Raw genomic sequence first — 1153433 nt, 5'->3', positions numbered from 1 at the left:
GAGAAGCAAATTAATGATTATATAGTGAAAAGGACTGTACCTTTTAATGAGAAGATGGCGGCGTTTGTCTCACAAACAATCCTGGAAGGTAGCAACCGCATGGATCGGGTGCACCATCCAGGATTATATAGGGACGCCGGCGCATGCGCAGTTAGAGACTCGCCAACGTACCATGTCATCGCAGTGGATCACAGGACGGGCATGATGCCACGTCCGGCGTCTATCACAATCACATGATCAGAGCAGACTGTCTAAATATAAATACACAAGGACCAAAACGGACCTGATAGGATTGGAAGCATATATGTTAATACTGAGATTGACAAAACAATCACTTAAAAGCCAGATGAAAGATATAAAGAAGGGGATAAAAAGTAATGAAAAAAGACAATTGCTGGAAAGAGTTTATAAAACATTCATGGAAGACATACATGGGGAACCTCAAAGCAAGGTTTGCACAGCGCGACCCCAGACCACCCGACTGCAAGCGGTGGGCTGGGGAGGCGTCATGCAAAAGAAGCTCACCAGCGCAAATAAGGGGTGAAGGCACGCAGAAATGGGAGGGGACCAAACTATGTTGGGACCCTCTCGGATCATCTGCTAACCCCATAAACCGGAGGCCCGCCCCCAGCAAAAAGGGTGACGAGCCTCCGTGCTCCGGGTGGGAAGTTGACAGGTCACGAGGTTAGAGAAGAAAAATTTAAAAGGAACAGTGGGGATTGTCATTATTTATCCTGACTCTGTAAAGGATCAAAAAAAAACCTATTAAATATAGTCAAAGATGATTACCTAAAAATAAACAATGATAAACATTGTAAAATTAAATTTTAGGTATGTACATAAACATCACAATGCATACATGTCCGACTTACATGTGGTTACCAGAGAGGTGGAGCAGGCTAACTATATTACAAAGAAATGACAAAGTTAAGTCATTCCAAATATATGCCAAAAAACAAAAAAAAGCCTTCTAGGAAGGGACGATAGCTTAATTGTGTGTTAAGGCCTGGAAAAGAGGTGGCGTTTAGCTCAACAATCCAATGCACCTCGCGTTGGAACAGGAGCTTGTTCTAATCTCAGGAACCATGCACTCAAAATGGCAACCAACTTTGGCAGCACCTATGTCTGTGAACATACTTTTTTCCCCCGAATGAAACCTTTGAAATCAACCAGATCCAGACTAACTGATGCACACTTGCATCACTTGCTACGACTAGCAGTGACAAATATAGAACCGGACATTGACCATCTCATTAGCCAAAAGCAGGCCCATACTTCCCATTGAAATACTATTTTAAGTTTGTTGATTAAAATTGTTCTTCATTTTTTAAATATTGTGGGGGGTTTTTTGCACTACAAATAAGATGTGTGCATAGGAATTTGTTCATATTTTTTTTTTTACAAACTATAGTCTGGCCTCCCAACAGTCTGAGGGATAGTGAACTGGCCCTCTGTTTAAAAAGTTTGCGGACTCCTGGTATAAATCTTCCAGACTGCTGGAAGTAAGTATTTCCCAAAATTCAGGGCCAGATTTGTGAGCCTTTTGGCCATAGATAACTTGATATTGAATTGGCCGGAGAATGTGCTTTTTTGTTCCGGGTAGTCACAATGATGCAATGGTCTAGGGTGGAATTGGGTGAAGGGAACTGCCTCAAAGGAGGCCACCATCAAGTCAATAATTATCTTGCAAAAGCAGAGTTGGATGTCTTAACTGCAAAGTTTGCACTTTAGTCAAGATTTTGTCTTTATGGGTCAAAAATCCTGGACGGAGCAGTATCCAGAAGACCCATAAACTCCAAGCAATGGGTTGATTCCAGGGCTGACTTCTAGAGGTTCAGGATCCAACTGAACTTCAGGAGAGTTTGCACAATTTGTTGGATATTGACTGATAAGGCACATGTTTGACTGTTCCCACTATAGGTTGTCATCCAGGTATTCCATTATGGGGATGCCCTGTGAGCATAGAAAGGCTAGCACATGGGCTACATTTTAGGTGTAGTTGAGCGACAAAAGGGAAGACCAACAAACTGGTACTGTTGCAGGTGGCATTGATAAGATGGAGGCATACAAGCAGGCGTCCTTAATGTTCACAAGTGCCAGAAGGTGAACCCTAAGGTTACAGTAGAAACCTTGTTTGATGGCAATTACTTGTTGAGAGGGGAATTGTGTCAGGGCATCGGATGTCTGCTAATTTGTTGCGAGGACATTGGTCGTGAGACAGAAGTCTCATGCTGTACTTATGCTTGGAGGTCTGGGAGAAACAAAAGGAACACTTATTAAGAGAACAGGTTTTCCTATCTGAGTCTTAACTTTATATTTACTGCAGTAAACGGGTAATTTATTCCCTAGTCGCATCTTTAAGTGTTTTTATGCACTTCTGTTCAGCAGAAAAACGTTTAAGCCAAAGAGTTCTTTGCATGTGTAGAGAGAGAAGGCTGTGGATATGAGACATACAACATCCAGAAGCCCATCAACGCCAAAGGAAAGGACAGCAGGCACAATTTCTAATTAACTCAATGATCTTTTAAGGTCATTTTAGATACTCAAGACATATCACGATGACAGGAATGGTGGGCTGCAGACCAGGGACTTCCAGGTATAACAGGGACTTTGAAAGGGTTTTTTTTAGTCTTTTGTCAGCTGAGTCTTTAAGAGTTGAAATACCCTCAACTGGAAGGGTCGGGGTTTTTTTAAGGTGAGAAATTGGGAGGGCACAATACTTCAGTTACTCCTCAATGGGGTATTGCACAGCAAAATGCTTGTGAGGGGAAAACACAAGTTGCCAGAGGACCAGTCACCATGTAAAATCAGTTGTAGTAATGAATGTACTGGAGTTCCAAACAGACTATGATGGAGATTTTAAATACAAACTGCTCAATATCAAAGACATATGCACTGCATCGAAAAGAACCCAATAGTATTTTTAAAAGAATTTCCATTTTTTTTTTCAAATTTTATACCCCTCCCCCACTATAGTGTATGTTTGGGTTCTGCATTGAATGTTATACACTTTTAAGTGCACTAAAAGGGAATAGTCCTGTGATCTGTAACCTTTTCAGTGTTCTGTAAATGAATTCTGCCAGCAGAGTACAGGCAGGGTTAATTAGGTTAAATACGCCACAATCCCCTCTTTAAAATAGGATAGCAAGGGAGAACTTGTTAGGATTTTTATGCAAGTAAAAAGATAAACAGTATATAAATATGCTTTAGATTAAGCTACATTAATGGGAACATGTAACAATAGAAAGTAGGTATTATCTAAATTTTGGCTGCAAAATAATCACACACTTTAAGCCTAGGAGTTCCAGAAGACTGCACTTCATCTGATACAAAAAACATCCAAAAAGGTTAGACTGTTCACCGTCCTCAGTGTTTGTGTGTGTGTGTGTCAAAGCAGAAGCAGTTGCATCATGGACTCTGGAGGAAACGGCATAAACAGACTCCTGTTTTCAGCCGTTATGGCAGTAATTTTACTCAGAAATTTTCTGCAACTATTTCAGATTTTATATGTAATGCAGAAGCTGGAGCCACGCTGGACTGAGTCAGGAAAGACAGGAATATGTGGACTGAAGCAAGGGGTAATGATCCAGGCTGACACTGTCAGGTCCAAACAGAGCAGTGGTGTCACTGGGGGGGGCAGAGGAGGCCTTGGCCCCCCTACATTATACTGTGCCCCCCAATTAAACAGTGGCATTGCTAGAGGGGGGCCGGGGGGGGGGTCATTTACAGGGCCGGCGCTACCTAGCTATGTGGAGAGCAGGTGCTGAGATCAGATGAGCGCTCTGCTCTCCAGCTACCTACATGATAATAGTGACACTGCAGTCACTACCTGTCATTCCGAACAAAGCGCAGGCTGAAATGGCTGCTGGAGGGATGATTTTGCTCACCCCCCTTTCTCTAACTACAGGACTGGATCTCCTCTGGCTATCAACCAGGCTCTTGTATGGGCGGGATGGGGATGCGGCTAGCTTTGTGGATCCCACATGTCTGAACCGTCAGCCCGCCTTACTGCCCGCCCATGTGTCTGAACCGCTTACCTGAACCATCTGCCGCATGTTTGAACTGTCCATCTGCCCGCCCGGCCGCACTCTGAAGGAGGTGTTGGCCAACCAGGAGCAAGTGTGTGCTGAGGTAAGCTCAGCTGCCTAATTGCCAGAGCACCAGGGGAATGGGACTGGAGCAGGCAGGAAGGGGTTAACATTGCCGTGTCCACCACTTTTAACCCACCTCCCCCCCCTTCTGCATTTGTGGTAATGTCAGTATTAACCCTCTTCCCCCACATTGGTGGTCATGGGAGGGGTTAAATTTCAATGCCACTGATCACCAATGTGGGGGAGGGGGTTAATAATACTGACACGTGTTTGGAGTTATTAATGTGTCCACTGATACCTGTGTTAGGGGTTATTAATGCATCCACTGATACCTGTGTTGGGGTTTTTTTAATGCATCCGCTGACACCAATGTGAAGTGTTAGTAGTTATCTGCTGACACCAGTGCTGGGGGTTAATAGTGCACCAGCTGACACCAATGCTGGGGGTTAATAGCGCGCCTGCTGATACCAGTGCTTGGGGGTCAATAGTGCATGTAGTCCTAGTCTTTGCTGAAATTGCTTTAAACTATAAAGAAAATCTTTTGAGATCTTTCCTCTTTCTGAGTTCTGAAGCAATACCTGAGGAAGAAAGAAAACTCTTGAAAGCTTGTCCTTTAGGCTACTTTCACACTAGGGCAGGTGGGCGTCGGCATCAAAGTGGCGCTATTTTTAGCGCTGTTTTAGCAGCGCTTTTCAGTTGAAAAAGGGTTAAAAGCACCACTGCAGCGGCAGTTTGGCGGCGCTGCCCCATTGATTTCAATGAGCAGGTGCGCTTTAGGAGCAGTGTATAGGCCGCTCCTACAGCGCTGCAAAGATGCTGCTTGCAGGACTTTTTTTACCGTCCTGCAAGCGCACCGCACCAGTGTGAAAGCACTTAGGCTTTCACACTGGAGAGACAGGAGAGGCTCTTTACAGGTGCTATGCAGGTGCTATTTTTAGAGCTAACAAACAAATGGCCCCTGCCCCCACCTATTACTGGCCTTCACAGCAAGGAGCACATGAAAGGACTATCACATGAAAGTAAAAAAACAGAACATTCCATAGCTCAACTCACCAACCAGTCTGCCAGCTGACCAAATTAACCTGTCCAACAGTCTGCGTTAAAAACAGGGGTTTAGTTAGCACGCATTTGCAAATGCATGCATAAGCTGCAAGGCCTCTTCACTGCACTCTGTGTATGCTTGCAGAGCTGTAGCGCCTGTAAAGCGCCTTAGTGTGAAAGTAGCCTTAAACTGGTTGTTAACCCACTTCTTTCAAATCCTTCCATCCCCGCTGGACCATAAGTGTGCCTGTGTATTGTAAAAAAAATCTGCTGGATTGTACCTATATAAGCTTGGTTCCCGGCGCTCAACTGACTTGTCAGTTCTCTCCTCTCTCGGCTCACAGTTCCAGTGGGCAGTGTCAAGCCCTCCCGTTGACATCGACCGGGGAGGAGAGAGAGCCAACAGTCAGCTGAGTGCTGAGATCAGAAGATTTTTTTTTTTTTTTTTTTTTTTACAGGGACACTTACAGTTGTGCTCATAGGTTTACATACCCTGGCAGAATTTTGATTTCTTACCTGTTTTTCAGAGAATATGAATGATAACACAAAAACTTTTCTTTCACTCATGGTTAGTGTTTGGCTGAAGCCATTCATTATCAATCAACTCTTTTTAAATCATAATGGCAGCAAACTACCCAAATTACCCTGATCAAAAGTTTACATACCCTGGTGATTTTGGCCTGATAACATACACACAAGTAAGGTAACCATCCTCACCTGTGATCTGTTTGCTTGTAATTAGTGTGTGTGTGAAAGGTCAATGAGTTTCTGGACTCCTGGCAGACCTTTGCATCTTTCATCCAGTGCTGCGCTGATGTTTCTGGATTCCGAGTCATGGGGAAAAGCAAAAGAATTGTCAAAGGATCTGCGGGAAGAGATAGTTGAACTGTATAAAACAGGAAGGGGATATAAAGATATCAAAGGAATTGAGACTGCCGATCAGCACTGTTCAAACTCTAATCAAGAAGTGGAAAATAAGGGGTTCTGTTGAAACCAAACCACAGTCAGGTAGACCAACTAAAATTTCAGCCACAACTGCCAGGAAAATTGTTTGGAATGCAAAGAAAAACCCACAAATAACTTCAGGTGAAATACAGGACTCTCTGAAAACATGTGGTGTGGCTGTTTCAAGATGCACAATAAGGAGGCACTTGTAGACAGATGGGCTGCACGGTCGAGTCGCCAGAAGAAAGCCATTACTACGCAAATGCCACAAAGTATCCCTCTTACAATACACCAAACAGCACAGAGACCAGCCTCAAACCTTGTGGCACAGTCATTTAGAGTGATGAGACCAAAATTTATCTTTTTACCTACATCCATAAATGCTACATTTGGACAGGAGTCAACAAGGCCTATGATGAAAGGTACACCATTCCTACTGTGAAACACGGAGGTGGATCGCTGATGTGTGAGCTACAAAGGCACAGGAAATTTGGCCAAAATTGATGGCAAAATGAATGCAGAATGTTATCAAAAAATACTGGAGAACATTTGCATTCATCAGCCAGAAAGCTGCGCATGGGACGTACTTGGACATTCCAACATGACAATGTTCCAAAACACAAGGCCAAGTCGACCTGTCATTGGCTACAGCAGAATAAAGTGAAGGTTCTGGAGTAGCCATCTGTCTCGTGACTTCAATAGCATTGAGCGACTCTGGGAATATCTCAAATGTGTAGTTCATGCAAGACAGCCCAAGAATTTACAGGAACTGGAGGCTTTTTGCCAAGAGGAATGGGCAGCTTTACCATCTGAGAAGATAAAGAGCCTTATCCACAAGTACCACACAAGACTCCAAGCTGTGATTGATGTTAAAGGGAGCAATACACTGTATTAAGAACTGGGGTATGTAAACTTTTGATTAGGGTCATTTGGGTAGTTTCTGTTGCCATTTGATTTAAAAAGCGTAAACACAGTTGATAATGGCTTCAGCCAAACACTAACCATGAGTGAAAAAAAGTTTATCATTCATATTCTCTGAAAAATGGCCAAGAAATCATAAATTCTGCCAGGGTATGTAAACTTATGAACACAACTGTATTATAGTAGAGTGGCTGAAAGGATTTAGCTGAAAATATGAGCAGCAGGAGCGGTGGGGGGCGGGCACTGGTACAAGCAGACGGAGGAGGGGGATGAGGAGAGCAGGGCAGCGTATGACAGAGGCACGTACGCTGACAACGGTGTCAGGGCTCAGTAGCCTTGATATAGCGGAGTCAGTGTACAGGGGGAAGGGTATAGCCAGGCAGGATCAGCCAGGTATTTCAGGTGTTACAGGGGGCCAAATTACACAGCACAAGCACTGTGCTGTATAACATGCTTGAAGGAAACCGGATCTATTGTTTTTTTATTTATTTTTTTTTTCCTGGGTTAACAAACGATTTAAGTGTTAGGTTAGCACAATAGAAAGGTATCATTGCATACCACCTAAGGCTGGCCATACACTATACAATTTCCTTTAGATTTACCTTCAACTATGTAGTGCAAGTGCCTGCCTGATGACATACAAATTGAAAGGGTTTAAGTTTGACCTCCATATTATATGGTTTTGGTAAATCCTAAAGGAAAGTTGAACAAGAAAATTGTATAGTGTATGGCCAGCCTTACTCTCGTATTTTGTAATCCTTATTTTATATATACTTTTTTTTTTTTGTGGTAAATTATTAGTGCCCCCCCCCTATATATTAGTCCTAGTGACTGAAGAGGAGGAATGTTGCAAGCTGCCCTGGAGGAGTTGTGGACCATGAGCTGAAAAGATCTGCAGGACTGGTGGTCTTGTGCTTCTGATCTGCTATACTGCTAGTACAGGGGTACTGATGACTTTGCTGCAGATGGAGACTTTATGACTTTCAATAATCAAAAAGACCCCTTTCAATGAGTAGAGGTAGTAAGTGTAGAATGCTTAAGCTTTTTTTGTGGGATAAAAGCACCTTTCCCCAGTGACTTCCTTAATGAATTTATCAAGGGGTTCACCATCAAAAAGCATGCATATAAGCCACCTTTTACAAGCAGGTGAAACGGACCACAACCTTTTTAACCACAAATTCCTGCTCATACATGGAATATCAGAGTCTTCAAAAACAGGATCATGTTCTCTATTCATTTGTATTGCCTGGCTAGGTATAGTCTGGCAAATAGACATGACAGCAATAGCTGGCTTTTGGGCACGACCTGCAAGGGCACAGGCATCCTTTAAGAGGGTTTCAAAACACCTATTAGCAGAATCAATTAAAGCACTAGCATCATCAGTAAACCTGTGGGTGTTTACTGAGGACGGAAAAATTCCCTTCCCATGGGATACATTTCAGCAAAAAGCTTAGGAGTGAATATTGTTTCATGATTAGGACAATTCTCATTTAGTGGACATTCAATTTTTGAGTGGATGGGAAAATAGTTTTCTTTTAGTTGTTGGGAATCGGGTGCTACTGGGCATAGACTAGTTTGCACCAGGTCAGTGTGTCAACAGTAGAGAGCATGCAGGAAGCCATAGCTTCGGGCTCCTTAAATGCAGGTTGAAATATCCTCTGCAGCTTCCACTACAATATCTGTGCCCCCCGTCATTTCCTCCATTTCATACTTAAACAGGTTTGGAGGTTCCAATTCCGAGTCAAGGAGAGAGAAGTGTAGTGTTTTTTGCACCTGTAGACCGAAGGTTCTAGGAGTAATGAAAGCAGAGAAATCTAGGCTGCATTGCGTGTATCTGAGGGGGAACTAAAGTCATAAAGGGGTAATGGCATTATAAAGAGACATTGCTCTGAGACAGGGGAACAACTATCACCCTGAGCAATGTTCTGAGTTTCCTATGACCATCATCAGAACACGTCATTTGGCCCTTTTGCCCCAGCACCCTTGCTCCTGTAATTTGTCATCCCTAAAGTGAAGGGTTCCCTGTTGAGTTACTCACCGAATAGGATGCAGAGCTAATTGGATTTTTCTTGCGTGTCTAGAATGCAGAAGCAGCAATAAGCCAAGCTCTGACTGTGTTCTTGTGGCTTTGTGTCGGTAACAGACGGCAGCAAGAAAATACTAATTTAGCAGCAGAATTGCATCTACCTAGAGGCATGTCATGACTACATCATCAGCCACCAAATTAAAAGTTTAAAGGAAAAAGTTTGAGAGTTACAACAGTGAATGACACAAGGTGAGTAACACAAAGTGAATAGCTCTTGATTTCTCTGTTTATCTGTATTGTATACTAAGGAGCTATACTAAATTAAATGAAAGCCGTCATTCCTTATTCATGTTTCTAGGACTGTTGGGGGTGCAAGCTTTACCCGTCACAAAGGACACAACTCCAAGGAGGTCTTAAGGGTCTGGGAACCATAGAGATGGACCACCACCCTAGACATGTATGTAAATTACACACAGTGCACTTCATGTCAAGTTGGGTGCCTAATGTAGGATCCAGCGTCCGAAGCAAAAATTACAGGCCAACCCCAAACATCCAGAAACTGCTAGATGGCCCAAGCCAATTGTGTTGGCAATGTTTCTACTTCACTTAAATGATTATTGACCCATAAAATAAGTGATTAAAACCTTTTGTCTATATAGGAATCAACCCATGCAGTTGCAGCTAGTACGGATAGAATTAAAAACAAATAAACTGTGAAAAGAATAACAATCAAATTTATTTATACAGAAAAGAAACGTTAGAATAATCAGAGATTACCAAATATAGCATAGTGATGTTACAAATAGTGTTGCCAATCTACAAAGGAAATATGGTTACAATTGACATACACATGCTACCAAGGTATTAAGGCAAATCCTAGGATAGAAAAAGTTAGAGAAAAAAAAAGAGAAATAAGATAATACAGATACGTTACATAGACAGCCCTTACGTGACCATGCTTCATTTAGACCAGCCTTTCTCAACCTTCTCAACACAGAGGAACCCTTGAAATAGTTCTCCAGTCTCGGGGAACTCCTGCTAAAAATAGAAATCTACAACTCATGATACATAAGTGTGATGCTCAGTGGGAAGAATGGTCCCTTCACTTGTGGTCATTGGGAAGAATTGCCCCCTTACAGATAGCTAAAAAGATCAATGGTGTTGGTGGGAACTTATCCGAGAGGCAGAAATGGCCCAATGCTGAAGGAACCCCTAGCAACCTCTGGAGGAACCCTGGTTGAGAATCTCTGATCTAGACCGTGAGCCTAAGCAAGAGAGCATCCCTGGCAGCTTTGATTTTTATGTTCTCTCTCTACCTATCCCCACCAATCACTCAAATGGACTGATTTAATTGGTTCAGAGTTGGCATTGAATCCTCATTGGCTGAAATTCAAGTCTAGTTGGTCATCATGCTTCTCACATAAGCATTAGACTCTCTGCGGTGCCTCTCTGTTTGAAACATGATTACCTTTTTGTTAAGTCTATCTCTTGATTTAAAACAGTCAGCTCACTTTGATCTTGGCCTAAATTAGCATTTCAAGGACTTCTGATCAGGTGGAGACACAATGTCTGCTCCTCACCCCAAAGACAATAGTGTAACTTGTTCACTATGCAGACAAAAGATGTTGGTCTTTTGAGATACAGAAAACATTACCTAGGCCCACCTCTCATGATTAAACCCAAAAATATATATTAACTGCTTGCAGCTAGGAACCACAATCTGTCATTTCCTTTAGGTCAGTCCCCTGCTCCTACAGTTAGGAACACACACAGGGAACACAGTTAACCCCTTGATCCCCTCCTAGTGTTAACCCCTTCCCTGCCAGTGACATTTTTTACAGTAATCTGTGCATTTTTATAGCACTGATCGCTGTATAAAGGCCAATGGTCCCAAAAATGTGTCAAGTGTCCGATGTGTCAGCTATAATGTCGCAGTCCTGATTAAAATCGCAGATCACCACCATTACTAGTTAAAAAAATAATAATAAAAATGCTATAAATGTATCCCCTATTTTGTAGACGCTATAACTTTTGCGCAAACCAATTCATAGACGCTTATTGCGATTTTACCAAAAATATGTAGAAGAATACATATTGGCCTAAACGGATTTAAAAAAAAAAAAAAAATGGGGATATTTATTATAGCAAAAAGTCAAAAATATTGTGTTTTTTGTTTTTTTTCTTTTTCCCAAATTTTCGCTCTTTTTTTTGTTTATAGTGCAAAAAATAAAAACCGCAGAGGCGATCAAATACCACCAAAAGTAAGCTCTATTTGTGGGGGGAAAAAGGACATCAATTTTGTTTGGGTGCAGTGTCGCATGACTGCGCAACTGTCAGTTAAAACGACGCAGTGCCGAATTGCAAAAAATGGCCTGGCTCAGCAGCCAAATCTTCCGGGGCTGAAGTGGTTAAGTACACACGTTTCTATAACATATATATATATATATATATATATATATATATATATATATATATATATATTTATTATATATAAAACGGGGCATGGTAATTTAATTAGGAAGTCCTCACAACGGTTCCCTTGAAGCTCCTTGATATAAATATTAATTTCAGTATTTCCACATCACAATAAGAAATCAAATCTTGATAGAAGTTGCAGAAGAATAAAAGTAATAGTAAAAAAGAAAAACAATATTTATTGTACATGGTGGAACACAGAGCTACCCTATTCCTTAATCATAGGGTTATGCGCCACCTACAGGTGATTGGACACTGGCAAAAAAAGACATGGAGTCCTCCCCATAATAAACCCCCCTATACATGAAGTCGGGTTCCTGGGGTAGTGAGCCCTTGTAGAAGGTCAACTCAGGGTTCCCAGGGCGTGGAGTCTAAACCCCAGCCTGCTTCTTCACCAGGACCCCTGATGATAGGGATGGACTAGCAGCAGACTGGAACCAGGTCGCGGCCCCAGGTATGCTCAGCTGAAGATGCAGAGTCCACTCGCATGTACAGAGAGCAGGAGACAGAAGAGGATTTAGGAAAAAAGCCAACATCGGGGCACGCGGCAGGTAGGCAAACAAGGTAAACAAATCAAGGGTCGGTACATGGGAAGTAAAACACGGAATACAAGTAATGCGTGGGAGCAGGAGCATGGAGAATCTAGAAAGTTGCTCAGGCAACGCAAGATGCACTGAGCATGTCTATATATAGAGAGGCAGACCAGAAAGTAATAGCAGGGAATGGGATATAAATACACAGTAGAGCAGGCGACCCCCTATAGGTTAACACAGAAGCCAGCAGCACATGTGAGTAGAACCCACAGGTCCAGCAGAACCTCTGGTGGTAAGAATTTCACAAGCAGGAAACTGCAGGCTAAGCCATAACAGGAAGAAGTTGCCAGTGTCTGAAGGTGATGGTCAGTGCACAAGCAATACCAGATGCTCAGATTGTTCCAGTTGGGATCAAGAAATTGCTGTTAACCAGATCCGTTCCTATAGCTATTATGCTTAAATGGATGCTTCCCGGACCCCACTACGTTGGAAGATGTCTGGACGTGGGGACTTCCTGTAGTGTGATCGCTTGGGGCTGGACCATCCGTATACTGAACTCTATGCAGTAATAACTGACCAAGGTGTTTCCGGTAGGATGCTGTATAGGTCCAGGACAGTGGACCCCAGAAAAGGGGGTTCAAGTCCCTGAAGGTCTTTAAATACATTGCTTGCTGTCATAAGTGAAGTTTGGATCTTATTCTTTCCAAGGCAGATCCTGTGGTGAGAGTGTAAGTCTTTGTAGCCATTTAGTTTCCTTGCTGCCTTTTATTTACATACATGGGTGCCTCTTCCCTAGTTTTCGACTAGAGGGTGGTGGTATGCTCGTGCTAATTATGTACAGTAATGCTCCCCCAGTCTGCTGTTATTTTATGGGGATGAAACCCTTGTCCGGCCTTGAAGGTGTTCTTTTCAGTTTTCCTGCTCCATATTCCTTCATAAGATGGCACGCCCGCTGCTGTTAGACAAAATGTTCAGCTTGGCGTACACGCGTAAACGTTGCTCAGGCAGCAGATATGTCAAGCAGGATGGCCTTTTCCATGCTAATAACAGCTACATTTGGAAAACTTTTGGCCACTGAGCACTGTGTGAAGGAGCAAAGCAGATTTGCAGCATGATATGTGGGTCATGTAAGTACGCTTATTAGGGGAAGGGCACTGTCAGAAAATCTTTTTACCAGGCAACAAGTATGCTTGTTCCATTTGGGCGTCTCCACCTTCAGGGGGCCGACTTTTGGCCACATTAAAAAACAAGATGGTAGAATCCTAATTGGAGGTTTCTAAACTAGGGTGTTCTAGGTTCAGAGCATTTTCGAGGCCAAGGACCTTTGCTGAACTCGCCTTTTAGAGTTGGTCCGGTTTAAAATTTCCACTTCCTGAGTCTGATTCACTCCTAGGTTCTTGGCCCTGGGCAGACATCCCAGTGTTTTTTTGCCTCATTTTGGAGGAGGTTGTTTGTGGAATGGGCTCATTCTAACAAGGTGCCCCCCTAAAAGGTTCACTCTGCTGTATCCTACGGAGGTAAGGTTTGTCAAGAAATGGAGTACACTCGATGCAGCTGTTTCTTATCTTAACAAAAATTTGACATGTTCTGTGGATGACAATTTCATTTTTAAGGATCCAGCAGTTAAGATGTTGTAAACCTTGCTGAAGGCTTATTTCTCTTTGGGGCTGCCATGCAGCCAGCAGTAGCAGTCAAGATTTTAAGGGCCACTTGAAGTGTCTGTCTAACCACCTGGATTTCGCAGACTGAAGATGACCTAAGGAAGGACTTAGCAGAATTGCCTTGGGCCCTGTTTTGCTGTGGATGCCTTGAAGGATTCACTTCAGCAGTTATCACGCTGGGGACTTTGGTCCATTCACATGCAAAGGATACTTTGGTTGAAATGCTTGTTGGCAGAACGACCTTGTAAAAAGCCTTTAAAGCCTTCACTGCCCGTTTCCTACTGCGCGAGTCACGCGGCGCTTTGTGAATGGACGCCTGTCTACTGGGACACATATGTCCCAGGAGACAACGCGAGGGAGTACAAGAACTGTGGAGTAGGAAGTGGCAGATTAGGATGATCTGCCTAGCAACAGCACATTTCTGGTAAGTAAAAAAAATAAATAATTTTTTTTTCAAATTTTTTTTAATGTATTTTTTTAGGGTGGACTTTAATGAATAACATCCTTTAATGAGTAACATCTGTTTGGTTCTGAGTTAGATAAGAAGTACATACAGAAGATTTGGAGTGCAAGAGTTCTCTTGCCTCTCAAGGAGAAGGGTTGAGCGCACAGGCCGCAAGGGGTCTGCAGATTCTTTTTAGAGCAGGCTCATTGAGACAACCCTTTCATTGCTCACAGGCCAAGTCTTCCAGAGCAAAGTCTCAGTCCCAGTTCTGTGGGAGAACTTGGTCCTCTAAGCCAGCAAAGTCAGATTCCTGGTTGCAATAAAGGAGTGGGGTGCACTTGCTCGGGTGGGGGGAAGTTTGTAGGAATTTGCAAAAGCATGGCAGAAGGAGATTTTTGACAAATTGGTTCGTTGTGCAATCACCCACAACTACAAACTAGAGTTCCAAAAGTTTCCTCTGCATTTTATGCTTTCAAATGTATGAATACAAAAGAAGGTTGTACCTTTTCAGGCTCTCGATCACCTGCCTTCACATGGAGTAATCATACCAGTTCCAAACTAGGAAAAGTTTTCTTGATTTTACGTAAATCTGTTTATGGTTCCAAAGCCAAACAGACTTTGGCCACTTTTGGACCTGAAGAGTCAACAAATTTCTTGTGGTGCTGAGGTTTCGAATGGAGTCAGTGCGTACTGTCATGGCTTTGCTGCAGCTAGGGGATTTCCCAACAGTAGACCTAAAAGGATGTTTACATGTCCCAATTTTGTGATTTGCAAAAGAAAATCAACATTTTGAATTCATGGCGCTGCCTTTTGGTCTGTACATGGTGAGTTGGTTACAAAACTCTTAGCCCCAATTTTAGGCCTTTTGATGGTCCAGGTGCTTTTGGGATACCTGGATAATTTTCTGCTCAGGAATCAATCCCTTCATTGGGCAAAGGAATACAATGAATAGTGGCGCAGGTTATAGTAATTAGCATGAAAGTCCATACAAGAGTTCTTTGAGCTATTGAGCTCTGTGTGAGAAAACTGTCTATGGAGACAGGGCAGCCTTGCAAGGGGAGCTGAAGCACACTCCAAACATGTAAAAAGAAAAACGGGAGGCAGGCGCCTCTTTGATAAGACTGTAGTATTTAATAAAGCACATTAAAAACACTCACGTTTTAGTATCGTTAATCGGGCACAGTAGAGTCCGGTTACACCAATCTCCTTCACAGCTTTCAGCAGGGGTCACATCCTGTGGGTCTGTGTATGGCCGGCGTCCTGACCTGCAGGAGTCTTTTGGCATGCAAGCGGAGTCCAAAGCGAGGCTTGGAGGGCAGCTGGTGGATCACAGGAGAGCGCTGGAACACAGCATGTGGCGTGATGGCGTCACGGACATAATTGTGTCGCGTTTCCGAGTATGCGCACTAGGGAGATGTCTTTAGTGCACGCTCCTTTCACAAGCTGAATTGAATAGGCTGTGATTAGCCTTTTTATGTGCTTTGGTGGTGGTTCCACCCAGTGGGGAAAATTGTAATAGCACTCTATACATACAAATAGAGGCTTACAAGATCTTGATTTGATAAAAGCACACTGTGAAGATATGTACATACATATCCCTCTGTATGTTCAAAACACAATAGTATAAAACAATAGACATGGATCTCCAGTGAAAATATATATAAAAAAAATTATGTAAAAATATGTAAACACTTTAAAAACAAACATGTGAAACCATATTACGCGATTGTAAATTATATATGTGCTGAGAATTATATCCGCAAGCATGGGATAAATAGGACGGTGTTAGATGGATGTTTATTAGAAATGTATATTGCTATAATTGGTACTATATAAGGAGATTGTTATATAGACAAACAAGCTGCGAGAGCATACCTACATGTTTGAAGTATATTCATGATGTTTATTAAAATTTGAAGGGAATAATTTAATCTTCTTATGGGCATAATGATATTATTTTACGGAAATATTTATTCTTATTTTAAAACTAAAAAAATATATTGTCCCATTTTTTTATTCAAAAAAGGGAAAAATACCATTATACCAATAAAATAAGGGCTGATGTCTAATTGAGATAGATATAGATATATATATATATATATATATATATATATATATATATATATATATATATATATATATTTTAATATTTATTAACATGGATACAGTACCTAATTAGGACTAATTGAAAATAAGGAATGATTTAAAAATTAATGGATAATAAACAAATGGGTACAGTAGAAATATCACTGGAAAGAAGGAAGGGGCGGGGGGGATAGAGTAAAAAAGGAATGGGGAGGGATTCTTGAAAAGGGAATACAAACAGATAATCAATTTTTTTTCTTTTGAGATTACTTACTATAAAATGAAGTGGCCCACTACCCCCGTTATCTGATATATATGTTTGTGTGAAATCACATATAGAACATCACCTAAAAAAAGGGGGGATGTGTGAGTAGACATAATTTTATAATATAGTGGATATTTCTAAATCTTCATTAATTCCTTCAGGATTTAAAGTATCTAGTGAATATATCCAATATGTCTCACACTCACATAGTCTATGGAATCTCTCAGCCTCATATTTTTCGGGATTTGTTCTATGATCCAGACTTCCAAGCCCTCTGTGGACTTGTTATGATGTTTAGCAAAATGGCGGGGGACACTGTGTTTGTCCTTGCCCCATCTCTATTTTCCTTTGGTGTTCGCTAAATCTTTGTCTAAGAGGTCATATGGTACAACCCACATATAGTAAGTGGCAAGGACAAACAAGGTCATAAACTACAAAATCTGGACCACAATTATAAGAGTCACCTAGAATATAGGTCTTTCCTTTTTGTGGTAAATTATTTTTTGTACTATGTTTGACAAAAACATGTTTTACATAAAGGCTTTCTACATTGAAACATACCCTTTAAAGGAATCAAACAGGTATGTGTAGAAAGTTTTTTGAAGTCGTTTTAATTTACTAGGTGCGATTTTGTTTTTTAGGTTGGGTGCCTTTCTATAGGTTACCCTAGGGGTATCTGGTAAGAGGGGTTTGAGGTGAGGATCTTCTAGTAATATTTGCCAATGTTTTTTTTTTTTTTTTAAATCGTTTCCTTTTTTTGAAGTTGGTATGGAATTTTGTAATAAAACGAGTGGACTGATCAAAACTTTCTTTTTTGGTTGTGGGGAGATCGTATTGTAGATAATGCTTATATGCTTGATCAACGAAAGACTCCGCATAGCCTTTGTCCTTAAATTTTTTTTTGAGTGTGAGACTTTGTTCCATGTAATCAGATGTTTTCGTACAATTGCATCTTAATCGACAGAACTGACCTTTGGGAATTTTGTTGGTCCATTTATGATAGTGGCAACTTTTGTAATGGAGCAAAGAGTTGCCAGCCGTAGGTTTGAAATAGTTTTTTTTGCATGCATCTCATCCATTTATATGGTATAGCTCAAGATCCAGGAACGCAAGTTTATCCTGATCTGCAACATAAGTGATGGAAAGGCCATATGGGTTCTTACAATGAGAGATGAATTCATTGATGACACCACCAGCACCATCCCATGATTATGCCATCGATGTGTCTCCTGTAAAATATGAGGTGTTTTAAATAGAGGTTGTTTTGCCAAATGTGTTTGTTCCCATAGGCCCATGGCCAGGTTTGCATAGGATTGTGCAAAATTAGCGCACATTGCTGTCCCTTGTACTTGTGAATAATAATGGTTATCAAAACAGAAGTAGTTATGAGTCAGGCAAAATCTGGTACAGTCTAAAATAAACTCAGCTTGCCCATGACTCATATACGCATCTTTAGAAAGAAAATGGTCAAGGGCTGCCAGTCCAAAAACATGAGGGATAGACGTGTATAGTGAGTTGACGTCCAATGACATCCAAATATACTCACTTTCCCACCTGAATGCCTTAAGTAAGTCCAACAGGTGAGTTCCATTACGGATATAGGACTGTAAGCCCTGGGCTAAGGGTTGTAGATGATGGTCAGCATATTTGGATAGACCGGAAGTAATACTGTCCATTGCAGCAATAATATGTATAGTATATTTTTATGTATTTTTGGAATATGATAAAAATTTGGAGTATGGTAGTGGTCTCTGCGTAAAAAGGAAGCTTCACCTTTTATTGATAATTTTTTGTTGGATAGCTCGATCAATTAACTTGATTTCTATCTTATATTCGGGCAATGGGTTCGTGATTAATTTACAATAAGTCAGGTGATCCGCGAATAGGCAGTCGGCTTCCTTAATATAATCGATTTGATTTTGAATAACAATTGTCGGCTGTTTCGATGATCGACTCAATCGTTTTTAGTTAAGGATTGTAAAGCTGCATGTTCTTGAGTGTTAAGGCGACCAAGATCAGCGGTCTGTGGTGTAGTGTAAGAACACATTTTTTTGATATCTGAGAATACCATATTATAAAAAGTGGTAAGATGTGGGCTTTTTGATACGGATAAAATATGGATTTAGGTTTTAGTGTGGAATGTATAACACTGGAGATGTGTGTAGATGTTGTGTGTATAGATCGAGACCTGTATAAGAATCGTTGATAGAGTTGTTCTAACATCTCGATCACGTCAGTGTCAAAATCAAATTCATGTGACTCCAATGGAGGTGCAATTGTAGCAATGTTTTCCACTTTGTCTATGTTGGGAGCATTTTTTGTATTTCTTATCTGAAAAAAATCTTTTTAAAGTGAGGTTTCTAATGTACCTATTCAAATGCTTGAATAATACAAAAGGATCAGGCTTATATGAAGGGGCAAAATTGAGCCCCCGACTTGGCAAAGATGTTTCTGCAGGGGATAGGATGTGTTGGGACAAATTAAAGGTTTTAACAATTTGCGATTATTGGACGGGTTGACATCTGTCTACCTCTCCCCCTTCTGCAGCCTCTCCGGTGAACTTTCTTTTTATTGGAGCGGCTGGAAAGGGGTGTGACAATAAATAACCATCTAGGGTGATGGTTTCACTATTAGTGACCCCCAAAGCGGTAGTGGGCGATGCAGGATTCTGCTAAACTACCCCACTCCTTGGCATCTTCAGATACAAAAAGGAGCAGTTTTTTAGAATTCGAAGACCTCTAGGTGAGATTGTTATCCAAATATTTTTTAAAATAATATTTATCCCACCATTGCAAATTAACAGAGTGCATGAGGCGTTCAAGTTTTTTGAATTGCCCACATAACTTGTACCGTATATTTTTATTTAATGAGGCATTCATGAACACCGAAGGAAAATAGAGACAGGCAAGGACAAACGGTGTCCACCGTCGTTTTGCCGAACATCATAAGTCCATAAAGGGCTTGGAAGTCTGAATCCTAGAACAAATCCGAAAAATCTCTGAAGCTGAGAGATTCCATAGACTATGTGAGCGTGAGACATATTGGATATATTCACTAGATACTTTAAATCCTGGAGGAATTAATGAAGAATTAGAAATATCCCCACTATATTATAAAATGTCTAATCACACGTTCCCCCTTTTTTTAGGAGGTGATCTATATGTGATTTCACACACAAATGTGTGTGTGTATGTATGTGTAATATATATATATATATATATATATATATATTATATTATATTATCAGATAACAGGGGTGGTGGGCCACTTCATTTTATAGTAAGTAACCTCAAGAAAAAAATGGATTATCTGTTTGTATTACCTTTTCCACCCTAACCCCCCCTTTCTTCCCCCTTTTTTTCCTTCCCTCCCCCCCCCTTTTTGTCAAACCCACACACACACACACACACACACACACACACACACACACACACACACACACACACACTTTCTCCCCCTTCCTTCTTCCCAGTGATATTTCTACTGTACCCATTTTTTTATTATCCATTAATAATTTTTAAATCATTCCTTATTTTCTATTAGTCCTAATTAGGTATTGTATCCATGATTGTTTATATTTATATTTTTTTTAAATATTTACTATTAGACATTAGCCCTTATTTTATTGGTATAATTGTATTTTCCCCTTTTTTGAATAAAAACATGAGATTGAGATTTGAAATTTAACATGTCTATTTCTGACACAATTATTCCCTTTTTAGACACATTTTTGCATATACAAGACGATCACCTTGTGAGCCACTTGTATCGAAAACCCACGGATCGGAATCAATTGCTACATTATTCTAGTTTTCATCCGCCCGGGGTATTTAAATACATACCCAGGAGTCAATTGAAACGGGTGTCTAGAATTGTAAATAAAGCAGATACGAGAGAAGAACAATTGAATGGGATGGAAGACAGATTATGCCAGTGAGGATACCCAAGTGATATGGTTCATCAAGAACGTATCAATTTACATCATGATAGAAAAAAGGATGTAGCTCGCAGGCTGCCTTTCATCTCAGTTTCACCCGTTCTGAAACCAGATCAACAATGTAATTAGAAAACATTGGTCTATATTAAATAAAAATTATCCTACAATTCCTGAATTTTATCATCTTCTACTACCCTCTTATCGTAGAGGTAGAACGTTGCATGACAAACTGGTTAAATCAGATCAATATAGCACCCCTGTCCCCTGCATGATGTTTCTGGGTCCCCCTAATTATAGTTCTTTCCCATGCCTCTCTTGCACTCAATGTACTAGTATGATAAAGGGAAAAAGTTTTTGTCATCCGCACAAAGGATATAATATTAACCACTTGCCGACCGCCGCACGACTATATACGTCGGCAGAATGGCACGGGCAGGCAAAAGGACGTGTATGTACGTCCTTGCCTGCCCGCGGGTGGGGGGTCCGATCGGACCCCCCCCCCGGTGCCTGCGGCGGTCGGCAAATCTTCCCCGGCGATCGGAGGTGAGGGGGAGGCCATCCATTCGTGGCCCCCCCCTCGCGATCGCTCTCAGCCAATGGGATCATTTCCCTGCCTCTGTATTGTACACAGAGGCAGAGGAAATGATGTCATCTCTCCTCGGCTCGGTATTTTCCGTTCCGGGCCGAGGAGAGAAGACTGCAATGTAAGTGCACAAACACACTACACACAGTAGAACATGCCAGGCACACAAAACACCCCGATCCCCCCCCCGATCGCCCCCCGATCCCCCCCAATCACCCCCCCCCCCCCGTCACAAACTGACACCAAGCAGGTTTTTTTTTTTTTTTTTTTTTTTTTTTTTTTCTGATTACTGTATTGGTGTCAGTTTGTGACAGTTACAGTGTCAGGGCAGTGAGTGTTAGGCCCCCTGTAGGTCTAGGGTACCCCCCTAACCCCCCCTAATAAAGTTTTAACCCCTTGATCACCCCCTGTCACCAGTGTCGCTAAGCGATCATTTTTCTGATCGCTGTATTAGTGTCGCTGGTGACGCTAGTTAGGGACGTAAATATTTAGGTTCGCCGTCAGCGTTTTATAGCGACAGGGACCCCCATATACTACCTAATAAATGTTTTAACCCCTTGATTGCCCCCTAGTTAACCCTTTCACCACTGATCACCGTATAAGTGTTACGGGTGACGCTGGTTAGTTTGTTTATTTTTTATAGTGTCAGGGCACCCGCCGTTTATTACCGAATAAAGATTTAGCCCCCTGATCACCTGACGGTGATATGCGTCGCCCCAGGCAGCGTCAGATTAGCGCCAGTACCGCTAACACCCACGCACGCAGCATACGCCTCCCTTAGTGGTATAGTATCTGTACAGATCAATATCTGATCCGATCAGATCTATACTAGCGTCCCCAGCAGTTTAGGGTTCCCAAAAACACAGTGTTAGCGGGATCAGCCCAGATACCCGCTAGCACCTGCATTTTGCCCCTCCGCCCAGCTCGGCCCAGCCCACCCAAGTGCAGTATCGATCGATCACTGTCACTTACAAAACACTAAACGCATAACTGCAGCGTTCGCAGAGTCAGGCCTGATCCCTGCGATCGCTAACAGTTTTTTTGGTAGCATTTTGGTGAAATGGCAAGCACCAGCCCCAGGCAGCGTCAGGTTAGTGCCAGTACCGCTAACACCCACGCACCGTACACCTCCCTTAGTGGTATAGTATCTGAACGGATCAATATCTGATCCGATCAGATCTATACTAGCGTCCCCAGCAGTTTAGGGTTCCCAAAAACGCAGTGTTAGCGGGATCAACCCAGATACCTGCTAGCACCTGTGTTTTGCCCCTCCGCCCGGCCCAGCCCACCCAAGTGCAGTATCGATCGATCACTGTCACTTACAAAACACTAAACGCATAACTGCAGCGTTCGCAGAGTCAGGCCTGATCCCTGCGATCGCTAACAGTTTTTTTTGGTAGCGTTTTGGTGAACTGGCAAGCACCAGCCCCAGGCAGCGTCAGGTTAGTGCCAGTAGCGCTAACACCCACGCACCCACCGTACACCTCCCTTAGTGGTATAGTATCTGAACTGATCAATATCTGATCCGATCAGATCTATACTAGCGTCCCCAGCAGTTTAGGGTTCCCAAAAACGCAGTGTCAGCGGGATCAGCCCAGATACCTGCTAGCACCTGCGTTTTGCCCCTCCGCCCGGCCCAGCCCACCCAAGTGCAGTATCGATCGATCACTGTCACTTACAAAACACTAAATGCATAACTGCAGAGTTCGCAGAGTCAGGCCTGATCCCTGCGATCGTTAACAGTTTTTTTGGTAGCGTTTTGGTGAACTGGCAAGCGCCAGCGGCCTAGTACACCCCGGTCGTAGTCAAACCAGTGCTGCAGTAACACTTGGTGACGTGGCGAGTCCCATAAGTGCAGTTCAAGCTGGTGAGGTGGCAAGCACAAGTAGTGTCCCGCTGCCACCAAGAAGACAAACACAGGCCCGTCATGCCCATAGTGCCCTTCCTGCTGCATTCGCCAATCCTAATTGGGAACCCACCACTTCTGCAGCGCCCGTACTTCCCCCATTCACATCCCCAACCAAATACAGTCGGCTGCATGAGAGGCATTTTTATGTCCTCCCGAGTACCCCTACCCAACGAACCCCCCCAAAAAAGATGTTGTGTCTGCAGCAAGCGCGGATATAGGCGTGACACCCGTTATTATTGTCCCTCCTGTCCTGACAATCCTGGTCTTTGCATTGGTGAATGTTTTGAACGCTACCATTCACTAGTTGAGTATTAGCGTAGGGTACAGCATTGCACAGACTAGGACACACTTTCACAGGGTCTCCCAAGATGCCATCGCATTTTGAGAGACCCGAACCTGGAACCGGTTACAGTTATAAAAGTTACAGTTACAAAAAAAGTGTAAAAAAAAAAAAAAAACACAAACACAAACAAAAATATAAAATAAAAAATAATAGTTGTAGTTTTATTGTTCTCTCTCTATTCTCTCTCTCTCTCTCTCTCTATTCTCTCTATTGTTCTGCTCTTTTTTACTGTATTCTATTCTGCAATGTTTTATTGTTATTATGTTTTATCATGTTTGCTTTTCAGGTATGCAATTTTTTATACTTTACCGTTTACTGTGCTTTATTGTTAACCATATTTTTGTCTTCAGGTACAGCATTCACGACTTTGAGTGGTTATACCAGAATGATGCCTGCAGGTTTAGGTATCATCTTGGTATCATTCTTTTCAGCCAGCGGTCGGCTTTCATGTAAAAGCAATCCTAGTGGCTAATTAGCCTCTAGACTGCTTTTACAAGCAGTGGGAGAGAATGCCCCCCCCCCACCGTCTTCCGTGTTTTTCTCTGGCTCTCCTGTCTCAACAGGGAACCTGAGAATGCAGCCGGTGATTCAACCAGCTGACCATAGAGCTGATCAGAGACCAGAGTGGCTCCAAACATCTCTATGGCCTAAGAAACCGGAAGCTACGAGCATTTTATGACTTAGATTTCGCCGGATGTAAATAGCGCCATTGGGAAATTGGGAAAGCATTTTATCATACCGATCTTGGTGTGGTCAGATGCTTTGAGGGCAGAGGAGAAATCTAGGGTCTAATAGACCCCAATTTTTTCAAAAAAGAGTACCTGTCACTACCTATTGCTATCATAGGGGATATTTACATTCCCTGAGATAACAATAAAAATGATTAAAAAAAAAAAAAAATGAAAGGAACAGTTTTAAAATAAGATAAAAAAGCAAAAAAATAATAAAGAAAAAAAAAAAAAAAAAAAAAAAGCACTCCTGTCCCCCCTGCTCTCGCGCTAAGGCGAACGCAAGCGTCGGTCTGGCGTCAAATGTAAACAGCAATTGCACCATGCATGTGAGGTATCACCGCGACGGTCAGATCGAGGGCAGTAATTTTAGCAGTAGACCTCCTCTGTAAATCTAAAGTGGTAACCTGTAAAGGCTTTTAAAGGCTTTTAAAAATGTATTTATTTTGTTGTCACTGCACGTTTGTGCGCAATTGTAAAGCATGTCATGTTTGGTATCCATGTACTCGGCCTAAGATCATCTTTTTTATTTCATCAAACATTTGGGCAATATAGTGTGTTTTAGTGCATTAAAATGTAAAAAAGTGTGTTTTTTCCCCAAAAAATGCGTTTGAAAAATCGCTGCGCAAATACTGTGTGAAAAAAAAAAATAAAACACCCACCATTTTAATCTGTAGGGCATTTGCTTTAAAAAAATATATAATGTGTGGGGGTTCAAAGTAATTTTCTTGCAAAAAAAAATAATTTTTTCATGTAATCAAAAAGTGTCAGAAAGGGCTTTGTCTTCAAGTGGTTAGAAGAGTGGGTGATGTGTGACATAAGCTTCTAAATGTTGTGCATAAAATGCCAGGACAGTTCAAACCCCCCCAAATGACCCCATTTTGGAAAGTAGACACCCCAAGCTATTTGCTGAGAGGCATGTCGAGTCCATGGAATATTTTATATTGTGACACAAATTGCGGGAAAGAGACAAATTATTATTTTTTTTTTTTTTTTTTTTTGCACAAAGTTGTCACTAAATTATATATTGCTCAAACATGCCATGGGAATATGTGAAATTACACCCCAAAATACATTCTGTTGCTTCTCCTGAGTACGGGGATACCACATGTGTGAGACTTTTTGGGAGCCTAGCCACGTATGGGACCCCGAAAACCAAGCACCGCCTTCAGGCTTTCTAAGGGCGTAAATTTTTGATTTCACTCTTCACTGCCTATCACAGTCTCGGAGGCCATGGAATGCCCAGGTGGCACAAACCCCCCCCAAATGACCCCATTTTGGAAAGTAGACACCTCAAGCTATTTGCTGAGAGGTATAGTGAGTATTTTGCAGACCTCACTTTTTGTCACAAAGTTTTGAAAATTAAAAAAAGAAAAAAAAAATTTTTTTTTTGTCTTTCTTCATTTTCAAAAACAAATGAGAGCTGCAAAATACTCACCATGCCTCTCAGCAAATAGCTTGGGGTGTCTACTTTCCAAAATGGGGTCATTTGGGGGGGGTTTGTGCCACCTGGGCATTCCATGGCCTCCGAAACTGTGATAGGCAGTGAAGAGTGAAATCAAAAATGTACACCCTTAGAAATCCTGAAGGCGGTGATTGGTTTTCGGGGTCCCGTACGCGGCTAGGCTCCTAAAAAGTCCCACACATGTGGTATCCCCGTACTCAAGAGAAGCAGCAGAATGTATTTTGGGGTGCAATTCCACATATGCCCATGACCTGTGTGAGCAATATATCATTTAGTGACAACTTTGTGCAAAAAAAAAAAATTGTCACTTTCCCGCAACTTGTGTCAAAATATAAAATATTCCATGGACTCAACATGCCTCTCAGCAAATAGCTTGGGGTGTCTACTTTCCAAAATGGGGTCATTTGGGGGGGGGTTGTGCCATCTGGGCATTTTATGGCCTTCAAAACTGTGATAGGTAGTGAGGAGTAAAATCAAAAATGTACGCCCTTAGAAATCCTGAAGGCAGTGATTGGTTTTCGGGGCCCCGTATGCGGCTAGGCTCCCAAAAAGTCCCACACATGTGGTATCCCCATACTCAGGAGAAGCAGCTAAATTTATTTTGGGGTGCAATTCCACATATGCCCATGGCCTGTGTGAGCAATATATCATTTAGTGACAACTTTTTGTAATTTTTTTTTTTTTTTTTTTTTTTTTCATTATTCAATCACTTGGGACAAAAAAAATGAATATTCAATGGGCTCAACATGCCTCTCAGCAATTTCCTTGGGGTGTCTACTTTCCAAAATGGGGTCATTTGTGGGGGTTTTGTACTGCCCTGTCATTTTAGCACCTCAAGAAATGACATAGGCAGTCATAAATTAAAGACTGTGTAAATTCCAGAAAATGTACCCTAGTTTGTAGGTGCTATAACTTTTGCGCAAACCAATAAATATACACTTATTGACATTTTTTTTACCAAAGACATGTGGCCAAATACATTTTGGCCTAAATGTATGACTAAAATTGAGTTTATTGGATTTTCTTTAGAACAAAAAGTAGAAAATATCATTTTTTTTCAAAATTTTCGGTCTTTTTCCGTGTATAGCGCAAAAAATAAAAACGGCAGAGGTGATCAAATACCATCAAAAGAAAGCTCCATTTGTGGGAAGAAAAGGACGCAAATTTCGTTTGGTTACAGCATTGCATGACCGCGCAATTAGCAGTTAAAGCGACGCAGTGCCAAATTGTAAAAAGTGCTCTGGTCAGGAAGGGGGTAAATCCTTCCGGGGCTGAAGTGGTTAAAGATCATTTTACTTGTCAATCATCCTACGTTATATATATTATTAAATGTCCACGTGGACTTGTCTATGTAGGAGAAACAACTCAAAAAGTAAAGGATAAAATTGCAAGACATAAATATTCAGTTTGGGACAAATTAGAAAAATTACCATTATCTAGACATTTTGTAGAAAAAAAGCATACAGTGTTGCAATTAAGGTATATGGTCATTGATGGAGTACCCATAAACAGACGAGGGGGGAACAGGGAATTAGCTTTAAAGAAACGTGAGGTTCATTGGATTAACCATTTGAACACATTGCAGCCCAAAGGGTTAAATACTGATTTTGACCTGTATTCGTTCCTTTAGAAATCATAAGTGCATACGGGTGATTATATATATCATCCGATATGATATGAAAGGAATATTCCATTTAGTATCAATAAGTTTGTTTTATAGTGATGAACGATGTCATATGAATTGGATGATGGGTCTTTTTTTCCTGTAGATGTGTTGACGATTCGTTTAAAAAAATTTTTTTTGTTTTCGTTTAGTGAGGAATCCAGTACACCTGTGACTAAGTCGCTCCAACCACTTGAAATAATTAATTGAATAGTTGAGAACATGTTGTTAGATGTGCACTAATTGATTCCAGCTTAGCTTAATGCGGTAATTAATGATTTTTTGTATATATATACGATGTGATCTGTGTTACCAGTTGCAGACATATGATTGTGAGAAAGGGTATTATCTATTGAAGCCCGAAACGTCGCCGCCAGCTGCATCTGGTGCTTTTTTGATACTTTGAATTGATGTAGTTTATTCTTCGGAAATAAATCTTCTTCTGCAGCAATCCTTGCCGTTTGTTTCTACATATTGGTCCGTGGGTAGGACTAGATTGCTGGCACTATAGGATCGTTCAGTGCATCTCACCCCTTGAATAGCACTATATATATATATAAACATGTAGTACTACTTATAGCAATATATATTTCTAATAAACATCCATCTAACACTGTCCTATTTATCTCATGCTTGCGGATATCATTCTCAGCACATATATAATTTACAATCGAGTAACATGGTTTCTTATGTTTGTTTTTAAAGTATTTACATATTTTTATTTTTTTTTGTATATATTTGCACTGAAGATCCATGTCTATTGTTTTATACTGTTGTGTTTTGAACATACAGAGGGATATGTATGTACATATCTTCACAGTGTGCTTTTATCTAATCAAGATCTTGTAAGCCTCTATTTGTATGTATAGAGTGCTATTACAATTTTCCCCACTGGGTGGCAGCACTACCAAGTCACATAAAAAGGCTGATCATAGCCTATTAAATTCAGCTTGTGAAAGGAGCATGTCCTAAAGACATCTCCGTAGTGCACATGCTCAGAAACGCGTCGCAATTACATCCATGACGCCATCACGCCACATGCTGTGTTACAGCGCTCACCTGTGATCCACCAGCTGCCCTCCAAGCCTCGCTTTGGACTCCGCTTGAACGCCGAAAGGCTCCTGGTCAGGATGCTGGTCATACACGGACCCACAGGACGTGACCCCTGCTGAAAGCTATGACGGAGATTGGTGTAAGCGGACCTCACTGTGCCTGATTAACGATACTAAAATGTGGGTGTTTTTAATGCTTTTTGTTTAATACTACAATCTTATCTAAGAGGCGCCTGCTTCCTGTTAATCCTTTCATTGGGGCAGCACAATATATGTCCCTTGTTTTTCACTTGCAGAGGTTTGGTTGGGTTCTTAAGTAAGCCTGACTGCATCACAGACAAATGACAGAGCTCCGTACAGAGGGAGTCATCTGCAAAGCAGGGATGAGAAACCAAGATTGTTCGTAAAAAGCAGCACACTTTACATACAGGCACACTTTTAACCCCTTGATTGCCCTAGATGTTAACCCCTTCCAAGCCAGTGTCAGTACAGTGACAGTGTATAGTAGTATTACTGATCACTGTATTGTCATTAGTGACAGTCAGTTCCCCCAGCGTCCCTTTTGGGTTTTAGCGCTGTCATTCCCCCCTGGCTGTGGCAAGGAATCAGCTATTGGAGCTTGATTCAGTGCAAGGCAGGGTACATGTAGCGTCTGATGGAATAAGATTTAAAGAAGAATAAAAAAAATCCCCAAATTATTTTAAAGCCCGCTTCCTCAACACCTTCAAGTACACATGCATATTTACATGAACTTTGGTGCTCCTGTGTACCAAAGTGATCATTGTGCCGCATGTTGGATATCGCCACACATGTCTGAGTAAGAGCAATAATTCTAGGGCCATCATTCATTCATACACCCTGTTCCAAATTATTATGCAAATTCTATTTCAGTGTCACAAAGATTAAATATTTTGTTTTTAAGTTTAACTCATGGATGGCTTTGTGTCTCAGGGCTCTTTTGATCACTGAAAACAATCTCGGACACCTGTGATAATTAGATTGCCAGGTGAGCACAATTAAAGGAAAAACTACCAAAGGAGGGTGTTCCACATTATTAAGCAGAGCACCATTTTCAAGCAATATGGGGAATAAAAAGGATCTCTCTGCTGCAGAAAAGAGTGAAATAGTTCAATGCCTTGGGCAAGGTATAAAAACATTAGATATTTCGCGAAAACATAAGCGTGATCATTGGACTATTAAGAGATTTGTGGCTGATTCTGAGCACAGACGGGTTTCGTGCAGATAAAGGCCCATTGAGGAAGATTTCTGCCAGATCCATGCATGGGATCAAGAGAGCAGCTGCTAAAACACCATTACATAGCAGCAAACAGATATTTGAAGCTGCTGGTGCCTCTGGAGTCCCACGGACATCAAGGTGTAGAGTCCTCCAGAGTCTTGCAACTGTGCATAAACCTTCCATTCGGCCACCACTAACCAATGCTCACAAGCAGAAACGGCTGCATTGTGCAGAAAAATACATGAAGGCTAATTTTCAAACAGTCCTGTTCACTGATGAGTGCCATGCAACCCTGGATGGTCCAGATGGATGGAGTAGTGGATGGTTAGTGGACGGCCACCCTGTTCCAATAGGGCTGCAACGTCAGCAAGGCGGTGGTGGAGTCATGTTTTGGGCCAGAATCATAGGAAGAGAGCTGGTCGGCCCCTTTAGGGTCCCCGAAGGTGTAAAGATGATCTCTGCAAAGTATGTGGAGTTCCTGACTGACCACTTCCTTCCCTGGTACACAAGGAAGAACTATGCTTTCTGTAATAAATTCATCTTCATGCATGACAATGCACCATCTCATGCTGCAAAGAATACCTCTGCATCAATGGCTGCTATGGGGATAAAAGGAGAGAGAGTCATGGTGTGGCCTCCATCCTCCCCTGACCTCAATCCTATTGAGAACCTTTGGAGCATCCACAAACAAAAGATCTATGAGGGTGGGAGGCAGTTTACATCCAAAAAGCAGCTCTGGGAGGCTACTCTGACATCTTGCAAACAAATTCAAGCAGAAACTGTCCAAAAACTCACAAGTTTAATGGATGCAAGACTTGTGAAGCTGCTATCAAATAAGGGGACCTATGTTAAAATGTAACGTGACCTGTTAAAATGTTTAAAAAGTTAAAATGTTCAAAGTTTGATTGAAATATGCTGTAAACACAACAAATTAAAATTTTCAGTTCTTTACAACCTATAAAGTGTTTTGAAACTTACTATGCGTAATAATTTAGAACAGTGCATTGTAAGTTTTTTTTATTTTGAAAAAAAAAAAAACTTATTAGGTTTGTTCAATAAAATTTGAATTGTACTCTTAATAGTTGATAACATGAGAATTATGCTGACGACTGTTTACATCAATTATTTTAGGTAAATGAGAAAAATATAATTGGCATAATAATTTAGAACAGGGTGTACTTTAAGCTGAAGAACAGTAAAGGCTTTTAAAGGGTCACCTTTGGACAATTTTATGGAGCTGGAGTTTATCACTTTTTCATGGGTATTGTGTTGTGTTTGTGCACAAAAATTAACTTTAGTGTATTTTTTTCTAAAATTTGGGTCTGGTAAACATGTAAACTAATGTCATGTGACCTAAATAAATCATTTGCAGCTACCACCAAAGACTATGCACACTAAAGTATTTTTTATATTCTGAGCAAACAGAAAACACACTTTAAAACAAGCCCTCAGTAATTTCTGTAGCTATAGGGATTATGGAAAAATTAACCTTCAGATTTCATAACAGAAGAACTGAAATAGCACTTTTGCTATTACTTTTTATCACACCCTGCTAGTCACAGAGCAGGTGTCTCTAATGGCCTGTACACACGATACGAAAATCGTATGGAAAAATTTGTACGACGATTTTTGGATCGTTGGTACAGTGCTTTCGACAGACGATTTTGCTTTTTCGTCAGACAAAAACTGGCTGTGCAGACTATATATACATTTTTTGTCAGATGTGAACTCAACGTCCGATTTTTGTTTTAATTAGTATGGTTTTCGTTTGAAAAAAAATAGGAGGAGCAAGACTACGCATGCTCAGAAACGAAATAATACATACAAAACTATTCAACACATCACGTCACTTCTGACGTATTCTGTCGTACGAAAATTTTTATATTGTGAGTAACCTCTTCACTTTCGACATGAGACTAGCATGCCATAAAAAAAACGGACGTTTGGTCGTCCGAAAATCTAAGCGTGTGTAGGAGGCTTTAGTTGGGGTTTCTCAACCAGGCTTCTGTGAGAAGTCCAAGGAGTTTCTGCCACTGAAAGCTGTTGCAGTGGTTTTATATGCTTTCATTGGTGGCTTTAGTGTTCCCCTTGTGCTTTTTACATAGTACCTCTTGTTGATTTCAGCCCATTGGTACTTTTCGAGTTTCGGCTCCCGATGTGCCCACACTGAGCAGCGCTAGATCAGAAGAGCTATTTTTACTGAGCTACCATTGTGGGACAAAAGGACTGTCTAGTAGCCAAATACCATCACACCAGTGTGTCCCTGTAAAGGCATTTTTGATTGCTTTCTATGGTTTGGTGCATCTGTTTCTTACTCAGTGTTTAGTCAATTAGCTAAATTACCTACCAGCTTCTAATTTCACCTGTCTCTGTTGCCCTGGGGGTAATCTGCTTGCCTTAATTTATAGTTTACACATTTCAAAGTGTGTGTATGGCGGGACTTTCAAATGCCCAAACATCTGGGTGTGCGCATGGAACAGTTTGTAGACCAGTACACCGAGGCAGGGCAGCACGTGTTTACTAATGCATGTGCTTTTCTGGCATTAGCTCTTTGCATCCAGTGACCTATTAGAAGTGGAACTTCATGCAAAAGGATAAGTTCCACTTTTCCTTCTCTCCCTTAACCACTTGCCGCCCGCCATATAGCAGAATGACGGCGGCAAAGTGGTTTCAATATCCTGACTGGGACATCATATGACGTCCGCAGGATATTGAGCCGCTGCGCGCCCCTGGGGGCGCGCATCGCGGCGATTGTTGTTGCGGTGTATCAGTCTGACACCCCACAACATCGGTCTTGGTAAAGAGTCATCAGCCCTGTCGGAAGAGCCAGTGATCGGCTTTTCCTCACTCGTGTCTGATAGACGTGAGTAGAGGAGAGCCGATCGGCTGCTCTCCTGACAGGGGGGTCTGTGCTAATTGTTTATCAGCACAGCCCCCCCTCAGATCCCACCCAGGACCACCAGGGAAGCCATCTACACTGGACCACCAAGTATGCCCCCTAGACCCCCAGGGAAATACCAGTCTGTGCCCAGGCAGCTGCCAATCAATGCCCAGGCAGCTGCCAATCAGTGCCCACTCACAATGCCTACCAGTGCCACCAGGGATGCCTATTAGTGCAGCGTATCAGTGCCACGTATCAGTGCCCATCAGTAGTGCCTATCAGTGCCATCCATAATAACCCATCTTTGCAGCCTTTCAGTGCCCATCAGTGTTGCCTATCAGTGCCACCCATGAGTGCCCATCAGTGCTGCCTATCAATGCCCTTCAGTGCTGCATATCAGTGCCACCTACCAGTGCCGCATATCCGTGCCCGCTCATTGGTGCCACCTCATCTGTGCCGCCCTATCAGTGCCTGTCAGTGCCACCTTATCAGTGCCCATCAGTGAAAGAGAAAACTTACTTATTTACAACATTTTTTAACAGACACAAAAGCAAAACTTTTATTTTTTTTTCAAAATTTTCAGTCTTTTTTTTCTTTGTTTAGCAAAAAATAAAAACCGCAGAGGTGATCAAATACCACCAAAAGAAAGCTCTATTTGTGGGAACCAAATGATAAAAATTTAGTTTGAGTACACTGTTGGATGACCGCGCAATTGTCATTCAAACTGCGACAGTGCTGAAAGCTGAAAATTGGTCTGGGCAGGAAGGTGTATAAGTGCCCTGTATTGAAGTGGTTAATTACAATGTATTTTTTTTTCTTTAGGGAAGCAAGTACCTGATTTTGACAGTTACATAGTAGGGGAGGTTGAAAAAAGACGCAAGTCCATAAAGTCAAGCTTATGTGTGTGATATATATGTCAGTATTACATTGTATATCCCTGTATGTTGCGGTCATTCAGGTGCTTATCCAATAGTTTCTTGAAACTATCAATGCCCCCTGCTGAGACCACCGCCTGTGGAATTCCACATCCTTGCCGCTCCTACAGTAAGGAACCCTCTACGTAGTTTAAGGTTAAACCTCTTTTCTTCTAATTTTGATGAGTGGCCACGAGTCTTGTTAAACTCCCTTCTGCAAAAAAATTTTATCCCTATTGTGGGGTCACCAGTATGGTATTTGTATATTGAAATAATATCCCCTCTCAAGCGTTTCTTCTCCAGAGAGAATAAGTTCAGTGCTCGCAACCTTTCCTCATAACTAATATCCTCCAGACCCTTTTATTAGCTTTGTTGCCCTTCTTTGTACTCGCTCCATTTCCAGAACATCTTTCCTGAGGACTGGTGCCCAGAACTGGACAGCATACTCTAGGTGCGGCCGGACCAGAGTCTTGTAGAGTGGGAGAATTCTCGTTTTATCTCTGGAATTCCCTTTTTAATGCATGCCAATATTCTGTTTGCTTTGTTAGCAGCAGCTTGGCATTGCATGCCATTGCTGAGCCTATCTACTAGGACCCCCAGGTCCTTTTCCATCCTAGATTTCCCCAGAGGTTCTCCCCCCAGTGTACAGATTGCATTCATATTTTTGCCACCAAATGCATTATTTTACATGTTTCTACATTGAACCTCATTTGCCATGTAGTTGTCCACCCCATTCATTTGTTCAGATCTTTTTGCAAGGTTTCCACATCCTGAGGAGAAGTTATTGCTCTGCTTAGCTTAGTATCATCCACAAATACAAAGATTGAACTGTTTACCCCATCCTCCAGGTCGTTTATGAACAAATTTAAATAGGATTGGTCCCAGCACAGAACCCTGGGGTACCCCACTACCCACCCCTGACCATTCTGAGTACTACCCTCTGAAAACGCGCCCTTGTAGCCAGTTTTCAATCCATGTACTCACCCTATGGTCCATGCCAACGGACCTTATTTTGTACGGTAAACGTTTACAGGGAACTGCGTCAAATGCGTTTGCAAAATCCAGATAGACCATGTCTACGGGCCTTCCTTTATCTAGATGGCAACTCACCTCCTCATAGAAGGTTAATAGATTGGTTTGGCAAGAATAATTCTTAATGAATCCATGCTGATTACTGCTAATGATACTGTTCTTATTACTAAAATCTTGTATATAGTCCCTTATCTCCTCCAAGAGTTTACATACTATTGATGTTAGGCTAACTGGTCTGTAATTCCCAGGGATGTATTTTGGGCCCTTTTTAAATATTGGTGCTACATTGGCTTTCCTCCAATCAGCTGGTACCATTCCAGTCAGTAGACTGTCAGTAAAAATTAGGAACAATGGTCTGGCAATTACTTGACTGAGTTCCCTAAGTACCCTTGGGTGCAAGCCATCTGGTCCCGGTAATGTTAAGTTTCCCAAGTCTAATTTTAATTCTGTCCTCTGTTAACCATAGGGGTGCTTCCTGTGATGTGTCATGAGGATAAACACTGCAGTTTTGGTTACTGAAGCCCTCCGATTCCCTCATGAAGACTGAGGAGAAGAATAAGTTCAATACCTTCGCCATCTTCCTATCCTTTGTAACCAGATGTCCTTCCTCATTCTTTATGGGGCCAATATGGTCTGTCCTCCCTTTTTTACTGTTTACATACTTAAAGAATTTCTTGGCATCTTTTTTGCTCTCCTCCGCTATGTGTCTTTCATGTTCTATCTTAGCCGTCCTTATTGCACCCTTACATTTCTTGTTGCATTCTTTATAAAGTCTGAATGCTGATGATGATCCCTCAACCTTGTGTTTTTTGAAGGCCGCCTCCTTTGCTTTTAAATGCATTTTTACATTGGAGTTAAGCCATCCAGGACATTTGTTCGCTCTTATACATTTATTACCCAATGGGATGCATTGGCTAATGCCCTTATTTAATGCTCTTAAAACAAACCCATCTCTCCTCCTTGTTCTTGTTCTTTGTTCTTTGATTTTATCCCAATTTATGCCTTCTAGCAAGGTTCGTAGTTTAGGGAAGTTGGCTTTTTTGAAATTCTGTGTCTTTGTATTCCCCTTATATTTCCTATTTGTGTGATTTATACTGAAGCCAATTGACCTCTGGTCGCTGTTACTTAAATTGCCCCGTATTTCCACATCTGTGATCAGGTCTGTATTGTTGGTTGTGACAGACCTAGCCAGGACAGAGGCTTTTGGAGGGGACTGAATGCTAGCCTCTTGCGGTAGGATCATGGTCCTTGGCATTTGGGGGAACGGTGCTCTTTGTGAGCTGTATGCCTGGGGACCCTTGAGGTGGTGTTACTTTGGATTCAGGTCCATATCCCCTCAAGACACTCAGACTCTGGGAATCCTTTATATGCCATATTAGAAATAGTGACTTCATACTGTTGGGACACATACTATTAGATGCTAATGTCATCAACTCCAGCCACCTGTCTGTTGTCTTCTATAATGTAAATGAGTCTAGTCTGGCTTGCCACAGCTTCTAAGAATCTTTCACCCATTGTTTGTTCTAATTAACCCTGCAATTGTATGAAGGAGTTCTGTGTTTATACTTATAATCTACTGTGTGAAGCTCGGTGACAACAAGTCTGACCTGTAGTGAAATCCTGATTAATCATAACAATGCCCAGGAGGGCACGGAGTCACATCGGCTGCTTTAACCACTTGACCACTGGGCACTTAAACCCCCTTAATAACCAGACCAATTTTCAGCTTTTGGTGCTTCTCACATTTTGAATGACAATTACTCAGTCATGCAACACTGTATCTATATGAAATTTTTGTCCTTTTATTTTCACACAAATGGCTTTCTTTTGGGGGTATTTAATCACAGCTGAGTTCTTTATTTTTTGCGCTATAAAAGAAAAAAGACCGAAAAATCTGTAAAAAAAAATGCATTTTTCTTTGTTTCTGTTATAAAATTTTGCAAATTAGTAATTTTCCTTCATATAATTTGGCCAAAATTTATACCGCTACATATCTTTGGTAAAAATAACCCAAATCGGATATTATTTGGTATTCGTGAAAGTTAGAGTCCAAAAGCTATGGTGCCAATATCTGAAAATTGATCACACCTGAATTACTGACGGCCTATCTAATTTCTTGAGACCCTAACATGCCAGAAAAGTACAAATACCCCCAAATGACCCCTTTTTGGAAAGAAGACATTCCAAGGTATTTAGAAAGATGCATGGTGAGTTTTTTGAAGTTGTCATTTTTTTTCCCACAATTCTTTGCAAAATCAAGTTTTTTTTTTTTTTTTTTTTTTTTTTTTTTTTTCACAAAATTGTCATATTAGCAGGTTATTTCTCACACACAGCATATGCATACCACAAATTACACCCCAAAACACATTCTGCTATTACTCCTGAGTATGGCGATACCACATGTGTGAGACTTTTTCACAGCCTGGCCACATACAGAGACCCAACATGCAGGGAGCACCTTCAGGCGTTCTGGAGCACCCAGGCCAATTCTGACATTTCTCTCTCATGTAAAAATCATCATTTATTTGGTAGAAAATTACATGGAAACCCAAAACATGATATATGTTTTTTTAGCAAAGACCCTAGAGAATACAATGGCGGTCATTGCAACTTTTTATCTCGCACGGTATTTGTGCAGCAATTTTTCGAACGCGTTTTTTTGGAAAAAAACAGTTTTGTGCTTTAAAAGAAACCAAAACAGTAATGTTAGCCCAATGTTTTTGCACAATGTGAAAGATGAAGTTACGCCGAGTAAATAGATACCCAACATGTCACCTTTCAAAATTGCACACGCTTGTGGAATGGCGCCAAACTTCGCTACTTAAAAATCCCAATAGGCGACGCTTTAAAATGTTTTACTGGTTACATGTTTTGAGTTAGAGGAGGTCTAGGGCCAAAATTATTGCTCTCGCTCTACCGATCACAGCGATACCTCGCATGTGTGGTTTGAACACCGTTTTCATATGTGGGTGGGACTTACGTATGCGTTCGCTTCTGCATGCAAGCACACGGGGACAGGGGCTCTTTAAATTTTTTTTTTTTATTTATTCATTTTACTTTATTTTACTTTTATGCTTTTTTCCAAAAAAAAAAATTTTTGATCACTTTTATTCCTATTACAAGGGATGTTTACATTCCATAATAGGAATATGGCATGACAGGTCCTCTTTACAGTGAGATATAGGGTCAATAAGACCCCACATCTCACCTCTAGGCTGGGAAGCCTGAAATAAAAAAAAAAAAAAAAAATCCTGGCTTCGATCGTAGCGGTGAGTTGGTAGAAGCACCGGAGGGCGGCGGGAGTCCCCTCTCGCCTCCCGTAAGAACGATCAAGCAGTGGAACAGCCGCTATGATCGTTCTTATGGTGTAGGGAATCGAAAAAGCTGATATCTGAATGATGCCTGTAGCTGCAGGCATCATTCAGATATCCCCACACAAAGTCAAGGACGTCGTATGAAGGGGGGCAGGAAGTGGTTAAAACACTTTTTTTTTTTTTTTTTTTAACACAAAGTTGTCTATTTATACAATATTTCTAACACATTTTGTACATGCCAAAAATTACATCCCAAAATAGTTTCTCCTACTCCTCCTGAGTATGACGATACCACGTGTGAGACTTCCACAGCCTGGCCACATACAGAGGCCGAGTACAGCTGAGCATGGCTGGGTATTGCAGAGTATGGCTGGGTATGGCGGAGTTTTGCAGGGTATTGCACAGTATTGTGGGGCATTGAGGGATGGCTGGATGGCAGTTGTCACTGAGCAGCGCTGTGGGCACTACAGATGCAGCCCACAGCGCTGCTGCCATCTGATCCCCCCCCTCTCCGCTCACACAGTACCGATCGGTACACAGAGGGGAGGAGAGGAAGCGGCGTCATGAGATGACGCCGGTTTGTTTACATGTGATCGCTCCGTCATTTGAAGGAGCGATCACATGGTAAACGGCCGCCAGTAGCGGCCATTTACCGGGATCTGTGATACGCCGGGTCCTCTGGACCCGGCGGTCACGGATGTTCTTGGGTGCTCACCCCAGGGGGGGTGCGAGAGCGGAATTCTGGGAGGATGTCACTGTACGCCCTCCCAGAGTTAAGCAACCGCCCTGTAGCCTTCATTTGGCTATGGGCTGGTTGTTAAGGGATTAGTTAATTAGCTCATGTTAATTTCTTTTACAGTTGTGTTGTTAGAGTAATATGAGGAGGAGGGGGAACCTCCTCTTTAACTGTATATAAAGACTTGTATTTTGGTTCTAATAAAAGAGTCCATGTTCAGCAGCTAAACAAGTATCGTCTTGTGCTTGTGAGCAGTTGGAATATCGGTTGGAATCAGACTGGGAGGAAGTGGTATATGACGAAAGCACTCAAGCGGAGTGTGGGACGTTCCGTTACATTTTAGGGAAGTTGGCTGTTTTGAAATTCAGTGTCTTTGTATTCTCCTTATGTTTCCTATTTGTGTCATTTATTCTGAAGCCAATTGACCTGTGATCGCTGTTACCTAAATTGCCCTGTATTTCCACATCTGTGATCAGGTCTGTATTGTTGGTAATCAGTAGATCCAGTAATGCTTTATTTCTAGTTGGTGCGTCTACCATCTGACCCATAAAATTGTCCTGCAAGACATTTAGGAACTGGCGAGCCTTAGATAAATGCGCGTTTAATTCTGCCCAGTCTGTCTGGATAGTTAAAATCCCCCATTATGATAACACTTCCCATCCTTGCTGCTAATCCAGATTGTGATAGGAGATCTGTCTCCCCTTCTTCCCTCAGGTTAGGGGGCCTATAGCATACTCCCAGTATTTTCCCTTAGCTCTACCCATAAGGACCATACTCCCTAGCTGCCTTAGTGGTGTCATCTCTCACATTCACTTGTACATTATTCTTGATATATAGGCATACCCCTCCCCCTTTTTTACCCTCTCTATCCTTGCGATAAAGGGTATACTCTTGAATGTTTGCCAGCCAATCATGAGAGCTGTTGAACCAGGTCTCTGCAATTCCCACAAAATACAAATCCTCCTCGTACAACAGTATCTCTAGTTCACCCATCTTGTCCGCCGGGCTCCTGGCATTGGTGAACATGCCACGTAATATATCTAGTGATCTCGTGCAAAAGATAAATATCGCTATAAATCAACACTGTAATGGGATAATAAAAATGCTACTAAAAAATTATAAGTGAATAACCATAATATACAATGTATAAAATATATATATAAGAGCAATGTGCCAAAAATTGCAATAGTGATCAAAATGTGCAAATATTAATTGCGGATGTGCAAAATAGCAACAAAGTGTCAAAAATGTTCCTTCCGGTGTCCTGGGATAGACACCGGAAGTGATGTAAGAGGGCAAGGAACAACGCCGATTTTGTTCCCTGTTTGTTTTTATGTTTTAAATGCATTTCCTTTGAACTAACTGGGGTATTTGAGTGGATCATCTTGCCCATTGCATAAAGTGCAAAATAGTGAAAAAACGCTATAAAAATAGACAGAAGTGCATAATCCAACAAGTGCAATAAGATTCCAACGTGGGTGAAGTAAATCTTCATATAACAGTTCATGCAAATAACAAAAAGTGCATGTGCAGAAAATGATCCGTTTCAGGTTCCTCCAATTATCAGCAATCCGTGGTGCACCACACGTTTCCCCCAGCCTCTCACCTCTAGTAAAGATCCCTACGGGTCAAATTGAGCTTGCAGTCTGGAAGCAGATGAGAACCAGCGGTCGAGAGATCCCCTCCGACCGTCACAGCACTTGGCGGGTCTCTGGTGGAAGGCTTCAAGCTTGGCAGGTAGGGTGGAGGCATGCAATAAAAAGGAGTATCCCCATTGTGTAGTATTAACCACAAAGTAGTAACTTGCATTTAAAATCAGGATAAACAGCACAGAGCACAGTGCTTCCGGTCTCGGCCGAGACCGGAAGTGACGACACTTGCGTCACTGCTCACATGACTTCATCACAATACAAAAGTAATAACGATCCACACACACTAAGACAACACTCAGGTACTCACAATACACAGGTACTATGACCCCTGTTATAACCTCCTGTTTTTAACTCACCACTTAGCCCAGTTCCACTTGGACAGAGTTCCAGCAGGCTCAAAGATGAGCAGGCTCACAATGAGTTCTACACAAGGTTGATTGCTAATTCAAATCCACCCACCACCCACCCTCCTCAGTATAAATATAAGCTTCTTTTGGGGGAAGCATCTGCAGGGGGCACATTTGCAACTGGGGCTCTTTCTCAAAGTGGGTGATTTCTATAAGTGGAAGCACTTCTGACTCTGCACTTCAGCGAATGCACAAAGCAAATGAACACAAGAAAAAACTTTGAAAAACACCAGACCGACATCAGGTGACCTTGTTTACCCATTCAGCTCCTTCTCCTTGTAACATGCATTCTCTACCACTCCTTTTGACAGCTGATGTCCTCTATCCTTAAACTATCTCTCCTTCACTCCTCTCCCTCTTTTATCATCCCATCCCCGTCAACGCTTCTCTGCCTTCAACTCTCTACTTCATCCTACACCCACCAACTCACTGCCCAGGAGATCGCCAATCACTTTAAACAGAAGATTGATACAATTCGTGAGGAAATCTCTGTTCTGATACCCTCCATACTTTACACTTCATGCCCACAGGCACAATCATTACTTCCCTCTTTCAACCCCACCACAATAGACAAGGTTGCTAAACTACTTGCTAATGTTCACATTACCACCTGCCCTCTGGATCCTGTTCCCTCACAAATGCTACGTTCACCCTCTGGCTCTATGCTACACTCTCTAACCCACATCTTCAATCTCTCCCTCTCTTTTGGCATCTTCCCCAACTCTCTAAAACATGCACTTGTCAGACCCATACTTAAAAAGCCCTCACTGGACCCATCCAATCTTAACAACCTACGCCCCATCTCCTTGCTCCCCTTTCTTATCCAAACTCCTCGTACGTCTGGTCTACAACCGACTGAGCGTCCACCTCGCTGATAATAGCCTTCTTGATCCCCTTCAGTCTGGATTTCGTCCTCAACACTCCACAGAAACTGCTCTCCTAAAACTAACAAACGATCTACTAACGGCCAAAACCAATCGACACTATTCTGTACTGCTACTCCTGGACCTCTCTGCTGCCTTTGATAAGGTTGGCCACCCCCTCCTCCTCAAAAAAACTCCACACCTTTGGACTCCGTAACTGTACTCTTCGCTGGTTCTCTTCCTACTTATCCAACCACACCTTTAGCATTTCCTACAGCTCTACTTCCTCTTCTCCTCTTCCTTTCTCAGTTGGGGTCCCCCAAGGTTCTGTTCTTGGACCTCTCATATTTTCAATCTACACCTCCTCCCTGGGTCAGCTGATAGCCTCCCATGGCTTCCAATACCACCTCTACGCTTACGACACCCAAATCTATTTCTCTACCCCTCAGCTCACTCCCTCTGTCTCCTCACATATCACTAATTTACTACCAGATATATCAGTCTGCTGCCGCCTATGTTGGAAACTTTACCTCCCTATTACCTCCCTATTCATGGGGGGGCAGGTTATCTGCAGTAGGTTTTGTCATCTTCATATATAAGATGACTGATCCATTATTATTATTATTATTTTATAGTATACCAAGTTTGAACATGAACTGTTTTTTTTTTCATATTGATTCACATCCCATATAGACGATACCCAATTATAATGTATTTTATTTCATCATCCGCAGTAACATTTGCAACAGACTTTCATTTGCAACCCAGACACCATTGGCCTTCCCCTTAATTTACTTGCGTAAATAAGAGCAAAAATTATCTCCTTCCCCAATGTTTGCACTGTTGCCTCACATGTGTTCACCCTTAGCTATTATCTTTCCAATGGTTAATTTTGTTAACCATTCCACTTCATTATTTCTGCACACCCCATCACTTCCCACCCCCCCACCCCCCCAATTCCCCCCGTTACCCCTTCTCACTATATCAACACCAAAAAAATATATATCATTCAATTGATATAATGCCTACTAATATATGCACACCTTGTTCGTTAGATTACAGCTTTTAAGTTCCCCCTTGGAGCCACTTTGGCGATCTTCCATGTGCACTACCCACTGACGGCCGTTTATGATTCGACTCTGAGTTGTAGACGACAGATCCTCATTTGGGTGAGCAATTGATGGTGGGCATAGTGGTTGACAGCCTATTCCATTGCACTACTACTATACTTGAATTTTATATTATATTTATGGTAATTGTTATGGTTCTAATTCTAATTTTGTTTTTTTTGTTTTTTGTTTTTTTTCTTGGTTGTACGCAGTGATACATCTAGTGGTTCTTTTTCTTAAAAAACATCCCCTGATGAGCCTAGAATGGCGAAACATGTCCTGTCGGGACAATCACTCCAATGTCTCCACTAAGTGATTATATTTGTATCATCTGTTTTTAATTTATTGATTTATCCCTGTACGTGTGTACACAACCCTTACCAATTTTCTTTTTTTTTTTTTTTTTTTCCTTGTCAAAAGAAGTTTATTGAGTATACAATGTTATAAAGATACATAAAGTAAGTTTACAAGGATCTATAAAGTAAGCTCATTGTTTTACAGTAGGGTTTATATAGGTAAATATCATGAAATTTCAAATATTAAACATTGGGTTCACATAAACCTAAATTAAAGATATATATCATTTCCTTAGTTACTTTTGTAGGTATTTAAATGATTTATACCTACTATACATATTGTTTACAAGTAGAGTGTATATAGGTCAAATAAATTCTGATAATGAGCTTTAATCGTAAGGTGGAGAAAAGGAAAGAGAAAGAAGAAAAAGGTTTGAAAGGTAGAGGTATGGTCCACAAGGTTGTCCCGCTCGTCAGTTTATTATTCTTTTTAGTTCTCTTTGAAGCCTTAGAATGGGTGTCTCTGTAAGTCATTTAATCTGTTAGCAGGCAACAGGACAGAGTCATTGAAGTTTGACAGGAACTGTTGTTTTATCCAAGGATGCCAAAGTTTTTCAAATTTTGGAATTTGGTTTTGATCGATGGCTACCATCTTAGCATGGGACATTGTATTATTCATTCTGTGAATTGTTTCTGCTAGTACCAATGTAGGAGATTTCCATGCCTTGGCCACTGTTTGTTTTGCAGCCGTTATTAGTTGGGTCATAAGTTTGAATTGAGAGAGTGTTAACCATTCCGGTTTTAGATTAAGTAAAGTTAAATATGGATCTGGTTGTATTATTTTTTTAAATATTTTAGATGCAATCACAAAGACTTCCTTCCAGAAGGTTTGGATTACTGGGCACGTCCACCATATGTGTAAATGTGTGCCTATTTCTGGGCATCCTCGAAAACAAAGAGCTGAGGTATTAGGTGAATATTTTGCCACTCTAGCGGGTACAAGGTACCAGCGAGTTAGGACTTTATAATTTGTCTCCAGTGCTAAGATGTTGGGTGAAGATGACTTAGATGTGAGCCATATGTTAGACCAGTCCGTGTCTTCTAAAGTTCGTCCCAGGTCCTCCTCCCACCTCTGAACGTAAGAGGGTCTATTAAGATTTGCTACTCCATATAATTGATTATAAAGTGATGAAATTGTACCTTTAGCAAATGGATCTTTTGTACAGATTGATTCAAAAATGGATAATTGGGATAATGGTGTATCCCCCTTTAGGAATGGTGTATAGAAATTTTTGATTTGGAGATATCTAAATATCTCAGAGTTTGGTAGATCATATTTTTCTCTAAGCGATGGGAATGAAAGGAATGATTTAGATGCTATGAAGTCATTTAGTGTCTGAATGCCTGATGTTGTCCAAGCTTTAAAAGAATTTGGGTAGATCCATGCCGGACCCTTACCAATTTTCTATCATGCTCTGTATGCAGCAATAAAAATCTTTGTACTTTCTATACCCACTAGGGTCTGTAATGATTTATTCTCCTTTACTGGCACCTGAAAAGTCCCGCCAAAAATCCTCCCTTTTTACAATATTGTACAGGGATGTTGGTGCCCTCTTTTCCTTTTTCTTTCACCTACCAATATTGCTTGCTATTTTTCATGTTCCTCAGGCGTTGTACCACACCGCTAAACCCTCTATGGATAGGTGAGAGATATATATATATATATATATATATATATATATATATATATATATATATATATATATATATATATATATATATATTCTTCTATATATATTCTCATTTTTTCATTATCCTGTTTTAATATTTTCTCTTATTGCCCTTTTTATGTGAATCCTTCAACAACCTAAGGTATACAAGTTCAAAAGCATCAAAACATTATATATTTTTTATTGATTTAACTGCTTCAGATCCGGGCCATTGTAAAATGACGTCAACAGCGCTGATCTGAAAAACCGGGACGACGTCCATTGACGTCGTCCCCTTTCCTCATTCCCAGCGCGCTCTCGTGAGCGCGCCTCGGGGAAAATCTGTGTTGGCCGTGTCCCTTGGACACAGCCAATCACAGATCGCTGTAAACGGCCAATCACAGCGGCCGTTTACAGCGCGATCGCCGCCTCCAATAAGAGATGATCTAAAAGGTAAACAATTGAGATCATCTCTCATTGCCGGCTCTCTCTCTCCTCACACAGAGACAGCGTGTGAGGAGAGAGAGATTCTGTGAGTAGTAAAACTACTAGTGTGCCCAAAAAGTGCCCAACAGTGCCCACAGTGACACCAATATAGTGCCATCTGTGCCCACCTGTGCACATCAGTGCCCACTTGTGCCATCAGTGCATCATCAGTGCCCGTCTGTGCCCATCAGTGCCCGTCTGTGCCCATCAGTGCCCGCCTGTGCAGTGCACATCTGTGCAATCAGTGCGCATCTGTGCAATCAGTGCGCATCTGTGCCAACTCATCAGTGCCCATCTGTGCCATCTCTTCAGTGCCCATCTGTGCCACCTCATCAGTGCCCATCTGTACCAATCAGTGCCCATCTGTGCTGCCTTATCAGTGCCCATCTGTGCTGCCTTATCAGTGCCCATCTGTGCTGCCTTATCAGTGCCCATCTGTGCCGCTTCATCAGTGCCCATCTGTGCCGCTTCATCAGTGCCCATCTGTGCCACCTCACCTGTGCCACATCAGTGCATATCTGTGCCCACCTGTGCCGCCTCATTAGTGTAAATCTGTGCACATCTGTGCTGCTTCCTCAGTGCTCATCTGCTGCCTCAGTGCCCATTTGTGCCGCCTCATCAGTGCCCATCAGTGCCCATCTGTGCCGCCTCATCAGTGCCTATCTGTGCGATCAGTGCCCACCTGTGCCGCCTCATCAGTGCACATCTGTGCCATCAATTAGTGCCACCTCATCAGTGCAGGCTTAGCACACAGCTGTGCAATCTCATAAACCACCAGCAGCCATGTCCAAAAAAAGCTTTTCCGCCGAGGAGGCATACCAAATTCTTTCTACGGCCGACGAGAGCAACGCGGAGCTCTATTTTTCAGATTCCCTCTCCAATTCAGATTCCCTCTCCAATTCGGATTCTGACGTAAATTACGAGCCAGTCCTCAGCAGTGAAACACTTACAGACTCGGAGGAAGAAACTCGGCCCGCCAAACGAAGGCGTTCTAGTGAGGAGGCAGTGGCATCCGCCAGCACCGCAGTGGCATCCGCCAGCACCGCAGTGGCATCCGCCAGCATCGCAGTGGCATCCACTAGCACTGCAGTGCCATCCACTAGCACCGCAGTGCCTCGGCAAGAAAGGCCAAGTACCAGTGGGGTGTCACCCCAGCCCCAAAGGGTTAGGTCCCATGCCAGCCTTCCCTTTGCACTTCAGAACCCCTTGTGGCTTCCTCCCAATTCAGGAGAAGCTAGCGTTCCCCCTTTCACGGCCCAGCCAGGAGTCCAGGTGGATACAGGGAATTTCACCCCAATTAATTTTTTTAATTTAATTTTTACGGAGGACATTTTGGCGTCAATTGTGGCCCAGTCCAACCTGTATGCACAGCAATTTATTTTGCAAAATCCCACATCATATTATGCCCGTCCCTATGAGTGGAGAGACCTGACAGTGGAGGAGTTCAAGGTTTTTTTGGGCCTCACATTGAATATGGGGCTCACTCAAAAAAACGAATTCCGTTCCTATTGGTCAACCCACCCCCTCCACCACATGCCGCTCTTCTCCGCGGTAATGCCCAGAACCAGGTATCTGATGATAATGAGGTTCCTACATTTCAGCGACAATACCCAGTGCCCTCCCCGAACTGATCCAAATTTTGACAGGCTTTACAAAATTCGCCCAATATTAAATTATTTTTCCGAAGTATTCCCCCAGCTGTTCACCCCGGACCAACAAATATGTGTAGATGAGTCCCTTGTGAAATTTAGCGGCAGGCTTAAAATTAAGCAATATATCCCCAGCAAAAGGGCCCGCTATGGGGTGAAGGTGTACAAACTATGTGACCGAGCCACAGGGTACACATATTCCTTCAGGGTGTACGAAGGGAAGGACACCCAGCTGCAGCCTCCTAATTGCCCGGACTACTTGGGAACCAGTGGGAAAGTTGTTTGGGACCTCATATACCCCCTACTCGACAAAGGATACCACCTGTATGTAGATAACTTCTACACTGCTCTGCCCCTGTTCCACAACCTTTATCAGAAGAAGACGCCAGCATGTGGCACCGTGAAAAAAAATCGGAAGGGCTTTCCTCAAAGTCTTGTTAATAAGAAGTTGAGAAAAGGAGAAACGGCATGTCTGCGTAACAAAGAGATTCTGGCAGTGAAGTGGAGGGACAGAAGGGATGTGTATATGTTGTCTTCCATCCACAACAACACCTATGTGGAAATCCCCAGAAGGAATGGCCCCATCCAGAAACCACATCCATCATTACAATTTGTTTATGGGGGGAGTCGACTTTAACGATCAAATGTTGGAACCATATCTTGCCTCAAGAAGGACATACCACTGGTACAAAAAAGTAGCGATTTATTTTTTTCAATTGGCCATATACAACTCCTATATAATTTACCGCAAATCCACCCAAAACCCCCAACGCTTCCTTGGCTACCTGGAGGAAATTTACACTGCCCTTATATTCCCGAACGGCCCACCAGTAAACATCCGATCAGATGTTGTTAGTCGACTCTCCGAGCGCCACTTTCCAGATAAACTCCCTCCCAGACCAACAGGCCAAAGACGCCAAAAAAGATGTAAGGTGTGTACCAGAGCAGGAGTCAGAAGAGACACATCTTATTATTGTGCAGAATGTCCTTCCGAACCAGGCCTCTGTATAGGTGAATGCTTCCGCCGTTACCATACTTCACTAAATTATTAGTGAAGTATGGTAACCGTAATCCTCAGTTCCTGCCTTCACACCCCTTATGCCACTGCCTGCTCTGTAACTGACCCTGGCTTGTTATTTGACCACGCTTCTGCCTGCCGATTTTGTACATACCGCTGCCTCATCTGGAACTGACCCTGGACTGTTTTTTCGACCATGCTTCTGCCTAACGATTCTGTACATACCTCTGCCTGATATGGAACTGACCCTGGACTGTTATTCGACCATGCTTCTGCCTAACGATTCTGTACATACCTTTGCCTGATCTGGAACTGACCTTGGACTGTTTGACCATGCCTCTTGCCTGCCTCTTGGACTGATCTTGTACCCTGCAACTGGACTAGTGGGATTCAACACAGGGGTCTCACATATGTGAGGGGCTCCAGAATAGTTTTTCTGGATGAAGAAAACAATTTTCTTTGTTTTCTCATTCCTAGATTAGGGTCTGGAGACTCGGAGGCTTCAAAGAGATTTGGGTGGGAGAAGCCTCTACCCCTGTCCCCATTCTGTCCTGAACGAGGCCCTACTTCTGCCTGCTGCCTGTAGGAGTTACTGCTGTCATGCCTCTGTTTGTCGCACTGACCACAGCACATGGACCTTGTTCCTGCCTACTACCAAGACCAATATTTTGGCACTGCTGACAATCTCTGCCTGCACTGACCCTGCACTGCACTGACCTATGGACAGTATCCCTGCCTGCTGCCTGTACTGACTATGGACAGTATTTCTGCCTGCTGCCTGAAAAATTGTGTTCGCTGTTGCTGACCAAGTCCCTGCCTGCTGCCTGGACCAGTGCTATCCTCCTGGGGACAACTATACTACTAAAACCACAGGTAATCTTTTGTTTCTCTTTGCTCAGCATAATGTATTTTGGGGTGTAATTCTTGGTATATGCATGCTATGTGTCCCTGGAACACCTGATGGTGTTCCTTGCATGTTGGATCTCTGTATGTGGCCAGGCTGTGTAAAGGTCTCACACATGTGGTATTGCCATACTCAGAAGGAGTGCCACAATGTATTTTGGGGTGTCATTTTTGCTATGTAAATGCTATGTGTTGGAAATATCCTATAAACGGACAACTTTGTGTAAAAAAAAATGGGTTTTCATTTTTTTTCCACATATTCCAAAAACTTCTGGAAAAAAATGAACCATTCAAAAGACTCATTATGCCTCATAGATTATATGTTGGGGTGTTAGCTTTCCAAAATGGGGTCATTTTGTGGGCGTTTCCATTGTCCTGGTGCTCCAGGGCCTTCAAAAGTGTAATAGGTGGGTGAGAAATGAGATGTGTAATTTATGCTCCTAGAACACCTGAAGGTGCTACTTCAATGTTAGGCCTCTGTATGTGGTCAGGCTGTGTAAAAGTCTCACACATGTCGTATCGTTTTACTCAGGAGGAGTAGCAGAATGTATTTCGGGGTGTTATTTTTGCTATGTAAATGCTATGTGTTGGAAATATCTTATAAACGGACAACTTTGTGTAAAAAAAAATGCGTTTTCATATTTTTCCACATTTTCCAAAAACTTCTGGAAAAAAATGAACCGTTCAAAAGACTCATTATGCCTCATAGATTATACGTTGGGGTGTTAGCTTTCCAAAATGGGGTCATTTTGTGGGCGTTTCCATTGTCCTGGTGCTCTAGGGCCTTCAAAATGTAATAGGTAGTCAACAAGTTAGATGGGTAATTTATGCTCCTTGAACACCTGATGATGCTCCCTGCATGTTGGGCCTCTGTATGTGGCCAGTTAGTGAAAAAGTCCCACACATGTGGTATTGTAATACTCAGGAGGAGTAGCCGAATGTATTTTGTGGTGTCATTTGTGGTATGCACATTCCATGTGAGAGAAATAAGCTATTACAATGACAATTTTCTGAAAAAAATATAAAAAATAAAAAAAAACCTTAATTTGCAAAGAATTGTGGGAAAAAATGACAACTTCAAATAACTCACCATGCCTCTTACTAAATACCCTGGAATGTCTACTTTCCAAAAAGGGGTCATTTGGGGGGCATTTGTACTTTCCTGGCTTGTTATGGTCTCAAGAAAGGAGATGGGCCTCAGTACATCAGGTGTGATCAGATGTGATCATTTTTTTATGATTTGTACCATAGCTTGTAGACTCTATAAATTTCACACAGACCACATAATATCCACTAATTTGGGTTATTTTTACCAAAGATATGTAGCAGTATAAATTGTGGCCAACATTTATGAATAAAAATTGCTAATTTGCAAAATTTTATCACAGAAACGAAGAAAAAAGCATTTTTTTTCAAAATTTTCGGTCTTTTTTCATTTATAGCGCAAAAATTAAAAAACCCAGAGGTGATCAAATACCACCAAATGAAAGCTCTATTTGTATGAAAAAAAGGACAAAAAAATTGTTTGGGTACAGTGTTGCATGACTGAGTAATTGTCATTCAAAGTGTGAGAGCACTGAAAGCTGAAAATTGGTCTGGGCAGGAGGGGGGTTTAAGTGCCCAGTAAGCAAGTAGTTAAAAAAGTATGCCAAGCGGCAATGACTAATAAATTATTACATTATATAATATATATTTAATAGTGCGTACTTTCTTGTACTAATCATGCACTTGATGTTTGAACTATTATACGAATATATGTTCTCCATGAAATCTGTTCCAAAAATGTACTATATTCATTCTTATTTAAATAATCTTTCTTCTGCCAGTGCTCATTGTAATGCCTGTCAACTACATTGCCCAGCCACATCGTCCCCCCCAATACGATAATCTGCACTCCCTCCCCGTCTTCTCAATATGAACCGCCTGCTTTGATGTAGTGCACTGGTCTCCTCTTCACTGTCACTTGCACACACATTTTATCACATTTGTCTTTCATCCCAAGCCCAATTTTTGTTTCCAATTATGATATTACTCTTTATCACACACTTGTAACATTTCACATTTTCTCCCATGCCGCTCCCTGCTCTGTGCATGAGGGGTTGAGTTGAAGCATGCCCACTGATTGGGACATGTCCTCTCCCCTCCTGCCCATGGGCCGCTAAGCGGCATGGGAATTTTAGTCTTTGTAGTCTCTACATCTCCCCAATGATGTCTGCACATGCGCCGTGCGGTGCCTATACCGGCGGCCAGTGCCGGACGTCAGACACTAATTGATCAGTAATTGTAGGATTATATATAGCTCCTCCTGACCACTACATTATCAGACACCTTAAGAGTAGCTATGCCTTGACACTGCTGTGCATAAGGTAAAACTGCAGAACGAATCTGTCTTTTTCTGTGCTAGTTTGGTGTAGTATTATAATTTTCTTGTTAAGCCTTAAATACCAGTTTATTTGTTTAAACTATCCCACCTGCTGCCGCCTGTGTTGGAAACTTTACCTCCCTATTCGTGGGGGGGCAGGTGAATCTGCAGTAGGTTTTGTCATCTTCATATATAAGATGACTGATCCATTATTATTATTATTATTATTTTATAGTATACCAAATTTGAACATGAACTGTTTTCTTTTCATATTGATTTACATCCCATATAGACTATACCCAATTAAAATGTATTTTATTTCATCATCCGCAGTAACATTTTCAACGGACTTCCATTTGCAACGCAGACACCATTGGCCTTTCTCTTAATTTTTGCTCCTATTGACGCAAGTAAATTATCTCCTTCCCCAATGCTTGCACTGTTGCCTCACATGTGTCCACCCTTAGCTATTATCTTTCCAATGGCTAATTTTGTTAACCATTCCACTTCATTATTTCTGCACGCCCCATCACTTCCCACTCTCACCCATCCCCTTCCCCCCCAATTCCCCCCCGTTACCCCTTCTCACTATATCCACACCAAAAAAATATATCATTCAATTGATATAATGCCTACTAATATATGCACACCTTGTTGGTTAGATTACAGCTTTTAAGTTCCCCCTTGGAAGGTCGCCAAAGTGGCTCCATGTGCACTACCCACTGACGGCCGTTTATGATTCGACTCTGAGGTGTAGATGACAGATCCTCATTTGGGTGAGCGATTGATGATGGACATAGTGGTTGACAGCCTATTCCATTGCACTACTACTATACTTGAATTTTATATTATATTTATGGTCATTGTTATGGTTCTAATTCTAATTTAGTTTTTTTGTTTTTTTTTTTGTTTGTTTTTTTTCTTGGTTGTATGCAGTGATACAGCTAGTGGTTCTTTTTCTTAAAAAATATCCCCTGATGAGCCTAGAATGGCGAAACCTGTCATGTCGGGACAATCACTCCAATGTCTCCACTTAAGTGATTATATTTGTATCATCTGTTTTTAATTTAATGATGTATCCCTGTACATGTGTACACAACCCTTACCATTTTTCTATCATGCTCTGTATGCAGCAATAGGATAGGTGACATATATATATACACACATCCATATATTTTCTAATTTTTTCATTATCCTGTTTTAATATTTTCTCTTATTGCCCTTTTTATGTGAATCCTTCAACAACCTTAGGTATACAAGTTCAAAAGCATCAAAACATTATATATTTTTTATTGATCTAAAAAAGTATGCCAAGCGGCAACGACTAATAAATTATTACATTATATATATTTAACAGTGCGTACTTTCTTGTACTAATCATGCACTTGATGTTTGGACTATTATACGAATATATATGTTCGAACATCCTCCCTTTTTACATCTGTCTGGATGTCACACCACTTCCTCAAACTCAGTCTATCCAAAACCGAACTTATAATTTTTCCTCCCCCATATGCCCCTTCCCCTGATCGCTGTCAAAATTGATGGCACAACTATAAGCCCATTCCCACATGCCAAGGTTCTAAGTGTAGTCCTGGAGTCTGAACTCTCCCTTAAGCACTACGTCCAATCACTGTCCAAATCTTGCCGCCTCAACCTCCACAACATCTCCAAAATACACCCCTTTCTAACCAATATGACACAACAAAGCTCTTAATTCACTCGCTGGTCATCTCTCGCCTCGACTACTGCAACTCCCTTCTCATTGGCTTACCTCTACATAGTCTATCACCTCTTCAATCCATCATGAATGCTGCTGCCAGACTCATCCACCTTACCAATCGCTCTGTCTCTGCTACCCCTCTCTGTCAATCCCTCCACTGGCTTCCAGTCGGCCAAAGAATTAAATTCAAAATACTAACAACTATGTACAAAGCCATCCACAATTTAACCCCCAGCTACATCACTAGCCTAGTCTCTACCAACCTACTCGTTCTCTTCGTTCTTCTCAAGACCTTCTGCTCTCTAGCTCCCCCATCACCTCCTCCCATGCTCACCTCCAGGACTTTTCCAAAGCCTCTCCAATCTTATGGCATGCCCTACCCCAATCTGTCTGCTTATCTCCTACTCTATTAGCTTTTAGATGATCCCTGAAAACCCTTCTCTTCAGAGAAGCCTACCCTACCCACACCCAACATCTGTTTTTTTCATTTTCTCCATCAGCTCACCCCCCACAGTTATTACCTTTTTGTTTCCACTTGACCCTCCCTTCTAGATTGTAAGCTCTAACGAGCAGGGCCCTCTGATCCCTCCTGTATTGATTTGTATTGTAAGTATACTGTCTGCCCTCATGTTGTAAAGTGCTGCGTAAACTGTTGGTGCTATATAAATCCTGTATAATAATATAGGCCTCAAGCACCTGTGACCAATTAACCACTACCCTTAGTAGGCTGAAGGAAGCAAAGAAAAAAAAGCTGTTTAAAAAGTGTCAGAAAAGGGTATTAAAAAGCTACAAGGAAAAGCCCCAAAAAGAACCTAAAAATGCAACCCAGCAATCACCAGCAGTCAAAAAGCAAGACTTGTTCACTCCCCACTGTTTAGCTTCCAACCAACCAGGTACCCACTCCCACATCCAGTCAGACCTCCTGCAGTGATCTGAGCAGAAGTTCGACCCCCTTCTTCTTCCCCCACACTCTTGGGACACCGCAAAGGTCTCGGTAGAGTGCGGGACCATTCACAAGGCGCATCGCAGGTCGCGCATGCGGCAGTCAGCTGTGAAGCCACAAGGAGTCAGACCGCTGCCCAAAGTTATGATCCCGTCACCTGGACCCGAAGACTGGAAAAGTGCCAGGTCGGGTGAGGACAACGTTGGATCCTGGGACAGTTAAGTATGGGGTTAATTTATTAAAGACAAATATACTGTACACTTACAAGTGCAGTTGCCTAAAACTGAGTAAATGAGGGGAAGCTCGTCTGACTTCCATCATCCACTTATGTCCAAGCAAAAATTCTGTTTTTTTTCCCCTAATCGTCTTTCAGGACAGCCGCCTGAGAGCTTGGCTCCTCCCTTCTGTTTGGAAACACCTGCGCCAGCTTGTATAAATTTCCTCCTCCCCTGCTGGCTCCTCAGTTATTTGTGTTTCCTCCAGTGGGGAGACACCATAGGAACCAGCCAGGGAGCCAGAGGAGGCTCTGGCAAACATGTCCTGAAAGAGGAGTGGGGACTCCTAGGACAGACCAGAGAGGCTGGTGTACAGAGCAGCCTGGTGAGGCAAAGCCCTGTGAGCAGCAGTTACACTAACCTGGTCAGGAAAGTCGTTTTTCTGATTGCCACCCCCGTATCCCTGAGTGCAGGTCGAGGTCGGGGGGGTGGCCTTTTCAACACTGAGTGCAGCGGAGCGCAGCTCCTGCAGTCTCATACCCCCAGCAGCATGTGAAAAAACAAACATGCCGGGTATTGGGACTGCGCGGCCTGTGGCGGGTGACGTCATATCCGGCCGGAAGGGGCGGGCACTTCCGGGTTCGCGGCTTCCGGTTCCAGCCAAGAACGCTGAAAAGGAGCCAGGCATGGGCTGGAGAGGAGCCAGACAAGCTGTAGAGACAGCACAGGCTCCGGAGGTGACACGAGGATGGCGGATGCAGAGGACCTAGACCGCACTGCTCCAGCAGAGACCAGCTCCAGCCATGTGAAGGTAAGGGGAACCTAGGGTGGAGCTCCCCTGGCATGTACCCCCCCCATCAATCAATTTAGAGCTAAGGGGGGGGAGTAGGTTAAAGACCCTCATGTGTCAGAGGGTGGTTTCATAGGGCCCCTGGTGAGGCAAGCCCGAATGAAGTGTTGCACTCCTGCAAATGTGCGGGGGAAGGGTACTGTGTATTAATGGTATGGGGTTTTGTCTTATGTCTTTTCAGAAAACAGAAAAAAACAGGGTCTCATGTTTCAAAAAAGAGGTGTCCTTCCTGTAAAGTTACCCTTAAAGTTACCTGGGAAAAGGCATTATGCAAAGAGTGTATTAGTAAACTAGTACAAGAACACTCTTCAGAGCAGGGTGAGCTAGCGGCATCAGTTAAGGAATTGTCTAATACCTTCGAATCCTTCAAGACCTTCTTTGAGGGATTCCAAATGCCACAGCTTCAGACTGCTCCTCTGACAACACCGTTACCAAAAACACAGGCAATACCCTCCACGAGTGCAGGCTCTTCAGTAGCCCCTAGAGAGGATGTGGAGGAGGAGCCGGACAGTGCAACATCTGGCTCCCAAGAGTCTGAGGGGGAAGCCCTGGATGGGGATTCCAGGAAGCCATCCCGATACAAACTCTCATTAGATGAGGTAGATCATATTTTAGGGGCCATCTATACCACTCTAGGTATACAAACGGAGAAGAAGGCATTGTCACTACATGATCAGATGTATGAGGGCCTAGGGGAACAAGATGAGAAGAATTTTCCTGTTCATGAGGTCCTTATAGAGGCTATTAAAAAAGAGTGGCAGGAACCTGAAAGGAAGCCATTTTTTTCTAAGGCCCTAAAAAGGCGATTTCCCTTTTCAGAGGACCCAGCATCAGTATGGAACAAGATTCCAAAACTAGATGCGGCTTTCTCGCAAGTGTCGAGGCACACGGACTTGGCCTTTGAGTACATGGGGGTTTTGTCTGAGCCAATGGATAAAAGGATGGACTCCCTGTTAAAAAAAAAGTCATGGGATTCAACCGTGGGTAGCCTGAAGCCAGCAATGGCGGTCACGGTTGTAGCTAGAAACGTAGAGTTCTGGTTAAACCAATTACAGGCTCACATTGAGGCAGGTACTGCAAAGGAGCAGATCCTAAACTCATTTCCCACGCTGCTGCGAGGTCTTGCTTATATCGCAGACGCATCCGTAGAATTGGTGCGAATGGCAGCCAGGTCCTCCGCCCTAGCCAATTCCACTAGAAGAGCATTATGGCTTAAGACATGGCAGGGTGACTGCGCGTCCAAAGCCAAGCTCTGTGGAATTCCTTTTACAGGGGATCTGCTATTCGGACCAGGCTTAGAGAGGGTGCTGGACCGAACGGCAGATAAAAAGAAGGCGTTTCCACTAAAACGTAAGGCAAATTGGAAACAGCCACAACAAAATAAGAGGCAAAGAGGGAATACAAGACCCCGATTTGCAGCTCCCAAAATGGAAACCCAGAGGAAACCTTGGGTTCAGAGAGGGAAAGGCAAAGGGGGGGGCGATTTTTCGTCGTCCTGAGCAAACCCAAAAGAAATGACACAATAGTCGCAGTGGGGGGAAGACTGGGGGCCTTCCTCCCGCAATGGGAAGAGATATCTTCCAACAAATTCATTCTGAGAACGATAAAGGAGGGATATCGTTTAGAGTTCTCAAAAGCACCCCCAAACAGATTATACATCACCAAACCCCCAAAAAACAAGGAGAAGGCCAGAGGATTGATGAGATCCTTAGAGGAGCTCCAGCAACAAAAGGTGATCATCAAGGTACCAAGGGGAGAGAGAGGGCAGGGTTTCTACTCCCACATATTCGGAGTTCAGAAAACTTCAGGGAAGACCAGACCCATCCTCAACCTCAAGCCTCTAAATTTATCCATAACCTACAGAAGGTTCAGAATGGAGTCCATATATTCGGTAAGGGCCCTTCTGCCCCCAAACTGTTATATGGTCTCCCTAGACCTAAAGGACGCATACCTGCACATCCCAATACAGCAGGAGTGTCAAAAATTTCTAAGGTTTGCGATAGAGACGGGAATAGGAACCAGGCATCTTCAATTTCAGGCTCTACCCTTCGGCCTCTCCTCATCGCCCAGAATTTTTACCAAGATTCTGGCCAAAGCTCTGGCACCATTACGGGTCAAAGGCATATCTGTCATAGCTTACTTGGACGACCTTCTCCTATTTGCAGAGTCGCCCCGGAAGTTACTAGAAAACCTCCGCTACACACAGACGTACTTAGAAAGTCTGGGTTGGCTGGTAAATTTGGAAAAATCCAATTTACAACCCAGTCAGCAAATAGTATACTTGGGGTATGTCATAGATTCAGCGCAACAAAGACTGTTTCTGCCCGAAGAAAAAATAGGGAAAATTCAGAAGGAAGTAAGCTTATTACAAGCCAATATACCATGTGCCATAAGGCAGATAATGTCAACACTGGGACTGTTGACATCTGCGATTCCAGCGGTCCAATGGGCAGGCCTGCATTTTCGGCCACTGCAGGTGTTCCTGTTAAAAATGTGGGATCACAAGCAGGAGTCCTTAGACACCAGGGTTCTTTTATCAGCAAGGGTGAAAGGAACCTTGTGGTGGAGGACAATAGAGAACATAAACAAGGGACGGCTGTGGAATCTATCCATTTCCCGAATCCTAACCACAGACGCAAGTGGCGTAGGGTGGGGAGCGCATTTAAGCGCTCAGATAGCGCAAGGGATTTGGGGAAAAGAGAGGAGGAGATCATCCAACTGGAAGGAATTAAGAGCAGTATGGTATGCACTTCAAGCCTTCCAGTCAGAGTTCAAAGGTCAACATTTACAGGTCAGGTCCGACAATGTGTCAGTGATCGCCTATATAAACAAACAGGGAGGAACAAGGAGCGGAGCCCTGTGGACATTAGCAGAGGAAATCTTGAAGTGGGGAGAAAGAAACCTACTCTCTTTGTCAGCAATCCACTTGAAAGGGGATTTAAACAAAGTGGCAGATTTCCTCAGCAGGAAAAAGGTGAGAGAAGGCGATTGGGCGCTAAACCAGGAGGTATTCGAGCAGATTGCTCACAAGTGGGGAATACCTCAGGTGGACTTGTTTGCCTCAAAGGAAAACAGGAAAGTCAGAGCGTTCTTCTCCCTGGAAAGAGAGGACGGAGCGCTCGGGGTAGATGCGCTGGCACAAGCATGGGCATTCAGCAAATGCTATGCCTTTCCCCCACCTATTCTCCTACCAGCGGTAATAAGAAAACTACATACGGAGAATACAACGCTAATTCTCATAGCGCCCTATTGGCCCAGGAGACCGTGGTTCTCTATGCTCAGAGAACTCGCGGTAGAACCCCCCTGGTTTTTACTGATCCAGGAAGATCTACTCTCCCAGGGCCCAGTACACTGCCCCCAAGTGGAAAGATGGAACTTGGCCGCATGGTGTCTGAGGAGCAGTTGCTAGAAGCAAAAGGGTTCTCAGGCCGTCTAATAGACACAATGCTGAAAAGCAGAACGATGGAGACACGGAACATCTACCAAAAAGTATGGAGGTGTTTCAACAGATGGTGGATTGACAAAAAATTCAATACACAAGGTTCAGTGGCAGTCCTGGAGTTCCTACAGGACGGGATAGACAAGGGACTAAGTCTTAGCACGCTTAAAATTCAAGTGTCAGCACTTTCTGTTTACCTGAAAAAGAGATTAGCATCTGATCCGTGGGTAATCAGACTCTTTAGATCACTGAGCAGACAAAGACCAATACAGGGTACAGTTTTTCCAAAGTGGGATCTGTCATTAGTGCTGCAAACTATGACAGCTCACCCCTTTGAACCACTGGATGATTGCAACCTGAAGATGCTGACGTTTAAAGCAGTTTTTTTGGTGGCAATTACTACGGCTAAAAGGGTCTGTCAGATTTTTCCAGATCACATAATTTTTAGAATGGATCCGGCATTTCTCCCTAAGGTGGCCTCGAAATTCCACAGAGGCCAGGAGATTGTGTTGCCATCATTTTGCCCAAATCCTTCTAAGGAACAAGAAGTAAAGTTCCATAGTTTGGATGTAAGGAGATGTGTTTTGCATTACTTAGAAGCAACCAAAGATATTAGGAAGACGGACTCCTTATTTATTTTGATTTCTGGAGCAAGGAAAGGGCAAAAGGCCACAAGACGTACCATAGCCAGATGGCTAAAAGAAGCCATTGAACAGGCTTTAGGTTAGGAGGTATGCAGGTCCCAGAGGGTATCAGGGCACACTCCACCAGGGCAATGGCTGCGTCGCAAGCAGAGAGAGCTGGAGCAACGCCGGAACAGATTTGTAAAGCGGCAACTTGGTCCAGCTTTGCCACCTTTGTAAGACACTATAGAGTGGATCTTTGGGCGGCTAAAGATCAGACCTTTGGACGCAAGGTCTTACAAGCCGTGGTCCCACCCTAGGGGTAAGTGCTCGTTTATCCTCTCAGGTGGCTGTCCTGAAAGACGATTAGGGGAAAAACGAAGTTACTTACTGGTAACGTTCTTTCCCGGAGTCTTTCAGGACAGCCGGGTACCCACCCAATGGTGTATCAAGACATAGAGATTTCCTTACAGGAAATGTGATATAATGAATTGTGTTTATCATATATTCTTGTGTCTCCCCAGCGGACTGGAGGTGCTCTTTAAAGAATTGAGGAGCCAGCAGGGGAGGAGGAAATTTATACAAGCTGGCGCAGGTGTTTCCAAACAGAAGGGAGGAGCCAAGCTCTCAGGCGGCTGTCCTGAAAGACTCCGGGAAAGAACGTTACCAGTAAGTAACTTCGTTTTTTTTTGTTTTTTTCCTTGCATGTGATAGGGTATTTTTTGCAAAGTGAAGCTTTACCTAATTTACTAAGCTCTGAAGCAACTGAAATTGCACAGTGCTACTGCACTTACAAAATACAGTCTAATTTGCCTTTAGTAAATCAACCCCTGTGTTTTTTGAAAGTCAGCAGCCAAAGGATTTGTAGCTGCTGACGTTTTACATTTTTGTATACAGGGCGAACCTCCTCTTTGAGATGCATAACCAAACTAAGGAAAGCTGCTGAATGGTTGTCAGCTTCAGTGACTTAGGACCAGAACTCCATCCTGATTATTCTTTGTTCTGACCCAGGTTGCCTCCTGGCTCTGATTCTGATCTCCTATTGCTGACCTTGGCTTGTGTTCTAACTCCATCCTCTGCCTGCTGTTTTTGTACTTCCCCTGCCTATGTGATGTTGACCCAAGCTGGCTTCTAACCCTGCTTCTGCCTTTCATATTACATTGTCTGTACAATTGTTGACTGTGATTTGTTTTGACTTATGGTTTTGATTCCTGCATCTGCAAGTTCCCTTGCTCTATTTGTGTGACAGTACAGTATTTTGCACAAGTTCCAATCTAGTATCCACTGCATTCCAGCAGTTTGCAGACTATCCACGATATCAGGACCTACCACAGGCACCCGTGCCACTCCTGTTACATGTCCAATACCTCCTGGAGTTGGTAAGGGAAGCCCTCATCAGCTTGACCTCTACCAGGCACATGACAGTGTACTTTACAAACCATTAAGTAATACAAGCAAATCGCCCCCAAGGCAAATGAGATGAAGTTTCAAAGCCAACAATTACATATCCGATTGGCTAAAAACGGAATGAGAAACACAGATGCTTCAATGTAAAGTTAGTGTTGGCATGAAATGCCAATGCAAAGCAGCAAACCTCAAGCTCAACACTAAGAGGTTAAGAAAAAGCTGTTAGAAACTGACTTAAAACCCATCTGTAGATTGTCTATTTTAATGACCTTTTACTTTACAGCACAAGCAGTTTTAAAGTTCAGGGATAGCTTGTCCTCTAGAACTGTGAAAAGCATTGGTGGAAGTTCTGGTGCTCCATGCCAAAGTAAATCAAGCTATTTTGTCTCCATGTATACACATTTTCAGTGATTTAACTGATGCAGTCCAAGCCTTCTGCAGCTCCTCTTACCCAATCAGTAGAGATCGTATTATTTGACCCCCCCCCCCCCCCCCAGATAATACAATGGAATCTATCTGAATCAGCTACTTGCAATGTTAGAGGGACACCAAGGACACAGGGCTTAAAAGCAAAACTGAAAAAACACACCTCACTTAGTAGGCTCTGCATTTTATTTCTGGAAGCTGTTTTTATTTTTTTATATAGTAAAAGTCATGCTGGACTATACAGTTGCATCCATACAGGGGGTTACAGTCTGGGTAGAGTTTAACAAAAATGCAGCAAGTGTCTATATATTACCTGAATCTTCTATGGACTGGAGTATTTTACTGACAAAACTGTTTATAGAGGTGCCTACAAAGGTGCAGATTCAGGAAAATTTCAGCACAGCGGGCAATAGGTAAATAAAACTGACATCAAGGCAAAAAAATACTTTATAAGCACAAGTTATAAAAGTCAACTTTTTTTCCAGGAAAACATATTACACGGAGAAAATATGGAAGGGCGTCATCATTCAATGGAAACTGCAGTACTGGATTTTCTCCATAAGGTGGTATCTGTGCACTGTTTTTATTTGTTTACCTGGCTGCTTCTCTCCAAATGCCTAGTGAGTCCTAGTGAGCTACCGGTGAATCTTAGATTTATAGGCTTCAAATACGCAAGTACAATTTTCTGTAACTTCTATTTCTCCTATGGGAAGTTTGTTGTTACCTGAGCATGTATAGTAATATACACATCTTCCATAGATGCTTTTATAATGTGAGAAGAGATCTGTCCATCCTGGTTAAATATGGAGCCTGTAAAGAAAAAGATGTAATCAGGAAAGATGAAATATAAATTTAAATTTACAAAAAGCACTCTGGCAACTCTGACCGTATATTATGAATACAAAAATCCTATTTTACTTGTTCCTTAAAGTGGAACTTTACACATCTCCTTTCCAGCACTTCAGTGTCCCCAAGCTCCCTCATCAACTGCTTACATCTTTAGCTGGTCCTTTTTCTGGGTTCTGATCTTTATTCATTTGATTGCCCAGGTTGAGATGTCACTCCTGCGCATGCATGGGAGTTAATTTATCTTGACAGTAGAAGAAATTGTGTACTGAGCTGAGTGTGCAGTGCGGTCAGGCAGGTAAGAAATTTTATTGTCGAAGGGTCAGAATGTTTCTTCAGCATTAAAAATCTGCCTGTTTGTAAACCTTTCCAATTAAAGTTTCACTTTAACCGCTTGCCAACCGCCGCACACAGATGTATGTCGGCAGAATGGCACAGGCAGGCAAATGGGCATACCTGTACATCCCTTTGAATTTGCCGCCTATCAGGCGCGCTCCGCGGGAGCGTGCCGAGGGTTCCGGGAACTCTGTTCGCCGGCGGCCCGCAATTGTGGTGAGGAGAGGCAGAACGTGGAGATGCCTATGTAAACAAGGCATTTCCCTGTTCTGCCTAGCAACATGACAGATCCACTGCTGCTGTCATCGGGAGCAGTAATCTCTGTCATGTTGTAGTGAGCCCATCCCCCCTACAGTTAGAACACCTCCCTAGGACACACTTAACACCTTGATCGCCCCCTAGTATTTAACCCCTTTCCTGCCAGAGTCATTTATACAGTATTCAGTGGCTATTTGTAGCTCTGATCACTGTATAAATGACAATGGTCCTAAAATAGTGTCAAAAGTGTCCGATGTGTCTGCCATAATGTCGCAGTCCTGATAAAAATCACAGATCGCTGCCATTACTAGTAAAAAAATTAAAATGCCATAAATCTATCCCCTATTTTGTAGACGCCATAACTTTTGCACAAACCAATCAATATACACTTATTGCGATTTTTTTTTTTTTTTTTTTTTTTTTATATACCAAAAATATGTAAAAGAATATATATTGGCCTAAACTGAGAATTTTTTTTTTTAGATATTTTTTGGGGATATTTATTATATTAAAAATGAAAAAATACAGCTTTTTTTTGCAAAATTGATGGCCTTTTTTTGTTTATAGCACAAAAAAATAAAAGCTGCAGAGGTGATCAAATACCACCAAAAGAAAGCTCCATTTGTGGGGAAAAAAAGGACATCAATTTTGTTTGGGTACAATGTTGCACGGCCGCGCAATTGTCAGCTAAAGCTACGCAGCGCTGAATCACAGAAAATGCTCCGGTCAGGAAGGGGGTAAAATCTTCCAGGGCTGAAGTGTTTAAAGCTGAACTTCAGATATACTGTAATTATAACATGTAATGTATCAAATGTAATTTTTAAAAAACCTTTAGCCATGACTAGCGATAGACTAGTCAAATATCATAAAATCTGGACAGCCTGGTTTATCTTCATATACTCTGATACATACAAAGCTTTGATGGGCACTTGAACAAAACCAGTACTTTCTCACCTGATTGTAGAGTTTATCTTTTAACCGATCATTTTTCCTTTCTGTAGTCTTATTGAATTTAAATGTAAACATATTGGCTGACCCTTTTCATGACCACTTCTAAGGTCTGAATCCTACCACCTCTCCTATTAATATATGCTTTTTCTCTTTTTGTTTTCTTTCTTTTTTTTCCTTCCATATGATCTTTTTAGCATTCATTATCTTAGACGCAATTAACTATGAATAACCATATTGTGTTACATTGTATATTCTAATTATTAGAAACATTTCCTATTACGACTTAATTTTGTACACATGATTTGGATTTTTTACAATGTCTACAGTACAAAAGTGAGATTCTAATTTTCATGCGTTTTTTCTTTTTCATTGCATTATCCTACTGATATAAATCCTACTTTAAAGTGCTTACGGTAATTTTATGTTGCTTGTTAAATTCTATGGCTGTGAGTCTCAGCTTACAAAGATCTCTATTCCTACCTTTTCATTATAATCTCAATGTAAATTCTAGATGTAAAAATGTTACTCTTTTGTATTATTATTTTGTGATGTTCAATAAAAATGTCATTGTTTAAAAAAAAAAAATGAAAACCTAATTACAACTGTGTGAATATGTGAATTTAACCTGGTATTAGAATGCTGATAGGAAGGAAGAGAAATCGGAGTCTCATCATGGTGCTGCTTCTCCTTTCGCTGTCCAGTCACAGGCTAGGGCAGGTCCAGGCCAAGCCGTGCCCAAAGGAAGTGACCTGACTGATGCTGGCATAAGACTGAGGCAGAAAAAGAAACTGCAGGAGAAATCTCTGCATTGAAGGTGAATTTTGCAGCAAAAGCTGGTTTTGTCATTTTATCTTTTTAATAGCTATTCATTTTGTTTAATCTGGTTCTTGCAAAAGCTCCTGGCTAGTCTTCCTTTTTGCGGTGAAACAGCTATTTGGGGATGTTTTGGATAATACATCCAAAGAAATTCTAGTAGAAAAAGTACCCCTTTTGCCATTTAAGAAAAGGAGTAAATGTATCACGACGGCTTCTGCCATCAGGTTCAAAAGGTAATCCTCAGGGTTAACCCCAGGGACTAAAGAGGTTTTGGGGGAGGAAACCTACAAGATACTGAAGCCTCCTTATAAGGAGGCACCCCCACTCTCTCAATAGGGGGAATTCTTCTGCGGTTCTCAAGGATCTGGCAGGAAGAGTGTCGAGACGAATGGGGGACTTCCTCAATAGCTCCAAGGTACAAACTGGAGTTCCAAGAGTTTCCGTCTCCTCTTTTTCTCAGATCAAACGTTCCTAAGGATCCAGAGAAAAAGAAGTCTTTCTCTCAAGCATTGGACCATCTTTTGGCAAAAAGTGATCATGGTGGCCCCAGCAGAGGTTGGAGTTTGGTTAAATCCAAATGGACATTCTGGATTTCAAAAATCTAAATTCAATTCCTGAATATAACCACTTCTTTCGCACGGAGTCAGTTATCTCCATCCTACAAGGAGGAGAACTTCTGGCGTCAATCAACATCAAAGATGCATACCTCCATATGCCTATTTCCTTACTAGTAATAGCTACTTTTCAATCTTCATTTTCAGTGTGTAGCTCTGCTTTCCGGTCTAGCTACTGTACCTTGAGTGATTACAAAAGTTCTGGCCCCTCTTCTAGCCAAATTAAGGACCCAAGGTATAAAGATTATGGTTTACCTGGATGATCTGTTCTTGATAGTCCAGTCGGTAGCCCGCTTAGACCAAAGTATGGTCACCACATTCAACTACCTGGAATATCTAGGTCGGATGCTCAACCTAGGAGAAATCTTCTTTAAAACCATGAAGGCTAAAATACTTGGGTCTGATCATAGGTACACCCAGAAAAGGGTATTCTTGCCCCAGGCAAAGATCAGTACCATAAAGGAACTGATTTAGTTGGTCGAAGCAAGATGAACTCTTCTATTCAACTTTGCATGAGGTTGTTGGAAAGATGGCGGCTTCTTTCAAGGCCATTTCTTATGCTCGGTTTCATGCGAGACTGCTGCAAAACAGTATCCTATCAGCTTGAAACAAAGGGTTCAAGCTCTAGATTCCCAATGTGTCTGACTCGCCCATATCAACCTGAAAGTGCCCAATCTCGTCTGATCTTGGAGGTTAAGCAGGGTCGGGCCTGCTTAATACCCGGATGGACCACCTGGAAATACCAGATGCTGTAGGCTGGGTATGCCAGAGCCAAAAATCTGCTAAGTGGAAAATCTATCCTTCAGTTACCTGGGAAGTGGTAACAACATATGCCAACCTTTCTTTTTGGGTTAGGGAGCAGTCCTGGAAGAGGCAACTGTCCAAGAGAAGTGGCCCAGATCAGAAATGGCCTTGCCCATTATCATTCTAGACATTCAGAGCACTTGGTTCTGAGGGCCTGAACATTCAGTTTACGGTATTGTCCTACCAGGATTCAATCCGACAATGCCACAGCAATGGCCTATATTAATCACCAAGGGGGGCACAAGAAGTTGTGGGGCCCAGAGAAAGGTGAATCATATCCTATCTTGGGCAGAAAACAATGTACTTTGCCTATCGGCGGTCTTCATTCTAGGAATAGAAAATTGGCAGGCGGACTACTTGAGTCGGCAGCAGTTGTTCCCGTGAGAATGGTTCCTTCACCCCGATATCTTCCTGTCAATATGTCAAAGATGGGGATCCCAGACATAGATCTGTTTACGTCCAGGTTCAATAAAGAAATCGACAACTTTGTGTCAAAAACAAAGGATCCGCTAGCATGTGGAACAGATGCCTTGCTATTCCCGTGGAATCGGTTCTCACTGATTTATGCATTCCCTCCTATTCTGCCTGCATCCACGACTTCTTCGCAGGATCAAGCAGGAAGGGAAGTCTGTGATTCTTGTGGTCCTTGTGATCGTAGAGATAACAGTAGGGGACCCATGGTCCCTACCGCCACGGCCAGACCTTCTTTTGCAAGGTCCGGTATTCCATCCTGCTTTACAAACGCTAAATTTAACGGTTTGGCTATTGAGACCCACACTCTGAAGAAACGTGGGCTGTCAGGTTCGGTGGTTTCTATCTTGGTTAATGCAAGGGAGCCGGCCTCCATAATTATATTATGGAGTCTGGGAAGCATATGTCTCCTGGTGTGAAACCAGGGGTTGCACCCCAGGAAATAGGTCAGAGGTAGAATCCTTGACTTTCTGCAGATGGGGTGAGAAATAAAGCTGGCCTTGAGTGCTTTCTAAGGACAGGTCTCAGCCTTAACGACCACTTCTTTGGTTTGTAACTTTATTCAAGGGGAACGCGGCTTAATCCCCGGTTAGGTCACCCCTGAACCCTTGGGACTTGAATTTTAGTTGTCGGCATTACAAAACAGCCGATGGGCCGATGCAACATATTTCCTTGGTCCTTTTTGACAAGGAAACTATTTTTTTTGGTAACCATATCTGCTGCAAGAAGGGTATCAGAATTGGCTGCTTTTTCTTGTAAAGAGCCATATTATTTTTCATATTTTATTTTTATTTGAAAGGAAGAAAGGCATACACTTTACCAACATCATATATAACATATTATCCATATCTATATATTAATCTAATATACAAATAAATTCATTTTCTTCGGGAGCATAAAGTCATGCACTCTAGGTACAACAAAATCAACTATCTCATTTAGTCCCCCCAGGTCCATCAAAACGGAGGTCACCTCCCACCCAGAGCCAAGATATATCTCAGGCTCCGCCCTGGGGGGCTCTCCCTATATATTCACAAAGTGTCAAGCTCTCTCTTACCTCTATATTTATAAACAAAACAAATAAAACATAACAAAACAAATCAAAACCCAACAAACAAAATAAAAGAGAAAAAAAAAGGGGGAGAGGAAAGGCAGAACCCCCCCTCACACCTCCCACCCCTCCTCCAAGAGCCATATTATTATTGTTCATAAGGATAAGGTAGTATTGCATCCTCATCCTAACTTTTTACCGAAGGTAGTATCAGGTTTTTATCTAAACCAGGATCTTCATTTTTTTCCAGAACTCTGTTCTATGGAAGAAAAATCACTATATTCTCTTGATGTGAGAGCAGTCTTCTTAGACGACTGTTCCGATTCAGAAAACAGATGTTTTGTTCGTATTGCCTAAAGGTCCTAAAAGAGGACAGGCAGCATAGAACTATTCTAAATGGATTCGACAAGTAATCGTTCCAGCTTATTGTTTAACCACTTTGCGCCTGCGCTATAGCCGAAAGACGGTTACAGCGTGGCGCTCAATTGCCGGGAGGGCGTCCCTGGACAGCCTCCTATTTACATTCCCCCTGCGCGCGTGCGCATGGCGGGGGAAATCTGTGTTGGCCGTATCCCTTGGACACGGCCAATCACAGATCGTGCTAAATGGCCAATCACAGCGGCCATTTAGCATTCGATCGGAGTGTCCAATGAGAGAAGATCTTATATGTAAACATATGAGATCATCTCTCATCGCCGGCTCTCCCTCCTCACACAGAGACGGCGTGTGAGGAGGGAGAGCTTCCGTGCTGCAGCGGGAGTGAAAAAAAATCAGGTACACTAACACAACACAGTGCCATCTGTCCCCAGTGCCACGTGTCATCAGTGCCATCAATGCCATGTATCAGTGCCATCTGTCAGTGCCACGTATTAGTGCCATCTGTCATCAGTGTCATGTGTCATCGGTGCCACACATTAGTGCCATCTGTCATTAGTGCCATCTGTCATCAGTGCCACATATTAGTGCCATCAGTGCCATCTGTCATCAGTGCCACATCAGTGTCAGGTGTCATTGTCCTGGTGCTCCAGGGCCTTCAAAAGTGTAATAGGTAATCAACAAGTTAGATGTGTAATTTATGCTCCTACACCATCCTACTGATGGCGCTCCCTGCATATTGGGCCTCTGTATGTGGCTAGGCTGTGAAAGTGGCACACATGTGGTATTGTAATACTCAGGAGGAGTAGTAGAATGTATTTTGGGGTGTCATTTGTGGTGTACACATGCCATGTGAGAAAAATAACCTATTACAATGACAATTTTTTTGGGGGAAAAAAAAAACTTAATTTTGCAAAGAAATGTGGGGAAAAATGACAACATCAAAAACCTCACCATGCATCTTACTAAATACCTTGGAATGTTTACTTTCAAAAAAGGGGTCATTTGGGGGGGGTATTTGTACTTTCCTGGCTTGTTAGGGTAGCAAGAAATCCACCAGTACATAAGGTGTTTTATGATTTGCACCATAGCTTGTAGACTTTCTAACTTTCACAAAGACCAAATAATATCCACTAATTTGGGTTATTTTTACCAAAGATGTGTAGCAGTATAAATTGTGGCCAAAATTTATGAAGAAAAATTAATAATTTACAAAATTTTGTCACAGAAACTAAGAAAAATGTGTGTTGGTTTTTTTCAAAATTTTTGGTCTTTTTTCATTTATAGCGCAAAAAATAAAAAACCCAGAGGTGATCAAATACCACCAAAAGAAAGTGCTATTTATGTGAAAAAAAGGACAAGAAATTAATTTGGGTACCGTATTACATGACTGAGTAATTGTCATTCAAAGTGGGAGAGCGCTAAAAGCTGAAAATTGATCTGGGCAGGAGGGGGGTTTAAGTGCCCAGTTGTCAAGTGGTTAAAGAGGTAGTTTCTACCCTCTCAAATCAAAACGCACTCCTCTAGGGCTGTTAGTGCAGGCAGCAGTATAAGTCCTCTGATCTCATGGTGCCCTACTTTTGTTGTGTTTCCCTCCCTTCAGTTGGCATTGCTCTGGGACATCCCACATAGTAATTACTATGGCTCTGTGTCCCTTGATGTACGATTAAAGAAAATAGGATTTTTATAACAGCTTACCTGTAAAATCCTTTTCTTTTTAAGTACGTCACGGGACACAGAGGTCCCGCCCCTCTTTCTAGTATACACAGGTATTGCTTTGCTACAAAACTGAGGTGCTCCCGGTATGGGAGGGGTTATATAGGGAGGCAACTTCCTGTTTAGGGTGTGCCAGTGTCCAGCACCTGAAGGAGGACTATAACTCACATAGTAATTACTGTGTCACGTGATGTACTTCAAAAGAAAAGGATTTTATAGGTAAGCTGTTAAAAAAAATCCTATTATTCACAGAATTCCAATAGATCATGTTTAGAGAAATAGACAGTTGGAGAATCCCAGCAAGGAATCATAACAAAATGTATAACCATACCATAAGTAAGTGTAGTGCCAGTTATTCCAAAAGGCAAGCCATAGCAGAGGACATAAGGAGGATGAAGGGCACAGGAGAAAAAGAAAGGGGGAGTGAGAATTGTAGAGAAATAAGTATGTTAAAGCTAGGGTTTACCCCAAAAGGCAACCAAGCTGCTACACAAGAGATGTTTGAAGTAGGGCTCCCCAAAATAAAGACCTTTTTATAAGTAAGAAATAAAAACTGAGGAAAATCTGAAATGAGACCAAACCATCCAAGTAATTTTAAAGGCATCCGATTTGCCATTTTCCCAAGAGATCATCCACTCCATATCACAGATGGCATCCATTTCACAAGCTCATTCCACTAGTGGGGGATATTCAGTTTGCGCCGATGTCTGGCGATAATGGTACAGGCAGAGGTGCGGAAATATTGTAGCAACCCCTTCTTAATTTGTTTGTAAGACCGCAGTATTAGAGAAATGACAGTGAGTTGAGGGTGTTTGGGATCCTTTGCCCCTTGAGTAAATCATATAGCCCCAATATCTCATCCCAGAAAGTGAGAATCAGGGGGCACGTATCCCACCTATAAGTCATGGTTCCCAGGGCGGAAAGACATATCCAACAGGCATCTGGAATAAATAGATTTATACCACTGTGAGAATTTTATAATTGCGTTTCTGTGCTCTAGACGAAATAGAGGTCTTATGAGTCAATATCTTTTACAAATTCATGTCATCGTAAAATACTGCAAGTTCATCTTCCCATTCAAGGAGAAAACACAGAGTTTGAAAGTACAATTCCCTTAACAAAAGTTGATAAAGCACACAAAGAGAATGTTCTGGTTTGGCAGATTGAAATAATACAATTTCAAGGTCTGTATGAGGTCTAGTGATGGAGTCTAAGGAGGGAGAGATCTCAAGAAATTATGTAGTTGAGAATAATCCATCCAAGCTTTAGAAGGTACATGGCACGAAATTAAAATGTGTGCTAAGGATGTCACCTTCCCTGATGTGTGGGTCTGATAGGGTGTTTCTCCTCTTTCGTCCAGGATAGAAAATGTATTTGATGTAAGGTGGGGACAAATGCAGAGTTAACGTAGAGAGATGCTAAGGGAATAGGCTTCTACAAGACTAAAGCCTAGTAGATGTGGGCCAAATGTCGAGCGGCGTCATTTGGCCCGTGTTTACTTCAGTCGGGCCGGCTTCTGTAGAAGGGGCATGACCGAAAAAGGTCTGCTGATCAGCGCGCTGAACCAATGGTTGTGAGCGCTGACTGAAGTGTTCTGATGGGGGCCACATCCCTGTCTGAACAATAGCACAGCAGAGGAGATCGCTGTACTAACATCAGATTGTTAGTACAACAGCTCCAACCTGAGCTGCCAGTGTGTACGAGGCTTAAGCCCTTGAACGTGTAGCAGTCTCAGATCTGCAGCATATTAATGGTTAATACAGAAGGAAATTTTTAAGGGGTCTAGACAAAGGCGATGATCACAGTAAGGAAATTAAATCAAAGATAAGATCCTCCTCCAAGGCAGTCCATTGTTTGGTGGCCTTACAATGATACCAGTCTATATTCTGATCAGAGAAGATGCATGAAGATAAAGCAATACATTTGGCAGGGAGATGAAAGCCTTAAGCCTGCTACACACTACTAGTTTATTCTTCCTTTAACCCAGCGGCTCAGGTCGGAGCTGCTGTACTAGCAATCTGATGTTAGTACAGCAATCTCCCCTGCTGTTCTAATGTGTTCTGATAGGGGGACAGCCCCCTGCCAGAACACTCCGGTCAGTGTTTTCAGCCACTGGCTGACCCTCGATCATGACCCTTTGACAGAATCCAAATGAAAAGCTGGCTCCTGTCAGACCGGCCGACGTACACACGGGCCAAATTTCGTCCAGTTTCTATTGAACCGGCCAATGCCACCTGACATTCAGCCCGTGTGCTTTAGGCTTGGGCAAGGATAGGATCATACTCCCTTATTCTGTTTGGTTTGTTTTTTTTTTTGTTTTTTTTTTGCTGTGCCATAAAAAAAAAAAAAAATCATGTATAGGCTTACTGAGTTGACAAGTGCAGCCTGAGGGGGAAGAAATTGGTATCCTCTGGAAATAATATAATAGCTTGGGTAGAATATCCATTTTAACAATGTTATGCCCAAACCATAAAGGTAGGCTTATCATAAGAGCATAAACATGGCTGGATCATACTCACCAGGGGCTTGTAGTTCAAATCTGCTAAACTAGAGAGGTTGTTAGATATTGGCCTCCAAGATATTTGATGGATATTGGGAGAAAATGTATTCTGAACTTGGGAGAAGTCCCATGGGGGTAAATAAATATTCTGAGCCTCAGTTTTCTCATAATTTACTTTAAAATTTCTAACCCGTCCAAACTTCTCAAATTTGCATATAATTGATGTAAGGAGGTATGTGGGCTAGTGACATATAAAATAAGATCATTTACATATAACAACTGTTTGTATTGGTGCTCTGAGAAGTTATATGACCATATAGATTTTGGTCAGAAGTGCTATGTCACCGGGTGACCCCGCCCCCCTCTGACGCTACGGGGAAGCCATAGGGATGTCCCTGTGTGTCAGAAAGGGTGGGGTCACCCGGGGACGTCGTCGTGTGGCCCCGCCTTCAGTTATAAAAGAACTGTCAACTGAGAGGACGGTCATTACGGCGTGTGCCTCACATGGAGGTGGATCGGTGGCGGCGTGCAGGGTTTTTTTTTTTTCTTTTTCGGTCCGTGGGCGGAGCAAAAGAAAAAAAGAAAACTTCGTGGTTCATTTTTATTTTTTAATTTTTTTTTTTATAAAGGACTTGTCCCAAATCATGTCATGTCATTTTTGCCATTTTCACACTTTTTTTCTGAAATAGGGGTACATTTGTACCCCGTTACCATTTCACATGGGGGAGGCCGGTATCTGGGGGTCCCCTTGTTAAAGAGGGCTTCCAGATTCCGATTAGCCCCCTGCCCACAGACCCCCACAACCACTGGGCAAGGGTTGTGGGGATGAGGTCCTTGTCCCCATCAACATGGGGACAAGGTGCTTTGGGGGGCTACCCAAAAGCACCCTCCCCATGTTGAGGGCATGTGGCCTGGTACGGTTCAGGAGGGGGGGCGCTCTCTCGCCCCCCCTCTTTTCCTGTGGCCTGCCAGGTTGCGTGCTCAGATAAGGGTCCGGTATGGATTTTTGGGGGGACACCCCACGCCATTTTTTTTATTTTGGCGTGGGGTTCCCCTTAATATCCATACCAGACCTGAAGGGCCTGGTATGGAATTTGGGGGGACCCCCACGCATTTTTTTTAAATTTCGGTTCGGGGTTCCCCTTAATATTCATACCAGACCCAAAGGGCCTGGTAACGGACTGTGGGAGAATCCCATGCCATTTTTTTCAATGACTTTTATGTGTATTGCCGGGACCGACAATTCATTATAGCCGCAAGTACTTTAAATTACTTTTTTTTTCCTTTAGAAATGTCATTTTGTGCAGGGACTGTTGTAAACACGGGAAACATGCGTCACTTTACAGGCATACTATAGACACCCCCAGGTACGAAATTTAAAGGAATATTTCACTTTTATTGTTTCACTTTAAGCATTAATAAAATCACTGCTCCCAAAAAAAGTCCGCTTTTAAAACTTTTTTTTGCATTGATACAGGCAGGACCCAGGTCCCCAAACCTTTAAAATTAGCACTTTTGATTTTGATTATTCATGTTTGTGTCCCATAGACTTTAACGGTGTTCGCACGTTCGAACAAATTTTTTGCCTGTTCACATATTCTGCTGCAAACTGAACCGGGGGGGTGTTCCGCTCATCCCTACTCCACTGTGCTATGCACTGATTCAGTTGGAAGGCTTTTTGATCCTTTAGTTCAGGGTTCTCCAAACTCTCTGAACAAAGGGCCAGTTTACTGTCCTTCACAATGCTATTTTGTATCTCTCAATGGGTACTTTCACACTACCCGCCGTTAGTGGTAAATGCCGTTGGTTTTAGCGGCGCTTTTTGGCCGCTAGCAGGGCACTTTTAACCCCCGCTAGTGGCCAAAGAAAGGGTTAAGAGCTTCGGCAGCGCTGCCCATTCATTTCAATGGGCAGGGCGTTTTGGGAGCGGTATATACACAGCTCCCGCACCAAAGATGCTGCTTGCAGGACTTTTTTTCTCGTCCTGCAAGCGCACCGCATCAGTTTGAAAACACTTGGGCTTTCACACTGGGGAGGCATGAGAGGTGCTTTTTAGGCGCTATTTTTAGCCCTTAAGTGCCTGAAAGGCTACTTTCACACTGAGGCGCTTATCTTGCATCTGAAAAATTGTTTATAAATTAAACTACGTCTAAACGATGTGGCATGTTCACCAGTGCCAAGAGCCTGCCGGACAAGATGGGAGAACTAGAGATACTGTTGTACGAGGAGAATTTAGGTTTTGTGGGAATTTCAGAGACTTGGTTCAACAGCTATCATGATTGGCTGGGAACCATTCAAGGGTATTGCCTTTATCGCAGGGATAGAGAGGGTAAAAAAGGAGGAGGGGTACGCCTGTATATCAAGAATAATGTACACGTGAATGTGAGAGATAAATCACTAAGGGAGCTAGGGAGGAGGTGGAATCCTTATGGGCAGAGCTCCAAAGGGATGAAACTAAGAGGAAAATACTGGGAGTATGCTATAGGCCCCCTAACCTGAGGGAGGAGGGGGAGACTGACCTATCACAATTTGGATTAGCAGCAAGGATGGGATGTGTCATCTTAATGGGGAATTTTAATTATCCAGATATAGACTGGGTGGAAGGAACCATGCATTCATCTGAGGCTCGCCAGTACCTAAATGATAAATAAGTGGTAAAATATCAATGGAAAGGTGTATACATATTAGAAATTTTTGGTAAATGGATGATACTGGATGATCAGATCCAGATAAATATAAGTGAAAAACAAGTGTATAAATATATTTATATGCACCTGTGTCTCCGATCCCAGAGCAGTGCTACAATCCCGATCTATCCCAAGTAATGGGGGCAGCAGTCCCGTCACAGTCTAATGCCCCGTACACACGGTCGGACTTTGTTCGGACATTCTGACAACAAAATCCTAGGATTTTTTCCGACGGATGTTGGCTCAAACTTGTTTTGTCTACACACGGTCGCATAAAGTTGTCGGAATTTCCGATCGCCAACCACGCGGTCACGTACACCACGTACGACGAGACTAGAAAAGGCCGGTTCAGAACCAAGCGCGGCACCCTTTGGGCTCCTTTTGCTAATCTCGTGTTAGTAAAAGTTTGGTGAGAGACGATTCGCGCTTTTTCAGACTCGTGGCTTTCAGATCGTTTTCTGCCATTCAGTTTGTGCTTGTGGGTTTGTATCTGTTCTTCAGTGCGTGCAAGCAAGTTCCGCGTGACTTTAATTAGTCATTGTATTCTTGTTCATTCGTTACTGTTTTTCAGGTCGCTCTTCACAGGCCTTGCTGTTCTTCAGTGCGTTCTGTTACTTCGTTCTGAGCAGCCGACCGTTTTCTAGCCATGTTGCGTATGCGTACTCCTTGTAGAGTTCGTGCTGTGCGGGGGCTTGGTGTTGGGGTCCTGACCTTGACACAAGTCCAGTCCATGAACAGGGTGGGGAGGAGTTCATGGACCAAGAATTGGTTGCTTCAGCGTGACCAGTTCTCTCATATGCCTTTGCTCCGTGAGATCTGTGAGAATAATCCTGATGATTTCAGGAACTTTCTCAGGATGACGGACCCCGTGTTTCACCGTCTGTTGGCTTCGCTGACCCCTTATATTAGCAGGCAGGATACCTGCATGAGGCAAGCCATCACTCCGGAGCAGAGGTTGGTCGCTACCCTGCGGTATTTGGCGACAGGGAGAAGTCTACAGGACTTAAAGTTCTCGACAGGCATCTCCCCCCAGGCTCTGGGGATCATTATCCCAGAGACCTGTTCTGCCATCATCCAGGTCCTGCAGAAGGAGTATATGAAGGTAAGATTTTTATCCTTTAATATCACATTTTATTGTATTGAATGTTTGCTAATATATTGTATTTCTTTCCTCATTCCCAAATTACCATGATTGTAATATGCTGTGAATGTCCCCTTTGTTCTCATGCATGCAGGATTTTTATGTAATTATTATTTTAGGTCCTTCATACATATTTGCCCTTCAATAACCTCCCCAGCATGGTGTCTCCTGGCCCTATATTCACCTCATGTAGTCACTTAACAATGTATTTTTTCTGCTCCATAGTAGTGCTTTACCCCAAACACCCCCTAAAATGTTTAGAAATGTTATTTTTGCTTTAACTTCAGGTAGAGTGGCAGAGGCTTTTTTTTGGTGGTGTCCCCAAATAATTTTTAGTAACTCTCCCTCCCCCAACTGCTAAGTCAGCTGATCCCAATTCTCTATCCTCAATCATCTATTTGCTGACTTTGCCAAACCCATACACACTATACCCATCTCTTTTGTGGTCATATTTATGAATGAATTCCCCAAAGCATGTAGTGCAAGGGCCTGCCTGTATACTTTCAAATGTTACTGTTTAAAGTTTTTGGATCCTATTATTATCTTGATAGGTAATAGCAGAATGTCCAAATGTCCTCAAATGTGTACAGTGTGTATTTATATCTTTGTATTATGACACTTCTTACCTGTCCAGTGAGCTGCCAATAGTGTAACTAAGGAGGGGCTGTTCCAAGTAATACCCATTATTTAGGCATTCATCTCTCAATGAAGTGAAGAGGGTTACCTGTCCAAGATTTCCACACACCCCCTATAATGTTAGAAATGGCCCATGAGAGGGGGTGGAGGGGGAATATGATAGGTGTACCTTATACTTTGGCGTTGTTAAATTCCCCTTAATAAATGCTATCTGGAGGTTGACCCAGAATGTTTGTGTCTAATCTGCTTGCCATGTTTCTGATCAAAAATAGTAATGTTTATTGTTTTTTCCTCAACAGTTTCCTTCCACGCCACAGGAATGGCAGACTGTGGCCTCCCACTTTGCCGAGCGGTGGGACTTTCCTAACTGCGGAGGGGCAATTGATGGGAAACACGTCCACATCGTCCCACCACCCAACTCGGGGTCATACTATTTCAACTATAAGGGGTTCAATAGTATAGTGATGTTGGCGGTGGTGTCGGCTACTTCCGACTTCCTGTATGTGGACATGGGGAAGAATGGCCGGATGTCCGATGGTGGAGTCATCGCCCAGTCGGAGTTTTACAGGCGTCTCCAGAATGGCAGCTTGGACTTGCCAGCTCCAGAGGACAATGTGGAAGGACTCCCATTCGTGTTCGTTGCTGATGAAGCGTTTGCGCTGGGGGACCACCTGATGCGGCCATTCCCAATGAGGACCCTCACCCCGGAACAGAGGGTTTTTAATTACCGGCTGGCCAGAGCCCGAAGAGTGGTGGAGAACACATTTGGAATCCTGGCCAGCCGGTTCCGCCTATTTCTGACACCCATCCATATGGCGGAGTATAAACTGAACCATATTATACTTGCGTGTTGTGTTCTCCATAACTTTTTAAGGAAACATTCGGCCAACTATGCTGGCTCAGTTGGGCCTGAGGCCGGAATGATACATCAAACCACACTGACGGCGCTTGAACGCGGCCGTCCTGGCTTGCCCTCCCTGAGTGCCCGTGATGTCCGGTTACGCTACCTGGAGTTCTTTACGGGTAGGGGGGCCATCAATATGCCAGCAAATATGTGAAGCCTTTTTATAATAAAAACAAAGAAATTCTTTGTGGACATTTACTGCTTGTGTTTGTTTTAGCTGACCCTGACAGGAATGTTTTGAGTGCAGAAAATGGCGTGATTGTGTAACCTTATACAAAGCACTGTTGGCTGTTATTTACTAAATGCAAAAATACATTTCACTACAAGTGCACTTGCAACTGCACTGAACCTGCACTTGTAGTGCAAAGTGGTTTTGCCCTTAGGAAATAACCCCCATTTTCGCTGAAAACAGCAATTACATCACCCCAAAAGTGTTGTAGTGTTGAGACAATAATCCACACATTCTTGATTAACCAACTTTTTTATACCTGCACAATCACATGTGCATTTACCAAAGGTTTTTAAAACAAACCAACATGTTTGTTGTATAACAATTTTTGGGGTGGCATTATCAAAAATAGAAATGTCCATTTACGATAAAACAGGCCTGTGTAAACCAACAAGAAAGACAAAAAACTTGAACTTACAAAGTTCACATTCGGTAAAACCTGAAGGCAATATCAGACATCAGTATTTAGGAACTGTGTTTGATATTGCGTTCAGATGGGGGGAAATCACCCCTGGAAAAGCCACATTTGGAAGATGCACACCAATTTACGAATGTCAACATGTGCTAGCTGCCATCACGGGGGATCAAGGGACGAGGAAGGGGTTGCACCCCCAAAACGTGTCCATTGATCTCCCGTGATGGCAGATAGCACATGTTGGCACACTGTGTGCATCCTCCAAATTTGGCTTTTCAAAACATTGCAAAAAGATTTAAAACATTGGACCACAATAAATCAAGTGATTTTGTGGGGTTTTAAATTCGCCCCAAAACATCAATGATGTTATTATTTTTTTGAATCACATCATTTATTTTTTTCTGGATGTTTTGCAATTCGACATTACACCCCATGATCTCCCCGATCAGGATCTGGGCACTTTCAGATGTGAAAGGATCTCGATCCCTCATATTATGATCACCTAAAAAGAGAGAAACCAAACAAAAACAGGTATCAAAAATCTGCCACCATCCATCTCTTTTAACTGAGCCTGTGGTCGCAGACACTCACCTGTTGTGGTGCCAATTTCCACCACATCTTCTTCTTCCTCCTGCTCTTCTTGGGTTGGGGGTATTTCACCTTCTTCCATAGGTGGGGGGTCTGTGGTCTCCTCGGATGAGGGGTGTCCTCCGAGTCTTTTCTCCCCTATGTAAAACAAAAATGGTATAATTAGCACACAGATATTTGATGGCAGAACTAGAAATAGGAAACATTGCTTGGAAGTGGGGTACAATTGTCTATTTTAGCCGAGTTCAAAGATGTTTTTTTTTTTTATTGGCCTTTGTCAAGCTGCAATACTTTACCTGTTTAGTACAAGCTTCACAGATGGAGACCCCCCTATAGTATACACTGGAGCACCTGTGTGGCCCCCTAATAAAAATTGTGTTCTTGTGTCCCACACTAGTGCTCCAGTGTCCAGATGTGAAAACAGCTGCTCAGTGTCCTCTCCTTACACAGAATCTAGTTTGCATTTCATTCTAGTAACAAACCCATCTAGACAAACAAATATTTGGCATCCAAGTAGGCCCTAAAAAATGTGGGAAAATGCATATGGCCTAAACAATGGTGTTTTAGAGGCCAAAAGAAAAATGTTTGATACGAACGAATAATGGGCCCATGAACATTAAAGTTGCCCTTTTAAACTGTACAATTAAGAAAAGCATATGGAGCAGCACAAACGGAATAAAGACAGAAAGAATAGGAACACAGCACAACTACTTACTTTTTTTCTTTCGGTACTGCTCTGGCTCTCTTAATTTCAGGTCCGACCAGCGCTTCCTGAGCTGATCTTTCGATCGTCGTACCCCGAAATTCCTGTGCAGACTTTTGATCACTTTCGCCATGATCTTGGCCTTTCTGATATTGGGGTTGGGGTAAGGCCCATACTTTCCGTCATAGTCGGCCTTCTTCATGATGTCGACCAACTCCAACATCTCCCCAAAGGACATATTTGTGGCCTTAAAACGTCTCCTCCTGGATTGGGACGTGTCCGGATCCGGGTTTTCCTCCTCCTCCTCCTCGTTCCTGTAATTATCACGCACCTGCTGTGACTCCGCCATTTGCTTTTCCCCCACTGCGCCGAACGAAATGGGCGGGGAATAGAAAGAACGTCAGAGGCGGGCGGAGTTACACGCATGCGCAGTGTATATAAAGCGTAACACGCGTGCGTATTACGTACGATCTGTGAGTGGAGGAAGGAGCATTGGACGCGCCGATCGTAAGAACGAAGGTAAGAGACAAACTTATGCCTATACTGCTTCTACATTGAGGCCTATATTGTAACAAGATTAGGAGAGTTTTATCTGACATTAGGCTTTGTCTTGTGTTGTGTCTTGCAGTGAACATGGATATGCTACTGAAAGACAATGACTTCATGTCAGCATTCCTAGATATGTTAAGGGAGCTGCCATGTCTGTGGGAGGTTAACCACCCACATTACAAGAACCAAGCAAAGAGGAAGGCAGCACTGGAGCAATTGTGTGAAATTGTGAAGCAGGTGATCCCCATGGCAGACCTCACCTATTTAAAGATCTTAATTGGTGGCCTGAGGAGTACATATCTAAGGGAGCGCAAGAAAGTCCTGGATTCACAGAGATCCGGAGCAGCAGATGACATCTATGTCCCCAGGATGTTGTACTACGACAGGCTGCATTTTCTGGCAGGCCAGACTGAACCCAGGCCATCCCTCTCCAGTCTTCCTTCCACGCTTCCTTCCCCCTGGCTGAGGCTTCTGACGCCCAACCTGGGCCTTAAAAAATAACATTGAACAAAGATCAGCCTTGGAAAAAATACAAACATTAAATCTAAAAAAAAAAAAGGCTTAAAATCCCAAAAAAAATAAAATAAAAAAAAAAACATTCTGTCAGATGTTCCAACTAATAACAATATATTCAGGGAATCCCAATAAAAAAACAAAAATAAAACTTTGTGAGAAGTGTATGTGAATATGAGCAGCAAAACTACTTAATTCTTCTCACATTATAAAGAAGAAGAGAATGCGCTGTATTAAACCATTTTTGACATTGCAGCGTGACGAAAGTGCTGTATCCATTGCGAACGCTAAGTTTACCAGAACGAGCTGTTCCGTGCCGGAATTTCTTCTGAGCATGCGTGGCACTTTGTGCGTCGGAACAGGCCACACACGGTCGGAATTGACGCGATCGGATTTTGTTGTCGGAAAATTTTATCTCCTGCTCTCCAACTTTGTGTGTCGGAAAATCCGATGGAAAATGTCCGATGGAGCCCACACACGGTCGGAATTTCCGACAACACTCTCCGATCGGACATTTTCCATCGGAAAATCCGACCGTGTGTACGGGGCATAACCCTCAACCAACTAGATAGGTCAGGACCGCAGGCAAGCAGGGATCACAGAGGGAATATAAGGACCAGCTAAAAACTATATATAAGGGGTCAATTAGGTCATAGCGAGTGTTGTATAACTATTGGTTCAAAAATCTTTATATATATATATATATATATATATATATATATATATATATATATATATAAAGATTTTTGAACCAATAGTTATACAACACTCGCTATGACCTAATTGACCCCTTATATATCGTTTTAGCTGGTCCTTATATTCCCTCTGTGACCCCCGCTTGCCTGCGGTCCTGACCTATCTAGTTGGTTGAGGGTTAGACTGTGACGGCACTGCTGCCCTTATTACTTGGGATAGATTGGGATTGTAGCACCGCTCTGGGTTCGGAGACACAGGTGCATATAAATATATTCATTTATACACTTGTTTTGCACTTATATTTATCTGGATCTGATCATCCAGTATCCATTTACCAAACATTTCCAATATGTATACACCTTTCCATTGATATTTTACCACTTATTTATTATACTATATTTTTTTTTCTCCACCCCCTCTCTTTTTGTGCCTGTATGTTGTCCTTTTCAGAAGGCCTGTACCTCCGTTAAGACAACCCCCCCCCGAAGAAGCCCGAACCATGGGCGAAACATGTCGGGCGTAATCTGGTTGTCTTGTTTAAATATCTTACCATCAGTATCTGTACATGCCTGTATCTATTACTTTTATGTACATTTTTTGTTTTACCATCTAAAACAAAAATAAAATATATTTTTTATTGAATGCATGTGATCTTATTTGGCACCCTAAAAATCCCCACTCCCCGTCTCCTCCATATCTTCATGTTTAATTGGGGATTGGTGCTTATTGCCAGCTGTGCCCTCCACGACTAATTACCTTCTCAGTACCTAAATGTCTTGCAGGACAATTTCATGGGTCAGATGGTAGACACACCAACTAGAACCAAAGTGTTACTAGACCTACTGATTACCAACAATACAAACCTGATCACGGATGTGGAAATAAGGGGCAATTTAGTAAACAGCGATGACAGGTCAATTAGCTTCAGTATAAATCACACAAATGGGAAACCTACGGGGAATGCAAAGACACTGAATTTCAAAAGAGCCAACTTCTCTAAACTACAAACCTTGCTAGAAGATATAAATTGGGATAAAATCTTAGGAACAAAGAACACAGAGGAGAGATGGGATTGCTTTAAGAGCATATTAAATAAGGGCATTAGCCAGTGCATCCCATTGGGAAATGAATTTAAAAGAGCAAACAAAAGTCCTGCATGGCTTAACTCCAATGTAAAAATGCATATAAAAGCAAAGTAGAAGGCCTTTAAAAAATACAAGGATGAGGGATCATAATCAGCATTCAGACTTTACAAAGAATGCAACAAGAAATGTAAGGGTGCAATTAGGGAGTCTAAGATGGAACACGAAAGACACATAGCGGAAGAGAGCAAAAAAAATGCCAAGCAATTCTTTAAGTATATAAACAGTAAAAAAAAAGGTAGGACAGACCATATTGGCCCCATAAAGAATGAGGAAGGAAATCTGGTTACAAAGGATGAGGAGATGGCGAAGGTATTGAATTTAGTCTTCTCAGTCTTCATGAGGGAATCAGGGGCTTCAGTAACCAAAACTGCAGTGTTTATCCTCATGACACATCTCAGGAAGCACCCTCATGGCTAAGAGAGGACAGAATTAGAAATAGACTTGGAAAACTTAACATTAATAAGTCACCGGGACCAGATGGCTTGAACCCGAGGGTCCTTGGGGAACTCAGTCAATTAATTGCCAGACCATTGTTCCTAATTTTTACTCGGTCTACTGACTGGAATGTAGGGATGAGCTTTGCGTTCAAATCGAATGCATGTTCGACTCGAACATTGCCTGTTCCATCGTTCGCCGAATGATATGGGCCGTTCGCGCCAAATTCGAGTGGCTCATCACGGACCATAATTCACTGCGGCATCGCAGTGCATTGCTGGCTGATGATTGGCCAAGCATGCACTATGACCCGCATGCTTGGCCAATCACAGCGCCGTCTGTACAGAGAGCTGTAATTGGCCAAAGCCAGGGTGGCTTTGGCCAATTATGGCTCAGGGGGTTTAGTACACGCCCCACACTATATAAGGCCGCCTGCATGGCGGCCCTGTGTAGTGTGTTCCGGCGTTGAGAGAGAGATAGAGAGACAGTGTCATTTGATTTAAGTTAGAGTAGGCAGGAGAGTCAGCTGCACTTACAGTGTATTGTGTGTGTGTGTATGTGTGTGTATATATATATATATATATATATATATATATATATATATATATATATATATATATATATATATCTATACATCCTAGGTGTTGTGTGTGTGTGTGTGTGTGTAAATATATATATATATATATCTATATGTATTCACGCACTGTATCCAGTTTAGCTAGATCCGTTCCTGTTATTCTCTTCCTACAACAGGCAGGCAGGTGTTTTTACAGTATTTACAGCTACCTGAAGAAAATTGCTGATGTTCTTCTGATCCTATTAGTCCTATTAGCTACAGTATTTACAGTTAATGTAGTGCGTCCTCTGCACAGTGTGCACCTAAAGCTAGCTGAAGAAAATTAGTGGTGTTCTTCTGATCCTATTAGTACAGTACCGCAGGCAGCTGTAGTATTTACAAGTTAGTGTAGTGCGTCCTCTGCACAGTGTGCATCTAAAGCTACCTGAAGAAAATTACTGGTGTTCTTCTGATCCTATTAATACCACAGGCAGGCAGCTACAGTATTTACAGTTAGTGTAGTGCGTCCTCTGCACAGTGTGCACCTAAAGCTACCTGAAGAAAATTAGTGGTATTCTCATACTAATAATACTACAGGCAGGCAGTTGATTCTGCTAGCTGCAGTATCAGTATATATATATACATCCCAGCTTTGTGCAGCTACATCTCACTGCAGGCCATTAGTATGTCTGGAAGGCCAACAAGGAGAGGCAGACAGTCACAAGCCAATAAAAGAGGGCAAGCAGGCTCTGTGTCTAGAGGCAACAGTGCTGGTCGTGGAGACGGTGCATCCTCATCAGCACGTGGCTGCGGGACACGCTTGTCCTTTTTTTCGGCAGCTGGCCGTGTTGAGCCGCAACATGCGGAAGACTTGGTAGAGTGGATGGCCAAGCCGTCGTCATCCTCCTCATCCTCTCTCACCCAGGCTCAGGGTACTTTGGCAAAGCAGCTGCCAACGCGGCCTCTTCCCTTGGCTCAATGGCATCAGTCACTCCTTCCCTAGCCCCACCATGTCCTCCTGAGGAATCTCCCGAACTGTTTGACCACAGTGTTGGGTACATGCTCCAGGAGGATGCCCAGCGTTTTGAAGGCTCCGATGATGGTACCCAGCTAGAGGAAGGCAGTGACTCCACGTGGGTGCCTGATAGGAGAGAGGAGGAGGAGGCACATCACCAACGAGGCAGGATGCCCTCCAGGGGCCAGCTTAAGGGCAGCACACTGACTGCATCACACCGCAGAGCTCCGCATGTGCAGGGCGCTGCTGTCTCTGCGCGTTATTCCAAAAGTTCTTTGGTGTGGGCCTTTTTTGAGACGAGTGCATCAGATCCCACTGCTGCTATTTGCAACATATGTCTCAAGCGTATCTCTCATGGACAAAACATCTCCCGCTTGGGCACCACATGCTTGACCAGACATATGTTGACCTGCCATGCAGTTCGTTGGCAAGCGTACCTAAAAGACCCACACCAAAGAACAAAGAGGACCTCTCCTTGCTCCTCATCAGCTGGGATCTCCAACCCCACTATACCTTCAGTCCTCTCTGAGACCTGCACTGAGAGGAATGAAGGTGTAGAATTAGGTGTGTCACAGCCAAGTACTTGCGGGCAATCTGCTATCGGTACACCGACGTCAGATTGTACCAGGCAAATTTCCCTGCCCCAGCTGCTGCACCGCCGAAAGAAGTTCGCTCCCAGCCATCCACATGCCCAGCGGTTGAATGTTAGCTTGGCTAAATTGCTAGCACTTCAACTGCTGCCTTTTCAGTTGGTAGACTCTGCCCCCTTCCGTGAGTTTGTGGAATGTGCGGTTCCTCAGTGGCAGGTTCCCAAACGCCACTTTTTCTCACGGAAGGTGATTCCGGCTCTCTACCGGCAAGTGGAAGGCAATGTCTTGGCCTCGCTGGACAGGTGCATATTACCGCTGACTCATGGTCCAGCAGGCATGGACAGGGATGTTACCTATCTTTCACCGCGCACTGGGTGACTCTTCTGGCAGCTGACAAGGATGCAGGACAGGGTGCAGTAGTGTTGGAGGTTGTTCTGCCACCACGCCTCCAAAATACTACTAGTGGTGATTCTGCCACACCTCTCTCCTCCACCCCCTCCTCTTCTTCTTCCTCCATGGCCTCTTCCTGTGCTGATTTGACTTCGGAACCAGCGGTGCTCCGTAGGCGTTCAAGGGGCTACGCAAGCACGCAGGCCAAAAAATGCCATGCAGTGCTTGAGCTGGTGTGCTTGGGGGACAGGAGCCACACTGGGGCAGAGATTCTGTCAGCTCTGCAGGGACAGGTTCAGAGGTGGTTGACGCCACGCCAGCTTAAGGCATTTATAGTGGTTTGCAACAATGGCACCAACCTCCTCTCCGCCCTCCGACAGGGACAACTGACCCATGTGCCCTGTTTGGCTCACGTCCTTAACTTGGTGGTGCAGCGGTTCTTGGGCAGGTACCCGGGCTTACAGGATGTCCTAAGGCAGGCCAGGAAAGTCTGTGTGCATTTCTGCAGGTCATATAATGCCAGTGCTCGGCTGGCTGACCTCCAAAAGGAATTTAACTTGCCCAAGAACCGCATAATCTGTGACATGCCCACCAGGTGGAACTCAACGTTGGCCATGCTGCAGCGGCTGCACACGCAGCAGAGGGCCATCAATGAGTACCTGTGCGACTATGGCACCAGGACAGGGGAGCTTGTTTTTTTTTCCCCACGCCCGTGGGCTATGATCAGGGATGCATGCACTGTCCTGTCACCATTTGAGGAGGCCACGAGGATGGTGAGCAGTGACAGTGCATGCATCAGTGACACTGTCCCCCTTGTCCACCTGTTGGAGCACACGCTGCATGGAATAATGGACAGGGCACTTGAGGCAGAACAGAGGCAGGAAGAGGAGGACTTTCTTAGCTCTCAAGGCCCCCTTTATCCAGACAGTGTTCCTGCGTGTGCGCCGATCACACAGGAAGAGGACGAGGAGGAGGAAGAGGAGGATTGTGTCAGCATAGAGGTGGAGCCTGGCACTCAGCATAAGCAGCAGTCTTTAAGGGTTCATTTACAGTCCCAAAAAACCCATGGACTTGTACGTGGCTGGGAGGGGGTGGCTGCGGATCATGTCGTCCTTAGTGACCCAGAGGACTCCGGACCAAATGCCTTAGCAAATCTACGCTGCATGGCCTCCCTGATCCTGCAAAGCCTGCGGAAGGATCCTCGTATTCGTGGTATCAAGGAGAGGGATCAATACTGGCTGGCAACCCTCCTTGATACACGTTATAAGGGTAAGGTTGCGGACCTTATCTTGCCGTCGCAGAGGGAGCAGAGGATGAAACATCTTTGGGAGGCCTTGCAGAAAGGTCTGTGCAACGCGTTCCCAGAGACTGGGAGGTTACAAACTCCTGTTCCTGGACAACATGTTTCTGAGGCTTCGGTCAGTCAAAGAAGGAGCGGTGGAGAAGGTGGCCGTCTTACTGATGCGTTCAGACAATTTTTTAGTCCGCAGCCCCAAGGTATGATCGGTTCCAGCAACCATCGCCAGCGTCTGTTTTACATGGTGCAGAAATACCTAGGGGCAAGATCTGACTTGGACACCTTTCCCACCGAAAATCCTCTGGGTTACTGGGTCTTGAGGATGAATCACTGGCCAGAGCTTGCACAGTATGCAATTGAGCTACTGGCCTGTCCTGCATCCAGCGTTCTTTCGGAACGCACATTCAGTGCTGCTGGAGGTTTTGTAACCGATCACAGGGTGCGCCTGTCCACCGACTCGGTCAATCGACTGACCTTCATAAAAATGAATCAGTCTTGGATCCCCACCAGCTACCAAGCACCTGATGCTAATGTAACCAAATAATTTTTTTTGAAATGTCAGATCCCTTCAAGACTGCCTATGCTGATGCTGAGTGACTATCCTGTTATGCTGAGTGACTATCCTCTTCCTCCTCAATGATCATGCTGATAGCTTGTAAGAATATTTTTGGTTCTGGGCGCCGCCACCAGTGGCTAAGGCCCAAATTTTCAGCCCCTGTTTAACAGGGACGTGTAATTACAATTTTTGATGCAATATTTTGCAGCAGGGCTTGTTCCTGCGCTCCAACTAGAGTATCTGTGAGGTGTTGCAGTGTTGTGGCACCAGCACCAGTGCCTAAGGCCCAATTTTCAGCCCCTGTTTAACAGGGGCGTGTAATTACAATTTTTAATGCAATATTTTACAGGAGGGCTCATTCCTGAGCTCCAACTAGAGTATCTGTGAGGGGTTGCAGTGTTGTGGCACCAGTGCCTAAGGCCCAATTTTTCTGACCCTGTTCAACAGGGGCATGTAATTACAATTCTTGATCTAATATTTCACAGCAGGGCCCGTTCCAGCTCCCACCAAGAGTAACTGTGAGGACTTATGCTGGCCATACACTATACAGAAAATCGGCAGAAAAATCGTTCATATAGACACTTCGTTCGTTTTTCGGCAAGTTAATGGGCACAAATCGATAATCGTTTGTGACGTTTTTTGGAAAAAAAACGAACAGCAAGTTTGGAAAATTTCTGCCGAATGTACGGTAAATTGCAAGTTTAATGCGTTCTTCGTCCGTGAAAAAACGAATGGTTGCTACTGCGCATGGTTGAAAAACATTTAACCCGGAAGGGAAATATTCGTGCCAAATACGTTCGCGTCAACACCAACTATATAAAGGCCCGCACACACGATCGGACTTTTTGACAACAAACATGCAAATTAGCAGTTCTGGAGCAACATCTGACCGTGTGTACGCTCCATCGGACAAACGTTTTCTGTTTTTATCGTACTTTTGTTGGCTGCGAACGGACAAACGTTCTGGCAACAAAACTCAGATCGTGTGTGCACAAAAAACCATCAGACTTTAGTCCAAAGTACAAACACGCATGCTCGGAAGCAAGGACCACCACGAATTTTTAATGGCTTAATAATAAATCTGCTTTGTTGGTGATACTGACAGAGTACAGACAAACATATTTTAGTTTGGATTTGTGTTCTAGTGATATCAATCCAAAAATGTTGTGTTTTTTTGGCCATTTTGGTTATTGTGCATTCACAACATAAATAAAATTACTAAATTATTAGACATGTTCTCTGTCATCACAATTAAAAATTAAAAATTAGAAACAAAAAGAGCAAACGATACACAGAAAAAGAAAAAATATAGCTTATTAAATCATACTCAAATAAAAAAATACAACCTGCTAAATTATTAGCCCCTAAACTCCCCAGACCACTGGCCTTGTTGTGGATCCTTGGGGCTGATTTTGCCACTGACCACCATGCTGCTCAGGTGGGTGGGCTTGCTGGGGTGGGTAGGTTTGTTGTGGAGGAGTGTTGTTCAAATCACACACATGATATTTAGTGGTTAGCTCTTGTTTCCTGGCCTTGCTGAAGAGCTGGATGATTAGACCCTCACATAGCTCCCTTTGATCTGCGTCAAGCTCACGGAGCTTACTATCAGTAAAACAGCCAAACCCTTTAGCACTATCGGGTGCTGTGGTGATCACAGAAGTAGCCCTAGTTAAGAACTCAGCTGTGGCCTCATCCAGATGTTGGCTCTTCCTGGCCCTTTTTTTGGGAGGATGCAGGGGAGGGATTCTGCACTCAATTGTCGTCTGGCTGCTGGGCCCAGGCTCTTCTTGGCTCTAAAGTTCCTGTGTGTGTAAAACCAACATCATTTTAATTTTTGGACATCAATCACCAACAATTTTCAGGTCATGACTTTTTAATTTGGAATGTGTCCAAATAGTAAAGACTATCATTCTGACTCCAGCATTTCTCATTCTTGTCCTAATCCTTTTTGGCCACTACTGTCTATTGATATGGGACTCATTTTTTTTACACAACAAATTACTATGCATTCAGGGGCGTAACTACCACCATAGTGACCCATGCGGGCGCTATGGGGCCCGCAGCCGAGTGGGGCCCAGTGAGGAGAAGAGCACCGCCGGCACAGTCTCCAAGCCAGGGGAAGAGAGAGGAGAGGAAGAGGCGAGCTGTCCGTATCAGCAGAGAGCTGAATTGCCCGATGTAAGAGCTTTCATTAGAACTTCCAGTGTTCCCGGGGCTCACGTCACATAGCTCCACCTTTTGGCCCGGTGCATTTGATATAACGCCGATCCAATGTGGGACATGTGATGTCATCAAAGGCGTCGGGCCAAGAGGTGGGGCTATGTGATGAGCACCGGGAAGACGGGAAATTCAAATGAAAGCTATTACAGCGGGCAATCCCGCTCTCTGCTGATCCGGGTGGCTTGGCTCTTCCTCTGCATAGGTGGGGCTGTATGGTGCACAGGCAGACCAGGCTGTATGGGGCACAGGTCACGCTGCATTGACACTAGGGCAGCTGTGGGGGGGGGGCTGTTAGCAGGGCCCCATAGCAAAATGTTGTATGGGGCTCCCTGCAATTTCTAGTTACGCCCCTGTATGCATTACTACCATCTAATTAAATCATTTATATTTTTAGGCACGCTTTTAAACAATGCTATATCTGGGTCAAGCTGAGCTCCTCCTCCTCTTCATCCTGTGTAGGATCAGGCTCAGTATCGGTGGCCTCAGCTGATGCAGAGGGTAGTGTAGAGAGAGATCTGCGTGGTACAGTTTGATCCCACAAAAAATGGAGGCTGTTGAAATACCACAGCTTGGGAACATAGACATCTTCAGCTGCTGCTCCTTATTTTTTGGATTCGTCAATCTTCTTGCGTTCCCTGTTATACATACTTCTGAGGCCCCCAATTTTGGTATTTAGCAAATTGTAGGTTGCTCTGGGGTACACAGTCTTCGAAAATTGCACCAGTTTATAAATTGCTGCCATTCTCTTGGCTTTATTGCAATAATCTTTATCTTTTACTTGCCACGGACACGTGAGCTCTCTGTATTGTTCGAGAAACTGGCAAAGAAATTCATGTTAATTCAAAGCTGACTTCATAATTTTGGTGACAAGTATCAGATGTCTTCAAAACCGAACACAAGACAAACCATATTGGGTGGCGTATAGCTCATAATCTGGTCACAATATAGGCCTTTATTTAAGCAGTAGGGATGGGCTGTATGTTGGGGTCGAACATGAGTTTGACTTGAACATTGGCTGTTCGCCGAATAGCAAACCGTTTGTTTTTTTAGTCAAATTTGAAAACCGATAAAAGTCTATGGTAGAATTCAAGAGTGATAATTTTAATAGATAATATGCAAGCTAATTGCCATTAGGGATGAGCCGAACACCCCCCTGTTCGTTTCACAACAGAACATTTGAACAGGCAAAAAATTGGTTTTAACACATGAACACCGTTAAAGTCTATGGGACTTGAACATGAATAATCAAAAGTGCTAATTTTAAAGGCTTATATTCATGGTATTGTCATAAAAAGTGTTTGGTGACCCGGGTCCTGCCCCAGGGGACATGTATCAATGCACAAAAAAGTTTACAAAACGGCCATTTTTTCCTGAACAGTGATTTTAATAATGAATAAAGTCAAACACTAAAAGTGTAATATTCCTTTAAATTTCGTACCTAGGGGGGTGTCTATAGTATGCCTGTAAAGGGGCGCATGTTTCCCCTGTTTAAAACAGTCGGACAGCAAAATGACATTTAAAATGCAAAAAAAAAAATTAAAAAGTACGAACGGTAGCGACAGAATTTAGAAAAATACCTTCTTTTCGCGGGTACTCTCGGATTGCGTTTGTCTCGCACCCAAACAGAACATAATCTTACATCACACGCTAGTTCAATTGATATACACTACCTATGCGTGAAAACTCTGCTCTCCAAACGGCATGACGCATTCGTTCGTACCACGTGTTAACTTGACATAGACGGCACATGCCTGAAACTCCACCCCTGACGTTCTTTTTCTATAATATTCCCCGCCCCTTTTCTCTTCGGTGCGCAGTGAGGAGCAACATGGCGGAGACACATGTGTCAGCATCTAGTGGGGAGGAAAGGCCAGAGACCCAAATCACAGGATCCAGGAGGAGATGTAAGGCCACCAACATGGCCTTTGCAGAAATGGTGGAGATGGTGGAGATTTTGCATCGTGAAGATTATGATGGGAAACATGGCCCATATGCCCATCCTAATTTTGTAAAAGACAAAATATTGCCTCATGTGGTGAAGGCTCTGGAGCGGAAGTTTGGGGTACGCAGAAAGAAGGACCAACTAAGGAAGCGCTGTTCTGACCTGAAAAACAGGGAGCCGGATAAGTACCTGAAAATAAAGAAGGAACTTCGAAAAAGTAAGTACTTGTCGTGTGTCCCAGTTATGATTATTCACTTGCCTTCTGCTCCATGTGCTTTTCTTTACTGTTATACTGAATGTTCGTAGGTGGGAAATAACGTTCGTGGGTAGGAAATAACGTTTGCAAGGACCAACAGTGATCGTTTGCCAATAAATACAATCTTTTTAGCTGATATAGGCTTATGACTGTTTTGGTCATGATCATTTATGTGATTGAACGAATTTTAAAGACATTGTTGTCTAGATGTCTTTGAAATTTTAATTAATTGCTAAATAGATTCAGTGGAATGTAAGGAGAGGACACTCAGCAGCTGTTTACACATCTGGACTCAGGAGCACTAGTGTTGGACACCAGAAAAACTTGGCCAACAAAGGTAAGTATTGCATTTTGGGTAAAAGGTATTTTTAATCATGTTTTCAACTTGGTTCTCTTCCTAAACAGACAATTGTACACCACTTGAAAGCAATGTTTCATATTCCTATTTCTGGCCATAAATATCTGTGTGCTAAGGATACCTTTTTTTAATTTCTCATAGGGAATAAAAAATGCAGACAACAGGGTCAACAGGACCCCCAACCTCGCCGGGACCCCCAACCTCAATATGGACCCAGCACCAGCGTCACAGAGCATGTTGAGGAAAGAGAGGTGGGGGAAGTGGGAGTGTGTACCTCACCAGGTGAGTGTCTGACACCCCAGCTTCAGGTAATCTATGTATGCCTGCATATTTCTAAATACATGTTTTTTTATCACATTTTTAGGTGATGTTCTGGTTGTGGAAGAACAAGCAGACCATTTCACGACGGACAGCGCCCAAAGGTTCATTGGGCAGATCATGCTGTGGAACGGTGAAATAGATGCCATGCGCAATCGCCTGGACAGAATGCAGCAGGAAATGAAGAATATGATAGATGTTTTGGGTAGAATATAAACCCTTTTGACGTCCAAAAACATTTATCATGTTCTTCATTTCCTGCTGCATGATGTCCACATTAAAATTTGGATATGTTGAACTTAGTAAGTTCCCTCTGTTATGTTTGTAAACATGTTTGTTTATTTTTGAAAGCCAAAAACAAAAAATTACAGATAGATTTTCTTTGTAAAAAAAAAATATTAAAAAAAAATTTCTAAAAAAATATTTAAAAAAAAAATATTTAAAAAAATTTCTAAAAAAATATTTAAAAAAAAAATTAAAAAAAATATTTAAAAAAAAATTAAAAAAAAAATATTTCCAAAAAAATAAAAATTAGATATATATTTTATTTAAAAAAATATATATTTATATATTTATATATATTTAAAAATTAAAAATGTAAAAAAATTGTAAAATTATATATATTGCTTAAAAAAACAAAAAAAAAAACATTCTAATAACAAAAAAAAGTGTGATATTTGCATATTTATTACAAGTTGAACTTTGTAAGTTCCAGTTCGTTATACAAGTTCTGTTTTCCAACATGCCTGTTTGTGAAACTAAAAAAACGCACATGAATGTGCACAGATAAAAACATTTTGGAACAAAAACAATGTGTGGTTTCTTATTTCAATGCTCAATACCAGTATATTTGTTAAGTTGGTGTGGTTACATTGACAGTGTACTCTAAAATGTGTGTAGACGAGACACAGCACAATATAATAGTTGGCTCAAAGCGAGATTGTCACCTCGTGTTGCACATCAGGTTGGTTTGCACTAGTGCCAAAAATGACAAAGATCAAGGCTATTTGCAAAGCTAGTAAACAGACAACAGTAGTTCAAAGAAAATATTATTTTATTAACAAGTCAAATAATTAATCAGCAAGTAAAAAAGTAGTCCATATATTGTTCACGGACAAGACGGGAATTCTGGGAGCCCAAACCAGCACATGCACTTTCCAGAGCTGGCATCACAGCCTATTCAGCTGGTCAGGAAAAAGGCTCATCACTTTTCCCTGAGGCAATGTAGCCTCATCTGCCCCAAAGACAAAATTTAGTCCCTCAATATTGTCCTGAGCATTTTGAAAAATGAAGGTCCCTTTTTGTATACGATCCTAAAATTCGGCACGCATCATCATACCTCCGTCAGAGTGGCGTCCATTCATCCCAACATCCAAAAAAGGATAAGTTGTAATTATATGCTCCCTCACCCCCTCTGGTGGCACATTCAAAAACTTTTGGGGGGGGGGGAGTTGAATGGGTAGCTGGTTTTGACAAGTAAACCTCTACACTTCCATGAGAGCTAAATGCATTAAAAATTAAGTTTTATTTTGCCTGACCATCCATCTTTAGAACATTGTCAGGCCAGTGGCCAGGTAAAAAGTGGCCAAATCCGCAAATAAGAATGCACATTGTTCAAATCTATACACATTTTGACATACATCGGACAAAATAATGACAATGTTCGTTAATTATGATTATTCGTTATGATAGTTATAAACCCAGGAAGTCAGCACAGGGATGGTGGGAGCCCTTCATAATGAACACAGCACAGGGATGGTGGGAGCCCCTCATAATGCTAAATTCATCATAACAAACGTATCATTTGGACCTTTTGAAGGTAATCTTGCAGGCCCTTGCACTACACGCTTTTGAGAATTTAGGCAGCAATCTTAACTAAAAAAAATAAGGTATACTATGTATGTGTTTAGCAAAATCAGCAGATAGAGTAGTTCTATCGGTTGACTCTGTTTTTTTTTTTTTTTTTGGGGGGGGGGGGGAGAATAAGTGTTTGCACAACCAAAAAGGGACTCTTGCACTCTGCATGAATTTAAAGGACAGGAATAAGATTGGGACACATTTTAGGGGGTGTTTGTGGTAAACCTAAAAATGAAGCATAAAAAAATACAGTGTTAAGTTACTAGGCTAGGTGTGTATGGGCCCAGGGTAGCATGCTGGGGAGGTTAGTGAAGGAAAATATGCATGTAGGCCACCAAAAAGGTTACAGCATGCATGAGGACATTCATTCACAGCATATTACAAAAATGGGAAGGATGGAATACAAAATTTAGAAAATACTTTATAAAAACATGAAGGTGATATTAAATACAAAAAATTACACGAATATAGTCCTTCTGCAGGACTTGCATAATAGCACTACATGTCTCAGGAATAATCACTCCCAGAGCCTGGGGAGAGATACAAGTGGTAAACTTGATATCCTGGGGACTCCTCCCTGTCGCCAAATAACGTAAGGTAGCTATGAGCTTTTGCTCTGCTGGAATAGCAGCCCTCATGCAGGTGTCCTGCTTCATGATATAGGGGGACAGCAAGGACAATAGTTGCTGAAAGCAGGAGTCCGTCATCGGAGATAATTCCGATAATCATTTGGATTATTCTCCTGCAGCTCACGCAGCAAGGGCATATGGCTAAATTGGTCATGATTAAGTAGCCAAGTTTTGGCCCAAATAATCCTCATCCTACTACTCTGACTATTCCTGGACCGGGCTAGAGTCACAGCAAGAACTCCATGCCCATAAACACGCTCTCTCCTAGGATTGCGTAACATGGCTGGTTGTCCTACAAACAGTCGGAAACGCAAAGTTACGCACGGAACTGGAAACCACGAATCTGCACTGAGCCAACGTCTAATAATTAGAAATTGGCAGAGGGAGCCCGAAGCGTGACGCCGAAGAATTTAACGTTAGACCAGTACAATAGTTCTAGTACAATAGTTCTAGGGTATTAATTGTTAGGTGTAGTTTGGCAACTGAACAATGATGCTTTTTTTATTATTACAGGAGCAATGGTGGACAAATTTACGTCACCACATTTCCTGCCACAATTCATTGAAATGTACCAAGACCTTACATGTCTATGGAAAGTGCGCTCCAAAGACTACTCAGATCGTCAAAAACGTAAAGAAGCGTTTACTAAATTAGTGGAACTATGCACTGTTGTGTATGCAAAAGCAGATATATCCTATGTGACCAAAAAAATAGCCAATCTGCGTACGATCTTCAAAAAAGAATTGAATAAAATTAATGAATCAAAAAGATCTGGTGCAGGTGCAGATGAAGTATATGTGCCACGCCTGTGGTATTTTGAGTCTACGTTTTCTGACTGACCAGGAGGAAGCACGACCCTCTGTGTCAAGTTTAGACAGTATCAGTGGAAATATTTCAGGAGATGAAGAAGATGGAACATTTGAGGAAATGGCAGACAGTCAGGTAAAGTCATCATATTATGTTTTATTATACACTTTTATATGTACATATCAGAAAATCAAAATTGAAGAGAATACATACAAAATTCAAAGCACATGTACCTTGGTACATTTTTTTCTTTAAACAAAAATATTACATGACACCTGTATTTAGTAATGAAATAAGAGATAAATGCAGCCACTCAAATTTACATAGCATTTAGATATTGTTTTGCCAATCTACTGCTCCAGGACCCAGAAAATATTGCATATAATCCATGCGATTCTGACGAGCGACTTGACTTGAGAGAAGTGGTGGGGCACGGCCTAGGTTTAATAACCCTTCTGTATCATTACGCCACTCACCAGGCGTGACATCCCCAGACAGAGTATCTTCCCGGTCCAACAGGGATGGTGGCATGTAGGTGGAGCTAGTACGCCTTAAGAAATTATGCAACACACAGCAACAATGGACTATTGTGTCAATTTTTGGGGGGGCTACATTTATTGCTGTATGGAAAATCCGAAAGCGGTTGGCCATAATGCCAAACGCATTTTCGACAAATCGTCTAGCACGAGATAACCTGTAATTAAAAATTTTTTGATCAGGTTTCAGGTTTTTAAGGGAAAAAGGTTTCAAAACATGCTCAGATAACGCAAACGCGTCATCTGCAACAAATGTGAAGTTTAGTCCTTCCACTGTGTCCTCTTGGGATGGTAGATGTAGAAGTCCATTTTTTAACCGATGGAAAAAAGTGGTTTTCTCAATTATTCCCCCATCAGAATTTCTTCCATTTTTGCCAATGTCCACAAATATAAATTCATACTTGGCATTGACAATTGCCATTAGGACAATGCTAAAGTAGCCTTTATAATTATAGTAGAAGGAGCCTGATTTTGCTGGGGGCATTATGCGAACATGCTTGCCGTCTATGGCACCACCACAGGTGGGAAAATTCCAATAGTCGTGAAATTGTTTGGCAGTTGCTTTCCATTCCTCCACAGATGCCGGCAGCTGTGCAAAGGGACAAATATATGTTAAACAAATATTTAAGGCTTAATTCTCCAAAAATTATAACAATTGCCTTTATTATACAGGATGTATTTGGCAGTGAAACACAAACTGTCACATCACCACCAGTAAGCATGACCAAAAAGAGAAAGACAAGGCAAGATGCAACAGGCAACTTTCTACTACAAGCATCTGCAGCGTTAAATCAGAAGAGGGATGAATGTGATGACCTGGGTGCATTTGCAGAAAAGAAAATGCGCAGGATGTCAGAAGACCAAAAACAATTACTGGAACCATTACTCATTCAACTTCTTAATAAAGGTTTAAGGGGAGAGCTGACCACAAATACACACTTAGCTGAGCATAAAACCACACACCCACAATCATTGCAAGTACCTCAACAAATGCATCAGTGGCACGTACCATTCACACAGCAGGATTGTCAACAAAGCAACTGGGGACATGATTATCAGTACACATCTTTGTGAATCACATACATTTGGGTTAAAATATGTTATGTTTGTCAGTTTGACGTTATGAACTAGTTTGAGTTTACTGATATGTTTAGAGCTTCTAAAATCAAAGTTAAACAAAGCAAGCTGTACAGTGTTTGAGAGTTAAAAATAAAAGCACTGTGTCATTACCTTTAGGTATTCGTCTTGCATGATCCTTATGATGGCTTGGCAGGTCTCGGGTATGATGCGGCCAAGTGACTGGGCAGAGATTCCAGTAGTGAATTTTAAATCTTCAAAACTTCTGCCAGTTGCCAGAAAGCGAAGTGTTGCTACCAGTCTCTGCTCTGCTGGGATGCTTGGTCTTAAGACTGTCTTTTTTGGTTATAAGGGGTGACACTTTACTCAGTAACAGCTGAAAGGACTCATCAGGCATCCTCAGATAGTTCCGATAGTCATCTGGATTGTTTTCCTTGAGCTCTCGAACCAATCTCATATGAGAGAAGTCATCCCGGTTCTTCAGCCACTCTTTACTCCATAACCTTCGCCTTTTGCTTCTGGGTTCCTCTGCTTGCTGTATAGCCATCACTCCAAGCATGACTATGGCAATGGTCCTCTCATCCACATCCATATTGTAGGTGGTGAAGTAGACTATGCACAAGGTTCGTTCCGACGTACGTACGAACGTATGTTGCTCCTCTGGGCATATACGTCAAACACAGGAAGCCACAGTGCAGAGGTCAAACACATTTTGACACTTCCTTTTATATATGCAAAAAACGAACAAAAAAAGATACATTGCTGTTCATAAACGATTTAACGTTCGAAAATCTTTACTTACCTGATGGCGTGATCATTTGCGATCACTACCGAACGTTCGTTTTTCGAAAATGGGTTCGGCCGATTTTCTGTATAGTGTATGGCCAGCATTAGTGTTGTGGCACCAGCACCACCAACACCAAAGGCCCAATTTTTCTGACCCTGTTCAACAGGGGCATGTAATTACAATTCTTGATCTAATATTTCACAGCAAAGCCCGTTCCTGCGCCTACCAAGAGTAACTGTGAGGGCTTACAGTGTTGTGGCAACACCAATACCTAAGGCCCCAATTTCTGCAGAGTATATAGGGCAGGCCCCTACTTTCAAACATCCAACTTACAAACGACTCCTACTTTCAAACGGAAGGAGACAACAGGAAGTGAGATGAAATCTACCCCTAGGAAGGGAAATTCTCTCCTGTAAGAGTTAATATGGGAAAAAACGTGTCTCCTTTCCACTGATGCTTTATCACCAATCCTTGTTTCCCCAAAACCCCCTAATTGTCAAAAAACATTTGTCATTGGGACAGAAAGTGAGGTAAAATCTTCTGAAGAGGTGCACAGACAGCAAAACAAATGTCACAGGGGTGATAACCCTTCCCTATGTTTTCCAAAAAGCTTAAAAATAGATTTTTTGGCTGGAGCTACACTTTAAAAATGTACCAGTTCAAAATTACAAACAGATTCTACTTAACAACAAACCTACAGTCCCTGTCTTGTTTGCACCGCCTGTATACTGCTGTTCAGAGGGCCTGGGGCCCCACACCTTTCCTTTTTTTAATTTGGGTGCGGGGTTCTCCCTAATATCCATACAAGACCCAAAGGGCCTGGTAATGGATGGGGGGGGGGGGTACCCATGCCGTTTGTCTCACTGATTTTCATCCATATTACCGGGACCGAACATTACATTAAAGCCGTAAGTCGTTTTAAATGACTTTTATTCCTTTTAAAAATGTCATTTTGTGCAGGGACTGTTCTATGCACGGGAAACACGTGCCACTTTACATGCATACTATAGACACCCCCCAGGTACGATATAAAAAGGAATATTTCACTTTTTTTTTTTTTTTTTCACTTTAAGCATCATTAAAATCACTGCTCCAGAAAAAACGGCCATTTTTAAAACTTTTTTTGCATTGATATATGTCCCCTGGGGTAGGACCTGGGTCCCCAAACCCATTTTAGGACAATACCATGCAAATTAGCATTTATTATTAGCACTTTTGATTTTGAACGTTCGAGTCCCATAGACTTCAATGGGGTTCTAACGTTCGTGCGAATTGTCGGTCCGTTCGCAGGTTCTGGTGCGAACCGAACCGGGGGGGTGTTCGGCTCATCCCTACTGGAATGGTACCAGCTAAATGGAGAAAAGCCAATGTAGCACCAATATTTAAAAAAAGGGCCAAAATACATCCCTGGAAATTACAGACCAGTTAGCCTAACATCAATAGTATGCAAGCTCTTGGAGGGGATGATAAGGGACTATATACAAGATATTAGTAATGAAAACGGTATCACTAGCAGTAATCAGCATGGATTCATGAAGAATAGTTCTTGCCAAACCAATCTGTTAACCTTCTATGAGGAGGTGATCTGCCATCTAGATAAAGGAAGGCCCATGGACATGGTGTATCTGGATTTTGCAAAAGCATTTGACACAGTTCTCCATAAACATTTACTGTACAAAGTAAGGTCCGTTGGCATGGACCATAGGGTGAGTACATGGATTGAAAACTGGCTATAAGGGCGAGTTCAGAGGGTGGTGATAAATGGGGAGTACTCGGAATAGTCAGGGGTGGAAAGTGGGGTCCCCCAGGGTTCTGTGCCGGGACCAGTCCTATCTAATTTGTTCATAAACGACCTGGAGGATGGGGTAAACAGTTCAATCTCTGTATTTGTGGATGATACTAAGCTAAGCAGGGCAATAACTTCTCCGCAGGATGTGGAAACCTTGCAAGTAGATCTGAATAAATTAATGGGGTGGGCAACTACATGGCAAATGAGTACTAATGCGGAAAAATTTAAAATAATGCATTTGGGTGGCAAAAATATATATGCAATCTACTTTCTGGGGGGAGAACCTCTAGGGGCATCAAGGATGGAAAAGCACCTGGGGGTCCTAGTAGATGATAGGCTCAGCAATGACATGCAATGTCAAGCTGTTGCTAACAAAGCAAACAGATTATTGACATACATTAAAAAGGGGATTAACTCAAGAGAAAAGGTGATAATTCTCCCATTCTACAGGATTCTGGTCCGGCCTCACCTGGAGTATGCTGTCCAGTTCTGGGCACCAGTCCTCAGGAAGGATGTACTGGAAGTGGGGCGAGTACAGAGAAGGGCAACAAAACGAATAAAAGGACTGGAATATCTTGGTTATGAGGAAAGGTTACGAGCACTGAACTTATTCTTTCTGGAGAAGAGACGCTTGGGGATATAATTTCAAATTACAAATTCCATACTGGTGACCCCACAATAGGGATAAAATGTTTCCGTGGAAGGGAGTTTAATAAGACACGTGGCCACTCGTTAAAATTAGAAGAAAAGAAGTTTAACCTTAAACTGCGTAGAGGGTTCTTTACTGTAAGAGCGGCAAGGATGTGGAATTCCCTTCCTAAGGCGGTGGTTTTTAGCGGGGAGCATCGATAGTTTCAAGAAACTATTAGATAAACACCTGAACGACCGCTACATACAGGGATATAAAATGTAATACTGACATATCACACACATAGGTTGGACTTGTGTCTTGTTTCAACCTCACCTACTATGTAACCTACTATGTAATAAATGCTCTTTCAGAAAGTCTGTTTGACAACATGAGTTAATACAGCTGCTGTATTTACATAGCAACTCTCAACTGTCATTTTGACAGCTGAGAATTGCCAGTAAGTGGGGCAGGGGGACATGGCTTACTACACACGCCTTGTGTAATTTGAAAGTTTATTTTGGATATGTGTAGTACGTCTAATATCCACAACTACCTGTAGTTAAAAAAAAGCTGTATGCAGTTTGGAACAAATGGTTCTAAATATTAGAATAAATTTGCACGATACACCAGTGGTACTTTATGTGCATTTGGCTATAGGGACCTGAATGATTTGGATTGTTCCACCCACTGTCCTGAAATGAGGAATAATTCTCTTATGTTCGGCCCTTAGTTCTCAATACCCCTGCCAGAAAAATCTGCTGCCTTGAATTTGGCAAAGTGTCAGGGCTGGGCTCAGCCCTTCCTTCTCTGAGCTGGCCGCTCAGCTGTCGGTTAATTGCCAGCTCCTTTCTCTCCACAGTGACTCAGCTGTTGATGATCTGTTGTGCTGCCTACTTAAAGCCGTCCAGCACACTTCATCTCTGCCTTTGCCTTTGGTCACATCTTTGAGACTTTCTCCTGCGTTCCTGTTGAAGACTTGCTCAGCTGACGTCCCTTCTGGCTCCTGATCCTGCTTGCTGTACTACTACGTTGATCTCTGGCTCTCTGACATTGGCATTGGCTGACTACCCGATCTAGTTACTGAACTCTGGCTATGTATTGACTACTTACTCGTTTACCTTTTTATTATTAAACAAGTGTGATTAACTGTACTTCTATCTCGGTCTGATTCATGGTTTCTGACAGTAGGCGAAGGCCATGAATTCAGAAGATGCAGTCAGTCCACTTGTTGGTAATATTTTTTCCAGATGACCAGGATCACCGCATGGATCAGTTTGCCTTGGCATTACAAACGCTCCTGAGTCGCACGGCTCACCTGGAATCTTTCACTATGGCTGCTCCTGTGTTGCAGGCTGTTTCTGCTGCTGCTCCAGTCTCTGTGCAGGCACCCGCCTCAAGTATTACCTCTATAAGAGGCATGTCTGGTTCCGCTCTGCTTCCCCATCGATTTGGGGGCGATCCAGTTCAATGCAGAGGGTTTCTCAACCAGGTTGAGATTTTGGGCGTTTCTCACGGACAGAAGCAAAGTAGGTTTCATGATATCTTTTCTTTTTGAGAGAGCCTTAGCCTGGGCAAACCCTCTACGGGAGACGCAAAAACCTGTGGTCCTGAGTTACCCAGAATTTGTGGCTTCCTTCAAAAGGGTATTTGATGTTCCTGCACGCTCCGCTTCTGCTGCCAAGAGCCTCATGTCCATCAGAGTACGAGAACTGTTGCCAGTTATGCCATTGAATTCCGTACTCTGGCAGCAGAGGTTGCTTGGAACAATGAGGCCCTCGTGGCTGCCTTCTCTCATGGTCTCTCGGATAACATCAAGGATGAGATAGTGCCCTTATTGTAGCCAATCTGGTCACTTTTTGAAGTCTTGTCCTACCCGTCCAGGGAACGCCCGAACCTTGAGGTCCTATCACGGATAGACCTTAGGTGGTGCTGTTTTGTCTCCAGTTTCCCAGAAAGATAAGCCCCTGTCTTGAGTCTTGAGTCTTCCGTCGAGATACAGGCTCTAATCGACTTTGGGGCTGCAGGCCTGTTCATTGATGCTGCCTTTGTATCAAAGCACTCAATTCCGCTTCAGCTGCGTGACACTCCACTTGCCATTGAGGCTCTTGACAGGAGACCTCTACAGTCTGCCCATGTGACTCATGAGACTGTTCTGTTGTCCATGGCCGTAGGGGCCCTTCACCATGAGATAATCCAATTCCAAGTTATTTCCTCACCTAAGTTTCCGCTGGTTATTGGTTATCTTTGGTTACAGAGACACAACCCTTCTTTTGATTGGCTCCATGCTGAGGTTCTGTCCTGGTCCCCACAGTGCAGTGAGAGATGCTTCCAGAAGGTAGCCAACCTGAGCTACCTCTTCACTCTCCTTCCTGCTGGAGGAGTACCACGATTTTAGCGATGTCTTTGACAAAGGTTAAGCTGGTACTTTGCCTCCACACCGGTCGTATGATTGCGCAATTGACCTTCAACCTGGTGCCATACCCCCTCGTGGCCGGGTTTACCCTTTGTTGGTCTTGGAGGATAAGGCCATGGAGGAGTATGTTTCTGACGCACTTTCTCGTGGTTTCATCCGCAAATCATCGTCTCGTGCTGGTTTCTTTTTTGTGAAGAAGAAGAAGAGTGGCGGACTGAGACCTGGTATCGATTATAGGGGTCTCAATCGATTCACGATTAAGAATGCCTATCCCATTGCGTTGATTACGGAGTTATTTGACCGCCTCAAGGGAGCAACGGTTTTCACGAAGCTTGATTTGAGAGGGGCATACAATCTCGTCAGGATTAAGGAGGGCGACGAGTGGAAAACTGCGTTTAATACCAGATCAGGTCATTATGAGTATCTCGTAATGTCTTTTGGCCTTTGAAACGCTCCGGGTGTTTTCCAGGAGTTCATGAACGATGTCCTCCGAGATTTGTTGCAGTTATGTGTGATGGTTTATCTCGACGATATCCTCATATTTTCCAAGTCCCTGGAGAGCCACCACACAGATGTCTGTCGTGTGCTTCAGAGACTACGAGAGAACAATCCCTATTGTAAATAGGAAAAGTGCAAATTCCATTGTGAACAGGTGAAATTCCTGGGCTATGTCATTTCCACTGCTGGTTTTTCGATGGACCCAGAGAAACTTTCAGCGCTCCTACAGTGGCCTCGACCCATGGGTTTATGTCCTCTGCAGCGTTTTCTTGGCTTTGCCAACTATTATCGGAAGTTTATTCATAACTTCTCGTCTCTGGTCAAGCCCCTGACTGATATGACCAGGAAAGATGGCAATCCACAGAGTTGGTCTCCAGAGTCCATTAAGGCCTTTGAGAGTCTCAAGGTTGCCTTTGTTTCTGCTCCTGTGTTGGCACACCCTGATCCTACATTGCCTTTTATCCTAGAAGTTGAAGCTTCCGAGACTGGAGTTGGCGCCCTTCTGTCTCAACGTCCTAACTCTGAGTGCGCTATGCATCCGTGTGGCTACTTTTCCAAGAAATTGTCACCGGCAGACTGCAATTACGAGATTGGTGACAGAGAGCTGTTGGCAATCATTTTAGCCCTGAAAGAATGGAGACATCTCCTTGAAGGTACCACTGTGCCGGTGCTCAGTCTTACTGACCATAAGAATCTCACATTCTTGTCTGAGGCTAAGCGCCTCTCTCCCAGAAGGGAGCGATAGACTCTTTTTCTTGTCGAGTTTTAATTACATCTCTCATTCTTACCCGGTACTAAGAATGTAAGGGCTGACGCCTTGTCACGACAAGTTTCCTCCACTTCCAAGATGGAGTCAGTTCCTGTTCCTATGATTCCTCCTGATCATATTCTGGCTACGGTTCTCACCAGTCTTACTTCTCCTTTGGGTGACAAAATTCTTGCTGCTCAGGTCGATGCTCCTCCTGAGAAACCTTGTGACTGCTGCTTTGTTCCCGAGAGTCTCCTTACTGCCGTGTTCCAGACTTGCCATTCTCCCAAGGATGTCGGCCATCCTGGGAAAAATCAACTCTCTTGGGCCATTTCCCAACAATTCTGATGGCCTAATCTACGTGCTGATGTAACCGCCTTCGTAGCTGCCTGTTCCGTGTGTGCTCAGAGTAAGACTCCACGGCACCTTCCAGTGGGCCTCCTACAACCCATACACAATGGAGAAAGGCCCTGGACCCACCTGTCTATGGATTTCATTGTGGAGTAACCCAACTCCCAGGGAAACACAGTTATCCTTATGGTGGTTGACCAGTTCTCGAAAATGTCACATTGTATTCCACTCAAGAAGTTGTCTACATCTAAGGAACTGGCTTATGTTTTTGTTCGGGAGAACTTCCGCTTACATGGGCTACCCAAAGTGATTGTCTCAGACAGGGGTAGTCAGTTTGTGTCCTGGTTCTGGCGAGCCTTTTGTTCACAGTTGGGTATTCAGCTTGCTTTCTCCTCTGCGTATCACCCGCAGTCTAATGGGGCGGCAGAACGAGCCAATCAGTCCTTGGAGCAATTCCTACGTTGCTATATTTCTGGCCATCATAACAACTGGTCAGACCTCTTACCGTGGGCGCAGTTTGCTCACAATAGTGCCTTGAATTCAGCTTCCCGTTTGTCCCCGTTTATGGGGAACTATGGTTTCCAACCTTCCGTGTTGCCTGCCTCGTTTGTTGCGCAGAGTATTCCTGCATTAGGGGAGCATCTCCGTGGTCTTCGTTCCATTTGGGCACAAGTCCAGGAGGCTTTGCGACATGCTTACGATAGGTAGACTCCATGCTGACCGCAGACGCCTGCCTGCGCCTTCCTACCAGGTTGGGGACAGAATCTGGCTGTCGTCTCGCAACCTCCGACTTCGTGTTCCTTCTTTGAAGTTTGCACCTCAGTTTATTGGGCCTTTCCATATCCTTCGCAGGAATAACCCAGTGGCTTACGCGTTGGACCCTCTTCCTAGTATGTGCATCTCTACTGTGTTTCATGTCTTCTTATTGAAACCTTTGGTCTGCAACTGCTTCACCACCTCGGTGCCACGTCCTCACCCTATACAGGTTGAGAACCATGAGGAGTATGAAGTACAATCCATTGTTGACTCCCGTAGGTTCCGTGGACGCATACAGTACCTGGTGCATTGGAAGGGGTACGGTCTGGAGGAACGCTCTTGCGTCTCATCCTCGGACGTACATGCCCCTGTCCTCCTCCGTGATTTCCATAGCCGTTTTCCCCTCAAGCCCGGTGGTCCTCCGAGGGGGAGGGGTCAGTGAGGAAGGGGTACTGTCAGGGCTGGGCTCAGCCCTCCCTTCTCTGAGCTGGCCACTCAGCTGTCGGCTAATTGCCAGCTCATTTCTCTCCACAGTGACTCAGCTATGATCTGCTTGTCAGTCCTGCCTACTTATAGCCGTCCAGCTCACTTCATCTCTGCCTTCACCTTTGGTCACATCTCTGAGACTTTCTCCTGCGTTCCTGTTGAAGACTTGCTCTGCTGACGTCCCTTCTGGCTCCTGATCCTGCTTGCTGTACTACTATGTTGATCTCTGGCTCTCTGACATTGGCATAGGCTGACTACCCGATCTGGTTACTGAACTCTGGCTATGTATTGACTACGCTTACTCTGTTTACATTTTTATTATTATTAAACAAGTGTGGTTAAGTGTACTTCTGTCTCGGTCTGATTCATGGTTTCTGACACAAAGGATATCTAAAGGTTTTTGTGTGTATGTGTTAAGCCATACTTGTTCATGCAGATTGCAACACTTTTGCAAACATCCATGTCATTGCACTTGCACCAGTTGTGATATTTCCTTTTGCGATCGATCCCTCCTACAAGCACAAGACAAGTTTGTTTAGCAATACTAGAAAGTAGTTGAAAAATATACTATGAGATTGAAATAAATAAAATGAATTTGTTTAAAGAATGGGGAGTGGCAACAATGCTATTTTCAATGTGGATTCTGGTTTTAACGTACTATATATCTGCAATAAGGGGTTTAGGGTGCATTTTATATCGGCTTTGTGCTACTGTGGTGCAAGGTTGGAGGAAATTTATGAATCAAGCTTCAATCGTGTAGAAAATCTGTCATATTATATTTCACAGATGGCATTTTACATAGCTTTGGAGTAAAATTGATAACTTTAGGAATGGATTGCTAAATGACATTTTAACAGTGATGCACAAGTGTAACTGATCAACTATTCATAATCTTTAGTGATGATGCATCCCTAATCCAGGATGTTCAGTGTGAGATTTAATACGTAATCTTGCTAATCTCTCTAAATTTACATGGAATGAGTGTCACTGATGCATTACAGAGAATTTACCATCATGTCAAAAAAAAACAATGTGAGGGTCTTAAATAATATAAAATTTACAATGAAATAACATCCTTGATGGGTTTGCATAGCAAAGCAGTTTGTTGTTTTCTTATCTGGACATAGCTATTTCTTTCACATTCTGTCATAACAAAACAAAGTTTGTTAAATTAGAAGTGCTGCCTTTAGTTTCAATGCGACCTCTGATGGGCTAGTTGGACAATATTACATCAACTAGGTATTCAGTATTGTGCAAAAGTGATACATTTAAAGAAAAAAAAAATTACCAAAAAACGCCCATGTGAACAGTGGTGTGCACCATCAACCTGTTACAAGGACCTAAAGCAAAAGTACTCTAATATATACAAAATCCATTAAGGTGAGTGTATCTAAGTGATCAAAAATATATAAGCAAAGTCCATAAAAATGACAATGTGAGTATGGAGAAACTCAGTAATCAGGAGAGATGGGAATGAGATGTTCTTGCTGCCCAAAAACTTGTGATGTTACAGCCGCTTACCAGATCAGTTGGACCTCAAATTATAGAGATCATGGGAGCCTGTTGCATCAGCCTGCCGGCATCGAAATCCTCCACCTGTCTTTCAATCCAGGGATTGTGATTACAATCACCCTCAACGACCGAAGCTAACTCCTCTCTCCTTTTGGAATCCACACACAGGATCAGTTATAATCACCCTTGATTCAGATCTCTTCTCATGGATGATCTCAGCGGTTAACACTGGAATATCATTTTTGCTCTGTTTTTTCTATTTATATTCGCCTTGTTATTTTCTTGCTCTGACACAGTGATTTTCCACACATAGATGTGTAGCTCCTTCTTGTAGTGGCTTTCTGTACACCAGATAGTAAGGCCTCATTTACATGGGCGTACCTATCTGTACAACCATGCAAAAAAGCCTATTGTTGTGCAGCAAAATTTAAACAAGCTTCAACATGCTTTTTCCTCAGCAATGGAGTCTTGCATGGTGAGCATGCATACAGGTCATGGCGGTTGAGTGAGTGCATTGCTTATTGTTTTCTTTAAAACAATTGTACCTGCTATCCCCAGGTCTTTCTGAAGCTCTCCACAAGTGGTCCTTGGTTCTTGGACAACTCTTCTGATAATTCTTTTTACTCCTCTGTCAGAAATCTTGTGAGGAGCACCTGGTCGTGGCTGGTTTATGGAGAAATGATGTTCTTTCTACTTCCAGATTATGACCCCAACAGTGCTCACTGGAACATTCAGAAGTATAGAAATCCTTCGGTAACCAATGCCATCAGTATGTTTTGCAAAAATAAGGTTGCAAAGGTCTTGAGTGGTCTTTTACCCATCATGAGATGTTTCTTGTGTGACACCTTGGTAATGAGACCCCTTTTAATAGGCCATTAGTTGAGAGTGAACCAGCTGATATAAATTTTCACTGACAAGGATTGCTTTCTAATTACTGATAGATTTCAGCTGGTGTCTTGGCTTTCTATGCTTTTTTTGCACCTCCCTTTCTTCATGTGTTCAATACTTTTTCCCTGTGTCATTTCATTTTATTACACATAACTTAACTTCTGAACTTTTATTTTTGGTTTATTTGTATGTATGGATTGCATGGGTTGTTACCGACATGTCAATAAGCACCTTCAGAAATAGATTTACAGTATCTCACAAAAGTGAGTACACCCCTCACATTTTTGTAAATATTTTATTATATCGTCATGTGACAACACTGAAGAAATGACACTTTGCTACAATGTAAAGTAGTGAATGTACAGATTGAAGGGAGAGGATCATGCTTTGCTTCAGTATGTCACAGTACATGTTGGCATTCATGGTTCCCTCAATGAACTGTAGCCCCCCCCCAGTGCTAGCAGCACCTATGCAACCCCAGACCATGACACTCCCATCACAATGCTTGACTGTAGGGAAGACACACTTGTCTTTGTACTTCTCACCTGGTTGCTGCCACACACGCTTGGCACCATCTGAACCAAATAAGTTTATCTTGGCCTCAGACCATAGGAATGGTTCCAATAATCCATGTCCTTAGGCGGCTTGTCTTCAGCAAACTGTTTGCGGGCTTTCTTGTGCATCATCTTTAGAAGAGGCTTCCTTCTGGGATGACAGCTATGCAGACCAGTTTGATGCAGTGTGCGGCGTATGGTCAGAGCACTGACAGGCTGACCCCTCACCCCTTCAACCTCTGCAGCAATGCTGGCAGCACTCGTACGTCTATTTTCCAAAGACAACCTCTGGATATAACGCTGAGTACGTGCACTCAACTTCTTTGGTCGACCATGGCGAGGCCTGATCTGAGTGGAACCTGTCCTGTTAAACCGCTGTATGGTCTTGGCCACCATGCAGCTCAGTTTCAGGGCCTTGGCAATCTTCTTATAGCCTAGGCCATCTTTATGTAGAGCAACAATTTTTTTTCAGATCCTCAGAGTTCTTTGCCTTGAGGTGCCACGTTGAACCTCCAGTGATCAGTATGAGAGAGTGAGAGTGATAACACCAAATTTAACACACCTGCTCCCCATTCACACCTGAGATCTTGTAACACTAATGAGTCACATGACATCGGGGAGAGAAAATGGCTAATTGGGCCCAATTTGGACATTTTCACGTGGGGTGTACTCGCTTTTGTTGCCAGCGGTTTAGATATTAATGGCTGTGTGTTGTTATTTTGAGGGGACAGCAAATTTCCACTGTTATGCAAGCTGTGCAGTCACTACTTTACATTGTAGCAAAGTATAATTTCTTCAGTGTTGTCACATAAAAAGATATAATAAAATATTTACAAAAATGTGAGGGGTGTACTCACTTTTGTGAGATACTGTACCTAGAAAAATAGTGACGTGTTCAAAACTTATTTTACCCGCTGTATATGGCTTTCTAATTAGTGATATCTATTTGTAAGTATAGTAGCTTAGTGGGTAGTATTACCATCTTAAAGGCTGAAGTCCTGGTTAAAATTCCATACAAGGCAATGCCATAATTACCATGTGTTCCCTAGTTTTTTTTTCTTGCAGTCCAAATCATGCCTAAAGATTAATTTATTCCTGCCCAGATTGGGCCTAGAAAAACAAAAGTCCAATTGTAGCCATTTGCATTATCTTAATAGCTACAAAGCCTCACAAATACCTATTGTTCCTGCCTATAAAGTCCACTTATAAAAGCTTCCTGTGATGGTGCGGCGCACTGCTCCCAAATTCAGAGCAGCTTTGCCAATCTCATGTAGGCTGCGTATGCTTGCACTCTACAGTGGGATAAAAAAGGATATTAGTATTGCCACTGCTGATTGATAAGCCCGTAGCTTGTCAATCAGCACCTGACCACATCTAGTCTTGCCCACTGCACTCTAGATTGACAGTACTGCTTCTGTTGCTGAAACGCTCCCTCTGTAGTGTTGGGGGGGGGGGGTTGGACATGAGTAATAAACTCGAAAGCAAACATTCATTATAATGCAGCTTACCGTTTCTTAGCTGTGATGGCTGCTTTTCTGTGTATTCATCTAGTATTCTGCCCAGGAAGTCTGTTGTTTTTTAACAGAACAATGTGACAGAGTGCTAAGACAAACCATTTACCACTCACAGGGATACTTACATTGATCAGCTTTTATTTATTCATGTAAAACTTTTATCCCAAAAGGTAAAAATGAATGCTGTAACTGCAGTGTGAGCTAGAGTTTGGCTTCAATTTGTTTGTGTATGGAAATCTGCTAGTACATCTAACACTCCTTACCCCCAGACTTACAATGTGCTCCTTTATCCAGAGTGGGTTCACTCCAATACGGGAGGTGTGTTACTGGCCAAATCACCAGGTAAAAACACAGGGGAAAAAGGCTTAGAAAAAAAAAATTATTGCAGCTATCACATCTAATAAATGGAAAGCTGCAATATATTATATTTTTGGTTTTTGGGTTTAATACGGCTTGAAGGATTTGGCTCAGTGTGAGAGAGAGAAAGAAAGTATTTACAGGGGCTTGGGGAGAACTGAACAGAGAGAGAGAGATTGCATTAAGGTAAAAAACTGTTATGCCCTGTACACACGACCGTTTTTCCCGTCGGAATAAACTCCTGAAGGTTTTTCCGATGGAGTTCCGACGGAATTCCGCTGAAACTGTCTTGAGTACACACGATCACACCAAAGTCCGACCGTCAAGAATGCGGTGACATACAGCACGTATGACGGAACTAGAAAAAGGAAGTTCAATAGCCACTGCGCCACCCTTTGGGCTCCTTCTGTTAATCACGTGTTTATCTAGTGTTAGTAGAAGTTTGGTTAGAGACGATTTGCGCTTTTCAGAATCCAGCTTTTTCAGATTGTTTTACTGCTGTTCAGTTTGTGCTTGTGGGTTTGTATCTGTTTTTCAGTGCGTGTAGTATGTTCGTATCTGTTTTACAGTGCGTTCTTGTCCGCTCGTTGCTGATTTTCAGCTCGCTCTTCACAGGCTTTGCTGTTCTTCAGTGCGTTCTGTTAAGTTCGTTCTGACCAGCCGACCGTTTTGAAACCATGTTGGGGGTACGTACTCGTCGTAGAGTTCGTGCTGTGTGGGGGCTTGGTGTTGGAGTTTATACTTTGACCCATGTCCAGTCCATGAACAGGGAGAGGAGGAGTTCATGGACCAAGAATTGGTTACTCCAGCGTGACCAATTCTCGCACATGCCTTTGCTTTGTGAGATCCAGGAGAATAATCCTGATGATTTCAGGAACTTTCTCAGGATGACGGACCCTGTTTTTTACTGTCTGTTGGCTTTGCTGACCCCTTATATCAGCAGGCAGGATACCTGCATGAGGCAAGCCATCACTCCGGAGCAGAGGCTAGTCGCCACATTGCGGTACTTGGCGACTGGGAGAAGCCTGCAGGACCTCAAGTTCTCAACAGGCATCTCCCCCCAGGCTCTGGGGATCATTATCCCAGAGACCTGTTCTGCCATCATCCAGGTCCTGCAGAAGGACTATATTAAGGTAAGTTTTCTCCTTTAATATCACATTATATGTATTTAATGTTTGCTAATGTATTGTATTTCTTTCATCATTCCCTAATTACCATGATTGTAATATGCTGTAAATGTCCCCTTTATCCTCATGCATGCTGGAAGCTTTTAATGCTCCTTTTTTGGCCTACATGCATATTTGCCTTCACTAACCTCCCCAGCATGCTATCCTAGGCCCATATACACCTATAGCCTAGTCACTTATTAACAATGTATATTGCCAGCTCCATTGTAGTGCTTTACCCAAAACACCCCCTAAAATGTGTACAAATGTTATTGTTGTCCTTAAATGCATTTATAACCCCCCCCCCCCCCCCCCTAAAATGTGTTCAAATGTTATGTGTGTCCTTAAATTCAGGCAGAGTGCTGGAGGCTTTGTTTTTTTGGCTTCCAAAGTCACCTCAAACCCCCCCCCCTACAGTTTTATCAATGGGCCATCAGAGGGGGTGAGAAATCTGAGAAGTGGGCCTTGTATTTTAGCCTTTAAATGCTCCTTAAAATAAATGTTATACTGATGTTGTGCAAGAATGTTTTTTGTGTAATCTGCTTGGAATGTTATGTGCAAAAGTACTTATATTTTTTTTCTTGTTTGACTCCACAGTTTCCTTCAACGCCACAGGAATGGCAGACTGTGGGCTCCCATTTTGCCGACTGTTGGGACTATCCCAACTGTGGAGGGGCTATAGATGGGAAGCATATCCACATTGTGCCACCACCCCATTCGGGGTCTTACTATTATAACTATAAGGGGTTTAATAGTGTAGTGTTAATGGCGGTGGTGTCGGCACAATATGAGTTCCTCTATGTGGACGTGGGGAAGAATGGCTGGATGTCGGATGGAGGAGTCTTCGCCCAGACTGAGTTTTACCAGCGTCTCCAGACTGGTGGCCTGGCATTGCCACCTGATGCGGATAACGTGGAAGGACTCCCCTTCGTCTTTATTGCAGATGAAGCGTTAGGTCTTGGCGAGCACCTGATGAGGCCATTCCCCCAAAGGACCCTCACCCTGGAGAGGAGGGTTTTTAACTACCGGCTGGCCAGAGCAAGAAGGGTCCTTGAGAATACCTTCGGGACAATGGCCAGCCGGATTTGCCTGTTTCTGACAGTAATCCATATGGCGGACTACAAAATCAACCATATCATCCTATGTTGCTGCATACTGCACAATTATTTAAGAAAAAATTCAAAAAATGATATAGCTTCAGTGGGGCCTGAGGTCGGACTTATTACAGAGAATCCCCTGACGGGCCTGGATACTGGCCATCCTGGCTTGGTGCCCCAAAGCGCCCGTGAAGTTCAGGAGAAATATGTAAATTATTTTATGGGTAGGGGGCCATTGCTATGCCAGACAATGTCTAAAAATTTTTTTAATAAAAAAAATATGGTTTGATAAAATCTTGATTTTTCTTTATTGCTTGTGTTTGTTTTTGGCTGTATCCTAGGTTCTCCTAGTGCACTTGTAGTGCCAAGTGGATTTTCCTTTACTAAATAAGGCCCATTGTCACTGTAAACACAAAATTCCTTAAAAAACTGATATTGAGCATTGAAAGAAGAAGCCACACATTGTTGATTATCAAAAATTGTACTGTGTGCAAATTCACACATGTGCGTTATTACATTTTTGTTGGCAACAATTTTTTTTTTAATTTTTTTTTGTTGTAAATAGGCATGTTTAAGAACATAAAACTCTGGAACTTACAAAGTTCAACGTAGAAAAACAGAAGGCAATATCAGACGTTCTAGTGTCCAGAGTGTCTCGATATTGCCTTCATCAGATGGTGAGATGTCACCCCTGTAAAAGCCAAATTTTGAAGATGCACACAAATTGGGGATTTCCCTCCTGATCCCATGCCTAATGTCAACATGTGCTATCTCCCATCATGGGGGATCAATGGATGTGTTTTGGAGGGGCAACCCCTTCCTCTCACCTACTTCATTTGGGAGGAAGGGGTTGCACCCACCAAACGCGTACATTGAAATCCCCTGATGGCAGATAGCACATGTTGACACACTGTGTGCATCTTCAAAATTTGGCTTTTACTCATTCCTAAAAAAAAAAGTGTTTTTAAGACAACAATTGAGAAAATGGTTGTATTTTGAAGATCTTTTAAATCCTCCCCAACACATCAATCCTGTTCTTCATTTGTTGCTCCATAAAATGTAATTTGTTTCTTATGATGTCAATTTCACGATTCCATGTCATGATATCCTGGATTAGGAGTTGTGCAATTGCACTTGTGAAATGTTGAGCTTGCTCTTCCACAACCAGCAAATCACCTAAAAAATTTGGGAAAAACATGTCTTATAAATATGCAGGCATACATATATTACCTGAAGCTGGGGTGTCAGGCACTCACCTGTTGTGGTGACAAGTTCGCCAAGTTCCTCCTCCTCTCCTTCCTCCAGATCCTTGGGGTGTGGTGTTTGGAGTTCACCTTCTTTCTCAGGTGGGGGGTTCCTGGTGTCCTCTGTTGAGAGATGTCCTCCGAGTCTTTGGTCCCCTATGAGAAGGAAACAAAAGGTATACTTGGCACACAGATATTTAGGCATGACCAAATGTATTTAAGCTGTATCTGCCCAAAACATCGTATTTAATGAGCGAACTACTATGAATGATTACTGTGCCCACTAACCTGAAACGTGCCATTTTAAAATGTCCTACAGTAAAGAAAATCACAATGGCGCAGCTTGCAAGTAATAAGAATAATCGGAAGACACAACAAGTACTTACTTTCTCAAAGCACTTTCTTGATCCCTCAGTTTCAGGTCTGACCAGCGTTTCCTTATTTGCTCCTTTGATCGTCATACCCCAAAATTTGTGTGCAGACTCTTCACAACTTTCGTCATAATTTTGGCCTTTCTCACATTCGGGTTTAGGTACGGTCCATTCTTCCCATCATAGTCGTTCCTCTATAAGAGGTAAACGAGAAATCCTGGACAGCCGCACTCAAAAGTAATCTTTGATCTTTATTTAAGTATAATCATAAAAATACATGCCACAGCATCACAAAGCAGGAAACTAATGCGATTCACACTGTAGTCAGTGCTTATGATTAAGCACTGACTACAGTGTGAAACGCGTCAGCTTTCCTGTTTGTGATGCTGTGGCCTGCACCTGTTACTTCCAGTATGGAGAAAATGTTTGTTCCTCACAGACCTCCTTCAGAGCGGTGATATTTTTCTCTCTCGTTCCTCTACAAGATTCCATCATCTCACCAAAGGACATATTTGAGGCCTTAAATGTTCGCCTCTGGGATCGGGACGTTTCTTTCCTCCTCTTCATTACTCCAATTAATAATACACACCTGCTGTGCCTCCGCCATGTCGCTCCTACTGCGCGCAAAAAAGAAGGGGTGGGGAATACACCAGAAAAATCGTGAGGGGCGGGAGACGCATGCGCAGTGTATATAAAGTAACACGCGTGTGTCGTACGTATGTTCGCTGTGCTGAGGAAGGAGGACGAATGTTCTATAACTAAGGTAAAATGTTTTAACTTTGGCCTATACTGCTTAAAGATTGAGGCCTATATTGGGATAAGATTATGAGAGTTTAGGCTGACATTAGTGTTTTTGTCTTGTGTATTGTCTTTACAGAAAATATGAATCACTTTAAGGACCCAGAATTTATGGCCAGTTTCATTCTTTATTTTCCAAACTATTCTGGGCAAAAAAATTGTAACTTTAAAAAAACTCACTATGCATCTTACTAAATACATTGGGCTGTCATCTTCACAAAAAGGGGTCATTTGGGGGGTATTCGTACCGTCAGTACATCAGGATTGATCAATTTTCAATGTAGCCTTGCTTGAAGACACTATAACTTTCACACAATCCTATTATCATACACTTATCAGGATTTTTTTTTACCAAAGACATGTAGCAGAATACATTCTGGCCTAAATTTATTAGGAAATTTGATGTTATTGGATTTCTTTTAAAGTGGTTGTAAAGGCTAATGCTGCGTACACACAAGCGGAATGTCCGACAGAAAAAGTCAGACGGACGCTTTTCATCGTATATTCCGATCATGTGTATGCCTCATGGGGCTTATATTTTCGAAAATTCTGACGGACCGAGAAATAGAACATGTTCTAAATATTTCTATCGTGAAAACCGCTTGTCTGTATGCTGTTTCGACGGACCAAAAACGACACATGCTCTGAAGCAAGTATGAGACGGTGTGGTAAAACTAGCGTTCGTATTGGAGCTAGCACATTCCTCACGCTGCTAATTCTGTGATCTTTTAACGCAGCGCATTCTTTTCTTATTTATAATGCTAGAAGAATTAAGTTGTTTTGCTGCTCATATTCGCACAGAGTTCTCACAAACTTATTTCTTCATTATTTCTCCTGATCTCATGAATAATATTCATTTTTTTAAAAGCCAGATCTCCATAATAATGTTTACAATTATTGTTTATAGTCATCTTTTATTATTTTTTATTTCCTCAAGATTTTTTTTAGGATTAATTAAAAATATTTTCTAGTGATCTCCATATAATTTTATTTTTTGTGTGTCAAGTTACCACAATAACATTATCTTGTATTTTTTATTAACCTCAACAAGGTTGGTGTCCCTTGTTAATTTGACATTGTCTTTTTGAAATGTACCTGCATACTCACAAACAAACTGTCCTATTTGAAGAAAAACACATAGGCAAGTATTTTTTGAAAATAAAATATCCATTTATTCTGGGTAACAAAATAAAGAGGAAGGCAATGCTGGAGAAACTTTTTAAATTTGAGAAGCCTTTTGGCCCCCAGGGCACACATCAAGTCTGTGGAAAAGAAAATTGGAAGCTTGAGGAGTCCATATAATTTGGAGACCAATCTGGTTCAGGAATCCCAGAGATCAGGACCAGCAGCAGATGACATATCTGTCCCCAGGCTGTGGTACTACAACAGCCTGCGTCTTTTGTCAGACCAGACTTAACCCAGGTCATCACTTTCTTCTCTTCGCTGCAGCCTTCCCTCCACGCTTCCCTGCACCCTTCCCCGCAGCCTTCCTTGGAGGCTGTGGCTGACAAAAGACGCATGCTGTTGTAGTACCACAGCCTGGGGACAGATATGTCATCTGCTGCTGGTCCTAGGGTAGGCTTACACCTACTGTGAATTGGTGTAATAGGAATATCTGTATATCCTACACATACCTGTAAGTATATAAGCAGTGAATCACTCCTAGTATGGGGTCACCTAATGCACTGTCTGGTTGGAAATGGATGTTAAATCCTTCAGTGCGACAAAGTCATATACCGAAGGAACAGTAGGCACATCTGCATGCGATAGCTGAAAAAAGAAAAAGTGCTGTGTGATTGATTAAAATAAACAGGTAGCAGTCATATATACCCCAACATTGCAGCAAGTCCTACTCAGGCAATCCACATTGCAATGCAGTGTGTAAGTGGCTTTACATGTATAAGCCTATTGCACAGTGCGCAGTGTCATGTAACAAAAATTCAGCGTGTGATTGTATAAAAAATAGGGATAGACAGTGTTACCTTAGAGATGACAGGGCTGCACGACCAGTCCGAGGCCTGTATCGGCATGGGACTGGCCATCTAGATGTGCAGCTTACATAGTATTACTCATTAGGGAGAACCTAGAAATAGAACATGCTCTAAATATTTCCACCGGAACCAATTCCTATCGGGAAAACCATTCGTCTGTATGCTGTTCCGACGGACCAAAAACGACGCTTGCTCTGAAGCAAGTACGAGACGGAAGCTATTGGCTACTGGCTATTGAACTTCCTTTTTCTTGTCCCGTCGTACGTGCTGTACGTCACCGCGTTCTGGGTGGGTTCTGGGTTCGAGTTTATTCCGATGGCTAAACCGGTCGTGTGTACGCGGCATTATACATTAGCAAGATCAGCAAAAAGTAGTGCATATAAACCTTGACTGCAATGTGAATAATACTATAACTAATCTAGAGTGCACTCTAGAAAATGGCTAGATTATAGTGCAATGTCCCCTGAGAGGGTACCTCTTCGCTTTAGACGAAGGTCTCTGTGTAGCAGCTGTAAAGAGACAGTCTTTAGTCCCAACCTTTCAGCCAGCTGTCATTGGGGTCCAGTTGTACTGTTGGTGCACATGAGAATTGTCCCAGTCAAGCCTGCAGGAAGCAATATGTCTAATAGATGGCTGTATGGTCAGTTCCTAAAGGGCTTAGTCTCTCTCTCTCTAGCAGCAGATAGTAAATCCCCACAGCAGCAGCTCACCAGCCCCAGCAATATTGTAGCTCAAAACACAAAAAAAAACAGTCCAGAAAAAGGTGAATAAATGAATATAAAGTCCCAAGAAAAAATCCATGCTCAAGAAGAAAAAATATCTGATAGACCAACGGTGACACCCACATTAAGATCACACTGGAGGCTTACCAGAGAGCCCGCGATCTCCCTTACTCAGACACAGCCAGACGAGGGAGGAGGCGGCAGCCAGCTAGCCATGCGGTATTGTGTTATGAGGAGTCTTTTGTTTTGCATATACCCTGCTCATTGAGTCCACACGAGGTATATTGAGGCAAATTCCGTGATTGATCCACTCTACCCAGATGTAGTCTGTTTGGGGCCATACCTAATGCTGTTTTGAGCCGATGAGATTGGATGTAAAGCCCTAAAACCACATGTGTTAATCCCCCCGAGTAAGGGAGATCGCTGGCTCTCTGGTAAGTCTCCAGTGTGATTTTAATGGGGGTGTGACATCAGAAATTTTTTCTTCTTGAGCACAGATTTTTTTCTTGGGACTTTATATTCATTTATTCACCTTTTTATGGACTATTTTTGTTTGTTTTTTATGTATTTTAATTTACATGTTCACAATTTACCACTGTAATTGATTTATAAACACAGTGTATGTTTAGTAATGAACGTTGTCATTTTCATGTTTGCTTAGTATCAAGGTTGTAGTGCTGGGCTGCTATTGGTTGTTAAAACACGTTATTCCAAGTGCAGATAACCTTCCATTTATAAAATTGTAGCTCACCATCTGGTTGCACACAGCAAATAATCCACTCTTTGCTCTGCACCCAGGCGACTTTGGCTGTCGGCATTCCCAAACTCAGCAATCCGGATTGCGCTCAGGTTGCCGACATGCAGCAGTGATGGTGCACACTGGACAGGGATGTGCACTCTCCAGTCGTCTTTACAGCAAAAAAGGAAGCTGTGTCTTGTAAGAAAATGCAGCTCTTTCCCCTCCTCCTGGCAATCTCTCTCTGGGAAATGCAGTTCAAAAACACGATAACAGTAGAGTCTCTCTCCTCTGGACTACAGTTCCCACAGTGCAGTGCTACCTGACTCAACAGCTCCCTCCTCTTGCTGATATAGCTGTAAACCAGTTCAGCACTGCAGGGCAGCAGCTATAGAGAGCAGCTGCAGCTAGTGCTTCTCTCACTTTCTATTCTTAGTCAAGCACCTAGCTACACTGTAAAAAAAAAGTCTGAGAGAGAATATTAGTTTTCCAGCTTTGGCCATTTCACTGAGTCAAACTGTATTTTTCTAATTGTAAAAACGTAATAAGCTGGTAACAAGGGAAAGAAATGTTGGGGAGGTTAGAGATAGCGTTTCGTCCTTCTACAGTTATGGATGGTAATATAAAGGGGATCGGAGATTAGGTTCAAATTTGTTGGGGTGGGATGGGTGGATTATATTAAGACAGGACTATGATACTTATTTTGTATACATAAAGAAACTGGGAGAAGGCTGAAATATCGGGGATGGGGGAGCAAGGATTTCCACTAAGGGATGACCATAGAATAATGCAGGAAATAGGAGACTGCTGGGTATTGGATGAATCTTCATGTCTCTCATTATATTGCAGCCAATTGGGGGGGGGGGGGGTGGGAATTCTCTCACTAGAAGGCAGGGAATGCAGGCTGAATTGAGAGGTCATTTTAGGATTTATATCCCAAAAATTTTGACGGGGATAGTATTAAAAGTGGGTAAAGGAAAAAAATGATTGGTCTACGGGGATAGTAAAATAGGTAAATCGCTGAGATCTTCCTGAAAACTACGAGTTTTGGTTAGTCCTAGAAGATGTGGATTAGAGTTAACAAAACAGGTCGTATGATGTCAGGAGCTTTCTGAGCATCCATTTAACCATCCAGCTTTTAGCCCATCAGCTGATCTTCTGTACCATCAAAGGCCCTGGCCATTTATACAGTACAGAAGAACAAAACGGGTCGTATGATGTCAGGAGCGTTCTGAGCATCCATTTAACCATCCAGCTTTTAGCCCATCAGCTGATCTTCTGTACAAGCAAAGGCCCTGGCTGGGTTTAAGCCATCTGCCCGACTATGCTTGCCAGCTGGTAAGCAGGTTTTTCTTAAGGTGGTGGCACATTTGATTTGATTTGGTTCACCCTGGTGTCTGATTCATTAGATTGAACTGTTTACCGATTTATCCACAAGCAATTGTATGGACTTTCCGTTAATTAGCGCAGCTTCCTTTATCCATTTCTATATCCTTATTTGGATTAGAGTTGCCCTGTCCTCTTTATATCTTCAACATGGATCTGGTAGGGAGGATGTGAACTTGTGGATCTGGGATAGAGTTCTGTGCCACCTAATGATAATGCTATAATTTTTGTATTCTGGTACAGATTGTTTTTTATAAATCCTTTCTTCAATTTTATTAAGTTTTACAAAATAGAAGACATAAAGAAGCATTACAGTTCACAAAACAGACCTATTCACAATAGACAGACTAACAAAAAAACTGCACCCCACCCCCTCCTGCACCGCTATCAGAATCGGCAGCAGGGTTAAAGGAGTTGTAAAGGCAGAAGGTTTTTTATCTTAATGCATTCTATTTGTTAAAATAAACCTTCTGTGTGTAGCAGCCCCACCAGCACCCTCCCTAATTACCTACCTGAGCCCCTTCTCTCTCCAGTGATGTCCACAATCCCCTCAGCCATCCAGGACACTCCTGATTGGCTGAGACAAAGCAGCGGCACCATTGGCTCCTGCGGCTGTCAATCAGCCAATCAGGGGAGAGAGGGGGCATGGCCAGGTTGGGGCTCCGTGTCTGAATGGATACACGGAGCTCTGACTCGGCTTGGGTGCCCCCTGTAGCAAGTTGCTGGCTGTGGGGTACTTAAAGGAGGGAGGGGCTAGGAGCAGCGAAGAGGGACCTGAGAATAGGAGGATCCAGGCTGCTCTGTGCAAAACCAACTGCACAGAGGAGGTAAGTATAACATGTTTGTTGTTTTTTTGTTTTGTTTTTATTTGTTTTTTTAAACAAGCCTTTACAATCACTTTAAAGACGGTACATAGAATTTCCTGTCATCACATAAGGCAGAAAGCATGGCAGTAATATCAACTCATAGGTACATCTCAGAAAAGTAGTCCAGAGGACTAGTCACCAAGCCCCACAACAACAGAGGACAAGTTCCTTCACAGAGAGAAGATTTTTTACTATCTGAAGTTGTTGAGGAGTGAGTTTGATCTTCAGGTCACATTCCTAAGCTTTGATAAAGGTCGGGCAATGAACAGGATTTGGCATAATTAAGGAAGGAGGAATATATACAGTGACAAGCAACGACTAAGGGGACTTTTGGCTGATCACAATGTCTCAAAGCCTGATAGTTTATGTCTACATGTTTCATGTGGTGGGAGATGAAAAGTGCCTGTAGGGGGGATAGTAAGAGTGTCATTGTAAGCAATCTTGATTAGATAAGAGGAGCAATAGATGTCTACTTCCTTAAGTTTTAGAAGATGGGGATCTGTTAGGCTGGATCTGAGAGACTGGGTTCCCTATGATGGAGAGCAGAGGAGATGGGAATGTTGCAAGATCATAGTTCATGAAAGCTCGCTAACAAGTGGTCAGAGTGGGGTCGATAAGTGGATAGGAGATCAGGTTCATCGGGATGGAATGTCTGTCCCGTAGTAAACTATTCAGTGGGACACTTGACTGAACTTGTTCAGGGTGTACCCAGGTTTTGTTTTGGCCGTGCCTATTGCAGTTGATCAACTTTACGAGGTGACAACAAGCTGTGATACAGAGTAAGGTCTGGCATGGCAATCCCACTGTGGGATTTAAGGTATTTAAGCACTTGGTGTGTCAGCCTGAGACATTTAATGGCCAAATAAACTTCATAAAGAGTCTAGACTAGAAGCCAGGTGAAAAAGCCCAGGGGAATAGGAATAGGTAGGGAGTTGAAAAGGTATAGGAATTTTGGTAGTATTGTTGTTTGTATAATGTTGCAGCAGCCAAACTAATAAATAAGACCTGCGTTCCATATTTGAAGCAAGGTCTCTACGTTTAAGGGGGGGGGGGGGGCAGCGGGCAGGCAATGTATATGTTCACTGGGGTAGGTGTAGAATACTGCGTTTCCCTGAAAATAAGCCCTGGTCTTATATTAATTTTGGCCACCAAAAACACAGTAGGGCTTATTTTCCGGGTAGGGCTTGACATTTAATGTACTGTCTTCTCTACCCCTCTCCCTCCCTGCCTTTCAGGAATCCCCAGTGTGAATAATAGTAAAAGTGGCTGTAAAATGCTAGAATCCTCTCTATTACAGTATTATATAATGAAAAAGGTGTATGTTTCTGTAATCTAATTGAGTCAAATACCTTCTTATAGAGTCGCTTGGCCCTTCCGTGACTTGCCTGAGCTTTCTTCCCTGCTCTGAGCACTGCAGAAGAGGGGGGCCATGATCCCCCTCTGACAGCTGGGAGAAGAGAAGGGGAGAGCAGCGGGAGATGAGCTGAGCAACACTTCCATGGCCCGCTCCAAGCACTGCAGATGGAGGGGGGTCGAGATCCCCCGCTGACAGCCAGAAGAGAAGGGAATAGCAGTGTGAGATCAGCTGAGCAGTGTTTCCATGGCCTGCTCCAAGCACTGCAGAGGGAGGGGGGCAAAGATCCCCCGCTGACAGCCAGGAGAAGGGAAGGGGAGAGCAGCGGGAGATCAGCTGAGCGGCTCTTTCCTGGCCTGCTCTGAGCACTGCAGAGGGAGGGAGGGCGAGATCCCCCACTGACAGCCAGGATAAGAGAAGGGGAGAGCAGTGGGAGATCAGCTGAGCGGTGCTTCCATGGCCCGCTCCGAGCACTGCAGAGGGAAGGGGGCCCGAGATCCCCCACTGACACCTAGAAGAAGAGAAGGGGAGAGCAGCGGGAGATCAGCTGAGCGGCGCTATAAGAAGGTATTTGCTTCAATTAGATTACAGAAACACCTTTAACATTAGAGCAGTGGTCAGCAACCCTGTCCTCAGGGCCCACTAACAGGCCAGGTTTTATGTATTACCTTGGGAAGATGCAGACTAGAACACTGCAATCACTGAGCAGCAAATTATATCACCTGTGATGTATTTCAGTTATCTTGCAAACCTGGCCTGTTAGTGGGCCTTGAGGACAGGGTTGATGACCACTCCATTAGAGGATTTTAGCAGTTTACAATTACTTTAACCTAGGGCTTATTTTTGGGGTAGGGCTTATATTGCAGTGTGAAGGAATGTGATGTAGATAATAATAATAGTAATCTGAAAATGTCTATTTTCTTATGTGCATACATATTTTTCTCCTTACTCATTATATAAGTATACAGGTTTGCTCTGTTCCTATATTTTCTCAAGAGGGCGGGTACCCCCTACATCCCACACATCAGAAGAACGCGGAACAAGATAAAACCAAAGATCAGCCAGACCTCGTTATGAACATTCTCCATTTTCTTTTTCTATCTTAACCAATGAGATGTACCTATTAGACTAACATAGCAATGACGTATTTGTGTGTATAAAACATTAACACCGCCTTGAATAAATTAGAAGTGTAACAAGTAACGGTGCTGAGCGTGTCTCAGAGTGTTTACTTATATATGCATGCATATCAACACTTTTCAAATTAGAGACAGCAGCAGATAACCTTGGGCTCGATTGGAGCTCTTAATCATTTCCATAACAGATGGTGCCGAAACCCGGGACCTCAGGCTACAGTCGAAGTTATACCGCGACAAGCATTCGGGCGTTAACTGATTGATGAGAATGGGGTCTTTGCGCAGCCCTAACAGTACCGGTGAGTTTGATTTATATTCTTACCACTGTACGACTCTCTTATCTTTCGGTTGACGGCTGGATTCTGTCGGTATGCTGAGACTGTCTTAGAGGCAGGTATTTCCTCGCCTGAGGTTGTTTTAACGAACCTGTCAATGGGTTTCTGCTGACTATATTTGTTCACTGTCTGCCATTCTTTGGGCTACGAAACTCAGCAGTCTAAAAGTGCTACATGTGTGAATGTGTGGTCTCATCTCCAGATGAGCTTTCGGCCTCTGGTATGAGATGGTTTCCCTTGTAGCAAGCGTTTATAGACTGGTTACTCTAGGTTCGATGAACCTTTGAGGGTTATCTCAGCTGCTGGTTTTGCAGTCTGAAAGTGTTACAGAAGTCTCACCCCAAGAAGAGTTGTCAGCCTCTTGGTGTAGAGCTGTAGAAAAAAAGTCTATAAACGGGTTCATTTTTGCAGGGTGGTCTGCCCTTGTGGTTATCTTAGCCTGCTGAAATTTTGCAGTTTGAAGAGTGGCAGGTGTAATGTCCTGTCGTGAGTGTATTTGTGGTTTACTGTTCGCTATGTATGAGAGGGGTTGGGGTGGGGACTGGTTAAGGTCGGAGGGGGGGCTGCCCGGGGGATCTGTTGGGTCGCGGGCCGTTGCTCCTCACTACCCCTGATGTGTTTGTTCTTGTTCTGAGATTAACCGTACATTAGTCTTATGTGCCCCCACCGAAGGAATTTTTGATAAAGAACGCTGAGAAAAATATTAACTCCTTGGTTGTATGTATTCCCCTCTCAAGCCGTTAGCTGAGAAACAGAAAGTGATATTGTAAAGAAAGTGATATTGTAAAGAAAAAGATGTTGAAATAGTTAAAGTTGAAAGAAGTGGCGAAAGTTATGTTGCTGAAGAAACAGGGAGAAAAATCCTGTGTGATAAAGAAAATTGGATAAAGGAAGTTAAGAAAGATGGCGATTGTATTATGTATGTGTATCACAGAGCTGATGATATGTTGGAACTTGAAACAAAGGAGGGGAGGGACAGCACTGCCCTCCGTCTAACAACCACTCCTTTCTCACCACCCAAGCACAACCCACTGTGACAACTCAGCCCGGCGGCCATCTTAGTGCACCCATGCCTTCACTTTCTACCCAGTCCAGTGCACTTCCTGCCGGCGGCCATCTTGGTACACCCAATAAGCTTAAACAGCCTGTACCCAGCCCTCCCTGTTTTAAACCAAGATGGTTCATACCACACACCTGTCTTCCCCAATACGGGAGCATCACATTCCCAGGCCGGATATGTTAATGATGAAGAAGCGTCTGAGTGGGAAGCCCAACAGCAGGCAGCAAGGCCACCCACTGATTTAACCCCCAATCCGGCTCCGGACTCACAGTTCCGAGAGGATCTCAAACACATGCTGGCAACCGTAAAGAACAGTGCCTCTTGCCAGCCCCCGCCCCAACAACAGTCTCGGTTACCAGAAGGGGCACCAGTGATGTATGTCGCTTTTACTCTATCACAAGCAGCGGCCTTAGTGACAAGTCTGCCTGACCCAGAGAAGCAGCCAATTCCCTTCTACAACAGGATAGTGCAGATACAAGAAACTTACTCAGCTGCCTGGAGAGACTTGATCAGCCTATGCCAAATCAAAGCAGGATATGTCTTTTGGCCAGTCATGCAGACGGCCTTCAATGATGCCAGCCTGACAAGTGCCACTTCCTACACCTCAGGCGTGGAGTTCTGTGCACAACTCCACGACTGGGCAAAGGAGAAGTTGACGGATCAGAAGACCACAATCCAAGATATTACCCAAGATAAAGGGGAGTCTGAAGAAGTATCATACTAAACTCGTACAGGCCTTTGATGATCTGAGTTTCTCCCACTATGAAAAGAGACACACACGTTTCCTGCGTGGGAGTGGATGGGGTGCTCCGCTCCAGTCCATTTGTAGAGCCACTCCAAGTGGGGACATTTCCTGATTTGCTTGCCAGATTTGTGGTGTCCTCTACATGTCCCTTGAATCTACTAGGAGCTGATGTGTTGTCCGGACTACAGGCCTCAATCAGGACACGCCTGAAGGGGGGATGAAGTTACATACTCCCCTATCTTTAGAAGACTCATCTGCCTTGTGTTCTCTGCCTCTCCTGATGACACTTAATGAAGAAAAAACTTCAAGTTCAATACTGCAGGAAGTACTTGACAGAATCCCTGCGTGCCTATGGTCCACAGGAACGGAAGACAAGGGTCACTTAAAGGTGCCACCAGTTTCAGTCAAGCTAAAAGAGGGCGCATCATTGCCCCGGAAACCACAATAACCCCAAGAAGAGAACCCCTAAAGGAGAACCAGGTACCTGCTGTGGATGCCTTTGACTGCAAAATACCTCACAGAGGTGGACCTTACAAACGTTTTCTTCAGTGTCCACCCTCACCCCTCCTGCTGGTACCTTTTCGCATTCATCCACGGAAAGAAACGGCAACATACCTAAACAGTTGTGCCACAAGGGGCACAGAACTTTCCAAGCCAGTCTGCAAAAACTATGGCTATCATCCTTGACACATGACAAGAGGAACAGCCGGAAGTGATTCTCTTCCAACATGTTGATGACCTTCTCCTTAGTGCAGCTGACTTACCCCCTGTTGAAGTCACCTCAGAAAGCCTGTTGTGCTATCTTGCCAACCAGGGCTGCAGAGCCTCAAAGCCCAAATTGCAGTGGTGCTCAACACCTGTCATTTTCCTTGGACTAATTTCCTAGTGCAGAGCATGGATTCCAGAAGCCTTCCTACTGATGCTCTGCAATCAGACCCTTCCAGATGTCTCCTGAAGAAATATCTAAAGTTTGAAGCCTTTAAGTGCGCCACCCCCGGCGCTAGGGCTCCCAGCCTACGGCAAAACGCTCAAGTTCTTTGTATCCGAACGTCTGGGACATGCTGCAGGTGTACTCACCCAATTACACGGCATCAGCCTACGCCCTGTAGGATATTATTCCTGTCGACTGGATGTGGTAGCAAGAGGAGGCCTATTGTGTCTGTGAGCTGGCTTTGCTACACAAGCCTTGCTTGACAAAACTTTGAACTTGGTCCTCGGACACTGCCTCGTTCTGCTTGCTCCCCATGACGTTGTTGCCATATTCAATCAAGATCCAGCCGAAACACTAGTCTACTACCAGACACTTGAGACTCCTGTGTTCCCTCCTACTGGACAGCATTACTCTATTAAGTTGTCAAACACTGAACCCTACCACCCTTCTTCCACTTCTCGAGGGGGGAAAGGAGGAGGAGGAGTAGAGTCTTGACTTGTTACCCCATGACCACACAGGACACGCGGTCACCACTGAAAACACTGTTCTACAAGCTGAAGCCTTACCACTGGTGATGTCTGCACAGGAGGCAGAGCTGTAAGCACTTACTACAGCATATAAATGGGCAGAGGGAAAAAGAGCCAACATTCATATGGACTCAAGATATGCTTTCAGCATTGCCCATGATTATGGTGTTATCTAGGACAGAGGATTCCTGATGGCTGCAGGAACACTTGTGAAAACTTGATTGATGCCTTGCTTCTCCCAACCCAAGTGACTATTCTGAGTAAAGCACACGACAAAATGAACTCAAAGGAAGCTTAAGGCAATCATCGAGCCAATACAGCTGCCAAACAGACAGCTGGTGGTCCACGGGAAGTGGACAGCAGGGTGGTAGAAGAAGACCACCCCGTGCTTACCTTACAGACTTTCCCAGTGGACAGAGTTTATCTAAAAGAACTACAGGAAACAACAAGTGCGGATAAGAAGGAAAGCTGGAAACGGAGAGGAGAAACTCTCAGAAATGGACTATTCGAGTGCAACAAGAAGCCTTGTCTACCCAGGAGTATGTACCCAGCCGTGGTGCAATGGGCACATGGAGCTGCCCACTTGACAAAGACTTTTATGAACTCTCTTATCAACAAGTGTTGCACCAAGAGTTACTCCACTGACTGACAGCTTCTGCAGATCATGCATTATCTGCACCAAATGTAACCCAGGATGCACAGAAGAAGCACAGAAGAAGCACCTGGCAAAAGCCCTATACCCCATTCCAGAGGATGCAAATTGATCATTCTCAAGTGCCAAGAAGTGGCAGATTCGAATACGCCCTAGTGGAAGTGGTCATGACTGCCAGGACCACAGCTAAGAAACTACTGAGTCAGATAGTATGTAGATTTGGGGTCCCAGAGGTGATATTGAGAGATCAGGGACCAGCCTTAACAACAACCCTTACTAAAGAGATTTGGGCAGCACTGGGGGTTCAGTTGGCACTACACATCCCATACCACCCTCAAAGTAGCGGTAAGGTAGAAAGGATGAATGGGACACTAAAAACAGGATGTTAAAGATGGCCCAAGAGACTAACATGAGTTGGCCAGACAGTTAGCCCATTGCCCTGTTCAGTGTCAGACACACCCCCAGGGGAAACATGCCCTATACCCTTATGAAATTTTGTTTGGTTCAGCTCCCAGACTTGGTTGTTACTTTCCACAACAGTTACAGTCTGATGTGTTGATTAATTATGTAACCACTTTATCACGAGAATTAACCTGAATGCATGTCCAGGTGTTTTCTTCCATTCCAGATCCTGAATTAGATACAGGAACACACCAACTACTGTCTGGAGATACTTGAGCCAAGTTATGATGGTCCATTCCAAGTTTTGCTGACCACAGCCACCTCAGTCAAGTTGGCCAGGAAGAACACCTGAATGCACGCTTATCACTGCAGGAGAGCGTGTTTTTGGGTGCTGCATATCCTTTTTCTGTTTGATCTAGGGGGGAGGGGCCCAGGAGGTGGCCATCACAAAAATGATAACATAATTACGTTTTGGTGTAACTCTTCAGGTACACATGTGACCACCTTTACCTTAGATTGCTGTGACATAGTACCTTGTCCGTTTGACCCTTCATGGTGATGCCATTGGTACAGTGATATCCCTGACGGTATGGACATATATGTATGCCACACAGACAGTTACTGGGGACAGAGTTGTGGTTTCTGTGGGGGCCAGTGGGTTGGAACACAGGGCCAGACTGGGCGACCACAGAGTGCATTAGACAAAAAAGATGAAAATAGAAAGCCCCCATATCCTAACCAAAGATACCCCTGATACATACACTGACCCAGCACACAGTCAGAGGAGGAAGCGAGCAGCTCTCTCCGGAAGCTTTGATCCTCATGTATACATACATGTCATAAGGGTTACAGGGGGGTCCCTGATGAATTTAAAGCCAGGGACCAGGTAAAAGCTGGTTTTGAGTCTTTGATCCCCATAACAACTGTCAGCAAGAATGTAGATTGGATTAACTACATGTCATGGTTATGCAATAGAGTTTGTCGATCAGCATACCTGTCTCCATGTGTTCATCTCTAGAGACCAGCTGACCCTCACCTGACTGCTTTTGTAACCTCTCCTCTAAGCATGGCCCCACCCCAGGCCCTATCAGGGAACCCTATATTAACCTGTGCACTGCAAGCCAGCAGTGCTGATCAACCATTGTGTGTTAGCCTCTGTGTGTACTTGCTGTGTTTCCTACATCTGATTCCTGTTACCGACCTTGGCTTGTACCTTACTTTCCTTGTTGTTCCAGCCTGCTGCCTCCTTCCTCTTCTCCTGTAGTCTACCGTGAGCGTGAGCTGTGAGACCCTGGGGGCCGCGACCTGGAGCCAGACTGCAGCGCAGTCCATCCTCACCACTAGAGGCTCTGGTGAACACCTGCTGGCTCTTAGACTCCGCGCCCTGTGGAATCTATGCTCTAGCTCCCAGTGGGATCTGTGTCAGTGATCCAGTAGACCTGCTTCCTGAACCTCCCAGGGTTCAATCCGCAGCAGTCACCCGTAGGGTCCACTACCTTGCGGTGCACTCCTGATCCCAACGGTGTGCATCTGTCACCCAGCCTCTAGGTGACCTGACACTACACATATTATAACCAACAGAGATTTGTAAATTACTCTAAAGATGCCCTCCAGGGAATTGCTGACCAGTTATCCCCCACTTCCTACATGACATTCCAGGACCTGATGGCCTTAGACATGGTGCTATCTGGGAAAGGAGGTGTTTTGTAAAATCATAGGAAAAAACGGGAACCTGTTGTACATACATTCCTGATAATACTGGGCCAAATGGTAAGGTTACTCTAGCTATAAAGAAATTAGAAGATCTGTCACTGGAGTTGAAGAAGAACTCAGGTATCACAGATCCATGGGACCAATACTTTAGCTGGATGAGTGGGTGGCAGAAGGTGCTCGCCCAGATACGGGTAACGGTATTAATAATCCTGGTTCTTTTAGCCCTGATTGTATGCTGTATTCTACCTTTTGTAAAAAGTTAATGAGCAAGGCTGTAGACAATAGCACACCTACATTTTTCCACCAAGAAGAAGAGGACCTCCTTATGATGGAAGATGACAAACCCTTCACTCCTCTCAGTCACTCCCTGTCCAAAATCTCACAATCCTATAGGGTTATAGGGATAGATAGTGCCTGACTGCACCTCTCCAGCTGTATCGAGGAGGGAAGTGAACAGTTGCTGCCCAATTCTATATACAGCCAAAAAGAGTTGCTGAGGAGAAGGGCCAGGCCAAAGTGGGACCTTTAGTATTAGGGACAGAAAAGAGAAAATAGTCATTTTAGGGGGGATTGTGAAGGAATGTGATGTAGATAATAATAATAGTAATCTGAAAATGTCTATTTTCTTATGTGCATACATATTTTTCTCCTTACTCATTATATAAGCATACAGGTTTGCTCTGTTCCTATATTTTCTCAAGAGGGCGGGTACCCCCTACATCCCACACATCAGAAGAACGCGGAACAAGATAAAACCGAAGATCAGCCAGACCTCGTTATGAACATTCTCCATTTTCTTTTTCTATCTTAACCAATGAGATGTACCTATTAGACTAACATAGCAATGACGTATTTGTGTGTATAAAACATTAACACCGCCTTGAATAAATTAGAAGTGTAACAAGTAACGGTGCTGAGCGTGTCTCAGAGTGTTTACTTATATATGCATGCATATCAACACTTTTCAAATTAGAGACAGCAGCAGATAACCTTGGGCTCGATTGGAGCTCTTAATCATTTCCATAACAGAAGCCTTCCCCAAATATCACAGTAGGTCTTATTTTCGGGGAAACATGGTATGTAGATTTAAACCAGCTTAAAGTGATATTAAAGCCATAAATTGAAAAAAAAAAAAGTCATACCTACCTGCTTTGTGCAGCGGTTTTGCACAAGCAGCCCTGATCCTCCTCTTCTCAGGTTCTCAGCTTGCAATCGGGGCACCCAAGCAGGCACACTCCCAAGCCACTGTTCTGCATCCATTCAGACACAGAGCCCCGCCCCCTCTCTCTCCTCATTGGCTCACTGGCTGTGATTGACAGCAGTGGGAGCCAATCAGAAGGGAGAGTCCCCAGAGAGCTGAGACACATACACATTGCTGAATCACAGGTGAGTATTAAGGGGGCTGCTGCACACAGAAAGATTTTTACCTTCATGCATAGAATGTATGAAGGTAAAAAACCTTCAGCCTTTACAACCATTTTAATGTATTCCCCCCCCCAAACCAACATAACAAAGAAGTGTTGCTATAAAGATTCAGTAAATGAGGTCAAGAGATTTTTCTGAGTCTGAGACACGTGGAGTGGAGGCAGATTCTGTCAGGTGCATGAAATTCAGCATTTTCAGAATATTGTCCCTAAGTTCCTGTGTCAAAGTGAAGCCTACTTGAAATAAGTGATTATATGAGGGAGGTATTCAGTTGTTCCAAATTCTTGTTAACAGTTTGAGATCTACATTCAAGAGAGATATGTTCCATAGTAGTTACATAGTAGGTGAGGTTGAAAAAAGACACAAGTCCATCAAGTCCAACCTATGTGTGTGATTATATGTCCATAGTATAGTATATCCCTGTATGTTGTGGTCATTCAGGAGCTTATCTAATAGTTTTTTTAAACTACCGACGCTCCCCGCTGAGACCACTGCCTGTGGAAGGGAATTCCACATCCTTGCTGCTCTTACAGTAAAGAACCCTCTACGTAGTTTAACCACTTCAGCCCCGGAAGGATTTACCCCCTTCCTGACCAGAGCACTTTTTACAATTTGGCACTGCGTCGCTTTAACTGCTAATTGCGCGGTCATGCAATGCTGTAACCAAACGAAATTTGCGTCCTTTTCTTCCCACAAATAGAGCTTTCTCTTGGTGGTATTTGATCACCTCTGCCGTTTTTATTTTTTGCGCTATAAAGGGAAAAAGACCGAAAATTTTGAAAAAAATGATATTTTCTACTTTTTGTTATAAAAAAAAATCCAATAAACTCAATTTTAGTCATACATTTAGGCCAAAATGTATTCAGCCACATGTCTTTGGTAAAAAAATTGTCAATAAGTGTATATTTATTGGTTTGCGCAAAAATTATAGCGCCTACAAACTAAGGTACATTTTCTAGAATTTACACAGCTTTTAGTTTATGACTAGAAAAATGAGGGGAATAACTGCGCTACAGTGAAATACATAAACAATAACAATTATAGCCGCGATTCATCTATGTAACACAAACACAGTGAAATTAAATAAGAAAAAAAGGGGGGTTGAATCGCGCTAAAACAGATTGGTGATCATACACATCATCACCAAACCAAATATTTAGAACTAAGTGAAGAGTTCCCCTTTAGTGTATACATAATATACAAAACACATGTCAAATGAATAATCAATCCAAAAATAAAATGTTCAAAGTGATAATAAAAAGTCCATGTTTAAAAAATAAATCACCCAAGTGATATGAAAGTATCTTAAAAAAGTTCTAAAAAACATAAATTCTTGCTGTGAGAAGAAAAAAGCGTGCTTGCTCCACCACCGTGAAATCAGACTGGCCGCTTACCAGAAACTCATGATCCCCCGTTACAGAGGATCAGAGAAAGCTGTTTGTTAATACTGCTTCGAACCACGACCAATGGATCAGAGACCTTATACCGAGATGGGACATCAAAGACTGCAGGGTCAGGCTAAAGATGTTCACACTGACAGGTACTCAGACATCAGCCCACAGCATTGCAGATACGGTCATAGAAGGAAAAAAAGGCTCCATATAGTGTAAAATCATTGACTTTATTGGATAAGTAAAAAGTTAAACTCACATGTTAATAGACAATAGTAGGCATGTAGTGTAGTCTGGAGAGCCGGCCAGGAGCTCACAGACAGCCCGTCCTACTGGAAACAACAGCAGCAATGGGAGGTGATGAGAACACGTCGCTCTGCCCTACGCAGCGTTTCGTGATAGTCACATCATCCAGGGGCACCAGTGATAGAGTCCCATCATCCAGGGGCACCTGATAGAGTCCCATCATCCAGGGGCACCTAGATAATGTGACTCTATCACGAAATGCTGCGTAGGGCAGAGCGACGTGTTCTCGTCACCTCCCATTGCTGCTGTTTTTTTCCTTCTGTGACCGTATCTGCAATGCTGTGGGCTGATGTCTGAGTACCTGTCAGTGTGAACATCTTTAGCCTGACCCTGCAGTCTTTGATGTCCCATCTCGGTATAAGGTCTCTGATCCATTGGTCGTGGTTCGAAGCAGTATTAACAAACAGCTTTCTCTGATCCTCTGTAATGGGGGATCATGAGTTTCTGGTAAGCGGCCAGTCTGATTTCACGGTGGTGGAGCAAGCACGCTTTTTTCTTCTCACAGCAAGAATTTGTTTTTTGGAACTTTAAGATACTTTCATATCACTTGGGGGATTTATTTTTTATACATGGACTTTTTATTATCACTTTGAACATTTTATTTTTGGATTGATTATTCATTTGACATGTGTTTTGTATATTATGTATACACTAAAGGGGAACTCTTCACTTAGTGCTAAATATTTGGTTTGGTGATGATGTGTATGATCACCAATCTGTTTTAGCGCAATTCAACCCCCCTTTTTTTTTTAGTTTATGACTGCCTATGTCATTTCTTGAGGTGCTAAAATGGCAGGGCAGTACAAAACCCTCCCAAATGACCCTATTTTGGAAAGTAGACACCCCAAGGAAATTGCTGAAAATTTACAAACAGTTGTCACTAAATGATATATTGCTCACACAGGCCATGGCCATATGTGGAATTGCACCCCAAAATACATTCAGCTGCTTCTCCTGAGTATGGGGATACCACATGTGTGGGACTTTTTGGGAGCCTAGCCGCATACGGGGCCCCAAAAACCAATCACCGCCTTCAGGAGTTTTTTTTTTTTTTTTTTCTTGCTACCTCAGTGAATCTTATAAGAGACTTAATCCACCTTATCAGTGTCATCTACGTCCCTTCAGCTTTCCACATCATTGTAGCTTAATTGACAAGAATCCAAAACATTTATTATAAAAAAAAACAAAGATAAATACAATACGTAAGAAGAGGAAACGTATAAGGTTCATACTCAGGGACTAGACCCTTTCCCTATTGCCTCTACCTTACCCTATATGTCTCCCCAAACCCTACCCTCCCACCACAACCCCAACCCCCCCTCCCCCTCTCCCCCCCCCATCATCTGTGCACCCCTAGCCAACTTTATTCTCTTTAGTTAAATCTAAATTTCAATCCCTCAGAAATACTCCACTGTTTTTTAAATTCATTCCAACACTGCCAGATGTTATTCTCTCCCATTGTATCACCCTCTATCTCATAGTTCTCTTCCTCCATCAGGCGGATACCTTCAACTTCGTTGACCCAGTCCCATATTGATGGGGTTTCTACCTTCTGCCACTTTTTTGGTATAGATTTTTTTACCGCATTCAGCAAGTGTGGAACCAATGACTCTTTATATTTTTTGACCTCCCCTCCTACTGCATGATGTAATACCTCCCAAGGATCAGCTTTTACTTCTATCTTTGTTATTTCTTTAATGAGCCCCAGAATTTTTTCCCAGTATCTTTTAATTTGTGGGCAGTTCCACCATACATGAGCCATGTTGCCCACTCCTTTACATCCCCTCCAACACTCCGGTGTCTTATCCCTTTGGTATTTACATGTTTTGTCAGGGGTATCATACCACCCTGTCAATATTTTGTAATTCATTTCGGCAACATTGGTGTCGATCGACGAACGGTGTACCAGTTCTAGCATTTTCCTTAAAGTGTTACTATCTATCTGTGATCCCAATTCTCTTTCCCATTTTGTGATGTATGGAGGCACCTCCAGCCTACCCATCCTCAGCCCCATCTTGTAGATTTTTGATATTATACCCTTCGTATTGCTTATCAGACACAGCTTCTCCAACTCTGAGAGCTCTTTTCCAGACCTTATTGGCCGTGGTAGACTATCAACAAAATGGCTTAGCTGGAGATATCTCCATTCATCTATCGCCCAGGCTTCTCTATTGTGCTTTAATTCGTGAAACGTAACAATCTTTCCCCCTTTTATTATATCTCTTAGCTGTGCATTTCCTTTCTTGATCCAGTGACCACCTATTATAATTTTCCCCGGTGCAAAATAATCATTTTCCCTCAGTGAAATTAAAGGAGAATTAAATGTCTTGTTTATTTGTTTATAAATTATGTCCCATGCTCTTATAACCACCTTCGTCAGTGTGTGTGTACATCCGTCTAATAATCTATAATGTGGGGGATTCCAGATTATGTGCCCTAAATGTGTCTTACTTAATTTATTTTCTATATTCACCCATCTCTTGTGTTTATTTTCTCTGACCCACTCGATCGCTCTCGACACCAATATTGCCCTGTAATATCCCTGGATGTCAGGAACCGCCAAACCTCCTTTTTTTTTCTCCTGTTTTATAATATTAAAAGAGACTCTGGCCCTTCTGCCCTTCCAAACTGTTTTTATTATGATTGAATTAAGTTTCTTAAAGTAATACTGAGGTATTGCCAATGGGAGGATCTGTAGCTTATAGATAATTTTTGGCAACAGAGTCATTTTTATAGCATTAATGCGGCCAAACCACGAGAGAGGCTTAATCATTATCCTTTTACTCTCAGCTTTTATTTCGTTGAGTAATGGGATGAAGTTTAATTTATAGATTTTCCCTAATGAGTTTGCTAACTTTATGCCTAAATAGTTTATTTCTTTTTTCCATATAAATTGAAATTCTTTTTTCAGTTTACTTTCTTCTTTTTTGTCTATATTAATATTCAGTATTTCGGATTTTGCCAAATTTATCTTAAAGTTGGACACCTCCGCATACTGTCTAAATACTTTCAGCACATTTGGCATTGTGATTCTAGGGTTGGCTATGAAGAGCAGCACGTCATCGGCGAATGCCACGACCTTATGCTCCTCATCTTCAACCCAGAATCCGCTTATGTCCGGGTCCTCTCTGATCACCGCGAGCAAAGGCTCCAAGGACAGAACAAAGAGAAGGGGGGACAGGGGACAGCCCTGTCTTGTCCCGTTTTCCATTTCGAAAGTGGCCGAAGAGGACCCATTGATTTTTATCGAGGCCGTAGGGTGATTATACAAGGCACGAATCCATCCCATCATCTTCGGACCCAATCCCAGATGTTTAAGGGTTTGGAACAGGAACCCCCAGTCCACTCTGTCAAACGCTTTTTCTGCGTCAATAGACAAGAGTAGACCTGGGGGCCCCCTATCCTTGATGTTCTGCAAGAGAAGGAGAGTACGCACCCCATTGTCCCTACCTTCTCTTTTTGGAGTAAACCCTACTTGGTCTGGGTGTATCCATTCGCTCATCCCTTCTTTCAACCGGTTAGCTAAGACTCTAGCATACAGTTTAACATCTGTATTAATTAGTGATATTGGCCTATAGCTAGAGCAGATCGTAGCATTTTTCCCTTCTTTTAGAATAACCGTAATCTCAGCTTTCAACGCCTCCCTACTAAGCTCAAACTCTGTGCCCAGCCCGTTCATATAATCACAAAGTCTAGGTGTTAGTATGTCTTTGAATTTTTTATATTAAAGGGAGGTGAATCCATCAGGACCTGGACTTTTCCCCGGAACTGACTCTCCCAATGCTATATTAATCTCTTCAATCGTTATAGGCCTTTCTAAGTCATCCTTACAGTTTTCCGTGATCTTAGGGAGATTAGCTTTTTTCAAGAATTCTCCTACCTTTATTTTATGGGATCTGTCCTGGATTTTATTTTTCCCAGCTGTATATAAGTCCTTATAATAACTCCTGAAGCATTCCCCTATTTCATTTGTTGTATACACCATATCTCCTTTACTATTTTGAATTCTTTCTATATAGTTTCTAGCTTTCTTTCTCCGCATAATTTTGGCTAGAAATCGGCTACTCTTATTCCTACCCCGATATCTTTCTTTTGCTACTTTAAAGAATACTTTTTTAGTTTCTCTATCAATCTGATTTTTTAGTTCTTCCCTTTTTAGGATTAAGTTTTGGTACACCCTCTTATTTTGGCCTAGCCCTTTCTTGTGCTCCTGCTCCAATTGATGTAAGTCTTCAGTTAGTTTTTTGATTTCTTCCCTTGTTTCCCTTTTCTTCCTTACTCCCATTTTTATTAGAATCCCCCTAATATAGGCCTTATGGGCCTCCCACAGGGAGGACCCGGCGATCTCTCCTGTGTCATTTGTTAGAAAGTATTGTTTTAATTCCTGTTCTACAATTCTTATGTTTGTTTCATCCTGAATTAGGTCTTCGTTTAATCTCCATGCTATTGGAGTTCTTTGGGTATTAGAGACATTCAATTCCATAGTAACTGGGGCATGATCCAACAGTGTTATGGCCCCTATTTTGGGTTCCGCGGCTCTATTAAGGAGTGAGTGGTCAATCCAGATGTAGTCAATCCTGGAGTACGTCCCATGCACTGGGGAGTAGAACGAGTAATCCCTCAATTTAGGATTCATTATCCTCCATAAGTCCACCAGTTGGCAGGAGTGAAACTTTCTTTGTAATTTTCTCAGATTCCCGTTCATCTTCCCCAGCGCACGCGACGTACTGTCTACCTCCGGCTCCATACAGAGGTTTAGATCCCCCATCAGAACCACACCCCCCCTTTTAAAATCCATTAGTTTTTCCAATGTACTTATTAAAAAACCGCTAGCCTCCTTATTTGGGGCGTATACGTTAGCCAATGTACATTGCCATCCCTCAAGGGAGCCTTTCAAGAAGATATACCTTCCACCCGGGTCAATTAATCTCTCCTCCTCTTTAAAGTTTAACCCTTTTGCTATTCCTATTGCCACTCCTCTCGCTCTTTTAGTGAGGGAATCCCCATAGTACCAGTTTGGAAAAGCTTTTGACCACAACTTTATATTAGAACCGTATGTCAAGTGGGTTTCTTGAAGAAACACCACCTCCGCTTTATGTCTCCCCAATTCCTCCAAAATCTTATGTCGTTTCCCGGGCGTATTGAGACCTTTAACATTATAGGTCATAAAATTTAGCTTCCTCATCTCATTACTTTTTTCTTAGATTGAAGCCTGTTGACCATTGATTTTTTTCCCCTTCTTTCTTCTTTTCTTTTCCCCTTCCTTTCTTTCCTTCCTTTATCTTTGACTCTGTGCACAGATTACTTTCCCTCCCCCTTCCCCCTCCTCCCTCCTCTCCCTCCCCCCCCTCCCCCTCTCCCATCCCTCTCGGCCACCCTTTGGCCCCCCATTCGCCCCGCCCCATGGATTCCATAGAGCGTGTGCGAATCTCTTTTTTTTGAGGTGAGATCTCGAGCGTGCCCCCTACCCCCTCCTGCGTGATAGTACTAGCAGGAAGGAATAGGCCAGCGTCCACATTGGCTTTCCACTATCTTTTCCCACCGCCCCATCCTCCCCCCCCAGAGTGACCCTTTCTTATATCTCCCTTTCTTACTACCAGCCCACATCCACCATCCCCCTCCCACCCCCCCCCCACCCCCTGAATAGCTCCGGTTACTCTTCCTCCCAACCCGGCAGGTTTGGCTCTTGTATGTCCAGTTTGTCACAGAAATCTTTCAGTTCTTCGGGGAACCTTAGTCTTGCTGATCTTCCGTCTTTATAACCCATTAAACAGGCTGGGAACCCCCAATTATATTTTACGTTTTGATCTCTCATCTGGGTTAACAAAGGTTTCAGAAGTCTTCTCCTTGCTAACGTCTCAGGCGCAAGGTCTGTAAACACCTGGATCTCCGATCCTTCAAATTTTAGAGGGGGTTTAGATCTCAATTTAGATAGGACTGTCATTTTTTCTTCAAAGAAGCTAAATCTGATTATCACATCTCTAGGCCTCTGAGCTTCTCTATTATATAATCTTCCAACTCGATGGATTCTTTCTATCTTGGCGGACCCTACCGCCCCTTCTCCAAAGAGTGGGCTCAGAATTATGGATGCAATCTTCCTCAGATCCTCTTCCTTATTTTCTGGAACGTAACGGAGTCTTAAGTTTTGTCTTCTGTCTCGATTTTCTTGATCCTCGATCTTATAGAGAATTTTCTTCTGGTTTTGTCTTGAAATTTTTAATTGCTCTTTCAAATTACTCATCTCCAACTCTAATTCATCTGTTCTTTTCTCCGTTGTTTCTACCCTTTCCAGGAGCCTCCCAAGATCTGCTCTCACCAGGCCAATTTCTGATTTTATTGCATTCTCCATTTTTTGTAGCATGTCGCTCAGTTCCCCTTTAGAGACAATCTGGACGCTCATTCTACTATCTTCCCCCCGACTCCTTTCCGTCTCGCCTTCCATAAAGGAAGTCTCTCTTGATTGCGTCATCCTTTCTTCACCTTTGTTTGGGGATCCCCTTCTTCTCTCTGTCCTTAATCCTTCTTGAGCTTCTGGGCCCCCCCCTCTTGGACTAGCTCCTTGGGACATATATTGTTTTATTGTACTGCTGGAGGTCTTATCTTTCGGGGTTTTAGATACTCCCCCCTTTCCTGTCTTGGTTGCTGCCTTTTTCATCGCTCCCTTCCTCCTTACCCCTCTCGTTTGTACCCCCGTTTTACTTTAACCTAGTCCCTCCGCCCGTTGGAGGGTCTACCAGATATAGGGGGTAGGGACCAATCTACAAATAACAAACAAAAAAAAAAAAGGAAGAAGAGGGGGGTGTTCTTAACCCCTAGAGGTCCCTTAAACAGCTCGAACCCCAGACGCCGATCCGCCTGTCCCTCTCCTTACTGCAGCCAGCATGTACCAAAGGATAGCGGTTTTATATCTAGCAGTGACACCGGTTTAGGTCAAAAAAGTGTCCCCAAACATTTGGAAAGTGTCCAACTTTGGAGTCTCACTTCTCCACTTCTAGATTAAGATGTCTATAGTCCATCCATCCTCACTCCTTTATTCAATCCCTCCGGGAGTGTGGCCCTGTGTACCATTCAATTGTGTTTTCCCTTCACGTTATGATTATTAAGAGATGGTATAACAACTCTCCTGTATATGCAGTACACTTTACACTTTTTGCTCATTCACAGTATCCCTTCACCATATCCTTTCTTTCTGCATTAGCTGTGTGGGAATTCCTCTCGTTTAAATCATCAGCAGTAAAACATTGGTATATCTTTACTCTCACTTGACCCTTTCTGCTCACCTCCGTCCTGCTTCCTGATCAACTCAAGCAGTAGGCTTCCAGGGAGGAGAGGCAGAGAACACATACAAGAAAACCAAATGCCTGTACTTTACCGGTATCCTGGGATCGAAATTCTCGTCATAGGGTTGCGCTTCCTTTTACCGGAGTCCCCACTCAGGAGGGGTGTAGGGGGGGGGGGAGACAGATGAGCCCGACCTCCCGCGCTCGCCGTCCAGCGCTTTGCCTGTGTGCTCGGGCACCTCTCCTACCTCCTCCACAGGTTCGTTCGGCGGCGGTATACGGCGGTGTGCGGTGGTATGTGGCGTGCGGAGACCCGTTCTCCTCCTCCTCTCAGGTCCACTCGTCTGCCACTTCCGGGAGTCTTCCTTCCTGTCCTTCTGCCGTGTCAGGTTTTCTTACACACGGCTCATCACTCTGGGGGGGAGGAGACGAACGGCATGGAGCCCAGGAGCGCCGCCTGACACGCTCTGATCTCTCCCTCCGTGACGGGCGTTACGTCCTCCCGCCCATCCCGTCCCTCCCTATGTTCAGGAGTTCTAAGGGTGTAAATTTTTGATTTCACTCCTCACTACCTATCACAGTTTTGAAGGCCATAAAATGCCCAGATGGCACAAAACCCCCCAAATGACCCAATTTTAGAAAGTAGACACCCCAAGCTATTTTCTGAGGGTCATGTTGAGTCCATGGAATATTTTATATTTTGACACAAGTTGCGGGAAAGTGACAAATTTTTTTTTTGCACAAAGTTGTCACTAAATGATATATTGCTCACACAGGCCATGGGCATATGTGGAATTGCACCCCAAAATACATTTAGCTGCTTCTCCTGAGTATGGGGATACCACATGCGTGGGACTTTTTGGGAGCCTAGCCGCGTACGGGGCTCCGAAAACCAATCACTGCCTTCAGGCTTTCTAAGGGCATAAATTTTTGATTTCACTCTTCACTGCCTATCACAGTTTCGGAGGCCATGGAATGCCCAGGTGGCACAACCCCCCCCAAATGACCCCATTTTGGAAAGTAGACAACCTAAGCTATTTGCTGAGAGGCATGGTGAGTATTTTGCAGCTCTCATTTGTTTTTGAAAATGAAGAAAGACAAGAAAAAACATTTTTTTTTTTTTTTCTTTTTTCAATTTTCAAAACTTTGTGACAAAAAGTGAGGTCTGAAAAATACTCACTATACCTCTCAGCAAATAGCTTGGGGTGTCTACTTTCCAAAATAGGATCATTTGGGGGGGGTTTGTGCCACCTGGGCATTCCATGGCCTCCGAAACTGTGATAGGCAGTGAAGAGTGAAATCAAAAATTTACGCCCTTAGAAAGCCTGAAGGTGGTGCTTGGTTTTCGGGGTCCCGTACGCGGCTAGGCTGCCAAAAAGTCTCACACATGTGGTATCCCCATAATCAGGAGAAGCAACAGAATGTATTTTGGGGTGTAATTTCACATATTCCCATGGCATGTTTGAGCAATATATCATTTAGTGACAACTTTGTGCAAAAAAAAAAATTGTCTTTTTCCCCGCAACTTGTGTCACAATATAAAATATTCCATGGACTCGACATGCCTCTCAGCAAATAGCTTGGGGTGTCTACTTTCCAAAATGGGGTCATTTGGGGGGGGGGGGTTGGAACTGTCCTGGCATTTTATGCACATCATTTAAAGCTTATGCCACACATCACCCACTCTTCTAACCACTTTAAGACAAAGCCCTTTCTGACACTTTTTGTTTACATGAAAAAAATATTTTTTTTTTTGCAAGAAAATTACTTTGAACCCCCAAACATTATATATTTTTTTAAAGCAAATGCCCTACAGATTAAAATGGTGGGCGTTTCATTTTTTTTTTTTCACACAGTATTTGCGCAGCGATTTTTCAAAAGCATTTTTTTTGGGAAAAAACACACCTTTTTAAATTCTAATGCACTAAAGCACACTATATTGCCCAAATGTTTGATGAAATAAAAAAGATGATCTTAGGCCGAGTACATGGATACCAAACATGACATGCTTTCAAATTGCGCACAAACGTGCAGTGGCGACAAACTAAATACATTTTTAAAAGCCTTTAAAAGCCTTTACAGGTTACCACTTTAGATTTAAAGAGGAGGTCTACTGCTAAAATTACTGCCCTCGAGCTGACCTTCGTGGTGATACCTCACATGTATGGTGCAATTGCTGTTTACATTTGACGCCAGACCGACGCTTGTGTTCGCCTTTGCAGGGGGGGACAGGGGTGCTTTTTTTTTTTCTTTTCTTTTCTTTATTATTTTTTTCCTTTTTTAACTTATTTTTAAACTGATCCTTTCATTTTTTTTTTTTTTTTGTATCATTATCTCAGGGAATGTAAATATCCCCTATGATAGCAATAGGTAGTGACAGGTACTCTTTTTTTTGAAAAAAAAATGGGGTTTATTACCTAGATCTCTCCTCTGCCCTCAAAGCATCTGACCACACCAAGAGCGGTGTGATAAAATGCCTTCCCAATTTCCCAATGGCGCTGTTTACATCCGGCGAAATCTAAGTCATGAAATGCTCGTAGCTTCCGGTTTCTTAGGCCATAGAGATGTTTGAAGCCACTCTGGTCTCTGATCAGCTCTATGGTCAGCTGGTTGAATCACCGGCTGCATTCTCAGGTTCCCTGTTGGGACAGGAGAGCCAGAGAAAAACATGGAAGACGGTGGGGGGGGGGGGCATTTCCTCCCACTGCTTGTAAAAGCAGTCTAGAGGCTAATTAGCCGCTAGGATTGCTTTTACATGAAAGCCAACCGCTGGCTGAACAGAATGATACCAAGATGATACCTAATCCTGCAGGCATCATTCTGGTATAACCACTCAAAGTCCAGCAACATACCAGTACGTTGCTGGTCCTTGTTGGGCATATATTGTAATTTTTTTTTTTTTCATGCAGCCTGTGGGCTGAACGAAAAAAAGAGATTGATTGGTGGGTATGCCCACCATTAGAATACCTCCTTTCATCCACCCACTTCTAATGATGGGCATACATGCACCATTTATATATGCCGAAGCAGGGGGGCATCCTCCCGCAAAAGGTAGGAGCAAATCGCTCCTCCGCCCCTGCTGCCCCCACGCTTCGGCATATATCACCTGTAACTTTTGTAACTGTAACCGGTTCCAGGTTCGGGTCTCTCAAAATGCGATGGCATCTTGGGAGACCCTGTGAAAGTGTGCCTAGTCTATGCAATGCTGTACCCTACGCTAATACTCAACTAGTGTATGGTAGCGTTCAAAACATTCACCAATGCAAAGACCAGGATTGTCAGGACAGGAGGGACAATAATACCGGGTATCATGCCTATATCCGCGCTTGCTGCACACACAACATCTTTTTTGGGGGAGTTTGTTGGGTAGGAGTTCTCGGGAGGACATAAAGAAAATGCCTCTCATGCAGCCGACTGCATTTGGTTGGGGATGTGAATGGGGGAAGTACGGGTGCTGCAGAAGTGGTGGGTTCCCAATTAGGATTGGCGAATGCAGCAGGAAGGGCATTATGGGCACGACGGGCCTGTGTTTGTCTTCTTCTTGGTGGCAGACACTACTTGTGCTTGCCACCTCACCAGCTTGAACTGCACTTATGGGACTCGCCACGTCACCACGTGTTACTGCAGTGCTGGTTTGACTACGACCGGGGTGTACTAGGCTGCTGATGCTTGCCAGTTCACCAAAAAGATACCAAAAAAACTGTTAGCGATCGCAGGGATCAGGCCTGACTCTGCGAATGCTGCAGTTATGCGTTTAGTGTTTTGTAAGTGACAGTGATCAATCGATACTGCACTTGGGTGGGCTGGGCTGGGCGGAGGGGCAAAACGCAGGTGCTAGCAGGTATCTGGGTTGATCCCGCTAACACTACGTTTTTGGGAACCCTAAACTGCTGGGGACGCTAGTATAGATCTGATCGGATCAGATATTGATCCGTTCAGATACTATACCACTAAGGGAGGTGTACGGTGTGTGCGTGGGTGTTAGCGCTACTGGCACTAACCTGATGCTGCCTGGGGCTGGTGCTTGCCAGTTCACCAAAACGCTACCAAAAAACCTGTTAGCGATCGCAGGGATCAGGCCTGACTCTGCGAACGCCGCAGTTATGCGTTTAGTGTTTTGTAAGTGACAGTGATCGATCGATACTGCACTTGGGTGGGCTGGGCTGGGCAGAGGGGCAGAACGCAGGTGCTAGCAGGTATCTGGGCTGATCCCGCTAACACTGCATTTTCGGGAACCCTAAACTGCTGGGGACGCTAGTATACATCTGATCAGATCAAATATTGATCCGTTCAGATACTATACCACTAAGGGAGGTGTATGGTGCGTGCGTGGGTGTTAGCGGTACTGGCGCTAATCTGACGCTGTCTGGGGCGACGCAGACACTATCTGACCCTAAAACCTAAGTTATATCACCGTCGGGCAATCGGGGGCTAAACCTTTATTCGGTAATAAACGGTGGGTTCCCTGACACTATAAAAAATAAACGAACTAACCAGCGTCACCCATAACAGTTCTACGGTGATCACTGGTGAAAGGGTTAACTAGGGGGCAAGCAAGGGGTTAAAACATTTATTAGGTAATATATGGGGGTCCCTGACGCTATAAAACGCTGACGGCGAACCTATATATTTACCTCCCTAACTAGCGTCACCAGTGACACTAATACAGTGATCAGAAAAACGATCGCTTAGTGACACTGGCGATGGGGGGTGATCAAGGGGTTAAAACTTTATTAGGGGGTATCCTAGACCTAAAGGGGGCTAACACTAACTGCCCTACCACACTAACTGTCACAAACTGACACCAATGCAGTAATCAGAAAAAAAAAACTGCTTGGTGTCGGTGTGACGGGGGGGAGGGGTGATTGGGGGGTGATCAGGGGGGGATCGGGGGGTGATGGGGGGTGTTATGTATGCCTGGCATGTTCTACTGTAAGTGTATGTGTTTTACACTCACTCGGATGTCTTCTCTCCTCGGCGCCGGAACGGAAAATACCAAGCCGAGGAGCGATGACATCTATAAATTGAAATCATATCCCCTCTCAAGCGTCTCTTCTCCAGAGAGAATAAGTTCAGTGCTCGCAACCTTTCCTCATAACTAATATCCTCCAGACCCTTTATTAGCTTAGTTGCCCTTCTTTGTACTCGCTCCATTTCCAGTACATCCTTCCTGAGGACTAGTGGCCAGAACTGGACAGCATACTCTAGGTGCGGCCGGACCGGAGTCTTGAAGCATGGGAGAATTATCGTTTTATCTATGAAGTTGATTCCCTTTTTAATGCATGCCAATATTCTGTTTGCTTTGTTAGCAGCAGTTTGGCATTGCATGCCATTGCTGAGCCTATCATCTACTAGTACCCCCAGATCCTTTTCCATCCTAGATTCCCCCAGAGGTTCTCCCCCAGTGACTAGATTGCATTTTTGCCACCCAAATGCATTATTTTACATTTTTCTACAATAAACATCATTTGCCATGTAGTTGCCCACCCCATTAATTTCTTCAGATCTTTTTGCAAGGTTTCCACATCCTACGGAGAAGTTATTGCCCTGCTTAGCTTAGTATCATCAGTAAATACAGTGATTGAACTGTTTACCCAATCCTCCAGGTCATTTATGAACAAAAAAAAATAGGATTGGTTCCAGCACAGAACCCTGGAGGACCCCAGTACCCACCTCTGACCATTCTGAGTACTCCCCATGTATCACCACCCTCTGAACTCGCCCTTGTAGCCAGTTTTTAATCCATGTACTCACCCTATGGAACTGTGTCAAATGCTTTTGCAAAATCCAGATACACCACGTCTACGGGCCTTCCTTTATCTAGATGGAAACTCACCTCTTCATAGAAGGTTAATAGATTGGTTTGGCAAGAACGATTCTCCATGAATCCATGCTGATTACTGCTAATGATACCATTCTCGTTACTAAAATCTTGTATATAGTCCTTTATCATCCCCTCCAAGAGCTTGAATATTATTGTTAGGCTAACTGGTCTGTAATTCCCAGGGATGTATTTTGGGCCCTTTTAAATATTGGTGCTACGTTGGCTTTTCTCCAATCACCTGGTACCATTCTAGTCAGTAGACTGTCAGTAAAAATTAGGAACAACGGTCTGGCAATTACTTGACTGAGTTCCCTCGGATGCAAGCCATCTGGTCCTGGTGATTTATTAATGTTAGGTTTCAGTCAAATTTTAATTCTGTCCTCTGTTAACCATGGAGATGCTTCCTGTGATGTGTCATAAGGATAAAGACTGCAGTTTTGGTTACTGAAGCCCCCGATTCCCCCATGAAGACTGAGGAGAAGAATAAATTCAATACCTTCTCCCCATCCTTTGTAACCAGATGTCCTTCCTCATTCTTTATGGGGCCAATATGGTCTGTCCTCCCTTTTTTACTGTTTGCATACTTAAAGAATTTCTTGGGATTTTTTTTGCTCTCCTCCTGTGTCTTTCGTGTTCTATCTTAGCCCTTGCATCCTTACATATCTTGTTGCATTCTTTATAAAGTCTGAATGCTGACGATGATCCCTCAACCTTATATTTTTTGAAGGCCTTCTACTTTGCTTTTATATGCATTTTTACATTGGAGTTAAGCCACCCAGGACTTTTGTTCGGGATGGTAACTACAGCACAGGGACAGGTTTTTACTCTTTAAGTATTACAGTGATGTGGGCTTGTAGGGAATCTTGGGAAATGTGTCCCTGTTGTCAAAGAATTATAGGCTGCTAAGAAGTAGGGGCCTAACTGTGGTAAAAAGGTTTGTAATACAATAGCACAAAGCCATCACAGGTGTGTTCAGAATTGTTTGTGTGTCATCAGCTTAAGCACATTGTGTTTGTCTATTGTGACTTAGATGAGGATCAGAACACATTTTTTGACTAATTTCTGCAGAAAACCAGTTAATTCCAAGGGCTTCACATACTTTTCCTTGCTACTGTATTGGGTATACTTAAATGGCCATTGTTTTTAGTACGTATCTGGTAGGCACTTGATAGGTTAATATTTTAGTGGATTAAGTGGTTATCCATTTACTGGTTATTTAGGTAAACATTTGAAACTGATGTAACTAAAATTCCTAAAAAGCAAGCCTAGACTCATGTAAATACAATATCTAAATTAATGCAAAGAATTCTCCTTAGCAAATATGCAAATATAAATGTTCAGAGATTAACAGACTGTAGTCATGGATAAGGAATTAGAGAGATATATGGGGATACCATGTCTGCTTCCTCTGTTCTGCAACCAGTGCTTTGTCCTATTAATACAAAGCAGAGGATGCTTGGCAGGCTACAGTGCTGGAAATTTCCACTGTTACCAGTCCTGGAAATTTCCACCAGCATCTTCCGTCCAGCTTCTCATTAGTAATTCTGACAGCTTCCATAACAACAGTATCACAGCTGTTTAGAATCTAACTCAATCCTCCCTGAGAGATAGAAATGGTACTTTTAAATCTAAATGCATTCATTTGTTAAGCATCATGCTGGAGTCTAAAGACAAGATTATCTCCTTTCTTACATTTCTCTTTGCAGGCAACATAAACGTTACGTCTATAAATAGGCATGGATTACTAACCTGTTTAACTAACAGTTTTTTTTTTTTTTTTTTAATGCAATTGTTCTAAATACATTTAAAAGATGCATTAAGATATTATTGGATTATGCAAAAAGCTTGGAGGAATTCAAACTTTAGGCCTTGGGGAATAACATAATCAACTAGATCTTTCATAGCAGGGAGAGTTTTCTGGGAGCTAAAGATGGTGCTCCACCGTGTCACAGCAATGGTGGTGATGGTGAAGGGTGGGTTTATTTTCTTAAAGGCCAGTATCATTTGTGGCACAGCTTTTTGCATATACTGTATCTAGATGTAACAAATATTCCTAAAAAGCATCAGCCGCTATCCCGCCCTATATATATATATACCTTCTCACAGGCTGGTTTCTGGATGGCTTTCTCGATAATGTACCTAATATACACATTCTTTTAGCTACAGGTGTTGCTACTTTGATTCATCTTTTGTGTATGTATCATATTTAGAGTATATTAAAGTTCAAATGCAGCGCTAAATGTAGATAAAATGGGAATCCAAGAGAAAGTGGTGATTAGAAAGAAAAAGCGAGACCCTCGCACCAGCTTCTGTGTGCATGACAATACACCACACCACACCACAGTGCTACAATACAATTCCCTTACCAGAGGACCGATCAAACAGGCATTATAGCATAGGTCGTGGGACGTCTCTAATCACCAGCAGATGACTCAGGCACAGGGTTAAGCAGCCTAACCACTCTCCCCAGCTTAGATTGCCAGATGCCAGGTCTCCAATGATAGATCCAAAAGACACACTCTCCTTGGTCTCGAATGTCAATCCCCAAATATGCACCCACAAGTTAAAGATAAAGAGGCGCATGGTAAAGCCGTTTTCACAGTGTAAGACTTTATTAAAAATATACTTACAAACAGAGGTTTGGGGGGAGAGGTTTGTGGGTGGAGGCATGGTGACTTGGGGTGTTACAGGCTGACTTGGGGAAGGGTGGAGGCATGATGGTGACCTGGGGGGTGCAGGCATGGTGGTGACTAGGCCGGAGGAGGTGCAGGCATGGTGGTGACTAGGCCGGAGGGGGTGCAGGCATGGTGGTGACTTGGGGGAGGGAGTGCAGGCATGATGGTGATTTGGGGGAGGGGGTGAAGGCATAGTGTTGACATGGGGGGGAGGCAGGTGCAGGCATGGTGTTGACATGGGGGAGGGGGTGCAGGTATGGTGGTGACATGGGGGGAACAGGTATGGTGATGACATGGGGGAGGGGGGCAGGTATGGTGGTGACATGGGGGGAGGAGGCTGCAGGTATGGTGGTGACATGGGGGGAGGGGGTGCAGGTATAGTGGCGACATGGGGGGAACAGGTATGGTGATGACATGGGGGAGGGGGGGCAGGTATGGTGGTGATATGAGGGGAGGGGGCTACAGGTATGGTGGTGATATGGGGGGAGGGGGGCTGCAGGTTTGGTGATGATATGGGGGGAGCAGGTTATGGTGGTGACATGGGGGGAGGGGGGGTGCAGGTATGGTGGTGACACGGAAGGAGGGGGGAAGCAGGTATGGTGGTGACACGGAAGGAGGGGGGAAGCAGGTATGGTGGTGACACGGGGGGAAGCGGGTATGGTGGCGACACGGGGGGAGGGGGGAAACAGGTATGGTGGTGACACGGAAGGAGGGGGGAAGCAGGTATGGTGGTGACACGGAAGGAGGGGGGAAGCAGGTATGGTGGTGACACGGGGGGAGGGGGGAAACAGGTATGTTGGTGACACGGAAGGAGGGGGGAAGCAGGTATGGTGGTGGCACGGGGGGAGGGGGGAAGCAGGTATGGTGGTGGCACGGGGGGAGGGGGGAAGCAGGTATGGTGGTAACATGGGGGGAGGGGGGTGCAGGTATGGTGGTGACACGGGGGGGAGGGTGTTGCAGGTATGGTGGTGGCATGGGGGGAGGGGGGAAACAGGTATGGTGGTGACATGGGGGGAGTTGGGTGCGGGTATGGTGGTGACACGGGGGAGGGGGAAACAGGTATGGTGGTGACATGGGGAAAAGGGGGGTGCAGGTATGGTGGTGAGAATTGATCGCCTTGCAGAAGAATGTAATCTCATTAGAAACGACCTAGATAAGATCAGAGGTAGGCTGACTGAATCGGAATCCAGAATTTCTGCCACTGAAGACCTTACGGCTACTCACACTAACAACGTAGCGGACTTGCAACGCACGGTACACCTGCTTGTCGCCAAATCCAATGACGTAGAAACTAGGGCAAAACGCAACAATGTCCGAGTCTTGGGTCTCCTGGAGGGAGAAGCGGGTGATCGCCCAGCCGAGTTCACGGAAGAGTTCTTCAGGAAACTGCTAGGCCTCGTGGATGTCTCCCCGACCTATGTCGTTGAGCGCGCCCACTGTGTTCCCACAGGACGCACTATCCCTGGTGCAAACCCTAGACCCTTCCTGGTCTGCTTCCTTAACTTTTCATGCCACGTATTCCTCATATTCCAGGGGGGTCTCAATACTGATAAATCCTACCCATGTAAAGTTGAGGCAGTCCATACAGACCCCCATGGCAGATTTGTAATTGTGGTATTGATGGCCTGTCAACCAAGCTATATTATTGTAGGAGTTTATATCCCACCATCTTTCAAACAGGAAGTGCTGTACACTATTTTGGAGAGGATTACCCCGTACTGTCCAGCTAAATTGTTAATCCTAGGAGACTTCAACAACACCCTCTCCCCTGATCTTGACAGGCCCACGCCATCACAGTCCTCTACTGGGGACCAGCTGGGGTGGACTAACTCGGCAGGGGTTACTGAGGTGTGGAGGTGGTTACATCCCCAGACTAAAGCTTACTCATGTTTTTCTACCTCATATAACACCTCCTCCAGAATTGATTATGCGTTTGCAAATCAACTTATGTTAACTGACATAGTGGAGGCAACATACCTACCTAGTGGGCTTTCTGATCACTCCCCCCTCAAGATCACTATGCTGACCCGAGAAAAATGCAGTGGCTCCATGTGGCGCCTTGGGGCACACTGGATCTCCCATGACGAGATATCAGGGCAGACCCCACAAACATTGCATGAATTTTGGGAACATAACGCTGGGTCATCCTCTCCTCCCACAGTCTGGGACGCCTTCAAGGCATTCACTAGAGGACGCTATATGTCAACAATTAAGGCGGTTAAGGTAAATCAACAAGCCAGCACAACGCGGTTGGAAGGGGAGATTGAGGAGGCATCAGCCACGAACGGCTGCAGTCCACAAAAAGAGATCTCCAACTCCATCTCACCGAGTGTCACTCATTTGGAGTTATTCCACACCAAAGATTCTTTGAGCAGGGTGATAGAAATGGTAGACTGCTAGCAATGATGTCCCATCACGACACCCCTATGACTCTGATCCCTGAATTGGTCTCTCCTACAGGTGAATCTATTACATCCCAGGAGGGTATCCTGAGGGAGTTTCAGACCTTTTATCAGACACTATACAGTACCACGCTCCCTCGGGATATGACTCCTGGCGGGATGGCACCTCTCCTGGACCCCCTGGCTCTGGGGTAGCTCTCAGATGAGGAGAGGTCCCATCTGGTCAGGCCTATCACTGCAGAGGAAGTTAATGCTATTATTAACTCATTGGCAACTGGGAGGGCCTTGGGCCCTGATGGTCTACTGTCAAATTTTACATCTCATGCGGATCTCCTAGCCCCCCTGTTGGCAGACCTGTATACCCAATGTCTGGAGGAGGGAGCGCTCCCACCATCCATGGCAGACGCGCACATTATTCTAATCCTTAAGCCCAATAAAGATCCCAAACAGTGCGCCTCATACAGACCCATAGCACTTCTCAACATTGATTTCAAAATGTTATCTAAATTAGTTACTGTTAGACTCAACCCACTTCTGCCCTCCATTATAGACACAGACCAGACTGGGTTCATGGCCCATAAATCAACGGATATTAACCTCTGCAGACTATTCACCAACTTGCATGCCATACATGACAATGTGGGCACTAGAACGGTTGCCTCGTTCGATATCGAAAAGGCATTCGATTCGATCGAATGGCCATTTCTCTGGGAATCTCTGCGGAGGATGGGATTTCCGTTGGTTTTTATTGCCTGGCTGCAAACTATATACAAATCCCTGAAGGCTGCCATCAGACTGAGGGGTGACGTCTCTCCCCTCTTCCCACTGTCCAGGGGTACCAGGCAGGGCTGCCCTCTCTCTCCAGCACTGTTCGCAATAGCTATGGAATCGGTGGTGGAGGCACTGTGGGTCTTGCCCCACATAAAAGGACTAAAAATAGCGTGGCTGGGGGAGAAGGTAGCTCTGTACACAGATGACCTCCTACTCTTTCTGAACGACACAGACTCCTCCCTTAGAGGAGTGCTGCAAGTATTGACTGAATTCTCCAAAATAACAGGATTACGGGTGAACTGGACAAAATCCCAGTTGCTAGCTATTGACCCTGAGGCAAAAAGACTAGCCCCACCAGATCTCCAACTGCAATGGGTAGACGAAATGGTGTACATGGGGGTGCGCGTCTCGAGAGACGCATCCAGATTTATTCCTCTTAACCTAGAGCCGGTGGTCCAAGGAGTCAAGACCAAACTAAAAGCCTGGGAGAACCTTCCTCTATCCTTATTAGGCCACATTAACTTAATTAAAATGAAAATCATACCTAAATTTACCTACCTATTCCGTAATTCCCCACAATGGATACCTTGCTCATTTTTTACGAAATTGAACCGAATATTCTCCTCCTACCTCTGGGGCTCAAACCCCCCTAGATTTAAACTGTCCACTTTGATGCGTCCGGTGTCGCAGGGGGGTTTGGCATTTCCGGACTGCCAGAAATATGTTCTGGCAGCCCAGCTGGTCACGGCAGTTTGGTGCCTAGTGCCGGACCAACTCCGCGGCAATTCTGGAGGCTGCGGTGGTCCGTTCTGTGAAGGCCTTAACACATTTACCCCTTTGAGGTCCCAAAGCTCCATACGATTTGACCACCTCCATGCACATGACTCAGAAGGCCTGGAAGGCAGGACTAGGACTTGAGAAGTTCCCACGGAATGCAGTCTTCCCACAAGCCCCCCTATGGAGCAACACTACATTACCCCATCTTTACTCACTACCAGACCCCAAAATATGGGCCAAATGGGGTATTAAACTGTTATCTGACCTCACCAACGGCACAGCTATACACCCCTTCAATCATCTAGTATCCCACAACAATGTGCCTCCCACGCATCTATTTCGCTATATGTAACTGTCTCATGCGTTTAAAGCCCAAATATTACCCAAAGACACGCAAATAGTGCAATCCGATCTGGAGAGGGTCACAAGATATGAATGCACCAGGAAACCGACCTCGGTCCTCTATGCACATCTCCTTAGAGTTTCCTCTCCAGATCTGTCAAAGCTCCGTCAGCGATGGACACATGGCATCCCGGGACTGGACTCCGAGGATTTGTAGGACATGTGGGACTTCCCTTTCAAAATCCTGGTCTCACTTCTAGACTGACTCATACAATACAAAATACTACATCGGGCATATATTACCCCGTGTAGATTGCATAAAATGAGAACCTCCCTGTCCTCGGAGTGTTGGAGATGTACTGGGGATCCGGGCGACTTTATACACATCTTCTGGTCCTGCCCAGCAATTAAAAACTACTGGTCACAAGTACTATCTGTAATACAAGAAGTGGTGGGAATAGATATAGCCCCAACCCTGCAGATATGCCTTCTAGGCTTAGTAGAAGAATTAGCCCCCAGGATTGCGGAGAGAACTCTGATAGGACTCCTGAGTTTCTATGCCAGGAAAATGATCACTCTCTGCTGGAAAAATGTGCCCCGCCGTCCATATTGCTATGGAAAACACATGTCAATAAAGTACTACCACTCTATAAGGAAACCTACCAAAATAGAGGATGCCCCAAAAAATACGATAGAGTGTGGGCCAAATGGCTAGCTGAGGCCTCCACAGCAACCGCAGACTGATTGAGCATGTACATAATACCACTCTACGGGTGGATGTGATTTTGATAGATTGGGTGACTTTTTTGTATTTTAATCTCTGAGATGGGTTTATTTGATATCTATTATTGTCCCTTGGGTCTCAACTGAAAGTTTTGATCCTTAGATATTTCAATTGAGCAGGAGCCAATACAGCACTAGTTTGTTGGTTTTTTTCTTGTGAACGTGCTACAGCTGTATGTCACTAATGATGGAAGCAGCCCAATTGCCGGCTAGCACTGACCCCTGCGTGGGTCTAGTCCCAATGCTGTGGCAGGTTTACAGTTTTTTGTCTGTTTGTATGTCTTATACTCAAAAAAAAGATTTTAAAAAGAAAAACCACTTCAGCCCCAGAAGGTTTTACCCCCTTAATGATCAGGCCATTTTTTGCAATACGGCACTGCGTTAATTTACCTGACAATTGCGCGGTCATACGACGCTGTACCCAAATAAAATTGATGTCTTTTTTTCCCACAAATAGAGCTTTCTTTTGGTGGTATTTGATCACCTCTGCATTTTTTATTTTTTGCGCTATAAACAATAAAAGAGTGCCAATTTTGAAAAAAAAAAAACAATATTTTTTACTTTCTGCTATAAAACATATCCAATAAAAAAAAAGAAAAAAAATCGAATTTCTTCATCAATTTAGGCCATTCAGCTACTTATTTTTGGTGAAAAAAAATCCCAATAAGCGTATATTGATTGGTTTGCGCAAAAGTTATAGCGTCTACAAACAATGGGATATTTTTATGGAATTTTTTTTTTTTTTTTTTTACTAGTAATGGCGACGATTAGTGATTTTTAGCGGGACTGCGACATTGTGGCAAACAAATCAGACACCTGACACTTTTTTTGGGGACCAGTGACAAAAATACAGTGATCAGTGCTAAAAATATGCACTGGTACTGTACTAATGACACTAGCAGACACAAGAACACAACATACACTTCTTCGGCATTTGGCTCATTGTATAACCCTGTGACCAAAACCCATGGATATAAGAACAAGATCAAAGACTCCCATGTACAATACATAAATCGCAGTAAAAGAGTAAATATTTCCTTCACCCATCCAATATACACCCCCTTCCTTCAATATACCAACAACATTGTCATTTGTATAAATGCATGAGCCCACTTTCACTCCAAGGGTAAGAGCTGACAGATGTCCCACATGCCGAGATTAGAATCCACACATCAGCGTTTACATTACTTATTCGTTTCAAAAATAGCCAATAGGCAACACTGATGATGAGGCACTGATGAGGCGGCAGTGGCTCTCCGTGTGCGGGACCGATGTCCCGTTTACACAAGCCCGCTGTGAGCGTGAGGAAAAAAGAAAGCAGATTAACGGCTTCTGTTTACATCACATGAGCAGCTGTCATTGGCTGACCGCTGATCACGTGATAAGGAGGTGCGCAGGCAGCGCATGCTCAGGAGGACGTACATGGATACCCTCCCGGCTGTAGCCGTCTTTCGGCTATAGCGCAGACGAGAAGAGGTTAAAAAAAAATCAGATTGGAAAAAGGCATTGTCCATTAAGTTCAACCAAAGCAAAAGTTCTAAGCCACTTGTTGTACCAGAGAAAGGAGAAAATATTTATAAGGCATGATCTCATTTTCTGCAACAGGTGAAAAAACAGGATTTTTCCACTCGCTGTAAAATCCTTTTCTTGCCGTTCTTCAAGGGACATTGAACACTGCTACCTTTCGAAGAAACTGAACACTGACAAACGAAAAAATCTTTTGGGCAGCCAAGTAGAACTCTTTCTACTCCAATGATGCAGGTTCATGCACAGATGTGTCTATTGCAGTCGCCAAAAGTAGTGCAGGAACTACTTTTTGAAATTGGTGTGGCGCTGCAAAGTCGAAGTTGCACCGATTGGGATGCTCCTATTGCCGGCAATAGGCTCCGATTTGACATGCAATTTGACCTGTCAAATCGTGCCGATGTGAATGGGGGCTTAGGGGAAGATTATAAACACAGAGGAGTGAGATCTGTGTCCCTCGATGAGCTCCATAAAAAGGACTTTTAAGCGAGTTAAAAAATTTGGTCTTTTTAATTGTTAATCAAAGAACACAAGATTATTAGGATTCAGGAAAATTGGGACTGAGGGGAGGAAACAAAACAACACACTGTTAACACTGGGGTTGCCAGCAGCTTGTAGAACCTTATGTCTATAGCTTGCATTCACAGATATCTAAACATCCACATAGTAAAACTTGTAGAACATGTTAACAGAAGTGCCAGTCTTGCCAATCTGAGAAACAGATGCTTAATGCAGCTTGACTGGCGTGCTTCATTTTTCTTTAAGTAGGTTAGTCTGTTCTTCCTTTATATTTGCTTGCCCACCCCATTGTGGAATGTCACAGTTGATTATCAAAAGCAGAGCTGTGTTAAAGTCCCAACTGCACGCATCCTTTCCCTATACATGGAGTAAAACGAGTATTACCTACCTAGGCCTAATACTGACCAATAACCCACATAACCTAGCGGAAGCCAACTACTCATCCTTAATTACTAAACTCACCAAAGAAACAAATAGACTGGCCAATATAGAATTAACTTTGATAGGTCGCCTTGTCTCATTTAAAATGTTGATTCTACCCCAAATACTTTACATATTTCGAACATTAGCAGTCCCAATACACAACACACACATCAGAGCCTTAAACGCATTACTTTCTAGATATATCTGGCAATCTAAGAGACCAAGATGCTCTAAAACCCTTTTGATCAAGCATAGAGTGGCAGGTGGTATGGGACTGGTGGACATTAGGGACTATTACCGAGCTGCTGTTCTCACACAACTTAAAGAGTGGTTCGACCCGGCACCTGATGCTTTGTGGTGCGGCATCGAACGAACTCTGACCCCTTCCAATAATCTGAAGTTCTACTTTTAGACGTTTGGAAACCCCACCCTCTTCACAATCTTCCACTCACTATCCAAGCATCACTATTAGCATGGAGAGACCTATGCAAGGTCCCAACTCCGATATCCAAACAAAAGGACATTCCTATACCTATAACAATCCTTTCTCATGTCATTCCGAATCTCAATATTGGAGACTGGCACGACAAAGGCATTAAAACAATCACTGACTTATACTCCAATAACTCCCTTATTCCCTTCACTTCGGAACCAATACAACCTTTGTTCTGCCGACCAATATAAGTATAATCAAATAGCCCACCTTCTGCACTCTATCAAATCATATCACATATATCTCCCTGGAGAAGTGTGGAGATATCTCACCACGAAACCCACCCCACCCAAAGGTATCTCTTTGTTCTATAATCTTTTCCAACATAAACTAGACTTCATTAAATCCCAGCCTTACCAGAAATGGGAATCAGATCTAGACGTACACATTACAAACTCGCAGTGGCAATACGCATTTCGATCACTTTATAAAGCTTCTAGATGCGTTAACCACTGGGAACTCTCCCAGAAAATTGCACTCAGATGGTACCTTACACCTTATAGGATTTCAAAATTTGGGAGCCATAGCTCCCCACTATGCTGGAGGAACTGTGGCGCCATAGGCAACCTACTACATATGTTCTGGTCCTGTAAGCACTTAACTTGTTTTTGGAACTCTGTCTTCCGGTCTATCTCAAGCATCACCGGGATTCTGACCCGTCCCAAACCAAGCTTAGCAATCTTAAATGTGGGTATTGAAACCTTCCCTCCTGAATTTAGAATTGTGATCACCCACATTTTTCTAGCAGCTAGAACATTAATAGCCAAACATTGGAAGGCAGACAGAGCTCCAAATGTATCGGAAGTTCTCATAAACACTCAGACCCATTATGTGTATGAATCCCTGATAGCCATTAAGAATGGTCAGAAAGAAAAGTTTGATAAAAATTGGAAAATCTGGACAACATGGTTTAAAGGTAACTGATGCTAGAAACTACTAAATAAACCATTTTACTCTAACTACATACACTATGTTCGCATGGTGGTTGGACCGTAGACAAATTTCCCCTCCCTTCCCTCTCCTCCCTCCCTATCTCCACCTTTTTATTCTTTTACATTATTTCTTTATATACCTTATACTTTTCTAGTTATACATCTTATCCAACTATGGATACCCTGTTACTCAGTTATATCTACACCAAAGAAGTTAATACACCCATGCGGGACCACTGTTCTATAGTACTTTTAAGGTTAAATTGTCTAAACAAGACCCCTGTACTATTCTCTTTAATGTATTATTGTAAAGCTCAATGGTGTAACGCTGTGTCTCATGTATAACATGTAAAACTCAATAAAAATCATTTAAAAAAAAAAAAAAAAAGCAGAGCTGTGTTGTCCAATGGACAGCAAAGGAAAAAATAGGAGTTTGTATACTCACCTTAAGATTCTTTACTCCGTTATTTGCTCTGCTATGCCATGTCCTCAGCTGTGGAGAGGGTTTTGTCCACGAGTCAGGCACACCTCTGGGCTGGCTTTTGTTTTTTGGTGCACATAGATAAATAAATAAATACAGAAATAAATAATCACACTAGTAAAAAGTGCTATAACGTGCATCCATATGGTGATTGGTTGTATCAAAATGATTGTTCATAAAATCATATAGTGTTTATAAAATCATATAGTGTTCATAAAAATATATAGTGGACTCAATCCACTAAAACATATAGATGAATAAAAAGTGCTTCTATGTGGATATGTGTCATCCAATTATTTAAATTCAAAAGTGCTTCTAAAGTCCATTCGATTTGGAAACTGCTGTGTACATAATCCAAAACAAGCCACACTGATCCATGCGATTTGGAAACTGCTGTGTAGCAAGCAACAGTGATCACACTCAGGTGCTCCCCCCTAGGTATTAAACGCTCACCTCTGAGCGTGTTACTTTACACTTAAGCTTAGTCAATACACGCCTGTGAACCATCTCTGGGGCTCTGCAGTTTTAACCAGACTCCTGGACCCGTCAGCACTATACCTCGGTTGAGTAAAAAAGGACTGGATGGTGTAATAACGTTTTAACAGTTTATTAATCACATGAAACCTCCCATGGGGTACTCACAGGCGCGTCAGTGCGCCACTCTGTATCAGGCAAACAGCATGTAAAGATACCAGATCGATATTGGAATGGTATGGGGTTCTTTCCTGACAGGTCACCTGCTGAACGTCCGTCCTGTCCCCTCCCCAACGCGTATCGATACAGGGAACTTCCGTATCTACTTCAGGGAGAAAATATAGTCACTCACTCTAGTGGTGGACTGTCCTTCAGCGTCCTTTATGTCGAGTGCAGGGCTATAGATCCTTTACTGGTCTTGATGTCAGGACCTTGCTGGAGCTTAGAGAAGAAGACTGGTGCAGGGACTGGTCTAGCAGCAGGGAGGTGCGGAAGATCGGGTAAGTCTACTTTTCGGTGTCCCCTAGACCTAAACAAGCAAACGGGCACAGAACCAGTGGCAAGGGATAATTTTATAGTTACAAGGAGTTGGGCTTTAAAGTAAGTTGTCGAGTGAAGCCCCATCAAAGGGTATTCAGAGCAATTGCTTTATACATCCACAGACCAGTATTAAAACTAAACTAAATAGTCCTCCACATATTATTCTAGATATTCTAAAAATGAGACGGCAAGATCTACTATCCTATTAACATAGTGGTACAAAGCAGCAGGCATAAGCTGTAACCAGTCCATACCTAAGGGATCAGCAAGGATGATTTTAAGCTCTTTTTTATTAGCCCACACCCCCAGGATCTGGAAATTTGCCAAAACTGTAATAATAGGTTTCAAGACAAGGCCTGCCAAAGAAAATATGGTTTTGGGAAAGGTTTCAGAGCCCTAGTCAATATTAAATATAGTCAGGAAAGTAATTTATTGGGATTTTATGGGGGCCGGGCAAATAGATTTAGACGAACATCAGAGTAAAAAATATAAATTTTACACATTTATATTTTTTATACATTTATACACATTTTATTGAACATAAACAAAGTTTAAAAATTATGCTGGCTATACATAATATAAAACAAACAGCAGTACATATCAGATTAAGTTATGAATAAGAAGTCACTCAGCACTATAATCCCGACATGTTTCGCCCGTTAGGGCTTCCTCAGGGGATGTATGTTGAGGGACCAAAATGGGTATGTCACTGCATGGAATAAGGTACAGTTAAGAGCCATCAAAATATTTACAAAAAAGTGTGTTAAAAGAAAAACATGTTAACAACTGTCCAAAGCTAAGTTGTTTGGCTGCCAACTATTAGATAGTTACCTGCTGTAAGAGTCGGGCCAGACGTAGGAGAACGGGCATTGCGCTGTACTGGAAAGGGTTGGTCTGGGTGGGCCCAAGTAAAGGCCGTGGGACCTGTGTCTGCCATATGAAGAAAAAGTAAGAATGGAATAATAGTGGAAAAGGGAAAGTGAAGGGGTAGGGGGAAAAAAGGAGAAAGGGGGGGAAGGTGGGGGGAAAGGGGGGGAAGGTGGGGGGGTGGGAAGGAGTGAGGTGTAGAACAAGGGGAGGGGGAAGAAAGAGGACAGGAAGACAAAAGGGGAGGGCAAAGGGGAGGGGGGAGAAAAATGGGGGAAGAGAGAGAGGGGGAGGAGAAGGGGGGAAGAGAGAGAGGGGGAGGGAAAAGGGGGGGGGGAGGAAAGAGAGAGAGGGGGAGGGAGGGCGGGGAATGGGAATGTGGGAGGGGAAGAAATGTGTGCTGGGGTGTGAAAACCACCCTAGAGTGGTAAGTGAAGTGGAGACATGCTGTGACTATGAAGTGGGGAAGTGATAATAATTTAAATGGGCTAGGGGGAGAGGTACTTACAAAGGACCCAACTAAGTCTAAGAGGGAGTGAGGGCTGCCAGGTAGGGATGTTTAATCGAAAAGATAATAATAAGGACCACAATAAATATCTATTGTAATTGATGCTGAATGTGAGAGAAAATGTAAGGAAAAGACGCACTGCCATAATAGGGTTAATTTAGAAAACAATAAAAAATGCAAATGCTAATAACAAGCAAATATATTGGTCATCCATACAGTAGAGAACCAAAGTCCTGTTTACAGATCGTCTACCCCCAGTTTAAAAGCGAGGAGTGGAGAAAATTTAGGGACGGTAACAGGTGCTTAAGAGGTATAAATAATTGGCATACTCAGTGTCATTACTCAAAAAGCAAAGAAGTTTGAATGGAGAGCTGAACGATTGAAACAAAGTTTCATTAAGAGGAGTGAAAAGGTAGAGTGAAGTCCAAAGTTTACCTTGTGTAGAAAGATATGCCTGAAGTGGCAGCCCATCCGTAATCTGGCATAGTATGTGATGAGAGGTGTTTAAATGTGCGTGCGTGCCGGTCACATGTTTGCCCGCATCCAATGAAATGGGAGGCGGGAGAGCGGAGCGGAAACAAGTGAAAAGAAAGGTAGGAGACTACATTACCCATAAGACAATACGAGCTGTGTAGGGATAGGGAGGAGCGGGCGCTCGAGCAGCTGACATAGCCCAATTAGTGGGCGCGCCTCTGTCCTCCGTCTCCGTTCACATGATCGTAAAAGCTAAAGTGACTGGGAATAGTGAAGTGACAAGAGTATTAAACTGATGCTGTGAGGTATTAATAGTAAACTGGATCACTGGATAATAATAAGGAAAATGCAGAGTAAATTAAATAAATACAGCGCTATACCAATCACCTCGCTGGTATGAGAATATTAAACACTGGTGACCGTAATTTTAGAAATGACATAAGGCAACTCTGATGGAAATAGTAAGTAGGAAGGCAGATATATATATAGCTATTGGACAATCGATAGGCATCAATTATACAATGTATGAACAGCGCATTTTATTCTTCAAAAATGTATAGACAGGGGTTCATAATACATTGTAATACATATATCAATACAAAAAGATAATCAATGGTATTGCATGTGAATAAATAAATTAAACAAACATGATTTAATCAATACAGAAAAAAATAATTATATAGGCAATGGGAGGGGAAAAGGGGGGAAGGAGGTGGGAGAGGGGAAAACAAGGCAGATGGGTGGTGGTGGTGGTGGGGGATTTGTTTGCTCCAACCGTTGGAAAAGGTTGACCAATAGAATTATAGAAAAGGCTTGAAACTGAATGTTTCATTGAGGCCAGGGTAAATCATAGCCTGGAGGCTATGTATCCACCTGGCCTCTAATTGAATTAGAGTACGATCCACACTACCTCCTCTGGCGTTAAGGGGCAGATGGTCAAGAGCAGAAAAGGAAATCATTTGAGAGTCAAAATTATGGTACAGACCTACATGTGTGCTGACGGCTGTTGCCATTTTTCTTTTGGCAATGGGACCTACATGGTCACGGATCCTCTTAAAAAAGGGGCATTTCGTTTTGCCAATGTAGTAGCACCCACATCGGCATTGCATGATGTAGACCACTCCGGGGGTTTGGCAAGTCACTGTTTGTCTAATAAAGTGAGTTGTGCCATTTGGAAGGAGTATGCCAGTACTGCTGCTGTAGTCAATATTAGTTTTAATCACTAAAATACCATCAACAGGAATGGGCAGTGTTTTTGTTTAAGCAAGAAAAGGCTGGCTCCACAATGGGAACAGGCCACTTCTTAGTAAACTCCTCCTCCATGGATATTACTCAGCAGTGTTTTGAATGAGAAAATAATTTGTCAGGAGTACAAAATAGGTTTTAATGACAAATGTACTGGAATAGTTTAGGCAGATTAAGGACTTGTAAGGTGACCCAGACCAGTAACAGGGGTGTTTTTAGGTGCAGGTTGTTTTAGTTTTAAATATGTATGCACTGCGCCAATAAGAACCAAAATCTTATTGGCTAGGAGTTATGTCAACAGACTGAGTCTCCTCAGGCACAAACTCTTACAAAAAGGAATAGTGAGACTCATTGCCCACAGTTGCCTGCTCTGCAGCTGCAGGAATGTCAGAGATAGACTGTGGAAGAGAAAGCATAGAAGTACACATATGGCGTGTTCTGAGGCCCCTGTTGCGGCAATTATTTTTGTCATTGAATCCTGTAAAGCTGAGGAAAATTCCTCCCTGGATAAAGCAAAAGAGGAAGCAATGCCTGAGGGAGCTAGAAAAGTCTGTGAATAGTGCGAGGTAAGGAACAGCTATCCAAGATTTCTGTGTTAGGTCCAGTGGGAGGAAAACTGCAGAGGCATGTGGGATACGGACAACCCCCTGTGGATGCAGCAGAGGTTAAATGGATAGAGGTGAGTGTGTCGCTGTTCAGCAGCAAGGACAAAGCAAGGAAAATCTATGACCCTTGCGAGTAGAGAAGTGTCAGGAAACTCATGGTGAATGAGAATAACTGGAGAAAACAATGATATTGGGCCATGTTCATATGATGATAAGCTCCGGAGTTCCCATAGTCACAGAACTGGAGTGCATTCACACAGCTGAAAGGCACAGTAAATAATTACTGGAAAGATGTAGAACCCATCTCACATTCCTGGCATTTATTTGCCCCCACCATACTTAATAATTTTCAATTTGTGAATAGTTCCTATAATTTGCCTAATACATATATTTCATATTATCATTAGCTACATCTGGTGGCCATAATGCAGCTTTTTACCTGATTAAGGTATTGCAGGAAAATACCACATTATGGCCTTTACATGAAGCTGATTATCACAGGAAATAAATTATTAGAGAAATTATGGGGATTTTTTGTAATGCTTGTGCGAATGCGTTAAACTTTTGCACAGCAAATTTTTTCATAAACAGACCCTTAAGTGTCCGGGGAGTGCCACAAACAGAATCCAATGCCCAGATGCCACGTTACCTGCTAGCCCAACGGTCCTCAGTCCAGTGAAGTTTGCATACAGCCTCCAAGGCAGCACTAAGAATCACTCAACCCAGATAACTGCATAACAATTCCCAGCTCAGCAGCCTGATAAAGAATCTTATGTCAAACTAAACGGAGGGTACGTTACCCTGGGCACCAAGGCCTCTGGTATTAAAACATAACTTTTATTCAAATTATATAAAATGTGTCTTGACTGTGTATGTGTATATATATAATCATTAAGGGAGGATTATTGTTTATTGATTGGCGAATGGCATAGGCAGTGATTCGGTGAATACAATAACCAAAAAAGGTAAAGAAAAAGGAGGAAGTGGAAACCTCCTAACTGAATATACATTAAATAACTTGAACAGCTCCCATCCCCAATAACTAGGAAAACAAGCTGCTCTGGTTGTCCACTAAAAATACTGCACCTATCAAACCCTATTTAGGTCTTGACAGGTGTCTGTGAAAAGAACTCCTCCTGGATATACTAAGGATAACCCTTATTAATGATAAACTCAGTCCTGGCCAATAACCTATAGTGATTGAAATCATAAACTCAGGAACCTGGCTGGTCTATCCATCCACTGGTATCAATGAGTCCTGGACCAAACTAGACTGTCTACTAGAAATACATACTGATCCTGACAGCTACCTGTAATAAGAGCTCCTCCTGAGTATACTAGTCATTTAACTCCAATATTCTAGATTCCTCCTAGACAAACTAATACTATCAATGTCTATCATTTAAAAAAATTCTTAAATTCAAACTTCAAAAACAAGTGAATCTCCAAGCTTTTGATATCTACTCTGTACTTAGTTGAGATACAGGACTGTGTTGGAGTTAAAAAGTGCTTTGAGATTTTGTGTATATAATCATAGAACTTCCTGAGGTAAAAACCTAGATCAGGTAAAAGCTAAAATCATGCTGAGGAGGAATAAAATGGATGGGACAGGGTTAGGCCCAGGTGCTCAAGATGGTGTGGGGCTTCCTTCTCTAAGATCACGGCAGAAAGAAGAAGCTTGGGGAGCAACAGAGAAACTACAGGGTTATGTATATATTCCGAATTCAGAACCTTCTGCATCTCCTATAAAACATTCAATATCAGCAACCGTTGAGGAAAAGCAGAATAGTTCTGAACGGTCAAAAGCAAATATAAATCTAGTGGCACAAGGGAATGATCAAGAAAGAGAGATGGGGCAGGAGGAGGAAGATAATAATACTATCAAAATTTACACTGGAAACCCAGACAATGTGCAGCATATTCAGATTTAAGAGCCAACTCTGAAAGATGTTTTTAAAGCGGTACAAATAAGTAATGCTACGCTATCTATTTTGTCAAATCAGTTTCAAAATATGCTAGAGGAGATCACTATTATACATCAAGATATTCAAAAAGTGCAAGAGCGTACAACTGAAGTAGAGAATAGAGTTGGCAATATAGAGGATACAATGTAATTTATGCAACGAGATCTTGAAGCGGTGGGCCTTCAGTCTAAGCAGCATGCTAATTACATTGATGATTTTGAAAACAGGCTACGTAGAAATAATTTAAGAGTCATTGGCTTTCCTGGGCGTACAGAAGGGAACAATATCACAGAATTTATGGAACAATGGTTGTTAAAAAATTTTGAAAAGAACTCTTTTTTTGCCCTTTTTTTCTACTGAGCGTGTACATAGGATTCTGTTCAGATCTCCTCTTCCAGGAAAATTTCCTCGACCAATTATTATCAAGATGTTGCATTTCAGAGACGGAGATAAAATTTTAGCCCTGGCCCAAACAAAAGGCAATATGGAAATAAACTGTTCAAAAATCTCTTTTTATCCGCATTATTCGGTAGAAGTGCAGAAAATGAGAGATCAATACTCACAGGTTAAAAAGAGACTCCGCAATTTTGCAATTGACATAAGCGATGTTATCCAGCAAAACTTAGGATTGTAGCTAGGGATGGAACAACTTTTTTTGGTAATTCTAAGATTGCTACTACTATAAGAATGAGCAACAATTGCTTTCTTATCGGGAAAGGATACTTAGTTAAATATGACATCATTATTAATTTGAGATTTAGAATGCTCTCTTTACGTTCAGTTAAAGGCAGTAGAGGATGGTCTTTACTATTTGCTTTTCATAGTTCTGTTTCCACCAATCCCCCTCTCTCGCATAACAGCTGTGGGGTGGAGTGGGATGGTGGATTGGGGATTTGCTCTTGGTGTTTTTTTTTTTCTTCCCTTTTGTTTTTTCCTAGGGGAAAAATGTTTTGTATCCATTTTTTTTTTCTCTTCTTCTCTTGGCCTATACACAATACTATCAAATCAATGCTAGATATGATGGAAAAAGTCTGTTGAGTGTACGGTTAATATTCATTGTTAAGGTAGCAATGTTTCATTTTTGTAGGCTCTAAAAAAAATGAGTGATGAAATAAAAATAATGTCATGGGGGGGGCGTGTCCGGACGTCGAGGTGGGTGGACGTGCTGCAGAGGAGCTCCGCCGAGTCCTCTGCAATCCAAAGCCATCCGGAGCCTATACAGCCTAAAACCTTCCCCCAGCTGTACCCCACGACTTTCCGGTGCTAACTGTATTACTTGTGGGGCAAATTGACTTATACAGCTGGCGGATTAGCTCAATCCCAGGCCGCCGCCGGCCCTGCACTGGACGCAGGACGCCATCTTGCGGCCTACAACACAGCTGGAATCCCCGGACTCGCGTACCGCGATCGGCGGGGCGGAGGGCGATCGATCGGCCTACATTTGGGACCGCTGCATCTGGAGCTGACAGCACTAACAGGGGGCACAGGATCCTACAGCAGCGACCGTGGATGAGGGCCCCAGGCATCCGCGGCCTACAGCGGATCCGAGGCCTGTGAGGCCTCCACAAATACCGGACCTGGGGGCCGCAATCGGAGGCACAGGAGACACCCAGCACACCATCCTATACGGTGGACACCCCTCCACTGCCCCAGAGACTAAGGTACAGGCTTTTCTATTGTTTGGGGACATTGCTTTCTCGGGCCTGCCCTTCCCCCCTCAGACCCCCCTTATTTTTGTGGAGGAGGGGGCTTCGATAGAGAGCAATCGACCGTGGATGGCTGAAGCCGCACACCCCTGAGACCCATGCCATCCTGACAGCCACAGGCTATTCCCGCAATACAGCACACCTGTATTTTACATGGCGGCAGCTAGCTCACACTCCTCAGAACCTGCTGACCCTCAACAAGGCACCATACAGAGGTATCTACTTAGAACAGCGCCGACTGATCCCCGAACTCCTAAAGACAAGATGGCGCCTGGCCGCAACCCAGGGAAGACCAAGCCACCCACCGCCACTCCCGTAACAGCTAGCATGACTAGGGACGCAAATGAGAAACTCCAAGAATCCAGAGGAGAGACATCAGCCTCCTCTACAAGGTCAGTCACACCGCAAGACACAGACACCGGGGAACTACAGACAACCCCTCATCCCCTGACGGGAGTGCCCATTAGAATGGAAGCTACAGCCCTATTGTCTGCCTTCAGAACTGATTTCGAATCATGGGCAAGCAAGATGGAAGATTCCCTACAAGTAGAGCTGAACACGCTGAGACAAAAAGTTACAGCTAATGAGGAAGCGGTATCGGTCTTACATACTGCTCAGGATGACCATGAGGCACGTATAACAGCCCTTGAATCTGCATCTGCGACACATCTCCATCGCCTACGTCACCAGCAGCTTCGCATAGAAGACAGTGAAAACCGCAGTCGCAGAAACAATATTAGACTGCAAGGTCTACCTGAGGCAACATCGGGAGCAGAACTGAAACCCACTGTCATATCCATCCTCAATAAAGTGCTGGGAAGAGAGGCAACATCACCAATTGAATTGGATCGTGTTCACAGGGTGGGCGGGCCGGGGAGAGCCCGAGAGGGTCACCCCCGCGATGTCCTCTGTCGGGTCCACTATTATACCTTGAAGGAGGAGATCATGCGAAAAGCATGGAACGTGGGCCCAGTGGACTTCTTTGGAGCCCCTATCCACCTATACCCTGACTTGTCTCACAATACGCTATACATGCGTAGAGTGGTGCGCCCTCTACTAGATCTTATACGGCAAGCTGGGGCCTCCTATACATGGGGCCACCCCTTCAGCATCAAGGTGACATGGGGAGATAGCAGGTTCACGCTCTCCGATCCAGATCAACTGCCTGACTTTTTCCTATTTCTTGAGCAAGAGCCGGTGGATGTCTTGAACTGGCTAGACCCTCCAGTCGACGGATCGAGACAGTTGGGACTTGGTCCACTCCCACAGCGTCGCAGACGACCTAGGTCTAGGTCAGTCTCTTCTGGCCCAGGGATGAGACGACCTACCTCTCCAGAAGACTAACTCAGAAGTTGCCCGGGATCCCTGGAACACTTGGTAAATGATGAAGTGACAGCGGGGGTTGGACCTTCTGGCTCTCTTCCTGCTTTTTGCCAATTTATTATATGGCTGGGGTTCGGGAGAGAACATAGCCTATGGTCACCTTAAGACTCTCACTATGAAGGGAGTCAGGTACTGTTACAACACAACAACGGTTTTATATAAAGTGTTTTGCTTGTTAGATTGTTCCCTCTTACCCCCTTCCTTTGTGGCGTGCGGTGGGGGTGTGTGACGGGAGTGGGGGAGCCGCTCCGGAGGGAGGTTTGGCCACCGATTTTAATTAATCCCCATTTCAGGACAATGTAAGTTTAAAAGGTGCCACGCACGATGCGATTGGATGCCTCTTTGGGTGGGTCCCCCGCTTCCCCCGGTACTCCTATGCGCGTACTGCAGTTGTGACTGATTTATTTACAAGAGGGAACCAGTGTAATTGCAATTTATTTTCTATATGATTCCAGGTTAACTACTTATACCCACTGTTGATATTTAGTTGATTGTTCTCACCTGTTCTCGTTAAGATGCCTTATGCTTCACATACGTTTTACATGATTAGTGTGCTATATACATGCCTGATTCACTGTCGGGATCACGGCTCAGGTCCACCCATTTCGACCTTCCCCCCACAGTAGGACAGGCACTGTTTGTGCCTAAAGCGTGATATATCACGCAGTGTTTTGCGCTAGCAAACACATTCGTTTTCTGGACATATTTTTAGGTGTCCTTTCACTTATACCTTACATTTTCTATTATCCTCATACCCTTCTCTCTCCTTTCTTTCCTCTCCTTTTCTTTTCTCTTCTTTTTCTCCCACTTCCATATCTCCTCTCTTCTCCCCACCCTACCCCGCACTGTTCTACATACTTTTCTTATATATCCTATTGTTTTCCCCCTACACGGCCTCTAGCACCCCGACATGGCCCACACAGTAACCTCACGCCCCCAATTGAAATTTTGTTCATACAACGTCAACGAGCTGAACATTGCTTCGAAACGTGGGCAAATACTATATCTTCTCACTCCCTTCTTAGCAAAAGTATTTAACTCAATCTCTGAGCGATCGGTATTCCCACTGCAAACTCTAGAGGCACATATCACTCTCATCCCAAAACCAGACAAAGATCTGACTATATGTGCTAATTACCGACCCATTTCGCTGATAGGGGTTGATCTGAAAGTGTATGTGAAGGTGCTGGCTAATAGACTACAACCGTTGCTACCCCGATTAATATACCTAGATCAAGTGGGCTTTGTGAGCGGACGAGAGGCACGAGATAACACCCTGAAAACACTTCTCATTGCAGACTATGCTCGAACCCACAATGTCCCATTGTGCCTTCTCACGGTGGATGCGGAAAAGGCCTTCGACCACGTCGACTGGCAATTTCTGCGCCTATCACTACAACAACTGGGTCTGGGCCAAAACATGCTCTCAAGAATAATGTCCCTCTATACTTCTCCCTCCGCCAGGATTAGACTAAATGGATCTCTAGCTCCAAAATTCACTATTCGCAATGGAAAGCGACAGGGGTGCCCCTTGTCCCTCATTCTCTATGTTCTTGTTATGGAACACCTAGCCATCGCCCTTAGAAACAACCTGGCTGTCCACGGTGTTAGTATAGGTCCCATACATACTAAACTTGCCCTATTTGCAGATGACTTACTCATATTTGTGACCCAACTGCAAGTCTCATTACCTTCCATTATGCAGGAGTTTTAGAGATATGGAGATGTTAGTAACTTTAAAGTTAATCATAGTAAGTCAGAAATACTCAACATTTCACTCCCAGAAACAGCTCTCCAACAACTTGCGTCTTCCTTCCCTTTTAAGACAAACTCTACTTCTATTCGTTATTTAGGAATTCATATCCCAACAGACGCTTCCCAATTATTCACCAGCAACTTTACCCCTCTACTTATTAGAACACAAGCGGATCTGACCACATACGCATCTAAATAGCTCTCTCGGTTGGGTAGGGTGAATGTTTTAAAGATGGATGTCCTCCCTCGATTCCTCTATCTTTTCCAAACCTTACCTATTCACATCCCCACCCCGTTTTTCAAAAAGCTTCGCCAGATTTTTTCTAAATTTATATGGCAAGGAAACCGCCCCAGGATAAAATATGACACAATGATTCTTCCAAAGGCCCGGGGGGGGGGGGGGGGGGGGGCGGGGATCCCAGATGCCTCTTCCTACCACAAAGCAGCGGTACTCACACGTATTGTGGATTGGTTTCACCACCCCTCCTCTAAGCTCTGGGTTCAATTGGAAAAACATCTCAATGAAGCTGATCTTTGCGCCCTGCCGTGGACACCTGCGACTCGGCGTAGAGATGGTACCCTCTCTACTGCCCTTACCCGTCAGACTCTTCAGATATGGGACCGACTGCTATTAACGAGTAAATTATCTAAACCCCGGGGCCCGATGACTCCTCTCTTTGGAACCCCGGCTTTCCCCCCCAGCGGAGGTTGAGGAGAGATTTGGACCCTGGAACAGGGATAGTCATAGACATTTAGCACAGGTACTACGCGCTGACCCATCTTTGAGACCAGACATACCTCCCCAGACGAGTGCGGGGCCCCCAACCATGTGGTTACAAAGGAGTCAATTAATATCATACTCCCTTCTATTAAATGTATCTACCCCTGACCTTCCAATATACACACAGAAATGGGAAGCAGACCTACAGCTTTCCATCTCCCCTGCTGATTGGCAAAAAAGCTTTATTTTAACACATAGGATCTCTTTGGCAACTAAGAATCAAGAAAAGGGGTTTAAGCTATTAACAAGATGGTACAGATGCCCGGTGACCATCCAACGATTTAACCCCTCTATCTCAGGTACTTGTTGGAGATGCCTGTCCTCTAGTGGGACAATGCTCCACATATGGTGGGCATGCCCTTCAATTCGGAAATTTTGGCAAAAGGTCTTTGATCTATACAACAGGCTAATGGCGACCTCAATTAAGCCCACACCAGAGATAGCCCTACTATCTATGCTTCCGGGCCCACTCAAGTTGATTAAAAAAGACTTACTGCGCCACTTTTTGGCCGCGATCAGGACAGTGATCCCCAGACATTGGAGAACAATGGATGTGCCTTCCTTGGGGGATTGGGCTGTCGAGGTGGATCGGATAAGAGATCTGGAGCGTTTGCTGGCGCAGGAAGCAGGGAAGGAGGAACAGTTCTCCATTACTTGGACCTCATGGTCGACGTTTCGATACTCTGATGACTTCCTCATATGGATCAGAGATGCCCCGTCCTTGCCTGCCGATTAGCCATGTTGGGGTGCTTCCCACGTTTGTTGTCATCCCCTATCCCTCCACATGCTCTCACTCATACCTTTTTCTCTGTTTTCTTTCCTTAAGTACTAAACCAGTCACTCAAATATATATTAAAAAGATTATATTTCCAGAATTGCTCAACAACTTGAATATCTATAGTAAATGATTGAATGATCTCTACAGCGTTCCAGCCCGACGAGGAGGAATTTCATAATAATACAAACACGTAAAAGTATAAAAGTGGTTATAGGTTGTTTCCCCCACACATGTTATTTTACTAATACATTACAAGCCTCTATATCTAATGTGATAATGCAGTATTTTACCGGAAGCTGTATACCATGACATATAATAAAGGTTACCCTTATTGTTCTGTATATAATGTATACAATATTATACTATACAGTACCTTATCTTTCTGTTATATCTCTATATTGAAATAAACTAAGATTGAAAAGAATAATGTCATGGAATGTGAGAGGATTGAAGGAACCAGTAAAAAGGAGCGCTTTTTTTTCTACACTGGGGCAATATAATTTGTCAATTGTTTTCCTGCAGAAAACACATCTAACACAGGATACTATGTTAATATTACAAAATGAGAGACACCCTACACAATATCATTCGGTATATTCTAATTATGCTAGAGGTACCAGTATATTAACATCATCCACAATTCAATTTTTCTGCAGGAAGGCATTGATAAACCCACAGGGTAGATATGTTCTATTGGTGTGTACATTATTCTCTACGGTCTATTAATTGGGTTCAATGTATATTTCTCCGCCATATAGTTCAGAAGTATTGCGAAAATTTGGGATGTTCTTGGCAGAGCACACTGGTATATACCTTTACTGATAACAGGAAATATTAATAATCTTTGCAACCCAAGTTTGGATCATTCCCCAGCAGGCCCATGGGTAGAAGCTCCTTTTGCTAGCCATTTACAAGAATTGGGGCTACGGGATATATGAAGGGTATTTAATCCCATGATTCACTCTTATGCCCCGTACACACGGTCGGACTTTGTTCGGACATTCCGACAACAAAATCCTCGGATTTTTTCCGATGGATGTTGGCTCAAACTTGTTTTGCCTACACACGGTCGCACAAAGTTGTCGGAATTTCCGATCGCCAAGAACGCGGTGACGTCAAGCACGTACGACGAGACTAGAAAAGGCCAGTTCAGAACCAAGCGAGGCACCCTTTGGGCTCCTTTTGCTAATCTCGTGTTAGTAAAAGTTTGGTGAGAGACGATTCGCGCTTTTTCAGACTCGTGGCTTTCAGATCGTTTTCTGACGTTCAGTTTGTGCTTGTGGGTTTGTATCTGCTCTTCAGTGCGTGCAGTCAGTTCGTATTGGAGTTTTCTGTGCGATCTTGTCCGCTCGTTGCTGTTTTTCAGGTCGCTCTTCACAGGCCTTGCTGTTCTTCAGTGCGTTCTGTTACTTCGTTCTGAGCAGCCGACCGTTTTCTAGCCAAGTTGCGTATGCGTACTCCTCGTAGAGTTCGTGCTGTGCGGGGGCTTGGTGTTGGGGTCCTGACCTTGACACAAGTCCAGTCCATGAACAGGGTGGGGAGGAGTTCATGGACCAAGAATTGGTTGCTTCAGCGTGACCAGTTCTGTCATATGCCTTTGCTCCGTGAGATCCGTGAGAATAATCCTGATGATTTCAGGAACTTTCTCAGGATGACGGACCCCGTATTTCACCATTTGTTGGCTTCGCTGACCCCCTATATCAGCAGGCAGGATACCTGCATGAGGCAAGCCATCACTCCGGAGCAGAGGTTGGTCGCTACCTTGCGGTATTTGGCCACAGGGAGAAGCCTGCAGGACCTCAAGTTCTCGACAGGCATCTCCCCCCAGGCTCTGGGGATCATTATCCCAGAGACCTGTTCTGCCATCATCCAGGTCCTACAGAAGGAGTATATGAAGGTAAGATTTTTATCCTTTTATATCACATTTTATTGTATTGAATGTTTGATAATATATTGTATTTCTTTCCTCATTCCCTAATTACCATGATTGTATTATGCTGTGAATGTCCCCTTTGTCCTCATGCATGCTGGATTTTTATGTAATTATTATTTTAGGTCCTTCATACATATTTGCCCTTCAATAACCTCCCCAGCATGGTGTCTCCTGCCCTATATTCACCTCATGTAGTTACTTAACAATGTATTTTATCAGCTCCATAGTAGTGCTTTACCCCAAACACCCCCTAAAATGTTTTGAAATGTTATTTTTGATTTAAATTCAGGCAGAGGGCCAGAGGCTTTTTTTTGTGGTGTCCCCAAATTTTTTGTAACCCTCCCTCCCCCAACTGCTAAGTCAGCTGATCCCAATTCTCTATCCTCAATCATCTATCTGCTGACTTTGCCAAACCCATACACACTATACCCATCTCTTTAGTGCTCAGATTTATGGATGAATTCCCCAAAGCATGTAGTGCAAGGGCCTGCCTGTATACTTTCCAATGGTACTGTTTAAAGTTCTTGTATCCTATTATGATCTTGATAGGTAATAGCAGAATGTCCAAATGTGCTCAAATGTGTACAGTGTGTATTTATATCTTTGTATTATGACACTTCTTACCTGTCCAGTGGGCTGCCAATAGTGTAACTAAGGAGGGGCTGTTCCAAGTAATACCCTGTATTTAGGCATTCATCTCTCAATGAAGTGAAGAGGGTTACCTGTCCAAGAGTTCCCCCCCCTATAATGTTAGAAATGGCCCATGAGAGGGGGGGGGGGGAATATGATAGGTGTACCTTATACTTTGTTGTTGTTAAATTCCCCTTAATAAATGCTATCTGGAGGTTGACCCATAATGTTTGTGTCTAATCTGCTTGCCAGGTTTCTGTGAAAAAATAGTAATGTTTATTGTTTTTTCCTCAACAGTTTCCTTCCACGCCACAGGAATGGCAGACTGTGGCCTCCCACTTTGCCCAGCGGTGGGACTTTCCTAACTGCGGAGGGGCAATTGATGGGAAACACGTCCACATCGTCCCACCACCCAACTCGGGGTCGTACTATTATAATTACAAGGGGTTTAATAGTATAGTGATGTTGGCGGTGGTGTCGGCTAATTACGACTTCTTGTATGTGGACGTGGGGAAGAATGGCCGGATGTCCGATGGTGGAGTGATCGCCCAGACGGAGTTCTACAGGCGTCTCCAGAATTGCAGCTTGGACTTGCCACCTCCAGAGGACAATGTTGAAGGTCTCCCATTTGTGTTCGTTGCTGATGAAGCATTTGCGCTGGGGGACCACCTGATGCGGCCATTCCCGATGAGGACCCTCACCCTGGAACAGAGGGTTTTTAATTACCGGCTGGCCAGAGCCCGAAGAGTGGTGGAGAACACATTTGGAATCCTGGCCAGCCGGTTCCGATTATTTATGACACCCATCCATATGGCGGAGTATAAACTGAACCATATAATACTTGCCTGCTGTGTTCTCCATAATTTTCTACGAAAACATTCAGCCAACTATGCTGGCTCAGTTGGGCCTGAGGCCGGAATCCCAAATACATCAACAATGACGGCACTTGAAAGCGGCCGTCCTGGCTTGCCCTCCCTGAATGCCCGTGATGTCCGGTTAGGATACCTGGAGTTCTTTGCGGGTAGGGGGGCTATCAATATGCCAGACAATATGTGACACCTTTTTCAAATAAAAAACAACCAAAAGAAATTCTTGGTGGACATTTACTGCTTGTGTTTGTTTTAGCTGACCCTGACAGAAATGTGTTGAGTGCAGAAAATGTCGTGATTGGGTAACCTTATAAAAAACAGTGTTGGCTGGTACTTCCTAAATGCAAAAACACATTTCACTACAAGTGCACTTGCAACTGCACTGAACCTGCACTTGTAGTGCAAAGAGGATTTGCCCTTAGGAAATAACCCCCATTTGTGCATAAAACAACAATTACATCACCCCAAAAGTGTTGTAGTGTTGAGACAATAATCCACACATTCTTGAGTAAGGCACTTTTTTATACCTGCACAATCACATGCGCATTTACCAAAGGTTTTTAAAACAAACCAACATGTTTGTTGTATAACAATGTTTGCAGTAGCATTATGAAAAATCAAAATATCCATTTCAGATAAAACAGGCCTGTGTAAAACCAACAAGAAAGCCAAAAAACTTGAACTTACAAAGTTCACATTAGGTAAAACCTGAAGGCTATATCAGACATCAGTATTTAGGAACTGGGTTTGATATAGCGTTCAGATGGGGGGAAATCACCCCTGGAAAAGCCAAATTTGGAAGATGCACACCAATTTACAAATGTCCACATGTGCTATCTGCCATCAGGGGGGATCAAGGGACGTGTTTGGGGGGAGCAAGCCCTTCCTAAACGCTACTTTATAATTGAGGAAGGGGTTGCCCCCCCAAAACGCGTCCATTGATCTCCCGTGATGGCAGATAGCACATGTTGGCACACTGTGTGCATCCTCCAAATTTGGCTTTTCTAAACATTGAAAAAAGTTTGGTACGATAAAACAGGTGATTTTGTGGGGTTTAAATTCGCCCCAAAACATCAATGATGTTATTATTTTTTTTAATAACATCACTGATTTGTTGATGTATGTTTTGCAATTGGAGATTACACCCCATGATCTCCCCGATGAGTATCTGGGCACTTTCAGATGTAAAGCGTTCTGGATCCCTCACATCACGATCACCTAAAAAGAGATAAAGAACAAAAAAAAAGGTCTCAAAAATCTGCCACCAGCCATCTCTTTTACCTGAGTCTGTGGTCGCAGACACTCACCTGTTGTGGTGCCAATCTCCACCATGTCTTCTTCTTCCTCCTGCTCAGCTTCTTGGGTTGGTATTTCCCCTTCTTCCAGAGAGGGGGGGTCTCTGGTCTCCTGGGATGAGGGGTGTCCGAGTCTTTTCTCCCCTATGTAAAACAAAAATGGTATACTTAGCACACAGATATTTGATGGCAGAACTATAGAAATAGGAAACATTGCTTGGAAGTGGGGTACAATTGTCTATTTTAGCCGAGTTCCAAGATGTATATTTTTTATTGCCCTTTGTCAAGCTGCAATACTTTACCTGTTTGGTACAAGCTTCACAGATGGAGACCCCCCTATAGTATACACTGGAGCACCTGTGTGGCCCCCTAATAAAAATGGTGTTCTTGTGTCCCACACTAGTGCTCCAATGTCCAGATGTGAAAACAGCTGCTCAGTGTCCTCTCCTTACACACAATCTAGTTTGCATTTCATTCTAGTAACAAACCCATCTACACAAACAAATATTTGGCATCCAAGTAGGCCCCCAAAAATGTGTGAAAATGCATATGGCCTAAACAATGGTGTTCTAGAGGCCGAAAGAAAAATGTTTGATACGAACGAATAATGTGCCCATGAACATTAAAGTTGACCTTTGGAAACGTTACAACTAATCAAAGCATATGGAGCAGAACGAACGTAATAAAGACAGAAAAAATAGGAACACAGCACAACTACTTACTTTTTTGCAGCACTCTCCGGATCTTTCGGTACTGCTCTGGCTCTCTCAACTTCAGGTCCGACCACCGCTTCCTGAGCTGATCTTTAGACCTTCGTACCCCGAAATTCCGCTCTAGACTCCTGACCACTTTCGCCATGATTTTGGCCTTTCGGATATTGGGGTTGGGGTAAGGCCCATATTTTCCGTCATAGTCGGACTTCCTCATGATGTCGACCATCTCCAACATCTCCCCAAACGACATATTTGTGGCCTTAAAACGTTTCCTTCTGGATCGGGACGTGCCTGGATCCGCCCTTTCCTCCTCCTCCTCCTCCTCGTTGCTACAATTAGCCCGCACCTGCTGTATGTCCGCCATCATGCTCTTCCCCCACTGCGCCGAACGAAAAGGGGCGGGGAATACACTAGAAAGAACGTCAGGGGCGGGGGAGTTACACGCATGCGCAGTGTATATAAAGCGTAACACGCGTGCGTATTACGTTTGATCTGTGAGCGGAGGAAGGAGCATTGAACGCGGCGATCGTAAGAACGAAGGTAAGAGACAAACTTGGGCCTATACTGCTTCTATAGATTGAGGCCTATATTGTAACAAGATTAGGAGAGTTTGGTGTGACATTAGGCTTTGTCTTGTGTTGTGTCTTGCAGTGAACATGGATATGGTACTGAAAGATCAGGACTTCATTTCAGTCTTCATAGAGATGCTAAGGGAGCTGCCCTGTCTGTGGGAGATTAAACACCCCCATTACAAGAACCAAGCAAAGAGGAAGGCAGCACTGGAGCAATTGTGTGAAATTGTGAAGCAGGTGATCCCCACGGCAGACATCACTTTTTTAAAGATTTTCATTGGTGGCCTGAGGAGCACATATCTGAGGGAGCGCAAGAAAGTCCTGGATTCACAGAGATCCGGAGCAGCAGATGACATCTATGTCCCCAGGATGTTGTACTACGACAGGCTGCACTTTCTGGCAGGCCAGACTGAACCCAGGTCATCACTCTCCAGTCTTCCTTCCACGCTTCCTTCCCCCCCGGCTGAGGCTTCTGACGCCCAACCTGGGCCTTCCAGGCCACATGTGGAGGAGCCCAGATTGAGCCAGGTATAGCATTCCTCTAAATATTTCTGCTTGTCCAATCAATGATGTTAACTAGATGTTAGTTGGGAGTACTAATTTATGATTGTGATTGATGATGCAAGAACTAAAACCATGTCCCTTTTTCATACACAGGGAAGTCTCAGCCAGGAGGTGGCCGGGCCGAGCCGGCTGGCTGATCTGCAGGTCCCTCCACCCCCCCTGGAAACAGAAAGTGGCAGTAGGAGGAGTACCCTAGAGGAGGCTGCTATCAGATTTTTTTGTAGGGCTACAGAGGTCCTGGGAGCACCACACACCAGGCAGGAGAACATTGCTGCATTCATAGCCTATAAAATGCAGAGGATGGAGGAGGGCCAAAAAGTCTTGTGTGAGGCCCTCATATCAGAGGCTCTGGCGAAAGGTATGAGGGGCCAAATTACACCTCAAACACACCTTCGCGATGGTCCTCCTCCTCCTCCTGCAGGTCCTACTCCTCCTCCAGGTCCTACCCCTCCTCCTGCCACATCTCCAACTGCACAGCCACAGCCCGGAAGGAAGTGTGAAAGGAAGACCAGACAGTGAGGACCCTGGATCCAGTCTGGTCGGCCAAAAGATGCAGCCTCTTGTGGTACCACAGCCTGGGGACACTGATGTCATCTGCTGCTATCCGGATCTCTGTGAATCCCGGACCAGACTGCCCTCCCTTACATATGGACTCCTCAGGCCACCAATTTTGATGTTCAAGAATTGATGTCTGCCGTGGGGGTCCCAGGCTTCACTAATTTCTCCTGTTGATCCAGTGTTGCCTTCCTCTTTGTTTGGTTCTGAGCCCTTAATAAAGGATTTTTGTTTTGAATTATACTCTCCTATGTGTTTTACTTCAAAAATGATGGTTTGTTTGTGAGGATTCAGGTACATTTCTAATATACAATGTGAAATGAACAAGGGACACCAACAACAAAAAATCTCATGGAGATTAAATAATAAAAGATATCAATGGTGTTGGGGTAACTTGCCACACAAAACACACACAAAAATATTCTGGAGTAAAAATAAAGATAACATTGAACAAAGATCAGCCTTGGAAAAAATCCAAACATTAAAGAAAAAAAAAGGCTTAAAAACAAAAAAAAAAAAAACATAACAAATATAAAACTGTCAGATGTGACAACTAATAACAATATATTGAGGGAATCCCACTAAAAAAACACAAATAAAACTTTGTGAGAAGTGTGTGTGAATATGAGCAGCAAAACTACTTAATTCTTGTCACATTATAAAGAAGAAGAGAGTGCGCTGTATTAAACCATTTTTTACATTGCAGCGTGACGAAAGTGCTGTATCCATTGCGAACGCTAAGTTTACCAGAACGAGCTGTCCCTTGTCGGAATTTCTTCTGAGCATGCGTGGCACTTTGTGCGTCGGAACAGGCCACACACGGTCGGAATTGACGCGATCGGATTTTGTTGTCGGAAAATTTTATCTCCTGCTGTCCAACTTTGTGTGTCGGAAAATCCGATGGAAAATGTCCGATGGCGCCCACACACGGTCGGAATTTCCGATAACACGCTCCGATCGGACAATGTCCATCGGAAAATCCGACCGTGTGTACGGGGCATTACTCATGCTGTTCCTCTACTTATGGATCATTATCCAGGATTGATTTAGTCATGGGTACGGATCTAACCTTTCCATTTGTTTCGTATGTGCAGTACCTAGTAAGGAATGTTTCAGATCACTCACCAATTTTTTTTGTCCTTAAAAAAGATTAAACCTAGAAATAAATCAAACTGGAGAACACTCAGTAGCTGCAGATGCTGCCGCCAGATAGTTCTATAGGCCAATCGTTGGTTGGTTTCTTTTTGAATAATGCTGAAACTGCATCGTCTTAGGTGATATGGGATACCATGAAAGCATTTTTAAGATCGTAATACAAGCTATTAGTAGGTTCAAAAAATCTAATGTAGAGTGGGAAACTTGTTTGGTAAGAGAGGTAAAACAAAAAGAATTCCAATATATCCAGAGCCCTACTTCACTAAATCACTCTATTTGGAAAAATACGCAATTATTATATAAAAGGACAGTCTTGGAAAAGGCTGAACAAGATCTGTTTTTTGTAAAGAGTAGGTATTTTAAGGAGGGGGAAAGGAATAGCAAAATGTTATCTGCAAAATCCCAGACCTAAACTAATTATATCTCTTCAATACGTCTGTTAACATATATTTCACATAACCAAATGGATATCATGTCATTCTTTTTTTCCTTCTATGGTGATTTATATAGGAGTAAGGTCTCCTATAGAATGGATCAACTTAGAGACTTTTTGTGTCCCCTGGAGATACCTTTAAGTCCTCATGCACATGGACGTTTTTACAGCCGCGTTTTTTAGCGTTTTTTACAGCTTAAAAACGCCTGTCTATGTTAGTCTATGGATTCATGCCCACCTAGACGTTTTTGAGCTGCAAATAGCCTAGGCGTTTTTAAGCTGTAAAAAAAACCCAGGACCAGTGCGTTCCGAGGAGCGGCGCTAGAGCTGTAAAAACGCGAAACGCGGAAAAACGCGCAAAAACGCGACCGCGGCGTTTTTTCGCGTTTTTTAACTCCGGCGTTTTTTGGTTAAAAAGAGATGATTGGACACTGTAATCTCTGTAAAAACAGGAATTTCCTGTCTGGACATTAGATTACCCAAGAGTCCTTTGCACAGCCGTGTGACTGTGGTGATATTGGCACCAAGATGGCTAGTGCTAGTGCAGTCTCTCAGGTTGCATTAATCAATGCGGTACAGGCCCATCCAGAATTGTGGGATGTGGCACATCCACAGCATGGAGACCACATCCGCAAGGTGAAAGCCTGGGAGGACATATGTGCTGCGATTACCCCTGGCTGGGAACAAATCAGAAATTCTGAAAGAAAGGAGATAAGTAAGTCTATTTTCCTTGAATGCATGATCTGTTTGTGTGTAATGTAAATGAAGATTGCATATTTAACCCTTTGTTTTCCATGTTATTTTAGGTAAAATTATGCAGCGGCGCTGGAAGTCCCTACGTGACCGTGTCAGGAGGGACCTCACGGACGAAGACAAGGCGGCACGTAGCGGAGCACCAGCGCCAACCAAAAAAAAGCACGTTTACCACACCAATCTCCAATTCCTCAGGCAAAATATGCAGAGCCATACCAGACCGTAAGTTAGGGTTAGGGGGTTAGGGGTTAGGGTTAGGAGTTAGGGTTAGGGGTTAGGGTTAGGAGTTAGGGTTAGGGGGTTAGGGGTTAGGGTTAGGAGTTAGGGTTAGGGGTTAGGGTTAGGGGTTAGGGTTAGGAGTTAGGGTTAGGGGTTAGGGTTAGGAGTTAGGGTTAGGGGTTAGGGTTAGGGGTTAGGGTTAGGGTTAGGGGTTAGGGTTAGGGGTTAGGGTTAGGCTTAGGGGTTAGGCTTAGGGGTTAGGGGTTAGGGTTAGGAGTTAGGGTTAGGCTTAGGGGTTAGGGTTAGGGGTTAGGGTTAGGAGTTAGGGTTAGGGGGTTAGGGGTTAGGGTTAGGGGTTAGGGTTAGGAGTTAGGGTTAGGGGGTTAGGGGTTAGGGTTAGGAGTTAGGGTTAGGGGTTAGGGTTAGGGGTTAGGGTTAGGAGTTAGGGTTAGGGGTTAGGGTTAGGAGTTAGGGTTAGGGGTTAGGGTTAGGGGTTAGGAGTTAGAGTTAGGGGTTAGGGTTAGGGGTTAGGGTTAGGCTTAGGGGTTAGGCTTAGGGGTTAGGGGTTAGGGTTAGGAGTTAGGGTTAGGGTTAGGGTTAGGGGTTAGGGTTAGGAGTTAGGGTTAGGGGGTTAGGGGTTAGGGTTAGGAGTTAGGGTTAGGGGTTAGGGTTAGGAGTTAGGGTTAGGGGGTTAGGGGTTAGGGTTAGGAGTTAGGGTTAGGGGTTAGGGTTAGGGGTTAGGGTTAGGAGTTAGGGTTAGGGGTTAGGGTTAGGAGTTAGGGTTAGGGGTTAGGGTTAGGGGTTAGGGTTAGGAGTTAGGGTTAGGGGTTAGGGTTAGGGGTTAGGGTTAGGAGTTAGGGTTAGGGGGTTAGGGGTTAGGGTTAGGAGTTAGGGTTAGGGGTAATCGCAGTAATCGTTTATACAATTTGTATTGTTTGCAGGACAACTTCAAATTTTAGACTTGGAGAGGTGGATGAGGAAGATACAGAGCTTCAGAGACCAAACAGTCCAATGACCACCTCTGGATCTCCACGACCGATCAGCGAGGGAGTTGTTGAGGGCACAGATGAGGTAACTGCTTCGGTCTGCCTTTCTATCTCATTGTCTGTCTGTCCATGTACATGTCAATGTAAACATTTTTGTTCTTTTGCAGGAATCGAGGGCTGTGGAAACACCGTCTCCTGCCAGTTTACAAAGTGGAGAGCAGCGCGGTCGTGGCGGTGTTCGTGGCCGTGGGCGTGGACGTCAGGCGAGGGGCGGCTATAATCCCGAGGCTGATGACAGGGTGCTAGCACTGCTGCAGGAAGTGCGGCAGGAGAGGCGCAGTATGGATGCCTTTTTAGACCCCAATAACCCACGCGCCTGCTTCTGCCGCAGCCTTTACCACATCCTGGAGGACATTGGGGGAGACCAAGAGAAACTTTGTATGGATCGCATGTACGGTATTGCAATGCAATACAGACATGCAAAATTGAGTGGCGGGCCACCTCCATGCGATCCATATAATGTTTCTCATGATCCCCCAATGGCCCCTTGGACCTCAGCAGTGCTAGCACCCCACTCTCACTATCAGCCCCCTCCTCCACGCCAACCACCACCTATGCCGTCCCAGACCTCATACCATAGCCTGCAAGCGTATGCTGATTGTCCACCTTCCACCTCCCATTTTCAGCCCTCATACCCTCTACCCCGCTACCAGCAAGATTTTGGGAGTGATCGCCAGGCCCAACCGTTACCCCGTCCCCAATCCCCACATCCCCAATGCAATCAACCATCCACCACCACCTATCACCATTTGTAATCACAAAATAAAATCTTTTTTTTCTTGAAATACCAGTTGTGATCCCAATCCTTTATTTAATTTTTTATTTTTTTTGAAAAGTCTTTTATATGATGCACAACAGCACTCCTTTGCACTCTGCTTGCCCTGAAGGCAGAGTGCAAAGGACTCTATCGTACTCTGCCTTCGGACAAGCGTAAGCTTGCTCTTTTTTGGGCTTAGCCTAGGCTTACCCCGAAGGCAGAGTCAAATTGACTTGTAGAACAATCGTTGACAAATGGACCAAAAAATAACAAACTTAAATTTTGAAATGCTTTATTTCAAAAAACACAAGACAGCAAAGGCAAATATTTTTTAGACATAATCATTCTGCCATGATACCTCTCCATCAGGTGTTTCAAAAAATTCTGCAAATTGGTTTCGAATGCTCATGACACGTGCAGTTGAACGCAAGTCCATAAATTGAACCCTCTGAAGTTGTCTAATGGGCTCCTGTTCAACATTATTTCGGTCACTGTCCCGCAGAAAATTGTGCAGAACGCAGCATGCCAGGACGACTTGAATGGCGTTGTCAACATCCAATTGCATACATGTCAGCAAAACTCGCCATTTGGCCGTGCACACCCCGAATGCACATTCAACAACACGGCGTGCACGGCTGAGCCGATAATTGAAAATTTTTTGTTGTCGGCTGAGACCAGTGCCACTGTATGGCCTCATTAGATTTTCAGCCAGTCCAAAGGCCTCATCTGCCACCATGACTAATGGCAAGCTGGGTTCTTCAGTGCAGGGTAGAGGCCTGCTTTCAGGAATATTGAGTCGTCCCTCATGTAGACGACGTCCGAAGGCCGACTCGCGGAATATGCGGGCATCACCTTGGCTTCCATATGCTCCCACATCTACAAACAGAAATTTGAGGTGTGCATCGGACAATGCCAGGAGGACCACCGAAAAATATTTTTTGTAATTAAAATATGAAGATCCAGAGTGGGGAGGCTTCTTCACCCTGATGTGTTTCCCATCAAGGGCTCCTATACAATTTGGGAACTGAGTTTTTTCCCAAAAAGTGTCCACAACTGATTCCCAGATGTCTTCGGTTGGCTCTGGCATTACAACGTTATGCAATTCCTCCCATATTGCCACACATGTTTCCTTTATTATTTTTGAGACCGTTGAGAGGCCAAGGAGGAAGTAGTGATGCAAGGAGGCATAACTTTGTCCCGTGGCAAGGAACCTAAGATAACATAATAAATTTAGTTATTGAAAGAGTAAAGCATAAACATAAGTCCTAACCCTACCCTTAAACCTAACCCTATCTCCTAACCCTAACCCCTAACCCTAACTCCTAACTCCTAAGCCTAACCCCTAACCCTAACCCCTAATCCTAACCCCTAACCCTAACCCTAACCCCTAACCCTAACCCCTAACCCTAACCCCTAATCCTAACCCCTAACCCTAACCCCTAATCCCTAACCCTAACCCCTAATCCTAACCCCTAACCCTAACCCCTAACCCTAACCCCTAACCCTAACTCCTAACCCCTAACCCCTAACCCGAAACCCTAACACCTAACCCCCTAACCCCTAACCGTAACCCTAGCCCCTCCTCCCATATGTGTATTCACTTACCTGAGTGTCACTAGCATCCGTTCCTCCGGTGACACAGAGCTACGCATCACAGTGTCCATCCTTGTGAGCCTTGGCCTGAGCCTCTCCAACAGGTCATCAAAGAGCGGCACTGACATCCTTGTAAAGTTGAAGAACTTTGTTGGATATGAGCGCAGTTGGGAATAAATATTGCCAAAGTACCCCGTAGAAAACCGATTGGATACCATTGGATGCACCCAAAATCGACGTCTGCTGCTTCTCTCCTCCTCCTGTCTCATTCTCCTCTGCCTCCGCAACACAATCAGAAGGATTGCCTCATCGATCTTTTGCATGACAGGATCCATATTTCTCAGAAAAATACTGAAAAATACTGAAATATACTGAAAACTCTGAAACACTCTGAAACACTCTCTCCTCTCTCTCTCTCCTACCAAAATGGCACCGACACATGCTCATTAACATGTTTTCTTTGGTTTCTGTGGCATTGTGGGAAATTTGGGAGTGTATATAGCTGAGAGATGTGTTTTTCATTGAAAAACGCTACTTAGCGCTAACGCGGAAAAACGCGCAAAAACGCGCAAAAACGCTAATGCAAAACGCGGTAAAAATCGCGTTTTTAACGCCGGTTTTTCCAGGCGTCGAACCTAGCTTTACAGCTCGTTTTTTAAAACGTCCATGTGCATGAGGACTATTCTCTAGGGATGACAGAGAAAGTCTTATGCCGCATACACACGAGCAGATTTCTCGTCGGAAAAAGATATGACGGCTTTTCCGATGGGATTCCGCTCAAGTTTGCCTTGCATACACACGGTCACGCAAAAGTTTGCTGAAATTACGACCGTCAAGAACGCGGTGACGTACAACACTATGACGAGCCGAGAAAATGAAGTTCAATGCTTCAGAGCATGCGTCAAATTGTTTCCGAGCATGCGTAGGGATTTTGAATGTCAGAATTGCCACAGACGATCGCATTTTCGGACTTTCGAACTTTTCCCGACTGAAAAATTGAGAGCATGCTCTCAATCTTCTGCTGGCTGGAATTCCGCCAGCAAAAGACCGATGGAGCATACACACGGTCGCATTTTCCGACAAAAAAATCTCATCAGTCTTTTGCGGGCCGAAAATCCAATCGTGTGTACGCGGCATTAGTTCACCATTGACATTAGAGGAAATAACTAGAGTAGTTTTAGAATCTCCTAAAAGGCATCAGGTACGGATGGCCTACCGCCAGAGATATATAGGATATATAGAGACATATTGCTTCCTGAATTGTTGAAGGTGTTTAACCAGGCATTTGATACAGGTTGGCTCCCGGAATCAATGAATGAAGCTAGTATCATAGTAATACCCAAACCTGATAAAGATCAGACATTACCAGAGTCTTATCGACCAATCTCACTGTTGAACTCAGATGTCAAGATATTACCAAGGGTATTGGCCAATAGGCTAAATAATGTTGTAGAGAAATTGATACGCCCGGACCAGACAGGTTTTATACCAGGAAGGTCGACAACTACAAACTTGAGGATATTGTTCCTGAATTTACAGATGATTCCTGATAATGTGGGAAAAAAGAACGGTTTTGTCCCTCAACGTCGATGCAGCAAAAGCATTTGACTGCGTTGAGTGGACATACCTGTGGGAAGTTTTGGAAAGATATGGCTTGGGGGAGGTTTTGTGAGGTGGATAAAATTTATATACTGTGCCCCTCGGGCATGTGTACAGATTAATGGTTCTATATCAAATATTTTCTCATTATCTAGAGGTACTAGACAGGGTTGCCAGTTATCCCCATTATTGTTTGCATTAGCGATAGAGCCTTTAGCTATAGCAATTAGACAAACAGCTACAATTAGAGCAGTGGTTCTCAACTCCTGTCCTCAGGACCCACTAACAGGCCAGATTTTAAGTATTACCTTTGGGAAATGCAGACAAGACTGCAATCACTGAGCAGCAAATGATATCACCTGTGATGTATTTCAGTTATCTTGCAAACCTGGCCTGTTAGTGGGTCCTGAGGACAGGAGTTGAGAACCACTGGATTAGAGATAAACTCTGTCTGTATGCTGAGGACGCTTTGTTGTTTTTGGGAGATAAGGATGACTCCCAGAATTGAGCTATCCACATTACAACTTCCTAAACATAGGGGGGAACTAGCTGTGCCAAATGCAAGGGCGTATTTTATTGCTTCTCATCTTAAACAGATGGTAGGATGGAGTTCTATAGATTGGAGGGAATCGGCTCAGTCATAATCATTTAATAGCCCAATTGGAAAATGGGTCTATAGGGAACATTGCTGAAAAACCCACATTAGTGTTGATGAATAAAGTATGGCAGGAAATGAAACATATAATGCAATATATAGAGATATCAGTCCATACCCCTATATTGGAAAATATAAAGCACAATGAGATAAATAAATTAGAAGGGTTTCGGGTGTGGAGAGGATCAGGGATTCAATATATTTCACAACAATATTCTAATAATATTTTTAAAACATATCAAGAGTTACAAAAGAATACTCCCTTCCCTCATATACCTTTTTTCAATTTCTACAATTAAGACACGCTTTACAGGTCCAATTTGAAGGTAATAAGTTAAAGGTACAAAATATGCCATTAATAGACCTAATTGTAAAGACATAAACTAAGAAGGGTATTATCTCTACTATATATGGGTATCTAATTGGGCAACATCAGGGAGTGGTTACCTGTCCCGCCAGACAGGGATGGGAAAAGGACCTAGGTGAGTTAACAGATGAACAGTGGCAAAATATTTTGGAACAAGTACAAACTGTATCAGTATCACCCCAGCAGACCCAAACGCAATTATATATAATCTATATAGTATATAGGACCCCGGCTAAGTTGTATCAATGGGGTATACGAGATACATCTGAGTGTGTTCGGTGCTGGAGATCCTCCACTGACTTACTACTTATGTTATGGAAATGTCCTAAATTGTTTAGGTACTGGCAAAAAATTACAGATGCTATTAAGCGGGTATATCAAATACAGATACAAATGGATCCTAAAATAAGCTTATTAGGCTGTGTAGAAAAAGAAATATATATTCCAACAGTTAGGACTGCTATTAACCGCTTGCTGCTCGCCGGCCGTTATATGACAGCCAGACGGCGCGGCTCTTGTTCTGGGTGGGCGTCATATGACGTCCGTCCATTTAAACAGGGCATGTGCGCAGCCCTGTACCTTCACAGAGACACCGCTCGCCACCGAGGGGGGTGAACAGCCATTGGGCATGGCTGTTTACCACGTGATCACAGATGGTACCGCCCTACTTTGCACGGCGCATGCACGCGATCGCAAGCGCACTGCGCGTGCACGTCGGTGGCAGCTTGTTCCCAGGAACACTGCTTGTCACCGACGCTGGTAAACAGCCATTGGCCAATGGCTGTTTACCACGTGATCGACTGTGATCCTTTTACAGCCGATCACTAAATGTAAACATAGAGCGGTAACGAGATGTTACCGGGTTCTCCTCCTCACACACTGATCGTGTGTGAGAAGGAGATTGCTTACACCGCTTCCAGTGTACACCAACACACACTGATTGCCCCCCATAAAGAGGACCTGTCACCACCCATCAAAGTACCTGTCACAGTTCATCTGAGTACCTGTCGCAGTCCATCTGAGTACCCGAGTACCTGTCACAGTCCATCTGAGTATCCGAGTACCTGTCACAGTTCATCTGAGTACCCGAGTACCTGTCACAGTTCATCTGAGTACCCGAGTACCTGTCACAGTTCATCAGAGTACCCGAGTATCTGTCACAGTCCACCTGAGTACCCGAGTACCTGTCACAGTTCATATGAGTACCGAGTACCTGAGTACCTGTCACCACCCTTCAGAGTCCCCGTATACCAGTCACCAGCCCATCAGAGTCCCCGAGTACCTGTCACCAGGCCATCAGAGTACCCGAGTACCTGTCACCAGGCCATCAGAGTACCCGAGTACCTGTCCCCAGCCCATCAGAGTAACCGAGTACCTGTCACCAGCCCATCAGAGTACAAGAGTACCTATCTGCAGCCCATGCCTCAGAATATACGTTGGGGTGTTTGCTTTCCAAAATGGGGTCATTATTTGGGTAACTCCACTGTCCTGGTGCTCAAGGACCTTCAAAAGTGTGATATGAAGGAATAAAATGAGATGTGTAATTAATACTCCTAGAACCCCGGAAAGTACTACTTCAATGTTGGGCCTCTGTATGTGGCCAGGCTGTGTAAAAGTCTCACACATGTGGCATCGCCATACTCAGGATGCATAGCAGAATGTATTTGGGGTGTAATTTTTGCTATATACATGCTATGTGTTAGAAATGTCTTAAAAATTGACAACTTTGTGTAAAAAAAACTACAGGAAAAGTGGGGAAGGACAGGGGAAAAAGAGTAGAGGGATAAGATCAGGATATAAAATTACTCTTTCGGTGGGACTTTTATAGAACTATATGAGTGTTTTTCACCACAGTTGGGGTGTTACTTCCTGGGTGCAGATAAACGATTGGTAAGAGAAAGTAGTGGGTAGGAAGGACAAGGGAGAGGGAAGTGATATCTATATGAATAATAGAGTTGATATAAATAAGATGATATCCAATAGGAGAATATTTGATGGTGTAGAAGTGTAGGCTTAATTTTTCCTTTTCTTTTGCTATATATATATATATATATATATATATATATATATATATATATATATATCCACATGCAGCGCTAAATGAACAGTATATCCAAGAAGGAAGAGTTGATAAACCCATCACCAGCTTCAATGTGTATGGGGAAGCACACCCATACACATTGAAGCTGGTGACGCTTGTGGACTTTTATATTTTTATTTTGCTTATCAACAAATTGTGCTAGCTGCTCATACTACAATTTATATTACTATTGAGTAGCTCATATATTGACCTGTTTTATTTATTTACATATATATATATATATATATATATATATATATATATATATATATATATAATTATTATTATTATTAATTTTTTTTTTTTTTTTTTTTAATTTGTATACTGAATATATATGCTTTGGTTTTTGTTATAAGTGTTGTAAATTAAAACTGGTGTTAATAAAAATTATGAATAAAAAAAAAAAATCTAGTGGAACCAATTGCCTTCAGAAGTCACCTAATTAGTAAATAGAGTCCACCTGTGTGTAATTTAATCTCAGTATAAATACAACTGATCTGTAAAGCCCTCAGGTTTGTTAAGAGAACCTTAGTGAACAAAACAGCATCATAAAAGGCCAAGGAACACACCAGACAGGTCAGGGATAAAGTTGTGGAGAAGTTTAAAGCAGGATTAGGTCATATAAAAATATCCCAAGCTTAGAACCTCTCACGGAGCACTGTTTAATCCAGCATCCAAAAATGGAAAGAGTATGGCACAACTGCAAACCTACCAAGACATGGCCGTCCACCTAAACTGACAGGCCGGGCAAGGAGAGCATTAAATCAGAGAAGCAGCCAAGAGGGCCCATAGTAACTCTGGAGAAGCTGCAGAGATACACATCTCAGGTGGGAGAATCTGTCTACATGACAACTTTTAGTCCTGTACTCCACAAATCTGGCCGTTATGGAAGAGTGGCAAGAAGAAAGCCATTGTTGAAAGAAAGCCATAAGAAGTCCAGTTTGCAGTTTGTGAGAAGCCATGTGGGGGACACAGCAAACGTGGAAGAAGGTGCTCTGGTAAGATGAGACCAAAATTGAACTTTCTGGCCTAAAAGCAAAATGCTATATGTGGCGGAAAACTAACACTGCACATTAACCTGAAAACACCATGCCCACTGTGAAACAGTGGTGGCAGCATCATGTTGTGGGATGCTTTTCTTCAGCAGGGACAGGGAAGCTGGTCAGAGTTGATGGGAAGGTGGATGGAGCCAAATACAGGTCAATCTTAGAAGAAAACCTGTTCGAGTCTGCAAAAGACTTAAGACTGGGGTGGAGGTTCACCTTCCAGGAGGACAATGACCCTAAACATACAGCCAGAGCTACAATGGAATGGTTTAGATCAAAGCATAATCATGTGTTATAGGGCGTACACACGGTCGGACTTTGTTCGGACATTCCGACAACAAAATCCTAGGATTTTTTCCGACGGATGTTGGCTCAAACTTTTTTTGTCTACACACGGTCGCACAAAGTTGTCGGAAAATCCGATCGTTCTGAACGCGGTGACGTAAAACACGTACGTTGGGACTATAAACGGGGCAGTGGCCAATAGCTTTCATCTCTTTATTTATTCTGAGCATGCATGGCACTTTGTCCGTCGGATTTGTGTACACACGATCGGAATTTCCGACAACGGATTTTGTTGTCGGAAAATTTTATATCCTGCTCTCCAACTTTGTGTGTCGGAAAATCCGATGGAAAATGTCCGATGGAGCCCACACACGGTCGGAATTTCCGACAACACGCTCCGATCGGACATTTTCCATCGGAAAATCCGACCGTGTGTACGGGGCATTAGAATGGCCCAGTCAAAGCCCAGACCTAAAAACAATTGAGAATCTGTGGCAAGACTTGAAAATTGCTGTTCACAGATCCTCTCCATTCAATCTGACAGAGCTTTGGCTATTTTGCAAAGAAGAATGGGCAAAAATGTCACTCTGTAGAGTGTAGCAAAGCTGGTAGAGACCTACCCAAAAAGACTTGCAGCTGTAATTGCAGTGAAAGGTGGTTCTACAAAGTTTTGACTCAGGCGGGCTGAATACAAATGCATGCCACACTTTTCACATTTATTTGTAAAAAAATTTGAAAACCATTTATCATTTTCTATCCACTTCATAATTATGTGCCACTTTGTGTTGGTCTATCACATAAAATCCAAATAAAATATACTGGGTATTTATGTTTTTGGTTGTAACATGACAAAATGTGGAAAATGTCAAGGGGTATGAATACTTTTTCAAGGCACTGTAGTAACAAAAGCGCTGAAAGCACTTATGGTCATAAGAACAATAATAACCATATATAACGAAATAGCAACTGAAAACAAAGCACAGTACAATGCTGTCTGTTGTAGTATCAGTTAAAGTAGAACAATGAGAAGGTGGTGGTCTAAGCCCCCCCACTAAGATTATGTGCACATACGACCAATCATATAGTTGAAAAATAGTGACAAACAGTTCGCCATTAATATATGGTATACTAGACATAGAGAGAAACCCCTAACGACGGATTTGGAAAAGTTGTAGTTTAAGAAAGGAATGGTAGAGAGGGAGCAGTGGGGAGAAGGTGAGAAAATAAAGAATTGGGGTAAGAGAAAGGAGAAGGTCAGACACTCAAAGCCCAGCCACAAGTAAAATCAGCACCGACACAGCAATGTGCATCAAGGCTCAAGTAGGGAGGAGTCAAAATCAGATGGTAAGAAATGGTCTACCCAGGGCTGCCAGACTTTACGATGTTTAGGGATTGTATCAAAGATAGTGGCTTCAATTTTACTGTGAATCATGGCCTGGGTCACCCTATTTTTGGTCTCAAGGATACACAGAGTCAAGGTCTTCCAAGCTCTCGCTATAGTCTGCTTAGAGGCTGTCATCAGTTGCTGTAGTAATTTTGTTTGAGCTCTAGTAAGATTAAGTGTAAAGTGGTTTAGTAGGGCATTTTTGGGGTAAATCTCCAGGTCCTCAATGGCCACCTAAAAAATCTCAGTCCAAAACTGTCCACTAGATATGAAGATGAGTGCCTGGCTCATCACAACCACAAAAGCACATACAGGGGTAGTTAGGCAAATTTTTTGTGATTCTTGCTGGAACTAAGTACCAGCGTAATAGTACTAGAGGTCGACCGATATATCGGCGTTTTTTACTTAATCGGCATCAGCCGATTGTGCTGATAAAAAAGGCCGATTGTAACTTCAGCCGTGACTTGCAAATGACTTCTGTAATAGAAGTCAATGCAAGTTGCCTGTGGAGAGGATTCTCTCCTCCTCTGGGCAGCCTGCCAAGTCTGATAAGAAGATACATTTGTATCTTTTCAAGTTCTTTTTATCAATAGACTGAACTCCGTGTGTAGAAGCTCTCAGTTTAACCATTTAAAGACTAAATCTTTTCTGACACTTGTTGCTTACAGGTAAAAATCCTGTATTTTCTGCTAGAAAATCCCTTAGAACCCCCAAACATTTTATATATTTTTTTAGCAGAGACCCTAGGGAATAAAATGGTGGTTGTTGCAATATTTTATGTCACACGGTATTTGCGCAGCGGTCTTTCAAACGCAATTTTTTAAAAAAAAATACAGTAATGAATTAAAAAAAAAAACTAAGCAGTAAAGTTAGCCCATTTTTTTTCGTCCAAAAGTTTTGATTACCTGTTTTTGTGTATTTAATATTTAAGATAGTTTTTTTTTTTTTTTTTTTCTAAATTATACATACAAGTGAACTGATCGGAGGTTTGTTTTGTTTAATGTTTAAATGTAAAAAAAATTTCTGTATCACTTATTACTTAAGGTTGCTTTCACACTGGAGCGGGCAGGAGTTGATGGTAAAACGCTGCTAGCTTTAGCGGCGCTTTACCGTCATTTTAGAGATGCTATTCGGCTGCTAGCGGGGCGCTTATAACCCAGCTAGCGGCCGAGGAAGGGGTTAAATGCGCCCCTGAAGCACCGCTGCCAAAACGCTTTGCAGGCGCTTCGGCAGTGGTGCGCATTCATTTCATTGGCAGGAGTGGTGGTATACACCGCTCCAAAGATGCTGCTCGCAGGACTTTTTTTTACATCCTGCCAGCGCATCGCCTCAGTGTGACAGCACTCGGGATATCACACTGAGACTGCAGGGGAGCCGTTTTACAGGCGCTCTTTTTAGCCCAAAAGCGCCTGAAAAACGCCCCAGTGTGAAAGGGGTCTAACTGTTAGATTTTATGAGATGAAGGGGAAAAAAAAAAAATCGGCCAAATATATCGGCCCAAAAAATCGGCATCACATATCGGCCATCGGCCACCACGATTTCTAAATATCGGCATCGGCATCGGCCAGAGAAAACCCATATCGGTCGACCTCTAAATAGTACTCAGGCAGGTATTTTGATAGACACTAATAAGTATTAATTTGTCTATGAGGAACCTAGAATATGAATAGTATACCCAGGAGGGGCTCTTATTACAGGTACCTGTCAGGATCAGTATGTATTTCTAGTGGACAGCCTAGGTCCAGGACTCATTGATACCATTGGATAGATCGACCAGCCAGGTTCCAGAGTTTATGATTTCAGTCACTATAGTTGTTGGTCAGGACTGAGTTTATCATCAATAAGGGTTATCCTTAGTATATCCAGGAGGAGTTCTTATCACAGACACCTGTCAAGACCTGAATAGGGTCTAATAGGTGCAGTATTTCTAGTGGACAACCAGAGTAGCATGTTGAACTGGGAGATGTTCAATTTTTTTAATGTATATTCAGTAGGAGGGTTCCTTCTCCTTTTTCCTTTCTTTTTTTGGTTATTGTATTCATCAAATCACTGCCTATGCCATTTGCCAATCAATAAACACTATTCCTCTCTTAATGAATATACAGTATAAGCACACAGTCAAGACACATTTTATATAATTCAAATAAAAATTATGTTTTAATACCAGAGGCCTTGGTACGCAGGATAATGCACCCTCTGTTTAGGTAGAAGCAATTGATTGCCAGTACAGGTATTTGCTCTTGGATTTGAAGAAAAAAAATTGTCTTGAAGAAAGCAATGTCGAAGAAACAAAAAAAATAAAATAAAAAACAAGAAAAACTTTCCTTTGAAAGTCATCATATAACTGGTGTGGCGGTGATCTGAAACGCTGACTGGTGGCAGTAAGAAAAAAAAAGTAATATATTTTTTTTTTATTACTTTTTTTCTTTTTTTTAAGATTTTTTTTTTTTAACACACTGTGACCAAAGCAATATAATGTTACCATAGTAACATTGTACTACACTGGGGAAGTGATCAGGATTTTATTATTATTTTTTTTTTTTTTACACATTACCATTGCTTATAGCAGTAAATTTTGTGAATTTTGTGAAGCAGTGAAGACTTCAGGACCAGTCACAGAGCGCAGCACCTCTTCGCATGCACAATGGGCACCCGGCTGTGAAGCCGCAAGCTGTCACAGCCTTGTGCCCATAGTAAAGATGCCTGAACCGGGGGAGGACGAAGGGTAAAAACAGCTGGAGTGAGTGCACCGCTGTATCGTAGGACAGGTGAGTAGCTGTTTATTAAAAGTCAGCAGCTACACTTTTTGTAGCTGCAGACTTTTAATAAGCACAAAAATGACTGGAACTCTGCCTTTTCATATGCAGATTCTGGAGTAATCAAAACTTTTGTGACCAGACCAAATTTTGAAGTTTGGTACACAGTAGTTTACTCGGATGTAAACAGATGTAAATGGATGTACGTCTGTTTACACCCAGCCACTCACTTACGTATGTGCAGCACCCTGGTGTTTATGCAGGGTTGCTCCTAAATTTACCTGCCAGGTACAGCTGCCTTGGCTAATTGTTGAGGATCAATTGATCTCACTCTAAGTTTGTAATTGCTACACTTCTCTCTTTTGCTGCTAGGTGGCTGGGTACCTGGTGGCATTAGATATGAGAAGGGCAATGCAAGGTCTGATTATGGGTATATAGTGTATCCCAGCCAATGGGCAGGGGTTTTCTTAAATCCCTTGGCCTGCTGGGAGAACCTATATACAGTATCTCACAAAAGTCAGTACACCCCCTCTCATTTTTGTAAATATTTTATATATATCTTTTATATCTTTTCATGTGACAACACTGAAAAAATGACACTTTACTACAATGTAAAGTAGTGAGTGTACAGCTTGTAAAACAATGCTTAAATTTGCTGGGAAAAGAACCCACTCTAGGTGTCTGGGTCACAAAAAAATCTTCTCCTCCTCAAATAATGGTGCTGGCTCAGTATGTAAAGTAGCATATAGAAAAGAATTCAATCCGAATGGCCACACTCCAACAACGATTTCTTTATTGGATAAAAGCCATACAGAAAAAGATGAAATCCACAGCTGACATATTTCACACCATAACTATTGGTGCTTACTCATAGCTGACTCTTTAGGCGATAGACAGGAATTACTATTGTCTATTTGCTGTATGGTTCTTAACCAATAAAGAAATCGTTGTTGGAGTGCGGCCATCCGGATTGAATTCTTATTCTATAAATGTAAATTTTTTTTTCCCTTCAAAACAACTCTACACAGCTATTAATGTCTAAACTGCTGGCAACAAAAGTGAGTACACCCCTAAGTGAAAATGTCCAAATTGGGCCCAATTTGCCATTTTCCCTCCCCGGTGTCATGTGACTCCTTAGTGTTACAAGGTCTGAGGTGTGAATGGGGAGCAGGTGTGGTAAATTTGGTGTTATCGCTCACTCTCTCATACTGGTCACTGGAAGTTCTGGGGCTGCATGAGTGCTGCTGGGACTGAGGAGCTACAGTTCATTGAGGGAACCATGAATGTCAATATGTACTGTGACATACTGAAGCAGAGCATGAGCCCCTCCCTTCGGAGACTCGGCCACAGGGCAGTATTCCAACATGATAACGACCCCAAACACACCTCCAAGACAACTACTGCCTTGCTAAAGAAGCTGAGGGTAAAGGTGATGGACTGGCCAAGCATGTCTCCAGACCTAAACCCTATTGAGCATCTGTGGGGCATCCTCAAACGGAAGGTGGAAGAGCGCAAGGTCTTTAACATCCACCAGCTCAGTGATGTCATCATGAAGGAGTGGAAGAGGACTCCAGTGGCAACCTGTGAAGCTCTGGTGAACTCCATGCCCAAGGGGGTTAAAGCAGTGCTGGAAAATAATGGTGGCCACTCAAAATATTTTAAACACAAAGACACTTTGGGCCCAATTTAGACGTTTTCACTTAGGGGTGTACTCACTTTTGTTGCCAGAGTTTTGGACATTAATGGCTGTGTGTTGAGTTATTTTGAGGGGACAGCAAATTTGCACTGTTATACAAACTGTACACTCACTACTTTACATTGTAGCAAAGTGTCATTTCTTCAGTGTTGTCACATATAAAGATATAAAAAAATATTTAGAAAAATGCAAGGGGTGTACTCACTTTTGTGAGATACTGTATTTGGGTGGAGTCAGGTGATTGGGTTCTGTGCCACCTGGATGGCTGTCTGGGTGGACGTGTGTTGTACTGCCCAGGCTGCTAGGCTGGAGTTTGGGCCTATCCCGGGCACATCTGGCTGCTAGGCTGTCTGAGGGCCTATCCAGAAGCAAGAGAGCAGCGCAGGGTTGGGACTGCGGTTTGCAGTCCAACCAGAAGTGACAGTTCTGCTGGCCGGAGAACCTGTCGTGGTCAGGGGTAGAGGGGAGGCTGTCGCCAGTAAGGGACCACAGTGAGTAGCTGAAGCAAGTACCGGAGCAGTATTCTCACCAACCGGGAAACTTTAGTGGCTATCAAGCCAGGGACCCAGCCAGTGGAGGTGACGCTTGCAGAGCAGCTTTGTGTGTCAAACCAGGGACCCAGCAGAGAGGCGGGGGTGATGCTTGAGGAAGATACTATCGTGAAGATTGGAGGAGCTCAAGGGATTCGGTGGCAGTAAATCATGTAGTCTAGTGAGAAACCGGTAGCTCAGTGGGCTAAAGAACTACAAGAAGTGATTGTAGTAAAAGCGAAAGAACTGTTACGCTTTGTGTTAGTAACTGATAAAGACTGTTGCCATAAGAGACAGCATTCCTACACATGCAGATGTGGCGTCTTGTTGAATAGCTTCCCTGCATGGCTGTCCTCCTGTTGAAGTCTCAGAGTCTGCCAATTGATCTTGCAACTACCTAAGGGTGTCCTGGCCCTAACCCTCTCTTCCAAAGTTCTGTTAAGAGAAAAAAAAATCTCTTTTGCATTCACAAAGTGTCTGGCGCCCAATCAATTTACTTTGCTTTACACCCACTATGCCATACAACCCACCATATACAGAAGGATGTCAGCTATCTCTGGCCCTGGAGGTTCTCATTAGATCGAAGGAGGCCTGGGACCTTGCTACATATGTAAAGATTACCCCCGGAGGAGCTGCTTGGATTGATAGGTCCTCTGTTCAACCACAACTCCTTCAACTGCTCGGTCCCCACTTGCACCTATGTAATTTAAACGTTTCCTATCCTATGCTATCACTCTATAACAGTACACAGAAAATAGTCCACAAGCAACTGGATGGTAGATTAAATTAAGGCATTATGGAAAGGCAGTTAAACATTGCACAAATTAGTAAACAGGCAATCAAACATGTTTAAGAATTCCATACTAGATAATGGGATCACTGACTCATAAAATGGCAATCAACTGAATTGTAGTGATGCTAAACCCAATTTAAACTGATGCAAACAGGGTTAAAAGTATCAGCAGTAACTCAGAAATAAAGATAGTGTGCACGCTACGCACACAACCCCAATAGCAGGTGGGTATATGCACACCTAACAAAGGGGTACCCCTGGAGGTGACTGAAAAGTATCCCCACACTATTCTGGTATGGCACTGAGTTTCTGCACAGGCTCAGCAAAAACTACAGGTCCATGCAGCTCAGCTTTCTCACACACAGTACACCGTTCAGTCTCAGAATGCCCTGGAAAAGTCTAATCCTGTCCTAGGTTAAGCCTGCAATCCTGGGTATTGAAGTTTGCAGCCCCTTAAGTCTCAACTGCACAGAACACCTTGTAGACTTCATGTCCCATGATACATTGTGGCTGCTGTGTCATGCAGTTTCTTCCTTTTAGGCTCCCCACTGCTGCCAGGAGGGAGCAGGGAATTTCACACACAGCCTACTGTCTCTCTCTGCAGCAGCAGGGAAGAAAAGAGGAAGCCCACAGATGCACACAACACAGGAGTTCCAGTGCTCTTGCAGAGTACTCTACACACCAGCGGGGGGCAGTGAGCGAGTGAGCGAGTGGAGGATACACACACACAGAGCTGGCAGCCACCCGGCTACAAGTACAAAGTGGTTCAGGCTGGATCCTCCTGGAAAAATGACTAATGGATCCACAATGAATGCTGATGTGCAAGAGCCCAGAAAGGAAAAAAAAAACCTAAAAAGTAATTGCCTAAAAAGTGTTAGCTGGAGTTTGGCTTTAATTTGTTAGTTGAGTCCTTCTAAATTTGTCTGCATCGAACACTGTTCCCACAGATTCCAATGCTACTATCCGTGGGTGGGCTTCATTGCTCTTCCATAAAATGGAGCCACCCTAAGACCAAAAGTGTTACTGGCCAGACCACCAGGTGAAAATAAATTAAATGAAATTAAAAAAAAAAAAAAAAAAGAATAAAGCCACCATATTAAAGGATTGGTAAGCTTTAATGAGTGTATATATATATATATATTTTTTTTTAATATAAATTCTGTTTGAGTTTTTTGCATAAAACATACATCAGGATGTGTCAACGTGACACTATCCAGTTTGGCCTAATGCAGCCTGGGTAACGTATCTGACTAACAAAGTCCAACTCTCTAGCTCCCGCACTCATAAAATACCCCCTCCCTTCCCCCCCTATAGTCACAGCTCAACGTATATAGGGCGATTCGGTTTTCCAGGTCCATTAGTTATACAGGAAGCTAATGACACAGCTCGTCACTGACAGTTGGGACAATTTATGTCTTTACCCATTAGTCTTCCTATGTGGCATTCAGCTTTCATGAGTATGCTTTTGTTACCCTTTTCCGTATGGCGTTATGCTCTCCTTACTATTCTCCTCGACAACTTATTCAGCTGCGTTGTTAGCCTACAGTATTCTTAGATTTATACCATGCCTGCCAGACTTTGTCAATTTTTTTCCCACAGCCCTAGCTGCATATGTAGCCCTGTAGTGTGGCATCATGGAGTTTACCAGGTCTTTCCAGGATGCCACGCTTGGAGCCCTTGGTTTTTTCCAGTTTAATAAAATGGATTTCCTCCCATAGAACAGTAATATGTTAAGCAGGGTTCTCAGTGTACGAGATGACACCACATCATCTACCAGGCCTAGCAGACATACCCTCATTGTCATCGGTACAGGCACTGCTAGGCGGTCCGATATACAGGAAGTGATTTCCGACCAAAATTGTTGGATGTGGGGGCACATCCAGAAAATGTGGTCAGCGTTCTCAGGCGAATAAGAGCATCTCCAACACTCCACCGAGGCTGTATGGAAAATTTTGGCTAGCCTAGCCGGGGTGTAACATATTGGGTGAAATGTGCAGCGCTTATGTGATCATGTAAACCATAACAAATAATATGAGTACAAAAAACGTGAATAATGATGTGCTCAAAAATACTCCAAGCAGTCCTCTATTATGACATGTGATGTCTATAAACAAAGGAACCTGGACGTGTGATGTCCAAAAAAGAAGAGAAAAGTCAGGGACAAGCTTCAATCATGTGTGATGATAATCCTCAACCACATGTGGATATAATATAGTGACAGTCTTTAACTTCAAATATGTATGGTGTAATAACAGTTAATAGTAGGTCCACCACCAAAGACACCAGAAGCTGCTTACCAGAGGGATTGAACTCAAATAGGTGTACACTTAGTGAGTCAATCAAGCTTTGTGGTATAATATACCAAGAGGATCAGATGCTCTATCCAGATATGACCTCCAGATGGACCTCCGAACAAGTGTAAGGTATGGATGGACTCAGTAGATATAGGCAGTCAGCCCCATCATTAAAAGAAAGAGGAAGGCATATAGTGTAACTCCGTATGGAAATTTTAATACATAAAAAGCAAAGGAAATACACTCACGTGTTAGCAGTAAAATCAAGCGCTTGTATAAAAGAAGACAGTGGTCTCAGCATATCCTTCCGGCGCGTTTCGACTTAGAAGTCATCATCTGGGGTGCTGGACCACTGTACTGGCTGAGTATTTATAGATACTGGTTACCCCCATAACAAGTGGCAGCTCCATCTGATTGAAAGTGCAAATTATGGAGATTACTTCCTGGTTCCACCAAAATGGCGCCCGGGCTTGCACTCCAAGCCTCGTTTTCATATGTAGAGGAGGATTACTTCCTGGTTCTGCCAAAATGGCGCCCGGACAAGAGTTCCAAGCCTCATTTTAACATGTGAAAGAGGATGTGACATCATGTGGAACAGTGACTGGTTTAAACAGCGAAAAACATGGCACCGCTATGCTTGGAGACATATAGGGGCAGATGTGGCTTAAAACGGCACAATGTCCGGTGTATATAACCTACAAAAGAAATTAGACAAATTCCACACCTTTATAGATGTCCATAAATTTATTAGGAAGATTAATATCCAAAGTTATCTAGCTTCTAATACGTCTTCTCAATTTCAAAGAGCTGCTTCTTCAGGCATGGTACATTCAGGGCTGTCTAATCCGTCTTTATTCAGCCCCCCCTGTACCTGCATCTCCTGCCGTCAACATTTTTAGGGACTTAGTTTTGCAAGATTTAGCCAAGCTTCCTCCCAAAAAGACATATAACCGGTCCTTTCCAATGCTCGGGTTCAAATCACTGTGCGAGAGGAAAGACATTGTAGTCCGTCCTGCCGATAAGGGCGGAGGCATAGTCGTGCAGGACAGACTGGACTACATACAAGAAATGTATAGGATATTAAGCGACCAGGACACATATAGGAAACTTACCAGAAACCCTACTGCCCAATATAAAAAAGAGCTGGACCAACTAGTTTTAAAAGGTTTTAATGAGCAGATTCTAAATAAAAAAGAAAGGGCTTACCTAGTACCTACTGCACCTAGAATCCCAATCATGTACCATCTGCCCAAGATCCACAAGGATCCTGTTCACCCTCCGGGTCGACCAATCATAAGTGGAATCGACTCTGTAACATCACGTATCGGTAAATATATCGATTTCTACCTTCAACCATTGGTCAAAGGCACTCCATCGTATCTTAAGGATACAACTGATACCATTAGGCTACTTGAAAGTGTGGAGATTGGGGGGGACCTGCTGATGGCCCCTGCAGACGTGGCATCATTGTAAACCTGTATCCCCCATACCAGAGGTATAGAAGCGGTCACACATTTTCTGAACAGGGACCATTCCATTACCAATAAACAAAGTGAATATATTATTGAGCTATTACAATTTGCTACCAAACACAACTACTTCTGGTTTGACCAAAAGTTTTTCTTGCAACAGAAGGGTGTGGCTATGGGGGCAAAATTTGCCCCTAGCCTTGCCAACCTTTTTATGGCAAAATGGGAGGAGGATGTCGTCTATTCTGAACACAGGCCCTCATTGGTACTGTGGGCCAGATATATAGACGACATCCTCCTCCTATGGGATGGCACCCCCGAATCCCTCAGGGATTTCTTTGTGTTTTTAAATGACAAGGATCAGGGGATTTCATTGACATATGAATTTAGCTCATCTAAAATTCAATTTTTGGATCTCGAAATCGAGATGGTCTCACGCCAATTTAAGTTTAAATCTTACTTCAAAAATACTGACCGCAATAGCTTTATACCAGTTGGCAGCTGTCACCACCAATCCTGGTTACAGTCTGTGCCTCGTAGTCAGTTCCTGAGATTGCGCAGGAATTGCACAGATGTAAACAACTATTTCACTCAAGCATCAACACTGAGGGACAGATTCATAGAAAAGGGGTACGACCCAACATCGTTAACCTCAGAAATAAATAGAGTGGCTGCAATTGATAGAAATTCTTTGCTGACACCAAAACCTCCTCGTGAACAAGAAAGCTCCTTTAAATGCTCTATGCTCACCACTTTTTCAGTCCAACACAGAGAAATCAAAAACATAATTTACCGACATTGGGATATACTTAGGAATTACCGTGTTTTAAAGGAAATACTCCCAGAACAGCCTAAGGTCATCTTTAGAGGTGTGCCTTCTTTGCAGGGAAAAATTGCACCTAATATCATAAATCCCCCCATACGACCTTCTTTCTTTCATAACTTAGTGGGTTATTTTCCCTGCAAAAAATGCACTGTATGTCAATACAATTCCTGTGGTAGAGGTAAAAGCCTCGAGTTTAAATCGAACACTACAAACTATACATATCCCATTAAAACATTCTGCACTTGTGCTACCACACATGTCGTTTATGTGATTACCTGCCCCTGCAGGAAGCAGTATGTGGGCCATACAATTCGAGCTTTCTCTGTTAGTCAGCGAGCATATCGCTAAAAAAAGTGGTGACGTCAAACATAATGTGCCTCGACATTATAGAGAGCATCACAGACGAGACCCTACTGGTTCTCAATTTCTTGTCATAGATATACATCTCCTTGGAGGGGTGGAGCTAAGACAAGGGGAGTCTCTCGCTTGGAGGCTTATTGGATCCACCAATTGCAGACCTACTCCCCTTTTGGGTTGAACATAGAATGGGACATCAATGCTTTTATCAACCAAGCATGATGCCTTTTCTCTATTTCTGGTACTTTAGGGTCCAGTTGGTACCTATTAGAATATCTTTTATGAGAGGTTTTTTATAAGTATTTTTAAATGTTCTTATGAGGGTATTTTTATTAAATTCTTATAACATATATTTTAGAATGTATTTTGGATTTTTTATTTGAATATATACTGGTTTGGTCCCTATCACAAATATCAGCTTGATCCAACCAATAACGTGTCCTTTCTGAGGGGTGCCATCATTTGTCACATCTTAGTATCATATATTTTTTATATATATTACATAATTTTTATTTATTTATTTATTTTTCTACCCCCACATGGAATCTCAGGATTCGAACTGGCGACCCTTTTGCTGCTGGGTGGGAGTGCTGGCTACTACACCACTGCCCATCTTCAGGCTAGAGCAATGTTTGGATGTATTATACGGTTTTTCATTTTTGCTGCCAGAAGGGTGATACCTTGTGACTTAGTGTATTAATATACATGTCCTTATGACAAACGGCGCCATGTTGTAGGTTATATACACCGGACATTGTGCCGTTTTAAGCCACATCTGCCCCTATATGTCCCCGAGAATAGCGGTGCCATGTTTTTCGCTGTTTAAACCAGTCACTGTTCCACATGATGTCACATCCTCTTTCACATGTTAAAATAAGGCTTGGAACTCTTGTTCGGGCGCCATTTTGGCAGAACCAGGAAGTAATCCTCCTCTACATATGAAAACGAGGCTTGGAGTGCAAGCCCGGGCGCCATTTTGGTGGAACCAGGAAGTAATCTTTATAATTTGCACTTTCAATCAGACAGAGCTGCCACTTGTTATGGGGGTAACCAGTATCTATAAATACTCAGCCAGTACAGTGGTCCAGCACCCCAGATGATGACTTCTAAGTCGAAACGCGTCGGAAGGATATGCTGAGACCACTGTCTTCTTTTATACAAGCGCTTGATTTTACTGCTAACACGTGAGTGTATTTCCTTCGCTTTTTATGTATTAAAATTTCCATACGGAGTTACACTATATGCCTTCCTCTTTCTTTTAATGATGGGGCTGACTGCCTATATCTACTGAGTCCATCCATACCTTACACTTGTTCGGAGGTCCATCTGGAGGTCATATCTGGATAGAGCATCTGATCCTCTTGGTATATTATACCACAAAGCTTGATTGACTCGCTAGGTGTACACCTATTTGAGTTCAATCCCTCTGGTAAGCAGCTTCTGATGTCTTTGGTGGTGGACCTACTATTAACTGTTACACTATATTATATCCACATGTGGTTGAGGATTATCATCACTGACTTTTTTCTTCTTTTTTGGACATCACACATCCAAGTTCCTTTGTTTATAGACATCACATGTCATAATAGAGGACTGCTTGGAGTATTTTTGAGCACATCATTTATTATTCACGTTTTTTGTACTCATATTATTTGTTATGGTTTAGATGATCACATAAGCACTGCACTTTTCACCCAATTTGTCATTTTTGCAACTTTATCCACTGCTGTGCTGGCTACTTTAGTTTTTTTTTTTTGTTTTTTTTTTGTTTTTCTTTGAGACAGCGCGGTATATATTTGTTTATAATTTAGCCGGGGTGTAACAACTATGCAGGAATTTAAATTGTATTGGTCTGTCTCTTGCCGATACTACGTTTGAATGGTTGTGTCCATAGGTCATCCCAATCTTCCCCCTGTATACCTGGGACCTCCACTGCCCAACTTTCTCTACACCTGGACAGTGCCTGTGGCGTCTTTTTGAAGAGTTCTTTGTAAGTCACTGAGAGTGGTTTGGCTAATTCCTCAACCAACAGTAGTGATTCCAGGTCTGACGGTAGGAACTCTACTTTCGTCTTCCTAAACTGTGTCTGGAAAGCATGTCTGAGTTGGAAAAAATGAAAATAGTATGAATTAGTAAGTTCATGTTTAGATTGCAGTTGTGGGAAGGTCAAAAGTTCCCCAAAGCATGTGACATCTTTCAACGATATTTTCCCTTTTATTGCCCATATGGAGGGATCCGGCAGATTGTAAAAATGGGACAGTGTGGGGTTCATCCACAGAGGGGCTGGCGGTGATACACCTTTGTAGCTAGGACGTGCCAATTTCACCGCTGTCTCCCAGGTTTTTATTGTGGCTTTCATAGATAAAGTCAATGGTAAGTCAGCTTTAGTTCCCATGAACAGAGCTAATCGTAAGCTTTCCTACGACCCTAGTTGGGCTGCCTCCTAGTACTGTAGCCATATCTCCATCATCCGCCATTAACCATCTACGAGCATACACCGTCTGGCCCACTAGATAATACTTCTGCCAGTCCAGGAATGTCAATCCTCCCTGAACCCCAGGTTCCTTTAAGACTGTAATGCCTACCCTTGGGGGTTTAGGTCCCCACAGAAAAGATGTAATAATACTATCAATTTTCTTAAAATATGATTTCGGTACCCATGAAGGTGCATGATGTAAAAAGTACAATATCACTGGGAGTAGCTTCATTTTGAGCAGACTAATCCTGCCTATCAAGGATAACGGTAATTTGGTCCATGCCTGAGTCTTTTGCTTGGGTAATGTCAGTAACAAAAGTAGATTAAGGGGTATGTAGTCATGCACATTTGCTGTAAGTTTAACTCCTAAATATTTAAGGGATGTGAGCCATTGTAATGACAAATTAGTATTTGCCAATTCTTTGTCATCTGCGTCTAGGGGGAGAATGGAGGACTTACTCCAATTTACTTTTAACCCAGAAAACTTGCAAATGTTTCAAAAATACCTAGGGCCGCCTGCAGGGAATCTCCCGGGTCACTGAGGAACAGAAGCATATCATCAGTGTATAGCGCTAGAGACTTGTGTATCGTACCTACTTTAATGGCCTGTATCTCCCCTGATGACCAGAGTGCAACCGCAAGTGGCTCCATGGCTAGTGCAAATAGGAATGGGGATAGTGGGCATTCTTGCCTAGTACCCCATATTTAGAAGGGCTATGGGACGGTAAGAGGCACACTTTGCCAGATCCTTCCCTGGTTTAAGCAGGAGGATCATATATGCCTCCAACATGGAGTCCGGCATTCTCGTGACAGTATTCCAGCAGCAGATTCAACCTGGTAGCCAGAAGTTCTACGTTAGATTTATAAAATTCCGCTGGAAGACCATCCGGTCCAGGAGCTTTATGGGGAGTGAAAGCAAAAATTGCTCTCTGTATTTCCTTTACTGTGATTTTAGCGTCCAGATCATTACTGTCACATTCCGTCAACCTCGGGAGCTCGAGACCCTCTAACAGGGAATCTAATGCCGATTCATCGTACTGTGGGATAGGGGAGTACAGGGATGAAAAGAATTTAACAAACTCCTGCATAATAAGTACTGGGTCAGTGATCATTGCGCCCCCATTATCCCTAACCTTGAAGATGTTGATGATCGGGTGATAGTCGGCCACTAACATTGCTAGAAGCTTCCCATTTTTGCCCCCTTCCGCAAATACTGTATGCGTTGATTTCTTCATCTCTGAGTGGGTCATTCCTGCTATATGTATCACTAAGAGGCGGCGCTCTTACAGTAGGGACTCGTACGAGGCCCCAATAGGAGACCTCGCATGAGCCTTCGCACTCTCCCTCTCTCGCTGTTGCAGCAGTCTGAGTTCCTCATTGTCATTTGAGCGGGCTGTTTTAATGGCTGAAATGCATTCCCCTCTCACTACTGCCTTAAAGGCGTCCCACATCCGTGGGGGACCCATGGATTCTGCATTTTAGGGCCAGTAGGTCTTAATTGATTCTAGAGACCTGTTCATGCTGCAACCATCCTGGAGAGAGTCTCCACCCCCCTCTCCGTGCCCTGGACACAAATGTTAAGGTGACAGACAAGGGGTTGTGGTCAGACAGCCCCCCGGCTAGGTATGAGATCTCCGTCACAAGAGGCAGTAAAGGGTCTATTCTAGCTGAGGATCTGTGAGCCGTCGATATGTGAGAGAAGCATCTGTCTGTTGGATGCTTCCATCTCCATAACTCTGTCAATCCAGTTACAGATGCCCAGCTGTTTAATTCAGAGGATCCAACTCTGTTCGGGTTGGAGGAGTCCAACACCGAGTCCAAGATGGCGTTGAAGTCCCCCATCAGAACCATCGGGAAGTGCGCAAATTGTGCTGTCTGAACCAGTAAATCATACAATAGCTGTAGGGGACACCTCTAGCAAAGGTAGAGTAGGTTGTGTTTAAAGCCCTCTGCACCCATGTTTTTTTAGAGCCAAAACCTTGCCGCCATCCAGGTGGGTCTCCTAAAGGAAAACAACATGTGGCTTGGTCTGTTTGAGGTCCTGGAATATGGAGGCCCTCTTAAATTTGTGGTAGCACATGTAATACTCCCTGAAAAAACAGTGTAAACACATAGTACAAGTTGTTGAGCTGTGACTTTTAGAACTCCCACCCCTGCTATTATGCCAGAAACAAACCCAGAAAAACTGAGAAAAAACATGCTGGTATACAGCTTAGTCCCTGAACAAAACAAAAAATTGCGGTGAAGTCCCTCCCTAGTGATCGAAAGTTCGGCAGTTCCTTTGTTGATTCTACATATCTTCCACATGCTCCCTGTAGCAGAGATATGGAGCATTAAAAACAGAAAACACAACTTGAGATAATAACACATCAGTGCAAAAGGGGTGTCTCTCTTCATCAGTTTTGTGAGGAAGTGATTCAATCGTAGGAAGTAAGTATCTGGACCACTAAATCTTCCTTATGACAAGGTTCCAAGTGTAACTTCCATCTCGCACATTTCAGCCAGTCCTACCTTCCCGCTCCCCATCTCTCAGATCCATATATGAGTAGGTGGAAGAATTCTTCCAGAAAAAGGATTTTCATGAAATGGTTTAAGAAGTGATATGTGAAAAACAGGGTGAATTTTCATACTGTCAGGAAGTTTTAAGCGTAACCGGATTGATTTGAGCATAAATCTTGAATGGTCCTACAAACTTTTGGCCCAGCTTTGCAGACGGGAACATGGACCTTCAAATTTTTGGTTGATAACCAAACTTTGTCACCCACATGAAAGGTAGGAAGTGATCTGCGATGTCTATAAGCAGCCTTCTTGTAAAGGCCCGTACGCGCGGTCAGATAATCTCAAGATAAATTTCGTCCGATGAACGTTCTGCCGATTTTCTGATCATTAGTATGCTGCTTTTGACAGCTGATTACGAATTTTCGGCAGACAAAAACTGGATGTGCAGGTTTGAAAATTTTTGTCTGATGTGACCACAACGTCCGATTTTCTTTTCATTAGTACGGTTTTCTGACAAAAAAAAAAATCTGAAGAGCAAGACTAGGCATGCTCAGAAATGAAAGAACACATACAAAGCAATTCAACATATTACATCACTTCTGATGTTGAATTCTGTCGTCAGAAAATTTTCTGATGGTGAGTACCCTCTTCACTTTCGATTTGAGACTGGCATCCAACAAAAAATTGACGAAAATTCATCCAATAATTTGACTGTGTATACAAGGCTTACCATTCCTGAGCCTCCCTCAAAGTCTCAATCAATTTCTCCTGAATATCCTGCAAAGTAGTTAATCTGTTGGTAACAGAAGGAATTGGAGTTGAGATAAGGAGATCAGGAATAAAAATGGGATGATACCCGTTGTTTAAATAAAAAGGACTTTGAGAAGTGGAGCTATGTTTAGAATTGTTATAAGCAAACTCTGCTGTAGAAAGATAATCCACCCAGTCATTCTGAAGATAACTGACAAAACATCAAAGGTACTGCTCCAAGGTTTGATTGGTCCTCTCGGTCTGACCATTAGACTGGGGATGAAAAGCAGAAGACAGATTAACTGTTACACCTAAGGCTTAGCAAAAGTTTTTACAAAATTTTGAATGTACACCTCTGTCAGACACCACATTGTCAGGATTTCCATGTAGTTTAAATACTTCTTGAACCATTAACTCAGCAGTTTGTTCAGTTGATGGTACCCCCTCAACAGGTATAAAATGAGCCATCTTAGTCAGACGGTCAACAACGACCAAGATGGTAGTCATTTCTTTTGAGGGAGGTTAATCTACCACAAAGTCCATAGAAATTGAGCCCCATGGTCTTGATGGAACAGGGAGTGGCTGGAGCAACCCCAAAGGAGAATCTCGAGGAGTCTTACTGCATGAACAGGTCAGGCATGAGGCCACATAGTGTTTGACATCTTTCTTATAGCTGGGCCACCAAAAGGAACGTGACTAGAGCTCTTCTGTCTTGGAAATCCCAAAATGCCCAGTAAGTTTTGAGTCATGAACCAACCTGAGGGCTTCAATCTGAGCAGATTCAGATACATAGAGACTATGTGTATGAGTCTAAAAGCCGTTCTTGTACACAAGATTATTATCCGTAGGCGGATGATTGAGAAGAGGGTAATTTTCATACCCCTCCTTTAGGAGACTCAAGAATGTCTTGAAACTGATGGCCCCTATAAAGTTCTTTTGAGCCAGGATAGTACATTCAGGGTTGCCTTCCTGGCATGGTTCGGTCGATATACTTGATAATGTATCGCCATTACCACTCCTTGACTCAGGTCTATACGAGATAATAAAAATTAAACCTGGAAAAGAACAGTGATCAACGTCCTTGTCTAGAAGACATCCTCCCGGCAGAACAAATTAATTCTAGATTTTTATGATCAGTGAGAACGGTTACTGGATGCTTAGCCCCTTCCAGCAGATGCCTCCATTCAAAAAAAGGCTTCCTTAATTGCCAGTAACTCCTTATTCCTGATGTCATAAATTCTAATTACATTAAGCGAGAGAAATACACACAAGGATGAAGCTGTATCTTTTCTCCTTTTCACTGAGAAAGGATATCTCCCACAGCAGAGTCTGAGGCATCACTTTCCTCTATAATAGGAACTTCAGGATCGGGATGTACCAATATTGGTGCAGAGGTGAAAAGAGTCTTTAGCTTATTAAAAGCAGCCTGTGCCTCAGCTGACCACACGAAGGGCATCCCTTTCTTTGTAAGCTGTGTAATTGGTGCTATCACTTTAGAGAAGTTTCTCATGAATTTTCTGTAGAAGTTGGCAAAATCAACAAATCATTGTATCTCTAACATTTCTAAGGGCAGGCCAATCCACCACTGCTTTGATATTCTCAGTATCCATGCTTACTCCTTTAGGAGAAATAATATGTCCCAAGATAATATATCCATTCAAACTCACATTTCTTCAATTAATATAAAGTTGGTACTTCCTTAGCCTTTCAAAGACGGTGCAAACATGTTTGCGATATTTCTCCAGGTTATTAGAAAAGATGAGAATATCATCAAGATAAGCAATCACAAACTGGTCCAATAGGTCTCGAAAAGCATCATTGATGAAGTGTTGGAAAGTGTCAGAGGCCAAAAGGCATAACCAGGGACTTAAAATAGCCATATCTGGTTCTAAAGGTGGTTTTCTATTTGTCTCCTTGACGCATGCGGATGAGGTTATATGCCCCCGTATGTCTAGTTTTGTGAAGACTTTAGCAGAGCGGAGTCTTTCCAACATTTCAGGGATTAAAGGGAGTGGATAGAGGTTTTTAATAGTGATTTTATTCGAGTCCCGGTAGTCAATGCATGGACGCAAGGTGGACTCTTCCTTTGCAACAAAGAATAGGGCTGCCCCTGCAGGAGATGTTGAGGGTCTAATGAAGCCTTTCTCTAAATTCTCATCAATCCATTCCCTGAGAACCTTTAATTCAGGTTCTGAAAGACTGAAAAGGTGACCAAAAGGTATTTCAGCCCCTCTGAGCAGTTCAATGGGACAATCATATGGTAACAGGCCCTGAAGTTAAGGGGGAACCATCGACCGTCTCCATATCGATAGGAGCAAACTTATTTCTTCTTTGGATATTATTGCTGTGGGCAAATTCTATGTCCATATCTATGTTCCCCCCATCCCCAGAGTCCAGCATAGCAGAGCAAGGAATTTCAATACCATCAGAGATCAGTTTAATAGGGATGATAAAATGAGATAGTGCAGAATTGACTTTATTCTCTTCATGAAACCCTTGGATCCTTCTGAACAAATTGACTAGCAGAGAAATGCATGCCACCATTACTTCCAAACATTCCCACTCTCTCCTTTCTCCTTTCTGTACGTCTTTGATCAATTCAGATACATAGTTGTATGAAGGCCTCAAGATCATTACGAGTCTCCACTCTGGTGAGCTCATCTTTTACCTGTTCAGAAAGCCCTTGGCAGAACTGACCTTTTTGCACTGCTGGGTTCAAGTGGTATCTGTGATCCAACATCTGAATTCAGCTGTGTACTCAGCAACAGAAAGTTTACCCTGTTGTAAACTATGCAACTTTGCTTCAGCAGTAGCACAGCGGTTGGGGTCATCAAAAACCTGATTCATCATGGCCTCAAAAGTCTGGAAATAATTCAGCGTGGCACTGTCTTGTTCTATATAAGGGGAGGCCCAGGCTAGAGTTTCCCCAGTCAGGAGGTTGATAACAAACATTACCTTCTGTTTTTCAGAAGTGAATGCAGCAGGTCGCATTGGGAAATATTGGCGACACCGGTTAAGAAAACCTCTGTAATGGCAGCGATCTCCATTAAACTTGGGTGGGTGAGGCATATGTGCATTAGCATCATCTCTGGAACGTAGGTCCAGCAATTGTTTTTGCAGAGCACGGATCTCTTCGTGTTGCCCTCCCACCACACATTCCAGTCTGGCCAATTTTTCATGGTAGGTTACACCAAATTCCTGCAGCTCCACAATTTGCTGCCTGAAAGGAGCCACAGCATTTGCTATAGCGGCCTCCATGTTTTAGGCCAGGTTATTCTGTCACGATCAGGCGTCAAGTTCATAGCCGTAAAACCAATACATTGCAGTTTTTTTTTAATACTCCTGATGTTTACAGGAGATATGTTATCCAGAGTTCTCTCATGCCAACGTCATGACAGGTTAGTAAATAACCTACTGGCCTACTCCAAGCATGGCCCCTTCAGCAGCACATTCTGGAACCAAAGAACTTAATAACAAAGGACATGTTAATGGTAAAATATGTACAACATCTTCATCATGAACTTGCAGCACATGCCAGGAAGTCTTGGTTCCAAATCCCCCTGCAGGCCATAAATATACTTCTCGGACAGCATTGGTCACATTCCCTTCCCATAGTCCAGCAAGCACAAAGGTCACCTGGTTTGTGAAGCAGCCAGCTAATGCCTCTGCAACATCTTCATTATTTGTCTGTGTAGCATACTCCTAGGTAGGTTGCTAGGATGTTATGTAAATTTAGTTATTTTTGGCTTCTCTATAATCATTGGAGCAGCTATCGATTTCTCTGGGCTGCTCTAGATCTCACAGGCTTCAGGTTTGATTGCTTCCCCCTGCATTCTGGAAGCTTCCAGAACATAGCGGGCTGGGAGAGTCAAATAGGCAGCTTGAATACTTATTGTGCTGCAGCCAATCCATGAGGAGGTGTGCCCAGTAGGTGGCTGGGGGAACAAATATTTTGGTGTCTAGAACAGCCCTGTTCTTGCCAGGAGAAGATGCAGATGCAGGAGAAGTTCCCTGGCTTTGGTCTGCTTTGAGTCTGCTGATGTTCATCGAGGTCCCAGCTACATTGCCTTGCAAAAGTATTCACCCCCTTGGCATTTTTCGTGTTTTATTGCCTCACAACCTGGAATTAACATGGATTGTTTGAAGACTTGCATCATTTAATTTACAGAACATGCCCACAACTTTGAAGATTTTTTTTATTGTGAAGCAAACAACAAATAGGACAAAATAACAGAAAAAGGTCAATGTGTGTAGCTATTCACTCCCCTAATAATAAAAGTAAAAAGAACAAACGTAGTCAAAACATAGCCAAAGTTCAGTAACCAGAACGGATAGTCAGCCAAGCCAGAAGTCAGGGATCAACGTCGTGAAACAGGAACACAGGAGATCGTCTCTGTGATGTTAATCAAGGTGAAGGCAGAGATCCTCTGGATTGGATGGCTTAAGTATCCAGGACTGATGAGCAGGATATCATCAACAGCTGAGTAACTGTGGAGAGAGATGGGAGCTGGCAATTAGCCGACAGCTGAGCAGCCAGCTCAGAGAAGGAAGGGCTGAGCCCAGCCCTGACACTTGCAAAACTGCTCCAGCAATCTTTAAGCCTGACCACAGATTTTCTATTGGATTGAGGTCTGGGCTTTGACTAGGCCACTCCAACACATTTACATGTTTCCCTTTAAACCACTGAAGTGTCATTGTCCTGTTGGAAGGTGAACCTCCCTCCTAGCCTCAAATCACAGAGTGGTACAGATTTTGCTCAAGAATATCCCTGTATTTAGCACCATCCATCTTTCCCTCAACTCTGACCAGTTTCCCAGTCCCGACTGCTGAAAAACATCCCCACAGTGAAACATGGTGGTGGCAGCATCATGCTGTGAAGATGTTTTTCACTGTGGGGATGATGTTTTTTGGGTGATGTGATGTGTTGGGTTTGCACCAGACATAGCGTTTTCTTTGATGGCCAAAAAGTTCAATTGTAGCCTCTTCAGACCAGAGCACCTTCCTCCATACATTTTGGGAGTCTCCCACATGCCTTTCCGCAAACTCAAAACGTGCCATTTTGTTTTTTGCTGAAAGTAATGGCTTTCTTCTGGCCACTCTGCCATAAAGCCCAACTCTATAGAGCGTACGGCTTGTCGTCGTCCTATGTACAGATACTCCAGTCTCTGTTGTGGAACTCTGCAGCTAAGTGTTATCTTAGGTCTCTGTGCTGAATCTCTGATTAATGCCCTGCTTGCCCGGTCTGTGAGTTTTGGCGTGCGGCCGTCTTTTGGCAGGTTTACTGTTGTGCCATGTTCTTTCCATTTGGTTATGATAAATTTGATGGTGCTCCTAGGGATCATCAAAGATTTGGATTTTTTGTATAACCTAACTCTGACTCAGTACTTCTCAACAACATTGTCCTTTACTTGTTTGGAGAGTTCCTTGGTCTTCATGGCAGTGTTTGGTTAGTGCAGCCTTTGGGCCTTTCAAAAAGGTGTGTCTATGTAAAAACAGATCAGGTGACACTTAGATTGCACACAGGTGGACATCATTTCACTAAATATGTGACTTCTGAAGGCAATTGGTTGCACCAGAGCTTTTTATGGGCTTCATAACAAAGGGGGTGAATACATTCGCACATGCCAATTATCAGTTTTTTATTTCTGAAAAATAGTTTTATATATATATTTTTCTAATTTTATTTCACCAGCTATTGTGTTCTGATCCATCACATATAATTCAGATTTAAAAAACATTGAACTAAAGGCTGTAATGTAACAAAATAGGTAAAAAGCCAAAGGGGTGAATATGTTTGCAAGGCACTGTACATAATAGCTGCAGGAGTAATTTGAAATAGAACCTCCAGCTAAGGATTTGGTCTGGAGGGCCCATGGAAGAATGCTTGGTGGGAGCTGGGAGGTGTGCAACTGCCATGGGAAAGTGTGAGTACTGATACAAGCTCAAGAATCCAGTGACTGTTCTATTTTGGGGGGCTAGCAGTAGCTCTTTCTCTGATACTGCTCCTACAGTTAGTTCTGGCTTTCCCCTGGGTTACTGGTTTAAAGACTGCTCAAAGAAGTTGCAACTAGTGAAGTATGTCCTGCTATTACAAGTCAGCATTTCTGGAGTATCCCATACTACCCCCAACCCCTCCGGTTACAAGTTATAAAAGCAGAAAATCATAAAAATATATCTCCTAGACTGTTTAATTGAGCCAGAGTGAATGGACTGCTGCTGTGTGAATGGTGCCCTCTGCACTGTTCTAGTAAAGAACAAGTTATTCCAGCGGCCCCTTCGGGGAAGCGATACATTTGGAAAGGAGAACACAAAAAAAAACAATTAATAACAAGAATTCCTAACCGTGCTCAATCATGTTGGAACATTATCATAATGCCTCCTAAATTAGTACTATGGGCCTAAGGTAAACTGACCTATATACGGTCCACAGTGAAGTCACTTAGGGCAGGCTCACACTTTGCTGTTGTGTGTTGCATTATCATACATTATATTAAGTAAGCCCATTTAAAATTATTAGTCCGTCAATGCCATACAGTGTTTGATATTTCACTGGAGAGACTTGCAGGCGCTCCTCGTATTGACGCCCTTGACCTTCCTGGCCGGATGGACCCCTGGCAATAAAAATTTACAGAGTTTCATAAATTTTCATGTCATAGTTATGGTATGTTGTTTAGAACTGATAAAATATATTGCCAATAGTATTGGAACACCTGCCCTTACACGCACATGAATTTTAATGGCGTTTTATTCAGGGTTCAATATTGAGTTGGCCCACCCTTTGCAGGTTTAACCGCTTCAACTCTTTTGGGAAGGCTGTCCACAAGGTTTAGAAGTGTGTCTATGGGAATGTTTGACCATTCTTTCAAAAGAGCATTTGTGAAGTCAGGCACTTATGTGGGAAGAGAAGGCCTGGCTTGCAGTCTAATTCATCCTAAAGGCGTTCTATCGGGTTGAGGCCAGGACTCTGTGCAGGCCAGTCAAGTTCCCCCACCCCAAACTCACTCATCCATGTCTTTTTTGGACCTTGCTTTGTGCCCTGGTACACAGTCATGTTGGAACAGGAAGGGGCCATCCCCAAACTGTTCCCAAAAATTTGGGAGCATGAAATTGTCCAAAATGTCTTGGTATGCTGATATCTTAAGAGTTCCCGTCACTGTAACTAAGGGACCAAGCCCAACCCTTGAAAAACAACCCCACACCATAATCTCCTCTCTACCAAATGATTTGGACCAGTGCACAAAACAAGGTCCATAAAGACACGGATGAGCGAGTTTGCACCTGCACCTGACCTCACAAATGCACTTCTGGAAGAATGGACAAAACATTCCCATAGACACACTCCTAAATCTTGTGGACAGCCTTCCTAGAAGTGTCGAAGCTGTTATAGATGCAAAGGGTGGGCCAACTCAATATTGAACCCTACCGTGTAAGACTGGGATGCCCTTAAAGTTTATGTGCGTGTAAAGGCAGGTGTCCCAATACTTTTGGACATATAGTGTATGTTTCTAGTAGGGATGAGTTTTGCGTTCGAGTCGAACCCGTGTTCGACTCGAACATCGTCTGTTCGATCGTTCGCCGAATTGCGAACGATATGGGCCGTTCGCGCCAAATTCGTGTGGCGCGTCACGGCCCATAATTCACTGCGGCATCGCAATGCATTGCTGGCTGATGACTGGCCAAGCATGCACTATGACCCGCATGCTTGGCCAATCACAGAGCCGTCAGTAGAGAGAGCTGTAATTGGCCAAAGCCAGGGTGGCTTTGGCCAATTATGGCTCAGGGGGTTTAGAACACGCCCCACACTATATAAGGCCGCCTGCACGGCAGCCCTGTGTAGTGTGTTCCGGCGTGCTTAGAGAGAGAGAGAGACACAGTGTCATTCCATTTGAGTTAGCTAGATTAGGCAGGACAGTCAGTGAGTTAGCTGCACTTACAGTGTATTGTGTGTATATATATATATATATATGCATCCCAGGTGTTGTGTATATATATATATATATATATATATATATATATATACACACTATATTCAGTTTAGCTAGATCCGTTCCTGTTATCTTCCTACTGACAGGCAAGTCTTGTTACAGTATTTACAGCTACCTGAAGAAAATTGCTGGTGTTCTTTTGATCCTATTAGTACCACAATCAGGCAGCTAGACTATTTACAGTTAGTGTAGTGCGTCCTCCTCACAGTGTTCAGTTAAAGCTACAAGTTAGTTTAGTGTGACCTCTGCACAGTGTTCAGCTAAAGCTACAAGTTAGTGTAGTGTGACCTCTGCACAGTGTTCAGCTAAAGCTACAAGTTAGGGTAGTGCATCCTCCTCACAGTGTTCAGCTAAAGCTACAAGTTAGTGTAGTGTGACCTCTGCACAGTGTTCAGCTAAAGCTACAAGTTAGTGTAGTGCGTCCTCCTCACAGTGTTCAGTTAAAGCTACAAGTTAGTTTAGTGTGACCTCTGCACAGTGTTCAGCTAAAACTACAAGTTAGTGTAGTGCGTCCTCCTCACAGTGTTCAGCTAAAGCTACAAGTTAGTGTAGTGTGACCTCTGCACAGTGTTCAGCTAAAGCTACAAGTTAGGGTAGTGCATCCTCCTCACAGTGTTCAGCTAAAGCTACAAGTTAGTGTAGTGTGACCTCTGCACAGTGTTCAGCTAAAGCTACAAGTTAGTGTAGTGCGTCCTCCTCACAGTGTTCAGCTAAAACTACAAGTTAGTTTTTTGCGAGCTCTGCACAGTGTTCAGCTAAAGCTACTTGTAGAAGGTTGGTGGTGTTTTCCTGATCCTATCACTACTGCAGGCAGCTAAATAAGCTACAAGTTTTTTTTTTGCGAGCTCTGCACAGTGTTCACCTAAAGCTACCTGTAGAAGGTTGGTGGTGTTTTCCTGATCCTATCACTACCGCAGGCAGCTAAATAAGCAACAAGTTAGTTTTTTGCGAGCTCTGCACAGTGTTCAGCTAAAACTACAAGTTAGTGTAGTGCGAGTTCTGCACAGTGTTCAGCTAAAGCTACCTGTAGAAGGTTGGTGGTGTTTTTCTGATCCTATCACTACCGCAGGTAGCTAAATAAGCTACAAGTTCGTTTTTTGCGAGCTCTGCACAGTGTTCACCTAAAGCTACCTGTAGAAGGTTGGTGGTGTTCTCATACTACAGGCAGGCAGTTAATTTTGCTAGCTGCAGTATCAGTATATATATATATATATATATATATATATATATATATATATCCCAGCTTAGTGCAGCTACAGGCCATTAGTATGTCTGGAAGGCCAACAAGGAGAGGCAGACAGTCACAAGCCAATAAAATAGGGCAAGCAGGCTCTGTGTCTAGAGGCAACAGTGCTGGTCCTGGAGACGGTGCATCCTCATCAGCACGTGGCCATGGGACACGCTTGGCCTTTTTTTCGCAGCTGGCCGCGTTGAGCCGCAACATGCGGAAAACTTGGTCGAGTGGATGACCAAGCCGTCCTCATCCTCCTCATCCTCTCTCACCCATGCTCAGGGTACTTTGTCTGGCAAAGCAGCTGCCAACACGGCCTCTTCCCTCGGCTCAATGGCATCAGTGACTCCTTCCCTAGCCCCACCATGTCCTCCTGAGGAGTCCCTCGAACTGTTTGACCACAGTGTTGGGTACATGCTCCAGGAGGATGCTCAATGTTTAGAAGGCTCTGATGATGATACTGAGCTAGATGAAGGCAGTAACGTGAGCACGGACAGAGGGGGTGCCCAAGAAGGACAGCAATCTGGCAGTCATGCTCCCCCTGCTGCAGCATACTGCCAGGTTTGCTCCAGTGATGAGGAGGGAGGGGATGATGAGGTCACTGACTCAACGTGGGTGCCTGATAGGAGAGAGGAGGTGGAGGAGGCACATCACCAACGAGGCAGGATGCCCTCCAGGGGCCAGCCTAAAGGCAGCACACTGACTGCATCACACCATGCTTGACCAGACATATGTTGACCTGCCATGCAGTTCGTTGGCAAGCGTATCTAAAAGACCCACACCAAAGAACAAAGAGGACCTTTCCTTGCTCCTCATCAGCTGAGATCTCCAACCCCACTATACCTTCAGTCCTCTCTGAGACCTGCACTGAGAGGAATGAAGGTGTAGAATTAGGTGTGTCACAGCCAAGTACTACACCAACGTCAAATTGTACCAGGCAAATTTCCCTGCCCTAGCTGCTGCACCGCAGAAAGAAGTTCACTCCCAGCCATCCACATGCCCAGCAGTTGAATGCTAGCTTGGCAAAATTGCTAGCACTTCAACTGTTGCCTTTTCAGTTGGTAGACTCTGCCTCCTTCCGTGAGTTTGTGGAATGTGCGGTTCCTCAGAGGCAGGTACCCAAACGCCACTTTTTCTCACGGAAGGCGATTCCGGCTCTTTATCGGCATGTGGAGGGCAATGTGGACAGGGCGGTCAGCGGTAAGGTGCATATTACCGCTGACTCATAGTCCAGCAGGCATGGACAGGGACATTACCTAAGTTTCACCGCGCATTGGGTGACTCTGCTGGCAGCTGGGAAGGATGCAGGACAAGGTGCAGTAGTGTTGGAGGTTGTTCCGCCACCACGCCTCCAAAATGCCACACCTCTCTCCTCCACCCCCTCCTCTTCTTCTTCCTCCATGGCCTCTTCCTGTGCTTTGTCCTCGGAACCAGCAGTGCTCCGTAGCCGTTCAAGGGGCTACGCAAGTATGCAGGCCAAAAGATGCCATGCGGTGCTTGAGCTGGTGTGCTTGGGGGACAGGAGCCACACTGGGGCAGAGGTTCTGTCAGCTCTGCAGGGGCAGGTTCAGAGGTGGTTGACGCCACGCCAACTTAAGGCAGGAATGGTGGTTTGTGACAATGGCACCAACCTCCTCTCTGCCCTCCGACAGGGACAAATGACCCATGTGCCCTGTTTGGCTCACATCCTTAACTTGGTGGTGCAGCGGTTCTTGGGCAGGTACCCGGGCTTACAGGATGTCCTGAGGCAGGCCAGGAAAGTCTGTGTGCATTTCCGCCAGTCATATAATGCCAGTGCTCGGCTGGCAGACCTCCAAAAGGAGTTTAACCTGCCCAAGAACCGCCTAATCTGTGTCATGCTCACCAGGTGGAACTCAACGTTGGCCATGCTGCAGTGGCTGCACACGCAGCAGAGGGCCATCAATGAGTACCTGTGCAACTATGGCACCAGGACAGTGTCAGGGGAGCTTGTTTTTTTTCCCCACGCCAGTGGGCCATGATTAGAGATGCATGCACTGTCCTGTCACCATTTGAGGAGGCCACGAGGATGGTGAGCAGTGACAGTGCATGCATTAGTGACACTGTCCCCCTTTTCCACCTGTTGGAGCACACGCTGCGTGGAATAATGGACAGGGCACTTGAGGCAGAACAGAGGCAGGAAGAGGAGGACTTCCTTAGCGCTCAAGGACCCCTTTTATCCAGACAGTGTTCCTGCATGCCCACCGATCACACAGGAAGAGGACGAGGATGAAGAGGAGGAGGAGGAGGATTGTGTCAGTATGGAGGTGGAGCCTGACACTCAGCATCAGCAGCAGTCTTTAAGGGATCAGTCCCAAGAAATACATGGACTTGTACGTGGCTGGGAGGAGGTGGCTGCGGACCATGTCGTCCTTAGTGACTCAGAGGACTCCGGACCGAATGCCTCAGCAAACCTATGCTGCATGGCCTCCCAGATCCTGCAAAGCCTGCGTAAGGATCCTCGTATTTGTGGTATCAAGGAGAAGGACCAATACTGGCTGGCAACCCTCCTTGATCCACGTTACAAGGGTAAAGTTGCGGACCTTATCTTGCCATCGCAGAGGGAGCAGAGGATGAAACACCTTCGGGAGGCCTTGCAGAAAGGTCTGTGCAACGCGTTCCCAGAGACTGGGAGGTTACAAACCCCTGTTTCTGGACAACGTGTTGCTGAGGCTTCAGTCAAAGAAGGAGCGGTGGAGAAGGTGGCCATCTGACTGATGCGTTCAGAAAATTTTTTAGTCCGCAGCCCCAAGGTATGATCTGTTCCAGCAACCATCGCCAGCGTCGGTTTTACATGGTGCAGGAATACCTAGGGGCAAGATCTGACTTGGACACCTTTCCCACCGAAAATCCTCTGGGTTACTGGGTCTTGAGGATGGATCACTGGCCAGAGCTTGCACAGTATGCAATTGAGCTACTGGCCTGTCCTGCATCCAGCGTTCTTTCGGAACGCACATTCAGTGCTGCTGGAGGCTTTGTAACCGATCACAGGGTGCATCTGTCCACCGACTCGGTCGATCGACTGACCTTCATAAAAATCAGTCTTGGATCACCACCAGCTACCAAGCACCTGATGCTGATGTAACCGAATAATTTTTTTTGAAATCTCAGATCCCTTCAGACTGCCTATGCTGATTCTGAGTGACTATCCTGAGTAATTATCCTCTTTCTCCTCAATGATCACGCTGATAGCTTGTAAGAACATTTTTGGTTCTGGGCGCTGCCACCAGTGCCTAAGGCCCAATTTTTCAGCCCCTGTTTAACAGGGGCGTATAATTACAATTTTTGATGCAATACTTTGCAGCAGGGCTCGTTTCTGCGTTCCAACTAGAGTATCTGTGTGGGGTTGCAGTGTTGTGGCACCAGTGCCTAAGGCCCAATTTTTCTGCCCCTGTTTAACAGAGGCATTTAATTACAATTTTTGATGCAATACTTTGCAGCAGAGCTCGTTCCTGCGTTCCAACTAGAGTATCTGTGAGGGGTTGCAGTGTTGTGGCACCAGCACCAGTGTCTAAGGCCCAATTTTTTAGCCCCTGTTTAACAGGGGCGTGTAATTACAATTTTTGAGGCAATACTTTGCAGCAAAGCTCGTTCCTGCGTTCCAACTAGAGTATCTGTGAGGGGTTGCAGTGTTGTGGCACCAGCGCCTAAGGACCAATTTTTCAGCCCCTGTTCAACAGGGGCATGTAATTACAATTCTTGATCTAATATTTCACAGCAGGGCCCTGTGAGGGCTTACAGTGTTGTGGCCACAACAAACGACTCCTACTTGCAAACGGAAGGAGACAACAGGAAATGAGATGAAATCTACCCCTAGGAAGGGAAATTCTCTCCTGTAAGAGTTAATATGGGAAAAACATTTCTCCTTTCCACTGATGCTTTATCACCAATCCTTGTTTCACAAAAAAAACCCAAATTTTCAAAAAACATTTGTCATTGGGACAAAAAAGTGAAGTGAAATCTTCTGAAGAGGAGCAAAACAAATGTCACAGGGGTGATAACCCTTCCCTATGTTTTCCAAAAAGCTTAAAATAGATTTTTTGGCTTGAGCTAAACATGTTAAAAATGTACCAGTTCAAAATTACAAACAGATTCTACTTAACAACAAACCTACAGTCCCTGTCTTGTTTGCACCGCCTGTATACTGCTGTTCAGAGTACAGAGCCTGTATACTGCTGTTTCCTTTTTTAATTTGGGTGCAGGGTTCCCCTTAATATCCATACAAGACCCAAAGGGCCTGGTAATGGACTGGGGGGTAACCATGCCGTTTGTCTCACTGATTTTCATCCATATTGCCAGGACCCGACATTGCATTAAAGCTACAAGCAGTTTTAAATGACTTTTTTTCCTTTAAAAATGACATTTTGTGCAGGGACTGTGCTAAGCATGGGAAACACGCGCCACTTTACAGGCATACTATAGACCCCCCAGGTACGATATTTAAAGGAATATTTCACTTTTATTTATTTTTTTACTTTAAGCATCATTAAAATCACTGCTCCCGAAAAAACTGCAGTTTTTAAAAGTTTTTTTTGCATTGATACATGTCCCCTGGGGCAGGACCCGGGTCCCCAAACCCTTTTTAGGACAATACCAAGCAAATTAGCCTTTAAAATGAGCACTTTTGATTTCGAACGTTCGAGTCCCATAGACGTCAATGGGGTTCTAACGTTCGTGCAAATTTTCGGTCCGTTCGCAGGTTATGGTGCGAACCGAACCGGGGGGTGTTCGGCTCATCCCTAGTTTCTAGTCTCCCCAGAGGTTCTTACACATGTACACAAGGTTAAATATCTATCTAGGACAAGTTTGGGCCATTCTCCACTCTTATTAACGTTCAAACTCGGTAAACCTAGCAATTATAGATTATGGCACCTGAGCCATTTGAGGATTGCTAATCAACAGGTGACAAACCAATGCATTACTGAAATTCAAACGTATTGACATAATGCAGAAGTCTTCACTGCTACCTGCAGATGAGATGCACTTAAAGGGTAACTCCACTTTCGTGGGGAATAAAAATAGCAAATAAAGAAAAAAATAATATAGCGTATACAATTGCGACACAAGTTATTGTGTAATTGACTGTTATTAAAAATTGGAATTGAAGGGTAAGTTCCCACATCTCCTCAAAATGATGAGATAATGGGAAAAGGGGATTTTTGAGTGCCAGAAAAAAAAAAGTAACACATAAATACAATACATCTAAAAACCACAAATTTCCTTTATACAAACATCTTTTACATTAAAAAAAATATATATCATCAAAACCTATTAGTGCAATATTGTCAACATGTAATATGACCATTAGACATGTGCACAGCCAAAAAATTCGTTCATTTTCTCTTTCGTTTCATTAGTTAATTTTTTTTTTGTTTTTCAGGTCATTCGATCGCAATTCGTAAATTCGTACATTTGTAAATTAGGAAATTCGGAAATTTGTCACTTCGAAATTTGAAAATCCAAAAACCCGAAAATTCGAAAATCTGAAATAGTAACTAACTATTAAATTATAGGTATTGTAATTTACCTTCAAATTTGGCTGTCAGCGAACGTAACAAATACGAATTTATCCGAAGTTACAAATTATCCGAAATAACGAATGCTGGATCTAAACAAATGGAACGGAACAAATTAATAATAAGTAATAATAATAAAAACTTTTTATTATTATTATTATTGTTATTTATTATTAAATCATTACATTCCATTTGTTTGGATATGGCATTCGTTATTTCGGATCATTCGTAACTTCGGATAAATTTGTATGTGTTACGTTCACTAACAGCCAAATTTGAAAGGAAATTACAATACCTATAATTTAATAGTTACTAGTAATAGTAGTTAAGTTATTATTAGTTAATTATTATTTCAGATTTCCGAATTTACAAATTTTACTAATTAACTAATGTATGGATGTACAAATGTACATTCGTAAATTACGAATGTACGAATTTACAAATGTATGAATTTACAAATTTTTCGAATTTACGAATATTCGGAAAAATTTGTTAAACGGGTTTTCGTTAATTCGGATATTTCCGAATTAACGAATTTGTCGAAATTAGTTAAAAAACGAATTCGGAACGAAACAAATTGCACATGCCTAATGACCATTATGTGCAATCAATGCGTGGTATGATGCATATGAGTCTGATGTGTATGGATCAATGCATTTCGCCCAAATGAGGGGCTTCTTCAGGATACAAGTTTCAATATTGGTAAGTCCAGGGCTTTTTTTCTCAGAGAATAGGTGCAGGAATTCATCCATGCCGCCACACTCACATACCTGCCAAATGTCATCAGATAGTAGCTCTTCCCTCTGCATACAACCCGCTCCCTCCACTGCCCTCATTTTGCCCCCCCCTCCTTAAAAATTTCACCATCTGTCATATATCTTACCTTTGTTGCAATATTAAGCTGAAACACCTATCTGGCTGCAGTACCTCCCAGCATACTATACTATACTACAGTCACTTACAAGGGTGATTATGCAGTAGGAGCATCAACAACTGGTCACCAGGGAAAAATGGAGACCACAGAGGGCGTGACCTACCACGCACCCTCTCCTGCCCATGACTGCACTGAACCCTGGGCACCTGTTCTGTATCTCCCTTGTCCCTGTCTGGCACTTAGTGGGATCTGCGTAGGAGATCTGACCTGTGGGAGCTACTGGGAGATGAGCTATCACTTGTAAACGCAGAAGGTGGACTTCAGTGTTACCAAGTGATAGTGGTGAGCAGGAAGCAGAAGACCTGAACCAGAGGTGGTGGAACTGAGTTCCCCCTAGTTCCCGCTGAAAAAAAGCCCTGGGTATGTCTAATAACTAATACACAATACAAGCAATGCATTAATTAAACATAGTACATAAACATATAAAATACATGCATATTGAAGTAAAGCATAAAGCAAAACAAATTTCTTTGCTTAAGTATAACTATTGAGCCATGTCTAACAGGAAAGGGGAGAGAGGTAAAATGGTGAGGTAAGATCTGAAATGCTATGGAGGATGCTATAGAGTCATCATATTGGGGGAAAAAACTGAGGCAGTAAGGGAGGAGGAAGACTATTTATAACAAATCAAAAAGTAATCAAATACCTCAAATGTTGGTCACAAAAGAGTCACCAATTCATCACACCTTATATGACCGCAGCCAGACAAGAAGATATATGTCCACAAACGTGTCACTATTCATTAAAACAAAAAAAGAGTTGCCAATAGATCAATAGATATCCGCCATCTGATTAAAAACATAGAGGAATGCCAATTATATAAAAAGTACACCAGCTGATCCTCCTATTCACTAGAAACTAAGTTACATGTGTGTACAATAGCATCTTGGGGGCAACTTAACGATAGGATCTGATTTGGGGGTGAAAAAACCAATGGGATAAAGTAAGAAAAAAGTGTCATCCAAATAGGAACCAATATACAATGCCATGAAAAAGTATTCATACCCCTTGAAATTTTCCACATTTTGTCATGTTACAACCAAAAATGTAAATGTATTTTATTTGGGATTTTATGTGATAGACTAACACAAAGTGGCATGTAATTGTGAAGTGGAAAGAAAAAAATAAATGGTTTTCCATTTTTTTTTACAAATATCTGAAAAATGTGATGTGCATTTGTATTCAACCCCCCTGAGTCAATACTTTGTAGAACCACCTCTCCCTGCAATTACAGCTGCAAGTCTTTTTGGGGATGGCTCTACACCAGTTTTGCACATCTAGAGAGTGACATTTTTGCCCGTTCTTTGCAAAATAGCTCAAGCTCTGTCAGATTGGATGGAGAGCATTTGTGAACAGCAATTTTCAAGTGTTGCCACAGATTCTCAATTGGATTTAGGTCTGGACTTTGACTGGGCCATTCTAACACATTAATATGCTTTGATCTACACCATTCCATTGTAGCTCTGGCTGTATGTTTAGGGTCATTGTCCGCCCCATTTTCAAGTCTTTTGCAGACTCTAACAGGTTTTCTTCTAAGATTGCCCTGTATTTGGCTCCATCAACTCTGACCAACTTCCCTGTGCCTACTCAAGAAAAGCATCCCCACAACATGATGCTGTCACCACCATATTTCACGGTGGGGATGGTGTGTTCAGGGTGATGTGCAGTGTTAATATTCTGCCACACATAGTGCTTTTAGGCCAAAAAGTTCAATTTTGGTCTCATCTGACCAAAGCACCTTCTTCCATATGTTTGCTGTGTCCTCCACATGGCTTCTCGCAAACTGCAAACGGGACTTCTTATGGCTTTCTTTCAACAATGGCTTTCTTCTTGCCACTCTTCCATAAAGGCTAGATTTGTGGAGTACACGACTAATAGTTGTCCTGTGGACAGATTCTCCCACCTGAGCTATGGATCTCTGCAGCTTCTCCAGAGTTACCGTGGGCCTCTTGTCGGCTTTTCTGATTAATGCTCTCCTTGCCTGGCCTGTCAGTTTAGGTGGACGGCCATATCTTGGTAGGTTTGCAGTCAACAATGCTCCGTTAGATGTTCAAAGCTTGGGTTATTTTTTTTTTACCCTAACCCTGCTTTAAATTTCTCCACAACTTTATCCCTGACCTGTTTGGCGTGTTACTTATAGACATGTGCGATTTGATTCGTAACAAACTGATTTTCGTACGAATTTGTTAGTATTCATACATTCGGATCAATTCGAACAACCGAATAGCTGAAAGGACCAAAATACGAAAAATTACGAATAAGCAAAATAACGAACGTGCAAAAAATATGAACTTACGAACGGACAAACTTACAAAAATATGAAACTCCGAAACAGTAAAAGAACGAAAATGACATTTATAATGAATTATTTGCATTTCATATTTTCCAATCCTTTGTTCGTAATTTCGTAAGTTCGTATTTTCATTAGTGTGTTCCTAATTTCTTTTCTTTGTATGTTTGTAATTTCATTTGTTTGTGTTCTCGAATCATTCTTTTGAATGGACAGTGTAAGTGTATCTTAACCAGTTGCCGACCGCCGCACACCGATGTACGTCGGCACAATGGCACGGGCAGGCATAAGGGCTTACCTGTACGTCCCTGCCTGCCCGCGGGTGGGGGGGGGGCGGATCGGACCCCCCCCCTGGTGCCTGCGGAGGTCGGATTAGCTCCAGGAGTGATCCGTGCTGAGGGGGATGCCACTGATTCATGGCCACCTCCTCACGATCGCTCCTGGCAAATAGAATGCTTCCTCTGCTTCTGAACTGTAAACAGAAGCAGAGGAAGTGATGTCATTGCTCCTTGTGAAGCCTTTTTGTTCAGGTTTCCGAGGAGAGAAGACATCCAAGTAAGTGCACCAACACTACACTTACGGTAGAACACGCAGGCACACTAATCACCCCCCTGCACCCCCTGTCACAGTGACACCAATAGCAGTTTTTTTTTTTTTTTACTGATTACTGCATTGGTGTCATTTGTGACTGTTATAAGTGGTAGGGCAGTTAGTGGTAGGCCTCTTTAGGTCTAGGGTACCCCCCTAACCCCCTCTAATAAAAGTTTAACCCCTTGATCACCCCCCGGTTAACCCCTGTCGCCAGTGTCACTATGCAATCTTTTTTCTAATCGCCGTGTTAGTGTCACAGGTGACGCTAGTTAGCCAGGTAAGTATTTAGGTTCAGCGTCAGGTACCCTCATATACTACCTAGTAAAGGTTTTAACCCCCTGATTGCCCCCTAGTTAACCATTTCACCAGTGATCACCGTATAACTGTTACGGGTGACGCTGGTTAGTTAGTTTTTTTTTTTTATAGTGTCAACGTTTATTACCTAATAAAGGTTTAACCCCCTGATCGCACGGCGGGTGATATAAGTTAGGTTTTAGGGTCAGATAGGGAATCCCCAGGCAGCGTCAGGTTAGTGCCAGTACTGCTAACACCCACGCATGCAGCATACACCTCCCTTAGTGGTATAGTATCTGAACGGATCAATATCTGATCAGATCTATACTAGCGTCCCCAGCAGTTTAGGGTTCCCAAAAATGCAGTGTTAGCGGGATCAGCCCAGATACCGGCTAGCACCTGCGTTTCGCCCCTCCGCCCGGCCCAGCCCACCCAAGTGCAGTATCGATCGATCACTGTCACTTACAAAACACTAAACACATAACTGCAGCGTTCGCAGAGTCCGGCCTGATCCCTGCGATCGCTAACAGTTTTTTTGGTAGCGCTTTGATACAGTCGCTGACAGTCAGGAGCTTCTTTACCTGTGAGTCTCACTAATGTACTACTAACTTTAGAGCCCAAAATGGCAAATCGAAGGTACAGTAGTGAAGAGGCCTACACGTTTCTGAGCATGACAGATAGTGAAGGGGAAGTCACTCATCTGTCAGATTCAGGCTCAGAATACGAACCTGTAGACAGCAGCGGCTCCATGACAGATAGCTCTGACGACGGAGTTGTGGTCCCTGCCAAGGTCAGGCGTACCAGACCCCAATCTTCTTCTGCTGTTGAGTTGCAAGAACCACAGGGCTCTCGTATGGAGCAGAGAAGTACTAGCGCCGCTATTCCTTCTGGTGAACTGGCAAGCACCAGCGGCCTAGTACACCCTGGTCGTACATCCAGCACTGCAGTAATACTTGGTGACGTGGCGAGTCCCATAAGTGCAGTTCAAGCTGGCGAGGTGGCAAGCACAAGTAGTGTTCTGCTGCCACCAAGAAGACAAAGACAGGCCCGTCGAGCCCATAGTTCCCTTCCTGCTGAATTTGCCAATCCTAATTGAGAACCCACCACTTCTGCAGCACCCGTACTTCCCCCATTCACTGGCCAACCCGGCATTCAGGTGGAAACAGTTGATTTTACGTCACTTGATTTTTATTCGCTGTTTTTCACCGAAGATCTCTATAGATCTATTGTATGCTGGTCAATACATCGCCACTAATCCCCAGTCCTCCCTTGCCAGAGATTCAAAACCAATTATGGTTTCCGAATTTAAGATCTTTCTGGGCCTACCCCTCCTCATGGGCATAACCAAAAAGAGTGAGCTGCGGTCATATTGATCCACTGACCCAATTTACCATATGCTCCACCTCACCTTCCCAATCCAAATGCAGTAAGCCGGTTGCATGAGAGGCATTTTCCTTATGTCTACCCCTACCCAACAAGCCCCCCAAAGAAAATGTGTCTGTTGAAAGCGCGGATATAGGCGTGACACCCGCTATTATTGTCCTTCCTGTCCTGACAATCCTGGTCTTTGCATTGGTGAATGTTTTGAGCGCTACCATACACTAGTTGAGTTTTAGCATAGGGTACAGCATTGCGCAGACTAGGCACACTTTCACTTTCACGGGGTCTTCCAAAATGCCATCGCATTTTGAGAGACCCGAACCTGGAACCGAACTGTTATGCCCTGTACACACGGTCGGACATTGATCGGACATTCCGACAACAGAATCCATGGATTTTTTCCGACGGATGTTGGCTCAAACTTGTCTTGCATACACACGGTGGCACAAAGTTGTCGGAATTTCAGAACGCCAAGAACGCGGTGACGTACACCACGTACGACGAGATGATAAAAGGGCAGTTCAGTACCAAGCACTGCACCCTTTGGGCTCCTTTTGCTAATCTTGTGTTAGTAAAAGTTTGGTGAGAGACGATTTGCGCTTTTTCAGACTTGTGGTTTTCAGATCTTATTTCTGCTGTTCAGTTTGTGCTTGTGGGTTTGCATCTTGTGCTTGTGGGTTTGTATTTGGTCTTCAGTGCGTGCAGCGAGTTACCATTGACTTGTCATTGTGTTCTTGTCCGTTTGTTACTGATTTTCAGGTCGCTCTTCACAGGCCTTGCTGTTCTTCAGTGCGTTCTGTTACTTCGTTCTGAGCAGCCGACCGTTTTCTAGCCATGTTGCGTGTACGTACTCATCGTAGAGTTCATGCTGTGCGGGGGCTTGGTGTTGGGGTCCTTAATTTGACACAAGCCCAGTCCATGAACAGGGTGAGGAGGAGTTCATGCTCCAGCGTGACCAATTCTGTCACATGTCTTTGCTCTGTGAGATCCGTGAGAACAATCCTGACGATTTCAGGAACTTTCTATGGATGACGGACCCCGTATTTCACCGTTTGTTGGCTTTGCTGACCCCTTATAACAGCAGGCAGGATACCTGCATGAGGCAAGCCATCACTGCGGAGCAGAGGCTAGTCGCCACCCTGCGGCACTTGGTGATGGGGAGAAGCTTGCAGGACCTTCAGTTCTCGACAGGCATCTCCCCCCAGGCTCTGGGGATCATTATCCCGGAGACCTGTTCTGCCATCATCCAGGTCCTGCAGAAGGAGTATATTAAGGGAAGATTTTTATCCTTTAACATCACATTTTATTGTATTTAATGTTTGATAATGTAATGTATTTCTTTCCTCATTCCCTAATTACCATGATTGTAATATGCTGTGAATGTCCTCTTTGTCCTCATGCATGCTAGAAATTAAAAAAAAAAAATTTTTGTCCTTCATACATATTTGCCTTCACTTACCTCCCCAGCTTGCTCTCCTGGGCCTATATCCACCTCGTCTACTCAATTAACAATGTATTTTGTCAGTTCCATAGTAGTGCTTTACGCTAAACACCCCCTAAAATGTGTTAAAATGTGATGTGTGCTTTAAATTCAGGCAGAGTGCCAGATTTTTTTTTTGGGGTCCCAAAATCATTTGCAACCCTCCCTCCCCCCAACTGCTAACTCAGATGATACCAATCCTCTATCTATCCTCAATCCTCTATCTGCTGACTTTGCCAAACCCATACACACTATACCCACCTCTTTTATGGTCATATTTTTAGATGAATTCCCCAAAGCATGTAGTGCAAGGGCCTGCCTGAATACTTTCAAATGGTAATGTTAAAAGTTTTTGTATCCTATTATTATCTTGATAGGTAATAGCAGAATGTAAAAATGTGCTAAAATGTGTACAGTGTGTATTTATCTCTTTGTATTATGACACTTCTTACCTGTCCAGTGGGCTGCCAATAGTGTAAAGTAAGGAGGGGCTGGCCAAAGTAATACACATTATTTAGGCATTCATCTCTCAATGAAGTGGAGAGGGTTACCTGGCCAAAACATCCCCCCCCCCTAAAATGTATAAAACGGCCCATGAGAGGGGGGGGAGGAATCTGATAGGTGGACCTTATACCTTTGTCTTTAAATACTCCCTAAAATAAATGTTATACTGATGTTGGCCAAGAATGTTTGTGTCTAATCTGCTTTCCATGTTTATGTGCAAAATGATTCATTTATTTTTCTTGTTTGACTCTACAGTTTCCTTCCAACCCACAGGAATGGCAGACTGTGGCCTCCCACTTTGCCCAGCTGTGGGACTTTCCTAACTGCGGAGGGGCAATTAATAGGAAACACGTCCACATCGTCCCACCACCCAACTCGGGGTCATACTATTACAACTACAAGGGGTTCAATAGTATGGTGATGTTGGCGGTGGTGTTGGCTACTTACAAGTTCCTGTATGTGGATGTGGGGAAGAATGGCCAGATGTCAGATGGTGGAGTCATTGCCTACACAAAGTTCTACAGGCGTCTCCAGAATGGCAGCTTGAGCTTGCCACCTCCAAAAAGACAATGCGGAAGGACTCCCATTCGTCTTCGTTGCGGATGAAGCGTTTGCGCTGGGGCATCTTATGCGGCCATTCCCTATGAGGACCCTCACCCCGGTCCAGAGGGTTTTTAATTACCGACTGGCCAGAGCCAGAAGAGTGGTGGGGAACACGTTTGGAATAATGGCCAGCCGGTTCGGCCTATTTCTTACACCGATACACATGGCGGAATATAAACATCATCCTGGCTTGCTGTGTTCTCCACAACTTTTTAAGGAGAAATTCTGTGAACTATGCTGGCTCAGTTGGGTCTGAAGCCGGAATTAATATAAATGAACCAAACCTGACGGCGCTTGAAGCTGGCCGTCCTGGCTTGCCCCCCCAGAGTGCCCACCAGGTCCTTCTAAGATACAAGGAATACTTTGCGGGTAGGGGGGCCATCAATATGCCAGACAATGTCTGAGACGTTTTTTAAATAAAAATATATTTTAAACTGAACAAATATTTTCTTAGATTTACTGCTTGGCTTTCTTTTAGCTGACCATGACCGAAATTTGGGGAGTCCGGAAAATGGCGTGATTGTGTAAAATTAGAAAGCACTGTTGGGTGTTATTTACTAAAGGAAAATACACTTTGCACTACAAGTGCACTTGAGACTGCACTGAAACTGCACTTGTAGTGCAAAGTGGATTTGCCTTTAGTAAATAACCCCCACTGTCATTGAAAACACCAACTTTACAACAAAAAAATGCTTTTGAGCATTGAAAGAAGAAGCCACACATTGTTGATTATCAATCTTTTTAATCAAAGCACAATCACATGTGCATGTATAAAAGGTTTTTAAAACAAACCAACATGTTTGTTGTATAACAATTTTTTAGGTCACATTAAAAAGTCGAAATTGCCTTTTAAGGTAAAACAGGCATGTTTAAGACCAACAAGAAATACACAACTCTGGAACTTACAAAGTTCAACTTTTATAGAAAGTGAAGGCAATATCATACATGAGTATTTATAAACTGTGTTTGATATTGCGTTCAGCAGATGGGGTGAAGTCACCCCTGGAAAAGCCAAATTTTGGAGATGCACACAAATTGCCGAATGTCAACATGTGCTAGCTGCCATCATGGGGGATCAATGGACGTGTTTTGTGGGTGCAACCCCTTCCTCTCAGCTACTTTATTATTGAGGAAGAGGTTGCACCAACAAAATGCGTACATTGATCTCCCGTGATGGCAGATAGCACATGTTGACACAGTGTGTGCATCTTCCAATTTGGCTTTTCTATAATGTGTCACAAAATTTTCAAAAAATTGTCAGAAAAACAAAGCAGAAATAATTTAGGGATTTCTAGGGGTTTTAAATTCTCCCTAAAACATCAATGATGTTCTTCATTTTGTTTTGAACATCATTGATGTTTTGCTTGATGTTTTCCAAGTCCCTATTACACACCATTATCTCCCCGATCAGGATCTGGGCATTTTCACTGGTGAAATGACCTTCATCCACAACATCACGATCACCTAAAAATATATGAAAAAAAAAACACCATGTATTATAAATATGCAGGCATCCATCTCTTACCTGAGCCTGTGGTCGCAGACACTCACCTGTTGTGGTGACTATTTCCACAAAGTCTCCCTCCTCCTCCTCTGGTTGTGTTTGTGGGATTTCACCTTTTTCCTGAGGTGGGGGGTCTGTTGTCTCCTCTGATGAGTGGTGTCCTCCGAGTCTTTTCTCCCCTATGTAAAAAAAAAATAGGTATACTTAGCACACAGATATTTGATGGCAGAAATAGGAATATGAAACATTGCTTGGAAGTGGGGTACAATTGTCTGTTTTGGCAGAGTTGCAAGATGAAGAAATATTTTTTTCCTTTGTCAAGCTTGAATACTTACCTGTTTTGGACAAGCTTCACAGATGGAGACACCCCTATAGTATACACTGGAGCACCTGTGTGGGCCCCCTAATAAAAAGGGTGTTCTGCTGTCCCACACTAGTGCTCCAGCATCCAGATGTGTAAACAGCTGCTGAGTGTCCTCTCCTTACACAGAATCTATTTTGCATTTCATTCTAGTTACAAACCCATCTAGACAACAAACTTATTTTAAAAGAAGTAGGCCAGAAAAAATGTATTGAAATGCATCTGGACAAAACATGGAGTTTTATTGGCCGAACGAACAATGTTTCCTACGAACGAATAATGTGTCCATGAACATGAAAGTTGCCATTTTAAACTGTACAACAGTATAAAGAAAAGCACATGGAGCAGCACGAACGTAATAAAAATAAAGAATAGGAACACAGGACAACTACTTACTTTTTTACAGCACTCTCCTGATCCTTCTATACTGATCGTGCTCCCTTAATTTGAGGTCCGACCACCGCTTCCTCAGTTGATCCTTGGATCGCCGTACCCCAAAATTCTTCTGCAGACTCTTCACAACTTTAGTCATGATCTTGGCCTTTCTGACATTGGGGTTGGGGTAAGGTCCATACTTCCCGCCATAGTCGGCCCTCTTCAGTATGTCGATCATCTCCACCATCTCAACAAAGGACATATTTGATGCCTTAAATCTTCTCCTCCGGGATCGTGATGTTTCTGGCTCCAGGCTTTCCTCCTCCTCCTCCTCGTTGCTGTAATTAGCATGCACCTGCTCTGTCTCCGCCATGTGCTCTTCCCCACTGCGCCGAACGAGAAGGGGCGGGGAATAGACTAGAAAGAATGTCAGGGGCGGGCGGAGTTTCACGCATGTGCAGTTTATATAAAGCATAACAAGCGTGCGTAGTACGTACGATCTGTGAGCAGAGGAAGGAGTATAGGAAGCGCCGATCCTGATAATGAAGGTAACATTTAAACTTGGGCCTATACTGCTTAGAGATTGAGGCCTATATTGGGACAAGATTAGGAGACTTTAGCCTGACATTAGGGTTTGTCTTATGTATTGTAGATAAAATGGATGGCTTCGATGACCACAACTTCCCCCCCTGTTCATAGACAAGTACAGGGAGCTGCCCTGTCTGTGGTAGGTGAAACACCCACAATATAATCATAAACAAAAGAGGCAGGCAGCGCTGGAGAAACTGCTGGAGTTGGTGAAGCCGGTGGTCCCCACGGCAACCATCCCCTATTTAAAAGCCAAAATTGGTGGCCTGAGGAGCTCTTATCTTAGGGAGCGCAAGAAGGTCCAGGATTCCCAGAGATCAGGAGCTGCAGCAGATGACGTTTATGTCCCCAGGCTGTGGTACTATGAGAGACTGTGATTTCTGTCAGACCAGACTGAAGTCAGGGAATCCCTCAAAACCCTACCTTCCACTCTTCCTTCCACCCTATCTTCCACCCCAGCTGAGGCTTCCGATGTCCAACCTGGGACTTCCAGCCAGGAAGAAGTGGAGGAGCCCAGCTTGAGCCAGGTATAGCATTCCTCTACAGATTAAAGGCGTTCACATATCAATAGACAGTAGTGGGCAAAAATAATTGGGACAAGAATGAAAAATGCTGGGGTCAGAATGATAGTCTTTTATATTTCTTAACATTCAATTTGCAACAGATGAATTTGATTTGAGATGAAAATTGTGTTTGATTGATGAAGAAAAAACTAAAACTATGTCCCTTTTTCATACACAGGAAGACCTCAGCCAGGAGGAGGTTGTGGAATGTGGCAGCCAGGAGGAGGCGGGGGTTAATGGCAGCCAGGAGGAGGCGGGTGTAAGTGGCAGCCAGGAGGTGGCCGGGCCCAGTAGGGGTCTCACAGAACCCCAGTTCCTCCCCTCCACCTTCCAAACAAAAGATCCAGGAAGGGGAGTAACGTAGAGGATTCAGCACTCAGGCTGATTCAGGAGGCTTCTGCGTCCCTCAGAGCCACCCCCACTCGTGAAGAGGCCTTTGCCTGCATGGCTGCCACCAAACTGCAGGACATGCAGGAGGGCCACGCCTCATGTGTGAGGACATCCTTTATAAAACATTAACATTAACCCAATACCCACCTGTGTGAATTGCATCATCCCCCTCCTCCTCCAGCCACAACTCCACCACCACAGACACAGCGTGGAATGAAGAATGTAAGGAAGACAAGAAAGTAATGGCCTGGGTCAGTCTGGTCTGACAAAAGATGCAGGCTCTTGTATGACCACAGCCTGGGGACATGTATGTCATCTGCTGCTGTTCATGATCTCCTGGACTTCTGAACCAGATTGTACTCCCTTATATATGGACTCCTCAGGTCACCAATTTTGCAGTAAAATAATTGAGGTGTGCCCTGGGGGCCAAAGGCTTCGCCAATTTTTGCTGTTTCTCCAGCGTTGCCTCCCTCTTTCTTTGGTTAGGACCCCTTAATAAATTTTTGGTTTGTTTAATTATACTCGCCTATGTGTATTTTCCTTCAAAAAGGACAGTTTGTGAGGAGGCAGGTACATTTCAAAACTACAATGTGAAATTAACAAAAGACACAGACACCAAGCAATCTCCTTGAGATTAAATAATACAAGATAATAATCGTGTTGTGGTAACTTGACACACAAAACACACCCAAAACTATTCTGGAGTAAAAAAAAACACAAGATCAGGATTTTTAAAAATCCAAAATATAAAATTTTATTCTAAAAACATCAAAAACATTTTTTTTTTCCGGTAGATGTGACAAATAAAAATATTATATTGATGAAATCACGATAAATAATAAAGAAAGAAGTTTGTGAGAACTCTGTGTGAATATGAGCAGCAAAACAACTTCATTCTTCTAGCATTATAAAGAAGAAGAGAGTGCGCTGCATTAAACAATTTAAAACATTGCAGCGTGACGAAAGTGCTATATCCGTTCCGAACGCTAATTTTACCAGACCGAGCAGTTCCGTCTCGGAATTTATTCTGAGCATGCATGGCACTTTGTGCGACGGAATTGGCCACACACGGTCGGAATTGACGCAATCGGATTTTGTTGTTGGAAAATTTTATAGCCTGCTCTCAAACTTTGTGTGTCAGAAATTCAGACGGAAAAAGTCCGATGGAGCCCACACACGGTCGGAATTTCCGACAACAAGCTCTGATCGCACATTTTCCGTCGGAAAATCCGACCGTGTGTACAGGGCATTACAGTCATGCCCCGTACACACGGTCGGACATTGATCGGACATTCCGACAACAAAATCCTAGGATTTTTTCCTACGGATGTTGGCTCAAACTTGTCTTACATACACACAGTCACACAAAGTTGTCGGAAAATCCGATCGTTCTGAACGCGGTGACGTAAAACACGTATGTCGGGACTCTAAACGGGTCAGTAGCCAATAGCTTTCATCTCTTTATTTATTCTGAGCATGCGTGGCACTTTGTGCGTCGGATTTGTGTACACACGATCGGAAATTCCGACAACGGATTTTGTTGTCGGAAAATTTTATAGCCTGCTCTCAAACTTTGTGTGTCGGAAAATCCGATGGAAAATGTGTGATGGAGCCTACACACGGTCGGAATTTCCGACAACAAGGTCCTATCACACATTTTCCATCGGAAAATCCGACCGTGTGTACGGGGCATTACAGTTACAAATAAAAGTGTAAAAAAAAAAAAAAAGTTGTCGTTTTATTGTTCTCTCTCTCTCTATTGTTCTTCTCTTTTTTATTGTATTCTATTCTGCAAGGTTTTATTGTTATTATGTTTTATCATGTTTGCTTTTCAGGTATGTAATTTTTTTATACTTTACCGTTTACTGTGTTTTATTGTTAACCATTTTTTTGTTTTCAGGTAAGCTATTCAGCTGCAGCGCGGATTCATTTATCTTGACAGCAACAGCGTTTGCTCCCACGATACATAAAGCCGTGACTCCAGCGCTGTCGGAGGAGATTTCACCACCACAGTTAAAAAAAAGAGCATATATGCCTAAGCATGGGGGCACCAGGGGTGGAGGAGCGATTTGCTCCTAACTTTTGGGGCGGATGCCCTCATGCTTCGGCATATATAAATGGTGCATGTATGCCCATCATTAGAAGTGGGTGGATGAAGGGAGGTATTCTAATGGTGAGCATACCCACCGATCAATCTCTTTTTTTCCTTCAGCCCACAGGCTGCATGAAAAAAAAGATTACAATATATGCCCAACAAGGACCAGTAATGTACTGGTATGTTGCTGGGACTTTGAGTGGTTATAACAGAATGATGCCTGCAGGTTTAGGTATCATCTTGGTAATATTCTTTTCAGCCAGCAGTCGGCTTTCATGTAAAAGCAATCCTAGCGGCTAACTAGCCTCTAGACTGCTTTTACAAGCAGTGGGAGGGAATCCCCCCACCGTCTTCCATATTTTTCTCTGACTCTCTTGTCCCAACAGGGAACCTGAGAATGCAGCCGGTGATTCAGCCAACTGACCATAGAGGTGATCAGAGACCAGAGTGGCTCCAAACATCTCTATGGCCTAAGAAACCGGAAGCTACGAGCATTTCATGACTTAGATTTCGCTGGATGTAAACAGCGCCATTGGGAAATTGGGAAAGCATTTTATCACACCGATCTTGGTGTGGTCAGATGCTTTGAGGGCAGAGGAGAGATCTAGGGTCTAATAGACCCCAGTTTTTTCAAAAAAAGAGTACCTGTCACTACCTATTGCTATCATAGGGGATATTTACATTCCCTGAGATAACAATAAAAATGATTAAAAAAAAATAAAAATGAATGGTACAGTTTAAAAATAAGATAAAAAAGCAAAAAAATAACAAACATTTCAGCAATATAGTGTGTTTTAGTGTATTAAAATTTAAAAAAGTGTGTTTTTTCCCAAAAAAATGCGTTTGAAAAATCGCTGCGCAAATACTGTGTGAAAAAAAAAAGTAAACACCCACCATTTTAATCTGTAGGGCATTTGCTTTAAAAAAAATATATAATGTTTGGGGGTTCAAAGTAATTTTCTAATTTTCGAAACTGTGATAGGTAGTGAGGAGTGAATCAAAAATTTACGCCCTTAGAAATCCTGAAGGCGGTGATTGGTTTTCGGGCCCGTACGCGGCTAGGCTCCCAAAAAGTCCCACACATGTGGTATCCCCGTACTAAGGAGAAGCATCAGAATGTATTTTGGGGTATAATTCCACATATGCCCACGGCATGTTTGAGCAATATATCATTTAGTGACAACTTTGTGCAAAAAAAAAAAAAAATTGTCACTTTCCCGCAAACTTGTGTCAAAATATAAAATATTCCATGGACTCAACATGCCTCTCAGCAAATAGCTTGGGATGTCTACTTTCCAAAATGGGGTCATTTGGGGGGATTTTGTGCCATCTGGGCATTTTATGGCTTTCAAAACTGTGATAGGTAGTGAGGAGTGAAATCAAAACTTTACGCCCTTAGAAATCCTGAAGGCGGTGCTTTGTTTTCGGGGCCCCGTGCGCGGCTAGACTCCCAAAAAGTCCCACACATGTGGTATCCCCATACTCAGGAGAATCAGCAGAATGTATTTTGGGGTGCAATTCCACATATGCCCATGGCCTGTGTGAGCAATATATCATTTAGTGATAACTTTGTGCAAAAAAAAAAAAACTGTCACTTTCCCGCAACTTGTGTCAAAATATAAAATATTCCATGGACTCAACATGCCTCTCAGCAAATAGCTTGGGGTGTCTACTTTCCAAAATGGGGTCATTGGGGGGGGGGGTTTGTGCCATCTTGGCATTTTATGGCCTTCAAAACTGTGATAGGTAGTGAGGAGTGAAATCAAAAATTTACGCCCTTAGAAATCCTGAAGGCGGTGCTTGGATTTCGGGGCCCCGTACGCGGCTAGGCTCCCAAAAAGTCCCACACATGTGGTATCCCCATACTCAGGAGAATCAGCAGAATGTATTTTGGGGTGCAATTCCACATATACCCATGGCCTGTGTGAGCAATATATCATTTAGTGATAACTTTGTGCAAAAAAAAAAAAATTGTCACTTTCCCGCAACTTGTGTCAAAATATAAAATATTCCATGGACTCAACATGCCTCTCAGCAAATAGCTTGGGGTGTCTACTTTCCAAAATGGGGTCATTTGGGGGGGGGGGTTTGTGCCATCTTGGCATTTTATGGCCTTCAAAACTGTGATAGGTAGTGAGGAGTGAAATCAAAAATTTACGCCCTTAGAAATCCTGAAGGCGGTGCTTGGATTTCGGGGCCCCGTACGCGGCTAGGCTCCCAAAAAGTCCCACACATGTGGTATCCCCATACTCAGGAGAAGCAGCTAAATGTATTTTGGGGTGCAATTCCACATAATCCCATGGTCTGTGTGAGCAATATATCATTTAGTGATAACTTTGTGCAAAAAAAAAAAAAAAATTAGTCACTTTCCCGCAACTTGTGTCAAAATATAAAATATTCCATGGACTCAACATACCTCTCAGCAAATAGCTTGGGGTGTCTACTTTCCAAAATTGGGTCATTTGGGGGGGGTTTGTGTCATCTTGGCATTTTATGGCCTTCAAAACTGTGATAGGTAGTGAGGAGTGAAATCAAAAATGTACGCCCTTAGAAATCCTGAAGGCGGTGCTTGGTTTTCGGGGCCCCGTACGCGGCTAGGCTCCCAAAGAGTCCCACACATGTGGTATCCCCATACTCAGGAGAAGCAGCTAAATGTATTTTGGGGTGCAATTCCACATATGCCCATGGCCTGTGTGAGCAATATATCATTTAGTAACAACTTTTTGTACATTTTTTTTGTTGTCATTATTCAATCACTTGGGACAAAAAAATAATATTCAATGGGCTCAACATGCCTCTTAGCAATTTCCTTGGGGTGTCTACTTTCCAAAATGGGGTCATTTGTGGGGGTTTTGTACTGCCCTGCCATTTTTGCAGTAGTCAAGGCAGTCATAAATTAAAGGCTGTGTAAATTCCAGAAAATGTACCCTAGTTTGTAGGCATTATAACTTTTGCGCAAACCAATAAATATACCCACATTTTTTTTAACCAAAGACATGTGGCTGAATACATTTTGGCCTAAATGTATGACTAAAATTGAGTTTGTTGGATTTTTTTTATAACAAAAAGTAGAAAATATCATTTTTTTTCGAAATTTTCGGTCTTTTTCTGTTTATAGCGCAAAAAATAAAAATGACAGAGGTGATCAAATACCATCAAAAGAAAGCTCTATTTGTGGGAAGAAAAGGACGCAAATTTCGTTTGGGTACAGCATTGCATGACCGCGCAATTAGCAGTTAAAGCGACGCAGTGCCAAATTGTAAAAAGTGCTCTGGTCAGGAAGGGGGTAAATCCTTCCGGGGCTGAAGTGGTTAAAGAGGAGTTCCACCCAGGGGGTCCATTAAAAAAAAAAAAAAAATCAGCAGCTACAAATACTGCAGCTGCTGACTTTTAATTGGACACTTACCTGTCCCTGGGTCCAGCGATGTGGGGGATCGAAGCCCCGCTCGCCCCCCCTCCGCTTGTCGGCACCGGCATTTCAACTGTGGGCGCCGGGCTGTGGCTCCACAGCCTGGCACCCACTGCGCATGCGCGAGTGGCGCGCCGTGATTGGCCGCTCAATCACCTGGGACCTGTAATGGGTCCCAGATGATTGACAGGAGGGAGGGAGCAGAGCCGAGTCCTTCCTGTGCCGAGGGGGAAGTGATGTCACCAGCCCAGGCAAAGGAAGAGGCAGACTACGAGGGACCACCTAGCAACAGGCATTTAGAGGTAAGTAAAAAAAAAATATATCCAAATGTTTTTTGGGGTTTTTTTTTTAGAATTTTTCAGGTATTTTTGTTTTTTTGGGTGGAACCCCACTTTAAGACTCCAGTCCATTACAGTCATTCCGTATTTAGACAATCTACTTTTTATGGCTCATTCCAGGGAAGAGCTTTTTCTGGACCTGGCCACAGCACAGCAGAACCTAAAGCAGCTTGAGGGGATTATAAATCAAGACAAACCCAATCTGTCGCTATCTAGATCCATTATTTTCCTTGGTTACATCATCTGATCAAGGGACCAAAGGATAGTCCTTCCAGAGGAAAAGATCATCTGTCTGAACCAGAGTATGACTTATCTCTAGTACAATCACAGCTGTACTGTGAGGGAAGTGATGTCAGCTCTAGGCCTAATGACATCCTCAATCCCAGCTGTGCAGCAGGCCCGGTTCCACCAGAGGATTTTGTAGAAATTCCTCTTAGAAGATTTGAAGGGCAGAGACTTGGAGGAGAGACTTGATGGTGGAAAAGCCGAGAGAACATGCAGGAGGGGGGCATTGGGTGTTACCTATTTCCTGCATACTGACCACGGATGCAAGCGGTTGGGGCAGGGAAGCCCATCTCAAAGATCATTGGTCTCAGGGCAGGTGGACCCTGCAAGAGAGGAAGTTCTCCAGTTGGAGGGAACTGATGACTGTATCCAGAGGGTTGTTGGCCTTTCAGGACCAGGTCCAGGGTCATCACCTCAAGTCCACGCTGACAACATGACACCCGTGGCATACATCAACAAACAAGGGGGAACCAGAAGTCCCCGAATAATGTTGATTGATTTTCAGTGGGCAGAGCAGAATCTCAGTTCTATTTCTGCAGTTCATCTGAAAGGAGAACAATATGGCAGATTTTCTGAGTCATCAGCAAGTCTCAAACCAGGAATTGTTGATACATCCAGAGGTATTTAGGAGCATAGCTTTATACTAGAGAGACCCAGAAATAGATTTATTCGCAACCAAGAAGAACGTGAAAGTAATAGGATTTTTATAACCACTTACCTGTAAAATCCTTTTCTTTGAAGTACATCAAGGGACACAGAGCCATAGTAATTACTATGTGGGTTATAGGCCACCTTCAGGTGATGGACACTGGCACACCCTAAGGCAGAAAGTCCACTCCCTATATAACCCCTCCCACTACTGGGAGTATCTCAGTTTTGTAGCAAAGCAATACACGTGTATACCAGAAAGAGGGGAGGGACCTCTGTGTCCCGTGATGTACTTCAAAGAAAAGGATTTTACAGGTAAGCTGTTATAAAAATCCTATTTTCTTAATCGTACATCACAGGACACAGAGCCATAGTAATTACTATGTGGGATGTCCCAGAGCAATGCCAACTGAGGGGAGGGAGACACAACAGAATTAGGGCAACATGAGACTAGAGGACTTATACTGCTGCCTGCAGCACATTACGCCCAAAGGCGATATCCTCATGCCTTTTTACATTAAACTGATAAAATCTGGTAAATGTATGGACTGAAGACCAAGTTGAGGCCTTGCAGATTTGAACCATGGAAGTTTGGTGATGCACTCCCACGAAGCACTAACAGTCCTAGTGGAGTGCACTTTTGATTTGAGAGGGTGGAATCCTCCTCTTTAAACCATAATCCTGAACAGTTACTTGCTGAATCCATTTAGAAATAGTAGATTTTGATGCTGCCTGTCCTTTTTCTAGGACCTTCAGGCAACACAACAAAACATCAGTTTTTCGAATCTGAGCAGTCGCCTTCAAGTAGACCTTGAGTGCTCTCACCACATCAAGAGAATGTAGTAATTCCCCTTACGTAGAACAGGGTTCTGGGAAAAATGAAGGTAGAACAATATCCTGGTTCGGATAAAAACTAGACACTACCTTTGGTAGAAAGTTAAGATGAGGACGCAATACTACCTTATCCTTGTGAATAATCAAATATGGCTCTTTACAAGAAAGAGCAGCCAACTCCGATACCCTTCTTGCAGAAGATATGGCTACCAGAAAATTAATTTCCTTGTCAAAAGGACCAAGGGAATATGCTGTATCGGCTCAAAAAGGCTGTTTCAGCCATGCCGACAGAACTAAATTCAAGTCTCAAGGGTTCAGGGGTGACTTAACCGGAGAATTAAGCCGCGTTACCACCTGAATAAGCTACGAACCAAAGAATGCAAAGCAAGTAGTTGTTGAAATAATACCGATATGGCTGAAACCTGGCCTTTGATAGTATGCAAGGCCAGCTTCATTTCTAACCCCATCTACAGAAGTCAAGAATTCTACCTATGACATATTTCCTGGGGTGCCAACCCCTGGATTCACAACAGGAGACATCTGCTTTCCAGACTCTATAATCTATGATTCTGGAAGCCAGCTTCTTCTGCAATAACCAAGGTAAATACCACTGGACTTGACAGCCCACAGTTCTTCAGAATGTGGGTCTCAATAGCCAAACCGTTAAATTTAGCATTTGTAAGGTAGGATGGAATACCGGACCTTGCGAGAGAAGGTCTGGACGTGGAGGTAGGGTCCATGAGTCCCCTACCGCCATCTTTATGATCTCTGCATACCAAGATCTTCTGGGCCCTGCCGGTGCCACAAGAATCACCGAATTCCCTTCCTGTTTGATCCTGCGAAGCAGTCGTGGAAGCAGCAGAATAGGAGGAAATGCATAAATCAGTGGGAACTGATTCCCCGGGAATACTAAGGCATCCGTTCCGCATGCTAGCGGATCCCTTGTTCTTGACACACAGTTGTCGATTCTCTTGCTGAACCTGGATGCAAACAGATCTATGTCTGGGATCCCCCATCTTCGGCGCATTGCCAGGAAGATATCGGGGAGAAGGGAACACTCTCCCGGGAACAACTGCTGGCGACTTAGGTAGTCCGCCTGACAATTTTCTATTCCTGGAAAGAAGACTGCCGATATGCAAGGTACATTGTTTTCTGCCCAAGTTAAGATATGATTCACCTCTCTGGGCCGCATGACTTCTCATGCCCCCCTTGGTGATTGATATAGGCCACTGCTGTGGCATTGTCGGATTGGATCCTAACAGGACAATTCCATAACCTGAACGTCCAGGCCCTCAGGGCCAAGCGCGCTGCCCGGATCTCTAGAATGTTGATGGGCAAGATCATTGTTATCTTCCAGGTAACTGGTAGGAAAGATTTTCCCTTCTGCAGATTCTTGGTTATCAACCGCCAACTGAGGCTTCGGCGCACCCTGGAGACAGATACATTGGGAAATTTAGAGCTTGGATCTTCTTGTTCCAAGCTGATAAGATACTGTTTTGCAGCAGCCTCAAATGAAACTGAGCCGAAGGAACGGCCTCGAATGAAGCCACCATCTTTCCCAACAACCTCATGCAAAGTCGAATAGAAGGATTCTTCTTTGCCTTGCCAACCTGAATCAGTTCCTTTATGGCCCTGATCTTTGCCTGGGGCAAGAATACCCTTTTCTGGGCTGTATCAATAATCAGACCCAGGTATTCTAATCTCCTTGATAGTTTTTTTAAGGAGGATTTCTCTAGGTTGAGAATCCAACCTAGGTATTCCAGGTAGTAGACTGTGGATCATACTTTGGTCTAAGCCTGCTACCGACTGATCTATCAAGAGCAGATCGTCTAGGTAAGCTATAATCTTTATACCTTGGGCCCCTAATCCGGCTACAGGAGGGGCCAGGGTCTTTGTAAATACTCGAGGTGCAGTAGCTAGATTGAAAGGCAGAGCTACAAACTGAAAACGAAGATTTTCTACCTCGTAGATATTTCTGGTGAGCGGGAAATACAGGTACATGGAGATATGCATCCTTGATGTCTATTGACGCCAGAAGTTCTCCACCTTGTAGGATGGAGACCACTGATCGGATTGACTCCATGCGAAAAGAGCAGATATTCAGAAACCGGTTTAGATCTTTGAGATCTAGAATGGGTTTGACATACCCATTTGGTTTTGGTACCGTAAAAAGCTTTAAAAAAAACCCCAATCCCTGCTCTTGCATGAGAACCACTAAGATCAATTTTTTGAGACAAAAGATGGTCCAATGCTTGAAAGAGAGACTTCTTTTCCTCTGGAACTTGAGAAAACGAGGAGACAGTGACTTTTGGAACTCAAGCTTGTACCCTAGAATTATTGAGAAAGTCACCCATCTGTAGCCTACGGCACCTGGTATTCCCAGGTGGTCCCCCATCCAGGTACTGACCAGGCCCGACCCTGTTTAGCCTCTGAGATCAGATGAGATCGGGTGCTTTCAGGGTGATGTGGCCGTAGGCTCCCAACACTCTTCCTACCAGACCCGTGAGAACTGCAGAAGTCTTCCCCCCACTTCGAGCGAGCAGGGGCGCCCCCTCATAAGGAGGCTCCAGTTCCCCTCTTGAACTTGACGGCGGAGGCCGTCGTGACTGCCTGGAGGCAGATGCTCGTGACACTGGAGAAGGAGCTTGTTTAAATGAAATACGATTACTCCTCTTCCTAACTAGCAAAAGGGAACTTTTTCCACTAGAAGTTTTTTGGATGTATTTATCCAAATCATCCCCAAACAGCTGTTCACTGAAAAGGAAAACTAGCCAGGAGCTTTGCATGAAACTTCGGCTGACCAATCTTTTAACCACAAGATTCTATGCCTATGCACCAGCCCAAGCGTAAGGCGCGAGGCTTGAAGAACAGAATCTCTCATGGCGTCTATTACTAAACATAATGCCGCTGGTAACTCAGCTAAATCCTGGCCTGCTGATCAGGAATAAGCTTGAGCACCTGTTTAAACTGGTCTCTCAATGATTGACATACATCAATTGCTGCTAGCGCAGGTTGAGTCATCAGTGAAAAAGTTTTTCGTTTTTTTTTTATAATGGGAATTCCAACTTCTTATCCGTTGGATCCCTAAGCATATGAGCATTGTCTACCAGACAAGTCAAACTTTCATTCACAGAGGATATAGCAACGGCACCCACTTCTTAGTGAATTTTTCCTCCATTGGATAAAGTGTTATAAAGGAGGAAAAAATGCTTATCTGGGTGATCCCACTCAGAATACATAAGCCTTTCCAGCAATGAATGGACAGGAAAGACATGCGCAGCTTGGGGAGGCTTTAGTGAACCCAAACAAAAAGTGGGCATATCAACCAACTCAATGAAGAGTAGCAAAAATGCACCATCAATCTTTCAGATTGTGAAGCTGATCCCCGTGGATTTGACCCCTCAGAAGAGGAGTCATCAGCCTCTCCACAGTCCCCTGAGGGAAATTCATCTTCTCCCGCCCCCAGATCCTCAGTTTGAGGGTCCTGGGTAATGGAAAGGGACCTGTCGCATTTTATCCCATTCTGGGATGCGATTAAAGGCACTAGTCAATCCTATTATGGCTTGAGGAAAAAACTCTCTCCAGTAATATAAACAGGGGCTGCAGTATTGAAAACATTTGCAATATTTGATAGCCCTGATGGCTCACTCTGACCGGCCACCCCCTCTCAGGGGAGGATGCCATTGTAGAGATGATTTTAGGCTGTTTTGAGCTTGAAGGAGTCCCTTTTTGAGCCCTTTTTGGGGTGTTTCTACCTCCCCTTCTGACCATATCCCAATGCACAAATGCAGAGGTACTACCAGAAGAAATCACATTCACTGCTTGAGCAAATAGTCCAGTAACTGTCGCTGCTATTAACGCTCAGCCTGATGCTTCAGTAAATGTGCCAAAGGAATGCCTGTGTCACCACTTACATGCCCTTTTTAGCTTTTGTGTCTCTCCGACAGCTGCAGTCAGCAAAAAATGGAGCCTTTTAAAAAGTACTCCCGTGGACGTTGCTGCACGCCAATGCTGCGCTAAGCCACGCCCACTTCATGTTCCCACCGTGCCCCCCTCCTCTTTTGAAAAAAAGAGCTTTTCCCACGCGAGCGCGGGCCTCTGATCCGACGGGATCGGCTTGTGTGTTGGGGAGGGTGGCGAGGAGGAGTGCAGTGACAAACCGCTGTACACAGGCGGTGGAGAACGGAGCAGCATCCACCGATCGTTCTGGCTTCTCCCTCTACTCAGAGGGGGAGAGCTTTTGTCCAGGTGAGGGTGTTTTTAGAGAAAAATCCCCCCCCCCCCCAACATCTTACCGGAGTCCTGTGACTGCTAGCCGGAGGAAGCTGCAGTTCCTGCTGACACAGCATGATCTGAGAAAGCATGACAAGGTACGTGCTGTATACAGCCCCCAGTAGTGACTTTTAGGCATGACAGCATTTACTTTTTAAAGTAGACAATTCATAAGAAACTTTAAAATTCCTTAGAAATCTCCACTTACCTTTCCCAACGCAGGGATTTCTGTGGTAAAACCAACAGACCCAATCTTCACCCCGCACGGTGGGCTCCATTTAAAAAACCTCCAGGAACTGGGGCCCCTTTTTATCGGGGGAACCGCACTCCTGGACCCATAATAGTACCCCGCCAGAAAAAACTTATGGCTGAAAAAAACAAAAGCACTGGATCCCAGGGTCCAGCTCTCTAGAAAGAGAAATATTACGAACTAAACCTCGTTTCTTCCGCCGCGAGGCCCAGGTACCATTCAATTCGGCCTGAAAAGACACTTTGAATGGATCCGGCGGCATAGCTGGCCCCAGCAAGGATTGCTCCAGTGGAGCTCAGCACAGCACATCTTTACTCATTAACAACACCTAAGACTCTGGTGAAATAAACTGAGGTACTCCCAGTAGTGGGAGGGGTTATATAGGGAGTGAACTTCCTGTCTTAGGGTGTGCCAGTGTACTTGGGAATCCTCTCAAAGGCTGTCCTGGAAGACGACTGGGGAAAACCGGAGTTAGACTTACCGCTAACACTGTTTCCAGTAGTCTTCCAGGACAGCATGATCCCACAATAAATTGTTTTCTGATGATATTAATTGTTTTTGGTTATGTTTTTCATATGGTTCTTGCATATGACTGGCCATGTTCCTGAGGGACCGCCCTTTGATGCACTATGGCAATGTGTTTCTAAGTCGATGGAAGGAGCTCCATCTCTAAAGGGCTGTCCTGGAAAACTACTGGAAATAGAATTACGGGTAGTCTAACGCCGTTTTTTTTTTTTATCTTAATGCATTCCCTGCATTGAGGTAAAAAAAAAATGTTTTACCTCAATTAACCTGTTGCCGCCCGCCCACCGTCATATGACGGCAGAGCAGTGCGGCTCTTGTTCTGGGCCGCCGTCATATGATGGCGGCCCATTTACACAGGGCATGCGCGCGATCACGGGCGCGCAGCCCTGCACTGACGGTGACGGCGTGTCCCCGAGACACAGCGCGTCACCGACAGGGGTAAACAGCCATTGGGCATGGCTGTTCACCATGTGATCAGCCATGATTACGTCACAGCCGATCACAGATGGGTATTCCCCGCTTAAGACCGCGCATACGCGCGATCGGGAGTGCGCAGCGTGGTAATGTCGGTGGCAGCGTGTTCCCAGGAACACTGCTTGTCACCGACAAGGGTAAACAGCCAATGGCTGGCGACTGTTTACCACATGATCGGCTGTGATCCATTCACAGCCGATCACTAAATGTAAACATAGACCGGTTACTAGCTGTTACTGGCTCTTCTGTCTTCACACACCGTTTCCAGTGTGAGGAGAGAAGAGCCATAAGCAGTGAGTTACCGATCTATGTATTGTAGTGTCCTGCACCAACACCACAGTAAAGAGAACCTGTCACATTGCCCCCCCCCCGTTACAGCTGTCACCCAACAGTCACCACATCAGTGCTTATAAACGTGCACCTGTCACCGATCAGTGCCCACAAAGTGCACCTGTAATCGTCAGAGACTGCCGTCATCGGTGCACCTGTCGTCTATCAGTGACCATCGCCAGTGACTGTCATCAGTGACCACCATAAGTGACCCTCATCTGTCACCTATCAGTCCCATAAAGTGCACCAGTCACCATCAGAGACTGCCATTAGTGACTGTCACCCGTCACCTGTCACCCATCAGTGACCGTCACCTGTTGCCCATTAGTGACCGTTACCTGTCACCCATCACCCATCAGTGACCGTCACCTGTCATCCGTCGCACAGCCCATCAGAAAAATGTACAAAAGATTATATACAAGTGAGGAGGCAGATCCTCTCCATGACTGATGAGAGCAGCGGGGAGTACTCATCAGATTCAAATGGCAATTCCGATTGTGAATCTTATTCAGCATTTGAACCGATTGATAGTAGTGGATCGGCAAATGAATCAGAGGAAGAATGGATCCCTCCTAAAAGGGCACGGTGCTCTGGAAACCAGGCAGCCACCAGCAATATACCCCAGGATTAAATTTCCAGGCCCAGTACCAGCGCTGCTGCCAGCGATAGACCCCAAAACCAAAGGCCCACTACCAGCGCTGCGGCCAGCGAAAGACCACAAGAAATGCCCAGGCCCAGTACCAGCACTGCTGCAGCATCACGCCCAAATGCCAGCAAGCCAATCCAACATGGCTGCCTTCTGACTCAGGATCAGCAAGAATCCCCCTTTCACCGCACAGCCAGGTGTGCAGGCAAATACCCAAAATTTTACTGAAATCAATTGTCTTTATTTATTTTTGCCCGACACTTTGCTGCAATTCATTGTGGACTAGAACAATTTATATGCCAAGCAGCATATTGCCAACAACCCCAAATCATCATACGCCCATCCGTTTGAGTGGAAGGATTTGACTCTGGAGGAGTTCAAAGTTTTTATGGGCCTCACCATAAACATGGGGCTTACGAAAAAAAAAAAATATGAAGAACATGCCTATTGGTCCACCAACCCCATGCCTATTTATTCTTTCGTAATGTCCAGGTCCCGATACAAGATGATAATGCGCTTTCTTAATTTCAGTGACAACACCCAGTGCCCTCCCCGCAATCATCCAAATTACGATGAATTATATAAAATTTGCCCACTCATTAATTTCTTTTCCCAACGATTTGCAGAACTCTATGTCCCCGATCAGCATATATGTGTAGATGAGTCCCTGGTACCCTTTTCAGGCTGGCTAGGAATAAAGCAATACATTCCTAGCAAAAGGGCCAAATATGGAGTGAAATTTTATAAGCTTTGCGAGAGAGTCACAGGATATCTGTATGCGTTCCGCTTATACGAAGGAAGAGATTCCCAGCTCCAGCCCCTGAGTTCCTGGCCTACATGGGCACAACTGGTAAAATTGTATGGGACCTGGCATACCCACTACTGAAGAAAGGTTACAACATATACCTTGATAACTTCTACACCAGCCTGCCCCTTTTCAAACACCTATACCTCGCAGAAACCCTGGCCTGTGGAACCTCCAGAAAGAATAGGAAGGGCTTCCCACAAGCCATAGTGAATAAGAAAAGGGGAGAAAGAGCAACTTTGAGATGCAACAAAGTGCTTGCCTTGAGGTGGAAGGATACCAGGAATGTGTGCATGATGTCCACCATCCATGATGACACTACAGTTGAAGTTCAGAGAAGACAAGGTCCCATTGAAAAGCCAACATGTGTACAAGATTACAATCTCTACATTGGGGAGGGTTTCAACGACCAAATGCTTCAGGCCTATTTATCAATAAGGAGGTCCCATTTCTGGTACAAGAGAGTAGCAATCTATTTAATTAATTTGGCCATTTATAATGCCTACATAATTCACACCACCATACATATTCATCAAAGAAGTTGTCACGTCCCTCATCTACCATCAAAGACCTCCCCCCCAGAAAACCTTCGCTCTGATGCTGTTAGCCGACTTTATGAACGCCACTTCCCGGACAACATTCCACCATCTGAAGCAGCCAAAAAAGATGTCGAGTATGCAGCAAAAGAGGATTTCGAAGAGATACCAGCTACCATTGTCCCCAGTGTCCCTCCAAACCAGGCCTTTGCATTGGTGAATGCTTCAGACTATATCACACATCCCTAAAATATTAGCCCATATTCTTAACCATTTCCCCATTTTCATCATCTGTGCTGACCATTTCCCATGCTTCCTCAAATAACCTTGCCACTGCCTTCCATGTGAACTGACCCTGGCCTGTTTTTTGACTCTGCCTCTGCCAACCATTTGGACTGCTTCCACATGAACTGACCCTGGCCTGTTTTATGGACTATGCTTTTTCCTACCGCTTGGACTGATCTGTTGCCCTGCTACAGTAGTACACAGGGGTCTCACATGTGAGGGGCTCCAGAAATGTTTTTCCGGATGCAGAAAAAATTTTTTTTGTTGTCCCCGGGTTTCGTAATTTCCGGATTAGGGTCTGGAGTCCGGAGGCTTCATGGAGATTTGGGTAGGTGAAGCCTCTACCCCTGTGCCCCTGTCTTATCTGATTGCAGCCCTCAGCCTGCTGCTGACTTACAGCCATCATGCCTCTGCCTGCCGCCTAAACTGACCACACCTCTGCCTGCTACCTGGACTATGGAAATAATTAGCTGTAACAAGAGGCAGTATGTTTATGAAGGGCTGGAGAGAGGTACAATAATGAGTGCAGGCAGGGAACGGTGTACCAGGACCTATATTATGGCTGTGCTGGCTGTCTCTGCCTGGACAATTGCTTTGGCTGTGCCGACGATATCCTTGTGCTGACTATAGACAATATTCCTGCCTGCTGCCTGGATAATTACTATTGTTGTTGCTAAGCACACCCCTGCCTGCTGCCTTCTCCAGTTTTCTCCTATGGGGACACTACTAAAACCACAGGTAATACTTTTTTTTTTTTTTTTTTACCCTTTCCTCAATATAATTTATTTTAAAGTGTAATTTTTGGTATGTAAATGCTATGTGTTAGAAATATGAAGGGCCTTCAAAAATGCTAGGTTGTCAGGAAATTTGATGTGTAATTTATGCTTGTAGAACGCCTGAAGGTGCTACTTCACTGGTGGGCCTCTGTATGTGGCCAGCCTGTGTAAAAGTCTCACACATGTGGTATCGCCATACTCGGGAGGAGTAGCAGAATGTATTTTGGGGTGTCATTTTTGCTATGTACATGCTATGTGTTGGAAATATCTTAAAAATTGACAACTTTGTGGGAAAAAAATGCGTTTTCATTTTTTTCCACATTTTTCAAAAACTTCTGGAAAAAAAAATGAACCATTCAAAAGACTCATAGATTATACGTTGGGGTGTCTGCTTTCCAAAATGGGGTAATTTTGTGGGTATTTGTACTTTCCTGGCTTGTTAGTGTCTCAAGAAATGAGATAGGTCTTCAGTACATCAGGTGTGATCAATTTTCAATGATTGGCACCATAACTTGTAGACTCTATAAGGCTGGGTTCACCCTGGTGCGACACGACAGCCGTCCTACTTTGGATCCGACTTTGCCCTGCATCATGAAGCTGGCATGCGTCCGACTTTCAATGAACAGGGATCCGACTTGGATCCCCGCCAATGCCCGGCACTGTGTTTGGTATGAATCTTGCGGGGAACTCTGCGCCAAATTTTAAATAAAAAACCGGCATGGGTTCCCCCCTCCAGGAGCATACCAGGCCCTTGGGTCTGGTATGGACCTTAAGGGGAACCCCCTACGTCGAAAAAACGGCGTGGGGATCCCCCCCAAATCCATACCAGACCCTTATCCGAGCACGCAGCCCGGCCGGTCAGGAATGGGGGTGGGGAAGAGCGAGCGCCCCCCCCCCCTCCTGAACCATACCAGGCCGCATGTCCTCAACATGGAGGTGGGTGCTTTGGGGCAGGGGCGCCCTGCGGGCCCCCCACCCCAAAGCACCTTGTCCCCATGTTGATGAGGACAAGGACCTCTTCCCAACAACCCTGGCCGTTGGTTGCCGGGGTCTGCGGGCAGGGGGCTTATCGGAATCCGAGAGCCCCCTTTAATAAGGGGGCCTCCAGATCCTGGCCTCCAGATCCCCCCACCCTTTGTGAATGAGTATGGGGTACGCCTATATAAGTCCATTGCAGAGCGCTCAGAGAGCATTCATACGCCCATCCGTTTGAGTGGAAGGATTTGACTCTGGAGGAGTTCAAAGTTTTTATGGGCCTCACCATAAACATGGGGCTTACGAAAAAAAAAAAAATATGAAGAACATGCCTATTGGTCCACCAACCCCATGCCTATTTATTCTTTCGTAATGTCCAGGTCCCGATACAAGATGATAATGCGCTTTCTTAATTTCAGTGACAACACCCAGTGCCCTCCCCGCAATCATCCAAATTACGATGAATTATATAAAATTTGCCCACTCATTAATTTCTTTTCCCAACGATTTGCAGAACTCTATGTCCCCGATCAGCATATATGTGTAGATGAGTCCCTGGTACCCTTTTCAGGCTGGCTAGGAATAAAGCAATACATTCCTAGCAAAAGGGCCAAATATGGAGTGAAATTTTATAAGCTTTGCGAGAGAGTCACAGGATATCTGTATGTGTTCCGCTTATACGAAGGAAGAGATTCCCAGCTCCAGCCCCTGAGTTCCTGGCCTACATGGGCACAACTGGTAAAATTGTATGGGACCTGGCATACCCACTACTGAAGAAAGGTTACAACATATACCTTGATAACTTCTACACCAGCCTTCCCCTTTTCAAACACCTATACCTCGCAGAAACCCTGGCCTGTGGAACCTCCAGAAAGAATAGGAAGGGCTTCCCACAAGCCATAGTGAATAAGAAAAGGGGAGAAAGAGCAACTTTGAGATGCAACAAAGTGCTTGCCTTGAGGTGGAAGGATACCAGGAATGTGTGCATGATGTCCACCATCCATGATGACACTACAGTTGAAGTTCAGAGAAGACAAGGTCCCATTGAAAAGCCAACATGTGTACAAGATTACAATCTCTACATTGGGGAGGGTTTCAACGACCAAATGCTTCAGGCCTATTTATCAATAAGGAGGTCCCATTTCTGGTACAAGAGAGTAGCAATCTATTTAATTAATTTGGCCATTTATAATGCCTACATAATTCACACCACCATACATATTCATCAAAGAAGTTGTCACGTCCCTCATCTACCATCAAAGACCTCCCCCCAGAAAACCTTTGCTCTGATGCTGTTAGCCGACTTTATGAACGCCACTTCCCGGACAACATTCCACCATCTGAAGCAGCCAAAAAAGATGTCGAGTATGCAGCAAAAGAGGATTTCGAAGAGATACCAGCTACCATTGTCCCCAGTGTCCCTCCAAACCAGGCCTTTGCATTGGTGAATGCTTCAGACTATATCACACATCCCTAAAATATTAGCCCATATTCTTAACCATTTCCCCATTTTCATCATCTGTGCTGACCATTTCCCATGCTTCCTCAAATAACCTTGCCACTGCCTTCCACGTGAACTGACCCTGGCCTGTTTTTTGACTCTGCCTCTGCCAACCATTTGGACTGCTTCCACATGAACTGACCCTGGCCTGTTTTATGGACTATGCTTTTTCCTACCGCTTGGACTGATCTGTTGCCCTGCTACAGTAGTACACAGGGGTCTCACATGTGAGGGGCTCCAGAAATGTTTTTCCGGATGCAGAAAACAATTTTTTTTGTTGTCCCCGGGTTTCGTAATTTCCGGATTAGGATCTGGAGTCCGGAGGCTTCATGGAGATTTGGGTAGGTGAAGCCTCTACCCCTGTGCCCCTGTCTTATCTGATTGCAGCCCTCAGCCTGCTGCTGACTTACAGCCATCATGCCTCTGCCTGCCGCCTAAACTGACCACACCTCTGCCTGCTACCTGGACTATGGAAATAATTAGCTGTAACAAGAGGCAGTATGTTTATGAAGGGCTGGAGAGAGGTACAATAATGAGTGCAGGCAGGGAACGGTGTACCAGGACCTATATTATGGCTGTGCTGGCTGTCTCTGCCTGGACAATTGCTTTGGCTGTGCCGACGATATCCTTGTGCTGACTATAGACAATATTCCTGCCTGCTGCCTGGATAATTACTATTGTTGTTGCTAAGCACACCCCTGCCTGCTGCCTTCTCCAGTTTTCTCCTATGGGGACACTACTAAAACCACAGGTAATACTTTTTTTTTTTTTTTTTTTACCCTTTCCTCAATATAATTTATTTTAAAGTGTAATTTTTGGTATGTAAATGCTATGTGTTAGAAATATGAAGGGCCTTCAAAAATGCTAGGTTGTCAGGAAATTTGATGTGTAATTTATGCTTGTAGAACGCCTGAAGGTGCTACTTCACTGGTGGGCCTCTGTATGTGGCCAGCCTGTGTAAAAGTCTCACACATGTGGTATCGCCATACTCGGGAGGAGTAGCAGAATGTATTTTGGGGTGTCATTTTTGCTATGTACATGCTATGTGTTGGAAATATCTTAAAAATGGACAACTTTGTGGGAAAAAAATGCGTTTTCATTTTTTTCCACATTTTTCAAAAACTTCTGGAAAAAAAATGGAACCATTCAAAAGACTCATAGATTATACGTTGGGGTGTCTGCTTTCCAAAATGGGGTAATTTTGTGGGTATTTGTACTTTCCTGGCTTGTTAGTGTCTCAAGAAATGAGATAGGTCTTCAGTACATCAGGTGTGATCAATTTTCAATGATTGGCACCATAACTTGTAGACTCTATAAGGCTGGGTTCACCCTGGTGCGACACGACAGCCGTCCTACTTTGGATCCGACTTTGCCCTGCATCATGAAGCTGGCATGCGTCCGACTTTCAATGAACAGGGATCCGACTTGGATCCCCGCCAATGCCCAGCACTGTGTTTGGTATGAATCTTGCGGGGAATTCTGCGCCAAATTTTAAATAAAAAACCGGCATGGGTTCCCCCCTCCAGGAGCATACCAGGCCCTTGGGTCTGGTATGGACCTTAAGGGGAACCCCCTACGCCGAAAAAACGGCGTGGGGATCCCCCCCAAATCCATACCAGACCCTTATCCGAGCACGCAGCCCGGCCGGTCAGGAATGGGGGAGGGGAAGAGCGAGCGCCCCCCCCCCCTCCTGAACCGTACCAGGCCGCATGCCCTCAACATGGAGGTGGGTGCTTTGGGGCAGGGGCGCCCTGCGGGCCCCCCACCCCAAAGCACCTTGTCCCCATGTTGATGAGGACAAGGACCTCTTCCCAACAACCCTGGCCGTTGGTTGTCGGGGTCTGCGGGCAGGGGGCTTATCGGAATCCGAGAGCCCCCTTTAATAAGGGGGCCTCCAGATCCCGGCCTCCAGATCCCCCCACCCTTTGTGAATGAGTATGGGGTACGCCTATATAAGTCCATTGCAGAGCGCTCAGAGAGCATTCATACGCCCATCCGTTTGAGTGGAAGGATTTGACTCTGGAGGAGTTCAAAGTTTTTATGGGCCTCACCATAAACATGGGGCTTACGAAAAAAAAAAAATATGAAGAACATGCCTATTGGTCCACCAACCCCATGCCTATTTATTCTTTCGTAATGTCCAGGTCCCGATACAAGATGATAATGCGCTTTCTTAATTTCAGTGACAACACCCAGTGCCCTCCCCGCAATCATCCAAATTACGATGAATTATATAAAATTTGCCCACTCATTAATTTCTTTTCCCAACGATTTGCAGAACTCTATGTCCCCGATCAGCATATATGTGTAGATGAGTCCCTGGTACCCTTTTCAGGCTGGCTAGGAATAAAGCAATACATTCCTAGCAAAAGGGCCAAATATGGAGTGAAATTTTATAAGCTTTGCGAGAGAGTCACAGGATATCTGTATGCGTTCCGCTTATACGAAGGAAGAGATTCCCAGCTCCAGCCCCTGAGTTCCTGGCCTACATGGGCACAACTGGTAAAATTGTATGGGACCTGGCATACCCACTACTGAAGAAAGGTTACAACATATACCTTGATAACTTCTACACCAGCCTGCCCCTTTTCAAACACCTATACCTCGCAGAAACCCTGGCCTGTGGAACCTCCAGAAAGAATAGGAAGGGCTTCCCACAAGCCATAGTGAATAAGAAAAGGGGAGAAAGAGCAACTTTGAGATGCAACAAAGTGCTTGCCTTGAGGTGGAAGGATACCAGGAATGTGTGCATGATGTCCACCATCCATGATGACACTACAGTTGAAGTTCAGAGAAGACAAGGTCCCATTGAAAAGCCAACATGTGTACAAGATTACAATCCCTACATTGGGGAGGGTTTCAACGACCAAATGCTTCAGGCCTATTTATCAATAAGGAGGTCCCATTTCTGGTACAAGAGAGTATCAATCTATTTAATTAATTTGGCCATTTATAATGCCTACATAATTCACACCACCATACATATTCATCAAAGAAGTTGTCACGTCCCTCATCTACCATCAAAGACCTCCCCCCAGAAAACCTTCGCTCTGATGCTGTTAGCCGACTTTATGAACGCCACTTCCCGGACAACATTCCACCATCTGAAGCAGCCAAAAAAGATGTCGAGTATGCAGCAAAAGAGGATTTCGAAGAGATACCAGCTACCATTGTCCCCAGTGTCCCTCCAAACCAGGCCTTTGCATTGGTGAATGCTTCAGACTATATCACACATCCCTAAAATATTAGCCCATATTCTTAACCATTTCCCCATTTTCATCATCTGTGCTGACCATTTCCCATGCTTCCTCAAATAACCTTGCCACTGCCTTCCATGTGAACTGACCCTGGCCTGTTTTTTGACTCTGCCTCTGCCAACCATTTGGACTGCTTCCACATGAACTGACCCTGGCCTGTTTTATGGACTATGCTTTTTCCTACCGCTTGGACTGATCTGTTGCCCTGCTACAGTAGTACACAGGGGTCTCACATGTGAGGGGCTCCAGAAATGTTTTTCCGGATGCAGAAAACAATTTTTTTTGTTGTCCCCGGGTTTCGTAATTTCCGGATTAGGGTCTGGAGTCCGGAGGCTTCATGGAGATTTGGGTAGGTGAAGCCTCTACCCCTGTGCCCCTGTCTTATCTGATTGCAGCCCTCAGCCTGCTGCTGACTTACAGCCATCATGCCTCTGCCTGCGTCCTAAACTGACCACACCTCTGCCTGCTACCTGGACTATGGAAAAAATTAGCTGTAACAAGAGGCAGTATGTTTATGAAGGGCTGGAGAGAGGTACAATAATGAGTGCAGGCAGGGAACGGTGTACCAGGACCTATATTATGGCTGTGCTGGCTGTCTCTGCCTGGACAATTGCTTTGGCTGTGCCGATGATATCCTTGTGCTGACTATAGACAATATTCCTGCCTGCTGCCTGGATAATTACTATTGTTGTTGCTAAGCACACCCCTGCCTGCTGCCTTCTCCAGTTTTCTCCTATGGGGACACTACTAAAACCACAGGTAATACTTTTTTTTTTTTTTTTTACCCTTTCCTCAATATAATTTATTTTAAAGTGTAATTTTTGGTATGTAAATGCTATGTGTTAGAAATATGAAGGGCCTTCAAAAATGCTAGGTTGTCAGGAAATTTGATGTGTAATTTATGCTTGTAGAACGCCTGAAGGTGCTACTTCACTGGTGGGCCTCTGTATGTGGCCAGCCTGTGTAAAAGTCTCACACATGTGGTATCGCCATACTCGGGAGGAGTAGCAGAATGTATTTTGGGGTGTCATTTTTGCTATGTACATGCTATGTGTTGGAAATATCTTAAAAACGGACAACTTTGTGGGAAAAAAATGCGTTTTCATTTTTTTCCACATTTTTCAAAAACTTCTGGAAAAAAAAATGAACCATTCAAAAGTCTCATAGATTATACGTTGGGGTGTCTGCTTTCCAAAATGGGGTAATTTTGTGGGTATTTGTACTTTCCTGGCTTGTTAGTGTCTCAAGAAATGAGATAGGTCTTCAGTACATCAGGTGTGATCAATTTTCAATGATTTAGGAAAACAAGAGAGTATAGGTGGGCTCAAGACTTTATAGGCACAATAATGAAGATAATATATAGTTAAAATATTATTTTTATTTCGAAATTATTATTTTAAAAAAAAGGGAGAGACGAAGGATAAGAAACAGGGTAGGACATACAAGGTTTACAAATTATGCACTCCATACACATTTGGTAGGTTGATATAGGAAAACAGCGAAACCATAGAACCAACAAGAGACATACAACTTATTGATCTATATAGTTACAGTACATTTCGTTGAACCAAACGCTATGTGATGGTGGCAATCAGATTCTGTATAAGCTCGACATGTTACGCGCCGTATGCGCTTCTTCAGGAGCACAGAGTTAGGATACTGTAATGAATGGTACAGTTTGTAAAAATTCAACATAAATTTGTGTGTATATATAAACTTACATCTAAACAATATAGTGGAATGATAAAAAGAAGAGGCTGTTTTAAAACATCAGAGGGGTATCCGTACTGCAATGGTCAGACGGAGCAAAGGCAATGTGGGGACGAATGTGACATGGTACAAATCAATAGTAGAAGGGTAGGGTAGGTGGAGGAGTGTAATGTAGGCTGTATAGTCAGGTAAGATAAAGGTAGGGAACAAGGAAGTGGGAGAGGGGGGGGGGAGGAAAGGGAAGTAGGGGGGAAAAATAGAAAGGGAGGGGAGGGGGGGGGGAGGGGGAAGGAAAGAGAAACAGAAGGGGAGATGGGAAAGGGGAACGGGGAAGGGAAAGAGACTGGGGGAGGGGAAGAGGGGGGAAGGGGGAAGAATGCGGGAGAGGCAAAGGGGGGAAAAAAAAAAAAAAAGGGGGGGGGGAAGAAAAGAGGGAGGGAATACCCTACTACATGCGGCAAGTGCTCATCCTAGATCGCTTATTAAAAGTATACCTTATGCACAATATCTCAGGTTACGCCGTAACTGTACACATCTAGAGGAATTCAAATCTCAAGCCCGGGCACTCCGTCATAGATTATTAACAAGAGGTTATAAGAAAACCATACTACGTAGTGCATACAACAAAGCCATCCGCCAGTCAAGAAACTCCCTACTTTTCAAGCAGAAAAATGTTTCTACTAGTGCCCCAGTTAGATTTATTACTAAATTTTCCCAACAACACCAAAAACTTAGGGACATACTCAATAAACATTGGCCGATCCTCCAGGAGGACCCTATTATAAACAAATACATTAGCCCTTTTCCTCAAATCACATTTAAACGAACAAGGTCTCTAGGTGACCAATTGACTTCAAGCCATTTTTCTGCCACCCCCAAACCCAAACAACCTAAAATAGGAATGGCCCAATGTGGCAAATGTTCTTTTTGCCCATGGATCAAAGAAGGAAATTCCTTCACACTACCAAATGGAGAAAAATTCACGCCTAAATTTTATGCAGATTGCGATACAAAAGGAGTGGTATACTTAATGTTATGCCAATGTGGCGCATTCTATATAGGGAAGACTATTAGACATCTACGCTGCAGAATCAGGGACCATGTTTATTATTCTGGTGAAGGGAAAATGGTGACAGCAGTCAGCAGGCACCTTGACCTCTATCATAAATTTAATACTTCTCTCATTTCATTCATTGCATTAGCAGTTATCCCATTAGACCCCAGGGGTGGAGAGTGGGATAAAATAGTATGCCAACAAGAAACCCTTTGGATAGAACGCTTAGGGGCCACTCTCCCCCCCGGGATTAACGAAGCTCAATCTTACAAACCGTTTCTTTAAATATACTTAGCCTAACTATGTTGGGCTTTTGTACTATTTTAAACATATATGTATATCAAGCTGTTGCTGTCCACTAATTGAAACGAGACTGTTAGAAAGTCCTAGCCATTACTTATGGCTAATTCAGAACTCTTCATATGTTCCCTTATGCATATTTAGACAATGTAAATCAATCAATACACTTCCAACAAAACCAATATAAGTACAATGTAGTCGCAGATTCCCCATACCCCTTTATTGCCCTTCTTCCCCCCTCCCCCTCCAACTCGATTGTTGTCATGATCCCTTCATGCCGCTCTTTATTTTATTATATGTTATATCAATGTGAACAATATTGTCCTATTTTGATTTTTATATTTTTCTTTTTGAGGCTGTGTTATCATCATGAGTGTGTCCCTCTCCTGCGTGTTATCAGCGGGGCCTTTATGGGCAATGTGCGGCCGCCCAGCGCCACATCTACTATGTAGATGCGGCGCGTTTGGTATCAATGGACGACCGCGTTGACGCGGATACGGCTGCGCTTCATCTCTCCCCTATTCCCCACTGTGGGCGGATGTCTGTCTGTCTGCATCGAGGGGTGAACTATTGGCGAGGAACCTCTCTGTATCTCTGCTCCGCCGGGATGCTGCTGACGTCACCGCCCTCTCCCCCTCCCTGCATCGTCGGCCGTCTAGCTCACGGTGGGGAAGGGGTGTTTGCGCGGTGGTTCCGGGTCCGCCCGGTTGCCTGGTTACCAGGACGCGACTGCCCCCTCTTTCCCCGACACTCCGTCAGCTGTTCGGAGCACGCCGGGGATCGAGACATGCGCAGTACGCGCCAGCGGCCGGCCTGAATGACATCACGTCGGCTACGCCGATTGGTGACTACAGGCGGGGCGGATGTACAAGAGACGCCTGCATGGCGTCTCTCCTTGTACTATCCACACAAGAAGTTACCCGTGGCGAGACGGCTGTGTGGCGTTCCACCACCAACTCCTCCATTCAGGATTTACATGTTTTATATCCAGGTAAGCCTATACCCCTACCATCCCCCTCTATCACTGCTCAGTCATGGCTCCTTCTTATACTATAATCTTCATCGATTTAACAGACTCAGCAGGATTGGGGGTTAGACCGAATAGCTTCCCAAGGAATAAGAGCGTCTATGCACCTTGATGAAAACTCCAAGTCTATCTCTGACTGTTAGCAAAAATTCCCCCCCCCCCCATCTAACAATTACCGCTGAAAGTGCTGGGAATTACCAATATCTACTAAGGAGACTGCTGTGGTTTTGCTTTTATCCCCTCTTCCTCCCAAGCATAGTCATTACATTGATCAGGGTAAGTGCAATTTAACCCTATTAAGATACCTCCCAATATTAATGCTATCCTTAATATACATAATCAGGAATTACATCACGTATCACCTGCCACTTAATTTACCATTCAACATTTTAATCTTCTTTTAGGTTTTCATTATTAGTCATTCTTATTATACACACTTTTATTATATATAAAAAGATATATATTCTTTTATAATTATAGACAGTTACATACATTATTTTTTCCTTCCCCTCTCCCTTCCTCCCTCCCCCCCCCCCCCTCTTTCCCCCCCCCCCCTTTTTTTTTTTTTCCCCCCTTTGCCTCTCCCGCATTCTTCCCCCTTCCCCCCTCTTCCCCTCCCCCAGTCTCTTTCCCTTCCCCGTTCCCCTTTCCCATCTCCCCTTCTGTTTCTCTTTCCTTCCCCCTTACCCCCCCCTCCCCCTCCCCTCCCTTTCTATTTTTCCCCCCTACTTCCCTTTCCTCCCCCCCCCCTCTCCCACTTCCTTGTTCCCTACCTTTATCTTACCTGACTATACAGCCTACATTACACTCCTCCACCTACCCTACCCTTCTACTATTGATTTGTACCATGTCACATTCGTCCCCACATTGCCTTTGCTCCGTCTGACCATTGCAGTACGGATACCCCTCTGATGTTTTAAAACAGCCTCTTCTTTTTATCATTCCACTATATTGTTTAGATGTAAGTTTATATATACACACAAATTTATGTTGAATTTTTACAAACTGTACCATTCATTACAGTATCCTAACTCTGTGCTCCTGAAGAAGCGCATACGGCGCGTAACATGTCGAGCTTATACAGAATCTGATTGCCACCATCACATAGCGTTTGGTTCAACGAAATGTACTGTAACTATATAGATCAATAAGTTGTATGTCTCTTGTTGGTTCTATGGTTTCGCTGTTTTCCTATATCAACCTACCAAATGTGTATGGAGTGCATAATTTGTAAACCTTGTATGTCCTACCCTGTTTCTTATCCTTCGTCTCTCCCTTTTTTTTAAAATAATAATTTCGAAATAAAAATAATATTTTAACTATATATTATCTTCATTATTGTGCCTATAAAGTCTTGAGCCCACCTATACTCTCTTGTTTTCCTAAACTACTTCATATAAGACGTGGCACCTGTAACTTATTTCGTATCCGCATGACCACTATGCGATGATACGCTCTTAATCCATTCAATTTTCAATGATTGGCACCATAACTTGTAGACTCTATAAGGCTGGGTTCACACTGGTGCGACACGACAGCCGTCCTACTTTGGATCCGACTTTGCCCTGCATCATGAAGCTGGCATGCGTCCGACTTTCAATGAACAGGGATCCGACTTGGATCCCCGCCAATGCCCGGCACTGTGTTTGGTATGAATCTTGCGGGGAACTCTGCGCCAAATTTTAAATACAAAACCGGCATGGGTTCCCCCCTCCAGGAGCATACCAGGCCCTTGGGTCTGGTATGGACCTTAAGGGGAACCCCCTACGCCGAAAAAATGGCGTGGGGATCCCCCCCAAATCCATACCAGACCCTTATCCGAGCACGCAGCCCGGCCGGTCAGGAATGGGGGTGGGGAAGAGCGAGCGCCCCCCCCCCCCTGAACCGTACCAGGCCGCATGCCCTCAACATGGAGGTGGGTGCTTTGGGGCAGGGGCGCCCTGCGGGCCCCCCACCCCAAAGCACCTTGTCCCCATGTTGATGAGGACAAGGACCTCTTCCCAACAACCCTGGCCGTTGGTTGTCGGGGTCTGCGGGCAGGGGGCTTATCGGAATCCGAGAGTCCCCTTTAATAAGGGGGCCTCCAGATCCCGGCCTCCAGATCCCCCCACCCTTTGTGAATGAGTATGGGGTACGCCTATATAAGTCCATTGCAGAGCGCTCAGAGAGCATTCCAGCTGGAGAGAGCGTCGTGTCAACATCGGAAGAAGTGAAGAGGGAAGAAGATGAGAAGACAAGAAGGCAGAAGGCAGAAGACCGGGCCACCGCTTGCAAAAGAGCTGCAGAAGATAGCGGAGGAGCCGGCAGAAGATCAGGACACCGGGAGGAGATGCCGGAGAGACCCCCGAAGTCGGAAGAAGACCCCGGAGCTGCCTAATAAATTACTTTAAAAACCTGTGTACTGTGTTTTTTCATTGACACCTTTTTCCCTAGGTGAATGGGTAGGGGTACGATGTACCCCATACTTATTCACAACGGGTGGGGGGCCGGGATCCGGGGGCCCCCTTAATAAAGGGGGCTCCCGGATTCCGATAAGCTCCCCGCCCGCAGACCCCGACAACCAACGGTCAGGGTTGTTGGGAAGAGGCCCTTTGTCCTCATCAACATGGGGACAAGGTGCTTTGGGGTGGGGGGGCCCCAAAGCACCCACCTCCCCATGTTTAGGGGAAGGGGCCTGGTACGGTTCAGGGGGGGGGGGGCGCTCGCTCGTCCCCACCCCCATTCCTGACCGGCTCGGATAAGGGTCTGGTATGGATTTGCGTGCTCGGATAAGGGTCTGGTATGGATTTGGGGGGGACCCCCACGCCGTTTTTTTCGCCGTAGGGAGGTTCCTCTTAAAGATCCATACCAGACCCAAGGGCCTGGTGTGCTCTTGGAGGGGGGAACCCATGACGTTTTTTTATTTAAAATATGGCGCGGAGTTCCCCCTCAAGATCATCGGAGCACAAGTCGCATGCCGAAGTCGGATCATGCGAGACGGCAATCCGACTTTGATCCGACTTCAGTGATATTCAATGGGCTGAAGTAGGATCAAAGTCGGACCAAAGTAGTACAGGGAGCATTTCTAAAGTCGGAACGACTTGTGTTGGACCAGTTAGGACGGCTGCCATAGGGAAACATTGAATTTCACACGTCATGCGACATGAGCTCCCAATGTCGGAGCGTTTGTCGGACCAGTGTGAACCCAGCCTAACTTTCACAAAGACCAAATAATATATACTAATTAGGGTTATTTTTACCGAAGATATGTAGCCGTATAAATTTTGGCCAAAATTTATGAAGAAAAATTACTAATTTGCTAAATTTTATGACAGAAACAAAGAAAAAGGCATTTTTTTTTTTTTATTTATAGCACAAAAAGTAAAAAACCCACTAGTGATTAAATACCACCAAAAGAAAGCTCTATTTGTGTGAAAAAAGGACACAAATTTAATTTGGGTACAGTGTTGCATGACTGAGTAATTGTCATTCAAATTGTGAGAGTGCTGAAAGGTGAAAATTGGTCTAGGCAGGAAGGGGGTGAAAGTGCCCTGTAGGCAAGTGGTTAAAAATGTTTATTTTAACTAAAAAACAAAACAAAAAAAAAGGGGATTTATAATCACTTCAATTCTTCTAAAACACATTCAGAAAAAACTATTGTACCAAAATCAACATTTTTTTGAAATGTATGAATACTTCACTCCTGGCCTGTCTGCCTAGACCCGAACTTGACCCATGTAATATACCAAGAATAATGACTTAATCTGAGCTAATAGTTGCACAAACCGAAGTTGTTCAAACATTTGTCACCTTTTACACAGACTTGTACTAATCCAAAGCTCATTATACAAGACTATAACTAGATAATTACAAAAATTGATTTACTTAAAGTGGAGGTTCACACAAAAATTGAACCTTCCGTTTTTCGGAACCCTCCCCCCCTCCGGTGTCACATTTGGCACCTTTCAGGGGGGAAGGGGGTGCAAATACCTGTCTAAGACAGGTATTTGCACCCACTTCCAGCATAGACTCCCACGGGAGTCTATGCCTCTTCCCGTCCCCACCACGCTGTCTGCTGGGACACACACGGGTCCCAGAGACAGCGGGGACCAGTTAGGAGGCGCAGCGCGGCTCGAGCATGCGCAGTAGGGTACTGGGAAGTGAAGCCGCACCGCTTCACTTTCTGATTCCCTTACAGAGAATGGCGGCGGCAGCACCCGAGGACCGAGCGACGATTCAGGGTCCAGCGATGCCCACATCGCTGGACCCTGGGACAGGTGAGTGTCCTTATTTTAAAAGTCAGCAGCTGCAGTATTTGTAGCTGCTGACTTTTAAAAAAAAATTTTCGCGGGACTCCCTCTTTAAATTGTCACCTCAACAGTTAAAGGAGAAGAAGCACAGCCAAAGCTTGTCTGACTATAATTCTCCTGTGGATCACAGGAGTGCAGTTCTTTCTGCACTCCTGTGATCTGTTTTCAGCAGACAGGGGCTAAAGCCTGTTGTTGGCTGATGTCACAGAGCCGGCCCAGGCTCAGGCAAGATCATGACTATAAGGTCGGGATCTGCCCACATGCCTGGACCGGCACCTGGCTCAGCCTCTTAGACCCCTTTCACACTGGGGCGCTTTGCAAAGCGCCCTGAAAGAGCCGCTGCTGTGTCTCCAATGTGAAAGCCCCAAGGGCTTTCACACTGGAGCGGTGCACTGGCAGGACGGTAAAAAAAGTCCTACTAGCAGCATCTTTGGATCGGTGAAGAAGCGGTGTATACACCGCTCCATCACCGCTCCTGCCTATTGAAATCAATGGGGCAGCACGGCTATACCGCCAGCATAGCACTGCTGCAGCAGTGCTTTGCGGTGGTTTTAACCCTTTCTCGGCCGCTAACAAGGGGATAAAACCACCCAGCTAGCGGCCGAATACCGCAGCTAAAACGACGGTAAAGCGGCATAATTTTACCGCCGACACCGCCCCAATGTGAAAGGGGCCTTAGCGAGCCGCTGAGAGCCTGGAACTGACCGCTCCTGCCCCCTCCACAGCCCAGAGCTCCAGTGAGCATAGGGGGGCAGAGCAAAGCTCTCTGCTCACGGAGTTCTGAGAACCGAGCAGTCGGCGGTGTTTGATCGCTTGGTTTTCAGTGTTAGAGCTTGCAGGGGACATATGCAACATCGAACCAATGCTGCATCTAGCTAGGTAAATATGATTCTACAAAAACCCTGATTCCCATACTTTTCTTTTAATGATCTTGGAAACCCCTATTACTGTTGATGAAATAGAAGCTGCTATCCTGGCCATGATGGATTTCCTGTAGAATGGTACATGCATTATAAAGAAATCTTGCTCCTTCATCTGCATCAGGCACATTGTATAACCCCTTCTATATTGGAGGCATTAATAATTCTCAATTCCAAACGTCATAGAAACCATTTGTACTATGACTTGTTTTGTCCGTTCTCATTAATAAATTCATACATAAAAAAATTCTTGCCAAAGTATTGGCCTACACTATATATAAAATAATCGCTTCTATTGTACGATCACATCAAACAAGTTTTACATCTGACAGCTGTACCCATAGAAATATGACTTTTCAGTAATATGCAGGCCAATCCCATAAATTAGGGCTCCAACGTTGTAGTAGCCCTGGATTAGAGCTGCACGATTAATCGTTAAAGAATCGAGATTGCGATTCTACCCCCCTTGCGATGTTAACACAGCATTTTCCCGATTCAGTGCAAAGAGTTCTCTGCTCACAGCTGACAGCTGTCAAAAAACCCCCCAGGCAGCCTGCCAAGTTTATGACAAGATTGCTTAGGCCCCTTTCACACTTGTGCGATTTGTCCTGCGACTTAGGACTGCAAAGTCGCATGACAAGTCGTACCCCATGATTTCCAACGAGTACCATTCATATCTGTGCGACTTCAAGTCGCAACAACTTCAAAGAAGTCCCTGCATTACTTTGGTCCAACTTTGATGTAACTTGACGTCCATAGACCTCAAGATACACAGGCATTGCTTCAAGTAGCATCAACATGGCTACAGAAATCGCGCGACTTTCAGGTTGCACAGGTGTGAAAGGGGCCTTAAGACGGAGATAAAGAGAAACATTTTAACACTTAGTCCTTTTAGATCAAAGGAATGAACTTCGGTCTGTAAAAGAGGGACGTTTAACCACTTAAAGACTTTTTCTGACACTTGTTGCTTGCAAGTTAAATTCAGTATTTTTTGCTAGAAAATTACCTAGAACCCCCAAACAATGATGTTCCTTGCCGGGGCGAGGCTTGGGCCGAAGTAGACCTTTGTACTTCTTAAAAGATAAGGAGAAAAAAATAAATAAGTAATTATATATATATATATATATATATATATATATATACATATATATATACATATATATATATATATATATATATATATATATATATATATCTATATATATATATATATATATATATATATATATATAACACACATATATATATATATATATATATATATATATATATACAAAAACGAGGGGTGGAGAGGTGGTCTTTAGTTTAAAACTAATGCCGCGTACACACGGTCGGACTTTTCGTCTACAAAAGTCCGACAGCCTGTCCGACAGACTTCCGGCGGACTTTCGGCGGACTTGCAGCAGACTTTCTAACGAACGGACTTGCCTACACACGACCACACAAAAGTCCGACGGATTCGTACGTGATGACGTACACTGGACTAAAATAAGGAAGTTCATAGCCAGTAGCCAATAGCTGCCCTAGCATGGGTTTTTGTCCGTCGGACTAGCACACAGACGAGCGGATTTCGGGGTCCGTCGTAGTTACGACGTAAAGATTTGAAGCATGTTTCAAATCTAAAGTCCGTCGGATTTGAGGCTGAAAAAGTCTGCTGAAAGTCCGGAGAAGCCCACACACGATCGGATTACCAGCCAGCTTTAGTCCGTCGGCGTCCGTTGGACTTTTGTAGACGAAAAGTCCGACCGTGTGTACGCGGCATAAGTAGTAAAGTCGGATGGAACTCCGCTTTAACGACTATATTTCATATCTTTTGGGGCACAAGATGTGGATGTCCTACATCATCCCTATGGTTTGCACTAGCTATAAAGCCACTTTCAGAACTCTAATGCCACGTACACACAATCGCACATTCCGACAACAAAATCCATGTTTTTTTTTTCCGACGGATGTTGGCGCAAACTTGTCTTGCATACACACGGTCACACAAATCTTGTCGGAAATTCCAAACATCAAGAACACGGTGACATACAACACGTACGATGAACCGAGAAAAATGACGTTCAATAGCCAGTGCGGCTCTTCTTCCTGATTCCGAGCATGCGTGGAATTTTGTGCGTCAGAATTGTGTATAAACGATCGAAATTTCCGACAATGGATTTTATTGTCGGAAAATTTGAGATCCAGATCTCAAATTTTGTATGGAAGTGGAGGAGGATGGCCACAGTGGGGAGTGGAGGAACATGTATGGGAGTGGAGGAGGATGGCCACAGTGGGAAGGAGGGGAACATGTATGGAAGTGGAGGAGGATGGCCACAGTGGGGAGGAGAGGAACATGTATGGGAGTGGAAAAGGATGGCCACAGTGGGGAGGAGAGGAACATGTATAGGAGTGGAAAAGGATGGCCACAGTGGGGAGGAGAGGAACATGTATGGGAGTGGAAAAGGATGGCCACAGTGGGGAGGAGAGGAACATATATGGGGGTGGGGGAGGATGGCCACAGTGGGGAGGAGAGGGACATGTATGGGAGTGGAGGAGGATGGCCACAGTGGGGAGGAGAAGAACATGTATGGGAGTGGAGGAGGATGTCCACAGTGGGGAGGATAGGAACATGTATGGGAGTGGAGGACGATGGCCACAGTGAGGAGGAGAGGAACATGTATGGGAGTGGAGGAGGCTGGCCACAGTAAAGAGGAGAGAAACATGTATGGGAGTGGAGGAGGATGGTCACAGTGGGAAAGAGAGGAACATGTATGGACGTGGAGGAGGATGGCCACAGTGGGGAGGAGAGGAACATGTATGGGAGTGGAGGAGGATGGCCACAGTGCAGAGGAGAGGAACATGTATGGGAGTGGAGGAGGTTGGCCACAGTGGGAAGGGGAGGAACATGTATGGGATTGGAGAAGGATGGCCACAATGGGGAGGAGTGGGAGGAGAGGAACATGTATGTGAGTGGAGGAGGATGGCCACAGTGGGGAGGAGAGGGACATGTATGGGAGTGGAGGAGAGGAACATGTATGGGAGTGGAGGAGGCTGGCCACAGTAAAGAGGAGAGAAACATGTATGGGAGTGGAGGAGGATGGTCACAGTGGGAAGGAGAGGAACATGTATGGACGTGGAGGAGGATAGCCACAGTGGGGAGGAGAGGAACATGTATGGGAGTGGAGGAGGATGGCCACAGTGCGGAGGAGAGGAACATGTATGGGAGTGGAGGAGGATGGCCACAGTTGGGAGGAGTGGGGAGGAGAGGAAAATGTATGGGAGTGGAGGAAGATGGCCACAGTGGGGAGGAGAGGAACATGTACGGGAGTGGAAGAGGATGGCCACAGTGGGGAGGAGAGGAACATGTACAGGAGTGGAAGAGGATGGCCACAGTGGGGAGGAGAGGAACATGTATGGGAGTGGAGGAGGATGGCCACAGTGGGGAGGAGTGGGAAGGAGAGGAACATGTATGGGAGTGGAGGAGGATGGCCACAGTGGGGAGGAGTGGAGAGGAGAGGAACATGTATGGGAGTGGAGGAGGATGGCCACAGTGGGGAGGAGAGGAACATGTATGGGAGTGGAGGAGGATGGCCACAGTGGGGAGGAGTGGGAAGGAGAGGAACATGTATGGGAGTGGAGGAGAATGGCCACAGTGGGGAGGAGTGGGAAGGAGAGGGACATGTATGGGAGTGGAGGAGGATGGCCACAGTGGGGAGGAGTGGAGAGGAGAGGAACATGTATGGGAGTACAGGAGGATGGCCACAGTGGGGAGGAGAGGAACATGTATGGGAGTGGAGGAGGATGGCCACAGTGGGGAGGAGTGGGAAGGAGAGGAACATGTATGGGAGTGGAGGAGAATGGCCACAGTGGGGAGGAGAAGAACATGTATGGGAGTGGAGGAGGATGGCCACAGTGGGGAGGGGAGGGACATGTACGGGAGTGGAAGAGGATGGCCACAGTGGGGAGGAGAGGAACATGTACTTGAGTGGAGAAGGATGGCCACAGTGGGGAGTGGAAGAACATGTATGGAAATGCAGGAAGATGGCCACAGTGGGGAGGAGAGAGACATGTATGGAAGTGGAGGAGGATGGCCACAGTGGGGAGGAGAGGAACATGTATGGGAGTGGAGGAGGATGGCCACAGTGGGGAGGAGAGAAACATGTATGGGAGTGGAGGAGGATGGCCACAGTGGGGAGGAGAGGAACATGTACAGGAGTGGAGGAGGATGGCCACAGTGGGGAGGAGAGAAACATGTATGGGAGTGGAGGAGGATAGCCACAGTGGGGAGGAGAGGAACATGTATGGGAGTGGAGGAGGATGGCCACAGTGGGGAGGAGAGAAACATGTATGGGAGTGGAGGAGGATGGCCACAGTTGGGAGGAGTGGGGAGGAGAGGAAAATGTACAGGAGTGGAAGAGGATGGCCACAGTGGGGAGGAGAGGAACATGTATGGGAGTGGAGGAGGATGGCCACAGTGGGGAGGAGTGGGAAGGAGAGGAACATGTATGGGAGTGGAGGAGGATGGCCACAGTGGGGAGGAGTGGAGAGGAGAGGAACATGTATGGGAGTGGAGGAGGATGGCCACAGTGGGGAGGAGAGGAACATGTATGGGAGTGGAGGAGGATGGCCACAGTGGGGAGGAGTGGGAAGGAGAGGAACATGTATGGGAGTGGAGGAGAATGGCCACAGTGGGGAGGAGTGGGAAGGAGAGGGACATGTATGGGAGTGGAGGAGGATGGCCACAGTGGGGAGGAGTGGAGAGGAGAGGAACATGTATGGGAGTACAGGAGGATGGCCACAGTGGGGAGGAGAGGAACATGTATGGGAGTGGAGGAGGATGGCCACAGTGGGGAGGAGTGGGAAGGAGAGGAACATGTATGGGAGTGGAGGAGAATGGCCACAGTGGGGAGGAGAAGAACATGTATGGGAGTGGAGGAGGATGGCCACAGTGGGGAGGGGAGGGACATGTACGGGAGTGGAAGAGGATGGCCACAGTGGGGAGGAGAGGAACATGTACTTGAGTGGAGAAGGATGGCCACAGTGGGGAGTGGAAGAACATGTATGGAAATGCAGGAAGATGGCCACAGTGGGGAGGAGAGAGACATGTATGGAAGTGGAGGAGGATGGCCACAGTGGGGAGGAGAGGAACATGTATGGGAGTGGAGGAGGATGGCCACAGTGGGGAGGAGAGAAACATGTATGAGAGTGGAGGAGGATGGCCACAGTGGGGAGGAGAGGAACATGTACAGGAGTGGAGGAGGATGGCCACAGTGGGGAGGAGAGAAACATGTATGGGAGTGGAGGAGGATAGCCACAGTGGGGAGGAGAGGAACATGTATGGGAGTGGAGGAGGATGGCCACAGTGGGGAGGAGAGAAACATGTATGGGAGTGGAGGAGGATGGCCACAGTTGGGAGGAGTGGGGAGGAGAGGAAAATGTATGGGAGTGGAGGAGGATGGTCACAGTGGGGAGGAGAGGAACATGTACGGGAGTGGAAGAGGATGGCCACAGTGGGGAGGAGAGGAACATGTACAGGAGTGGAAGAGGATGGCCACAGTGGGGAGGAGAGGAACATGTATGGGAGTGGAGGAGGATGGCCACAGTGGGGAGGAGAGGGACATGTATGGGAGTGGAGGAGGATGGCCACAGTGGGGAGGAGTGGGAAGGAGAGGAACATGTATGGGAGTGGAGGAGAATGGCCACAGTGGGGAGGAGTGGGAAGGAGAGGGACATGTATGGGAGTGGAGGAGGATGGCCACAGTGGGGAGGAGTGGAGAGGAGAGGAACATGTATGGGAGTACAGGAGGATGGCCATAGTGGGGAGGAGAGGAACATGTATGGGAGTGGAGGAGGATGGCCACAGTGGGGAGGAGTGGGAAGGAGAGGAACATGTATGGGAGTGGAGGAGAATGGCCACAGTGGGGAGGAGAAGAACATGTATGGGAGTGGAGGAGGATGGCCACAGTGGGGAGGGGAGGGACATGTACGGGAGTGGAAGAGGATGGCCACAGTGGGGAGGAGAGGAACATGTACTTGAGTGGAGGAGGATGGCCACAGTGGGGAGTGGAGGAACATGTATGGAAATGCAGGAAGATGGCCACAGTGGGGAGGAGAGAGACATGTATGGAAGTGGAGGAGGATGGCCACAGTGGGGAGGAGAGGAACATGTATGGGAGTGGAGGAGGATGGCCACAGTGGGGACGAGAGAAACATGTATGGGAGTGGAGGAGGATGGCCACAGTGGGGAGGAGAGGAACATGTACAGGAGTGGAGGAGGATGGCCACAGCGGGGAGGAGAGAAACATGTATGGGAGTGGAGGAGGATAGCCACAGTGGGGAGGAGAGGAACATGTATGGGAGTGGAGGAGGATGGCCACAGTGGGGAGGAGAGAAACATGTATGGGAGTGGAGGAGGATGGCCACAGTTGGGAGGAGTGGGGAGGAGAGGAAAATGTATGGGAGTGGAGGAGGATGGTCACAGTGGGGAGGAGAGGAACATGTACGGGAGTGGAAGAGGATGGCCACAGTGGGGAGGAGAGGAACATGTACAGGAGTGGAAGAGGATGGCCACAGTGGGGAGGAGAGGAACATGTATGGGAGTGGAGGAGGATGGCCACAGTGGGGAGAAGAGGGACATGTATGGGAGTGGAGGAGGATGGCCACAGTGGGGAGGAGTGGAGAGGAGAGGAACATGTATGGGAGTGGAGGAGGATGGCCACAGTGGGCAAGAGAGGGACATGTATGGGAATGGAGTAGGATGGTCACAGTGGGGAGGAGAGTGACATGTATGGGAGTGGAGGAGGATGGCCACAGTGGGGAGGAGAGGGACATGTACGGGAGTGGAAGAGGATGGCCACAGTGGGGAGGAGAGGAACATGTACTTGAGTGGAGGAGGATGGCCACAGTGGGGAGGAGAGGGACATGTATGGAAGTGGAGGAGGATGGCCACAGTGGGGAGGAGAGGAACATGTATGGGAGCGGAGGAGGATGGCCACAGTGGGGAGTGGAGGAACATGTATGGAAATGGAGGAAGATGGCCACAGTGGGGAGGAGAGGGACATGTATGGAAGTGGAGGAGGATGGCCACAGTGGGGAGGAGAGGAACATGTATAGGAGTGGAGGAGGATGGCCACAGTGGGGAGGAGAGAAACATGTATGGGAGTGGAGGAGGATGGCCACAGTGGGGAGGAGAGGGACATGTATAGGAGTGGAGGAGGATGGCCACAGTGGGGAGGAGAGGGACATGTATGGGAGTGGAGGAGGATAGCCACAGAGAGGAGGAGAGGAACGCGTATGGAAGTGGAGGAGGATGGCCACAGTGGGGAGGAGAGGAACATGCATGGGAGTGGAGGAGGATGGCCACAGTGGGGAGGAAAGGGACATGTATGGGAGTGGAGGAGGATAGCCACAGAGGGGAGGAAAGGGACATGTATGGGAGTGGAGGAGGATAGCCACAGAGAGGAGGAGAGGGACCTGTATGGAAGTGGAGGAGGATGGCCACAGTGGGGAGGAGAGGAACATGCATGGGAGTGGAGGAGGATGGCCACAGCGGGGAGGAGAGTGACATGTATGGGTGTGGAAGAGGATGGCCACAGTGGGGGGGGGAGTGGGGAGTGGAGGAACATGTATGGAAGTGGAGGAGGATGGCCACAGTGGGGAGGAGAGGGACATGTATGGAAGTGGAGGAGGATGGCCACAGTGGGGAGGAGAGGAACATTTATGGGAGCAGAGGAGGATGGCCACAGTGGTGAGTGGAGGAACATGTATGGAAATGGAGGAAGATGGCCACAGTGGGAAGGAGAGTGACATGTATGGAAGTGGAAGAGGATGGCCACAGAGAGGAGAGGGACATGTATGGAAGTGGAGGAGGATGGCCAGTGGGGAGGAGAGGAACATGTATGGGAGTGGTGGAGGATGGCCACAGTGGGGAGGAGAGGGACATGTATGGGAGTGGAATAGGATGGCCACAGTGGGGAGGAGAGGAACATGTATGGGAGTGGAGGAGGATGGCCACAGTGGGGAGTGGAGGAGGATAGCCACAGAGAGGAGGAGAGGGACGCGTATGGAAGTGGAGGAGGATGGCCACAGTGGGGAGGAGAGGAACATGTACGGGAATGGAGGAGGATGGCCACAGAGAGGAGGAGAGTGATATGTATGGGAGTGGAGGAGGATGGCCACAGTGGGGGGGGGGGGGAGTGGGGAGTGGAGGAACATGTATGGAAGTGGAGGAGGATGGCCACAGTGGGGAGGAGAGGGACATGTATGGGAGTGGAGGAGGATAGCCACAGAGAGGAGGAGAGGGACCTGTATGGAAGTGGAGGAGGATGGCCACAGTGGGGAGGAGAGGAACATGTATGGGAGTGGAGGAGGATGGCCACAGTGGGGAGGAGAGTGAAATGTACGGGTGTGGAGGAGGATGGACACAGTGGGGGGGAGTGAGGAGTGGAGGAACATGTATGGAAGCGGAGGAGGATGGCCACAGTGGGGAGGAAAGGGACATGTATGGAAGTGGAGGAGGATGGCCACAGTGGGGAGGAGAGGGACATGTATGGCAGTGGAGGAGGATGGCCACAGTGAAGATGAGAGTGACATGTATGGGAGTGGAGGAGGATGGCCACAGTGAAGATGAGAGGGACATGTATGGGAGTGGAAGAGGATGGCCACAGTGGGGAGTGGAGGTACATGTATGGAAATGGAGGAGGATGGCCACAGTGAGGAGGAGAGGGGGACATGTATGGCGCTATAAAACCAAAACAAACTGAAACAATCAGTGTCTTAAACCTGAATTATAAAAGATATATATAAAATATGATATGATCATATCTTAGTGCAAAAATATACAGTAAACATTATACAATACATTGAATATGTGCAGAACTGGTGAGACAATGTTGAGAGAAGAAATCACCAAAGTATCCAACTAAAAATATAGATATACAGGCGGCAGTCCAAACACAAATCGGTAAGAACCAATATATATTAGAGTCCAAAAACACACATATATAAATAAAGCCACAGGAATCTGTATAGATGTTAGAGGCCACCAACATTGCAGGAAAGGTAGGAATGGTGAAGAAGCCACCACCAAGGGTCTTAAGGGACTTACCAGATGTTGTTGACTTGGGGAGACTTATGCCATCCAAGTCACAAAGGCTTTGAGACCAACTGGTCAAAAGGGTACATCTCCTTAAACAGCCACAATGGATCCCAGGTCAGGGCGGCAGATATATAAATAAAGCGACCGGAATCTGTATAGATGTTAGAGACCACCAACGTTGCAGGAAAGGTAAAAATGGTGAAGAAGCCGCCACCAAGGGTCTTAGGGGGCTTACCAGATGTTGTTGACTCGGGGAGACTTATGCCATCCAAGTCACAAAGGCTTTGAGACCAACTGGTCAAAAGGGTACATCTCCTTAAACAGCCACAATGGATCCCAGGTCAGGGCGGCAGCTTGGTTCTTCTCCAGGTGTCACAGATTGCATCCAACCCAGTGCAGTGTGAGTATATGGGCCTGGCACTGCACTGGGTTGGATGCAATCTGTGACACCTGGAGAAGAACCAAGCTGCCGCCCTGACTTGGGATCCATTGTGGCTGTTTAAGGAGATGTACCCTTTTGACCAGTTGGTCTCAAAGCCTTTGTGACTTGGATGGCATAAGTCTCCCCGAGTCAACAACATCTGGTAAGCCCCCTAAGACCCTTGGTGGCGGCTTCTTCACCATTCCTACCTTTCCTGCAACGTTGGTGGTCTCTAACATCCATACAGATTCCTGTGGCTTTATTTATATATGTGTGTTTTTGGACTCTAATATATATTGGTTCTTACCGATTTGTGTTTGGACTGCTGCCTGTATATCTATATTTTTAGTTGGATACTTTAGTGATTTCTTCTCTCAACATTGTCTCACCAGTTCTGCACATATTCAATGTATTGTATAATTTGCACAGTATATTTTTGCAGTAAGATATGATCATATCGTATTTTATATATATATCTTTTATAATTCAGGTTTAAGACACTGATTTTTTTAAATTTTTGAGTTTGTTTTGGTTTTATAGCGCTACACTTTCACATTTAGTGCCGGTTCACACAGGGGCGACTTGTCAGGCGACCTAGCTGCCTGACAAGTCGCCTCCCTTTCTGTACAATGGAACCGTTCTAATAGGAGCGACGCAAGTTGCTCCGACTTAGAAAAAGGTTCCTGTACTACTTTGGGGGCGACTTGGGGCGACTATACAGAAGTCGTTTTGCAAGTCACCGTGGCAGTCGTGTGCAGGTCGCCTCGGTAAGGCGACCTGCAAGTCGTGCCGCCCCTGTGTGAACCGGGGCTTACACTTACTACTTGTATTTATCAGCCACTTCTCTTTCCGAATGAACATCGTGCGTGATCGGTAGCGTGTGTTTAAGCTTTGAAGTGCACACCCTAATGCAATAGGCTGCGCACACCTATGGTTGGCTGCTGTTTTACCTACACCATACACAGTGCTGTAATGATTTTTCCATATACTAGGAGGAGAGGGACACGTATGAGATTTGAGGAGGATGGCCACAGAGAGGACCACGTATCGAAATGAAGATACACTTTATAATACTACTTGTCGGAAAGTCAGTAGAAGACAGTGGGGTATACAGAAGTTATGGACAGGGAGCAGAATGCCTACGGTGGTGGCCATAGAACTGGTTCTACAAGTACAGCCAATGAGACATTACAGGACAAGGTCCACAGAAGGCTATGTAACATTTCAACAACAAACAGCACGTGCCCCCAATGAAGCTGTTGTGTAAGCTCCTGTGAGTGTCTGTCAGGAAGTACCTTTGTCCCACTTCTATTCCGTGGACATCATCACACGACACGTTTGCCTGTCAGAGGAGCGCACGTGTACTCCCCTCCCACCTCCTGGCTTTGTATTTCACAGGGCGGGAAGGGGCGTGGCCATATAGTGGAGAGATATAGTGGGCGGGGAATAGGAAGCTGATAGAAGATGTAAACCCGGAGATCGCATTACCACACACATCAGACTGTACCGGCATCTTCCTGTGCGGACATCTCCTGTAAGGGCGGGTAAGTGAGCAGGGGCTCTGTGTACAGGGATTGTATAGCAGCTGCCTGGCTTCTCATTGTAGAAGTGTATAGAGAAATGTATTGTTCTGGCTGTGGGGTGCTCCGTCATTATCTCTCAGTATGACGTAAGAGCGGGCGTAGGAAGAGGACCTTCTAGAAGCTGAGTGCAGTCAATGCCGCTTAATAGTTCTATTCTGAGGACAAGCTGTCAGGGGTTCCCTTGTCAGGACCAGCAGTACTGTGTTACTGTCATCAATGAATGACCACATGGGGAGGCTTGAATGACCACATAGGGAGGCTTCGGTGTGTTCTGGTCACCGGCCATTGATTTCTATGTGATGTGACAGAACCCTCCTCCAGGATTAGCCACCTCCTTCTTTCATAATAGATCTCTGTGTGCTCCCATACACATGTCCGCAGGTATCTCCTATGGACAAGCTCTAAAATAACACTTTTATTGTTACGCCTCCGACCGCAACTCAGGCAAGTGGACTTTGTACTATAGTCGGAGGATACAATCCTAAATTATTGACTGCATCAATTTCCACCATGCAATCTTATAATTTGATCAACCAAATTCATGACCGCAGAGGCTCACTGCTGCCGATTGATGCAAAGCAATGAATGATTTTCCGCCCTGGACAATCGGCTCGATTTGATCGAATCTGATTGAAATCAAGTCTACAGCGATAACAAGGATAGTTACGACTGTTTTTGTTTTGAATTGCACATCAATCAGATAAGCCTGTATGTGGCCACCATGATCATTTTACTGAGGTTTAGCCCTGGACATGTCAAATCGCATGCCATATCTGCGGCATTTGTCGGCAATGGCACCGTCCGAACCGGTGCAACGCCGCATTTGCAGCGCCACACTGTTTACCAAAAGTAGTTTCTGTACTACTTTTGGCGACTTTGGGGTGCAATTTCAATAGACATCTGTGTCTCTGAAATCGCCCCCCGAAGTCGGGACTGACATGCGGTAATGAAATCGTGCATGTCCAGCTGAACTCGCACGATTTCATTCCCGCTGTCAGTGTGTACCTAGGCTCAAGCTGCTTTCAAACTAATGGGGGGGGGGGGGGGGCTCTTATGGGAATTCTGATGTAAGAGGGACTCTTATTAGGACCCTGATGCAAGGGGAACTCTGATGGGGACCCGAATGTAAGGGGAAATCTCATGGGGACCCTTATGTACCGGAGACTCTGAAGGGGGCCCTGATCAGCTGAAATTCGCTTAGTGGGTGGTCCTGTCAGCCCAACATCCTTTAATTGAAAAATTAAAGGAGCCAGGCAGAAAATTGTCCACTGAACAGTGGCTGCTCAGTGCTTGATTTTTACTTGCTTTGGTTTCTTACATTGTTAGTCTGGTTGATAAAGACCAATAAGTTGAACATGGTCAGAGATTTTGCAGTATACACTCTCCATGCATCCTAAAGCCTAGTACAGAGTATTAGTTTTTTTTACATTCAACCCTGCGGGCTGAACAAAAGAAACCCAAAGAACTCAGGAGGAGCTGCTGTACCAACTATGCAATGTTAGTATAGCGATCTTCCTGCTGAGCTATTGTGTTCTGACAGGGGGACAGCACCTTCCTCCCGCCAGAACACACCGGTCAGTGCTCTCAGCCATTGAATAAGAGAACTGAACAGATGCCGGTCGGCAGACCTTTTCAGTCATGCCCTTTCAACAGAAGCCAGCCGAACAGACAGCTTCTGTCGCAACGGCTGCAGTACACACAGGCCAAATGTCACCCTTTTCTATTGCACCGGCCGATGCTGCCCGATATTCGGCCCCTATGTATGGCCCTTTAGGCTGCAGAAACTTTTAGGAACTTGGAGCAGTAGGGGCACCTTCACACTGGGGCGGTCGTCTGCGGTAAAGCGCCGCTATTTTTAGCGGAACTTTACCATCGTTTTTGCAGCGCTTTTCAGCCGCTAGCGGGGCACTTTTAACCCCCGCTAACGGCCGAAAAAGGGTTAAAAGCGCCCACAAAGCGGCGCTGCCCATTGATTTCAATGGGCAGGGGCACTTTAGGAGCAGTGTATACACCGCTCCTACAGTGCCTCAAAGATGCTGCTTGCAGGACTTTTTTGAGCGTCCTGCCAGCGTACCGCTCTAGTGTGAAAGCACTCAGGCTCTCACACTGGAGTGAGAGGAGAGGCGCTTTGCAGGCGATATTTTATAGCGCCTGTAAAGTGCCTCAAAAGGGGTCTAAGTGGCTTATTACTTGTTGTTTGATTGCACTGGTTTTTTTAAATGCGATTAATTTTTAAAACTGTTTATTTTTTTCAATAGTTTAATCATGGCTGAGAAATTTAAGGTTGAGAGTCCCAATGTACGCTATTTAAAGGATGTTATAGAAGCTGATTACAACTACAGCACTAACCAAGTCTATGAAGAAAATGGTGTTACCAAGGTAATGTAATGCAAAAGTTATTTTTTTATTTTGTTATATTATACCAAATATTATACCTTATTTTTACATTCATCTTGTGGTACTCTGACTTTTTGAAAAAAAGCTCAACCAACGATTTTATGTTTTGATAAGGTCACAGAACCTTGCATATATCTCCGAATGTAAAAGATAAATATGTAAGCTTTGGTTTCCTTTTGGGGAAACCATTTGCTGTGAAGTCCTGACCTCTTTTTCTTGCACTAGGTAACTTATTTAGACCGAATGTGTGGGGTAATCGCCAGGGAAGAGTGTTTAATTGTGCGTGCGTGTGCACCAATCACAGTGGGATGACATGTGCTGGCTATATAGTTATTTATCTGGGTCTTCTAAAGAATCTCCCTTCAGGGAGGATTGTTTATGCAGTGGTTGTTCATGCTGTTGATTTGCCAGGTTAGAGGTATGAGAGTTGCAGGGGTATGCCAGTAAGGTAGTGGCATTGGCCTAGGGTTGGAATCAGTGTGTAGCAGGGAGATAGAGGCATCCAGCACACCCAGAAGCGTTAAATTCTGAAGATTCTACCTGCAACTGTTAATAGCTAGCGCTTTTTTTTTTTTTTTTTTGTCTTCCTTTTTAGCTTTCTAGTTTTAGTGTTTTGGTGATTTAAAAAAAAAAAGGCCTGCTGAACCGGCCGACTTTCAGTATGTGTATACCCAGTAGAGTTGGGCAAACGGTTCGAGCCGAGCAAAAGTTCGGCGAACACCCGAATTTGCGGGGCACTCGGTGGGATGGTTGCCCACTGAGCGCCCCACAAGGCACTGTGTGCTGCACAGTGCATTCTAAGATCTGATTGGGCAAAGCTTTGCAGGCCTTCACAACTGATGAGTCATCAGCTGTCAACGGGCTTCCCCACATACCACTGCCCTTTGGGCCTGGTATGGATTTTAAGGGGAACCCCCACGCCAAGATTAAAAAAAAAAAAAAAAGGCGTAGGGTCCGCCAAAATCTGTACCAGACTCTTGTCCAAGCATGCAGCCTGGCAGGTCAGGAAAGGGGGGGGGGATCTGCCCCCACCCCAAAGTACCTTGTCCCCATGTTGATGGGGACAAGGGGCCTCTTCCCCACAACCCTGGGCTGTGGTGGTGGGGGTCTGCGGGCAGGGGGCTTATCGGAATCTGAAACAAGGGGGGCCCCCAGATCCTGGCCCCCTCCCCTATGTGAATGAGTATGGGGTACATTTTACCCCTACCCATTCACCAAAAAAAAAAAAAATGTCAAAAGAAATAAAAACAGACACAATTATGTCCCCCGACGTAGATCCATCGTCAGTCCAAATGCTCGTGCCACCGCCGGATCTAAAATAAGGAGAGAAAAATAAAGCTACGCCTGCGACAAAGGCTAACCGCCGACTGCAAGCTCCGCCGTTTGACAGTTCTTATATAGGTAAGGAGCGGGGCCACCTAGCAGCGTCACTTGGTGGAACCGCCCTCTTGTGACACCAGGTGCCCCGCCCCTTACCTATATAAGTACTGTTTAAATAACGGCGCCTGCAGTCGACGGTTTAGCCTTCATTGTGGTTGGAGCGGGCCCCAAACACCCCCCCTCCCCCTTGTTGACGACATGTGGCCTGGTATGGTTCAGGAGGGGAGTGGGCTGTGTGGCGCTAGCTCGCCCCCCTTTCGTGGCCTGCCAGCCTGCATGCTCGAATAAGGGTCTGGTATGGATTTGGGGAGGGGGGAGACTCCGTTGTATTGTCGGAAATTTAAATGTAATTTTTTTTTTTTTTTTTTTTTTTTTAGTTTTTGCTGCAGCAGATTCTATACATGGTACAGATACTCCACTTTACATGCACACTAAGGGGACCCCTCAGTCACTATATTTAAAATAATTTTTATTGTTTTACTTTAAGAAGCATCGTTAAAATCACTGCTCCTGTAAAAACAATCCTTTTTTTTTTTTTTTTTTTTTTTTTTTTAAATATTTTTTGCATTGAAAAATGTCCCCCAGGGCAGTACCCAGGCCCCCATACACTTTTTATAGCCAATAACATGCATATAAGCCTTCAACACGGGCACTTTTGATTTTTCAAGTACTTTTGAGATTTTTGAGAGTTCTGGCACAAACCGAGCGCGGGGGGTGGGGGGAGGAATGGGCTGTTCAGCAAAAACTGTAATACCCATTTAATTTGGGTACAGCATTTCATGACCGCACAATTGTCAAAGTGTGACAGCGCTGTAAGCTGAATATTGGCCTGGGCAGGAAGGGAGTAAAAGTGCCCTGTATTGAAGTGGTTAAACATTTGCAATCATCAATTCCATTCGAGAAACCCTGACAAAGGTACACTGTGCAATATAGCGAGTAGCTAGGTGTACTGTTGCAGGACTTATTTGTTGAGTGCATTTCTGCCACATCCACAAGGGGGCTAACAAACCCCCTATATGAAAGTCTTGTGCAGGTGACAGGTACACTTCGGGGTTCTCTGCGTCCTCACTTACGATGCAGGACTGCTTATCTTGCTATGTGTGTGATGACATCAGAGTGCAACTGACAGATGGAATTGGAGAAGCAGCTTTGGGGGACTGGTTGCGTAGAGAGGAGCCTGCAGGAGTCTGGGAGAAGGTAAGTACCCTACGGAAAAAAAAACAAGCATTTAACCCTTGCAGTGCAGGGGGAGCCCCAGTGCAAGGGTAGTTGTGTTTTTTTTTTTTTTTTTTTAACTACCTGGAGATCAGCTTTTAAAAATGGAATTAGCATGTTAATGAAGGGGGTTCACACACATTCTGTATGCATATACAAGTTTAAGTTTGAACACCATATGAGAGATCTCTACCATAGTTCTATAAATAGAATATTCTACAAAAGTTATGTAACTTCACAGGAAGAGCCGGTTCACACAGGGGCGACTTGTCAGGCGACCCGGCCGCCTGACAAGTCGCCTCCCGTTCTGCACAATGGAACCGTTCTAATAGGAGCGACGCAACCTTAGAAAAAGGTTCCTGTACTACTTCGGGGGCGACTTGGGGCGACTTACATAGACTTCTATACAGAAGTCATTTTGCAAGTTGCCGCGAAAGTCGTTTGCAGGTCGCCTCGGTGAGGCGACCTGCAAGTCGTGCCGCCCCTGTGTGAACTGTGTGGAAAGGTCAGCAGGTTCAGCAAAGAAACTATTCAGATGTATGCATTTGCACATTATACTTGTGTGTGTGGGGAAAAAAAAAAAATATATATATTATACACACAGTATCTCACAAAAGTCAGTACACCCTCACATTTTATATTTTATTCTATCTTTTCATGTGACAACAAGAAATGACACTTTGCTACAATGTAAAGTAGTGAGTGTACAGCTTGTATGACAGTGTAAATTTGCTGTCCCCTCAAAATAACTCGACACACAGACATTAATGTCTAAACCGCTGGCAACAAAAGTCAGTACACCCCTAAGTGAAAATGTCCAAATTAGTTCCCAAAGTGTTAATATTTTGTGTGAACACCATTATTTTCCAGCACTGCCTTAACCCTCTTGGGCATGAAGTTTACCAGAGCTTCACAGGTTGCCACTGGAGTCCTCTTCCACTCCTCTGGTGGATGTTAGAGACCTTGTGCTCCTCCACCTTCCGTTTTGAGGATGCCCCACAGATGCTCAATATGGTTTAGGTCTGGAGACATGCTTGGCCAGTCTATCACCATTACCCTCAGCTTCTTTAGCAAGGCAGTGGTCGTCTTGGAGGTGTGTTTGGGGTCGTTATCATGTTGGAATACTTCTCTGCGGCTCAGTCTTCCAAAGGGAGGGGATCACACTCTGCTTCAGTATGTCACAGTACATGTTGGCATTTGTGGTTCCCTCAATGAACTGTAGCTTCCCAGTGCCAGCAGCACTCATGCAGCCCTAGAACGTGACACTCCCACCACCATGCTTGACTGTAGGCAAGACACGCTTTTCTTTGTACTCCTCACCTGGTTGCTGCCACACACACTTGACATCATCTGAACCAAGTAAGTTTATCTTGGTCTCATCAGACCACAGGGCATGGTGCCAGTAATCCATGTCCTTAGTCTTCTTGTCTTCAGCAAACTGTTTGCGGCTTTTCTTGTGCATCATCTTTACAACAGGCTTCCTTCTGGGATGACAGCCATGCAGACCAATTTGATGCAGTATGCGGCGTATGGTGTGAGCACTGACAGGCTGCTCCCCATTCACACCTAAGTTCTTGTAACACTAACAAGTCACATGACACCAGGGAGGGAAAATGGCTAATTGGGCCCAATTTGGAGTGTACTCACTTTTGTTGCCAGCAGTTTAGACATTAATTACTGTGTGTTGAGTTATTTTGAGGGGACAGCAGATTTACACTGGTATATAAGCTGTACACTCTCTACTTTACATTGTAGCAAAGTGTAATTTTTTCAGTGTTGTCACATGAAAAGATATAATAAAATATTTACAAAAAATGTGAGGGTGTACTCACTTTTGTGAGATACTGTGTGCGTTTATGTGTGAGTTTGTGTATATGTATGTGTGTGTGTGTGTATATATACTCTAAAATTATAAAATAATTTTTTTAGGATGGCAGTTATTGTCTGTTTTCTAGTTGTATTTTACAGACTATGTTAGAAACCGTGTGCAACCCAAAAACGAAAATGTAATATATTGCAGTTTACAAATCCTGGCTGCATCAGTTGTATGTGTGGTGTTGTGTTTTTTTTTTTTTTTTTTTTTTTACTTCATTAGTTTTGATTAGTTTCAATATTGCATAGTACAAAACCATACAATAGGGTAAGACCTAATGTCTAACAGTTACTGAATTCAAGTATCACATACGTAAGAGTCAGTAGTCCTTTAGGCCGAAACAGTTGAAAATTAAACAGGAATAAAAAGAAATTGTGCAACACAAGTTTCACATAAAGGTTATAAGCAGTAGGTCTGACATAGTAGGAAGGGAGGACATACCAGCATTGTGGAGGTAATCATTATAAGTAGTACTATAAAGTAAAAATACAATGCAATACAATAAGACGATTAGGTCGCCTTGAACTGTTCATTCCAGATTTTCCATAGTTTTTTTTGAAAACATTAGTAATGCCTGCTTATTGGCAATCAAAGTTTCATACATGTGGTGCATTCTTATACAGGCAGTCCCCGAGTTACGAACACCCGAGTCACGAACGACTCCTACTTACGAACAGCCTCAAATGCTGGCCACTTGTGCTCCACACTGGTCCTGGATACCTTTCGAGCACCTCCGGACACATCCCACACTGCCGTACTACACCCCAGATAACATAACAAGCACCCGGAACATCCCACATCCATGCACAGACGACAGTTACACTTACAAACACTTACGAATGCAGTATTACGACCGGAAGTTACACTTACAAATGCAGTGTTGCGACTTACGAACAACTTCGACTTACGAACAAACCTATAGTCCTTTATTGTGTTCGTAACTCGGACTGCTTGTAATCTCAATAGCCTCTTACAGATTTGGTACACTGTTAGATTTTAAACTTCTTGCTAAAAGCAGTCTGGCTGCCAGTAAAATATGGATAACCGCTGTGTGGCAAGAAGTGGGAAAGTTATCTATACCCAGGTTTAGAATTGCAAGGCCAGGGTCAGGTTACATGAGAATACCCGTAATATTAGAAATAAAGCAAAACCGTTTACGCCAATAGCCAGTCAGATGTTTACAGGTCCAAAACATGCATAAGATGACCAATCTTACCACAGCCTCTCCAGCAGAGTGGGGAAGTAGAGGTTAGGAATTTAGGTATTCGAAATGGAGTAAGGTACCAAGGTAAAGCTATTTTTTGGGAAAGTTCCCAGTAGTAAACAGTTTGAAGCCTTGTAGAGTGATTTGTAAGCAGAGTGCCATTGATCAGATGTGTAAGATCTGCCAAAGTCTGTTTCCCATTTCTGATATAGACGATTTAGAGAGAGTGCCTTTTGTCATTAAATAAATTCTAAAAGGTGAATATGTCTCTAGAAGGGGGTGGATCAGAATTGAAATATTTCCAGGTTGTAGGATGAAGAGAGATTTTTCGACTTTTAGGAGCTCTAAGAGCCCTTGCACACTGGGGCGGTTTGCAGGCGCTATTGCGCTAATAATAGCGCCTGCAAACCGCCCCGAAAGTGCCGCTGCTTTCATTCCAGTGTGCAAGCCCCGAGGGCTTGCACACTGGAGCGATGCGCTGGCAGGACGGTAAAAAAAGTCCTGCTAGCAGCATCTTCAGAGCGGTGAAGGAGCGGTGTGTATACCGCTCCTTTACCGCTCCTGCCCATTGAAATCAATGGGACGGCGCGGCTATACCGCCGGCAAAGCGCCTCTGCAGAGGCGCTTTGCGGTGGTATTTAACCCTTTCTCGGCCGCTAGCGGGGGGTAAAACCGCCCCGCTAGCGGCCGCATACCGACGGTAAAACGCCGCTAATAATAGCGGCGTTTTACCGCCGACGCCGCCCCCCCGCCCCAGTGTGCAAGGGCTCTAAGGAGATGGGAGATTTGGAGGTACCTGTAATATCTGTGGGGTGGAGATTAAATTCTCCTACTAGTTCCTCAAATGATTTAATTTTATTCTATGTACATAGGTTAGTAAAGGTTTGCTAGAATAGTTATTAGTATTGGGAATAATTGCCTGTGTGGAAGGGGAACAATCAATCTTACGCAAATCTCTCCAGGCTACTATAGAAACCTGTATTGTGGGTGAAGGGTTGTGTAATGAGATTGTATATTTTTTTTTTTTTTTCTGGTTGAACTAGATGGATATATATATATATATATATATATATATATATATATATATATATATATATATATATATATATATATATATATATATATATATATATATATATATATATATATATAATATAATTTTTTTTTTTTTTACCTGACTAACTATATAAATTAATTTCATCATAAAATAAAAGATAAATAAATAAAAGAGAAAACTCGATCTATAGTAAGTAAATTCAGAGTTGATAACACCAACTCCCATTTAGTGGTCAGATTTCATAACGTCTTAATTTATATGACGTTAATCTCAGTTAAAAGCAACCTAAAAACTATTACGTCATAAGGGACATACGTTTTTAAATTTAAAAATACATTTTGTCTCCAGATGAGAACCCCCCCCCATTTTTGTTAAATTGCTTCCTCTCCAGTGCGGTGCATATTTATCAATCCCCAATATTTTCAGACTGGGGGGATCTTTTTTTTTCATGATTTATAGCATAATGTTTAGACTCTGATTTGAAATTGAATGCAGCCATCACATCTAAGAACCTGCAATGAAATAAATGTTTGCTTTTTTTTTTTTGAGTTTAATACTGGTTTAACATGCATCATATCTAAAGTTCTGCTCCCTGATGTTAACTACACACTGTAAGGGCCAGTTCACACAGGAATGCCGTGTTTCTGTGCCTTCCAGTTTTGCAGCCCATTCGTTTTTTTAGAACACACTGCATCAATGCGATTTGGTGCCCACAGAAGCGCTGCTTGTGATATGTGTTTGGGGTGCCATTAACAAATTAATTTGTACTCGCAAGGGCAGCATATTCACCTGCGATGCGGGAAACGTTCACAGAACATGCCTTTGTGAACTCTATTTTGGTGTGACCCAGTCAGACGAGAGATAGGGGGGGGCGTTGTGCACTAAAATTTGGTGCAGCTGAACATGCGGTAATAACCAATCCACTTCTAACTTCAGCTTGTTCAATTAAGCTTTGATAATAAAACCTAGAAGGTGATTGATTAAAATGCACAACTGCACCAGTTTTAGTATTTTTCTCCTCCATTGTGCAGACTAGTGAGAAAGAGAGAAGGGCCCTGTCATCTTTCATCCGCTACCGATATGTCTAAAATCAGGAACAAACAAAACTCATGTTTTTACCTAACAATATATATATATAATTTTTTTTTTCTACAGGTTAAACCATGTTCCACTAAGTTTACTTTCAGGACTGAAAAGAAGGTACCAAAATTAGGAGTCATGCTGGTTGGCTGGGGTGGAAATAATGGAACAACTGTTACAGCAGCAGTGTTGGCCAATCAAATGGGTCTTTCATGGATGACCAAAACGGGAAAGAAGGTAATGTTAGCCATAAAACCAATGAATATTGTTAACCATTTTTTTTGTCTTGATTTTTAGTAGAGTCTCACTTAATGATTGTGTAACTTACTTTTATTGTAATGAGACACTGTTGCAAATCTTCAATATTGCATTGTGTATATCAGGTAGTTTAACTTTCCAGCATCTGTGAAAAACTGAAAGGTTAGTTTAGATTCATTTTGAGTAGATTTTAAGTAACATGCGCACCTGATAGCTCTGCTCTACTACTCCATGCTGGCCTTCTAATAGTGGTAAATGAGCATGGAGGGCACACTACAGTGCAGTATTCTTTCACTATAAGCAGACGCTGTCTTTTGCCACATACGGGGTGCCTGGACTTATGAAAATAGCAACCCCTAGAGAGTCACTCTTGCCATCAGGAGGGCTTCTGGCAGCAGATTATGCACTAATAGTATGTCTCCTGCACATGTTGCCTTAAGATTTCTTACAGGCTGCTTGTAAAAAAGGTGCACTGGGAAGATGCCTTGGGGTGCGCATGGGCTCTTTTAGACCAGTGCAGTGTGGAACCCACTTAATTCGTGGCATTGCACATTACATGCACTGTGGTGGCATTCATTTTGAATGGTACCCCAGCACACTATGGCAATGCATCGCAACACATCATAGTGCCCTGTGGTGCATTGTTTTATAAATTTAGTGGCATATCCAATTTTTTGGTGCTTTGGCAGCCTATTGATTTTAAATAATGTTGTAACGTTAATGCACTACAAGAATGTAAATGGGCCATTATTCATTAACCACTTCAGTCCCGGAAGGATTTGCCCCCTGCCTGACCAGGCCATTTTTTGCGATATGGCACTGCGTCGCTTTAACTGATAATTGCGCGGTCATGGAATATTGTACCCAAACAAAATTTATGTCCTTTTTTTCCCCACAAATAGAGCTTTCTTTTGGTGCTATATGATCACCCCTGCGGTTTTTATTTTTTGCGTTATAAACAAAAAAATAGCGACAATTTTGAGAGAAAAAAACACAATATTTTGTTCTTTTTGCTATAATAGACATCCACAAAAACATTTAAAAAAAACTAATTTCTTCATCAGTGTAGGCCGATATGTATTCTTCTACATATTTTTGGTAAAAATCTCAATAAGCGTATATTGATTGGTTTGCGCAAAAGTTATAGCGTCTACATAATAGGAGATAGATTATTTTTTTTTTTTTTTTTTTTTAGTAATGGTGATCTGCGATTTTTCATTTTTTATCGGGACTTCAACATTGCGACGGACACATCGGAAACTTTTTGACACTTTTGGGACCAGTGACATTTATACAGCGATCAGAGCTAAAAATAGCCACTGATTACTGTATGAATGTCACTGGGAGGGAAGGGGTTAATACTAGGGGATGATCAAGGGGTTAACTGTGTTCCCTATGTGTGTTTCTTACTGTGGGGGGAATGTGGCTGACTAGAGGAGGAGAGAGATCTTGTTCCTACTTAGTAGGAACACAAGATCTGTCTCCTCTCCCCTGACAGAACCAGGATTGTGTGTGTATACACACCCTGATCCTGGTTCTCGCTCTGTCACTAGCGATCGCGTGTGCCCGGTGGTCATCGAGCCTGCCGGGCATATGCATCGGCTCCAGGGACACTCTGCGGCCCGCTACAGCGTCTTAAAGAGCCGGCGTACAGCTGCGACGGCTCGCGCCAAAACCTGCACATGTTGAAACTTCTAAACAGGGTGGATTTGATTTAAATCAAGTCGATTTTAAATCGCTAGTAAAAAGGCTTGATTTAAATCAACTTGACTTAAATCATCATTTTTAAAGAACAGCTGTCATCTCTCTCCTGCAATGGCTCCTTCTCTAACCTTCTGTTGACTCACGGACAGTCTCATTCACTTTTTTTTTTTTTTCTCTCAAAAAAGGATTTTATTGAAATAAAACTTAGGAAATACATCAACTCAACAGGTTCCAATTATTATAACAGTAGCCTGTCCAGAATCAAGTCTACTTGAGTTAGGCCTGTGGTGTTCAACCAGGAGGACCACAACCTGTCAAATTTTCCAGGTCGGCCCCAGTGTTGAAAAATACATTTTTCCAGTCATAGGGTGGCTCCCATCTGGGTTATTCATTCTTTTAGAGTGGAAGGTTCCGTCGCCTTCCATCCCCTAAGAATGAGTTTACGGGCCTGAAAGAGAGCCTGTGCAATTGCCTGCTTGGGATTGTCCTCTATTGGAAGGTCATCAATATACACGGCTTAGGGTCCAATGGGATGTTAACTTGGAATACAGAGGGTGGAAGATTTCACCCATGCACAAGAGGTCAGAGTGTTTAGTACAGTGCAACGCCCATAGTAGCATTAGGGGCGCCAAGGCCAACCAGGCGTCATATCTGCGGAAACATGATGTAGTGCATAGCTCATTGGAACCTAAGTAACTGAAAATGAAAACCTTAAACAAACTTAGTAAGGTAATAGTCTTGGTGAAGTCTTCGCCAAAGTCAGAGGGGTAATCTCCAGGTTGGTAGATGCGCTCCTGAAGGTATGAATGGAGATGGTGTAGCAGCACTCTGTTGGTGAAACATGGCAAACCAAAAAATCGGGCCAAGCAAGGAAAAAAAATATAATGGTAACAACGTGAGGTTGAAGGAGGTAACCCATCCTGGTACCTACAAAAACAAGCAGGTAAGTTCCCGCAACATAACAGTGAAATTGTAATCCAAAGGTTTTTTAATCACATAAAGATTACTTGCTCTCGATTCCGTAAGGATGCCTCTGTCTCCCAGCCTCTTGTTCCTATTACACGTTCCCTGTGGATGTAGAGAAGGTAGGAACTACACTTGGGCTTGGTGATCAATCCGCCTCATCTGCAGGTCTTCTGGCGTGGCGAAGCGCATGTTCGTTGGCATCCATCCAGTTGGAGGCCTCTGTGGGTGATTAAAAAAAATCTTCCTGGCCTCTGGCCAGCACACGGGGTCTAGCGGGGTATAGCATGGCATAATTGGCCTGGAGTTGCTGGAGCCTTTTCTTGACTTCCACAAATTTTAGCTCGGTGGCGCTGTACCTCCGCCGAGAAGTCGGGGTAAAAAGAGATCTTGACGCCATTGAATTTTATATTGCGGTGTTCCCTGACCAGGCGAAGGATAATCTCTTTATCTTTAAAATTGAGCAGTTTATGCAGGAGTGTGCGGGGAGGGTGACCCGGTGGAAGGAGTCTGGGTGGAACCCTGTGCAACTGAGTAGAAAGGAGTATACGCCTCTTTACCAAAAATCTCCACTAGCCAGTGCTCCAGGAACCCGGGGGGGCCCTGCCCTCCGTCTTTTCCAGGAGCCCCACTATACGGATGTTGTTCCATCCGAGATGGTTTTCAATGTCTTCATTTCTAAATTCAGTGGCCCTGGTAATTCTGGCAGTGGCCTTTACTTCCCTAGCAAGCGGAGCCATTTTATCTTCTACCTCACTGACACAGCCCTCCACTGCTGTAGTGCATTCTCTTATTTTTTGCAAATCATGGTGGATCAATCCCACCTCCTTCAGACCTCCAAAGTGCTCATGCAAAGTCTGCACAGACGCCCTGCACTTGTGCACTGTACTGAGAATCTCAGTCAGAGTCGGCTGTTCTTCATCTTCCTCCTCCTCCTCTGCTGTATCAGAGAAGGGCTGATCTGCGGCATGCTGGGATCCCTGTGTGGACACCTCTCCTGCCTGGGTGTCATGAAAAATAGCAGGGGTGGCGTCTAGTTCTTCATCGGAGGATCGCTCTGTTAAGCCATTCGGCTTCTGAGTATAGTACGCCATGTCTTTTGGGACATCTTTCCCCGGGGTTTTGGGAGGCTTTTGTGCAGGCTTACCAGTGTCTTTCTTTTGTCCCCTTGTGTGTGCTGGGCTTCTACTGCACCATTTTGGAAGTCGAGCTGCATCTCGTCCCCTTTCAGTTGTTTGCGGGTCAGCATGCCGGTTTTCGGATCCGGTAAGGAGACTGGTGCCATCCAGTGAGGATAAAGCAGGTCCGGTGCTGGGATAAGACAGTATATCAGCCGGGGGGAAGGATCAATTACAGGATTACTGCAGGGAGCTCTGTAAGACAGGTCCACTCACGTGCTGCTCTTGGCCATGTCCCCAGGCCCATTCACTTTAATGGGACGACTGGTGATGCGTCAGTGACACAACAAGGTGAGGGACATGGCGACAGCAGGTGAATGAATGCCCGCTAACAGGCGCTGCCATGATGGATCTGAATTGACAGGTGCTCTTTAAATGTAAGGACTCATTCTTGCTGACTAGAATTCTTACATAAGCCCATTTGTGACAGGTTGACTTTGTTGTGTAATCTAGGGCTAACTATGACTGTCCTTTCTGACCTCCTTTACATTTTACTCCTGATTAAGTTTTAGCAGAGATAAGATTATCTTGGTTTATACAGGGTTATTGAGTGTGTAGCAGTCCCTTCCTGTAGATAATGTTAACTTATTGTATGTGGCTTTTATTGTTCCAGGTTGCAAACTATTATGGGTCCTTGTTTCAGTCATCAACCGTTTGTCTGGGCCGTGGACCTGATGGTGAAATCTTTATACCTTTTCGTGATCTCCTTCCCATGGTCCACCCTAATGATATTGTCTTTGATGGTGAGCTTTAATTATGAATGCATGTGTGGTTAAAATGAAAAAAGGGAGTAGCATAATTAATTTTTAACTAATAGCTACTGTGAGTTGCTACTTCCACATTCACTTTAAGCAGATAACACGAAGTATTGGAAATCGGAGTAGTGGGGTGGTTGCCTAGCATAGTGTGGGATTTGGGTTTTACATTTTGTGATGGCTTTGCTGTAATGTCAAAGCAACACTCAAAGTGAGCCTGTGTCCAGGTTATGCACACTAAAGTATTTACATACTTTGAGCAAGAATAAGAAGTACTTTTACTTTTTTTTTTTTTTTCTATGGAAACAAACTTTGCTGCCTTGTGGCTTTCTAATGTACACAAAGCTTGAAGCCCAAACTGACCGAAAGAAGACTTGAGTCTTTGTTGGGATTTTTAGAATGCATTGTATCACATTACATGAGCTAGAGAAGTCAGGCATGTTTTATTTTTACAGCATCTGCCTTGTTTGACCCCTATTACATGTGGGATGGGGAGAGAGTAGTAGTTTACAGAAATAAGGGAACACTTTCAATTCAGCTCACAGGTTTTGACAAAAATGCTGCATTTCTGGCAGCATCAACAGTTATTGTCTGTACTTGCTGATATTGATATTATACTTTAATGTCCATAGTCTTGGCATAGGTGTATATACATTTACTGATGAGTTATTTATTACAGAGCTACATTAATCTGTGCCTTTTTATTTGTGATGCTTTGTATGGCTTTGCTTCCTGCTTATTATCCTATCTTACTGAAGGTTTTTGACGTGACAGACTGGCAGTGTGCCACTAAAAACACCTGCAGGTAGCCAAATACCATGTACCTCTTCACCTTGGCAATAAAGGCTACCATAGGTTCTGCGTGGGGTGTGTGTGTGTGTGTGTGTGGTTTTTTTTTTTTTTTTTTTTGTTTTTTGTTCTTTTTGCATTGTGTGAGAGTTCTGCTAGGCACTATTTTGCGTTGAAAATTAGAAAAACCGTCTTGAACTAAAATAAATGTTTTATTGCATAAATCAATAGCTTTTCTCCTGGCTTCATCGCTCAGTCATGATGATGCAGCAGTGGGTGCAAACACATACACAACAGAACTTCCACTGACTTTAATGATCCTAAGACAGGAAGAGCAGAAAATGCTAATTCTGAGTATCTGGTTATGAAAATCGGTTCAATTGCATATTAGCAATCCTTCCAACTATAAAAACTGATGCTTAATTTTCAATACATTTTGTATTAACATCTCTACCATTAGACTATGTAAAATATGAATATACCTCAGAGGTCTTTATTAGTCGTCAAAGCATATGATGTAGGGGTGAGGGGTGTGCCTGTGTCCATAGAACTTTGATCATTTTTGAACATGATTTCTTTAGTATATATGAGAAAGCAGCAGACCTACTTACCGGTTGTCCACCCTAGCTTGCACATACCTTCTCTTTACTTCCTTACTGCTTCTCACTGCTCCATTCAGCCACTGGAAACTAAGAGAAATACTAGGTATTTTGGATAATGGGAGCATACACCTGGCTCCACTTTCTTCTATGTGACCACATATGGCGATTAGATGGTTGCTTAGGCACTCCGCAATGCCACAGAGTTGTGTGTAAGTGTGGCAAGTTGTACCTTAGATCTTACAAAGGACTTCTTCTCCTTATTCCTCAATCGCGCACAGGGCTTCCTTCCTGAAGACCAAACATATGTTGAACTGGGAAGGGAGATAGTAAAGGGAACCTGTTGCTGAATGTGCAAAGCAACAGGTTCACTTCATAAGAATTAATTCCAAACATACTGTGAAATTCTGTAATTTGGTGCATTGATAGTAAACCCAGTACTGAAAGTGTTGTCCAGCATAATGTGTGGTAGCAGATGCTACAAAGTGCTTGTATCTCAAGTCCCCCTGTGTGCAATCTACAGGAGTCTTAAGTCCAGGAATATGAAACGTTGGCATAGCATATTCTTTAAGTCAGAACTCTGGTACACTCCTTACCCCTACCATACTTCATTCAGCACCTCGTTGACCAGTTGAGAAGTGCTTTAATTTATATGTGGGATGCAAATAATGACTTGGAGGGTCATGCTGTGATTTTGAGTAAAATTGATGTCATTTTCTTAGGTTGGGACATATCATCTATGAATCTGGCTGATGCCATGAAACGAGCAGAAGTTCTAGATTGGCAGCTGCAAGAGCAACTTAAGCCCTTCATGGAAAAGTTGAAGCCCAGACCTTCAATCTACATACCCGAATTCATTGCAGCCAATCAAGAGGACAGGGCTGACCATATACTCCATGGCACTAAAGCAGAACAGGTAGTTCATGCACACATGATCGTTGTACTAAGGAAAACGTGATCCTACAAATTGCTGTATATGTAAAACTTTGAATCTTCCGTTTAAGGCCTCTTGCATATGATACTCCTGTTTGAGGATCTACTTTTTCTGACGTGTTTTTTTTTCTTTTGTATGTATTTGGGTGTATTTATGCAAATTTTCGCATATATGCATTTGCGCATATGTGCGAAAACTTGTTCTCAGGATCTTATGCACCATATGTTAATGGACCTTTGCGCGCATTTACGCACATGAGGCTTAGTAAATTACTGACCAAAAAAGCTGATTTTTTTTTTTTTTTTTTCTGAAGAACGCAACGCTTGTTTATGTGCCTGTGTGCATAGGTACATTACAATTAATGGGCTGTATTTTAGCTCAGTAAAAAAAAAAAAAATGTTCTGAGCTTTTTCAAGCTGCAGTGTGCAAGAGGCTTTAATGAAAATTGTGAATGGTTTTTAGTGTGATCTTGACAACAAAGGCTAAAAAAAAAATAGTTCTTTAAAATAGGATGTATCCTATATCATTCATTAACGTATACATTTATTCACATGATTTTTTGGGGGGGAAAATGTATTTTTATTTTCAGTTATTAAGTATAGTATACAATAAAACAGGAACATTAAAGACCGCCCACCACAATACGGTAAAACAATTATTACACAAAAAGAAGTGCAATGCATAAACATGTACATTGCCTGTGAAGCTAGCCAACTCGACCCATATCGCTTCCTTAGAAGAAACACAACCCTCCCCCCACACACAACCAACCAAGATAAAACGAGCTATATGTAGAAACCACCCACACTCTCCAGAAGGTGTAAGCCATGAAGGCCAGCATTATTATTGCAGAAAAATCCATTCACCTTTCACCTTCCCCATCAGATGCACAGGGTTACATATGCAAAAAACTCATGTAGCAAGAAAGATAACCTTGAGTAAGGCCGGGGTATGTCTGTTACAGTTAGAGGTGAAGCCATCCCCCCCCCCCCAGGTCTTATCAAATTTAAGTAGCGCCTCCTTATTCAAATATGTGGCTTTATAAAAGGGTAAGGCTTTGTTCACCGAAACCTTCCAGGACTCTACAGATGGAGGAGTAGAACTCTTCCAGGACAGGGCTAGGCGTTTCCTAGCATGAAAGAATAATAAAGTGAGTAAGGTTTGTATAGCTGTTGTAGGGGCCAAATCATCCAATCCCTGGCAATCCCAGAAGATATGCATAAAGTCAGCCCCACTTGCAGAACAATGCCAGCAAGAAGGGGTGACTGGGCCAAAAATTCTAGCTATCTTCACTGGAGTCATATACTGTAAATACGGTGTAGAATTTTGTAGTGAATCAGTTGGTCACAGGCTGAAATTGGTCTGGTAAAGGGTGCATCCCAGACATCTTCCCAATCTTATGCGTCCAAATCGGGGACTATCGACACCCACTTAGACCTACACACACTCATGAGCTGATCAGTCTCAGGGAAAAGGAACTTATAAATGGTAGGTAGAGGCTTTTGAAGGTCATCCTTTCCTAACATGGATTCTAGGGCAGACACGGAGAATGAAGATCTAACATGTTTAAATTGCATTTGATACACATCTATTCAGCTGCCCATCCGTGGTGACATCACTAATCTCCTTAACCCAAATTTTGCCCAGACTACTGGATCTTAGAAACCAAAAAAATGAGGCAGTTTGGTATTTCTTCACAAAGGAGCATGTTGGAACAGTGGGAAGGGACCCCCCAAATTCCTCACCATGAGCAACCACCCAAGCACATAGTACTGACCTCATAGAAGTGGTTAAGACATAGGGCGACCTGGACCCTCTAAATACCAAATGTGCCAATGCTTCATAGGAACCCACTAGTGCTGCCTCAAGGGCAACTGCAGTGTCATATGGACCAGTGAGCCACCTATTTACCATCACCAACTGTCCTGCCAGTAAATATTTGTAAAATATTTCCAAGGTTGTTGTAACACCCGAAGTTTGAGTCTAGCCACCACACCTTGCCATAGAAATTCTGATATAAACCATGTATTGACTTAAAGATAGCTTTAGAAACCCATACAGGTGAATTCCGCAATGTGCACAGAAATAATGGTATAAGCTTAATTTTTAGTAGGTTCACCCTTCCTATTAACGAGAGAGGGAGATTCCGCCAGGCACCAGTTTTTTGCTTAAAAACAGATATAATGGGTGTTACATTCAACCCGAAAAAGTTTGAGACTGAGTTGGTAATGGCCCCAAATATTTAACCTTGGACACCCTCTGTGGAGGTGCGGAAACAATTGCCGAGTGGCAGACATCTTTACCCAGAGAAAGAATTCTACCTTTGTGCCAATTGACATGCAGCCCAGAAAAGGTGGCAATGTGATCCATAATGGACGAGACTTGAGGCAGAGACGTGGCGGGGTCATCTAAAAATACCACATCGGCGTATAGAGCCTTCTTTTCTACTAAGTTGTCCACTTGTATACCCTTCACTAAGGAGGGGGCACATAAGGCTACAACAATCGGCTCCATCATAAAGGGCAAATAGCCCAGGTGATGATGGGCAGCCCTGCCTGGTCCCACGGCCAACCGGTAAGGACTCTGATAACCTACCGTTTTAATGGCGGCTGTCAGATGATCATACAATAACCTGACCCATTGCAAAAATAACTCACCAAAACCCATGTGTTGCCTGCATATACTGCCAATCAACTGAATTGAACGCTTTTTCCAGATCTAAGAAAACCAGCACTCGTTCCTCTGGGCGTAATTCAACATGAGTAAATACTCTTCGAAGGTTAATATCAGTGGCCTTTTTGAGGCATGATCAGGGGAGACTAAATAGTGGAGTACTTTAGTAAGTCTGGAGGCTAACATTTTAGTAAGAATTTTTTAAGTCCATATTCAGTAAGCAATGGGTCTATATGAAGCAAAGAGTAGAGGATCCTTGTCCGGTTAAGCCAGCAGCACTACATTAACCTCATAAAAGTGAAGGGCAAAGGAACCTGTACTGAGACATTCATTCTACAAATTAAGCAAATGTGAGTGTTGCTCAGCATAACACTGTTACCACTCCACAGGGAGCCCATCTGGGCCAGGGGACTTGCCATTTGGAAAGGAGCCAATAGCAAGGGAAACCTCCTCCCCAGTGAATGGTGCATCTAATAGCCTAGCCTCCTCAGGCAAGGTAGGCAGATTCAGCCCCCCCCCCCCCCCCCCAAAAAAAAAACAAAAAAAACAATCAATGCATTGTTATCATATGGCGGTATGGGTGAGTAAAGTGATCTATAGAAATCAACAAAGGCCTAAAGTACTGTACTTCCTCTCCTGAGGATCTAAGGATCCCATCCACTCCCTGTACACAGGGCACCACAGTTGGCAAGTAGGTGTCAGCAGTCAGAATAGCACGCAGTTTGCCATTTTTATCGCCAGCATCAAATAGGTTTTCAGCCTGTTTACGAGCCGTGCATTGGTTATAATAATGGAGATTTAAATCCCGTCTTGCCTGTTTAAGTGACTGCAAGGTTTCAGGGGTAGGAGCAACCGCATGTTTTGTGGCACAGGCAATCTCCACATCCTGCAACCTGTGACTGTCACTCTTTTGACATATTCTTTTATGGCCGAAATATATTCAGCCCTGATGATCACCACCATTTGCCGACCGCCGCATGTACATATACGTCCTAATTTTGGCAGCGGATATCGTTGTTATGGCAGCAGCTAGTTGCCATAACCCCGGTATCCCCGTTTTCGGCCGGTGGTCGGCTACAAGATAAAAGTGGTCTCTGTGGCGGATTCGCCACTAGATCACTTTTATCGGTGGCGGAAGAGGGCCCCCTCCTGCCGCGATCCGGTGCCCTCCGACGCTTACCGGAGCCGGCGGCAGCGGCGGAGGAGGCGATCGTGTCCTTTCCCTAGCTGTGCATGGAGACGAGTGAGGGGAAGATGGCGCCCACCTGGCTCCATGACACTGCAGGGCGGAAGCAATGTCACTTCTGCCCATACGTCTTAAAGGCACATTTTTTTTTCAATGTCATTTTTTAAAATGTTTTTGTGTGTGTTTGTTTTTTTTTTTTTTTTGTTTTTTTTTATTGAATTTTAGTGTAAATATGAGATCTGAGGTCTTTTTCACCCCAGATTTTATATTTAAGAGGACCTGTCATGCTTTTTTCTTTTACAAGGTTTACATTCCTTGTAATAGGAATAAAAGTGACACAATTTTTTTTTTTTTTGTTTTAAACAGTAAAAGTAAATCATGTAAAATAAATAAGAAAAAAAAAAAGAATTTTTTTCTAAACGCCCCGCCCCGTCCCGACGAGTTTGCGCACAGAAGCGAACGCATACGTGAGTAGCGCATATGAAAACGGTGGTCAAACCACACATGTGAGGTATCGCTGTGATTGTTAGAGCAAGAGCAATAATTCTAGCCCTAGACCTCCTCTGTAACGCAAAACATGCAATCTGTAGAATTTTTTTTAAACGTCGCCTATGGAGATTTTTGATGGTAAAAAGTTTGACGCCATTCCACGAGCGGACGCAATTTTGAAGTGTGACATGTTGGGTATCAATTTACTTGGCGTAACATTATCTTTCACAATATAAAAAAAATTGGGCTAACTTTACTGTTGTCTTATATTTTTATTCCAAAAAGTGAATTTTTTCCAAAAAAAAGCGTGCTTGTAAGACCGCTGCGCAAATACGGTGTGAAAAAAAGTATTGCAATAACCGCCATTTTATTCTCTAGGGTGCTTAGAAAAAAAACAATATATAATGTTAGGAAGTTCTAAGCGAGTCCCACACCATCTGGGGGGTGGAGAGTCCACATAAGCCTGCCAGAAGGTGGCAAAGTGTGCCGTTACACTTGTTCCACCGTGGGCTCCACCATCCAGCCAGGATGCAAGCGCCAAGAACACGCGCGCCCCCCCCCCCAGGTTCAAGGTAATATGTAAAGGAGTGTGGTCTGAAATACCCCCAGCTAGATACGTGGCTTCAGATATCCAAGGTAGGTCTGAGTTCGCAAATGCCATATCTAGTCTAGAAGAGGTATGAAATACATGTGACAAAGAAGAATATTGCCTTATACCCGGATGTTTCCACCGCCATAATTCACTAAGCCCAGCTGCCTCCGCCCAGACTGCAAGATTGACATTTTGTACCCTGGAAGGGTTGGACGTATCTAGCGAATAGTCCGGTAAAATCTCCCATAATAAGAATTTTTAGAGGCAAAAGGGGAGGTGGTACATACACATTGAGTGTAAATTAATATCCACGCTCAGTAAAAAATCAAACAAAACAGCAGCTGAGCACCATAACTGAGATATTGGGCACTAAATCAGATTTAAAAGTATAAAGTGTAGTGCTTCAAAGGCGAATCAAAGATAATGCATGTATGAATATGGCATATAATATCTATAAAGTGCAAATGTGAAAAAAATGATTACTGTGTGATACTGATTATACATGGGACCAACACAAAAATGGGACGCCCCGCTCACATGCTCTGCGTATGCGTGATCGCCTACACACTTTTGTTTTTGGGTTTTGTACTTGCAAGGAATCCTTTTTATGTTAATTTGCGCTGGAGACTCATTTGAGTCAGAATACCTGTATGCAGCAATTTTTGCCATTAAATATACCTTAAAGAGACAATACTGCACTATTGGAGTATTTGCTTCTTTGCATGTTTGCACCTCCTGATATTGTAGATATCTGTTTTGGTCTGACCATCGCCTGGTGTATGTGGAGACTTCTGATGGGAGACGCTCAGGACATCTGGACATCCTTCTATGGGATCATTGATCCAACAAGCGCTGGTGACGGGTATCACGGGGTCAAGCATTTGTTCCAGGCTCTATATCTCACGTGGGATCTTTTCTTTAAACTTCGGACATTTAATGAACTGAATGATTTATTTTTTGGCACTTTATATGCTATTGCACTTTATAATTGCACTTTATAATACAATGTGTGTTTTTTCTGTATTGTGTTGGTCACATGCATAATCAGTATCACACAGTAATCATTTTTGCACATTTGCACTTTATAGATCTTATTTGCCATATTCACATATGCATTATCTTTGATTCGCCTTTGAAGCGTTACATACACATTAATTTAATGCCAATTTAAAGGAGGCCGTTTCTAGAAACACAGACACATATATTGTCCAGCAGAATCAGACAATACTTGGCAAACAGTACAGTGCAGACTTTTATGCAAGAGAATAGAGACCCCCCCCCCCCCCCCCAGCATAGGTGGAATGGAAGGTACGTTGAATTAAATTTTTGTTTGAGTTTTAAACCCCTAACATTCTAGGAGATAATACGTAAGTTATTTACCATTTTGTAATACAGAGGTAATTCAGAGTGTTAAAGGCATGGAGTACAACAAGGGTCTTGTGTCCCAGTGGTAGCAGCACAGGCAAGGAAAACATGGACTTGAGTCCCACCAAGAGGCCTAGGAAAAAATTGCACTTAAAAAAAAAAATAAATAAAAATAAAACAAACATTTTTAGTTACATTCCCCTGAAGAAAAAACATCCCTGCTTCCTGACCAGAACAGTCAATAACCAGTTAACAGTGTCAGTGAAGCTTTATTTCCCCAAACTGTGAAAAACTGAGCACTGCTCGGTACGTGGCAACCAACCAAAAAATACAGTACAGGTGTCCAAAGAGTAAGGTAACATTTCAATAGGGAAAGTTCAGCAGAATGAAAGATCACCAAATCCAAAGAGACTGCTCCGGCATATGGTTCCTAGGATCCCAGCATGCCCAGAATCAAGAATGGACTCTAGCCAAGCCATGGCCGCTACAGGCGTTTTAAAATATTGAGTACACGCATTATGTTGGACTCTCATCTTGCTGGGATATATCATACTATATTGAAGGCCCTTTTCCCGAAGCTTCTTTTGCACCTCCACAAACGATCTCCTGCGTTTCTGTAACTCCGGTGAGAAATCCGGGAAGGAGTGCAGAGCTGCGCTGTCGTAACGGATGGTTTGCTGCTTCCGCGCCTCAGACAAGATGAGATTCCTGTCTTGGAAGTTGAGGAAATGAACATGGAAAGCGAGGAGGGGCGCCTGGAATTCTAGCACCAGTAGGGACCCTATGTGCCCTTTCCACTTGGTAGGCAGGTGAAACCCTCTGCAGGCTCAGCACTTGCTTGAAAAAGGATCCTGCAAATGTGGCAGGATTATCCCCCTCCACTCCTGGCAGCCCCACTACCCGCACATTATTGCTGCGCAGCCTATTCTGTACATCATCAGACTGCGCCATCAGGAGATTCCCTTGACGCTGCAAGTCTGCAAGGGATCTTTTATGGGTTGAGGTGGTGTCCTCCACATCAGATATGCGGGTCTCAGCACTGCCCAGGCGACCGTGGATCTTATCTTCATGAGAGGGCCAGGGTGTCAATCCTAGTCATGAGAGAGGTTCTACTCTACTCTCCTCTATAGCCATAAGTATGGCTGCTGTTGCAGGTTCTTCTGAAACAGCTGCAGGAGGAGATGAGAGGTTTGCTGAGCAGGGTGATGGCAAGCAGCTCCCTATGAGGAGGATAAGTTCACAGGATGTCGAAGCCTCTGTGAGACCCGTCTTCCCGGCTTCACATTCTAGCCACACCCCTATCCCCATGTTTTAAGTTGTGTGTGTCCCCCCCCCCCCCCCACCTGTTTTTTGTATTGCAGTGATTTGGCCTTGAAAAGCAACTAAAACTACCTACTGGTTAAAAGTAGAGAAACCAAACCGGGGCCTATCTAGAGTCAAATATAACCTGCTTACACTTCCAAAACTCCAGGGGGGTACGGGACTACCCGATTTTTTTTTTTTTTTTTTTTTGAGCGTTTTGTTACAAAGCTGCCCTTATGGCACGCACTTTAGAGTGGTTCCCACGTCCTTTCATTAAGACTTCTGTGTGATTGAACAGGACTTAGCCCCCAGTTGATCTACGTGCACTTCTCTGGGGTTATAATGGTGATCTGTCCCGCTTAACCTTCTCCTCACCACTGACAGTCGCCGCTCTTAGGCTATGGTATAGAAGAGGAGGACTATGTTCGGCCTTATCCTCAGATGCCTCCCCTTTTGTCTCCTTTATTCTACAACCCTGCCTTTCCCCAGGGTATAGGAGTTCCTACATTGGGATCATTCATACGCTCAGAGTGGCCTCAGGCACCCGTGTTTGACCTCAAGTGGGAACCTCAGTTGTCCCTGCGGGTACGCACGATTGGCTTACTACCCTTCACCTATCTTCATTCACAAAACAATCACTTCTTTCTTCCCAAATTCACCACACTGAATTGGAAAGACTGTGTTCCCTCCGGGATATGCCTAGACATCTACTTTCATCCCTATACTGTTTAATTCAAGCCCTTACGCATGATTACCTTCCACCCTACACCGGGATGTTGTCTGCAGATCTGGGAAAGGAATTCTTGAGGGTAGAGTGGCAGACCTCATTTCATTTTACTCACAAATCTACCATCTCCTGCTTCTCACAAGAAAAGAACTATAAGATCCTATCATGGTGGTACAGGGACCCTTCAACGTTACACAGAATCCTCCCATTTACACCTGCCTTATGCTGGCGCTGTGGCACAGCTTCAGGCACTTACTTACATGTCTGGTGGAAATGTGAGAGGATATGCCCCTTCTGGATGCAGTTATTTCATGTGTATAATGCTGTTTTTATGATGAATCTGACACCAACTTCGGCGGTTGCCCTCCTCTATGTGCCCCAGATCTATTGCATCACCATGTTTATATGGTATTGTTTACTGACACAAGTCTATCTGTTGGCGACAGCCATTGAGCAGGACTTGCTACTTCACTTAACTATTTGATGTCATTCTTCTATATTTTGAATGTTGTTCCTAATAAAAACATTTTCAACCCTAAAAGTAGAGAAACCATCATCTACAAATCTATATAGAGTTCGCTTTATCACACAATGAGAAAATGGATGAATGTAAAAAATGGTTATTTTGATTTAACAAGTTTTTGTGAAGGTTCCACTAAAACCATGCAATTTCATTAGTTGCCTTTCTGTGCCCAGTGCTCTGCTTCTGCAGCATAAGAAGTTAATATATTTTTTTTTTTTTTTCGCCTCCTTCTATGTAGGTTCAGAAAATTCGCGAGGATATTCAAGATTTCAAAAGACTAAGCGGAGTAGACAAGGTTATTGTACTGTGGACTGCAAACACTGAACGCTTCTGTGATGTGATCCCAGGGATTAACGACACTGCTGATCATTTATTACAAGCTATTGAGGTACGTGCAGCTATATGGGCCTAGCCTTAAAATTTCTACTTCACCAAAATGTGTCTGCACTTTGGTACTGTTAGGTCAGGCCAAGTTCGGGTTCACCTTAATGTGTTGCTTTTTGAGTTATGTGTAGCCTTTTGTGCTACCACTTCTCCTTTCACACCTGTTCACCTCTTATGGACCGGAGCAATTTTTTACATTTCATATGGACATATGGACCTGTTTCTTCAGCGATAACTTCGTCACTACTTAAGAGAACAACATAATTCATATATTGTTCTTGCAGCATGAATTTGGTCTTGCAACAATTTTTTTTCGCAATCCTTAGACAATAAAATGTAACTAAATTAAACAAAATGTGCTTTTTCTTTTTTGAGCAGTGTTAGTTTAAAAATTGTGTTACTGCATAAAAAAAGTGTGCGTATTTATTCCTTAATTTTTTTCTGTTTAAAATGGTCCTAAACATTCCAAAGATATTTACAAATGAGGTAAACTGAGGTTTTTTCAATTTTGCGCTCTTTTTTTTTTTTTTCTTTTTTTTTTTTTTTCAATGTGATACATGTAAATATATGTTAAAGATGTCATATAGGTTAAGGAGTTAGTGCTGATTAGAGTAAACTAAGGCTCCCTGCACACTGGGCTTAACAAAAAAAAGTCTGTTCTTCTTTCTTTTAGCAGTAAAAAAACGCTGATATAGAACCCTTTTTTTTTTTTTTTTTTTTTTTTTTTTTATGCCTTCTCTGCTTAGACAAGGCTGTACATCAGTGCTTCTAAAAATGTTGAAGCATATGTTCAGGCCTTACCCAAATTATCCCCCCAAACCTTAATTTCCCCTTCTAGAGCATGTCTTGGCAGTATTTTCTTTTCACCTGGTTTCTGTTAGCAAGAAACAGCTTTTATTACTCCTTGTGACATCATAACTAGGCTTGTAAAATGATTTTAATGAGTCAGCTGCTAAGAGCTTAGTTTCTATTGGCATAGGTATGCCCCCAGAGTTACATCCCCCAAGAGCCATTTCTTTACAAGCAGTGTGTGGGCAGGATCTTGAGTCAAGGCAAAAATTTTATAGTTCATTGGGCTTGACTGGCAATGCCGCTCAGCCAGAAAAGGCACTATGGATACAGATCAAACAGGAGGCTGAGCACACTGGGCTTCTGGAAGATCAACGGGTACTTTTCTGTACTTGCAGCATCCTAAAATGGATAACACATGAGTAAATGTGCATGTTTGTTGAGATGTTTAGGAGCAGCAGTGTGCATGAACCTGTAATGATGATTTAGGGTTGTTTACAGTGGACTCTGCAAGGCAATTATAATAGAGGAGTCTGTATATTCTGAGGAGTTTCTTATTAAAGAGGTACTGCAAGTCTGGCTGCATCCATTTTAACTGTGGGCAACTGAAGCTGCTGCCTGTTCACTTCCTGGATTTACACACAGTGGCACACCTTCAGCTCTGCAGCTCTCATTGGCCCTCTTATGACTCATCCCCCCCTCCCTTCCTGGCAAACTCTCACCAGAGTGAGAAAGAAAGCTGTGCATGATGTTGCAAGCCTAGGCTTTTCACCAGACAAGAAATAGGAAGTGGGCTGTATAAGGTATTTACTGGCAGAAAAAAATGTTTTACTATCTAAAGTTAAAACAAGGGCAGAAGATTTACTAGATGGAAAGATGAAAAAATGACTAAAGTTCCGCTTTAAGCTGATAACCTCTTTGGGTTGCTACAAGTGGTATACAGCATTTGTGTAGTATAGACTGGTTGTGTAATATTCAAAGCTAAAAAGCAATTTGTCAACTGTATTAGGTAACACACATCTTGAGTTGTCAGACTAGATATGATCTTTATGTAGTGAGTAGTAAAAAGGAACGTATATGAGCAGTTTAGCCCATCCCACTCTCCTTTGTGGTTTTCAGTCGCTGGGTTGGCTCACAGAGATGGCACCATACAGTCACTTATCTATTTGTTCTTTCCCTTACAGTGATTAGGCTTTATCAGCCATCTATCACAGGACTCTGAACTTCTCAGTTTACCAACACAACATTTTTAGCTTCATTACACAAGGATATTGAGTTAAATAATAAAACCGAAAAGTATGATCTGCTGACATGTTCTATCTACACCTATTAAAAGTTTTTTTTTAGGCAGGTGTGAAAAAATGCTCTAAATTTAAGAATGGTTTCAGATGTAGAAGTGTTAATATATTTTTATCAACAAACTGGAAAGTAAATGAACAGAAGAGAAATCCAAATAAAATCAATATTTGGTGTGACCACCCTTTTTGCTTTCAAAACGGCTTTGATTCTTCTAGGTACACTTTCACACAGTTTTTTTTTTTTTTTTTTTTTTTTTAAAGAACTCGGCAGGTAAGCTGTTCCAAACATCTTGGAGAACTAACCACAGATCTTCTGTAGGCTGCCCCAATTCCATACATACTCGAAGTTGGGATCAGGGCTCTGTGGGGGCCAAACTATCACTTTCAGGACTCCTTGCTCTTCTTTACACTGAAGATAGTTCTTAATGACATTGGCTCTGTGTTTGGGGTCATTGTCCTGCTCCAGAAAAAAAATGGGGCCAACCAAATGCCTCCCTGATGGTATGGCATGATGGAAAAGTATATGCCTGTATTTCTCAGCATTGACGACACCATTGATCCTGACCAAATCTCCAACTCCATTTGCAGAAAGACAGCCCTAAACTTGCAAGGAACCTCCACCATGCTTCACTGTTGCCTGCAGACACTCATTATTGTATCGCTCTCCAGCCCTTCGGGGAACAACCTGCCTCCTGCTACAGCCAAGTATTTGACATTTTGATTAATTAGTCCAGAGCACCTGCTGCAATTTTTCTGCACCCCAGTTCCTATGTTTTTGTGCATGTCGAGTCGCCTAGCCTTTTTTCCCATGACGGAGGTATGGCTTTTTGGCCATGATTCTTCCATGTAGACCACTTTTAGCCAGACTACTCTGGACAATAGATGGGTGTACCTGGGTCTTACTGGTTTCTGCCAGTTATGTGCTGATGGCACTGCTATAATCTTCCGATATTGAAGGGAAGCAAGCAATGTGCTTTTCATTTGCTGCATTAACTTTCCTTGGCCGACCACTGCGTCTATGGTTTCCCTCAATGTACCCGTTTCCTTGTGCTTCAAAAGAGCTTGAATAGCACATCTTGAAACTCCAGTCTGCTTTGAAATCTTTGTCTGGGGAAGACCTTTCTAATACAGTATAACTGCCTTGTGTGCTTGTTGCTGTGCTCGGTCTTGCCATGGTGTATGACCTGCGACCTGAAACAGTCTTCCACAACCTCACTTTAGTAGCAGAGTTGGCTGTTCCTCACTCCATTTTAAGCCTCCTACACAGCTGGTTCTGTTTAAGTTAGTGACTGTACCTACATATGAAATTGATGATCATTAGTACCTGAGAACCTGCTTGCTAAAAATTTTTAATCATACACCTGACTAATCCTACAAAATCCCTGACTTTGTGCAAGTGACTTTGTGTACAAAGTGTAAGAATTGATGATGTTCGCTCAGTTTGCATTTTGTAAGTTGATAAAAATAATCAATTAATAAAATATATATATGTGTGTGTGTGTGTGTATATATGTGTGTGTGTGTATATGTGTATGTATATATATATATATATATATATATATATATATATATATATATATATATATATATATATATATATATATATATATATATATATAATAATATATTTTTGAAAGCATTCTTACTTTACAGCATTTCTTCACACCTAAAAACTTTCCAACAGTACTATATTATAAAATGTTGGCAGTATATAATTCTATAAAAAATCGGAACATTCGGAGGTAAATTTTGTGTTAATCAGCCTGGAGGTGCACTTGGACTTAAACGTAAAGGTAATCTCTTGACCTTGCATATAGTTACATAGTAGGTGAAGTCAAAAAAAGACACAAGTCCATCAAGTCCAACCTATGTGTGTGTGATTATATGTCAGTATTACATAGTATATCCCTGTATGTTGCGGTCGTTCAGGTGCTTATCTAATAGTTTCTTCAAATTCTTGATGCCCCCCGCTGAGACCACTGCCCGTGGAAGGGAATTCCACATCCATGCTGCTCTTATAGTAAAGGACTCTCTAGGTAGTTTAATTTTAAACCTCTTTTCTTCTAAATTTTAATGAGTGGCCACGAGTCTTGTTAAACTCCCTTCCGCAAAAAAGTTTTATCCCTATTGTGGGGTCACCAGTATGGTATTTTGTATATTGAAATCATATCCCCTCTCAAGCGTCAATTATCCAGAGAGAATAAATTCAGTGCTCGCAACCTTTCCTCATAACTAATATCCTCCAGACCCTTTATTAGCTTTGTTGCCCTTCTTTGTACTCGCTCCATTTCCAGTACATCCTTCCTGAGGACTGGTGCCCAGAACTGGACAGCATACTCTAGATGCAGCTGGACCAGAATTTTGTAGAGCAGGAGAATTATCGTTTTTATCTCTGGAATTAATCCCCTTTTTTAATGCATGCCAATATTCTTTTTGCTTTGTTAGCAGCAGCTTGACATTGCATGCCATTACTGAGCCTATCATCTACTAGGACCCCAGGTCCTTTTCCATCCTAGATTCGCCCAGAGGTTCTCCCCCCAGTGTATAGATTGCATTCATATTTTTGCCACCCAAATGCATTACTTTACATTTTTCTACATTGAACCTCATTTGCCATGTAATTACCCACCACATTAATTTGTTCAGATCTTTTTGCAAGGTTTCCACATCCTGCAGAGAAGTTATTGCCCTGCTTAGCTTAGTATCGTCCGCAAATACAGGGATTGAACTGTTTACCCCATCCTCCAGGTCATTTATGAACAAATTAAACAGGATTGGTCCCAGCACAGAACCCTGGGGGACCCCATTACCCAACCCTGACCATTCAGAGTACTCCCCATTTATCACCACCCTCTGAACTCACCCTTGTAGCCAGTTTTCAATCCATGTACTCACCCTATGGTCCATGCCAATGGACCTTATTTTGTACAGTAAACTTTTATGGGGAACTGTGTCAAATGCTTTTGCAAAATCCAGATACACCACGTCTTCGAGCCTTCCTTTATCTAGATGGTAACTCACCTCCTCATATAAGGTTAATAAATTGGTTTGGCAGGAAGGATTCTTCATGAATTCATGCTGATTACTGCTAATGATTCCGTTCTCATTACTAAAATCTTGTATATAGTCCCTTATCATTCCCTTCAAGAGTTTACATACTATTGATGTTAGGCTAACTGGTCTGTAATTCCCAGGGATGTATTTTGGGCCCTTTTTAAATATTGGTGCTACATTGGCTTTTCTCCAATCAGCTGGTACCATTCCAGTCAGCAGACTGTGAGTAAAAATTAGGAACAATGGTCTAGCAATTACTTGACTGAGTTCCCTAAGTACCCTCGGGTGCAAGCCATCTGGTCCTGGTGATTTATTAATGTTAAGTTTCTCAAGTCCTAATTTTAATTCTGGCCCCTGTTAACCATGGAGGTGCTTCCTGTGATGTGTCATGAGGATAAACACTGCAGTTTTGGTTACTGAAGCCCCCCCCCCCCGATTCCCTTGTGAAGGCTGAGGAGAAGAAAAATTTCAATACCTTCGCCATCTCCCCATCCTTTGTAACCAGATGTCCTTCCTCATTCTTTATGGGGCCAATATGGTCTGCCCTCCCTTTTTTTACTGTTTACATACTTAAATAATTTCTTGGGATTTTTTTTTTTTTTTGCCCTCCTCCTCCTCGTCCTCGTCCTCCTCCTCCTCCCTTGTTGCATTCTTTATAAATTCTGAATGCTGATGATGATCCCTCAACCATGTATTTTTTGAAGGCCTTCTTCTTTACTTTTATATGCATTTTTACATTGGAGTTAAGCCATCCAGGACTTTTGTTCGCTCTTATAAGTTTATCACCCAATGGGATGCATTGGCTAATGCCCTTATTTAATATGCTCTTAAAGCAAACCCATCTCTCTTCCGTGTTCTTTGTTCCTAAGATTTTATCCCAATTTATGCCTTCTAGCAAGGTTTGTAGTTTAGGGAAGTTGGCTCTTTTGAAATTCAGTGTCTTTGTATTCCCCTCATGTTTCCTATTTGTGTGAGTTATACTGAAGCCAATTGACCTGTGATCGCTGTTACCTAAATTGCCCTGTATTTCCACACCTGTGATTAGGTCTGTATTGTTGGTAATCAGAAGATCCAGTAACGCTTTATTTCTAGTTGGTGCGTCTAGCATCTGACCCATAAAATTGTCCTGCAAGATATTTAAGAACCGGCAAGCCTTAGATGAATGCGTGGTTCCCTCCGCCCAGTCTATGTCTGGATAATTAAAATCCCCCATTATAACACTTCCCATCCTTGCTGCTAATCCAAATTGTGATAGGAGATCTGTTTCCCCTTCCTCCCTCAGGTTAGGGGGCCTATAGCATACTCCCAGTATTTTCCCCTTGGCTTCATCCCTTTTGGAGCTCTACCCATAAGGATTCCACCTCCTCCCTAGCTCCCCTAGTGATGTCATCTCATCTCTCACATTCACTTGTACATTATTCTTGATATATAGGCATAACCCTCCCCTTTTTTCATCCTCTATCCTCAACAAGATTCTATCATGCTAGATCAGTGTTTCTCAAGCTTTTTTCAGTCGAGACAAATTCTGCACAATCCTGAGGCACCGCATTCTAAAATGTTAAAAACAAAACTAATAGTTTTACATAACGCAGCAACATCCACACGTAGGACACCCAACGTTGGAGGCGATTTATTCTTCCATAGCAAATATACCTTTGCACACTGGTACGGCCTATTAATTCCATGTTTCTGTTCTCCCTCAGTTTCTCTTCCTCACTCGGCTAACATGACCCCAGTGCTGACAGGGAGGGACGACAAGGATACTCTGCAGGTGCTAGACGTCATCCTTTTCAACCAATTACATCATTGGTTGTTAGGATGCCAGTGGCTGGAAGGTTGTAATGCTGCGCCCTTAAAACCTGTGTCTTTGTGTAACTAAAAGTCAGGCAGATCAACCCACTGGCTTGCAAGAAATTTTGGAGTAATTTTTAGACTTTACCAAGTCATCCCTGAAGAAACCTGAAGGCACCCCTGGGTGCCTGGACACCCTGGTTTGAAAAAGGCTGTGCTAGATTTCCAAAGACCTGGAGGCTTTTCTATAGGACCTGGAGGCTATCTGACAAGCAGAATGGGTATCTTTGCCACATGAGAAAATAAAGGGCCTCATTTCACAAGATTTCAAGCCTTCATTGATAAATGGGGCACTATGATTTTAAGAGCTAAGGGTATACAAATTACTAATATGACCATTTTTCTATTTTCATTTATTTCTATGGTTTGTTTAATGATCCTGCTATACTATGACGCTGAATGGTTTAATTTGAATCCCTGTAAAAATAAAAAATGTGTATGGATTGATTAGGTTTTCTTAAATTTATTATTTCAGGTACTTGTATAGCGCTGTCAATTTATGCAGCGCTTTACACCTTGTACATTCACATCAGTCCCTACCCTCAAGGAGCTTACACTCTAAGGTCCCTAACTAACATTCATACATACTAGGGACAATTTGGACAGGATCCAATTAACCTACCAAACCGGAGTACCCAGAGGAAACCCACGCAGGCACAGGGAGAACATGCAAACTCCAGGCAGGTAGTGTCATGTTTGGGATTCGAAACAGCAACCCTTCTTACTGCTAGGTGAAAGTGCTATCCACTACACCCAGTGGTGCAGTGGATAGCACTGTACTGCATCTTACAAATTCTGCCAGTAGTATGCAAATTTATAAGCACAGCTGTATATTTATGTGCATGTGTACAACTGTGGCCAAAAGTGACACAAATATTAATTTTTCACAAAGTCTGCAAAGCTCATTCTTGCATAATCAATGTTTTGAATTTGTCAATTTTTCTGTTTTTTTTTTTCTTTTTTTTCACCCGCCTCCTTGAGGATTGACCACGTTCTCAATGGGATTAAGGTCTGGAGAGTTTTGGTCATGGACTCAAAGTTTTGAGGTTTTCCCAAGCCAATCACTTTTGCTTTATGGCAAGGTGCTCCATCATGCTGGACAAGGCATGGTTTGTCACCAAACTGTTCTTGAATGGTTGGTATAAGTTGCTCTCAGAGGATGTTTTTGTACCATTCTTTATTTGTGACTATGTTCTTAGGCAAAATTGTGAGTGAGCCCACTCCCTTGGCTGAGAAGCAACCCCACACATTTATTGGTCTCAGGATGCTTTACTGTCAGCATGACATAGGACTGATGGTAGTTCTCACCTTTTCTTCTCCGGACAAGGTTTTCTTCCAGATGCCCCAAACAATCGGAAAGGGGATTCATCAGAGAAAATGACTTTACCTCAGTCCTCAGCAGTCCAGTCCCTGTACCTTTTACAGAATATCAGTCTTTCACTGATGTTTTTCATGGAGAGAAGTTGCTTCTTTGCTGCCCTTCTTGGCACCAGGCCATCCTCCAAAAGTCTTCTCACTGTGAATGCAGATGCACTCACACCTGCCTGCGGCCATTCCTGAGCAGGCTCTGCACTGGTGATGTCCCGATCCCACAGCTGAATCAACTGTAGGAGATGGTCCTGGCGCTTGCTGGACTTTCTTGAGTGCCCTGAAGCCTTCTTCACCTATGCAGTGGACAAGTTTTTATGGGATCAAGTTCATTTTCATGGCAAAGAGGGACTTTGCAATTAATTTCAATTCATCTGATCACTCTTCATAACGTTCTGGAGTTTATGCAAAGTGCCATCATAAAAACTGAGGCAGCAGACTGTGAAAATGTAATACTTGTGTCATTCCAAAAACTTAAGGGCACGCCTGTACATAATTGTGTATATTGGTTTATTTAGTTTCCCTCCGATTATGTGTAAAAAATGTTTTTTTTTTTTTGTGTATTTATCTACACAGCTGGGCCTTGAAGTGTCTCCATCCACAATGTTTGCAGTGGCCAGCATCCTGGAGGGCTGTGCTTACATCAATGGGTCCCCCCAGAATACCTTTGTTCCTGGAGCTATAGAGCTGGCAACAAGACATTCTGTGTTCATTGGCGGGGATGATTTTAAATCTGGACAGACCAAGATTAAGTCTGTCTTAGTGGATTTTCTTGTCGGTGCTGGCTTAAAGGTACCCTGAATTACCATTTTTTTTTTTTCATTTTCTATTGACTTGTTCTGTGTAGATTTAGTAATTCAGGACTTTGTTTAATGTGATAATTTACATTATAGGTTTATAAAACATTTTTATAAAAGCAAAATATTGAAATGCATTTCACACTTTTTAAAATTATGTATATATGTAATTAGGTAACGTAAAATAGTTGGCAAAATAATGCTTATTAAGATATAACCATTGTTTCTCAGTAATTGAATTTCCCCTTTTCATTCATTTTTTCCCAGACCGTTTCTATAGTGAGCTATAATCACCTAGGTAATAATGATGGGAAGAATCTCTCTGCTCCTCAGCAATTTCGCTCCAAGGAGATTTCCAAGAGCAATGTGGTGGATGACATGGTACAGTCTAACCCTATTCTTTATGGACCGAATGAGAAACCTGACCACTGTGTGAGTATAGTTGTAGACCTAATGGGAGTCTATTTCATTATCTTGAAATCGTATTTAAAGCAGACTATACACAGTCCCAGATAGATTGAGGGAGAAAGATAAACCGATAGTGATAATAATTACCAGGGAAGTTTTTATTGCTAATAAATGGTTGTGCTCCTGCACTAATTTTGTTTTAAATATGGTAGTTGCCTGCCTTTTATGTTGACCCTGAGGCCTTGGTATTTTGTCACGGACTCAGAACAAGCTTATGTTTTAACAAAGTTAAATGTCCTTCTCTGCATACTTTTTGTTCTTAGTGACTTAGGGTTCAAGAGGATCAGTAGGTCAGTAAAGCAACATCAGCTATTGCTGACTCTGTTTCCTAAAGTAGAAGTTTACTTTAAGGGCTGGTTCACACCACAAAAATGCACTCCAGATCCGTTCCGAATGCTACAAGTGCATGTGTGTTTTTGACTTGTTCTGGTGCGTTTTTCATGCATTTCCGGATGCATTCCAGATGCTTTTTTTTTCCTTTTTTTTTTTCCACCATACTGGGGTGCGGTGCATTTTTATGCATTCCTGTGCTTTGTTGATTTTTTTTACTGCGTTCCAGTGCAGAGAAAATGCAGCATGTTCTACTTTTTTTTTCTAGAACTGGAACTGACCGCACTGGTGTGAACTATGCCATTGGAAACCATATAACCTACTTTCCATGCATTTTTAATGCAGAAAAAAAATGCACTGGACTGCATGTGGTGTGAACTGGCCCTTAAAGTACAAGTTTATTATTGACACATTTTATAATACGTCTGCATGCACCTGTTTTGCACTCCCCTTTCTAAACAGGACAGTTTGTCAAGTCACAATGACACATGATGCTAACCATATATGGTTTGAGTTTTGCTCTAACGATGCCATGCTGCTTATACCACCATCCCTCCAGTCAGATAACAGTAAATGTCTTGGACAACCTTGTTGAGGCTTATTCTACTTACATTTTACAGTACATTCCTTTATTGTAAATTGAGGGACACAGGAATTCAGAGACTGATGGGTTATACTGCCTTTCCCATAAGGACTTGGACACTGACAAACAACAAACTTGTGGGCAGGTATAACCCTCTCATACAGCATGCTTTCGCTTTTTTGCTAGGAGGATGGACACTTTTTTTTTAACCTTTTCCAGCGTGGGTTTTTTTTTTTTTTTTTTTCTTGTCAAGATTTCTCTACAAGCTGCTTTAGCAGGCATATATATGTAGCTAATCCAGATCAATGTTTCTTTAGCAATTGCTTTCAAGGCTGTACACAAACCCTGCTGCACTGGACAAATGCTGGGCTAGCCTGAAATTCAAGCTGCGGTTCTTCATTGTGGCACGTTCAAGTCCTGAGTGTATTGTTGGGTTTAGAGCTGTGGCACAACCTAAAGTTTAACACTGTCTCTGAAGACTTACTTTGCAAGTAGGCCGTGTAGCCTGAGCATCGGGAGCTACCTATGGCTCTCTTGTCCTCAGCACCTACCTCTGCAACCCAGAAAATCTGTAGAGATCTGCCATCTCTTTACCTGTATGAGTCTCCGGTCAGTGAACATGAAAAGGAATTTTTGGCTTAAAGAATTTCACCCTTCTCATAAAAATTACAACTAAGGCACCTTCAAAAATGTTTAGTAATGGCAACGTAAAAACAAATATTCAATTAAACTTGCTGGCTTTACTTTATTTATTTTTTTCATCTCTAGTCTTATCACAGTAGCCGTTTTAACTAAGGGCAGATAACTTCATCTCCCTGACTTCTTTACTTCCTGGAACTCTGCCTGGCCCTTTGCGTTTGGCTCCTGAAACCTGTGACAGGAACTTCCCAGGATGCATTTGTGAGGCCAGGGTTATATATATCATCAGTGCCTCCTGCAACAAGGCAGCGGGAAAAAACTAAATAAATAAAAAAGAAACCCTAAGCGCCACTCCTATAATGGGAAGCCTAAAAAGCTTCTGACATGAATCACAATCCTACATGTGTATCAATACAATTAAACAATCAACTGTACAGCGCTTAAAACTAAACACACTAAAGTGCCTATATAGTGAAAATATATGGGTATTGTGGTGATACCGCAAATATCACTACATATGTGAAACAAATACTAATCATGCAGTGCATAAACATTTACATTTTTTAAAACAATAAAAACCTGAGTTCGTATGAAGATATAATACTAATTGAATATAGAAAAATATAATAGAAATTAGTCTTAAAAAGGATCCAGGATGTGTATCACCACAGGTAACCAACCCCCCCCCCCCCCCTAGGAATATTCTCACCTGGATCAGTGTGAGGACTACAGCTAAGTAGGGTCAAAAACAGCTTTCTAGCCTCACCATGGGCTATAGAACAAGGCAACCCCAGAACTCCTCTCCACTCCTTGCTCCCAGGTGGCCAGTGATTACCAATGATAAATAGTAGAGTAAGGAAACCGATAGTGCTTATATTGTTGTTTAAAAAGCTTTTATTTGCATACAAAGCAATGACAAGGTAATCACGCACCAGTCTGTAAAGAGCAAAGATGAAATCTGTGTTTGGGAATCACCTCTCCAATTCACACAAGCCCCACTGGCACTTCTCACGGAAATAACTAGCTCCACGCTAGTTCCTAGTAACGCGATTGCCCATGCCCCTCCACACCGCGTGTCGATACAGGGTCTCGTATCTTCCTCAGGGAGAAATTTTTGTACAGGGTGTCTGGTGCCTCTCCCTGTGTGCTCATCAGTGACTCAGTGGGATCTGAATTTGGTTCTCTTAACACTTCAAAAAACACCCTTTGAATCTTTCCTTGTTTCCATCAACTCTGTGAGACGAGTATCTGAGTTGGCTGCTGTATCCTACAAAGGCCTAGAACCTCAGGGTGGTTTAACTTCAACCAAGACACTGTTCTTCTGTCTCTGTGTCCAGCTTCATCTCATCAGGAGATCTCCCTCCCTGCCTGGATGTTGGTTGTAGAGGAAGCAGTAGCTACGAGGTAGACATGCACAGTACAAAGCCTGACTCATTCTCGTTCCCGATGGCCCCCATAAACAGAAACTTCTCATTTCACCAGTTCTCAGCCATTTAGACAGATTATCATGTAAGCTTATAATTTTAAGGAAGCTTTCACTGTTTCCTGTCAAGGTGCACTCTGATAGATGTATGAGTGCTTCTTGGGCTTTTTGGCATTAGGCTACTGCTTCCCAGATTTTCAAGAATGTCTCCAGTTCTTCTGCTTTACAGAGTCTTCAAGTTTTACCAGTTGGATGTTTAAGTCTCATCTAATGCCAGCTTCATGTGTGTAAGGTCCTTCTTCAGGTAACTTTTAGCTGTAGGCAGTCCCCAGTTCTATGCTTTTCTTGCGGACATGTTGGTGTTTTGCTCTTGCCCCTATTCAGTTGGACTGTGTTTGCATGTCCTAATGGTCTCTTAAATCATGCGTTACATAGTGACATAGTCTGCTTGAAAAAAGTCCATCCAGTTCAACCAATAGAGAAAAAAAAATAATACAATTCTATACCCACAATCGATCCAGAGGAAGGCAAAAAAATTAAATAAACAAAGCATAATCCAATTTGCTCCAGCAAGGGAAAAAAAATCTTCCTGATCCCTCCCCAAGAGGCATTCGGATATTCCCTGGATCAACTGTGTCTCTTAATGAACTTCAAGAAATTAATTTTATGGATTTTTATGGTAACTACATTATTAATTTATGCCATAACTGTACGTTTTCAGGTGGTTATTAAATATGTCCCATATGTGGGAGACAGCAAGAGAGCGATGGACGAGTACTCATCAGAAATAATGATGGGGGGAACCAACACCATTGTTATCCACAATACTTGTGAGGTAAGGCTGCAGGCATGCCATTGTGTTTTTATTTGATTTGCTTCATGATGAGAACACCTGAAAAGGTTTTGCCTATCCAGTCTGAGATTTACACAACTCAACCAGATATCCCAGTCAGCCTAGTGTCCTGATTTTTCTCTGTTGCAGTTAAAGCAACCCTGTTGCCAAACTAAATGTACTCAGGCAAGCTAAACATGTAAATGAAGACCGTATATACTTTCCTCTTCTGACACCCACGCCACCATACACTGCTCTGTTTAATAGAAATATTCCCTCCAAAATCTGCAGGGAAAACACAGCCTCCAGTTGTAATCTTCTGGGCCCTCACGCAGCTTTAGCTATTTTTTCTTGCTGACTTCATTATCATAGCTGTTTCTTATAATGAAGTGGAGCCTGCGACTGGGCAGTGAAACAGGAGCTGCAGAATGAGCGGCTCACAAATCTACTCTATCATCTCCTGTCAGAATATTCCTTGTCAGTATACTTTAGTACAGCATTGACTCCTTCTGCTGCCCTATTATAGACAGAGTTCTACTGTGAAGAGGATTTTAAAAGGCTGACAACTAAATCGAATTTCAGGTGCTTACACCAGTTGCACATGAAAATACATTTAACAATGTTAATGAATACAAAACTGCATCAATTTGTTGTTTTCGTGTATGTATGTATGTGTGTGTGTGTGTGTGTGTGTGTGTGTATAATATTTTTATATATATATCCGGGAGAGAGACTTTTGGAGGGGACTGAATGCTAGCCTCTTGCCGATCGATCGTGGGCCCTGGCATTTGGGGGAACGGTGCTCTTTGTGAGCTGTATGCCTGGGGACCCTTGAGGTGGTATTACTGTGGATTCTGGTCCTGGTCCTGGTCCCCCAGGACACAGACTCTGGGGTCCCTGGATTTGCCATATTAGAAATAGTGGCTGATTCATAATGCTGGGACAAATACTGTTAGGAGACGCTGATGTCAATTCCAGCCACCTGTCTGTTGCCTGCTAGAATGTGTATTGTAAATAAGTCTCTAGTATGGGATCTAAGAGTCATTAGATCCCCATTGCTGCTTGTGTAAATTAACTCTGCTATTGTGATAATGTTGATTGGGTTTTTCTGAGCTACAAGACGGCCAGTCTGGCCTAAAGGTCATGTCTGAGTCATCTAGGCTGTCTAAAGGGATTAGTTAATTAGCCCATGTTAATTAGGTTTCTGGTCACAGGTGTATGTTCAGAGTAATATAAGCAGGACACACCTCCTCTTTTACTGTATAAAAGCCTGTATTTTTCAATAAAAGAGATTCCTGGTTGAACTTACATACAGCCTGCCTGGCGTTTGTTCTGAGCTACACAACTGGATTAGAACGGCACATAGCTGTAGTTCTAGTCCCGGAGCATCGGATGACCGAACCATCAGATGTTGCGATCTGCAATCTGATTCTATAGCAGCAGAGGAGTGTCGGGAGAGTGGAACCGAGCGGGCAGGGGCTCGTTACAATATATAATATATATATATATAATCTCCATCAAGATATAATATAACAAAGGCACTAAAGGTGCCAAGTCACAGCAAACATAGTGACAATCCGATTTAACAGGGTAACGCAGTAGAGAGCGAAGTCGCTCAACAACAAATTAGAATTACATCAGTAACACCCAAATAAACAATTTCCCACTTCAAATAGTCAGGTGTTCACCATAAATATTCTGCTCGTGTTTACACTAGTTGACATTTTACAGTTGAGGGTAGCAGCGAAATTACAGAGGTATAGAGTCACCCCAGGGGGTGCTGAAACAAGAGGCGATGAAGATGGGAAGGGGGAGAGGAGGAGGAAGAGGGGTGGGAGAGATGAGCTCAGCCAGTTTGTCTAAAAAATATATGTGTAGAAAGTTCAAGTTTATAATTACTATTTCATATAGGTAAATATCAATTCAAAAAGATGTCCATTTATAAAGTTGCTCCATCCATATCTTTAGTCCTTTTCACCCAGTTTTGACAAGGGTGAAAATAATTTAGCAAAATGTAATGGGTGGATATATTGCATAAGTGTTTGTTTTTTTGTTTTTTTTTTTGGGGGGGGGGGGGCAATGCACTGCTAAGCCCATCTTCAATCCACTGTTAGCCAGTTTTAATTGTTTCATACTTAAAATACATATTTTTGTGGCTGTAAAGTTGCGAACATGCAAATGCGTCAGTCCTCTTCTCTGCTATTTGTAGATGGGCAGTAAGCAGCTGTGCTTGGCTTTTTTGGTTATCCAGAATGGCACATGCCATGGGACCACAAGCTGCTGCTAGAATAGAGTTTTTAGTCATGATTGATGGTTGTTTGGGCAGGTTCAAAATAACATCACTCTGCCTCTAGTAACAGCTACTAGCAGTTATTGTATAGTCATAGCGTTGCCCCTGTATTGTCATAATGTTTCCTCTGATACTGTAACTGTGTAATGCTAACTGTTGTGCTTGAATTTTCATGACAAGCATCACTGTTGAAAAGATTTTTTTCATAGGTTAAATAAATACTCCCCCCCCCCCCCGTTTTTTATTTGTTTTTTTTAGCGTTCCATGTCAAACATACAGTGGGGATGGGGGAAGGCTATGATTTAATAGTCAATATGTTAAAGTGCATTGAAACAAATACAATAATGTTTCTGAACTTTGTGAAATATTGACAGAATATACTTTACATTTTTAAGTTGAGCAAGGATCAGTTCATCAAGCTATTATAGCATATTAAGATAACTTAAAGTGGGAGTAAACTCCCATGCATAATTTGTACCTATACATAAGCCTATAATGAGGCTTACCTATAGGTACTGTAAACATCTCCTAAACTTGCACCGTATAGGAGATTTACTGTACATGCAGCTGGTTACATCACTGGCACATGTGCTCTGAAGAAACAGCCACCTGGCCTGTTTCTTTAGTGTCCTGTCTTGTAAACAGGCAGGCTCCCCAAGGAGTGACGTCTTTGCAGCTTTGGCTACTCACACAGCTGGAGTCCGCGAACCTGGAAGGAAGACCGGGTAAAGGTTGAAGCCTTGTCAGGGGTGACAGCTCGCCGCTGGAAGTCTTCGTTTTAAGGTAAGTTTCACCTCATACTAGCACTTAATGACTTTACCTTGCAGGTTTTAAAAAAAAAAAAACAGTGGTTTACTGCCGCTTTAAGAAAAAGGGGTAAAAAGAACCAAAAGACAAAAACTGCAGGTATAAATGCAGGCATTTCTACTTTTGGAAAAAAGAGTGTGGTTACCCAGTATAAGAAAACCAAGTAAGAGGTTACTTTTAGCAACAAAAAAACTCTGCATGTTCTGGCCAAAATATTGGAGCATTTAGAACAGCTTGGTGAAATGTGGCTAGTCGGCATTGACGTAGAGTCACTTTACACCTCGATACCCCACTCTTGTGGTTTACAAGCTGTTGAGACCTTCCTAAACACCACATACCCAGAATCAAGGCCACAAAATGAATTCCTGGTAGAGTTGTTGGAGTTTATGCTACTCAACAACTTCTTCCAGTTTCTAACCATTTACTACCAACAGATACCTCCATGGGGGCAGCATGGGCACCATCCTAAGCTTGCCTCCATCTGGGGCTGTGGGAGGAGGGGGATGTATACCCTTCGTCATGTACCGTGATCATGTACACACGTGGTTGCAGTACATCGATGATGTTTTTATGATCTGGAAGGGTACCCCTGTTGAGTTGCATTAGTTCATGAAAGAACTCAATACGAATTAACACAATATACACCTAACCTATACCGTGGACCAGACAAGATTATCTTTTCTTGATCTGCAGATAACCTTGGAAAATGGTCAACTTTGCAATTCCACATTCCAAAAAGAAACGGCCGCAAATACCCTCCTATACGCTACAAGCCATCATCCCCATTGGGTAAAAAATGGTATACCAGTGGGGCAATTTCTGCGGATTAAAAGGAACTGTTCAAAGGCAAGTGACTATAAACGCGAGATTCGGATGCGAGATTCGGAGAACGAGGTTACTCGCACAGACAGATCAAGAGAGCTAGAAAGAAAAGCAGCAATGCGGGATTGTGAAAGTTTGCTATCAATAGAGCCATCAAAATCGGCGCCTGAATCTAATTAAAACACGAATGATCCAATTCGATTTATAACAGCCTTTGGGTCTTGGAACTCAGTTCGCTCCATCTTGGAGAAACACTGGGGCATTTTGACCAACTCACCGGGACTAGCAAAAAAAGTAGGTACTTCCTCCAAGCTAGTGGCACGTCTTGCCAAAAACCTGGGTGACATGTTAATTCAGTCAGAATTCATTCGCAAACAGGACACCACTTGGCTAACTAACTACCCACGAGCCCTAGGCATGTTCCCTTGTAAAAAAAATCCAGATCTGCCCATTAGTACACAGAACTTCTACATTCATAGATGCATATAAGAAGGATACATATGAAATCCGTGACCTAATCAACTGTTCCACATCACGAGTTATTTATATGATAACATGTCCCTGTCCCAAAATTTATGTGGAAAAAACAAAAAGGCAATTTAAAAGTCTGAATTGGTGAGCACTTACATGAAATCAATGACAGGGGAAAAATCCCAGAGAAACCTTTGGCGAAACATTTCGCATTGTGACATGGAAGGAGTTCCCATGGCATGAAGGTGAAGGGAATCTATGCCTTTAAAATTACCCACCAGATGTGGTGACTTCAATCGCATACTCCTGCAGAAGGAAAAATGGTGGTTGTATAGATTGAAGTCCCTCTTACCGGTCGGGCTAAACACAGAGTTGAATTTACAGGCCTTTCTACCTACCTAGGAAATCCTCTTTGCATATATTTTTAACTCCTCGAGACGACTGACATACCTGGGATGTCTGGGTAATGACTACCAAGTTATTTTCTAGTCTGCTCACTCCAAATACTTAATCTTTATATGCCACACAAAATTCCTTTGTTGTCAGTATAAATGGCTGTTGGTCTTGTGTAATGTGTCTATCCCCCCCCCATTATTTTTCATCTTTTACATCTTATTCTTTATTATTTTTTATTCCCTCCCCATTGACTTTTTTGAGGTTATCACAAAGGTTCCACAAATACACAGTCTATATTAATTTGGTTATAGCTATTTACTTTATTTCGATCCATGGTCTGCCTAGGATGTGTATTTGTTAAAATGACCGATCTTGAAGAAAACTCTAAGATAGACTATTTCACCAAATGTGACAATGGTCCCTTTAAATTTAAAGCCCGCTTTGGCGGTAAACAAACGCAATGGTCAGGATAAAAGGGAGCGGGTTACCAGCCTAAGTATCATCCTAGATAAAGCTACGCCATTAGACCCAGCGAAACGCATTTACGTCATCAACAACGCTGCCCTGTCTCATGATGCTGCAAGTGTGGGATGTAATGAGAGTGATGGATGTCGGCTTTCAGTGAGCTACGGCTTCAGCAACATTAGCGGGAGACCACTGAGCTGTATGAACTCGGTTAAGGATGTACTCTTCTTACATATCCTATCCTGGCTTTGATTTTGGATGGGGCGAGCCATTTGAGGCTTAAGTTTACTGCTGTCCTAACCCACGATGACAAGTGAATCAAGCCGTCCAACAGCTGAGTGGTAATGTATGGAAAATCTCCACTTGACTTGCACAGCATAATACCGCCAGATGTTTTTCACTTGCTCCTTATTTGTCTCCCGCTTTATTTCCACTTAGCAGTACCTCTGAATGTGGAAGACAATAATGTTAATGTTGCTCTTACCATCAAATCTTCCATGACCTAGTCTGGGAACCAAGCCTCTGAATACTAACTATATATTTGGTACACTGGATGTTTCCTTTGATATATGCTGCAACAAGTTGAACTCTAGTACTTACAGTACTACTATATTTTTTTGGGCTTCCATGATACGCATGCATGCCAATTAAGGACTACCGTTTTTTTATATACTTTTCAGTACATTGACATTGTTCAGTTTGAAGGTTCAACGCAGTATTGAATTAATACCGCTGACCACCATTTCAGGCCCTAGTCGGCTTAGCTCATTATTTAGCTCCCAGACCTGCGTCTCTTTTCCCACCTTCCAACCTACCCTAATTGGACTAGCCTATAGTCAGTCAGTAACATTTAGGACACGGGGACTATTTAGTACCCCCCATTATCAAATTACTTTCATGATTTGCATTCTGCCTGACTGTTGGCTAATACAATTTGTCTGGACTGTGTTCAGTGTTGCTATGCGTTGTTTTATGTTTGTCCAGTTTGTTGATTCAGTTTATGGCAACCTCTTCAATGTCCACTATTGGACGTGATTAGTTTTTAAAGACACTGCACTTTTCTAGTTTATCATACTTTTTGATACATGTATAAGTATATGTTTGTTAATGAAATAAACTTGTTATCCTTTTTTTGATCAATTTTTTTTGCTAAAAGTAACCTCTTACTCGTTTTCTTATACCGGGCAACCACCCTCCTTTTTTTTCTATATGCCCCATGGTTACAGCAACAAACACCCATTAAGTGATCCAACAGGTCATGTATTATACCTGACCATCATTAGGTGATTGCTTGCTCCCTTCCATTCCCATTTCCCCCTCCTCCCTTTCCTTGTTTACATTTCTACCTTTGGCCAGATCCCAGGCCATTAAGTCCATAAAGGTGAAAACCATAGTGACAGTCTAATTTCAAACAAATGTTATGTGCAGTGCAGCCCACAACACTCTCCTCCACTATCATGAACCATAAGCTGCTTACCAGATAGTGTGACCCCTTAGTTTTAGGATGTCAAGACTTGCTCCCCCAATTCAGTGGCAAAATATGGTAATAAACCCCACTGGCATGCTCTTCAGATTCTTAAAAGGATTCAACAGCAACCATGTTAAACAGAGGATATAATAAAAAGAAAGGAGTTCCACATAGCATAATACAGTAACAGCTCATGAAAGTCATTTGTCGTATAGTAATACTCCCAAAACAAAAGGATAGGGCGCATGCGCGGCGCTGAGCGTGATGGACGTCTGAGTCAGTAGCTCCGTTCAGCCCGGGAAGATATCGGCTTCAGGAGGGCTAATATCACCTATTTTCGCAACGTTTTTATCACCCCTCGAGCCCCTTATACCTGGTGCATGCCTGGGAGAAAGAAAAAGCCCAGAGGATCGGCTCAACATACTTTAACACACTATCTCCTCCGCGCCCGTGATCAAGACAGCATGTCTCAAAATGGCGCTGCGGGAAGAAACATACCTCCGTCTCCGGCTTCCTCTCCTGGACGTCCCACGGACCAGACACCACTTCTAGATCCTAGCCGTGAGTACACCGCATCTCTCACTAAATCTGACCTAGAAAGCAGCTTGGAAGCCATATATGCAAGGCTTGCAACAAAGTTCCAAACAGAGCTCCATAAAACTTCTCACACACTTTCCCAAGAGATTGCCTCACTGGGTTCCAGGACAGAAAGACTGGAAACAAAGCACGATGAGCTAGCTCTGGCTTACAGTGACCTCTCCAGAGAACATGAGTCTCTAGCTACAGCCTGCGCCCTGATGCAATCCCAAATCGAAGACCTCGATAACCGCAACAGACGCAACAATTTGCGCGTAAGAGGTATACCAGAATCTGTCACAGATCTCATCCCCACAATAATCCGCCTATTTAAATCTCTGCTCCCAGACACTGATGCCGGAGCGTTCACTTGTGACCGTATTCACAGAGCCCTCAGGCCTAAACCTCCTGAAGATAAGCCTCCCAGAGATATTGTTCTTTGCATGAAGGACTTTCTAACTAAGGAGGAGATACTCAGAGCTGCTCGCAATCAACAACGTATCACTCTGGACGATCGCATCATCCAAATATACCCTGATATCTCTCCCGCCACCTTGGATAGGAGACGTGGCATGAAAGAAATTACATCTGCCCTTCAAGCAGCTCGCATTCGCTACAAGTGGGGCTTTCCATTCAAGCTTGTAATTCCCCACAATGGCACCACTTACTCTGCCACATCACTTCTGGAAGGTCAAGAAATCCTTGTAAAATTGGGCCTTTTGGATTCGGCCGTTATTCGCCGACCCCCCTCTACTCCTAGACCATCACCCATCTGGCAGACCCCCCCAACCAGGAGAGACAGACGGAGGATCAGATACGACATCGGAGATAGATTTGATGAACCCTTTCCTTAATCGTCTCAGCACAGTCGACCACCTTAAGATTCCCCAGCAACTTGCACCGTCCATCTGATTTCAAGATCCCGGACGTCGGTCCCTTGGAGCCGCGACATGCACACCCCACCCAGCAGCAGTCTGTAGTCTCAGACCTATTTTTTTTTTATTTTTTGGTTTGAGTCATCACTGCAGGCTTGTTCTCCTTTTAATTTTTTTTTTTTGTATATAGACTCACTTTTCCTGCAAAGTTCAGATCATTTCTCTTAGCTGGGTTTGAGACCTTGTAGTCTCAGTATTTGTTATTTCGTTTATCAGGTTATTTATAGTCACCTGATCCAATTCTAGTTATGAAGACTTTTGTGTTGCTATTTGACTTATGGTCTTTTTTCATACCTTTTTTTTCCTTTTATTTTTATTTTTCTCCTTTTTAGCCTCAGGTTTCGATCCACCTTTTTGCTATTTATGCATCGAATATATCATGCTGTGATATTTTGCAGGTTTATTGCTCTACTAGGCCTCGGCAGCTTAATGGTTTCTGGTATGTCACAACCTTCTAACCTACTGTGCTCGAGTGTGTCGGCCCTTGGCTTGTTTCTTGAAAAAATAGACACCGGTCTCAGGTCACTATTGGCTCCTGTTTTTTCTCAGACTATAGTGTATAACAACATTCCCCATGGTAATTAAATGTGTATCACACAACGTTAAAGGTTTTAACTCCCCCTCTAAAAGGAAGAAGGCCTTTGCCTTTTATAAGCAGTTGGATGCAAAAATTCTCCTCTTACAGGAGACACATTTTGCTCATTCTTCGCACCCTAAATTCCTTCATAGAAGTTTTCCTCAATCCTTTTGTTCTTTACACCAGACGAAAAGTAGAGGTGCCGCCATACTCTTGCACAGATCCTTCCCAATGGAAGTTAAACAGATATTTAAAGACAAAGATAGTAGGTATGTCATAATCAAAGGCCAGATTCATAACAGAGAACTTACTATCGCTAGCATCTACGCTCCACAGGACTCCCCTGCCTCTTTTTTTACCTCCTTCTTTGACCGCCTTTCCCATTTTCAGTCACCACATATGATAATTGGTGGGGATTTTAATATGGTTGCCAATCCTAACCTTGACAGATCCAATTTATCTCCCTCCTCCAAATCATTTCCACGTTCTCTCTCCAGGGGACTGCTTGAACACCAACTGGTAGACTCCTGGAGAGCTCTCAACATTGGCACTAAAGAATACACATTCTACTCCTATCCCCATAAAAGTTATGCAAGATTGGATTATATCTATTCTACCCCCATTATTCTAGCTAACACTACAGAGGCTAGCATACACCCCTGCACGTGGTCAGACCACCATGCCACTGCCCTCACAACCACTTACATCAGGCTTGCTCCTACCTCTTACTCCTGGCGCCTAAATGAGGCTCTCCTTTCTGATGCAGTGGTGGAGGCAGAAGTGGCACAAGCTATTGCAGAATATTTTAACATCAATGCCATCCCAGAGACCCCCCCCGCCATGGTCTGGACGGCGCATAAAGCTGTCCTGAGGGGTAAATTAATCAGCTTAGCCTCGGCTCAAAACAAAATTGATAAACAGAACATCTTAACCCTTACCAAAGATCTAGATAACATCTACAAAAATACCAACCTCTTACATTTACCCGCCACAAGACAGCTGATTGACCAAAAACGTCTAGAGTTAGAAGGCATTTTATCCAAGAGGGTAGAAAAGTCTCTTCGTTGGTCCAAAGCAAAATACCTGCTCCATGAGGGCTCCGCCTCTACCCTCTTCGCTAGAAAGCTAAACCACGCATCCCGTCCACCCCATATATATAGATTGATGACCCCCACAGGACATCTTACTTCTCATCCACAAGAGGTCCTTCATATCTTTGAAAGATTTTATTCCTCCCTTCTATCCCCCTCCCAATTAAATCCCTCACCTGCAGATGAGGCCTGGTTTCAGAACATTCCTCTACCTCATCTTACACCTACACAACTGGATATACTGAACTCCCCCATCACTCCGGTTGAGGTTTTGAAAGTGATTAAATCTCTGAAATCAGGCTCAGCTCCAGGCCCTGACGGATTTTCATCCTTATATTATAAGAAATTCTCATCCCTCCTTACCACTAGGTTAGTTCATATATTTAATTGGATCCTCCAGGGGGGTAGCTTCCCCGAAGAAATGTTACTTGCCAATATGTCCCTTTTACCAAAACCTCACAAAAACCACACCCTTCCCCAAAATTACCGACCTATCTCGGTCATTAATAATGATTTAAAAATTTTTAGCAGGATCATGGCTGACAGACTGGCGGGGGTTATCCCCACCTTAATTTCCCCTTTTCAATCTGGATTTATACCCCATAGACTTATCACTGATAATATTCGTCTAGCGACAAATATAATACAAGATGCCAACCTTTTCTCACGTAAACTCCTCTTGCTTAGCTTAGACATACAAAAAGCTTTCGATAATGTCTCTTGGTCCTACATCACTACTCTCCTACAAAGAATGGGATTCCAGGGAGCTTTCCTACAAGCATTCCTGGCCCTTTATCGTAACCCGAGGACTCGGATTAGGCTCCCTGGCTGTAATTCTAATTTTTTCGACCTGGGCAGGGGTACAAGGCAGGGATGCCCTATGTCGCCTCTAATTTTTGCATTAGCCCTCGAGCCTTTGGCCATAGCTATATTACAAAATCCTGACATTTCGGGTTACGAGAAGGGCCACTCGTCATACAAATTTGGAATGTATGCTGATGACGTCCTAATGTTTCTCACCAACCCTCTGGTTTCTCTGCCTAACCTATTTCAGACTCTATCAAGCTTTGCAGAGATATCAGGCCTATCCATTAACATGTCAAAATCAAGCGCCCTCCCTATAGGTTACCCCCCCGGAGAACTGCATCATCTTCAGTCAGTCTACCCCTTTATCTGGGCAGAGTCTCATCTTCTATATCTTGGTATTAACCTTGCCAATGACTTCGGCAGACTCTTTGAAGTTAATTTCCCACCTATGGTTTCTAAATTGAAAAGTATCCTCAAACAATGGTCACACCTCCACATTTCATTCCTTGGTAGGATCACTGCCCTCAAAATGACTATCCTCCCTAAATTGCTCTACCTTTTTAGATCCCTCCCGATTAAATTGTCCAAAACATACCTCCACACTATCCAGGTGTGGTTTAATAGATTTATATGGAGGGACAAGCCCCCTCGCTTTGCCAGGGAAGTCCTGTATCGCTCAGCCAAAAGGGGTGGTTTGGGGGTTCCTCAAATATGGCTTTACTACTTGGCCAGTAGATACTCGCAACAAGCACAATGGAATATTGATAGCTCTAAGGTCCCTTGGGTGCAGTTTGAAAGTGAATCTATCGCCCCCCTATATCTCCCGGGCCTTATGTGGTCCAACAATCAGACCAAATCAGTAATAGCCTCCAAAAATTTGATTACACATGCTGGCATCCAACTCTGGGACTCCTATAAAAAAACTTACAATCTCATATCAACAACCCCCCTATATGCCTCATTTCTAGGAGATTCTAGATTCCCATTGGCCATGGATAGACCTTCCTCCTTCCAACTCTGGATTGACTTAAAATTAACTACCTTAGACAAATTTCTTATAAACGCTAAATTTATCTCCTTTTCTCAATTGCAATCCTTGTACCACATCCCAAACTCCGAATTATACCACTTTCTACAAATACGTCACTTTTTCCAAACACATTACACTGGCCCCTCTGCTACCTCCACCACTCTATATGAGGACATATGCCATGACTCTCCCCGCCAAAAAGGTCTAATCTCCCTAGTATATGTTGCCCTGGATAGCACTTCAGAGGCCGTAACTCTAAAATATAGATCCCAATGGGCAGCCGATTTAGATCTTGCTGTAGATGACATTGATTGGGTGAAGGGCTGGCAGAACCTACGCAAATGCACTAAATCCATCATGGTACGTGAAACGGCGATCAAACTGTTGACACGTTGGTACTATACTCCGTTGCGTATACACAAGATTTACCCTCATTCATCCCCCCTCTGTTTTAGGGGCTGTATGCAGCAAGGCTCGTTTTTCCATATATTCTGGGATTGCGAAAAACTTCGCCCCACTTGGAATGAGATCTTAAAAGTAATGAACAAATTAGCAGGCAGTCCTCTTGATATCTCATTCCAACATTGTCTCTTATTTCAATCCCCCCCAGACACTCCCAAACCATTAGTTAAATTGATTCACTCTATTTGTATTGCCATGCATTGGGTTATTGCTCTGAATTGGAAATCAGCTTCAGCACCACTCTCTCAAGTTATTGCAAGAATAGACCACATGATGTTGTCGGACAGGATATTTCATACCCTACATGACACTATCCCTCAATATGATGCCATCTGGAACCCCTGGTTCTTATTTAGGCTCCAAACCTGACATTATTACATTTGTTTTTTCTTTCTATTTTAGTATATTCTGTACATTTCATTTTCTGACCTAAGGCTTTTTATTTTTTTTTTTTCTTTCTTCTTGTTTTGTATGTTTGTAATACTTTAGCTTTCAACTGAATTTCAGACTTTCAGTTTATATTGATAGCCCTAATAGAGATATATAATTTAGAGATTTAAACTGATATGTAGTCACTGCTTACATTCCATGTCTCTACATTTTTTGGTTCTCATTGCACTGATTGTCTTGAATGTATTACACCCTCTTTGTTATTTCTAAGAACAAAAAATAAAAACTTTTTGAAAACAAAAAAAAAACAAAAGGATAAAACTTGTTTTGAAACCAGAAGCCAAAGCGCAGAGTGACTTAAGATTGCAAGCTCCATTCAACGCGTTTCATCAGAATTATGTTCTTGCGTGAATCCATGCTAAATAGTTTGATGGCTGTAGTAGTATGCATTATCATTATGATAAACCGTAATGCTGTGGTATGTTGCTGATTAGATTTAAAATGTTTTGTGCTTCTTGGTGAAATATTTTTTTCTTTCTCAGGACTCTCTGCTTGCTAGTCCAATTATCCTAGATTTGGTGATCCTCACTGAGCTCTGCCAGAGAATAACTTTCTGCACTGAGCAAGACCAAGACTTCCAGACGTTCCATAGTGTCCTGTCAATTCTCAGCTTCCTCTGTAAAGCTCCACTTGTGCCACAAGGAACACCAGTAGTAAATGCCCTCTTCAGACAGAGAAACTGCATTGAGAACATTCTCAGGTAACACTTGTTTTCAAGATAGGTTTGAATTGTCTAGTAGATCTGCATCAGCTGTGAAATAATTGGAATTCATATTTGCAGTTTTAATTTTCCATGGTTTTAGAACAAGTAATGATTAGAGCTAGGTAAACCCTCTTTCTATTAGACTTTTTCAGACTTATTTAATGTGTATTTTAAATAGCTTGTACTAATGCATGTGTTATGTCTTTTGCAGGGCTTGCTTGGGTCTGTATCCACAAAATCATATGATGCTGGAGTACAAGATGCAGCGAAGTTTTGTGAGTCTCAAAAGACCAAGCAAAGATTTGAACCCTTGTCCAATTTCCAGTAAGAAGGGAACGGTCCAGGTCAATGGCTTTCATCAAGGCATTACTAATGGGCACTGTAATGGACTGAAACAAACTGTCACCAGCAGTGACACTGAGATAGAAAATTAATAGGTGTCCTCAACTATAACTAATGCATTTTTTAAATAAAGTCAACCTAGAAGTTTGAAGTTCACACTACAACTCTTGCACTGATATCTATTACTTGACCCTCTTATTTGAGTGTTACATAGGTTCATTAACCTAGAACTGTAGTTCTTTTACTGCTGCCTTATACATTTGTTGTAGTTTGAAGTTATTAAATAGAACTTCAGATGACTTGATCCCTGCTAACTGTTCTTATAGAATTCCTCCTTACAAAATACATTACATTACTTGAAGGTTAGTTTTCCTGTTTAAGCATGTGTCCAAATAACTTCATAGAATGCTGTATTTGAATAAGGGCTAACACCAATAAAATCCAGCCAGCAGTTGTGTCTTTTGGAAAAGCTGTGAACTATGTGTACAAATAAGTACATAATGTATGTACAGGAATATTCGTTGTGTATGTGTCTCCTACTACTGCCAGCTCGCATACACTAGGGCTGCATATTTATAATATCCCCAGCTCACATAAATTGAGAGCTGCATATTACCGATATTCCCCTCCCGATCTTCATATAAATGGAGTAAATGGCTTAATTCTTACATGGTTATGTCTCCGAAAGCAACATGATGGCAAGGGCACAGTAAGCGCTGTTATAAACCATCACTAGTTTCTCTTCTGATTTGTTCTTGTAACAAGTTAGATTTTTGAAGGATTACCATGTCCCTCCTGTACCTTTAAACCCAATTGTGCTTTCATGATTTGTGCTGTGGAGATCTTTTGTTCTTCGTTCACAACCTAAGGATTGACTTACATAGTGGTATGATAGGTATATGTCTTTCATAAAACCGTTTTGTTTGTCTTCAGACCAGATGCAGATATTTCATGAATTGGTTGATGCTTTGTGTCAGTACATCTGCAATTAAGACTGTCTTCCTTTTCTCCATTCTAACTAAGATGTTAGCAATCATGGTCCTGCACAGTGCAAAAATAAAAAAAAAATTATTTGTGAGTGATTTATTTATTTTTTTTTTTTAATGGTTGGCAGTACTCATTATCATGTCTACATTTAGCTGTGTATGGTAATTCAAACATGCTTCCCTACATAGCACTTATTGTTATTTTTCAAAGGAATCCTTTCAATTATAAAAATGCCTCAGTATGCATATATGCATCTGTCTTGGTTTTCTCCAATTTCTGGTCCTCCAATTCTTCTGCCCACTAGGGACTCCCTATATAACTTTCCCAGTGCTCCAGTGGAAATGAGAGTAGGGTACCTTTTAAAACCCTCTAATATTCATGCTGTTAAATTTTTTCCCATGCCCATAACATGCAAAGATATAAAAATGCCTCCCCATAGTGTAGTAAAACTTGCCAAACCATTTATTACAGTTTTATTATAGTTGGTAAGGTTGAGTAAAGACAATAGGCCATCCAGTTCGACCTGTGTTGGTGTTGGGGTGTGGGCGTGTGTGTGTAGAAAATAAACAAACAAGATATTTGGGGGGCACACCCTAAAAGATGCATTAAAGATGGTGCAGCCATAAGACTATACAGTAGAAGAAAATATTACAGCGCACACATGCAAAAAAGACATTTACCTCCAGCAAGGCTAGTTTAAAAACACTCACTAATCATGGGGTACTTTGTAGCAGTAAGTGGGCTTAGCACCATATAGCAATATGGTGTGACCAAATCCCCATATTTTTTGATAATGTTTTTTGAAAATGTTTAGGTGTTTTTAAACTAGCCTTGCTGGAGGTAAATGTCTTTTTTGCATGTGTGTGTAGAAAATAATTTCCCATATCCCCGTATATTGTTTTTGCTAAGATGCACGTCCAAGAGTCTTTTAAAACTATCCATATGCCGACACCACCGATCCTGCCGACACCACCGATTTTGTGGAAGAGTTCCACATCCTTACCACAGTGAAAAATCCCCTATGCAGTTTAAGGTTAAACCGCTTTTCTTCCAGTCTTATCGTGTGGCCCCGTGTCCTCTTACACTCCCCGGGACTGAAAAGTTTCATACTTACGTTGGGATCACCGTTGAGATATTTGTATATTGCTATCATATCTCCTCTCAAGCGTCGCTTCTCCAGTGAGAATACATTTAGCGCATGTAGTCGTTCCTCATAATTGAGGTCCTCCATATCAATTTAGTTTCCCTTCTCTGGACTCGCTCCAGCATCTCCTTTCTGAAGATTGGTGAACAGAACTGGAAAAATGTCAACCACTTTTCTGCAGCAGAGAATGACATTTTCCGAACCGAATTTGGGGCCCTGTAGCTTTGGTTATGTTGTAGTGCTATTTCCACTGGGTTTGCACACCAAATTTGGGGTTCCTAGTACCAAGTGGCCCCGAGATACGGGGCCCCAAAGTCGGTCAACTGTGTCCATCTGCAGCGATGTAATTTCAGGACCCTTTGGGTCCAGAGACCCCAAATTTTGGCTGCAGCTAGGGGGCATCTAGAAACCCTTAACTACCATGTTTAAAGTTCGGGGGACCTATGTCTGCAAATGGGCACAGTGAGGCTGCAAATGGGCATTGTTCCAAGTTCCTAGCACTTGGTGCTAGGAACCCCAGCTTTGGATATGTTGTAGTGCTAGTTGCACTGGGTTTGCACACCAAATTTGGGGTTCCTAGCACCAAGTGGCCCAGAGATATGGGGCCCCAAAGTTGGTTCGGAAAATTTCATTTTCTGCTGCAGAAAAGTGCTTGACTCGTATAAGCCAAGGGGGGCGCTTTCAGCACAAAAAAATGTGCTGAAAAACTCGGCTTATACGCGAGTATATATGGTAACTTAAAAATAAAATAAAAAACCTGCGCTCAGTGCAAAATTAATCAATAGTGAAAAAGAACGTGAGTTGGGTCCTGCTGCTGAACACTATAACCCCGATATAAGGCAAGACTAGTTGTAGATAATAATCAGTGCAGCGCTGGACAAGAGCAAAGTGAATAATAATAATAATAATATTACCAAAAATTGAATAACGACAATGAAGTGATGATGTAGGTACTATAAACAATCCATAATATTAAGAAACCATCAATGTGTAAATATTCATCTATAACAGTTCATTGTAATAGAGGAATGGTGAAAAAAGAAGAAAATCAGTCCAAACTAGTTGAAAAAAAGTCCAAAGATATATTAGTGCAAAAACAATCCAACGATGTGATCAACAGTGACATCCACCACCAGAGAGCAATAAAGGCTTACCAAAAAGCCTGCGACAGCCCTTATTCAAGGGGGTCAAAACAGGCTTAGTAGATCAACGTTGGTGTCTTGTTGAAACCACAATCGAAGTCCTGTTGATCACTCTCCGCATTAACTTCCCCTCAGCAGCAGGTGATACCCAGGGAAGATAAGATGGTTCCAGGAAGGACCATATGGCCAGTGTCCACACGAGGAAAAACCATAAAAAGAGAGAAGGGGACTCCAGTAGTGCAGATAACCAGGAACGTTTTAATAAAAATTAAATTAAAAATACATTGCACCAGTTTATACATAAAGTGCATGTAAATTGCAAATAAAATGCATAAAAAATGACAGATGCACTGCAATACATCAAATATACGTGCACAAGATAAAGTGATGTATGCAGAGAGATGCCTATAGGCACCAGCAGTGAGACTGTCACAACCAGCGAGACAGAAAACTTCACCGCCGTTTAAATTAAAATTGCGCATGCGCGAAGCGAGTATATTTGATGTATGATGTGATGCTGATTATTGGTAATTATACTGTTCTCATCAGCAAATTCTTGGATATGGTTCCTTATCCCCTCAAATAGTTTACATTCTACTGATGTTAGACTGACAGGCCTATAGTTTCCAGGAATATATCTCTGCCCCTATTAAAATTAGAAATGCACTTCTGCCTCCACTCCCACCCTACACGTTATATAACAGACCCTGAAGAAGTCATGTGTCCTTGACAGCTGACCATATTTGGACAGAAATGTCATTACCATCATAGCCCCTTTACCACGTGGTTGGGTTTCCAGGCCATGTAAGCAGTGTGCCAGAGACAATGGCAGTTGCTAGGGACACAGAAGATACCAGAATTTGCTGCTTTCCTAGCAACCACCAACATAAAATATAGGAGTAGAAATGCTGCTTCTGTATTGTTGTTTCACCCTGCATTCAAATTGCTAATCACTGTTTTTCTGATCATTTGGAGGATACAGTTACTTAACAATAGTATTTTTCAGTTGATAAGTGTTATGAGCTTCTTACAATTTATGCATTTTTGTGCTTTAATTTGGATAGAAGCAGTCTACAAATTACAGCCCTCAATGCATTTTAACTATGTGAATCACCTTTGCTAATTTACTGCCTCCTAATATAGGAATATAGGAGGCTGACCTTTTGTGGGGCTTGGTATTTACCCTGTTAAGTGGCTGTGTACCTCAAGTGTCCAGATATCATTTTCAACCTTTGCCAGTGCTGTTTGCGATCAATATTTCCTCCAAGTGGTTCTAAAGGCGGGAATGAATTCTATGCATTAAGGTAATAAACATTCTGCAAGCACCTCAACCCCATAAGCTGGCTTAGAAGTGAACATGCAGGCGTGCCCCCATAGCAAGCTGCTTGTTATGGGGGGGCATTCGGCAGGAGGAAAGGGCCAGGAGCACCAATGGGGGTCCAGAAGAGGAGGCTCGTTGCACCAAAACTATTGCACAGAGCAGGTAAGTATGACATATTTGTTATTTTCAAAAATTAAAAACTAAGCTTGGCACATTGAACTTTTTTTATAGCACTTTTAGTAACGGGCCTGCTATTTGAGCATCGTTTTGTAAGTATCTGTGGAACTTTGTTAGTTCCTTATATGATTGTACAGGAAACCCTTTATTAGCTCTAATGCTGGCCATACACTATACGAAAAATCGGCCTAAATTCGGTCATTTGGCCAGTCTGTTCGTTTTTCGGCCAGTTAATGGACACAAAATTGAAAATCGTTGGGACGTTTTTGAGCCGAAAAAACGAAGGACAAGTTTGGAAATTTTCTGTCGAACGAACGATAAATTGAACGGTTAATGTGCTTCCCGTCCGAACTGTTTGCTGTAGGTATATGTAAAAAAAAAACAAACAAAAAATGGATTCATTTATGTCCACCAAACGATTTATTGGTCATTACATGATTCGTTTGCTCTCACGGCGGAATGTTTGTTTTTCGAAAATGGGTTCGGCCGATTTTTCGTATTGTGTATGGCCAGCATAATAAGCTCCAAAATCTTTCTGTGCAGCCTTTTAGTTGCTAGAAACGTGACTTCCCTGACTTTAAGACCCTAAAATATTAGGAACAAAGAATACGGAGGAGAGATGGGTTTGCTTTAAGAATATATTAAATTAGGGCATTAGCCAATGTATCCCATTGGGTAATAAATTTAAAAGTGCGAACAAAAGTCCTGGATAGCTTAACTCCAATGTAAAAATGCATATAAAAGCAAAGGAGAAGGCCTTCAAAAAATACAAGTTTGAGGGATCATCCTCAGCATTCAGACTTTATAAAGAATGCAACAAGAAATGTAAGGGTGCAATTAGGACGGCTAAGATAGAACATGAAAGACACATAGCGAAGGAGAGCAAAAAACCCCCCAAGAAATTCTTTAAGTACGTAAACCTTAAAAAAGGGAGGACAGACCATATTGGACATCTGGTTACAAAGGATGGGGAGATGGCGAAGGTATTGAATTTATTCTTCTCCTCAGTCTTTACGAGTGAATCGGGGAGCTTCAGTAACCAAAACTGTAGTGTTTATCCTCATAACACAACACAGGAAGCACCTCCATGGTTAACAGAGGACAGAATTAAAATTAGACTTAAGAAACTTAACTTTAATAAATCACCGGGACCAGATGGCATGCATCCGAGGGTACTTAGGGAACTCAGTCAAGTGATTGCCAAACTATTGTTCCTAATTTTTTACTGACTGGAATGGTACCAGCTGATTGGAAAAAAGCCAATGTACACCAATATTTAAAAAGGGCTCAAAATACATCCCTGGGAATTACAGACCAGTTAGCCTAACATCAATAGTATGTAAACTCTTGGAGGGGATGATAAGGGACTATATACAAGATTTTAGTAATGAGAACGGTATCATTAGCAGTAATCAGCATGGATTCATGAAGAATCATTCTTGCCAAACCAATCTACTAACCTTCTATGAGGAGGTGAGTTGCCAACTAGATAAAGGAAGGCCCGTAGACGTGGTGTATCTGGATTTTGCAAAAGCATTTGACACAGTTCCCCATAAACATTTACTGTACAAAATAAGGTCCGTTGGCATGGACCATAGGGTGAGTACATGGATTGAAAACTGGCTACAAGGGCGAGTTCAGAGGGTGGTGATAAATGAGGAGTACTCGGAATGGTCAGGGGTGGGTAGTGGGGTTCCCCAGAGTTCTGTGCTGGGACCAATCCTATTTAATTTGTTCATAAATGACCTGGAGGATGGGATAAACAGTTCAATCTCTGTATTTGGAGACGATACTATGGTAAGCAGGGCAATAACTTCTCCGCAGGATGTGGAAACCTTGCAAAAAGATCTGAACAAATTAATGTGGTGGGCAACTACATGGCAGATGAGGTTCAATGTAGAAAAATGTAAAATAATGCATTTGGGTGGCAAAAATATGAATGCAATCTATACACTGGGGGGAGAACCTCTGGGGGAATCTAGGATGGAAAAGGACAGGATGGATAGGCTCAGCAATGGCATACAATGCCAAGCTGCTGCTAACAAAGCAAACAGAATATTGGCATGCATTAAAAAGGGGATCAACTCCAGAGATAAAACGATAATTCTCCCACTCTACAAGACTCTGGTCCGGCCGCACCTAGAGTATGCTGTCCAGTTCTGGGCACCAGTCCTCAGGAAGGATGTACTGGAAATGGAGCGAGTACAAAGAAGGGCAACAAAGCTAATAAAGGGTCTGGAGGATCTTAGTTATGAGGAAAGGTTGTGAGCACTGAACTTACTCTCTCTGGAGAAGAGATGCTTGAGAGGGGATATGATTTCAATATACAAATACCGTACTGGTGACCCTACAATAGAAATAAAACTTTTTCACAGAAGAGAGTTTAACAAGACTCGTGGCCACTCATTAAAATTAGAAGAAAAGAGGTTTAACCTTAGAGGGTTCTTTACTGTAAGAGCGACAAGGATGTGGAATTCCCTTCCGCAGGCGGTGGTCTCAGCGGGGAGCATCGATCGCTTCAAGAAACTATTAGATAAGCACCTGAATGACCGAAACATACAGGGATATACGATGTAATACTGACACATAATCACACATAGGTTGGACTTGATGGACTTGTGTCTTTTTTCAACCTTGCCTACTATATGTAACCAACTGTCTTTCTCCTGTTCAGTACTTTTACTGGCCTATGAGGCATTTTCATTGGTAAAGGGAATGGAAGATGGTGGGGCTAATACCTGGGGTCAGGGGACTTATAGTCCCTTGAAACAAAGTGGAGTAAGCATCAGAGAGGCACACACAGGATAATCAGGCTAAGTGTAATAGCACTCACCTTATAATCGGTGGTGTATTTAGGTTTCGTGCTGCCCTAGGCCTGACTAAACTTGCACACCCCCTAATTTAATTATGACTCACCCCTTCCTGTCAAGACCACACCCCTTCGTGTTTAAGACCCGCCCTGAAATTCTCCAGTGGGGACACTAGTTCTGAAGGCCTGGGGGGGGGGATTCTCTTAATTTGCAGAGATTTCCTCTCACTTTCTGTTTGGCTATGGGGCAGGAAATGAAGGAAAATCTCTGTAATGGGACAGGGATGGCAAACTATAAACTGACAGGAGCTATAACCCTCCCTTATTCTATCCAAAATGGGGAAAAAAAGAAAAGTTGCCTATAGTTCTCCTTTAAGCACCAATTTGTGCTAAACTAATGGAGAGGACTAAGAGGATATAACCATGCCAGTGGTGCAGCAGACAACTTAGAGCACAGTGATAATGGTATGTGCTCAAGGCATTGAGCTAAGGAAGGATTGGGGGCAGGAACAAATCCATCTGTTTGTTTTTCTCATTGGCAATCAACAGAAATAAAATAAAAATTCCTTAATATGTACAACTGACACAAGCAAAGGATTGCAGGAGAGTCTATATCTATCTGCCAGGTATAGATGACCATGTCAGTGTCCCTTGTGTCTGCCCCATCCCTAGATTAAAAGCCCTTTGGCAGCTGGGTAAGTGCCATGCAAGTTTCACCCAAATAGTGTAGCTTTCCTTCTACCCTGGGTACCCCATTTTATATAACAGTGGTCTCCAAATTGTGGCCCGGGCGCTGGATGCTGGTCTTTGCTTGCCTTTATCCAGCCCTTGGGGCACTATTCCTCCCACCGCCACCAACAGTGGGGCACAATTCCTCCCATCACCACCAACGATGGAGCATTATTCCTCCCCCTGACACTATTTCTCCCCCTGATACCAAAGATGGGGCATTGTTTACTCCCACTGGGCACAGTCTGCCCCCCTAAAGTCTGAAGCACAGTAAACTGGTCCTTTGTTTAGAAAGTTTGGAGTCCCCTGCCCTAGACTGTTCATTGAGCCAGAAGAGTGACTGTTGCTGTCTGCCTGCCTGCTATTACACTAATCTTGGAAAGGAACCTGGGACAAATCAGCAGGCCCTTTTGAGGAGTGAGCACTACAGTAACATGCAGAATGAGAGGGAAAGAATAACAGCTTCCACCAGAGCCCTTTTTTATTATTTTTTACAAAGTCCCTTTTAAAAGCAAGCCTTTCACTTAGATGATTGGGTTTAGGTGAGAAAAGGGGGTCCCTGTACTATAGTGCCTGCATCTGGCTTTAGAGTGGGAGCATCACTGCATATTCTCCAAATCAGTGGTAAAGTTTGATATTTGCATATTGTGTTATCTGGGATTGGAGGCTCCCCGGTTGCTCAACATTTCAGCATTTGCAAAGCACAGACCGTCAGATTGGAAAGCCTATATGTTAGTCAGGCATTGCAGAGTGCTTGTGTTAATCTGAACGTCACATGCATTTATTTGCTTGGGCTAGACACTCATGTCAATAGGTTTCTGCCAGGGGAGCAATAGCAACTCATTCTGGTTGTTGGCCAAAATAAACTGAGCTTCTGAATGTGCTTTGCATCCAATATCCATGTGGATGCTTTCTAAATTGGCCTGTACCCAAAAAGATAACCTGCCAGGATTTAAATAAAAAAATGGTAGCTACCACTGGAATTTCATTTTGGAAGCTGTAACCCTTACCTTTTGCTTTACTGCTTAGTAATCTCTAACCCAACACTGATTTGCAGCCAATAAAATGAGCACTGCATTTATGAAGTCCTGTAAAATAGAAAACTCCCCAGAGTGGCTGACTGTGTGCTCTTGATTTAGCTCAATGTGTAGAGTGCTTGTCTTGTAGCTTAAAGATTGTGTTCAACTCTGTATGCAAAAAAGCCCAGTTTTGTCTTTCGTGAGCCACCAAATGTTTTTCAATTGTTCTTACCATGTCATATTTGGTATATAGCTCTTCAGAGAACATATGTTGCTGGCTAAAGCCTGTGGTGCATGGTGTTGGTGTGCTGCTGTTGAATGCTGAAAGTCCTCTAATGGCCCGTACACACGATCGGACTTTCCAACAACAAAACCGTGGATTTTTGTTCAAAGGTTGTTGGCTCCAACTTGTCTTGCATACACACAGTCACACAAATGTTGGCCAACAATTGTGAACGTAGAGACGTACGATACGTACATAAAATCTCCATTACGAACGCTAGTTTTACAAGACCGAGCGCTTCCGGCTTGTACTTGATTCCGAGCATGCGTGGATTATTGTCTGACGGACTTGTGTACACATGATCGGAAAGTCCGACAACAAAAATTTGTTGGCGGAAAATTTGAGAACCTGCTAGCCAACATTTGTGGGTGGAAAGTCCGACAACAAATGTTTGATGGAGCATACACACGGTTGGACTTTCCGCCAACTAGCTCACATCCAACATTTGTTGTCGGAAAATCCAATCGTGTGTTGGGGGCATTAGTTTGAATCTGATGTGGTAACAATTAAGTGTTTTGTGGGCCACTAAATGTTTTTCAATTGTTTCCTTTCATGTAGTCTTCAGTATATAGTTCTACAGAGAAGTTATGTTGCTGGCTATAGCCTGTGGTGTGCATTGTTGGTGTGCTGCTGTTGCATGTAGGACACTGGATTTCTTATGCCCCGTACACATGAGCGGAAACCACTCAAGATTTTTCCGACGGAATTCCGCTCAAGCTTGGCTTGCATACACACGGTCACACAAATTTCTCTGAACTTTCGACCATCAAGAACGTGGTGACTTACAACACTACAACGAGCTGAGAAAATTAAGTTCAATGCTTCCGAGCATGCGTCGTTTTTTGCGCATCGAAATTGCATACAGACGAACAGAATTCCCGATAGGAACTTTTTCCGACAGGAAAATAGAGAACCTGCTCTCAATCTTTTGCTGGTGGGAATTCCGCCAGCAAAAGTACGATGGAGCATACACACGGTCGGAATTCCCGACCAAAAGCTCACATCTGACTTTTGCTGGCGGAATTTCCGATCGTGTGTATGGGGCATGAGTTTGAACCTCTGATGTGGTACTAGTTTTATATTTCAAAGGGTTAGCGAGTCTAGATCTGTGATATAGGTGCACTAGCAACTATTTTGGATGTCTTCTGGTTCTGTGGCGAAGCAGGTACGTTTCTGATGTTTGAATCAGAGGGCTGTAGGGTCGATTCCCATGAGTGAGCAAAGATGGTGTCTCAGACTTTGGGGGTTGTGTGAAAGGCGGATTAAATTTTAAAGACTGCAATGAAGTGGTTAGGACTTGACTGAGTTGGTGGTGCGGACCACCATTGTTTGGGCTTGAGTGAACCTATGACCCTAGATTTGGGGCAGGAATACTGTGAAGGAGGACATGTTGATGAAAAATATGTGATCCATTGGGGAAAATGTCTAAAACACAAAAATGTCTTCCTCAGTCTTAAGATGTTTGCATAGAACTTGTTGACCTATGAGGTCATTACTAAGCCTTCTGCATTTGTACCAATTCTATGTTCAAGTTCCCCTCTGTGGTGCAGTATCCACTGCTTGTGGTTTTCAGTCACATGGTATAAAGGACACCCACTTCATGGCTGGAACTCCTTTCATTGAGGCTTTATTCACATGGTGTCAAGGTCACCTACATCATGGTTACACAGTGAAAGGGTCTGCTCCTTAATCTCTCATTAAACAGAGACTCCCCTTTGCCACCAAGCACATAGTTGCTGTTCTGCCTCAAACAGCTGCTTGTTCTGTTTTGGGAATTGAACTCATGGCTTTCAGATTCCACATTTGCTGCCCCTACATGCTGTGCCACAGACCTGTATACTCTAGCCTGACAGCAGTGCCTATACATCCTAAATTCAAGCTAACTTATAGCACCAAATATTAAGAGGATTGGTTGCTATTGGTTTCAGCAGTTTGTACAACATTAATAAATATATCTGGAGAGGTGACCACCTGAGGATTTGAACTCATGACCATTTCCATTATGGGATCACAAACATAACCCCAAGGCTATAGTCTCAGATGGTGAGCAGTACTTCAAACCAGAATTGTATTATCGTGACATACCATATGATCAGTGGCCTGATGTTCAAACATTGTACTAAATTGCCATCATGTAACAAAAAATAGTCTCCCAGTTGACCTTCCAAAGGATATTCCCATCTGGTAAAACTGTATTTTCAAGAACACCTTACCTTGAGCCATATCTTAATTGCTGCTTGCAAAGTACAATAACCCAAAGCAACCATAATGAAATAATACCTAGTCTGAAAGTTGACTGGTTATTATGGACTTCTTCAGTTTATGTAACTTTAAAAAATGAACCATGAAAAAGTGGTTGCTTGAGGATTTGAACTTGCAAATTTATCATTGTGAGATCAGCGGCAAACATGCAGGGACATTGTCTCAGACGGTAGGTGGTGCTTAAATCTAGACCTTTAATATCATCATGAAAAAACACATGACTAGGAGCTTCATATTTGACTAAATTGTTCCTATCAGACCCTAGACTAGTCTGCCACTTGGCCTAGAAGAACTTACAAATTGCTAAAACTGTACTTTCAAGAGTCCTTTGCTATGAACCATAGAGCACTTAATTGCTGTCTACGAAGTGTAATAATCCATAGCAATTAATAAGAAAGGATAAGTCTTCTGAAAGTTGATTGGTTGCTTTAGCTTTATTGCAATTTTAATTAGAGGTCGACCGATATGGGTTTTTCTCTGGCCGATGCCGATATTTAGAAATTGGGGCGGCCGATGGCCGAAATATGATGCCGATTTTTGTGACTGATATTTTAGGCCGATTTAAAAAAAAAACCTCACCCACTCCTCCCTGCTTGCTCCTGTCACTCTACCACACACTTGATGTCCTCAGTACAGATGGCACTGGTTGGCTGTGGCAGGTGGCACTTGTTGGCTTAGGCAGGTGGCACTGGTTTGGCACTGGCAGGTGGCACTGGTTTGGCACTGGCAGGTGGCACTGGTTTGCAACTGACAGATGGCACTGGCAGGTGGCACTGGATGGCACGTGGCACTGGTTTGGAACTGACAGATGGCACTGGTTGGCCCTGGCAGGTGGTGCTGGCACGTGGCACTGATTGGCAGGTAGCACTGACAGATGACACTGGCAGGTGGCACTGATTGGCGCTGGCACTGATTGACAGTGGCACTGGTTGGCACTGACAGGTGGCACTAGTTGGAGGAGGCACTGGTTGGCACTGGCAGGTGGCACTGATTGGCAGTGGCACTGGTTGGAGGAGGCACTGGTTGGCACTGGCAGGTGGCACTGATTGGCGGTGGCACTGGCAGGTGGCACTGGTTTGGAACTGGCAGGTGGCACTCTTGGCACTGGCAGGTGGCAGTGATTGAAGGTGGCACTGGCAGGCACTGGTTGGCACTGACAGATGGCACTGATTGTCACTGGCAGGTGGCACTGACAGCTTTCACACTGAGCCGAGTATAAACTGTGTGTGAAACTAACAGAGGAGCTGTCAAAATTGAGCTTAATGTCGGGGTGGATGGGACCCGGCTGGGGTGGGCGGGACCCAGCAGCTATCAAACAGCAGCCAATGATTGGGCTGCTTAAGAAAAGGGGCGGGGCCACATACATATAGCGGCTCGCCCAGATCCCATCCTATTGGCTGTGTTTGATAGCTGCGGGGTCCTGCCCACCCCGGCTGGGTCCCGCCCACCCCGACATCAACTTTAATTCTGACAGATCCCCTCTCTCTCTCTCCTCTGCGTTACCTGTCAGTTTCACACACTCAGCGGCTCTGGCAAGCGCCATGCTGTGTGTGGAGAGGGGAGGAGGAATGGCCAGTGTTAAATATCGGCCTAATTTAGATAATAATCGGCCCATGCCGATTTATCAAAAATGGCCAAATATCGGCCGACCTCTAATTTTAATACATGAATCTGAAAAAGTGGTCACCTCGGAATTCAAACTTGCAACCATCTCACTTGCTAGTCCGGTGTCTTGCATACAAGGCCACTGCCTCAGATGGTGGGTGGTGCTCAAATCTAGACCTTTAATTTAATGTATTACCATTTGACTAGTGGATTAATATTCACACAATTTACTAAACTTCTACCATCAAACCTAGACAGGTCTTTCACTCGGCCTAGGGGATGTTTCCATCTGGTAAAACTGTACCTTTAAGAGTCCATGGCCACAAACCATAGGGAATCATTTCAACTGCTGCCTACAAAGTGCAGTAACACAGCAACCAATATGGGAGGATAGCTTGTCTAAAAGTGGATTGGTTGCATAAGGTTACTGCAACTTTATATATCAAAATCTGAAAAGGTAGCCACCTAAGACTTCAAACTTGCAACTATTTGCTAGCTCAGTGCCATACATACAAGGGCATTTCCTCTGATGGTAAGTGGTTCTCAGAACTAGAGCTTTAATATCATGGCATACCATATGACTAATGCATTGTGAAAAAAAACAATATATGGTGTTGCGCTCCAGATATTAAAGTGCTAATGTGATCAATAAAGTGCTAAATAGTGATCCACATACAGGTAAAATATAATAAATGTCCAAAAATTCCAAGTGACAGAAATGTGCTGTGATCACATAAAATCTGCTATACAGTCATACAAAAAAGTCTGTAAAATTCACGTGATAAACCATAAAATCAAGTGCAAATTAAAGATAAAAAATAAATATCAAAATTGATACAAAGAGATTAAAATGAATATAATAAAAATAAGAATAAGCAAGTCTTCAGAAAAGGGTGCCGGTGACTAAAGTGCTGTGTTGCTTCAAACAATGGTGACAGTGACTGGGTGGTTTAATCTTCGGTGTGCTCACACCTACAGGTGCAATGGCTCCTTACCTCACTGCTGTAAGGTAAACAGCATTAATAGTAGTCAGGTAAGTTCCAAAGTGCTGTATCCTGCAAGCGGTATTATTATATTTTACTTGTATGTGGATCACTTTGTACATTTAGCACTTTATTGATCACATTAGCACTTTAATATCTGGAGCGCAACACCATATATTGATTTTTTGCACATTTTTTGGGGTGGGGGTTTGACCCCTGTCAGTGTTTTTGCTGCAACCAAATTTCACCTTTTTACTATAAAAACCTTAAGTAGCGCGGGAATACCATTCTTTTATTTTTTTATGACTAATGCAATAATATTAAAACATTTTACTAAATTGCTACCATCTAACTTAGACTAGTCTCCCACTTTGCCTCCTCCTAAGTGCACTTTCAAGACTCCATTGCCTTGAACCACAGGACACCATCTGAACTGTTACCTACAAAGTGCAGTAACCCCAGTAACCAAATACCTAGTATGAATGTCAATTGGTTGCTATGAATTTCTTCAACTTTAATAAATAAAATCAAGCAGGTGACTACCTCAAGATTTAAACTCACAAGAATTGTATTTATATAACCACTACCATACAAACAACGCCACCAGCAAAGGTAAAAGATGTGCCTATTTATAGTTGTATTATCATTACATGTTATCATATTAGTGGCTTAATGTCCAAAAATTGTACTGAATTGCTGACCCCAGACTTCGACTTGGTTTACTAAGGGATCTTCTCATATGGTAAAAATGCAGTTTTACCAGGCCATTCTCTTGAACCACAGGGCACAATCTCAACTGCTGCCTACATTATCAATAAAGAAGTCTGAAAAGGTGGTTATCCAAGGATTCAAACACACAAGCCTTTGCATGTGACACTACCAGCATATTCTCATTGCCACGGCCTTAGACAGTAGGTGAACTTCTTGAGACCAAGTTAGACTAGTCTCTCACTTGGCCTACAAAAATATCTTTGCATCTGGTCAAACTCTCCTTTCAAAAGTTATTTCCCTTGAAACATAGGATATCATCTTAACGGATGCAATTAACTTTAAGATCTTTCACCACACATCATCTCTATCTCTACTCCATCAACAGTCTGCGACACTGACCTGGTTTACTAAGGGATTTTCTCAACTGGTAAAAATGTAGTTTCAACAGTTCATTCTCTTGAACCATAGGGCACAGTCTCAACTGCTGCCTAAAACTTCAATAAAACAAGCCTGGTTATCTGAGTATTCAAACTCGCAACCCTTGCCGTGTTATAACACCAGCATATGCTCAGTGCCACAGACCCAAAGAGCAGTTGAGTGTTTTGTGACCAAACTTGACTAGTCTCTCAAATAACCATCTAAATATCTTTGCATCTGGTAAAATGCTCCTTTTAAGGGTCAATTCCCTTGGACCATAGGACATTGTCCAAAAAGATGTCATTATCTTCAAGATCTTTCACTCGGTTTCAAACTCGCAACCCATTGTTCATAATAATACCAGGATATGCTCAATGCCATGGTCTCAGATGGCAAGTCGGCTTGTTGTGGCCAAACTCTGTCTCTTCTAGACTACACACCTCTTAATAAAGAACCTTTATTTACTCTGCTCAAAGCAAAAGTACAGATGTGACCTAAACTCTCCTTCCTAACACCATTAAAATGGTGTTACTGCCCAAAATTCTATATATTCTATGGCACTCTCCAGTGTACATACCACTGAAAAACTTTAGAACCATTGATTCTATCTGAAATACATTTGTGTGGGGCAGACATTACCATGGGCAACCATTAAAAACTTGGTGACCTTGGGTGAAGAAGCTTTGCCTGATTTCAATACCTACTACTTAGCAGCCCAGCTCTTCTATCTTTATCACTTTGACAAACCATATTTACCATGATACCAAATCCTGGTTTGCAAACAGCCCACTGATCCCGCTTTTATGCCCTTACAGTCCGTTATGTGTGGGGTTTGGGTATGCTTTAGTGCAGAATAAGTTTGCTATACCACCACCAATGCATCTGGGCATTGTCTTCGGTCTAGCTGAACACCCCTACACATTACTCTCAAACCCCTCTTTTGGTACATTAGCTGTCTACCTGAACTTCTCTCCATGCCAAATCCAATTATGGGCCTCTATAAGATGGTATCTCCTAGGGTCTTGGATCGTTGAGCACAGCAGTATATCCTACATGGAGCGTACCTGACCCCTTTTCATCTAGATACTGCTACACTCATAGTCCACTATGCCCACTCTGATCTAACACATTATGCACCTTTTACAATTTACTATGGGCATTCCCAATAACACAGGCGATTTTGGCTTCAGATAGTCTGATTCCTGCATGACCAAATGGGTTCCCCATTCACTCTACATCCTAAAAAATGTTTACGTGGTTTTTCCCTTATCCTGATGCTGACAAACCTTATTTAGAGCCCTTTCACACTGAGGCGGTTTGCAGGCGCTATTGAGCTAAAAATAGCGATTGCAAACCGACCTGAAAGTGCAGCTGCTTTGTCTCCAGTGTGAAAGCCCCGAGGGTTTTCACACTGGAGCGGTGCGCTAGCAGGATGGTAAAGAAAGTCCTGCTAGCAGCATCTTTGGAGCGGTGAAGGAGCGGTGTGTATACCGCTCCTGCCTATTGAAATCAATGGGGCACTGTGGCTATCGCTACTTGAGTTATCTCCCGCTTGACTCCCTCTGTCTTAAATTGTGTATGTGTATTCTGTGGTTCCCCGTACTGTATATACACCTCCTCTTTACTGTTTCTATTTTTATTAAGCCATTTTGTTTTTGTATATTGTTACATGCATTGTACCATGTCCGCTTCAAGTGTGCTATGTACACATAACACATACTATGACTTGTTTCCATTGAACACTGTTCCAGCCTCAATGATCTAGCACTTCTTCACCTTGTTGCAAACATCTACACTGAAGTATGTCAAGTTTGCTTTCACTGTAATGTAATGCAATGTTTGTTGTATATGCAACTTTTTTCAATAAAGACCTTATTTTCATTATTATCATGGTAAAGAAAATGGGCCAAAGCCATTAGGGTATACTGGTTCCATGAACGGGTATACTTGGTCACCAACAATGTTTAGGTAGATCATGCATGTCAAAGTAACAGCCACATGAATGGCAGGACCAAGGTTTTCAAGCAGAACATTGTCCAAAGCACCACCCTGCTTGTCTTCTTCCCACACTGCATCCTGGTGCCATTTCTTCCACATGGAAGCGACGCACATGCACCCGGCCATCCACATGATGTCCATTTCTGATATTCATGTGCCCATTGTAGGTATGGCTGTGGACACGGGTCAGCATAGTGTGCATCGCTTTGCCAGGATTGTCAAGTACCCAGGGCACCAAGAGCTCTCCAGAAGGACCCTTGCAGCTACACCCCCACTCCAGGAGCTGGAGGAAGTGAAAGACAGCATATTCCTGCTGAGCTATGGCCCCCTCTGCTCAGCTAGAGTCTAGCAGGAACTGGCAGAAGGAAGGCTGTTACCCAGTGGTTGAGAGCTACTGCTGCACTAGATAATAGCAGATATATTGTTTGTCATGTAAAACTGGTAGGAGCATGTTCAGTCATTGACTGATATTTGTAAACCAGAGAGAATCCAGATAGTGCCCCCAAAATCCGATCTCCAAACCATGTGTCTTACATTCTGCTTGCCTTTCTTTCTATGTCTGTGGTGTTGGTTTCAGTGAACATGGATATACTGAGCGTATTTGAAAATCAAAAAGTGAAAAGGTAGCTTAAAGTGTGTGTACTTTAAATTACTGGGTACAGACAATTTGGGTAATAAATTGCATAATTTTCAGTAGACTCATGATGCAGCTGATATTTTCAGGTGTATCCTTCTAATCTCCCACCCACCTGGACCATTTTGATCAGAGTTATGGTTTAAAATAAAAATCAATGAAATAAATGTACCTGCATAATAGAAGAGTCCAAGCAAATGTATGAAAAAAATCAAATTACATTTATTGAAGCAGTTTTTTTTTTGTTTTAATAAGCAACTTTTGCTCTAAAGAATTTTTTACAATATAAAGAACATACAAATGACATATATATATATATATATATATATATATATATATATATATATTTCCTACACAGAACAACTAAAATCTAGGACTGAATTCTAACCCTACAAGCATAATACAAAGCAGGCTCTGTAAGAGAATGCTTTATATTGCAAATACTGTCATATCATATAAAGAACAAATAACAGTACATTTTTACTTTTTTGTCTTTTAAATCCTGTCCTAATGTTACAGTATTTTACATCACACTAGAATTACGCAGACATTGCAGGAGAAAAAAAAATAAAAGTATAAAAATTAATAATAGGAAGGATGTGGGTTTGTTATTAGCATGATTCTGTACAAAGTTGCTTTGAGATACAATAGAAAAAAATCAAATAAAACAACAAAACAAGCACAAACATCTTTTGCAATGAGGTCCTTTATGTGTAGAAAAAAAGGAAAAAATCCTTTGTAAGACAGTTAAATGTGTCCCTGTTTGTGATCCTGTACAACACCCCATGTCCTTGCAGGCTCTGAAGAAGGATGAGAAGATATATATGTATATATATATATATATATATATATATATATATATACACACACACGTTCCTTCAACAGCTTGTAGGTCTCTGTGGTTTCAGCCTTGAAGGAGTTAACATGCCCAGCTTAAACATTTCACAGTGGTATTGTAGAAATAAAACATTGTAGACTTGTGATAACCTTAAAAGAAAAAGACAATAGGGATTTTGCTCTGTTTTGGGGGTTTATTCTCCTGCTTAAAATAGAAATGTAACTATTCTTTTAAAGCACTACTTCTGCCCTTGCTGGGAAATGTACCTACTGTACCGCCATGACATAGACAGCCGTGGGACAGTAAGCAATAGTTATTGATATTGCTACAGCCACTAGCTGTCTGGCCAAACAGTTGCAGCCTCCAGTGAGTGGATCTAAGTATGGGAGGGCAGCAGTAGTACTATGGCTATTGTTACCTCCCCTCCTTGTGCATGGATAAAAATCTGTAATTTATGGAAAAGCCTGGGAGTGTAATGTAAAAGTTATACAAATACTAACTGGAATAATATCTAACTGCTATGCTAGTTTGGCAAATTTTCCATGGTGCTGCATGTAACAACTATTACACCTCTAGAATCGCAGCAGATCTCAGGACTGTACCATGGTCTGTATGCTTTAATGTTTTGTTTCATCCAGATCGCTTTAAAAGTTTTAGCATTTTTCTAAGAACACCTGATAATTGGCATGTTTAGCTTCTGCGCTATTTGTCTTGTGTGCACTTACCTTTGTTCTGCAAGATAAAATGTTATTAGGCTATTTCTTATTCAGGTCGAATGTTATTTCTTCATAAAAAATAGAGTAGTTCGGGAAAATACAGAATTTTTGACCATTACATAGAGCTGACATAAAAAAAAAAATTTCTTATGATCATCAGCTCCATTTATTGGTCATAATGTAGTATTCTCCTCATTTACTCCATTCTGTATGACAAAAACATTTAACCTGTAGAGAATATAGAATAATAACATTCATTTTTGCCCCCATTCACAAGGAACGAATGAAGTTTGACAAGTCACAAAGTTCTGTGAATTTTTTTTTATAAATACACCACTTAGGGTTCAATTCACTAAAAAATACACGTGTTGTTTTTGTTGATGTGGGCTGTTAACATTTATCATAAAAAATGTTTTTTAAGTTAAAGTTACTATACCAGGTTTTTGATTTTTGCAGTATTTTGTATGTAATGTCAATTCACAACAATTATTAAAGGATTTTTACTCCTCAAAATACTGCGAATGCTAGCTGGCGATAATTGTGAGGTATTTATCGTGGAGAGTAGTAAGTTGAGCCATTTTTGGTGGAGATAAAATATTGATTCATGAAAAGAATATATGAGTAATATAAGATTGCAGTTGTTAAATAACTATTTTAAGGCAAACAAATAATTGCACACCTATGCAGTAATCTGGTAAGTGAACTGAGCATTTTGATGACAAAATTATTGTTCGTTAAATTGATGAACGCCATTTAATATAACCCATTAAGTTCTGTGAATCAACCCTTAAAGTGACAGTCATGAAAAACGTTTGGGAACCTTCATTGCTGACCTCTCCTTTGAGAATTTTAGCTCCCTGTCTGTCATGCTTGTGTGATAGCTTCAGTGTTGTCTGAGGCTTTGACTTAGATATGTAAGTCCGTGACTCAAAAGTACTATAGTAAGACATGGCTAGACAACTTGCATTTTCCAAAGAATGGCAGCAACTGCAGCTCACATACATTTCTAATGACAAAGTACTGTATGTATTATAACATGTTGAAGCATTTAAAACCTGTATAATTGCTGCAAGAGCAATATCAGATTGTGGCATTCTATTTAAAGAAGTAAGCCAGTAGTGATAAGTAGTATGAGTTGGTTGGCCTGTCTTAAAGGGCATTTTTATACATTTCATGACCACATATAAACAGAATATTCAAAACACACCGGTGACCTCTGTCTTTGTGTGTCCCTCTCACTAATGCCCCATACACACAATAGGATTTTCTGACGGAAGATGTTCTATGGGAGCTTGGTGTCGGAAATTCCGACCGTGTGTAGGCTCCATCGGACATTTTCCATCGGAATTTCCGTCACACAAAATTTGAGAGCTGGTTCTCAAATTTTCCGACAACAAAATCTGTTGTCGTAAATTCCGATCGTGTGTACACAATTCCGACGCACAAAGTTCCATGCATGCTCGGAATCAAGCAGAAGAGCCGCACTGGCTATTGAACTTCATTTTTCCCAGCTCGTCATACGTGTTGTACGACACCGCGCTCTTGACGTTCCGAATTTCCGAAAAGATTTGTGCAACCGTGTGTATACAAGACAAGCTTGAGCCTCCATCCGTCAGAAAAAAAACATGGATTTTGTTGTTGGAAAATCCTATCATGTGTAAAGGGCATAAGGATTTGTCAAGCGTGAAAATTCAATCTACTGCAGAGCTCAAATCCCAAATTAGGACAAACTGTAAAAGATGCCTGTACCTAGAGCAATTACCATTAGAACACGGGTCTCTAAACTATGGCCTGAAGGACACATCCAGCCAGCTTTAAGATCTTATCTGGCCTTCAGTTAAAGATCAGAGGCGCGTCCCCAATGACCAATGACTGAGGGTTCAGGACAGCAAAGGCTGCCTATGGTCTCTGCTTCTCCCATCAACATCCTAGATACTAATGATATGCTTGCCCCAGCAAGGGGGACTCTGATGTAAGGGGGCTTTCGAGGGACCTTGAAATAAGGGGGAATGCAATGGGGACCCCAATGTAAGAGGAGAATCTGATGGTGACTCTGAAGTATGATGGGACCCTGATGAAAGAGGGACTCTGGTGGGTACCCTCATGTAAGGGTGGACTCATTTATGGAATCATTTATAAAACTGTCTTTTTTTGGCCCATAAATATTTGTAAAATATAAGAAGTGGTCCTTATAATGAAAAGTTTGTAGACCGATGTACTAGAACCCTGGAAATAAGTGGAAGCTCCATCTATATCCTATGTAATTAGAAAAATATCTTTAATTTATAAAATTGAGAAATGTGTTCAGAGTTTCCCAATAATCCTGCTCAATTTTAATACATGTGCAGACAAATCTATGTTATTTTCTCTGTGGTTAATTACATACCTACGTTCTATGGTTCATCATCATTATCTAGATTATTAGTTAGACTATTCTAATTTTGCAAAGGGTTTATGTTAAAAAGCTGTGACTTGGGGGAAGAGGGCAGGTTTAGTAAATTTGTTTAGATTTATTTGCTAATATTTGTCCTATATTATTTGTCTAGAGGTGGTTCTTTGTTAGTACTAACACACATTAGGAACCACTTGATTCAACCAAGTCACAACACAAGTAGATGTGACTGCCTGGAAGACACAAGCATGGGTATTACAGAGACAGGAAAATTTTTCAACATCAGTACTTATGTGATAAAAATAAATGTGAAGAAAAAAACAAGTAATACTATATATTTACAGCGTTACCACAAAATCCTCTGTATTTTATTATTTTGACTTCCTAGAAGAAAAATGTTCCTGAAGGAGACAGGGAGACTGTCACTGCTGAATTCTTCTTCTGAAAATTCTAGTTGAGTGGCTGCCAATGTGACCCTTTTGGTGGAATATGTAAATCGAAACACTGATCTAGAACAAGTGTGCAGGGAAGGACTTCTCCCTATACTCTTTCTTCATCTGCTTACTTGTTTCAGGACACTGACTCAGAAACTGATCAATAGCAGACCTACATTTCTCTTAGGAAAGGTTTACTTTAAGACCAGATGCCAGATTATTATTATTATTACAGCCACATTACACTTTAAGTCAATAAAGTACCTGTCTATCTAGCTCAGGCTTTTTCAACTTTTCCAACACAGAGGAACCTTTGAAATAACTTTCTGGTCCCAGGGAACCCCTGCTAAAAATGACTCTAGCTACAACTCATAATACATTTGTGTGATGGTCAGTGGGAAGATTGCCCCTTACACTTATGGTTATTTGGAAGATTTACCCCCTTACAGTTAGCAAAAAAGGTGCCAGTAGGATCTTATCCGAGGGGCAGAAATTGCTCAGAGCTCAAAGAACCCCAAGCAACCTCTGGAGGAACCCTGGTTGAGCAACCCTGATCTAGCAACAAATCCAATGCAAGGATGTGAGATACGAGTATCTTCACCTACACTAGATAGCATTGCAAAAACGACCCGAAACATATAATCTAGTTTTGGCTGGGCGCAGGTAAGTTAAATCACTACCTTCTTATATCAGACATTTATTATAGTTGTAAATCTTCCTCCTGTGGTTTTTGTGTCTTTGTCCCTCCAACCAAGGCTAAAAGAAGGTACTACTTCCTCATAGTAGATCCATAGTTATTCTTTGTTATAATTATGGTAAATTTACCAGACAACGTGTCACCATTATTTGGCTTTGTAAAGTCCATGCTCACTGGACAAAAGATATAATGTAATCCATGCTGTAAATCAAAAGATGCCAGAGTGATGTAATCGTTTTGAGTGGAGCTGACCTTTAATTCCTTTTCAGTTTGGTTATTTTGTAGAGAACCAACAATAACATCAGATATGAGTTACCAGTGAAAGACTGACAATTTAGCTGAGCTATGATCCAAGCGGGTCACTGCCACAAAACTGCTCCTATGACATGACTCTTTCTATTTCTTTTAAATCTTTACCAAGTAAAATCCAATATCCCTTTCACGCGGCAGTTCGAACAGCCCCCCACCTTTAACGTTTAGGCTGATCTGAACAGAGGCTCAAAGTTAGTCTATGGGCAGACATATTTAAATGGATGCACATCCATTTATATTTGATTACCTCCGAATCCATCTGGCTCCAAAAATGGTCTTTTCCTATTTTTTTTTAACCTAAATGTGATGAATCAGAGGTAAAAGGATAAAAATGGATTTAAATGGAAGAGAAAAACTGAATGGACATGGATGTCACAAAAGTAACACCCACTCTGTTGTGCCCCGTGGGGATGTGTGAAAAGATTGGAACAGACCCCTGCCCATGTGAAAGGAGCCTAAAAAAAAATCATATTTAATCAATTCCATTCTCCATTCCCAATATAGATAGGGGTCCTATAAAGTAAATTTACAAAATGCCAAAACTGCAGTTTTACAATTTTGCTTTTACTATTGCGTACCGGCTTAAACTGTTGCTTCTGATTTGCAAAATGAATACATGGACATCTCTCTTTTTCTCTGATATGTATCCTCTGCAAACCTGTTTACATTATTATAATCTTTTTTTTTTATATCTAGAAGCTCTTCTACTGTAGAGAGTGATTATGTTTCTTCATTTTGTTTGATGAGGTCTGCATTCCGAAACTGTTGCCCCATTGAAACATATACAGTATGTACATTGTAACAATTCCTGATACTATGAAACTGTGAATGGTCCAAAAAGACACAAAGTGAAATTTGGGAAATCTGATGCTTATGGAAAAAAATAGATTCCTTTTGTTTCCTTTTACACTGTACGGTAAAAAAAAGACATGAACTGACAAAAATCCCCCTGGTAAATGCATTACACAACAAGATCTCATTCTGTACACAGCAATTTAAAATCTTATTTTTTTTCCTTTCATATAGAAATGTCTATTTATCTTGTTCTCAGAATATACTGGCCAAGTGAAAGAGGCATAAAATACAGAGTTCCATTTTGTTCTAGGGGTTTCACATGGCTGGTTTTTGGGGCCTGCAGGGACGTCACAGGGCAATCGTGTACAAAGGTTTTCTTCTTATGGACACTTTAACGCTTTAAAGTACTTTTCACACTAAAATGGAGGTAAGACAATAAGAGTTTGAGTATCCTTATGATCCAGTATTTATTCTTAATAAATAAAATTCAAAACTTGCATGTTTGTGGCTTTAACCTCTTCAATGTTAGAAGGACATATCTCTTACGATGCAAAGGAATTTCCGACTATAGTGTTGAAATCCTCCAAATGCTCCTTCTTGGAAGCAAAGCTGTCTTTCTTGATCAATTTGGATGTCCAGCTAAATGGTCATTTGAAAAGTAGGCTTCACACATTGTGTTAGTAAAGGCCCTCTTGTCACTGCAGTCCGGGATTTGGTAGAAAAGTAACAAAGAATATCACAGAAGTGTGGATGAAATGTCCTCTGTGCACACTGCTGTTCAACAGGTAGAAGTCACTGTAGAAGTCCAGTCCAGCCATTTGCTCTGTACAATATGCAGAGGAGCCTCTGAGTAAGTACTTTCCTGCTTTTAAATATACAACTAATTTGTAATCCTTACTGCTTGGACAGTGATAGTCCTGCGCTGGAGAGGCTTAATCCATTGGTGTTTATCACACGCTCATTGTCATGCTGGGTGAGTACTGTGGAAAGAGAAAAATAAGTCAAATACAAAAGTTGCATCTGGAAATGGCCAATACGGAGAAAACCACTCTTGTTGGCTGAGCACAAATTCATTTCATTGTTTCACATGGGGATATTGAGGAATTATAATCAAAAGGCCAGGAGGATTTATCAACATCAATAGATTCGTTAATCAAAATGACATACCTTTAAAATAAATTTTATGTTCTAAATTAATAAAGTGAACTGCACATATTAATGTGTTAGGCTGGTCTTAAAGTGATTGTAAACGATCACCTTATAAAACAACTCATTCAGTTTAAAATAGAAATGAAAGGCAAAACATTTTGTATAGATATAAAAAAAAATATATAAATACTTTTTCCCCCCTTTTTTATTAGTGAGAGGGGAGAGGAGAAGCAGCAGCACACTGAGCTTCCCAGTGAATGTCTGTGCAGCGGGGGATTGTCAGGACAAGTCTAATCATTGGAGGAGAGTACACTGAGTTCCCAGCATAGCTGGAGAACTGACCACGGTGTGCTCTCCTGCTTAGTGTGGTCAGTTTTTAATAGGAAAGCAAAGGGACTGCCAGGAATACCAGGGATTTCACATAAAGGAAGCAATACAAAGAGGACAGGATACTTTCTCATACAAGTACATGATACAATAGGCACATATCAGGAATATTATGTGTTGTGGTAACAAAAGCTTTAAAGCGGAGTTCCACACAAAAATGGAACTTCCACTTTTCGGAACCCTCCCCCCCTCCGGTGTCACATTTGGCACCTTTCAGGGGGGAGGGGGGTGCAGATACCTGTCAAAGACAGGTATTTGCATCCACTTCCGGCATAGACTCCCACGGGAGTCTATGCCTCTTCCTGTCGCTGTCTCCTGGGAAACACACAGGTCCCAGGAGATAGCGGGGACCAGTTATGATGCGCAGCGCGACTCGCGCATGCGCAGTAGGGAACCGGGAAGTGAAGCCGCAACGCTTCACTTCCTAATTCCCTCACCTAGGATGGCGGCGGCAGCTGCGGAGAACCGAGCGGGTTATCGACGTCGGCTGCCGACATCGCTGGATGCTGGGACAGGTAAGTGGCCATTTATTAAAAGTCAGCAGCTGCAGTATTTATAGCTGCTGGCTTTTAATATTTTTTTTTTTAGGTGGACTCCCTCTTTAAGTTTTTATATCTGAGTGTACCTATTTAGAACACTGTGGCCCGGTGGCTTCGCAGATCCTCAATGAGGTATATAATATTGGCTCTGCAATGTAAGGTACTGTATATTATTGCTTGTCTGCCATTTCTATACATCTTTCTAGATCAGGATTACTACATAGTAACTGGGCGGTTTTCACAGAAATATTAACAAAATGAAATTGAGTTGCTGGAATTTGCAAAGAGCTAAGGGACATTTGGGTATGCTACCAAAAAAACAAAAAGCGAAAAAACAAAAACAAAAAAACACTTGTTCGTAATAAAGGTAATGCTATGCTACATAGTTACATGGAAATCGAATTACATTTGCATTATATGGTGGCCATACACAGAATCGTTTTATTTACATAGATGTACATACAAATAAGTATTATATATACAGTATCATCTTGATAGCTTTAACATTTTATTGGAAATACCATGCATCATACACTTAATAGTCATATTGAGTTATCTACTTTCCTACGATCAGTCTTTTTGCCCCAACCAATCCGAATAATTATGATTACATCTATCTTTTTCACTCTAAATCAATCAAAGACACTGCACTGCTTGTGTCTTTTAGATAATTCTTAGATGCAATCATATTATCTGATTCTGTAAAGAAATGTGTCAAATGAATGTACTGAAAGAAAAAAGTTATTACAATTGTTATCCTGATAACTAGAAATATGAAATCCTTACGCTTTCGCTTTGGAAGGGGTTTAAGAAGTTCCCGGTCATCTCTCCATCATCACGAGGCGTTCCCGGAGGGTTGTTCATCCCTGCCATGTTATTTGGAGAGTTCTACAAGTGATGCAGAATGTGAATTAGGAATGAATTAGAAATAAAAACATTTGGGCTGTCACATGTCTATACATGACCCATGTGGTCATTTTTTAGCACACTTGAATAAATGCTGTTTCTATATTCTCAGACTTTGATAAAAACCAACAAGTTATAGCAGACAATATACACTCATCGGCCTCTTTATTAGGTACACCTTGCTAGTACCAGGTTGGACCCCCTTTTGCATTCAGAACTGCCTTAATTCTTTGTGGCATAGATTCAACAAGGTGTTGGAAACATTCCTCAGAGATTGTGGTCCATATTGACATGATAACATCACGCAGTTGCTGCAGATTTTTCGGCTGCACATCCATGATGCAAATCTCTCATTCCACCACATCCCAAAGGATTGAGATCTGGTGACTGTGGAGACCATTGGAGTAAATTGTCTCATCTCAAACTCATTGTTTTGTTCAAGAAACCAGTGGTGAGATGATTTGTGCTTTGTGACATTGTGCATTATCCTGCGGAGAAGTAGCCATCAGAAGATGGGCACACTGTATTAATAAAGGGATGGACATGGTCAGCAACAATACAGGCAGTCCCCGAGTTACGAACGGGTTAGGGACTGCCTGTTTGTTCTTAAGTCGGATTTGTTCGCAAGTCGGAGTTTTCCCCTGTTTTCTGATGTCGTTTTCCGATGTTTTGTGATGTTTTCCGATGTGGCCGCCGACGCCACCTCCCGTTCGTAAGTAGGAGTCGTTCGCAAGTCGGAGGTTCGTAACTCGGGGACCTCCTGTACTCAAGTAGGCCGTGGCATTTAAACAATGCTCAATTGGTACTTGGGGGCCCAAAGTGTGCCAAGAAAATATCCCTCACACCATTTCACCACCACCAGTCTAAACCATTGATGCAAGGCAGGATGGATCCATGCTTTCATGTTTCTTACGCAAACTTCTGACCCTACCATCTGAGTGTTGCAGCTGAAATCGAGACTCATCAGACCAGGCAATGTTTTTCCAATCTTCTATTGTCCAAATTTGGTGAGCCTGTGCAAATTATAGCCTCAGCTTCCTGTTCTTAGCTGACAAGAGTGGCACCGTTGTGGTCTTCGGCTGCTGTAGCCCATCTGGCTCAAGGTTGGATGTGTTGTGCATTTAAAGATGGTGTTCTGCATACCTTGGTTGCAAGGAGTGGTTACTTGAGTTACTATTGCCTTTCTATCATCTCAAACCAGTCTTCCTGTTCTCCTCTGGCTTCTTTGACATCGACAAGGCATTTTCGTCCACACAACTGCCACTCACTGGATATTTTCTCTTTTTTAGATAATTCTCTGTAAACCCCCAGAGATGGTTGTGTGTGAAAATCTCAGTAGATCAGCATGTTTTGAAATACTCAGACCCGTCTGGCACCAACAACCATGCCACGTTCAAAGTTACTTAAATCCCCTTTCTGCCCCATTCTGATGCTCAGTTTGAACTTCAGCGAGTCGTCTTTACCACATCTAGATGCCTAAATGCATTGAGTTGCTGCCATGTGATTGACTGATTAGCAATTTGTGTTACCAAGTAATTAAACAGGTGTACCTAATAAAGTGGCCAGTGAGTGTAGGTATCCTGTACTAACTTTCCCTGGGCTCCAACTCCAGATCCAAAGAATTTCTTGCTTTTTCTGTGTGTGGGGAAATACTTGTCCCTTTTCTATGCATTCCACATTACAGTGCTAGGTCTCCATACAGAGGCCCTCACACAACGTATGCGTGTTTGTATATGCGTGTGTCTTTAGGGGTAGGGGTAAGAACACACACACATAGCTATGTGTAAGTTTACAATTTATCAATAAGTCATGTGTACAGAAAGATTATTGTGCCTCCTATACAGCAAAAACGTTGCTTTGCTTACCATGGGCAAATTACAGATTAACTTTAGTTAGAACTGTACAAAACGTTTTGCTTTTCTGGCAATGGATCACTGGTTGGGCTAGCTGCCACCGATTCAGTACTAAGGATGTATCATAGAGAGGAGGCAGTGCAGTCAGCCATAGGTGTGCCCGGGGGGTGTGCCGGGTGTGCCTGGGCACAACCTAATCACCCCATGTGGCGCAGATTCCCCAAAACCCCATAACAGGGCTCCTAAAATTTTTTTTTTAAATAATAAAAAAATTAAAATAAATACCTACTGACACCATCCACTGCCCTACTGAAACCAACCTCTGCCCTAATGACAAGTCTACTGCTCTACTAACACTGTCCATGTTTTAATACATTTGGGGTGCACACCCTAATGCAATAGGCTGCGCACACCTATGCAGTCAGCACAACATACTGATAGCAATACCTGATTTTTTATTTTTCTATAGGCACAGAGAAAGTATTGTGGCTTTATTAATCCTTCCACTATAGATGTGTGATAAAGATTTGTTTTTAATGGAAACTGTATGGAGAGAAATAAGGATGTCATCATTGCTGACTTCCTTCTGGAAATGTTTATTGCTTGGCTGTCTCTGGCTTTAATATATTGAATTAATAATCTAGGACAAGCAATGGAGTCATATTGAAATCAGACCTCCTGAACTATATTGATGAATTTGTTCTGATCCAGAAAGTATTAAAGCCATTGGGTTATCATGACAGCCAGGCACCAAGCATTTTCAGAAAGAGAGTCCCTTTTTACATTTATGATTCTAGTTAACTGTACATTTGCAGTATTATTTAACACAATTTAATTGCAAGCTTAAAAAATATGAAAGGACAAAAATGTCATTTTTTACATTACCTTTGGCAACACATCCATGTCTCCAGAGCCTGAAACAGAATGATAAATATTTTAGTTGTTTCTATTTAAATAAATAGTATGCTGTGTTTAAATTGTGCATTATTGCAGAATATAATTTAGCTGATTAGTAAATGTAATTACATCAGAATATGCTGATAAAACCTAGTAAGGGATGCTATTTAGACTGCTTGCCACTAGATGTCACAGTTGCACTGCTTCTTATTTGGGTTGTATCTCTTTACTGAGTTTGGTATAGTTTTTTTGTTTCTATTTTTTCCTTTATTTTCATAGATCACGTGGTTATCTACACTTCTTACCATATGGTTGAGTTCCATTATTATTACATCAAGTGTTCATTTCACAACTTATTATAGTTTATTTGTTTTTCATTTAGCCCTGTATCTTAATTATTGTCTCACATTTTATTTACTGGATAATATTAATTGATGTGGCGCTTTACTTTTATTTGGCTGACTATTTTGTGGGATTTCTTTAAGAAGTGATAAGATGTGTCTTCATTTTCAAGCACGGAGGGTGCTTGATCTATTTGAGAATATAGATCAAGCCCTAAGGTGAGCTGCCACCCCCACAATAAGATTGCAACATGTGGTGGATATTATTAGTGTTGGATCCAGTGGATGACACATTAAAGAGGAACTGCAGTCTGCTCACATAATTTGTAGTAAAAACATCTTTGCCATTCTGAAGCTTCCCTCCAACCATTTTGCGTATTATTTTATATATACTGTGATTCTGTACTTGCCAAATATGCTGCAGAAATCTCCCTCCACTGAGTCTGGCTGCAGCCATTCTAACTATGGGCAGCTGAAGCTGCTGCCTGTTCACTTCCTGGATTTACACAGACACACAGGGGCACACCTCCAGCACTGCAGCTCTCACTGTCCCTCTTATGACTCACCCCCCCCTTCTTGGCAAACTCTCATCAGAGAGAGAGCTGTGCATGATGTTATAAGCCTAGGCTTTTTACCAGACAAGAAAGAGGAAGTGGGTTGTATAAGGTATTTACTGGCGGAATAAAATTTTTTTACTATTCAAAACAACAAGGGCAGAAGATTTAATAGAAAGATGAAAAAATAACCGAAGGTCCGCTTTAACTAAAAGTGAAAAGCAAACATCGGAATATACATGCATAAGGACTTTATTTGGGACTACATAATCATTATCTAATTTTCACAGCATATTAATTTATTGAACATCTACATATCCCACATATCCCTTGGATTGTTTGACACGTTTATTAATACTGTACAGAGCCTTGAAAAAGTATTCATACCCCTTGAAATTTTCCACATTTGTCATGTTACAACCAAAAATGTAAATGTATTTTATTGGGATTTTATGTGATAGGCCAACACAAAATAGCACATAATTGTGAAGTGGAAGGAAAATTATAAATCATTTTCAAAATATTTGACAAATAAATATGTGAAAAGTGTGGCGTGCATTTGTATTCAGCTCCCTGAGTCAGTACTTTGTAGAACCACCTTCACTGCAATTACAGCTGCAAGTCTTTTTGGGTATGTCTCTACCAGCTTTGTACATCTAGAGCGTAACATTTTTGCCAATTCTTCTTTGCAAAATAGCTCAAGCTCTTTCAGACTGGATGGAGAGCGTCTGTGAATAGCAATTTTCAAGACTTGGCACAGATTCTCAATTGGATTTAGGTCTGGACTTCGACTGGGCCATTCAAACACATGAATATGCTTTGATCTAAACCATTCCATTGTAGCTCTGGCTGTATGTTTAGGTTTGTTGTCCTGCTGGAAGGTGAACCTCCGCACCAGTCTCAAGTCTTTTGCAGACTCTCTAAGATTGCCCTGTATTTGGCTCCATCCATCTTCCCATTAACTCTGACCAGCTTTCCTGTCCCTGCTGAAGAAAAGCATCCTCACAACATGATGCTGCCACCATGTTTAATGTTGGGGTTGGTGTGTTCAGGGTGATGTGATTCTTCTACCTGGTCTGTGGATTTCTGCAGCTCCTCCAGAGTTACCATGGACCTCTTGGCTGCTTCTCTGATTAATGTTCTCCTTGCCCGGCCTGTCAGTTTAGGTGGACGGCCATGTCTTGGTAGATTTGCAGTTGTGCCATATTCTTTCTATTTTTGGGTGATGGATTGAACAGTGCTCCGTGATATGTTCAAAGCCTTCATGATGCAGTATTTATACTGAGATTAAATTACACACAGGTGGACTTTATTTGCTAATTAGGTGACTTCTAAAGTCAATTGGCTCCACTAGATTTTAGTTAGGGGTAGCAGAGTATAGGGGGCTAAAAACAAATGCATGCCACACTTTTCAGATTCAAGAAATGGGGAGAGAGGTCAGCATCAAGGAAAAAACACAACATACAGAAGTACCAACATCCCTGGAAATAGTGAACAAGAAATTTTGAGAGAGTGGGACTTTAAAGGTACGTCATATACAAGACAAAAACAATTAAAAAAGTATAAATCATTTATTTAAAATACACAGAGTAAAAATATGTCTACAGTTGCAATCATAGTCCTGGGTATGCACACCTAACCTAACCCTGACCAAATGAGAGAACTGAAGTCACATAGATAATATTCCTACGTCCTGGAGTTTCAACATGTTTCGCCGAAGTTGCTTCTTCAGGAAAAGGACAGGGGTATTCGATCAATGAATATTAAAAAACAGCAAACTGTGCACAACCTTATGTGTTTAAAGAAGAAACACAAAAATTAACACATTGCAATACAATAAATTTAACAAAATATAGCACTATACATACTTGGTCCACATGGTCCACCAAGCAAAGGAATACCCCCACCTAGACCCCAAGGGAGGATGAGGGAATAGAGAGAGAAGAGAAGTAAAAAAAAAAACCAAACAAAGCCCAATCCCCATACCTCAAAAATGGGTCCTGGAGTGAGCACGGTTGGGAAGAAATCCCCCAACAGGCTTCAATACCTGCATCCAAAACCAGTCCACAATATGTCAGACTTCCCGTAGGGAGGGATGTAGTTTTTTGTTTAAACACAGAGATGAAAGTGCAGCAGTATCTGCAATAAATCATGCATCAAAATAAAATTGCATCATTTTAAGGATGGAGAGAGCACAGGTCCATAAGCAATATATTAATGAACTGTACTCACCACACTCCTGTTTCTTTATTACTGTGATATATATTACATATATATTATCACATTATCACATTATCTCTCCATCCTTAAAATGATGCAATTTTATTTTGATGCATGATTTATTGCAGATACTGCTGCACTTTCATCTCTGTGTTTAAATAAAAAACTACATCCCTCCCTACGTGAAGTCTTATATATTGTGGACTGGTTGTGGATGCAGGTATTGAAGCCCATTGGGGGGTTTCTTACCAACCGTGCTCACTCCAGGACCCATTTTTGAGGTATGGGGATTGGGCTTTGTTTGGGTTTTTTTTTTCTTCTCTTCTCTCTCTATTCCCTCATCCTCCCTTGGGGTCTAGGTGGAGGTATTCCTTTGCTTGGTGGACCATGTGGACCATGTATGTATAGTGCTATATTTTGTTAAATTTATTGTATTGCAATGTGTTAATTTTTGTGTTTCTTCTTTACACACTTAAGGTTGTGCACAGTTTGCTGTTTTTTAATATTCATTGATTGAATAATACCTCCGTCCTTTTTCCGATGAAGCCGCTTTGGCGAAACATGTTAAAACTCCAGGACGTAGGAATATTATCTATGTGACTTCAGTTCTGTCATTTGGTCAGGGTTAGGTTAGGTGTGCATACCTAGGACTATGATTGCAACTGTAGCCATATGTTTACTCTGTGTTCTTTAAATAAATGATTTATACTTTTTTAATTGTTTTTGTCTTATATATGACGTACCTTTAAAGTCCCACTCTCTCAAAATTTCTTGTTCACACTTTTCAGATATTTATTTGTAAAAAAAATTGAAAACCATTTATCATTTTCCTTCCACTTCGCAGTTATGTGCCACTTTGTGTTGGTCTATCACATAAAATCCCAATAAAATACAATTACGTTTTTAGTTGTAACATGACAAAATGTAGACAATTTCAAGGAATATGAATACTTTTTTCAAGGCACTGTATTCACAAAAGTTGTCTGATAGATGCACGGAGTGTTTGGCACTATAACATTTTAAACACGATTTATATTTTGATGCACTTTAATATCTGTATATATATGAATTTTAATGTATGAATTTTGAGGCACTGTATATGTGGATATATATGAACTTATAATACATAGCACGGAGGGCACTTTATAATATTGGAAGCACTTCACAGAATTGGAGCTGAATAGTACACATTCTGATTTTTGTTTTTATGACAGATTTACACAGTATCACTTTTGTATAAACAGATCAATTAAGACACATCTTATCAAGAAATTCCACAATATATTCAGCCAAATAAAAGTAAAGTGCCACATCAATTAATATTATCCATTTTTTTTTCATACATGTGGGGACACATAATGTCAATGTGCGCAGATGCATAATTTTAATTTACTTACCCCTTTACGTTAAACGGTAGCGTAAGGAATTTCATCTTATTAGACATTTCATTTTAAATTTTTTTTAAGAAAAGAATACTTTTGGCCCTCTCTAAAAAAGCCCCCTACAAATTGCAATATCAGATTTCAAGTTAATATACAATGCAGGATATAACAAAGCAAATACACATAGCATGAGCCCAGTATTACTTTAAGACTACATGCAGACAACCACAGACTTTACTGGTCATATAGGAAAGGTGTTTTTAGAAAAAAGGATCCTGCATAAAAGATCAGTAAAATGCTTGCCTTTAGATCCATTTTTTAAATGTATTCTGTAGTTCTATATCCTCCTGTTTTTTTTTTTTTTTAAATATTAGAGTGCAATGTTTACATCTATGCATATACGTTTACACACATTTACACTCGCAAGCTCAAAACATGCATGTCCTTGGATGCAAATTTTTAGATTTTTGGTTACAGATCTGAATGTATGCTTTTACACCTGTGTTCATGTCCCCATTGAAAACAATACACTTGCATTCAGATGCGTAATCAAAAACACTTAACATGCATTTTTATGCCCCTGGAAAAGATGCCTAAATTGTAGAAGCAAATTCTGGTGTTAAAAAAAAAATTATTATATAATGCTTTCCCCTTTCGCCCTATAATCGTGGTTGTTTTCAGTGTCCAGAAATAAAATAAAGCTGTATTAAACCCAAAACTAAAAATGTATTACATTGCAGCTTACCAATTCTCAGATGTGATGGCTGTATAAGTTTTCTTTTTTAGGCTTTTCCCCACCTGTTTTCACCCGGTGATCTGGCCAGTAACACACCTCCTATATTAGAGTTCCTAGACTCTGGATGAAGGAGCACGGGGGGCACCTTTGGACAGCAGACTTGTCAGTCTGGGGGGAGGTGAGTGTTAGATGAACTAGCAGATTTAACTGCATTAACAAAATGAAGCTAACCACCAGCTATAACTTTATAATCAGTTACAGTAGTTTTTTTTCTTTATGGAATAAAGGTTTTACACAAATAAAAGCTGATCATTGTAAGCATCTCTACCGGGGTTAAAAGGTCATTCCCATCCCTGTAAACCAATATATCTAACAGAGAATTTGTTCTTTTGAAAAACAGCAGACTTACTGACTGGATCACTATATGAAATAGATGAAAGGTAGCCTAAAAAAAGAATTAATGGAGCCAACACATCTAAAAATTGGTAAGACACAATATAATAAATATTTGTTTTTTCATTTAATACTGCTCTAAGGCAGGTAAAACATTCTGTTACATAAACTTCAAATTCCTACAGACCGTTAAAAGCTAGGTGCTTACCTAGTGATCCATTCATATGATGAGGTTCCATTGCACCCATTGCTCCCATTGGGCCATCAGGACCTGGACCCATTGGAAACTACAAGAAAAGAAAGTTCAAAATCTCTTACATGTCATAACTTTATACTATTTAAAGTTATGAATATTTGCATAGTATAACATAGTATATTATTGTAGCACTACTACTATTGCAGGGGCCGCTGATTTTATTGGTTCTTTCCCAAACAGTACAGAGGCTGCCAGTCACCCATGCAACAGTCCATTCCCTCTGGCTCCAATTAACAGTCTAAACCAGTGATGGTGAACCTTGGCACCCCAGATGTTTTGGAACTACATTTCCTATGATGCTCAACTACACTGCAGAGTCCATGAGCATCATGGCAAATGTAGTTCCAAAACATCTGGGGTGCCAAGGTTCACCATCACTGGTCTAGGGGATATCCTTTTAAAGGGGTTGTAAAGGCAGAAGGTTTTTTTAGCCTAATGCATGTTGTGCATTAAGACAAAAAGCCTTCTGTGTACAGCAGCCTCCCCAGCTAATACTTATCTTAGCCCCATCTCTCTCCAGAGATGTCCACTAGTCCCTCGGCAGTCCGTGTCTCTCCTTCCTGATTGGCTGGGACACAGAAGTGGCGCCATTGGCTCCCACGGCTGTCAATCAAAGTCAGTTAGCCAATCAGGAGAGAGAGAGGGGGCAGGGCCGAACAGCAGCTCTGTGTCTGAATGGACACATGGAGCTGTAGCTCAGCTCGGGTGTTTGCTGTGGGGGCACTTAACAGGAGGGAGGAGCTGGAAGAGGAGGAAGAGGAGGAAGAGGAGGATCCAGGCTGCTCTGTGCAAAACCAACTGCAAAGAGCAGGTAAGTATAACATGTTTATTTTTTATTTTTTTATAACACCAGACTTTACAATCACTTTAAAGTTTATTGCTTGCAGAACTTCAATGAGAAGGGGAAGGAACTTGGCCTGGGTTACTTCAAAACGCTCAGAAACAGCAGTGTTTAAAGTACAGTCTTTCCTAACAGTAGAGATATTGATTAAGAACAGTCCAAGGCCCCGCAGCTGAAGACCAGGGGGCAAATTTTGGGTCTCCGGTTACCCTGCACTATTGGGAAACTATGAGTACCCAGTGTAGCATCCAGCACACAGTCACGTTTTCAGGGATTACCGTATTTATCGGCGTATAACACGCACAGGCGTATAACACAAACCTTCATTTTAAGAGGAAAGTTTCAGGAGAAAAACTTATTTTTTAAATAAACAACTTTGAAGCAAATTAAGGGTCAGTGCCCATAAATGCAGCCTGATTCGTGCCCATCTGCAGCCTCCCCATTTCCCATCAAAGTAGCCTGATCAATGCCCATGTGCAGCCTGATCAATGTCCATCTGCAGCCTGATCAATGTCCATCTGCAGCCTCAGTTCAGCCTGATCAATGCCCATCTGCAGCCTGATCAATGCCCATCTGCAGCCTGACCAATGTCCATCTGCAGCCTGATCAATGTTCAACTGCAGCCTCAATGCAGCCTGATCAATGCCTATCTGCAGCCTGATCAATGCCCATCTGCAGCCTGACCAATGTCCATCTGCAGCCCATCTCCCATCAATGCAGCCTGAACCATGCAGGAAATCACAGAGCCATCATCTCCTGTTTACTCGGCTCTCATTCGGCTTTCACTCAGCTCTCACACGGCTCTCACACACACAGTCCCGCCTCCGCCATTGGCATTGGACCAGCTCCTGTGATAGACAGAGCACTGCTCCAATGCGGGTTGCGGAGGCGGCACTGTGTGTGTGACGTGAGAGCCGAGGGAGAGCTGAGTGGGAGAGTAAACAGGAGATGAGGGCTCGGTGAATTCCGGCGGCGCTCATCCCCCTCCTTCCCCTCCGAGGTACACTATCGGCGTACAACACGCACCCGTGATTTGCCCCCTATTTTCAGGGGAAAAAATGTGTGTTATACGCCAATAAATACGGTAATTCAAAGTCACTACTCACACATCCCTAGGAAAGCTGCCTCCTCCTAGCTTACTCCGGACCCAAACCTGTGAGTGAGATGGTGCCTCTCAGGACCAGATCACTTGTGGTGTGGTTCTGCAGTCAGTTCTGACTTAAGGCCAAGTCCACTTGAGCCTTAAATCGTAGCACTTCTGTAGCCTCCTTGAACAGTTCAGTTCATGAGCTGCTGAGCAGCAACAGCCTCTGCACCTTTGAAAACCTCCTGGGGAGAAGGAACCCTGTTCTCCAGTGTCTTAGACTTTTTTCACACTCTTGCCTCCTACTAGACACTTCCCCTCTATGGATAGGCTGAAGCCTGAAAAACATTGAAGCTGGTTGATTTGAATCTCCTGCCTTATGCTCTAGAAGCTTCTTATAGAGGCAGAGAGGAGCATTCAAACTCCCAACACCTAAGACCCTGCACAGGCCAGAACAAATACACACTGCTCCCTGAGCCACAACTAAATTTGCCTAAGAACCTAAGCTAGGAGGGTGCTACATTGTATATATGTTTAACATATATTGTATATACAGTTTGTGTGGGTATAGTCATATATACATTAAGCTGATATAAACACGAGCAGAAGCAGCCCATCAAACCCTGAAAGATAATAATGTAAATTTCAATTTCATTTTTTTTTTGTTTGGTACAAAAATCTTTTTAAAAAATATATGCTTATTTTTCTTTATCAAGTAAATCAAGTAAATATAATAATATTTCATATTTATCACTTGAAGGGGGAGTAATACATTCTCCACCTCCACCTGATGTTAGCTTTTGAGCTAAAATTGACCTGAACAGCAACAACTTTCCTGTCTCCTAGCAGAGATAACACCACCCTGAATATTCAGTTCACTCAGACAGGCAAAAAGAATGCAGGCAGTTTTGGCTGTTCTATTACAGAGCCCAACATATGCTGCAAACTGAGTGTCAATGAAGCATCCAGTAATCCGTGATTATTAGTAAAATAAAGATTGTATACATATAGATAAACATGATATGAATCAAACATTACACTATAGTTTCCCTTTAACAATTTCTAAGTCCAAAATGCACATTCCTTTAGCTTTTTAAATACTCACTTTACATAAGTGGAATTGTGTAAAAAACATTGAAATTTGCTACAAAATTACTGCATTCTTGGTTCAAATTACATAAAGTCAGGACAATAGAAATATGGCAGCTGGCTTCTACGTCAGTGGCTATGACTGAAACAAGGCCAATGAATGACCTGGGTCACATTCGTATAAGAAAGTACTGAGGTTATGCAATGCTTTGGTTTTCCATCTTCTTCTTGGACACCAAAATCTTTTACTTACATTTGGTCTACTTCCACCCGGTCCTATTGGGTTCATCATTGTGTACATGTTCTCACTTGAGTTTGTTGAATCTACACAAAATTAGATGAAAAATACGGTTATACCACATCTCTTAGCAGGTAACATACAGTATGTTATTTTATACTATAGCTCACTGATAATGTGTAACCCAGAGTAGCTAGAATTCATGCAAATGCCTTATACGAAAATGCAGTATCAGTATGCATGTAGCTGTAACTATTTTGTGTATGCTTATATACAATGCATATCTAACTATTGATTCAGCTATGTAATCTGAGAGAGTGCAAGCAGCAGTAGAATGAATAATAAAGGCTTGAACACTCCAAAATCTTTAGAAAATCAGTTACTTAACTTTCCCCAGCCTCCATACTGCAGAGGGTGACATCACCATCCCCTAAATAAGATTCCAGAGAATGACAAGTAGCCCAAACCTTGAGGATCATCTTCTTCCAAAGTATGGGCTACACAGCATTCTAAGGGATCTCCATGGATGAATGTCACCCTTGCATAGGCACCACAGCAAAAGCATGTAACCTCCACCCCCCCTCCCAACAACACACATACACGCATAGATTTGTACATTTAGTGAAGCGTTGTAGCAAGTATAAGGTCAATTTAAATGTTAGGGTTATTGTTTAAGGCTAAGAGTTAAATGTTATCTTCCATTTAAAGGTTAGGTTTACAGCAACCCCTCACCCCTAAATTACATTTTCTTCACTGTAACACCCCCCACCATTACTTAAAAAAAAATCAAATTTTTTGTGTTTATTTAGTATGTTTTTTTTTTAACTCTGGTCCACCCCCTGCCTCCATTCTTACCTAAACAATAATGACATGTTGCTGCTCCTGCAGCCTCCTGGGATATCCCCATCTTATCTTTCAGGAGGCTGCAGGAGCAGCGACACACAGTAGCTGGAAGGTGGAGCTGGTGGTATCATCATGTACAGCTACAAGAACCTGGAAGAAACAGCTGACTCCCAATCATGTAGGAAGGGAAAGGGTGGGGAGGGCCTCGGAATGTGACAACTGTTTTCTTTGTGTTCAGTGCTCTGAACAGCCTACATAAACAGTTGTCATTCCAAACACAAATGTATAGGAGACTCCTACAGGTTCTGGACATTGGGCGCACATATAACAGAAATGTAGCAGTGCAGCCGGGGTCAGTTTCAGAAGAAGAAGAGGAAATGCATTAAAAAAAAAATCAAATGCATGTAAGTAAAATTATTAGTATCTGGTTTAGGAAAAAATACATTAATACCACTAAGGCTGACTGTGCATGGGCACATTCAGATATGTCAGCAAAATATTAGTATAATTCATCAGTGGGCAATTGATCAAGCTGAATAATGTGACTGCCTCTTACAAAGTCAAAGATTTTTTTGTATCAATGTAAGCAGAAATTGGTAGCTGCTTTGCTCTTGGGTTTTGTTTTTTCTAAATCAACAGCATGAGAACAGGTAAAAGTGAAAACCATTGACTTCCATCAATAAAAACTGCAACAATTTCAGCATTGTACACTGGGGTGCAGGAAAGGTGGGTCTTTTGACCTAAAATTTATCAGAAAAGTATAAAGTGAAAAAGTAGTGCAGAGATCCCGGTGGGGAGTCAGATAGCAATAAGCAATAAAAAATTGACAGAGATTTCAACCGTCTATGTTAAAGCTACTATTTTTGTCTGTGTATTATTACCTCCTGGACTGGGCATTATGGGTGTTCCTGGAGGCCCTCCACCACCTGGAGGTCCCTAAATAAAATAAAATAATTATTATAGATTATTTATTGATTATGCTGTAAAACAAACCGTTAACCAAATAAGCTGGTGTTTGACTTTATTAAAATTGTAATGATTTAAAAATGGACTACAACATAAAAAAAACCTTTTACCACATAGTTTCCTGGTGACGACGATGAATATGCTATCTGAATATAGAAAAGAGAGGAATACAGTGAATTATAGAGGGAAAGTAGAGTGTTATTAATAGCATTTAATATATTGTTTTCTTCCTCTTATGTTCAGGTCAATTTTATTTTTTAAAAGATTTTGTCCTTTTTCATGGAATGAAATAATGCAAATTCATTTTTAAAATTACCATTCCAGCCAGCAGGTGGAGCTCTAGTCTGCTTTTAAATATTTTCTAGGTTGACCTTAGCTGCATTGCTGTAAAAAGTCTGTTTAAAGAACTCAATACCAACTCAATATCAAATTCATAAACACAACTGATTGAGTCAGTGGAGTGACTCACTTCCTCTTCCCCCCCTTCTCCCTTGCCTATTTGGTCAGACGAGTCTATACAGGCTTTTAATGAGACAGAGAGAGATACTCTAAAAGCAAACAGCACCAGCTGTGCCCTCTATTTAAAAAAACATAGTTCTATGTGACGTGCGTGTACCATGTATTGAATGTATTACATTTGAGATAGTAATTATTATTAGTAATAACTCATTATATCTCACTCAGCATTCTGAGAAAGGGAATATATATTTTTAATGTGTGATCTGTATCAAGCATTGATAAAGTAGTGGCAAACCCTGTAATACTTGAAGCCTGCTTTTGTTTTAATCAAGAGGATGGTAATATATAATTTACACATAGTGCTAAATTGTTAATGAGGTCAGTTCCACCAAAAGCTCAGCAAAACTGTTAGTTTTGAGCTTAATGAGCTTAAAAATAGTATAAGACATCCACAATAGTTATTTACTATCCTTTCTGGCACATATCCTTATTTTGATGTATATACATTGCAATGGGAATAATACAGGTAGCTAATATCAGATGGCTGTTTAAAACTGAAAATCTTTTTATAATTAAGTTTGCTTACTGAATTGGCATTGGGGTTTGGCCAAGGACCTCTACCTCCAGGTCCCCTGTGGAAGAAAAAAAAAGTTTGTAATTTAAGTTGCAATGCTTCATAAAGTATACTCTATGATTTAAAAACAAAATCCTAATATATTTAGTAAAAAGCAATATTTTATACGAATATATATATCTCTCTATATATAGATATATATATCTATATAGGTATATATAGATATATATACTGTATATATATATATATATATATATATATATATATATATATATATATATATAGCTATAGATATATCTAAATATATACAGATATATCTATATATCTACAGTCAGGTCCATAAATATTGGGACATCGTCACAATTCTAATCTTTTTGGTTCTATACACCACCACAATGGATTTGAAATGAAACGAACAAGATGTGCTTTAACTGTAGACTTTCAGCTTTAATTTTAGGGTATTTACATCCAAATCATGTGAACGGTGTAGGAATTACAACAGTTTGTACATGTGCCTCACACTTTTTAAGGGACCAAAAGTAATGGGACAGATTAACAATCATCCATCAAACTTTCACTTTTTAATACTTCGTTGCAAATCCTTTGCAGTCAATTACAGCCTGAAGTCTGGAATGCATAGACATCACCAGATGCCTGGTTTCATCCCTGGTGATACTCTGCCAGGCCCCTACTGCAACTATCTTCAGTTCCTGCTTGTTCTTGGGGCAAATTTCCCTTCAGTTTTGTCTTCAGCAAGTGAAATGCATGCTCAGTTGGATTCAGGTCAGGTGATTGATTTGGCCATTGCATAACATTCCACTTCTTTCCCTTAAAAAAGTTTTTGGTTGCTTTCGCTTCGGGTCATTGTCCTTCTGCACTGTGAAGCGCTGTCCAATGAGTTCTGAAGCATTTTGCTGAATATGAGCAGATAATATTGCCCAAAACACTTCAGAATTCATCCTGCTGCTTTTGTCAGCAGTCACATCATCAATAAATTCAAGAGAACCAGTTCCATTGCCCACGTCATAACACCACCACCACCATGCTTCACTGATGAGGTGGTATGCTTTGGATCATGAGCAGTTCCTTTCCTTCTCCATACTCTTCTCTTCCCATCACTCTGGTACAAGTTGATCTTGGTCTCATCTGTCCATAGGATGTTGTTCCAGAACTGTGAAGGCTTTTTTAGATGTTGTTTGGCAAACTCTAATCTGGCCTTCCTGTTTCTGAGGCTCACCAATGGTTTACATCTTGTGGTGAACCCTCTGTATTCACTCTGGTGAAATCTTCTCTTGATTGTTGACTTTGACACACATACACCTACCTCCCGGAGAGTGTTCTTGATCTGGCCAACTGTTGTGAAGGGTGTTTTCTTCACCAGGGAAAGAATTCTTCGGTCATCCACCAAACTTGTTTTCCATGGTCTTCCGGGTCTTTTGGTGTTGCTGAGCTCACTGATGCATTCTTTCTTTTTAAGGATGTTCCAAACAGTTGATTTGGCCACATCTAATGTTTTTGCTATCTCTCTGATGGGTTTGTTTTGTTTTTTCAGCCTCATGATGGCTTGCTTCACTGATAGTGACAGCTCTTTGGATCTCATATTGAGAGTTGACAGCAACAGTTTCCAAATGCAAATAGCACACTTGAAATTAACTCTGGACCTTTTGTCTGCTCCTTGTAAATAGGATAATGAGGTAATAACACACACCTGGCCATGGAACAGCTGAGCAGCCAATTGTCCCATTACTTTTGGTCCCTTAAAAGACTGTTCACCTGATTTGGATGTGAATACCCTCAAATTAGAGCTGAAAGTCTGCAGTTAAAGCACATCTTGTTTGTTTCATTTCAAATCCATTGTGGTGGTGTATAGAGCCAAAAAGATTAGAATTGTGTAGATGTCCCAATATTTATGGACCAGACTGTGTATATATATATATATATATAGATATATCTATATCTGTATAGATATAGATATAGCTATATCTATATCTATAGGTATATCTATATATCTATAGATATATATCTATATATTTGTAGATATATATATATATATATATATATATATATATATACAGTGCTGTGAAAAAGTATTTGCCCCCTTCCTGTTTTTTTTGCATATTTCTCACACTTAAATGATTCAGATCATCAAGCAAATTTTAATATTACACAAAGATAACCCGAGTAAATCCAAGATGCAGTTTTCTTAATTATTATTTAATTTTTTAAGGGAAAAAATTGTTCAAACTTGCCTGGCCCTATGTGAAAAAGTAATTGCCCCCTCCTATGCTGAATCATGAATGAACTGTGATTACCCAGAATTCTTTGGAAAGCTGAGTTAAATTTCACTTGCCACACCCAGGCCTGATTACTGCCAGACCTATTATATCAAGAAATCACATAAATAGAAGCTGTCTGACAAAGTGAAGCACGCTAACAGATCACAGAAAGCCACGCATCATGCCACAAGCTAAAAACATTCAAGAACTGATTAGAAACAAAATAATGAACATGTATCGGTCTAGGAAGGGTTTCAAAGTCATTTCTAAGGCTTTGGAACTCCAGTGAACCACAGTGGGAGCCATTATCCACAAATGGAGATAACTTAGAACAGTGGTTAACCATCCCAGGAGTGGCCAGCCTACAAAAATTATTCCAAGAGCATGACGACGACTCATCCAGGAGGTCATAAAAGAACCCAGAACAACATCTAAAGAACTGTAGGCCTCACTTGCCTCAGGTAAGATCAGTGTTTATGAATCAACAATAAGAAAGAGACTGGGCATAAATGGCATCCATGGGAGAGTTCCAAGGCCAAAGCCACTGCTGACCAAAATGAAAACAAAGACTCATCTCGCTTTTACCAAAAAACATCTTGATTATCCCCAAAACTTTTAGGCAAATATTCTGTGGACTGATGAGACAAAAATGTTACTTTTTGGAAGGTGTGCATCCTGTTACACCTGGCATAAAAAAAAATACAACATTTCATAACAAGAACATCATACCGACAGTCAGACATGGTGTAGGTAGCGTGATGGTCTGGGGCTGCTTTGCAGGTTCAGGACCCGGACGACTTACCATAATTGATGGAACCATGAATTCTGAGCTCTAGCAGAAAATCCTAAAGGAGAATGTCCGGCCATAAGTTTGTGACCTCAAGCTCAAGTGCACTTGGGTTATGCAGCAGGACAATGATCCGAAACACAACAGCAAGTCCACCTCCAAATGGTTTAAACAAAGCAAAATTTAGGTTTTGGAGTGGCCTAGTCAAAGCCCGGACTTAAATCCAATTGAGATGCTGTATCATGACCCTACATAGGCCGTTCATGCTGGAAAACCCTCCAATGTGACTGAATTAAAACAATTCTGCAAAGAAGAGTGGGCCAAAATTGCTCCACAGCAATGCGAAAGACTCATTGCCAGTTATGGTAAACGCTTGATTGCAGTTGTTGCCACCAAGGGTGGAACAACCAGTTATTAGGTTTAGGGAGCAATTACTTTTTTACATAAAGCCAGACAGGTTTGGACAGCTTTTTTGCCTTAATAAACGAAACCATCATTTAAAAACTGCATTTTGTATTTACTCGGGATATCTTTGTATAATAATAAAATTTGTTTGATGATCCGTATCATGTAAGTGTGACAAATATGCAAAAAAATAAATATCTGAAAGGGGACAAAATACTTTTTCACAGCATTGTATATAGGTTTTTCAGAAGATTTCACCACTTTTTTTTCTCCACTCTTTTTATTAAGAATTTCAAAAACAATTTTCTACACATTCACCTTCCTTTGCGATACATTTTTCTCAGCATAGTACCACCTTTTTAATGCTATCAGCAAAACTCTTCCCGTCCTCACCGTTTCCAACAAAAATATAAAAGTGCGGAAACATTTTGAAGAATATATATATATACACACATACACAGATTTAAGCTTAAATCTCTTAAATCTCTTCATTCTTCGTTTCTTCATTTATTATTTTACAAGCAATAGTTTATTTACTTACCAATAATATCTAATAGAATAAACAAGGTCCACAATAGGAATAAGCAAATCAATTTGTGTGTGTCAGAACCAAGTGGTTTCAAGGCCAATATACATGGATAATTAGTGTTCCATCCATGACTAATTGCATGACTCATGACTCAATATAAATGCTACCCCCTACCCAGGCATGATATCTGTGGCAGCCAATCAGCAGGGTTGAAGTGCAGATCCATCTAAAAAAAACCCTACGTACAGGCACAGGCTGTCATTTTATGTATGGGAAGAGGCAGGGTGGAGAGGATGATGTACTATACTAGATAGACAGACAGGCAGGTGGCAGATTACAATCAGATGCCATACACCTACTCAGACACCGTTCTTTAAGTCCTGAGAGCTGGCAATTAATTTCCAACCTCAGTGTACTAACAGCTGCAATATTTGCAAAAGATGTTTTGTTTTGACAGGATATGATGCTATTTAGCAGTCTCAAACATATCAGTATACTGGAAACTACACATTGTTGGAAAGAAATTGAAGTACATTGCTTTAGTTCCAGGAGCTAACACTTTATTTCCAGACTCGGTGTATTAAAAGCTGCACTTATGTAGTTATTATTATAAGGTTATGCTGTTTATGCTGTTGCTATAAAGTGCTGTTTTAGACCAAGGAGTTGAAAATGTACTTCCAAATTTAGGCTGATAATATATGGGCGACTCTGCCACCAGCACCAATCATCATCAGCAGGATCGCTAAAAAGGCTGCCTGTGTGTCTCTGTGGGATCGCAGCCTCTGTAGCCAGATGCAGTGAGATGTCACTCTGTCACTGATTTGATGCTGCTGAATCTCGATCGCTAGCAAAGAGCGACATCTCGCTGCTTCAGCTACAAAAAGAGAGCAATACTGTAGGGACAAACAGACAGCCTTTTAGCAATTCTGCCAATTTTGACAAATTGTCAGTGGCAGGATCGCTAGTGACAGAGTTGCCTGTGTGTCATGAGCCTTATGCTGCGTACACACGGTCGGAATTTCCAACAGAAAGAGTCCGATGTGAGCTTTTCATCGTATATTCCGACCGTGTGTATGCCCCATCAGACTTTTTCCGTCGAAAATTCAGACAGACTTAGAGAACAAGTTCTATATTTTTCCGACGGAAAAAATTACTATTGGAAAAAACGCTCGTCTGTATGCTGTTCCGACACACCAAAAACGGCGCATGCTCTGAAGCAAGTATGAGACGGAAGTGCTGGGTCTGGTAAAACTAGCGTTCGTAATGGAGATAGCACATTCCTCACGCTGCAAATTCTTCGATCTTTTAATGTGGACAAGAATGCACTGAAAAACAGATACAAACTGACTACACGCACTTAAGAACAGATACAAACCCCACAAGCACAAACTGAAGAGCAGTAACGGACTGAAAAGCACGAAAGCTGAAAAGCGCGAATCATCTCTCACCAAACTTCTACTAACACGAGATAAACACGAGATTAGCAGAAGGAGCCCAAAGGGTGGCGCACTGGCTATTGAACTTCTGTTTTCTAGTCCTGTCGTACGTGTTGTACATCACCGCGTTCTGGACAGTTGGAATTTGGTGTGACCATGTGTATGCAAGACAAGCTTGAGCGAAATTCCGTCAGAACTCTGTTGGAAAAACCTTCAGCGTTTATTCCGACGGGAAAACCAGTCGTGTGTACATGGCATTAGTCTTCTAAAAGCTGCACTTTTCCAAAGAAAATTTTTTTTTTCTCTAATGCCCTGTACACATGATAGGATTTTCCAACAACAAAATCCATGTTTTTCCAGATCTCAAATTTTGTGTGTGGGAAATTCCAATGGAAAATGTTCGATGGAGCCTACACACCATCGGAATTTCCAACAACAATCTCCCATTGAACATTTTCCGTTGGAAAATCCTATTGTGTGTACGGGGCATAAGGAAAATGTAGCTGTTTAGGCCCAAAAGTCAGTGTATGAAAATGCTGCACTCTCTTGCAGTCTCTTGATCCGAGGCGCGTTTTCAAGAAAAGACCATATTATTTAGTCCCAAGAGCTTGCACTCTACTTTCAAACTCAGTACACTATAACCTGTGAGGTCTGTAAGAAAAAATAAATTGCTTTTTTTTAGGTTGAGGTGCTGACAAAAGCCCTTTGCAGATGTGCTGATTTGCAGGAAAGTGTTTAGCAGATAGTACCAGTTTTTGGTGTAAATTCTGGAAACAGATAAAACTGTTCATGCTCATGGTCGGAGGGGGTGCATATACTGTGAAGGGGAGGGTACAGTGTATATACAGTGCTGGGGAAGAGAAGGGTGTATATACTGTGATGGGGGAGGGACAGATGTATATACTGTGCTGGTTGTGGAAAGGACATGTATATACTCTGGGAGTTGTGGAAGGGTTTTTTTTTTAATTATATTTTTCTGGTAGGACAGTATGTAATGTGCTAGTGGTGGAGTAAATAAACAATGCTGAAGAGGGGGCCCACCTCGCTGATGTATTTTGCACAGCTCCCATTTTAAATGAGAGGAGAAGGTTTATGTGAGCATTTCATTTGGTCTTAGTTAGTGGTTGGGAAGGAAAATGAAATGAAAGTTAAGCATCTCAAAGCCAACATAAGGAGTATGAGACAATTTTCTATATGGCAGGCATAATCAGTGAACTGCATACACTTTGGATATCATTTATTGTCATTATTTCAGGCACATCATGAAATGTGGCTGCTGTACTTGTTTTTTAAGGTAAGCATTTTAATAAATTGTTTATATATAAGCTCTTACTTAATGGTGCTGATTTGTTGACTATTGCAAGTGTCTTTTATATACAATGTAGTGATGATGTGTCTGTTTTTTCCTAAAATAATGAAGGACTGACTGAGGTTGCGGTGTGTGTACATTGCTTGCAAATTGTGTGCTTGTTTCTTTCCCAGAAAGTTGGCATGTAATTAAACACAAACAAGTGTACTTGAATGACAGGAATAAAGGGACACCAAACAATATCTTTATCAGCAGTGGGTGTTCCATGAGGGGTGCAGAGGCACCGCTCCCTAATCTATATGTGCCGGTCCCTAACCTCCATGCGGGGTGCCAGATGCATGGATTTTTATGGGGTTTTTTAAGCACATGATTAGAACCCGAGGCTCTAATTGGCTTCAAAAAGGTTGGGCTTGGGGCAGAGAGCACTGTGCCCTGAGCCCACCCACTTGACATGACATTAGCGAATCAACATTCACTATTGTCTTTCTGCTTCTCCTGCCAGCCAATCAGGACAGGAAGTGGGTCCTAAGTCTGGACTGGCTGGGAGGAGAAGCGACTGGATTGGTAAGTGCCTGGGACCTGGATGGGGTAAGTGCGGGTGGACAAGCATGCGGGTGGGCGAGCGAGCAAGCAGGCGGGCAGGGGGGTTTGTTTGCTGCCCCCCAAAAAATGAAGCACCAGCTGCCACTGATCTTTATTCTATAAAATAATTCATACACATCCGCTACTTAATGTCCCTGTAATATTTTTTCCATGAAATCATTTCTTACTTTGTTTTTCTGTCCCCTTGTAATGGCCTCCATGAGCTCCCCAGTTTCTGCTTTTTCCCTCACTTTTGTGTGTTTGGAAGGAGCAACACACAATAGTTGTCCTCTAACAACTAAATCCACCATTCTATGGACAATACAAATCCTATAGTCCATGGTTCATCTCAGGAAAGAGCATGAGAGGGCCACCCTCTAACAGGAAGTTGGATCAGAGCAGCAAAAAGGAATTTAAAGATTTGAAAGAGGCTGAGAGCGAGAGCCGGTAGTTTTTTTTTACATAATTGCTTGCTTCCTTCCTCCATTCCTTTCAGTATAATGACCTTTTGAAAGTTTAGTGTATTTCATTTCCACTTATAGAGTAGCTATACTGCCTTGCAGGGTCTCACTAGAAGATCTGTGTAGCCAACCTGACATACTATATCTCAACCAGGGCTATGTCCTTACATGCTGCTTGCTGCCATGCTCATGTGCTCCAATGCTGTGCTTGGGGCATTATAGGTAGCACCCAAGGAATCATGGGACTTGTAGTCCTGATGCATTCAATTACATATGTATTCTCTGATGTATGCACCTTCCCCAACCGCAGAGTCACAGGGAAGTGATAATCCAAAATGGAAAATGTAAGTGTAAATGCAAGATGCAAGATGCAGGAACAAAAAAAAATGTGTTTTACAGCTAGTTAAGTAGACCTAGAGGGAAAGCAGGATATCTAATATCTGAGTGTATAATATTACTTCAAATCTTACTAAAATCATAGCTATATAGCTACAACAGGGACTCTACTATATGGTAGCTAAAGATTGCTACTGCACATACAAGCTAAAATACTTTTCACTTACATATTCATTCCTGGCATTCCAGGACCACCTAATGAATTTGGAGGTCTCATTCCACTTCCATAGTTCTGGAACATAAGAAGAACAAGTCAAATTTAAAGAAAAGTATTAATATTCTAACCCATGCTTTCCTAAGCTCATTTAAATTTAGTACACAGCAATTGTGTTCTAGAATATTCTCAGCTGTCCTTCAGAGCAGATGTTGTGAACTGTATGTGTACCCCGAGGGGTAATTCTGACAGCTTCAGAAAGTAATCCTGGCGATTAAAGTACATTTAGAATAACAATGGAAGCGATTTCCTCACTGAAAGAGTAGGAGATATAAGGAGCAGTACTTTAAATGTACCACATAGGAATGTATAGATTAAAAACTTGTCTTTATTGCAAGTTTAAAATAAATAAATCATTAAAACCATAGACAGCAAAAAACTTCCAAATTGATATAATCATTGCTTTGTGCTTAGGATCAACACATTTTGTGATATGCTCACTTCCTCAGGGCCTGCACTGGATTATTCAAGCAGAGATCAATCCAAAAATGTACTTGTACCCAAATAATGGATGATCCGATATTATAGGATGACACTGGGGTTCTCAAGTAGATATAGAAATCCCATCCAATAAAAAAGAAGAGGGTACCCTGATTAAACAAGCCAAGGATTATAAACAACAAGAATTGTATATTCCAATGTCAGTGAGGAACCATTCCAAAAGCAAAACTTAGTGAAAATATACTCAAACAATCAAACAATACTACTATATCAAACAGAACTCATAAGTGCTGCATGTGAGAAATAAGCACTGGCTACCCCTGAGTCAAAAAGTCCTGATGAGTGTCAATCTGGAAGTTTTTTCTGTTTATGGTCTTAATGAATTGTTTCTTGCAAATTTATATCAAAAGATGTTTTAGTCTATATGTTCCTATGTGTTACATTTATATTCCCCCTCCTTATATGTATCTATATCTCTTTTTCAAGAGGTTGTGCGACTTTGCCTGTGACTTTTCCCTGCAACTTCCTTGTGACTTAAACGTACCTGGATGCTATTTAGGAGTATGTACAAGGGCTAAAATCGCACACAAGTTGGACCAAAGTAGTGCAGAAATCTTTTCTCAAGTTGGAGCAAATTGTGTAATATCAGTTAAGACGGCTCTCATAGGCAAACATTGAATTTGGCATGTCCTGTGAGGGTCTAAGAAGTCCAATCCCATGTCAGAGCAGTGTGAACCAAGCCTTAGGGATAATACTCAAACAATGTATTTTCAAAGTGAGTTAAACCCACCTATTATTTTTTTAAGTTTAGAATCACAATGCAAATACAAAAGCGATAGCCAGAAATAGCCTTAAAATCCTAAAATTCTATTTTCATGGTAACCTGAGGAGAATCTCAATTTCAAAACAAGTATGATGCACTAAATCACCATGCATCCAACTATTACCATAAAACCTAACTGTCAATCTGAAAATGTTAAAAGTTTAAATGAATCAATCAAAGTAGCTAAATCCAAGAGGGGATATCTGTTCATGTTTATAGGACTCTCTCATAATAAATTCAAAAGGCAATTACACTGAGCTAAATCTCTCTCAGAAATATTAAAAAATGTCATGTCTCAGAAAATGTCCAGAACAAAGAGCGCCCCAAATAAATATGCATAAGAGATCTAAAATTTCCCATGGTGACTCTAAAACCCAACATGTTTTGCTTTTAAAAAAGCTTCATCAGGGTTGAAGTGCAACCTACCATATTTGTGGATATTTCTGAGAGAGATTTAGCTCAAAGAAAGTATAATTGACGTTTTGATTTATTATGAGGAGACAGTCTTATAAACATAAGCAGAGTTCTCCTGTTCAGGTATTTAACCACTTTACATCTGATTTATTTAAGCTTTTAACATGTTCAGAAAAAAGTTAAGTCTTGTGTTCATAGTGGATTAGATGTGTGAAGATTTAGTGCATCACTCTTGTTTTGGCATTTAGAATAAAAAAAGGTACAGAGTACTACTGACACATCACAAAATGTTGTTTTGACCTTTTCATATCTAAATAGAAGTATGCTTCCTGGCTTGTTACCTGAGGCCCCATAGCTGCCATGCTTCGCGGTGGGTTCATTCTCTGCATGGGTCCTGCCATGTTTGGATGCCCTGGGAAATAACATATTTGTAGTATTTGCATTAGTTATAAGTAATAATACATAGTAATAGACCTTTACCTGCCCAATATAAAAAGGCATCAATCAAATTCAATACCTATTTGCTTCTAGACTCTAATTCTTTTTTTTTTGCTTGTTATATGAATTTCATATTAATTAATTTCTATCAATATGTGTGTGTATGTATGTATGTATTACTTACTCTATAAATATATGTCCAAAGTTGTATATGTCCAAAGTATGTCCAAATATGTATGAGGATTCCTTTTGCTTGGCAGCCCGAGGCATTTGTCAGCTTTCAAAGATTTATATCTGGCTAGACGTTGGGGAACCACATACCAACGCATTAGTAGCTTATAATTAGATTCTATTGCAGCAATATTAATGGAGCAATGTGCAGTGGTGTGCCATATATGATGCCAGTCTGTATCTTCAATCATCCTACCATTTTACAGATTTTTGGGGAATCCATAAAACAGTTTCAATAGAAATAGGATCCAATTTGAGTGCTTCAATGGAAAAGACATGGATCAATAGAATTGTTGTATGTTGCTAGTAAAGCTATTTATGCTGAAAAATAATTTCAATATGTTTGGGACTACAGGACCCCCCCCTTTTTTTAGGTGGAAAAGTGTATTGCGATTTACACTGGGTTTATACTTATCCTAGATAAAGGAGAATATTTGATTTTGTATTGATCTCAATACATGAGAAGGTGTCTTCAAAGGAAGAGTTTAAAATAAATAAAGTAGTTTAGGAAGGAGGACCATCTTTATTGACGTTAGCAAAGAGATTTGAAATTTTTCCAAGATTCAAGAGGAGTATGTAAATGGAATGAAAATCATTATTTATTGATCTTGTCCAAACATTTAACCCAAATAGGAAAATAAATTGGTTGGACTAAATGTTAGCCCTTCAATTATTGTCAGTTGATTGGAATCTGAAATAACAAATTTTTATTACAGTTTAAAGAAATTGTGAGAGATGAAATCCACAGTTTTTTGCCACATGAAATATTTGGAAGAATATATAGAAAATCATTATAATCCCTTTGGTTTAAGAATACACATTTTCTCAATATTAAAAATGTCAGTGGGGAATTGAAAATGAAGTGGGAATCTAATTTAAATATCTGCTCGCAAAATATGATGACTATGCTTATCTAAGAGTACAAAAAGAAATACAAACTATAGATGATGCAATGCAACTATTATATATCCATGGCAGGAAACAGAGAAACAGGGAATGCTATTCTCTTACAATTCTGAGTAAGCTCATGAACTATGCATATAGTATAGCGTCATATTACTAAAATACATTTTAACATAAAAGGAATAAAATTGCAACAAAATCATTTTTTTTTAAGATACTGTCCTGCTAAGCAAACTGTTGTGTATCTGCTGAGCAGTCAGATTCAGGGGAGTTGATTTACTAAAGACAAAAAGGCTGGTCACTTTGCAAGGGAAGTTGCACTTTGAAAGGCAATTTTCCCCAGTGAATAAGGGGAAGCTTTGCTGACTTCAAACATGTGCAAGCATAAAGAAACTACAAATGCACTAAATTAACAGAACATTTATTTGGAAAGATGCTGAGTATGTCTTTTAGTGTCTGTTCCCTACTGCAGTAGTTATTATTAATTTGGAGACACTGATCAATATGAGGATAGGAGTTGTCTATCAATAACATTTCCAAGACACAAGCAAAAGATTTGTTTAAAATAAAAAGTATTAGAAAATGCAGAATTATGTAATTAATTGTCTGCTCCAATGACAAGGAGGGGTTGATTTGCTGAAACTGGAGAGTGCAAAATCAGGTGCAGCTGTGCATGGTAGCCAATCAGCTTCTAACTTTAGCTTGTTCAATTAAAGCTGAACTCCAGCTTTTGATATACTTTACATAGTTTGCTTGGGCCACTTCACTAACATATGAGGCCGCTGGATGTGTGGTATAAAGTATATCAAAAGCTGGAGTTCAGCTTTAACCACCTCAATACTGGGCACTTTCACCCCCTTCCTGCCCAAGCCATTTTTCAGCTTTCAGCGCTGTCACACTTTGAATGACAATTGTGCTGTTATGCTACTCTGTAACCATGTGACATTTTTATCATTTGCTTCACACAAATAGAGCTTTCTTTTGATGATATTTAATCACTTCTGGGTTTTTAATTTTTTTCCTAAAAAAAAGTCCGAACATTTTGAAAAAAATAAAACGTTTCTGACAGTTAATTTTGTAAATACGTAATTTTTCCCCTTCACCGATGGGCGCTGATGAGGTGGCACTGATGGGCACTGATAGGCTGCACTGATGGGCACTGATGAGGTGGCACTTATGGGCACGGATTAGGTGGCACTGATGAGGAGGCACGAATATGCCGCACTTATGGGTACTGATAGGTGGCACTGATAGGTGGCACTGATAGGTGGCACTGGTGGGCACTGATGGGTGGCACCGATGGGCACAGATAGGCTGCATTGATGTGCACTGATGGGTGGGACTAACGGGCACTGATTGGCATTGATGTGTGGCATTGATGGGCAGCAGTGATAGCCAGCACTGATTGGCATCACTAATGGGCACTTATTGCTGGCACTTGCAGGCACTGATTGCTGGAACTGGTAGGCACTCATTGCTGTCACTGTGGGGGTTTTATTGTAATCAGGGCACTGATGATCAGTGCCCTGATTACATACCTAGATGTCTTCTGTGAGTAGATGCCGCTGATCGGTTCTCTTCTCCGCACACTCTGTCAGTGTGAGGCCAGGAGCGCCGATTACCAGCATCTCCTTGTTTACATTCGACTGGCTGTGATTGGACACAGCCGATCACATGGTTAAAGAGCCGCGGTGGTGGGCGGGTGGCAAGTGGTTAATCTTTGACAAAAAAAGTTGGAATTTCTATGCAGAGCTGCACCAGATTTTGCATTCCACAGTTTTAATAAATCAATCCCGGAGAATAAAACATAGAACAAACACCTTTTAGCAGCTGGACTCTGACAGTCATTTCAGACACTACCAACATGCTGTTAACATTAAAGTTAGGTATGTTATGAAGAAGCCTTCTCCAATCAGATGTGAGGGGATGTTAGTGGCTTTCTATGCTAATTTCCACAGGCAAATTTGACCTAACTAAAAGCTTTACACCCAGATAGGTGTAGAGGGTTATATGATACAGGTGTGTAATTATGGTTAGACATTGTAGCGCGCATATTATCTTATCTACATTTAGAGACCAAACACTGATAATGGAATGGAACGATTATGGTCCCAGAAGGACCCATTTTATTAACAACTCCCCTAGATCTTCAGCTTTCAGGGTATGTTTACATTAGTGATTGTAAAGTCTAATTTTTTCCCGTATAAAAATAAAAAACTTGTTATACTTATCTGCTCTGTTGCAGTGGATTTGCACAGAGTAGCCCAGATTCTTGTCTTCTCGGGTCCCTCTTCTGTGATCCTGGCCCCTCTCTCCTGTTGAGTGTACCCACAGCAAACAGCTTGCTATGGGGGCACCTTCAGACACAGAGCCCGGGCCTGTCCCCTCTCTCCTCTGATTGGCTAGCTGACTTTGATTGACAGCAGCGGCAGCCAATGGCACCGCTGATGTGTCTCAGTCAGTTTGGAGGGAGAATCTCAGACGGTTGAGATGGCTGAGACACTCGTGGACATCGCTGGACAGAGAGGGAACCCAGGTAAGTGTTAGGGGGACTGAGGGGGGCTACTGCACACAGAAGGCTTTTTATCTTAATGCGTTAGGATAAAAAAACCTTCTGACTTTACAATCCTGTTAAGTTTCTGAACAAGGACCTTCAGGGCAGGATCCAGAACTATTAAATGAAAACTGCAATTTTAAAGAGATGAAAATGACATTTAAAATGATATTAACATGTTACAATTAATATGAGAGTTTTGTGACTGGATTTATATATACTTTAATAATTAACCCAAAATACACTGAGTTAGGATGCTGGAGCATCACAATGACAATGCTTGTAACTCACAGAATAAGTTAGAGTGATCAAATAGTATAGTGTGATCGGCTGAAGGGTGCTATTGTGTATATGAAAGATAAGTTCATTTATTAACTAAATTACAGTAGGTAGCAGTGGGTATATTTACATGAGATATATAAAATGTAAATCTCTGCTGCTACCAGCTCCCCACCCCTTCTCCAAATGTTTAAGTCATCATATGGTGATAAAGTAATGTTTAATTGTTCTAATTCAGGTACTCAGGATGCACTGCACAAGTGTTCCTTAATGGCCGCAAAACTCTGTCTGGGGGGTGCAGCAGTAAAAAGCAATCCTGATCATGGTGACATAGTTATATAGGACAAAAATTATGAAATTTAATTTTAGGATCAGCAAATATTGTCTAAATACAAGATGTATATATACTGTATTCTTACTTCAATGTTGGTGTGTTTTTTGTATTTCTTTCAGATCTATGCAGTACCCTAGTTTGAAATGTATCTGTGCAGAGGCTCCCTGTAATACAAATCAGTCACTGCTGCTCTCTCTCATTGTGCAGAGTGACTGGTAACTGGACAATAATATTATTAACAGCAAGTAAAGAAATTCAGGCAGTGAAAAATATAGTCTTCCTTTACTTTGGTGGTCAGTGAAGAAGGGCCCTTTAGATTGGTCTTCAATGGGGAAATGACCCCTTACATTGGTGGTGAGTGGGAGAAGGGCCCAACTGGTCAGTGGAAAGACTGCCCCTTACAGTATTGCTCAATGGGAAGAATACCCCCTTGCAGATCTCTAAAAGTATATTTGGTGTCAGTGGTTGAAGAAATTGCTCATTACTCAAGCAACCCCTAGCAACCTTTGTAGGAACCCTAGGGTTCCACAAGACTCTGGCTGAAAAAGGATGTTTTAGAATGTTTCTTTGCCTTGCTTGTGAATTAGCTTGTAAATTAGCTAAAAATATAAATGTAAATTTATTTTTCAGGTAACACTTAAGCTACACAAACATTTAACCAATTTCCAAAAAACATTTCCTAAATCTTCAATAAACAGGAGCAAATCTGTATTTTAGTTTTAGCTTACTGCAGCTGTGCATTTTCATACATTTGTTTACTTCTGTATTGGTCTGACATGGTTATGCGTATTAACCCACTTACACATTCAGTTTTTTTCTATATAATCATACCTTGTGGCCGTGTTGGGTCAATGGAGTTTGGCAGCAAAGGCTGAGAACCTGGAACCCCAACGGGGGGCTATATAAAAAAAGTGTGTTATTTGTTTGAAGGATGAATACTTAAGAACAATAACTAAAGCAAGAATACTAAAGAATAGTAATTAAATCAAATATATTATGTCCAAAAGTTGGACATAAAAATTTCAAAATAAGCATGTAATGAAAAAATGCATATAAAGAAAATACTTTCAGTAAAAAGCACCTGTCCAAAACTTTTCTGTCAATATAGCAGATCTAGAGATATACAGTATAGGGAGTTATAAGCAAATCTCAGTGTTAAAATCTGAGCCTCTCACCTCCTGAGCCTCCATTTGAGTCAGTGAGGTTACTTGTCACATTAGTACTTTTTTCGGAAACATTTAGATCTGCATATGAATTCAACTATATCTCTGGGTCTACTATCTCTACAAAATATTTAGACAGGTGTTTTTTTTTTTTTTTTTACTGAAATCTCCTTTTATGCATTGTTCTACTGATATTTTTATTAACTTGTATTATTTCATTACTGTGACAATTTTAGCTAAAATAAATATTTTACATCCATATTTTTCTATCATATTTTCTACCATGAAAACATTCCTACATTCCTACAAAAAAGAAAAAAAAAAAAGAAAAGAAAGCTAATCCTTGCAGGTTTTTTGAGTGAGTGTGAGTGTAAAAAAAAACAATGCAAGTTTGGAAATTCTATAGTATGTGATAATTTGCCAGTTTAATTTGAATGCAAACAGACCTGATTTGGCATTCTGAGGGTAGGTCGAGGGCCACCAGGATACCGAGGGGACATGAATGGCTGAGAACACAAAAAATAAAATAATAATAAGGTAATTGCTATAAATTATCCAGCAGAACATGATTGATTATCCACATTATGATATAATATAGTTTTATGAGGAAGGATTGTCGGTAGAGATCATTAGACTGACTAATAAACACTCATGGGATGCGCTTTTGTTATTTAGGGTAGATCCACAGAGAGTAGTTAAAGGAATTTGTAGCAGTTACTTTTTTATGTACAAAAGAAACACTGACAACTTATGTGAGAAGGTAAATGCAATCTTGTAGCCCTTGGTTGCATTGCAGTCTCCTTTTTATTGCCTTATAATGCAATGATAGTAAAATTCTGCATGCTATGGACAAAAAAAACCATTGACCTTTACAAGTGTAAAGGTACCATACCATATGACTGAGCAGATGCAAAAATGCAAATGTAAAAAATCTCATACTGTTGCTTGGTGACCATAGGGGGCAGATCTCGAAGACTTCGCACTCTATTATAGAACAGCTTTACTTGCACAAGTCCTGGACTGGTTCCATAATGACAGTAGGTCACAAATGAATTCTTAACCTCTCTCTGCTACCCTAAAGCCCTTCTTTGGTCTGATAAATTGACTAGACATAAATCGAAATGAGTCTCCATCTTGACAGCAGCCACAGTTCACTGCTGGTTCAGATAGCTTGAGAGTTTTGGCCCTTCCTTTACTCCAAGCCCCTTCACTCCCTTTTAAATATCCCTCAATCTCTCTATGATCTTAATGCCCCTAAATCTGAAAAAGGGACAGAGCTTTCTGGCCGAAACATATTCTCACCAAAGAAAAACAATTCCAGCATTGTTTCAATTCTTTCTGACCTACAATATACACTCCCCTACTTTCTACCAGCTTCATTGAGAAAGATGTCTTCCTCTGCAGAGGATTGGCATAAATTACTCTCACCCACACCCTCTCCATTTCATCTAAAATGCAAGAATGCAGTTACAAAATCCCCACCAGGTGGTATTATTGCCCCAAAAAGATCAATAAGATTCTCCCTTTCACTTTGGACACGTGTGGGTGCTGCTTTAGGGAACAGGACACCCATATTCACACATGGTGGGGATGCCTTTCAAACATGTCCTTTTGAAAACAATCCTCACAATTTTTATAGAAAATGCCATCTCACCAACATACTTAATACCCTAAAAATACAGCTAGCATTACTTTCTGTTCCAGGCTCAAGATTGTGAAATCAGCCTTGAAATTCTTTTTAACAGAAGTTGGACAGGTTATTCCAAAACACTGGAAGTCCCAAGATGTCTTTACAATGGCAGAATATGTTAAAGCTCTTAACAGCATTGTGCAAATAGAACAAGTGGCACAAGACAACAAGGGAACAGGGAGCTTCCAAGCCTTATGGGCCATTTGGATTATCTATAAAGATTCCTCAAAATTTTAAACTCATTTGTAAATGTAATTTATATACTGTACATAGGGTAAATTCAAATGAAGTCCCTACTGCCCTCTACCCCCTATCTTTTTTTACACTGCCCCCATTTTTGTTTTCTTTTTCACTCTCCCTTTTACGCCCCCTCATCTCTACCTGCAATATTTTTCCTTTATTTACCCACTCTAGTCTAGTACTCTTTACACTTTACTGTTCCACACTAAATATATTGGGATGGTGTTCTGTTTGTAGAACTAACATCTTTCCAGATAAAATCTGACTTAAAAGAAAAAAGGCTGTGAGCTAAACTTTTCTAGGGCATTTGCTCTTGAATAAGTTTATAGAGTACCCCTAAGTGTACTTCCTTGACCACTTTTAGCTACACTGCTAAATTGTAGGCAATTTGATTTGATTTCTGCAATGAACAGAAAGCAACCACTAGCACCTATGAGAACGCTAATATTTCCATTTTCCCAGACTCCTCTAGGGAGTTGCAGAAACAAAGAGCTACATTTATTGAAGCCAAATGCAAATTGCATGAAAAAGTCTTTATTTACTCCATGTTCTATCCAGCACAACTGCAAGTGCACTTTTCCACCACCCTGAACATGTCATGGACCGCCTCCACATTAAGCAGCACCTCCAGGGGAGTTTCTTCACTGTTCAATTTAAAATGTATTAAAACTAAAAAAAATGCTGAAGGTGTAGTTTTATATATTCTATCATATATTTCATACTCTTTGTTATTGGATTATACAACCTGCCTGCAGCTTCACTGAATATCATTTGTGTTGCTATATGCTTTTGGCAATGTCCCTAAGCTTGTGTACTTTGTATGGGGAATTTAATATGTTATTGAACCCAGTCCTTTATATACAAAGTAGTTCCAACTCTTGTTCTGTGATTTGCCCTGCCAACCTCCAGCAAGCAGTTTCTGAACTTGGATTGGGTAGACCTTTGGAGATACTCATGCACACATACAAAGAGATGTTTTACCACTGGCAAAGAGGCATTTTCCTGCATTGACCTCATGCTAGGTAACGCATTTAAAGCTAGAACATATGGTACAAATTATTTAAAAAAAAAAGTGGCTAAGATGATTCTTTCACTGAATTGCACATACATACAATATTAAAAATGAAAAAAAAAAGCTGTGCTTAAAGAAAAAATGCGTCACAAACAGAATAAAGGATATAATGAACAGTGCAATTCAAGTATACCATAAAAGAGTTGTGCTACTAAGTATTGATGACAAACAGTAATCTTATAACTAGTGCAATAAGTATAAGTGAAATGCAGTGATCATACATCACCTTTGAGAAATCCCAGTCAAGACACCACCACTTGATTGTGGAAAGAATACAAGCTTACCAGCTTAACAGGACCTTCTAATTAAAGAAAGGTCAACAGAGCATGTGGCCATATAACCCAGCCAGGGTCTTCACAGAACTTTTCAAAAGGGTCTCTTTGGAGGCAGATGTTTAGACAGTGATGGTCATCTCATCATTATCCTCATAAACTCATTCCCAAAGATATAGAAGAAAATGCTGTACATAGTGTAAAACCACTTTAGCAAATGTATTCAAATACAAGATTGCACTTACATTAGTAAAATAACAATAGCGCTTTGTAATAACTCTTCGCCAGCCAGCAAAACAGCAAATGCCCGCACTTCCGGGAACAGGAACATGCAATGACGTCAGCACGTCGCTCTTCTCTATGCATTTCATCAGACGTAACGTCCGGGGCACAGGCGCAATGCTGCGGCTTCGCTGCATATATAATACTTTGTGGCCAAGCCTTAATCCTAGTCGCGGACCTACGACTGCATTGTCAACTGCTCAAGGCTGGGTGACATTAGCGCGTATAATTAACCAAGCCTCAATATGAACAGTGCCAGACCACAAAGCAGATGCATCTCTCCTAGATCACCAACTTAGTATAACACGTAAGTAAAGTGTTCACAAATCCATTGGTCATGTAGATGTCACCAAATGAAATTCCTAAAAATTTTCAAAGGTACTATTTTAATGGGGTCACCAGGCCTTAAGTTTTCTAAAGGGCCCTCTAGTGGACAAATTCAATATGAACGATAAAAACATAGCCCAATAGTGCTAAGAGACTTTACATTTGAAAAAAACACAGGGATAGACTCCCTAAACAACTGTAATGCAACTCTGAGTGAGGGTTAACCACATTAATAAGTATGAACCATTAGGCATTACAAATATCAAAAATGATATATAATACAACCCAATTAGCCATAATATTTATACATTTAGCATTGGGACAATAGAACCTTACCCACAACAATAAATCCATTGAATAAGAGATCAAAAAAAGTCCAAAAATAAATTAAAACCCAAAAATATGAATATACTGTAACTAAAATAAAATATAAAAATACATAAATAAACATTGGCGTATCCAATAAAAAATCATTCTACATAAAAAAATACATGAATACATAAATACATTTAAATAAGAGAAAAAGGGTGTCTTAGGTTGTCTATAAAAGCATTTATGCTAACATCCACATTAGGGCCATTTGGGGTAAAAGACCTAACCTTATGTATCCATTTCATCTCCACCTTGGAGATTTTCCTAACTAATGAGTTCCCTCCCCAATGTGGAGTGTATTTATCTATTCACAAGAAAAATCATGTTTGAAGGATCTCTATTATGTGCAATTGCATAATGTCTGGATACTGAATGTTTTTTAAAACCCTTCCTTATGTTATTAATATGCTCATTGAGCCTAACTTGGAAGGCTTTCTTGGTCCTCCCCACATACTGGAGGCCACATGGGCACTGAAGCAAATAAACCACAACTGAAACAGGTAATGAAAGTAAGTTGCAGTAAAAGTATTTGTCCTTCTATTTTTTTACACCTATTGATGGCACATACTTGACATTTTCTACAGAGGTAATAACCAGTGAGGTTCTGAAAGAAAGAGAGTTTTTTCTGGTGGATTAAAAACATTTGGGGCTAATCTATCTCTCAAGGAGGGAACTCCCCTATAGACCACCTGAGGTTTAACAGGTAGGATGTTTTCAAAAGGTCTATTATGAACTCTTTTTGGCGCCTGGGGAGATTTGATTCTTGATCCAAGCATTATACCACTGATGAAAAACCTAGATCATGTGATATGGCTATATATAGTGATGTCACATCCTCTGTGACTAACCAAACGCCTTCTCTAGGTTAATAATTGGACAATATATTGATGACATGTCTAGTGTCCTTAATGTATGAAGGCATTTTTTGAACCAGAGGTTGAATGTAAAAATTAATAAACTTGCTCACCTGGGACATGATGGAATCGATCTTGCTAACTATAGGACGACCCAGGGGGCAAGTTTCACTCTTATGAATTTTTGCTAGATAATATATTACCAGAGTACATGGAGTAGTTGGTTCTAGAAAAGATTTTTCTTTCTTATTTAAAATGCCCTGTTTATGACCCCTATTAAAAATCCTTTCCAACTCTCTGTTATATGTCCGAACTGGATCACCACTAAGTGGGGTATAAAATCGCATCCGTCTCTAAAAATGGATGTCCTCTTGCTCCAAGAGACCCACTTTCCCACGTCTTTCAACCCCTCCTTTCTTCATCAACACTTCCCCCAGTTTTACCTATCCAATGCGGAGAATAAAACAAAAGGAGTAGCCATTTATTTTTCTAAACACTTAACCTTCTCCATGTCAGAGGTAACCAGAGACCCCTCAGGCAGATATATTTTGGTAAAAGGCACGATAGATGATATGCTATACTCATTTGTTTCATTTTACACTCCGAATAGTGCTCAAGCTAAATTTTTTGCATCCATGCTACACTCTCTCGAGTGGCAGCTAGAAGGAATCATTAACCTCAGGGGCGACTCAAACGTTGCATTTGACCTTTCAATGGAGAAATCGGGATCTGGACTTCCCCGTACCAGACGGCCCGCTAAACAAAGCCAAAAAATAGCTAAACTTGTCTACGACTCAGGACTGGTTGACATTTGGAGAGAACTCAATCCCCGTTCCAAAGACTACACTCATTACTCTGCTCCCCACCAGACCTATGCCAGGATAGATCATGTTTTCCTTCAAGCCTCACACATACCTCTTGCAGTAAAGTTAACTATTAGGGACTCCCCTATCTCAGATAACTCCATGGTGACTCTTTCCATCCGCTATTCCAATAACTCAAACAGGGAATTTAAATGGCGACTCAATGAGGCGCTCCTAAGTAACCCAGTCCATTGCACCCTCATAGAGAAAGACCTGAATGATTACTTGCACACGAATGACACTGATGCAATTACCCCAGCTACTCTATGGGCGGCCCACAAAGCGGTAACAAGAGGCAAGATCATCCAGTTGTCCTCCTGTCTAAAAAGGGAACATCGAGCTGAGATAGATAACCTCACTAAAGAATTTCATGCTTTATGTAAATTACATAAATGAGAACACACCCGAGTTTTCCTTCAAAAACTGGAAGCAGCCTGTTTGAACCTAAACCTGGCTCTTACCACCGAGGCTGAAAAGTGCCTATGTTGGTCTGGCGTAAGATTTTACTCCCAAAAGGATAAGATTGGTTCTAAATTGGCCACTAAACTGACCCCCAAACCCTGCCCTTTGGCTTTCCCCAAAATCCGCATGCCCTCTGGCACACTAACACAGAACCCCCAATGTATTATGGAATGCTTCCACGAATTCTATGCCACCCTATACAAAGACAATAACTCCTGCTCCCCCGCCCGACTAGAAGAATTCCTCGATACCATATCTCTTGCCAAACTCTTGGCCGATCATACAGCTCTCCTAGAAAGCCTATTACCTCCTTTGAGGTCATCAAGACTATGAAGACACTCAAACAAGGTTCCGCCCCTAGCTCAGATGGGTTTTCAGTAGGATACTACAAGAAGTTTTCCGATACCCTAGCACCTTACCTGTCCGGTTCTTTAACTCCCTACACTTGGGATCTCCGTTAGAAAAATCCTTGAACCTGGCATATATTTCGGTCATCCCTAAACCGGGCAAAGACCCAGCTGCGACTGGCAACTATCGACCGATCTCCCTGATCAATAATGATCTGAAGCCTTTAACGAAAATACTAGCAAACCGACTCTTGTCATTCATAGCCCAGTATGTCTAAAAGGATCAAGCAGGATTTATTCCAGGGAGCCAGGGACCAGACCAGGTAAAAAGGGCTATAGAATTAATAACCCTTCTGGGATCACACTGGGATGGGGGAGCCCCACAGGAGGGATTTTTGCTTTCCATAGACCTTCAGAAAGCCTTCGACACAGTTACATGGCCGTTCATTTTCAAGGTTCTGGATTCTGCATTCCCTTTACTCTAAACCAAGTACTCAAGTGAGAATGCAGGGCAGATACTCAGATCTTTCTGACATAGGGAAAGGCCCACTCTCGCCCCTGATATTCGCCATCGCCATAGAATCGTTGGCGATTGCTATACAAAATCACCCTGACATTAAGGGAGTTATGTGCGGACCCCAAGAACATAAATGTGCCCTATTCGCAGGTGATTTGCTGCTCTTTGTCACATCACCCCTTATATCCACCCCTAACATCCATAAGCTCCTTCAACAATTTGGTGCAGCCTCCAGTCTTCTGAACATATCAGTTCCCCCTGACTTGTTGGAACGTATGCGGGTAAACTTTCCATTCTCCTGGAGGCCGACTTCTTTCCCTTATTTGGGTGTTAACCTAATCCCCAAATTTGACCTTTTGTACTCCAGTCACTACCCCCCATTGTTTAAAAAAATAGAATCATACATGTCCACATGGTCCAAACGTGATCTATCATGGCTGGGTAGGGTGAACTCCATCAAAATAACCCTCCTACCACGTCTCTTTGTACCTCTTTAGATCCCTTCCAATCCCGATTAAAAAATCGCAACTACTACGATTTCAATCCTCAATTCTGAAATTCATATGGGGGCCCAAAGGTAGACGCTGCTCCAAGGACATACTCTTCGGACTCAAATTCCAGGGAGATACTAAAATACTCAAATCCCGGTGATACTAGCCCCAACCCTTTCCCATTCGATGGCACTCTGGGAATCACATCAGAAGCATTCCACTTTGACATCCACCTACCGGCCACTTCCTCACTTATTTCAGAATCCCGACTTCCCCCCTGGCCAAAACATCCTTGCCTTCAAATGGTGGCATTGATAAGGGCTTATATAGGATAGGACACTTTCTCAACTCAGTGGGGACCCTTTCAGTCGGATACTGTATTAGCAAACTAGAAATGCCTAACTCAGAGAGATATAGACTAATCCAAATTACTCACTTTTTGCAGTCCATATGGCATAATAAACCAGAACCCCCCCCACACTGACTGCATATGAGACATGGTGCCCCAACATCAAGGATCAGAGGGGGGGTATTTCCATCATCTATTCCTCACTTGCCAGGGCCTCAAATAAACCTCTCTACGCCAGACTCTGGGAACAGGACCTGGCAGAAGAGTGGGACCTAGATAGGTGGTATCACTGCTTTCACAGGTCATTCAAGGGCATTCAGAACATTTCCCTGATGGAAGCCAACGTTAAGATTCTCACATGCTGGTACCGAGTCTCCTCTACCCTTGGTAAAATTTTCCCAGACTCTTCCCCTATGTGCTTCAGGGGCTGTGACCATATAGGCTTCCTATTTCACATCTGGTGGACCTGCCCATGAATACGGAGCTTTTGGAACAGATTTTTCCACATGTTGAGAAGGGTCACAGAGGTCGCGGTCCCACAGGTCCCTGAAATAGCGCTCCTTAACCACAAGGTGGATAAAATACCCCAAAATACACAAACATTGATTATCTACATGCTCCTCTGAGCCAAAATCACCATAGCCAGGAAATGGAAAAGGCATTCGGTGCCAATTTCTGCAGTAAAATGTAAGATCTCCTGGATCATGGCTCAAAAGAAGATTGTAAGCATTCTTCTAGACAAATTTGAATTCTTTTGAGAACCCTGGGTTGCCTACACTAATACACCACTACACCCAGGCGGCTATAAGGCCCCTATACCAGAACTCTAGGTGTCCTTCCTCCCTCTTCTCTTCCCTTTCCTTTCTTACTCTTCTTCTCTCTCTTTCTTATTGGAGACAACCTGTCTCTTCCAGGCATGTCTCTTTCTTGGTTGACCTTCGCCGGTGATATTTGAATTACTTTAAAAGCCGTAACGATCCATGCTGAGGCGTAGGGCACTTAAATTCTGACCTGGGATACCCTGGGGACCTGAGTGTACTGTCACTCTGATCAACCTGAGGACCAGGTCTCCAGGACTCTACCTGATCCTGTTTTGAAGAAGACGGTGTTGGAGGCGTACAGCATAGATGCCCCAATATAGCCTCGCCTCTAACAGATTATTCACACAGAACTCAGGCTAGCACCTTCTCTTTTCCAGATGTTCCTCTGACTGACTGGTTGACAAGAGATACAACTGGCCCACATTATGGTGCAGCGAGAAAGACTGCTTGATAGTGATCTGCCTGACCTACACAACACAGCAGTCACAATAGCTCGGTTTGGCCACACTGGTCTACCTGGCCGGTTACTTATCATTTCTGGAGCGGATGCCCAGAGCCGTTCTATCCACAGTGAGCTCCCCTTGGGGTGGTGGAATTGGCTACTGGGGTCATTCAGCATCCAAGTCTGTCTCGTTATACCTCTTCGGCCCGGGAGACCAGTGTTGGCATCCTACAGCTACAGACAAAATGTCTGAGTGCGCTAGGCCTCTCACTCTCTTGTACACTCAAAGCTTAGAAGCTCCATAGGTTGGGCGGATATAGGTCTATGTTATCAGTAGGGATGAGCTTCGTGTTCGAGTCGAACCCATGTTCGACTCGAACATCGGCTGTTCGATCGTTCGCCGAATTGCGAACGTTATGGGCCGTTCGCGCTAAATTCGTGTGGCGCGTCACGGCCCATAATTCACTGCGGCATCGCAGTGCATTGCTGGCTGATGATTGGCCAAGCATGCACTATGACCCGCATGCTTGGCCAATCACAGCACCGTCAGTAGAGAGAGCTGTAATTGGCCAAAGCCAGGGTGGCTTTGGCCAATTATGGCTCAGGGGATTTAGTACACACCCCACACTATATAAGGCTGCCTGCACGGCGGCCCTGTGTAGTGTGTGTTCCGGTGTGCTGAGAGATAGAGAGAGAGAGAGACAGTGTCATTTGATTTGAGTTAGATAGATTAGGCAGAACAGTCAGTCAGTTAGCTGCACTTACAGTGTATTGTGTATATATATGCATCCCAGGTGTTGCATATATATATATACACTGTATTCAGTTTAGCTAGATCCGTTCCTGTTATCTTCTATCTAGACTATTTACATTTAATGCAGTGCGTCCTGCTCACAGTGTTCAGCTAGATCCGTTCCTGCTATTTACATTTAGTGCAGTGCGTCCTGCTCACAGTGTTCAGCTAGATCCGTTCCTGTTATCTTCTAGACTATTTACATTTAGTGCAGTGCGTCCTGCTCACAGTGTTCAGCTAGGTCCGTTCCTGCAATTTACATTTAGTGCAGTGCGTCCTGCTCACAGTGTTCAGCTAGATCCGTTCCTGCTATTTACATTTAGTGCAGTGCGTCCTGCTCACAGTGTTCAGCTAGATCCGTTCCTGCTATTTACATTTAGTGCAGTGCGTCCTGCTCACAGTGTTCAGCTAGATCCGTTCCTGTTATTTACATTTAGTGCAGTGCGTCCTGCTCACAGTGTTCAGCTAGATCCGTTCCTGTTATCTTCTAGACTATTTACATTTAGTGCAGTGCGTCCTGCTCACAGTGTTCAGCTAGATCCGTTCCTGCTATTTACATTTAGTGCAGTGCGTCCTGCTCACAGTGTTCAGCTAGAGCCGTTCCTGCTATTTACATTTAGTGCAGTGCGTCCTGCTCACAGTGTTCAGCTAGATCCGTTCCTGTTATCTTCTAGACTATTTACATTTAGTGCAGTGCGTCCTGCTCACAGTGTTCAGCTAGATCCGTTCCTGCTATTTACATTTAGTGCAGTGCGTCCTGCTCACAGTGTTCAGCTAGATCCGTTCCTGCTATTTACATTTAGTGCAGTGCGTCCTGCTCACAGTGTTCAGCTAGATCCGTTCCTGTTATTTACATTTAGTGCAGTGCGTCCTGCTCACAGTGTTCAGCTAGATCCGTTCCTGTTATCTTCTAGACTATTTACATTTAGTGCAGTGCGTCCTGCTCACAGTGTTCAGCTAGATCCGTTCCTGCTATTTACATTTAGTGCAGTGCGTCCTGCTCACAGTGTTCAGCTAGAGCCGTTCCTGCTATTTACATTTAGTGCAGTGCGTCCTGCTCACAGTGTTCAGCTAGATCCGTTCCTGTTATCTTCTAGACTATTTACATTTAGTGCAGTGCGTCCTGCTCACAGTGTTCAGCTAGATCCGTTCCTGCTATTTACATTTAGTGCAGTGCGTCCTGCTCACAGTGTTCAGCTAGATCCGTTCCTGTTATCTTCTAGACTATTTACATTTAGTGCAGTGCGTCCTGCTCACAGTGTTCAGCTAGATCCGTTCCTGTTATCTTCTAGACTATTTACATTTAGTGCAGTGCGTCCTGCTCACAGTGTTCAGCTAGATCCGTTCCTGTTATCTTCTAGACTATTTACATTTAGTGCAGTGCGTCCTGCTCACAGTGTTCAGCTAGATCCGTTCCTGTTATCTTCTAGACTATTTACATTTAGTGCAGTGCGTCCTGCTCACAGTGTTCAGCTAGATCCGTTCCTGCTATTTACATTTAGTGCAGTGCGTCCTGCTCACAGTGTTCAGCTAGATCCGTTCCTGTTATCTTCCTACTGACAGGCAGGCTTGTCTGGTTACAGTATATAAAGCTACCTGAAGAAAATTACAGGTGTTCTATTTGATCCTATTAGTACCACGGTCAGGCAGCTAGACTATTTACATTTAGTACAGTGCGTCCTGCTCACAGTGTACAGCTAGATCCGTTCCTGTTATCTTCCTACTGACAGGCAGGCTTGTCTGGTTACAGTATATAAAGCTACCTGAAGAAAATTACAGGTGTTCTATTTGATCCTATTAGTACCACGGTCAGGCAGCTAGACTATTTACATTTAGTACAGTGCGTCCTGCTCACAGTGTTCAGCTAGATCCGTTCCTGTTATCTTCCTACTGACAGGCAGGCTTGTCTGGTTACAGTATATAAAGCTACTTGAAGAAAATTACAGGTGTTCTATCCCAGCTTAGTGCAGCTACAGGCCATTAGTATGTCTGGAAGGCCAAGAAGGAGAGGCAGACAGTCACAAGCCAATAAGAGAGGGCAAGCAGGCTCTGTGTCTAGTGCTGGTCGTGGAGACGGTGCATCCTCATCAGCACGTGGCCATGGGACACGCTTGGCCTTTTTTTCGGCAGCTGGCCGTGTTGAGCCGCAACATGCGGAAGACTTGGTCGAGTGGATGACCAAGCCGTCCTCATCCTCCTCATCCTCTCTCACCCATGCCCAGGGTGCTTTGTCTGGCAAAGCAGCGGCCTCTTCCCTCAGCTCAATGTCATCAGTGACTCCTTCCCTAGCTCCACCATGTCCTCATGAGGATTCCCTCGAACTGTTTGACCACAGTGTTGGGTACATGCTCCAGGAGGATGCCCAGCGTTTGGAAGGCTCTGATGACGATACTGAGCTCGATGAAGGCAGTAACATGAGCACGGACAGAGGGGGTGCCCAAGAAGGACAGCAATCTGGCAGTCATGCTCCCCCTGCTGCAGCATACTGCCAGGTTTGCTCCAGTGATGAGGAGGGAGGGGATGATGAGGTCACTGACTCAACGTGGGTGCCTGATAGGAGAGAGGAGGAGGAGGAGGAGGAGGAGGAGGAGGCGGCGGCACATCACCAACGAGGCAGGATGCCCTCCAGGGGCCAGCCTAAGGGCAGCACATTGACTGCATCACACCCCAAAGCTCCACATGTGCAGGGCGCTGCAGTCTCTGCGCGTTATTCAAAAAGTTCTTTGGTGTGGGCCTTTTTTGAGACGAGTGCATCAGATCGCACCGCTGCTATTTGCAACATATGTCTCAAGCGTATCTCGCGTGGCCAAAACATCTCCCGCTTGGGTACCACATGCTTGACCAGACATATGTTGACCTGCCATGCAGTTCGTTGGCAAGCGTATCTAAAAGACCCACATCAAAGAACAAAGAGGATCTCTCCTTGCTCCTCATCAGCTGAGATTTCCAACCCCACTAGACCTTCAGTCCTCTCTGAGACCTGCAGTGAGAGGAATGAAGGTGTAGAATTAGGTGTGTCACAGCCAAGTACTTGTGGGCAATCTGCTTTTGGTACACCGACGTCAGATTGTACCAGGCAAATTTCCCTGCCCCAGCTGCTGCACCGCCAAAAGAAGTTTGCTCCCAGCCATCCACATGCCCAGCGGTTGAATGCTAGCTTGGCAAAATTGCTAGCACTTCAACTGCTGCCTTTTCAGTTGGTAGACTCTGCCCCCTTCCGTGAGTTTGTGGAATGTGCGGTTCCTCAGTGGCAGGTACCCAAACGCCACTTTTTCTCACGGAAGGCGATTCCGGCTCTCTACCGGCATGTGGAAGGCAATGTCCATGCCTCGCTGGACAGGGCGGTCAGCGGTAAGGTGCATATTACCGCTGACTCATGGTCCAGCAGGCATGGACAGGGACGTTACCTAAGTTTCACGGCGCATTGGGTGACTCTGCTGGCAGCTGGGAAGGATGCAGGACAAGGTGCAGTAGTGTTGGAGGTTGTTCCGCCACCACGCCTCCAAAATGCTGATTGTGACACACCTCTCTCTTCCACCCCCTCCTCTTCTTCTTCCTCCATGGCCTCTTCCTCGGAACCAGCGGTGCTCCGTAGGCGTTCAAGGGGCTACGCAAGTACGCAGGCCAAAAGATGCCATGCGGTGCTTGAGCTGGTGTGCTTGGGGGACAGGAGCCACACTGGGGCAGAGGTTCTGTCAGCTCTGCAGGGGCAGGTTCAGAGGTGGTTGACGCCACGCCAACTTAAGGCAGGAATGGTGGTTTGCGACAATGGCACCAACCTCCTCTCTGCCCTCCGACAGGGACAAATGACCCATGTGCCCTGTTTGGCTCACGTCCTTAACTTGGTGGTGCAGCGGTTCTTGGGCAGGTACCCGGGCTTACAGGATGTCCTGAGGCAGGCCAGGAAAGTCTGTGTGCATTTCCGCCGGTCATATAATGCCAGTGCTTGGCTGACGGACCTCCAAAAGGAGTTTAACCTGCCCAAGAACCGCCTAATCTGTGACATGCCCACCAGGTGGAACTCAACGTTGGCCATGCTGCAGCAGCTGCACACGCAGCAGAGGGCCATCAATGAGTACCTGTGCGACTATGGCACCAGGACAGGGTCAGGGGAGCTTGGTTTTTTTTCCCCACGCCAGTGGGCCATGATCAGGGATGCATGCACTGTCCTGTCACCATTCGAGGAGGCCACGAGGATGGTGAGCAGTGACAGTGCATGCATCAGTGACACTGTCCCCCTTGTCCACCTGTTGGAGCACACGCTGCGTGGAATAATGGACAGGGCACTTGAGGCAGAACAGAGGCAGGAAGAGGAGGACTTCCTTAGCTCTCAAGGCCCCCTTTATCCAGACAGTGTTCCTGCGTGCCCGCCGATCACACAGGAAGAGGACGAGGAGGAAGAGGAGGAGGAGGAAGATTGTGTCAGTATGGAGGTGGAGCCTGGCACTCAGCATCAGCAGCAGTCTTTAAGGGATCAGTCCCAAGAAACACATGGACTTGTACGTGGCTGGGAGGAGGTGGCTGCGGACCATGTCGTTCTTAGTGACCCAGAGGACTCCGGACCGAATGCCTCAGCAAACCTACGCTGCATGGTCTCCCTGATCCTGCAAAGCCTGCGTAAGGATCCTCGTATTCGTGGTATCAAGGAGAAGGACCAATACTGGCTGGCAACCCTCCTTGATCCACGTTACAAGGGTAAGGTTGCGGACCTTATCTTGCCATCGCAGAGGGAGCAGAGGATGAAACATCTTCGGGAGGCCTTGCAGAAAGGTCTGTGCAACGCGTTCCCAGAGACTGGGAGGTTACAAACTCCTGTTTCTGGACAACGTGTTGCTGAGGCTTCGGTCAGTCAAAGAAGGAGCGGTGGAGAAGGTGGCCGTCTGACCGATGCGTTCAGACAATTTTTTGGTCCGCAGCCCCAAGGTATGATCGGTTCCAGCAACCATCGCCAGCGTCTGTTTTACATGGTGCAGGAATACCTAGGGGCAAGATCAGACTTGGACACCTTTCCCACCGAAAATCCTCTGGGTTACTGGGTCTTGAGGATGGATCACTGGCCAGAGCTTGCACAGTATGCAATTGAGCTACTGGCCTGTCCTGCATCCAGCGTTCTTTCGGAACGCACATTCAGTGCTGCTGGAGGCGTGGTAACCGATCACAGGGTGCGTCTGTCCACCGACTCGGTCGATCGGCTGACCTTCATAAAAATGAATGAGTCTTGGATCACCACCAGCTACCAAGCACCTGATGCTGATGTAACCGAATAATTTTTTTTGAAATCTCAGATCCCTTCAAAGACTGCCTATGCTGATGCTGAGTGACTATCCCTGAGTAATTATCCTCTTCCTCCTCAATCATCACGCTGATAGCTTGTAAGAACATTTTTGGTTCTGGGCGCCACCACCAGTGCCTAAGGCACAATTTTTCAGCCCCTGTTTAACAGGGGCGTGTAATTACAATTTTTGATGTAATACTTTGCAGCAGGGCTCGTTCCTGCATTCCAACTAGAGTGTCTGTGAGGGGTTGCAGTGTTGTGGCACCAGCACCAGTGCCTAAGGCCCAATTTTTCTGCCCCTGTCTAACAGGGGCGTGTAATTACAATTTTTGATGCAATACTTTGCAGCAGGGCTCGTTCCTGCGTTCTAACTAGAGTGTCTGTGAGGGGTTGCAGTGTTGTGGCACCAGCACCAGTGCCTAAGGCCCAATTTTTCTGCCCCTGTCTAACAGGGGCGTGTAATTACAATTTTTGATGCAATACTTTGCAGCAGGGCTCGTTCCTGCGTTCCAACTAGAGTGTCTGTGAGGGGTTGCAGTGTTGTGGCACCAGCACCAGTGCCTAAGGCCCAATTTTTCTGCCCCTGTCTAACAGGGGCGTGTAATTACAATTTTTGAAGCAATACTTTGCAGCAGGGCTCGTTCCTGCGTTCCAACTAGAGTGTCTGTGAGGGGTTGCAGTGTTGTGGCACCAGCACCAGTGCCTAAGGCCTAATTTTTCAGCTCCTGTTCAACAGGGGCATGTAATTACAATTCTTGATCTAATATTTCACAGCAGGGCCCTGTGAGGGCTTACAGTGTTGTGGCCACAGCAACACCTAAGGCCCAAATTTCTGCTGAGTATATAGGGCAGGACCCTACTTTCAAACATCTAACTTACAAACGACTCCTACTTGCAAACGGAAGGAGACAACAGGAAGTGAGATGAAATCTACCCCTAGGAAGGGAAATTCTCTCCTGTAAGAGTTAATATGGGAAAACAATTTCTCCTTTCCACTGATGCTTTCCAATCCTTGTTCCACAAAAAAACCCAAATTTTCAAAAAACATTTTTCATTGGGACAAAAAAGTGAGGTGAAATCTTCTGAAGAGGAGGAAAGACAGCAAAACAAATGTCACAGGGGTGATAACCCTTCCCTATGTTTTCCAAAAAGCTTAGAAAAGATTTTTTGGCTGGAGCTAAACACGTTAAAAATGTTCAAAATTACAAACAGATTCTACTTAACAACAAACCTACAGTCCCTGTCTTGTTTGCACCGCCTGTATACTGCTGTTCAGAGTATATAGGGCCTGGTGGCCCCACACCTTTCCTTATTTTAATTTGGGTGCGGGGTTCCCCTTAATATCCATACAAGACCCAAAGGGCCTGGTAATGGACTGGGGGGTACCCATGCCGTTTGTCTCACTGATTTTCATCCATATTGCCATGACCCGACATGACATTAAACCCGCAAGCAGTTTTAAATGAGATTTTTTCCTTTAAAAATGACATTTGGTGCAGGGACTGTTCTAAACATGGGAAACACGCGTCACTTTACAGGCATACTATAGACACCCCCCAGGTACGATATTTAAAGGAATATTTCACTTTTTTTTTTTTTTACTTTAAGCATCATTAAAATCACTGCTCCCGAAAAAACGGCCGTTTTTAAAAGTTTTTTTTGCATTGATACATGTCCCCTGGGGTAGGACCCGGGTCCCCAAACCCTTTTTAGGACAATACCATGCAAATTAGCCTTTAAAATGAGCACTTTTGATTTCGAACGTTCGAGTCCCATAGACGTCAATGGGGTTCTAACGTTCGTGCGAACTTTCGGTCCGTTCGCGGGTTCTGGTGCGAACCGAACCGGGGGGTGTTCGGCTCATCCCTAGTTATCAGTTAGATTAAGACAGTTGTTTGATGCATATATGTTCTTGTCTTGTACTTCTACCTAATCACCTTATCTAATTTTGAGCTTTACAGTATTCTTGTATTCTGTAAAACAATAAAAATATTGTAAAGAAAAATCCTTCAAGGAGGGAGCCAAACCTCCCGGAGGATTAAACAGCTAGGCATTCCAGAGGATAGAATACTGAACATCAGTGGGAATAATCCTATTCTCTTTAATGGGATTAGACATGATGTATCGTTTGATGTTTAATTTGTGAACATACTTATGCACATCCATATAGGTTTGAAATGTATTCAACTTACTGGGGAGGGCGAACTTTCGACCTTTACCTAAAATCTTTTTTTCAGCGTCTGTCAGTACCTTTTTGCTGAGATTAAATATTCTATCTCTTACACTCTTTTCCGTTTTAGCTTGTATTCTCCTCCCCCCTCTAGTCCCTCTCATTGTTCTATCAGTCTTTTTATTCCCTGATTTGGCTGGGGAAAATCCCAATTATGGGGTCCTCCCTGGTTATTTCCCAATGTCTGAGAATAGTTTTTAACCTTATCAGCAGGTTCTCCCACTATATGAATCATGGGTGTCATGCTGATAATCCTCCCAAGATCCATATTGGGTAGGATCATCTTGCCAATTGTCATGGTGCCCATATTCATCCCAAGGGGCTCCCCTATCCTGTAGGGGGTAGAAACTATTTTAAGTGGCCACATTATAACTACAGTATATATGGTCCATTACCCTTCCTCAGGGATTGGTGCTGGGATTGTTGATACCCTATATATCCTATATGGAGGACCATTATTATAACTGCCTCCTCCCCTTCCTTGTTTCCTAAAGGAAGATCTAAACAGTGAGTCTTGTCTAGTACTCCTTGACTGTTGTGGGTAAGGTTCCACTGTCCCCGATGCTAAATATCATGGCTAATTAGGTTGTAATATATAATAATTTATTATATTTTTAATTCTTAATGGTTCATACTTATTCATGTAGTTGACCCTCACTCTGAGTTGCATTACAATTGTTTAGGTAGTTCATCTTCGTGTTTTTTCAAATGTAAAGTCCCTAGTTTTGATCATTCATATTGAATTTGGTCACTAGAGGGCCCTTTAATAAACTTAAGGCCTGGTGACCCCATTAGGTAATTTAAATAGTACTTCTGGAAGTTTTAGTGAATTTTTAGATTTTGGCATGTTAATTTAACCATAATTTATGTGGTGACATCTACATGACCAACGGATTTGTGAACCCTTTATTTATATAGCCGTGATATAGTAAATTAGTAATCTAGGAGAGATGCATCTTCTTTGTGATCTGGTGCTGTTCGTTCACATTGAGGCTTGGTTAATTATACACACTAACGTCGCCCAGCCTTGAGCAGTTGAGAATGCAATCGAAGCTTGGTTTATGGTGTCATTTGGTAGGTTCACGACTCAGAGGCCTGGCCACATAATATTATATATACAGCGATGGCGCCCATGCCCTTGACAGTGCCACATGTGACAAAACGTGTAGGGAGGAGCAACTTGCTGACACCATTGTGTGTTCTCATTCCAGGAAGTGCGGGCATTTGCTGTTTTGCTAGCCGGCGAGGTGTTTTTACAAAGCGCTATTGTTATTTTCAATGTTATATTTGAATACATTTGCTAAAGTGGTTTTACACTATGTGGAGCATTTTCTTCTATGTCTTGGGAATTATTTTTTGAGGATGATGCTGAGATGACCATCACTGACTAAAATGCCAAAGTGACCTTTTTGGAATGTTCTGGGAAGACCCTGGCCAGTTATATGGCCACATGCTCTATTGACCTTTCTTTAATTAGAAGGTCCTGGTAAGCTTGCATTTTTTCCACAATTGGGAGGTTGTGTCACGGCTTGGTTTACATACATACAATAGTTACATACATGCCTGTGAGAGTACCATAATCCTTCAAAAAACATATTTCTTTGTTTTCCTCTATGTGGGGAACTACTAGATGTATATTGAGACTGGCCATGCTATAAAGACCCATAAAGAAAAAGCCAGGATGGCCCTGCCACATATGTTTTACACTACCTATCAGCACAGCTGGAACAAATAATCATGCAGGAAACAAAACAATTGTTAATTTTCCTTTTTTTTGGACCGAAGTCAAATGCTTATTAGTCTCCTTTTAGGATCTTCCAGAAATCCTGTGCTTATGGGATTATCCTATATTGAAACATCTTTGTACAATTAATGACACTACCTTATGGCAATCCCATGGCACTATAACCCTCTGAAATATTTATCAGGACTGAACAAAGTACCCTTTTACACAATTATAAGAGAAATATATGTTGACCATGAAAAACCTACCTCTAACTACCAACCAATAGAAGGTTAATTTCTACTCTTTCCCATTTGTTACACACTAGCTCTTTAACTTCAGTCAGATCCCTAACTTTACAATTAATGTGTATGTAGAGACCCTGCCCTATGCTGTTTTGTTCCTAAGTAAATGTAGAGTTTTGTTCCTAGGCTGTAATCAGTCTGTGTGGTTATTTACAATATCTTTTTCTAGGTTCTGCAGGTCTTTAGCTCAGTGGGTTGAATCCTTTTATCTGTTACAGTGAAGGAGTCTCTAGTAATTAAAATGGGAAAGACAAGCATTGCGTTATGCATATGTATTTGAACCAACCAATCCCTGAGGTTCTAGTTCACAAGTATGGTTTGGGAGATAATAAATATTTGGGGCACCTTTCCACAGGGTTCTCTCTACTCCTGGGCTATACCTGGCCAGTATGTGTATTTAGAGTGTATCTATTCTTGGGGCTTGCCGCAGCCTGGGGCTGTGCCACAGGTCTATGGACTTAAACCATCTGTTGGAGAGAATATCTGGAAAAAGTTGAGCTGGTAGAGACAGTTTTTGTTGCTGGAAAATTTCACAGAGAAGCTAGGTAGAAGATATCTGGACATTGTAAAAAGACTTCATTGCCCACAGCTCACAGTATCTTTGCAATCAGAAGATCAAGGGACACATTGAATAGTGTGAGCTCCACTGCAGGGACTCAAGGAAAGGCTCTGACTGTTTTTACATGGTCATAGTTCTGCCTGGCTGATCTTGCAGGGCAACAACTACCAAGAGGCTGTTCTGAAATGTGTAATATGTGTATACAGCTAAAACTTATTTTTGGAACATGGAGTGGAAGTGGGAGATGCTTCCCATCACTTGCTGCCTAGCTAGCCAGGGAAAATCCCCACAATGTGCAAACAGAGTAACCCTGATCAAGCATGCAATGACAGATGCCATTTTGCCAGTGTTTTGTTTTAGTTTTCGATAGAGTAGGGTTTGGGGAATTTTTCCACTCTATATTTGCCATGGAAACCATTTTCCACTATGACAGAAAATGACTGGAAATCCAATATGTTACAGTTGTCACTAAAACAGGTAGGTAGGGGATAAATCTTCCACTGACTCCAGTTCTGGTTACAGCTGTCTAAAATTCCACTCACTTTGTTGTCTCTGTGGGACATGATATGAAAGGAACATTTTTCAACATGACACAGAGGGAAAAAAATAAACTGGCAGAGGTTTTATCCACTCCTTACTTTATCCAAAATTTAAAAACATAGATTGATTACACATACAATGGGTATAAAAAATAATCACCTTTTTTAAAATAATCACATTTTGTTGCTTTGCAGCCGGAAATGAAGACAAACACAGTTTTTGTTTTATCCAGCTGTATTTACTCAGTGCAACTTATACCATCCAAGTGAAAGATTTAACACCAACATGTCAGAAAAAATAAAATCAAAAACAGAATTACTGAGTTGGAAAAAGGATCACATCCTTGTGTCAGTATTTTATTGAACCATCTTTTGCTTTAATTACAGCCTTTAGTCTGTTGGGATATGCCTCTACGAACTTTGCACATCTAGACTTAGCAATATTTGCCCACTCTTCTTTGCAGAACTGCTTAAGTTCAGATAAATTTGATGGTGACCGTTTGTGGACTGCAGTCTTCAAGTCATTCCACATATTTTTAATAGGGTTTGAGTCTGGGCTCTGACTAGGCCATGCAAGGACATCCAACTCTTTCTCCTTCAACCACTGTGTGGTCATTTTTGCTGTGTGCTTTTGGTCACTGTCATGTTGGAAGGTAAACCTTCTTCTCATTGACAACTTTCTGGCAGAGGGCAGTAGATTTGCCTTATGAATTTGACGGTATTTTGCCCCATCCAATTTACCTTCTATTCTGACAAGTGCTCTAGTCCCTGCTGCGGAGAAACACCCCCATAACAGGATATTAAAGCCTCCATGCTTTACTGTAGGTGGATTGTAAGCTGTTATTTCCGCCAGACATTTTTTTGGTATTGAAGCCAAAAAATTCAATTTTAGTCTCATCAGACCATAACACCTTTTTCCATGTGGCCGTAGAATCTTCAAGGTGTGTTTTGGCAAAGCTCAATCGTAACTGCATGTGGCGTTTCTAGAGGAGTGTCTTTTTTTCTTGCAACCCTCCCATACAAGCCACATTTGTGGAGAATTTGTGACATTGTTGTCACATGCACACAATGACCACTATTTTTCATAAATTCCTGCAACTGCTTCAGAGTTGCTGTAGGCCTCTTGGTAGCCTCTCTGACCAGTTTCCTCCTGGCTCTTTCATCCAGTTAGGAGCGGTGTCCTGAGCTAGGGAGGGTCTTTGTTGTACCAAATACCTTCGATTTCTTAAAAATAGACTTCGCTGTGCTTCTAGGCATTGATAAAGCCTTTGTAATATTTTTTGTATCTATTTCTTGACTTGTGCCTGTTCACAACTTTATCCTAGAGATCTTTTGACAGTGCCTTGCCACCCATAGTTGATTGTTTGCTTCAGTTGCACTACCAGGGACTGAAATGCTCCAGGAAAGCTCTTGTCATGCTGAGCTAATCAAAATGACCACAGGTGATCACAGTTGAAGGTCAGATGGCTTTGTGTGCCATTGAGAAGGTGATTAACTACACCTCATTGAGTTTACAAGTCATTTTAGGAGGGGGTGATCCTTTTTCTAACTCAGTGATTCTGCTTTTGTTTTTCTGACATGTTGGTGTTATATCTTTCACTTGGATATTATAAGTTGCACTGAGTAAATATGGCTGGACAAAACAAAAAATGTTTCTGTCTTCATTTCAGGCTACAAAGCAACAAAATGTGATTATTTTAAAGATGGGGAGTTGGATTCTTCTATATACCCAGTGTATTGTATGCCTAATACCTTTTCCTAACCACTATACCTCAACCTACATCCTAAGGCCCGTCCGATTCCTATCACTAATGATAATTCCTAGCCAAATTATGCTAATAGCAGTACTCAAAAATGAATATGCCTAAACAAAAAAAAAACAATACCATCTCAGTAATAAAAATTAAAGCACTGACATGCAATGGAATAAATAATCTGTGCCAAAAAATTGGTGCCAAATTGTTTGTGTTAAGTGCAATAATCAATTCTGTGGCTGAAGCATTGTTTTTCTTCAACCTTGGGCTTGAAAGTGATAATAATGATGCACAGAAGGACTAAACCAATGAAAGCAATTTGTTATGCAACCTCAAAATAAAATCACTTGCCTTCATGGCAATTCAATTAAAAATACATTAAATTAAAAATGCTTCTATTCAACATACCTGATATAATGAAACCAGATGCTTTCATATGTTTAGCCATAATTTATATGCAATACTTTTAATTGCCTGAGTTTCTCATAACATGCAAAAATAAAACTAACAAGACTGTTCCTGTCAGTAGTTAAAACAGAGCTCAACCAATTACAGCATTATTTTTTCTTTTTGTCCCCCCCCTTTACAAAATAGGAAAAGTTTCACTATTTCCTGGATAGTGTAATACCTTTTGTGCTGCAAGGAAGCACTTCCTACCTTCTGGTCTAGGTCAGGCCATCCTGCCTCCTGTGGTCTAACACTTATCATAGGGGGTAGTATGTTACCGGGGGGGGGGGGGGGTGTCGTGGTGCACATGCTCTGCATCACTGGCCTTGGTATGTCTGCACACATGCAAAATAATTACTAGGCATGTGCACAGATGCCATGGGTCACTACAGTGCCCATATACCATCTAGCATATGGACTAGTGTCTACATGAAATCCCCCCTGCTTGTGCACATATACGCAGTGGGTGTGGCAGACATCTGCTTTGCATATGTGCACACATGGGGGAATTTCTGCATAACGTTAGATTTTTGAAGATGGCAGTGCAGAAGAAGAGTGGGGGAATGGGACTGATACTAAGGTATGGTTTTGATTTAAGCTGTAATTTTGATTATCTAAAATGAGAGAAATTTGGTACTTATTATGAATGCACAGCTTTTTTGAAGACTAATAGTGAAGGTTTTGATCACTTTATGGCAATAGCTGCATAAAGTCACTATACGTTAGTTATGGCTATACAGGACTCGCCATGTACTCTGTACTAAAAGCTTTAATTTATCTTTGTAACAAAATAGCTTAAGCAGTCCACAATCCCCAGTAGGTAACAACAAACTTAGCAAATTTTAAAATCTTTCACTTCTGCAGCTGTCATGCCTGAAGTTCATTTGTGCCCCCTCTGAAGGCTACCAGATATACTCCCATTATTCATAGACCTCTATCCAATCCTCTCATTTGGACAAGCCTTTGGATGCTCCCAACAGCATCACAGGGGCAAGCAACGTCCTAGTTCAGAGCCCAAGCATGTGCAGTATGTTCTCTTCCCTGTTGCAGCTGCTGAGCTTATGCATGGTGCTTTGAACTAGGACGGCGCTCGCTCCTGTGATGCTGGGGGTGAAAATCGAATGGCTGACCATTCCATAGGAACAGAACAGGATAGAGCTTTAAGGAATAATGGAAGTTTTTTCTGTCAGGCCTCAGTGGGGATACAAATGACCTATAGTTACAACAGTTGCAGTAGTGAAGATTTTGAAACATTATGTTTATTGTTAAACTACTGGGGCTTTGTAGACTGCATAGACTATTTTGTCACTATTTACAAAGGTGAAACTCTAAACTGAAAATGTCAATATCTTATGTCCATAACAGATTAAACTGTTCCTCAAATTAAAAAGTAACGCAATCTACTGCAGATAATGTCAATGTTTATACTGCTTACCTGACTGTGTGGACCCATCATGGGATTGTTGGGGTTGTGTGGAGGTGGTTGTGCATGAGGTGATGGCTGCGAACCAGGAGGCCCCTAAAAAAATAGAAATAACTGTCAGAATATACATGCAGCACACTAGCAATACTTCCATTTTTGGTGGATGCTGTGTTGAAACTTCTAACGATTTCTTATATTTTTTTGAGGATTCCAGTGATGAGATGTTTGTGCTTGAGGTACCTGGTCTTCAGATTTTCCACAGCCCTTACATAGGCGGTCCTATTCTCCTCGTTGGATTTTTTTCAATTTCTAAATATTAGGAATGCAACAGGAGGAATGAGTACAACCTTGTTATATTAAATGGAGAGATGGGAACAGAATGAGGAACTATGGTTGGGGATTGTGCTTTTGGACTACCCAAAAGATATAACAAGTCAGTTGGTGTTTCAACCCATCACCTTCCCCTATACCTGGAATTTCACTTTTGGGTACACTGATCCTTTTTTTTCAAGACAAAATTAAAAACAAATTCTACAAATATTTTAACCAAGTATAGTATATAATAACTCAAAAGAATCCAATAATAATTTTTCAACTTTCAAAAGTCAGGAACCTATTGCAAACATTATATTACCATTAAAAATACACAACAGTATTATTGATAATGTATTATTGATAATGAGTTCAAAAAGTAACCTTTATTGGCTAACATAAGTTATTAAAGATGTAAGCTATCTAGATACCCCTTCTGTGGGCTACATGTCATTCTGAAAATGGTTCTAAGTTTCAAGGAGGGGCAAAGAAATATAAATATTTAAATAATAGAACTATATTTTCTTGACATGTTTGAGTGGTACAGGTCTATTTCAAAGGGTTCGGCTTTAGACATAAAGATCAGTTTAGAAATTTTATTGGGGTAATTGGCTGAGAGCACAATTATCACCTCAAATGAGAATCCTTCTGAAATGTCCACCTACCAGAGAAGCAATGAAGTACAACCATTAATGGTGATATACACTAACTTTCTTGGCACACTTAAATAAGAATGGTTATTAAAAAAAGTCCAAGCAAACTTGTAATTTCAGTGAGAGTGAGAATCCTTTCAAAATGTCCAGATATCCTATTTACAATAACCTACAATAATATTTTTTTGGCCGAAAACTTCACAGGTTAGCTACCAGAAATAAGGAACACCTACAATGCAGTGCATAACCTTTGTCCCTAGTCAGATAGGTTAGAAAAGTCAATAATTTCAAGTAATGTATAAAACAGTCACCTTTTTTTAAAGTGTTAATTGTCAAAGTGTCAATTTTTGTTGAAGAGAGCTGACAGCCTATCTCTGTGTAGGCAGAGATACTGTGTTTTTTTCTTTTTATTCTCTTAATTTTGGCTTTGGTACATTTCCCCCTATTTGGTTGTAGTTTTATAATTTATTTTATATATTTTTTGTTTAAATGTTTGATTGTATGTGTATTTAGTTACTTTGTACACTTTATGTGAATCCTGGGGAGCATACCCTTGTTTCTTTCTCTTTTTATAATTTGTTTTTTTTTTTGTTATACATAGGGTGTTTTTTCTTTTTTGTTCATATAAATTCCAATTTAATTTTTCATGTTATCAGCCATTAGTATAATTTATACATCAAACAGTAATGAATATTCTCTCTACTTTGCGATACGTGATGATTTTTTACAAGTACATTGCTCTCTGTCCTTTTTATTTTAATTTTATTTTTATGCTTGTATTTTGTAAGTGTTCTAATAAAGTTTTTTAGCTCTAAACCTCCATGGTTTGAGGTTTCTCGGTTGTCGCCTCCTATGATTCACATCGAGGCTTGGTTTTTAGAGTTCCGGGTTCCTGCCTTTTAGGATTCCTATTAAGGCTTGGTCCCGGTTCAATTACTATTTAGTGCGACGCCTGATCCCCAAGACAATGTCTTTTGATTACGAAACGCACGTAGGGAGGTGGACGTACTGACGTCATCACGCTTCTTAGTGACAGGTGTTTCGCTTGCTGGCCAGTCGTTTTTATATGTCTGTTTTTATCCTCACAATGTAAGTGTACTACATTTATTTTAATAAATTGCATTGTGGTACAGTCTACACTATGGAGTTTTCTCCTTTATCTTTTGGGCAATACTTATACTAAACCCTGGTGGCTGACGTTCCTGGCTGACTTGAGCCATTTGGAGTGGGGTCCAGGCTTCCCTCTGCTGTTGGTGTAACGTCAACTTCCGTGTGGAAAAGGCCCTGGCTGGGTATTAGCTGCAGGCTTCCTTTTAGCTTGCCTCTGGTAAGCGTATATATGTGGTGGTGGTGCACTGTCGTTAAGAGGTGTTTTAGCAGCACTCACATATGTGCATTTTTGGATTGTGTTTCCAGTCACATTCAACTGTTTATTTCAGACACATCATATTGTTTTTTGGACTTGATCAATTTATATATATTTTTTCTCAGTTATTATCACTGCTACATTGTTTTATTGTTCTATGTGTATCTCATAGCTGCTTTGCTATATATTTTTATTTTTCTATGCACTTTAGCGCGGTATTTTTTCTGTTTTCACTGTTTGTTTTTGATACACACCGCAGCTTTAGATTCTGTTCACTCACTGTTTTTATATTGTCACATTAGTTATTATGGATATTTTTGACTACAGAGCCACTCGAGTGGTTAACACTGAGGGTGTATTTGAATCATATAAAGAGGAAGAGGGTGACTTGGGGGTTTGTTTGTGCGATTAAAGAACCTGACGGTATCTGAAACGCATACCCAGTGGGACATTGCATACCTGGAGACCTATGTTAAGAACAATATGGTCCCCAGGAGCCTTAGATGGGAGGTAAGTCCTCAAAAAGGCGATGTACTGCTTGAGGATTGGTTTAAATATTTTAATGAAGCAGGGGTAAATCTACTCACATATTTCATAGAGCGGAAAAGTGCCAAACTCCTACATCTGGATGAGGAGATTAAAACTCTTAAAGACAAACTTAATCCACTTCGTGAAAGTAATGAGTATAAGGATAAATCCCAGTCACTTTTAAAGGTTTTAGAAAAGGAGGCCAGAGAGCAAAAAATGAAAAAGAAGGAAAAGTATAATAGAGATCTTGTTGATTATCGGGTGGGGGGTTGTTTCTTCTGGCTGAACAATCAAATATAGCCAATGGAGAGATGGAGGTATCACAACCCACTGATGCCACTGGGGTTACCTTACCTGGAAGGTCCCAATTGATCCCTAAGAACCCGCAGGGTGGTTATCCAGGTACTAATCCCAGAGGGAGGAGGAGATCTTACCAATCTCCTCATAGACCGATGGGTAATCTGAGGGGTGGGTTTCAATCTAACTACACTCAGGCCCCCCCCTATAACCCCCAGAGACCTGGTCAGGGTTCGGGAGTGAGTCGGAATCAGGGCACACCTTACCCCAATACAGGGAATAATTATGGACAGTTTCCCTACACACGCAGCCAGGGACCAACTGGTCGTGGAGGTAGGGGAGGCCCTCCACCTCACCGGGGCCCAAGTCATGGTTCTAATCCCAATTACGGGTATGGTCCCAGCTATGGACCCAGACCTGGCCAATTGGAAGCTACGGGTTTAGAGCCTAATAAATTCATACCATTAGGTCCCAATGAGAGAGAGACCAATTACGAATTCAGTGTCAGCACATACAACAAGTTCTTTCCCCTCCAGGATAGGGATGGCCCTCCATCTGATTTTGAATTCAGGAATAATGTCCACTATAGTACTCCTAGTACATCTTATGATTCCCTTGGCGCCACTAGTGATGTGGTACACTCTGATTACCAACATTGGAGTTTTCACAGACCGGGACAAGGCATCAAATGACTAGGCAACCAAAGAGAGGAGTCAGAGGGGGTAGGAGGTTACGAATTAAAAAGAAAAAAGATGTAGCTGGTACTGGGATTTTCAATCCGAGCATGGCTATTCTGAGTGATGCTGAAAAGCATGTTCTTGATAGGGGCCTGAAATTTGCACCTCCACGTAGGCTGAATAAATTTGAGACCTACATGGATGTGCATAAGTTTGTTCGCAAGTTAAACATTAAAAGATATATGAGTTCTAATCCAGTCAAAGCTAACAGAATGACATCTTTGGAATTCCGTCAGGACTCTCAAATGCGTCCCTATTTATCCCCCCTGGTGCCCTGGCTCCTTCATTAAAGTTGTTCAGGGATGTGGTCCTTAGGGACCTTGATAAATTGCCTGTCAAAAGGGTCAGAACTAATATGGACATGTCGGCTGGTCTGGACTCCCTATGTAAGAAAAAGGAGCTGGTTATCAGACCAGCTGATAAAGGAGGGGGGATTGTGATCTTGGACCATAAAGATTATATTTATCCGAGATGGATAGAATCTTGGGCGACACCGACACTTACACGTTGTTGCCTTCTGACCCTAGGGATCAATATCTTAGAGAATTAAATACCATCGTTCAGAAAGGTATATATGAAGGTATTCTCAATAAAAAAGAAAAGCAATATTTAATCCCCAGTGCACCCCGTACACCTATTGTGTACTATTTACCAAAAATACACAAAAATCTTACCTGCCCCCGGGACACCCAATAGTGAGTGGCATCGATTCCCTCACTTCCCCGGTGGGCAGGTATATTGATTTCTTTTTGCAGCCCCTAGCATCTGGTATGCCTTCACACATCAAAGACTCCCGCCATGTAATCAATCTTTTGGCAGAACACACTCCCAAACCAGGTATGTGGATGGTGACAGCTGACGTAGCCTCCCTCTACACCATAATACAGCACAACCTGGGTCTATTTGCCCTAGAATATTTTTTGAGGACAGATTCGGGCCTATATGATGAGCAAATTTGTTTTATTATGGGGTTGCTTGAATATGCAGCATCACACAACTATTTTTGCTTTAATGGTCAATTTTTTCGCCAGGATAGGGGTGTTGCCATGGGGGCCAAGTACGCCCCTAGTTTGGCTAATTTGTTTATGGCCTTATGGGAGGAGGATGTCGTCTATGCTGACTGGAGACCCAGTTAACCTTATGGGGGTGGTACATTGACGACATCCTCCTCCTGTGGGATGGTAGCCGTTCTGACTTGGACCTCTTTATTGAGGCTCTTAATAACAACACTAGAGGCATTGTTCTCAGCTTCGAGGACAGTCAGTCTGAGATTAATTTCTTGGATTTAACCATTACAGTCAAGAATGGAGTATTCAGTACCTCCACTTTTTTCAAGAGTACCGAGAGGAACGCATTTATTCCTATTGAGAGTTGTCATCACACGTCAGTTGGTGCCTAAAAGTCAATTTATACGACTGAAGCGTAATTGTTCTAATCATAATGACTTTCTATTACAAGCTAAGTCTCTAATTACACGGTTTGAGGAAAAAAGTTATTCCCAAGAATTTTTGGGCCATACCCTCGAAGAGGTTAGTAAAATTGAAAGAAGTGCTTTACTCAAACAGAAGCCCCTTTGTACTGATAGAGTGCCAACAGTACCCTTTATAACTACCTATTCTGTTCAGCATGTGAACATCAAAAAACTTATCAACAAACACTGGCATATATTGGGCAATGACCATGTTTTGAGATCAGTTTTACCTGATAGGCCTCAAGTCATTTATAAGGGAGCACCTACCCTACGAGCAAGAGTGGCACCGACAATTCTTGACCCTCCACCCATCAGGAGAGGTTTCTTTCAAGATCTCACTGGGCTCTATCAATGCAGGAGGTGTAGGGTGTGCTCACACAGTGGTTGCAGTCACAGAAGAACACAGAAATTCTTCTCAACTAGCACTTCCATTGAATATGAAATTAGACCATTTATCACCTGCAGCACTGAGGGTGTTGTTTATCTGCTCCAATGTCCTTATAGCCTTCAATATGTGGGCAGGACTAAGCGCCCCCTGTCTGTGCGCCTTAATGAGCACATTACCAATATTAAAAATGGGTTCCAGAAACATTCAGTTTCTAAACATTACTCACTGGTCCATGATAGAAATCCAGCCAAAACCATATTCCTGGGGATTGATAAATTTCACCCCCATTGGAGAGGCAGTTCTCTTGTGCGTATCAGCAGGCTTGAAATGGCATGGATACACAAAATAAAATGTTACACCCCATTTGGGCTTAATGTTGACATTGATGTCAATGCGTTTATAGACAAGTACTGATGACTCCCTATTTGGTTGTAGTTTTTAAAAAAAAAGTTAGTTACTTTGTACACTTGATGTGAATCCTGGGTAGCATACCCTTGTTTCTTTCTCTTTTTTATACATTTTTTTTAATTTTTGTTATACATAGGGTGTTTTTTCTTTTTTTTGTTCACATAAATTCTAATTTAATTTTTCATGTTATCAGCCATTAATTTGGTTTTCTTGATAACCATTTAATTAGTTCATGTGTGCAGTTTTTTATCTGTACTTCATAATCCTTTTTTAGGGCCCTATATTCTTGGTCTCATTTAGTTTGTTGGTTGTCTCCATTTGTCATTATTTGGACCCAATTATTCACTGTGGGGGGTATGGTCCATTTATCTACACTTATTTCTATTTTCATTTTTAAGATTTGGCTCCTTTACATCAAATGTTATGGTGTGTTTTATATAATTTATACAGCAAACAGTAACAAATCTTCTCTCTACTTTGCGATACTTGACGATTTTGTACAAGTACATTGCTCTCTGTCCTTTTCATTTTCATTTTATTTTTATGCTTGTATTTTTTAGTTGTTCTAATAAAGTTTTTTAGATCTAAACCTCCATGGTTTGAGGTTTCTCAGTTGCCGCCTCCTATGATTCGCATCGAGGCTTGGTTTTGTTTTAGAGTTCCGGGTTCCTGTCTTTTAGGATTCATATCGAGGCTTGTTCCCGGTTCAATTACTATTCAGTGCGATGACTCAGTGCGTCGCCTGATCCCCGACACAACGTCTTTTGATGACGAAACGTGCGAAGGGAGGTGGACGTACTGACCTTATCACGCTTCTCAGTGACAGGTGTTTCGCTTGCTGGCCGGCCGTTTTTATATGTCTGTTTTTATCCTCACAATGTAAGTGTACTACATTTATTTTAATAAATCACATTGTGGTACAGTCTGCACTATGGAGTTCTCTCCATTATCTTTAGGGCAATACTTATACTAAACCCTGGTGGCTGACGTTTGATCTTGAGCCATTTGGAGTGGGGTCCAGGCTTCCCTCTGCTGTTGGTGTGACGTCAGCTTCCGTGTGGAAAAGGCCCTGGCTGGGTATTAGCCGCAGGCTTTCTTTTAGCTTGCCCTTGGTAAGCGCATATCTATGTGGTGGTGCACTGTCGTCAAGAGGTGTTTTGACAGCATGTGTCATTATTAGCCTTACAAATAGTAAGAATTAAATAACAAGATTCTCCCCCTCCTAGACTTCAGTTGGATTCGCTGCAAAGTTAGGGAAATACGAGCAAGATTGTCGAAAACCAGGCAGATCCACTCATCCCTATTGAAGATTTACTTCAGTAAATATCTTCACTTAGTCGACAATGATCCCTAAGAACCCCCAGATGTTGAGTTATTCCCATCATGGAAGCTATTCAAACACTGGGACGCTACCAACAGTTAAATCCTGACATGCCTAACTATGAAATAATAACACATTTTGGATGAATGATATGATAACACATTTCACTAAATTGATGCACTAATTTTTGTTTAGATAAAAAGTATTTTCCGGGTTCTGTAGATCAGTATTTTTATGATTACCCTAAAAATCCTTGTAAATGGCACAAACAGCAAAATAAATCACTGTGACCTATATTACTTTCCAAAGGATTTTTAAAGGATAAGTTCACCATTTAAAAAATAATAAATGCATATGATTTTGCAGGTAAAAACATATATTTTTTTACATTGTAGCCTCTAAAGCATTGCACCCAAGATCAGTGGATTTGCAGGTGCAATGCCAGGCTTCTCCAGACACTCAATTTAGCTGTCTGCCTGTGCCTCCCATATGGGCAGACAATTACTGAATTGCAGGATGAGTCAATAAACGATGAGAATACTCATCAGTGCCCTCACAGTTCATTGAGAACTACAAGCTGTTTGCCATGGTCGCAGATGTGAGTGAATGAATGACAGATCTCTGTGAATGAATGATGCTGCTGTGTGGGTGGAGCCCCGCATAACTGCTCTGTTTTTAAATTGTGGCAGTGGGTACGGGGAGATGATCTCCCACCCGCTGTCACAATGGGGGATCGAAGGGGTGTGGGGACTGGAGCACAGTAACACGTTACACCTATATATGGGTGTAACATGTAACATGTTACAAAAGGTGAACCTAACCTTTAATTATTTTCAGTCATTTCTGGGCTCATATTTGCAGATTCCAGAGTCAGCTCCTGAAGGAGTGTGCAACATTTTTCATATATAAATGCACTTATCAAACAGTGATTTGACTTTTCTGGAAAGCTGTGTGATATATCAAAAAGGTTATTTTGGCTATCATTGGGCTATATTTTGTCAGTACTGACTGTTAGTTTGAGACCAGTGGAGCAGGCTTATCCAGCAGGTGTTGGCAGTGGGTCATAAATGAAAGATTTCATCTTTAATACTCATTGAAGTATTGAAGCAGATACATCAATTAATGCTAATACGATGTTATTGAAATCTGTATTTATGCATTATACTTATAATATTTTCTCCTCCCTGATACCCTCCCCATGACGTTACCATTAAGATCAATAGCACAACCACTGGTTCACACCAGACATACCAGGGTGCTGGGTGTAATCCTTGACTCAAACCTCTCCTTCAGCCCCCATATCCAATCACTGGCTACATTTTGCCGCCTTAACCGCAACGTTTCCAGAATTCGCCCCTTCCTGGCTAACGACACCACAAAACAACTCAATCACTCCTTGGTTATTTCCCGCCTCAACTCCTGCAATTCTCTCCTCACCAGCCTACATTTACACAGGCTACCCCCCCTTCAGTCTATTATGAATGCTGCTGCTAGAATCATACACCTCAATAACCGATCTGTGACTGCTGCTCCTCTCTGTCAATCCCTTCACTGGCTTTCATTACCCCACCGTATAAAATTCAAAATACTAACTGCAACATACAAGGCCATCCACAACATCTACAGATATCGCCTAAATCGTCCTCTCTGCTCCTCCCAAGACCTCCTGCTCTCTAGCTCACTTGTTACCTCCTCCCATGCTCGCCTCCAAGACTTCTCTAGAGTCTCTCCCATCCTCTGGAACTCCCTGCCCCGGTATGTCCGGTCAGCCCCTACCCTGTCCACCTTTAAGAGATCCCTGAAAACGAATTTATTCAGGAAAGCCTATCCCACACCCACCTAAGAACTGTACCTGAGCCAACCCCACTACACTTCCCCTGCAGCTATTACCTTTTGTACCACCTCCCTCCTCCCTTTAGAATGTAAGCTCCATGAGCAGGGCCCTCCTGTCCCTTCTGTATTGAACTGTATTGTAATTGTGTTGTCCCCCCTCTACATTGTAAAGCACTATGCAAACTGTTGGCGCTATATAAATTGTGTATAATAATAATATTAATAATAATAATAATAATTATACTTATCTGCCCTTTGTGGAAATAGGATACTATGTACTGTATATTGGCCCAGCAGGTTGAATTTTAAAGTCAGTGATGTGGTAGTAGATTTAACCCCTTGATAATCAATATCCCAGACTGAATTAAATTAATTACGGAATATGTTGGACCAAATAATATTAATATGAAAACTAAAAAGTGATAGAAGTACATAGAAAGCTATGTTATTTATAATATCACAGAACAACTTGAAACAGCAAGATATAAAATATCCATGCATGTCAATGGCAGTGTCCAATTTATGTTATCCCAGAGGGCTGTTTTTTCCTTCCCTTCTTGTGTGTGAACATCTAGGGCATATGAGGTACATTTTGAACGATGTATGTAACTGTTGATTTAGACTATTGACCATCATGTTGATGTAAGTGATTAGCATATTATGTACTGTATATTATGGAAAGTTATATGCACTTTGATGTACATCATTACATGATGTTTAATGTAAACACACGATTGGATTCCAATGGAATAATGTCTATTTTTTAATCTTAAAAAAGAATTACATGGATGGACCAATGTAACTATATCTATATTTTACCTGTCCAATGCTCCTAGTAGCTGGAAATAACTGAAGTATATACTACTACTCTAGTCATCTTCACTTGTTTCAAGATCCCTTTCTAGTGGCCAGCCTGATGCATTGTGAAAGCAGGAGGTTGGCCACTTGGCATGGGTGGAGGTGGAGAGGTTGGTATTCAATAAGAGAACACTTTGCACAGGCAGAGTGCAAAGGAAGAAGCTACAAGCTCACTGAATATCTGGCAGAATTAATGGGTATTTTTTTTGTAACTATTGAACAAATGTAACAAAACACTTTTCATGGGTTATTTAACCACTTAAGCCCCGGACCATTTGGCTGGCCAAAGACCAGAGCACTTTTTGCGATTCGGCACTGCATCGCTTTAACTCAAAATTGCGCGAGCAAAAGGAAACAAATAGGAGAAGTTCATTGTTAGCATTTATATATACTAAATACTTGTGTAGTGCAAGCAACCCACATAGACAAGTTTTGATCAGTGTTTGATCAACTTCTGCGAAGTGAAATGTTGGAAATTTTTTTATCGATCAGAGGTTGCAGCCAATCAGCTGTACCCACTGATCTATTTATTCTAAGAGCTGCAGGTGCCGCTGTCAGAATACAATATCCCAGCAGGGAGGATATTTCTCTATCCACCTCATTTGTGTGGATGGAGGAATCTGTTTTTTTTGGTAAGTCAGCTGGCTGACCAAAAAAACAGCGTATGGCCAGCTTAAATTTGCTGCAAGCAGATAAAGGTGAAAGGCAACTACATAAGCTGGCCATACATGGATCGAAATTCAGCTGTTTCAGCAGGGACTGGAAGGATTTTGATCCATGTCTGAGCAAGGAGGTTGTACAGAAGTTGACCTACAGAATCGAGATCCGTACAACTTCCCTGTTGGATTTTCCCCACTTGATCAGTGCTACAGGCTGTAGCCTGCAAAGCTGATTAATGTATTTTGGCAGCGGGGAAGCATCCCTGCGGTCAGAATACAATAGCTCAGCGGGATTGATTCCCCCATCCCCATCAAGTTTGTGGATGGACGAATCAAGTCAGTTTATTTTTTTGGTCAATCCTCTGGTCAAAAAAAAAAAAAGACTAATATACAGTATAGGCTGACTTATTCGACTTTGCCACCCTGCCCCCCCCCTCATATGGTGTGACCAAATCCCCATATTTTTGCTTATTTGCTAAAAATGTTCAGGTGTTTTAAATAGCCTTGTAGGATTTAAATGACATTTTTGTATGTGTGCACTGTAATCTTCTGTTCTGTTTGTATGGTCTTATAGCTGCACCATCTTTAATGTAATGCATTTGTAGGGTGTGCCCCCAAGTCTTTTGTATGGGTCCTGACCAGATCCCTTGGGCTGGAGCACCCCATCCCCCCGCCATTATCCCTAATTAGTGTCCACCTGTGTTATAGGAGGAGTCCATTTAAGCACTATGTGGCCTTATAGTGTGACCAAATCCTCATATTTTTGCTTATTTGCTGAACATGTTCAGGTGTTTTAAATAGCCTTGCAGGATTTAAATGTCATTTTTGTATGTGTGCGCTGTAATCTTCTGTTCTATCATTTGTATTCGCACCCAATGATAGTTGAGATGCGTCCCGCGATTGGGGAAGTGAGGGACAGATGTGAAAAAAAACCTAAAAAATGTATACGACCTTTTTTGTTAAAATTAAGTTTGATTTAACTATAGACATTTATTTTCAGTAGTTAAAGCCAGCTATACATCAAAATTTGGCTGGTTCAGCAGGGACCAGCCGAGTTTCGATCCATGTATGGTGCAGGCTGCTTGTACACTAGTCGACCTATTGATCTGTTGAGTTTTTCCCAAATGACCGGTGCCTCCAGCAACACTGACCATTGCATCCTGACAGCATGGAAGGCTTCCCGCTGTCAGAATACAGTATCACAGCAGGTAGGATTCTCCCATCCACATCAAATATGTGGATGGGGGAATAAAGGCATTTTCTTTCTTTTAATCTGCTGGTTGAATAAAAAAAATACATAATATATGGGCTGCCTTAGTGTAGAATTTTTGTATGTGTCCTCTAAAATACTTTAAACTATTCAATGTACACATGATCAGGGTAACCTGAAACATCCTGCTTTTGCATAGAAGCACTGTTTTAATAAACATTCAGCAAGCACTAACAACATTTACTAAACTGTGATTTTCTCAATTCAGATTAGTTGATCAAATCTCCCAGCAGCTGGTGTTTTAAAGCAGATCAAAACCCAATCACTCAAATCTTATATAGGCTTTAACATTTCAACATCATTCTTAAGTTGTTTTAATTTTTAACTCTGTGCAGCTTTTTATTAAAATAATACTTGGTGATCCTGCCATGTAGGTCCTTATTTAGGTATTTCCTGTTATGAGGTGACTACAGTCTCCAATTTTTCTATTGTATTGTCACCCTGTCACACATGACAAGAAGCTGTGCCAACATGCATTTCTGAGGCATAGTTACTTTCAGGAAACTGGTCCTGAGGTTTGATGTGTAGTTGATGCTGGAACAAGTGCATGTAGACAGGAAGTTGCTCAAAGAAGCTGGAGGAGATAAGCAGCACTGAGATACAAAAAAAGGATGAAAAAAAGAAAAAAAAAAGTACTTTAAGAATAAACAAACATGGAACTTGTTTGATACACAGTGCTTAAGCAAACAAAATGTTGCGGAGTAAAACTGGCCGTACATGGATGGAAAATCGTCAGGTTCAACAAGGACAGGGCAGGCTGGTTATACAGGAATCAATCTACCAATTGACATCTGTTGGATTTACCCCCTTGATTAGCACTGCAGGATATACGCCACTGGCAGCACTGATCAGTGTATTCTGGCAACAGGGATGTCTCCCTGCCATCAGAATACAATACCTTGGTGGGAGGATGGGGAAATCAAGTGTTTTTTTTTTCATTCAACTTGCTGGTGGAACTAAAACAATACTAATCTATGGGGTGCTTTAGGGTTTAGACCACTTTAATCAAATACTTACAGGTTACCTTGAATTCACCTATGTACATATATTTAAACAGAAGATTTAATTTAGGAACAGAACAATCTTAATCCAGTGCAAAAATTTTGTTGATTTAATTAGAGGAAGCTCGTCTTAAAACAAGTCTGGAGGCTGCCATTGCTGACCTCCTGTAAGTGTAATTTTCTTGGCTGAAAAACCTTGTAGGTCTTTGAACCAGAACAAATACACAAATCAGGAATTCTGACATCACTTGCTGCATATTTGTTCTTGGTCTCTGACTCAATGTATCAAGACTACTGGGTCAGCATGACAAACAGGCAGCTAGCATTTTCAGAAAAAGATCAGCAACAGCAGCATCTGTATTTTCAAGCTTCCTTTAAGATGCTCTTCAGTGTTTTTACCCTGGTTAGGACCACAACAAACAGCCCTTAGAGCTCATTTACATACGTGGCAGGCTCAACTGCCCTTTTGATATTTGTGATCTGTGGTGTAACGCTTTTTCAGTGGCGCTTTAGAACTGGTGTACAGGCATTCAGAAGGTGATACTGTCTTCTCCAGAATACCATGCTGCAACTGCCATAGCTATGTTTGGGACACAGTGGTGGTGTGGTCCCAATTACTTCATTTGGTGAGTTTGACAGGCAGCGCCACCTGTCAAACATGACATGTTGAGTTAAAATGACCATATCAGCAGTGTAAGCAGACCCAAGTGGCCGCCATGTCTGCTTGTAGGTACACGTTTGGGAGGTGGGAAAAACACAGAACAACCACAAAGCTTAGCCTTTAGATGGCCCTACATGGATAGAAATTTGGCAGGTTCAGCAGGGACTGGCCAAATCTTGATCCATGTGTGGTTGCTGTGGTTGAACAGAAATCAATCTACTGTTCGCCTTCTGTTCAACCACCCTGTTGGATAAAACCCACTCGCTCATCATCGCAGGCAATAGGCTGGAGTGCTGATCTGTGTATTCTGACAGCAGGGAAGTCTCCTCACCATCAGAATACAATAGCGCAGAGGCAAGGATTCCCCCATCTGCCTCAAATATGTGGATGAGGGAATGGGGTCATATGTTTTTGTCCAACGTGCTGGTTGAATGAAATAAAAAATAATCCACGTATGACCAGCATAAGGCTAAAGGTGGCGACGCTTGTCAAACAATTGACAAACAATTGGATGGATGGTTTGGCCATTTTTCAATTTTTTCACATTTTTTTTCTCTAGAATTAAGGAATCAATAAGCCTGGCATTTTAGCAATCAAACAGTAAAAGTAATGTGTATGGTTACACTATGTTTTACTTTATATAAATGCAAAATATACTAAAATATGTAAGCTATAATTACTGATGAATAAGGATGCAACACGCAATCCCAGCCTACTAGATTCTGCTACTACTTTCCAGAAAATAGATCTCCTAGTATGGCCCACACTTATCCTGTTCAGAAAGCAAAAACAAAAAATCATAATACCCTTCTTCATCAGCCACACAAATAGAATAGTTGTCTTGTAGCTGAATGTTTTCATTTAACTTCTGGTGTGTTATAAACCTCTTCACTACCTGTGATACTCCAGTTTACTCCAACCACATGTGGTACAGAAGGGGTTACAGCCAGAGCATTTACTTTGATATTTAATAATGCTTCTTCCTGCTGCCTTGCAATTAACGTCCAGGGCTAATAAGAGACATATGGCAGTCACTGGTTTGAGTCTGTGAGCCCAGTCCCACTAGTTACCAGCCTAGCCAATCGCATCTAGGCAAAAGGAAAGGGGATAAATGAAGCAATTAATAAAATCATTTTCTCTCCAGCTAAGGAGATAAATGGTTGGCATGGTCACAATGGTCTTCACAAAGCAGTTTTCTGAAATTCAGCAATAGATGGCACTGCAGCCTTTCTCAAAACCAAAACACGCTAGAAAAATGTTACCTACAGACTGCAACAAGTTTGTAGAAATTTTCTACAGATTCTTTTACAAGGGTTTATCTAACAGCCCAACATGTAGAAGTACTCTAACCCACCAGATCTGAGCTTGGCTGGTGAACTAGATTTATAGGAAATGCCTTGACTCCTTCAGTTTTAACAATCCTTACATAAGAATACATAGTAGATCCGATTAGACTATGCAGAAGAACTGTAGATTTTCAAAGGAAAATGTCATTTATTTAATGTTTCTAGACATTTTAGTCAACAAGCAGCTTTTGAAGATGCTATTGTCCTACGTTGAACCTACTGTGTACTGATCTCTAACATGGAATTTGTAGAATACTGTTGTGTATTTTATTTTTATTTTAGCCTTTAGAGAATTAGTTCAATTAATTCTTTTGGTATTGAGGTTTTGGTAACACGCTAGTTTATTTACTACACATGGGAACAGAAAGAGCAGATGAAAGTCATTGGAAACTGCTGGCGAAATGCAAGGTGCTATTGATTGCACTTTATTGATGATAGGTCAGTCCTATTCAGAGAGGCTTCTAGCACACCTAGATATCCTCATGTGTGTTATGACAATCTGCTTGCTTTGAATAGGCGAAGCAACACAGAACACTCTTTTGAAAGTCTTTGGCTACATGCATACTATTTACAAATCTATTCATGTGTATCAACGAGAACACTTCCTGCATAGTTCTATGCTTTAAACTGAAATTATATTACTGGCTTAAATTGGGTTTACTTCACTGAACAACTCCAACAGGCGTCATCACTTTAAGTTCCTCCAAAAAAAGTATAAATAAAAGCATATTTAGAAAGCCAACTTTCATTAAAATTGTCTTCACAGTCTGCCTTTTAATTAAATAGTAAAGATGAGAATTTTCAGGATGCACCGAATACAAATGGACAACTGGATGGTATTCTCTCAGTATTCAGTAAGTGCCACAACGTACAGTAAAAGCACATCAGAAATCGTGCTATGTCGCAAATAATTATATTTTATGTTTTTGGGACTTTTTAACTGCTGTTATTTTATATTTACATGTATACTTTATTTATGACATGAACTGCAAACTGAAATAAGTACAGCATTTGCAGAAGTGCAGAATTTGACCATGGTAGTTGTGAACAAGACTTTCTATGTTGCTGCTTTAAATGTAAGCTCCAATTAAAAATACCCACTTATTTGCTACATAATTTCTTCCTATAGTAGAGCATATTGGTGTTTGGAGCTATTCTTCGGCTCATTTCCTTAGTGCACTGTATTTGAAAAAGAAAAAGCATAAAAACAGCATTTGTTTGTGGATATTTAGCATATATTGAAAACCAGGCCTGCACTGTACATACTGACCATTACATTAGTGTACACTTGATATATGGGTTAAGGAATCTCTGTGTGTACGTTTACATGCACACATTCATGAGATCCTAAAATGCAAGTGACCATAGCAATTTTTACCTGCTCTTGTTGATTTCCCTTTAGTAAATCTGGCCCATTGGGTTTACTAAAGGCAAATAGGCTGTTCATTTTGCAAGGGAATTTGCTCATAGCTTAGTGAATGGGGTGAAAATGTACTTTGTAGATAATATCCAACCACATGCAAGAAGAAAAAAAAAAACAGTGTTTCTGCTTTCACATGATTGATGCTCATGATTAAAGTCAGTAGAACTTCAAGATTATTCACTAAGCTCTGGGGAAAATTCTGTTGCAAAGTGAACAACCCCATTATCTCAAGCTTCAAAGTAGGAGTGGTTTTTGGAAAGAAAAGTGATTTCTTAACATAATCACAAAAAAAAAAAAAAAATCTGAAAAGAGAATGAATACTTTTGTTAAGTTGTTTTGTTCTTTACACATTAAGGCAAAATTCAGTTTTCATAAGTTTGATGATGTCAATGTTTTTTGGTCCCCTCCTATGTCTTTGTCACTCTTATTATTGTCTGTCGCCTCTAACAGCCATGTTAGCTTACTTTGGCAACATAGCATCCAGTGGTGGCCCGTCCCCCTAATCCATACGCCCAGCCCCTAATCTCCATGCAGGACGCCGGACGCATGGATTCCAATGGGGTTTTTTTTTTTTTTAAGCACACGATTAGAGCCTGAGGCTCTAATTGGCTTAAAAAAAGGGTGGATTCGTGGCGCAGAGCACTGCACCCTGAGCCCACCCAGTTGTATGACAATAGTGAATTAGTATTCGCTATTGTCTTCCTGATTCTCCTCCCGGCCAATCAGGAAGCAGGTCCTGAGACCCGGTTGGCCAGGGAGTTTTAGAACTCACTTCCTGTTCGTCAAGGAGGAGAATCCCCAGCTCTTCCCTCGGCAAGCTGGAGCAGCAGCCCTACTCTGGATCATAGTAATCTGCCTCCTTAGGTAAGGCTGCCTTCCCGTCCGCCTCCCATGGGGGGAGAGGGGGGTTGGCGGTGGCGGTGTGAGTTGGGGGGGTAGTCGCGGCGGTGGGAGGCGGCGGCGGTGTGAGTGAGGGGGGGAGATTTGTTTGCCACCCCCCCAAAATATTGAGCACCAGCCGCCACTGATAGCATCATATTTGACACTACATATCTGCTGTTGGTGTTGGCTGTAACTGCTGCCAGCCAGTTTGAACTGAGCAAATGTCTGGTGATCGCTTTGCAAAGTGAATTTTCACCTAACTTAGTAAATATGGTGAAGTGAAAACGATGTGTGTACATAAAAAAAAAAAAAAAAAAAAACAGTAACTTTTCTTGAATATGATTGGATAATAATAAGCAGCACAACTTCACCTTATTCACTAAGCTATGTGAAAATTCCTTTTGCATGCTCTCATTTAGTAAATCAACCCCAGTGCCTGATGAAGCCTTTGAGAAGTTTGATCATGTCAGGTGAGAGGGTGGAGAAAAAAACCCACCCAGAAAATGAAAGGGCACCCATGTGAAATTAATTCAGGTGCTTCCTCTCTTCTTCACCTTAATTATGGTTCTAGCAGTAAACCATAGCCCAACATCACAATCAGCAAAGTATATATTAAATAAATTATATCAAAGGTGATATAATAAATATATCATGCTCTCTTTGGCAATGCACAGCACCTAGTTCATTCCAAAAGCCAGGCTGTGTACATAGGATTTGGAATATGCTTTTGATAGGCTCTTGCTGCCTGTCAAAGTGGAAGTTAAGCTAAGGTCCAATATGCAGCTGGGAAGTGACAGAGAAAGGAGGATTCATTTTGCTGTTTTTGATGTGGCGCCACAGCTCCTGGTAACACAGATATCAAGCAGAGTAGTCAAGGGGAAAGAAGGCACCTCAGTTTTATAAGACACACACTACACTCCCCTGGAATATGTTCTGTTAAAGCCCTCAGTTTCATGTGCCCCCTGCTCAGAATTCTTAACAGTAAAGTTTAAAGTAGCTGTTAAAAATAAAGTTTAAATTAATTTAAAGTGGTTGTAAACCCTTCCATATACCCAGTGAAGTGACTGACCTCAGGTGATACACAGATTAAATCTTCCTACATAAGTTGTACTTGTCTATCTGCAGCCCTTTCTTCTCTACATCTGTTCAAAGTTTTGAATTTTAAAGCTTGTCTGAGAGTTCAGAAAAAGGGGGTAGAGAGCTGAAGTTACAATCTGCGGAGCTCAGTGAGGAGAGGTCTGACAGCTTATTGGAGGGAAGGGACACCCCCCCCTTTGATGCAGCACACAGAAACAGAGCTGAGGATGTCAATCTGCTAGATCTCCCTCCCCTGTCACTTTTTTTTTCTTGGTGTCAGGAAAATTTATCAGAAGCGATTCATGCTGATAGCAGAGGAACGAAGCAGCAAAGTGACAATTAGTGCTCTTACAACCACTTTAAACTTTTTTATTTGCCACATTTTTGTAGGTTGTAATTTATATTTTTTCTTGAACCACTTTAAACTGGACACTGATTTATTAATGAAAAATGTATGCTGTATTAAACTGTATTATAATAGTCTGTCAGTGAGCCAACACACAGTGAAAGAATACACTTATCTATGTAGTATAGCAGCAAAAAAACAGTACATTCCACTCTAAAGTATTGTTTGAAGCAAGTAGCCTGTTTTTGCTCAGTGTAGTAGACTGGTACTCTATGGCCCATAGGTGGATATCTGGTCTGAGGGCTCTCCCTCAACAACCTCTCACATTTTTCAACACGACTCAACTACAGTCTCCATCCAACAACATTGGCTTCATTTCTATGCTACCACTTCACAGCCCTCCTGGCTGCAGCTGCCTCTTTCCACTGCCCCTTCCATCACAGTCCACACTTCTGGTTCTGCACCAATTTCAGACTGAAAGCTCCCAGTCCTCTCAGGCGTGCCTCCCCATTCCTCCTGACTGTGCCTCACTCACCAGCCCTCCTGGCTGTGACCAGTTGTCCTCCTTGGAGTCTCTTAGCAGTGCTCTCTCCCGCTGTCCTCTCCTTGCTCTCTCTTATGCCTCCAGTCCAGGACCTCTTCATGTGTTCCTGAAGATGGTCTGCACCCGAGCTCAGGCACAAGGTCACCCCCCTAGACTGAGGAGCTCTCTCAAAGGCCCCGACAACTTCCGCACCCTCTCACTCCAGCTCTTCCACCCCACCAACTCCTCACCAGCTAGGCTGATCCTGGGTATTTAAGGAGGCCTGCCCCCTGCCAATCCAAATTGGGGATTGGTCAGGGCTCTTCAAACACCCCATGTGGCTCCGGCTCCCCTCCCACCTCTCTTTCCAGAAAGCACCAAAAGCCTCTGGAAGGAAATTAGAGGTCCTGATGACACCACCTGTGAGTCACCCAGCACTACCCTGAACCACTCCCAGCCCAGAATGCAAACAAACAGGCCTAGCAACCAGTCAGGCCTGCTTAAATTTACCTATACTCTCTAGCACACTACTAGAGGGTGCTACATACTGTTGACTGGCTTAATACCTCTGCTGGAAGTTTATTCCAAGCATCAGCTACCCTTTCAGTAAAATAATACTTTCTAAAATTTGTTTTGATCTTTCCTCCAGTTGGTTTGAGGTCATGTCCCCATGTTCTTGATTTTGGCTTCATATTGAAAAAAACTGCCCTCCTGAACCTTATTCACCCCCTTGATATATTTAGGCTTCAATCTTGTCTCCCCTTTTCCCTTCTTTACTCCAGACTGCACATATTAGGTTCCTGAAGTTGCTCTTGATATGTTTTATCCCCCAGACCTTTCACCATTTTTGTACCCGTCTCTGGACTCATTCTATTTTATCAATGTCTTTCTGTAAGTGAGGTCTACAGAACTTGACACTTCACCAGTCCTCAAGATGTTGACATTAGAACAAAATCGAAGGAAATCTATTCTGACAAAAGATCTGATTTCTAAATGTTTTTGCACAACAACGTCAAAGATGTAAATACCATCAAAGAAATAGATGACTGGAAAACGATATATACAATAATTGTTCAGACAAGTGTCATTGTGTCATAATTATAGAAATCTATTCAAGCAAATCCCTTTAGAGATGTGGAACACGTAACACAAACAGAACTTACAATTTTTTTAGATGTAGATGATGTGGATACTCAAAGAAAGCATGCGTACGCAAAGGATAATGTTTTCTACAGTTTTTTTGGGTGTACCTGAACATGAAGTAGGTTTGTTGCATTCAGAATGGGCTACACTGTCATTTCTCAAAGTGTCACCACCTATTGTTTCCTATGAACATCACCAGGTCACTGACAAGCAACCTGGACACTGCAGATTGTGCAGAGTTAGAAAGAGTATTGTTTTTGCAGGCATCATTTTTGCTGTGACTTGATCCCACTTCAGCCATTCCTTTTTTTGTGGCTTGTAATCTCATTTGTGAGCTTTACACTTTTCTGACCTGTGAATGACTTTCTTTTAGAAGTCACGTGAATGCAACCTATTGGCAACACATACGGTATACAAAGCTATTAATTGAAATGCTTTTGCAATGTATACTATATGTGTACAAGTGTAGTAGGTTTTTGTAAATATTGGCATTACCTGAGACTAGGGAGTTGATTTACTAAAGGAAAATAGTCTGTTTACTTTGCAAGGGAAGATACACTTTGCAAGAAAATTTTCCCCAGAGCTTCGTGAGTGTGGAAAAATGTAACTTTGCAAAGAGTATTATTCATGCACAGGGAAAAAAAACCCTACATTTTTGCTTTCACATGATTGGATGATGAAAATTGACAAAGCTTTACATCATTTGCTAAGCTCTGGGGCTAATTCATTTGCAAAGTGCAACTTTCATTGCAAACAGAACAGTATATTTGCCTTTAGTAAATTAACTGCAAGTTTTCAAAAATGTTAGATGGTGAAAGACTTCTCTCTGTGTCAAGTTTGGCTTGCCACCTGTTGACTTGTGATGGTACATGGGTTTGGGGATTAATCCCTTTTAACAAACCAATAAAATAACATTCCTTTTTTTAAGTTAAATTTTTATTGTGTACTTCAGCAAGACAGGAAATCTTACAAGAAGGAAATAATGATACAAAACTCAGAGGTGCATCCAATAGCACTGAATAATCAGAGCAGAATCAATCACAGCGCATTGCAAGTACAAAAAAAGATAAATGAAGACAAAGCTTATCTGGCACGTAATAAAAGGGTTGCAATTAGACCAAAAACATCTATGTATCGGGGGAAACCCCCTTAATATAAAAGCTTGCCGTAGCTGTATGCTGTGTAGACATGAGATTACAATACCTCTTAAGCAGGGTCTTGCTTGTGTACTTAGTATTTTCCAAGGTAGAACTTAAAAGAAAGAAAACCCAATTAAGAACACAAGTTGGTAGCACTGCAATAGTGCCCCAAATTACTAGCAGGCTATTTACCAACTGACACACTTCAAGTAGTGTTTCTTACAATATGTGTGTAAACCTAAGTCAGTAGGAAAACAGGATAGAGAAAGAGAGTAAGTAAAAAAAAAAGGGGGGGGGGGTTAAAAGTGTGGGGGAGGGGTGGTGGAGAGAAAATAGAAATAATAATACAGCTGGGACACCAGGGGACGGGTCATCACGTCACGACCCACACAATACACTCCAGCATCTCTATTTATGCTCATTCTCTGATAGAATGATCTGCTGGAATAGCTGGAATATTGGAAATCATGCCAATTATACCATGTTTTGCAGTGCTGCCTCTCCTTTCATCTCATAGCTGCCGTTAACCAATTCAGCTATTTGGGCGTACTATGTACATCAAAACGTGAACCTTTAATCACAAGCTGATTGCTGCAGCAGTGTGTTTTGTTCAGCCGGCGACCGGCTTCAAAGTGAAAGTGCTCCATAGCTGCAGATCACTTTCACTGAGCTGGCAGCGCGATGCCTCCCCTCCTCCCGTGCTCACCGGTGCCCGTGAACACAGTCGGAAGCTGGGGGAAGAGATTGCAGTGAGACAGAGGCAAATCCAAGCTTCAATCTCACATGCAAACAGTGAAACCGGAAGTGATGTCACTTCCTGTTTTTAAGATGCACCCTTTCCTGGCCAGCACAGTCAGGGGACACCTCTAACCAAGCCGATCTTAGATGGTTAGTTGGTGTGAAGGGCAGGGGAGACATTGGGGTCTATTAGACCCCTAATGTCTCCAGAAAGAGTACCTGTCACCTGCCCAATGCTATCACATAGGGGTTTATTAACCCCTTGTGATATAAATATAAAAATAAAAGAAAAAAGTAAAAAAAAAAAAAAAATTATAATAACATATATTAAAATAAAAAAAAATTGATGAAAACCCCCATAGCCCCGAACACCTGCTCAATCGGGTGCCCAGGGTGTGCAGGCGCATGTAAACCACAGTCGCACTATACGTGGGACATATGGCCATGAACGTCATAGTGAGAACAATAATTCTAGCACAAGAGCTACTAGTTAACTCTAAACTGATGAGCTGTAAAGGCTTTTAAAGCGTCACCTATGGGGATTTTTGGGCACCATTATTTTTGGCAGTATTGCGTGCGCATGCAATTTTAAGACATGGAATGTTTGGTATCTCTTTACTCAATACAACCTCATCTTTAATATTTTAACCAAAAATGGGTATTATATGGTGTGGTTTTGCACTAAAATTCATTCTGTTATGTTTTTTCCTTAAAATTTGCATATAATAAACTACCACCTTTTTATTATACAGGGCCTCTGCGTTCAGAAAATATATAATGTTCTGGGGGTATAATTTATTTTATTGTGAAAAATTAAGATTTTTACATGTATGCTGAAAAAAAAACGAACTGGTTAAACATGTTTCTGGTCTGTTACCTAAGTGTTTATCAGTCAACTTGAAGACCAGATCTCGAATCGAGTCCCTGAAGGAGCAGATACAAGGGCAAATCCAGAAAATATGTAGCATTGTACCATTATCTTGTTGGCAATGCCAACACATAAGTGAGACTGCGGTGTAGATCCTGTGCAAAAGGATAGGTACCCTGAGCTACCCTTGAAGCCTACTAGTCAAAGAGGAGTGATGGGCAAAGTACAGGATACTGTCTCTGTGTTTATTAGCGAATGTCAAATCTAAGTCCTATTCCCTTTTTCGTATACAGGGTGGCACATAGCATTCTGAAGGTTTAGATAGGATAGACTAAGTTTTGGAGAGGGCATGGCGTAAAGGGGACGGGTCCAGACAGTAATGCTCAAAAACAGTGATCGGGCCTCTTGGGACTTCTCCACCTGAAGAGGATGTCAAATAATAATGGCGAACCTGCAAAGCCCTCCAATAGTCTAAAGGAGGGGGGCACCATATTCCTGATGTCCTCTATAGAACTCCAGGGTGTTGCCCAGGTAAAATGGGGGACTCTAAATTGGTTTGTATGAAAAAGTTTTGAACTTAGGATCCATCAAACCTGGGGTGAAATCTAATGCCCTGATAACTGTGGATAAAGAAGTAAAAGTGAAGGAGGGGGATCTAGAGAGGCATCTAGCCCTATTTAGGATCAAGCGCATGGTTCCAACCATGGGATGAGATTTGGCACTCGTTGGAAGCAATATATTTTGCCACAGAAAGGTTTGCAGTGGCACCGGAGACAAATCTTGTTCCAGCCCTACCCAGCCCTTCTACCAGGAATGCTTGATCCAGAACTCTTGTTCTTGTCAGGTGGACAGCATAGTAATATTTAGTTGGATCTGTAAATCCAATGCCACCAAACATCTTCGGGAGGGCTAAGAGGCGATAAGAGATCCTTTTTGTTTTGTTACCCTAGAGAAAGTGTAAAAATTCCCCCCTTGCTGCTTAGAGAAAAGTGCTTGGGAGCAGAACGGGAAGCTTCTGCAGCAGGAATAAAAGTCTCAGGAAAACAGTCATCTTCAGGCTGCTCAGTAGAAGGCCTTCTACACATACGCTGAAATCAGCAGTAATGGTGTGGCCCCAACCGAGCCATCTGGATCAAATTCACAGCATGACATGTGTTGTCTCTGGTCTCTCTATTTGGGATGAAGCCCACTTGATCACCAATGCAGGTATGACCGAGATAAGACAAGTAGCCACAACCTTCGTAAATATCTTAAGGTCAACGTTCAGCAGCGATATAGGATGATAATTTGTGCAATCCAACCCGTCCCTACCTTCCTTTGGGATCAAGGCAATGTGGGTATGAAGGGAGTCGACCAGGAAGCATGTCCCATTTAGAAGAACATTACAAGAGCCGACCAGGTGTGGGGACAAGTTGTTCTGTGAATGTTCAGTAATAAGTCAGTGGAAAGCCATCAGGTTCCAGAGCCTTGCCTTTTGAAATATAATTTTTAACATAACTAGGCTTTAACCCCCCTGACGGTATTCCGGAGTGTGGCTCGGGGTGGATTTTCAGCACCAAAAGCGGTAACTCCGAGCCACACTCGGGATTGCATCGCAGGATCCAGGTACAGCAAACTTACCTTGTCCCCAGGATCCTGCGATGTCTCCCCGCACTGTGTGCGAGCTGTCCTCCGCTCGATCTATCACGGAGCCAAGATCCATTCCCTGCGAGCGTTGCGACGCACAGGGATGGAGAACGACGCCAAATTCAAAAAGTAAAACACACAATACATATATAGTACACTGTAATCTTACAAATTACATTACTGTATCAATTTATTTCACATCCTTTTTGTCCCTAGTAGTCTGTCTAGTGCCCTGCATTCAGTTTTTTTATTATAAATACTGTTCTTTCTGCCTGGAAACTGTCCATAGCAACCAAAACCATCCCTTTACATCAAAAGTGGTTTTAGACCAGTTAGAAAACTGTGTTAATAAATTAGAATCACTTGTAGAATTGAGCGATAGTGATTTGTGGGGAAATCCGTCATCAAACACTGAAAGTAATGACAGTGACAATTCTGCAACTGTGCAAATTTCAGTGTTTTTGATTTGATTACATTATTGAATATTTTTTATTATTATTATATTATTATTTGTTATAATTATTTATAGTTATTTATTATATTATAATTTATGATTTCGTTTTTCAAACTTTATCATACCCGGGATGTCTACTAGACTCTTGTTTGGACAGATTTAAGTGAGTTATTCCTGAAGACGTTCACTACGAAACGTACGTCGGAGCGGTACGTGGTCACATGTCCTATCATCCAACAACATCCGGATCCTTTGGCTGCCCCCCTGTGTAAGCTGGAACGCACGCCAGCGTGGAGGAGACATGAAAGGCTTTTTCTGACTGCGAAGTCACCCTGACATGCAAGCAGCCCCAGTGCCGGGTAGGCACCCACCAATGTAAGCGGCCATTTGGCTTTTTAATTTGTTTACTTTTTTAATAAATGGTTTTACGCTATGGAGACTGTTTTTGTTTCCTATGTATCTTTATCCTATCTTGAATGAGCCTGACGGGAACGATCCATGCCTATAATACCAACCACAGTCCGGCCATCCATGTGAGCAGGCACAACCCTGCACAAGCGCTAGTGACTCTCTTTTTAACTAAAGGAGTCATTGGTATCTGGTAAGCAGATATCTACTACTTCGAGGTGTTTTCCTTTTCTTTTGTTTCTTTGGTGATGGAAAACCTTTTGTTTACAGCAACAAGATTGGGATAATATTGAAAGATATCACTTCAACTACTTCAATCACTTTTTTATGTGGACAATCAATCACTATATATGTTTTCACTAATGTGGGCACTTCAATGTGTAATCTAACTATGATTTGTCAATATTATGATTTTAATTTTTTTTGGTAACACAGGAGATATATTTATTTAGAGCACTTGAATAGTATGGTATCTAGCGCCCCCTAGCTTTCTTACATTTCCATTTTTTTGGTAATGCAGGAGATATATATATATATTTTTTTTGGAGCACTTGAATATTATGGTATCTAGCGCCCCCTATCTTTCTTACATTCCTAAGAATTACAGGCCTACAATATAAAACGCCAAATTTCCATACAAAATAATTGTACCACTTTCAGCATAAAAAATCTGAAATAAACATACCGCCAGGGAGGTTAAGGTGTGACTGTAACAAAGGTTCCATGTTATCCACTTCCAGACTGGTGAACATCTCATGTTACATCTTAATTGGCAAAAACTGTTCTGGGGATGGCATGAAGAATGGGCACTGTTGCTGAAGAACATCACTGTGTTATATCTTGTTAGCTGTGGGCAGACTTGGGGGATGGCATCAGGAATCTGGCATTGCTGCTGTAGGAAATCATCTTCCTTGGTGTGCAATGACTTTGTAATGGTATCAGGAAAAGGGTAACACTGCTGGGGAACAATTGAACAGGCAACACTGCTTTGCATGCAGCGGGTGGGGCACCCATTCCTTGTGGTTGCTTGTAGGCCTGTGCTTGTAAAAATAATATTCAGTCATCAGGCTCTCAGTTAATTTTCACATGCATGAGATGATTGCAATGCCTGACTGAATAGGTGAAAAAAAACTCCCAGGGTGCATATACACAAGCTACCTATTGGTAAGTCCTTTCTTTTGACATCGCTGATGTTGCTGCCTAGAAGGTCAAGTGCAGTGGAACAAGAAGGCTGAGTTTCAGTCAGGTGGCATTCATCAGTCAAAATGATGGCTTTCTGAAGGTACTATGACTGTGAGAATTAATGAGAAGCCATGACATTGACAGGAAATGTTTTTTGCATCATTTTCTGCATCATTTTTAGGCCACATTCTCTGGGCCTACAGCAGGCCAGTCAACTCTTGTTTGTGAGGACCTCCATCTATGGATTCCTCAAACACACAGTGAGGAACAATAATTTGTCTATTATAACATATACCCGGTATGTTTTGTTTGGAACACTATACTACGAAGCAGCCTAGCTGCAAAATTGGAAGCTTACTTTTAGGTATATATCAAGCAATGGCAAAGTGATAAATGCCCCTCTTGATCCTTATATGGTTTTTTAAGGTTATTTTCTATACAATCTTATGACAAGAAGAGTTAAATGGAAAAAATACCTGTTTTTCCTTGTCTGGCCAGTATTAGTATGCATGGCATAATTGCACACTATTGTAAACCTATCTATGAGTTTTCCCTCCTCCATTAATGACAGCTTTGCACTCTTCATTACTCATGCACAACTGCCACTGATGCTTCTTCGCAGTCTATCTTGCTGTGGCTTGAAACTGTACAGTATGTTGTATAATAAATAAATTCACTTTGATGTCTGGTGCTACATTTACATACATATCCTGTTTTTATCCGTTAATTGTAATTGACACAGCAGCAGCCTGTGCCTACACCTCTAACACAACATGTTACATTTGATCTCGTTGGTTGTAATGTATTTAATACGTTTTTGTATTTAATATTTAATAAGGCGTTTTGGGTAATGAAGGAAACAAACCTCTCCTGCATGGTAGTCTTTGAAAAAGGTAAATATGATTTTTATTGAAAAATTCCACAGTAAATATGCCTCTTATGTGGTAGTTTTTTTTTAAATGCCTTTTTTTGACAGAAACGCTCCCCCTTTGATACTGTGTGTTTCAAATAGACCACTGAGATAAAACAAGTTGAGATACCCTAAGACCTCAAGCACACTTGAGCTAAAAAATGCCTGTTTTACAGATATTTGACTTTTGTTTCTGGCTCTAAACACTCCCCTATGTTAGCCTGTGTGTCCATTCACACATAGGCATTTAGAGGAGTTTAGAGGCAGGAGTGTTTAGAGGAAGAAAAAAAGCATCACTTGTGCGTTCAAGAGAGGAGTGTTCTGGCTGTGAAAGCGAGTGTAATTGTACCTAAGTGCTAGGCTCATTTATTGCTTGTGTGTTTATTCATTTCAATGGCCAAAATAAATGAATATTCTGGCCAATGAAAAGAATAAATGTCCAAACACCTAAACCTGCCTAAACACTTTTGAAAAAACACAGCTTAAGCATGTTTTTGAAGCTGCTTTTCTTCTGCCAGGAGAAAAGCATTAAAAGAGCCCCAGTGTACATTAGGGTTTAAAAAAGCATGATTAGGTTGGTCAATAACATTCCTTTAGTTAGGGCATACAGGTTTACAAATGCATGAGTATGTTATAAATACATCTATTTTAAGGTTTTGCCACACAAGTAATCTTTAACCACTTCAATACAGGGCACTTTCTCCCCTTCCTGCTCAAGCCAATTTTCAGCTTTCAGAGCTGTTGCATTTTAAATGACAATTGCACTATAAAATACTGCACCCGACATGGCACCCTTCCTCACTGCCAAAAGTACCAATACCTGGTTTAATGATCATGGTATCACTGTGCTTGACTGGCCAGCAAACTCGCCTGACCTAAACCCCATAGAAAATCTGTGGGCTATTGTCAAGAGGAAGATGAGAGACATCCAAGATCCAACAATGCAGGTGAGCTGTAAGCCACTATCAAAAAAACTGGGCTTCCACAACACCTCAGCAGTGCCACAGGCTGATCACCTCCATGCCACGCCGCATTGATGCAGTAATTTATGCAAAAGGAGCCCTGACCAAATATCGAGTGCATACTATCCTGTACATGGACATACTTTTCAGTAAGCCAACAGTTCTGTATTAAAAATCCTTTTTGTATTGGTCTTATGTGATATTCTAGTTTTCTGAGATACTGAATTTTGAGTTTTCACTAGCTGTAAGCCATAATCATTACAATTAAAAGAAAGAAATGCTTTAAATATATCACTCTGTGTGTAACGCATCTATATAAAATATATGAGTTTTACTTTTTGAATTAAATTATTGAAATAAATTAACTTTTTGATGATATTCTAATTTTATGAGATGCACCTGTACTTTCTGAACTACCCAATTTGCCTTACATATTTGAATAAAGTGCATATTCATAGGTCTTAATGCTTTTAAGTGTAACTATAGGCAAAACATGTTTTTTGCTTTTGGATAGAGTGGAGAGTGACTAGAACACCTATCCGTGTTTAATGCTGTCTGTGCCCCCATTGGTCTGATTAACACTCTCTGTGAAAGTTAAAAAGAAAATCCCAAATTTTGGGTTGTCCTTATAACACTAATATAGGTGGAATGGGAACACTAGTTCTGGTGACCCTGGTGACAACCAGGTATTCCCTCACTTTGGAGGGATTTCCTCTCACTTCCTGTTTTGGGTATGGGACAGGAAGTGAGGGGGAAAACTCCCTAATCAGACAGGGATGGCAAAAATAAAATTTACATTAGTTATAACCCCTTACTTACTCTGTCTAAAATGAAAAAAAAAAAAGTTTTGCCTTTTACTTCATATCTTGGAAACTGAAGTTTGATTGATTGATTGAGTAATTGATTGCTATGTGCTAATGAACATTCTTGCATTTTCATTGTGCATTTCAATATAAAGGTTTGCAATTTAGTATGGTTTATTGTATAATCCTTTAAACCTTTAAAATGTATAGTATGAAAAGTTTTATTGATGGTTAATTGTGAACATAATTTCCACATAAACAGACTTGCAAATAATGGTTCCCATTAAGGGACTCCTAATAAATTTAATAATTCATGAATTTCCAACAAAATATTTCCACCAAATCACAAATATTGAAATGGATAGATTTTGTAAAGTAGCCCACTTAGGCTGTTAAATATTTTACAAAAGGACATTTCTGGACGGAAGTGTAGTTCTATAATAGCTGTTAAATGGCTTCTAATAGCAGCTGGAATATCTCACGAGACGTAAATAAAAGAAAAGCAAGGGGAGGAGAGAAGATCTGGTCTTAGAGAGGGAAATGTTGATGAAAGCCATCTAGGTGATTAAAATAAATAAGCAAAGTAATTACAACTCCACAGTTTACCTGCAGGTTTTGACATTACATGATTCATAATTTGGCTTTTGGGTCTTCGACACCTGTGGGCTTTATGTGGTCTCTAAACCTAAGGCTATTATATCTAATAGAATATTTGATCAAAACATTTCTAAAAAAATAATCCAGTGGGACAGAAAGTAAATGGGAAATGTCAATGAGGATACTGGCAGAATCATTAATGTTAATTTCTCTAAGTGTCTTCCAGGACAGCCATGAGACCTAGGGCTCCTCCTACCAGGACAGGAAACACGTTAACCCCAACCAGATAAAAGGGCGGTCCTCCAGGCCCCATGTCAGTATTAGTGTTTCCCCTGGACGGGGAGTAACATGTTTCCTGGAACTGGTTCTCCTAAGTCTCTTGAGCGTGGCTCCTGTGGCGATGGGGTGGTATTCAAACCTTCTTCTTAGGTCCCAGAGTGGCACATCCACCGGGGGGAGTAAATTTGTGGCTGCTGTCCCTGCTTCTCAGTGCATGGGGAATGCCATCACCGCGGTGTTCATCTGAGCCTTTGTCCGCGAGCCGCATGGTGGCAGTCAGCTTGTTTTCCCTGCTAAATAGTCTGGCTGGAGTGTGCAGTGGAAGAGAGGAAGCCGCGCGTGTGGAGGGGGCGGAACATGCATTCCAGGCTGGCCCACAGGAAGTACCCAGCAGGGTCACTTCCGGGGCGTGTGACGTCATCAGCAGGCGCCGGAGACGCTAGTTCCGGTCTCTAAATGGTACGAACAGGGACGCTGGGAGGCTGGTGGTTTTAACAACAGTGAAACCCAGCAGAGGCTGTGACCACTGCAGGGACAGGATGGACTCCTCTGCAATACCTGCACAGGCAGTGGAAGCAGGCCCTAACACCAGCACCTCACAGGTAAGCCTGAAGTGTATTTTACTTGCTTGCGCATCCTGTGAGTGTTCTCCCCTTGTAACCATTTGGGAGTAGGTGAAGGGGGCAGCAAGGTCCTAGAGAAAGGGACAATAGGCCCAAAAAGCATTGGACAGGGCACAAGGGCAGAGGTAGAGGGGGCATCTTGTTTAACCCTCCTCAACAACCCGCCAAGCCACAGTGACTCGTGTCTCCCAGTGGGAGGAAGATTGAGGATTTTTCTGCCACAGTGGGCAGCAGTCACCTCAAATCCAGTGATCCTGGACCTAGTGACCAATGGGTACAGGCTGGAATTTTCTTGCCAGCCCCCAGAGTGATTATTGGTCACCTTCCCTTCCCAAGATCAGGTAAAAGCGAGGGCCCTGGGTCTCCAGATTGGAGACTTTATAGATCAAAAGGTCCTGATCCCGGTTCCCCGGTTGGATCAGGGCAAGGGATTTTACTCCCATATATTTGTCATCAGGAAGCCGGCTTATCCTGAACCTCCGTCTCTAAACCGTTCGATCAGGTACAAGAACTTTCGTATGGAGACGGTGTTCTCAATGAAAAACCTGTTTTACCCAAACTGCTTCATGGCCACTTTGGATTTCAGGGATGCCTATCTGCACATCCCTATTCATCCAGCCTTCCAAAGATTCTTGAGACTAGCGGTCAAGATGGGAACAGAGATTCGTCACTTTAAATTTCAAGCCCTCCTCTTCAGTCTGTCCTCAGCCCCACGCATCTTTACAAAGGTGTTGGGGGAGGAGCTGGCTCCGCTAAGGTTAAAGGCAATAACTATTATCCTTTACCTGCACGACCTCCTAGTGGTGGCGGAGTCATACCAAAAGTTATTAGTGGATCTCCAGACCGTACAGGACTTCCTTCCAACTCTAGGCTGGTTAATAAACAAAGAGAAGTTTTCCTTAATTCCGGCCCAGAAAGTGACATATCTGGGATACGAATTTTGCTCAGTAGACCAAAAAGTTTTTCTCCTGCAGGAAAAGGTCTCAAGAATGATGCAAACAATGTCAGCCTTACAGACCAATCAGTCGTTCTCCCTGAGAGAAGTTTCAAGAGCAGTGGGTCTGAGGACCTCTTGCTTTCCTGCAGTGCCATGGGCAAGATTTCATCAATGCCCATTACAGCTGTTTTTACTAAGGAACTGGGACGGAGAAGCAAGTTCCCCGGAATCAAGGGTCTTGTTACCCTCCAGGGTAAAAAGAAGCTTGTGGTGGTGGAGGATGCACCTTCACCTAGCAAGAGGTCTGCCATGGTCCATTCCTATATCCCAGAGGATCACAACGGATGCAATTTCATGGGGATGGGGAGCCCATCTCAGTAACACAATGGCACAGGGAGAATGGTCCTCAAAGGAAGCAAGAGCCTTATCGAATCAGAGAGAGCTTCTAGTAGTTCAGAGAGCCTTACAGGCATTTCAAACGGAAATCAGGGGTCACAAGCTCCAGATTCTATATGACAATATCGCTACTGTTGCGTACCTCAACAAACAGGAAGGTACAGGGAGTCAGATACTTCAGTCTATCGCCCAGGAGATTCTATCATGGGCAGAAGGGAATCTAGCCTCAATTACAGCAGTGCACCTGAAGGGGACACAAGACTGTCTGGCAGATTACCTCAGCCGCTACCGGGTATGTAGAGACAATTGGTCCCTTCAACCCAAAATCTCGACAGATGGGGATGTCCCGAAGCGGACCTGTTCGCAGATCAGAACAATCGCAAGACAGAGAAGTTCTTTTCCCTAAACCCAGCAGATCAATCATTGGGGATCGATGCTCTGACAAATTAGAGGGCATTGGCCCTATGTTACACCTTCACGCCGATCAGGGTAATTCTGGAAGTCCTCCAGAAGTTTCTTCTAGAAATAACAGATCTTATGCTAATAGCCCCTTTTTGGCCCAAGAGGCCACGGTTTTCCCTGTTACAGACTCTGGTCTCAGAGCCTCCACTGAGTCTTCCGAAGAGACAAGACTTCTTATCGCAGGGTCCAGTGTCGCACTCACAGGTGGTTTCTTTAAACTTGACGGCCTGGTATCTGAAGAAAAGATACTACCCGCCCAAGGGTTCTCTGACAAAGTAGTCAAGACCCTGGTAAATTGCAGAAAACCAGTCACTAGAGCCATATACTCCAAGGTCTAGAAGAAATTTAACTCATGGTTATCTTAAAACCGTTGACTAACTCGTAATGTTCCTTCAGTTTTGGAATTTTTTCAAGAGGGTGTCGACAAATGTCTTTCAGTTAGTACTTTAAAGGTACAGGTGGCAGCTATCTGTTTTTCTCCAATTTTCTCTCTTGGAAAATCCCATTATAGCTAGATTCTTTAAATCAATTTCTATGTGAAAGAGGGGTTTTGCCTCATCTAAATGACTAGACTGCCTGTACGCCCCATCCCAAAACAGATAGTAGAAAAAAATTGGGAAACCCTAATGACAGGGTTTCTCAAAGATTTTTCACTCAAAGAAAAGAACGATACCGAACTGACATCTACCTTCTTTAATCTGAGGAAACTCATTGAGAAGAAGTCTTCTCTCTACTGGCATACTCACTCGTTTGATCAGTATATTAACAACAATGTAGCCCCTTTTGGTCTACGCCCACAAATTTTCCCAACAATGGAAAATATAAGTCCCTCTTTTAAAAAAGCTTGGGAAGACAATCTGCTCCTATGTTCTAGGGGTATGATGGGTCTACTAAGAGATGAGTACACCAGACTTAGATTCCCTCTACAATACACTCTCCTAATATCGTGAACATTCAGCCTATGCACAATTAGATAAGGATTTAGGTGAACACTTGAAGAATTTTAATCGACAAATTTTGATTAAAAAAGATTTAAAAAATGCAGAAGGATGTACTTACATTCCGGGAGAGCAAAGCTTTGTTCTGGAATGCATCTCAGCCTATTAGAAAAAATATTCAAACCAATCGCCTGGTGCGATCTAGGAAAATTGATGCTCACTTATCAGATGCTTCCTTTATTTCATCTTTGTCTGCTTCTTCTTATAACTCTTCTAGGATTAAAAAATCCAATAAAACAAAAAGAATCTCTTGTGATGGTGGATCGCAAGAAAAAACTTCTAAAAAACGCATTACAGAACAGGGACAAAACGATGAATCTATTAATCACGGGGAGTCAGGTAACTCTGTTGATGATGGTTCCACTCCCTCTACTTCTACTATGTTACCATCTTCTCGTTTCACATCTATGGTGAGTATATCTTTAATGCCACGTAAATTATCTCTACCCACACATTCGACTCAAGATACAGTATTTTTTTAGTTCCGGGACAGGAGCTGGACACAACTTCTTTACCAATCTAAATGAAAGCAGAAATTCCAAAAAAAGACAGTAAAGGGCGAGGACTCCTTAAATGTTATAAATCTATCCCAATATCCTCTATACAATGCTGAGAAGGATATTTTGAGCAAAGGTCTCAGCTTCTGTCCAAACAAGGATATCGACAAATTCGAAGCAATCAAGGACATTCAGTTATTTGCACGAAAAATAATTCTCAAACAGCTATATGACAAAAACATAAAAGATGGAACACAATTAAGACCCCAAGAAGTGGAAGCCATTGACAATCTGGTTTCACTCTTGGAAGAGAATGATCCTGATTTGGATCTAATTGATCGCATTGACTTGTCAATGCTTTGTCAATGCTTTCAACCTTACCCTCACTATGACATCAAACATTAGCCAAACTGAATTTTTGGATATTTATATTCATAAAGATGACACTGGTATGATAACCGGTAGTTTATCAAGAAAACCAACTGCTGGAAAGGGCATTTTACATGCTACCAGTTTTCATCCCAAAAATGTAATTCGATCAATACCTTTTGGACAGCACTTACGGGTAAGACGAAACTGCTCCAATGAGGTTACGTTTAAAAGAGAGGCTGACAATTTGAGGAAGAGACTCCTTGTACAAGGATACTCAAAAAAAGTCTTAAAAAGGCTTTTAAAAAAAGCCACATCCAAAATCAGGCAGGAATCATTATATGGTGCTATAACATTGAAAGGCGATGATAACCAGATTTGGATTATCACTCGCTTCTCAAATCAACAGGAACTTTTCAAAAATATTGTACACAAATACTGGCATGTTCTGGCTTTGGATCCCACAGTGGGGCCTATATTGCCAGAACGCCCAGCTTTCACTTTTCGTAGAGCAAGTTCACTACGAGACAAACTTTTCTCCAGTGAAATAGTGGTTCAAAAGACCCATGTAAAAGACCTGGTACCTTTAAATGCTGTGGTTTTCCATACTGCCAGCATATGGACATCACCAAATGCAAATTGCTTCCCAATAAAGTGATGTTCGACCCAAGGCATTATGCAAATTGCAAAACCTTGGGAGTAGTCTACCTACTACAATGCGAATGCCAATGCTTCTACGTCGTTAAAACTAAAAACAAACTATGGCGTAGAGCATATCGGCATATCGCTAGCATTAAGACATGCAACCCAGATTTACCGCTGGGTCGCCATACCTCATGCTTCCATGGTGGCATCTTCCCCCGTATCAAATTCCTTGTACTCGACAGAGTACATCCAGGAATAAGGGGGGAAATTGGAATAAAACTTTATTACAGAGAGAACAACTGTGGATTTTTAGATTAAATGCTACAACCTTTCCAGGCCTCAATGAGATGATCACTTTCAAACACTTTTTGGAGGGTTTTGTCTCGGGGGATCTGAACTACCATGATCTACTAAAATATAAGTTGATTTTCTTTATGTATCCCTCTACAATATAACATTGTTACCACTGTCATGGGTTTTAGGATTAGACTGATTTCAATCTTTCTATACAATTTCTGACTAAAACCCAAAGATTATCTGTGTTTTTCCTTGTCACATCTGTTATTTAACTTGTTCCATTTTATTAATTTGGAACTAAAGTCAACATCTTTGATCAGCACCTGATTTGTCTCCCCCGTTTTTTTGGGGTGATGGGTTTTGTCATTTTGGTTCTTTAGATGCATCCGCTGGGGCCACCCTGGGGGTTCCACCCCGGAATCTGGATCTACTGTACGCCCATGCTCTATTTCATTTATTTGGCCTTATGTTATTGGGTGGCATTTTTGCATGTCTCTGTATGAGCCCGGCCCTGGAATCTGGAATTTTTTTTAGGTGCTTACATGTTCTATTGTATTGACCTTGCCAGGTGTCATTTTGTGGTATTTTTCCCTGTCTTTGTATGGGCTTTATGCTCTAATGCAGTATCTGGCCACTAGAGTGCCCCATAGATTTTTAGTATGCAATGTGTGCCATTGCACGTCGTCGTGCGATGATGCAATCGCACTGCACGATGTCACTACACTGCGCGACGCTTGCGCGATGACATATTGCGTGAAGACATATTGCGCGATGACATAGACAGACACATGGTAAAGCCGCGCCACATGATCCAATTATCGCCATGGTGATGTCTGATACCACGGCGATACACCTTTTGGATAGGTCTACTTTTGGCGCCAGTTGGGATCAGTTGATGGTCCACGATTGGACCAGCCGATCCAAACTGACCAACAATAGAAACTCTAATATAAAAGGCAGACTTGTCAGTCTCTCCTGCATTGCAGCTGACAGACTTTACATCTCCGTTCCACTTACATGGCAAGTAACTTACTACATTTGGCAATACAACTTTGCATACAGTATATGGTTGTGATCTCTGGACCATTACTTTGTTGGTCTGCAGAGATTTATTTACCAGTCTTATTCATGGACTATTTTTTGGCTTCTCTGTTTGGATTGTGACAACCTTGTGATGTTATCTTTTCAGACAGTGGCCATGAGGATGAAAATTACAGGGCAGTTTCCAATATGATCCCGTTTGGACACAGCTCCATCACACAATACAGGAACATTGCTTTGGTTGGCTACACCTTCCATGAGACATATTTTATTCAAAAATAAGGTATGATTGTACCTCTTGAAGATCGAATATTGGTACATTCATTGATATAATTCCTGTATCCCTCCCCTCCATCCATGCTTCTTGAATGCTATTTCAATCTCTATATATATTGTTATATTTAGTTGGACGCAACCCACTGTAGTTAATTCTCTCTAATGACTAAGAGCAACCTTGGGAACACAGACTGATCTATGATATCTGGGTTGGCATTCCCGATCTGGCCCGGACGGATACCTCAATCCCAGTACTTGAATGTCTTTCTGCTGCTGGTGAAATTGCTTTTATGTTTGGGGTCAGTATTTTCAGCTGTTTAAATGAATCTCGGACAAAACTGCTGTATATGATAAAATGTAACTATTGAATGCAGAATGATATTCTGTGCATAATTTTGATGTTGCATATTTTACTATTCTCATAGAATCACAGCATTTGAAGTGTTGACGGTCGCATGGTCTCTGAGGAAGATCCACACTATATATGTGTAATTGAAACGCGTCCGACATCCATTTGCGAGCCTCCTTTTTTCCTCCAGCTGGTTTCCATACTTACCTTCCATACATATGTTTTTATCTTTGGCTATATGTTTTTCATGTTGTAATGTATGTATTGCACAATAAATTTTGTAATTTTTATACTTATTGCTGCCTGGTGTCCATTTAAATCAATTTCTAGGTCCAGACCAGTAGTGGTTAGAAGTTGTCAAACCTGGGACCTGTCCCTGGTGCTTCAAACTCTGGTAGAATTCCCTTCTGAGCCCCTAGAGGATATTTCAGTTAAGTTACTTACCTTAAAAAACAATTTTCCTTGTGGCAATTACCTCAGCTCGTAGGGTAAGTGAGTTACAGGCCCTATCAGTGAGGGAGTCTTTCCTCACAATTTTTGAGGATCGGGTTGTTTTGAGAACTGATCCATAATTTCTGCCTAAAGTGGCCAGTACAGTCCACAGATCCCAGGACATTGTACTGCCAACCTTTTGTAGTTCACCAAAGGGCGACCAAGAAAGAAAATTTAGTTTTTTAGACATGAGAAGAATTCTTGTCGTCTACCTTAAGGTCACCAAGACCTTTAGAAAAACAGATGCCTTGTTTGTCCTCTTTTCAGGAGCACAGAAGGGAAAGAGTGCATCTAAAGCCACCTTGGCTAGATGGATAAAGCAAGCTATTTCTGAAACTTACAAAATTAGGGTTCTTTCACCTTTTGTCACTGCGCACTCAACAAGAGTCTTATCTGCATCTGAGAGGGCTGGAGCCTCACCAGAACAAATTTGCAGGGCTGCCACATGGTCCAGTTTTTGGACCTTCATTAAACATTATCGCCTGGATCTCCTATCTGCTCAGGAGCAGGCGTTTGGTCGTAAGGTCCTTCAGGCAGTTGTCCCTCCCTAGACTTGTAAGTTCTGGCTCATCATCTCATTGCTGTTCTGGAAGACGCTTAGAGAAAATCTGAGAAAAGCTGAGTTAGACTTACTTGTAACTCCTTTTCTGAGAGTCTTCCAGGACAGCCAAATTCCCACCTGGTTTTGTCTTGAAGTTATGTGTATTATGCATATGTTTTACAGGGACATTCTACGGTTCTTGAGAATACTAACATGGGGCCCGGAGGACCACCCTTTTATCTGGTGGGGGTTAACGTGTTTCCTGTCCTGGTAGGAGGAGCCCTAGGTCTCATGGCTGATCTGGAAGACTATCAGAAAAGGAGTTACCGGTAAGTCTAACTCAGCTTTTTTTTTTATCACATTTCCTGTCCCAGGGAACATCAGTCATCTAAACAGGAAGGGGAACTGGGACACTGACAACAAGAAAAGCCTGGCCAAGATTATAACCTTTCCCTATACTACCCAAAGGGAAATAAAATGTTTTTGGTCAAATGAATTTAATTTTATGGAAGCTGTAACGAAATTATTTTCTCATGCCATTTTTTTCTTTGCTGTTTTTTCTCTCTATATTATAGAATCATTATAAAAAAGTGTTTTTTCTTTTTTTATAAGCGATTACATAATCTCTGTTCTCAGTTGCTTAAGGGGCCTGGAGAGACGACGGTAGGGAAGCAGCAGTACACTAACCTTCCCAGTGAATGGCTGTACAGGGGGACGTGTCAGCCCAAGTCTTGGCCATTGGAGGACAGGCAGGCTGTTCTCCCAGCACAGTCAGAAAACTATCCACACTGGGATGAATGTGCTGTTATGTGTAGCGTGGTCAGTTTGAAATGGGAATGTGGGGGACTGACAAAAACACCAGGTATTTCACACAAAGGATGCAACACAAAGAGGACAAGACACGTTTTTAATACAAGTACATGGTACAACAGACACATATTAGGAATATGAAATGTTGGGGTAACATATTCTTTAAAATGAAACACCACTAACTACTAATGAGTTGCTTTGTCTTGCAAGGATGCTGTATTTAGAACCACCATCAACATCACTAGCTACAGTTATTGTAGATAGAGTTAAAACGATCACAAAAAACAACAACTTTAGTTTAACTGTAATCGTAGCTGAATCCCCCGTTTGATTTAATGCCATTTCCTTTAATCTCACTTTCAGGGTCAAATGTGCAGAGGTGTGCAGAAGAAAAGACAGCTCCACCTAGAAATATATATATATATATATATATATATATATATATATATATATATATATATATATATATATATATTTTATAGTTTCATTGCATATTTTTTGCTTTTATGTGGTTATATTTCCTCCCAAATGAAAATCCTTTGTAGTTTCTGTTCTTCATTAAGAATATACTGAATCCTGTGTTCAATTATGAGGCAGCACAAACTGAAAGGACGAAGTATCTGTATTATGATCAGCTTCTGTTTGTCATGTCTTCTGTGGAGCTGTAACTATGTTGTATATCTATTTATTTGAACTTTAGGCACTAATAGTAATAATAATAATAATAATATATTACTGTACAAACATAAGTGTGCACATAATTATGAGTATTAATATGCTCATTGCATATACATTATACTTGTAGCCAGGCTTTGGACTACTTTAATATGGAGATCGAGATATTGCTTTATTATATCCTTTTTTTTCCTGTGATACCAGAGACATGCTGCACCATCCTTCCTCCTGTCAGTAGGGGGAGAACTAAAGCCAGGAGAACCCATAGGCTTTCATGCAGGACTCTGGGAACCTTGTGAGGTGTAGTCCAAGGCAACAGCCATGTATTGGAGTGGCTGGGCTTCTGAACTACATATCGCTGATTTGGGGTGGAGGAGGAGCCAGAGGGGGAATGTAAAGGATAAGTTCACTTTTTGTAACTTGTTACATGTTACACCCATATTCAGGGTGTAACATGTAACATGTTACAATTCCACTGGTCCCCGAACCTCCCTGGCTCTCTGATATGACAGGTGGCAGGCGATCTTCTTCCCCTGCTCTCTGTCATTCTCTGCCCGCCTGGCCACGTCACTCATTCACAGAATTCTATGAATAGAAATCTACAAGGTCCAGTAGCCTTTGCGGCTGTCGGCTTGTAGTTCTCAGTGAACTACCATGGTGCTGTTGAGTGTTGTGGTAGTTCATTGATGCTTCCTGTTAGTGTGTAACTGCTTGGCCGTACGATGTGCGAGTCTGCAAGAGCCCTGCATTGCACCCACGATCTGCTGATCGTGGGTGCAATGCTTTCCAGGCTCTTAACAAAAAAAAATAATACATGCACATTATTTTACCTGCATTTATTTATTTATTTTTTTAAAAGGTGAACTTATCCTTTAAGTAAAATCGCCTGGTAAAAGACGCTTCTTGCATGGGAGTCTTTGGTACGGATCCACTCCACAAGATGATACTTCCAAGCTGGCCAAGTCAGGCAGACTCAGATTTTAATCAGCTGCAGGAGTGTGAGACTGTCAGTAGCCCTGTTGTTTTCACAGCTTCTCCCTCTGTTCTGCCAAGAGACCCATGGTGCTCAAGCCCACTACTACAGATCACTTTATTGGCGTTAACTTCTAATAGAACTGAGGGGGCCTCTTCCACCACCAGGAGTCAGTGAGAGGGCCACAAATCAACGTTTATTTCTGTTAATATATCCAAGATCGGTTGAAAGCAGGATATCTGAACAACAGAAACCCAACCCTACTCAGTCTAACCCAGCTTTCCAGCTGTTGACATACGTATTGCCTTATACATCTTCCAAAGTGTATGTGCTGCAGGAATATTAAACTGCAACTGCTACTGACTGTAGTGTTCAAGGACTGTACTAAAACAGCTGTATTCACAACTTATTCACTGCCTATAGCTTCTTAAAGAGGACTCTCACCAACATTTGTAAAGGGCCCCTACAGTAGACAGTTGGGGACTCACATTGGAGACTGCCCCTCCCATTACTATTATTAATCTCCATTCGTTCTCTCAAACTTTCTCTAACTATTCAATCATTTCATGGTTTAAGACTCTTGTCAGTTTGGGGCTGGCATAGATATCATAATTGCATGTTAGCAGTATAGCCTCATCCTTTAGTAACTCTAACTTTTCTGCTGCTCATTGCAGCACTTTTGGGGCATTATTATGTTGATGCTGACCTGGAAGTAAAACGCAAATATTGTTTTAAATTCCACCAGTGATACTCTGTATGTCAGTTAATGCTAATGCTATTTTCAATCCACGTAGAGTTTAACTGGTCATCTATTGATCTTATTCATAATCCAGTTAGCTGTCTTTTACTATCTGATCTAGTACTTGTCTTTCTAGAAGAACCTTATTGCTGGGTATTAGGTGCTGCCTGGTGAGTTTGTGATGTTATATCTGAAGAGTCCAGGGCCAAGAACAAAATGACCCATCTTAATCAGCAACTTCTATGGGAAAAGCACTACATAATAGTTTTAAATAGGAAAATTATTACAGTTAAATTAAAATGCAGAGGATTTTTTTGTATTTAAAGTGTAAGACCAGTCATCATTTTTTTTAGTTGCAAAGATTAAGGAATGTTTAGAACCCTGCTGGGTTGTATTTCATTAAAGAGCTTACTCCTCACGACCGTTCATTGTGACAATACCTTTACCAGACAGAGATTGAAACTCTGCAACAGGAAAAAAAGCTAATTGATGAGTATGGATATGATGCACAGTATCTTAGCCTACTTTAGTCTAATACAATGACACAAGGTATAATTCATGGAGCATAACATTCTGGCTATAGCATCTTAGGTACTCCAGGAGATCTCAGGTAGAACCCTGAGAGAAAACCAGACCTATTAGGTTTTGTGATAAAGAAGTGCTGCAGCAGTCAAGCAGTGTGAAACTGCTTGACTGCTGAAGCATTTCTATACTACACAGGCTATTAAGTCTCTGAACCTTTTTTCCATGAGTTCTATTTTCCAGTCTTATACAGCTTGTTGAAGGGGGACTTTAACAAACCCCAAAACATGTTGGCTGTAACATATTTTGTAATTTTAAGTGAGGACTAATACATTTAAATTTCTAGAGCATTTAGAAAAAAAAAGTGATAGGGGTGCCAACCTTTTCCTACTCTACTTTTAGAGATCGGGATGGTAAACCAACAGGAGCTCTGTCCAAAAAAAGAAATAAAAGATATTTCGGATATATATTCACTTTAAAAAAGTGTTGAATATGCAAGACTGGATGCAAAGAATTACAAATTTGTATTTAGTTTTTTTTTCGAAGAGCTTTGCATACTGGGACATTTGAAAAATGGAGTGCAACCATAAAGTGAAGCAGCAATATTAGCTCACAGTAGATATACTTTTAAAAAAATATTGCAAAGTAGTAAAGGCAGTTCTGGTAGTAAAAAGATGACTGTCATAGCAGGCATTTACTTATGTGATATTATACCTTGACAACATGAGTGGCTATACACTTAAACTGTCCTTTGGAAAATATAAAGCCAAAAGGGTCACCAACGGCATTCCAAAACTACAAAGAATGCAATTAGAAATGCAAGAGTGCGATCAACTAAAATAGATTATGAGAGACACATTGTGGAGGAGAGTGGCAAAAATCCCCAAATATACTAATAGTAAAAAACCTAGGTCAAAACATATTGGCCTCATAAAAGGTGATCAGGGAAAGTTGGTCACAAGTAACAGGGAGAAGGCTACTGTATTAAATTAATTCTTCTCCTTAGTTACGAACAAAATAGGCTCAGTATAAAAAACAAGATAGTAATGTTAACAATATTATACCGAATGCCCCCTGGTGGCTAACAGAAACCAGTGTTCAAAAAAGACTAAAAAAAGTTATTGTGAACAAATCACCAGGACCAGAAGGCTTGCACCCGAGACTTCTCAAAGAACTAAGCCATGTTATAGCCAGACCATTGTTCCTAATTTTTAAGGACAGGTTACGGACTGGAAGGGTACCGACTGTTTGGCAAAAAGCAAAAGTGGTACCAATATTCAAAAAAGGGGGGGGGGGATAATTATTTGATCCCTGCAGATTTTGTAAGTTTGCCCACTTATAAAGAAATTAAGGGTCTATAATTTTTTATCATAGGTGATCATGATAGAGACAGAATATCAACCAAAAATCCAGAAAAAACACATACAACAAACAGGGCCGGATTAACATAGGGGCTATTGGAGCTGCAGCTCCAGGCCCCTTACCTTAAGATAGGCCCATTTACCAAAAAAAAAAAAAATCACAAAAATTTTTTTAAAAAAACGATCGACTTCAAGAGTCGTGGCTTGGCGACCAAGCTGAAGACCTAACCCACCAGTGGTCCAAATTTGGGGCTCCTATCATCTATGGTTCTGGAGATATGGGGTTCCTTGCGCAGCCTGTCAGAAGCTACATACAGTTTAAATACAATCTGGCACACTCTGTTTGCAGCAGACTGAGAGGATGAGCTCACAGAGCCTCTCCTCACTTCTTGTCAGAGGCACTGAGCTCAATGGACAGCTTGGAGCCTGCGGAGTTTGACAGGCAGCACAGTCTGTCAATCTCGCCTATTGATTTCAATGGGGCCAATCTGCAACTGCAGGCCAAACTCGCTTGCAGTAGCAGCATAGTCCAACAATGTAAAACTACCATTCAGCAATGTAAAAAAAAACCCCCCAAAAAACAAGGAGTGGCAGTAGCACCTCATGAATGCCTTTCAGCTGCTGCTATACTACTCGTTGAAAAGCAATCCACCACAGATCACTTTTCAGAGGGCAGCAAGCATTACCGCGAATGTGAAAGAAACTTGAAACACATCGTTCATTTCACACTCCCCACCAACCAGATCACTCCCCAGCCACTTCCCATGTTAGCCACCTCCCAGTTACTCCCCCCACCCGCTAATTGATATCCCTCCATGACCACCTCACACCCCCCTGCTGACAGCCTCTCTCCCCAGCCTGTCCCCACACACCCTCTCACCTGCTGACCTGTGGATGGGAGAATCACTCCCGCAGTGTTATTGTGTTCAGCCAGTGGGGAGCCTTCCCTACCCACAGAATACAATGATCAGTGTTGCTAACTATAGCTGGCAGCACTGATTGTTTTGGAAAAAACCTGACAGGCTGGTTGCACTCAAGTCCATTAATAGATTGACTTGTGTACAACCAGCTAGCCCATACATGGCTGGTCTCTGCTTAATTGGCTTAATTTCAATCCATGTATGGCCCGCTTAACCACTACGCAGTCCCTAAACATCCTTTCACAACCCTTTAAATTTTCCCTTCCCATATTCCTTCATCTTCCTCACCTGTACATAGTGCCCGCTGTCATACCCTCCACACTCCTCTCCTGTACATACTGTCCACTGTCATACCCTCCACACTCCTCTCCTATACATAGTGCCCCTTGTCATACCTCCCACAATCCTCTCCTGTACATACTGCCCACTGTCATACACTTCTCTCCTGTACATAGTGCCTGCTGTCATACCCTCCACACTCCTCTCCTGTACATACTGCTCACTGTCATACCCTCCACACTCCTCTCCTATACATAGTGCCCCCTGTTATCCCCCCCCACAATCCTCTCCTGTACATAGTGCCCGCTGTCATACCTGTCACATTCCTCTCCTGTACATATTGCCCACTGTCATACCCTCCACACTCTTCTCCTGTACATACTGCCCACTGTTTTACCCTCCACACTCCTCTCCTGTACATACTGCTCACTGTCATACCCTCCACACTCCTCTCCTATACATAGTGCCTCCTGTCTGTCAGGGCTGGGCTCAGCCCTTCCTTCTCGGAGCTGGCCGCTCAGCTGTCAGCTAATTGCCAGCTCCTTTCTCTCCTCAGTGACTCGGCTATTGATGATCTGTTCGTCAGTCCTGCCTACGTAAAGCCGTCCAGCTCACTTCATCTCTGCCTTTGCCTTTGGTCACATCTCAGAGACTTTCTCCTGCGTTCCTGTTGAAGACTTGCTCGGCTGACATCCCTTCTGGCTCCTGATCCTGCTTACTGTACTACTACGTTGATCTCTGGCTTTCTGACATTGGCATTGGCTGACTACCCAATCTGGTTACTGAACTCTGGCTATGTATTGACTACGCTTACTCTGTTTACCTTATTATTATTATTAAACAAGTGTGATTAACTGTACTTCTGTCTCAGTCTGATTCATGGTTTCTGACTGTCATACCCCCCACAATCCTCTCCTGTACTTACTGCCCACATAATACCTTCCACACTCCTCTCCTGTACATACTGCCCCCATAATACCCTCCACACTCCTCTCTCATACATACTGCCCCCATCATACCCTCCACACTGCTCCTGTACATACTGCCAACTGGCATACCCTCCACACTCCTCTCCTGTACATATTGCCCACTGTAATACCCCCCACACTCCTCTCCTGTACATAGTGCCCACTGCCATACCCTCCACACTCCTCTCCTGTACATACTGCCCACTGGCATACCCTCCACACCCCTCTGCTGTGCATACTGCCAACTGTCATACCCTGCACACTCATCTCCTGTACATACGGTAGTGCCCACTGTTATACCATCCATACTCCTCCCCTATGCCTCTTACCCACAAAAAAAACAGTTCTTTAAAATTATATTGAATATCCTCAATGTTACCAGCTCTAGAATAGGCACACTTTTGTTAATTCAAATAAAGAAAATCTTCTCAGTCCTCATATTTGTTCTGCCCATTATTAGTACTCATTTAATTTTGTGATTACTACTGTGATGTATGAAGGAACATAGGGGATATCAGCAACTATGCACCTGGTCACTGCCCAAGGGCCACCGGGTCAGTAGGGGGCTCCATGAGAGACTCCTGGGATCCTGTGATATTAAAGCAGTAGTAACATTACTACTTTTTAGAGGCCCTGAGGTAGGTTATGCCATAATGTACTAGTATTCACAGCATATTAGCACATTACGGTACACTTACCTGTCAGACTGAGCCCTCTAGCACTGCGCTGTGATCAATCTGGCGGGTCCTAGGCGCTTCCATCTTCACTCGGTCTTCCTTCCAGGTTCTGTCCCTTCGGTCACTTGCCTTGGCCAGGCTGTGTTGCTGTCACTCCCACGCATGCTCATGCACATCCTCTCTCTCATCCCCCCTCCTTTATCACTCACCCCTCTCTCTCTCATCCTCCCTCTCTCTATTTAATTTAATTTGTTATAACAAAAAATTGTTTGCATATTTATTTATTTATTTTTATAAAAATCCCTACCAAAATCCTCAGCACCAGGCCCATGATGTTCCTGACAACAAATGCTATAAATTAAGTTGCAGTTCATTGAGTAAAATAAATATTTGATCCCCAAGCAAAACGTGACTTAGTACTTGGTGGAGAAACCCTTGTTGGCAAGCACAGAGGTAAGATGTTTCTTGTAGTTGATGACCAGGTTTGCACACATCTCAGGAGGGATTTTGGTCCACTCTTCTTTACAGTTTTAAATCCTCAAGGCTTCTTGTATGTCTCTTGGCAACTCGAGGTTTCAGCTCCCTCCATACATTTTTCTATAAGATTAAGGTGTGGAGACTGACTAAGCCACTCCATGACCTTAATGTGCTTCTTCTTGAGCCACTCCTTTGTTGCTCTGATGGTATGTTTTGGGTCATTGTCATGCTGAAAGACCCATCCATGACCCATCTTCTGTGTTCTGGCTGAGGGAAGAAGGTTCTCATCCAAGATTTTAGAATACATGGCCCCATCCATTGGCCCCTCAATGTGGCAAAGTTGGTCTGTACCTTTAGCAGAGAATCAGCCCCAAAGCATAATGTTTCCACCTCCGTGCTTGACAGTAGAGGTGGTATTCTTAGGGTCATAGTCATTTCTTCCTCCAAATACGGACCTGGAAACTACAGACCAGTAAACCTAACATCAATAGTATGTAAGTGATTGGAAGGAATGATAATCCAAGAAGTTGCTGATGAAAATATTATAATTAGTAGTGAACAACACGGTTTTCTAAAAAAAAAAAACCTTCTTGCCAGACTGACCTTTTAACATTCTATGAGGTGGTAAGCTGTATTTTGGATAGAGGAAGGCCTGTGGATGTAGCATATCTATATTTCACTAAGATGCAGTACCCCAGAATCACTCTATTTACAAATTAAGTTTTTTTGGCATTGATAACATTGTATGTATCTGGATTGAAAACTGGTTGCAGGAGGGCATCCAGGGAGTGGTGTTTAATGCCATACTTCTAAATAGTTTAGAGTTGTGAGGGTGGTTGCTAAGGACTCTGTTCTGGGACCAGTTATATTTAACTTGTTCATAAACAATATAGAGGTTGGAATAAATAGAGATTGGAATAAATTGTTCCATCCCAGTGTTTGTTGATGATACAAAGCTAAGCAGGGTAAGAACTTTACAGCAGGATATAACAACTTTCAGAGAATACCTAGTTAAAGTAAAGAGGTGGGCAGCTATATAGCAGATGAGGTTTAGTATTGAAAAATATAAAATAATGCACTTGAGAGCAAAAAATATGAATACAAGTTACTTGCTGGGGGGAGAACCTCTGGGGAAATTGAGAATGGAAAAGGATTTGGGGGTCCTAGTAGATTGTAGACTCAGTAATAACATGAAATGCCAAGCTGCAGCAAGCAAGAACTGGTGTCTTTATTCAACCTCACCAAAATGAGCGAGGACTTGTTTTTGATTCTTAGTGATAAAATTTTATTCGCCAATATTTTAATAAAAATTGTTGCTATAACCCATGATGTTAGCTCACTTTTGTTCATCTGTCTCTTTGCAGTACAGACAGAAAATATTTAAGCAAAGATATAATCATATGTGCTATAAGAGGGGATGTGATGATTAAATTATGCTGTAGTACATTAGTTGTACAGACAGTTCTCTTTGTAGAACTGTTATCAGACAGATTAATTAATAGGCTTTTATTTTTAGTTTACAAAATATTTTTAATTACCCATATTATCTAGAACAACATCCAATCTGGATTTTGATTTTGAGAGATAATCAGCAGTGAAGATCTACCTAATCAGATCCAAAGCAATAATTCAAGTTTACCAAATGGCCAAGAAAACGTGTCAGTTCTGATTTGAGGGCTTTACTGCAATTGCTGCAAAAAAACTTTCCAAAAATTTTAACAGGAATGAAATTGCTGAAAAGATACGCCTCCTGAGTGCATTTTATATATATTATGTCTAAGGATTCAAATACTACAATCAGTTTAATAATCATAAAAAAAAAAGATAAAAGAACAGCCAAAAGTAAATTCCAATCAGTTCTTTTTTGCAACATTTATTTTATACTTACCACTGCATATTTGGAAAACGCCACCTATTTTTATATAAGGGAAAATATAGAGCCCACAGAGGATGTGTTTGGGAGTACCTTATCTGAATTACAGTACAGTCAAGTAAGTAATTTTAAAAGAGTAGCATGGACTGGGGCAGTACAGTTATGCTTTGATAAAAAAAAAACTGAAGGCCTCAGCAGGTGCTCTGTATTCCATGTATTCATGTTACTTGTTACTTTTCATTTCTGCCTGGAGTAACACTTATAATGCATTATCACTAGACAAAATGTGTGAATGTGTAACAGTTTTTAAAATGTCTGTGTACTGTTGGGGAGATTTTCCTTTAACTCTTGTACTTGTGATTCTGATGTGAGTTTTGCTGTGGTAATGAAAAGTTGGCGATGTGGCAAATCAGGGGCTATACTGTTCTGGAGTAGCCTCTGGGTGAATGCACAATTGGGTAGGTACATGGCTTCTAGTGTAGCCCAGGAGGCCATAACCCTTCCTTGTGCAACTACTACTGAGAAATAGGTGTATGAGGTCTAAAAATGGATGAGGTCTGGATGGACTGCTGTCTTTATTCAACTTTACTATGTAACTATGTAAAAATAGGTGTTTTGTCACTGGGAACCATCAAGTACTTTGTTGCTTTAAGATTGATAGTTTATAAGAAAATGTTTTTAGGGTATTTAAAAAAGCATGGTTACCAGGTTTATTCTTAACAGTGGTGCAATATATAAGTGTCTAGAGAACATGCTATATGAAATAAGAATCTCTACTAAGGTAACCCAACAATTTATTTTTTAAGGCCAAGATAATTATTAAAAATGTATGAATATTACTACTAATGCCAGCTCTTTTGTGAGATCAATTTAAGGTTCCTCTCTATGAAGTGTGTTTCCATATATTACAATTTAGAAATCAAAGACTACAATCAGTCAGTTTATGTAGTTAGGCACGGTTCACACTGCTGCAACTTGGGATCCGACTTGTGAGACCCCAAGTCGTGTGATATGTGAAAGCCCATTTTAGTCAATGGCAGCTGTCTTAATTAGCACTATAACAGCACTAAAACAATAAAAATAACAATAACAGTTCTACATCAGTGGCGGCTGGCTGGTGCTCAAAATTTTTAGGGGGGCGCAAACGAACTGAAAAATTCTGAAAAATATTAAAACAAAAACATCAATTGCAGCCACTGTGCCATTAATTGCAGCCACTGTGCCCATCATATGCAGCCAACTGTGCCCAGAAAATGCAGCCACTCTGCCCATTATTTGTAGCCACTCTGCCCATCATATGCAGCCACTGTGCACATCATATGCAGCTAATTGGGCCCATTATATGCAGTCACTGTGCTCATCATTTGCAGCCTCTGTGCCCAGCAAATGCAGCCAACTGTGCCCATCATATGCAGCCAACTGAGCCCATCATATGCAGCCACTGTGCCCATCATTAGCAGCCTCTGTGCTCAGCAAATGCAGCCAACTTTGGCCATCATATGCAGCCACTGTGCCCATCATATGCAGCTACTGTGCCCATCATATGCAGCCTCTGTGCCCAGCAAATGCAGCCAACTGTGCCCATCATATGCAGCCAACTGTGCCCACCATATGCAGCCAACTATGCCCATAAAATGCAGCCAACTGTGCCCATCATATGCAGCCTCTGTGCCCATCATATGCAGCCTCTGTGCTCATCAAATGCAGCCAACTGTGCCCCATCAATTTCAACCTCTGTGCCCATAATATGCAACCACTATGCCCAGCAAATGCAGCCAACTGTGCCTATCAAGTGCAGCCTCTGTGCCTATAATATGCAGTAACTATGCCCAGCAAATGCAGCCAACTGTGCCCCATCAATTGCAGCCTCTGTGCCAATAATATGCAGCCACTGTGCCCCCCCCTGCTCGCCCGCTGTCTGCCCAGCACTTACCCCAGCAAATGCAGCCAACTGTGCCCCATCAATTGCAGCCACTGTGCCCATCATATGCAACCACTGTGCCCATCATATGCAGCCTCTGTGCCCAGCAAATGCAGCCAACTGTACCCATAATATGCAGCCAACTGTGCTCATCATATGCAGCCAACTGTGCCCATCGTATGCAGCCAACTGTGCCCATCATATGCAGCCTCTGTGCCCATCAAATGCAGCCAACTGTGCCCCTCAATTGCAGCCTCTGTGCCCATAATATGCAGCCAACTGTGCCCCATCAATTGCAGCCTCTGTGCCCATAATATGCAGCCACTATGCCTAGCAAATGCAGCCAACTGTGTCTATCAAGTGCAGCCACTGTGCCTATAATATGCAGTAACTATGCCCAGCAAATGCAGCCAACTGTGCCCCATCAATTGCAGCCTCTGTGCCAATAATATGCAGCCACTGTGCCCCCCCCCCCTGCTCGCCCGCTGTATGCCCGGCACTTACCCCATCGCGGTGGTGGGTCAGGTGGCGAGCTGTGGGATGGGTAGCGCGGCGATGGCTCCTGTGTCCTCCGTACATGTCTTCTTCCTGTTCTGCTAGGCAGCCAATGGGATCGCCTCTGTCTTCAGCCAATCAGGTGACTGGTATTACATCTGCGCCTCCTGATTGACTGAGAGGCGGTTCTGTGTTAGCAAAGCAAATATTCATTTGGTTTGCTAACACACCTGGGTAGACTGTGAGCGCAATGGTTTGCGCTCGCATTTCACCTTTTTTTTTTAAGCCTATTAAAGCCTATGGCTCTAATCAGGTGCTTCAAACCCCCCCCCCCCGCTGCTGTAATTCAGGTGCCCGGCGTCTGAATAGGGGGTGGCTACAGCGCTGCGATGCATGAATCTATTCATACTACACATAGGGGGTGGCTGGAGAGAGGGGGCGGCGCCCATGTGCCTTTAATGGACGCACTGCCACTGCTCTACATGCATCAGAAGCGTCAGAAACTGCAAAACAATTATGCAACTTGCAGCTGTCTACTGCAAAGTGCTATGGAGCCCAGTCTGTTGGTCATACAATCTTCATAATATGATAACATGAATAGAGCAATATTTCCCTTTATGATAGATGTGAAAGTGACAACTGTTCCATGAAGTGGAGTAAAAATGTATTAATGGCACAAATCAATTTTTGTATTGACGTTTTGTAAACCACAGTCAAACATAACACAGATACAATACTTTTTTTTAACTTCAAGGACACTGTAACACCATCAGAAACTTTTTACTGCAAACAGCTGCTGTTTGGAGGAATGAATGAATAGGGGAAAACACAGAAAGGTTACAGAGTTACAAGCATTTTGCATCTTCTGAATTTCATACCATTTCAGAGCACTCTAGCACTACTATTGTGTAGAAAGTATGGAAATGGCTAGCTTTAAAGGGGTTGTAAGCCCTTGTGTTTTTTCACCTTAATGCATCCTATGCATTAAGGTGCAAAAAATTCTGGCACTGACTAGCCCCCCCCAACCCCCCGTTTTACTCACCTGAACCTGTTCCATCTTTTCCTTATGAATAATCAAATATGGCTCTTTACAAGAAAGAGCAGCCAACTCTGATACTCTTCTTGCAGAAGATATGGCAACCAAGAAAATGATTTTCCTCGTCAAGAGGACCAAGGGAATATCTCGAATTGGCTCAAAAGGCTGTTTTTGTAAAGCTAAAATTACTAAATTTAAGTCCCAAGGGTTCAGGGGTGACTTAACTGGGGGATTAATCCACGTTACCCCCTGAATAAAGGTACGAACCAGAGAGTGTGAAGCAAGTGGTCATTGAAAAAACACCGATAAGACCGACACCTGGCCCTTGATAGTACTTAAGGCCAGCTTCATTTCTAATCCCATCTGAAGTAATTCAAGGATCCTACCTATGACATATTTTCTGGGTTGCCAACCCCTGGATTCACACCAGGAGACATATGCCTTCCAGACTCTATAGTATATGACTTTGGAGGCCGGCTTCCTAGCATTAACCAAAGTAGAAATTAATGAAGCTGACAGCCCATAGTTCTTTAGAATGTGGGTCTCAACAGCCAAACCGTTAAATTTAGCATTTGTAAGGTAGGATGGAATACCGGACCTTGCGAGAGAAGATCTGGCCACAGTGGTAGGGTCCAAGGGTCCCCTACCGCCATCTTTATGATCTCGGCAAACCAAGATCTCTTGGGCCACGCTGGGCCCACCAGAATCACCTCCTTTACTTCTTGCTTGATCCTGCGAAGAAGACGCAGAAGCAGCAGAACAGGAGGGAACGCATAGATCAATGAAAACTGATCCCACGGAAAGACCAAGGCATCTGTTCCGTATGCCATCGGATCCATTGTCCTTGACACAAAGTTGTCAATCTTGTTGTTGAACCTGGACGCAAACAGATCCACGTCCGGAACTCCCCATTTTTGACCTATTGACAGAAAGATGTCGGGATGAAGGGACCATTCTCCCGGGAACAATTGTTGGCGACTCAAGTGATCCGCCTGCCAATTCTCTATCCCTGGAATGAAAATTGCTGACAGGCAAGGAATGTTGTTTTCTGCCCAAGAAAGAATATGATTCACCTCTTTCTGGGCTGCACGACTTCTCGTGCCCCCTTAGTGATTGATATATACTCGTGACCAACACCTTAGACACTGGCGAAAAAACTAGGTACTCCCAGTAGTGGGAGAGGTTATATAGGGAGTGCACTTTTTGTCTTAGGGCTTGCCAGCGTCCATCACCTGAAGGTGACCTGTAACCCACATAGTAACTACTATGGCTAGGCGTCCCGTGATGTATGATAAGAAACACATTGTTACTAATCTCTGCTGCCTTTTTACAGCCACCTCCTTTCTAGATTCATTTCTCTGGGTGGTTTTTCTAAAGGTAAGAACAATAGATCATAACTGTATAGGGTGTTTAGGAAACTGTCTACCCAATCAGCCAAATTCATTACCCTGCAGCCTAATGTAACAAAGGGACAATTTTGGTGACATCATTGACCTAATATGGCCATATTTAACCATTGTCATTAAGTCAAATATGGCTATGTGGACATATTAGGTCATTGATTCAACCGGCATTGCTGTCCCTTTGTTACATGTGGCTGTGGAGCAAGGAAATTATCGGCTATCATGTGACAGCTTCCCATGGAACCTTAATTGATCCACTGCTATATATGGTCCAATATGGAGACTCTCAAATATATGAGTTAGGAACCCACTTTACAGAGGAGCCTTGGTGAGGCAGTGTGGATTTCACATATTTTTGCAAATGTATGTAACTGAAAACCTCTGCATTTAAAATAAATTGTTAGACAAGGTCAGATTGTTTTTTTGCAGCTAGTTGGTAAGTGTGCAGGTAAAGCGTTTGCTTGTTTGTGATATGCAATGCTCTTCCATGTGCACCTTACTGCAAATTAATTGGGGTGGCTGCCATTTTCTAAAGCTGGCTTGCTGGAATTGGCATAGGGACAGATGGGACACCTTCAGCTGCCATTGTGCTCTTGCTGAGCCTCTAATGTGTCCCTGTGCCTTTAAGGAGAAGAGGGCACTCTCCAAGCAAACCTGCCTCTGTTTCAAGATAAGTGTTTGACAGTGTAATTTTTTTTTTCTGCAAGCTAGCTGGTAAGTGTGAAAACTTTTGTTTTTCTCTGAACTGTCACCTAGTGTTTTACACCTGGCACCTCGTACATGCTGTTACATAGCATACAAATTGTTCTTGCTCATGCCTACAGCTTGCCAAAAGGCCCACAAGTCTGACCACACAAACTCCTTCTTTATGGTGGAAGATATTACTGTGGTGACTTCACAGGGGGACAGGTTTTTTCTTATACGTACCAAATGAAAGGCATTGCATTGCCCAGCAACCCAATGCGTCTCACCCATATTGATTCCCTCTTTCCCTTACGAGCGTACAAAAACATTAAAAACACATAATGCACAGTGGGTAGTGGCTTTATTAAAAATACTTACTTATGTGCATATAGCAAAAAGACACAAAAATCAAACACTCAAACAGGATAAACTGCATATTCTACTTCAGGAATAAAATCTATAATAGGATAATGTGCTCTTTAAATGCAAACCATGTGAATTGAGTACTGTGCTTGAAGTTCCTGCCTTTGTCATTTTTCAGCTCCAGAGAACAGAGCGCTTTAAGAGTTGAGCTGCAAATACCTTCTTTCTGAATTCTCCAATACCACAGTTTGTTCCCTTAGGACAGTAAGCAACAGCGTTCCAAACTTCTAGCCTATTTCCAAAATCACTCTTCTTGCAGAGTGCTGGCTCCTGACCCATTGCTTAAGCTGATACAGCTGTGGCTGCTCCAGTCCTGTTCAACTTGAGTACTTCCAAACACCAAAATCTGAATGCTGGAAAGCAAGGTGTCTCTTAAGATAACGGACGAACCCCTGTTTTTAGGACGTTTTAAAAGTTTTGCACTGCAAGATAATATTGGTTTGATTGATTTGATACTATTCTGCAGCCCAAATGAAATGTAAATACATTACAGCTTAAAGTAGTATTAAATCTTCAGTGTTTTTTTTAGCTTAATACAATGAGCACAATAAAATAAACATTCCCTAGCAAATAGAGTTGGGCGAGAATGGTTCAGGCCAAGAAAACGTTAAGCCCGAACATCGCCTATTTGCCCGTTCGGCGAACACCCATATTCACATGGCATTTGGTGGGTGTTCGCCCTGCCGATCGCCCTGCAATGCTCTGTGCTTGACATTTAAATTGCCGGCAATACAATACCATTTCCGGCAACAGAAAAATATTTTAAAAACCAGTGTGCCTCCTCCCAAGTCCATACCAGGCACTAACATACCAGGCCCTAACATACCAGGCCCTTAGTGTCTGGTATGGATTTTAAGGGGAACCCCAAGCCAAAATAAAAAAGGGCATGGGGTCCCCCCCAAAATCCATACTAGACTCTTATCTGAGCATGCAGTCATACCAGGCCACATGCCCTCAACATGGAGGGGTGGGTGCTTTGGGATAGAGGGGCTCTGCCCCCCCCCTACACCAAAGCCAGGCATTCGGTGGTTTACCTTAGTTGACAGCAGAGCGTTTTTTTTCTTTTTAGGGTCATGATTGACGATGGATTTACATCGGAGGACACTTTTTTTTATTTTTTAATAAAGGAATTGTCAAAAACTGTGTTTTTATTACTTTCTGACTTTTTGGTGAATGGGTAGGGGTACTGTGTACCCCATACTCATTCACATGGGAGGGCAGATCTGGGGGCCCCCTTCTTAAAGGGGGCTTCCAGATTTCAATAAGCTCTCTGCCCTTGGACCCCCACAAACACAGCCCGGGGTTGTGGGGATGAGGCCCTTGTCCCCATCAACATGGTGCTTTGGGGTAGGGGGGCACCCCCCATGTTGAGGGTATGTGGCCTAGTATGGTTCAGGAGGGGGGCTGCTCTCTCATCCCCCCTCTTTTCCTGTGGTCTGCCAGGTTGCGTGCTCGGAAAAGGGTCTGGTATGGATTTTGGGGAGACCCCTATGCCATTTTTTAAAAAATTTTGGCGCAGGGTTCCCCTTAAAATCCATACCAGACCTGAAGGGACTCGCTTGTCCTCCCCTCTTTCCTGACCTGCCAGGCTGCATGCTCGGATAAGAGTCTCGTATGGATTTAGGGGGGGTGGCTTTTATTTTTTAATTTTGGTGTAGCTCATGCTGTTTTTTTTAATATTTTTCTATTGCCAGCAATGGTGATGTATTGCCGGCAATTTAATTTCATTCTTTTTTTTTTCTTTTAGAAATGTCATTTTTGCTGCATCATGTTCTTTACATGCTACAGATGTGCCACTTTACAGGCAGACTAAGAGGACCCCTCCAGGCACTATATTTAAATGAATTTTTCATTTTTATTGTGGCACTTTAAGCATCATTAAAATCACTGCTCCTGTAACAATAATCTTTTGAAAAAAAATGTTTGCCTTGATACATGTCCTATACACTTTTAATGGCCAATTATTTGCATATAAGCCTTCAAAATAGGGACTTTTGATTTTTCAAGTCGGCTCCTATAGACTTCAATGGGGTTTGCCATTCGGGAACTTTTTCTCTGTTCGGGAGCTCTGGTGCGAACCGAACAGGGGGTGTTCGGCTCATCTCTACCAGCAAACTATTAAAATGCTTACACCAGCAGTTGCAATTTACAACTTTAAATTCTCTGTGCTTCTGCTCTCTCAGTGCTACCCACCTGAACTGGTCTTCACAGGAAAGAGTTAACAGTAGACAGTGCAGTCTCCAGTCAGTCTGTTAGCTTGGAAAAGGAGGGAGGAGCAGGGAGGTGCCTTGCCATCCTAAGCTATGCAGCTGTGTGTTTCTAATGATTCACACTGTGTAGGGAGATACGGGTCTAGCCCCTGCAGGCAATGGTTGCTCCATAAAATGCTGCAAGAGAAAGGAGCCACCCTGAAACAGAAAACCTGGGGCATTGGTCATGGAACCAGCTTAAACTAAATCATAGGTGAGGATTAAAAGATAAAGATGCTGTAAATTCAGTAAGTGATTAAATCAGCTGCTGAAAGTTTTGTATATCAAAAAGTGCAGCTCAAATATCACAAATCCTTGCCAGCTGGAAAATGTATAATTATATAAACCTTATATATACACAAACAATCTCCAAATGATAATTAATGTGCCTGAAGAAAATCTGTTGTATAGTGTTCATATAAGTGCAAAAAGTGAATAAATCCTCCAACAATGTCTGTGTAGTTCTTGATAATATTCACTACGGTGTACTCCGTCACCGTTCACACCATCCGCTTACCTAAAGATATTGACCTATTATCCTGATAAGTCACTGTGCGCCTTGCCCTTTATTTGGGCCTTCTCCAGGTTTCACCAAATGTGTCGACCCCTCCCCTTGTTCCTCCTTCAATACCAGGTGCCACATATAAGGTGAAGCATCTCCTCTCAACCTAATGTAGCTCAAAAATAATAAAATTGTACAGTATATTATATTCATACATTTTTTATTAAATAAATGGAAAACCACTTACAAATATCATGTATGCCAATCCAGTGCACCAGAATTATTTCACTTTAAATACTATATTGTCCAGTTAAGATAAGGATTTGGCATCACATGCATGAAAAATGAAACACCTCACTTCTGCTTCTGGTCGTATGCACGATGATGTGGCATAGCTCTGCGCATGCCTCCGACAGCGGAAGTGAGCTGTTTTTTCGTGAATGCAATGCCAACCTATTTTGTTTATTAATTATTCTTTAGAAACCCTGTTTAAAGAGTATGTGAACCCAAAAGCAAACATTTTATATATTACAGCTTACCAGTTCCTAAAGTGGTATTAAAATTAAATCAAAGACTGGCTTCATTGTTTCTCTATAGAGTGGAGCCACCCTAATACTGTATGTGAAAATAGGAAGGAAAAAAGCCTTAAAAATAAAATGAATGCAGCACCACATTTAGGCTGCAATATTTTAAATTTTGTATTAGGATTTAGATATATTTTAATTTACCTATTTGCTCTCATTACTTAGGTTCCTTACATAACATATAAATGTTTCATGCAAGGTATATTTTAGTGCATTTTTATTGTTTTTCCACACTTCATGAAGAATCCTCACCATTAGCTCCCTTTAGCTATATACAATCTGCTGTCCTAAATGAAATCAACATCCATTAAATATTAATCCTTAGGAAAAAGTAAAAGAATGCCACTACATACTGGCAGTGAGCAATATTTAAAGATTCTAATCCTATTGAAAAAGCATTAACAATCTTCTAAATCTGTGATCTCTTTATTGTTCCTTGTTTTATTATTCCTTGTTTTATTGTTATTGTTCATTTGCTAGGCGTAACCAATTGGGAAAACCCAGGCTATGACACCCATATAATATCCCTTCCTTCAGTGTGAGCCTTACGTCCTGTGAAAACATTGTCATTAGGTAGCATTTTTGGTTTGTGCAAAAATGTAGGTATGAGTAATGCTGCGTACACACGACCGGTTTTCCCGTCGGAATAAACTCTGAAGGTTTTTCCGACGGAGTTCCGACAGAATTCAGCTGAAACTGTCTTGGGTACACACGATCACACCGAAGTCCGATCATCAAGAACGCGGTGACGTACAGCACGTACAACTGGACTAGAAAAAGGAAGTTCAATAGCCAGTAGTCAATAGCTTCCGTCTCGTACTTGCTTCAGAGCATGCGTCGTTTTTGGTCCGTTGGAACAGCATACAGACGAGTGGTTTTCCCGATAGGAATTGGTTCTGTTGGAAATATTTAGAACATGTTCTATTTCTAGGTCCATCAGAATTTTCGAGAAAAAAAAGTTCGATGAGGCATACACACGATCAGAATATACGATGAAAAGCTTCCGTCTGACTTTTTCTGTCGGACATTCTGCTCGTGTGTACGCGGCATTAGTAATAGATTTCACACCTGGGGCCATGGGGACAGTGTGGTGTATCCCTACTACAGCTTCAGAATTTGCTTCTACTGAATTGGTCAGATCATTCTTCTGCAGACTCCAGCAATAAGGAAAATGAGGTATATATGCAGATTGTGAGGTCGCCATCGTGTGATGGCATGTATTTTTAGGAACCTACCTGTAGTAATTTTAACTGTCGGGACACTCTAAAGCTTGCTTTTACATTTGCTGTGTTCTACTATGGTTCCTACTATGGTTACTGTTTTTCTGTTTCTCTGATCACTCCCTCTGCTGCAGTTCTTCTATGACTTTCAGGTGAGCTACGGGCATGTACGAGTGTGGCCATGTGCATGTCACCCGATTGATCCATAGTGATTTAACGGGGCACCCGAGTCTATGCTCTAGTTGCCTACTGTAGTGTTCAGAATGCTGTCACTAGGGTGTACTTCTGTGCTATCCAGTTCTTGCTTGTTGTTTTTGCTCTGTTATTGCCAAGTTCCTGTAATCTTGCATCCTTGGTTCTGTCACCTAGCTTGTTTTACTCTTGGCTCCCATCTATCAGTTTACCTAGACCCTGTGATCATCCAATTTCTTTTATTACTGATCCTGCTACCTGCTATTTGACCCGTTTGAGTCATTGGATCTGATTGCTTTGTTTACTTGGTCTTGCTGGTAGTTTATCTGTCCCGACCTTGGCTGTGTACCTAACTACACTGGTTTGATGCTTGGCTTTGCTAACCTCTGCCAATGACCTGACTACTAACTTTGACTAGTCCACTTTCCTCTTCATTAAGACCAGAACATTTGGAGCTTAAAATGTATTTACACTTTTTCAGCCAAATTACAGCCAGTTGGGATAAAATTTAATTTATAGTTGTTACATGTTCCTATTCACATAATATTGCTAAGATATTTAAATATCCCTTATCTTTTTGTTTTTTACTTGTTTAAAAATCATTCTTAGCTTTTCCTTTTATGTAATGTTAAGGAGGGGGTTTGGAAGTAATGTTTAACATAATTAATTCTTTCTATACTGTGCTGATCTAGCTAGGGGCAACATGAATAATAGTGGATGAATGAAACATACTTCAAAGATGGCATCTAAAGGTGAAAGGTGCTACAACAGTGGCAATCTGGTTGTAAGAATGAGTGATCTCAGCAAAATTGATTTTACTGCCAAATTATCAATTTTTTTTTGCGGAAAAGAAAGATCTCAATATTGTTAATTAAGATTGGAAAAATTCGTTTTATGTTTAAATTTAGAGGATTATTTCCTATTTTTAATGTTCGTTGTATGTGTTTTTTTTTTTTATATCATGGAGGCAGCTCTTAAATTTGTACCAAACTGGCTGTGTCCACACAAAAATACCATTTAGAACAGACACCGGTAAGCCAGTAATAGGGAAAGATCAGTTTCAGGGAGACAACAGGCAATGTCCATGACCAATCCTTTACTATTTTCTTACCTTTTTTAACACAGCATCCATAATTCAAGTCCTTTGTACCAAGTGGCAATTGATCTTTAAATCAAACATTGACCTTTATATTTAGTATAGACAATGTGGAGGAATTTATTAAAGCTTGCAGCAGACGTACTACATGCAGTTTAGTTTAGGTAGCCCATACATGCTTTTTTTTTTTTCGTTCAACCAGCAGGTTGAATGAAAAAAAAATTACCTGTTTCCCCCAGCCACACATTTGAGGTGGAATCACTCCCGCTGAGTTATCGTGTTCTGACAGCAGGGAGACTTCCCTGCCATCAGAATACATTGATCAGTTCTGCTGGCTATAGCCAGCGGCACGGATTGATCGGGAAAAACCCAACAGACTGGTTGTACAGAAGTTGATCGTTGGATCAACTCCTGTACAACCAGGCTACTCATACATGAATCAATATTCGGCCGGTCCTTGCTGAACTGGCCAAATTTCAATCCATGTATGGCCGGCTTTACTCTGCTTCATTCTTTCGGAACACCTGCTTTGTGGTTACTTAAAGCTTAGAAGGCTGAAAGGTGGACAAGCCACTGCTAGAAAGGAGGAACAGATTATGCTGACCTGAGTTAGCAAAGGACTTCAATGCTTCTGCTGTGAAAATTGAATATGCTCCACAGTGCTTGTAATTACTGTTTCATGAGGTTCAAATCATCAACTGCTTCTTTCGGGACACGCTGCTTGACTACAGTACTTGTAAGTTACTGTGAATGGCAGCAGACATATAAATATCTATTGGGTTAACTTACTAAGGGCAAATAGACTGTGTTCACTTTTCTAGAGAAGTTGAACTTTGCAAGGGAATTTCCCCCAGAGCTTAGTGAATGCGGTGAAGTTTCACTTTGCAAAGAATACCCATTCACCTGATTAAAAAACAACAACAGCATTTTTGCGTGCACATGATTGGATGATGGAAGTCAGCAGAGCTTCAATTCAGTCAATAAGTTCTGAGGAAAATTCCCTTGCAAAATGAACAGCCTTTTTGCCTTGAGTAAATACCACTCCTTCCCCCGTCATTTCTCAACAGTGACAGAGGTTAGTGATGGCTAGTTTAAAGCTCATTTCCTAGCTAAAAATATGTAAATATTTGAATGCAAATATTATGGCTGCTCTGTTACAATTTTATTCCTGATTAGCATACATGCGTGCTTGCTTCATCAGGAGGTGTCTGGGACTGCATTTTCATTTTACCATCATGTTGCATTGAGGAGAGAGAAAACAGAGAGACCCTTAGAGGGCCCAATCATGTTTTCCCCCCACAGTCCAGTTAGTTTAACTAGTTACATGGTTACTAAGGTTGAATAAAGGTACCAGTCCATCCAGTTCAACCTGTGATCGCTCTATACTGTACTTGGACACAATTCAGTGCACCATGCCCTAGTCAGCTTGAAAAAATGTGGTCTGGGGCATGGGTGCTCAACCTGTGGCCCTCCAGCTGTTGCCGAACTACAATTCCAATCATGCCTTTGCCTTTGGGAGTCATGCTTGCAATTATCAGCCTTGCAATGCCTCATGGGATTTGTAGCTCCACAACAGCTGGAGGGCCACAGATTGAGCACCCATTGACTAGGGCATAGTATGCATCTGTGGCTAGCCATGCTTGAGAATGGAACACAAACGCTGGAACAGATCAGATTAATTTGGGCCCACTCAGATACTAAGGGTATCTGAGTGGGTATCTGAGCACTCACAGAGCACAGAAACAGTGACCACTGTGGTTTAATGAGGTTATCACTAAGGTGATGACATAAGCATGATCGGCCCCTCAATGTGAATGCAGGCCAGTTGGGGGTAGTGAGGGGGGGGACATTTGTGTTTGGGTACAGTACATGCTACATGTCTAGTGTAAGTACATCCTTAATCAGAAAGGCGTGGAAGTTCCAGAAACATATATAGAGATAATTTCAATAAATAGTAGTGAAACTCAATGCTCAGCATTTATCTCAGGAAGTATGTTAAATCATCTTAAATCAGGATGAGAGAAAGGAAGGACCTGAAGCAGCATGATTAATAATATAGGGTCACTTCAGACAGCTACTTACAGTTACTGCTGTGAATGTGAGTGCTACAAATTGTCTTGTTAATGAAAGAAAACACCCGCAGTAGGCTTTTGTTTAGAAAAGTTCTGCAACAAAATTTAAAGAAAGCAATGGAAGACAAACAGTGTTTGTTTTGAAATGTTCCGCTAAGTAATTATATTACCAAGCAACAGAGAACTTCTGCGGTTATAAAGTTCTGCAAGCATTCCCTTACCATATTAAGTGAAGGGATCAAAAGAAACTTGACTACAACATCTCAATAATACCTGCATATGTTCTCTATCTGCAATAGTATGCTAACACCCATGGTGGCCTAGTCATGTTCTGGGCTGGGCCAGTTACAATTTTCCATTAAAAATATTTAAAACCATGAGAAAAATTTCTTATATGGGATGCAAGCCATATCAAAATATACTGTACAAATTGTCTTTGCTGTATGATCCAAGAGATTGACGCGTTTCACAAATATCAGCTTCCTCCAGACATCCTTAACTTGGCAGCAAAGTGAAATGGCCTACTCAAAAGAAGAATACAGATAATCAACACATCATATAACATAAATGCCCTGTACACACGGTCGGACTTTGTTCGGACATTCCGACAACAAAATCCATGGATTTTTTCCGATGGATGTTGGCTCAAACTTGTCTTGCATACACAGGGTCACACAAAGTTGTCGGAAAATCCGATCGTTTTAAACGCGGTGACATAAAACATGTACGTCGGGACTATAAACGGGGCAGTGGCCAATAGCTTTCATCTCTTTATTTATTCTGAGCATGCGTGGCACTTTGTCCGTCGGATTTGTGTACACACGATCGGAATTTCCGACAACGGATTTTGTTGTCGGAAAATTTTATCTCCTCCTCTCCAACTTTGTGTGTCAGAAAATCCGATGGAAAATGTCTGATGGAGCCCACACACGGTCGGAATATCCGACAACACGCTCCGATCGGACATTTTCCATCGGAAAATCCCACCGTGTGTACGGGGCAATAGAGTCTATATATTTTCTCTCATGTTTGCTATGTCAGACTTCTGCATTACTTTAAGAATAGGGCTTAGGATGGTGAATACCCCTTTTATATACCATCCCTTGTGATACAAAAAGGCTAATTAGTTTCTATTCCTTTGTTACCAATAGGCACATATGGCATAAGATCCATAAATGTACCATCTTCTACCTGCAGCATTTTAAACCAAGTGTTGTATCTATATTGCACACTCTGTCACCATCCTAAGCCATATTCTTAAAGTGATGTGTAAGTTTGACAAAGCAAATATGAGATAAAATCTATAGACTCTATCAGTTATATGATAAGCGTTATATGATAAGCGTATTATCTGTATCCTTCTTTTGAGTAGGCCATTTCTCTTAGCTGCAAAGTTAAGGAGATCCGGAGGAAGCTGATAATTGTGAAACAGGTCGACCTCTTGGATCATACAGCAAAGACAATTTGTACAGTATATTTTGATATGGCTTGCATTGCATACAAGAATATTTTCTCATGGTTTTAAATATTTTTAATGGAAATTTGTAATAAACTTTATATATTTTATATGTTCTGTGTGGCCGTCTCTCTCTGGTACCAGTAAAGTCTAAAGTGGGAGGGGATGTTTTTTGTACTTTAATTAGGGACAGTGTATTCATTTCAAATGAGTGTGGTTCTACAAGAGGTATGTTGTTAACCTTTTGTAATGTATATACAAAGGAAAATGGGGGAGCTCAAGTTCATAATGGGAATGCTATTTACATAGCCCTAATCACAATCGTTCAACACTGATGTGGTCCAAAAACATTTAGACAAAATCACAAGGTCAATAAAGCAGATGGCTTAAGCCAAGTACACACTACAAAATACAAAAAAGTTACGCTAAACAAAAAAATACCGCACTTGTGTGTTAAGTGCAAACAAATAAGCAGCAACAAAAATGTGAGAGATATACACATGAACAAATATAAAATACAAAAAAGTTGCGCTAAACAAATGAATGTGAATAAATAATTAAACAAAAAAATTAATTTAAGTCAACAGATTAATAAAAGAAATGTCAGCAATCAACCAAATTAATGAGTACAATTTCTTGAAACGTGCTGAATAAATTGCTGGGTGCAATGAACTCCAAACGATATCCTTCACCAGGTCAATCACAAACATAAAGTAAGGCTGTACTCTTACCCCACACAGTGGACCCTCTGTTATGGAAGGTCAAACAAGCATAGGAAATTGTCAGCTCCTGACATTAAAGGGAACAGTAGTATAAGGGATATGCCTTAATCTGACAGTTCCTCCAATGGCCTGATCAGAACCTCATGTCCGCTCAGCAAATTCCCAAAGGAAATAAAAAAGGGGGGGGCTTCCAATAATGTAAAAAGACTTTTGGTAAGGCGTTTTATTCAGACACTGTGCACAACATAGAATACACGGTGCATCAAGGCTTAAAAACTGCAGCTGAGAGTTTAAAATTTGCGGTGGCAGGATAGCATCTCCTGGCCCGACTGGTTTTGTCACTAAAGGACTTCTTCCAGGGAGAAGTCCTTTAGTGATGAAACCGGTAGGGCCAGGAGACGCTATTCTGCCACCACAAGTTTTTAACTTTCAGCTGCAGTTTTTTTTTTTGAAACATAAAGATTTTATTCAGATTTTTAAGAAATATATAACGTATTGCAGTAAATTAGGATACAGGTTCCATTTGTAGTAGTCCAGACATTAGTCTACAGATAATGAACACAAAAAAAATTCTAAGAAAGACCAAACGTTGCAAAAGACCAGATATGCATCATTATCAATGTCTAAAGTTAAAGGGTTTAGTTAATAAATAATAGGCCTCCCTATTAATTGCGCATCATAGTCTAAATTGGTCTACTGGCCCACTAGGCATCCTTCAGAACCACCTGAAAGGGCACTTTCTTAGGGGCTCTTCATTTCCTAATCATGCAGTCGTTTAAAGCCAATCCAGAAGTCAGAGCCGACTACTTCAATCAGCCCCTAGCTCCACAGCCACCATGCAGTAGGGCTCAGGTAACGAGAACGAAGAAAGAATAGGAAGGAAGAGATAGGAAGAGGAGGCGAGGGAGAAAGAGGGGACGCATACAAAAGGGGGACAGATGGAGAGGGGGTGGGATCCCACCAGCTACCCCCTCCATCTACTGTTAGCCAAGTACATCCACATGGTTTCCCGGGTTCACCAGGTGGACCGTCAGAGAGAACACTGCGTCTCGAAAATAGATCACATGGTGTGTCGCAACAATTCCTGATACATCTGGGAGTTTTTATAAGTGATCCACATGACTCTGGGGCGAGGAGCTTGAACACGGAGATTCGAACACTGTAGGAGCTTTCGTGTATTTTTCTCTTTTCCCTGGGACTTCTAGAAAGTTGTTTGCCTATAGGACCAAGAGGGAAAGGACTTAGTGTTAGACAACACAGCAAGATCCTGTAGCTGTAGAAACTTGCCTCTGTGGAAAAAATGTTTTGCCTGCATCTGTGCATATGGCCATTCCTTTAATAGGTAGGTGTTCTCCAATCCCAGCAGGAAGTCTGGATTATCTCTAATGGGGGTGATCGGGCATTCTGTGGCCTACAGCGCATGAACTTTACATACCCTGTCAAATGCCCCAGTAAGGGGATGCGCGTGGAGGTTAGGTGGAACGTGTTGTTTAGCGATCCAGGATATCAAGGCCAGCTCAGATTCTGCAATCTGTTGCTCAAGAGTTACCCAGCTTTTGCAATGGGCGTGCACTCTCCAATCCACCACCCTAGTCATGTGGACTGCCCAGTAATATTGCTGTAGGTCAGGAAGGCCAATACTGCCTTTAGCTTTTGGTAGTACTAGCTTTCCCCCATCCGAAGCAAGCCGATTTTGTCCCCCACAGGAAAGATCTACACATCTTCCTGTAGGCCGTAAAAAAGGAGGGTGGTAAGCGGATCGAGACCATCTGCATTTCGTATAAAAAAAGTCATCTTTAAGATAGAGGCCTGTCCAAACCAAGATAAGGTGGGTACATCCCACTTAAGGAGATCCTGTTGTATAACTTTACCTGTATGTGGTGAGTACCCCTAATAAAGGTAGAGCGGGGAATATACTGGAGGTGGGTGTAGCCCAACTGTCCCACCAAATCAGAAGCGACTAAAGGGTATAGAGATAGGGAAGAAACTATTCCGGTATTTTTCAAAGGGGAACCTGCCTCTTTGAGGTGAGAAAGAGGTCTGACACCAAGGAAGATACCTGTGTAGCTACCACCCAGAGGCTCCTAAATTGAAGCTTACCAACTATGGGACAAGCCTTCGTTAAAGATACTGGAGGGTTCGAGATAGAGCCCACCCAGAATAGGTGGACACCGGCTCTACCCGGAACCCCCCACTGTATTTCCAGGATCTAAGTGAAGGCAAAAGTGGTTAGAGACAAATAAGCTAGGAAACCCCATCCTACACCACTGGGTACACCCTGGATTCACATAGACAGAAAGGCCAGATCATCCCACCCAGGAAACAGATCCCACAGTTCGTAATGTAGGTAAAATTATTAATATTATTATACAGGATTTATATAGATCCGACAGTTTGCGCAGCACTTTACAACATTAGGGCACAATTTCAATACAATTCAATACAGGGGGGAATCAGAGAGCCCTGCTCGTTAGAGCTTACAATATAGGAGGGAGGGTCAAGTTATACAAAAGTGTAATAGCTGTGGGGGATGAGCTAATGGAGAAAATAGTGCAGTTGTTAGATGGAGGCAGGATAGGCTTCTCTGAAGAGGAAAGTTTTCAGGGATCGCCTAAAAGTGGATAAATTTGGAGACAGTCTGACAGATTGGAGTAGGGAATTCCAGGGGATGGGCGAGGCTCAGGAGAAGTCCTGGAGGCGGATATGGAAGGAGGTTATGAGGGAGCTAGAGAGAAGAAGGTCTTGGGAGGAACAAAGAGGACGATTAGGTTGGTGTTTTGAGACAAGGCTAGTGATGTAGCTGGGGGCAGAGTTGTGGATGGCTTTGTAACCTATTGTTAGTAATTTAACTTGATGGGCGAGTGGGAGCCAATGGAGGGATTGGCAGAGAGGGGTAGCAGACACTGAGCGGTTTGTAAGGTGGATGAGTCTGGCAGCAGCATTCATGATGGACTGAAGGGGGGATAGTCTATTTAAAGGTAAGCCAATGAGGAGGGAGTTGCAATAGTCAAGGCGAGAGATAACCAGGGAGTGAGTCAGGAGCTTTGTGGTTTCATTGGTTAGAAAGGGTCATAGTTTAGAGATGTTGCGGAGGTTGAGTCGGCAAGCTTTGGAAAGTGATTGGATGTGGGTCCGAAAAGGAGAGTTCAGAGTCCAGGATAACACCTAGCACGCTGACATGTGGGGATGGGTGGATGGTTGTGTTATTGCTCTTGATAAAGAAGTCAAGGGAAATAAAATAAAAAGGGGCAACCTTCAGGTTAGAGGCCTTCCATTGGCACAATGTGGCCTTACTTAACATTCTGTAACAGGTAGAGGGATATACCCCCAGACCTCTGATATGGAACACATCTTGAACATTTTAAGTGTTATTGAAACCAAGACCCCCCACCCCCAAGACTCCAAAGCCCAGGCTGCATTGAGATCTGCGGGTCCGAAGTGTCAGAGGCTCCGGGGTACAGGGTCCCACACTAACTAAGGATCACTCCAATTTCTATGCCATGAGATAAAACATCCTCCTTGTATATTACACGTGTACAAGACAATGTTAACATTAATATCAATCCCAGATTACATTCGCCCTTGCTGTGACAAAATAAAGGGGGTAAAATAAAAACTAGCAAGAACCTCCGGGACCCCACTATGGGAAGAAAAAGATAACTCTAAACATCAAAATAATTTTGGTGCAAAACAAGCATTATTGCTGCGATGTCCATCGTGAGCTGTATAAACTGTTTGTTCCTGTTAGAGAATGGTGACATATTTATAACAGCCTGTGGTTTAGAGCACAGGTAACATCGCTGTATGTGAACTCACACAACAAAAGCCCAGCAGCCTACAGGTGTCTCAGAGGGCTGGGTGTGGGAGTACTCGCAGCTCCCAGAAGAGCCAGTGCATTTTTCCTTTTGGAGCACCATCAGCCTAGTATCTATAGTATCCAAAGGTTGAGCATGCCTCCATTCATTGTGATCACAGATTCCTACGGCAAGGAGACCTGTTTGCTCACTGGGTTCCCATATAATATCAGGTCAACAAACAGAACAACAAAAACTGTCCCCCAGGCTCGGGGAGAATTACCTGAGTACCCATGCATATGAGGGTGTGAGTCACATGGCCATGTTGGGGATGCCAGGCATATGGTCATCGCAGCCCGGTATTTATGTTCTGACAGCTATCCGTGGGTTAAGGTTCAACAATAACCCCGTGATTAGTGAAAACATTTGTAGGGGCCCAGGGCTTTAGGCAGAACCTAAAGGTGACGTAAGTCATCTCACCCAACTGTTGGTTTCACAGCTAGCGGTCCATTCTGCGCCGGAGAAATGATGGCGAAGCTCGTGGGCTCTCATCTGTCTCCATGTCTCCACAAATCTTCCATGAGGAATTGGCTGATGTTCTACGACGCCTCTGTCTGTGTCTGTGCGATCTTGGAGTGTCATCAGGGTGTGTGGGGATCAGCTGCAGTTTTTAAGCCTCGATGCACCATGTATTCTATGTTGTGCACAGTGTCTGAATAAAACGCCTTACAAAAAGGTTTTTTTACACTATTGGAAGCCCCCCCTTTTTTATTTCCTTTGGGAATTTGCTTGGCGGACATGAGGTTCTGATTTGGCCATTGGAGGAACTGTCGGAGAGAGGCATATCCCTTATACTACTGTCAGGAGCTGACAATTTCCTATGCTTGTTTGACCTTCCATAACAGAGGGTCCACCGTGTGGGGTAAGAGTACAGCCTTACTTTATGTTGATGATTCACCTGGTGAAGGATACCGTTTGGCGTTCATAGCACCCAGCACTTTATTCAGCACGTTTCAAGAAATTGGACTCATTAATTTGGTTGATTGCTGACATTTCTTTTAATCATGCTGTTGACTTCAGTTATTTATTCAAAATTCATATTATGTTCGTTTAGCGCAACTTTTTTGTATTTTATATTTGTTCATGTGTATATCTCTTACATTTTTGTTGCTGCTTATTTGTTTGCACTTAACACACCAGTGCAGGATTTTTTTGTTGTTTAGCCACACACTACAGTTTTTTTTGTGCAACCTACAGCTACGGTCAGCTCCGATCGGAGCCGCTGTACTAACCATGCGAGGTTAGTCCAGCGATCTCCCCAGCTGAGCTGCTGTGTTCTGACAGGGGGCGGCCACACGCCAGAACACTCCGATCAGCGCTTCCTGATATTGGCTGAGAGTGCTGATTGGGAGTTGATCGGCTACTGGTTTTCCAGCATGCATGTCCGACAGAAGCCAGCCAAACAGCTGGCTCCTTTTGGACATACTCACAGGCAGAATGTCGGACGTTTTCTTGTTTGAACCGGCAAATGTCTCCCCACATTCTGCCCATGTGTACGGGGCTTTACACTCATGTGTCCTAAATGAGTTGAACTCTGTTATTTCAAAGACATTATTTCTAGTGTTTAGAGATTTTATATATATATATATATATATATATATATATATATATATATATATATATATATATATAGGCCAATATTGTGCCAATATTGTGCCTATATTTAAAAGTCCACATCAGGTAACTACAGACAAGTAAATTTAACTTCTATAGTTGGGAATATACTTGAAAGTTTAATAAAAGACCACATAGAAGGGTTTTTGCTAGAAAACAATATTTTAAGCAATAAACAGCACAAAAAAATCAAAGTTGTCAAACAAATCTGATTTCTTTTTATGAGAAAGTCAGCAAAAATTTAGAAAAAGGTGTGGCTATGGATATAATATACTCGGACTTTGCAGAAGTCTTTGACATGGTTCTCCACACATGGCTATTATTCAAGTTAAAGTCTAGAGGTTTAGAAAATTCAGTTTGTAAATGGATAGGAAAATGGCTAAAAGACCTTATTCAGAGAGTAGTGATAAATGATTCATACTCTGAATGGTCTAAGATTATTAATTGTGTAATGAGCAAAAAGAATTCTGGTTGGCCCCACATCCAGTAAAATCACCTTTATTTCAGCAAGTCCATAAAAACATTTCCAAAAACACAAATAGATGGGAACAGCATCACCAGCTAATGTGTTTCACGTTCCCTTAGTGCTTAGTCATAGCTCACTAAGCGCTAAGGGAGCATGAAATGCATTAGCTGGTGATGCTGATTTGTGTTTTTTGGAAAAAATGTCATGGACTTGCTGAAATAAAGGTGATCTTAAGGACGTGCAGCCATCCAAAATTATTTTTGCTCATTGGAATCCATGATGGACGGAACCAGGACCTGGTCTGTGTGTTAGTGGAGGTGGAGATGGGAGACTGACCTAGAGTTGTGTTCACACACATTTATTAATGGTGTACCCCAAGGTCCAGAGCTGGGACCCTTACTTTTTAAAATATTTATAAATGATATAGAGTTCCATTTCAGTCTTCGCAGATGAAACAGTTATGTAGTGGAATAACGTCCTTAAAGAATGTCTCCAACTTAGAAGCCGACCTCAATGCACTATTTAATTGGGCAACTACAGTATGTGGCAAATGAGGTTTAACGTTGATAAATGTAAAATTATACATTTGGGGGCTAAAACATGCATGCATTATACATTCTAGGAGGAGAACAACTGGGGGAGTCAATGGAACATGGGTGTTCTGGTGGATCATAAGTAAGGAGATAAGTGCACGTCATTGGACTTAACTCATTGTATGCCTGCCCTTTTTACAAAGCAGATGTATTCTTAAAGTTCAGCTTTAATAATATAATGGAATGCCAAGCTGTAATTTCTAAAGCTAGCAGAATATTTTCTTGTATTAAAAGAAGTATAGACTCCAGGGCCCCTATAATAAAACATTAGTAAGACCTCATCTGGAATATGCAGTTATGTTTTGGGCACCAGTTCACAAAAAGGATATCAGTGAACTGGAAAAAGTGCAGAGAAGGGCAATCAAATTGTTAAGAGTCATGGAGAAGCTCAGCTATGAGATAAGATAAATTTAAGCTAAATTTAATTTATTCTTGCTTGAGAAGAGGTGATTGCAGGGGATATGATCATCATGTATAAATACATAAGTGATCCATATAGTGAACTTGGCATTGAGTTATTCATTTTCAGGTCATTACAGAGGACAAGAGAGCACTCTTTACATCTGAAGGAAGAGAGATTTAACCTCCATACCTCCATACATGGAAAGATTTATTCACAGTCAGAGCTGTGAAAATTTGACATAGAATCCCTCAAGAACAAGTTTTGGCCAGCTCAGCAGATTGCTTTAAGGCTACTTTCACACTGGGGCGCTATTCAGGTGTTTTTGAGCTAAAAATAGCACCTGTAAAGCGCCTGAAAAGTGCCTCTCAAGCCACCCCAGTGTGAAAGCCAGAGTGCTTTCACACTGGGGTGGTGCGCTTGCAGGACGAGAAAAAAAATCCTGCAAGAAGCATCTTTGGGGTGTTGCAAGAGTAGTGAATTCACCGCTCCTAAAACGCCCCGCCATTGGCCAAATCAATAGCCAGTACTGCTGAAGCGCCTGCAAAGCGCTTTGGCAGAAGCAGCAGCACTTTGCGGGCGCTTTTAACCCTTTGTTCGGCCACTACCGGGGGTTAAAAGCTCCCCGCTAGCGGCCAAAAAGCGCAGCAAAAAACGATGGTAAAGTGCAGCTAAAACTAGTGGCGCTTTACAGCCGATGTCCCCCCGCCTCAGTGTAAAAGCATCTTTAAAAAAGAGATGGATGAATTCCTAAATGCACAAAATATAAGTGGATACTAACAGTTTTAGGTAATAGCACCAGAGATTGTTGATCCAGGGAATATCCGATTGCCTTCTGAGGGATCAGGAAGGAATTTTTTCCTCTGCTAGAGCAAATTAGACCATGCTGTACAGAGTTTTTTCTTTGCCTTCCTCTGGTTCAACCGTGGGTATGTGATTGTGTATATAATGGTTTGCTTTACTTATTTTTTCTATTGGTTCAACTAGATGGACTTGTCTTTTTTCAACCTAAGTAACTGTGTAACTATGTATACTAGCATACATAAAACCTCACACCTCACAACAGTGTGCACTTGTGTCACCAAGAGGGTGCTTGAGTGTGCTATATCACCCCAAAAAAATTTGCTGGCACCCCCATCAACAGCCACCAATATTTCTCTATTTCACATTTTGTAAAGCAATAGACTAGCATAGACGGTTTTAAAGGTTTTGCTTTGCTGGCACAAATGCAGACTTCCTACTGTTCTCGTGACATGCCATGTAGCTCAGTAGAAAAAAGAGAGACTCCCACCGTGTCACAAATGGAGTATGGTGGTCCCATCCCTAATCTTTAGAACAAAAAGGGTAACCCCCTAAATGGGACTTTGACAGACCACCAACTCAATAATAAAATATAATCTTTTAATGATTTAGAATAAAAAACATGTATCGTTTACACATGACAAGAATACACAATATGTATCACATGAAAAACAGAACAGAACATGTACAAATATAAATCATTCTGTGTAAATTCCAAGGGATAAAGTGCCCTAATGCCTGACGCATTTCCGGTATACAGTGTTCAGATATGGTCATCAGGGGCTGAGAGTTCGAAAAATTTACATAAATATTGATTCCAAAAATACAAAGAGATATATCAGACAAAACATCCATTTAAAACGTGAATAGTATTAAAAAACGTTAGCCCTACAAAAGAAATATCAATAAGTATAAATAAATATACAAACAAAAATGAAATAATGAAATAATAAGTAAACAATAAATAAATAAAAAATAAACAAAAAATAAAAAAAAGTTGAATGACAACACATACCCAATGGAAGGATTCCATTTGAGAGAGGCACCAAGAGTAATTAAATACGATCAAATGTTGCATGGACGCCAGACTGTGATATTGGACCGATTTTTTAAGTGCACTACGTCTGCAATCTCTGTATAGCAGAAGAAATATATACTCAGTGACGGGAGAACCACACCGAAATAACAAGGATGAAAGAGATGAAAAAAGGGGAAATAAACAAAAATAAGTGCACTGGTAGTGGAAATGGATAGCAGACAAAGTGAGTTCACCCCTGGATAAGTGTCCTTTACTCATATGCAGAATTCCCAAAAGAAAAGAGAGAAAATACCAAACTTAGATTACAGGTTTGGTATTTTCTCTTATCCCTCTCCCATTGGGTCTTTATGGCTACATCCATCTTTATGCTGCCTTTCTAGGTATATCCTAGTGGGGAGCTTTATATCTCCAGGGCTCCCCCCTCTTCCTCTCCCCTCCCCCCCTTTCTCTTTTTGCCCCTGGAGGGTTCATACTAGTTATTATACCAAGTCCTCCTTTTTTCTCCTTTTTGGAATTCTCCATTTTTAGTAAAGGACACTTATCCAGGGGTGAACTCACTTTGTCTGCTATCCATTTCCACTACCAGTGCACTTATTTTCGTTTGTTTATTTCCCCTTTTTCATCTCTTTCATCCTTGTTATTTCAGTGCGGTTCTCCCGTCACTGAGTATATATTTCTTCTGCTATACAGAGATTGCAGACGTAGCGCACTTAAAAAAATCGGTCCAATATCACAGTCTGGCGTCCATGCAACATTTGATCGTATTTAATTACCGTTGGTGCCTCTCTCACATGGAATCATTCCATTGGGTATGTATTTTTTGTTTATTATTTATTTATTTATTTATTATTTACTTATTATTTCATTATTTCATTTTTGTTTGAATATTTATTTATACTTATTGTTATTTCTTTTGTAGGGCTAAAGTTTTTTAATACTATTCAAGCTTTAAATGGATGTTTTGTCTGATATATCTCTTTGCAATTTTTAGAATCAATATTTATGTACATTTTTGGAACTCTCAGCCCCTGATGAAGGTATCTGAACACTGTATACTGGAAACGCGTCGGGCATTAGGGCACTTTATCCCTTGGAATTTACGCAGGATGATTTATATTTGTACATGTTCTGGTCTGTTTTTCTTGTACAAAAAGAACCAGAAATAAAATCTTAATAATAACTTCAAAGAGGATAACATACCTTTGTATGTAATAATTTTATGTTATATTAAATATCCAATCTCTGTAGAATTAAGCCCGAGGGCCTGAATGAGAAGAAGGGGAGAGAAATTGAAAGTGGGAGAAGAGGGGGGTCGGAAAGGAGGGAAGGACCCTGGGGTGGGGGGAACGGAGGCTCGTTATAGGGAAAGAAGCGTTAGATCAAATCTTGATGGACGGTTATGAGTCATCCAGGGTTGCCATATCCTGAGGAACTTATCATGTGTGTCCAGCAATATGGCCGTAAGTTTCTCATTTACCATGATATCATTCACACTGTTTTTAACTGCTTCAAAGCTAAGGTTCAGAGTTTTCCAGGCCCTTGCCATGGTCAATTTAGTTGCAGTGAAAATATGTGCTGCTAATTGGCATTAAGGACGAAGAAGTTCTGTAATCGGTTTCCATAAAAGGGCCTCAAAAGGGTCCCCCTTTATAGTAGTCTCTGACTCATAATCTGCAAACCCTGGGACAGGTCCACCAAATATGCGCCATCGTGCCCTCCTGTGAGCACCCACAAAAACAGAGGGGGGAATAAGATGGGATGAAGCTCGCTAATCTAGCCGGGGTATAGTACCATCTATAGAAGACTTGGTAAGCGTTCTCCAAAAAGAGAACATTCTTAGAGCATTTGGATAGCGTAATAGTCATACTTTGCCAGTCCTCCGGGTCTAATTGTTTCCCGAGCTCGGCCTCCCATTGGAGATGGTAGGGTCTCAATGGTGGTGTGTTGGAATTAATTATAGCGATATATATGAGGGAAATCAAACCCGAGGATTGGGGGCGCGATCTACAAAGGCTTTCAAATGGGGTCATGGTAAAGGGGGCAGAATGGGATTTTGTAAGCTGTTGGAGAAAGTGTCTAATTTGCAGGTAACTGTAATGCTCCCTAAGGGGGATATCGTGTGAGGAACGTAAAGCCGCGAAAGAGATGATCTTGGTTGGGGTGAATAACGTATAGATATCTGTAAAGCCATTATCGGACCACCATTTAAACTGCAGTGGATTATCACAACCTGGTTGAAATAAAGGGCAGTGGGGGAGACGAAGCAGTGTGAGATGAGGAGAAATTAGGCCTGCTGAGCACTTAACCGCATCCCACAGTTTAAAGGAGTGAGCCAGACAGGGACCTATGGTAGAGGGGCGATGTGTTTTAGGAAGCCAAGGAAGAGAAGCTAGAGGCGTTGGGTGTGCGTCGACTAAATCAGTGGTGGCCCATAGTGGCATTTGTTGCTTTTCATGGAGGTGAGATAATGGGGCGATACCCGCAGCTGTATAATATGCTTGCAGATTAGGGACTGAAAGGCCACCATTGATTTTGCGCGTGTAAAGCACTTGTCTCTCGATCCTGGGTCTCTTGGGGCCCCATATAAACTGTATAATTTTACATTGATGTATTCGAATGATATGGGGGGGCACGTGGACTAGCAAAACTCTAAAATAATAGAGCAATTTAGGGAGGTACGTCATGCGTACCGTCGCTATTCTGCCGAACCAAGAAATCAGAAATGTGGACCAAGAGGCAAGCTTTCGGAAAAGCGTAGGAAAATTGGCTTGGTATAATCCTGAGTACCTCGGAGTAAGTTTAATACCCAAATAGGGCAGTGAGGTTAACCACTGAAATGAGAATACCGATTGTAGGGATTCTAATTCCGGGGCCCGAAGGTTGATAGACATCGCTTTAGATTTTGCCGGGTTACCGTATTTTTCGGACCATAGGGCGCACCGGGTTATAAGGCGCACTAGCAATGATCAGCTACTAACGGGGTTTATTTTCATATATAAGGCGCACCGGGTTATAAGGCGCATTAAATGAAACAAAACTCTGATACGGTAAGTCAAATTTTATTCAACTCTTTCACAATAACCATAACATGGTCTTTAACAATAACTCTCAACATTGTTCAGTAAAATAGAAAACAATACACTCATTTTTTCACTCTATTCTTCTCCCGCAAATCCATCAAATTCTTCATCTTCAGTGTCTGAGTTCAACAATTGGGCGATTTCGGCATCAAGCACGCCCGTATCCCTCTCATCATTCTCATCATTATCCGAGTCAGTCTCGTTGCTGTCATCGGTACTTAGCTGTTCAGTGATAATTCTGGCCTTCCTGAAAGCTCGGATGACACTGGAGACTGATACCTTCGCCCAGGCATCCACGATCCACTGGCAGATAGTGGCGTAACTCGCCCGACGTTGCCTCCCTGTGTTGGTGAATGTGTGTTCGCCTTCTGTCATCCAATGCTCCCATGCAGCTCGCAGTTTAACTTTAAACGACCTGTTGACACCAATATCTAGTGGCTGGAGTTCTTTGGTTAATCCACCCGGAATGATTGCAAGCACCGAATTAGTTTTCTTCACTTGGGTTTTGACAGTATCGGTCAGATGGGCGCGCATGGAGTCATAGATCAATAGGGACGGAGATTTGTGGAAAAAGCCATCTAGTCTCTTGACGTAAACCTCTCTCAGCCACTCACTCATCTTCTCCTCGTCCATCCAGCCCTTCGGGTTAGCCTTGATGATGATGCCAACCGGAAACTTTTCTTTTGGCAGAGTCTTCCTCTTGAAAATTACCATGGGTGGTAGTTTCTGGCCATTAGCCTGGCACCCGAGAACTACAGTGAAGGATGACTTCTCGTTTCCTGTAGTGCGTATAGATACCGTACTGGTCCCTGTTCTCTCGACAGTACGGTTTACGGGGATATCAAAGGTAAGGGGGACCTCGTCCATGTTGGTGATGTGTTCTGGCCGGATCTTCTTTTCATTGATCTTGTTCTTGCAGTAGGTACGGAAAATGGCCAGCTTTTCTTCGTAATCCTTTGGCAGTTGCTGTGACATAGTAGTTCTTGTGCGGATAGAGAGATTACGCCTTTTCATTAAACGGAAGCACCAAGAGGGACCTCCTCGAAAGTCGTTGATCTCCATGTCGCGTGCTATTGATGTTGCTTTGAGTCGAATAGAGACAGTAGAGACACTTCTACCTGCGGTTCTCTGTTCAATAACCCACTGTTCAATTTTGTCCTCCAACTGTGGCCATCTTGCTTTGTTTCCTCGGAAACTCAGTTTGGTCTTCTTTACCTGGCGCAGGGCATCTTCTTGCTTCCTCCACTTCCTTACCATTGATTCATTAATGTTGAATTCTCTCGCAGCTGCTCTATTTCCATGTTGTACTGCGTAACTGATAGCCTTGAGTTTGAAATCCGCTTCGTAAGCATGTCTCTTAACAGGAGCCATTGTTTGGGCAGCGAGACTACGATGGCCGTAATTACCAAAGCTAGGAAGCTGCACTGCTTGGATTGGGCATTACGGCCATCGTAGTCAGGAGGTGTGCGCATTCATTCCTTCATTTTCTATACTCGCTGCCCAAAAAATGGCTCCTGTTAAGAGACATGCTTACGAAGCGGATTTCAAACTCAAGGCTATCAGTTACGCAGTACAACATGCTGGCCGTGCTAAAACATTTTGACAGATTTTTGCCATACATTAGGCGCACCGCATTATAAGGCGCACAGTCGATTTGTGAGAAATTTAAGGCTTTTAGGCGCGCCTTATAGTCCGAAAAATAAGGTAACTGAAAACGAGGCGAAGGAGTCTAAGAGAGAGAATAAATTGGGGAGGGAGATTCTGGGTTTAGTAATGGTTAATAAAATGTCATCCGCAAACAGAGACAGTTTGTGCGCGGTGCCTGCTACTTCTACTCCTGATATATCCGGGTGAGAGCGTATGGCCTCCGCCAGGGGTTCAAGTGCTAGTATAAATACAAGTGGGGAGAGCGGGCATCCCTGATAGGTTCCCCTCTTAATAGGGAAAGTAGGCGATTCATATCCATAATAACGCACTTTAGCCTGGGGGGAGTGATATATGGCTGAGACCCAACTCAAAAAGGAGGTGCCAAAACCGTAATGTGTGAGGACCTGTGTCAAATAGGGCCAGGATAAGGTATCGAAAGCCTTATTAACATCTAAAGAAAGAAACATTGTCTCCAGGGACCTTTCATGTGCTATATGTTGGATTTGGAGGAGTCGTCTAATGGCATCTCCTGCCTGTCTACGGAGGACGAATCCCACCTAATCCTTTTTTATCAGGCGCGGTAAAAAGGAATTCAAGCGATTGGCCAGAATTTTCGTCAATATCTTCATGTCAATATTAATTGAACTATTGGCCTAAAATTTGCCCAGGAAGAATGGTCCTTATCTGACTTAGGAATCATCACTATGTTGGCAGTCAGTAAGTCTGGTGTAAATGGGTGACCTCCTTTGACCGAGTTATACATAGCCGCTAGGTGTGGGGCCAGAACCTCTGCAAATTTTCGATAATACAAAGCAGTGAAACCATCCGGTCCTGGTCTTTTGCCCACTTTCAGTTCCTTAATGCACTGGAGAACCTCAGAGACCTGTATATCTCGGTCCATTAGGGAGATATGGGATTCAGATAGGGAAGGTAAAGATAACTCTTTTAAAAAAGCATTCAGGCCCTGTGTTGAAGAGTGATTTGGGGGGCAGTAGAGCTTAGTAAGTCGGTGGCGGAATTCTTCCAAGAACCGCTGGGGGTTTCCCGTGAGGATGTTATGGCGGGTGTGCAAGGTTATGGGAGTAAATTTCGGGGTAAAGGTATGCAACCTGTTAGCCAACTGTGCATTGGGTTTGTTTGCCTTAGCATACCATTTTTGGCGGGCCCAACGTAAGGTACGGTCCGCTTCGTCTGTCAGACATAGATCCAAGTCTGTACGGGCCTTGTCTAAAGATCTGCGGTTAGCAGGGGTGGGGGTTAATTTAAAGGCCGCCGAGCGGTCCTCCAAGCTCAGCTCTAACTTGCGTCGGGCCTGAATTCTTTCTCTTTTGCGTTGAGACGCTATTCGAATAACGCGACCCCGGAGGACTGTTTTATAAGCCTCCCATAGTGTTATTGGGGACGAGACAGATCCTGCATTAAGTCTAAAGTATTTCACAGAAGCTTCTTGGATTTCACTTAGAATCGGTTTGAAAGATAAAAGTGAATCATTCATCACCCAGGGAGCATGTTGTGGTTTGCTGAGTAGGGAACGACAAACCGTTAGAACAGGATCGTGGTCTGACCAAGGGACTGCTAGGATCGATACCGAGTCTATTAAAGGGAGACACAAACGAATGGTCGATTCTAGAGTGGGAGTGATGAGGATGGGAATAGTGGGTGTAGTCCCTGCCCATGGGATGAAACTCTCGCCATATGTCTACTAGGTCAAGATCTTGTAGGGCCAGCAAGAACTTTTTTGCAGCAGGAGAGGGGGCTTTATGATCCGCCGGGTACTTATCAAGGGCAGGGTTGAGCGTCACATTAGAATCACCCGCCAACAGGAGGGTGCCTCTCTGGTGGACCTGTAACAAGGAACAGACATGAGACAGGAATGGGCCCGGATTTTCATTCGGGGCATAATAGGTTACTTCATTGTCCTGAACAGAACCCAACAAGAGAAGGTATCTGCCATTAGGGTCAGCTATCTGTTTATTACAGATAAATGGGATTTTTCGTATAGCTATAAGAACCCCTCTCTGCTTAGTAGGACCATTAGCTAAATAGACTTGGGGATAGTTTGCTGCGAAATATTTGGGGCAGGAAGAGGAAGAAAAGTGGGTTTCCTGTAAACAGGCTATGTCTATTTTTTGTTGCTTAAGGTATTTAAAAACCTTGACTCTTTTTTGGGGGGAATTCATGCCCTGAACTTTCAGGGACAGCCAGTGAAGGGTCATTGGGACTGAGATATAACGCTTTGATCTACTCCATCCGCACACCCCAAGGGCCGAGGGAAAGGGGAAATGGGGAGGGAAAGAAAAGTGAGAGAAGAATAGTAAAAATAGGAAAGAACATAAGGTATGAGAATACCAAGAAGAACTCTGATTAGAGTGTGTAGTGAGTACATTGACGTATCACGTCGTGGGCAATAGGGCCCACAATGGGGTGGGACCATAGCCAAGTCAAATGTCTTAGCCAGGTGCCAACTCATGGGGGGAGCAGTGGTCTGTTGGAACCACCGGCCTATAGTGAAGATAATTCAATCGAGTTAAATGAAATTGACATAAAGTTTAAACAATACTTAGAGATAGCATCAAAACAAGCAGCTTAAAATGAGTTACAGTATGAGAACCTCAGTGCGTTATCGGCATTTGAGGGTGTAGATGCAGGAGTCCCCCCCGCCCCCCCAGGGACGACAGTCACAAGACCATCCACCCCAGAAGGCGGGGCGAGACCCCACATCAAAGTCAAGGCGCCAGCCCTGTCACTCCACTGAACAGGAGTGAAGGACCTCGGTGTGTGAACAAAACAAACAAACAAACAACCTACATAGCAATCAGTGGAGGCGTGTCCCTAGCCTAAAACCATTTACCCCTCACCCCCCACCCCAACAGGTCTTGAGAGTAATTGCCTATGCCTGATGAACCCTCTATTCCATGAGGGCCATCAGCAATGTAGAGGTGGTTTGGGGGGCAAACTAATGTCGGAGACCCATCAGGGAACCCCATGTGGGGTGGTCCATGCTCGAGACCTCCATCTCACAGGTGGGGCAGTCTACAGTGGGGCAATGACCCCCCCAGCTAAGCAACAGTCAACTCGATAGGGCAAAGGTACGGCAGGGGGACGTCCTCCAAAACAAGCTACTGGAATCCTCAAGTTAGGTTGGAAGTTAGAACAATAATGCCCTGTACACACAGTCGAACATTGATCGGACATTCCGACAACAAAATCCTAGGATTTTTTCTGACAGATGTTGGCTCAAACTTGTCTTGCATACACACGGTCACACAAAGTTGTCGGAAAATCCGATCGTTCTGAACACGGTGACGTAAAACACGTACGTAGCAAGTAAGCCAATAGTTTTCGTCTCTTAATTTATTCTGAGCATGCGTGGCACTTTGTGCGTCATATTTGTGTACACACGATTGGAATTTCCGACAACAGATTTTGTTGTCAGAAAATTTTATAGCAAGCTCTCAAACTTTGTGTGTCGGAAATTCCTATGGAAAATGTGTGATGGAGCTTACACACGGTCGGAATTTCCGACAACAAGGTCCTACCACACATTTTCCATCGGAAAATCCTATCATGTGTACAGGGCATTACAGTCAGTGACACACCGGGTTAAGCGGCCAAGAAAAGTGAACTGCACATCAAGGGAAGATGGGGGTTTTCATCCATTATTGGTTTGTTGGAATCGTTGGGCCTGCAGGTCCCGCAGCGCCTGGGATCCAGATTGTGATCTTTGTGATGCTTGAGAGGGTTTACGAGGAGGCCTAGAGGGGCCTGGTTGGGAATGTGAAGCCTGGGCATCAGGTTGAGACAGAGGGATATCCAGTTGCAGATCCTGGAGATGTTGTTTTAGGCCCGATGTGGAGGTGGCATGGAACTGGCGACCTTGGTGGGAGAAGGAAAGTTTAAAGGGGAACCCCCATCTATACTTGATCTGATGAGATTGCAGAACTTGGAGATAAGGCTTGAGACCTCGACGCCTGGCAATGGTGACCGGCGAGAGGTCTGCGAATATTTGGAGGTGGTTGCCTTGGAAAGAGATATCCTGCTGCTCTTGGGCAGACTGTAAGAGTTTCTTTGATAATAACATCCCTGACCGGTGAATGCGGTCAAACTCCAGCCTGTCCACCGTGATCTCAGGGGCCAGTTCTTGAAAAAAAGCAGTGGCTGTTCCCTGCAGGTCAGTGATCGTTTCAGGGATGCAGCGGATACGAAGGTTATCCCTGCGGGCCCTGTTTTCCGCGTCCTCTAACTTATCTCTGAGTGTCCACTTCTGCTGACATTTTGTCTACCTCCTCTTCATGGCCCTCTAACACAGTGGTGGCCAGGTCCATGCGGTGTTCCAATTGATTGGTGCAGTGGCCTATCTCTTTAAGGCCACGGACCAAGTCTGAGGAAAACTTTCAGGAGGCAACCGTTATCTCATCTCTAACAATGCTGCGAAACTTGGCTAGCATGGCATCAGGGTTAGCAGGGTGAGGACTTACGTGATCCGTGGGGAACAGATGAAGGCTTTCAGCAGGAGATCCCTGTCCCAGATCAGAGAGCTGTGTATCATCATCAGGCTCTGGAGACTCGGGCGCCATCTTAGATCTGCCTTTGCCTGGGGCTGGGGATTTGTTGCTGCTCTGCCAGTTTTTTAGCTTGTTTTTTGTGGAGCGGTATATCACCGCTTACGTCTCCAGGTATTCCTCTATCCTGTGAGGTAGAGCGGTCCACTCCTCGTGTCTTCTATGTCAGATTAGGCCGGGTAACGGTTTCCGACGGCGCGGAGCGGAGGAATCACACGTCCATTACCTTCACTCGCACGTATGCGCCCCTCTTAGGCAGTGATTTACATAGCAAGAGAAAGGACTCTGTTAAACATGGTGGGGCTGTTGGTCAGTAGCCCTGTGGGCCTATATAGTGTTTGTGAGGGGGTGATTATTAGGGCAGGTGGTACTTAAAGCTCTGTGAAAGGATGGCCAGCCGAGTATCAGGAAAGAAATTTGTTTGAGAGTCTCTGGAGTACCAAGATGGCCGCCGCCCTCCAGGATTAGGCCAAAAGCTGCCGGGTGTGCAAGATCCGCCCTGTTGAGGCCCAAAACCCCCAGCCAAGGACAGGTACAGTTTCACAGGAGGGCGGGCACCTCAAGGATTGTCTTCCGCGGGGTGATGTTACTTACTGTGACCCGGGAGGAGAGCTGTAGCTGAGTCCAGAGTCCAGAGACATCTAGAGAACGTCAGCAGGAGGGGTCGGTAATAGGAGGTTTCTCTCTCAATCTTCCGGCTGGCACTCTGCCAAATGTCCTCTGGAGGCGGGTTAGTCCACAGCCGAGGTCTGGGCACTCGTGCAGTCCGCCGCCGATCCGGGCCCAGCTAGCCACAAAGCACACTAGCCCCCTGGACCAAGGTAGGGAAGATCCAGGCACGAAGGGAGGCGATCCGGGGATTCACCAGGGCAAGGATGAGCGGCAAATGGTGGTGGATTAGCTCTGAGTATGGAGAGCTCAGTGTCTGCCGGGTATAGACTGTTTCAACAGTCCTGTTCTGTTTTTCATGTGATACATATTGTGTATTCTTGTCATGTGTAAACGATACATGTTTTTATTCTACATCATTAAAAGATTATATTTTATTATTGAGTTGGTGGTCTGTCAAAGTCCCATTTAGGGGGTTACCCTTTTTGTGCCATGTAGCTCAGGGCAGAGATTGAGCATGACTGAGATGAAATCTTGAGGAGATAAGTGTTACTGTTTCTGACTGTTCAGAAGTTGCTGTATACATTTATCCCTCTAGCAAACAGTGTATTCTTGCACATGCACATCTACTTATTACGTGGTACAAGTTTTTTGAGCTAGTCAAATAGGGATGTAAAGAGCCAAAGGATGTATAGCTGGCTCCAGGGACACTAACAGGATCATAAGCTTTCACTGAACTGACTTTTTTGCAGATACACTGAATTGATTCCAGCCCCTGCTTACCCACCCCAATGTAACAGGGATTTTTACATTGACCACTACTCTTTCGGTAGTTTATACTGAACATAATTATACTAGGGGCATAATAAGAACACTGTTCTTATTACATTGGTCATCAATTGTCAGTTTTATTGGTGGACACTGTAAATACCCTTGTTACTTTGCTGGTCATTGTAAAAGTCTCAGTTACATTGATGGTCGGTGTAAAGACACCTGTTATGTTAGTGGTTCATGTTAAGTCTTCCGGTTACATTGATGGTCAGTGCAAATGACCTTGGCACATTGGTGGCCAGTGTAGAATCCCTACATTACATTAGTGGTCAATGTTAATGTTTCCAGTACATTGGTGCTCAGTGTAAATACCCCTGGTACATTGCTGGTCAGTGTAAATCTTCCTGAATCAACGGTGGCCACTCTAAAATTACCATGTTACATTAGTGAGCAGTGTAAACACCCTTGCTACATGTCAAGCCCCATTACATTGGTGGTTAGTTTAGAATCCCCTTACATCTGTGGTCAGTGTAGATGCGCTCTTACCATGGTGGTCAGTGTAGAAGAGCACTTACCATGGCGGTCAGAGTAGAAGTGCACTTACCATGGTGGTCAGTGTAGAATCACTCTTACATTCGTGGTCTGTGTAGAATTGCCTTTACATTGGTCTCCAGTGTAAATCCTCTATTACTTTTGACTCCCTCCAGAGGTGGTTCTGGCCAGCTCAGTAAATTGCTTTAAAAAAGGCCTGGATTCTTTCCTAAATGTACATAATAAAACTGGGTACTAACATTTATAGGTAAAGTTGATCCAGGGAATATCCAATGGCCTCTGCGGGGATCAGAAAGGAATTTTTTTCCCTGTAGCAAATTGGATCATGCTTTGCTGGGGGTTTTCTACCTTCCTCTGGATCAATTGTGGGTATAGGATTGGGATTGTATGTTGTTTTTTATTTTTTATTGGTTGAACTAGATAGACTTGTGTCTTTTCTTCAACCTGAGTAACTATGTAACTTTGGTGTTCAGTGTAAATTCCCCATTATGGTGATGGTCTGTGCAGAATCCCTCATTACATTGGTAGTCAGTGTAAATGCCCCCATTACATTGGCAATGTTGAATCTCCTCATACTGATCATCAATGTAACTATGGGGATTTGCAGATTTTACAGTTCTCAAAAATACCTGATTTTCTAATGTTTGTCAGGGCGATCTTCTACCTACTGGCCGCCAATGTCAAAACATTCTAAATTATTCATTATATACTGAAGCTAGGCATTAATGCTCCCACTGATTAACCACCAAGGGTTTTTTCTGCTGAAGCTAGGGCCTTCTCCCCTTTCAGACCACCACTGAAACAGGGCATTCTTTTATGCTCCCAGGTAGCACTGATGTCATGGCACTTTTTCCCCTGCTGATTCCAGGGCAAAATTTTCTTCCACTGATCATTACTGCTGAAGCGTTCTTCTTTTTGCTAATGCTAGGGAGTTTTTCATTACATTGATCAGAAAAGCAAATGAATACTCCTGACCGCTGCACTTCATGCACTATGATGCGCTTTGCAAAGTCCTGACTGTTACGCTCGACATATTGTTTAGAATGTTACATAAGTCTGTTTTCTATATGCTATGGTATGTGTTACATAATTCTGACCAAAAGTGTCTTTTTCTCAACAGTTGCCCATTGCTGTGAAGTTTGCAATAGAAGTTCTTCAAGGCAGGTTCAGACAAATTGTTAGCGGTTAGACCCTTTCTATGTTTTGTTTTATGTTTAATTGATCATTTAGATATATACGTTTCTGTGAGACTCTCAATCTTAGCACAGTAATTAAAGAGTATTTTGTGGGTACAAAGACTGTGGGCTGTGTACAGTTTATGCTATATTTAGGCTCAGAATCTACTTTACTCAGGTCCAATATTTAGCACAATATGACCATGATTGTTCTTCACCCTTGTGCACTGTGCTGGCCACATGCTTTTCTTCTAATGTTGGGAGGTATACAGCTTTGAGTTCAAAACACCCAATTAACGATTTAGTCATTCTCACTTTTTTCCACACTCACTATTTGATGTTTTTACTGTAAAGCAAGGCAGATCACTTATTGTGGGTATTTTTAACACTTACAGTGCCTTGAAAAAGTATTCATACCCCTTGAAGTTTTCCACATTTTGTTTATGTTACATTATGTTACAACCAAAAACGTAAATGTATTTGTTTGGGATTTTATGTGATAGACCAACACAAAGTGGCACATAATTGTGAAGGGGAAGGAAAATGATAAATGGTTTTCCAAATTCTTTTTATAAATAAATATGTGAAAAGTGTGGCATGCATTTGTATTCAGCCCCCCTGCATCAATACTTTGTAGAACCACCTTTTACTGCAATTACAGCTGAAAGTCTTTTTGGGGATGTCTCTACCAGATTTGCACATCTAGAGAGTGACATTTTTGCCCATTCTTCTTTGCAAAATAGCTCAAGCTCTGTCAGATTAGATGGAGGGCGTCTGTAAACAGCAAATTTCAAGTATTGCCACAGATTCTCAATTGGATTTAGGTCTGGACTTTGACTGGGCCATTCTGAAACATGAATATGTTTTGATCTAAACCATTCCATTGTAGCTCTAGCTGTATGTTTAGGGTCGTTGACCTGCTGGAAGGTGAACCTCTGCCCCAATCTCAAGTCTTTTGCAGACTCTAACAGGTTTTCTTTTAAGTTTGCCCTGTATTTGGCTCCATCCATCTTGCCATTAACTCTGACCAGCTTCCCTATCCCTGCTGAAGAAAAGCATCCCCACAACATGATGCTGCCACCACCATGTTTTATGGTTGGGATGGTGTGTTCAGGGTGATGTGCAGTGTTAGTTTTCCCCCACACATAACGTTTTGCTTTTAGGCCAAAAAGTTCAATTTTGGTCTCATCTGACCAGAGCACCTTCTTCCACACGTTTACTGTGCCTCCCACATTGCTTCTTTTCAATCTTAGTTTATTTCAAAATAAAAGTATAACAGGAGAAGAAAGTTCTCTACACTGTAATATTACATACATTATGCAAGGAATAATGAAATGAATCTTTACTATAGATGGACAGGTGTATACAATATGGCATATAATCACTGGTGAAACAACGAAATATCGTATTGTATATAAAAGCCTGTAGATGTAAGAGACGTATAACATCTGTGTGGGCTCCAACATATGTTTACCCTTATGGTTTTGTGTGTTGGTATTGTCAGAGGGATCCTCTAATTCAAGCTGGTATGCTGTCGGGATCTTTTATTTACGTATAATAGGTATGTAAGTCGTTGGACTATTCTGGGTATAAGTCCTTTAATCATATGCTTGAGTGACTGGTTCAGTACATAGAGAAAAGAAAGCAAAGAGAGAGGGGGAATGATAGTATGAAAAGAAATACGGGATGGTGAAGAAGGTGGGAGACACCCCAGCATGGCTAGCCGGTGGATGATGATGGGGCATTCCTGACCCATACAGAAAAGTCATCGGAGTATCGAAACATTGACCACGAGGTCCAGGTGGTGGAAAACTGTTCCTCCTTCCCCGCTTCCTGCGCCAACAGGCGCTCCAGATCTCTTATCTGGTCCACCTCGACAGCCCAGTCACCCAAAGAAGGTACATCTGCTGTTCTCCAATGTCGGGGAATCCCTGTCCTAACATGCGGCCAGAAAGTGGCGCAATACACCTTTCTTAATCGACTTAAGGGGGCCTGGGAGCATAGATAGTAAGGCTATCTCTGGTGTGGGCTTAATTGAAGTCGCCATCAGCCTGCTTTATAGATCAAAGACCTTTTGCCAAAGTTTCCTGATTGAAGGGCAAGCCCACCAAATGTGGAGCATTGTCCCTCTAGAGGACAGGCATCTCCAACAAGTATCTGACAAAGAAGGGTTAAACCGTTGGATAGTCGCTGGGTCGCCACACGGCTTCTCACACACTGCAAATGGGACTTCTTATTGCTTTCTTTCAACAATGGCTTACTTCTTGCCTCTCTTCCATAAAGGCCAAATTTGTGGAATGCATAACTAATAGTTGTCCTGTGGACAGATTCTCCCACCTGAGCTGTGGATCTCTGCAGCTCCTCCAAAGTTACCATGGAGCTCTTGGCTACTACCCCGGTGAATGCTCTCCTTGTCCGGCCTGTCAGTTTAGGTGGATGGCTGTGTCTTGGTAGGTTTGCAGTTGTGCCATACTCTTTCCATTTTCGGATGATGGATTGAACAGTGCTCCATGAGCTGCTCAAATCTTGGGATATTTTTTTATAACCTAACCTGCTTTAAACTTCTCCACAACTTTTTCCCTGACCTGTCTGTTGTGTTCCCTGGCCTTCATGATGCTGTTTGTTCACTAAGGCTTTCTAACAAACCTCTGAGGGCTTCACAGAACAGCTGCATTTATACTGAGATTAAATTAAACACATGGGGACTCTATTTACTAATTAGGTGACTTCTGAAGGCAATTGGTTCCACTAGATTTTAGTTAGGGGTATCAGAGTAAAGGGGGCTGAATACAAATGCACGCCACATTTTTCAGATATTTATTTGTAAAAAATGTAGAAAACAATTAATCATTTTCCTTCCACTTCACAATTATGTGTCACTTTGTGTTAAACTATTACTATTACATACAGTTGTGCTCATGAGTTTACCCTTTCAGAATGTATGATTTCTTGGCCATTTTTCAAAGAATATGAATGATAACACAAAAAAATTTCTTTCACTCGTAGTTAGTGTTTGGCTGAAGCCATTTATTATCAATCAACTGTGTTTACTCTTTTTAAATCATAATGTCAACAGAAATCACCCAAATGGCCCTGATCAAAAGTTTACATGCCCTGGAATGTTTTGCCTTGGTACATACACAGAAGGTGGCACACACAGGTTAAAATGGCAATTAAAGGTTAGTTTCCCACATTTGTGGCTTTTTAAATCACAATTAGGGTCTGTGTATAAATAGTCAATGAGTTTGTTAGCTCTCACATGGATGCACTAAGCAGGCTAGACACTGAGCCATGAGGAGGTAGAAAACAACAGTCAAAAGACCTGCATAACAAGGTAATGAAACTTTCCAAAGATGGAAAAGGATATAAAAAGATATCCAAAGCCTTGACTATGCCAGTCAGTACTGTTCAATCACTTAGTAAGAAGTGGAAAATTTGGGGATCTCTTGATACCAAGCCAAGGTCAGGTAGATCAAGAAAGATTGCAGCCACACCTGGCAGAAGAATTGCTCAGGATACAAAGAAAAACCCATAGGTAACCTCAAGAGAAATACAGGCTGCTCTCCAAAAAGACTGTGTGGTTGTTTTTAAGGAGCACAATATGATGATACTTGAACAAAAAGAGCTGCATGGTCAAGTTGCCACAACTGTACAGTTTATATTGTTAACATATTGAATGTTTTAGTTTTAATAGGAACTTTTGTTATATTTTTAGGTTGTCAGTAAAAAATGTGCTCTGTCAGTAAATTTTGTAGTTATTTTCAGTTAAAAAGTATAGGGGAGATATTCAACCCTCTCTACTAAGGATCACAGAATTCAAATTGCAAGAGGACATCAAGTGATTAAAATTCTTATTTTTATAGTCTTATTCTTCAGTATATGTGTGGTGCCCTCCTAGTATGTTGCTAGAAATGACAGGCAAATTTAGTTTTTTTGCTCTCCTCTTCAGTCATTGGAGCAGTGTGTGATTATTTTGGACTATTCTAGGTTTTACTGGCTGCAGGCTCAACTGCTTCTAGCAGATTCTAGAATGTAGTGGGCTGGAACGGGCAGACCCACTGCCTAAACATTTATGTGGTCTCGGCCAATCCCTGGGGGAAGAAGCCAATCCCTGGGGGGGGGGGTGTGCATAAATAGTCTGATGCCTGGAGCAACAGAGTTCTTGTTCAGGAGGAGAAGTCCCCAGACTGAAGGGCTGATGCCCCTCTGGGCAGTACAGCTGAGGTTTCATGAGTGCTTATTGAGGTCCCAGCTCTGCCAGAGCTGGGGAGGGGGCTTTTCTAGGGATCACTGAGGTCCCAGATGTGTCAGAGTTCGGGGGGGGGGGCTGTTCTACTGGATTTAGCTGGAACTGATTGAGGGATTTGCACTGAGTATCTGGTCCGACGAAGAGACCAGAGGAAAAACGTCTGGCTGATATTGGAAGGAGACATTCAAGTATCTAAGGACATTTGTGTGTACACACCTATGTGTAGGATTCTAGTGACTGTGTTCTGTTGCATCAGTGCCAGAACTTGCATAAAGTGGGGCAATTCCCTTGGTGTATATCACTCTGTCCCTTAGTTGCTGCTGGAGGGACTGTATTAAGAAGTTTGAGAAAGTGAGAAGTGCCCTTGTGTTTTCATATAGTGTTACTGGAGTATCCCACAGCCTCTCTGCACACTATCCAAGTTCAACTTACAATAAAGCTTCAAAAAGATACCCCTACACTGTTCATTGAGTCTGAAGTGTGCCTGGCTGCTCCTATACTAGTGTGGGATAAGAACCTAGGACAAAATCAGCGGGCCCTTTTTGGAGTGAGCGCTACATATGTATTATTCATTTTCTGGCTAAACATTTTTTTACACAGTGTTCTGTTTTTATTATAAATTGAGTTTCAGGATTTATAATAACTCCCCGACTTATACCCCTATCACCAGTACATTACCAGCAAAGAAAACTGACTGGAGCCCTGATAAGGAATTGTTATACAATTATATGTAATGGCAATATTATCTTAATAATATATCTATGAGCAATTAAGTATTTGAGGGAATGTGAACTTTTTTTTAAGGATTTATTTAAATTAAGGGAATGTATTTTTGCCCCCCCCCCCCCATTATACACCTTAATGGTCCCTAATGAACCTCTAAGGTTACACAAAATGATCCTCTTTCTTAAAATGGCATCATGGGAGGTGACAGCTAGATAGCAGAGAGACGCAAAACACTGAATATGGTATTACAGAAAGGAGCACCAGGGAGCCCATTACTGGGGAGGATTTAAGGCATTACTAGAGTGAGATTTCAATTTTTACTCTACCTGCTCCCCTCGTGTCTCCCCATGTGTAATAGTATCTGAATTGCAGCTATTTCACTCAACTATTTATGGCATTTGGAGTCATTCAAGGGAAGGCTTTCAAAGAAAAATGGTCTATTCTCTGCTCTTCACACTGTCCCTCTAACCCTACAGGAACGTAGGAACGTGACAGGTTTAACAAGAAAGAACTTCTAGCCTCTGATCTGCTTTGAAGACAAGGCTGGTTAGAAAGGGGCATCACAGCTTAACTGGGAAGGAAGATATAGAGCTAGCTGAGGATCTACGTGCAATGAACAGAAAAATCCTCCCGTCATGCCCTACATGATATGTTGAAGCATGGAGACTGTCACATCCATTTCATTGAAAGGCATCTATTTACGCATAGAGTCCACAGCTTATTCATAAAAATATGTTACAAGCACATGGGCTTATTCTAATTTCAAGGTCAAGTGCTTGCTCTTTTGTTGTGCAGCTTATGACTGTACTTTATTTTATTTAGTAAATTCATATCACATGACATTTCAAGTGAATGTAATGTGGTTTTGTATAATTTGTATAAATATGTATGTATATATATATATATATATATATATATATATATATATATATTGTAACATGGGGGATCATTAGTTCAGTGGCAGATGCATTTTTCAAGTGATTCACGGTAGTCAGGAACTATATTTTAAGGGCCTGATAGCCCACTTTTCTTAAAATGCTAATTAAAAAGTCAATTAACATCAGGTTTCCCACACAGGGGTTCTTCTCCAGTAAATAAATAATGAATGGAAAATACTAGCCCACCTAACTCCTAAGCTTTCACTCAACTTTATCGTCAGTACCTTTTCACCCAGACCACAGGTTCTACAGTGCTGATGGATACACTCTAACGCACACAGCTCATAAGGCCTTAGTCCTCGGACCATTTACTGTTTACCACCTGCAGCCTTTCCGACTCCTGGAGAGGATTGGAGTCCTCCTGACTTACATGCACAGACCTCCTGTCTGTTGGGTGGACCAATCTCTAACTGGGAGCCCTGAGGTTTTCCTATACCTTCATTATAAGGCCAATGTGCACCTGAGCACACACCCTGCTGGTCATCCACAAAACCTGGACACAGGGTTGGAGATTCCGTTCCACCCAAGAATAGCCAAACTACAGAGCCCCAACCTGGAGAAAGCTGCAAAAGCAGTTCTTTTCACTCCACAGTTACACTCTGTAGTCCTGCACGGAGCCAATGTGCACACCCTGTGTCCTTTAACTCAGTGGTTCTCAACCTCAGTCCTCAAGTAACCCCAACAGGCCATGTTTGCAGGTTTTCCTTTATCTTGCACAGGTGCTTTAAATCAGAGTCAATGGCTTGGTATTTTGGACAGCTATTTTATCTAAGAGAGATGCTCAAAACTTGGCCTGTTGGATGTAATTGAGGACTGAGGTTGAGAACCACTGCTTTAACTGACCACCTTTGTAGTGACAGAGTCTCGTCCTGTCACATATCTCCCACCTTGTTTTGAACCAGTAGGGGGCGGAACACACCTGCCCGAATTCTTGATTAAGACACCTCTGCGCCAGCTGTTAGCTGCCTTCTCCCTTTATCCTTGGGGTTCCTGCGCTCACATTTCTTTTCTGGGGCCCCTCTGCCTTCCTTCTACTTCCTTCCAACTCACTTCCTGGGCTCTGTAGGGAACCTGCTTCTGGACACTACACCTGATGAGGAACCACCTTTTCCCTTACTGGTACACGTTTTAACCATCACAGTAGGTCTTTTAGGTTTACCAACTCTTTTGCAGTTACCTTTGACAATCAAATCCCCAGAGATAAACCACTGTTTAGCATGCTCATTTACCAATTCATTATTCCTCTCCATATCCTCAAAGCCATCATTTACAGTAACATTCAGTAATAAATCTGCATATCCACAATTGCCAATACCGTCAGTTGTTTCTTTCTTAGAGTGTGTTAGGGCCAGGCCCAAGGAGGCACCACACACAGGTGAGCAGCTATCCCCTATGGGACCTTTGCAAGGCTTTACTTCACCTGTTTCTGTGGGCAGTTGTCCTAACAACTGACACTGAGCAACGCATAACCCATTGCTTAATGCCATATGCCAAACTGGTTTACAAATTTCAGTGTCACAGTCACCAGTACCCATCATTAACTGATCACGCTTCTCAATATCACAATCTATATTATCTATATTTTAGAGCATCTCCAGGTACTTCAACTTTTACCTCTTTGTGGGTAACAGACAGAATCTCTGCTTTTGCTGTGTCCATGTCAGGCCCTTCCTTCTTATGAGGTCTAGCAGGTGAGGCAGTATCTGCGCGATTTACTAACCCCTACTTAGCTGCACCTCAGACCGCACTAACAGGTGTGTCTATAATCGCAACAGGCGGAGAGACCTCCGATATCTCTAACAGCTCTCCCGAGCGGCTTCCATATTTAACAGTATCTGGAAGCACCCTCATAGAGAACTGTGAGATCAGCTGCCATATTTTTAGTAAACATTGTACCAACCAATTCCACTTATGATTATAGTTACCCAGAACAACTTGTACTACTACCTGGCTCTGCCCATTGATACTAAGCAGTACCACTATGTCCGACTGCGGTGGAGACACCCAAGTGTACACTGAATCCACTTTTACCAGTTCCAGTATTTCCAATAGCATACTTGTTATTTCAATGCACTCCACATCAATATGTAAGACCTTTTTAGGGACCTTTCCCTTATCAAAGAAGTGAGGGGGGGGCTCATTCACTGTAGCTTGAGAGGTTGAAACATTTAAAGGGGCCTCCAGCTCATTGGAGGTACCCATCCTCACAGCCTGGTGCTCCCCCAGGAACACTGTCAGATGAATGTCTCGCACTCATCCCCTCTAACTCAACAACAATAAGGCTCTGCGGGTCAACATTAATTACATTGTCACCTTGACAGTTGACTTTATTCAACTGTTGGACTGTGGACAACACATCTGCCGCGCATACACCCTTAACCGGTCCTTCTGTTTGGAGGGGACCAACCTTTGCAGTGGCCAACATGCCCTCAACCACCGGCCATTCTGCAATCCTCCCTATCAGGCATAGCAGTAGTTGTGTCTACGCCCTTATTGCATAATATAGCCACGTCTAGCATGGCTAGCAATTGTTTGGCCCAACTATCCCAATCCATTGTGCTTCCATTATGAGTGCTCTGTAGCACCTCATCAACTGCTCTAGGAGACACCTGGGACTCTGCACAATAAAGAGTACCTTTGTAAATATTATATACATAAAATTGCAACAACATGCTTTTACTCATATCACACTAATATAATGCATCATCAATCAAGGCAGGCTGCAATACACCATTTTGGCCAACTTGCCCTGGTGGCACTACCAACACACTCAGCTGTGTACTTTCTGCTTTGACAGGCTGACTTAACCCCTTACCAACTGGGTTACACATAGGTGAGTGAACTGCTCACACCAACTCTCAAAGTATGATGCAGACCCCCCTTCCTCATTATTAGTGAGCACATTACCAACATAAGTGCATATCTCAACAGTAATACCTTTATTATCAGCATTCATAGACATATCAAAAGTGTTATAAGATTTAGTAGTCTGTCTTTGCTCATTACAGCAACCTATGTGCCGCTCAGCACACCACCCTTCCTCTCCAAAGAAATTATTTTGCCAACTGTGAAGGGCAGCTTCACAGTTGGCCTGGGAAACCACGTGCCTCACCATTGTGGGCTCTTGGGAGGTTTTTTCTGGGCATCTCTGCAGCATCTGTCACTAGGGAACCTGGCACACAGACTGTTTTGGTCATCCCTAGGTTAACATTCCCAACACTCTGCTGGATTACACCAGGCACACACAGAGTCCTCAAGTCTTTTTGAGTCCTTATCCTTGCTGCAGGTTGAGCTTCAACCTGTGTCCCCCCACTACTTAGGGTAGCACACTACAGCAAGTCCATTTTCACACCTTCTGCAGATCTCCCAGCCAGATACACTGCCACTTCACTGGGATCAGTCCCACAAACTGCAACAGTCTTACCATATCCTGTAGCTGGTAACTTTGGCCTCATTTGGGTGCACTGTCTCACAGCTGCATTCTCACAAGTTACTGCCTCTTTGTAGCCACAGGGCAACACTAGAGCCTTTCCAGACTCTCCGGCGGTGTTCCTGGTCTTTGGGCTAGTAAAGATCCCATACACCACTTGACCACACTCCAAGCATGGTACTGGACACTGAACCTCAACTCCTTGGCATCTCCTCAATGACTGTCTCTCTCTCGTTGCCACAGGATACCACTCTCGAGGACCCCACTGGTCACGATCATCAGCAGGCATTCTCCTTGGATCCCCGACATCTCTGCTGGCCTGGACGTTGCTGCCACGGACGACCGTACTTTTCCTTTCCACACGCTGTTGTCCACCTGGATTCCTGTTGCCAGGGACAACCTCTTTCACTTCCTCTTTAACTGGGGGTGACGTGATTCACTTACACCAATTCACAGCGAATTCACACTCGGATTAATTTTCTGATGTGGCTAGGGCATGTGGTGAAATACACTCTAGCCACAGTAGGCATTCCCTTGCCTTAGCAAGGATTGCATCTTTTTTCTGTTTTGACCACCCCATCCTTTGCAGCCATGCACACAGCAACTTGTAACACAGTTTACAGCAGAACATTTTTTGACTCTCCTTTCACATGTACACCATCTGCAACATGCAACACCTTTTGCCTGGCTGCATTTCCACACACAGCCAACAGTTCCTGACATGAACTCACTGTGGAGCAAGGACCCAGATTCCACCGTCTTGTGCCCGCATCCACTTGTAACATGGGGGATCATTAGCTCAATGGCAGATGCATTTTTCAAGTGATTTTTTTGTAGTCAGCAATTATATTTTAAGGGCCTGGTAGCCCACTTTTATTAAGAGGCAAATGAAAAAAGTCAATTAACATTAGATTTCCCACACAGGGGTTCTTCTCCAGTAAATACAAATGAATGGAAAATACTAGCCCACCTGGCCCTTAAAGCGGAGTTCCACCCAAAAGTGGAACTTCCGCTCATCTGATTCCTCCCCCCCATCCAGTGCCACAATTGGCACCTTTCAGAGGGGAGGGGGTGCAGATACCTGTCTAATACAGGTATTTGCACCCACTTCCTGGAATAGACTCCCGCGCGAGTCACGCCCCTTCCTGCACCCCCCGCTGTCTCCTGGGAAACACACAGGTCCCAGGAGATAGCGGGGACCAGTTAGGATGCGCAGCACAACTCACGCATGCGCAGTAGGGAACTGGGAAGTGAAGCAGCAATGCTTCACTTCCTGATTCCCTCACCGAGGATGGCGGCGGCAGCTGCCGAGACCCGATCGATTGATCGGCTTTCGGCTGCCGACATCGCTGGACCTTGGGACAGGTAAGTGTCCATTTATTGAAAGGCAGCAGCTGCAGTATTTGTATTAGTATTTTGTATTTGGCTTTTAATATTTTTTTTTAGGTGGACTCCCGCTTTAAGCTTTCACTCAAATTTATCCACAGTACCTATTCACTTTAAGCTGGTCATCCAGACCACAGGTTCTTCAGTGCTGACAGGGACACTCTAACGCACACAGCTCATCAGGCCTTAGTCCTCAGGCAGTTTACTGTCTCTTGCAGACACACATGCTACAGCTGCCACATGCAGCCTCTCTGACTCCTGGAGAGGATTGAAATCCTCCTGACTCCCATGCACAGACCTTCTGTCTGTTGGGTGGAGCAGTCTCCAACCGGGAGCCCTGAGGTATTACTGTACCTTTATTAGAAGGCCTATGTGCACCTGAGCACTCACCCTGCACAAAACCTGGACACAGGGTTAGAGAAATCTTTTTGCTTTCTGAACTTATTGGGTTTAATAATGACTTCTTCTATAGCTGGGAAGCCCAAAAGCAGCCCCAAAAAATGGATATGAAAAGACTTGACAGCCTTGAAATGCAATTTTCTTTGGATGTGATGGAGATAGGCACATGTATGGTCTTGATCCAGCAGAGCTGTGTAATGAAGTCCTTCCTTATCAGAAAACTAAACCAAACTGAACCAGTTCAGTATATGCAGGGGTATAGCCATATATCTTCTGTTTTGCCTTTTTTCTAACCTCCCAGAGGAAGCAGCTAAACCGGCCATAGAAGACTCACTGGATCCCTCAAAAAAGCTGGGATAAATTATTATTTTTTATCTAGCCAGCAAAAGGCTCTCTTTAGCTGCTATATTGAACCCCCCCACCTCTTTTTACAAAGCTCCATAGCTGAAGCTCATATTTATACACACAAATCAATTTATCTGATGAAAAACTCCTATACTGTTCCTCTCACCTGCCTGCTGTGTTCAGGCAGTGCATTACAATGTACATTTATTTTAAAAAAACATGTAATGATCCCTGACATTATTGTCACAGATGCATCCTGTATTACATTTTTATTTAAAAAATGAAATGTACTTACTGTAAAATCCAGGGACACCGGATACAGAGGCTATCTGTATAAACTACTGCCTACAGGAGGTTTTGGAATCAAACCAAAAAAAGTGATAGCCCTGTATTTCTAATTCCAGCATGACTTTTTTTTAACAAGCAGTGCCAATAAGACCATAAAAACAGAGAGTTAAAGTGTACAAACGAAAAAAAAAAAAAATTCTTGTTCAATGAGGGACACAGGATTCAGCCTGGGTTCACACTAGATGCAGTGTGAATTTACTGCGGATTCGGCACCTCATCTAAATCGCAAACCCGTCAATATTAACAGATTGCGGAGTGTATGTTAAGTTAATGACACCCTGCAATCGGTTTGTGAAACGCAGAGGACTAAAAAGGGTCCTGCACCAGTTTGGTGCGAATGCTCTGCGATTTGAGCTATAGAAATCCATGGCTCAAATCGCACCCCAGAGAGACCACATGTAATTTGCAAAGAAATGTGCTGCAATTCCTGTGCGAATTACATGCGGTGTCAAGCACTGCAACAGTGTGAACCCGGCCAGGGCTGGACTGGGACAAAAATTTAGCCCTGGACTTCATCCAGATGACCCACTTTAATTCAATAAAATGCTGCCCCCCCCCCCACCCCTCACCCCTTAAAAAAAAAAATCACGCCCACCAAAAGGCCCCCACATCCATTATTGTATATCATGAGAGGGTGAGAGAGAGAGAGAGTGAGAGAGAGAGAGGTGGGAGTGAGAGAGAGGGGAGGTTGAGGGAAAGGGTATGAGAGGGGGTGGATGAGAGAGAGAAGGGGTGTGTGTAAGAGAGAGGGGGAGAGTGTAAGAGACAGGGAGTGTGTGTAAATGTCAGATAGTGAATGAGAGAGAGGGGGTGAGAGAGATGAGGTGGCTGAGAGACAGAGAGGGGGGCTGAGAGACACAAGGGGGGCTGAGAGACACAGGGGGAGAGATGGGGGGCTGAGAGACAGAGGGGGCAGAGAGACAGGGGGAGCTGAGAGACAAAGGGGGGTCTGAGAGACAGGGGGGTCTGAGAGACAGAGGGGTTCTGAGAGATAGAGGGGGGCTGAGAGACAGAGGGGGACTGAGAGACAGGGGGGCTGAGAGACAGGGGGTCTGAGAGACAGAGGGGGGCTGAGAGACAGAGGAGAGGACTGAGAGACAGGGGGGCTGGGAGACAGGGGGGGCTGAAAGAGGGGGGACTGGGGACTAAAAGAGAGGGGGTGGGTCTGAGAGACAGAGGGGGAGGACTGAGAGACAGGATGGCTGAGAGACAGAGGGGGGGGACTGAGAGACAGGGGGGCTGAAAGACAGGGCGGCTGAAAGAGGGGGGCTGGGAGACTGAGGGGGGGCTGAAATAAAGAGGGGATGGCTGAGACAGACCACATAGCACTGTCCCTATCTGCAGTCCCTCCTCTTCTCCCCCCATCTCAGTGTGGGGGCATATATGTGTAGGATGCCGGGTACCTGATGGCCAGCAGCGGCAGCTCCAAGTCTACCTCTTGATCTGGGGGTGCTCTCGCTGCTCTGCTCCTTCTGGTGGCTCCTCGGCAGTCACTCCCTCCCACATGTTCTCTTTCTCCGGGCCCCCAGTCAGCCTGTCCTCCTGCCCAGGCAGCATGGTTCTTGGAGCAGAGAAGAGGTGGAGAAGACGAGGTTCTGGGAGCGCCGGGGTGGCCACGCCCGCTCCTGTTTGCCTCATCGGTGGTCATGGAGGGGGTGGAGCCCTTCTCCCTCTTGGGCTCTCACATCTAACTGCCCTTCTTGCTGGCCACCTTCCCTGAATCCCCGCTGCTGTTTGCTGCCACTGTCCCGCTGCTGTCGAACATAAAAAACGGCCCACTGAGCCATCAGCCCACCGGGAAACTCCCAGTAGTTCCGATGGCCAGTACATGCCTGAACCCGACTCAGAGACAATTGGGACATCATGAAGCAGTCCAACTGAGGGGAAGGGAATACAGCAAACAAAACACTAGCAGGCCCAACTTTAAACAAACAGGGACTACCTGCAGCTCAGATTGCTGCCTAAAAGACCTTGCACCAAAAGCTGGCATCAGAAAAGGCCTAAACATTTATGGCTCAAACCTAAAAGCCCAAGAAGCACTCACAGATATAGTAGATGGTAGCTTGACATGAAAATGTGGAACCCAATCTTTAAAACCTTGAATGATGATTTGTCTGAGCCACCAAGGACCTGGCCTCACTTTATCAAGACCATCATGAACGACAAAAAAAAATCTTTTTAATGAAAGCAGTGGCTTTGAGGTAGACACTCACCATTTGAACTATATACAGACATGAAAGGACAGGAAACAAGGTGGGGGGTTTGGGTTGATCACACAGGCTGCTGCACAGGCACCAGGTCTAAGATGACTGGCTTATCGTTAGCTAGCGTTTTAGTCCAGTAAGTTGGTTGCCCGTTGAAACCACCCCTGTCCTTTTGATCCTGAGGTGCTGTCTCTCCAAATGTCTGCAGATCCTAACAGACATTTCCCCACTTTGGAAGGGGTTTGTCTGTAGGTTTGAAAGGTTTAGAGGCCCAGTGTTTGCAGTGAAACTGGGTTTCTGGGTTGGGTTTGGCCTTAGTGTCCAAAGCCTGAAGTAACAAAGCAACTTTTATCTGCCCCAGAAAAAAAGGGGTGATTCTTCTCAGTTTGTGGCCTAGGTTTTTTCCTGGGGTAGATGAGTACTCTTATTCCCAGTAACATCCTTTGATGAGGGTGTCCAAGGCAGTCTCCCATCTTATTTTCCATATGAGTTTTCTATTGATGAACATTCCTCATTTGTTTTGGCATATGCAATGATAACCACTAAAACCATCAAGGTGTTTCCAAATCAAAAGTCATGGCTGGATGACTGTGGGCTGTGCTCAGAAAATGAGACACTGTCTTTAACACCCACAGGGAAACTCGAGAGAACTAAAGTGGAGTGTTAGAGAGACTACACAAAAACATAAATAATGCATTGAATACCATATTGAGAACAATAATCCTCGCAGCATGAGGAAAAAATTAAAATAATAACAGATTAAAACTAGTTTATACATCCTGATACCTAAAACCATTTTTTGCTCATTTTGTTGGTCAAAACTTCCCTCAATAAAGAACCTTTGGAGGATCACACAGCCATATTACAACCGCATTACAGCCATACGAGGTGAGATCTTTCGGGGGCAAGAGTGAAATCATCAAGGCTGTGATACCAGATAGGGAGTATGTGCTGATCAGTTAACAGAGGTTGTTACCAACATTTTTTAATCTGTTGTCACAACAAGCGTCTGTCCCTGCCTGTTTTAAGTCCACTAGTATGGTTGCTGTACCCAAAAAAATCAGCAGTGAAATGTCTGAATGATTATCTCCCAGCTGCTTTGATTCCTGTGATTAGGAAGTGCTTTAAAATGGCTTGTACATATTAAGGCTAGCAACCCCACTAATCTGACTAAATGTTAGTTGGCCTACCAATAAACAGATCGACTGATGCTATCAATATTGCATTAGCATATAGCCTTGATTCATCTTGAGCACCCAAACACTTATGTTCTAATGTTATTTATTGATTTTTTTCTTCTTTTAATACAGTAATCCCCCACAAACTGATGGACAAGCTTAGCAACTTGGGCCTAGGCCCCTCACTGCCCATGGATTATGGATTCCCTATAAATTAAACAACAAACTATAAGAACAGGAAATCAACTTTCCTCCACTGTCATTTTGAACACAGGAGTACCACAGAGCTTTGTGCTTAGTCCATCCCTGTTTACCCATGACTGCATCTCTATTTATTCTTCTAATACAACAGTGAAGTTCACAGATGATACCACTCTAATCAGACTTATAAATGGCAATGATGAGACAACAAATAGAAAGGAAGTTCAACATCTAGTTGAGTGGTGCACAGACTGATACAGTATACTACAAAAACAAAGATGATAATAAAGAACTACAGGAGATCCAGGAAGACCACATGTTCTCCTCTACAAATAAATAGGGAGAAGGTGGAGACTGTGAAAAACATCACATTTCTGGGAGCTTATATAACAGAGCATTTTACGTAGTCCCTCTTTCAAGAAACCAGTACTGATGCAGCTAATACTCCTGTGCAAGTACCAGTACATAGAGGGAGTCAGGCTAGTAACCAGCATGCACTGATACGTCCACACATATGCTGATTTTAGGATGTTTTTGTCTTGTTCCTGTACTTCCTGGTTACGCAGTTGTCTGATTTCCTGTAGCCAACTTGGTCCAGTCTTAGATTTCCCAATGACTCTCTCATGATCGTGACCCTGGCTTGCTGCTCAACCTCGCTCCTGCTTGATCTCCTGTGCTTGACCCAGCTTGCTCTATATACGTCTGCTCATTTGTACATAATCTTGGCCTGGCTTTTCACATCTGACCGTGTATGACCTTGGCTGCAGTTTCCAGACTAGGTCTTTCTGCCTGTTACTTCAGAAGGTGGTTACCAAAGCTGTAACATTGTAAGCAGTAGTTTAAAAGGTGAGATGAAGCAGGAGGGGGCAGATCTGTGTGAGGCAACATGTGTACACACAGTTTAGAAAACACAGGCTGCTGCTGCTGCACAGGCACCAGGATCAAGATGATTGGCTTATCATCGGCCAGCATTTTAGTCCAGGTAGTAGAGGCAGGCCCTGGAATGCGCCTCAACACTGATGGTGCTCTCTTTAACCACTTGCAGATCAGCTGCCACAGTTATACTGCGACAGATTGGCTCGGCTGCGCAAACCGCCATAGATGTACGTCGGGCTCGTACACAGCAAACTGTAGGCGCGCGTGCTTTCATTGGCCAGCGGAGGAGACAACCAGCAGGTCCGGCAGACTCAATGTTCACTGGCCAACCGCGATCGTTTCCGGCAGTGATAGAACGGGCATCTGCCTGTATAAACAAGGCAAATCTCTGTTCTGACAGGGGAGATCACACAGATCTTGTCTTTCTGCTAAGGAGGAAGATGGATTAGTGTGTTGTCCTAGAGAGCCCTTCCCCTATACAGTTATAATACACAGTGAGGGAACAGAGTTAACTCCTTGATCGCCCCTGATGTTAACCCCTTCCCTGCCAGTGTCATTAGTACAATTACAGTGAATATTTTTAGCACTGATTACTGTAGTAATGTCACTGGTTCCCAAAAAAGTGTCAAAAAAGTCCGTTAGGTGTCCGATCTGTCCGCCACAATCTTGCAGTCCCGCTAAAAATCACTGATCTAGTAAAAATCATTACTAGTAAAAAAGAAAGAAATAATAAAAATGCTATAAATCTATCCCCTATTTTGTAGACACTATAACTTTTGCGCAAACCAATCAATATACGCTTATTGGTATTTTTTTTACAAAAATGTGTAACAGAATACAAATTGGCCTAAATTGATTAATACATTTTTTTTTTTTACATTTTTCTTTTGGAAATGTTTTATAGCAGAAAGTAAATTTTTTTTTTTTTTTTCAAAATTGGCACTCTTTTTTTGTTTATAGCGTAAAAAAACAAAAAACGCAGAGGTGATGAAATACCACCAAAAGAAAGCTCTATTTGTGGAAAAAAAGGACATCAATACAGTTTAGGTACAGCGTCGCACGACCGCGCAATTGTCAGTCAAAGCAACGCAGTGCCGTAAAAAAATAGGGGGTAAAGCCTTCCGGGGCTGAAGTGGTTAAACACCTAGAAATATTACACTTGGACATTACTTTTCCTATAATTTGAAAAATGTAAGCTTAGTAAGGTCTTTAAAGAATAAAAAACGTTGGCCAGCAATCGTAGACACTATTACGGCTTTGTCATGCACACTCCCCCCCCCCTCCTCAATTTCATTTGTATTAGAGATTGTGACACTGCCATATTCTGCTCTATGAAGGATGGGTGAGAGGAAGAGTCGAGCACAGCAGCAGTGAAAACTACTGTGCACTATGCAAAAATATATTTTCTGCACATGTAAAGCCTGCCATATGGAGAAATTATGAGAGAAGTAAACACCTTGGTGCCCTTTTCTAAGATGCTTCATGATGTCTGTTTATGGTAAGATGTGTGTGCAGCAATACAATCTGATATTGAGAACAACTGTTCTCTGTCATCCTACCTATTCTCCTTGTCTCTCCTTTTTCACTCCCACTTTTTTTTTTTTTTTTTTAAGAAAAACTTGACAGAGGAGGGACAAAGCAGCATATAGCCGTAAGCAGATTCTCTTATCCACGTGATGGCTTCCAATGTGCCGGTCTTACATGAGTCATGTACTGTGTGCCATCTAGATACTGAAATATATCCAGATTTTAAGCTTTGCTGGGCTGGGTCCTTACTGTTTGTGTTTCATGACCCTTTTCTTTTTACAACAGTTTTGATATAGCTACACATTTTCATTTTGTACAGTGCTGATGAAAAGGCTAGCACTATAAAAATGATTAATAAATAGTAAACCTACTGTCTCCCATTTGTTTTTATGGTGTAAACTGACAAACATATTAATGGGAGTGCATTAGCACAATTTTAAAAATAGTCAACAGTTTGCTCTGTCAGTTGGAACTACTCGGACACAAGATGAGAGCTGGATTGGGCAAGGATCTCTCTTTATGGGGACACCCAACCTAGGGTTGCCACCTCATCCCTTTAAACCCATACACATATGAGTTACACAGGTTCTGAGGCTAATTTAACGCAGATAAGTCACTAAGTGAGTTTAATCACCACCTTAATCAGCCACAGAACTTGTGTAAAGGGATGAGGTGGCAACCTTAACCCAACCTCATTTTCTGGCTGCAGTCAGGAGACACAGCAGATCATGTCCGTTGACATCAACGTCAATGTGTGACCGAGCCAAATGATATTTAAGGAGCTGCTCCTGAGCCATGGTGGTGAAAATCTGATTATGCATGCCCGAGTGTCCTCTGAAGTTTGTGGGCACTTTAAGACCCTGACAACCTGAAGCTAAACTCAGTATATTTATGAGAAAACAGTGTGCATGTCCAAGCAATGACAGATGAAGTGCAGTTCTTTGAGCTTGCTTTTCTTCCTGGCTGCTTCAGAAGCTGTTAACAATTAAAGAGAATGGTTTCTGTATACAGAAGGAGAGAGAGCAAAATCTGAGGGAATTCTAGCAGCAATTCCCCCCACCCCCAGTCTTCACGGCTGAGATTTATGGCCAGCTGCACTGCTGAATGGAGCTGGAAAAAATAAATTAGATGGAAGAAGAGGCCCAGGTACTTGTATAGGGGAAACATATCAGCTTGCACATAGACACAGACAAAATAAAATGGGATATACTAAATACTGATTCACAGTGTATTTTCATACCTGATTAAAAATACTCTTTTGTAAGGCAACATTCTATTTGAGCAATATATGTTATTATATTGCTCTTTTCCGAAAGTTTAAAGTAGAACTATGGCCTACCATTACAAATAAATATGTGCTACAGGACTTAATTATAAGTGCACTTACAGTTTTCTCTGCAAAGTCCCACAAATACTCATTGAGCCTGCCAGTGAAGTCCATCCAATACAGCTTCATCTGATGGGATGGCAACTATGCTGCACCACTCCAGAATTCAGAGCAGAGTCGCCACTTTCATGTAGGCTGTGCCTGCTTGCACTACAGTGGGATGAGAAGATGTTGCAGGGTCATGGTTATCAGTATTGTCACTGCTGATTCACAAGCCTGTAGCTAGTAAATCAGCACTTGGCTACACCCAGTCCTGCCCACTGCTTTCTGGATTGGCAGAACTGCCTCTGTTGCTGAAATCCTCCCAAAGTGAGCTGCAATGTCTGGGAAGGGGACAGTGTGAAACACAAGTATAGGAGAATTTAGCTCAGTCAGGGAAGGTAAAGGAAGTTTTATGTTTACTTTACGAGGCTTGTGCATCACATAAAAATAATATTTGAGACTTGTTCATACAGAAGTCTTTAGTTGTACTTTAAAGCGGAGTTCCACCTGTTTTTGTGTTTATTAAAAGTCAGCAGCTACAAAAAGTGTAGCTGCTAACTTTTAATAGACACACACTCACCTGTCCCACAGTCCAGCGATGCGGCCGCCCAAAACCTTGCTCCTCTCCCCCGCCTCTCCGCAATGCTGGCATCACTACTGTTGGCACCCAGCTGTGACAGCTTGCGGCTTCACAGACGGGTTTGCACTGCGCATGCATGAGGCCCACTGCACGTCCTGAGTGGCCGGGCAATCTTCTGGGACCTGTGACGTGTCCCAGAAGATTGCTGGGAGGGAGGGGCCATCTGGGGGGGGGGGAGTTGCCTAAGCAGCCCAGAGCGGAAGTGGGAGTAGGTACCTGTGAAAACTAGGTAACCCCCCCCAAAAAAAAATGACATGTCAGGCAAATGTGGCATGTCAGGGGTTCAGGATGCTTTAACTTATTTAAACTTTTGGGTGGAACTCCGCTTTAAACTATGCTTGTCATATTTGCATTGTTTTTTCGTAATATGGCTATGCATGCTTCCTTGCACACCTTCCCCCAGGTAACAGAGTTTAATCGTAGTGAAATATTTGTCAGACAGTGAGCACTGCAATGTGTAATGGGGTAGATATTATTTGCCACAGGAAAGGGACTGCAGAGATCAGATAGCCTTGCAGGGAATCTAAATGTATGATTTGGTACCAGATGATGCCTACTTTGCAGCTATATAGGATTACTTTACATTTTAAATGGATCCTTAAACAGGGGTCCTTATTGACTCTGTCAACAAATTTTAATTTGTTTTAATAAATAAATGTTATTAAAAGTATTAAAAGACGAACCTTTGATACTTATTTGGACTAGTAGTAAATATTTGCTTTTGGTAATTAACCAATTACAGCTTAAGAAACCTGTGATGCCTACGTGGTACTACGTGGTACAGGTCAGAGTCTAAATACTTTTGACCACAGCAGGTTACTATTATGACTGTAGCCATGTTGTGTTGACTGTTTTGTTTAGAGTACATGCTCTTCATAAGTTTTATACCACTTAGTACCACACTGTCTATCCACTGTTACTAGACTTATACAAGCATTTAAAACTATTGAAAATGCATAGCAATATAAATTTCAAGAAAACAGAAACAATCAACAGCCATGTTCCCTTTTCAAGGCCACTTATTGTACGAAACAAATCATTTTTCCACAGAGCACGTAAGTATGATAATGTTTGGTATTAAAAAACAAACAAACATACCTTTACATTCTTTTTACTGAATAAGGTTAAGATATATAGTATAAGGTTAGTTTTTAGTAGTTGACTGAACACACATGCTATGGTTTGCAAACCCAGGCCTGCAATAGCAGTATCACATTACAGAGGGTAAAGAACTGTTCTGCTCTTTTCTATTAAATGCTGGTGCTGCAATTTACTTGGACACATGTTAAAGAGTTTTGTTATAGTGTATGTATGTGAAGATATTACAAGTTATCTTTAATAATGAGTATGATAGTGTGAGAGTGAGAGCCCTGGTCTCGTCGAAAATTAGGGTAAAATGGACACAGGACTCTCAAAAAGGCAGTTTGAGAAGTTCCAGCAGGATTTGTGAGCAGAGAAAGCTATGCTTTAAGTTTTCACTGGATGTTGTAAGTCTGGATTGTGGCTGGAAACTTGAAGACTTCAAAGAGCATTGGGAGGGATGGAGTCTTCAGTCTTCTGTCCGGGCTTTCCAGAATTGGGGCCAGTCAGCCATTTTCCCTCCCTGGTGTCATGTGACTCTATAGTGTTACAAGGTCTCAGGTGTGAATGGGGAGCAGGTGTGTTAAATTTGGTGTTATCGCTCTCACTCTCTCATACTGGTCACTGGCAGTTCAACATGGCACCTCATGGTAAAGAACTCTCTGAAGATCTGAAAAAAAGAATTGTTGCTCTATATAAAGATGGCCTAGGCTATAAGAAGATTGTCAGGACCCTGAAACTGAGCTGCAGCATGGTGGCCAAGACCATACAGCAGTTTAACAGGACAGGTTCCACTCAGAACAGGCCTTGCCATGGTCGACCAAAGAAGTTGAGTGCATGTGCTCAGCATCATATCCAGAAGTGGCCTTTGGAAAATAGACGTATGAGTGCTGCCAGCATTGCTGCAGAGGTTGAAGGGGTGGGGGGTCAGCCTTTCAGTGCTCAGACCATACGCCGCACACTGCATCAAATTGGTCTGCATGGCTGTCGTCCCAGAAGGAAGCCTCTTCTAAAGATGATGCACAAGAGAGCCCGCAAACACTTTGCTGAAGACAAGCAGACTAAGGACATGGATTACTGGAATCATTTCCTGTTGTCTGATGAGACCAAGATAAACTTATTTGGTTCGGATGGTGTCAAGCGTGTGTAGCAGCAACCAGGTGAGGAGTACAAAGACAAATGTGTCTTATCTACAGTCAGGCATGGTGGTGGGAGTGTCATGGTCTGGGGCTGCATGAGTGCTGCCGACACTGGGAAGCTACAGTTTATTGTGGGAACCATGAATGCCAACATGTACTGTGACATTCTGAAGCAAAGCTTAATCCCCTCCCTTCAGAGACTGGGCAGCAGGGCAGTATTCCAACATGATAACGACCCCAAAACACCTCCAAGATGACCACTGCCTTGCTAAAGAAGCTGAGGGTAAAGGTGATGGACTGGCCAAGCATGTCTCCAGACTTAAACTCTATTGAGCATCTGTGGGGCATCCTCAAACAGAAGGTGGAGGAGCGCAAGGTCTCTAACATTCACCAGCTCCGTGATGTCATCATGGAGGAGTGGAAGAGGACTTCAGTGGCAACTTATGAAGCTCTGGTGAACTCCATGCCCAAGAGGGTTAAGACAATGCTGGAAAATAATGGTGGCCACACAAAATATTGACACTTTGGGCCCAATTTGGACATTTTCACTTAGGGGTGTACTCACTTTTATTGCCAGTGGTTTAGACATTAATGGCTGTGTGTTGAGTTATTTTGAGGGGACAGCAAATTTACACTGTTATAGAAGCTGTACACTCACTACTTTACATTGTAGCAAAGTGTCATTTCTTCAGTGTTGTCACATGAAAAGATATAATAAAATATTTACAAAAATGTGAGGGGTGTACTCACTTTTATGAGATACTGTATATATATATATATATATATATATATATACAAACTGTGCTGCACTTCACATAATACAACATTTACCAGATGTAGAAAAAGTAATAAATAAACATTATGAAAATAAACACAATAATAATGAGTCAATGTCTATTATTATTTCAATGAGTCACACTGTATCCACCAATTTCCAACAGTGAAAATCTGCATTTCATAATGAAATTCAAAAGTAAAATCCAAATAGTGATGTGTAGATTCTCAGCTGGATAGTTTTCCGCCACCATAAAAGATACAACAGGAGGCTTACCAAAAAAGCATGGCCCTCATATTATAGAGAAGTCACATAACGCTCAATGTGGGTATGACAATGACCATTGCCATCCAATGAATGAATGCGTGCATGTCAGAGAAAAAAGGAGATATGATCCACATAGTTATGGATCAGGCGGATTTATTAAAACAATTTGTATGCACTGATGTAAGTATAAACCAAGACATAATTTATGATGCAACGGGTTGGACGGAGCTACACGTCATGACATCATTATTCTCAGGAAGTATCCCTGGAAGTGCGGTGAGCTGCTCTGGATTGTTGATATATATGACCCCGTTTGTTTTAAACATCTAGTAAAAGTTTTACTTTGTAAAGCACATTACAATTGTTTATTTTATATATATATATATATATATATATATATATATATATATATATATATATATATATATATTTATATACACAGTGCCTTGAAAAAGTATTCATACCCCTTGACATTTTCCAGACTTTGTCATGCTACAACCAAAAACATAAATGGATTTTATTGGGATATTATGTGATAGACCAACACAAAGTGGCACATAATTATGAAGTGGAAGGAAAATGATAAATGGTTTTCAAACTTTTTTACAAATAAATATCTGAAAAGTGTGGCGTGCATTTGTATTCAGCCCCCTTTAATCTGATATCCCTAACTAAAATCTAGTGGAACCAATTGCCTTCGGAAAATACCTAAATAGTAAATAGAGTCCACCTGTGTGTAATTTAATCTCAATATAAATACAGCTGTTTGTGAAGCCCTCAGAGGTTTGTTAGAGAACCTTAGTGAAGAAACAGCATCAGCCAATGAACACACCGGACAGGTCAGGGATAAAGTTGTGGAGAAGTTTAAAGCGGGGTTAGGCTGTAAAAAAAATATCCCAGGCTTTGAGCACTGTTCAATCCATCATTTGAAAATGTCAAGATTATGGCACAACTGCAAACCTACCAAGACATGGCTGTCCACCTAAACTCACAGGCCGGGCAAGGAGAGCATAAATCAGAGAAGCAGCCTAGAGGCCCATGGTAACTCTGGATGAGCTGCAGAGATCCACAGCTCAGGTGGGAGAATCTGCCCACAGGACAACTATTAGTCGTGTACTCCACAAATCTGGCCATTATGGAAGAGTGGCAAGAAGAGAGCCATTGTTGAAAGAAAGCTATAAGAAGTCCCATTTGCAGTTTGCGAGAAGCCATGTGGGGGAGACAGCAAACATGTAGAAGAAGGTGCTCTGGTCAGATGAGACCAAAATTGAACTTTTTGGACTAAAAGCAAAATGCTATGTGTGGCGGAAAACTAACACTGTACATCACCCTGAACACACCATCCCCACCATGAAACATGGTGGTGGCAGCATCATGTTGTGGGGATGCTTTTCTTCAGCAGGGACAGGGAAGCTAGTCAGAGTTAATGGGAAGATGAATGGAGCCAAATACAGGGTTCCCCGCATCCAATTCGCAATAGCAGGATATTTTGACCGGCTCTCTATGGAGCCGGTTCACATATCTCCGTTGCAGCTCCAATGCAAATTTGCACAGGAGCCCTGTGGGTCTTTGGTTCGTTTCAGGTCCAAATTCAGCCAAAAATTTGGGCTGAAATCAGACCCAAGACAGTGTAAGGGGATGCACCGGACCCCTGCTGAATACCGCATGCGAAGATAGTGTGAACCCAGTCTTAAGAGCACCCTGTCTTGTTCTATATCTGTTTTGGGTTAGGGTTTCTCTTCATTAGAAGGTTTTAAAAGCGGATCTTTATTTACCTTAAAAAAAAGGAATGACCAAATATATGGAGAGATTAATTTCTGTTACTGGAGTGCAGAATTCTGGACAAGTGCCCCTAAGGGAATACACTATAGGGAATGTACACCATAGCTCTTTATGTGTGCAAATTTGGATTTAAAATCAATTAACCTGCAAATTGTATGATATTTGTGGATATTCACCTTCCACAAATCATCTCAATTTGCTGTAGACCTTGAAATTGAGAAATCAATTCTCTCATTCTATCAATTAGTTTACTAATCAATAGGTTATTATATATGATAATTGATTGTATTATTAACTAATAAGGCAGAGGAGTTTATTAGTTTATTAGTTATTAAGCATCTTGATTTAATCAGTCTGTTTACTTTTTATTGTAAAGGCTGTTTAAATTAGTTACTTGATTAGGTAGGCCCATTAATGGTTTTTGTTAGCTAATTAGATACATAGATTAATCAGTTGCTTGCTCCCTTTTTTTGTGATAAAAACAAAAATACAAGATTTACTCAGTGTGAGAGGCATATGTCGTTTTATGTTCTGACAGTGATGAAAATTCATTGTCAGATGGTAATAAAACTTTTGAGGATTTTGTCACACAGAAAACAGTGTGCAGACTAGTCCATCTGCTAAAAATTCAATCACTAGTAACAGACAAGCAGCAGGCATTAGTAAAAAGAAGTCATAAAACCAGGATGATGCTGAGATATTCGAAATGCCCAATACAGCAGTACAAAGTGATGTACATGGTTTACTAACTCAAAGTGTTTTGTCACTAGAACAAACATCTCTTAGGTTGGAACCGCCAAATGCATTGCTGACACCCCATTTTTACCTGCGTTTATTGCTGGCCCTAGTTTAAATGGTGTGCCTTCCGTATCTAGGATCCAATGGTCAAATTTTGAGAAAAACTATTTTTTCCATTTTTGAAAATGGTACAAACTTTATAGAAATGACTTTTATAGCAGCATAAGAGTTGTGATAGTGTACACTGGCTACAGTTTTTGTTTGGTGTGGAAGTTTTTTTTTTCTTTTACAGTTAGCTTTACTTATGTATAGCAGCACCAATCTGAGTCATTTCAGTTTTTTTAAGTAGCTTTTGCAACAACAGGTGCTTTCCAGTAGATAAAATTGGGCAGTAGTTTTCTGTGGCTGTCCCTGTTCTCGCTGGACACTGGTCAGTTTCTATCAAGCTGTCATTAAGAATTAGGAGACTGCAGATGGTACAGCACTGTCAAATTGTCCAGCAGCAGCAGGACATTTTATTGAAAGATTATTATTGGCCGTAATTTAAAAGAAAAAAAGAGTAAGGCATGTGTTTTACTGCATGAATCTAAAGACAGCAGATGACACAGTAGTTTTCATGAGCAAGGCTAGGCTCACATTTACTAGAGACAAAGAGATGAGCTCAGGCTAGGCTTTTAATACAAGAATTAAAACACTTTTGAGGATACATCAGTGTAAAATTGGTGTAAAATTGGTCAGCAGTAAGACAGCTTTAATCAGGGATAATAGGCTTAGCTGGTGTATGCCTAACTTTTATTTTATCCATGGAGATAGGGGGTGAGATGAATGTGAGTGATATAATGTGAGGTGTTATAGTTGTACACTATTCTTGTCCATTTTTATTTTGAACAGTGGTATGTGGCAAACAAAAGTCCACTTTTAGCCTTGCAGCAAAAAAAGAAAAAAGTTTGCTATGGGTGAGACAGTAGCTAAAATTGACCACTGACGTCAAATGAACCACAAAATAAAATAATAGACAAAAAGTAGGTTTGCAACGATACCACTTTTTTAAGACAAATACAGATACATTTTTTCAAGTACTCACTGATACTGATTACCGATACTTTTTTTAATGTCACATGACAGTGGCACTAATTTACAATACAATTTATATTTTTTGTGTGTTTTTTTTTGTTATTTTTTTTTTTACAATGCTTTCCTTTTTTTTTTTTGGGGGGGGGGGGGAGTGGACGGTGTCAGTGTTTTTTTTAAATTTAGTTTATGATGCTCAGTCATGAATGGACTGTGCATTCAGAAAAGGAATGAGCCCGTAAATGACATATATACTAGCTAATTTCTCAGTTTTCCACCCTGACAGATGTAGGACGAGGGAGAGACCCAAGGAGGACCCGGGTAGCTGGAAGAGGACACAGGGGACAGTCGGGGGTGATCGGTGCAAGAGTAGGGGCAGTTACAAGCACCGATCTTCCTGTATAGCTTTCAATAAAGCAGTTGGCAGAAGCGGGAGGGAGAGAAGGAAAAGCATCTGTCAGCTGCTTTATTGAAAGCTATACAGGGAGATTAATGCTTGTAACTGCCCACCACTGCCGATCCGATCATCTGTGAGGCTGCCTGGCCCCCCCCCCATTACACTTAGGAGGCTCGGAGGTATCGGATTAAGCATCGGAGCACTTGCATGAGTACAAGTCCCCCGTGCAAATTCTCGGTATCAGCACAGATACCGATACTTGTATCAATATCGTTGCAACCCTAACAAAAAGTTCTAAGGACCAATAAAAGGCAGCAAAGAAAGTGTATTGTTCAAAGATCTAAGAATTAGAATTACAGTACAGCTCCCGATTGACCTTAAAAACCCTCTCATTGGTTCTTTTAAAGGGGTTGTAAAGTCAGAAGGTTTTTTTATATTAATGCATTCAATGCATTAGGATAAAAAACCTTCTGTGTGCAGCAGCCCCCCTCTCATCCCCTCTAATACTAACCTGATCCCCCCTCCGTCTAGTGATGTCCATGAGTGTCTCGGCCATCCGAGACTCTCCCTCCTCATTGGCTGAGACACAGCAGTGGTGCCATTGGCTCCCACTGCTATCAATCAAAGTCGGTCAGCCAATCAGGAGAAAGAGGGGGTGGGGCCGGGGTGGGGCCGGGCTGGGCCAGGCCTCCGTGCCTGAATGAACACAGGGAGTTGTGACTTGGCTTGGGTGCCCCCATAGCAACCTGCTGGCTGTGGGGGCACTCAGGAGGGAGGAGCCAGGAACACAGTAGAGGGACCTGAGAAGAGGAGGGTCCTGCCTGCTCTGTGCAAAACCAACTGCACAGAGCAGGTAAGTATAATATATTTGTTATTTTTATAGAAAAAAAATCAAGACTTTACAATCACTATAAGCATGCTGGCCATAGTTTACAAGCCAAGCAATGCATTATAGTTTAAAAAAATATCTCTGGGACCCCGCAGGATTCACCTCAAACTCGTGGTAACTGCATATACAAACATCATTATTACCACTAACTCTGAATGCTGGGAAGGGGGTTTATTCTATTGTTTCATATTACCACTGACTACCAATGATGGGGGAAGAATTACTTTACACTTTAAGCTTGCTGCTGAGCACCAGTGCTGGAGGGTTTATATTGTTACAGCCAGCTACTGACCACCAATGCTGGGCGGTTATTATTAAAGCATGAACGTGCTGATAACCACCAATGCTAAGCTGCCACTGACTGCCAGTGCTGGGGATGACATTACTACTACTGACTACCAATAAAGGAGGAATTATTGCAGCTACTTCCACCAGTGCGGGGGGTTATTATTGCTGCAAATATCACCAGTACTGGAGGTTACTATTAATGACCTTGGCACTGATGATGGGGCTTATTTTGCACCCACACTACAAGCCATACACTGAGCAGCAATGCCTGTTTTATTGCCTACATTTCCAGGTGAGCATTTTTTTTCTTGATCCCTTCAAGGCATCTCTCCTAACTATACACAAATGTTAGCAACTATGCTGAAAATAGCGTCTCTAATCTTCTGCATGTTGAATGGATTGACATGCTAGGTTCAGTCTCTTTGCATAAAATTGCACTTGTACTTACAGCTGCTGCTGTCCACTCTCCACTGGCAAATTCTGCTTCCACCCCATGTGTGCATGACATTTAATTTCATGATTATTGCTAAAAATAATTTTGATGTGGGGGATGGTGTTAAAAATGATCTGCCCCAGGTGCCAGATATGTTAGGCATGCCAATAAGTACACTCCAACATGTACCTCCACTATAAATCCATAAAATTAGAATTAGGTGCTCCAGGTTAGGGGACAATGATAAAAAATTTCTACGGAGCATGCAGGTGTAACCACTTGTCAATTGGGTAATTTCTTAAAATTTTACACGTGTTAAAATCTGCAATTTTTGCTAGAAAAATGACTTTAAATTCCAAAACAATTATATATTTTTTGAAATCAGAGACCCTGTAGAATAATACAATGGCAGTTGAATTTTTTTTATATTGCGTGATATTTGTGCAACTGTTTATCAAATGCATAATATATTTTCAGAAAAAATACATTAAGACGAGTTTCAGTGCAAACAAACAAAATATAATACCCAACATCTAGGTAAATTATAAAAGATGGCATTGCATTGAGTAAATATATATCCAACATGTCAAGCATTGCGCACAACCGTGAAATGGCACAAAACAATGGTACTGCCATTGTTTTACTGCCAACACTTTAAAATCATAGGTTATCAATTTAGAGTTACCCATGAATTATTGCTCTAAAATTAGTGCTGTCACTTGGACGTTCACAGCGATACCTCAAGTGTGGCGCAATTGCCATTTACATACAGCCGGGAAAAAAATTATTTGATCATAATCGTTGTCATTCTGAAAGACCCATCCATGACCCATCTTCAGTGTTCTGGCTGATTGAAAAAGGTTCTCATCCAAGATTTTACAATACATGGCCTCGTCCATTGGCCCCTCAATGCGACAAAGTCAGTCTGTACCTTTAGCAAAAAAACAGCCCCAAAGCATAATGTTTCCACCTCCGTGCTTGACTGTAGGGGTGGTGTTCTTAGGGTCATAGTCAGCATTTTTTCTTCCTCCAAACACAGCGAGTCCCCCTCCTCAAGAAGGCACATGTACAGTCATGTCAATGATCTAAATGATTCAGAGAATGCCAAAGAGCTTTGGTCAGATGAGACCAAAGCTCTTTGGCATTTTTTTGACCTCCCATGTTTGGAGGAAAAAAAATGCTAAAAATGGATAAAAATTATAGACCCTTCATTCTTCATTCTTTGTAAGTGGGAAAACTAAAAATAATAATTTTCCCCATTGTACATGTGTGTACCCTACATGTTCATTTGCATGTGGGTGTGTGCAGAAAGGGTGCTTTATATATTTATTTTATTTAATTTTTTTACTTTTTGTAATTTTTTTATATTGCTGTCATAAAAGGGCTACCTAACAAGAGCCCTATTTATGTGATAGAATTGGGCACATGACAGGTTCTCTTTTTGGAAACATTACAGGTCGATTAGGCCTTCAGTGTCTCCCCTGCCTCCACTGCAGCTATTGAAGCACAAACTATGGTAGCTGAGAATGACAGCTCTGAACCTGAAAAACATAAACTCCTGGTTGCTTTTGGGTTCATTCATCGCAGAGGAGATTGGGGAATGGTTTGACGTACTGTAAAAGTGATTGCTTTTACATGACAACTGACAGTTAACTGAAAAAATGTATACTAAGTTCACAGCTGTAGCAGAAGCAGCTGTTAGCTTGCTTTAAAGGGGTTGTAAAGGTTCGTGTTTTTTTCACCTTAATGCATCCTTAATGCAGCCATTGTCTCCCGCTGCTGTCAATCAAATCCAATGACGCGGCCGCTGGGGGGGCGGGGCCAAGTCCTGCATTCGGCGTCTATGGACACCGAATGCTGGACTCGGGAGCGCGCCTGCAAGGTAACCCTCGGGAGAGCGCTTCGGGGCCACTCTGTGCAAAACGAGCACAGTCGAGGTAAGTATGACATGTTTGTCATTTTTTTTTTTTAAAAAAGGAACCTTTAGTATCACTTTAACCTCTTGACTACTAGGACGTTTACAAACATACCTTGGTAGACAAGGTCTTAAAGTGATACTAAAGTCTCGTTATTTTTTTTTCTTTAAAAAATAACAAACATGTTATACTTACCTGCTCTGTGAAATGGTTTTGCACAGAGCAGCCCGAATCCTTCTCTTCGCAGGTCCCTCGCTGGCACTGCTGGCCCCTCCCTCCTGTCAAGTGCCCCCGCAGCAAGCAGCTTGCTATGGGGGCACCCGAGCCAAGCCACAGCTCTATGTATCCATTCAGACACAGAGCCTTGGTTCGGCCTCGCCCCCTCTCTCCTGATTGGCTAATTGACTTTGACAGCAGCGGGAGCCAATGGCTCCGCTGCTGTGTCTTAGCCAATAAGGAGGAAGAGTCTTGGACAGCTGTCGCAGTCATGCACATCGCTGAATAGAGATGGGGTTCAGGAGAGTATTAGGGGGGATGAGGGGGGCTGTTGCACACAGAAGGTTTTTTATCTTAATGCATTAAATGCATTAAAATAAAAAAAACCTTGTGCCTTTACAACCACTTTAAGCCTCAGATATCTAGGGTCCGATGCACTCTTTGCTGTTGACATGTGTGGTATTACCATGCCAAGATCAAAGAGGTTCTGCAAGGCCATCAGGTATAAGTTTGTTTATGGCAAGGGATTTAAAAAGTTAGTCAAATTATTTGAACTCAATGAATCCATTGTAAAGAAAATAATCTACAGTTGATGTAGATTTCAAATGACTGGTAATTTATCCAGGATTTTCTGACTTTTAAGAACCCCAAAATGTCATCATGCAACCTGCAAGTAACTCTTGCAACAGTTGGTGTCAAAGTGCATACATCTACAAGCAGAAAGAGACTGCACCAATTTCACCTGCCTGGAGATGTGCCAGAAAAAAAACCCCTTGCTGTCAAAACAGAATATTAGAGCAAAAGTACAGTTTGCCATTAAACATATAGTCAAAGACCAGGCTTTCAGGAACATCGAGCTCTGTACTGATAAATCTAAGACAGAGTTGTTTTGGCTACCGTAAAAATAGACCAAAGACAGTGTTTCAGGAAAAGAAACTTATACCAACTGTATACCCTTTTTTTAGTGGAAACTTTAAGATTTGGAGTTGCTTTGCTGCTTTAAGGCCTGCGCAGCCTGCAGTCATTGCAAGTCAAATATGAATAGATCACAACATATCAAAGTGTGTTTGATGAGAAAGTTGAACTGGAAATTGATCTTTTAACATAATAATGATCCAAAGCACATTAGCAAATCCACCGAGGAATAGCTCAAAAAGAAGAAATGGAGGGTTATGGATTGGTCTAGTCAAAGCACTGATTTGAATCCCATTAAAATGTAACAGTTTTTCTAACAGGCAGTGCATGCAAGGAAGCTCATAAACATCTTGCAACTAAAGACATATTGCATGGAGGAGTGGCAAAACATTTATTGTTGATGTCACGCCTGGGCAGTTAGGCAAAATGCCTAAGAGAGGTCATTTCTGCTAATGAGGGCAATATCAGGTGGGTGTACTTACTTTACCCATAGTACACCATTACATATTTTGGTAATTTGTTCTCATAAATGATTGAAGAGAAACATTTCCTTTTATTCAAGTACTGTATATCACCTTTATCTGTAAGCACTGTATAAAAGAATATTGAATGGTTTTCCTATTCAAATTCATTAAAAAGGTCTACACTTTCTATGGGGTGTACTTACGTTTTCAGATGTCTGTGTGTGGTTAAAGTGGATGTAAACCCTCCCCTATACCCAGTGAAGTGAACAGCCTCAGATGATGCACGAGATTAAACAAATCTCCCTACATAAGTTTTACATGTATATCTGCTGTCTTCATGTTTCTATACACTTTAGAAAGTGCACATCCTGTTAGAAATCTTGTTTCCTCTTCTAGCAGTGGGTATGGAGTCTTGGCATACACTGTGTGACAGCTGATTGGAGGAAAGTCACACACCCCTTCTCCACATAGGTAGAGGAACAAAGGAACATGCAGAGCTGTACTGCGAATAGATAAACTCTCTGCTTATTTATCTCTAAGCACCCTCCCCAACACAAATTTTCAGCTGCTTTTATCATATGTGTCGGAGAACTTGTCAGAAGTTATCATGCTGAAAACAGAAGAACGAAGCAGCAGAAAGACACGGGACTTAGGGCTTTGGAAAGAGATAAGTAAACACTACAGAGATATGTGCCCAGATCAGATTTCATGAATGGGGTTTACAACCACTTTAAGGTGGCAACAAAAAGTCTGCACGTAGTTGTGATCAAGATCTGCATGGGGGAGAGTGTCTCCACTATGGGCCCCTAACCAACATAGCAACATGTACCAATCCAGAGAAAAAATTGACCCTTGCCTTCACCTCTGTAAATATATAACTTTTTCTAAAAATTCAAACAGCTTGAATATGGGAGAACATTGTGAGCATCCGAGCATGCTTGGCAGTGTTATTTTTTTTCCTCAGTCCTGTCACTTTTGCTGGTCAGCTTGGTCAAGTAGATGTGGAGAAAAACGTAAACAAGGGAATGCAAATGTGCAAAACATGTTAAAGTGGTATTAAACCTGAAACCAAAAATATAATATATATTAAATGATTTGTCTCATCCCTGTAACTGCTACATCTGCAGGACAGTTTGTTTTGTTAAAAAACAACAGCCTTACTGGTTGGATCACCAGGTGAAAATAAAGTAAATAAAGCCTAAAAAGAAAACTAATGCAGCCATCACATCTAAGAATTGGTAAGCTGCAATATAATACATTTGTTTAGTACTGGTTTAACTTAATTACAAAAACATTGTGTAATAGAGATCCTTTAAAGTGTTTGACAAGGCTCGTATTTTTTTGTTAAAAAAACAAACATGTTATAATTACCTGCTCTGTGCAGTGGTTTTGCACAGAGCAGCTCGGATCCTCTTCTTCTTAGGTCCCTGGCTGGATCTCCTGGCCCCTCTGTCACGGACTTTAGGCTGCAGGAGAACCATGGCCTGGAGAACTCTGTGTTATAATGTGTTCTAGTGTAGGACTAGCTCTACTGTGTAAGGTGACCTTTGTCTGAGATAATGGGAGTAGCCCTTATCTGATGGTTTGCTGTAAATATTCAGCGTGTTTCTAAAAATAAAGCAGTTCATTTTCTGGTGTACTCCAAGACTGGTGTTGTCTGGTCCTTGGGGTTTTCTATAGCCAGATCCATTGGTCTCATGTTCCAGGACTTGGGAAGCAGCTTCTTGGTGGAAATACCCAACAGGGTGTCCGGAGTCCGTGACACCCTCCCTCCTGTTAAGTGCGGGGCGAACTGCAGCTCCCTGTCTGAATGGATACACAGAGCTGCAGCTCAGCTCGGATGCCCCCAAAGTAAGCTGCTTACTGTGGGGGCACCTGAGCTGAGCTGCAGCTCTGTGCATCCATTCAGACATGGAGCTGCAGTTCGCCCTGCCCCTCTCTTTCCTGATTGGCTAACTGAGTTTTATTGACAGCAGCGGGAGCCAATGGCACAGCTGCTGTGTCTCAGCCAATCAGGAGGGAGAGTCCTGGAAGGCCAAAGCACTCGTGGAAATCGCTGGATAGAGATGGGGCTCAGGTAAGTGTTAGGGGTGCTGAGGGGGGCTGCTGCACACGGAAGGCTTTTTATCGTAATTCATAAAATGCATTACAATAAAAAACCTTCTGCCTTCATAATCCCTTTAAGAAAACAACTTTTCAAAGAGATGGAAACTCTTTCATCACTGTATTACAACAGATTTATCATGACCCAATGTAAAGATACAGTATTCTATACAGTATAGAAAAGCCAAATTGACATGCTACCACGCTCATAAGGGGATACCTTTTAGCAATGACTTCACCTATAACTTGATTGTTGTTATTAAAATACAGCACTGTTTAAAAATCTCATAAGATGAAGAGAGTAGAACAATGGCCTGAAATATTAACGCAGTAGTCCAACATGCTAGAATTAGTATTTAACTTTTATCTGCACTCATTAAGCCTCCCCGTATGTTATAGCAACAGAATGAATTGGCAATAAGCAGAGAGCATGCAGTAAAATTCCTCCTATCTAAAAGCCTTCTGTCCCTGCGCTTGTGAAGCTCAGACAAGTGCTGTCCGATAATCCTGTTTGGAGAGGTCTCCTGCTCACTGATATATACCCTTTGGGATACAAGAGGGCTTAGCACTGCTTGATTTAGACTACATGGCCAGTGTTTAAATGCTTCACTTGCTGGGGAAAAAAACCACGGCTTAATACAGCTGTCTTGGAGCTTGTCAAACAGCATTTGAGCAATGTGAGCCTGTCTACAAGAACATAGTAAGAACCCAGAAGATAAAAAAAGGCTACCTAACACCACCATGCTTCATTAGCATTGGCAAGTGTGATCTTGTCAAAACTAAGGCTAATATTTACAGATATATTAAAATAAGTAGATCTAAACCCTTACAGGATGACATTTAGGTTGCTAAAGCACTGTGTATCTGAAACAATTGCCATGGCGTTTGCTTTCATAAAATACCATTTTCACTTCTTTTTCATATGTTATAGCCTCAGTGCTGCTGATATCCTTCAGATTCTTCCTTTCTACATGCACACACTCCAGCTTCATCTGCATATCATTGTTTTGGAATGGTTTCATGGACTATGCCTGCACAATGTGTGCCAGCACGGCTATAGCCAAGTGTTGCCTCTATCAGGGTACATGTGACATGATGACAACAAAGGCACGCAAGGGAGAGTTACTTGTTACCCCATAACAGGAAATGCCTTGAACAAGGACCTTCGTGGCAGGATCACTAGTTATGATTTGTATGACAACTTTTGATTCAAATTGATCAAAAGTACGTTTTGTTAATCAATGGGTTTAGATCAACTTTCATTTAAAAAAAGAACAAAAAACTAAAACTTGCTTTGCTAGTAGGCGTGCAGTAAGATGGGTACGGTAGAGGCCAATCTACCCTTGTGTTCAGATACTTAGCAGAGAGATCTTCACCCACCCACGGTAAGCTATTAAAGCTTCAACACTGTTTTTCAACAAAGCTGCTTGCTGTCATTAAAGCAGAGCACTACCCAAAAGGGGGAGCTCTGCTTGTCTATCTCTATCCCCCTTCTGCTGCCAAATTTGGGTAAAGCACAGGTTTACTTTAATCCCCCCCCAATTCAACCAGCTGAGTACTAGCCTGTATATACCCCTTCATTAACAGGCCATTTTTCTGTTTTCAGTGATGTAATATTTTGACAATTACTCAGTCAGGCAACACTGTACTCAAAAAAAAAACTTTATATCACTTTTTGTGAGAGCAGTAGTGTTTTTTAACAACTGTTTTTACATTTTTTTATTTTATAGAGTAAATAAGACCAAAATGTTACTGTTATAAATCATATAAAATAAAAAAGTTAGGATGATACAAACATCTCCAAAAGTACCCTTTTTCAGAAAGTAAACACCTTCAGTTGACCTACTTTTTTGCAACAATGTTCTCAAAAAGAAGAAACATGCTGGTATTGAAGTTGTTCGCCACTTGAGTCTCAACCACTGTTTTATTAACAGCACTGGGGTAGGTGTTATCTGTCCCAGCACTGTTTTAACATGGCACCAAAAATCAGTGGCTCTGGCAAGTCCATGGGCAGGCTGAAAACACCAGCTGTCTGTGATCCAGCACTAAGCTGCTTGTTTCAGCTCCTGGTCTTCCGATACTTCTACATACCATAGAATGCTGTAGAAGTGAATGTAAAAGTTTTGCTTCCACATCATTGGGAGTGTAGTGACGCCACAAGTGACATCATTGGGCTTCCTGTCAGTTGTCAGTATGGAAGTTCAGGCAAAGCTGTTGCAGCTCTGTTGAGCCTCTCCCTACAGTAGTAGGTCACTGCTGCCAGAAATAGATCACTAATAGACGTGATTAGTAATGATCTACTGGTGAGGACACCCCAGGATATATATGATCTGAATGTTCATTTGTGTTCACTGAGCAAGCATCAACTGCTCATGTAAATAAATGCAACATAATTAGAATTTTTAGCAATTGTGCTAATTTCTGCCCTCATCAACCCAGCTTTATCTAATTTTATTGTTACTCTAAGATTTTACACAAACTGTTTTTCCCATGCATGAGTTGCAATGTAGCATCAAAGGGGCAATAGAGTTTTCCTAAAGTGGAATGTTCACCTTGAGTTTTACTTTTCCACTATGTTATATAAAAGGAGCATTAATGTAATACAATTTTAATCAGCAGACTTTCATGATTATATTTTGCGGTAAGTATATGCTAATACGCAAATTATGTAAATGTTGCATTGGGAAAAATAACAGGAAAATTCAATTTTTTTTTTACCTTTTATTCCCAATAAAAACCAAGGATATAAAAATGTATGTATCAAAATTTGCTACCAAATTAAAGCCCTATCTTTTCCTCATCCCCTCCCCCCTACAATTATGTATGATAACGTTAGAGTAGAGCACAAAACTTACCACATTTATTGGTGTGGAACCAAGATATTACTGAAGCTAAAAAAATGATCTGGGACTCATGATTGTTTAAGATTGTTTAAGAAAACAAACACAGAAGGTGGATGGAGATGGGGGTTCAATGTGTAGGATAAGGGCAGTGAAGGTGTTAATATTTAAGCACTACAGAGACAGGATGGGGATATACAGAAAAATAGCAGGGTTCATTGTTGCAAGCACAGTACTTATTAGAGGATTCCAAAACTTATTTTTATTTATATCAAACAGTTATGTGAATGAAAAAATATCTAAATTTTTGCAGTGATACATACGTTGTTAAAAAAAAATTTTTCATACATATATAAATACTGTATATCTTAAATAATTTACACTGCTTAAACATTACCGATTGGAGTATAATACATACAAAAACATTGCCAATTGATATACATTTTACTTTAAGTAAAAGCAAGCTTTGCTGAAGCCGTTCCCTTCGAATATTAGCCAGTTATATCATGCAGAGATTGCTTCCCCTTATTGATTGCTGGCACAAAGTCTAATGCAGCAGCCAGAGAGACTCTGTGAAGATAAGCTTGTGGGATGCACTGAGAAGGTTTTACTTTCAATAAACTAGGCGATAAACAAGCAAGTGGTTAGTGGCACCTGTCAATCATCTGTTCATAGACTGAGCAGGTTAAGGAAAAGGAATCCCCTTGGTGATTTCATGCTTTACAACATAAAGGAAGCAATCCTATTTGGTTATATAATATATACATGTAACTCTTATGTTTGTCAGCATTATTTTGTGAATTAGGTCATATTTATACATATTTTCCATGGTTTTGGAAAAGCCTTGCCCCCCTCCCCATTTGGTATAGGTTCCTATGCTGTATATCCATGGCTCTGTAAAATTACCTCCTCCTGCATGCTTAATTTATTACAGTGGTTGTGCACTTGAAACTAAAACCAAAAGCAGATCCCATAAATTGCATAACTTTTTCCTCTAAAAACACTCCCAATCCTTAAACAGCAAAGCTTCCAACTGATCAGACTGCAGTCCATCCATTGTGACATACAAATACTCAATGATCAACAACAGCAGTTACAGATAAACAACAGCAACTGAGGATCATAGCAGAATAGGGGGTCCCCAGCTCCTCGGTGGCACTGAACTAATTAAACTTGTGCCATTACATCAAATACATCACATATACGAAAAATAAAAAGATTATTCCTCAGTGCAGGAAAATTGGCAGAACCATGCAAATCATTCTTTTTAATCCAATTCTGTTGGAAGGCTGGGTGCCAAATCCTAATCCATGGTTTCCATACACTGCATGGATAAAGGCTAAAAACATAAAACTACTGTATGCAGTTTGGAATAAATGGGTCTATAATATTAGGCTATATTTGCAATACACACCATCCAGTTCTAGATGTTCTTTTGACGTATTGGGTATCAAGGAATGGTTTGCATGTCTCTGTCCATGTCTGGAAATGAGGAATAATCTGCCTTTTTTCAGAGATGTTATAGAATAAGACATGTGAATACATTTTCTCTGAACAAGGCTTACGCACTGATTCAGTTGGAGGGCTTTTTGATACCTTTAATCAAAAATATATAGATAATACAAATTAATATTTACTGTTACTTTACACAAGTGCTGTATATGACACATTAATGTAAAATGTGCTGCTATTGGTAACTGTTTATGCATCTTTTTTTTATTATTAAGATTTGTCAATACAAGAATTACAAAGAAAAAAAAAAACAACAACCAGTAAGCCCCAGCCTAGTGTCCCCTACAAACAGTCAAGGATACACAAACCCATATAGACAATAAGTTAAAGCTGGAGCAGCTGGTAACAACCAAAAGTACACAGATGTAATTTAGCAAAGTAGTGTTGTATTTACATTCCTGGCTCTACAGAGGCAGTAGTAAAAGGACTAGCTAGCTAACGATGCCACATTTTCCCAAAGGTTTGGGGTTTCTTCCTGAGCTGGGAAGTCAGCTTATACAGTGGAAAGTTACCATTAATCATAACCTTCCAAGTCCCTAATGATTAGTATGGGGTGCTTTTCCAGGACATAAGGATAACTTTTTAGCATAAAAGTATAAGATACGCAGCAGGCCTTTGCCATATTTAGAAAGGTGTATATCACCAAAAATCCCTAAAAAACAGTTCTTTGGGTGTCAAATATTTGGTAGATCAAGGGCAGCAGAAAGAAACAAGTTCACTTATGACCAGAAGACAGAGACTAATGGGCAGTTCCACTAACATCCTATCCATGCCAATCAACCCCCACAGATTACCATCCCTGTGAGGCATACCACCTATGTATGGAACTATCTCCTGCATCTGAGGGGACCCACATTAGCTGACTGTTGTTGACTGTCTCAACTTCAGCCGCTATTAAAAATACCTAGCCATCCTAACAGGTTGGCCTTTTTTCAGTACTTTAAACAAGAGGCCTAGATCCTTAGTCCCTTGCAACCCCAGGGAGATCTCTGCAGCCCAGCATCTGGGTCTGGGTCCCATAGTCTGATGGTGGGCAAGTTTTACAGTGCAGGCATTGGCACATACCTTCCTTCTTTGGTTTCAATATACAGCGGCATATACACGTGATATAATTTCTGTTGTGTTTTACTGACATAAATTTGCGCCATTCTTCAGACACCTCTGAAGAAGAGTCCTCAAAAGCTTTATTTATCATATATTATACCTGTACACAATTCTTTGTAACAACACTGTTATATCTTTACTTCTATGGCCTCATATGTGTAATTTCAGACATGTGTTTTAACCTTTTGTATCAAAAAATGTTACCTTTAAATTAATTTTGACTACCTTTGAAAGTGCCTATATAGTCCTAATTCCAGAGGGTATTTGTTTGCTATTGTCTAAATCCGGGATGAAGGCACCATACAACTCAAGGTCAGATTCCTTCTTACATTAACAATGTATTGGATCTTGCAAAGGCAGTGCGTTTTGAACGCAGTGTGGAAAACACACATAGAATGCACCTTTTCCGCACCGCAGTCCTACCCTTAGTGACTTAGAAACTGAAAAAAGTTACAGACTGAAAAAAATGTTACATACAAAGATGTCGTCATCACAAGATATGTGTTGCTACAGCAAATGACTACCAACAAAATGATTCAAGTTTAATTCATGGATTTAACACGTGATTTGTGAGGATCGGTTTAAATAAGAATTTTATGAATCATAACTCATTCATTTTATACAATATTTAGCAGGCACATTTACAAAGTACTAAGATGTTAATATGCTGTTGCAACAGCATTAGGATTAGCAGCAATAAGCACCAAGATTCTGACAATTACAAAGTTAATGGTCTTAAAAGTCACAAACATGGTGGCTTGAACTACAGGTAGTCTGCAATACAGAAATACTGCATTTCTTTTCAGGGAGCAAAACATTTTTGATATTGCACTTCCTTGCAAAAAATTACGCCATCGGCCAAGTTTAGCATATACAGTATGTTTCTTTCGCTCTCTGCAGTATTTAGCTTGGGAGAGTATTTAGCTTGCAAAATGATTGTCACGCTTGACACCACCATCCCTCCCAAAGTCTATTGGCACCTTAAAACGTACGGATTAAAGCAGTATTTGTCTTATTATGCTTCATGTACAGATCTTTCTTTTGCTTTTTTTTCATCAGAGAGCAATATGTCTACAGTTAACGTACATGTATTTCAGAGTGCCCATTTACTCACCACTCAGATGTAGGTGCAGGCCTCTTTAACTTCGTTTTCCTACAACTCCCTAGAACCTGGGTTTAACAAGAGAAAATAGGTTTCCCAGCTTCCCCCCAACTCAGCAGACTGGAGAGACCACACCTGATGAGGCTGAGATAGCTTGGCAAATGATCTGAGAGACCCTCCACTGTCTGGACCGGCATGCTGGCTTATAGTAAGCAGCTTCTCTGGAAGACCTAGCTGCTGTAGGGATCTGCTCCCCAACTCCTACCAGAGTACTCCAGTTCCTGTTAGGTGGCCCTTTGTCTTTAGGCCTTGAATCCCAGCAGCTGTTCACCTGTGTTACCTGAGTAACCCTGGACTTCACTGACAGGGATGCTGTTTATGAGGATAAATGCAAGTTGCTGTAATCTAAACTGTTTTAATGAAGTAGTGCTTCTCAGCTTAACTCTTGTTATTATAGAGTATTATGGAGACTGTGCTATGCAGTTGTGTTACCCTGAATGAGTCACAGAGTCAGTGTTTGTACAGCTTTCATACTCTGAAGTGCATGCATTTTCTTTGCCATCGTCAACCTGTTTTTCATTATTGTGCAGTGCATGCTTGTTTTTTCACATATAAAACATATTTTTCATTATTGATTCTAACTTTGCACCTGTTTAATAGACTGCAAGTCATAGTCATTATCTGCATGATCATTTAGCTGATTGCCTATTCTGTTAAAAATGTAAGCCCTAACCAAATGACATTTAGTTTGCCAAAGCACTGTGTATCATAAACAACTGCTTTTTTATTTGGGAAAAAAAAACTTTTTTATCATTTATTGCATATCAGCACATCTAATCTTCCAGAACCTCTATGCAGAGACTACCTGTCTACATAAAAAACTCAAGAAACTGTTGCAAGTAATTTCTCTGGGCAGGTTTCCTGATGATGATTACAGAGAAAATGCTTGTAGGAAACTGTGTGACTAAGTGACAATGCAAAAGAGCAGCTGACACACTGAGACAGCGAGTTTTCATCCTATAACATGAAGTGCCTGCACAGGACCCTTCATTGCAGGATCAAAAAGTACTTTATTATTTCGTAATCTATTACATACATTACCATGTCAAGACTTCTATTATATATTATCTATTAAATAGATTTTAGTTATTGGGTTTACATATATTCTACATCAGTGCCGGGACAAAGTCATCCAGCGCCCAGGGAAAAGATGCCAAACTCCCTCCATCATGATGTGCAAACTTAGAGGATCCTACACCCAGCAGTTACTCATTTGTTGAAATCACTGCCACTGTCACTACTCCTGTCAGCCTTGGAACAGAAGGAAGGTGCCCCCATCCCTACAGTAAATCATTGTGCCCAGGGCAACCGACCCTCTCGACCCACCCCTTGTCCTGGCCCGTCTCTATATGAACAAACCCTAAGACATCTGTAAAGATGGAATCTAAAAAAATGAAAAAATTACTTAAGTCATTTCTTTTGTGTATGATAAATTAAGCCAATTATTAAATACAACAAAGAGTAAATGGAAACAAAATTAGTTTATTGCTCCCAGTGACCAATCAGATTTCATAGATATATCAATAAATCTAATCAAAAATATCCAATCAGATTGGTCACTATTAGCAGCAACTCAGCTTCTGTTCCTAGTCTTGATATTGCTTTCAAAAGTCTTGAAATTGCTTTGTTGCTGTGCTGTTTTGTTTTTTTAATTTTTTTTAATCACATTTTATTTAGAGATTTTTTCTTTACAGAATAACATAGAGACACACTGTCACACAGAATAAAAACTAAAAATAGATAAGTTTAAACAAATAGCAACAAAAAAAAGCAAAAAAAAAAAAAGACAAAAATACAGAACTAAGCCAACAAGTTACTACTACATAAATATATCAATATAGCACCTGTACCCCTCTACCATACTTGGCAAACTAATAAATATCCCACAAGTAACAATAAGAACAACTTTCTCAACAACGAGTAATAGACAGGCCAATCGCGTCTATCCAACTAGACTATATTGCAGCAAACTTATGTAGAGCATTGCAGAAGAGGTACATATGTTTCTCATACAAAATATATTTATTCACTTCAGATTTCCACTCATCTACTGATGGCGGAGCAGAGGATACCCATTGTAAAGCAATCAGTTTTTGTGCAATAAAAAGAGATCTTAAAACTGCAACAATTAACTTGTTCCAATGTATTGGAATCAACATATCCCAGGATAATAATATGCTTGCAACAGCATGCAAAAGCAATGTTGCTTTGCTGTTAAGTTTTACAGGTAAAATATCAGAGAATAGGAAATGTTAAAGTACTACCTGAAAGAACCCTGGAGGCATGGGTCCACCTGGCATTCCATCATTTGGCGGCATGTTACCCATTACTGGACTGGGAGCAGCTGCTGCACTCTGCAATGATATATAAACAGTATATATTAACATTACTGCAATATAAAAAACACACAAAATTGTGTCTAAAAGTGCTTGTGTTTGGCACTTGGCTTTTGTTAGTGTCAGATGGATTTTGCATTCCTATACAAGTCTATGGGAATGCAATACCCACTTGAAGCAGGTCAAATGCAGGTTAGAAGGAAATCAACTGAAAGCCAAATGCACCTGTGAATGAATTCTAAATGATTTCATCATAAGCATGTCAAACTGATGTCAAGCCATCGACAAAAGACCACATTGCATTTGATGATTTATGAATACTGCAGCTGAAGAAAAACTTTTGTATTTCTGGCATTATAACTGATTATTGTGGGCAACAGTTCCATTCTGTCCTATTATCTAGCCCAAAAGGATATAATAGTATACTGTATATAAATTAAACTACTGGAGCTTGACCATTATAAAGAACTGTAAACAGTAATAAACATTTTGTCATTTCCAAAGCTTTATTGAACAAACATGTTCAGCAGATGAAACATCACCTTCTTAGCATTTATAATGACTGTAATACTAGGAGAAATGTGTAATCTGGGCTACTGTTTGTGACTTTAAAATGTTCAGGATGCTTCTTTTCAATTTTTGGAAGCAAATATCAATATATTAAAAAAAAAAAAAAAATATATATATATATATATATATATATATATATATATATATATATATATATATACATATTCTTATGTAGCTATATACCATATCAACAAGATATTTTTCTAGAAGGCTAAAATAAACAAAATACATATTTATCTACCATAGTTCCCAAGTCATTGGTTCATGTTTTGCGATGGCAGACACTACTGCCCCAACTGTCTTTTGAGAATTTTCTGGTAAAATTCCAAGTGAAGTTAATACTGCTACCCAGGGCTGCTGTTAGAAATCATGGGGCCCTGTACAGTCTACCTGACAGAGCGCCCCCTAAAAATATCAAAACAATATTTTCACTAATTTGACAGGTGTGTGGATGCAGGTGTATGCCCCCCTGAACACAGTGTGCATTCGGGGGTCACTCACCCACACCTGCACACCTATCAAATTAGGACCTGCCGGTGTGTTCATGCAGCCTCTGCATTCTCATAGAGTAACAGCCAGCTCCAGCTGCACAAACAAACCGCTCATTCACACTGCATGGGCAGAAGAACCTGTATGAGTGAGCCCTTCATTTTTTTAAACTATTTTATAATGATTTTTTGAGTGAAATATCAAGGGTCTAAACCCCTGACATCTCACATTTGAGACAGAGAAAAGAACTGAGGACACAGATTCTTCAATTTCTTTCTCTGTAGCCTCAGCTGCACTGCAGATGAATGAACAGAAGACAGAGGCTACACAGTTTACTATGATTCAGTTATGAATGAACTCAGTAAATGAGGAATACTGATCACTCACTGTGTCCATTCAGAAAAGGAAGGGGCTGGCAAATGACATAATTACCGGCCCCTTCCCCTGCTCTCCATCCTGAACAACCCCCTGTGTACCTGGGGAGAAAGGGAAGCCGGCAGCGCTGCGGGAGTGGGGTGCACATGTTAGGGCACACATCAGAAGGAATCAGATGTGGGCAGGACAGGGAGGGGAATAGGTGCAGCGGGGTGCAATTACAGGAACAATGCCCTGTGTGTCTCTCCCTGTAGCAGCTGAAAGTTGGTGGAAGGGAAAATGTGAGAAACAGGCTTTCAGCTGTTACAGAAAGCAGCACAGGGCATCATTGCTGTAAGGGCCCCCCATGGCACTGATCCTCTCGCTGTCCTGCCCACTTCTGATTCCCCCTGCTGCCCAGGCCATGTACAGGAGGATGGGTGGTACCCCCTTATCAGTAACCAAACTGGGTTTGGTCTTAGAGGCTTTTTACTTTGCAAAGTGTATGCTTACTTAGCTTTGTAAATAAAGCAAAGATGTGTTCACTTTAAATACCCAATTACGTGCAATTAAAAATAAAAAACAGGATGTTTGCTTGCACATGAATGGATAATTGAAGTGAACACAGCTTAACAGCTATGACCATGCACTTTGCAAACAAAACATACACGTTACAAAGTGAATTTGCTATACTTTTAGTAACTCAGCCCCAGTTTTCAGCAGAGATGGGCTATGAAAACTATAGCTGGTGCATTGTACATGCATTATTAAAAAAAGCATCTACAGTAGGTGGGTGTTTAAAAATCATAGCCAAACGTTGAATTTACTGAACATCGTGGGCTTGCTTTAAATAGTGATTATCAAGGAACCTTATCTTTCTATATAAAAAAAAATGTCAAAAAATTGCTCAAAATTAAATGTAATTAAAATGATTACTCTGTTCAAAGAAACATACAGAAATATAACAAGCATTGTTAGAACTTCCCCTTGTTCATTCTCAAACTGTATTGGAAAATTATAGCCTTTAAAATTACATATTGCCATCTATGATTAGCAAACTATTCGCACATGTTGATCCTCATTCTTTTTTCTAGAACTTTATTTTCTGATAGACCCCAGCCTTAGGTTCACATTACAAGTTTATTTTGCTCAACATCTTTCTTGGGTGTGATCTGTATCCTGCAACAATATCAGTTTCTCTCTCGTGCACCCCAAGCTCCCTGTGGTACTGCTCTGTCAATTACTGTGAATAGAACCTTTTGGAGACAGATTGATTGCTAGTCACTTTGTCGTTATACATCCAGTATCAGTCCACAAGTTGACACTGTTTATTGCTAAAGTGTATGTAAAACGATGAACTTCTCTTATTTGCTGGTCTGTTAACCTGTTTATGCCAGTGTTATATGGTGCATCACAGAGATAGTTACATAGTTACTTAGTAGGTGAGGTTGAAAAAAGACACAAGTCCATCAAGTCCAACCTTTGTGTGTGATTATATGTGTGATGGGCCTTTTTCCGAAGTACCACATGTATGCACACCATCGCTTGTGGCCATGCTGTTACTGATAGCTCTTTGTCTCATACTAATGGTTGGTCTGTGTGTAAAATAATAATACTAATAATGGTATTATTAATAAATAAAAACATCCTGTCTCCAATACTTGATCCAGTGATTGTTGCATGGCATTTCTCAGGGTGGGTTTCCTAACAGTGACAACAGTGGGCTATACCTGTGCATTGTATGTTGAAATGGCCTTATATAGTCTTGTTCAGAAGCATGTATGACAGATGACAGTACATGTGGTATATTCAGGGCTTTTTTTCAGCAGGAACATGGGGGAACGCAGTTCCGGCACCTCCAGCACTAGGGGTCTATTGTTGCTGAGGAGGTCTACTGTTCCTGGTGGAGGACCTATTGTTGCTTGGGGTGGGTCTTATATTGCTGGGGGTCAGTTGTTGCTGGGAGAGATCTACTGTTGAGGGAGGGCTCTATTGTTGTTGGCTGCCGTAAAGTCTATTGATGCTGGCTGTGGGAGATCTGTTGTTGATGCCACAAGTCTATTGTTGTTTGGGGGGAATTTTGTTGCAGGTGGTCCATTGTTGATGGGGGAATCTATTGTTGCTGGGGGGCTCTATTGGTACTGGCTGCAGGGGATCTATTTGAGTGCTTTGCTTGTTATCATTACCAAATTCCATAAAAATTCCATACAAATTACAAAATGTTACTTGGTTCTGTATTCTCTAAAAAAGGCAGTACTGGGAGATGGGTAGGGGGTGAAGCCAAGGAATGGTGCTCGTAGGTGGGTAGGGGCGGAGAAAAGAGGTGAATCAGATAGGGGGAGTTCCTGCACCTATTCTCTAAGAAAAAAAGCCCTGGGTATATTCCTCATGCATACCATACTAAAACAGACCATGTGAATAAAAGTGTGCCGCAACGACTCCCAACTGGCCATGGTGTAGAACATGAGTGGAATATCTTGCCAGCACACCAACAAGCTTGCTTCAAAGTGCAAAACTATTTATTCTTGTATGAGATATGAATGTTTTGGGATCATGGGTCCATGTATGAGGATTCCCTACATGATCCCAAATAATTGCTTTTCTATGTGATCATACAAGAGAGCTTTGCACTTTGAAACATGCTTGTCAGTGTGCTGGAGACATATTCCATTTAGAATGACAATGCAGGGGCACATTTGGGATAATAGAAACAAGGACCTTAAAGTTATTGTAATGGTTTGTAATGGTTTGTTTTTTTGTTTTTATTAACCACCCTACGTACATTTACTGTCGCAGGGCGGCCCGGGTGTGCAAAATCACTTACCTGTATGTGATTTTGTGCACGCTGTTTACAGCGTGCTGCTCCCGTTGTGATTGGACACAGTAGGAGCCAATCAGCGGGTCCGGCAGCCGCCGCCACACGCCGATCGTTCACAGGAGAGATGGAGCAGCAGTGAGTCGTTGTAAACAAAGCAAACCGCTGCTCTGTCAGTAAGGAAAACAGAGAGGTCGTGTTTCAGCTAATCTGAATTACGATCTCTCTTTTCCTCCAGTGAATCCACTCCCCCCACATTTAGAAAGCACCTCCCAGGAAACACTTTTAACCCCTTGATCACCCCTGTAGTTAACCCCTTCCCTGTCAGTGTCATTTATACAGGGAACAGTGCATTTTTTTTTTAGCCCTGATCACTGTAATAATGTTACTGGTCTCCAAAAAGTGTCACTTAGGGTCAGATTTGTCCGCCGCAATGCCGCAGTCCTAAAAATTGCAGATCGCCGCCATTACCAGGAAAAACAATAAAAAAAGGAAAAGTCCCTAAATCAATCCTCTGTTTTGTAGACGTGATAACTTTTGCACAAACCAATCAATATACGCTTATTGGGATCTATTTTACTAAAAATATGTAGAATACATATTGGCCTAAATTGATGAAGAAATTAGTTTTTATACATTTTTTTTTGGCTATGTATTATAGCAAAAAGTGAACAATATATATATATATTTTTTTTTTCAAAATTGTCAGTCTTTTTTTGTTTATAGCACAAAAAATAAAAACAGCAGAGGTGATCAAATACCACCAAAAGAAAGCTCTATTTGTGGGGAAAATTTAACCTCTTAACCTCTTGATCGCCCCTGATGTTAACCGCTTCCCTGCCAGTGTCATTAGTACAGTGACCGTGCATATTTTTTTTAGCACTGATCACTGTATTAGTGTCACTGGTCTCCAAAAAGTGTCAGTTAGATGTCCTATTTGTCCGACGCAATATCACAATCCCGCTATAAGTTGCTGATCGCAGCAATTATTAAAAAAAAAAATTCCAAAAATATATCCCATAGTTTGTAGACGCTATAACTTTTTCTGGAACCAATCAATACATGCTTATTGGGATTTTTTTTTACCAGAATACATATTGGCCTAAATTGATTTTTTTACTTTTTTTATTGGGTATGTTTTATAGCAGAAAGTAAAAAATCTATTTTTTTTTTTGTTTATAGCGCAAAAAAAACAAAACGCAGAAGTGATCAAAAACCGCCAAAAGAAAGCTCTATTTGTGGGAAAAAAATTTATTTGGGTAGAGCGTCACATGACCGTGCAATTTTCAGTTAACCACTTCAGCTCCGGAAGGATTTACCCCCTTAATGACCAGGCCATTTTTTTGCGATACGGCACTGTGTCGTTTTAATTGACAATTGCGCGGTCATGTGACGTTGTACCCAAACAAAATTCATGTCCTTTTTTTTCCCCACAAATAGAGCTTTCTTTTGGTGGTATTTGATAACCTCTGCGTTTTTTATTTTTGCGCTTTAAACACAAAAAGACCGGCAATTTTGAAAAAAAAAAACAATATTTTTTACTTTCTGCTATAATACATATCCAAAAAAATAAAAAAAAACTAATTTATTCATCAATTTAGGTCAATATGTATTCTGCTACATATTTTTAGTAAAACAAAAATCACAATAAGCATATATTGATTTGTTTGCGCAAAATTTATGGAATCTACAAAATAGGGGATAGATTTTTTTTTACATTTTTTGGGGATATTTATTATAGCAAAACGTAGAAAATATTGGGTTTTTTTCAAAATTGGCAGTCTTTTTTATGTTTATAGCGCAGAATTGATCAAATACCACCAAAAGAAAACTCTATTTGTGGGGAAAAAAAGGACAACAATTTTGTGTTTGTGTACAACATCGCATGACCGCGCAATTGTCAGTTAAAGCAACAAAGTGCCGTATCGCAAAAAAATGGCCTGCTCAGGAAGGGGGTAAATCCTTCCGGGGCTGAAGTGGTAACGCAGTGCCGTGTCACAAAAAATGGCCTGGTCATGAAAGGGGGTAAACCTTCCAAAGCTGAAGTGGTTAGTGTGAAATCTAGGTCTTTAGCAATCATATTTGTAAATGGAAATGTTGCAGACATCTCCTGTGATTATTTTTGAGGTCAACTGAATAATGTTATCAATATTTTTCAATGAATTTCTATTTCCACAAATTCCTATTAAGAACCTATTGCCTACCTTTTAAAAATAACCCCACCCCTTCTTTGTCCAACAATAAATAAACACATCACCTATTTTTTTGCAATGAAGGATGACAGCTTGTTATAATGGTTACCACACACATGGAGCCTCAAGAACTTGTACAATGACTTGTGCAGCTTCTAATTCCAAAGTGAAAACATGGCAGACTTTCAAGGTTCATGATAAGCACATGGTATTGCTCATGTGTTGGCCCCTACACTTACCTACATTACACAAGTTTATCAGGTTAGTTTTAAGACAGTTAGTTTTAACAAAAAGTGTACAAAAAAAAAAAAAATTTTGATATACTGATTGTGTTTTTGAATCTGCTCTTAGTAGGATCTCTGTGGCTTTAAAGTGCAGGGTTTGCACGCTAACAACATGCAATGCAAGCACTGCAGTAAAACCAAAGATCGTTACATTTAATAGGGGAATTCCGGTAACTCAGAGGTTACAGTACAGAAAGACAGGATATTTTATTTAAGCATATCTTTCAGCTGAAGACATCCTCTCCAGGGGAAAATGTTTGGCACTATCCTAAATACCGAAGGGCGGAAGTGTTTAACCAAAGTTGTGTCCTGTTCCTATGACAACGACCGACTTCCAACCATTTATCAAATCTGGCACAGAAATGACATTCCCTGAACAGCAAGTACTATCATTTAATACTCTGCACTTCCCTTAGTGTGAGATGTTCTTGCTTCATAAGTGGGCAGGCAGAAAATTATACTTTGTTTATCATTTTTGTTTCTTGCCATAATGTGGCCTCAGACAGAGAAGGAATTTTGATGTTGATGTTGTTATGTTAGCATTAGTCACTCAGCTTACCTGCTATTGATTAAAGAAGTAATAATATGGGTGGGTGGCAATGACAAAATGAAAGGCACCAACATCCCTGTATATAAATGGCAGAAAAGGGGGGATTATTTAGCGCAACTTTGGGGGTGCCAACAAAAAAGGAAGTCAAACAATGCTCAACAGTAAGTATGTAGAAATTTGAAGATTTTATTGTTACTTACAAAATATAATTAAAAATTCCAATATACATTAAGCACACATATTCAAGGATACATCTAAAAGCTGAAAACAGTTGATGAAATAAAATCACTCGATAGTAGCGTTGGAGTGATAGTCCCGACATGTTTCGCCACTCTGGGCTCATCAGGGGACGTTTTGAAAACAGAATAGACGTAACACAAAATGGTGGCTGGACAAGGGGTTGTATCGAATCGGACACTTTTTCTCTGCGAGCGGGCCTCTTTCCCTTGATTTCTGTGGTAATCAACTGGAGCTTCCAAATTCGGAGCGCTTTAGATTCCACCAATTGAGCCACTTCCTGAATCATATCTGGGTGGGGAAACCCTCTCCTCCAAGATTCACACCGTAGGAATTATGGTGTGGCCAGCCTATGGAGCAGAGGGGCGGAATCACCATTATTTATCAGGCACTGTCTATCCAATCTGAAAAGACCACGTACATGATAGAATGGGAAAAAGATTTGTCTCTCAATTGAAATTTAGAAAGGTGGTGGTCCTCCTTTAACAGATAATTCAAGGGGATCCGTAATATCTCCCTTATTGAATCTAGTCTTAAGGTAATCACCAGGTGGTACCTTACTCCGATGAGACTTTCTAAAATGTTTCCCTCAGCAGACCCTAGGTGTTTCCGGGGTTGTCTTCTCAATGGCACCCTAGTCCACGTTTGGTGGGAATGCCCAAGACTCAGACCGTTTTGGAACAAGATCTTCGCCCTGATCCGTAAAATAACAGACATCCAGATACCCAAAACCCCGGCCATTGCTTTGCTTAATGATAATCTAAATAAAGCTCCCAAACACACGAGAAAATTAATACACTTTATATTCTTGGGCGCTAAGTTAACCATTGCCAGAGCGTGGAAACAACCCAAGGTCTCCTTTAAAGCAGCCACACGAAAAATCTTCTGCATTATGTCCCAAGAGAAACTCTTAAGCATCCTCCTCGACACCAAATTGAAATTTGAGACCACCTGGGAACCATGGGCCCGCTATGTGGGCATCTCCCTCATTCCAGGGGTCCAGCCTTAGAGCTTCTGGGACTACCAGAGTACAAGGGGTCACCCCCCCCGTTGATGGGCTCTTCTCTCTCTCCTCTCTTCTTCCTTCTCTTCTTTCCCCCTCTCTCACTTTCCTATCCCCCCTCCTTGGAATTATTTTTAAACAAGGAGTATCCTTCCGATACTAGATAAATATTTACCATTCACTGGGAGGCCGCCCTCCAGGGGGCTAGCATTTCAGGTGTCAATAAACCTTAAGTTTTTCTCAGGTATCCGTCAGGCCTATTGATGTCTTGTGCCTAGGGGCTTGGGGGGAATTGGTCGTGCACAGCTTGATCCCTTTTGGGGTGCTGGCGGATTCTCTACGAGGCCTCTCCCAGTCCTTTCTCGAGGGCTTGACGGATCTGTGACTGTTGGTTGTTTAGGAGAGACTTTTAGGAGCCGCTCCTTCCATTGGTAGCTACTCAGCTTATTGACCTACATCTATAGCATCTGAACATTTCCCAAGAGATTGGGTTTGTATTTTTGTATTATTTTGTTTGCTTATGTTTGTACTTTTATACTTTTGAAAAATCAATAAAATATTTTGAAAAAAAAAAAGAATAGATGTAACACTGAAATTCAAATGGAGTGGTATACTTAAAAAGTGCCAAAAGAGGCCCAGATGAGCTTGACAGCTGAAATGTTTGTAAGCACATTGAATATGAAGGGGCCAAGAGGTGCCAGGGTTTACAGATCAAAGTCTTGTACATGGCAAATTTCCAGCATGGCTAAACTTAGGAGTGTCTGACAGTGAGCCCAGAGTGGTGAAACATGTTGGGACTATCACTCCAATGCTACTATCGAGTGATTTTATTTCATCAACTGTTTTAAACTTTTAGATGTATCCTTGAATATGTGTGCTTAATGTATATTGGAATTTTTAATTATATTTTGTATGTAACAATAAAATCTTCAAATTTCTACATACTTACTGTCGAGCATGGTTTGACTTCCTTTTTTGTTGGCACCCCCAAAGTCCCACTAAATAATCCCCCCTTTTCTGCTATTGATTAAAGTTGAACTCTAGGCAAACATAAACTGTGTTTTTTTATTTTAATGTAGGCAGTAAAAATACTGGAATTTGACTTGGTATCAGCCATTTGTTAGCAAGAAATGCATGATGCTATCAGGAAGGCTCCGGCCGAAACACGTTAGCACTTTAGATGCACACTGCTGTTAGTGCTTAATAAAGATTTAAGAAGAAACAATTGAGTTGCCGGCATTTCTTGCTATTTTGATGTTTATGGGGACACAACAAGCATGAGCACCATTGTTCAGCTTATCATTCTACAATCATGCGGTAGAGCTTGGGCAAGTTTTTGTCTACATTACCACATCCGGGTGCAAAAAAGGAAATTATCGCAGTCATCACATCTACAGACTAATATGTACTGCTCACAAATTGATATAGTGTGCCAAAGTTAATAATTACATGCCAAAAAAGACATAAGAGAACACCACTTAATGCTCATTGTTATATAGAAGACACTTTGTAGAATTGGAAACGACATTAGACGCTAAAACAAAGCCACAAAGTACAACTTTGAGATTTACCAACAATTACTGAGCTAAAAGTGTCTTGTAATTCCTTTCAACAGTCCCTGTTTCCCTGTTAACCTGTTTCCTTTCAGATCCCTTCAGATCTGCTGCTGGATTTACCCATAAGTGTCAAGAGATATTCAGCAAAAGGTCTTCACAACTGCACCTCTTGAGAATAAAAAAAATGGAAATATTTTTCACAGCAATACCATTCTGTGCTCTTGTTAAGTGCGGTTTCAAGCTTAAAGTGGAAGTAAACCCTCCTATCATTTTTAGCCACGGAAGCTGCCATCTTGGCCTCTGTTTAATCTACAACTGCCATGATGCTGCACATGTGATCCGTTATGACACCAGCCATTGGATGATTTGACAGTTTGGTTGAGAGCACAACCAATGGGAGTGTTACATTTCCGGCCCGTGCCGGAAAGGTAACTGTTTTATGGATGGGTTTACTTCCGCTTTAACTCAACAGTGGAACAGTTCCTTTAACCCTGGCCAGATTTTCTACCAGTCTCCCCCCAATGTAACACTGACTCATTGGCTAAATCAATCAAAACCAAGATTATAATTCCCAATAGATAAGGTAGTACTGCAGTAGAAGTTCTTTAGATACCGTCCCACATGCCTTCCAGTCCTGAAACAAGAAATGTTGTTATAAGTGAACTCCTTTGAGCTGCTACATGGTTTCCCTGCATCCAATTTGCATCACAGGAGAGTGTGACCGGCTTTTAATAGAGCCGGTTCACACACCTCTGGCGTAGTCGCAATCTGAATTGCAGAAGGATCCTGTGCGTCTTCTGGTCCATTTCAGGTGCGAATTCAGCCTAAAATTCGGACCTGATTCACACTTGAAACGGTGAACAGGCATGCACCGAACCCCCTGCTGTGACCCACGGCCGCAACTACTGTGAACCTGGCCTTAAAAGCATATTTCAAATTGGCTGTCCTAACACAACCGAGGTCAATGAATAAAAGTGCGTAAAGGTGCAAAAGGACACCTATAGCATAGCATAGCGGTCATTCAAAAGACAAAAAGGTGTATGTAAAAAAGTCAAGGTTAAACACTTGCAAACTACGTCTTAAAAATCAGGTTCTTTCTTGGTTTAAATCAGTATGGTTGTTGTGATTTTAGGCCTCATGCACAAAGGACTTTTTTTTTAAGAAGCCAACAGCATTGTGTAACAGGTTTTACAAGCGTTTAGGCACGTTTACAGGTGTCAAGCACTTGGGCGTTAATTCATTTATTTGGCCAGAATAAATAATTTATTCTGGCCATTGAAATTAATTAATGCTAAAGCACTTTGTAACCAAAATACCCCAGCCAATTAGAGATGGAGGGAAGTTAAACCCCCATTCATTGGAAAATGGGAACAGGAATTGGGCAAACAGTTGGAAAAGCAACAAATTGAAAGAATGATTAGAGCGGTCTATGAATATGCAACAGATATAAATATGATAGAATTAATTATAATTGTTTAGTGAGATGGTATATAATGCCAGAGAAAGGTCAAAAATATCAACAAGACAAATCTCAACTATGCTGGAGATGTTGCAATCAGATTTATGTTCTATGACTCATATATGATGGGAGTGACCAAAAATAAAAGAGTTTTGGAGGAGGGGATATATTTATATGTTTTGAAAAATGGATTTCTGATGTTTTTTTAAATAAAAAAAATAAAGATTAAAAAAAAGGGGGCATGGCCAGCCGGCACGGAAGATGGATGCTTAGGCTCAGTGCTCCACAGTGAGGGAGAACAACGGAGCCACCGGGACCCGCCTGAAACAAAGCTATCACCCCATTCTCACACAGCTGCTTCTGGACACCTCGGCCAACAATGTCCCGCAAGAGGATGGGCGATCATAAGCCCAAAAGCTCACCATGCTGTTGTTTCCTCCTGAGGAGCAGGTCAGTTATATCCAAGATGGCGGCGGCAGCCATACACCAATCTCCCTGATGAACATCAGGAGGAAATAAGCACAGGAAAAATACTCAGGTTCCCTATACTTGACCCAGGTGCAGACCCCATTATGAACAGCCCCGCCAAAGCACGGATGCGGTTGGATGCGCCACCATGGCGGCCATCCCAGCCATTACTAGAGGCCCAGGCCTTCAACCCCCTACAATCAAACCAGGCCTTACACACCTCCATGGCATCCTTCCCCACATCAGGTCTGCCAGTCATGGACACCACGTTAAAAGATATGCTAATGTCACTACAGACTTCCCTGATGACAGACTTATCAACCCTATTTATCAAGCTCAATTCTGACGTGCGCTCCTTAGATCGCAGAGTATCCACCATTGAAAGGGGCATGTCAGAATGTTCATCCATGGTGAACGAACTCATAGACTCCTATGATGAGGTGAAAGAAGAACAAGAGTGGGTCCGGGCCAAGCTGGCTGATTTGGAAGATCGTTCCAGACGCAATAACGTCAAACTGAGGGGGTCCCAGAAACTATTGCTCTGCCAGACCTACCCAAGTATGCCAAGGACCTAATACGCGCCATACTACCTGACGCAGCGCCCCGTGACATCGTTATTGACAGGATCCACAGAATAGCGAAACCCTCTCACCTGGCTGCTTCTGTACCAAGAGACGTGCTTATGAGGGTCCATTTCTTTCACATTAAAGAGAAAATGATGTCTGAAGCCAGAATCAAGGGCCCTCTACCTCATCCGTATGAAGGAGTCCAAATATTCCCTGACCTCTCCAAGTACACACTACAACTTAGGAGAGACCTGAAGTCAGTCACTAAAGGCCTCCACAATCATAAAATACTATACAAATACTATACAGCGACTCTGCTCGTCACCAAGAATGGCACAACAAATGTAATCGGCAATCTCCAGAAGGTCATACAACTCCTGCATGAATGGGGGATCATTCTAAAACTCCCTAAGGATACTATCCCACCTCTTCCGCAACGGAAACCTCCGCAACACCATCGCATCCAGGGGTCCAGTGGTCACCAGCCACAGCAAGCCTCCGAATCTTAAAGGGCCCAGAACCCACGTCTACAGTACTCCCTCATGGCAATATGTTCTTTCTTCCATTCTACTGGTTATTAACTGTTTCCCTCCACAGCGGCAGAGCTGATCTAGGCTTTTTTCTGTGTAGTACACAAGCCATCGCATACCCTCTACTATTGTAAGTTTTCTGTTTATGACTTGTTGCTTTTTCCATCAACTTTCCTGTTTCAGAAATAGTTCCAGTATAACTTCATCCAGACACTCGCTAGCCTGCTTCATCGCAGCTAAAGGATTCGATCGCTCGCCTCACGAACCACCTACCACCTGCTAACTTTAAGTGTTTTCGTTACTATCAAACCCCCCAATATGCCACTCACAGTATTATCTCTAAATGCCAAGGGGCTCAACCACCCAGCAAAGAGACACTCTCTCTGGCATACAGCAGAGAACCTCGGAAGTGACATTCTTTATGTCCAAGAGACACATCTGACACCAGCGTCAGCAAACCTATGCTACAAAAGTAAATACCCCCATATCTACCGAACCAACTATACCTCTAAAAAGAGAGGAGTCCTCATTTAGTCCCAGCAAAGAGATACTGATTTCCATCCGTTACAAGAATTTTATGATCCCAATGGTTGCTTCTTAATCCTGATTTGCACAGTGAACGGGGCTAAATACACAATACTGAATTTGTATGTCCCCAATTCCCGTCAAACAAATTTCATCAGGAAAACTATCTCCAAAGTGATATCTGTACGTCAAGGTCATCTCCTTGTATGCGGTGATTTCAACCTAGAGGAAGATGTTCATATGGACACTACATCAGCTGCGAAGAGGAGAAACTCTCCCCTGGGACAACTCCTGACGTCGTTCGACTTATACGATGTCTGGAGATGTCATCATGGATCAGAGAAGGACTACACCTATTTCTCCCCACATCACAAGTCCTATCTCAGAATTGATATGTTTCTTGCTGATAAATGGCTGTTACAAAATGTAAGCACATCTGTTATCCACCCCATGATACGGTCAGACCACAACCCAATATCAATATCCATCAACGACACCTCACCCCAGAGGAATACTTTCCTCTGGCGTGTAAACAACTCCATACTACAACATCCCACATACTCTACAGAAATTGCTGATCACTTAAAAGAATATTTTGAATTAAACAATGACTCAGTGGGGGACCCTGCCATGGTGTGGAACGCGCACAAAGCAGTTATTACAGGTATCATTATGAAACTAAGCTCAATCTGCAAAAAGAAGAGGACGCAACAAATTGACTCCCTCACCTCCCAAATTGCCAAACTTGAGACTGAACACAAGACCACCCCACACCCCATTCTATTAGCCCAACTATTGACGCTTAGACAGGAACTTAGATCACTTTTTTCTTAACTCATACAAATATATGCAACGCAAAATCAAGGCCACCTCTTACTCTACCTCCAATAAGGCTGGAAAAAATTAGCACAATGTATAAAAGGTGCAAAAATCAAATCTAAGATCCCCCATTTATTCCACCCACACTCAAAAGAAAAATTATCCAACCCCCAAGACATAGCAAACGCCTTTAGGGACTACTATAGCAACCTGTACAATCTTAATATAGACGCCTCAACGCATCAACCATCTCCTGATGAAATTGACTGGTTTCTCAACCAGATCAATCTACCTACACTAACAGAATCTCAACTGACCTCCTTAAACGCACCATTTTCTGCACCAGAAATTCTCGCAACCATTGCTTTACTACCCGTTGGGAAGGTCCCAGGTCCTGACGGCCTTACGAGAGAGTATTTTAAGCAATTTTCTACATACCTACTCCCCCATTTGACAAAACTTTTCAATAATGCTGCCTCCTCTTTGATGTTCGCTAAGGAATCATTGGCTGCTCTCATTATCACGCTCCTGAAACCAGGTAAAGAACCGACCTCCCCCCAAAACTTTCGACTAATCTCCCTACTAAATCTTGACTTAAAGATATACGCCAAAACCATTGCTAGACGCCTAATGACAATTATGCCAGACCTTATACACAAAGGTCAGTCAGAATTCATCAAAGGGAGGCAAGCTCCAGATGCATCGAAGCGCATGATAGATCTGATACACCATGCGGAATCCAGCGGAACACCTTCTCTGCTTCTCTCTTTGGATGCAGAGAAGGCGTTTGACAGGGTCCACTGGTCATATTTACAAAAAGTATTACTTAAATTTGGGTTTAAAGATCACATCTACAAAGCTATTTATTATGGCACTCTACACTAACCCGTCAGCACAAGTGTTCTTAGCCAGTATGTTATCCCAACCATTCCATATCACAAATGGTACCCGTCAGGGTTGCCCCCTATCACCGTTGATCTTCAGCCTAGCAATGGAACCATTGGCAGAACACATACGCACAAACTCTAAGATATCAGGGATAAATGTAGGGACCACCGCGCACAAGATCAGTCTTTTTGCAGATGATGTGATACTGATTCTTACAGATCCCAAAACATTAGAGTGGTTTGAGCGCATATCCTACTACAAACTAAACACTACCAAATCACACATTCTCGATCTAAAACTAGACGCCACTACAAAAAACATGTTGCAAACCCAATACCCCCTCGCCTGGCCAGATCACAGCATCTCTTATCTGGGAGTGCAACTCACAAGATTAACCAAACATCTTTTTTCGACCAACTTTAAACCCCTTCTGAACATGCTACGTCTCAGCTCTCAAAATATTACTAAACTGGAACTTTCGTGGTCCAGTAGACTAGCAGCGTTTAAAATGATGCAGTTGCCTCAAATTCTTTATCTGTTCAGAACCCTCCCCTTCCCCATTCCTAAATACTACTTCACCTCATTACAAACTTTGCTCAACCAATGTATTTAGTGTGGAACTAAACCTAGAAGCGCACACTCCAAACTTAGGAAACATAAAATGGCGGGAGGATCAGGGACCATTGATTTTGAAGATTATCACACAGCAACAGTATTAGACCAAATCAACAAATGGTTCCAACACACTCTTGGGAAATTGTGGGGTACGATTGAAAACTCATTACTACTACGTCCCAATTTGAAGTGGTGGATAATGAGCACCCCACTAGGAACCAAACTGCCCAAGGCCCTTCCCCCCACCATGGTGGCTGCGGCCAAAGCATGGCAAAAATGAATCCATGACATTCATCATAGCCCAGCCACGCCGCACATACTGATCCCAATCGAATCTTTGCACCATCCTTTACCTGACCTGTCACTGGTCTAGGAAAGGTCTCACAACCATTCAACAGCTATTCCAAGACTCTTACCCAAAAACTTTCTCTATCCTCCAAAGCAAATTTAACTTGCCCCACTCAGACCTCTTTACTTATATCCGCGTGAAACACTGCCTTGACAAACTCAGACCTCTTTTTTACACAATCCCAGTAGCAGCATGGGAATATTTGAATTCTAACTCCCCTAAAACAAAGGGGCTATCTCTCCTATACAACATCTTGCACCTTAAACGACAATTCACTAAATCAGCCTCCTATACACATTGGGGACAATGATCTAGATGCGTCTTTCACAGAACAACAGTGGGAACGAGCATTACGGTCCATCTATAAAGCCACAACATATTCAGCACTATGGGAACTTACCCAAAAGTTGTCCCTTAGATGGTACTTAACTCCCTCAAGGTTAGCCTCATACAACTCCAATACACCAGACATATGTTGGAGGTGCAATTCTGCCAAGGGAGAATTACTCCACATTTTTTGGAAGTTTAAAACTATCCAGACCTTTTGGAATACCATATTCCAAATCATTGCTGACGTAACACGCCTACATATTCCCCATACTCCGGGCCTAGCTCTCCTGAACCTAACTATGGGCAAAATACCTCACCCACTTAGACACGTAACGACTCACATCCTACTAGCAGCTAGACTGTCCATAACCAGGCTATGGAAAACAGACAAGTCTCCTTCCACTAACCAGCTTCTGGAAACTGTCAACCTCCATTATGGCTATGAATTGATGATGGCCTCCAGCAAAGGTCGGTTATCCAAGGAAAAAAGTAGGTGGGCACCGTGAGAACAGTGGTTGGGAGCCGCTGATTTCCTATAACACCCACAACTGATGCCTTGATGTATTCTTACTGTGTCAGGCTATGTAGTACACTATTCACATTAGGATATAGTTAAAAGAAATATGTTGAACTTAAATATCACGACACTACCCTTCCCTGGGCTACAGTAGAGTTCCCATTGGGGTTTCCGGTGGAGGTAACCACTAGTCAGTTGTATTTTTGTATGGGTTAGCATATTCGTGCATTTCCTTGAAAGTTTTACTGTTTCCAGTGTCTCTATGTTAGACTATCAACCAAGTCTATACCTCATAACTATCATTTTATGATACCATGTAAATCGTTATGCAATGTGCACATTGTATGCCTTTTGAATATTCATAAAATAATAAAAAACTATTGATAAAAAAAAAAGAAATTAATTAATGCTCAAGCGCTAAATGCACCTAGCATTAACATGCGTTTAAGCACGTTTACGAGTGTCAAGCCTTTTTTCTGCCCAAAATCTGCTGCTCCTGGATGCACTGGTGGAGGGTTTTTCTTTTCTGCCACTAAATGCTGCTAAAAGTCTAAGGGGCTGATTTACTAAAGGCAATAAGACTCTGCAAGTGCAGTTGCTCCAGTGCTTAGTAAATGAGCAGAAGCTTTGCTAATGTCCATCTTCTAATCATGTGCAAGCAAAAATGCATTTTTTTTTCTTTTCCTTTTTCGCAAAGTGAACGTTTATCTCATTTACTAAGCTCTGGAGCAACTGCACTTTCAGAGGGTAACTGCACCTTGCAAAGTGCAGTGCACAGTCTATTTGCCTTAAGTAAAGCAACCCCTATATGTGCATACAGACTTGTGCCCTGTACACATGATCGGACATTGATCGGACATTCTGACAACAAAATCCTAGGATTTTTTCAGATGGATGTTGGCTCAAACTTGTCTTGCATACACACGGTCGCACAAAGTTGTCGGAAAATCCGATCGTTCTGAACGCGGTGACGTAAAACACGTACGTCGGGACTATAAACGGAGCAGTAGCCAATAGCTTTCATCTCTTAATTTATTCTGAGCATGCGTGGCACTTTGTGCGTTGGAATTGTGCACACACGGTCGGAATTTACGCAAACGGATTTTGTTGTCGGAAAATTTTATAGCCTGCTCTCCAACTTTGTGTGTCGGAAATTCCGATGGAAAAAGTCTGATGGAGCTCACACACGGTCGGAATTTCTGACAACAAGCTCCGATCGCACATATTCGTGTGTACATAGACCGTGTGTACAGGGCAATAGGCTAACATGTAGGGGAGTTTAGAAGTAGGAAAAAACAAATGCCCATAGGAGCAGCTGCATGCCCTGGGTGCATGAGGCCTAAAAATTGTCAAACTAACAAATACTGTCAAATCAGTCAGTATGGCTGGTGGGCAAATTTTCGACTTACCTGAATATTTCTATTCAGATCAATCTGAATTTTGAATAATCTTGCAGTCCAAGAATTCATGCAATTACAATTCATGAATTGTACGATTCTATATTCAGCAGATGGATCTGCATGCATTTATTCAGGCATATTATAAAATGCAATTTGTGCATTCTCCGATTCACCTCATTTTTCAAAGCAATTTACTTATTATTAAAGTAGATCATTGCTAAAAAGGGTAGAAGGCTAAAAACGGTAGAGAGATAACAGCATTGCTATATGAGAAAAGACATGATCAAGGCAAAAGTTGCAACACTGGCATTGGGATATTCACTGTTGCAGCGCAATAATGTTCAAGGCAACTAATCTGTTCTCGAAAACACAGGGTTAAGCTGCTTAAAATTCAGATATTGCTTCACTTCCGTCACTGCTCCTCTATCACCTCCTTCTCTCTGCATCCACATCACATCGGCCAAGGGAGAAAAGTACCTTGCTCAGCAAAGCCTCCTGCATATCAATGAGCTTAGCTTTAGCAGAGAGAGAGAGCACAGGGTAAGACAAGGAGGGAGGAGAAGGAGAAACAGAGGGGAGAGAAACAGAAGCCAGAGAGTGAGAGAGAGGGATATAGGAAGAAGAGGAAAGGAATAGGCAAGGTGCACTATGGGCTATTCCGAAAATCTGTATTGTAGGGAGTATTATGTATACTCCAAAGGATCAAAATGAAACAATATTGTGCATTAAAATAAGTCTAAATAAAATATATGCCTGTCCTATTATGTTCAGAAAGCATGTCTTTTCTATTTTAACCACTTTCAGTGCTGTCACACTTTGAATGACCATTGCGTGGTCATGATACACTGTACCCATATGACATTTTTATTATGCTTTTCACAAAAATAGAGCTTACTTTTGCTGGTATTTAATCAAAACTGTTTTTTTTTTTTTTTTGCTAAATAAACTAAAAGAGACTAAACAAAAAAAAACCTTTTTCCTAGTTTGTTATAAAATTTAGCAAACAGGTAATTTTTCTCCTTCACTGATGTACGCTGATGAGTCTGCACTGATGGGCACTGATAGGTGGCACTGATGGGCACTGAAGGGCAACAATAGGTGGCACTGATGGGCACTGATGGGTGGCACTGATGGGCACTGATAGGCAGCACTGATGGGCACTGATAGGTGGCATTGATTGGCAGCACTGGTGGGCACTTATAGGTGGCACTGATGGGCACAGATAGGCGGCACTGATAGGCACTAATAGGCACTGATAGGGAACACTGATAGGTGATACTGATGAGGAGGCACTGATGGGCACTGATTGGCAGCACTGATGGGCACTGATTGGCAGCACCGATGGGCACTGATTGGCAGCACTGGTGGGCACTGATAGTCAGCACTGGTGGGCACTGTTGGGACTGCACTGATAATCAGGACAATGATAATCAGTGCCCTGATTATCAGTGTAGATGTCCCTTTTACACAAGCCGGTTATAGGTTCTCCTCTCCTCGCGCTGTCAGCGTGAAGAAAGGAAGGCTAATAACCGGTTTGTGTTTACATTGTTGTGATTGGACACAACTGATCACGTGGAAAAAAGGCTGCTGTGATTGGCCCTTTACCCTGATCTGTGATCAGCTGTGTCCTAATCGGCGGGCACAATCAATGGGGGGCGTCATATGACGCCCTCCCAGAATTGGATGACCGTGCTGTAGCCGTCATTCGGCTATAGCGTGGTCAGGAAGTGGTTGAGCTAAACTTCAAGCAAACAGCTGAAAACGCAGATGAGATACATGCAGTAGATGTATATTACTTGCCAAAGCATTTGTATTTGTCCATCCATTCCTGAGATATAGACAGCCCTGCCACACAGTACCGCCCTGTCTCACAGGTTGGGAGGCCTGATTTTTGTCTCCCGCAGTTCAGTAACACACACAGGTCATGTCCTTCCCCCAGGCTGTGACAGAATAGTAAAAGGAGAAGGAGCTGGCTGATGAGCTCACCTTCCTCAAAATCAGGTACTTACACAAATTACATTTCATCATTTTTAATAAACACATAACTACCTGGAATTCAGCATTAAAGTATATGAGAGTATATAGTATATTTTTTAATTCCCCAGCATGACAGAATATTTGTGAGCAGATGATCTCTTTACTTTTCCTCAGTTTAGTACACTGTAAATCAATCCCATATGTTTAAAATAAAAGTGGAATATTTAAATGCAATACGTGCAAACCATGTACACGCATAACGTAATTCCTAGTGGCAAGCAGTTTCTTGAGAAACGGCAACATTAAAAAATACATCTATCTCTGTGATTTACAACTACATGTGCAGGCACAATCCAACCATGGGAAAAGCTCTGGCTAGATGTGAACATTAACGTGAATGTTCAGGTTACTCAAGGGTGTATGTTAATGCTCGTGGAGGTGAGAGCTGGGAGAAAGACGTCACCAGATATAGCTTCTCTCCAAGAAAGAATAGACATTGGACAAAGTTTTCAAAGATTCCCCAAGAGAAGTCAGTCAGTGGTGTCTGCACTTTACCAAATGCATGTTGGAACAGGCGTTGCTCATTTTGTGGCCAGTTTACTACAGTATAAAACAAAGCACCAATAATTCCTTTAAAAGGCACTATATTAAGTGAGTACAACAGGTACATATGTCTTCAACACAGGGGCGGATTGACAACTCATGGGGCCCCCGGGCAATAGGAGATTATGGGGCCCCCAGGCAATCAGAGATTATGGGGCCACATAGTATACACACACACAGTATACACATATATGTACACACACAGTGTACACAGACATGTTTCTATTGGCTGTCCCAGGTCCATACTGTCTATTGGCTGTCCCTGGTCCATACTGTCCCTGGTTTTACTGAGGCTGGCAACCCTGATGGGGCCCCCTAGTGGCCCAGGGCCCTCGGGCAGTGCCCGAGTGGCTCAATGGTCAGTCCGCCCCTGCTTCAACATACCTCCCAACATTTTGAGATGGGAATGAGGGACACCTATTAGCAAAAGTATGTAGGCACAGGACACACAAGACACACCCCCAGCCACTCCCACTAAAGGAGAATTATACCAAAAAAATATTAGTTAAAACGGACCATCAGTCAATTTTTTTAACTTTCCATCTATTAAATCTTCTGCCCTTGTTGTTTTAACTTTGAATAGTAAAACATTTTTTTTTTCTGCATGTAAATACCTTTTACTGCCCACTTCCTGTTTCTTGTCTGGTAAAAAGCCAAGGCTTATGACATCATGCACAGCTCTCTCACTCTCATGAGAGTTTGCCAGGAGGGGAGGGCCAATGAGAGCAGCAGGGCTACAGATCTGGAGGTGTGTGTCTGTGTAAATCCAGGAAGTGAACAGGCAGCGGCTTCAGCTGCCCACAGTTAAAATGGTTGCAGCCAGACTCAGTGAAGGAAGATTTCTGCAGCATATTTGGGAAGTACAGAATCACAGTATAGATAAAATAATATGCAAAGTGGTTGGAGGGAAGCTTCAGAATAGCAAAGATGTTTTTATTACAAATTGTGTGAACAGACTGCAGTTCCTCTTTAAACCCACAAGTGCTTTTTTTTTTTTTTTACCACTACTATTCCTTTATTTTGGCTTTTGAAATTACAAATGCAGCAATTCAGAAATTGTATGAAAGGTTTACCACTGTGAAACACTTTCTGAAAGATAAAAATGTTAATTTTATATCCCCCTCACGCCGGCCATATGCATATATGCGTCCTCTGCATGAAGGGGTTATACCGGGATGATGCCTGCAGCTGCAGGCATCACCCCAGTATGTTTTTTTTAGAGCGCCCCCGTTCCCGAAAACACATACGTAAGTCACGCCCATAAATGTTCAAATCACACATGTGAGGTATCGCCGCGATCATCAGAGTGAGAGCAATAATTCTAGCAAAAGACCTCCTCTGTAACTCTAACCTGGTAACTGTTTTAAAGCGTCACCTATGGAGATTTTTAGGTACCATAGTTTGTCGCCATTCCATGAGTGTGCGCAATTTCAAAACATGACATGTTGGGTATCTATGTACTCGGCGTAACATCATCTTTCACGTGATACAAAAAATTTGGGCTAACTTCACTGTTTAGTTTTTTTTTTTTGATTCATGAAAATGTCTTTTTACCCCAGAAAAATGCATTTGAAAGACTGCTGCGCAAATACCGTTTGACATAAAATATTGCAACAATCACCATTTTATTCCCTAGGGTCTCTGCTAAAAAAAATATATATATATAATAACTATTTATTTATATAATTAATTATTTTAATGTGTAAGCAACAAATGTCAGAAATGTGCTTAGGGGTGAAAGGGATATAGAACTATATAATTTAGACCAAAATGAGGAAGAAATGAGGAGCAAAGAGGGACAATGGGACTTTGTTCCAAATCAGGGACAGTCCCTCAAAATTTGGTGACAATCGAGAGCTATCCTTCAATATATGTATATACGGAATGTCAAGAAAGGTGGGCTGTCCCCCATCAAAACATTGACCAATATAAACACTTTCTTGAACCTTCATCCTTTTGTAGTCACATGCACTTGTATTCTTCTTGGAAATATATATATATATATATATATATATATATATATATATATATACACATATTTTTTCTTTTTTTTTTTCTTTGCAGTGAATAGATCAGGGATCCTCAAACTACGGCCCTCCAGCTGTTGCGGAACTACACATCCCATGAGGCATTGTAAAACTCTGAAATTCACAGACATGACTAGGCATGATGGGAAATGTAGTTCTTGAACAACTGGAGGGGCGTAGTTTGAAGACCCTTGGAATAGACTTTTCATGCCTCCAGTATCTATATAAAGCAACTGCCAATAGGAGATAACGTGTTATAGTTATTCTGCAATCAATTCAAACTTGGTACATATTGTCAATAAATAATAATAACAATATTATATTGGTATTGGAATATGTTAATACAGTTCTATAAAGAGAACCCATCATTATTATTATTTAAGGTACTTATATAGGGCTGTGAATTTATGCATGCATTGTACATTCACATCAGTCCCTACCCTCAAGGAGCTTACAATCTAAGGTCCCTAACTCACATTAATATCAATAAAATGTACTAATATGGGCACCTCAGGGTCCTTATGAATATCTTCTTTTTAATTCCCTCCACATCCTACATTTTACCAAGATCTGCCTACAGTTTGTGCCATGGTTTAGAGGTCCACATGACACAGAGAAGAAGTTTTGGAAACAAAGAAACCTATGTTCAGATACCATGAGGTGGCATCCCATATATAGCACAAATGAGTACTTTTTTTCTGATGACAAGTTTACTTCAATTCTCCTATAGAGAGAAGGAAAACCTGGCACTCACATGTTGAAAACAGAATAATATCCTGATCACACAGTTCTTTAAACATCAAACACAGATCTAAATGATGCAGGCACTCTACAAATACAGAGGAGAGATGATATGCAGGGTGTTTTGTGCCTGAAGCTAAAAGTAAGGCGTTGCACATGCAGTCAATGTACGGGGTATCTGTAGGGTTAAGAGACATCTTTCTTTTTATTCCATTGTTATGCTGTCCCTTGAACTTTTATGGTCTTTCTGCAGACAAAACTTAGCTTGGCTCTAAAATAGAGATTTATTTAGAAGTGATGGCTGGCAGAAACACACTGCCAAAGTCTGTTTTCAATATGGCTAATGAAAGCGAGGCATGTAAGGAGTTACAACAGATGCTGCTTCAGCCGGGTGTGTCTGCGCCAAGACATACTGCAAATGATGTGTGGGGAGCAATGTTTCCTCAGGGAGATGAGAGAAAGCATTCCCCCCTTTTCAAACACAATGGGGCTGATTTACTAAAAGAGCCCTATTCACCTTCACCTCTGTTCTCATAAATTTTCTAAAAAGGTAGAAAGTGGAAATTTTTCTTGATCTTGATTGAGTATTTGAAGTCACAGGACATTGAAAGTGAATTCTGTAGTAATTTAGAACTGTCGAGGCACCCTTTAAAATTCTTCACAATCTCGAGGCACCCCATTCTAAAACTGTAAAAAAAACTAGTAATTTTACACGTGTAGGACACCGAACATTTGTGAAGAATTATGCTTCCAAAGCAAACACAGCTTTGCACATTGGTACTGACTAGTAAGCCAATGTTTCTCTTCTCCCTCAGCTCATGTGACACCAGTGCTGATGGAGAAAGACAGGGGAGAAGCAAACAAGGATTCTGCACAGGCACACAATATCCTCCTTATCAACCTATGACAATGTTGGTTGTTAGTAATGGCTGAGAGCGCTGACAAGTGTGTTCTGATGGGGGGAAGCTACCCCCTGTCAGAACACAATAGCTCAGATTGTTAGTACGGGATCTGCTCCCCAGTTCTTCAGTTTTTTTTCAGCCTAGTGTGTACTAGGCTTTAGCCTTCACATTTCATTTGCCCTTGATTGTCTCTGGAAAGTGCAAGCTGCAGCTATGAATCAACCATCTCCTTCAAAGCTGTTGTTGGGAGTAGGGGATGGGGGCAGGGCCGGTGCAAGCATTTTTTGTTTACACAGGCAAAGGTGCATTTTGGTGCCCCCTCTACAATGCAACCCCCCACTGTGTACAGCCTCGTTGGTCACATTGCACTCATAATGTAATGGAGTGCAGTGTGAAGGAAGTCACACAGCATTGAAAATTGGAGCTGTGCTGAACTGGCATCCCCCCATATCCTCCATCCAGCACACCCTCATTCCAGTGCAAATCCTCCCCCACCCAATTCCCCCTTTCCAAATCCCTCCAGCACTAATCTTCCCCCCTCCCCTGCACAACAAATCCCACAAAATTTCTTCTCCCAGAAAAAATTATCTCTCCCCTCCCCCCTTCTAGCATAATCACCCCCCCCCCCCCCCCCACCAATCCCTCTTCTAGCACAGATCTTCCTCTTAGTTCTGACACAAATCCTATTCCCCATCCCAGCACAAAACCTTCTTCCCCTCTTCAAATCCCCCCAAATCCACTATTCCAGCTAAAATCCTCTCCCCGCTTCTAACCCAGATCCTCTCCCCCAAGTCCTCTATTCCAGCAATACCCCTACCCCATCCTGGTTAAATCCTCTCCCCATCCTTCCCAGCACAAATCCTATTTCCCCCAAATCCAAAATGCAAGCACAAGTCTACTGCCCAGTTCTGTCATAAATCTTCCCACCCAAACCCCCCCTCCCCAGTACAAAACCTCCCTCCCAAAAACAAATCATATCCCCTCTTATACAAATGAATCAACAATACTTTCCAACTGTGGGACCTTCCTGAGGGAAGAACAAAATCCCGCAAATCCGGACTAAGGACCAGTTCACACCAGCATGAATGCGGATAACCTGCATTCTGTGTGCGTTTTTTGCACTGCATTCAAAACGCATTGCAGTTGCGATCTGCAGTGGGTGTCAATGTTAACTCAATAGAGAAAAGATATAGCTGTGATTAGAAGCATCACTAGGGGGTGGCTCTTGGGGCTATAGCCCCGAATCTGAGGCCCATAGCCCCGAGTCTCTTGCCGCAGGGTCCCTGCCTAACCAGCGGGCCATGTCTGCAGCTGCGGCAGGCAGGCTGGCTGCATGAGAGAGATGGAGGAGATGAGAGAAGCGAGTGAGCAGACGAGTAGAGATGACATTATCTCTCTGCGACCGCTCCACATCAGCGATCTTCACAGCCAGGCCTCTTCAATGTGGGAGCGAGGTGCAAAGAGATGACATCATCTCTCACTGCCCGCCACACATCAGTGCTCTTCCGCCCTCACATAGCGGGGGAGTGGAGGTCACGTGCTTCCTGTCATCGGTGGAGCTCCACTCTGCAGCCAGACCCCCTTGCTTCAATGTCGGAGGTGCAGCTGGGAGCAGCGAGATGACATCATCTCTCATTGCCTGCCCCGCATCAACGCTCTTTTGCCATCACTAAATGGACCAGTGCTGCCAGCCTGCCATCAATGCAGCGACAATGTACGTTTGGTGGCACTGGCTGGCATGGAAATTTACAATCCACATCAGTTGGCAAGTGGCAATCCACATCTGGTGCCAGGTGACGTGGCAAGTAACAACCCACATCTAGTGGCAGGTGACATGGCAAGTGACAATCTGCAAATGGTGGCAGGTGATGTGGCAATCTGCAAATGGTGGCAGGAGACGTGGCAAGCGACAATCCACATCTGGTGCCAGGTGACAGTGGCAAGTGACAATCCACATCTAGTGGCAGGTGACGGTGGCAAGTAACAAGCTGCATCTGGTGACAGGCGGCGGTGGCAGGTGACACACTGCATCTGGTGACAGGCGACGGTGGCATGTGACACACTGCATCTGGTGACAGTCGACGGTGGCAAGTGACACGCTGCATTTGGTGGCAGGAGATGTGGCAAGTGACATGCCCAGGGCTCCCTCTGATTCTGCATTATGGTGAGTTGAACCACTTGCTTACCACCGGTGTGCCCCAAATCCCCCCCCACGGGCCTGCAAAAACATTGGTGACCGCTGCTATGGGCTCTAGCCCCAGATCTTTTGCAGACCTAGCAACGCCCCTGCCTGTGATCGAATCCCAATAGCTTGTACATGTATTTAAACTATCAGGTTTAAATACTATCTGCTAAAGGTATATGACCACATATTACCACCACAAATTCTGGATGGACCCTCTGCATGCTGCTACACACCCTTTCCAGCAAACAATGCAATGGAAAACAGGGGTATTTAGTTCACATATATTGCAAACATGTTTAAGCTGACCAACTGCGTCAAAGTAATCCCTCTTCTGGCCAGTCCTACACTGCCTTGCCACTGCAAATGCTACTGTGGGCACCATGCCAACATGGGGCATAAAGACCCAAGGTGGGGGAGAGCAACTAGGTTCAGATCTGGTAACTGACCTGCGTTATAACAGAGACAGTTAACTGCTTGCTGCCCGCCCACCGTCAGATGATGGCGGGACGGTGCAGCTCTCATTCATATGACGGCGTCCCAGATGGCCACTCTCGCGCGCCCGTGGGGGCATGCAGCGCGGCAATCGCAGCCTCGCCATGTTACTAGAACACAGCGCGACCTTCCAGAGACTGGGCTGCAGGGCAGTATTCAAACATAACAACCCCAAACACACCTCCAAGACAACCACTGTCTTGCTAAAGAAGCTGAGGGTAAAGGTGATGGACTGGCCAAGCATGTCTCCAGGCCTAAACCCTATTGAGCATCTGTGGGGCATCCTCAAATGGAAGGTGGAGGAGCGCAAGGTCTATAACATCCACCAGCTCCGTGATGTCGTCATGGAGGAGTGGAAGAGGACTCCAGTGGCAACCTGTGAAGCTCTGGTGAACTCCATGCCCAAGAGAGTTAAGGAAGTGCTGGAAAATAATGGTGGCCACACAAAATATTGACACTTTGGGCTCCATAGTACTCTCTAGAATTATACTATCATAACGATATTTCAGCCAGAAAATATGGGATATTACTAGGACCATGTTCATGGGAAACCTCCTCCAACTAAGAAATGGCAGTATGAAGGTCTAGAAGAATCTTAATGGAACTCAACCCCATTTTTGTTTTAGTTGAGGGATGGTGTGAGAAGGCTAATGCCGCGTACACGCGATTGGACTTTCCGGCAGAAAAGCTCAGACGGAATCATTCCGTCAGACATTCCGATCATGTGTGGGCTTCATCTGACTTTTTCTGTCTAAAATTCTGACGAACCTAGAAATAAAACATGTTTCAAATCTTTCTGATGGAATCAGTTCCTATCAGGAAAACTGCTCGTTTGTATGCTATTCCGACAGACCAAAAAAGACGCGAGGGCAGCTATTGGCTACTGGCTATTGAACATCCCTTTTCTAGTCCCGTCGCACGTCATCGCGTTCTAAATGATCAGACTTTGGTGTGATCGTGTGTAGCAAGTCCGTTTCAGCGGAACTCCGTCGGAAAGACCGTCTGAGTCTATTTTGACGGAAAATCCGGCCGTGTGTACGCGGCATATAAAAGGTCAGATCCTCTGTAAATTTTCAATTGCTGCCTATGTCCCTGTTCTCTCTGCCTCCCTAGGATTTTGTATATAAACCCAAAGACAGAAAGAAGGAAAATAGTCTAATAGCAATATTCTGATGGATACCCTGAAAGCTTCCGAAACGAGGAGACACCAAAAAATAAACCTGACAGTGGATCTAACCCTTTCCCACTTTAAAGAAGAAGTATGACCAAAACTCTTTTGAACTTATAAACTAATCATACAGAATTTGATGTTGATGTTTGACATCAGGCCTTCCTGGGGAGGACTAGGGGATAGTTTGGTATGCTTCTACAAATTAGAGTACTTCTATACCTCAAAACAATAGCCAGGGTAACATCTATGGATGCATGAAAGCTACTGTAGATTTTTACTGTACATGTACATTGTTATGTAGACAGAGCCACAAAAACACATTTACTGTATACAGGCTATATAAAAAAGAGGGGCATGTGGGAGGCATGAAAATAAAATTATGTAAATGGGAGTTATGGTTTGCTTTGCAGTAGGTTCTCATCCTCCTCCACCAACACCTACTTGTTTCATGTCCAATAACCAGCTGCTAATGCAAAGATAACAGGTGTAAAGCAAGTTTATATTAATGCCACAATCTTGAATTCATTATGTACGAGAACATAGATTATTTTATTAATTATAAAAAAAATGATATATATATATGCACAGTATCTCACAAAAGTGAGTACACCCCTCACATTTTTGTAAATATTTTATTATATCTTTTCATGTGACAACACTGAAGTAATGACATATTGCTACAATGTAAAATAGACACTGTACAGCTTGTATAACAGTGCAAATTTGCTTTCCCTTCAATATAACTCAATACACAACCATTAATATCTAAACCACTAGCAACAAAAGTGAGTACACCCCTAAATGAAAATGTCCAAATTGGGCCCAAAGTGTCCATATTTTGTGTGGCCACCATTATTTTCCAGCACTGCCTTAACCCTCTTAGTCATGGAGTTCACCAGAGCTTGACAGGTTGCCCCTGGAGTCCTCTTCCACTCCTCCATGTGGAGAAAAACCCTCATAATGGGACTTTAGCGACACTACTTTTTTATATAGATAAAGTAGAAAACGGTTCAATGCCAATGCCCAGCTAGTGATCCACTGGGGTCGGATAATTCAACAACGGGAGGGTGATGGTGTGTATACTGTGTGACATCATGAAAAAATCATGGACTATTTGTCTACAGAAGTATATAGTTCCCTATATAAGCAGTCAAATCAATGGAGAGGGGAGGATCCCGGGGTCATATCTCCAAAGACTATGGTCTTAGACTGCATCCATACAGATGGTTGCTGCCCTTAGACCACACAACCATCTGTATGGTCTGAGCACAGGCTGCCCCCCCCACCCCTTCATCCTCTACAGCAATGCTGGCAGCACTCATACATGTATTTTCCAAATGCAACCTCTGGATATGACGCTGAGCACGTGCACTCAACTTCTTTGGTCGACCATGGCGAGGCCTGTTCTGAGTGGAACCTGTCCTGTTAAACCGCTGTATGGCCTTAGCCACCATTCTGCACCTCAGTTTCAGGGTCTTGGCAATGTTCTTATAGCCTAGGCCATCTTTATGTAGAGCAACAATTCTTTTTTTCAGATCCTCAGAGAGTACTTTGCCATGATGTGCCATGTTGAACTTCCAGTGATCAGTATGAGAGCATGAGAGTGATAACACAAAATTTAACACACCTGAGACCTTGTAACACTAACGAGTCACAAGAAACCGGGGAGGGAAAATGGCTAATTGGGCCCAATTTGGACATTTTCACTTAGTGGTGTACTCACTTTTGTTGCCAGCGGTTTAGACATTAATGGCTGTGTGTTGAGTTATTTTGAGGGGGCAGCAAATTTACACTGTTATACAAGCTGTACACTCACTACTTTACATTGTAGCAAAGTGCCATTTCTTCAGTGTTGTCACATAAAAAGATAGAATAAAATATTTACAAAAATATGAGGGGTGTACTCACTTTTGTGAGATACTGTATATATATATATACACAGAAATATTTGGCCTTTTATTTCTATTTCAAATAGCTTTTTACAAGGTAGGGTTTCACATATACTTTAAGACATTAAAAAGGGCTAAAATCTCAATGTATATCACAACATCCAGATATATATATTTTAATTAAAAGTAGGTGGTAAATATCAAGATGACCTTAACGCGGAATTCCACCCAAAAATGGAACTTCCGCTTTTCGGATTCCCCCCCCCTCTGGTGTCACATTTAGCACCTTTCAGGGGGGAGCAGATACAATCTACGCCATGTCCGGCCCCTCCTCCGTCCCCCGCTGTCTTCTGGGAGACACACAGGTCCCAGAAGACAGCAAGGACCAGTGAGGATGCGCAGCGTGACTCGCGCATGCGCAGTAGGGAACCAGGCTGTGAAGACGCAAGGATTCACTTCCTGACTCAGTTGCCAAAGATGGTGGCGCCTCCACCCAAGAGCCGAGGGACAGATCGGCTTCGGGTGAAGGCATCGCAGGTGCCCTGGACAGGTAAGTGTCCATATTTTAAAAGTCAGCAGCTGCAGTATTTGTAGCTGCTGACTTTAAGAAAAAAAAATTTTGGAGGAACTCCGCTTTAAGTTTCTGAAAATAAACTCCAAAGTACTCTCTAGAATTATACTATCATAACCATATTTCAGCCAGAAAACATGGGATATTACTAGGACCATGTTCATGGGAAACCTCCTCCAACTAAGAAATGGCAGTATGAAGGTCTAGAAGAATCTTAATGGAACTCAACCCCATTTTTGTTTTATTTGAGGGATAGTGTGAGAAGGCTAAGAAAGGTCAGATCCTCTATAAATTTTTAATTGCTGCCTATGTCCCTGTTCTTTCTGCCTCCCTCGGATTTTTCATATAAATCCAAAGACAGAAAGAAGGAAAATAGTCTAACAGCAATATTCTGATGGATAACCTGAAAGCCTCCAAAACGAGGAGACACCAAAAAATAAACCTGACAGTGGATCTAATCCTTTCCCACTTTAAAGAAGAAATATGACCAAAACTCTTTTGAACATACTTCTCCCGTAGGTCACAGAAGTGCACTTAGTTCTGCACTTTTGACAGCGGGCTAAAGTTTGCTGTCGGCCAACGGTCCGGGCTCTGCAGGGATCCCAACAATAGTGTCGGAATCTGCCCAGATGCCTGACCAGCAGCTGGCTCGTTCTCTCAACATGCCACTGAGAGCCTGACCCAGCCTCTCCCTCCCTCTTTTACAGTGCAGCACTTCAGTGTGTGAATCCCACACTTCTCTTTTAAATCTAAAACTAACAAGGACATTTTGGATTTGACAGTTATAGGTATTTACTGTATAATTGTCAGGACCTGCATTACCGGTTGTGCTTCCCAGAGCACCAGGTTGTTGTTCCAGATCCTGCCAGTAGGTCTCTCCCAACAGCCAACAGAGTCCAGTAATCAGTTTCCACCTGATGCTTGATCGTGCTCTTTGCCTTGTACCCTACACCCTGAACCCTGCTGCCTTGATCCTACTCCCCCTTTTTCCTGATGCTAGTTTTAGTTCCCCCTCTTATATGTTCCCCGCACCCCCAGTTTTACCCTGCTTTTCTGTGTTCCCTATTTTTATATATTGTATATAGTTAGTTCACTAGTTATGCTTTCTGTTATGCCCCGTACACACGGTCGGATTTTCCGACGGAAAATGTGTGATAGGACCTTGTTGTCGGAAATTCCGACCGTGTGTAGGCTCCATCACACATTTTCCATCGGATTTTCCGACACACAAAGTTTGAGAGCAGGATATAAAATTTTCCGACAACAAAATCCGTTGTCGGAAATTCCGATCGTGTGTACACAAATCCGACGGACAAAGTGCCACGCATGCTCAGAATAAATAAAGGGAGATGAAAGCTATTGGCCACTGCCCTGTTTATAGTCCCACCGTACGTGTTTTATGTCACCGCGTTTAGAACGATCGGATTTGAGCCAACATCCGTCGGAAAAAATCCTAGGATTTTGTTGTCGGAATGTCCGAACAAAGTCCGACCGTGTGTACAGGGCATTACTCTGCTGGGTTGTTTCGTAGGGTAGTTGGGTTTTTGGTTCCTTTATATCTTTTAGGTTTGTTGGTGTTTGGATGGAGACTCCAGATTTATATAGCCTCGTCCCAGCCTCCTACTGTAGCTAAACAGATTTGGCCATCCCTGCTGCTGATTCCTGACAATAATATTACTGTATTTCACTAAAGCTCTGAAAGGCTTTGGCTATAGTAATTTACAAAAACAATATTGTATTCATTGTGATAAGAACAATAGAAATGTGAGTTTGCAGGCTGACAACAAAAAGTCACTGTCTTGCAATTCACAACAGCGTTGTTAGCCTGCTGCGAGTGTCCTTCAGGTGGCTATTGGACTGCCTATTTGATAGTCCTCATTGGCAACCCAAAGGCCAACTAAGCGGTTTGCATGGCAGGCTAACAATGCTACTTCTAATTGCAATCAACTAAATTAGCATCCTCAGCCTACAAGAGAAAATGCTGTTCTTGACATTCTTGAAACAGACTCACAAAAAAACTTTTTTGTTTATGAAGACTGTGTGAGACATAATGCCAAACATGCTGAAAAATAGATTTTGTACTGTTGCACTTTGCACTGTAATGTTATATGCATTGAAATTCGGCAGAATGTTGTCCTTGAAAAATACAATTATAGGAGGCTGAAGGAAGGGTAAAGGGTGGCTGCTAAGAAATGAGGGCCCCAACCTAGACTCATTTCTGTTTACACAATGCTTGACTTCCAGTGTACAAGGTGATCCACACATGAATCCACAATGTATTGTCTTTTTACAAACACGGTCCTTTGTATCCTGCTCCCACGCACTCTACAGGCAGCCTCCTCCACTTTCTACTTTAGAGTTCTGGATGCAAATCAAGCAATATTTATGTTTACGCTCTTCAAGAAATGCAAAATCCCCTTGAAACCTGCAACCTATCCAAATGCAGCACAACCGTAGATACCAATTACTGAGTTAAAGAAACTTGTATCCAAAGAGTGAAGAAACTATTCATGGGGAAGAAAATGTAGAACTGACAGATAACTGACTTGAATAACAAACATCAGCATATAATTTTCACTGAAAAACACCTATGTGAAAAAACTTAAAACTTCATAGAATGCAAATTGTGTACAAAGCAACTATATACAGCCAATGGGGTATTGGCATTCCCTTATTAATAAAGGCATAACTCTCCTAATACAGATTTGGTATAGAGGTCTAGCGAATTCTCACCACTGACCACCAATGTTAGAGGCATTCTTCCCATTGACCACCAATGTTAGGGACTTTTTCCACTGACCACCAATGTTAGGATTGTACATGTAATAGGAATAAAAGTGAAAAATAAAAAATTCAAGGGACAGTGTAAAAAGTAAAATAAATAAATAAAAAATATATATCAGCGGTGTTCACACCACACATATGAGGTATTGCCACGAACATTAGAGCAAGAGCAATAATTCTAGTGCTAGACCTCTTCTGTAACGTTAAACAGGTAACCTGTAAAAAAATTTAAAGCGTTGCATATGGAGATTTTTAGGTATCATAGTTTGTCACCATTCCATGAGCATGCACAATTTTAAAGCATGACATGTTAGGTAGGTTATGTATTGGGTTTTTTGCATTAAAATTCATTAAAGCGTACTTTTTCCCCAAAAATTTTGTTTGAAAAACCACTGCGCAAATACCGTGTGACATAAAATATTGCAATGATCACCATTTTATTCTCTAGGGTCTCTGCTAAAATAAAATATATAACGTTTGGGGGTTCTAAGTAATTTTCTAGCAAAAAATACTGATTTAAACTTGTAAACAAAAAGTGTCAGAAAAGGCTTGGTTGGCAAGTGGTTGAAAATAGTTGTGTTGAATGGAGCTTATTATTATTATTTTTTTCTTATAGTACAATTTACTGATCATGCTAATGTGAAGTGTAGATGTAATAAGTATTAGCAGGGGCCAAAAAAATATTTCAAGGGTTCCTCCATGTTAAAAAAGGCTGAGAAAGGCTTATGTAACATTTTTCTAGCAGTAAGTAATAGCATCCATCCACAGTTTCAGCTCTTTAAAAACAGACTTTCCCTTTGATTGTATTACAACAAAGACCAGAAAACAGTTACCTTTTTCAGTCTATGCATAAGGCTCCATCACAGTGATATGCAAATGAATCAGATATGTAAATTTAACATTAACTCATACCCACACACAAACATCACATTTCTGGATATAAAAAAAACTGTCCTTAATTACATTAGTTACAAATTAGGGTAAAGAATTGTTAATAGGCCTCTTGCACACTGCTGCCTGAAAATGCTCAGGCATTTTTTCAAGCATACATGCATTTTTTTTTACTGATCTAAATGCAGCCCATTGTTTTCAATGTGCCTTAATGCACAGGAGCGTAAACATGTGCTGCATATTGATCAGTAAAAAAAAAATCGTAGTTGCCGGTTAGTATTTTTGCATTTATGCTGGCATATACACACAAATACATGCAAAAACACCTAAATGGCACGCTGCCTGTGTGTGCATACTCGCAGATATGTGCTATAGTTTTATAGTATATAGCCTATCCGCAAGTTTTTTTCTGCTAGGAATGTCTGATGCTCATACATCAGTACTGTGTGTGAGAGACCATGATTACTACACTATACCGTATGTACTATACATTAAAGGGGTTGTAAATCCTCAAGGTTTTTCACCTTAATGCACTCTATGCATTAAGGTGAAAAACCTCCTGTGATGCAGCTGCCCCCCAGAGCCCCCCTTTTACTTACCTGAACCTGGTCTTTCCAGCAATGGGGACGAGCAGACCAGCTCCAGCTGGTGTCTCCAGTCCTGATTGGATAGATTGATAACAGCGCAGCCATTGGCTCCCGTTGCTGTCAAATCCAATAACGGGGGAGCCGGGGGGCGGGGCTGAGATGCAGCAGCAGGACACGGAAGAACGCTCGCACGAGTGCCCCGAGGGAGAGCGGCTCTCCAATGGGGCACTCGAGAAGAGGAGGAACCAGGAGCGCTGCTGAGGGGCCCCAAAAGAGGAGGATCGGGGCCACTCTGTGCAAAAGGAACTGCACAGAGAAGGTAAGTATAACATGTTTTTTTGTTTTTTTAAACTGAACCTTTAGATATCCTTTAAGCAGTATGTGTGTTCAGAAGATATTTTGTATAATTGTTATGATGCGTTGCCAAGAAAACTTTCATCAGTCATAGAGCAGTGGTCTCTAAACTGTGGCCAGAAGCTAGATGTGGCCTTTTGCTGGTCTTTATCTGGCTCTTGGGGCAATGTTCCTCTCACTGACAATAATAATGAGGCACCACCAACAGTGGGGTGTAATTCCTCCTACTGACAGCAACGATAAAGCACTATTCATACCACTGATGCCAGCAACGGGGCACTATTCTTCCCATTGACACAAACGATTCCTTCCATTAACATCATAGTGGGTACTATTCCCTCCACTGACACGAGCGATGGAGCCTTATTTCTTCCACTAATACCAATAACTAATGACCACAGGCACTACAAAATTTTTTTACTCTCACCGGCTTCCTAGCCTAAGGCACTATGTACTCTCAGTCACTTTGGAGCATATTCTACCACCACCGGCCAAGGTCTGGCCCACCTAAAGTTTAAAGGAAAGTAAACTGGCCCTTTGTTTGGAAAGTTTGGAGACCCCTGGTTATAGAGGGTTCTTCTGACACTTTTTAATCATTACTGCCTTTATATGCATGTCACCAACTGTACGTTCAATAGCCGCAACCACAAAGGATCCTATTTTCCCTTATTGTCTCTTTTCAGCAAAAAGAACAAACAAAAAAGAAATAAAATAAAAATAAAGCAATATTAAAAAAAGTATACCTATTTTCCCGTTCCCTATGTTACCTAAGTTCAGAAATCTGCGGCATATCAAGCACCACTATCACGAAACCAAACTGAAGCAAGCTTGTGATTATGAATATTTGGATATAATGTAAGTGTTTCAGGAGAATGATAACACTATTCTCCAAGGATAGCAAAGAATAAGTGCTGGAGGGGTTAATCTGTGTCTAGAGACTCGTTTGCAGAACTGTTCGCCCGCTTCACACCACCGGTTGCCATGGAGACCATGGCCCTGGCTGGCTTTTTGGAGCGCACCCGTTCAAGCTGGCCGCCCATCAATCAAACAGTACATAGTTTGTAGGAATTAATAAAACAATGTAAAGGTGATTAAAGACAGGAGAAAATGTTTTAATAGGAACTGTTAAGTGTAAAATGCAATCTGCTCGCGTGCTTGTTTCATAAATATGTGTTATGTCAATCTAGTAAATATTCATCATACATTATAATAAAATAAACACCGGAAAAAAAACAAAAAAACATTCACCTTGTGCTTTTCCCCATGAGCCAGTTTAAAACAGTTACAAAGAAATAAACAAAATAAACAATTTTGATAGTCATTTTAGTCAGTGCGATGAATAAATCAATTGCAGTCAGCTGCATAGGCATACAGATTTGTTTTATAGCTGCTTTTCAGTACTAGATGACATCATATAACACAAAGTGGCTGTGGTAGCGTTATAACAAAGGACATGGCTTCCAATGGATTTTTAGTGGATTCTGGATAGGATCAAATACCTCTACTGACAGAAATATAAAACTGCCGTTGCTGACCTCCTCCTGAAAATGCTAATAATATGACTGGCATGCTGACCTACTAATTTTAACGCTTTTGGACTCTTTCAGCCATGGAAACACAGAGCAAGCATGCAGCAAGTGAAGCTAGAGTGATGGTCAAACTCTTGATCTGCAAATGTATTCTAGGCCAGTGACACTAAAAATACTGAAGCTATAGGATTAGCAAGACAGCCAGACATCCAATGTCAATGATGTCACAAGCATCTTGTTGTGTAATCGTCAGCTGCAAGGTGGGGAATCCCTTGCCTGCAGTTCGTTGGAGCAGGAATGACAGCTAACCTCTGGGGTAAGACCCAAACCCAGTTTGCATGAGCACGAGATCATCCCTATTGGAGTCAACCTGTTTTTTGCCTAGGCTGTAGGTCACATAGGCAAGCTCAGGGACAGCATTGTTTATAAAAAAATTGGCAAGGAGATGTTTTTTTTTTATACCCAAAGGAGTTCTATGGTCACAGCATACACTTTCATTTTACAACATCAGCACTGTAATAACAATACAAACAATAGTTAGAATTGAAAATCCAGTATAAGCTTAAAGCGAAGTTCCTCCCCCCCTTCTGGTGCCCTGTTCCCACTTCTGGGAGACCGGGCCGCAGTAAAGTACATCAGGAGCTCAGCCCCCCTCCTCCTCCCTCCCCTTCTGCCAGGCCAGTGAGAGAGCGCAGCGCGCTTCGCTCATGTGCAGTAGGGACCGGACCGAAAGGCTACACTGCCGGGTTCCCTTAAAAGCAATGGCGGCGGCAGCACCCAACCAGCCGATGTAAACAGCAGCTGCGGTGCCGACATTGCTGGACTCCAGGACAGGTAAGTGTCCTAATGCTAAAAGTCAGCAGCTACAGTATGTGTAGCTGCTGACTTTGAATTTTTTAAGGGGCAGGTGGATAACCTCTTTAACTACTTCAATACTGGGCACTTTCACCCCCTTCCTGCCCAGGCCATTTTTCAGCTTTCAGCGCTGTCACACTTTGAATGACAACTGTGCGGTCATGCTACACTGTAACCATGTGAAATTTTTATCATTTTCTTCACACAAATAGAGCTTTCTTTTGGTGGTAGTTAATCACTGCTGGGTGTTTTATCTTTTCCTAAAAAAAAAAAAAAGGGAACATTTTGAAAAAAAAAAAGTTTCTTTTTAGTTTATGTCAGTAAATTTTGTAAATAAGTAATTTTTCTCCTTCACTGATGGGCGCTGATGAGGCGGCACTGATGGGCACTGATAAGCTGCACTGATGGGCACTGATAAGGTGGCACTTATGGGCACTGATGAGGCGGCACTTATGGGCACTGATTAGGTGGCACTGATGAGGAGGCACGAATATGCTGCACTTATGGGCACTGATAGGTGGCACTGATATGTGACACTGATGAGCACTGATAGGCGGCACTGGTGGGCACTGATGGGTGGCACTGGTGGGCACTGGTGGGTGGCACTGATGGGCACAGATAGGCAGCACTGGTGGGAACAGATAGGCGGCACTGATGGGCACTGATAGGTGGCACAGATGGGCACTGATGGGCATTGATGGGTGGCATTGATGGGCAGCAGTGATGGATATTGATGGGCAGCAGTGATGGGCAGCAGTAATAGCCAGCAATGACTGGCATCACTAATGGGTACTGATTGCTGGCACTTGTGGGCACTGTTTGCTGGCACTGGTGGGAACACTGCTGGCACTGGTGGGCACTCACTTCTGGCACTGTGGGCACTTTATTGTAACTATCACTGATTATCAGTGCCCTGATTACATGCCTAGATGTCCTCTGTGAGGAGATGTCGTTGATCGGTTCTCGTCTCCTCACATTCTGTCAGTGTGAGGCGAGGAGCGCCGATTACCGGCATCTCCGTGTTTACATATGACCCGCTGTGATTGGAAACAGCCAATCACATGGTTAAAGAGCCGCGGCCGCGCCGTGTCCTAGCAACGCAAGGGGCGCGTGAGAGCGGCCGTTCTGAGCGCTGTCATATGACGTCCACCCAGAACAAGAGCCGCACCGCCCAGCCGTCATTTGACAGCGGGGTGGGTGGCAAGTGGTTAATTCAATAATCTCCTTTCATGCTGTGAATTCTGCCTGTTTGCTGGCCATCTCTTTCCACAACTTCCTGGATTCCCTGTATACCTTGCAGCTTCTCCTCTTTATTTTACTTTTAATTTCCAAGGACTACATATCCCATGATACCTTGCTGGCCTGCAAGCAATGATTCCTGTACTGATTCCACCTCCTCAAACCCCTCCTCTCAGAATCTTTCTAGTGGCAGGCTCTGTGAAATATGTGACACAGCAATGCCTACTTACAGGGTAAATTTATGTCATAGAATTCAAAGAAATAAATGTGTTGAGACCTTCACAAAGTAGGTGTACAAATGTCAATATCATTCAGATTAATAGGAGTAGGCAAGAAATAATTAAAATACAACATGGAAATGAATATATGATTTTACATTTTGACCATAGAAATGTTATTTAGTAACTCAGACAAAAGCCATAATGATTTATTTAAAGTGATAAAGCTCTGCCGTTCTAGTAGTTTTCTTGGTGTTTCTGAAGAACCTCTGACTGTCTCCTATGATAAGTGGCCCCTATCCTGCACTGATCTGATGGGGACACCTCCAGGCTTAGGACTACATCCTCACTACATCCTCAATTCCTAATTCTGCCTGCGACGCACACACAGACATCCTGGCCTTGGCGGGGCACTGCAGCTCCCGCTCTGCTCTTCCCCCCAAAGAGGCCCTGCCTCTGTTCCGCCTTCTGTGCACAGTGATTGACAGCAGCTCTGAAGATCATAACACCAGCTACAAGTGAATGGGAACCGCATGCGCGGTACTGCAAAGCCTGCTGGGACATGAGAGGTAGTAATATACGATGTTAGGCAGATTATTGTAAAGAAATCATGACATTTTTTTTTTTTTTTAGTGTAGCTGATAAATCTATATAATGTCAATTTATATGAGGGTTTAGAACCACTTTAACATAGTTAGTCTGGTTGAAAAAAAGACACAAGTCCATCCAGTTCAACCAATAGAAGGGAAAAAGATGTATGCAATCCTATATACACAATCCTATGCCCACAGTTGATCCAGAGGAAGGCAAAAAAACAATAAAGCATGACTCCAGCAGGGGAAAAAAATTCCTTCCTGATCCCCCAAGAGGCAATCAGATATTCCCTGGATCAACTTTAGCTATAAATATTAGTTTCCAGTTATATTATGTGTATCTAGGAAAAACAAGAACAACAAGAAGAAAACAATCTATTTAGCTGGCCAGAACCAGATTTGCGAGATCCTATCCACATTTTCACAGCTCTTACTGTGAAGAAGCCTTTTCATATTTGGAGATTAAATCTCTTTTCCTCCAGACGTAAAGAGTGCCCCCTTGTCCTCTGTGATGACCTTAAGGTGAATAACTCTACACCAAGTTTACTATATGGACCACTTATCTATTTATACAAATTGATCATATCACCCATTAATCTCCTCTTCTCAAGAGTCAAGAGAGAATAAATTCAGTTCCTCTAATCTTTCCTCATAGCTGAGCTCCTCCATGCCTCTTATCAGTTTGGTAGCCCTTCTCTGCACTTTCTCCAGTTCCCCGATATCCTTTTTGTGAACTGGTGCCCAAAACTGAACTGCATATTCCAGATCACACATGGTACATTTTTAGCTATGTATGCAGGGAAAAAGTATATCAGCTGGACTGGATTTTTTTGGCTTACAACTAAATTCCAACTTCAAACAAAACTTTTTTATTAGTTTTGGATATACTTTAGAATGGCAATAACTTTCTGTAAAGTTTCCATGTCTGGCTGTTACTTTAGAGCTTTACTTCCTGTTCCTGTGGCAGCAGGACATAAAATAAGCGGAACTGATCTCTCTGGAATAGGGATATACATACAGTTATTCGAATAATAATGTCCTCACTGGAGAGATTTCCCACCACTTTCTGTCCCGACAGGAAAGGAGGAGAAATCTCCCCATTTGAGACACAGATAAATCTCAAATAAACCTAAAATAGGTTATACACCTCACCTTCCCCCCTATTTTCAAAAATAAAAAGTTGGAATTGGGCTTTAACTGAGATGACTGGATTTTTTAAATGAAATATGGGGACACCCTACTGATCATGCCCACTTTTATTGGGGGTGGATATAATAGTGGCTTGTGAAGCTTACTACACCAAATGTTGGGTGTGGCCAAATTGTACTATCAGTGGGAGGAGCTTAAAGGGGTATAGTTTAATAACACCTCTGTCTACCTTGCTCTGGGTCAAGAGTACATAACAAGCAGACTACCCCTGATGATGTAATTTATGACCATTGGGATAGTCACGTACACATGCTGCTGCACCTGCACGATCGCTGCTTGAAACTTACAAGGAATTTATTTGTTTGATCTGTGGATTCTGACATGATCATAGCTTGGACTTTTATGTAAGTGTACTGTTTAATAAACCGGATGTTGAGACAGTATCACACTATGTGGAGTCTTTTTGTCTCCTACACATTTTTCTATCGAAACTTCCTAATACTGCAACCTCTATCCTGAGTTGCTGTGTATACCATCCACGGCCATAGGAGAGGAACGTCCAGATTTCCTTCCTAGGAAATCCTTTTCTCTGAGAAAGAGGGGTCGCTGGCTTTCCGGTAAGCCTCCATTTTTGATTATGGTGATGGGTGTCACGCCGTCAGATGTATGATTGTCATTTCCATGGGACTTTCTTTGATGGAATCCAGCTCTATATTAATTTTTTGTTTGCACTACTGCACTTTATTCACGTGATGTAATTTTGCACATGTGTCTTTATTCACAGTTATTATTTATATATAATTGATTGTCTGCATATTAGTATATTTGTTTGCCTTCGCACAAATGCACTTTTATATATATATTTTTTTATTTTTAGCGCTGCACTCTTTTTACATATAACAAGCAGAATGTAAAGGCCAAAAGAAAATAGAGAGCCTCCCAAACAAAATTCCAATTCCTCCCTTCTCCAAATCCAGTCTTCTCCCCCCCTCCCCCTGCCATGACAAAACTATCTCCAGCACAAATTTTCTGGTCCCTTAATTGTACTCACCGGACCTTGGCATGACATTGCTGGTGAGTCCCCATAGTCCACCATGCTGGTTCCCTACTCTCCTCTCCAGTGGTAAGCACCTATACAGCTGCAGAAGGCATCATATACTTGAAAGATGGGGAGGAGTCTGTGGCATCAGATGGAACATGGTACCACTCCAGCACCCCCATGCCTCTCTCTGCAGAGGCGATCACCAAAATGCTCATGTGACAGGTTATGTTCCAGACTGAATATATAGGTGGTCACCAGGGGTGTATCATGAAATCAGTGGGCCCATGTGCAAGATCCAAAGTGGGTCCCCCTATGCAGTGTGCAAGGAAAAGCTGCGGCGTGGTTTAAGTTGCGCTAAATATTGGGCGTGGCTTAAAGGGGTGCTGTTAAATAGAGTCTCAGATGATTTACATAGTTCAGAATGTGGAAACCTAGGTACTTGCCCTACTGAGTGACTCCAATCATCAGGACCAGGACCCAGGTACTCCCACTGCCACTTTGTACACCTGGGCTGTGGGGGTCTCTCTTACCAAAGAAAATGTGTATGTGTGTGTGTGCCACTCCACTCAGCAGGGCCACCGGGTACTCATGAGTCTGCCGTTCCTGGCTGCTACAGTCGCCACCACGTCAGTACAGGCGGGAGCAGCTTCCAATCCAGTCCTCACGTCAGCACCTATTTCTCTCTCTTCACTATTCCTTTTCAATTTATAGAGTGCGCCAATGCTGGGGCAAGATCATGCAGTGCCCGGGGCAAACATGGCAAACTGCTCACCCCCATATGCTCCCTTCTAGCACAAATCCCCCCTCTCAGCACAAATCCTTACTCCCAATATCACCCTTACATAAACCGCGCCCCTCCCCACTCTCCCCTTACAGTGGTGTCTCGTCCTGGCCGCCCCTCTCCGGAGTCTGGGCGGCATCCCTCACTGCATGGTGGGGTAGTGGGCGGGATTTTCCGATGTCAAAAGACAGAAAACTCCATGTGTGCAGAGTGTGACAGGGCACAGTAGGCCCCCTGGCTTTGGAGGCCCATATGTACCGCACAGCCCAGTGGCTACGCCACTGGTGGTCACAATTCAGTTCAGCACCGTTACAAAGTAGGAAGTACTCGGTAGACCACGTGATATCAGCATGTGACATCATCAATAACCCCAGACACAGTTGGGAGCAGACATGCTCTTCCCTTCACTCCTCCTGCTCCATTCTTATAACCAGGAACAAAATCAGGGGCATTTTTTTTCCCAGGGACAGCCACCTACAGACACCTCCAGGTCCTATGAAAGAGGTTGACCTGGAGGTGTCTGTAGAATGCATAGCGATAAACTTTCATACAATACTCGTTATATATATCTCCCCAGGTAAATGTGTATAAGTCAAGTAAGCAAATAAAAACAACCATATTCTACAAAAGTCGCTTACTGAAATACAAACAAAAAAGCCTGTCCTTGATCCAACATTAGGCACATTGACCTGCAATGGAGATCCACATCAATCATGATGACCCTGCACCCAACTATGATGACCTACCAGCATTACAAGTTTCCGCCCCATAATGTTAACCCAACACTACTCCTGTTGCAAGTGACAGATCCCCAGTAGACTTTTGTATGTAAACAAGCAGGGAGGGGATTTTGGGTGATGTCACCAACCAAATATGGCTGCTCTGAAACCTCTTATGCAGGTCTTGGGCATAAAGTGTGTTTAAAGCATTTTTACATTTTTAGTGTTGTTCTTCAACTGCATTAAAAAACAATTCTCCCCAATGAATGCTTTTTTTAAACTTTTTTTGCATTACTTTATGCTCCCCATGGCAGTACTCAGCTACCTATGCCCTTAGTTTTCACAAAAGCTTGCAAATTAGCCATCAAAAACACCAGAATGAAAAAAAAAAAATTGGCTCCTATAGACTCCAATGGGGTTTGGCACTATGTTCGTTGTTTGTGTACTTTCCGTGGGTTCATCAAACATCCAGAAAACCAAACTTTGCCCAGTTCGCTCATCACTATTTATAACCCATGTCAGAAGCAGTTAAAAGAGACATTTGAATGCAGCAGTGGAGGACAGTTTGGCTGTCTATTTAGTAGAGTAAACCCCTGCAGATCATCTTGGGAGACTTCTGTTTGGAGGATAGTGTTAATGTTAGTGTAGATGGGTATCTGGGGGCACTAATATCCATTTAGCAAAGCTATCCATTTACATGCATTAAACTCTGTCCACTTGCATCAACCTGTTTTCCACAGCACCTGTGTACACATTAGATGTACACCCCTCACATTTTTGTAAATAGTTTATCATATCTTTTCATGTGACAACACTGAAGAAATGACACTTTGTTGCAATGTAAAGTAGTGAGTGTACAGCTTGTATAGCAGTGTAAATTGGCTGTCCCCTCAAAATAACTCAACACACAGCCATTAATATCTAAACCTCTGGCAACAAAAGTGAGTACACCCCTAAGTGAAAATGTCCAAATTGGGCCCAATTAGCCATTTTCTCTCCCCGGTGTCATGTGACTCGCTAGTGTTACAAGGTCTCAGGTGTGAATGGGGAGCAGGGTTGTTAAATTTGGTGTTATCGCTCTCACTCTCTCATACTGGTCACTGGAAGTTCAACATGGCACCTCATGGCAAAGAACTCTCTGAGGATCTGAAAAAAAGAATTGTTGCTTTACATAAAGATGGCCTAGGCTGTAAGAAGTATGCCAAGACCCTGAAACTGAGATGCAGCATGGTGCCCAAGACCATACAGTGGTTTAACAGAACAGGTTCCACTCAGAACAGGCCTCGCCATGATGGACCAAAGAAGTTGAGTGCACATGCTCAGCGTCATATCCAGAGCTTGTCTTTGGCAAATAGACATATGTGTGCTGCCAGCATTGCTGCAGAGGTTGAAGGGGTGAGGGGTCAGCCTGTCAGTGCTCAGACCATACGCCGCACACTGCATCAAATTGATCTGCATGGCTATCGTCCCAGAAGCAAGCCTCCTCTAAAGATGATGCACAAGAAAACCTACAAACAGTTTGCTGAAGACAAGCAGACTAAGGACATGGATTACTGGAACCATGTCCTGTGGTCTGATGAGACCAAGATAAAATTATTTGGTTCAGATGGTGTCAAGCGTGTGCGGAGGCACGGTCTGGGGCTGCATGAGTCCAGCCGGCACTGGGGAGCTACAGTTCATTGAGGGAATGAATGTCAACATGTTCTGTGACATACTGAAGAAGAGCATGATCCCCCCATCAGAGAGACTGGGCAGTATTCCAACATGATAATGACCCCAAACACATCTCCAAGACGACCACTGCCTTGCTAAAGAAGCTGAGGGTAAAGGTGATGGACTGGCCAAGCATGTCTCCAGACCTAAACCCTATTGAGCATCTGTGGGGCATCCTCAAACAAAAGGTGGAGGAGCGCAAGGTCTCTAACATTCACCAGCTCCATGATGTCATCATGGAGGAGTGGAAGAGGACTCCAGTGGCAACCAGTGAAGCTCTGGTGAACTCCATGCCCAAGAAGGTTAAGGCAGTGCTAGAAAATAATGGTGGCCACACAAAATATTAATACTTTGGGCCTGATTTGGACATTTTCACTTAGGGGTGTACTCACTTTTGTTGCCAACGGTTTAGACATTAATTGGCTATGTGTTGATTTATTTTGAGGGGACAGCAAATTTACATAGTTGTACAAGCTGTACACTCACTACTTTACATTGTAGCAAAGTGTCATTTCTTCAGTGTTGTCACATGAAAAGATATAATAAAATATTTACAAAAATGTGAGGGGTGTACTCACTTTTGTGAGATACTGTATATATATATATATATATATATATACACTCAGGTCCATAAATATTGGGACATCAACACAATTCTAATCTTTTTGGCTCTATACACCACCACAATGGATTTGAAATGAAACGAACAAGATGTGCTTTAACTGCAGACTTTCAGCTTTAATTTGAGGGTATTTACATCCAAATCAGGTGAACGGTGTAGGAATTACAACAGTTTGTATATGTGCCTCCCACTTTTTAAGGGACCAAAAGTAATAGGACAATTGGCTGCTCAGCTGTTCCATGGCCAGGTGTGTGTTATTCCCTCATTATCCCATTTACAAGCAGCAGATAAAAGGTCCAGAGTTCATTTCAAGTGTGCTATTTGCATTTGGAATCTGTTGCTGTCAACTCTCAATATGAGATCCAAAGAGCTGTCCCTATCAGTGAAGCAAGCCATCATTAGGCTGAAAAAACAAAACAAACCCATCAGAGAGATAGCAAAAACATTAGGTGTGGCCAAATCAACTGTTTGGAACATCCTTAAAAAGAAAGAATGCACCGGTGAGCTCAGCAACACCAAAAGACCCGGAAGACCACGGAAAACAACTGTGGTGGATGACCGAAGAATTCTTTCCCTGGTGAAGAAAACACCCTTCACAACAGTTGGCCAGATCAAGAACACTCTCCAGGAGGTAGGTGTATGTGTGTCAAAGTCAACAATCAAGAGAAGACTTCAACAGAGTGAATACAGAGGGTTCACCATAAGATGTAAACCATTGGTGAGCCTCAAAAACAGGAAGGCCAGATTAGAGTTTGCCAAACAACATCTAAAAAAGCCTTCACAGTTCTGGAACAACATCCTATGCACAGATGAGACCAAGATCAACTTGTACCAGAGTGATGGGAAGATGAAAAAGGAACTGCTCATGATCCAAAGCATACCACCTCATCAGTGAAGCATGGTGTTGGTAGTGTCATGGCGTGGCCATGTATGGCTGCCAATGGAACTGGTTCTCTTGTATTTATTGATGATGTGACTGCTGACAAAAGCAGCAGGATGAATTCTGAAGTGTTTTTCGGGCAATATTATCTGCTCATATTCAGCAAAATGCTTCAGAACTCATTGGACGTCGCTTCACAGTGCAGATGGACAATGACCCGAAGCATACTGCGAAAGCAACCAAAGAGTTTTTTAAGGGAAAGAAGTGAAATGTTATGCAATGGCCAAGTCAATCACCTGACCTGAATCCAACTGAGCATGCATTTCACTTGCTGAAGACAAAACTGAAGGAAAATGCCCCAAGAACAAGCAGGAACTGAAGACAGTTGCAGTAGAGGCCTGGCAGAGCATCACCAGGGATGAAACCAGGCATCTGGTGATGTCTATGCATTCCACACTTTAGGCTGTATTTGACTGCAAAGGATTTGCAACCAAGTATTAAAAAGTTAAAGTTTGGTGGATGATTGTTAATCTGTCCCATTACTTTTGGTCCCTTAAAAAGTGTGAGGCACATATACAAACAGTTGTAATTCCTACACCGTTCACCTGATTTGAATGTAAATACCCTCAAATTAAAGCTGAAAGTCTACAGTTAAAGCATATCTTGTTTGTTTCATTTCAAATCATTGTGTCGCTGTCCCAATATTTATGGACCTGACTGTATATATATTTAAGTTTTACTAATCTAATTTTATTGATGAACCTTGGACACACTCCAGTCACCCGTCTTCGCTATTTTATTTCAGGTTTGACATTTTCAGCTAACAGACTACTACTCTCTCATATCCAAGCAAAGATTAAATCAGAGACAGTAGTCATCTCCTGAAACCTGGACATGTAGGTTTGTAGGATGATGGTGGGCAAATTATTATCAATGTCCAACTGTTCATTAATATCTCTGGTTCCCTTTAACTATCTTTTAACACAAAACAAATGGCTACTTCTACTAGATGCTAATGACCTACTTTAGTAATTTATCAACTGAAGTCATTATTTAAATCCAGGTAATAATGGCGTAAAGTTTAAACTAAACCCTAAACTTATATTTGCTCCCTTTTGGTCTGTTAAATGCACCAAATATTTGAAAATATTTTGTTATATCGGTTCGATAAGTTCAAAAATACCTGTTGATTCTGCTAGAAATTCTGTATTATCTCAAGGGGTCTAATTAGCTCTTCCAGTTCTTATCTTGGACCACAGAACAATTAGTTGTTATGTTGTGGAGAATAGAAGAGCGTAAGGGATTGAGTAGTTCAGCATAAGGCAACTGGGCAGGACTGACACCACTCTGTCCACAAAAAGTCAGTCTTCAACAGGCTTGTTGTATTTCTGACAGATCAATAGGTATTTTTCTGTATTTGCATTGTGTCACGTCTTCCCCAACGCAGGTAGTCAGACACTATAGCTTCACCTATAGCAGCCCCCTTTCTCATAAGGCAAGCAGGCCTACTGATACTCGGTTGCCCCAGGTCTTATACACAATGCAATAGTGCCTGGCCACCACACCAGGGCAGGCGCGAACTAAGCAAAGCAAAGAGGTACTTGCGATTGGCAGACAGGTAGCGTGGTTCTACGACAGTCCAGGTAAAAGCCAGGCTGATTCCAGGGAATAGTCCAAAATCTGATCCAAGGTCATACACAGGTAAATCCAAACTATCAGAGCAGGACAGACAGACAGGGGGCTTGATCAGGAATAACACACATATCACTCTCTATCACAAGCATTCGAGTGAGGGTTTGGCTGGCTTATAACAGGCTTGGTTTCCACCCAGGGACTGATCACGTCTATCACCCTGCAGGTGGACAGACAGATAAAGAGAGTGCCATAGCCAAAACCCCCAGATGCTGGAATGAGGCGCAAGAGCACTGCTTTTGACACATGGTCTTTAAAGGGAACATTTCCTCATAAATATTGGGAAATGTGCATGTATTGCAAAGCTGTACTGCATATTTTCTTCTTTTTATGTTGCCCTGAAATATTGAAGAAACTAGTAGAATTTGACCACACCCTCTGGCATCACAAGGTTAAATTGCTTTAATAAACCTTAGTGTTTTGGTGCCTTACTCATCAGTATAGAAGCATGATTGTGTCACACACCAGCATTCCCAAAGCTTTCCCCATCCAGCCTGCTGTGTCCGCTCTGGTAGCTAATGAGCGATTAATTGAAAGGAATTAATGGGACTAATTAGCAATTCACAACAGGAACAAGAACAAGCAAGACACTTATCTATAGGTAGGAAACACTCACAGAAAAACCTACCAGTAGGGAACATCGTTTAAGTCTATGTTTTTACTTGATCTGGAACAGAAAAACTGTGTAGTGGAATCATGTTCCTTGCCTTTGTCTTTTAGCCAGAATGAAGGTATCCATAGACCCATAGAGGGAAGTACCTGTTATGTCTCCTTTTGGCTGCAGTGGACAACAGTCTCATTTCAATCAGTGACATGAAACAGACAAGAGGCAGACATTATGGAGGGGAAACCTTGCTTGATATTGGCAGCCTACCCAATTAAGCATTTAATGCTGAACTCCAGGAAAACATTTTTTTGAGACATTTGCTACGTAAAAATAAATTGCCTGCAATGATGAGTGTCCCATTAATGGATGATGCTGCATTTTTTTAAATACAATTCTTAGTTTTATTCATCCTGTACACTACTATAAAAACTAGAGTTAAGGGTGTCAAACTTAGAGGTACGGCTCTAGTACAGTGAAGATAGTGGGTCACTTGCTTTTCACATTGTTCATTCACAAAATGGAGTGAGGCAGAGAAGGCGCTTCTAAGGGCAGTATTAATACAATTAATTTGGCCAACATAATAAAATACACTAACAAAATGTAGATGTACAGCGGGCCACCGTGGCCCCCAGATGACAGGTCCTCCTAATCAGTTCATCACATTGCGCCCACCACTGCTGGTTGGACTCAGAGCCACAGGGGCAGGAACCTGCTCTCAGATTGTGATTATCAGATGAGCCCGCTGTACATCTACATTTTGTAAGTGTATTTTATTGTGTCGGCCAAATAAACTGTCTAAATACTGAACTTAGATGCGCCTTCTCTACCTTTGCCAGCCAGAGTTGCTTCTACTCTTTAGAAGAGCTACTCCAGTGCCAATTTTTAATTTCTACTCTCCCCTTGAATTCTAAGGTTTTACTCACTGAGACAGGATCCACTGGACAGAGGTGCCCTATGTTTCATGTACTTCATTCATAAAATGTCTTGTATTATTTTCACAGAATACAAGGTGTTCTGTGAATCAACGAGGGGGGAGATTGTGATGTTTATCTGTCTCTTTTCCCCCTTCTCTTCACAGGTGCCTTGTATTCTGTGAAAAGAATAAAAGCCAGAACTTTAAGTCTCAGTGCCAGAAATTTGATGATCACTGTAATATACTGGAAGAACAAAACAAAAGAGGTATACCTAACGCAGCAGCATCCATACATGGAACACACATTATTAGATGTAATTTATTTTTATATAGCAAATGTCCAAAAATTGTTTTTTTTCTGGAGTTCAGCTTTAACATTGTAGAATGGAATGGTCTACAAATGGTCTACAAATTGGGGAAGATTTACTAAAACTGGTGCACACCAAATACGGTGCAGCTGTGCATAGTAACCAATTAGCTTTTAGGTTTTATTGTCAAAGCCTAATTGAACAAGCTGAAGTTGGCTACTATGCACAACTAAAAAAAAAATTACTAGAGTTTCATTTTCAGGCTGTGCATGTATATGAGCATATTGTATCTGGTGTTTACTGTTTCACTGACCATTGGACCAACTTGACAGGAGGGTGTGTTTTTTTGCATGAGAGAGATATAAAAATGATGAAGGACTGCAGCATCAAAGGAAGGGATACAGTCAATGGTCTTTCACTGAGACACATTTGCACGTTCATAGTAGTAACAGAGGTCTGGCTTTGGCGGCCTTAGGGTACCTGTTGACATTAAATGACTTGTTTTTAGCTGGATTCTACAACAGTCTCATGTCTGTGAGATGCTCTTATACTACTTTGGTGAACCTATACCTAATTATTATTGTAATTGACCTGTATAGTTAGGTGGACCAAGCCACATAATTGACCACTTTGCAGGGCTTGGAGATAGTGGGGTTGATTTACTAAATAGGCTTGTTCTCTCCAATGTATATGCACATCTATCATTTTATATTTTTATATGCATTTTTAAAAAAAATGTCAATAAAAATGCTTTTAACCTTCTTAGCGGTAATCCCGAGTGTGGCTCGGGATGAATTTTCCATACCAAGAGTGGTAACCCCGAGCCACACTCGGGGCTGCATCGCAGTATCCAGGGAAAGTAACTTACCTTGTCCTCTGGATCCTGCGATGTCTCCCCGCTATGTGCAGCGACTGTGTCTTCTGCCCGATGCTCCATATGCCGGGCTCCGTTACCTGCGAGCGGCGTGACGCATGGGGATGGAGCCTGGCGGGAAGCTCAAAAATGCAAAAACAAAATACATACAGTACACTGTATTCTTGCAGATTACATTACTGTATCAAATAATTTCACCTCCCTTTTGTCCCTAATGCTTTGTCCAGTGCCCTGCATGCAGTTTTATATTATATACTGTTTTTTCTGCCTGGAAACTTGAGATTATCCATGGCAACCAAAAATTGTCCCTTTACGTCAAAAGCGGTTTTAGACCAGCTAGAAAACAGCAATAGTAAATTAGAGCGCTTGCAGAATTGAGCGATAGTGATTCATGGGGAAATTTGTCATCAAACACTGAAAGTGACAACAGCGACTAACCTTAAGTTAGATCCTGACGAGCAGAGGAAAGCCTCTCGTACAACTCTAGTTCAAGGATCACTGAGTTTGCAACAGTGGACGCGAGAGCATGGTGGGGTAGGAGTGCCTGTGATGTTTTCCGTAGCAGGAGGACACTGGTAGCAGCCAGCAGCAGTAGTGGAGCTGTGGTTGGTGGCTGTGGGTGCAGGCACTTGTGGATGCAGGGATGCTGCGGATGCAGGGAGGCTGCTGGTGCCGGGCACCGCGGAAGCAGGTACGTGGAGGCTGAAGTAAGGTGCAGAGTGAGTACATGAGAGAAAACACTTAAGAATGGTCAAGTTCAGGCAGAGGTTTGGTAACAGAGAAATCCAGAGGTAAGACTGCAGAAAGGTCAAGCAAGCCAAGGTCAGGAATGGAGAGAATCAGAGTAGTCAGGAAGCCAGATAACGGTCAGATCAAGTATAGGCACTGGAAACAGGATACAGGGGGAAACTGCAGATTAGACAGCAAAGGCCCTAGTACATCTGCCATCCTTATATACTACAAATGGGCACCAATGCTAATGGGGGGGCACACTCATGCACACACATGTGCGCATGCGCATAGGCGTTCTCCTGAGCCCGCGGACCTGCCTGTCAGGAGGGACATCATTGGAATTGTGCCCACGCATGCGCAATGGCCTCTGTCTCTGCACACCTTCTCTGCTATGGCCAGCGAGTCCCTGACATTGCCCCCCCCTTACGGGCAGCCTCCGGATGCCCACTTGGCCCTCCCTCTGCGGGTGCCAATGGAGAAATTCCTGTATCAACTCTTTTGCATGAATATTCCCCTTGGGTTCCCAGGAGTTGTTCTCTGGACCATAACCCCTCCATTTTATGAGATATTGCAGCTGGTTTCTTCTTCTCCTGCAGTTTAGAATGGCTTCCACCTCATATTCCTCATTACCATTAATTAACACTGGTTCGGGTGGACCCGACCCTCTGTCAGGGAAGGGGTCCTGTATCTCAGGTTTCAACAGTGATACGTGGAATACTGGGTGGATTCTAAATGATTCCGGCAAGGACAGTTTATACGATACCTTGTTCAATCAACGTTTTACAGGAAAAGGGTCTATGAACTTGGTGCCACCTTTTTGATGGGCATGCCAGCCTGAGGTTTGCTGTGGATAGCCATGCTTGATCTCCTGTTTGAAGATTCAGCTCCCCTCTCCCCTCTGCCCGCTTGTTATCCATCTGTGCCTTTGTCACTGCTTCCTGTAGGATCTTGTTGTTGTAGCTGAGGAACTTCATTGTATTCTGTACTGGTGGGACTGAGGATTCAGAAACAAAATCAGGTACAAAAGATACGTGGAAACCATAGTTCACAAAAAGTGGGGACTGACCTGTGGCAGAATGGCTAGCAATATTGTATGCAAACTCGGACAGGGGCAACAATGACACCCAATCGTTTTGTACAAACGACGTAAAACAGCAGATGTACTGCTCCAGGGTCGGATTTGTTCTCTCTGTCTGTCCGTTAGTTTGGGGGGTGGTATGCGGAGGATAAGGATAGCTCAGTCTTCAGGACCTCACATAATGCTCTTCAAAACCGTGAGGTGAACTGCACCCCCCCGGTCAGATACAATGTTCACCGGAACCCCATGCAATCTCACAATCTACTTAATATAGACTCTGGCCTTCTCCATGGCAGATGGGTTATTAGGAAGTGGGCAATCTTTGATAGTCTATCTACTACCACAAAGATTGACGTGCATTCCTCTGATGGTGGGAGCTCTACGAAAAAGTCCATTGCAATCATTTTCCATGGTCTATCGGGGACAGGTAGTGATTTCAGTAACCCCCAAGCTCTGCTCCTTGGGGTCTTGCTTCAGATACGGATGAGGCAGGAGTTCACATAACTCTTGGAGAACCCCTCTAGGTTTGGCCAACAGAAGGTACGACGTACCAAGTCTATTGTTTTTTTGATGCCAAAATGGTCTGCCAGTGGGTAATCGTGAAGAAGCTTTAGCACTTGTACCCGGGCCTGGTCTGGTACAAAAATCTGACTCTACCACCATTGTAACCCATCTCTTGCTACTAAGGTTACCCCGGGGGGACTATTGATACTAGTGGAGGCTTGTTTAATCAGTGACAGTATATCAGGTTGTAATAGCAGAAAATTACCTGTGGGTAAAATGGTATCTGGTACGGCCGGTTCCCTTGGGTCGTCGTACATCCTTGACAATGCGTCTGGTTTAACGTTCTTGGATCCGGGTCTGTAAGTGATATGGAAGGTAAATCTTGTGAAGAACAGTGCCCACCGAGCTTGGCATGGCCTCAGCCATCGGGCAGATCGTAGGTATTCTAGGTTTTTGTGATCTGTGTAGATCAGTATGGGGTATGCTGTGCCCTAGAGTAGGTATCTTCATTCTTCTAATGCCACCTTAATGGCGAGTAATTCTCAGTCACCCATATCATAATTTCTCTCCTCTGGGGGGACGGAAGAAGAAGGCTATGGGGTGCATCAGGTCTTTTAATCCTTGGCGTTGTGACACCACTGTTCCTATTGCAGACTCTGAGGCATCTACCTCCAAGATGTAGGGTGGTTGTCAGGAGATTAGTAGACCAGACTATGTGGACTGCACAGAGATAACCCAAACGCATGTAAATGAATAAATAATATTTATTAAAAATAAGTGATAACTCAGAAAATACAAACAGTGCAAAACCAACACAACAAACCCACAGCAAACAATAGTATATACAGCAAGGGGCAATACCGGAATCACAGATGTCAGCCAGGCCAGGGTCATACACAGCAGGTAAGCAGGAACAAGGGATAAACCAGAAACATAAACGTTAGCCAAGCCATGGTCATACACAGGGAGGTCAGCAGATGGGTAAGGACGGGAAACCAGCAGGAAGGGGAGAGGATGGATGGAAAAGCTGCAGGGTAGGGATCCTAGGGAATCAGGAGGGACAAGAACAGGATGGGCCTGGGATAGGGATCGGATCGGATCAGAGCAGAGCGGGACGGGACAGAGCAGGTTCACAAACAGGATACAGGCAGCAAGGTCTAGGCACAGGGAGAAAGATACCAAGGCGAGCATGTGAGGGCTTGCCGGGTATTAATAGGGCTGACTATAATTGGCTTCAAGTCACACCTGAGCGCAGGGAGTGTTGTCTGCTCCATACTGCCAGGATCCATCCGCTGGTGGACATCAGTACTGCGGCCAAAAGATGAAATGACATCAGCAGGGAAATATTCTCCTGACAGTTCAACACTGCCAGGAGACACCTGCTGGTGGACCCCAGTACTGCATGCCAAACGATATATCTTACCAGCGGATGGACCCTTTCCTGACAGTACCCCTCCCTAAAGGAGTGGCCTCCGGACGCTCCAACTGGTCTTAATTGTCCATGGTCTATGGCATCAGGCAGAATGGTGGAAGAAGGCATTTCAGGCTGGTCATCAGGCACATCCGGGCAGACGGCTGGCATGTCAGAGTCATTGAGCTGGGCAGCGGACAGGAACAAGCCGAGCTGGGCAGCAGACAGGAACAAGCCGAGCTGGGCAGCAGACAGGAACAAGCCGAGCTGGGCAGCAGACAGGAACAAGCTGAGCTGGGCAGCAGACAGGAACAAGCTGAGCTGGGCAGCAGACAGGAACAAGCCGAGCTGGGCAGCAGACAGGAACAAGCCGAGCTGGGCAGCAGACAGGAACAAGCCGAGCTGGGCAGCAGACAGGAACAAGCCGAGCTGGGCAGCAGACAGGAACAAACCGAGCTGGGCAGCAGACAGGAACAAACCGAGCTGGGCAGCAGGCTCCGGGTCATCGAGCTGGGCAGCAGGCTCCGGGTCATCGAGCTGGGCAGCAGGCTCCGGGTCATCGAGCTGGGCAGCAGGCTCCGGGTCATCGAGCTGGGCAGCAGGCTCCGGGTCATCAAGCTGGGCAGCAGGCTCCGGGTCATCGAGATGGGCAGCAGGCTCCGGGTCATCGAGATGGGCAGCAGGCTCCGGGTCATCGAGATGGACAGCAGGCTCCGGGTCATCGAGATGGACAGCAGGCTCTGGAACATTGGGCCGAACAGCGAGCACCGTAAGGGCAGGCCGGATTACAGGCACCGGCTCAGCAAGCTGGGTAACAGACCCCGGCCCAGTGGGCTGGGTAACAGGCCCCGACTCAGCGAGCTGGACACCGGGCACTGGATCGGCAAGCCGGATAATGGATACTGACTTGACAGGCCAAGTGACGGACTTCAGTTTAGCAGACTGGGTAACGGGCACCAGTTCAGCAGACCGGGTAACGGGCACCGATTCAACAGACTGGGTAACGGGCACCGATTCAGCAGGCTGAGACACGGGCACCGAAACTCCAGGCTGAAACACGGGCACCGAAACTTCAGGCTGAGACACGGGCAACGAAACCTCAGGCTGGGATACCATCATCACGACATCAGGCTGGAAGACAGGTACCTGGATATCAGGCTGGAGGATGGACACATCAAACCGGAAAGCAGGCTCATCAGGCTGAACAGTGGGCACATCCGGCAGAACAGCAGGTACTGGCACAACAGGCTGAACAGGTACATCGGACTGGTCAGTAGTCGCTGGAGCGTCAGACTGGAACATGGACACTGGGATTTCGGGCTGAGCAGCAGGCACTGGGACCTCAAACTGGGCAGCGAACACAGGCATTGGCACAACTGGCTGAGTAGCAGACACTGGCACATCAGGCTGGAAAGCGGACTGGAAAGCCGGCACCGAGACATCAGACCAGGCAGCGGGTACTGGAACTTTAGACTGGGCAGTAGACACAGGCGCTGGCACATCGGGCAGAACAGCAGATACATCAGACTGGTCAATAGTCGCTGGAGTGTCAGACTGGAACATGGACACTGGGATTTTGGGCTGGAAGCCAAGCTTCAAGACATCCGGCTGGAAGGCAGGCATATCAGACTGGATAGCGGGTGCATCAGACTGGAAGGTGGGCGCATCAGACTGGAAGGTGGGCACACCAGACTGGAAGGTGGGCACACCAGACTGGAAGGTGGGCACACCAGACTGGAAGGCAGGGACATCAAGCTGGAAGGCAGGCATCGGGACATCAGGTAGAAATGCAGAAACCAAGACATCAGGCTGAAAAGCAAGTTTCGGGACATCAGGCTGGGAGGCAGGCATGAAGACATCAGACTGGGGAGCGGGCACAGACTGAAAAGCGGGCACCGGGACTTCAGGCTGGAAGGCAAGCTTCAAGACATCCGGCTGGAAGGCAGGCATATAAGACTGGATTGCAGGTGCATTAGACTGGAGAGCGGGTGCATCAGACTGGAAGGTGGGCACACCAGACTGGAAGGCAGGGGCATCAAACTGGACAGCGGGCACAGGCATTGGCACAACAGGTTGAGTAGAAGACACTGGCGCATCAGGCTCGGTAGCAGGCACTGGATTGTCAGGCTGGGTAGCAGGCAGAGGTTTGACAGAATCAGGTGGGTTAGTTGGTGTGGAAGCAAGTTGGGTTACTGGCAGGATCGTGTGGGTAGGAAAGAATTTTTGTTTCTTTTTTGGTTTAGCCCGTGCAGTCTTGTATGTAGGTGCAGGGCTGAAAGAAAAGAAAGTAGCTGGATCGAAGGAAGACCAAGGAACTGTAGCTAGAGAGGGGTTTTGTGGGACTGTTACAGATGGAGGAGAAGAGACAGGTGGATTGAAGGCGGGATAGGTGCTACACTTGGAGACTGGGTAGTAGTATTTGGTAGGGGGTTGAGTAAACTGGGCTGTAGCTGAGGTTGCCATAGGCGACGGGGAGATACATTTTTGGGAAGACAGATGATTAATGGCAGGGCTGGAATATTGTGGCTTAGCCAAAGACAGGAGATCTGACCATGCCTGCAGCACAGGTTGAACAAATGCTGATTCACACACAGCCTGACTAATCAAGGATTGCACCGACTGGATGCAATTAGACAACACTTGTTGTGAACAGGAGGAATAATGTTCCATAAAATAGGCTGGATCATCCTCTAACAACCAAACCAGGGATTCAACTTGGCCATAATTGAAGGGGGGCGAAAAATCATCACTTCCCTCGGGAATGCATGACAGGGCTGGTTTTGCACATAACTGGATCAGGGGCTGAACATCTTCAAAAGACATATACCCCTGATCCACTAGGGAATGAGCTGATCGGATAGTTTCCATCAGCCGGTCACTAGTCCACCCTTTTAAAATCTGGCGACAATATTCACCATCCTCTTCTGCTAGCAGAGAATAATAAATGATTTCATCGAAATCCATATTAGCAGACCTTAAAAACCAGGATGGTTTCCTCAGTGCAGCCACGTCTGGTCAGGGATGGCCTTGGTATACTGTCAGGAGATTAGTAGACCAGACTATGTGGACTGCACAGAGATAACCCAAACGCATGTAAATGAATAAATAATATTTATTAAAAATAAGTGATAACTCAAAAAATACAAACAGTGCAAAACCAACACAACAAACCCACAGCAAACAATAGTATATACAGCAAGGGGCAATACCGGAATCACAGATGTCAGCCAGGCCAGGGTCATACACAGCAGGTAAGCAGGAACAAGGGATAAACCAGAAACATAAACGTTAGCCAAGCCAGGGTCATACACAGGGAGGTCAGCAGATGGGTAAGGACGGGAAACCAGCAGGAAGGGGAGAGGATGGATGGAAAAGCTGCATGGTAGGGATCCTAGGGAATCAGGAGGGACAAGAACAGGATGGGCCTGGGATAGGGATCGGATCGGATCGGATCAGAGCAGAGCGGGACGGGACAGAGCAGGTTCACAAACAGGATACAGGCAGCAAGGTCTAGGCACAGGGAGAAAGATACCAAGGCGAGCATGTGAGGGCTTGCCGGGTATTAATAGGGCTGACTATAATTGGCTTCAAGTCACACCTGAACGCAGGGAGTGTTGTCTGCTCCATACTGCCAGGATCCATCCGCTGGTGGACATCAGTACTGCGGCCAAAAGATGAAATGACACCAGCAGGGAAATATTCTCCTGACAGTTCAACACTGCCAGGAGACACCTGCTGGTGGACCCCAGTACTGCATGCCAAACGATATATCTTACCAGCAGATGGACCCTTTCCTGACAGTGGTGCTGGGTTAGGGTGGCTTGGGATCGGGGCGGAAGTGAACAATTTCTTTAAGGTCTGGAACGCTTCTTGGGCTTCTGTGCTACAGTTGAATCGCAGGTGCGACTTGGTTAACTAGGTGACGGGGTTATAATAGCTAAAAACCCATTTATGAACCTACTGTAGAAGTTGGCAAATCCTATGAATCACTGCAACCCCTTCTTGTCAGTGGGTGCCGACCAATCCAGGATGGCAGAAACTTTTTGGTGGTCCATCTTAAAAAACTGAATGCTCTGGCACTCAAACTCACATTTCTCCATTTTGGCGTAGAGTCTGTATTGACGAAGTTGGAGCAGGACACTCTTGACGCGGTGGGCGTTCAGGGATATGGAAAAGGTTAGGATATCATCCAGATAAACAATGGCAAAGATATCTATCTTTGGCTGCTGGTACCGCGGAAGCAGGTATATGAAGGCTGAAGCAAGGTGCAGACTGAGACAAGCCAGGTCAGATACAGAGGAATCAAGGTACAATAGAGATAACACTTAAGAATTGTCAAGTTCAGGCACTAAACAGGATAGGCACTAGAAACAGGATACAGGGGGAAACTGCAGATCAGACAGCAAAGGCCAAGTACATCTGCCATCCTTATATACTACAAATGGGTGCTAATGCTAATGGGGGGCGCATACGGGCACACTCGTGTGCACACGTGTGCGTATGCGCATAGGTGTTCGCCTAAGCCCACGGACCAGCCTGTCAGGAGGGACATCATTGGAATTGTGCCCACGCATGCGCAATTGCTTCTGTCTCTGCACATCTGCTCTGCTATGGCCAGCGAGTACCTGACAGCGACAATTCTGCAACTGAGCACATTTCAGTGTTTTTGAGTTGATTACATTATTGAATACATTTTATTATTATTATATTATTATTTTTGATAATTATTTATAGTTATTTAGCATATTATAATTTATGATTTTGTGTTTCAAACTTTATCATACCCGGGATGTCTACTAGACTCCAGCTTGGACAGATTTAAGTGAGTTATTCCTAAGAATTATAATGTGGAGAACAGCGGCGCTCATCTGAGTGCAGTATATTAAAATGATTAATGATGAATTTATTAAGTTAAAAAATTAAAATAAGCATTAACTCACAGGGTAAGGGTTAAAATGGCTAGTCACAAGGGGAGGCTTGCTGTGTAGCCTTGATCCAGATAGGTGGTTGTGTGGGGTGCTGCTGCTGTCTCGCTAGCTGCAAGGGTTTCCAAGGTTTCGAATCAAGCTGGCAGTCATCTCCCCGTTGGCTATGACGTCACTGGATGTGGGGCACAGGGCTAGCAGGCGCGTGTTCGGAGCATGCGTGCTCCTTCTTCAGGCTGTGATAGCATCGTGATGAAATGAAGCAGTATTTATATGGTGACATGGAGGAGGGAGGAACTACATTACCCAGTGTCCTTTTTGAGCTGCTACAGTGTTCAGGAGGTAACATTTTTAGTGCAGCGAAAAAGGCATAGGGGTATGTGTGGTGTACATGGATACTGGGAATAAAACATGGATTTAAAAATGAATATTTTATTTCAAAAGAGTAAGCAAGGTTTATATGGAATGGTGGGAAAGAAACATTTGGTATAGAGGGGACTGGAACTACTTGAATGATGGATATGGGGCTGGCCCTCTAATGGTGGATATTGGTAATTCATGAGCCAGAAAAGGGGATAAGAACAGCACAAATTGATTAGGGTTGTGCAGATTCAGAGGGTGGCCATAAAGGCTCTATTGAAAGTGGGAAAATTCTATATAGAGAATTTTGGATGCATACACATGTATACATATATGTGTACACATGTGTATATAGAGAGATCAAAAAAAAAAAAAGGACATGAATGTAGATGTAAGTAGTGTGACTATATGTGAAGATAATTGAAATTATGAAAATGATTATTAGAAAGGCCAGTGGATTAGGCTCTAGATGACTTTATGCAGAGAAATGGATTATAAGATGGAGTGAACCTCCAGATCCTTTTGTTGAAGCCTCCAGGTGCCATACTTCCCAGAGTGTATATCCAAAAAGTTTCTCTTGCGCAAAGGCGCAGAAACCGTTCAGATTTTGGAAGGCTCTTGGAGATGGTTTCCAACACCCAAACTCGAAGGCCTGTGGATTGTTGATTGCGAAGTTCTAGAAAATGTCTGACAACACTACGTTTGTCAGTGCCATCTTCTATTGACCATCTATGTTCGCCAAATTGCAAAGGGAAATCAATCCCAGGGTGCCTTGAAGGTTGTTGGGTTGTACCTGCATAACCATTCTCTAAAGTCTAAGAGGAAATGTACCTGAAAATATAAGAATCTGGGAAGCCCCTAAAATGCTGTTGGACAGCTTTTTCAGCAGCCATCAATTTGGCAACCTGCTGACTGATTCATATTATAGATAACTCTATTCAGATGAATTAATTGATAATGATAATTAATTGTTAGTAGAAATTACAAAATAGATATAATGCTATCCATAAGATATCCATATGAAAGACGCCAGGTGCCAATATCAACAAAGTATATAGAAGCTGTCACCACAGGGTGGCGCTGTGGACAGCGTGAATATGCTATGCCACGTCTTTTAATTTGATAACATATACTAGGACTTTGAAAGAATGGACTTTATAGGCATACTTAAAAATGTATAACAAAATATTTTATTAGAATTATAACAACAAGATATTAGACACACATGAGATAAAATACATGTAAAAGTGCAAAAGTGATTAAAACCTTCTCCCCTGTCCACCATTTATCCAGAAACATGGGCTTCAAGGATACAATGGGGGGCCTAGGGAGATTCTGAGTAAAGCAAATAACCCAAAGGTAGTAGCATAAATGGTTGACCTAGACAAGTCAGTTCCTATAGGTAGTCAAAAATGGGTCACATAAGCTTACTCAGATGGTGTCATAACTGCTTGAGGGTAGAGAGCGATATATGTGTGGAGCCCTGTGTAAATTGACGATGCCATATGGGTATCTTAAATAAATAATAATACAATAGATGAGCATCTTAATGAGACACAATGTACAGGGATAGCGACAATTGTAGACACGCACACTCACTCAGGATGGACTGGTGTCTTTATTCAACCTAAGTAACTATGTAACAACGTCCTTGCTGTCAAGGAGGCAGAACACCCTAATGGACACAGACCCAGATGGAGCAGCAGGACAATACAAAAATAGACCTAGACCAAGGTCTATAAAGGTATAACTGTGTACGTGAGGCAAAAAATGCCACGGTCATCAACTGATCAAATGTGAATGTAAAATACATTGGAGTCAGCTAAAGGTCCAATAGTATCTCAAAATAGATGCCAGAACCAGAATATGGTATTATTCACAAGAAATCATAGGGCCAAACACACATGAGACTCTTAGATAAGGTAAGATATAGGTTCACATGGCATCCTGGAACATCAAGGGGGTGTATCCTGCTCCAGAAGAAGTGCATTTATTGGCGCGAAACTAGCTGAGCAAGCTACGTATATCTTTAAAAGCAGTTATGACACCATCTGAGTCGGCTTATGAGACCCATTTTTGACTACCTATTTACTCAGAATCTCTCTAGCCCCCCCCCCCCCCCCCCCCCATTGTATCCTTGAAGCCCAGGTTTCATATGTTGTTGGTATAATTCTAATAAAATATTTTGTTATACATTTTTAAGTATTTCAAAGCCCTAGTATAAGGGGCCAATATCAGTTTTACGCCTTCAAGATTCTAAGGGCAGAAGATTGAGGTTTGACTGCTTTTTAAAATATTTATGTTTAAGCATGTACAGAATAATAGATTTAATTTGATGCACACTTAAAAACTGCAACATTTTCTGAAATATTTCAAGACCTGGGTATATGGTAGCACATTGGTAGCACAACGTTTTCTGATAATATATCAACTAACTTGCTGTAGTAAGATACCAATAGGGGGCAGGGGTTAACTGCACATGATACACCCACTGTGACCCATATTTACTGGATCTTTGAAAAATGATTTGTCTATTTGGCTTCTGGCATCCATTTTGTAGGTCATGAAAGAGTCCTTGTGGCTTCAAGTAAACAAAAACAGATTAGTCTATTTGCTGGCTTAAATCTTCTTCTTATTTCTCCAAAGCCAAGGAAGAGGTAATAAATGACCTTCCAGCACGAAGACAAGCTAAACTAGTTACATGATATGCCTCATCTTGAATACAACTCAAACGTTTAAGGGTTAATATCTGATATCTGTCAGTTGGATATTTTCAGTTAAAATATTAAATTTCAACATCAAAAATATGTGCACAAAGACAAGGATACAGATGTGTATTTGTTGGGCTACAAAGGTCTACCAAAGCTTTTGAACGCAAAGTAGCAGAAGCCATACTCCAGACTAAAATCATAAACTTTTATTCACAAAGGCTGTTCCAAGTGAACGGATTCACATGAAAAAGCTTGATCCTAGTTCAGCAGTCTTTTGCACTTCCAAAAAAAGTTTGTGTATGCTAAGGCTTTAAACATATACACTGGGGTTGGTTAACTAAAGGATTAAAGAATGTTTACATTGCAGATAGAATTTTTTCACTTAGCTTCAGGCATGAGATGAAGGTAAGTGACAATTCACTTTGCAATCAAATTCTATATGCCAGGACTCTAGTACACCTGCTGGGGCAATGGTGATCCAAAACTGGTGCAGCCAAACAGTACCAATAGAGTCTCGTTTGTAAAAAAGGCAATGTCAGAATGTGTAGCACATCCATGTATGGAATGTGCCAAATATTGAATGATCCCTGTAAAGCCAATGAAGATGTCCAATATGCAATACAAGAAGACCCACTGATGACAATAAAATCCATTTTAATGAAAGAACAAAAGTGTATAAAACATATGAACAAAGGCCATAATGTCATGAGCCAATACTCCACTAATACTGTACAGTGGCACTGTGGTATGATGCTGAGGGATATAGCTTTACATTATGCAGTTTTGTGGACACTCAAAAAAAAGGGATGATGCCTGAACACCAAAAACAATCATTGTTGCCCCTTCTTTCTACAGCAGCTACGGAACCATGTAGTGTAAAGCCACATCGCTCAGCATCACACTACAGTGCCACTGTACAGTATTGGTGGAGTATTGGCTCATGACATTATGGCCTATGTTCATATGTTTTATATCTATTTGTTTTTTTTAATTAAAGTAGACTTTATTGCCATTAATGTGTCTTCTTGTATTGCATATGTGACATCTTCATTGGCTTTACAGGGATAATTAATTTTTTGGCACATTCCATACCTGGGTGTGCTACACATTCTGACATTCACTTTGCAATAAGCAACCAAGGTAGAGGAATGAAGAGAGTAAGCCCTGTAAAAGCTGTATCTCAAAACTTGCAGCTTACACTGGTATAAGGACTCTCTCCCATCTTATGTAACAATGCTGGGCCAATCACCAGTGTTGTCATGCAGAACGAAGAGGAGGGAGTGAATCCCATACTCCCCTACAAAGTAAAAAAAGTACATGGTATTGATATACAATGCTATATTGCTTAAATGTGGCAGCGTTCTTATGGGCTTTAGTTTTATATATATATATATATATATATATATATATATATATATATATATATATATATATATATATATATAAAAATATAAAAATAGCTGAAACATTACTTGCAGCTTTCTTCTTTCCATGATATTACAGTTTATAACTTCATTGGAGAGTTGTAGTTACTTTGGCTATATGTTGATAACCTTATCAGTTGGCAGCTGTGAAGGAGTTCTAAGAATTGTGGATGCACAGCTCCATTTTGAGAGTGTATATCTCAAATAGCACAGTTTGACCTCTTGTATACTTTGAGGTTAATGAATCTGGGGAGTTACCCTAATGGCACCACAGTGGAAGTCTCTTTGTTTCTCGCTGTTGAATCTCACTACAAAGACTGCATACTATTTGATTTTTCTCACACGATATTCACCATGCTAATAACATACAGTATTTCACAAAAGTGAGTACACCCCTCACATTTTTGTAAATATTTTATTATATCTTTTAATGTGACAACACTGAAGAAATGACACTTTGCTACAATGTAAAGTAGTGAGTGTACAGCTTGTTTAACAGTGTAAATTTGCTGTCCCCTTAAAATAACTCAACACACAGCCATTAATGTCTAAACCGCTGGCAACAAAAGTGAGTACATCCCTAAGTGAAAATGTCCAAATTGGGGCCAAAAGGTTAATATTTTGTGTGGCCACCATTATTTTCCAGCACTGCCTTAACCCTCTTGGGCATGAAGTTCACTGGAGTCCTCTTCCACTCCAACATGACGACATCATGGAGCTGGTGGATGTTAGAGACCTTGCACTCCTCCACCTTCCGTTTGAGGATGCTCAATAGGGTTTAAGTCTGGAGACATGCTTGGGCAGTCCATCACCTTTACCCTCAGCTTCTTTTGCAAGGCAGTGGTTGTCTTGGAGGTGTGTTTGGGGTCATTATCATGTTGGAATACTGCCCCGCGGCCCAGTCAATGAAGGGAGGGGATAATGCTCTGCTTCAGTATGCCACAGTACATGTTGGCATTCATGGTTCCCTCAATGAACATTGAGCAGCACTCATGCAGCCCCAGACCATAACACTGCCACCACCATGCCTGACTGTAGGCAAGACACATTTGTCTTTGTACTCCTCACCTGGTTGCCGCCACACACGCTTGACACCATCTGAACCAAATAAGTTTATCTTGGTCTCATCAGACCACAGGACATGGTTCCAGTAATCCTTGTCCTTAGTCTGCTTGTCTTCAGCAAACTGTTTGTGGGCTTTCTTGTGCATCATCTTTAGAAGAGGCTTCCTTCTGGGATGACAACCATGCAGACCAATTTGATGCAGTGTGCGACATATGGTCTGAGCACTGACAGGCTGACCCTCAACCTCTGCAGCAATGCTGGCAGCACTCATATGTCTATTTCCCAAAGACAACCTCTGGATATGATGCTGAGCATGTGCACTCAACTTCTTTGGTCAACCATGGCAAGGCCTGTCCTCAGTGGAACCTGTCCTGTTAAACCGCTGTATGGTCTTGGCCACCATGCTGTAGCTCAGTTTCAGGGTCTTGGCAATCTTCTTATAGCCTAGGCCATCTTTATGTAAAGCAACAATTCTTTTTTCAGATCCTCAGAGAGTTCTTTGCCATGAGGTGCCATGTTGAACTTCCAGTGACCAGTATGAGAGAGTGAGAGCAATAACACCAAATTTAACACACCTGCTCCCTATTCACACCTGATACCTTGTAACACTAACAAGTCACATAACACCCGGAAGGAAAAACGGCTAATTGGGCCCAATTTGGACAGTTTCACTGTTATACAAGCTGTGTCATTTCTTTAGTGTTGTCACATGAAATGATATAATAAAATATTTACAAAAATGTGAGGTGTGTACTCACTTTTGTGAGATACTGTACATGGAGTGAGGTACCCGGTGTCAAAATGCAATAAACAATTTTGAGATACTCTTAAACCAGTAATTTGTATTATATACATAACATACTGTCTGCATTGTTAATATTATTAATAAATGGTAAAGGTATTCACACACTTTGGTTTTCCATAATATCACATTTCTGGACAAGTATATATTTTATAGAGATGTGAGTAGACATTTTGGACAATTTTTTATCAATATTCAGGTTCAGCATGTGTTATACTCCAGCCCATGATGCTAACATGCAATCTAGTGCAATGCTCCTATTTTTCTGTGTTTTAATAATTTTTGGAATCTAACATATTTATACTACCCACTGATAGCAAGCAATAATGCTAAAAATATGTAATATATATAATATCTTGCATATTTGATATGGTATTTCTTAAATATGAACCAAATCTTCCAGTTGCAAGTATTTTTCCTGTTGAAACATAATTTAGTGAGTATTTCTCATTACCAGGATCAGCCACTTTAAGAACATAACTTTATGCAGCCAAAGCCATAAATAGCTTCTGTCACAGCAATGCTGATCGGCTGGGCTGTGATGAGCACAGAATGCTGCCTTCTTATGCCAGTTAGTGATACACTCCACTCCAGCAGGGAGGGGGTTGTTTTAGGTATCCACAAGACAAGTACATTAACCATTGAAGCACAGAAAGAGAGGAATTTTATTCTGCATTCTTCTTCAGTATCACAAAATCTGCATTACAGTAATTTTCAATAGAAGCACGTATGAGCATATATTTTCTATCCCTAAATAAATGAAGTCACATCATTTTTCAGGAACTATAGGTTATGTCATGTACCCCTGATCCATCCTGCTTGCTATGCTTATGCTTTTGTGCATATATAATGTAAGCTTGTACATACTTAGTGTAAGCTTGCGCCTGCCATTCACGCATTTAACTATACATTAATATATTATACGTTTCTGCTGGAGTAATCAGTAAAAAAAATAAAATAACATAAAAACAGGAGATGCTGAACAATCAAACGAGAAAATAATAGGTGTCTGGAAAAATAAGAACACAGTTTGTTGACCGAACTAAACTGCTCACTGTAGGAAAATGCATTGCCTATTTGTTTTGTCAGTATTTATATTTGAAATTAATAAATTATATAAATAAACGACCGCAACATACAGGGATATACAATGTAATACTGACATATAATCACACACATAGGTTGGACTTGATGGACTTGTGTCTTTTTTCAACCTCATCTACTATGTAACTATATTTAACCTCCCTGGCGGTATAATTATTTCAGATTTTGGCGTTTTATATAGTAGGCCTGTAATGCTTAGTAATAACACACTTAAATCTGTCTACCAAGAGTCTAGTAGATATCCCGGGTATGATGAAGTTTGAAACACAAAATCATAAATTATAATATAATAAATAAATATAAATAATGATAAAAAATAATAATATAATAATAATTAAATAAATTTCCCCACAATTCACTATCGCTCAATTCTGCAAGTGTTCTAATTTACTATCTCTGTTTTCTAGCTGATTTAAAACCACTTTTGACATAAAGGGACACTTTTTGGTTGCTATGGACAATCTCACAGGCAGAAAGAACAGTATATATCATATAAAACTGCATGCAGGGCATGGGCCAAAGCACTGGGGACAAAAGGGATGTGAAATAATTTGATAGAGTAATGTAATATGTAAGATTACAGTGTACTGTATGTGTTATGAAATTTCACTCTTTTGCGCCGCTCGCAGGGAAAGGAGCCCGGCACACAGGACATTGGGGCGGAGGACACAGCCTGCAGACACAGGGGGGGGACATTGCAGGATCCTGGGGAGTAGGTAAGTATACCGCACCAGGGTCCTGAGATGTAATCCCGAGTGTGGCTCGGGGTTACCGCTAATGGTGCTGAAATTTACCTCCGAGCCACACTCGGGAAAACCGCCAGGGAGGTTAACTATATTATTTGAGATTATAATGTTGTAAAGCACTGAGCAGACTGTCACCACTATATAAATCCTGTACAATAATTATAATAATATCTCAATATTTTGCACTGCTTAAAGCGGTTGTATACCCGCAAAATTTTTTTTTTTTTTTTTTACCCCTGTAAAGCAAAAGGCATAATGAGCTACTATGCACTGCATTCTAGCTCATTATGAAATACTTACCTTAGAACGAGGCGTCGGTATCTTACCTGGCCCATGCGCGCGAGAGATTTCTTACCCGGCAAGGTCCGGCAGTTGCCGGGCCTTCAGCTGAGAATCCCCTGTGCGCATGCGCCGCTGCAGTCAGCGGCACATAGCGAGGGGAATATCTCCTAAACCATCATATGCAAATAGCAGGGTCAGAATATAGCTTACAAAGCACAGTTAAATCCTGTCTTGTGTCAAGGGTTCAGGTTGGAGGGGGCAATCTCAGGAATGTTTTATTAGCACACATAGCGCACCTTAGATATGAACTCTAGGCTAAGCAAACATTGGGGTTGATTTACTAAAATTGGAGAGTGCAAAATCTGGTGCAGCTGTATATGGTAGCCATTCATCTTCTAAATTCAGCTTGTTCAATCAAGCTTTGTAATAAAAAAAAAACCTGGAAGCTGATTTGTGTTTTGCAAGCTGCTTTTGGGGTGTCGTTAACTTTTAATTGACACCTGTAGCAGATCGCATGAACACAGTGCGATTGCTATGTGGTGCTGGAAACGCACAGGAATCGCTGCATTTCTGGCATCGCATCAGTATGAACCAGGGCTAATCCAGCATAGAACAATACCTCTGTGAAGGAGCTTCCTGTAGAAAGACCGGTTACTGCTGCTCTCTTCTTGTGCTGGGTGGCCGGACTTGTATCTTCCCCCAGTCATTTTTTAGGCAGCCTGAAGTTAGAGGACCCGGTGGGTAACGCTCACAATTCTGCTATCTGCTCAGGCTATGTGCAGCACAGTGATGTTAATAATGTTCCTGTTCTTGTTTTACAAGATAATACCCAGATTTGGAAAGGCATTAGGTGCACACAAAGTGGATTTATATCCTTGGTGGCTATTGAGGATTATATTTTACAGAAAGTTTTTGAGCTCAAAGTTCATCTTTAATATCAATATCCATACAAGCCTTTTAAAAATGCTACATGCACAACTGCTGAAGATACCAAATATAAACTGGCTTGTAACAGATCTGCAGATTTGGCAAGCCACAATACTGGGCCTAGAGCAGGCAATTCCTTTTTAATTAAAATAAAACATTTGGTTGCAACTGATTCATGCCTATCTTTAATCGTTGCATTATTTTACTGTATGAGCTTAATTTAAGTTTTAATGTTCCAATTATCTAAAGGCCTCACTCGCATGGGCGCTGCCATGAGGTGCAAGTGAGCGACCCTGAATGCACACTGTTTGTGTTTGGGGCTCCCCACCACCAACCACATAGCTGTCAAATTGGAAAGAATGGCTATATTCGTACAACCACTGCTGGCCTGTAGACATGAATAGGCTGCCTGCATGCAGCACCTGCCGCATAAACACATGGCCTGTTCAGGGACTACAGGTGCCACCACTCATGTGAATAAGGCCTTAGCTGCACAAAAGAAACTGAACCTAATTTCTTCCAAAGATTTTAATTTGTTCAAGTTACAGTGGGGAAAATATTTTTTTTCCCCCTGCAGATACAGCAAATACACCTCATTTCTTTGTAAGTGGACAAACATATAAAATCTGCAGGGGATCAAATAATGATTTTCCCGACTGTATGTGAAAACTAGAAAGAGAAACATTTCAAATATACAGTGTCATTACTGTACAAAAAAGCTTATGACATGTTAAAATAACTTTACTATGAAATTTCTCAAACAATAACTTGTCTAATTCTCATTAGAGCAAACATAGTCAAATACATAACTTTCAGCAAGTTTCACTTACTGATTAGGATTCAGAATGGATATGCTTTTAATTTCGGAAAGTTGGTATTTGCAAAGAAAGTTTGATGTAGGTTCAGGGCTGCGCTGGAGAGCAGAACCATAAAATGGGATTTATCTCACAAAAGTGAGTACACCCCTCACATTTTTGTAAATATTTTATTATATCTTTTCATGTGACAACACTGAAGAAACTACACATTGCTACAATGTAAAGTAGTGAGTGTACAGCTTGTATAACAGTGTAAATTTGCTGTCCCCTCAAAATAACTCAACACACAGCCATTAATGTCTAAACAGCTGGCAACAAAAGTGGGTAAGTACACCCCTAAGTGAAAATGTCCTCAACACACAATGTCTTCGACACCAAATTGGGCCGAAGGTGTCAATATTTTGTGTGGCCACCATTATTTTCCAGCACTGCCTTAACCCTCCTGGGCATGGAGTTCACCAGAGCTTCACAGGTTTCCACTGGAGTCCTCTTCCACTCCTCCATGACTACATTATGGAGCTGGTGGATGTGAGATACCTTGCACTCCTCCACCTTCTGTTTGCGAATAAACATGGGCATGCGCGTAAAACATACTGCCACGTTCAGGGAATATACCATACACACATGTGCGTGTTTTACTAGAGTACATGGCTATGATTCATGTTGTTTATGTTTGCATGACAATTTTAATACATTTTGAGACTGCATTTACTCTGTCAATTGTTGGCTAACCACATTCACCTCATTTAAAGTCCCAATTTCCTGTATTTTGTTGCATATATTGGGATGGAGGTGGTTTGCGGGTGACACCAGACCTTTTCCTTTCTTTTCTTTTTTTCTATTCACTTGTATGACAACTGTACGTGTCACTTGCAGCTCCCTGGGTGTGGTAAAATGTCGGTATTTTATGTGAGAGCATTAAAATGCCTCACACTGTTCATGTGCATGAGAACTAAACAACAAATGTATGCTTTTTTAAGCTAACTGAAAGAAAAAAAGTTCTGAATAGTGGCGGACGGTCCATAAGGGGCGCAGGGGCGCCGCCACCCTAGTTTGCATGTGCGGAGCCCCGGACTAATGCCTTTCTATTGGGTCTTTTTTTTTTTTCAAGCACATGATTTGAGCCTGAGACTCTAATTGGCTTAAAAAAGGTTGGGCTCGACGCCCCCAACCCTCCCACTTGTGATACTAGCCAATCAATATTCGCTATCGGTTTCCAGCTTCTCCTCCCAGCCAATCAGGGCAGGAGGCAGATCTAAAGAAGACCAGGTTGGCTGGGAGGGGAAACCGGGAAGCTGCAGTGCCATGACCGCTGGAGGGGTGAGTGAGGACCTGGGGGGGTTTGTTTGCCGCCCCAAAAAATGTTTAGCACCAGCTGCCACTGATTCTGAAACATCAAATAACCCCTCCCCCCAAAAAAATGTACTAAGAAATAAAACAAGTAGAATACAACTGTCAAACTGCAAGTGAAACTGTTGCTGATATACGCAAAAAAAGAATACCTCCATGTCTCCAAAATCTGCTTATAGAATTGTGCAAAACACAGTGGGGGATTTAATAGAACCGTAGCAGACAGAATCTGGAGGAGCTGTGCATGGCAACCAGCCACCTTTGAACTTTTATTTTCACAGCCGGACCAGATTCTGCTCCAGTTTTAGTAAATGACCACCTCCCCCCACCATTTATAAGCCCAGCGGTCACCCAGGCATCCAGGCACTGGAAAAAAATTCTACAGTGAGGCAGTGAGTACTGTATACAAGTTGCTGAAAGATGGCAAGTGGTCCAGATGTGAAGTTTACAATTGCAAATCTGAACAATGCCAGTTACCAGCTATGGAAGTTTAAACTAGAAATGATTCTAAGCAAAGATGAATTATGGCAAGTGCTGAATACAGACAGACCCACAGACAGAGAGACGGATGACTGGAATAGGAAAGATAGACAAGCAAAAGCGACTATAAGCTTGTTGGTGGAAGATGACCAGCTTATTCACATAAGAACAGAGAAAACAGCCAAAGGTATGTGGACATCATTACAAAAACTGCATGAGCGTTCAAGTCTAAACAGTAAGCTGTTTATACTAAGAAAGCTATAAAAGATAAAACTAGAAGAAGGCCAGCAAATGTGTGACCACATAAAAGCTATGCTAGAGATCATAGTGCAGCTGCCATCGGAGAGGACTTTAATGATAACCATATTGTTGCCCTGCTCCTCTGCAGCCTTCCAGAGACATATACTGCTCTTATTAATGCTTTAGAAACCAGACCCGAGCCGCAGCTGACACTAGAATATGTCAAAAGTAAATGAATCGATGAATATGACAGAAGGAAAGAAAATATGCACCATGATGACAAAGCTCTTAAGATGTACAAAGTACAAAGGCACACAGCACAACAAAGAAAGCAGACCCTATTTTCGCTGTAAAAATACCGGTCACTTAAAAAAGGACTGTTCTATCTGGAAAGCCGAGCAGCGAAAGCCACAAAAGAAAGAGTCAAAGCAGCCACAAAGGAAACTGCAGACACAGCATGGAATGGCACCTTTAAAGTGAAACAGAGCGGCAAGCCATAGTGCATAGACTCAGGTGCGACAAGCCACATGACTAGCGATGAGACCTTCTTCACAAACATTGATCACAGTGCAAAAGACAAAGTTTTCCTAGCAAATGGGAAAAGCATCACCTCCATAAGTAGAGGCCAGGGCTTCCTGAACTGCATTACACCACAAGGCAAGCAGAGTATCCTTGTAAAGAAAATGCTGTATGTTCCAGAACTAGAAGGTATCCTTCTATCAGTGAAAAGTCTTGCAAACAACAGTTAAGTTCCAGGGTGATGAATGCACAATTCACAATAATAAGTGATTCCTCACAAAAGAAAATGTATTCACTTATGGCACAGGTGGCTGGGGCATAGAAGTCCAGAAGCTATACAGCTATTCTTCTGGAAATAACTATGACATTCCTTCAACAAAAGCTTGGTGAGAGCATCAGCAGTCATCTCCTCTGACAGGCAGTATTGAATGTCAATAACACCTTGTTCAATTGTCCCTCAGTAGGTGATACTTGACGTTGATATTATCTTCTCAACCAATCTCAGAAAATCTCTGAAATCTTGGAACAATTCAATATGCAAGATGCACAGGAAATGCAAACTCCTATGGAACCAGGCTATCAAAAGAGCAATGAAGCAGAAAACTTGCTACCCAACAATGATACGTATCACAGCGCAATCAGTGAGCTACATGTTGCCACTGTGACATAGCTGCAACGGTGGGCATACTATGCAGGAATGACTCATGTCCCTGTCAGCGTGACTGGAACGCAGAAAAAAAGAGTGATGCAATAACTCAAAGGAACGATTCAGATAACGCTATTGTTACCAGCAACATCCAATCCAAAACTTGTCAGATATGTGGATGCTGATTGGGCCAGGGACTGCACAGACTGCAAAAGTGGATTCATCTTCGAGTATGGGGAAGGAACCATAAGTTGGTCTAGTCGAAAGCATGCAACTGTTGCTCTATCTTCAAATGAAGCAGAGTACATTGCAGCAGCAAGCACATGTCAAGAAGCGATATGGATTCATCAACTTTTTGTGGACATTGGGATAAACATGATAAAAACAATTCCCATTTTTGATGACAACCAGGGATGTATAATGCTTACACAATCAGAAAGGTTCAACCCTAGGACCAAACACATCAATGTCAAGTATCACCTACTGAGGGACAATTGAGCAAGGTGTTATTGACATTCAATACTGCCTGTCAGGGGAGATGGCTGCTGATGCTCTCACCAAGCTTTTGTTGAAGGAATGTCATAGTTATTTCCAGAAGAAGCTGAATGTAATTTGACAAAGCACATGCTGTTGAGAAGGGGTGCTGGAAGGACAACAGCATGTAATGTAAAATACTGTGAACTATATACTGTATGCATTATACCTATCTATCCAGCAACCCAGCAGGTGGCACTGTAGTGTGTATCTATGGTAATGTAATCAGAGGAAGTGTTATCTCTCTCAGTGTATGTAATTGTATCCTCCTTGTTTCTGTTCCCTGATAAAGACATGCTGTAAGATATGTTCTGCTATTTCTTCATGAAAGTAAAGTAGTCTCTCCATCCAAGAAGCTTCCAGCGCATAATTTCAGTACTCTGCACAACATCTGTAACTCAATGATAATATGGATATTTTCAGCGATGCCCAGCTGCAGAGAGTGTTTCCTTAGTATATCTCAAAATGTAAATATATAACAACATTTTCATCAATCAGGACCAGCATTAGTACCAAGCTCTAAACCAGGGATCCTCAAACTACGGCCCTTCAGCTGTTGCAGAACTACACATCCCATGAGGCATTGTAAAACTCTGACATTCACAGACATGACTAGGCATGATGGGAATTGTAGTTCCTGAACACCTGGAGGGCCGCAGTTTGAAGACCCCTGCTCTAAACATCTACAATGTCTGCACCAAAATGCACTAAACAAAGGCTACTGGAAGCCATGACTTTTATAGGGAGGGGCTGGCTTATAGGAAAACCATCATAATTAGCCCTTCTAAGCCACCTTTCCACAGTTGAGAGGCTAGGAAGTGTGTTATTGGTAACTAGCTGCTATGGACTGTGAATGCCCTAATTAGTTCAACATTTTCTTGAACCATAAAGGACTTGAGTTTGACTGAAATGCAAAGCGTATCTCTGATTAAAATGTTATTCACTTTTACTATTGCTTTAAAATATTGTCAGAAAAAGGTAAAATGTCCTTCAGCCCCCAAGTCTTTTTGGAACTTGGGACATACAGTTTTCCAAACATAAATTATCAATATATTCAACATAATTCATACATACTTACCTCTTGATGTACACTTTATTATTTATAAAATAAGCACCTACATTGTTTGTATTTGCTCGATAAATAAGTGATAAATCAGCTATTACAAACCAATATAGAGCCACGCTGCCTTGAAGTTAGTGTGGTAACTCTGGCACAAATCCTGACAATATGATGGTGTTTGCTCCATCTTATTTTTGTGGTGCCCTTCAAATGACCAGATTTCAGAGCCATTTACTGACAGAGACAGGAAAACCCGCCAGTTTATGGTGGATAGGTAAACAAAATTTGAAACACCTCTAAACTAAAATACTCTGAAATACAGAACTGCTTTTTAGAGACAGAAGGTATGATTTACACAGCCTTGGCCATTGTCCTTAAATAAAGAATAAACCCCTTGATTTTGGAATTTTGATGGAATTGATGACATGCAAACCCACTGTGTTTAAAGGCGGTAACTTCACATTCAGTCCCGCAGTGATTGTCCTGTAGGTGGCAGCTTTGAATACTATATCCGATGATTATACCAAAGCAGGGGACAATGATATTTCACAAAGACCTTTCCATTCATTTTGATTATTTTGCACTACACATTTGCAAAGTTTTTATAACTAAAATATTCTTTCTGTTTTTCTGCTTTTCATCCGAATTCTAATTTATTTATAATCAAATCAACAGATAAAGCTTATTTGCATCAAGCTATTGAAACTTAATATCACAGACAACTTACAGTGTTAGGCAAACTTGACTATCTCCCATTGCTATATGCAAGTTTTACTTTTTTCATAAACCCACACTGTGCTATTGCCTAAGGCAATGCTGTCCAGTAGGGCAGTATAAAAAACTGTTTATGGTAGTTGTTATAACTTTTTCTTTTCCTCTTTGTTCATGATTATACTCCAATATTTCCTTTAAATAGAAAAGAGAATAAAGCAGCAGCAATTTTGGTGGTGTGGTTTTTTTTTGGGAATGCCTAGGGCAAGAACAACCCAAAGAACAGCCCTGCTTACTTTATTGCTTCTAGCAGTGAACTATCGCTAATAAAGGTCTTGGCAAACTTCTTCAGATGTTGTACTAACTTCTCAGTGTTTCTGCATTATACATGTAGAAAAAAATTTCAAACAGGGATCTGTACATTTCAAACTGTTGAACAGTTTCAGACAGCACAATCGCCTTTTCAGTTGAACCTATGGACTTCCTGAAATGTCCATTGGCAGCAGCATTTACCCAGCCCTTCAAAAAACTCTTTAGCAGAGAAGTTCTTTCTCTTGGTATTCCAACAAAGGCTCCTTCACTCCTCTTGGATGTAACCTCCAGCAAGGCAATGTCAGCCCCTCAGGCTTCAGACTCAGGGACACTCTGGGCTTTTTCCATTTCCAGGCACCAAGCACTACTTGAAAATGAATAAAACCTTATTTAAAAAAAAAAAAAAATAGCTAGAAACAGTCCTGCTTATGATGGGGTCCCTATATGTGAAGAATCCTCTACATTATAGAAGGAGCATTTTAACAAAGCAAAATGCCTAGTCACAAAAAGAAAATGAGAGCTGCTCACAAGGCCCAAATTTGGTTTGCTCAATAGACTCCCAGGTGTCGACACTGGAAGGAGCTTAGCCCAGCTCCCGGAATGATCCACAACAATGGAAAAAGATATGGGCTGCACAAAAGATTGCACTCACTATTAGGAAGTAGATAGTAGACGCCCAGTGGACCAAGCATAGCCAATCAGCTTGCGTTTCAACTCCATAGCACCACTTACAGTCTAACATCCAGCTGCTTCCCGGCGACACTATGCCCATGGCTGGCCACTTGTCTGCCAATCTCTGCACATCTCAGGAGAGCCTCAATGATGACATGCACACCACCTCCTCCCTAATATTCATATTATAGTATTCATCCCACTTGTTTTTACAGTCTGCATTTAGATGGGGACGCCCCCTCTTGTTTGTTGTTTAATGTGTCATTTAGTTATTCAGGAACTAATCTAGGGGAGCTTCCAGTCATCAAATCCACATTTTATAATCATTCACCCTTGTCTCAAACATCCATCCCTGATTTTACCCCACCCCCATTCCTTGCTCCTGTCAATTTGGGTTTTCAGAAGCGCAGTAGTCCTCTGCTAATTTTGCACAAAAGACTTATTCCAACATAGATACAAGAGTACAAGAGTACAAGAGTACAGTACAACAAAGGCAATGTCCTGGAAAATACTCCTCTGACATGTCATGCCCTCAGATGGTTTAATCAGAGACATCTTTATGATTAAGCCCATCTGTGGGGGAAATGCATAAGAGAGGAGCTCCCCAGGTGTGCCCCTTGTTGTACACTAAACTGTTATCTACAGCACATCAAATTCCTCCTCTTGAGTTGTGAAGACAATTCCTGTAGGAGAAGCATCAGAAGGAAACTGCCATTCTGAACTTCTGGACTACATACTAGTTAGGCGCCTTTCACACGGACGGCTATTCTGCCGCAGTTAAAAGCATGTTTTTTTTCCTGTGGAGTTTAAGACTCCAGGCACTGCGATCAGCTGCATTTGCACAGTGCGATTAGCCGCGGTCGCGTTTGGCTGCGGTTTGCCATTTCCATGGCAACCCGACAGGGTGCCGCCTCGCACTGTTTGGTATGACTCTTGAGGGGGAACTCCACGCCAAATTTTAAATAAAAAAATGGCGTGGGTTCCCCCCAAAGGGCATACCAGGCCCTGCGGTCTGGTATGGATTTTAAGAGGAACCACTACACCGAAAAAACGGCGTGGGGTCCCCCCCAAAATCCATACCAGACCCTTATCCGAGCATGCAGCCCGGTCGGTCAGGAAGGGGGGTGGGGATGGGCGAGCGCCCCCCCCTCCTGAGCCGTACCAGACCGCATGCCCTCAACATGGGGGGTGGGTGCTTTGGGGGAGGGGGCGCCCTGCGGCCCTCCCACCCCAAAGCACCTTGTCCCCGTGTTGATGAGGACAAGGGTCTCTTCCCGACAACCCTGGTCATTGGTTGTCGGGGTCTGCGGGTGGGAGGCTTATCGGAATCCGGGAGCCCCCTTTAATAAGGGGGCCCCCAGATCCTGGCCCTCCACGCTATGTGAATGAGTATGGGGTACATGGTACCCCTACCCATTCACCTAGGGAAAAAGTGTCAATAAAAAAAACACTACACAGATTTTTAAAGTAATATATTAAACAGCTCAGCTATAGCAAAAGAGCGGCAAAAGAGCAGAAGATAGCGGAGGAGCCCGGCAGAAGACCCGGAGAGCGCGGAGAAGAACCGGAGAGACCCCCGAAGAGAAGAGGGAAGAAGGCAGAAGGCAGCAGACCGGGCTCCTCCGCTATAGCAAAAGAGCAGAAGATAGCGAAGGAGCCCGGCAGAAGACCCGGAGAGCGTGGAGAAGAACCGGAGAGACCCCCAAAGTCGGAAGAGGACCCCCGAAGCCGGAAAAAGACCCCTGGAGCTGTCTAATAAATTACTTTAAAAATCTGTGTAGTGTTTTTTTTATTGACACTTTTTCCCTAGGTGAATGGGTAGGGGTACCATGTACCCCATACTCATTCACATAGGGTGGGGGGCCAAGATCTGGTGGCCCCCTTATTAAAGGGGGCTCCCGGATTCCGATAAGCCCCCCGCCCGCAGACCCCGACAACCAATGGCCAGGGTTGTAGGGAAGAGGCCCTTGTCCTCATCAACATGGGGACAAGGTGCTTTGGGGTGGGGGGCCGCAGGGCACCCCCTCCCCCAAAGCACCCACCCCCATGTTGAGGGCATGCGGTCTGGTACGGCTCAGGAGGGGGGGGCGCTCGTCCGTCCCCACCCCCTTTTCTGACCGACCGAGCTGCGTGCTTGGATAAGGGTCTGGTATGGATTTTGGGGGGGACCCCACACCGTTTTTTGGCGTAGGGGTTCCTCTTAAAATCCATACCAGACCGAAGGGCCTGGTATGCCCCTGGGGGGGAACCCATGCCATTTTTTTATTTAAAATTTGGCGTGGAGTTCCCCCTCAAGAGTCATACCAAACAGTGCCGGGCATTGGCGGGGATCCGAGTCGGATCCCCGTGCTTGTCGCTCATTGGGAAAGGTAAAATCATTTTTCCTTTCCCGATGAGCAACTCGGCGCTGTTATCCGCAGCTGACACAGTGCACTGCGATTACCTGCGGTTATGTGCGGATAGCTGCGCTAAATCGCTCCTGGACGCAGTCAATTCTATTTTTTCTATCCGCACAGAACCGCATGTATCTAATTCGCAGCTAAACGCAGTGTGTGAATGGGGCCATAGGAAAGCATTGTGTGCTTTTAGCTGCGGTAGAAAATTAGAAAATCCGCAGCTTAAAGCACCATTCTATCCGTCCGTGTGAAAGGGACCTTATAGTGCAGTAACATCACTCACAGAGAGGTTCAGTTTCCCTGGTGTGTTACTAGAAAATGGTTGGATAGAAAATTGCATCTACTTAAGGTTTCTTGCACAGGTATTTGCTTCATAAAGAATAACCACCTCAATACAGTGCATTTTCACCCCCTTCCTGCCCAAACTTTAAATGACAATTGCGCGGTCATACAACACTGTACCCAGATGAAATTGTTATCATTTTTTCCCCACAAATAGAGCTTTCTTTTGGTGGTATTTGATCGCCACTGCGGTTTTTATTTTTTGCGCTATAAACAAAAGAAGAGTGACAAGTTTGAAAAAAAAAAACATTTTTTACTTTTTGCTATGATAAATACCCAATTTTTTTTTTCTTTAAAACAATTTTTTTTTTCAGCTTAGGCCGATATGTTTTCTTCTACATATTTTTGGTAAAAAAAAAAATCTCAATAAGCATATATTGATTGGTTTGTGCAAAAGTTATAGCCTCTACAAAATAGGGGATAGATTTATAGCATTTTTATTATTTTTTTTTTTTACTAGTAATGGCAGCGATCTGCGATTTTTAGCGTGACTGCAATATTGCGGCGGACATATCGGACACTTTTGACACATTGTTGGGACCAATCACATTTATACAGCGATCCGTGCTATAAAATTGCATTGATTACTGTATAAATGTGACGGGCAGGGAAGGGGTTAACACTAGGGGGCAGGGAAGGGGTTAATTATGTTTCTAGGGAGTGTAGGGGAGGGGACTCACAAGGGGAGGAGACTGATCGGTGTTCCTCTGTACTGGGAACACACGGATTGGTCTCCTCTCACCTGACAGGACATGGATCTGTGTGTTTACACACACAGATCCACGGTCCTGCTGTGTTACTGGGCAATCGCGGCCGCCGGACACGCACACCGGGTGCCCAATGACACGGTGGGCGTGCGCGATTGCTGTCGGCGGCGCGCGCGCCCCCTGGTGGGCCGGGTAAGTGAGGGCGTCATATGATGCCCTCCCGCAATGAGAGCCGTGCCGCCTGCCCGTCAATTGACAGCCGGCGGTCGGCAAGCAGTTAAAGAATATTGGAACAGTTTGAGAAAACAAGTCTCAAAGTGTATGACAGTGTGACATGAGAAAATAATTGGACATCAAAACATTCCAATACTGAATGTTATTAGACTATTATTTATTTAATGACCAGTGCAGGGGCTGTTATAAGGTGAAGCTGTGTTCAAATGCCCAATCATATGTAAAAAAAAAAAAAAAAATTAAAATTAACAGGATTTTGCCTTTTGTATGATATTTGGTTTGATTGAAATTGAAATGGGTGATTTATTTACTCAGCTCAATGAACAAAAAAAATTACATTCACTGCTTTATAAATATAGTATGCATCTTAAAGTGGTTGTAAAGTCATAAGGGTTTTTATCTTAATGCATTCTATACATTAAGATAAAAAGCCTTCTGTGTGCAGCAGCCCCCTCCTCAGTCCCCTTAATACTTACCTGAGCCCCACCTCTGTCCAGCGATGTCCATGAGAATCTCAGCCGTCCGGGACTCTCCCTCCTGATTGGCTGAGACACAGCAATGGCGCCAAATCAAAGTCAGCCCATCTGGAGAGAGCTAGGGTGGGGCCAAATCACAGCTCCGTGTCTGAATGGACACATGAAGCTGTAGCTGTTTGCTGTGGGGGTACTCAACAGGAGGGAGGGCCAGGAGCACAAAAGAGCCACCCGAGGAGAGAAGGATCCAGGCTGCTCTGTGCAAATCCACTGCAACAGAACATGTTTGTTATTTTTAGAGAAGAAAAAAAAAAAAGACTTTACAATCACTTTAAGTGTCTTAAAGTGGACCTTCAGTAATTTTTTCAACTTTCCATCTATTAAATCTTCTGCACTTTCTATAAGGTATAATACCCACCTTAATCACTTTTATGTGAATACATGAAATTCAGTTGATCTTTTTTTATAGTCTCTGCCCCTTATTTATTTAGTTGCCCTTCTCTGCACTTTTCAAGTTCCATGACATCCTCTTTGTTAACTGGTGCCCAGAACTAAATTGCAAAATTATGTCTGTTTCTGGAAACTATGCCTTCTTTTAATACAGGAAAATATCTTGCTACCTTTAGAGTCTGCAGAAATTTAAAATGAAAAGTGAAAAAATCACCGCTAGCTGTTTTTTTGTTTGCCCAAAGGCACAGGCTTTTGGAATGAATACTGTCTGAGTATGTGATGCCTTAAAATGCTGGGAAACGTAACACTTTTAATCTCCTTTTAAACACCCGTAGAACATTTTCTTCCCTATCTGCATTTGCTTTGTCCCTCAATCTGTTGACTGGCATGTCAATAGTCATACTGGCAAATTGGCAATGGCAATTTTAGACCATGTAAAAGTAGCAGCACACCCATATTCAACCATCGGTAATGTTATACCTGTACATGTCTGGAATTCTTACTGGGAATCTACTAGGATTATAGGAAAACCTAATTTAAGACTACACGGCTGCATTCATTCTCATTGTTCTGATTGACTTCTGCAGAAGTTTACTGGATTAGAAAAAAAATGGCAAAGGCAGCTATCTCCCCTAGTTCAGAGACTTTTTATGGATGACATATGTTTCTTATTAATCAACCTGACATTACATGGCACTTCAGCAGAAACTTAGAGCTAGTTAGTTACAACCAAGGCAAAGTATTGGCTTGACAGGCAAGAGTGTAGTAACGGCAGAAAGCATTCAGGCAAAGTTGCAACACAGGCAGGAGTTTGAGGCAAGAGACAGACAGGCAAAGTCATATCACAGGAAAAAGATCAAGGCAGGAGGCAAGCGGAGGAAGTTGTTTTGTAGGTAGAATTTTAAGACAGGTGATGCATTTGTATTACAGACTGAAAATCAAGAGAGGTGAAAGACAGGCAAACCTCAAAAAAAGACTGTGATCAAAGTAAGAAAGGGGATTGACACAGAACACACAGTGATAGGGGTTAAGATGTAGATAAACTATACAATGCATTTATAGTACCTAAGGGGTGAGGACTCATTATACTCTCTCAAGCACTGATACAGGTGGGAAAAATAAGAAAAAGATGCAGCGAGTAATAGGAAAGGCATGAAAACCATACAATTTTTTAGGCTGATTTACTAAAGGACTTGAGAATGTTCACACAAATAAAATGTGTAAAGATTCACTTAAATTATCCAATCATGTGAAAAGAAAATGCTTGTTTACCTATTTCATTTGCACGGTTGAATAATTGAAGTGAATAATCGTACATTTCATTTGTCTTAACATTGTCTTAACATTCTCAACCTCCTTTAGTAAATCAAAATGTTCACAGCACAGTGGATAAAGTTCATGGATGCATTGGAAAGCTATACTCTCTATTATTATTATTATTATTATTATTATTATAATACAGTTTTTATATAGCGCCAACAGTTTACGTAGCGCTTTACAACTTGAGGGTAAACAGTACAAATACAATACAATTTGATACAGTAGGAATCAGAGGGCCCTGCTCCTTAGAGCTTACAATCTAAGATCCAATAAAACCTATGAAGATGTCCAATAAGAAACAATTGTTCTATATAAGAAGTAAAATCATGGATAGAGGCTTTCATTCATATAAGTAAACTATATTTGATAAAAAAATTATTAAAATTTGATAACATTAGGCAACAGACCAACAGATACAATATGGGGGAGATTTGCTAAACTAGAGCAGCTGCATATGGCAACCAATCAGCTTCTAACTTCAGCTTGTTTAATTAGGTTTTGACAATAAAACCTGGAAGCTGATTGGTTTCTATGCAGAGCTGTACCAGATTTTGCACTCTCCACATTTAGTAAACCCCCCATGTGTCTATTTGGTTCCTAATAGTAACAACGGTTAGCTATTAATTAATGTAATTGCTGTGATTTATAGGTTCCTGCCATGAGTGTTTCGAAAATAGTAAGTAATTGTGGAAGGGCAAGAGTGTTGGGTTAACCCTTGACTTTGGGAAGCAAAGACAGTATGTGCATATTGTAGTACCGCAGAATTTGGGGATCCTTGGGAGTTTGACAAGACAATGGCTGGTATAAGCATACACCTTATGCCCCATACACACGGTCGGATTTTCCAATGGAAAATGTGTGATAGGACCTTGTTGTCGGAAATTCCGACTATGTGTGGGCTCCATCACACATTTTCCATCGGATTTTCCGACACACAAAGTTTGAGAGCAGGATATAAAATTTTCTGACAACAAAATCCGTTGTCAGAATTTCCGATCGTGTGTACATAAATCCGACGCACAAAGTGCCACGCATGCTCAGAATACGTACGTGTTTTACGTCACCGCGTTCAGAATGATCGGATTTTCCGACAACTTTGTGTGACCGTGTGTATGCAAGACAAGTTTGAGCCAACATCCATCGGAAAAAATCCTAGGATTTTGTTGTCGGAATGTCCGATCAATGTCCGACCGTGTGTACGGGGCATTAGAGTACCCGCTTAACACAATTTTACATTACTTTAGTTGCCTTACTACTTTTTCAGTTTCAATAGCTCAATTTAATACTTTAATCATCTTAATACTTCAAGCATTTTGTGGAATGTATTATCAAAAAACGTATTTTATTTTTTAGCATAAGGTTATGGTTTATGTTGACATAAACAGCAACCAAATATTCTATCAATAATTACATAGTGTAATGCCTCACTGCACGTCAGGTAAACACTCTAGGTCTTTGTTGTGCATTTTCTTGAAAACGGTAGACATCCTCCGCTCCCCCACCCTTCAAATCAGTAGTATACATGTAGCACAGACTCTGCCAGATCCATCACAGCAGACAAGGGAGAAAAGTAGGGAGGCTGGAGGCGCAAACAATGAGCACCAGAGCCCTCCTTCCCCCCTCCTCTCCTCGTCAGACCCTGCAGTTCATTTCAGGAGTCAGTGACTTATTTAAATGAAATATGACTAATCCTCTCTTTGACAGATGTCACCAATTTAGCAAGCGGCAGCGGCAGGGGAAGCAGCTTCATTTGCAAACGGCCCCTCCATAATGATTAGATAGGCAGGGATGTGTCAGGACTGGGAGGCAGACTAAACTTCTCCACTCTCTGGTCCAGATTGTTTAACCTTATCAAGCCTGTGAATCTTTTGCAAGTGCTAATGGATTTCATTCAGCTGAATTCTGATGCTCTACATAAAACTTAATTTATACCAGTTTTGTTTCTGTTTTTTTTTTATAGCACTGACTTATTGGGGTTTATTTACTAAAGGCAAATCCACTTTGCACTACAAGGGCACAGCAAGTGTACTTGGAAGTGCAGTCACTGTGGATCTAAGGGGGACATGCAAGGAAAATAAAAAACAGTATTTTTGCTTGTACATGATTGGATAATAAAATCAGCAGAGCTTCCCCTGATTTCAGATCTTCCCCTCAGATCTACAGCGACTGCACTTCCAAGTGCAGTGCACTTGGAGTGCAGAGTAGATTTGCCTCTAGTAAATCAACCCCTAAATGTTGCACTTTATATGGAACCTATCAGTCCCTTCCCTCAAATGAGCTTACAGTCCATTTATACAAGAACACACATTCTAGAACCAGTTTGGTAGACACTTTTACTATTATTGCTTTGGCCTCTTGCACATGGATGCGTGAGACCATACAACGTATTGAGCGGGCGTATTTCCATGTCCGGGAGACACAGCTGTAGCGTACAACTATTCATAGTAATGAATGGCTGTGTACTAGCTATATGGGGGTATATGCAATGCTTGCATAAACATTCAAATGTGAACAAGCCTACATTTCTAAACGTAGCTTATGTACCGGTATGTCCAGGGATTTATTCCCATGTTCATGTCTATGCAAGCACTGAGTATATCTGCGTAAAGCTAGAGTTTAACCATTCATTACTATGGGTGACTATAGCTGTGCCACATGCAGAAATATGGCCACAATATAAGGTTATATGGTCTCATGCACCAATGTGCCGGTGAAAGATCGAAAAGATAGGCACCGAAAAAAAATGACCTTTTACTATAGTATATATTTACAAATTAGAAAAAGCAGGGTAATCTACACATATACAGACCATAGATGAATTGGCTATTTAAATCTATAGTCATAGCTACAAATGGATAGAAATACATGAATTGTCATGTACAAAATTCAATTTTTCCATGATCTCTCAAGTCTCATAGATCAGGAGCAAGCCCCACTTTACTAATATTTAATACATAGTGATACATTCTCCTAACAGTTTAAAATACACACAGGGGAATTCATCAAAGGTTTCATAGACACCCTTTAGAATCCTGTTGGGGCGCAGCACTGAAATGTTGGTGCTTGCACCTAATTCATGTACCTGTCACAGACAGGTATGTGAATCTGTCTGTGTCTGCATTGAGGAAGGAGTGTCCACACTGAACACTTCCTCCTTAGTGCGCTCCCTCCCTCCCCGAACCACTATGCCTGTCACACTGACAGGTGCATGGCCGAGGAGTTTTGTACCAGGGTGGACGGAGCCTGATGGGGAACTTAAGATAGGAGAGGGCAAATCCATACAGGTTATTCTGACCAAAAGAGGCTTTCAAATCCTCCCACTGCTGTGCACTATCAATCAAAAGTAAGGCAGATCTGATGGGGAACTAATCTCCATTTTCCAAATATGGACATTGCCATATGATATCACCGCTATCCCCTTCCTCTTTGTTTAAATTTAGCTCTCGGCCAGGAAATTTCTCAGCTGACAGCAGAATGGGGCCAGGCATACAGCAAAGTACAGGAAGCTATTACATACATGACACAGGATGGGTTATCACTGGAAACAGTGGAAGGGGCCAACATTCCCAGCAGCTGCTGTAGGGGTGCTACAGTAAAAAATACCTGTTGATCCTGCCAAAAAAGTGTCAGCTGATAACTTCCTGTGTTCTTTGCCTGTGCTGTACTCTTTATCAGTTCCAATGGGGGTTATTTACGAAAGGCAAATCCATTTTGCACAACAAGTGCACTGCAAGTGCACTTGAAAGTGCATTGAAAGTGCATTTGGAAGTGCAGCCGTTGTAGATCTGAGGGGGACCTGCAAGGAAAATAAAAAACATAATTTTAGCTTGCACATGACTGGATGATAAAATCAGCAGAGCTTCCCCTCATTTCAGATCTTCCCCTAAGATCTACAGCAACTGCACTTCCAAGTGCACTTTCAGTGCAAAGTGGATTTGCCTTTAGTAAATAACCCTCATTGCTCCCAGCTCTCTCTGTGGACTAGAGAACACCTCCCTCCTATGTTATAGAGAAGAGAAAAGGGGGAGGCGCACTGCAGTGTTGTCACACTTGAGTAGGAAGTGTGTTAGATGGTGAGATTTTTAGTGAGATCTGAGATATTCTTGAGTTTAGATATAATTTAATATCCAGGACAATTCTTCTGTAGTGCTTGAGGTATTAGCACCTTATGTGCAATGCCAGTCCTGAGTGATACTAAAGCCTCATTAACATACTGGACGTTATAAAAACGCCAATAGCTTTAGCTGTAGAATGTCGCCTTAGAAAAGCGAGTTTTGCCGCATTTTGCAGCTTTTTTGCATTGGCGTTTTTAGCAAAACTATACTCCCACAAAAGCTTATGGCATTTTTCAGAGTTAGAGCATTTTTACAGTTGAAAAACTTCTCTTCAAACCCACTAGTTTTGTTTTTTTTTTCCTAGCTTGAAAACGCCACTGCCAAAAAAACGCTGATAAAAGCCTATGTGTACATGAACACATAGGATAACATCCTGGGGTGTTTACTGGCTGCAACACACGCCTGAAGCCAAAAAACAGCAGCTGTAAAAACATCCAGTGTGCATGAGGCCTGAGGGAAAAATAGAATTGATATTGCTAAATGTTTGTTTCTTGTTATTATACATTTGTAATGTTGTAATCTGTTATCATTCTGTCACAAGAATATTTTGTTGGTTCACAAAGATTGTGTGAACAGCACCTTGGTTTAGACATACTTTACTTTTGGGTAATACCGTGCTGCAGTTCTAGATGGTAATCTCTGTGGCTGGTTGCACATGATCATAGAAAGTGCCAAAGTATCTCTCTGTGACAGTACCAAGGAGCACAGCACCTGCTTATAAACCGCTATTGAAAACTTGATTGATCTAATCCCCTGTATTAGCATGAATAAACAGATTAATAAGTATTGTGTGTATTCTGAACCCTCTGTTCAACTAGTCCCTCGTTTCTTATGTCACATTTGTCTGGGATATAGAGCACACTGCAATTTAGCCAGGCTAAAGAGCTGTCTGCTTTTTGCAAACTATGATTGCCATATTCTTGGCAGTTAAGCTTATTTTTTATTTGAAAGAGTACTGCCATAACCACATGCTATTGATGTACAAAAACGTTCCTCCTTGGTCTGACAATATATGAATAGTGCATGAAAAAGGTACCCCAGATGTATCCTAACTCTTTTATATAACTAAATACTGTACCCCCATCCTATTACCCCGACTAGACTTGCCAAAAATACCCTGACACAAAAGGTTGGAGTAAATTGGCCATTTCGGCCCTTTATTAAACAATTTATGTAAACAAATATTACCAAACAAAAAACATAACACTTTTTGGTTGCCGATCCTTGGAGGCACTACGTATCAAAATTTTTCCCTTGTAACTACTTCCACGAGCCCTGCCGCACTGCACCAGCTCAGGGACTAACCACATTCTGCATATACCACTATTGTAACTACCAGTTAATCCACCATAACTGGCATTCCACCGAAGACCCATACCTTAGATGAGTCCCAAGAATCTAATCACAGCAGGTTGTTTTAAAATGCCTCCAAAGACCCAACCGCCACATCGCAAAGTGTGAAACCGCACACCTTTGTGCCCCCCAAAAACGCAATTCCCCCCAAAGGGATATGGCGACCACGACCAGAAAAAGTTCCAGAAGCACTAAATTCTTAAAGAATCCCACCTCCCGCCATTCGACAGGCTAGCGCTCGGCACTCCACCGACCCCCTAAGAATGCTCCATAGCCAGTAGAGCCGGCGGCATCTGTGAAAAGCTCAAGATCATAGTTGCTAACCGGCCCCTCCATCCAGATAGACCGGCCATTGAAAGTGCCCAAAAATCTGTGCCACAACAACAGGTTGGCCCTATGCTCCCTATCCAGCCGAACAAAATGCCTGGGCGAACTCACCCCAGCAGTGGCGGCCGAAAGCCGTCGATGAAAAACTCTGCCCATCGGCATGATACGGCATGCAAAATTAAGCTTACCGAGGAGCGACTGTAGCTTTTGGAGCCCCATATTTCCCTCGACGAGGATGATCTGTTTCTCTCTCCATGGGGTCCCGGCTCTTAATTGGATAGATTGATAGCAGCGCAGCCATTGGCTCCTGCTGCTGTCAATCAAATCCAATGACACAGGCGCCGGGGGGCAGGGCCGAGTCCGGCATTCATGTCTATGAATGCAAATGCTGGACTCGGGAGTGCGCCCGCAAGGTAGCCCCATGGGAGAGCGCTTCTCCTAGGGGGTTATCTGATGCAAGGAGGAGCCGCGAGAGCCGCCAGGGGACCCCAGAAATGGACGATCAGGACCACTCTGTGCAAAACGAGCTGCACAGTTGATGTAAGTATGTTATGTTTGTTATTTTAAAAAAATTAAAAACGAGCCTTTACAATCACTTTAAGAGCACTTAACTTGTCGTCAGGCAGAATATACTCCATTGCCTGAGGAATCAATCTCTATACCCAGGAACTTGATAGATGACATGGGGCCCTCTGTTTTGTCCGCCGTGAGAATACCAAAACGCTCCACGAGGTGCTGAACCTGCTGCGCTTCTGCCCTTTCAGAATTGGCTTGCCCAGCCATTGCTGTGTGGCTCTTCTTCAACTTCCCGCTGGTGGGAGGGGCCCTGCTGCTCTGACCTGTACCGAAGCTCTATTGATCCCGCCCGGATATGGGAGTGGGGGGGTCTCCGGCCTCTCTGCCCGACTGGCCGTGACCCATAACTCCTCCCACACTGAGCTGCCACTCCCGTCGCAACCTCCACCTGGGAGGCGGCCTCATGCTCACGATTCTTCCACCTAGCCAGGACTGGGGACGGCGCAGGACTGTGTCCCTGTCCCGTTGAGCTTTGCCCCCGACGGGAATTCCTCCCAGCACCCACATCAGAGCTAGCCAGAGTAGGCTAAGCCAGCTGGGCTGGAGGGTCCGAGTCCCGGCTCCCTGAGTGGTGCTGAGCTTGTGGGGAATGTGCAGGGATAAAACACTCCGGGGAGCACGTCGCACCTGTGTACCGGCCGAAGCTGTGGCAGATGTCTCTAGTATGGCTGCGATCTGACTCTGCAGCCAATTGGTTCCCCATCAAATCTGCCATAGAGCGGAACTGCTCTGCTAGATGCTGGAAGTCTGCCATGAGAGAGCCGCAGAGGAATGCTTCTCCTCCTCATGTCCTCACCCCAGATGTCCGGTTCCACTTGTCTCCCCACACTCCTAGCTTTGCAGTCCCTCCCCCATGCTGGCTGCCCAATCCCCTGCAGCCCCAAGTTGCCTAGCAAAAATGATTAACCCTGACTTGCCTGGCTTCCCTGTGCTCCTGTTCATGCTAACCCTACACTCATTTTATTTTTTTTTTTGCTTCGGGCTATACTTTCGGTGACTTAACACCTTGAAAAAAAAGGCTTATCACTGTTCGCTACAAGGGTATGTTAGCTTACCACAAGGTAGCAAATGTTTACACTTCAAGCAGGTATGCTTGATATGGACACCCTATTTCTTTCAAGAAGTATACATACATTAGCTATACAAAAAGAGATCTGCAAGAGTCTGTTTCTGCCAATCTGCACGTCACTCTCTGCCCACGTCTGAAATCATGAATCTACATGTGCATATATATATACATAATTTACTTTTTAAACAAATAGTGTATAAAAACAAAGCAAAATTGAAAGTGCACAATGCACTTTTATGACCTCAGTTAAAGTGGTATTAAATTGGTTGTAAAGTCAGAAGGTTTTTTTATCTTAATGCTTTCTATTAATTAAAGCGGACCTTCAGTCATTTTTTTCATCTTTCCATCTATTAAATCTTCTGCCCTTGTTGTTTTAACTTTGGATAGTAAAACATATTTTTTCTGCCAGTAAATACCTTTATATGGCCCCCTTCCTGTTTCTTGTCTGGTAATAAGCCTACGCTTATGATATAATGCACAGCTCTCTCACTCTCCTGAGAGTTTGCCAGGAAGGGAGGAGAGATGAGTCATAAGAGGGCCAATGAGAGCTGCAGAGCTGGAGGTGTGCTTCTATGTGTGTCTGTGTAAATCCAGGAAATGAAAAGGCAGCAGCTTCAGCTGCCCACAGTTAAAATGGTTGCAGCCAGACTCAGTGGATGGAGATTTCTGCAGCATATTTGGCAAGTACAGAATCACAGTATATAGAAAATAATATGCAAAGTGGTTGGAGGGAAGCTTCAGAATGTCAAAGATGTTTTTATTACAAATTATGTGAGCAGACTGCAGTTCCTCTTTAAGATAAATAAACCTTCTGTGTGCAGCAGCTCTCTCATCCCCCCTAATACTTACCTGAGCCCCATCTCTGTCCAGTGATGTCCACGGCCGTCCAATACTCTACCTCCTGATTGGCTGCGACACAGCAGCGACGCCATTGGTTCCTGCTGCTGTCAATCACAGTCAGTCAGACAATCAGGAGAGATAGGAGGTGGGGCCGGGCCGCGGCCCCATGTCTGACTGGACACATGGAGCTGTGACTCGGCTTGGGTGTCCCCATAGCAAGCTGCTTGCTGTGGGGGCACTCGACAGGAGGGGCCAGGAGCACTGAAGAGGGACCCGAGAAGAGGAGGATCTGGGCTGCTCTGTGCAAATCCACTACAACAGTGCAGGTACTGTAAATATAACATGTTTGTTATTTTTATAGAAAAAAAACAGACTTTACAATCACTTTAAACCCAAAGCCAAAAATGTAATATAGTCCAGGTTATCAATCATTAGCTGTGGTGGCTGCATTCGATTTTATTTCTTAGGCTATTTTTTATTCTGTTTTCAACTGGTGATCTGGCCAGTAACAGCCCCTCCTGTATTAGAGTGCCTGCACTCTGGATAAATAGCTCAAGGGGCACCTTTGGACAGCAGCATTGTCAGTCTGGGGGAGGGGAGTGTTAGATGCACTTGCATATTTAGATACACTAGGAAATTGAAGCCAAACTCCAGTTCATACTTTATAAGCAGTCACAGCAACAGTTTTTCCTTTTGGGATAAAAATTTTACATAGATAAATAAAAGCTGATCATTGTAATCACCCCTGTCAGTGTAAATTGTTTTTCTCATCTATGTAACTAATACATTCTGCTGGATAGTTTTATTTATTTTGAAAAAGAACAGAATTACTTGCTAGGTCACCAGAAATATCTAAGAACTGGTAAGCTGCAATATAATAAATGTTTCCTTTTATCTATTATAGGTACTTATATAGCACCGTCAATTTATGCAGCGCTTTACATGCTGTATATATATGTGCATTTACATCAGTCCCTGCCCTCAAGGAGCTTACAACAAGGTCCCTAACTCACATTTATACAGACACCTACTAGGACCAATTTATACATGATCCAATTAACCTACCAGCATGTCTTTATAATGCGGGAGAATACCAGAGTACCCGTAGGAAACCTACACAGGCAAAGAGAGAACATGCAAACTCCAGGCAGGTAGTGCCATGGTTGGTATTTGAACTGATGACCCTAGTGCTGCTAGGTGAAAGTGCTAATCACTTAGCCACTGTGCAGCCCCTTTCTGTTTAATATCGCTTTAAGTGAATTATATTAGTAGTTATGAAATGCTTGCAATTTGCTCTATAGAATATTTATGGAATAAGCTTGACTAAGTGGATTGTCTAATTTGCATTTATTTCTACATGCGAAAAGGTTCAACACCACGGAAGGTTCAGGAAAATTGCATACCTTCTACCATTTAAAGCCTACTATGATTAAATGCATCTGTTTTTCTGTTTACATAGTTAAAGTGGTATTAAATTGGTTGTAAAGTCAGAAGGTTTTTTCATCCTAGTGCTTTCTATGCATTAAAGCGGACCTGCAGTCATTTTTTCAACTTTCCATCTATTAAATCTTCTGTCCTTGTTGTTTTAACTTTGGATAGTAAAACATTTTTTTTTTCTGCCAGTACATACCTTATACAGCCCACTTCCTGTTTCTTGTCTGGTAAAAAAAAGCCTAGGCTTATAATGCACAGCTCCATCTCTCACTCTTGTAAGAGTTTGCCAGGAAGGGAGGGGGGGTGAGTCATAAGAGGGCCAATAAGAGCTGCAGGGCTGGAGGTGTGCCTCTGCGTGTGTCTGTGTAAATCCAGTAACTGATCACCACTGACTGTCCCCTGTGTCCACTGACTGTCCGCCATGCTCCTCCTTTCCCCCTCCATGTCCTCCTCTGGTCCCACACTGGGCGCTCCTCCAGTCCCCTGCCATGTGCTCCTCCTTGCTCCTCCGTTCCCCCTATGTGTTCTCCTCTGGCCCCCCTCTGTGCGCTCCTCCAGTCCCCCTCTGTGCTCCTTCACCCTCTCTGTCCTCCTCCAGTCCCCCAATGTCACAGATCTGTCAGGATGGAGGGCGGAGGAAGGAGCCAGTATATATGTCCTTTACCGGCTCCTTCCCTTTCTGAATGCATAGAGTTAGTGACTCTGTCCACTCATAACTGAGCATCACAAACTGTGATTATGATGCTTCAGTTTTTGAATGAACAGGATCCCCTGTCTCCTGCCCATTCATATTCAGTGCAGCTGAAGTTAAGTTGTTTTAAAAATTAATAAATAAAATAAAAAAAACTATGACTCCGTTCACTCCCCCCTTCCCCCTCCCCCCCAAAAAAAAGTATTGTACAAAAACAAAACAAAAACAATATAAATTGTAAAAAATAATAAAAAAAATTAATTGTAAAAAAATAAAATTGTAAAAAAAAAAAAATATAAATATATATATATATATATATATATATATATATATATATATATAAATCATCAGTGCCCATCAGTGCTGCACTTGACATTAAAAAAAAAGTATTGGTAATCGGTATCGGCGAGTACAGTACTTTAAAAAAGTATCGGTACTTCTACTCGGTCTTACAAAAGTAGTATCAATGCAACCCTAATAAATACAACCCCACCCTCCCCAAAAGGTGCTACAAGTATCAAGGCAGGCATCCATAGGAGTCACAGATTTACAGATTGTAATTACACAACATAACATATCAAATTTTTATAATGTTTCCTATAGCACATGTTTAGCGTTTGAGACTGTTTGCATTACAAAACAATGTAAATATATCTATGGAAATGTGTAGTAACACACTCAGTTATATATGTCAAAAGTGTAAAAAGGGTGCGAAAGCAAAGGTCTAGGCATCCAGAAAAAAATATATATTTTAGTAGAGAATCCTCTAATGCATGCGTTAACAACCCTCACTTCTAAAAATTATGTTGTAAAAGTGCTATAAAACTGTATTTTAATATTCGGTCACATGACCCTAGTGTCCTGGTTTCTATTACAAAAGATACAGCCTAAAAGGTAGGACTGCTGCAGAAGCTCTAGTTAGTGGCATATCATATACAGTAGACATATGACACTGAGAATATTTACAAAACACCCAATAAATATAACATGAGAAGATAGTATGCTGCCAATCATTTCTAACAAAGGAGGTAGAAAGGCGCACATTTTAAAGGGTCACTCCAGTGCATACTCTGAGCCATGGCAGTACTAGAAATGGCAGAATTGTTGCTATGTTATTATGGTACAGCCTATAGAAACTGTTACCCAGATTGGGTTTGAGATTGATGCTAGCTGCAATGTGATAATGTAAAAAGTAAGGCAGACTAAAAAGTGTTAAAATGTATGTCTTTTTTTTTGTAAGTGAAGGGTTAGAATCAGTGCTGGGTTTTTACAGCTATTTGGTGCTCTATTTAAGAGATTTTACTTAAGGTCCCAGTGCCAACAATTTTACCAGACACAGGGGTTTATTTACTAAAGCTGGAAAAGGCAAAATAAGGCTCACTTCTGCAGAGAAACCAATCAGCTTCCAGGTTTTATTGCCAAAGCTTAATTGAACAAGCTGAAGTTAGAAGCTGATTGGCCACCATGCACACCTGCACCAGATTCTGAGTGCACCAGTTTTAGTAAATCAACCCCACAAAGTAAGGGAAAATCTGCAACAGAGACACAAACAGAAATAAAACGTTAATCAAAGTGTTAAAGTGTTTTCAAAAATCTGTCTATGTTACTTTTAGAGATTTTCCTTCACTTCCTTTCTGGTGAAACCCTTGACACCAGGACGGCAACTGAATCTCGGATGGATATACACTTTCAGTAGTGTTGCAAATAAAACAAATTGTTCTGAATTCCACTTTAAAAAGCCCTTTTAATTCTTACTTATTTTGTTTATGCAGTTATTCTACTTTCCCTTGTAGCAATAGTAAGATACCAGGTCTCTGTCTTCTCAAGTACTTATTGGGTTAATCAGACAGAATCCTTTATTTATGTTACAAGAAGAGCTTTGGTGTGTTGAAGTGTTTGATTCCTCTCTACCATCCATGACCATCTTCCGCAGGATATCCTCTGGACGTCCTGTCTAGTTTAGGTTTCAGTTACGGGGATGACCCTGAAAGTCTGCCAAGTGAGCCATAACACAGTAAAATAGAGTTTTTAAGGGTGCAAAGCCCTTTTATCACAGCAGTTCGACCTAAGTATTTTGCCTTCGTGACACTCTCAGCTGCTGGAGAGGCCAGTGGCATCCGCTGAAACATTTGAAGTAAAAAGTAAAACAGTTATGCATCACGTATAATAGGAATAATGTAGGGAAAAGTCCTTAAGACTTAAGTCAGAAAAACAACCATATTTTATCAAATGTTGTCATTCATATAACTTTTATATTTGGAGAATGTTACTGGGGTCAGAGAGTACACAAATCAAATGATGAAAACACTATAACAGATTCAAACTACTCACTCAAATTATAAGTAGTGTATAAGTAAACTATAAGTAAGCAAAATGGGTAATTGTCTCCAAATGATACAGTTTGGAATTAAGTTTTGGATGCACTTTAGATAATCTATTCTATGATACTCAAGGCTGTGCCACATGATAGAATTTGGTCCATTATTTAATGCATAGCTGAAAACTTGCAAACGTTTGGTCAGAGTTGCCAGCCAATTGATATGATTTCTGGAACTACAGCTCCCAAACTTAAATGTCCGACAGCCTGTTGACTGATTGGAGTGAAGGTGGCATCACTTCGGTCAAGGAATACCTGCTGGAGGGAGCATTCCTTACTCCCCACTTTCCCATGGCAACTTAGAAAGCAACAAGTGGGGATAGTGCCAGAGTCGGCTTCATGAGCACAGCACTACCCCCTGGCCATCTGCTCCACACAGCACTATAAACTGACTTTAGAATGTTTATCCAGATACACTGAAAATCAAAATTAGAGAACAACCTACAATTTCCTAAATTTCAAGGTCACTGCTTAGTCCTATTTGAAATAATCTAAACAGGAGTAAAAGAGCAGTTTTGTTAAGTATATTTTATGAGTTACATACGTTTGGAAGCACAGAATAAAAAACTTTAATGAGATTTGAAAAAGAACATTGATCAAAATTAGAGAACACTTTCAGATACCTGTTATTGGTGTCAATCTGGCACCTTGTGCTAATTTCTTTAATTATCTGACAAACCCTATTTAACTGGCAGCCTAACTTTCCAGTTTTCACTGACTTCGCAAGATGGTGAGCCATTCTAAAGTGACTGAAACCCTCTGGCAGCAAGTTGTCCAGATGAAGGCAAAAGGGTTGACCATTTCAGCCATAGCAAGAGAAGTTTGTTGTTCCAAATCTGTGATTTCTAGAATATTGCATCTTTACAAAGTCACAAACTTATTCAAGTCCCCCAAGAAGTCTGGTCGTCCACGAAAGACAAATGCAAGAGAGGACAGGATAATACAGAGAATCTCAAAGACAATCGGTTCAACGCTGAAGCTGCAATTGCTTGCTAGTTCAGTGCTGAACAGAGTAAGGATCTGTCTCGTCATAGGGTGTCTCATTGCTTGGGAGAAATTGGACTGAAAGCTCACTCTGTAGTGACCAATCAAAAGGCTAGACTAACCTTTGCTGAGGAGCATCTTGTGTGGACCGAGTAGAACTGGTCCAAAGTTCACTTTAGTGATGAAAGCAAGTTTTTTTATTTTGGTCCGATGGGAAACATTATGTTGTCATCAAACTGAGAAAAGACTGAACCCAAAGTATGTAAAGAAGTCAGTGAAAGGTGGTGGGGAAAGCGTCATGGTTTGGGGGATGTTTTCTGCAGGAGAAGTTGGGCCTCTTAAACAGCTACATGGCAGAGAGAATGCAAATGTTTATCAGAACCTTCTTCGACAACATATGGTTTCTTCCCTGCGTTCATCACCCAATCAGCCAGCAATTTTCACGCACAACAATGTCCCCTGTCACACAGCAAAACAGTAAAGCAGTTCCTTGAAGCTGAAAACATTGAAACAATGAGTCCTGATCTAAACCCAATAGAAAACCTCTCGAAAATCCTTGGCGACAAAGTTATGGCCAAGAAACCCACTACAGTCACCGAGGAAGAGACTGGAAGAAGTGTGGAACAAAATCACACCAGACCAGTGTGAGAGACTAGTGATGTCCTGTGGCCGCACATGTGCTGAAGTCATTTAAAGCAAGCACCTGTATACTTCCTACTAATTGTTGACTGTTGTAACATTCAGAAATTTTAGTTGTAATCTTTCTCTGTGCTACAGTCATTGCTGTTCTTTAATTTTGATCATTGTGTCTTCTACAAAATAAAGTTTTTTTGGTTGAAGTGCCTTGCTTATTTTGAAAAACACTGTTCTATTAGCATAGTATAGCCACAACAAAAATTCCATCAAATGTTGAGCAATGAACCTCTGCAACATCTCCAAGATACGCCCTTTTCTAACCAACAACACCACAAAGCTTCTAATCCACTCCCTGGTTATCTCTTGCCTTGACTACTGCAACTTCCTCCTTATTGGCTTACCTTTAAATAGGCTATCTCCCCTTCAGTCCATCATGAACGCTGCTGCCAGGCTCATCCACTTTACAAACTGCTCGGCATCTGCCACCCCTCTTTGCCAATCCCTCCATTGGCTGCCACTCAACCAATGAATTAAATTCAAGATACTAACCATAACTTACAAAGCCATCCACAACTTGGCCCCCAGCTACATCACTAACCTGGTCTCAAAATACCAACCAAATCGTTCTCTTCGTTCCTTCCAAGACCTTCTTCTCTCCAGCTCCCTTGTCACCTCATCCCATGCTCGCCTCCAGGACTTCTCCTGAGCCTCTCCCATCCTCTGGAATGCTCTACCCCAATCTTTCGGACTATCTCCTACTTTGTCCACTTTTAGACGATCCCTGAAAACTCATCTCTTCAGAGAAGCTTATTTGGCCCCCACCTAACAACTGTACATTTATTTTCTCCATCAGCACATCCCCCACAGTTATTACCTCTTGCATCTCTTGGCCCTCACTCTTAGATTGTAAGCTCTAATGAGCAGGGCTCTCTGATTCCTACTGTTTTAAAGTGCATTGTAGTTGTACTGTCTAGCCTCAAGTTGTAAAACACTGCGTAAACTGTCAGCGCTATATAAATCCTGTATAATAATAATAATAATGAAGATTACATCATTTCCTGAAAAAATCAAGCGTTCTCTAATTTTGATCTCTAGTGTACATCAGTCAAGGAATAGCCCCGGCAGCCAATGGGAGTGCTTTTTTTAGAGACAGAAACACTATTTCAATCTGGCCAGCCAATGGGTAGCCTCAACCTATCAGCAAACACTACTGACTGTAAAAGGGAAGCCTGGTGGGATGTGTTGTGACCTGCATAGCCCTAACCTTTACCTCAATCTCAGGCTTATTGACTTACTTCAAAAAGTTCTGAGATATGGTTATGTTACATCTAAGAGCACTTTTAACTAGAGGCTACACAAGAACTTCATCTAAAATTCCACGTAAAAGCTATTTGTTTTTCATCCCTAATTTCTACTTTTAGTGTATCTAAAGTTTTGTTTTCATCAAGATAAATAGCGTAAAGAAGAATTAAAATCTCAGATTTTCATTTCTGCCTGTGGTCCTGCTGAGAAGATTCCTGTCTGTTTATCCTAATGACCACTATCCCTGAGACGGAAAGTGAGGAAAAATATTTTGTTGTCATTGGAGCAGGAGAAGATGAGAAATACTTGTTTTTTTCGAGAGATCGCTTCTCACTTCCTATTGTGTCTCAAGTCAGAAAGTGAAAAAAAATCTTCCTGATGTGACATAAAAACAAATTGAAACAGATTTAACTATTCCTTACTTGGTCCAGAACTAAAGAAAAGTTTGGGCTTCAGAAGAGCAAAGTCAAATATGGACATGCAGAAATATTTTTAAAAATATATAGAATGTATGAAATTTGGGCTGCCTACTGGTAATTTGATATGTATTGCTATTGACCACACCAATTATGTGTCGAAAAGATGGATAACCACAGTGATCAGAGAATTTTTGCGAATAGCAATTAACCATAGAATTTCACTCACTTTTATCAGGTTTCTGTATGTGTTGGGGAGACAATACTATTAAAAGACTGCACTTCATCCTTGTGGTTACACAAATATAAACAGTACATACATTGTATACACATGGATGGTAAAATACTAAGTGTTTCAATTATTTATAGAAAATAGAAAATGACCCAATGTCTGTATAGTCTGATACTGTGAGGTAGCCTGCCTAGTGTAAATTTCTCATTTTAAACAAAAAGTTAAGCTAAACTAAAAGATGACTTAATTTGGTCAGATGCTTTTTTACTGTAGGAAAGGAACAGCTAATGTAAACCAGATTGGTTTATTCTGCATAGAATGTTATAGCATGTTAGTTTTACCATATACTTATTTAAAAATATAAGAGAGTTTCAAACGCAAAGTATGTTAATGTGGACTTTTCCCCCAGCAGAAGAAATGAGTGATGCATGCAGCTCTGCAATGCTAAAACAAAAACATCCTGGTGTGGTGTGGGTTTTACTTACATTTCCCACTTCCTGCTCTTCTAAGGCACCGGTGACACCGGAGCTAGAGCCTCACAGCAGCCCCCTGGGAAGGCTATATCATCAGTGTCTTCTAGGAAGATCTTGCCTGATCTTAGGCATGCACCATGCATGATCTATTGTAGCTTGTTATTGAACAATAACAATTTGTGCCAGATCTCGTACAGCACATGCTATATACAGTATCTCACAAAAGTGAGTACACCCCTCACATTTATTAAAATATTTTATTATATCTTTTCATGTGACAACACTGAAAAATGACACCTTGCTACAATGTAAAGTAGTGAGTGTACAGCTTGTATAACAGTGTAAATTTGCTGTCCCCTCAAAATAACTCAACACACAGCCATTAATGTCTAAACCATTGGCAACAAAAGTGAGTACACCCCTAAGGGAAAATGTCCAAATTGGGCCCAAACTGTCAATATTTTGTGTGGCCACCATTATTTTCCAGCACTACCTTAACCCTCCTCTTCCACTCCTCCATGACGACATCACAGAGCTGGTGGATGTTAGAGACCTTGCCCTCCTCCACCTTCCATTTGAGGATGCCCCACAGATGCTCAATAGGGTTTAGGTCAGTCCGGTGCTTGGCCTGTCCATCACCTTTACCCTCAGCTTCTTTAGCAAGTCAGTGGTCATCTTAGAGGTGTGTTTGGGGTCGATGTCATGTTGGAATACTGCCCTGCTGCCCAGTCTCTGAAGGGAGGGGATCATGCTCTGCTTCAGTATTTTTCAGTACATGTTGACATTTATGGTGAGATACTGTATAAGGTCCATGCACTGTATTAGGTCTGCTGATGTTTGTTGTGAATAAAAACAAACCACGCCAAACCCAGTACAGAACACAAGATGTCATTGGTGGGCTGGCACAGAATAAGGAAGAAGGAACCAGCTGCCAATGATGTTTTCTATAAAGAATGGCAGCATGGGGTTGGCATCAGCAGATGGAGGAAACAAGGAAAGAATCAAGTAACTATTGCTATATGTACTGTAAGATTACATTGCTGTTGTCAGTTTTATTAAGGGGAGTAAGGCCCACTTTAAACTTCTTAACTGGAATGGAACGTTATTTTTAAAAATAACTTCAAATCCCTCTTAGACCGAGACTTCTAGAAAACATGAGTCAAGTTCCGGAAGCAAGACTGTCCCTATAGTTAGATACAGATGTTAAAAGCTTTGGAGCTGTATTTCTGTTTACACATTTCTGTAGCTGCATTATAGCCTTTGAAAGAAGAAATCATAAGGCAGTCTAATATGAGTGAGGTTTGTCCACTGTCGGCACATATGTGTCCAAAGACATGGAGTGCTACTTTTTCCGTATTGCTTTGTGCAAAGCATTCCAAGGTACCAGGCACATTTTTCCTATTTTAAACAAAGTAAAAATTAAGCAACCACAGTTATGCCCTAGGGAGGCAGGAACCTACAGGATTGCTTTCATTTCAGGGTGACATTTTTATAAGCCATCTGTTTTGTGTATTAAAGCATATCTAAAGCCAACATGTTTTTTTTATTAATTTTGGATAGAGTAAGGGATGGTTCAAACCCTTGGTCAGCCTTTTTTGCAGTTTATGAACAATAGGAGATTTTTCTCAACTTCCTGTCCTGTAGACACAGGAAGTGAATGGAAATCTCTCAAAACTGACATTTTAGACATTGGAATTGTCCACTGGAGGATTTGTCCTCATTTTCAATTTCTTTGACAATAGTCACAGAAGGAATAAAAAGCATCAATATTCCATAACAGGGACAAAGACAGCCTTTCGCTTTGACATTTGAAGGGTTAATTCACATTTCTGCATTTTTTCCAAAAAAATCACCTTGCTTTTTATCACTTGCATGCACTTTTGAAAAATGTGCAGAAAGGTATACTAAGCCTTGAATGCATTTAGGCAAAATATTTTCTATGTGAAAGTACAATGTACTGTTTGTGTTCCATAAACATAAAGTACCGTATATACTTGAGTATAAGTCGACCCGAATATAAGCAGAGGCACCTAATTTTACCACAAAAAAATGGGAAAACTTATTGTCTTGAGTATAAGCCGAGGGTGAGAAATGCAGCAGCTACTGTAAGTGGAAAAGAGGGTCAACAATGCCCATTTTTATGCTTCACTGTGCCCATCTGCATGCCTCACTGTGCCCATCTGCATGCCTCCTCAATGAGCCCATATGCCTGCCTCTTCACTGTGCCCATATGCCTGCCTCATCACTGTGCCCATCTGCATGCCTTCTCACTGTGCCCATCTGCATGCCTCCTCACTGTGCCCATATGCCTGCCCCCTCACTGTGCCCATATGCCTACCTCTTCACTGTGCCCATATGCATGCCTTCTCACTGTGCCCATCTGCATGCCACCTCACTGTGCCCATCTGTATGCCTCCTCATTGTGCCCATATGCATGCCTCCTCAATGAGCCCATATGCCTGCCTCCTCACTGTGCCCATATGCCTGCCTCATCACTGTGCCCATCTGCATGCCTTATCACTGTGCCCATCTGCATGCCTCCTCACTGTGCCCATATACCTGCACCCTCACTGTGCCCATATGCCTGCCTCTTCACTGTGCCCATATGCATGCCTTCTCACTGTGCCCATCTGCATGCCTCCTCACTGTGCCCATCTGCATGCCTCCTCATTGTGCCCATCTCACTGCCGCCTCATGTACCTTGATCTCCAGCGCTGTGACATGCAGTCAGTCTAGTCGGCGGCCAGTGTAACAAAGCCCCGCCTACTCCTCATCCCTCGTTCATGACGGAACACTGATTCAGTTCTTCCAAGCAGTGAGTCAGAGTCCCGCCTATCACAGGCGAGGAGGAGGCGGAGGCGGGGCTTTGTTGTAGTCAGTCTAGTCGATGGCCGTGCAGTGTAGCAAAGCCCCGCCTCCGCCTGCTCTTCGCCTTTGATAGGCGGGACTCTGACTCACTGCTTGGAATTCACATTTCTGCATTTTTTCCAAAAAAATCACCTTGCTTTTTATCACTTGCATGCACTTTTGAAAAATGTGCAGAAAGGTATACTAAGCCTTGAATGCATTTAGGCAAAATATTTTCTATGTGAAAGTACAATGTACTGTTTGTGTTCCATAAACATAAAGTACCGTATATACTTGAGTATAAGTCGACCCAAATATAAGCAGAGGCACCTAATTTTACCACAAAAAAATGGGAAAACTTATTGTCTCGAGTATAAGCCGAGGGTGAGAAATGCAGCAGCTACTGTAAGTGGAAAGGAGGGTCAACAATTCCCATTTTTATGCCTCACTGTGCCCATCTGCATGCCTCCCTGTGCCCATCTGCATGCCTCCTCACTGTGCCCATATGCCTGCCTCCTCACTGTGCCCATATGCCTGCCTCATCACTGTGCCCATCTGCATGCCTTCTCACTGTGCCCATCTGCATGCCTCCTCACTGTGCCCATATGCCTGCCCCCTCACTGTGCCCATATGCCTGCCTCCTCACTGTGCCCATATGCATGCCTCCTCACTGTGCCCATCTGCCTGCCGTCTCACTGTGTCCATCTCCCTGCCGCCTCATGTACCTTGATCTCCAGCGCTGTGACATGCAGTCAGTCTAGTCGGCGGCCAGTGTAACAAAGCCCCGCCTACTCCTCATCCCTCGTTCATGACGGAACACTGATTCAGTTCTTCCAAGCAGTGAGTCAGAGTCCCGCCTATCACAGGCGAGGAGGAGGCGGAGGCGGGGCTTTGTTGTAGTCAGTCTAGTCGACGGCCGTGCAGTGTAGCAAAGCCCCGCCTCCGCCTCCTCTTTGCCTGTGATAGGCGGGACTCTGACTCACTGCTTGGAAGAACTGAATCAGTGTTCCTTCACGGACAAGGGACGAGGAGGAAGTGGAGGAGGAGCATTTTCAGCACAAAAAATGTGCTGAAAAACTCGGCTTATACTCGAATATATATGGTACTTTTCTACCAAAACAGTGTCCTAATTCAAGTAATTGTAAAGGTCACGATTTAAAAAAAAGACACAAACTCCATACTTACCTGCTCCGTTCAATGTTTATGCAGAGAGCAGTCGCGATCCTCCTCTTCTCTGGTCCCACACCGGCGCTTCAGGCTCCTCCCCCCATTGAGTGTGACCAAGTAGCTTGCTCTGGGGCACTTGTGCCTGCATGCTCCAGAGCCACCTCTGTGTGACACACAGAGTGCTGCCCAGTCCCACCCCCAGTTCCTTCCTTATTGGCTGTGATTGACAGCAGCAGGAGTCAATGGCTCCCGCTGTTGTGTCTCAGTCAAGGAGGAGGCATAGACCCAGGAGAGCTTCTGCTTTCATACACATCGCTGGATCGAGATTGGGCTTAGGTAAATATTAGGGGGGCTGAAGGGGGAGCTGCCCACTGAAGGTTTTTTACCTTCATGCATAGAATGCATGAAGGTGAAAAATCTTCAGGCTTTAGAACCACTTTAATGTGTCTAACCAGTAATTATATCATAAACCTTATGACATATGAACACAACATTTACATTTTGGTGTGTACAACAACCTGCCAGTGATTCAAGTATGAATACATTGTAGTCTCTATTGCAAATGTCCAAAACACAAAAGATCATCCAACAATGAAATTAGATAAGAAGTCCGGCAAAATGCTTTTCCAGAAAACACGCTGATGTGCAAATTCACCAAAACATGCTTCCCCCAGTATGATCACTCACTGGTTCTTTTTACCACTTATAAAGTGAGTATGGTCTTAATATTGATGCTCCACATTATTCCCATTATGGATCTCCTTGTCATTCAATCTGCAATATAGGTATATCATCTTATATATGTTAGCTAAAAGAAGAGGCTTCCATAGTATAAAACCATATAAACATGTACTGAAAGGTAAAAGAGCTGTAAAACACTTGAATATACGGTGTTATTCAGCAATGTTTAGAACACTTGTGTGTGCACCTCTCAACCCCCAGCATTGACACATAAGGGTTGATTTACTAAAGGCAAATAGACTGTGCACTTTGCAAAGTACAGTTGTACTCTGCAAGAGCAGTTGCTCCAGAGCTTAGTAAATGAGCAGAAGCTCTGCTGACTTCCATCATCCAATCATGTGCCAGTAAAAATGCTGTTTTTTGGGTTTTTTTCCTTGCACGTGATTGGGTATTCTTTGCAAAGAGAACCTATACCTCATTTATTAAGCTCCGGAGCAACTGCTCTTGCAGAGTGCAAGTCTATTTGCCTTTAGTAAATCAACCCCATAGATGTCAACTGCCCTGGATTTGCTGGGACATTATCACATCTAGGTGCTCAGACTGGAACATGATGCTGCATACCAAGATCACAGAATCACCCCAATAAATGAATCATTGATAAGCTGTTGTATTAACTGATATGTGAATTTTGTGCATAATAATTACACATTAATTAGGACACATTATTGGTAGAAAAGTACTTTAATTTTTAGGGGACACAAACAGCACAGTGCACTTTCACATTTGTTATGCACATTTCAATCAGAACACATACTTTTGCTCATCTCCAATTTGGACATAAATAAAAAAATTTGAGTAGCTAGATGATGATAATGTTGCAAGCGATGCTGTATTTAATGTATTCTCTAGAAAATGCTATTAAGTTGATGCTTGATTTCTGAATGCAGTGAGATGCTCATTTTGGCCTTGGTAGAATCCTTTAAATATTTTTCTTACATGAATGCAAGAGATAAATGAAACTTGATTTGCAAACATTATTTATCTTGCTACTTATGGATCTTTGAAAATTGAATCGGTCTTTCCGACTGTATTGTGGTGATCTTTGAAAGAACCCAGGTTAAAGATTTCAATCCTAAAGAATAACTAAAGGCAAAACTTTTTAGTTTTGGACAGAGTGGAGAGGGATTAGAACGCATTCCAGTATTTTATGCTGTCTGTGTTCCTGTGAAGGAGATTCACCCTCTCTATTGTTTACCATTATCATTGAAAGTAAAAGAAAACCCCAAATTTTGGGTTGTTCCTAGAAAAGTATTAGAGGTGAAACCTTCCAATGGGGGCACTAGTTTTGGTGACCTGGGGGTCCCTAAGGAATACCCTTAATTTGCAGGAAATTCCTTTCACTTCCTGTTTGGCTATGGGACAGGAAGTGAATGGAAATCTCTGCAATGGGACAAAGATGGTGGGAAAAAAAATTGACAGGGGTTTTAACCCTCCTTTTCTCTATCCAAAATGAAAAAAAGACCCATAAAACTATATATGTGTCCTTTTTAAGGTCAGGCAACCCAAAAAGCAACATTTCAGTTACAGGTGAGATGTGGTGGACTAGGCCACCTGCTAGCTTCCCATATCCGTTTGAGACTCAAGCTGTGATGGCTCCAGAACATAATTCCTGGTTGTAATTCTAACTACTTTTAGAGCTTGTTCACATTAGCTGTTTGGGAGTGGTAATACCCAGCGATTGAACTGCACTTTCAAAGCTCCCACCCAGTTGCTAACCACTTTATCTGCATAGGCAGAGTCAGGGTGTATACACATGCCATGGCCACAATGTTTTGTTTAATGGCCGTGGCAATTATACCCCATCACTATGCCCGATGAACGGGAACCATTTAAGTAAATGGGGTTGCTCTAGAAGTGCCCTGCAACCATGTGCATTGAGCAGGGGGTGCAGCCCAATGTGCAGGGTTCAAAAAGGTTAAAGCAGTCAATGAGGAGGTGATACAACACCTCTTCACAGCCTGTCAAAAGCTCCCTGAAGAAGAATCCAAACAAGGATCACTCTTTAGAGAGCAAAGCTAATATGAACAAGTCCTTTGGTGTTCTTGTTCTTTCTGTTGCATTTGCTGAAATAAAAAAAAAACATCAAACATCACTTGTAATGGATGCCATGGTGGTGCATGTCTAGAGACTAAAGCAGGGATCTTCAAACTACGGCCCTCCAGCTGTTTTAGAACTACATGTCCCATGATTGATTGTAAAACACTAACATTCACAGACATAACTAAGCATGGTGAAATGTAGTTCCCGAATAACTGGAGAGCCATAGTTTGGAGACCCCTGGACTAAAGACTCATAATTAAATACAAAACATGATAAACTTGGTTGGTTTGATTCTGCTGCATTTATTAAAATCCTAAATATTGCTTTTGGAAAGAATGATAATTTTATATAATAAAGAGAAAAATTCTGTAGTAATACATACATGTTTGCATGGCTAAATAGTTGGCTATTTGATGTTGAGAATAACATGTAGGCAGAAAAGACACACATAAACACAATGGTGTGATCCTTTATACACGATTAAATGTAATTTCTTTTTTTTTTTATGTAAGCATCTTTTTATGTTTTTTTTTTATGTAAGCACCTTTAAGTCTAGTGTGTAGTCTGTACAACAGGGCTCAAAATAAGGGTAATGAGAATCAGCAAGATGAGCCAATCAATTGTGATGCAGTGCAAGAAGCATACTGATAAGTGTAAAAAGCAGGGTGAGAGAGAGATGAGGTCAGAGTACTGCTTCTTTATTCAGTTACAGGGTGGAGGTAAAAAAAAAGACCTATAAGTGAAACAGCAGCAGAGAAAGACCAGGTTGCCTTCACTGCCTAACTTGCTTGTTTTCTGTGGGATCCTTGATCTTGTTTATATCATATGTTGCCTTCCAATGCTGTTTGCTGCAATGGCCAGCTATAGGTGGGGGAAGTGGACACTTTTTTGTATTACTGTTATATTGGTCAGGCTTTGCAGTCATTGTGTGATTTGCTGGGTGTTCAGTGTGCCCCTGTACCTTTAAGAAGGGGTGGGCTCCGTTCAGTCCACCTGCCCTCCATCTATCCATCAGAATGCATGTGCTTCCATTGTGGAGTCACGCATAAGCTAGTGATAGGACCACAGATACCAGGGAGCCGTGACGGGGCTCTGTGGCTTATGCATGTATTTGCAAATGTGTGCAGACTAAACCTCTGTTGGTCCAAGCTTACTCACCTGGTAGGTGAGTAAGCTTGGATTTATCCTTGGTCTTGTTTATATTGTTTTCTGTGGGGTAGAGATATGTTAATCTCAGGACTGTATGGACAGAAATACAAATAATTTGGTAGGTAAAACAGCTCTCATATATGTATTTCATCTGTTTATTTAGCTGTTTTCCCGGAGTCCAACTTTATTTATTTAAAACATTTACTCATAAAATACTTTTCATACTTGAAACAGAAAAGCCTGCAAGCCTTAACATTTTTCATCATGTGGATATTTTACATGTAGATAGAGAATTAACACACTGAGCATTATCTGCTCCAATTACAGTGTTCTGCCAGAGAGCACTCTCCCTTTAATTTATCCTCTGCAGTGTTGAAGGTGTTATATAAAAGAGATCTAAAAGATCAGCAGGGAAATATTCCAAAGAAAAAACTTGAAACAATCTGCTTTTTTGGCACCAAGAGTTCCCACTTCGTCTTTGTGGCTCTGTTCAGGAAGCAGAACACAATGTTTAATTGACAGCAACCTGATTAGCTAACTACAGGAAATAAACAGAAAATGTCTTCAGTCAACCTGCTTCCAATCTGAACATTTGATCCACGGGCTCTCTCAGGGGCAAACTCCCCTTCCTCTTATACATTTATGAGGCCTGTCACTGTGGCATTAGTTTGTATCAGTGGGCACTGAATAAGGTTGCTAACTGCTCTAATGTTCTCCACACAATGGCTCAGCAACTCCGATCTTGATAGCATTGATTATCTTTGCTGTTTAAATACTTCTAATTGCAAAACTAAGTGTTCTCAGTCACTTCCACTTAACTGGCTTTATTATCCAAAATACTAGATTGCCTAAAAAGCAAAGTTAGGAGGGTAAATCATCAGGGACCTTTCAATGTCTTCATAAATGTTCTTAGGTAGGATTGGTAAGTCATTAGATCTCCACCAGATTAAAACATAAAGGATCCGACTGGTGAAAAGTGGAACAATGACAAAACAATTCTGCTGCAGCAAGTGATAGCATAAAGTGATTGTAAAGTCTTGTTTTTTTTGTAGTGGTTTTGCACAGAGCAGCCCCGATCCTCTTCTTCTTGGGTCAATCTGCGCTGCTCCTGACCCCTCCCTTCTGTCGAGTGCCACCCTAGCAATCAGCTTGCTAGGGGGGCACCCGAACCAGGTCACAGCTCCCTGAGTCCATTCAGACACGGAGCCCTGGTTTGGCCCCGCCCCCTCTCTGCCCTCATTGGCTCACTGACTTTGATTGACAGCAGCAGGAGCCAGTGGCGCCACTGCTGTGTCTCAGCAAATCAGGAGGAGAGTCCCGGATGGCTGAGGCACTCGTAGACATCACTGGAGAGAGATGGGGCTCAGGTATGTATTAGGGGGTTCTTATTGACAGCAAACAAAACACTCATGTGCATTAATGTGATCAATAACTCAAGGGGTAGTGTCTTTAGCCTTGGTGCCCTCCTGGATATTCTAGTGGTCACAGAAAAGATAAAACGAAGAGGGCGCACCAGCCTTATGCACTATCCCAAGATAATTTATTAATAAAAAAAAGTTAAAAAACTACTCACAAACATATGATGAATAAAAGCCTGTAAAAACCTCTTGTGTGTGACAATCAGTCCTGGAACCGTCAGTCTCCAGATACCAGAGGGGAAGACCACAGGACCACTGCTGGCTGACGCATTTCGAAGGAGTACCTTCTTCCTCAGAGCCTCTTAGTATTAGGGGGTGCTGGGATGGCTGCTGCACACAGAAGGCTTTTATCTTAATGCATAGATTGCAGTGGAACTAAACCCTCTTTCCTATCCTTTACAGCCAAAGAAGCTACCATCTTATAGTGGTTGTAAACCCTTACCTATACCCAGTGAAGTGACTGGCCTCAGGTGATACACAGAGATCAACCAAATCCTTCTAAATAAGTTGTAACTGTTTATTTGCAGTCTTCTCTTCTCTTCATCTGTTCAATGTCCAGAATTGATAAAGCTTGTCTGAGCTGTCAGAAAAAAGGTGTCCGAGAGCTGAAATTACATTCTGCAGAGCACAGTGAGGAGAGCTCAGAGAGCAAATTGGAGGGAAGGGACACACCCCACTTCACACTGCCCACAGGAACATATCTGAGGCTGTCAATCAGCTGGAGATACCTGTCACATTTTTTCTCTTGGTGCCATGAATCAGAAAAGGCAGCAGAAATGACACTTAGTGCTCTTAATTGAAAGAAGTACACACTATAAAGAACACGCTTTGTTCATATTTCATGTTTGAGGTTCACTACCACTTTAACTTTGGTTTTATCTGCAGTTGTCAGGTGCTGCACATGACAGCTTGTTTGAGAGCACAAGCAACCATGACAGTCATCATTCATGGCATGCAATAATGTAAGTGCTTTGAGAGGTTAAATTGATGGATTTAATTCAGCTTCAAGGATTGGTTCCTGCAAGTGTGACAGTACACATGCATTTTTATATTGATCTAACCCTCCTGGCTGGAATTCATATTTAAATTTGGTCATTTGCTAAACAATTAGGGAGGAATTAACAAAGAGTGGTGCAAGTAAATGTTTGCACCACTCTTCTAAACTTAGAAAATGGAGCAGATGCTGCTCTTAATCATCAAAATGGGTGAAAGCCCCTTTGTTAACCACTTGCTGACCGCCACATGTACATATACGTCGGCAAAATGGCACGGCTGCGCAAATGGGCATACCTGTACATCCCTTTGAATTTACCGCAGTGTGGCCGTGAGCTCCGTGTGTAGAATCGCGGGTCCCGCGGACTCGATGTCCGCGGGGATACCCGCGATCGTCTCACAGAGCTGAGGAACGGGAAGATGCTAATGTAAACAAGCATCTCTCCGTTCTGCCTAGTGACACTGTCACTATTTATAGCTCCCTGTGATCGGGAGCAGTGATCAGTGAAGTGTCACTCGTAGCCACATGTTTCTGCAACAGTTAGTAACAGTTAGAATCACTCCCTAGGACACACTTAATCCTTTCCTAGCCAGCTAGTGGTTAACCCTTTCACTGCCAGTGTAATTTTTACAGTAATCAGTGCAATTTTATAGCACTGATCGCTGTAAATATGACAGTGGTCCCAAAAATGTGTCAAAATTGTCCGATGTGTCCGCCATAATGTTGCAGTCATGATAAAAATCGCAGATCACCACCATTACTAGTAAAAAAAAAAAAATTATTAATAAAAATTCCATAAAACTAACCCCTATTTTGTAGACTCTATAACGTTTGCGCAAACTAATCAATAAACGCTTGCTTATTGCGATTTACCAAAAATATATAGAAGAATACGTATTGGCCTAAACTGAGGAAAAAAATGTTTTTTTATATATTTTCAAGGATATTTATTATAGCAAAAAGTAAAAAATAATGCGTTTTTTTCAAAATTGTCGCTCTATTTTTGTTTATAGCGCAAAAAATAAAAAACGCAGAGGTGATCAAATACCACCAAAAGAAAGCTCTATTTGTGGGAAAAAAAGGACATCAATTTTGTTTGGGAGTCACGTCGCAAGACTGCGCAATTGTCAGTTAAAGCGACGCAGTGCCGAATCGCAAAAAGTGCTCTGGTGTCTGGCCAGCCAAATGGTCCGGGGCTTAAGTTAATTAGGACTGTTCTGCTCTGTGTTCTATGCTGTGTCTGTCATAACACAGAACAGTAGCTGGAGCTGCATGCTCCGGAATCCCCTGTCCATGTCCACCCCCCTACTCAGCTGAGTGTGGGATGGAGGAGGAGGGCTCTGCATAGATCTGTATAAGTTTTCTATACAGAAAACTACTGAAATTTCTTTATTAATTAGTCGCAGAACCAACTCCAGTTTTTATTTCACTCTGGCGTGGGTGGTGCGCAGATAGACCTATAACAGGTCTATCTGCTTGGTTAATGTGTGGCACACCACTCCAGAATGTTTCCTGCACTAGTTTTCTGGCATAGGAAACATAGTTATTTCCTGGATAGACTGTTAAATTACCAATATGTGAATCTTTATGTTTTTTTTTTTTTGTCAATGAGGGGAAGCTTTTCTGACTTCAGTCATCCAAAATACATGTGAACCAAAATTCTGTGTTATTTCATTTTCCTTGCACATGATTGGGGATTCTTTGCAAAATGATTTTTCGTTTAGTTTCTCCTTACTCACTAAACTATGTAAAAATTAATTTTGAAAAATTGAAAAATCACTTTTTAAAAGCATATTCTCCATTCCTTTAGCAATAATTTCCCAGCTAGTGTTAGCTCCAGTTTTGGTCAGTTTGTATGAATTAGGACATTAATATGAACAATAATCTTGAATCTGAAGATGGCCATATTTCAGAGTAGCTTGCCCTTATTTAGATAATTGGTTCTTGCTTAAGTTGGTCTAACTTTATCAGTGTGTCCAACATTTTTTTTACTTTTTGAAAAACAATTGGCAGTGTTAGTGGTCTTAACTGAGCCATATATTGTATGTTAACGGTGTTACTGTAATAATTAGAATAGTTGTGTAGTAAATCCAAAACCATTCTGAAGCCAATTTTGCATTGAAGGGGGCCCCCAGATCCCGGTCCCCCACCCTATGTGAATGAGTATGGGGTTGTCGGGAAGAGGCCCTTGTCCTCATCAACATGGGGACAACGTGCTTTGGGGTGAGGGGGACGCAGGGCACCCCCTGCCCCAAAGCACCCACCCCCCCATGTTGAGGGCATGCGGCCTGGTATGGTTCGGGGGGGGGGGGGGGGGGGCGCTCGCTCGTCCTCACCCCCTTTCTTGCCAGGCCAGGTTGTGTGCTCGGATAAGGGTCTGGTATGGATTTTGGGGGGGACCCCCACGCCGTTTTTTCGGCATAGGGGGTTCCCCTTAAAATCCATATCAGACAGAAGGGCCTGGTATTCTCTTGGAGGGGGAACCCATGCCGTTTTTTTATTTAAAATTTGGCATGGAGTTCCCCCTCAAGATTCACACCAAACAGTGCCTGGTATTGGCGGGGATCCAAGTCGGATCCCTGTTCATTGAAAGTCGGACGTATGTCGACTTCAAGTCACAGGGCAAAGTCGGATTCAAAGTAGGATGGCTGTCGTATCGCACCAGTGTAAACCCGGCCTCAGACATAAAAGCAGAGCCAGTGACTTAGCAGATGCTACTTAAGACATACTTTTGGATGGAATGACCCTATAAATGTATTAATTACAAGTCTTCTTTATTAGAGATAGTAAAATAGAGCATAATGGCAGCATGCAAAATGTATTAAAAAAAACGAATTATATTTGTTTATCCAGCCAACCCATCATACGGTCATAAGATGGCCATACTTTAGTTCCTCAAATGTAAATAATTTTGACAACAGAGCAGCCAAACTTACAACTGACATATACGTTACTAGTGCACAAGCTATTTACATGGTCATGCAGCTTCCACATTTCTTTGCAAATGTAAGCAACTAAGGTACATCTTTTGAAACTAGAAAGAGAATAAATAAGTCTTTTACTTCTATTGGTGGAATGTGTGCTGGGGAATATTTTTTTGCTTGTGCACTTGCAAATCTGCAACTGTGCATTGCCTATGTATTTTTGCAGAGATCAGAGAGAAGATCTCCTGTTGCTGTAAGTCAGTGAAGTATATGCAAGACACCCTAGGACACCTGAAAATTAACCTGAGGTATAGGTATGGACCAGGGGTGCTCAACCTTTTGAAGAGCGCGGGCAACTAAAGTGATCTGGTAACTGGTTGTGGGCCACAGTGGTATGAAATGGTTCAGAATTTAAATTTTTTATTTTATTTTGAATAGCATACTGAAGATTTTAAACAACAATCAGGATCATCATTTTTCCACGGTACCAATCCCTACTGTATGTTTAATAGACATGTGCACACTGAAATATTTCGTTTCGGAATTTAGTTTTCGTCTGAAAAGTAAATTTATTTAGTTACTCCCGAAATTTGTTTTTATTTATTTCGTTTTTCGTTACAAATTGCATTTGTCCGAAAATCCAAATTAATTAAGGTCGAATCTGTCATTGAAGGCTTATGGTGTCTGTCAAATGTTCAAAGAAGATTCGATGGAGCAGCTAAACTGTACGTATACATTTCCGGTCGAATTTTCTGCCTACAAGCTAGCTGTAGTAGAATTCTAATGTTGTATGACTAGTAATAATTATATTTATTAATTATTTTACTAGTCAATCAACATTAGAATTTTTCTATAGCCTATGGGCGGATGCATTTGACTGGAAATGTACGATTGCAGCGTCGTACAGTTTAGCTGCTCCGTCGAATCTTCTTAGAACTTTCGACAGACACCATAAGCCAAAGATTCAACGTTTGTATGTTTTTCGTTGCTTTGTCGAATCTTCATCGTTCATGTTGAATGGTCTACTCTACCCCAACAGTCAGCCAACTTTCACATTCGTTTCTCAGTCTCCAATTGCAATGGCGGGCGCGGCATCCGATGTTGTGTCAGATATTGATATGGCATTATAATATAAAATCTATAATAATAAATCCCTCCCACAACACGGGCAGCCTCTGAGGCTATCACAACACTAGCAACACTAGTATCACTATCAAGTTCACAACACTAACACAATAGCAGCAGATTATTATGGAAAAGTTAAGTTGAACTGTAGCTTGCTTCACTATTGTTCTGCTGCTGTGCTTATGCTTAATTGCTAAATAATTCAGGTTCTCTGACAAACAGACCAGCTAAGATTGACTGTCTTCTGAAATGATTCAGTGTGTGTGTGTCTCTCTCTGCTAGCAAATCGTAAGTTAAAGTAAGTTGGCTGTACGTGTGTACTTAGTTCTAGCTATTTTACTGCCCCTCCTCTTTGGTTACAATCGGCCAATAACATTCATGATCATCATTATTTTCATTTTACTTCCCCCACCCAATTCCAGCAGCAATCTTTTCTCTCTATGTCGAATCTTATCTCTCTATGTCAAATATTTTCTCTCTATGTCGAATAATCTTGGACTGATAAAGTTAAGGTTAGGCACATTTGACCACAGGTTCGATGGACACAGATTGTTATTGTCAGCTTCATGTCGAATCTCCTATCTATATCGAACTGTTGTTGCAACGAAAATGAAAATAAAGCATTTATTTATGTCGGATCTTTCGGTTTTCGTATTCTTCACTTTCGTTATCGTTTGTTAAAACGATAACGAAAATACCTGAAATTCGGACAAAAATGCATTCGGACGAAAACGAATGCACACGTCTAATGTTTAATCATAATCACAAAAATAACATTTGTATTAACCAGATCACGATTACTTCCACTCTCACGCTCAGGTGTGACCAGCCTAAAAAGCTCTGAACCAGTGTTGCAGCCTTCACTATATCAGGGTCTTTGCAGCCATCCCTTGAATTGCTAAAACAAGGACTGCGGACAAATTAAACAAAAACCAACAGACCAAGGAAGCGCATGCCCTTGTAGTGCAATAAACTTCTTTATTAAGCAAAGATAAAATGACACATTATGCACTCACATGCTCTCAGAAAGACATCAAGCTCATCACACAGCTGTGAGAATCCACCTTAAGAACCCCCTGTATGGATGCCACTAGATGTAATCCACTTGGCTAAAGGCTCTTCTCCCCATATCTGTGTGTTAGGAAAGAGGAGGAGCGGGGAGCCGACCACAAAAGCAGCTTGTATATGACAGCTGCTGGGATTATGGAGGACTGGCAATCATTCAGTAGAGCAGCCTGCATCTGAAGGCAGCTATGTGGGTTGCTATAGGTTTAAGGTCGCAGACCACATCAGACGACTCCAGGGGTCACATTTGGCCCATGGGCCACAGGTTGAGCGGACCTGGTAAATAAATTTAAATATTTATATAAGTTTTAAAAGCTGTAAATGAGCTTTAAAACAAACCCTCAGTGACATCTGTAGCTGTTGGCACTGTGGAGCAATTCATTCTCAAATTTCACTAGACAAACAGTATAAAATTATCAGGTTATCCTAGCCAGCTTAGCTCACCCTGTTTTTCCCTATGACCAGTGACTTGGTAGCCTTCCAGCATTAAAATCTCTAATATAAACACTGAGCAGGTGCTCTGGGAGTGAGGAGCAGAGTGAGCTGAACTGCCAGGAGAACAACTTGGACAACGTCTGTTCTGATGTAAATTTGAAATATGAATTTCACCACAGTGGTCTCAGCTACAGAGGTTGTTAGAACTTATTTTACAACTCATTTGCTGTTTGTTAAAACAAATTATAAATACCCATAGCCTGGCCACAGTTTTGCTTGAAGGCCATTTTAAAAAAGTTATGTGGTATTTTTAATATGAAGCATAATTTGCATTATTAAAAATTAGTTTTTCAATTGACGCATCGATTAGCAAGTTATTTTACAGATTTTGTTTATATATTTTGACTGTTAATGTCAATTCCCAAAGATTATCACACTAGTTATTGCTCCTAAAATACGACTAGGTTAGAAGGAGCCATTCAATGTGATCATACAATATTTTTTTTTATGGGATAAACTAAAACATTCATGAAAAGATAAGGATTTCAATCATTACATGCCCATCTCATGTGAAAAAAAATATGTTTTAATACCTTTGTATTAACCTGCTATAGAAACAGCATGGTTTGAATTTTCTATTGTGTATTAATTCTCAGGCTCATGTGTAAAAAAAAAGGAGCTTTAGGTATAGAGCTAACAACTTGGCAGCATTAAAATTAACAATTGTTTAGGAAAGAACAGGAAGTTGCTATTTGCTATGCCTAGTGCCAATGGAATATTTAGTAGTCTGCCATAAGGAGTTACCTGTTTTGATTCTTTTTCCTGGAAAATTAGTGTTTTCAAATGCTCAAGAGCTGTACAATTTTGTAATTAACATGCTTCTCTATACTAACAGTGTCCCTAACTGCAAGAGCAAAGCTGGCCATACAGTAGTAAATGTTCAGATGAACGTTTGTATGAACATTTGCTCTAAAATGCAAATGTTGTTTGAAAGTTCTTCAAAAAATTTGTGCTTTTAACAGTTTTGATTTTGGAGTGAATGTACTTTCCTGAAAAAAACACCACATTAACTGTTAGAAATGTGTTACTTTTAGAGAAAAAAAACTTCATCCTGTTCCCGCTATTGATAAAAAAGTTGAACCAAACATTCTTAAAACAAACATTTTTGAATGAAATTCTACAAGTGTATGGCCAGCTTAAGGAGTTTTAATTCATTTAGAATCTGCCTTTGAAATTCCCAGTCCACTATCAAATTCTTAATTACTCAGCCACAGATGAGGTTGCAATTTGGATGTAAATGATGTTTCTGATCATAGACACAACTGTACATTTTTAATAGGACTTTTAAATTAAGATATGATACTTATTCTTACATAAAATAATTCTAGTTACATAATACCATCCTGTTTCTTCCAACAGAAGTATCGCACTTTTTTCCTTAAGACTGTCTCCTTGCAGTGCCTTCTGTGTATCATACCGTATATAAGTATATGTAAGTTTATAAAGAAAAAAACTATTGTTCAGTAGAGATATGAACCTGTAATTTTAGACTTCTAATATGCTACAAGCAATGAAAGCTGAAGGCCCATATAGTTTTATTCTCTTTAGTGTCTGTCTGTCCTTTCTCTCACCCCTACTACTCTCGTTCCCCCTCCCTTTGTCTATTGTTTATCCAGATCTAACTAACCCTGGGCGGGCTGAGGGCGCCTGATGCCTCACACAGTCCCAGAGCGGGCTCTGATTTTCCATATTCAAGACAGCGGCTGCCATGGCAACCAGGCCTAAACCTGCCAGCTGACCTGCGAGGCAGGCTGGCTTCTGAAGCAGTATGTCGCCGTTCAGGAGAATCTCATTAATTCTAAAAGAGAAATCATTTATGCATACAGCATTCTTACCCCTTCCTTCTCTAAAGGAGCTGAGATTTTTTGTGGTTTTCATGTTGATACAGATATATATATATATATATATATATATACATACATATATATATATTTCATTATTTAATTCCCACACAAAAATGTATATTATATGCTAAACTACCTCTAACCTAACCTGCTAACCTACCTCTACCTTGAAAAAAAAGACCCCTACGTTGGCTAATATATGATATGTATTTATAAGCAGGTGTATAGTCTGAATCATTAAACAAAATGTAGAACAAACTAATAATTTATAATAAATAAAATAATTTAATAAACTATTAATAAAACTGAACTCCAGACAAATATAAAACACACGTAACTTAGTCATGTATCAATAATTAAGTACGCTTTGAATACAGCTTTCAGGGCTCGTGTCAGGACCTGGATCACCTGCTGGTGGCACAGTTGTTCCCAGAGCTAAAGGCTGCAGTTTTGGTAGCCACCAGCAGGTGTCTCCCAGCAGCCAGCTTATATTAGTAATTAGGCTCCACCTAATACTGGCTGCTGGAAGGTACATAACCCCTACTTTAATTGATATCTGTTTCTTGGTGTTCTGCCTGTGAGTTGTGTCCCTGCCTGATCCTGTATCTTATGCTCTGTATCCTGTTACCAGCTTCCAGTATCCTGTATCCTGCAACCAGTACCCTGTATCCTGCTCTGCTCCCCTTCTTCCCAGTCCCAGTCCTGATCCTGCTCTGTTCATGTGAGCTCCCACCATTTTTGTACATAGCCTTTGTTAGTTAGGTTGTAGATCTGGGTTTGCTGCACTGCACTGCCACGGTTGTTTCTCACTTTTACATTGTTTATGGTTTGTTGGTGTTGGGCTGGTGTTATTTATATATTACTTTACTGTTATTTATATTAATACTTTATGTAATCATTTTTGGTCTGGTTCCTGATTCCTTGAAGTGTAGCCCACTGATCTGGTCATCCCTGCTGGAAACCTGCGTTTGGTATCTCTTACAACTAACATGAGTGACTGAATTTTGTCTTTCTAGTAGTCTTCAGGTACATTGAGTAGATCCTTAAAGTGTAACTAAACTGATTGATTTGCCTGTTTCCCAAGTTACATTCAAGGCATGGCATTCATGATAATTCTCACAGCTGCTTGTGCTCTCAACCAAACTCTCAAGCTATCAAATGGCTATTGTCATAACTGATCACAAATGAAGTACCATGGCAATGGCAGATCAAACAGAAGCTAGGATGGCATCTTCCTTGGCTGTAAATGATAAGAGGGTTTAGCTCCACTTTAGCCAAGCTGTACTGCTTAAAGCTGGGTACAAACTATACAATTTTTGGCCAGTTTCTGAGCAACCAACCAAACTTTGCTATGTGGGTGGCCCTGTCACCCACCTACTGGCGGACATCACTTGATTGAAAAATGAAAAGAGGTGAGCTGAAAATTGTCAGACTAACAGTGGCCACACCAATGCAGCCGCTGTTCAGGTATTCTGACAGGTATCGACTGTGTGTATAGCTTAGGAGGGGGAATCTCTTGGATCATTTTCATTCAGCTAGCAAGTCAGAATTAGGTACCTTAACCATAAAACAAATCAGTTTAATAGGGTACACTATTAAAGCAGAATTTGAGGTACTAGAATAAAGACATTTGCAAAAAAGTGCAGAGCTATAAATGTTTATAACCTAATTAGTGCAAATTCATGAAAAATATATAAATAAATGAAATATAAGGAAAAAGAATATCCACAAGTAAAGAATCAGTCCATATGTGATCTGCTAATGTTCATATAGTAATCCCATATAGTCCAGATATAATCAACATAAAGTGTATATTCATATAATATAGATTCCTTTGTGACTTGTTCATCGAAACATGTAATTTACATGATCCAATGCTTGTGTGGGAAACAATATGTTGGAAGCACAATGCGTATATTGCATGTGTGTCTTAATGAACACTTAGGGAATATCAAACGGGGCTTTAGTGGACACAAATTATCTAAACCTTATGCTAAATATCATAATAGGAACCCAGAGGGCACTTTGTTTTTAACCATAGAAAAATATGTACCGCATTGGAGAGGTAGTCACATTAGGAGAGCTATATGCAGTGTGGAAACACGCTGAATTTATAATTTGAAAACCTATGCCCCATTTGGTTTGAACATGGATTGTAACGTTAATTGTTTTATAAATAACAGTTAGGTTTCCTTATGTTCTCCCTTTAACCTCCCTGGCGGTATGATTATTTCGGATTTTAGGTGCTGAAAGCGGTACCATTATTTTGCATGGAAATTTGGCGTTTTATATTGTAGGTCTGTAAATCTTAACAATAACACACTTAAATCTGTCCAAACCAGAGTCTAGTAGATATCCCGGGTATGATAAAGTTTGAAACACAAAAACATAAATTATAATATAATAAATAAAAATAAATAATTAAAAAAAAAAAAAAAAATAGTAATAAAATAAATTTCCCCACAATTCACTATCGCTCAATTCTGCAAGTGTTCTAATTTATTATCGCTGTTTTCTAGCTGGTCTAAAGCCACTTTTGACGTAAAGGGACACTTTTTGGTTGCTATGGACAATCTCCAGTTTCCAGGCAGAAAGAACAGTGTATATCATGTAAAATTGCATGCAGGGCATGGGACAAAGCACTGGGGACAAAAGGGATGTGAAATCATTTCATACAGTACTGTAATCTGTAAGATTACAGTACTGTATGTGTTATGCTTTTGCCATTTTTTTGAATTTGCCGCCAGGCTCCGCCCCCGTGCGTCGCGCCGCTCGCAGGGAACGGAGCCTGGCACGGAGAGGCTTCGGAGGAGGACGGAGCCCTCGGACACTGCGGGGGACATCGCAGGATCCCGGGGACAAGGTAAGTAACGCCGCCCCAGGATCCTGCAATGCGATCCCGAGTGTGGCTCAGGGTTACCGCTAATGGTACTGAATTTTAACCCCGAGCCACACTCGGGAAAACCGCCAGGGAGGCTACTAAGATATAGACACATTTTGGTTGAGTCACTATTGATATATTAGAATAGAGTGTTCTTATGGGCCATTATAGTAGGTTGTTCATATTGTTTTTAGCATATGATTTTACAAATTTTGGTATTTTTCTAAATTTAGAAGTACATTTTTTGTATGCCAATTGTATTTATTTATATAGAATTTCAAGAATTTTTTATACATTCACATAGTATAATACATTATCATTATTTATATGTTTGATGATGTTGGTGCAGTCTATGGGTAGCAGCAGAAAATATTCTGGCATAATATAGAACTTCAGGATATCGGAGTGACCGGTTTGACATGCAATTAATTTATTGTATTGTATATGAATTTGCTTTGTTCATCATTTTCTTTGGGCTGTAGTTATTACACCTGATATTTTGCATCTTCCACACAAGATGGCACTGTGGCCTGGTCCCTATATGCACCTTCGTTGGCTGTGATGGCATAAGGCCAGTAAACAACATTCCAGGTACGCTCTAAAGGGTTTATATAAATATGGTCTGTGATGGATGTCTCTCAGCCCATCCCCCTATGACGTCATCTCTGATGAAATTCGTGGGTTGTACGAGAGTGACATCATCATGCATGCTTAGTTGTTTGGTGGTTGGGTCCAAACTGTTAGTTCATAAGAACGCCAAGTTGTAATTCAGACTTTGATGCTTTTAATCCCACTTTCGCTGTAAGTGTGTACATTATTTCTTTAAATAAAGCAGTTAATACAGTATTACGCTAAGGAATCACTTATCCTTTGTCTTTGGGAATTTTTTAATGAATTTGCACTAATTATGTTATAAACATTTATAGCGCTGCACTTTTTTGCATAGAAAAAGCTGCGCCAATGAAAATAATCAAAACGTTATTAGCAGAAAAATATTTTTTTTTGTTTTGTTTTAAAATACAAAATAGTCCATATTATTCAATCCTCCAATGACACCATGGTGACTTCACACAATATGAAAGTGCCCGACCACTGTATCTAAAGTCTGCTTACCAGATGGCAAGTGTAAAGAGCATTCAGCTGTAACCCAGCTGCGGCCTTTAGCTTGCACAGATGACCCCTGGAAATGGCAGGAACCGGACCATTATCAGGGAAATCACCTAGGTATCTCACGTAGCCGTACTTGGATGGTGTTGCAAATGTGCTCAAAGGAGAAAGAAACATATTCTTCATGAAAATGATCTGCTGGCTCTCAGCGGTGTCGCGGTGTCGCGGTGTTGCAAATGTGCGGTGTCTGGTAAGCAGACTTTAGATACAGTGGTCGGGCACTTTCATATTGTGTGAAGTCACCATGGTGTCATTGGAGGATTAAATAATATGGAATATTTTGTATTTTAAAACAAAACAAAAAACATTTTTTTTTCTGCTAATAACATTTTAATTATTTCCATTGGCGCAGCTTTTTTTATTCTTTCTGGTATTGTTGTGTGTATCCCACATTGAGTTGCTGCCTGTATATTGTTTTCCTTATTCCTTAAGTCTAGCGCGGTTTCCTTTTTTTTTTTCCTCACTTTTTTGCATATATTTATTGTAAGTTTGGTATCAGGAACTTTTGTGCTGTCTGTTTACCTGTACAGTTAACCTGAGCGCAGTGATTTTTTTATGTTTATAAGACTAAATACACAGTTCAGTTAAAAAAGCCCTATTGTATGCATTATGCACACCACTTATGAAAATAAATTGTGAAAGTACTATAAAATCATCTTCCATAATTGAGTCACATGATGCTTCTTTTTTGTTTTAAAAGATAAAGCCTAGAAATTGCTGCAGGGGCTCAGGTTAGTAATATGCCATGTAGTCACCTGGCACTTGCAGGTACCATGCCATCAATCATCCTGTTAGAGCATAGGGGGAGGTGGATATGTGTGGATGTCAAAGGATGGTTCCACCACCTGTATGCTATCCATGGAATTGCATATATATTGCTACTATCATCCATAGAACTGTTACTCGGGCTGGGATCAAGCATGCAATAATGTAAATAGATTACTATAGTTTCCTGATGGTTCACTGCTTTACCCAAAACAAAATTGTATTGCTATCTTTGCCCCCATTGAGAAGGTCTTCCCTCGCTTCCTGTAAGAACAGGAAGTGATAGAAAATATTTAAACACCGACAAAAGCAGATCTTTAGAAGAGCAGGGAAGAATTAAAACTTCTGATAATGTTTTTATTGTGGTCTTTGCAATCCTGAAGAAGCATCTCCATGGCACTTAAGTAACTGCTTAAAACCATTTTATGGCAATATTTTACAAACTCAGTAGATATGTACAACGTTGTACCATTTATTGTGTTTTGCTGTGGTCATGCGACCACAAACCCTTCAGGTAATGTGCCTTGCTCTGTGTGTAGGCGGCAGACACTATCAGCAAGCCTGTTGTAATGCTTACAGCTCTCACCACAACTCGTGCTGCCAATAACCAAAGTGGGGCCAAGAGAAGGAGAAGAACTGCACAGGATGAAGCTTTCAGATCTAGAATGCATGTGTTGAAGGAGGCATCCAACTTCCACATACTGTACATCTCAAATAAATAATTTGCTAGAGAAGCTTCCGGGTGTTGATAACATTGAGCTGCTGTACAATTAGATTAAAGTAATGGAGTGTTAACGCCAGAACACATGGGGAACTGGCAGGATCAATAGGTAATCACTAGGGAAATGCAAAGGTTCTGAAGTATAAAATTATTATGAATGGTTGTTAAATATTTTTAGTATACAAGGCTCGTTTTCATTTTTTGGGTGGAGACAAATTTTACTTGAAATAATTGTTGACATGGTGATAAACCTCAGGAAAAAACACCAAATACAGTTACTAACAAATATTGCTATGACTGTTGAAGATGGGGTTGACTTTTTCCAATGCTATCCTCATTTTAGGTACAATTTACTGAAAACAGTTGCTCCATCCATCTCAAGCAGAATATTTTCAACAGTGGGAAATGGGGATTGGAAGCTTTGTCTGAAATGTGTGTGGGGGAAGATTAGGTCAGAGGGAGTGTATAGCATTTACCTGATGTGGGGGGGGGGGGGGTGGTTTGGGTGATAGTATGAACCTGAGACCAGAGGGCATGTAGGGCTGGACAAGTCCAGAAGATGTGAAGCACGTCCCCTGGGATTGAGCTCCTTCTCCAAACACAACTCCTACTGATATACAGGGATATGGGGAGTGGCAAAGACATTAATACATACACACACCCACACAGGTTGAACTGGATGGACTGGTGTCTTTATTCAACCTTAACAATGATGTAACTTTTACAGAGTGGGGCAACTAAAGTGTAATGTGGCTGGCATTCTGTACTAATGGGTGATGGTTTTACATGGTTACATAGTTAGTCAGGTTGAAAAAAGACACAAGTCCATCTAGTTGAACCATAAAAATAAATACATAAATAAAAAATAATATCACACAATCCCATATACATAATCCTATACCCACAGTTGATCCAGAGGAAGGCGAAAACCCCAGCAAAGCATGATCCAATTTGCTTCAGCAGGGGATATCCAGTTATACTATGTGCATTTAGGAAAGAATCCAGGCCTTTCTTAACCTCCCTGGCGGTATGATTATGCCTGATCTTTGAATCTCAAAGCGGTACATTGTTTTGCATTGTAGGCCTGTAATTCTTAGGAATAAAACTTAAATCTGTCCAAACAAGAGTCTAGTACACATCCCGGGTATGATAAAGTTTGAAACACTAAATCATCAATTATAATATAAAAATTACTATACATAATTATAAAAAATAATAATATAATAATAATAACTTTTATTCAATAATGTAATCAAATCAAAAACACTGAAATTTGCTCAATTGCAGAATCATCGCTGTTGTCACTTTTAGTGTCTGATGACAAATTTCCCCACGAATCACTATCGCTCAATTCTGCAAGTGATTCTAATTCACTATTGTTGTTTTCTAGCTGGTCTAAAACCGCTTTTGATGTAGAGGGATGCTTTTTGGATACCAAGTTCTCAAGTTTCCAGGCAGAAAGAATGGCATATATAAAATAAAAGTGCAGGCAGGGCACTGGGCAAAGCACTAGGGACAAAAGGCAAGTGAAATGATTTGATACAGTAACGTAATCTTACAGATTACAGTGTATTGTATGTGTTATGTTTTGTGTACTTTTTGAATTTGCCGCCGGGCTCTGCCTCCATCCATGCGTCACAACGCTCACAGGAAACAGAGCCCGGAACATTGATGAATCGGGCGGAGGATAAAGCGGAGGACACAGCGGGGGACATCGCAGGATCCTGGGGATAAAGTAAGTAACCTGTACCAGGATACTGTGGTGTAATCCCCAGTGTGGCTTGGAGTTATCGCTCTTGGTACTGAAAATTAACCCTGAGCCACACTCAGGATTACCGCTAGAAAGGTTAAAGCAATCTACTGAGCTGACTAGAACCACCTCTGGACAGAGTCTATTCCACATTTTCGCAGCTTACTGTGAATAACTCAACACCAAGTTCACTATATGGACCCCTTATATATTTGTACATGTTGATCATATTTCCTCTCAAGAGAGAATAAATTCAGTTCCTCTATTCTATCCTCATAGCTGAGTTCCTCCATTCCTTTTATCAGTTTGGTTGCCCTTCTCTGCACTTTCTCCAGTTCCCCAATATCCTTTTTGTGAACTGGTGCCCAAAACTGGACCGCATATTCCAGATGAGGTCTTAATAAAGATTTGTACAGGGGCAAAATGATATCTCTGTCTCTGGAGTCCATACCCCTCTTAATACAAGAAAGGACTTTGCTCGCTTTGGAAACTACAGCTTGGCATTGCATGCTATTATTAAGCTTATGATCTACCAAAACCCCCAGATCCTTCTCCACTATGGATTCCCTGAGTTGTATGCCCCTTAGTATGTATGATGCATGCATATTCTTAGCTCCCAAGTGCATAACTTCACATTTATCAACATTAAACCTCATCTGCCACATAGTCGCCCAATTAAACAGTGCATTGAGGTCAGCTTGTAAGTTGGAGACATCCTGTAAGGACGTTATTCGACTGCATAGTATGGTCTGCAAAGACTGAAATGGTACTTTTAATCCCAGATCCTATATTATTAAAGATATTAAAAAGTAAGGGTCCCAATACTGAAACTTGGGGGTTTTATAGTTTGATTCCTGGCACCTGTTGCTGATAGATGATTTATAGAAGAATATTAATATTTTGGTTAGTCTGCTGGGGAGAGGGCCATGCTGCATCTAAGAATTGAAGTGAAATTTGGGAGGACTCATGTAGAAGCACATATTTTAAATGGTCACAAAGCTCATAACAATACTGCATGTGTTACACTGTTTGACAATTGAATTGATGATGGATTACTTGTTTGTAATTATTTGAATCTAGATTGATTCCAAATGGCTGTATGTTTGGCCACACCTTAAAGTGTATTTTTACTTTTTCAGTCAAATGTGAGAAAACCCCACCATATGTTTGTTATGTGTTCCCATTCACACAGCATCCTTAAAAAAAATGTAAAAAATATTACCGTTCTAATTCGTATCTGATAATGAGATCTGTTAGCTCATTACAGACAGGGTTAATTATGGTAAACATAACTCCCCATCCCCTCCTTGGATAAAAGGGAAATGTTAAGCAAGTTTTTTTTAGGATTTTCCTTCAAATACAAATGTAAGCAGCATTTTTTACATATTTATGTAATGTGAATGCTAAGTTATGTAAATAGGAACATGTAACAAATATAAAGTAGGCATTTTCCCAATTTGGCTGAGTTCCAAAAATGGAAACACGCTTTAAGGGTGATACCAAGATTATGCTCCACCACTGATAAAATAATATCCTTTGTAATCCATCAAGCTTTTGTGTAACAACTGTCCCCAAACTATAGGACAGTCAACACAAGGAGGGCGGCAAACGTGGCAAGACGCTTTTTCCACATATCCTGTCCCTCATCCTCACATCCAGTCCCCCAAAAGAAATGTGGGGTTCTGCAGGGTGGAACTATTGGAATTTGGAAGCCTCTTTTAAAAAAGCGGACCCCCAGATGTTTGACCCAAGGTGCATGAGTAAGGGGTACAAACTAACAAAAAAATGTAAATAGCTAAAAGTAAATAGCTAAAATGAAAAAAGTCCTTTATTGGACAAGCATAAAAGAATATCCCCTGATGTTAATCCAACATCAATCATGTCATTCAGTGATGTAGATTTACGGCAATAACAACAATGGTCACCCATTGCTTCTCCCATCACAAATGACATATCCCTGCTGACTTCTGTTTGTAAACTAAGGGCCAAGGATGCTGAGTACCAACATTGATATTATATGGTTGCGACCATATTTTGTCAATGACATTATCAAGGATCCCTGGCCCATTTGTTTACAAACCAGCCAGTGGGGATCTGTCATCTAGTGGTGGTGGTGTTACTACCACTAAATGTCAGAACCCCTGGCTTGTTTACAAGTAGAAGTTGGCAGGGGATATGTCATTTAGTGACAGTAGTGATATTACCACTGAATAACAGATTCTTGGCTGCTTGCACTCCGGATGGTTTACCCCCTTCATGGCCAGGCCATTTTTTTGTGATACGGCACTGCGTTATTTTAACTGACAATTGCGCAGTTGTGTGATGCTGTACCCAAATAAAATCTATGTCCTTTATTCCCACAAATAGAGCTTTCTTTTTTACTGGTATTTGATCACCTCTGTGGTTTTTATTTTTGCGCTTTAAACAAAAAAAGACTGACCTGCCTGTGTCCCGAATGACCGGCGGGTCCCAGCGGACATTGCTTCCGCCAGACCCGCTGATTGGCTCCCGCTGTGTCCAATCACAGCTGGACCAGGTCACTGGCGCTGCAGGTGTGGAAGTGCAGAATCACATACAGGTACGTGATTCTGCACAGGAGAGCAGATATATATACACAGTATATATACAGTTTACGGTTGGCAAACGGTTAAAGGGGTACATCAGACTGCTCTGCAACTTCACATGCAGGTTTAAGGCACCCCCAATGTATATTATTTAAAGATTTTATGTGCTTGTAATATTGCCATTTAGGCCACAATAAATGATCAGGGCTGGGTTCCCACTGATATGCTGCATTTTGGCTGCAGCAGAGGTATATGTGTGGTGTGCATGCATTTTTAATGCTTTTTTAGCAGTGGTCCCATTGACTTCTATTAGGTTGCATGTTTTTCCTGCATTTTCTGAAAGTGCACCAGAAATCCTGTATGCGTCTTCATTGGCATGCTTGCAAATTGGTCTTGAAAGAGGCCAAAAAAATAATAAGATTTTTCTCCCTTAGAATATAATGGGATTCGGTGCTATGTTTGTGTTTAGCTTATTCTGGGTTTGACCAACCTCCTGTGAACTTAACTTTGTTTAGTTTACTCATCCTTGCACAAAGAGTAAGAGAGAGTCACAGTACAGTGGCATAGAAAGCGCATAGGATACAAATCAGCCACATTCTGTACACAGGATGCATATTAACATAAACTATTCTTTTGCAGTGGCTGGTACTTGACATTCTCATTCTTTGATACATAATCAGGTAAGATAGTGGACGATGTTAGGCACAACCAGGAGACAACAGCTACCCCCAGGGCCTTCACTAACAGACAGTGAAAAGTCAAGCTGCAGTTGATTATCTAATTTCTATGAACTATTTCATTTGATAGCACATTGCCTCTGTGATTGTTGTTATCAGTTTCTCAATTGCCTATTTGCCCCAACAAGTTTTATTTGGTTATAATCCACAAGTTACGGTCATACTAGTACTATTCTCTATATTAATAAGAATGGACAGTCTCTATATGGTCCACATAAATGTTTTCCCTGTCTCAAGCATTTAGCAAATTTGATCCATGGTCTCTCTGTTCCACGCTAATGGAACAAAATGTCCCTGGATATTAGTGAGACACAGTTATTCACCACTAACATTCTTTATTTTGCAATAACCAAGTGTCTGTGCTGTGGCTTTCCTTTCGGCTCTATGGATAAAATGTTATCATCAAAGATGCTTTGGCACTAAAAACTCGCAGAAAAAAAAAAATCTGCTTTTATAAAAAATTTAATGATCAATTATTTTCTTAGCTATAGTGCTACTGCACACATGCCCTTAGCAAAATACAATTAATCTGAAGGCCTTTCTAGATACTGTACAATCTCAATAAAGGGATGAATTGTATCGGATCTTTATATTCATATCTACCCTGCAATAAATAATGGGAAATCTTTTAAATCACAAACTGTTTCTTGTGAAAAGAACTGTGAGAATAAATAAATTGAATTATAGACAGAGCAGAGTTTAAAAAAAAGATTGCCCATTTCAAAATAGCAGTATAAATTTAGATGATAATCAAATTGCTGATTAGCTAGTTTTTAGGTACCATTGGCCACCTTTTTCCATTGTATAGTTGCCAACCTCAAATTAATACTACATAACAAGTTACACATTGATTTCCTTACTGAGTTTTTAGGTTGGTTTGGGAGCTTTTAGGATGCATCTCCCCTGCCAGCTATTATTATCTAATTGGATGCAGTCACTGTTCAGCCGAAAATTTTCCACCTGGCTCCTTCGATTTTTAGATCAAAAGATACTGGGTGGGTGGACAACTGCAGGGCCACCCATCAAGAATTGCCATCATCAAGAATGAAGAAATTTGCTTTATGTACAGTCAGCTTAAAGTGTTACTAAACACAGTGCCCACAGCTTATAAATCATCTTTTTACATTAAAATGCTGCCACTATATACCTTTTTGGATGATCTGTATACCACAGTTACATGATAAACTGCACAGTTTCTCCAGTGCTGAGAGTTCAGGTAGGAGGAGATTTCCACTACAGCCTGTTTACACGCCCACATGTATGATGTCAATATCATGTGACCTAGCTAGCTCTCTCCAGCATAAAAGACACAACTGATCATGTGCAGGTCGGCTACCCTGCCTGTATTAGCTGGCTTTCCCCAGATAGACAGTGCAGGAGGGGAAGGATGTATGCATACAGGATAAAATAGCCTTTTTACACAATGCTGAGGATTAACCCCTTAAGGTCCACAGTGAGTATAACAAGCATGCTATGCTGCATATACAGACTGATTTTACTGTTGTGGGTTTAGTAGCACTGTAAGGTGAGAATTTTGTCTGGTCTTACCTAAAATAGTTCTGACTGAGATGCATTCAGAAAGACAGCTACCTGGTGTGGTTTTAACATTTACTGTTGTACTTAAACCAGCAAAATAGCATCTAATAACAACCTAATTATACAAGAGCGACACAAGCACACTTATCTAATTTAAGGTGAAAGTCCTTTTTAAAATGATACAGGAAAATTAGCCTGTTTATCATAATGTGATTAACACCAATTATAACAAATATCAATAAAATGTGTCAATGTTGCTATGGGGCTGAATATGTTTACTTCTTCTTTATATAGCCAATCAGTAAGAAACATGTTGTTTGAAATACAAGTTTCAAATGCATACTTGTTAGCTTAATGGTGTTATTAGAAGGTCGTTTAGAAAAAAAAGTATCCTTATTTGGGAACAAGGGTTTGCTTTGATTAGTGAAACTGTCAGATTCCCCTTCACAATTCAACTTAAGGAAAGTGCATGCCCTATTGCACTGGCCAATACAAGCTTAATAAACTATAGTTCATATCTTTTATTGTGCCAAATATCCAGAAAAAAAAGCCCATAATGTCATGCAAGATGAAACAGATGAGCTTAATATAATAAATACTATCTAAAATATAAAAGGTCTGAATACCACCCCAGTAATGTTTTATTATGTTTCTTAGCAAAGGAAACTGCATTTATTCATATATAATACATACTACACAAAAGTCTGTTACCAAACAAATTTGCTTTAATCCGTTACAAACTAGTATTGATCATTACTGGAGAGTTATTTGCAACAGTCTATTAAATGCATTTAGGGGATTATACTAATAAATCCACATTAATGCTTATTTAGATTACTTATATACCATGTGCAACAAATGTACAACCAGACTGCCCTTGCCACCCAGAGCCAGGAAGCCTCTTGTGTTCAGTTCTCTGTCCATGGTACTGAAAGTATGTGGCAAAGCAGATGGTTCATTAAAAATGGAGAATAGAAATGACCACACTATGAATTTTTATTAATCAGGTTTTCCCTTTGATTGTATGGAAAGGTTACATTTTGATTGCCTGCCAGTGCAACAACCCCCCTATTTGTCATTAAGAGAGATATGACTAGTCACCTTTAGTCATAAATAAAGACTTGCTATAGGGAATGCACTTCACATTTATCCAGTATGAATCCTGATTATGTTAGTAAGTGAAAAACAATTTTATTTTTTTTCTATTAATAGAATTAAAAGATGCCCAGCATGCAGTAAATGCTGTAAAAGGTTCAGTGTGTGCATTAGGGATTTCTGATTTACAGCAATTATCCAATAAATGACATGTTTATTCTGTTTCAAATCACCAACAGAATTCACCTTCAATATAAAAATTTCTCCCACGTACTTTTTCTGCTGCTAGATATAGTTAGTCATTCAACCCATTCCGCTGAGTTCAGAACATTCCTGGATCTGCCCCCGCCTGTTACTGGACAATGAAAGGCGAAGAAGCACAGTGATGAGCTACTCTCCTTTTACCAGGGAGCTGCTACCTGAAATTCTGAGGCTAGACAACCAGAAGCTCACAATATACTCACCTGCTTTAATATCCACTGGTAAAATGGACCATCATGGATTTTTATTTTATTTTTTGAAGTTTTCGTCTAGAGACAGACATAATTGTCTTAATGTGTAGTTTTATTTCACCATTAACATAGAAACAGATTAAAAAACAAATAGGAGAATGGAGAATGGATTAAAAAGCTTGGAGCAATGCTTGGTTCCTAGAAGCAATGATTTTTATCTAAATCTATGATAGTACATTTACATTTGCAAGTATATATTGTGAGTTGCTGGTTGGATTATTTTGGGTGTGGCAGAGGCCATATTCTTATTTCAATGCACTAAGAGCCGTCAGGTAAAAACGTTGCTTTGCACTACACTCTGGCACACTTATTTAAGCTGTTCTTCTGCCATGATTATTAGGGCTTCATTTGTGTGTGTAGCCTCTCTATAGATCTTAAGGCTGGGTTCACACTGGTGCGATGCCAATCATCGCATGTGATTTGCACCGCATTTCTGTGCAGATCACATGCGATGTCTGTGTGATGCAAATTCAGCCATGCAAATTGTATGGCTAAATTTGCATCGCATCCAGACCAAAATCGTGCAGGACCCTTTTTTTTGTCCGCACCAGAATCAGATTGCACAGGTGATTCCTGTCTGAATTCACAGTTCGCACTGCGATCTGCAAACCGATCTGGGGGTGCCATTAACTTTGTACTGGTAGTCCCCTAGTTACAAACATCCAACTTACAATCGACTCCTACTTACAAACGGAGGGAGACAGCAGGAAGTTGGAGGAAAATTACCCCTAGGAAGGGAAATTGTCTCCTGTAAGAGTTATTATGGGAAAAGGGTACCTCCAGTAATGCTTTATCACCAAGGCTTGTTTCTGCAACAACACAAAATTTTCAAAATCCAATTGTCATTGGGACAGAAAGTGAGGTGAAATCTTCTGAACAGGGGCAAAGACAGCAAAACAAATGTTACAGGGGTGATGATAACCCTTCCCTATGCTATCCAAAAAGCTTAAAAATATTTTTTTTGGCTGGAGCTACTTTTAAAAAATGTACCTGTTCTGACTTACAAACAGATTCAACTTAAGAACAAAACTACAGATCCTATCTTGTTTGTAACCAGGGGAACATATGTATAGACACTTCCAACGGTTTGTATAGGGCAGTGTGAACCACTGGCGATTCAGGTGCGATACAGTAACCCACACTGGATTTGCAGGGTTTCCCATATTGCACCAGTGGGTACCGGGCCTTAAGTGAGAGGTGGCTTGTTCCAGCCTCCTGCAATTCTGTGTAGTATCTGTCTTTGAATACTGGATCAGCTGTGTTGTTGAGTTGATACAATGTAAAATGTTGGTGTAGTACCTACCAGGGGACCTATGGCACGGATGGTAAGCAGGTGATGCGCTTACAAAGGTATACCTCAATTTACAGGGGAACTTTACTCTCTTAATCAACATGACCTATTTTAATCCTTATGCTGCTAACCTTAGTAAATAGGTAGTAAGATATATTATATTTACTTGTTTTAAACTTTCTATTTTACATTTCTTCAGTTGCCTGATTTCTGGCTTATAGGCCAAAATAATATTGTACAACCCAGGAGTCTTCATGGGAATTTTTTTTCTTTCATTTGGAGGAGGGCAGGAGGGGCATTCTCCACTAAGCACAACCTCCTGTCTGCATGCCTGAGTTAAGGGATGATGAATTCCAGTAAGTAAATGCTACATGAATCATCTACCCCTATTAAGGATGGCCGCAGTACAGTTAAGGTCCTGCTTTAGATCTTTTGGGAGGCATATTAAAGAATACATTTAAGATTTTTACTAACCCACCTATTTAATAAATAGTATAGGTGACAACGAGGGGCTGTGTTTAACCCTCGTTTTAAAAAAAAACAAAAAACAAACATATCATACTTACCTCCACTGTGCAGCTCGTTTTGCACAGAGTGGCCCTGATCCTCATCTTCTGGGGTCCCTCAGTGGGGCTCGTGGCTCCTCCCTGCATCGGTAAACCCCCTAGAAGAAGCGCTCTCCTTGGGGTGTACCTTGCAGGCGCGCTCCTGAGCAGACACAGAATGCCAGACTCAGCCCGACCCCCGGCGCCCGCGTCATTGGATGTGATTGACAGCAGCGGGAGCCAATGGCTGCGCTGCTATCAATCTATCCAATCAAGAGCCGAGACCCCGGCCAGAGAGGGTGTGCGGGTCTCCGGCATGGGAACGAACGGGCTCAGGTGAGTAAAATGGGGGGTCGTCGTCAGTGACAGAAGTTTTTTCACCATTAAGGTGAAAAAACACAAGGGTTTACAACCCCTTTAAGCACTGTGCAAGCGCAATTGAATTTCCTGTTTTTTCTACTTTTAGTTTATTGTGGTTAGCATTTAAATGGTTATCTGGGTGTACTTTGGGAGGAAGCCACGGTAACCCATAAAAAGTGTCAGCTTTTTCGTACCAGTTGATATAGTTTATTGATGACATGCCAAGTCGGACAACTTCTATAGTTTTGTCATGTTATATATTATTATTCCTTTTATGTTGGTCTAACAAATGTAGATTGCTCCACCAGTAATAGGTAAACTACTTAATAACAAATAATGGATTTTGTTTTCAATTTTCAATAAAGCCAGATACAATCATACCACTAAGAACGAACAGCAATCTTCTGGCACCAAACATTTTTTAGAGTTGTGTCTGAATAAGATTTCAAGATTCCAAGCAGCATATTTACTTATGGTTGTAGGGAAGACATTGTATTTCTAACACGACCTCAATTTCTGCATATATAACAAAACCCTAATCTGCAAAGTTCCCGTCAAAAGAAAACAAAAAACAATGCAGTCTGTTGGGCCATCCAAAAAGCAATATCTGCTCAGTAAAGGTGTAACACAACAGATTAAATGTTTCCCACTATGCAAAATCTATTAATGCAAAATACATAATTAAATAAATAAATAAAATGAAATTACAAGTTTGCTTGACTTTTAGTATATAAAAAGGTAAAAAATATTTTATTTTGAAAAGAAGATATTATAGTCCCCACTTGCATAGTAGTGAATCTCCTCTATCTCCTGCCACCCAGTTTTTTTATGAGCTGTCAATACTAAATGGGTTTCTAGAGAAACTTAGCAGAGAGCAGTGGCTCCCTGCTGAGGGTAGAGTTGAGCTAGCACAGCAATGCAGCAAAAGATAGGCTCATAGGCAACACTGCGGTAAACATAGAGCAGCAGCATGGTACAAATAAAACTTGTGAAGTCATGAAATGGAAGGCTTCTAATGGCACGAGCATTCTGATGCTATCAGCCTGATTGGATGCTTTACTTTTTAGGGTAGCATGTATTAATAGGAAAAGACAGATCACAAGGCCTAGGAAGGACATATATACTGTATAATTACAACAGGAATACGGCTTTACTACGCAAATGGAATAAATTATATTTACTGCATGTACATATAGGTCTGACATGCCAACTACAGTGAGGCAAACATATATTAGAAAATAAAAAAAAAATATATTTTTAATCTGAATTTATATGTTTTTACTTCTTTTTCAAAGTCAAGAGAATACACTGATTGTATGAAATGAAAGCATAATGGACATTATAACCCCGAGAATGTAAGACATACAACTTTGTGCAACTATTCCAATAACAGACCCTTAACAGACAGCAAGGCTTAACTAGAAAGCAGAAATAAATGATTTACCTTGATGAATGATCATACACCAGTATTGGATAATAGCTTCAATTTTCCATTATTGACATACAATATACATTAGACTGAAATTCAATAGTACCAGCTATAAAGCCAGAAAAACTAGACGTAAATTCAGTCATTTGTTTCAAATAATTCAGGCCTCTGTCATTACTTTTCTGTGTGACTTCCACTATTTAGAACACACTAGGTAAGCACCTTACTGTAAGTGACAGCAGGTGTTAACTTACTTATGCATAAGAACCATGGAGCAATAAGGAAACATTCACATTTTTACATCCAAGTCTTCTAAATTTCTATATTGCCATTACTCATACACATTATGAATGCACTTATTTTTTTTTTTGTATGCATGTTTTTAAGAAGCTGTCTGTGGTTTTCTACTATGGGATTACTAAAACGCTAATTATTTCTAGTCTGGCTACATTAATTTCTACTATTTACTACACTATATTCTGAAAAGTGTGCAAACTTTGCCATTTCATGTTGTGTTCTATATTGTTTTTATTTAGCTACTGGGTAATATTTAAGAGCCTAAAATGTATAGACAGATGACAAGGTCAAGCATGAAATGAGATACCTAGAGTGGGGCTACTATCCTTGGCTACTACTCTTGACACACAAATTTAACAAGAAAAATGAGAGAACTAGAATCTATATGGTTGTTGAAAACTGGTCAGTCATATCTGTGTGTGTGCATGTATTCCTGATTTTGCGTGTTTTCAACTTGTTTTTTTTCTTGTCCCACTGGTGTATTTGTCCATGGTGAATACCATTTATGGTTTGTTTGCTCAGCAGAGCTAACATGATAACAGCTTCTACAGGGAAAAAAACGTCATTCATCCTGTGTGCTCATACTGGGTCTAAGCACACTATTCTATGTCTGTGCAGAATGAACAATCTATGACAAGATATAGTACCACTCATGGTTATCATTCACAGAAAAACAGGGACCATCTGCTGATGAATATAGTACACAACACGAGACTGGATGGTATCAGCAAATCCTATTGTTGCTATGCAGAACATTGTATGAAATATAATGAGTGAAACTAAAGATAATTGTCACAAATTTATGACACTGAAATGTTTAATGTAATGCATATGAAATATGATTAAAAATACAGATTTAAGTTGAATGATTTTTTGGCCCCCATTAAATTATTCAGTGGAACCATGCACCTCAAAATTGGCAAGGCAAACAAAGCATTGAGTTAGAAACACTATTAAATGGAGACACCAACAGACAAGGAAATTACGTGTGTGTGTTATGTGTGTGTGTGTGTGTTGAACATACTGGCTAAACATACTGGCTCTTTATATTAAACATATTGGCTCTTTGTATCCTAACTCCAAACTCATACAATAAATATTCACTTCCCCAATCCCTACTTTGATGCTCCAGGCTTCTAACACACTTCCTTCTAGGACAGTGGTTCTCAACCTGGGGGTCGGGACCCCCTCAGGGGTCAAATGATGATTTGCCAGGGGTCACCAGATTCTGGGCTGTTCCTGAAGCCCACGCTGCTCTCCCAGCCTTTTCGCGGTCGCCCAGCAGGACCCAATCTCCTGATTTCGGCAGAGATGTCACTGATATGAGACACCACAAAGTCGGTAACACTACCTGTGAATAGTGTTGCCATTAAAAGTCCCCACTACAGTTCTCAGATCAGCAGATGACCTTGATCAAGAGCACCTAAGTTGGCTGATCAGAACCCCCCCCCCCCAGCACTGCCACTGATCCCATCCCCCACCAGCACTGGCACTGCCACTCATCCCAACTCCCTACCAGCACTGCCACTCATCCCATTTCCCTTCCCCATGGAAGGGAGAGGAAAAGAGGGGGAGGAACAAAGAAAAAGGGAGAGGAAAGAATAAGAGAAAGAACAAGAAAGAAGGCTAGAGAGAGGGATGGGGAAAAAAACCAAGAAATTAGGATAGAGAGAGATAAAAGGAGAACAAAGAGAAAGAGTGGTACGTCCTAAAATGTACCATAAGGGGTTTTAATACTGTACGAGTGGAAGGGACTCAGGAAGCGCTAAATGTCCATGGGTTAGGGGCGCAAATTACTTGTCTTGCCTTGGGTGCTGACAACCCACGCTACAAAAATAATTTTACTGCTAGGGCTCCCCACAACTTGGGAAATTTTATCAAGGGGTCACGGCACTAGAGAGGTTGAGAACCACTATTCTAGGAACACCCTATTTTGCTTATCCTCATGACTGCAACCATAGATTCCACATTGGAGCTCTTTATCCTCAGAAGGCCATAACATACTTGTAACATGTATTCTTAAATCGGGTCTAGTTCCTAATGGCAACTGTTCAGCACCTGCAACCTCACAATTAGGTCCTACTACTATTAATCATCAGTGCACGCTAATTTCTTTCACTTGTACATGCGCTTTTATGAGGAATAACTTGAGTCTCATTCACTAGAGCTACTGCAAAACTCAAGCCTAAACTTTATTACCTTTTCATTACCGGTCCACTATTCAGCAGTGGATCATAGCAGGATAAACATTTTGTAAATGCTATCATCTTATTAGCCCTCATTCTTCACTTTGCAGGCAGTATTATTCACTGCAAGTCTGTAGCTATAACTAACCACATTTCTGCTATGCATGCCCCCAATGACGTTGGTTATGACGAAATGCGAGCCAACATACATGACATCACCATGCTTGTCTGTTTATCCTGTGATTTGGATCTCTTATATACAGTGATTCTGATTTGTATACAACACTGTTTTTTATCATACTACATGTGAGTATTTTGAACTTTATTGCAACAATACATATATTTTACGGTTTTATATTATGTGGATTCTCCCTTGCTTTATTTATACGGTGATATCTTGTTTCATCATGCCTGTCTGAGATGTACCTGGAACACCTGTGATCCTCTGAGGTTTTGATCCATCTGCATCTGGTAATTAATTCAAGCGTATTTGACTATGTGTCCGTTTGTTTTGGTAAGAGTCCATCTTATCCCTGGTGGTAGATCACAGGGTGAATTTGGATTCCCGATATGATTGTGTTTTTTTTACACATTGTGACCCCTGCATGTCAAGATTTGAAAATCTCACTACCCTTGATACCACATACAGTATCTCACAAAAGTAAGTACACCCGTCACATTTTTGCAAATATTTTATTATATCTTTTCATGTGACAACACTGAAGAAACAATACTTTGCTACAATGTAAAGTAGTGTGTGTACAGCTTGTATAACAGTGTAAATTTGCAGTCCCCTCAAAATAACTCAACACACAGCCATTAATGTCTAAACCGTTGGCAACAAAAGTGAGTACACCTCAAAATGTCCAAATTGGGCCCAAAGTGTCAATGTTTTGTGTGGCCCCCATTATGTTCCAGCACTGCCTTAACCCTCTTGTGCATGGAGTTCACCAGAGCTTTACAGGTTGCCACTGGAGTCCTCTTCCACTCCTCCATGACAACATCACGGAGCTTGTGGATGTTAGAGACCTTGCGCTCCTCCACCTTCCTTTTGAGGATGCCCCACAGATCAATAGGGTTTAGGTCTGGAGACATGCAGACCAGTCCATCACCTTTACCCTCAGCTTCTTTAGGAAATCAATGGTCATCTTAGAGGTGTGTTTGGGGTCATGTTGGAATACTGCCCTGCGGCCCAGTCTCTGAAGGGAGGGGATCATGCTCTGCTTAAGTAGTTCTCAGTACATGTTGGCATTCATGGTTCCCTCAATGAACTGTAAGTGCCCAGTGCCAGTTTCCTATCGAAAATAGTCCTCCATCGGATAGTGTCCACCCTGTAGAGCGCAGGCACTGAGGAGACCATCAGATAGTGTCCGCCCTGTAGTGCGCAGGCACTGAGGAGACTCCGAAAATTTCCGAACATCAACAGCTGGCCATGAACTCTACAGGGTGCATGCACACTTAATACCACATTCTGTCACACGCTCCCGATGCTCATACAACTTACAGGGGGCGGTGTGCCCACAGAATGCACACAGCTGGGGCGGACAAATCCACCCCCTCGAGCATATTATTGGACTTTCAATTTTTTTCTTTCACTATTGTATGCATTTAAAATACCACATTCTGTCACACGCTCCCGATGCTTATACAACTTACAAGGGGCGGTGTGCCTAAAGAATGCTGGGGCGGACAAACCCACCCCCTCGAGCATCGGGAGCGTGTGACAAAATTTACTATTCATTGCGCAGGCGCCGTGTATATCTCACGATCAGCTGTTCTTCTTCGGACACTTTCGGCGTCTCCTTTGTTCTCCGTACTGCGCAAGAGCTGCGCCTGCGCAGTATGGGGTGGACACTATCCGATGGGGGGACACTTCTCGTCAGAACACCGGCAGCACTCATGCAGCCCCAGACCATGATACTCCCACCACCATGCTCGACTGTAGGCAAGACACACTTGTCTTTGTACTCCTCACCTGTTTGCCGCCACACACGCTTGGCACCATCTGAAACAAATAATTTTATCTTGGTCTCAGACCACAGGACATGGTTCCAGTAATCCATGTCCTTAGTCTGCTTGTCTTCAGGAAACTGTTTACGGGCTTTCTTGTGCATCATCTTTAGAAGAGGCTTCCTTCTGGGATGAAAGCCATGCAGACCAATTTGATTCAGTGTGCAGCGTATGGTCGTAGCACTGACAGGCTGCCCCCCCACCACCCCTTTAACCTCTGCAGCAATGCTGGCAGCACTCATACGTCTTTCCCAAAGACAACCTCTGGATATGATTCTGAGCACGTGCACTCATCTTCTTTGGACGACCATGGCGAGGCCTGTTCTGAGTGGAACCTGTCCTGTTAAACTGCTGTATGGTCTTGGCCACCGTGCTGCAGCTCAGTTTCAGGGTCTTGGCAATCTTCTTATAGCCTAGGCCATCTTTATGTAGAGCAACAATTCTTTTTTTTCAGATCCTCAGAGAGTTTTTTGTCATGAGGTGATATGTTGAACTTCCAGTGACCAGTATGAGAGAGTGAGAGCGATAACACCAAATTTAACACACATGCTTCCCATTCACACCTAAGACCTTGTAACACTAACGAGTCACATGACACCGGGGAGGGAAAATGGCTTAGGCCCAATTTGGACATTTTCACTTAGGGGTGTACTCACTTTTGTTGCAAGCGGTTTAGACATGAATGGCTGTGTGTTGAGTTATTTTAAGGAGACAGCAAATTTACACTGTTACACAAGCTGTACACACTACTTTACATTGTAGCAAAGTGTAATTTCTTCAGTGTTGTCACATGAAAACATGTTATAAAATATTTACAAAAATGTGAGGGGTGTACTCACTTTTGTGAGATACTGTATATTATTATTGGAATTTCAATTTTTTTCTTTCACTATTGTATGCATTTTATTAGTGCTGCAAATAGTTTTTTCACATTTCTGCAAACTAGCTTACTTCTGCTCAAAATGATCCCATGTATGTGTACCAATTATTCATTGTGACAAGACTTTGTATTGTGTGCAGTGTCAGTTCAAGTGGGAACTGGGATGATAACCTACAGCTATCAGGAAGATGTCATGGAGTGAGGTTGGACCTGCCTTGTGGAGCTGGTCTGAGGTCTGGTTCCTGAGAAACGCTATTATTGCTGCCTAATGTAAGATCAATCGATAAGGCTGCTTGTTTGGTGTGGTGATGATGGGTGTGATACACAGTCCAAATCTCAAACCCAATCATTGTAGTTTAGATACTTGATAAAGACATTCACTCATGGAGCCATCACTTGCATAATGACACACATCTCATCAAGGTGCCTTTTGTAAAGGCTAGATTTGTATTAAATAGGTTGTCTGAGCCTAGGTAGTTATTCCTAATAGCTCTCATGTAGAGACTGGACAAAGCCTGGTGCAAATAAGGAGTTAAGGAGTTGTTGAATAGAAGTTTGACATAACTTTGCATCAGGATTAGGAATGAGCTGCTAGTTCAAGGAATGAGCTAATAGTTCAGATCGAATTTTGCTTGTTTGGAGGTTCCTGAAATGGCCAAATTAAATTGGTGTCCAGGTGAGTCAAACCTCTGGTATCACAGCCGCCGGCTTCCTAACAACCAAGAATCATCCCCCATAGTCCATTCAACTGTCTGCTGAGGAATATAAACAAAGGGGTGGGAATTGTATTAAAAAATGGTGTGGACCCCCACAATATTCATACCAGACCTTCCAGGTAAGCATTATTTGTTTACAAGCAGAAGTAACTTGGAGCTGACATTTGTTCACAACCAAAATTATATATTTTTAAAGTATTTTTTTCTGTAGTCGGTTGTATATACGTTATACAAATGTGCCACTTCACAGGCAGGTTCAAGGCATCCCATATGCATGTTTTTTTATAGAATTTTGCATTTTTTCACTTAAAGAATTATTCAAATGGCTGCTCCCCGCTAGACTGAATAAAAAAAATAAATAAATACATTTTTAGCTTTGGTACATGTTCTTCAGGGCTGTTCCCAGCCCTCATGCCATTTGTTAGACAATCCATTGCCTATTATCCTAGAAAATAGGCATTACTGTTTTTACCATTCGACTCCCATTGAATTTTTTGGGGTTCAGTTTGGCGGCCAAAAGTTAGCAATTTTAGTAGCCTGCCTTGAACTGAACCCAGGTGAAGTGTATCGACTTTAGGAGGAAAATAACTTGACACTATGGTGTCAACAAGGAACCCTCAGAAGGCATGCAAGACATAAGCATGGATCAATTGAATATCACCAGCAAGTCAAAATAGTGCAAGCTTTTTGGACACCTAAACCAGCTTGCCTGCTACTGTGGAAGCAGGTCTTGTACCCCACTAGTGCTGTTGCAATTTATGATGAGCTGAATAAGGCTAGGCTGTGATACTGTGTATTGCTGCTTACGAACACAGTGCAGCAGTGATGATGAACACTGTACTTCAATTATTAATGCTATTTCTTGTTTCTTGAAACTGGATTCTTATAGTGCTGTACTGCTACTTATAGACAGTAATGTAAAAAGACTAATAGAAATACAATCGTCTGAGTTTTTTCTTTAGAAGTACTGTGCTTACTACAAAATGATGCATATTATCAGCAATAGTTCATCAGAAATGAAATGATAAATACTGTTTAAATCATGTTTACTGTATATACAATATTTTTAGAAATCTCTAGCTGGTGTAGCTAGGGAAATCATTCTTTCTTTGTAAATGTATAAATCCTATCTTTGACCTCTGATATCCACAGATGCATTAGCGACCTAAGAGTACCTGCCAATTTCTTTATCTTGTACTTCTTTACAGGCATACCCCACTTTTAAGTACACAATTGGGTTTATTTACTAAAGCTGGAAAGTGCAAAATCAAACTCACTTCTGCATAGAAACCAATGAGCTTCCAGGTTTTATTACCAAAGCTTAATTGAACAAGCCGAAGCTTATTGGTTTCTATGCAGAAGTGAGTCTGATTTTGCACTTTCCAGCTTTAGTAAATAAACCCCATTGTGTACTTAAAAGTGGGGTATGCCTGTACATGATTTATATAGAAAATAAGCAGTACAGTGTGTGTGTTTTTCTCGCTTTTATTGGTCAAACTAGATGGGCTTGTGTCTTTTTTCAACCTGACTAACTATGTAACTATGCGTTAAAGTGGTTGTAAACCACATATACCCAGTGAAGTGACTAGCTTTAGGCGATACATAGAGATGAAACAAATCCTCCTACATAAGTTGTACCTGTTTATCTGCAGCCATCTCTTTCCTATATTAGTTTAAAGTCCAGAATTTACACAGATTTTTCACCTTCCAGGGGGGCAGGGATCTGATGTCACACACTGCACAGCTCAGAGAAGAAATCTGAGTATAATCTGAGACCTGAGTGGAGAGAGTTGGATACATCCTGTACACCAGTGGTCATCAACTCCTGTCCTCAGGACCCACTAACAGGCCAGGTTTGCAATATAACTGAAATACATCACAGGTGATATCATTTTCTGCTCAGTGATTGCAGTATTCTAGCCTGCATTTCCCCAAGGTAATACTTAAAATCTGGCCTGTTAGTGGGTCCTGCGGACAGGAGGTGGGAACCACTGCTCTACACAATCTCATAGGGAAATGTGCACATCTGAGGCTGTCAATCACAGGCTGTGTGCTAGAGCTTCCTTACCCCTTCCCCTCAACCCCTTGGAGTCAGCATAACCTGTCAAATATGACTCATGCAGACAGCAGAGGAACAAGACTGCAGACAGAAAGCACACTCAGTGTTTTGCATTGAAGAAAGTATACACTATAGAAGGTTTTACTTTGGCCATTGACAGAGGTTTACAGTCACTATAAGTGCACTTTGCAGCTTTATAACCTGGGGTAAATTTTTGACAAGGGTATTGTTCCCTTAAACTCCATATTCTAAACTGCAGCTCTCCAGTTTAGTTTCACAATCCAAAAATATGTTGGTAGGTTTAATTAGCATCCAACCAAACAGAAATTAAAGTGTGTCTGTATTACTGCAGTACAAGCAATGAAACATGATGCAATATACGCTAAATCAGGGGCATAGATTAATATGAATGGTCTATGTATCTTGTAAAGTGCAACAGAGTTGGCCTACACTATAAAAAATAAACAAAAATAAACAGCATCAATTTGTACAGAGGCATGTCAAATCAGCACGTATGTTTTTCTAAATGAACCTTCATCAAAATCTTTATTACAGTTGACAATGACAAGTGCTGCAAGGTAATAACATGCCGAAATAAGCAGATAGTAATGGTTGTAATGTTTACATGTTGCTTTGCTGACAGGTTTATCTGTTCAAAAGGACCTATCTCTATACTAAGATATTTGGGAAGCAGAAAAAAGAAAAGGGCCTCAGAATGACCTACGTAAATGGGTTTGCATGATTTACTTTTTATATTCCTGTTGAGAAAGCACTGTTTCACCTTGCGAGGCTCTCAGCTACAACATATGCTCTATCACAGGGAGCAACAGTCTAGCAAACACATCCCACTGTAGCATCTACAGGCCTGCAACTAGAGAGCAGATGCCAAAATAATGGAACAGCCAGTCAAAATGATGAAGTACTGTGGAGCTACTTGTAATACTACACTCTGCTCACCCACATTAAACATTGATAACTGCATTACTGCAAAACCTATCCTCTTCACTCAAGCGTACTTAAAAAGAAATTTTAGTTTTGACATATAAGAGACTTTTAGCAATCAGCCAATTTTATTAGGAGACTATAAAATTCCATTCCACTTTGTTCTATAGAGCAAATATCTTTTGCTTAAACTGACTACCCACAGCAGCCAGGTGAGCTTTAGCTATCAACTGGGCTCTTTTTATATATATATATATATATATATATTATATTGAGTTTTTCACAAGAAAAATACAAATAAAGAAATAGTACAAAGAGAAACACAATACAGTGTTTATGTTCCCAATAGAGGATAGTATTCAGAATTAAAAGAGATAATAACATAGTTAATGTTTTGTTTTGTTCCCTTATCTATTACATACAGCTACAAGATGAGTATACAGGTGACTACAAACCTATAAGGGAAGCATGGATGGAGAATCCCTTGAGGCCATGACTCCAAAATAGTACAGGCAACAGAGGCTTGAGGTGTCTGCCCTAACACTGACTCAAATGTGTAAATTCAACTGAAACTCCTGAATAGTATTGGAGGAAAAAGAAAAAGAGAAAGAAATAAAGAAGCTCAGAACAGCCAACATCTAAAGAAGCCTGATGACCAGGTATGGAAGGTTTTGCCAAACTACAACAAAGAAAAAGAGCCAAAAGACAGGGACTGCCACAAGAAGTCTAAGGCTTGGTAGTGTTCTCCACAGACAGGTTATGGTAACCTTAGCGTAGAGTGAAGAGAGCCCCATTTGTAATAATTGGCCTTTAAATGGTGGTTGCTTTTGCGTTTGCATACCATAAGTAAGTGCAGGATGACATCAGGGATGATTTTTCAGAAACCGTGAGGATGATGTCTATGAAGGGTTGCCACCTAAGGGCGAATCGTTTAGGAAGACCTGATCATGAAAATATAAGTCCTGTACAATAATTTTAACAGATTTTTTTAGTTAGATGTCTTCCTCTGGTTGAGATGTCACAACAATGTTGTCATCATGAAGTTGAATTTAAAATTTCATTTATTCAACCATAAAGGGTAATTTGTTTAATTTGTTTAATATCAGGGCTAGTTGGAGGAGTTTTCTGAAAGCTAGGATAATAATTACATTTTCTTCCAGGTATTAGGAATTATATATGGAAATTAGTATAATTACTTATTCTTTGGGGAAAGTAGATGAGAGTTAGAAAACTGTATGGAGCAGAGGGTCAGATTCCAGGGAGTCCCAAAACAGAGTTGGGTGGCTTGGTAGGAAGACCAGATGTTGCAGGAGGCATGGTAGGCATCTGTTTATAGGTAACAGAGGCGTAAATGCAGCTTTTCCTTGTATAATTAAAATTCGTTTTATATCATTAGTAGGAACAGGCATATTTATATTATAAAGGTAGTTTACACATTAATATAATATTGTTAGCTGGGTTAGGACCAGGACAACAAGTAAATATTTTGTATAAATTAGGTGATTCTACTAGATGGGGTGTTTATTGAAAATTGTGTGCCTGCAGTAGAAAAATACGACACCACTAGCTAGTATGTGTTAAGATGTGAGATGGAGATGCCACAAAGTCTGTTACGACATTGCATAAGTTGTTAAAACTTGGTATCTTACCACACAAAAAAAGAGAAATCAGGGTCCACTGAGTACAATTACTAGTTGGAGACTATTTTTACTGCCACTGCCCACCAATGCTGGGGAGGAAGTGAATAATTTTTATTGCCTCTGATCCCCAATGCTGAAAAGGAAAGGGCATATTGTTATTGCCACTATTCACCAATGCTGGGAAGGGGGTAAGCTTAGTGACGCTGCTGGGGGGGGGCAGGGGGGGCTGCACCTGGATGACACCCGCCAGAGGGATGACACCTGCCAGAGGGGTGACACCTGTGGGCAGTGGCATCACATGGTCCGCACACACCCCTACACTGTTATCTGTGTCTCTCCGGCTGTGTCCCTCAAAGGAGCAGACCGAAGCCGCTTTCTCCTTTCTGTTTACATGCACAAAGGAGGAGGGAGTCCGAGGAGTACATATCCCACGCTGTTCTGAGGTCTGAACTGTGTATTGTATTTGTAGATGAACATGTGCTGGGGGCGCAATGGGAGGGGAGAGGGGGACTACTAGCAAAAGTGGAGAAGGGGGTCTTAACTGGGGGGGTTTATGCTGATGGAGGGGGGGTCTGCACTGAGGGGGGTCTATGCTGATGGAGGGGGTCTGCACTGAGGGGGGTCTATGCTGATGGGGGGGTCTGCACTGAGGGGGGTCTATGCTGATGGAGGGGGTCTGCACTGAGGGGGGTCTATGCTGATGGAGGGGGGTCTGCACTGAGGGGGTCTATGCTGATGGAGGGGGGTCTGCACTGAGGGGGATCTATGCTGATGGAGGGCGTCTGCTCTGAGGGGGGGTCTCTGCTGATGGAGGGGGGTCTGCACTGAGGGGGTCTATGCTGATGGAGGGTGGACTATGCTGATGGAGGGGGGTCTGCACTGAGGGTGGTCTATGCTGAGTGAGGGGGTCTATACTGAGTGAGGGGGTCTATACTGATGGGGGGGTATAGCTATAATGAGGGAGGGGGTTCTATACTGAGGAAAAAGAGGGGGTCTGTACTGAGGGGGGAGGTCTATACTGATGGAGGGGGGGTATGTACTGAGGGAGAGGGGTCTATACTGCGGGAGGGGGATCTGTACTTAATGGGGGGGTTATACTGAGGAAAGGGGGTCTGTACTGAGTGAGGGGGGATCTGTAGTTAGTGGGGGGGTCTGTACTGAGGGAGGGGGTCTGTACTGAAGGGGGACTATAGTTGGTGGAGGGGGGTGACACCAATTTTTTTCCGCACCAGGTGACCCCAACCCTAGTGACGCCACTGGGTAAGCTATTGATATTGCCACTGACAACCAATGCTAAAAAATAGTGAGAACACTTTACTGCTACTGATCATCAATGCATATTAATTAAGAAGCTACACATGCCACATGCTGTCTAGTTTAGAATATCCCTCTTTCTTTCTCAAGTTTTAATGTTGGGCAGTATGAATCTGGTCTACCTGCTGCACATATTTAAAAGAACTTAAAATTAGTAAAGAATTCAGGAAACAATTTTTTGCATGTATTCTACCCATACAAAGCGATATACGGGGGGATTTTAGTAAAGCTGGAGCTCACAGAAAATGGTGCAGTTTTAGTAAATCTCCCCCATAGGGAGTGCTATATCTTCAGCTTGCCAGACAGTTATCTATAGAAAGGCAGACAACTGTATTTTTCAATACCTGATTTTGTATATGTAATTTAAGGGGCAAAAGATGTGTTGCAAAGTAAATTTTGGATTTGCTAATGTTGAAAGAGAGACATGAGATGAAGTTAAACATTCTCAATAGTCAGAGGACGTTGGGAATTTGTTAAAGCTGAACTCCAGCCTTACCCTAAGGCCACTTTCACACTGAGCAGTGCCGGGCGTCGGCGGTAAAGCGCTCCTTTATTTATCGGCGCTTTACCATCGTTTTTGCAGTGCTTTTCGGCCGCTAGCGGGGCACTGTTAACCTCCGCTAACGGCCGAAAAAGGGTTAAAAAGCGGCGCTGCCCATTGATTTCAATGGGCAGGGGCACTTTAAGAGCAGTGTATACACTGCTCCTAAAGCGCCTCAAAGGTGCGGCTTGCAGGACTTTTTTGAGCGTCCTGCCAGCGCACCGCTCCAGTTTGAAAGCACTCGGCCTTTCACATTGGAGAGACAGGAGAGGCTCTTTACAGACGCTTTGCAGACGCTATTTTTAGCACTATAGCGCTTGTAAAGTACCTCAGTGTGAAAGGGGTCTTAGTCTTGCATAGTTGTACAGACTCCTTTCTGGTACTGAAATTTCTGTGAGCTTCTGACGGTGTGCATTATAATCTGCAGCATTTCAGATATTGCCTGTCCTATTTCCCAGCTGGAGGACATCCAGCATCATCTAGCTCTTTCCTCTCCAGTCTGATTGTCCCTGGTCCACCACTTTCATGCATTGGATTTCAGTTGATTCAGTCATGGAAGCTCAACATCAAATATGGGCATTACCTAAGGCAGCATGCATGCAAATGCATTGTGTTTGAGATTGCCCACTCCTCCTGACTTACATCCACCCTTCAAGGCATTTTGATATTTGCTTAACTGTCCCCTGCTTTCATCTCAGCTGATGTCTCTAGAGAAGATTGCTGAGGCATTGTGCTGACATAATTTTGGAAAGCTATTTACAGCACCTTACCATCAGGATGTAGATGAGGGAGGGAACAGAGGAACCAGGGAAGGCAAAATGTAAGCAAATTGAGCTTTAGGTTCAATAATAGATCACCTGTAAATAAATGAACTTTGTATTCATTGCTAGCTACTTTATTGCCTTCAAGTTAATGTTTTTTGTGAATATGGAGTGTTAAATCTTCCATTAAAAGCATGAAGGTTCCCCAGTTTAGTTTGGAAACTAGGTCATTTTAAATATAATAGTGGGTTGGAGTTAAGCCATCACAAGGCATTGATGAAATGTCTGATACTCCACATCTGGTACATGTTACTAACATATAAAACTTGAAGAGACTGCCTTAATCATTTCTATGTCAAAACAAGAATGGTAGCAGTTTATAGATTTGACATAGCTCCCAACTGTCCCTGATTTCGAGGGACTGTCCCTGCTTTGGAGCAATGTCCCTCTGTGTCCCTCTTTCCTCCTCATTTGTCCCTCATTTTGGTCTGATCTTTAGAGTTGATAATAAAATGCACTTTTTATCTTTGAAAAAGTGTTTTCCAGCCCTAAACCTTTCATCTGATTTCTAAATTGCTGCATTTGTAAATTTCAAAAGCCAATATAAAGAAATAGTAGTGGTAAAAAAATAATTTGTGGGTTTAACCAATCTTGGTTTTTTTTTGTACAATTCTCCTTTAAGGGGGTGTGTCCTATGCCTGCATACTTTTGCTGATAGGTGTCCCTCATTCCCATCTCAAAAAGTTGGGAGGTATGGATTTGACGGAATAGTGGATCAGGTCTATTGCTGTTCTGATATTATTACATGTCTGCCTTTGAGGGATAAAGCCTATATGGTCTTTATGTATTAACATTTAAAGGAACGTGTTTAAATGATTCTCAAGCATAGCAGTGAAAAAGCTTGAAGTCTATATTTAGTAAAGAAATCAAGTGTTAGTTCTTGGGAGTCAGAAGGTCTATACTGCTACAGAGGATTGCAATAACTCAGGAGGGTGGATTACCTTGAAAAATATGGTTCTCTAATGTTGTCAAATGGAATAATAAATGCACACATTTTTTTTGTAGCGAAGCACTGAATAGCTGTCAGCGCTTTTCTGTTTTTATCTAGAGTTAGATTTCTTTTTAACCTAGGTTATGGAAAATCCAGTGACTCATGATTCAGCAAGCTGCTCACCTTTATTCAGATAACAGGTAATAATAATAGAATCCAGCTTCAGGGATAACTTGCTGACAAAGCTGGGTAGTCATTGTGACAGCTTAAAGAAAAAATGCTAAAACTATAAAAAAAAAAATATATAAATGTACACATGCACCTCTTTATTTTTTGGTTTTATGAAGATGTTGGGGTGGATTTACAAAAGGCAAATAGATGGTGCACTTTGCAAGTACAGCTACTCCAGTGAATAGTACATGAGGGGAAGCACTGCTGACTTCCATCATCTAATTATGTATGAGCAAAAATGCTGTTTTTTTTTCTTATTTACCTTGAATGTGATTGGGTCTTTTTTGTAAAGTGAAGCTTCATCTCAACAGAAATTGGCTTTCAACAGCAGTATGGACAACAAAAGTTTATGTGTGTTTGCTTGTTCAATGTTAATGTACATGTAGAACCTTAAATGTTATTACATTAAAACTCAAGGTAATGGTTTATTAATTTGGCCAGCAGATTTTAAAATAAAAAATGCAGCTTTCACTGCAATGCTCAACTTGACTTTGGCGCCATTCCCTGAACACACTTCTCTTCCATATCTTGCTGCCAGTCTTCTCCAAGTTAAATGATGGCCAGTGTCATTAAACCTAAAACCAAAAATGTATTATTTTGCAGCTTACCAATCATTAGATGTGGTGGCTGCATCAGTTTTCTTTTCTTATGCCGCGCACACACGATCGGAATTTCCGTCAGAAAAATCTTGGATGGTTTTTTGGACGGAATTCCACTCAAGCTTGCCTTGCATACACATGGTCACACAAAAGTTCTCTGAACTTTGGTCCGTCAAGAACGCGGTGACGTACAACACTACGACGAGCCAAGAAAATGAGGTTCAGTGCTTCCGAGCATGCGTCAAATTGTTTCCAAGCATGCGTGATTTTTTGCGCGTTCGAATTGCATATAGACAAACGCATTTTCGGATAGGAACTTTTCCAGACCGAAAAATAGAGAACCTGATCTCAGTCTTTTGCTGGCTGGAATTCCACCAGCAAAAGACCGATGGAGCATACACATGGTCACATTTTCCGATAAAAAGCTCTCGTCGGAGTTTTGCTGGCAGCATTTCTGATCATGTGTACGTGGCATTAGGCTTTTTTTCCCTTCTGTTTTTACTGGGTGATCCAGCCAATAACAAACTCCCTTATTTGTGTTCTCACTCTGGAAGAAGGAGGAAGATGCAACACAGACACCTTTGGAGACCAGCATTGTCACCCTGGGGGGGTTGTTTAGATACACTAATAAAGCTGAATTCCAGGTAACACTTTTTAGGCAGTTACAGCAAACAGCTTTGTTCCTTTTTGGATAAATGTATTACAAGTGTACATAAATGAATAAAGGTTGTAATTGTAATCACCCATTGTAATCACCCCTTCAGTGTTAAATGGTTTGTCTCAACCCTCTAACTACTATATCTGCAGGACATCTTGTTCTCATGAAAAACAACAGACTTAGACCCCTTTCACACTGGCAGTGCCCGGCCGTTAGCGCTAAAGCACTGCTAGGTTTAGTGCTGTTTTTTACCCCCAAAAAATGGCAAAAAATGGGGTGCTTTCAAAGCACTTTTCATTCATTGCAATGGGCAGGGCAATTTGGGACTGCTAATTACAGTGGTCCCAAACCACCCCAAAGATGCTGCTTGCAGGACTTTTCGTAACATCCTGCAAGTGCACCACCCCAGTGTGAAAAGACACACTGCAATAATTGGGAGGCGCTTTTCAGGTGCTTTTCAGAGGCTATTTTTAGCGCTAAAGCACCTGAAAACCGCCTCGGTGTGAAAGTAGCCTTAGGCCTCCCATTCATTGCAGTGTGTCTTTTCACATGGGGGCGGTGCGCTTGTGGGATGTTACGAAAAGTCTGGCAAGCAGTATCTTTGGGGTGGTTTGGGAGCGCTGTAAATAGTGCTTCCAAAACACCCTGCTCATTGCAATGAATGGGCAGTGCTTCCAAAGTGCCTGAAAAGTCCTGCAAAACGGGACTTTTGACCTTTTTTGGTAAAAAGCACCCTACTAGCGCCCTACTAGTGCCGCTAAAACAGCACTAACGCACCGCAATAACGAGTGATGCTTTAGCGCTAACGGCCGGGCGCTGCCAGTGTGAAAGGGGTCTTACTGTCAAGATCACCAGGGGAAAATATAAGAAAGAAAGCCTAAGACTAGGTTCACACATGTCCGGCTGCGGTTTGCAGTCCAGAGTCAGGTGCAGTTTTGTTCACCGGTTCAGGTGCGATTCAGGTTCAAATTTTCACTTGAATTCGCACACCTGAACTGGACCCAAAATCACACAGGACTCTTTTCAAAAACGGACCATGGCTGCCCCAGATATATGTGAACCTGCTCCATTGAAAGTCGGTCCAGTTCACATGTTATGCAAATTGGATGTGGTTCAAAATGCACCCTATTTGCATATATGTGAACGGAGCCTAAAAAAGAAAATGAATGCAGTCACCACATCTAAGTATTGGTGCGCTGCAATGTAATAAATGTTTGCTTTTGGATTTAATACCACTTTGAGCCCTCTTCCCGTGTGCTTAGGTTGTAATGTTTTTGTCAGAAACAGAGATTAGATAAAAAATAAAAGCCCCTGAGGCGTGTGCGATCTCCTCCAAACTGATAACGCATATTCTCTGAGCATTTTATGTAATCTAAAAATTATCATATAATTATAAAGCAAAAGAAATAAAATAGACACAAGCAGTATAATTGAAATGATATTGCCCTGTCAGAAATAATACGGTTTGTAAAACAAATAGTGACTATCCCTCTTTAGAATGCAGACAGTTCATACAGATCTCATAGAAAGAAATCAATGGAGCTCCATCTTTAGCCAACTGGGAGATCTAGCATGGTGACAGCTCTCACAGCATGGAGACACACTGTGTACAAATGTTTAGTACAGTACACTAATCAAATACACAAGACTTGCGTCACACAGGCTTTCCTGTTGACTTTGTGTTCATTGATTAACTAAGCGGTAGCCCAACTGTGTAGATAACCAAGTCAGATTCATCACACCAGCAGGCCAATGTGGAGCTAATACATTAAGTGCCATTGTGTAGTGTCCAGGAGATTAAAGGTCATGTGGGAAAGACACAGCCTCAGTGTGATGAATGAATGCATTACACAGGGAGGCAAGATGCTAGCTGTACAGGCAACACACAAAAAGCCCTCCACCTTCTGTCTGTGAGAGCAAGAGCAGTCATTCAGCTTAAAGGTTGGGGCAGTTTTGTTTTCTCTAGCCCAATTTCTTTTATATCATCTTGTATATCATCTTTTATATCATCTCGTATCTTATATACAGCATTTTTCAGGTATCTTAGGTACATTGCTTCTTGTTTTACTGTTCTCTGCTATGTTTCAACAAAGTTCTAAATATTTCCTTGAGGCTATGATCACATCTCTGATGGATGCGGCTCGCAGCAGGGGTCCGGTGCGTCCCTGTTCTCCATTTCAGGGACAAATCAGGGCCAATTTTTTTCCTGAATTCAGCCCTGAAACGGAGCCAAAGACGCACAGCACTCCTGTGCAAGCCGCTCCGCAGCCGCAAAGGAGATATGTGAACTGACTCCATAGAGAGACGTCACAATCTCCTGTCATGCGAATTGGATGCGGGGAAACCGACATCCAATTCGCATAGGTGTGAACCCAGACTAAAGCATATGTCAGGGCAAAATAAAAGAAAAAAATATCTGCAGTACATCTCTGCGAACAGTCAATACATGTTTTATCTGGTTTAAGATACTAAAAGTATAGAAAAACATCTGCTGATCTGGTCGGAAATGCACTTTGCTTCGAAATTTATTGTTGTGGCCTGATAACACAGTGCCTTTCTTTCACTTAAATTGCAGGAAATGTTTTCAATCCCACCCAGTTCTGTTTTGTGAACTAAACACCACCTACCCTGTTCTCATCTCTATAACATAGAGATTGGTAGGTGTTCTATAGCTCACTGAGAGAATTGGCAGGGCTGATTAGACTCCTGGAGATAACATAGTTATTGGCTTCTTTAAAGTGGGAGTAAATGCCCTTGTGTGATTTTTACCTATAAGTAAGCCTATAATAAGGCTTACTTAAAGATATAGTAAATAGCTCCTAAATGTGCCCCATTTGGGAGATATTTACTTTAGATACAGCCGGTGATGTCACTGGCACATGCGCACTGAAGGACCATAGCTCCCAAATTTCCCTGATTTCGAGGGACTGTCCCTCATTCGGAACAAAGTCCCTTTGTCCCTCTTTCCTCCTCATTGGTCCCTCCTATTTGTCTGATCTATATAGTTGTATAAAAAAAAAAACTACTTATCTATCAAGAAGTGTTTTACAGTCCTAAACCATTCATCCAATGTCTAAATTGTTGCATCTGTAAATTCCAAAAGCCAATATAAAAGAACAGTAGGGGTAAAAAAAAAAGCACTTGTGGGTTTAACTAATCTTTTTTTTGTACAATTCTCCTTTAAGGGGGCATGGTAGGGGGTGTGTCCTATACCTACATACTTTTGCTAATAGGTGTCCCTCATTCCCATCTCAGGAGGTTGAGAGGTATGCTATACCCGTGTTATTCCTTCAGTGCCATGCCGTAGGATTGTGCAGGATTGACGTCATTGCCGCCTTGGCCATTCATATCGCCGAAGCCTGCAAACCCAGGAGGAAGACCAGGTGAAGATGGAAGCGCCTTCAGGGGTGACAGCGTGCTGCTGAAGGGCTTCGTTCTAAGGTAAATTGGTCATAATGTGCTAGTATGGGATGCATACTAGCACATTATGACTTAAACTGCCCGGTGCCTATTTTTTGTTTCTGATGCGGTTTGCTACAGCTTTAAATGGAGGAGGTGGGCAAAAAGGACGTGCATAGTTAGACTCTGTAGATGAGAGCTTCTGACAGCCCCTTAGTTAGTTGTATTAACCCCTGCCGCGTTAGATGATTACTGTGGTGGGGTAAGGTGGTGGTAGGACGGAGAAGCATTTCAACTAAAAGAAGCATCAGCACAGGGGACACATCTTACTCACTGTAAGCTGGACTGTAAGGTCTGTACTTAGGCTTTAACACTTTTCAGCATGATCTGAAAGTACTTTCATATTTACTGTATATGGATAGTACATATAAATCCTATAAATTTACCGAAAAAAATTACATACAGTATATATACGACATAATCACACAGCATAGCATATTTATTTTGATCATAAAAAAGACAGGGATCATTTGAAATAACGTTAACATGATCACTGAAGGGTCAGTTTACAGCCAAACCTAACATCTGCCTAACAAAGCAGAACAGAACGTAATTCCTTCCAGTAAAAGCAAATAAAAATACGTCTTTTGAATGTGTAAGCTCTCCGAGCAGTTTACAGGAACCATTTCAAAAAAGCTTTGCGTGCTTGGATTTTAACAAAGCCCGGTTCCGCTTTAAGGTCTAGCTTACAAGAGTGAGGTTATGCTGGCACAGGTCCACGCTAAGAAATGGTCAACATGCATGGAACAAGAGGAGAGCCAGCATGGGATGATCAGGAGCACAGTTGCTGGCTTCTGCATAACCACCTCCTGCCCGTCCCTCCAGTCTGTCGACTGTGGTAATGGTGTCCAGATGCGGCTGGCCCTCTTCAATACATGCTGGCAGCCGGAAGGCTAAGGGAGTCTGGGCCAAGAACCACATTTCTCTGTAACAAGTAAATGTTCTGAGTGTTCAGGATTTTCCAAAACCTGTGAGAAAGTTTTATATACATTCCTAAACATTTGATTTTATCCTTACACCTTAAAACATGTTTAATAGTTCATCTGTATGGGTTTCCTATATTTTTTTATATCATTAATTGTAATGAAAGGAAAACTAAGAAAATTCTAATGATTATCTCAGTTCTAAATGTATTTTCTATTCTACAGTATAATACATAGATCATTATACCTCCTGTGGAGCTAGTGCACATTGTGAAGCTTACCTTGTTCCGTCTGTTAATCTGATTATTATTATTATTATTATTATTATTATTATTATTATTATCACCCTGCACAAGTGTTCTGGGATTTGTTTCCCTACATATGCAACCCAATTTGCATTGATGCTATTTAGCCAAAGTCTACCTTTGTCAGAAACTCTCATTGTAAAGCAATATGAGCAACTACCTTCTTCACCTCTCTTCTTTACCATATCTCACTAATACCTACTACATTTGCTCCAACAACATCTTTCCCTACACCATAGTGTGATCAAGCCTTCTTGCAAATACATATGAAAATCAGAACCTTCTACAGAGATTCCCAAGTAATGATCTGTAAAATAACATACTCTAGGCTTTTCTCACTACCAGGATCTTCATGTGGCTTCTCCTGTGACCCTACCTTCATAAACCCTTTTGCTCTTTTGTGTGCCAATGCAGCAGCATAGTTCCTCAGGCAACTACTTCAGCTATCTATGTTGATAAAATATGGTTACATTACTATTAGAGGCAACAAGCAAAACTGACAGTGAGCTGCCAATGTGATCCATGGCAACTGTATCAACTAAGCCACTGCTAAATGCAGTAAGGTTAGTATCCTCACATATCCAGTATGTAGACCTGACCCAACAAGTGCATATTTCTGTCAATTTTGTTGAAAATCCTGCCTAAGGGTTATCACAAAGCTGGGGGCTGGGGAAGACCCGGCTGTCATGGTGCACGTTGGCACCAATGACAAAGTCAGAAGCAGATGGAGTGTCCTAAAGAACGATTTTAGGGACTTAGGAGCTAAATTGAGGAAAAGGACCTCCAAGGTAGTATTCTCAGGAATACTACAGGTACATCGAGCCACACCAGAAAGGCAGAGGGAGATTAGGGAAGTAAACAAGTGGCTGAAGAGCTGGTGTAGTAAGGAGGGGTTTGGGTTCCTGGAGGACTGGGCCGACTTCTCAGTCGGTAACCGGTACTATAGAAGGGACGGACTGCACCTAAATGAGGAGGGTGCAGATCTGCTGGGAATGAAGGTGGCCAAAAAGTTAGAGGGGTTTTTAAACTAGGCGATGGGGGGGAGGGTTCAGAGACAGAGATAGCCAGTGCGGAAGATATTCCAGAGGGTAGTATTGGGGGCATTAGTGGTAGGTTAACCAAAGCACAAAAACACAAGGTGAGTATAGTAGCAAGTCCTAGTTGCAATCTCAAAACACCCAATACGAGGACAATATGCGACCGGTCTAAACTATGTGGCATGTTCACCAATGCCAGGAGCATGGCGGACAATATGGGTGAACTAGAGATACTGTTGTACAAGGAGGATTTGGATTTTGTGGGAATTTCAGAGACCTGGTTCAACAGCTCACATGATAGGCTGGCAAACATTCAAGGGTATACCCTATACCACAAGGATCGAGAGGGTAAAAAAGGGGGAGGGGGATGCCTATATATCAAGAATAATGTACAAGTGAATGTGAGAGATGACATCACTGAGGGAGCTAGAGAGGAGGTGGAATCCTTATGGGTAGAGCTCCAAAGGGATGAAGCTAAGGGGAAAATAATACTGGGAGTATGCTATAGGCCCCCTAACCTGAGGGAGGAAGTGGAGACGGATCTCCTATCACAAATTGGATTAGCAGCATGGATGGGAAGTACTATCATAATGGGGGATTTTAATTATCCAGGCATAGACTGGGCGGAGGGAACCGCGCATTCATTTAAGGCTCGCCAGTTCCTTAATGTCTTGCAGGACAATTTTATGGGTCAGATGGTAGACGTACAAACTAGAAATAAAACATTACTGGATCTACTGATTACCAACAATACAGACCTGATCACGGATGTGGAAATACGGGGCAATTTAGGTACCAGCGATCACAGGTCAATTAGTTTCAGTATAAATCACACAAATAGGAAACATAAAGGGAACACAAAGACACTGAATTTCAAAAGAGCCAACTTCCCTAAACTACAAACCTTGCTAAAAGGCATAAATTGGGATAAAATATTAGGAACAAAGAATACGGAGGAGAGATGGGTTTGCTTTAAGAGCATATTAAATAAGGGCATTAGCCAATGTATCCCATTGGGTAATAAATTTAAAAGAGCGAACAAAAATCCTGGATGGCTTAACTCCAATGTAAAAATGCATATAAAAGCAAAGGAGAAGGCCTTCAAAAAATACAGGGTTGAGGGATCATCCTCAGCATTCAGACTTTATAAAGAATGCAACAAGAAATGTAAGGGTGTAATTAGGACGGCTAAGATAGAACATGAAAGACACATAGCGAAGGAGAGCAAAAAAAATCCCAAGAAATTCTTTAAGTATGTAAACAGTAAAAAAGGGAGGACAGACCATATTGGCCCCATAAAGAATGAGGAAGGACATCTGGTTACAAAGGATGGGGAGATGGCGAAGGTATTGAATTTATTCTTCTCCTCAGTCTTCACGAGTGAATCGGGGGGCTTCAGTAACCAAAACTGCAGTGTTTATCCTCATGACACAACACAGGAAGCACCTCCATGGTTAACAGAGGACAGAATTAAAATTAGACTTGAGAAACTTAACATTAATAAATCACCGGGACCAGATGGCTTGCATCCGAGGGTACTTAGGGAACTCAGTCAAGTGATTGCCAGACTGTTGTTCCTAATTTTTACAGACAGTCTACTGACTGGAATGGTACCAGCTGATTGGAGAAAAGCCAATGTAGCACCAATATTTAAAAAGGGCCCAAAATACATCCCTGGGAATTACAGACCAGTTAGCCTAACATCAATAGTATGTAAACTCTTGGAGGGGATGATAAGGGACTATATACAAGATTTTAGTAATAAGAACGGTATAATTAGCAGTAATCAGCATGGATTCATGAAGAATCGTTCTTGCCAAACCAATCTATTAACCTTCTATGAGGAGGTGAGTTGCCATCTAGATAAAGGAAGGCCCGTAGACATGGTGTATCTGGATTTTGCAAAAGCATTTGACACAGTTCCCCATAAACGTTTACTGTACAAAATAAGGTCCGTTGGCATGGACCATAGGGTGAGTACATGGATTGAAAACTGGCTACAAGGGCGAGTTCAGAGGGTGGTGATAAATGGGGAGTACTCAGAATGGTCAGGGGTGGGTAGTGGGGTTCCCCAGGGTTCTGTGCTGGGACCAATCCTATTTAATTTGTTTATAAACGACCTGGAGGATGGGATAAACAGTTCAATCCCTGTATTTGCAGACGATACTAAGCTAAGCAGGGCAATAACTTCTCCGCAGGATGTGGAAACCTTGCAAAAAGACCTGAACAAATTAATGGGGTGGGCGACTACATGGCAAATGAGGTTCAATGTAGAAAAATGTAAAATAATGCATTTGGGTGGCAAAAATATGAATGCATCTATACACTGGGGGGAGAACCTCTGGGGGAATCTAGGATGGAAAAGGACTTGGGGGTCCTAGTAGATGATAGGCTCAGCAATGGCATGCAATGCCAAGTTGCTGCTAACAAAGCAAACAGAATATTGGTATGCATTAAAAGGGGGATCAACGCCAGAGATAAAACGATAATTCTCCCACTCTACAAGGCTCTGGTCCGGCCGCACCTGGAGTATGCTGTCCAGTTCTGGGCACCAGTCCTCAGGAAGGATGTACTGGAAAAGTAGCGAGTACAAAGAAGGGCAACAAAGCTAATAAAGGGTCTGGAGGATCTTAGTTATGAGGAAAGGTTGCGAGCACTGAACTTATTCTCTCTGGAGAAGAGACGCTTGAGAGGGGATATGATTTCAATTTACAAATACTGTACTGGTGACCCCACAATAGGGATAAAACTTTTTCGCAGAAGAGAGTTTAATAAGACTCGTGGCCACTCATTACAATTAGAAGAAAAAAGGTTTAACCTTAAACTACGTAGAGGGTTCTTTACTGTAAGAGCGGCATGGATGTGGAATTCCCTTCCACAGGTGGTGGTCTCAGCGGGGAGCATTGATAGCTTCAAGAAACTATTAGATAATAACCTGAATGACCGCAACATACAGGGATATACAATGTAATACTGACACATAATCACACACATAGGTTGGACTTGATGGACTTGTGTCTTTTTTCAACCTCACCTACTATGTAACTATGTATGTAACTATGTAACTATGTAACAAAGGTTAGAAAATTCAAGCAAGCATTCCGTCCTTGCAAAGCACAGTATCCAGATTTCTGCTGATTTCACAAACAAATCACCGGGATCAGATGGCTTACACCCGAGAGTCCTCAAAGAACTCAGTTAGATTATAGCTAGACCGCTATTCCTAATCTTTATGGACAGCATACTGACAGGAACGGTACTAGCTGATTGGTAAAGGACCAACATGGTACCAATATTAAAAAAAGGGTGAAATATATACCAGGGAACTACAGCCTAGTCAGTCTAACATTGATAATATGTAATTTTTTGGAGGGGATGATAAGGAATTTTATCCAAGAATTATTTGCTGATGAAAACAGTATTATTAGTAGTAATCAGCATGGGTTTATGAAAGGTCGTTCTTACCAAACCAATCTGTTAACATTCTACGAGGAAGTGAGCTGCCATCTTGATAAAGATAGACCTGTGGATGTGGAGTATCTGGATTTTGCAAAAGCGTTTGATGCAGTCCCCCATAGATGCTTAATTTACATGTTGTGGTCTGTAGGCATGGACCATAGGGTTTGTACATGGATAGAAAACTGGTTACAGGGGCGCATCCAAAGGGTGGTGATAAATAGCGAATTATATTGGTCTGCAGTGGTAAGCGGGGTACCCCAAGGCTCTGTCTTGGGGCCAATTCTATTTCATTTTTTCATAAACGATATAAAGGTTGGTATCAATAGCTCAATCTCTGTGTTTGCTGATGATACGAAAAAAAGCAGGACAATAACTTCACAGGATATAGAAACTTTACAAGAAGACCTCAATAATGAATGGGGTGGGCAACTACATAGCTAATGTGGTTTAATGTTGAAAAATATAAGGTAATGCACTTGGGGGCTAAAAATGTAAATTCTAGTTACTCACTAAGAGGAGAACCTCTGGGGGAATCCAGGATGGAAAAGGACCTGGGGGTCTTAGTAGATGACGGACTCAGCAATGGCATGCAATGCCAAGCTGCAGCAAGCAAAGCTAGCAGAATATTAGCATGCATAAAAAAGGGAATTTACTCCAGAGATAAAACCATAATCCTGCCACTTTATAAAACTCTGGTTTGGCCACATCTGGAGTATTCCATCCAGTTTTGGTCATCAATCCTCAGAAGGGAGGTGAGGGAACTGGAGAGAGTCCAGAGAAGGGCAAAAAAGTTATAAAGAGGGCTGGAGGACTTCAGTTATGAGGATCGACTACAAGCACTAAACGTATTCTCTTTGAAGAAGAGACGTTTGAGAGGAAATATGATAGCAATATACAAATACCTCAATGGTGATTCTGGCATACAGGGCGGTAAGGATGTGGAATTCACTTCCACAAATCGGTGGCGTCATCAGGCAGTATTGATAGTTTTAAAAAACTCTTGGACGTGTATCTTAGTGAGCACAGTTCACAGGTATACGGGAAATGTTTATAAACACGCACACCTACACGGGTTGAACTGGATGGAATTGTGTCTTTATTCAACCTTACCAACTATGTAACTACGGTATGTAACAAAGCTCTGCAGGTAGATTTTAAACGATAAGAGTGAAGAAAAATGCCAACACAATGAATACATTAAAAAGTCATAATATTTGGGATTCCACAGATATGAAATGAGGATAGGGAGGATTAAAATAAAATGCTGTCTGTGATGTCAAATAGTTTTTTTCTCAAATAATTTAGTGAAAGTACTAGTCAGAGGATGAACAACATCTTGATAAAAAAGAGGTAAAAGGACAAAAATGGCATGGTTGAATATTGTAGTAAAGGGCATGGTTTTATTACTTTCATAATGAATATCTCCTGACTATGCTAAGCTGTTTAGTGCTTGCTAACTATAAAAAAAAAAAAAAAAAAAAGAAGTCTTTTCCTTACCACCAAAGATTGTAGTGAATATCTGAAGTGTTGCATAAAGCTATAAAGGCTGCTGAGGATACTTCAAATCATTGTTAAATTAAAAAAAAAAAGTTTGGTACTTAGATTTGCTGGTTTAGGTAATCCCAGGTCTGAGTTGTAAAACATTTAAAAATAAATCAAAATTTTCCCTGAGATCTAATCTATACACGTTATTCTAACATGTACTCCTTCCCCTAACTGAACCCTTACACCCAAAGCAACCACTTTAAGGGAGGGAAAAAAAAAATCAAAGCATAAGTCTGTGCAAAAAGCAGGTTAATAAATACCTGTCTGGTGGGTGAATGCTATTCCGCACTGCAGATGTGTAGATTAGCGTGTTCCCTGCTGGCCGCTGGGGCTTCTTCAGATGGCCACTAAGTCACAAATGTGTTCTAGAGTGACTAGGGTTTGGCAGAACCACAACATACAGCAGGAGTTGAATAGTATTATCACAAAGAATGTTCTGCAAACCATTGGTGTCCAACCTGTGGCCCTCCAGCTGTTGCAAAACTACAAGTACCATCATGCCTCTGCCTTTGGGAGCCATGCTTGCAACTGTTAGGCTTGCAATGCCTCAAGGGACTAGCCTTGCAATGCCTCATGGGACTTTTAGGATCGCAACAGCTGGAGGGCCACAGGTTGGACACCCATGCACTAGACAGATAAGTATACTGTAAATCCACTTCTTTCATTGGTTTATGCCCCTCATAGATACATGGTCGTGTTACAAGGTCACCTTAAACAAATACATATTATAATCCTTAGCCTGATCCTGTATGTAAAACCAAAACCTTTTTTTTTTTTAATAGAGTAGGGAATTCTTTTGCTATTTGTGTTCCATTATGGAGATTTCCCTGACCCACAGAACAGAAAGTATGAGTGAACCATTAAAAAGGGAAATACCCTCTTAGATAGTTGTTACTGGTGTTCAAACTGGAAGGTTTCCCCTCATCTTTTATTTCTGACAACTCTAGAGGTTTCAATTTCCTTTTATTTTTGGACTGGACATAGTAGTCATCCGGACAAAGGAAGGTGAATTTACCAAGCAAGGACACAGGCAGCAATAAAAACTTGACAGGGGTTTTGACACTTTCCAATCAAACTTTTGGCTTTTTATATACTTTAACTTAAGAGACAACACTCTTAAGGTTGGTAAATTCACCTGCCATTGTCCTGATGACTACTATGTCCAGTACAAAAATAAATGGGAAATCCAAACTGCTAGAGTTGTCATAAAAATAAAAGATGAGGGAAAACCTTTCAGTTTGAACACCAGTGACAACTATCTAAAAGGGTATTTCCCTTACTTTTCAGTGATTCACTCATACTTTCTGTTTTGTGGGACAAGGAAATCTCTGCAACGAGGCTGTAAGGTGCTCAGCGCACTGCACAATGAACCGGGCTTTTTTTCAGGGGGAACTTGGTAGAACTCAGTTCCACCACCTCTGGCTCAGACCCTTTGGTGCCTGCTCACCACAATCACTTGTAAATGCAGAAGTCTGGTTTCTGTGTTTACAAGTGACAGCTCTGCACTCTGTATGTAATGCAATCCTGGTATTTAATGCCATTGTGAAATTTGACTGAACACACCCACTATTTGATGTGATTTGGAGGGTGTGTGTAGGGGGAGGGGTTTTGTGGGGCCGTGGTTAAGTTCCAGCACCTATTGTTTGAGAAAAAAAGCTCTGACAATGAAGATCTTGAAGGAGCAGGAACAATAAAGTATGAGAATTAGAAAGTTTTCTGGAGGAGGGTGTGAGGGGTCTACAAATTATACTAAAATGTACACTTTCCCTTTAAACCTTAAGCCAGGAACATAGTAGAGGGGTAAAGGCCAGTTGGTGGAATCCCGGTGCAAAGGTGGATGCAGGTATCTAAAATAAAAAGTGTCACGTTATGCTGGAGGTTAAGCTCTGCAAGAAAGTTAAATCTGAGGCAAGAGTGCTGGGACAGGTAATCATTGTTACTATTCTTTTGCGAGGGGGCTCAAAAGTGCTCAGATGTTATTTTTACCTCTGGGTTGGAATAGTTATGAAGGTCAGACAATGACCATGTTCTCCCCTGCCAACGAGGAAAGGTTAAATCATTTTGTGCTTATTTTCTCTCTCTAGCTGAAAACTTTGATCAATTTTAGTGAATCACAGCACAGATCCAATGCTCTGTCCTTGAATGTTTACATGTTGCTATTCAGTTGGATGGAGCAGGTTGTTTTTAGGTTCTGTATTTCATTAATTTGTGCCACTGAGAACGCTAAAAATATTTCACTCGCAAGAAAATATGGACCCATAGGTGATTTTTATGGAAAAATTACCTAAATCTAATGATCTGTGCCCTGGGAATGTGAGGAGAAATGGGAAATTGCACCAAAATTATTTATGCCTTGCTACTGCTTGTAATCGCTGGGGAAAGTGATGTAAATTTAAACTAAAGTAGTTGTAAACCCAGATAACAAAAATTAAAGTGGAGTTCCGCCCCCACCCCTTCAAGAATAAAAAGCCAGCAGCTGCACATACTGTAGCTGCCAACTTTTAATATAAAGACCCTTACCTGTCCTGGAGTCCATCGATGTCGGCACCGCAACTGATGTTCCCATCAGCTGTCGGCCGCTGCCGACGCCATTGCCGGTAAGGGAACATATTAGCTGTGCGATAGACCTGCGATTCAGCTATGCGATTTTACCTGCAGTTTCCAAACTTCTATCTCCCCCTCTGCACAAGACAAGTGAGCAAAAATGCAAGCAAAATCAGATCAAAGTGGCACAGGACCCTTTCTCCAAATTGCACTGCGATTCCACTGCATCTATCTGAAGGCCCTCGTATAGTTGCTAACATTCTCAAAGTTCCAGGCACATTCATAGACTCTTGACAGCTGTCCCAATCAGACCTTCTCCCTGGCTGAGTCCAAGAAATGAAGGTCTGTCATGGACAGCTCACCTACCCGCTGTGAATATACTGCATTGGGCATGTAAAGCTGTCAGGGGAGTTCAGTGACGTCACGACTCTGCCTCCTGAGCCCTGGGCTGTAGACGCGCCCACGGACCTGGACTTATTTAGAGGGCTGTGACAGGAAAACAGAAAGAAATAATGAGGTACATGTGCTTTTCATATAATTGCTGAACATGGGGTTACAACCACTTTAATTGCTGACCACCTAACTGAGAAAATCCATCATTATTTTGACGTTAAATACCGGGGTTATGGGTTATGGCTGCAGGTAGATGCCATAACTCAGGTATAATCTTTTCCCTCAGGCGCTGGTCATTCTCATAAAAGTGGCCCAAATGGCAGATTCACCGCGGGGTAACTTTTAGAAGCGGCGGGAGGGGTCACCCCCTTGTCCCTTTCCGGTGGTTTTCGGGCTCTCCTGGCGGATCGAGAAGCCCGAAAACCGATTTGGCGCTGGCGCCGGCTGGGCATAGAGATGAGAGGAGGAAAGATGGCCTCTGCTCATCTCTATTCCCTAGGGCAGGGGTAGGCAGCCTCGGCCCTCCAGTTGTTTTGAAACTACAAGTCCCATAAGACATTGCAAGACCCTGACAATCACAGGCATGACTCCTAGAGGCAGAGGCATGATGGGTTTTGTAGTTTCACCAAAGCTGGAGTGTCGAGGTTGCCTACCCCTGCCCTAGGACGACTAGAGCATAGTCATGAAGTCACTTCTGGTTCTGATCACATCTAAACAAGGCCTTTTTTTTTTTAAAGCAAAAGAACAAACATTTTTTTTTTTATCTTTTGCTTTTAAGGGTAGAAGAGCAATTTGGGGTCTTTTAGACCCCCAGATCTCTCCATAAAGAGGACCTGTCATGCTGTGTTGTTATTGCAAGGGACGTTTACATTCCTTGCGATAGCAATAAAAGTAATGGAAAAAAAATTCTTAAGGGGACAGTGTAAAAATTAAAATTTTTTAATAAAATAAATGAAATCAATTAAAAATGTTTAAAACAGCCCTGACCCGCGTGCTCACGCGCAGTGGTGAACGCATACGTAGGTCACGTCCAAATATGTAAATGGTATTCACACCACACATGTGCAGTATAGCTGTGAACGTCTGAGTGAGAGCAATAATTCTAGAACTAGACCCCCTCTGTAACTCTAACCTATAGAAATGTTTAAAGCGTCGCCTATGGAGATTTTCAAGTACCATCGTTTGGCTCCATTCCACAAGAACACGCAGTTTTAAAGCATGACATGTTAGGTATCTATTTACTCGCTGTAACATCATCTTTCGTATTATACAAAAAAAAAATTGGGGTATATATTATGTTTGTTTTTTTTTTATTCATTAAAGTATATGTTTTCCAAAACAATTGTGTTTGAAAAACCGCTGGGCAAAAACCATGTGACATAAAAATTTGCAACAAATGCCATTTTATTCTGTAGGGTCTCTGATAAAAAAATATATAATGTTTGGGAGTTCTAAGTAAATTTATAGCACAAAATACTGATTTTTACTTAAAAAGGGCCTGGTTAAGGCTCATTGCGAGAGAGGGAGTAAGGTTATCCCCAAAAGGCTGATGTATATATTTTAAACAATACATTATTTAATGATTGCCAGTAAAGCTTTAGTCTTCATTTACTGTCATCCTTTCTTACTATCACTTCATACTGTTATTTATGTATTTTTATATTGTAACAACAGAAATGACAAGTTGCAAGAGGTTAGCACACATATAGACTCACAGAGAGATTAAATCCAAAAAGGTGTGAGCTGCAAACTTTTCCAAGTGTGCTATGTTCACAGCAGGATATTCCTGTAGCTCTGTTTAAAAAATCGACTTACTGGTACAGATTTGGATCAGTAGTTTCAATGCCTGGATATCATTACTGTTTCATTTTTGCACAATACCTTGGTACCTTTCACCACTAACAGCTGTGGTATCGATCTGTATGTTGCTGAATGGGTAAAGGTAGTGTTAAGGCTTGGGCTAAGGTTAGGATAGTATAAGTTTTATCTTGACCTTACAGGTCATACAACTGATACAATAATCATTTCAGTGAAGAAAAAAAAAATTTTTTTTCAGCGTGCAATAAATGGGCAGTTTTAACAAATATATAGGAATAGGAAATAGGAACAAATAAATGAAAATTCTCATTGAAAGGAAAAGACTAATCCTCAAAGAAAAGGTCAATCAAAAACAAAGAAAAAAACAAAAACAAAACAAAAACTAGCCTTTTCAAGCAACATGCATGCATTATCATTATGTGCTTTGCCACCATTACAGTTTAATGATAACTGTACTTTCAAAACACATTGGTCTCATATTAGAAAGCTTTAACATATAGATAAGAATCTTAAATTTAGCTATGTGACTATAATTTTCAAATTGTATTGGACATAATTTGTAATAAAAACATCTTTGCCATTCTGAAGCTTCCCTCCAACCACTTTGCATATTATTTGATATATACTGTGATTCCGTACTTGCCAAAAATGCTGTAGAAATCTCCCTCCACTGTGGCTGGCTGCAACCATTTTAACTGTGGGCAGCTGAAGCAGCTGCCTGTTCACTTCCTGGATTTACACAGACACACACCTCCAGCTCTGCAGCTCTCATTGGCCCTCTTATGACTCATCCCCCCTCCCTTCCTTCCTGGCACGAGAGAGAGAGAGCTGTGCATGATGTTATAAGCCTAGGCTAATGACCAGACAAGAAACAGGAAGTGGGCTGTATAAGGTATTTACTGGCAGAAAAAAAATGTTTTACTATCCAATGTTAAAACTACAAGGGCAGAAGATTTAATAGATGGAAAGTTGAAAGAATGACTGAAGGTCCGCTTTAATATATTCAGGCAACCTGCTCTGTTTAAATTCAGCCTGTGTGCAGTCTGCTCTGTAACTATAGACAATGAGTAAAAATAAGAAAGGCATCTACTTCAAACACCTGTTTTATGGAATAACTTGAATGCAAGGAGCTATAACTGATGACTTATATGCTGTAGTTAAAGCTGGGTACACACTACAGTTTTTTTTTAGTGCAACCCCCTGAATGTTGGCGCGGCTGGCTGTACTAACCATCCAAGGTTAGTCCAGTGATCTCCCCCCGCTGAGCTGTTGTGTTCTGACAGGGGGACGTCCCCCCCAAGCCAGAACAACGTCACATGGTGGCACTGCCCCCTTGTGATGTCACAGACTGGTGCATGCTGAGGGGTGTCCCTGAATGGCAGTTTGGAAATGTGGTAACCCTAGCCCCCCATGTTACTTTGAGTCGTCAAGCGGCAATTTAGTGTGGAGGTGTCCATTTCATCCAGCAACATCAGCGTCTCCCATACAACAACAGTGGCATATCACCCATGGTAAATATATAGTAGATTCCGCGCTCAGGATAGTATCGGGTTGCAACCCCCCCCCCCCCCTTATTGGGTTCCCAAGGGAACTTACAGAGATAGAAATAAAGAATAGGGTAATTGGCGCTACCCTATAGATCAAATGAGTATATAATATAGTAAAAAAGTAGTATAAAAGTGCCTATCTATAAAGAAAGGTGGCGTACCTTATCCCATAAGGCAGAGTGTGTGTATGTGTAACCTTCAGTGTTACATAAACGTGTGATAAAGCAAACAAAACCAAATGTGTATGAGACAGGTACACCAGATACGTATAAAAAATCAGCCAAGTAGCATCCCATATGTAGAGAAGGGTGTGTAAGTGTATCTCTCAAAACTGAGCCTGACAACCTTGCATATAAACCAATGTAAAACAAATATCTTTCACGATTAACCAACCATATATAACAAGCAAATATCTTGTGGTAAACCCAAAGCGATGCATACATAAAAATATATATGGAATATATAAATATATATGCACCAAGATATAAATGCAAAATATATAGAGAACTAAATGTATATAGTCCCACACAAACCGTGTGTGTAGAAAACAAAAAGTAAAATTTAGAAAAATATTAAAAAAAAAAATTAAATATGAAAAGTCCAAGTCCCACACGTAAAAATAAATGTGATCCCAAAATAGCCAATAGTGGCTTGTAACAGGTGACTTCGGTGCTCAGCACGTAATGTGACTCATAGTGCTCTCCCCAATGGGTCCCCACTCATCAAACATAGTTACCCCTGCAGGGGTGATAGGCAAAAAGTGGGTGACTGTGGATAATTTTATATCACCCAGTGGTGTCTGTTGCTGGTTCGCTAGATCCAGCAATTAGCTACACCTCCAGGACTTTATTTTTATTATTTTATTTACATTTTGTGTATGACATAATTTTACTTTTAGTGACACAATATTCATTCTTTTCATCATTACTTTTGCTGATACATTGGTTTCTTTTATTTGCAACATTGTTACTCTTTTTATTCACTATGGTCTTCATGGAGTCATTTGATACGCCCTGGGTTATAGTCCATTGGTCTGATAGTGTGTGGTGCCTCGGGCATTTTTTTTTTCCCAGAGGATATGAGCTTAGCTGAGACCTACTGCCCTCCTTAAGGGCCAGGTCACGCCACATGTAGTCCAGCACGTTTTTTTTTTCTGCATCAGAAACGCATGGATAGTAGGCTATATGGTTTCCAGTGGCATAGTTCACACCAGTAAGGTCAGTTCCAGTGCATTTCAGTTCCAGAAAAAAAGTAGAACATGCTGCATTTTTTCTGCACTGAATTGTACCGGACAAAGAGGCCAACAAAAGACACCAGTTTTTAGAGCAGGATTTGCTGAAGCATGACTTTAACAACATTTTATAACACGATTGTCACTACCTAGCTAATTCTAGCTCTTTTAAATCCAGCCCTCAGAGATTTTTCAGGAATATCTTTATTGCAAAGTGAAAGGTTGGCATATAGCAGATAATAAGCTTTGGCATGAACAATACTTTGGCAATCCTTTTGATTTTCTACCATATATACAGTAAAAAGGGTCATGCTGCTGCTATACTCTTGTTCTATTATTCACATATCTGAAATAGGTTTTACTGGATTTTTGCCAAAGAAATCAAAGAAAAGTGACTTTAGATTAACCAAAGAGGCCAGCATAATTGGGTACAGCATGCAAGCTCTTTCTGCCATTCAAACTTTTCCACAAGTCTATTAATAAGGCATATACCTATCTGAAAAGGTAAATGCCAAAATGTGATTTCCTACAAGTGTACCTTAAGCAATATTCCTTTGGTGTTATGATTATGATGTTCTCATGATGTCTGTAAAAAAAGTCAACATATATGCCATAATGTTCACATTTAGAGCCTCTGTGTAGTGAAGGCTTTAGTAAATAGTGTATATAACAAGCACCTAATGTTGGCCATAAATGGATAAATTGATCTTTTTTTGTTCAGCCAGCAGGCTGAACAAAAAAAACAAATGGATTCCTCTATCCACACAAGCGAGGTGGCTAGAGGAATCCTTCCCACTAAGACATTGCATTCTGACAGCAGTGACGCTCAGAATATACTGACCAGCGGCTGCAGTTGATTGGCTACAGCTGGCCAATCAAGAACATTTTTCCAGCAAATCCATTCAACAGAAGTCAATTATTATATCAATTGTTGAGTGGGAGCATCCACACGTGGATCAAAATTCGACCGTTCCCTGGCCGAATCTCAAATCCATCTATGGCCAGCTTAGGTCTGAATGGAGTCTAAACAAATAAAAATGTGCACCAAATATGTGACTGTTTTTCGGAGCCTTTTGAGATCACATTTCCCAGCAGAATAAAAGAAGGGTTTAAATGTGTGTCTCTAGTCATCTCTAGTAGAGCATTTAAAGATGAGGCCCTGTCTGCTGCAGAGCTTCCGATTGAAGTATTTTCACGAATCTCACATCAGCATTTAGTCTATTGGAGATTTCATGAACTCTCTCAGAAGCATTAAGAAATTCACTCCCAGGGCCATAGCTGGCTGTCTTGGGTGGTTATACAACTATCTTTATTTACATACTGTATATACAGTTATATCTATAACAACAGAGGACTTTATCACAGGTATTCTAAAAGCACCAAGAAACCTTTTAGGAACAGCATCTGCATAGCTCCCAACTGTCCCTGATTTGGAGGGACTGTCCCTGATTTGGAGCAATGCCCCTCGCTCCCTCTTTCCTCCTCATTTGTCCCTCATTTTGGTCTGATCTATATAGTTGTATATAAAACGCACTTTTTATCTTTCAAAAAGTGTTTCCCAGTGCTAAACATTTCATCCAATTCTTAAATTGGTGCATTTGTAAATTTTAAAAGCCAATATAAAGGAATAGTAGTGGTAAAAAAAAAGCTCTTGTGGATTTAATTAACCTTTTTATTTTGGTTAATTCTCCTTTAAGAGGATGTGGCAGGGGGCGTGTCCTATGCCGACATACGTTTGCTAGTAGGTGTCCCTCATTCCCATCTCAAAATGTTGGGAGGTATGCATCTGAACAGCATGAAAATCTTTCTACCTACAACTTGTGTTTTTCACCTGCATAAGATGTTCATTGATCATGTAGTTTCATTTGTCGTCCTGTGCAAACAGTCTATAGTAGAGCAAATCTTCACATTCCTGTGTTGGCAATTTTTGTTCAACTATGAAACATGTGGCGCAGCACTGCACAAGTTAAAGCGGAACCAAAGTTTCGCTATATGATACACTGAGCTGTGCATATCTACCTGTTTGCTCACAGTGATCCCAGGACTATAAATGGAGCTATGTTTGTGCAGCTCAGTTTATAGCGGCTAAGCCAATCCTGTGCGCCGGGATGACTAGCGCCTGCACATGCGCAGGTGTGATGTCATCCCGCTCCGGCCAATGAGGATAGCTAAATCCCGGCACACAGGAGAAGATGCTAGCGCTGGTGAGGGAGCATTTGGAAGGTGAGTAACCTCCTTTGAGTTGCACTTTAATGCATGACCTCTGTCTGTAATGTGAGACCTGACACTTCCTGTGAAGAAACTATATATCCCACAAACTATGAGTCTTTCAGTCTAGTGCTCTGCAGGTCACAGCTAAACAATAATTAGATCTGACACAGACACAAACAGGCAAAGCAATTAACAGAGAGATCACCATGCAATGTTTTATCACATTAGCACCTCTAAGTTTGCAATGCAACACACAGTAAACAAACAAAGAGGCATAGATTTGATGCTGTGTGACCCAGAGGAAGAAGTTGCCTGTCCCTTTAGCGTATAGGGACAAGCAAGCTGAAAGAATACATGGACAGCCATGATACTATAAATTGTAGCCACAACACATGAGCCCATCATTACAAGGTAAGGCAAACAAATGACACAGGGAATATAACTACACTAGTACCTAGTTAAGCCTCTATGCACACTAGCTTATAAAAACGCTCCTAGCAACAGCTTTTGAACTTTCTCTGCTTCTAGAAGAAAATACTATTATACTATGTGCCCATGCACACTATTTTAGTCTAGAGGTATTTTTTAAGCTTCAGCCTTTAGGAGCAGAAAAAACCTCTCTTTTTTGCGTTTTTGGGAGAAATTTGCTGGCAGAAAAAAAATCTGAAAGCTCCTAAATGCTCCTAAACTCTGCTAACAGCTGCTAAGCATCGGTGCCCAGTGTTTTTCCCCCCCCAGTGGGCGGCTCCTGAGGTCCTTAACAACCAGGGAATAGCTGGTTGTTAAGGAGCAGTTCTTAACAACGGATGACTGGAGTTCTCCGCTGACAGCTGAATGTAAACAAAAGAATGATGGCAATTAAAACTTGAGAAAAAAACAGCATGGGCCCCATCTCAATCCATACCAGGCCTTCGGCAATTCACTGCTTAACTCCGGCAACACACCGGCACAAACGCGGAAAAATGCCGGCAAAAAACACTAATATTGAGAATTTTTTATCCTGCTTTTTTTTTGTTGTTTTTTTCCGCTCCTAATATGCATGGAACCTAAAAATTGCTATATTTTGCCTCCACTAGTTCCTCATTTCTTTTTTATCAACATGTTAATTACATTAAGAAAAGCTTTCTGTTTTTATTACATAATTTATCTCAGACTCTGTGCTTTTCTGTGCAATACAGGCAGATTATGACTGGTGGGAGAGGTCAGAACGTAGCTTTCTGAAAACATCAAAGCATCCTGCCTCAGTACTCAGTCCTCAGCCATGATGCAAGCAGTGTGCTGGTTTTTGAGAGGAGTTAAGCAAATATCAAAATAATGAGTGAATATGTGTGACTTGAGGAGTAAACTCTCTGAATTTCCATGCAGGCCACCCTAGGCAATGCTCACATGTGATGCTGAGCCCCCATGACCGAAGGAACTGAATTCTAATGAATGAAAAAGGCAGGCCAGGATAGTGAGAAAGAACAAGATGATGCTGGACATCCTCCGTCCAAGAAAAAAGGCAGTCTTTGTGCAACTTGCTGCAGTTTCTAAAGCACACTGTCAGAAGCTCACAGTGTACAGTGGAATCAGAGTAAGCAATTTCAGTACAGGAGCCTGTACAACTGGAGTTTAGGTTGGGGACCAAATACATTACGTAATAATATATTTAATGCATAACATATATAAACATATACAGGTAAGGCTTACTCTTTTAAATATAGTATATCTTTACTTTTGCTCCTTTTTAATGAATAATCATATAGCAACACATGATTCTGTGAATTCGTACATGCACTGTAAGTGACAGAGAGCTATCCCTTCTACAATCTAAGCTGACTCTTAGAAAAAAAAAAAAGAAGAGAAATCGCCACTGTTATCTGACAGATTTGGAGGCTGTGAAAACACAAAGAGAACACACAGGTCTTTTGGTTATTTCATGCATTTGTTGTCATGTTGCCAATATAAAAGGCCCTTTGTCTCCGTGCAGATAGCAGGTCTCAGTCTCAGAAGCGTGCGTTTCTATTCCCACCGGGCTTGGGCTGGATCTTGCACTGCGTTCTTATAAAATTATTCATGTGCTTAGTGGGTCTCCAGCAGGAAAACACTGCACAGCGTGGGCCATGAAATATTAATGTCTTCTGTAGCCTAGGAATGGAGCATGCTCATAAGCCTGGAGGCAGGTGAGAGGGAGGCAGGGAGAGGGCTTAAGGTGAAGGTAAGGAAAAGATGGAACGCAAAGAGAAAAGGGATACTAAGAAGGGTACAGAGAAGAAATTTGAATAAGGGCTAGGATGATAAATACAGCTATGGATCTCACAGTAGAAGTTTTAAAATATACAGTATGCAAAATGCATCTACATTATGCTCTGCAAATCAGAATTTTTTTTTTCATTTCTGTAAGCAGCATTTGCTCACGACCTCCATAAAAAATGCTCATACCTATATAAGCGGGTTGATTGTTCTACTGCATTGCCCAGCAGAATATGTACAGATCTGTCACAGTCGTATACATGATCCTCCTTGTATACCAACAGGTACAGTATATTTCCAGCATAGGTATTCCATTCCTATTCAGCTCATTGAGGGTGTCACTCTTGATGACCATACCTTGCAGGCAATACCTAGGAAATAGCAGCTGCCTCAGTATATGGTAATAATACAATTAGTAAAAAGACCCAAGGGGCAGCAAATGAAACCCCATTGTCATGGATTATTACACACTATTCGTTTTTGCTTTGATTGAGAAAATGATCTCCCAGTTGCAGCATGCGTTAGATCATAGTTAGGATCATAGATCAACGTTAAGACTGCAACATATATGTGCCCGACAAATCTTTCTATTACTTTGTTTGTTGTATCAAATACCAGCACTCTTTAAGGCTGGGTTCACACTATTGTGAATTAAATGTGGGTTTCCCCGCATCCAAATCGCATGTCAGGAGACTGTGACCAGCTCTCAATGAAGCCAGTTCACACATCTCCAGGACGGCTGCGGAGTGAATTGCACAGGCGTCCTGTGCGTCTTCTGGTCTGTTTCAGGTCCGAATTCAGCCAAAAATTCTGACTGAATTTGGACCTGAAATGGAGAACAGGGACGCACTGGACCCCTGCTGTTAACCCCTCTGCACAGCAGTGTGAACCCAGCCTAAATAAAATAAAATTATCCACACACTAATTTGCATTCAGCCTGAAGGATGAACAAAAAAAAAATCAGATTCCTCCATTCCCAGTAAACATCATGGATGGATGAATCTCATACTGAGGCTATTGTATCCTGAGAGCCAGTGTTGACAGCTGTCAAAAAACAATAGGTGCTTCCAAACAGTGAATATAGCTGATTGGCCGCGCTCAGTAGTCAACCGAGAATTATTTGTCCACTCCTTTGATTTCCAGATAGAGGGATGTCAGGCGGTAGGGTGCCGACCAGTGGTTGGCTGACAAGGCCAACCACTGGTCAAATTTTGGCCAGTTCATCTGCTGATGAACTTTGATCGATGATGAACTTCATCTGGTGAAGAACTTCTGCTGATGAATTTCGACCAGTTGCTACCAGTCAAAATTTGATCTGTGTATGGCCAGCTTAAGGCCAAATCCAAATACAGATTTTTGACTCTGTCTGAAAATCTCTGGAAGCACCTATGCTGTATAGATCAAGAGACTATCTTCAATCTTATGTCATTTCATAGCACACTCATCAACAACTCTGCAGATGTGTTAAAGGAGAAAAACATGATGAAAACGACTTCCAGGTATTTCACTTTTCAAATACAGTAACAAGGTATTAGCAGCAAAAAAAGGAAATAGATATTCATCCAGTACTTTTTTTGATACAAATTGTATATACATAAGTATTTTGTCAATTTGCGTGTGCAATGTCAGGCTCCTGCACACATTACATAGAGCTCTCTGCTTGTATTTCTGTACAGGCAGACAGTTCCTGAGCTGTAGGCAGACTAAATGATCAGCACGCCCGCAGTCCATTGAATCTATGTCTGTCTCCTGGGGTGGATGTCACAGTGGGAGATTGGCGGATGAATGGGGGGTTCTGCCTAGTGACATGTTACATGTTAAATACAGGTGTAACACATTACTAAAGGTGATCTTAACCTTTAAGAGCATCAAATACAGCCAACATATCTGGGGGGGGGGGGGAGCCACCCCCTTCTTCAGGGCTAATGTACAACAACAAAAAATACTGTAATTATCCAATGTAAATAATATAGTAATATATTGTTGTGATATAAGTACTGTATATATATATATATATATATATATATATATATATATATAGTCAAAAATTTAACTACCACCCTATAGAAGATTTACTGCTATAGGGTGGCTGTTCTGTGCAGAATCACGTATATATTTACGTGATTCTGCACTTCTGGGAAGGGGGCACACGAATGCGACACCAGTGCGCCGCGTTCTGCTGTGATTAGTCACAGCAGAAGCCAATCAGTGGGTGCCAGCCAATAGATGTCTGCTGGCACATACTAGTCAGCGAGGAGAGACGCTGGCTGCAGCTCTGCCTATGTAAACAAGGCAAAGCTTTGTCCTGACAGTGGGGATGTGATGGATTTTCCATCACATCCTTTAGTAAAAGCAGCACATAAAATACACAAAAACACTGGCTAGGCACACATTTATCCCTTTGATCGCCTTAACCACTTGCTGTCCGTAGGCCGTCATATGACATCCTGGACTTTGAGTGGAGACTTCTGAATAATGCCTGAAGCTACAGACATCATCCAGATCTTATTTTTCAGCCGGCGATTTCCTCACTTGTAAAAGCCATCATAATGACTGTTCAGCCACTTGATTGCCCCAGCCCTCCAGTGCTTCTCTGGTCTCTCCTGTGCAATAGAAAAGCCGGAGAATGAAACTGCCAGCCGCAGCGGTTTACCATAGAGCTGGCCATGGACCAGATGGTCCCCGCCCATCTCTATGACCCTCAGAGGCCGAAAGCAACGTCAGGAGACTTATAGACCCCAGATTTCTCCGTAAAGAGGACCTGTCATGCCCTATGCCTATTACAAGGAATGTTTACATTTCTTGTAATAGGAATAAAAGTGGAAAAAAAATTAAAATAAAAGGGAGCGTGTAAAAATAAAAAAATAAAATAAACAATACAGTTTTTTTTTTTTTAAAGTGCCCCATCCCCTCATGCTTGCACACAGAAGCGAACGCATACATAGGTCGCACCCACATATGTAAATGGTGTTCAAACCACACATGTGAGGTATCGCCGTGAACATTAGAGCGAGAGCAATAATTCTAGCACAAGACCTCCTCTGTAACTCTAAACTGTTTACCTGTAAAAAAATGTAAAGCATCGTCTATGGAAATTTTTAAGTATTGTAGTTTGTTGCCATTTCACAAGTGTGCGCAAAAAAGCAGGGTTAGCCTGATAAGGGAGACGGGGCCTCAAAAACGTAGCAACCCTTTTTACCTGTCTATTTTTCGGTCTTCTGTCAGTGGTGTGTGTGCCCCTCTCCCCATACGGTCCATGCTTGTCCCCTGTGCAATCCATCGAGATCACTGCCTGCTTGTTGTGCAAACCACACTAGCCCTGCATACAGTGCATATGAGTTTTTAATGTAAGTGGACTTGGAATAAATTGACTGTTGCTTTTAGCTCATACTTAACTGGCGCCCTTTCTTATTGTTTCATTAGTACAGTGATAGTACATATTTTTAGCATTGATCACTGTATTAGTGTCACTGGTTCCCACAATGTGTCCAAAAGTGTCAGTTAGTGTCCGATTGTCTGTCACAATATCGCAGTCCCGCTATAAGTTGCTGATCGCTGCCATTACTAGCATAACAAATATTTTACAAATTCCAGTATACCTATATCCCATAGTTTTTAGACGCTATAATTTTGTGCAAACCAATCAATATACGCTTACTGGGATTTTTTTTTACCAAAAATATGCAGCAAAATACATATTGACCTAAATTTATAAAGAAATCATATTTATCAAATGTTTTTATTGGATATGTTATATAGCAGAAAGTAAAAAATAGCTTTTTTTTTTTTTTCAAAATAGTCAGAATTTTTTTGTTTCTAACGCAAAAAAGAAAAAAAAAATGCAGTGGTGATCAAATGCCACCAAAAGAAAGCTCCAATTGTGGGGAAAAAAAATTACAATTTTTTTTTGTGGATCGCTGCTAGCCTGGTCATGAAGGGGAGTAAAGCTTTCGGAGGTCATATGGATAAAATGGTAGTCAATCAAAATAATCTGACATTAATATTCATATAAAAAAAAGTAATATAATGCATAATAAATAAAGGACTGTATATCAAAGAAGTGAGAAGGGTGCTCCTCAATATCTATCACAGGTGAGGGAGGAGGTTGGTAGAATGAAAACATTCTGCTTGCAAAATAAAACTACTTGAAGAGAAATGTCACTGTCACATCTTATGATTTATTTGAAATCTTTAACAATTGTGAGGGACAAACCGAAGAGCATGCATTCACACGGTTGGGTGCATAGGTTACCTCTAATGCTGCATACACATGAGCGGACTTTACGGCAGACTTTGTCCGGCGGACTTTTTGATGGACTTTACGATGGACTTTCTGAATGAACGGACTTGCCTACACACAATCAACCAAAGTCCGACGGATTCGTACGTGATGACGTACGACCGGACTAAAACAAGGAAGTTCATAGTCAGTAGCCAATAGCTGCCCTAGCGTCGGTTTTTGTCTGTCGGACTAGCATACAGATGAGCGGACTTTTCGACCAGACTCGAGTCCGTCGGATAGATTTGAAACATGTTCCAAATCTAAGTCCGTCAAACTTTCGAGAAAAAAAAGTCCGCTGGAGCCCACACACGATCAAATTGTCCGACGGACTCCGGTACGCCGGACCAAGTATGCCGTAAAGTCCGGTCGTGCGTACGCTTCATAAGATGCACTATTGAAAAATAAGTATACATTTAACAGAACTAACCTTAAAGTAGACTTGTATTTTGTCAATTCAGGGCAGAGTATCTGGTTAACTTAATAGCACCTTTTCCAATCCCCCCCAGCAGTGGATATTTACAACCATATAAAATCACTAATACTGTATGTAACAAGATATCTGCTTAACCTGGGAGACCACTACTTTCTAGGAGCTAGAGCAGTCAACGTGTATTGGTAAAATTTCTCCAGATGCCGAAAAGTGATTAAAGGCTTATACACTTAGGGCATAGATCATGTGCTGTCAGTTGCACTACACAAATGATGATCCATAAGTAGACCAGAATGCAGCAGGATGAATACATCAAAATAGTTAATATGAGGCAGGACAATGGGGCAATTCTTTTCAGATTCCTTCAATTCCTGTTTAGGACCCCCATGTCTATGGGTGCTGTGTTTTTGATAATAAATATTCTGCTGTGCACTGATCCACATATAGAATGCGACATACTGAGCAATTAATGCATGTAAAGCACTCCAGGTTTAGAAGCTCTAAGTGTTAATCAATGGTTTCTCCTCACTGTTTCTTTTTCATCTTAGTTAGAAATCCTGTCTATGTAAAATATTCATGGGGAAATTCATCAGCATGGCTCCAGTAATGCTGAAACAGAGACAGCAATTCAGTTCTTAGTAGGTGTAACTGCACAGTAACTGTGGTAGTGAGAGGCTGGGAATGAAATTATGCAAGAGTCTGAATAATTAGTCTTAGATATGTGTAACTATTCACAATTAGATATGAACACTTTATAGTTCCCCACCTCTTACAGAATCAGAGGTCAATTACTGCCCTGTCTTACACATCTCCCCCCACTTGAGAATACATGTCAGGGGCCAATTAACAGTATACTGTAGTTAAGATAATATAAGCTTCTATATTGTTTTGGTTTTTGACCCTGTTATACACACCCTGAAGCAGGAAAACAGTGTGTGATGTCAGGCTATCAATGTGGTAGCTGTGACAATTACTCTCTCAGATCCCACTGCTGAAGACCAGAATGTGCCATGTTACCTCCCCCGTGTAGAGATTTTCCTGCTCCGGGAAAGCAATCTAAGCACCAGCAGACTGAAGATGATCATAATTGAGGCAGGTTAACTACACAGTCAACCCTTCACACACACACAAACACATATACAAATGCACATGAAAGCTTGTGCACTAGTAATACATGCACGCACATGTACGCATCTGCTGTTGTGATTCTGACCCTTTAAATCAAATTTCTGTTTCAATCCCTGTTACCCTAACCTTCTATCGTAGGGAAGGTTCACACACCTAGTGGTGCAACAATTCCCAGCCACACCAACCTTCTTTCGTAGGGAAAGTTCACACACCTGGTGGTGCAACAATCCCCAGTCACTCTGGCTTCCAGGATATCCTGTTGCAGGATTAGGAGAGTGAGAGGCCACTTTAAATGGCTATACCCAGCAAGTGTTCACCCTGCCAAAAGAGAGTGGCAACACAAGTTGCCTACAACTGCTGGATATGCGATACACCTATGCTCTGAAACTCAGTGTTGGTCATTGTGAAGCACTGGAGTATAAGACAAGAGCAGATTTTGGGGATCCAAGTTCTTTTCACCACGTCAACAGCATCCAAATCAGGACATGCATACCATATTGTCACCATTTGAAGAAACAATCAGGATGGTGAACCATGATGAGGCAGGGATCAGTGACATGATCCCTCTGCATTCCCATTGGTGCACATTCTGTATGATGTAATAGACTTGGCACTGAAGGCACATCAGCAGGAGAAAGAGGAGGACTTTCTGCTGTCTCAGGGCCTGCAGGATCTCTTTACAACTGACTCCATCCCTTTGAGGCAGAAACGAGCAGAGGAGTTGTTTACGGGTGGGGTGAGACAATTGAGGATACCATTGTCCTAGAAATAATGCTTACTTACTGTTCATGGAGTCAGTACAATACTTTTTGACTTTTTTCATTGAAATAGTACACTGTCATGTTGATTTTTTAAAATAAAAGTTCCTTGGTGTCTCTGCTGTATAAAATGTGACCAAGTAATTTTTTTAAATACTCTGTATGAAATCAGTACAATATTTAGTTGATTTAAAAAATATAAACATAGCAAAAAATACATTTACACATATATAAACAAAGACACATTTAAAATTACTGGATCAAGTCATTTTGGATGTTAACAGATATGATCGATGGTTGATAGTAACTAGGGGGTGATAATCCCGACAAGTTTCCCCAATGAATTTGGCTTCCTCAGGGGATATTTATTATTACACCTAAGTAAATGAATAGATTGAAGTATAATCATCATTGTATACAAAAGTATATATTCATCTCAAATGATATCAACTATACAAAGTGAGACATGTAAACATCCCAAAAAAGTATACATTGCAACTATATATATATATATATATATATTTATTGATGGGGGCATCTTACCAATGTGAACCGCCATGTGGGTTTTTACCATAAGTATGATGCATCCAACATTCACGTTTGTGCATTGGAATATGCATCCATTCATGAAACGTGCTACCAAATTTCCAGGACTTACTGAATCCATGAGTTTAAAACCTTTTTTTTATAGGATTCCTCTACACAATTCCAATTACCACTTATACCTCTCATACCGCATATTTTTTTCCAACATGCGTATCTGTTTCTTTCTGTATTTATGTAACTGTTGATGTATATTGTTTAAAGAAAACTTTTGGTGTAAAGGATTGATGTGGGGCATCTAATTATGTGTGTGCATTTGTACACATGTATTTATGTATGTTTTTGGCATGCATAATTAATCTATACCTTTGAGTAATCCTGAGTTCCTGAACCATATACCTTTGATCTTTGTGACATATTCAGCAGAAAAAAATTTTATTCAAGAGACCAGCGGTCGCTGGGAATGGGGATTTCTTAACTTGGCTGTATGGACGCCCAGGGCACCTGGCTTCCTGGGTTTCCTTGATCCCCACCAGGGGGAGACCCTACCCATAGGCCTCTCTGGGAATGTTGGGTGACCTATCTTTGTGTCTACTGATACTCCACAATATGTCTGGACCTAACACCAGGCCCTTCATTAGGTCATGCATCAGATACCTTTACTTTCCCCTTTTACTTACTTATACTTGATGGTATAGGTATATTTACAATGCTGTGAAAAAGTATTTGCCCCCTTTTCTTTCTTTTTTTTGCATATTTGTCACACTTAAATGACTCAGATCATCAAACAAATTTTATTATTACACAAAGATAACCCGAGTAAATACAAAATGCAGTTTTTAAATGATGGTTTCATTTATTAAGGCAAAAAAGCTGTCCAAACCTGCCAGGCTTTATGTGAAAAAGTAAAACCTAATAACTGGTTGTGCCACCTTTGGCGGCAACAACTGCAATCAAGCGTTTGCGAATACTGGCAATGAGTCTTTCACATTGCTGTGGAGAACTTTTGGTCCACTCTTCTTTGCAGAATTGTTTTAATTCAGCCACATTGGAGGGTTTTCCAGCATGAACGGCCTGTGTAAGGTCATGATACAGCATCTCAATTGGATTTAAGTCCAGGCTTTGACTAGGCCATTCCAAAACCTAAATTTTGCTTTGTTTGAACCATTTGGAGGTGGACTTGCTGTTGTGTTTCAGGTCATTGTCCTGCTGCATAACCCAAGTGCACTTGAGCTTGAGGTCACAAACTGATGGCTAGACATTCTCCTTTAGGATTTTCTGGTAGAGCTCAGAATTCATGGTTCCATCAATGATGGTAAGTCCTCCAGGTCCTGAAGCTGCAAAGCAGCCCCAGACCATCACGCTACCACCACCATGTCTGACATGCTGTATTAGTTTTATGCCATATGTAACGGGACACACACCTTCCAAAAAGTAACATTTTTGTCTCATCAGTCCACAGAATATTTGCCTAAAAGTCTTGGGGATAATCAAGATGTTTTTTGGTAAATGTGAATTGAGCCATTGTGTTCTTTTTGGTCAGCAGTGGCTTTGGCCTTGGAACCCATGGATACTGTTTTTGCCCAGTCTCTTTCTTATTGTTGAATCATGAACACTGATCTTACTTGAGGCAAGTGAGGCCTGCAGTTCTTTAGATGTTGTTCTGGGTTCTTTTATGACCTCCTGGATGAGTCGTCGTCATGCTCTTGGAGTCATTTTGTAGGCCGGCCACTCCTGGGAAGGTTCACCATTGTTCCAAGTTATCTCCATTTGTGGATTATGGCTCCCCCATGGTTCACTGGAGTTCCAAAGCCTTAGAAATGGCTTTGAAACCCTTCCTAGACCGATACATGTACATTACTTTGTTTCTAATCTGTTCTTGAATTTTTTAGATTGTGGCATGATGTGTGGCTTTTTGTGATCTGTTAGCGTGCTTCAATTTGTCAGCTTGACGGCTTCTATTTATGTGATTTCTTGATTCAGCAGGTCTGGCAGTAATCAGGCCTGGGTGTGGCAAGTGAAATTTAACTCAGCTTTCCAAAAAATTGTGGTTAATTACAGTTCATTCATGATTCAGCATGGGAGGGGGTAATTACTTTTTCACACAGGGCCAGGCAGGTTTGAACAGCTTTTTTCCCCTTAATAAATGAAATAATAATTGGAAAACTGAAACTTTTATTTACTCCAGTTATCTTTGTGTAATATTAAAATTTGTTTGATGATCTGAATCATTTAAGTGTGAGAAATATGCAAACAAAAAAAAATTCAGGAAGCGGGCAAATACTTTTTCACAGCACTCTATATCGGCAGTTAGGTCAAAAATGGGGTGCGCTTTATTCAAAGATGTCTCCACTGACACATGGAAGCATCCCTTAATGAATTTGGGGACTCCTTGTAACTTCCTATATTTTGGCTGTGGTTTTTCCCAGTGACCACCGGATGTCTTTCAATCTTATGTTGTGACTGCCTATTATGTTTTATTTCATTTTTTATTTTTCATCATGTATTTTTTTTATTTCGTTTTTCATTTTTATTTGTATTTTTGGGTTGGGATTTTTCTGATTGACCACTAGATGACTCCCAATTATATACTGTTTTTGGATGCCTTATGTGACAACCATCTGAAGGGGTTAAATAGAGGTGTTGCTGTCCATGTGTGAACTGAGGGAGGAGGCTGACCCAGCTTGTGAGTGCCCATCCGGAGGTTGCGGGGCAAGCCTGAGTTCCTGCCCATGGGTGTTCATGTGCATTCGATCCCTGCACATCTCCATTGCTGTGGACCGGCATGACATTGCCTCTGTGTGGTGGAAGGGGTATTACAGGAGCCACCCCTGCCAGCTTAGTTGATCTGCGGTGAAGCTGGGGCACACAGATGTGTTGATAAACAAGAAGGCATGGTGAGACTTTAATGGTAGATGACTAATTTTAAGCAGTTTTTCCTCCTTTTTACTAAAGTCAAGTAACTCATATATCATCTCTCTTTTCCACTAGACCTGTGGAGGAATTTGTCCTCCCTTAAGTAACCTTTTTTTGGGGGGGATTGGGGATTGAAGACCCCTCCTTTGGGAGGTAATAACAATCTGGCAGGTATATTTTTTTGCTAACTGAATCTAATTATTATACACCAGTGTGCCTGTATCACCTCATAGTTGTATAAACACCCACTATTCAATTAAACTCATGTTAATGAACTTGTATTGGCGTCACCACCATTAATTATACTCTCTTTTTGTCGAATTAATGTGGGGATTGGTTTGTCTCCTTATTTCATAATTTAACTATAAGGTATATAATTTGTAGTGGCCAAGGATCTGGTTATCCCCTCCTATGGCCAGCGCATGAGTGCCTCATCCCACAGCCATTTGGTGTGTTTCTTTCTTTATGCTTGCTGAATGCTTATACTTGGATCTCTGGACTTTACCCCATTTTGATGATTACACGCATCAATAGTTTACAGGAGTAAGATGCCGCTCATCAATCTTTATATATATATATATATATATATATATATATATAGTTGCAGTGTATAAATTGTACTCATTTTATATACTTTTTGGAATGTTTACATGTCTCACGTTGTATAGTTGATATCATTTGAAATGAATATATACTTTTGTTACAATAATGATTATACTTTAATCTATTCATTTACTTAGATGTGATAATAAATATCCCCTGAGGAAGCCAAATTTATTGGCGAAACATGTTGGGGTTATCACCCCCTAGTTACTATCAACCATCAATCATATCTGTTAACATTCAATTGATCCAGTAATTTTAAATGTGTCTTAGTTTATATATGTGTATATGTATTGTTTGCTATGTTTATATTCTTAAAGTAATAGAATAAAAGATTTATGAATTTTAATATCTGTCTATGAAATTTTCTGTTATTGGTACCTTAAAAATCCCAGCTCCTGATGTGAGCATTTTTTCATGCGTCCTATTTCTAATTGATGGGATGCAGTGATGGGATGCAGATGGGATGCAGAGCTTTCCTCTGATAACTCTTTCCTGTGTTACAATATTTAGTTGTTTTTTTGTGAAATAAATGCACACTAAAGTTGATTTTTAGATTAAAAGCTGACTGCAGTCCCTCCTGTTCTAAATGCAGCCTACTAAAAGTGCTTAAATATTGTGCATGAAGTCAACACAATATCTTGATGGCTTTTTTCTGTTAAAAAAAATACACTGTAATGTTGATATTCTTCTTAAAGCTATCTGGTGTCTCCATATGAAAAAGCAGCCTAGTAAAAATGCTTGAAGTATATGTGAACCCTCACCTTGTAAAACAACCCATTCAGTTTAAAATAGAAATGAAAGGCAAAACATTTGTGTTTACATATAAAAAAAATGGACACATACCCTCTATTTTCAGCTGCATAAGGGGCTGGGGGAGGAGAAAGTGAATTTTTTGGATTAAAAAGCTGCATTCTGATAAAACCTGTCTTGTCTTTCCCTCCAATTGAAGCCTAGCAAAACTGGCTACATAATTTGGAGCAAGTCTGTACAATATTTTTTGCTAATACTTTCTCTGAATAATACACTCTAATACACGCTAATATTTATTAGAAGATAAAAAACTGCCTCATATCTCCTTATTACTTTGCAGCCCAGTCCAGCTGCTTACAGTATCTCTAGTCACTGTACTTTATGTGTGGCTATTCTCTCTGAAACATGGCACTCTAATTTTTATTTCAGGTTAAAAACTGCATAATTTCTTGAATATGGGATTGTGGTTCTGAAATGTTTTTTGTAAACTCTGTTTTGACTTTTGTTAAAATAGTGCAGTGTGGTGTTGTGAAAAAAAAGAAGATTACAAGCTACCGTATATATAAAATTTGACATGAGAGTTTTTTTTTTTTTTTTTTTTTTAAAGTAAACTTATATATAAGATCTTTAAGAGCTTTAAGATCTATTGTGGCATATATTTTCACTGTTCATTCCAAGCCTAATACTGTTGGATAAAAAATCAGGTCTCACAGCCAAAACTACCTAAAAAAAGCAGCTATTCAAGTTGAAATGAATCAGATTGGGGTGTTTCTGCTGTATTTAAGCATAACAATAACGTAAAAATAAAAAAGTAAATTACACGTCTAAAATATGTGAAACTAGAATACAGTGTCACTAATAGATTCTGTGAGAATCGCACTGTTCTGTAATGCTGCATACACACGATCGGATTTTCCGACAACAAATGTCCGATGGGAGCTTGTTGTCGGAAATTCCGAACATGTGTAGGCTCCATTGGACATTTTTAGTTGGAATTTCCGACAACAAAAATTTGAGAGCTGGAACTCAAATTTTCCAACAACAAAATCGGTTGTTGGAAATTCCGAGCGTGTGTACACAATTCCGACGCACAAAATTCCAAGCATGCTCTGAATCAAGCATGAGACGGAAGTGCTCTGTCTGGTAAAACTAGTGTTCGTAATGGAGATAGCACATTCGGCACGCTGCAAATTTTAAAATCGTTCAATGCAGCACATTCTCTTCTTCTTTATAATGCTAGAATAATGAAGTTGTTTTGCAGCTGATATTCACACAGAGTTCTGACAAACTGATTTCTTTCTTATTTCTTGTGATCTCATGAATATTTTTTTTTTTTTCGCCAGATCTCCAGAATAATGTTTTTAATTTTTGTTTATAGTAATCTCCTTTTTTTTTTTAAATTAAGATCTCCTGTTTTTTATTTTTTTCTAGTGATCTCCATAATGTTTTTTTTCATTTTGTGTGTCAAGTTACCACAACACCATTATTATCTTGTATTCTTTAACCTCAGGAAGATTGGTTGGTGTTGGTATCCCTTGTCTTGACATTGTCTTTTTGAAATGTACCTGCCTACTGACAAACAAACTGTCCTTTGTAATTATAACACATAACCAATGGTTTAAGAAAAAATATATACATTTATTAGGGGTCATAACAAAATAAAGAGGAAGGCAACCCTGGATAAACTGGTGAAATTAGCGAAGCCTTTGTACCCCAGGGCACACATAAACTATTTGACAGGCAAAATTGGAAGCCTGAGGAGTCCATTTAATAGGGAGCACAATCTGGTCCAGGACTCCGAGATCAGGAACAGCAGCAGATCACATATGTCCCCAGGCTGTGGTCTTACAACAGCCTGCGTCTTTTGCCAGACCAGACTGAACCCAGGCCTCACTCTCTTGTCTTCCTTACACATTTGCTTCCACGCTTGCTTCCAAGCTGTGGCTCTGGTGTTGGAGTTGTGGCAGGAGGTGGAGGAGGTGGAGGAGGAGGATGGTCCAACTCACACAGGTGGGTTTTGCTTGTGATTTCGCCCCTCAACCCCTTATTTAGGGCCATATATATCACTTCCTCACAAAAGAGGCATTGGCCCACCTCCATTTCCTGCATTTTGTTGGCAGCCATGCAGGCATAGGCCTTAAGAAGACTGGGGGGGTTCTAAGGGTCACAGATGCCTGCCGAATTAACCCAAGTGCTCCTCCATGCTCCTCCCCTTCCTGGACCTTATTTGTTAAAGGCAGAGGGGAGGGGCCTGGGATTTGGTCAGGCTACTGGGCCCGGCCACCTCCTGGCTGCCACTTTCTACAGCCTCCTCCTGGCTGTGGATTTCCTGTGTATTAAAAAGGGACATAGTTTTAGTTTATTTATCATCAATCACACACAATTTTGAGAAATATGTTGAACAATGCTATACTTGACTCAAGCTGGGCTTCTCCACATCTTCTTCCTGGGTTGAAGGCCCAGGTTGGATGTTGGAAGCCTCAGCTGGGGTGGAAGGAAGAGTGGAAGGAAGGGTTGAGAGTGATGGCCTGATTTCAGTCTGGTCTGACAGAAATCGCAGTCTGTCGTAGTACCACAGCCCGGGGGCATAATTGTCATCTGCTGCTGCTCCTGATCTCTGGGAATCCTGGACCTTCTTGAGCTCCCTATTATATGTGCTCCTCAGGCCACCAATTTTGCACTTCAAATAGTTGATGTCTGCCGTGGGGATCTGCGGATTCACAAATTCCAGCAATTTATCCAGTGCTGCCTTCCTCTTTAGTCGATTTGTATAAAAGGGGTGTTTTGTCTGCTACAGACAGGGCTGCTCTCTGTACAAATGAATGGATTGGGGGAGGAAATCATGATCGTTGAATCGATCCATTTTCTCTGCAAGACACAACACAAGACAAACCCTAATGTCGGGCTAAACTCGCATAATCTTGTACCAATATAGGCCTCAATCTCTAAGCAGTATAGGCCACTAATGCCCCAAGTTAAAATTGTACCTTTGTTAAAACGATCTGCACTTCCAATATGCCATCCTCTGCTCACAGATCGTACGTACAACACACGCGTGTTACGCTTTATATACACTGCGCATGCATAAGACTCCGCCCGCCCCTGACCTTCTTTATAATATATTTCCCGCCCCTTGTCTTTCAGCGCAGTGGGAAAGCACATGGCGGAGAGACAACAGGTGCATGAAGACAGCAGCAACGACGAAAGCCCGGAGCCACGAACGTCCCGATCCAGGAGGAGATTTAAGGCCTCTAATATGTCCTTTGTAGAGATGGTGGAGATGGTGGACATCTTGAAGAGGGCCGACTATGATGGGAAGCATGGACCTTACCCAAACCCAAATGTGAGAAAGGCCAAGATCATGACTAAAGTTGTGAAAAGTCTGCAGAAGAATTTTGGGGTACGGCGATCCAAGGATAAACTGAGGAAACGATGGTCAGACCACAATTGAAGGAGCAGGATCAGTACAGAAGAATCAAGAGAGTGCTGCAAAAAAGTAAGTATTTTGTTGTGTGTTCCTATTCTTCTTATTACGTTTGTGCTGCTCCATGTGCTTTTCTTTACAGTTGTACGTACAGTTTAAAATGGCAAGTTTCAAGGACCTTGATAAAGTCACGTGTCCAAACGCAACGCGTCGGTAGGCGGAGCCTGTGACACTGCTAGTATGGCTGTGTGGGAGCACTGACAGCGCACGGCAAGCCCGTGATACAGAGCTATCTGCAGCTGATCATTACAGTCCATTCGCGATCTTCCAAAGCAGGGGATATGTGAGTACAGATAATGAGCCTTGATATTCACATATCTTGCTGAGACCAGTGCGCAATGGACCTGTCTCTCTTTTTATTCCATATGGCTTGTGAATGAGCGGAGAATAAGTGTAAATCTCACTGGAAGCGGAGAGGAGAAAAGTGGCAGCGATCTTACTCTTACTAATACTTCCACCATTGAAGGCAGAGTTTTGGCACTTTACTTACTTTATAGGCTATTCACGCATTTGCTATCGACTCTCTTTTTTCATGCTCCAATTCACAGAGTTGAAAGATAGTAGCACTCTATGAAATAGGACATTTTTGTTGCTCATATTGTTATTCACGGATTATATTATATTTTTTATTATTTATAATCTCTGATTATTGGTGCACAACACAATTTATGCTTAAAAAGTAGCACTGATTGTTTTACCAATCACTTTATGCACGCAAGATTTTGAAATTATAGGTTCATATACTTGGTTATAAATTTGATAAATCACAGAATTAAATATAGTAGGTTTTGGGTTTCTGGATAATTGTGGTATTATATTGCACAGTTTATTATATTATTTATGCTATTAGTGTATGTTTATTTTTTTTATTTATTTATATGTTTTTATGTGTGAGGAAACTTTGTTACACACTGAATCGTTACACTTTGGTATACACAGGAGAGGTTAATATCAGCGCAATTACTCACTCACTTTATTGCAGCACCTATTATACATCAATTAATTGCAGCTATATTATTTGGTTATCTCTCAGCATTTTTAATTTACTAATTTTTGTCGTTTTTTGTTATTTATTCACGTCAGCGCTTGAGCACCCCCCTTTTTTTAATCGTTCGTAGTAAACATCGTTTGTTCGCCAACTAATGCAATGTTTTTGGCAGGTGCAGGTTAACTACATTTGTTCAGGCCTATTTGTATTAAAAGAAGTTTAATACATTGTTGTCTAGATGGGTTTGTAACTAGAATGAAATGCAAACTTGATTCAGTGTAAGGAGAAGACACTCAGCAGCTGTTTACACATCTGGATGCAGGAGTACTAGTGTGGGACACCAGAACAAACTTTTTAGGGTGTCCCACACAGTTGCTCCAGTGGATACTAGGGGTGTTTCCATGTGTGAAACTTTATCCAAAAAGGTAAGTATTCCAGCTTTAAGAAAGGAAAAATGTCTTCAGCTTGGAACTCTGCTAAAACAGAGAATTGTACGACACTTCCAAGCAATGTTTCATATTCCTATTTTTTGCCTCAAATATCTGTGTGCTAACTATACCTTTATTTTATTCACATAGGGGAGAAAAGAATCGGGACGTCAGAAGACACCAGGGACCCCCAACCTCCTAAAGAAGGGGAAGTCACCACACCACAACCTCAGGATGTGGAGGAAGGAGAGGTTTATGAAGTGGACAAAATAGTGACCACAACAGGTGAGTGTCTGAGACCACAGCTTCGGGTAATAGATGTATGCCTGCATATTTATAATAGATGGTGTGTTGTTTTCTTTTAGGTGATGTGGATGTTGTGGAAAAAGAATCTCATTTCACAAGTGCAAGTGCACACGTCCTCATAGGGGAGATCATGGTGTGCAATCGGGATTTACAGAAGATCAAGGAAGACATCAATGATGTTGAAAAAAGACCCAAAAACATCATTGATGTTTTAGGCAGAATATAAAACACAACAAAATTTTAGAATTTTTAAATTTTTATTAGAACTTTTATAAAAAATGTTGAAAGCCAAATTTTGAAGATGCACACAGTGTGTCAACATGTGCTATCTGCCATCACGGGATATCAATGTACACGTTTTGTGGGTGCAACCCCTTCCTCGCAACTCAAGTAGCTGAGAGGAAGGGGTTGTACCCCCGAAACATGTCCATTGATCCCCCATGATGGGAGCTAGCACATGTTGACCTTAGGCATGGGATCAGGAGTGAAATCCCCATTTTGACTCCCAATTTGTGTGCATCTTAAAAATTAGGCTTTCACAGGGGTGACATCACCCCATCTGATGAAGGCAATATCAACACAGTTTGGACATACTAATGTCTGATATTGCCTTCAATGTATCAAAATTGAACTTTATAAGTTCCTGAGTTGTGTATTGTTTTTTGTTTTGAAAAACATGCCTGTTTACCACAAAAAAAGGATATTTCTTCTGTTCCAAAAAAATATATATATTACAAAAAATATGCTGGTTTGTTCAAAAACCCTTTTCTAAACGCACATGTGAATGTGCACAGAGTAAAAATGTTTCAACTCAACAATGTGTGACTTCTTTCAATGCTCAATAGCAGTTTTTGCTTAAGTTGGTGTTTACAGTGACAATGGGGGTTATTTCCTAAAGGCAAATCCACTTTCACTACAAGTGCACTTTCAAGTGCACTTTTGCAGTGCACTTGTACTGCAAAGTGGATATTCCTTTAGTAAATAACACCTACAGTGTTTTATAATTTGCATAAATCACGCCATTATCGTCTCTCCAAAAAATTAATTCAGGGTGCTGAAAATGATGAATATTATTATCATTAATGTATTACATACATTAACAACAAAAAGAAGGTGTGTGTGTAGCAGACCCACAACATAAATAATAGTTAGCTGAAGAAGAGATTGTTACCTCATGTATCAAAGAAATTACGTTGGAACTATTAAAGAAAATGACCAAAAAAAAAAACATTGGAGAACCTAGGAGACAGCTAAAAGAAACACAAGCAGTAAATCAAAGGAAATATTTTTAATTTTAAAATATGGTGGCAGAACAGGTCTCTGGAATAATGATCCCCAGAGCCTGGGGGGAGATGCCTGTCAAGAACTTGATGTCCTGCAGACTTCTCCCCATCGCCAAGTACCACAAGGTGGCGACTAGCCTCTGCTCGGGAGTGATGGCTTGCCGCATGCAGGTGTCCTGCTTCGTAATATAAGGGGACAGCAAAGCCAACAGATGGTGAAAAACGGGGTCCGTCATCCGGAGATAATTCCTGAAATTATCAGGATTATTCTCACGGATCTCCTGCAACAAAGGCATATGAGAGAACTGGTCAAATATGAGAGAATTGGCAAACAATTCTTCGTCCATGAACTCCTCCTCGCCCTGTTCATGGACTGGACTTGGGTCAAAGTAAGAACCCCAACACCAAGCCCCTGCACAGCACGAACTGTACGATGAGTACATACCCGCAACATGGCTTTAAAATGGTCGGCTGGTCAGAACGAACTAACAGAACGCACTAAAAATCAGAAAGGCTTGAGAAGAGTGAGCTGAAAATCAGAAACGAGCGGACAAGAACGCACTGAGAATCAAATACGTTATATAAAAATATGCACTGAAAACCAGATGCGAAATGACTACATGCACTGAAAACCAGATACGAACCCACAAGCACAAACTGAAGAGCAGTAAGGAACTGAAAAGCACGGGCTGAAAATCGCTAATCGTCTCTCACCCAACTTCTACTAACACGAGATAAACACAAGATTAGCAGAAGGAGCCCAAAGGGTGGCGCACTGGCTATTGAACTTCCTCTTTATAGTGCCGTAGTACGTGTACATTTGTGCGATCATGTGTATGCAAGACAAGCTTGAGCCAACATCCGTCTGAAAAAAATCCCAGGATTTTGTTGTTGGAATGTCCGATCGTGTGTACGCAGCATAATGCTGCATACAGCTTAAAGACATCTCCTAAGCATGTATTAGAAGGAATGGTGTTTTTCCCATGTACCCCTTAAAGTGGCATAAAAAAGGAGAACAGTCTCACCACTAAAAGATGATTAAAAACATTTTTTGCACATTGGCATATTCTGCAGTGTCCGCTCCTGTCCCCAGTAGCCTTAAAAATTGACAAATTTTCAATATTCACCATCATATATTAAAGTTCACAGGTTCCATAATTTTCCATAAAAAAAATAAGTTCAACCAATGACCCTCAAAACGAACCCAGGCTCATCTCTAGGGACAATATATAATGTATCTGCCAGTATTGGTTTCACACAAATACCTATGTTTTATACTGTCCACTGTTCATTAAAAAGCTGAATCTAATGAGTAATGAGTAGTAAACTACTGCCCTTTGGGTGTACAGTATATATGTTATTTTGACACATTTTATACAGTCCTTGATGAGCATATTTAAATAAGATGTCCTTTGTTTTAGTTCAAATCTAGTCACTACATGTAGACATATCATGTTCTATAATAATAATCTAATGTAGCTGTCCCAACTGTAGCTTGAGTTCATTGAACGATACAAAAAGGATCATCATTTTAATTAGGTTTCTTAATCAAGCATTGCAGAATTAAGTAATCTCAAAGTTTCACTGTGAGAACAGAGCCATGAAAAAAATGGAGGAAAATGTATTCTCCTTGGAATTTTGTTAGCTGTGAATATAGAGTGTATTTGTAGAACATGTACAAAAATAATAATGTCCACCCCCAATTCCAACAAAATACCTTATAAAACTGACAGGGGGAAGGAAGCAGTGCTAGTGACTTCACTACTCTATTTTATTCTTGCTGAGCCAGCTCAGTGTATACCTCAACTTCTTTCCTCTGATTAATAGCTATGTTATCCAATTAGAGAGCAGTATCATTGTAGAGAATAAACTGAGAGGAGTCTCTCTACCACCTTTGATGAATTTTGTTAAAATACCAGGGAGGCTTGTATTACAGTAACAGCAAGCGTGAATGTTAGGGATGGGGGCTATCAGACTGGGCCTTCAGCCCTTGGCAATACAAGGTTTCTTTTCTCTCTAAACAGCCTGCTACCTGCTCTAAACAGAATGTACTCACAATCAGTACAATTAGTAACACAGCGATTCATTTTGGGAAAATGGTACTCTTGGCATTTTGACTGGTTACATAGGGGGTCAATTCACTAAGCTTTACCGCAAGCATATGTTACTCATTTGAATAAATCATTGCATGCCGTCAATAAAGTCCAATTCATTAAAAAAATAACGATTTTGCGGTAAGCAACGAAAAAAAATTGTCTATAAATAGCACAAAAAATCGTGCGGTAATCTGTTAAGTCTGATTCACAAACTAAACAGGAACTAAAAAAAGGTGCAATATTTAACACCACCCTTTTGGTGGTGGTAACCAGTGTGGTACCAAAAAGGGGGGCCTCAGAAAGGGGCATTCCACCCACCGAGAGCCACAGGAAGGGGTACTATTCCATCCACAGAAAGGGGTGCAATACCACCCTCAGAGAGGAATCTAATTCCACCCACTGAGGACCCACAGAAAGTGTGAAAGTGTGTGATGTGCAATGCAAATTAAATACTAACATCAGCTGAAATTTAACATCAAGAACTTAACAAAAAAAAAAATATATATATATATACATATTTTTTTTAAGTAAACGTTTAGAAAAGTGTATCAATGGAGTATATCAACCATGACAATTACTCCAGCTAGAAGTGACCTCTTGAAGTGGCCACTGTAATACTTTTGGTTATATACACTATTACAACAAGTTAAACTTGGATAGGAACATGAAAATAAATACAAATGTTTAAAAAAATAATTAAAAAATATACCTTATATACTCAAGTATAAGCTGAGTTTTTCAGCCCATTTTTTAGGCTGAAAAACTTCCCCTCGGCTTATACTCGAGTGAGCCGTACCTTTTATTACTAAAACAGCGCGTGTCTCCCACTGTGTAATGCATTCTGTTCAGCCGTCCATTGAAACAAAGCCCGCCCTGCCTCCTCCTCGTCTGTGATAGGCGGAACACCGATACAGTTTTCCAACATCATATCAGTGTTCCTCTATCACGGACGGACGAGGAGGAGGCGTAGCGGGCTTTGTTTCAATGGGCGACTGAACAGAATGCATTACACAGCGGGAGATGTTTTAGTAATAAAAGGTACGGCTGCAACTGGGCACAGTGTGACTGCAACTGGGCACAGTGCGACTGCAACTGGGCACAGCGTGATTGCAACTGGGCACAGCTTGATTGCAACTGGGCACAGTGAGACTGCAACTGGGCACAGTGAGGCTGCAAATGGGCCCAGTGAGGCTGCAGATGGGCATCGTTTACCGGTAGTTGCTGCATTTTCCCACCCTTGGCTTATACTCGTGTCAATATGTTCTCCCAGTGTTTTGTGGTAAAATTAGGTGCCTCGGCTTATATTCGGGTTGACTTATACTCGAGTATATACGGTAGTCCAGTATTCTTTAGTTTCCACAATCTAAACATAGACAGCAGCACAGAATTCTGCCAAAAACATAGAAAAGAGCACTTTCAACAACTCTAGTAGACCATACATTTACAAAAGAACACATTTTTATGAATGTATGGCATGAGGGATTTAGTAAAGGAGCTTGGATTAGCAAACATCAGGAGAGATTTGAGAAGGTAGTTCTGCCTTCAAATACAGAATACTGTAAAAAATGTTAAAACAAAAAATAGTTTTTTCGCAAAAGAAAAATAACAAACATGTTAAAAAGTAAAATATTATAAGGAAATTACCTTAAAAACTATTACCCACTGACACGTGCGATAAATTACCGCATGAGAAAATGCAGTAGTTACCGAACAATCTAAAAAATACTGCATTCACTATTTAATGCTAAATCCTTAGTGAATTGAACTTTCACAACTGATTTATCACATGCGTTTTTTTACTGCATTTTATTTGCCGTTATTTAAAGTGGTTGTCAACCCACTTCCATTAAATCTTTTTATCCCCTCTGTACCATAATAAGATGTGTCCCTGTGCCTGTGTAATGTAAAAAATCCGCCGATCTGTACCAATATAAGCTCCGCTTCAGGCGCCCAGCTGATTCCTCTCCTCTCTTCTCTCTCAGCTTACAGCTGCAGTGGGCGGGGCCGATCCATCCTGCTGACGTCAGCCAGGGAGGAGGGGGAGAGAGGAGGGGGAGAGAGGAGGGGGAGAGAGGAGAGAGCCCACAATCAGCTGAGTGCCTGGAGCCGCGCTCATACAAGGTAAAGATCAGCAGATTTTTTACATTAAACAGTTACAGGGACACATGTTATTAAGGTACAGAGGAGATAAGAAGATTTCATAGCAGATACGAGAGGAGCAGAAGCGGGGGGGGGGTGGGCGGTGGGCGCAGGGAGGGGAGGGAAGAGAGGAGGAGGACAGAGGAGACACAGACACAGGGAGAGCTGCAGAGAGAAGAGCTGCGAATGACGCAATCATGAAAACAGAGCAGCTCAGCAGCCATGATTATCGTGGTCAGTCTTTCAGAGGGGAGGATATAGTTAGGCAGGATCAGACACAAGGAGCCAAATGACACAGCACAAGCACTGTGCTGTATAACATGCTTTAAAGGAACAGGACCTGTTTTTTTTGGGGGGGTTGACAAACGCTTTAACTCTTCCTAAATTAACCCCATAGTTACATAGTTAGTCAGGTTGAAAAAGAACACACGTCAATCTAGTTCAACCAATTTTAGAACATTTTGTAATATCTTGGTGATGTGCAAAATTAGCATGGCTCTCTTGGCGAAGATTTAAAATTTTAAGGAATGTATTCAGGCATATATTATAAACTAAATTACCTTTCTGATTATATTTCAGTGTGAGGTCACCATTATATCCAGGATAACGTTGGGGGTAAAAAGTGCCAGAGGTTTTCTGTGTTTATAGATTTGAAAGACGTAAGTACAGTCTGGACCAAAGTCATTATATATCAAATTGGCTATTTTGCAAATACTTTCTAGAGAGACTTACAATAGCAAATACTATGCAAAGACAAAGAGAACAAGATATAGAGAAACCTGAAAATGGCTCTAACAAGTATTCAACAAGAAGCAGTTAAGGCAGAACTGAGCCAATGAAGCTGCCATATCAGCTTCTGTTTGATCTGCAACTAACTTGATGCCGCACATGTAATCAGCTATGATTTCAGCCATTTGACGGTTTGACAGTTTGGTTGAGAGCACAAGCAAATGTGACAGTTACATTCCCAGCATGTGCCAGGAATCTAACTATTTTTTAAAACTGTTTAAATTGATGGGGTTAGTTCCTCTTTAAGAACCCAATAGATGGCTTGAATTTTATCCAGCAACTTTAAGGTAAATTCAGGTTGTGGGTAGCCCTGCAAGCATTTAAAAATTGAATATGCTCAGTGAAAACGTATTGGCCTAACAGCAACTGCATCATATTAGATGCACTATATGGCAGCACCACTGCAGGTGCCGTGGCTACCTGAACACAATAGCTGGCAGCGAACACTCATCCAAGTTCTTAACGTAGATAGGAGAACTAATTGTTTTTCTCTCACTGAGCCTGCAGGATGAATGAGAGAAAATTAAGCCATGTATGGAGGTCTTTAAGATAAACTGTATATAGATCTGGGGCTGGCCCAAGACATTGTGCTGCCTGGGTCCAAGAATAAAATGCCGCCCCCCTCCACAAAAAAAAAAAAAGAATTACACCCACCAAAAGGCCCACACATCCATTATTTTATATCATGATGATTGCAGTTTGTGATGGGTGCACAACCAGAAGAGTGGACTGTGGGAAGGGCAGTGGAGAGAGGTCGGTGCAGCCAGGCTGTCTGTCAGGGGTTAAAGAGAGCTATCTGGGACCAGTAGCTGGATAGAGGACAGTAAACACCAAGAACTTGCTATTTACTATACTATAGGGGTATGCGGTCCCTGCCTGCAAAAGGCAATTCACTGAAGTCTGGCTGTTTTAGTGTCAGGCCCAACCATGTGGTGCTATGTGGAGGAGTAATGGTCTGCAGCAAGTGAAGTGCTGGAGGAGTAAAGGAAAGAGGTCTTAAGCAAGAGTTGTGCTGGGGATAAAGACTGGAGTGTATATACAGGAGTGTATATAGAAGTCCCAACAAGTTACACTGAATCCCATAATTTGCCCCTTTCCCGTCCAAGTTAAATCCCCTCAATAAAAAAAATAAAAAATAAATAAAATATAGCTTATGGACTGTTCTATGTCTCTGAATGCCTGAGAGATGAAGGTTGGGCTGGGCAAGGTGACAGGTGAACCCACAATATTCAGCAACCCCTTCAGGGGCATGGCTACATAATTTTATCAGGAAGTGAGATTTACATGCAACAGCACCTTGTCTATATGCAAAATTATATGACATACCATTATGTTCAATTCCAAGGGGCAGGCTAGGGCAGTATAGGGGCAGGCTAGGGCAGTATATAGACAAGCTAGGGTAGTATAGGGGCAGGCTAACGTAGTATATAGACAGGCTAGGGTAGTATATGAACAGGCTAGGGTAGTATAGGGACAGGCTAGGGTAGTATATAGACAGGCTAAGGCAGTATAGGGGCAGGCCAGTGTAGTATATAGACAGGCTAGAGTAGTATATGGACAGGCTAGGGTAGTATACGGGCAGGCTGGGGTAGGATATAGACAGGCTAGGGTAGTATTGAGGCAGGTGGAGAGGCCAGGGGGGGCAGTTGTCATCATGACATACAAAACTGCTGCAAAAAAATCTTGATCGTCAATTTGCTGGGTAAATAGAAGAGAAGGAGAGGCGGCTGTAGTTCAATTTGCTGCCCCTCTCAAAGTGCTGCCTGGGTCCAATGGAACCACTCGGACCCATGGCCGCCTCTCCTTCTCTTCTTTTTACCCTGTATACATCTGCAAATAAATAAAATATATATACCATTTAGTATGGTATACTATACATACTGAGATTAGAGAAAACATAATGTAAAAAAAATATTCTTGATACTTTAAAAAAATTGTTAGATATCAAGCTTATTAAATACATAAGGGATGTGTCCATGTTGAGTTTGTGGATACCTGTGCATGTTCTGACTACTAAGAATGAGTTGCCAACTCGGACCAAATTTTTCCTGTTTGGAGGTTCAGCAAGCAACTGAACTAAACAAGTGTTCAGCCAAGTTGAACCTCTGGTGGCATAAGGAAGTGAAACATTTGGCAGTGTATTACTACCTCTCCTAAATGTGACAGCTTCCCCTAAGGCTGGTTATAAGGAAGCCAGTAGCTGCCAGTGTCCTAGCAACCATAACTCTTTCCTGCCCAGCCCAGTCAGCTGTCAGCTGAGGAATCCCAGGCTGATAGCATAATGTAAATAAACAATTCTTCATATCTGGTATTTTAAACTGAACCTCATGCAAGAAAAAAGTCTGTTGTAAGCTTGTAAAAAATAAAAATAAAAGATAAAATAGCTAGATCGTGGAATTTTTCTAGGTTAGGATCAGGGTCAAAGGTCAGGTTCAGTGTTTTTTTCTTATATTAAAATGTTTTTTTATTTAGTGTCAGTGTGTTGGATAAAAAAGCAAAATGCACACTATTGTATCTTGGCCTTACTTCGGGTATGCACAACAAATAATATACACATATTTGGCATTGCAGCAAATGTAAAGTGTAGTATGATATATTCTGGGGGGTTTTGGTGGTGAGTCACCCAAAGTTAATGTTTCAGGCTAATTTTACCATTAAATGAAGGAACTATTTATACTAAAGATAACATGTCAAAATTACAAAACTATGTTCAGGAATTAATATTTGCTTTACCTTCCAGCATTAAGGAGTTAATACAAAAAAAAAAATGTCTTGTGATGTAAATTCATTGTCAATCATTAAAGTCCAAAATAGATTTGTGTTTAGGATATTGAAAGGAAAAATAAAAATAAAAAAGTCCAATCAATCACAAAGTGCAATATCCATCACCCAAACTTGTGTGATCACAAAAAAAAAGCCTCCACCTCATAGATTTGCCATATACCAGCTAGTGTTGACCTTCTGTTACAGAAGGTCTCTCGCGCATTTGGCTTTAAACCCAGCCAAGGCCTCTGTCCATTCGAGGGGATTAGACTGAAGGAAGCGGTGGCTGCTACTCGTGATGAAACTTGGTCACATGAAACCCAAAGAGAGATAAAGCTTCTATAGCATAAAATATTTTAACTATTTATTAGTAAAATATAGGTTGCACTTACAAAATGCAACCTAAAACACACATGTATAAAATCCGGCCGGCTCTGTGTAACAGCCCGTCCTTCTGAGACTTGCACAAATGCGGTGACGTCAGCATGTTGTTCCTCCCAGCTACAATCATTGTCAATCATGATCTCCAGCAATGTTGTTCCACTTTAATCATGAAGAATGATGCCCAATGCCCACCAAAAGAATAATAAAAATTGCTTACATTTAATGTCAGGGACCCAGGAGTTGTTTTTTGGCACAAGTGAAAGACAGGAGTGGATTGCCTCAGCGATTGGTGGGTTTTTTGTTCTTTTAGCAGGTATTGCTATCCGTGATTCACATGGATCTACACCACTGGACTACATGACTGACAATAGATTTACATCTTGGCCTTCTGGTTAAACTAAAGGGCTTATCAAAAAATGCCAGGGTGTGTATTTCCTGTTTATTTTTTTATTTTTTTTGTGAATGAGTAGGGTTACATAGTATCCCTTACTCATTCACATAGGTAAAAAAAGTGCATTCACGGGCGGGGTGGGAGCACATGCTCATCCCCTTCCCCTCTCCAGGCCAGCCAGGCTACATGCTCAGATGGTGGCCTCTTATGCATTTTGGTGAGATTTTTTTACCTGCTTTTTTGTGGAAGTTTGCCCTTGAAATTAATTGGGGGGATCCCACACATTTTTGTTACCTTTTTATGTGGGGTTTCCTATCAACAGCTATAGCAGTCTATCGTCTAGAATACGGGTGAAGGAAATCCTCAGCTGTTTTGTGTAAAAACAGAGAAAAAGCAGCTGGGAACTGTCATTAGCCAGCAATTTAAATAGCATTTTTTTTTTTTAAATGGCAGTTTGCTACAGTAGATTTCATACATTGTACAGATGCACCAATTCACAGGCAGATTAAAGGCATTCCTGAGGCATGATATTTAAAGGAAATTTAGCATTTTTAATCTATCACTTTAACCACTTTTACCAGGCACTTAGACACCTTCCCGCCCAGGACAATTTTCAGCTTTCACCGCTAACGCACTTTGAATTGCGCGGTCATACAACACTGTACTCAAACGAATTTTTTATCATTTTGTTCCCACACATTGAGCTTTCTTTTGGTGGTATTTGATCACCTCTGCGATATTTATTTTTTGCGCAACAAATAAAAAAAAAACGAAAATTTTGAAAAAAAACAAGTTTTTCTTTGTTTCTGTTAAAATTTTTTGTAAATAAGTATGTTTTCTTCTTCAATGATGTGCACTGATATGGCTGCACTGACAGGTACTGATAAGGCAGCACTGATGGGTACCGATGAGGTGGCACCAATGAGGTGGTACTGATGAGGTGGCACTGACGGGCACTGATGATGGGCACTGATAGGCGGAACTGATGGGCACTGATAGGTGGCACTGATGGGCACTGATAGGTGGCACTGGTATGCAGTACTGATGGGCATTCATAGGTGGCACTGATGGGCACTCATAGGCGGCACTGATGGGTACATATGGGTGGCACTGATGGGAACTTTTGGGTGGCACTGATAGGTGGAATGGATGGGCACTGATAGGTGGGCACTGATGGGCATGGATGGGCACTGATAGGTGGCACTGCTGTACATTAATGGGTGGCACTGATGACACTGATGGGTGGCATTGCTGGGCATCACTGATTTTATTTAGGTACATGATGGTGCCAGTCAGTGCCCATTTGTGGGCACTGACTGGCACAGATTGGGCATCATTTGCACATGTGGATGGCCATGGGGTACATACCTGACCATCCACATGTTGCCCATTTCCCTGGTGGTCCTGGGGGCTTCCCTGGTGGTCTAGTGTGGGCATCCGAGGGGGGCTGCGCTGATAAACAATCAGCGCAGACCCCCCCCATCAGGAGAACCGCCGATAGGCTCTCCTCTACTCGCGTATGTCAGATGCAAGTGAGGAAAAGCTGATCAATGGCTTTTCCTATTGACATCGTGATCAGTCGTTTGGACACAGCTGATCACATGGTAAAGAGCCTCCGCCGGAGGCTCTTTACCGAGATCAGTGTAGTGGTGTGTCAGACTGACACACCGATCCACCGATCGCCGCGATGCACACCCCAACGGGCGCACAGTGGCATGTTATCCTGAAGGACATCATATGACGCCCAGTCAGGATAACAGAACCACTTCCCGGACGTCAATCTGCTATTGACCGGGCGGGAAGTGGTTAAGCATTATTAAAATTGCTGCTCCAAAACAGAATTTTTCACATGACATTTGTTTGACAGTCCCTTGCCTATTATCTAAAATATTACTGTTTTTTTTTAAATTTGGCTCCCATCAACTTCAACGGGTTTCAGATTCAAACTTTCCTAACGTTCACCGAACCCACCTGGAACTGTTCCCAGGTATATTCAGTTCATCTTTACTGATTACTAACTTCACATCATCTCTTTTTCAAGGCCCACTGTTGATTTGTATTGCCACTGATCAGTACCACTCATATACAGTGGCTTTATTTCTGATACAAAGAGTATACAAACTTCCGTTTGCCGTACAGGACGTGGCTGTACGGCAACCGGAAATGACGATCACGCACCACCAGAAGTGACGTTCCGAGTGTTTTTGGATAAGGAAGTCGGGCGAAATTTGAAGTTTTTCTTATGTTCACCGTGATGTGATATTTCTGGCATCATATATGATACCCATGCAATACTTTCATTGCCTTCTGGTAAGTGCACTACCATTAAGCTGGTGATGTAATGCTATGTTTAAATAAACTTTTATATACGGTATCACACTATCTGGAGTTTACTTTCTGCACATATTACAATTTTCCTTGGTCCTCTATCTGATGGGATGTCGTTTTAACCCTTTTCTGCTTTTCTTGCAAAAACACGAGAGTGTGAGGCAATTTTAGTTGGTGAGTGTACATCTGACTGGGGAAGAGGTGGCACATTTACTCACATGGTGTAATGACAGTTGGAAGCTCAGCAATAAAGTGTTTGATTATGAAGTTACTTATGGACTATTCAATTCTTCGCACCCTATCACTGTGGGTTTTTTATATAAATGATATTTTATTTGCTAGCGCTACTATTTACCTTTACTGCACATATATATATATATATATATATATATATATATATATATATATATATATATATATATATATATATATATATATATATATATGTGTGTGTAATCTATTGTCGTTTAATGTAGCATTCGACATTTCAGTAATTTAATAGGGTCAAGTGTTTGCACCTTTAAATTCTTTGTTTGGAAGATTCCGCCACCCTTTGCATCACCCTCCCTCTTTCTAACCTCTTTTCCTCCTCTTGGCAGGTAGCTATGCTAATTTTCACCCTACGAAACTTTCTCCCTATTCTTCCTGCCAAGACGGACAGCAGGGAGGTGAGATGTAGTGGGCAGTAGAAGGAGGTGTATGGGGGAAGACCAGTGTAAAGGCAGAGACATTTAGCTCTTGGCTGTAATTCAAATATTAAGCCTAACAACACAGCAGATATGAGTTTCTGAACTAGAATTAAGCAGTTATTGTACATTCCAAATAAATGAAGACTGACCATTAGTACTGCATCAATGAGTAAGCCAGGTCAATTTATTACTGTGAATTTTAAAATCATTTCCTGTAGTCACAGTGGGAGTACAAGTGCATCGGCATGAAATTTAAGGGTTACATTATTTAAGGAATGTAATAAAGTAAGCCATATGAAAATTCAGAATAAAAGTTAGCTATACGTATTTATGGTTCTGCTTTTCCACAGCACATTTTTTGAGTGCCCTTTGTGAACACACCTTTATGCTCCGTACACACGATCAGAAATTCCACCAGCAAAAGTCTGATGTAAGCTTTTGGTCAGAAATCCCGACCGTGTGTATGCTCCATCAGACTTTTGCTGGCGGAATTTGTGCCAGCAAAAGATTGAGGGCAGGTTCTCTATTTTTCCGACGGAAAAAGTTCCTATTGGAAATTCTGATTGTCTGTAGCAATTCCGACGCGTAAAATTCCTGCGCATGCTCAGAAACAATTCGACGCATGCTCGGAAGCATTGAACATTCTTGGCTCGTCGTAGTGTTGCACGTCACCGCATTCTTGACGGTTTGAAAGTTCAGAGAACTTTTGTGTGACCATGTGTATGCAAGGCAAGCTTGAGCGGAATTCCGTCGGAAAAACCATCCAAGGTTTTTCTGACGGAAATTCTGATCGTGTATATGCGGCATACGTCTCGAAATAACCAGTAATCAATCTGCACAATTATAATCACCACAGGGAGCAGACTAGCACTCAAAAAGTGATATCACGTCACTTCAATATACCTAAATAACAAAACTAACTCTAAGGCCCCTTTCACATGGGCATCCCAGTTTTGCGGGATCAGTCTGGATCTTGCGAACAGAAACGGATAATGACGGATGTCCGCTGACATCCACAGCTCCATAGGGTTTGGATGGAGGGTTGGATCAGGTCACCTGAAAAACTGACAGGCGAACCGGACAGGTCAAAGGAGCCTTATACAGAGGTACCCTTATGCCCGGTACACATGATCAGAAAATCGTATGAAAAATACAGATTTCGGAGCGATCGTATGATAATCTGATCGTTAGTACAAAATTTTCGAGAGACAATCAGGACAGTTCACCCTATATTATTTGATCCAACATGCACAAAACTTTTTTTTGCACTATGCGAGATCATACGATTTTCGTTTAATCAGTACAGCTCTCATTTGAAAATGACATCACTTCCAAATTTTTATTCTGTCCTGCACAAATTTTCGTGGCTTTAGTAAACTCATCAGTGTGTGTGTGGATCGTGTGGATCGTTAGTACTTGTGTATTGTGCACTGTATACTTGTGTATTGCGAGTGCACGTAGGTCTGTGAGTACCTGTGTATTTTGTTGTGTACCTGTGTATTGTCTTGAGTACCTGTGTATTGCCTTGAGTATTAGTGCCAGGAAGCTAGCTGTTAGGTAATTTGAACAGGGTAAAATCCCCAATCGACTCTTTGCACATCTTGCTGCATGTATGCGTTCCTTGATCATCCGATCGAGGGCGAATACTGCTGTGCAAAATGTAAGCACATTGTTTCCCTGGAAGCCCAGGTTCTGAATCTGGGGAAGCAACTGTCAGCACTGAGAAGTCCCTCCATACTAAAGGAGAGCCAGGAACGTACACGACAGGTGCCGGCAGGGGCCTGCACAGAGGCGGGTGGAGACAAAGAGGTGCAGGTACTAGCAAAGAGTAGATGGGTGACAGTCAGGAAGGGTAGAGGGGGAAGTGCCAGGGAGGCCGATCCAGGACTGGAGCATCCCAATAAGTACGCTCCATTGAGTGACATTGGTGAAACCGGTCAGGGACCAGCACTGCTGGAGCTGAGGGACTCTCCTAGCTGCCGGGGGAAGAACTCCTCCAGTGAGAGTGGGGGGGGGCAGTGAAGGGAAAGGAAAGACAGATTCTGGTGGTGGGGGGCTCGATTCTTAGAAGGACAGAGAGGGCAATCTGTAACCAAGACCTGAAGCGCCAAACAGTATGTTGTCTACTGGGCGCTTGGGTTCGGCACATCACGGATCTTGTGGACAGATTACTGGGAGGGGCTGGGGAAGACCCGGCTGTCATGGTGCACGTTGGCACCAATGACAAAGTCAGAGGCAGATGGAGTGTCCTAAAGAACGATTTTAGGGACTTAGGAGCTAAATTGAGGAAAAGGACCTCCAAGGTAGTATTCTCAGGAATACTACCGGTACATCAAGCCACACCAGAAAGGCAGAGGGAGATTAGGGAAGTAAACAAGTGGCTGAAGAGCTGGTGTAGTAAGGGGTAGTTTGGGTTCCCGGAGGACTGGGCCGACTTCTCAGTCGATAACCGGTACTATAGAAGGGACGGACTGCACCGAAATGAGGAGGGTGCAGATCTGCTGGGAATGAAGATGGCCAAAAAGTTAGAGGGGTTTTTAAACTAGGCAATGGGGGGGAGGGTCCAGAGGTAGAGATAGCCAGCGCGGAAGATATTCCAGAGGGTAGTATTGGGGGCATTAGTGGTAGGTTAACCAAACCACAAAAACACAAGGTAAGTATAGTAGCAAGTCCTAGTTGCAATCTCGAAACACCCATACGACGACAATACGCGACCGGTCTAAACTATGTGGCATGTTCACCAATGCCAGGAGCATGGCAGACATGATGGGTGAACTAGAGATACTGTTGTACGAGGAGGATTTGGATTTTGTGGGAATTTCAGAGACCTGGTTCAACAACTCTCATGATTGGCTGGCAAACATTCAAGGGTATACCCTATGCCGCAAGGATAGAGAGGGTAAAAAAGGGGGAGGGGTATGCCTATATATAAAGAATAATGTACAAGTATATGTGAGAGATGACATCGCTGAGGGAGCTAGGGAGGAGGTGGAATCCTTATGGGTAGAGCTCCAAAGGGATGAAGCTAAGGGGAAAATAATACTGGGAGTATGCTATAGGCCCCCTAACCTGAGGGAGGAAGTGGAGACAGATCTCCTATCACAATTTGGATTAGCAGCAAGGATGGGAAGTGTTATCATAATGGGGGATTTTAATTATCCAGACATAGGCTGGGCGGAGGTAACCGCGCATTCTTTTAAGGCTCGCCAGTTCCTTAATGTCTTGCAGGACAATTTTATGGGTCAGATGGTAGACGCACCAACTAGAAATAAAACATTACTGGATCTACTGATTACCAACAATACAGACCTGATCACGGATGTGGAAATACGGGGCAATTTAGGTAACAGCGATCACAGGTCAATTAGTTTCAGTATAAATCACACAAATAGGAAACCTAAGGGGAATACAAAGACACTGAATTTCAAAAGAGCCAACTTCCCTAAACTACAAACCTTGCTAAAAGGCATAAATTGGGATAAAATATTAGGAACAAAGAATACGGAGGAGAGATGGGTTTGCTTTAAGAGCATATTAAATAAGGGCATTAGCCAATGTATCCCATTGGGTAATAAATTTAAAAGAGCGAACAAAAGTCCTGGATGGCTTAACTCCAATGTAAAAATGCATATAAAAGCAAAGGAGAAGGCCTTCAAAAAATACAAGGTTGAGGGATCATCCTCAGCATTCAGACTTTATAAAGAATGCAACAAGAAATGTAAGGGTGCAATTAGAACGGCTAAGATCGAACATGAAAGACACATAGCGAAGATGAGCAAAAAAAATCCCAAGAAATTCTTTAAATATGTAAACAGTAAAAAAGGGAGGACAGACCATATTGGCCCCATAAAGAATGAGGAAGGACATCTGGTTACAAAGGATGGGGAGATGGCGAAGGTATTGAATTTATTCTTCTCCTCAGTCTTCACGAGTGAATCGAGGGGCTTCAGTAACCAAAACTGCAGTGTTTATCCTCATGACACAACATAGGAAGCACCTCCATGGTTAACAGAGGACAGAATTAAAATTAGACTTGAGAAACTTAACATGAATAAATCACCGGGACCAGATGGCTTGCATCCGAGGGTACTTAGGGAACTCAGTCAAGTGATTGCCAGACCGTTGTTCCTAATTTTTACAGACAGTCTACTGACTGGAATGGTACCAGCTGATTGGAGAAAAGCCAATGTAGCACCAATATTTAAAAAGGGCCCAAAATACATCCCTGGGAATTACAGACCAGTTAGCCTAACATCAATAGTATGCAAACTCTTGGAGGGGATGATAAGGGACTATATACGAGATTTTAGTAATAAGAACAGTATAATTAGCAGTAATCAGCATGGATTCATGAAGAATCATTCTTGCCAAACCAATCTATTAACCTTCTATGAGGAGGTGAGTTGCCATCTAGATAAAGGATAAGGTCCGTTGGCATGGACCATAGGGTGAGTACATGGATTGAAAACTGGCTACAAGGGTGAGTTCAGAGGGTGGTGATAAATGGGGAGTACTCGGAATGGTCAGGGGTGGGTAGTGGGGTTCCCCAGGGTTCTGTGCTGGGACCAATCCTATTTAATTTGTTCATAAACTACCTGGAGGATGGGATAAACAATTCAATCTCTGTATTTGCAGACGATACTAAGCTAAGCAGGGCAATAACTTCTCCGCAGGACATGGAAACCTTGCAAAAAGATCTGAACAAATTAATGGGGTGGGCAACTACATGGCAAATGAGGTTCAATGTAGAAAAATGTAAAATAATGCATTTGGGTGGCAAAAATATGAATGCAATCTATACACTAGGGGGAGAACCTCTGCGAGAATCTAGGATGGAAAAGGACCTGGGGGTCCTAGTAGATGATAGGCTCAGCAATGGTATGCAATGCCAAGCTGCAGCTAACAAAGAAAACAGAATATTGGCATGCATTAAAAAGGGGATCAACTCCAGAGATAAAACGATAATTCTCCCACTCTACAAGACTCTGGTCCGGCCGCACCTGGAGTATGCTGTCCAGTTCTGGGCACCAGTCCTCAGGAAGGATGTACTGAAAATGGAGCAAGTACAAAGAAGGGCAACAAAGCTAATAAAGGGTCTGGAGGATCTTAGTTATGAGGAAAGGTTGCGAGCATTGAACTTATTCTCTCTGGAGAAGAGACGCTTGAGAGGGGATATGATTTCAATATACAAATACCATACTGGTGACCCTACAATAGAAATAAAACTTTTTTGCAGAAGAGAGTTTAACAAGACTCGCGGCCACTCATTAAAATTAGAAGAAAAGAGGTTTAACCTTAAACTACGTAGAGGGTTCTTTACTGTAAGAGCGGCAAGGATGTGGAATTCCCTTCCACAGGCGGTGGTCTCAGCGGGGAGCATTGATAGCTTCAAGACACTATTAGATAATCACCTGAATGACCGCAACATACAGGGATATATAATGTAATACTGACACATAATCGCACACATAGGGTGGACTTGATGGACTTGTGTCTTTTTTCAACCTCACCTACTATGTAATCAGATTCGATCTAAGATTAGCATGCAACAAAAAAAACGGACCATCATTCGTCCAATAATCTCATCGTGTGTACCGGGGATTACACTACAAATTACCCCCCCCAAAAAACAAAATTTCAATGTGCAAATGTAAATAAAAAACAAAAATACAAAAGTAAGCACATAACTTGTTCCCAGAATAATAAGTGTCAACAAATAACAAGTGAAGGAATAAATATGTGTTATTGCAACATCTCCAACAAGTGTATCAATATATGAAAAAATTCATAATATAAATAAGAAATATACATACATTGTGCTGAAAGAGCAATATACTGTGTTCCAATCCACAAAATAACATGCAAGAAATAGTGGTCAAAGTCAAAATTCAAGTAAGTTCAAATATGTGCATTCTCCTTTAAATTTCACTTGGTATGGTGACCACCCAGTGTCACTCCAACCTGCTCACCTTAATATCATGACCTCTGGATGGATACATACTTGGTCAGTTATCCATATCAAAAATCTTTCCTTGTGGTACTCATCAACAAATACAGATACACATTCAAGAAAAATAAACTCTCATAGTACTTTCTATATAATTTTATTAATGGCAATAAGCATATAAAACAACTAGTCCAGTGCATGTGCATCAAAGAATGGGACCGATGCACAGCTCACTGCTCCTATAATCTATGGAACCCTCAGCATGATGACATTATCAGGATCAGGCTCCGCCCCTTTACACATTATGTCCAATAGCAGGACTTCCATAGAAGTTGTAAGCCCCATGCCCACCGCCACACTATAAAGATCAGTGCTATGTGTTGCCAAGGGAACATGTACACAAGCTCCAGATCATGAGATAATCAGACCCGGAACTCATCCACACACAGGGCTAATAAGTTTATCTATTACTGTGGAGAATTAACCCCATATGTTCCAGGCTAGATATAATATGCACATCCAATGCAAACCTCAGGTGCAAGCTTGAGTCTAAAAAATCACAATTAAATATAAATAATATGCAACTACACAGATCATGTCTCCTACACAACACATAAAATTATGAAAATTAATAACATAAACAAAAAAAAACAAAATATGAAAACATCGGGGTAATGGGACATAAGATACTGTATATAAAATTATTAACTAATATATAAAAAACATTATTGACAGAGAACCAAACACTTTTATATATATATTATATGTTCTTTTTTGTTCAGCTGCATTATATGATTCCCACCTCTCCAGTGTTTCTGCATCTTCTCCACCCCCAAAATTCACAGGGTCCATGTCTATTGTTTATAGCATTTGATTCTCTGGGGACAAGTTATGTGTGTACGTTTGCATAGTCGGCACTTTTGACAAGTGTCCATGACAGGTCTAGCGGGTTGTACTAGCTCCCACAGCCTGGAAGATCACAGCTGTGGAAGTATGGAGAAGAGGGGCAGAGGACTGAAGATGAAATGATAAAATGAAATGAGCAGCCACCAGCTCAAGGGACACATTTTATTCATTGTAAGTACTGTCCCTTGCACTACCTAAGTAAACTTAAGCTTTAAGTTAAGTAATTCATAACAACCAAGCCCAACTCAATCTGTTGAATTCAGACCTGTACAAGATGGATTTTTATTGGATGCTATGGGATACTGCATTTAGTTATTAGCACCCAAGTATAGGGGTTCTAAAGGGAATTCTAAAGTGTTGTTGTCCATTGCAACAGCCTGGCTATACCTGCAAAAGGGGCCAGCCTGAAATAATCTAGCAGGACTTAATTTTCTAAATAAAGTTCCACTTGAAGAATAAGAAGTGTTTCATAAAAAAAAGTTGAATGTGAGCTGATCAGACAGTGGAAGGGAATATGGAAGCTAAGGTTAGAGGTTAAGGAGAGAGCGTGGCTGCAAATCAGGACAAAAGAAGATTGTGAGTAGAGCAGTGATGGTGTTTGGGGGAAATACCATACTTACTCAGGAGAGTTATGGAGGAGCTAGGTTAGAGGTTAGAATATTGAAATATTGACAAATATTGCTGTCTTTTTGATAACGCATCTAAAAAAATAACAGTCCTTTTGTGTCCCATAGTTTTAAGTTACAAGAAATCTTGCACTGGCAACAGTTGGAAAGGGAAAGTTTGAATTGGATTGGTAGCAACGGAACAACAGATATTATTTAGAACTGCCTGTAATTGTAATTGACAGCCAATGGAGTTAACAAAAGAAAGGAGCAGCCCTTTTGGAATACATGAAGAAGCAGTGCCAAGGTAGAGCAGCAGAGTTCAGATGAGGCTGGAGTAAAGCCAGAAGCTTTTTATGGAAGTCAGACAGAGAAATGAGAAAGGCGGGCAGCAGAATTGTAGCTAATTGTGAATGAGAGAGATGGATGTGAGAAATGCTTATAGTCGTGAGTTAGTAGCTATAGTAGCAAACACTATCTATTCAGTGTGTATAGGGGTTGGATGAGAGAGCTATATCAAAACTTACCCCCTAATCAATTAGGAGTTGCCACTATTAGGGTGTTATCAGTAGCAATTACGTTAAATAGGTATTGTTTTATAGGAATAACTGCATTTACTCAAATATGTGGCCATTTTGGCTCTGCTATTATCCCTCTCATGACCTGGAAGATGCGTTAGAACATTGAATGCACAAATAAATCAGATCCAACTCCCTGCTTTTGACTTGGCGGCATTACAAAGGTCTACCATTGAAGGCAAACCAACTATACTATCTCACACACTAAATACATGTTATGGAATGGGAAAAAAATATGTATTATGTTATAAAATGGCTATATAAGGTGCTATATATATATAAGGTGCTTTGCATTCATGGAAAGAGATTTTTACTCAGCATGACATAAATAATTTCATGTTACTTATTATAAGTTGAGCTTGTTATATGATATTTGTAAAAGTTGTTTGTTTGTGTGTAGTAGTTTGCTGTGCCCAAATATTGTTCTACAGTGTAAAAGTAGAACAGTATAAAAGGGTAAATACTTGTGCTGTTTGTGTTTCTTAAATACTACTACTATCTGCAGTAATTATGTAATGTATTTCATTCATCACCCATTACCATTCTAGCAATGGCTCCCTCTGCCACTCCTACCTGCTACTATGTCTTCTTTAATAGTTAACCTCCCTGGCGGTATGATTATTTCAGATTTTTGATGCTGAAAGCGGTACAATTATTTTGCACAGAGATTTGGCGTTTTATATTGTAGGCCTGTAATTCTTAGGAATAACTCATTTAAATCTGTCCAAACAAGAGTCTAGTAGGTATGGTAAAGTTTGAAAAACGAAATAAAAAATTATACTATAATAAATAACTATAAATAATTATACCAAATAATAATACAACAATAATAATAATAATAATACAAATTATTCAATAATGTAATCAAATCAAAAACACTGAAGTTTGCTCAGTTGCAGAATTGTCACTTTCGTTACTTTCAGTGTTTAATGACCGATTTCCCCACAAATCACTATCGCTCAATTCTGCAAGTGATTCTAATTTATTATCGCTGTTTTCTAGCTGGTCTAAAAGCACTTTTGACGTAAATGGACATTTTTTGGTTGCTATGGACAACCTCAAGTTTCCTGGCAGAAAGAACAGTATTTATAATATAAAACTGCATGCAGGACACTGGACAAACCACTAGGGACAAAGGGGATATGTAATTATTTGATACAGTATTGTATACTGTATCTATACTGTGTTTTTTACTTTTTGAATTTGGAGTCGAACTCCGTCCCTGTGCGTTGCAACGCTCACAGGGAACGGAGCTCGGCACTGTGAATCAAGCGAGACACGGCGGCTCGCAGATCACAGTAGGGAGACATCGCAGGATCCAGGGGACAAGGTAAGTAACCTCTACATGGATCCTGCGGTGCGATCCCGAGCTCGGCTCGGGGTTACCGCTTTTGGTATTGAAAATCCACCCTGAGCCAGACTCAGAATACCGCCAGGGGGGTTAAATAGTTGGAACGGGTGCATTTTAACCTCTCTGGCTCTATGATTATGTCAGATATTTGAATCTCAAAGTTGTACATTGTTTTGCATGGAAATTTGACGTCTATATTGTAGGCCCGTAATTCTTAGGAATAACTCACTTAAATCTGTCCAAACAAGAGTCTAGTAGACATCCCGAGGATGATAAATTTTGAAACACAAAATCATAAGTTATAATATAGTAAATAACTATACATAATTAGAACAAATAATAACATAATAATAATACATTTTATTAAATAATGTAATCAAATCAAAAACACTGAAATTTGCTCAGTTGCAGAATTGTCGCTGTCGTCACTTTCAGTGTCTGATGACGAATTTTCCCACGAATCACTATCTCTCAATTCTGCAAGTGATAATAATTTACTATCGCTGTTTTATAGCTGGTCTAAAACTGTTTTTGACTTAAAGGGACGCTTTTTGGTTGCCATGGACAATCTCAAGTTTCCAGGCAGAAAGAACAGTATATATAATATAAAAGTGCAGGGAGAGCACTAGACAAACCACTAGGGACAAAATGGAGGTGAAATGATTTGATACAGTAATGTAATCTTACAGATTATAGTGTATTGTATGTGTTGTATATTTTGCATTTTTTTTTATTTGCCGCCGGGCTCCACCCCCATGTGTCGCAATGCTCGCAAGGAACAGAGCCTGAAACATTGATGAATCGGGCGGTGGATCCGGCAGAGGATACAGCGGGCGGGACATTGCAGGATCCTGGGGACAAGGTAAGTAACCTGTACCTTGGGGTTACCACTTTTGGTACTGAAAATTAAACCCGAGCCAACTCGGGATTACCGCCAGGGAGGTTAAAACTGATTCTCTGATGAAAAATATAATTCCACAAAAATCCTTGTTAACCTAATGGTTAACGCCACATTTTTTTCATGTATAATTGTTATACAAGCACATTTGTAATGTATTGCTATTAAAAATGACCTTCCCACCTAAATGTGAGGCCAGCTATGATCTTCTTTAACTACCAAAAAGTTAAATGTCACTTCCTTTTAACCATTGAAGCTGGTGGAGTTACAGTACATGCACTGAAGGGACGATTTACTAGAGGGGCTGAGAATCTTCACTCAGAAAATTGTGTGAATATTTGTTTCAGTTATACAATTTTGTGAAAAGCATCTGCACATGACTGAGATCCAAAGTGAACAGGATTTTGCTTTTCTCATTGGAAAATGAAAGTGAATATTTGCTAAATTTTTTGAGTAAAGATTTCAACTCCTTTGGTGTATTGATGTATACAGATTGGCCCAGGAAATGTCATTTTATGCTGCAGTGGATTTCCACAGTAGTTTTTCTCTTATAAAAGTAGGACTGATCGAGTGACTATAGTCGGAAGACCCTTTTAGTTGCACACAAAAAGAAGGAACAGAGTGTAAGGCAGGTTTAGTTTCTACCACTTCCTGTTCTGTTTTTGGACAAGCAGCATCACATTTGTGTACCATTAGGGTACCTTACTGACACTCATTAGAGCTGAAGAAGTGTCTCAGAGATTTTATGAAATGTCTTCAACATTACAGAACAACTTTAGTAGATTATGACTTTTTACTACTAGCTATATAATGACATTTGCTAAGCTTCTTGCAATAGATAAAACTGGCACAAAGTGAATCATTTTGTTTTTTTCATGAAAAAAAAGTTATATTTTAATGAGTCAGCTCCCAAAAATCTGACATTTCAGACCTGGATTTTTCAGGAATGTTGCTCTGTACATATTGCAGATGGAAAACTGAAACTTCTCTGCAGCAACAACAGCAGTAAAAAAATGTGGCTAGGGAAGAGAGTCAAGAACTCCACAAGAGAGAGCCCCAGAAAGTGTAGGAAACCAGTGTTCAAATTTTGAACACAAAGCCAACCAGGATCTATAACCAGCAGTATGTACAATGAAAATATCACTATTGGACATGCTCATACTTTAAAAATATCACGTTTTTGAACTGAAATGCTGACTGGTGATTTTTTTTATTTGTGACGCTCCAAAAAAATAAAAAGGCAATATTGTTCCCTTGGGAACAATATTTCACACATGTCACAGTAATGTGACAGGTACACTTCATTCCCACAAAAACTATTCTTTGCCAGCTGGATGAATCCTAGCTCTATATTCTTTAATTGGTAGAAAAGTTGGGTTACAGGCCCTCTCTGTTTTACAATAGTGTTGTCTGGGAGGTGAGAACTCCTCTTCCTGGTCCCTATTACAACATAACAGGGACTGCCAAGGTCTTCAGTCTCCGACGCAGAGAGGCAAGATCCCAGAGCATGTTCTGTCTGCACTTCCTCCAGGCAAAAGGTAACCTCTTGGATCGCATGTCCTTTGCTACTTGGTTGATTGGCTGGTATGGAGAGGAATTCAGCATTGATAATGCTGATAAGCCTCCTCCGCAGCTGAACGGGGTGACAATGCTGTAGTGCACTCACTGCAGGGCATTAAGTATTGTCACTCTGTAAAGTAAGGCCCCTTGACTTGCAGATTCACCAGATATTTATTAGAAAAAAAAAAAAACAGGAGGTAAGTTAACCACTTCAGCGCTGGAAGATTTCACTGCTCAATGACCAGGCCATTTTGTGTGATAGGACAGTGCGTCGCTTTAACTGACAATTGCGCGGTCGTGCGATGTTATACCCAAACAAAATTGACGTCCTTTTTTCCCACAAATAGAGCTTTCTTTTGGTGGTATTTGATCATCTCTGTGGTTTTTATTTTTTGCGCTTTAAACAAAAAAAGAGCGAAAAGCTAATTTCCTCCTCAGTTTAGGCTGATGTGTATTCTTCTACATATTTTGGTAATAAAAATCGCAATAAGCGTATATTTATTGGTTTGCACAAAAGTTATAGCGTCTACAAAATAGAGGATAGATTTATGGCATTTGTATAATTTTTTTTTTTTTTTTATTAGTAATGGCGGTGATAGTGATTTTTTCTCTGGACTGCGACATTATGGCAGGCAGATCGGACACTTTTCATTCTGACTTCCGAATCTGCTTTTTTGTTCCAGGACAATGACCCAGAAAGTACTGAAACTAGAGAAGCTAGAGAACTAGTATGTTTTATTGGAGGCCAGCAACAGTCACCTTTACTGTTTATTTAAAGTTTAAAAGAAAAAAGAATTGCATAACTGCCATAATTAATACCCATGCCATACTCGATGTATATTTCTCATACTCACCTCTAAAACGTTACTTATTTGCTTTGATTAACAGTGCATGATAATCAGATGTGCTATAATGTTGTTTGTTTTTTAATACCACTTATGCAAAATATAGTAAATTAGGATAAATTCTAGAATGTTGCTGCATCTGTTAGGTAAGAATAGAATACAGAGTAGCCAGTTAGAGTATTAATTGCCACCCATGGAACTTGGCTCATTGCACTGTATACAAGAGCACTTAGCCTTAATTTTCAGCAAACAGGGCATAAAGTTCAATGTTGCTTTGGGGGAAATTCCTTGTGTAAATTAGAAGCTATCCATTTTTGAGTAAAAACATTCACGCTAATTTTAATTCAGTATCTCTGTATAATGTTAATACCTGAACATGTAAGCTTAATTCACTTTCAACTTTTGAGATTCTAGCCTTAGAAAATGATTTTTATAATTCATGATAATAATAACATGGTAAACCATTGATAACTTGATAACATGGTAAACCACTGCTCTTGCCACATTTGCTGGAGTGCAAGAATTCATGATACTTACTGCATCTACTGTAATTATACTGTCATAGGGAGAAATATATAAAACCGGATACAGTATGAACTTGACAACTGTCCAGTGCAAATGAGGAATCATGTTGTGCTGTAATAGTGATATGCCACTGTACATCACTGAAATCAATAAAGATGCTACTATATGTAGCAATAACTCTCGGTGGAGCTGCTGGTTTAAACGGGCTTGTTACCTTCACTCTCGACACCCCTGCTTCACCGACACCGGGTCTAGGGTTCCGTTGAGTTTACCTCTGGACGATATAAGCACCAACACTTGAATACGTTTTCAATGCTTTATTGAACCAAGTAACGAATGAAGTAGCAGGAATGAGGAAGGAGGGAAGCTACAGGGAAGCTCAAATACCTTTCTTTAGGATTCTTGAGAACGTCCTTTAAAGTTGAATATTGTGATTGGATGCAATCCCCTTGTGGGACACAATCTTTGCTCGCCTGGATAGGCCTCTCTCACTTGCCTAGCAGCCAGTACGTAGCACGAACAAAAGTCTCTGCCACAGACGTGCTTGAAATAAATCCATACAATCCTCTGCCACAAGATGTATTAAACTTTGCGGTGAATGTCAGACACAGTACTTGAACCTTTAAGCCAACCCGGCAGTACTATGCTGTAAAACTGCTTTAGGAAAGGTCCTCCAACCGAGTCACCAGGCCCCTCTCCAGACCAGCACTCTGCGTGATCCTTCCATGACGGGTCCTCCCCTGGGATCTCCTCGGTTGTCCAGCTTCTTTACTCTGGATAGACAGCTCAGGACCATTCCTCGGCTGCTGTGGTAGGCCCCAGACATGCTTCTGGAAGCAAGGAAGGGAGGACCACGAGGTAGCACTCTAACGCATACCTGTCAGCCAGGAGGGCCAGCAGGTGGCTGAAAATGAACCCCAAAACATGGCGTCTGTCCCATAAATACCCTCTCCCAGAATGCAACTCAGAGGACCACCTCCACGAGTTGTCTCCGGGACAGAGGAGCACCCATACGCTTCGACGCATTGCCTTTCCAACACTAGCCAGTGGTAACAGTGACACCCACCGGCTCAGTGTGGAACCACACGCAACGTCAGCCAAGCTGGAACAGAGGCAAATCTAACTCCCCTAACCAGCAATTTACTAAATTTACCTATCAATTGGTAGATCATAAATCTACCAGCGCTACATATATATATGTCTATGAAAAGTAAATCCCCTGTGCTGCCCATCTATTTGTGAATGTTAATGAATTTTGAAGCCCAACTCCAGGTTTTAAGCCCCCCCTAAACCCTGTCCACCTCCTCTCCTCGGTAAAGTTCCTCCCTATACATAGTTTTTATAAAATCTTTTTACACATATAATTTTTCCCACACTCCTCTGGCAGGTCTGGTGTCATTTTGGGTACTTCTTGCTCTCCTCTGGTGGTGGTGATCCTGGACAGTGGGAACAGGACTTATCTGCACTGTGGGACAGTATAACATTTTTTGCATATATTTTTTTTTTCCAAGCATATTGTGTTATATATATTCAAATTGCACTTTGGGCTCATTTTGTATTGATTTATGAGGATTGCGTTTAGTTAGATCTATAGCATAAGAGCAAATTTTTCACTGGTGTTGTGCTATGGGAGATATAGTTTTCAAACAGCAAATATGTAGCGCTTCTACCTCCCCAAATATCCACCATGGCAGGATTATCAATGTTCAGGTGGGGATTGCTAAAAGCCACCAATAGAATGTAGATACGGAGAGAGCTGGCACCACAGTAAATCATAGTATGGCATTATTTTTTTTGAACAGCTGTGTATTCAGCTTCAAACTGACTTATTCATGACTGAATGTAGTCATTTTTATTTCCATTTCATTTATGGTCTATGTGATTCAGTTATTTTATATTAAGGGAGTGCTGCACCTATTTATTGTTTTTTTACAGCACCCCCCAATGTTGAGGGCATGTGGTCCTGGCCTGTCGGGTCATATGCTTGGATAAGAATTCCCTGTGGATTGTGCGGGGGACCTCATACTTTTTTTCCTCTTGTTTTTTGCATAGAGTTCCTAATAAAAATTCAGTTTGGTTCTGATATGGATATTAGGGAGGAAACCACACCTTCTTATTTTTTTTTTTGTATGGGGTCCCCCCGATCCATACCACACCCTTATTAAGGTTTCCCTCTTTAGAAGGAAACAAGCATGTTATTTTTTTTTGTGGAAGGTTCCCTAATAAGATCTATACAAGACCCTCCTCTAGAATAAGTTTTCGGTATTGATGAATAGAATCTCCAGCTGCTTTGTTTTAAGCAAAAGGAAGCAGCCAGGAGCTAACATTTACCAGCATCTTAAAGTTTTTTTCTTTGTAAATGTCAGTTTTGTTGTAGTAGGGTGTATCCATCATACAGATGTTTCACTTTACAGGCAGGATCTGGGCAGTCCCCAGGCATGTTAGTTAAAGTGGAATTCCAGGCAAAATTATGATCTCACTAAGTTTTCACGACATCAACTTTTGTATTGTCCACTTTTTAGTTTTAGAAATGACTTATTAGAAAAAATCTCATTCAGCAATTCAGGAGCCTTCCTCTCTCAGAACGACAACAACTGATGTTTGCAGCCGATGTGTGACCAACAGCAGCCGATGTGTGCTGCTGTTGGTCACTGTTCTCCCCAGCCAGCCAGCTTCCCACTCAGGCCTGTCTCCCATTCCCCTTCCCCTTGTGATGCAGACATGCTGGAGCTAAAAGAGAATGTATGTGCCCACTGTTGTTGTCAGTTCCTGTTCACCTGAGCCATTCAGCTCTGCTATGCCCCTCTGAGTCCCACCTACCACTTTTCCTTCTTGTGACAGAGGCATGCCGAATCTAGAAGAAATGTACAGGTCCACCAACCGGCCTGTGTTTGCTAATGCAAGGGGATTGTGGTCACGTAACAACATATTTCTGTTATCCAGTAGCTAAGCGCAACAAGTTGTCTTATTTACCAAAGTATTGTATTTAGAGGACAACCTGAGATTGCGTAAAACATAGATACTTCTGTACATGTACATGTATATGTGACATCTATACTGGATATAGAATAATTATAAGAATCACAAAAATAGAAAAACTATTACACTAAGTTACAATGTATTTCTTTAAATCTTGTCCTGAAGATAAAATAAAAAAAATGCACATTTGAGTGGAACTCAATCAATCAAAATTAATTTGTGACTAAAAAGGTGTATTCTTCTTTAAAATAACTCCAGAAAATTGTAGTTATAAAGAGAGAGAAAGGGAAAAGAAAATACCAGAAAGAAAACTGTTGTGGTAGAAAATATTGTAACTACTTTTCAAGATGAACTTGTACTTACATTTGTAAGGTTTTGCTGAAAACCACAAATGGTCAATAACCTATACCAGTGCAAGTGGAGAATATTTATGTCACCTTTGTATTAGATGGCTCTAGGTGGTAGGGTTCCCCAGGCCATAATAGATATCAGATTGGAATGGTCTTGGTGATATCATAAACATATGCTGAAGAAATATTTTATATACAAGTGTACTGTATATACAGAAGCACTCTTTTTTTTTTTTTAAATAGAACTTTTATTAAACTTGTAAAGATGTGCTTTCACTTATCATGTAAAGTTATCATGTAAATTAAAATTAGTACACAAAGAACCCTACTTGGAACACCCCAGTCTATACCCAAAAAAGGTTTATAGGGTTTCACTAAAACAGATCTTTTAAACAAAGTACTTGCTTGTATCACAGCTGCTTTTAAGTCGATGCCACTTGTTGGCACACAAAATAGGTTAGAGTTTTACAAATGAATACAAAAGATGCCAGCCAAATTTCAAAGGAGCCACATTTGCTTGGTGTTTGCAAGTGACATGGCAGCAAACACACCATGCAAGTGCTTTGTCATTGTACTGGCATCTTCAGTTTTGTTTACAGGGTGCAAGCCAACTTATCTAGATTGAACAATCATTGGCAGATGGTAGTGAGGCATTAAAATGCATGATTCTGTAGTGCATTTACACAGATTATTCAGAATATAATAAATAATCCTTTAAAGAAATTTAACAGAGTAATAGATATAGTATAGCTTGCACATATTACATCTTTAAGTGCGGAAATGCTTCTCTATACACTTTATGTATTCATATTATTCACCTAAACTATACCTACATTTGGCAAATTTTGAATTTACAACAGTTTTAGCTTAGTAATTCTATCCTTGCAGGTAATACTGAATCTCTTCTGGCAGCTTACAGATATGGACACAAGCAATGCCACTGGCATGTGGATAGTTTTAGTATTAAAAAACCCAGAGCGTTCAACAAAGCCATTTTGGAAAAAGAAACCAGCCACTTACAGCCTTCTAAATTCCTTTACCTTACAAGGCCTACAGCGAGTGACTATGCCTCCCACATCTTAACGCCACCCTTGCTCAAGAACAAAAATCCAAAGCTAGGATCCAAAGGGGAAATCTACATGAAAATTTTAAAAAGGAAGCAAGTGAATGTATCTACTGGCTACTCAAACCTCAAAATGTCACATTGAAAAGTAAAAAAAAAAGGTTCTCCTAAAATTCATATACATTCATAATTCTGTTACAAAGAAGTCACCATTGCAGGTACATTATCCTTATGCCTTGTAAAGCTCTCTTAAAGTGACTAATAAGTGTCAGATACGACATAAATGCTACTGGAAATAAAGACTAATAAAATAGATCCATAAAATAAAAATGCCCTCAGTACTTTTCATTAAGTAATTTAGGTACATTATGTGGTAGATAAAACTATATGTATTCTATAATATATTTGTGCCTTGTAAAGTTCTCCTAAAGTGAATATTATGTGCGTTAGATACTACATAAAAGCTACTGGAAATAGAGTCTAATAAATAGGTCAATAAAATAAACATGTCATTATCATTCATTTACCAATTTAGGTACATATGTGGTAGAAAAAAATATATGTAATCTGTAAAACATTGCATATAGAAAATTGTTGACTATCTCCATGTGAGATAATCAATTTCAAAGATTTCTGGACTGTCCCAAGGTGATGTAAGATTGAGCAGCCCAACTAACACAGCAACCAGAGCATTAATGGTTTTTGTTTCCTCCAAGCAGTCCTACAGATTTACAGAAAGCACCACTACAAGAGGATGGATTGGGGAGAAAGATTTATTAAATACCCTTCTTAGATGTGGGTAAACAAGGAAAATAACAGAAGCTCAAGTCCATAATGGAGATAGTATTGACATAACCTCTAAAGACCTACAATGTCACAAATATGATATGGTCCAGAAACATTTAGACAACATATAGTTGAATAAAGCATCTGGAGCAGATGACTTACTGTGCATCTGTGTGTCCTCAAAGCGATGAGCTCTCTTATTTCAAAGCCATTGTTTCTAATTTTTAGAGACTTTTTAATGATTGGTGTGGTACCACTGGATTGGCACAAGGCTGATATAGTGCCTATATTTAAAAAGGAAGTTTTTGCTAGAAAACTAAATTATAAGCAATAGTCAGCATGGATTTATGAAAGGCTGAAGTTGTCAAACAAATCTGCTTTCTTTTTATGAGGATGTAATCAAAAACTTAGACAAAGGCGTAATTGTGGGTATAGTATACTTGGACTTTGCAAAAGCATTTAACACAGTTCACCACATTTGGCTAATGTGTATGCCAATGTCTTTTTGCTTTAAAAATTCAATTTGTAAATGGAGAGAAAACTATATAAAAGACTGTTTTCAGAGAATAGAGATTAAAGATTCATACTCCCGAATGGTCTAAGTTTATCAGTGGGGTACCCCAAGGTTCAGTGTTGAGACCTTTACTTTTTAAGCTATTTCTAAATGATATAGGGTCTGGGATTAAAAGTACCATTTCAGGGTTTTCTTTTTTAATAAGATCATTTTTTATTGAAGAGGTTATTACATTTCACAACAAAACTAATACATGCCAAACATGCCCACTAAACATTTAAAATGACATTGACAACATGCACCCCAAAAAAAAAAAAGTACCATTTAAGGGTTTTCAGATGTCACCACGCTATGTAGTGGAATAACATCCTTGCAGGATGTCTGCAATTTACAAGCCAACCTGTACTATTTGATTGGGCACCTTTATGTCAAATGGGGTTTATTGTAGATAAATGTCAAGTTATGCACTTGCATACAAGCATATATTCTAGGAGGAGAACAACTGGGTGAGTCAATGATAGGAAAGGATCTGGGTGTTTTGGTAGATCATACTTAATAATAGCATGCAATGCCAAACTGCATTTTCTAATGTAAGCAAAATACTTTCTTGTATTTAAAAAAGTACACAATCCAGACATAAGACATAATATTGCCAATGCACAAATCTATAGTAAGACCTCATCTGTAATATGCAGTTCAGTTTTGGGCACCAGTTTGCAGAAGGATATCATGGAACTGGAGAAAGTGCTGAGAAGGGCAACCAAACTTATAAGAAGCATGGAGAAGTTCAGCTATGAGGAAAGATTACCTGAAGTGAATTTATTCTCACTTGTGAAGAGGCAATTAAGGGGGGATATGACCACCATGTATACATACATAAGTGGTCCATTTAGTGAAATTGGTGTAGATTTTTTTCATATACTGAAAGGCTTCTTCACAGTAAGCATAGACTCCTCCCTCAATATTTAGCTCTGGTCAGTAGATTGTTTTTAAAAAGAGCTGGGTGCAAAATTTAACTAGATGTAGATTTTTATAGGTGATAGCAACAAAGATTGCTGATCCAGGCAATATCTGATTGTCTTCAGGGGATCAGGAAGGATTTTTTTCCTCACTGGACTTTTTCAAGCTGACTATGTAACTATAGCCTACAGCAGATCTATGCCTGTGGGAAGGAACAGGGAGGTAATCCTAGGTCTCTTTTCACTGACAATGAAGCACAAGAGAACAAATAGAACTGAGAGGCAGACAGCCAGGAATTTGATTGATGCTTACTGGCTGGTACGTGTTAGTAAAAACTGCATTTAACTACTAACTGACTCCTGTCATTGACTGACTGTTGTCAGTTACTGACTAAAGTTGGCAAAACATGGATTGAATTTCCATGCTGAACCAGCTGAATTTCAATCCACATATGGGCACCCTGGTTGTACAGAAGTCAATCTATCGATTGAGTTTTCAACAACTACCCTGATGTTTTTTTTTTTTTTTTATCAGCGTCGCTGGCTATAGTCGGCAGCACTGACCATTGTGTCCTGATGGCAGGGAAGGCTCCCCGCCTTCAGAACACAATAGCACAAGTGGTATGATTCCCCCATCCACCTCAAATGTGTGGTTGGGCAATCACCACATTGTTTTTCTTTCAATCCCCTGGTTGAATGAAAAAAATGTATAATGTTTGGCATGCCTTTGTGTTGTAGAAAACTTTGAATGTGACTGCTTAATGACAACAGGTGATGGCTAATGCTTACGTTTTGGTTCTAAAATTGTTTATGGCCTTAAAAGGTTGGTAAGTATAATATTATTTGCATTATATGCTTGACAAACTCATTCTGCCCCCAATGACCTCACTTAGCAGCAACCACACCTGCTGACTGCTTTGCTGTTTCCTTGCTTGATAGATGCTATCACAGTTTTCAGTGCAATCAATGGAACCCTGTAATGTGTGGCTATATCCCTGTAATTTGTGGTATTGCCTACTAACAATTGCTAGTAAATTGTAAACTACAATACAGCTTTCTAATTAAATATTTGACTTAGTAAAACAATATAGTTATGGAAAATCTAGAATTATTGTTTAGATACTTTCTGGCATCCATATCTATATATCAAACTCCAGTGTTATGAGCATAATATAGCTGAAGTTTAATACATTTTACATTCTAATATCTTTGAGACAAAATTGCTACATGTGTTATTGCACCCATGGTGGCTGTGAAACATCCTCTCAGTCATGTATGCTAAAGCATCTACCAGAGAAATAAAAATCTTTTTCAGAAGACTTTATGGAAGTGACCATTTACTGCCTCCTGGGTTATAGACTAGTGCTGAGACAATTAGACCTCACTGCAAGTGCTATCACTACAATGGCAGTAATATGAACTTCAGGAGTTGGGGCATGACTGCTTTTGTAGATGGACTTTAAGACAAGTACACAGTTTTCTGAATACCAAAGTACTTTTAAATTAGAATTTTAGGTATGGTAATTTTTGCATAGTTACATCAGTCCAGCTTGGACCAATGTAAGCAAGCCTACCAGTGGTGGACCGGCCATTAGGGGCGCCGCCCCCTTAATCCATGAGCCCCACCCCTAATATACATGCAGAGCACCGTATGCATGGCTTCCAATGGGTTTTTTTTTTTAGAAGCACGCGATTAGAGCCAGACTCTCAAAAAAGGCTTCAAAAAAGGGTGGTCTCGAGCATAGAGCACTGCGCCCTGAGCCCACCCAGTTGTGTGACAAAAGCAAATTAATATTCACTGTTGTCTTCCTGATTCTCCTCCTGGCCAATTAGGAAGCAGATGAGACCTGATTGGCCGAGAAGAGAAGCAATCGTATTGGCCACTGGACCAAGGGAAAGAGGAGGAAAGCCACAGCGGTGGAAGCCGCTGTGAAGCCCGAGCAGAGGAGCAGGAGACGCAGGAAGGAGGCAAAGCTGCCCGTGACTTAGAGCAATGAAGCACCAGAAAGAAACGACACTTAGAGCTTTGGAGAAAGATAAATACTGCAGATATATATGCGTTGCTCAGATTCCATGACTGAGGTTTACAACCACTTTAAGCTAAAAAATACTAGGTAAAGTGGAAATCCAGGAAAAAAAATATTTTTTGTAAACAGCACAATTGAAAAAAGTTACCTCTAATGACTAGTATAGTATGTCTGGATAACTGATGCTTACTATAAAAATGACAGTTTCTATCTTGCCAGATACTGCACACACACATTATTTTTCTTCCAGGGCTGCAACTGACAGTTCTGGCTATAGTACATTATGGGAATCGACTCAAGTACTCCCTCCTTCCACTTCCCTCATTAATTCACAAAAATTATTCTATGAATGGGCAAGGGAAAATAATGCAAGGCTTTTTGTGATGGCTGAGAGGCAGGCAGGGGAGAGTGAATAACATGATCCCTGCAGATTGCAATAGCCTAAACCATTGAGCATGACACAGAGAGAAGAGAACGCTGTGTGTAGTATGTGGTATTATTATTACTGTAATTTTTACACTAATGCTGGGTACACACTACAGCTCTGGTCGAAGATACTTTACTAACCATGCGAGGTTAGTTCAGCGATCTTACCCACTGAGCTGTTGTGTTCTGACAGGCGGTGGCCCCTCCCCACGAGAACACTCCGATCAGCGCTCTCTGCCATTGGCTGAGAGTGCTGATCGGGAGTCGGTCGGCTGCTGGTTATGTTGGACAAACTGACGCAGAATGTCGGCCATTATTTCTTAAGCCTGCAAATGTTTCCTGAGATTCTGCCCTTGTGTACAAGGATTAAGAAGCAACCTTCCAGAAATAGGACGCTAATCATTAGTAGTAAATTACATTGTATTTCAATTGTGCTGTTTACTAAAAAATCTTTTTTTTCTGGAGTTCCACTTTAAAAGCTTGGCTTGTCCTGTGGTTGTGGTGAGGTAACAACACCTTCATCTCAGAATCTCAGGCTCAATGTGCTCTACAACCCAAAATAATTTCATTGAATAAGACCATTTCAACAATATGTAAAACAGGATTGTCTTAACAACATACATGAAAAAGAGGCAACCTATAGTACAACCACTGTGTAACAGTACTAAAGAGGAATACAAATTTGCTTATGCATTGAGCCAATATGACTACATCAAAATACAATTATAATATAAAACTATGCATAGAAACAAGGTTTTTAAAGCACTAACAAAGATTGGTAGGGGATTGTATTTTCATGAATGTCTGGGAAAATATAATAAAAAATGTAGGTAGCCTAGATGTATTACAGTCCAATTTATTGTCCACCCTGTCACTCAATCTTATTCAATTAAATCGAGAAAAATCGACCAGAGAATATGGCTGAATTCAGGTTCAAGCAGTATTAAACCCAAAAGCAAACATTTATTATACTGCGACTTACCACATCTTAGATGTGATGGCTGTATTAGTTTCCTTTTTAAGATTTCTTTCTTGTTGTTTTTCAAAAGAAAAGCTCCCTTGCAGTTACAGGGATGGAACAAACCATTTACAACTGACGGGGGTGCTTAAAATGATCAGCTTTTATTTATTTATGTAAAACATTTGTCCCAAAAGAAAAAAACAGTTTGCTGTAAGTGATTATAAAGTATTAGCTGGAGGGTAGATTGAATGTTAGTGTATTTAAATCTGCTAGTACACCGAACACTCCCCTCCCCAAAACTGACAATGCTGGAGTCCACATTTGCCCCCTGTGTTTATTCATGCAAAGTGGGGGCACTGTAATAAAAGAGGTGTGTTACTGGCCAGATCACCAGTTGAAAACAGATGCCAAAAAGCCTAAAAAAAAAGAAAACTAATACAGCCACTGTTACATTTTGGTTTTGGGTTTAATACCACTTTAAAGCAGTATTAAAGCCAAAAGCAAACATTTATTATATTGCAAATTACTATTTCATAGATATGATGACTGTATCAGTTTTCTTTTTTAGACTTTCTTTCTTCTATTTTCATCTGGTGATATAGCCAGGAAGTCTTTTGTTTTTCACAGCACTAACTCTCCAGCAGAATATATCAGTTTACATGAATGGGACAAACCACCTAATACTGGCAGGAGTGTTTAAAATGATTGAAGAAAATGGATGGCACACTCAGAAAGATAGGAACCCCCTAGGGCAAAGGACAAAGGAATGTGCATGCTTTGAAACATGTAGTCAAGCCCTGCAACTGTTGCGTCACTTCCGCCCGAAGCAAAGAGACTAGGGATGAGCCGAACACCCCCCTGTTCGGTTCGCACAAGAACTTGCGAACAGGCAAAAAATTTGTTCGAACACGCGAACACCGTTAAAGTCTATGGGACACGAACATGAATAATCAAAAGTGCTAATTTTAAAGGCTTATATGCAAGTTATTGTCATAAAAAGTGTTTGGGGACCTGGGTCCTGCCCCAGGGGACATGGATCAATGCAAAAAAAAGTTTTAAAAACGGCTGTTTTTTCGGGAGCAGTGATTTTAATAATGCTTAAAGTGAAACAATGAAAGTGTAATATTCCTTTAAATATCGTACCTGGGGGGTGTCTATAGTATGCCTGTAAAGGTAGCGCATGCTTTCCCTGTTTAGAACAGTCTGACAGCAAAATGACATTTCAAAGGAAAAAAGTCATTTAAAACTACTCGCGGCTATTAATGACTTGCCGGTCCGACAATACACATAAAAGTTAATTGATAAAAACGGCATGGGAATTCCCCACAGGGGAACCCCGAACAAAATTAAAAAAAAAATGACGTGGGGGGTCCCCCCAAATTCCATACTAGGCCCTTCAGGTCTGGTATGGATTTTAAGGGGAACCCCGCGCCAAAATTTAAAAAAAAAATGGCGTGGGGTCCCCCCAAAAATCCATACCAGACCCTTATCTGAGCACGCAACCTGGCAGGCCGCAGGAAAAGAGGGGTGACGAGAGAGCGCCCCCCCTCCTGAACCGTACCAGGCCACATGCCCTCAACATTGGGAGGGTGCTTTGGGGTAGCCCCCAAAACACCTTGTCCCCATGTTGATGGGGACAAGGGCCTCATCCCCACAACCCTTGCCCGGTGGTTGTGGGGGTCTGCGGGCGGGGGGCTTATCGGAATCTGGAAGCCCCCTTTAACAAGGGGACCCCCAGATCCCGGCCCTCCCCTCCTGTGTGAAATGGTAAGGGGGTACAAAAGTACCCCTACCATTTCACAAAAAAACTTTCAAAAATGTTAAAAATGACAAGAGACAGTTTTTGACAATTCCTTTATTTAAATGCTTCTTCTTTCTTCTTTCTTCTATCTTCTTTCTTCTATCTTCTATCTTCCTTTGGTTTCTTCCTCCATCTTCTTCTTCTGGTTCTTCTGGTTCTTCCTCCGGTGTTCTCGTCCGGCATCTTCCTCCACGGCGTCTTCTTCCCTTCTTCTCCTCAGGCTGCTCCGCATCCATGATGGCATGGAGGGAGGCTCCTGCTGTGTGACGCTTCTCCTCTTCTGACGGTTCTTAAATAACGGGGGGCGGGGCCACCCGGTGACCCCGCCTCCCTCTGACACACGGGGACTTGACGGGGACTTCCCTGTGGCATTCCCCGTGACATCAAAGGGGGGAGGGGTCACCCCCCCATTATTTAAGAACCGTCAGAAGAGGAGAAGCGCAACACAGTGGGAGCCTCCCTCCATGCCATCATGGATGCGGAGCGGCCCGAGGAAGGGAAGAAGACGCCGTGGAGGAAGATGCCAGACGAGAACACTGGATGGAGAACCAGAAGAACCAGAAGAAGAAGAAGATGGAGGAAGAAACCGAAGATAGAAGAAAGAAGAAGCATAAAGGATAAATAAAGGAATTGTCAAAAACTGTCTCTTGTGATTTTTAACATTTTTGACACTTTTTTTGTGAAATGTTAGGGGTACCATTTCACACAGGGGGGGAGGGTCGGGATCTGGGGGTCCCCTTGTTAAAGGGGGCTTCCAGATTCCGAGAAGCCCCCCCCGCAGACCCCCACAACCACCGGGCAAGGGTTGTGGGGATGAGGCCCTTTTCCCCATCAACATGGGGACAAGGTGTTTTGGGGGCTACCCCAAAGCACCCTCCCAATGTTGAGGGCATGTGGCCTGGTACGGTTCAGGAGGGGGATGCTCTCTTGTCCCCCCTCTTTTCCTGCGGCCTGCCAGGTTGCGTGCTCGGATAAGGGTCTGGTATGTATTATTGGGGGGACACCACGCCATTTTTCTTTTATTTTGGCACGGGGTCCCCCTTAAAACCCATACCAGACCTGAAGGGTCTGGTATAGATTTTGAGGGGGACCCCACGCCATTTTTTTTTTAAATTTTGGCCGGGGTTCCCCTTAATATCCATACCAGACCTGAAGGGCCTGGTATGGAATTTAGGGGGACCCCCCCCACGTCATTTTTTTCCTTTGAAATGTCATTTTGTCAGACTGTTCTAAACACGGGAAACATGTGCCCCTTTACAGGCATACTATAGACCAGTGTTTCTCAACTCCAGTCCTCAAGGTGCCACAACAGGTCATGTTTTCAGGCTTGCCATTATTTTGCACAGGTGATTTGATCAGTTTCACTGCCTTAGTAATTACCACAGCTGTTTGGTCTGAGGGAAATCCTGAAAACATGACCTGTTGGGGCGCCTTGAGGACTGGAGTTGAGAAACACTGCTATAGACACCCCCCAGGTACGAAATTTAAAGGAATATTACACTTTTATTGTTTCACTTAAAGCATTATTAAAATCACTGCTCCGGAAAAAACAGCCGTTTTTAAAACTTTTTTTGCATTGATCCATGTCCCCTGGGGCAGGACCCAGGTCCCCAAACACTTTTTATGACAATACCATGCATATAAGCCTTTAAAATTAGCACTTTTGATTTCTCCCATAGACTTTTAAAGGGTGTTCTGCGGCTGTCGAATTTGCCGCGAACACCCCAAATTGTTCGCTGTTCGGCAAACTGGCGAACAGCCAATGTTCGAGTCGAATATGAGTTCGACTCAAACTCGAAGCTCATCCCTAAAAGAGACTAGCACCAGGTCTTTCACACTGATACTACCAGTGGGGAGACAGACACCCTACACAGATTCCAGTGACTTCTATACAAAGCGCGAGTCTTTTTTATACATAAATGTGGCCATTTGTTTTTAACCAGTAAATGTGCTGTTTTGCTACACTTAGAAGGTGCACTCCCTCTCTTCCCTTGTGATTGAAATGATCAGCTTCTATTCATTCATGCAAAACCTTTCTCCCAAAAGAAAAAACAACTGTTTGCTGTAACTGCTTATAAAGTGTGAGCTTGACTTTGGCTCCAATTTGTAAGTGGTTCTATATCTGCTAATACATTTAACACTACCCCCCCAGACTGACAATGCTGTGGTCTGCTGTGTCTCCTATGCTCATTTCTTCAAATTTGTGTCTCTAATACAGGTGATATGTTACTGGCCAGATCACCAGATAATAACAGAGGAAAAAAGCCAAAGAAAATAAAACTGATGTAGCCACCACATCTTCTGATTGATAAGCTGCACAATGTCCTGTGCTGATTAGCGCTCCATCAACCTGCTCGTCCAGACCTGTGAGGACTTCGGCAAAGCTACAGGGGCAAAGGTCAACTGCGGGAAGTCAGAGGCCATGCTCTTCGGAAAGTGGTTCCTGGCTTTGTTCAGCATCAAGTCGGACTTCATCAAAATTCTTGTGGTCTGGTTTGGAGCTTAGGGGGCAGCCCTGACGTCTTGGGAGCAGAGACTGTTAAAGATGAGGCAAGGGTTTGGACTATGGAGCCTCAGGAAACTTACCATCGAAGGGAAAACAGTGGGACTCCGCAGCAAGAATCTCCCTGTGTTGCAGCACCTCGCCCAGGCCTGCGTTTGAAACAATGCATGCTTTGATACAAGTAATGTGTACAGTAACATGCTTTTCTATTAAATGTTTTCGGGGTAAGCGGCGTCATGGATGACATGATGTTTCGGGGTATTCTTACTCTGAGCAACACGTTAGGCATCATACCACAGGGTGAATGTATTTATTTGTATGATTGAAACTGTATTTTTATGTAGTGTATTTATGAGCTACATTGCAGTACATGATAGAATGCACCCCAATTAAGTGTTTTGTTTTTTGTACATTTTATTATGCAAAATAAAGTATACCTTTTCAACCAAAAAAAAAAAGATTGGTAAGCTGCAATATAATACAGTATATTTTTGATTTTGGGTTCAACACCACTTTAAACTAATCAAACAGGCCAAAAATGGTTTTGTCCCCTCCTTCCGCCATCCCTACCTTTCAATACACCCAAAGTACTTACCAAGGTTTTAAAGTAACAGAATGCAACTCAGGCAATGATAAGTGAGCTCTGGATTTTAGGGAATATATACGAGATTACATTAATTTCTGTATGTTATCATTAATGTCATGGTGTACTCTATAAGCTTCTTCTCCTCCACTCCCTCCACCAAACATACTTTAAAATGTAAATAATAATTAAGTAAGAATTACAACCTAAGATACAGCCCCAACATCAATTTGATAAGTGCTTTGAGCCTCAGTGCAATAGGAATATTATTATTAATAATAATAATAATAATAACAATAATAACAAATTTGCAAAAAAAGTCCTTCGTCTTTGGATTTTTTAGTAAGGTGTATCAAATATTTACTTACCATTCAATTATATTTTTGGGTAAAATAATAATTAATCGCTTTTCTTGATTTTTTTCAATAAAAATTTCATCTAATTAAGATCAAAACAAACAGAAAAAAATATGGTGACCAAAATTATAGAAAACACAAATTTGATCAAAGGCCTTTTAATACATTATGGAAAAAAAATAAAATGCGAACAAAATATGATGCCTATAGTAACCAAACAATATCTACCTCTATTACCCCCAACTCCATTTTGCTCCCATTTTATGTTTTACTGTTTATAAAAATAGATGAATTTTTATTAGATCTTTTAAAAAAAATTGCAAATATTGATGCGTGTGTTCCTAGGAAAGATATTTGCATTTTTACTTCTTGGCAATAAGAAGTCATCCCAGCCTGGTTCATTGCAACTTATGACCTGAAAATCTTGACTTGGTAAAGAAGCTGAGCTTGTGTGTGCTTACACAGAGAGGTAATTGATTTCACACTGCAATACACAATATCATATTGGTGAAGAACAGAACAAGCACATTCCGAAGATAATTTTACATGCAAACATTTAAAAGGTGCATTTCTTTATTTGCTGAGAACACCAAATAGCCATAAAGTGTAAACATTTAAAACATGCAAACATGGGCACAATGCATGCACGCTGCATCAGCTCATTGCATGTTTCTCTACATAAATATAGGTAACATTTGCTAAAGGCATGTTAGGATTTTTGATATGCTTGCTAATCAGCTGGTAAAAAAAGAATGTTGTTACAACTCCTTCATTATCTACATACATGCACAGGTTAAAGTAAGGAAGATCATTAGAAAAATTGTCTAAATCCCCTAACATTCTAAGATGAGAAAGTGGGGTGCATTATAGTGCTAAGCACATAGGCAAAGGACACACCCCATGACATATGTTGAAACTAATTAATTATTGGGTTTTTCCGCCACTAATCTTTCTTTATACTATTTTTTGAAAATACCAGATGCAATAATTGAAAGGTTGTATTTAGCAAAATAACAGATTTGGCAGCTAAATTATCTCATTATTTATTTATTTATTTATTTATTTATTTATTTATTTATTTATTTATTCATTATTGTCTGTACACAAGGCCAAGAACAGGGACAAATGAGGGACAGAGTGACTTGGTTTCAAAAGTAAGTCAGTTCCTCGAAATCTATGAATAATTGATCATCTAGTTAAAATTGAATTATAAAGGTGTAAAGTGATCCAGAAAAACAGTCTTTGACTTATACAGTAACCATTCTCTCTTAATTTTGAACTTCAGACAAATATTTTAAAAAAGCCTGTAATCCAGTTGGGTATAATCTAAAACTCAATAAATGAATGTTTAAATACTGCTAGCCCAATTGCCAATTGCCTACAATTTATTAGCTTTGATTTTCATAATGAATTTTCCACCAGAAATGGCGCATAGACGTATATAAAACAATGATGGCATACTTAAAATCATTGTTTTACATACATTTATACACCTTTGTGTGCTGTCCCTTTGTTTCTCACCAACAATACTCACCAGGTATTGTCAGCTGCAGAAAGATTGAATTCTAGCTCCTACAGCAGTGTGGACAACTCCTTGGCACATGGACTGATTGTTGGTTTATACCAGAAATGAGGCTGAGAGCAGAAGTGCCACCATTTGTCTAGGGTCGCACTTGAGGCCTTCTGTAACATTCAGGTTGACCACCACTGCCCTAGGCCCACATTTGTTAAAATGTATTTTAGAATAGTAATCAATTTATTAAAGCCCAATCTATTTTGTTGCGAGAACATGAACATGGATGCATTGAGAGAGATTTACAAAAACTGGTGCAGACAGAATCTGGCGCAGCTGTGCATAGAAACCAATCAGCTTCCGAGTTTTATTAATTGACAATTGATAGTTTATTAATTAATCACTTTCTAACTTTAGCTCAATTGAACAAGCTGAAGTTAGAAAGTGATTGGTTACTAGGCACAGATGCACCCGATTCTATCTGCACCAGTTTTAGTTAAATCTCCTCCATTGTTTATACTACCTCAGTACTGTGTGATATTTATTTTGTTAGTTGTTCTCTTTTCCTATCTTCTAATTATTAAAACATAGGAAAAACAATGCAAAAATATTTACTATATTTGAATTTGGATAATGTTTCACTCAGTAGACAGTTATTTATTTATTATGTATTTAACAAAGTAGCTTGCCTTCTCTCTTTTAAATATTAACAAGAGCATATTTCAAGAGAAAGTGGGTCCCTAAGAAGAAACTGGCCCCCACAGTATAGGAAGATGTAGAATGCTTGGAGAAAGCAGAAATAAAGTAATAATCGCTTCCCTATCAAACACACTCTTAAAGGTTGATTTGCTAGAGGTAAATAGCTTGTTCTCATTGCAAGGAACGCTTCACTTTGCATAAGAATTTTTCTCAGAGCTTAGTAAATGAGTTCAGGCTCTGCTGACTTCTATCATCCAATCATGTGGGTTTTTTTTTTCTCTTGCACGTGGGCTGCAGCCAATCGGCACAGCGGGGAGGCATTTAATTGTGTGCCACCAATATAGCCCATAGTGACGGTTACCCAAATCAGGTCCAAGATTGTGTGCTCACAGGCACAATGATTAGGGGTAGGGACTGCTGCAAATTAAATAAAATCTGCCTTAAGTTCCACAATAAATTTGTAACCTCTTTCTATTGCTAATGCATACACTAAAGCCCTGTACACATGGGTTGAATGTCAGGAGACAACGGCTGGTTCAAAAAAAAATGTCAGACATTCGGCCTGTGTGTATGTCGGTCTGTCGGACAGAAGCCGGCAGTTTGGCCAGCTTCAGTCGGACTCCCGATCAGCGCTCTCGGCCAATGGCGGATAGCACTGATTGGAGTGTTCTGGTGGGGGGGCTGTACCCCTGTCAGAACACAACAGCTCAGCAAGGGAGATCGTAGAACTAACCTGGCATGGTTAGTACAGCGGCTCCGTTCGGAGCTGACAGTTTTTTTTTGGTTGCGCAAAAAAAAAACTAATGGTGTGTACCTGGCTTAACACATTGCAACCAGTAGTAAAGACAACTAGTATAAAATGGAATCTACTTGGTTCATATGGCCAACATTATCTAGACCTTGTCCTTGGATAAGAACATCAGTGTAATCCAGGTACCAGAAGCAGAAGTGGTGAAATTGCCCATGATGATGTCAAAGTCCTGACCAACTAGAACAAAATATGCTTATTGCAAACTGTACTATTAAATCTCTCTTTGCCTAATTTTAGATTTTGAGTAGAGGACTGCTTTAAGAATTGGCACTGGAGAACTTTTCACTGAATAATTATATTCATGTGATTTTATGTGCTAAAAACCTTATTTTCATGTGTAATTTATAATTGTACATGAACATCCACATTCCCTGCACAATTGTTGTGTCTTGCTGATCTTTGGCTACAACGGGGTTGCCTGTCACCCTTCCATTGTTTCAGTAATGTGCTGATTTGTTACTCTGTTTACATATGCTCTATACTTAATTGACACTTTGGTTCTCATTTGCTTTGATCTAAATGAATTGGTTAATAGTCTCCGTTTCCTCAATTAGCTGAATTAGCCTGGATACTGGCTTTTGTTCTTGCTTATTCCTACAGGTTCTCTAAATTAGAGATTGGACACTGTGAGAATGGCTGACCACTCAGGTAGGGAAATTCAGTTAAAGAGAAAAGAGGCTAAAATTTATGTCAACAAAATATACTCTAAAGTAAAGTCTTAACTACTGTATGGTAAGGGCTTGGATATTACTCTACTCTATGTATGGGTGCATTATTTCTTTCCCTTAACATTTTTTTTATCAAGGGACATATTTACATAGGTTGAGAAAAAACCATGTCCACTACATTTACCCCTTCTGAAAAAATAAAATCCTTAGATCTACAAAAACAGCCCGGTACCGATGTCCACTATACAGAAATGACCAAAGGGGCAGATGCAAGCAATGCTAAAATGCTAATAGCTGAGAACCAGTCTTAGTAGAACTCAAATCGTTCTTTGTTACCAAAGCTATCACTGGTACTTTAGCCATAACAACAAGAAGGGATTGCATGCATGGTTTGTGAATATTCACACAACTGAACAGGAGTATATCTAGAAGTAGAGTGCCAGCATACATTTCTGACTAGTACACCTATGTGCTACTTCCTTGTCAAAGCTACATCCTGCAAAACAGTATTAAACTAAAAATAATTAATGCATGATCTTACTCATATAATATTAAGAAAAATATATTCCTTGTGATTAGGACAATAGCTAATAACCTAACCTGGCCAAAATACATTGTCCTAAACTACGGTATATACATCCATAAAATGTATATTTGTATAAATAATCAGTAAATATTTAGTGTTTGCTGTTCAATATACAACCCCAATTTCACCCATCCTCCTGCAAACTATGGTAAGATATAAAGATTTCATTTTTTATTTTATCAAACTACCTCATTGTTGATATTAACATTTTATACTGCATATTTAATTTATACTTTGTTATTGGCATAATGAAAATATGCAGATGGCACTAGTATTTCACTCTGTATAATATGCAATGTGCAGACATTTGGCAGTACCTGGACAAAGCAGCCTAATAACTAAAAAACAAAGCAATGAAGTTACAGCAGCAACTTATAAAACAGTTCCTGGGCAAAGTTTTAGCTGTAAAATGTTTAATATCTTCCTTCAAATAAGATGTAAAATAAGAAAACAATTTCATAAATGGGAAATCAGGAATAAGTGACAACAAACGAAATGCAGAACAATGCATAGATTTATTTTGTGCTGCAAGAGGAAAGGCTACGGGAGGGAGGTGTAGCAGGAGAGAGAACAGCCATACCAGGGAAGGAGGGGTCCTTGGGGGATTAGCCCTCCAGTACCATCATGAGTATAAAAATAGGTCACATCTATTCTACATGTCACTGCCTGGTGAGGATAGTGCTGGCAGGGAATTCATTTAACCTTGGAGTTGCCGGTCTACCGCAGCAGATGGAATCCTATTTTTCATCTTTCAGTGCAAAGCCCAAGTGACAGAGGAAATGTTATTTATTTTGTAACATTTATTTATTGACTTTGTTTTAAAAAAAAAAAAAATGGTTATACATTTCCTAAGGGTGAATATATATTTATGAGGAAATATCACAATTTTTTAAGTAATTAATAAGACAAATAATGCACTATACAATAGCAAGGTGAACCGTATTCGATTTATCAGTTCAGTACTGCCACCTGCTGCTGTGGCAATGCCAAAGTCCCTTGTGGCTTTACGTGTAAACAATGAGCCATGTAGGTCACAAAATGGCACAAGGGTTTTCCATATTCACTGAGCAGAAGCATAGATAAAGAAAGGCAATTTGTTTCAAAATTAGTAACCAGTAGCAATGACTTGTCTCGGTATGTTTATTAAATCTGATTGGTCCAGGAACTGTACAAAAATTTATATGAAAAAGAACTGTACAAAAACTTACACGAAAAAAAAACAAGCTGTACTCCGAGTTTGTCTCAATGGACTTAAGAAAGTATTGTGCTTAGTGGAGACAGGAAAATTAGTGAATATTCTGTGTTGTAATTACATTGTGTTCTCCTTACTATTAAGTAAACCACAGTGTTTCAGTTGTAAAGAAAGCTAATGAATAACTTCACAGCAAATTGGAGCTGCCAACAGTATTCTGTGATGCAGCAGCCATTTCTATAGACATTTTAGTGCCCCATTTCATAATGTACAATATACTCTGCTCTTGAAGTCCACCCCAGACTAGTTTCCTTAGATAAGGGAATATACTGCAGGCACTGCCTAGGTGGAATGGAAAATGATGGTCTCATGGCAATTTTAAAACACAAGCAGGCCCATGCAATGCTTCACTTAGCAGTTGTCTTACTGATCCATCTAGATCAATACAAAGCTTCTGCAATAAGTGCTGGGGAGCTGTAGGAAGTATATTTATTTGGCGTATAAAGCCTTACACTGAATGTCATAACTTTCTTTCACTTTATTATGCTGGAGAATGCCTTTTTATATGTTTATTTATGTCAGCAGCAGACAATCTTAGGGAAAGTTCTTGTTAAAAAAAATAATATGGCTTTATATGAATTTCCAATGCACAAATCAGTAATTATACACACAACTGAATATATAATATACCATATTTCATTCTTAAGCATCCAATTAAAATTGTGGGATATAAAAAAAAATACATACCCACCTATTTGGCTACAGCATTGGTCTGATACTGCAGTTGTCCCCCACCAGCTCTAAGACTGGGTGACATGATTGCTGATTACTCAGTTCTCGGTTTTCAGTGTGTGGAGAGCAGTGACTGGCAATCACTAGCTCTCTGTTCTGCCTTTTCAGCACTCACTGGATCATTGGAGCACCAGGCTGTGGAGGAGGTGGGGGCAGCTGGCTCAGGCTCTCAGTGTCATGCTGAGAGGCTAAGCCAGCTACCAGTCCGGCATCAGGGTGGATAACAACATTATTGTCAGGATCCCTTCAGAGCCAGGACGGGCTGACCGGCTCCCACCATCCAAAAGGGAGCCCAAATGAGGAGGTGGTGTATAAGATCCTTCTTGCCACATTTCCAACTGGTGGCACTGGTTGGCCTCTGATGACTAACCTGCCTCCAATCCTCTGATTCCTGAAAGGAGAAGCAGAAGTGGTGACAGCTACCTCAGTGACACTTTTCAGAGTTTTTCAAAATTATAGGGGCGAGATATGGCTGCAGGGAGTAACTCAACCAATGCTGCCTAAATCTTTTCAAGGGCTGATGCAGATATTCTAAGACACTTTCAGACAGCACAAAAACCTAGGAGCAACATGGAACCATTTGTGAGCTGCGTGGGTGTGAAGAAGGCCCATGTTGACTTTTTCCCATCGCCATCACTGTTTTTATGTATTTTTGGTTAAACATTATTAACAGATTTACTTTTTTTATACTTTTCATTTTTATTCTATTTCCAATTTTTCTTCATAAGGCGGTCCTCCCCTGGCCAGCACACACAGGCAGGTAGGACAAAGCTGTAAATAAAAGAACGGGCTAATGGGTGTCAAGGGTTAACAACTGGCTGGAGGTGACCCAATATGTGCTTGGGGTACCAGCCTGCCTGCTGCACATGTCATGTCAGAGAGGGCCTTTATCGCAGAAGGAAGGATTTTGTGACTGACCCACTGCTGATGTTACTGATACAATCAATACACTGATATATGTTTAACTAAGGAAAGGCTGCACGCTTTTCTCTGTTATTCTTTATGTTGCTGTTTCCAATATGTATGCCTCATGGCACTACCCTGCCTCCTTTTTTCTCTTTCTTCCCTTTGCCAGAAAATCAATTGACCCCCTTAAAATCCAAAAAGAGCTAGAACAGAGTGGGGAATCTCTGTGCCTTCTGTCTCATTTGGCTCCTTTCTCACTGCTTGTGCTTGTTGTCTTGAAAAAAGTAGTGTCAGCGGCTAATTTGTCCAACGCCCCAAGTGCAAAATCCAAGGTTCCACCTTGTTTTCATCAGTGTATCCCACAAGGAGTGATAGATATTACTATACTGTTTGTTCTATGCTTCATGGATATGGCAAACTATTACCTTGCTGCTAGTCCTCTTTTGTGACTGTGGGAAAGTATGGTTTTATTAACAAAGCAACAAGTAACAAAGTAGTAAAGCAATTACCTTGAGTCTAATCCTTTTCCCTATTAAGCCTGCTCATAAAACTACCCAGTTGATGGTAATTTTTTTTCTTCAGGGTTTCTGATATGATACATGAATTTCTGTCTTCACATTTAAGCCTATTCTACCTGGTCAAATTCACGTACTGTCCTTTTGCTAACCAATTTTTACCAAGTCATGCCTAAGGGCTATAGCTCTGATGCTTTATAAAAGGGTATAGTATGATATAGCAAAGGGTTTGCAGTGGTTTTACTTTTCTTTGCAAAGGATGTAACAACACTGTCAGCAACAATTTCTTAACTTAAAGTAATATTCTAGAAAAAAAAAGAGGAAAATACCTAACTGAAGTGCTAGCTATCAGTCAGTTGTTGTGAACAGATATTGGTCCTTAAAGGATAAGTTCACCTTTGTACAAAAAATAATAAATTAAAATAAAAAAAGTGAATTCATTATTTTTTGTATTAGGAGCCTGTAAAGCATTGCACCAGCAATCAGATGATCACTGATGCCATGCTGGTCTCCTCCACACTGTCAGTGTATCTGCTTACCCGTACATCTCGTACGGGTAAGCCAATACTCGCTGACAGGAAGATGCAATGAACTACCAGCTTCTCAGCACCATGGTAGTTCATTGAGAACTTGTCATATTGGGACTTGTAGTTTATTCATACACAGAGCTGTGTCTATGAATGATGTGATGGCCACGCTGCTTTCAAAAACTGACAGCTAGTACGGGGAACTTCTCCCCGTACTAGCAGCGGGCGGGGGCTACAGCTTCGGGAACATGTTACATGTTCCACCCTAAAATTGGGTGGAACATGTAACATGTTTCCAAACTTATCACATGTACTACACTTATCACTGTTATCACTGTAGTACATGTGAACTTATCCTTTAAATGGATTTTTGGGTGTATAGATCTGTGCACATAGGCAGGGTAGCAGATAGCAGAAAATATGCCCCATCACTGTAATTCAGAGAACTCAAGCATAATTTGTTAAAAAAAGAAAAAAAACAACCACTAAAATTGCATAAAAAAGTTTGGTGCTAAAGCTTACAGGAGATAGAATCTCCTGTAAGCTTTAGCATAATAATATCACCTGGAAAGCCTATTTTCATTTTAATCACTAGCTTTAATGAAAATAACAGCTGGTGATACTGATATAAAGGCCCTTATTTGGGCACTTTGTGTTATCGGTTGACAATGGTCTGCCCCATCACTCAAAGCAAGCTATAAGCTTTTCTGCTGATGCACATTGGCCAGGCATATTCCAATGTTGTCACCATTTAAAAAAAAGGTTTAAGAACAAATTGAAGCCAGCAACAATTAGAACGTATGGTTTGTTAAAAAACACATGCAGCCTGTTATCACTGTAGTACATGTGAACAGAGACAGGCAGTAAAGAGGCTGCAGGACATCAACATCATTACGTTGTAACAAAGGATGAAAAAATTGTAAAAATCCTTCATTGCCCCTATTCCTCAAAACCCTAGGATACATAGCATTTTGCTACCTATATGACATTCACTGACATTTACAACTACTTTAAAGTGGTTGTAAACACAAGATAAAAAAAAACCCTGCAAGACAAAGGCATAATGAGCTAGTATAGCATACTAGCTCAATTTGTATTACTTACCTTAGATGCCTTAGATCGAAGCCCCCACAGCAGTCCTCATTCACCGCTCTGGCCGGCAACATCATTCCCAGAGTTACTTCCGGGTATCGCGGCGTTGTGATTGGCCGGAGCTGTGATGACGTCACCCCCACGCATGCGCGCAGCAGCCGCCGATAACAGCACAGTCTAACTGAAGCAACGGCACGTACATGCCGTTGCTTCAGTTTGCTTCAGTGCACATGTGCCGATGACGTCGGCACATGCGAATACAGGGGATAGCTCCTAAACCGTTCAGGTTTAGGAGATATGCAGGGTAGCTACAGGTAAGCCTTATTATAGGCTTACCTGTAGCAAAAAGTGTGTTGTAAAGGTTTACAACCACTTTAAGAAACCTGCCAGTCCTTACAAGGCCCACATTAATCTCCCCTATACAGTTTGTCAGCAAAACTTACTATAATTCCCTAGCACAGCTAAAGCACTTTGTCAATATGACCACCATGACCTTTTATATTGAAGGGCTTGGCTTATTTAAAAACCATCATTTTGGTGCTTCTAAACCAACTGACCTAAGTTCAAAGGCTGGGCAGTATATTATGGTTACAAAGAGTTTTGTCTGGCAAATTCTTCACATTTCTCTCAAATTTTCTGGGACAGCGAACCTCAGACATGCAGGGTTTGCTTTGAACCCATGGTAGCAGTGAACCCCAACCCAATTCCTGTTTAGAAAGTGAATGTTATTTCAAAAATAATTTTTAATATTTTAAAATTTTCAACTAACATTAAAAAACACAGGATTATGCTGACATGAAGGTCCTTGGGCATTTCAACCCACATTGCTCAGGCATGGTCCACTGTGGTCACCATCAAGAAATCCTCCCTAAGAAATACCATGTAGCTATAGCTGTAGTACATGCATGTAGATAGTAAGTGGCTTAAAAAAGGTGTAAGAGATCAGCAGCAATGAGATGCAACAAAAGATAAAAGAGTTTAAAACAATTGTGAAAAAAAGGTAGTTGTTTGTGATTCAAAATGCTTTCACAAACTAAATGTCTTGTAGTTAGGGTTTACATTTACTTTAATTTAAAGTCACCTTAGTAAAGTTTAGTTTTTAAAATGTGAATCAACTAAAATATAGTCCGTCTTATCCAGTCTAACGTTCAAGCTGCGACCACACAGTGTATCTGAAAAGCTGAACTGTTTCTTTGCAGATACAATATCCCCAGTTTGTGTGTTCTCTCTGCAGTCTGAAGAGTCAGATTTGTGTGCAGCACACAGTGGGTCGCTTTCCTTTCTTATCTTCCCCCGCCTTCTCCTGTGTGTCCCCAGTTTATTCAATCCCTGCTGCTACCACTGATCTGCCAGCTGCCACTGTGAGTCTGCTCCCCCTACTCCGACACAACCATTACCTCTCAGTTTGATCAGTATCACAGCAACAACACCAAATGCTTCCCCTGTTGGCAGAAAGCTTCATACGTGCCTACTCTGCCCATATTTACACAATGCAGTGTCATGACACTGGGAGGTCTGTCTGAATTTTATGTTTTGTACCAAATGGTGCCCTGCTTTGATACTCAGAGCAGGAGGCAGGGGGTGGCTCCAGGCGACTTTGTCTTAGCAGTTCTCTGATGTTTCTCTAGAAATCAAATGCCTGTGTGTTCATCTATAAATCACGGCAGCTTTATGCCCCAAACCAATAATGAAATAAAAACTGACATTTAATCACAGTTGTGAAAATTAATACATTTCAAATATTAATACACTTCCAGAACTTTAACAGCTTTTTGTGTCATTTATTTCACAATACGCAACACTCTTTGTTACTATGGTCTGTAGTTAAAGTCAATTTGCTGCATATCTTGGCAATCCAAAAGAAATATTTCATAAAAAGGTGCTGAAGTAGAGGTTACCTCAAACAAATCATGTGTCAAAATAATCAGTAAATTACTATGGTGGGAAACAGCATGTGAGCTCTGACATTAAAGGAGAAGTCCAGCCTGAGCTTTTTAGGCTGGGCTTCTCCTAAAGGTCACAGGAGTGCAATCCATTTTGCACTCCTGTAACCCGTTTTCAGCTAGTCCGCCCTCCGCTGATGTCACTGCCATCAGTCGGGCCAGCACGTCATCCCGACATCCCAAGTCTGGATCCGCTAGCTGCCTTGATTGATGGCAGTCTCATTGAGCCGCTAAGACGGCTGCTCCCCGCCCCTCCACAGCTCATCGCTCCAATGAGTGTGGAGAAGCTTGGGGAGGAGTGAGAACAGAGCCATCGGCGGTGTTCGGTGGCTCGGTTCTCAGTGCAGATACGTCGGGGGACAGCTGCAGCATCAGTCTGATGCTCCATCAACCGTGGTAAGTATAATTAGCAAAAAAACAAAAACAAAACATACTTCTCTTTTAACGGGAGATGTTGAAGCTTTGCCTGTTAAGAATGCAACAAGCACTGCTGAAGATTTAAGCAGGTTCAACAGAATCGGTAATAGACCGTATAGTCAACCAGGCAGAAAGAAACCGTAACTTGCAGTTTACTAAACAGGTGCAAAGTTAGAAACAATAATGCAAAACAACTTCAGTAATCCGAAACACTGCTGAATAATGAAAGCTGCACAAACATAAACACTTCATAGCAACGTCTCTGTGTATCAATCAGTGTAAGGTGGCTCTAACGCCTCATGCACACGAGACGCTGTTAAACTCGCGTTCAGAGGCAGTTGGACACTTTTTTCAACTGCCCCTGAACCCATTCAATGTTATCCTATGTGTCCATGCGTCTCGTTTTTTGGCAGTTGCGTTTAACCTTGTTTTTTCAGAAGCAAAAAAATGGGTTCAGAGGCAAAAGTTTTCCACGTTTCAGACGCCAAACGCTGCTAAACAAGGCTAAATGCGACTAAACACCGGTATCGCATTTAGCCGCGTTTGCGTTTATAAGTGTTTTTAAAGGAACATTTTACGACCTGACTTTGGGGCCCCATATCTCGGGGCCACTTGGTGCTAGGAACCCCAAATTTGGTATGCTAACACAGTTGGACTAACAGCATAACATATTCAAATTTTGGGTTCCTAGTGTTGGTCCAACTGTGTTAGCACACCAAATTTAGGGTTCTTAGCACCAAGTGGCCCCAAGATATGGGGCCCCAAAGTCAGGTCGGAAAATGTCATTCTCTGCTGCAGAAGTGCTTGACATTTTGCGACCCGACTTTGGGGCTCCATATCTTCTCCGGGCCACTTGGCGCTAGGAACCCCAAATGAGGTATGCTAACAAAGTTGGACGAATACTATAACATATCCAAATTTGGGGTTCCTAGCACCACGTGACCCCAAGATACGGGGCCCCAAATTTGGGTCACAAAATGTCATTCTCTGCTCTGCAGACACTTCTAGATGCAAACATGGTAAAACGTGGCTAAACAGGCGTTTCTAAATGCTGGTTTCAGCTTTTAAAAACATGTGTTCAGCAGAGTTTGCACCGGCGTCTAGTGTGCATGAGGCCTAATACTATGTGTCAATATGGCTCTATAACAACAGAGATTCTTGATGAGAATCACTTCTTTGGTAAAACAGCTCAGAACACAGACAGCAAATTGCTATTATCCTTATAAATGACACTGTAAAGATCCTGGTAGCTTTGGTAGCACAGGTAAACAGCTAGAGGGATCCAAGGCCCAAAGAAAAAGGGTCACTCCACTGGAGATGGAGTACTCTGGTAGTAATCAGGGAGGGGATCCCCACAGTAGCTGGGTCTTCTGGAGAAGCTACATACCATTAGGCATTGGCCCGGCTGTCTACCTGCTGGCTCTGACAGTGGGGGGCCTCTCACCTGGCTGCAGATCACTTGCCTAGCTAACTCTGTCTCATCAGATTTGGCCTTTCTTAACTGCTGAGGGAGGGAAGCTGAGGAATTTATACATTCTGGGCAAGTCCAAAAACCCAGGGAGTTGTGGGAAAAGGGGAAAAGGAGATAAAGGGGTCCATGCTCAAATGCACCTGCATTTGAGCATGGTGAGTAAATAGGCAGTCCATTCTACATCTACATGCATGCCCTTTATACCTGCTGGCAGCTTTGTTATAGCGACAGTGTCTCTTTAAGGTAGCTCAGAAATTGAAAAGAGACACAGCCAAAGTTCAAAATGTTTTGAAATGCAGGTTTCACCGATGGTAACCACAACTTTATTTGTTTCTGATACATTCTGTTTGAACTACCCACATTTTTGTCAGGTTTATTTTAGAGAGGAAATATATAGGATATACATTATGCCTTAAAAAAGGAAAAGGTGAGTAACTCCAGTCATCCACCAGTACTTTGTAAAAGTGACTCAAGTTTAAAGTCTTGGGTATTTTTTTGGATGATTCCATGTTGAATTGGAAATCTTCAGTCTGGCCGTAGGAGGCAGCAGAGTTTACAGGAGAATGTGCTTGCTGGGATTGATCAGATGTTAGCATTGTGGCACTGGGTACACAATGGTAAAAGAAACATCTCATTTTATCCACAAACATGTTCTCAGAGTTCCCTTTCAAAGGGGCAGTATCGTGTATTTTCAGTGTGCATATAGGTTTTGTTATTTTTGTAGTGTCTACCACAAAAGCAATGATTGACTTTTACATTTATGAATGTTAGTGTTACAATATTCTTGCACTAAACAAAGATTTGCAGATTAATTGCAAGAGGCAGAGTAGATTAGTACTACAATACCAAACTGATTAACAGCAGTTGAGAGAAGATATAAGTCATACAGTGAGTGCATTGTTTTTAATGAGTTGGCCGAAGCACCAAAGCAGGAAGCGGAGCCTGGATATGTAATGAGCAAATTTGGCTGACCCATGTCCATACATTATTACAAGCTTTTTATAAAAACAAAATAAAAACACTCATTGAACTCTCCAAATAAATCTCTTTTATGTGTGTACCTAAACAAAGTAGCAGCTTGCATGAGTATAGAATATGATGCTAAGTAAAAGAGTCTTTGAAAGCAGCGGCAGCAAGTGCTGGGGGGTGCAAACTGGGACTCTTTAGCAACAAGACATGGAAGTTGGGGGGATGGTTTATGTGTTCATTTGCATCAGTTCAGGTAGTAAGAAATTGTCATCTGAGAAGTGACTCATTTGGTGGAAATTGTTAAGGATTTAGGGTGTGTTGCTGCACATCTTTCTCTAAATTAAGTGGGAGGGGCACTATCACCTAATATAGAGTGCCTTAAAAAAGTATTCATACCCCTTGAGATTTTCCACATTTTGTCATGTTACAACCAAAAATGTAAATGTATTTTATTGGGATTTTATGTGATAGACAGTGACACATAATTGTGAAATGGAAGGAAAATGATAAATGGTTTTCAAAATGTTTTACAAATAAATATCTAAAAAGTGTGGCGTGCATTTGTATTCAGCCACCCAGAGTCAATACTTTGTAGAACCACCCTTCGCTGCAATTACAGCTGCAAGTCTTTTTGGGGATGTCTCTACCAGCTTTGCACATCTAGAGAGTGACATTTTTGCCCATTCTTCTTTCCAAAATAGCTCAAGCTCTGTCAGATTGGAAGGAGAGCGTCTGTGAACAACAATTTTCAAGTCTTGCCACAGATTCTCAATTGGATTTAGCTCTGGACTTTGACTGGGCCATTCTAACACATGAATATGCTTTGATCTAAACCATTCCATTGTAGCTCTGGCTCTATGTTTAGGGTCGTTGTCCTGCTGGAAGGTGAACCTCCGCCCCAGTCTCATGTCTTTTGCGTTCTCAAACAGGTTTTCTTCTAAGATTGTCCTGTATTTGGCTCCATCTATTTTTCCATCAACTCTGACTAGCTTCCCTGTCCCTGCTGAAGAAAAGCATCCCCACAATATGATGCTGCAACCACCATGTTTCACGGTGGGGATGTTGTGTTAAGGGTGATGTGCAGTGTTAGTTTTCTGCCACACATAGCGTTTTGCTTTTTGGCCAAAAAGTCAAATTTTGGCCTCATCTGACCAGAGCACCTTCTTTTACATGTTTGCTGTGTCCCCCACATGGCTTCTTGCAAACTGAAAACGAGGCTTCTTATGGCTTTCTTTAACAGTGGCTTTCTTCTTGCCACTCTTCCATAAAGGCCAGATTTGTGGAGTGCATGACTAATAGTTGTCCTGTGGACAGATTCTCCCACCTGAATTGTGGCTCTCTGCAGCTCCTCCAAAGTTACCATGGGCCTCTTGGCTGCTTCTCTGATTTATGCTCTCCTTTCCCAGCCTGTGAGTTTAGGTGGATGGCCACATCTTGGCAGGTTTACAGTTGTGCCATATGCTTTCCAATTTTGAATGATGGATTAAACAGTGCTCTGTGAGATGTTCAGAGCTTGGGATATTTTTTTTATAACTTAACCCTGCTTTAAACTTCTCCACAACTTTATCCCTGACCTGTCTGGTGTCTTCCCTGGCCTTCATGATGCTGTTTGTTCACTAAGGTTCTCTAACAAACCTCTGAGGGCTTCATAGAATAGCTGTATTTGTACTGAGATTAAATTACACACAGGTGGACTCTATTTACTAATTAGGGGACTTCTGAAGGCAATTGGTTCCACTAGATTTTAGTTAGGGGTATCAGAGTAAAGGGGCTGAATACAAATGCACGCCACACTTTTCAGATATTTATTTGTAAAAAATTTGGAAAACCATTTATCATTTTCCTTCCACTTCACAATTATGTGCCACTTTGTTTTGGTCTATCGCATAAAACCCCAATAAAATACATTTACGTTTTTAGTGGTAGCATGACAAAATGTGGAGAATTTCAAGGGGCATGAATACTTTTTAAAGGCACTGTAACTATATACATGGATGATATAGACTATTCTGTGTCAGAAACTATTTACTTGGAGGTCACTAAAAAATGCATCACTGGAATTAAGGAAGTTTATCTTCAACTACAAAAAATACTAACTGTTTCAAAAATATACAGTAGACTGTTTACCCACTTGTGGGCTCTTTACAATATATACAGTATACACCTTGGAGGATTTCAAATAAACTTTAAACTCACCCTTCCACCCTTCAAGCCACACACACATACACACACTTACTACACTTTCTATGCACACTCCCACATGGACTGCTTGTCAAACAAGTTCCTACAGCTTCTGCTTCAATGATCATTGTAACAGCTGGTGACAGCTATTGCTCATTCTAATAGTTGCAGCATGTTACTACAGATCACAGACTTGTTCAGCTGCAGCTCTAAACTGTTGAAAAACAGGTGCATCTGAATTTAATAAAGATTATTTTTGTTTAACTCCTAACTAGCCCCCTAGTTAACACAAATTAGCCTGAATTAAGTGCTCCTTCCCATTCTATCCTAAGCTACTTCTTTTGCCAATTAAAAAAAGAACATTTGTATTTAATTTTTATAGCACATTAAAAAATAATATTATGGTGAAAGACAATGTCACCTAAAAACGTATCTGTCCCCAAAAAGCAGCATAGGTAATATTTAGGGTTTACAAGTAAAGGCAAAGCTGTTTGTAAATCAACAAGCAAGCCCAAAGCTGAACTGTTAAAATTGCTATGGTCCATAAGGGGTAAACAACCACTAGTTCTAAAGTAGTAAAATGGCACAATAGAGGGTTCAAAATAAAATACATATTAAAACAATCCTGGGATTCATCTGATTGCCATAAGGGTTTAAAAAGGAACTGTGTTTATCAAGCAAATTGGACCACATTCTAAAAATTTATTTTGGCCCCGTGGAGCAGAAGCTTTCTGATCCTGGGTGGATGTCCTATGACGTCTGCCCAGTCGTGCGCCTCCAGTGAGTCTAGCTAGCGCTGCAGCTTGATCACCCGAACAGAGGATGAAAGATCATTGTACCAGGCCGGCCCTGGTACCATGTAATCGCTGTGATCAATCACAGTGATCACATGTCAGTTGTATTCAATGAATTGGTTTCATTCATAGCCATTCATTGTGTACTATTGTGATGATCAATCACAGTGAATCTGTACCATGTGATAGCTGTGGCCAAAGTGTGACAGCGCTGAAAGCTGAAAATTGGCCTGGGCAGAAAGGGGGTAAAAGTGTCTGGTATTGAAATGTTTTCTTCTAACAACTTTACTATGATGCTGAAAACCATTTAAATGAAGACATCTGAAGGTAGAGAATCAGACCTATTGATGGTAAACTGGGCCAGTTCAGGACGATGGTCCAGTTTGTAGGCTGAGTAGTGCATGGGGTCACAGCTAATGTTAATGTGGGGTTTGGGGTAGTCCAGGAATGATGTGACAACATTTTCAAATACCGTGGGTAGGTTGTAAAATACACGCTTCTCCAGTACTATGTTTACTAGAAAGTAACAAGAACCTGCTTAATCCATTTATATTTTGCAAGAACATATGTGTTAGATGCTATTGATAGGGTAAGTGGAATAGCCATTTTATTTATCAAACATCTATTTATGATTATCAAAACATGTATTTCTGATTAAGCAGATATATTTGTACACTTACATTTGCAAATATACGTGAAAGCAGCATGTCTGTCTCCCCCACACCTGCTTTAAGACAGTGAGACAAATATAGCAAGAACAAAACTGGGATCACATTTTTTTTCATGATCCTGTAGTGATCTGTTTGCTAAAACCAATGATATGAGACAGCTTTTGCATCATTTTCCACCCCCACTGGAATCTGATCCAGGGGTGGATCGATAATCTAGTCTCGGGAGGGGCACTGCCAGAAAATTTTGCGGGCAATTTGTTGGGGCAATGGCTAGTGTTGGCACTTCAATCATCACGGCGCCATGGTTGATATGTTGTCAGGATGATTGGATTGAAGCGCATTATTTCTATTATTACATTGTAATATAAAATGAAATAGTTCAACTCACCATAATGCAGAATCAGTGGGAGCCCTGAGTGTGTCACTTGCTACCGTCGCCTGCTACCAGATGCAGCGTGTCACTTGCCAATGTTGCCTGCCACCAGATGCAGATTGTCACTTGCCACAACCCCTGCCACCAGATGTGGATTGTCACTTGCCAATGTCGCCTGCCACAAGACAGTGGCTGTGTCCCAGAGTGAGGGCAGGCAGTGAGAGATGATGTAATCTTTCTGCTGCCCGCGCCTGCACAGTGATGGCGGTGTTCTGTCAGAAGCTAAGCTGCGGTGATGCAGGGCAGGCGGTGAGAGTTGATGTCAGAAAGCCGCTACCCATTAGAATATGCAACCAAAGTGATGTTGCATTGCAGCCATCTTGGTACACTCACACTTGTCCACAGTAAACCTAGAGTTAGAAGTCAGCAAGCGGATATCTTTATATAGCCACCGGAGTCTTGCTTTTCACAGTTATTTTTAACAGTGAACTCAGCTTATTTAGTGAAACATGAGTTGAGTTTACTGTTAAAAATAACTGTGAAAAGCAAGACTCTGGTGGGTGTATAAAGATGTACTCTTGCCGACTTATAACTCTAGGCTTACTGTGGACGAGTGCGGGTGTACCAAGATGGCAGCAACGCAACGTCACTTCAGTCGCATATTCAGATGGGTAGCGGCTTCCTGACAGAACACCTGCCTGCTTGCTCAGTCACACGCCAGCCCGCCCACCAGCCTGACCACCCCCCGGCATGATTGCTCACTCACCAGCCTGCTCAGTCACCTGCCGGGCTCACCTGCTCATTATTTTCTCGGGGGAGCAATTGCCCCATTGCCCCCCTGGATCCACCTCTGATCTGATCATCGTTGTGATCTGCACCCTACTATACCATTTCCTGAGAGTAACATAGTTCCAAACAGAAGGACGATATATTTTTCAATGCAGTCGATATTTTCTTAAAGTAGAAGTCCAGTCAAATACTAACTATACTTCAAACCTGCTCCCATCCCCATTCTAAGCATATTCTAAGTACCCTGTAAAGGAAAGGTGTGTATACTTACCTATTCTGAGGGCACTCCGGTTTGTTCTTATGATTGGCTCCCAGCGCCTAACAGATGGCCCATAGCTTATGGGTGATGTCATCTCCCAGGCTTTGCAAGTGTTGTCAAGAATCTCTCCTCCTCCCTGATAGACTTCACCCCTTAGGCAGTTCTCCAAAGAATAGTGGGCGAAAGTTAGCTCTTTGCTGGAGTACAAACTGGATGTGCAAGGAGGAAAGTGCCAAATGCAGAATGTGTAAAGCCTCACTTAAGTTTTATTCAGACTCTTATATGATAAAATGCCAACACTTTTGGGGGTTCAAAAGGCCTCCCTTCCTCAGAGCTTTGTACTGTTTAACCAAGCGCTGTAATGGAGTGATAAAAGGTGCTCATTGTGCAACACACATCGTTGCTCACCTTCCACTGGCTGGGCCCAAAGAAGCACATGCGCCCTGCTTTGCAGCTTTAAAGCAGAGCTCAATTTTGGATAGAGTGAGGGAGGATTATAACCGATGTCAGTTTTTTGCCATTGGGGAGCTTTCCCTTCTCTTCCTGTCCCACAGCCAAAATAGGATGTGAGAATAAATCCCTCTAAAGCGAGGGAATCCCAGGGTGGCACCAGGGTCAACAGAACTAGTGTCCCTGCTATTACTGTTCTGGTGTCAACCCAAAATTTGGGATTTTCTTTTACTTTCATCTTTGATGATAACAATAAACAGGATAAATAGAGTGAATCTCCCTAAGGGGGGTACATCAATAAAAACTGACAGGTGTATATAATCCCTCTCCACCTAAAACGAAAAAAAAAGTTTTGTCTTTAGTTATACTTTATTTAACCAGTTTTTAGTACTCACAAAGGTGGTCAAGCAGCAGTCAGGGTGGAATTTTAGTATGTTGTTGTTTTGAAGATCAATTTAGAGGGGTTTTTTTGTTTAATCAAAATAATATCTTGTAAATAGGCACAGACTCCTAGCCATTCCCAAGACTTCTTTCAACGCTAGATGGCTTTATTTTTAAGATTCTGTACCACTAAATTTAAGAAATGAGCCAGGAGCGTAAAGTTTGTCCAAACATAATGTAGTGACAATGAACTTGTCATTACCACTCACCATATTTTCCATTTGGAATATTTAGAAGGAACACCAGCAGACTTGGATACATGAGACCAACTCACCTGCTTTGTGCCACAGACTCAAACCCATTTTAGTAGTTCACTTTACATGTATGATAGATTATAGAGACAGAGAAAAGCAACAACTGGCTGTGCTGTCATTGAGGACAGCAGTACTGTCTTATTTTGCAGTGAATAGTAAAATCTTAAGCATGACAACCTATTAAAAAATATTTTTGTCTCAGTATACTGCTAAAATGTTTACCTAGGTGAGTGACTCTGAGGATCTGTAAAGACAAATGATAGGACAACCTCCCAACAAAAAAAAACTTCAGAGATGATGTGAGTCAGATTTTGGTATTCAGATGTAGAATTGCATCTTTTGTCTTTCATCATTAGATTTGTGGTGTGCTAGTATATAGTATACTGAATATAGTATATTAGGCTGCTTATCATACAGATGTATGAAATTTGTAGAACAAAAAACGCGACATGATCTATATTTGTCAGTCAACAACACTAATCTTTAGATAATTTACAATCTTTAATTTATATTTGAAAGCACAATGTCTGGTTGGAGAACAGAGTGTCAAATGTACCACAGCAACAATGTTAATGATACAAATATGTTATTGCAAAATTAATCAACACAATAAAAGTAAAGGGTATATTACAAAATTAATTTATCTGGGGAGACGATTCACTGATAGTTGGAATCTTGTGGAGTGTTTGAGTGGTCATCTACTAAGAATACTATTTTAGTTCTAAAGCTTCCATTCAACAATTCTGTTCCCTTGAAAGACCATGCTAATGTTTTGGTGCCTACTTGGTGACACTTCTGTGCACTCATCTACCACCAAGTTCATCAATTGTTCAAAGCCTTCCAGAATTCCTTGCAATTGTCTGCCTCCATTTAACTTGTAGAATACCTTCTTGCCCATTAACTTCTTCAGTGTGGGCAGGTACGCTTTGCTCATTTTTCCTCCGCATACAGCATCGCTCAGCTCACACAGCGTTCATAGCCCTAACAAGATATTTTTCACAGCCACCTAAAAGTCAAAAGATATATGTGTGGATTAGCCTGCTTTGGTTTCAAATCTCTGGAAAAAACAGACAGAATATGTTCTAAAAAAAAAAAAAAAAAAAGCATGTAACACAGTTGTCCTTTGTTGACTAACAATAACTGCACACTATTGGGACATATACAGGAGAGGAAGGATTGCACAGATCTTAACAAAGGAAAGACCGTGCAAGGGAGTTTTCTGTCACTAGTGTTGTAAAACCTACCTATATGTTTTTTTTTCTCTGATGTACAATGCTGCGCAAACGTTTTAGACGTATAAAAAAAATGCTGTAAATTAAGAATGCTTTCATAAATAAAAGTGATAGTTTATTATCAATTAACAAAATGGAAAGTAAATGAACAGAAGAGAAATACAAATCAAATCAATATTTGGTGTGACCACCCTTTGCCTTCAACACTGCATCAATTCTTCTAGGTATACTTGCACAGTTTCTGAAGGAACTCAGCAAGATTTTCGGCAAGATGTTCCAAAGATATTGGAGAACTAACCACAAATCATCTGTGGATGTAGGCTGCCTCAAATCCTTCTGTCTCTTCATGTATTTCCAGACAGATTCAATGATGCTGAGATCAGGGCTCTGTGGGGGCCAAATCATGACTCCAACTAGGACTCCTTGTTCTTCTTTACACTGAAGATCATTTTTAATGACATTGGCTGTATGTTTGGGGTTGTTCTCCTGTTGCAAAATAAATTTGGGACCAATCACATGTCTCCCTGACATGGATAAGTACCTGCCTGTATTTCTCAGTATTGAGGACATTATTGATCCTAAACAAATCTTTAACTCCGTTTGCCGAAATGCAGCACCAAACTTGGAAGGAACCTCCACCATGCTTCTCTGTGGCCTGCAGACACTCATTATACTGCTCTCCAGCTCTTCGGCAAACAAACTGCCTCCTGCTCCAGCCAAATATTTCAAATTTTGACTCATCAGTCTGGAGAACCTGCTGCCTTTTTTCTGCACCACAGTTCATATGTTTTAGTGCATCAATGAGTCACTTGTTTCCACGTAAGAGGTATGGCTGTTTGGCCACAATTATTTTGAGACAGCCATAAGTTTTGTTTCTTGCAAGACCCCTCTTGGATCTGGCTTTGAGAGCAATGAGGACAGCCCACAGAATGTTTTGGACCAATTTTTAACAAGTCTCTGGTTACAAGACTGTTCTCCATCCACCGGCGGTAAATATATTGTATGCAGGTCGGCCCTACCATGGATCTCAGTGGGACCATGGGACCCAGGCGCCACTTGAGAGGAGCGGCAGAGGCGGCTCTTCGTTGAGCTTTGAAACACTGTCTGTATCCATACCTTAGGGCGCTAAGATGGGGCAGTGGAGCGGTAACCTGCACCTCTCTTGTACACTTGTTGACCAATGGCACAGAAAGCAGGGGAGTGGCTGGTCCCAGAGAGGAGCAGAGTGCTCCTAGTTTGTGCAGTGGCGAGCACAGCCCCCAGGTGGATGGATGATACATTTAGAGTGTGGCCGCCTGCCGCCTAGATGGAGCGGGAGTCAGACTGGACTGGAGGCAGCGGGGAGCCCAGCCCCTCTGAGGGATGGCTGGATGATGCATTCAGAGTGCCCGCCCTGCCGCCTGGATGGATCGGCTGAGTGGGAGTGAGACAGGAGGCAGCGGGGAGGAGGAGGAAGGGGAGCCAGCATCAGAGGTGAGCAGAGGACACAGGGCTCATCTTTTCAAGGGGTACGATGTGGCTCAGCTTTCTTGCTGAGAGAAGGTTGTCAGGAGGAGCTCAGCAGCTGTCAGTGATAGACACCTGCCTGAAAACCCCGCCTCCTGACCACCGCACCCCTGGCCTATGAGTCCCTCTTCACCACCCACACGCTCACCTCCCTAACTGGGACTGCACAAGCCCCACCACCCAATGACCTGATGCTGGAGATGTTCTCCTCAGTCCTGTTCCTCTGACACCCACCTGTTCCTCTGCCCTCATCCTGTGATGCATGCCCCTTCCTGCCCCTCTGCCCCTCTCCTGTGATGTATGCCCCCTCCTGTACCTCTACCCCCCCTCCTGTGATGCATGCCCCTCCTATCCCTCTACCTCTCTCCTGTGGCGCTACTCCTCACCGGTCCCTCTGCCCCCCTCCTGTGATGCATGCCCCCTCCTGTCCCTCTGCCCCCTCCTGTGGCCCTGCGCCCCACCTGTCCCTCTGTCCCCCTCCTGTGACGCATGTCCCCTCCTGTTCTTCTGCCCCCTCTCCTGTGGCACTGCTCCCCACCTGTCCCTTTGCCCTCAGGACAAACCAGATTTTTTGAAGAATACAGAAAATGAATCTCATAGTGAATAAAAGAGTATAAACAGCATGTAATACAGCATTTATTGATAGTTTTTTTGATGTGGGTTTAATGACACTTTAAGTTTCCTTGGCCAACCACTGTGTCTACAATTTTCAACGTTGTTCATTTCTTTGTGCTTCTTCAAAAGAGCTTGAACAGCACATCTTTATATCCCAGTCTACGTTTTAATCTTTGGCTGGGAGAGACTTTGCTGATGCAGTATAACTACCTTGTGTCTCGTTGCTGTGCTCAGTCTTGCCATGGTGTATGACCCGTGACATAAAACTGTCTTCTACAACCTCACCTTAGTAGAGTTTTACTGTTCCTTTAAACATCCTGCACAGCTGTTTCTGTTTCAATTAATGACAGTGTTTCAACCTACATATGAAATTGATGATCATTAGTACCTGCTTGGTATTATTGTTAATCATACATTTAACTCTTATCGTACAAAATCTCTGACTTTTTGTAAGTGTACAAAGCGTAAAAATTGATGCTAGTTTAAAGCCAAAGGGCCTTCACACAAAATATTGATTTGATTTAGATTTCTTTTCTGTTCACTCACTTTGCATTTTGTAGACTGATAAAAATAAACAATTAAAATATTTATTTTTGAAAGCATTCTTACTTTAAACAGTACTGTATAAATATACAGTATCTCACAAAAGTGAGTACACCCCTCACATTTTTGTAAATATTTTATTATATCTTTTTATGTGACAACACTGAAGAAATGACACTTTGCTACAATGTAAAGTAGTGAGTGTACAGCTTGTATAACTTCACACGGCTATTAATGTCTAAACTGCTGGCAACAAAAGTGAGTACACCCCTAAGTGAAAATGTCCAAATTGGGCCCAATGTGTCAATATTTTGTGTGGCCACCATTATTTTCCAGCACTGCCTTAACCCTCTTGGGCATGGAGTTCACCAGAGCTTCACAGGTTGCCACTGGAGTCCTCTTCCACTCCTCCATGATGACATCACGGAGCTGGTGGATGAAAGAGACCTTGCGCTCCTCCACCATGTTTGAGGATGCCCCACAAATGCTCAATGGGGTTTAGGTCTGGAGACATGCTTGGCCAGTCCATCACCTTTACTCTCAGCTTCTTTAGCAAGACAGTGGTTGTCTTGGAGGTGTGTTTGGGGTCATTATCATGTTGAAATACTGCCCTGCGGCCCAGTCTCCAAGGGGAGGGGATCATGCTCTGCTTCAGTATGTCACAGTACATGTTGGCATTCATGGTTCCCTCAATGAACTGTAGCTCCCCAGTGCCGGCAGCACTCATGCAGCCCCAGACCATGACACTCCCACCACCAAGCTTTACTATAGGCAAGACACACTTGTCTTTGTACTCCCCACCTGGTTGATGCCACACATGCTTGACACCATCTGAACCATATAAGTTTACAGTGCCTTGAAAAAGTATTCATACCCCTTGACATTTGTTATATTTCGTCATGTTACAACCAAAAAAGTAAATGTATATTATTGGGATTTTATGTGATAGACCAACTCAATGTGGCACATAATTGTAAGGTGGAAGGAAAATGATAAATGGTTTTCAATTATTTACACAAATAAAGATGTGAAAAGTGTGGTGTGCATTTGTATTCAGCCCCCTTTACTCTGATACCCCTAACTAAAATCTATTCGATCCAATTGCCTTCAGAAGTCACCTAATTAGTAAATAGAGTCAAATGAAAAGAAAATGAATTATAGATTAATTAATTAGAACCGCGCTTTCTCAAAAATATATAATTTTAAAATGCAAATGCTCAAAGTGCATAAACCAATATCAGCATACACAATCATAAACATGTGATGTAATATTATGTGTAACGTCCACAAAATATCAAATCAAGTGTCCAATCAGAATAAATGCTCAAAAAGTGCTAAAAAAAAGTGCATGTGAATCACCCAATTCTTGGTAAACAACGAGTAGATCTTCCACCACCATCACCTGCCACACATCCTACTCACCAGAATCCCATGACACCCATTACAGGTAGTCATATACGCCTGTGAATAATGCCAATGGAAAATCCTCGCAGCCACAGCTCCGGTCCAAAACGAATAATCAGGATCCCATGGAACTCATTTCAGGTACTGATAAACGCTTATAGGAAATCCCAGTGTGGAAATTTTCATAACCACAGCGTCAATCCGAGCAGGTGTGCAAGGATTAGTGGAAAATAAAGAAAAAAAGGGCTTCCATGGTGAAGTATATCACAGTTTATTCGAAAAATTAGTTTAAAATCAAGATTCCATAGCAGCTAACATATCCATGTGTTTGAAAAGCCGTTAGCATGAAACCTGATGATGTCAGAGCATGATGACGAAACACGTAGGGTGGCTTGAGTGTGATATGCCACTTCCACCGTTTGCAACGCAGCTGGAACGCTAATGGCGTTTCCAATACATGGACATGTTAGCTGCTATGGAGACTTGATTTTAAACTTATTTTTCAAATAAACCATTGGCATTATTCACAGGAGTATATGACTACCTGTAATGGGTGTCATGAGATTCTAGTGAGTAGGATGTGTGGCAGGTGATGGTGGTGGAAGATCTACTACTTTTTTTTACCAAGAATTGGAAGATTCACATGCACTTTTTTGAGCACTTTTTTGACCATTTATTCTGAGTGGACACTTAATTAGATATTTTGTGGACGTTAAACATCACATGTTTATGATTATATATTATATATTTTTGAGAGAGCGTGGTTCTAATTAATTAATCTATAATTAATTTTCTTTTCATTCATTTTATATACAACAAGCTGCTCATATTATTATCATTATTATTATTATTATTGATCATTTGGTTTTGTCACTTACGCAGGTTTGGTGGTTTAATATTTCCACATACACACATTTTTTCAGTAAATAGAGTCCACCTGTGTGTAATTTAATCTCAGCATAAATACAGCTGTTCTGTGAAGTCCTCAGAGAGTTGTTAGAGAACCTTAGTGAACAAATAGCATCATGAAGGCCAAGGAACACACCAGACAGGTCAGGGATAACGTTGTGGAGAAGTTTAAAGCAGGGTTAGGTTTTAAAAAAATATCCCAAGCTTTGAACATCTCATGGAGCACTGTTCAATCCATCATCCGAAAATGGAGAGAGTATGGCACAACTGTAAACATACTAAGACATGGCCGTCCACCTAAACTGACAGGCCGGGCAAGGAGAGCATTAGGCTGGGTTCACACTATTGCAAATTGGATGTTGGATCCCCACATCCAATTCGCAACAGCAAGAGATTGTGACTGGCTCTCTACGGAGCCGATATAGTAAAACAAAAGAAAAAGAGAGGGGGACTGCACTCCTCCTCAATAGATTCCAGAGTTCTAGGGTGAATTCATTAAGGCAATAGAGCAGCCTCACCCCTTATAGAATCATTCGGTTCCACTGTCAGTCTAGAGTATCCAAAAAATGTATAAGTGTTAGGAAACTCTAGAGGTAGTTGTCCTCTGAATTAAATATATCAGCATGAAAAGATTGTGTAAACCACAGAAGAATTCTTCAAAAAGGACAGACCAGCATGATTGAATCATGGTATCTGTGATGAGGACACCGTGACCCCCATTTACTAACCTGACTCCCCCCCTCTAATATTCCTCGGGCCGCTACCACGCATTGGAGACCGACTATTGCTGTAACCATCTCGAGTGATACTACAAGAGTGTACTTCCTGCTGTGAATCCTGGCTGTATCGGAGGACTTATCCTCTCCTTTCCTCCAGTTTTGACATGGACAATTGTCTAAACTCCTCACAGAGGTAACTATCTGGTTACTTGGTACTGGGATTTCCCCGCAGCGGCTGCCACAGTGACAGAGAAATTACGGAAATTACACACAGATGCCGGAGGTGGTGATCAGCGGTACACATGAATACACGGTGAGCTGTATCATATCCCTATTACCAGTATAAGGAAACACTATTTCTATATGACGTACAGCACAATCCCGTTCTGTTACAATCTGTCACTAGTCTTTGATCTCCAGTCACAGCGTGTATTTGCTAAACATCTAGAGCATGTGAAACAAAGTATCTACAGCGGTTTTACACTGAGGGACTTTCACACAGTACCAGCACTTTGAATGTTTCAATTTGATACTTTTTTTCTCCTGGGAAGACTTGCCATGAACATATATAAACTGCACAGAGGACTATATCCTTTATCTGGGAATAGTCATTAATATTATTATTATTTTTTCTAAAGTTCAGGGCCAGTATCATTCCCCCCCCCATTTTTTCTACCGATTAGAGGATCGATCCTGGTCTGTCTGCATATGTGTGAAAGTGAGGGATATGTAAGGTGTGATTAAGGTATGGTGGCCACCGGTGTCCTACCAAGACATTAGGTCTTTTTAACTATGTGTTGGAGTTAGATGTATTTTTTCACTTTAAGTTTTTGTAATAGCTTTTTTCATATGGATAATCAATAAATGGTCAATAGTTTTTCCACTGGTCTGTCCTTTTTGAAGAATTCTTCTGTGGTTTACACAATCTTTTCATGCTCTCTATGGAGCCGGTTCGCATATCTCCGATGCGGCTCCGGTGTGAATTTGCACAGGAGCCCTGTGTGTCTTTTTGTCAGTTTCAGGTCCAAATTCAGCCAAAAATCCCCTGCTGTGAGCCGCATCGGTATTGGGTGTGAACCAAGCCTAAATCAAAGAAGCAGCCAATAGGCCCATGGTAACTCTGGAGGAGCTGCAGAGATCCAAAGCTCAGGTGAGAGAATCTATCCACAGGACAACTATTAGTTGTGCACTCTATAAATATGGCCTTTATGGAAGAATGACAAGAAGAAAGCCATTGTTGAAAGAAAACCATAAGAAGTCCCATTTACAGTTTGCGAGAAGCCATGTGGGGGACACAGCAAACATGTGGAAGAAGGTGCTCTGGTCAGATGAGATCAAAATTAACATTTTTGGCCTAAAAGCAAACCGCTATTAGACATGTGCACACTGAAATATTTTGTTTCGGAATTTGGGTTTCATCCGAAAAATACATTTATTTAGTTACTCCCGAAATTCGTTGTTATGCCCCGTACGCACGCTCGAACATTGATCGGACATTCCGACAACAAAATCCTAGGATTTTTTCCGACGGATGTTGGCTCAAACTTGTCTTGCATACACACGGTCACAGAAAGTTGTCGGAAAATCCGATCATTCTGAACGCGGTGACGTAAAACACGTATGTCGGGACTATAAACGGAGCAGTAGCCAATAGCTTTCATCTCTTTATTTATTCTGAGCATGCATGGCACTTTGTGCGTCGGATTTGTGTACACACGATCGGAAATTCCGACAACGGATTTTGTTGTTGGAAAATTTTATAGCCTGCTCTCAAACTTTGTGTGTCGGAAAATCCTATGGAAAATGTGTGATGGAGCCTACACACGGTCGGAATTTCCGACAACAAGGTCCTATCACACATTTTCCGTCGGAAAATCCGATCGTGTGTACGGGGCATTATTTATTTCGTTATTCGTTATTTAGTTAAAAAATGCATTCGTATGAAAATCCAAATTAATTAAGGTCAAATCTGTCAATTGAAGACTTATGGTGTCTGTTGGATGTTCTAAGAAGATTCGACGAAGCTGATGATGATGTTCAATACATATTTATTGGAAGCTGTAAAACAGTTATTTCACATGTATAATCTAATTTAAATTGCTCTTCTGAAACTGTTCTTTTTTTTTTTTTTTTAGTCATGTGACTGGCAGAGTACCAATAAAGGCTGGCCAGACACAGACTCGCACTGTAGAGAGCATACATCAGCAGAGTAATATAAGCCCCTCCCAAAGATCTTTCCCTGCAGATGCCAAAGAACAGGGAGAGATCATGTGACCACATGGCAGTGCTGAAGGAATACAACATTTATACAAACTTATTTTGTTTGTTTTGTTTAGACGATTAGAAGAAGCAGCTAAACTGTATGATGCCGTGATCGTACATTTCCGGTCAAATGCGCCGCTTACAAGCTATAGTATAATTCTAATGTTGTTTGACTAGTAATAATTATAATTATTAATTATTATTACTAGTCAAACAACATTAGAATTCTTCTATAGCCTATGGGCAGAGCATTTGACTGGAAATATCCGCTCTTTTTTACTTTACAGGTATTGGAATTTACATTTGATAGATTTAAAGTAGAACTATAGGCAAAACTTTATTTTTTTTCATTTTGGATAGATCAAGAGAGGGTTATAACCCCTGTCATATTTTTTTTTGCCATCTGTGTCCCATTGTAGAGATTTCCTTTCACTTCCTGTCCCATAGCCCTGCAAATTAAGGAAATTCTTTGGGGACCCCCAGGTCACCAGAACTAGTGCTACCATTGGAAGATTTCCCCGCTATTACTTTTCTGGAGACAATCCAAAATTTGTGATTTTCTTTTACTTTCACTTTAATGATAATGGTAAACAGGGCAAATAGAGAGGGTGAATTTCCCCAATGGGGGCACAGACGGCAATAGAAACTGACAGGGTCTCTAGTCCCTCTCCACTCTATCCAAAAACTTTAAAAAAGTTTTGCCCTTAGTTATACTTTAATACTGATTTATAATAAAACTAAGCATATTTGTGAGTTTCTTAGTGAAAATAATCAGCATACTATATCCTGCCCCTAGAGTGTTTAGCAATATGCAAAATGCAGGAGGAGGGAGGAAGGGGAGTGTCATTCACCACTGTGTATACGCCTGCATTTTTGACTGTATACTTATGTAGGTCACACAGCACACAGATAAAAAAGGACATTAATAACTTAGAATAGAAACTGAGCATGCTCCGTAGATGACACCACCTGGTCTACACAATCTTAACCTGCAGTGGGGACACAGAAGATGGGAGGGACAGCTGAAGGCAGGATCAACCAGGTGCATTTCACTCTACACAAAACAAACACTTTAGCGGCTTTGTGAGAATGCAAGCTCTGTTATATGGCATGTAATGAGAGTTTTTCATAGTCTGGGTTTAATGACACTTTAAGCATACACCAATGGGAGGGCCATGTTTTGCCTGCACAGTTGTTACGTGTATCCGCATGCAGGCAGTCCCATTGATGTCAGTTGCTCCAAATTTGACATCCATGTGGGTGCGGGTACCTGAACCATGCAGCTGCTGCATCTCATTTGACATGAATGGGAACACCTTTCCGTTCAAGCAAAACATGACCCTCACACAGTGTACTTTCAAGTTAGTTCATGTGAACGAAGTGGTATAAATTTCATAAAATGACATTAAACATACCCTGCATGTATCAATAGATTACCGAGACTGAATTAATGTTCTAACATCTGAAGCATATGTATCCTAAATCTGGTTAATCACTACTAATATGTATGGGAAATATTTACATACCTTTTTTTTATATATCCACTTACTATTTTATGACCTAGATCCTGCTTTCTAGACCTGTAATATACTCAGTGTGTCTTATGTAATGGTTCACAGATATACTTCTGTAATCTACATCCAGATCAGTGACAGAGAAAATGCCTGTTCATTATGTGTTCCTTTCTTGGGAAATAATTAAAACTATTAAAAACAAATAACACTGAAAAGTCATTTTGGTCAACAGCAGAACAAAAATGGATGTTAAAAGGCAAACAAAAGTGATTTTTATTAGATTTTTTTTTTTCAAGTTTATACATTTTTAAACTGAAAGTTTTATGGATTGTATCCCATATATATATATATATAATCCTTGTTTTATTGTTTTATTGACAAACTTTTAAAAAATTCAATACGTGACAAAGATTATTTTGTTAGCACTATGAGTTACTGTAAGCAGTCCATAGACGGTGCAATATTCTTTCTCACAACCAGGGGGGAAGCTCTCCTCGCCGGGAGAAGACAGTGATTATTGATAGCGGCTATAGCAGCCGCTAGTGATAATTGCAAGTGAATCCAGCAAGCTGGTTGTACCCAAGTTGATCAATCAATCAACTTGGAACATTCAGCCTGCCCAAACACAGTTCAGCAGGAACCGACCAAGATTCAAACTGCCTATGGTCGGCCTTAGGTAGAGACAGCATCAGTGGCTGCCTGCCTTTTGCCTAGCTTTGTCTGGGATTTAATATGAATGAGTCAGCTACTTCTGTGTTTGATTTGCAGCTTGAAACCTCAAGATCTGTAAACAACAGTATTTTTCCATCAGAGAATAATTGGAACCTGCATGTAAAAAGAAGCCTAAAGCTCTACCTGCTGGTTCATAAAATGCATTTTAAATATTTTTTTAAAATTATGATCAGAATAAAAAAATAAATCTGGCCAAAACCACTATATATTCCCTTTATGGCCAGTCTTATTTGAGACAGTCTCTGCTTTCTTCATTGCTTAAGAAGACACAAAACTAGATCAGAATCTTCTAACTCTCATTACTTCCATTTTCACTCTTACCTCTGACACTCAGTCACTAATAGATCAGAAACCCTGCCTAATGTGCACTAGCCTGTGATTCACTGCATGAAGGAGCACCCCATAGGGCTCTAATAAAGAGGACAGCATACTGTCTAACATCTACTACAGGGATTTCTCTTGTGCAATGAGAGCTGAGCAGCCCTTTTTTTAATCATGAAAAAAATGCTCTTACAAAGAATGTTTGTGAGCACCAGCTTTTACTATTTTTCTTTTGAGGATTTATGAATGTGTCAGAAGATGCTTGTGCACTTTTTGTTTGTTCTATAGTATTTTATAAGTAATTAACAGTAGTAAGGAAGCAGCAAAAAGTCTCAGATATGGTGTATTTCAATTACAACAATTACAACAAGAAAAAAGAACTGTAAAGAAAAATTCCAAAGTTTGCATGCAGCAAGATTGTATTTTAGCACTGACTGAATCAAACTCTAATATTGATGTTTGATATGTGTGCTGTTCAAATGGCTACCTTATTTAAGTGTTTAAATATTGTTTAAAGCATTACCATAATAGTTGTTTTATTCATGTAAATAAATACACCCCACTGTTGATTTTTGGATTAAAATCTGGAGTGTCTCTCCTGTGAAAAATACATCCTAGTAAAAATGCTTAAACACTGTGCATGAAGTCTTTACTATATGTATACCCTTTTTGTATGAAATAGTACACTATAACTTTGATTTATTGTTACAACTTGTCAGATCCCTCTCTTTCAAACTGTGCCTTATTAAATCTGCTTAAATTTCCATCTGACCTGTTCCTTTTAAATTGTGCCCTAGTAAAGCTGCTTAAATATACATTGAGTTTGTAGAATATTATTGTCTTTTTTTCTGTAAAATAATACTTTTTTTTGAAGTCTCACTGAAAGCCTGCCTGCTTACAAACTATGCATAGAGTTATAAAATATTTATGTAATTTTTCCGAGAAAAAAAAACGGTAAACTGTATTTTTTGATTATAAATCAGCCTCTCATGCTCATGGTAAACTGTAGCCTACTAAAGCAACTCACATAGTGGGCATGTACAAAACAATTTTTTGTTTCCAATGAAGTATTATCCTCTAATTTGGATTTCTCTATCACTCATCAGTTCCCTGCTGCCTACTAAAGCTGCTTACATAGTGTGCATCAAATCTGTGCAATGTCTGGATATTTTCAATGAAATCCTACACTTTATTTGAATGGCATAATTCAAAACTTGCCTAGTTTCTCCCTTTGAAATTGCAGCCTTGTAAATATGCTAACATAATATGGAGCGTGTCTGTACAATACTTCTAGCTGTTGAGTCTAAAATAATACACTCTTATTTTAGATTCATAATTTGAAATGAATTTTATTTTATCTCTATAATTTTACTTAGAATTTTTATTTATAATTTCAAATGTAAATTTTAGCTTTGGGTTAATTAGTCTGCATCAGTCAGTTGTTGCTGACAGTCTGTTCCAGAGCTGCCTTTATTTTCCTAACACAGGGGTCTCCAAACTTTCCAAACAAAGGGCCAGTTTACTTTTCTTTGAACTTTAGGGAGGCCAGATTGTGGCCAGTGGGAGTAGGATATACCCCAGCATCAGTAGGAGTAAACAAAGCCTCAGGCTTGGTGAACACTACATAGTGTGGTCAGTAGGAGGAGGAATAGTATGTCATTGGTATTATTGGGAGGAATAGTGACCCATCGTTGGTGTCAGGGGAAGATTATATGGAATGGACCCTCATTATTGGTGTCAGTGAGCGCAATAGTGTCCCATCATTGGTGTCAGTGGGGGGAGTAATACCCAACTGTTGGTGTCAGGTGGAAAGCATGGTGCCTCATTGTTTGTGTCAGTGGCAGAAATAGTATCTCATATTAGTGTGAGGAATAAGCCCACCAAGGGCCAGATAAGGGCAAGCAAAGGGCCACATTCGGCCCATTGGCCACAGTTTGTAGACCACTGTCCTAACCCCTCAATCACTCTTTGAATCCCCCTCCCCCCAAAAAAATCACAAAAGCTGTGCACCCAAGAAACGTGGCTTCTCAATCATGAATTTTCTCTGCTGCAGTGAAGGTGCACACCGGACAGGGAAATACCGAAAATGCATGGGGTCACCTCCAGCCAGCGATCCAGCATTGATACCCATAGTTAATGAAAGTAATTATTAAAACAGTGTTCAAAAGAAAATCCTGCAACCTCACCTCAGGTTATAAATGTGCAGCATCTCAGTTACAAATTTAGCCCCACTCAGTATGTGCTCTAGCAGTAAAGAAACTGCAGAGTCTATGGACCAGTGTGGCTCCTGTCCCCCTGGCATATCTGCTGCAAAAGAGTTTGACAGTGTTTTGCCTGAGATATTGCATAGGTTTTGGGGCACTTGGGAGAGGTCTGGCGGTTCTGAGGAGTGACAGCTTGAGGCCATTGAGGAGAACGGGGAAAGATGACCACACTCTCACCAAGATTTGGGGCATGGAGTCGCACCACCGGCTCCAGCATTGTGCTCCATCCTGCATCCTTCCCAGTGTGTCATGAAGGTGACATACTGTGCCTGCCCATGCTTGCTGGACGACGAGTCTGCGGTCATGTGGACCCTGACAGCTTGGTCCAGTAGAACAGAGACATTACCACTGTACATGCTGGTGGAGGGCTGGCATCCCATTTTGGATAAAAAAAAAATGGCATCTAGGTACCTGCCTCTGTGATGCAGCACAAAACATAAAGTGTCAGACCAGGGTGCAAAAAGGCCAGGACTTGAAACCTATGCTGCTGAGCTAGTTCACAACTCAATGAGGGGGTTGAATTTTTGTTCTTTCACTCTGGGCCCTCATTGACCTTGTCCTGACACCCTTTTGTGTTGACTTTTCTAATTAAGGGTCTACTCCCACGCAGTTCACTGCTGAAAAAACATGTGTTTCCTTATGCATGCAGTACCCATATGACTGATACTTTTATTACTGCTGACACACTAAAGGCAGAATCCGTAGACCACAACAGTACTGTTAGTGGCAGATATCTTAAAAACATAAAAAAGTCACACACTGCAGAGCTCTTTCCATTTGCTGCCTACTCAAGCTCCCATATTGTCCTGATGCTAGTCAATTTCTACCAAACACATACATGAACCTTATATTTTGAATATTTTGGGATTACAGGGATGGGACAATGGGCCTGGGGAATGTTGGGTTGTGGTTTTGGAGTCTTTTGATGCACTCTGTTGTGAATTAACATTTTAAGAAAATGCAGTGCAGTCCTGCAAAAAAAAAGAGAGAATATGCCATCAAACTGCTGTGACACTGGCCATTTTGTACAAAGTTGAGGGCTTATGCTTTTTTTTCAAAAAGTAGTTTCCTATAGCTTTTAGATCGGTTGTGGCTGGATGCTACTCCCAATGGTCATTTCCTGCCTGTTACAGCTGGTTGGTGCAAAGTTATGATAAAGAATATTATCAGGTTCTGCTTCTGCTAAATTCAATCCAAACAATAATAAGAATTACATATGCAAATTATGTATGTAATGCCAGCATGTGATTTTGTTGATGATGACCAAGAGATTTGTACTGTTACATCAAATGTAATACAATGTAAAGGCCTCTTCCAAGCCAATATTTGAAAAAAAAAAATTGTGTTTCCCCAATGTTGCCCTCAAAGTCACATAAAAGGGGATACTCCTCTCTGATCCATACTTTTTGCAATTCTTTTTACATTGGCAAATGTCGCCTAGGGCAGTACTGCCCCCATGCACTTTGTTTGACAATCCCTTGCCTTTTAATCTTAAAAATGGCCAAAACTGATTTTAAAGATTTGCCCCATTAACATCAATAGGGTTTGGAGTAAAGTTTGCAATTTCCAGAATTCATAATGAATTTGAGAAATGTCCTGCGAAACAATCCAAGCACCCAAGCACATTTGCTATTAGGGAACTTTAATGCTTGTCATGTTTGCTCATTACATACCCAAATTTTAGTTCTTGCTGAACCTTTTACTGATAATTCAGATCAAAAACAATACAGACTCTGCATTCTCTATAATTTTTAAAATCTTGCAATGCATGTTGTATCCTAATGAAAATCTTTGACTTGGCTGTGCGTGATATAATGATGCATATTTTTTTATTCAGAGCATGAAAGAAGCACTTTTTAATCTAAAAAATGTAATTTGATAATAATGACATTATATTTTATTTATTTATTACAAGTACTTAATTTAGCGCTGACAAGTTACGCAGCTCTTTACATATATATTGTACATTCACATCAGTCTCTGCCCTCAAGGAGCATACAATCTAAGATCCCTACCTCACATTCACTAGGACCAATTTAGACAGGAACTATTGAACACAGCAGCATGTCTTTGGAGTGTGGGCGAAAACCCACACATTCACAGAGAGAACATGCAAACTCCAGGTAGGTAGTGCTATAGTTGGGTTTCAAACTGATGACCCCAGCGCTGCCAAGCAGAAAAGCTATTGTAACCACTTAGCCACTGTGCTGCCCATACATTAACAAAAAGTATGATTTTTTTATGATATGTAAACGTTAGCTGTTAACAATTGTGCACAGTTGTGTGTAAAAGCAAAAGCTGTAGCTTGAGGTTTCTATCATTTTAAATTCCTAAATTTAAAGTCCTAAATTTATCTAGAAAAAAATCAGTTTTGACATGCTTTTATATTTATTTCTATTATATGCTATGACAACATTGCTTAAAATTATAATCAGTTTTACAGTAATGAAGCATCTGTAATGCGAGATGTACTTGTTTTTCAATAAAAATCATTTAAACAAAGGTTCATTTGTCTAAACAGAATGCTAATGATAAGTTAAAGGAAGCCACACTCTTGCAGAGTGGCCTGAAGAGCATTTCAAGGTCAAGAACACTTATGCTCGCCAGATGCACTCTGTTACCTGTACGCAAAGTACTAGCAGTTTTGCAATCTTGTCTTGGACAAATACAGCACTCTGTATCTTTCCATCATCTGAAATCATTCCTTCTGGGACAGCGGCCAGTTCTTAAGCAAGGAAAATCTTAGAAAATCCTGTACACAAATGACAATGTTAACCCTGCTATAGCCAGTTCTAACAGAACCCTGGGCTGCCAGTGCTTAAAAAACACTGCAGGAAGTATTTCATGGGGGCTTGTAGTTTGTGTTTCAGTGCTAATTTATATATTCTAAATAAAAAGGGCCATTTTATAGGATTTTGGCAGGTCATTTTTTTTTTTTATTTTACTTTTAATCCAGACCAATCAACATTGCAAATTTACATTGTTCCTCCAACCAATTCATTTGAGTTACTGGTCTTGTAAAAAAAAACAAGGAAACCTTGTATTGTAAGTTCTCATATTTTAACCATATGTGAGTTAGGGAACCTGGCATTCTTGATGAAAAGAACACCTAACCTTCAGACTACTTGTCTGTACGTAGGTTGACAATATTTACTGCTTTATATCGAATATATTAGATCAGCACTCATTACAGGATGTAAAACATGGTCATTTCATGGTCACAACACTATTTATTGTGATATTAAAATAGTTGTGCACACCAGAAGACAAATTGCTTAAATATCTTACATACCATCTTTCAGAATGGCTAACTTCTGCTGTAGTGTGTCAGCTTTAGACAAGTATTGAAATTGGTGTTAAATGAACAATATTAGAGCAGAGATTAACATTAGCCAACTTAATTGTAGGCATTTTAAACATTACTTTTATAAAAGGGGATCTGTCAGAAGTAGAATATAGAATAGAATATAAAATGAATATTGATAACCAACATCACCACATAATTAAACAAAAATTAGGCTGATGGTCCTAGAGCCTGCATCTTCAAAAACAAGTCAGACATTTTAGCTCCTGTATTTCTCCTCTGTCGGTTTTCATTTAGAGTAAAAATGTATTGCATTTGAGTGTTAAAAACATCATATACTCAGTGAATGCAAGCTCTTACAGATCATCCTTTAATCAATCTTTACATATTTTCCATCTGTCAGTAGACGTAGTGAGGTGGCAACTCATGTGAAGAAATGTAGAACATTTGGCCGAACCATTTTAAGGTGCAGTAAACACCATACAACTACTTTAGTAACAACCTCCCACATCTTAAAATACATCAGCTAAGTGGCAGTGTACCTATGTTCAAAATAAAATTTTTCTAAATGCTATTAAGTATAGTTTTAGTATCATGAAGTGCCCACAGATATCACTAAGTGTGATTGTAAATAAACACTGAAAATAAAGAATCCTTAGTGCATTATTTGAGGAGGTATCATGTGCAAACATGTACACGTATGCTACATGTGAACAAACATTGTAATAATAAATGCCCATACTCACAAAACTGTTTTTGTAGCTCCACCAAACTATGGGACTTGTCACATTTTTGGGCAGAATCTTAACACACACTCCTAAAAAATTATGTGTTGTATCTCCATACAAGGCACAAAAACAGCCTTTTTGGATGATCAATGCACACCACAAACAGGGTCTTTAACTATGCTTTCAACAGTAATTGAAAGGGGAGGGGGACACAATAATGTGGCTTAATTTTTATTTCTTTATGTTGGATATTGCTAAAAAAGTAAATAAAAAAATAAAAAATCTAAAGTTGCAAGCATCTCTTTAATACTTTGATCACCAATCTCATTTGGGAGATAGGTGATCAAAGTGGGATTCCTGTGCTTTAAACCTGACTGGGGCTCAGTTTAATCTCAATTTGGCACTGATGGCCAAACATAACTCGGGTCTGGATATGGAAGCTTGTAAAGATATTCAACAAAGAAATATACACTACATTTTAAAGAATGGCTATACAGTAATGTTGGTCAAGCTCGGGTAGAACTTCTTAGCCACTCCATGTTTTTTTCTTGTTTCCACCAACAAACATCCATTGTTGTCTGTACTGACCAGAGTTGTAAGGTCACTCATATGTTGATCTCAATGCGCTTTTTACTGACTAATTGTTCTCCCAGTTTCAGCATTCAACTAGCTGGCACAAAGTACATTAAGACCAGCATACAAATCATTGCAACTCTGATAAGCATAGACAATAGTGGGTGGTCAGTTGGAGACACAACTAGAAGATGTAGGATAGAACAACCAAGTAAAAAAAAAAACTGATTTTGGACACTTGTTTTGAGTGTAACAAGCTGCAGCAAAGATGGCAAAGGAACCAGAGATGTGGAAAAACTTGAAAGACATGTATCTTTAATATGTAATATATTTTCTTTTTTACTCAAATGAGAAAGAGGCAATTTTATATCCCAACAACAAAAACTATCCATTAAGCTGGTAGACTTCCGTAGCTGATGCTACACCTCAAAAAAACACTCATTTATATTTTGTCCTTACAAACATTGATTAAGATTCAGGATTCAGGATATGGATCCATCTGTATTGGTGGCAGCATTGTTCAATTTTAGTAATACAGGAAGATATAAACACAAGTAATTCAATGCAAATTTTGATTGATAAGTGAGAGCTATTTTACTTCTTCTCTTTATTGCACCAGCAACTTGAAGAGCACTGATTTTCTTTCATGACTCCTCCAGCTAATACATAAGGCACATGGGCTCCTATGTAGAGCTCAGATTAAACTTCTGTTATCTATAACAAAGGCACATATCAACATGTAATATATAGCTTACTGGTCAGATTTTAGACCATAGAGTAGTTTACTGTTCTCACTGACATTGGTAAGTACTAACAGCATACATGTTGATGGAGAAATTTAAATATGGTTAGTGAAAATTATAGATGGATAGTGATGGCTACTGGGCATACTCCCAAAGCTGATATTAAGACTGTAAATATTGTCTTCAAATGCAACTAAAGAAAATTACCTTATCAGATTAACTCTGACTCATGCATTTTAAAGTGTGGAGAAAGAAAAATCAATCCTTTTCCGTATGTGTTATAAATATTTTAAGGATTTTAGAAACCTTGTTGCGCAGTCCATCTTCTTCCTAGCATTTGTCTGAAACTTGTATATGGATGCAACTCACTTTTTTCTTGCATTCTGAGTGTGTGTTTGTGTGTGTGGTGGTGGTGGTGGTGGTGGAGTTCTCTGCTTACTATAGTCAAATAAATAGTCACAGTGTTAAACAAGATTGCTGAAAACAGCAGTGAACTAATTGCATAAGTATCAAATGACATACACTTTACAGAATGCCCGCAACTGCCAAGTTACAGCAATAGTTACATTTTTTTTCATTTAAAGAACACCGTAGCTGGCTGCAGGTTGGAATGGAAAGATCATTTGCACTGAAATTAATATTACAAAATGCATGTGTAGCAGTTATATTAGCCCTAATTAACTCCTTCCAACCCTTCTCCCTTGAACTATTATTTTTGTGCTATTTTTTTTATTCCTTTTTTTTAAACCATTAATATTTAACATGTTTTTGTTTTGTACTTTTTTTAGTATCAGTTTTGCTTCCAAAACACAGTGTGGGGGCAGCTAGACATGTGTATGATGGAAAAATTAGTTTAGTTTCGTTTAGATTCGTTAATCCAGTTATTTTGTTTAGTTAACTTTGGTTGATTCATGAAATTTGTATTTGGGATTCGTATTCGGAAATTCGTATGTGGAATTTTTTGAATTTTCTTCGACTTTACTGTTTTTTTTCAATTCAAAAAGTTTAAATCGATAATATCCGAATTGGTCGAAATAAAATAGTTATTTTTTTTTTGGTTCAAATGCGGCAAAGTGAACAGACAAAAGAAAAATCTTCATCAAATGATTACAATTACTCTTTATATCACCTTTGGCTTAACAGAAATAGCATTATTTTGAAATGGTACACTAATAACACACAGTCTTTGATTTCAGAAATATGTTTACAGTTCAAATTCGAATGGAATTAGATGTAAAATTTGATTTCAATTTCAAATTGAATTTCGTAAATTTGAAACGAATTTCATTTCATTATTCTGAGCATTTGGTCAACTTTATAATGTAATTCGGGTATTCGGATATATCCGAATCTTCGAATAACGAAAAATGTGTCCGCATATTAATTTGGAACAAAACAAACTGCACATGTCTGGGAACAGCCTTTAGCAACCTGGCATTCTCTTCCCCTGTGCTGTTAAGGACTTTTGTGGCTATGGACCTTTTAGTAATAGGTGAAGTAATAATACATCTGCACTTATAGTTTACTTAAAAACATTGCCATTTAATAGCCCAATAGTGCAAGACTATATCCTCCTGGATTTACAAGTGTATACATGTTGTCGCCTTCATCTATGAAAATTCCTCTGATTGCTATTACAAGTACAATTGTGATGCTCTTACAAGATATTCAAGTGCAAAGTATCTGTAGCTATGGTAGCTTATTAATTATTGGGAATGCTACATCTAGCCTCATGGGAGACTTCATTTATTAATGAAATGGATAATTAATAAATTACATGGATATATACATAGATGGTCCTTAGGTTTCTTTTAGCCACGGAGGGGTGCCACATTCATGAAATTGTATTACATGGCTAATATACAGTATTATAAAATTGAACAAATAATTCTGTTGGGATTTATGTTCAATGCTTTTTTCAGCTACTGTACATCTACATTGCTCTGCATGCTGTGAATTCTATGCTTTACTAACATGATGACTTTCATTATGAAAGCAATACTCTTGTTTATGAATTGTGAACTGTCACACAATGATCAAAACGTATTATTTGTTCATTTACAAGTGGGTACTAACACAACCGCTTTTTAGCTTTTGTTTACATCTCTATGTGCTTGCTTCTGCAACTGCACCATGCATACTTTATGAGCTATAATGTATATACAGAGACAGTATGTTTCCAACCATGTGATGGTGTTTGAAGGACTGTTTGTGGGGCGCTACAATTGTGAAGATGATACTATCTCTAAGTAATATCTCTAAAGTAATATCTAAGAGCATTGTCAAAAGTTTTTGGACCTCGTTTAAAAGTTTTAATTTTTTTACTTTTGTATTTATAAAACCATTGGGAGTCCAAATAGTTACCAAAAAATCCATGTTGTATTTAAGCTCTGGACGATAAGACAATATAAACATTAAAGCTTTCACTTGTTTAGCGTGGGTGGTTTGCTTTGTGGCCACAGGAATCTTCTTTTAATATTTAATAGATTTTAATAAAGTAGTCTGAGGAATGCATTTTTTAAATTATAATTTAGTACAATAAAGTTTTTTGCATTAGGGTGTTTGTGTCGGTAATGCTCTAAACTATTTTCAATCTAAATCCTTTTTATATAATTTTTAAAAAGTGCACAAAACTGAAATAATGCCCTTATTTTGATTTTCTGAATATCTCTGTAGATGCTGTTTTTTAGTTTATATCTTTATATCTATATTTTATATTTCAGAGCACACCCGTAACAAAGGATTTCCAGGGCGCTATGGATCTTCTAGGTGAGCAAAGCTGTTTCTTCTTTCTTTCAGACACCCTGTCTCTGACTAAAGCTTTGTACAGAAACATACAGAAGGAGGGGGAAGACAAGGGCGAGTAACTGACCAGATTTATTCACTTGTGTTTGTAAATTTCAACTTGAGCTTAATAGGCTTAGCTCTGTAAAAATATTTTTCAATATCAGGGAAGGAAAAACTAGAAAGCGTATGAAAAAAACCCACACACTTTACCTGCTGGCATATTTAATATGCAACATTTTATGATTTAAATGGAGTTCTGATAACCTTACAGTAGTATTAAACCCAAACACAAAAATATATTATATTGCAGCTGATCAATTCTCAGATGTATGGCTATATTCGTTTATTTGTTTAAACTTTCTTTCTTCTATTTTCATCTGGTTATCCAGCCAGCTAGTATGTTGTTTTTTCACAGCATTACCGTATATACTCGAGTATAAGCCGACCCGTATATAAACTGAGGCACCTAATTTTACCACAAAAAACTGGGAAAACTTATTGACTCATGTATAAGCCTAGGGTGAGAAATGTGCAGCTACTGTAAGTGGAAAAGAGGGTCAACAATGCCCATTTGCATGCCTCACTGTGCCTATTTGCATAGGTCCCCCGAACTTCAAACTCGGTAGTTAAGGGTTCCTAGATGCCCCCTAGCTGCAGCCAAAATTTGGGGTCTCTGGACCCAAAGGGTCCCGAAATGACATTGCTGCAGATGGCCACTTGGTGTTAGGAACCCCAAATTTGGTGTGCAAACCCAGTGGAACTAGCACTACAACATAACTAAAGCTGAGGTTCCTAGCACCAAGTGGACCCGAGATACGGGGCCCCAAATTCGGTTCGGAAAATATCATTCTCTGCTGCAGAAAAGTGCTTGACTCAAGTATAAGCCGAGGGGGGCATTTTCAGCACAAAAAAATGTGCTGAAAAACTCGGCTTATACTCGATTATATATGGTAACTCTTCAGCAGAATGTATCAGTTTACATGGGTGAAAGAAACCATTTAACACTGGCAGGGGTCTTTAAAATGTTCAGTGTTTATGTATTTATGCAAAACCTTTATCCCAAAAAGGAAAAAAAAACTCTTTGCTGAAGCTGATTATAAAGTGTGAGCTGGAGTTTGGCTTCAACTTGTTAGTGGTTCTAAATCTGCTAATACATTTAACACTATCCGACCCCCAGACTAACAATGCTGCTGTCTGCTGTGCCTCCTATGCTCATTCCTTCAGAGTTGAATCTCAATAATACAGGACCTGCGTGATCACCAGGTGAAAACAGAGGGAAAAAGCCAAAGTAAAGAAAACTGATGCAGCCACGACATCTATGGTAAGTTACAATATAATACAGTTTTGGTTTTGGGTTTAATTCCACTTTAATATACTATAAAGAAAGAAAATATATACAAAAGTACTATGCATTCCCTTTAATGATAGGTCTCTTTTATTATACAAAGAACCTGATAGCAAAAAGCCTTAAAATCAAGAAGCAGAATCAGAGACTATAACACGATAGGAACAATGACTTTATTTAAAAAAAAAACGCATTTAATGCATTTGAAAAATGCTCATGTGAATGAAGCCAGTTACCTGGAAAACTGAATTTGTACTTTTTTTTAAATGTTCCATCAAAAGGTGTCCTGCTCCAAGGACTTCAAATGATACTTTTGTAAAAATAATCTCTTTATTTCTCATCAAAAAAATATCTGCACAGCATAAAATCTTAAACATAGTGATGTTTAAGCCCACACTATCTCATTTTCAAGCTAAACAAGTACTTGTTTGGTTTGAAAAAGAACTAATGTGGACTAAAAAAGTTTTTTCAGATGTTATGCTTTGCCGCTTTTTTGATGAAAAAATAATAAAAGATCTATTTTACACAAAGTACTATTTGATGTCCTTGGTACGGGACACCTTTTGTTGCAATATGTTCTCAATGTAACCCTGTGGATGCTGGTAGGTTGGTGCCTACAGCTCAAGGCACTTTATTGAGACTGTTCAGTGTGAACTCTGTGATTCAGTGGATACTCTTTGAAATGTTACAGAAAAGCCCATATATGGCAATAACAATAATTTGGTGACAAATGTTCACACTTTTTTTTTTTTTACACTTAATAAGCACACCCATAAGATTTTTTTAAAACTGGAAACTTCATATCCATTATCAAATCTACCGGTACCCAGTGCTTTTATAAATATTATAGACAGATATTTACATGGGTGAGAAAAATACACATCTGTTGAGATTCATTTATTTCTATATTCAAAAAGTCAAGTGTTTATAAAACTAGTACTTTGAGAAACAATAAACAAATTACAGTCTGCGCCAATGGAAAAAATATATATACTGTATAGGGTAGCTAGCAAGGAAACAATACATGCTGATTCTAAACAAATCACAAAATCTATGCAGCACCTCGGTACTGCATATCATTTGTGATCTGAAAAACAATGCCATAGTGGCTAGCCATCGTATACCAACTGCAATATTTGCTTAAAACTTACTCACACAGATTTGTTACTTTTATTCATACAGGTCACTGCTGCATGACTTAAGCCCCATGCACACTATTAGATTTTCTGCAGACTTTTGTCTTCAGATTTACCAAAAAAATATAATATGAGGTCAAACCTTAAGAGTTTCAATTTGTATGCAATCAAGCAGGTCTTTGCACTACATGGTTTTGGTAAATCTGAAGACAAAAATCTGCAGAAAATCTAGTGTGTATGGGGCCTTACTGTACAATGGTGACACTAAAATCTTAAGAAGCACGACCAACCGACAAATCTATTTCCATTTTCTATGCACAGGGCCAGATTTATACTTGATGATCCTAGGCTTAGAACTGTAACCACCTTAATTAAAGCCTGTACTAACAAAATAAAAGGCTGCCATTGCTTCTTCTGAAAAGAATAGTTCCCTGAATGTCTTGCTGAACCAATAGTTTTTGAAATATGCAGATTAGAAGTTTGCACTTGACTCTAACTTTTGTGATATGGATGCTTTTTCAGGGCGAGCAATAAAAAGTACTGAAGCAGCCAGACAGATAGCATTTTCAGTAGGCGCACAGCATTGGCAGCGTCTCTATTTCTCCCATTACAAGTTTGCAAATGACCACATCCTAAGTCACTATCCTTACACTGGAGGCAGAAAAGTACACCCGTTTCACCAAATATTTTGGTTGAGGGATGGGAAGATTGCTGTGAAATGAGGATAATTATGCATCTGGGGTGTGGGAAAATGGATTACTTTAGATCAGAGGGTAGGCTGTAAGAATAATTGTGATTTCAATAAATGTTTGCTTACTCCTTTATCATCTGCAAGTTTTGTTTTTAGAAAGACTGCCCAGCGCAGGAATTAAATATATATTCTCAGCCGCTCAATAGGTAAGTTTAGTGTATCCTTATTTTCTGCAAAGACAGCAATTGATTATATAAGATTTATGTATGCATTTTCTGAGCAGTGTAACTGTTTTGATCATTTTTAGCACTAATTAGCTTATATAAAGGCCTGTGAAATAAACAATAACAAACAATCATAAGTGATTAAAGTCTTCATATTAGTTAACCACTTGCCGATATCACGCCAATATACGTTGGCAAAGTAGCAAGGGTGCGCAAAACAACCTACCCGTACATCATTGCGTCATAGGCGGCTAGCAAGCGTGCCCACTGTGGGAGCGGTCCCGCGAATTCCATGGACTCAATGTCCGACGGTGGCCTGTGATCGTGACATGGAGAGGCAGAACAGGGAGATGCCTATGTAAACAAGGCATTCCCCTGTTCTGCCCAGTAACATGACAGGGATCTACTGCTCCCTGTGATAGGGAGCAGTGATCTCTGTCATGTTGTAGTGACCCCATCCCCCCTACAGTTAGAACACATCCAGGGAACATACGTAACCCCTTGTAATCAGGGGTTAAGTATCAGTATATCAGTATCAGCATTTTTATAGCACTGATCGCTGTATAAATGCCAATGGTCCCAAAATAGTGTCAAAAGTGTCTGATCTGTCCGCCGCAATGTCGCAGTGATGATAAAAATTGCCGCCATTACTAATAAAAAAAAATAATATAAATGCGATAAATCTATCTCCTATTTTGTAGACGCAAAAACTTTTCTTGCAAACCAATCGATATACGCTTATTGCAATTTTTTTTTACCAAAAATATTTAGAAGAATACATATTGACCTAAACTGAGGCAGAAATTTGTTTTTTTATATTTTTTTGGGATATTTATTATAGCAAAAAGTAAAAAATATTTTAGCTTTTTTTTCAAAATTGTTGCTCTTTTTTTTTTATAGCACAAAAAAAAACAAAACACAGAGGTGATCAAATACCACCAAAAAAAGCTCTATTTGTGGGATGTCAAAAAAAGGAGGAGGGAAAGAAGGAGTTAATTAGGGCTAATTATGTTAAATTGAGGATAATAAGGAAAATTTTTATTACATACAAAATATTTTTTTACTTGTCCGTTTCGTTAACTGACATCATATGAAGATCAAAGCTCAATCCTTTCACCTTCAGAAGAATAGAACAGAATAGATCCAATAGTAATAATGTTACTTTGGATCTCTTTAACTTGCGTGTTTATAAACAATGTATCAAACAGTCCTTTTTCTTGTATTAACGCTAGTAAGCGCAAGGGGTCAAGTGGCAATGGGGCGGATAAACAGGGTGTACTTGCACGTGTAGCAAGATCTTTTTGCTCTCGTTCTCAGAGAGGTAACAGAAAGAAGCCTGATAATTCAGAGGAGTAAAATAAAATGCAATACGATACAATAAAAAAAAAATTAACAGTCAGGTTAAAAACTGCAGCAGGTTTAGGGGAACTTGCGTTTGGTGTTTATAATGAACATGGATAAAATCTTTGACTATTTACCGAAACCAGTCAGCCTCTGTATTGTTGGGTGTTGCACTTAAGTGCTGTATTGAATAACAAGGCTATGTATACTGTATAAAGTAGAAAACTGTTGAAAACACAACATTGCAACAGTCAGACTAAGGTAAACATCTGCATTCTTCTACAATACTTTATTTAACTGTATATTAACTGGACAAATGACTGAAATTTTCAAAACCAATATCTGTACCAGCTTATGAAAAATAACACCAAAAACATTTGCTTGTATTTTAAAAATGAAAGAAATTGTAACAACCAGATCATTCTATAGAATATCTTTTTTTTTTGACTGGTATGAATTTTTATTACTTTTTTGAAAGTCTCAATTTCTAGTCACAATAAAAATGGAGAACAAAATAATTAAACTGTATCTGTGGCCATTTTTTGGGCAGACAGTCAAAGAGAGCATTTCCCTCACTTTGGAGAGCCTTGTTCTCACTTCCTGTCGTTTCTTCAGAAAAGGAAGTGTAGGAAAATCTCCCCAATGGGACACAGACAAAAACTAATAGGAGTTTAACCATCTCCTACACTATCCAAAATTAAATCAAACAAATAAAATCTTTAGGGTATAGACACACTTCAAACAGGTGGTAAAAAATGCAATATGAGAAACAATAACCACACAAAGCTTACGCAGGTAGACTAACAATGTGCTATCGGTAATATGTTACAGCACTGACTGATACACTTGTATAATTATATCTTGTAACATGTTAATAAGATGTTCACATACAAATCTGGGGCTTTAAATTTAAATACACATATGAACACATTTTGAAGGAGGATACCGCATTCAAAAAATAATATCTTACATCAACTTCAAAAACTGCAACAACAGGGATTGGGATGCAGAAACACGTACAACAATACAGCAAATATTCATTGCAGATGAATAAATGTTTACAATGTAAGCTGATCCTTGAAGCTGTATAAGTTAGGCAAAGTCATTCTGATGGCATGTGTGACCATGCTTTTAAAATACATCACCATTAGCATAAACATACAAATTAGCATTTCTAATATGCATAACAGTAGAACTCAGCTGAATGTATGATTAACCTCTGATTTGACACAGGGTGGCCAGGTACTGGTTCATAATGCATAATGCCACACACAGCACCATGTACCAGTATGGATGGCTTTGAAAGCAATGTGTAAACAGTCAATATGCCCAAGACAGCAAACTGTATAAGTGCCGTCATGAATGTCGATCTTGTGTTTCTACAGAAAAGCACAGTAAACTATTTGTGCAGTATTATGAAAATATGACGGCAATCTAAAATCTGTATAGGTAACACTGAACCGAGAAACACAAAGAAAAGCCACAAGTAGTAGAACCTTAACATCTGATAAATTATTCACTTTCTTTATGTAGAGTGCAGCTGTCAGACTGACTACATCTAGCAGAGGAGACGTTGACAAAATGCATGGAGGTTGTCTTTATACCTTTGAAACAAGCTTCCATCAGGAACATATTTTCTGAACCACTAAGGCCCCAATTAAACAGAAAGCCCACAGTCTGCCCACTAGAGTATATGTACAGCCTGAATCATACATAAAAATGCCACAGCCAAGTACAATAGCTGCACGCAACAGGCTTTCCTTGGCTCATGGTGTGGTTTCTTTTATTTTTTTTTCAGTCTTTTTTTTAAGCCATTCCAGCTGTTTCTCTATGTTAAACCAGAGTTTCATAAAAGATCAGTAAAATATGGTTAAGGTGGTGGAAATAAAAACCAAATGGAAATATGCTACATTAGACAAGAAACAAATATTTGTCATTTTTTTATAATCGCTTTTAGCGTGATAATAAAATGTCTATACATATCCAAAATATACAAGTACACCTCACTCAGTTCTGATACTTTATGTATGCAAAAACACTTATGCAAATATTAGACACTATTAACTCTATTGCATTCAACAAACTGATCTTCTAAGTAATTACTTTTTCAGTAAACAGGTTGCCTACTGTTATCCTTGTGTTCATACATTCAGTGCAATTTAAAGCAAGATAGATCACTGAAGCAGCACAGCTTGTAAAACTCAGCAAGAACAGTGTAAGTAGTAAAGACTCGACTTACGTAGTCATGGAAAGCCTTGGCTTCACTAGAGTGTTCACAGGTCTCTCGCCTATCAGGTGCTGCACAGTACAAATCCCAAAATACACTGAAAAGGAAAAGAAAACACAATTAAATAAGGAAAAAACAGGAAATGTAGTAAAAAGTAAGCTACTGACAAAAGGCATAATCAATTGCTATAGCAAAGGCAGCATCAAAAAATGCTTATTTCAATCTACCCTCCAACTATATCAAATCCTTTGAGTTACTGCATGCTAAATATAAACTAGCACACTTGGACTACTTCCCGTGTTTACATACATAGTCACTTTCTCTGTGACCCCCTCCCTTCCTTCAACCATTAAAAAAAATGTCACCCCTATATGTCACCCCTATATACTCATTTCTTAATGACATCATGAATCATCTGAAAGGGATATCTATCTTTATAACACATTAAATAGGAGTAAGGATACCTTTAAAACCAACACCATGCATGAATTGGAAACAGAATTGGGCAAAATCTTCAATGAATATTCATGGACGTCAGCTTTTTCAACTACGCACAAGGCACCCCACTGTACTTACTAATGGAAACTTTCCAGAAAGTGGTACCTCACCCCCTATAAACTCTCTAAATTTTACCCATTGCAATCTCCTAAATGTTGGAGCCTTTGCAAAAATATTCACTCCCTTTTTCATGTACTATGGCAGTGTAAATCAGCTCACACTGGAACCATGTTTTCCACATGTCTTTTGATATCATAAGAATACAGATGTCACTTGATCCTGTGCTTCAACTGTTGCACCTAGGAACTGAATAGCTCCCAACAGTAGATCTGTCATCATTCACCTACTTTTGGCAGCAAAACCTAATATTGTTAGACTATGGAACTCCTTATCGCAACCTAACATAGTAAACAATATCTAAATTATCAATGCAAAATAGAAAGGATACTTACATTAAACAATTTATTCTATTTAAAACATCTATTTCCTGTGCAATCCAAGATGTAAAGTTTGATAATGAGGACTTGTGTATGTTCTACCCTTTAAACCCTTCCCGCTCGCGCTATATGCAAAAGACAGCTACAATGCGGCTCTCCAGTTCTGGGAGGGTGTTCATGGATGTCCTCCCCTGGAGCTGGCATTGGGTGCGCTTTTGACCATTGTATCCTTTGGACACAGCTGATCACAGGTCACGGTACAGGGCCAAGCACAGCAGCCCCTTACCATGCAATCAGCTGTGTCCAATCACAGTCGGTCACATGTAAACAGACTTGCCGGTTATTGGCATTCCTTTCCTCACGTCTCTGTGTAGGCAAGGCTGACAGGGCACAGTAAGTGCCCTGATCATCAATGCAACCCCATCAGTGCCAATCATCGCCCATCAGTGCTGATTAGTGTCACTTATCAGTGCTCATCAGTGCCTCCTCATCAGCGCAGCCTCATCAGTGCCTCCTCATCAGTGCCAATCAGTGTAGCTTATTACTGGCCATCAGTGCAGCCTCTTCAGTACCCATCAGTGCAACCTCATCAGTGTCCATCAGTACACATTAGTGAAGAAGAAAAATTACTTTATTGCAAACTTTTATGACAGAAACTAAGAAAACCTTTTTTTTCCAAAAAATTTCTGTCTTTTTTTTGTTTGTTTAGCAAAAAATAAAAACCCACTAGTGATTACATACCACCGAAAGAAAGAAATATCTGTCTCAAAAAATGATAAAAAATTAATTTGGGTACAGTGTTGCATGACCACGCAATTGTCATTCAAAATGTGACAGTGCTGAAATCTGAAAATTGGCCTGGATAGGAAGGAGGTGAACGTGTCGGGTACTGAAGTGGTTAATGTCAACTGTATCATTTGATTCACTTGTTTGTTTGTTTATCCCCCCTTTATTTACTTTTCTACCCTCCCTCTTCCTACACTGTAAAGTTACTATACATTCTTATTTTGTGTTAACATGCCATGCGCTCATTGATCATATTTGCTAGGTCTATGACTAATTGTTCTCTGTAACAAGCATGATTTATGCCAGCACATTGTATAAGGCTTTGCCAACTTGTAACATTGTAATATCCCTAAATTACAAAAAAGAAATACAAAATAAAAAAATGTTGATTCAAAACATTTTATTTATGTTGGCAGCTTGTAAAGTGTTAATTGATGGCAATGTCTAGTATAACATTAAATTCCAAGCACCACAAACTGCAGTTTAGTGTCTGCATGTGTTTTTGGAAGGGAGGGAGGATGTTGTTTTGGGGCTCAAAAATCTACCCGGTGAAAAATGTAAAGAAAGGCATTGGAAGTGTTTAAAGAAACTCTATGGCCACATAATACATTTTCTCTTTTTTTTTTTAACATCAGCATTGCAATGATAATACAAGCAGTTATAATTGATAATCCAAATATTCTTTCATGTTGTGAAAGCTGCCTGTCTGCTGGTCATCTCTTTCCACAACTTACTGGATTTCCTATATGCTCTGTGGTGTCTCCTCTGTTGTTTACTTTAAACTTCTAAGGACTACATATCCCACAGTACTTTGCTGCCTGCATGTAGCGATTCCTCTACTGAGTCCACCTCCTAAAACTCTTATTCTCAACACCTCTGTAGTTCATAAGGCAGGCTCAGTGAAGTGCGTGGCACAGCATTACCTACTTACAGGGCATATAGAATACGTGTTACAGAATTCAAGAAAGTAAATGTGTGGTGATCTTCACAAAGTACGTTTAAAAGCTTCAAGAACATTCAGATTAAATACAATGTAGAAATTATTATATCATTTAAAAAAATAACCATATACAGTATATACCCTTTAACTTCTTATTGTCAGGAAAGGTTTCACCTGCTGGTGGCACTATAGCGCCCAGACCTATAGGCTGCAGTTCTGGTGTCCACCAGCGGGTGGACCTCGGCAGGCAGGAGCTGACATAATCTCCTGCAATCAGGCATCACCTGATGTCAATTGCAGGAAGCATATTTAAACCTTGTGATCACTTGCACTCATTGCCTTGGTATTGTGTCCTTGTGCCCTGACCTGCATTTGCTACCCTAAAACCTGTATTCCTGTATCCTAAACCCTGCATCCTGTGTTCCTGAACCCTGCATCCATCCCTGGACTCCTGTCTTGCAGCCTGATCCCTTCCACCTGCTCTCTTTGTCCTTTGTTACCCCCTCCCTGTTCTGTCTTGCTCCCAGCTCTATCTGACTGACCTTCTGTGCATAACCCTGGCTTTTTACGGTTACGATTATATTCCACATCTGTATATAGATTTAGTTTGGTATTTAGTTGTTGTGTGTCACTATGGTTGCTTCCTGGTTAGTTCACTATTTGTCATATTGGAGGTGCGTTTACTTTTGTTCATTTATCCTTTCAATAAATCATATTATTTATACTTTACATGTGTTTGGTTCACTCTGTTGCAGTTTACACATTTCTGGTCATAGAGGTCCATGACACTTATGTATCAAATGGGAAGAGCGCTGATTTATTTATCCTTTTAATAAATCATATTATTTATACTTTACACGTATTTGGTTTACTCTGTTGCAGTTTACACATTTCTGGTCATACCGGTCCATGACATAATACCAAGGCCATCCCTGACCAGAAGTGGCTGCACAGAGGAGCCACCTTGGTTCTGTTGCTTGTGCTAAAATGCATCCAGAAAAGGTTGTCTATTTTTTACTTTACTGGTGACGGAGGATAATAATTATTGCCATCAGATATTGAAGGAGTGGGCCAGAGATCAACTTTTGGAATGTATCCGTCTTGCTCTTTCTCTAGTTGATCAGGGTAGTGTGCTCTTTGAAGACGTTCAGCCTTTGATTCAGGTGTGTGCAGAGCTAGCTTTGTCCAGTATTCCTAAAGGCAGTGATGACTTTTCTCCCCCCTTCAGTATGTATCAGGTAGAATCTTTAGTGTGGCTTTTGGAGGATGAGCTACCTCTGCCTCTGCCTGCTGTCCAGTCTGGTGATCCAGTTCCTCATACCCAGCCTGATGTTCCAGTGCCCCCTGTCTGGCCTGATGTTTCCGTGTTCGCTGTACAGCCTGATGTTCAGGAGCCCTCTGTCCAGCATGATGTTCCGGTGCTTCTGCCCGCTGTCAAGCTTGATGTTTCAGTACCTGCTGTTCAGCCTGATGTTCAGGTGCCCGATTCCCAGTCTGATGTTCAGGTGTCCACTTCCCAGTCTTATGTTCCAGTGCCCGCTGTCCAGCCTGATGTTCCAATGCCCCCTGTCCAGCCTGATGTTTCAGTGTCCACTGTCCAGCCTGATGTTCCAGTGCCTCCACCTACTTCCCAGCCTGATGTTCTGGTGCCGCTGTTCAGTCTGATGTTCCAGTGCCCGCTGTCCAGCATGATGTTCCAGTGTCTCAGCCTGCTGTCCAGCCTGATGTTCCAGTGGCCGTTGTCCAGCCTGATGTTCCAGTGCCCGCTGTCCAGCCTGATGTTCCAGTGTCTGCTGTCCAGCCTGATGTTCCAATGCCTCTGCCTACTTCCCAGCCTGATGTTCTGGTGCCCGCTGTCCAGTCTAATGTTCCAGTGCCCACGATCCAGTTCCTGATACCCAGCCTGACGATCCAGTTCCTGATGCCCAACATGATGTCCCGGTGCCCGCTGACCAACCTGTTCCGTGCCCACTGCCCTGCCTGCTGTTCTGGTGCTCGATGTCCAGCTTGATAATCTGATGCCCGATGCCCAACTGGATGATCCTGTTCCTGATACCCAGCCTGATGATCCAGCTCCTAATGACCCAGTTCCTGATGCCCAACCTGATGTCCCAATGCCTGTTGTCCAGCCTGATGATCCTGTGCCTGTTGCCCAGTCTGATGTTCCAGTGTCCGCTGCCCAACTTGATGTGCCTCTGCCCACTGCCCAGCTTGATATGCCTCTGTCCGCTGCCCAGCCTGATGTGCCTCTACCCACTACCCAGCTTGATGTGCCTCTGCCCGCTGCCCAGCTTGATGTGCCTCTGCCCACTGCCCAGCTTGATATATCTCTGCCCGCTGCCCAGCTTGATGTGCCTCTGCCCGCTGCCCAGCTTGATGTGCCTCTGCCCGCTGCTCAGCTTGATGTGCCTCTGCCTGCTGCTCAGGTTGATGTGCCTCTGCCCGCTACCCAGCCTGATAATCTAATGCCTGTTGATATAATGCCTGCCTTCCAGCCCACCACTGATGATCACTTAACCAAAGATCAGCTTGTGGTTAATGTCCCTCTACTTACCGCCCAGCCGGGTTCTACTGACTTTGTGCCTACAGCTCAATTAGCGCTTATTGACTCTATGACTACTGCCCAGCTGGATTGTCCTGCAGAGGGAAGAATTCCTTCTGCCATTGGGTCTGATACTCTTGAGTCTTTGGGTGCCTGGCATGGGTTATCTGTGTTGCTTAAGATTCTTTTTTTAGTTGCCTCGGTTGGGTTCCTTGCACAGTACATTGCTCCAATGGCGCCAAAGCCTGGTGGTCCGGACATATGTAGCTATGTTCACCTTTATGACCTTGGTAGTGGTGAGCTCCTGGGGAGTTGAAGAGCACCATTTGGGCCTTGCCATGATCTGGATGCGATTTGCACAACTCCAAGTGCACTAGGGGACCCGTGTAGGGTAACCAGTGCCCTGGGGAAACCTAGATGACTGTCAAAGTGTGGAACGAGTCCTGGATATCAGGCAAGCAACATAATTGTGACCAGACATTCCGGTGTCAGAATTACGGTATTGTCACTTGACTCCAGGGCTAAGTGTGCGAATAGCCCATGGTACCCCAGCGTTGGGATGCCAAATGTTTTGAGGGTTCAAAGTCCCTATGCTCCTAAGAATCTGGCCTGCAGGATACCTAGCCAGTTACCAGACCCAGGCGGTGGTAAACCTAGTTTCTGTTTGGATCCTGGTGGCAAGGCTTGTGATTTCGGACCCAGCGCTTTGGACTTTCACAGCCTACTACTGGTTGGAGCGTCCAGAGGTCACTCCTTCGAGGGGGGGTACTGTCAGGAAAGGTCTCACCTTCTGGTGGCAGTGACACTATAGCTCCCAGACCTATAGGCTGCAGTTCTGGTGTCCACCAGCCGGTGGACTTTGGCAGTCAGGAGCTGACATCATCTCCTGCAATCAGTCATCACCTGATGTCGATTGCAAGAAGCATATTTAAACCTGGTGATCACTTTCACTCATTGTCTTGGTATTGTTTCCTTGTGCCCTGACCTGTGTTTGCTATCCTAAAACCTGTATTTCTGTATCCTGTATCCTGAACCCTGCATCCTGTGTTCCTGAACCCTGCATCCATCCCTGGACTCCTGTCTTGCTGCCTGATCCCTTCTGCCTACTCTCTCTGTCCCTTGTTACCCCCTCCCTGTCCTGTCTTGCTCCCAGCTCTATCTGATTGACCTCCCGTGTATGACCCTGGCTTGTTACGGTTACGATTATATTCCACATCTGTATATAGATTTAGTTTGGTATTTAGTTGTGTGTCACTATGGTTGGTTGCTGGTTAGATGACTAATTGTCATATTGGAGGTGCATTTACTTTTGTTTATTTATCCTTTCAATAAATCATATTATTTATACTTTACATGTGTTTGGTTCACTCTGTTGCAGTTCACACATTTCTGGTCATAGCGGTCCATGACACTTATGCATCAAATGGGAAGATGGGAAGAGCGCTGATGCGGGTGGATATACCTGTACATCACCTCGCATCCACCGGACACAGCGGAATACTGATCGCTGTGGAAGATAGTAAACAAGATGTAATTTCCTGGCATCATTGTTTAATACTGTGTGATCTCTGTGATTGGTCACAGAGATCACATAGTACAGGGCTATTCACAGCACCCTTGTACCTTGTGACCAATCACAGCTATCACAGTATTTCTCAATGGCTGCAGGAATGCAGTTAGGGAGAGTGAGAAATGATTGCTTTGATAGCCCTCAGGGCCATAAAAACAGTCACAGCATAGAAAAAAAAATCATGGCCACCCCCACTATGGTGACACTGTACAGCTAGGGTGACAGTATGTACTAAAAATAAATTAAAAATGTATATATTTGTTTCTGTTTAACTCACTGTTACCAGTCAGTGTTCCTAATCGCCACCACCCACTCAAAATGTCCTTTACCACGCCAGTTATGGTGTCCATGATCACCACCACACCAGTTACCGTGCCCTTGATCACTGCCACGCCAGTTATGGTGTCTGAGATCACTGCCACGCCAGTTACGGTGTCTGAGATCACTGCCATGCAAGTTACAGTGTCCATGATCACTGCCAAGCCAGTTGTCCATTAACACTGCCACACTAGTTATGATGTGCGTGATCACCACCACACCAGTCCCAATGTCCCTGATCATCGCCAAACCAATCATTTTGTCCCTAATCACTGCCGCACACAGTGCTACTAATCACCACCACACCACTCACAACGTCTGTGATAACCACCACACCAGTCAAATTGTCCCTGATCACTGCCTCACCAGTTATGCTGTACCTGATCACTGACACACAACTCTTAATGTCCAGGATAACCACCATAACAGTTAGCCACTTGCCTCCCAATCCTAATCTGACCCTACTACCCTCAAACATTATATAATTTCTGAAAGAAAAAGCCTGGGGGAAAAAATGTAAAAAAAAGTGGTGATTAAACACCACTAAAGAAAGCTCAATCTGTGACTGAGTAACTCTATCATGACTGAATAATTGTCATTCAAAGTATGACAGTGCTGAAAGCTTAAAAATGGCCAGGAGTGGAAGGGGGTGAAAGTGTCTCCTAACAATTACAGCAAAGAAAGGTTTGTCAACCATTGCAGCCCCTGCCAAAGAAGAAAATTAACATAAAAAAACAAGACGTATACCCTGGTTAAATGCAAGATATTGTTGTATGGCAGCTGCATCCTTCAGCAAGGTTGTAAGAAACAGTCTTGGAATTTGTTTTGGGGGGGGGGGGGGGGTCACCAAAAAGGGTAACATTGTTTTATTAAAAAAAAGCTGTAAAAGTCCAGCACTACAGTATCCTTTCTAACACTTTCCTTCATACTCCTCCTTCAATCTGTAGTCTGTAAATTATGGTCAGTCTCATCAATAATCCATCAACCCACAGTCAAACTTGGTCGAAGTCATAATCAGGTTTCAGAGCTGGGTGTTATAGTTATGTTTCAGATTTGGTTTTCAGAACTGGGTCTCAGAATCAGGTGTCAGAGAGAGTTTTTTTTTCTAAATATCCCTAATGTAAGAGCTCTGTTCTCCATATTTCCGAAGAGCACCAGTTTCCTTTTATGACACAATTATGTGTACAACTAAGTAAGAGTGGGAGATTCTAACATAATTGAGTGGTGTCCATAATTGTATCACATCATGGAAACGTGGAGGGCTAAACTTGTACATTAGAGTCATTTTGAATAAACTCAATGGGTTTATTGATAAACTTAACAACATGAGTATAATTACATTGAAAATAAACGTTTTTTTACTTTGGAAAACTATAATAGTGCTTTTAAATGTGAAATAAATAATTTAAAAGGAATAAAAGTAGTAAATACTTACTACTGAAAAGGGATGGAGGAAGTAGGATGAAGGTGAGGGGGGTGGAGGGGGGGGTATCTAGCTACTTTGACTACTGACAGTGACACCTGACATCTGACTCTGACACATGACTCTTGTTATGAGAGAGCTGGCAGAAAAAGTCTTCCACTACTCACTCTCTTTTCAATGCTCTGCATTAAACCATGTGATCTCTCAGAAACATAGCCTATGGATTGTCAGGATTGCCATTATGTTATGCCAATTGCCCATTTTGCTGTGTGTATGTCTTGGGCTCAGCAAATAAATAATATACAGTATGTGTGAATGCATATTTATTAGCCAAGCACAGATGCACACAGCATAATGTGATGCAAGGTTACAGTAACTTTTTAGGCATAGAGGCATACATTGGCAATACATTGTGGGGAAGAAGCCCTTGTCCTTATCAACAATAATGGGGGGTTTGAATTATCCAGACATAGACTTGGCGGAGGGTACCACATATACGTCTAAGGCTCGCCAGTTCCTAAATGTCTTGCAGGACAATTTCATGGTTCAGATGGTAGACGCACCAACTAGAAATAAAGCGTTACTACATCTACTGATTACCAACAATACAGACCTGATCATGGATGTGGAAATACGGGGCAATTTAGGAAACAGCGATTACAGGTCAATTGGCTTCAGTATGAATCACACAAATAGGAAACATAAGGGGAATACAAAGACACTGAATTTCAAAAGAGCAAACTTCCCTAAACTACGAACCTTGCTAGAAGGTATAAATTGGGATACAATCTTAGGAACAAAGAACACGAAGGAGAGATGGGTTTGCTTTAAGAGCATATTAAATAAGGGCATTAGCCAATCCATCCCATTGGGTAATAAATTTAAAAGAGAGAACAAAAGTCCTGGATGGCTTAACTCCAATGTAAAAATGCATATAAAAGCAAAGTAGAAGGCCTTCAAAAAATAAAAGGTAGAGGGATCAGCATTCAGACTTTATAAGGAATGCAACAAGAAATGTAAGGGTGCAATTAGGGCGGCTAAGGTAGAACACAAAAAGACACATAGTGGAGGAGAGCAAAAAAAAAAAATCCCAAGAAACTGTTTAAGTATGCAAACATCTGGTTACAAAGGATGGGGAGATGGTGAAGGTATTGAATGTATTCTTCTCCTCAGTCTTCACAAGGGAATCATGGTGCTTCAGTAACCAAAACTGCAGTGTTTTTGCTCATGACACATCACAGGAAGCACCTCTATGGTTAACAGAGGACAGAATTAAAATTAGACTTGGGAAACGTAACATTTATAAATCACCGGGACCAGATGGCTTGCACCCGAGGGTACTTAGGGAACTCAGTCAAGTAATTGCCAGACCACTGTTCCTAATTTTTACTGACAGTCTACTGACTGGAATGGTACCAGCTGACTGGAGAAAAGCCAATGTAGCACCAATATTTAAAAAGGGCCCAAAATACATCCCTGGGAATTACACACCAGTTAGCCTAACATCAATAGTATGCAAGCTCTTGGAGGGGATGATAAGGGACTATATACAAGATTTTAGTAATGAGAACGGTATCATTAGCAGTAATCAGCATGGATTCATGAAGAATCATTCTTGCCAAACCATTCTATTAACCTTCTATGAGGAGGTGAGTTTTCATCTAGATAAAGGAAGGCCCGTAGACGTGGTGTATCTGGATTTTGCAAAAGCATTTGACACAGTTCTCCATAAACGTTTACTGTACAAAATAAGGTCTGTTGGCATGGACCATAGGGTGAGTACATTGATGGAAACTGGCTACAAGGGCGAGTTCAGAGGGTGGTGATAAATGGGGAGTAATCGGTCAGGGGGGGGTAGTCGGGTCCCCCAGGGTTCTGTGCTGGGACCAATCCTATTTAATTTGTTCATAAATGACCTGGAGGATGGGGTAAACAGTACAATTTCTGTTTTTTTGGATGATACTAAGCTAAGTAGGGCAATAACTTTTCCACAGGATGTGGAAACCTTGCAAAAACATCTGAACAAATCAATGGGGTGGGCAACTACATGGCAAATGACGTTTAATGTAGAAAAATGTAAAATAATGCATATGAGTGACAAAAATATGGGAGAACCTCTGGGGGAATCTAGGATGGAAAAGAACCTGGGGGTCTTAGTAGATGATAGGCTCAGCAATGGCATGCGATGCCAAGCTGCTGCTTAACAAAGCAAACAGAATATTGGCATGCATTAAAAAGGTGATCAACTCCAGAGATAAAACGATAATTCTCCCGCACTACAAGACGCAAGTCCGGGCGCACCTAGAGTATGCTGTCCAGTTTTGGGAACCAGTCCTCAATATCTTCAATATCACAATAGCTTGAAATTGTACAAGGTGGAGAAAAGGCTTTCATGGGGCATATGAATTGATAAAATGTAGCCCTTGAACTAATAAGGAGCCATTTAGGATAATGAATCTTCCCCTAGGGTCAAGCTCAGAATATGTGACCTGAATTGTGATATAAAAGGGTGATAGTATCTTCACGCCCTTTTATTGCTGTTGAAAGGAAAAACCCCCTTTAGATGAAATGGAAGAATTTGGGCATAAATCAAAGGGTTCTCCAGAAGTACATGTTTATAATGCTTTCCATAACATATGAAGACTTGTTTTCTTCTTTTGGGGAATTGAAACCATGCGCATTATGCAATAAAATCTTACACATGATAATATAACAGTGACTATATGCTTAGTCTAAGGCAGGCCATACATTATGCAATTTGCTTTTCTTCAACCACTGGGTGAAGGAAAGTAAACTGTTGGATTTCCCCATCAATGCAGTCAGTGTTGATGAGGGAATCCCTCCCACGGAGCTATTGTATTCTGACAGTGGGAGGTTTTCCAGTCAACAGAATACAATGGTCACTACTGGCACCCATAGCCGCTATCACATATCAAATGAAAAAAGTAACAGGCTGGTTGTACTGAAGGCAATCAATAGATCGACTTCAGTACAACCAGCCTGCCCATACATGGAACACAATTCGGCCAGGTCCTGCTGATCTGGCCTAATTTTTATCCATCTATGGCTAGCTTAATCTTGTTACATATTCAACTGGATCAATGTTCTAGGAAATGGTCTAGGAAGATCTGATACCATACCAGATAACATCAGATAGATCAGAACTCAGAACTTTAAATAACTATACAATAACAATTAACTGAGCAAGACTACATTATGTTAACCATTAAGGTTGACAAAAAAATGATTAGCACATCAAGCTTGTCCACGTCCATACAAATATAGCCTATACTGCAGCATAAAATAAGAATCACACGCAAAGTGTCAATTTACTAAGTTGAATAGGAATGATAGTTCTTAGTGTAACCGAGCTGGTAAGTTTTTACTCTGGTCGCCATAAATGCCCCTAAACTCCCTACAAAGAATGATATAGCCAAGCAACAAAGCAATCTGGAGAGTATATTCTATGTACAAGTGAAAACATACTGTACATGGCAGCAAAGGTGTCATTTTCTGAAGTTAGGCGATAAGATAAAAACCAAATAAAAGTCACTTTATGGATAGTTTAGTAAAATGTGGTCTACATATATGTCATGATATCAGTCTAGCCTCAGTTTTCAGCTGGAAAGCAAACTGAGATAATATATGGAAGTTGGGGTATTGGCCATGACGGAAAAAAGTTAATGATGGAAATGTGTAGAAATTAGTTACTTGATTCCTTTTCCATTTCAGTGAGCTTTGGTGCCCTGGTGTCCTGCATGAAAATTAGCATAAATTCCAAAGTCTATAAGGGCAAGGTGATGCTTATGGTTTTGATGGTATTGGTTACTTCCAAAAGCCTTCAGCTTCCAATACATTTATACAGTATCTTCTTTCTTCTGAGGTTGGTAATAAGAATGAACAATTATTTACTTGGTAGTCTAAGGTAAATGGAAAGTCAAACAGCACCTAATCTGAACTCTATGAAAAACTTCTGTGTCTGGTCAGTCACGTTTCTCCTTTTAGGAGGTGTGTGGAACTGCCCTATACAGTGCAATATTCTCCACCTGAAGGTCACTAGTCCACAGGTTGGCACATTTTACCTGGCTCTTTGATCTTATACTTTAAATAGTTCCATCCTGTGGTGTAATCTTCCAGTTTAACTTTCTCCACTTCAACAGCATCAGCAGTATGGTCTATCTGATCTTCTAGTTGTCTATTTTGGGCATTCAATTTGTTGGCATGTTAAACAATTTCCATGCCAAAAAATGCCAGAGCCCTGTATATTGTCAACCACTGACATTCCAAGTAGTGTTAAAACTAGAACAAAAAGAGAGGAATGAACACACTCCCTACTGGTAGAGCACTAACTGTGTAGCATTGATGTGTAATTCTTGGCTGATATACCATGATTAGGGATGAGCCGACTCCCCCCCGGTTTGGTTCGCACCAGAACCTGCGAACGGACCAAAAGTTCACGCGAACTTTAGAATCCCATTAAACTTTATGGGACTCGAACGTTCAAAATCAAAAGTGCTAATTTTAAAGGCTAATATGCAAGTTATTGTCCTAAAAAGGGTTTGGGGACCCGGGTCCTGCCCCAGGGGACATGTATCAATGCAAAAAAAAGTTTTAAAAACGGACGTTTTTTCGGGAGCAGTGATTTTAATGATGTTTAAAGTGAAAAAATAAAAGTGAAATATTCCTTTAAATATCGTACCTGGGGGGTGTCTATAGTACGCCTGGCGCGTATTTCCCGTGCTTGGAACAGTCCCTGCACAAAATGACATTTTTAAAGGAATAAAAGTCATTTAAAACTGCTTGCGGCTTTAATATAATGTCAGGTACCGGCAATATGGATGAAAATCAGTGAGACAAATGGCATGGGTACCCCCCCAGTCCATTACCAGGCACTTTGGATCTTGTATGGATATTAAGGGGAACCCCGCACCCAAATTAAAAAAAGGAAAGGCGTGGGGCCCCCAGGCCCTATATACTCTGAACAGTAGTATACAGGCGGTGCAAACAAGACAGGCACTGTAGGTTTGTTGTTAAGTAGAATCTGTTTGTAATTTTGAACTGGTACATTTTTAAAGTGTAGCTCCAGCCAAAAAATCTATTTTTAAGCTTTTTGGAAAACATAGGGAAGGGTTATCACCCCTGTAACATTTGTTTTGCTGTCTTTGCACCTCTTCAGATGATTTCACCTCACTTCCTGTCCCAATGACAAATGTTTTTTGAAAATTTGGGGTTTTTAGTGAAACAAAGATTGGTGATAAAGCATCAGTGAAGAGGAGACACGTTTTTCCCATATTAACTCTTACAGGAGAGAATTTTCCTTCCTGGGGGTAGATTTCATCTCACTTCTTGTTGTCTCCTTCCGTTTGCAAGTAGGAGTCGTTTGTAAGTTGGATGTTTGAAAGTAGGGGCCTGTCCTATATACTCTGCAGAAATTGGGGCCTTAGGTGTTGGTGTTGCCACAACACTGTAAGCCCTCACAGTTACTCTTGGTGGGCACAGGAACGGGCCGTGCTGTGAAATATTAGATCAAGAATTGTAATTACATGCCATTGTTGAACAGTGGTAGAAAAATTGGGCCTTTGGTGGTGGTGGTGGTGGTGTTGCCACAACACTGTAAGCCCTCGCAGTTACTCTTGGTGGGCGCTGGAACGGGCCCTGCTGTGAAATATTAGATCAAGAATTGTAATTACATGTCCCTGTTGAACAGGGGCAGAAAAATTGGGCCTTAGGCACTGGTGCCACAACACTGTAACCCCTCACAGATGCTATGGTTGGAGCGCAGGAATGAGCCCTGCTGCAAAGTATTGCATCAAAAATTGTAATTATACGCCCCTGTTAAACAGGGGCTGAAAATTTGGGCCTTGGGCACTGGTGCTGGTGCCACAACACTGCAACCCTTCACAGATAATCTAGTTGGAGCACAGGAATGAGCCCTGCTGCAAAGTATTGCATCAAAAATTGTAATTACATGCCCCTGTTAAACAGGGCAGAAAAATTGGGCCTTAGCCACTGCTGCCACAACACTGCAACCCCTCACAGATGCTATAGTTGGAGCGCAGGAATGAGCCCTGCTGCAAAGTATTGCATCAAAAATTGTAATTATACGCCCCTGTTAAACAGGGGCTGAAAATTTGGGCCTTGGGCACTGGTGCCGGTGCCACAACACTGCAACCCCTCACAGATAATCTAGTTGGAACGCAGGAATAAGCCCTGCTGCAAAGTATTGCATCAAAAATTGTAATTACACGCCCCTGTTTAACAGGGGCTGAAAAATTGGGCCTTGGGCACTGGTGCTGGTGCCACAACACTGCAAGCCCTCACAGATACTCTAGTTGGATCGCAGGAATAAGCCCTGCTGCAAAGTATTGCATCAAAAATTGTAATTACATGCCCCTGTTAAACAGGGAAGAAAAATTGGGCCTTAGCCACTGCTGCCACAACACTGCAACCCCTCACAGATGCTATAGTTGGAGCGCAGGAATGAGCCCTGCTGCAAAGAATTGCCTCAAAAATTGTAATTACACGCCCCTGTTAAACAGGGGCTGAAAAATTGGGCCTTGGGCACTGGTGCTGGTGCCACAACACTGCAACCCCTCACAGATACTATAGTTGGAGCCCAGGAATAAGCCCTGCTTCAAAGTATTGCATCAAAAATTGTAATTACACGCCCCTGTTAAACAGGGGCTGAAAAATTGGGCCTTGGGCACTGGTGCTGGTGCCACAACACTGCAACCCCTCACAGATACTATAGTTGGAGCGCAAGAATGAGCCCCGCTTCAAAGTATTGCATCAAGAATTGTAATTACACTCCCCTGTTAAACAGGGGCAGAAAGGGGCGTGGCCTAGCAAGACATGGAGTAGGACGCACAGTCTCTGAGCTCCGTCTATTACTCTGATCACAATCTCATCCTACGATCCTGTGATTCCCTAAACTGTTCCAGGACACTATCAGGGGACTCCTTACCCTCCGCAGGCATGTCGCCAACGAAGGCTCAAAAGTCAGCCGCGGCTAAGTTAGATCAATATCGCCGCTCTGAGAAGGACGGCGCTGAGGTTGATGGCGGTGCCTCACACGAGAAGAGAAACCCAGCGAATGACACTGACAGACTCCTCGAGGCAATAACATTCTGCAGAACATCTCTCGCGGCCCAGGTGGAGGAGGTTAAAGTGGATATTTCACTGCTCACTGACAACAGCAGAGGTCCGCCTGGGGGTTGTGGAGGATGCCCTCCCGCCATTGCAAGTGGGGACCGATCAAATGCAACTTCAAATTAATCAGCTGTTCGCAAAACAGGACGACATGGAAAACAGATTGAGGAGGTGCAATCTCCGCTTTATCTGTCTCCCTGAGGGGGCAGAAGGTAAGGACCTCACTGCCTTCCTAGAACACCTTCTAGTTAACACTTATGGGCGGGAGGCCTTCTCCCCACTGCTGGCAGTGGAGAGGGCGCACCGCATGCCGGCTAAGCCCCCTCCCCCAGGAGCCCCCCCTCGCACGTTTATACCGAGGCTCCAGGGATTTACAGAAGCTAAACGATGCCTGAGGATCAAACACCTGAAATACTCCATGTTGTTCCCTGCATGTCTAAGAATAGAGTGTGACGGCTGTGTCCTTTCTTTTGAAGACCCAGGGGAGGTTATAACATGGCTGGAGAGTCAAGATTCACCGCAGCGGGCAGGGAACTGAGATGTGCCCTCTCATTTTGCTGGGTCTTTCACCTAACATGTGTTTCTTTGCTGTCTGCCGGATGTCAGCTAGTGCATTCTGTTTCTACACCTTGAGATGTTCACCTCCCTTTTGTGGCTAAAGAACTCACAAATCAATGCAGATAAGACACACATGCTCGCCTCACATGGATAACAGCACGAGTCGCTTTGAAGAACCCTAGCCACATCACAGGACACTTTTCATTGACTCCCCCTTGATGTGCCCTTCCAATCTCTCTTCTGAGAATCACGGATCACGTTATCCCTTCTTTTTCATTTTCCTTTTTTCCCCTTTTTTTGTTTACTTTTCTTCTTTAAACAGGAGCCACAGTAGTCCTACCATTTACATGTACAGTGCAGCGTTTTTTCGTCCACACATCAGATAGGAGATATGTTTGGGCTGGTGAGACTGATTACTGTTTTGAAGTTATCCTTACCAATAAGTTACCTATTAGAGGGAAGGTAATAGAGATGTCTGTGCCACGTTACCGGCAACTCGCCTTTTCAGATTTCTAAGGCCTTCTCTTATTTTTTTTGTTCTCACCGGTCCCACAGGTTTTCTCCTGGATGACGGTTCTAACAAAGTTTGGGATAATGCCCGCATCGGTTGGGGTGGGTGCAGGGTGGGGGATTTTCTTTTTTTGTTATATGGCAATACAGGTAATAGGGTGCTAATTCAAATATTGTGCAGAAATGTGATTTTAGTCTCAATTCTAATTATAGTATGGATCCTTTTGGCGTTGTCACCTAGTGACCCCCCACTTAGGTCCGTTTGGCCTGGGGGGGCTTAGAGGTCGGCGCCACTGGGATTTGCTGTCTGCGTATGTTTCCTTCCTAACATGACGTCTTTCAAATTTCTCACTTGGAATGTGAGAGGCTTAAGAAATAAGATTAAGAGGTCAGCAGCTCTGTCTTTCCTCAAAAAACAACATGCCAATGCCATAGTATTGGTTGAGACACATGTGGAGGGGAGACTGCAGCAGGCACTCCGCCGTCCATGGGTCGGGTGGGCATACCATTCAACCCACACACCCTATGCACGGGGAGTTTCGGTCTTGGTAGCCAAATCAGTTCATTTTGAATTGTGTGATGTCTTGTCAGACTCCCAAGGGAGATATGTCTTTTTAAGTGCCAAATTTTATGGTGAACCGTTCCTTTTATTGGCTTGCTATATTCCTCCACCATTCTGCACAGAGGTTACCACAGAGGGCTTTGCATATATGTCTCGCTTCCCTTTGGTACCAGCTGTCTGGTTGGGAGACTTCAATAATGTCATGGATCCTAACCTGGACAGAACCAGAGTGGGGACGCCACCATCAGGGAACACACATCAAACTAGGTTCTCCAAATTAATGTCAACTTTTAATCTGCTTGATACATGGCGCCACAAATACCCCCGTGGCCTAGCATATTCATGCTTCTCATCTACACACAACTCGCTTTCTCGCATAGATTTCATTATGATCTCTCATACACTCGCACCACACCTGAAAGAGGCAGCATTTTCCCCTAGACTCCTCTCAGATCACAGTCCTTACTGGATCACTATCTCCACTCCAACAATTAGACCACCCCGTTCCTGGCGTCTAAACCCATTCTGGTTAACACTGTTACCGGACAATGATGAACTGATGAACACATGGAAACAGTACTTTTTTGGATAATGACCAGTCTGCCTCCCCACTGGTAGTTTGGGAAACGTTTAAAATGCATGTCCGCTCCACCTTGATCTCCCACATTAATAGGCTGAAGGCTGATTCTGCCGCTGCTATTGATGAGGCGATGGCGGAGCTGTCCTGCTCTGAACAAGCATATGCCCAAAACCCGACACCAGAACTAGCTGCCTCGCTCAAATTGCAAAATAGGGTGGTGAACCAGCTCCAGTATGGGAAGGCTAGACAGAGACTCTTCTTTTCCAGGCCAAAATTGTTTGAACATGGTGAACGAGCGGGCAAGTTACTAGCATACCTAGTGCATAATGAGGACAGACCACCGGTAGTAATCTACTTACATGGAGATGATGGTGTATTGATTACAGATCCCCCCAGAGTCACTGCTAAATTTAGAGTCTTTTTCGCTGCACTATATACATCTAGAACCCCTAACGAGGGAGACTCGATGAACTCCTTCTTAGAGAAAATCCCTTTCCCGCGTCTTACAGAAAATAAAATCTCGATGCTTGAAGCCCCTCTTACGATAGATGAAATTACTGAAGCCCTAGCGGGGTTTGCCAGATCTAAATCCCCGGGGTCGAACGGCCTGCCAGTAGAATTCTACCTTCACTACAGTGAATTACTCACACCTAAACTATTGGCCTTATATAATTATGCTTTTGAAACCTTTGAGTTACCTCCATCTTCGAGAGAGGCGACTATAGTTTTAATACCCAAGCCAGATAAAGACCCCAGACAACCCGCCTCCTATAGGCCTATCTCCCTTCTCCAAGTTGACATTAAAGCCCTAGCCAAGGTCCTAGCTAACCGTATCAAACAAATTATCCTTTCTATAATACATGCAGACCAAGCGGGCTTTATGCCTGGCCGTAACACATCGTTTAACTTACGAAGACTGTATATTAACCTTCAGGCCTTACATGATAGAGCCGGTTCCCGGGTGCTGGTAGCTTTAGATACAGCTAAAGCATTCGATTTGGTGGAATGGAAATACTTACAGAAATGCTTAGAATGCTATGGGTTTGGTCCCAAAATTATTAAATGGATCCAATTACTATATCAAGACCCGCAGGCCAGGGTGGTGGCAAACGGGTTGCCCTCTCCTATGTTTGGCTTGTCACGTGGCACGAGACAGGGCTGCCCGCTGTCCCCGCTACTCTATGCTCTCGCGGCGGAACCCCTTGCAATTTCCATATGGGAAAATCCAGAGATTAGAGGTCTTGGAGTTGGGGACCTCGTCGAAAAAATCAGCATGTATGCTGACGATAATCTGTTATACCTAGCAGATTCGGGTCCCTCACTCCACAATGCACTAAATACAATCGAACTATTCGGTACATTCTCTGGACTTAAAATTAATTGGGAAAAATCGCAGATCCTACCCTTAGATAGTTTCCCACCTCCAGAGGCCCAAGCACATCTCCCGTTACGAAGAGTGTCCCTCATTAAATACTTTGGGGTACTTGTAACTAGAACCCCAGCTGAGTACACTCACCTTAATGTGGAACCTTTATTCAATTTGATCAAAGCTAAAACACAGACCTGGACCCTCTTACCACTAGGCGTCTGGGGGCGCATTAACCTAATAAAAATAGTGCTGTTACCCAAGATTTTGTATGTCCTTTGGCACGCCCTGAGCTATTTGCCCCTGAAGCATTTTAAGATTATGGAATCTCTTTTAAAAACATTTGTTTGGGGGTCCTCCAGACATAAATTAGCCTGGCGAATTCTACAAAATCCCACTGACTTGGTGGTACGGCTGTACCAGACTTCAGTTGTTATTATATTGCCTCCCAACTATCCCAGTCTGTACCAGACTTCAGTTGTTATTATATTGCCTCCCAACTATCCCAACTGTATCACATCGACAAAACTGACAAAGAAAGATTCTACACCCTACTGTGTCTGAACAAGACACAACACACTTCAGATCCCCTTTGCTTAATAGCGGTGGGGGCGGTTGGGGCTGAACACAAGGAGGACAGTAAATCTTTGCTTTATCAATACAGACACACGCATTTGGGACATCGCCATAAACAAACTAGGGATTCCCCCCATCAACGACTATACCCCGCTCTGGCATAATGAAAATCTACCACACCTGCTACAAATCCCTGACCCGGGAATTTGGGAATCTAGGGATATCTTCTACATACATCAACTGATCGCGAATGGAATACTGAAACTGTTTGATGTCTTACGCACTGAATTCACACTCCCAAACGTTATGTTTTTCTGGTTTCTACAGGTTCGCCATGCCGTACAGTCTCAGTTCTCCCAGCCCCCCCCCCCCCAAAACCAGCCTTCAACGCCCTTATGGCAGTGGTCAAGGGTACAGACCCCCAAAAATTGATTTCTACTTTCTATAATATGCTTATCACACCAACATCCACTAAAATTGCCTACTGCCTCAAGTCCCGCTGGGAGGTGGGTCAGATGGAAGACGAAGAATGGACTGAGGCATTAGATACCTGCAAAGCAGTATCCCCCAAACTATCAGATAGATTGTCCCAAATATTTATCTTGCACCGAGCTTATCTTACCCCCTTTAAGATTGCTAGATACAAGAAAGACAGCCCCTCTACCTGTCACTTATGTCTCACCGCGCCAGGTACCTTCTTTCATCTTATCTGGGCATGCCCTCTGATATGGAGATTTTGGTAGCAGGTGGTGGACTTTCTTCACGACACCATGGGTTCCCCATTCACCTTACACCCAAAACCGTGTGTACTCGGGATATTCCCAGACCAAGACATTGATAAACACACCAAAATATTCCTCCACGAAACCTTATTTTCGGCTAGGAAAGCTCTTGCCAGACAATGGATGAGACCATCTCCCCCCACCCTGACAAATTGGAAGGCAGAGGTGAATAGTGCCCTACCTTACAAAAAATTTGTATATAAAAACAGGGGGTGCCCTGTGAAATATGAAAAAATTTGGGACAGATGGCTCTCGGAATCTGACACATGTAATGACCCAACAGCATAACCTCTTTTAAGTTGGAAAACTACCAGATAAGACCGTTGTACTGTACTGATTCTGCACAATCTGTATTCCTTGTAAACATCATTTCTATATAACAGCCATTTATGTTTTGAGATCAACATATATTGTTGCACCCCTTTTTCTTTTCCTTTCTGTATATGCACAACCATTGTATTGCCACAAAGTACCTGCATGTATAAACAATACAATAAAACAAGTTTTTGAACCAAAACAGGGGCAGAAAAATTGGGCCTTGGCCACTGGTGGCGGTGCCCAGAACCAAAAATGTTCTTACAAGCTATCAGCATGAAAATAGAAGAGGAAGAAGTTTGTCACTCAGCATAACAGGATCGTCACTCAGCATCAGCATAGGCAGTCTTGAAGGGATCTGACATTAATTAAAAAATCAATCGGTTACATCAGCATCAGGTGCTTGGTAGCTGGTGATCCAAGACTGATTCATTTTTATGAAGGTCAGCCGATCGACCGATTCAGTGGACAGGCGCACCCTGTGATCGGTTACAAAGCCTCCAGCAGCACTGAATGTGCGTTCCGAAAGAACGCTGGATGCAGGACAGGCCAGTAGCTCAATTGCATATTGTGCAAGCTCTGGCCAATGATCCATCCTCAACAACCAGTAACCCAGAGGATTTTCGGTGGGAAAGGTGTCCAAGTCTGATCTTGTCCCTAGATAATCCTGCACCATTTGAATCAGACGCTGGCGATGGTTGCTAGAACCGATCAGACCTTGGGGCTGCGGACTAAAAAATTGTCTGAACGCATCGGTCAGACGGCTACCTTCTCCACCGCTCCTTCTGTGACTGACTGAAGCCTCAGCAACACGTTGTCCAGGAGGACCAGGAAATTGTATCCTCCCAGGCTCTGGAAACGCGTTGCACAAACCTTTCTGCAAGGCCTCCCGAAGATGTTTCATCCTCTGCTCCCCCTGCGATGGCAAGATAAGGTCCGCAACCTTACCCTTGTAACGTGGATCAAGGAGGGTTGCCAGCCAGTAATCATCCCTCCCCTTGATACCACGAATACGATTATCCTTCCTCAGGCTTTGCAGGATCAGGGAGGCCATGCAGCATAGGTTTGCTGCAGCATTCGGTCCAGAGTCCTCTGGGTCACTAAGGACGACATGATCCGCAGCCACCTCCTCCCAGCCACGTACAAGTCCATGGGTTTCTTCTGACTGTAAATGATCCCTTGAAGACTGCTGCTGATGCTGAGTGCCAGGCTCCACCTCCATGCTGACACAATCCTCCTCCTCTTCCTGTGTGATCGGCGGGCACACAGGAACACTGTCTGGATAAAGGGGGCCTTGACAGCTAAGGAAGTCCTCCTCTTCCTCCCTCTGTTCTGCCTCAAGTGCCCTGTCCATTATTCCACGCAGCGTGTGCTCCAACAGGTTGACAAGAGGGACACTGTCACTGATGCATGCACTGTCACTGCTCACCATCCTCGTGGCCTCCTCAAATGGTGACAGGACAGTGCAAGCATCCCTGGTCATAGCCCACTGGCGTGGGGAAAAAAAACAAGGTCCCCTGACCCTGTCCTGGTGCCATAGTCGCATAGGTACTCATTGATGGCCCTCTGCTGCGTGTACAGCCACTGCAGCATGGCCAACATTGAGTTCCACCTGGTGGGCATGTCACAGATTAGGCGGTTCTTGGGCAGGTTAAATTCCTTTTGGAGGTCAGCCAGCCGAGCACTGGCATTATATGACCTGCGGAAATGCACACAGACTTTCCTGGCCTGCCTCAGGACATCCTGTAAGCCCGGGTACCTGCCCAAGAACCGCTGCACCACCAAGTTAAGGACGTGAGCCAAACAGGGCACATGGGTCAGTTGTCCCTGTCGGAGGGCGGAGAGGAGGTTGGTGCCATTGTCACAAACCACCATACCTGCCTTAAGCTGGCATGGCATCAACCACCTCCGAACCTGCCCCTGCAGAGCTGACAGAATCTCTGCCCCAGTGTGGCTCTGTCCCCCAAGCACACCAGCTCAATCACCGCATGGCATCATCAAGCCGGTTGAACGCCTACGGAGCACCGCTGGTTCTGAGGACAAATCAGCACAGGAAGAGGCCATGGAGGAAGAAGAAGAGGAGGGGTGGAGGAGAGAGGTGTGGCAGAATCACCACTAGTAGAATTTTGGAGGCGTGGTGACTGAACAACCTCCAATGCTACTGCACCCTGTCCTGCATCCTTCCCAGCTGCCAGAAGAGTCACCCAGTGCACGGTGAAAGATAGGTAACGTTCCTGTCCATGCCTGCTGGACCATGAGTCAGCAGTAATATGCACTTTACCGCTGACCGCCCTGTTCAGCGAGGCCAAGACATTGCCTTCTACAGTAGAGAGCCGGAATTGCCTTCCGTGAGAAAAAGTGGCGTTTGGGAACCTGCCACTGAGGAACCGCACATTCCACAAACTCACGGAAGGGGGCAGAGTCTACCAACTGAAAAGGCAGCAGTTGAAGTGCTAGCAATTTAGCCAAGCTAGCATTCAACCACTGGGCATGTGGATGGCTGGGAGCAAACTTCTTTCGGCGGTGCAGCAGCTGGGGCAGGGAAATTTGCCTGGTACAATCTGATGTTGGTGTACCGATAGCAGATTGCCCGCAAGTACTTGGCTATGACACACCTAATTCTACACCTTCATTCCTCTCAGTGCAGGTTTCAGAGAGGACTGAAGGTATAGTGGGGTTAGAGATCCCAGCTGATCAGGAGCAAGGAGAGGTCCGCTTTGTTCTTTGGTGTGGGTCTTTTAGGTACGCTTGCCAACGAGCTGCATGGCAGGTCGACATATGTCTGGTCAAGCATGTGGTGCCCAAGCGGGTGATGTTTTGACCACGCAAGATACGCTTGAGACATATGTTGCAAATAGCAGCAGTGGGATCTGATGCACTCGTCCCAAAAAAGGCCCACACCAAAGAACTTTTGGAATAACGCGCAGAGACAGCAGCACCCTGCACATGCGAAGCTCTGCGGTGTGATGCAGTCGGTGTGCTGCCCTTAAGCTGGCCCCTGGAGGGCATCCTGCCTTGCTGGAGATGTGCCTCCTCCTCCTCCTCTCTCCTATCAGGCACCCACGTGGAGTCAGTGACCTCATCATCCCCTCGCTCCTCATCACTGGAGCAAACCTGGCAGTATGCGGCAGCTGGGGGAACATGACTGCCAGATTGCTGTCCTTCTTGAGCACCCCCTCTTGGACTCACGTTACTGCCTTCCTCTAGCTGGGTACCATCATCGGAGCCTTCAAAACGCTGAGCATCCTCCTGGAGCATGTACACAACACTGTGGTCAAACAGTTCGGGGGACTCCTCAGGAGGACATGGTGGGGCTAGGGAAGGAGTGACTGATGCCATTGAGCTGAGGGAAGAGGCTGCATTGGCAGCTGCTTTGCCAGACAAAGTACCCTGAGCCTGGGTGAGAGAGGATGAGGAGGATGAGGACGGCTTGGTCATTCACTCTACCAAGTCATGTTACGGCTCAACATGGTCAGCTGCCGAAAAAAAGGACAAGTGTGTCCCACGGCCATGTGCTGATGAGGATGCACCGTCTCCACGACCAGCACTGTTGCCTCTAGACACAGAGCCTGCTTGCCCTCTTTTATTGGCTTGTGACTGTCTGCCTCTCCTTGTTGGCCTTCCAGACATACTAATGGCCTGCAGTGAGATGTAGCTGCACAAAGCTGGGATGTATATATATACTGATACTGCAGCTAGCAGAATCATCTGCCTGCCTGTAGTATTATTAGTATGAGAACACCAGCAATTGCCTTCAGGTAGCTTTAGGTGCACACTGTGCAGAGGACACAGTACACTAACTGTAAATACTGCAGCTGCCTGCCTGTGGTATTAATAGGATCAGAACAACAGCAATTGTATTCAGGTAGCTTTAGGTGCACACTATGCAGAAGATGCAGTACACTAACTGTAAATACTGCACCTGCCTGCCTGTGGTACTAATAGGATCAGAAGAACACCACCAATTTTCTTCAGGTAGCTTTAGGTGCACACTGTGCAGAGGACACGGTACACTAACTGTAAATACTGCAGCTGCCTGCCTGTGGTATTAATAGGAACAGAACAACAGCAATTGTCTTCAGGTAGCTTTAGGTGCACACTGTGCAGAGGACGCACTACACTAACTGTAAATACTGCAGCTGCCTGCCTGTGGTATTATTAGGATCAGAACAACAGCAATTGTCTTCAGGTAGCTTTAGGTGCACACTGTGCAGAGGACGCAGTACACTAACTGTAAATACTGCAGCTGACTGCCTGTGGTACTAATAGGATCAGAAGAACACCAGCAATTTTCTTTAGGTAGCTGTAAATACTGTAAAAACACCTGCCTGCCTGTCAGTAGGAAGAGAATAACAGGAACGGATCTAGCTAAACTAAATACAGTGTGTATATATATATATATATATATATATATATATATATATATATGCAACACCTAGGATGCATATATATACACAATACACTGTAAGTGCAGCTAACTGACTCGCCTGCCTACTCTATCTAACTTAAATCAGATGACACTGTCTCTCTGTCTATCTCTCCGCCACCGCAACACACTACACAAGGCCGCCATGCAGGCGGCCTTATATAGTGTGGGGCGTGTACTAAACCCCCTGAGCCATAATTGGCCAAAGCCACCCTGGCTTTGGCCAATTACAGCTCTCTGTACAGACTGCGCTGTGATTGGCCAAGCATGCGGGTCATAGTGCATGCTTGGCCAATCATCAGCCAGCAATGCACTGCGATGCTGCAGTGAATTATGGGCCATGATGCGCCACTTGAATTTGGTGCAAACGACCCATAACGTTCGCAATTCGATGAACGAATCAATGTTTGAGTCGATCATGGGTTCAAATCTAACTCGAAGCTCATCCCTAATCATGATAGATAAACCAAAGAACAGGTTCCTACATTATATTATGACCTACTGCGAGACATGTTATCATAGCTAGCATTACAATAGAATGGAATTAAGATGAAACGTATAGCAACTATCTACATTCCCACCCTAATAAAGTATGTGCAAAACCAATCACTAAGATAATATTTACTGTATAAAAAAAATGATAACATGGTATTGTAATTTCAGAAATTGTTTGTGTTTGTAAATATGTATTTTTCTTTAAAAAATCACTTGGTGATATTGTTATGAAGGAACTTCCTGTTATAGGGTGATAAATAGAGTGATAGGGTGATAAATAAGCATGAGCTCCAGCGTGTTCGCACACTACACGTGCCGAGCCCACCAGGAAGTCGGCACGGCGCTGCGCTAATCACAGGCAGTGAGACATTTTCCCGATGTGCGGCTGCAGAGATCGGGAAATGTCTCACTGCCTGTGATTAGCGCCGTGCCGACTTCCTGGCAGGCTCGGCGCGTGGAGTGTGCAAACACGCCGGAGCTCATCCTTAGTGATAAATACTCTGTCCTTGTCTCCTTATTGTGCTTCTGCACGGCCGCACAAGCTTCCTATACACAAGTAGCTGTTTCAACACTCAGTATGCAGGTATGGTCCACTGTGGTTACCATTGGTTACCATTTTTGAGCTCCCCCACTCATACATACACAAATGTAAATGCTTGTGGTGGGGGCACCTACCTGCGAAAACATTGATTGCACTATCCACGGAGTGAGATCAATAATTCTAGGACCATTAACTCGAAATTGATGACCTGTAAGGGGTGTTTCTTAAACTGTCATGCTAATATCATGCAACATAAAAAAATGGAACTACAACCATTTTGATTCTTATAAGGTTTCTGCTTTCAGAAAATATATAATGTGTGGGGATTTTATGTAATTTCCAGGCCTACAATGATTTTTTTAAACATGTGTGCAATGGTTCTGATAGCAGAAGGGTTAAATTGGAATACACAGCCTTCACATCAGATTCCACTAAGGATCTGTAGAAGAATAAAAGATACCATATTTTTCTGTGCCAAATAACCTTGCACATTGTGCAAATTAGGCCCTAATTAGAAAAATGATCCACAGCAGCAAGACAGATGCCTTACCCTTTGGCTCCTGCAAATAATCTGAAATTTGTATACATTAAATTTTTTTCCCAGAAATACTTACAGACTCAGTATTACATGCAAAGCACAATCTGCTGCGGGGAAAAAGTCCCTGGCCCTTCTCAAAAACGCACCAGCTGAAAAGCACATAGATGTAAATATGTACAAAAGAATACCATGTTAATGGACTGTAGTGGTTTCTGTAAAACGGAAAACGCACAAAAAAGCACAGTGTGAACGTAGGGTTAATGGTGTACCAGGGGTGAAAATAGGAGTCATAACTATGTGACTATATGTCATTGTTCAAGAAACACTAGGATCAAGTTTACTGTTACAATGATGTGACTCTGTTAGAGAAGAAAATGTGTAAATTGACTCATCCAATCTACTGTGCAGACTGTTGCAGACCCATCTCAGTCATCTGTATGAATACTGAGTATAGTGACCACTCCTGTAATGTACATGACCACTGGAGGTCTCTGCAAGGGAAATTGCCACCCACCTCTGAGATTTTTTGAAATATGGATTTTTCAGGGGAATTTACTAGGACCAGAGCAGATGGAATCTGGAAGAACTGCATGGCAGCCAATGACCTTCTAGCTTTCATTTCAAAGCTTAACTGAACAAGCTGAGGTCAGAAGCTGATTGGTTACTGTGCACAGCTGTTCAAAGTCTGTCTGGTCTACTTTTAGTAAAATCCCCTTAATGTATTTAATACATTATTTGCATGTCAATGGTCCTCATCTGCCCTTTTAGTCCGGGGGGAGCTTCATCCTCCATAATGTTAGAGCTGATGATCTGCTTTCAAATGTATAGATTACACTAACTGTTACTGTCAGCTGCTCTCACCTGCTCCTTTCATTCTGGAGGGCTTTTGTTTTCCAAGATGCAGCCTGTAATGTTCCATGCAAGGTAAGACCCAGGTTCTCTGGCAGGAAGAAAATGATGGCAGGCTGGTGTGGTTAGACATCTGGACATGAGAGCGGGTGGGCGGGGACAAACAAATAAGCCTCTGATGTCATGTACAATGCCCCTCTGTGAATTAAAAATCGCAGGAAGGGGTCTGGCACTGTGTGTCAGATTCCTAGCCACAGAAGACTGAGCAAATCAAATGGTGATTCAAGGGCAAGTAGTGCCATGCCACCAGACATAAGCAAACACAGTCCGAGTGAAAAAAAGAGGGGGAAAACCCCATACACATATAAACCATGCAAAGGCGTGCACAAATTTATGATTTTTTTTTTTTTACTAGTAATGGCACCAATCTGCGATTTTTATTGGAACTGCGACATTATGGCGGACAGATCAGACACTTTTGACACTAATTTGGGACCGGTGACATTTATACAGCGATCAGTGCTATAAAACTGCACTGATTACTGTGTAAATGACACTGGCAGGGGAGGGGTTAAACACTAGGGGGCGATCAAGGAGTTAAATGTGTTCCCTCAGTGTGTTCTAACTCTAGGGGGGCTCACTAGAACATGACAGAGATCACTGCTCCAGATGACAGGGAGCAGTGGATCTCTGTCATGTTTCTAGGCAGAACAGGGAAATGCCTTGTTTACATAGGCATCTCTCCATTCTGCCCCTCCTCACCGCAATCGCGGGCCGAAAATCACGGCAAATTTAAAGGGACGTACAGGTTTGCCCTTTTGCCTGCCCGTGCCATTCTGGCAGCGTAAATTGGCTTGCAGCGGTCGGCAAGTGGTATATATATATATATATATATATATATATATATATATATATATATATATATATATATATATATATATATTCACAGTCTAGTATATACAGTTTCTCACAAAAGTAAGTACACCCTTCACATTTTTAAAGTATTTTATTATATCTTTTTATGTGACAACACTGAAGAAATGACACTTTGCTACAATGTAAAGTAGTGAGTGTACAGCTTGTATACCAGTGTAAATTTGCTGTCCCCTCAAAATAGCTCATCACACAGCCATTCATGTCTAAACCACTGGCAACAAAAATGAGTACACCCCTAAGTGAAAATGTCCAAATTGGGTCCAATTAGCCATTTTCCCTCCCGGTGTCATGTGACCCGTTAATGTTACAAGGTCTCATATGTGAATGGGGAACAGGTATGTTAAATTTGGCGTTATCACTTTCACTCTCTCATACTGGTCACTGGAAGTTCAACATGGGACCTCATGGCAAAGAACTCTCTGAGGATCTAAAATAAAGAATTGTTGCTCTACATAAAGATGGCCTAGGCTATAAGAAGATTTCCAAGACCCTGAAACTGAGCTGCATCAGGGGAGCCAAGACCATACAGCGTTTTAACAGGACAGGTTCCACTCAGAACAGGCCTTGCCATGGTTGACCAAAGAAGTTAAGTGCATGTGCTCAGCATCTTGTCCAGAGGTTGTCTTTGGGAAATAGACGTATGAGTGCTGCTAGCATTGCTGCAGAGGTTGAAGGGGTGGGGGGTCAGCCTGTTAGTGCTCAGACCATGCGCCACACACTGCATCAAATTGATCTGCATGGCTGTCTTCCCAGAAGGAAGCCTATTCAAAGATGATGCACAAGAAAGCCAGCAAACAGTTTGCTCAAGACAAGCAGACTAATGATATGGATTACTGGAACTATGTCCTGTGGTCTGATGAGACCAAGATAAACTTATTTAGTTCAGATGGTGTTAAGCGTGTGTGGCGGCAACCAGGTGAGGAGTACAAGGATAAGTGTGTCTTGCCTACAGTCAAGCATGGTGGTTGGAGTGTCATGGTCTGGGGCTGCATGAGTGCTGCCGACACTGGGGAGCTACAGTTCATTGAGGGAATCATGAATGCCAACATGTACTGTGACATACTGAAGCAGAGCATGATCCCCTCCCTTTGGAGACTGGGCTGCAAGGCAGTATTTAAACATGACAACAACCCCAAATACACCTCCAAGGCGACCACTGACTTGCTAAAGAAGCTGAGGGTAAAGGTAGATGGACTGGCCAAGCATGTCTCCAGACCTAAAACCTATTGAGCATCTGTGGGGCATCCTCAAGCGGAAGGTGGGGGAGCGCAGGGTCTCTAACATCCACCAGCTCCATGATGTTGTCATGGAGGAGTGGAAGGGGACTCCATTGGCAACCTGTGAAGCTCTGGTGAACTCCATGCCCAAGAGGGTTAAGGCAATGCTAGAAAAAAATGGTGGCCCCACAAAATATTGACACTTTGGGCCCAATTGGGATATTTTCACTTAGGGGTGTACTCACTTTTGTCGCCAGTGGTTTAGACATTAATGGCTGTGTGTTGAGTTATTTTGAGGGGACAGCAAATTTATACTTTTATACAAGCTGTACGCTCACTACTTTACATCGTAGCAAAGTGTAATTTCTTCAGTGTTGTCACATGAAAAGTTATAATAAAATATATACAAAAATGTGAGGGGTGTGCTCACTTTTGTGAGATACTGTATATATATATATGTTGCAAAACAAAATATACATTGTGTCCGGAAGGCCACCAAGGAGAGACAGACGCTCACAGGCCACTAAAAGAGGGCAAGCAGCCACTGTGTTTACAGTCAACAGTGGTGGTCGTGGACATGGTGCATCCTCTGCAGGTGGCAATGGGGCCCGCTTGTCCTTTTTTCTGCTGCTGGCCATGTTATTGAGACACAACATGCAGAAGAGTTGGTGGAGTGGATAACAAAGCCTTCCTCATCCTAGTCATGCTCTGTCACCCAGGCTCAGAGTAGTTTGTCTTCCAACGCAGCTGCCAAAGCGGCCTATTCCACCGGCTCCTTGTCCTTCTGTAGCCCTACCATCATGCATGGAGGACTCCCCAGAATTATTCAACCACAGTGTTGGTTATATGCTGCTGGAGGATGCGCAGCGATTTGAAGCTCTGATGTTGGTTCACAGGTTGAGGAAGGGAGTAACATGAGCCTAGAGAGAGGGGGTGCCACAGAAGGACAAGAAACTGGCAGTCATGTTCCCCCAGCTGCAGCATACTGCCAAGTTTGCTCCAGTGATAAGGAGGGAGGGGATGATGAGGTCACTGACTGTACTTGGGTGCCTGAGAGAAGAGAGGAGGAGGAGGAACAACTCTAACGAGGCAGGATGTCCTCTAGGGGGAAGTATAAGGGCAGCCACCCTATTGCATCCCATCACAGAGCTCCGCAAGTGCAGGGTGCTGTTGACTCCCCGCTGACTTTTCAAAGTTCCTTGGTGTGGGCCTTTTTCGACACGTGTGCAGCAGATGGCACTGTTGCTGTTTGCAACCTATGTCTGAGTGGATCAAGAGTGACCAGAACAGCAGCCGCTTGGGCACCTCATGCTTGACCAGACATATGACGACCTGCCATGCAGTCCATTGGCAACAGCACTTGAAAGATCCACATCATAGAAAAAGGCAGACTTCTCCTTGCTCCTCATCTGGGATCTCCAACCCTACTATACCTCCAGTCCTCTCAAAAACCTGCACTGGGGAGAATGAAGGTATAGCAATAGGTGTCCCAAGTACTTGCAGCCAATCTGCTAACAGTACACCAACAATTGATTTTAGCAGGCAAATTTCCCTACCCCAGTTGCTGAACCGTAAAAATAAATTCGGTCCCAGCCATCCACATGCTCAGCGTCTAAATGCTAGCTTGGCAAAATTTCTAGCACTGCAACTACTGCCTTTTCAGCTGGTAGGCTCTGCTCGCTTTTGTGAATTTGTGGAATGTGCTGTACCTCAGTGGCAGGTTCCAAAATGCCTTTTTTTTTCATGGAAGGCCATTCCGGCTCTTTACCGGCATGTGGAAGGCAATGTTTTGGCCTTGTTGGACAGGGTAGTCATCAGTAAGGTTTATATTACCGCTGACTCATGGTTAAGCAGGCATAGGCAGGAACGTTACCTTTCCTTCACGGCGCACTGGGCAACTCTGCTGGCAGCTGGGAAGGATGCAGGACAGGGTTCAGTGTTTTTGGAGCTTGTTCCACCACACCTCCAAAATGCTAGTGGTGATTCTGCCACAGCTCTCTCCTCCATCCCCTCATCTTCTTCTTCCTCTATGGCCTCTTCTGCAGATTTGTCCTCTGAACCAGCAGTGCTCCGCAAGCGTTCAAGGGGCTACACAAGCAGTCTGGCTAAAATATGCCATGTGGTGCTTGAGTTGGTCTGCCTAGGGGACAGGAGCCACACTGGGGCAGAGATTCTGTCAGCTCTGCAGGGGCAGGCTCAGAGGTGGTTGATGCCACGCCAGCTTCAGCCAGGAATGGTTGAATGCGACAATGGCACCAACCTTCTCTCCGCCATCCAACAGGGACACTTGACCCATGTTCTATGTTTGACACACATCCTGAATTTGGTGGTGCATGCGGTTCTTGACCAGGTACCCAGGCTTACAAGATCTCCTGAGGCAGGCCAGAAAAAATCTGTGGTCATTTCTGCTGGTCATATAATGCCAGTGCTCGGCTGGCTGACATTCAAAGGGAATGCAGCCTGCCCACCAACCGCCTCATTTGCGACATGCCCACCAGGTGAAACTCAACGTTTGCAATGCTACAGTGGCTGCACACACAGCAGAGGGCCATCAATGAGTACCTGTGCGAGTATGTCACCAGGACAGGGTCAGGGGAGCTTGGCTTCTTTTCACCATGCCAGTGGCTACTGATCAAGGATGCATGTACTGTCCTGTCCCCATTTGAGGAGGCCACAAGGATGGTGAGCAGCGACAATGCATGCATCAGTGACAATGTCCCTCTAGTCTTCCTGCTGGAGCACACGCTTCATGGAGTCATGGACAGAACACTTAAAGCAGAACAGCAGGAGGAAGAGGAGGACTTCCTTTCCTCTCAATGCCCCCTTTATCCAGATAGCATACCTGTGGGCCCGCCAAACACACAGGAAGAAGAGGAGGAGGATTGTGTCAGCAAAGATGTAGAGGATAACACTCAGCAGCAGTCTTCAAGGGATGATTTTCAGTCCCTAGAAACCCAAAGAGTTGTACGTGGCTGGGAGGAGGTAGTTACAGATAATGTGATCCTTAGTGACCCAGAGGACTCAGAATCGAATGCCTCTGTAAACTTACACTGCATGGCATCCCTGATTCTGCAAAGCCTGCAAAAGGACCCTAGGATTTGTGGTATCAAGGTGAGGGATCATTACTGGCTGACAACCCTTCTTGATCCACGTTACAAGGGTAAAGTTGCAGAAGGATGAAACATCTTCAGGAGGCCTTGAAAAAGGTTTGTGTAACGCATTTCCAGACCCTGGGAGGTTGCCATCTCCTGGTGCAGGACATCGTGTTGCTGAATCTTCGTTTAGTCAGAGGAAGAGCAGTAGAGAAGGTGGCCAGCTGACCGATGCCTTGAAACAATTTTTCAGTCCTCAGCCCCAAGGTCTGATCTGTTCAAGCAACCATCGCCAGCGTCTACATTATATAGTGCAGGAATATCTAGGGGCAAGAGCAGACTTGGAGACCGTTCCAACAGAGCATCCACAGGGTTACTGGGTCTTGAGGATGGACTACTGGCCAGAACTTGCTCAATATGCAATCGAGCTACTGGCCTGTTCTGCATCCAACGAGCTTTATGAACGCACATTCAGTGCTGCTGGAGGGTTTGTAATGAGTCAAATCAGTTTTGGATCAGCAGCTATCAAGCACCTGATGCTGATGTAACTGATTGAATTTGCTATGGATCTGGGATCCCTTGAAGATTGCCTATGGTGACTATCCTATTCCTCCTCAATCTTGATGATGCTAGCTTCCAACAATATGTTTGGTTTAGGGCACCACCACCCAAGGCCCAATTTTTCTGCCCTGTTTAACAGGGGTATGTAATTAAAATGTTTGATATAATATTTCACAGCAGGGCCAGTTCCTGCACCCAACAAGAGTATCTGTGAGGGCTTACAGTGTTCTGGCACCACCAAAACCAAAGGCCCAATTTTTCTGCCCTTGTTTAACATGCAGTCCAGGGTGCCTTTGGCCAATTATGGCTCAGGGGGTTAAGTCCACGCCCCACACCATATAAGGCCGCCTGCACGTCGGCCCTGTGTAGTGTGTTGCTGGCGTTAGATTGAGAAGGCAGTCCGTACCTGGTGTACTGTTTCTAATCTACTTCAGACAGGCAGGTGATTCAGTTAGCTGCTGTGTATTTAATATATATATATATATATATATATATATATATATACAGTCAGACTGGTATATATATATATATATATATATATATATCCACTGTATCCAGTTTAGCTAGATCTCACTGCAGTCAGTTCCTGGTGTACTGTTTCTAATCTACTTCAGACAGGCAGGTGATTCAGTTAGCTGCAGTGTATTTAATATATATATACAGTCAGACTGGTATATATATCCACTGTATACAGTTTAGCTAGATCTCACTGCAGTCCATTCCTGGTGTACTGTTTCTCATATACTTCAGGCAGGCAGGTGATTCAGTTAGCTGCAGTGTATTTAGTATATATATATATATATATATATATATATACATCCCGGCTTTGTATATATACATATACACTGTATCCTGTGTAGCTAGATCTCACTGCAGACCGTTCCTGGTGTACTGTTTCTAATATACTTCAGGCAGGCAGTTGATTCAGTTAGCTGCAGTGTATTTAGTATATATATATACATCCCGGCTTTGTATCCTGTGTTGCTAGATCTGACTGCAGGCCATTCCTGGTGTACGTATTCAAATACACTTTAAGGCAGGCAGGCCAGGCAGGATATTCAGTGATCTGCAGTGCATAAAATATATATGCTGTCTCCTACATATACAGTGGGGATGGAAAGTATTCAGACCCCCTTACATTTTTCACTCTTTGTTATATTGCAGCCATTTGCTAAAATCATTTACGTTCATTTTTTTCCTCATTAATGTACACACAGCACCCCATATTGACAGAAAAACACAGAATTGTTGAAATTTTTGCAGATTTATTAAAAAAGAAAAACTGAAATATCACATGGTCCTAAGTATTCAGACCCTTTGCTGTGGCACTCATATATTTAACTCAGGTGCTGTCCATTTCTTCTGATCATCCTTGAGATGGTTCTACACCTTCATTTGAGTCCAGCTGTGTTTGATTATACTGATTGGACTTGATTAGGAAAGCCACACACCTGTCTATATAAGACCTTACAGCTCACAGTGCATGTCAGAGCAAATGAGAATCATGAGGTCAAAGAAACTGCCTGAAGAGCTCAGAGACAGAATTGTGGCAAGGCACAGATCTGGCCAAGGTTACAAAAAATTTTCTGCTGCACTTAAGGTTCCTAAGAGCACAGTGGCCTCCATAATCCTTAAATGGAAGACGTTTGGGATGACCAGAACCCTTCCTAGAGCTGGCAGTCTGGCCAAACTGAGCTATCGGGGGGAGAAGAGCCTTGGTGAGAGAGGTAAAGAAGAACCCAAAGATCACTGTGGCTGAGCTCCAGAGATGCAGTCGGGAGATGGGAGAAAGTTGTAGAAAGTCAACCATCACTGCAGCTCTCCATCATTTGGGGCTTTATGGCAGAGTGGCCCAACGGAAGCCTCTCCTCAGTGCAAGACACATGAAAGCCCGCATGGAGTTTGCTAAAAAAACACTTGAAGGACACCAAGATGGTGAGAAATTAGATTCTTTGGTCTGATGAGACCAAGATAGAACTTTTTGGTCTTAATTCTAAGCGGTTTGTGTGGAGAAAACCAGGCACTGCTCATCACCTGTCCAATACAGTCCCAACAGTGAAGCATGGTGGTGGCAGCATCATGCTGTGGGGGTGTTTTTCAGCTGCAGGGACAGGACGTCTGGTTGCAATCAAGGGAAAGATGAATGTGGCCAAGTACAGGGATATCTTGGACGAAAACCTTCTCCAGAGTGCTCAGGACCTCAGACTGGGCCGAAGGTTTACCTTCCAACAAGACAATGATCCTAAGCACACAACTAAAATAATGAAGGAGTGGCTTCACAACAACTCTGTTACTGTTCTTGAATGGCCCAGCCAGAGCCCTGACTTAAACACAATTGAGCATCTCTGGAGAGACCTAAAAATGGCTGTCCACCAATGTTTACCATCCAACCTGACAGAACTGGTGAGGATCTGCAAGGAGGAATGGCAGAGGATCCCCAAATCCAGGTGTGAAAAACTTGTTGCATCTTTCCCAAAAAGACTCATGGCTGTATTAGATCAAAAGGGTGCTTCTACTAAATACTGAGCAAAGGGTCTGAATACTTAGGACCATGTGATATTTCCGCTTTTCTTTTTTAATAAATCTGCAAAAATGTCAACAATTAAATGATTTTAGCAAATGGCTGCAATATAACAAAGAGTGAAAAATTTAAGGGGGTCTGAATACTTTCCATCCCCACTGTATATCCACTGCATTCTAGTCTAGCCAAGCCTATATCTGACTGCAGGCCATTGCTGGTGTACGTTTTCAAATACACTTTCAGGCAGGCAGGCAGGCAAGTGAGTCAGTGATCTGCAGTGCATTAAATATATATACAGTCTCCAACATAAATATATCCACTGCATTCCAGTCTAGCCAAGCCTATATCTGACTGCAGGCCATTGCTGGTGTACATTTTCAAATACATTTTCAGGCAGGCAGGCAAGTGATTTAGTGATCTGCAGTGCATTAAATATATATACAGTCTCCAACATATATATCCAATGCATTCCAGTCTAGCCAAGCCTATATCTGACTGCAGGCCATTCCTGGTGTACATTTTCAAACAGGCAGGCAGGCAGGTGATTCAGTGATCTGCAGTGCATAAAATATATATACTGTCTTCTACATATATATCCACTGCATTCTAGTCTAGCCAAGCCTATACCTGACTATAGGCCATTCCTGGTGTACATATTCAAAGACACTTTCAGGCAGGCAGGCCAGGCAGGTGATTCAGTGATCTGCAGCGCATAAAGATATATATATACAGTCTCCTACATATATATCCACTGCATTCTAGTCTAGCCAAGCCTATACCTGACTATAGGCCATTCCTGGTGTATGTATTCAAAGACACTTTCAGGCAGGCAGGCCAGGCAGGTAATTCAGTGATCTGCAGTGCTTAAAGATATATATACAGTCTCCTACATATATTTCCACTGCATTCTAGTCTAGCCAAGCCTATACCTGACTACAGGCCATTCCTGGTGTAGGTATACAAAGACACTTTCAGGCAGGCAGGCCAGGCAGGTGATTTGGTGATCTGCAGTGCATAAAGTTATATATACAGTCTCCTACGTATATATCCACCCACATTCTAGTTTAGCCAAGCCTATACCTGACTGCAGGCCATTCCTGGTGTAATTTTTCTAGTAAACTCTAGTAAACACACTAGCAGTGTTTTGCTAATCCAATTTTACAGCATGTCTGGAAGGCCACCAAGGAAAGGCAGATGCTCACAGGCCACTAAAAGAGGGCAAGCAGGCTCTGTGTCTACAGCCAACAGTGCTGGTCGTGGACACGGTGCATCCTCAGCACGTGGCCGTGGGGCACGCTTGTCCTTTTTTTCGACAGCTGGCCATGTTGAGCCACAACATGCAGAAGAGTTGGTAGAGTGGATCACAAAGCCGTCCTCATCCTCCTCATCCTCTGTCACCCAGGCTCAGAGAAGTTTGGCTGCCAATGCAGCTGCCAAAGCAGCCTATTCTATCGGCTCAATGGCATCAGTCACTCCTTCCCTAGCCCCACCATGTCCTGAGGAGTCCCCCGAACTGTTCGACCACAGTGTCAGGTATATGCTGCAGGAGGATGCGCAGCGTTTTGAAGGCTCCGATGATGGTACCCAGGATGAAGGCAGTAGCATGAGCCCAATGAGAGGGGTGCCCAAGAAGGACAAGAAACTGGCAGTCCTGTTCCCCCAGCTGCAGCATACTGCCAGGTTTGCTCCAGTGGCGAGGAGGGAGGGGGTGATGAGGTCACTGACTCTACGTGGGTGCCTGATAGAAGAGAGGAGGAAGAGGAGGAGGAGGCACATCTCCAACGAGGCAGGATGGCCTCCAGGGGCCAGTTTAAAGCAGGGTTCCACTCAAATTTTTAACTTAATCTTACCCCCTTCAGTTAATTGCATAGATGTTCAAATGCCGCACAAATTTTTTTTTTATCGCTGTAATTACCTTTATATTGTACTTTATTGTGGCACTTCCTGTCTCTCCTCCCATGGGAGTAGGCGTGTTTATTGCCTTTCCCCGGCGCCGCACTGTCTCCTGGAAGCTCAGTGTCAGGCTTCCCAAGATTCAGTGCGGAAACAATGATCATGCATGTGAACAAGCTGTGAATGAACAGCAGCATTCACTGCATCCAGGAAATCAATGCTTGTGGGCTTCACATGCCCACAAGCAAGATGGAAACAGCCAGCATCACATTTTTTAAGTTATTCTTCAGTACGAAAAAAGACAGAGGCGGAAATATTACACCCAAACTGTAAGTATTATTTTGGGGTTAGCAGTGTCTCAATAACCTAAAAAAAAAAAAAAAAAAAGATTGGTCGCCGGACTCCCGCTTTAAGGACAGCCAACTGACTGTATCACACCACAGAGCTTCACATGTGCAGGGCGCTGCTGACTGCTGCGCGTTTTTTCAAAAATTCTTTAGTGTGGGCCTTTTTTGAGACATGTGCAGCAGATCGCACCGTTCCTGTTTGCAACATATGTCTGAAGCGTATCAAGGATGGCCAAAACAGCAGCCGCTTGGGCACCACAAGCTTGACCAGACATATGTCGAACTCCCATGCAATCCGTTGGCAGTATTTAAAAGACCCACACCAAAGAACAAGGCGGATCTCTCCTTGCTCCTCATCAGCTGGGATCTCCAACCCCACTATACCTTCAGTGCTCTCAGAGACCTGCACTGAGAGGAATGTAGAATTAAGTGTCCCAAGCACTTGCGGGCAATCTGCTAGCGGTACACCTAAATTTGATTGTAGCAGGCAAATCTCCCTACCCCAGTTGCTGAACCGTCGCAAGAAATTCGGTCCCAGCCATCCACATGCTCAGCGGCTGAATGCTAGTTTGGCTAAATGGCTAGCACTCCAACTGCTGCCTTTTCAGCTGGTAGACTCTCATTGGACAGGGCGGTCAGCGGTAAGGTGCATATTACCACTGACTCATGGTCCAGCAGGCATGAACAGGGATGTTACCTTTCTTTCACAGCGAACTGGGTAACCCTGCTGGCAGCTGGGAAGGATGCAGGACAGGGTGCAGTCATGCTGGAGCTTGTTCCGCCACCACGACTCCAAAATGCTGGTAGTGGTGAGCTCTCTCCTCCACACCCTCCCCTTCTTCTTCTATGGCCTCTTCCTGTGCAGATTTGTCCTCGGAACCAGCGGTGCTCCGTAGGCTTTCTAGGGGCTACGCAAGCACTCAGGCAAAAAGATGCCATGTGGTGCTTGTGTTGGTCTGCTTAGGGGACAGGAGCCACACTGGGGCAGTGATTCTGGCAGCTCTGCAGAGGCAGGTTCAGAGGTGGTTGACGCCACGCCAGCTTCAGCCAGGAATGGTGTTTTGCGACAATGGCACCAACCTCCTCTCCGCCCTCCGACAGGGACACTTGACCCATGTTCCCTGTTTGGCTCACGTCCTTAATTTGGTGGTGCAGCGGTTCTTGTGCAGGTACCCGGGCTTACAGGATCTCCTGAGGCAGGCCAGGAAAGTCTGTGTGCATTTCCGCAGGTCATATAATGCCAGTGCTCGGCTGGCTGACCTTCAAAAGGGATGCAACCTGCCCAAGAACCGCCTCATCTATGACATGCCCACCAGGTGGAACTCAACGTTTGCAATGCTGCAGCGGCTGCACATGCAGCAGAGGGCCATCAATGAGTACCTGTGCGAGTATGGCACCAGGACAGGGTCAGGGGAGCTTGGCTATTTTTCGCCACTCCAGTGGCTAATGATCAAGTATGCATGCACTGTCTTGTCACCATTTGAGGAGGCCACAAGGATGGTGAGCAGTGACAGTGCATGCATCAGTGATACTGTCCCTCTTGTCTTTCTGCATGGAATAATGGACAGGGCACTTGAGGCAGAACAGAGGGAGGAAGAGGAGGACTTCCTTACCTCTCAAGGCCCCCTTTATCCAGACAGTATTCCTGCAGGCCCGCCTATCACACAGGAAGAGGAGGAGCATTGTGTCAGCATGGAGGTGGAGCCTGGCACTCAGCATCAGCAGCAGTCTTCAAGGGATCGTTTTCAGTCCCTAGAAACCCATGGACTTGTACATGGCTGGGAGGAGGTGGCTGCGGATTATGTTGTCCTTAGTGACCCAGAGGACTCCGGACTGAATGCCTCAGCAAACCTACTCTGCATGGCTTCCCTGATCCTGCAAAGCCTGCGAAAGGACCCTTGGATTCGTGGTATCAAGGAGAGGGATCAGTGCTGGCTGGCAACCCTTCTTGATCCACATTACAAGGGTAAGCCTGGGAGGTTACAATTTCCTGGTCCTCCTGGACAATGTATTGCTGAGGCTTCGGTCAGTCACAGAAGGAGCGGTGGAGAAGGTGGCCGTCTAACCGATGCATTCAGACAATTTTTTACTCCGCAGCCTCAAGGTCTGATCGGTTCCAGCAACCATCGCCAGCATCTGATTTACATGGTGCAGGAATACCTTGGGGCATGATCAGACTTGGAGACCTTTCCAACCAAAAATCAAAAAAGCAAAACAAATGTTACAGGGGTGATGATAACCCTTCCCTATGTTATCCAAAAAGCTTAAAAATAGATTTTTTTTGGCTGGAGCTACACTTAAAAAATGTACCTGGTCCAAATTACAAACAGATTCAACTTAAGAACAAACCTACAGTGCCTGTCTTGTTTGGACCGCCTGTATACTGCTGTTCAGAGTATATAGGGCCTGGGGGCCCCACGCCTTTTCTTTTTTAATTTGAGTGCGGGGTTCCCCTTAATATCCATACAAGACCCAAAGGGCCTGGTAATGGGCTGGGGGGTTACCCATGTTACTAAATGAACTGAGAAAACATGCACTCATTGGTTTACTGAAGAGATTTCAATCTCCAATATCTGGTGTGAATCTACCTGTTGCAAGTAGAAAATCTCCCAATTCAAGTGGAAAATTTATCAGAGAGGAAGAGGACATCCATTCTCCTAAGGGCACTAACGGTAACCTGAGCAGGTGTGAGGTGTAAATCTCTAAGGGGCTGGCTTTCATTTTCTATGTCCTATACTCCTGTAGGAAAAAGTATAACCTTTGGTTGCTTATTATCCATAAAGTTGTGTTCTTCAAAGGGTAATAGAAACGAGAAATTTGGTAACAGCATACTGTAGGTGTTGTTAGAGGAGGAGATGGATTGCTAACCATACCACCTATTCAGCTTTAGAGCACTACATAATGTCCTCCTTTTCTAATATCAGAATAAAATTGTTAATCCAATATTAACATAATATCTGAATCACTTATATAGCTATTTTGCACAACACAAAGGGAGGCAAAAACATGATGCTGGTCATTTGTTTTGGATGTATGCACAGAGTATCAGACTTAAAGTGTTACTAAACTCACAACAGTAAAATCAGTCTTTATATGCAGTAAAGCATGCTTGTTATACTCACGGTGGAACCTAAGGGGTTAATCCTTTGCATTGTGTATAAAGGCTGTGCGATCCTGTTTCTCTGATCCTCCTCTTTGTTAACTGACTCCAATCCATCTTGTGACAAAACAGAGCATTAGGAGTCAGGTTGCACATGCTCAATTTGGTGTGTATTGCTAGAGAGTTTTTTTGTTTTTTCTTGGGAGAGTACATGTAATCAGCACAGGGCCAATCAGCACTGCCCAGGCAGAGGATTAGGGGAGAATGAAAACTCCTCCTACAAGCTTTAAGCAGAGACTGATATAAGTCACAAGATTGCTATATACTGCTGATGAGAAAAGGTATTTAGCAGTTTATATTTACTAAAATGATTGCATTTCCATGTTCTGTGTACTGTGGGAGACCAGATATAGTGAATACAAGGTTCTGGGTTTAGTAACACTTTAAGATATCCAAATTTGTTATATTATTTCATCAGCCAATACAGGGAAACTTTGAATGCATGTTGCATCATATTACCACAGTTAGTATATTCAGTAGTATAACATGTATAACACAACAGGTATGACACATTCAAACTGCATACTAGTTTACTGAGTAAGCATGGTTTGGGAAATCAGTATAATTAATATTATCACCTTCAAATATGGCTTTTGATCATAACAACAGCATTACATACACACCTAAAGTTCACCTGTGGAACATGTCACATGTTCCACCCATTTTTATGGTGGAACATGTAACATGTTCCAGCTCCTGCATCTTCTCCCTCAGTCCCTTCCCCCCTCCATGACAATGGGCAGGGGTTCCGCTCACCGCACCCGCTATCACTCTTTGAAAGTGGTGCAGCTGTTCAGGGCTTCACCCACACAGCTGCGTCCCCCTGTCAGTGTCCAGCCCCCCATGCCCTTTCTTTGACAATCTCTTGCCTATTAGCCTTAAAAACCTTAAAACCCTATTGAGTTCCCTAGGATTTGCATTAAAGTTTGCAATTTTCGAGTTTCACCAAAAGTACCCTCAAACAACCCCAACCAGCAAAAACAGAAGGCAAATCTCCCCAGCAGGAACACACATAGCAACAGAAACTTTTTCTTATCTATCTAAAAAAAAAGTTTTGACTGGACATAAACTTTAAATATTTGAAAAGACCCCAAAGCACATTGTCCTCATGTTGATGAGGAAAAGGACCTCTTCCCGACAACCCTGGTCGTTGGTTGCCAGGGTCTGCGGGCAGGGAGCTTGTCAAAATCTGGAAGCCCTCTTTAACAAGGCCCTCCGCCCTATGTGAATGAGTATGGGGGTACATTGTACCCCTACCCATTCACCTAAAAAAGTGTCAAAAATAAAACACATTACACAGGTTTTTAAAGTAATTTATTAAGGTAGCTCCGTCGTCTCTTCCGATCTCTTCTCCCCTCCCTGGCTCTTTTGCCTCCTCTGCTGACATCTTCTGCCTCTGTCGGTTCTTCTCCCCTCTCCGGTTCTTCTCCGCTCTCTACGGCTCATCTCCCTCTGTCCGCTGTCTTCTGCCGGGTCTCCTCCACTGTCATCTCACTCTTTTGCTCGGTCTTCTCCGCTGTCTTCTCCCTCTGTTCTTCTTCAAATGTTAACTCGACACTCTCTCCCGCTCTAATGCCGGGTGCCACTACTTATATTGACATGCCCCAAAGCACCCACCCCCCATGTTGAGGGCACGGTACAGTTCAGGAGGGGGGGCACTCGCTCATCCCCACCCCCTTTACAGACCTGCCGGGTTGCGTGCTCGGATAAGGATCTGGTATGGATTTTGTGGGTTCCCCTTAAAATCCATACCAGACCGAAGGGCCTGGTATGCTCTTGGAGGGGAAACCCATGCCAGTTTTTTAAAAAAATTTGGCGTGGAGTTCCCCTTCAAGATCATCAGAGCACAAGTCACATGCCAAAGTCGGATCAGTTAAGACCGCGATCCGACTTTGATCTGACTTCAGTGATATTCAATGGGCTGAAGTAGGATCAAAGTCGGACCAAAGTAGTCCAGGGAGTATTTTCAAAGTCAGATTGACTTACATAGTTACATAGTTACATAGTTACATAGTTACATAGTTACATAGTTAGTCAGGTTGAAAAAAGACACAAGTCCATCCAGTCCAACCACAAAAAAAAAAAAAAAAAAACGTACAATCCAATATACCCAATACTATACCCACAGTTGATCCAGAGGAAGGCAAAAAACCCCAGCAGAGCATGCTCCAATTTGCTACAGCAGGGGAAAAAATTCCTTCCTGATCCCAGAGAGGCAATCGGATTTTCCCTGGATCAACTTTACCTATAAATGTCAGTACCCAGTTATATTATGTACATTTAGGAAAGTATCCAGGCCTTTCTTAAAGCAATCTACTGAGCTGGCCAGAACCACCTCTGGAGGGAGTCTATTCCACATTTTCACAGCTCTTACTGTGAAGAAACCTTTCCGTATTTGGAGATGAAATCTCTTTTCCTCCAGTCGTAAAGAGTGCCCCCTTGTCCTCTGTGTTGACCGTAAAGTGAATAACTCAACACCAAGTTCACTATATGGACCCCTTATATATTTAAACATGTTGATCATATCCCCCCTTATTCTCCTCTTCTCAAGAGTGAACAAATTCAGTTCCTCTAATCTTTCCTCATAGCTGAGCTCCCCCATGCCTCTTATCAGTTTGGTTGCCCTTCTCTGCACTTTCTCCAGTTCCACGATATCCTTTTTGAGAACTGGTGTCCAAAACTGAACTGCATATTCCAGATGAGGTCTTACTAATGATTTGAACAGGGGCAAAATGATATCTCTCTCTCTGGAGTCCATACCTCTCTTAATACAAGAAAGAACTTTGCTCGCTTTGGAAACCGCAGCTTGGCATTGCATGCTATTATTGAGCTTATGATCTACCAAAACCCCCAGATCCTTCTCCACTACAGATTCCCCCAGTTGTACTCCCCCTAGCATGTATGATGCATGCATATTCTTAGCCCCCAAGTGCATAACTTTACATTTCTCAACATTAAACTTCATCTGCCACATAGTCGCCCAATTAGACAGTGCATTGAGGTCGGCTTGTAAATTGGAGACATCCTGTAAGGACGTTATTCCACTGCATAGCTTGGTGTCATCTGCAAAGACAGAAATGTTACTTTTGATCCCAGACCCAATATCATTTATAAAGATATTAAAGAGTAAGGGTCCCAGCACTGAACCTTGGGGTACACCACTGATAACCTTAGACCATTCAGAGTAAGAATCATTAACCACTACTCTCTGAATTCTGTCTTTTAGCCAGTTTTCTATCCATTTACAAACTGATATTTCCAAGCCTGTAGACTTTAACTTACACATGAGCCGTGTGTGCGGAACTGTATCAAATGCTTTTGCAAAATCCAAATAAACCACGTCCACAGCCACCCCTCTGTCCAAGGTTTTACTTACCTCTTCATAAAAAGAAATCAGGTTTGTCTGACAACTTCTGTCTTTCATGAACCCATGCTGTCTGTTGCTTAAAATGTTTTTTTCCAGCAAGAACTCGTCTATGTGGTCTTTTATTAAACGCTCCAGTATCTTCCCGACTATAGAAGTTAAACTAACAGGTCTATAGTTACTTGGTAAAGACTTTGATCCCTTTTTAAATATAGGCACCACGTTCGCCCTGCGCCAATCCAGCGGTACTATTCCCGTCATTAATGAGTCCCTAAAAATTAGATACAATGGCTTTGAAATTACAGAGCTCAACTCTTTTAGGATCCGTGGGTGGATGCCATCAGGTCCAGGTGCTTTATCCACCTTTATTCTGTCTAAATATTTCTGGACCATATCCCTTTTGAGCCATTGTGGATCATTGGGGGCTGTGTCAATACCACCCCCATTATGGACATGAACTTCCCCATGCTCTTTTGTATACACAGAGCTGAAGAAAGTATTTAATAAATTAGCCTTCTCCTTGTCCCCAGTCACCCACTCTAGATTATTTTGTAAAGGGCCTACATGCTCAGATCTGACCTTTTTACTTGTGTCGGACCAGTTAAAATGGCTCCCATAGGGAAACATTGATTTTCAAATGTCATGCGACATGAGCTCCCAATGTCGGAGCTTTTGTCGTACCAGTGTGAACCCGGCCTAAAAGTTTATGTTACCAAATCTTACAGGTGTTCCAAATTTTGTTGATTACTTTCTCTGTCTGTATAAAAGCAGTGTTGAAACAGACTGTGTTACTGAACCTTCTTAAGCAATATTTGGACAGTATTATACTTCAGGAAGTCGTATATTGCTCTCAAAATGAAGAGAAAAAGGCATTAGAAAAGGAAGTCATACAGAACATTATTAGCGTAGGAATTGCAAAGAAAGCCAAGGCGTCAGTGAGCACAGTTTCCTACACTGTCAAAGGCACTTGGAAACAGGAGGAAACTCTGACAGGAGGAGGTCTGGCAGACCCAAAGCCACAACAGAATCAAACTACAAGTTTATGAGAGTCAACAGCTTGCATGATAGGTGGCTCACAGGACAACAGTTCAAGCAGAGCTTAACACTGATCGAAGTAAGCAAGTCTCAGTTTCAACTGTGAAGAGAATTGGCAGGTTTGGCAGGTCAGTGGCTGTAAGAAAGCAATTGCTAAGAGGGCAAAATAAGAGGTTAGCCTTGGCCATGAAGCAACGCCAGTGGACTACTGAAGACTGGAAGAAAGTCTTATGAACCCATGAATCAAAATTTGAGATCTTCAGTTCATTACTGTTTTGCTTTTGTAGTTATAAGGATGGTTTCTCAGTGTGTGACACCAACTGTCAAACATGGAGGAGGAAGCATGATTGTCTGGGGCTCTTTTGCTGAATCCAGAGTCGACGACTTGCGCAGAGTTAGTGGCGTTCTGAACCAAAACTACTACCACAGCATTTTGCAGCACCATGCACTACCCTCTGGAATATGCCTATTTGGTCAAGGGCTCATCCTACAGCAAGGTAATCACCCAAAACATACATCCAGGCTGTATCAGAACTACCTTAGAAGAAAAGAACAAGATAGTAAGCTTCAAACCATGGAATAGCCAACACAGTCTCCAGACCTAAACCTTTTTTGAGCTGGTTTGGGATAAACTGGACAGAAGGGTAAAAGCAAAGAAACCTACAAGTGCAACAGGTTTGTAGGAACTTCTGAAACAGTGTTGGGAAAAGCTTTTTAAATATTATTTTCTTTCCGTTGTATGGGTAGCACAAGTGTGTTTGGCTGCTATATCAGCAAAAGATGGCCGCTTTAAAGAATTAAAAATTTTAAATATATTTTGTTAAAGAAAATGATTGTTCTATGCTTTTTCAGAGTACATTGAGACATTAAACTGTGGAAATTTCAATACAAATCTTGCCGCCTTAAGCTCTGAAACATTTCCCGAGTTACCCCCTTCTTAACTAACAACACCAAAAAACATGTCATTCGCCCCCCTTGTTATCTCTGGCCCTGACTATTACAACTCCTTTTTAATGGCCTTTACAAAGGCTTTCCCCCCTTCTGTCTATTATGAATGCTACTGCTACACTTACAGTATATAACCTACTAGCGATCCGTGAATGCTGCCCCTCTCTGCCAATCCCTTCACTGGCCTCCAATAGCCCAACGTATAAAATGCAAAATACAAACCACAACATACAAAGCCATCCACAACCTTTCCCTCAGTTACATCACCAACCTTATCCAGAGATATCACCCAAATCGTCCTCCAAAACATCTTGCTCTCTATCTCCTATTTTACCTCCTCCCATGCTTACCCATCCTCTGGAACCCCCTACCCCAATATGTCCGGTTAGCTCTTACCCTGTCCGTATTTAGATGATCTTTGAAAACTCATTTATTCAGGGAAGCCTACCCCACCTCCACCTAAAAACTGTACTTCAGTCACTTCCATGACATCATCCTACACAGCTATTAGCTTTTGTAACACCTCTCCCTTGCTTTAGATTGCAAGCTCCATGTGCAGGGTCCTCCTTTTACTTCTGTATTGAACTGTATTGTACAAAATGTTTTTTTTTTTACATCCTAAAATACAGCTAGAGATAAAATATACGCTGTATCTCAGTAGTGTATCAATAAATCATTTCAAAACACATTTCTGTCCCATAATTGATGGGTCTCCTGTGTTGAGAGGGAACCGTCATTTTAAGAGTTTTGCCACTGCAGTCACAATATAGATAGGTGGCTGATTCCATGTAAGTCAATATGTGTAGCTGCAGGCTCACTCTCAGAGGTAACAATCAAACACAGCAGAATACAGACAACACTTTGAATAGAGACAGCACACAACCTGATTTTTAAAAGAAAAAAAAATGCCACAAAGACAATGCATAGCAGATTCCTAAGGGTCTGCTATGTATTGTGGGGGACCTTTTGAGGGGTCTGTATGCTTTTAAAAAAAAAAAAATTAGGCAATTCCATTTTAGTTGCCAGGAAATTAAACGTGTCATTTTCTTTTCTTGGGAATGCCACTTTTGTTGTAGCAAGAATGAAAAACAAAATTTGTGTAGAGTCCCCCCAAAATACATACCAGACCCTTTGAGTATTGTATGGATTGTAAAGGGGAACCTCAATCAAAAAAAATGCATGAGGTCTATCTAAAAATCCATACCAGCCCCTTTATGCTGGATGTGCATCCTGACTAGTAAGGAAAACATGCACCCTTCCCCCCTCCTCCTGAAACCTACTGGACCACAGGACCTCAACATCGATGGTCCCACTGGCAAATCACCTTATTCCCATGTTAATGAGGAAAAGGGCCTCTTTCCCACAACCTGGACCACAGGACCTCAACATCGATGGTCCCACTGGCAAATCACCTTATTCCCATGTTAATGAGGACAAGGGCCTCTTTCCCACAACCCTGGCTGGTGGTTGTGGGGGTCTGCGGGCAAGGATCTTATCAGAATCTGGAAGCCATTAATAATAAGGGGGCCTCCAGATACTGGCCTTCTCCTACTTGAATGAGTACAGGGTACTAACCCTACTAATTCACAAAAAAATGTCACCTAGAAAAAAAGACACCCAAACATTTGCCATGTCCTTTATGAAAAAAATTAAAATCCCCTCAAAGAAAGAAGCAAGTAGGAGAGCCACAAAGCTGAGTTTACAAACACAAGGATAAGAATCTCTGTTTTACCATGGGACCATCATTTTTAAATCTCATTGGTCGCAGGGCCTCCATACATGTTGCAATCTCACTGTACATACTTTGTACAATCTACTTTAGACTTACCAAAACTATGTAACATGAGATTTAAAAATGATGGTGATCTTTGTCATAAACACACACCTGAAATATCCAATCAATTTGTTTCCAATCATGCAGGGCCTTGTACTACACGTGTTGTGAGCTTTAGGTCAAAATAACTGTCAATATCTTGTATAAGGATCCTTATGCCACCGTGTTAGCTTTGTATATTAAGCCTACCAAAATCTGCAATGAAACTTTAGCAAATTCTCCAACGGGTTTCAAACCAACTAATTAGGTAGCTTCAGAAACTGCTTGCAAGTGCATCCAAGGGCCCTTTCCCGCGGACCGCCTGTCAGTTTTTGAAGCGCACCTGAATGGACTCTCCAGTCTCCTCTATAGAGTGTCTGGTGTCAATGGACATGTCTCCGATGATGCCCGCTGACATCTGATCGGGTCCTGTCAGCTAAAACCAGACAGATGGGTATCCAATTCCCATCCGTCTAGTGGATCGGATGACAGTCAGGCCCACCGCCCATAGAGGAGAGTGGGCTGTGTCCGCTCTGCATAAGTGGAGCAGACACGGACCAGCCATCCGCCTATTCAGTGGGGATTAGAAAACAGATTCCCCACTGAGCAAGCAGACTCCAATGAAACCCGTCTCGTGTGGAAGGGGCCTAAGAAAATTGCTGATACTTTTAAAACTTTAAAAGGTGACTACACTAAATATTGATTTCATTAACATTGTGTATGTTTACTGCACTCTTTAGGAAGTTTGTTGATTATAAAAACATTGGGGTTGATTTACTGAAGGCAAATAGACTGTGCACTTTGCAAGTGCAGTTGCTCCAGAGGTAAATGAGGTAAAGCTTTACAAAGAATACCCAATCACATGCAAGGAAAATAAATAAAAAATAACATTTTTGCCTGCACATGACTGGATGATGAAAGTCAGCAGAGCTCTCCCTCATTTACTAAGCTCTGGAGCAACTGCATTTGCAAAAATGCACAGTCTATTTTCCTTTAGTAAATCAACCCCATTGATGGCATTTTACCATTACCCTCTGAAACTGCAGTCATGGGTAAGTTTGGGAAAAATGGTAATCAATATTCTATTTCTTTGAAATCTCTCTAAAGTGCTGTTACTTGCCCAGTGCTTACAACGACAGGTGTTTAGTACATTGGAGAACAAAATGCATAAAGCATACTCACAGGTAGGTTGTTCCAGCAGATTGGAAAATCTTACTTTGTGACAAAGCCTCTCTCTCTCTCTCTCTCTCTCTCTCTCTCTCTCTCTCTCTCTCTCTCTCTCTCTCTCTCTCTCTCTCTCTCTCTATATATATATATATATATATATATATATATACATATATATATTATATAACATATTACATATATTTATAATAAATACAGTATATCCCTGAAAGGCAATTAATTTAAGATGTCAGAGTTCATGGACATTGAAAATTGTAGTAATTGAGATGGCTTTGTAGATTATATTACCTGTTAGAGCTACTCCATAAAAAAACATTCTGCAGGGCTATGCCCCCTTAATCATAACTCATCTGAAATGTTGTACAGTTTCACCTCAACAGACCTGCTGTGTATGAGCTGTAAAAAGGAACATGTTAGGGTATTTAACTGAGGTAGCCAGACTGTTCTCCAGCACAGCAGGAGAATACAAATTTTCAGAAACACCTTAGCGGGTTTAGCAGTCAGCTATTCTGCTGAACATACTACTGCATAGACAACCTAAATCTGAGAAATAATAAAATCACTGCATGATATCAGGGTCCAGCTTCTTCTGCACATCTCTATATTCACCCTAGGTGAATATTCACCATTTATGCCACTAAAGCAAAAACCAGGAGCAGATTTTTGTCTATACCTTGATGGCATTATTTGCTAGTGAATGATAAATATGCAGAAATCAAGCACATTTTATAAGCTGTTGAAGAAAAATAGCTATTTTATGATGTCAAATAGGCCTGTCCATTCACATAAAACATGTCCTTAAATTATGTAAATCATGGAAACTTTAATGTTTTTTTCTTTTCCAGTAGTGAACCAAAACACCAATTTTTCTCAGTCTGATGATGCCAATTTTAATTTTTCTGGCTTTTTTCCCCTGCCTAACATACAAAGCATTTAAAGAAAGAGTCTCCATTTTTAAGTTGAAAAGCACTTCAAAGGAAACCTAGCAAGATAGGGGGAATAGCTACTATTGCTTACATTTTACTTTTCCACCCTCCAAGAATCTTTAGACATTTAAACAGTACATACTGGTCTAGGGACATAAATAAAGTGCACCTGTACAGTTTTACATAGTTAGTCAGGTTGAAAAAAGACACAAGTCCATCTAGTTCAACCCAAAAAAAGCGCTCCCACAAAAGAGACATTTAAAGAAAACTATTACCACTAAATTACATTTTCTATCTGGCTTTGATCTATTTGTAAGAGTGAAGTCCCCGTCCAAATCTATACCAGAGCCTACTCACTGAATAAGAGGGGGACACCATTTTTTGTTTTTTTGCATGAGGTCCAACACAAAATCCATACAGACTCTTTTCCAAGCATGTAGCCTGGGTGGTTAAGAAATGGGTGGACAGCGAGTGTGTGCCCAGTTGCCCACCTCCGGAAGCATACAATGCCTGTTTCCTGCACAAGAAAAAAACAAACAAAAAAAGGCAGGTCCCCCTCGAAATCTATACCAGACCCTTACTATAATAGTAAAAAAGGAACAGTATGTATGAACTCCTCCTCCTGAAATACCAGGCCACATGCCCTCAACATTGGGAGGGTACCTTACCAGGTGGGGGCAGGATTTCCTCCTCCTCCTGTTAAGACACCACCTGTCACCATATTGATGGTGACAACAGCTTCATCCCCACATCCCTGGCCCAGTGATGTGGGGTTCTACGGGGGAAGGGAGAAACATTGGAGTCTGGAAGCCCCTTTTCGTATGCATTACGATAGGGTAGATAGTATCCATTGCTACTAATTTACAAAACGCAAACTCCAACAGTTAATAAAACATACCATATATATTAACCACTTGCTGACCGCCTACCGCATATTTACTGCGGCAACTCAGCTCTATTGCGTGAAATCACGTACCTGTACGTAATTTCGTGCAATAGCCACTGGGCGGCGCATGCGTCGATGGAGGCACAATGGCATGCTGATTGGACATAAGGGATGCCAATCAGCGTGTCCGGATGACCTGATATCTCCTGGCCACCTGCAATTATTCCCCAGAGAGGCAGAACGGTGATCTGGCTATGTTAACAAGGCGGATAGCGGTTCTGACAGGGAAGAAGATGGAGATCTCGTGTTCCTGCTAAGCAGGAACACCAATTTCTGTCTTCATCCAGTCAGAACAACCCTCACACAGTCAGAAAGCACCCCCTAGGGACACACTTAACCCTTTGATCGCCCCTGACGTTAACTCCTTCCCTGCCAGTGTCATTAATACAGTAACGGTACATATTTTTAGCACTGATCACTATATTAGTGTCACTGGTCCCCAAAAAGTGCCCAAAGTGTCAGTTAGGTGTCCGATTTGTCTGCTGAAATGTAGCAGTCCCGCTAAAAATCGCTGATCACCACCATTACTAGTAAAAAAATTAATGAATAAGAATTCCATAAAAATATCCCAGGCGCTTTAACTTTTGCGCAAACCAATCAATATATGCTTATTGGGATTTTTTCCCAAAAATATGTAGCTGAATACATATTGGCCTAAATTGATGAAGAAATTCGATTTTTTACATTTTTTTATTGGATATGTTTTACAGCAGAAAGTAAAAAATATTTTTTTTTTCAGAAATGTCGCTCTTTTTTGTTTATAGCGCAAAAAAGAAAAACCGCAGAGGTGATAAAATACCACCAAAAGAAAGCTCTATTTGTGAAAAAAAAGGACGTCTAATTTAATTGGGTACAATGTTGTCTTACTACGCAAATGTCAGTCAAAGTAACGCAGTGCCGTATAACAAAAAATGGCCTAGTCATTAAGGAAGTAAAACCTTCTGGGACTAAAGTGGATAAAAGTCCATTATTGATGTCAATCACAATGAACGATGCCTTGATGCTCTGCTGACATGACATGTCTTTTTTCACTGAATGTCAACAAACTGGTCAGGTATGCTTGCTGATATCATCTACCCTATATGGCCAAAGATGTGCATGACATCCTCACTGGCATGTAACAATCTGAAACAAGTTGGTAGGTGAAAAGCTGTAATTTACCGCCACTAAATGAATAACTTTTGGTTGTAACAGCCACAGGTTCAGGCAAGCAGGTAAGCTGGCTAAATCTGGCCATTTAGTTCACCTGGTTGCCGAACTGTGAATAAATTGGGTTTGGGTTGAACTCATGATTATACCGAAACCAAAACGTATCCCTAGTGATTAGTCCTTTGTCCGTTGCTTGCCTTTTTTGGGCACAGCTACTATAGTTATGGTTTTCCTTAATGTTCCATTTCAATTTGCCACAAACTGTTATTTTATTTAACTGCTAAAAAAGTGAATATTTTTTCCTGTAATTGGCTTTTTTTCTTTCTCCTCAAATATACACAGAACTTGAAATCACACAATTGATGGCTTGTTAATCTTAATATGTACAAAAAAAAAGGACCTTCAATATTGTTTTTAAGTAAATTGACCTGGAAGACACTTTTGTTGAGTTAAACTTTATACATTTTGGAAAAAATACTAGCAGCATGGGAAAATGTCATTTTTTTATCCTTATTAAAATAGCAGAATCTGCATTTTTCATATGCAAAAATTAGGCTGGAAGGGCACTCAACCTCTCATAGCACTGCGGCCATTTTAAGTGTGGGCAGCTGAAGCCAGCGTCCTTTGATTTCCTGGTCTTTTTGACGCATCTCCACCTTCTATAATGGCAAATCTCACACACGCGCAGTGCAGCAGCTAGCACCACGCATGTGCATGGTGCGGCGGTAGTACTGCGGATGTGTAAAATTTTCCATGATAGAAGGTGAAGTGGTCCTTCCGTGTGGTTATACACCTGCCCATGTGTAGTGCCCATGTGTGCATGCGCATTGAGGACACATGCCTCTCTAAACTCTTCTGGCACTCTCCACCCTCCAGCCTGCCTCCAGCCCTCCTCTTGCTCCCCCCACCCTCCTCCAGCTCTGCTCCCCTCATGAGAAGGGAAAACAAAACTGCCCGAAGACTCTGTGATGAAAGTATCCCAGGTATCAATGGGAGTGCAGGATTCTATGATTTAGGATTAGGAGTGGAACTACAAAAAAAAGGTATTTAGGTTTAGAAAATTTAAATTTTTTATTTCATTTCTGTTAAATGAAGAGGAGACCATTAAAATAGATCCAGGTTGTAAAAGAGACTGAAGGTCCGCTTTAACAAAATGATATCGTAATTTAAGTTTAAAGATGACCTGCTGCATACACAATACAGTATACTAAGCCTGTGGCTTAGAGCAATAAACTTGATTTACTAAAAGGCTAGATTATTTTCTGTTAAGCTGGGTATACATGGTAAATTTTTTCTTAGTTCAGTCGGCAGACTGAGTGAAAAAAAAAAAGTCCGGATTCCCTCATCCACACATGCAAGGTGGATGAAGTAATCTTCTACGCTGCGACATTGTATCCTGACACTAGGGACTTCCCGCTCTCAGATTACTCTGATCAGTGGCTGCAGCCGATTGACTGCACCTGCTGATCGAAAGTTTGAGCATGGCCAATTGACAGAAGTTGATCTAATGATCTAATGAGGACCACACAGAGTTTAAAATTCATTTGAGCCCTGCTGGATCAGCAAAATTTTGATCTCTCTGTACACACCTTAGTTAGGTAAATGTTCACTCAGTTTCTTTAGTGTATACGGTAAAGCTGTGTTCACTTTGATTACACAATAAGGGGCAAGGGAAATAAGAAAAAAAGAATGTATGATTGAATGTCTGAATTTAATGCAGCTTCACCATATTCACTAAACTAAGTGAACATTCACTTTGAAATTAAACATTGAGATTGATTTACTAAAAGAGGAGCGAATGTTCACTTGCAAAGTAGATTTTCACTTAGCTTAGTGAAGGAGGTGAAGCTAAGTGAAAACTTACTTTGCAAAGTATACCCAATTATGTGCAAAATTGGATTTTTGCTTGCACATTTTTGGAAAATTAAAGACAGCATAGCTTCCCCTTATTTACTAAGCTAGGTGAAGGTATCTTTGAAAGATGAAAATTCATTTAGCTTAGATAATGAGGTAATGTTGTGCCGACAATCATGATAGCAAAAATTTCAATTTCTTTGCTCATGATTGGAAATTCTTTGCAAAGTTTACACATACTACTTCTTTGGTAAGTCAACTCCGGCACACTACAAAATACATGTTTTCTTGCTTCTTATTGTGTTTTTTGAGAAATTAATTGTGTTCAAAGCAAGAACTATTCAAGACCCAGCTCACATGGGCATTCACTTATAAATGTTAGTCTGAAAAGCACCATGCACACAATGTATTTACAAACTATGGAAGCGACATCTTCCTGGTTCAATCAAGGAGTGACACCATAGAAGAAGGGTAGTGGACTGTGACAATATCTCTAGCATTACACAGGTCTTAAAGCTCCCACTATTGCAAAACAGTAAGCTTAATATATACACTATATTGTCAAAAGTATTGGGATGCCTGCCGTTACACGCACATGAACTTTCGTGGCATCCCAGTCTTAGTCTGTAGGGTTCAATATTGAGTTAGTCCAGCTATAACAGCTTCAACTTTTCTGGGAAGGATGTCCACAAGGTTTAGGAGCGTGTCTATGGGAACGTTTAACCATTCTTCCAGAAGCGCATTTGTGAGGTCAGGCACTAAAGTTGGATGAGAAGGCCTGGCTCGCAGTTTCTGCTCTAATTCTTTCCAAAGGTGTTCTATCAGGTTGATGTCAGGACTCTGTGCAGGCCAGTCAAGTTCCTCCACCCCAAACTCACTGATCCATGTCTATATGGGCTTTGCTTTGTGCACTGGTGCACAGTCATGTTGGAACAGGGAAGGCCATGAATAAATGAATGACTTGTATAGCACTACCTATGCAAACTGAATTGCCTCAGGGTGCTTTTTTTGCCACTGGTGTCCATCTGCTGTATAGCGCAGTCCTTTTCCCCATGGAGTCCCGACACGCTTAAAACATATACATGTATCTTGGCCAATTTTTCGACAGGATCTAATTAACCTACCAGCATGTCTTTGGAGTGTGGGAAGAAACCAGAATACCCGGAGGAAGCCCACACAGGCACAGGGAGAACATGCAGACTCCAGGCAGATGGTGTCATGGTCAGGATTTGAACCAGCGACCCTATTGCTGCTAGGTGAAAATGCTAACCACTACACCACTGTGCTGCCCATCCCCAAACTGTTCCCACAAAGTTGGTAGCATGATATTGTCCGAAAAGTCTTGGTATGCTGATGCCTTAAGAGTTTCCTCTTCACTTCACTTCCACTTCACTTGAAGTAAGGGGCCAAGCCCAACCCCTGAAAAGCAACCCCACAACATAATCCCACCTCCACCAATTGATTTGGAGGGGTGGCCCAATACTTTTGTAAATAAACTATACGAGAACCCCCTAACGGGGCTTTAAAGCAGCCAGAAAAGTACAATGTTCATAGTTGAAAAAATTCAGTTTTATTAATGCAAAAAATATTCAAATAGCATATTGTAAAAAGATCACTGGGAATAGATACTGACTAGTCGAGTCATGACATGATCTGAGTGTGGCATACCATTATAATGGACAAAGCATACAATTGAACCAAACACTAGGCACAATGCATAAAATGGCGACCAAAATTGACTTTGAAGTGAATTCTTAAAAACAATAGCAACACATATTGCCTGTGATACCATGCATGTGTGTGGGGTAACAGAAGTTGTATACGTTAATCCTGACGCGTTTCGACCCTTCCCGGGTCCTCTTCAGAGGATAGTTGCCCCCTAAGAAAAAGGTCAACATGTGTCAGACATAGCATCAAGACCCATAGTACCAGACTTATGCACTTGCACCATCATATTAGAGTTGTCAAAATCATATAGTTACCTATTGTGGAAATTGTGACATTTTCACATGCAGTTTAGGTATTGTAGATTGTTATGTTTTTAGGTGGTGCAATTTCTCTTTGGCTCCCCCGTCTCCCCTACGTCAGAGTAGCTCCCAGGAAAACTGGCGGTGGACCAAGTGTGTCTTACGAGGGATCACATCTAATGACCCCCGTGTAGGACGGGGAAGTTAGGGGAAGGAGGGGCAGCGAACAACCCGAAGGGTACCTAAAAGGGGGAATATAGGTTATTACCAAAAAATAAAAAGGGATTTAAAGTGTTAAATGCTGAAGAGCAAAAATTCACTACATTGCTCTACATGGGTTGAGAGGTATCCCAGCTTTAAAAATAATAAAGGTGTTGAATGGTAAATCCAAGGGTGTGCAGAGGGCATAGCTAGATGAAAAGGGAAAAGAGAAGGAAAAACGTAGAAAGAAATGGGGAATCAGACAACACAAAGAAAAAAAAAAAAAAAAAAGAGGATAAGAAAGGCAGTGAAAAAGAAGTGAGAAAAAAGAGGAAAGAGAGAGATGACCCAAGCAGTGTAAGTGTAAAAATAGAATTAAGTGGAGAATAGCAAATGCCCGACTGCCAATAAATTCCCATGTACCATAGTGGGTGTATGCCAAAAACGATAGGTAAAAGCACCAGCAGAACCTCCAGAGAATGGATAAGGAGGAATGGAGAGGAGGGGGGGAGGGGTGGGGGGAGAGGGGCCGCAGTGGAGTGGTGGAGTATGAATGGAATGAATGATGTGGGAAAAGAAAAGAAATGGGGGAAAAAGAAAAAGAAGGAAAGGGGTGAGAAGGTGATGTGCAAGCAGAGTGGGGGGCAGAAGGAGCTAGAGAATGGAGGGAAACGGGGGGGAGGGGGGGAGAAGGGGAAATAGGGGAAAGTGCAAGTGGGGTGGAAGAAAAGAGGTGAAGCATGGGTAAAAGGGGAAAGGAGGGAAGGAAAGGAGGGAGGGGGGGGAGGGGGGGAAAGAGGAAATGGGGAAGGGAAGGGGTGTGGGGAGAAGGGGAAAGGGGGAAAACGGGAGACACATAAGTGGAAACAGGGGTGAGTGGGCTTGGTGAAACAAAGGTGCAAAAAATGTGCAAAAACATGTGCAAGAAAACGGTGAACTAAAAAAGACCAAACAATGGGAGTGACATGCAGTGTAGTGGAGTACACTGGAGGTGTGGGAACTATTTACCTAGTTAGGCTGAACTGAATAGAAAATTCTGGATGCTGAAAAAGTTAAATTAATTGGAAATATAAATAAAATATGAATCAATCTGACAAGGTCAACAATGATTCAAAAGGAACCAAGTCATTGGAAAAATATCACATTCATTATTGTTAGTGCTTACCAGTATTTGCTGTCAGTTTGTGTGACCTGTCTTCAATTTGAAAAACATCCAATGAATATCACCTAGTGGTTCCCATATTTATAGGGAGTGCCGATTGGCTAACTCCCTTCAGGTGTTAATATGTCAAACATCCCTCCCCTTCCCCATCCATCAGGGGAAGGAGCGACACAGCGGTGCTCCTCAGTGTGATCCCCCCGGCGTTCCGGAGAGGAATACACCTCCAGGCGTCCCCGTCGCTTTTTTTTTTTTTTTTCTTTGTGTTGTCTGATTCCCCATTTCTTTCTACGTTTTTCCTTCTCTTTTCCCTTTTCATCTAGCTATGCCCTCTGCACACCCTTGGATTTACCATTCAACACCTTTATTATTTTTAAAGCTGGGATACCTCTCAACCCATGTAGAGCAATGTAGTGAATTTTTGCTCTTCAGCATTTAACACTTTAAATCCCTTTTTATTTTTTGGTAATAACCTATATTCCCCCTTTTAGGTACCCTTCGGGTTGTTCGCTGCCCCTCCTTCCCCTAACTTCCCCGTCCTACACGGGGGTCATTAGATGTGATCCCTCGTAAGACACACTTGGTCCACCGCCAGTTTTCCTGGGAGCTACTCTGACGTAGGGGAGACGGGGGAGCCAAAGAGAAATTGCACCACCTAAAAACATAACAATCTACAATACCTAAACTGCATGTGAAAATGTCACAATTTCCACAATAGGTAACTATATGATTTTGACAACTCTAATATGATGGTGCAAGTGCATAAGTCTGGTACTATGGGTCTTGATGCTATGTCTGACACATGTTGACCTTTTTCTTAGGGGGCAACTATCCTCTGAAGAGGACCCGGGAAGGGTCGAAACGCGTCAGGATTAACGTATACAACTTTTGTTACCCCACACACATGCATGGTATCACAGGCAATATGTGTTGCTATTGTTTTTAAGAATTCACTTCAAAGTCAATTTTGGTCGCCATTTTATGCATTGTGCCTAGTGTTTGGTTCAATTGTATGCTTTGTCCATTATAATGGTATGCCACACTCAGATCATGTCATGACTCGACTAGTCAGTATCTATTCCCAGTGATCTTTTTACAATATGCTATTTGAATATTTTTTGCATTAATAAAACTGAATTTTTTCAACTATGAACATTGTACTTTTCTGGCTGCTTTAAAGCCCCGTTAGGGGGTTCTCGTATAGTTTTTTTGCAATTTTGGGATGTGCGGCCAATTTGTCTACACTCATTTCAGTGCCCTTGTTAGTTGTCATACTTTTGTAAATATAGTGTGGATGAGCGGGTTTGGGGTGGAGAAACTTGGCTGGCCTGCACAGAGTCCTGAACTCAACCTGATAGAACACCTTTGGGATGAATTAGAGCGGAGACTGTGAGCCAGGCCTTCTCATTCAACATCAGTGCCTGACCTCACAAATACGCTTCTGGAAGAACGGTCAAACATTCCCATAGACACACTAAACCTTGTGAACAGCCTTCTCAGAAGAGCTGAAGCTGTTATACCTGCAAAGGGTGGGCCAACTCAATATTGAACCCTGCGGACTAATATTGGGATGTCATTAGGCTGGGTTCACATCTAAGCCACATGCGGCTCACAGCAGGGGTCCGGTGCATCCCCGTTCACTGTTTCAGGTCCAATTTCAGCGAATTTTTGGCTGAATTAGGACCTGAAATGGAACGAAAGATGCACAGGACCCGGTGCAAATTCGCACCGGAGCCGCAGTGGAGATATGTGATCCGCCTCCATAGAGAACCAGTCACAATCTCCTGCTATTGCAAATTAGATGCTAGGAACCTGCATCCAATTTGCACTAGCGTGAACCCAGCCTTAAAGTTCATGTGCTTGTATATTAGAATTGAAGTGATCGCTGTAGCTTTAAACAAGCTTTTAGCAAGCTTTCAGAAGTGCAAAACATACATCTGTTTACAGTAAAGCTAGAAAGACATACTTCAATAAAAATAAATAAATAAAATCCACCCAATGACTGAATCAGAAAAGAGAGGCGGTAGAGAGGTGTGGCAATATGTGGATGAGTAGATGTCTCACTACTACCTAACTGACCCGTGCCAATGATTATGGCTGTATACAAGCTGATAAGCTGTGGCCAATCACAGCACAGATCAGTGTTTGTTTGTAAACAGAACACACAGGATCTGGCCAGTTTCTTCCTCCCTAAGCCCTTTTTCGCTCAGGGAGAGAAGAAAACCATATCTGTTTGAGTACAAGCAGCATATATACACTTGCATACACTTGTTAGGCACATTTAACCCCTTGATTACCCTCCACAGTTAACCCTTTGATTTTCCTGTCACACAGCCAGTGGCATTAATACAGTGTCAGTGCACAGTATTATCACTGATCACTGTATTAGTGCCACTAAAAATATTAGTGTCAGTTAGTCAGTCAGTGTTCCAACCAGCCAGTGTCCCAGTGAGCCAGTGTCAGTTAACACAAGATTGGCTGCCACACTATCACATTCACACTATAAGTGGATGATCACTGCCATTACTAGTATAGTGTCTGTTTGGATCAGTATCGTGAACGTGATCACAACTATGCTAGTATCCGCAAAAGTCCCCAAAAGCTCAGCATTAGCAGTATTAGCCCCAATAACTGCCAGCACTTGTGTTTAGCCCCTGCCTTTCCCAACAAGTGTCAGTATAATTTTTCTGATCACTGCCACCTCTGATACATTGTCCACAAAACCGCTGTGTTAGCAAGATCAGGCCTGATCTCTGCTAGCACTAGCAGTTCACTTTATTTCTAGCGTGCAATCAGTCTCTGATTGCTAGCTGGGAGCTCTTTTTCCCATAGTTGCCACTGGGTACCTGTAAAGTTAGTGCCCAAAATGTCCAAAGAAAGGTACACTAGTGAGGAGGCATACAGGACTCAGAATATGAACCTGTAGAAAACAGCGGCACACTGACAGCTAACTCAGATGATGGTGAAAAGGTCCCTGCTAAAACCAGATGTACCTGACCCCATGTTGCTGAAGTGCGAGAAACACATAATTAAGATCAAATGCATTAGGGCACAAGTACTAGTGCTGCACTTTGGCGATCTTACAAGTACCAGCAGCGTTGTACATCCTGATCTTTTTAGACACCAGCACTGCAGTATTTCATGGTGACTACTGTGCAGTGCAGTACAAGTTGGTGAGGTGGCTAACCCTAGCAGCATAATCAAACCACAGCTACCAAGAATTTGAGCACAGGCTCGTAATGCCCATAGTAACCTTCCAGAGGTGCTTAGTAACCCTAATTGGCTTCCCCCAGATTCAGCAGCACCTTTTATTCCCCCATTCATAGCCCAGCCCGGGGTTCAAGTGCAAACAGCGAACATAACGCCACCCCTTGACTTTTTTTTTGCAGTTTTTCACCAAAAACCTCTATAATCTGATTGTGAACCAGAGAACTGTTTATGCCCAACAGTACATTGCCACCAACCCATATTCATTCCTTGCCAGGCAGTTAGAGTGGCAACCTATCATGGTTTCTGACTTTTAAACTTTTTGGCGTCTAAGCCTTAACATGGGCATTACATAAAAGAATAAATTGCAGTCATATTGGTCCACAGAACACATTCCCATGTTCTCTGCTGCAATAGCCAGGCAGAGATATGAGACAATAATGCATTTTATTCAGTGACAATACCCTCTGTCCTCCCTGGGGTGACCCTGACTATGATTGGCTCCACAAATTTGGCCCCTCATAAATTACCTGTCCCAGAAATTTGCAGATGTGTATACGCCCCAACAAAACATCTGCATAGACGAGTCCCTTGTACATTTTACTGGCAGGCTTGCAATTAAGCAGTATCTCCCCAGCAAGTGAGCCTGATATGGGGTCAAAATGTATAAGTTCTGTGAAAAGGCCACAGACTATACATACCACTTTAGAATCTATGAGGGAAAAGACAAGTCAAATAGAGCCCCCTGAATGCCCAGACTAGGCAGTGGTAGGATAGTGTGAGACTTGTCACCCTTGTTCAATATGGGGTGCCACTTTTTAGAAATGTTTTCACTAAAAAAATTGGCTGCTGTGGTAACATGAAATCTAATCTCAGGGGTTTCCCCCAACGGCTCTTTAACGGGGAGAAATCCTGTTTGCAAAATTAAAAACTACTAATATAATTTAATTTGAGGAGTAGTCTTCAACAACCAAACGATGAAGCCGTATTTAGCCATCTGTAGAGCTAGACACTGGTACAAAAAAGTGTCTATTTATTTATTTCAATTGGCTCTATTGAATTCAATTTTGTTATTTACAAAGCTACTGGAAGAACTGGATCCTTCCTAAAATTTCAGGAAGCAATCGTCTCAGCCATTTTGTATCCAGAAGGCGCTGTGACCCAAAGTCCACTTCCAGATGCAGTTAGCCGGCTGCATAAGAAGCATTTTCCAAATGTCCTCTCACCTACCCCAACACAAAAGTCACTCCCAAAAAATGTTCTGTCTGTGGTAAATGCAGAATAAGGGGTGACACCAGGCTTATTTTTGTTTCTCCTGTTCTGGTCAAATTGACCAGAGCCAGTCCTGGCAAGGACTGCTTCTGTTGCTACCACACTGTAGTGAACTATTAGTCTAGGGCAGGGATCTCCAAGCTACGGCCCTCCAGCTGTTGCGGAACTACACGTCCCATGAGCCATTGTAAAACCCTGACATTCACAGATATATAGTACAACGTTTCAGAGCCACGCAGGACCCCTTTGTCAGGCATGAAGGGGTCCTGTGTGGCTTCCGAAATGTTGCACTACACTGTTTTGTGACATGATCATTCTTGAATAAAAAAAACATTTGGACGAAATTGATGATCCTTGCTGTGCTGGCAAATATCTACATATCGTATAGGCTCCCAAAAAGTCTCACGAACGTGGTATCCCCATACTCAGGATAAAAAAAAAATTGTTTTGTGGAGTAATACCATGTATACTCATGATGTGTGTGAGAAATTTCTAATTAAAACGACAACTTTGTGTAAAAAGAGAAATTTTTGTTTTGTCATTTTCCAAAAATTTGTGGCAAAAAATTAAATCTTCCATGGACTCAACATGTCTCTCAGCAAATACCATGGGGTGTCTACTTTCCAAAAAAAAGTAATTCAGGGGGTGTTTATACTGTCCTGTCATTTTAGGGCATCCAAAAATGTGAGAGGTAGTCAGGAAATCCAATGCGTAATTAATGCCCCTTGAAAGCCTGAAGGTGGTCTTTGGATTTTGGGCCCCTGTATGTGGCCAGGCTGCCAAAAAGTCTCTTACATGTGGTATCCTCATATTTGGAGAAGAAGCAGAATGTGTTTTGGGGTATAATTCCACATATATCCAATTTTTCAAAAACTTGTGGCAAAAAATAAAATCTTCAATGGATGCAACATGCGAAAACCTTGGAGTGTCTACTTTCCAAAAAAGGGTCATGGGGGGGTTACTGTCCTGGCATTTTGCGCCTCAAGAAATGTGCAGTCAAAAGGTCAGAGCTGTTTAAAAGTTGCTTAAATTCCAGTATACTGTATATATCATAGTTTGTAGATGGTATAACTTTCACATAAACCACTTAATTTACACTTATTGTTTTTTTTGTTTTTTTTAACAAAGAAATGTAGCAGATTACTAAATTTATGAAGAAATTCGATTTTATTAGATATGTTTTAACAAAAAGTAGACAATATTGTGTTTTTTCTAAATGTTCTGTCTTTTATTGTTTATATACATATATATATAAATACAAAAAACACTATTTGTGTGAAAAAAAATTATATAAACTTCATTTGCGTGCAGTGTTGCATGACCAAGCAATTGCGTCTGTTAAAGACGGAACTAGGAAAAATACATACAAATGTTTATAGGTAATATGATCATAAAAAATACCAATAATACCAACACCTTCGAGTAGTACTTTTACACGGTAACAGTTACAACACAAAATATGTAAGCACATACAAGTTTCAGTACATTTACAGATGATAAACAGATTATTTATTAACTGGAATGTAAAAAAAAGTAATCTTACCACCACCACGAGTGTAAAAACCCAGGGGGCTCGCCTAATGTGATATTTTTCTCCCATCGTATCTGTATTAAAAGGAATAAAATAACCTTAAATGTGATCCATATAAACACAGTCCTTTATTTTAATTTTATTTTAAGCGAGTAAGGTAATACACAGTTGAAATAAATAGATGGGAACTTTTTTTTCCTTGCCAAAGGAATTGTAATCATGTTCATGGCATTGTAATCATTTTCAACCCCACTCTTTTTCAAGCACTTTAGTCGTCTTGAAAAGTTTTGCCCTCATTTCCCTGATGATACAATAGGAAGCAAGCGTAAATCACCATAAAGTGAAACAAAATTGCACCTTTGACAGCTGTCACCATGTGTCCTACTGGGGAATTTCCTTTCATCTCCTGTACCAGAGACAGCTATCAATGGTGGATTTTCTCCTTGGAAGAGGACTGGTGCTCTTAGGCTGGGTTCACACTGAGGAACGTAACGGCTCACAGCAGGGGGTCCGCTGCGTCTCCATTCACCGGTTCAGGTCCAATTTCAGCCCGAATTTTTGGCTGAATTTGGACCTGAAACGGACCAGAAAATGCACAGGACTCCTGTGAAATTCACACAGGAGTTGCTCCGAAATTGTGTTAACCGGCTCCATAGAGAGCCGGTCACAATCTCCTGCCATGCAAATTGGATGTGGGGAAACCCGCATCCAATTTACAATAGTGTGAACCCAGCCTCAAAGTCAAAATGTTTGGGTAAAGCAGCTTAATGGGTCAGCAATAAAAACCCAAGCCTTCAATCACTATGCCAAAAACTAAGACAACCTTTTGGCTTTCCAGACCCCCTCCAGGACTGCACACATGACCAAAAACCTAGACATTTGCCACATGAGCTCTGCTGCAGGAAAAGAAAAGTCAACAGAAATGACAATTAGAAAAAAAAGGGGGCCCAATTTAAAAAAAAAAAAAAGTGTAATAAGCAGAATGTTAAATACAAATTGCAGAGGCCATGACAACCAATTTGAATTCCATTTGTACTGATCTGACTTCAGAAAGTGGATTTAATATGGGTTAATATGCACTTTTCTCCTTGCACTGTTCATTTAATAAGACCAAAGCAGTTGTGATATCTTTTTATCAGTGTTAATTTTGTCGATAAAAATATTTTCGTCAATGAAATTAATACTATTTTAATGGACTAAAATATGACTAAAACTAAAATGGCATTTTAGTCAAAAGACTATGACTAAAAGTAAGAATAAGTAGGTGTTCATTTCGTCAATGAAAATATTTTCGTCAATGAAATGAACACTATTTTAGTGGACTAAGATATGACTAAAACTAAAATGGCATTTTAGTGAAAAGACTATGACCAAAACTAAGAATGAGTGGGTGTTAATTTTGCCGATTAAATATTTTCGGCAATGAAATGAACACCGTTTTAGTGGACTAAAATATGACTAAAACTAAAATGGCATTTTAGTCAAAAGACTATGACCAAAACTAAGAATAAGTAGGAGGCACCTACTAAGCTGCTGAAAGAAAAAAAAAGAAGAAAAAGACTTTTCTTATTTTTTTTTCTTAATATTTCATGTTGGTAATATATTGGTAATGTTGCATTACAGCCAATAGAGTTTATAGTTTTTTTTTATATATATATATTTTAAAGTTGCACTTCTGTTTGTCAAAAAAAGCAAAATTTATAAAGACGTTATATATCACAAAGGGCTAAATCTGTGTCTGTAGTGCATGTTCAAACCTTAATACCGTAAATAACAGCATGTTGTTAGATTTTTACTCCAGGAGTATATAATATGTTTGACAATTCTAGAAAAATGCTTAAATAATCCATTATAATTTAATTAAACCCATTAGATCTTAGTCAACTCATATGAACCAGAATACAAATTATCAAGGGTGCATTCACACTGTGCACAATAGAACTTAGCCGTGCCTAAGTTCGATTGCCCCCACCCCACAGATCTGCACCTTATACAATTAATTCCTGGGCACATTTAAATCATCACCTATGCCAACCAGACCAAAATGATCCCTACTTCTGTACCCAATGATTTATAAGGAGTTCTATGCTCAGGCCATGGTTTTCACTCACACTGAAGATAATTGTACTGGACCACAAGTGAACCGTGCCTGGGACCACATCTTCCAAGTGGTTCTGGGCTAGGTAATGCTCAACTGTTCCTGGGCACAGTTCAGAGCACTCAAACTACACACAAGAACTTGACCAAGGGGGGGACTGTGCATGGGCACAGTTAAAACTGGCAGCGTGAGTGCACCCTTTAATTGAAAAATAGATTCTATATGTGTTTTTCATTGACTTATACAGTAATTTGAATTCCATTATAAAACAGTCACAGAATTGTCTTCAACCCAACTAACATTATTAGTTTGGGCAAGTTCTCAGGATCCTCCCTTTGCTGAATTACAGTTTTTAAAATATGAAGTAACTGCAATTTTTTTGCAAGGAATAGACAAAAACATCTACAACATTTGTTAGGCAGATTTTTTTATTTGTATATTTGTTTAGCTCTTCATCCCCTTATGCTAGCCAAGTATTACAGTGTGCAAGCTGGACAATCTGAACATGCAGACACAACCATCTCTATGCACTACAGGATGCTGACCTAGTGCCATGTGTGTAACTGGTGTTACCCAAATATGTCACCACTGCTTATGTGTTGACAGCTCAGAATTCACTACACAAAGTGGTTGGCATATGTAGATTGAGAATAAAATGAAACAAGAATTAGGGATGGGTAAACACCGAACAATATGCAATGGGAAACTCGGCAGGAGCCTCCCATGGAGGCGGAACTGTTGCGGCTTTTCTTTTTCGGTCCGTCGGGCAGCGTAGATTTACATCGTAAGCCTTTTTTATTTTTTTATCTTTTAATAAAGGTCTTGTCCCAAGCTGTCTCTCAAAAAAAAAAAAAAAAATATTGTTTCACTTTAAGCATTATTGAAACTTTTTAAAAACTTTTTTTTGCATTGATACATGTCCCCTGGGACAGGACCCCGGTCCCCAAACACTTTTTATGACAATAACTTGCATATAAGTCTTTAAAATGAGCACTTTTGATTTTTCATGTTCGTGTCCCACAGACTTTAACGGTGTTCCAGCGACTTTCGAATTTTCCCCGAACACCGCATTTTGTTCGCTGTTCACAAAACATCCGAACAACCAAAATTCAGCCCGAACTTGTGCTCGGGCCGAACCGTTCGCCCATCCCTACCAGTGATACCAGTTGTGTGTGCCCTGCACACATACACACTGCAAAGCTCTGCTATACAATACTTATTACATTTAATCTATGTTCAGGTTAACCTATTAACTCTTACCTTTCTGTTCCAACCTTTATTATTGAATTATCAGAACAAAGATGGCCATATTATATGTGTTAAAATTTAAGTGTAAAAATTGTCTGTATTTGTTTAACATTCATTCAAAATAACTAACAATATTATGCTGAATAGCAAGTCCCCCTTTTCTTAGTTTCAATATTAATACATGGGCTTATCTCAATATGTCTCAATATCTACTGTGAGACAAGATTGGCAAGATTGCTGGAAGCGGGTGCAAGTAAAAATGGCAATGAAATGAAAAAGGCTAAAGAACTCTACTAATGGAGTCTGATAAGTCAAAGTGTATGCATGTTAGAGAAAGTATTAAAATTTTTAAAACAACATGAGAATTTTGGCCAACAGCAAAAGTGAAATTACATTTGCCAAACTGTACTTGCTCAAGGCTACTTTCCAATTACAGTAGATATGATGGTCAGGTGTCCAAAAACTTTTGCCCATAAAGTGTATCTGCATATAAGAAACTGATCGTCTGCTATCGCAAAATATATAATGAATACAATAAATATCCAAATCACCTTATAATTCATAGTTATTTTGTACTCTTATTTGAATGCATCTTTGTGATATCGTGAAAAATAAAAAAATTATTAATAAAATATGCAGAATGCTAACACTGATTTACTAACTGGGAATGGGGATGTTTCAATTGACATTTCTGGAAATAAAATATATTGAGAAAGGGAGGATATGGTCCCTCATGTGTAAAGATAACCAGACTACCAAAAAATTGTCTAATGTGCTCTTTACGGACACCAATAGAGACCCCATATTTTCATAAAAGAACAAATAGTCTATTGACATACAAGTAAAGACTAATGGATCAACCAATCCTAAAATATTACATAGTATTATGACAGGTACATGCATAGGAACGCAGGCATAATCATTCCAAGGAAGACAGGGGGATTTCTGGAAATATCTGCCCTAGCTTCACAACTTTAAAAGACATCTGTCATGAGAAATGTTCAAGGGCTGCCATTGTTGGCCTTCTGAATGATGGGTATACCTTAGTACATCTTTTTAAAGACTGTGTAGGAATTTTACAGCAAGAGGGGCAGGATGATTTACTAAAGGAGTTAAGAATCTTTACTCCACAAATTAAGTGAAGATTCACTTTAATTGTCCAATCACGTGAAACACTAACTCTTGTTTATTTTTTTCATCAGCACATGATTAGGTATTCAGAGTGAACACTTTGCTACAATTTTGAGTTAAGATTATTCACTCCTTTAGTAAATTAGCCTAGTGGAGTTACTGATATACTTACATACTTCTCCACATATCTTATATTTTAAATCCTCTTTCCTATTATTAATTTCCCAGAAATATATGCAAAATTATAATTTATTGTAGGGCTGCGGAAATTAACGATTAATTCCTCGATTAATCGTTAATTTTTTTGATCGATCAAAATTCTTTTGATCGGTACTCACCTCTCCGCCGGCTTCCAGGTCTTCAGGGAGTTCCGTTGGAGATCCGGTGACATCACGGACATCGACGTCACTGGACTCCTTCCCCCTTCCCCAGTCATTGACGGTGCCCACGCTGGACAATGGTAAAGTAATGGGCGCCTGACCAATCCAATCATGGCCTGAAAGGCTTCGACTAAGTGGGCGTTCCACGAACTGTAAAGGTGTGGCTGTGAGCCGGTTTTGTGATTGGCTGTACACGCCCCATGCTGATGATACGTGACCCTTGCTGGGAATAAACAAGCATTGGAAGGCATTATGAAGGTGAGTGTATTGTCTGTACTGGACAGGTCAATTGTGGAGGAGGAATCGTGGTGATTTAAAGTATATATACAGCTTGAATCTGTATTTTAGTTTTAGATTAGGTCATGCAGAGAGAAAACACCTCTCGGTTTAGGCTTTGCCTTGTGCATCCCAGTGTGGAGCTTTCATTTCACTTCCTGTCCCAGAGACACAATGGGAAGAGAAATGGCATTCTGATTTTAGATGGTTGTCAACAGGACTGGTATACTCATTGGAGGCATTACCCAGATAGCAAGCAATTGAGCTACAAGTTTGAAAATGTCTTGTTAAAGTGGAGGTCCACCCTAAAAACAAATTTAACATTAAAAGACTCCTTAAAAGTTTTTATGAAAGTTTTTTTTTAAAAGTGTTAAGTCATGGATTGTGGAAACGAACTAGTGTCGGGTGATTGTATATAGTGTATACCACATTAACCACTGACTAATGCAGAGTTGCAATGCAAGGAGATCAGCTAAAAGTAGTTGGAAATGTATGTGCGTTATAATTAATAGAAATTAGTCGATTAATCGATTAAAAAAAATTGATTAATCGAACACCAAAATTTTAATCAGTAACAGCCCTAATTTATTAACAAACTAAACAAGCTTCCTTCTTGATTCAGATCCAATTATGGGAGTAGAAGACCCCCATGCTCTAGCAAGTACCTGTTTGGCTGCGGTAAATAATAAAATCAAAAAACAAAATTTGACAGATTTCTGTTTTTAAATTTAGCAAAGCTCCTTTCGGGACCCTCAGGATACCTTTCACCAGGGGTGTATAAACCAGCTGTTATGCAACAATCCAATAACTTCTAATTTTGGGACATTCCCACCAAATATGTAGATGGGTACCCTGGGTCTGGCATCCCTTGAAGCAATGGTCAGCAGCAGTACTATATAACAGTGCATCAGCAATTTAATTACATTCAAATGCCGATGCATTCATTGAGCACTTAGTGTTTTTTCCTTTTTTTTTTCCAATTTTCCTGCTCTAGGTTGCCTCCAAAGTCTTATAGGGCGTACACACGGTCGGACTTTGTTCGGACATTCCGACAACAAAATCCTAGGATTTTTTCCGACGGATGTTGGCTCAGACTTGTTTTGTCTACACACGGTCGCATAAAAGTTGTCGGAAAATCCGATCGCTCTAAACGCGGTGACGTAAAACACGTACGTCGGGACTATAAACGGGGCAGTGGCCAATAGCTTTCATCTCTTTATTTATTCTGAACATGCGTGGCACTTTGTCCGTCAGATTTGTGTACACACGATCGGAATTTCCGACAACGGATTTTGTTGTCGGAAAATTTTATCTCCTGCTCTCCAACTTTGTGTGTCGGAAAATCCGATGGAAAATGTCCAATGGAGCCCACACACGGTCGGAACTTCCGACAACACGCTCCGATCGGACATTTTCCATCGGAAAATCCGACCGTGTGTACGGGGCATTATACCAATGTTCCACATATGGGACAGGTTAGGGGGCCTGTTCTTCTAATGCAGTTGGAACTCCTTCTATACCACAGATATTATTCTTGTATCTGAGGGATCGTGGTGACATATATTTTCAAATGTTAACTTCTTTACAGTATGGCCAACAAAGATTTTAATCTGAAGGTGTAGAAATATATCTGCTGATGGGTCATGATGCCTTTAACTTTAAAAGCATAGTATTCCTACAGCTTGTCGAGAACACATTTTTTATATTAATAGGAGTTCCTCCAAAATGTTGCCTGGTTTTCTTCACTGTTTGGCTTGTTAATGTTTATGTCTGGCAAAAACTTTTTTTTTAGTTTTAATAAATTAGAGAAAGATTAGAACCCGTACCTTTTTTAAGGTAACCGTCCGCAATGGGTGTATTCCCACTTCGAGTTGTCACCATCCGAAGTGGAAATGTAACATTCCAAAGGGTCAACTATTGAGTATACGTCGAAACTGCGACACAGTCGAAGACTTTGATGCACAGGCTGATACCCTTATACAAAGGTTTTATGATAAGGGATATGCACTTGACAGTCTTATGAAATTAAAATCAGAAATTATGGAAATGGATAGAAATAATCTACTCTATAATAAGAATAAGAACAGGAACAACCAAACGGACATAGCCTTTGTAACTGGATTTAATAGCCAGTATAAAGATTTTGAACGCATTATGAAGAAATACTGGCCTATCCTGAAAGAGGATCAGGTTCTGTCTAAAATCTTGCCCGCAAAACCTAAATTTGTGTACAGAAAGGCACCCACTCTGAGGAACCATCTAGTATACAACGTCATAGACCCTCCTAAACCGATAAAAATCTTTTCTGATATGAAGGGTTCTGATATGAAGAGACAACCGAGGAAAAACATCTTTTAAATCATGTACTGACCATAAGGAGTACCAGATAAAGCAATTAATTACATGCCGAAGTACCCATGTCACATACATCATTGAATGTCCATGTCACCTCCAATATGTGGGAAGAACCACTCTCCCTCTCTTTGTCCACATACGAGAGCATATCAAAAATATAAGAAATGGATTTCCTAACCATAATCTATCAAGACACTTTGATGAAGTGCATCATAGAGATCCGAGTGGACTTACATTTTACGGTATTGATTTAGTACAGGACCACTGGAGAGGGGGGAACAAAGAAACTTTAATTTCAAGGAACGAAACCAGCTGGATATACCAGCTGGGATCCCTTGCCCCTAGGGACTCAAAATGGACATAGACCTGAACTGCTTTATAGCCAACCCACAACCTAGCAGCCTTAGGGGGTATGTTGATGGGAGGCTACGTTATGACCAGCATATTGGTGATAACTGATCCTAGTATTCACCCTATGACTTATTGATACCTGATAATTAGTCAGGTCTGGGTGTATGTTAGGAGTCACCTTATGGGACACCCGTCACTTTGTCTACATTACATCATATTATTTGTAATCTAATTAGTGTACTACCACCTGGTATGTTTACCAGTGTGGTTTCTGAATATTGTCCTTCACTCTGAGCAGTCAGTTTGATATCTATGACTGACCTCATAGACTGCTAGCAAGGGGTTTTTTATTTTTATTTTTATTTATATTCTTTAGATATTATATCCTCTGCCATGTTAATATTAGTCATCTTAATGTACATCACCATTCCTGTCTATGTAGATACTAATATAATCTGCTATGTTAATAGCTCTATGATTTAGTCACTACTAGCTTTACCAGGTAGTATCAGGGTTTGCTATATATACAGCTTATGACAATTCGAGCTGCATTTCTGCAGCTGGCCACTTGGCAAACCTACTGATCTACTTATCATTCAACACAGTTACACCTGGGTCTAGTAGAGACAATTTTCACTTCTTTAGTGTAATTTTAGGATCATTGTTTATATCACTTATGGACATATGTGCAGACACATTAGTTCTCCCTTGTCCACAACTCTGCTACTTTTGCTTCCGTTAGCTATTACTTGATCCCCTTACATATACTATTTTTATCATTTGTCTATTGCATAATTAGATCTTTTTATACCACTTAGACCCTATAGAATGGGGAGTAGGGATACCCCTTCTTACATGGGACACAGGAGGACTATATATGACATGCATCCCCGGTTGCATTTTAACCTTATTTTGATTCTGTTTTATTTTATTTTCCTTTTTTTCTCCCTTTCCCATATAGTTCAATGCCGATTTACACACTGTGCACATTTCCACATGTTTTGCTCACCTAGCAGCCCTTCCCCTCCTGGGAGGTTGCCTTTAATCATACTTTTTTACTGGCATATTATATTTCTTTAATGAGCTTATTATGTAGTATCTGGGTTTGCCTGAGTCTCTATATGCTCGGTGGCTTTGAGCTGCAATCCCATGGCCGGCCACCTAACTTTTCCTACTGACAAACTATCACTAAGCCTTTATATGTGGTAGTTTATATATTTTATCACAATTTGTATATTAACCACGTTATATGCCTTTTGTATATTCTTGCCTGCAATATGACTTTCTCGGATGAACGGACATACACAAGTTTGATTATCGTTTGGGGCGATTACCGATTGATGCGTGCTGCATATGGCCACTTTATCCCCTTAATTCATGATTGCCTTTCTAACACTGTGGAGCGCCTATTGGCTACAATCTGGGAGGGGGAGGAACTTGCATGTCCGTTCACCTATATCAGTCGTCCAATGTGGAAAGATGCCGCCGCATTTGAGAACGTCCAATGATGAAACGCGTAAGGCGGGGCTACGCTTTCACGTCATATCCAATACGGAAGTAGGGAGCTTGGAACCCAGGTGGAACGCACACTGCGGACCAGCTCTTCCTACATATCTAAGAGTGTAGTTTGCAGCTTTCCCACACCTGTTGGTGGGAAGCTTCTGTTTTTATTTCTTTTTTAATAAACTTACTTTTAACTACTACACTATGGGAGCCCTTTTTTCCTTCATATGAGGACCGAATTGTGGAGCGATCTTTTGGGCATATGCTGACCAAAGTGTTTTACCCCTGACCGTGTGGAGACAGCTGCGGAAGCCTGATTGTGTGGAGCCAGCTGCGGGAGCCTGACAGACCAACAGATGGGGACACCAAGAGAGTTGAGGAGGAGCTCCATCCATGGTTACCCACACATGCCCATTACCCCTGCAGGGGTTACTACATTTGGTGAGTGGGGACCTGAGGGGGAGAGCACCACCAGTCACCTGATTTGCCAAAGACAGTGAAGTCACCTCAAGCAACATTATTGGCTGTTTAAGAATTACACTTTCATTATCATATTTTGGGACTTGCACTCTGATTTTTATTTTTTTATTTTTAATATATCTTGGTTTTTTGGTTGGACAGTCGGTCAGTTACATTCATGTAACACGTATATGTTTTAAGTCTTATACATATATTTTTTGACCTGATGGACACATTTATACATATATAATTTCTTATTTTTTGTGTATGTTATTTTGTGATTGATCACTCATATCACCTGTTTATATTTGCTTTATATGCACTGATATTTGTTTAATTACACTTGTGCGTGTAGGATTTTATCCATCACTGGAGAGTACACATATATACACTTAGTCCTTATAGGACAGGTACACATATACAACTTAGACAGGCACTCCCTGTTTCTCTTTGTAAACAGGGCACTCGCCCACTACTTTCTTTTATACTTACCTTGTGCAATAGGGTAGCGCCAACCACCCCACTTCATAGCTTTACTTACCGTAAGTTCCCTTCGGAACCCAATAGGGGGGGCTGCAACCCGTTATTATCCTGAGCATATCACATATTTAAAGGTTTACGTTTGTCTGTATCCCCGTTTCTAATCACCTTCACTATTTTTCCTGGTGGCCATGGTTAGCGAGACAAAAAGTGATGAAAAATCCCAAACTGTTGTTAGTTGTTTTCAGAACATTAGGGGGAACAAATCTTTCAATGTGGACACCTGTTTCAGTAACAACTGTCCAAGTGGGTAATTACCCCCACCTTCTGGACATTTCCTCCCCTGTTGCGGGACATGTATACGCGACAGAAAATAAAGAGAAATTTTCCCTATGGCTTACAGACAGTAAGAAATAAACTGAAAGGCCTTTAACCCTTTTCCTACTCTATCCAAGACTAAAAACAATGTTTCAGCCATATGACAATTACTGTATCTAGTTTTTTTTCTACTATTAACACACCATACAGAACTGTTTGTCATACAAAATTCAGACTAACTAGTATGTCTTATATAAAATGTTGCTATTATTAACGTATTATTATAATTATATTTGATTTCTTGTTATTATTGCTTACAATCTCAAGTTATGTAATAAGAATTTCAAAAATGTATGCAAGCACTTATAACATTATTTGTGGTAATATTGCTTTATAGATATGTAAATCATATTCTCAGCAATGCTAGTTTTGTGTTAAATGTTAAAATAACATAGCAAGCCAGCAGCAAAAAAGGTATTTAACACAAAAAGCATGACAAGCAAAAAAATATATAATTTCTGGCCAAGGCCTCAAGAAAAGTATAAAATTGGATAACGGGCTTGGGCTAATATATTACTTGCATCGATGCACAGAGGAATTTTCATGTGTCTGTTTCTTATTTCAGCCTTTTCTTTTTACTTGTATTACAAGGATAATAGAGACTTTACGTTAGCTAAAAGCAGGTAATAAGGAAAGTAATGCAGTTGTCCTATGGCTGCTGCTCTGTGCAGTTTCCTGCTGTGAGTACAAGTGTTATGAGCAGGTAATGTTAGCTTGGAATGGCAGCACTCTGCTGGGTTTCACACCTATTACTTCCCTCATACAAAGTGGGAATAAGACCCTTCTGCCACATGCTGAACTTAAATATTACAGGTAGATCTGAACACTTGGCATCACAACATACAAAGTGTGTCACAGCGTTAAAATAATATCTTCTATTTATATGCCAGCGCTGACTGAAAAACACTTTTTACTGCACCACAGAGCAGCTATCTCTGTAGTAGATCCCAGTAATGTACTACAGTTTTACACCTCTTGGCAGAACAGCTCAAATATATACATGGGGCAAACTCAAAAGTGCTAGGAAACATTTTTCTTTTTAAACTAGAGGTGCCCATGAACCAGCAGGTGTGGTAATTTTAGACTTAATCATGGGATAATAAGAAGATAATAAGAAAATGATTTGATTGGATAAGGAATAAGCAGGCTTAAATAACTACTGTTGAATATTCAAGCTTTTGAGTGTTTGTTGTTAGTGTATATACAAGGGGTTGATTTACTAAAACTGGAGAGTGCAAAAGCTGGTGCAGCTGTGCCTGGTGGCCAATCAGCTTCCAACTTCAGCTTGTTCAATTAAACTTTGACAAAGCTGCACCAGATTCTGTACCCTCCACTTTTAGTAAATCAACCCTATGATGTATACAATTTTTGTTCTGTGTACAACCCTTTGCTTGGTTCTTGACTTGCAGCATTTAGAACACGTAGTACTGTTATCCCACCTACGAGGCGAGTACTGATTGCTGATATGCATAACTTTGCAGTGAAATACACGACTGCATTGGAAGTGTATGTACCCACTGTTGGGTTATTACCTTCATTACATACGTACATTAGCTCAAAACACCCTGGAAAACTGCTTCCAATTTACTCACACCCTGAGGACCGATGGGGGGTAAATCTTTCTTTCCACAGTGGAGTAACTTGACTCAGGCTTAGAGCTGAGCTGGCGGGGGCAGCTGCAGCATTGGACTTAGCCATAATTTTTTTTTTTTTTTTTTGATAGCCTACACTTCTTTAACTTTGCGCTTCAGTGGGGATGACTTGTTTCCCCCTTATAAGTAGGTAAGAATTCAATTCTTCTTAGAGCAAAACTAATTGCTCCAACTGTCAATTTATAACCAACTAACCCTCTCTGAATCAAGTATGGTGCAGCATACAGAATGAGGTTGTGTGGAACTGGAAATATGCAATGCAGTGTACTAAATAAAGCATTGTGTAAAAGGGTACAAGAAAATGGTGAGCAGCAGACTGTAAAGCTAAAATAGTAAATTATAATGAGAATTGGCTTCAGCTCAGTTCTCCACCCATAGAAGAACCCGCCCCCCCCACAATGCATTTCCCCATGTGGGGTTTATTGATAGAAGGTCAAATGCATAGGGGGGTTTTCTATGGGTGGAGAATTGAGCTGAAGACAATTCTCATTATCATTTACTATTTTAGCTTTACAGTCTGCTGATCCTGGGTGTGACTACACCATTTTCTTATAGTCTAAGCTGAGCCTGACGAGCCTTATGTATCGATTAACACAGCATACAGTGTCACCAACCATATTACTCACCTTCTGGAGCATTAGAGTAGTACTGTTTTCTATTGTGGAATAGGGAATGTACACAACAATGGTCAGAATGAGGTGGTGTGGAATAGGGGATATACAGTGCACAGTACAGAATAAGGTGTTATTGAATAAGGAATGAAAACAATGTAAAGAAGGTCATAAAGAATAAGGTGGTACGGAATAGGGAATGTTTGAAAAAAACACTAAATTAGGTGTTGTGGAATAGGAAATATACATTAAAGCATAGAGGCAGAGTAGAATAGGGAATATACCAAACAACATACCAAGTGAGGAAGTGAGGAACAGGCAATGTACAGTGCAGTGTAGACAACAAGGTGGTGTGGAATCTGGAATGTACAGTGCAATGTGTAGAATAAATGGTGTAGAATAGAGAATATACAGAAAAACATTCACATGTCTGCTACGTCTCATTCAGAGCACAATTCATGCACTTTTATGGTTGCATACACAGTGCATGTTGAGGTGTATTGTATTAGGCAGCCATGTAGAGTGCCGTGTGTTTTTTTATTCTTATAACCTGATATTTTGCCAGACATTCTAACTGCAAATAAAGCAATTGGCATGCCAGATTGCCAAGTGCATTCACTGTTATTTTTTTTTCTGCATGCAGGTGAAGCTTGAATAGATGGGGGCTTTAGAAGTTAAATTCCTGAACCAGAAGGAAGTCCCCCAGTACTACTATTCAGTGAAGCTGCCTGCCTGCAGCATCTCAGGTCTCACTGCAGCTTTGACAGCCATTTTCCAGCCACTGTCAGTTAGCAGAGGTATCCTCAGATATACAGTATATACCAGAGAGGTGTCAGTCCACCCCTGGGAGCTACTGCTAAGCTGTGTGAGCTTAAGTTTATACTGTATACGTGAGAGTTTTAAATTTGTTCTAAAGAATGTTTAAATAAATTAATATTGATGTAATAATCATTCACTTTTCATAACCTGAACCCATAATAAAGGGTCAAATCGATTTGAACACATAAACTTTTTATTGTAAATATTTGAATAGTACATAGGTACAAATGACTCTATGAGCCCAATATAGTCATATAGGTAGGTAACAACAGAACAGAAATATAACATGTCTAAACATCTCTAAGTGTAAAGCATATTCTCCATTGGGTGAAGCTTGAATAGATGATACTTAGATGTGAATACCCTAGGAGAGGGAGGGAAGAACTAGAGAATAAAACAAAAAAAAAAAACAAAAAAAAAAAAGAATGGGGAGGATGGAAGAGTGAGTCTTAGTAATCCTGGCCTATAGAGGAACATATTTCCTTGTGAATCTCGTCAGAACTTATTGAGTTAAAAGTAGAAATGCAGGGGTGAGATGCTATGGAGCTAATGCTAATAAGCCATGCTTAGCAAGTGGCTCCAATTCCTCCACTCTCCTCTGTCCATGTCCCTCAGTGGCAGGTAAAAATTGAGTGGGTCCCCTTACTCACCGGGGGTTAGGATGAAAGAAAAAAAAAACACAACCAAAAGGGTGAGGGGGGAAGGGGGAGGAGGGAGTGAAAGGGAGGGATGGCATGTTGGGGAAAGAGGGAAGGGAGGAAGAGGATAAGAATGTGTTGAGGAGAGGGGGTGAGGGCTTCACCAACTACCCTCTCCAGCTTCCAGTGGTCAGAACATTAAAGTCCATCATGCCTGTAGCCTGACCCAGAGTTTGTCCTTAGGGTTGGGGGTAGAACTGCCCCAGTTAAAATCAGTTTGCATCATGTATAAGGTACAGTTAGGAGCTTTTAAAGGTTGTCCAGGCTTCACATATATCAGAGAATTTAGAAATATTATCCCAAGTAGTATAGATCAGCTCCCACATCTCAGCGACATGATTCATTTGAATAAACCGTGGGGATGTAGATCGCCAATGGACTGGTATACACATCCTAGCAGCATTAATCATATGCATAGCGACCGACTTATAGTACCTCTTTTTAGGTATTTTAGATGTAGGAGATACGGTACTGGAGCAAACTCCAGTGGGAGAGAGGACACCGTTGTTGTAAAGTCGTGCACTTTATGCCAGAAGGGTTGGAGTGTCGGGCAGTTCCACAAAATATGAAGAAATGTACCTGACTCCTTGCCACATCACCAGCATTGATCAGAGACAGAGGGGGAGAATTTATGAATCAGGTCCGGGGTTTTATACCAATGTGTTTTCAGTTTATACCCGTTTTCCTGGATGGAAACATTCAAAGACCCTTTATGAATATACAAATGTATACAGTCCCAGCTTTCCTCGCTTATCTCCGTTCCTAGGGCAGATTCCCAATAGTTATGATCTGAGCGTAATGCCCTGTACACACAGTCGGATTTTCTGACGGAAAATGTGTGATAGGACCTTGTTGTCGGAAATTCCGACCGTGTGTGGGCTCCATCACACATTTTCCATCGGAATTTCCGACACACAAAGTTTGAGAGCTTGCTATAAAATTTTCGGACAACAAAATCCGCTGTCGGAAATTCCGATCGTGTGTACACAAATTCGACACACAAAGTGCCACGCATGCTCAGAATAAATTAAGAGAGGAAAGCTATTGGCTACTGCCCCGTTCAGAACGATCGGATTTTCCGACAACTTTGTGTGCCTGTGTGTATGCAAGACAAGTTTGAGCCAACATCCTTTGGAAAAAATCCATGGATTTTGTTGTAATGTCCAATCAATGTCCGACTGTGTGTACAGGGCATTAGAGTGTGCAGGATTCTCCAAACAATGAAGCACAGAGCATAGATATAACATGACTGGGGGGGGGGGTCAAAAGAGAGCATAGCAACTCCATGGTTGTAGGTGCTTTTTTTATTGGTATTGTTGATAAGGAATGCTACTTACAGTCCCATTTGCTTTTCCCATGATTAGCTGAATTAAGTGAATAATCAGACCGTTTATTGTGTGAAAATTCTCAACTTTAGCAAATCAGCAATAGTATGCATTGGTGATCACATAACTGATGGACTAAAAGAGACCTTTCTAACTAATTATCACTTACTGTTTATGTCTAGTAATGAATGGATGAAGCACATTGCTTACTTGGTATTTAAATTAAAGGTATTGCTGAATAAAATGTGTGAGATACTCCAAAACATCAGGTATTATTGGCAGAGGACACTTCTCTGGCAGTATCAATAGCACTATTGTAGGCAGACTGGAACAGCCCAAGGTTCACGGCTAGGGAGCATGAAGTAGTATGAGCCAAGTAATGGCAGACTTGAACAGTCCACAGTTTACGGCTGAGGACCATGAAGCAGTAGGAGCACAAGTAAAGGCAGGTAAACAGACAGTCCATAGGTGGTCCAGAATTCAGTCCATAAGACTCCAGAGGCTGGCAGCTCCTCTCCTCACAGATTCCCCCCCCCCCCCCCACAGGTGGAAAAAGACCAACTCCTCAGGGCTCCAATCTATTTAACAGCAACCTAGCTTTTTCTGGCCATACCTCCCCAAGAATTAGCAAGGCCCTGCTGAATATTCAGACTGGACATTTGAATCCTCCCACCCCAAGCTCTAGAAACTTCTTCTGGAAGCATAGTAACATAGTTAATCTGGTTGAAAAAAGACACAGGTTCATCTAGTTCAACCAATAAAAAGGAAAAATAAATCACACAATCCTATATACACAATCCTGTACCCACAGTTGTTCCGGAGGAAGGCAAAAAACTCCAGCAAAGCATAATCCAATTGGCTCCAGCAGGGGAAAAAATTCCTTCCTGATCCCCCGAAAGGCAATTAGATATTCCCTGGATCAACTTTACCTATAAAGGTTAGTATGCAGTTATGTACATTTAGGAAAGAACCCAGGCCTTTTTTAAAGCAATCTACTGAGCTGGACAGAACCAGCTCTTGAGGGAGTCTATTCCAAATTTTCACAGCTCTTACTGTGAAGAAACCTTTCTGTATTTGGAGCAGGGGGAAGTATTCAAACTCTCAGCCAGTGAAACTCTGAGTGGACCACATGAAACAATCATTGCTCCTGTGATTATAGCCAAAGCCAAAAACCAGATTTGCCTAGCAGCCTAACTAGGAGGGTGCTACATTGGTGGGAGTTTTCAGGTTCCTGGTCAGCACCTCAATGCAGTCCAGCTCCCACCATACATGTGGGTATTGCAGTTTTCTCTGGATTTTTCTGTCAGCCTTTAACCCTAGTTTATTTATCTTGTGCTCAACTTTCTCTTGATAGCACATTGCAAAACGGCTCATTCAGTTTCTCTGCTAACCTCTCTAATTTGCATTAGCAGTGACTTCACCTTTTGTGACACTAACCACATTTATTCCAGAACAAGTTGCAATCCCTGGCTAAAAGTCTCAGAATACACAGCAGTACAGAGAGAATGTAATGTAAACTTTTCTGTCTCCAGTTAGAATCCATACACTCCTTTTCCTGTAAGTTGGTTTATGTATTAATTTTTAGCATACAGCTTGTTCTGTAACTAATCTGGTTTTTATTTTCCTCCTTTTCTCTTGAGTACTTTTCAGTTGTTTTTTAGAATTACTTACCTCGTTTCTCATGCTCAACTCCCTTTTACCATTTTTAGCTTTATTCTTTTAAGACGCCATGTTATTATTCTCCTTGTTGAATCCATCAGTGAAGATTTGTATTTTTTACCTGTCCTTTTTGTGAGATCTTTGTACACCCACCCCTCCAGCCTGTTGCTGTCATGCTTCTTCTCCCTTTGCTTCCATCAACCCTATCTTTCTCTGCCTATTCCATCTGTCAGTCTTGCCTTTCTCCACCCATCCCATCTGTCAGTCTTGTCTCTCCTTACCCATTTTGTCTATGAGTCTTGTCTTACTCCGCCCATTCCATTTGCTTATCTCTTTTTTTTCTGTCACTTTCACCCACTTTTACTCATCCTGATTGCTCTCATTTGACAGTCATGTTTTTTCCCTCCCATACCATTTATCAATCCCATGTATATCTGCCCATCACACCTGTTAGTCTTGTTATTCTCCACCTATCCTATCTGAGAGCCTCATTTTCTCTGAGTAACTGTCTATCTGTCTGACTTTCTCTGCCTGTTCTGGCTGTCAGACTCATCTTTCCCCAGCCATTGCATTTGTTATTCTAATCTTGTTCTTGCTCACTATATATTTGTCTGTTTTGCTTTCCATAGTCAGATTTATCCCTTTTACCCATGGCATTTGTCAATCCACTTTCTTTTTGCCATTTTCTTTGCCATTTACTCTGCATCTGTTGTCATCCTTCTCATTCCCTACCCATTTTCTTTTGTCCATCTTATACCCCTGAGTTGCCCTCCCGCTATCTCGATCTAAGTATAGTTTCTGTAATTCATTACCCTATTTTTCATCTACCAGTACTAAATTGAATAAATATTGTCTTTGAAAACACTTTTTCAGTAAAGATAAAGTGCTTGAAGATCATTAATTTATCTTTCCTGTAACATGTAAGCGGGTAAAATGTGTTGTCACAAATTTAACTTGACCCTATGTTTCCATGCCTATGAGTTCTGGCTATCTTTGTTTTGTGTTTTTGTGTCTCAGTTTGTGCTTGTCCTAGTCTGTTCTGTGAAAGTCCACTATGTGTGTCCTTGCTCAGTTCATGTATCCACCCTCCTCTCTCACCTACCTGGTCTAATTAATCACCAAGAATGTGCAGAGAAGCTTCTTTGCTGCACCGATTTCTGGAACATTGAGTCGCGTTCTGTTTATTTTTTTGTAGCCCATTCACTGTTTTCATAAATTCTTTGATCCTGTTTCTTTTTTCTTCATCCTAGTATCTATTGGAGCCAGTTCTTATGCAGCCCTATATGTTTAGATCTGTTATCTGGTCTGGCTTTTCAGACCTTTCCATTTGAGCTCTTGCATTATGCTGCATTGAAACATATGTCAAGTAGAAATTCCATGTTCTTCTTATGTGGCTTCTTTGCATCTATGCACTGCAGTTTAGTGTGAAAGACAAAGGTAAACTCCCTGAACCCATTTATACCTAGACATGTATGAAACCAAGTGCTCTGCATGCACATGAAACAGTGTAAAATCAGCCTTAAATTCCCCAAATGTAAAACAAAATCCTTTGTACCACAACCTAAACTGGCATGGTACAGAAAAGGAAAATGTATCCATCCAATTTAAGTAAGAATATACTTATACTAGTGAAAGTTGCATCTGCCCAAGTTAAATTCTCCAAGAGTACAGGGAACTTTGTTCAAAATCTAACCACTTGCCGACCGCCGATATACGTCGGCACAATGGCAGCAGTGGCAAATGGGCGTACCTGTACGTCCCCCTTAATTTGCGGGGCTAGTGGGCGCGTGATCCCCGCCAGTGGGGCGTGTGCATGCCTGCCACGTACTGCGTGACCGTGCCTGCGGACTCGATGTCGCTGGTGTCCCGTGATCATGTCATGCAGCGGCAGGCCGGGGAGATGCCTATGTAAACAAGGCATTTCCCCTTTCTGCCTAGCAACATGACAGAGATCTACTGCTCCCTGTCATCGGGAGCAGTGATCTCTGTCATGTTGCAGTGAGCCCATCCCCCTCACAGTTAGAATCACTCCTTGGGACACACTTAACCCCTTGATCGCCCCCTAGTGTTTAACCCCTTCCTTGCCAGTGTCATTTACACAGTAATTAGTGCATTTTTATAGCACTGATCGTTGTATAAATGACAATGATCCCAAAATAAGTGTCAAGAGTGTCCAATGTGTCCGCTGCAATGTCACAGTCATGATAAAAATCACAGATCACCGCCATTACTAATAAAAAATTAATAATAAAAATGCCATAAATCTATCCCCTATTTTGTAGGCGCTATAACTTTTGCGCAAACCAATCAATATATGCTTATTGCAATTTTCTACCAAAAATATGTAGAAGAATACATATTGGCCTAAACTGAGGAAAAAAATAGTTTTTTTATATATATATTTTGGGAATATTTATCATAGAGAAAAGTAAAAAATATTGCTTTTTTTCAAAATCGTCGCTCTTTTTTTGTTTATAGCGCAAAAAATGAAAACCATAGAGTTGATCAAATACCACCAAAAGAAAGCTCTGTTTGTGGGAAAAAAAGTACGTTAATTTTGTTTTGGTGTAACGTCGCACGACCGTGCAATTGTCGGTTAAAGCGACGTGGTGCCGAATTGCAAAAAGTGCTCTGGTCATGAAGGGGGTAAATCCTTCCAGTGCTGAAGTGGCTACGTAACCAGGAAATAAAAGGTAAATACCAATAAAATATATGAAGGAGAAATCTTGTATTAAAATTATGACCATTTTTATGGCTTCTTCACACCATGTGAGTTGAGCTGCATTTTTATGCACATCAATGCACATGTATGGTGTGAACAATGCACATTTAAAACAGTTTTGTTATACACACAGCAGCAGCAGCATCCCAATTTTTTCAGATAGCTTTTGCAACAATACTGTATATGCAAATTTTAATAGACCTTTTGGATAGCGGATAGAATGCTACTTGTAGTTCACCGTGTCTGTCCCTGTTCTCATTGATATAAAACACTGGTCAGTTTCTATCAAGCACTCATTAGGAATTAAGAGACTGTAGATGATACAGCAGTGTAAAATTGACCGGAAAGGCAAGACCCACATTTACTAGAGATAAAGAGCATAGGCTGTGGTTTTACTACAAGAAAGAAACATTATGCAGAGTACTACAGAAAAAAGTTCATGAAGTTTTTTTTTTTTTTTAGTTTTTTTTACAAGAATTAAAAGACTGCATATGATACAGTAGTTTAAAATTGAACTTCAGCAGGACAACTGTAACAAACAAGGCTAGGCCCAAGTTTGCTAGATAAAAACAGCACTGGCTTGGGTTTACTACAAGAATTACAATAAAAAATACGATACAAAATACAGCAGTGTAAAACTGATCAGCAGCAGGACAGTTTTAATTAGGGATAGTAGCTCTAACTGGTGCATGCCTAACTTTTAAACTTTTATATGGGCATAGAGGGGTGCAATGAATGTGAGTAAATTAATGTGAGGTGGTTTATGTGCACACTATTCTTGCACTGAATTTTTTTTTCCTCATTTACTGATGCAGTGGTGTGCTGAAAACCTAAGTATTCATATGAAAAGATGGTCAATAACAAGTGAGTGCACCCCAAACTTAAAAAAGATCCTATCAAAATCAAATGAACAGAGAAAAAAAAGCACAAAAGAAACGTAAAAACTAAATACTCTGAAAAAATGTTAACTTCTCTAAAGGAACCTTGCAGCAAAAAAAATAAAAAAAATAAAAAGTTTCACCTAAAATAAAGGCCAATACAATAAAGCCAATGCACTCCCAAATACATACCCCAAGGACCAAACGAAAAATTCATTTTTTTAAGGGGAAGTCTTGCAGCAAAACAGTTTGCTATAAATGGGACAGCAGCTAAAAGTGACTGCTGACCTTAAATTAACCACAAATTAAAATGAAGAACAAAAAAGCCCTAAATAATAATAACAATAAAAAAGGGCAGCAAAGGAGTTGATTGTTCAAAGAGCTATCAATCAGAAATAAAGTTCAGTTTCCTAACTAACCCTAACTTCAGTTTATCAGATTTTCCTATGCTTTGCCTGTAACAGCTTGTAATTCACTGACACTATGGCTGTTCTGTGTCCACTATAAAAAAAGTGTCCACTTAAAAAAGTTCTCCTGGATAAGTCTGCAGAAATCATTTCCAGGACTATGAATTTCACACCCACAGGATTTGTCTCAACACATGGCAGCAGCGAACCTGAACCCCATCCCTGAAATATATGCACTACATGTATATATAGATATCACATATATAATTAATAAGGTAAGGAACAGTGAAGCTGCCCAGAATTGAATGGACTGGTTAAGTGAGAAAGTCAAAAAATATCAAGGTTATACGACCTAAAAAACCCTGTGAGGTAAAATTTATGCTACTGGAGGTTTGCATGAGCATTGACAAAGACATATAAGTTGGGATATTACAAAATATCCCAATGTACCTGTCAGAAGCAATAATATAACACTTGAAAATGAAGGGCAACACCTTGAATCTGCAGTATAAGTTGGTTTACTTATTTGTTTCTTTTTGGAATTGAAGCCTCTATTCAAGAACTGAAGGTGTTGAAAAAAACTTTGCTGGTACCGCAGAACAATTCTCTAGTATGGGACCTGCTGGAACACTCAGCAAGTACGTACTTGCAAAAGCTTTAGCCCCACAGCAGTGTTAACTGCACTGCCCTTTTCTGATCAGGGTCACTAATTTGTGTGCTTCTTTATAACGGTCTTTCTGAATACAGATGTGAAGAAGCAGGATCACCTACAATAAAGTCTTTTATGTATCCCAGTGTGGTCATATTTTTACTTGCTATAAATTCCCTGGTGTCTGTGTTATTCTTGGCTGCACCTCTCCTCCTATTAGATAATATTAGAAACCTATTCTTACTGCCACACAAGTGCTGAGTACTGTATATATTGTAGGCCATTCTAGAACTGTCAACACTAACTGCTGCTAACAATATACAGATTTTACAGAATGGAAAGGTCAAAACAACAAAAGAGACTAAATACGTACTGTATATGTTGACATACTGTATAAAGACTTTGAATCTACAATTCCGTCCTGTGGTTCAAAGCGCTGTCTATTCAGTGTCAGAATGAGGTATCAGTTTTCAGTTCTGTGCAAAATTCTTCAGCCCTTTATTAGCTTACTAAAATATAATAATTTTATATAGTCTGCATTAGTGTCTCAATAGTAAAGAGCCTATGGTAGAGTTCCAAACATTCTATTTGCAGAATGCAAATGAACCAAAAACCTTTCTCAACCAGGGTTGGTAGAATCCTATAGTTCTGCCAGGGGTTCCTTAAGCAGTAAGCAATGGCAGATTAATTTCCTACCTAATGATGCCTGCTTAGATCCGCACCAATGTCACTTGGCAGAGCCAGAATTTGGTGCCGGTGCAGCCTCTATTCCCATCTATCAGTTAAGTAACCACTGACGTCAATGATTTCTTTAGTTGCCTGTAAGAGTGCCACGCTTCCCACTGATCACCAATATACATTTTTTTTATTCACTGACTGCCAATGTAAAGGGATCCTTCTACCACTGACAAGCATTCTAAGAGACTCCTCCCTCGCTGATTAGCAATGTAAAGTGAGCTTCTCCTCTGACCACCAAAATAAGCAGACATTTTTGAACGAATTACTAATGACAAATGTAACACTTTTCAGCAGCATTGTAAGTCCCTGTCAATGTTTCTTTTATTGTCATTATTATTATTATTAGTTTAATGTCATGAATATTAGAGAAAATAATTTTGTCTTGTAGAAAAGGGGTTGTTAAATAATCTTCCCTAGGTGTTACACTCTTGTTTACTGCATAATGTACAGTATATATGAGGCAGCATGAAAGGTGAGCTTTAACACTCAGCTGTCACACTTATATTTCCATGGGGTCCTGAGTTTGCATGCTCCCAGCACACTGACGGCTCAGGGTCAAGGATTCTGATAGGGAGCCACCGGGAGAAGCTCCCAATCATGTGACCACTGTGAGAGCCAATCACAGCAGTCACATAATAAAGAAACCATGTATTAGGGGGTTAAATACACCACATTCTTCATGTTTTTTCTAATATTATATCCACAGCTTGCTGAACATGATAACACAGAGTGAGCTTTAGATATATACATTTTTGGCCAGGCTGGCCAGGGGAAAAAAAAGATTGAGAAAAGGTGCAATAACATATTTGATTGCCGTTTTTAGGGTTTTTTTTATCTAGTTGTGCAATAAAAAACAATACAAGAAAATAAAAGAGAAAACTTGAAAAGTCGGATTTTTACATACAGCCCACAAGTACAAACAGACAACCAAAGATAACACAGCAACCTCAAAAGTAAAAGATATATTAGAAAACACAAAAAAGAGAGAAATATAGATTTACAAAGTCATACCAACATGGTGTAATAGGGAAAGTGTATTGGGGAAGAGATCCAAAGGTCCCCAGATCTTATAAAACTTTTTTCTTACTGCCTCTCAATCCATACATCAGTTTGTAGAGGGGTAAATTAGTGTTAATAAAGAAAGGCCATTATGCTAGGAAGGGAGGTGAAGTTTTTATTGCCATATAAGAAGACTGATTTTTCCTAGTGTAGAATCTAAGAAACTTTTTGATGGATGTAGTGAGCAGCAAATCTCCCATCAGGCCAAGCAAACACATTTTGGGGTTAAAAATATTGAGTGGCGCCAACTGACATTCCAAGAGGCAGTAATCTTGGACCAAAATAGTGCAGATGCAGTCACAGGACCACATGGTATGGAGGAACCATAGCTTTACAACCATAAAACATAGGTTGATGCATTTAAGTTTTTATTTATGAAGTTTAGTTGGCATGCAGTAGACTTATATAGAAATATATTGCCAACACATTGTCTTTTCATGTGAAGTAAAGCCACCTTTATTAGTGTGGATTAGGCATGTCACATAAAGAATGCAAAGTTTTGGAACCTGCAAGTGGTCTCTTCATCAAGCAAAGCAGGGCAGTTTAATTTCACAAGGGAAGACTGTGTGTGGCAATATATTTCTTCTGCTTATTCTGGGCCATACCAGTCCAGTTTGGTGTGTGATGGAGATTTATAGGCTCTGAAATTCAGACTAGTCAAACTAGTCATGTTGAGGGAAGATTATTCTTCATCTTTTCTTAACCCTATGGTATTTAGGGGTATGGGCAAGTGTAAATGAGCTGTAAATAGTTGGAAATCAATTTGGTTTCGCCAGTTTGAGAAAAATGTTTTATTTTCTAGATTAATGGGGGAAAGTTTAACTTTAAAGTTTAAGTTTAACTCCTAATTGTTCCTTGGCTGTGTACTGTGGCTGTGGACAACTAAAATATGAGATAGATGAGATGCAGTATTCTTCATTGAATTTCTAAAAGGTCTTAAGCCGCGTACACACGGGTGGACTTTTTGACCGGACTGGTCCGACGGACTTTCCGACGGACTTTCAACGGACTTTTGACGGACTTCCGACGGACTTTTTAACGAACGCACCAAAGTCCAACGGATTCGTATGTGATTACGTACACCGGACTAAAATAAAGAAGTTGATAGCCAGTAGCCAATAGCTGCCCTAGCATCATTTTTTTGTCCGTCGAACTAGCATACAGACGAGCGGATTTCTGGGTCCGGCGGAGTTACGAGGTAAAGATTTGAAGCATGTTCCAAATCTAAAGTCCATCAGATTTTCGACTGGAAAAGTCCACTGAAGCCCACACACGATCGGATTGTCCGCCGGACTCGGTCCATCGGACCAGTCCAGTTGAAAAGTCTGACCGTGTGTACTCTGCATTATAGTTTGGGTCCTAAATGCAGCATTGGAGATAAAGGCAAATTAAGGAAAGGCAGGGTTGAGCCAAATGGGGATATGAGGTAATTAATACCAGAGGTGCCCCGCAAACATTTTAGCTACATAAGAAAGAATCTTCAGGGTAAAACATTTATTAACATGTGCCCATACTTAGCTGCCATTGTCCTTCTCTACATAAACTTGTATAGGGTTTGGTAGGAGGAAGCAGGCTGCTTCCACATGTGTAAGTGTTGGGATAATGGGAGCTGTATTATGACCACTAAATATTTAAATGTATTGAATACCTAAAATTTAGATATAAGATGAATATGGCTTTTTTTCTATGGAAAACAGCACTGACTTGTCCAAATCTACCTTAAAACTGGAGAAGGATCTAGACCCACTAAATAGTTGATTAAAGAAAATCGCCTGCAAAGCGCTTCAGCAGCGGTGCTTTGCAGGTGCTTTTAACCCTTGCCTTGGCTGCTAGTGGCTGAAAAGCACCACTAAAATGTTGGTAAAGCGCCGCTAAAATTAGCGGCGCTTTACCGCTAACGCAGCCGCGCTGTCAATGGGAAAGGGGTGTAAGTCATTGGGTTTGATTTACCAAAGGCAAATAAGGTGTATAATTTGCAAGGTAATTTTCACTTTTTGCACTTTAGCAAAGCAACCCTATTAACTCTAATTCTAGCCATGGACGTGTGAAACAGATTACCAATGCAACAAATAAGTCTAGTGCCACAGCTCTGGAAGTAGTTACATATTCCATGCTGTCAAGAGATTTATGAGTGTCAAGGGAGACCACTGGTCCCCACCTTGCATTACTGTATAGAAATTTGGAGGTTAAAAAAAGTCTGCACATGATAATTCTAGCAGATCCCAGGATTCCCATGTAGCTATTCAAGCAAGTCACCAGGACTGTGCCTAAGATTTTTACAACAGTATTGACTAATGATATACAGTAGGTCGATTTGAATTACACCTTAATGGGGTCTATGCTGCAGAATTAAAACTATCAATACCTCCTACATTGAGGGTGTAAGTTCAGTTGGATTATATGCATCTTCGAAGGTGTCCTGCAGGTATGTATTCTGTTTCATTCATCAGCAGATCAAAGAGACAAACTTTGATTTTCAGATGCTGTCACTTACAACAAACTGACAAGTTCAAAAAAAACTTTTTAATAAAATTTGTATATTTAACCCCTTAATAACCCATATGCTACTTTAATTAGCCCTAATAGACTTCTTCTTCATTTAACTATTAATTTGAAAACATTTTCAAAAATGTATTTTATTTGTAAATAGCTTTGTAACCAGTTTTGTACCAAAATCATAATTTTATCCACTTCCCGCCCACGCTATAATTGAAAGACGATTACAGCGCAGGCTTATTTTGCTGTGATCACAAGAGGAGGTCATGATTGTCATTGCAGTCCAAACAGTGCCCACTAGTGCTGCCTATCAGTGCCCACCAGTGCTGCCAATCAGTGCCCACCAGTGACCAGTGCTGCCAATCAGTGCCCATCAGTAACTCCTCATCAGTGTCACCTATCAGTGCCCATCAGTCCCACCTACCAGTACCTATAAGTGCCCATCAGTGCCGCCTATCAGTCAGTGCCACCTATCAGTGCCACCTATTGGTGCTGCCTATCAGTGCCATCTTTCAGTGCCCTTCAGCGCCGCCTATTAGTACTCAACAGTGCCACCTATTAGTGCAGCCCCATCAGTGCCTCCTCATCAGTCCCACCTAATGCAGCCTCATCAGTGCCAATCAATGCCACCTATTATTGCCATTCAGTGCCACCTGTCAGCTCCGCCTCATCAGTGCCACCTCATCAGTGCTGACCCATCAGTGCCCATCAGTGAAGCTTATCAGTGCCCATCAGTTCAGTCTCATCAGCGCACAACAGTGAAGGAGAAAAATTACCTGTTTGCAACATTTTGTAACAAAAAAATGTTGGTCTTTTTTCGTTTGTTTATCAAAAAATAAAAAAACCCAGTGGTGATTAAATACCACCAAAAGAAAGCTCAATTTGTGTTAAAAAGTGATAAAAATGTCATATGGGTACAGTGTTGCATGACTGCGCAATTGTCATTCAAAGTGTAACAGCGCTGAAGGCTGAAACTTGGCCTGGGCAACAAGGGGGTAAAAGTGCCCAGTAGGCAAGTGGTTAAAATAGACAAATTATAGAAAAAAATTATACTTTTTTATTCTACAGTAACACTATTTTCCTAAATGATTGCTGGTAAAAAATAAAAAAAAGTCCTTTTCTATATTTGTTACATTTTTTGCCAAAGGATTGCATAAAAATGCATTTTTTTGCATGCAAATACCATAAAAAGAAAGCCATGTTTGCTCTTTTAAAAAGCACATTATTACTTTGTTATATTAAGTAATGAATACGTTATTGCTGAACAACAGGTCCAAAGCAGAAATGTAAAAGCTGCTCTGGTCTATAGTAAGTGTACTGGTGTAAGAGGGGAAGTTATTAAAGAAAGAAAGTAACATAGCAATAGATCCCTTTCTATTTGACAGTTGATTTTTACAGCACCCTCGATGTTTTTATTAATTAATTACAACTGAGCATTAACCTCAGCATGAGGGGTTAAAACGAATTTAATACCTGAACCAAGTTTTGCAGCTTTAGCTTGTGTTAGTAAAATTGTACATATCATTGCAACTACTTAGTATATCCAGGTGAATTATACCTTGTTTTTTTCAGGATAAATTGAGCCTTTATTTGGAGGTAAATGGTAATGGATATCTCCTGATTTATGTTTTTTTAATTCATTTTAATTCCATTAATATTTATTTCAAAGGAAATCTGGGACAAAATAGTAAAAAAATAAAAATTAATTTTAAACTGTATCTGTATATTTTTTGCCATTACCATGACCCACCACCAAAAAAGAAACAAAAGAAATATTCTACTCCTGATGTTTGAGGCGATACCACAACTGTGTAAAATATTTGTAGTTTGTACCAGTAATAAGGCCTAGAAATATTAGTGCTTATTTTGCTTCTTTTTTTTTTTTTGTTCTACCTAAAACACACTGACATTAACACTAACATTGATGCCAACAATAAATAAAACACTTTTTTTATTTAACCCTACCTAAAACAAACTGACCCTTGACCCTGACACTGGCCTAAATCAAGCCCTGATATAGCTATTTTATCTTTATTTTTTCATTTTTTAATTTATTTCTCCATTAGTGAGGAGAAACAGATATAGCGTGTGGGTTAACCGTTAAAGTGTTTGTAAACCCTCACATATACCCAGTAAAGTAAACAGCCTCAGATGATACACAGAGATGAAACAACTCCTCCTACATAGGTTTTATTTGTTTATCTGCAGTCTTCTCTTCTCTATAAACAGATATATGTGCTTTGCTCACATTCCATGACTGAGGTTTACAACTAGGGTTGCATCAACAGCGATACTAGTATTGGTATCAGTGCAGATACCGAGCATTTGCTCGAGTACTTGTACTCGAGCAAATGTTCCGATGTTTGACCTGATACCTTCGCAGCCTCAGACATGATCGGGGCAGTGGTGGGGGCAGTTACAAGCACTGATCTCCCTGTATAGCTTTTCTGACAGCCGCTTCTTCTCCCTCCTGTGGCTGTTAGGCCCCTTTCACACTGGGGCGGTTTGCAGGCGTTATTGCGCTAAAAATACCGCCTGCAAACAGCCCCTAAACAGCCTCCGCTGTTTGTTCAGTGTGAAAGCCCGGGGGCTTTCACACTGAAGCGGTGCGCTGGCAGGACGGTAAAAAAAGTCCTGCGAGCCGCATCTTTGGAGCGGTGAAGGAGCGGTGTGTTCACTGCTCCTAAACCGCTCCTTCCCATTGAAATCAATGGGACAGCGCGGCTATACCGCGGTAATACCGTGGCTATAGCCGCGCTGTACAAGCGGGTTTAACCCTTTTTCGGCCGCCAGCGGGGGTTAAAACCGCACTGCTAGCGGGCGAATAAGCCGCAAAAACGACAGTAAAACAGCGCTAAAAATAGCGCTGTTTTACTGTCGACGCCCCCACCGCCCCAGTGTGAAAGGGGCCTTAGGGAGATTGGTGCTTGTAACTGTCCCCACCGCCGCTCCGACTGTCCCTTGTGTCCTCCTTCGAGTCCCCCTCTGTTCTCCCCAGGTCTCTGTGTCCTGCTACAGGTCCCCCTTTGTGCTCCCGTGTCCCCTGTTTACTCCTCCAGTCCTCCTCTGGGTCCCCCTCTGTGTCCTCCTCCGGGTCCCTCTGTGTCCTCCCCCGCTCTCCGGCTCCCCCTCCGGTCCCCCCCAGGATGGAGAGCGGAGGAGGGAGCCGGTAAATATGTAATTTACCGACTCCTTCCTTTTGTGAATGCACATGACTGACTCTGTCCATTCATAACTGAACATTGCAAACTATGTTTACGATGCTTCAGTTTATGAATGGAGAGGAGCCTCCATGGTCTCCTGTCAATTCATCTCCAGTGCAGCTAAGGCTGCAGAGAAAGGGACTAGGGAATCTCTATCCTCAGTCCCTTTCCCTGTCTCAAAGGGGAGCTATCAGGGGTCTGTTTAGGCCCCCTGATATTGCACCAAAGCCCCCCCAACAGGGCTGATAAAAAAAAAAAAAAATAAACATTTAAAAGTTAAATTGTAAAAAAACAAAAAAAAACAAAACACTGACACCATCCACTCCCCCCCCCCCCCCCCAAAAAAAATATATAAATTGTAAAAAATAATTTAAAAAAAAATTGTAAAAAATGTAATTGTAAAAAAAATAAAAATAAAAAAACTACTGACGCTGCTGCATTTCAGTGGCACTGTCACATGACATTTAAAAAAAGTATCGGTAATCTGTTTCGGTGAGTACTTGAAAAGATTTATCGGTACTTGTACTCGGTCTTAAAAAAGTGGTATCGGTGCAACCCTTTTTACAACCATTTTAAATCTCAGATAATGGCAAAAGTGAGCATAGTAAGAAAACACAATGTGCTCATCTTGCATCAGAAATGTCTCATCTAAACAGAAGTGGACTTTATTTAGGAGCTGCAACCAAGAGATTGCTCTGAGATGAAAACAAAGCCACATGACTCACCTATGCATGAAAACACAGGGACTGAAGGTACAGAAGAATGGCAGCAGATGTTTTGGACAGAAATTTTATTGATTTAAATTGGAACTTTAGTCAGAAAATTAAGTCCTGCTAGATCACTTTACGCTGGCCCCTTTTTCAGGTATAGCTATATAAAACATTAAAAGTAAGTACTGTATCTATATTGTTTACAATGCTTGGTTCCTGGTTCCATTTTTTTTGGCACTGTGTCAAATTTGTAGGGGCCAGTCTGCTGACAGTCTAAAGGTTTACTGCTTTTTTGGGCTTCAACAAAATGGCAGCCTCCAGTGAAAAGAAACAGGAGCAATACTGGAGGCAATTTACAGCACATGCTAATTCTGGTAGCATAATTATTAATGTGGATTGTATGTTCCTTGCTAAGGAACACTATTTTTATCAATTTGGTATGGGTAAAGTTCCACTTTAATAGAAGGAAATGTGTCCACCAAAGGGCTGATGAATAATACATGCATGAACATCTTCAGTTTACAGTGAAGTGAAGTGGTGATTCACTGCAGGTTTGGGACTGCATTTCTACAAATAGAGTTGGTCAACTAGTCAAAATTGATGTCACCCTTAGGCCCTTTTTAAATGGACATTCAATCTGTCTGTTTTTCATCCATCCTTTGGCAGATGAAAAACAGGCAGCAATGCATTTCTAAGGTCAAACAAATGTAAACAGATGCTGGACTGCCAGGCTACAAGCATGGATAAGGGTCTGGTATGGATTTGGTGGGGGACTTCATGCCATTTTTTTGTTTTGTGGTGTGAGGTTCCCTCCCCTCCCCAAAATCTATACCAGACCCAAAGGGGCTAGTATTGATTTTGGGGGTGACCTGATGTAATTTGTTGTTGTTTTTTGAAGAGGTTCTCCCCTAAAATTAAGGGGGGAGGGGGTGGACCTGCACACTTTTGTTGTTTTTTTTTCTTGTTCATTTTTAACATCAGCTATATTGTTTATATTCTACTACTAACAGGAAATCTCCCACTGACAGTAGCGATGGGTCATGGTTGTTATGGACGTTGGTGGGCAGATGTAAAAAAGGATGTAAACTGAACTGAGCTGAAAACAGATGTAAAAACTGATGTAAACTAAATCCATTTTTAATATGCATAAACGGGACTGAACGAATGACCTCCAAGTGAAAAGGACCTTATTGCTAAAAAGTTCAGATTATTATCAATCACTGAATAGCATCTGATGAAAACAAATACATTAAAACAAAACATCCCAAATTATCAAATATAATGTTTTATTATCTTTTTAAGAGCCTTGTATAGTCAGGGCTGTTTTCTTTAAGTTTTTTTAAAGACCTTATGCTGCATGATAAATAATTACATGCAAATTTAGTGATCAAGTATACTGTACATATGCATACTTTTGACATTATAAATAGCTCCTGTTATTGATGAATTATTGACATTAAATTACTTCATATTTACAACATACCACCATAAAAACTGCATTCTAACATTTATTGTACGTTTATTCTGCCTTTGTATCGCTTGGTTTGCATTCCATTAAAATGAATCCATGCACTCATATGAGATCCTGCAAATCCCAAATTAGTTGAAGTGCAATTTAAATGATTCATTTCTCAATTATAATGAGTGAACGGCCACTTAGTATCAATAATGTCTGCCTGGAAGCAGCAGGAAGGGATTAAGACCAAATGGAAAAGCATGCATCTGGATTAGCAGTTTCATTGACCTACTGCCTAAAACTTGTCCAGCTCCTTTAGCAAATGATCACCTTGCCAAATGCACTGTAGTGTGGTAATGGACTATAATGATCTGTGAAGCTTGGATAGTAATCATTAGTAGGACTCCTAACTGATCTTTCATTAGTAACATTTACTTCTTTGCCTTAATGAATCCACCCAAGAGATTATTATTCTAGGGGACCAGACACAATATATCTTAACAAAACAAAATTTTAAAATAGGATAAAATTTATGTCTGTAGAAAGACATATTTTGAACAAGCTGTGAGATTGAGACCTCTCAAACAGGATTACTGTGTAACGATTTCAACATAAAAGGTACTATAAGAAATCCTAATACACGCCAGGGTTTAAGAAAGTCACAACTTTACAACTTTAGAAAGAATATTTCAGGGGTCTTTTTGGTAAAGGCATGGAGCATCTATGCAGCTATTCCTTCCCAAGTTTGGAAAAGTTCAATATTTCACAACAGTTTGAGAAAAAAAGTTTGTAAACATCAAGAATTTATCTGGATTCCCTCATGGCTTAGTACTAAAATGTTATATGATTTAAGCTATAGTAAATAAAAATAGTACATTCAACAAATAGAGCAAGCAACGTTTTATGGGGGGGGGGGGATTTCCGACTGCATCCCTTCCACTCTTTGGAAGGCACACTGGCTCCCACTAGGACCAGAACGGCGGCATCTTACAAACATTTCATCAGACCGTTCCTGGTGCCGGGCAAGGCATTATATTTGTGTGTGGCAACGTTTACATTTATTGTGGGAAATTTAAATAAAACCATTTTACGATACGTATGCTATTCTCTGCCTTCCTTTCGGTTGATGTATGGAGAAACCAGTCCAATAATGGTTCAGGGTAGATAGGATTCCTGTGCAGAGAGTCGTTGATAAAAAGCTGAATTGACCATCCTAGGCATGCGCATAGGGGTCAACAACTTGACCACAAAAGTCTGAGAAAAAAAAGTTTGTAAACATCCCGCATTTAGAACAACTTTGTAAGTTTACTTTACAAACCATTCATGTATATTGTAAAAAATCTGTCTCCTCTTAATAACCTCTACTCAGGGGAGAATACATTTATTTTAGGTAACCTTTCCATATAGCTAAGATCCTTTATGCCCTATAAAATTCTATTTCAATTCTCTACACTCTCAGTTCCTCAACTTCTTTTTTTGTGAAGTGGTGTTTAAACTGCATCTTTAGGATAATGTCTTACTGATGCTTTGTATGGGGGCAAGAATATGTCTCTGTCAAGTCAAAGCCTCCTAATATAAGAAAGTGAATACTTGCTGTAGAACCGGCAGATTTCTATTGCATGGTGTTATTAAGTCTGCAAGAACACCCAGATCCTACTCAATGATGGATTCACGCCGTGGTCTTGACCTCAATCCCACTAAAATGCTGTTGCATGATCCAAAGCAGGCAAATCAAGTAAGATATCCCAAAAATATGCGTGAGCTGAGACACGAATGTCCAAAATACTTTTGATCAGCAACTACAGAACAGAATGATGAAATTATCGCTAATAAAAACAACATTCCAAATGTGTTTTCCATCAAAAGCCCTGAATGTTTGAACACTTTTGTGTAAGTTATGGTGATGAAACACATACATTATTTTTAAATAAGACTTCTTCTCAATTCTGTATTTTGGGTAATTAAATAATATACCTGTTTTTCCCCATATTATTTATTTTCTGTTATATGGTCTCCTTATGAGAAAATATTTTGATAAAATAAAAAAAGTTCTGCATTAGCTCAGAAAGCAAATGTTTTGAACCCTTTCATGTAGCTACACAAAAGTTACCAACAATTTAAAGCTATCTTCAGGGATACTTTGATTCTGAAATTTGTAACAAATCATGTTCAATACTGACACAGTGGGATTGATTTACTAAAACTGGAGAATGCAAAATCTGGTGCAGTTCTGCATAAAAACCAATCAGCTTCCATTTTTTTTTTTTTTTTGTCAAAGCTTAATTGAACACGATGAAGTTAAACGTTGATTGGCTACCATGCACAGCTGCACCAGATTTTGAACTCTATTTTTGGTAAATCAACCCCAGAGGGTCATGAACCACTTATTTCCATTACATTATGTCCCACAAATTGATTCACAATATGCTTTTTTTGTATTTCACACATTGGCTTTCTAAAAGTATTAATTAACATACAGTAAAAATCCCCTCACTTTCTTTCTTGGTAACACTAGTTACCAGAACAAATAGCTGTGAAGAGACTTTGATCTCTTTTTAAATATGGGCACCATATTGGCCCTACGCCAATCCAGTGGTACTATTCCAGTCATTAACGAGTCTCTAATAATTAGAAACAATGGCTTTGAAATGACAGAGCTCAATTCTTTTAGGATCAGTGGGTTTTGCTTGGAAACAACAAATCCCATTTATTTGTAGTCAAGCTGGTGATGAGATGGGAGCAAGAAGGCCGTATCAACTACTTGACACAGCCTTGTGCAGCGTAAAGGGATTGGAGAGTAGGTGACAATAGTAATGTGAACTTTGTACTGCTGTTGTATTCACATAACAGGGAGTACCTAATCTTATTCATGTTGTAAAGCTACTGTACAGGGTGATCAGATACCTACTAATTGTGCATTTTTGAAAAGAGCACAAATCATCTGCTGGTCAACTGTTTGATACCAATTTATAGTATACTAATTTTAGTATTAATAGTATTATACTGTTAATAGTATTAATATGCTGTTAACAGCTGTTTTAGTAACCAAATAAAAATATAATGCATTGTGTGTCATTTGGAATTGCTGTCCACCACTGAAAATTAGTTGCAGAGATCTGTAATGTAGTGGTAATTGTTAAAGATAGCCTCTATCAAGTAAGAAAAGGGGGATTCAATGGATGAAAAGTATAAACATCATAGACTTATATAAGTTCATTCTTGCAATGCCTTGCTTAACATAAACATGGAGCATAAGCAGAAAGAAGGGTTATAAGTACAAAAACAGTTTATATGACCCTGTCTAAGAAACTGGAAAATTTATGTTCTCAGAAAAAAGGTCAACTCGGTAGAGCTGATTGCACTTAAAATGTTTTGTCTATAAAACATAACAGAACTGAAACAGGGATAATCACTAGAGAGTTCTTTAAATACCAAACTCAAAGGGGTCACTCGCAATGTACAAGCACAATGTGCTACAAGAAATGAACTAATACCTAGATGATAGATGATACAGTGCATCGGGAAAGTATTCACAGAGCTTCACTTTTTCCACATTTTGTTATGATACAGCCTTATTCCAAAATGGATTAAATTTATATTTTTCCTCAAAATTCTACAAACAATAGCCCATAATGACAACGTGAAACAAGTTTGTTTAAAATCTTTGCAAATGTATTAAAAATAAAAAACAAAAAATCACATGTACATAAATATTCACATCCTTTGTCATCCTTTGTCACTCAAAATTAAGCTCAGGTGCATCCTGTTTCCATTGATCATCCTTGAGATATTTCTACAACTTGATTGGAGTCCACTTGTGGTAAATTCCGTTGATTGGACATGATTTGGAAAGGCAAACACCTGTCTATATAAGGTCCCACAATTAACAGTGCATGTCAGAGCACAAACCAAGCCATTAAGTCCAAGGAATTTTCTGTAGACCTTCGAGACAGGATTGTTTTAAGGCACTGATCTGGGGAAGGGTACAGAAACATTTCTGTAGCATTGAAGGTCCCAATGAGCACAGTGGCCTCCATCATCCATAAATGGAAGAAGTTTGGAACCACCAGGGGTCTTCCTAGAGCGGGCCATCTGGCCAAACTGAGGGATCGGGGGAGAAGAGCCTTAGTCCAGGAGGTGACCAAGAACCTCGATGATTACTCTGACAGAGCTCCAGCATTTCTCTGTGGGGAGAACCTTCCAGAAGAACAACCATTTCTGCAGCACTCCACCAATCAGGCCTGTATGGTAGAGTGGCCAGACAGAAGCCACTCCACAGCAAAAGGCACATGAAAGCTCGCCTGGAGTTTGCCAAAAGGCACCTGAAGGACTCTCAGACCATGAGAAACAAAATTCTCTGGTCTGATGAAACAAAGATTGAACACTTTGGCCTGAATGGCAAGCGTCATGTCTGGAGGAAACCAGGCACCACTCATCACCTGGCCAATACCATCCATACAGTGAAGCATGGTGGTGGCAGCATCATGCAGTGGGGATGTTTTTTAGCGGCAGGAATTGGGAGACTAGTCAGGATTGAAGGAAAGATGATTGCAACAATGTACAAAGACATCCTTGATAAAAACCTGCTCCAGAGTGCTCTGGACCTCAGACTGGGACAAAGGTTCATCTTCCAACAGTACAATGATCCTAAGCACACAGCAAAGATATGAAAGGAGTGGCTACATAACAACTTAAATGATATAGGGTCTGGGATTAAAAGTAACATTTCTGTCTTTGCAGATGACACTAAGTTATGCAGTGAAATATTGTTCTTACAGGGTGTCTCCAATTTACAAGCCGACCTCAATGCACTGTCTAATTGAGCAACTAAGTGGCAAATGAGGTTTAATGTTGATAAATGTAAAGTTATGCATTGGGGCTAAGAATATGCATGCATCATACATACCAGGGGGAGTACAACTGAGGGAATTCGTAATGGAGAAGGATCTGGGGGTTTTGGTAGATCATAAGCTCAATAATAACATGCAATGCCAAGCTGTGGTTTCCATAGCAAGCAAAGTCCTTTCTTGTATTAAGAGAAGTATGGACTCCAGAGAGAAAGATATAATTTTGCCCCTGTACAAATCATTAGCAACACTTTATCTGGAATATGCAGGTCAGTTTTGGGCACCAGTTCTCAAAAAGGATATTGGGGAACTGGAGAACGTGCAGAGAAGGGCAACCAAACTAATGGCATGGAGGAGCTAGCTATGAGGAAGGATTAGAGGAACTGAATCTATTCCCTCTTGAGAAGAAGAGAAGGGGGATATGATCAATATGTACAAATTCATAAGTGGTCCATATCGTGAACTTGGTGTTAAGTTATTCACTTTAAGGTCATCACAGAGGACTAGGGGACACTCTTTACGTCTGGAGGAAAAAAGATTTCATCTCCAAATACGGAAAGGATTCTTCACGGTAAGAGCTGTGAAAATGTAGACTCCCTCCAGAGGTGGCTCTGGTAAGCTCAGTTGAATGCTATAAAAAAGGCCTAGATTCTTTCCTAAATGTACATAATATAACTGGGTCCTAACATTTATAGGTAAAGTTGATCCAGGGAAAGTCCGATTGCCTCTCAGGAGATCAGAAAGGATTTTTTTCCCCTGCTGTAACAAATTGGAGCATGCTCTGCTGGGGATTTTTTGCCTTCCTCTGGATCAACTGTGGGTGTAGGTTTGTGTATATGGGATTGTATTAATTTTTTTTTTCAATTTTTTGGTTGAACTTGATGGACTTGTGTCTTTTTTCAACCTGACTAACTATGTAATTATGTAACTCTGTGAATGTCCTTGATTGGCCCAGCCAGAGCCCAGACTAGAACCCGATTGAACATTTCTGGAGAGATCTGAAAATGGCTGTGCACCGATGCTCTCCATCCAACCTGATGAAGTTTGAGAGAGAATAGGAGAAACTGCCCAAAAATAGGTGTTGCGAGCTTGTAGCATCATACTCAAAAAGACTTGAGGGTGTAAGTGGTGCCAAAGGCGCTTCAACAAAGTTTGAGCAAAGGCTGTGAATATTTATGCACATGGACTTTTTTTGTTTTTTATTTTTAATAAATTTGCAAAGATTTTAAACAAACTTCTTTCACGTTGTCAGTATGGGGTATTGTCTGTAGAATTTTGAGGAAAATAATGAATTTAATCAATTTAAGAATAAGGCTTTAACATAACAAAAATGTGGAAAAAGTAAAGTGCTGTGAAAACTTTCCGGATGCACTGTATATAGACAAAGATAAACCAGTGCATAGAACATCAGTTGCTTGTGCATATTGTAGTAATATAATGCCTTTACAGTTTTTGTTTTGGGGTGGATTTTCTAAAGACCATCAAATTATTCACTTTGCAAAGGAAGTTGCACTTTTTAAGGGCTTTTTTTCACAAGGTGCAGTGCCTGGCATTTTCCTGCAACAAGTCAATGTTAGTCACCACAAAGGAACATTGAAAACAATTGTTTTCTAAGTGCACATGGCAATGAAGCCTCTGTGCATAAAAAATACATACTGTATACATTTTTTCACAAAGGATCAGAGCTCACCTGAAGGCTTTATCTATTGTTCATTTCTATGTACCAGGTGCATAGACATGATGAAATGCCATGTTGTTGGTGAATGAGGTGAAGCTCACTTCCATCAACCCTTTATGTGCAAACAAAAATGCTGTTTTTTATTTTCTTTGAATGTGATTGGGTTTTCTTTGCAAAGTAAAATTTTACCACAGTCACTAAGTTCTGCGGAAAATTCACTTTCACAGTTCAACTTCTCTTGCAAAGTGAATAGCCTATATGTCTTTAGTAAATCAACCCCTTTATGACTTCTTAGGCCGGGTTCACACTGTAACCCGCTGCAGATCACACAGGAGCGCTGTGCGTCCCTGTTCCCCATTTCAGGGACTAATCAGGGCCGATTCTATGCCCTAATTGTCTGATTTTTGAAAGAATTTATTTGCAAATTATGGTGGAAAATAAGTATTTGGTCACCTACAAACAAGCAAGATTTCTGGCTCTCACAGACCTGTATCTTCTTCTTTAAGAGTCTCTTCTGTCCTCCACTCATCACCTGTATTAGTGGCACCTGTTTGAAGTTGTTATCAGTATAAAAGACACCTGTCCACAACCTCAAACAGTCACACTCCAAACTCCACTATGGTGAAGACCAAAGAGTTCTCAATGGACACCAGAAACAAAATGCACCAGGCTGGGAAGACTGAATCTGCAATACACAAACAGTTTGGTGTGAAGAAATCAACTGTGGGAGCAATAATTAGAAAATGGAAGACATACAAGACCACTGATAATCTCCCTCGATCTGGGGTTCCACACAAGTACTCACCACGTTGGATCAAAATGATCTCAAGAACAGTGAGCAAAAATCCCAGAACCACACGGGGGGGGGGGGGGGGGGCTAGTGAATGACCTGCAGAGAGCTGGGACCAACGTAACAAAGGCTATCATCAGTAACACACTATGCCGCCAGGGACTCAGATTCTGCAGTGCCAGACGTGTCCCCCTGCTTAAGCCAGTACATGTCCGGGCCTGTCTGAGGTTTGCTAGAGAGCATTTGGATGATCCAGAAGAGGATTGGGAGAATGTCATATGGTCAGATGAAACCAAAGTAGAACTGTTTGGTAGAAACACTCGTCGTGTTTGGAGGAGAGAGAATGCTGAGTTGCAACCAAAGAACACCATACCTACTGTGATGCATGAGGGTGGCAACATCATGCTTTGGGGCTGTTTCTCTGCAAAGGGAACAGGACGACTGATCCGTGTACATGAAAGAATGAATGGGGCCATGTATCGTGAGATTTTGAGTGCAAACCTCCTCCCATCAGCAAGGGCATTGAAGATGAAACGTGGCTGTGTCTTTCAGCATGACCATGATCCCAAACATGGTCGTAAGAAGCATTTCAAGGTCCTGGAGTGGCCTAGCCAGTCTCCAGATCTCAACCCCATAGAAAACCTTTGGAGGGAGTTGAAAGTTCGTGTTGCCCAGCGACAGCCCCAAAACATCACTGCTGTAGAGGAGATCTGCTTGGAGGAATGGGCCAACATACCAGCAACAGTGTGTGACAACCTTGTGAAGGCTTACAGAAAACGTTTGACCTCTGTCATTGCCAACAAAGGATATATAACAAAGTATTGAGATGAACTTTTGATATTGACCAAATACTTATTTTCCACCATATTTTGTAAATACATTTTTTCAAAAATCAGACTGTCTGTGATTGTCTGGATTTGTTTCCACATTTTGTCTCTCATAGTTGAGGTATACCTATGATGACAATTTACAGGCCTCTCATCTTTTTAAGTGGGAGAACTTGCACAATTGGTGACTAAATACTTATAGTGAGAACTGAGCAACTATTTTACATTATGGCATAAAGAGTGCACTGATCATGAGTATATCATATACAGCCCAGCCTACAGTGTGCAGTGGTCAGGACTATAGCATATACAGCTCAGCATACAGAGTGCAGTGGTCAGGAACACGCCATATACAGTCCAGCATAAGGAATGCAGGGGTCGGGAACACATCCTATACAGCCCAGCCTACAGACTATAGTGGTCAGGAACATGTCAAATACAGCCCAGCCTACAGACTGTAGTGATCAGGAACATGTCATATACAACCCAGCCTACAGAATGCGGTGGCCAGGAACTTGTCATACACAGCCCGGTGTACAGAGTGCAGTGGTCGGGAACATGTCATATATTGCATGACGCACGGAGTGCCGTGGTCAGTTAAAGTAATATATTAGAACCATGCCATTCAATGAATGCAGTAGGTATAGAGCAATACCCATCTATATAAGATCACATATAAAATACTGTCCAAACAAACAAACATGAGCTGTAATGTCACCAACCAGCTCCCTCCACAGTCTGGCAGTCCAGTGAGTGCTGGAGGGGCAGAGCAGAGAGCCAGTGATTATTAGTCACTGGCTATCTGCTAACTGAAGATCGAGAACTGAGCCACAGTTCAACACCCTATCCACAGATGGGTTAAGTCTGCTTTATATGACTTTTTTTTAGCAACAACTAAAACTATCTTGAACTAACATAGTTAGTTTCATCCAGTTTTGGTCTGGCACTCCTTTCTGTGTTTCTATGGTTTGAGCTATTGCTGGGTGTCCATCGAGGAAGCCTTGCTGTGTGGGAGCTGTCTCACTAGAGCTGTTGAGCTTTTTTTCCTTTATCTGATGACACATGCAGGGCTCAAAGTTCATAGCACCTCTTAATAATGTTCTGAGGAATGTGTTGTATGACAGAGCTGTGTAAATCTCAGAACTGGATGAACAGAAATACTAATCTTTTGACAGGTAAATCTGCTGCCCTTTATGCATTTCATTTGTGTAAATATATATAGAAAAGCCAGGAAGTCACAAAACATTCATGACTGACCATAACCCGGCAATGTAAATGTAAATTAAAAATAACCTCCAACTTCAGAGCCCGCCGGTATATGGCAACACAATGTTAGCAATATGCTACATGTATGTTAGTTTAGAAGCAGCACTGTACTCCCACAAAGAGATTTTCACTTTTATGTAACATTTCCACTGTAAATAAACTACCAGTGCAACCAGACAGGATTTAGGACAAAAACAGAGCTTAATATTTATCTTAAACATCTGGATAGGGATGTGACCTGAATGTTTCCTTTTAATCTCTTGCATGTGCCAGGGCTAACATTGGTAAACAAGCAACTCTAAGTAAAAATCACACAGCTATGTTCTGAGTATTATTCCCATATGTACTGCCATAAATGTGATTCATTCTGACAAATAAAACATTATGGGTCTACCACCACACCAGCGGCTGCATTACAACATGCGGTGCAGTGCACTGGGATCACTGCAGTGCTGATGCACCGATCGTTGTGCATCACACAGTTCACATTTGTTTTTAACTGAAATTTATTGAAATGTTACACATTTCATTAAGTCCCATCAGCTCAAATGAAGGTGTTGGATTGCCTTGCACTGCGCTGCACTTGAAAAAAGTATGGCCTGCTGTCCTTTCTTCAGCACACACCAACGCAATGCTTTGCTAAACTCCAGATAAAGTTGATGTTTACTTTCAATGAACTACGAAAAAATGTGTAGCCTTGTGCTGGACAACAGAAACATGGAAGAGACATTTCCCACGTTACAATCAGTTTACTTTCACTTTCTGTTGTTATGCTGAATTTTTTTTGAACTATCCCCTCCAGTCAATAAAAGGAAAACTACAGCTAGAAAAACCTATTAAGTTCTATGCAGAATGTTGAGGATGATGGGAATTGTAGTCTGAAACATCAATCACAGAATGGGACTTATGGACCTTTACAGTACAATTCCCAAAGGACACTGAGTAGGAAGGGGAGAGGTGGAAGAGTTTTTACCAGACTGCACTGGAAGCTTCTTCCTCTTTGCAGCGCAGAAGCCGAGGTGTGCACATCATTCCTGATGCACAGGGATCATCCACAGGATGAGTGACCAGAGACTGAGACCTGAGGTGGAAACACCTGGTGCTGCGTAGCACAGATCCCAGCGAAGACATCTGCACCATTGCTGCAGGGAGACTAGAGCATCCTCTCACCCTCTGCTTCTCACCGCTGAATGTCTGGAGGAATTCTGTGGAAAGACTGAGGGGGCCCCCCTTCCTTCACCTATTGCTGATACTGCTAGCAGGGACTGGGCCACTAAGAGCAGGACACCAAGTGTACCCATCTATACCGCACTCTATACCACACTTATTCCAAACATAGACTGCGCCTATATCGACACTATACCAGAATATACCGAATCTTTACCGCATCTGAACCACATCTACCTTGCACATGTGCTCAGACTATATCCTAACTATACTGTACCTAGGAAAGTTATGTAAGTTTTTCTTTTATTCATGGCACATGACCCCCCCCCCCTGCAAGCAGCTTCTCTGACTTTACAAAGGGTAGTCACAGTCTCTGTTTTGCATAATACTCATGAATATAAACCACTTTTGAGATAATGTAGGCATCAATGTTACATGTGTTAGCACACTTCAGTGCCATTCATTTTTAACACACTAAGGCAATACTGCTAAGACGCACATGCATTGCAGCACACCACAATGCACTGTAACCCACTACCATGTGTTGTGGTGTGCTGCATCAGAAGAAATGCTGCATATCTGTTTTTTGCCTTGTTCTTATGTGTTGACAACCCATTCTATGACTTGATCCATTTATAGTGTCACTAAAGGGTCTATTCATAAATGTTTTCACAAAAGATTGAGACATCGTTCACCCAAAATTCACACATTTTTAATTGATTTAAATTGGAAAAATGTGTGAATCCAGTACAGTAAATTTGTGTAAATAATGTGTGTACACATTGATAAATAGAGCCCAAAATTACAGTTCTGGTACAAAGTTATTATGAAGTAAAATAAAAAGTTTACTTTTAGTTTTGCACATTTTTTGCAACTCTAAGCAAATCAATAATCATGAGAAAAAGTGTAAATTGGGGGTCAGCAGCCTGTTAATCGTGGGCTGGTGATGAGTAGATTGCGTCCCTTCCTTCCCAATCCCTGGACTGCTCCTCCCACATATGCAGAGAGGCACTGTAAGGAACAACTTAGTATGCTGCGCTGCTGACAAGCAGAAGGAAGGGCAACCTGGACAAGAAATGCACAGGGACGGACTTTACTGGAATCAATCCCCTGTAGTCCCCCCCCACAGCAGCTGAAACACAGTAGGAAGGAAAGGAAGTGTAGTCGGCTTTCAGCTGCTGCAGGGGGGAACTACAGGGGATTGGTTTCAGTAAATGCCACCCCTGCCTCCTTTCCTGTCCAGGCTGCGCTTCCTTGGCTTGTCAGTGGCTCAGCATACTGAGTTCTCTGTTTTCCTATGCCTTTCTACATATGTGGGAGGAGCAGTCTGGAGGTTGGCAAGGAAGGGATGTGATCTATGCATCACCTGCCTGCAATCTATGGGTAGATCACGATCAAATTCTGCATACACACGGTCGGAATTTCCGAAAACAAATGTTCGATGTACGCTTGCTGTAGGAAATTCCGACCGTGTATAGGCTCCATTGGACACTTGTTGTCGGAATTCCCGACAACAAAAATTTGAGAGCTGATATTCACATTTTCCAACAACAAAATCTGCTGAATCATGCAGAAGAGCTGCACTGGCTATTGAACTTCATTTTTGTCGGCTCGTCATACGTGTTGTCTGTCACTGCTTTCTTGACGTTTGGAATTTGCGACAACATTTGTACGACCGCGTGTATGCAAGACAAGTTTGAGTCAACATCCATCGGAAATAAATCCTGGATTTTGTTGTCGGAATGTCCGATCGTGTGTACGCGGCATTATGGTTGCCAACCCCTAGTGTAAACTAATAGTGCAGCTTCTATTAACCACTTGACATCCGTGCTATGGCCGAATAAGGGCCACAGTGTGGACCTGAATTCCCGGGAGGCCGTCATATGACGGCCTCCCCTGAGCGCGCTGTGATCACTGAGTCACTGAGACTCGGGTGATCACCGATCCGAGTAAGGGGCCGGTCCCGACCCCTTACCATGTGATCAGCTGTCAGCCAATGACAACTGATCACATGATATAAACAAAAAATCGGTAATCTTTTTTTTTCTACTCACGCTGATAGCATGAGTAGAAAAAAAAGCCGATCACCGGCTCAGATGAGAGGAAAAAAGGTCCCGAAGTGGAAGAGGCACATCTGCCTCATCTTTACCATCTAACAGTGCCACCTAACAGTGCCCACAGTGCCACCTAACAGTGCCCACAAGTGCCAGCTATCAATGCCCACCAGTAGTGCCAATCAGTGCCACCTAGCAGTGCTGCCTATCAGTGTAACTGATCAGTGCCCATTATTGCCACCCATCAGTGCCCATCACTGCCACCCATCAGTGCCGCCTATCAGTGCCCATCAGTGCTGCCTCATCAGCGTACATCAATGAAGGAGAAAAATTACCTGTTTTAAATTTTTTTATAACACAATATAAAAAAATATATATTTTTTTTAATTCAGTATTTTTACATTTTTTTAACAAAAAATAAAAACCGCACAGGTGATCAAATACCACCAAAAGAAAGCTCTATTTGTTGGGAAAAAATGATAAAAATTTCATTTGGGTACAGTGTTGTATGACCGCGCAATTGTCATTCAAAGTGAGTCAGCGCTGAAAGCTGAAAATTGGTCTGGATAGGAGGGGGGTTTAAGTGCCCAGTAAGCAAGTGGTTAATGTGGGAGGGAGTGGAAAGGGTGGGCATAGTTGGCAATTTTGATGAGTACCTGTGACAGGTGCAGCCACTCATATTAACCCCCCCCCCAGCACTGAAAGATAACAGCTGTGGTGGGCATCCAGGAGACAAAGGACTGAAGATTTCAAGCAACACAACAGCCTCCAGCACAAGTGACACTTTTCAAAAAAAAATAAGTGCTGTTTTAAAAAAAAAAAAAATTTCACTGCACTTTAAAGTGGTTGTAAACCCTATTATACCACTTTTACCTACAGGTAAGCCTATAATAAGGCTTACCTGTAGGTATCGTGAATATCTCCTAAACTTGCACAGTTTAGGTGATATTCACTGCATCCGCATGTGCCGACGTCATCGGCACATGCGCACTGAAGAAACGGCCCGCTTGTGCCGTTTCTTCAGTAGCCGCGCCGTGACCGACGGCTCCCACGCACATGCGCAGGAGTGATGTTATCGAGGCTCTGGCCAATCACAGCGTCGGAGCCCGCAAACCTAGAAATAACTCCAGGAGACATGTCAGCAGTCACAGCTGTGAGACCACTGCAACAGCTTCGATCTAAGGTGTGCGATGCTCATTATGCCTTTGACTTGCAGGGTTTTTTTTTTCTTTTCTGAGTTTACAACCACTTTAATGCCCCGTACACATGGTTGGATTTTCCGACGGAAAATGTGTGATAGGACCTTGTTGTCGGAAATTCCGACCGTGTGTAGGCTCCATCACACATTTTCCATCGGATTTTCCGACACACAAAGCTTGAGAGCAGGCTATAAAATTTTCCGACAACAAAATCCGTTGTCGGAATTTCCGATCGTGTGTACACAAATCTGACACACAAAGTGCCACGCATGCTCAGAATAAATAAAGAGATGAAAGCTATTGGCTACTGCCCCGTTTATAGTCCCGACGTACGTGTTTTACGTCACCGCGTTTAGAAAGATCGGATTTTCCGACAACTTTGTGTGACTGTGTGTATGCAAGACAAGTTTGAGCCAACATCCGTCGGAAAAAATCCTAGGATTTTTTCGTCGGAATGTCCAATCAATGTCCGACCGTGTGTACGGGGCATAAGAGGAATTACAGTCAAACATGCATAACCCAAAAAAATACAACAGCATGTAATTATAACATTTTAAAGCATTATTAGGAAGTTGCATTGTTTTTAACCTAACTTTATGCCTGTCAAACTGCTTGTGTCTCAAACCCCATACTTCTTGTGCAAGCAGCCATGTTTACTGAGGGAAATTGAAGCCCTGACCACAATTTTCTTGCAATAGCCTGTGCTGATCTGCGTGAAATCCGTGAAATCTCGGGCATGAGTAGTACAATGCCTCCCAGTCGTGCATGTGCAGTAAGCAGAGCACTTCCGATCTGATGTGTTCAGGTTACTATAGAAGCACAGCCCTTTGTTTACATGTTGATATAGCAGGACCAGTTCACTGCCACCAAATGAATGTTTTACTTTCCAAAGCGAACACAGCAAGGGCAGTAGATTTAAAAGTATGTAAGATAAAAAAAATAACTGAAGGTCCGCTTTAAGCTTTAAGCATAAAGCAATTTCACAACATACTCATTAACGTCCAGAAAGTGGTTTTCTTTTGAAATAAGCTATGCTAAATGGATAAACCAGAGCTGTTATTGCAGTGCCAATGCCAAAGTTTACATTTTATAGAAACATAGAAACAGAGATATTTGGCCCATTGTCCCATAGTCTAATGGATTGACCTTTATTTTTCAGAAATTACTTAGACAGCAATTTTTGATCTGGTAAATGATGTGATAGCCCAGAGCTGCTGGTGGTAGATGACAGTTCACTGGAAACTACACTTTATCCCTAAAACTGTATGTACTCTCCTGATGTGTATACTCTATTTATTACATTAACAAACATTGCTTTAGAACTTTAATTTTGGGTTCCCAAAATTAATTTACTAGTTACTACTAACTAATTTACTAGATTAATTACTAATTACTTTTTAGCAACAGTGCTGACATTTTTATAAAGACACATATTTTAACTTCCCACCCAGCCACGTTCGTAACGTCCTTCAGAAGGAGAGGGATTGCACAGCTGCGTGCCTGCACAGCCACGCGAACCCAATGCACGCGTGTCCCTCAGACACGCCGCACCTCGGATCAGCAGGAGGGCTCTGTGATTTGCCCTCCTGATCACATGATGGCTGTGTCCAATCACAGCCATCATGTGATGTAAACAACCCGGGGGGACGTCACAGGAAGTGGGATCGCGCGGCCGCGTGCCCACACAGCGACGCGATCCCGATTTGTGCCCGTGTCCCCCAGAGACAGGGCAACATTGCTCGGTAGGAAGGCTCTGTGATTGGCCCTCCTGATCACATGACAGCTGTGTCCAATCACAGCCATCATGTAGTAGACAGAGAGCCATTGCCAGGCGATCGGCTCTGATTCTCCTCACACAGATTCAGTGAGGAGAAGGAGAGCGGTTCTGCGAGCAGTGGATCAGTGTGTATGAGCTGTATTTTACAGCTTTTTACACACTGATCACCCAGCTAGTGTCCCCAAACAGTGAAAAACACAACACCTGTCACAGATGTCTCCCACATATGTCCCAGTAAACATCTGTCCCAATAAACATCTGTCCCACACCTGTCCCAATAAACATCTGTCCGTGATCATCTGTCACATCTGTCCATGATCATCTGACACATCTGTCCATGATCATCTGTCACATCTGTCCATGATCATCTGGAACATCTGTGCATGATCATCTGGCACATCTGTCCCATCTGTCCGTGATCATCTGGCACATCTGTGTGTGATAATTTAGCACATCTGTCACATCTGTCCGTGATTATCTGACGCAAACTGTCTGTGATCATCCGTGCACATCTGTTCATGATCATCTGCGCACAGCTGTCCGTAATCATCTGGCGCAGATGTGTCCATGATTATCTGGTACACATCTGTCCGTGATTATCTGGCACACATCTGGCGCACATCTGTCCATGATCATCTGGCACATCTGCCTGTGATCATCTGCGCACATCTGTCCGTGCTCATCTGGCACATCTGTCTATGATTATCTGCAACATATGCCGATGATCATATGTGCACACCTGGCGCACATCTGTCGGTGATCATCTGCCACATCTGTCGGTGATCATCTGCCACATCTAATTCCATTGTCCTGGTGCTCCAGGGCCTTCAAAAATGTGATAGGTACTCAGGAAAAGAAATGTGTAATTTATGCCTTTAGAATGCCTGACGGTGCTACTTGGATGTTGGGCCTCTCTATGTGGCCAGGCTGTGTTAAAGTCTCACAAAGGTGGTATCATCACACTCGAAGGAGTTGCAGAATGTATTTTGGGGTGTAATTGTTGCTATGTACATGCTATGTGTTAGAAATATCTTATAAATTGACAACTTTGTGTAAAAAAAGCCTAAAACATAAAAATACTACCTCCTACTCTTTCACTAGTTAAGAAAACATAATACAAATAACTCTATCCTATACCAGACTTCCTCTTTTTAAAGAAAATCCCATCAAGGGTTATCCTTGTTTACAGTATAGCTGCTACTCTGCTTTTCAATTAATTTTTATTGAGAATCATTATAGCAGTCATAGACTGCAGAATCATATTTTCCCACATTCTAATTACTTAATGACTTAATTAATTAATTTAGAACTATTTTACTTACAAAGGTGCTCTTTCAGTATTCATTGACTAGGCAACAAATTATAAAAAATAAAAGTGTCTTACCTCTGACAGAAAAGTTTGTGCAGATTTCTGGGCTCCTACATGCAGTAAATATTCATACACATATAAAGCTAATCTGAAAAGAGAAAAAAACAAATATTTCCAACCATACCAAACTGTGTATGCAAAAACAATCACCATGCTTTATCAGGTTTAAATTGATCTTTTGACTTTAAAACGACTTTAAACCACAGCTTGTAAATGGTCCCCTTCATTGCTTGGCTTATGAACAGGTGTTGCAGTGAGTACTAAAGAACTAAAGTAAAGTTTTTTTGCCATCTGTGTCCCATTGGGGATATTTTCCTTCACTTCTTGTCCCATGGCAAAAACATGAAGTGATAGGAGATCCCTCCAAAGTAAAGAAATCCCTGGTTGTCACCAGGGTCACCAAAACTAGTGCTGCCAATAAAAGATTTCCCCTCTATTCCTGTTCTGGTGACAGCCCAAAATTGGGGATTTTTTTTTCTTACTTTCACTCTTGGTGATAGCAATAAACAGGACAAATAGAAAGGGTGATGCGCCCTAATTGTGGAACACACAGTGATAAAAACCTGATGTGTGTTCTAATACCTCTCCCTTTTATCCAAAAATTAAAAAAAATTGTACTTTAAGCATCCATACATGTAACCCACTGCCAAACTGATTTAAAGTGATTGTGAACCCTATTTAATTTTATTACAAACATGTTATACTTACCTATTCTGTACAATGGTTTTGCCCAGATGCTCCTCTTTTCGGGCCCCCAGCTGGCGCTCCTGGTTCCTCCCCTCCACTGAGTGGCCACCATAGCAAGCCGCTTCCTATGGGGGCACTCATGTAGGCTTGCTCCCAAGACGGCTTTCTGTGCCCTGCCCCTGCTACCTCCTCACTGACTGTAATTGACAGCAGTGGGAGTCTTTGGCTCCTGCTACTGTCTCTGAGCCTATAAGGAGGGAGAGAGCTGAAAGAGTCACTGCTCTCGTGCACATTGTTGGATCAAGATCGGGCTCAGATAAGTATAAGGGGGCTAAGGGGGTGGAGCTGCACTGAGAAGGTTTTTTATCCTAAATGATAAGTTCACCTTTTAAAAAAATAAAAATAAATGCACATCTTTTTGCAGGTAAAAAAATGGGCATTTTTCATTATTTTTACTAGGAGCCTGGAAAGCAATGCACCCACAATCAGCAGATTGTGGATCGTGGGTGCCATGCAGGACTCCTGCAGACTTGTCAGTGTTTCAGAGCAGGCAGCTCCACACTGACAGGAAGAGACAATGAACTACCTAGAGCACTCAACAGCGCCCTGACAGTAACTGAGAACTACAAGCCGACGGCTGCAAAGGTTTTCAGTAGTTGTAGTTTCCATTCACAGAACTCTGTGAATGAATGACACGGTCGGGCGGATAGAGCCACATTTTTTTTTAAAGTAGTGACAGCGAGCAGGGGGGAGAAGAACCCCCACTTGCTGTCAATAGATGCAGCGGATAGGGGAGACGCTGCAGGCGTGGGAACATGTTACACGTTAAATCCTAAAAATTGGTAAACGTATCCTTTAATGAAAGGAATGCATTAAGGTAAAAAACCTTCAGCGTGTAGAACCACTTTAAGTTCATCACTCTCAGAAATGTTATAATATATGTCTTTTTACTCTTTTCTCAACCTGCAATACAATTAAAATGGTTATCATTTTCCAATTAATTTAATTTGATTAGCTTATTTTAAATGATTTAAAAGAATAATTTAAAAATAAGTTAGATTATACCACATATGTTGCATCCCTATAGAAATCCACTACAAATATTTAAGGCTGACCACTTCCTTTTTAAATTCCACCGGAAATATTAGCTTTCAAAAAATGCCCACATATGTTTTTAGTACACTCAATAAGAATGTCAATATGACTGGGCTATCAAACAGATTGAAATATATTAGGTTCAGTGTGAATCAAATAGTCTTTCTTGAAACAAACCTCAAGAAAGAGACAAATGTATAAGTCACCATTTGCAGTGAGTTGGAGTATTAACACATACCCCTCACACCCAATTAAACTTGAACTGGACTAAAATGGTTTAATGGTTACAACATTTCTGAAAAAAAACCCATGTAATCTTTGAATCAATCTGTGCATCCTAGTGGAGACCTTTGGATCCAAGGCCTAGGATGTACATAAGCCAAGCTGAGATGAAGCCTCTCCCACCACTAAGGTACCCATCTTGTCATTCAAAAATAAAAACTTTAGTGTGTAGTTGAGGTTCTTGCATTTGGCTTGATGAAATTTTCACTAGGAGAAATAAATTAATATGTGATTGCGTCTGCATATACGGCCAAGTATTAGAGCAGCAACTCTTGGCCATAAATGCAGGCACAATCACATATTCATTTTTTCCAGTTAGATATTTCTGTCCAGGAGTTTTGTTTTGAGTTCAACAGATATTTTCTGCTACATTGTTCAAACCTTAATGAAGGGGGATTTTTGACCTCCAAAGCGCATTGGATACATTTGTCTTCCTGTTGTTATGTGTCTTAATAGAAATAAAAGATTCTGGACTCCTTTTAAAGTGGATTTCTCAGTTTGGGTGACCTCTGTTTCTTGAGGGTCCCCTGCTTTGTGGAGAGTTGCTAAAGTCAAGCCATCAGGCTCAACCAAAGATTTATTGATTTACAATTTAAATATCTGAGCCCAGTACCTCACCTCCATTTTTTCCTGGACCAAAAATGGCATTCGACATAGTTGATCAGATATGTAGGCAAACCACTTCTCAAAAATTCTAAGGACAGCTATCAAGAACTGCGGCATGATGTAAGCTCATGCCTCTGTCAATCTGCTCTCACCTCCTATTGACATATTCCTTGTTAGCATATGATCACATTTGACTGGCAACTAATACTGCCACTTCCTTTCCTATTCTGAGTGCGGTTGTACAGAGGATTACAAAAGGCTAAAACTGAGTGAAATTCAGTCATATATACAATTTGCATACATTCATTTTTTTTACATAAATGCATTAATGTCTTTTTTACCTGCTTGCCTGGGGTTCAGGTTTGAGGCTAGCTTAACATCTGTGCTTTGTGGTAATGTGTGGTAAAAATGTGTATTTTACCATCCGCAACCACAATGCACAGTGATCCAGTGTTGTATATCTCAATTTTACACTCAAGGTGTTTTAGTAACACAATACTTTGGTGGTGTGTCATTTTGAATGGTACATTTGTGAGGAAAGAAGTAAAAGTCTGAACATTACTACTACCTGCAAGATTCTTAGTTTCAGATACTAATCTGTTGTCTTGTGCTTTATAATATAACTTCAGCTTTCATATCTTACACTAAGCTAGTCTGACATGGAAGAGTTTGTGAGGAAGTAGAATACCATGATGTTCTGTTAAGCCATTTTAAAAATAAAGTTATTGATGGGGTTATATAGATGAGAAACTTGACGCAGCAGGTAGGTAGTGTTCCTGTGTGCATCTCAAGCTATCATTTTACATTTTGATTTAAATGTACTTTTAATGAAACCTTCGTCATCTTCCAATACATTGATGATGAAATAAACAGTAATGCGAGATTGTTACACATATTTTATCAAAATTCTCTTGCAAGAATTTGCAAGCCCATCTCACAGATTTGCTATGGATAGAATAAAACAGACAGACAAATTATTCATTAATATGCATTGTAGGACTACAAGTCACCGTATAGCTTGTTTATTAACCATACAATTCAGCAGTCAGTCAAGACAATTACAGGTTTCCTTCTGTGAATTTAGTCATTGTAGCAGAAGCACATGTTGTAAGGACCACAGTAGATCATAAAGGGTAAAACGCTATAATACTGTACTGGCTTCAGGCTCTTTTATGTGGAGACTGACAAGCTTGATATCAGATGGCATGCAGTGTCTCCTTGGTTTGTATCAGTAGGAGGGCAACTGTGTTCAGAAAATGACTTTCAATAGAGATGGCTAATAGATATCAGGTGACTAGGTCACAAATTGCAGCATGTAGGGGAGTACAAGGGCTGCACTTGTCCAGATACACACATTGCAGTCCCTGTTGGTTTTTCTGAAATATGGTGGCTTTCTGTAGAAGACACTATAGTCCAATGTTAATGCAGCCCCTGACACCCCATAGTCCAGCATGCAAGGTTACATTTACAAGGTGTTCCATCAGCTGTGCTCTATGTAATAAACTGAACTCCCCTGCAAAGGGGTGGTATATAAGATAATGTGTGCTTAGCAATGCCAGTTTTTGGCTCACAACTGGACAAGCCACATGTTCTCATGTAATGTAAAGTAATATAGTATAATATTCTACTAACCTGTGTGACACAACTAAGCTAATATTTATTAAGTCCCTGCTGTCAGATTGCAATGTCCCATGGAGAGGGATTTCTGTATCTACTTTGCTTGCGTGGATTTTTTTTTTTGTTCGGCCTTCTGGCTGAATGGAAAAAAATGACCTGTGTGCACCCAAGTTTGGTGGGTAAGGTATGTCTGTTTGCTGATGTTGCAAAGGTGTGTAATAGGATTGATATTCCTGAAGGAGTTTGTAGCATGGAACATAGTTTGGCATTGCTGGAAGATTGATCTAAGCAGTGGAAAATGCAGTTCAATTTCTGAATGCAAAGATTTGTGTTTGTCTATTTCAGATGGTTGAAAAAGCAAGGATATAAATAAGGTTCAGGAGGGAAATATCTGTTGTATGAAGCTAAGCTCAAGAACATTGGAACATGATCTCAAACTAGCAGGGGGAAGTTCATAACTAGGAAAAGAAAGTATTTTTATTTATATTTGATTTACTAAAAATAGATTGTTCATTTCGCTAGGGAAGTTGCACTTTGCAAGGGAATCTTCCCCAGAGCTTAGTGGATGAGGTGGAGCTCTACTGAGAGCTGCACAGACACCAGGATTGACATTATTATGTCAACTATAAGACAGCATCCCAGTCAAAGAAGTAGGCGCTGATAGTACCTGATAGTACCTTAACAAAGGTTGTGTTGTAATTCTAGGCAATTCTAGGTAAATCAAGGCATTGCCTGCAGGAGTGCTGTGATCTCTTTGAAAGGTAATAAATACCTACATTTACACCTACAAATGACTTAGTATGCATGCGCTTAACATGAAACATATATCTGATATGAGTCTGAGACCCACTTTATAGAGGTGGAATCTTCATTATAACAAATAACAAATCCTTTTTTCACTGTAGCTCCTGTTACAAGAAGCCTGTCATCTTTAGTGCCATCTGCCGGTGTTCTATCAGATTACTGCTACCAATCAGGTGCAACAGAAGTGACATTCCGACCAAAAAATACTTACTGCGCATGCGCGATGCATTCCATGGCGAGCTATGTGAGCCACACACTTTATGATCTGACGGGTAGCGGTATTCTGATAAAACACCGCCCCTCCTGCATTGAAGACACATTCTCCTCTCACAGGGGACATCTCGCCCACTAGTGGTGGTTCAAGCTCCGCAGTGACACCATGCAGACATCTTACTATACCCAGATACGTCTTGAATTTCACAGTAATTTTAGCAATAAAGTGAGTGTATATAAAAGATTATAGTATATTGATATCTGTGATATTGACTTATATACGCTTACTTAATTGCTAAATTTACTCTGCAATTCAAGATGTAGCTGGGTGTACTAAGATGTCCATATGGGTTTTCAAAATACAGCTACCGGTCAAATCATAACGTTTTTGAAATACATAGCACGCCATGGAACGAATGGTGGAACGCATCGCGCATGCGCAGTAAGTATTTTTTGGTCGGAACATCACTGCTGTTGCACAATCTGATGGGTAGTGGTAGTCTGATAGAACACTGTAACAGTGTAGCTCTGCAACACTTTACAAAGATACAATTTGGGAAATGTATAAGTTTTGCTATACACTCAGAAAAACCAAGACAGGAAAAATGACATAGCTTGTGAAACAGAACTACTGTGGGAATTCAGCTCATACATTTCTTAATCTGCTTTGAAAATCACTGCACCAATATAAAACATGTCAATAACTTGTCAGTAACAAAAAGTTAGCCTCACTGTGTATGTAGCGCTACGCCTGGAGGAGTTGCTGATTGACTAGGTCTTTCTGCTTTAGGAGATAATGTCCCAGTCTGGTAGTACCTGAACTCACCAACACACCTGGGGTTGAAAAAGGCTTTTAGTAAAGAGTAAGCAAAACAAAGGGATAAAACGAGTAGCAGCAAACAATAGCAATGAGCATCAATAAAGTGAATAACCAGTACAGTAACATATATACATACATATACAGTATATATGTGTGTGTGTATATAAGTATCTTACAAAAGTGAGTACACCTCTCACATTTTTGTAAATATTTTATTATATCTTTTCATGTGACAACACTGAAGAAATGACACTTTGCTACAATGTAAAGTAGTGAGTGTACAGCTTGTATAACAGTGTAAATTTGCCCTCAAAATAACGCAACACACAGTCATTAATGTCTAAACTGCTGGCAACAAAAGTGAGTACACCCCTAAGTGAAAATGTCCAAATTGGGCCCAATTAGCCATTTTCCCTTCCCGGTGTCTTGTGACTCGTTAGTGTTCCAAGGTCTCAGGTGTGAATGGTTTGCAGATGTGTTAAATTTGGTGTTATCACTCTCACTCTCTCATACTGGTCGCTGGAAGTTCAACATGGCACCTTATGGCAAAGAACTCTCTGAGCATCTGAAAAAAAGAATTGTTACTCTACATAAAGATGGCCTAGGCTATAAGAAGATTGCCAAGACCCTGAAACTGAACTGCAGCCAAGACCATACAGCGATTTAACAGGACAGATTCCACTCAGAACAGACCTTGCTATGGTCAACCAAAGTTGTTGAGTGCATGTGCTCAGCGTCATATCCAGAGGTTGTCTTTGGGAAATAGACGTGAACATGATAATGACCCCAAACACACCTCCAAGACGACCACTGTCTTACTAAAGAAGCTGAGGGTAAAGGTGGTGGACTGGCCAAGCATGTCTCCTGACCTAAACCCTATTGAGCATCCGTGGGGCATCCTCAAACGGAAGGTAGAGGAGCGCAAGGTCTCTAACATCCACCCGCTCTGTGATGTTGTCATGGGGGAGTGGAAGGTGACTCCAGTGGCAACCTGTGAAGCTCTGGTGAACTCCATGCTCAAGAGGGTTAAGGCAGTGTTGGAAAATAATGATGGCCACACAAAATATTGACACTTTGGGCCCAATTTATACATTTTCACTTAGGCGTGTACTCACTTTTGTTGCCAGCAGTTTAGACATTAATGGCTGTGTGTTGAGTTATTTTGAGGGGACAGCACATTTAAGCTGTTATACAAGCTGTACACTCACTACTTTACATTGTAGCAAAGTATCACTTCTTCAGTGTTGTCAAATGAAAAGATATTATAAAATATTTACAAAAATGTGAGGGGTGTACTCACTTTTGTGAGATACTGTATGTATACAGTTGTGCTCAGAAGTTTACATACCCTGACAGAATTTATGATTTCTTGGCCATTTTTCAGAGAATATGAATGATAACACAAAAACTTGTCTTTTACTCTTGGTTAGTGTTTGGCTGAAGCCATTTATTATCAATCAACTGTGTTTACGCTTTTTAAATCATAATCACAACAGAAACTACCAAAATGACCCTGATCAAAAGTTTACATACCCTGGTGATTTTGGCCTGATAACATGCACACAAGTTGACACAAAGGGGTTTGAATTGCTATTAAAGGTAACCATCCTCACCTGTGATCTGTTTGCTTGTAATTAGTGTGTGTGTATAAAAGGTCAATGAGTTTCTGGACTCCTGACAGACCCTTGCATCTTTCATCCAGTGCTGCACTGACGTTTCTGGATTCTGAGTCATAGGGAAAGCAAAAGAATTGTCAAAGGATCTGCGGGAAAAGGTAGTTGAACTATATAAAACAGGAAAGGGATAAAAAAAAGACATCCAAGGAATTAAGACTGCCAATCAGCAGTGTTCAAACTCTAATGAAGAAGTGGAAAATGAGGGGTTCTGTTGAAACCAAACCACGGTCAGGTAGACCAACTAAAATTTCAGCTATAACTGCCAGGAAAATTGTTCGGGATGCAAAGAAAAACCCACAAATAACTTCAGGTTAAATACAAGACTCTCTGAAAACATGTGATGTGCCTGTTTCAAGATGCACAATAAGGAGGCACTTCAAGAAAAAAGGGCTGCATGGTCGAGTGGCCAGAAGAAAGCCATTACTAAGAAAATGTCACAAAATATCTCGCTTACAATACGCCAAGCAGCACAGAGACAAGCCTCAAACCTTCTGGCACATAGTCATTTGGAGTAATGAGACCTAAATGTAGCTTTTTGGCCACAACTATAAAAACTACATTTGGAAAGGAGTCAACAAGGCCTATGATGAAAGGTACACCATCCCTACTGTGAAACACAGAGGTGGATCGCTGATGTTTTGGGGATTAGTGAGCTACAAAGGCCCAGGAAATTTAGTCAAAATTGATGGCAAGATGAATGCAGTATATTATCAAAAAATACTGGAGGAACATTTCCATTCATCGGACAGGAAGCTGCGCATGGGATGTACTGGCCAGTCGAAGGAGCTGTGAGCTCCGAGCACGTAGCCTTTCAATCCACAGAGACAGTCCTGACCCTTTCCTCCCGCCCCCTGCTAGTGACATTATTCCTCTTCCAGTTCACGCTGGACAGCATGGAGCTGACTACTTCCTGGTTTTCCTGAATGTACAGGTATTCAGCACAACATCACACCAGAACCTTTCCCAGCTACTCGGATCGTGTGAGGAGCCTGTGGGATGCAGTAGAACTGCCAGGACTACATAATTATGACGAGCATGACTCCCACTTATATCTTGTAAGTGGTTTTAATCTTGTGCAATAAATGAATAAATGATACTATTTTGATACTACACTTGGAAAGCCCCCCCCCCCACCAGTTTATTTTACAGTATATGTTTTTCAGAGTTGCTGGACACACTCTGAGGATGGCTACCTCTTTTTAAATCACCCCCTTACCGTAGTTCAACCCCTAAAGACTGACTAATCAAATGTACATTATTACAAACTAAGGACATTGCCTCCTGGAGCACCAGATACCCAATTTACCTTCATCTGAGAAGATAAAGAGCCTCATTCACAAATACCACTTCAAGCTGTCATTGATGTTAAAGGGGGCAATACACGGTTTAAAGAACTGGGGTATGTAAACTTTTGATCAGGGTTATGTGGCTAGTTTCTGTAGTGATTATGATTTAAAAAGAGTAAACACAGTTGATTGATAATAAATGGCTTCAGCAAAACACTAACCACGAGTGAAAGAAAAGTTTTTGTTTTATCATTCATATTCTCTGAAAAATGGCCAAAAAATCATAAATACTGCCAGGGTATGTAAACTCATGAGCACAACTGTATATGTGTGTGTGTGTGTGTGTGTGTGTATATATATATATATATATATATATATATATATATATATATATATATATATTCATATACTGTCTCACTCTCTCTCTCTCTCTCTCTCTCTCTCTCTCTGTATATATATATATATATATATATATATATATATATATATATATATATACACACACACACAAAAATTGGTTTAGTGTTTATCTGCTAATAAATACAGTAACTGACTGAGCAGCCTGACTGAAGGTAAAGGTGATGACTACTTACACCACTTGCTAGTGTCTGCTGGTGTTGGGGCTCCTAAATTACTAATAGCAGCACTCGCAAGCCTGAGATATTTCTAATCCAAGGGGGAAGGACTATAACCTTCCCCGATGACAGAATCTTACTGTAGGCAGTAGTATCAGAAAATATAGGCAAATCTTTTACTCCAGTGTTCAGGAAGGATTCAAAGAGAGGGTGAGTCAGCTCTCCTGGTTGAGGTCCGGTGAAAGGTTGCCTTTTGTGTTTTGTGCCTCTCTCTCAAGTCTTCCCCTCTTTAGGAATTCTCTTTTTGTGGCTTTGCTCTTTGACGCTATGGCACTGAATGTCTGCAGTCAGTCTTGCACATATTCAAAGCTCAGCCAGCCATCCCCCACCTCTCGTTGTGTTCCATGCACATCACCTGTAACTGATCAATTTATGACCAGTGCAGTTCTACAACTCCACTCACAGCAACACGGTCTCTGGTGGACACTGTTTAGCAGTTTCAGCAACACAGTCTTAGGTAGGGTCAGTACAGCATTTTGCTGCACAGCAACACTTTTGCATGCAAGCCCCTGTAGTGACCCACAGCAGACTTGGAAGACTGTTTCTCATGGCATGGTAAAAAGTTCAGAAAGCTCCTCTCTCTGAAGTCTACTTGCAGCAAATGTCCCCAGCAGTCAAGCCTTTCCCTTACATGACCTCAATGACTGCCTTTCCCACAGGATTTCCTCCCTTTGGGGTGTAGCCAAGTTCAAGGCAGTGGCTGCACTCAGTAGAAATCCTGCTCTCCCTGTTGCCAAGGGCTGATTCACAGGCCAGCTGCTGAAGCAGCCAAGTCCTCCTTCAGCCTTGGTCTCCCCCAAAATGGCAACCACACCTCCTGCGCTGGAAACACTTTCCAGTTCACCAAGGTAAGTTGAAGTCGGCAACAAAGTGAGTATTAATGAAATCAATCTTTATGCAATTCTTATGGACTCCATTTTGGAACGCATGTACTCTTTTGGATTGAATAAAGCTTGATTTTATTACTACTCCTCATGTTGCCCACTTAACCTTACCTTGGAGAACTTTTGTGTGTGGACTGGAGACCGCTTGTTGGGCACAGTGAGAGAAGAGTGCTCTAGCCCATTTTATATCTGCATTTGGATTGTAGTGCCAGCACTTGATTACTGTCCAGTTCAGCACTGTCTGACCTACAGGCAGCTAAGGAGCTAAAGCCCAGGCTACGTGTACATTTAGCACTCTATGAAAATGCCACAGGTATCCAAAATTTTGGGCCAGTTTGGTTACTTCCTCATCATTTTGAATTCTAATCTGTTCCTCGCTGTTTGCCATGCTTCCTTGTTGGTCCTTCAGTATGAGAGGCAGCCGATTGAGAGGAACAATGAGTGGGAAGGAGCAATTCAGCCTTTGACACTATTATTTAATTAGGATGCCCAAGGTTTTGAGTGACCCAATGATGATACCTCTAGATGCCCACAATGTAAGCATTTGCTCAAGTTACCTTTTTTGGTGAATAATGTATTTTGACTGTGCATGCATTTTGAAACTCTATCCTGAATCTAGGCATAACTGTTGCAGATTTGAAAAACAGGTGCAGGGTTGCAGGTGCACACACAATCTGAAATATAATATGTGCTTTTGCTTGTTTATGCTAAAGGCTTTAGACAATAGGTGTGAAAAATGTTAACAGGCAGTACACTGTAGGCTTATCTGGTGAATCTTACTGTTATTTGATGTATCTTAAGCCAGCGTTTCATAGATCAAAATGCAGCCAGTTCAGCAGGGACTGGCCGAGATTTGATCCATGTATGGGCAGGTTGATTAGACTTGGGTACAACCAGCCTGTCGCATTTTGTACATTCAACAACTGCCTGCGGCTATAGCCGCCAGCAGTAATCATTGTATTTTGCTGGCCGATAAGGCTCCCTGTGTCCCTTGCTGGCACAACACAATTTTTCTGTGGAAGGCATTAGAGTGATTTACTTTCCTTCCGCCCGTGGTGAAGAAAGAAAATTTGATCCAGCTATAGGCTGTTTTAAAGATAATGTATAGAGAAACTTTTTTTTTTTTAAGTTATGAAAAAAGTAGGGAAGGATTAGAACCCCTGTTGGATTTTTATTGCTTTTGGGTCTTCACTTTCAAGATGTTCCCTTTCTTTTGTCCTGTGACCATTGTCACTGAAATAGAAAGTGATGGAAACCCCCCCCCCCCCCCCCTCCAAAAAAAAACACAGACCGCACTGTACAGTATATGCATAAAGACACATACAAGTACTATATGTACATATATTTATACACACACACACACACAAACACGCACACATAAACACACACACTACAAAACTTCCTAAATTTTACCATAGTCAATTATACATATTATCAAAGCATACATCTACCAAGTTCCCCCTAGAGTAGAAGGGGTTGACAGAAAGAAAGCAATACATCAGCAAAGTGTTTTCATCTCATTTAACCCAGTTTTGTAAGCATTAAAGGATAAGACAAAAAGGAAGAACAGTTCATTTCCGTAATGGTCTCACTGGGAGACTGTCCATTAGATGCAACTTGAAATGGCATTGCAGAGTTTACAATTTTATGGTTTTCATCTGTGTAAGGACTTAAGCAGTTGTTGCTGAAAAATGTTTTATATAGATACAACTAATTTAACCATAACTAACGGCTAATGTACTGATCGACCACAACATACAGGGATATACAATGTAATACTGACATATAATCACACACATAGGTTGGACCTGATGGACTTGTGTCTTTTTTCAACCTCACCTACTATGTACTGGTACATATGAGAAAGAATATGAGGCCTGTCAAAAGACAGAATTTTTATTTTCTGTGTTATGGCTTTAATTTTGCTAACCAATAGTATGTCTCATTTTCTGACACAGGAGAGATCAGTACATGCAACAAGACCAAATATCCTGCATTTACCTCTGACTGGTCTCATTAACTCAACTCATTTAGGAAAGGGAGAACTTGTTTGCTGCCCAGTTTAAAATAGAGTAAGTAACAATATATGAAGAACTTCAGGTGTCCCCCAATAATTAAAAACACAAAGCCAAAAATCTATAATGTGCAAAAATTACACTGGATGCAAAAAATAAAAAGTTCCTCTATAGGCAGAATCCCCAAAACACCAATATATAATATAAGATAACAATAAAGCAATATAATGATTCTGATCCAGTTGTTTCCTAACAACGTCTGTATATTTGGATGGCATACTCTGTGTTTGTCTACTGCATCATGAGGCCTCTTCTTGATATATGATTTGCATATCATTTGATTACTGAGTTAGCAGGACACTTCCTTCCCCCAATACTGCTATAACAAGCTAACTATTGCCTGAATGTACAGTTCCAACCCTTTGAGGAGGTATATTTGCTAACTAAATGCTCTTATTTGGCCCAACATGTACTCACAGCATCATTCCTCATCCACAAATCCAAAAGATCCAAAAGCTAAGTGTGCCAGTTGAAGAGACTTGTTTGAATGATTTAGTGTAGCTGTCTAGCTCATTTTTTACACCCATGAATTTCATTACATGTAATATTTAGTTGTGATGGGTGTTCAGCAGTCACTAGGCCATTGGTTTCCTTAAGATTGGATCATCATAATGCCTTTTGGTTCTATTCGTCAGTTCTTAATTTGTGGGTTAGGATTTGGGGTGCAATCATGGGAATAAAGATATCTTTGGTCCAATATTGATTTTGGTTTTATGCTCATTAGTTATTTTGAGACACTTGAAGCTCTTCATATATTCTTACTTCCATTATTGTTTGGAAGTCGGTGTGGTCCCGGCTTTAGGTATTTTTTTTTGGGTGGGATTTTTTTTTGTTTTGGCTGGGACTAGTTACCCTTTGGTGCTGTTTGCCTTCCAAGTTACAGTTTAAAATGGAAACAAAAACACATCTTTGATGTTTGCCACCAGCTTAGTAGCACATAGCACAGTGCTACATCGGGCTACCAGAAACCTAGTGGCTTTGCCAGTCAGTTTTCCTAAACTTTTTTTCTCTTGAAGCGGCTCTAACAATAGAGGTGCTACAGGTACTGTATAAAGTGCAGTCAACTAAAGGTGCTGCACATACTTGAGGCAGTGAGCAAAGCTTTGTCACTTCTTAATAGTCATAGAGCTTGCTTGCCTCCTTCTCTTCATGCAAATTTCTATTGGTCAAGGAGGCTGTCTTTAAAATTAATTGACTGAAAGGAATGTTGGGTGGGGATGGAATGCATGAGAGAGCAAGGAAGCATTATACTATCATTAGGAGCCAATTAAGGTGCCCATACATGAATTGAAATTCAGTCAGTTCAGCAGGGACTGGCCAAATTACATTCTATGTATGAGCAGGCTGGTTGGATATAAGTCAATCCATCAATTGACTTGTGTACAACCCGTCTGTCTGACTGATCACTGTATTGTGATGGCGGGGAAGGCTCCTCACTGTCAGAATGCAAAGGCTCAGCTGGACTGATTCCCCCATCCACATCAAATGTGTGGATGGGAAAATTGGTTCTTCAAGTTTTTTCCTTGCTGTTAGAAATGTTTACAAAAGTGACATGCTAAGCCTTCCTTCCAGGGTGTATTATTTTCCAAGCAAATGCCAAACTAGCAATTTTTTGCTTAAGGTTTCCATTCCTGTAAGTATTGGGGACATATGCCCCAACTATGGATTGGGGTTCCATTATCCATATTTATTCCTTCCGATCCCTCTAATATACACATTTTTGAAAAGACTTTGGAGGGAAAAGATCTTGGTATTGGCAATAATTCCTAGATGGCCAAAACGCTCATGGTATCCACTCTTGGCTACAACTAAAAATCTCTTATCTCAAGGTTCAATATTCTATTCAGCACCTGAGACACTCTGCCTGATCATATGAATAGTGAAAGCAAAGGCTGATCAGCCTAGGTTACTCAGCAAAGGGCATCAATAACCCTTTAAAGTCCAGAAAGAGTAGCACCAACAGCACCTAGTACAGAGTTTGACAACAACTGAATGGGTAGATGTTAGTCATATATGGAGACTACAGCTAACATTGGATCTTTAGCTCACCTGTCTAATGTTCCTTCGTGTGCAATAATGGGTAAAAAAGTTTCTAGCTGGGTAATTGCTTCATGGATGGTAAGGACCATATGGTTGGCTTACAAAGCAAAGGGCTTGGTGACACCAGAGGGGGTTACAGCAGATTCTGCTTAAAGCCTTTCAGCCTCCTGTGCAATGCCTAGTTAGATCTCTCCAGAGATAATTTATAAGGCAGCTAACTGGTCCTCGATACATACCTTTGTGTCTCATTACAAAACCCTGCTTATCTTACTACTGAAAATTTTCGGATAAGGTGATCTCCTCCTCTACCACTTAAAATAAAAATATTTAGCACTGCCACATTATTTCCTATTAGTATGCGGACGTGAAGCTGTCAGAAAAAATTAAAAATTGGCTTCAATACTTACCATAGATTTACTTTCCTGACAAGCTCTATCTAGTACAGCATAATATCTCTCCCAGTCCTAGTAGGCTAGCTATGTGTGAAAGAGGGGAAAGAAAAGAAATGCACTGGCTGAATATGGTTCCAAATTTATTGGTTCACAATTCTATGAAGCATTAGAATGCTGTCATGGAGCTTGTCATAAAATTACATATACAGTAAGTATTGAAGCCAGTTTTCATCAGAATATATTAGATAGCTTAGTGAAGCAAATAGATATTGTCAGTAATTAATGTTTCTTTGAAGTGAAAAATGCTATTTTAGCGATATACATCTTTAAAAAATTGGGTAATTTTTTTATATTTTGTGTTTTGATTTTACATTGGTGCAATGGAGACATGAGCTCTAGATGCCAGGAGAAAGTCCTCTGGCACCCTAGTTTGAGTTTCCAAAGTGCACCCCCATCCCATCCAGAGTTGAGTTGAGACAGATGGAGCATGTACAACCTTTTGGTTAATTGAGAGCAGGTATTGCTTCATATTAACTATAATGGTTCAGTCATAATCATTCTTTTAAACCAAGTTAGAATTACAAGAACATTATCAAAACCAAAATGTATTATTTTACCATGAAACTAAAGAAGCGTATAGCTCAAATAAAGTACAAATTCTAATCTGCAGTTTGTTCTTTTTATAAAGGCATAAGAATTGTGTTTTGTACACAAAGCATTCTGTTAATGCGGCGCATTAAGATGGAAAGAACGCACGTACAAATAGTAAATAAGATCCAGCAATGGATGAATTAAATAAACGAACTCTGTTTTAGACATATTATAGCTGACACAAATTAGCAGTGAGTTAACTCACTGTAAGAAAACAGAGGAGTTAAAACATTTCAATAGCGTAAGCTGTTTCATTTAAAAACAAAAAAACAAAAAAAATAAAACAGTACATTTTCTACATTCTACACAGCAAGGGTAAAGAAAGAGGTAGAAGAAGTATATACATTCTTTTTTACACTTGTCCAGACATCCACAATGTGGTCCTGGCAAGAACATGTGTGCTATTTCGTAAACTGTTATGTCGTGTACACGCAAGCGGAATGTCCGTCAGAAAAAGTCCGATGGGAGCTTTTCATCGTATATTACGACCGTGTGTATGCCCCATCGGAATTTTTCTGTGGAAAATTCAGATGGACTTAGATAGAGAACATGTTCTATATTTTTCAGGCGGAACAAATTCCTATCGGGAAAACCGCTCGTCTGTTTCCGACGTACCAAAAATGATGCATGCTCTGAAGCAAGTACGAGACGTCATACGTGTTGTCCCGTCGTACGTGTTGTACGTCACCACGTTCTTGACAATCAGAATTTGGTGTAACCGTGTGTATGCAAGACAGCTTGAGCGGAAGTCCGTTGGAATTCCGTTGGAGAAACCTTCAGAGTTTATTCCGACGGCAAAACCGGCCGTGTGTACACGGCATCACTTGGAAGTTCCATTCATAAATATCCATTCCTATACTGCCTTTTTTGCTCTGACAGGGTACAGGAATTTTTGGCCTATTGTTTTACTCGGAATACTGAATCACTTAATGAGCTTGTCATTGTTTTTTCTTTTGTACTTTTTAAACATCTTCAGGAAAAACGTTGACAACCACATTTCTAAATGTACCTTATCTGAACTGAAAGGTTTGCCTGATTGGATTTAGGGATCAACTTTACTATAAACATGTATATATATGCACAAGGTGACTTTTTATATAGTTTTTTTACATTTGAAATCCAGACAAATATAAAATGCAGAAATTAACTTCAATCAAGAGGATAAATTACAGTAGGTAAGTACAGTAGGTCTTTAAGTGTATTATAACTTAATGCAAATAATAAAGTGGTAGTAAAGCCAAAACCAAAATGTAATATATTGCAGCTTACCAATCAATAGATGTGATGGCTGCATTATTTTTCTACCTCTGTTTTCACCTAGTGATCTGGCCAGTAACACATCTCCTGTATTAGAATGCCCACACTCTGGATGAAGGAGCAACTGAGACACCTTTGGACAGCAGCATTGTCAGTCTGGGGGTAGAGTAATACAGTTGTGATCATAAGTTTATATACCCTGAAGCCATCTATTATCAATCAACTGTGTTTACGCTTTTTAAATCCTAATCACAACAGAAACTACACAAATCACCCTATTCAAAAGTTTACATACCCCAGTTCTTAATACTGTGCATTGCCCCCTTTAACATCAATGACACCTTGAAGTCTTTAGTGGTATTTGTGGATGAGGCTCTTTATCTTCTCAGAGATCTTCCTCTTGGCAAAAAGCCTCCAGTTCCTGTAAATTCTTGGGCTGTCTTGCATGAACTGTACGTTTGAGATCTCCCCAGAGTGGCTCAATGATATTGAGGTCAGGAGACTGAGATGGCCACTCCAGAACCTTCACTTTATTTTCCCATGTGCAGCTTTCTGGCTGATGAATGCAAATGTTACTCCAGTATTTTTTGATAACATATTGCATTCATCTTGCCATCAATTTTGACCAAATTTCCTATGCCTTTGTAGCTCACACATCCCCAAAACATCAGCGATCCACCTCCGTGTTTCACAGTAGGAATGGTGAACCTTTCATCATAGGCCTTGTTGATTCCTCTCCAAATGTAGCATATGGTTGTGGCCAAAAAGCAAAATTTTGGTCTGATCACTCCAAATGACCTTGTGACAGAAGGTCTGAAGTTTGTCTCTGTGCTGTTTGGTGTATTGTAAGCGGGATACTTTGTGGCATTTGCGTAGTAATGGCTTTCTTCTGGCAACTCGACCATGCAGCCCATCTTTCTTCAAGTGCCTCCTTATTGTGCATCGTGAAACAGACACACCACATGTTTTCAGAGAGTCTTGTATTTTCACCTGAAGTTATTGTGGGTTTGAACACTGCTGATTGCCAGTCTCAATTCCTTGGATATCTTTTTATATCCCTTTCCTGTTTTATACAGTTCAACTACCTTTTCCTGCAGATCCTTTGACAATTCTTTTGCTTTCCCTATGACTCAGAATCCATAAACGTCAGTGCAGCACTGGTTGAAAGATGCAAGGGTCTGTCAGGAGTCCAGAAACTCATTGAACTTTTATACACACACTAATTACAACAACAAAAATTCTGAAAAAAACCCTCAATTGCAGCCACTGTGCCTATCAATTGCTCCCACTGTGCCCATCAATTTCCGCCACTGTGCCCATCAATTGCTCCCCCTGTGCCCCATCAAACACAGCCACTGTGCCATGTCAAATGCTGCCAGTGTGCTTCCTGCCGGCCCGCCTCCTCGATGTCTTCTCCCGTCCTCTTTTCCCATCCTCTGCTATGATTGGATGCCTGGCGTCCAATCACAGCACCTGTCATTTCAGCCAGCATTGTGCTCGCAGGTCACCTTTTTTTGATGCCTATTAGAGCCTATGGTTCTATTCAAGTGCTTCAAAAACACCCCCTGCCACTGTAAAGGGGCCAGGCGTCTGAATAGGGGGTGGCAGCAGCGGCCATAGATATTATATTGGTGCTAGAGGAGGTGGCAATAGAGAGGAGGCGGCACCCGTGCCCCCTTATGGACGCACCACCACTGTGTTACAGCAACATTTTTTTTCCTTTTGGGATAAAAGTTGACCATTGTAAGCACCCCTGTCAGTAGTAAGTTGTTTTTCTTAACCCTCTAACTGCTACATCTAAAGGACAGCTTGTTCTGTTGAAAAAAAACAGGCTTACTAGCTGGATCACTTGGTGAAAAGTTTGATCCAAATGCGATGCAAATTCAGCCATACTATCTGTATGGCTGAAATTGCATCGCACAGACATCACATGTGATTTGCACTGCAGTGTGGTGTGACTCACATGTGATATTGTACAGCGCACTGGTGTGAACCGGGACTTAAGTAGAGCTTAAATTGGAACAAATTAGGCACTACAAAATGTAAGATTTTTTTTATTTGTCCAGTTGCCTTAAAGCTTAAAGTGGCATTAAACCCAAAAACCCCAGCGCTCCTGGCTACTTTCCCCTGAGTGCCTCCATAGCAAGCTGCTTACTATGGGGGCACTTGTGTGGGCTCCTTCCCAAGCCACACTCTGTGTGTCCATTGTGTGCAGAGAATGCAATAAGGTAAAAAACCTTCTAACTTTAGAACCACTTTAAGTTAACACCCTTTAAAGTGAAACTTCACTCTCCCAATCAACATTAATTAATTAATAATTTATTTTTAATCTTTATGCTGCTAGCATTAGTAGAAAATAGAAAAGTATATCATATTTACATGTTTTTTTCTACATTTCTTTAGTTACTTTCTTGTTTGTTGCCTTGGCAAATTATGTCATACATCCCAGGAGTCTTCAGGAAGGGAGGAGAGGAGGAGGGGTTTCTCAGCTAAGCACTGTCTAGATGCTTGAGCTAAGGATTCCAGGAAGTTACATAGTTACAGTTACATATTTACATAGTAGGTGAGGTTTAAAAAAGACACAAGTCCAACAAGTCCAACCTATGTGTGTGATTATATGTCAGTATTACATTATATATCCCTGTATGTTGTGGTCATTCAGGTGCTTATCTAATAGTTCTTTAAAACTATCGATGCTCCCCACTGATACCACCGCCTGTGGAAGGGAATTCCACATCCTTCCTGCTCTTACAGTAAAGAACCCTCTATGTAATTTAAGGTTAAACCTCTTCTCTTCTAATTTCAATGAGTGGCCACGTGTCTTGTTAAACTCCCTTCCGCAAAAAAGTTTTATCCCTATTGTGGGGTCACCAGTACGGTATTTGTAAATTTAAATCATATCCCCTCTCAAACGTCTCTTCTCCAGAGAGAATAAGTTCAGTGCTCGCAACCTTTCCACATAACTAACATCCTCCAGACCCTTCATTAGCTTTGTTGCCCTTCTTTGTAATCGCTCCATTTCCAGTACATCCTTCCTGAGGACTGGTGCCCAGAACTGGACAGCATACTCTAGGTGCGGCCGGACCAGAGTCTTGTAGAGCGGGAGAATTATTGTTTTATCTCTGGAGTTGATTCCCTTTTTAATGCATGCCAATATTCCGTTTGCTTTGTTAGCAGCAGCTTGGCATTGCATGCCATTGCTGAGTCTATCATCTACTAGGACACCCAGGTCCTTTTCCATCCTAGATTCCCCCAGATTCTCCCCCCAGTGTATAGATTGCATTCATATTTTTGCCACTCAAATGCATTATTTTACATTTTTCTACATTAAACCTCATTTGCCATTTAGTTGCCCACCCCATTAATTTATTCAGATCTTTTTGCAAGGTTTCCACATCCTGCGGAGAAGTTATTGCCCTGCTTAGCTTAGTATCGTCCGCAAATACAGAGATTGAACTGTTTACCCCATCCTCCAGGTCGTTTATGAACAAATTAAATAGGATTGGTCCCAGCACAGAACCCCCGGGGACCCCACTACCCACCCCTGACCATTCCGAGTACTCCCCATTTATCACCACCCTCTTAATTCGCCCTTGTAGCCAGTTTTCAATCCATGTACTCACCCTATGGTCCATGCCAATGGACCTTATTTTGTACAGTAAACGTTTATGGGGAACTGTGTCAAATGCTTTTGCAAAATCCAGATGCACCACATCTATGGGCCTTCCTTTATCTATCTTCCTTTATTAAATCATGAATACATGTAATGTATATAGTCCCTTATCATCCCCTCCAAGAGCTTGCATACTATTGATTTTAGGCTAACTGGTCTGTAATTCCCAGGGATGTTTTTTGGGCCCTTTTAAAATATTGGTGCTACATTGGCTTTTCTCCAATCAGCTGGTTCCATTCCAGTCAGTAGACTGTCAGTAAAAATTAGCAACAGTGGTCTGGCAATTACTTGACTGAGTTCCCTAAGTACCCTTGGATGCAAGCCATCTGGTCCCGGTGATTTATTAATGTTTCCCAAGTCTAATTTTAATTCTGTCCTCTGTTAACCATGGAGGTGCTTCCTGTGATGTGTCATTAGGATAAAAATTGCAATTTTAGTTACTGAAGCCCCCCGATTCCCTTGTGAAGACAGAGGAGAAGAATAAATTCAATACCTTCGCCATCTCCCCATCCTTTGTAACCAGATGTCCTTCCTCATTCTTTATGGGGCCAATATGGTCTGTCCTCACTTTTTTACTGTTTACATACTTAAAGAGTTTCTTGGGATTAGTTTTGCTTTCCTCCGCTATGTGTCTTTCTTGTTCTATCTCAGCCCTCCTAATTGCACTCTTAAATTTCTTGTTGCATTCCTTATAATGTCTGAATGCTGATGATGATCCCTCAACCTTATATTTTTTGAAGGCCTTCTCCTTTGCTTTTATATGCATTTTAACATTGGAGTTAAGCCATTGGGACTTTTGTTTGCTCTTTTAAATGTATTACCCAATGGGATGCATTGCTAATCCCCATATTTAATATGCTTTTAAAGCAAACCCATCTCTCCTCCATGTTCTTTGCTCGTAATATTTTATCCCAGTTTATGCTTTCTAGCAAGATTCGTAGTTTAGGGAAGTTGGCTCTTTTGAAATTCAGTGTCTTTGTATTCCCCTTGTGTTTCCTATTTGTGTGATTTATAATGAAGCCAATTGACCTGTGATCGCTGTTTCCAAAATTCCCCGTATTTCCACATCCGTGATCAGTTCTGTATTGTTGGTAATCAGTAGATCCAGTAACGCTTTATTTCTTGTTGGTGCGTCTACCATCTTAACCATGAAATTGTCCTGCAAGACATTTAGGAACTGGCGAGTCTAAAGCCTCGCACACACAGATGATCGGACTTTCAAAGGGAAATGTTCGATGACAGGCTGTTGGCGGTATGCTCCATCAGACAATTGTTGTCAGACTTTCCGCCAACAAATGTTGGCTAGCAGGTTTTCACATTTTCCGCGGACAAATGTGTGTTGTCGAAATTTCCGAGGGTGCGTACACAAGTCCGTCGAACAAAGGTCCAAAGCACAAACACGCATGCTCAGAAGCAAGGACGAGCCAGAAGCGGTCGGTCTTGTAAACTAGCGTTCGTAGTGGAGAATTAACATTCGTTACGTGGCATCCAAGAATATAGAATATATCCCAAATCAAATCATTATTCAACCAAAAAAATAATGTCAAAGCAATCACACCAAGGCCAATAATAAATAACACGTTATCTCCTCCGATTCCGCAAGATGGCTGGTTGACGAACGGCCGTTCAGAAACGAACTGAAAAGCGCAAAATGAAAAGTGCGAAATGAAAAGCATGAATCAACACTCACCAAACTGCTACTAACACGAAATTAGCAGAAGGAGCCTAAAGGGTGGCGCTAAAGAGCTGAAAAACAACGTAGTACGTCATTATGTTTGTATTTGTTGGCCAACAATTATGTTGGCCATGTGTATGCAAGACAAGTTTGGGCCAACGCCCTTCGGACAAAAGTCCACTTTTTTTGGCCAACAATCGTGTGTACGAGGCTTTAGATAAATGCATGGTTCCCTCTGCCCAGTCTATGTCTGGATAATTAAAATCCCCCATTATGATAACACTTCTCATCATTGCTGCTAATCCAAATTGTGATAGGAGATCTGTCTCCCCCTCCTCCCTCAGTCTAGGGGGCCTATAGCATACTCCCAGTATTATTTTCCCCTTAGCTTCATCCCTTTGGATCTCTACCCATAAGGAATCAACCTCCTCCCTAGCTCCCTTAGTGATGTCATCTCTCACATTCACTTGTACATTATTCTTGATATATATAGGCATACTCCTCCCCCTTTTTTAGCCTCTATATCCCTGCAATAAAGGGCATACCCTTGAATGGTTGCCAGCCAATCATGAGAGCTGTTGAACCAGGTCTCTGAAATTCCCACAAAATCCAAATCCTCCTCGTACACAACAGTATCTCTAGTTCACCCATCTTGTTGCTCCTGGTATTGGTGAACATGCCATGTAGTTTAGACCGATTGCATACTATCCTCTTATTGGGTGTTCCGAGATTGCAACTAGGAATTGTTACTATACTTATCATGGGTTTATGTGCTTTAGTCAACCTACCACTAATGCCCCCAATATTACCCTCTGAAATATGTTCCGTGCTGACTATCTCTACTTCTGCCCCCACCCCCCCGTCTCCTAGTTTAAAAACCCCTCTAACTTTTTGGTCATCTTTACTCCCAAGTAAATTCTGCATGAATCATTTGCCCTTACTTAAGATGGCCACAGCCAGAAATGCTAGGGGGTTGTTTTTCAAAGTGATTTCTCAACAAGATAAAGCATAGAGACATGGATGGATGGGAGAGTTTGCTTTGAATATTGAAAAGGAATTAAACAGTGTTTTGGTTTGTGGTACTTGGATCCAGTGAAGATCAGCTTTAAGCAGTTACAGCAACATGTACATGGACACCCTGAGTCTTCAGTGCGCAACATATAGTTTTGCTTTTGTTTGATTATTTACATATCTCCAGTGGATTGTTTGCAGCATGGCGTGGGGTGAACAGGACACATATCAATATACCCATAGTAGCCTACTACATGGTTTAGCGCCTTTTGTCTTTTGTGTACATTTTTTCTTAGTAGTGTAGTGCAGTTCTGCTTCACGGGCAACAGGAAAGCTAAGCATGTCCTGTCTTCTTTTATAGGTATGCCCTAGTTTAAACTATTTTCTTTAATAATAGTATCACTTTAAGGTACTAAACCCACATCAACAGTTATTATTATTATTATTATGTTAACATAATGCTACTGTATACGGACAAATTATTATTATTATTATAGATATTTATGTAGCTCTGACACATTATGCTTACATTCGAAGGTCCGTATCTCACATGCATACATATACTAGTGCCAATTAACCTACCAGCATGTCTTTGGTGTGTAGGAGGAAACTGAATTATCCAGAGTAAACCCACACAAACACATGGAGAACAAAACAGTAGTTGACTATGCTCAATGCTTGTCGCAATTGTGTTTTTTTCCTAAATACTACCACTTCCGCCTCCTCCCATTCAAAATGATTGCTTGTATGTATTCATTTTTTGCACTCATGCTTTTGACACCATATTAAGTCCAAAATTAGTGTGGAGCCTTTAAGTCATATAGCTGCAAGACAAATTTTTTTGTTATTAATTTTAATTTTGATGATCTCTCAATAACTCTAATACTAACTCGATATTCATTTAATTTCTAGGCAGTCAGACACTACATAAAGTAGTTGTTACAGCTAAAGGTGAATACACAGCCAGATTGTGATGGTGTGCAAAATGGCGAGCTCCCCAAAAAGTTCAAGGTTACAAATATGCCCTGGACTACTTTTATAAACATAATAATTGGCATAACAATTTAGTAGGAAAAGAGCTGTCGTTTTCAGCGATGACAAGGGCAGATTCTTTTGGAAACATTCAGGTCACATAGTTACATCAGGTTAGTCAGATTGAAAAAAACAATCCCATTTAGCTCAACCAATTTAAAAAAAGACATACAAATTGAAAACCTTAGTGTACCCACAGCTGATCAAGATGAGGGCAAAAAAACAATAAAGCATGATCCAATTTGCTCCAGTGGGGGGGGGGGGGGGGGGAATCCTTACTAATCCCCCAGGAGGTCATCAGTTAAGGTTTTCAAACACAGAAAACATTAATTTGCTAATTGTCCATGAAGTCACCCAAATTTAAAGGGACTTCTTCTCCAGTCTCCACCAGAAATGTATAAAAATAAAGACATCTGAGAACATTTGTATGCTATCACTCCTAAAGTGAAATTTAACTCAAAAAGTTTAGATTTTCTGTGTTACAGGGAACATTTACAAATGCGAAAGCAGCTCCCTAATAAAAAATACCTTTTGTCCTGAATATCTCTCTGAAAAATAGCAGTGCACTTCCTAGTATGTGGGGTTGCCTAGACATTCCTGTGTCTACAGCCTCATATTGTTGCTGTGTATCAGCAATGTGAGCTTTAAGGCACCACTGCCTCTGACTGCTAGTCTCAGGAAATCTGGAGAGAGATTTGGTGATGTCACTACTGTGCTTCTCACTGTTTTTGCTATGGCATAAGAAAGCACAATCCTGTCTATACGAGATATAAAGACTGTCTTCACACAGAAACAGTGCAAGACAAGGGATTGTAAGTCAGTAATGGGAAAAAGATCAGCTGCAGGGAGGTCACAGTCAATACTAGTGATTAGTTCTTTGCCATCTGTCTGCCTTTTTTGGGAACCATTTCCTTTAAAGGCAGTAGAGCTCTTGTCTTTTTATACGGCTGTAACATTTTCTTATGATTCCTTATATCTTTCATTCATCAGTAAGAGCAGCATGGGACATTGTTCTGGTGTTCCGGGTCACACAGTAGGCATAGACAGTTAGTCTTTTTCTATTTAGCCAGCAGGCTGAAGGACAGAAAACTAACAGATTTTTCCATCCACACAAGCAAGGTGGATAGAGGAATGCCCCCCGCCGGGACATTGTATTCTGACAGCGGGACTCTCCTCTTTTAGAATACACTGATCAGCGACTGCAGCTGCTGATCGTCAAACGTTTTCCAGCGTGTCCGTTTGACCAAATTCGATTTAATGATTGACTTCTCTCTAACAGGGAGGGCTGACAAGTTTTCATCCGTTGAACACGTGTTGTGTGCAGGATATTGGGAGAGGACTGCACAAACAAGTGTTTATGATTCATCACTGAGTAGCAGTACTGGTTACTTTATTGCACATTAAGGTATGATAATGTATTTATATTGATTATTTTTAGATATATATATTTGATTATTTATATCAGCACTTTATTTTTTAATTTTTTAATTAAAGGTATCAGGGAATAGGTCATGCAGCAGCTGAAGAGTATTGGGGTAGGGTTACATAGTTAGGCTGAAAAAAAGTCCATCTAGTTCAACCAAAAAAAAATACAATCACATATACACAATCCTTCACCTACAGTTGATCCAGAGGAAGGTGAAAAACCCCAGCAAAGCATGCTCCAATTTGCTACAGCTGGGGAAAAAAATCCTTCCTGATCCCCCGAGAGGCAATTGGATTTTCCCTGGATCAACTTTACCTGAGTTGAGTGGCATCTTGACATAGCGAGGTCATTTACCCCGTAGGATCCTGACGCGCTTGGTGGAGTCCCTGGAAAAAAAACCCTGGGACTAGGAGGAGACAGAGTCAGGTGGAAGCAACATGAGAGATGTAACAAGAGAGGCTACGCAGGAAAGGCTTGTGTGAAGAGCCAAGTCTTCAGTTTCCTGTGAAAGACCAAGATGGTGGGGCCCTCCTGGAGCTTAGCAGGGTGGCTCTTCCACAGCATGGCACCCTGGTGGGAGAAAGCTCAACCACCACGCTGAGTCTTCTTAGGCACAGAGATGTGGAGGAGGTCTCTTCTGCTCAAACTAAGTGATCTTCCCAGAACTCGTTTGTATAAGCATGAGCAGAGGTAACTCAGAGCAAGGCTTCTCATTATTTTAAACATGATACAACCTGCTTTAAACAGGGTATGATGGTAGACCGGCAGCCAGGCACAAAGAACGGGGGTGATATGATCCCTCAAAGGGACACCCATAAGTAGCCTTGCCGCAGCATTCTGTATGAGTTGAAGCCTCTGCACTGTCTTCTTTGGCAATCCCAGATATATTGAATTGCAATAGTCTAGGCCAGTGTTTCTCAACTCCAGTCCTCAAGGCGCCCCAACAGGTCATGTTTTCAGGCTGTCCAGTATTTTGCACAGGTGATTTGATCAGATTCACTGCCTTAGTAATTACCACAGCTGTTTCATCTGAGGGAAATCCTGAAAACATGACCTGTTGGGGCGCCTTGAGGACTGGAGTTGAGAAACACTGGTCTAGGTGGCTGCCTATTGTGGCACAGATGACAGTTTTCTTGTCTGGAGGGTCCAAGTATTTAAACAACACCCTCAGGAGTTTTAGCTGCCAGTGGCATGCACTGACAACCTTATTTACCTGAGGGACCAGGGTTAAGCCTGAGTCTAAGATGAATCCCAAGTCATGAACCTGGGAGGCCACCTCCGGAGGAGAACCAAATGAGGAAGGCCAAGGCGGAATAGCTGGAGAAATAGCCAAATCACTGAAGATGATTAACTAAGTTTTTCCACCATTGAGTTTCAAAAAATTGGTGGACATCCATGTACTGATGGCCTCCAAGCAGTTGGTTCCTAGGAATCCTCAGGTAAACCTGGGTGTCATCCGCATATACATGATACTGGACGGCGTGGGTCTTTAGAAGGTCGGTAAGAGGCCTCATCAGTGGCGTCACTAGGGTTGGTGTCACCTGGTACAGTAAAAAATGGTGTCACCCCCCTCCAGCATTAAGCCAGGCTAGTGCATCGATGTGGCTCTCCCCCCTTAACCTGCCACAATGGATGGAACCGGGATGTGAGGGTTCGGGGGGATGGATGGAGCCGGGATGGGATCGGAGGGGAATGGATGGAGCTGGGATGGGATCAGAGGGGATGGATGGAGCTGGGTTGGGATCGGAGGGGATGGATGGAGCCGGGATGGGATTGGAGGGAATGGATGAAGCCGGGATGCATGGAGCCGGGATGGGATCGGAGGGGATGGATGGAGCCCGGATGGGATCGGAGGGGTGGATGGAGCCGGGATAGGATCGGAGGGGATGGATGGAGCCGGGATAGGATCGGAGGGGAAGGATGGAGCTGGGATGGGATCGGCGGGGATGGATGGAGCCGGGATGGGATTGGAGGAGGTGGATGGAGCCGGGATGGGATCGGAGGGGGTGGATGGAGCTGGGATAGGATCGGAGGGGAAGGATGGAGCCGGGATAGGATCGGAGGGGATGGATGGAGCTGGGATGGGATCGGAGGAGGTGGATGGAGCCGGGATGGGATTGGAGGGGGTGGATGGAGCCGGGATGGGATCGGGGGAGGTGGATGGAGCCGAGATAGGATTAGAGGATATGTACTAGGGGATGCCTTGGGAAGGAAGAGAAATTGTGCTGGGGGTCAAACTTCAAATCTCTCCCCTCCTTCTACTTCTAGCACGAGTTCTAACCCAAATCAAAGCCACCTAGGACATATCCTCTAACCCCCACCCCCTCCCTAAAATCACTCCTAGCAGCATAGATGTTACCTGTCAATGCCCCACATCCCATTCACTATTTTCCCCGCCCCTGCAATGTTACTTACAGTACCTTAGCCCCAGGCAGATGCTGTAGAGCAGTGACCTCCTCCCGGGCTGTGTACTTGTAAGGAGGAGGAGGAGGTGGCTATAGTCCAGTCTGCAGTGAGTGCAGCCAGCGGGGAGAGATGACTGTAGCATGCGGGATGGTGGAATCCCAGGCACCTTGTCTCTCTGCCTCACTCCCTCCTCCCCCACTCTAACTGCACATCGCGTGCAGTTGAAGAGGTTCCAGAAGGGAAGGAGGGAGCCGCGGTACCGGTATTTGTCTTAGCCTGGTGTCACCTTCTGGAGGGTGTCACCCGGGTACGGACCGCACCCCCCACACCCCCTAGCAATGCCTCTGGGCCTCATATAGACGTTGAACAGCAGAGGAGACAGGCCAGAACCCTGTGGCACTCCGCAGTCCAAGGCGGTGTTCTTAGAGTAAAAGGAGCCAGTCTTGACTCCCTGAACTCTGCCCTCTAAAAAAGAGGCCACCCATGCCTCATGCCCAAAACTGATCTCATCCGCTCCAGTAAAATTGTATGGTTGATGGTGTCAAATGCGGCCGACAGATCCAAGAGGACCAGTGCTACTGAGTCACCTCTTTCCAAACTGTGAAGGACATCATAGATGAGGCTTGTCTCTGTTCCGCGACCAGGTCGAAATCCGGACTGTAATTCGTCCAAAAGATAGAAGGACTCAAGATAAGCTTGGTAACCACCAGGCGCTCCATCACCTTTGCCACAAAAGGCAAGTTGGAAATCAGCCTATAGTTGCCCTGGACGGCAGGGTCCAAGGTCGGCTTCTTCAGCAGGGCCAAGACCACGGCCTGCTTCAGAACGCCCGGGACAGTGCCTGTCCTGAGGCAACAGTTGACTATCTCTCCAATAAAGGGGGAAGAACATCGGCTTCTTTAACCAAACCGGCAGGACAGACATCCAGGGGGGAGGAAGATGGTCTCAAAAAAGCAATTACCTCAACCACCTGTTCAAACGTTACCAGTTGGAAACAAGACAGTTCAGGGGCCATCACTGTTCGGCAAATGTCCTCCTGCACAATCTCTGGCCTGATGATATTGTCTTTAATGCTCTTAACCTTAAAGACAAAGAAGTCGGCAAGCTCCTGGCACCAATCCTGTGACTCCTTAGAAGCAGGGCTGGTAGCTTCAGGATGGGTTAACTCAGAAACGATCTTATAGGGTTCAGCCGTGCTGTTGGCTGCCTCCCTGATTCGCTCACGGAAATATGTCTTTTTAGCCTCTCTTATAGCCCCTTGTAAAGATAGAGGGCCTTCATGTGCAACTTTTGTCATCTTCCAGACTGAACTTCCACCAGCATTTTTCCCTGGACCGAGCCCACTGTTTGAGGAGCCTAAGCCTATAAATGTTAGTACCCAGTTATATTATGTACATTTAGGAAAGAATCCAGGCCTTTTTTAAAGCAATCTACTGAACTTGCCAGGACCACCTCTGGAGGGAGTCTATTCCATATTTTCACAGCTCTTACTGTAAAGAAACTATTCTGAATTTGGAGATGAAATCTTTTTTCCTCTAGACGTAAACAGTGCCCCCTTGTCCAACACCAAGTTCACTATATGGACCACTTATGTATTTGTACATCTTGATCATACCCCCCCTAATCTCCTCTTCTCAAGAGGTAATAGATTCAGTTCCTCTAATCTTTCCTCATAGCTGAGCTCCTCCATGCCTCTTATTAGTTTGGTTGCCCTTCTCTGCACTTTCTTCAGTTCCCTGATATCCTTTTTGAGAACTGGTGCCCAAAACTTAACTGCATATTCCAGATGAGGTCTTACTAATGATTTGTAGAGGGGCAGATGCTCACTTTGGAAACCGCAGTTTGGCATTGCAGGTTATCATGGAGCTTATGATCTACCAAAACCCCCAGATCCTTCTCCACCATTGATTCCCCCAGTTGTACTCCCCCTAGTATGTATGATGCCTGCATATTCTTGGCCCCCAAGTGCATAACTTTACATTTATCAACATTAAACCTCATTTGCCACTTAGTTGCCCAGTTAGACATTGAGGATGGCTTGTAAATTGGAGACATCCTGTAAGGATGTTATTCCACTGCATAGCTTAGTGTCATCTGCAAAGACAGAAATGTTACTTTTAATCCCAGATCCTATATCATTTATAAAGGTATTAAAAAGTAAGGGGCCCAGCGCTGAACCTTGGGGTACACCACTGATAACCTTAGACCATTCAGAGTAAGAGTCATTAACCACTACTCTCTAAATTCTGTCTTTTAGCCGGTTTTCTATCCATTTACAAACTAATCTTTCCCCATGTAGACTTTACCTTACACATAAGCCGTGTGTGGGGAACTATGTCAAATGATTTTGCAAAATCCAAGTATACCATGTCCACAGCCACTTCTCTGTCCAAGGTTTTACTTACTTCCTCATAAAAAGAAATCAGATTTGTCTGACAACCTCTGTCTTTAATGAATCCATACTGTCTGTTGCTTAAAATATTTATTTCCAGCAAGAACTCATCTGTGGTCTTTTATTAAACTCTCCAGTATCTTCCCAACTATAGAAGTTAAACTAACAGGTCTATAGTTATTTAGTAAAGACTTTGATCCCTTTTTAAATATGGGCACCACATTGGCCATGCGCCAATCCAGTGGTACCATTCCAGTCATTAACAAGTCCCTAAATATTAGAAATAATGGCCTTAAAATGACAGAGCTCAATTCTTTTAGGATCCGTGGGTGGATGGCATCTGGTCCAGGTGCTTTATCCACCTTTTTTCTGTCTAAATATTTCTGGGCCATATCAATTTTGAGCCATTGTGGATCATTTGGGGCTGTGTCACTACCACCTCAATTATGGACATGAGCTCCCCATGCTCCTTTGTATACACAGAGCTGAAGAAAGTACTTCATAAATTTGCCTTCTCTTTGTCACCAGTCACCCACTTTAGATTATTTTGTAAAGGGCCTACATGCTCAGACCTGACCTTTTAACAAATAATGTATTTGAAGAATATTTTGGGGTTTCTCCTACTATCTTTTGCAATCTGTCGTTCGTTTTGAATTGCATCCTTGATTTCCTTTTGACATATTCTATTATATTCTTTGTAACATTTAAACAATGATAGCGTTCCTTCATTTTTATATATTTTTTTATTTTTTATAGCCATTTTAACTTTGTCCGTGAGGCTTTTAATCTTATTGACCATGGGAATATACTTTGCAGTGAGTTTACATACAGTCACTTTAAAGAATTCCCATTTCTGTTCTATGCCTATTGATGCCAATATTCCCTCCCAGGCTAAGTCCTGGAGAGCAGTCCTCATCCTTGGAAAATTTGCTCTCTTAAAGTTAAGTGTTTTTATCTTACCCGTATGTGTTTGTTGCTTACAGCTAACATTAAATTAAATCAGTGGGCTGACAATAACCTTTGAAAAAATACTGAGACTCATTACATTTTTTCTCTCTTGGCCAGCACTTAACGAGGAAGTAAACTTCCCTTGTTTGTTTGTATCTATAGATAAGCCTATAATAGGGCTTACCTATACAGTGCCTTTGAAAAAAGTATTCATACCCCTTGACATTTTCCACATTTTGTCATGTTACAACCAAAAACGTAAATATATTTTATTGCGATGTTATGTGATAGATCAACACAAAAAGGGACATAATTGTTAAGTGGAAGGAAAATGATAAATGGTTTTCAAATTTTTTTTTTACAAATAAATATCCGAAAAGTGTGGCGTGCATTTGTGTTCAGCCCCCCTAAATCAATAATTTGTAGAACCACCTTTCGCTGCAATTACAGCTGCAAGTCTTTTTGGGTTTGTCTCTAGAGAGTGACATTTTTGCCCAGTGTTCTTTGCAAAATAGTTCAAGCTCTGTCAGATTGGATGGAGAGCGTCTGTGTACAGCAATTTTCAAGTCTTGCCACAGATTCTCAATTGGATTTAGGTCTGGACTTTGGCTGGGCCATTCTAACACATGACTATGCTTGATCTGAACCCTTCCTTTGTAGCTCTGGCTGTATGTTTAGGGTTGTTGTCCTGCTGGAAGGTGAACCTCCACCCCAGTCTCAAGTCTTTTGCAAACTCTAACAGGTTTTCTTCTAAGATTGCCCTGTATTTGGCTCCTTCCATCTTCCCATCAACTCTGACCAGCTTCCCTGTCCCTGCTGAAGAAAAGCATCCCCACATGATGCTGCCACCGCCATGTTTCACGGTGGGGAGGGTGTGTTCAGGGTGTGTTCAGGGTGATATGCAGTTTAGTTTTCCGCCACACATAGCTTTTTGCTCTTAGACCAAAAAGTTTAATTTTGGTCTCATCTGACCAGAGCGCCTTCTTCCACATGTTTGCTGTGTCCCCCCCATGGCTTCTTGCAAACTACAAACAGGACTTCTTGTGGCTTTCTTTCAACAATGGCTTTCTTTTTGCCACTATTACATTAAGGCTAGATTTGTGGAGTGAACAACTGCCAAAAAATGTGCTTGTTTTCATTTAGTTTCGAATTCGAAAATTAAAAATCTGAAAATTACAAAATTCAGAAATTCTAAAATCCCAAAATTCTAAAATCTGAAAATTTTAAAATCTGAAAATTCTAAAATCTTAAAATTTTACAATTTGAAAATTCGAAGATTCGAAAATTCGGAAATTTGGAAATTCAAAAATTCGAATATTTGAAAGGACAAAAATCCGGAAATAAGAACAAAAATCCGAAAAAAACGAAAATTTGAAAATCCAAAATAATAACTAACGAATGGAATAGAACGTATTAATAATAATAAAAAAGTTATTATTGTTATTATTATTATTATTTATTATTAATTTGTTACATTCCATTCATTTAGATGCAGCATTCGTTTCTTCGTATTATTCGTAACTTCGGATAAATTCGTATTCGTTATGTTCACTAACAGCCAAATTTGAAAAGAAATTCCAATACCTAAAATTTAAGACCCCTCTCACACTGGGCGTTTTTCAGGCGCTTTTGGGCTAAAAATAGCGCCTGTAAAGCGCCTGAAAAATGCCTCCCTTGCAGCCCCAGTGTGAAAGCCCGAGCGCTTTCACACTGGGGAGGTGCGCTTGCAGGACATTAGAAAAAGTCCTGCAAGCAGCATCTTTCGGGTGGTGGAGGAGCGGTGTACACACCACTCCTGCCGATTGAAATCAGTGAGCACCGCTGCGGAAGCGCCTGCAATGCACTTCTGCAGTGGTGCTTTGCGGATGCTTTTAACCTTTTATTCGCCCCTAGCGAGGGTTAAAAGTGCCCCAATAGTGGCTGAAAAGCACCGCTATTACAGCGGTAAAGCGCCGCTAATATTAGCAGCGCTTTACCGCTAACGCCCCCTGCCCCAGCGTGAAAGTGCACTAATAGTTAGTAATAGTTATTATTAGTTAGTTAATTATTTAAGATTTTTGAATTTTACGGGTTTTCTTATTTTCAATTTTTTGTTCTTTTAAATTTTCGGATTTTTGGATTTTCAAATTTTCGTAAAGATTTGTTAAACAGGTTTTCGTTAATTAAAAATTTCCAGAATGAGTGAATTTGTCGAATTTAACTACTTACCTACTGGGCACTTAAACCCCGTTCCTAACCAGACCAATTTTCAGCTTTCAGTGCTCTCACATTTTGAATGGTAATTACTCAGTCATGCAACACTGTACCTATATGAAATTTTTTCCTTTTTTTCACACAAATAGAGCTTTCTTTTGGTGGTATTTAATCACCGCTGGGTTTTTAGTTTTTTGCGCTATAAAAGAAAAAAGACCGAAAATTCTGTAAAAAAAATGCATTTTTAGTCTTAGTTTCTGTTATACAATTTTGCAAATTAGTAATTTTTCTTCATATATTTTGGCCAAAATTTATACTGCTACATATCTTTGGTAAAAATAACCCAAATCGGTGGATATTATTTGGTCTTTGTGAAAATTATAGAGTCCACAAGCTATGGTGCCAATCTCTGAAAATTGATCACACCTGATGCACTGACAGCTCATTTCTTGAGACCCTAACAAGCCAGGAAAGTACAAATACCCCCCAAATTTTTAATTTATTTTATTTCAGTTACTTATATAGCGCTGTCAATTTACACAGCGCTTTACATATACATTGTACATTCACATCAATCCCTACCCTCAAGGAGCTTACAATCTAAGGTCCCTAACTCACATTCATACATACTAGGGACAATTTAGACAGGATCCAGCATGTCTTTGGGGTGTGGGAGGAACCGGAGGAAACCCACGCAGGCACAGGGAGACCATGCAAACTCCAGGCAGGTAGTGTCGTGGTTGGGATTCGACCCTTCTTACTGCTAGGCGAAAGTGCTATCCACTACACCACTGTGCAACCCCTTTTTGGAAAGTAGACATTCCAAGGTATTTAGTTAGAGGCATGGTGAGTTTTTTGAAGTTGTAATTTTTTCTCACAATTCTTTGCAAAATCAAGATTTTTTTTTTTCTTGTTTTTTTTTCACAAAATTGTTATATTAGCAAGTTATTTCTCACACACAGCATATGCATATCACAAATTACACCCCAAAACACATTCTACTACTCTTCCTGAGTATGGTGATACCACATGTGTGAGACTTTTACACAGCGTGGCCATATACAGAGGCCCAACATGCAGGGAGTGCCATCAGGCATTCTTGGAGCATAAATTACACATACTGTATAATTTCTTGACTACCTCTTACACTTTTGAAGGCCCTGGAGAACCAGGACAATGGAAACACCCCAAAAATGACCCTATTTTGCAAGGAAAACATCCCAATGTATAATCTATGAGGCCTAATGAGTCTTTTGAATATGTCATTTTTTTCCACAAGTTTTTAAAAAAACTGTAAAGAAAATTAACACACATTTTTTTATTACACAATGTTGTCCATTTACACAATGTTTCTAACACATAGCATGTACATACCAAAAATTACACCCCAAAATAGATTCTCCTACTCCTCCTGAGTACGGCGATACCACATGCGTGAGACTTTTCCACAGCGTGGCCACGTAGAGAGGCCCAACATGCAGGGAGCACCATCAGGTGTTCTAGGGGCATAAGTTTCAAATCTAATTTGACTACCTATTACACTTTTGTAAGGCACTGTAGTGGCATGGATGAGAACTGATGTGGCATGGATGAGCATGAATGGGGATGGATGAGCCGTGGATGGGGATGGCTGAGTATGGTTGGGATGACTGAGCATGAATGAGTATGGTTGAGTATGGCCGGGTACGGCTGAGTATGGCTGAGTATGGCTGAGTATGGCTGGGTATGACTGAGTATGGCTGGGTAAGGCTGAGTATGGCTGAGTACGGCTGAGTATGGTTGGGTATGGCTGAGTATGGCTGGGTACGGCTGAGTACAGCTGAGCATGGCTGGGTATGGCTGAGTACAGCTGGGTATGGCTGAGTATTGCTGGGTATTGCTGGGTATGGCTGGGTACGGCTCTTTATGGCTGAGTATAGATGGGTATGGCTAATTACATAGTTACATAGTAGGTGAGGTTGAAAAAAGACACACGTCCATCAAGTCCAGCCTATGTGTGTGATTATGTGTCAGTATCACATTACATATCCCTGTATGTTGCGGTCATTCAGGTGATTATCTAATAGTTTCTTGAAGCTATCAATGCTCCCCGCTGAGACCACCGCCTGTGGAAGGGAATTCCACATCCTTGCCACTCTTACAGTAAAGAACCCTCTACGTAGTTTAAGGTTAAACCTCTTTTCTTCTAATTGTAATGAGTGGCCATGAGTCTTATTAAACTCTCTTCTGCGAAAAAGTTTTATCCCTATTGTGGGGTCACCAGTACAGTATTTGTAAATTGAAATCATATCCCCTCTCAAGCGTCTCTTCTCCAGAGAGAATAAGTTCAGCGCTCGCAACCTTTCCTCATAACTAAGATCCTCCAGACCCTTTATTAGCTTTGTTGCCCTTCTTTGTACTCGCTCCATTTCCAGTACATCCTTCCTGAGGACTGGTGCCCAGAACAGGACAGCATACTCCAGGTGCGGCCGGACCAGAGTCTTGTAGAGCGGGAGAATTATCGTTTTATCTCTGGAGTTGATCCCCCTTTTAATGCATGCCAATATTCTGTTTGCTTTATTAGCAGCAGCTTGGCATTGCATGCCATTGCTGAGCCTATCATCTACTAGGACCCCAAGGTCCTTTTCCATCCTAGATTCCCCCAGAGGTTCTCCCCCCAATGTATAGATTGCATTCATATTTTTGCCACCCAAATGCATTATTTTACATTTTTCTACATTGAACCTCATTTGCCATGTAGTCGCCCACCCCATTAATTTGTTCAGGTCTTTTTGCAAGGTTTCCACATCCTGCGGAGAAGTTATTGCCCTGCTTAGCTTAGTATCATCTGCAAATACAGGGATTGAACTGTTTATCCCATCCTCCAGGTCGTTTATTAACAAATTAAATAGGATTGGTTCCAGCACAGAACCCTGGGGAACCCCACTACCCACCCCTGACCATTCTGAGTACTCCCCAATTATCACCACCCTCTGAACACGCCCTTGTAGCCAGTTTTCAATCCATGTACTCACCCTATGGTCCATGCCAACGGGCCTTATTTTGTACAGTAAACGTTTATGGGGAACTGTGTCAAATGCTTTTGCAAAATCCAGATACACCACGTCTACGGGCCTTCCTTCTAGATGGCAACTCACCTCCTCATAGAAGTTTAATAGATTGGTTTGGCAAGAACGATTCTTCATGAATCCATGCTGATTACTGCTAATGATTTTGTTCTTATTACTAAAATCTTGTATATAGTCCCTTATCATTCCCTCCAAGAGTTTACATACTATTGATGTTAGGCTAACTGGTCTGTAATTCCCAGGGATGTTTTTTGGGCCCTTTTTAAATATTGGTGCTACATTGGCTTTTCTCCAATCAGCTGGTACCATTCCAGTCAATAGACTGTCTGTAAAAATTAGGAACAACGGTCTGGCAATCACCTGACTGAGTTCCCTAAGTACCCTCGGATGCAAGCCATCTGGTCCCGGTGATTTATTAATGTTAAGTTTCTCAAGTCTAATTTTAATTCCGTTCTCTGTTAACCATGGAAGTGCTTCCTGTGTTGTGTCATGAGGATAAACACTGCAGTTTTGATTACTGAAGCCCCCCGATTCACTCGTGAAGACTGAGGAGAAGAATAAATTCAATACCTTTGCCATCTCCCCATCCTTTGTAACCAGATGTCCTTCCTCATTCTTTATGGGGCCAATATGGTCTGTCCTCCCTTTTTTACTGTTTACATACTTTAAGAATTTCTTGGGATTTTTTTTGCTCTCCTCCGCTATGTGTCTTTCATGTTCTATCTTAGCCATCCTAATTGCACCCTTACATTTCTTATTGCATTCGTTATAAAGTCTGAATGCTGAGGATGATCCCTCAACCTTGTATTTTTTGAAGGCCTTCTCCTTTGCTTTTATATGCATTTTTACATTGGAGTAAAGCCATCCAGGATTTTTGTTCGCTCTTTTAAATTTATTACCCAATGGGATACATTGGCTAATGCCCTTATTTAATATGCTCTTAAAGCAAACCCATCTCTCCTCCGTATTCTTTGTTCCTAATATTTTATCCCAATTTATGCCTTTTAGCAAGGTTTGTAGTTTAGGGAAGTTGGCTCTTTTGAAATTCAGTGTCTTTGTGTTCCCTTCATGTTTCCTATTTGTGTGATTTATACTGAAACTAATTGACCTGTGATCGCTGTTACCTAAATTGCCCCGTATTTCCACATCTGTGATCAGGTCTGTATTGTTGGTAATCAGTAGATCCAGTAATGTTTTATTTCTAGTTGGTGCGTCTACCATCTGACCCATAAAATTGTCCTGCAAGACATTAAGGAACTGGCGAGCCTTAAATGAATGCGTGGTTCCTTCCGCCCAGTCTATGTCTGGATAATTAAAATCCCCCATTATGATAACACTTCCCATCCTTGTTGCTAATCCAATTTGTGATAGGAGATCCGTCTCCACTTCCTCCCTCAGGTTAGGGGGCCTATAGCATACTCCCAGTATTATTTTCCCCTTAGCTTCATCCCTTTGGAGCTCTACCCATAAGGATTCCACCTCCTCTCTAGCTCCCTCAGTGATGTCATCTCTCACATTCGCTTGTACATTATTCTTGATATATAGGCATACCCCTCCCCTTTTTTACCCTCTCTATCCTTGCGGTATAGGGTATGAATGTTTGCCAGCCAATCATGAGAGCTGTTGAACTAGGTCTCTGAAATTCCCACAAAATCCAAATCCTCCTTGTACAACAGTATCTCTAGTTCACCCATCTTGTCCGCCATGCTCCTGGCATTGGTGAACATGCCACATAGTTTAGACCGGTCGCATATTGTCCTCATATTGGGTGTTTCAAGATTGCAACTAGGACTTGCTACTATACTCACCTTGTGTTTTTGTGCTTTGGTTAACCTACCACTAATGCCCCCAATACTACCCTCTGGAATATCTTCCGCGCTGGCTATCACTGTCTCTGGACCCTCCCCCCCATCGCCTAGTTTAAAAACCCCTCTAACTTTTTGGCCATCTTCATTCCCAGCAGATCTGCACCCTCCTCATTTAGGTGCAGTCCGTCCCTTCTATAGTACCGGTTACCGACTGAGAACTTGGCCCAGTCCTCCAGGAACCCAAACCCCTCCTTACTGCACCAGCTCTTCAGCCACTTGTTTACTTCCCTAATCTCCCTCTGCCTTTCTGGTGTGGCTCGATGTACCGGTAGTATTCCTGAGAATACTACCTTGGAGGTCCTTTTCCTCAATTTAGCACCTAAGTCCCTAAAATCGTTCTTTAGGACACTCCATCTGCCTCTGACTTTGTCATTGGTGCCAACGTGCACCATGACAGCCGGGTCTTCCCCAGCCCCTCCCAGTAATCTGTCCACAAGATCCGTGATGTGCCGAACCCGAGCGCCCGGTAGACAGCATACTGTTAGGCGCTTCAGGTCTTGGTTACAGATTGCCCTCTCTGTCCTTCTAAGAATTGAGTCCCCTACCACCAGAATCTGTCTTTCCTTTCCCTTTGCTGCCCCCCCACTCTCACTGGAGGAGTTCTTCCCCTGGCAGCTAGGAGAGTCCCTCATCTCCAGCAGTGCTGGTCCCTGACTGGTTTCACCAATGTCACTCAATGGAGCGTACTTATTGGGATGCTCCAGTCCTGGATCGGCCTCTCTGGCACTTCCCCCTCTACCCCTCCTGACTGTCACCCATCTACTCTTTGCTAGTGCCTGCACCTCTTTGTCTCCACCCGCCTCTGTGTTGGCCCCTGCCGGCACCTGCCGTGTATGTTCCTGGCTCACCTTTAGTATGGAGGGACTTCTCAGTGCTGACAGTTGCTTCCCAAGATTCAGAACCTGGGCTTCCAGGGAAACAATGTACTTACATTTTGCACAGCAGTATTCGCCCTCGATCGGATGATCAAGGAACGCATACATGCGGCAAGATGTACAAAGAGTCGCCTCTCCACACCCGCCGGGCATCGTACCTATTAAATTTAGTGAGGATTTGGGGATTTTACCCTGTCCAAATTACCTAACAGCTAGCTTCCTGGCACTAATACTCAAGATATACATACACAGGTACACAACAAGACAATACGCAGGTACTCACAGACGTGCAATCGCAGAACAGTCGCAGACCTACGTGCACTCGCAATACTCAAGTATACAGTATACAATACACAAGTACTAACGATCCACACACACTGCTCAGACAACACTCAGATACTCACACTACACAGGTACTATGACCCCTGTTATAACCTCCTTGTTTTAAACTCTGGTTTTTAACTCCCACTTATACCAGCTCCACTTACACCGAGTTCCACAGCCTCAGACTGAGCACGCTCAGACTGAGTCCTACACCCAGTTAAATAGGCACCTGTGAGCAATTAACCACCCCCCTTAATTGATAGACTGAAGGAATCAGAGAAAAAAAAAAAAAAAAAAAGCTATTTAAAAAGTGACAGAAAAAGGCAAATGAAAAACTCAAAGGAAAAGCCCCAAAAATGCAACCCAGCAAACCCAGCAATCAACAAGCAAGACTTATTCACTCTACAACTCTGCTCAGACTTAAGGATGGGGTGTATGGGATGGCTGAGCATGGATGGATGGATGGCTGAGCATGGATTGATGGATGAGTATGCTGAGTATGGATGGCTGAGCATGGATAGATGGATGAGTATGCTGAGTATGGATGGGTATGCTGAGTATGGATGGCTGAGTATGCTGAGTATGGATGGCTGATCATGGATGGATGGATGAGTATGCTGAGTATGGGGGAGTATGGATGGGTGAGCATGGATGGATGAGTATGCTGAGTATGGATGGCTGAGCATGGATGGATGGATGAGTATGCTGAGTATGAAGGAGTATGGATGGCTGAGCATGGATGGATGGATGAATATGCTGAGTATGGAGGAGTATGGATGGGTGAGCATGGATGGATGGATGAGAATGCTGAGTATGGATGGGTGAGCATGGATGGATGGATGAGTATGCTGAGTATGGATGGGTATGCTGAGCATGGATGGGTATGCTGAGCATGGATGGATGGATGGCTGGAATGGGCACGTATTAGCGCTGTGGGCACTACACATCCAGCCCACAGCGCTGCTGCACCCGATCTCTCCCCTCTCTGTTCACACTGTACCGATCTGTACAGAGAGGGGAGAAAGGAAAGTGAGGGCGGTTTGTTTAGAAGTGATCGCTCCGTCATTTGACGGAGCGATCACGTGGTAAATGCCTCTATCAGCGGCCATTTACCATGATCCGTGATGCACCGGGTCCTCTGGATTCTGTGTCTATGTGCACAAATGCTGGACTCAGGAGCACGCCCGCAAGGTAACCCCCCCGGGGAAACGTTTCTCCAAGGGGGTTATCGGATGTGGGGAGGAGCCGCGAGAGCCACCGGGGGACCCCAGAAGTGCAGGTTCGGGGCCACTCTGTGCAAAACGAGCTGCACAGTGGAGTTAAGTATGATATGTTTATTATTTTTTAAAAAAAAGGCCTTTACAGTCACTTTAATTGAAAAGAGAATTTGAAACAAAACGAATTGCACATGTCTATGCACGACTAATACCATGTACACACGGTCGGAATTTCCGACAGAAAAAGTCCAATGGGAGCTTTTGGTGGGATAATCCGACTGTGTGTATGCCCTATCGGACTTTGTCTGTCTGCATTTCCAATGGACTTAGCTAGAGAGCATGCTCTAAATTTTTCCGTCAGAAATGCCGACGGAGCTTGTCCCATTGGCAAGTCCGACCGTGTATACGCGGCATAATAGTTGTCCTGTGGACCAGTTCTCCCACCTGAGCTGTGGATCTCTGCAGCTCTTCCAGAGTTACCATGGGCCTCTTGGCTGCTTCTCTGATTAATGCTCTCCTTGCCCGGCCTGTCAGTTTAGGTGGACGGCCATGTCTTGGTATGTTTGCAGTTGTGCCATACTCTTTCCATTTACAGATGATGGATTGAACAGTGCTACGTAAGATGTTTAAAGCTTGGGATATTTTTTATAACCTAACTCGGCTTTAAACTTCTCCACAACTTTATCTCTAACCTGTCTGGTGTGTTTCTTGGCCTTCATGATGCTGTTTGTTCACTAAGGTTCTCCAACAAACCTCTGAGGTCTTCACAGAACAGCTGTATTTATACTGAGATTAAATTACATACAGGTGGACTCCATTTACTAATCAGGTGACATCTGAAGGCAATTGGTTCCACTAGATTTTAGTTAGGGGTATCCAAGTAAAGGGGGCTGAATACAAATGTACGCCACACTTTTCAAATATTTATTTGTAAAAAGGTTTGAAAACCATTTATCATTTTGCTTCCACTTCACATTTATGTGCCACTTTGTGTTGGTCCATCACATAAAATCCCAATAAAATACAATTACGTGTTTGGTTGTAACATGAAAAAACATGGAAAATTTCAAGGGGTATGAGTACTTTTTCAAGGCACTGTTGGTACTGTAAATATCTCCTAAACATGCACCGTTTAGGAGATATTTACTGTATACCCGGCTGATTACGTCATTGGCGAATGCGCTCTGAAGGAACGGCCGTCAGTGCCGTTTCTTCAGAGCAGTGTGCGTGACCGCAGGCTCCTGTGTGCTTTTAGGCCCAAATTCATGAATGGTACCATGGAGTAGAAGATTTCAGAACAGTGACAGTGTACACTGGCAGCCTATAGTTGGCTGTAGAATTGATTTTTGTTTTTGCTTTAACCGCTTTAAGACCGGCCACCATCGTTTGATGGCGGCACAATGGCTCTCCTGCGCAAATTGCTGTAGATGTGCAGCGGCTCGCACAGGCTCAGCTGGTGGTGCACGCTCGCTCCCGCTGCACACTGCAATGTTACAGTCCCGATAAAAATCGCAGATCACCACCATTACAAGTAAAAAAAAAAATAATAATAAAAATGCCATAAAAATGCCAAAAATCTATTCCCTATTTTGTAGACGCTATAATTTTTGCGCAAATCAATCAATTGCGATTTTTTTACCAAAAAATTTGTAGAAGAATACATATCGGCCTAACCTGATGAAGAAATTTGTTTTTAAAAAAATAAACGTAGGACATTTATTATAGCAAAAAGTAAAAAATATTGTTTTTTTTTTCAAAATTGTTGCTATTTTTTTTTTGTTTATATCACAAAAAATAAAAACCGCAGAGGTGATCAAATACCACCAAAAGAAAGCTCTATTTGTGGGAAAAAAAGGATGTCAATTTTGTTTGTGTACAGCGTCGCACGACCGCGCAATTGTCAGTTAAAGCGACGCAGTGCTGAATCGCAAAAAAATGCTCTGGTCATTAAGGGGGTAAAGCCTTCCAGGGCTGAAGTGGTTAAAATTGGCTTGGTTTACATATGGTAGCAGTCCAATCTGATTCATCTCAGTTTGAAAAAAAAAATTTCCAGGTAGTATTTCGAAGCAACATATTTTGACTGACACAGAAATTGGCCAGTAGTTCACTGTGGCTGTCCCTGTTCTTTACAAATGCCAAACTGTTCTGTGGCCAGCAGCAGGACATTTTAATGAAGGAGAATTGGGCAAAATGTAGAAACAAAGTGCACAGGGAGATGTTTTACTACAAAAATTAGGAAATTGCAGATGACACAGTAGGGTAAATTGACCAGCATTAGGGCTATTTTAAATAGCAAGGTGTGGCCCAAATTTACTGGAAACGAACAGGCTAGTGCTTTAGTACAAGAATTTAGGATACTGTAGAGGCTACAGCAGCATAAAATTAGCCAGTAGCAGGACAATTTTAATTAGAGATAATAGGCCAAACTGTACTAGAGACAAAATATAAAAGCAGGTGTCTTACTACAAAAATGAATAGACCACAGATTACATTGTGTAAAGTTGGCCAGCAGCACAAGAATTTTAATGAGCAATGTTTTCCCTATGCTTTCTCTACAACAGCTTCCAATTCACTGACACTATGGCCGCTCTGTGTCCCCCTCCTTCTATGCTGGCTACACTAAAAGCCTTCTTACTGGCTCTGTTAAAGGATAAGTGCACCTTAACATTAAAATCTCTACAGACATCAACGATCTAACACTAACCTATCTAGCCCTGTAAAGAAGAAATCAGTATACATACCTTTTTTATAGTCGATCCAACCCAATCCCCGCTAAGCTGTCAGCAGTGGCTTTGCTGTGGAGGCGGATGCAGAGGAGGCAGCTGACAACGGAAGCCCCATAGTAAATCTATGGGTGATGTCACTTCCCATTCATTTCACAGCTGTTGTCGGCTGTATCCTCTGCAGAGCTTCTGCCGCTGGAGCCCGGACTGGCTTCAAAAAAGGTATGTATACTGATTCCTTCTTTATAGGGCTAGATAGGTTAGTGTTAGATCATGGATGTCTGTAGATGTAGCGATTTTAGTGTTAGGGTGGACTTATCCTTTAAGCCTGTTGGCTTGTTCAAAGCCAGTTGCCAATTACAATATGGTTTTAAAAATGCCTACCCAGTTGAATGAGCACATACATTTTCCTGGGGCTGTGAATCTTGAACTTACAGGATTCACCTTAAAGTGGTTGTAAGCCTTTCTACATACCCAGTGAAGTGACTGGCGTTAGGTGATACACAGGGATGAAACAGATTGTCCTACATAAGTTGTACCTGTCTATCTGCAGTCTTCTATTCTCTACTTCCATTCAAAGTGCTGAATTTTAAAGATTGTCTGAGAGTTCAGAAAAAAGGGGGCGGAGAGTTACTCTCTGCAGAGTGTAGTGAGGAGAGCCCTGAGAGGTGATTGGAGGGAAGAGACACTCCCCCTTCACAGAGCACAGAGGAACAGAACTGAGACTGTCAATCTGCTGGAGGTCCCTCCCCTGTCACCATTTTTCTCTTGGTGTCAGTCAAACTTGTCAGAAGTGATTCATGCTGATAACAAAGGAACAAAGCAGCAGACAGAAATTACACTTAGTGCTCTTAACTGAGACAAGTACACACTATGAAGGGATATGCTTTGACATATTTCATGTCTGAGGTTTACAACTAATTTAAACTAGAAAAGGTATTTGTGATCCTGAACCTCATCCCTACTAGTGAGGAATCAAACTGCCCTGAGTTGATTTGGCAGGAGTTCGATGAACTTCACTTAAGTTAACATAAACTGATTGAAATCAATAGGAGCCGCATCTGTCAAATTAAAAATGACAATTTTCTGTGCTAATAGGCAGGGGTGTATGAAAAATTTGCATGGGTGGGCACTGCCCTGAGGATTGTGTATCAATGCAACAAATTGCAATTGACATTTACAAAGGAAAAAACATTTTATAGTTGCCTACAAATTACTTTTTTTTTTATATCAGCACACAGGCCCCCCAAAGCATTTTGTCTCCATGTTGATGAGGACAAGGGCCTCTTTCCCACAAACCTTGCCCAATGGTTGTGGGGGTTCTGCGGGCAGGGGCTTATCACAATCTGGTACCCCTTTTTAACAATAAGGGGGCACCCAGACATTGTCCCACTCCTCATGGAAAGAGTTTGAAATAGAGACACCCAAATATAAAAGCATTGTAAATCACGACCTCCACCATTGCAAATCCACGTCAATCTCAATGCATGATGGCCTACGACCCGCTGAAAGAAAAAAAAATGCTGCCACCGAGACACATCCCACTCCATCGCTTGTCAAATGGCTAAATGGAAAATCTGGTGGATGACAGCTGTTATTACAGTGACATCATTGATCATATATGGACATGACCATATATGTATAGTCAATGACATCACAAGGATCCCGCCCCTTTGCTTACATGCCCGGAGGTTCCCAGTAATACAAGTGAATGGGTCTGGTGCTTCACTAGTAGTTAAGGAATCGGTGGTTCCTGCAGCCACCAGTTTTCTTAATAACCATTGTCAGTGTGCAGCTGTCATGAGTATCAGTGATAGTAATGTTTGGCCATTTGCCTGACTTGTGTTCAGACCAAATCTTAGGCTCACCCCTAATTTCTACTAAGCATGACTCACTAAGGAGATGGATGCACTTCTCTCCCATAACATTCTTCTGTTGGTAGGTTCTCACTCTCTCTTGGAGGAACACAGCAGCAACACTGTGCTTCTCCAGAGGGGGAAAACATCAACTTGATGTCACAGGGCCTGTTTAATATAAGTTATGTAACTTACGTGAGAAGATCTTACACTTACTTCAGCAACTGCTTCTCTCAACTTTGCAATCCACCCTCTGAATATATGTTTTTCTCCTGGTTGGAGAATATCTCAGCCAATTAGCAAAAATACATACTGCTGTTATGCAGCACTGGAACAACAAGTCCACACACTCTCAAAGTGTTAATAAACCAACAACAGTAAAATCAGCCTGTAAATGCAGTAAAGCATGCTTGCTATATTCACCGTGGTACTTAAAGGGTTAATCCTCCGCATTGTGTAAAAAGGCTGTTTAAGTCTGTCTTCTCTGATCCTCCCCTTCTATTACTGTCCCAAGTCCATCTCCTGATAAGACAGAGCCTTTGGAGGCACTCCGCACATGCTCAGTTTGGTGTGTATTTCTAGAGAGTTTTTTGTTTTGGGAGGGTGCGTGTGATCAGAGCAGGGCCATTCAGCACTGTCCAGACAGAAAGTCAGGGGTCATGCAGCTTCAAAGGACAGTCAGAGGTGAATGAAAAATCCTCCTGCAAGTTTTAACCAGTGCTCGGTCGGACACAGAAGTCACAAGATTGCTGTATACTGCTGATGAGAAAAGCCATTTATATTTACTACAATAATTGCATTTCCATGTTTGTGTACTGTGGGAGACCAGATATAGTGAATTCAGAGTCCTGGGACTAGTAACACTTTAAAGACTTCTTACACATTAGGTGCCTCTTATTCAATACCCATGATTTTATCGGCAATAAGCAATTAGATTATTTTTGAGACAGTTTAATATTGTCACAAACCTATGCATGCTCATCAAGTATTTACTAAGAACCAAAGATTAACAGTTTTGTTGGACTTTATTGAGTATTATTGGACTTCCTAATGAAGTTAGTTGTAGAAAACCTATGCATATCTTCAAGTACACCTGCCACATTTGAAAGATACGGTAGATATCTGAAAGACATCTGAAAGATACAGCTAGGATGCAGCTATAGTGTAACCATGAAATCTGCCTGGTAGTATTGGGTGCTTGATCACTCTTTCACACTTGGCAATGGCAAGAGGGTGCAGGCCACTACTCAATGCTAGTAATAAAGGGTGCCATAATTTGCATTTGTAAACACCACAGGAATTTGGGATAATAAAGTACTAGAGGTGGCTTTTGGCTGTATGTTCAGACATTGCTAACTGCCTCCCTTTTTTTTCCACTAACAAGCCTACAACAAGCAATGCCAATGAACTAGTACTACTACTACAGAATAGGAGACACTAAGAACAAATGTCAAGTTTTTATTGTTAGCAGTGCAGAGAAGTTCCTTCACTCTGTGGTCCACTGACTGTGGTGACCTTGACAGAAATTGAAGGTCTACAGTGCTACAGTGGAGGCAAAGACAACAATAAAAACCCTTCTCCGCCTTATCCAAAGCTAAAAAAAATCTGTACAGGAACTTTTACTCTTGGCTGCATGCCTAATCATGGTTTTTCAAACAGTATTTATAAATAGGTTAGGTAGATGTCCTTTTTTTGTTTTGGGGTACCAAAAATGGCCCTTTAAAGACAAATCACACCATCTGTCCTAATATATGCAGCCAAGTGATTTTGAAACTTGGCGACATCTTTGGCTTTCCCTGTATTAACCTATTACATACTGTAGATGACCCATAAAATAGAGCAATTTTGTAAAATGCATAACAAGAGGCCAAACTGTTCTGCCAAGTATAATTTACTTGCAAATCTCAGTCATGTCTAAATCTAGGGTTTCCGGGCCAGCATTTATACAACATTTTTCAGATAATTTTCAATTATTAATGAAAACAAAAGAAAATCCATAAAAAATATGCTAGTTTTGCCAAAAAAGATACAGTTTATTGCAAACTTCAATACATACAGAGTGAGGAAGGAAACATGCTGGCGCAGAAGACATTGTGTAAGCAACACTCTAGGAAATTAGCTGCAGAACTGGCCAGCACTTCTGAAACTGTGAATTCCCTGCTCCTGTTTTTGGCATCTTTGTTCTTCACTTGTTATACATGGACAGCAAAAAATAATCAAACATACATTACAATGGGAAGTTGTGAATAATGCGTGTGCAGTTTCCAAGGCTTATTTTATCATTCCTGTTGCTCATACTCTTCATGTATAGGCGCTTATGCTCCTGTACAGATTTGATGTGGCTGGGGTTATTCCAAAATCAGATGGCATTCTTTTAATATTACGATGCTATGAGGAAGGCTCTGTCCGAAACATGTTAGCACTTTAGATGTCGCACTGCTGTTAGTGCTCAATAAGGATTTAAGAAGAAGCAATCGAGTTGCCAGCATTTCTTGCTATTTTGATGTTTATGGGACACAACAAGCCTGAGCACCATTGTTCAGCTCATCATTCTACAATCATGCGGTAGAGCTTGGGTGAGTTTTTGTCTACATTCTTTTAATATTGATTAATTAATTTTGAAAGAGTACTAAACAAAAACATTTGTTTTGGTTTCTTCATATTTATTAAGAGTTTTTACAAGAAAGTACAAAATTGTAGAGAAATCATGATGTCAAATTGTAAGGCCCACAAGGCAGGTGGAACATATCAAGACATCAATAACAAAAACGAAGAGATCCGGCTATTATACCACACAGTCATCTACAACACAAAGGATCGCTATATAAAAAAAACATTAATTTCATTATGCAAGAAAGCTAATAGTAGAGATTATCAAATCTTTAAAGTTAAACTCCAGTAAGACAGCTAAATTCCCTGTTTAAAGAGAATCTGTCATTTTGACAATTTACAACTGTTCTCTTGATAGGATACCACTTCTATTACCTTGTTTCCCTATGCTTTAATGCTTCTAACCTTGAATGTAATCACAGAACAAATCCAAAATTAAGAGGAGAAAGTGCAGAATGTAGAGTCTGAAATTAAACAACTTCAGTGGCTCTAATGTGAACTTTGAAGATTAATTATTCTACAGTTTTGTCAATGAGGGTTTTTTTTTTTTTAAAGCGTAATTACTTAAGTTTCCTACATCTAGTACTTACCGGTAGCTTGCTTTTTACAACTAATGCTGAAAAAAGTATTAGACTAAACATACGTTTTAACTCAGTCTGTTTGACTTAGATCATTATTGACTAAAAGACTAAGCTCAAAACCTCTTCATCTAATCTTCCCTAAAATTAATCAACACAACAACATTTAAGATTATTATACAGGATTTATATAGCACCAATAGTTTGTGTAGCGCTTAAAAAATTACAACACTATAACAAAATTACAAATTTTCTAGGTAAACTTTTTATTCCAACATTAAAAATATTCCCCATAGTTATTACCTATTTGTATCAATTGACCCTCCCTCCTAGATTGTAAGCTCTAATGAGTAAGGCCCTCTGATTCCTCCTGTACTGAATTGTATTGCAACTTTAAGGCTCAGTTCACATATATGCGAATTGGATGCGTTGTGACCCGCATTCGAATTCACATGCATGAAAAACAACATAGTTTTCCATTGAAGCTGCTAACATATCTGCAGTGTATCCACTGGGTGAATTCAAAAAGAGTCCTGTGCGTTTTCTGAGCACTGCGGTGTGGTTCAGATGCGAGTTCCAGGCTCATTGCCTTCTATGGGAACGCTTCAGAATCACACATGTCATCAGTTTTGAACATGAATTGAGAATAAAAAAACAGTGTGGGGTCCCCCCAATCCATACCGGCCCCTCGGGTTTGGTATGGGTTTTAAGGAGAACCCCATGCCAATTTTTTTTTTTTTTTTTAAGAGTGGGGTCCAGGAAAGGGGCAGACCAAAAAATAATATTTTTATTTATTTTTGACACTTTTCTTGGTGAATGAGTGGGGGAAGTGGGGAAGAGGCACTTGTCGCCATCAACATGGGGACAAGGTGCTTTTGGGGGGGAGTCCCCCTACCCCAAAGCTCCCCTCATGTTGAGGGCATGTGGCCTGGTATGGTTCAGGAGGGGGGGTGCTCGCTTGCTCAGATAAGGTTCTGGATTTTGCAGGGAACCCCATGCCATTTTTTAAAAATTTTTGGCATAGCATTTCCTTTAAGATCCACACCAGACCTAAGGGTTTGAGAATTTTAATTTGAGAAAAAAAATTGGGGTCTCCCGAAGGGCCTGGTATGGATTTTAAGGGTGGCAGCTCGTTTGCTGGGCTACTTTGGAAATTCACCTTGAAAACTGACCTGAAATTCACACTGCACATGTGTGAACCTGACCTAAAGGAAATCCTTGTGCAGGTAAAGAAAACAAACATGCTCTATTTGCTAATGACATATTGATGTTTGTTGCTTCCCCAATTACAAAAATCTCAAATCTACCACAGATTCTCCATGAATTTGGGCATATTTTGGGGTTTACAAGTAAATGCACCAAAATCAGAAGCTGTTAGCATCAAAGTACTCAAACCCACTATCCTAAAGTAGATCTGAAAAATGATTTTAATTTATTATGGAGAAAAGATTTTCCACTACCACATTTGGATAACTAATGCCCCGTACACACGATCAGACTTTAGGGCATACTTGGTCCGGCATACCGGATTTCGTCGGACAATTCGATCGTGTGTGGGCTCCAGGGGACTTTGTTTTATCAAAAGTTTGATGGACTTAGATTTGAAACATGTTTCAAACTTCCTTGTTTTAGTCCGGTCGTACGTCATCACGTACGAATCCGTCGGACTTTGGTTGATCGTGTGTAGGCAAGTCCGTTCATTCGGAAAGTCCGTCGTTAAGTCCATCGAAAAGTCCGCTGGGCAAAGTATGCCGTAAAGTCCGGTCATGTGTACGCGGCATTACTCTTTCTGTAGCACAGTTATATAAATCTAACTACATACCTTTGTTTGAATACATCTTGGAAGAAATTGACTTCAGGGGCAACCTATTAATAAATACTCTCAGGGGCAACCTATTAAAAATTACTAATTATCTAAATTATTATATTACTTTAGAATCCTGCCCATTAATATTACAGAAAAAGAATCACAATCTGTACAGAAAAAAATTTAAATCACAGATCATTAAATATATTTTGGGTTCTAATGGACATAGATTTACCTAAAAAATGTTATTCACATCCAAAAAAAAGGCCTGACTGAATGTTTCAGAAATTAAACCAATGAAACTAGCCCAATTATCTTTTCCTTATGCCAATTTATATACACCAGATTGTATTCTTATTGAGTCCTTAGCAGGTGGATTACTCCCTTAAGACCTTCTAACATGGTTCACACCTAAACAAAGACCTGCGATAATATCTCCAATATTATCTCATTCATTAAATATCAGGGACTCCACATGTGAATTATTTTCATTACAATCTCAACATACACCACTAGCCCTTCTCTTTAATTATGTAATAATCCCACCTTGAATTGATATGACTGCTGTCACATTCTTGTCAATAATAAATAATTATGTTCCTCCAAGACAACTGTCTGAAACTGATTTTATTTGGGTTTCTTACTTTGGGAGGTCATGGCAGCCGCAGCCTTGCAGTAGAGCTGCCAAAGTCCAGTCATCAATAGGGATGAGCCAAACACCCCCCGGTTCGGTTCGCAACAGAACAGGCAAAAAATTAGTTCGAACACGCAAACACCGTTAAAGTCTATGGCACACGAACATGAATAATCAAAAGTGCTCATTTTAAAGGCTTATATGCAAGTTATTGTCATAAAAAGTGTTTGGGGACCTGGGTCCAGCCCCAGGGGACACGTATCAATGCAAAAAATAGTTTTAAAAATGGCCGTTTTTTCGGGAGAAGTGATTTTAATGATGCTTAAAGTGAAACAATAAAAGTGAAATATTCCTTTAAATTTTGTACCTGGGGGGTGTCTATAGTATGCCTGTAAAGTGGCGCATGTTTCCCGTGTTTAGAACAGTCTGAGAGCAAAATGACATTTCCAAAGGAAAAAAAGTCATTTAAAACTACTCACGGCTATAATGAATTGCCGGTCCTGCCAATACACATAAAAGTCATTGAAAATAACGGCATGGGATTCCCCCACAGTCCATTACCAGGCCCTTCGGGTCTGGTATGAATATTAAGGGGAACCCCGCGCCAAAGTTTTAAAAAAATGGCGTGGGGTCCCCCCAAAAATCAATACCAGACCCTTATCTGAGCACGCAACCCGGCAGGCTGCAGGAAAAGAGGGGGGACGAGAGAGTGGCCCCCCTCCTGAACCGTACCAGGCCACATGCCCTCAACATGGGGAGGGTGCTTTGGGGTAGCCCCCAAAGCAACTTGTCTCCATGTTGATGGAGACAAGGGCCTCATCCTCATAACCCTTGCCCGGTGTTTGTGGGGGTCTGCGGGCGGGGAGCTTATCAGAATCTGGAAGCCCCCTTTAACAAGGGGCACGCAACCTGGCAGGCCACAGGAAAAGAGGGGGGATGAAAGAGCGGCCCCCCTCCTGAACAGTACCAGGCCACATGCCCTCAACATGGGGAGGATGCTTTGGGATAGCCCCCCAAAGCACCTTGTCCCCATGTTGATGGAGACAAGGGCCTCATCACCACAACCCTTGCCCGGTGGTTGTGGGGGTCTGTGGGTGGGGGGCTTATTGGAATATGGAAGCCCCCTTTAACAAGGGGACCCCCAGATCCCGGCCTCCCCCCTGTGTGAAATGGTAACGGGGTACAAATGTACCCCTACCATTTCACAAAAAAGTGTCAAAATGGTAAAAATGACATGACACAGTTTGGGGACAAGTCCTTTATTAAAAAATAAAAAAATAAAACTGTCCCACAAAGTCTTCTTCTTCTTCTCTTGCTCCACCGATGGATGCTACGGGGAAGCCATAGGGATGTCCCCGTGTGTCAGAGGGGGCAGGGTCACCTGGCGACATCACCGTGTGGCCCCACCCTCAGTTAGAAAAAGTACCATCACCTGCGAGGATGTGTCATACGGTGAGTGCCTCCCATGGAGGAGGGTCGGTGCGGCTTTTTTTTTTCTCTTTTTGGTCCGTCGGCGGAGCAAGAGAAAAAGAAGAAAACTTCGTGGGACAGTTTTAATTTATTTTTGTCCCCAAGTCGTGTCATGTCATTTTTACCATTTTGACACTTTTTTTGTGAAATGGTAGGGGTACATTTGTACCCCATTACCATTTCACACAGGGGAGAGGCCGGGATCTGGGGGTCCCCTTGTTAAGGTCCCCTTGCTTCCAGATTCCGCAAACCCCCACAACCACCGGGCAAGGGCTGTGGGGATGAGGTCCTTGTCCCCATCAACATGGGGACAAGGTGCTTTGGGGGGCTAGCCCAAAGCACCCTCTCCATGTTGAGGCCATGTGGCCTGGTATGGTTCGGAGGGGGGCGCTCTCTTGTCCCCCCTCTTTTCCTGCCCCCTGACAGGTTACGGGGTCGGATAAGGGTCTGGTATGGATTTTTGGGGGGGACCCCCACGCCATTTAAAAAAAAAAAATTGGTGTGGGGTTCCCCTTAATATTCATACCAGACCTGAAGGGCCTGGTAATGGACTATGGGGGAATCCCATGCCGTTTTTTTCAATGACTTTTATCTGTATTGCCGAGACCCGACAATTCATTATAGCCACGAGTAGTTTTAAATTACTTTTTTTCCTTTAGAAATGTCATTTTGTGCAGGGACTGTTCTAAACACGGGAAACATGCGCTACTTTACAGGCATACTATAGACACCCCACAGGTACGAAATTTAAAGGAATATTTCACATTTATTGTTTCACTTTAAGCATTATTAAAATCACTGCTCCCGAAAAAATGGCAGTTTTTAAAACTTTTTTTGCATTGATACATGTCCCCTAGGGGAGGACCCAGGTCCCCAAAAACTTTTTATGACAATACCATGCATATTAACATTTCAAATTAGCACTTTTGATTTCTCCCATAGACTTTTAAAGGGTGTTCCGCAGCTTTCGGATTTGCCACCAACACCCTAAATTGTTCGCTATTCAGCGAACAGGCAAACAGCCAATGTTCGAGTCGAACTCATGTTCGACCCGAACATAAAGTTCATCCCTAGACTCATCAAGCTCAACCAACATCTTCATTTTTGACAGACAATAAGATTTGAGTCCAGTGCCTTATATCTTTTTATGGTAGAAACATTTGAATAGGGAAGTTCCAATTTTTTTTAACTCTTCTTCATGTGATTGTGTCTATGAATTTAACAAAGGTTCACTAGGCTAAGTAAATATTGTACATTTAGCAACTCAACAACACAGAACTGTTATCAAGCTGTAGAATTTTAGTGTGTAATATCTTTGAAATGTATACTCTCCACAAGCTGTGAACAATTAATTCAGATCAATCCAGGACATTGTTTTAAAACCTTGCTAACATTGACATTGTTGTCTTGTTTTCTGCAATTAAATCATGGATTTCGGGTATCCATTGAAATATATGGTTAGAGATTAGTGAGTCTGTTTCACTATTAATCCATTAGCAATCCAGTCAAGGCTGGGTGTTGATGCTAATATGTTATATTATGTGAAGTGCACCATATCTTGCCAGAACTTGAAATATCTAAAACTGCATTAACATTTTCTGTGTAGCTGAGTTATTGCAATTTCAGCCTGGGAAGGCATCAAGAAGCTTCTGACTGCACTTTCAGCAGGATTTCCAAACGAAAATGCTGTATTCAAAAAATCCACAATCACATCTTAAGCCACGTACACACGAGCGGAATGTCCAACAGAAAAAGTCCAACTGAATCTTTTCATCGTCTATTCCGATCGTGTGTATGCCTCTTTGGACTTTTTTTCTGAAAATTCTGACGGACCTAGAAATGGAACATGTTCTAAATATTTCAGACGGAACCAATTCCTATTGGGAAAACCGCTCATCTGTAGTCTGTATGCTGTTTCGACGGACCAAAAACGACGCATGCTCTGAAGCAAGTACGAGACGGAAGCTATTGGCTACTGGCTACTGAACTTCCTTTGTCTAGTCCTGTTGTACGTGCTGTATGTCACCGCGTTCTGGACGGTAAGACTTTGGTCGGACTTTGGTTTGACCGTGTGTAGGCAAGACCACTTGAATGGAATTCCGTTGGAGTTCCGTCGGAGAAACCTTCAGAGTTTATTCAGACGGCAAAATCGGTCGTGTGTACGCGTGTGTCTAATGCCGCGTACACACGGTCGGACTTTTCGTCTACAAAAGTCCAACGGACGCTGACGGACTAAAGCTGGCTGGTAATCCGATCGTGTGTGGGCTTCTCCGGACTTTCAACGGACTTTTTTAGCCTCAAATCCGACGGACTTTAGATTTGAAGCATGCTTCAAATCTTTACGTCGTAACTACGACGGACCCCGAAGTCCGCTCGTCTGTATGCTAGTCCGACGGACAAAAAAACGACGCATGCTCATAAGCAAAAACTAAACGGAAGCACTCGGTCTAGTAAAACTAGTGTTCGTATTGTAGGTAGCACATTCATCACGCTGCAAAATCTGTGATCGTTGAATGCAGCGCATTTTATTTCTTCTTTACGAAGGCTCTAAAGAACGAAGGTGTTTTGCTGTTCATAATCAGAGTTCTCCCAAACTGATTTCTGGATTCTTTTTCTCTTTGATCTCATGAATGATATAGTATGCATTTTAAAAACAATGTTTCCATACTAATAATACTTTTTCCCCTTTTTTTTTTTTTTTAGGTTTGTAAAGTTAACACAAAGAACCCATTATTATTTTTTTTTTTTATAGTGATTATTTTTTAGTTTTTAGATAAAGTTAACCCAAAGCACCGTTTTTGGTTACGTAAATTTTTTGATTTTCAAGACTTACCACTTGAACATTATTAACATTAGTAATGTATTTTTGGTGTGTTTTTTTTCAAACTCAATGAGATTGTTGTCCCTTGTTAATTTAACATTGTGTGTAAAATCAATGATTTCAAAGAAAACACATAAAGTCTTTTGCTAAACTCAAAAAAGATCCATTTATTCATGGTCAAAATAAAATAAAGAGGAAGTCAACGCTGGAAAAAGTCGGTGTACCAGAAAATAGGGATCTTGCGGAGTCCATATAAGAGGGAGCACAATCTGGTCCAAGAATCCCAGAGATCAACAGCACCAGCAGATGATCTAGATGTCCCCAGACTGTGGTCCTACAACAGCCTGCGTCTTCTGTCAGACCAGACTGAACCCAGGTCATCATTTTCTTCTCTTCCCTGCAGCCTTTCCTCCACGCTGCCCTGCAGCCTTCCCTGTAGCCTTCTTTTGAGGCTGTGGCTCTGGTGTTTCAGTTGTGGCAGGAGGAGGAGGAGGAGGAGGAGGAGGAGGGGGGGCTGCCTCATGTAGTTGGGTGTTTTGTGTTAGCGTGCCCTGCAGCCCCTTATGGATTGTTTCCCCAAATAGGCGCTCACAAATGAGGCGCTGCTCCCAATCCATCTGAAGAAGCCTGCTGGCTAAGTAGCAGCCATAGGATTCTTCCGCTTCGGGGGGGCTCGTTAAAAAACGGGTGGCCTCTTGCATGAGGCGCAGGGATGCGTCCTGTGTGACCATCCCCTTCCTGGCCCTTTTTTTGGGAAGGTGGAGGGGAGGCACTTGGGATTCGGTCAGGCTCCTACTGGGCCCAGCCACCTCACTTGGCCCAGCCACCTCACTTGGCCCAGCCACCTCACTGGGAGCAGCCACCTCACTGGGAGCAGCCACCTCCTGCCTGACACTGGGCCCAGCCTCCTCCAGGATGATGGTGAATCCGGCCTCCTCCAGGCTGTCCATGGGCCTGGTCTCCTCCTGCCTGCCACTTTCCCCACATTCCTCTTGGATGGACTCATCCTGTGTATAAAAAAAGGACAATAGTTTGAGTATATTTTTTTGGGTTCATCAATGACACACAGTTTGCTTCTCATGAATAGCAAATTCAATGTGAATACTTCTCTTTAATAAAAGAGTCTAATCAGACACCATAATTATTTCAAGCAGGTGCCAAACATATTTAGCCACTACTGTCAATTGATATGTATACACAATTTTGAGTGCCAAATTATTTTAGACAATTATAACATCCAGTTAACATCATTAATATTAGTACAGTAAATATTTGTTAAAATAATTTACCTGACTCCAGATGGTCATATCTGGTTCATCCAGGATGGAAGACCCAGCTTGCTCCTCATCAGCCTCTGCTGGGGTGGAGGGAAGGGTGGAGGGAAGGGTTGAAAGTGATGGCCTGGCTTCATTCTGGTCATCCAGAAAACGGAGTTGATTATAGTACCACAGCCTGGGTACATAAATATCATCTGCTGATGCTCCTGATCTCCTTGATTCCTGGATCTTCTTATGCTCCCTCTTATACATGTTCCTCAAGACCCCAATTTTCTTGAGCAATGTCTCCATTGTTGCTTCCGGGATGGTCGCCTGGACAAAGGCCAGAAGTCTCTCCAGCGTTGACTTCCTCACATGCTTAGCATAATACTGAGGGTGTTTCACCTCCCACAAATTCCTCATCTCTCGATATTTGGAAATAAAAGATGTAAGGAACTCTGGATCCTTAAATAGGGGATTCATTATATCTGGAAAAGATGAAGTCACAAGACAAAAAACACTTTTATTATAGGTTTCGGCTAACCCCTCATCATCTTCTCCCTATGTAGGCCTCATCAATCTATCAAGCCATATAGGCCGCTTGCTACAAAGTCATGACCATAAAAACCAAAAAAAAAAATATATATCTAAAATTACCTTCGTTTTGTAACGTCCAGGTCCACTATCACCTACCACAGAACGTACGTACGACACGTGCGCAAGGCTCTTTATACACTACGCATGTGTGAAACTCCGCCTGCGTCGCCCGCCCCTGACGTTCGAAATTAACTCATGTTTTCCGCCCCCTAATTCGACGCACAGAACGTACGTACGACACGTGCGCAAGGCCCCTCTTTATACACTACGCATGTGTGAAACTCCGCCTGCGTCGCCCGCCCCTGACGTTCGATTTTAACTCATGTTCTCCGCCCATTTTTTGTTACGGCGCGTAGTGGAGTTAAAGAATGGCGGAGACACCTGAAATGTTGACGACCTCAGGTAGTGGAGACAGCCCGGAGGCTGGAACGTCAGCGAAATCTATGAGGCCTAGATTTAAGGCCTCTAATATGAGTTTTAAAGAGATGGTGGAGATGGTGGCCATTCTTCACAAAGACGACTATGATGGCAATTATGGGCCGTACGCACGGCCAAATTTGCGCAAGGCCAAAATAATGGCGAAGGTCGTGGAGACTTTGCAGGCATCTTTTGGGGTCCAGCGCTCCAAAGATCAACTGAGAAAAAGATGGTCTGACCTGAAACTCAGGGAGCCGGATCAATACCGACGTATCCGGAAAGTTCTTAAAAAAAGTAAGTACTTGACGTGTTTTTCTCTTGTGTTTATTACCTTGTATACTGCTCCATGTGCTTTTCCTTCCTATCCGATTTTTTGTTCATCGTTTTAAACGATCTTTTAATAAACCTCGTTACATATCTATAGATAGATCGATATATATATATCTAGAGATATATCTATAGATATATATATATATATATATATATATATATATATATACATATATATATATATATATATATACATATATATATATATATATATATATATATATATATATATATATATATATATATATATATATATATATATATAACTATATATATATAACTATAGAGAGAGAGAGAGATATATATATATATATATTGAGAGATATATATAGATATAGATATAGATATAGAGATATAGAGAGAGAGAGAGAGAGAAATATATAGAGAGAGAGAAATATAGAGATAGGTAGATAGATAGATATAGAAATGTAAAACATTCTTTTTGAAGATTTGAAGTTATCTTAATTTTTTGGCTTTACATTTAGTTAGATATTTAGAGATTTTGTTCCAGATATAGAGAGAGATCAAAAGATTATTAACTATATTTTGAGATATTGATATCTATCTATCCGATATGTCTTTCTAATTTTAAATATTGAGGTAAAATAGGAACTCTACACAAACCACTTCATTACAAATGTTGGAAAATTACTATGTACTAAAATATCTGTGTGCTAATTAGATTAATAATTTTTTGTTTCACATAGGGGAAAAATCACTCAGCCAACAACCAGAAGACAGTCCACCCCAAGCAAAACATGATTGGGAAATAAGCCCAAGTCCCATTGAGGATGTGGAGGAAGGAGAGGTGGGCGACATGGGCACCCCACCAGGTGAGTGTCTGACACACCAGCTTACGTTAATCTATGCATGGCTGCCTTTTGTTTAATGTAATTTGTCTACTCTATTTTAGGGGATCTGGTTGTGCTTCATTCAAGCAATAGTGCCACCCCCGAGGATGTGGAGGAATTAGGCTACATGGGCACCCCACCAGGTCAGTGTCTGAGACAACAGCTTTATTTATGGTAAGGTAAACTATGTATGTGTGCATATTTCTAAAGACATTTTTTGGTTTCATTCCACTTTAGGTACAACAACAAGAAGTGACTATTTCACCTCTGAAAGTGCCCAACGGCTAATTGGTCAAATAATGGCCTGGAATAAAGACATGGATGAAATGCGGAATCGGCTGGATCGTATGCAGCAGGAAATGAAGGACATGATTGATGTTTTGGGTCGAATCTAAATGCCCTTTTTTAAACCCCAAAACATCAATCATGTCCTTCATTTCCTGTTTTGCTGACCCCATTCTGGGCCTTCTCTTTTTTTTTTTTGGCAGAACATAAATGGCTGTTTAACCTAATGTAAAAAAGGAGGGCTGTTTCTCGTAAATACCTCAAAAATCCACAAAAAAATAAAACTTGATTTTCAAAAAAACACAAAAAAAAAAAAAAATTTGATTTTAAAAAAGCAAAAAAATCAAAAAATTGATTTTAAAAAACAAAAAAATTAAAAAACTTGATTTTAAAAAACCAAAAAAATTAAAAAACTTGATTTTAAAAAAGCAAAAAAAATAAAAAAACTTGATTTTAAAAAACCAAAAAAAATTAAAAAACTTGATTTTAAAAAACCAAAAAAAATTAAAAAACTTGATTTTAAAAAACCAAAAAAAATTAAAAAACTTGATTTTAAAAAACCAAAAAAAATTAAAAAACTTGATTTTAAAAAACCAAAAAAAATAATATACAAACTTTATTAAAAAAAAATAATAAAAACAAAAATAACTTGATAAAAAAAAAAAACATAAACAAAAAAATTGCTTTAAAAAAACAAAAAACAAAACAAAACTTGATTTTCCCAAAACAAAAAAATAAGCCTGTTTGTGAAAATCAAAAAGCCAAAAATATTTTTTTGTGGATTAGGTATAAATATTTAGATATAATTATATTTTGCTACATTATTAAGATATCATTCTATTTTTGTCTATGAACATTTTATACTAAATGCAGAACTGAATGCATAACAACCATTAATAAAAACATCTCCTTATAGGAATTAAATAAATGTGTGGTTTGTTATTTCAAGGCTCAGTATCATTTTAGTTATAATTGTAAAAAAGTTGTTTACAGTGGCAATGGAGCTTATTTAGACATTTAAAATTACAATACAGTTGGCACTACAACTGCTCGACCATAACCTAGGAGACAGCCCAAAAGAAAGGCAAGCAATAAATATAATGCAAGATTTCATCAATAATTTTTTTATTGTCAAAAATTATATATCCTGGCCCATTGCAATGGCCCCCCTACCCATAAAATAATTAACATATTGCTGTCTAACTTGACGGGCACTTTGGGGGGCCAAGCCAGTACGGACAGTATCCAGGCCTGTAAGGTTGGCTTCTATTTGTCCGGCCTCAGGCCCAACTGTGCCTATATAATTTGGAGAATGCTTATTTAAAAAGTTGTGCAGAATGCAGCACGATAAAATGATAAAATTAAGTTTGTATTCCGCCAAATTAATGGCTGTTTGAAACAGGCGGAACCGGCTGGCCAGAATTCCAAACGCATTCTCAACCACTCTTCTAGCTCTGGCCAGCCGGTAATTAAAAACCCTCCTCTCCGGGGTGAGGGTTCTTTGGGGGAATGGCCTCATGAGGTGCTTGCTGAGAGCAAAGGCTTCATCGGCAATGAAGACAAAGGGGAGTCCTTCCACGTTATCCTCATCAGGTGGCAATCCCAGGCCACCACTCTGGAGACGCTGGCAGAACTCCGTCTGGGCAAATACTCCTCCATCCGACATCCGGCCATTCTTCCCCACGTCCACATATAAAAAATCATAGTGTGCCGACACCACCGCCATTAAAACAATACTGTGGAACCCCTTATAATTAAAATAATATGACCCCGAATGGGGTGGTGGCACAATGTGGACATGTTTCCCATCTATAGCCCCTCCACAATTGGGAAAGTCCCAACGGCTGGCAAAATGGGATGCCACAGTCTGCCATTCCTGTGGCGTTGAAGGAAACTGGGAAATCAAACAAGAAAACCAAAATCAATTAATTTGGAAGCTAACATTGCAAGAAAATTAGACAATTAAAAACATTATTCCCCAGCATCAGTATAACATTCAATAATTTAATTGTTCTGGAATAACTAATATGGAAAGGCACACTTATCAGATTGCTCACCCCCTCTGATGGAACATTGATTACATTTTAGGGGGTTGTGAAATCCCTAAAAAAAATTACTTTTAGGACACGCAGGAATTTAGGGACTAAAAAGGCTACAAGACTGCAGTTGTCGCACTCTGCAGGTGCAGTTGCTAACCAGCTTACAGTAAATGAGGTAATGTAAAAAGGCATTCATGTTGCAAGGAGTACACAATCACATGCAAGGGCAATTAATGAAAACACTTTGAGGCTTGCGTATGATTTGATGATGGAAATCAGCAGAGCTTCTGCTCATTTACTAAAGCACTGGAACAAATGCACTTGTAGAGTGCACATGCATTTTGCAAAGTGCAACATATATTTGCTTTAGACAAATCAACACCACAGAACATTCAAGCAAATTTTAACGAGGGTGGGGGTGGGGGGGTTGTGAAATCTAGATAATTGCTCATTAGCAGCACACTATTTGGAGTGAGTTTAGGTGGGGGGGGTGGGGGGGTTGTGAAATCTAGATAATTGCTCATTAGCAGCACACTATTTGGAGTGAGTTTAGGTGGGGGGGGGGGGGTTGTGAAATCTAGATAATGGCTCATTAGCAGCACACTAAATACACTCAAACAAAATACATTCCAAATGAGTAGATTAGGTGGATATGTTCCCATCACTTCATGCTGGGAAGGTTATTGAAGGAAAATATACATGCATGACAAAAAATAACAGGAAAAAATTCCAGCATGTGTGAGGATAAAAAGGGGACATTCACACTATATTGCAATGATGGTAAGTAGTGTTTGAAGCAAGAAATACATCACATTATCAAAGATTACATAAAAGAACATGTGATGCTAATAAAAGAAAAATATCTTACCTTAATATAGTCCTTCTGCAGGACCTGGATGATGGCAGAACAGGTCTCTGGGATAATGATCCCCAGAGCCTGGGGGGAGATGCCTGTCGAGAACTTAAGGTCCTGCAGGCTTCTCCCTGTGGCCAAATACCGCAAGGTAGCGACCAGCCTCTGCTCCGGAGTGATGGCTTGCCTCATGCAGGTATCCTGCCTGCTGATATAGGGGGTCAGCAAAGCCAACAAACGGTCAAAAACGGGGTCCGTCATCCGGAGAAAGTTCCTGAAATCCTCAGGATTATTCTCACGGATCTCACGGAGCAAAGGCATGTGACAGAACTGGTCACGCTGAAGCAACCAATTCTTGGTCCATGAACTCCTCCTCGCCCTGTTCATGGACTGGACTTGGGCTGAAGAATAAACTACAGCACCAAGCACATACAATGCACGAGCTCGACGACGAGTACGTACAGGTAACATGGCTTCAAAACGGTCGGCTGGTCAGAACGCACTGAAGAACAGCAAGGCCTGTGAAGAACGACCTGAAAATCAGGAACGAGCGGGCAATAAAACAAAGATTTCTCAATGCCAACTGACCAAACGCACTGAAAAGCAGATACAAACCTCACAAGCACAGACTGAACAACAGTTAAAACGAACTGAAAAATACGAGTCTCACAAGCGCGAATCGTCTCTCACCAAACTTCTACTAACACGAGATAAACACGAGATTAGCAGAAGGAGCCCAAAGGGTGTCGTACGGGCTATTGAACTTCCGTTTTATAGTCTCGTCGGACTTGGTGTACGTCACCGCGTACTAGGCTGTCGTACTTTTGTGTGGTCGTGTGTGTGTAAGTCCGTTCGTAAGAAAGTCTGCCGCAAGTCCGCCGAAGGTACGTCGGAAGTATGTCGGACAGGCTGTCGGACTTTTGTAGACGAAAAGTCCGACCGTGTGTACGCGGCATAACAGGTTTTCTTCTAAGATTGCCCTGTATTTGGTTTTCATCCATCTTCCCATCAACTTTGATGAGCTTCCTTGTCCCTACTAAAGAAAAGCATCCCCATAACATGATGCTACCACCACCATGTTTCAGGGTGGGCATGGTGTGTTCAGGGTGATGTGCATTGTTAGTTTTCCACCACACATAGCGTTTTGCCTCTTTCACATGTTTGCTGTGTCCCCCACATGGCTTCTCGCAAACTGCAAACCTTTTTACCATTCTTCAATAAAGGCCAGATTTATGGAGTGCATGACTAATAGTTGTCCTGTGGAAAGATTCTCCCACCTGGGCTGTGGATTTCTGCAGCTCCTCCAGAGTTACCATGGGCCTCTTGGCTGCTTCTGTGATTAATGCTCTCCTTGCCCGGCCTGTCAGTTTAGGTGGGTGACCATGTCTTGGTAGGTTTGCAGTTGTGCCATACTCTTTCCATTTTCAGATGATGGTTTGAACAGTGCTCCATGAGATGTTCTAAGCTTGGAATTTTTTTTATAACCTAACTCTGCTTTAATCTTATCCACAACTTTATCCCTGACCTGCCTGGTTTGTTCCTTGGCCTTCATGATGCTGTTTGTTCGCTCAGGTTCTCTAACAAACCTCTGAGGGCTTCACAGAACAGCTGTATTTATACTGCAATTAAATTACACACTGGTGCACTCTATTTACTAATTAGGTGACTTCTCAAGGCAATTGGTTCAACTAGATTTTAGTTAGGGGTATCAGAGTAAAGGGGGCTGAATACAAATGCACCCCACATTTTTCAGATATTTATTAGTAAACATTTTTGAAAACCATTTATCATTTTTCCTTCCACTTCACAATTATGTGCCACTTTGTGTTGGTCTATTACAATAATCCCAATAAAATACATTTCCGTTTTTGGTTGGAACATGACAAAATGTGGAAAATTTCAAGGGGTATGCTTTTCAAGGCACCGTATAATATTGAAAAGTTGTCTTCTGTGGGATCTTATTGGATGTATTTATAGGGCTTTATTTGACATTCACCAAAACATTCAATGAAGGTGTAATCTTCCTGCTGCAGTGATTGATTAACCTGTAGTGAATGGCTGGTGAATGTCATATTTACGGTTTTATACATATTTTCCCATGGGGTAGATTTACTAAAGCTGATGCACAGCTGTTAATGGTAGTCAATCAGCTTCTAACTTCAGCTTGTTCAATTAAGATTTGACAATGAAACCTGGAAGCTTATTGGTTTCTATGCAGAGCTGCATCAGATTTTGCACTCTCCAGTTCTGGTAAGTCTCCCACCACGTGTGTTTGGAGGTTTAGGATTTTTGGTGGCTAGGCATGAAGATATTTTTTAATACACAGTGCACCTTTATCTGACCTGAACACATATAACAAGGGGTATGCAGACAAAAGTTATATGATGGAAAAAGGGGTGAAATGCTAAATTAATTTTGTTTCGTGTAATTTTTGTATTGCAGCAACAGGTAAGACCAAGAGGAATGCAAGTGCTTAAAATATATACATTTGTAATTTAATTGTGTACCTTTTTTGAGGGCTGCAGTGTAACAATAGCACACACAGCAGCAAGCGAGTAAAGGGCAATGCCTTACAATTTTAATTGGACAAAGATAAGTAGCCTACAACACTAAAACTTTACAATAGGAAAAAAAATAATAAATCTTTCAAAATGTTCTTTGTAACAACTTTGTCAGAAGAATACTTCTTCTCACATGAAATATACGATATCATAAATTTTCACTGGAGGTCATAAAGAGACCAGGCAGGACACTTTCCCTGAATCTCCTGCTTCTGCCTCTACAAAGATTTTTTGCTTCTCATTTACCATGCCTTAATGATATCCCTGTCTGCCAGCTGATGTACATTGTATGTTCCCTTGATATGAATGGCAGCTGTATATAGTATTATGACGATAGCTGTGAAGACCAACAGACCACCCATTTCACAAAATGTTGTGATGTTGCACAAAAAGACAAACTGTGGATGAACAGCACTGTGATTTGTAAAGAAATCAGAGCATACAGGATATGATACCTGCTGTAACCAGCAGATAAGGGGTATTATGTAACCCTAACTCATTCTCAAAGGGAGTAGATATCTAGGGAGCCTCTTATCTAAAGGGGCTTCCAGAATCTGCTAAGTCTCCCCCAAAGACCCTTGCATCCACTGGCCCATGGATGTGGGGAAGAGTCCCTTGTCCCCATCAACATGGAGACAAATGCTTTGCCAGGGCCCCCCTGGCAAGGTACCCTCCCTATGGTGAGGGCATGTGGTCTGGTATGGTTTAGGATGGGGGAACTGCACGCTTGCTGCCCCTCCCTTTTCTGGGCAGCCAAACTGCATGCTCGAATAAAGATATAGTATGAATTTTGATAGATGACCCCACACCTTTTTTGTTGTCTTTTTGCATAGGGTCCCCCTTTAAAATCCATATCCCATGGTTCTGGTATGGATTTTTTTTTTGGTGGGGGTCAATCCAAAATCTATACTAGACCCCTATGCTAGCATGTAGCCTTGATGGCCAGAAAAACATGGGGCAATGAGCATGTGGTTCCCCCTCCTGAACTATTCCATGCCACATTGCCTCACCATGGGGAGGGTACCTTGCCAGGACTAAGTGTGAAGTGGGGCCCCAGATGTTTGGCTTCTTCCTACATGAATGAGTAATGGGTACATAATACCCCTTTTTAATCATTTTCCAAAGAATGTTCATGTTCGATAACTGTAGCCCTATTGTTTTATAGTCCTTTATTTAAAAAAACAAATCCCACAGTGTAAATCCATGATCAATTACAGTGCCCAGTGATATAGATACATTGATAATCACAATGAATGATGTCCCGAACAAAAACACAGGGATCCTCAGAGATCCTGATCCTGGCGTATTCCTGACACAACTGAGAGCTCCCAGGCTGGCTGCTGAATATACACAAGTCAGCCAATGATGTTGCCTGACATCATATTTAGTCACTAACATACTCCAAGATCTCCCAGCTAGTTTGTTCACTATGTAAAATAAGCCAGCAGGGGGGCTAGGAAGGCATGTATTAGTGGTGATAGTAATATCGCCACTAAATTAACTGCTTCCAGTGGTAGCAGCAGCCAAATAGGTCAAATCTGGTTATTTTGTTCAGCCATGCCTTGAAACTCAACAGCTAGAGCTATCAACACCTGTGAATTGACAGTTAAAGGGACTTCTAACCAGTGAAAACATAGGATAAGGTGAAGAGGGGCTTACTGGCCCATGCTCAGTAAATATGCAATGAAGTAGAATATTATTGTCTATCTTCGCTAAAAAGGAGTGGAAGGGTAAAGGACTGGTTAAAGTAACCTTACATCTTAAAAAGAAGCATAGATATATGATTTTCCAGTGGCCTGTGTATTGAAAAGCGGTAACTTCTTTTCTCTCCTGATGTGGGAAGTATTCTATACTTCTTGGTGTGTAAAATATTTGCTCCTCCACCTTTACAAGATGCACAAATTAGTAGAAGGAATCACAGTGGCTGGAGCAAGTATTTGACTCATCCAGCGATTGAACATTTGCAGCTGCAGGGAAAAAAGATGCAGAATTTTTTTAATACATGGGCCACCAGAGGGGTATGTATAACTACATTTTTTACAGGTTTTTTTATTGAGTAACATTGACCCTGTGGTTGCAAAAGGCCTGGAGTTTTCCTCTAGTCTTTTCTTATAAGAGAGAATTTCCACCCTTCCACCTTACTGGTTTGTTGGCTTCTTACATAGTTACATAGTTAGTCTGGTTTCAAAAAGACACACGTCTATCTAGTTAAACCAATAGTTCTTTGGGTTGTTAAACAACTGATTCTCTGCAGCATTCGAATGCTGAATAAATGGGTGCAAAGTAACATTTTCCTTCTAGAGCAAATGACCATGATGTGGGCCAAATCCACTTTGGGTTAATTAATTTGTTCCCTTTAATCAATTGAGAATAATCATGGCAGTGTATGTCTGTGGACAATAATCACAACCAGTTGCAATTTTCTTGCAGTTGTTTAAGAACTGAATTTGTATGGTATTTGGCAATTTGCTGTCAAATTGTAGGTGCATTTTGGATAGTTAACTTGCATGACTACATACTTAGCACATATAATTGTATAGAATCCTCTGAAATAAGCCACAATTCACACAGTATATACATTGGCTACACAAATATGCATGCTGCACATATTACTTACAAGAAAATGATAGCTTTGTAAGAGAAGTTAACATAGCAACCTGAGCTCTCCACCTACTGAATACATAACCAATTGGTGTTTGCCACAAGCCCAACTACATGCATCATCCATCTTTAGTGTCCTACTAGAATATCAAACTATTGCTGCAAGGAATGATAAGTGGAAGGTTCTACTCAGCAATACAATTGTTAAGATATTATTATTATTTATGGTACTTATATAATGCCATCAATTTACGCAGCGCTTTACATATACATTGTACATTCACATCAGTCCCTACCATCAAGGAACCTAACTCACATTCATATACTAGGGCCAATTTAGAAAGAAGCCAGTTACCCTACCAGCATGTCTTTGGAGTGTGAGAGGAAACCCACGCAGGCACAGGGAGAACATACAAACTCCAGGCAGGTAGTGTGTTGTGGTTGGGTTTCAAATCAGCAACCCTTTTTACTGCTAGGCGAGAGTGCTACTCACTATACCACTGTGTTGACTGTGTTCCTTAAGAATCCGTTTTAGGGAGTTTTTTCAAAAGTCACAGGTGAAATTGCACAACCATATGTAGTATAGCTAAAATGCAGTTAACAAATAGGTGTAAATTACTAAATAATAATAATTGCTCTGCTCACAAAATCTTCATGTTGAAGCTTATGAAACTTAGTATATAAAAGCCTAAATTATTTTTTTTTCCATTTCAAAGTGCTTCTATACTTCAAATCAGGGGTGTCCAGGATGGCTATGAATGATGCCCAACACAAAATCTTAAACTTACTAATGATGATTTTTTTTTTTTGGCAGCACCTATATTTGTGAGCAACTATTTTTGAAGATGAAGCACACGAAGAGCAAAATTAGAAGCAAAATATCTTATGAACACCTTCATTGAGAATTCATTGAGAATTGCTACTTTGCTACTAAATCCATTGAACCAGATATTGGTGCATTGTTTTATCAAAAATTGTGTCAAATATCGCACTTTTATGTTGCCCTCTTATACTTTTATAATAAAAAATATTACAAAGAAAATTATGTTTTATTACTCAAATAGGTACAGTATCTATATCAGTGATTGTTAAGTTGTAATCTGCCTGACTTTTTCTGCTCATCAGCTATTGTTATTGTTAGTGTATTTTATGTGTGGCCCAAGACAATTCCCCTTCTTCCAATGTGGCCCAGGAAGGTTAAAAGTTTGGACGGCTTTGCTTTAAATGATCAACTCTTTCGCTATATTGTTCTGTCTATTGCAGTAAAAATACCTGGTGATTTTGCCAGTCTTCTTTCTTCTGACCTTTTTCCTCTACTGTATGTAAACAGACCTGCTCAGGCACATACACTTAATACGCTTACTTTACACTTGCGGTCAAGTGAGATGGGTGGTTAAAATAGGTGAATGAGCCAGGGAGATGGGTGGTTAAAAGGCATTCTGGAAGCTACAATATTGCATCCTGAATGCGTGTCAGCCAATCCTGTGCCTCAGGTGTAAACGAGTCCTAAGTATGCTGAGATATTAAAGTAGACCTTTACTCTGGAAAGGAACTTCAAGTCCCTGCTTTAGCTACATCTTCTGCTATCTAAAATAGTTCTTTTGAGGCTTGTTCTCTTTTTTTTTCTATGGCACTGCACCCCCACCCCCCCCCCACATAGAAAAGAATGTTGTGTTCTAGTCCTAGTCTGTAGCCTCCAGCGATATCCCCTTCACATATAATAGGCTTCAAAAGCACATTCGCAGAGCAGCGGGTGGGCGAAGTTGATGTGTCATTGCGGGCCTGGCTGTCTCAACCCAGAAGAGTCCACCACGATGGTGGCTCAGGACACATGCTGTGACACATGATCAGCGGATTACAGCAAGATAACGGTGGATCTGCTGAGCTGGAGAGTGTGCTTTCTGATGACATTCCACAGGAAAGAGGGATGGGCTGGGAGGGAGAGGAAGCAGAAGGGTGTGAAGTTTCTCTTTAATGATTAACCTTAAAAAGAACAGGTTGAAAATTCGAGAGTGAATAATTATTTAAAAAAAAAAAAAAGTGTCCAGTGAGTATGTTAATTTTATATAATTTAACTTACATGTCATGTTTAGGATCAGCTAATGTATTCTGGAATAATATGCATAGTATGTATTGTACAAACATAGATGCTTTATGTAGTTTGCCACCTTTTCCCACAGACAGCCTGACAACACTTGCAGGTGGAGACTCAGCTCCTTGCATAGATAGAAAGGGCTGCAAGGGCTGGGACGGTGATAATAATGGGGGATTTTAACTACTCGGAAATCGACTGGAGTAATGGGACAGCAGTAACAAGGGCAAACATTTATAAATCTACTACAAGACAATTTTATGGTACAGTTCATAGAGGCCCCAACTAGGAATGATGCTCTGGTGGACCTGTTAATCTCAAACCATGCAGAGCTTATTACTAATGTTCATATAAAAGAACATCTGGGTAGCAGTGACCATAATATGATTTCATTTAATGTAAGCCGTAAGCAACAAACACATACTGGAAATACAAAAACACTTAACTTTAAAAGAGCAAATTTTCCCAGGATGAGGGCTGCTCTCCAAGTCTTAGACTAGGAGGGGATATTGGCATCAATGAACACAGAACAGAAAGTGACTGTATGTGAACACACTGCAAAGTATATTCCAATGGGCAATACATTTAAAAGACTAAAAATAAAACCTATGTGGCTAAATATAAAAAAATTAAGAAACACAAATCATTGTTTAAATGTTACAGAGAATATAAGAGAGTATGCAAAAAGCAAATTAAGGCCACAAAAATTCTAAATGAACGACAGATTGCAAAAGATAGTAGGACATACCCCCCAAAAAATCTTCACATAGATTACATAGTTACATATAGTTGCATACAGTTACATAGTTAGTTAGGTTGAAAAAAGACACAAATCCATCTAGTTAAAAAAAAGATACAATCCCATATACACGATCCTTCCCCCACAGTATTAATGGTAAAAAGGTCAGGTCTGAGCATGTAGGCCCTTTACAAAATAATCTAGAGTGGGTGACTGGGGACAAGGAGAAGGCACGTTTATTAAATACCTTTTTCAGCTCTGTGTATACAAAGGAGCATAGGGAAGCTCATGTTCAAAATAGGGATGTATTGACACAGCCCCAAATGATCCACAATGGCTCAAAATTGATATGGTCCAGACATATTTAGACAGAATAAAGGTGAATAAAGCACCTAGACCAGGTGGCATCCACCCACGGATCCTAAAATAATTGAGCTCTGCCATTTCAAAGCCATTTTTTCTACTTTTTAGGGACTCTTTAATGACTGGGATTGTACCACTGGATTGGCGAAAGGCCAATGTGGTGCCTATATTTAAAAGGGGATCAAAGTCTTTATGAAGTAACTATAGATCTGTTATGCCGCGTACACACGAGCGGAATGTCCGTCAGAAAAAGTCAGATGTATGCTTTTCATCGTATAATTCGACCGTGTGTATGCCCCATCGGACTTTTTCTGTCGAAAATTCTGACAGACTTAGATAGAGAACATGTTCTAAATTTTCCCGACTGAACTAATTACTATCGGGAAACCTGCTCGTCTGTATGCTGTTCCGACGTACCAAGAACGACGCATGCTCTGAAGCAAGTACGAGACGGAAGCGATCGGTCTGGTAAAACTATCGTTTGTAATGGAGATAGCACATTCCTCACGCTGCAAATTCTGTGATCTTTTAATGCAGAGCATTCTTTTTGTGCTTTATAATGCTAGAAGAATGAAGTTGTTTTGCTGCTGATATTCACACAAAGTTCTCACAAACTTATTTCTTTGTTATTTCTCGTGATCTCATGAATAATCTTTATTTTTTTTAAGCCAGATCTCCATAATAATGTTTAGAACTATTTTTTATAGTCATCTTTTTTTGTTATTTTTTTATTTCATCAAGATCTACTTTTTTTTTGGATTATTGCAAAATTATTTTCTAGTGATCTCCATAATTTTTTATATTTTTTTTGTGTGTCAAGTTACTACAATAACATTCTTATCTTGTATTTTTTACCTCAAGGAGGCTGGTTGGTGTTCCTTGTTAATTTGACATTGTCTTTATGAAATGTACCTGCCTACTTACAAACAAACTGTCCTATTTTAAGAAAAACACATAAGCAAGTTTTTTTCAGAAAATAAAATATCCATTTATTCTGGGTAACAAAATAAAGAGGAAGGCAACACTGGAGAAACTTTTGGAATTCGTGAAGGCTTTTGGCACACACATCAAGTCTGTGGAAAAAAAAAAATGTTAGCTCGAGGAGTCCATATAATTTGGAGCCCAATCTGGTCCAGGACTCCCAGAGATTAGGACCAGCAGCAGATGACATATATGTCCCCAGGCTGTGGTACTACACCAGCCTGCGCCTTCTGTCAGACCAGACTGAAGCCAGGCCATCACTTTCTTCTCTTCACTGCAGCCTTCCCTCCATGCTTCCCTGCACCCTTCCCTGCAGCCTTCCCTGCAGCCTTCCTTGGAGGCTGTGGCTCTGGTAGTGGACTTGTGGCAGGAAGAGTAGGAGGAGGAGGAGGAGAAGGATGGGTAAGCTCATATACGTGGCTGTTCTCTGTCAGCTGGCCCCTCAACCCCTTCTGAAGGGCCTTAACAATAATTCCCTCACAGAGGAAGCGTTGTCCCTCCTCCAATTTCATCAATCTTGTGGCTAGATAGCAGCCATAGGCCTCTTCAGGATCAGGGGGGCATCTAAGGACATTACTTGCTTCCCTAATGAAGCCCAGTGCTGTCTCCTCCGTCCTCGTCCCCTTCCTGGGCCTTTTTGTTGTAAGGTGGAGGGGAGGCAAATGGGATTGGGTGAGGCTCCTACTGGGCCCAGCCAGCTCCTGGCTGACACTAGGCCCAGCCACCTCCTGGCTGACACTGGACCCGCTCACCTCCTGGCTGACACTGGGTACGGCCACCTCTGGGCTGACACTGGGCACGGCCACCCCCTGGCTGACACTGGGCACAACCACCTCCTGGCTGACACTGGGCACGGCCTCCTACTGCCTGCCACTTTCCAGACCTTCCTCCTGGCTGAGCTCATCCTGTGTATAAAAAAGGGACATAGTTTTAGTTTTTACTTCTACAATCACACACAATTTTTAGCTCATGACTTGCAAATTGAATGTTAATAAATAGAAAAGACTATCATTCTGACCCCAGCGTTTTTTATTCTTGTCCCAAACATTTTTGGCCACTACTATCTATTGATATGTAAATCTCTTTGTTTGAAATCATTAATTAGTTATCAATTATAACATCTAGTTAACATCATTAATATTAGGCCAATAAATATGGAGAAAAATAATATACCTCGCTCCAGCTGGGCGCATCCACTTCTTCCAGGATGGAAGGCCCAGGTTGTTCCTCGTCAGCCTCTGCTGGGGTTGAGGAAAGGGTGGAGGGAAGGCTGCAGGGAAGGGTAGAAAGTGATTCCATGGCTTCAGTCTGGTCATCCAGAAACCGCAGTTCGTTGAAGTACCACAGCCTGGGTACATACACTTGCGCTGCTGCTGCTCCTGATCTGAGTGATTTCTGGATCTTATTATGCTCCTTCTTATACATGTTCCTCAAGATCCCAATTTTCTTTTCCAAGAACTGGATGGTTGCATCAGGGACCCGAGTCTTCATAAATTCCAGAAGTTTCTCCAGCGTTGACCTCCTTGCTTGTTTATTATAATATAAGCTGTGTTTCACCTCCCGCAAATTCCTCATCTCCCTGTACCTGTCTATAAAACTGGCCATGAATTCTGGGTCCTTAAAGTGATTCATATTTGCTGTAAGACAATACACAAGACAAAAACATTAATGTCAGCCTAGAACTCTCATAATCTTATCCCAATATAGGCCTCAATCTTGAAGCAGTATAGGCCAATGATGGGCCAAGTTCAAATTTTACCTTAGTTTAGGACGCTCGCAACTTACGTTCCTCCTTCCTCTGCACACAGAATGTACGTAGGACACATGCGTGTTAGCTTGATATACACTGCGCATGCGTGAAACTCCGCCCGCGTCGCCCGCCCTTGACGTTATTTCAGCGACATGGTGGAGAAAGAGCAGGTATGTGATAATTAACAGATACGAGGAGGAGGAAAGCCTGGAGTCCGAAACGACCCGATCCTGGAGGAGAAGATTTAAGGCCTCAATTATGGCCTTTATAGAGATGGTGGAGATGGTGGACATATTGAGGAGGAATGATTATAATGGGAAGCATGGACCGTACACCAACCCTAATGAGAGAAAGGTCAAGATCATTACTAAAGTTGTGAAGAGTCTGCACAGGAATTTTGGGGTACGGCGATCAGAGGAGCAATTGAGGAAACGCTGATCAGACATGAAACTGAGGAAGCAGGATCAGTATAGAAGAATCAAGAGAGTGCTTCTAAAAAGTAAGTAGTTGTCCTGTGCTCCTATTATTATTATTACTTACATGCTGTGCCATGTGATTTTCTTAGCTGTTGTACAGTTTAAAATGGCGACTTTCATGTTTGTGGGCACAGTAATCGGTCGTCAGAAACATTGTTCACTCATTAATTACAATGTTTTGGGCAGATACAGGTTAAATACATTTGGTCATGCCTATTTGTCTAAAAAAAAGTTTTGTACATTGCTGTCCAGATGTGTTTGTAACTAGAATGAAATGCAAGCTTGATTCAGTGTAATGTAAGGAGAGGACACTCAGCAGCTGTTTACACATCTGGACTCAGGAGCACTAGTGTGGGACACAAGAACAAACATTTTAAGGTGTCCCACACAGGTGCTCCAGTGGATACTTGGGGTGTCTCCATGTGTTAAAATTGTCACAAAAAGGTAAGTATTCCAGCTTTGGTAAGGTAAAAAATCATGTCTTTAGTTTGGAACTTTGTCCAAAACAGACAATTGTACCCCACTTCCCAGCAATGTTTCATATTCCTATTTCTGGACTCAAATATCTGTGTGTTAAGTACACCTTTTGTTTCATTCTCATAGGGGAGAAAAGACTCGGAGGACACCACTCAGAGGACACCAGGAACCCCACACCTCAGAAAGAAGGGGAACTCAGAAAACCAACACACCCCAAGGATCTGGAGGAAGGAGAGGTGGAGGAAGTCGGTGAGATTGTCACCACAACAGGTGAGTGTCTGACACCCCAGCTTCAGGTAATATATGTATGCACATTTATAATAGATGTTTTTACTCTAATCTTTGAGGGATGTGCTGGTTGTTGAAGAGCAAGCTGAACATTTCACAAGTGACAGTGCACAAAGGCTAATACAAGACATCATGGTGTGGAATGGTGAACTTGACATCATAAGGAAGAAACTCAATGTTATGGAACAAATGAAGAACTTGATTGATGTGTTGGGGAGAATCTGAATTTCTTCTAAATGACACCATTTTACCATTTGTTGTACTAAAAAAATACTTTTTTTTGACATTTTCAAAGCAAAATTTTGAAGATGCACACGGTGTGTCTACATGTGCTCTCTGCCTTTAGGGGATATCAATGTACGCATTTTGTGGGTGCAACCCCTTCCTCGTAACTCTAGTAGGTGAGAGGAAGGGGTTGCACCCCCAAAACATGTCCATTGATCCCCCATGATGGGAGATAGCACATGTTGACATTAGGCATGGGATCAGGAGGGAAATACCAATTTTGCCTCCTAATTTGTGCATCTTCAAAATTTTGCTTTTACAGAGGTAACATCACACCATCTAATGAAGGCAATATCAAGACATTTTTGACACTATAATGTCTGATATTGCCTTCAGTTTTTCTACGTTGAACTTTGTAAGTTCCAGAGTTGGGTATGTTATTTTTAGAAACATGCGTGTTTATAAAAAAATAATATTGTAAAAAAACTGAGAAAAAAAAACCCCTAAATTTTACAGCAACATTTTAAAACGCACATGTGAATGTGCACAGAGTAAAAAGTTTGCTAATCAACAACGTGTGGCTTCTTCTTTCAATGCTCAATACCAGTTTTTGAAGTAATTTTGTGTTTACAGTGACAATGGTGCTTATTTACTAAAGGAAAATCCACTTGGCACTACAAGTGCACTAGGAGAACTTAGGACACAGCCAAAAAGAAACACAAGCAATAAAGAGAATTCAAGATTTTATCAGATTTTTTTTTTTTATTAAAAAAAATATTTACACATTGTCTGGCATTGCAATGGCCCCCCTACCCATAAACTAATATACATATTACTCCCGAACTTCACAGGTGCTTTGGGGTGCCAAGCCAGGATGGCCAGTATCCAGGCCCGTCAGGGGATCCGCAGGAAGTCCGGCCTCAGGCCCAACTGAGGCAAGATAATTGTGGGCATTTTTTCTTAAATAATTGTGCAATATGCAGCAGAATAAGATGATGTGGTTAATTTTTTAGTCCGCCATATGTATTGCTGTCAGAAACAGGCAGAACCGGCTGGCCATTCCCCCGAAGGCATTCTCAAAGTTCGTCAAAAAGTCCTTCAGAGTTCAGTCCGTCGAAAGTCTGCTCATGTGTGCACGGCATTATAGTTATAATAGTAAGACCCCGAATGGGGTGGTGGCACGATGTGGATGTGCTTCCCATCTATAGCCCCTCCACAGTTGGGAAAGTCCCAACGGTCAGCAAAATGGGAGGCCACAGTCTGCCATTCCTGTGGCATTGAAGGGAACTGTGGAGTCAAAACAGAAAAAAAAAAATTAGTACTTTTGCACATAACATTGCAAGCAGATTTGACACAAACATTCTTGGCCAACATCAGTATAACATTTATTTTAAGGAGTATTTAAAGACAAAAATATAATCCACTTATCCACTTCCACTTATATCCACTTATCAGATTCCTCCCCCCTCTAATGGCCCATTGTAAAAAGTTGAGTTTGGTCCCCCCCAAAAAAAGCCTATGGCACTCTGCCTGAATTTAAGGACAACAATAACATTTGTACACATTTTAGTTGGTGTTTGGGATAAAGCACTACAATGGAGCTGCCAAAATACATTGTTAAGTAACTAGGCTAGGTGTATATGGGCCCAGGATAGCATGCTGGGGAGGTTAGTGAAGGCAAATATGCATGAAGGCCAAAAAAGGAGCATTATAAAAGATTACAGCATGCATGAGGACAAAAGGGGGCATTCACAGCATATTACAATCATGGTAATTAGGGACTGATGAAAGAAACACAATACATTAGCAAACATTAAATACATAGAATGTGATGTTAAAGGAGAAAACTTACCTTAATATAGTCCTTTTGCAGGACCTGAATAATAGCAGAACAGGTCTCTGGGATAATGATCCCCCAGAGGCTGGGGGGAGATGCCTGTCAAGAACTTGAGGTCCTTTAGACTTCTCCCAGTCGCCAATTACCGCAACGCGGCGACTAGCCTCTGCATCGGAGTGATGGCTTGCCTTATGCAGGTATCCTGCCTGCTAATATAAGAGGTCAGCAAAGCCAACAGACGGTGAAAAACGGGGTCCGTCATCCTGAGAAAGTTCCTGAAATCATCAGGATTATTCTCCTGGATCTCACGAAGCAAAGGCATATGAGAGAATTGGTCACGCTGGAGTAACCAATTCTTGGTCCATGAACTCCTCCCCACCCTGTTCATGGACTGGGCTTGAGTCAAAGAATGAACCCCAACACCAAGCCCCCACACAGCACGAACTCTACGACGAATATGTCCCCGCAACATGGCTTCAAAACGGTCGGCTGGTCAGAACAAACTAACAGAACACACTGAAGAACAGCAAGGCCTTTGAAGAGTGATCTGAAAATCAGGAACAAGCAGACAAGAACACACTGAAAAAACAGATGTGAACTGTCTACACGCTCTGAAAAGCAGATACAAACCCACAAGCACAAACTGAAGCAGTAACGGACTGAAAAGCACGAAAGCTGAAAGCGCAAATTGCCTCTCACCAAACTTCTACTAACACGAGATAAATATGAGATTAGCGGAAGGAGCCCAAAGGGTGGCGCGCTGGCTATTGCACTTCCTTTTTCTAGTCCTGTCATACGTGGTGTACGTCACCTCGTTCTTGACGGTCGGACTTTGGTGTGACCGTGTGTAGGCAAGACCGCTTGATCGAAATTCCATCGGAATTCAGTCAGAGAAACCTTCAGAGTTTATTATGACAGCAAAACCGCTCGTGTGTATGCGGCCTTAGTTTAACTTCTATAGGTGGGAAGATACTGAGATGAGTGTTTAATAAAAAGACCACATAGATGAGTTATTGCTGGAAAAAAAATATTTTAAGCAACAGACAGCATGGGCTCATGAAAGACAAAAGTTGTCGAACAAATTAAATTTTTTTTATTGGGAGGTAAGTAAAACCTTGGACAGAGGAATGGCTGTGAACCTGCTATACTTGGATTTTGCAAAAGGGTTTGACACAGTTCCCCACACACAGCTAACGCGTAAGGCTCTGTGTGTCCATTCAGACATGGAGCCACGGCTCTGCCTCACCCCCTCTATCTCCTCATTGGCTCACTGACTTTGATTTACAGCAGCAGGAGCCAGGGGCGCCCACTGTGTGTCTCGGCGAATCAGGAGGGAGATTCCCAGATATAGATATAGATGTTAAAGATATAAATAACTCCATTACAGTACAATCTTCAGATCTTCATTTTTGTCTGCAAAACCCATAAGCAAATTGCCCCCCACCCCACCCCCCTAAATATTTACAGTGCTCTCTAATTACTAGTTTCTCAACCCACCCTTCCTGACAGAGAACTGGTATACATTTGGTGTTTTGCTGCTTCTGTCTAAGGATAATTAAGATAGATACCATATTAACCACTTGCCGACCGCCTCACGTCTATATACGTGAGCAGAGCGGCACGGGCAGGCAAAATCACGTACCTGGTACGTGATTGCCTTTCCGCGGGCGGGGGGTCCAATCGGACCCCCCCCGGTGCCATCGGCGGTCGGCATTTGGTTGGAAGCGATGAGAGACGAGGGGGAGACCATCCGATCGTGGCCCCCCCCTCGCGATCGCTCCCAGCCAATGAGAAACATCCCCTGCCTCTGTATAGTACACAGAGGCAGAGGATGTGATGTCATCTCTCCTCGGCTCGGCAGTTTCCGTTCCAGTGCCGAGGAGAGAAGACATGTAAGTGCACCAACACACACACACACACACAGTAGAACATGCCAGGCACACTAAACACCCCTGATCCCCCCCCGATCGCCCCCCGATCCCCCCCCAATCACCCCCCCAGTCACAAACTGACACCAAGCAGGTTTTTTTTTTTTTTCCTGATTACTGCTTAGTGTCAGTTTGTGACAGTTAGCAGTGGTAGGACAGTTAGTATTAGCCCCCTGTAGGTCTAGGGTACCCCCCCTAACCCCCCTAATAAAGTTTTAACCCCTTGATCACCCCCTGTCACCAGTGTCGCTAAGCGATCATTTTTCTGATCGCTGTATTAGTGTCACTGGTGACGCTAGTTAGGAACGTAAATATTTAGGTTCGCTGTCAGCGTTTTATAGCGACAGGGACCCCCATATACTACCTAATAAATGTTTTAACCCCTTGATGGCCCCCTAGTTAACCCTTTCACCACTGATCACCGTATAACTGTTACAGGTGACGCTGGTTAGTTCGTTTATTTTTTATAGTGTCAGGGCACCCGCCGTTTATTACCGAATAAAGGTTTAGCCCCCTGATCGCCCGGCGGTGATATGCGTCGCCCCAGGCAGCGTCAGATTAGCGCCAGTACCGCGAACACCCACGCACGCACCGTACACGCACCGTACACCTCCCTTAGTGGTATAGTATCTGAACGCATCAATATCTGATCCGATCAGATCTATACTAGCGTCCCCAGCAGTTTAGGGTTCCCAAAAACGCAGTGTTAGCGGGATCAGCCCAGATACCTGCTAGCACCTGCGTTTTTCCCCTCCGCCCGGCCCAGCCCACCCAAGTGCAGTATCGATCGATCACTGTCACTTACAAAACACTAAACGCATAACTGCAGCGTTCGCAGAGTCAGGCCTGATCCCTGCGATCGCTAGCAGTTTTTTTGGTAGCATTTTGGTGAACTGGCAAGCACCAGCCCCAGGCAGCGTCAGATTAGCGCCAGTACCGCTAACACCCACACACGCAGCATACACCTCCCTTAGTGGTATAATATCTGAACGCATCAATATCTGATCCGATCAGATCTATACTAGCGTCCCCAGCAGTTTAGGGTTCCCAAAAACGCAGTGTTAGTGGGATCAGCCCAGATACCTGCTAGCACCTGCGTTTTGCCCCTCCGCCCGGCCCAGCCCAGCCCACCCAAGTGCAGTATCGATCGATCACTGTCACTTTTTTTTGTAGCGTTTTGGTGAACTGGCAAGCGCCAGCGGCCTAGTACACCCCGGTCGTGGTCATACCAGCACTGCAGTAATACTTGGTGACGTGGCGAGTCCCATAAGTGCAGTTCAAGCTGGTGAGGTGGCAAGCACAAGTAGTGTCCCGCTGCCACCAAAAAGACAAACACAGGCCTGTCGTGCCCATAATGCCCTTCCTGCTGCATTCGCCAATCCTAATTGGGAACCCACCGCTTCTGCAGCGCCCGTACTTCCCCCATTCACATCCCCAACCAAATGCAGTCGGCTGCATGAGAGGCATTTTCTTTATGTCCTCCCGAGTACCCCTACCCAACGAACCCCCCCAAAAAAGATGTTGTGTCTGCAGCAAGCGCGGATATAGGCATGACACCCGCTATTATTGTCCCTCCTGTCCTGACAATCCTGGTTTTTGCATTGGTGAATGTTTTGAACGCTACCATTCATTAGTTGAGTATTAGCGTAGGGTACAGCATTGCACAGACTAGGCACACTTTCACAGGGTCTCCCAAGATGCCATCGCATTTTGAGAGACCCGAACCTGGAACCGGTTACAGTTATAAAAGTTACAGTTACAAAAAAAAGTGTAAAAAAAAAAAAAACACAAACAAAAATTAAAAAAAATAGTTGTCGTTTCATTGTTCTCTCTCTCTCTATTCTCTCTCTATTGTTCTGCTCTTTTTTACTGTATTCTGTTCTGCAATGTTTTATTGTTATTATGTTTTATCATGTTTGCTTTTCAGGTATGCAATTTTTTATACTTTACCGTTTACTGTGCTTTATTGTTAACCATTTTTTTGTCTTCAGGTACGCCATTCACGACTTTGAGTGGTTATACCAGAATGATGCCTGCAGGTTTAGGTATCATCTTGGTATCATTCTTTTTAGCCAGCGGTCGGCTTTCATGTAAAAGCAATCCTAGCGGCTAATTAGCCTCTAGACTGCTTTTACAAGCAGTGGGAGGGAATGCCCCCCCACCGTCTTCCGTGTTTTTCTCTGTCTCAACAGGGAACCTGAGAATGCAGCCGGTGATTCAGCCAGCTGACCATAGAGCTGATCAGAGACCAGAGTGGCTCCAAACATCTCTATGGCCTAAGAAACCGGAAGCTACGAGCATTTTATGACTTAGATTTCGCCGGATGTAAACAGCGCCATTGGGAAATTGGGGAAGCATTTTATCACACCGATCTTGGTGTGGTCGGATGCTTTGAGGGCAGAGGAGAGATCTAGGGTCTAATAGATCCCAATTTTTTCAAAAAAGAGTACCTGTCACTACCTATTGCTGTCATAGGGGATATTTACATTCCCTGAGATAACAATAAAAATGATTTAAAAAAAAATGAAAGGAACAGTTTAAAAATAAGATAAAAAAGCAAAAAAATAATAAAGAAAAAAAAAAAAAAAAGCACCCCTGTCCCCCCTGCTCTCGCGCTAAGGCGAACGCAAGCGTCGGTCTGGCGTCAAATGTAAACAGCAATTGCACCATGCATGTGAGGTATCACCGCGAAGGTCAGATCGAGGGCAGTAATTTTTGTAGTAGACCTCCTCTGTAATTCTAAAGTGGTAACCTGTAAAGGCTTTTAAAGGCTTTTAAAAATGTATTAATTTTGTTGCCACTGCACGTTTGTGCGCAATTTTAAAGCATGTCATGTTTGGTATCCATGTACTCGGCCTAAGATCATCTTTTTTATTTCATCAAACATTTGGGCAATATAGTGTGTTTTAGTGCATTAAAATTTAAAAAAGTGTGTTTTTTCCACAAAAAATGCGTTTGAAAAATCGCTGCGCAATTACTGTGTGAAAAAAAAAATGAAACACCCACCATTTTAATCTGTAGGGCATTTGCTTTAAAATAATATATAATGTTTGGGGGTTCAAAGTAATTTTCTTGCAAAAAAAAATAATTTTTTCATGTAATCAAAAAGTGTCAGAAAGGGCTTTGTCTTCAAGTGGTTAGAAGAGTGGGTGATGTGTGACATAAGCTTCTAAATGTTGTGCATAAAATGCCAGGACAGTTCAAACCCCCCCAAATGACCCCATTTTGGAAAGTAGACACCCCAAGCTATTTGCTGAGAGTCATGTCGAGTCCATGGAATATTTTATATTGTGACACAAGTTGCGGGAAAGAGACAAATTTTTTTTTTTTTTTTTTTGCACAAAGTTGTCACTAAATGTTATATTGCTCAAACATGCCATGGGGATTTGTGAAATTACACCCCAAAATAAATTCTGTTGCTTCTCCTGAGTACGAGGATACCACATGTGTGGGACTTTTTGGGAGCCTAGCCGCGCACGGGACCCCGAAAACCAAGCACCGCCTTCAGGCTTTCTAAGGCCGTAAATTTTTGATGTCACTCTTCACTGCCTATCACAGTTTCGGAGGCCATGGAATGCCCAGGTGGCACAAAACCCCCCCAAATGACCCAATTTTGGAAAGTAGACACCCCAAGCTATTTGCTGAGAGGTATAGTGAGTATTTTGCAGACCTCACTTTTTGTCACAAAGTTTTGAAAATTGAAAAAAGAAAAAAAAAAATTTTTTTTCTGGTCTTTCTTCATTTTCAAAAACAAATGAGAGCTGCAAAATACTCACCATGCCTCTCAGCAAATAGCTTGGGGTGTCTACTTTCCAAAATGGGGTCATTTGGGGGGGGTTTGTGCCATCTTGGCATTTTATGGCCTTCAAAACTGTGATAGGTAGTGAGGAGTGAAATCAAAAATGTATGCCCTTAGAAATCCTGAAGGTGGTGCTGGGTTTTCGGGGCCCCGTACGCAGCTAGGCTCCCAAAAAGTGCCACACATGTGGTATCCCCGTACTCAGGAGAAGCAGCTGAATGTATTTTGGGGTGCAATTCCACATATGCCCATGGCCTGTGTGAGCAATATATCATTTAGTGACAACTTTTTGTAAATTTTTTTTTTTTTTTTGTCATTATTCAATCACTTGGGACAAAAAAAATAAATATTCAATGGGCTCAACATGCCTCTCAGCAATTTCCTTGGGGTGTCTACTTTCCAAAATGGGGTCATTTGGGGGGGGTTTGTACTGCCCTGCCATTTTAGCACCTCAAGAAATGACATAGGCAGTCATAAACTAAAAGCTGTGTAAATTCCAGAAAATGTACCCTAGTTTGTAGACGCTATAAATTTTGCGCAAACCAATAAATATACGCTTATTGACATTTTTTTTACCAAAGACATGTGGCCGAATACATTTTGGCCTAAATGTATGACTAAAATTTAGTTTATTGGATTTTTTTTATAACAAAAAGTAGAAAATATCATTTTTTTTCAAAATTTTCAGTCTTTTTCCGTTTATAGCGCAAAAAATAAAAACGGCAGAGGTGATCAAATACCATCAAAAGAAAGCTCTATTTGTGGGAAGAAAAGGACGCAAATTTCGTTTGGGTACAGCATTGCATGACCGCGCAATTAGCAGTTAAAGCGACGCAGTGCCGAATTGTAAAAAGTGCTCTGGTCAGGAAGGGGGTAAATCCTTCCGGGGCTGAAGTGGTTAATGGCTTTGCGTTACATTGCTTGAATGCATATATCCATTTTCTGACCAGCACTAATTCAATTATGTTGTTTTGCCACATATGCCAAATATTGCTCAATAATAATAAATGTGTATGAATTATACTTTACTGTCAAATGCTTGAAAAGAAAGAACAACTGGAACTTCAACAGATTCGTAAAGTGTCCTTGAAACTGATATTAACAATGTCAGCTGAGCTCATTTTGAACTGATCCCATTCACCTGCCCCAAACTTTGCATCATCATTCTTTTCAGCTGTGCATGAAGTCTCATGAACTTAGTATAGACATTAGAGACATTTTCAACACAAGAGCACCTAACGAAGAGGCTACAATATAGGGTGCATGTGCCTGAGACCAGTAGCCAGTGTAACCACTAGATAAAGGCCATGATGTACTTTTTGGTGAAGTTATCTCACCCAACAGAACAAGTTATGCATACACAGATGGAAACAAGAAGAGACTGTACAATGTGCACCTAAAAGAGTTACATGCAATAGGGATAAGCTTCAGGTTCAGGTCAATGATGACTTTGACCTGAACTCTAGCATTTTGAGGATCATGGAATTTGCAATCTTAATGGCCTGATTTGGTCAGTTCACTTGCAACTACCACTACTCTATGACAGCTTCCCATCCATTGGCTTGCTTCACATTGTAAACAAATTGGCAGGTATCATGACTATTTTTAATTATCTCACTCAGCATACCTAGCCAGTTTGCTGACATACAGCAACTGGCTAAGGAGCTGTCATTTGTGGTGGGAATGTGGCAGGAAGAATGTTGTGGTGTGGGTCGTCATTTCCCCATCAACGTGGGAATAAGGTACCTTGGAAGGGGGGACCTGGGGGGGCATGCTTCTTTTTGCGTGAGGTCCCCTTTAATATTCACACCTATAAGAGTCTGGTATAAATTTTTTGGGGGACCCCCACTGTTTTTTTTCTCTAGCAGGAAAAGTGACCTGGTGTGTTTTGAGCGGTGCTTGCTGCTTCCTCTTTACCTGACCACCCAGGGTGAGCTTCGGGTTAGAGTCGAACATGAGTTCAACCCAAATCCAGTCTCTCCACTGTTCACCAAGCAGGTGAAGAAACCGGCCATCTTTGTCCAGTTTACCTGCCCAAACCTCTGACTGATGTTTGTAAACAAACTTCAATAGTGATACTACTGCTAAATGACATAATAGACTCCAGGCACTGCTGGAATTTAGGCAACAGTGCCAAGGGTTCCTGGGTGGCCTTATTCATCATTTATGGTCATGACCATATTTGGTCAGGTAACACCGCTGTGTTTACATTTTGGTAGGACTGGGAAGCTGTAATTATTGTTGGAAGTAGTGGTGGGGCAGCATCATCATGGCAGCAGGTGAACAGCACCAGGCATCACTGTGATTGATGTGAATCTACATAACTGGATGACATAATTAACATTGGATTTACATCAGGGGGCTTCTTTTTTTTTCTACCCTCCGAATATTGAGGGCAAGTGGCTTGATTGATTGGAAGGGGGGTTGTGCATGTTCACTGGCCCCCTTTTCTGGCCACCCAGGCTGCTTGATCAGATTCCACTCTTTTTTTTACAGGGGCAGTGCACATTGTTTACAAAATAAAATGTGTATTGTCCCTAAAAGAAAAAACAAAACAAGACAATTACTAAGTAACATAGTTACATAGTTAATCAGGTTGAAAAAAGACACAAGTCCATCCAGTTCAACCTTAAAAACAATAAATAAATAAAATAAAAAATATTGTACAATCCAATATACCCAATTTTATACCCACAGTTGATCCAGAGGAAGGCAAAAAACCCCAGCAGAGCATGCTCCAATTTTCTACAGAAGGGGGAAAAAGTCCTTCCTGATCCCCCAAGAGGCAATCGGATTTTCCCTGGATCAACTTTACCTATAAATGTTAGTACCCAGTTATATTATGTACATTTAGGAAAGTATCCAGGCCTTTCTTAAATTCATTATTCATTTTTCATATTCTCTTTTTTGGTTTTAGTAATAATTATAATAAACCTTGACTTTAGTGAAAGGAGAAATATATGTGTATTAAAAAGTTTTTGATTTACATGTAATGGTCGTGGAATTTTTAGTTATTGATGTAGCATTAGGTTTGTTTTTATTTCCTTTTTGCATTTTTTTTTTGCTAATCTCCCCCTCACCACCACTTCCATTCACTATTCCTCAACCTCCCTTCTTCCCACTACCCCCTTCCATTTCTGCTTTCTCACCTCCTCCCTCCTCCCCTCCCTGTTCAAACAACCCTCATTATCACCAAAACACATTATTTTACTGTCTGCCTGCCCCCCTCCCCTCCCTTTGCTACCATTGTCTATAGCGATAATACTAATTAGGTTGCATGGTCTCTTTAAAGCTGGCCAATTACGGATTGGAATTTGGAGCAGGAACCAGCTGAATTCTGATCCATGTATGGGCAGGCTGTTTGTACTGAAGTCATTCTATCAATCAACTTCAGCACAACCAGCCTGTTGGGTTTTCCATTTGATCACTGCCAGTGGCTATAGCTGCCAGCAGTGATCATTGTATTTTGATTGATGGGAAACCTCCCACTGTCAGAATGCAATAACTCCGTGGGAAATCAAGCGATTTTCTTTCCTTTAACCTGTGGTTGAAGAAAGGAAAATTGGTTAATGTATGGCCAGCCAAAAGTAGAAGAATGGGCAAATCTTTTTTGGTCATTCTTCTCCTGTGGGTCACAGGTGTGCACTTAGTTCTGCACTCATGTGACCCAGATTTAGCCAACAGTGGGCTAAAGCCTACTGTCGGCAGATGTCACATAGCAAATCCAGACTCTGCAGAGATCCTGACAATAATGTTGAGATCCACTCAGATTTCTGCCACTTGCTGCTGAGATCTTGAGGCAGCTGCTCCTGCCCCCTCCACAGTCCAGTGAGTGCTGGAGGGGCACCACTCTGTGCTCTGATGCACCCGAGAACTGAGCAATCATTGTAAATAATCATTGTAAACTTGGGCATTTTCTTTTTTTCTCCTAAGTGTGTTTTATATTATGCATTCCTATGCAAAGAGATCTAACTGAATTTTATATTGGAGAATTGCTGAGCATTACAAATATAACATATTGTAAATTTATGTTTGTATGATACTGCTGTTTAAGTACTTAGTGAAATATACACAATAAGCAATTACACTACACTGAAAATAGATTTTTACATTAATCTAGATGGATTCAGCCAGAAAATGTTGCTTAAAGCGGAACTTCAGTCATTTTTCATCTCTCCATCTATTAAATCTTCTGCCCTTGTTGTATTATTTTTGGATAGTAAAACATATTTTTTCTGCCAGAAAATACCTTATAAAGCCCACTTCCTGTTTTTGTCTGGTAAAAAGCCTAGGCTTATGATATCATGCACAGCTCTCTCTCACTCTTGTGAGAGTTTGCCAAGAAGGGAGGGGGATGAGTCATAAGAGGGCCAAAAAAAGCTGGAGGTGTGCCTCTGTGTGTCTGTGTAAATCCAGGAAGTGAACAGGCAGCGGCTTCAGCTGTCCACAGTTAAAATGGTTGCAGCCAGACTCAGTGGAGGGAGATTTCTGCAGCATATTTGGCAAGTACAGAATCACAGTATATATAGAATAATATGCAAAGTGGTTGGAGGGAAGCTTCAGAATGGCAAAGATGTTTTTATTACACATTATGTAAACAGACTGCAGTTCCTCTTTAAATGTTGTAGTGATTGTCATCTGTAAAAATATTTCACTATTAAAAATTCTGTTGGTGCTGTTCACCTTAGCAAACAAAGTCAGCATTGTGGTAAGAATAAATGTTTAAAACGCATCTTGTAAACTACATTTAACTAGCACAGTCTGATAAAAGGGGGTAATAGCAGAAGAGCACTAGCAGAACATCACAAGCCCTAAAGATTGTACACAGAATGAAGTATAATAGCCACTTATGAAATAGACAACTAAAACAAGAGAGTAAGGACAGGCTGGAAATAATTCTTACATTGCAGTATGCTCATAGACTGCAAAAACAAGAAACAGAGGGCGCACCAACCTAACACATTCCTTTGTGATAGCTTTATTAGTATTAAAAGAATAGATGTATACTCACTAAAAACATCAGCAATAAGGCACATCAAAGTCCACAATGTACTTGAAACGGCCTGGTCATCTAGACACATCCCAAGTGTGAGAAGACCTCTCCAAAAGGCTGATGTATTATGAGGGGAGATTCCCGCTTCCTCAGAGCTCCAGAGAATGTTTGATTGAGTTTTTCCAGTGCACTTCTCTGGAGCGCAGGAGATTGATTTATTTTGTATGCTCATAGACTGCCTGGGCCTTCCACCTTTCTAGGCAGCAGCCTCTCACTTTTTTCTCGTACACTGGGAAACCACTGTCACTGGCTTGGTCAGCAGGCAGGAATATGATCAATGTTGTGGGACAGGTACTCATTAAATGTGACAATTAGTTTGCAGCTACAGGAGACAAACTTAGAATTTTCTTTTTCTGCCTGATAAAGCCTGCTGGCAAGTGTTGGCTGCCTATTTAATATGATAATTCTGATGCTTGCTTTGCCTTTGCATTGCTTTGCATTTGAAACCTATCACTGTGGCATTTTGGTTGCAATTACACCATACCAAGTCTACTCTGCTCACTCCACTTAAAAAATATTAAGAGACATGTCTAAAAGCAGTACCTTTTGTAATGGAGTAAAACAAATGTCTGTCTATTGCATTTTTTAACATTCCTAGTATCCTGTTTATATAATATGTGTTAGGACTGGACTGGACATACGGTATCTAAATAAATGTAGATAGTGACAAATGCAAATATTGGATAATGCTATATGTTCAAAGCTGTTTGTATTGATGATTTAGCAATGATACAGTGCCTTGCAAAAGTAGTCACCCACCTTGGCATTTTTCATGTTTTGTTGCCTCACAACCTGGAATTAACATGGATTGTTTGAGGATTTGCATCATTTAATATACAGAACATGCCCAAAACTTTAAAGATTTTTTTTTATTGTGAAGCAAACAACAAATAGGACAAAATAACAGAAAAAGTCAATGTGCATAACTATTCACCCCCCCTAAAGTCAATACTTTGTAGAGCCACCTTTTGTGGCTATCACAGCTCCAAGTCGCTTTGGATAAGTATCTATGAGCTTGCCACATCTTACCACTGGGATTTTTGCCCATTCCTACTTGCAAAACTGCTCCAGCTCCTTCAAGTTGGATGGTTTGCGCTTGTGAACAGCAATCTTTAAGTCTGAATGCAGATTTTCTATTGGATTGAGGTCTGGGCTTTGACTAGGCCATTCCAACACTTTTACATGTTTCCCCTTAAACAACTCAAGTGTTGCTTTAGCAGTGTGTTTGGGGTCATTGTCCTGCTGGAAGGTGAACCTCCATCCTAGCCTCAAATCACACACAGAGTGGTACAGGTTTTGCTCAAGAATATCCCTGTATTTAGCACCATCCATCTTTCGTTCAACTTTGACCTGTTTCCCGGTCCCAACTGCTGAAAAACGGGGATGGTGTTCTTTGGGTGATGTGTTGGGTTTGCGCCAGACATAGCATTTTCTTTGATGGCCAAAAGTTCAATTTTACTCTCATCAGACCAGAGCACCTTCCTCTATACATTTTGGGAGTCTCCCACATACCTTTTTTGCAAACTCAAAACGTGTCATTTTGTTTTTTGCTGAAAGTAATGGTTTCTTCTGGCCACTCTGCCATAAAGCCCAACTCTATGGAGCGTACAGCTTATTGTTGAACTATGTACAGGTACTCCAGTATCTGCTGTGGAACTCTGTAGCTCCTCCAGGGTTACCTTAGGTCTCTCTGCTGCCTCTCTGATTAATGCCCTCCTTGCCCGGTCTGTGAGTTTTGGTGTGTGGCCGTCTCTTGGCAGGTTTGCTGTTGTGCCATGTTCTTTCCATTTGGTTATGATAGATTTGATGGTGCTCCTAGTGATCATCAAAGATTTGGATTTTTTTTATAACATAACCCTGACTTGTACATCTCAACAACATTGTCCCTTACTCGTTTGGAGAGTTCCTTGGTCTTCATGGCAGTGTATGGTTAGTGGTGCCTCTTGCTTAGGTGTTCCAGCCTCTGGGGCCTTTCAAAAAGGTGTGTATATGTAATGACAGATCATGTGACACTTAGATTGCACACAGGTGGACATCATTTCACTAATTATGTGACTACTGAAGGTAATTGTTGCACCAGAGCTTTTTATGGGCTTCATAACAAAGGGGGTGAATACATACGCACATGCCAATTATCAGTTTTTTATTTCTGAAAAATAGTTCTATGTATATATTTTTCTAATTTTACTTGACCGACTTAGACTATTGTGTTCTAATCCATCACATACAATTCAGATTAAAAAAAACATTAAACTTAAGCCTGTAATGTAACAAAAGGTAAAAAGACAAGGGGGGTGAATACTTTTGCAAGGCACTGTTTGTGACATCAACACACTACTTTTCCAAGGTGGTAAAAGAAACACCAAAATATACTCTATCTTGCCTGTGCATATGCTGCTGTATGCAGTTTTCCATGTGGTATACAAGAACCAGACAGTGTCAACTACTTTGGTAAATAATTATGCTCTCTTGCTGTTGGATATTAATTAAAATAGTAATTTTGAAATGTAATCTTAATACAAGATCCTCTTAAAAACGGTAGGTACCTTATCATTTTGCCTATCTATCCTAGCTATACTTTTATCCTACTATATATAAAAGAGGAAACTATTGCAGTAAAAAATAAAAAGCCACCTTTCCCTATATTTTTGTGAGCATTGGAAAATCAAGATCTGTATTTACACCCTATGTATTCAATTCGTGGAAGGCAAATTGCCATCTAAAGCCGTCTCCTGTGGCTTGGAGCTATATTTAATGTTGCTTGTGTTGGTGGAAATATTCTGTTCAGCTGCAGAGATTGCAAAAGAACAGCAGCCAGGAATATTTGATTGCAAATTTAACCGGTTTGCTCCTGGAATGTGGGTACGTATTCATTCTACATACAGAGCTATCTGCTATATTTGTGAGATGGTAGCAGCAGTAAACCACAACATTACAGCTGTCTTCAGTCTACTGCCATTCAAACAATCTTTTACATTAACAGGCTAATTCAAAGAACAGTGCATCAGTGATGTAATTAGGTGGCTAGTAAAGATCTTGGTCAGAAAATTGTTGTCAGTATCTCAGTTAAAGGTTATGTTGACCCAAATCCTAACTACTACTATGACAGAGATCATCCTTGTAATCTAGTTCCTGTAGTCTGTCTTGCTGCCACCCATATCAACCTTGTACCTTTGAGAAGATTGTTCCTGTTCCCCACCTAAAACAGTCTCTGGCAAGTCAGTGTTTTGGGTAAGGATTCTGCCTACCTTGACTCCTATCTGCCTAAAAACTATGTTTTTTTTTTTCTTGATCTTACATAGTCAGGTTGAAAAAAGACACAAGACCATCTAGTTCAACCAAAAAAATAAAATAAATACAATCCCATATACACAATCCTTCACCCACAGTTGATCCAGAGGAAGGCGAAAAACCCCAGCAAAGCATGATCCAATTTGCTACAGCAGGGGAAAAAATTCCTTTCTGATTTCTCGAGAGGCAATCGGATTTTCCCTGGATCAACTTTACCTATAAATGTCATTACCCAGTTATATTATGTACATTTGGAAATAATCCAGGCCTTTTTTAAAGCAATCTACTGAGCTTGCCAGAACCACCTCTGGAGGAAGTCTATTTCACATTTTCACAGCTCTTACTGTGAATAAACCTTTCCATATTTGGAGAATAAATCTTTTTTCCTCTAGATGTTAAGAGTGCCCCCTTGTCCTCAGTGATGACCTTAAAGTGAATAACTCAACACCAAGTTCACTATATGGACCACTTATGTATTTGTACATGTTGATCATATCCCTTTAATCTCCTCTTCTCAAGAGGGAATAGATTTAGTTCCTCTAATCTTTCCTCATAGCTGAGCTCCTCCATGCCTCTTATCAGTTTGGTAGCCCTTCTCTGCACTTTCTCCAGTTCCCCGATATCCTTTTTGAGAACTGGAGCCCAAACCTAACTGCATATTCCAGATGAGGTCTTACTAATGATTTGTACAGGGGCAAAATGATATCTCTCTCTCTGAGGTCCATACCACCCTCAATACAAGAAAGGACTTTGCTCGCTTTGGAAACCACAGCTTGGCATTGCATGCTATCATTGAGCTTATGATCTACCAAAACCCCCAGATCCTTTTTCGCCATTGATTGCCCCAATTGTATTCCCCCTAATATTTATGATGCATGCATATTCTTCGCCCCCAAGTGCATAACTTTACATTTATCAACACTAAACCTCATTTGCCACTTAGTTGCCCAATTAGTGCATTGAGGTTGGCTTGTAATTTGCAGACATCCTGTAAGGATGTTATTCCACTGCATAGCTTAGTGTCATCTGCAAAGACAGACATGGTACTTTCAAATTCCAGACCCTATATCATTTATAAATTTATTAAAAAGTAAGGGTCCCAGCACTGAACCTTGGGGGAACACCACTGATAACCTTAGACCATTCAGAGTAAGCATCATTAACCACTACTCTCTGAATTCTGTCTTTTAGCCAGTTTTCTATCCATTTACAAATTTATCTTTTCCCTGTAAACTTTACCTTACACATTAGCCGTGTGTGGGGAACTGTGTCAAACGCTGCAAAATCCAAGTATACCACGTCCACAGTAACCATCTGATAGGTTGCAACTTTTTTTCTGTCCAACTTGCTCAACTCACAGTGTTCACCTTGTTTATTGGGGGAAGGCCTTAAAACTTTTTAAAAATTAATCATTTGTTAAGACATTTGTATGTCCCAAAGGGATTCAGCACTAGCTGCAAATGTGACCAATACAATCACTGTTTGTATGGCACTGAAGGGGAAAGAAAGTTGGCAAAGACAAATCATTTACCACTATATAGCTTTGCCCACACTAATATTTAGCAATGTAACCTGATATTACAGCTGCAATCCAGCACTCGGCGGCTCAGGTGTTACCTGGCTTCTCCCACGATTTTACTCCCATGATTTTACACCTCCTCCTCTGCTGCCACTTCCAGCAATGTCCAGCAATGAAGTAAAGAGGAGACATTGCTGGAAGAGGAGGAGGTGTAAAATCATGGGAGTAAAATCGTGGGAGGAGCTTGGAGACACACGAGCCGCCGAGTGCTGGATTGCGGCTAAAATATTATGTTTTAAAGATGTATTTGATGTGTGTCACTGGGCCCTTCCCAGGGATCGTCGATCCCCGGGGAGAGCCCAGTGACACACATCACATATGGATGGATGTACTACTCATACTTAATTGAATTAAATATATAGAGGCCATATACTTGCACCAGTCCTGAAAAGTGCTTGTACAGCCTCCAAATACAAAAGGTGTTTTTACCCACACACACCCCCCTCTAGGGGCCCACAAACTGTGACTACCTGTAAGCCCTACAGATTTGGGTCACTCCCAGGGAGAGCGCGGAGATGACATCCTAAAGTCCTGGATTGTTTGAATGTCTTGGTTTTACAAGTCTCTGGTTAAGCAAGGTCTTCTGGCTTGAAGGAACAGAGCGAACACCGACCTCCCCCGATCAGAGCATTCACCTGCCGGGCTCTTTCCGCATATTGCTGAAGCGTTTGTTGTTCATCATTGAAGACGCCGAGGGTTTGTAGGTATCCGAAGACATCCCTGTCCCTGCAGAGGGCTCAATCTGCTTGCGTGTTTGACCCTGCTCTTAAGGGGGTCCACCAGCTCTGGTAAGGGTTCCCACTTATAGAATTCATCCTGTCAGACCAAGTCCCGTCTTCCTTTCTCCATTTTAACCTCATCCTCAGTGAATGGTGATGGACATTGGAATACATAACCCTGGAGGACTTTGCTGATTTTAAACTGTGCATATGGACTTGTATTTAAATGATCATCATTACAATACCTGTTATGCTCAGTGTATGTCACTTTTAGTGTGATTGCTTATTTCTTAGCGCAACTTATTTTTTATTTCACTTACTTTTACCATTTGGATATTTGATGGTTTTCGTTGCAGCTCCTCTCATGATCTTTGTTTTTCTAGCGGGGTATTCCATTTATTTTCTTAAAGGCATATTTATCCTGCTTTTATGTAAGTGCATTTCTTCTAATAAATTCTAGATTTCATAACATACTACACTATGGGAACTCTCCTGTGTTTATTTGAGTGCCTGAAAGCAGAAGAATAGAGACTGCGGGGTTGATTTACTAAAGGCAAACAGACTGTGCACTTTGCAAAGTGCAGTTGCACACTGCAAGAGCAGTTGTTCCAGAGTTTAGTAAATGAGCAGAAGTTCTGCTGACTTCCATCATCCAATCATGTGCAAGCAAAATTGCTGTTTTTTTTTCCTTGCAGGTGATTGAGGATTCTTAGCAAAGTGAAGCTTTACCTCATTTACCATGCTCTTAAGCAACTGCCTTTGCAGAGTGCAAAGTCTATTGGCCTTTAGTAAATCAACCCTGGTGGGTCTCTTAAAGAGGTACCAGCCAAACATTACCACTGAGGAAGGTGCTACTATTTGAGGAAACTTGGGAAAAAAAACACCATCATATCCATATCCCATTGAGGATTAAGCACATTTGACCTAACAATGTATGTCTTAGGTCCATGATCTGAGGTAAATGCATTTTAATGTAGGTGGCGGATACACACTTGCATGACAGTGATGATATTGTACCATTTGTGCATGCAACGAAGGATGAGTTTAAGTGGATTTTTCACTTTGGGAATTTAAAATATGAAATACTCAACACGTAGGGCATTTACTGTATGTACTGGTTGATCACGTAAAGAGGGAGCTCTGCATAATCACTTATCACAAGCTTGAAGAAGTGCTGAAGCCTGATAGCAGCCCATTGGGATCTGTGTTCCTCATTTACAAACTGGAGCTGAATGGTACTTTAAAAGCTTCAACAAAGCTTGTGAAAGGTCTGCACATAGTTTGTCAAAGCTTGCTGTTCACACTGCTCTTATACAAGCCGGAGCACATGTGAAACAAGCCTAAGCGAGATGTCACCTGGATTTACAGCAAAATCAGGTGTGAGGGGCTTTCACTTGCCTCTATTAAATTGCTCCTTCACTGGCCTGCTACACTGCTGAATCTCCCTTAACAGTGCAGGTAGCAAGGAAGTGACTACACTAAAACAGGTAAGTTGCAAGTTAGCAATCGTGTTGGTGAGTTATTACCAGTTACAGGATTGCTCATGTGACATGGCCCTTGTATAAGAGAAGTGTAAACAGCAAGGTTTAACAAAGCATTTGTAGACCTTTCAGCAAGCTTTGTTGAAGCTTTTAAAGGATAAGTTCATCTTTGGAACATGTTACAAGTTCCACCCATGTTTAGGGTGGAAAATGTAACATGCTCCAGCATCTGCCTCCCCTGCTCCTGCTCCGCCCCCCCCTGTGACAGCGGTCAGGTAGATCTAAAATCTAAATCTAGAATCTAGAATCTAAAAATGGCATGTTTGTGTGGCGCTCCACTCACATGGCCACGTCATTCAATTTACAGAGTTCTGTGAATGAATGTATTACATCTACCCTCAGCCTCCACAGCTGACGGCTTGTGGTTCTCAATGAACTTCAAGGGTGCTGGTGAGCACTCTCATAGTCCTTTGCTTCTTTCTGCCAATCAGTAATTGCCTGCCCGTATCGGAGCTAAGGGCAGACAAGTGCACTGAGTGTCTGCAGGATCCAGGCATTGCACCCGCAATTTGCTGATCATGGGTGCAATACCTTACAGGCTGCAGAGTAAAAAAAATAATAAATGCACATTTTTTTACCTGCAAAAAGATGTGTATTTCTTACTTTTTTTTTATCAAAGGTGAACTTAGTCTTTAAAGCACTCTTCAGCTCCAGTTTGAAAATGTTCAACATAGATCCCAATGGGAGTGCTGGCTGCCACTTTAAACAAGCTGCTAGCAGGCTTTAGTACCTCTTTGAGCTTGTTGAAAGCCTGCAGAAGCCTGTTGGTAGTTAAAGTGGCAATTATCGCTCACATTAGGATCTGTTTCCAACATTTACAAACTGGAGCTGAATGGTATTTTAAAAGCCTCAGCAAAGCTAGCTGAAAGCTCTGCTAATGCTTTGTCAAAGTTTGCTGTTCACATGGCTCTTCTACAAGCTGACATCTATGTGAAACAAGCCTTAGCATGTCAACAGATGTAAGATGATAGTCTCTGTTTGGGCTGTTTCAGATGGGCTTCAACTTGTATAAGAGCAGCGTAAACAGCAAGCTTTTATGAAACTTTCAGCAAAGTTTTGAAAAGCTTTCAGCAACCTTTGTGCAGCCTTCAGCTCTTGTTTGGAAATATCATACACAGATGTTAATGGCAGTGCAGATTGTCACATTAAACAAGCTGCTAGCAGGTTTCAGCAGGCTTTCAACAGGCTTCAAGTAGTGCTGACTCCTGCTAGCAACTTGTTTAAAGTGACAATCAGCACACCCACTAAGATCATTTCCAAACTGGAGTCAAAGGGTGCTTTAAAAGCTTCAACAAATCTTGTTGAAATCCTATATAAAACATTGCTGTTCACACTGTTCTTATACAAGCTGAAACCCATATGAAACAACCCCTCAGTAACAGATAAGGAAAACATCTACCCTTGACTTGTTCAGAAGTTCTTAGGGTCAGTCATGCTCAGGGGCAAGATCAGTTCAAACATGCATTTTCCAGTTGATGAGGCTATAACTGTGGATGTCTGCAAACAGCATAAGCAGGTATGCTCAGTTGTCTCACCATTTGACATGGGGCTTTGTTTACCGACAACAAAATCATGGGATCACCATATTAGAGTTGACATGGTGATATCATATTTTTTTATCAATAAAAACATGTCACAAGGCAATGGGATTTAACACGGCTTTGCTGATAAACAAAGACATGTCACACACTGGGGTCTTATATGGCTTGTTTATTAACAAAGCCATGTCATACAGCACTTAGTTGTCACAGCTAGGAGCATTACATGCCCCTATTTTTATCTTAATCTAATATTGAACCTAATTTCATCTAACAGTGCTGCATGATAACATTAGAGGCTAATTTCGTCAATATTTTTGCAACATTTGTATTTTTGTTGTCAAATCAAGTTCAGGAGAAATCAGTGCTCATCCCTAATGAAAAGGTGCATTTTTGCAAATGTAATTAAAGTGTTACTAAACCCAGTAATATGAAAATAGTTAATCTGCCCCCCCCACAGTGCCCACAGCTTATAAATCTCCTTTTTTACATTAAAATATTGCCACTATATACCTTTTTGAAAGATCTGTATACCACAGTTGCATGATAAACTGCACAGTTTTTCCAGTGCTGAGAGTTCGGGTAGGAGGAGATTTCCACTGCAGCCTGTATACGCGCCCACATGTGTGATGTCAATATCATGTGACCTGGCTAGCTCTTAGAACAAGTAAATGTTCTCTCCAGCATAAAAGACACAACTGAGAATGTGCAGGTCGACTACTCTGCCTGTGCGTTAGCTAGCCTTCCCAAGATAAACAGTGCAGGAGGGAAGGATCTGTGCATACAGGATAAAACAGCTTTTTTACACAATTCCACAGTAAGTTTAACAAGCATGCTATGCTGCACATACAGACAGATTTTACTGTTGTGTGTTTAGTAGCACTTTATTTTTCATCCCTTTTCTTGCACTAACCTGTGAGAAAATAAAGCACGTGTCCGTCTAAGTGGTATCATTTACCATAAACAAACTGCTTACAATCTAATCCCCTTTTATAAACCACACTTGGGACAAGTTCATAACGTCGTTACAACAGAGATACTCATTTAACAGGAATTACCAAGGGACCTGGTGGCATTGAATGATAGAGCTGTAGCATAATAACTAGTAGTTTCTGAAAACTCTCTGCCCTGCATAGCAATTTAAGGATTGTGTTCACTTTTGCAGCTGTTTTCTAAGCAGTAATGGAGACATGCAATAGAATACATGCTCCGATATTTAAAAAGCTCTCCGTTTTATTTGTGAAAGCAAAGTGTATATTCACTATAAGAGGGAAATTTAAAATAAACGTGACTTACTGTTCATTTTTTTTTTTTAAGAAAAAATGTACAAACCATAGAAAAAAACATATTTTAACCACTTGAGCTCCAGAAGGTTTTACCCCCTTCATGACCAGAGATTTTTTATAATTGGGCACTGCGCTACTTTAACTGGCAATTGCGTGGTCATGCAACACTGTACGCAAATGCCATTTTTACCATTTTTGTTTTACACAAGTAGAGCTTTCTTTTGGTGGTACTTGATCACCAATGGGTTCTTTGTTTATTATATAAATGAAAAAAAAACAGAAAATGTTTACTTTCTACTATAAAACATATCTAATAAAAAAATTTAAAAATAGAATTTATTTATAAATCTAGGCCAAAAAGTATTCTGTTACACATCTTTGGTTAAAAAAAAAATAATAATACATGTATATTGATTGGTTTGTTTGAAAGTTATGATGTCTACAGATTATGGTATATATATAATGGAATTTTTTTTTTAATACTAGTAATGGTGGTGATTGGCATCTTACAGTGGGACTGTGATAGTGGCAATCTGACACTGACCCCGGGTGGGAAATGATTATGACTAACTGACACTGACATCACCAGTGACACTAATACAATGATCAATGCTATTATATTTTTATTATATTTTTATATATTTTTGTATTATGTGCTGCTTTTACTAATAGACGTAGATGATTTTTCTCTCTGCTTTGCAGGGAGAAAAAAACAGCCACATCACTGCTCTTTGTACAGAGCCTTGTGTTGTTAGTAATCCTGTGATTTGCTAAGTCAATTAGCAGGTCCCAGGCATAAATCATTGACTGGGACCAGCTGGTCGGCTTGTGTGCTACCAAATCACAGCACAGACGTGTGCACGCCCCCAATCCAGAAACTCCAGATAACGTACATGTACATGATCCGGTGCAGAGCAGTTGCCCCCTGTCACCATATAGTGGGGAAAATAATTATTTGAACCCCTGCAGATTTTGTAAGTTTGCCAACTTACAAAGAAATGTAGGTTCTATAATTTTTATCATAGGTGTATTTTAAATAATAGAGACAGAATATCAACCAAAAATCCAGAAAAAACACAATACAAATGTTATAAATTAAGTTGCAGTTCAGTGAGTAAAATAAGTATTTGATCCCCAAGCAAAACATGACTTAGTACGTGGTGCAGAAACCCTTGTTGGCAAGCACAGAGGTAAGACATTTCTTGTAGTTGGTTACCAGGTTTGCACACATCTCTGGAGGGATTCTGGTCCACTCTTTTTTACAGATCTTCTCTAAATCCTTACGATTTCTTGGCTGTCCCTTGGCAACTCGAAGTTGCAGCTCCCTCTGTAAATTTTCTATAGGATTAAGGTCTGGAAATTGGCTAGGCCACTCCATGACCTTAATTTACTTCTTTTTGAGCCACTCTTTTGTTGCCTTGTTGGTATGTTTTGGGTCATTATCATGCTAATAGACCTATCCATGACCCATCTTCAGTGTTCTAGCTGAGGAAAGAAGGTTCTCATCCAAGATTTTACAATACATGGCCCCATCCATTGGTCTCTTCCACAAGAAGGCACATGTAAAGTCATGCCAATGCACATCTAAATGATTCAGAGAATTGGGAGAAAGTGCTGTGGTCAGATGAGACCAAAAATGAGGTCTTTGGCATTAACACGACTTGCTGTGTTTGGAGGAAGAAAAATGCTAACTGTGACCCTAAGAACACCACCCCTACAGTCAAGCACGGAGGTGGAAACATTATGCTTTGGGGCTGTTGCTCTGCTAAATTGTAAATTTGTAAAATCTTGGTTGAGAACCTTCTTCCCTAAGCCAGAACACTGAAGATGGCTCCAGCATGACAATGACCCAAAACATACCGCCAAGGCAACAAAGGAGTGGCTCAAGAAAAAGCACATTAAGGTCGTGGAGTGGCCTAGTCAGTCTGCAGACCTTAATCCTATAGAAAATTTATGGAGGGAGCTGAAACTTCAAGTTGCAAAGAGACAGCCAAGAAACTTTAAGGATTTAGAGAAGATCTGTAAAGAAGAGTGGACCCTCTTAAAATCCCTCCTAAAATGTGTGCAAACCTGGTCACCAACTACAAGAAATATCTTACCTCTGTGCTTGCCAACAGGGGTTTCTCCACCAAGTACTAAGTCATGTTTTGTTTGGGGATCAAATACTTATTTTATTCACTGAACTGCAACTTAATTTATAGCATGTGTTTTTTCTGGATTTTTGGTTGATATTCTGTCTCTATCATTAAAAAAACACCCATGATAAAAATGATAGAATCTACATTTCTTTGTAAGTTGGCAAACGTTCAAAATCAGCAGGGGATCAAATAATTATTTCCCCCACTGTATATGTGCATGTCTGCAAGTCGTTAAGTTAGAAAATACCAGTGGGTGGTACACTATATGGGAAGTGTTGATCATGAAAGCTTTTCAGTGGTAGATATTACTGGGTTTTCTCAGAAGCATCTTCCAGTACAAAATATTTGTGTATCACAGGCAGTCCCGAGTTACGAATGACTCCTACTTACGAACGGCCTCAAATGCCGGCCACTTGTGCTCCACACTGGTCCTGGATACCTCCGGACACATCCCATACGGCAGTACTACATGTACTGCATGGCCAGAAGAGCCCCAGATAACATAACAAGCGCCCGGAACATCCCACATCCATGCACAGACGGACGTTACACTTACGAATGCAGTGTTCCGACCGGAAGTTACACTTACAAATGCAGTGTTGCGACTTACAAACAACTTCGACTTACGAACAAACCTACATTCCCTATTGTGTTCGTAACTCAGGAACTTCCTGTACAGTACACAATTTCTGTTGCAAAAATCCAAAACATTCTTAAACAATGAACTAATATGGCATTGAAGAGTATGCAATATGGCAGAACAGCATACAGCAGTTGATAGCATGGTGTGTTTCTGTTTTGGAAATTACTGCCTGCATAAACCTAATATTGTGAATCTTAGCCAGTCTTTCTTATGTTTGCTGCTTGTTCAGATACATTTCCTTTGGTCTTCTAAATAACTAAGGGTTGAATGTATTAAAACTGGAGACAAGAAAGTGTGAGTTATTGCCTACTGTAACCAGGTTTCCTGTTCAACGTTTTCTATTGCATACTAGAAAATGAGGAATAACTGACTGTTATGGGCAACAGTGCTGTCTTTCCTTTGCTCCATTATGGATTAGTGCCCTAGGGTCTTTAGTAAAGGGAAATGTTATTTTCACAAAGAATATCCAAACACTACTAGGAATAAGCTGAAACTTCCAATGGTTCATATCAGCTTCTCTGCTGGGAGCATTCTCTGCTGGGACTATCCAAAGATATATATAAATATATATATATATATATATATATATATATATATATATATATATATATATATATATATTTTTTTTTTTTTTTTTAATAAGCCAGCCACATTTGAGGTGGATAGGGGAATCCACTGCTGCACTTTTATATTCTGACAGTGGGACTCCTTTGCTACCAACATACATCAGTACTGCAGCCGAAACCTTCCAGCAGTCCCTTTCGAGAGGAGCTTATAGGCTGACCCCTCTTAAATAGGAAGGGCCGTACATGGAATTAAATTTGGCCAGTGCTTGCTGAACCAACTGCATTTTAATCTATCTATGGTCAGCTTAAAGCAGAGTTCTACCCAAAAATGGAACTTCTGCATTTCCGGTTCCTCCCCCCTCCGGTGTCACATTTGGCACCTTTCAGGGGGGAGCAGATACCTGTCTAATACAGGTATTTTGCTCCCACTTCCAGGCATAGATACCCAAGCCACCCGCGGGTATCTATGCCACTACCCCCCCTTGCTGTATTCTAGGAGACACACGGGTCCCATAAAACAGCAGGGACTGGTGGGATAGCGCAGCGCGAGTTGCGCATGCACAGTAGGGAACCAGGAAATTAAGCTGCAACTCCAGGGATAAAACAATAATTCTCCCGCTCTACAAGACTCTGGTCTGGCCGCACCTAGAGTATGCTGTCCAGTTCTGGGCACCAGTCCTTAGGAAGAATGTACTGGAAATGGAGCGAGTACAAATAAGGGCAACAAAGCTAATAAAGGGTCTGGAGGATATTAGTTATGAAGAAAGGTTGCGAGCACTGAACTTATTCTCTCTGGAGAAGAGACGCTTGAGAGGGGATATGATTTCAATATACAAATACCATACTGGTGACCCCACAATAGGGATAAAACTTTTTTCGCAGAAGGGAGTTTAACAAGACTCGTGGCCACTCATTAAAATTAGAAGAAAAGAGGTTTAACCTTAAACTACGTAGAGGGTTCTTTACTGTAAGAGCGGCAAGGATGTGGAATTCCCTTCCACAGGTGGTGGGCTCAGCGGGGGGCATTGATAGTTTCAAGAAACTATTAGATAAGCACCTGAACGACCACAACATACAGGGATATACAATGTAATACTGACATATAATCACACACATGGGTTGGACTTGATGGACTTGTGTCTTTTTTCAACCTCAACTACTATGTAGCTATGTAAGAAATGAGATACATTCATTCTCCATAGTTCCAATTTATGTTCCGAATGTAGCCACATGTTGCTCACTCCCAAGAACAACTAGGAACTATGGGAATTGAGGTGTGCATAGAGCAGTGCAATGACCACAACAAATGTCCACTGCAGAAGTGATAGGGAAAAGGAGAGATTTGGGAGCTCACAGGTGATGTTAGAAGGAAGCAGAAATAACAGTAGGAAACAGGAAAAGTCTGGGAAAAGGAAGCAAAGGACAGAAACGAAAAAATGAAAAGAGAAGTGCGGGAATTAAATAAACAAACATACATACTTACCTAACTGTTGCAGCATCGGTCCAGTTCTAAAAGCTTTACCCACTGGCTCTAAGCCTGAGAACTGAGTGATCACATGACCAACAATTATTCTTGTGTACTTAAAGGTGTACTTTCATGCCCCAAGCTATATCACCTATCTCATCTTACAATATCACCCAAACCATCCTCCTCACTCCTTGCAAAACCTCCCCTCCATGACATCTCCAGAGCCTTTTGCATCTTTTGGAACTCCCTACTTCAATCTGTCCAGCTATTTGCTACACCTGTCGGCCTTTAGGTGAACTCTGAAAGCTTATCTTTTCAGGGAGTCCTATTCCACCTCCCCTAATGAACTTTGGTTTTGCTTTCTCCATTAACTCATCCCTCACAGTTATTACCTTTGTATCGTTAGATGGGCTTGTGTCTTTTTTTCAACCTAACTATATAACTTGACCTTCCCTTTTTTGATTGTAAGCTCTAAATCCTCTTGTATTAAATCGTATTGTAACTCTACTGTCTCCCTTTATTTTGTAAAAAAGCTGTGCAGACTGTTATAATAATAAAAATAATAATGCGTCATGGCTTGGGTCACTCTCTTTTAAACCATGTTAAGGCTAAGTTTTCTGCTTTTCCATGAACTCCCCATCATCTGTTTTGCTGTGGTGAAGACATGTAAACTTAGTCTGAATCTAGCATTGCCAATGTCTGGTTGGCTTAAAAGAGAAGTAAAGGTTTTTGGTTTTTTTCCCAGTATCAAACTTACCTAGGTGGATGCAGCATCGGTCTGATGCTGAATCTGTCCCCCGGCTCCTCCACACTGAGAACTGAGCAATCGAATGCCGCCAAGTGCACGGTTCTGACAGCTCCCCAAGCAGAGAGCTGGAGACTGTCAGTCGCAGCTCTCTGCTCTGCTCCCTTCTCGCTCACTGGAGCGCTGGGCTGTGGAGGGGGCAAGGCCGGCCGACCCAGGCTCTCAGAGGCTCACTGAGAGGCTGAGCAGGGTGTTAGTCCAGACATCCAGCCTTTATTGTCACAATGACGCGGTGCCTGGACTGACTTCTGTAATGTCAGCAGAGAGCGGACTTCAGCCCATTCTCAGCTGAAAACAGGATCACAGGAATGCAAAACGAACTGCACTCCTGTGATCCAAAGGAGAAGTAAAGCCAAAACGAGCTTTGGCTATACTTCTCCTTTAAGTTTAAAAGTGCTTGGCAAAGGTCTAAAGGAATGGTGTCCCATAAAGTTGTGAAATATTTTCATCCAAAAGTTGTGGGCAATCCGGTAATCCCACCGTATGTACATGTGAGCACCTAATGCTTTGCATCCCCTAAAACGATAGGAGGAACAGCCAGGAACAATTTTGGTGATTTTGCTGGAAACCAAATATGAGTGAGGGATAACCTTATAGCTATTTTCAATGCTACTGACACTCTGGGAGCAGGACTTAGTTGTTATCCATATTGTTTTCTGTTCATCTTGTTCATTTATGGGTGTAAGGTTAGAAGGTCTGAGGTCAATTTACTGACTAACCTAGAATAGTATGGGGAGATTAACATTTAGTTTTGAAGAGTGTAAGATATTAAGTATAGTCTGTAATCTTGACCTAGGTTCATGCCTAGGTATGGAATGGGTAACCCAGTTGAAATTTGTGTTTGACTGTTCTGAGATGTAGCTTTGTGGGGCAAGGAGATTTTGCTTTCCTTGGACTTGTTTACCTCTTTGTCAGATATGTTTGATATGTTATCAAATACTTTGAGGGTTTTAAAAGGGTTGGGTGTTGAGATTCCGAGTAAAAGAAGAATATTGTCTACCAGAGGTGGTTGCCCCATACAGGGCGCAGGAGCGCCGCCCCCCTAATCCATTCGTCCAGCCCCTAATCTGCATGCAGGGCGCTGGACGCATGTATTCCAGTGGGGTTTTTTGCGCCCCAATCCCACCCAGTTGTGCGACAATAGCAAATTAATATTCGCTATTGTCTTCCTGCTTCTCCTCCCAGGCCAATCAGGAAGTGGGAGGAGCTTTATTGGCCACGAGGAAAAGCGATCGTTTTGGCCGGTACCGGGGGGGGGGGAGGATGTAGGGGGAAATCTGGAAAGGGAAGATGGCCGCCGTCATTGGAGCATCAGAGCGATCCCTCTGCACTGCATCGCTGCCCGATCGCGTGAGGGTGGTCTGATTGCTGCCACCGAGGGGGGTAGTCCAGGTGTCCCCCCCCGGCTGGAGCACCAGCCGCCCCTGTTGTCTACAAAAAAAGATGTAACTGGTGATATCATGCTAACTCAACCCCAGATATATTGGAGTTTTCCCTAGCCAATGCAAAAAGCAAGGGTGACAACAGGCACCTCTATCTGTTACTTTGTTCAACTGGAAAGAGGTCAGATTTGAGCCCTGAATATTTCACATATGTGCAAGGCAAGAAGTAGAGGGAAGGTACCTAATGTATACAAATACCCCATCTGTATAGATTTAGAGCACATAGGGCCAGGAAACTGAATCAAGTGCTTTTCTGACATCTAATGATAGAACAAAAGCAAGGATACTTCCATGTTTTACTGAATGGAAAAGGAAAGAAGAGGTCAGATTTGAGCCCTGAATATTTCACATATGTGCAAGGCAAGAAGTAGAGGGAAGGTACCTAATGTATACAAATACCCCATCTGTATAGATTTAGAGCACATAGGGCCAGGAAACTGAATCAAGTGCTTTTCTGACATCTAATGATAGAACAAAAGCAAGGATACTTCCATGTTTTACTGAATGGAAAAGGAAAGAAAAATTGATCACCCTTGCTTGCTAGAAAGGAATAATGCCAAATTCGGCTTTGTTTATTAGGGATTATGGATGGGCGAATGGTTCTGCCTGAGCATAAGTTCGGGCTGAACGTTCTATGTTCGGTCATTTGGCAAACAGCCGAACAAACGGGTCGTTTGACCGTTTGTTTGGCCCCTCCAAACTGACCACAATGCATTGCGGTGCTGAACAGTGCATTTCAAGCCCTGATTGGCTGAAGCAGTGAAAGCTTCAGCCAATCAGGGCACAGAGCACTGTCAGAGTCATGATTGGACACTGTCATGTCTTTATCCAATCATGGCTCATTCACGCCCCACAGTATAAAAGTATTCTTTCAATGGAAGCCATTTTCAGTGTGATTTCGGCATGGAGAGAGATAGAACAGGGCTCTGTTCAGTGCTATTAGTTAGTTAGTGTGCTATACTGTGCTTTTTTGTTTCAATTGTCAGTGTAGAATATTAGTTTAGTCTCAGTCTAGGGATAGTGTGAGTGTAGTGAGAAGGACCATCATTCAGCTTTGCATAGTGTGCAGCTAGAGTAGGGACAGCTCAGATAGTTTCACTGTAGTGTAGTGAGACCATGTCATTCATACATACTGTACATTAGTGTAGAGTAGGGGCAGCTCAAATAGATTCAGTGTAGTGTAGTGAGACCATGTCAGTAATCTTTACATTAGTGTATAGCTATAGTAGGGTCAGTTCTGATAGCGTCAGTGTAGTGATGGTTGAATACCGTCCATTTGATTGCATTACTGCCAGTTTAATGCCATTTACTTCTGTGTGTGTTACTGCCAGTTTAACGCCATATAGTTTTGTGCGTTACTGCCAGTTTAACTCCATTTACTTCTGTGTGCGTTACTGCAAGTTAACACCATTTACGTCTGTGTGTGTTACTGCCAGTTTAACGTCATATAGTTTTGCGTGCGTTACTGCCAGTTTAACGCCATATAGTTCTGTGTGCGTTACTGCCAGTTTAACACCATATCGTTTTGTGTGCGTTACTGACAGTTTAACACCATTTACTTCTGTGTGCGTTACTGCCAGTTTAACGCCATATCGTTTTGTGTGCGTTACTGCCAGTTTAACACCATATAGTTTTGCGTGTGTTACTGCCAGTTTAACGCCATATAGTTCTGTGTGCGTTACTGCCAGTTTAACGCCATATAGTTCTGTGTGCGTTACTGCCAGTTTAACGCCATTTAGTTTTGCATGCGTTACTGCCAGTTTAACACCATATAGTTACGGTGGGAAGGCGTCACCGACACCCAAAGACCAATTTTTCTGCACCTGTTTGACAGGTGCATATCATTTAAATTTTTTACAGCAAGGCCAATTCTTGCTTTCATAAAGATTACCTCTATAGGGTTACAGTGGGAAGGTGCCACCGACTCCCAAAGACCAATTTTCACGCACCCATTACTTCTATCCAAAAGTCAAAGTGACACCAGAATGTATCCAAAAAAATCTCTAATCTTGTTCCCAGTGCACTACATTGTGGCCTCATCATACACACTGGCTCCCCAGCTGTTGCTGAGCAAAATAAAGGCAGTTTGCAGGGAAAATGTCATTTTTGGCTTTATAAATGAAATTATTGCTGCAGCAGATTCTAGATTGTGGTACAGATCTGCCACTTTACAGGTAGACTAAGGGGACACCCCCCCCAGGCACTATATTGGAAGGAATTTTTCATTTTTATGCTTTCACTTTAAAAATCAAAAAATCACTGCTCATATAAAAAATGACTTTTTTCACAAACTTTTTTTTATTGATACATGTCCCCCAGGGCAGGACCTGGACCCCTATAACCATTGTATGCCCAATTACTTGCATATAAGCCTTCAAAATGGGCACTATTTTTGATGTTTGGGTCCCATTGACTTTAATGGGGTTCATTATTCGGGTCCGAACTTTCGCGGTGTTCGAAAGTTCTGGTGCAAACCGAACATGGGTCCATTCGGCCCTTCCCTATTAGGGATCTGATTATGGGATTGCGCCCAGTTGCAAGGATTTTAGCTATTAGCTATTATGTCTAGAATCAAAAGTGTAATTGGCCTATAGTTGAACGAGGAGGTTTACTCTTGTGTTTTTGGATTATAGCAATTACACCAGTTAGTGTTTTTTGTCTAAAGGAGTTCTGCTTCAGTAGTAAAAGTGAAGTTAAATTTCTGTGAATTTTTGTATTGTAAGTTTCAATAAGGCCATCAGGCCCAGGTCTTTTGTTAGATTTTAGTAATTTGTTCACTTGTGTTACTTACAGCAAGTGTGAATGGTTTTTCAAAAGGTTGGCAATTCAAGGGAAGAAAGCAGGTCATCCACTTAAAAGTGAGAGAATGACCCTATGGATCCTATATCATTAACTGGTGTTTTCTGAACTCTTGTATTATCTTGACAGGGTTGATAGTACAAGTGGCAGTCAAGTCAAACTGGTACTTTTGAGTTTATATAATAAAAGGACAAATTTCAAGGAGTGGAAACTGCATTTATTTTTCAACATATTCCCCTGCAACATTTATACACTTATCCCAGCATTTAAGTAATGCCTGGAAAGCTTTGGCATAGAAAGATTTGCTAGTATGCCTGAACCATCATGTAGCAGCCTGCTTCATTTCGCCATCAGTGCTGAAAAGCTGACCTCCAAGGAAGTCTTTTAGGGGTCCAAACAGGTTGAAATCACTTGAAGCGAGGAGGGATGCGACAATACCTTCCAGCCAAGTTGCAGTAATGTGCATGTAGTGCAGAGAGCAGTATGAGTTTGTATGTTGTCCTGGAGAAACAGGACACCCTTAGTGATCAAACCAGAAAGATTTGCCTCTTGTGCAATTACAGGTTATGTGTTGATTATCCATGATCAGGCGCTCCATGTGCCGAATGTTCTGCTGTGGGCTGGGAACCACCACGGCTGGGATCATCACTGATGGACATACATACATCTTCTAAACGTACACACCATTCAAATGTCTTACTGCGGCTAAACGTCACATCACCATACTATGCTTGAAATCTTATGTTGCATACATAGTTACATAGTAGGTAAGGTTGAATAAAGAAACTAGTCCATCCAGTTCAACCTGTATATTTATTTCCCATATCCTTGTTGTGCTCTTTAGGATGCACATGCAAGAGTCTCTTACAAATATCCATACTCCCTGCAGCCACCACCAATTGTGGAAGAGAGTTCCACATCCTTACTGCCCTGACAGTGAAAAACCCCCTGCGCAGTTTAAGGTTAAACCGCTTCTCCTCCAATCTCTTAGTGTGTCCCTGTGTCCTCTTATACTCCTTGAGACTTACTACTTTTTTTCCTATGCTGGGATCGCCATTGAGGTATTGAGGTCTAAATCGCCATTATGCCCCCTCTCAAGCATCGTTTCTCCAGCGAGAATAGATTTAGTGTTTGCAGTCGTTCCTCGTAATCAAGGTCCTCCAGTCCCATTATTGGTTTTGTTCCAGCACATCCCTTTTGAGGACGCTAATATTCTGCCGGCTTTGGTAGCTGCAGCTTGACATGACATGTTATTACTCAATCTGTCATCTACTAGGACCCCCAGATCTTTCTTCATCCTTAATTCCCACAGCAGTTCTCCCCCTAGTGAGTAGTTTGCATTTATATTTTTTGCCCCCAAGTGCATTACTTTACATTTTAACAACTTTATTTTGTTCAGGTGTTTCTGTAAAATTTCTATAACCTGATGTGAAGTTATTGCCCTGCTTATTTTTGTGTCATCCGCAAAAACTGAGATTGAGCTATTTATCCCATCCTCTATATAATTTATGAATAAATTGAATTGAATTGGTCCCAAGACAGAACCTTGCGCCACCCCACTTACCACACCAGAACAGTCTGAGTACGTGTTATTTATCACCACCCTTTGGACACGCCCCTGTAACCAATTTTTTACCCAAGAACAGAACTTATGGTTCACGCCTGCGGACCTCAGCTTGTAGATTAAGAGCTTATGGGGGACTGTATCGAATGTCTTTGCAAAATCCAGGAACACTAAGTCCACAGGCCTCCCCCTATCTAGATGGCAGCTCACTTCCTCATAAAATGTTAGCAGAAACAACCTTTCCCAGGTTTCCCCTTTGCTCTTCTATATTTATTCCCCAATGGAATGCACTGTGTGATACCTATGTTTAATATGCTCCTAAAGCATTCCCATTTTTCTTCTGTGTTCCGTGTATCTAGGATGTATGTAGATATCTGCAGGTTTTTTTCACCTTACTTCACAAGAAACTTCATCACCACATGCTGTTCCATGCACGCTCTAACACCATTGTCTGCCATCTTGATTAATAGTCTCTTAACTGGCCCACATGTGAGCCGCCTATCAGTAATAGGACACACTTGCCACTAACTACTGCGTGTAGTACCGCCACACTATCATCCCTTTTTATACCTATAAAATTAAAAGGCCCAGTTTGACTTTAACATCCCTCGTATAAACATCTTTGTTAAGTTTATTGAGTCTGAGCGCTAAGTGTGAGTCCTGCTTGTTACTCTTGACATACAGTTTGTGCATGGTTCTTTTTTTTATGCATTCTTTCTTTTAGAAATAGAATCAGGAAGTAGTATAATGAAAACAAGGTTACATTGAACAGAAGTAAATCAACGCATACTAAACAAACGAAACAGTAGCCACATTATCCAAATGTATGATTGGAAGCAAATTATGGCATCTGATCATCTTTAACATCCCTCGTATAAACATCTTTGTTAAGTTTATTGAGTCTGAGCGCTAAGTGTGAGTCCTGCTTGTTACTCTTGACATACAGTTTGTGCATGGTTCTTTTTTTATGCATTCTTTCTTTTAGAAATAGAATCAGGAAGTAGTATAATGAAAACAAGGTTACATTGAACAGAAGTAAATCAACGCATACTAAACAAACGAAACAGTAGCCACATTATCCAAATGTATGATTGGAAGCAAATTATGGCATCTGATCATCTATGCTAGTACATATATCAACTCAGGTAATATTCTTTTGGTCTTATTTTTTAGTTTATTTTTTAATCAAAAAGGTTTTTATTGGACATATAAAATAGCTTCCAATGCACAAGCCAAAAAATTTTCAACATTGACGGTTACACAGTCATAGTTTTTCAAACCTACCCGGGCATCCCCTGTGCTGGTAGATATACCATTCCATAATAATGGTATTCCCCATATATGTTATCCAGGAAGTGGTAGTGGGTGGTGAGGTTGATTTCCATCCCATTAGAATAAGTTTTCTGGCTTGAAACAGTGCCCTAGAGAATGCAATCCTGAGCAGTTCCTCAGGGATCACGTCTTCCAGGACCCATAGTATACAACATATTATGTCTATGGGTACCTTCGTTTGAAACACCCGATTAAGTGTTCCAATCACCTCGCTCCAATAGCAGTGGTGCTTCGGGCAGCGCCACAGGAGATGTATGAGATCCCCGTTGTGCTGTTGGCACCGAGAACACAGAGGGTCCACCAGTCTGCCCATTTTATGGAGTTTTGTCAGGGTGTAGTGTGCTCTTAGTATATTATAGAGTTGGGATGCTTTTTGTGCCACGTTCAGAGAGCAAGTAGTTATGGACTGCAGGGCCTCCTCCCACTAATCTCCCATAATTTGCCCCAGGTCTCTCTCCCACAAAGTCATTACCCTACTGGGGTATGTCCGTAAGTGATGTGTAAGTAGCATTTGGTAGCATTGAGATATGATCCCTTTAGTTTTCAGTGCTGGATTTCGGCACGTGGAAAACAGGAGTGGGTGACAGTGCCCACTCTCCTGCATCTCCCTGTGCACCAACGGCATGTCGGATTTGAAGGTAAGAGTAGAGCATAGATGCGGGTAGTTTAAATCTGGTTTGTAGTTCCGGGAAGGACAGCAGTTTACCATCGCTAAATATGTGGGATAGCAGAGTCACACCAAAGTTGCGCCACCTGGGCCCCTGCTGCAACTTAGCCAATTCCACATATGAGTGATTACCCCATATTGGCCTGAAATCCGTGAATCCCAGCACCCCCTGCAGTTGCCTGCCCTTGTTCCATATTTTTTGGATTAGTGTGAGTGTTGGCGCCTGTTTATTGAATTAAGAGAACAATTGCGCCTCCAGTCCCATTGGGATGGTCTCGGCCCCCGAGGAAAACAGCATCAGCCGAGCCGATGAGCCCACTGGATCCTGGGACATAGAGTCAACCAAATGTTGCATCTGGGCAGCTATATAGTACAGCCAAGGGTTGGGAACCGCCAACCCTCCACTGTCCTTAGAGTGCTGCAGCTGTTCCAGTTTAATCCTGGGGGCTTAGTGTTCCATAGTAACCGCCGGAAAAGGTTGTTTACCACTCTAAAGATTTTAAAGTGTATCACAACGGGCATGTTGTGGAGAAAATATAGCAGCTGGGACATTAAGATCATTTTAATTAGGTTGGCTTTACCTGCCAGTGACAGTTTAAGGTTATTCCATGTATTAATCTTATCCCGAAAGCGGGACAGTAGGGGATGTACATTTAGGGAGCAATACTCCGTGAGTCAAGGCCAAATCTGTATACCTAGGTGTTTGAAGTTGGTAACTACTGGGATGGGACAAGAATCAGGAAGTTCCACCTTCCGTTCCTCATCCAGCACCATGAGGGCCGATTTAGACCAGTTTATGGTCAAGCCAGAATAGTGGCCAAACTCCGAGAATATGGATATGAGCCCCGTTAATGAGTAAGAAGGAGAAGCTGCGTTCTATATATCCAAACCAACAATGGCTTATAGATATCAAAATAGGTGTGCATTGACAAAGTTCATAACAAAACACCCAGGTGAGCTTGGTCCAAACTTAAGTGCCGCCACCTATTAAAAAACTCGCTTACCAGATGGCAAGCAAGAGCATGCGGATGGCTATAGCCCAGCCTTGGCCTTTGCTTGGTAAGGGACGTCCAAACTAATATACCCAGATGAGTCGTCTGTATACCGCAATCCCCTGTGATCGTGGGCGTCAGGTAGGTTTCGGTAACTCAAACGGGTATGAGAGAAAGACCAACCATAGTGTGATAACGTTTGGGATATTTTATTAAGAAAGAAAGGTATTGCACTTACATTTCAGAAGAATAAATTAGCGCTAAAAAACAGAGCCGGCCAGCTGCAAAAGAAAACCCCGTCCTCCTATTCAAACAGCGTGGTGACGTCAGCATGTATCCTCCCCCAGACGCGTTTCGTCACAGGTTGACATTGTCAATGGCAACGTCAACCTGTGACGAAACGCCTCTGGAGGAGGATATGTGCTGACGTCACCACCACATATTATACTGAAATGTAAGGGCAATGCTTTTCTTTCTTAATAAAATATCCCAAACGTTATCACACTATGGTTGGTCTTTCTCTTATACCCGTTTGAGTTACCGAGACCTACCGGACGCCCACGATCACAGGGGATTGCGGTATACAGACGACTCATCTGGGTATATTAGTTTGGACATCCCTTACCAAGCAAAGGCCGTGGCTGGGCTATAGCCATCTGCATGCTTTTTCTTGCCATCTGGTAAGCAAGTTTTTTAATAGGTGGCGGCACTTAAGTTTGGACCAAGCTCACCTGAGTGTTTTGTTATGTATTTTGTCAATGCACACCTATTTTGATATATATAAGCCATTGTTGGTTTGGATATATAGAGCGCAGCTTCTATTTCCTACTCTATGTTTGTGTTATCTTGCAATTAAGCTGCTGCTGTTTGGATTTTTTAATATGTTAATTCTCTAATATGTTAATTTTTTAATCATTATTGTCACTATATCTAGCGCGGTATTTCCTATATATCCCCGTTAATGAGTGGTTGGAGTCCCCCAAGAAGAGCATCATGTCATCCGCATACAGCATTATTTTTTTTTATACGTAGCCCCATACTGGAACCCACGGACCTGGGTGCTGGCTCTCACCAAGGCTGCTAATAGTTCTATGGCAATTGCAAAGAGCAGTGAAGACAGCGGACAACCCTGTCCAGAGCAAAAGCAGGTGGCAACTTGATCCAGACAATAAACCGGTCTCCGAAGCCAAACTTGAATAACACTGCCCACAGATACCTCCAGCTGACACTGTTGAATGCCTTATTGGCGGCGCTTTAACACCTGACACCTCTGTGTGATGTGAAAGTACCAAGAAGTACAAATCTACCTGATACTATAGGTGTAGAAGACATGACTGACATACACATATACAGATATAGTTACGAAAGTGTCTCTCGGGTATAGGCAGTGTTCCAGTAAAGCAACAGCATCTGGTTTGTGGACAATATGGAGCAGTTCATCAACAGTGCAACAAGCATAGTGTAATTCTTGAGTAAAGTGCACATTGGAAAGGCATCTAGAATAAAAATAAGGTAGTTCATCTTGCGCAACTGCACAGCAGAGCATACTGACTGGCAAATGTAGGAGTGGCATTCAGCCTGTGGCCCATATACTGCCAACTGGGCAGAGCTAAGGCCTCCCAAACAGTGTAGGGCTCGATCTGTAATAGCCCTCCTCGTGCCAACAGGGCAGAGAAACTCAAACCATGACAACCATGACAACAGGCAAAGTACAGGTGGCATACACAGTAGCATTTCACCTGTACGCCCGTACCAATGTGTTAAAGAAAAAAAAGGGAAATTTGTGAATTTTCACTCGCTGAGGGTGGGTACCATGTACAGGTCAGCACAATGGACACTGTAGGGGTAGTTAGACGCCCTTCATGCCATAGAGGAGATCCAAACCTAGCTTCAACCTTCTCTGTCTTCGTGACCCCGTCCACGTAAATATTGCTCGTTCTGATCTAGCCACATTGCGGCATCTTGTTTTCAAAGAACTGATTCTGACCTCTGGCTTTTACATGCAGCTTGGCCGGGAACATCATCGCATATGATAGCTGTAGCCTTTGCAACTGCTTTTTGACTTCTACGAAGTTCGATCGCCTGCGTTGCACTTCTGCTGGGAAGTCAGGGTAGAAGGATATTCTGGTGCCATTGTATTGCATGGCACCCTTTTCTCTGGTCAGTCGTAGCAAGACCTGTCGGTCTCTGTAGTTCAGGAGTCTGGCTAGTATTGATCTGGGAGGGTTACCTGGTGGAAGGGGGCACGGCGGCACCCTGTGGGCCCGCTTCACTGTGTAGATTGGAGAAAAAGCCTCTTTGCCAAACACTTCTTGCAACCAGCCTTCAATAAATGCAGTGGGGTCCCTGCCCTACACTTTTTTCAGGGAGCCCCACAATGCGGACATTGTTATGTCTGAGGCGGTTCTCAATGTCATCTGTTTTATTGATGGCCTGATATGCTTGCTGTGCCGCCATTCTCACATCTCGGTTCATAGGGGGCATCTGGTCTTCTACGTAATTTACTCTGCCCTCCACAGCAGTGGTTCTGTCAGTGATCTTCTGAATGTTCTAGCGAAGGAGGGACACTGTCTCCTTCAGCCCCGCAAACTTTTCTTTCAAATCATCCACAGAGGCAGTGCATCTATGTACAGCATGTAGTATTTCACTGAGTGTGGGTTAGGGGCTATCCTCTGATGGCATATCAAACAGGTCGAGCATGAGATCTGGTACAGACTCCATGGGTGCAGTGTCATCCATCCTTTCTGCATTCTCCCTGTCTGCAAGCTCTGGGGAAGAGCAGCATGCTGTGCTTTAGCCTAAGAGGATTCAGCAGGGCCTGCTAGCTTCTGGGTATAGTACAACATGTCTCTAGGTTGTTCCTTGGGCTTAGGGGGTTTGTTGGACTTACCCCCCTGCTCCGTTTTCTTGTCTGGGCTGCATAGTGTTCTCTGAGGCTGTGCTTGCCAGGCGCCATCTTAGAATTCCTAAGGGGCCGCGGCATCTCCTTGGTTCTTGTGGGTCAGCATGCCCTTTTTTTGTCAGCCACCGGGTCCTGGAGTGTCAGGGGATCAGCAGGTACTGGTGTCTGCTGAATCCGGGTGTCAAAAGTTGCGAGGGAAGGATCGTTCACAGGATCAACAGCGGGAGCTCTGTGGAACAGGTCTGTTCACGTGCCTCATCAGGCCACGCCCCTGGATGCCTCATGGTCTTATATTTTTTTTTTTTTTTTTTTTAACACAGGTAATGTTTATTTAAATAGAAAGTACAGTACACTTGAGAAATCAGATTAATTATCTTATACAAAAATATCCGTAGAACCAGAATCACATTGATACATATTGAGGTCAGGTAGCCATGCGACATAGGAACTTGAATCGTCTATGCAACTTTCTCCCAATCTATTAACCTACATAACATTCTTATTCAAAAATGGTTTCATCAATCGCCTCAGTAAACTGTAGACTTTTTTAGTTTATACACCCCTTTGCATCCGAATCTACCCTTTTCCATCAGTGACTCTCCATAATCAAGGGAAACGGGAAATAGGGAAGAGGTGCCACGTAAGGTAGGTATCCTAGGGTGTGAAAGGATAAGCTACTCCAACACTTCTGCAGATTTGGTAACCCAAAACCCCTCAGATCCCTAACCGGTGTCGGAAACACCATATCTACCCCCATTCCCCAGGGTCCCCTGGAGGGGGGGTTCCCGGAACCACCTATATGGTGAGGTGTCTCGCTTCAATCCAGGCTGCCCAGATCTTGTCGAACTTTTGAGGACAGTTTCTTCCCATATAGGTAAGTTTATATAGTGGCAATACCGCATTGATCTGGGCCCTCCATGCCCCCACCGTGGGAGGATCTCCTAACTTCCAGCGCAGTAGTATCTCTCTCCTGGCATAATATGCTGTGTAAAACACAAATAGTTTTGTATATTTTGCTGTGGCCAGATTATCAGTAATGCCCAAGAGAAAGATAAGTGGGTCTACCTCCAGGTGTAATCCCGCCACTGCGTTGACCTCCGCCACCACTGTGGTCCAGTAATTCTGCACTACAGGGCATGACCAAACCACATGGAAAAAGGTCCCCACCGACTGTCTGCATTTAGGGCAAGTATCATCCAATCCCGGGTATATAGAGGAAAGTCTATGGGGAGTATAATATACCCTGTGCAAAAACTTTAGTTGGACGAGTCTATCTCTGGCCGAGATCATAAACGGTAAGCACTGCTGCAGTCCCTCCGACCAATCCTCTTCAGTCAGAGTCGGGATATCTGAATGCCATTTGTTAAATAATGTAAGTGTTCCAGAAGCAGTTTTACAGGTAAGCCTAAGATAAATAGAGGACAGTGTACGATCTATGTCTTTAGCTATCAACAGGGATTCAACTGAGTGGATCACTAACTCGACCCCCTCCGGAAACTGCGCCCGAGCCGCATGCCTGAGCTGCAGAAACCGGAAGAACATCCACGGGGGGAGGCCGAACCTCTCCTTCAGCTCTATAAACGAAAGTAGCTGTCCCTCCTTGAAAATATCCCGTAATGTCCGGATACCGAATCTGGCCCAGACCTGAGGATCCGGGACAGATTGGAGATGCGGCATTGTTGGGTTGCCCCACAACGGAGTATATGGAGAGACAGCCCGCCTGTCATTAAAATAATGAGAGACCTGCTGCCATACCTTAATTGTCGTTTTCATATTTGATGTGACTTGAGGACTGTACCTCGGACCTCTATAGACCAGATTACTGAGCTCAGAGTATGAGCCAAGAATCGCTGCCTCTAGATTTACCGCTGGGTTGGTATTATCCTGCGTGAACCACCACCTCACCGAGACCAATACCGCCGCCCAATAATACTTTTTAAAGTTTGGGAGGGAGAGGCCACCCTCTGAAAGCGATAGCTGTAGTGTCTGTTTGGCAACTCTAGGTGTTGTCCCTGCCCAGAGAAAAGAAGTGATAGCTTGGTCTAGCTTTACGAAAAACGAGTTAGGAATGGGAATTGGAGTGTGGCGAAAAGCATATAAGAATTTAGGAAGGAAGGACATTTTAATAAGGTTCACTCTCCCGACCAGGGTCAGTGGCAACGTTTTCCAGACCAAACAACGCTGGAGAAACTGTTGAAGAATAGGGTATACGTTGTCTATTAGATATTGTTTCGGATCTGTCTGTATGTTAATGCCTAAATATTTGAATTTCGTCACTCTTTTTAGGGGGAGGGGTGGGCCGGTCGGCGGCGGAGCATCTGTCAGGGGGAACAGGAGGGATTTCTCCCAGTTCACCCTGACCCCAGAGAACCTTCCAAATCTGTCTATGATGTTCAGAGCGGCTTTTAATGATTGTTGGGCGTCATTTAGGTACAGCAGCATATCATCTGCGTAGAGTGACACTTTTTCTATCAGGGGAGGGAATGAAATACCTCCCATCTCCGTGGATGCTCTGAGTAATATCGCCAGTGGCTCGATCGCCAAGGCAAAGAGTGCCGGCGAGAGCGGGCAGCCCTGCCTGGTGCCTCGGTGGAGGGGAATAGAGGAGGAGAGGATGCCATTTGTGCGAATTCTGGCTGTTGGGCCTGAGTAGAGTAGTCGTAGCCATTTCACAAAATTAGGTCCTATCCCAAACCTCTGTAGTACTAGCCATAGGTATTCCCACTCCACCGAGTCAAAGGCTTTTTCTGCATCCAGGGAGGCCACAATGCCCGTCCCCCCCTCCGCAGCCGGTCTCATTAATACAGTAAACAGTCTCCGTAAATTAATGTCTGTACCCTTGCCCGGCATGAAGCCTGTTTGGTCTCCATGTACCAGCGACAAGATGACTGTATTAAGTCTGGTAGCCAGAACCTTTGCGAGGATTTTCGCGTCCACATTAAGGAGCGAGATGGGTCTGTACGAAGAGCATAATTCGGGGTCTTTGCCAGGCTTGGGAATGACCACAATTACAGCTCTTGACATGGAAGGGGGCAGAGAATCAGAATCAAAGGAGGCGGAGAGGACCTCCAGTAACCTAGCAGCAAGGGTCTCAGCGTGGGCCTTATAGAATTCAACAGGGAATCCATCATCCCCTGGAGTTTTTCCCCCTTGAAGGGATCCTATAGCACTTTGGAGCTCTTTAATTGTTATTGGAGCATCGAGGCGCCGGCGAGCTGTCTCCGACAGGGAGGGCAATTCAATGGCTCCAACATACGTTTGAAGATCAGCGACCGAATATCCCACCCTGGACGTATATAGGTCCCTATAGTACAGCGCGAAACAGGTGTTAATATCTCTTGGGTCCGATAATAACCTCCCCGAAGCATCTTTAATGTTGGCCACATTAGCTGAGACCACTTGCTCCTTAGATAGCCACGCCAATAGACGCCCAGTCCGCTCCCCCTGCTCAAATATGCGCTGCGCTTGGTGTAGTAGTAGTTTTTTCGTGGCTGATGTTCGGAGTAGCACAACCTCTCTCATGGCACACTGTAGGTCTTTTCTATGGGCCTCATCCCCACTAGCCGTATACTGAGCCTCTAAATCTGTAGCCCTCTGTTCAGCCTGCAGCAGAGCTGCCCCAGTCTGACGTCTGGTGAGATCTATGGCCTTCTGATAGTGTTCTTTGGCATGGTATTTGAATATCTCCCAGCTAGTTGCGGGTGTGGTTGCAGGCGGATTATTCGTCCAGAACTCCCGCACAGCCACCTCCGCATCCTCAGCTACCCGTTCATCCGAGACCCAGAACCGGGACAAGCGCCACAGACAGTCGGTGGGGGCAGGGGTCATCCTCAAACGGAGCAAGACCGGAGAGTGGTCCGATATACCCCTGGGTAAGTGAGAGACCTCCTGTACCCTTGCCAAAACGGCACTCGTGGCAAACACCAGGTCAATGCGGGACATAGCCCTATAGGAGGCAGACTGGCAGGTATATGATCTTAGTAGGGGGTTTTTCCACCGCCAGACATCTGTAAGACCAAAAGTAGTGGCCCATCTGGACAGCGAGGACTCTGTTGTCGCGTCCGACACCAGCTTGTCTACATGTGGACATGGAGGCATGTTGAAATCCCCCGCCAACAGTACCTTGTCTGTGGGATAACCTGCTATACTTTTCATAATTTTGTGAAGCACCGGTAACGAAGCCGGAGGAGGTATGTACAGTCCCACTATCACCATGGGCACATTTGCGATAACTGCATGTAATATTACATATCTGCCCTCGGGGTCCAGGTGCAAGTCCAACAGTGTAAATAATAAAGTCTTGCGTATCAAGACGCTCACCCCTCTAGCGTATGTGGAAAAGGTGGCGTTGTAGTAATGTCCTACCCACGGTTTTTTAAGACCGAGGACCCGACCCCCAGTGAGGTGGGTCTCTTGCAAGATACAGATATCTGGGCGGTGCTTTTTAAGAAAGTTAAAGACCAGGGATCTCTTAATGCGAGAGTTCATCCCTCGAACATTCCAAGAGATCAATGTGATAGGGGCCATGGGATTTTGAGATAATGTGAAACAGACTGAAGGGGGAGTGCACTCGGACCCCGAGGGAAACAGACCCACCCCCCACCCCACACCACATCTGAGATCAGCAGTCTAAATAATATCCCCGGTCCTAAACCTCTATATCTGTACAATATACATTCCTGTGTATAACTATCAAAACATTCCTTTTCTAAACTTAATCCCTTCCCCCCACCCCGCACACCCCCCCAACCAAAGTGTGCTTGTTCCCAATAACTGGTTATGGTCATTGACCAATCGGGGTCATGAACTTAGGAGACACGTGGTAGAAATCCACCACTTAAGAGGTGTATCAGTCTCCATCTGAAGGAGATGCTGCCATCAAGCAGGAGTCACAGAGATTTCACCTGGCCGAAGCCAGGGGCACAAACTTAAAAATTGCGTTCCCGTCTTTCCCCCCCCCCTTCCCCCACCCCCTCCCCCCCAAAAAGAGAAAAAGAAAACCTGTTTTAGAGAAAATGTAAATACATGGAAGTCTCGCCCTGTCCCATGCCAAAAATAGGTCTCAGATCGAGAAAAAAAAAAAAAAAACAGAGAACAAAACAAAACCCTCCAAAATCCACAAAAAGAAAGTTAGGTTGATTGAGCAGAGCAGGCTCGCTGCAATCTTTTGCTTGGGCGCCAGGTACGATCAACAGCAAACCGAGCCGTTACCAGGATCGGGGCTACTTGTTCAGCAGAGTTCACCCTTTGTATGCCCCAGGCAGTGAAGAAGGTATCCCTCTCTGTCAGAGTAGCAGTGACCTTGGGGAGAGAAGTAGGGTACATTAGACCCGCTGTCCAGCAAGTGTCCCTGGATCCCCAAAAGTTATCCGAGTAGCTAGCAATTAACAGGGTGGGTAATTGAAAGCGATCTCCCTGCTCTTCCTCAGATAATAAATCTGACATGCTTTGGCTGGTTAGCATAGAGAAAAAATATTGCAGGCTAACTTTGCTCATCTAACAGAGTTTCCTCGGTCAAGGCTATCACAATGAACAGGTATCTGATGTCAAGGCTGGTGGTGCTGCTAGCGGTGGGCCAGGGTATTCAGCCATTGCAGGGCCTCGTTGGGGGAAGTGAAGAACCTGACGCTTTCTCCATCCTGTACACGAAGTCGGGCAGGGAATAGCATGCTGTATCGCAGGCCCTTGATTCTGAGAGCCTGCTTCACCGCATCAAACGACTTACGCTGCTTCTGGGTATCTACCGAGAAGTCCGGGAAGAACATAAGGCGGGCCGCCTCGTGTCGAACCTCCGCCATCTTGCGGGCCTCTCGCAGTATCAGGTCTCGGTCTCTAAAGTTCAGCAACCTAAATATAAAGGTGCGAGGTGGGGATCCAGGGGGACCCCGGGTCGGCGGCATCCTGTGGGCCCTCTCGATTGCAAAAAACGGAGAGAAAGCAGCCTGCGGGAACAGCGAGCGGAGCAACCGCTCAGTATATGCAGGCGCATCAGAGCCCTCCGACCCCTCAGGGAGTCCTATGATCCGCAGATTGTTTCGGCGGTTCCGATTTTCGGAATCTTCGGCCCGTGCTTCCAGATGTTTCACCCTCACCTGTAGGGTATGCAAGGTGGCCGAATGGTCTCTGACCACGTCTTCTGTATTGCCCACTCTGCGTTCCACCTCGGTCACCCGGTGCCTCACCTTCTCAAAGTCTTGTCTAATGAGACCAATTTCCAGTTGCACTGTGTCTATTTTGGTAGTTAGTGTGGACAAGGAAGATTGGCAGCCCGTGATGGCTTGCATTAGAGCCGCGAAGTTACTCTGATCCGCGAGAGCAGGCTCCGGTCCGTCCGTCTGCGTCGCCATGCTGCTCGCTCTCCCCACGTGGACAGCCGCGCCGCCTGAGTTACTTTGGGTTTTACTCGGCCTGTGGTGATCAGAACGTCGCCGGCTCCGTGTCCGCATCCGCAGGGGGAGGCTGGGAGAGGGTTCAGACGGTTAAAAGGCTTGGCAGGATGGGTTAATAGGATAGATTCCCCGCGATGGCTGCAGAGCTCCTTGACCAAGCGTCCTACACCGTCGCCATCTTGGACACGCCCCCATGGTCTTATATTTTAAATGTAAAGAATTAAAAGGTAGATGTACGTGAGCACAAAGTTTTGGTCTTTTTTCCTTTTCTATATAGTAAAAAAAAAAGGCACAGTGGCTATTAAATTCCAGCAAAAGAAAACTCTATCTATCTTAAAAAAATCATATAAAATTAATTTTTAATATTTAATATCAATAAACTGTTTTAAATTGTCAAACAAATATATATTTTAAATTAAATCTTTATTATTTTTTGGTAATAACATGGTGTGGGTGGATTTCTACGAGTCACACCCCTCCAGCCTGTGTCTTAGAATAAGAGGGGGGGTGCAGTCTCCATTAATCTACATGTAATATGCTGCCCCATAGTGTTTAGCTGGTTAGTGGGCAGGGAGGAGGAAGGAGGGAGTGGGCTGTCATTTACCACTGTGGATGAGACCGCATGTGTGACTCTATAGTCACATGGGCTGCTCAGATGTGATAGGGAGGAAATGCTCAACATAGAAACTCACTGAAAACGGAGCATGCACAGAGTTGCCACCACAGCTGCAAAATCCCTAGCTGAATTGGGGACATGAACAGAAGGTGGAGATAGAAAGCAACAGGATCAACCAGGTTTTTTGCAGAATACAGAAAACGATTCCCATAGTGACTGAGTGAGTATCAACAGCATGTAATACATAATTTATTTATAGTTTTTTATGATGTGGATTTAATGACACTAATTCCTTGAGTTCCAGACTTTTTTTTTCCTACAACACCCTTAGGTCCCAGAGTGTTTTTTTTTTTCATTTCAACGATATCTCAGTTCAATACCTTAATACCTTTAAGATTTGTAGTCTATCCTAACATAACCTCTTTTTTCTTGGGTCGGATAGCTTGGGTCTCCCATTTATTTAATAGAAGATGTGGATGCATATACAGTGGGGACGGAAAGAAAAAAGAAATACTGAAATATCACTTGGTCCTAAGTATTCAGACTCTTTGCTCAGTATTTAGTAGAAGCACCCTTTTGATCTAATAAAGCCATGAGTCTTTTTGGGAAAGATGCAACAAGTTTTTCACACCTGGATTTGGGGATTCTCTGCCATTCCTTCTTGCAGATCCTCTCCAGTTCTGTCAGGTTGGATGGTAAACGGAGGACAGCCATTTTTAGGTTTCTCCAGAGATGCTCAATTGGGTTTAAGTCAAGGCTCTGGCTGGGCCATTCAAGAACAGTCATGGAGTTGTTGTGAAGCCACTCCTTCGTTATTTTAGCTGTGTGCTTAGGGTCATTGCCTTGTTGGAAGGTAAACCTTTGGCCCAGTCTGAGGTCCTGAGCACTCTGGAGAAGGTTTTCGTCCAGGATATCCCTGTATTTGGCCGCATTCATCTTTCCCTCGATTGCAATCAGTCGTCCTGTCCCTGCAGCTGCAAAAAACACCCCCACAGCATGATGCTGCCACCACCATGCTTCACTGTTGGGACTGTATTGGACAGGTGATGAGCAGTGCCTGGTTTTCTCCACACATACCGCTTTAAATTAAGGCCAAAAAGTTCTATCTTGGTCTCATCAGATCAGAGAATCTTATTTCTCACCATCTTGGAGTCCTTCAGGTGTTTTTTAGCAAACTCCATGCGGGCTTTCATGTGTCTTGCACTGAGGAGAGGCTTCCATCGGGCCACTCTACCATAAAGCCCTGACTGGTGGAGGGCTGCAGTGATGGCTGACTTTCTACAACTTTCTCCCATCTCCCGACTGCATCTCTGGAGCTCAGCCACAGTAATCTTTGGGTTCTTCTTTACCTCTCTCACCAAGGCTCTTCTCCCCCGATAGCTCAGTTTGGCCGGACGGCCAGCTCTAGGAAGGGTTCTGGTTGTCCCAAACGTCTTCAATTTAAGGATTATGGAGGCCACTGTGCTCTTAGGAACCTTAAGTGCAGCAGAAATTCTTTTGTAACCTTGGCCAGATCTGCGCCTTGCCACAATTCTGTCTCTGAGCTCTTTAGGCAGTTCCTTTGACCTCATGATTCTCATTTGCTCTGGCATGCACTGTGAGCTGTAAGGTCTTATATAGACAGGTGTGTGGCTTTCCTAATCAAGTCCAATCAGTATAATCAAACACAGCTGAACTCAAATGAAGGTGTAGAACCATCTCAAGGATGATCAGAAGAAATGGACAACACCTGAGTTAAATATATGAGTGTCACAGCAAAGGTTCTGAATACTTAGGACCATGTGATATTTCAGTTTTTCTTTTTTAATAAATCTGCAAAAATGTCAACAATTCTGTGTTTTTCTGTCAATATGGGGTGCTGTGTGCACATTAATGAGGAAAAAAATGAACTTAAATGATTTTAGCAAATGGCTGCAATATAACAAAGAGTGAAAAATTTAAGGGGGTCTGAATATTTTCCGTCCCCACTGTATTTTTAGGGTTTTAATGATGAAGAAATAGTGCAAAATGTGAAAAACCATCAAAAGCTACTGATTAAAAGGATATTGTATAGGTGTGATTTTTATGTAACATAGAGGTAATCTCTCCTGCCTAATGGTAGAGACAGGTAAGTGCTGCTTCAAGGCTGCCTCTGTACAAAAATGAACTGCCATGATGTCACCTGGTCATCTCTTCACTTCAACAGTTAACATAATGCTGGAGAATCTGGGCTTACTGCTGAATTCCAGGCACAAAGATACACTGGCTTTTCACAGAGTAATGCTCTCTCTGTGTGAATGGGCCCTTATTTGTACTTGGTAATCCTGTGATTAACACACCTTCCCCATAATGGCTATACTTACTCCTCCAATGTATCTATAGGTGAAGCATGATTGGCATTCAGACTGGCCTTTAAACATGTCTTCCATGAAGGGTGATGGGATTTGTAATTTACACAAGAAATATGACATTGTTTTGATTCCTGGTCAGCTTACAGATATTGAAAAGGTATTTTATGTACTTCCTGAAAATGTTCTTAACCTGAAAAATGTAAACTAATGGAGCCACAATATCTAAGAACTAGTAGGCTGCAATATATTAAATTTTTTGTTCTTGGGTTTGATTAAAAGTTATTGGCATTTACTGTATAAATGCAGCTATATAATGCATCAGTCAAAAACACATTCTAAAACATTCTCATATGGGTCCTGTGCACACATTACTTACAGATGAACAACATAATTTTAAAATAAATGAAAAAAAGATGGTACTGCAATGTAGCAATGAGTCAGATTTCACCTTGACGAAAATATTGCAGTTGAATGATTAATTCTATTGGTAACTTTAGTTTGTATTATTAACGTAGGTCCATTATTTGCATACTTTTGCTGCATGTAATACGCTATTTATAATTGCAGACCACAAAAGAGTTAAACACACCCACAAGGGTTATTCTCACCATGGCTCTTTTCTGACTCATAAGAAGCAAAGAAAAGAATTCACATGAATACGTCTGTTGACTTCTGAATCACTGGTTACTGCCCACCACTCTCCTAGAACTTGTTTAATACAACGTCAGTACATTTGTGTATTGTTCTTTCCCAGTAGAACTTGGAACGTGATTTAGCATACACATGCTACTGAATGTTCACTAAAATTTGTTACAGATTGGTTAGTGCCTAAATATATATGAATAACATTCAATAGTTCACAACCTATATAGACATAACATATTTTCTTTCTGATCCCCAAAGTGGATGTATCGTCCAAACTTATTGTATTTTTTTAGCTGTTGAAAAAAGTAGGGAGGGGTTAAAACCCTATCTGATTATTTTTTTCTCTCTTTATGTTTTGGAGATGCAAAAGGAAGTAAGACCAGACGTGACCAGATGTCCCCAGACTGAGGACACTGTCCCTGGACCAAATCTGTCCCTGGTTTTGTCCCCGGATTCAGGGCCAGATTATCGTAGACAGGGCATCCCGTGCAGGCTGAGAAACAACCTGGTGGCTCGGATGCCAACTCCCCCTGTTGGACGATTTCACTGCCACTCCTGCTGCTGTTCAGTGGAGGAGAGGCAAAGCCAAAAATTGACTGTGTGAAGGGTGGAGACCAGTAGGTGAGCAGATGGGGAGGGTCAGGGCTGATGCAGCCGCATGGAGAGATGGAGAGTTTAGCTGTTGTGGGGAAGGCCTAAGGTGGCTGCAGAGTAGGGATGAGCTTCGAGTTCGAGTCGAACTCATGTTCGACTCGAACATTGGCTGTTCGCAAGTTCGCCGAACAGCGAACAATTTGGGGTGTTCGCGGCAAATTCGAATGCTGCGGAACACCCTTTAAAGGTCTATGGGAGAAATCAAAAGTGCTAATTTTAAAGGCTTATATGCAAGTTATTGTCATAAAAAGTGTTTGGGGACCCGGGTCCTGCCCCAGGGGACATGGATCAATGCAAAAAAAAGTTTTAAAAACGGCCGTTTTTTCAGGAGCAGTGATTTTAATAATGCTTAAAGTCAAACAATAAAAGTGTAATATCCCTTTAAATTTCATAGCTGGGGGGTGTCTATAGTATGCCTGTAAAGGGGCACATGTTTCCTGTGTTTAGAACAGTCTGACAGCAAAATGACATTTCGAAGGAAAAAACCCATTTAAAACTACTCGCGGCTATTGCATTGCCGACAATACACATAGAAGTTCATTGATAAAAACGGCATGGGAATTCCCCACAGGGGAACCCCGAACCAAAGTTTAAAAAAAAATGACGTGGGAGTCCCCCTTAATTCCATACCAGGCCCTTCAGGTCTGGTATGGATATTAAGATGAACCCCGGCCAAAATTTAAAAAAAAAATGACATGGGGTTCCCCCTAAATTCCATACCAGAGGTCTGGTATGGATTTTAAGGGGAACCCCGCGCCAAAAAAAAAAAAGGGCGTGGGGTCCCCCCAAAAATCCATACCAGACCCTTATCCGAGCACGCAACCTGGCAGGCCACAGGAAAAGAGGGGGGGACGAGAGTGTGGCCCCCCTCCTGAACCATACCAGGCCACATGCCCTCAACATTGGGAGGGTGCTTTGGGGTAGCCCCCCAAAACACCTTGTCCCCATGTTGATGAGGACAAGGGCCTCATCCCCACAACCCTGGCCGGTGGTTGTGGGGGTCTGCGGGCGGGGGGCTTATCGGAATCTGGAAGCCCCCTTTAACAAGGGGACCCCCAGATCCCGGCCCCCACCCTGTGTGAAATGGTAAGGGGGTACTTACCCCTACCATTTCACTAAAAAACTGTCAAAAATGTTAAAAATGACAAGAGACCGTTTTTGACAATTCCTTTATTTAAATGCTTCTTTTTTCTTCTATCTTCCTTCATCTTCTTCTTCTGGTTCTTCTGGCTCTTCTGGTTCTTCCTCCGGCGTTCTCGTCCAGCATCTCCTCCTCGGCGTCTTCTATCTTCTTCTCCTCGGGCCGCTCCGCACCCATGGCATGGGGGGAGGCTCCCGCTCTTCTCTTCTTCTTTTCTTCTCTTCTTCTTTTCTTCTTTTCTTCTCTTCTTCTCTTCTTCTCTTCTTCTCTTCTTCATTTTCTTCTTCGGCCGCTCCGCATCCATGCTGGCATGGAGGGAGGCTCCCGCTGTGTGACGGCGTCTCCTCGTCTGACGGTTCTTAAATAACGGGGGCGGGGCCACCCGGGGACCCCGCCCCCCTCTGACGCACGGTGACTTGACGGGACTTCCCTGTGACGTCACGGGGAATGCCACAGGGAAGTCCCATCATGTCCCGTGCGTCAGAGGGGGGCGGGGTCACCGGGTGGCCCCGCCGCCGTTATTTAAGAACCGTCAGACGAAGAGACGCCGTCACACAGCAGGAGCCTCCCTCCATGCCAACATGGATGCGGAGTGGCCCGGAGAAGAAAATGAAGAAGAGAAGAAGAGAAGAAGGAAGAAGAGAAGAAGATGAAGAGAAGAGCGGGAGCCTCCCCCCATGCCATGGGTGCGGAGCGGCCCGAGGAGAAGAAGATAGAAGACGCCGCGGAGGAGATGCTGGACAAGTACGCCGGAGGAAGAACCAGAAGAACCAGAAGATGAAGGAAGATAGAAGAAAGAAGAAGCATTTAAATAAAGGAATTGTCAAAAACTGTCTCTTGTCATTTTTAACATTTTTGACAGTTTTTTAATGAAGTGGTAGGGGTAAGTACCCCCTTACCATTTCACACAGGGGGGGGCCGGGATCTGGGGGTCCCCTTGTTAAAGGGGGCTTCCAGATTCCGATAAGCCCCCCGCCCGCAGACCCCCACAACCACCGGCCAGGGTTGTGGGGATGAGGCCCTTGTCCTCATCAACATGGGGACAAGGTGTTTTGGGGGGCTACCCCAAAGCACCCTTCTAATGTTGAGGGCATGTGGCCTGGTACGGTTCAGGAGGGTGGGGGCCGCACTCTCGTCCCCCCCTCTTTTCCTGTGGCCTGCCGGGTTGCGTGCTCGGATAAGGGTCTGGTATGGATTTTTGGGGGGACCCTACGCCGTTTTTTTTTTTTTTTTTTGGCGCGGGGTTCCCCTTAAAATCCATACCAGACCTGAAGGGTCTGGTATGGAATTTAGGGGGCACCCCACGTCATTTTTTTTTAAATTTTGGCCGGGGTTCCCCTTAATATCCATACCAGACCTGAAGGGCCTGGTATGGAATTTAGGGGGACTCCCACGTCATTTTTTTTTTTTTTAATTTTGGTTTGGGGTTCCCCTGTGGGGAATTCCCATGCCGGTTTTATCAATGAACTTCTATGTGTATTGTCGGCAATGCAATAGCCGCAAGTAGTTTTAAATGGGTTTTTTCCTTCGAAATGTCATTTTGCTGTCAGACTGTTCTAAACACGGGAAACATGCGCCCCTTTACAGGCATACTATAGACACCCCCCCAGCTATGAAATTTAAAGGGATATTACACTTTTATTGTTTGACTTTAAGCATTATTAAAATCACTGCTCCTGAAAAAACGGCCAATTTTAAAACTTTTTTTTGCATTGATCCATGTCCCCTGGGGCAGGACCCGGGTCCCCAAACACTTTTTATGACAATAACTTGCCTATAAGCCTTTAAAATTAGCACTTTTGATTATTCATGTTTGTGTTCCATAGACTTTAACGGTGTTCGCGTGTTCGAACAAACTTTTTTCCTGTTCGCATGTTCTGGTGCGAACCGAACAGGGGGGTGTTCGGCTCATCCCTACTGCAGAGATAATCTATGAGTGAAGAATGTAGAGGTGAGCTAAGAATGTGGGAGCAGAAGTGTCCTCTGTGCATAGCAAACCTCTGAACCCTGCACTGTATGCCTAACACCCTCCTGTGTATTATGCAGTCCTGTGCCCAGCACTCTGTGTATTATATAGTCCTGTGCCCAGCGCTCTGTGTATAATGTAGGTATGTACCCAGCGCTTTGTGAATTATGCAGTCCTGTGCCCGGCACTCTGTGTATTATGTAGTCCTGAGCCCAGTACTCTGTGTATTATGCAGTCTTGTGCCCAGAGCTCTGTGTATTATGTAGTCCTGTGCCCAGTGCTCTATTTATTATGTAGGTCTGTACCCATCGCTCTGTGTATTACGCAGTCCTGTGCCCAGCGCTCTGTGTATTATGCAGTCCTGTGCCCAGCGCTCTGTGTATTATGCAGTCCTGTGCCCAGCGCTCTGTGTATTATGCAGTCCTGTGCCAAGTGTTCTGTGTATTATGCAGTCTTGTGCCCAACGCTCTGTGTATTATGTAGGTCTGTACCCAGTGCTCTGTGTATTATGTAGGTCTGTACCCAGCGCTCTGTGTATTATGCAGTCCTGTGCCCAGCGCTCTGTGTATTATGCAGGCCTGTGCCCAGCACTCTGTGTATTATGTAGTCCTGTGCCCAGCACTCTGTGCATTACGCAGTCTTGTACCCAGCGCTCTGTGTATTATGCAGTCTTGTGCCCAGCGCTCTGTGTATTATGTAGGTCTGTGCCCAGCACTCTATGTATTATGTAGGTCTGTACCCAGTGCTCTATGTATTATGTAGGTCTGTACCCAGTGCTCTGTGTATTATGTAGGTCTGTACCCAGCGCTCTGTGTATTATGCAGTCCTGTGCCCAGCGCTCTGTGTATTATGCAGGCCTGTGCCCAGCACTCTGTGTATTATGCAGGCCTGTACCCAGCGCTCTGTGTATTATGCAGGCCTGTGCCCAGCACTCTGTGTATTATGTAGTCCTGTGCCCAGCGCTCTGTGTATTATGCAGGCCTGTGCCCAGCACTCTGTGTATTATGTAGTCCTGTGCCCAGCACTCTGAGCATTATGCAGTCTTGTACCCAGCACTCTGTGTATTATGCAGTTCTGTGCCCAGCGCTCTGTGTATTATGCAGTTCTGAGCCCAGCGCTCTGTGTATTATGCAGACCTGTGCCAGCGCCTTGTGTATTATGCAGTCCTGTACCAAAGCGCTCTGTGTATTATGCAGTTCTGTGCCCAGCACTCTGTGTATTATGCAGTCTTGTGCCCAGCGCTCTGTGTGTTATGTAAGTTTGTACCCAGCGCTCTGTGTATTATGCAGTCCTGTGGCCAGCGCTCTGTGTAATATGCAGTCCTGTACCCAGCGTTCTGTGTATTATGCAGTCTTGTGCCCAACGCTCTGTGTATTATGTAGTCCTGATCGCCAGCGCTCTGTGTATTATGTAGGTCTGTACCCAGTGCTTTGTGTATTATGCAGATCTGTGCCCAGTGCTCTGTGTATTATGCAGTCCTGTGCCCAGCGCTCTATGTATTATGCAGTCCTTTGCCCAGAGCTCTTTGTATTATGCAGTCCTGTACCCAGCGCTCTGTGTATTATTATGCAGTCCTGTGCCCAGTGCTCTATGTATTATGTAGTTCTGTGCTCTGTGTATTATGCAGTCCTGTACCCAGAGTTCTGTGTATTATGCAGTCCTGTACCCAGTACTCTGTGTTGTATTATGCTGTCCTGTTCACAGCACTTTGTGAATTATGCAGTCCTGTGGCCAACGCTCTGTGTATTATGCAAGCCTGTGCCCAGCACTCTGTGTATTATGCAGTCCTGTGCCCAGCACTCTGTGTATTATGCAGTCTTGTGCCCAGCGCTCTGTGTGTTATGTAAGTTTGTACCCAGCGCTCTGTGTATTATGCAGTCCTGTGCACAGTGATCTGTGTATTATGCAGTCCTGTGGCCAGCGCTCTGTGTAATATGCAGTCCTGTACCCAGCGTTCTGTGTATTATGCAGTCTTGTGCCCAACGCTCTGTGTATTATGTAGTCCTGTTGCCAGCGCTCTGTGTATTATGTAGGTCTGTACCCAGTGCTCTGTGTATTATGCAGATCTGTGCCCAGTGCTCTGTGTATTATGCAGTCCTGTGCCCAGCGCTCTATGTATTATGCAGTCCTTTGCCCAGAGCTCTTTGTATTATGCAGTCCTGTACCCAGCGCTCTGTGTATTATTATGCAGTCCTGTGCCCAGTGCTCTATGTATTATGTAGTTCTGTGCCCAGTGCTCTGTGTATTATGCAGTCCTGTACCCAGAGTTATGTGTATTATGCAGTCCTGTACCCAGAGTTATGTGTATTATGCAGTCCTGTACCCAGTACTCTGTGTTGTATTATGCTGTCCTGTTCACAGCACTTTGTGAATTATGCAGTCCTGTGGCCAGCGCTCTGTGTATTATGCAAGCCTGTGCCCAGCACTCTGTGTATTATGCAGTCCTGTGCCCAGCACTCTGTGTATTATGCAGGCCTGTACCCAGCACTCTGTGTATTATGTAGGTCTGTACCCAGCGCTCTGTGTATTATGCAGTCCTGTGCCCAGCGCTCTGTGTATTATGCAGTCCTGTGCCCAGCGCTCTGTGTATTATGCAGGCCTGTGCCCAGCACTCTGTGTATTATGTAGTCCTGTTCCCAGCACTCTGTGCATTATGCAGTCTTGTACCCAGCGCTCTGTGTATTATGCAGTTCTGAGCCCAGGGCTCTGTGTATTATGCAGACCTGTGCCCAGCGCCCTGTGTATTATGCAGTCCTGTACCAAAGCGATCTGTGTATTATGCAGTTCTGTGCCCAGCACTCTGTGTATTATGCAGTCTTGTGCCCAGCGCTCTGTGTGTTATGTAAGTTTGTACCCAGCACTCTGTGTATTATGCAGTCCTGTGCCCAGTGATCTGTGTATTATGCAGTCCTGTGGCCAGCGCTCTGTGTAATATGCAGTCCTGTACCCAGTGTTCTGTGTATTATGCAGTCTTGTGCCCAACGCTCTGTGTATTATGTAGTCCTGTGGCCAGCGCTCTGTGTATTATGTAGGTCTGTACCCAGTGCTCTGTGTATTATGCAGATCTGTGCCCAGTGCTCTGTGTATTATGCAGTTCTGTACCCAGTGATCTGTGTATTATGCAGTCCTGTACCCAGAGCTCTTTGTATTATGCAGTTCTGTACCCAGCGCTCTGTGTATTATGCAGTCCTGTACCCAGCGCTCTGTGTATTATGCAGTTCTTTGCCCAGTGCTCTGTGTATTATGCAGTCCTGTACCCAGCGCTCTGTGTATTATGCAGTTCTGTACCCAGCACTCTGTGTATTATGCAGTCCTGTACCCAGCGCTCTGTGTATTATGCAGTTCTGTACCCAGCACTCTGTGTATTATGCAGTTCTGTACCCAGCGCTCTGTGTATTATGTAGTCCTGTACCCAGCGCTCTGTGTATTATGCAGTTCTGTACCCAGCACTCTATGTATTATGCAGTCCTGTACCCAGCGCTCTGTGTATTATGCAGTTCTGTACCCAGCGCTCTGTGTATTATGCAGTTCTGTACCCAGCACTCTGTGTATTATGCAGTCCTGTACCCAGCGCTCTGTGTATTATGCAGTCCTGTACCCAGCCCTCTGTGTATTATGCAGTTCTGTACCCAGCACTCTGTGTATTATGCAGTCCTGTACCCAGCGCTCTGTGTATTATGCAGTTCTGTACCCAGCACTCTGTGTATTATGCAGTCCTGTACCCAGCCCTCTGTGTATTATGCAGTTCTGTACCCAGCACTCTGTGTATTATGCACTTCTGTACCCAGCGCTCTGTGTATTATGTAGTCCTGTACCCAGCGCTCTGTGTATTATGCAGTCCTGTACCCAGCACTCTGTGTATTATGCAGTCCTGTACCCAGTGCTCTGTGTATTATGCAGTTCTGTACCCAGCGCTCTGTGTATTATGCACTTCTGTACCCAGCGCTCTGTGTATTATGTAGTCCTGTACCCAGCGCTCTGTGTATTATGCAGTCCTGTACCCAGCGCTCTGTGTATTATGCAGTTCTGTACCCAGCACTCTGTGTATTATGTAGTCCTGTACCCAGCGCTCTGTGTATTATGCACTTCTGTACCCAGCGCTCTGTGTATTATGTAGTCCTGTACCCAGCGCTCTGTGTATTATGCAGTTCTGTACCCAGCACTCTGTGTATTATGCAGTCCTGTACCCAGCGCTCTGTGTATTATGCAGTTCTGTACCCAGCGCTCTGTGTATTATGCAGTTCTGTACCCAGCACTCTGTGTATTATGCAGTCCTGTACCCAGCGCTCTGTGTATTATGCAGTTCTGTACCCAGCACTCTGTGTATTATGCAGTCCTGTACCCAGCACTCTGTGTATTATGCAGTCCTGTACCCAGCGCTCTGTGTATTATGCAGTTCTGTACCCAGCACTCTGTGTATTATGCAGTCCTGTACCCAGCACTCTGTGTATTATGCAGTCCTGTGCCCAGCGCTCTGTGTATTATGCAGTTCTGTACCCAGCACTCTGTGTATTATGCAGTCCTGTACCCAGCGCTCTGTGTATTATGCAGTCCTGTACCCAGCTCTCTGTGTATTATGCAGTTCTGTATCCAGCACTCTGTGTATTATGCAGTCCTGTACCCAGCGCTCTGTGTATTATGCAGTTCTGTACCCAGCGCTCTGTGTATTATGCAGTCCTGTACCCAGCGCTCTGTGTATTATGCAGTTCTGTACCCAGCACTCTGTGTATTATGCAGTTATGTGCCATTTGCCAATAAAAAAATAAATATGTCTCCAGATTTCATTAAAAAAAAATCTGGTCAACTTAGTAAGTAAGAGGAAATCTCCCTAAAAGTAATGGGGACTTTCATCTTAGACAGTTACCACCAAAACACTTGTCTGCATCAATAGAGCACTTGCTCTCATGACAGCTCTTAAAATTTAGTATCAAACACATGCTATCAACACATTATTTTTCACTATCTATCTATCTATCTATCTATCTATCTATCTATCTATCTATCTATCTATCTATCTATCTATCTATCTATCTATCTATCTATCTATCTATCTATCTATTGTGTATACACATACACACGCACACACATGGTGTATATAAAAATAAACTGTAAAATGACTAGCTCAGAATGGTACATGGCACCCCCTGCAGTTCAGACTGTAGGCCCATTGCCAGCCTGCTGTTTTATACCATGTGTATGTAATATGTTTTGTTTTGTGCACAGGGGGGGAAATCTCTTCAGGTGTAGAAAATATCCCTTGTTAGAAATGATTTGTCTCCCATAGTGAAGAAAATATAAGGAGGGCTTAAGGCGTATTGGAATAGAACTTCTAGCTTTTAACACAATCCTAGTGTGTTTTTTATTGTGTAGGTGAGACACTTTTGCTTAATTCTAAATAAAATAAACAAAAATGTATTGTAGGCCAGATTACTATCTGTCTATTTTATGTACACAGAGCATCTAGCATGGGTGTGGGTCCCTTCTAAAAATCCACAGCAGACCTTTCCATCAGCCTGTCTGGCCAGGAAAGGGGGAAACAAGTGTGCACCCCCAGTTCTGAACCATACCACATGCCCTCTACAAGGGGGTAAAGCACCTTGTTCCATTGTTGATAAGGGCCTTTTTCCCACAAAGTTGGTCCTGTGGTTTTGGGGGTCTGCAGGTAGGGCACTTATTGGAATCTAGAAGCCCCTTTTAAAATAAGGGGGCCCTCATATACTGGCTACAACATTTATTTTTTGCATGTGTGGGGTCCCTCTTAAAATTCAGACCGGATTTGAAGGGTCTGGTATGAATTAAGAGGGAACTCCAAACTGTTTTTTTTTTCTAGATTCACACACTAACCTCTATTCCCAGACCTGTGTCCAGAAATCCCAAACAGAAGTAAGTGGCTGAAGTTGTCAATTGCTGGTAATTTAAATAAATCGTAAATACCAGTTTTGCTGTAGTAGGTTGCATAGAATGTACAGAAGCTCCACTTCACAGGCAAGTTAAGGGCATCCCCCATGTTATTTAAAGAAATTTTGCATTTTTAAAGCGGAATTTTACTCTCTCAATCCACATTGACTATTTTTAATCCTTATGCTGCTAGCATTAGTAATTGGACAGGAAAGTATATCATATTCGTTTGTTTTACATAACATTTTTTTTTACATTTCTTTAGTTACTTCCTGGTTTTCATGCCTAGGCAAATGATATCATACATCCCAGGAGTCTTCAATAGAGGAGGAGGGGATTTCTCAGCTAAGCACACCTTCTCCTGCTTGCATGCCTTTGCTAAGGGCATGTGGATTCCAGGATGTAAATGCTACAGGAATCATCTGCCCTTACTCAAGATGGCCATGGCCAGAAATGCTAGGGGGTGTATTTCAAAGTGATTTCTCAACAAAACAAAGCATGGAGACATTGATGAATTAAATAGCATTTCTGGTTTGTGGTGCTCAGATGAAGTGTAGTTCCACTTTGATGTTCAACTTTAACGTGGTATTAAACCCAAAACTCAAAATATAATATATAGCAGCTTAACAATCATTAGATGTTGTGTCTACATTAGTTTTATTGTTTTCATTTTTTTTTCCTCTCTGTTTTCACCTGATGATCTAGTCTGTAAAACACCACCTGTATTAGAGTGCCCCACTCTGGATAGAGGAGTATAGGAGGCACAGCAGACTGCCTCTGTCCCCCAGCCGCCTCTACACTGAGCACTGAGTGATCAAACACCGCTTTTTGCTCTTTTCTCCCCTCTGCTCTGAGCAGAGAGCTGTGACTGTCAGTCACCGGCTCTGCTCTGCCCCTCCAGCTCTCACTAGAGCACTGGGCGGTGGAGGGAGTGGCTGCCTCAATCTCCCAGTGGCTCGCTGAGAGGCTGTGCTAGCTGCCAGTCCAAGCTTCTGGATGGATTCTGACTGTAAAGCCTGGCGGAAAAGATGAGTGAACTAGAGATACTGTTGTACGAGGAGGATTTGGATTTTGTGGGAATTTCAGAGACCTTGTTCAACAGCTATCATGATTGGCTGACAACCATTCAGGGTATACCCTTTATCGCAAGGATAGAGGGGGTAAAAAGGGGGAGGGTTATGTCTATATATCAAGAATAATGTACAAGTGAATGTGAGAGATGACATTATTAAGGGAGCTAGGGAGGAGGTAGAATCCTTATGGGTAGAGATCCAAAGGGATGAAGCTAAGGGGAAAATAATACTGGGAGTATGCTATAGGCCCCCCTAACCTGAGGGAGGAAGGGGAGACAGATCTCCTATCACAAATTGAATTAGCAGCGAGGATAAGAAGTGTTATCATAATGGGGGATTTTAATTATCCAGACATAGACTGGGCGGAGGGAACCACACATTCATTGAAGGCTCGCCAGTTCCTAGATGTTTTGCAGGACAATTTTATGGGTCAGATGGTAGATGCACCAACTAGAAATAAAGTGTTACTGGATCTACTGATTACCAACAATACAGGCCTGATCACAGATGTGGATACAATTTAGGTAACAGCGATCACAGGTCAATTGGCTTCAGTATAAATCATACAAATAGGAAACATAAGGGGAATACAAAGACTGAATTTCAAAAGAGCCAACTTCCCTAAACTACAAACCTTGCTAGAAGGCATAAATTGGGATAAAATCTTAGGAACAAAGAACACGGAGGAGAGATGGGTTTGCTTTAAGAGCATATTAAATAAGGGCATTAGCCAATGCATCCCATTGGATAATACATTTAAAAGAGAGAACAAAAGTCCTGGATGGCTTAACTCCAATGTAAAAATGCATATAAAGGCAAAGGAGAAGGCCTTCAAAAAATATAAGGTTGAGGGATCATCATCAGCATTCAGACTTTATAAAGAATGCAACAAGAAATGTAAGGGTGCAATTAGGACGGCTAAGATAGAACATGAAAGACACATAGCAGCGGAGAGCAAAAAAAATCCCAAGAAATTCTTTAAGTATGTAAACAGTAAAAAAGGGAGGACAGACCATATTGGCCCCATAAAGAATGAGGAAGGACATCTGGTTACAAAGGATGGGGAGATGGCGAAGGTATTGAATTTATTCTTCTCCTCAGTCTTCATGAGGGAATCGGGGGGCTTCAGTAACCAAACTGCAGTGTTTAGCCTCATGACACATCACAGGAAGCACCTCCATGGTTAACAGAGGACAGAATTAAAATTAGACTTGGGAAACTTAACATTAATAAATCACCGGGACTAGATGGCTTGCACCCGAGAGTACTTAAGGAACTCAATCAAGTAATTGCCAGACCATTGTTCCTAATTTTTACTGACAGTCTACTGACTGGAATGGTACCAGCTGATTGGAGAAAAGCCAATGTAGCACCGATATTTAAAAACGTCCCAAAATACATCCCTGGGAATTACAGACCAATTAGCCTAATATCAATAGTATGTAAACTCTTGGAGGGGATGATAAGGGACTATATACAAGATTTTAGTAATGAGAACGGTATCATTAGCAGTAATCAGCATGGATTCAGGAAGAATCGTTCTTGCCAAACCAATCTATTAACCTTCTATGATGAGGTGAGTTGCCATCTAGATAAAGGAAGGCCCATAGACGTGGTGTATCTGGATTTTGCAAAATCATTTGACACAGTTCCCCATAAACGTTTACTGTACAAAATAAGGTCGGTTGGCATGGACCATAGGGTGAGTACATGGATTGAAAACTGGCTTTAAGGGCGACTTCAGAGGGTGGTGATAAATAGGGAGTACTCGGAATGGTCAGGGGTGGGTAGCGGGGTTCCCCAGAGTTCTGTGCTGGGACCAATCTGGTTTATTTTTGTTCATAAACGACCTGGAGGATGGGGTAAACAGTTCAATCTCTGTATTTGCGGACGATACTAAGCTAAGCAGGGCAATAACTTCTCTGCAGGATGTGAAACCTTGCAAAAAGATCTGAACAAATTAATGGGGTGGGCAACTACATGGCAAATGAGGTTCAATGTAGAAAAATGTAAAATAATGCATTTGGGTGGCAAAAATATGAATACAATCTATACATTGGGGGAGAACCTCTGGGGGAATCTAGGATGGAAAAGGACCTTGGGGTCCTAGTAGATGATAGGCTCAGCAATGGCATGCAATGCCAAGCTGCTGCTAACAAAGCAAACAGAATATTGGCATGCATTAAAAAGGGATTAATTCCAGAGATAAAACAATAATTCTCCCGCTCTACAAGACTCTTCCGGCCACACCTAGCGTATGCTGTCCAGTTCTGGGCATCAGTCCTCAGGAAGGATGTACTGGAAATGGAGCGAGTACAAAGAAGGGCAACAAAGCTAATAAAGGGTCTGGAGGATATTAGTTACAAGGAAAGGTTGCGAGCACTGAACTTATTCTCTCTGGAGAAAAGACGCTTGAGAGGGGGTATGATTTCAACTTACAAATACCGTACTGGTGACCCCACAATAGAGATAAAACTTTTTTGTGGAAGGGAGTGTAACAAGACTCGTGGCCACTCATTAAAATTAGAAGAAAAGAGGTTTAACCTTAAACTACGTAGAAGGTTCTTTACTGTAAGAGCGGCAAGTATGTAGAATTCCCTTCCACAGGCGGTGGTCTCATCGGGGAGCATCGATAGTTTCAAGAAACTATTAGATAAGCACCTGAACGACCACAACATATAGGGATATACAAGGTAATACTGACATATAATCACACACATAGGTTGGACTTGATGGACTTGTGTCTTTTCGACCTCACCTACTATGTAATTATGTAACTATGATTGATCCAGCTCCTGGAATGGCTGAGTGACGACAGCCAACATCAGACTTTAGCCCGCTGTTGGCTGAAAACTGGTCACAGGAGGGCAGAACTAACTGCAATTATATGATCCATAGGAGAAGTAAGACCATAAAAGTATTGGCCCTACTTCTCCTTTTAGCATTATTAAAATCGCTGCTCCCGACAAGCAGAATAAAAAGAAAATCTTTGGTACATGCTTCCCAGGACAATGCCCAGCCCCCATGACAGTTGTTTGACAGTAACTTGTACAGGGGTTGGACAAAATTATGTAAACGCCAGGTAAAAGAACAAATTTGGTACTTAATATGGTGTTAGACCACCTTTGGCATTCAAGACGGCCTGAATTCTCCTGGGAATTGACAAATTGACAAAATTGATGAATTGCCAAAGTCTTGGATGGTGGATAATGGAATGTGATACTCTTCATGCAAAAATTGTTGCAGTTCTCACAGGGATGCTGGAGGCGGATAACAAGCCCAAACCTTGTTCTCCTAAATTGACTATAGTGGCTCTATGATATTGAGGTCCAGCGACTGTGGCGCCCAGGGAAGGTGCGAGACTTAATTTGCTTGCTCATCAGACCATGATTTGACAACACCAGCTGTGTGAATCAGAGCATTTTTGTCTTGGTAAATGGCGCTGTCTTTGGGAAACAATGCCTGCACCATGGGGTGCACATGGTCAGCCAAAATTTGTAGATAGTCGCTGGCAGTGACTCTACCTTTCAAGGTGATGATGGACCCTGCAGAATACCAAAATATGGCTGCCCAAACCATAATTGCGCCACCACCATGCTTTACCATTAGCACAAGACAGTCCTGGTTGTAAGCTTGGGACAGTGTTCGCCACACGTAAACACGTCTGGTGGTTGGGAACAGTGTAAATCTGGATCCATTGGACCATATTACAATCTTTCATTAATCAACAGTCCACAATTTATCTGTGTTGCACCACTCTCTCCTGTTCTGAGCATTAATATCAGTCAGTAGAGGTCTGGCAATTGCAGCTCTCCCATGAATGTTTTGCTTTTAGAGTACCCTCTGCACAGTTTTTATGGACACAGGCTTTGGAACAATAAGGTTGATCTTTGCAGTGAATTTTTCAGTAGTTGTTTTTTTATTCCGGGTCACAATGTCCTTTTTTCTCTTTCTGTCAGTTGACCATGTCGACCACATCTATGCTTATCAGATCTATTCTTTCCAGAAACTGCATATGCATCATAACCTTTGATACTGTGCCTCTCGACACCACAAATAAATTGGCACCTTCAGTCACAGAGGCACCAGCTAAGTGGGCCCCAACAATTTGCCCTCTTTTACACTCAGTAATGTCGCGTACACACGGTCGGACTTTTCGTCTACAAAAGTCCGACAGCCTGTCCGACAGACTTTCGACGGACTTTTGTCGGACTTGCGGCGGACTTGCGGCAGACTTTCTTACGAACGACTTGCCTACATACGATCACACAAAAGTCCGACGGATTCGTACGTGATGACGTACACCGGACTAAAATAAGGAAGTTGATAGCCAGTAGCCAATAGCTGTCCTAGCATGGGTTTTTGCCCGTCGGACTAGCACACAGACGAGCGGATTTCTGGGTCCGGCGTAGTTACGACGTAAAGATTTGAAGCATGTTTCAAATCTAAAGTCCTTCAGATTTGCGGCTGGAAAAGTCAGCTGAAAGTCCGCTAAAAGTCCGAGGAAGCCCACACACGATCGGATTGTCAGCCAGCTTTAGTCCGTCGGCGTCCGTCGGACTTTTGTAGACGAAAAGTCCGACCGTGTGTAAGCGGCATTAGCTCTGACATGACTCTGTATTACTAGCAGTGCACACAGTGAATGAAGCAAGTGAGGCTTCACACCTGTTAGCTAGGCGTCTCCTCACATAGCGGAAGCAAAAGAATGTTACATCACTTCTGCTTTCAACACGAAACATGTTGTCACTTTCATACCTGCAAAGCATGTAGTGTTTTCATATTTTTGTACAACCCTTGTATATTAGCCTAGAAAATGGTCATTATTTTTTCCAACAATTGGCTCCCTCTTGACTTTGGTGGGCTTCAGATTCAGCACCCGAACTTTCATTTCTTCAAACCTGCCTCAAAACTGAACCCAGGTGTGTCAGGCTCATCCCTTTTCTTAGCTCCGTTCACAAAGATCAGAAAACACCTGCTGCAGCCTAATACCTTGTAACTTGCTGTAAAATTATAATGTTGTTGTATGAGCAACATTATAATATTATATTCCCTCAGTTTCCATCAGGAAACTGAGAGAATGCTTCAGCCTTTAGAAAAATTATGATATTGTCTCCATCAAGGAAAAAAACACTTGTTTGGGGCTTAATAACTGCTTTTTAAGAAAAGGTATTAATGCAGAGGTTATGACATAGGAATTGATTCATGTAAACTTGTAAAGTTACTGAGAATTACACTTTAAAGCAACCCTATCATCACATTTAATAATATAAAAAAGCTGCATTAAAAAAGAAGTATTTTAATACCCGTCACTGTCCAAACTGCTGTACTGCCATTGCGGGCGAGAACACAGACAGCAGGGGACCAGGCATCCAAGACTCCCAGAAGTGGTGGATGTGAAGGTTCCTCCGACAGTGGTATCTCTTGGATGTGGTAGAGAACAGTAGCACAGTCAAGCTAAGTATATAAAGACTTCTTTTGTATGCATCTTTTATTTTTTTTTTACTTTTATTACATGGTGACAGAGTCTCCTTTAGGAAAGAAACTTGTCAAACACATCAGTAGAAATCAACGGAACACATGTTGTAGACTTCTGTGCATAATAATGCCTGTGTGTGAAGCTAACATAGCTCAGGTCAGGTCATAGTCTGATGAAAGAAACTCAGCTCAAACAGAATCTTCATAAAAATTAACCAACATATTGGCCACAATATAGTTTTTCAAAAAGATGGCCATGGGGATTTACTTTATGTGGCTTGGCAGCACGTTTCAGGCTCAACCAGACACAGAAAACTCTGAGCATCCACTCAAACTAAATTATTTTTTGAAACACTTGTTGGACCATTTAAATGAAGTTTAATGTGCACTCTAGCCCCCGAATCCAATGATAACAGTACACAACCAAATCATAGAATAACAAATGGTTCCTGAAAGATTCTGTCTGCCCTACAATAAAGACGATTTGCCACTCATGCCATAGTACAGGAGCACTGGTACTGTATATCCTGAAAAAACCTTGATCACACACAGCACAACTGCCCTCGGCAGATCTGTGGCCAGGGCACTATTTTGCAGGTTACACAAGTATGCAAATACAGTCATATGCAAATAGCTTGCATTTATATGCAAATACGGCAAATGATTTATCATTGTACCAATCAGATATGATATAACTTAAAGAAGAAGTACAGCCAAAGCTTTCTTAGCCCTACTTCTCTTGTGGTTTAAAGGAGTGTACATACTTTTGCTCTCCTGTGACCCAGAGTCAGCTGATAGTGGGCTATTGCCCACTATCTGCTGACGTGGCAGAGCCCTGGAAGGATCCTGACAATATTGTCAGAATCCACTTGGCTACCTTATTGACAGCTGGCTCCACCTCTGAGCTGGAGCAAGCAGGGCCTGCCCCCTCTCCTGCCTGAGGCTACAGTGATTGCAGGAGAGACAGAGCGGAGAGTCTTGATTTGACAGTCACTGCTCTCTGCTCTGAGCTGACTAAGAACTGAGTGCTCAGCGGTCATGTTAATAATAATAATAATAATAATAATGTTAATAATAGCATGCAATGCCAAGCTGCAGTTTCCAAAGCGAGCAAAGTCCTTTCTTGTATTAAGAGAGGTATGGACTCCAGAGAGAGAGATATCATTTTGCCCCTGTTCAAATCATTAGTAAGACCTCATCTGGAATATGCAGTTCAGTTTTGGGCACCAGTTCTCAAAAAGGATATCGGGGAACTGGAGAGAGTGCAGAGAAGGGCAACCAAACTGATAAGAGGCATGGAGGAGCTCAGCTATGAGGAAAGATTAGAGGAACTGAATTTGTTCACTCTTGAGAAGAGGAGAATAAGGGGGGATATGATCAACATGTTCAAATATATAAGGGGTCCATATAGTGAACTTGGTGTTGAGTTATTTACTTTACGGTCAACAGAGAGGACAAGGGGGCACTCTTTACGACTGGAGGAAAAGAGATTTCATCTCCAAATACGGAAAGGTTTCTTCACAGTAAGAGCTGTGAAAATGTGGAATAGACTCCCGCCAGAGGTGGTTCTGGCCAGCTCAGTAGATTGCTTTAAGAAAGGCCTGGATACTTTCCTAAATGTACATAATATAACTGGGTACTGACATTTATAGATAAAGTTGATCCAGGGAAAATCCGATTGCCTCTCTGGGATCAGGAAGGACTTTTTCCCCCTGCTGTAGCAAATTGGAGCATGCTCTGCTGGGGTTTTTTGCCTTCCTCTGGATCAACTGTGGGTATAGTATTGGGTATATTGGATTGTCCGATTTTTATTTTTTTTTTTTTATATGGTTGAACTGGATGGACTTGTGTCTTTTTTCAACCTGACTAACTATGTAACTATGTAACTATACTTCTCTATTAAGATTCACTCAAGCCTAATTTGAATCTGTTAGTTATGACTTATTATTGCAAGAAAACAGTATATGATCCATATGATCATAAGAAAGCAACAATCTAAAGCATTTCATTCAGCCATAAAAGTGTTAAATAGGGAATGTCCTGAGACTTTATCACATGAAGAAAAAAGTGAGTTTATTTGTATAGTGTTGTGTGGGTTGCACTCTTCTGTACAGTATATACCCAGTCATTTCTCCTGTATCTAATTTGCCATACAACTGTTTCCATTCCCTGTTGCCTAAGCAGGCATACTTTTGCTAGCATAAAATAATAGGTAGGTACAACGTATTATTTAGCGCTATTTACTGCCATCATTTATGAATTCGTGAATTTAGTCAGTGACTAGAAATGTTGGTGCCATTTTTAGCACTTTCTGTATTTTGGTTGAATGATAATGTCACAAACTTTGTTAAATAATGGTTTTATAAAAGTTAAGGTAAATTCTCTTTTTGGGCAATCATAATTGGTTTCAAAGTTTAAAGAAATGCTCTTCTTGTCCTTTTTTTCTAAGTGCAAATGTGGTGTTTGTCTTACCAGTGTCTAGGGAAGAAAAAATACACTAGAGTTAGGTCAGTATACTGCCCAGTATTATAGGGGTTCTAAGGGTTTCTTATATCCCTGAAGGAAGAAAATGTAGATCTACTCTAAGAGATGGGTTCAGGTCAGTCAGTATGCCTCTAATTGTAGGTAGGCATCTAAGGGGCCCAGTAATTCCTGATACGTCAGGTCTACTGCAGTCTAGTCTTAAAGCTGAGAAGGCTTTCAGCCAATGCCAACTGTGTTATTTGATTGCTGACCCAGGGTTGTCTAAAAAATTCACAATGGGTTTAGAATGTTTCTGTAAGGAACCAAGGTCAATACGCATTTAGCTTTTTGAAGACTTACAACTTGTCCCTAGAATTTTTGGCCAAGGTGTTGAACTTTTGGCATTGATTAATTTCATTGTTCAGAATAATAATCTATTCTGGCCGTTGAAATTAATTAACACTCAAGTGCTAAAGTAGACGCGTTTAGGTGCGTCAAGCATTTTTTCTGTCAAAGCTCTGCTGCTCCTGGATGCACTGGCTGTGGGTTTTTTGTGCCTCTAAACTCCTCTAAACACCTATGTCTGCATGGACATGTAGGGACTAATTTACTAAAAGCGGAGAGTGCAAAATCTGGGGCAGTTGTGTATGGTAGCCCATCAGCTTCTAACTTCTAACTTCACAAAAAATAACAAAAAAAAAAACTGGAAGCTGGTTTCTATACAGAGCTGTACCAGATTTTGCACTCTCCACTTTTAGTAAATCAATACCATATAAGCAGGAGGGAAAAAAAACATGCCAAACGACCCCAGGAGCTGCATAAAAAACATCCAGTGTGCATGAGGCCCTGATGACAAAGGGTACGGCTTTTTTAACCACTTGTCGACCACCTCATAGCAGATTTACTGCTACAGGGCAGTGCAGAATCACAGATATATATACGGGATTCTGCACTTCTGGGTTTTGGGAACAAGTGCGCATCTCCGGCGGCTCGCCCCCGCTGTGATTTTACACAGCGGGAGCTGATCAGCAGGTCCCATGGACCCAATGTCCACCGGCACCCGCTGATCGTTTGGTACACTGACAGAATGCCAGTCTATGTAAACAAGGCAGATTGTCGTTCTGTCAGTACAGAAGACATGGATCAGTGTTTCTGTAAAGCAGAAACACTGATCCATGTCTCCCACTAGTAAAGGTACCTCCCCCACGACACTGAAACATTAGCTAGGCACACGGTTAACCCTTTGATCAACCCTGATGTTAACCCCTTCCCTGCCAGTGTCATTAGTACAGTGACAGTGTATAACCTTAGTACTGATCACTGTAATGATGTCACTTTTTCTTTAAAAAAAGTGTCAAAAGTATCAGTTAGGTGCAGATATGTCTGCTGCAATATCGCAGTCCTGCTATAAGTCGCTGATTGCCGTCATTCCTAGGAAAAAAATTTAAAAGACGCTATGTGCAAACCAAGCAATATACACTTATTGGGATTTTTTTACCAAAAATATGTAAAGCAGAAAGTAAAATATATTGTTTTTTTTTTTTTAATTGTCGGTCGTTCTTTGTTTATAGCGCAAAAAATAAAAACCTCAGAGGTAAACAAATACCACCAAAAGAAAGCTCTATTTGTGGGAAAAAGGACATATATTTTATTTGGGTACAGCGTTGAAAGACTGCGCAATTGTAAGTTATAATAATGCAGTGCCGTATCGCAAAAAATGGCCTGGTCAGGAAGGGGGGTAAACCTTCCGGAGGTGAAGTGGCTAAACATGATACTCATTCTGTATATTGTTATGGGTTAGGGATTTATTCCTGCAGATTACACCGAGGTCCTGGTGACACAAGAACTGGAAGTGAAAGAAAATCTTCCCAATAGGTGTATAGGTGGCTTTAATATATCTTCATCCAAGAACTGACATGAGGACAGGAATTAGGAGAATAATAGCTATTTTTTCTTTGTAGAGTGGGGTCTTAGAGCTTACAGCCGCTAACAGTTATCACCAGGATAAAACACCACACAAATTGCACACATCTAGAAAAAATCAAAAACTACTCATAGTCTGGACATTTGTCAGCAGTCATTTTTTTAAATAAATATTCTCGATTGTGTTAAGAATAAAGGATAATTACAAAGTCATCACTTAAAATAATAAATAGAACCTGCTACCTGATAAGCACAGCTTGTTTTATATAGATTTTTGTTTTTATAAACAGTGCCATCTAGTGGTCACTTTACTCAAAGTATATTTTGATAATATATGGTTTGTCATTGTCAGATAGTGTTCAGGGATATGACTATCATGGGCTAGTATTATTATTTCTTTTTTTTTTTTCTACTTAATTTAAATTGTGTGTAATGTGTTAATCTTAAACTACTATCCAAACTGCTCTGTAAAAACTACAGAGAATCTCCAGCACTAGATTATGTAGCAATCCAGGAGTTATATAATGTAACAATTTTTGCTAATTCTATCATTGTTCAAATTAATAATACCAATTAATCCAAAAAATCACAGGTGTTGACCTGGAATAGGTATGCAATTGAGAGTTCTGACCTCACTCTAACCATCTAATCTGTATAGATAGTGATTTAGAAAGTATAGAAGCCAGAGACAGACCATTCTTAAGCTTTCTATACACTGATCGATTTGGGGACTAGCAGAACTTTGATCAGTGCGTGGGCTCCTCTTCTCGAAAATGTGGAAAATTTTCCATCGATTGGCTGTAGCCACTGATCAGTGTATCCTGTGTATTGAATTCTTTTTATTCATTTTGAAAATGATCAGTATATCTTGTAAGCGGCGGGTTTCCCGAAGGTGTTGATTCCTCCATCCATCTTGTTTTTGTGAATGGAAGAACCCGTTTTGTTTTTTTATTCCGTCTGCTGAATGGCCAGTTTTAGAAAGAGATCAGCCATGTAATCCCCCATACTTCTCTTATGCCGCGTACACACAAGCAAACTTTTCAGCATCAAAGGTCCGACAGTCTTTCCGACGGACTTTCGACGGAGTTACGGCGGATTTTCGAATGACCGGACTTGCCCACACACGAACGGACTGAAGTCCGTTCGAAAGTCCGTTGGTTTGAATGTGATGATGTACGAAGGCACTAGAATAAGAAAGTTCATAGCCAGTAGCCAATAGCTGCCCTTGCGTCCTTTTTTTGTCGGTTGGACTAGCATACAGACGAACAGATTTTTCCCCTGGAATCAAGTCCGTCTGAAAGATTTGAAACATGTTCCAAATCTAAAGTCCGTCTGATTTTCGACAGATTTGCTGTGCAAATCACATGCGAAAATACAAGGTTGAGGGATCATCCACAGCATTCAGAATTTATAAAGAATGCAATAAGAAATGTAAGGGTGCAATTAGGATGGCTAAGATAGAACATGAAAGACACATAGCGGAGGAGAGCAAAAAAAATCCCAAGAAATTCTTTAAGTATGTCAACAGTAAAAAAGGGAGGACAGACCATATTGGCCCCATAAAGAATGAGGAAGGACATCTGGTTACAAAGGATGGGGAGATGGCAGAGGTATTGAATTTATTCTTCTCCTCAGTCTTCACGAGTGAATCGGGGGGCTTCAGTAACCAAAACTGCAAGTGTTTATCCTCATGACACAACACAGGAAGCACCTACATGGTTAACAGAGGACGGAATTAAAATTAGACTTGAGAAACTTAACATTAATAAATCACCGGGACCAGATGGCTTGCATCCGAGGGTACTTAGGGAACTCAGTCAGGTGATTGCCAGACCGTTGTTCCTAATTTTTACAGACAGTCTATTGACTGGAATGGTACCAGCTGATTGGAGAAAAGCCAATGTAGCACCAATATTTAAAAAGGGCCCAAAAAGCATCCCTGGGAATTACAGACCAGTTAGCCTAACATCAATAGTATGTAAACTCTTGGAGGGGATGATAAGGGACTATATACAAGATTTTAGTAATAAGAATGATATCATTAGCAGTAATCAGCATGGATTCATGAAGAATCGTTCTTGCCAAACCAATCTTTTAACCTTCTATGAGGAGGTGAGTTGCCATCTAGATAAAGGAAGGCCCGTAGACGTGGTGTATCTGGATTTTGCAAAAGCATTTGACACAGTTCCCCATAAACGTTTACTGTACAAAATAAGGTGCGTTGGCATGGACCATAGGGTGAGTACATGGATTGAAAACTGGCTACAAGGGCGTGTTCAGAGGGTGGTGATAAATGGGGAGTACTCAGAATGGTCAGGGGTGGGTAGTGGGGTTCCCCAGGGTTCTGTGCTGGGACCAATCCTATTTAATTTGTTCATAAACGACCTGGAGGATGGGATAAACAGTTCCATCTCTGTATTTGCAGACGATACTAAGCTAAGCAGGGCAATAACTTCTCCGCAGGATGTGGAAATCTTGCAAAAAGACCTGAACAAATTAATGGGGTGGGCGACTACATGGCAAATGAGGTTCAATGCAGAAAAATGTAAAATAATGCATTTGGGTGGCAAAAATATGAATGCAATCTATACACTGGGGGGAGAACCTCTGGGGGAATCTAGGATGGAAAAGGACTTGGGGGTCCTAGTGGATGATAGGCTCAGCAATGGCATGCAATGCCAAGCTGCTGCTAATAAAGCAAACAGAATATTGGCATGCATTAAAAGGGGGATCAACTGCAGAGATAAAACGATAATTCTCCCGCTCTACAAGACTCTGGTCCGGCCGCACCTGGAGTATGCTGTCCAGTTCTGGGCACCAGTCCTCAGGAGGGACGTACTGGAAATGGAGCGAGTACAAAGAAGGGCAACAAAGCTAATAAAGGGTCTGGAGGATCTTAGTTATGAGGAAAGGTTGCGAGCACTGAACTTATTCTCTCTGGAGAAGAGACGCTTGAGAGGGGATATGATTTCAATTTACAAATACTGTACTGGTGACCCCACAATAGGGATAAAACTTTTTCGCAGAAGAGAGTTTAATAAGACTCGTGGCCACTCATTACAATTAGAAGAAAAGAAGTTTAACCTTAAACTACGTAGAGGGTTCTTTACTGTAAGAGCGGCAAGGATGTGGAATTCCCTTCCACAGGCGGTGGTCTCAGCGGGGAGCATTGATAGCTCCAAGAAACTATTAGATAATCACCTGAATGACCGCAATATACAGGGATATGTAATGTAATACTGACACATAATCACACACATAGGTTGGACTTGATGGACTTGTGTCTTTTTTCAACCTCACCTACTATGTAACTATGTAACTATATGTCTGTGCAATGCGAATTCAGCCATACAGTTTGTATGGGTGAAATCGCATTCGCCCCAAAATGCTGCAGGACCCTTGTTTTGGTCCGCACTGGATTCCAGGGTTCACATTGCATTCTGTAAACCGCTTTGGGGGTGTCATTGGCTTACTGTTGACACTCACAGCAGTTTGCAGAGAGCAGTGTGACCTACCTGCGAGTCAGATGCGATGCGGGAACTCGCACAGGAGTCATGCTGGTTTCCGAATCGCACCAGTGTCATCCTAGCCTGCCTCAGGAAGATTAGTTGTTGTGGATTTGGGGACATTATGGGGTTGATTTACTAAAGGCATAAAGACTGTGCATTTTGCAAAGTGCAGTTGCTCCAGAGCTTAGTAAATTAGGTAAAGCTGAACTTTGCAAAGAATACCTAATCACGTGTAAGGAAAATAAAAAAAAACATTTTTTGCTTGCACGTGATTGGATGATAGACGTCAGCAAAGCTTCTGCTCATTTACTAAGATCTAGAGCAACTGCTCTTGCAGTGTGCAACTGCACTTTGCAAAGTGCACAGTCTATCTGCCTTTAGTAAATCAACCCCAATGAATTGCTGGACCTTTATTGAGCATCAGAATTTTAGGATTGCTATGTTTGCACACTAAACGGTTTTTGTATATATCAGTACACCTTACTGATTGATGCACTTTAATGATTTAATAATTTATGTCACTTCATAGTTTCAGATTTATTAGTTGTATTTGTGTATTCATTTAATTCACTTTGTACTTGAGCGCTGCATGTTGTTTTGATATTGTTTGTGTTAGGTTGGTGTGTTACCTTTTTGTGCAAGCTGCTGTTTCCTCAGAGCATTCACTTTTTTTTTTACATTTGATAACTGTATAAAGCCTAACTCTGGATTGCAAAGACAAAGTACCTTAAAATTGTTCTAAACTGCATTGAATATGCAGGACGAAACAGAAAATTTCTAAATACTGTTGTGCAAAAACTCAGCTGTCATTTATGGGTCACAGTATATTGGCCTGTAGATGTCACTATTTACCAGTGTTACATGTAGAATACTTTCTATGCTCTGTACAAGTTAGTTCCTGTTCCTGTTTTGACATACTTAGAAGCCTGCAAGTTTATTATGGATGCTTGATTTTGTTAATAAAATGTTCTATATCTACTCTGCCTTCCAGACTGCTAATAATAATATTTTTATGCAGTGTCCTCATCTGATCAGCATCACTGTAATCTTATTTCACAAGATCTCTATTACATTTGTTAACCAGGAAAGACCCCACTGTGCCCAAATCTGATGTTACTATGACATGATTTTTGCTGAATTTTAAATTGAGCTCCGCTAACTGCCATCCACCTGGTTAATAAGAGTGATCGTGAATGCAGTATTTTTGGAAGAAGAATAGCAGAGAGCAGGACTTTTAGCCATGAAGTCAGGGAAGTCATGAAGTCAGGTAAAGTCATGCCCTAGTAATAAAGTATTAACGTGAATCTAAGTCATAGTGAGTCACAGAAATTAAAGTGAATCCAAGTCATAGTGAGTCACAGAAAAAGCATGTTTGCTAATAAAGGTAATAGAGGGCATATTTTGGTGTCTGCTCTTAGGCAGGACTTTAAAAATGTAAAATGGAATAGGGGTTCACTTTAACTGAACATTTGCAAGAGTACATGAATTACCATAGAATGGAAAGTATGTAACTGAAAGGGTTCAGTAAATGCAGTGAAAGCACTAAACTAAATATTAGCAACTGCCCCAATAATAAAAAAATAAAAAACATGTTTCTACACTTGTTAGATAATGTATGCAGAAAGTATCTATGATTATGCCACATTATGAACTGAATGGAACAGCCATGTAGTCATAGATTTAAAGTGTAACCCCAGCTTTGTTGAGAAAACTGTAAAACCACTGTAGGGGAACTATATACATGGGAAAGCATTTTAGCAAGCATTTCTACAGATTTCTGCCTTTCTCTGTTTTTTAAAAAAAATGATGTTTGTTTTTTCAAACTGATTTATTTGGGACCAGCCTTCACCTTAGCAAAGTCAGTGTTGCATTGAGAAAAGCTACAGTGTTTGCATACCTTTAGAAGAGGAAAAGCCTTAGGGCCCCTTCACACTTATGTGATGTATTATTGCAATGCTTGGTGATGTGCATTACATGTGTTAGTGTCTTGGGGTACCATTTATTTTTAATAGCAACCCACAGCACTAAGACTGTACTGCAGCACCCAGTAACATACTACTGTGTATTTTGTTGAGCTGCTTTGTAAAAAAAAAAAAAGCATAGGTTCATTGGTTAATGTAATACATAATATAGGTATGACATAACAAACTTATAAACTTTAGAACTGGTCAGCCCATAGATGGCCTAGTCCTATGTTTACGTGCTACAGTTCTGTATTTCATCCCCTGCATTTGTCCCTACAATAAAGATGGTATATAAGGAGGTGTATGCTCTGTTGTGCTGCTCATTATTCACTGTTAGCCACCATGACTAATACCCTATCTCTCAGTATCCCAACTAGAGATGGGGAAAGTGACGATATATAAAGACACCATGCAAGCCACCATACCAAAAACCTGCTTCCCCGTATCCCAACTGAAGATTGGATAAGTGACATGATAGGGTGCCCTAGCATGTACACACAGGATTCTTACACAAGTGAATTTTAAATATCCAGATTAATAAAAATGAACTACATAATGAAGACTTTTCAAGTGAACAAGCTCTAAATGCAAAGACAACTATACAGAAAACACTGGATCACTGCATAGACATTTATAGAGTAGTGTAAGCAATGATGCAAGTGTACAGGATAAAGTGTACAATCCCTTAATAGTTTGCTCACAGTTTAGTGATGAAGAGACAGAGCAGTTAAACTTTCTTAGTTTATTGTTGTTACTTACATTCATTGGACCACCAACTATATGCTACCAAATCACTAACCTGATCATTAGTTATGATAACTGGGTAACATGAAGGTGCGGAAAGAAGTGATAAAAAAAAGTCCAGGACATAGCCTGCAGAGATTTTCAGGTATGTTAAAATAAATTCTGTTTTTGTGTAAAGATCATCTTTTCCATAGAGAAGGAAATTTCTTTTTCAGCTTACAAACAATAAAGATATCACCACTGAAGCAATGATAAGGAAAAGATGATGCAAGTGTGCAGTGAGAAGTGCAAACTCTGGGGGAGCACTGATCTATTCTTTGAATGAACCATGGTTCTATTTCTATACGGTCAGTTTGTGCCTCAGCATGGCACATATAATGATAATTATTTTACTGCATAAATAATTACTTTATTGATCAATACGTACATTAAAACAATATCTGTTTTGCATTAGAATCCTAAAGCTGCTTGTACTTACAAGTAGTAGTTGGAGGAGTTATATAAATACAAACTATACATTACACTGAGAGTTGATAATAACTGCACAAGCCTTTCGGAATAACAGGCAAACCAACAACAGGGTAAGAAGAATAGGTGTATGGAAATAAACATGATCCATCGCTTGACTGTAGAGGGCAAGATAATATGCGTGTAAATAATAATGACTAATACACTACCATACAATTACATTTTTTTGAGTTTTACAGTGTGGACAACCAACAAGGTTCACCAAGAAAGAAACATTGGGTCAAACTTTTTACTACATATAAATCATAACCCACTGCTGTTCTATAATGCCCAAGCTGTAGGTGGTTAAAGCATGTTACTAAGCAGAACTCACAAAGTTATCAGTCTAGGTTACGTGCAGACTTACAATTAAAACGAATATGCAGTACCAAAAAGCACTTTGTAATAGATAAAAACTTGAAATTGTATTAAAAAAGGACACAGATACAATGAAATAATCATTTCATTTAATTCTCTCTTGAGATAACCCATGGCTGCAAGAGTGTAGTAAATCCAAGTATACAGCCAAGCTTACACAAGGAGATTAAGTAAACATATTAAACACTGATGGATCAATGTCTTTCGAGGAGTTCTGGGTTCTATACATGGAAATAAAGCAGCTAAAGGACTGAACAGTACAATGGTGAAGCAGGTCATTGTTACAGCTGGCTCTGAGAGCATCCCTCACTGTGCTATAAGTGCTAGAAAGTAATTTGGAGGTGGGAGAAGCATCCTGTTGCAAAGTGGAAGACATCAACTTTAACAGACAAGAAGAGTTGGGCAGTTTAAAGATGTTTATTTTAGAAACATTAAGACAGCCTACCCTAATACAGAGCTCCAATAGGTAGGTAAACTTGGCAAAGTATCATCCAATGAAAAGAAACAAAAATCAGGAGGGAAATTTGAAATAATGAAATCAGCAATTCGACTTCATTATCATTCGAATAGATGCATTTTCTCTAACAAAGAAATGGACACGTTTATTTGCATACAAGCAATAGATTTTATAAGATGAATAATATAAACACTAAAGGTAGTCCTGTAAATTGCCAGATTGCTTAAATAAACTTTGCAGTGTAATAAAAACTTTTTCTGCATTACTCCCATGCCACGACAGATGCTTTATGACAATGGGATTAGCTAGCTGCTAACTATAATAGTAGTAGTAATAATAATAATCATGAATACCTTGGCACTAAGATGAGGAAGAGACATGAACAAAACAAAGTAAAGTAACAGAAAGTAAGTGATCATTGGATTATTAGAAAACTGCAATAAAATGTATTATCTAGCACAGCTCAAGCAGCTATTTTGCTCAGAACTAAATATGCTGGAAGATGGGAATGTTGTCTTTAGGTGAAAAAAGTTGCCTGCACTGAAGTGTACAACAAAGCACTGCACTCTCAGGAAACACATCTATAGAGAGTTCACATCACATGCACAATGATAACGGAGCCCACATACATCTCATACACTGAAAAAGATCACTTGGAGCACTCATGTTCCATCAACAAAGCACCAGTCCTCCTCCCATACTGAGGATCCCATGATAATAACAATAATGCAAGATACAAATCTCCCAGGGTGACAAACACATTCACATGCTACTTTGTTTCCTCTCTACAGGGACATGTGGGACAGTAGCAGTAAGTTGTAACCTTCTCCCAGTATGGGATAAAAAAAAAAAAGTTACAGCACTGACATCTAGATCCCTGTGTCCAGGGTAGGAAAAGCATTAGTAGAGCATGTGGAGCATACATGGCTTATCTAGAGCCCCCTCACCTCCATCCCCCTGCACTTTATTTGTTAGCTCCCATTCATCTTTCGTGCAAGGAGCATAGAAATAAAGCAGCGAGGTATATGCAGTGAACATTACAATGGATTTGCACTTACTTTTCCCTTGCCTGGCTATCAGAGGGGACAGTGGATCCTTTCCCTTTGGCATACATGCTTGTTTCAGACTTTTCCTACTCAACACCTGTCAAAGGAAGCAGCCAGCAATGCTCTCTCTATCTCCATAGCTACCCCTTCAGTTTTTTACATCCCTGAAGCATTGGCCACAAATCACGCACATTTTCTAATGGGGGATCTTGAAACAGCCAGAGCCTTTTTTTTTTTTTTTTTTTTTTTTTTTTTTTTTTGTTCAGCTGTTCCAGGAATGGTTCATCCCTCCCACCCTGATGACATTGTGTGTGTGTGTGTGTGTGTGTGTTTTTTTTTTTTTTTTTTACTCTTAAAAGAGCAATGCCAATGCAGCATGCATAAGGCAAGAAGAAGGTTTATATTTAGATTTATTTAAGTAATTGAGTAAACGTTTTATTTCTAAAACAGTAAAAATGTGTGTGTGTATATATATATATATATATATATATATATATTCATAATGCATATTAATACATATATTTTTTAAATTAGTATCCATAATAATAATTTTTTTTTTTAAGTTTGTTTCCTTTTCTTATATTAAATGTTTACTTTGATTCATTTTGGATTTGTGTTTTTTTTTTATAATTATGCTCAATGTTTACACCAAATTAATTCAGACATCATTATAAAAATAAACAAATAAAGCATATTAAGTTGTTATTAGATTGTACACAGCAGGACTAGTTTTAAAACTATGTTATTGCTTAAAAAAAATTATAACAGAACATACAGTTTAACATATTACAGACTCTCCTTCAACGACCAGGTTCCGTTCCAACGACCAGGTTGTTAAATGAATTGGTCGTTAACCGAGGAGACATAAGTAATCAATATTTTAAGCCTTCTTAACTACTGTACTGTACTGTATTGTGAAAAAAAGTCTTAAACACAAAACTCCAGCTCAATAACGTTGTTTTAATTTGCATAAGTACAGAACACTAACAAAAAATTCTGTACTGTACTGTACCATACAATGGTGTATAGCGGGTCGTTAGGGTGGGGAGAGCTGGTCGTAAGTCCGACTGGTTATTAAACAGGTAAGTCATTAAACGAGGAGTATCTGTAGTTAAATAAGGAATACTTTAAATGTTCTTTATTTATTTATTTTCATTTAAGACATACTGGGGCTAGGTAAAAAGGTTTTTAAGAGAGAAGGCTAAAGTAGAAAAATTCAAGCTGTTGCCAATAGCAAGAATTTAGCTTCCTTAGTTTTTCTGGTAAATGAAAGATAACACCTGATGTGCTATTATGGGTGACACCATTAAAGTGGATGTAAACCTGAATTTTTTTTTTTTTTTTTTTTTTTATGTCATAATGTAGCGTATAAGATTTCCTATCATTTGAGCCCAGTCACAAAGAGTTAATCCAGCTCTGAGCAATCCTCTTTTATTGTTCAGTGAGATAAATCTTGACAAACAGAGAAAAACTTTGTCAAATCCTCCCCCTTGCTGTGAGTGACAGGTGATTTACATATCTCGTGCACTAGCCTAAGACATGCATTATTCTTTAATTCCCTCCACCTCTCCTTTGTTCAGCAGCTCTGCAAGGATTGGCTGTTCCACACCTCAGCATGATTTGGCATGCTGAAGTCATGTGGTTACTTTCCTGTCTTTTCACTGGATGTTAGAGATCATAGCAGAAGTTCAGTTAGAAATACACAGGAGAAAATGCATATTGACAAGGGGAGTGTAGAGGTGGGCGGGGAGTCTACTGAAATCACGACTCCACCCACCGAGCTCCAGACAACAGACCCACCCACAGAATATGCAGTTTTTCGGGCCTAATAACAGACAGAGGGGAGACATTTGACAGGTAAAGATACATGCAGGAGGCATGTATATCCTTATAGATAACCCCTATGGCAGTAGTTTAGAAAGGATGACATTTACATCCACTATAATTTAGCTACGCAGGTAACATAACCTGCCTGGTCCTGAGTCTTCTATATTCTTTCCTGCACAGGAGGAGAGTGCTTCAGGGGTCCACTTTGCTGCTTGGGTGACCAAAAGGTTCAGGCACAGATCCAAAAGGGATACTGTTGAGGGACAGACAGCAAAATTAAATTAGCAAAAGAATAAAAAATAAATAAATAAAATAAACACTGTGAAAGAGTGGGAGGGAACATTTGGAGGGGGGTTAAGCATGCCCAGAGATGGGCTTTTGATTTATTAAAGGGTCATAATAGGTTGGATTTATTTAAATAAAAGAAGAGCAAGAATAAATCTCTATAGTTTGACATTACGACCTTGCTCAAACACGCAAATGTTTGAGCACATAGCAAACATAATCCCTAGGGAGCGATTTATACAAAAATCACTTTGCAAATGTTTCAGCATTTGTGAAAGTGTAATGAAAAATTCCCATAATGTTTGTAATATGTTTGAGTGTTGCTTTTTTTTTTTTGGGTAAATGTAACAATCCATGACATTCAATCCTAAAGCCTAGTACACACAGGCTGAATGTCAGGCGACATCAGCCGTTTCAATAAAAAGCGGCCGACATTTGGCCCGTGTGAATGGTAGTCGACTTCTGTTGGACGTGCATGCTGGAAAACCAATGGCCGACTGGCTCTCGATCAGCCCCCTCTGTCACTGGCTGAGACTGTTGACCAGAGTGTTCTGGTGTGTGTGTGGGGGGGGGGGGGGGGCTGAAGATTCCTGATTGATAAATGAATGTGATCAAACAGCAGGGATAGGGAAAGGGAAAAAGAAAAAGAAAAAAAAAAAAAAACGGCATAAGGTTCCCCCCAAAATTCATACCAGGCACTTCAGGTCTAGTATAAATTTTAAGGGGAACCCAATAAAAAACAGCATAGAGTCCCCCCAAATTCCACACTAGACACTTCAAGTTCGGTATTGATTTAGGAGAAACCTTAGGGAAAAAAGCCCATAAAAATCAAAAACACCCCTAAAAATCTATACCAGAACCTTACCTGACTATGCAGCCCGGATGGCCAGGAAAGTGAGAGGATAAGCTTTTGGCCCCCCCTCTCCCCAAACCATACCAGTCCATATGCCCCCAACATAGGTATGGTACCTTGCCAAGGGGCATTCCCTGGCAAAGCACCTTGTCCCCATGATGATAAGGACAAAGGCCTCTTCCCTACAACCCTTGCCCAGTGGTTGTGGGGTTCTGCAGGCGGAGAGCTTTTGGGCATCTGGAAGCCCCTGTTAAAAACAAAGAGGCCCCTAGATACCGCCCCCCTTCTCCCATGTGAATGAGTAATGGGTACATTGTTCCCCATACTCATTCACAAAAAAATATTGTACCCTAGAAAAAAACACACCCAAATGTTTGACAAGTTCTTTATTTAAAAAAAAAAAAAAGGCCCACTATGTACAGTACATTCATCATCAGTCGTGTTGTCCAGTGATGCAGGTCCACGTCAATGACGATGAACAATGACTGCTGACCTACCAAAAGAAAAAAAAATTGACAAGTGCCAAGACATGTTCGATCCTGTTGCTGTCATTCAGATGATCCCCACCACTAAACTAAACAAAGGGCAGGGATGATCTGAATGACATCTCCAGGTCCCCACCACTAAAGTAAACAAAGGGTTCGGGTCATCCAGTGATGTCGTTGACCAAATATGGGCATGTCCGTATTTTGACAGTGATGTCACATGGTGACCCTGCCTCTTTATTTACTTTAGCAGCTGGGATTTGGAAATGTCATTCAGGGAACCCCCTACCCTTTGTTTAGTTTAGCAGCAAGGATCATCCCAATGACATTTCTTTTCTATGATTAAGTCACGGTTACATGACGAAACAAAACATATTTTATTATTATTGCGGTATGCGAATCATCTGGTGCACTGGATGTCACTAGTACACCACGTTCGTGAGTATTTTAACCCTTTTTAATAAATTGTGAAAACCTTGATACTGCATCATGATGGTCTCCCCATTTTTTTCATGCATTTGGGGTAACGGGAGTTACCATATATCACACTAGAGAGTCTGAAGATACTTGTGGATTTATACCCAGTATTGGGACAAATGTCATTGGACCTTACTATTGTATATGCCTAAACATGAGGTAAGAGGCCAGAGTGTGAGTTGGTGGTGTACTGTGGTGCTAGATATTGTTTGGAGCACTCTCTTCACGCAAGATTTGGTTGAAGTGGTTTGGAGCACTGTATTTATGCAAGATTGTTTCTGCATATTTCACTTTGAGACTATATGCAATAAGAACACTACTGTGATATTGTATTCACTTTTTTGTTCATTTAAATACTTTACATATGTCTATTGAGTATTCGTGTTTTCATTTGCATTAGTATATACAGTGGGTATACATTTTTCATATCTTTTTTGGAGAATGTTTTTATTCTTCAATTTTTAGTTGATTTATTTATGTCATTTGCTATGGTTGTGGTTGCGCTGCACTTTTTTTCATTTTCATTGGTTGTTGAACACACCTCAGTGCCAGGCTGCACCACTTGTATTTGCAATTATTTGGGTAAGTGTGGAGTATTTTTTGGTTTTATAACATATACATAATATCTGACTCTTTTGGTCTCTTTTCTTTGGTTTATAGATTTTATGTATGTGCATGTACACTTTGTATGAACAACTGTTATCCTTATTTTTAACCAGTTGTATACATCTTAAAATATATCTGAATGTGTCATTGCAAATAGTAGTGGTTTTCAATGGAAAACAATAGTTTGAAATATTCTGAATATTCAATATAAAGTTCTTTAATGTAGACGCCATGTCAATTTTTTTTCCTTTTTAGGGGGGGCTGGAATTGAGAGGTGGCATGGCGCAAATATTGTTTATATTGTGCAAATACATGTATATCTTTCCACTGTTTTGCAAGCTAAAGAAGTAATCAAAACTGTACATTTTTACCGAACAGTAGAAATGTCTTTGTGTTTGGTAAAATGATTTTAATGAATGACTCCAAATGGTGACCATGCAATATTCATATGCAATACTCAACTGTTATATTTAAACATTACAGCATACCTGTGTGAAAATTGGCTTCTCCTTAAGTTGTTCCTAAAGCGTGCAAAGTATCATTACTATTGCAGGGGCATGAGGTTAATCTAAGGGCAGGAACTGATGTGAATGGCTCTGTGTACTGTGCAAAAGCCCTACAGAAGATGTTAACTCTTTCTATCAATTAATAAAATATGTAATTATCTCTTGTAGTCTAACAAAATAGAATGTAACAGTGATGTCTAGTTTCCTCCTTCTTGCTAAATATCTTAAAATTCTATTAACTAAATTTCATTAAAATGTACATTTTCACCCTTTTATTTAAAACAGGATTATTGGGGATCAGTAAATCAGCCAGCATTATTTGAGTTTTGTATGTGTTTTCTAGTACTGCTGCCATTCAGACATTTTTCTCTGCTTTTACTTTTTTGGTAAAATATGTGCATAATGAAATTCAACTGAGCATTAAAGTGTTAATAAACCCACAACAGAAATATCAGTCTGTATATGGAGTAAAGCATGCTTGTTATACTCACTGTGGGAGCTAAGGGGTTAATCCTTTGAATTGTGTAAAAAGGCTTTTTGATCCTGTCTTCTCTGATCCTTCCCTTCTTCCACAGACCCCAATCCATCTTTTGATAGAACAGAGCCTTGTGGGCACTCTGCACATGCTCAGTTTGGTGTATTGCTAGAGAGTTTTTTTTTTTGAAAGGGTACATGTGATCAGCACAGGGCCAATCAGCAATGTCCAGACAGAGGGTCAGGGGTCCTGCAGCCTCATAGGACTATCGGGGGGATAATGAAAAATCCTCCTACAAGCTTAACCAGTGCGCGGCTGGACACTGAAAGAAGATTGCTATATACGGCTGATGAGAAAAGGTATTTACCACTTTATATTTACTTAAATAATTGCATTTCTGTGTTGTGGGTACTGTGGGAGACCAGATATATTGAATGCAGAGTCCTGGGTTTAGGAACACTTTAATTTCAGAGAGAATTAACTGTATGTGATAATTAAAGTCTATGTATAGCTCAAACCTTTTTTTTGTGGGTTTGGATAAGGTAGAAAAGTATAAAAACAAAATTTTTTTGTAATTGTCTTCACTGTCCCCAAGATGCAACAGAAAATGAGACACATTTTCTATGAGGTCAGAGGTATTTACTTTTTAGACAGTTGTCACCTACTGAAGAGCAAGTATGTTGCCCCTCTCCTGATCTGGTAAGAACTCTTAACTTTTTGGGTTTTCCACCACTTTTCATGTTATGAACCTCTACAGCAGGGACACAGGCAGCAACAAAAACTTGACAGGGATAATGCAAAACAATAAAATACATAAACACATAATTCCCATTATATAATATGCATGTACAATCTATAGGATTCCGAGCACAGGTATATCTTGTTTCTATTGTATTGTAGGTCAGTGCCCAGACCTAAACCGCATAGTTTTCCCTCATTTTGTGTCTTTGCCCCAGGTTGGCATTGGGTCAACAGTAGCATTTGCAGTGACGAATAAGACTGGTTAAAAAGAGATTACTTTGATGCAGTAGGCCAGCTGAACTGCTTCAGCCCCGGAAGATTTTACCCCCTTCCTTACCAGAGCACTTTTTGCGATTCGGCACTGCGTCGCTTTAACTGACAATTGCGCGATTGTGCAACGTTGCACCCAAACAAAGTTGACGTCCTTTTTTTTCCCCACAAATAGAGCTTTCTTTTAGTGGTATTTGATCACCTCTGCATTTTTTATTTTTTACGCTATAGACAAAAAAAGAACAGCAATTTAAAAAAAACGCAATATTTTTTACTTTTTGCTATAATAAATATCCCCCAAAAATATATAAAAAACTATTTTTTCTTTAGTTTAGGCTGAGATGTATTCTTCTACATATTTTTGGTAAAAAAAATCGCAATAAGCGTATATTTATTGGTTTGCACAAAAGTTATAGCGTCTACAAAATAGGGGATAGTTTTGTGACATTTTATTATCATTTTTTTTTATTAGTAATGGCGGCGATCTGCGATTTTTATTGGGACTGCAACATTATGGCAGACACATTGGACCCTTTTGACACTATTTTGGGACCATTGTCATTTATACAGTGATCAGTGCTATAAAAATGCACTGATTACTGTATAAATGACACTGGCAGGGAAGGGGTTAACCACTAGGGGGTGATGAAGGGGTTAAGTGTGTTCTAGGGAGTGATTCTAACTGTGGGGGGGAATGGGCTACAACTCACATGACAGCGATCACTGCTCTCCATGACAGAGAGCAGTGATCTCTGTCATGACACAAGCCAGAACGGGGAAATGCCTTGTTACATAGGCACTTCCCCGTTTTTCAGCTCCGTGACACGATCATCGAATCCGCCGATCCCGCGGGCAGGGTCACACTGTACACGGCGGGTGCCTCTTAAAGGTGACGTACAGGTACGCCCATTTGCCCACCGCTGCCATTGTGGCAACGTATATCGGCATGCAGCAGTTGGCAAGTAGTTAAACATGTATTGCAATATGTGTGAACTAAATATCCCTAATTTTTATTGTACATTTAGCTTGAAAGGGTATAGCAGTGTGCACAGGGTCCATCCAGTATTTTTATTGGTAATATGTTGTCACACCCCTTTAGCACCTGGTAGGTTATATGCACGGACGATCAGAGCACAAGCATATCTTGTTCCTAATTCAGCTCAGATGCAGGTTCAGCTTGTAACCATGGCATATGAAGACAATGAAAGTGGAAAACCATGCACTGATAATGTAAAACTTCAGCTTCTTAATTGTATTGAATAAAAAAATCACAGACAATACCACAACATGTTTAGTCACTGCTGCTCTCCCTGTGCAGAGTAACTGGTCTGCCCCCTCCTGTAGTTCAGGTTCCCTGTAGGTAGCCTTTAGTGGGAGGACCTGCTGGGTCCTACTCACAGCTCTGCTCTCTGCACAAGTTATGATGGCACTGCCACTTTTATATGGTAATATTTGGGTTTGTAAAGGTATTTAGTGCGCACAAAGTGGATTTATATCTTCTGTGGCTAGTGAGAAATATATTTAAATTATTTTTTTTTGCCCAGGGATTAGCTTTGTCTTAGTCAGTCTTGTCTTAAAAATGTAATAAAATGTCAGAGTGCGAGGTGCATGCGCGGCAACTCGTCGGATGGACGCCTGATCCGAGAGCTCCGCACCGCCCCGGCCATTTAATCCTTCCGGCGCCGCTCACAGCACAGAGTCCTGTCCTTCCCGAGTGAGGCGAGCTCCTACCTGGCCCCTGAGCCATTCCAGTATGGCCCCCACTAAAGGGACCATGGCTGGCTCATTGGTCAGGGTGGACCTCCCTCGTCGGGAAACCCTTATAATATTAGGGGCTCTGCCCACATACACTAAAGCGTTTTGGTTGCTGGAGGCGGCCGGTGCGGATGCCCTGCGCCTCCACCTATCTCTAGCTGGGAAGGGGTTATCTGTTTCTTTCCAGTTGGTGACTGCTGGCTCCCCCTGTCCTTGGGGAGGGCTTGTTCACTGTCGTTAGTGGGTAAAGGGATGTTGGTGTGCAGGAATGGGTTCCCACACACCATTGGGAGTTGGGGAAATTTTTTCAGTCTGTTTCTCCTTGTTAACACGTTACTTCTCTCATGCTTTCTCCTAGACAGTCCACCTCTTCCCCCTACAATCTTCACTCCTTCTCCTTCTCTTTCTCGAAGGTCACCTATACTTCCGCTCCTTCCCGTTTCGGAGGTTTTCTGCTGCTTCGCACAAGGTAGGTCCCACTCATTCATGGTAGCTACCCCCTTCTCTGATCCATGCACGTAAATGACACCATACCACCCGAAATACACGTAGTATCGCATAATGTGCAGGGCATTAACTCTCAGGTAAGAAGGAGAAAACTGTTCAAGATTTATCAATCTCAAAGAGCTGATATCCTCCTGCTTCAGGAGACCCACTATCCCAAATCCTACAACCCATCGTTTATCCACCACCACTTTCCCCAATTTTATCTCTCCAACGCAGAGAATAAAACAAAAGGAGTAGCTGCCTGTTTTTCTAAACATTTAAATTTTGCTATGATGCATGTCACCAATGACCCATCAGGTAGATATATTCTGGTAAAGGGCACCATAGATGGAACGTTATATTCCTTTGTTTCATACTACTCCCCAAATAAGGCCCAAGACAAATTATTCGCCTCTATGATGCATCAGTTAGAGGGAATCATCATTCTAGGAGGGGACTCGAACATAGCATTTGATCTTATTCTTGACAAATCAGGATCAGGCCTGCCCCGCTCTAGGAAACCCACCAAAGTACAAAAATTGCCAAACTCCTCTATGACTCAGGACTAGTGGACATTTGAAGGGAACTCAACCCCCGTACCAAACCCCACACCCATTACTCTGCCCCTCACCAGACCTACACCAGGATAGATCATGTTTTCCTTCAAGCGACACACATACCCCTCACAGTAAAATCATCTATCAGAGACTCCCCTACTTCAGATCACTCCATGGTCACTCTTTCCCTTCACCACTCCAATAACACAAAAAAAGAATTTAAATGGCGACTCAACGAATCGCTCCTAAGTAACCCAGTCCACTGTACCCTGCTTGAGAAGGACCTCAAGGAATATTTTCTCACAAATGACACAGAGACAATCTCTCCAGCTACTTTATGGGCAGCCCATAAAGTAGTGATGAGGGGCAAAATTATCCAGCTTTCATCCCGTCTTAAAAAAGAACACCGAGCCGAGATAGATAGCCTCACTAAAACATACCAGGACTCTTGCAGGCGCAACAAACGTGAACACACTCAGTCATCACTACAACAACTGGAATCAGACAGACTAAATCTCAACCTGGCCCTCACCACGGAGGCGGAGAAACAACTCCGTTGGTCGGGAGCAAGGTTTTATTCTCAAAAGGACAAGATTGGGTCCAAATTAGCCACCAAACTATCCCCCAAACCTCGTCTGTTGGCCTGTCCCAAAATCCATTTACCATCAGGCTCTATCACAAAAAACCCACATTGTATCATGGAGTGCTTCCATGATTTCTATGCCTGCCTGTATAAAGAAGACAAACCGTGCCCCCCCTCCTGCCTTGAGGAGTTCCTCAACTCCATTTCACTCCTCAAACTTTCAACGGATCACATTGATCTTCTTGAATGACCCATTACATCCATAGAGATCAATGAGACAATCAAATCTCTTAAACTTGGATCCGCCCCAGGTCCAGACGGTTTTTCGGTGGGCTACTACAAAAAATTCTTCAACACCCTGGCACCTTACCTGGTCAGATTCTTTAACTCCCTCCAAATAGGGTCTCCCCTGGATAAATCCTTGAACCTAGCATATGTTTCAGTTATACCCAAGCCAGGAAAAGACCCCACAATGACTGGCAGCTATCGTCTCTAATCAATAATGATCTCAAGCTATTAACTAAAATTTTGGCAAATCGCCTTTCCTCATTCATAGCTCAGTATGTCCACCAAGATCAGGAGGGATTTATCTCGGGGAGAAAGGGCCCTGACCAGGTGAGAAGGGCTATTGATGTGGTGGTCCTTTTGGGATCTCAATGGGACGGGGGTCCCCCTCAAGAGGGATTTTTGCTTTCCATTGATCTCCAGAAAGCATTTGATACGGTCACATGGCCGTATATTTTCAAGGTCCTGGAAAGGTGGGAACTAAGCCCTAACTTCTTAGGCATTTTACACTCCCTCTACTCTAATCCAAGCGCCCAAGTAAGATTGCGGGGCAATTATTCAGATACATATAATATAGAGAAAGGCACCAGGCAAGGTTGTCCTTTATCGCCCTTAATTTGTGCAGTCGCCATAGAATCCCTCGCACTAGCCATTCGTAGCCATCCAGACATTAAAGGAGTCAGTGGCCCGCAAGAACATAAATGTGCCCTATTCGCGGATGACCTACTCCTCTTTGTTACGTCGCCCCTCATCTCCACCCCTAACATTATTAAGCTCCTCGAGCAGTTTGGGGAGACATCAGGTCTCTGTGTCAACGTGTCCAAATCCGCAGCCATGAACATCTCAATCTCCCCAGACCTTCTTAAACGTCTACAGACACACTTCCCTTTCACCTGGTGTTCATCATATATTCCCTATTTAGGCATCAACCTGACCCCTAGATTTGATAAGTTATTCACCACCAACTATCCCCCGCTGTTCAAAAAACTTGAAGCTGATATGTCCGAATGGTCTAAGCATGATCTATCCTGGCTTGGCAGAGTTAACCCTCAAAAAATGACCTTCCTTCCCCGCCTCCTAGATCTCTTCCAATCCCTTGCTATCCCGATTAAGAAAGCGCAACTCCAACTCCTCTATCCTTCAATTTATCTAGGGATCCAATGGCAGACGATGCTCCAACGAAACACACTACAGGCTCAAAACCCAAGGAGGACTTGCCCTCCCTAATATTTGGTTATACTACCAAAGGGCACAAATAGCACAGATCTCCATAGCATATTCTAGAGGTCCAAAACCAGACTGGCTGCTGATGGAAAGGCAAGCGACATCATGCCACACGATAGACTATTTACTTTGTGCTCTCCCACGCCTCAGACCGGCAATACTAGCCCCAACCCTTTCTCACTCGATGGCCCTGTGGGATAAACTTCAAAAAAACTCCCTAACTTCTTTCATTCGCCCGCTCGCTCACTTATTTCACAACTCAGAATTTCCCCTGGGCCTAAACATACTCGCATTCAAATGGCGGATAGATAAGGGCCTCTACAGGATTTGACACTTCCTAAACCCCAGGGGGCCCCTTACTGTTGGATACTGCGTGAGTGAATACAGAAATATATAGACTGACCCAAATTACTCACTTTCTCCGATCCAGATGGCCTGATAATTCTAATCCCCCCGCCCTGACCGCATACAAGAAGTGGTGCTCCAACATAAAGGATCAGAGGGGGGTATCTCCATTATCTACAACTCACTAGCCAGTAATGTTAACAAACCTCTTTATGCCCGAATTTGGGAACAAGACCTGGCAGATGAGTGGGACTTGAACAAATGGTACAGATCTTTCAAGGGCATCATGAACATTTCCCTAATGGAAGCTAGTGTTAAGATTATCACGCGCTGGTACAGAGTGCCGGCCACCCTTGCTAAAATATTTCCTGACTCATCCCCACTGTGTTTCAGGGGTTGTGGCCATATTGGATCTCTACTCCACACTTGGTGGACATGCTCTCGACTCCGGAACTTTTGGAATGGCTTTTTCCACATATTACGGAAGATCACAGGGGTCACTGTTCCGGAAATAGCACTTCTCAAGGTCCAGGTAGAAAAAATTTCCAAACATACAAAATCTTTGATCTATTATATGCTCTTAGGAGCCAAAATCACCATAGCCAGGAACTGGAAAAAGCACTCTGTACCGTTAGCAGCGATGAAACGTAAAATCTCCTGGATCATGGCCCAGGAGAAGATTGTCAGTAAACCGCTGGACAAAACCCACAAATTTGAATCAACCTGGGAGCCTTGGGTGAAATATGCAGGAATATCATTGCTTCCAGGCTCATAGTTGACCCCGACTATCCCAACAATCTCTAATCTGACCTTCCTTCCTTCTTGAGGACGCTTTTCATCCTACTCTTACTCGCTTTTCTTTTTTCTCCTCCTTTTCCTTCTCTTTATCTCCTCACGTGGAGATGAAGCATCTCCCTTGTCTTCTGATTCAGGTGGACGTTGGCCGATATCATTCATTTAACCTCCTAAACTGTAATGGATTTGGTCAGTAAGTAAGGTACCCAGAAACGTACACTCTATACCACAAAGAGCTGATTATTTGTTTCTATGACCGCATATCTCCTCATATCCCCCTCAATGAAACTTCAGGGGATGATCAGGGCAGACACGCTTCTCCCATTCAGACGACTATGTGCACTAACTGGAGGGATTGACCAGGTCCATCCCCTCCACAGTGAGTTCCCCTTGGGGTGGAGAGATGGCCTACTAGGATCAATCATACTCCTATCCATTCACTGTTCAGAGCTTTGGTCATCTGAACTAGGGATGAGCTTCGTGTGCGGAAGACTTGTTAGAGTGGATGACCAAGCCGTCCTCATCCTCCTCATCCTCTCTCACCCAGGCTCAGGGTACTTTGTCTGGCAAAGCAGCTGCCAATACGACCTCTTCCCTCAGGTCAATGGCATCAGTGACTCCTTCCCTAGCCCCACCATGTCCTCCTGAGGAGTCCCCCGAACTGTTTGACCACAGTGTTGGGTACATACTCCAGGAGGATGCCCAGCGTTTTGAAGGCTCCAATGATGGTTCTCAGCTAGAGGAAGGCAGTAATGTGAGCCCAGACAGAGGGGGTGCCCAAGAAGGACAGCAATCTGGCAGTCATGTTCCCCCTGCTGCAGCATACTGCCAGGTTTTCTCCAGTGATGAGAAGGGAGGGGATGATGAGGTCACTGACTCCACATGGGTGCCTGATAGGAGAGAGGAGGAGGAGGAGGCACATCACCAACGAGGCAGGATGCCCTCCAGGGGCCAGCCTAAGGGCAGCACACTGACTGCATCACACCGCAGAGCTCCGCATGTGCAGGGCGCTGCTGTCTCTGCACGTTATTCCAAAAGTTCTTTGGTGTGTGCCTTTTTTGAGATGAATGCATCAGATCCCACCACTGCTATTTGCAACATATGTCTCAAGCGTATCTCACGTGGCCAAAACATCTCCCGCTTGGGCACCACATGCTTGACCAGACATATGTTGACCTGCCATGCACTTTGTTGGCAAGCGTACCTAAAAGACCCACACCATAGAACAAAGAGGACCTCTCCTTGCTCCTCATCAGCTGGGATCTCCAACCCCACTATACCTTCAGTCCTCTCTGAGACCTGCACTGAGAGGAATGAAGGTGTAGAATTAGGTGTGTCACAGCCAAGTACTTGCAGGCAATCTGCTATCGGTACACCAACGTCAGATTGTACCAGGTAAATTTCCCTGCCCAAGCTGCTGCACCGCAGAAAGAAGTTCGCTCCCAGCCATCCACATGCCCAGCGGTTGAATGCTAGCTTGGCAAAATTGCTAGCACTTCAACTGCTACCTTTTCAGTTGGTAGACTCTGCCCCCTTCCGATAGTTTGTGGAATGTGTGTCTCTACTGGCATGTGGAAGGCAATGTCTGGAAAGGGCGGTCAGTGGTAAGGTGCATATTACCGCTGACTCATGGTCCAGCAGGCATGGACAGGGACGTTACCTAAGTTTCACTGCGCATTGGGTGACTCTACTGGCAGCTGGGAAGGATGCAGGACAAGGTACAGTAGTGTTGGAGGTTGTTCCGACACCACGCCTCTAAAATGCCAGTACTGTTGATTCTGACACACCTCTCTCCTCCACCCCCTCCTCTCCTTCTTCCTCCATGGCCTCTTCCTGTGCTGATTTGTCCTCGGAACCAGCGGTGCTCCGTAGGCATTCAAGGGGCTTCGCAAGTACGCAGGCCAAAAAATGCCATGCGGTGCTTGAGCTGGTGTGCTTGGGGGACAGGAGCTACACTAGGGCAGAGATTCTGTCAGCTCGGCAGGGGAAGGTTCAGAGGTGCCAGGAATGGTGGTTTGCGACAATGGCACCAACCTCCTCTCCGCCCTTCACCAGGGACAACTGATCCATGTGCCCTGTTTGGCTCACGTCCTTAACTTGGCGGTGCAGCGGTTCTTGGGCAGGTACCCGGGCTTACAGGATGTCCTGAGGCAGGCCAGGAAAGTCTGTGTGCATTTCTGCCGGTCATATAATGCCAGTGCTCGGCTGGCAGACCTCCAAAAGGAATTTCACCTGCCCAAGAACCACCTAATCTGTGACATGCCCACCAGGTGGAACTCAGCGTTGGCCATGCTGCAGCGGCTGCACACGCAGCAGAGGGCCATCAATGAGTACCTGTGCGACTATGGCACCAGGACAGGGTCAGGGGAGCTTGTTTTTTTCCCCACGCCAGTGGGCCATGATCAGGGATGCATGCACTGTCCTGTCACCATTTGAGGAGGCCACGAGGATGGTGAGCAGTGACAGTGCATGCATCAGTGACACTGTCCCCCTTGTCCACCTGTTGGAGCACACGCTGTGTGGAATAATGGACAGGGCACTTGAGGCAGAACAGAGGCAGAAAGAGGAGGACTTTCTTAGCTCTCAAGGCCCCCTTTATCCAGACAGCATGCCCGCCGATCACACAGGAACGAGGAGGAGGATTGTGTCAGCATGGAGGTGGAGCCTGGCACTCAGCATCAGCAGCAGTCTTTAAGGGATCATTTACAGTTCCAAGAAACCCATGGACTTGTACGTGGCTGGGAGGAGGTGGCTGTAGATCATGTCATCCTTAGTGACCCAGAGGACTCCGGACCGAATGCCTCAGCAAACCTACGCTGCATGGCCTCCCTGATCCTGCAAAGCCTGCGGAAGGATCCTCGTATTTGTGGTATCAAGGAGAGGGATCAATACTGGCTGGCAACCCTCCTTGATCCACGTTACAAGTGTAAGGTTGCAGACCTTATCTTGCCATCACAGAGGGAGCAGAGGATAAAACATCTTCGGGAGGCCTTGCAGAAAGGTCTGTGCAACCCGTTCCCAGAGACTGGGAGGTTACAAACTCCTGTTCCTGGACAACGTGTTGCCAAGGCTTCGGTCAGTCAAAGAAGGAGCGGTGGAGAAGGTGGCCATCTGACCGATGCTTTCAGACAATTTTTTTAGTCCGCAGCCCCAAGGTATGATTGGTTCCAGCAACCATCACCAGCGTCTGTTTTACATGGTGCAGGAATACCTAGGGACAAGATATGACTTGGACACCTTTCCCACCGAAAATAATCTGGGTTACTGGGTCTTGAGGATGGATCACTGGCCAGAGCTTGCACAGTATGCAATTGAGCTACTGGCCTGTCCTGCATCCAGCGTTCTTTCGAAATGTACATTCAGTGCTGCTGCAGGCTTTGTAACCGATCACAGGGTGCGCCTGTCCACCGACTCGGTCGATTGACGGACCTTCATAAAAATGAATCCGTCTTGGTTCACCACCAGATGCCAAGCACCTGATGCTGATGTAACCGAATACATTTTTTTGAAATGTCAGATCCCTTCAAGACTGCCTATGCTGATGCTGAGTGACTATCCCGTTATGCTGAGTGACTATCCTCTTCCTCAATGATCATGCTGATAGCTTGTAAGAATATTTTTGGTTCTGGGCGCCGCCACCAGTGGCTAAGGCCCAATTTTTCAGCCCCTGTTTAACAGGGGCGTGTAATTCCAATTTTTTAAGCAATTCTTTGCAGCAGGGCTCGTTCCTGCGCTCCAACTAGAGTATCTGTTAAGGTTTTGCAGTGTTGTGGCACCAGCACCAGTGCCTAAGGCCCAATTTTTCTGTCCCTGTTCAACAGGGACATGCAATTACAATTCTTGATCTAATGTTTCACAGCAGGGCCCGTTCCAGCGCCCACCAAGAGTAACTGTGAGGACTTACAGTGTTGTGGCACCAGCAATACCACCACCAAAGGCCCAATTGTTCAACAGGTGCTTGTAATTACTTGTAATTGTAATTAATTCTTGATCTAATATTTCACAGCAGGGCCCTGTGAGGACTTACAGTGTTGTGGCAACACCAACACATAAGGCCACAATTTCTGCAGAGTATATAGGGCAGGCCCCTACTTTCAAACATCCAACTTACAAACGACTCCTTCTTGCAAATGGAAGGAGACAACAGGAAGTGAGATGAAATCTACCCTTAGGAAGGGAAATTCTCTCCTGTAAGAGTTAATATGGGAAAAACGTTTCTCCTTTCCACTGATGCTTTATCACCAATCCTTGTTTCACTAAAACCCCCAAATTTTCTAAAAACATTTGTCATTGTGACAGAAAGTGAGGTGAAATCTTCTGAAGAGACGCACAGACAGCAAAACAAATGTCACAGGAGTGATAACCCTTCCCTATGTTTTCCAAAAAGCTTAAAAATGGATTTTTTGGCTGGATCTACACTTTAAAAATGTACCAGTTCAAAATTACAAACAGATTCTACTTAACAACAAACCTACAGTCCCTGTCTTGTTTGCACCGCCTGTATACTGCTGTTCAGAGTATATAGGGCCTGGGGGCCCCACGCCTTTCCTTTTTTAATTTGGGTGCAGGGTTCCCCTTAATATCCATACAAGACCCAAAGGGCCTGGTAATGGACTGGGGGGGTACCCATGCCGTTTGTCTCACTGATTTTCATCCATATTGTTGGGACCCGACATTACATTAAAGCCGCAAGCAGTTTTAAATGACTTTTATTCCTTTAAAAATGTCATTTTGTGCAGGGACTGTTCTAAGCACAGGAAACACACGCCACTTTACAGGCATACTATAGACACCCCCCAGGTACAATATTTAAAGGAATATTTCACTTTTTTTTTTCACTTTAAGCATCATTAAAATCACTGCTCCCGAAAAAAACGGCCGTTTTTAAAACTTTTTTTTGCATTGATACATGTCCCCTGGGGCAGGACCTAGGTCCCCAAACCCTTTTTAGGACAATACCATGCAAATTAGCCTTTAAAATTAGCAGTTTTGTTTTCGAACTTTCGAGTCCCATAGACTTCAATGGGGTTCTAACGTTTGTGCAAAGTTTCGGTCCGTTTGCAGATTCTGGTGCGAACCGAACCGGGGGGTGTTTGTCCCGCTGCAATCGGACAACGGGTTTGAACTAACTGATCTCCCTGATCTAGTTTTAGTCCCAGGTAATTCCTTCCATGAGCGGGGTATTCGCATTCCTACTGTATGTAGTGGTCAATCGCAGATAACTGTGGTTATTGTACAACTGTTTCGGTTTTTGTATTCTCACCTAAATTGCCTTACCTGTATTTGAAAGTAACATGAGTTTTTGTACAATTTTAAAACAATAAAAACATTGAAAAGAAAAATGTCAGCGTGTACAATACAACTTCACACCCATAACCCCGGTATTCCCCAAACCCCCTCCCATGCCCTATCACCAATAATTCCCAAAATATTTAAAACACACTGTGGACCTCAAGTACGTGTTTGGTTAGCTAGCATCAGGGCAATACATGAGCACTTGGATAGACAGCAAATGGAGACATTCAAGGCACTTTCTAAATTAAAAACATTAGCATGTATGATCTGAAGTCAATAGTCACAGTTTGTATAGTGGCAGGACATTCTATAAGTAGCTTGTTAGGCTGCAGTATAAGAGGGAGAGACGAGGCACGTTTTGAAGGGGTTTTTTTTGGCATTACTTATTTAGCCACCTGGTTTTGTTTTTTTTACTATATAAAAGAATAAAAAATATTTTTCTTACTTTCTGTAAACCATACTAAATAAACAACTGTCCTTCATAATGTAGACCCAAATGTATTCTGCAACTTTTTTAATAAACAACCCAAATAAGAGAATATTTTTTAGTCTGCAGGAAAATTATAGTATCTACAAACTATCTTACATTTTGGCAGCCTATCACATTTTTTGTCTCCCTAAAATACCAGGACAGTATAAACACCCCTAAATGATCTATTTTTTGGAAAGACGACACCTCTACAAGTTTAGAAAGAGGCATGGTGAGTATGTTTGGGGATATCTCGTTTTTTTGCCACAATATTTTGGAGAATGAAAAAAAATAAATGTTATTTTTATTTTGTTATTTTACACAACTTTGTAATTTTTAGAGGTAAGCTGAGTGTTCGGTCCAAACCTAAATTCGGTCTGAACATTCACTGTTTGGCCATTTGTGCCTTATAGTACTGACTCCAATGCTGTATATTTGCTACTTACACTGTGCAGTGAATTGCAGTTTATGTGGCTAGGGGAAGTAGAGTGTAAGCCAATCTGTATTTTTTTTAGGACCACTTTTTGTGTGTGTGTTGTGTGTGTCAGCAGCTGAAAAGGGAGGGCACAATTAGGGGCCCACAGACTTGAAACTGTGGCCACCCACCTCATATTGGGATAAGAAACGCTAGTTATTAGCTATTGTGCAGGTTAGATAGTTAAGTTTACTGTCTCTTTAAGAAATAGGATTGAAGATTTCAGGATCCAATGGGAATCATTGGAATTTTCTGGAAAACCAGGATAGGTTATTTAAGGACTGCTGCTGTGGGGTTTATTCCTTTTTCCCTAGGACCAGAGCAGCAGCACAAGAGCTCCCTCCCTCCCCAGTCGCAGGCCCTTTTTAGGTGGTCGGGTCACTCTGGATTTCTAGGGGGGACGTTTTTGTATATGGTACAATGTTGATGCCTTTCTGCTCGAGTTCTAATAACTGGGCAGTTAATAATGTTTGTTTTCATTAAAGTGATTCTGAAATGTATTATTTAAAATAAAATGTATTATATTGAAATATGTAAACCAATAAAGGTGCTGCGGCCAATATTTTGCCAAATTCAATCTTGTTTGTTTATTTAATTGGTGGTATCTGGGGAAAAGGTTTATTGGAGGTGAGTGTAGCCTTCAGTCTCACTAGTCTGTTGCTGTGTCGCCCTTTTTTTTTTTTTGTGATTATTTGGGGTTGGGGGCCTTTATTAGGCTAGGTCCACAGTATTATAGTCTCCCACAAACACATATGTGTGGGAACAGTAGCCCATTCATTTGAATGAGTTGTTGTACCTTCTGGAAATGCAGCAGAAAGGTCCGTGCACCTTTTCTAAAATTGCAGCTGCAGGGAAACTGCACAGTGCTATGCATTTTCCCAGCAGTGGAAAATGTGCTACAGCTTTCAGTGCATGGGAGTGCCATTAAGCAATGCGATTTTTCTGTGTGTGCGAGAAAGCATGTGATTTTGAAATAGCTCTGCATCCGCAGAAGTGCTAAAGTAGCTTACAGTAGAGGATAATTAATTAATTGATTAGCTGTATCAAACCACAGAGTGATCCTGTGGATACAGTAACATTATGAAGTGCCATGTTCTGTAAATTTTAGAATATCAAAAAGAGAGATGGGGCTTGGACATTTTAGGCACAGTCGACAAATATTTAATACAAAAAATACATTTTATTTTAATAGATCACATAAAAAATACATATTCTAAAAAATCCACATTAGCAATACCATACAAGATATATACAATACCGCTACTGCATAGAATCAGATAGATCTAGAAGAAGACAAAAGGATGAAATACAAATCATTCTATATGATATATATGTCCACAAGTATGGTTCAAAGGCAGATAAGCGGTGTGATGATGTAAAAAGTAGTTTGCTCTGCTCTACATGTTGCGCGCTGTGTAGCGCTTCTTCAGGAGAATATACATTAGCTATCAAATAGATAGAAGAAAAAGAATATGTATAAGTATAACATTACAATTGCATTAAAATATCAATCACATATACTGTATATAACAAAAATGTGAGCTGTAATATCCACATTCAAGGCAGCCACTATCCAATCACCTCTAAAATTGTCGGAAAAGCAACAAACCAAATTGCTATGGGGGTGTGCATAATACAATAGCAAATATGACAAAAAGAAATGTATATATATTAAATCTGAATAGGCGCCCTTAGACCAAATAAGTGTGATGCGGAACTTGTTTTGTAGGGCCCTTAAAAGGAACCAACCTCACAAATAATTTGAAATCGTTGAAAAAGAAATAGTAACAGACACGGACTTACTTGGTAATGTGGAGTGATTAAACGCATACAATTTTCAAAAACAACACGGTATAGCAACCACGGGGATGCAGCAAGCCATATGGTGGAAGATTGGCAAAGCTAATGGATCCTGACGGCAGGTAAAAGATAACAAGGATCTATGAATACCTAAAGATGGAATGTCATACATGACAGACATTAATATAAAAAATGCCCCATGTTCTGGGACTACCGTCCTACACCAGAGACACACTTGACCCTCTTAAGACCATCGAGGATATGGCTGTCCCTCCGGATGCCCTGCTCCTGACATTGGATGTTAAGGCATTGTACTCTAGCATCCCCCATAAGCAGGGCATCGGGATGGTCCGTACCTTCTTACGTGAACAGGATCATCATCGGTGGGACTACTGTGAGTTCATTTTGGAATTATTGCGATTCATGTTGACTCTTAATTGTTTTCGATTTAAGGAGTCCCACTACCTCCAGGTACAGGGTGTGGCCATGGGCACTTGTTGTGCACCAGCCTACGCCAATCTGTACCTGGGGGGTGGGAGCGTACCATCTTTTCCGATGAATCCTTGTCAATATATACCAACCATGCGATTTGCTGGTTGTGCTATATTGACAACATTTTCATCGTATGGACGGATACTGCTACTCTTCTCAATACATTTGTTACTAATCTCAATCAGAATCAGTTTAATCTCAAATTCACAGTTGTTAGTGATCTGCAAAGAATTACATTTTTGGATTTAACCATTTTCAAAGATCATGACAATTGTCTTGCTTCCACACTTTTTAGGAAAGAAACAGCAGGGAATACTTTATTACATGCTGATAGTGCCCATCCAGTGGTGCTTATCCGCACTATTCCCTATGCCCAGTATCTAAGGATAGGATGAAATTGTACACACCTTGAGGAATTCAAAATACGAGCAAAACTACTACGTGATTGTTTAAAAGCAAGGGGCTACAGTAAAGCGTTATTACGCAGTGCTTACAATAAAGCACTGCATCAATCACGTAACTTACTACTATTTAAAACAAAAAGAGTTAACAATACAGTTAAATATATCACCAGATATTCTTCACATCATCAAGAACTACGCAATATTCTGGTACATCATTGGCCACTATTGCATGCCGATCCTGTTCTCACTAAATATATTAGTCCCCAACCTGAAATCACCTTCAGAAGTTCAAGATCTCTGAGAGACAAGCTTACATCTAGTCAGTATTCGATTGATCCATGATCCAAACGTTCCCAGAATGGCATTACCAGATGTGGAAAATGTGCTTTTTGCCCCTGGATTACCACAGGCACTAGATTCATGCTTCCCAATGGCGAGATATTCATTCCTGCTTTCCATACAAACTGTGAAACACAGGGCGTTGTTTATTTGATGTCTTGCAAATGCAATGCCTTTTATATTGGAAAAACTGCCCGACAATTCCGTTCTAGGATTAAAGACAATATTTACTACTCCAAGAATGGCAAAATGGTCGCTGCAGTCAGCAGACATCTTGACCTGTACCACAAATTTGATGTGTCTTTGGTCTCATTCATTGCCTTAGCTGTAGTCCCTAAAGACCCACGAGGCAGTGATTGGGACAAACAAATTCTCCATAAGGAGACTATTTGGGTAGAGCGTTTAAATGCGATTTATGCCCCTGGGATTAATGAGGCCCAGGCTTATAAATCCTTTCTATGATCTAGGGTACCGCTATATATGGGATGTGTTTATATAATTCATCTACCATGTATGAATGTTATGTTTTTTATGTTCGGTTATGTCTATTTGCCCATTCTTTTAGCCCTCTTTTTGATTGAATATATGTCAATTATGTTTATCTAACAAAGTCTTGCTATTTTATATATTAATATCTTATCCTTATTATTCTGACTGCATCCAGGGGACTTATCCTATTATCTTCTGCCCAGCCATCAGTGTGCTTTCTATTATGTTGAATACCAAAAACATTATGGCTATACTTTTTTTGTACATGTATTTCTCTATTATTGCTAACTATTTAGCTTGCTTATTGTGAGCTGTACATCTGCTTCCTGGTTTGGCCTCTGTCCTTGCATCTCATTGGCGGAGTGGTGACTACTCCAGTGCTATGTGGCCGCCCAGCGTCACGTCCTCGCACGCTGTGTGTGGCGTGACGCATCAAGGATCAGCTGGAGGTGCCTCCTCTCCTCCTCCTGGTCTTTGTAGTCTAGTGTCGTCGTTCCTCTCCTCCTCACCGATTCCATTCTATTGCGCAGGCGTGGCTCTGGCGGGGTGCACATGCGCAGTGACTACGGTGGCTGGCTTGGATGACGTCACGTCGGCGTCTCTGACTGTTTGACTACGAGTGGGACATGCATATATAAGCACTACATCTAAGTGCTTCCTCTAGCTACTTGTTATCCCGGTCACTAGCTCCACGGAGGATGTATGCGGTAAGGGGTCCTGTCCATGGTAGGTAGGCATTACAGATAACTTTGGGATATGCAGCTGCTATATTGTTGCATTATCTCTCCTTCCTTGCCTTAACTACATGAGTCCTCAAACTAACCCTGTATACATTCTGTTATAGATCCTACTTTTCAATGACATCACCATGTCAGGTACTCACCAAGGCCGAGATGCTGAGAGCGGCTCCCCTTGCAGCTGATTGCACTATACCCTTGGAGGTGGCACAGAGGGTATCGGGCACGGAGGGGCACGGGTCACCAGCAGGTAGGAGAGGCTTGCGTGAAGATCTTCTGGCAGAGAGAAGAACCATGCTGAGTAGACTTGGACACTGGACCGATGAGAAACCTGGCCGAGGCTCAAACATCCGGGAAATGTAACTGGAGCAGGGTCTGATGAGGAGGCAGAGGTTCAATCCCAATGGGTGGAGGAGGTAGTTCTTCTCTTCCTGAGAAAGGGTTGGGGATCACCGGTTTCAGTAAAGAAGCATGGAACACTGGGTGTATCCCTCAAGAACTGGGTAGGGTTAGTTCAAAAGCCACCGGGTTCACTGCCCTCTTAATTTTAAAAGGACCAATGAACTTCAGGCCTAATTTACGTGATGGGCAGGGTAGTTTGAGGTTGATAGCAGATAACCACACCTTATCTCTAACTTTGAAACTCGGGTTACTCCTTCTTCCTCTGTTATAGTACTCTTTGTAGTTGTTTTGGGCCTTCTTCATGGCTTCTTGAATCTGTAAAAAGTTTGTTTGAATAGAGCTTATCTGATCCTGTACTGCAGGAGTTGAGACTTCGGGGATGGAATCTGGTAGGAAAGAAGGGTGAAAACCGTAGTTTGCCCAGAAAGGTGTTTGGTTGATGGCAGAGTGTATGGAATTGTTGTAGGCAAACTCTGCGCAGGGCAAAAGGGTAGACCAGTCATCTTGGGAACAGGAGCAGAAACAATGGAGGTATTGCTTTAGAGTTTGATTAGTCCTCTCCGTCTGGCCATTGCTTTGTGGGTGATATGCAGAAGAGAGGGAGGTCTTGATTTTCAGAGACTTGCACAGATCCTTCCAGAACCTTGAAGTGAATTGAATTCCCCTGTCAGACACGATGTTGTGAGGAACACCATGAAGTCTTACTACTTCTTTTATGAAGATGTTTGCAGTAGTTGAGGCAGAAGAAGTGCCTATCATGGGCAGGAAGTATGCCATTTTTGAGAGGCGGTCGACAACTACTAGAATGGTAGTAAACTTCTCAGAGGGGGGCAGGTCAACAATAAAGTCCATAGAGACCTCTTTCCAGGAACGTTCAGGAACGGCAAGGATCTTAAAAGCCCCCAGGCCTTGGTGTTTGACCCCTTACTGCGTTGACAGGAAATACAGGATTGCACATAGTTCTTGCAGTCTAAATTAATTCAGAAGTTTTATGTATTCCAAAGTGCCCTGCCAGCTTGTGGTCGTGAAAAGTTTGCAAAATCTGAAGTCTCACCGGAGGAGGAACGAATACTTTGTCTTGGGCCCATAACAAACCATCTCTCTTTTCCAGGGAGGATACTTCTGGTCCTGTACATTGACTGGAGGCCTGTTGGATGGCCGATTTAAGATTGGGCTGAATGAGATGAAGGAAGTTGTGTGGAGATAGGATGGTTCCAGGTTCTGTCGATTCATTGGTTTCTGGGAACATATGGGAGAGCGCGTACGCCTTCCCGTTCTTGGAGCCAGGTCGATAGGCAATATGGAAGTTGAACCTGGAGAAGAATAAGGCCCAACGGGCTTGTCGAGGTCTGAGGCACTTTTCTGTTAGAGATCCTGCAGGTTTCGATGGTCCGTGAAAATCATGATGGGCTGGGATGCCCCCTCCAGCAAATATCTCCATTCTTCGAAAGCAAATTTAATGGCTAATAACTCTTGGTCCCCAACATCATAATTGTTCTCCAGAGGGCTGAGTTTACAAGAGGCAAAGGCTACTGGGTGGAGCAGTGCTTTTTGGCCACTTCTTTGAGACAGGATTGCCCCCGTTGGGGACTCCGAGGCATCCACTTCAAGTACATAAGGCAAAACTGGATTGGGATGTTGGAGAATAGGAGCTGACATAAAAAGTCTCTTTAATTAATTGACAGCTTCCTGGGCTTCCTGGGACCATTGGAATCTAGCTTGCTGGCAGGTTAGTTGGGTAATGGGGGAGATGATTGAAGAGAACCCTTTAATGAATCTGCGATAAAAATTGGCAAAGCCAACAAATAGCTGAATCCCCTTTTTATCTTAAGGGGCTGAACATTCCTGGATGGCTTTAAATTTTTGTGGATCCATTGCAACCCCTCCTATAGAGATGATGAACCCGAGGAACTGGATGGTATCCTTCTCAAATTCACATTTCTCCCCTTTCAAGTATAGGCCATGTTTTCTGAGGATCGAGAGCACCTTCTTCACATGGATTCGATGTAGTTCTACTGTGGTGGAAAAGATCAAGATGTCATCAAGATAAACAATCACAAAGTTGTCTAGATACTCACGGAAGATGTCGTTGACCAGGTGTTGAAACGTAGCCGGGGCATTACAAAGCCCAAAAGGCATCACTAAATATTCGTAGTGCCCAAACCTGGATCTGAAGGCTGTCTTCTACTCATCTCCGTCACATATCCGAACAAGATTGTATGCTCCCCGGAGATCTAGTTTGGTAAATATTTGAGTGGTTAGGAGATGATGGAAAAGTTCAGGAATAAGAGGGAGCGGATACCTGTTCTTGATAATAATTTTATTGAGCTCCCTATAGTCCACACAAGGCCTCAGAGATCCATCTTTTTTTTCGACAAAGAAGATTCCTGCTCCGGCTGGGGAAGAAGAAGGATGGATGAATCCTTTTTCAAGATTCTTCGATGTAGGAGCGGAGGGCTTCCGATTCAGTCTCTGACAGAGGAAAAATACGGCCGAAGGGGATCTCAGAACCAGGTAGAAGGTCGATAGGGCAATCATAAGGCCCATGAGGTAGCAAACTGTCAGTTTTCTTTTTGTCAAAAATGTCCAAAAATTTGTGATATGCTGAGGGAACATGCTTGAGGTTATCTGGTACTGGTTGTATAGCTAAACAGGAAGCAGTTCTGTCGTAGATCGACAAAAGGCAATGCTAGGAGCAATACACGGAGGAGAAGAGAATTTCTTTCTTGCTCCAATTGATCTGAGGATCATGGGCCTGCAACCATGGAAATCCCAGCATGATTGGAAACATGGGTGAACTTATAATGTCAAAGCGAAGAAATTCTTTATGGCCAGAGTCTGTGGAGGTGAGAATAGGCTTAGTTTCCTGAGTGACAGGCCCAGAGCAGGGTAGGGACCCATCTGCCAGATGTATTTGCATGCAGTGTTTCTTGACTTGTAGGGGGATGTGCAGGCTTTGGGCTAGAGATGCATCCAGAAAGCAACTGCAGGCTCCTGAGTCAACGATGGCCAGCAGCCGGACCTCCTCTTCCGCCACCTGCCAGGAGACCAGGAGGACAAGGTGAGATTGGTTTGAACCAGAAACTTGGAAGTTCATGGCAGACTGTGGACGGCACTTACTAGGTCTCACGGGACAGTTGCGTAAGAAGTGACCAGCTTTCCCACAGTACAAGCAAAGGTTTGCTTGGCGCCAGCGGAGTCTTTCATCGGGAGAGAGTGGAGACCGAACTAAACCCAGTTGCATGGGCTCGCTGTCAGAGGAGGAAGAAGGGACCGCAGAAGGTGCAGGAACAGGAGGCACCTGTGGTAGCATCCAGGTTGGTCTTGAGGACTGGAAACGACTCCCGTAAGCGTCTGTCAAGTTTGGTGGCTAGTTGGATCAGGTCTTCCAGGGAGGCAGGAGTATCCACCCGAGCCACTTCATCTTTTAGTGTTTCCGAGAGACCTTGGCGATACTGGTACTTGAGAGCGGCCTCCAGCTAGTGTCTCCAGACCATTTTCGGAATTCCACAGTGTAGTCTTCCACGGGTCTCTTTCCCTGGGTCAGGGTGTGCAGGATGGACTCAGCCGTGGCAGTGCACTGTGGGTCGTCATTGTCAGGCTAGGAGCATATAACAGGTAACAGTTCAGGTGTTCTGATTAAGAGTTCAAAGAACAAGAGCACATACCATGAGCAGGTCTGAGCAGAGCAGGTCAGCTGGGACTTGTAGTTCACCGCTGTAGATGAAGGTAGATGTTTGCTGGACCTTGTAGTTCACCGCTGCAGATGAGGATAGATGTTGTCTGGTGCTTGTAGTTCACCGCTGCAGGTGAGGATAGATGTCTGGTGCTTGTAGTTCACCGCTGCAGATGAAGGTACTACAGTAGAATCAGGCAAAGCATAGTCTAGGCAAGCTGGGTCATACACGGGAAGATCAGAGTCCAAACGGTACAGAATCAGAAGCAAGCAAACAGGGTCAAACGAGCCGGGTCATAAACGAAATACACAGAGCAGATATCAACTGGATCAAACACAAGGTAAACTCTAACACGAGCACTGATTGAATGCTGATACAAGTGATTTAAAGGTGAGCTGGCCAATCATTGTTGTTTCCCAGGCAAAGGCTGTGTCAGGTGAGTTGTGCTGGGTCCTAAAGGGATCCTAGTACTGACAGTACCCCCCCTTTCTCGAGGGGTTGCTCCTGCACCCCCAGGCTTACTTGGATAATGAAGATGGAACTTCTTCTTAAGTCGCTCAGCATGAAGATCACGAGCTGGGACCCAAGATCGATCCTCTGGGCCGAAACCTTTCCAATGAACGAGATATTGTAAGGAATTGCGCACTCGTCTGGAATCAAGAATAAATGCCACTTCATATTCCTGACTGTCCAACACATCCACAGGTTCTGGTTCATTTACTTGGAGGCTGGAATGAACAGGTTTCAACAATTAAAACATGAAAGACATTTGGAATGCGCATGGATGGGGGGAGTTTTCATCTATAGGATACAGGATTAACAATCTCCGAAATTTCATAGGGCCTGATGAATTTTGGGCCAAGTTTTTTCGATGGAACATGCAGGGACAGATTCCTCGATGATAGCCACACTTTGTCACCACTTTATATCCTGGTGCCTTTGAGCGCCTCTTGTCAGCTATTTTCTTAAAAGCCTGCACAGAGCGAGAAATAGCACGGTTAACATCGGACCAGATTTTGGAGAAATTTTCAATTGTGGTGTTGGCATCTGGCACATCAGAGGGTGGAAGATCAAAGGAGCACACACGAGGATGCAACCCGTAAACACAGAAGAAAGGAGAGATCCCTGTAGATGTGCTGGCACAATTATTAAAGGCAAACTCTGCCCATGGCAGGACGTTGACCCACTCCACCTCATCATTGGCCATCAGACAACGTACCATCTTCTCTAGAGTCTGATTAGTCCTTTCTGTTTGGCCGTTTGTCTCAGGATGATATGCTGAAGAATATGATAACTTAATCGCCAGCTGAGAGCAGAGGGCCTTCGAAAACCGGACTATAAACTGAGAGCCACGGTCTGAGACAATGTTAATTGGTGCCCCATGGAGCCTGAAAACATGTTTAATGAATAAAGATGCCAGTTCTTTAGCAGATGGAAGTTTCGGAAGTGGAACAAAGCGGGCCATTTTACTGAACCTGTCTACCACCACCCAGATCGTGGAACATCCCTGGGACGGAGGCAAGTCAGTGATAAAGTCCATAGATAAATGGGTCCAGGGACAGGTAGGTATTGGTAGAGGACGTAGGAGACTGGGCGGCTTGGAGGTACTGCTCTTGCTTCTGGCACAAACTTCACAGGCCTGGACGAAGGCTAACACATCCTGCCTAATTGATGGCCACCAGAGGTTGTGAGAGATAGTCTCAAAAGTTTGTCTAAACCCCGGATGTGCTGCAGGTTTTGATGCATGTACCTGCTGCAACACATGCAAATGAAGAGCCAGGGGCACAAAAAGCATACCAGACGGAGTGGAGGGAGGGGCTTCAGCCTGTGCAGGTAACAAGGCCTCAGAGATGTCAGTCTGGGTGAAAGCCAAAATCCCATCCTCAGAGATAATGGGTTGTGGAGGAAGCGGAGGAGGAGACTCTGATAAAAAGCTGCGAGACAAGGCGTCAGCCTTAATGTTTTTTGGCCCTGGTAAATATGAAATTGTGAAGTCAAATCTTGAGAAGAACAATGACCACCTGGCTTGACGTGAGTTCAGTCTTTTAGCAGAACGGATGTATTCAAGGTTTTTGTGGTCAGTCAGAACTATGAATGGATAACGAGCTCCCTCCGGCCAAAGTCTCTATTCCTCCAAAGCGAGCTTTATGGCTAGAAGTTCTCTGTTGCCTATATCATAATTGCGCTCTGCTGGGGAATATTTACAAGACAAGAAGGCACAGGGGTGGATGGCAGCATTTACCGCATCCTTTTGTGACAAAAGCGCCCCTACCCCTACTTCAGATGCATCTACCTCCACAATAAAAGGTAGCTCAGGAACAGGATGGTGTAGGATAGGTGCAGAGGTAAAGGCTTTCTTTAACTGAGTGAAGGCTACCTGGGCTTCAGTAGTCCATTTAAAGGTAGTCGGAGTCTTCCTGGTGAGAGAGGTGATGGGATGTGCAATGGTGGCAAAGTTCTTAATGAATTTTCGATAGAAATTTGCAAAGCCCAGGAAGCGCTGAACTGCCTTCAGGTCTGAAGGTGGTGCCCAGTCTAAAATGGCTTGAATCTTGGCTGGATTCATGGTGAGGCCTGTGTCAGAAATTAGGTAGCCTAGGAAAGGTACTTGTTTAACATGGAATGAACATTTTTCAGGCTTTACAAAAAGGGAGTGAGTCTTTAATCGGGCCAATACCGAGCAGACATGCTTCTGATGTGTTTCAAGATTGGGAGAATATATCAAAATATTGTCTAAATATACAAGCATGAAGCGACCCAACATGTCACGGAAAATGTCATTCATAAACTTCTGAAAGACAGCTGGTGCATTTCTGAGACCGAAAGGCACGACAAGACATTCGTAATGACCATCCTTGGTGTTAAAGGCTGTCTTCCACTCATCGCCTGCACGGATGTGCACCAGATTATAGGCTCCCCTTAAGTCTAGTTTGGAGAAGATTTTGGCTCCCTGGATTTGAGAGAACAATTCTGTGATGAGAGGAAGAGGCTACCGATTGGGAACAGTTATTTTATTTAGACCTCTGTAATCAACACAAAGTCTCAGTCCCCCATCCTTCTTTGGGACGAAGAAGCATCCTGTTTCTGTGGGAGAAGTGGAGGGACGGATGAAACCCTTAGCTAGGTTTTCCTGGATGTATTCTTGCAAGGCAAGATTCTCTGGCTCAGACAGTGGAAAGACTCTCCCTCGAGGAGGTGTAGTGTCAGGCAAAAGGTCAATGGGACAATCATAACTGCGACGAGGTGGTAAAGTGTCTGTAATCCCTTTAGAAAACACATCCCAAAAGTCCTTATAACAAAGTGGAATCTATTCCATTCCCACTTGACAGGTAGCAAGTCGAACTGGGAGCTGGATGCAGTTCTTTTTACACTGATTGGACCAAGCCAGAATATTTCCTGTTCGCCTGTCAATTACAGGATTGTGCTTCTGAAGCCAAGAAACTCCTAGGATCAAAGGAGTGGATGGAGAGTCAATGACAAAACATGAAATCTTCTCCCAATGCAAAGCCCCCAATTGTAACTGGAAAGGGTTGGTGGATTGGAGCACTAGATCCTATGAGAGAGGCCAATTATCCACCCAGTCCGCCAAAATCAGGCGGACTGGGCAATTTAGAGCATGAGTTTCCAGGGACAAAGAGGTAATCAGAGTCTTATCAATAAAATTCTTAGTGGCTCCAGAATCTACCAAGGACAGCAGTTCATGAGCCCCTGTCCCAAAGTGAATGACAGCGGGTAAAAGAATACGATTGTCCCCCTGGGGAGATGAGAGCAGACCTAAGGTAACCTCCACGCAATTACCTAGGTCCTGGAGTTTCCCGGACGTGTAGGGCACAAACGGAGCATATGACCCTTGAGACCGTAATACAAGCAGAGTCCCATGTTACGCCAGCGCGTGTGTTCCTGGGCAGATAACCTGGTGGAGCCTAACTGCATAGGTTCTTCCTTAGATTTGGCACTGGAGGTGGAATAGTCAGGTGGCAAGGGAGGTATATAGTTTGCCACAGCTGTAGTTTGTTCTCGTCTCCTCTCTCGCTGGCGGCGGTCAATTCTAATGGCTAGACTCATAGCCTCCTCCAGTGAGGCTGGGTAGGAGAAGTTGACCAGAGCATCCTTAATTGCATCTGAAAGGCCCATTCTAAACTGGCTGCAGAGAGCTGCATCATTCCAGCCAGATTCCGGGGCCCACCTGCGAAACTCTGAGCAATACATTTCAGCTGTGGTAGCTCCTTGCTTTAAGTTACGCAGGGTTGATTCTGCAGTAGCAGCATGATCTGGATCATCATATAGCAATCCTAGGGCTTCAAAGAAGGCATCTACTGTTAGCAAGGCTGGATGGTTTGGTTCCAGGTTAAAGACCCAAGCCTGGGGGTCACCCTGTAGTAGGGAGATAATGATTTGAACCCTCTGAGTTTCAGGGCCAGACGAGGATGGCCTTAACTTGAAATATAATTTGCAAAACCCTTTACAGTCACCAGAAAACCGGTCAGGCAAAGGGATTTTTGGTTCAGATGGAGTTTTTGTAGCAGTCGTAATAGAAGGAGATTGCACCTTGGTGAGCTCTGTGGGCATTTCCTGAACTTGATGGGATAAGCGGCAAAGTTCCTGTGCAAACAACGGAGCCTGCTCAGGATCCATGATAGGTTTCCTTTATTATGTATGGCTCGTGTTAATGTCAGGCTAGGAGCATATAACAGGTAACAGTTCAGGTGTTCTGATTATGCAAAGAGTTCAAAGAACAAGAGCACATACCATGAGCAGGTCTGAGCAGAGCAGGTCAGCTGGGACTTGTAGTTCACTGCTGTAGATGAAGGTAGATGTTTGCTGGACCTTGTAGTTCACCGCTGCAGATGAGGATAGATGTTGTCTGGTGCTTGTAGTTCACCTCTGCAGGTGAGGATAGATGTCTGGTGCTTGTAGTTCACCGCTGCAGATGAAGGTACTACAGTAGAATCAGGCAAAGCGTAGTCTAGGCAAGCTGGGTCATACACAGGAAGATCAGAGTCCAAACGGTACCGAATCAGAAGCAAGCAAACAGGGTCAAACGAGCTGGGTCATACACGAAATACACAGAGCAGATATCAACTGGATCAAACACAAGGTAAACTCTAACACGAGCACTGATTGAATGCTGATACAAGTGATTTAAAGGTAAGCTGGCCAATCATTGTTGTTTCCCAGGCAAAGGCTGTGTCAGGTGAGTTGTGCTGGGTCCTAAAGGGATCCTAGTACTGACAGTCATATAGTTGGGCCATCGAATCAAAGAAGGTCTAAGGGCGCCTATTCTGATTTAATATATATACAGCGCGCAACATGTAGAGCAGAGCAAACTACTTTTTACATCATCACAACGCTTATCTGCCTTTGAACCATACTCGTGGACATATATATCATATGGAATGATTTCTATTTCATCATTCTGTCTTCTTCTCGATCTATCTGGTTCTATGCAGTAGCGGTATTGTATATATCTTGTATGGTATTGCTAATGTGGATTTTTTAGAATATGTATTTATTATGTGATCTATTAAAATAAAATGTACTTTTTGTATTAAATATTTGTTGACTGTGCCTAAAAAGTCCAAGCCCCATCTCCCTTTTTGATATTCTACAGTAGAGGATAGTTTTCATTTTTTTTCTTTAAACACTTCAATACCAGGCACTATCCCCCATTCCTGCCCAAGCCCATTTTCAGCTTTCAGCGCTGTCGCTTTTTAAATGACAATTGCGCGGTCATGCTACACTGTACACAAACAAAATTTTTATCATTTTGTTCCCACAAATAGAGCTTTTTTTGGTGTTATTTGATCACATCTGGGGGTTTTATTTTTTGCTAAACAAATGAAAATATACCGAAAATTTTGAAAAAAAAAACAGTTTTTGTCTTTTCTGTTAAAATTTTTTGTAAATAAGTAAGTTTAATCCTTCACTGATGAGCACTAATGAGACTGCACTGACGAGCACTGATAAGGTGGCACTGATGGGCATTGATGAGGTGGCACTGATAAGGTGCCACGGATGGGCCCTGATGATGGGCACTGATATGCGGCACTGATGGGCACTGATAGACGGCACTGATGGGCACTCATAGGTGGCACTGATATGCAGCATGGATGGACACTCATAGGCAGCACAGATGGGCACTCATAGGCAACACTGATGGGCACTGAAAGGCTGCACTGATGGGTAATTATGGGTGGCAATGATGGGCACTGATAGGTGGCACTGATGGGCACTGATAAGTGGCACTGGTGGGCATGGATTGGCACTGACAGGTGGAACTGATGGACACTGATGGGTGGCACTGATGGGCATCACTGATATGGAGGCACTGGCAGGCATTGCTGATGGGCACTGATTGGCATCATATGTGGGCACTGATTGGCATCCCTGGTGGCCATGGGTGGCATACCTGATGGTCATCAGTGGTAGGCATCCCTGGTGGTCCTGGGTGGGCATCCTCGGGGGGGCCTGCGCAGACCCCCCTGTCAGGAGAGCCACCTATTGGCTCTCCTCTACTCACGTCTGTTATATGCGAGTGAGGAAAAGCCAATACACGACTTTTCCTGTTTACATTGTGATCAGCTGTGATTGGACACAGCTGATCACGTGGTAAAGAGCCTCCGTCAGAGGCTCTTTACCGAGATTAGTGTTGCAGTGTGTCAGCTTGACACACAGCACCACCGCAGGCTCATGCTGGCCTGTTATCCTGATCACGTCATATGACGTCCAGTCAGGATGACACAATCACTTTGTCCATGTCATATTGCTATATGGGGGATGGGAAGTGGTTAAGCAAAGAAAAAAAAAGGTTTTATTTTGCTTGTAGTGTTTTTGGAGGGTTTTTGGAGTTACATTTTTACGTTCTTTGTGTTTGAGTTTTATCTTATTTGGATTTTATTTTGTTAGGTTATTTTATTCATTTATTTCTTCACAGGGTCAACAGCAGCAAGAGCAGCTTGAATCTGTTGGAGACATCACAACAGGTGCTGTTTGTTAGCAGCCAAGCACTGCATGTTATTGAGGTTTGAGGTTTTAAAAGCACCACAGTTTACAGAGCTCCCAAGCACTACTTCCATTCCACACAGCTCTTCCAATAGGTGTAAATAAAAATAGAGTAGAAGCCCCACATTATCATCATCATGTCTGGCAGGCCTACAGGGAGAGGTAGAAATTTCTGTGCAGCTATGAAGGGGCGAGCAGCCTCTGTGTCCAGTCCACTGGCCATAGCGACATATCTCCTAACTTTTGAACTTCAGAATGAGGGAGGAAGTGATCTGCAGTGCATGGCAAAATGTGGGTGTGCCAAGACTCTTAACAGTGGGAGGGGCTTGAGTGTTTTTAAACAAAACCCAGACTTCATTGTACCTATAAAATATGCTTTGATTGCTTTGTCTGAGCCTGAGCATAGCAATCAGCAACTGTTGAAATAATGAACACTTTGGTGATAAGCAGGGCTGGATATAGCCTGTCTGATGTGGGGGTGCAGTAAAAAATGTCAGGGGGACAGAGGATGCAAGGTCAGCAGGACAGTATATAGAGGGTCATTAGGGCAGTGTACAGGGAATCAGCAGGGAAGAGAATGAGAGGTCAGCAGGAGAGTGTACAAAAGTCAGGACAGGGGTCAGCTGGGTGGAGAGCAGGGGTTACCAGGGCAGAAGACATGTGTCAGCAGGGTGGAGGACAGGAATCAGCTTGGCAGAGAAGAAGGGTCTGCAGGGCAGTGTACAGGAGTTAGCAGGGCAGAGTACAAGGGTCAGTATGGTAGAAAAGAAGGGGTCACAAGGGCAGAGGACAGGGATCAGCAGGACGGAGGATAGGGGGTCAGTAGGGCAGTGTGAAGGAGTCACCAGGAGGGCAGACCGTGGGTTAGTAGGGCAGTGTACAGGGTTCAGCAGAACAGAGGACAGAGGAGAGAGGGTCAGTAGGGCAGGGTACAGGGGTCAACAGGACAGAGGGTCAGTAGGGCAGGGTACAGGGGTTAGCAGCAGAGGACAGGGAGTCAGTAGAGCAGGGTATAGGCATCAGCAGGACAGAAGACAGAGGGTTCAGTAGAGCAGGGTACAGGGTTCAGCAAAACATAAGACAAGGGGGTCAGTAGGGCAGGGTACAGGAGTCAGCAGGATGGAGGACAGCGAGTTAGTAGGGCACTGTACAGGGGTCAGCAGAACAGAGGACAGGAATCAGTAGGGCAGGGTACAGGGGGTCAAATCCCCCAATTCTCCTCTTAACTAATATCCCCCTCCTAGCAAAAATCCCACCCCCCCAGATAAACCTTCCTTGCGCAAATAGCCCCCTCCACAAACCTCTCATCCCAACCCAAGTACAAATGATGCATACCCCCTCCCCCAATTTTAGTACATTTCCCCACCAGTAAGTTCCCTCCTCTTACTACCCCAGCGTGAAATCATTGGGGTGTGGGGGTTGTTGACTGCCCCACAGTCTACCCCCTTTACCCTTACATCCCTCCAGTCTATCCCCCTTTACCCTTACATCCCCCACCCCAGTCTACCCCCCTTTACTCTTATATCCCCCCATCTTTCCCCCCTTTACCCTTACTTCCCTTACCCCCAGTCTATCCCCCCTTTATCCCTACACCCCCCAGTCTATCCCTCTTTACCCTTACATCAAAAGCGATCTATCCACCTTTACCCTTACATCCCCCACCCCCATTCTATCCCCCTTTACCCTTACATCCCCCAGTCTATCCCCCTTTACCCTTACATACCCTCCAAATCTATCCCCCTTTACCCTTATATCCCCCACCCCAAGTCTATCCACTTTACTCTTACACTCCCCCAATCTTCCCCCCCTTTACCCTTACATCCCCCACCCACAGTCTATCCCCCTTTATCCTTACACCCCCCAGTCTATCCCCCCTTTCCCTTAACACTCCTCCAGTCTATCCCCCATCCCCAGTCTATCCCCCTTTATTCTTACACCCCTCAATCTTTCCCCCCTTTGTTCTGTACACTCCCCAATGATTTCCCCCTCCCCCGGGTCACATGGGACCCTCCCATCCAGGTACCTTCAGGCTGACGGCAGGTAGCTCAATTTCTGCTCTTGAGTCTAGCGATCAGTGGGCGGGGCTCTCTTTCATTTGAGCTGATTCTCAGACAAAAAGGTGAGAGGGAATAGAGTGAGGGAGCTGGCTAATCACGTGAGCCTGGCGGGTTTCTAGGAGATAGCGTCCTGTATTAACTGGGAACAGAACTGGACAAGTGCATGGAGGGGCATGTCTGCAGCCTTTTTTGGGCATTAGAGTGGCCCAGGGGCAATTTCCACCCTGACTCCTGGCCCAGTCCACCCCTGCCATGACTCCTCTCTGCCTCCCCCTCCTGTCTGTGTGCAGGAAAGCATCACAGCCAGGAAGGAGGAGGCGAGTTTAGCTGCAAGCTACTCTGCAGTGCACTGTGTATGTGTCAGGCATCTGGCATCTCTCACCGCTAGCTGCCTTTTACATTTACACAGCTATGCTTGTGGCCTGCGGGACCCCTGACAACCCCCACAAGCCGCATGGCGGATGTTACTGGTGCCAGTGCATGCTTGTCGGCAAGCCACTGGAGCCAAGTGCTGGAACTTGTTCCAGCACTGAGCTCCACTCGGGGACAAACACTTGATTCACCAGGACGCCGGGACTTACATCAAATCGGTAACAAACAACTGCCCACTGCACCCACCTATAACTGGCCTTCACAGCAAGGGTAACACATGCAAAACAAAACCAAAGAAAATTCCCAGCTCAACTCACCAGCCAGTCTGCAACCAACAGAATTATCCTGTCTAACAGTTTACATTAAAAAAAGGGGTTTAGTTAGCACACATTTGCAAATACATGCGTAAGCTGCAGAGCCACTCCAAGGCATTCAAATGCACCCCATTATTATCTGCAGTCCTAACTCTTGTAAATTTATGAGAGTCTCCATAGTAGAAGCACATGCATTCCTTAAAGGCACAGGGGCACACTGGACACCCAGTACGACCAACCAGCTACCTCCAGACTCACCTGCCTTCTATCTCTTCATTAGAATGCATGTGCTTCTACTATGGAGGCTCTCATAAATTTACAAGAGTTATAACTGCAGATAATAATGGGGTGCCTTGGAGTGGCTCTGCAGCTTATGCATGTATTTGCAAATATATGCTAAACTAAACCCCTGTTTTTAACACAAAATGTTAGACAGGAAAAATTGGTTGGTTGTAGACTAGCTGCTGAGTTCAGCTGGGAATTTTCTTTGGGCTTGTTTTGCATGTGTTGCCCTTCCATGTGCTCCTTGCTTTGAAGGCCAGTTATAGGTGGGGGCAGTGGCCAGTTGTTTGTTACTGATGTAATATTGGTGAGGGGACACACTGGACACCTTTGCTGCCATTGTGCTATGTGCTGGGTGTCCCGTGTGCCCCTGTGCCTTTAAGGAGGGGTGGGCTACCTCCAGGCTCCCCTGCCCTCTATCTATCCATTAGAATACATTAGAATCCACTATAGAGGCTGTCATAAATTTACAAGAGTTATGGCTGTAGATAATAATGGGGTGCCTTGGAGCAGCACTGCATGTATTTGCTAATGTGTGCTAACTAAACCCCTGTTTTTAACGCAAACTGTTAGGATAATTCTGTTGGTTGCAGACTGGTTGTTGAGTTGAGCCGGGAATCTTCTTTGGTTTTGTGTTGACTTACAACAAATCCCTGGACAGTCCCAACAAATCCAGGATGGTTGGGAAGCATGCATAGCGGTGTTCACGATCATGGTGCATCAACTGCAGGCAGGGCACGTTAGCTATTTTTTGCGGGTGCTGGGAATGCTAGAGTATGCAAAGGAGGTGGTGGAGTGGCTAACCAAGCCTTCATCATCCTCATCCTCTTTCATCCTGGTGCAGATTATCTCGCAGTCCACCACAGCTTCCAAAGCATCCTCCTCTGCCTCCTCATCCACAGCTACTCCTGTTCTTGCTGTCACTCTTGTTGAGTTAAATGTAATTTTATTTGTTATATATTGTATAATTTATGTGACTTCATTTTTTTTTAAATTAAATGTGAACCCTAGCACAGTTCTCCCCTACTGTATATGTATTTGTTTACATGTAGGGTGCTTTCTCTTTAGTGTCCATCCTGTGTTTTACACAAAAATCTCTTTGGGTTTATGGTGTTTGGGCAACATCAAAACCCATTTTTTTTCAGAGCTGTGTAGCAGTTGCAGATACTGTTAATGTTTTTCTGTTAGATTTACAGTGTTATGGTACCACCAACACCCATCACCCAATATTTTTGCTATTTGATGGTATGACATGCGATGTTTGGCCAGGGTAGATCCTCTCATCTGCAAGAATTTTTATGTTGGATTATGGCACATTGTCTCTACACAAAATATGCAAAACCTAATCTTTCAGAGGTAGAAAGTGTTCCATTGTTGGGGTAAATAATGCGTTGGCCATTAATTTGTGGGTTAAATTGCAGTACATCATCATTAGAATTGCACAACACATAGTTACATAGTAGGTGAGGTTGAAAAAAGACACAAGTCCATCAAGCCCAACCTATGTGTATGATTATATGTCAGTATTACATTGTATTACACCACCTGTGGAAGGGAATTCAACATCCTTGCTGCTCTTACAGTAAAGAACCCTCTACGCAGTTAAACATCTTTTTTTTCTAATTTTAATGAGTGGCCACGTGTCTTATTAAATTCCCTTCCACAAAAAAGTTTTATCCCTATTATGATATTTGTAAATTGAAATCATATCCCCTCTCAAGCGCCTCTTCTCCAGAGAGGATAAGTTCAGTGCTTGCAATCTTTCTTCATAACCAATATCCTCCAGACCCTTTATGAGCTTTGTTGCCCTTCTCTGTACTCGCTCCATTTCCAGTACATCCTTCCTGAGGACTGGTGCCCAGAACTGGACAGCATACTCCAGGTGAGGCCGGATCTTGTAGAGTGGGAGAATTATCGCTTTATCTCTTGAGTTAATCCCTTTTTTAATGCATACCAATATTCTGTTTGCTTTGTTAGCAGCAGCTTGACATTGCATGCCATTGCTGAACCTATCATCTAATAGGACCCCCAGGTCCTTTTCCATTCCTGATTCCTCCAGAGGTTCTCTCCGCAGTGAGCAGATTGCAATCATATTTTTGCCACCCAAATGCATTATTTTTCATTTTTCCACATTAAACCTCATTTGCCATGTAAATTACTATGTGGCTGGGCGGTCCTCAATGTGATACAGCACCTCATCCCAAAAATCTAATGATAAAGTCAGAGGAGGGGAATGTAGGGATTATGACGGTGCCAGGAAAAACACAGTATATTTTTTAAAATAAGTAATTTTTATTAAGACATATCATATATATAAAAAATATAAACAGAAAGATTACAAAATCAAGGTGTGCATAAATGCTAAAAACATATCTGTAGCGAACTTCACAGGGCTTGGCCTCATGGATGTGACGGCCAATGCGAAGGGTAGGTATTTTAATTATCCGACATGTTTCGCCAGTGTTGGCTTCTTCAGGGATAGGTTGTTAATACCTAGAACGCTATAGTAATTCTGTGAAAATGACATAACAATCAGTAGATGTAATCGAATAAATGATACAATAGAAAAAATATCATTTAAATGTATATATATATATATATGTTTGCGAGCTGACAGTATAGACTGACCTCCACCACCACCCAAAGGGCACCAAGAGAAAGTCCCCACACAGCATCGGGCAGCCCAGAGGTCCCCATCCCGAAACAATCACCCAACCAGACATTCTATAGATGGAAATGAGATACCTGCAAGTCACCAGGGGGGGCCCCACACACCTCCAGCACTGAACCTCCAGCCAAGATCACAATAGGTAGCTGCAAGGGGCAGTAAAAAGGACCTGGCCAAGTATGTATCTAAAGAGGTATAAATTATTTAGAATAAGATCATTTATCATAATGTCATATTTTTCTAAAGAAGTCATATAAGTTCCAATAGTTGGTGGAGAAAATTCATTGTATGGGACTAAAGAGTCTCCAATTAATGTACTTACAAAATAGTGCTCTTTAAAGTGAATGGCAGGACACCGATAAGTCCTTCAGCTTAGAGAGAAACTTTAAACAACAACAGGAGACGTATCTCTATGATTTGCATAAACAGGAGAAGAGTTTATGTGCCACTTGTAAGATTATCTGGGGGGGAGAAGGTATAATCACAAAATGCACTTTAGTTGATCCATAAGTAGATTGCACCAGCGAAAAGCAAGGTAAGTTCACACTTACCATTGAGTAGATATATAGCGAAATGCTGGGCTAAGTAAAGCCTGCAGCCAGTGACAACACTAGATAAGAAAAACCAGAAAGCAAAAGATAGTGAGAACAAGAAGTAAGTCTATTAAGACCCCAAGCATTAAGGGTCCATACTAGTACCTACCCAGTCAAGTGGTAGTTGGTACGTCGGTGTCCTGTAACATCCCTGGCGAGTGTGCTGGCCTGGGATGCCGGCGTTCTTATGCCCCTCACACACGCGCGGCGTCTGACGTCACCGCACGTGTGAGCGGACGAAGGAAGCCACGGCGCATGCGCCCACCGCAAATCCGTCCCGGCCTACAAGATCCAGAGGGCATTGCGGTGGTGTCCATGGTGATGTGATTAGCATCACAGACAGGACGCGGTGTCAGACGCCGCATAGAGCGGAATGATACCTGGAAAAGAATAGAAATTTCCAATGCGTCGTGGCTAAGGCGGGCAGAGGGAATTCCCTAAGCCCTTGGGTGTCCATACAGCTAAGTGTGTCCCCGGTAGGAGGCTAAAAGTACCGGATAAAGTGCACAAACCCCACATCGGGAAGCAGGGACTCAGGGGCAATAGAGAAACCAGAAAGGGGATTGAAAGGGAATAAGGGAAGAGAAAAAGAAAAGGAAAGAGATGGGCCAGAAGGTGGAAAAACAAGAGAGGAAAGAGGCAAGGGAGGGGGGGAAATAAGAAAAAGGGGGGGATGAGGGGGAATTGGAAGGGAAAGAGAAAGCCCGGGCATCCGAGGGCACGGGGACGTCATCAAGGCACATAGAGGGAGGAGGTAAAGATGGGCGAGAACAATCCAGGGATATGTGTAAAACCCCAAAGAAACGCCTGCACACAAGGCATGAAATTGGGACAGATTACAGAAAGAAAAATAAGGAGGGGGGGGGGGTTTAGTCCCTGGAGTGTGCTCACACAAGTCGCCCTGACAGCTCGCAAAAACCATACATAGGTAATAGTGATAAAGATTCATAAACTACCAATCAAACAGTGAGGTCAAAATATAATTTACAATAATGTACAAGATAATAAAGTAAGTGTCTTAACTGAACATAAATATACCGTGATGTATCCCATGATAAGAAAAAGTATATTTTTTTCTCAAAGGAAAAAGAGAAGGAAGGGAAAGGGGAGCTGTGTCCCAATCCAACATAGCCAACTTATGCACTTACTTATTTTAAAAAATATACTGTGTTTTTCCTGGCACCGTCATAATCCCTACATTCCCCTCCTCTGACTTTATCATTAGATTTTTGGGATGAGGTGCTGTATCACATTGAGGACCGCCCAGCCACATAGTAATTTTTGTGGTTTTTCTGGACTTTTATCCTGAAATTTCAGTGTTTTAATACACATTTTTCAGGCTGGGTTATCCTCTTACACTTATATTTATGTCTGTGCCAGGACATGCACTTATATATTACTGTGTATTAACTATTTTCTAAAAATCGTCTTATTTTGTGCTCTAAACTAATCTTTTCTAATTTTTGAAGTTGATATATTGTAATACGGTGTAATTTCTGCATACATTTTTCGCTGTTCCCTCTGAAGCCATGGCTGATTTCTGTGGGGCAGGGTGGGAGGACCTCATGACAAAAATTCAAACGTCACATACTAGCTCAAATGTCTCTGACACTGAGCTAGACAAATACTTTATTAGATTGCAACGTTTGTTGGAAAAGAAGGTTCGTGTCTATTGGCACAAAACTTACTTTGAAAAATACGTTGAGAATCAGATTGTCCCCTGGGGACTTAGAATTCAGATATTCCCCAATATCAAAAAAATTACTGACCCCCTTAAAAAGATTTGGGAAGATAACTTACAAATGTGCTCTTTTAATATGATTCGTACGCTTTGTGAGGAATATGACAAGGAATTGGCAGTTCTGGATGTCTTTATTAACAAATGGCTTGTGGATCGGGCGGCAGATGTAGCCTCCTCGAGATTTGCCCAGAGGGAGAAGGACCTCCGCGCTCACCTCGAGGAGTACACAATAGACATAATTAATGCCAAAGAAAACAAGTTTCTGCGGGACAAACTCGCCCATACTAATGGCTACGCCTATAGATGGGATGGAAATACCCCCAAAAAACCCTTCACCAAATCAAATCCGGATAATGTACCTAAAAACAACACTGAAGTACCTAATGTTTTTTCTACCTCCTTTTCCTCCAGCCCATCTACCACCTATCGCGAGCTTTCACAAGATGGAATTCCTAAAAAAAGAAAGAATGACCTACCTACTTCCTCTACAGATTCTATTCGACGCACTTTTGGAACTACGCACTCTACTAAGCCCCTAGGGGCCCGACCTAAAACCACGAGCACTTCCACTCCACTCACACGAGCACTACCACGACCACCACTCACCTCCACTCGTACCTCGCACTCAGCACTTCCTATCACCACTCCGGCACTACCTGCACTCCCTGTTCCTATGGCAAGACGGGTAAGTGAACCTACTTTAACTACTATGTTTCCCACAGCATCCCAGTCGATTGATCCCAAGTTAGCTCCTATTTTTTTATCCCAAGCCTTGGACTCAACCCAGAGCCCAACTCTGTAGCCCCTACTACTTCTGTATGTAATACCCTGGACCTAGATGTGGTCAATCTCTCGTCTTTTCCTTTAACTAAACACCAAATAAAAGTTTTACAATTAGGCCTCACCCAAAGACATACAATTGTTTGCAAGAAAATTGATGTATAAGGTTATTTTTGATAAAACAATGGTTACTTCTACGGTAGCCTCAGCTTCAGACAATACTGTTCCCACGGTGGCCGAAATTCAGGCCATCGAAGACCTGTTAACACTTCTTGAAGAAGGTGGCACAGAGGACGAATGTGAGTGGCAATCTGATGACCACGGCATCGTTGCCTCTGGAGTATCCTTCCCTCCTCCCTTATCCTTTAAACCCAAATCTACCAATTTCCCTAACCTTTCCACGAATCCCAACATTTGGGCATTCGTTGAACAAATAACTAAGACCATCAGAGATACCGATTTTTCCACTCCACGTTCCTCTAATTTGTCTGGAGCCCAAAGACAGGCCTTGAGATCTCTTCAAAACCACGCTGGCTTAGTTATAAAGCCTGCGGACAAAGGTGGTAATGTGGTTGTCATGGATGTTGCGGCATATGAAATCATGTGCCGCAACATCCTTGACAACCCTGATTGGTATAGACCCATCTCACGTACACTTATTGAAAATTACGCTTGCGAATACTATGAACTCATCTTTTCTGCTTACCAGAAGGGAATCATAGACATTAACACCTGGAAATTCCTAAATGTCAAAGATGGAAGAATACCCACGTTCTATGCCTTGCCCAAACTTCATAAGTCTCTAAAAAATCCCCCTGGGCGCCCAATTATATCAGGATGTTCAAGCTTGACAGAAAATGCGAGTGCTTTGGTGGACAAGTACCTGAGCCCACATGTTCAGGCTCTTCCTTCATATATACAGGATACAGTACACCTTCTCCGTGTTCTTGAGAATCTAAAGCTTCCAGGAAACACGTGGATGGTGGCTTTAGATGTAGAAAGTCTGTATAACACAATACCCCATGATACTGGTACTCAAGTCATTTCTAAACTGCTACAAGACAGAGGCCCTAGCTCTGAGGCATACAACCAATTTGTTGTTGACCTCCTGAAATTTATCCTAACACGTAATCACTTTGTATTTGGTACTTCCCACTTCCTCCAGGTACAAGGCGTAGCCATGGGCACTAAATGTGCGCCATCCTACGCCAACTTGTACCTGGGGGGGTGGGAAAAAGACCTTTTTTCCAATCATGATTTGGTCGATTTCCTGTGCCACATTACCTCGTGGCACAGGTATATAGACGATATCATTTTCTTTTGGACAGGAACTCGAGAACATCTCTCGAGATTTATAGACACTCTTGCGGTTAACTCGTATAATCTTAAGTTCACAATGGAGTGTAGCCAGACAAGGATCACTTTCCTTGACCTGGAAATACGATTGGACTCTGAAGGAAATCTTTCCTCGTCTCTGTTTCGTAAAGAAACATCAGGGAACACCATTTTACATGCTGACAGTGCCCATCCCAAACCATTGCTCAACAGCATTCCTTATAGCCAATACCTGCGTATCAGACGAAACTGTACGGATGAAGGTGACTTCTTTAAGGCCTCACATGAACTTTATGAAAGACTAAAAAGAAGAGGTTACAGTCATAACCTGCTAAAGCAGGCCTTCAACAAAGTTAAAAAATTGGATCGTAAAAAACTGATATTTTCTACCAAAAATAGGGATGATGTCCAGCCTGTCCGGGTTATAACCCAATATTCCCAACATCACAAGGAAATAAGAGACATTTTATGTAAATTTTGGCCTCTCTTGACAGCAGACAATACCATCAAAAAATACATTCAGTCTCAGCCTCAAATTACTTACCGTCGCTCTCCATCCCTAAGGGATAAAGTCACGGTGAGTCACCATACATCTAAACTTGAGTGTCTTTCAACTGTGCATGGCACATTTCCTTGTGGCCACTGCGACACATGTGAGTTCATCTATGATACATGCGAGAAACCGCTTCCCAATGGCCAAACATACAAAATTAAACATAAAATTACGTGCCAAACTATTGGTGTAGTATATCTTGCCACATGCCTCTGTGGCAGTTACTATGTGGGTAAAACCAAACGCCAATTTTGTGTGAGGATTCGAGACCATATCAAGCCCTTATTGAAAGGGAAGACTTCTACCTCTATTAATCGACATATAGCACAGTATCATGAGTCTAATCCCCATGTTATAGGATTTACAGCATTAGAACACATCCCTGTACATGTAAGGGGTGGAGATATTGACCAGAAACTTTTACAGTTAGAAACCAAGTGGATACACATTTTGGATGCCACCAGATATCCTGGGTTCAATGAAAATATTAGTTTCAAACCCTTCTTATAAAAAATCCTCCGTGATGTGGACTATCTCAAGTTTCACTGTATTCATTTACTTTGTTTATGTGTTTTTTTCATACTCCTCCCTTTAGCCCTCCCCATGCATAAGTTGGCTATGTTGGATTGGGACACAGCTCCCCTTTCCCTTCCTTCTCTTTTTCCTTTGAGAAAAAAATATACTTTTTCTTATCATGGGATACATCACGGTATATTTATGTTCAGTTAAGACACTTACTTTATTATCTTGTACATTATTGTAAATTATATTTTGACCTCACTGTTTGATTGGTAGTTTATGAATCTTTATCACTATTACCTATGTATGGTTTTTGCGAGCTGTCAGGGCGACTTGTGTGAGCACACTCCAGGGACTAAACCCCCCCCCCCCTCCTTATTTTTCTTTCTGTAATCTGTCCCAATTTCATGCCTTGTGTGCAGGCGTTTCTTTGGGGTTTTACACATATCCCTGGATTGTTCTCGCCCATCTTTACCTCCTCCCTCTATGTGCCTTGATGACGTCCCCGTGCCCTCGGATGCCCGGGCTTTCTCTTTCCCTTCCAATTCCCCCTCATCCCCCCCTTTTTCTTATTTCCCCCCCTCCCTTGCCTCTTTCCTCTCTTGTTTTTCCACCTTCTGGCCCATCTCTTTCCTTTTCTTTTTCTCTTCCCTTATTCCCTTTCAATCCCCTTTCTGGTTTCTCTATTGCCCCTGAGTCCCTGCTTCCCGATGTGGGGTTTGTGCACTTTATCCGGTACTTTTAGCCTCCTACCGGGGACACACTTAGCTGTATGGACACCCAAGGGCTTAGGGAATTCCCTCTGCCCGCCTTAGCCACGACGCATTGGAAATTTCTATTCTTTTCCAGGTATCATTCCGCTCTATGCGGCGTCTGACACCGCGTCCTGTCTGTGATGCTAATCACATCACCATGGACACCACCGCAATGCCCTCTGGATCTTGTAGGCCGGGACGGATTTGCGGTGGGCGCATGCGCCGTGGCTTCCTTCGTCCGCTCACACGTGCGGTGACGTCAGACGCCGCGCGTGTGTGAGGGGCATAAGAACGCCGGCATCCCAGGCCAGCACACTCGCCAGGGATGTTACAGGACACCGACGTACCAACTACCACTTGACTGGGTAGGTACTAGTATGGACCCTTAATGCTTGGGGTCTTAATAGACTTACTTCTTGTTCTCACTATCTTTTGCTTTCTGGTTTTTCTTATCTAGTGTTGTCACTGGCTGCAGGCTTTACTTAGCCCAGCATTTCGCTATATATCTACTCAATGGTAAGTGTGAACTTACCTTGCTTTTCGCTGGTGCAATCTACTTATGGATCAACTAAAGTGCATTTTGTGATTATACCTTCTCCCCCCCAGATAATCTTACAAGTGGCACATAAACTCTTCTCCTGTTTATGCAAATCATAGAGATACGTCTCCTGTTGTTGTTTAAAGTTTCTCTCTAAGCTGAAGGACTTATCGGTGTCCTGCCATTCACTTTAAAGAGCACTATTTTGTAAGTACATTAATTGGAGACTCTTTAGTCCCATACAATGAATTTTCTCCACCAACTATTGGAACTTATATGACTTCTTTAGAAAAATATGACATTATGATAAATGATCTTATTCTAAATAATTTATACCTCTTTAGATACATACTTGGCCAGGTCCTTTTTACTGCCCCTTGCAGCTACCTATTGTGATCTTGGCTGGAGGTTCAGTGCTGGAGGTGTGTGGGGCCCCCCCTGGTGACTTGCAGGTATCTCATTTCCATCTATAGAATGTCTGGTTGGGTGATTGTTTCGGGATGGGGACCTCTGGGCTGCCCGATGCTGTGTGGGGACTTTCTCTTGGTGCCCTTTGGGTGGTGGTGGAGGTCAGTCTATACTGTCAGCTCGCAAACATATATATATATATACATTTAAATGATATTTTTTCTATTGTATCATTTATTCGATTACATCTACTGATTGTTATGTCATTTTCACAGAATTACTGTAGCGTTCTAGGTATTAACAACCTATCCTTGAAGAAGCCAACACTGGCGAAACATGTCGGATAATTAAAATACCTACCCTTCGCATTGGCCGTCACATCCATGAGGCCAAGCCCTGTGAAGTTCACTACAGATATGTTTTTAGCATTTATGCACACCTTGATTTTGTAATCTTTCTGTTTATATTTTTTATATATATGATATGTCTTAATAAAAATTACTTATTTTAAAAAATATACTGTGTTTTTCCTGGCACCGTCATAATCCCTACATTCCCCTCCTCTGACTTTCTCATTTGCCATGTAGTTGCCTACCCCATTAATTTGTTCTGATCTTTTTGCAAGTTTTCCACATCCTGCTGTGAAGTTATTGCCCTGCTTAGCTTAGTATCATCCACAAATACAGAGATAGAGAAGCCCGGAGTAAAATAAATAAAATTACATAAAACGAAGGTCGGCATGACAGGGTTATACAGGGCACATAATGAATAGAGTTGTTTGATAGAGATGAGTAGATTGAGTGTTAGGCAGTGGGGGAGGAGCTAACTGCATGAACCAGTGTGTGTGTCCCTCCCCAGCTCAGTGGTAGCTGGAGGAGCGAGCTTGCAGGAGCTGGTCCACATCATGGCTCAGGTAGTGGCCCTGTTAGAACGGCTGCAGGCCGAAGCAGAGACAAGGGGGGAAGGATGGCTCCAGGAGAGGCTGATGGCAGCGTTAGGAGAGGGACCCCCAGGGATCGGCACAGTGGGGAGGGAGTCCACGCGAGCTCGGTGGTCACGGTGCTGAAGCGCTTCTCCCCAGACACCCCCCTCCCCCCAGAGCTCAGCGGCAACTAGGGAGTCCACTGAGGGCCCCTTCAGGGCCCTCTGCGAAGTGCTCTGCGGTTCGTGCAGCAGGGGGTCCTGGGAGGAATCCCCATCATGGCCGGAGCTCAGCTAGTGGGGCCTCTTGCAGTCTGGGAGCCCCCACTAGGACAGACACCTGGAGGGAGGTGGAAGATGCGGGCCCCGCCCCTGGTGGCCATGCATCGGGGTGGGGCTACAGTGGGGGGATGCGATCTGTTGTGGCCGCCGGGTCTTTTCCATCAGCAGCCAGTGGCTCCCATAAAGGGGATGGGCAGAGGAAGAAGCCAAATGAGAGCCAGTACCCAGGCCGACAGCGGCAGAGGCCCAGGAAAAGCGATCAAGAAGTCGAGGGGTGGATCCGGCGCACGGAGCGAATCCCCTGGAGGGCTGTCAGCAAGACATGGTGGTCGATCGATCCGAGGGAGAGCTGTCGCTGTTGGATGAGGAGGTGCCGCGAGGTTGTCCAGCGATGTTGGCAATGGGACTGTCGGCAGGTGGGACCCTTCCTAGAGGCAGCCTGGTAAGTCAGATTTTTTTTCTGACAGCGGTGGGGGACACGGCAGGGGAGGCAGCTAAAAAACAGGATCTGGTCAGGCTGTCAGACAGCACTAAGTGTGAGGTTTATGTGTGTTTTGAAGGGCCTCTGGGAGCACACCTAAAACTAGAGGTGCAGGAGAAGATCTGGAAAGGTGAGTACGTGAGTATTCGCACTACTGCCGCTGGAGAAATTCAATTTAGACATGGTGAAGCCTGAGTATCATAAGAAAGAGGATGAGGAGAAAATGAGATACAGGCCTATTCCACAGACTTTCCAGAGTTGGCTCCAGGTTTTCGCCATAATGGCTAGCGTAATTGGAGAAAAACACGGAACATTGTTCTGAGCGGTTCTGCTATTTGGACGCTGTGGGTGAAGCACATCTACGGGGGAACAGCGTGGTTGCGTTACGATTAACAGTTACAGGAGAGGAGGGCGATACACCCGTCATTATGGTGGGATCACAAGGATATTAGCCTGTGGATGCGACTTATGATGTTGGCGAGGACAATGAGTCAGTTTTTTCCAGGGGGGGCAGTGGCTTATCCAACCCTGGACAATTGGCCACAAGAAAGAAAGGGGTGTGCTGGCAATATAACGAGGGCTCCTGTAAATTTGGGGGGTCCAGCAAGTACAGACACGAATGCCCGGGATGCGGAGGTGTGCATCCATTGTCCCGTTGCTTTAAGCAAGGAAAGGGTAGTGCTGGGGAGTCTGTTAGTAAAAGAGAACGATGCCAGTGGAAAGGATGCAGCCATTTCTCGATAGGTACCTGGAGAGGACGGCAGCGCGGTTGTTGAGCCTGGGGTTTTTAGAAGGGTTTAGGATTCCGTCTACCTTGATCGAGGCACCTCCTGTGGCTCGCAACCTGCGCTCAGCCTTGCAACATGCGGATGTGGTTTCAGAGAAACTGCAGAAGGAGGTGGTACTGGGTCACATGGGTGGCCCATTCACTAGTTTGCCATTACCTGATTTGGTGGTCTCACCACTGGGGGTAGTGCCAAAAAAGGAGCCGAATAAATTTAGGCTGATCCACCATCTTTCCTTCTCAAAGTGGGATCTGTTAATGCGATTGACCCAGAAATGTGTGCTATATCGTACATGTCTCATGGAGTGGGTGGTACGAGACATCGCTGGAGTGAATTCTATCATACACTACCTGGATGACTTTCTGTGTGTGAGCCGGGCCTCGTCGGGGGTTTGTGTAGTCCTGTTGGCTATGCTGGAACACATTGCCACTCATTTCGGCATCCCCTTGACCCTGGAGAAGACGGATGGGCCGACGACGGTGCTGAGTTTTTTGGGCATTGTCTTGGACTCAGACGCCATGAAGTGCAGACTCCCAGAAGATAAGCTGGTGGTGCTGCAGGCTGAACTTCGGGGGATAATGGGATTACGCAAGGAGCAACTTCGGACTCTGCAGTCACTGTTGGGTAAGTTGAACTTTGTGTGTCGCATCATCCTGATGGGGAGAGTGTTTTGCAGACGGCTGTTGGCAAGTATGGCAGGCATTACGGCCCCCACTCATTATGTGCGACTGAGACAGGAGCATAGGGAAGATTTGAGAATTTGGCACATCTTCTGGATGATTTTAATGGACAGATACTATGGATGTCAGGGCCGGTTAGCCATTTTGATCTGGAACTGTATACAGATGCAGCTGGATCAGCAGGTTTTGGGGCCTTCTTTCAAGGTAAGTGGAGTGTGGGGCCCTGGCCAGATTCGTGGAAAGAGGCAGGTTTGTTGAAGAACATGTTGTTACTGGAGCTGTTTCCAGTAGTATTGGCGATTGAATTTTGGGGGGTTTCATTCAGGAACTTCAAAGTGCGTTTTCAAGGGGATAACTTGGGGGTGGTGCAGGTCATCAACAAAGTATCGGCTGCATCCCCACCTGTGATCCGGCTACTCAGACATCTAGTGTTGCGTTGTCTACAGCTGAATGTTTTTATTCATGCTGTCCACCTCCCGGGAATGGAAAACATCATTGCTGACGTTTTGTCTAGCTCTCAGTGGGACAAGTTCCAGGAGGCGGAGCAACGCAGGGTTCCTTGTCCCGAATGGCTGTGGAAAGTTGCCTTGGAAGAGTATCTGGATGGATAAGACAGTCGGTGAGCTCGGCGACGTGATCGGCTTATACTAGGGTATGGCGCGAATGGTTGTCACTGTTGCAGCAAGTCATGAGTGGTCGGGAAGGACATGACTTGAGATTGATGGTATTTTACTTTGTTTCACGTAACTTGGTAACAAGTGTGTCGGTATCGGGGTTGGACAAGAAGTTGGCGGGGCTGGATTTTTGGTTTCAATTTCAAGGTTGCCCAGACTTTATGGAAGATTTTTGGGTAAGGCAGGCAATGAAGGGATATCGACGATCCATGTCAGACAGAGATGCTCGGTGCCCTGTTTCTTTTAAGCTATTTGGTAGGTTATTGGGGCAGCTGGTCCACACGCGTTCTTCCCCATACGAGGTAGTGTTGGTCAAAGCAGCTTTCTCCCTGGTGTTTTTTGGGGCTTTCCGGATCAGTGAACTGGTCAGCCCTTCCAAGAAGTTAAAGTGGGGTTTAGGGGCGGCCGAGGTCATCTGTGGTGATGATCGGTTGTCCATATTGGTGTGCAGATCAAAAACAGATTAGCGGGGCAAGGGCAAAACAGTGCAGGTGTTTGCAATACCGGGTTTGAACTTGTGCCCAGTGGGGTTGGTTAAGGAATTCCTCATGGTACGCCCAGACGTGGCGGGCCCCTTCTTGGTACACAGGGACGGCAACTCGTTATCAAGATTTCAGTTCATTGCAGTTTTTAAAAATGTTTGGCGGCCCTGGGGTTGGGGGATCATAAATTTTCATCCCATTCATTCCGCATTGGAGCTGCTACGGAAGTGGTTAGATGGGGGTTGGATGAGGCAGCGGTAAAACGCATTGGGAGATGGGAATCGCGGCGTTTCAACTCAAATGTTAGACCCCACCTGCTGACAGTTTAGCGGGGGAGTGGGGTTATAGAATGTGTGGCCTTTGATATACATGCTCAGGTGAGCAATTATTGCTACGTGGGTTGTTTTTCTTTTCTTTTTCAGGAGGAACCCAAGGACTGGTCTGGATACTGGGTCATTCATATGTCTTTTGGGGGGCAAGGAGGGCAGATGTGCAGCCCAAGGGTAGACAATTGGGCATTTCAAGGAGTGAGGCTTTTATTAGGTGGCTGGGGGTACCCAGGATGCTATGGAACAGGACCATTCCAGAAGTGCACAGATTTGCCCGCCCCCTGACATTTTAGTATTACATGTGGGTGGTAATGACTTGGGGCTCAGGTCTATGTTGGACATTGTGCGAGATGTCAAGTTTGACTTTTTGCGGCTCCGTATGGCCTTTCCGGAGATGATGTGTGGTCCGACATTGTGGCACTGACCACTTGGCGCTTAGCTAGGTCAGTGGAACGGATCAATAAGGCTAGGAAGAAAGTGAACAAGGATGTCAGTAGATTTGTTGTCCGGAATGGGGGGTTGAAAACTTGGAGCTGGAAGTTGATACCTGGCGTTACCTTCGCGGTGACGGTGTACACCTCAATGCTGTGGGGATTAATATGTGGGCTCTAGGTTTGCAGGATGGGATCCAGAGAGCGTTGAGGGTGTGGTAGCGCACACAAGGGTAAGGTTTTCCCCTGGAGTGCTGTGGCGAGTTATTGGTCTTTGCGGGTGAAAGAAGAAACCTTGGATACGGAAGAGTTCGGGACCCATCGGTGGTATGGGTCCCATTGGTGGTATTCCAGCTAATGGTGGTTTAGCTGGAATTTGGTTAACGGGTGCACTGCGGTCAATGTTTGGTTGTCTCTGAGCTAGTGTCAGAGGATTTAGTAGACCAGACTGTGTGGACTGCACAGAGGAAACCAGAAACGCATGTATGTGAAAAACTAATGGTGTTTATTAATTAAGTGACAAGTAAGAGAAATATAAACAGTGTAAAACCAACCACAGATCCATAAACAACAAATAGTATATACAAGTAAATGGAGATACCGGAATCGTAAACAAAGCCAGGCCAAGGTTATACACAGGGAGGTCAGCAGATGGGTAAGGACGGGAAACCAGCAGGACAGGGATAGGATGGATGGATAGGCTGCAGGGCAGGGATCCAAGGGAATCAGGTGGGACAAGTACAGGATGGGCTAGGGATCGGATCAGATCAGGACAGGACAGGACAGAAACAGGTTCACGGTCAGGATACAGGCAGCAAGGTCAGGGCGCAGGGAGAAAGATACCAAGGCAAGCCTGTGAGGGCTTGCCGGGTATTTATAAGGCTGTAGTAATTGACCTCATGTTACAGCTGAGCGCAGAGGGTGCTGTTTGCTCCACACTGCCGGAGTGCACCCGCTGGTGGACACCGGTACTATGGCCCAAGGATGCAACAGTGCCACCAGCAGGAGAGTCCTCTTACTACAGGTCGTAGGTGTTGGAAGAGACCCACTGGTGGACACTGGTACTGCGATCCAAGAGACCGATAGCGCCACCAACGGGTAAACCCTCTCATGACAGTACCCCCCGCAAAGGAGCGGCCTCCAGATGCTCCAGCAAGATGAAATTGTCCAAAGTTCATGGCCTCAAACCGAACAACAGATGAGGGCACATCAGGCTGGGCATCGGGTACATCAAACTGGACAGTGGGTACATCCGAGAAGACAGCGGGCACATCCGAGCAGACAGCGGGCACATCCGAGCAGACAGCGGGCACATCCGAGAAGACAGCGGGCAGGAACACACCAAGCTGGGCAGCGGGCACTTCGAGCTGGGCAGCAGGCATGGGCACTTCGAGCTGGGCAGCGGGCACTTCGAGCTGGGCAGCAGGCACGGGCACTTCGAGCTGGGCAGCAGGCACATCAGGCTGGGCAGCAGGCACGGGCACTTCAAGCTGGGCAGCAGGCACATCAGGCTGGGCAGCAGGCATGGGCACTTTGAGCTGGGCAACAGGCATGTCGAGCTGGGCAGCAGGCACGGGCACTTCAAGCTGGGCAGTAGGCACATCAGGCTGGGCAGCAGGCATGAGCACTTCAGGCTGGGCAGCAGGCACGGGCACTTCAAGCTGGGCAGCAGGCACATCAGGCTGGGCAGCAGGCATGGGCACTTCGAACTGGGTAGCAGGCACTTCGAGCTGGGCAGCAGGCACGGGCACTTCGAGCTGGGCAGCAGGCACATCAGGCTGGGCAGCAGGCATGGGCACTTCAGGCTGGGCAGCAGGCACAGGCACTTCAGGCTGGGCAGCACGCACATCAGTCTGGGAAGCTGGCATATCAGTCTGGGAAGCTGGCACATCAGTCTGGGAAGCTGGCACTGAGACATCAGGCTGGAAGGCAGGCACTGGGACAATAGGCTGGAAAGTGGGCACATCAGACTGGGAAACTGGCACATCAGACTGGGAAGCTGGCACATCAGGCTGGGAAGCTGGCACATCAGGCTGGGAAGCTGGCACATCAGTCTGGGAAGCTGGCACTGAGACATCAGGCTGGAAGGCAGGCACTGGGACAATAGGCTGGAAAGCGGGCACATCAGACTGGGAAGCTGGCACATCAGACTGGGAAGCTGGCACATCAGGCTGGGAAGCTGGCACATCAGGCTGGAAGGCAGGTACTGGGACAATAGGTTGGAAAGCAGGCACATCAGGCTGGGAAGCTGGCACATCAGGCTGGGAAGCTGGCACATCAGGCTGGAAAGCAGGCATCGAGACATCAGGCTGGAAGGCAAGCTTTGAGACATCAGGCTGGAAGGCAGGCACTGAGACAGACTGGGAAGCTGGCACATCAAACTGGGAAGCTGGCACATCAGGCTGGGAAGCTGGCACATCAGGCTGAAAGGCAAGCTTCGAGACATCAGGCTGGAAGGCAAGCTTCGAGACCTCAGGCTGGAAAGCAAGCTTCGAGACATCAGACTGGGAAGCTGGCACATCAGACTAGGAAGCTGGCACATCAGGCTGGAAGGCAGGCACATCAGGCTGGAAGGCAGGCATCGAGACATCAGGTGGAAATGCAGAAACCGAGACATCAGGCTGAAAGGCAAGCTTTGAGACATCAAGCTGAAAGGCAGGCATGAAGACATCAGACTGAAAAGCGGGCATGAGACTTCAGGCTGGAAGGCAGGCATCAGGACATCAGACTGGAAAGCAGGCACATTAGACTGGAAAGCAGGCACATTAGACTGGAAGGCGGGAACATCAGACTGGAAGGCAGAGACATCAAGCTGGAAGGCAGGCACCGAGACATCCGGCTGGAAGGCAAGCATCGAGACATCCAGCTGGAAGGCGGGCACCGAGACATCAGGCTGGAAGGTAGACATCAGGAAATCAGACTGGGAGGCAGGCACATCAGACTGGAAAGCGGGCACCAAGACTTCGGGTTGGATAGCAGGCAGAGGTTTGGCAGGTTTAGGTGGGTCATCAAGTTCAACTGGCATGAACGCAGGCTGGAACAGGTTGGTTGGTGTGGAGGCAGGTTGGGTTACTGGCAGGATGGTGTGGGTTGGGAAGAACTTTCGTTTCTTTTTGGTTTAGCCACTGCAGCTTTGTACGTAGGTGCAGGGTCGTAAGAAAAGTATGTAGCTGGGCAAAAGGAAGACCTAGGAACAGTGGCTTGAGGAGGGTTCTGTGGGGTTGTTACAGGTGGAGGAGAAGAGACAGGTAGATTGAAGGCAGGATAGGTGCTACACTTGGAGACTGGGTAGTAGTATTTGGTAGGGGGCTGAGTAAACAGGGCTGTAGCTGAGGTTGCCATAGGCGATGGGGAGATTTTTGGGAAGGCAGGCGATTAATGGCAGGGCTGGAATATTGTGGCTTAGCTAAATACAGGAGATCTGACCATGCCTACAGCACAGGTTGAACAAACACTGATTCACACACAGCCTGACTAACCAAGGATTGCACCGACTGGATGCAATTAGACAACACCTGCTGTGAACAAGAGGAATAATGTTCCATGAAATAGGCTGGATCATCCTCCAATAACCATACCAGGGATTCAACTTGGCCATAATTGAAAGGGGGAGAAAAATCATTGCTTCCTTCAGGAATGCATGACAGGGCTGGTTTTGCACATAACTGGATCAGGGGCTGAACATCTTCAAATGACATATACCCCTGATCCACTAGGGAATGAGCTGATTGAATAGTTTCCATCAGCTGGTCACTAGTCCACCCTTTCAAAATCTGGCGACAATATTCACCATCATCTTCTGCCAGCAGAGAATAATAACTGATTTCATTGAAATTCATATTAGCAGAACTAACAACCCGGACGGTTCCTCAATGCAGCCACGTCTGGTCAGGGATGGCCTTGGTATACTGTCAGAGGATTTAGTAGACCAGACTGTGTGGACTGCACAGAGGAAACCAGAAACGCATGTAAGTGAAAAAATAATGGTGTTTATTAAATAAGTGACAAGTAAGAGAAATATAAACAGTGCAAAACCAACCACAGATCCACAAACAACAAATAGTATATACAAGTAAATGGAGATACCGGAATTGTAAACAAAGCCAGGCCAAGGTCATACACAGGGAGGTCAGCAGATGGGTAAGGACGGGAAACCAGAAGGACAGGGAGAGGATGGATGGATAGGCTGCAGGGCAGGGATCCAAGGGAATCAGGAGGGACAAGTACAGGATGGGCTAGGGATAGGGATCGAATCACATCAGGACAGGACAGGACAGAAACAGGTTCACGGTCAGGATACAGGCAGCAAGGTCAGGGTGCAGGGAGAAAGATACCAAGGCAAGCCTGTGAGGGCTTGCCGGGTATTTATAAGGCTGTAGTAATTGACCTCATGTTACAGCTGAGCGCAGAGGGTGCTGTTTGCTCCACACTGCAGGAGTGCACCCACTGGTGAACACCGGTACTACGGCCCAAGGATGCAACAGTGCCACCAGCAGGAGAGTCCTTTTACTACAGGTCCTAGGTGTTGGAAGACACCCGCTGGTGGACACTGGTACTGCGATCCAAGAGACCGATAGCGCCACCAACGGGTAAACCCTCTCATGACAGCTAGCATGTCAGCTGGAGGCCTATTTTCAGTTAAAGGTACCGCAGTGGATCATGTGGCAAGCTTGGGGTTTTTCCTGGAAAGACCAACGCAAATATGTGACTGATGGGTGGTGGTTTTAACGGATGTGTTTTTATAAAGTTATTTACTTGAATTGTTAATAAAAATGGCTGCTACGGCCAGTATTTACTCCAGCTTGGTGTGGTCTCCATTCATGGGTAAGGCTAAGATAAAAGTAGAGCTGGGTATGGGTCTGGCAGAGGATGGTAATTATGTAGTTATACAATGTCAAGAGAAGCCCGGAGTAAAATAAATAAAATTACATAAAAGGAAGGGTGGGCATGACAGAGTTAAGCAGGGTACATTATGAAGAGAGCTGTTTGTTAGAGATGAGCAGATTGGGTGTTAGGCAGTGGGGGAGGATCTGGCTACATGAAGCAGTGTGTGTGTCCCTCCCCAGCTCAGTGGTAGCTGGAGGAGCAAGCTTCCCACCCTCCCTCCCTGAAAAGGTTTGTATTGTTCACTGTTTTAATGCTAAACACAAGAAGTTTTTTTCCACAGAACAAGGATGAAGGATGTCGCGGCAGTGGCGGGTTGTTGGTCTTTGCAGGTGAAGGAAGAAACCTCGGATACAGAAGAGTTGGTAGTATAGGTCCCGTTGGTGGTACTATTCCAGCTAATGGTGGTTTGGCTGGAATTTGGTTTGGTTTGTGCACTGCGGTCAGTGTTTGGTTGTCTCTGAGCTAGCATGTCAGCTGGAGGCCTATTTTAACCATCTCAATACAGGGCACTTTCACCCCCTTCCTGCCCAAGCCATTTTTCAGCTTTCAGCTCTGTCGTACTTTGAATGACAATTGCGTGGTCATGCTACACTGCACCCCAATGAAATTTTTATCATTTTTTCCCCACAAATAGAGCTTTCTTTTGGTGGTATTTGATCACCTCTGCGTTTTTTATTTATTGCGCTATAAACAAAAGAAGAGGGACAAGTTTGAAAAAAAAACAATATTTTTTACTTTTTGCTATAATAAATATCCAATTTTTTTTTTAAACAAATTTTCTCCTCAGTTTAGGCCGATATGTATTCTTCTACATATTTTTGGTTAAAAAAAATCGCAATAAGCATATATTGATTGGTTTGTGCAAAAGTTATAGCGTCTACAAAATAGGAGATAGATTTATAGCATTTTTATTTATTTATTTATTTATTTTACTAGTCATGGCAGCGATCTGTGATTTTTATTGTGACTGCGATATTGAGGCGGACATATCGGACACTTTTGATACTTTTTTGGGACCATTCACATTTATACAGCGATCCGTGCTATAAAAATACATTGATTACTGTGTAAATGTGACTGGCAGTGAAGGGGTTAACACTAGGGGGTGATCGAGGGGTTAATGTGTGCCCTAGGGAGGTGAATTCTGGCAAAAGGTTCCCCTTAAAATCCATGTCAGACCCTTCAGGTCTGTTATAGATTTTGGGGGGCCCCTACGCCATTTTTAAAAAAAATTTGGCACAGGGTTCCCCTTAATTTCCATATCAGACCCGAAGGGCCTGGTATGGATTTTAGGGGGACCCCGACAGATTTTTTTTTTTTTTATTTTGTTTCGTGGTACCCTTTAATATCCATACCAGACCCAAAGGGCCTGGTAATGGACTGGGGGGGACCCATGCTCTTTTTTTTAATGAGTTTTATCTATATTGCCGAGACCCAACAATTCATTACAGCTGTGATCAGTTTTAAACGACAATTTTTCCTTTAGAAATGTCATTTTGCTGTGGTACTGTTCTAAACACGGGAAAAATGCGCCACTTTACAGGCATACTATAGACACCCCCCAGGCACAATATTTAAAGGAATATTTCATTTTTATTGTTTCACTTTAAGCATTAAAAAAATTACTGCTCCCGAAAAAACGCCTGTTTTTAAAAAAAATGTTTGCATTGATACATGTCCCCTGGGGCAGGACCCGGGTCCCCAGAAACTTTTTATGACAATAACTTGCATATAAGCCTTTAAAATGAGCACTTTTGATTATTCATGTTCGTGCCCCATAGACTTTAACGGTGTTCTGCCGATGATGATCTCTCGCCTTGTATTTCTTGAAGGCCTTCTCCTTTGCTTTTATATGCATTTTTACATTGGAGTTAGGCCATCCAGGACTTTTGTTCGCTCTTTTAAATTTATTTCCCAATGGGATGCAATGGCTAAGGCCCTTATTTAATATGCTTTTAAAGCAAACCCATCTCTCCTCCGTGTTCTTTGTTTCTAAGATTTTATCCCAATTTATATCTTCTAGCAAGGTTTAGGGAAGTTGGCTCTTTTGAAATTCAGTGTCTTTGTATTCCCCTTATGTTTCCTATTTGTGTGATTTATACTAAAGCTAATTGACCTGTGATCGCTGTTTCCTAAATTGCTCCTTATTTCCACATCTGTGATCACGTCTGTATTGTTGGTAATCAGTAGGTCTCGTAACGCTTTGTTTCTAGTTGGTGCGTCTACCATCTGACCCATGAAATTGTCCTGCAAGACATTTAGGAACTGGTGAGCCTTAGATGAATGCACGGTTCTTTCCGCCCAGTCTATGTCTGGATAATTAAAATCTCCCATTACGATGACACTTCCCATCCTTTCTGCTAATCCAAATTGTGATAGGAGGTCTTTCTCCCCCTCCTCCCTCAGGTTAGGGGGCCTATAGCATGCTCCCACTATTATTTTCCCCTTAGTTTCATCCCTTTGGAGCTCTACCCATAAGGATTCCACACCCTCCCTAGCTCTCTTAGTGATGTTATCTCTAACATTAACTTGTACATTATTCTTGATATACAGGCATACCCCTCCCCCTTTTTACCCTCTCTATCCCTGCGATAAAGGGAATACCCTTGAATGGTTGCCAGCCAATCAAATCATAAGAGCTGTTGAACCCAGTCTCTGAAATTCCCACAAAATCAAAATCCTCTTTGTACAACAGTATCTCTAGTTCTCCCATCTTGTCTGCCAGGCTCCTGGCATTGGTGAACATACCACGTAGTTTAGACCGGTCACATACTGTCCTCTTATTGGGTGTTTCGAGATTGCAAATAGGACTTACTTACCTTAGGTTTATGTGCTTTAGTCAACCTACCACTAATTCCCCCAATACTACACTCTGGAATGTTTCACGCTCACTATCTCTACCTCTGAACCCCCCCGTTGCCTAAAAGCCCCTCTAACTTTTCGGCCATCTTCACTCCCAGCAGATCTGCACCCTCCTCATTTAGGTGCAGTCCATCCCATCTATAGAACTGGTGACCGACTGAGAAGTCAGCCCAGTTCTCCAGGAACCCCCCTCTGCCTTTCTGATGTGGCTTGAGGAGCCGGTAGTATTTCTGAGAGTACTACCTTGGAGGTCCTTTTCTTCAATTTAGCTCCTAAGTCCCTAAAATCGTTCTTTAGGACACTCCATCTGCCTCTGACTTTGTCATTGGGGCCAATGTGCACCATGACAGCCGGGTCTTCCCCAGCCCCTCCCAGTAATCTGTCAACCAGATCCGCGATGTACCGAACCCGAGTGCCCGGTAAACAGTATACAGTTCGGCACTTCAGGTCTTTGTCACAGATTGCCCTTTCTGTCCTTCTAAGAACTGAGTCCCCTACCACCAATAAAATTTCATTTTTGGGTTTACAATTGGAGCCTGCCTGCTCTCTCCCTCTCGAATTGCCTCTCATAAGTACTATCTCTGCTCTGTGCAGAATATCTGTATGATTTCCAGATTATGTGTCTGAAAAATAAGTTTGCATCCCATTAATAGAAATGGGATTCTCTGCCTGAAATCTGTACAATGTTTATTTCATACTTCTGCAAATATACAGTCAAATTTATTTATTTAAAGTTAATTCTGCATGCTCTGTGTGAGATAGTGGCATCTCCAAAAAAGGTATAAAAGCTGTGCTGGCAGGTATTTAAATTTTTCCATTTGCTGTGTACAAAAAAAATTAATAATAATTTAAAGATACAATCTGAAGCCCATTTTTTGGGGGTACTCTCCCCTTCATAACTTGCAAACTTGACACTGAAGGCTTCAATGATGTGTTGCAAAATGTACATAGTTTCCTGGTGTAAAATGCCTGCCTCCTCTATCCCTCCAAAGCCGGCTTGTTAGTTGTTACATAGTTACATAGTTACATAGTAGGTGAGATTGAAAAAAGACACAAGTCCACCAAGTCCAACCTATGTGTGTGATTATATGTCAGTATTACATTATATATCCCTGTATGTTGCAGTCGTTCAGGTGCTTATCTAATAGTTTCTTAAAACTATCCATGCCCCCCACGGAGACCACCGCCTGTGGAAGGCAATCCCACATCCTTGTCGCTCTTACAGTAAAGAACCCTCTACATAGTTTAAGGTTAAACCTCTTTTCTTCTAATTTTAATGAGTTGTGTTGCTAAGCTATTTATTTTTTCCATCCTGAGTGGGAAAAAAACATACTAATTGTTTATTTCTTAATGCCAAATGTCTGCTCAATCTCAGAAATTGCAGCCTGCTCAAATAGGCTATATAGCTGGGGTGCAAATCATCAGTGTTCAAAAAAAGACACATTTTATATAGATTTGATATGCCTGGTCAAGCTCTCAGAAATTTTGTGCTGTCCAAATGGCCTTTTTTTTAGCTGTGGTGCAAACCTGTATGCTATTTCCTATGTTAGTATCCAAAAAAGACACTAATACTTTATTCGTTTTTTTAAAGATGCAAAATGCCTCCTCAAGCTCTCAGAAATGTCAACCTGTCCAAACAGGCTTTTTGTGTGTGTATAGGCGCATGCGCGCGATCACAGGATATGGCTGCCTAGGCCTCGCGCTCTGCGCCACCGGACACTGAGATCCCGGCAGATAGAGCACTATCCCCTCACCGACACATTTCCCCAGGCTCCCGTGATCACGGACACTGCCAGGCATGTACCGCTCACAGAAAAGCAAGCAAAAGTACAATAAACAGCAGAAAGTTTCCCCTGCTGTGGGAAAGGGCAAGATGGCGCCCGAACCTCCTGAGCCTGATGACATCACAAGGCTCTTAGCGGTGGGTCCAGCCTCCCCAATGGACAGCCTGCAGCAATTCCCCATGGACCTGGTAAGTCCAGAAATATCTGACCCAGATACAATGCTGTCCAAATTCCGCTCTATTGTGAGGGATGAAATTTCCATAGGGTCTCGCAAGCTCTCCTCTGATCTTATGCGGGGCCTTAAAAGAGCTAGGCCACTGCATAAACTAGCTAGAACAGCAGATAGACTTAACTACCACAGTGCTGGAGGGTCATGAGGATGAGGTAAACTCAGTGCTGAGCTTGAAAGTTTGCGTGACAAGCTGGAAGACTCTGAAAAACAGGGCCTGCAGGGATAATCTTCAAATTCGTGTGATCCCAGAGGTCATAACTGACCTGCAAGGCACTGCTACAGCTTTCTTCCAGGAATTGGCACTTGAGATTTTGCTAGAACGTCTGGAATTTGACCACATTCACAGGTCCCTTACACCTAAACTGACAGATGGACCTCCAAGGGATATCATAATAAAGTTTTACTTTTACTGTACTAAAGAGAGGCTTTTACAAGCGGCAAAAGAACGTCCTGACCTCTCCTTTCAAAACCCTTCCCTTCAGCTGTTTGTGGCTCTGTCTCTAGTCACGATTGCAAAAAGAAGAAACTTGAAGCCATATCTACAAATCCTGCAAACCCATGGCATCAAATACAGATGGGGGTTCCCCTTTAAGCTCTCTTTTTCCTATCAAGGTTGCCAATTCCAAGAATCTTCATTGTCTGATCTGAGATGCCATTTTCAGGAATTACTATTGGATCTCCCATCATCTCAAGTGGAACCATCTTCCTCGTCCTTCCACCCAAGGTTGTTTCAGCCTCCCCGCAAACCGTCACAAGCATCTCAGCAAAGCTCCCAGGCCCTCTGTTCTCTTCAAGCTCAATGCTTCTAGGATGTCCTCACTGGCTGAGGAATTGAATTACCCCAAACACTGGTTTTCACTTCAATGTGGGCCTGAGTTTTACCTCAGGTTTCCTACCCATTGTAGTCTGTGTGAGCTGCATTTACCGGAACTGGTTCTGTCTCCTCACAGTTACCGAGAGGATATCCAAAGCCACACTGCTGGTATCTTATTTTTAGTTTTGGTTATATTTCAGATGACAATATAACTAACTTAACCTATTTAACTGTGGTTGGCAATATCAGGTGCGGGTTTGCCACCATGGGCCGCCCAATTTGATGGGTGGCAGTCCTCATGGAGGTTGCCTGCAGTTGAGGAGCTGACTGTATAGTGTCTCAGTTTCATTCTCTTCCAGCTGCTGCTCACTCAGATTGTAGGTCCACTCCGTGCTTATTATGGATCATGGACTGTGACCTGGTTCCTAATGGCTAACAGGGATGATATCTGAGTCACATGATATTGCACATTTTGGGCTGATGATTTAGTTAATCCCATTAACAGTTCCCTAATGGGTGGTTGATATCTGCATCAAAGTCGATCAACTATATGTTTGGTTCCCTCCCCCTTGCCTTACCTGGTCTAGCCCGGGGGACCCGGGACTGGCTTAACCCAATTTGTCAAATGATGTAGAAATGTATTTTTCTTTAACTGTTTGTGTCTAATATATTACGTTTTGCTAAGTGCTCACTTTTCGTATTATTATTATTGTTTAAAATGTTTAAGTAAGCCAAATGGGTCTGGTGGATCACTGCTCCCTTTATGGTCCTGACCAACTCCCAACCTTTTAGTGGGCCCTTGGACCCACACACAGTTGCATTTTTGCTTTACCAAAATGTTATCTTCTGATGTTTCCTCTGCCTTTTTGTGCTTTTCCCTCTTCTCTTTTATTTTCTATCGCCCCCTTATTTCCTCACGATCTCTCCTCTTCTTGTCTCTTCTTGAGTCCGCGGGGTCTGCATCTGGAGACACTGTTAAGCCCTCAGCCTCTTTGGCTGTCCTTAAATGTTCAAGGTATGAATTCACCGCAAAAGAGAGTAAACGTTTTTAAGTACTGTCAGAATGTTTATACTGAAATATAAAACAGTTTATATTTATGTAAATAAGCGAGGATCTAAAATTAAGGAGATTCCTACTTATTTCCACAAATAACAAATAACTTGAATTTGTTTCACCGCGCTAACCTGAAGACAAAAGGATGTACAAAAATATATATAGCTATTTACTAAGAATCAGTGCAAAATAATATCAAAATATGATTGGTGACAAACAAAGAATATGTATCAATATTTCAATAATATGGCTAATACCAATGATGAATAAATAACCACAAGATACTGTTTCAAAAATATCAATGTGACAAAATGTATTAACTGCTTCAAGACTTATATTTAAGGTAAAGATAATTTCCACTGAATTATTTTATCTGAAACATACATCCCCTCTAAACCATTTACTAGAAATTAAAATCAGTTTCAATGAGATGATACAAATAGGTGCATCCTTCTCTTTGATTTAAAAAGGAAAACAATTCATACTGCAATTAGAATTAGAATTCAATTCAAATCTATAGGCTACAAGGACTAATTGGTTTAGTTATATGTATGTTCGAACAATTTCTTACAGATAATTAGAAATGTATCCGTTACCAGAAATCCCCAAATCTTTTGTTTGAGAAATGTCAGCTGTCTGTCCTCTCCTCAGTAT

At 42.1% G+C, this 1153433-nt stretch overlaps 2 protein-coding genes, 3 long non-coding RNA genes and 1 other non-coding gene across 8 annotated transcripts; 3 read left to right on the top strand and 3 right to left on the bottom strand.

The window, feature by feature from the left end:
- Positions 1-60625: 60625 nt before the first annotated feature.
- LOC141105814 (uncharacterized) lies at positions 60626-276080 on the bottom strand. Its single transcript, XR_012235659.1, has 4 exons — positions 275982-276080; positions 221800-221880; positions 156974-157067; positions 60626-61172 (listed from the first exon to the last, which is right to left on the bottom strand). It is a non-coding gene; the product is annotated as an uncharacterized lncRNA (long non-coding RNA).
- On the top strand, positions 180684-181611 carry LOC141105705 (uncharacterized). Its single transcript, XR_012235642.1, has 2 exons — positions 180684-180851; positions 180934-181611. It is a non-coding gene; the product is annotated as an uncharacterized lncRNA (long non-coding RNA).
- Positions 243613-243731, bottom strand: LOC141125079 (5S ribosomal RNA). Its single transcript, XR_012241368.1, has one exon. It is a non-coding gene; the product is annotated as a 5S ribosomal RNA (ribosomal RNA).
- ISYNA1 (inositol-3-phosphate synthase 1) lies at positions 276074-331098 on the top strand. The gene is made up of 11 exons (XM_073595945.1): positions 276074-276230; positions 278528-278648; positions 286551-286712; positions 291192-291321; positions 293444-293637; positions 302751-302900; positions 311833-312048; positions 312321-312485; positions 316218-316331; positions 329458-329675; positions 329890-331098. Exons 2-11 carry the CDS (start codon positions 278535-278537, stop codon positions 330110-330112), a joined length of 1686 nt encoding a protein of 561 aa, XP_073452046.1. The 5' UTR covers positions 276074-276230; positions 278528-278534; the 3' UTR covers positions 330113-331098.
- A 23246-nt stretch (positions 331099-354344) lies between these two features.
- On the bottom strand, positions 354345-1089484 carry SSBP4 (single stranded DNA binding protein 4). 3 transcript variants are annotated; one of them, XM_073595915.1, is made up of 19 exons: positions 1089043-1089484; positions 941192-941293; positions 935171-935243; positions 886453-886514; positions 822408-822492; positions 541612-541701; positions 412569-412652; positions 388554-388613; positions 387776-387842; positions 382547-382617; positions 380481-380545; positions 372145-372190; positions 371210-371245; positions 371015-371069; positions 369306-369376; positions 365991-366069; positions 360145-360173; positions 357287-357388; positions 354345-355405 (listed from the first exon to the last, which is right to left on the bottom strand). In XM_073595915.1, the coding sequence occupies exons 1-19, from the start codon at positions 1089096-1089098 to the stop codon at positions 355376-355378; spliced, it is 1263 nt and encodes a 420-aa protein (XP_073452016.1). In that variant the 5' UTR covers positions 1089099-1089484; the 3' UTR covers positions 354345-355375. The 3 variants fall into 3 exon arrangements, with proteins under 3 accessions (XP_073452016.1, XP_073452025.1, XP_073452032.1); XM_073595924.1 differs by lacking the exon at positions 941192-941293 and having other exon boundaries at positions 1089043-1089477; XM_073595931.1 differs by lacking the exons at positions 935171-935243; positions 941192-941293 and having other exon boundaries at positions 1089043-1089479.
- On the top strand, positions 694082-772243 carry LOC141105676 (uncharacterized). Its single transcript, XR_012235627.1, has 3 exons — positions 694082-694195; positions 695510-695695; positions 771739-772243. It is a non-coding gene; the product is annotated as an uncharacterized lncRNA (long non-coding RNA).
- Positions 1089485-1153433: the final 63949 nt, after the last annotated feature.

This window comes from Aquarana catesbeiana, linkage group LG01 (genome assembly GCF_042186555.1).
Source record: "Aquarana catesbeiana isolate 2022-GZ linkage group LG01, ASM4218655v1, whole genome shotgun sequence".
Classification (NCBI taxonomy): Eukaryota; Metazoa; Chordata; class Amphibia; order Anura; family Ranidae; genus Aquarana; species Aquarana catesbeiana.
The sequence above is the reverse complement of the archived record's forward strand: the minus strand, read 5'-3'. Positions and strand labels throughout refer to the sequence as shown.

Excerpts from the sequence above, each read along its gene's own strand:
- ISYNA1 (XM_073595945.1), top strand. The coding sequence starts at position 278,535 with ATGGCTGAGAAATTTAAGGTTGAGAGTCCCAATGTACGCTATTTAAAG. Across the intron at positions 316,332-329,457 it reads TTATCCACAATACTTGTGAG|GACTCTCTGCTTGCTAGTCC; the intron begins GTAAGGCTGCAG and ends TTTCTTTCTCAG. Across the intron at positions 329,676-329,889 it reads TGCATTGAGAACATTCTCAG|GGCTTGCTTGGGTCTGTATC; the intron begins GTAACACTTGTT and ends TGTCTTTTGCAG.
- SSBP4 (XM_073595915.1), bottom strand. The coding sequence starts at position 1,089,098 with ATGTATGCCAAAGGGAAAGGATCCACTGTCCCCTCTGATAGCCAGGCA. Across the intron at positions 935,244-941,191 it reads GGCGTAGCGCTACATACACA|ATTAGCTTTATATGTGTATG; the intron begins GTGAGGCTAACT and ends TTCTCTTTTCAG. Across the intron at positions 382,618-387,775 it reads TGACCCAACACGGCCACAAG|GGCATCCAAACATGGCAGGA; the intron begins GTATGATTATAT and ends GTTATTTCCCAG.